Source organism: Loxodonta africana, chromosome 17, assembly GCF_030014295.1.
Source record: "Loxodonta africana isolate mLoxAfr1 chromosome 17, mLoxAfr1.hap2, whole genome shotgun sequence".
In the NCBI taxonomy this organism is placed as follows: domain Eukaryota; kingdom Metazoa; phylum Chordata; class Mammalia; order Proboscidea; family Elephantidae; genus Loxodonta; species Loxodonta africana.
Genome location: NC_087358.1, coordinates 8591356 through 9571492, shown reverse-complemented (window position 1 = coordinate 9571492; position 980137 = coordinate 8591356). Strand labels below are relative to the sequence as shown.

Below are 980137 nucleotides of genomic sequence, written 5' to 3'. Positions count from 1 at the left end.
AACACTAGGGGACTCAACAGCAGATTTGAGCTGGCCAAAGAATCAGCAAACTTTAAGATACATCCATTTGAGATTATGTAATTTTACTTTTAGGAACAGAGAGTAAAAAGAATAAAGAAAAATGAACCAGAGCCTAAGAAGCCTGCGGGTCACCACCCAGTGTGCCAATACGTACATAATGGAAGTCCCAGAGTAGAAGAGAGAGGAGGAGGCAGAAAGAATATCTGAAGAAGCAATGTCTGAAACATCCCAAATTTGATGAAAAATATAAATTTTTTTATTAACTTTTATTAAGCTTCAAGTGAACGTTTACAAATCCAATCAGTCTGTCACATATAAGTTTACATATATCTTACTCCGTACTCCCACTTGCTCTCCCCCTATTGAGTCAGCCCTTTCAGCCTCTCCTTTCGTGACAATTTTGCCAGCTTCCCTCTCTCTCTATCCTCCCATCCCCCCTCCAGACAAGAGTTGCCAACACAATCTCAAGTGTCCACCTGATATAATTAGCTCACTCTTCATCAGCATCTCTCTCCCACCCGCTGACCAGTCCCTGTCATGTTTGATGAGTTGTCTTTGGGGATGGTTCCTGTCCTGTGCCAATAGAAGGTCTGGGGACCATGGCTGCCGGGATTCCTCTAGTCTCAGTCAGACCATTAAGTTTGGTCTTTTTATGAGAATTTGGGGTCGGCATCCCACTGATCTCCTGTTCCCTCAGGAGTTCTCTGTTGTGCTCCCTGTCAGGGCAGTCATCGATTGTGGCCAGGCACCAACTAGTTCTTCTGGTCTCAGGATGATGTAGGTCTCTGGTTCATGTGGCCCTTTCTGTCTCTTGGGCTCTTAGTTGTCGTGTGACCTTGGTGTTCTTCATTTTCCTTTGCTCCAGGTGGGTTGAGACCAATTCATGCATCTTAGATGGCCGCTTGTTAGCATTTAAGACCCCAGACGCCACATTTCAAAGTGGGATGCAGAATGTTTTCATAATAGAATTATTTTGCCAATTGACTTAGAAGTCCCCTCAAACTATGTTCCCCAGACCCCCGCCCTTGCTCCGCTGACCTTTGAAGCATTCATTTTATCCCGGAAACTTCTTTGCTTTTGGTCCAGTCCAATTGAGCTGACCTTCCATGTATTGAGTGTTGTCTTTCCCTTCACCTAAAGCAGTTCTTATCTACTGATTAATCAATAAAAAACCCTCTCCTTCCCTCCCCGCTTCGTAACCACAGAAGTATGTGTTCTTCTCAGTTTTTACTATTTCTCAAGATCTTATAATAGTGGTCTTATACAATATTTGTCCTTTTGCTTCTGGCTAATTTCGCTCAGCATAATGCCTTCCAGGTTCCTCCATGTTATGAAATGTTTCAGAGATTCGTCACTGTTCTTTATCGATGCGTAGTATTCCATTGTGTGAATATACCACAATTTATTTACCCATTCATCCGTTGATGGACACCTTGGTTTCTTCCAGCTTTTTGCTATTGTAAACAGTGCTGCAATAAACATGGGTGTGCATATATCTGTTTGTATGAAGGCTCTTGTATCTCTACGGTATATTTCGAGGAGTGGGATTTCTGGGTTGTATGGTAGTTCTATTTCTAACTGTTTAAGATAACGCCAGATAGATTTCCAAAGTGGTTGTACCATTTTACATTCCCACCAGCAGTGTATAAGAGTTCCAATCTCTCCGCAGCCTCTCCAACATTTATTATTTTGTGTTTTTTGGATTAATGCCAGCCTTGTTGGTGTGAGATGGAATCTCATCATAGTTTTAATTTGCATTTCTCTAATGGCTAATGATCGAGAGCATTTTCTCATGTATCTGTTGGCTGCCTGAATATCTTCTTTAGTGAAATGTGTGTTCATATCCTTTGCCCACTTCTTGATTGGGTTGTTTGTCTTTTTGTGGTTGGGTTTTGACAGAATCATGTAGATTTTAGAGATCAGGCGCTGGTCTGAGATGTCATAGCTGAATATCCTTTCCCAGTCTGTAGGTGGTCTTTTTACTCTTTTGGTGAAGTCTTTAGATGAGCATAGCTGTTTGATTTTTAGGAGCTCCCAGTTATCTGGTTTCTCTTCATCATTTTTGATAATGTTTTGTATTCTGTTTATGCCCTGTATTAGGGCTCCTAGGGTTGTCCCTATTTTTTCTTCCATGATCTTTATCGTTTTAGTCTTTATGTTTAGGTCTTTGATCCACTTGGAGTTAGTTTTTGTGCATGGTGTGAGGTATGGGTCCTGTTTCATTTTTTTGCAAATGGATATTCAGTTATGCCAGCACCATTTGTTAAAAAGACTATCTTTTCCCCAATTAACTGACACTGGGCCTTTGTCAAATATCAGCTGCTCATACGTGGATGGATTTATATCTGGGTTCTCAATTCTGTTCCATTGGTCTATGTGCCTGTTGTTGTACCAGGACCAGGCTGTTTTGACTACTGTGGCTGTATAATAGCTTCTGAAATCAGGTAGAGTGAGGCCTCCCACTTTCTTCTTCTTTTTCATTAGTGCTTTGCTTATCCGGGGGTTCTTTCCCTTCCATATGAAATTGGTGATTTGTTTCTCTATCCCCTTAAAATATGACATTGGAATTTGGATCGGAAGTGCGTTATACGTATAGATGGCTTTTGGTAGAATAGACATTTTTACTATGTTAAGTCTTCCTATCCATGAGCAAGGTATGTTTTTCCACTTAAGTGTGTCCTTTTGAATTTCTTGTAGTAGAGCTTTGTATAGGTCTTTTACGTCCTTGGTAAGATTTATTCCTAAGTATTTTATCTTCTTGGGGGCTACTGTGAATGGTATTGATTTGGTTATTTCCTCTTCGGTGTTCTTTTGGTTGATGTAGAGGAATCCAAGTGATTTTTGTACGTTTATTTTATAACCTGAGACTCTTCCAAACTCTTCTATTAGTTTCAGTAGTTCTCTGGAGGATTCCTTAGGGTTTTCCGTGTATGAGATCATGGCATCTGCAAATAGTGATAACTTTACTTTCTCCTTGCCAATCCGGATACCTTTTATTTCTTTGTCTAGCCTAATTGCCCTGGCTAGGACTTCAAGCACGATGTTGAATAAGAAGAGCGGTGATAAAGGGCATCCTTGTCTGGTTCCCGTTCTCAAGGGAAATGCTTTCAGGTTCTCTCCATTTAGAGTGATATTGGCTGTTGGCTTTGCATAGATGCCCTTTATTATGTTGAGGAATTTTCCTTCAATTCCTATTTTGGTAAGAGTTTTTATCATAAATGGGTGTTGGACTTTGTCAAATGCCTTTTCTGCATCAATTGATAAGATCATGTGGTTTTTGTCTTTTGTTTTATTTATGTGATGGATTACATTAATGGTTTTTCTGATATTAAACCAGCCTTGCATACCTGGTATAAATCCCACTTGATCATGGTGAATTATTTTTTCAATGTGTTGTTGGATTCTATTGCCTAAAATTTTGTTGAGGATTTTTGCATCTATGTTCATGAGGGATATAGGTCTATAATTTTCTTTTTTTGTAATGTCTTTACCTGGTTTTGGTATCAGGGAGATGGTAGCTTCATAGAATGAGTTGGGTAGTATTCCGTCATTTTCTATGCTTTGAAATACCTTCAGTAGTAGTGGTGTTAACTCTTCTCTGAAAGTTTGGTAGAATTCTGCAGTGAAGCCGTCCAGGCCAGGGCTTTTTTTTGTTGGAAGTTTTTTGATTACCGTTTTCAATCTCTTTTTTTGTTATGGGTCTATTTAGTTGTTCTACTTCTGAATGTGTTAGTTTAGGTAGGTAGTGTTTTTCCAAGAATTCATCCATTTCTTCTAGGTTTTCAAATTTGTTAGAGTACAATTTTACGTAGTAATCTGAAATGATTCTTTTAATTTCATTTGGTTCTGTTGTGATGTGGTCCTTCTCGTTTCTTATTCGGGTTATTTGTTTCCTTTCCTGTTTTTCTTTAGTCAGTCTAGCCAATGGTTTATCAATTTTGTTAATTTTTTCAAAGAACCAGCTTTTGGCTTTGTTAATTCTTTCAATTGTTTTTCTGTTCTCTAATTCATTTAGTTCAGCTCTAATTTTTATTATTTGTTTTCTTCTGGTGCCTGATGGATTCTTTTGTTGCTCACTTTCTATTTGTTCAAGTTGTAGGGACAGTTCTCTGCTTTTGGCTCTTTCTTCTTTTTGTGTGTGTGCATTTATCGATATAAATTGGCCTCTGAGCACTGCTTTTGCTGTGTCCCAGAGGTTTTGATAGGAAGTATTTTCATTCTTGTTGCATTCTATGAATTTCCTTATTCCCTCCTTGATGTCTTCTATAACCCAGTCTTTTTTCAGGAGGGTATTGTTCATTTTCCAAGTATTTGATTTGTTTTCCCTAGTTTTTCTGGTATTGATTTCTAGTTTTATTGCCTTGTGGTCTGAGAAGATGCTTTGTAATATTTCGATGTTTTGGACTCTGCAAAGATTTGTTTTATGACCTAATATGTGGTCTAGTCTAGAGAATGTTCCATGTGCACTAGAAAAAAAAGTATATTTTGCAGCAGTTGGGTGGAGAGTTCTGTATAAGTCTATGAGGTCAAGTTGGTTGATTGTTGTAAGTAGGTCTTCCATGTCTCTACTGAGCTTCTTACCGGGTGTCCTGTCCTTCTCCGAAAGTGGTGTGTTGAAGTCTCCTACTATAAATGTGGAGGTGTCTATCTCACTTTTCAATTCTGTTAAAATTTGATTTATGTATCTTGCAGCCCTGTCATTGGGTGCATAAATATTTAATATGGTTATGTCTTCCTGATCAATTGTCCCTTTTATCATTATATAGTGTCCTTCTTTATCCTTTGTGGTGGATTTAAGTCTAAAGTCTATTTTGTCAGAAATTAATATTGCTACTCCTCTTCTTTTTTGCTTATTGTTTGCTTATTTTTTTCCATCCTTTGAGTTTTAGTTTGTTTGTGTCTCTAAGTCTAAGGTGTGTCTCTTGTAGGCAGTATATAGATGGATCGTGTTTCTTTATCCAGTCTGTGACTCTCTGTCTCTTTATTGGTGCATTTAGTCCATTTACATTCAGCGTAATTATAGATAAATAAGTTTTTAGTGCTGTCATTTTGATGCCTTTTCATGTGTGTTGTTGGCAATTTCATTTTTCCACATACTTTTTTGTGCTGAGAAGTTTTTCTTAGTAAATTGTGAGATCCTCATTTTCATAGTGTTTGACTTTATGTTAGTTGAGTCGTTACATTTTTCTTGGCTTTTATCTTGAGTTATGGAGTTGTTATACCTTTTTGTGGTTACCTTATTATTTACCCCTATTTTTCTAAGTAAAAACCTAACTTGTATCGTTCTATATCACCTTGTATCACTTTCCATATGGCAGTTCAATGCCTCCTGTATTTAGTCCCTCTTTTTGATTATTGTGATCTTTTACCTATTGACTTCCATGATTCCCTGTTATGTGTGTTATTATTTTTTTTTTAATTAATCTTAATTTGTTTGTTTTTGTGATTTCCCTATTTGAGTTGATATCAGGACGTTCTGTTTTGTGACCTTGTGTTGTGCTGGTATCTGATATTATTGGTTTTCTGACCAAACAATATCCTTTAGCATTTCGTGTAGCTTTGGTTTGGTTTTTGCAAATTCTCTAAACTTGTGTTTATCTGAAAATATCTTAATTTCGCCTTCATATTTCAGAGAGAGTTTTGCTGGATATATGATCCTTGGCTGGCAGTTTTTCTCCTTCAGTGCTCTGTATATGTCGTCCCATTCCCTTCTTGCCTGCATGGTTTCTGCTGAGTAGTCTGAACTTATTCTTATTGTTTCTCCCTTGAAGGAAACCTTTCTTTTCTCCCTGGCTGCCTTTAAAATTTTCTGTTTATCTTTGGTTTTGGTGAGTTTGATGATAATATGTCTTGGTGTTTTTCTTTCTGGATCAATCTTAAATGGGGTTCGATGAGCATCTTGGATAGATATCCTTTCGTCTTTCATGATGTCAGGGAAGTTTTGTGTCAGGAGTTCTTCAACTATTTTCTCTGTGTTTTCTGTCCCCCCTCCCTGTTCTGGGACTCCAATAACACGCAAGTTATCCTTCTTGATAGAGTCCCACATGATTCTTAGGGTTTCTTCATTTTTTTTAATTCTTTTATCTGATTTTTTTTTCAGCTATGTTGGTGTTGATTCCCTGGTCCTCCAGATGTCCCAGTCTACATTCTAATTGCTCGAGTCTGCTCCTCTGACTTCCTATTGCATTGTCTAATTCTGTAATTTTATTGTTAATCTTTTGGATTTCTACATGCTGTCTCTCTATGGATTCTTGCAACTTATTAATTTTTCCACTATGTTCTTGAATAATCTTTTTGAGTTCTTCAACAGTTTTATCAGTGTGTTCCTTTGCTTTTTCTGCAGTTTGCCTTATTTCGTTTGTGATGTCTTGAAGCATTCTGTAAATTAGTTTGTTATATTCTGTATCTGATAATTCCAGGATTGTATCTTCATTTGGGAAAGATTTTGATTCTTTTGTTTGGGGGGTTGGAGAAGCTGTCATGGTCTGCTTCTTTAAGTGGTTTGATATGGACTGCTGTCTCCGAGCCATTACTGGGAAACTAGTTTTTCCAGAAAATCCGCTAAAAAAAATACAGTCAGATCCCTATCAGAGTTCTCCCTCTGGCTCAGGGTATTCAAATGTTAATGAAGCCACCTGGGGAGGGTGGGGGAGGGATCAGAGAGATAGGAGAGTAGCACCTCAGAATATAGCCAGAGTTGCTTCTCTTGCTTGGAATGACTATTATATCTGAGATTCCCACAGGGCGCGTCGCCTATGTGTGCTGGCTGTGTGGAGATTGCCCCCAGGGGGTCTGGCCCGCTGGAGTCACGGTCAGATCCTCCGCTGCCAGCCCCACGCCCAACGTTAAGGTTCCCGTACTGGGACGGTGCACTCTCGACTCCAAAATCAGTCGCTGCCTTGTGGGAACTTCTCGTCCCGCCAGCCGCGTCGCCGTGCCGCCTCCGCGAACTGGCTGGGCCCCCTCCCGGGGTTAGTTCAGGTGAGTGGAGCAACTCCCCGTGCTTGTGCCATGACTGCGTGTCCTGGCTGGGACGCTGCTCTCCCCGCTCCAAGACCCATTGCTGCCTCCCGGGGACTTCTCCCACCGGCTGCATCGCCACGCTGCCCACGTGAACCGGCTGGGCCCCCTCCCGGGGTTAGTTCAGGGGGGTGGAGCAGCTCTCCGTGCTTATGCTGTGCCTGCGCCCAGTCAAAATTCTGGCGGGACGGTTCCCTGGCTGGAACGCTGCTCTCCCCGCTCCAAGACCAGTCACTGCCTCCCGGGGACTTCTCCCACCGGCTGCATCGCCACGCCTCCCACGTCAACTGGCTGGGCCCCCTCCCGGAGTGAGTTCGGGGGCTAGGGCTGGGCCCCTTTTTTGTGCCATCTGCTCCCCTGGGCTCTGCCCTAAATCTGGCACAAAAGGTTACCTGACTGGTACACTGGCTCCAGGCTCTGAAAACAGTCGCTGCTTCCCCGTATTTGTTCGTTCTCCATCTCTAAATCTGTGTTTGTTGTTCAGGGTTCGTAGATTGTTATGTATGTGATCGATTCACTTGTTTTTCCGAGTCTTTGTTGCAAGAGGGATCCGAGGTAGCGTCTACCTAGTCCGCCATCTTGGCTCCGCCTCGAGAAATATTAATTTGTAAAGAAACACAAAAAACTTTAAGTACCATCAAGACAAAGAGTTCCACATATATACACGAGTCATAATCAAACTTTTGATAGACAGAATTTTGAAAGTTGCAAGAGAGAAACAACACGTTATGCCCACGGAATCCTCTACAAAAAACCAATTTCTTCTCAGAAGCCATGGAGGCCAAAGGTAGTCAGATGACATAATCAAGTTACTGAAAGGAAAAAAAAAAAAAAAGTCAACCAAGAATTCAATATCTGGTAAAACATCCTTCAAAAATGAAGAAGTAATTAAGACATTTCCAGATATAAAAATTTTAAAGTAGTAAAAGATTTTATTTTTTTCATGAAACCAGAAGTTTAGAAGTAAGCAAATCTACAGCTGGTATGGCAGCTCAAAGGTAGTTTTAATCTTGTCATCACAGATGGCTCCTTGGTCTCCAGATAGCACTTATATATTCCTGGCAGGAAGAACAGGAAAGAACAAGAACAACAGGCAAAACCAGGTGTCAACTGAGTTAACTATGTTGTTGTTGTTAGGTGCCATTGAGTCAGTTCCGGCTCATAGCGACCCTATGCACAACAGAACGAAACACTGCCCAGTCGAGTTTGTCATACAGTGGGGGCCTGGGTGTTGCTTTGATGCTGTGACGCTGGAAGCTATGCCACCGGTATTCAGATACCAACGGGGTCACCCATGGAGGACAGGTTTCAGTGGAAATTCCAGACTAGCAAGAAGGACCCAGCAGTCTACTTCTGAAAAGCATTAGCCAGTGAAAAGCTGATGGATAGCCGCGGAACATTGTCTGGTTTAGTGCTGGAAGATGAGCCCCCAGGTTGGAAGGCACTCAAAAGACGACTGGGGAAAGAGCTGCCTCCTCATAATAGAGTTGACCTTAATGATGTGGATGGAGTAAAGCTTTCAGGACCTTCATTTGCTGATGTGGCACAACTCAAAATGAGATGAAACAGCTGCAAACATCCCTTAATAATCACAGTTAACTATATTGGACAAAATTTCTCAAAGGCCCCATCTGATGATATGGCCACCTCTTGTAAGAAAAGAACCTCAGACACATAAATTTTTATCTGGGCACATTTGCCAACCCCACCCACTACCAAAAAAAAGAAAAAGAAAAAAAATGGGATTCTGTTCTCAAGAAATAGGAGAGTGGTGTGTATTCTGTGGACCACTGGCTGTGTTTGCCTTCATATGTTCAGCGTTTCATTTTGACAGTGATGGTGTTGGAGATTCTGAAAGCCAGAGGAAAATTGGTAGGACCACACCAGGAAGTAGACTACCTGCATAATTATCTCCTGGCTTAATGTAAGTACCTTAATGTGGGCTTAATTGGTTGAAGAAAGTCAATGCTACTTACTCGAAAGTCAAATTGCAGTAAGTCAGGAAGTGCCTTTATTTCAAAAATACTGTACTCAAAACTAACAAAATACAAAAGTAAATTACCATTGAATCATTATCTTGAATCTGTTATATTTGCAGCTGGAAGTGCTAAAAATCACTTTGTCTAAAATTAGTTGTATCAAGTATCATGAGCCAAGAAAATTTATGTCATTTGTGTAATTTTAGCTTAAAAATCCTCCTGCCCCAGCAACTGATCTTAATAAAATCAAATAACAATTTGCTTCATTTCAAAAACATTCTGAATTTTAAGTATAACCTAAAAACAAAAATAAAAGATATTAATGGCAGTAGGGACCGGACAGTTAACATAGAAATGTGTAGCCAAACTGATACTTTTTTTAGTCTGAAATCATCCTGGTGAACTCATCACTCCTATGTGGTCACTGAATTCAAAAATTTTTAAATACTTTCGGATGCTTCTTAAGGTTCATTCTTGAGGGTAAAAATACATCATTAAAAATTATAAGGTTGCTAATGTTTTTACAGCTTTTTAATTTTGATAAAAAATTTCAACATTTGAGAAAAGTTGCAAGAATATGGCCTTTGCAACCAAGGACTGCCCTGACAGGGAACACAACAGAGAACCCCTGAGAGAGCAGGAGAACAGTGGGATGCAGACCCCAAATACTCATAAGACCAGACTTAGTGGTCTGACTGAGACTAGAAGGACCCTGGTGGTCATGGCCCCCAGACCTGTTGGCCCAGGACAGAAACCATTCCCGAAGCCAACTCTTCAGACATGGATTGGACTGGACAACGGGTTGGAGAGGGATGCTGGTGAGGAGTGAGCTTCTTGGATCAGGTGGACAGTTGAGACTATATTGGTATCTCCTGCCTGGAAGGGAGATGAGAGAGTGGAGGGGGTTAGAAGCTGGTGAAATGGACACGAAAAGAGAGTGGAGGGAGAGAGTGGGCTGTCTCATTAGGGCGAGAGCAATTGGGAGTGTGTAGCAAGGTGTATATGGGTTTTTGTGTGAGAGACTGACTTGATTTGTAAACTTTCACTTAAAGCACAATAAAAATTAGATATATAAAAAAGAATATGGCCTTTGCCCAGATTCAACAATTATTTAATATCCCTCCACTTGTTTTTATCACTCCTTCTCTTTATATATCAAGTTTTATATATGTGGTATGGATTGAATTGTGTCCTCCAAAAGATATGTTGAAGACCTAACCCCTGTACCTGTGAATGTGACTTTGTTTGGAAATAGGGGTTTTTTGTTTTGTTTTGTTTTAGTTTTTAATTTTGCTATCAGGTAAGTTAAATAAGGCCATAGCATAAGGGGAGGGGGGAGGTTCTAATCCTAATTTCTTCTGAGTGCTGTTGTAAAAAGGAAGTCACACACAGGGAGAAGGCAGACTCTATGGACAACAGAGGCAGATATATCTGTAAGCCCCAAAGGAATGCCAAAAATTGCTAGCAGCCACCAGAAACTAGGACAGAGTCATGGAACAGGTCTTCTCTCAAAGTTTTGAGAAGGCATTGACACAGCTGATAACCCTGATTTGGACTTCCAGCTTCCAGAACGGTGAGAAAATGAATTGCTGTTGTTTAAAGCCACCCTCTTTGTGGTATTTTGTTATAGCATCCCTCAGAGACTAAGACAATGTGCATATATTTTTCTGAAACATTTAAAATAAGTTGAAGACTTCATGCCATTTTACCCTAAATACTTTGGTGCATATTAAGAACGAGAACATTCTCTCATATAACCACAGTACAATTTTGAATTGTTTATTGCAGATGTATAGACATAAAGTCGATTTTTACATATATTGATCTTGTGTTCCGCATCCTTGCTGAATTCATGTATTAGTTCTAATATTTTTTGGTGGAATCCTTAGGATTTTCTAGATATAAGATCATGTCATCTGTGAATAGTGGTAGTTTTCCTTCTTCCTTTCAAATCTGGGTACATTTTATTATTGTTATTATTTTCTTCCAGTACAATGTTGAATGTTGCTGTTGTTGTTAGGTGCTGTCAAGTCAGTTCCCACTCATAGCGACCCTCATGCACAATAGAACGAAACACTGCCCAGTCCTCTGCCATCCTCACAATTGTTGTTATCCTTGAACCCATTGTTGCAGCCACTGTGTCAATCCACCTTGTTGAGGGTCTTCCTCTTTTTTGCTGACCCTCTACTTCACCAAACATGATGTCCTTCTCCAGGGACTGATCCTTCCTAATAATGTGTTCAAAGTATTTGAGACATAGTCTCACCATCCTTGCTTCTAAGGAGCATTCTAGTTGTACTTCTTCCAAGACAGGTTTCTTCATTCTTTTGGCAGTCCATGGTACATTCAATATTCTTCTCCAACACCACCATTCAAAGGCATCAATTCTTCTTCAGTCTTCCTTATTCATTCTTCAGCTTTCACATGCATATGAGGTGATTGAAAACACCAAGGCTTGGGTCAGGTGCACCTTAGTCTTCAAGGTGACATCCTTGCTTTTCAACACTTTAAAGAGGTCTTTTCAGCAAATCTTCCCAATGCAATGCATCTTTTGATTTCTTAACTGCCACTTCCATGGCTGTTGATTGTGAATCCAAGTAAAATGAAATCCTTGACAACTTCAATGTCCTCTTCATTTATCGTGATGTTGATTAGTGGTCCAGTTGTGAGGATTTTTGTTTTCTTTATGTTGAGATGCAAGCCATACTGAAGGCTGTGGTCTTTGATCTTCGTCAGTAAATGCTTCAAGTCCTCTTCACTTTCAGCAAGCAAGGTTGCATCGCCCGCATAACACAGGCTATTAGTGAGTCTTTCTCCAATCCTGATACCCATTCTATTTCATACACTCCAGTTTCTCGGCTTATTTGCTCAGCACACAGATTGAATAGGTATGGTGAAAGGATACAACCCTGACACACACCTTTCCTGACTTTAAACCATGCCATATCCCCTTGTTTTGTTTGAATGACTGCCTCTTGATCCATGTACAGATTCCTCATGAGCACAAATAAGTATTCTGGAATTCCCATTATCCACAATATTATCCATAATTTGTTATGATCCACACAATCGAATGCCTTTGCATCATCAATAAAACACAGGTAAACATCCTTCTGGTATTCTCTGCTTTCAGCCAGTATCCATCTGACATCAGCAATAATATCCCTGGTTCCATGTCCTCTTCTGAAACCGGCCTGAATTGCTGGCAGTTCCCTGTTGATATACTGCTGCAGCCATTTTTGAATGATCTTCAGCAAAATTTCCCTTGCATGTGATGTTGATGATATTGTTCAATAATTTCTGCTTTCGGTTGGATCACCTTTCTTGGGAATAGGCAAAAATATGGATCTCTTCCAGTTGTTCGCCCAGGTAGCTGTCTTCCAAATTTCTTGGCATAGACGAGTGAGTACTTCCAGTGCTGCGTCCATTTGTTGAAACATCTCAATTCATATTCCAACAATTCCTGGAGCCTTGTTTTTCTCCAATGCCTTCAGTGCAGCTGGGACTTCTTCCTTCAATACCGTCAGTTCCTGATCATATATTACCTCCTGAAATGGTTGAACGCTGACCGATTCTTTTTAGTGTAGTGACGGTGCATTCCTTTCATCTTCTTTTGATGTTTCTTGTGTCATTTAGTATTTTCCCCATAGAATCCTTCAGTATTGCAACTCGAGGCTTGAATTTTTATTTCAGTTCTTTCAGCTTGAGAAATGCTGAGCATGTTCTTCCCTTTTGGTTTTCTATCTCCAGGTTTCTGCACATGTCATCATAATACTTTACTTTGTCTTCTCGAGCCACCCTTTGAAATCTGTTCAGCTCTTTTACTTCATCATTTTTTCCTTTTGCTTTAGCTACTGGATGTTCAAAAGCAAGTTTCAGAGCCTCTTCTGACATCCATTTAGGTCTTTTCTTTCTCTCTTGTCTTTTTAATGACCTCTTGCTTTCTTCATGTATGATGTCCTTGATGTCATTCCACAACTTGTCTGGTCTTTGGTTGTTAGTGTTCAACATGTCAAATCTATTCTTGAGATGGTCTCTAAATTCAGATGGGATATACTGAAGTTCATACTTTGGCTCTCATGGATATGTTCTAATTTTCTTCAGTTTCAACTTGAACTTGCATATGAGTAATTGAAGGTCTGATCTGCAGTCAGCCCCAGCCTTGTTCTGACTGATAAAAAAAAATACTGAGCTTTTTCCTCGTCTCTTTCTACAGATGTAGTCAATATATTCCTTTGTATTTCATCTGGTGAGGTCCATGTGTATGGTCACTGTTTATGTTGATGAAAAAAGGTGTTTGCAACAAAGAAGTTGTTGATCTTGCTGAATAGAAATGGTGAAAACATAATTCTTGTCTTGTTTCTCATCTTAGCAGGAAAACATCTTCTGTTTTACCACTAATTATGATGTTTCCACCAGAGTTGCTATAAAGTCAATTCTGACTCATAGTGACCTTTTCTGTGCCACATTAGAACTGTGCTCCACAGGATTTCCAATGGCTGATTTTTTTTTCTGAAATAGATTGCCAGGTCTTTCTTCAGAGGTGCCTCTAGGTAGATTCAAACCACCAACCTTTCAGTTAGCAGCCAAGTATGTTAACCATTTGTGCCACCCAAGGGACTCCTTAGCTGTGGCTTTTTCACAGATACCCTTTATCAGGCCCAGGAGGTTCCCTCCAATTCTTAGTTTAAGTGTTTTAATCATGAAAGGTTGTTGGATTTTGTCAAATACCTTTTTTGCATCTATTGAGATTATTTGTAATTTTTGTTTTTTATTCTATTGATCTGATGTATTACATTAATTGATTTTCTGAGCCCAACTCTAAGGTAAATCCCACCTGGTAAGAGAGTATAATTGTTTTTATGTGTTTCCAGATTCAGTTTGCTAGCATTTTGTTGAGGATTTTTGCATCCATATTCATAAGAGATATATAGGTCTGTAATATTATTTTCTTGTGATGTCTTCAGTTATGGTATCAGAGTAATACTGTCCTCCTAGAATGAGTTGGAAAGGGTTCTCCCTTCTTCTTTTTGGAAGAGTTTGTGAAGAATTGGTGTTAATTCTTCTTTGAATGTTGAGTAGAATTCATCAGTGAAGACTTCTTTGTGGATAGGTTTTTTTGTTTGTTTTTTAATGATTTTACTGTGGTAAAACATACATAAGAAAAAAATTTGCCGTTTTGGTCAGTATTAAGTGTACAAATCAGTGACATGAATTGTAGTCACCATGTTGTGTAACTATTACTACTCTGTACTTCTGAAAGTTTTTTATCACCCCAAACAGAAAGTTAGCATCCCTTAAGCAGTAATTCCCCATTTTCCCCTACCCTCAGCCCCTGATAATCACTAATTAACTTTTGTCTCTATGTATATGTCTATTCGAGATATTTCATATAAGTGGGATCATACGACGTTTGTCCTTTTATGTCTGACTTATTTTGCTTAGTACAGTGTTTTCAAGGCTCATCCATGTCATAGCAATCAGAATCTCATTTCTCTTCATGGATCAATCATATTCTATTGTATATATATAGCACATTTTATTTATCTGTTCATCTGTTGATGGACACTGGTTGTTTCTACCTTTTAGCTATTTTGAATAATGCTGCAATGGATATTTTTGTACAAGTATCTGTTTGAGTCCCTGCTTTCAACTCTTCTGGGTATATACCTAGGAGTGGAATTGTTGGGTCATGTGGTAATTCTGGAGGCCTGGTGGCACAGTGGTTAAGAGCTTGGCTGTTAACCAAAAGGTCAACAGTTCAAATCCACCAGCAACTCCTTAGAAATGCAAAGGGGCAGTTCTACTCTGTTCCACAGGGTCACTGTGAGTTGGAATTGACTTGAAGGCAGCGGGTCTGAGGAATCTATTTTCCACAGCAGCTACACCATTTTACATTCCCACCAGCAGGGTTGAACTTAGTGTGTTGTTTAATTTCCACGTATTCATGAGTTTCCCAAATTTCCCTATTATTGATATTTAATTTCTTCCCTACCACTCATCTGCCAGTCTGTCATACCATGGTGGCTTGTGTGTTGTTATGATGCTGGAAGCCATGCCACCAGTATTGCAAATACCATCAGGGTCACCCATGGTGGACAGGTGTCAGTAGATCTTCCAGACTAAAACGGACTAGGAAGAAAGGTGCTGGCAATCCACTTAAAAAATTTAGCCAATGAAAACGTTATGAATTACAACAGGATATTTTTTGATATAGTGCTAGAAGATGAGTCCCTTAGGTTGCCAGGCACTCTACAATAGCTGATAGACTCAAACATACCAATAATTATGGAGATGGTGCAGAACTGGGCAACATTCCCTTCTGTTACACATGAGTCCAAGCCCACTTGATGGCAACTAACAGCAACCCTCCCTCACTGATTTCCCCACATTGTGTTAAGTCTCTGATGTTGCTCCAAAGTGAGTCACACCTTTGAGTACACACATAGTCACTCTGGGATGACAGCTGTATTCTTTTACTCTTTTCCTGTCCATACGCAGTTGTTAAACTCCACTAATTGCTGGCAGATTGCTCTATTATTTACAACAATGCCCTGTGCCGTAAATGCCTTTACAAACAAACCAAATTTTGGATCCTCAGAAGCTCTGGTGACGTAGTGGTGAAGAGCTACTGCTGCTAACCAAAAGGTTGGCGGTTTGAATCCACCAGGTACTCCTTACAAACCCTGTGGGGCAGTTCTGCTCTGTCTTCTAGGGCCACTATGAGTCGAAATCGACTTGAATGGCAATGGGTTAGGTTTTTTTGTTTTGGTGGACTGATTAGTTTCTGAGCTTAGTGTTTGATATTCAGACTTCAGCAAGATTTCTTCCAGCTGTCTTATTCTTTAGTTCTGTCCTGCAAACTAGCTGACCTACAGTCTAGGCTGTAACATTCACCAACCAATCTTGTCCCAATTCCCTTCACCACGACTTCCATTGTTTTTGAGAGCACCCTTAGGTATAAAAGGAGCCCTAGTGGCACAGTGGTTAAGTGCTCAGCTGCTAACTGGAAGGTCAGTAGTACAAATCTACCAGCTGCTCCGCAGGAAAAAGATATGGTAGTCTGCTTCCATAAAGATTACAGCCTTGGAAACCCTGTGGGGCAGGGAAATGACTTGATGGCAGTGAGTTTGGTTTGGGCTTATGTTTAAACTTTTCCAGCCCTGTTGCAAATGAGGCTAGCTCCTTTGGGAACAGATTAGGAGCTATCAGTTTTATGACGAACTTTGCTCCTGAGGCAAAATCTCTGAGCCAGGGCTCTGGAGCTGAGCTCTCAGTAGAGAGGGTGAAGTGGCCTGAGTTCCTCTGAGCCTGCCTGTCCTGGCACAGAACCACCCACAAGCTGGACAAAGAATATTGGGTATTCAGTATTCTGTGTGTCACACCACCATGCCTAAGGTAGATCCCCTGTCCCAGAAGTGGGGGTTGGGCAGAAGAAGGGAGGCCTCACCTCTGAATGAGCTTGCCTGGGACAGCCTCATTGGTTGGCAGCTGGAGTGTGAAATTGGGCGGGATGAGAAATGCCGAGCTCTTGTTCCTCTTAGGATGAAAGCCCTCTACCTAGGAGCTGGGGGTGGGAAGAGGGTGCAGGGAGTAGAGAGAGTCCTGTGTTCTTGGCTGCAGCAGTCTGGCCTGGAGGCTCTACCTCCCTGAGCTAGAGGAAAAATCATGGTTCAAATATCACCGCCCCCACCACCCTTCTTATGAAATTGTCATTGATTTTCTTGAATAGGTATTTCTTCCTTTGCTACTTGCCCTTAGCACCATTTCCAGGTGCTTTCAGAGGCTTGTTTTCTATAAATGTCACCAGTTCCACTGGGAAGCAGGTGAGCAGTCTCTTCACACTGTCACACTGAAAGTCCATCTTCTCTATATCATTTATTTTTCATTTAGTGTGGACGTATTTCGGAATCTAAGCTAGGGTTGCCAGGATACTATTTGAAAGGGCTGTTTGGTCTGTTCAGAGGTCACTCACTTCTCCCAATTGCAGCTACGTTGAAAGAAAAAAGGACCTGGAGAATGATCTAAGAGAGCACAGGGTATCTTTCTTAACAAGGTCCCTGTCGTATCTCTCCTTAACTTCTGCACTCTTTTCCCTGTAAATCAGACTTCTTTCCTCCCACCAACACCTTTACCTCAGTCATCCTTCTTCCTTCTCCCAAACTGTATAATCACCTGCTAACGTAACCTTTTGGTCTCATGAGCCAGAAAGTTTTATTGTGAACCATCTGGTGCCTCGAACACCTGGGGCTGATCCTTCTATGCATAGGTGGGATGTATGTGGATGAACTTCTCAGAATTAGAAACGTCTTGAAGGGAACGAGAGAAGAGGCGACTAAGGATCAGAGGGTACATTATTAGAAGTTATGTGGCGAAAATGTCCTGGGAGTTGGCTACTGGGAACCTGGATTCAGACTGTTTTAGGCTGGGCTTTCTAGAGAAGCAAAACGAGTGAAACCAAAAGTCAAACTCGTTGCCATTGAGCCATCCTTGGAAACCCTATGTGGCAGTTCTACTCTGTCTTATGGGGTCACTATGAGTTGGAAAACCAGTGAAGCGGATATATACATACATATATACATGTACATATGCATATATATATATGAGATAGAGAGAGATTCATCTCAAGAAAATGGCTCACGTTGTTGTGGAGGCTGGCAAGTCCCAAAGTCCTTGTGTCAGGCATCAGCTGGAGGCTTCTCCTGAATCACATAGCTGCTGGGGCTGAGGAACCCAGAATCGGCAGGGCAGATGGCCGGCTGCTGGCTCGCAGGGCTGCAGAAGCCAGCAAATCTCAAAGTTGGCAGATCAGGCGACAGGCTGCTGGCTGAAGTCTCAAGAACCAGAGGTCAAATGATGACAAGCCAGAAACAGAATCCAGAGCAAGCAAGCGAACTTTGCCAGAACGTCCATATACACATTGGATGCAGGCCACGCCCCCGAGGGAACTCCCTTTACAACTGATTGGCTGATCACATCACATCTCATCATGGAGGATGACATCATTACATAACTGCCAAATTACATCATTACATAGCTGCCAAACTACATCATTACATAGCTGCCAAACCACTGAGAATCATGGCCCAGGCAAGTTGACACACAACCTTAACCATCACATATTTTATGACACTTGTCGAGAGTGTGCTTCTTAGTTCAAGTAGATACGTGAGACTAAATGGGCAGCTTCTGTACGGAGACGAGCTGAGAAGGCAGAAAGGGACAGGAGCTGGTTAAATGGACATGGAAATCTGGGGTGGAAAGGAGGAGTGTGCTGTCACGCTGTAGGGAGAGCAACTAGGGTCACATAACAATGTGTGTATAAATTTTTGTATGAGAAACTAACTTGAGCACTAAACTTTCACTTAAAGCACAATAAAAAAAACTTATTTTAGTACATATTAGTATATTAACATATATGCTTGTGATGAAGATTAAACTGCCAATGTGCGCACTTTGTGGATAGAGACTAAAAAACAACAAAGAGGATAAAAATTCTAAGACAAATTGCATTGATATAGATGAACTTCTTACTAATTTTTATTTTATTATAATGCATCATATTAAAACCTAAAAAAACAAACCCATTGCTGTTGAGTCAGTTCCAACTCATAGCGACCCTACAGGACAGAGTAGAACTGTCCCACAGAGTTTCCAAGGAGCACCTGATAGATTCAAAGTGCAGACCTTTGGTTAGCAGCTGTAGCACTTCACCACCACGCCACCAGGGTTTCCTACATTGCATTAAGTAGATGCAAAACTACATCAAATGAGAAAATGCATATAAAACGTGTTGTGCGTGCCTGGTGAATGCTTGGCACTAAAAATTGTAAATATATCATTAATTACATCAACTTATACATTTACCCTGTTACCTCATAATTAGATTACAAAGCATCATTCATTAGTAGCTTTTTTAAAAATTAAGTTTCGTATTATTATAATTTTATTTAAGAAGCAGAGTTTTTTACTCATATATTTCCCAAGCTGGTAGGAACATTGGTAAGGATTTTTATTAAATTGTACTAAGAAATATAAGTGATATCTTCACCTAAAATTTATGTTCCAAGTTCCTATAGTTCCTATAATTTCTTCCACTGATTCTGAAGTAACCTACCAGTTTCTCTGCTGTTTTGTCTGGATTTATATTTAAGCATAGGGCTTTCGTTTTTATCCCTAATTCTGCAAGGCTGGAAGAGTTGAATAGTAATGCCAGCTGGCGTGGAGTTGAGCCTGTATCAGCGTATTGATGTTCCTGCATCAGCATATTGATGCCAGTGACACCAAAACGTCCCTCTGTCTCACTGAGCTGCCTCACATAGGCATTAAACAAGAGTGGTGACAAAAGAGAGCTGACAGTAGTCACCCTTCAGAGTGCATGAAGAGTTGCCCACTGGAAGAGAGACTATTACAGAGTGAGTGGTATATTATCACAATGACATAAAACAAATCAGTAGATCCCAACTACCCATAATAAATAAGAATGAGAACGCGACTTTCTGCTGGGCGTTGATGACTAACTATCGGGACCAGAAAACTTTTGGTTCTGACAAAATCCTTTTAATTCTCTTGAAATCCAGATTTCTAGCTTTCATGGCAGTTGGAGTAACCCAGACAGCCCATTGCCCTTAGGTGTCCTTTTGAACCTTGAGCCTTGAAAAAACTGGTTCCTAAAAGTCACTTTTGATTCAAACAATGGTCTAGATAAACTAGTAAGACTGTTTTGCTTTGGGCATTGTGCTCTTTCTAAGAATCCAGTCAGTTTCTGGAAACAGACTCCAAAGGTTAGCCTGGAAACTATGTTTAAGGTAAATCAGTAATTATTTTAATTGTTCTTCAGGACAATGCTGTATGAAAATCCTTCCTGACCACAAATTTGTTTATCAGTTCTCTTCTGACTCTTTGTTCCACAAAGGCAGTGACATAATATTTGGTGTAAAAGTTTTGGATGTTCTTCTCACCTCTGGAACGATTTTGACACTCCAGTCAGAATGTTACCCTGATATGTTCAATCAGTTTCTATTATTGACTTAATATGATTTTTGTTTTAGCAGTTCTGAGCCCAATTGAAAATTAAGCTCACAGTGAAGAAGTTTAATAAAAAAACAGAAGATTTTTCTCATCCTGATATAAAGAATAACTGATTAATCATTTTTTATTTTATTAGTGTCCACATCACACTTGTACAGCTCAGTGAATTTTCACACAATTCTCACCACACTCATGTTGCTTCGCCTGGATGGAAAGATAGCACTGATTAGCAGAACCCTGCCTGCCTCTTGGCTGTCACCGTCCACAGCTGTCTCCACTAGCCAGCGTTCTTACACAGTGAATTAGCTACATCTATTTTTGAGCTTGGAAACCCTGGTAGCGTAGTGGTTAAGTGCTACGGCTGCTAACCAAAGGGACAGCAGTTTGAATCCACCAGGCACTCCTTGAAACTCTATGGGGCAGTTCTATTCTGTCCTATAGGGTAGCTATGAGTTGGAATCGACTGGAGGGCACTGGGTTTGGTTTTTGGTTTTATTTCAAATAGAATTGTGAGACTTCTCTCATTCAAGATTATGCCTGCGAGGAGTGGTGTGCTGATAAATGTGTAACAACCGGGTCTCTAGGGAAAAAAAAGCGCATACATGCACTTGAGGAGCAGCGTATGTTTTACAAACAATAACAAAATATACAATACTCTTTATTATAAATTCTATACACCTATAACATTAGTATGACTTTCTACTTCTTGCAAAAGTCCACCCTCAGTCTTTATAATTCTATCATCAATAGCAGTATCACAAAATCCGCTTATAAATAAATGCTTGATGCGATCCGATTCAGCGAAGAAGTCAATCGTGATGGATGTGTGTAATTCCAGCATTCGTGTCGGTGGGTGTTTTCATTTACATTGACGAGAAGGTGAAAGTTAAACTGCATGTTTGCTAATGATGTTGAGTCATTTCTTTGTTGAGCGGTAGGGTAGTTTTTAGATACTAGAATATTTCTTCAGTTTTTTGTGCTATTCTCGACATAATGGCACAAATATAGTTTTATGTTTAATCTGCATTATTTACATTGTCTCCATAACTGTCTTAAGTCTAGATTAAAGTCTAGATGAGGGTTTAGCAAACTTTTTCTGTAAAGGGCCTGGAGGCCACATAGCCTCCGTTGTAACTATTCAACACCTGTTTTTATAATGAATGAGTATGAGCGTGTTGCAATAAAACTTTACTTACCAAGACAGGTGGAAGGCCACATTTGCCCAACAGCCCATAGTCTGCTGACCGTTGGTTTAGACGTTGGTTTAGACAATCACAAAAAATAAATAAATAAATTTCCTGATTACTATGGTGTAATATGCCCACCATGGCCAACTTCAAGCTAACAACATGGAGTTCCTGAACACAAAGTTGGCAAGAAACGTGCACTATTCATCGTCTAATATTTTCACCGCACAGATAAAATAGATGTAAATACCCCCTCCAAACCATGTATAATATTAAAATGTAGTCAACTGATAAGGAAGTGATGAACTTTGAATATTTATTACTTTTGTTTTTAGCATAATTTAAGTATAAGTTTATGAAATTTAATTTTTAAATACTGACTGTTTTTAATAACAGACGTGCAAAATCCTGCAGAAAAAATTTAAGTTGGCACTCTTAATTTGATATGATCCAGCTGCCTGTGCAATTCATTCTTCCTGTTGCCTGTAGGTGGCAATAGGACATCTGTTCTCAATGCTGTGTATTGTATGACCATACCACAGTTTTATTCTGCTGTAGAAGGATTGGTCTCTACTTTTTAGCTATTATAAACAATGCTGCTATGAGTATTTTGGAAACTCTGTCGGTGCAGTCGTTAAGTGCTTTCGCTGCTACCAAAAGGTCAGCAGTTCCAATTCATCTGGCGGTCCTTGGAAACCCTATGAGGCAGTTCTACTCTGTCCTGTAGGGTCGCTATGAGTCAGAATTGACTCGACGGCAACGAGTTTTTGGTTTTAATGAGTATTTTTTTTTTATAGATGCCTTTTCAAAATTTTTATTCTAACAAAACCCAAAAAAAAGCCGAACCCAGTGCTGTCGAGTCGATTCTGACTCATAGCGACCCTATAGCACACAGTAGAACTGCCCCATAGGGTTTCCAAGGAGTGCCTGGTGGATTCGAACTGCCAACCCTTTGGTTAGCAGCCGTAGCACATAACCACTATGCCACCAGGGTTTCCTTATTCTTACAATTGAGGAAAAATTCACATTACATAAAATTAACTGTTAGCATTTAGTACATTCACAGTGTGTGCAACCACCACCTCTGTTTAGTTCCAGAACAGTTTCATTACCCCAAAATAAAACCTATCCCCCTTAAGAAGTTAAGCTCCATTTCTCCCTACCCTGTCCCTGGCAACCACCAATCTGATTTTTGTTTCTATAGATTTACTTATTCTGGATATTTCATATAAATGCAATCATTTAATGTGACCTTTTGTATCCAGCTTCTTTCACTTAGTGTAACATATTTGAGGTTTATACATGTTATATCATCTATCAGTAATTTATTCTTTTTATGGCTGAGTAATATTTCATTCTACGTATGAGTTGGAATCAACTCGACGGCAGTGGGTTTTTGGTTTGGTTTTTTGGTTATGCCTCATTTTGTTTATCCATTCATCTGTTGATGGGCATTTGGGTTGCCTCCACATTTTGACTCTTGTGAATAGTGCTGCTATGGACATTTGTGTATAAATATTAATATTTATTTGAGTATCTGTTTTAAATTCTTTTGAAAGTAGGATTGTAGGTCTTATGATACCAAAAACAACAAAACAAAAAACCAAACCCATTGCCCGCAAGTCAATTTTAACTCATAGCAACCCTTTAGGACAGAATAGAACCATTTTTTTTTATACGGTTTTTCCCCCTAGTGGTGTAGTGGTTAAGTGCTACAGCTGCTAACCTAGAGGTCAGCAGTTTGAATCCACCTGGCACTCCTTGGAAACTCTATGGGGCCGTTCTCTGTCCTATAGGGTCCCTATGAGCAGGAACCGACTTGACGGCAGTGGGTTTTGGTTTTATATGGTTCCCAAGGAGCACCTGGTAGAATCAAACTGCTGACCTTTTGCTTAGCAGCTGTAGCTCTTAACCACTATGCTACCAGAGTTCCCAAGGTCATACGATAATTCTGTTTAACATTCCGAGAAACCAACAGACTGTTGTCCACAGTTGCTGAACCATTTTACATTTCCACTAGCAATGTATGAGGGTTCCAATATCTCCATATCCTTGTCAATGTTTGTTATTTGACTTTTTTATTTTAGTTGTCCTACTGGGTGTAAAGTGATACATCATTGTGGTTTTTATTTCCATTTACATGTCTTTTGATATATATATATGTTGTTGTTGTTAGGTGCCGTCGAGTTGGTTCTGACTCGTAGTGACCATATGTACAACAGAACCAAACACTGCCCGGTCCTGAGCCATCCTCACAATCATTGTTATGCTTGAGCTCGTTGTTGCAGCCACAATGTCAATCCACCTTGTCAAGGGTCTTCCTCTTTTCCGCTAACCCTGTACTCTGCCAAGCATGATGTCCTTCTCCAGGGACTGATCCCTCCTGACAACATGTCCAAAGTATGTAACACACAGTTTTGCCATCCTTGCTTCTAAGGAGCATCCTGGTTGTACTTCTTCTAAGACAGATTTGTTCGTTCTTTTGGCAGTCCATGGTATATTCAATATTCTTCACCAACACTACAATTCAAAGGCGTCAATTCCTCTTCGGTCTTCCCTATTCATTGTCCAGCTTTCACATGCATATGATGCAATTGAAAATACCATGGCTTGGGTCAGGCACACCTTAGTCTTCAAGGAGACGTCTTTGCTCTTCAACACTTTAAAGAGGTCCTTTGCAGCAGATTTACCCAATGCAATGCATCTTTTGATTTCTTGACTGCTGCTTCCATGGCTGTTGATTGTGGATCCAAGTAAAATGAAATCCTTGACAACCTCAGTCTTTTCTCCGTTTATCACGATGTTGCTCATTGGTCCAGTTGTGAGGATTTTTGTTTTCTTTATGTTGAGGCATAATCCATACTGAAGGCTGTGGTCTTTGATCTTCATCAGTAAGTGCTTCAAGTCTTCACTTTCAGCAAGGAAGGTTGTGTCATTTGCATAATGCAGATTGTTAATGAGTCTTCCTCCAATCCTGATGCCCCATTCTTCTTCATATAGTCCAGTATCTAGTATTATTTGCTTAGCATACAGATTGAATAGGTATGGTGAAAGAATACAAACCTGACGTGCACCTTTCCTGCCTTTAAACCAATCAGTATCCCCTTGTTCTGTCCGAACAACTGCCTCTTGATCTATGTAAAGGTTCCTCATAAGCACAATTAAGCATTCTGGAATTCCCATTCTTCGCAATGTTATTCGTAATTTGTTATGATCCTCACAGTCGAATGCCTTTGCATAGTCAAGAAAACACAGGTGAACATCCTTCTGGTATTCTCTGCTTTCAGCCAGTATCCACCTGACATCAGCAATGATATCCCTGGTTCCATGTCCTCTTCTGAAACCGGCCTGAATTTCTGGCAGTTCCCTGTCGATATACTGCTGCAGCCGTTTTTGAATGATCTTCAGCAAAATCTTGCTTGCATATGATATTAATGATATTGTTCTATAATTTCCACATTCGGTTGGATCACCTTTCTTGGGAATAGGCATAAATATGGATCTCTTCCAGTCAGTTGGCCAGGAAGCTGTCTTCCATATTTCTTGGCATAGACCAGTGAGCACCTCCAGCACTACATCTGTTTGATGAAACATCTAAATTGATATTCCATCAATTCCTGGAAGCTTATTTTTTACCAATGCCTTCAGAGCAGCTTGGACTTCTTCCTTCAGTACCGGTTCCTGATCATATGCCATCTCTTGAAATGCCTGAACATCGACTAATTCTTTTTGGTATAATGACTGTGTGTATTCCTTCCATCTTCTTTTGATGCTTCCTGGGTCGTTTAATATTTTCCCCATGGAATCCTTCACTATTGCAACTCGGGGCTTGAATTTTTTCTTCAGTTCTTTCAGCTTGAGAAACACCGAGTGTGTTCTTCCCTTTTGGTTTTCCATCTCCAGCTCTCTGCACATGTCATTATAATACTTTACTTTGTCTTTTCAAGACACCCTTTGAAATCTTGTGTTCAGTTCTTTTACTTCATCAATTCTTCCTTTTGCTTTAGCTGCTCAATGCTCAAGGGCAAGTTTCAGAGTCTCCTCTGACAACCATCCTTGGTCTTTTCTTTCTTTCCTGTCTTTTCAGTGACTTCTTGCTTTCTTCGTGGATGATGTCCTTGATGTCATTCTACAACTCGTCTGGTCTTCTGGCACTAGTGTTCAATGCATCAAATCTATTCTTGAGATGGTCTCTAAATTCAGGTGGGATATACTCAAGGTCATATTTTGGCTCTCTTGGACTTGCTCTGATTTTCTTCAGTTTCAACTTGAACTTGCGTATGAGGAATTGATGGTCTGTTCCACAGTCGGCCCCTGACCTTGTTCTGACTGATGATATTGAACTTTTCTATTGTCTCTTTCCAGAGATGTAGTCAATTTGATTTCTGTGTGTTCCGTCTGGTGAGATCAATGTGTATAGTCGCCATTTATGTCAGTGAAAGAAGGTATTTGTGGTGAAGAAGTCGTTGGTCTTGCAAAATTCTATCATTTTTGATCTCCGGCATTGTTTCTGTCACCAAGGCCATATTTTCCAACTACTGATCCTTCTTCTTTATTTCCAACTTTTGCATTCCAATCGCCAGTAATTATCAATGCATCTTGACTGCGTGTTCGATCAATTTCAGACTGCAGCAGCTGATAAAAATCTCCTATTTCTTCATCTTTGGCCTCAGTGGTTGGTGTGTAAATGCGAATAATAGTCGTATTAACTGGTCTTCCTTGTAGGCATGTGGATATTATCCTTTCACTGACGGCATTGAACTTCAGGATAGATCTTGAAATGTTCTTTTTGATGATGAATGCAACACCATTCCACTTCCAGTTGTCATTCCCAGCATAGTAGACTATATGATTGTCCGATTCAAAATAGCCAATACCAGTCCATTTCAGCTCACTAATGCCTAGGATATTGCTGTTTATGAGTTCCATTTCATTTTTGATGATTTCCAATTTCCTAGATTAATGCTTTGTGCATTCCGGGTTCCGATTATTAATGGACGTTTGCAGCTGTTTCTTCTCATTTTAAGTCATGCCACATCAGCAAATGAAGGTCCCAAAAGCTTGACATCATCCACGTCATTAATGTTGACTCTACTTTGAGGAGGCAGCTCCTCCCCAGTTGTATTTTGAGTGCCTTCCAATCTGGGGGGCTCATCTTGCAGCACTATATCAGATAATGTTCCACTGCTATTCATAAGGTTTTCACTGGCTAATACTTTTCAGAAGTGGACTGCTGGGTCCTTCTTCCTAATCTGTCTTAGTCTGGAAGCTCAGCTGAAACCTGTCCTCCATGGGCGATCCTGCTGGCATCATATATATATATATATATATATATATATATATATATAATTTCTTTTGGATATGTATCTAGGAGTAGATTTGATTAATAGGTTATACATTATCCTAGCTTTATTGTTGTTGTTGTTAGGTGCCGTTGAGTTGGTTCTCACTCATAGTGACCCTATGTGCACAGAACGAAACACTGCCCTGTCTTGCACCATCCTCACAATTGTTGCTATGTTTAAGCCCATTGTTGCAGCACTGCTGACCTATCTCATTGAGAGCCTTCCTTTCTTTCGCTGACTCTCTATTTTACCAAGCATGATATCCTTCCCCAGGGACTGGTCCCTCCTAATAACATGTCCAGAGTATGTGAGACAAAGTCTCTCCATCCTTGCTTCTCAGAAGCATTCTGGTTGTACTTCTTCTAAGACAGATTTGTTTGTTCTTCTGGCAGTCCACAGTATATTCAATATTCTTCACCAACCCCATAATTCAAAGGCACCTGTTCTTCTTCAGTCTTCTTTGTTCATTGTCCAGCTTTGGCATGCATATAAGGTGATTGAAAATACCATGGCTTGGGTCAGGTGCACTTTAGTCCTTAAAATGACATCTTTGCTTTTTTTTTAACACTTCAATCATAAGGTCTTTTGCAGCAGATATGCCCAATGCAGTATGTTGTTTTATTTCTTGACCACTGCTTCCATGGGCATTCATTGCATATCCAAGTAAAACGAAATCCTTGACAACTTCAATCTTTTCTCCATTTATCATGATGTGGCTTATTGGTCCGCTTGTGAGGATTTTGTTTCCACTATATTGAGGTATAATCCATACTGAAGGCTGTGGTCTTTGATCTTCATCAGTGAGTGCTTTACGTCCTTCACTTTCAGCAAGCAAGGCTGTGTCATCTGCATATAAAAAAAAAAAGTGAGGCTGCTAATGAGTCTTCCTCCAATCCTGATGCCACGTTCTTCTTCTTAATAGCTTTATTAAATACTGCCAGACCCTTAGTAAGTCTAATAGATTTTTGGTCGTTTCTTTTAGATTTTCTACCCAAGTAAATATTTTGTCTGAGAGAGCTGACAGTTTTGTTTCTTCCTTTCCAATACTTATACACTCTTATTTTTTATTTTTTTGCTGGCTTGATGCTCTAGTGCAACGTTCGATAAAATTGGTAATTGCAAGCATTTTTATTTTCATCCCGAACTCAATGGTAAAACTTTCACTGTTTCTCTAAATGATATTTCTGTAGGGTTTTTGTAGATATCCAGTTTTAGTTATCCAATGCTGTTATAACAGAAATGCCATAAATGGGCAGCTTTAACAAACAGAAATTTATTTTCTCACAGTTTAGGAGTCTAGAAGCTCGAATTCAGGGTACTAGCTCTAGGGGAAGGGTTTCTGTCTCTGTCGGCTCTGGGAAGGTCCTTGTCTCTTTTGAGTTTCTGCTCCTGAGCAGTCTTCATGAGCTTGGCGTCTCTTTCCCCCACCGTTCCCCTGTTTCTCCTTGCAAGCTTTCATTTTAATCTCTTTTATATCTCAAAAGAGACTGACTTGAGATACACCCCACACCAATCCTGCCTCATTAGCATAACAAAGTTCTATAAAACTCAGAGTTTTCATGGACTCAAATGGAATTAAAACCACAGGCATAGAGGTTATGATTTACAACACATATTTTTAGGGGACACAATTCAATCCATAACACGTCCTTTATTAAATATATTCCTTTATATTCCTAGTCTTTAATCACGAATAATTAAATTAGAATGATTATTTTAATATGTTTAATAGTGAATGAAAGTGGTGTTTTTTCATATGCTTTTTCTACATCAAGTGAGGTTATCACATGATTTTTTTCCCTGCTTGCTTTTTAATTTTGTTTTTTAATCTTGTGTCTGTGTGTGCTTTAGGTAAAAGTTTGCAGAGCAAATTGGCTTCTTACTAAATAATTAATAGACAAATTATTTTGTGACTTTGTTTGCCAACCCCTCCATGTGACAGCACTCTCCCCTTCTCCACCCTGGGTTCCCTGTTTCCCTTAGTCCAGTTTTCCTGTCCCTTCCTCCTTTCTTGTCTTTGCCTTTGGGCTGGTGTGCCCATTAGTCTCATATACATGATTGAACTACAAAGCACATTCCCCACATGTGTTATTGTTTGCCCTCTAGACTTGTCTAATCTTTGGTTGAAGGATGATCCTCAGGACTGACTTTAGTACTAAGTTGAAACGGTGTCTGGGGGCCATACTCTCGGAGTTTCTTCAGTCTCTGTCAGACAAGCGAGCCTGGTCTTTTTTGTGTGTGAATTTGAATTTCGTTTTATTGATAATGCATTGATTGATTTTTAAATGTTAAACCAAACTTGGATTCATGAAAAGAGACATGTTTTTGGTTCATGATATATTAACACTTTTATGTATATCTCTGGATTTGGTTTGGTGATATTTTATTTATGATTTTTTTATATATGTTTATGGTAAAGGTTGACTAGTATATAATTTTACTTTCTTGTAATGTCTCTGTTACATTTTGGTATCAAACTTACTCTGGCTTCATAAAACAAGTCGAAAAGTATTCTCTTTTTTCTAAATTCTGGAAGTATTTGTGTGAGGTTGGCATTATTTTTCCATTTAATGTTTCGAAGATTTCACCATTATAGTCATTTATGCCCAGAGTTCTCTTTGTGGGAAGGTTTTTATTTATTTATAGAATCAAATTTTTTATAGCTATAGAACTCAGAGTTTCTAGGGACTCATGTATAACTTTTGCTATGCTTTTGTAGAATTTTCTCCATTTCATGTTAATTTTTAAATTTACTACCACAGAATTGTGCATAATATCCTCTTATTTCTTTAAGGTCTATATGATCTGTAGTGTTGCTCTGCTCTTTATTCCTGATGTGGGGGGTTTGCTACTTCCATCTTCTTGTCTTGGTTAGTCTTATCTGAGACTTATCAGCTTCATTAGCCTTTTTAAAGAGTTTTTTTTTTTTTTTGCATCGTGGCTCTGTTTATTATATGGCTGATTTCTATGATTTATATAATGTCTGCTCTTTTCTTTATCATTTTTATCCTCTTATTTTCTTTGGTTTCATTGTTTTTTTCTTTTTCTAATTTCCTGAAGTGATAGCTCATTGGTTACGAGCCTGCCTTCTTTTATGTTTATTTCAGAATATATATTTTAAAGTACGGCTTTAGCTGCATCTCACAAGTTTTGATATGCAGTATTTTATTTAACTCACTTTAAAATACTTTCTCATCTACATCATTTTTTCCTCTTACTTCTTTGGGTAATTCAGAAATACATTGCTTAAATTCTAAATATTTGCAAAATTTTTAGTTATCCATTTATTATTTGTTTCTATCTTAGTTTTACTGTGATGGGAACATACTACATAATGATTTCAATCTTTTGGAGTGTGTTGAAACTTCCTTTACGGCCCAGCACAATGTCAATATTGTAAATGTCTCATATGCACTTGAATAAAATGTGTATTCTAAGGTTTTAGCATAATTTTCTTCGTATGCTAATTAGGTCAGGTCTCTTAATCTTGTTTGCCAAGTTTTCTTTATCCTTAATGGCTTTTGTTAGCTCTTAGCTCTTTATATCAGTTACCCCGGTGGTGCTATTAAGTTCTACACTATGATTATGGCTTTACGTTTTTCTTCTTTTATTTCTATTACTTTTTGCTTCATATATTTTGAAGATAAGTTTTTAGATGCACTTATACTTTCATTAGAATTTAAATAAATACTTAATACTTTAGTGGAATATTTAGTCCAGTTCCATTGGATGTAATAAGTGACATAAAACCAAAAAACCTGTTGCCATCAAGTCAATTCTGACTCATTGCAACCCGGTAGTAAGTAACTGATATATCTGGGTTTAAATTTTATTGTTTGTTCCTTCTGTTCTCTGTCCCTTTCTCTGTCTGTCTGTCTCTCTTGCTTTCTTTTGGATTAAATATGTTTTTATTATTTATTTTTCCATATTTCCCTTTTATTAGCTTGTTAGTAATAATTTTTTTTTTCCTGTATTGGTTACCCAAAAGATGACAACGTGCATCCTGACTTATTGTGTCTAATATAAATTAGTATCTTTACCTCTTCCTAGAAAAATACAAGAACCTTACAACACATTAACTTTGTTTAGTACCCTCCTGCTTTAGATGTTTACCAAGGTTCCTCCTCTTTTGTACATTCCAAATCCAAATTTTTCTTTCCATCCTCATAAAGTGGCAAAAATTCTGCTTCAGTTTATCTTATTGATCTCCTCCACTTTTATAATTTTCTGACACTTTGTTTCTCTTGGAAACTTCTTTGAAGGAAAAACGGGTGCTGAATGAAGGGTGTAGCTCTGCATGTTCTTTCTGGCTTCTTAGTCCCTATCCTTGCTGCCTTGGTGGTTTTTTGATGTCTTCGAACAGATGTTTTAAAATGTCTTATTCCATTTAAAAATAAAAGCTAGTCCACAATTCTAAGGGTCAGAAGTCCCTGGCCGATTAATTTTATGTTGAATACCCAGTAACATCATTCGAAAATTTCACCATCACAATATTTAAACTAACCTAAAATATTTTCTATTATGTAAATTTTATTCAGGATATTAGATTCTAAAGTACATAGGAATTTGCTTTTCTGGAATTCAATGCAAATATTCATGAGTGGTAAAATAAAGAAAAATTAATATCTCCTTTACTTTCCTCTTGAACAAAAGGTAATCTTTCTTTTATTGATTCATTTGTCCATTCCACAAATTTTATTGACTGTACACTCAGGACTTGACACTAAAGATGACAGATGAATAATTCTTGGGCCCTGCTCACCAAAAAAATTAGTTTAGTGTTTAAAAAGTAGTTAAATATGTAACATTTAAAGGTCTTGATAAGGGATAGAATCAAAACAAAGGCATCTAACCTATTTGTAAAATGACTGAGCTAACTCTAAGAGCTCAATGTAACCTTTCCCTCAGATTCTACTTTTGTTGCCTAGGAACCAACCCCTATTATTGTTGAGGAAATAAGTTTCTTTGCCATCAGGCTAAAAAATGTAAATACCTCATGGAAACTCATTTGTTAACTCATGGAAACTTATTTGTTTCCTGATGGCAGCTCTTTGTTTCCAGTCTTTACCAGAGATTGATGCTCTAAACCAGGTAACTTCTAACAGATCACTACTGAACACTTCTGTCATGCCATTGCTTTGTAACCCCTCTTAACCCCATGTCTTTCAATTATGCCTTTTAGCCAATCAATGTATTCACATGCTATGAATGATGTCAAAGATTATGCTCTCCTTTGCTTTGCCTTTGGCTGACCTCAATCACTGTAAACCAATCAGATTATGTTTTGTACTTCCTCCTGCAGCCCTATAACTGTGTGTCCCAAATTGTGCCCCCTCTGGATTCACGTATTCCATTTGCTGGGACTCCAAATTTCCCACATTACAATTTTTTGTGCATGTGTGTTGCATCTGTCTCTCTTCCCTCAATAAAACTCTTCACTTCCAATTTTAACCAGACTTTGTGATTTTGCTCTACAACAGTCTCAATGGCAAAGGATACCAGAGGAGGTACAAAAGAAGGAATGACATAGGTTGAACCATTAACAAGTAGGCATTTCCCAGCAGTCAGGAGGAGGAGAGAGAAGAAGAAAGAGGAGCTTTGTAAGGGAGAGGAAACCATCTGAGAAACCAAACTCTAACAGAGAGGAAACCATTCGAGGAAAAAAAAAGGTATACCAAAAAACAAACAAACAAACAAACAAACTCATTGCCATCAAGTCGATTCCGACTCATAACGACCCTACAGGACAGAGTAGAACTGCCTGGTGGATTTGAACTGCCAACTTTTTGGTTAGCAGCTATAGCACTTAACTACTATGTCGCCAGGGTTTCCAAGGAAAGGTATAAAACCCGTAAAAACCTGTTGCCGTCGAGTCGGTTCCAGCTCATGGCGACACTACAGGACAGAGTAGAACTGCCCCATGGGGTTCCCAGGGAGCACCTGGTGGATTTGAACTGCCGACCTTTTGGTTAGCAGCCATAGCTCTTAACCACTATGCCATCAGTGTTTCCAAGGAAAGGTTTAGAGAGGTGTAAAATGGTGACTTAACTAAGGGTTTCATTAGAAATGTGTGTGTGTTGGGGATGGAATGGAGTATAGTAAGAGATTAGGCAGAAAAGATAGCCAGATTCCAGTTTAAATAGAGAGTCCAGTTTACATGCAAGGCCATACCCTCTTGGAACAACTTCTCTTAGCACTGTGTACCTTCTTTCACCTTTTCACAGTAGCAACTTTTCAAGAAAAAAACTGATTGCATTAGTTGAAGAAGAAAAGGCAACAGTCCCAAACAATAAGATCACTATATTGGGTACAGAGCAAATTGGTCTCTGGGAAAGTCTGTAGATAATATTACTCTTGTGAATGTTTTGTCTTCCACTTTTTTTTTTTTTTTTTTAACCTTTTCTGGCTTTAGTTGAGCCTTTGCTATGATTCCATTTTCTTTCCTTTCTTAGCATGCCAATTATATTTCTTAAAAATTTTTTTTTCTTTTTTTAGTGGTTGCCCTAGAATCTGGAATATACATTTACAACTAATCTAAATGTACTTTCAAATAACACTAAACCACTTCACAGGTAATACAGGTGCTTTATAACAGCATATTCCCAATTCTTTCCTCCTGTCCATTATAATATTGCTGTTGTACATTTCACTTATCCATAAGCAATAATATTGTTATTTTGAACAAATTTGTATCTGTTTGATTTTAGGGATAAGGAAAATAAAAGATTTTTATTTTATCTTTATTTATTTCTTCTTAATCACTTTTCTTTACATGGATCTGAATTTCTGATCAATATCATTTTCCTTCTCTCTGAAGAACTTCTTTTAACATTTCTTGCAAGGCAGGTCTAGTGGTGAAAATGTCCCTTGATTTTTGTTTGTCTGAGAAATTCTTTATTTTTCCTTCACTTCTGAAGGATAATTTTCTGGGAACAGAGTTCTAGGCTTGTGGGCTTTTGCTTTCAACATTTTAAACATTTCACTCCACTCTTGTATTGCTTGGATGGTTTCTGAAGAGAAATCTAATGTAATTCTTACCCTTGTTCCTCTATAGAGAAAGTGTTTTTTTCTTCTGGTGTCTTTCAAGATTTCCTCTTTGTCTTTGATTTTCTGCATTTTGAAAATGCTCTGTTTAGGTGTAGTTTTTTTGGTATTTACTTGGCCTTCTCTGAAGCTTAGTGGATTATTGTTTTAGTGGTTGGTGTCTGTCAATAATTTTGGAAAATCTCAGCCATTATTACTTTAAACATTTCTTCTCTTCCTTTCTCTATTTCTTATACTTCTGACATTCCATTACATGTATATTATACCTTTTTGAATTGTCCCACAGTTCTTGGATACTCTATTCCATTTTTTTTCATTCTTATTCTCTTTGATGTTCAGTTTAGGAAGTTTCAATTGACATATCTTTAAGCTCATTTATTCTTCCCCCAGCTATGTTCAGTTTACCAATGAACTCATCAAATTCATCCTTTCTGTTAGTGTTTTTTATTTGCAGTATTTCCTTTTGATTTTTTTCTTATACTTTCCTTCTCCTTGCTTACATTACCCATCTGGCCTTGCATGTTGTCCTCTTTTCCCATAGCATATTAATGATAATTATTTTAAACTCCTGGTCTGAATAATTCTAAAATCTCCACCATGTTTGAACCTGGTTCTGATGCTTGCCCTATTCCTTCAGATTTTTTTTTCCTTTTAGTTTGACTTGTAATTTTTTGTTGTAAGCTGGACATGTAGTATTGAGTGAATGGAACTGAAGTAAATAGACCTTTGATGTGAAGTTGTATATTTATCTGGCTAGGAATTAAGATATGTTTACTGTTTGCTGTAGCCGTAGGTATCAGAGGTTAAAAATTTCCTCTGGTGTCCTTGATTTTGTGTCTCCTATTGTCTTTGGGTTTCCTTAGCAACTCCTTAAATAGGTCCTTGCAGTTTTATTTGCCTGTAATCTCCTGTAATTATACAGAAGCCCTATTGATATGATAGTAAGATGTTGGGGAAGGAGGAGTATTCTATGATCCTATGATTAAGTCTCAGTTTTTTAGTGAGCCCATGCCCCTGGGATGTAACTTTCACAAGTGCTTTTCAGCCTTTTTTTTTTTTTTTCTTCTTCTCACTCTTTAGGTGAGGTAGGAAGTCTAGAGGTGGTTCAAGTTGTGTATTTTCCTTCCTCCACATCAGTTAGACTCTGGTGATACCCATATGTTAGGTTCTGGTGAAATAATTTCTCTTCAGGAAAGATAATTTTTAAGAACAGAAAACTACTTTAGGCATATTTCAAAATGGTTCCCTTTCCCTTTCTCCTGCCCGAAGCACGAGGGGATTTTTTATCTGATCTTCACAGCAAGAACCTTTCGGGATTTCCGGAAATAAAGCTCTCAAAGGTATGGGACTCTCCCAAGGCTGTGCTTCTAGGAATTAGCTCTCAAGCTAATCTACACTCAGTCTTCAGAAATTACTCAATTATACTTCAAGTATTCCTACCTGATTTCTAGTAAACTGTGATTTTCTGTATCTGTCTACATCTCCAGTTTTCAGGACAGTGGTTTGCCCTGTGACCTCAGTTCTTTGATATGTCTAAGAAGAGCAATTGATTTCAGTTTTTCAGCTTTTTTCTTGTTGTGAGGATGGGAGTGACAACTCCCAAGCTCTTTATATGTCAGAACAGAAATTGAAGTCCCTTGTGGGTATTTTAGAGAATAATGAGCTTTTAGCATGGAAATGAATATACTCTGACATTTAAAATTGTGGCATACAATAATTATTCTGTAAATTTCAATTCTAAGGTTGTTGTGATAACTATAGGAGTCCATCTGCAATAAGGGAAGTGTTGCCTCAATCTGGGGTACAGATATGTTAACATCTTCAAACTCATTTTCCCTTATATTTCCTATACAGTTGATTTTCTTACCTTTGTTACATAAGAGGATTATACAAGCACCATGTGATTAGAGTGGGTATGGTTTGGGTTCTGCTAGATATCCCTGTCTTGCAGCTGGAAAACCTAGCATTCTTACTGCAGCTTCCATGGATGGATTTTAACAGACCACGTCTATTCATCGTGGCTATGTGGAGTGGAGTAAATGTGGCAGGCTTCCTCTCCAGTTACTGAACACAGAAATGGGCACAGGATATGACTGTAAGAATGGCAAGGAAATGCACAGGGTGATGATTAAAGAGCCCATGAAGTGATCAAAATAATTTACTAGAGGAATAAAGCAGATATGTTTTACTATGTATGTTTTTACCACAATAAAAAGAAGAATAAACCAATTGAGCCATTGGATTAAGTTTAACTGATCTGAGTTGAATTTGAATGTTAAAAAATTCACTGTCAACATGGTCAAAGGGATGTAAGGCGTTGAGAATGAAGTCCAGCTGCCTCTCACTTGTAATCTCAGTGCTCAAGGATTAGCCAAAGTTACCACTATTCGACCCCAGAACGGTGCAAACACACTAAGAGACATCGAGAAGGACCTGAAAGACCTATAAAATTTGAGTTCCATGCTGTATATATTTAATAACTAAAATGTAATTAGCCATGAGGCTTTGGTTATCATCCATGTGCACAAATCAAACTGCTTTGACCTTTCTAATTGGGTTAATTTGAACCCTCAGTAACAAAGCAAATATTTAGTATAGTGCTTGCATTATGAAACTACGAAAAATAAAATCAACTATTGTAGTTTGAAAAAAAGCCAGGCACTATTCTCAATGAACTTCACATGTATGAACTTGTTTTCTTTTAAACAAGTGGGTGCAGTTATGATTCACATGTTAGAGATGAGGAAACAGTGAAGTTAAACAATTTATCCAAGGTCCACAGCTAATTCCAGTAAAAAAGGAATTTGAATCTGGGCAGTCTTGACTTTCACTCTGTTTTTATAACCATAATTCTACACTACTTTTGAAAGTGGCCTAAGGAAGGGGAGTGATATAACCAGTCACACGTGACAGGAAGATCATTCTGCAGCAATATGAAGAGTAAACTTAGGCCTGAAGAGCCGGTAAGAGATGATCGAAATGGTTCAGATAAGAGAGGATAAGGAGTCAACAAGGCAGCAGCCGTGGGGCTGGAAAAGAAGAAACAAATATGAATGCCTGGTTTGTATGGAGTCGCTATGAGTCGGATTCGACTTGGCAGCACTGGGTCTGGGTGGGTATAAGTGATCCACGTTGACTTACAGGCTTCCAGCTTTGACAACTGTATGGATATGGTTCCATTCACTCAGAAGATAGTGCAGGTTCTAGGGGGAAGGTGATGAATTCATTATTGGACAGGTTGAATTTAAAATACAATGTTGCAAGCAGATGATAAGATTCAACATATTAGGAAATCAGAAATTCAAAACCTTTGTTGACTGACTGGGGGTAGAACACAGTAAAGAAATAAAGGCATGGGTAGTGGGCCTCCAGACTCTTACTTGGGCAAGTGGGTAAATAGTGTTGACATTCACTGAGCTAGGGGAACTGACGAGTTTTGGACATAATGAGTCTGAGGTACTTGTGAGGAATCCAAATAGAGACAGGTTATGGATAGTTGGATACATGGGTCTGGGCTCAAAACATGGACTTTTTGTGAAGCTATTATTTTTGTTGACCTGGTTTTGAAAGGCCGTGATAGCGATACCCAAATCATCCATGATTGATTGCTGGGAGAGAAATGTTGTTTGTGGTTTTGTGGAGGTAAAAGAAGACATCAGCATTTTCTCCCTGACAACAATGGCATCCTGTCAGTCTTAGAAGCCATTTCAGCTTGTGGTCATCAGAAATTATTCACCTAAATTTTAACTGCAAACAATTCAATTCTGTTTGAAAGGAATGCCAATTAATTTTTTTAAAATTGGCCACTATCAATTGTGGGTACAAAAAATACCTTTAGTTGGGTAAGAAATTGGTCGGAAGTGAGGATTTTTCTGTAGTACAGAGTGAAAAGACCTGCTATCTAGAAAAGCACTTTTTTTTTGCTATGTTATAGAAACTTAGGAATAAGGGATTTTTATCACCTTCACTTTCTGATCCCCATGATTCACCTAGGAACCAGAAGAAGAAAGTAGTGTGGTGCATGAGTCCACAATTCTTGGACTACATAGAAAAGGTCTGAAAAGTTCTACAAGAAAATGGCTGGATGTTTTTAGCAAGCAGAATACTTTTAAAACTCCCAAAGAGGTGTTTCGCTTGCGGGAGAGTCTTGCCCCTTAAAGCTTTAATAATTGTGGATCCGAGGTAAGGTAGGAAACAGAGTTGAAGGAGAATGATGAAATAGATAAATCACAGATTCATTCAACCTGTCATAATAAACATTCATCAGACACAATGCTGGATATTGGGGATGAACCATAAACCAAACCTTTTGCAGCTGAGTTGATTCTGACTCACAGCCACCATAAAGGACAGAGTAGAACTCCCCATAGGGTTTCCAATGAGCGTATGGTGGATTTGAATTGCCAACCTTTTGGTTAGCAGCCATAGCTCTTAACCACTATGCCATCGGCGTTGCTGATATTGGTGCATAGCAAAGTATAAATACATATCTTCTCTCAGGGGCCTTGTAGACTAATGGAGAGACAAAACTATAAGTAATTGTCATGCAAACTGTTATGCACTATGATGGAAATATAAGCAACACACAGTTGGAGAATAGGGGAAAGGGACACTTAAAATTCTCGGTCAAGCAATGCTTCACATATAAGATGGTATGAAATACGAGTTGAGAGAGGAATAAGAGTTCAATAGTGAGAAATGCTTGAAGGGGTTCCCACTAGCCAAATTTGAGATAATTACAGTAAATGATCATAGTACGTTGAATAAAAATATCCACAGATCTACAGTGATACACAAGAAAGAAACAGACCGAAGGGAAGGGATAGGAGTGGAGATGGTGGAAGAAGAAAAGCTAATAAATGTAGAAGGAATGATAAAATTAAAAAATTCTCATAACTTGAAATTCCCAGTGTAATATTTAATTCAGACAGGACTCATGCTAAAACCACTGGATTAAAATGTTTCTGGAGAGGGTGATATTCAAACAGTACCAAAATATCACCCCCCCCCCAAAAAACAACCAGGCCCAGTGCCGTGGATTCGATTCTGACTGATAGCAACCCTATAGGATGGAGTAGAACTGCCCCATAGAGTTTCCAAGGAGCACCTGGCAGATTCAAACTGCCAACCCTTTGGTTAGCAGCCATAGCACTTAACCACTACACCACCAGGGTTTCCAAAATATCACCCCAGAGGTTACTTATTAATTACAAAGGGGAGAGGTGGGGCCAAGATGGTGGGTGGAGTAGTCAGACGCTTCTGGTGATCCCTCTTACAACAAAGACCCTAAAAAACAAGTGAAATGATTATATTTATGACAAGCTAGAAGCCCTGACCATCAAAGGCAAAGTCAGAAAATGGACTGAGCAGCAGGGGGAGGGAGAGATGGTTCAGAAGTGGAGAGGAGCTGCCAGACCTGAATCTCCGGGAACCCTCAGGCACCGTTCCCAGGAGTGACTTCATTCGGCTGGTGGTAACATTTGGCCTCAGTTTCCTCAGGGAGAAACAGCCAGCTGCATAGCCTACCCACACCTCTGGAACCAGAGAAGAACAGCATTCTCAGCAAAAGCTAAGTACTTGCATATGTTTTACCACACCCCCAGCCCCCAAGCCGGCTTCAGTGGCTGTTTTCCCCGGGCCTGAGATAGGTGCTGCTGAGTGCTCTGAGCCACTCTCCTGGCCTTGGAGAAGGAATAAATTCACAGTTGGGGGAAAAGATAATCTGTCAGCTCCACTAACCTGGGGAGCTCAGGACAGAAGCCGCTCCTGTCCAGGCATAAACAGTCTATGGACTTTGAATACTGTTCCCCCCCTGCATGAACTTGTGTGGGCCTATTTCAGAAGAACAGGCCCTTGTTGGCAGGCTATAACTGTTTCAGCTGTGTGGTGGAGAGGTGGGTGTTTGGTGTCTGAAAAAATTTTGTCTATTAAACAGAGTCCTCACCTACCCACATCAGGGACCTAAGAACTGGTGGTTCCACTTAGGTCACGCCACCCATGACAGGGGTCCAAGGATAACTGGTACCTCCCAGTCCTTACAACCAAAAGCATTGGGTGCCCATGGTCCATCGGCAGAACTCACCCACCTGTGCGCTTTAGGGAACAGGGACACACTTTCCTCACAGACACTCGGAGGATGGTTGCCAGCCCCCTGCCTTGTTCAGAGCATGACCCCCTGCTGCAACCAGATACCAGTACCTACACCAATCACCCTTGCCCCTCTAAGACTGTAGGGAAGAGCCTGTAGCACACACTTGATGACCAACTACCTGGATACCAGAGCTGAATCCATACAAGAAAAGTGAATGGACTCCTAGGTTGATATACATGATAACAGCTCTAGCCATCTGGTGACAGGATGTTAGAGCTTCAAAGATGAAAATAATCAAGCTAGCTCACTCAAGCAACCTATTTGGGCATATCAAAACAAAACAAAACAAAGCTAGAAGCTAGGATACAATTTAGGATACAATAAGCAAACATAAAATAAACTAATACAATCACTTATAGGTGGCTCAGAGACAACAGTCAATATCAAATCACATAAAGAAGCAGACCATGATCACTTCAACAAGCTCTCAAAACAAATAATCAAGGGATCTTCTGGATGAAGGTGCCTCCCTGGATTTACTGGATGCAGAATATAAAAGATTAATATACAGAACTCTTCAAGATAACAGGAAGGAGATCAGGCAATACGCAGAACAAGCCACGAAACACACAGATAGAACAGTTGAAGAAATTAAAAAGGTTATTCAAGAACATAATGAAAAATTTAATAAGCTGCAAAAATCCATAGACAGACGGCAATCAGAAATTCAGAAGATTAACAATAAAATTACAGAATTAGACAACTTAATAGAAAGTCAGAGGAGCAGAACTGAGCAAGTGGAAGGCAGAATTGGTGAGACTGAAGATAAAGCACTTGACACCAATATATTTGAAGAAAAATCAGACAAAAGAATTAAAAAAAATTAAGAAACTCTAAGAATCATGTGGGACTCTATCAAGAGAAATAACCCATGAGTGACTGGAGTACCAGAACAGGGAGGGATAACAGAAAATTACAGAGAGAATTGTTGAAGATTTGTTGGCAGAGAACTTCCCTGATATCATGAAAGATGAGAAGATATCCATCTAAGATGCTCATCGAACTCCACATAAAGTAGATCTTAAAACAAAGTCACCAAGACATTATAATCAAAATTGCTGAAACCAAAGACAAAGAGAGAATTTTAAGAGCGGTAGGGATAAATGAAAAGTCACCTACAAAGGAGAGCCAATAAGAATAAGCTTGGACTACTCGGCAGAAACCATGCAGGCAAGAAGGCAATGGGATGACTTATATAAAGCATTGAAGGGAAAAAACTGCCTGCCAAGAATCATATATCCAGCAAAACTGTCTCTCAGGTAAGAAGGTGAAATTAGGACATTTCCAGATAAACAGAAGTTTAGGGAATTCATAAAAACCAAACCAAAACTACAAGAAATACTAAAGAGAGTTTTCTGGTTAGAAAATCAATAATATTAGATATCAACGCAAGACTAAAACACAGGACAGAGTAACAAGATGTCAGCACAGATAGGGAAATCACATAAAAAAAACACTCAAAACAGGGAAACAGTAACATCATTATGCAAAAGAAGACAACATTAAAACAATAAAGAGGGGCTGAGATGTAGTCATAGATCTTTCATATGGAGAGGAAGACAAGGCAATATAAAGAAATAAAGTTAGGTTTAAACTTAGAAAAATAGGGGTAAATATTAAGGTAAGCACAAAGGAGACTAATAATCCTACTCATCAAAATAAAATACAAGAAAAAAAATAGAGAATCAGCAGAAACAAAGTCAACAGTAATGAATAAAAGACAATATATAAACTACTCAGCACAAAAAATTAAGCGGGAAAAACGAACTGTCAACAACGCACACAAAAAAAGACATCAAAATGACAGCACTGAACTCATAAACTCATACCTATCCGTAAATATGCTGAGCGTAAATGGACTAAATGCACCAATAAAGAGACAGAGAGGGGCAGAATGGATTAAAAAACATGATCTGTCTATATGCTGCCTGCAAGAGACACACCTTAGACTTAGAGGCACAAATAAACTAAAACTCAAAGGATGGAAAAAAATACATCAAGCAAACAACAATCAAAAAAGAGCAGGAGTGGCAATATTAATTTCTGACAAAATAGACTTCAAAGTTAAATCCACCACAAAGGATAAGGAAGGACACTAAATAATGATTAAACAGACAATATACCAGGAGGATATAACCATATTAAATACTTATGCACCCAATGACAGGACTGCGAGATACATAAAACAAACTCTATCAGTGTTGAAAAGTGAGATGGACAGCTCCACAATTATCGTAGGAGACTTCAACACACCACTTTCAGTGAAGGACAGGACATCCAGAAAGAAGCTCAACAAAGATACGGAAGATCTAAATGCCACAATCAACCAACTTGACCTCATAGACATACACAGAACACTCCACCCAACAGCAGCCATGTATACTTTCTTTTCTAATGCACATGGAACATTCTCTAGAATAGACCACATATTAGGTCATAAAGCAAGCCTTAGCAGAATCCAGAACGTTGAAATATTACAAAGCATCTTCACTGCCCATAAGGCCACAAAAGTAGAAATCAATAACAGAAAAAGCAGGGAAAGGAAATCAAACACGTGGAAACTGAACAACACCCTGCTCAAAAATGACTGGGTTATAGAAGACAGTAAAGATGGAATAAAGAAATTCATAGAATCCAATGAGAATGAACACACCTCCTATCAGAACCTTTGGGACACAGCGAAAGCAGTGCTCAGAGGTCAGTTTATATCAATGAAAGCACACATCGAAAAAGAAGAAAGGGTCAAAATCAAAGAATTATCCCTACAACTTGAACAAATAGAAAGAGAGCAACAAAAGAAACCCTCAGACACCAGAAGAAAGCAAATGATAAAAATTAAAGCAGAATTAAATGTGATTACGAAGGGAAAATATACCTTTACAACGGAGTGATCTGGCAGATATTGCCTTAACCAAGTGATAAAATTTAGCATTACATGTAGTGAGACAATGTGATGATACTTGGCTTCTTATTAGGTAGTGTCAGATATACCCAACGACATTTATGAAGTATTTTTGGCCAAAATGTTAAACCTATGTCTAATTAAGCCTCTACACCCAACTTCTAGTTTACAGAAAATGCAGGGAGCAGAAGAATAAAATAAAAATATAAGAAAATAAATTCACAATGTGGGGTATTCGTCAATAAAACTGGCCTGAAATTTTCTAGGTTAATGTCTTCTTAGTTATTGTTAGGTGCCACCAAGTAGATTCAGACTCATAGCAACATGGTAGAACTGCCAGGTTGAACTGCCAACTGTTCGGTTAACAGCCAAGTGCTTAACCATTGCACCACCTTAATGTCTTGGGGGAAATACCTATCCTAGATTAAAAGAGATTTAAGAGACACAACAAAAAAATGCCTTGTTTGGTCCCCCCCCCCCTTTTTTTAAGAAGCTATTGAAGACATTTTGGGGAAAATAGGGAGAATATTTGACCATGAACTGAATAATTATATTGTGGAATTGCTAATTTTCTTAGGTGTGATAAGGGAACTGTGATTATATAGGAGAATGTACTTATTTACTTATTCTTAGGAGTTGCACAAGATGTTATAATGTCTCTGACATTCTCAAATAGTTCAACAAAAACCAAAACCAAACCCCTTGCCTTCAAGTCGATTCCAACTCATAGGGACTCTGTACAACAAAGTAGAGCTGCCCCATAGGGGTTCCAGGGAGCAGCTGGTGGATTCCAACTGCTGACCTTTTTTGGTTAGCAGCTGAGCTCTTAGCCAGTGCGCCACCAGGGCTCCGGTTCCACAAAAGAAGTATGTAAATATTTGTCAGCATGTCAGCCATTGTCGAAACTAAATGGAAGATATACAGATGTTCATTGTACTATTCTTTCAGCTTTTTGTATGATTAAAATTTTTTTCAAAATAAAAATTTAAAAATATTATGGGTTAGGAGCGAGCTTAAAATGATATTTGATCCTAACAAAATAATTTTATGTCATTTCTGTTGCATGATGTTTAGTAATGAACCATAACCTCTATCCACACCAGTAATTTCCCAAATTCTGCTCACAGTTTAATTTTCCTACATACACATGCATAATTTTCCTTATATGATACTGTGAATGCACTATAGCGTAATGAATTGGTATGTGGGCACTGGAGTAAGTTCTCTTGTCTCGATTTCTAAATCCCATGAGAGGGATTTTGTTCTTTTGACTATTGCATCCCCAGTCCACCTGGACCGTAGAAAACCAAAAAGAAAAAAACCCACTGCCATAGACGGTGTGCAAATAATAATTTTTTGAGTGAGTGAATGTGTAGAACAGGGATATTAATAGTACCTACCACAAGCACATGTCCCTCAGTGTTCAACTAAAGCTCAAACTCAAACACACTGCTGTTGAGTCGATTCTGACTCCTAACGACCCTATAGGACAAGTAGAGCTGCCCCACAGGGTTTCCAAGGAGCTGCTGGTAGACTCGAACTGCCAAGCAGTTAGCAGCCAAGCTCTTAACCACTGCGCCACCAGGGCTCCTTATGTGTTCACTATCATTTATATTCTGATTCTAAAAGGAAGCATTATTCTGATTATTTCTGCCCCAGTGGTGGTTCTAAAGTTGCTAAATAGGAGGAGCATAGGGGCATCCAGCTGGTTGAAAGGAAGGGCTAGGGAACTTGAAGATGCATTTAAATTGCAAGCATTATTTTTATTTAGCTTTTGGCTGCAGTGATTCATTCACTCATGCAACGTTTTTTGAACCCTTACTACAAGCCCTGAGAAAGCCCATGGGGACTCAGTGATCAGCCAACCGACCAACCAACTACAAAAATAAATATTAAAAAGCGCCTGCTTTCAAGAAGTCCCGTCCAGTTGAGGTGACAGATACACAGCCAGTGATAAAAATAACATTACAACTGATAAAACAATTGTGATCTCAGAGCTACCTCTCTAAAACCCCACCAAAACAAGTGTCACAGAGCAGGAGACCTTTGCTGACACATTGCTGTTGTTGTATTAGGTGTCATCAAGTCAGTTTCGACTCATAGCAACCTTATGTACAATAGGATGAAACACTGCCTGATCCTGCACCGTCCTCACAATTGTTATGCTTAAGCTCTTCGTTGCAGCTACTGTGTCAATCCATCTCATTAAGGGTCTTCCTCATTTTCGCTAACCCTCTATTTACCAAGCATGATGTCCTTCTTCAGGGACTGATCCCTCCTGACAACATGTCCAAAGTATGTGAGATGTAGTCTTGCCATCCTTGCTTCTAAGGAGCATTCTGGTTGTACTTCTTCCAAGACAGATTTGTTCCTTCTTTTGGCAGTCCATGGGATATTCAATATTCTTCTCCAACACACACTATTCAAAGGCATCAATTCTTCTTCAGTCTTCTTTATTCATCTTCCAGCTTTCACATGCATAGAAGGCAATTGGAAACACCATGGCTTGGGTCAGGCGCACCCTAGCTTTCAAAGTGACATCTTTGTTTTTCAACATTTTAGAGAGGTCTTTTGCCGCAGGTTTGCCCAGTGCGAGGTGTCTTTTGATTTCTTGACTGCTGCTTCCATGGGTGTTGATTGTAGATCCAAGGAAAATGAAATCCTTGACAACTTCAATCTTTTCTCCATTTGTCATGATATTGCTTATTGTTGTGAGGATTTTTGTTTTCTTTATGTTGAGGTGTAATCCAGAGTGAAGGCTGTGGTCTTTGATCTTCATCAGTAAGTGCTTCAAGTCCTCTTCGCTTTCAGCAAGCAAGGTTGTGTCATCTGCATATTGCAGTTCGTTGATGAATCTTCCTCCAATCCTGATGCCCCATTCTTCTTCATATAGTCCAGCTTCTTGGGTTATTTGCTCAGCAGACAGATTGAATAGGTATGGTGAAAGGATATAATGCCGACACACACCTTTCCTGACTTTAAACCATGCAGTATCCCTTGTTCTGTTCCAACGACTGCCTCTTGATGTATGTACAGGTTCTGCACGTGCACAATTAAGCGTTCTGGAATTCCCATTCTTCACAATGTTATCCATAATTTGTTATGATCCACACAGTCGAATGCCTTTGCATCGTCAATAAAACACAGGTAAACATCCTTCTGGTATTCTCTGCTTTCAGCCAGGATTCATCTGACATCAGCAATGATATCCCTGGTTCCATGTCCTCTTCTGAATCCAGCTTAAATTCCTGGCAGTTCCCTGTCGATATACTGCTACAGCCACTTTTGAATGATCTTCAGCAAAATTTTACTTGCTTGTGGTATTGATGATACAGCTTGATAATTTCTGCATTCGGTTGGATCACGTTTCTTGGGAACAGGCATAAATATGGATCTCTTCCAGTCACTTGGCCAGGTACCTGTCTTCAAAATTTCTTGGCATAGACGAGTGCGCACTTCCAGTGCTGCGTCTGTTGTTTGTTGAAACATCTCAGTTGGTATTCCGTCAATTCCTGGAGCCTTGTTTTTCACCAATGCTTTCACTGCAGCTTGGACTTCTTCCTTCAGTACCATTGGTTCCTGCTCATATGGTACCTCCTGAAATGGTTGAACATCAACCAATTCTTTTTGGCATAGTCCATCTTCTTTTGATGCTTCCTGAATCATTTAATATTTTCCCCATAGAATCCTTCACTATTGCAACTCAAGGCTTGAATTTTTTTCTTCAGTTTTTCAGCTTGAGAAATGCCAAACATGTTTTTCCCTTTTGGTTTTCCATCTTCAGGCCTTTGCACTTGTCATTATAATATTTTATTTTGTCTTCTCAAGCTGCCTTTTGAATTATTCTGTACAACTCTCTTACTTCATCATTTCTTCCTTTCACCTTACCTACTTGATGTTCAAGAGCAAGTTTCAAAGTCTCTTCTGACATCCATTTTGGTCTTTTCTTTCTTTCCTGTCTTTTTAATGACCTCTTGCTTTCTCCATGTATGATATCCTTGATGTCATTCCACAGCTTGTCTGGTTTTCGGTCATTAGTGTTCAACATGTCAAATCTATTCTTGAGATGGTCTCTAAATTCAGGTGGGATATACTCAAGGTTGTACTTTGGCTATAGTCGACTTGTTCTAATTTTCTTCAGTTTCAACTTGAACTTGTATATGAGCAGTTGACAGGAGTTAAGGCCAATCACAGACAAGTTCCAGACTCCTGAGGAAGTCGTATTCACATTTCTACCAAAACAAACGTCGCCTCCCCAGAATTTTGGGCTTTGTGATCTTAGATTGGTGTTGCCTCAAAGATAGGGTCTGAAAGAGTCCTTTTCATTCCTGTCCCATTGTTTCCTGTGTCAAACTTCCAGCTTGCTTGCTGATTTACTAGCCCAGACTCTTGGGGCAAGCCTACTCTCCCTGGCCTGACATCAAATTTTTTTCGAACCTCTGAACATTGTCAATGTTGGCATGTATTTTCAGGACAAGGTGGTTTTAACACCCTTCAAGAGCTGCCTAACATTGCCCAAGCCCACTCCAACCTCCAAACCTGTGTCCACTGTGCTACAGTTATATGCTCAACTTGCTGTTATAGTGTAATCTCTCCTAACGGACATGCTGAGACTTTCTGTTCTTATTGTAGGAGACAGTTCTTTTCTTAACTTTCTGTAGATGGCTCTCTCATGCCATGTATAAATGGAGACAAACCAGACTTAAGCAAAACCAAACAGTAACATCAGTCTGAGTTTGCTGCTATTCAACACATCACTGTAATTTCTGGATACAGAATTTCCAAAGAATTTAGGAATGATATATTGCCTAAGTTCTAGTATTATATTCAGCTTTAACAAGATTAGGATTGAGACTCACACCCCATTCAAAATCAATTCCTCATGTATTTTAAATGCAGTAAAACAAAAATCAGAAACTTACTAATAACTAAAACCAAAACATTACTATGCAATCAGGATATTTGATTCACATTTTTGGAAATACAATAAATCACACTCTGATTATAGCATTTCAAACTGGTAGACTAAAGAGTTTCTTATGCATTAGTTCCTTCTTAAAAACACCTAGTCTGTATAAAAACGTATCATTTTCATAATTTTAAAGAGCATTTAAGTTACAGTAATTTAATCATTGAGTACTTGCAATTATTTATATTGGCATAACTACGGTGAGCATGTAAGAATTACTTTTCAATAATGCAAATGAACATTCCGTATCTATTCCCATTAATTTGAATATGTGAAATTTTCAACCATGGTGATTTACATGGGGTCATAATTACGAAACATTGAAGAAAGCTTTAAAATCAATCCAAAATATAAAAGGCACATGTGAATGAATATGTATAAAAAACTATAGCCACAAGCTATTACACATATAATTAAAATAGATTTATTACTTTTGGCTTTGATTTTTTCCTCCCTGTTATTAAATCATTATGGTGATCCCTCGAGTTCAGTTATAATTACACATATACACATTATAATGCTTCACATATATGTACTACATGTATAGTCTTTAAAGCTGAACCAATGTAATAATGCATAAGCAAATTTAAATGCATAAACCTCAAGTAATTAAAATTATGATTTCATAAGCGACATTAACAAACAGGTAGTTATAAGTCACTGCATTGTATGTTAAATTTATTTCACTATATATCTCTCTGGCAAGGTGGAATTATGGTATATGTGTGATTTTTTTAAATTTCATAATTTACAATTATAAATTATTAGGCATAGCTTTGTAAGATTAATAATCGTATTCTATATTTAAGGGCTTTCTTTTTGTCCTGGGCAGACTAATCATTCTCTGTACTTGGTCCCCTGCCTGCTAAGCTAAGTAGCCCTAGATGATTGCATAAGTCTAAGAGGCTATCATGATATCTCATGACTCTGCTCCCTCGGCCCCAACTGAGGTAACAGCCCACCCTGGTTCCTTCAACGTGTAATTTGTCAAGGGTCAAGTGAGGGTTATGCTGAGGGCTTTGCCCAAGGGAAGAGTTGGTAACTTATTAGAAAAATCAGATTTTCTCAGTGATTTTGAATGTGAGATTCAGAGAAAGCTGAACAGTTTGTAGAAGGAACAGAATTTTTAAAAAGATGAAAATAAAGAAGCTGAATCGTTTTAATAGGAAAACATGGCAACAGGGATCCGTAATATCTTGCTCTCTGAGATGGCAGCAAGGTAACCTAGCACTAGAGCTGGTTCTGACCAGCTTTTTACGTCAGTCCCTATGAGTCAACTCTGTCAAGGTTTCTGTTCTACCACTGGTTGTCTGACATCTGGATTCTCACATGGCTGAACTTTACATTCTCCTTATTTTTATGTCACATAAAGTCATCTATCTTTCCCTGCAACCAAAATATCAGTGTAAATCGGTATGAGGAGTGGGGATATGCAACAGATGCTCAGACAGGAAATAAGACCATGTGGAAATGGTTATGGCAATGCAGCAGAGTAATGGGCAGTAAGAATTCCCTCTACAACAGAGGGAAAATGCGGGTAGCCTGCACTTGGAGGTGACAGAACAATTAATTAAGCCATAACCTGTTGCCTCTAGATACCTAGACAATATACTCACAGGCAAGTCTCTGAGAGCTTTTGTAACTCTGAAGACTAGATCCAAAGGACCTGCAGGATTCTAGGGTCAGCTGAATCCCTGATTAGTTCATATCCCCATGTGAAAGTTTAGGGCCCTAATTGGCAGAGTTTAGAATCCTGAGTATTAGAAATTCTGAGAAGTAGGAGAGATTAAGTGACTTGCCCAAGGTCACACCAATGGTAATGAGTAGTGACACCACTATGTCTAGGGTTTCCAACTCCAATTCCAGCTCTTTTTCTCTCACACTGCCCTGCCAGCCTTTAAACCTTCCTAGATTTTGTAAACGTTCATTGTTCTTACACATTGTCTTCTGGAGGAAATTATGCCCTCGTCTTGCTAAACTTTCTTACTATGACTCACACTGGTAAGATATTACAGAGTTAATAAGTAAGAAGCTATCTGCTTGAAATAAAAATTGCTATTTTATCCCTACTTTGAATCTACAGATGTGGAAGCAAAGAACAATTATAATGAGACAATATTAAAGAAAAATCTGTGATATTTCGAGTGAATTTTAGAGCAGAGTTAAGGAGCATGCTTTCTAATCCCTAGTTACAGTACAGCACATCTAGTAATTGGTGTTTTTTTGTTTTTTCCAGTTATCATTCCCACTCTGAAATATTTCCCATTGAAGATGATATCAAGGAAATAAAATAGAATTGGAAATTCATGTATATTTTAAAAATCGACTTTTTAAAAAATAAAGAAAAGAAAAGGTTAATTATTTTGAGATGCAAAAGGATGCCTTGAGGATTATATGTGTGAACGTTTATGGCTGAAGTTGGAGATCTGTGCCAAAGAGCTTACATTCTGCAGTGAATATTATTTGTCGGACCAAGGAAAGGCTTGTCTCTACAAAAGTTTTTATTTTTGTCCACCACCATATCAAATTGATTATTCCAGTGGCACGGACACAGCTGGCGGTGTTCAAGTGACATCACACACAACCTCCTGCTTCCAGTCTCTGTCCTTAGAGAAATGTCTACCCTCTTGTCCCTTCCTCCTTTCTGGGGCAGAGGAGCCCACTGTGGGCTAGCCGCCCAAATAAACCTCTTGATGCAATTAATTTTAAAATTTTTGGGCGCTTGGATTTCCCTCTGAAGAAATGGGAAAGAAATCTGTCAGGTGTCCCACCACTACCAGCCAAGTAAGTACCTGCAAAAAGGCCATTTCCGCAGCCCCTTTGAAATCTTGAAATAAATACTGGAAAGAACAGCATCAAGTGTGAATGTTGGGGCGATGGCATACAGTGGGCCCCTGATGCCACGTGGGCGGGCAGGTGGGCAGGGTGACTTTACCAGGTGTGAGGAGAATGCAGGACCTGTTGCTGTGGGCGTGTGCTGGCCAAGTCCCACCAGGGGCTGCCAGCTGCCGCTGCGAAGACCACCTACAATTTGTCCAGGAAGTTGTCATGGGCTGGAATGCCCCCCTTCAGGCTTTTGTGCTTATAGGTCTCCACGTGGCTGGCTGGGGCTGGTGTTGTGGAAGGGGTTTCCAGGCAGTTTCTGCCAGTGGTCGAAAACATGCACTGGGTGAAGGCCTGCTGGCCCCTGTTAGACCTCAAGTCAGCCGTGAAGCCAAAGGACTCATCAAAGGGCAGGTAGATCTTCACGACAAATATGGGTGTGCCAGCCACCTGGGACTCCTAGAAGACATGACCTCGTTTCCTGTTCAGGACACCGTACACGCCACCAACCACTTGCTCCGGACACTGAATCTCCACGAGGTAGATGAACTCCGTGAGGTGGAGCCGGATGGTCGACACGCTGGCGTAGAGGCAGTCAGGGACAGTGGGGATACCTGGCAGCTCCCGCGGTGGATGGCACCAGCGTGCAGGGTCACATCCTGGACACTGAAGCTCACTCTTCGCACGTTCTACGCACACAGCGCCCCTACTTGGTGGACCGGTGAAAGCAGGCCACCACACTGTCTTTGATCTCATTGAGGTATTGCACACCCTTGGTGATGTCAGTGAGGATGTTGGGGCCGGTGAAAAGTTTTTATTATTTTCGTATGAGTGTGGCACTGAAATGTCCCACTAGAGAACAGGACAGAAATATAGGATAATCTAATCTTTACTACCTTCACAGAAAGGCTTGTACATGGAAAGTATCTTACAGAATCTCATATTTGGAAATATTTATGCTATCTGTCAGTTAAAGTTGAAAAGCACATTAGGGGACGATGATCAATTACTTAATTGCTTTTTAACACTTTACGCAGAAGAACTCATAGAACTCAGCACTAGAGTATTTATCACAAATAGGCTGTCAGTTTTCTAAAGTGAACCTAACTTTTCTAGTCCAGGCATATACTACACTTGGTGTTCCTTGAATGGAGAATTCAAAACAAGGGGGGAAACCTTCAGTGATGACACATACTGTCTTTGTCTTATTTCCTGAATAATTAATTTTTACTGAATATTAGATGTAAGTTTACTTCCTGAATGAGGAGAAGGGAAGGTAAAGAATTCTTTCAGTTTCCTTTTGGTAGATTCAAAATCATGCCAATCTTCTACCTTCCTCCTTAGTCTGTCCCCACATTAAGCATGCAAACAAGCCAACACAAATATGCACATGAAAAGCTCCTGTGATCTTTGAACATCTCCCAACAGTATGCAGAGATCAGTCCCACTCTAGAGACGAGGCCTTCAGTCTTCTCCAAGAAAATGCAAATGTTTGGAACATGCTAATTGGTCAACAATAGGCAAGAGAAGGAGCAACTATTTATTATAAGTCACCTCTTCTAATTCTATTTCTCTCAATCCCTCATGATATAGGGGGTACTGTCTCTATAGGGTTGCTATGAGTTGGAATCGACTCGATGGCAATGCATTTTTATGGATCTCCATCTTACAGAAGACAAGATGTTAAATTACTCAATCAATATCACCCAGGTAGTGGCAGAACCTTGATTTGTCTGACTTTGAGGCAGGGACATTTTCTAGTACATCATACAGCTTCTCACCTTAAGAGAATACTTATTCACGGATAAAGACAAGTGATTTTTACTTAATTTCAGTAAAGATCATTCTGTTTTCTTCAGACTTTACAACAGCAAAAATCCCTTTTCTTTGGTTGGTACATACACTACAAATCATAAAAATGATAACAATCTGGTAATTGGTGATTACCACATTTCCTAGGTATCTTTGGTAGCCCTAAATCAATTTCTGCCACGGAATGCCTTTTTTGGGCATTAGCAGCTGGATGATATTTTAAAATAATGATGATAGACAATAATGATGTCTTCCACTGAAGCTGTCTAAAAATTGTTACTATATAAAGCACTTTCTTTGAATTTGAAAATCTATGTTTCCAAAAGGATGTGTAATTTTTTTTAATAAGCTGATTTTAGAAAACAGTATAAACCATTATTTAATCAACAAATATAATGCAAACTTTTTTTTAATTTCCCTTTTGCTTATTAATCAAAAACTGTCTTCTTTCTTGGCTTAGAGGAGATGATGCTAATAAAATGTAGTGTAATTAACTCCAGGAACCAGAAAGAGAAGAGCAAACTAAGCCTAAACCTACCAGAAGAAAGAAAATAACAAAGATCCTAGCATAAAAAAACAAAATTGAAAACAGAAAAATGAGAAGAGAATCATGAAAACCATAAGTTGGTTCTTTGAAAAGATCAATAAAATTAACAAATCTTTAGCTAGACTGACAAAGGAAAGAGGAGAAAAGATGAAAATAACCAAAATAATAAATGAAAGCAGGGACATTACAACTGACCCAAGAGAAATAAAGAGAATTATTACAGAATATTAAGAACGACTGTATGGCAACAAACTGGACAATCTAGATGAAAATGGACAAATTCTTAGAAGCACACAACATACCCAAACTGATTCAAGTGGAAATAAAGAGTTTCAACAGACCCATAGCAAGTGAAGAGATCGAATCAGTGGTCAAAAACCTCTTCCCCCCCAAAAAGTCCTGGATGAGATGGCTTCACTGGGGAATTCTACCAAACATTTACAGAAGAATTGACACAAACACTGTTTAATCTCTTCCAAAAGATAGAGAAGGAATACTCCCTAATTCATTCTATGAAGCAAACATAACCCTGATACCCACACCAGACAAAAACACCACGAGAAAATAAAACTACAGGCCAATATCTTTTGTGAAAATATCCTCCACAAAATACTAGCAAACAGAATTCAGCAGCATATTAAGAGAGTCATATATCATGACCAAATAGGATTTATTCCAGGAATGCAGAGATGGTTCAACGTTAGAAAATCAATCAATGTAATAAACCACATGAGTAAAACAAAGGAAAAGAACCACATGATCATCTCCATGGATGCATAAAAAGTATTTGATGAAATCCAACACCCTTCTTTGATGAGAAGCCTAAAGAAGATTGGAATATAAAGGAAATTCCTCAATATGATTTAGGGCATAAATGAAAAGCCAGCAGTCAACATAATATTTAATGGAGAAAGACTGAGAGCTTTCCCCTTGAAATTGGAAACAAGACAAGGCTGCCTGCTCTCACCATTTCTATTCAATATTGTGTTAGAAGTCCTAGCCAGAGCAATAAGACAAGAAAAAGAAATAAAAGGCACCCAGATTGGAAAAGAAGTAGTAAAATTACCTCTATTTGTGGACGATATGATCCTATATAGGGAAAATCCCAAAGAGTCCACAAGAAAGCTTCTAGAGCTAATAGAGGAATTCAGCAAAGTTGCTGGGTACAAGGGTACAAACAAGAATCAGTTGGGTTTCTATACACCAGTAATGAGAAATCTGAAAGAGAAATTAGGGAAACAATTCCATTTACAATAGCATCTAAGAGAATAAAATACTTAGGAATAAATCTAACCAGGGATGTGAAGGATTTGTAGAATGAAAACTTTAAAAAGCTACTGAAAGAGATTAAAGAAGACTTATAAATGGAAAGAGGTTTCGTGTTTATGGTTTGGAAGACTTAATATCGTTTAGCTGTCAATACTACCCAAAGCGATCTATAGATACAATGCAATTCCAATAAAAATTCCAACAGCCTTCTTTACAGAAAATAAAATAAAAAAATCCTTAACTTTATATGGAATGGCAAGAGGTCTGGAATAGCTAAAACAATTTTGAAAAAGAAAAACAAAGTAGGAGGACTCACACTTCCTGACTTTAAAACATACTGTACAGCTATAGTAAGCAGAACAGCTTGGTACTGGTATAACAATAGGTACGTAGACCAATGGAATAGAATTGAGAGTCCAGAAATAAACCCACACATCTATGGTCAATTGATTTTTGACAAGGGTGCTAAATCCGTTCAATGGGGAAAGAAAGGTCTCTTCGATAAATGGTGCTGGGAAAATTGGATTTCCATAAGCAGAAAAATGAAACAGGATCCACGACTCACACCACACACAAAAACAAATTAAAAATGGATTAAGGACCTAAATGTGTGAATAAAAACCATAAAATTCTTAGGAGAAAAAGCAGGGGCAAGGCTGTCAGGCCTAGCTTCCAACAATGGATTATCTAATATGATAACAAAAGCACAAATAGCAAATGACAAAATAAGAAAATGGGACCTGATAAAAATTAAAAACTTTCATCAAAAGACTTAACCAAAAAAGTGAAAAGGCAAACTACTGACTTGGAGAATATCTTCAGAAACCATGTATCCAACAAGAATCTAATAACCAAAATATATATAAAATTTCAATAACCTAAGAACAAGAAGACTAATACCCAATCATAAAAAAGCAAAGGACTTGAATAGACATTTCATCAAAGAGGACATTCAAATGGCCACCAGACTCATGAAAAGTTGCTCAGTGTCATTAGCCATCAGAGAAATGCAAATCAAAATCACAACGAAATACCACTGGTTTTTTGGTGGGTAGGATGGCTAAGGAAACCCTGGTGGCATAGTGGTTAAATGCTACGGCTGCTAACCAAAGGTCAGCAGTTCGAATCTGCCAGGTTCTCCTTGGAAACTGTATGGGGCAGTTCTACTCTGTCCGATAGGGTTACTATGAGTAGAAATTGACTTGACAGCAGCGGGTTTGGTTTGGTTTTTTTGGTAGGATGGCTAAGATAAAAAAGAAAATAATAAAACTTGGTGAGGACGTAGGAAAATTGGAACTCGTATCCATTGCTGGTACAAACGCAAAATGGTACAGCAGTTGTGGAAAACAGTGTTGTGGTCCCTCAAAAAACTAAAAATGGAACTACCATATGACCCAGCAATTCTACTCCTAGGTATATACCCAAAAGACTTGAAAGTAGAGACTCAAACAGAGACTTGTACACCAATGTTCATTGCAGTACTATTCACTATAGCCAAAAGGTGGAAACAACCTAAATGCTCATTGACAGATGAAGGGATAAACAAAATGTGGGACATACGTACAATGGAATATTACTCAGCCAGTAGGAGAAATGAAGTATTGACACATGCTGCAGTATGGATGGAGCTTTAAGACATTATGTCGTGTGAAATAAACCAATCACAAAAGGACAAATATTGTATGACCTCACTTATATAAAAAGACAAGAAAAGGTAAATGTATAGAGACCAAAGTTGATTATTGGTACCACGGGCGGGGGGCGGGGGCGGTGGAGGGAGGTTAACAGTGATGGAAAAATCACATTAATTAAGGGTAGGATTGCATAGCCGATTCTTTTAATTGTTGTCAGTAAGTTGTACACCTGTAAAAAGTTGAATTGGCAAAAGTTGTATGGTAGATATATTTATACCGCCGCCAACAACAAGAAGAGCAGCTGTTGAGCCTACTTATGTATGACCAAACACCTCATGGGATTTGGTTCCTTGATTTAGATGTTTAGGGTCATGGTTTCACAGGACATCCCAGTTAATTGGGCTAATAATGTGTTTGGTGCTTCTGTTCTATCTCCTAATTCATTGTGTGGTGCCTGGGGTCTTAAAAGCTTGCAAGCAGCCATCCAATGCACAACAATTGGCCTTTATGCACCTGGAGCAGCAGAGGAAGAAAGAGAGGAATAGGAGAAGGACATGGAATGTGTGGCTGATTGCCTCCATGAACAACTTCCTCCTTTGCCATGAGACCAGAAGAAATGGAAGGTGCCTGGCTACCATTACTGAACATTTTGATCAAAGATCCCATAGAAGAATCCGAATCAAAAGCAGGAAAATACAGAACAGAATTTCAAACTCTCGTAGACACCAGAATTTCTGGAGCCATGCAGGGTAGATGAACCCCTGAAACGGTTGCCCCGAGATAATCTTTAAACCTTAAACCAAAAATATCCTCTGAAGTCTTCTTAAAACCAAACAATAGTTTAGTTGTTTAGCTTAACTAGTAAAAAAGGTCTGCCTTGAGCATTATGATCTTGTAAGAACTAGCTTTGTGGCATCAGATTGACAACAGCAAGTGAAGTTTAGTCAGGAATCTTAAGGGCGGTGAGTTTATGTAAATGAGGGAAGAATAACCCAGAAAAGGAGAGTTAGAATAGTTGCACGACTTGAAGGACAAAATCAATGTCACTAAATTGTACCTGTAGGAACTTGCATTGGCATATGCCTTGCCGTGTATATTCTCAACCACAAAAAAAATTTAGGAAAAAAACGTAGTATAATTGTTTAGAAGTGATTTTCTCTAGAGAGCCAGGAAGCTTAAGTAGTTTAGTTTCCTATTACTTTCTGCCCCCTGGGTTTTACGTTAGTTCAGCACTGAGTTTCTTGTCTTGTGCATTTGTAAGAGTAAACGATTAGGTAGGAGAGGCTCCAGGGGACTGTTCTTGGCAGTAGCAGGTTGTGCTTAACTACCTTCTACTTGTATGCACCTGATGCTGTTGGTTATTAACAGAGTTTGTGGGAATCAATGACTACAATATCTCTTTGCTTAATAGGTGTACGCAAAGGAAAAAAAAAGATGCAATAACATTTATCTGCAGGTGCATCCTGTGGTCTTAATCCAAGAAACAGAATTTTGTGGAGTTGTTGACAGCTGTTTTACTTGTTCTGTGTTTTCATTGCACAGGTTGAGCCATGAATATTCAAAACATGGTCTGCCTGACTATGCTACTCATGGGAAAAATCTACAAGGAGCAACGTGCGTGGTGAAAAGTAATGGACAGCAAAGACTATTGTAAACGGAGTGTTAGGAATGAAGCATAAACAAAACAGGATGGTGGTAGAGACAATTAGTGGCAGACTTTTACAAATGAAAACGTGATACCAGTGTTGAACTCATAATATAAATGAATGTCGTTTGATACTTTATAAGAATCCTGATGATCTGCAATTCATGGGCATTGTCTCAGTGCTCCAGGTGGTGTGGCTGGAGATCAAATCAAGCCTGTGACTCATTCAGAGAAGATTTAAAGTGTAAGTTTTGTTAGCTTGTGTCACCATCTTTCTAGGGAAGGAGTTTTTTCTTTGCCTTTCTTTCCTTTCTTCCTTTCATTTTCCTCCATCTCCTCCTTCTCCTATTTCTTCTCCTTCACTCCCTCTTCTGTTTTTTTTTTTTTTTTTTTTAAAGTTCCAAGGCTTCCTGTGGTACTGGGTGGGGAGAAAAACTGGAGAAGTCGCAAGCCGGATGGCTCTTCATTATAAAAACAAGACATTGAGAAGGAACATCTAGTAGAGGGGCAGGAGGCTAGAGAAGCAATGCCAGGAGGGGGATGGGAATGGGGGTAGGAGGGTAGATTTGGGTGGAGAGGCCCGCAGAGTTAAGGAATTAAATTGCATATGAGACTTCTGGAGGAAGGGAGAAGTATAATCAGGATTTTTAGGAAGTGTGGCTATGGGATACACAGTGCAATCCCCTTGTCTGTATTTCCAATCAAACTATGGAAAAGGTCAGATTGTATGTGTGTGCATCTGTTATGTCAACACATGTGACTGGGCGCTAAGTCAGAGCAAAGCTGACCCACTGAGACCCAAAGAAGAAACAGTGTGAAAAAACTATCAAAAAATAGGAATCACTTCCTTTTCTGTCCTCTAAATTATCTACCTCCTGAGCTTTCCTTGCCCCTTCTAGAACCTTTGTGCCCTGTCTTAATATCCTCTATCCACTCTGCTGCCCTTGGCTGTCAAAATCCTACTCATTTTACAAAGCTTAACCCTTCTATGCTCACAGCTACCTCTAGGGACCAAGTGCTTTTTCTGCCCCTGGCGTTTTATAGGGAAGCTGCTGCGTCAGTGATAGTGTGGGCTGCCGCAAGGCAGGGGCCCTTATGACTGTTTGAAGCTACAAATTAACATTTTTACAAGGTATTGTATGAGATGCCTGAATTTTTGGTAGGAAAAACAGAAATTTTGAAAATTCTTATCTCTTACACATATGTACCAATAAGCCGCAGTGGGGACTCTGGGATATAATTAGTGGTACTTCGTATATGCCACTAAATACTTAGGGTAGACTTGTAGGAGAGGGCAAGAAAAAAAAAAATCCATGCTACATATCAAAAATTCACTCAGTGATTCAGTGTGCTTCCGTTAATGAAAACACCCGGCATCAACAAAAAATTCAAAGCAGAAAATAATTGGTTCATGAAAGGGCTAAAGACCATCTTCCCCTTCAAGTTTTCTTTGTCTCCTTTGCTGGAAATAATTTTCTTTTTAATTCCTACTTCTGCAACTTTTTTGTAGCTTTCTGAAGTCTCTCATCCCACCGCCTGGTATTACCCCATACAGGCCCGTCTCTGTCCACTGACAGAGTGTGAACTCCTCCGGTACAGGGACACTCCTGTGTCCTGCCAGGTCCCAGATCCTGGGTAAGCGTTACTCTAGAGATGATCAGTAGACAACCACGGAACAATGCATACCTGGCTCATCAAATGTAGCTTTTTAAAAAAAATCTGCATCTTATAATTCTTGGGTTGTTTTTTAAAGGCTTTTTGTGTGTGTGTGTTGGGGGGGGTAAAATTTTCCTTCCCACAGTACAACATTGAAAGATAAACCTGGTCACAACAAATTTTAACAGTCAAGATAGTTCTAAAACAAGCGAGATAGAAAAGTAATCATGAAATTTTTAGAGAATACTTTTTTTACTTCAATGAACTATAATAGATACACATCCATTTTGAAAATGTACTTACAAAATAAGGTTGGAAATGAAAGACAATGAAACTGGGATTCTAAAGATGTTTATACAAATGAAAGGGGATCCATACTGTTATCTTTGTCTTAAATTGAAAGAATTGTCAAATGCAAATTATTCAAGAAGCAGGAAATGTAAATAATCAGAGGTAGTTAATTAGAAATAGTTTGCATACATCCCTTGGGGAAAGAATGGATACTTATGGCTGTACACATTTCTTAGTTTACGTACTATCCCTGTGTCCTTTGGCAAGCAGAGAAATTCTGATCTGAGACACTGAAATAATTGGATCACAGAAAAAAATGAACAATAGCTACATATGTCAACATAGACTAATCTAAAAAACACACTGATAAGTAAAAAAACTAAATCACAGAAGAATATATGTACGATAAGTCCTCTTATAGAAAGTTAAAAACCAGGTAAAACAAAACCATACATTGTTTAGAGTTACGTGTATAGTATTAAAACTGTAAAGGAAGTACTAAATATTAGAACAAAGTTCAAGTGGGATGGAAGGGAGGTATATTTCGGAGGGACTAACAGAGGACTTGAATTTTGATAGAATTTTGCAAGACCAATGACTTCTTCATTGTAAATACCTTTTTTTCCACCAACATAAATGGTGACTATACATGTGGACCTTGCCAGATGGAATACATGGGAATCAAATTGACTACATCTGTGGAAAGAGACAATAGGAAAGCTCAATATCATCAGTCAGAACAAGGCCCAGGCTGACTGTGGAACAGACCATCAATTGCTCACATACAAGTTCAAGCTGAAACTGAAGAAAATTAGAACAAACACACAAGAGCCACAATGTGACCTTGAGTGTATTCCACCTGAATTTAGAGACCATCTCAGGAATAGACTTGAAGTGTAGAATACTGATGACTGAAGACCAGACGAGTTGTGGAATGAAGTCAAGGACACCATACATGAAGAAAGCCAGAGGTCATTAAATAGACAAGAAAGAAAGAAAAGGCCAAAATGGATGTCAGAAGAGACTCTGAAACTTGCTCTTGAACAGCAAGTAGCTAAAGCAAAAGGAAGCAATGATGAAGTAAAAGAACAGACCAGAAGATTTCAAAGGGTGGTTCCAGAAGACAAAGTAAGTATTATAATGACATGTGCAAAGACCTGGAGATAGAAAACCAAAAGAGAAGAACATGCTCAGCATTTCTCAAGTCAAAAAACCGAAGAAAAAATTCAAATCTCCAGTTGCAATAGTGAAGGATTCCATGGGGAAAATATTAAATGATGCAGAAATCATCAAAAGAAGATGGAAGGAATACACAGAGTCTTTACACCAAAAAAGAATTGGTTGACCTTCAACCATTTCAAGAGGTAGAATATGATTAGGAACCGATGGTACTAAAGGAAGAAGCACAAGCTGCACTGAAAGCATCGGTGAAAAGCAAATTGACAGAATATCGATTGAGATGTTTCAGCAAACGGATGCAGTACTGGAAGTGCTCACTCGTCTATGCCAAGAAATTTGGAAGACAGCTACCTGGCCAACTAATTGGAAGAGATCCATATTTATACCTATTCCCAAGAAAGGTGATCCAACCAAATGCGGAAATTATCAAACAATATCGTTAGTATCACATGCAAGTGAAATTTTGCTGAAGATCGTTCAAAAGTGGTATATCAACAGGGGACTGCCAGAAATTCAGGCCGGATTCAGAAGAGGACATGGAACCAGGGATATCATTGCTGATGTCAGATGAATCCTGGCTGAAAGCAGAGAATACCAGAAAGATATTTAAAACACATGTAAATATCTGTGTTTTATTGACTATGCAAAAGCATTTGACTGTGTGAATAATAACAAATTATGGATAACATTGCAGAGAATGGGAATCCCAGAGCGCTTAATTGTGCTCATGAGGAACCTGTACGTAGATCAAGAGGCAGTCGTTGGAGCAGAATAAGGGAATGCTGCGTGGTTTAAAGTCAGGAAAGGGTGCATCAAAGTTGTATCCTTTAACCATACCTATTCACTCTTTATGCTGAGCAAATAATCTGAGAAGCTGGACTGTATGAAGAAGAATGAGGCATCAGGATTGAAGGCAGACTCATTAACAAGCTATGTTATGCAGATGACATAACCTTGCTTGCTGAAAGTGAAGAGGACTTGAAGCACTTACTGATGAAGATCAAAGACCACAGCCTTCAGTATGGATTACACCTCAACATAAAGAAAACAAAAATCCTCACAACTGGACGAATAAGCATCATCATGATAAACCTGAGGTTTTGGTTACCTTCTTTCTATTTTACTCCTGGCGAGTAGAGATCTGTAGTTAAATCTTAAATGGCGAGTAGAGATCTGTAGTTAAATCTTAAATGGTGAGTAGAGATCTGTAGTTAAATCTTAAATGGCTGCTCACAAGCTTTTAACACTACAGGCTCTGCTTGCTTCACTAGGATGCGGATCATGATTTTTGTGAACTCTGTCATGACAATCGACTGAGTTGTAGGTCTGAGCTTTGAGGTGCCCTAACAAAAGAGTGAAAAGAAGTGACCACAGAGTTCAATTTTTCTATGCCAATTACGCATGTGTGGCACAGGAAAAAGAGAAAGACACAGTTAAAAAGCATTCATTCATTTAATTACATAAGAAGAATTTACTGAGTGCCAGTGATTGGACTAGGCACTAGAACTCATACAAAGAAGAGGGCTGTACAGACTCTGCCCCTGAGTAGCCCATAATCCAGTGTTGGGGGGACATGTAACTCCTCAATTTGATGAAAAAGATTATGGGGCCGTGGAGAAATCCATATTCCACCTTAGAGAAACAACCAACCCTCCTTTCAGAGCCCTGTTGTTGCTAGATGCTGTGGAGTTGGTTCTGACTCGTAGTGACCCTATGTATGACAGAATGAAACACAGCCCTGAGCCATCCTCACAATCATTGTTGTGTGTGAGCCCATTGTTGCAGCCACTGTATCAATCCATCTCGTTGAGGGTCTTCTTTTTCCCTGACCCTCTACCAAGCATGATGTCCTTCTACAAAGACTGGTCCCTCCTGACAACAATCCAAAGTACGTGAAATGAAGTCTCACCGTTCTTGCTTCTAACAAATATCTGGCTGTACTTCTTCCAAGACGGACTTGTTCCTTCTGGCAGGCCATGGTATATTCAATATCCTTTGCCAACACCATGATAATTCAGAGCCCTAGAAATCTCCGAATACAGTGCAGTTATCCAGCATGAATGAGAACACCAAATTGATTCCTTGAGGAATCAACAGTCAGCTTGACAATCAAGACCCAGTGCTTTCTACGTTCAAGAAGATTCAGCCTGGACCAGGGCCAAATGGAGAAAAAGGCTACAGACTTGTTTAGAGCAGTAGTCCGCAGTCTTGGCCTGGCAATGAATGCACATAGTGAGTTTAAAAAATTCTGATGCCTGAATCCCAGATTCTGATTTAATTGGTCTGAGATGCAGCCTGGCCCTCCAGATTTTTTTAAAGGTCCTAAGATAATTATGGAAACCCTTGTGGCATAGTGGTTAAGAGCTACAGCTGCTAACCAAAAGGTTGGCAGTTCAAATCTACCAGGTACTGCATGGAAACTCTATGGGGGCAGTTCTACTCCTCCCTATAGGGTTGCTATGAGTTGGAATTGACTTGACAGCAAGGGGTTTGGTTTTTGGTAAGATAATTGTATTGTCCATCCAAGGTTGAGAATCTCTGCTTTAGAGTAATCACAACCAAAAGACCTCCCCCTCACAGCTTTTCTTTGTATGGTTACCCTGAACAGATCTTTGATTATCAATCAAATCTGAACCTAGCTCATTTATGTACCTTCAGTCTTGTTCATCACATTTTTACCTACTTGATTCTGTCATAAGTCTCTGTTCTTAGAAGGGCCAATAGCTACAACCTATGTTTTTCCACAAATACAAACAACAACAGCAGTTATGCTTCTCCCTTGGCCTCAATACAAACCTACAAATCCTACGTACTCTGACGTTTACTCAGGGAATTTCTGCCCTCTTACCAGTTGGGAACAGAGCAAAAGGCAGGACCCATGACTAAAGACTTGTTTAGAGCAATAGTCCTCAACCTTGTCCTGGCTCCTCACTTTGATGAGAAAGATAATGGGGCCATGGAGAAATCCATATACCACTGGGACCTTGGGGTTAAAGGTTTTGGGGGCTCAAGAATGGGGAAGAAACGAGGGGACCAGAATTTAGACAGCATCACTCCTGACTGTGATAGTCAGTCATGTCTCCTGCCTCTGTCATTATTGAACCTGGGAAACCAGCTCCAGACAGCTTGCTTCTGTAGATAAGGCTCAAGTGTACCTCAGCTATGGGGAAGACAGTACTTAACTATTTGATTCACACTTTTAGGTTCAGCTCTTATGACTTTGACATGTGCCAACAGTGAATCATTATACATCAGCATAAAATCATTGACATTGCTTCCAAACAGTGTCTAACACAGACATCCTCATCTCTGTGGAGGCTCACCAGCCAAAGAACAACAGGAACACACCTGTAAACAATGTTTATTGATTGTTGCAGCTAAGGAGACTACATACCATGAGGAACCATGGAGTGTATGGGCAAGAGAGAGTTAGAAGAAAAAAAAAAAGCAGAAAAACTGTTGCCATTGAGCGGATTCTGACTCATGACAACCCTGTGTTACAGAGTAGAAGCACTCCATAGGGTTTTCTTGGCTGTAAACTTTTCAAAAGCAGGTTGCCAAAACTTTCTTCCATTGTACTGCTGGGTGGGTTCGAACTGCCAACCTTTAAGTAAGTAGTCAAATATAAACCATTTGTGCCACCTAGGGGCTTAAAAGGAAGTTAGGAAAACAAAACAAAATAAAAAAAACCCAAACCCATTGCCGTTGAGTCAATTCTAACTCATAGCGACCCTACAGGACAGAGTAGAACGGCCCCATAGAGTTTCCAAGGAGTGCCTGGTGGTTTTAAACTGCCAACCTTTTGGTTAGCAGCTGTAGCACTTAACTACTATGCCACCAGGGTTTCCAGGAGTTAGGAAGAGCTTACTAAAAGATTTGGGCATGTGTTACATCATTTTGGGGAGCAAGGGGTCTGTCTTGGTTTCTTAGTGCTGCTATTACAGAAATACAAGTGGGTGGCTTTACCGAACAGAAATTCATTTTCTCAGAGTTCAGGAGGCTAGAAGTTAGAATTCAGGGCATCGGCTCTAGGGGAACGCTCTGTCTCTGTTTGCTCTGGGGGAAGGTCTTTGTCTCTTTTAGCTTTTGGTCCTTAGTTTCATGGTGATCTTCATATGACATCTACCTTTTCAGTTTGCCTTGCTTCTCTGCCTAATCTACGCCTTATATATCTCAAAAGTGATTGGTTTAAGACGCACCCTACACTGACATGGCCTCATTCACGTAGCAAAGAATGCTGTATTCCCAGATGGGATTACATCCACAGCTATAGGGGTTAGGATTTACAACACATGTTTTGGGGGGACACAATCCATAACAGGGTCTGAACTGGGGTTTTTCAAAAAGCAGAACAATTAGGTATCTTAATACTTTTTATTTAGAGGGCAAAAGGAACGGGGCAGAGCTGGAGCTGTTAGAAAAGAAGCAGTTGTCATTCACATTTTCTGGGAGAAAGATGTGTTTGGTCATTTCATGGTTGCACAGTGTCTTTGTTTTTATCTTTGTTCTGGCGTATTTAAGAAGTGTATTTGATGACTGCCCTGACAGGGAACACAATAGACAGCCCCTGAGGGAGCAGGAGAGCAGTGGGATGCAGACCTCAAATTTTCAAAAAAAGACCAGACTTAATGGTCCGACTGAGACTGGAAAGACCCCAAAGGTCATGGTCCCCAGACCTTTGTTAGCCCAAACCAGGAACCATTCCTAAGCCAAGTCTTCAGACTGGGATTGGACTGGACTGTGGGATAGAAAATGATACTGGTGAAGAGTGAGCTTCGTGGATCAAGTAGACACATGAGACTGTGGGCAGCTCCTATCTGGAGAGGAGATGAGAAGGCAGAGGTGGAAAGAAGCTGGCCGAGTGAACACAAAAAGAGAGAGTGGAGGGAAGGAGGGTGCTGTCTCATTAGAGGGAGAGCAGCTAGGAGTATATAGCAAAGTGTATATAAGTTTTTGTATGAGAGACTGACTTGATTCGTAAACTTTCAGTTAAAGCACGATAAAAAAAAAAAAAAAGAAGAAGTGTATTTGCCTTCTGCACATGACGTTGGTGTTCTTTGAAACTGTTTGTATTCAGCAGGAAAACACCATGGCCTGGCTGGTGGCAACTAGGCCAGCTATCAGCTGACAGGGCTGTGTTTTTCTTTCTCAGCAGACAAGTTGGGGTCAGGACAGGGATGACAAAAGGGTCAAGGATAGATTGGGGTGAGGGATGGGATGGAAGTTAGGAGACACAAACAGAAACAAGTAAATCTAAGCAGACATAATGTGTCTAGCATACCCGTCTAGCTCAGAAAGGCCATCAATCATTCTAAGAAGTGTCTACTTATTCTCTGAAAATTTATTTGTGCTTGAAAAAAAAAACTAGTGCCTGAGTAGGCCACAATATAAACCTTTTTTCTAAATAGTCTATTTCTTCCCTCCTCTCTTTCCTTTCCTTCCTTCCTCTCCTTCCATTCATACCTTCGTTCATTAATTTAAACCCACCAACCAACAGCTAACCAGCCAACACTTTATTATGGGCCCAGACACTGGGCTAGTGTATTAGTTTGTATTAGTTTTCTATTGCTATGTAACATACTACCACAAACTCAGTGGTCTAAAACAACACCCATTCATTCCTTAGTTTCGTAGTTTGGAAGACTGGGTTCTCAGTGCAGGGTCTCACAATGCTAAAATCCATGTGTCAGCTGGGCTCTGCTCCTTTCTGGAGGTTCTGCAGAAGAATCTGCTTCCCAGCTCATTCAGGTTTTGGCAGAATTCAGTTCCTTGAGGATGTGTGAAAAGGCCCCTGTTTCCTTGCTGGCTCTTGGTCAAGGATTGCTCTCAGCTCCTTGAGGTCTCTTGCAGTTCCTTGTCATGTGGTACCCATAAGCAGTTCACAACGTGATTATTGTGTCTTCTTCCAAGCCTGCAGGAGCACATCTTTCTGACTTTTTAAATCTGTGACCAGTTAGACAAAACTTTCCACTTTTGAAGAACTCATGTAATGAAGTCAGGCCCACCAGGATAATCTCCCTTTTGCCATATAGTGTAACATAATCACAGGAGTGACATGTTATCATATTCACAGCTTCTGCCACACTCAACACGAGTGGATTATACAAGGGCGAGATCATTGAGCATCATCTTGGAATTCTGAAATTTCAAGATAAATACAGGTACCAAAAAGAAAGATTACTTCTCTATAAAATGTTCACAATCTCAAGTAAGAGTCATATGAACAGGTAATTTAAATACACAGTACTGTAATATTGCTATGTAATTGTACTGACTATACCGTGGCATATTGAATACACTATGGACTGCCAAAAGAACAAACAAATCTGTCTTAGAAGAAGTACAACCAGAACGCTCCTCAGAAGGAAGAATGGTGAGACTGCGTCTTACATACTTTGGACATGTTGTCAGGAGGGGTCAGTCCCTGGAGAAAGACATCATGCTTGGCAGAGTACAGGGTCAGCGGAAAAGAGGAAGACCCTCAACGAGGTGGATTGACACAGTGGCTGCAACAATGAGCTCAAGCCATAACAACGTTTGTAAGGGTGGCGCAGGACTGGGCAGTGTTTGGTTCTGTTGTGCATAGGGTCGCTATGAGTTGGAACCAACTCAACGGCACCTAACAACAACAACAAATTGTACTGAGGTGGAACACAAAAAAAAAAAATTTTTTTTTTTTTTTGAGGGAATAATTAACTTTACATGGACAGGGAGAATTACAGACTATCAAAAATGCTTCACAGAAGAAGAGATGTATTGCCTGAGAGCGGAAAGGCAAGGTGAATTATCAAGCTGGTAGCATAGTGTTGTGGATTGAATTGTGTCCCCCCCAAATATGTGTTGTAAACCCTAAACCCCTGTATCTGTGGATATAATCCCATGGGATTGTATTATTATGTTAACAAAACCTTATCAGTGTGTTTTAAATCAATCGCCTTTGAGATATAAAAAAGAGCGGATTAGACACAGAGAAGGAAGCACAAACGGAGAAAGACTGATGCCTCCGGATGATCACCAAGGAACCAAGGAAGACAAACTGAGAGATGAGGATTCCCCCCCAACCCCCGGAGCAGACAGAGAGAGGCTTCCGATAGTGTCGATTCTCTGAATTCAGAATTCTAGCCTTCTAAACTATGAGAAAATAAATTTCTGCTCTTTAAAGCCACCCACTTGTGTTATTTTCTGTTATAGTAGTGCTAAAAAACTAAAACAGGTTCGAAGAATATTGCTGAGAGAGGGAACGATATTTGCAAAGGAACCACGAAACCACTAGTGATGTTCGGTGAACTACTAAGGATTGTGAGTGTGTGTGTGTGTGGGCAAGGAGAGGATAGGTTGGGAGGCAGGGTCTTTGGCATTGGAGTGTAGTAGAATGAGAAGAGAAAGCTGATAGTGGGGTCTAGATAAATAACATACAGAGTGAGTGGAAGAATATGGCCCAGTAAAGCACATGGAGGGAGGTGTAGTAGTCAAGGCTCCAGTGTTCATTTTAACTCTCCAGAAGCAAACTCCTGTCCCCATTCCACTCCTCGGTGGGGGACCTTTGGGTAAGTAACCACCATGTGAAGTACATGATCATTTTATCTCGCTCTGCTACTTTGTGCTTTTTACCTTTTACCAAAGAGAACTTCTCACCACAAAGATCCAGAAAGACAGACATTTCCATTTCATTTTTTCAGGGGAATGAGATGCTTTTGCATTTGCTGCGTTAGGACAGCACCTGAAGTTTGGCCGCATCGTTGCTTTATGAAACCACGAGGACAACGTCTAACTAATGACAGTTGAGCAGAAGTAGCGTTAAATGCTTAAAAGAGCAACTCGCAGGAAAGAATGAGCAGTAGACATCTACACGCCATGGAAGGAGGAAAAATGAAAGAGCAACTGTTTCAAAATGACTTTCCGTGCAAAAAAGAATATTGAATTTGGGTGCCTGGTGTATAATTAAGAATTAATTGGATTAAAAAACTCAAATACTTATATTAATTAATCAAATAAAAATGGATATGCATTGCTGAGGATGTGTGTAGGACCTTGCTTTGGGTTTGGATAGGCAGGTTTATAGTTACATTAAAATTTTTTTATGTTTTTATATTTGGAATATGCTGTCTCGATTAAATGGAAAGCTACAGCAATAATGAACAGATCTCAAAACATTAAGAAAATATTTTGAAGACAATAAGTGTTTATTGCCTGATTCTTCAAAGAAAAAAATAGAAATAATCATTCAAAATTTTGAAGATAGTAAGATTCTGTGTAATAACCATTATAAGGAAGCAAAAAAATAATGTTGTTACATGGCAAATATCCTTTCACGCCAAGATAACACGTTTTTTTGATAAATGAATGTATATGTATGTATGTATATGCATATACACATATAATAGAATTTTGCTTATATGTGGAATAATTCATTGGACATTTTACTAGGACCATCATTCTAAATGGTAGGGAAAGGTCTTGCTAAAAAGGCTGTGATATATCAGTAGTAGAAGGTTGAGGAACACAACTGAATGATTTGCCCAGGGAATTAGTACCCACTTCATGTTAGATAAAATATAAGCAAGAACTGTCAGAACTTTGAGGCCAGGCACATTTAGCAAAAGAGTTTGTGGAAGCACATTTGGGCAATTTCATTTATTTATTTTTTATTGTGCTTCAGGTGAAAGTTTACAGCTCAAGTTAATTTCTCATTCAAAAGTTTATGCACATGTTGTTTTGTGACATTGGTTGTAACCCCTACAATGTGACAGCAGGCTCCCCCTTTCCAGCCTGGGTTCCCTGTGTCCATTCATCCAGTTTCTGTCCCTTCCTTCTTGTCCTGCTTTTGGACAGGAACTGCCCATTTGGTCTCATATAGTTGATTGAGCTAAGAGGCACCTTCCTCACGTGTGTTATTTTTTGTTTAATAGGTCCATCTAATATTTGAGCTATGGCTGCTAACCAAAAGGTTGGCAGTTCGAATCTACCAGGCGCTCCTTGGAAACTCTACGAGGCAGTTCTACTCTGTCCTATAGGGTCACTATGAGTCAGAATTGACTCAACAGCAACAGTTTTTTTTGTTTTGTTTTGTTTTTTAAATCTTTGTCTGAAAAATGGGCTTTGGGAATACAATCAGTTCTCTGTTAGCAGAGCATCCGGGGCCATAGCGTTGGGGGTTCCGTTAGTCTCTGTCAGACCACTAAGTCTGGTCTTTTTATGTGAATTTGAATTCTTCTGCTCTGTCTAGAACTCTGGCTTATGATCCCTGTCAGGGTGGTCGTTGTTGGTAGCTGGGCACCATCTAGTTCTTCTGGTGGAGTCTCTGTTTCATGTGGCCCTTTAGTCCTTTGGGCTAATATTTTCCTTGTGTCTTTGATTTTCTTCATTTTCCTTTGTTTCAGGTGGGATAGGACCAACAGATGGCTGCTCACAAGCTTTTAAGACCCTAGCTGCTACTCACCATAGAGGGATGTAGAATATTTTGTTCATGAACTGTGTTATGCCAATTGACCCAGATCTCTGCTGAGACTATGGTCCTCAGGCACCAGCCCCAGCTACTTGGTCCCTCAAAGTGTTTGGATATGTCTAAGAAATTTCTGTGCTTTTGTTTTGGTCCAGTTGTGCTGACTTCCCTGTATTGTGTGCTGTCCTTCCCTTCACAGAAGTTGACACTTTTCTACTATCTAGTTAGTGATTTCCCCTCCCTCTCCCTCCCCACCCTCGTAACCATCAAAGAATGCTTTTTTCTATACGTAAATTTTTTCTTAAATTCTTTTAATAATGGTCTCATACTATAGCTGTCCTTTTGCGACTGACTTATTTCACTCAGCATAATGTCCTTCAGAATTATCCATGTTGTGAGATATTTTGCAGATTCATCATCACTCTTTATCCTTGCATAGTATTCCATTGTGTGTATGTGCCATAATTTGTTTATCCAGTCATCTGTTGATGGGCATTTAAGTTGTTTCCATCTTTTTACTATTGTGAACACTGCTGCATATATCTATTTATGTGATGGCTCTTATTTCTCTAGGGTTTATTCCTAGAAGTGGGATTGCTGGATCATATTTCTATTTATAGCTTTTTAAAGAAGCATCTGTCATGTTGTTTTCCAAAGTTGTTGTACCATTTTACATTTCCACCCGCAGTGAATAAAAGTTCCAATCTCCCCACAACCCCTCCAACATTTGTTATTTTGTGTTTTTTGGATTAGTGCCAGTATCATTGGGGTGAGATGTTATCTCAATGTAATTTCGGTTTGCATTTCTTTAATGGCTGATGATCGCCAGCATTTCCTCAAGTGTCTGTTAGCCGCCTGAATGTCTTCTTTGGTTAAATCTCTGTTCATACCCTTTGTCCTTTTTTAAATTGAATTATTTGTCTTTTTGTTGTTGAGGTGTTGCAGTATCTTGTAGATTTTAGAGATTAGACCCTTATCAGATATGTTGTAGCCAAAAAATTTTTTCCCAGTCTGTAGGTTCTCTTTTTACTCTTTTGATGAAGTCTTTTGATGAGTGGGAAATTTTAAAAGAAAGCGTATTTATTTCTTAACATATTCAAAGACCATTGATTTAGAAGCTTACTAATGTGCAAAGCACTTCACTAAGTGCTTTAAAAAGAGTCATATATGAAATCTGCCCTCAAGGAGTTTCCAGGCCTATCTTTCTGGGGCTGTTGGAAATCTCTTTCTAATGGAGGCAAGGAGTCCCTGCTTGGCGCAAAAGGGTAGTGTGCTCAGCTGCTAACCGAAAGGTTGGAAGTTCAAGCCCACCCAGTGGTGCCTTGGAAGTAAGGCCTGGTGATTTACTTCCAAACAATCAGCCATTGAAAACGTTCTGGAGCAGAGTTCTACTCTGACATATGTGGGGTCACTGTGAGTCAGAATCGACTTGCCATTGTCTGGCGATAGAGGCAGAGACACCTGCCTACACTGTCTCTTAGAGCCTGCTTTAGATATTTGATCTTACGATTAAAAATATATATATATATATACATACACATACCGAAACCACCCGAACCTGTTGCTGTCTAGTTGATTCCGACTCACAGGGACCCTATACGACAGAGTAGAACTGCGCCATAGAGTTTCCAAGGAGCGCCTGGTAGATTTGAACTGCCGACCTTTTGGTTAGCAGCTGTAGCATTTAACCACTATGCCATCAGGGTTTCCATATATATCTATATATAAAGAGAGACAGAGAGAGTGAGAGAAGAGAGAAGGCAAAAGTCTTTGCCAATGTAGTAAAGGAGAACATTGCATCCTGATTTATCAAATGAAATCTTAGGAAAGAGAAAATAGTCTTTACAAAATGTGCTTCTGCCTTAGATTATCCTTTCCAAAGCTAATAATTAAACAGGTTATCTGTCTTGCTGCAGAAAAATGGAAGTACATATTTAAAACTTGCTTGGCTAAAATTAAATGTAAATGTTTTGAAGCTCAAACCCATTTGAAAAATGCAAACATTTTAATTTCCTCAGAGAACTAATAATTATCTACACTGATTTTCACTCCCAATCCTATGTCTGTTTCTCCTACCCATATTAATGGCATTACCATCCATGTAACTTTCCAAACTAGGACACTGAGTCAACCTCAATTTGCTTCTATCTCACCCCTCATACCCACTAAGCCACTAAATTCTATTGATTCTATCTTGGAAATAATCATCAAATTTCTGCTCTTTTGTTCTACTGCCATTGTGTTTGGGTCTCATTTCTCTCTTGGACCATAGTAATTGTTTGCTGGGTCTTCCACGAATTCTTTCAACAGATATTTGTGGAGTACTGACTATTTTGTATTACCTATGGAACACCAATGCATTTTTATCTCTTGTCCAGAAGTCAGATCTGAGTTCCAGATTCCTTTATACAGCTGTTTATTTATTTATTATCTCCATATAGCTGTCTCATCAGTATTTTAAACTTAACTTATCCAGAGCAGAACTCCGAATTCACTTTTCCTGCAGCAGTACTAGCCTCAATGGGTTTCTCTCTCATTTCCCCCTTTTTAGTAAATGGAAATCTCATCCTTCCTGTACCTCAAATGACAAACTTCAGAATCATCTCTGATCCATCTTTGCTCACCCCTCTTTGTCCAACCTTTCTAGCAAGTCCTATTGATTTGGCTTCCAACATATATCTTGAATCCACTCACTTCTCTCCTTCTCTACCTGGTCCAGAATCTGAGGACTGTCACTTACTAGCTGTGTGACCTTGAGTAATTAATGCCTAAAAGTCTTGGTTTCAAATGCAAAACCAGACTTTTAGAAGGATAAAAAAGGATCATTTCTTTTACTCTTAAAGTATGACTTCACCTATCAAAAGCCAAAGTCTGAAGGACTGAATCGGGAAAAATGTATATTGACTTAGCCTTTTTATCTTCTCCAAAGTGATTTATTTTGACAGGGGAAAGGATGGGCAGTTACCAGATTCTAAATGGGGGAGTTTTTGAAACATATCAGAGTGTTTTGGGTTCTTCAATGACGGGAAGTCTCTGCTGGCATTTATTTGCTGAGGACAATGATAGAATTGTCTTGCATTCACATGACTTTCAAATATTCCATTACATTCAGAAATCAAATTATGTCTTCATATGCAGTAAGATTTCAAGATAGAAGATGTATTTTGAAATATTTATAATATAGAGAAGAATGCCTAACTCATTTATGAGAATATTACATTTCCCCATGTTCTTCCTTCCAAAATCTATAGTTTATCTTGGTGTGTGATCTCTGTTTCAATTAATGTTGTTGTTGTTAGTTGCTACCAAGTCAATGCCGACTCAGGGCCACCTCATGTGTTCAGAGTAGAACTAGTCCATAGGGTTTTCAAGGCTATAACCTTTTGGAAGCATATTGACAGACCTGTCTCCCGAAGCACCTCTGGATGGGTTCAAACCACCAACCTTTTGGCTAGTAGTCAAGTGCTAAACTGTTTTCACCACCTAGGGACCTCAATTACTGCTATTCCCATGTTTTTCTTATCATATACATTTAAGTCAGGTCTATTCTTACTTATTGTAACAGTATTTTTAATTCTAGTTCCACTAACTCTTCTGCTCTTTCATTTTCTTCTTGAAAGGAATGGGTTTCGATCTTTATTTACCCAAAAGAGACAGAGGTTAGTTAAGTAGGGACTGAATTAATTTACATGGGAAACTTTACAGATTCTTCTATCTCAGGAAATGAAATCTTAAAAGATGTTTTATTCTGTCATTAGAAAATGAAGGAAGTTACATCTTTCCACGCCAAATTTATGGACTCATGGCTGTAAATTATTGTCTCTAAATTATAGTCCAGGCCACCATCACCTCTTGTCTGGTCCACCGCACTAGTTAGCCTCCTGACTGGTTTCGCAGCTTTCTCTCTTACCCCTCCTAGTCCATTCTTCATGGAGCAGAGTGAGCTTCTAATATAAACCAGGCAAGTCATTCCTTCCTTGGTATAAAATCTAAACTAGTTATCATGAATGATCTCACCCCTGCATCCCGCTCTAATGTCCTTTCTCTTCCTTGAGTCCACTCAGCTCTTTTCCACCCTAGATCTTTACACTTGTTCTGCTTAGAAAGCTCTTCTCCAGGACTTTTGGCAAGGCTAGCTAATTCTAATTCTTCAGGAGTCAGAACCCTTATCCCTGCATAACAGGTCTTCTCTGATCACCTAGTAGAAAGTGCTGCCTCCTTCCCTCCATCCCTGTAACATATTCTTCATCTTATTACTTTGCTATTTTCTTTCATATACTTGTTATAATCAGTAATTATCTCAGTTGATGGTAAATCCATCCTTCCAGTTGCTTAGGGAAAAACCTTGGCATCATCCTTGGCTCCTCTCTTTCTCTTGTCCCCCATATTCAATCCACCAGGATATACTGATGTCTCTGTATTCAAAATACAGGCAATGTGACCACTTCCCACCATCTCTTCTGCCACTACCCTGTTCTGGGTCTGAGCCACCATCATCTCTTACCCGGTTGCTAGAATACTCACTTAACTGGTTTTCCTGACTCTACAATTGCCTTCTAACAGCATATTTGCAACAAAACAGCCAAAGCGACGCCCGTCTTAGTCACCTAGTGCTGCTATAGAGAAATACCACAAGTGGATGGCTTTAACAAGCAGAAATTAATTCTCTTACAGTTTTGGAAGCCAGAAGTCTGAATTTAGGGTACCAACTCCAGGGGAAGATTTTCTTTCCCTGTTGGCTCTGCGGGGAGGTCCTTGCCATCAATCTTCCCCTGGGTCTAGGAGCTTCTCAGCACAGGGACCCTGAGTCCACAAGATGTGCTCTGTTCCTGGCTCTTCGTGCTTGGTGGTAATGAGGTCCCTCTCCTTTCTGCTGTATTCTCTCTTTTATATCTCAAAAGAGATTAACTCAAGATACAACCTAATCCTGTAGATCGAGCCCTGCCTCATTAACATAACTGCCTCTAATCCTGCCTCATTAACATCATAGAGGTTAGGATTTACAACACAGAGGAAAATCATATCAGATCACAAAATGGTGGATGATAACACAATACTGGGAATCATGGCCTAGTGACACACATTTTTGGGGGACACAACTCAATTCATAACAGACCCCTTTAAAGATTTTCAAATCCCCTGGTGGCTGTCTCAGATTAAAAGCCTTATAATAGCCCACTTGGCTCTACATGACCTGCATCCCTACTTCTGCATCCCTGCATCTGACTTCTGCCCTCCTCTTTACCCTGCTGGCATTTAAACCCCTTCCAGGCAAAAATGATTGTCTTTATTGCTCTGTAAGGTATTCCAATAGCCTAAAAGTACCTGGCTCATTGTAGGGGCTCAATATTTTTGGATTAAATAAAGGAATGAATCTTATTTACTTCTTCATTGTTTATTTTTCTGCTGCTGGAATGCAAGATACATGAGGACAGGGTCCTTATTTGTCTTGTTTAATGTCTAATCCAAAGCACTCAGAACAGTGTCTAGTATACAGTAAGCGCTCAACAAGGTTTTTTTTTTTTTTTTTTTAAAGAAAAGAATGAATATCTACCATGAAAATATTAGCACCTCTACTTACACTGTTATTGTCAGGTTCTGTCCAGTCGGTTCCTACTCGTAGTGACCCTAAACACAACAGAACGAAATATTCCCTGGTCCTGCGCCATCCCCACTATTGTTGCTATGCTTGAGCCCATTGTTGCAGCCACTGTGTCAATCCATCTCATTGAGGGTCTTCCTCTTTTTTACTAACCCTCTACTTTACCAAGCATGATGCCCTTCTCCAGGGACTTATCCCTCCTGATAATATGTCCAAACTATGGGAGACATAGTTTGCCATCCTTGCTTCTAAGGAGCATTCTGGTTGTACTTCTTCCAAGACAGATTGGTGCACCTTAGTCCCCAAGGTGACATCTTTGTTTTTCCATACTTTAAAAAGGTCTTTTGTAGCAGATTTGCCCAATGCAATGCGTCTTTTGATTTCTTGACTGCTGCTTCCATGGGTGTTGATTGTGGATCCAAGTAAAATGAAATCCTTGAGAACCTCAATCTTTTCACCATTTATCATGATGTTGCTCATTGGTCCACTTGTGAGGATTTTTGTTTTCTTTATGTTGAGGTGTTATCCAGACTGAAGGCTGTGGTCTTTGATCTTTATCAGTAAGTGCTTCAAGTCTTCTTCACCTTCAGTAAGCAAGGTTGTGTCACCTGCATAATGCAGGTTGTTAATGAGTCTTTCTCTAATCCTGATGCCCTGCTCTTCTTCATATAGTCCAGCTTCTTGTATTATTTGCTCAGCATACAGATCGAATAGGCGTGGTGAAAGAATACAACCCTGATGCACAACTTTCCTGACTTTAAACCATGCAGTTTCCCCTTGTTCTGTTTGAACAACTGCATCTTGATCCATGTACAGATTCCTTATTAGCACAGTTGTTTCGGAATTCCCATTCTCTGAAACGTTATCCATAATTTGTTATGATCCACACAGTCGAATGCCTTTGCGTAGTCAATAAAACACAGGTAAACATCCTTCCGGTATTCTCTGCTTTCAGCCAGGATCCATCTGGCATCAGCAATGATATCCCTGGTTCCATGTCCTCTTTCAAATCCAGCTTGAATTTCTGACAGTTCCCTGTTGATATACTGCTGCAGCTGCTTTTGAATGATCTTCAACAAAATTTTGCTTGCATGTGATGTTTATGATATTTTTCGATAATTTCCACATTCAGTTGGATCACTTTTCTTTGGCATAGGCATAAATATGGATCTCTTCCAGTTCGTTGGCCAGGTAGGTGTCTTTCAAATTTCTTGGCATAGATGAGTGAGCACTTCCAGCGCTGCATCCATTTGTTGAAACATCTCAACTGGTATTCCATCAAATTTTCACCAATGCCTTCAGCACCACGGGTTCCTGAATATGTTACCTCCTGAAATGTTTGGACATTGACCAATTCTTTTCTGGTATAGTGACTCTGTGTATTCCTTCCATTTTCTTTTAATGCCTCCAGAGTCATTTAATATTTTCCCCATAGAATCCTTCAGTATTGCAACTCGAGGCTTGAATTTTTTTCTTTAGGTCTTTCAGCTTGAGAAATGCAGAGTGTGTTCTTCCCTTTTGGTTTTGTATCACCAGATCTTTGCACATGTCATCATAATACTTCAATTTGTCTTCTTAAACTGCCCGTTGAAATCTTCTGTTCAGCTCTTTTACTTCATCATTTTTTCCTCATATTTTAGCTACTTGACATTCAAGAGTAAGTTTCGGAGTCTCTTCTGACATACCTTTTGGTGTTTTCTTTCTTTCCTGTCTTTTTAACGACCTCTTGCTTTCTTCGTGTATGATGTCCTTGATGTCATTCCACAACTCACCTGGTCTTTGGTCATCGGTGTTCAATGTATCAAATCTATTCCTGAGATGGTCTCTAAATTCAGGTGGGAAATACTCAAGGTCATACTTTGGCTCTAGTAGACTTATTCTAATTTTCTTCAGTTTCACCTTGAACTTACATATGAGTAATTGAAGGTCTGATGTGCAGTTGGCTCCTGGCCTTGTTCTGACTGATGATATTGAGCTTTTCTGTGATCTCTTTCCACAGATACAGTAGATTTGATTCCTGTGTATTTCATCTGGCGAGATCCATGTGTATAGTAGCCATTCGTGTTGGTGAAAAAGATATTTACAATGAAGAAGTCATTGGTCTTGCAAAATTCAATCACATGATCTCCAGCATTATTTCTATCACCGAGGTCATATTTTCCTACTACTGATCCGTCTTCTGTGTTTTCAGGTTTAGCATTCCAATCACTAGTAATTATCAGTGCCTTCTGATTGCATGTTCAATCAATTTCAGACTGCAGAAGCTTGTAAAAATATTCAGTTTAGTGTTTGGTGTGTAAATTTGAATAATACTCATATTAACTGGTCTTCCTTGTAGATGTATAGATATTATCCTATCCTGACAACATTGTACTTCAGGATAGGTCTTGAAATGTTCTTTTTGACCACGAATGCAATGTCATTCTTCTTCAAGTTGTCATTCCCAGCATAGTAGACTATATGATTGTCTGATTCAAAATGACCCATATCAATCCATTTCAGCTCACTAATGCCTAGGATATTGATCTTTATGTGTTCTATTTCATTTCTGTTGATTTCCAATATTCCTAGATTCATACGTAGTACATTCCAGGTTCCAATTATTAGTGGATGTTTGCAGCTGTTTCTTCTCATTTTGAGTTGTGCCACATCAGCAAACGAAGATCTGGAAAGCTTGACTCCATCTATGTCATTAAGGTCAGCTCTACTTTGAGGAGGCAGCTCTTTCTCAGTCATATTTTGAGTGCCTTCCAACCTGGGGGGCTCATCTTCCAGCACTATATCAGGCAATGTTCTGCTGCTATTCACAAGGTTTTCACTGGCTAATACTTTTTAGAAGTAGACTGCCTGCTTCTTTTTCCTAGTCTGTCTTAGTCTGGAAGCTCAGCTGAAACCTGTCCTCCCTTGGTGACCCTGCTCGTATTTGAACACTGGTGGCATAGCTTCCGGCATCGCAGCAATACACATGCTCCCGCAATATGACAAACTGAGAGAGGCGTGGGGGTCGACAAACTGAGAGAGGCGTGGGGGTCCTTACACTATTCTGAGTTAATGAACACATTAAGCATTCAGATGGCAGAGTTTCCATTCATCACTCAAAGGAAATTATCTATGGTGGATGTGTTCTGTTATATAATAAAGCAAAGAATGAAGTGTTCATATTAACAGAACTTTATGGTAAGCAGTACGTGGAGTCATGGTCACCCCAAAGTTACAATCATGTAGTAAACTGGAATTCAGGAAACATATGTCACCATTCTTTCTGCAGTTTGCTCTGTCTACACAAACTATTCTGCTTAACTTCATCCAGAAAAAGAAAACTACAGTTTTTCTGGTTATTAGTAATACTTCTTACTCTAGTTTTTTTTTTTTTTTTTACTTATTGGTTTGTCTACAAAAATGGAAAGAAAAGGCATTTCAGTGTTTCAGAGCACTTTCTGTTCTTGAAAGAGAGACGCATGCCACCAGTGACTTACATAATCTATTTCGTTTTTCATCTCTATTGAAGGTCATTCATATCTATACATCCCTGTGTGCAAATGTAGGGGATCTAAAACCACTCTCTGTGATTGTTTGGGTTGTTATTCTCTCCTGGGTTTCCTCAACATTCTCAAAGGCAGTTTCTGGCACCTAAGGGAAAATGGAGATGTTGAGATGCAATTTTATCTCCCAATTGAACTTGATTAAATGGGGACTGTTCTAATCAAAAGTTTGAATCCTGGGAGAGTGCAATGTTGTTAACAGGTTTGAGAATATTTGAGAAAAACAGGGAGGAAGAGTATTAAAGTTAAGGCAGAGAAAGAATCAGGCAAGAAAATAATTGTTGTAAAGCTTATTAAGGCATAAAATTAGGTGAACAAATTGCTTCACAGGTAGCGTTAGGCCTGATGCTAGACTGGCAAAGGAAACGGAAGAAAGCTCCTTGAAAACATTGTTTTTATTATTTTAATAATTTGTGTAGGAATCATAGTAGCTGCAGTCTGTTAGCCAGAAACAATTGCCAGCTGGTGTCATCCTGGAGTAACTGGAGTAGACTGAATGCAAATGTGGTTTTCCTTTTTACCTGGATAGCATTCAATTTTAGGAAGTTTCATTTTCGCCTGAGTGTGAGGTCTGCCCTTGTAGATAAGGGAGCTTATTTATTGTGTTGACTTAAGAGCTTTGATTAGGTTCACACCAAGTTCCACAACTGTAATAGGGACCCCACAGCTGGGGCAGAGGGTGTTTATACGACCAAAGTTACCCATTGTTACAAACGCATGATTGAGGGCATGGCTGACTTACCTGTGTAACCGCCTTCATTCTACACATGGCTTTCTTTGTGGCCACCTCAAGGAAATGATGTAAATCCATCAGATATTTTACTGGAAGCAAAAATTGATCATCTGGGATCATATTCTTTGAAAAGGGCTAAAGGTGCATTTACTTACTGAAACGCACATTTTGTTAGCAACATAGTTGTTATACTTATTTATTATAATTTTTTCTCCTGAAATTCTACTAATTTGTCTTCTAAAAATGAGAGGATTATCTTAAGGTTACTATTGTTTATCTGAAAGCCCACAGATGAGGTGCGTAAATACTGCAGGAAGCAGAGATTGCTCAGCTTTGCCTAGAAAGCCGGGGGGAGGGGAAACCATTTAATTGTTCTGTTGAGATTCCATCCTGCCTCTTTACTAAAAGGGTTTTCAAGAGAGGAGAGAGAGGAAATTATGGGGTCTGGTTTTGATGTCCATTGGATTTGTGATCTGAATACACTTCAGGGATGTTAGTGGTTTCTAATCTTGGCTCTGCTTTCACCTAGCTTTCCTTGGTTTAGTTTCCTCATCTCTGAAATGGGATACTATACTTGTCCTATCTCCTTAGAGTGTTATTTTGAGGAAAAAACGAGATAATGGCCAGGAAAGCACATTCCAATATAGTGCTATTACCACTAGCACCAAGGTTATCTATTTGAGTAGTTAACAAGGTTATATGTATTCATGCAATTATCACTCGATTTTATAGAAAATGAGAAACTTCTCAAATTAGGTAATATAAAAAGGTATACTTGGCTAGGGCAAAGTTGTTTTTTTTATTTTTTAAATAAGTAACACAATTTACCAGGTGTGTTCAGAAAATAATTGTTGGGTTTTATCATTTTCTTTTCTTTTGTTCTATTACAATTTCTTGCTTTGGAAAGTAGTGCCATGGCATTAATAGGATTTTAAACTTGAGAGAGAGAGAGGGAAATAGGATCAAATAAGCTTTAAAGAAGCTCATTCATCTTACTCCACACCTTTCCAACAATATCAGCTGAAAAAGGGATGAGGAAGGGCACACTTCTGTGGTTGTTTATAGAGCTGAAAACAGGAAAGGAAGCAAAGGGGGGAAGCGTTGTTGAGAAGAATCCCATTTGTCTAGAACAATAAAAATAACTCTCTAGGGGCAGAATCGAGCATCCCCGGAAGAAACCCAGATCTCAACTGATGGCTGCAAAATGGACAGTCTGACACAGGAAAAAGACAGTACAGTGTCTCAGAAGAGACCCGTACGTACTGCATGGATCCACAGAGCCCTCAGGTGAGGAGGTTGGTTGCTATGAATGCATGGGATTCAAGGTGTGGTGAACTAGGACTGGTAGGGCAGCCAGGAGGACATGTTGGCCTGGGCCAGGGACTCACACTGCATTCTTCTCAACATACTGCCACCCTCCACTTGGAAAATGGGTCAATCAAGTTCAGGGATTGTAGAGGGGCAGTTAACTCCAATTTGATGAAACATCTATTATGTGAAAAACAGAGATTGTTATTAAACAGATATTTGGTTCTCAGGTAAATGCAAAATTTAGATGCTATCGAGTTTTCAAAAACATCTGCACATAAGCAGGAGCTTGTTGAACTTCTGTCAAACAGATATATGTAGATCTTCCACATTGAGGACAGCGAGGGAGTCCTGCGTGTTTAAGGGCTCAGCGAATATTAGTAGAATTAATTTTAGGAAGTGACCTCCAAACTCCTCTTACCTTCTAAACAAAGTAGGTTTGTGGGTTGGTCTGTCTAGTGCTGAAAGATGTGTGCATTAAATAGCCTGACACACAGTAGGCGCTTAATGGATACTTGGCGGGTGGATGCTGGCTGAATAAAGTTGTAGAGTTGGACACATCAAGTTTGTAGTTAAGAAAGGACTGAAAAAAACAAAAACAAAAAACTTGAGCGCCAGTCAAAATGTCTTGGGTAGAAATTAAAAGCAGTGTGGAGCCATTTCCCCTGCAGAGGAGGGATCAGCCAACCCACGTAGAATCTGGTCTAGATCTCCCGGCGGCAGCGTGCAGGTGTCACCTCTGCAAATAAGGCGGGCCAGGCTTCTATCCACTCTCATACGGAGAAACCTGCCTGTTTAGAGGTCTCGGATCAGCGCCAGCGACTGTCTCCTCCTGGCTTCTTTGTTGTTGTTGTGCGCCGTCCAGTCGATTCCGACTCATACCCAGCCTCTTCACACTCCACCTTTTCCTTTACCCCAAATCTCTCCTTGCTCTTGGCTGAAGGGATTCCCACCCCCAGCTGCCTCCTCAAGCCCCGCGGAGCAGCGGACTCCTCCCCTGGAAACTCCTCCGGGGCTGGTGAAGGATTTGGCGCATGCTCCGTACCTAGGGCAGGTTTTTGCTGCGGGTAGCTGGGCTCCTGTCACACCGGCTGGCGGGTTGTGGCGGTGCCAGCCTGTGTGTGCGAGTGTGTCTGCGTGCCTGTGCCTGAGCGGACAGACCCGGAGCAGCAGTGCGACTCTTCGGGAGAGGCGGCTCCGCAGAGGCGCCTCACCCGCTCCCGCTGCGGGGGCCGCTCTGCAAACTTGCCCTCGCGGCTCCGGAGCCCAGCGTCTCCGGGTCTGCGGGCAAAGGCGCCGGGCGCGCGTGCGGGGCGCGGTGCCCGCGGCCGGCCGGGGCAGAGGGGCCGCGCTCGCGCTTTCGCCCTTCTCCCGCGCCTTGGCGAGCCTCATGAAGTCCCCGCGCTCGCGCCCGCAGACGCTCGGGTTCTCGGCTGCCCGGGGCAGGTCCAGGACCCGGGCCCCGCTCCCCCGCGCCTGAGAGCCGGCGGCGGGATGCTCTGAGTCGCCTGAGAGCGCCGCGCCGCGCCCAGGCGGGAGCACAGAGCGGCCAGAACCGGGCGCCCCGGGAGCGCAGGGCGCCCCACGCCGCAGCCGCAGCCGCAGCCGCGCGCCTCCGCGCCCGCCTCCCCGCCTCCCCTCGCAGGCCCCGGCTGTGCCAGCCCCGGAGTGCCGCGGGGCCGCCAGCCAGCCGCACTTCTCGGCGTCAGGGGCATGGAGGAGCGGCGGGCTCCGAGCCGCGCCCCGGAGTCCCCGAAACTTCCGAGCGGGCGCCCGTCCGCGCCGCTGCCGCCGCCGCTTCGCCTGCCGGCCTGAGAGCGGGACCATGGATGAAAGGTTCAACAAGTGGCTGCTGACGCCGGTGCTCACTCTCCTCTTCGTGGTCATCATGTACCAGTACGTGTCCCCCTCCTGCACCAGCTCGTGCACCAACTTCGGGGAGCAGCTCCGCGCGGGGGAGGCCGGGCCGCCAGCCGCTGCCGCCGCTCCGAGCGCCGCCCGCCGGGCGCAAGCGCCGCCCGAGGAGTGGGAGCGGCGACCCCAGCTGCCCCCGCCGCCCCGGGGGCCGCCCGAGGGGCCTCGGGGGGCCGTGGCACCCGAGGAGGAGGAGGAGGAGCCGGGGGACCTGGAGGAGGACGAGGCGGAGGGGGAGGACGAGGAGCCGGACTCCGAGGCCCCCGAGAACGGCTCCCTGCCTCGCTTCGTGCCGCGCTTCAACTTCACCCTGAAGGACCTGACGCGCTTCGTGGATTTCAACATCAAAGGGCGCGACGTGATCGTGTTCCTGCACATCCAGAAGACCGGGGGCACCACGTTCGGCCGGCACCTGGTGAAGAACATCCGGCTGGAGCAGCCGTGTAGCTGCAAGGCGGGCCAGAAGAAGTGCACCTGCCACCGGCCGGGCAAGAAGGAGACGTGGCTCTTCTCCCGCTTCTCCACCGGCTGGAGCTGCGGGCTGCACGCCGACTGGACAGAGCTCACCAACTGCGTGCCGGCCATCATGGAGAAGAAGGACTGTCCCCGCAACCACAGCCACACCAGGTACTGTTTCCTGCCTCTTCTCGCTTCCTGCCACCTCCCCGCCCCTCTCCCCTGAGTGCCGACCCCGGGCGGCGCCGCGCTCCCAGGGCGTGCGCGTGGTTCCCCGACTTCTTCAGCCGTTGGGGCTGAAGGTTGGAGAGAGGGATGAGCAGCCTCTGGATAGTGCTGTGGTCTTGAACTCGCTCCCCTTCCCCCAGCCCCCGCTGCTTCCCGCCACCCCCTTCACCTTCAAAGGTGTCCACAGCTGTCGTGGGTTTCCTTCCCGGTGCCTAGCACGGCGTTGCTTCCCTCCAGACTGACCTTCCAAAACCCCAGGGAGGAGGGTCTGGGTTAGTCCTGCGAAGTCGAATCTAGTACTTAAGTTTTGTGAGTGGAAACCCAACACTCGGAGCCGAGCCCGATGGCTGGTGACAGGCAGGTGGAGTTCGGTGTAGAAGGCAGGGCAGGCATTCTCCAGGCACGGTGAAGTTAGAGACCAGTATAATCCCCTGGTAAGTGTGGCTCTTAGCTGGCTGCCCGCCAGCTCAGGAAGCAATCCTCTTGATGCAGCCTTGAAGATACATGTTCAGATTCCTGCCCTATCTCTATAACCCTAATTCTGGAGATGGTCTTTGTTGCCCAGCAGTGATGGGATTCTGACTGTTGATTTTCTCAGCAAGGTTTCCATTCTCCCTGTAGGCCATTCCATCAACTCATTCCAGAAGTGTCTATGAAGGGCCTACTGTGTGCCTGGCAGTGTGCTAAATGCTGAGTGGATACAAAAATATAATAAGCAAGATTCCTTTCTTTAAACCTGGAACGCTTTTCTCCTCCTCCCCCCCCTTTTTTTTTTAAATAGTAATATGCCAAGAATTAGGGAAGTTTGAACTCTTAATAGCCAATCAAACTGCTTATATTATTAATATCCTTTGAGAGAGACAGGGGCTTCGGAATTTGGTTGAATGTTCTTCCTGCCCCTTACAATTTGAAAATTAATCTGACATGCTCACTCGAGGGACTAAAATATTAAAAGCTTGGAACACTAGTTTATCAAGGTTTTGATCTCAAAGATTTTGAACAATTTGGTGCAAGGAAATAGGAACTTAAAAACTGCAGCTCAGTATGTTGATGTCAGACGGCTTTTGCATTTGGCATTATGGAAAAGCTGCATTTACTGGAAGCTACCAGGTTCTAGAATTCACCACTGCTGAAGCACCTCATTCTACTTTGTTTCTCCAAGAGTGAGCAAAATTTCATTATGGGGTGTTTTTACTCTGGCAGTTTTTCAAATACTTTATTTCTCCTCTGCTCCTTTTACTGCTTAATAGAAATTGGTTAGATTAAGAAAGTGATTAGGGTTGGAATGAAGGTCTTAGGTTCCTTCTTTAATATATTTTAAAGATCTTTTACTTTTAAAGATTTGTAATGATGTATGATTTTAGATTCTGTCACTCTATTTTAGCTTAAAACTTAGTTTTACAATTAAGTATAACTTCCCAACTTCCTGACACATAAAAGACAATCAATGCTATATTTCATTCAATATTGTACTCTTTGTATTTAGACTTTTACATATTAATCGCTGAATGACCTCAAAGAGTTTGCCAGTCTGCGTCTCGCCTTCTGTTAAAGACTGGCAACATCGATTATTACATAGGAACTTTTAATGACTCTTTGGTGGGGGGGCGGTCAGCATTATTTTCTACCAGTGTACATATAAGTCTTAGTGAATAGATGAAGTTTTTGGAGGAATTAGAGTAGGACATGGATTCTAAAAATAATTGGATTGTTCTTAGCGATGAAATTAGCTGCTGCGGCTGCTCCAGACCCTGCGTAAATTACAAGAAGTAAGGATTCACTTCTACAGGAAATATTCAGTATCTCTCTACTTTGTGGCCTAGAGAAATTCTGTATTGGCTATTTAAACATATGGTTTCTATTGCACAAACTATTTTCTTTGTTTATAGGCCGTGAACATTCATTTCGTCTTGAATCACGAGTTATCAGATAATCACCCTGCACCAATTTGCTTATTTTTTTTTTAAAAATTTTTGTGGTAGGATTTTTTGCATTGCATTTTATAATTCTTTTTCCTTTCCTCGTTGCTCACTTTTCCCTTCCCAATAATTCTGGGTTAGTTTCTTCTTTAGATACTGTAGGAAGGAATAGTTGTGGCTTATATGAGATACTCTTCATCAAAAGCCACATAAATAAAGTTGAAGAGATGTTAACAGTAGCATCTTCCTAGCAGAGAAGATTGAATTAGTTGTCTGTCGTTGTAATGTCTGTGTATAGCACTCTACAGTCAACTAGAGTAGCCTGGATAAGGGAGGATACATTTCCACAATGCAAAATGGCAGATAATCTATTGCTACATAATGGGAGCAAGGTTCTACTTGAAACAGGGCTGACTTTAAGCAAAATGGTGAAGTAGATCATGTTGATTTTAGTTCCTCGTCTCTTCTGCTTTTGGCCCCCATGCCACCCACTCCCCATTTCTCTCAGGGATCAATAGCCCTGTGGATCACTTAATGGGTAAGAGCAAGGATTCTGGAGTCAGACAGATCTGGGTCTTATACTTGCTAACTGTGTCACCAGGAATAAGTTACTCTTTCTGAGTCTCAGATTTTTCATCTTTAAGATGTAGATAATTAGTACCACCCTCATAGGGGTATTGTGAGAACTAAATGTGCATGTAGAATGCTTAGCAGAGTATATATGCTGGTTAAGAGTAATACTTATCGGAATGGACTGTGGGTTATATAGTAATACTTAAAAACCACACAGTGTTGTCAATTGTAATAATACCATTTTCTCTAATCAAGGCCTTCTGTCATGAAAGGATCCGACGTTGGTCTCTTAGGGTAAAAAAAAGTAGCTCAGTGCAAATGAGCCACCTTAATTTATAGAGATGCCATTTTATGGTTATTTATACTAACAGAGTATTCTAAGTTCCAAATTTAAGCAATAAATTGAAAACCGTGAACCTTACTGCAGAGGGCAGCATGGGGAACAGGGATGGGAGAACAGGTAATATCACTGGTTACATATTCTGTTGGTAATAAGGAAAGCTACCTGGAATGGTGAGAGAGGAGATAGGAGCATTCAGGCCAAAGGCAGAAGTTGGAAGCCAATTCTGAAACAGATGCTAGGTGGAGTTGAGGGAACCATTGTGTTTTAGTCATTTAGTGCTGCTATAACAGAAATACCACAAGTGGATGGCTTTAACAAAGAGAAATTTATTCTCTCACAGTCCAGAAGGCTGAAAGTCCAAATTCAGGGCATCAGCCCCAGGGGAAGGCTTTCTGTATCTGTCGGCTCTGGAGGAAGGTCCTTGACATCAGTCTTCCCTTGGTCTGGGAGCATCTCAACACAGGAACCTAAGGTCCAAAGGATGCGCTCTGCTCCTGGTGCTGCTTTCTTGGTGGTATGGGGTTCCCAACTCTCTGCTTCCTTCCCTTTCCTTTTATTTTTTAAGAGATAAAAGGTGGTGCAGGCCACACCCCAGGAAACTCCGTTTGTATTGGATCAGGGATGTGACCTGGTAAGGGTGTTACAATCCTACCCTAATCCTCTTTAATATAACATTACAATCACAATATGAAGGACAAGCACACAATACTGGGAATCATGGCCTAAGTTGATACACACATTTTTGGGGGGACATAATTCAATCCTTGACACATGGTATGGTTATATGAGTCCAGGAAGGTGCAGGGCTCCAGGGCTGGACTTTGGATCCAGTCCACAGAGCATTTCTGACCACAGTAATCCCGGAGCGGTTAATAGGAAGATGGAACATCTGAATGACCTCTTTTATCATGTTACGGATAATTTTGTCCCATTGTTTTTATTTTGCTTTCTTCAAATTATTTTTTTGGTAGATTATCCTTTTCTACTATCTTTATGTTTTTCGTTCTTTATTACTGTATGTTTTCCCCATTTATCTGCATGCACAGATCTTTAGAAGGCTCCTCTCTACTTTTGTTGAGTATGGATAGAATCATAGCATTTTATGACTGAAAAGAGACCTAATAATAATAATAACCTAGTCTTATCACTTGTCATGGATTGAATTGTGTCCCCCCAAAATTTGTGTCAACTTAGTTAGGCTATCATTCCCAGTATTGTGTGGTTGTCCTCCACTTCATGATTGTAATTTTCCTGTATGTTCTAAAGCCTAATCTTGCCTGTGGTTAATGAGACAAGATTGGACTATGTTGAAGAGGATTAGGGTGGGATGCAACACCCTTGCTCCTGTCAAATCCCTGATCCAATGTAAAGGGAGTGTCCCTGGGGGTGTGACCTGTACCACTTTTTTTATTTAAAATTTTTTTTAGCTTTGCAAGTGTGGTTTTTTTGGGAGGGGGGTTTATTTATTTATTTTATTGTGCTTTAAGTGAAAGTTTACAAATCAAGTCGGTCTCTCATACAGAAACTTATATACATCTTGCTATATTTTTTTTATGTACTCCTGGTTGCTCTTCCCCTAATGAGACAGCACACTCCTCTCCACCCTGTATTCCCCACGTCCATTCAGCTGGCTCCTGTCCCCCCTCTGCCTTCTCATTTTGCCTCCAGAAAGGAACTGCCCACATAGTCTCATGTGTCTACTTGAACCAAGAAGCTCACTCTTCACCAGTATCATTTTCTGTCTTATATAAAAAAAAAATCTTATAGTCCAGTCCAATCCCTGTCTGAAAAATTGTTTTGGGGAATGGTTCCAGTCTTAGGCTAACAGAAGGTCTGGGGACCATTACCTCCAGGGTCTCTCTAGTCTCAGTCAGACCATTAAGTCTGGTCTTTTTAGAGAATTTGAGGTCTGTATTCCACTGTTCTTCTGCTCCATCAGGGATTCTCTGTTGTGTTCCGTGTCAGGGAAGTCATTGGTTGTAGCCAGGCACCATCTAGCTCCTCCAGTCTCAGGCTGATGTAGTCTCTGGTTTATGTTGCCTGCCTGCACCATCTTTTATCTTACAAGAGTTAAAAGGAAAGAGAAGTGAGCAGAGAGAGGGACCTCATATGACCAAGAAAGCAGTGCTGGGAGCAGAAAGTGTCCTTTGGATCTGAGGTTCTTGCGCTGAGATGCTCCCAGACCAAGAGAAGACTGATGACAAGGACATTCCTCCAAGGCTGACAGAGAGTGAAAGCCTTGCCCTGGAGCCAGCGCCCTGAATTTGGACTTCTAGCCTACTGGACTGTGAGAGAATAAACTGCTTTTGGTAAAGCCATCCACTTGTGGTATTTCTGTTATAGCAGTGCTAGATAACTAAGACATCATCTTACATGGCAAAGGGGGAATCTGAACCCTAAAGATGCAAAACGATATGTCTAACATTTCCCAGCAAATTAGTGTCTTCATTTTATTATCTTATATTCAATGTTGTGTCTACTATTTCTTCTGTTTACTTTGAAAAGTATAGCAGGGAATGGCTTAAGCATCTGCTATGTGCCAGGTATCTGTGAGAGAATATGGTTTTTAACAAACAGTGTCAGCTATGGAACTTAGGCAGTTAGGGGAGATAGATCTTATTCTTCTTTGGTAAATATCACTCCCATTCTTAAGTAATACTGGAAAGAGACTCCATCCATATCCTTTTGTATGGTGGGATGACAGTTTTTTTCTGTTATGATCCTTATTCCATTGGTTCTGTTACAGTAGTGGGAATTTTGTGGATATTATATTATGTATGGCCCTCTCTGCTGCAGGTGGTATTAATGTAACTTAAACTCAGTTCACCCAGAGGGATTATGTATTGACTTACATAACCAGACAACAGGGAAGGTGTGAGTAGAAATGGTTTCAAGAATGACTGGAACTAGAGATTTGGGGTCTCTCTTCCACATTCCTTCTATCAAATTGGCTCATTCCATAAAATGGGAAAATGGCCTTCACATGTAATAGCTTCATAAACTGAGAGGAGAACAGACCTTCTCTGAGCTCTTAGTTTGAAATTTGGGGAATGACCTTGATTAGTCCATCTTGGAACTTGTGTCTACCCCTTCAGCCAATGATGTGGGCACAGAGACGAGGTTCCCTGACCCACATTGTATCCAGAACCACCCCCATGGTGTGTGTGTCTGTGTGTACAAGAGAGGTCAGTTATCAGAAGGGACACTAGCACAGATACAGCTCTTGGGTGAGCCATTGGGTTCTGGAAAGTCTCTGCAGTTGTGTTAATTACACAGATAAAATAAATGAGAAGTAAACGAGAAATAAACGAATGCTTGATCTCTTCTTTGCATTCCATTTAGGAGAATTTTTAAGTAAACTCCAACTCCAACTTACTTGCAGCATCTGGAAACAATGTTGTATGAGAAATAATTGAAGGAACTGCTAATACTAAATATGGAGATGGGAAAATTAAGGCGAACACTAACAGTTGCCTTTAAATACTCAAAAGAAGAAGATATGGAGGGTGAAGGAAACTTGATTTGCATTGCCCTAAAAGATAGAACTAGGATGCATGAGATAGAAATTACAGGATAAGGATTTCAACTCAGTGTAAGAAAGAACTTCATAAAATTTATAACTGTCCAAAATTAGAATGAACTCTTTTGTAAAGTGATGTGCTCTCCAGCAGTGAAAACTTTAGGAGTGGTGGTTAACCACTGATTCTGTAAAAGGAATGTCTTCCTGGGGAAGGACTTGGCCTGGATGCCCTTTTATTTTAAGGTTTTATAGTTCCAATCTAAGCTGGGTTCAGGATATCTTCCTTTTCCCCGTTCTTGCCCCATGGTGGAGGGGTGGGGAGAGGGAGAGAGAGAGAAGGAGGGAAGAAGGGAGGGAGGGGGAGAGAAAGAGAGACAGAGACAGAGAGAGGGATAGAGAAAGAGAGGGAGAGAGAATATTATAAATGAGCCACTTCTCGAGCGTTTTGTAAGTACTTCGACAGAAAACTTTTGGTAAAGCGCAGTCAGATGGTATGGAATGTACAGAGTAACCATTTTACACGTTCAGGGCCAAATGCAATAAATATGTCCTTTGTACTAGATGGCCTGCTTCTTAATAAGTACAAAAAGGTAAGATGAGAAAAGGTAACACGACTTGCCACAAAAAACCATAACCACTTTGAAACATTGGTTATTGCTTTTCCTTTAGACTGCAGGTGAAAGATGTAAGGAGGCTGCAGAGCTCTGTTTCAAAGACTAGTTAGAATATTATGGCTTGTTCTGCTTTCTAAAGTGTACTAATCTCTTTGATGTCGCTTCTAATTAGAAATGTTGAACTGCAGAGAAGGTTAATTTTTATCACAAGTTTATGTGCAGTGTAAAACAAAGGAGATAAGAGATTGTTCTGTCTATATGTCATACCCACTTAGATGTTCGTTATGGAGTCTCTTAAAGTATTGTTTTTGGTTTAAACCACCAATATTTGCTATAAACCAGAAAGAGGTTAAAACGAACTCATTCTGGTTTTTTAGTTGTGCAGATATAAACTGGAAGTAGTAAATGGTAATAGATGATTTATTTTTATGCCTGTTTTCTTTCTTATTTCCTTGGGGTTTTTGATTGGGTTGGTTTTAGAGAAATAGAAATGTCCAGCCACTAATTGGAAGTTAGGTAAATTTAGGCACCAACAATGTGGATTTGCTTAATCTTAGATTTTTGTATTATTATTCCCAAAAGCTAGTTATTATCATCTCATCTTGCAAGACTAAGGACAATCACAAGCTTATGGCATTTGAATGTTATTTATGCTTGATAATGAATTAAACAGGTTTAAATGAGACTGGCACATCCTAATGTGATTTTAAAAGTTACAAAATAAATTATGGGACTAAGAAACAGGTTCAGTATGAAAACAATTAAACGGGGTACACAAATTAATATTTTATAGTAATCAGTTATCTTGTTTTTGAGTTTGTTAAGTAGTGGATATCATGTATACCTTCTGTTGGTTTTAATTGGCTAATATAGCTTTGTTTAAATCATAGCTAAACATTTAACTATGTATTAGGAAATATACTAAACATTTGTTAGCTTAAAAAAATAAATTTTTTTTTTTTTGTTAACTTAGACAATGTTATTTGTTATATCTCCCTCTGGCAAATTCAGTTGCTTAGTAAAAAAAAAAAAAAAAAAAAAAAAAAATTTTTTTTTTAATGTGTTAAATGCCTTGCACAGCGGTTGATCTATAGAAGAAGCTCAATTAATATCAGCTTAAAATATTGTGTGTTAGATTACCTTTCAAAAATGCCAGCATGATTTGATGAGATTGTGGTCCTTTAAAAGATGGAATTAACAAATATTGTGTATCCTGGCTCTGTTATTTCAGGTGCAAATCCTAATTGTTAGTGGTTGTCTTCCATAATTAGCAAGATGTCACCTCCCCTGCTTCTCTCCAAGTATAGAGGCCAAGACTTATTGGAACTTCTAGGAGGTTTATCCTATTAGACAATATACTTGTTCTTGTTGTTGTTAGGTGCCATTGAGTCGGTTCCGACTCATAGCGACCCTATGCACAACAGAACGAAACACTGCGCAGTCCTGCTCCATCCTTACAATCGTTGTTATGCTTGAGCTCATTGTTGCAGCCACTGTGTCAATCCACCTTGTTGAGGGTCTTCCTCTTTTCTGCTGACCCTGTACTCTGCCAAGCACGATGTCCTTCTCCAGGGACTGATCCCTCCTGACAACATGTCCAAAGTGTGTAAGACGCAGTTTCGCCATCCTTGCCTCTAAGGAGCATTCTGGCTGCACTTCTTCAAGACAGATTTGTTCGTTCTTTTGGCAGTCCATGGTATATTCAGTATTCTTCGCCAACACCACAATTCAAAAGCATCAACTCTTCTTCAGTCTTTCTTATTCATTGTCCAGCTTCCACATGCATATGATGTGATTGAAATACCATGGCTTGGGTCAGGCGCACCTTAGTGTTCAGGGCGACATCTTTGCTCTTCAATGCTTTGAAGAGGTCCTTTGCAGCAGATTTGCCGAATGCAATGCGTCTTTTGATTTCTTGACTGCTGCTTCCATGGGTGTTGATTGTGGATCCAAGTAAAATGAAATCCTTGACAACCTCAGTCTTTTCTCCGTTTATCACGATGTTGCTCGTTGGTCCAGTTGTGAGGATTTTTGTTTTCTTTATGTTGAGGCATAATCCATACTGAAGGCTGTGGTCTTTGATCTTCATCTGTAAGTGCTTCAGGTCCTCTTCACTTTCAGCAAGCAAGGTTGTGTCATCTGCATAACGCAGGTTGTTAATGAGTCTTCTTCCAATCCTGATGCCCCGTTCTTCTTCATATAGTCCAGCTTCTCGTATTATTTGCTCAGCATACAGATTAAATAGGTATGGTGAAAGAATACAACCCTGATGCACACCTTTCCTGACTTTAAACCAATCAGTATCCCCTTGTTCTGTCCGAACAACTGCCTCTTGATCTATGTAAAGGTTCCTCATGAGCACAATTAAGTGTTCTGAAATTCCCATTCTCGGAAATGTTATTCATAATTTGTTATGATCCACACAGTTGAATGCCTTTGTATAGTGAATAAAACACAGGTAAACATCCTTCTGGTATTGCCTGCTTTCAGCCAGGATCCATCTGACATCAGCAGTGATATCCCTGGTTCCACGTCCTCTTCTGAAACTGGCCTGAATTTCTGGCAGTTCCCTGTCGATATACTGCTGCAGCCATTTTTGAATGATCTTCAGCAAAATTTTGCTTGTGTGTGATATTAATGATATTGTTCTATAATTTCCACATTTGGTTGGATCACCTTTCTTGGGAATAGGCATAAATATGGATCTCTTCCAGTCAGTTGGCCAGGAAGCTGTCTTCCATATTTCTTGGCATAGATGAGTGAGTGCCTCCAGCGCTGCATCTGTTTGTTGAAACATCTCAATTGATATTCCATCAATTCCTGGAGCCTTGTTTTTCGCCAATGCCTTCAGAGCAGCTTGGACTTCTTCCTTCAGTACCATCGGTTCCTGATCATATGCCACCTCTTGAAATGGTTGAATATTGACTAATTCTTTTTGGTATAATGACTCTGTGTATTCCTTCCATCTTCTTTTGATGCTTCCTGCATCATTTAATATTTTCCCCATAGAATCCTTCGCTATTGCAACTCGAGGCTTGAATTTTTTCTTCAGTTCTTTCAGCTTGAGAAACGCCGAGCGTCTTCTTCCCTTTTGGTTTTCCACCTCCAGCTCTCTGCACATGTCATTATAATACTTTGTTTTCTCGAGAGGCGCTTTGAAATCTTCTGTTCAGTTCTTTTACTTCATCAATTCTTCCTTTTGGTTTACCTGCTTGATGCTCAAAAGAAAGTTTCTCTGACATCCATCTTGGTCTTTTCTTTCTTTCCTGTCTTTTCAATGACCTCTTGCTTTCTTCATGGATGATGTCCTTGATTTCATTCTACAACTCATCTGGTCTTCGGTCACTAGTGTTCAGTGCATCAAGTCTGTTCTTCAGATTGTCTCTGAATTCAGGTGGGATATACTCAAGGTCATATTTTGGCTCTGGTGGACTTGCTCTGATTTTCTTCAGTTTCAGCTTGAACTTGCGTATGAACAGTAGATGGTTCCACAGTCGGCCCCTGGCCTTGTTCTGGCTGATAATACTGAGCTTTTCCATCGTCTCTTTCGACAGATGTAGTCAATTTGATTTTTGTGTGTTCCATCTGGAGAGGCCCATGTGTATAGTCGCCGTTTATGTTGGTGAAAGAAGGTATTTGCAATGAAGAAGTCGTTGGTCTTGCAAAACTCTATCATTCGATCTCTGGCATTGTTTCTATCACCAAGGCCATATTTTCCAACTACTGATCCTTCTTGTTTCCAACTTTCGCGTTCCAATCACCAGTAATTTTCAATGCATCTTGATTGCAAGTGTGATCAATTTCAGACAGCAGAAGTTGGTAAAAATCTTCAATTTCTTCCTCTTTGGCCCTAGTGGTTGGTGCACAAATTTTGAATAATAGTCGTATTAACTGGTCTTCCTTGTAGGCGTATGGATATTATCCTATCACTGACAGCGTTGTACTTCAGGATAGATCTTGAAACATTCTTTTTGACAATGAATGCAACACCATTCCTTTTCCAGTTGTCATTCCCAGCATAGTAGACTATGATTGTCCGATTCAAAATGGCCAATACCAGTCCACTTCAGCTCATTAATGCCTAGGATATCGATGTTTATGCATTCCATTTCATTTTTGATGAATTCCAATTTTCCTAGATTCATACTTCGTACATTCCAGATTCTGATTATTAATGGATGTTTGCAGCTGTTTCTTCTCATTTTGAGTCATGCCACCTCAGCAAATGAAGGTCCCGAAAGCTGGACTCCATCCACGTCATTAAGGTCGACTTTACTTTGAGGAGGCAGCTCTTCCCCAGTCATCTTTTGAGTGCCTTCCAACCTGGGGGGCTCACCTTCCAGCACTATATCAGACAATGTTCCGCTGCTATTCATAAGGCTTTCACTGGCTAATGCTTTTCAGAAGTAGACTGCCGGGTCCTTCTTCCTAGTCTGTCTTAGTCTGGAAGCTCAGCTGAAACCTGTCCTCCATGGGTGACCCTGCTGGTATCTGAATACCGGTGGCATAGCTTCCAGCATCACAACAACACACAAGCCCCACAGTACGACAAACTGACACACAGCGGTGGGGGGGGAGGGGACACAATATACTACAAAGCAGAAATTCATTGGGTACAAACAGATGAACTTGCCTCTTGGGAGGGTTAATTCCACCTTTCATTCTCACATTAGAATCAAATCAGTCTAAACGGAGAGGCTGGGAACTTTGCTGTGGGGCGTGAGAATGAGAGAAGTGTGTATAATGTAGATTCTGGATTCTGCTGTTAAAGCCAGATGGTTGAGGTGGTAGTGGCTGCATATTGTGATGTTGGAGAGCAATGGGAGGAGACCCTGAGTCAGGAAAAAAGTTCTAAAGAGAAATTGGAAGAAACCAATGATAAATTTATTAGTCAGTGAAAATCTGGAAGCTTGTGCCGATGTCCATTTTGTGAATGCAATTAGAGTCATATTTAACTCTGAAGTTAAACTACCTGAATGTCATCTGGCTCAACCCTGGATAAATCAGTTGTCTTTTCTGCACTTCAGTTCCCTTTTCTGGAAAATGGGGACAATAAGAGTACTATGGCATGGTGAGCATCAATAACATATGCAGCACCCTTAGAGCAGAGCCTGACGCAGTGAGGTGATCGTATGAGAGCTAGTTATTATTATTTGCTCATGGCACTCACTTTATATGCGTGTACCATCTTGTGTAAAAATGAAATAATAGGTAAATCTGTACCATCCTCTTTGCATCTGGAACCTTCCGTCATCAATAATGGAAAAAGGAACTTGCAAGCTGTGATGCAAAAGAAAAGCTATAAATGAGAGAAAAAAAAGTGCCATCGAGAAGTAGATATTAATTCTCAGGGTACGGTGGACACTCATTGGCACTCAGTGAACACTGTTGAATGGATAACTCAGTCTTTCTTTTCTTCATTTTGTTTTTTTTTTTATGGGAAATTAATGAGACAGCAATAAAAATGTTTAAACACATACAATTAAATTCATAAATGAAGCAATTCCACAGTGAAATTGAATTAGTTGCCTGTAGGCACAGAAATATTTGTAGTTCATTGCTATTATTAATATCTTACCATGCTTTTATTGGTAAGTACTGTGCCATTTTTTTTCAGAACCTTACATTTAATGTTGTATGTTTATTTTTGCCTGTGTTCTCTTTTCTTTATAAACATAAGAGGATAGAAAAGCTAGCCACCTTAGTGTACTCTATTTATCTGTTAGGTTTTACAGAGTATTTCTTCTAAAGAATTTAAGGGTCTGGATGTCTAACTGTAAATCTGGAACATGATGACATGTATATTTTGTGGATTCTACTTAGAAACTTACAGAATGTTATAGATTTACCTAGAAGGTGAAAACGTATACTTAGGAAGAAGAGTAAATATGGTTTTAAACAAAGACATGCAGTAACCTAATACATGTGTGGACATATGAAGGTAAGATCAGTAAAATACAGTGAAGGCCATGGTGACAGGTCAAGAAGGAGAGACTAGATAGGGAGGAGTAGAGTGTAAATTAGAAGGTTGCCACAGAGAGGGAGAGAAGAAGGGTGGAAGGAGTCAAGGTAAAGAATGAAATCTTAAAAGAAGTGAATCAGAAGGAAGAAAGTAGAGGGCAGGAGTTTATCTTGCGTGGAATGGTTTGTCTCATTAGTGCATTTATAGGAAGTGATCGGCTACCCGGGAAGCTCTAGTGTATTTAAATATTGCTGACATTCATTTTTCATTTGGCTGTTTCACAGGGTTGGTAGCTGTATTAGTCAGGGTCCATGGCAGTAAACAGAGACGTACTCTGGAATTTTGAAGGGACCATGGGCTCTATGGGAGAAAAGACCTGGAGATCTATCCTGTAAAGATTACAGCCTAGGAAACCCTATGGGACAGTACTACTCAGTCACATGGGGTTACTGTGAATCGGAATTGACTCTAGAGCACACAACAACAACAAGAAGTAATAGAGGTATGGACAGGGCTAAGAGAACACACACGGGACCTTGAGGAGCCTTGTAGCTAGCAGCGAGGGGAAACTGTTAACCCCATGGGGCCTTAGTGGAAAGGGAGTCAAAGGTGTTCTCAGCTTCTGGTGTCTGCAGGAGCCTGATGGGAGCTGCAGTCTTGGTGATAGGAAGAAGCCTAAGAAGGGGCATTCCTGTAGGAGCAGTTTTTAGAGGAAAGCAGCCACTGCCAGAACTATGGAGCTGAGGCAGAGAGGACATACCTTGACCATTTTCTTCTCTCATCGGCCCATCTCTTTCCATTGTCTTCCATCGGCTGACTCTACCTGGAAGCTAAAGTGCAAGAGAGCTAGCTGGTGCATTCCATGGGCTTCAGCAAGGTAGAGAAAGGTGGAGAATGGATTTGGGGTTGTGGAGGTGGGGGGATGAAAATGGAGACTAATTTGTACAGTGTCTTAAAATAGCTTGAGATTTCTTCTAATTCATTTTATGGATTGCCCCTGTTCAGTTCTGTAAATGAAACTGGGAGTAAGTACCCTCTGTTTTAGTAATGCAGGTATACTGTCTGGACTTTTAGTCTCCACATGAAGAATGCTGAATGCAGGAAAGGACCAGTCACCAAAGGAGCCGTCACCGTGAACAACTGACTCTTTGCTGAGTAATAGGAATGATGCTTTGTTCCAATATTTTGTCACCTTAGTACCCCAGAATCAGTGGGTGGCAGCGACAGTTTGGGCAGTTAGATCTGTATTGTGATGCAGAGCAGACAACACACACTTCATATTGTATCTGTTTTGGGCATTTTGTAAATTTGAAGTTATATAAAAATATTAGTTAAGGCATGACAAAGTAGTTTATGAAACTGGCTGTCATATGCAAAGAAATGTTTATGAGATGAGGTGTTTTTTGCTGCATAGGTTTTATTCCAAGAACATTAAGATTCTTGAGAGTAACATTTATGAAGGTAAAAGGTGAAGGAAGAAAAATATTGTTTGAAATTATTCAGATGTTTTTAGTTTTAATTTTAAGGGACTTTGAAATACTATTTCCATGTTTATTTGGAGTGAGTATGATATGCCTGAAAGTGTACATGCACACACCCTTCTGTGCAAAATGTTATGAACCTGAAGATCTCCTGACATTAGATACTGAACAATATTTAAATGAAATTGGTATCTGAGCAAACTTGATGCAAGAACCGTCAATTCACTGCTTTAATTCCAAGAACTGAAATGCCAGGAGCAAAATTATCTTCAACATATGAGTTTATAGATGATAAAAACAATGATCAACATGACATATGCACCTAGTCCATCTATTGGAACTGGTACATATGAGTTAAGTTCTTTTTCTCATCCATAGGAGGGAATTTCGTGTTGGGAACAGTATCAGCCATGAAGAACATACCAACCTTCATCTTTTCTCTCACAGCCCCCTTTTAGATACAACCTTTTTTGGCCTTTGGAACACCATCTTATGACATGGCTAGAGTTAGCAATTGTCCTGTAAGCAAGAGGATCATATTCAGGCCCTGTCTTTGTGTGGAGAGTTACTTGCCATGATAAAATTGCTCAGGCATTGTTTTCTGCTACTATGACAGTTATTAGCTCTAAGTAAGGAACATGCACTCCATTGAACCAGATTTAAGCCCACTTAGTTTAAAGAGCTCATTGGAGCCCTGGTGGCACAGTGGTTAAGAGCTCACGCTGCTAACCAAAAGATCGGCAGTTTGAATCCACCAGCTACTCTTTGGAAACTCTATGGGGCAATTCTATCCTCTAGGGTGGCTATGAGTTGGAATTGACTCAACAGAGGTGTCAGGGAAGGTTTTCTTGCCCACAAAGCTTCGTTGAGTTTGTTATCAGACTTTCCTTATATGTAGTAAAAGAAGTGGATTTAATGCATATTTCTAATATTTCTATTGACATCAATATTTATATCAATAAGTAATATAAAAATATTTGTGTTTAAAATCTTCTGACAACATAAAGAAGCTTATGTGTGTAAGCGTAAAATTTATTATTTAATGTGTTTTTTAAAAAATATAAAATATATATACAAAAAGGTTTCTATTTTAACCATTTGTAAGCATACAATTCAAAGATTCACCGTGTTGTGCTACTGCCAATGCTATCTATTTCCAGAAGTTTCTCATCACCCCAAACAGAAAGTCAGTACCCTCCAGCAATAACTCCCCCTCCCTCCCACCCTGGCCCCTGGTAACAACTAATTAACTTTGATCTGTATGCAGTTACCTGTTCTAGATATTCCCGGAACTGGGTTCATACTATGTTTGCCCTTTGGTGTCTGTCCTATTTCGCTCAGCATCTGATGCATTTTTAAACTGAAAATATTTGTGAACTATCATGAGCTGTTCTTTTCCTTTTAAATTCAGACTTAGGCAGAAAATACCACTGCAGATAAATTTCTTTGCTTTGAAAGTTTTACTTGCCAAGTTCCTTATGTGTGCTGTAAAGAATAATTAATGTAATGAAAAAATCAATATTGTGTATAAATTATTTAGGCTTTACTATCGTTGTAATTTTCTCTTCAACACCTATTGATCGACAAGAATTCATTTGTTAATTTCTTCCTAATAAGATATTCATCGTATTAGGTCTGTGGTAGTGCTGTCCCTGCACTTTCGCAGTGAGTCATGAATTGCTAATGATGCCAGGAACAAGCTAACTTACTACTCAGTGCTGCGAGAATGGAAAACAGGCAAAGGGGAGTAATTTGAAATGCTGTCCCGTAGAAACCCTGTGTATCTAGACAACTACAAATCACTAACTTAGTATACTCTTGACTGATAATAATTTGTACTGTTAAATTTCATTTGTATGATTTTTTTTAGGTATGTGTTTACTTTTAAATTAATTTGAAAATCCATTATCCTGTTTTTCTTGGGGAGGGTGGGGTCCTTTCCAAACTATCTATGGTAGTGCCCTGAAGTTGAGGACTATCAAATGATGTTTTGGACAATTATGAATGGATTTCCTTTAGAGGAGTAGGGAGAATATGAAGTCTTTTTGAAAAACACAGAGAGATGGGTCCGAGAAGTCAAATAGTTGACTGCAAAAAGAACCTCTGTATCAGATGATTTAGATCAGGGGGGCAGAGTGGTTCCCTGAAAAGAGCTCTGAATTTGTGATCAAGCAACCATGATTTGAATCTGGGCTTCCCCATTTTACTTATTTATTGTCTAGCTTCCTTGCTAAAATATATGCTTCCTGAGGATGGTGACTTTTTTAAAAATTCATTTCTGTATCCTCAACACCTCGAATAGTGCCTGGTTCATGAGGACTGTCAGATAAACGTTGACTGAATACATGAATGAATGAAAGAAATAAAGCATAGATAAATTCTCTGATTTGCCAGACAATTTGAATAAGAACATGTGCTCTATCTTCTTTTTAATGTTTTTGTGGGTAAGGAAATGAGTGTGAAGGCATTTTGTGAAGTATAAAGGATTGTACAAATTTAAATTTACATTGACGGTGAGAGACCTTTTGATATAGAATAGCAAAGGAAGAAAAGTTGGATTTTGGAAATGCAATGAATATAGAGTATTTCCAAAATCAGGAATGACAAAGATGAGGTTGAAAAATATGCAAACTACGTAATTCAGCACAACAGTTTGCTAGAGTAATGAGTAATGTCTTTTAACTTAACATATCGTAAAAGCCTGAACAAAACATGTAAGTCCTTTCCTTAGACTGTCAGGGAATTTTTTGCCAGGGCTTTGGCAGAGATCATTCTTCTAAAGGGTTTTTGTTGTTGTTGTTTGTTTGTTTTTTCCATTGCTTTACCCATTTGAGGATGTTCTCCTAAAATTGTATTTTCAATTTTGTATTCATGACCATAATCTTATATAACAGATATAAACTATATAGCTATAGGTTAATATGGAAACCCTGGTGGCGTAGTGGTTAAGTGCTGTGGCTGCTAACCAAGAGGTTAGCAGTTCGAATCCACCAGGCACTCCTTGGAAACTCTATGGGGCAGTCCTACTCTGTTCTATAGCGTCGCTATGAGTCGGAATCGACTTGACGATAGTGGGTTTGTTTTGGTTTTAAAGGTTAATATGTCCTGAAATTGAGCTAACAGTGTAACTGTTCTTTATTTTAGCTGATTTAGGATGTAATAATCCACTGAGCTGTTAGTTAACTAAGTATTGGTTTTCCAGTTAATTACAAAGAAAACAAGAAGTGACTTTAGAACAGAAAATAAAATCTTTGAGAATTTAGAGTTTGCATTATAATAAAGATCTATCAGAAGAATTATTTTGCTTGGTAATGACCTAGTTTCCATACCTGAGGTGTGGTTCTGGTCCATCCAGGATGACATGATAGATTTACGTGGGTCAAGATCTAGAAGTATACACGACTTCTTGGAAAAAGTTCAGTGAGCTGATGGAAAACTGTGAAAGGTGTGGTGACTGGCAGTAGGAGGTGATCCAGAAGGAGAGAGGGGCAGTATAATTGATTGAACTCTTTATTCTAACAACAACCCTATGAGGCATGTAGTAGTATCTCCATTTTACAGATGAAGAATCTGAGTGTATTTTGGGGATGGCTTCAGCTGCAAATAACAAAAACTCAAATTTAAATTCACTTAATAATAAAAAAATTTAAATCTCATAGCAAGTGGTCCAGAGAGAAGGTATTAGAACTGGTTGATCCTGTCTCAGTAGTGTTTTCAACAGACAGTAAAGCAAAGAGGTTTAAGAACACAGGTTCCAAAGCCTGACTGTGGATTCAAATCCATGACTCTACCATTTATTCCTATGTGACTTTGCATAAATTACGTAAATTCTCAGGCCTCAGTTTCCTTATGTGCAAAACAGTGATAAAACATTCCTACCTTCCGTTTGTGGTGAGGATCTTATGAATTAATGCACACAAACACCTAAAGGAATACCTAAAGCCTGTGAGAACTAAATGTTAGCCTTTTTTTTTTTAGCTGAGGACCCAGGTGTTCTTCCATGTCTCTGCTCTGTCAACCTGGGCTTGGTGACTTGGCTTCCTCATGGTTGGAAGACGGCTCTATAGCCATTCCAGGCAGAATTTCCAGGCCAGACAGGTCAACAACTAGAGAAGAAAGAGAATATCACATTACCTGTGTTATCATCTAAGGAGTAAGGAAATCTTTCCTAGAAGCAATCCTAGAAAACCTGTGCGTCTCCTTAAAGTGTTGCATTTCTTCGACTGGCCGAAGAACTGGGATTATTCTTTGTTTATTGTGGTTTAAATATATATAACGAAACATTTGCCATTTTAACATTTTTTATGTGTGTGTTTCAGTGACAACTGAACCATCATGTTGTACACTTATCATCACTAAAAAATTAATCCCCAAATTTTCCATTACTCTTAACATAAACTCAATGTCACCTAAGCAATGACTTCCCCTATCCCGTGTCCCACCATGTCTGGTAACCACTAATGAGCTTTGGCTTCTATACATTTGTGTATTGTAGATATTTAATATAAGTGGGGACATACGATAGTTGTCCTTTTGTGATTAACTAATGTTTCACTCAGCGTGTTTTCAACATTCATCCATGTTGTGGCATGTATCAGGACTTCATTTCTGTACATGGCGGAGTAATATCCCATTGTCTGTATATACTATGTCTTATTTACCCATTCATCTGTTGATGGACATTTGGATTGTTTCCACCTTTTGTGCTTTGGGTATTTACGTAGAATTGGAATTTCTGGGTCATATGGTAGTTCTATGTTCAACTTTTTGAGGAACCACCAAATTGTTTTCCACAGCTGCTACACCATTTTGCGTTCCCACCAGCAATGGATGAGGGTTCCAATTTCTCCACATTCTCTCTGACACCTCTTGATTTCCTTATCTTTCTGTTTATTTATATCACTGCCATTCTAGTGGGGTTAAGGTGGTATCTCATTGTAGTTTTGATTTGCATCTCCCTAATGGCTAATGATGCTGAGCATCTTTTCATGTGCTTGTGGCCATTCAAATATTCTCTTTGGTGAACTGACTGTTCATGTCCTTCGCCTATTTTTTGATTGGGTTGTCTTTTTGTTGTTGAGTTGTAGGATGCTCTCTCTCTCTCTCTCTATATATATATAGGATATTTGACTATTATCAGATAAATAGCTCCTCTTTCTTCTTTTTTAATGTAGGCATTTGCCCCTATAAATTTCCCTCTGAACACTGTCTTTAGTGTGTCCATAAGTTTCATGCAATTTTAAGTATTTTCTGGTTTTTGATTTCTTCCTTGACCTATTGGTTATTTAATAATGTGTTGTTTGATTTCTACACATTTGTGTATTTTCCAGTTTTCCTTCTGATAATTTGTAGATTCATTTCTTTGTGGTTGGAGAAGATGGTTTGTATGATGTCAATCTTTTTAAATTTATCGAGACTGTCTTTATAACCTGACATGGGGTCTATCACTGGAGAAAAATGTGGATTGTGTTATTGTTGGGTGAGTCTTCTCTATATGTCTGCTAGGTCTAGTTGGTTTACAGCGTTGCTCCAGTCTCCATATCGATCTTCTTTTTAGATGTTCTGGCTATTATTTAAAGTGATTTATTGAAGTCTCCAACCATTATTGTAGAGATATCTCTTTTGCCTTTCAATTCTGTCATTGTTTGCCTCATATATTTTGGAACTCTGATTTTAGGCGCATATGTATTTAAAATTGTTATATCTTCTTAATGAATTGACCCTTTTATCATTATATAATGCCCTTTGTCTCTTATAACTGATTTTGACTTAAAGCATATTCTATCCAATATTAAAATTGCCACCCCAGCTCTCTTTTGGTTACTATTTGTATGAATTTTTTTTTTTCCATCCTTGCACTTTCAACCTATTTGTGTCTTTGGGCTTAAGTTGTGCCTCTTCTAGAGAGCATGTAGTTGGATCATATCTTTTTTTATAGATGCATATTTTGACACTCTTTCCTTTTTGATTGGAGCATTTAGAATTTATATTCATAGTAATTACTAATAAGGAAGGACTTCCTTCTGCTATTTTGTTATTTGTTTTTTATGCTTATACCTTCTTTTTCCCTTATTTCCTCCACTTCTGCTAACATTTGTCTTTCGTGTTTTTTTTTTTTTTTGGTACTGAACTGTTTTGATTCTGCACTCCTTTTGTGTATATTTAAAAAAATATTTTCCTTGTAGTTACCACAAGGATTACATTTAACATCTTACATTTATAACAACCTGGTTTAAATTGACACCAACTTAACTTCAGTCACATACACAAACTCTATTCCTATAGTGCTCCTCCCTCTTCCCTGGTTATGTTGCCATCATCTATTATATCTTTTACATCATGTGCCCTGTAACATAAATTTTAACATATTATTTAATGCATTTGTCACTAAAGCATGAAGATATAACCACTGGAATTACCAAGCAAAAATACTTTAGAACTAGCCCTATCTGTGCCCATGAAACTACCTTTGATGGAAATTTTTTTTTTTTTTTCTACATATGACTTCGAATTACTGTCTGGTGTCTTTTCCTTCCCATCTGAAGGACTCCCTTTAGCATTTCTTGTATGCCAGATCTAGTGGTGATGCACTCTCTCAGCTAATGTCTTAATTTTGCTTTCATTCTTGAAGGGTAGTTTTGCTGGATATAGTATTTTGTTTGATACGTCTTTTGTTTCAGCACTTTAATATGTCATTTCACTGCTTTCTGGCCTCCAAGATTTCTGAGGAGAAATTGGCACTTAATCTTATTGAGGATCTTTTTTAATGTGATAAATTGGTTTTCTCTTGCTGCTTTCAGGATTCTCCAGTTTTCTGAGTCTAATTATAAAGTGTCTTGATGTGTATGTCTTTGGGTTTATCCTGCTTAAAGTTTGTTGAGCTTCTTATATTTGCAGATTTATGTCCTTAATCAGATTTGGAAAGTTTTCTGCCATTGTTATCATTTTTTTAAATTCTTTTTGTCCTTTTATCTCTGTCATTACCTTCTGGGATTCCCATGATGTGTATATTGGTTTGTTTGCTTGATGATGTCCCACATTTCCATTAGGCTGTACCCAGCAGTCTTTTCTCTTCTCTTCGTTGCTCTTCAAAGTCCATAATTTCAGTTACCTAATTCTGTAATTTGCTGATATTTTTCTTCTGCTAGCTCAAATCTGCTACTAAGTCCCTCCCAATGGTTTTTTTTTTTTTAATTTCAGTTAAGGTATCTTTCAGTTCCAGTATTGTTATTTTGTTTCTCTTTATAGTGTCTATCTATTTATATTGTTTTGGTCATGTGTTATTTTCCTGATTTTCGTTAGTTCTTTGAGCTTGTTTAATATTGTTGTATTATATTCTTTCAGTCTGTTCATTATCTAGGTTTTCATAGAAATGATTTCTCTCCTTTCATCTTGTTCTTTTGTGTAGGACATTGTTTCCAGTTTCTCTGTGTGCTTTGTTATTTTTTGGTGAAGCCAGGATATTAGAAAATTACAATATGTTGGCTTTCTCAATTCCCCCAAATATGTGGCACTTTTTAAAGCACTAATTTCTGCAACAAACTCTTAGGTGGGCACAGTCTTCAGACTTTGCACACTGTTCCCTCCCCTACTCTGTGAGATTGCTGTTTTAGTCCACATAGAGGTTTTAGTTCATTAGCAGCTCCCGGACTGGTGAGTAAACACACACTGATCAGTGTACCCCCAGGCAGGCACTGTCTTCAGTCCTTCTTCACCACTCCCTCCCTCACTGTGTGAGGGCTCTGATCCAGGCCAGACTGAAGTCCTGGTCCTTCAGGCCCTAACGTGACTGGTCCGAATATATACCCTGTACGGTTTTCTAGGAAGATCTGTCCTATTTACTATGGAGCCACAGATCTTAGTGCACTGGAGAGCTGTGAGTTGATTGGGGCTGTGGCTGTAGCTTTGGTGCAGCCGTCCATCTGCCTCACCAAGAGGGGAAAAGGCAGGGACAGTGAAAGAAGCACTTTTTCTACTGTATGTTATTCACTTTTATCTTGTTTCAGTTTATGGCTCCTTTTGTGTCCTTTGTCTGCCTCCTCAGGGTTCTTACAGGATTGAGCACAGATTTCTAGTTGTTTTTCTTGGCATTCATGTGGGGAGGGTCGAGATCTCATATCTGCTTAAGCTGCCATCTTCCCAGCATCCTCGTTTATTTTTTCATTCATTCCTGTGTTGGTTCATTCAACTCACCATATACTTACTGAGTGTCAAACACATACACTACAGTTTCAGAGAACACAAAAGGAAGAAAATTATTCCTCACACGTTTTGAGGGCTTTGATCTGGGTGCTTTAAGTATGTAAGTGCCTTTATTAAGTAGGTAATATTATCTCCAGGAATCTCTGGGTGATGCAAATGGTTAATTGCGTGACTACTAACTGTTTGGTGGTTTGAACCCACTGAGAGGCACCTTATAAGAACAGCCTGGCAATCTGCCTCTGAAAGGTCATAGCCTTGAAAAGGCTGTGGAATGCAGTTCTACTCTGCACATACGGAGTTTCCATGAGTCAGAATCACTTGACAGCAACGGATAAACTGGTAATTATAATCTCCATTAGAAAGATGAGGAAATTAGATTCAGGGAAGTTAAGCGACTTGCCCACGGTTGCAGAAGTAAACATTGATGGAGCAGTTGGGTGTTTTAATGACAAGATTTCAGAACCGTGTCTCTCAATCCCTAGGCTGTGTTGCTGTTGTGTGTACAGTAAGTCCCCGGGTTATGAACAGCTGATTTAAGGACAACTCCTACTTGCCTTTTACTGTTACGTAAACTTGCCCTCATTTTGGAATGATTGAACCAACCCCTACCTGCGACAAATTCTTCATCACAGTCACCTTCACATGCTGTGCGTGCACCTTTTAAATCATTGAAATGACTTTGAGCTTTTTCTTGCACTAAAATACATGGCTAAATAAGAACCATATGCACCTATTCACCTTACCTACAAATTTGACTTAAAGACATGCTTAGGAATGGATCTTGTTCATAACCTGGGGACCGCCTGTATTTGAGAGCTACCTGGGCAGGTAGTGAGAGGATTGGCAGGAGCAAGGTAGGGCCAAGGTAGATTTAAATGGGTTACTGAGAATGGGACTGAAGCATAGGAAAAAGAATTTATTTAATCAAAGACATAAAGATGGTAAAAAGTGAACACCGGGTTTTAGAAGCAGTGCAGAAGTCAGTGATCAGAGTAAAGGCATAAGTTCAAGTTGGAACTAGGTCCAGGAATAGACTAATAGCACCCTCACAACCATGGCTAGGATTTTGGAGTGGTTCTAGGTATCGGGGGATGACTGAGTCTTAAAGTCAGACATTTGCAAGCTCTAAGAGGACAGGATACAGGAGGAGGAAGGAGAAGGGAAGGGATATAAAACAAAACCTGATAGAGATAACTTCTTTATAATTTAAAAAATACTGTGAAGACACTGATCATTGCCTAGGGATATGAAACATTGAACTTAGAGCTATATATAAGTGTTCTAAAGAAAGTGTGCTGAAAGTTTGAATATTTACAGGAATAAGAAAGGCAGGTAATAAAGAGTATCAACTGGATAAAGAGATAGGGTAATATTGGGATGGGAATAGCACAATTTACAGAGGACCTTGAATGTATACTGAAGAAATTATTTTTGGTTCAACATGAAATTTAGAATTACTCCAGATTTTTAAACAACGCTGTGGTTTCTGTCAGTTTGTCATACTGTGATGGCTTGCGTATTGCTGTGATACTGGGAGCTGTGCCACCGGTATTTCAAATACCAGCAGGGTCACCTTTGGTGGACAGGTTTTAGCCAAGCTTCCAGACTAAGACAGACTAGGAAGAAGGACCTGGCAGTCTACTTCTGAAAAAATATGGCCAGTGAAAATCTTAAGATTAGCAGCAGAACATTGTTGGATATAATGCTGGAAGATGAGCCCCTCAGGTTGGAAGGTACTCAAAATACAAACGGGGAAGAGCTGCCTCCTCAAAGTAGAGTCAACTTTAATGACATGGATGAGTCCAGCTTTCAGGACCTTCATTTGCTGATGTGGCATGACTCAAAGTGAGAAGAAACAGCTGCAGACATCCATCAATAATTGGAACATGTGCAGTGCGATTAATTACTTTTGTGTATGGCCTTTCTAGCCATGGTCTTGTAACTGTCACCCAAGTGATAGGGTGGGACTGTGTGATAGGATAATTGTGGCCTACTAAGGGGTATTGGTCAGTTTTGCCTTAAAAGAGAGCCAGTTCCGGAGAAGAGAGGAGGATCCTACCACCACCAAGGAAGAACAGCCAGGAGTGGAGAGCATGTCCTTTGGACCTACGGTTCTTGTGCTGAGAAGCTCCTGGAAGCCAGAGACAGAGACAGAGTGACACAGAGAGAGAGAGAGAAGGCTGTAACCCTGAAGACAATGAGAAGTGGTGGAGGAGAAACCCGGCATCAGGAGATAGCACAGTGGCCTTCCTGGCCCATGGAGAGAGAAAGCGAAGTGCCTTTGGAGAGAGGCATTCCTGTGAGCATGGTTGAGAAGAGGCTGTCTGATGGAAGAACTGTATCCTGAATGTTCCTGTAACTGTTATTTCCCTAGTAAACCCCATAACTATAAGCATGGTTTGTAAGTTCTGATCGGACATTGCAATGAATTATCCAAACCAGTAGAGAGTGCTGTGGGAGGGAGGGTTGGTGTCAGAATGGGTAAAAATGGCAGAGAGAGGAGGCATGTGTGACTCCCGTCACATAGGAATCAGCCTTGGGCTCTTGATCCTCATTCCCCCTCCCCTTCATTGGTTTGGAGGTCAGACACTACCCCCAAGCTGTTTTTACGATGCGGACTGTACAAAGTATGAATCTAGGAAAATTGGAAATTGCCAAAAACAAAATGGAACACATAAAGATCGATATCCTAGGAATTAGTGAGCTGAAATGGACTGGTATTGGACATTTTGAATCAGATAGTCATATGGTCTCCTATGCTGGGAATGACAACTTAAAGAAGAATGGCATCATGTTCGTTGTCAAAAAGAACATTTCAAGATCTATCCTGAAGTACACCACTGTCAGTGATAGGATAATATCTATACGCCTACAAGGAAGACCAGTTAATATAACTGTTATTCAAATTTATGCACCAAGCACTAACGCCAAAGATGAGGAAATTGAAGATTTTTACCAAGTTCAGCGGTCTGAAATTGATCAAATATGCAATCAGGATGCATTGATAATTACTGGCGATTGGAATGCGAAAGTTGGCAACAAAGAAGAAGGATCGGTAGTTGGAAAATATGATCTTGGTGATAGAAATGGTGCTGGAGATTGCATGATAGAATTTTGCAAGACCAATGACTTCTTCACTGCAGATACCTTTTTTCAACAACATGAATGACAACTATACACTTGGACCTCACTGGATGGAAAACACAGGAATCAAATCAACTACATCTGTGGAAAGAGATGATGGTAAAGCTCAATACCATCTGTCAGAACAAGGCCAGGGCCTGGCATATGCAAGGTCAAGTTGAAGCTGAAGAAAATTTTAAAAAGTCCACAATACAACCTTGAGTATATCCCACCTGAAATTGGAGAACATCTCAAGAATAGAGTGAGCTGTTGATTGCTAATGACCAAAGACTAGACAAGTTGTGGGAAGACGTCATGGACATCATACATGAAGAAAGCAAAAGGTCATTAACAAGACAGGAAAGAAAGAAAAGACCAAAATGGATGTCAGAAGAGACTCTGAATCTTCTTGAATGTAGAGTAGCTAAAGCGATTGGAAGAAATGATAAAGAGCTGAACAGAAGATTGCAAAGACGAACTCCAGAAGACAAAGTAAGATATTATAATGAAATATGCAAAAACCTGGAGTTAGAAAACCAAAAGGGAAGAACATGCTTGGCATTTTTCAAGCAGAACGAGCTGAAGAAAAAATTGAAGCCTTGAGTTGTAATTTTGAAGAATTCTATGGGCAGAATAGGAGCTCTGGTGGAGTAGTTGTTAAGAGCTTGGCTGCTAACCAAAAGGTCACCAGTTTGAATACACCAGGGGGTAGTTCTACTCTGTTCTACAGAGTCTCTATGAGTTGGAATCGACTCGACGTCAATGAGTTTTTTTTTTTTAAAGTGGCAAAATACTGAATGATGCAGGAAGCACCAAAAGCAGATGAAAAAAAAAAAAAAAGAATACACAATATCACTGTACCAAAAAGAATTGGCTGACATTCAACCATTTCAGGAAGTAGCATGTGATCTAGAACTAATGGTACTGAAGGAGGAAGTTCAAGCTGCACTGGAGGCATTGGTGAAAAACGGGGCTCCAGGAATTGACGGAATACCAATTGAGATAATGCAACAAACAGATGCAGTGCTGGAAGTGCTCACTCTTCTATGCCAAGAAATTTGGAAGGTAGCTACCTGGCCTTCCGACTGGAAGAGATCCATGTTTGTGCCCACTCCAAAGGAAAAGGTGATCCAACAGAATGTGGAAATTATCGAACAGTATCATTAACATCATATGCAAGTGAAATTTTGCTGAAGATCCTTCAAAAGCAGTCGCAGCAGTATATTGACAGGGAACTGCCAGAAAATCAAGGTGGATTCAGAAGAGGACCTGGAATGAGGGATATTATTGTTGATGTCAGATGGATCTTGGCTGGAAGCAGAGAATACCAGAAAGATGTTTATCTGTGTTTTATTTACTATGCAAAGGCATTCGACTGTGTGGATCATAACAAATTATGGATAACATTACAAAGAATGGGGATTCCAGAACACTTTATTATGCTCATGAGGAATCTGTGTTTAGATCAAGAGACAGTTGTTTGAACAGAGCAAGGTGATACTGCGTAGTTTAAAATCAAGAAGGGTGTGTGTCACGGTTGTATCCTTTCACCATACTTATTTAATCTGTATGCTGAGCAAATAATCCAAGAAGCGCGACTGTATGAAGAAGAACACAGCATCCAGATTGGTGAAAGACTCATTTCTGCGATGTGCAGATGACACAACCTTGCTTGCTGAAAGTGAAGAGGACTTGAAGAATTTACTGATGAAGATCAAAGACTTCAGCCTTTAGTATGAATTGGCACCTCAACATAAAGAAAACAAAAATCCTCACACTTGGACCAATAAACAAACAAACAAAAAAATAAACAACATCATGATAAATGAAGAAAAGGTTGAAGTTGTAGAGGATTTCATTTTACTAGAATCCACAATCAACAACCATGGAAGCAGCAGTCAGGAAATCAAATCACATATTGCATTGGGCAAATCTGCTGCAAACAACCTCTTTAAAGTGTTAAGAAGCGAAGATGTCACTTTGAGAAGTAAGGTGCGCCTGACCCAAACTATGATATTTTCAGTTGCCTCATAATGCACTTGAAAGCTGGACAGTGAATAAGGAATACTGAAGAAGAATTGATGCCTTTGAATTATGGTATTGGCCAAGAATATTGAATCTACCATGAACTGCCAGAAGAACAAACAAGTTTGTCTTGGAAGAAATACAGCCAGAGTGCTTCTCGAAGCAAAAATGGCAAGACTTCGTTTCACGTACTTTGGACATGTTATCTGGAGAGACCAGTCCCTGGAGAAGGACATCATGCTTGGTGAAGTAGAGGGACAGTGTGAAAGAGGAAGACCCTTGATGAAAAGGATTGACATAGTGGCTGCGACAGTGGACTCAAACATAACAAAGATTGTGAGGATGGCGCAGGACCGGACAGTGTTTCATTTTGTTGTACTTTGGGTTGTTATGAGTGGGAGCCAACTTGACGGTGCCTAACAACAACAACAATGGTGGTTTTAAAAAATGCTTTTAAGTTCTTTGATAATCATCCCTTCAAGAGGTAGAGCTTAATTCCTCTCCCGCTCCCCACCCCCCCCCCGCCCCAGCATGGGTTTTAGTGACTTTTTTTATTGAAATGTAGCAGAAGTGATGAGATGCTATTTCTGAGATTAGCCTATAAAATAACTGTGGCTTCTGCCACTGGTGCTCTCTGTCTCTCGCCCTGTCTCTTGGATCATTTGCTCTGGAGGAAGTCATGATCTGGTCAGCCCTATAGAGAGGCCCAACAGCAGCGTGAGTGAGCTTGGAAGGGAATTCTTGAGCTCCAGTCAAGCCTTCAGAAATTGCAACCCTGTCCCACCGCTTGACTCTAGACTCATGAAAGACATGATCCAGGTTTGAATGCTAACAGGATTGATAAACAAAGAGGGTTGATTGTAGGAGTGATGTTTTTTTAATAAAATGACAGATGATGAGATCACAGACAGCAGGATCTCATCTACCTCCCTTTTTAACAGGAACGAAGGCAGAGTATTTGAGTACAGATACTGGAAATTTAGTGGAATTGATACTTGAAAGATGAAGTAGTTCTAATCTGACTGCATCTATTTTATCTATGAAGAATGAAGCCAAGTCTTTAGCTGAGAGTGGGAAGGAGAGGGGCGGGGGATGTTTGAGATTTGAGAAAAGAAGGTGTGAAATAATTGTCTCAGAAGTTGGAAAAATAAATTTCCTAGGGATGCAAGTTGTCTGGCAGTATTGAGTTCTGTTTTGAGATCTGCGATTATAAATTTGAAGTCAGTTAGCATGGTTACGTGATTTTCTTCAGCAACATTTAACTGCTCTGGTGCAGGCATGGAGTAAGTGCATAGTTTGACCAGGATTGGGGTTTTACTAAGTCAGGAGCAATAGAGTTACAGATATTTATCAAGGGAGCATTTATATTGCAGGCTGTGTAATTTAGGCTGGTTAGGAGAGAAGCAGGGATACAAAAGGATGATGGATAAAATGGTATGGTTAATGGTAGAGGTCTTGCTGAGATTGGGAAGTTGTAGGAGTACTAAAATGCTGGTGTAAGCGTACTGGACTATAGGAGATGATGGTCAGAGAGAAGGATGTTTGAGATTAACTTGCTGGACTGGGTGCTTTTATTTCTATCATCCGTGTGAATGGGTGTCTGGGATAGGGCAAGAAGAGATCACTGGAGCTAAAAAGGTTAAAGAATGGCAGAGCCAACCTATAGACTGGATTATCCATGTGAATGTTGAAGTCAAGACTGATGATAGAAGTAGAGTTGGAGAGGAAAGTAGGGAGCCTAACGCAGGAAGCACGGTGGTTAAAGGGCAGCAAAGACTGACATGTGCTCCAGAAGACCGCGAGAATGTAGTTCCTCACTCACTCATCTGCAGGTCAGACTTCCAAGTGGTTTACTTTTCCAAGGCTGTGATGAACCAGTAAGAAAAGGGCCAAAGGGGAGAGGAGACAGTGGAAAATGGAAACACAAAAGCTAGAAAAGAAGTGACAGAAAGTTAAAAAAAGAGATCAAAAGAACCAAATACTGCTCAGCAGAGGAGGGGCAATGAGCTCCTTATCCTTCAGTGTCTCACTGGGGCATAGGAATTCTGATACAGCGAGGGGTCAGAGTGTAGCATTCCACGAAAGGTTAAGTCCTGTGACTTCCATTACCCTTAATTATATCACTCAATCACGTCTTCAAGGCACAGTTTTGTTTTGCATTTTCTCTTTAGGAAAACAGGAAAGTGAATAATATTTGTAAATTAAAATTTTTTTTAAATCTAAAAGCAATTTTTTAATTTTAAATCTTGGGTGCCAAAGATTCTGTTATTTGAATGGTTCCTTTGTGAGGGATAGATGTATCCCTAGCGATGCCAGATGCCTGAGATTTTGCAGTAGACAGCTGACCTCGGGAGGAATAAAGTCTGACTATTGGATGTGAGCTGGGCTCCAGAACCCAAAACAAACTCTGACTCAGCAGATCATGTCAATTTATGAGTTGATTGGTTTCTGAGAAATGGAAGTTTCTTAAGAAGACAACTCACATTCATAAAGGAAGATTAAACTGTTTTAAAGCACCCGTAGTTTTGATGAGATAGGCCTGGAGAAGGATTCATTAGGGGATAATTGTTATGGTTCCCAAATGTTGTATATTATTTATACATGGGAGGGGCTGCTTTCATAGATACATTGGCCTGTGTTTTGTCCAAAGTTTGATTCTCTCTACATTTGGAGGGTGTCTTAGGCTGGGTTCTCTAGAGAAGCAAAACGAGCAAAGTGTATATACAAATATAGAGAGACTTATCTCAAGGAAATGACTCATGTGGTTGTAGAGGCTGGCAAGTCACAATTCCGTGGGTCAGATGTCAGGTTGGAGGCTTTTCCTGACTCATGTAGCTGCAGGGGCTGACAAATCCAAGATCGGCAGATCAGACAGTAGGCCCCTGGCTCATGGGCTACAGAGGCTGACAAATCCAAGATCAGCAGGTAATATGGCAGAGAACCAGAGGTCAGATGATGAGGAGCTGGATGTAGGAACCAGAGCGAGCAAGCCAACAAACTTTGCCAGAACTTACATATATATATATGTTGGATGCAGGCCACATCCCTGAGTAACACCCCTTACAATTGATTGACTGATCACATCAGATCACATCATGGAGGATGCCTACATCATTACATAACTGCCAAACCACTGAGAATCATGGCCTAGCCAAGTTGACACACAGTCTTAACCACCACAGAGAGATACATTTATTCAGAATCTGGTATCCTTTTATTCTGTTCTGGAGGAGAAGTGTTGGAGACAGCACACTGGAAGTTTCATGGGGGTTGGTAATTCTGAGGTATCAGAGATGCCAAGGTGGGCGCAAGGAGGGACCTAGGAAATGTGGCCCAAGAAAGACTAAGAAGGTACAAGCAGTGGACTGTGCACCATCACCTAGTATCAAGCCCTTACACTTAATGTCCAGTAGTGGGATGAGTCCTGGGCAGGCAGAGATGGATAAGGCCCTGTTGATAAAGTGCTTACTTTCTAATGGAGAGACAACAATGTAACAACTTGGAAACTGTGTGAGCAGGTTGCAAGTCCTAGGTACTGTGCTAAGCACTGAAGATAAGAATGTGGATAAGACACTGTCCCTGTTCTCAAGGAACTTAAAGACTCAAAGGAGACAACAGTAATGCAGTGAGGGAGGTACTGCAGTGCGGGTGCAGTGGGAACGTAGTCAAGGGACATGGCGTAGTCTGCAGGGCAGAAAAGGCGTCCTTGGAGAAAGTAGGACAGATATAAAGGGTCACAGGAACTCTGAAAAGAGCGTGGCTAATTTTTCTGAAGGGCATGGTGAAGACTTCAGAAGTGGTGATTCAGGAACTGCGCGTGGACTTGCTGAACCTTCTCAAGGAACTTCTCCAAATACATGTTCTCACCACCCCTCACTCATCTGTGTCCTGGATGTGTCTTCATGACACACAGTTTGTTGTGCTTTGACCAATTGTTAGGTTGTCCCCTAAGGGACTTGTCACTACTTGAAATACCCAGTAGTTGAAGTACCTGAGTTTATGGAAAGTGATTTTCTTATAAAGAGGATTCAAGGTGACCCACATAGGATCGCTCTCTTGTTCTATAATGCTTTCTGGAGTGGGATGCAGAGGGGTGGATTTACAGTGTTTCCTGGAGAAGAAAGTCTGATTACTCCATTTTTAGCATATACAACTAAGAACAGATGAACAATACTATTCAATTATCGTATAGCTTAATTACTTGTGAACGTGCATATAAAGGTACATAACCTTCCTAGGCTGACTGCCTACCTCCAAAGACAGTTTAAGGTGGATTGTAGAATTCAAATGGGACAATTAGAAATATGAGTAAAGCCAAACCAATTAAAAGGAACAGAAAAATGTGTGTGTCAGGCATCTAGGTTTGGCTTACTTTTGCAGTTAAACATGAACTTAAGCTTTTAATAACTTGGCTGCTAAAAGAAAAAAGAAAATAATTAGAGAGTCTGCATCATTGGGTTAAATTTGTCTCAGAAAAAAATCCCTCTTTTTTTCTGCTCTCTGAAGGGAAGGAGGAGCCCTGGTGGTGCAGTGGTTAAGCGTTCCACCACTAACCAAAAGTTGGCAGTTCCAGCCACTCCTCGGAAACCCCATGGGGCAGTTTTACTCTGTCTTATAGGGTCACTATGAGTCAGAATCGACTTGGTGGCAACTGGTTTGACTTATTTTTGGTTTAGATGGAAGGAATTTATTGCTTAAAGGGCCATGGGATGACATTATGACCAGTGTTTCACAGTAGTTTTGCAGAAGATACAGAAATAGTCTTCAAAAGGCTGATAGCCACATCAACTCTATAAGACAGATTTTGGTGTGTCAGCAGTAAGTGACTACAGGGTGTAATAAAGACATTTCATTCACTGCAGTGGCAAAGATATAAAATACTCAGGAATAAACTTAATTAGGGATGACTGTGACCTGCATTAAAAAAAACAAAAAAACTACAGTACTTCATTGGAGAGATAATCAAAGCATGAATGAACAGGCAAATGTTTCCTGAATGGAAGAATGCATGTGGTAAAGATGCAGAGATTGAACATTTTTATCAGATTAATGTGCAAAATTAAAAAAAAAAAAAAAACCCTACTAGCTTTTCTCTTGATGAAATCATTCTAAAACTTTCTGAGAAATCATGGGACACCAGGAATACTACTGAAGAGTGATGAAGCAGACTTAGTTCTACCAGAGATAAACCATGTGAGAAGTAATAATTCTGAGTGCATCTATTGATGCAAAGTTAGAAGGATACAGAAATAGGAGAGAAAGCCCCAGAAATGGATACAGTTGTATTTGTGAACTGTATGTGTGATATAGCAGTTATCACAAAACAATAAAGGCATACTTAATGACCAGTTTTCCTACAACATTTAGAAACACAGAAAACACTGTTAGATCCATATCTCATTATATTCTAAATAAATAGTTAATCATAAAAAAACAGTATGAACTTTGGGACAGCATCAAACTGGGCATATTGGAATCCTGGACTTTGGACAGAATGATACTTCCCCAAGTATAAGGGCTAAAAGCAAACACAAGATAAAGATTGATCTACATTAAAAATGTGAAATTTGTACACTGAAAACAAGATAACTGAAACAAAATGGGAAAGAAGTGGGCAGAGTTTCTGTGGGTAGGATTTGGCAGGAATACCACAGACACACACTCAGCTGTGAGCCTGGATCGTGCTTCTGATGTATGTAGCCCCGGGTACAGGATTTTCGTGGAATGAGGAGGCCACATGGAGCAGGAGTGATGGAGTGTATTCCAGCAGCCTTTTCTGTCTGCAGAGCTTTTAGTGTGGTGGGGGTGTCGAGACTGCTGCTGGGGGCACTGCCCCCATCAGGCAGGGTTCCACCAGGTCAGAGAAGCTCAAGTCTTGCTGTCCCTTCAGCCCTTTTATACTCAGGGCTGAAATCACAATCTAGGAATAAGTTGAAGGGGGGAGAAAAAAAAAGGATTCAGTTACCTTTAAGGAGAAATTTACAAAGTTCTTCTGGTTCTTGAATCAAAGTTCACTCCTCAAGGTCACAGCCTCCTCTTGAGGGGAAAGCTGAGTAAGAGCCCAGGTGCCTCTGAACAGCCTCTTGGCTCCTTGCTTTCCAGAGCCCTAGGAAATTCCCCAGCCAGCAGATTGAGGACAAATACACAAAGTACGACAGGAAAGGATTAATGACTTTCTTAAAGGTGTTCAAACTGGTAGAAAAGCTATTCCAGTCTCAGTAGATAATTGGGCGAAATTCAACTTACACAGGCAGTTTTCTTATTAAGAACCTCAGTTGGCAAGTAAACAACTAGGAAAATATTAACCTTACAGTAAGCCATACAACTAAAATAGAAATGAAAATAACACACAGCTCACGCTTATGAAACTAGTAAACATTAAAAAATATACACAATATACACCATCCTTATGGAAGTGTGGTAACATGGGGTCACTTGCAAGTTTACAACCTTTTCTGTTGCTGATTTTGGGAAAGCAGTCTGATTATGTCAGTGTAAAAACGGCAAAGGGGAGGCGTCTGATCTCATCCAACCCCACGGCGGGGCGGGGTGGGGGAGGAGAACCAAGATCAACAGCCCGAGGCTGATTCCTATGAGGTGGGCATCAGACGCCCCTCTGCCATCTTTGTCACTTCTGACACCAAGTGTCCCTCCCACAGCACACTCTGCTGGGTTTGATAATTCCTTGTAATGGCCTCTTAGAACTCTCAGACCATACTCACAATTATGGGGTTTATTAGAGAACTAACAGTTACAATTCAGGCTCAAGAACACTCAAGACACAGTTCTTCCATCAGGATAATCCCGCCCCAGCTGTACTCACAGGCACGCCTTTCCCTAGTCCTCAGTCTCTGCCCAAAGGCACTCAGCTTTCTCTGTCTGTGGGCTGGAAAGTGCACCACACCATCTCCTGCTGCCAGGTCTCTCCTGCCACTTCTTCTCACCATCTTCACGGTTACAGCCCACTCTCTGTCTTCTGGTCCCAAGAGCCTCCCAACACTGGCTGGTCCTCCTTAGTGGTGCTAGGCTTCTCCTTTCTGCTCTGCAGTTGGCTCTCTTTTAAGGCAAAACTGACCAATCCCATAGGTAGGCCACAATTACCCTATCACACAGTCACCTCGGTGAGAGTTACAAGACCATGGCTAGAAAGGCCACACACAAAAATAATTGATCCACCACTGCAATCAGGAGTGAAAAAAATTGCACGTAGACATTTGTAACAGGAAGCTCACTCCTGAGAATTTATCCTAAGGGAAATGGGTTGCAGCCCTAGTGGAGCAATAGAACTCTGGTGTTGCAGTGGTTAAGTGCTCAGTTGCTAACCACAAAGTCAGTGGTTTGAACCCACCAGCCACTCTTCAGGAGAAAGGTGTAGCAGTCTGCTTCTGTAAAGATTTACAGGCTTGGAAACCCTGTGGGACAGTTCTATTCTGTCCTGAAGGGTCAGTATAAATTGGAATCGACTCGATGGCAACAGCTACGTGTATCTCTATGGACAAGTTCTTCAAGGGAATATAACAAACCGAAAAACAAACAAACCCCCCAACATTACAAAAGTATGGGTAATCTTAATTTCATTCCAATTTCCTTTATTATTATTAAAAGTAGCACGGAGCAGTGGTTAAGAATGCCGACTCTCAGATTACTGGGCTCATATCCCAGTTCTTCTACTTATTAGCCGTGTGATTGTGGAAAGTTACCTACTCTTTTTGTGCCTAAGTTCGTTCACCTGTAAAATGGGATATAAAATGGGGCTGTGGTGCAATGGTTAAGCTTCAGCTGCTAACCAAAAGATTGGCAGTTCAAACCCAGCCAAGGGCTCTGAAAGGAGAAAGACCTGGCCATTTTCTTCTATAGAGACTACAACTAAGAAAACCCTATGGGGCAGCTCTGCTCTGTCCCTTGCGATTGCTATGAGTTGGAATTGACTCGAAGGCGCTCAACAACAGCGACAACTTTATAGGATTGGGAAGATTAAATGAGTTAATACTTGTAAGGTGTTTGGCATATATAAAGCACTAGCTTTTTAAACTGTTAGTATAAATGTTAATAAAATAGAAATGGGTGTAAAAACCTCCAAATAAACAAAACACTGCTCTTTCCACAAAACACCGTCACTCAGGCCTAATACATATGCATTAACATCGCATAGTCTGTGTGTGAAGAGTAAAGCCATTGACACTGTACTGAGAATTCCTTTACTGTGAGGGTGTGTTCTACCCATTTCTGTAACACACTGGTAATGGTTGGCAATCAATAAGATGTTTTTTGACCGAATTGCCTGGATACGGGGCTTTCCGATTTGGCTTAATAGTTAGATGGTGTTTAGGTGACCATGGGAGCTTCTTTCTCCTTGACCTTGCATCTCTCTGCTTCCGCCTCCAGCGCCTTCCCTCCACCTTGTGACTTTGTCCAGCCTACTGGGTTTTCAGGATTCTTTTCAGGTGCTAGCTATCCAGGCTGGGTCAGGTGCTCTTCCTTGACATATTCTACTAACATTTTTGCGTTAATCGGAGCTCACTTTCTTCCAAGTGTAGAGCCCTGGTGGCGCAGTGGTTAAGAGCTCAGCTGCTAATCAAAAGGCTGGCAGAAGCCACTGGCCACTCCTTGGAAACCCTATGGGGCAGTTCTACTCTGTCCTGTAGGGTTGCTATGAGTCAGAATCAACTTGACGGCAATGGGTTTTGGTTTTGTTTTTTGGTTTATTCATCCATGTATTCTCAGCAATGGGCATGATGTCTGGCATGCAGAAAGTGCTCAATATACCTTTATTGAACTGAACTTGCAAATAACTCATAGTTCCCTCATTTTAGCAAGTGCTAAATTGCAGTGAAATTTCCAGCGAATGCCTGAAGCATCACTATTTTAAACTGTTGATTAAAGATGAACACTAGAGGGGTGCAGGTGGCAGAACTGCCATCCTACTCTGATGACGTTGGCACCTGACTTGTACTCTCATCATTCCACTTATGCAGAGAGGCCCAGGGAAGCTTGAAGAAGGTAAAAATGTATTTAAAGAGAGATGGAAGTTTCTATGAAGTAATGGAAAGAAGCATGAGTTTTGGAGTATACAAATTAATTCTCACTTGAACTTTATTATTTACTACATATATGAACTTGGAAAAATCACAGTGTCTTCTGAGACTCAATTTATTCGTCTGCAAAATGAGATTAGTAATTAAACCCAGTTTTTAGGATTCGGTATTAAATGAGGTCATGAAATGAAGTTTTGTAGACATTAGTAATTAAATTCATTTCTTTTCCTGCCCCCTTGCTTCTTTCTTCCTCAAATGCTTTGTGTGTTATTCCAACTGGAGTCATGATTTCCACAGCAGGAAAGAGACTGTTTTGATCTGAATATTTCTTAAGAGAAGGATTTCCGGGGAAATGCTGAAAGGTTTAACATTGTAAGATGCACCTGAGGTCTTAATACCTGAAAATAATAGCAGAAGAATTACCAAAAAAATCATGAGAGGCGGGGCCAAGATGGCGGACTAGGTGGACGCTACTGCGGATCCCTCTTGCAACAAAGACTCGGAAAAACAAGGAAATTGATCACATACATAACAATCTACGAACTCTGAACAACAAGCACAGACTTAGAGACGGAAAACGAACAAATACGGGCAGACAGTGACCGTTTTCAGAACTAGGAGCCAGCGTACCAGGCAGGTGACCTTCGGAGCCCGATCTGGGGCAGAGCCCAGGGGGGCAGACGGCACAGAAGGGGGGCCCAGCCCTTCCCCCCGAACCCATCCCGGGAGGAAGTCTAGCTGGTTGGCGCGGGCGGCATAGCGGCGCAGCCGGAGGGAGAAGCACCCGGGAGGCAGTGACTGATCTGGGAGAGGGGAGAACAGCATCCCAGCCGGGAAGCCGTCCCGCCGGGAGTTAGGAGGGAAGTGGGCGGGGCGCGAGCGGGGGAGGGGTCAGCTATATTTCCCGAAAGCGACCCCAGGGCGGGGCGCACATGTTCGTGCGGGGGGACGCACACCCAGTCCGCGCGTGTGGTGCGGTGCACCGGAGGGAGAAGTCCCCAGGAGGAAGTGACTGGTCTCGGAGCAGGGAAAGCAGCGTCCCAGCCGGGACCGTCCCGCCCAGATTTTGGCGGATGGGGGCGGAGCGTGAACGCGGTGTTCAACTCTATATTCTGTGGTGCTACACTCCTAGCTCTCTGAACCCTCCCCCACCCTCCCCAGGCGGCTCCATTAACATCCGAATACCCGGAGCCAGAGGGAGAATTCAGATAGGGATCTGACTGCATTTTTTTTTTAGTTGATTACCTGGAAAATCTAGTTTCCCAGTGATGGCTCGGAGACAGCAGTCCATATCAAACCACATAAAGAAGCAGACCATGACAGCTTCTCCAACCCCCCAAACAAAAGAATCAAAATCTTTCCCAAATGAAGATACAATCCTGGAATTATCAGATACAGAATATAAAAAACTAATTTACAGAATGCTTAAAGATATCACAAATGAAATTAGGATAAATGCAGAAAAAGCCAAGGAACACACTGATAAAACTGTTGAAGAACTCAAAAAGATTATTCAAGAACATAGTGGAAAAATTAATAAGTTGCAAGAATCCATAGAGAGACAGCATGTAGAAATCCAAAAGATTAACAATAAAATTACAGAATTAGACAACGCAATAGAAAGTCAGAGGAGCAGACTCGAGCAATTAGAATGTAGACTGGGACTTCTGGAGGACCAGGGAATCAACTCCAACATAGCTGAAAAAAAATCAGATAAAAGAATTAAAAAAAATGAAGAAACCCTAAGAATCATGTGGGACTCTATCAAGAAGGATAACTTGCGAGTGATTGGAGTCCCAGAACAGGGAGGGGGGACAGAAAACACAGAGAAAATAGTTGAAGAACTCCTGACACAAAACTTCCCTGACATCATGAAAGACGAAAGGATATCTATCCAAGATGCTTATCGAACCCCATTTAAGACTGATCCAAAAAGAAAAACACCAAAACATATTATCATCAACTTGCCAAAACCAAAGACAAACAGAAAATTTTAAAAGCAGCCAGGGAGAAAAGAAAGGTTTCCTTCAAGGGAGAATCAATAAGAATAAGTTCAGACTACTCAGCAGAAACCATGCAGGCAAGAAGGGAATGGGACGACGTATACAGAGCACTGAAGGAGAAAAACTGCCAACCAAGGATCATATATCCAGCAAAACTCTCTCTGAAATATGAAGGAGAAATTAAGATATTTACAGATAAACACAAGTTTAGAGAATTTGCAAAAACTAAACCAAGACTGCAAGAAATGCTAAAGGAGATTGTTTGGCCTGATGACCAATAATATCAGGTACCAGCACAATACAAGGTCACAAAACAGAACGTCCTGATATCAACGCAACTCAAATAGGGAAAGTACAAAAACAACCAAATTAAGACTAATTCTAAAAAATAAATAAATAAAAGAATACACATAACAGGAAATCATGGAAATCAATAGATAAACGATCACAATAATCAAAAAGAGGGACTAAATATAGGAGGCGTTGAACTGCCAGATGGAGAGTGATACAAGGCGATATAGAAGGATACAAGTTAGGTTTTTACTTAGAAAAATAGGGGTAAATAATAAGGTAACCATAAAAAGGAATATCAATTCCATAACTCAAGAAAAAAGCCAAGAAAAACGTAACGACTCAACAAACACAAAGTTAAACATTATGAAAATGAGGATCTCACAAGCTACTATGAAAAACGTCTCAGCACAAAAAAGCATGTGGAAAAATGAAATGGCCAACAACACACATGAAAAGGCATCAACATGACAGCACTAAAAACTTATTTATCTATAATTACGCTGAATGTAAATGGACTAAATGCACCAATAAAGAGACAGAGAGTCACGGACTGCATAAAGAAACACGATCCATCTATATGCTGCCTACAAGAGACACACCTTAGACTTAGAGACACAAACAAACTAAAACTCAAAGGATGGAAAAAAATATATCAAGCAAACAATAAGCAAAAAAGAAGAGGAGTAGCAATATTAATTTCTGACAAAATAGACTTTAGACTTAAATCCACCACAAAGGATAAAGAAGGACACTATATAATGATAAAAGGGACAATTGATCAGGAAGACATAACCATATTAAATATTTACGCACCTAATGACAGGGCTGCAAGATACATAAATCAAATTTTAACAGAATTGAAAAGTGAGATAGACACCTCCACATTTATAGTGGGAGACTTCAGCACACCACTTTCAGAGAAGGACAGGACATCCGGTAAGAAGCTCAATAGAGACACGGAAGACCTACTTACAACTATCAACCAACTTGACCTCATTGACTTATACAGAACTCTCCACCCAACTGCTGCAAAGTATACTTTTTTTTTTCTAGTGCACATAGAACATTCTCTAGAATAGACCACATATTAGGTCATAAAACAAATCTTTGCAGAATCCAAAACATCGAAATATTACAAAGCATCTTCTCAGACCACAAGGCAATGAAGCTAGAAATCAATAACAGAAAAACTAGGGAAAAGAAATCAAATACACGGAAAATGAACAATACCCTCCTGAAAAAAGACTGGGTTATAGAAGACATCAAGGAGGGAATAAGGAAATTCTTAGAAAGCAACGAGAATGAAAATACTTCCTATCAAAACCTCTGGGACACAGCAAAAGCAGTGCTCAGAGGCCAATTTATATCGATAAATGCACACATACAAAAAGAGGAAAGAGCCAAAATCAGAGAACTGTCCCTACAACTTGAACAAATAGAAAGTGAGCAACAAAAGAATGCATCAGGCACCAGAAGAAAACAAATAATAAAAATTAGAGCTGAACTAAATGAATTAGAGAACAGAAAAACAATTGAAAGAATTAACAAAGCCAAAAGCTGGTTCTTTGAAAAAATTAACAAAATTGATAAACCATTGGCTAGACTGACTAAAGAAAAACAGGAAAGGAAACAAATAACCCGAATAAGAAACGAGAAGGACCACATCACAACAGAACCAAATGGAATTAAAAGAATCATTTCAGATTACTACGTAAAATTGTACTCTAACAAATTTGAAAACCTAGAAGAAATGGATAAATTCTTGGAACAATACTACCTACCTAAACTAACACATTCAGAAGTAGAACAACTAAATAGACCCGTAACAAAAAAAGAGATTGAAACGGTAATCAAAAAACTTCCAACAAAAAAAAGTCCTGGCCCAGGCGGCTTCACTGCAGAGTTCTACCAAACCTTTAGAGAAGACTTAACACCACTACTATTGAAGGTATTTCAAAGCATAGAACAAGACGGAATACTACCCAACTCATTCTATGAAGCTACCATCTCCCTGATACCAAAACCAGGTAAAGACATTACAAAAAAGAAAATTATAGACCTATATCCCTCATGAACATAGATGCAAAAATCCTCAACAAAATTCTAGCCAATAGAATCCAACAACACATCGAAAAAATAATTCACCATGATCAAGTGGGATTTATACCAGGTATGCAAAAAGGCTGGTTTAATATCAGAAAAACCATTAACGCAATCCATCACATAAATAAAACAAAAGACAAAAACCACATGATCTTATCAATTGATGCAGAAAAGGCATTTGACAAAGTCCAACACCCATTTATGATAAAAACTCTTACCAAAATAGGAATTGAAGGAAAATTCCTCAACATAATAAAGGGCATCTATGCAAAGCCAACAGCCAATATCACTCTAAATGGAGAGAGCCTGAAAGCATTTCCCTTGAGAACGGGAACCAGACAAGGATGCCCTTTATCACCGCTCTTCTTATTCAACATCGTGCTTGAAGTCCTAGCCAGGGCAATTAGGCTAGACAAAGAAATAAAAGGTATCCGGATTGGCAAGGAGAAAGTAAAGTTATCACTATTTGCAGATGCCATGATCTCATACACGGAAAACCCTAAGGAATCCTCCAGAGAACTACTGAAACTAATAGAAGAGTTTGGAAGAGTCTCAGGTTATAAAATAAACATACAAAAATCACTTGGATTCCTCTACATCAACCAAAAGAACACCGAAGAGGAAATAACCAAATCAATACCATTCACAGTAGCCCCCAAGAAGATAAAATACTTAGGAATAAATCTTACCAAGGATGTAAAAGACCTATACAAAGAAAACTATAAAACTCTGCTACAAGAAATTCAAAAGGACATACTTAAGTGGAAAAACATACCCTGCTCATGGATAGGAAGACTTAACATAGTAAAAATGTCTATTCTACCAAAAGCCATTTATACATATAACGCACTTCCAATCCAAATACCAATGTCATACTTTAAGGGGATAGAGAAACAAATCACTAATTTCATATGGAAGGGAAAGAACCCCCGGATAAGCAAAACATTACTGAAAAAGAAGAAGAAAGTGGGAGGCCTCACCCTACCTGATTTCAGAACCTATTATATAGCTACAGTAGTCAAAACAGCCTGGTATTGGTACAACAACAGGCACATAGACCAATGGAACAGAATTGAGAACCCAGATATAAATCCATCCACGTATGAGCAGCTGATATTTGACAAAGGACCAGTGTCAGTCAATTGGGGAAATAATAGTCTTTTTAACAAATGGTGCTGGCATACCTGGATATCCATTTGCAAAAGAATCAAACAGGACCCATACCTCACACCATGCACAAAAACTAACTCCAAGTGGATCAAGGACCTAAACATAAAGACTAAAACGATAAAGATTATGGAAGAAAAAATAGGATCAACCCTAGGAGCCCTAATACAGGGCATAAACAGAATATAAAACATTACCAAAAATGATGAAGAGAAACCAGATAACTGGGAGCTCCTAAAAATCAAACAGCTATGCTCATCTAAAGACTTCACCAAAAGAGTAAAAAGACCACCTACAGACTGGGAAAGAATATTCAGCTATGACATCTCAGACCAGCGCCTGATCTCTAAAATCTACATGATTCTGTCAAAACTCAACCACAAAAAGACAAACAACCCAATCAAGAAGTGGGCAAAGGAGATGAACACACATTTCACTAAAGAAGATATTCAGGCAGCCAACAGATACATGAGAAAATGCTCCCGATCATTAGCCATTAGAGAAATGCAAATTAAAACTACGATGAGATTCCATCTCACACCAACTAGACTGGCATTAATCCAAAAAAAACAAAATAATAAATGTTGGAGAGGCTGCAGAGAGATTGGAACGCTCATACACTGCTGGTGGGATTGTAAAATGGTACAACCACTTTGGAAATCCATCTGGCGTTATCTGAAACAGTTAGAAATAGAACTACCATACAACCCAGAAATCCCACTCCTCGGAATATACCCTAGAGATACAAGAGCCTTCACACGAACAGATATATGCACACCCATGTTTATTGCAGCTCTGTTTACAATAGCAAAAAGCTGGAAGCAACCAAGATGTCCGTCAACGGATGAATGGGTAAATAAATTGTGGTATATTCACACAATGGAATACTACGCATCGATAAAGAACAGTGACGAATCTCTGAAACATTTCATAACATGGAGGAATCTGGAAGGCATTATGCTGAGCGAAATGAGTCAGTTGCAAAAGGACAAATATTGTATAAGACCACTATTATAAGATTTTGAGAAATAGAAAAAATGGAGAACACATACTTATGTGGTTACAAAGAGGGGAGAGAGGGAGGGAGGGAGAGGGCTTTTTATTGATCAATCTGTAGATAAGAACTGCTTTGGGTGAAGGGAAAGACAACACTCAATACAAGGAAGGTCAGCCTAATTGGACTGGATTAAAAGCAAAGAGGTTTCCGGGATAAAATGAAAGCTTCAAAGGTCAGCGGAGCAGGGGCTGGGGTCTGGGGAACTTGGTTTGAGGGGACTTCTAAGTCAACGGGCAAAATAATTCTATTATGAAAACACTCTGCATCCCACTTTGAATTGTGGCGCCTGGGGTCCTAAATGCCAACAAGCGGCCATCTAAGATACATCAATAGGTCTCAACCCACCTGGAGCAAAGGCAAAGGAAGAACACCAAGGTCACACGAGAACTAAGAACCCAAGAGACAGAAAGGGCCACATGAACCAGAGACCTACATTATCCTGAGACCAGAAGAACTAGTTGGAGCCCGGCCACAATCGATGTCTCCCCTGTCAGGGAGCACAACAGACAACTCCTGAGGGAGCAGGAGACCAATGGGATACAGACCCCAAATTCTCATGAAAAGACCATACCTAATGGTATGATTGCGACTAGAGGAATCCCAGAGACAATGCTCCCCAGAACTTCTGATGGCACAGGACAGGAACCATCCCCGAAGACAAATCATCAGGCGTGAAAAGGACTGGTCAGTGGGGGGGAGAGAGATGCTGATGAAGAGTGAGCTAATTAAATCAGGTGGACACTGGAGAGTGTGTTGGCAACTCTTGACTGGAGGGAGGATGGGAAGATAGAGAGAGAGGGAAGATGGCAAAATTGGCACGAAACGAGAGACTGAAAGGGCTGACTCAATAGGGGGAGAGCAAGTGGGAGAAGGGAGTAAGATGTATGTAAACCTACATGTGACAGACTGATTGGAATGGTAAATGTTCACTTGAAGCTTAATAAAAATTAAAAAAAAAAAAATCATGATAAGAATCCCAAGAGGAAAATGAGTTCTAAAAACAAGAAATGAAATTTTGAAGTAAAGAAAACCAGATCTAATTGTAATAGTGTTTTCACATCAAAGAGGAAGAACAAATTTGCAGGACCAGGTGTTTACAATGGCAGAGGTGGAAAACAAATCTCGAGAATCACAGAGATAAGATTGAATGATAATACCTACTTGAGAAGATGGAAAAGAAGACATAACATCTATAAAAATGTGCAGGGATGATAAATGACTGCCGCACATGGAAATGCCACAGAGATACAAAATACTAACAAGGCAGGCTCTGAAGGGCAGCCTTAGAGCATTGGAATCAGACTCACATTAGTTGTAAACTGTACCACTCAATGATTGAATTAAAATGTGATAGACTGCATGATCTACAAAATGAATTGAGATAAGTCTTAATATAGGGGCACCAAAAGAAAAAGCAATGGACAATTAACATGGAAATCATGAGGAAGAAAATAGAGACTTTCTCTAAGGTGGAAAAGAAAAATTTGTGAGAGAAAAGTAAGAAAAATGCTGAAATGCTTTCTGTCATTACTCCTAATTAATACTACTAGGGATGCTTGCTGCAGGACTATCAGTGGAAAAAATAAGAAGAAAGATGAATAAGATATGTTCCTAAATGCAGATAAGAATAACTATTTAGAAAACCCTACTGAACATTTTGATCAAAGATTCTATAGAAGAATCCTGATCAACAGGGGGAAAATGTATAACAGATTTAAAAATTCTCCTGAACTCCATATTTTCTGGAGTCATGGGGGCTGGATGAACCCCTGAAAATATTGTCCTGAGATAATCTTTAAAATTTAAACAAAAATATCCCCTGCAGTCTTCTTAAAGCCAAACAGTAGTTTAACTTACTGGTAAGAAATGTCTGCCTTGAGCAATTATGTTCTTTTAAGAACTGTCTACATGGGATCAAAATGACCTCAGCAACTCGAAAGATTAGATAGAAACCTTAGGGAGAAGTGAGTTTATATTAATGAGGGAGGAATGACTCAGAAATGGAGGGTGAGAATGGGTGCACAACTCGAAGAATGTAAGCAGTGTCACTGAATTGTATGTGTAGGAACAGTTGAATTGGTGTATGTTTTGCTGTGCGTATTCTCAATAACAACAACAAAATGGAACTTAAAAAAAAAAGTTAAGCACAATTATAAATACAAAATAAATCCATAGTCTCTAATGCTTTGTTGTTGTTGTTAGGTGCCGTTGAGTCGATTTTGACTCATTATGACCCCACAGGACAGAGTAGAGCTGCCCCAAAGGGTTTCCTAGGCTGTAATTTTTATGGGAGCCGATCGCCAGGTCTTTCTCCCAGAGAGCAGCTGGGTGGGTTTGAACCTCCAGCTTTTCACTTAACAGTTAAGTGCTTAACCATTGTGCCACCAGGGGCTCGTTAGTGCTTTAAACACCTATAAAATGTAGTAAAAATTAATCTCTTTATAAATAGTAAAAATAGCATTAAATAACCACCAATTAATTTAATATAGGACAGGTAAGCTACTTAAAGGAATTTAAAATAATGAGAGACATTTTAAAAAAAGGGGAAAAGAGTAATATTTTACTGCAGAGTGATCTTACTAAGTATGCTAATGATTACAATATCTCTTTATTATATAGAATTAAATATAGCTATTGATGCACTGTGTAAATTATAATGTAGGATTTGGATGCTAGATATTGTTTTACTACTAGAGTTTAGGATAGAAAAATGGAGATTCAGGACAAATTTTAGGGGAAAGTAGATTTTTAAGATCGTCTAAAATATTCAAGGTTTGTGATCAACAAAGAAGCCTAATAATTTTCACTCTTGGTTACATGAAATTGGATCTACCCTAATTGTAGTTGTTGTGTGCCCTGGAGTCCCTTTTCAATTCAGAGCGACCCCATGTGACAGAGTAGAACTGCCCCAGATGGTTTTCCAGCCTGTAATTTTACAAAAAGGAGCCCTGATGGTGCAGTAGTTAAGCGCTCAACTGTTTTCCAAAAGGTTGGTGGTTTGAACCCACGAGACACTCCTTGGGAAAAAGATGTGGCAATCGGCTTCCGTAGATTTACAGCCTTGGAAACCCTATAGGGAAGTTCCGCTCTTTCCTGTAGGGTCGCTATGAATCGGAATTGACTCAATGGCGATGGGTTTGGTTTATATTTTTTAAATTATGCAGAAGCAGATGGCCCGGTCTTTCTCCCTTGGAGCCACTGGGTGGGTTCGAACAGTAGTGGTTAATCCCAAAGACTTTGGAGCCAGATGGCCTGGCTGCCTTTCATTTATTATCTTTGTGCCCTTGGGCAGTTGTTTAACATTTCTGCTCCTTAGTTTTCACTCTGTAAAATGGGAATGAGGATTTACTGAGTCTCCCAACGGAGAGTCGTCCCCACAATATGTAAATTGCTTAACAACAATCCCTGTCACATAGGAACTGCTGTGTAAAAGATCTGCTGAGAAATAGATGTAACTAAAATATGCCATTATAATTAAAATTATTCGCTCAGATTATTTGCAGCATTAAATATACTAGCAAACAATAGGAAATTTGTTTTACTGTAGGGAACTATGTAGCTCATGCAGTCATTTAAAGCATTCTTGAAATTCTAAGGATATGAAAAATACAATATATTCATAACTGAAAAAACATAAAATACTCTGTATTCTCTGACTCCTGTTATCTAAAAAACAGATAAATACATGTGGATATTTCTCTAGTTTGTTTTCTATACATCATAATGTTAAACTGGTTTTTTCTGGCTAGTGGCATTTTGGGCAACTTTTATTTTCTTCGTTATATTTTTTCTGGATTTTTCACATGTTATCAGGAGACAAAAAAGTATCAATGTGAATTTTTTTAAAGGAAAAAATGTCTATTACTCTGTAATACCTTCTTTGATTTAGGCAGCGATGACCCCTAATGAAAAAAATGCACAATTATAAGCATTTTTTTTTTTTCCAATTTAGATTTCTAGATGTGAAGCTTGGCAGAAACTTTCCTGGCTCTGGCACCCAAGAGTCCTCACATTACTGAGCCAGTCAGAGCGTATAAAGTACAGGAGGCTGGTGTAGCTCAAGGACCTGGGTATACCAGAGCATTAGTAGTATACGTGGTTGGTCAGTCTCATCTGAGAAACTGGGTGAAGTTTGGGATGAATCCAGGAGGTTGGGAAGTTAATGGAGATTCCCGTGATTCCCCCTGCCTGTGATCAGTTACCTAGCCTGAAGGCTGGATCTGAAAAGTCCGTAGTAAAGCCGAGGCACCGAGACTTTCGTTTTCCAATTCTCAGAGCTCCTAAAACTGAGACGGTTAAAACTGCTCACAGAGGATTTAACTTTGTTTGCCCACCTATTTGAAGAACATTTAAAATTATTGGTAAATGCATTCCCAGACACCTTAAGGTTTTAAAAATGCCTTCATTTCTCTTTGGAATTTTCAAAGTATGCAATTCTAGAGTTGTTGATTTACTGATACTTTGAATTTAGACATACTTAATTTAGCTGAATTGAAATATATCCAAGAAGGTGGGCTTTATGGGATTCTTGGTGCAGTTTATAAGAAGCTTATTAAGGAGCCAAGCAAATGTAGAATAAGATGAGGTATGGAATAGACTAGATATCTGGAGAAAAAGCATACTCTTATCGCTGTTATTCAGTCTTGTGTGTTGACCCCTGCGGCCATCTTCTTTCCCTCTGGGCAGGCTAGAACCTTTTTGATGCCACCAAGGAGTGTAAAATGCAGATGAGGCAGCTGGTGGCTGTCTGGTCCAGGATAGTTTACAACAGCCACCCAGTGAGTGAGCGCGACTGTCCTTCCATCCAGGGTCTCTTCTTGGTGGCAGTGGTTACATTCACAGATTCAGCAACTGCTTGGTTTACTTTTATTGGCTGTGGTCACTCCATTTGGAGGAATAACTCGTCCTGAGCCACAGAGTTTCTAGCTGCTGGTGTCTTAGTCATCTAGTGCTGCTATAACAGAGATACAAGTGGATAGCTTTAACAAAGAGAAATTTAGTTCCTCACAGTCTGGTAGGTTTCAAGTCCAAATTCAGGGTGTTGGCTTCAGGGGAATGCTTTCTCTCTCTGTTGGCTCGGGAGGAAGATCCTTGTCGTCAATCTTCTCCTGGTGGAGGAGCTTCTCAGGCGCAGGGACCCTGGGTCCAAAGGACGTGCTCTGCTCCTGGTGCTGCTTTCTTGGTAGTACAAGGTCCCCAACTCTCTGCTTGCTTCTGTTTCCTTTTATCTCTTGAGAGATATTAGGTGGTGCAGGCCCCACCTGGAGGAAACTCTCTTTACATTGGATCAGGGAGGTGACCTGAGTGAGGGTGGTGTTACAATCCCACCCTAATCCCTTTAACATAAAATTACAATCACAAAACGGAGGAAAACCACTCAATACTGGGAAGCATGGCCTAACCAAGTTGATACACATGTTTTTTGGGGGACATAATTCAATCCATGACAGCTGGACTCCCTAGATCTTCTTTCATTTACTATCTGTCCTTCCCCAAAGGACAAATTATTATCTGTCCTTCCTAAACCTCCTAAAACCTACCACAATCCTGGAGAGAAGCTCACGGGACAATGTGTTATTCCACATTGATCACTTACCATTGCGTTCTGTGATGTGGTTTTTATCCATTATAATGGCATCAACATGAGAAGAGAGTCTCGCTGGGGATTCTCTTCTCATGCTGATGAGAGTAATGGGGGGTAATGTTTGTGCAACCTGTTGTTACCCAGGACTTCTTCCACGTGATCATACTCTAACTGTTGGTTTCTTTTTCAATAGGTAAAAATTTAAAAGCACTTCTTATGAACTATTATTGCAAGAGATTTACATAAAAACCAAAAACACCAAACCCATTGCCGTTGAGTTGATTCTGACTCATACTAATTAAATAATTTAATAATCAAAATAACCCTTTCAGGTAAACCAACAACCAAATCCCTTGCCGTTGAGTCAATTCCAACTCATATTATTATCACCATTTTACAGATGAGGAAATTGAGGCACAGAGAGATAATTTGCCCAAGGTCAAAGAGATGGTAAGTGGTGGAGCCAGGATTTGATCTCAGGCAGTCTGACTCAAAAGCCTGAACACTTAGCTACATGCATTTGCTTCTTTCTATCTGTAATCTTCAGTTATTATGAGAGAATTTTCAATTTTTGTAGCCTCCTCCTTACTGCATTCTGTCTTTACGTATCTTACAAAGACATGTTCTTCTATTATCGTAGCATCTTCTATTCCATTAACATAATCTCACAGGTATACTTTTGGAAACCCTGTAACCTATTATATTTTACATATTTTCTGCTTAACCTAGTATATTTCCCTATTCACATTGTTGTATGGGAAATTGTTTTGACATGATGATAGCCTACAAATACTCTATCAGAGGTTACTGAACAGAAAGGCTCACAGACAAAATTAAGATGGTTCAATCACACAGTTAATGAAATCAATTGAAAGCATATAATGAGAAGCCAGGGGAAAAAGATGGAGCAGGTTAATACAATTAGGGTAGGATGCAAGTGAAGTGGAAGATACCTTACAACTTGCATTCTGGGTTATACAGTATTGCTATGTCCTGTCTTTTTCTTTACTGCATCAACCTTCTTACCTGGTGGTGTGGTTACAAAGACCAGAGTGGGGCTTGAGGAAGGGGCCCAACAGACAGACAGATGTCTGGGGACACGTTAACTCTATCAGAGTGATGCATACCTGACCAAGTGCTCACAATTAGTCTGTTGAATAGCTTTGGGTTTTTGTATCTGCATTTTTTTTTTTTTGCGGGGGACGACAAAGCACACGTGCGGCCACAGTGGGACATATTGGATAGCTGATTTAAAGATGACACAGTTGCCATCCCAGAGTGGTGTGATAGTACCTTCAGCCTTGGTCTATCCAACCCTTCCAATCAATAAGCAATTCTTTCGTCTGTTAGAGCATGTATTCCATTTATTCTATCTTTAACATGTCCTACAGTTTCCTATGTTGCTATTCATTATATTCCTGTGTCTCATAAGCTACCCATTGTCTGTGTTAATGTATACTTTGAATTTTACCTCTTTCTCTTAAGCTACCAGCTTATTCTCTATGCTTAAGAATTCTTATGAATTTCATCCATTGTTTGCCTTTCTTGACTTTTACAGAAGAACTGAATAGTCTCAAATAATGAAGCAAGTACACATTATACAAGTGCAATAGATTTTTTCTCTTACCGTCAACTGGAGAGTTAAAAGTCTTCAGACAGAACAGTTTTTAATTGAATACTCAGGTGAGCATTGGACAAACAGTCTTAGTGAATGGGTGATTTGCTTGGTGGAGGTATCAGAAAAGGTTTTGGAAAAGGGGAATTGGAGCTACTGCTTAGGCTCTTTATACTGGTTAGTTTGTTTTGGATTGCTTCATATCCACTCATGAGAGCATTCTGGCACCCTTGCGGAGAGCAATATAACCGTTAAAGAAATTTCTCAACTGGTTTCCATTCCTAAGGAAAACGATTCCTGGAAATCAGGTATCGAGTATGACTAGAGTATGTATAAATTCCATTCCCTTGTAGGGGTCTGGGATTATCAACCAGGGTTTGATTGCCAAAGGAGTTTTGGCATCGTATCTTTGTAAAAAAGGCAAACACGTTAGGGCTGTGACTGCCTCCATACCCGGCTGTTTCTTAAATTTCACGATGAGTGAATGCAAGTAAAAATTTACATGATGGAAAAATCCTTTCAAAACTTGCCCCAGAAAAGCCATCTTGCTGAGAATTCAAAATAGTGTAGGTAAGGGTCCTCTATTGTGCCTCCTCCTAGGAAGCATTATAGAAAAGTACCACCTGGTTGTTGTGGAAAATTAAAAATGTAGGGTTTATTGAATTGTTAGTGGTATATGTGGACTGAGTAGAAGGTTTGGCCATTAGCATAAGGTTTGACCAGTAGCATAAGGTTTGACCAGTAGCATAAGGTTAAGCCTTTTGAAGATCATGGATTTAAGTTCTCATATTTTCCTTATAGGAACTGAATCATCCCAGATATTAAACAGAAACGAAAGTAATACGTTCAGGAGCTTTCCTTAATAGTTTTTAGAACTGAGGCTTATTGCTCTCTTGATGGCAGTTTCTAGCCTGTTGTTCCACTGAATTGCCAGGAACAGCGATTTTAGGTGTGAAGTTGTTAACCATCTCGAGAGGGCTATCCTTTAGGACAAGGAGGCCACCGGAGACTTGAATGGGAGAACTGATTCCAGGCACTAAAGGCCCCCATGGACAAAATCATTTAGCCAAGCTTCTTCGGCAGACTGGTCCCACTAGCCTGCCTCTTTACTTTGGCACTTCTCATTCCTTGTTTGCTGGGATAGGTGTAAAATAAGACAAATAATGGAAAAAATAAAGTAGATACTGTTTTACTCCCTTTCAGGAGTGGAATGTGTAAGCAATTTTGACTCATAGAATCTATATGCACTGAACAGCAGAGATGATGAGTGGATAATTCTTTGGTATGGGGTTTTGGGTGTTGTTTGCAGTTAGCCTCGGTTTCTTACTCTTGAACTGGATGCATGGGTTACATGCTGGGAGTGTAACCAGGTAAGGACATATTTTGCTGATTGAATCAGTTGTCCACATTAAGACATGGCTTGAGTAAGTAGTTCTCTTACCTAACCACACCTGATTTACTATCTGGATTTTGATGACAGAATACAAATAAATAGTGGAATGTGCTGATAAGTAACACAGCTTATTATAGGCTTAATGTGCAGTATGTTCTCAGTGATACTCCACTCCTGAATGCAGACTGATAGATGTGGTGATATGCCAAACTTATGGAAGATTTGTTACCACGTGACATTCTGCCATAAGTAGGAACATAAGAAAGACAATTTCAGGATGGGATAATTCAAGAAGTGATTTTTAGGGTTTGGAATTAGGTAGGGACCTGGTAGTTTTAAGTAAAGCAGTGGCTGTCTGGGCCACTATTAGGAATGAGATTTCTGAATATTTATTTTAAATTTATGTTTTACTTACTCCAACAAAGTGTTTGAGGTGACATGCAGTTAGAGCCACCAAGAAACCTATCTATTAAGTCAAATATAAAGAACAAGATATAAATGATAAAACAAGGTGTTGGTTTTAATGCAAAAACCTAGGTTAAAGTTAGTCATTGCAATTGTGGAAAGTATTTACTTCCAAGTTGCTTAGAGTCAAGATCCAAATGGAAATGGAATGAATTAAATAAGTCTCATTGTTTAATAGTAGAAAGTATCCTAGTGTGTTAGAAAGAAAAAGCTTATCTGTCTCCAAATTCTAAGAAGAATTTATTACATTGATTTTAACTTTTAAAGGGGCATTAAGCTTCACAAACCAACCTCAACTCCAATTCCATTCTTCTTACCTAAGTTTACTAACCTACTGCCTCATCTTTCCTGCTTATTTTAAATGTGTTCTATCATGCTAGATTTGTATAACCTTGAAAGCCACTCAAATCCTACCTAACACAAGGTACAGTGTAAACAAAATAAATATAAGCAACGTGATTGGTAGGGTCTTCAATTGCAGTTTTTATAAAATATACAGAATCATCTAGTGTGGTCATTTGTAATTGATTCTTGATGAACATACACTAGCAAGTATTCATTGTTCTGTTAGGATATTTTAGTCAATGATGGTAGCTATTTAATTTTAGCTCTGTAAGGGCGTCTGCTGCCTTCCTTCCTGGTCTTTGATAATTCCTCTATACTTGCTCTTTGACTTCACAAAGACCATCAATACCTTAGCTCCCCTCTTTTTTCCATGTCTTTCAGTCAGCTTTTGACCTCTATTCCTTTCCAGTATGGTAGGGACCAATTTTTTTTTTTTTTTTTTTTTAAATCTGAATGATTCTTTCACCAGCTTCCTTAATCATGCTGTACATCTATTCTTCTGCCTCAATGCCCTCTGCAAAACATGGAATCAGGATTAATACTACAGTTTTCTTCCTATTCTCCTGACCTTACTTGCTGAAACTTGGAGAAAACCTCATAAGTGTGAAGGCCGTTGCCATGAAAATATCATGGGGTTCCAGTTCAGCTGAGCCCCGATGCCATCACATTCCTCCTTATACTTGCTCTCTCATCAGAAATGAGTTCAGAGTTTCACCTCGTTCTTCAGGCTCTCCCTTCAACCTCTCTCTACCCTTTAACTGTCACTATATCAGTAGATAACCCTTCCTTCTGATATATCAAGTGAGTAAGGATCATTAGGATTATCCGCCCCCCTTCCTACTTTCAGCTAAAATATTAGCTACTGTCTTAGTTGGAAACCCTGGTGGCATAGTGATTAAGTGCTACGACTGCTAACCAAGAGGTTGCAGTTCAAATCCGCCAGGCGCTCCTTGGAAACTCTATGGGGCAGTTCTACTCTGTCCTATAGGGTCACTATGAGTCGGAATCGACTTGACGGCAGTGGGTTTTTTGGTTTTGTCTTAGTTACCTACTGCTGTTATAATAGAAATACCACAAGTGGAATGGCTTTAACAAACAGAAATTTATTCTCTCATGGTTTAGGAGGCTGTTCTTGTTAGGTGCCATGGATTTGGTTCTAACTCATAGCAACTCTCATGGATTGAATTATGTCCCCCCAAAATGTGTATATCAACTTGGTTAGGCCATGATTCCCGGTATTCTGTGGTCGTCCTCCATTTTGTGATTGTAATTTTATGTTAGAGAGGATTAGGGTGGGATTCTAACACCATTACCAGGTCACATTCCTGATACAACATAAAGGGAGTTTCCCTGGGGTATGGCCTGCACCACCTTTTATCTCTTAAGAGATAAAAGGGAAGAGAAACAAGCAGAGAGTTGGGGACGTCATACTACCAAGAAAGAAGCATCAGGAACAGAGAGTGTCCTTTGGACCTGGGGTCCCTGTGCCTGAGAAGCTCCTTGACCAGGACAAGATCGATGATAAGGAATCTTCCTCCAGAGCCAACAGAGAAAGCAGTCGCCTGGAGCTGATACCCTGAATTTGGATTTGTAACCTCCTAGACTGTGAAAGAATAAGTATCTCTTTGTTAAAGCCCCCCATTTGTGGTATTTCTGTTATAGCAGCACTAGGTGACTAAGACAGCAACCTTATGTACAACAGAAGGAAACACTGCCTGGTCTGGAGCCATCCTCACGATCGTTGTTATGCTTGAGCCCATTGTTGCAGCCACTGTGTCAATCCATCTCACTGAGGATCTTCCTCTTTTTTGCTGACCTCTGCTTTACCAAGCATGATGTCCCTCTCCAGGGACTGCTCCCTCCTAATAACATGTCCAAAGTGTGTGAGACATAGTCTCACCATCCTCCCTTCTAAGGAGCATACTGGTTATACTTTTTTTTTTGGTTATACTTCTTCCAGGACAGATTTGTTCATCCTTTTGGCAGTCCATGGTATATTCAGTACTCTTCGCCAATGCCACGATTCAAAGGCGTCAATTCTCCAGTCTTCCTTATTCATTGTCCAGCCTTCCTATGAATATGAAGCAATTGAAAACACCATGGCTTGGGTCAGGCGCACCTTACTCTTCAAGGTGACATCTTTACTTTTCAACATTTAAGGAGGTCTTTTGCAGCAGGTTTGCCCAATGCAATGCATCTTTTGATTTCTTGACTGCTGCTTCCATCGGTGTTGATTGTGGATCCAAATAAAATGAAATTCTTGACAACTTCAATCTTTTCTCCATTTATTATGATGTTACTTACCGGTCCAGCTGTGAGAATTTTTCTTTTCTTTGTGTTGAGGTGTAATCCATACTGAAGGCTGTGGTCTTTGATCTTCATCAGTAAGTGCTAGAAGTCCAGATTCAGGGCACCAGTTCCAGGGAAAGGCTTTCTTTCCTTATCAGTGCTGGGGAGGGTCCTTGTCATCAGTCTTCCCCTACTCTAGGAGCTTCTCAATGCAGTAACCCTGGGTCCAAAGGATATACTCCACTCCCAGTGCATCTTTCTTGGTGGCATGAAGTCCCATTCCTCTCTGCTTGCTTCTCTCTTTTATATTGACTCAAGATACAGCCTAATCCTATAGATTGAGCCCTAATCCTGCCTCATTAACATCATGGAGGTTAGGGTTTACAATATGTAGGATAATCACATCAGATCACAAAATGGTGGACAGCCACACAATACTAGGAATCATGGCCTTGCCAACTTGACACACAATTTTTTTGGGGACACAATTCAATCTGTAACAGCTACCTTTGTGCACTCCCTTAACTCATTCATTTTCTTTGGTCAAAGATGGTGAAGTGTGTGGCTCTGTTTCATACCAAATCACCCACCTGTGCATTGACCGATTCTCCTATCTCTTCTGAGCACTTGTTTCATCAACAGCTACCTCTTACTCTGGAATCTCCAATGTCTCCTTTCTGTGAAAGAATCTCAAGTTTGTCTCTTCCATAAAACATGAATAACAACAACAATAACTCTTGACTGAATGTAAGTCTCACTCTATCCAATCTCATTCCAACTTCATGAATCTTCTTCACTTGGTGTCAGTTTTCTTACTCTCTCTTCACTCAGAGTACTGCATGCCGTTGGACTTTAGCCTCAGCCACTCCAGTAAAAGTGCCCTTGCTAAGGAGACTAGTGTCCTCTAAGTGCTACTTCCGATGGATACATGTTATTCCTCTATGTGATTAATTAATTACTGGTGGAAGCTCTCTGTTACTATGCTTTCCTGATTCTCCTTTTATCTTTTTGACTATCCCATTTTTGTCTTTCTAAAGTTCTCTTCTCTCTTCCAGTGCCCTTCAAATGCTGATGTTCCTAGATATATGTTCTTGGTTCTGGTTATTCTAGACACTCTTCTTGGAAGATTCTACATATTTTTTTGTGATTTCATCTATCCGTTGTGTGTTTGTTGATTGATTGGGAAGCAAAGTGAGGCCACCCAGGTATGTAAGTTTCTGGTGACTTGGGCTGCTTTCAAATTAGAGAATAAAAAAAGCGTGAAGAGGTGACAGCTAGCATGTGTTGGGGGTTTCAAAATAAAGTCCCACAGCGATTACAACAGAATCACTTAAATCATCATACCTAAACATATATACAGGGATATATACTGTCCCTGAATTTCTGAGTTAGTGTGTTTGGCATGGGGTCTGGGAATCTATATTGTCAAAACGTTCGTAAGTTGCTTCTCATACACTTTTACTGAGTGTTTACTGTATGTCAGGTGCTGTGCTAAGCTGGCAAAGCCAATTTATTATAGAAATTTAAAAGCCTTATCTGTATTCTCGAGTGAACGTAAAGAGTATGATTTTTGGCTGCAGGTGGACATGCAGTCATAAGCTTTGAATGTGCTTGTAACTTTGTACTGGACCAAGTATTAACTTCTGTTCCATGATGCACTAACAGTGCGGTGTCCTGGAATATTTAAAGGCAGGGGTTTCTGATTGTCCCAGAGATGTGCTCTCATAGACGGTCATTGACTTTGAACAAAGCTATATCATGATGAGCCCAGAGTGGGCTAGCCTTTAAGTGCATCTTGAAATAACTAAATGGAAGAAGTTATTTCCTGTAACTCAGTTGTCAGCTGAGACTTCCCTCCCTACCTGGCTTCTCCAAGAGTGTGCTGCATGGTTCTGTCCCACATGGGTGCAAAGCTCAGCTTCTTTACCAATTCCTAGATTCCCTACTTGCCTTTGTTAGTTGGCTGGAGATTTGGGGGTTCATGGAGGCATTACATCTGAAACCATGTAGCCTTTCTATATCCCCCAGTTCTCCCTTTTCCCTGATTTCCCCCTTCTTTCTCTTCCCCTAATCCATAGTCCCTCTCTCCCAAGAACCATGCACATTCTCCTCCTGGTGTGCTGCAGAGAGCTTAATAACTGCCGTCTTTAAAATTTGAATGTGCTTGAGATATTTCCCTTCATCCCAAATGAATTATGAAGGCGTTTCCCTCAAAAATGACAATTTTGCTTGTAATAAGGCAATATTGTGGATAGTTTATTCTGGCCATAATTGAGTCAGTTTCTGCAAGATCATTCCTTCCTTATAAAGGAGGGTGCATTTTTTCAGTTTGGTATGGCAGACAGGGGTCCTGATGGCACACTGCTTAAGAGCTACGGCTGTTAACCAAAAGGTCAGCAGTTCGAATCCACCAGCCACTCCTTGGAAACCCTAGGGGGCAATTCTAGTCTGTCCTATAGGGTTGCTATGAGTTGGAATCGACTTGATGGCAACTTTTTTTTTTTTATAGGAGACTTGTTTGCACCCAGGTCAACACCAAAGTATGTGGAATAAGTTACACGGGGTGGAAGGTGCAGAATAGTTCTGTACATAATTTGGGATTGGAGCTTGACTTATTACTGTCGTGAGCTGCTGTTGAGTCAGACCCCAACTCGTGGTAACGCCACACATAACTGAACAAAATGCTGCCCGGTCCTGGACCATCCCCACGATCATTTGCAGATCAGACAGTTGTGATCCATAGGGCTTTCACTGGCTGATTTCTGGAAGTAGATCACCAGGCCTTTCAGCCTAGTATTAGCCTGGAAGCTTCGCTGAAACCTATTCAGTATCATAGCAACATGCAAACCTCTCATGACAGACAGGTAGTGGCTGCGCATGAGGTGCATTGGTCAGGCATCGAACCTGGGTCTGTTGCATGGAATGTGAGAATTCTACCATTGAACCAAACAGGGTCTACTCTGATTCTTGTGGTGATATTACAGTAAAGTCATCTAAAGTCTCTTGCATCTGTATCTTCATTAGTTTGTATGGAATCAAGAATCACTGAGAAACCAAGAATCAAAATTAATTTGGAGCATTTAGTCTAATCTTTAGAAATTGTTCTGTACTATTATTTTAAGGGAACCCTGGTGGCGCAGTTGTTAAGAGCTCAGTTGCTAACCAAATCCACAAGCCGCTCTTTGGAAGCCCTGTGGGGCAGTTCTCCTCTGTCCTATAGGGTCTCTATGAGTCACAATGAACTGGACGGCAATGAGTTTTTTTTTTTTTTTTTTTTAAGAGGAACCTTGGTTGCATAGTGCTTAAAGCTCTTGGCTACTAATTGAAAGACTGGTTGTTCAAAACCACCAGTGGTTCCGTGGGAGAAAGATGTGACGGTCTGCTTCCTTAAAGATTTACAGCCTTGGAAAACCTATAGGGTAGTTCTGCTCTGTACTATAGGGGTCATTATGAGTTGAAATCATTTTGAGGACAGTGGGTTTAGTTTTGGTTTATTATCTTAAGTAATAGTAATTGTCATATGTAGAATAGTATGCCTCGAATTGCAATTCTTCTTACAGAATTTGAGATTAAATAATCTAGGTAGTTTGAGAGGAAAAAATAACAACTAAGAGTTTTAAAGAGATTTCCACAAAAAATGAAGAGTTTGGCAAATACAGTAACTTATTCTAGGGTTTTCAAACTCTATTTGGCAGGGAATCTCTCTCTCTCTTTTTGACAAACAGTTCTAAAGGAGATGTAATAGAACTGCTTTTCTTGGTTGAAAGGGCATGTGCCTGTGTGTTGGGGGGTGCTGGGTGCCACCCCCTCTGCCCACCTCACCCTCCCCTTCAGGTAGCCTGGAACCCTAGGCCTTTAAGAAACAGTGGGAATACTATTGGCTACTACTTTGAGTTGACCCACAAGGAACATGCTTGAGGGCTTAATTAGACTTTCTTTGCATGGAGTAGGATTTGCTACTCATAAAGGGCATTATATTGTGCTATAGATGAAATATCATTTCTGGAAAAGTGATTAGTTATTTTCTGATCAGTGTCTGAGCTCTAAAATCTACATGATACTGCAAAAAGACAAGTAACCCAATTAAAAAATGGGCAAAGGATATGAACAGGCACTTCACTAAAGAAGACATTCAAGTAGCTAACAGATACATGAGGAAATGCTCACGATCATTAGCCGTTAGAGAAATGCAAATCAAAACTACAATGAGATTCCATCTCACTCCAACAAGGCTGGTATTTTAATCCAAAAAACACAAAATAGTAAATGTTGGAGAGATTGTGGAGAGAGTGGAACACTTATACACTGCTGGTGGGAATGTAAAATGGTACAACCACTTTGGAAATCGATTTGGCATTTCCTTAAAAAGCTAGAAATAGAACTACCGTATGATCCAGCAATCCCACTCCTTGGAATATATTCTAGAGAAATAAGAGCCTTTACATGAAGAGATATATGCACACCCAGGTTCATTGCAGCACTGTTTACAATAGCAAAAAGATGGAAGTAACCAAGGTGCCCATCAACAGATGAATGGATAAATAAATTATGGTATATTCACACGATGGAATACTATGCATCGATAAAGAACAATGATGAATCCCTGAAACATTTCATAATGTGGAGGAATCTGGAAGGCATTTTTTGAATGAAATTAGTCAGTTGCAAAAGGACAAATGTTGTGTAAGACCACTATTTTAAGAACTCAAGAAATAGTTTAAACAGAAAAGAAAATATTCTTTGATGGTTACAAGAGTGGGGAGGGAGGGAGGGAGAGGGGTTTTCAGTAATTAGTAGATAAGAACTGTTTTAGGTGAAGGGAAAGACAACACACAATATAGGAGAGGTCAGCACAACTGGACTAAACCAAAAGCAAAGCAGTTCCCTGAATAAAGAGAATGCTTTGAAGGCCAGCGCAGCAGGGGCGGGGGTTTGGGGACCATGGTTTCAGGGGACATCTAGGTCAATTGGCATAATAAAATCTATTAAGAAAACATTCGCATCCCACTTTGGAGAGCAGTGTCTGGGGTCTTAAACGCCAGCAAGCAGTCATCTAAGTTGCATCAATTGTTCTCAAGCCACCTGGACCAAAGGAGAATGAAGAACACCAAAGACATAAGGTAATTCTGAGCCCAAGAGACAGAAAGGGCCACATGAACCAGAGACTACATCATCCTGAGACCAGAAGAACTAGATGGTGCCCGGCTACAACCAATGACTGCCCTGACAGGAAATACAACAGAGAACCCCTGAGGGAGCAGGAGAGCAGTGGGATTCAGGCCTCAAGTTCTTGTAAAAAGGCCAGACTTAGTGGTCTGACTGAGACTAGAAGGACCCCAGAGGTCATGGTCCCCAGACCTTCTGTTAGCCCAAGACCGGAACCATTCCCAAAGCCAACTCTTCAGACAGGGATTGGATTGGACTATGGGATAGAAAATGATACTGGTGAGGAGTGAGCTTCTTGGATCAAGTAGACACATGAGACTACGTGGGCCGCTTCTATCTGGAGGGGAGATGAGAAGGCAGAAGCTGGCCGAATGGACATGCAAATAGAGGGTAGAGAGAAGGAGTGTGCTGTGTCATTAGGGGGAGAGCAACTAGGAGTATATGGCAAGGTATATATAAATTTTTGTATGAGAGACTGACTTGATTTGTAAACTTTTGCTTAAAGGACAAAAAAAAAGTGATTAGTTATATATGGTGTAACAGGTGGGGTTATCAGATCCCTAAGGAAGGTTTTAGGGTCCACATAATTTGAGATTTTGCCACGGGGGAACAAACAATTTACCTAAACAATCACTGTGAACTTGCCTTTCTTTAATTCCTTTTTCTTAAAGTAATTCCAGGAGCAACTATATCGCCAAATCTGCATTCATTATTGGCCCTATTGGTTAAGCCTTGGGTTTCTCAGTGAGCTCTGTAGTATTCCATTAAAAACTGCTTGTAAAAGGATTTACATTTAATGAATTCCTGTGCAGCTTTCTTTGAGCTCTTTATCCTATCCCATCTAGTCTGGAACTACCTCCTTTAATTATCCTTGATCTCAATTTTCAACCTCTCATGACTCATTCCCTGTAGGTGTTAAAAATATTCAAGCCTTCCCTATTGTACCAAGCTATAAAATAGCCTCCTATGGCCCTGCAGGGGCCCTGGTGATACAGTGGTTAAGTGTTTGGCTGCTAACCAAAAGGTCAGCATTTTCAATCTACCAGCTACTCCTTAGAAACCCTATGGGGCAGTTCTACTCTGTCTTATAGGGTCATTATGAGTCAGAAGTGACTTGATAGCAATGGGTTTCATGTTATGGCCCTCCCTGGAGTGTGGCTTCCACCACCTTTTAACTTACAAGAGATGAAAGGGAAGCAAGCAGAGAGTTGAGGAGCTCATACCACCAAAAAAGAAGCACTGGGAGCAGAGCGTGTCCTTTGGACCCAGGGTTCCTGTGCAGAGAAGCTCCTAGTCCAGGGGAGAATTGAGGAGAAGGAATTTCCTCCAGAGCTGACACAGAGAGAAAGCCTTTCCCTGGAGCTGATGCCCTGAATTTGGACTTCTAGCCTGCTAGGCTGTGAGAAAATAAATTTCTCTTTGTTAAAGCTGTCCACTTGTGGTATTTATGTTACAGCAGCACTAGATAACTAAGACACCATTTCAGCATTTTATACTTGTACCAGTCAGTAATATTAACTATATTCATCATGTTTTGCACCCATCTCCACTATCCATCCCCACATTTTTCTGTCATCCTTAATACAAGCTCAGTGGCTCCATAAGCAATGACTCCCTCTTTCCCCTCCCTCCTACCACTGGTCACCACTAATGAACTTTGGTTTTATACATTTACCTATTTTGTATACATTTGACAATTTGACAATTTTTATTTGTATAATTCAGTGACATTTATTACATTCATCATATTGTGGAACCTTTACCACTATCCTTTTCCAAAATATTCTATCACCATTAACAGATACTCAGTGTCCCCTAAGCAATGATTCCCCCTTTCCCCTTTCCTCTTCTATCCCTGGTAACCACTAATAAGCTTTGGTCTCTATACATTGCCTATTTCATGTTCGTGGGGTCATACAATATTTATCCTTTTGTGACTGACTTACTTCACCCAGCATAATGTTTTCAAGGTTCATCCATGCTGTAGCATGTATCAGGACTTCATTTCTCTTTATGGCTGAGTAATATTCCATTGTGTGGTTATACCACATTTTGTGTGTCCATTCATCTGTTGATGGACATTTAGGTTATTTCTACCTTTTGGCTATTGTAAGTAATTATGCAGTGAACATTGATGTACAGGCCTCAATTGTTTGGGGTATATACCTAGGATCGTGATTGCTGGAAACTATGATGTTTAACTTTTTGAGGAACTGGCAAACTGTTTTCCACAGCAGCTGTACCATTTTGCATCCCTACCAACAATGGATAAAGATTCAGCTACCTTCATTTTTAAAGCCAGTCCCTCATTCCCCTCCCCTCTCCTCCATCACGCATAGCATCTGAGAGCCAATGGCTGTCAGAAGCTTAGATGAGCTTCCACCATGGGAAGTGCTGTTTCTGATTTTCCCAGGCTTTCGTCCACGCACTGCCATCAGCTTCCCATTAAAACTGCCTTGAAATCCAGGAACCACAAGTCTTGGAAGGTCAAATCCAAAGGAGACGTGACGCTTTTGCACTGACTAAAAACAAGTCCATAAGCGTATCTAAATGAAGACTGTATTTTACTTCACTCTCTAAAGAGTCTCTTCTCTTCATTTTTTCTCCTTTAGATTGTTTTTCTTAGTTTATGAGTCCGCTTAATGCTTAGGATATTATTTTCTTTTTAAGTCTTCCTAGTTTAACTTAAAAAAAAAAAAAGCTTGCTATTTACTTTTGTTATTTTATTTCTTTATCATATTAATTTTTTAAAAATCATATTCTCTATGTTTTATCAGTTATAACCTTTTAATGTCTCAGCTTATGGTTTTATGTATTTTTAATGTTTGAATTTCTTCTTTTAATTCTCTGTATAGCAGTTTTTCACTTGTATTTTTTTTCCTCTCCTTTTTTGGTATCTGGATTTACCTTCACTTAGCTTCCTTTATTTATCTATTTGTAATATTTTTTCCTTTTCCCTGGTTCCTATTTTTTTTAACCTATTTGTATTTTAGTGCTGTAATGATTTTACCCTTTTAATTTCTGAGCTTTTGGTTGTATCTATGTTATAGGTATGGCACCACCACCATGTTATAGGTTTTAATTTTACTGCTTTGCATTATAATCTTTGAAACTTCTTTATGTTATTTATTTCTTGTTTTTCTGTTATGTTTTATTTCCTTTGTTTCTTTTACTTAAAAAAAACGACAGTCATGCAAGCATCTTGCTGGACTTTTTAAGGAAATTCTTCCCAGCAGTCATAACTGTTAGGAGTTTTTCTCCTGGTTGCCCTTAGCACATCTTCCTTTGGGTTTGCATGACAGCTCTCCATTTCCCTTCAGTGTTGATTCTCCCAGGAAGGAAAAAAAAAATCATCAGTACCCTCAGAGTTGAATAATATACATTTCTTACCTGAGAGGGGTAATGATGCTCTTTATTGGAGGAGTGCACGTTCATGTTAGAAAGTTTTTCTTTTCTTGCTTCTTCTATTAGCTAACTTTTTCTTGTTGTTGTTGTGTGCCATCCAGTCAATTCCAACTCATAGCGACCTTATAGGACAGAGTAGAACTGCCCCCATGAAGTTTCCTAGGCTTTATTCTTTACGGGAACAGATGGCCAAGATTTGGTCCTTTTTGTAACATTTCTTTTCTCCCAGTGGAAATGCTAGTGGATTCAAACCTGTGACCTTTCAGTAGCAACCGAGAGCTTAACCGTTGTGCCACTAGTGCTCCTTAGTTGTTCATTGGGAGCCGGATAATCTTGCATTCAGTCTCTCTGAAACAGGTGTCGGTATCAGCAAGCTGTATGAGGACGTGCCACGTGCTTCAGAGAAGAGGTAGGCAGGGGATTCAGGAAGGGAAACAAAAACAAAAAACAAACCTGTTGCCATAGAGTCAATTTGGACTCATAGCAACCCTCTAGGATAGAGTAAGACTGCCCCATAGGGTTTCTAAGGAGCAGCTAGTGGATTCAAACTGCTGACCTTTTGGTTAACAGCTGTAGCTCTTAACCACTGAACCACCAGGGCTCTGGTAAGGCCACTTCCAAAAGACTATTCTAGAAGGAGGCTTTGTAGTGATACCACAGTCTTGCTGAAATCTGTTCTCCCTCAGCCAACTTTTTACTCTTAGTTGCTATAGCACCCCTCAACAAGTTTATGGGAAAATCCTGTGTGCATAAATCTTGTTCCTTCATTCTCACATTAGAAGAAACATGGGAAACATGGGCTGGGATTAGCACTAACAGGATTTCTTTCTCTCTCTTTTTTTTTTAAACATCAAATAGAAGTATGGATGAATGAATATAGAACTCAACTGCTTGTTGTTCTGGCTAGGACGCATTTGAAATTATGAGTCCAGTTTGAACTGTAAAAATAGAATGGTGAAGTAACTGAAAAATTGGGTTATATGAGGGGCAGTTGAGGGAATAGTTTAATCTAACTATAAAAGGAACTTAAAGAAAATTTACTTGCCATTGGCAGATGTCCCCAGAGCAGTCATGGAAGAGGAGGTTGCTAACTAGGGCATAACTAGAAGCAGTGGGTGGGATTTGCAGGGAGCCAGGTTTGGCTGCATATATGAAAGAAAATTCAGATATGAAAACTGTTCAACTGCAGAACGTTTTGATACAAAGTGGATCACCATAGGCTAAGAGGGCCATTGTTAGACAAAGGTTAGATGGTTCTGTGATCGTTGGCCTTTTTCTCATTTTTACCTCTTGTCTTGAGTTTAAAATGATCTTATTAGCCTAGTTCAAAATAGTGTATTTGAATTTGAAGTAGGTTTCCTTACCTGATTTTATTGTTTTCAATAGTAAAAAGGGAATCCTTTTTCCTCAGCATCACTATTGGTTATATGGCATCTGGGTGGTGGTCATTGTTGTCCTGGTATCCAGTAGGATTCATTGAATGTAAACTAGAGTTTTTCTAGGGAAAAGGTGTGCGCATTGGTTTGTGCTAATTCTTAGCTCTCCACAAATGTATTCTATCCCAATTCTCTTTAATGAAGTATAAGTAATGTATGATAAAAATGTAGGATCTTAAATGTTTAGTGCAATGAGTTTTGATAGGTGTATACACCTGTGTAAGCTACTCCCTGTGAGTACTTTCATGTCCCTTTTTAATCTATACCACCTCCCTACCCTCCGCCCCCACCCTCCCCTTTCAGGTCAACCACCTTCTGAGTTCTGTAACCACTGATTAGTTTTGCTTGTTCTTCGCTTTCGTATACATGGAAGCATACAGCACATATTTATATGTCTCTGGCTTTATCACCCAGTATACTGTTTTTGAGGCTCTTCCATCTTATCCTGGGTATCAGCAGTTTGGTCCTTTTTATCACGTTTCTTGGCATGAATACATAGTTTATCCATTCTCCGCTCCAGAGATTTTGTTTCTTGAAACCTAGAGGAACAAGGCCGAATATTTTCAAAGGACTAAATTCTGTAGGTAAGCTCCCTCCTGACCTCATCACTGAGTCTGTCTTACTTTTACTTCAACTTGCTTATTTTTAGTAAAAGAAACAAGTAAGAAGATAACTGTCGTGTAATGTAAAATGCACACAGTGTTGAGCTCACGCAAACTCTTCAGTGAATGTGGGCTCTAATTATAGCAGTTAGGTAGTTTATCTAATTTGGCCAAATGTTTTTAGTCCTAAACATGAGTGGATCAATAGGATGCAGTAGAATACTCTGGAAGTCTTTGAAAGTTTAGCAAGCATTTCAGTAAAATGAGTTTCAGAAAAAGTTAAAGCAATTTATACGATCTCTTGTGAATTGCACGATAATTGAAATGTCTCATTATTAAATGTTGTGAATAAGCTTTAGTGCACAAAGCTAGATTCTCTTTGAAATAAAATGGTGAATTATACTTGTTATCACTTTATATATAATAGCTAAACATTGTAAGCAACCTAGACATGCAATAATAAGAGAATTTAAAGATTTTTTTAAAATCAGCTTTATTGAGGTATGGTTGACATACAATAACTGAATATTTGAAGTGTACAAAATTTTGACATATGTTTATACATGAAACCATAATCAGTATCAAGGTAATGAACATATCTCTCATTTCCAAGTTTCCTTGTGTCCTTTGTAATCCTTTTCTCCTACCCATCTACCCACCAACTTCCAGCAATGGATTAAGCCCATTGCTGTCAAGTCGATTCCGACCTCCAGCAACCCTGTGGGACGGAGTAGAACTTCCCCATAGGGTTTCCAAGGAGTGGCTGGTGGGTTCAAACTGATGACCTTTTGATTAGCAGCTGAGCTCTTAACCACTATGCCAGTAAGGCTCCCGCTGTAGATTAGTTTGTGTTTTCTAGAGTTTTGAAAGGGGATGTTAAAATAAGTTGTGGTGTATTTATATTGTTAAAATTAAAATAATGCTATTATGAAGAATATTTACTTACATGCGAAGTAGTCATGATTAAAACAGGATTATAAATACAGAATGATCTTAAATTCACACTCAAAAATACTTTTGGCATATATAGAAAAAGATGAAGAAAATATATTTAAATGATACGGCTATTTCTGGGTATATAGGATTCTGATGATTTTTATTTTCTTTATGCTATTCTTTATTTTCTGAAGTTAGTATAATCAGGATACATTATTTTTACAATCAGAAAATACATGTAAAGAAAAGTGTGAAATAGATGATCTCAATACACAGCAAAGTGTGTCTATAATGCATGTCTGCTTGGTGGAGGATTTTTACCTGGGAATTTTTTACCGTAAATAGTTAAGGATGTGTTCTCTCTGCTAAAAGAAAAATTGTGATAAAAAAAACATTTTTTTTTTTCCTGGAAGTGTTTGACTGCTGTGGCTATTAATACAGTTTCTCTGAGTAATCATGTTAATAACTATGGTATGTAAAATAATTCCTGCGGTATCTGACTGCTTATCCTTCTGGAACTGAACTGAAAGCATTAAGTGAGATCTCTTGGTAATGAAGGTCACAAATCAAAAGAAAGAACACATGAAAAAGGGATTAGAACAAAAAGAGCTAAAGCCGTAACTCTACGTCCCTGCTATAATGAATCTTATAATTTGACAAATGTAAGCGGGTAAAAAATGGCACCTAATGAATTAAGCATGAGTTGCTCTTCCCTATTATCACTTGGGAAGAAGAACTTTTTTTCTCCCTGAAATACTGAAGAATTCAGCAAAAAATGGTGTATAAATTAAAAGAATTTGTTAAATGTAAGGATATTTCAATTTTTTAAATAAATAATGTTCGTAGTAAAAAGCAACTTTTCTTCCTGAGTTTTGCATAGGACTTATAGCATGTGCCATGTAAACACTGATTACAAAGTTTATCTATTTTTAATTCTTAATTCAATAAAATAGTAATTGCCTATCATGTGTTAATAGGCCTCTGCTTAGTGTTAGAGAAAATGCAAAAATGAGCAAGTTGCAGTCTCTGCTCTCAAGTCACACACAGTTTAGTTCATCATTTGGGTGTGTACTTGGGCCTTAAACCAAGTGTCTTTTTTGAGCCTGAAGAAACCAATATTTTCATCTATTAATATACCAAAAACAAAAACAAAACCCATTGCCATCGAGTTGGTTACAACTCACAGTGACCCTATAGGACAGAGTAGAATTGCCCCATAGAGCTTCCAAGGAGCAGCTGGTGAATTTGAACTGCTGACCATTTGGTTAGCAGCTTGTCATGGATTGAATTATGTCCCCACAAAAATGTATCAGCTTGGTTAAGCCATGTATGGTTGTCTTCCATTTTGTGATTTTCCTATGTGTTATAAATCATAATCTTTGTGGTTAAAAGGATTAGGTTGGGATTGTAACATCCCCTTACCCAGGTCACCTCCCTGATCCAAGGTAAAGGGAGTTTCCCTGTACCACCTTTTATCTCTCAAGAGATAAAAGGAAAGGGAAGCTAGCAGAGAGTTGGGGACCTCATACCACCAAGAGAGCAGCACCAGGAACAGAGCACGTCCTTTAGACAGGGGGTCCCGGCACCTGAGAAGCTCCTCGACCAGGGGAAGTTTGAGGACAAGGAATCTTCCTCCAGAGCTGACACAGAGAGAAAGCCTTCCCCTGGAGCCGACGCCCTGAATTTGGACTTGTAACCTACTTGACTGTGAGAAAATAAATTTCTCTTTGTTAAAGCCATCCGCTTGTGGTATTTCTGTTATGGCAGCGCTAGATGACTAGGACACAGCTGTAGCACTTAACCACTGTGCCACCAGGGCTCCATTAGGAGTAGTGGTTAAGAGCTATGACAGTTAACCAAAAGGTCAGCAGTTTGAATCCACCAGACGTTCCTTGAAGACCCTATGGAGGCAGTTCTACTCCATCCTATAGGGTTGCTATGAGTCTGAATCGACTCAACAGCAACGGGTTTTTTATTAACATACCATGAGGAAGTGAAAATGACAGCATAGATAAATATAGCTGTCAATTTCCATTAAAATTTGTCTTTGTGTCAATTTAAAATAAAGTTTGTGTTGTAATGTTAGCCCAAGAGACAAAAGGGCCACATAAACCAGAGACTCCATCAGCCCGAGTCCAGAAGAACTAGATGGTGCCCAGCTACCACCAATGACCCCCTGATAGGGAACACAACAGAGAGTCCTGGATGGAGCGGGAGAAATTGTGGAGCCGAACCCAAATTCATGTAAAAAGACTGGACTTAATGGTCTGAGTGTGACTGGAGGAACCTCCAAAGCCATGACCCCCTGACGCTCTTGTTAACCCAGAACTAAAACCGTTCCAAAGCCCACTCTTCAGACAAAGATTAAACTGGACTATAAAACATAAAATAATACTCGTGGAGAGTGTGCTTCTTAGTTCGAGAAGACACACAAAACCAAAGGGGTGGCTCCTGTCCAGAGGCATGATGAGAAGGCAGGAAGGGACAGGAACTGGTTGAATGGAAAGGGGGTGTGTGTTGTCACATCATAGGGATTGTAACTAATGTCACAAAACATTACGTTTATAAATTTTTGTATGAAAAATTAACTTGAGCCGTAAACGTTCACCTAAAACATAATTAGAAAAAAAAAAAGTTCATGTTATAAAAACTATATGAATATAATTATGTATTTTTTTCTCACTTATTTTTAGTAATATTGTCATTTTCCATGTTTGGACAGGTCATTATCCTGGAAAACTTTTTTTCCAAAGAAGTAATAATTTATTGTCTTGCATATAAATTCCAGTATTAATGTAGGTGAAATGACAAGAATTTGGGACCAGGTCCATGACTCCCAAGGCAGGCTGGCATTTTAGTCCTCAGCCACAGTGTAAGTTGATGATGCTACCTTCAATATAATATTAATGGAATGTTCACAAGGACATGGATGATACTTTGCAAAAGGGAAGAGTATATGTTATACTTTGTTTTGTTGTTGTGTTTAGGTACTGTGGAGTCTATTTCTACTCATAGTGAACCCATGTGATGCAGTAGAACTGCCCCATAGGGGTTTTTAGGCTTTAATATTTACCACAACAGGTAGCCAGGTCTTTGTCCTGTGGAGCCACTGGCTGAGTTCAAACGGCAGCCCAGTGCTTCATCATTGTGCTACCAGGACCCTTTATTCTTTCTTTTACCTGTGGCCAAAAGCTGTGTGAACTATGGCTACAAAAAATTCTGGTACACACGGCCACAACTTCCTTAATGGTCCTGTGAACACAGTATTAGAGTGCACGTTTATAAATATCGTAAGCACATATGTCAGAAACAATGGCATATCATGAAAGCACAATTAACGCAGTTAAATCTTTTATCGTTCCTTTGTGCTAATAGTCTGTTTTTCTTCACAAATTGTCCAGCTTAATAAAGTGAACTCATTTCTTCGTGGATGCATTAGAAAAATCAAGAAACAGTAATGTGATATCAGTAATGTTAAAAAAAAAAAGATATTTCAAAGTGGAAGTTCTGATGCTTTCCCAGAGCTTAATTGTATTTAAAAATAAATGAAATTCTGGTGACTTACATCTCCCACCTCCCCCAAACCTTTCTCTAATATACATGCTATTTCATATAAAACTCCTTAAGCAGAGCTTGACATCTTTTAAAATCATTCACTATCATAACATAATGTAGCCTGCAAATGTTTTTCACTTCATTTGAAATGTCTCTGTGGTTGAACAAAGATCCTATTGATAGCAGTGATTGAATGCCTCAGTATCATTGCATAATGAAGCTAATATCACTGTGAAATAAGATAATGAGCTCTCAAATTTTACTGAGCTACCAAAAACTTGTTACAGATAAAAACAAAAACTTAGAGTAAAAATAAAATCCACTGCCACTGACTGGATTTTGACTCATAGTGACCCCATAGGACAGAGTAGAACTGCCCCCATAGAGTTTCGAAGGAGCACCTGGCGGAATTGAACTGCTGACCTCTTGGTTAGCAGCCATAGCACTTAACCACTCTGCCACCAGGGTTTCCAGAGTAAAAATAATGATAGATAAATGTTCCTTCACTACCTAATATTTAGGCAAATGATTTTATATATATATATATATCTCACACATAGTAGTTTCAAGAGTAAGCTTGCATAGTTGTAAGTGGTTTAATGCAAATGATCAGACTTAAATCTCTAAGCTGTTTAAGGTGAAGAGATGTCTAAAAATAATATTTAGTATAATTTAAGTACTTGAGATCAGTTTTTATTTGTAAAATGATTACAATTTACTGAAAAAAAAGTTGAAGACTGTTCCATAACACACTTAAACAAAACTTTCATTAACTTAAAGAATCCTAACTTAATTGAAAATGAAGGCATGATATAGTGAAAAGGTTTGAAATCAGACACAGTAGAGCTCAAATCCCAGTTCTGCCATTGCTAACCATATGACTTTGGCAAGAGAGTTTAATTTATTAGCTTCTATTTCTTCATCAGTTCAAGGAGTATAAAATATCTATCTTGCAGAGTTGTTAGGAGAATTATATGTTAAAAATGTGATACATAGTCATCGAGTCAGTTCCAAAGTTGTCAAGGATTTAATTTTACTTGGATCCACCATCAATGCCTATGGAAGCAGCAGTCAAGAAATCAAAAGATGTATTGCATTGCACAATTCTGCTTCAAAAGACCTCTTTAAAGTGTTCAGAAGCAAAGATGTCAACTTGAGGATGAAGGTGCGCCTGACCCAAGCTATGGTATTTTCAATCGTTTCATATACACGCGAAAGTTGGACAGTGAATAAGGAAGACCGAAGAAGAGTTGATGCCTTTATATTATGGTGTTGGCAAAGAATATTGAACACACCATGGACTGCCAGAAGAATGAACAAATCTGTCTTGGAAGAAGTACAGCCAGAATGCTGCTCAGAAGTGAGGATGGTGAGCCTTTGTCTCATGTACTTTGGACATATTATGAGGAGAGACCAATCTTTGGAGAAGGACATCATGCTTGCTAAAGTTAGAGGGTCAGCGAAAAAGAAGAAGACCCTCAATGAGATGGATTGACACAGTGGCTGTAACAATGGGCTCAAACACAGCAACGATTGTGAGGATGGTGCAGGACTTGGCAATATTTCGTTCTGTTGTGCATAGGGTTGCTGTGAGTCAGAACGGACTCCAAGGCACCTAACAACAACAACATGATTTATTTAAAGTTATTTTAAAAGATACAAAGAATACAAGGCTTACTGTCTTTTATAAAGAAACACTTATATCAGCCAATGTTAAATTACTAAATGGAGTTGAACCATGAATCAAATGGAGGTGATAACTGACTGGGAGAAGAAAGCTACAAAGGAAGGCTGTTGTACCATCTCTCATCAACAACACCAGAAAGTTCATTGCATTTTCCAGACAAACCATTGAGATGTAGAGAGACTAAGGAAAGCTAACAAAGTGACTATGGTTGAAGGAACTTTCAAAAGCCCAACTTCCATGTTCTCCAGTTTCTGTACTTACTATCATATTTTAACTGAATAAAGGGGCTAGCATGTTTTGTCATTCTTGATAGTGATCAAATAATAGAGGATTAATTTAATTAACGAGGAAGACTCATTAACAACCTGCGTTATGCAGATGACACAACCTTGCTTGCTGAAAGTGAAGAGGACTTGACACACTTACTAATGAAGATCAAAGACCACAGCCTTCGGTATGGATTACACCTCAACATAAAGAAAATAAAAATCCTCACAACTGGACCAATAAGCAACATCATGATAAACGGAGAAAAGATTGAGGTTGTCAAGGATTTCATTTTACTTGGATCCACAATCAACAGCCATGGAAGCAGCAGTCAAGAAATCAAAGGACGCATTGCATTGGGAAAATCTGCTGCCAACGACCTCTTCAAAGTGTTGAAGAACAAAGATGTCACCTTGAAGATTAAGGTGCACCTGACCCAAGCCGTGGTATTTTCGATCACATCATATGCATGTGAAAGCTGGACAATGAATAAGGAAGACTGAAGAAGAGTTGATGCCTTTGAATTGTGGTGTTGGCAAAGAATATTGAATATACCATGGACTGCCAAAAGAACAAACAAATCTGTCTTGGAGGAAGTGCGGCCAGAATGCTCCTTAGAGGCAAGGATGGCGAGACTGCATATTACATACTTTGGACATGTTGTCAGGAGGGATCAGTCCCTGGAGAAGGATATCATGCTTGGCAGAGTAAAGGGTCAGCGGAAAAGAGGAAGACCCTTAACAAGGTGGCTTGACACAGTGGCTGCAACAATGAATTCAAGCATAACAACGATTGTAAGGATGGCACAGGACCGGGAATTGTTTCGTTCTGTTGTGCATAGGGTCGCTATGAGTCGGAACCGACTTGATGACACCTAACAACAACAATTACTGTAGGGAGTGTTATTCAGAAGAAATCCACTTACGTTACTAAGTTAAGGCTGTGTATTTTTCAGGTTACTCGAAATCAATTATCAACAGCTAGATGGTACAAATGGTTAACACACTCAGCCGATAACTACAAGATTGAAGGTTCAACTCCACCCAGAGGCACCTTGGAAGAAAGTCCTGGTCATCTACTTCTGAAAAGTCAGCCATTGAAAACCTTGTGGTGCACAGTTATACTCTCATACATACGGGGCCACTAAGAGTCAGAAGTGACTCCATGGCAACTGGTACGAGTACTAGTAACCGATCCTTTAACTAGTTTATTAACTATATCTTAACAGATGTTGCTAGGTTTCACCTGTCTTGATAAGATCACAATGAACTTGAAGATGCACTAACCATCATCCTAAGTGCATACTGGACAAAACTATATATCTGAGAGAATTAATGGAGTAAAAGCTGTAGCATATACCTAAAACATTGTCAGGTAGCAGTGCTTCTGAGTAGGGTCTAGGGATGTGTGAGAGAGACCGCGGTAGAGGCAGAGAGGAAGGGACGAGAGATTGTGCTTGCCCTTAGCTGCTTCTGATTTTGACCTGCATACTAAAGCTATTTCTGTAATAAACACTTGAATTAAGAAAATGCATGTAAAGATTGGTAGTCTTTGTGTCAACTTCAAAGAAGTGAAAACAGCAATCTAAAGAAAATTAATTTCAGGGAAGTCAACTTCGGTAAGCTCAAATGAATGATAAGAAAAAGACTTGTAAGTGGAAGTCCTGTGAAAACTAGATTATTTCTTAAAGCAACAACACTTGTAAGGGTGCCAGAGAACAAGGAGTACATGATGAAATCCAGTTAGCTACAGTGAGCTGCAGATTTGCAGTGGCTAAAAGAGTAAGGATTAGAAGCATTAAACAGAAATAATGGATATAAATGATGACACATAAGCGGAAGACCAGAAGATGTATTTTGACATAGAAACTGTAATATACCCTAAATGGCAAAATATTGTCTAGGTGTGTATGAGATGAAAGGAAGGCTGAGAAAACATATCTTCTTTGTTAGATGCAAAGTAAAAGGGGATAATGTGATTTATGCCAAAATAAAAATTGCTTTAAGAAATGTTTAGCCTTTATGATAAAATATACTCTGTAATTTGGAAAACAGAATAGGAAACACTGTAGTAGAAGGACAGGGAAACAAATTAGACTTGGCAAGGAATTGCTCAAAGATCACTTAAATAAACAGGTCCTGATGACTTTCAAATTAGAATGCCAATTATTGATTATTCTGGCTCTAAAGTGCTAAAAATAACACCTTTTTGTTACAGTAGAAAACTGTTCTTACTGCTTTTTAGATCACTGTGAAGTGTTAATGCTTGTTTTGTTATGGTTTATGTCAAATGACAAAAAAACAGGGCTTCAAACTGGTTTGGAAGGGTTCAATAATCATCAATGTATGTAAAATGAGAGTCAGAAGAAAATCCATTGGTCCAATACTCAGGGTATGGTTGGTGGCTATAATTTGTACTTATGATATAGTTGAATTGGAAAAACATTTAAGACATAATAAAATTTATCTTCTATTGTCTTACATACTTAAAAGGAATATTCATAGTCTGCAAATAAGGCCTCGGGCTAAAATGTTGATGTACATTGATCCTGCTCACTGCCAGCAATGCGATTGATAAGAACATTGCTTTTAAGATCCTGGTGAAGAACCAGACGGTATCTGGTGGAAAACCAGCACCGTGAATTTAAAGAGCTTGCAAGGGCTGCCATTTAGGAGCTCGACCAAGTCCAAGTATTGATTGTAGATGTGTTATCTCCAATCTCTGATCAAAAGGAGGGAATGATTTGAAAAATAATATTGAAATCATTATTCCCTGCTCTTGAGCATAGAGAATGTGATCCAGCTGGAGCTGGGCTCACAAGTACTCAAATGGACACATTAACTGGGCCCTGAGGTATAAAGACAGTAGTTAGGATAATCTTGGAAAATATCTTTTATGGAACCTTTCACATAAGCCAATCAAACAGAACACAAAAGACTTTCCACTCTTATCTTTTTCTATTAACATTTAGTGAATAGAAAATTTGCTGGACCAGTGAAGACCCTCCTGACTGTGGTTACTGAAACCTATACCAATGATTGTTAAGAAAGGCAATATCAAAATGTAGGATCACAATTTCTAGCCAATCTGTGAAAAGGTGAAGCTTTCAATGATTTTGCCCATTTGTAATGTTAATATATATTGATGATTCTGTAACATTCCTTGGGCTCTGACAGACATGGCTGTGGCAGCATGCTTGTCTGTTTTCTCATTCTTGCCTATTCTGTAATATTCTTTGAACCTGGACAAACATGGCTCTAGCAGCATGCTTGACCATTTTCCACTTTTGTCTGTTCTGTAATATTTCCTTGGACTCAGGCAAACGTGACTCTGGCAGCATGGTTGTCTGATTCTCACTTTTGCCTTTTTGAATATATGCTGATTAAAACTTTCTTTTTGCTTAAAAAAAAAAAAAATGCCTGTGTAAACGAGGGCAGCGCACACATTGCATAGCAACCAAATCTTTCACGTTTGGATTTTGACCTGAGTAGGAAATGGTGGTGCCCCTCTCAAAGATGGCGGCAGCCCCTTCCGCTTTGAATTTGTATCGCTCCCTCAATAATCCAGTCGCTCCCAGGGATCCAAAGTTTCAGGAGCTTGATAGTTAATTTTTTTATTATGAAGGTAGTTCATGACCATTTTTAAAATGCATTTAGTTTAGTAGCTTTTCCCTTTCTCTTTATGTCCACAATAATGTGACTTCCCATTTTCCTGAATCAGGACACTACGGGGAAAAAAGCTCACATCATTTTAAAGTGACTTGCATTCAAAATAAGAATTATAGGTCTGCCTGAAATGCGAAAAGTCAGTCTGTGTGTCCCAAAGCTGCCAATAATCCAGGGCATCAGAGAAGGTGGTTTGGGAGCAGAGTCGACCAAAAGATGAACACTTGTCAGCATTATTGTCTTATTTTTTTTACAAAATAGCATTTAAGGTTTTTTTTTCTACTTAGAGGACAGTCACTTATAATCCCTCCATCAAGGGTTAACCGCTGTTATCATTGGATGTATATCCATCCTGACTTTGGGTGTGTGTAATTTTTAAAATGGAATTTGCGTTGTTCATACTGTTTTATGTACAGCTTTTCTTCCTTTAGGGGACTGGCTAGTATTGTATCACATAGATGCCCATGCTTTCATCAGTTTCCTATTGATAGGCATGTTGTCATTTGGTGTCTGTGAGTTGGTCATCTACTTAGAAATGTGTCGAACCCCTTAACCTACATACCAAAAGGAAATGTGATGGATTTGCTATCCACATGTCCTCACCCAAGTTCCTCTTAAGAACACTGGCTGTGTGTACAAGGTTTGGTACTTTTAGATCTTTTACTTAGATTTTTTTTAATCGTAAATTTTCTTCACATTGAAAAGAGAGCACAGACTCATAGTGCCTGTGAGGGTCCTTAGTGGGCATCTAGCCCAGGACATCACAGGATCAGAAAGGTGGGGTGCCCTGCTCAGAGGCACCGGGCAAGTTGAGGTACAAACTCTGGAGCAGGAACCCAGTCTTGTTTCCAGTGCCCTGGCTGATCGGGTACTGTTTTTATGACATATGAGCTGTTTGTAAAATTGTTGGGGGCCTTCATGAGAAATCTATTTCTGTTTAGCTAACTTAAGGAAGGGAGACTTCAATACATTCAAATGAAATCCCACCAGTAGCAGTTTTACTCATTTATTTATCCTCAGGTAACATGTCTTATGCTCTATGGGACTTAGTCAGACTTTCTCAGACATCTTAAGAGAATATATGTATATTAAATTACATAAAAATACATACATAGGCATTATTCAGCTATTGCTGAATAACATGGAATTTTCCTGGGTTCTTCAGATCACTGTAGTTTTAAGATGTAAAGTTGTCCATTATTTTTTGTCATGGACATAATAAAGCTGAATTTATAGGGGAGGACTAGATCTCATATATTATATTTTCTTTAATTGCTCTAAATAGAATGGTCATCTCTTGGTGGAGGGATGATAGGTGACTGTTTTGTAATTAGAAAAAAAAATACTCTAAATATTATTTTAAAAAGTCACCATATTCAGAATTTATTTAATCATCTGGGTACCTCCAAAACAGTCTACTCTTGAATACTTTCTTTTTAGTCTCTCAGTCATCAATATTTTAAAGTCACTTTGGCTCTTCCTTTTCCCCTATATCCAGTTAATCCCACATCACTGAGATTTTATGGAATGAAATGTTTCTCAATTCTCCTTTTTGTTGTTATTGCCACTCCCTGACTCAGACTCTTGCTGTTTCTGAGATACTAGAATATATTTCTAATTGTCCCCGTTCTCTCCTTTTTCCACTTTCCTCGATAGCAGTCCATTCCACGTACTACTGTATGATTGATTCCCTCCCTATGCAATCTATTGCACTTCTAGAGTGCATCTCTGATTTTATTGCTTCCTTGCTCAAAACCCTCCTCAGAGAAGCGTCCCAAATGGCTTCTCTAAATTCTCCAAAGCTCACCTCTTTGGCAGTCAAGGCCATCCATGATTTGGCTCCCAACTCCCTTTCGAGTCTTTGTTCTCATACTTCTCATACATGTACTCTGTGCTGTAGTCTAGCCTGACTGCTTACTATTCTCTAAAAATGCTCTGCACTTTTCTATGTCCTTAGTTTAACTCACACTGGTTGCTTTCATCGAAATGCCCTCCCTCTTTCTCTTTATTGCCTGTTAAAAATATCAGCCATCTTTCAGTGGCACCACAAATGCCATATCTTCTAGAAGCTTTCTTGATTTCCTGATTCGGCATCCTCTCACCTTTTAGGAGCTCTGGTGGTACAATGGTTAAGCAAGCGCTAGGCTGCTAACCGAAAGGCTTGCAGGTCAAACCCATCCAGTGACTCCATGGGAGAAAGACTTGGTGATCTGCTTCCATAAAGATTACAGCCTAGCAAATCCCATGGGGCAGTTATACTCTGTCACATGGGGTTGCTATGAGTCGAAAACCGACATGAGGGCACACAATAACAAGATAAATACTTAAGGTATTTGTCTTGCACTGCCTTGAATTTGGTGATTTGTACACGTGTCTCTTCCCAGCAGGAGCATGTGCGCATACACACATACAAACACACACCCTGAAACTGTAAAGCCCTTGAAGGCAGTCTCTGTTTTGCCCACCTTTACATTTCCTGCAGTGTCTTAGGGTGCTGGCTTCAATATGTCAGTTCTTGCTACAGGTGCTGAGTTGTTACTGATTGGATCACACCAGAGGAGGGCCTAGAGTTCAGAAGCAGGAGCTTAGTCAACAGTAAGCAGAGAGTAGGTAACCATACGTGGAGAGTAACGCAACTGAATCCATTGGATGCTGGAGATGTTCTGGGAGAGGCACAAGAGAGCTGCTGCAGGGGATGACACCTTGATTTTCACCTGGGGCGCCTCCCTACCAGCTGGGCTGGTGTTGTTTTACCCAACATTTTCCCCTACTGTGGGAGGTGGATTGTACTTCCTCCAGAAATGGTCAGATGATATGACAGCTGAGTCAGCTTCCAGGACACAGAGTTTATCTGGAACAGCCTAACGCTCTGTATATATGTCAAAAGCAAGCAAAGGTTTTCTTTATATAAATACCATTTGTGTAATTAAAACTACCAGCATGAAAAATTATGTTTTAAATTTTAGTAAGCTACATAGCCTAAACTTTAAAAATGTGATCAGTGATGTTGACCTTTATTAATGAGGGCATCGTTTGGTGGCATAGTAGTTAAGTAGTTAAGAGTTTGGCTGCTAACCAAAAAGTTGGCAGTTCGAATCTACTGGGAACTCCTTGGAAACCCTGTGGGACAGTTCAACTCTTCCTGTAGGGTTGCAGTAAATCAGAATCGACTCGATGGCAATGGGCTTGGTTTATATATATATATAGTGTGAATATATACGTATATACACACACACACACACATCCATTAAAGGCACTTGATAAAATGTTCTTTTCCAAGTTTCTTTAATCAGTATACAATATTGTCGTGGTGAGGACTGCGTTACATGTAAGGCACACTGTTTAGTGGGAAAGGGCACAGGGTCTGGGTTGCTTTTGATTGCAGTCACCTGATTGGCCTTGGCCAGATGGTTAGCCGTTCTGAGCCCAGCTTCTCCAGTTGTAAAGTGGGGTTGGTAATACCGACTTCAAAGTTTCCTTGTGAGAATAAAATGAAAAAAAAATTGTGTAAAACACTAGTCGTTGCTGTTAGGTGCCATTGAGTTGCTCCCCACTCATAACAACCCTGTGTACAATAGAATGCAACGCTGCCTGGGCCTGTGCTGTCCTCGGAATTGTTATATGCCTGAGACCATTGTTGTTGCCACTGGGTCAGTCCATCTCTTTGAGGGCCTTCCTCTTCTCACTGACCCTCTACTTTACCAAGCATGATGTCCTTCTCCAGGGACTGGCTCCTCCTGACACACATCCAAAGTACGTGAGACGAAGTCTCTCCATGCTTACTTCTAAGGAGCATTCTGGCTGTACTTCTTTCAAGACAGATTTGTTCATTCTTCCAGCAGCTGATGGTATATTTGATATTCTTCACCAACACCACAATTCAAAGTCATCAGTTTTTCTTCATTCTTCCTTGTTTATTGTTCAACCTTTGCATGCACATGAAGCAATTGAAAATACCATCGCTTGGGTCAGGCATACCTTAGTCCCAAAAGTGACATCTTTGGTTTTGAACACTTTAAAGAGGTCTTTTGCAGCAGAATTGCTCAATGCAATACATGTTTGGTTTCTGGACTGCTCCTGCCAAGGAAAATTAAATCTTTGACAACTTCAATCCTTTCCCTGTTCCTCATGATGTTGCTTATTGGTCCAGTTGCGAGGATTTTTGTTTTCTTTATGTTGAGGTGTAGTCCATGTTGAAGGTTGAAGTCTTTCATCTTCATCAGTAAGTGCTTCAAGTCCTCTTCACGTTCAAGTTTGTGTCTTCTGAATATCGCAGGTTGGTAGTGAGTTTTCCTCCAGTCCTGATGCTGCAGTCTCCTTCATGTAGTTCACCAGTCGATGTCAGTTTGTTGTACTGCGGTGGTTTGTGTGTTGCTTTGATGTTGGAAGCTATGCCACCATATTTCAAATACCAGCAGGGTCACCCATGGTGTACAGGTTTCAGTGGCGCTTCCGAACTAAGACAGACTAGGAAGTAGTATTTGGGGTCTATTTCTTAAAAAAAAAAAAAATTGGCCAATGAAAATCTTATAAATAGCAGCAGAACATTGTAAAAACACTTAGCATATAGTAGTTTTTACATAAATTACTGCCCGTCGTAGAGAGATGTTTCATTGAATGGAGACTACTACTACTTCTATTAAGTAATGTCAGATAATTGGAGATTAAGTGTAAACATCAATTGTAGAGTGACAGGATTATCTGCTTTATTTGCATTCATTAAATTCTTTCAGCGCTATATTAAAAGATCAGGGGAGAGGTAGAGAATAAAATTCATTTGTCTTTAATTGTCTGGAGTGCCATTTTGGGAAAAAAACTTTATTTTGTTTAATTTAAAAAAGTAAGTTTAATTATAATAGGTAAAGTTTCCATGAAAGTAAAGACTTTCAAAGCCTCCAGATTGTCCCTCGAGTCATGTTAGATTTCAGTGGTGAAGTATTCCTAAAATATTTTAATTTCTAATGTTTAGTAACTGTGATTTCTCTTACGGCTGCTAACCAAAAGGTCAGCCATTCAAACTCGCCAGGTGCTCCTTCGAGACTCTACGGGGCAGTTCTACTCTGTCCTGTAGGGTCGCTATGAGTCGGAATCGACTCAACGGCAGTGGGGTTGGGTTTGGGTGATTTCTCTATTCAGCTTAGTGTAACATCAGTAAAATGTCAAGGTTCCTTCATTTAGTATGTAATAATTTTATGAGTAAAAGAGATGGCCTCATACAAACCTATGACAAAAATGAGGGCTGTAATAAATGACTAGCTAAACGTAATGAGCAGATGACTCACAAAGGGAAATTAAAACTGGAAAATAACCCTGAGAAGAAATATATTCTCTGTAATAAGGGGAGTACAAATTAACCCAAAGGGGTATCTTTTTGTCCGTTTTCACTGTTGTAGTACCAAAGCTTTTTGCTAGAGTAGATCAGGGTAGAGTAATTACTCTCCTAGATTATTGGTGGCAGTAAAATTGGTACAACCATTTTGGAGGCAGTTTGAGAATATGTATCAAGAACCATAGAAATATTTCTATCTGCAGACATCCAATTCTACCTTTGGAAAACAAACCTGCGAAAATAATACAAAGATAGAAAAAGGTATATGCAGCAAAACGTTCATCATAATGTTGTTTAAAATTGCGAAGACTAGAAGCAATATTAATACCCAGCACCGTGGAGATGGCCAAGTCAATCATTTGGTAATGTATTGTGCGGTCGCTAAATGTGTATTACGTGTGTACACGTGTAACACTGTGTACCAGATGGAGAAGTGCTTAGAGTAGGGTTAGAAACACAGAATATCAAATTACGTGTACATCTTAATTCAAGTTTCAGGAAGAAAAAGTGCATGGAGATGAACTTGAAGAAATTTCGTCTTCAAAGAACTTTGAAGAAAAAGTACAAAATAATACTAGCAATTACCCAAGAGAGATGGTATCATAAATTTTCATATCTTTCTACATTCTTCAAATTGTCTTTGCTGCCGTTGTGTTTTGCAAATCCTGGTGGCATAGTGGTTAAGAGTTTGGCTGCTAACCAAAAGGTCAGCACTTTGAATCCACCAGGCGCTCCTTGGAAACCCTATGGAGCAGTTCTGCTCGGTCCTGTAGGGTTGGTAAGAGTCGGAATCGACTTGATGGCAGTGGGTTTGGTTTTTGGTTTTTTACAGTTGTGTTCCGTGTAAAGCCTTTTATAAAAAAAGAGATTCTCACCTCATTGAGATATGCTATTGGGCAAATGTATTCTTGCCTTGTGGACAAGTTTATCTTGGCCTCCAGGGCAAAAGCTGAATGCTTAAATAGGTATTAATTAGCCCTAGATTCAGCACTAAGGGAGGACAGAGAGGTCAGAGGTTAATAAAAATTTTGATTGGTTTAATTTATACAGTGAAAATTCATGTCCATGCTATTCTGGTGAGTTTTCCTTTGAAAAAGGTTAAGGATTTTTTTTTTTTTAAAGGCTATGAATGGCAGTAATTTTTTTAATAATGTAAAACTGATACAGGAAAAAGATTTCTGTATATACCAAGTACTTCTGTCTTCCACGGCCAGCAACATAACTACAATTAGTTTATCTTGTTCTGCCATTTATCATACTATTTTTGTTTCAAGACATATGAAATTTAGGATTTCATTTAATCATACAAAAATGTTTCTCTGAATAGAGAGGAATCATAAACAGGACACATTGTTTGGTGAATAAGTCATGGTGGTGGTGTTGTCAGGTGCTGTTGAGTTGGTCCTGACTCATAGGGACCCTGTGTACAGCAGAAGGAAACACTGTCTGGTCCTGCACCACCCTCGTAATTGTTGTTATGGTTGAGCCCATTGTTGCGGTGGCTGTGACAGTCCATCTCATTGAGGGTCTTCTCTTTTGCTGACCCTCTACTTTACCAAGCATGATGTCCTTCTTCAGGGACTGGGCCCTCCTGTTACCCTCCAAAGTATGTGAGGCGATGTCTCGCCATCCTTGCTTCTCAGGAGCATTCTGGCTGTACATCTTCCAAAGACAGATTTGTTCATTCTTCTGGAAGCCCATGATGTATTCCATATTCTACACCAACACCAGAATTCAAAGGCATCAATTTTTTGGCCTTCCTTAGTCATTTTCCAGCTTTCGCACACATACAAGGTGATCGAAAATACCATGGCTTGGGTCAGGAGCATGTTAGTCCTCAAAGTGACATCTTTGCTTTTAAAGACTTTAAAGAGGTCTTTTGCAGCAGATTTGCCCAATGCAATGCATCATTTGATTTATTTACTGTTGCTTCCATGGACGTTGATTATGGAGCCAAGTACAATGAAATGCTTGACAGCTTCAATATTTTCTCCATTTATCATGATGTTCCTTATTGGTCCAGTTATGAGGATTTTTGTTTTCTTTATGTTGAGGGGTAATCCATACTGAAGGCTTTAGTCTTTGATCTTCATCAGTAAATGTTTCATGTCCTCTTTGCTTTCATAAGAGGACGTGGAACGAGGGATATCATTGCTGATGTCAGATGGACCTTCGCTAAAAGCAGAGAATACCAGAAAGATGTTTACCTGTGTTTTACTGACTATGCAAAGGCATTCGACTATGTGGATCATAACAAATTATGGATAACATTGCAAAGAATAAGAATTCCAGAACACTTAATTTGCTCATGACAAACCTGTACATAGACCAAAGAGTGGTTGTTCAAACAAAGCAAGTGAATACTGCGTGGTTTAAAGTCAGTAAAGGTGTGCGGCGGGCTTATATCTTTCGCCATACTTATTCAGCCTGTATGCTGAGTGAACAATCTGAGAAGCTGGACTATAGGAGGAAGAGCGCAGCATCGGGATTGCTGGAAGACTCATTAGCAATCTGCGATGTACAGATGATACAACCTTGCTTGCTGAAAGTGAGTAAGTCATAAAAACTCTTTTTTTAAGATCACCAAAAATCTCCTTTTAGCCAAACTCAAAGTTTACTTTTTTAGTAACTGCTTTAAACATGCTTTCTGTTTAGTTTCCATGAGGCTACACTCTTAGTTTTCCCTCTATTTCTCTGTTTCTTCTCACGATACAGAGTAATCTAATCATCTGAAAATACCTGTTGTTGTTAGCTGCCATTGAGTCAGCCCCCAACTCTTGGAGACTCTGTGCACAATGGGATGAACTGCTGCCCCGTCCTGCTCCGTCCCCGTGATCTGTTGTAGGCTGGGCCATTATGATCCTCAGGGTTTTCACTGGCTGATTTTTGAAAGTAGATCACCAGGCCTTTCTTTTAGTCTATCTTAGCCTGGAAGCTCCAAAGAAATCTGTTCTGCATCATAGCAACACACAAGCCTCCACTGACAGGTGGATGGTGGTTGTGCATGAGGTCCATTGGCCAGGAATCAAACCTGGATTTCCCCTACGGAAGGCAGGAATTCTACCACCGAACTACCATTGATCCCAACTTAAAATACCTAGCTAGTATCTATTGAGCTTTACTGTGTGGCAGTCACTATGCTAAGTACTTTATAGGTATTAACTGATGAAATAATCACAGAAATCCTTTTAGGTAGGTAGGGCCATCATCCTACCTTTGTATATGTGAGTCAGTCGAGACACAGAGAGGCTAAGAGACTCACCCAAGTCGCTTAATCTGTAAATGGCAGAATTGGGATTTGAACTCAGCTATCTGGTTTCATAACATGGATGTTTACCACTACACCATTCTGTTTCTTACAGTCTCCTTGGTGCCAGCAATGGCTGAAAACCAAAAGAGGGCTCAGGAAGGGTACGTATTTTTATAAGGAGTCCATAGAGTGAAAGGTACGCAGCTCTGATTAGGTGGCATGATATGAAGATACATTTTAGAAGAGCTATAATACCAATTGGATTGCATATGACATTTTACAACCAAATTTCAGAATTGTACAGCTGAGTTCCTGGTTATAGTCTCACACAAGATCTTGTTGTTGTTAGTTGCTGTCAAGTCACTTCCGACTCATGGCCACCACATGTGTGCAGCATAGAACTGCTCCATAGGGTTTTCAAGGCTGTGCCTTTTGGAAGCAGATCTCCAGCCCTGTCTTCTGAGAGAAGACTCTGAGTGCATTTGAATCTCCAGCCTTTCAGTTAGTAGTTGAGGGCTTAACTCTTTGCAGTACTCCCACCCCAAATCCATTGCTGTAGAGTTGATTCCCACTGGTAGTGAGCCTATAAGACAGAGTAGAACTGCCCCATAGTGTTTCCAAGGCTGTAATCTTTACAGAAGCTGACTGTCCCATCCTTCTGGTGGATTTGAACCGCCAACCTTTTGGTTAGTAGCTGAGTGCACCCAGGGACCCTTAAATTCTACACTTCTGATTTAGGGCATCATTGACCTTTTGAGAGTCTCTTGAGGACAAAGACTTTGTGTGTAGAAGGCAGTCAGTGCCACAAACGATGAGACTTGGGGCATATTTTTAACATCAGGTGCTGAACTTCGTTTATGGCCCCACTCAGAATTCATTTGGTAATTCAATGAAAGAGCTGTATTAAGGCTCTTAGCACAGTGTACAGCGTAAATGTAGGCAGGGTATAAGATTGACGTTCTCTTATGGAAATATCAGTGTCTGACCAGAAATCACATGTGCGTGAACAGAGGTAGCCCCTCCAGGCAGGTCATTTTTCCTCAGAAAATTGTTTCAGGTCACTCTAGCTTATGGCAGGGTGCTACCATTTATTATCTGGGTAACCTTGGCCAATTACTGAACCTCTCTGAACCTCAGTTTATTGATCTGTTAAACAAGGATAATGACATTTAGCTTGCAGGGTTTGATGAGGATTAAAGTAAGATAATAATGTCTGTAATAGCTAACCTACTTTCTTATTCCTTTAGTGTTTGATGATGCTACTTAGTAAATGTTATTTTTTCAAAAAGTCTTTGGCTTACGATTTCTTCTAGTTTTTATTGCCATTTTACTTGTAACTCAGATGGTTTACTGAAATTGTAGAGATTTTAATTCTTAAAAGTTTGGAAATTAGGGAAAGTTATCAAAGAAATAGAGCCCTGGTGGTGTGGTTAAGAGTTACAGCTGCCAACCAGAAGGTAAGCAGTTTAAATCCACCAGCTGCTCCTTAGAAAATGGAGACCCTGGTGGCATAGTGGTTAAGTGCTATGGCTGCTAACCAAAAGGTCAGCAGTTCAAATCCACCAGGCGCTCCTTGGAAACTCTATGGGGCAGTTCTACTCTGTCCTGTGGGGTTGCTATGAGTCGGAATCGACTCGACGACAACGGGTTTATCAAAGAAATTACATCTTGCAAAAAACAAGATAGGAGAAAAAGAGTTTTCTGAGACAAAATTCCAACTGGGAGGAGGAGATGTTTCTATTGGTTTAAAATGAGGCAACATGGAGGAGGAAAAGCATCAGCGCTGACATTTCAGGAAGCAAGGAAGTATTTGCCCAGGGACCTGGCAGATAATTTGTCATTTTGGACTTTTAAAGTAGGAGTCAAGAAAGCAGTAGTAAGCAGCTGGCTGACTTGGGAAACTGATGGGTGTTCTCAAGAGAACCTCCTTTATTTGTTCAGTGCAGGTAACCCACTCTAGATAAGAACCTTAAAGGGACATACTTCAGAAAGAAAAAAAGAAGTGTTATATTAATTACCTCTTTTTTTTTTTTTTTCTGATGTCTTATATAATGAATTGTTAGCGTTCAGAGGGACTGAAAAAAAAAAATCTCTTATTGTAAGCCCTTGCTTCTGACTAGGATTATACGTAACCCTTACCAGACAGGTAGATCAGCTCAATGAAGTAGACATCTTTGAAGACCTACTATCAGCCAGACACTTGCTCAGTAAGGCTGGATGGGGCAGAAGAGGAGCTACAAGACAGTCCCTTCCTTCAGGGAACAATGAAGACAGGAAGAGGAATTAAGGGCGGGTGACTGGACTATAAAACGTTACCATGGTGCCAGTATGGTGAATGCTGCATGACTGGTATAAACTAAGTGCTTTGAGAACATTGAGGAGGAATTGAATGCTCTTAGGAAGATGAGAGAAAGCTTCACAAAGTAGGTGACACTTCAGCAGAAATGTGAAGGTTAAGGGCTAAATCAAGTGAAGGAAACAATATGTGGAAAAGTGTAAAAGCTTCCTATCCAGGGTGGGAAGACCAGCGTGCTTGGATTATTGCCTGGCCACATTCCAGGAGTGATAAGAGGCCAGGCTGTAAAGGAAGGTTGGGAGAAGGATTTCAAGAGATTGAATGAATGATGGTATCATTAGCTAAGTTGGGGAGGGGGAAGAAGGAGTGAATTTGAGGAGAAAACTACTGTGTTTGGTTTTGAGTATATTGAAGTGGACGGCAGCTCAGGGTATACTGGGGAGGAGGGAGGAGGGTAGAGCAAGAAGAAAAATGAGGAGAATGTGGAATCCTTGGAAACCAGAGCAAAGGAAGAAACCTGTGAGTGAAACAGAAAGCAGGAAGCCTCAGAGAATAGCACTTGTAGAGGTGAGGACTGAACCAGGAAATTTTAGAATTAATAGATACCAGAGAGAGTGTTTGAGGCAGGCCGAGACAACATTAGCAGAAGCTACATGGAAATCAAGTAGGATGAGAACTGAAGAGACCGCAATTAGGAGGTCACTGGTGACATTCTTGAGAACGTTTTCACTGGAGAAGTGAAAGCATAAGCCAGGCTGCTTTGCAATGATGAACTGGTGGGAGGTGTGGAAGTATAGGCAGGAAGTATAACTTTGTTAATCCTTTTGGCAGGGAAGATGAAAAAAAAAAGGCAAAGAGAGTTTTGCAGGAAGGATTGCATGCAGGAATGCTTGATACAGGAGTCCCTGGATGGTGCAAACAGCTAACGTGCATTTTAAAGGTTAGAGGTTCGTTTACTCCCAGAGGCACTTCAAAGGGAAAGCCCTGGCAATCTACTTCCAAAAACTCAGCCACTGAAAAGCCTATGGAGCAACAGCTCAACTCTGACATACCCCATCACCATGAGTCAGAGTCAACTCAACGCAAGTGGTAAATGCTTGGCACAGCAGGCATGAGCATGTTTGTGTGCTGAGAGAGAGAGCCAGGAGGAAGGGAGAAGTTGAAGATACAGACAGCGGGGAAAATTTATGTTTGAAATTCCCCGAGGAGGTGATAGAGGCTGGTATAAAGAGCGTGAATGGCAGGATTAGATCTTGAAGAAGCAGTACACTTTTCCCTCTAAGACAGGAAGGAAAGAGACAGATCAAAGAAAATTTAGGTACATTTGAAGCTGAAAAGAAAGAAAGTGGATTGTATGTGTGCCCTGGTTTTCAAACTCTTTTGCCAGGGGGAGCAGTACTGGCACTTAACTTTATTTTATTCTCTTTTCTTAGGATTGTTTAGTCTTTTTAATGTTTTAGAGGAAATGGAGACACTGTACTTGTAAATCATTGCAGAGTTGCAGGAAAAATTCACGGTTTGCATGTACTGATTCTGGCTACTATTTTCTTAGGGGGAGAATCCCTGGCCACATCGGCCAAATGTGTTACTTGTATAGTTAATATCCAGACTTTTTGAGATCAGAATTGAGGAACTACTTAAATGATTGGTGTGTATGTCTTACTGGTTATACTGTAATTTGTAATAATTTCAGAAGTCATTAAATGCATGTAGAACATAAAATAAAAAGAAAATAGTGCATCAGCAAGGAATACAAAGCTGTTATATTTGTAGTTCATTTCATTAAGTTGAACAATTTGACCATTTTTGATCTGCGAATCAGCAATTTTTATCTGCAAAAATGGCAGTTTTGTATAGTTCAATCTAATAATAATGTCAAAATTATGAGAGTAGCTGGACCGAGTATACCCTTCCAGGGGACACTAGTGGGAGGCAATGTCCATGCCTGGTAGGAGCCACAATCACGGCACCAGGAAGGACTGGAGACAAGTCCAGCTCCATCACTTATTAGCTGTATGACCTTGGACATCTCAGCACTCTCATTTTTAAAATGTGGTCAGGCTGTGCCTACTTTCTTATATTTTTTACGAGGATTAAATAAAATCATTTATGTAGTTCTTAACAACTTCCTGGCACATAGTAATCACTCAGTAAATTGCTAATACAATTAGCAACAGCAATATTAATAGCCTGTAATCTATATAGCTCTGTGAAGTTTTAGTCGAAACATCTTATCTCTAGTAGAGGGTGTCGTGTGTAATGAAAAATGCTGATTGTAGTAGAAATTAATATACATGAAATCTGGTGATGTTTACAGTTTTTTTTAAATCCTTCTGTACAGGTTCAATTAACATGGTTGCACTGAGCATCTAGAAGGAGCCCTGGTGGCACAGTGGTTAAGGGCTCAGCAGCTAACCAAAAGGTTGGTAGTTGGAATCCACCAGCTGCTCCTTGGAAACTGTATGGGGCAGTTCTACTCTGTCCTACAGGGTCAGTACGAGTTGGAATCGACTCTATGGCAACGGGTTTAGGAGAGCATCTAGAAATCACCACGCAGTGCAGCTTGGTGCATGCCCCGCTGCTCTGTTTCTACTAGTTATGTACCATACGTAAGTTCTTCCAATTGAGTGAATGGATGTAACAGAACCCTGTGAGTGTTTAAGGGCCACTTTTATTCACTGTGTTATTGTGAAGGTTATTTCCTTTATGTAGAGAGATCCAAGTTGTTCCATTCTTATATTCCTGACCATGGATATTTATATTATGTAGGAGTGTCTGGAAAGGTGGTAATTGATTTTCTTTTTTTTTAAATTTTATTTATTTTGTGGTTGTTGTTGAAAATATACACAGCAAAACATACACCAATTCAACCGTTTCCACATGTACCATTTAGTGACATTGTTTACATTCTTCGAGTTGTGCAATCATTCTGGTCTTTCTTGTCTGAGTCATTCCTCCCCCATTAGTATAAATTTACTGCTCCCTAAGGTTCCTATCTAATCTTTTGAGTTGCCATTGTCAATTTGATCTTACAAGAGCATAATGCTCAAGGCAGGTGTTTTTTACTAGTTAAGCTAAGCTATTTGGTTTTAAGAGGACTTAAGGGATATTTTTGGTTTAAGGTTTAAAGATTATCTCAGGGCAGTAGTTTTAACCTTCATGGGTCCAGGGAATGTGGAGTCCATGGAATTTGAAAATCTGTTATCCATTTCTCCCCTTTTGATCAGGATTCTTCTACAGAATCTTTGATCTAAATGTTCAGTAATGGTAGCTGGGCACCATTCAGTTCCTCTGGTCTCATGGCAAAGGAAGCAGTTGCTCATGGGGGTAATTAGCCATACATTCTATATCTTCCTCCTATTTCTGACTCTCCTTCTTCTTCTGTTTCTCCAGGTAACTAGAGACTAGCTGTTGTGATTTGGATGGCTACTTGCAAGCTTTTAAGACCCCAGGCACTAGCCAACAAACTAGGAGATAGAACAGAAACACTAAACATGTTAATAGGCCAGTTAACTGGGATGTCCCATGAAACCATGGCCCTAAACCCGTAAACCAAGAAACTAAATCCCATGAGGTGTTTGGTTGCACATAAGCAACCTCAACAGCTTCTCTTTTGTTGTTGTTGTTCTAAATATATCTATCATACAACTTTTACCAATTCAACTTTTTACAGGTGTACAACTTAGTGACAGCAATTACAATAACTGGCTGTGCAACTCTACCCTTAATCAGTGCGGTATTTCCATCACTGTTAACACCCCCTTTCCCCCTCCCTCTCACCCCAGGTAGCCACTAATCAACTTTGGTCTCTACACATTTGCCTTTTTTTTAATATAAGAGAGGTCATACAATATTTGTCCTTTGCAATTGGCTTCTTTCAGTCAGCATAACGTCTTCAAGCTTCATCCATATTGTAGCATGTATCAAGACTTCATTTCTCCTACTGGCTGAGTAGAAGTCCCTTGTATGTGTGTACCACATTTTGTTTATCCTTTCTTCTGTTGATAGGCATTTAGGTTGTTTCCACCTTTTGCCTATTGTGAATAGGGCTGCAGTGAACGCTGATATAAAAAGTCTCTGTTCGAGTCTCTGCTTTCAAGTCTTTTGGATATATACCTAAGAGTGAAATTGCTGGGTCATAACTTTTTGAGGTGCACCACACTGTTTTCCACAATGGCTGTACCATTTTGCATTCTTACCAGCAATGGGTAAGGGTTACAATTTCCCTGCACCCTTGCCAGCATTTGTTATTTTCTGTTTTTTTTTTTTTAAATCTTTGCCATCTTAGTGAGAGTAAGGTGCTATCTCATTGTGGTTTTGATTTGTATCTCTCTGGTGGCTAATGACACTGAGCATCTTTTCGTGTACTTGGTAGCCGTTTGAATGTCCTCTTTGGTGAAATGTCTTTTCAAATCCTTTGCCCATTTTATGATTAGGTTATTTGCCTTTTTGTTGTTAAGTTGTTGAAGTTTTATATATGTTTTGGTTGTTAGATTCTTGTCGAATATATGGTTTCTGAAGATATTTTCCCCAGTTGGTAGCTTACGTTTCCACTTTTTTGGTAAAGTCTTCTTTTTTTTTCTTTCTTTTAGGTCAAAGTTAACAGTGTAAATTAGTTTCTCATTAAAAACTTTATACACAAATTATTTTGTGACATTGTAAAATCTTTTGATGAACAAAAGTGTTGATTTTAAGAAGTCGTAGATTCTGCTACCAAGTTCCATTCTTCGGTGACCACAGTCCATTTAACTTCCATTTATTTTGGTTTACCTATTGGAAAATGAGAATAATAACAGCTTTCATCACAGCTCAGGGCTATTCTGAGGCCAGATGAGGGGAAATGTAGTATTTAAGCATTTATTTAGTCCACAGAGTTTTATTTATTTTCTAATAAACACTATCTAGCTTCTGCCCTCAGAGGGTATTAAGTCTAGTGGGACAGACAGATACACGGACAATTACACTACAGTGTGGCATAGATGCAATGAAAGAGGCCCGCAGACATTAAGTAGAACTCAGAGGACTGGGGGTTTCTCAGAGAGGGCTATGGGGCTTGGTGGTACAGACTCAGAACTTCAAGAAGGGGAAATTTCTTTCTTCTACAATGTAAGGCTATGGTGCTGAATCCTTGTTCGATTAGATTACCTCTATTTCCTGTAAGTTTAATTTTCAATTCCTTGAATTTAATTTTATAAATATATATTTTTCAGATAGCATTTCTAGACACTGAAGCAAGCATCACCTTTCATTAAAAAAAAGTTTTGAAAGCCTGTTATATGCTGAGCATTGTTCTAGGTACTACTTGAAATATGGAAAGAAATAATAACCTTTGCCCTCAAGATGTTATGACCTTGTTGGGAGTACTAATGCCTTAAGGCATTAGGGGTATGAGTAATGTGTTAGGGAGCCCAATTAAACAAGTGTCCATAGCATATGAAAGATTTCATACAAGTAGTAGGGTTTTTCCTGCGTTTTGAAAAATGAATGGGCTGTGGAAGTGAAACAAGTAGCATCAGCAAAGGCAGGGAAGCATGAAATTGCATAGATTCTCTGAGCAGTTGCAATGGCTATAGTGTAGAGTTTGTGAGCAGATGCAGCGGGAAAGTAGGCTGAAAAGGAGATGGGGCTGAAGTTGAGGAGTTGCTCCTTACGGTCTGTGCTAAAATCCTTTCTGTAGAGCTCTTTATTCTCTTGGCAGTGGAGGATTTAGGAACACTTTTTAGTAACCTTTAGGTAAAATAATAAACTCAATGACTAAATCCTTAGTAGAGCCTTAACGGATATCACTAGCTCCGTATGACTTGAGAAGGTGGAGGAGGAGATAACTTAGGAGGCTATTGCCAAAATCCACCGAGTAGGTGATGAGAGACCTTTAGTTCAAGACTGATGAACAAAGGATTTACTGAAACCTTCCCTTTCCACACAAAACTCATAGAAATACATGAAAAGGAAGATTCAGAATCCAGTAAATGTGTTATCTCTCCTAAAAGAAGAAAGCAGATACGGTTAAGCAGAAGTTTATAAAAGCGTAGAAGAAAATTCTTTCACATAAAAGAGGAAGTCAGTGGGGAATTACAAAGACCCAAGGAAGTTCACCATTGTGAAAGAAATCACAATTACTTAGCAAACACCAGAATTTGCTCCTGAGGAAATAGAGATAATAGAATAATCTGAAAAAGACTTTAAATGGAAATATTTAGTAACTTCAGGATGATAAATGTCTCCCTGTTTATAAAACAAAAATAGGTGTTTATAGCATAACAATAGACATTTATAAAAAGCCCCTTTAGAGACCTTGGAAATAAAATATAAAACTATCAAAATTAAAAACAGCTGATGGGCTAAATAACAGACTGGAAATGACTTGGGGGTATATCAGTGATCGGGAAGATCGACTCAAGGAATTTTCCCAGAATGCAGCACAGAGATAAAGATACAGGAAATACAATGTAAAATTTAGGAGACGTGAAGGATGAATGCCTAAGTTCCAATATCCATCTAATGACATAAAAGAACAGAAGGTGAGAAGACAAAAAATAAAAGAAACGTGGAGTGAAGGGAATATAAAGGAAGGGATTGAATATATAAGGAACTTGGTGGTGGACATAAGACACTCATCAAATGTCTGGACATAGAATGTGAAACTGGAAGAGCTAAAGAGGATCCTGGGGGAGCAGATAGGTAGGAAAGGCTACTTCTGAATATAAGAGGGAAAATAAATATTTGGGCAAAAATTTTTTGTTTGGTTTTTAACCTTTTGGTTTAGAGACGCTGGAGAAATATGTATGTGGACATTCTTGTTCAGTACTAGAAAGTTTAAGTTTGGAAACTCAGAGGAGTGGTAAAGGGAAACGAGAACACAGAGGTGATACTTCAAGGAATCCAAGTCAATGATATAATGGAAAATGTGATAAAAAGTGGTGTGAAGAATTCTATTTGATAAGCAATTGTTCTACTACATAATTTAACTTTATTAAATTGAAGTTGATTGTGGTACAAAGAGATCTGGCCCATTAAAAATTTATCATGGTTAAGATGTAAGGCAATGCATTTTATATTATCTAGGAGTTCTTTTTTATGTTGTGTTTGGCTTATGTTGTTTAGCTTATGTTTAACATGTTAATTAACTATTGTGTTTGGTTATTGTGGATGTTTTTAAATATATACAGTAGATTTTTGTTGTTGGTGTTCTAACCCCCTCCCAAAAGAAATCTGTGACTAAATCAGCATGGCTACTAAATATTCAAACAATAGGTCCCCCAAATAATCTGATGACAACGTATATAAAACTTTATTTTAGAATCTGACCCCAAACTTCTAACAGGACCACAATCACGATGTTGTTGTTCTTACGTGCCGTCAAGTCAATTCAGACTAATAGTGACCCTACAGGACAGAGTAGAACTGCCCTATAGGGTTTCTAAAGAGTGACTGGTAGATTTGAATTGCCAACCTTTTGGTTAGCAGCCGAGCTTTTAACCATTATGCCATCAGGGCTCCAATAGCAGATTTGGTTCTTGTAATCATGATAGTTAGCACTTACAAGAAAGAAGGGAATTTCTAGATTTTATAGATTTATTCTCTTTGATTTGAAGTATCATGCTGCTCTCATAGGGTAAAACCAAACCCACTGCCTTTGAGTAGATTCTGACTCATAGTGACTCTAAAGGACAGAGTAGAAGTGCCCCGTAAGATTTCTAAGGCTTTGAGACGGCCACATCTTTCTCCTGTGGAGCGGCTGATGGGTTCAAACTGCCGAGCTTTAGATTGGCTGCTTAGTGCTTAACTACTGTGCCACTATAAGGTAGTGGCCATATAAGTACTTTTTTTTTCTGCATCATTTCAGTGCATTTTGGCATGTAAGTCTTTCTGAGATAGGCTTTTTTATTTTATTTAAATCTTACCAGTATGCAATACCTTCCCTGGTGCCTGTCCAGGTGGTACGTTGAATTCTTAGCCTCTGTTCAGAAAATGGCATTGAAGTAATAGTAGAGGATTGTTTTACAAGGACATTTATAATGATATTTAATGTATTCAGAGCTTAATAAGAAACAAAGCAAAACTTTTTCCCCCCAGCTGTGAGTGTATCGTCATTGAAGTACCTACCACTGCATGAAATGACGTACTTAGATCGTTCTGTCATGGCCGATTCTTCTCAGCAGAAGTTCTGAATCTGCCAGTGTTGACAGTTCTTTATTCAAAAGTGTAGTTGCTAGCAGGGGTCTTTTTAGTGGAAGAGTTTAGATATATTACCCATGAGTTCTTATATATGTATAAAACTGGGAAGACGTTTTATGGTCGTGTTGGCATTCTAAGATACACGATTCGAGCTCTGGGGAGCAGAGTTCTCTATCTTCAGTGATGCCCGGGGAGCGATTCCTGGTGCTTTCCTGTAGCTGCGGTGGACTCCTGTGGTCTTGGGGAGGAGTCTCTTCAACAGGGAAGAGGCTTTCTGTTCAAGCATGTTTTGCAAATCCAGAACGCACCCACGAGAGCTAGCCTGCCTGCCCATCTGCTTCTCTGGCACACGCAAGCCAACTGTGTTTTGTGTGTACATGGAACATATTCTTCAAACAAGGGTGTTCACACTTCCCAAGGTTACTCTTGCATGAATAGCTTTAAGGGTTTGCAATAACATGCTGCTTTCAAGATTCTCAACTTTCACATTTACCCTTTTCTAAACTTGCCTGAGAAGGTGGCTGCGTTGAGCGTTCTTTCCATCACTTTGCGGAAGAGAGGCAGACTTGTCCCACTCTCAAGTGCTAATAGGGTACCTTGACCCGGGATGTAGCAACCTCCCAGGCACAGAAGAAAGGAATGATTAGGAACATTAGTTTTGGAAGAAGGCCCCTTTAAATGATTAATCAAGGAACCTTAAACCTGGTGGGTTTCCTGTCTTTCTATACCTCACATGTATTTCTGATAAGAAGGAAACTTGGCCCTTGCAATGTAGGTTAATGATGCTGATTCTTTTAAAAATAGCAGTCACGTTTTCCAGGACTGACCAAATTTTAAAGACACCTTAGATAAAACCATAAATAAATATTTGATGTGACTCCTTTCAGATTCAGTGGAGTTATTCAGTAAGATAGTTAAAATGTATTTTATCAAAGCATGTCATGAAATATTGATTTCAGTTAAAGTCAATCTTTATCTTGTTTTGTCTTATAGCATATTTAATATTTTATACTCCTATTGACAAAAATTAACTTTTAAACTTAGGATGAAAATTTTAGGTGACAATTAAAAAATATATAAGGAAGTACATATTTTTCCCCCAAATTCTTTTAGGGGGAATGTGAGCATAGTGTTTTGAAGAACATTGAAGAAAGGCTTCTTTGAAACAGCACCTAGGATTTTTTGAGGCCTCAGTGGCCCCTAGTTCATGTAAGTTTACTCGTTTGGATGCAAACCCTATGGTTCTTTTAAAGCCCCAAGGCTACCCTGTATTCTTTCTGGGGCGTCTTGTACAGAGGGACTTATAAAGCCCACTACTTAGTTTACAAAGACAAGTGGTTCTTTAAAGAGCTTCCCTTTTGTAGTGCCAGGTGCCAGAAGGGGTGCGTTCCTAGTCAAGACTGCTAGGTTTTGCTGTGGTACCAAATGGTACCGAAATCTTAGTGGCTTATGACAGCACCAGGTTGTTTCCCCTCGTGCTTCATGTGCACAAACGGGTCAGCCCTGGCTGCGCTCTACCTTGGCTTCCTGTGCAGACCCAGGCGTGTGGCTCAGCCCCTGACTGGAACATTGCCTTTGTGGCAGTGGGAAAGGAGACCTGGTAATCTACACGCTGATGTCACTCAGAGTGAGAAACCTTCCCTTAGGTAAAAGCAGTGAATATTATGAACAATAATAGAGTCTACACAGTGTCGGGTGTGTGTGTGTGTGTGTGTATGTGTGAGTCATTTGTTAATTGCAAGCAATGGAAACCAATGCTCATTGCTTTAAGCAGAAAAATGCCTTCTTGGAGACTACTGAAGGCTCACAGAATCAATGGGAGCTGAAGGACCAGGTTTGAAGAACATGCAGATGTCAGTGCCCTGAGAAGGCAGCACCCTTCTTTTGGCAGGGACTGTTTAGTCAGGATTTTGCCGTTGCTGGACAGAACCATGTATACCACCAGGCATTTCTGTCACTGCTGTTAATAAATGTCAGCCACCCCTTCGATTTTGTTCTAGAGTCAAAGTCTGGGCTGGAATATCTGCTTGGCAGAGCCAAGGCCACACACTGTGCCCTGGTCACTGGGTAATGGGGAAGGGGTGGCCTCTTCTACACCTGTGCCCCGACCCCTCAGTAATGGGGAGGGGAGACCTCACACACCTGAGCCCTGGTCTCTGGGTATTGGGGAAGAGGTGAACTCTGACTTTGACATTGGTAATGGAAGGTAAGGCAATGAGCCCCACTAAGACTGAACATAGCCGAGATAACTCTCCCACCAACCCACAGAGGATGGGACATTGGAGGTTGGACAGAAAAAACAAAATAAAAGCAAAAACAAAACACAGAACAAACACGAAATGACTAATGTCCACTACATAATAGACTGAGTTGTGAAGTCGGTTGTAGCAATTGTTTACCCATTTCTCTCCTGTCTCTTCTGTGAGACCCTTTGTTGGCTAACAAACCCCCAGTCCCCTGCTACAACCCCTGGTATAGCCTCTCAGGTCTCTGAGTTCAGCCTCTAACGCTGCAAGGAGGAAACTCTATCCCCTCTAAGCCCTTTGCACTGATACATGGTGAGTAGGACTCCAAACCTCTTAGGTCCGTCAATTAGGAATATAAAAATCTTTTACCAGTTGCTATTGTGTCAAGGATTTCATTTTACTTGGATCCACAATCAACACCCATGGAAGCAGCAGTCAGGAAATCAAACTGTGCATTGCATTGGGCAAATCTGCTGCAAAAAACCTCTTTAAAGTCTTAAAAAGCAAAGATGTCACTTTAAGGACTAAGGTGCGCCTGATCCAAGCCATGGTATTTTCAGTCGCCTCATATGCATGTGAAAGCTGGACAGTGAATAAGAAAGACTGAAGAAGAATTGAAGCCTTTGAATTATGGTATTGGTGAAGAATATTCAATATGCTGTGGACTGCTAGAAGAAGGAACGAATCTGTCTTGGAGGAAGTACAGCCAGGATGCCCCTTAGAAGCGAGGATGGCGAGTCTACATCTTACATGCTTTGGACATGTTATCAGGAAGGACCAGTCCCCTGGAGAAGGACATCATGCTTGGTAAAGCAGAGGGTCAGCCAAAAAGAAGAAGACCCTCAAGAAGATGGATTGACACAGTGGTTACAACAGTGGGCTCAAGCATAACGAGGATTGTGAGGATGGCACAGGACCGGGCAGTGTTTTGTTCTATTGTACACAGGGTCGCTAAGGGTCAGAACCAACTTGACAGCACCTGACAGCAACAATGACAAGAACACTGAGTCAGTCAGGACTCATGGCAACCCCACGTGCATCAGAGTAGAACTGTGTTCCATTGGGTTTTCAATGACTGAGTTTTCAGAAGGAGATTGCCAGATCTTTCTTGCAAGGCACTTCTGGGTGGATTCAAACCTCCAACCTTTTGCTTAGCAGCTGAGCATGTTAACCACTTCTGCCACCCAGCGACTACTAAAATCTCTCTTAGCATAGTTTAATTTACAAATTTGTTTCCCTTAAAAGAGAAGGAAAGTAAAAGTCTTTGAAGTTGTGAAAACTAGGGTTCAGATCCTGGCCACTTACCTCTCTGAGCCCCAGTTTTCCCATCAGAAAAATGGAGTTTTTCATGTATATCTTACAGGGATTTTCAGAGAATGTATCTGCTAATGTCTGCAAAGTGCACAGTGCTGGCACATAGTAAGCACAAATAAATGATAGCGATTGTTAGGAAAGGGACACCTTTAAACGTTCTTCTCTCCCCTCTGCCAGTGTTGTTTCTCCTTAGCAATTACAATTCCAGTGTTTGTTGAGGAGGAAGAACGTGGGTCTATTTCTGAATGGCTCCGAGGGGTTGCAGAGTGCCTCTATGCGCTGTTTTTCCTCATAGCCCAAGGATGTCCCATGCTACTCGTCTGGCCTAATGAAACACGGCCAGAAGAGGCCAGATCTTGTGCAGAACAGATTGGAGCATTGTCTGTCAGGCCACTGGGTCATTTACTGAGCTGTAGTGCTTTGCAAATACGGAACATCTTGAGGAAAGGTTTATTAGACCGTCTTCATGACGGCCTCACACTCGGGCTGCATCATGCTGAATCGTGCAAGCGCCCGAGTGTTTCATGAATAGGTAATTAATTAAAATGTTATATGCAGGTGCCATGCAGCATGTAAGGACTTTTATGGAAACCATTAATAGTTCTATGAAAATTTTTCTTTAGACCTATTTGTAAATATAAGCCCAAAGATGGGGTGTCTATGAGATATATATACAGTAAAACCTGCAAAAGCTGGACCTGTGTAAGGCAGAAACCTGTCAGAGAAGGAAAACTCAAATATTTTCCATTAATAGACAGCAATTGATGAGCTGCACCCTGTGAAAGGGGAAAAAGTTACCAGACCCAGAAAAACAAGGCAGCCCCCTTGAGTTCTGGCTCTCACAAGTTTCCCTGTATATATGTATATATATGTGTGTGTGTGTGTGTGTGTTCAGTTCCAGTTGCCTTCGAGTTGATTCACATTTATGATCCCGTGTGTGTCAGAGTATAACTGTGCTCCATAGGATTTTCAGTGGCAGCTTTTTCAGAAGTAGATTGCCAGGCCTTTCTTCCGAGGCTTTTCTGAGCAGACATGAAACACCAGCCTTTCAGTTAGCAGCCAAGTACATGACCCAGGGACTTCATACATGTGTGTGTGTATACTGTACACACTATACTTTGTGCATGTGTGTGCTTGGTAGTGATTAAGAGTTTATTGATGTGGGTTTAGTTAGATTGTAAAGCTGAAAGTTAATACTGGAAACCTTTCCAAGTGTCATTAAAACTTAACACCATTTTTTTTTTTTTTTCAGTTTTAAAGAGTAACAGTTTCACAAAACTGAACAAATCAGAAAGTTTTATTGGCAGTAAGGTTGTGTTTCTTAAACTCTGGTTGCCTTGGTTACTCTTGGAATGTGAAGATAATCCAGGCCTATAGACAGTGAGGACCAATCCTCTATTTATTTTGTGTCCGTGATGGTGCTAACTGATCTCTCTCTAGGGCATGTAAGGAGGAAGTGTAAAAGCTATCTAGAAGGAAAGGGAGATACGGGGCCAGCTGTGTGGGTAGATTCTGACCCCCAAGAGAAAGAAAGTAGCATAATTGGCGTGGAGACTTATTATCTTGAAGACACAAATGAGCCCTCTCAATGTGCTTGGTCCACAAAGGCCCATCTTTGACCAGCTGATTAAAGTTACTGTTTTAGGCTAGAGAGCAGACAACACCTAATGGTCCTAACATGTGTCTGTGGTTTTTTTTCTGTAATTGTTGTTCTCCACCCCACCCCTTGGAGATGACCATCACTAAACATGGCACGGCCATATAATACTCCTGAAAAGAGAGTGATTCTCCCATATTTATTTATGACCTGCTGTTACAGCTAGCACTGGGAAGGGCAGCAGCTTTAACCTAGAATCAGAATTTTGTTGTTGAAATGAAACTTAAGTTTGCAGAGCTCAGCCCTTGTTTTTCAGATCAGAGGACCAAGGGTCAGAGAAGTGGGATTTCAACTCTGAATTCCTGATTTCCAGTACAGGGTTCCCACAAGGAGCCCTGCTAGCACAGTGGCTAAGCACTCAGCTACTAACAGAAGATTGGTGGCTTGAGCCCGCTAGCTGCTCCGTGGGCGAAAGATGTGGCAGTCTGCTTCTGGAAAGATTACAGCCTTGGAAACCCTATGGAGCAGTACTACTCTGTACTGTAGAGTCGCTATGAGTTGGAATTGACTTGACAGCAGTGAGTTTCGTTTTTTTTGGGAGGGGGGTTTGGTTCTTCTCTCATTCTGGTTCAGACTGAGGAAATTCCAGGCTTTTCCATGTAAACGCCACTCCTTTATTTAAATAACACCGCTGTAGGAAAGTTATTTGGTAGAGGTAGAATTTTAGAAGTTGCCTTGGTAGAGTTATAGAAGCACAGAGTGAGAAGGAACCTTGAGCAAGTACATAATCCATCATGCCACCTCTGGGCTCCAACAAGCTGGTTTTAATAGTAGGCATGTGCTCTGCTGTTCTCCTTCCAGTGGTGAGCTATTAAAATGTGTGGGGACACAGAGCCAGGAGAGCTGAGGCCGTAAGCCCAGGTGGCTGTTTAAATAGCCTGTTTGGCTTATCTAGCATATTTTTAAAGTTATTCTATCTGGTTACAGTTGTTGCCTATATTCCTGGTGGAGGATAGGCAGATGGCTATGAGGAAGAACTAGTACTTGCTTAGGATAAGGAGTACTAAGATTCCACCTGATTTGCATTTTGAAGTGTTTCTACTTGTTTTGTTTCATGACCATCATATAATCCATACTAACAACTTAAGTGTTTAATTCATTAGCAGTTAATTCACGTAATTGAAAGTAAGCAACACAGGCTGGGAAAGGAGAAAAATGACACTCATTGAATGCTGCATCCCACCCCTCAGTCACTTTCTACTCAGTCTTCACAATCAGGCGAAGAAGGTACTGTTATGACCATTTCACAGATGGGGACAGTGGAAGCCAGAAAGGCTCCCTAATCTTCTTCAGATGACACAGTTAATAGATGGTGATGCTAGGATTTGAACCTGGGCTGTTGCCTCCAAGGGAGGAGAGAGCTTTCAGTGGACCATGATGACATCAGTGCAACTCAGCCTACTTACCTTTCCTTCCTCTTGCCTGAAAATGTCATCACTGATCCTTTGAGTGAGCCGTTCAGCAGACGCAATGATGCAGCCAGGGCTTGTCCTTCAGTTTGCAAATATCCCCAAGTTTAAAAATGGTGGGAGAGTGAATTCTTTTGAAGTTTGACAACTGGAGAAAAGCCAATAAGTAAAGAAAAACTTAAGACGCAGATTGATAAAGGTCTCACTGGAACTGTCAGGGAACTCAGGGCTCTGGAGGAGAAAAGTGGAGAGGAGGAAGCAGTGAGCCCATTTAATTGTGTAACTGATAGGGATGGGAAGTGGGAAAAATGCTGTTATATTCCAGAAGCCTAAAAACTAAAATGATTAATCGGGCCATTGACAGCAAGCGAGGCCTTAAGGTGGTAGAGAAACTTGGTGGTGGGAACTGCATTGTAGAAATGTTAGATTAAGGGGTTTATATTATTTAAAATATACACATTCACATAAACCAACGAGATTGTACTGAAATTATTAAAAAAAAAAGATTGAGGAAGGTTTAATCTCAGGCTTAACTGTAGTAAGGAGACTTCAAGTATATCCACATATAGATTAGTTGAATACCTTCTTATGAAGGAATGTAGGAGTTAGATTTTTGGATAAAAGTCTTAAATCACATACTTTTAGCATCAACTCTGAGAGGAAATGCTCAGATATTGAATTAAAAAGCCAATATTATTTTACTAATACGAATAGAGTTGCTATGAGTCAGAATTGACAACATGGGTTTTTTTTTTTTTTTGGTTTATCGACATAATAAGCATAGAAAAATAATAATACCTCTCTTTAGGTGCTTTTTGCTAAAGCATCAGACATTTTACACACACTCTTTCATTTTGAGGGCAGCGGTGGTTCAGTGGTAGAGTTCTCACCTTCCGTGTGGGAGACCCAGGTTCGATATCTGACCAATGTACCTCATAAGCAGCTACCACCTGTCTGTCAGGGGAGGCTTGCATATTGCTATGATGCTGAACAGGTGTCACTGGAACTTCCAGACTAAGGCAGACTAGGAAGAAAGGGTTGGTGATTTATTTCCAAAAACCAGGCAGCGAAAGCCGTATGGATCACAATGATTTGATCCCGTTGTGCATGAGATCGCCATGAGTCAGAGGTCGACTTGACAGCAGCCTACAACAACAGCAACAAATCTCATTTTACCCTTGTCCCTGGGTGGTACAAAAAGTTAAAGCACTCAGCTGCTAATCAAGAGGTTGGAGGTTCGAGTCCACGGAGGGGAATCCCGGAAGAAAGCTTGGTGATCTCTTTCTGAGAAAGATCAGCCATTGAAAACCTTATGGAACACAGTTCTACCCTGACACGCATGAAGTCACCAGGAGCCGGAATGGACTCCACAGCAGCCGGTGGTGGTGAGTCTCATTTTAATCTTCTCAGCAATACTGTTTATTGATCATTCATTCAACAAACATTTACTGGATAGTTGTTATGTGCTGAGTATTGTTTTACGAGCTACAGATGTAGATGTGAACAGAGCAGGTGGGGCCCCTATTCTCAAGCAGTATAGGAGATAAACAACAAACAAATAAAAGAATAGATACATAAAGTAATTTCAGATAGAGATAAGTGGTATGACTAAGAAAAGTGAATCAGATTAAAGGTAAAGAAAAGGATGGCGGGGTCGTTTCAGATGGTGAGGGGTGTAACTCTGTGAAGAACGTGGTGTAATCCCGTCTTACAGGTGAAGAAGCTGAGTTTCACAGGATTTCTGTGAGTTATCCGTGGTAGCGTACTTGCAAGGACCTTGGATGGGATTCAAAACATTCTGATCAAGGGGCTAATGCTGTGCAAACAAGAGCCTTGACTCTCAATCCAAGGATAAAATTGTTAAAATATTTTTCAATGTATGTTAATTGACATTTCAGCTGTGTCTGAGTCCCCGGGTATTTCTAACACTAATTCCATCTATAGAGACCTTGAAGACTGCAGATAGATCACTCTCATTTGCATAATTATCAAGGAGATAGAATCTATTATAATAAGGGTGGAGTCATTGAATACCAAAGCCAATATTGCCAAGTGCGGCAGGGCAGAACGATTTCTCTGAGGACAAACAAGACTTGGCTGCTCTCATAGATTTCTTTGAAGAGATAAATTCTCAGGTTGAAAATAAAATAGGAAGCAAGGGATAAAAATATTTATTTAGTTCCAGAAAGAGAAATCTTTTTAACTGGTAGCTAATAAACAAGAGAAAAATCAATTGAAGATCACATTCCGAATAAGCAACTTAATTTCTCTTCCTGTGAAGAAAAAGTAAAATATTCCGCTCACCGAAGTTTTAAACACAGAAAATGCACCATGCAATGAAGACAACATATAAAGGGCAGAAATGCATTTTAATTATTATTATTATGCACAGTTAAATGGAAAGGAGAGCAAGAGAGTGATGGGCAGAAGGAGGCTTAGCAAGCTCTGGGGGAATGTGTTGGCTATAGGTAAATGGTGCTTGCCACACTGTGTTTTGGATGTCAGAGTAAATCCTCACCTGTTAACACTACCGCTGGAAGCAGGTAAGAACAGTCCTTGGTTTCTCAGTGCACTGGGAAACAGGTTGAAAATGAAAGCATATAAATAGCAGCCACATTTATTTATTCTTATATTTTCTTTTATAATTAAAATATTTTTAGGAAAATATTCTAAACATACAGAATGGAATTAAAGGAAAAGTATATACCTTCCCAACTCCAGTCCCCCTTGCCAGCTTTTTCTGTTTAGACATTTATAATTATATATATGTATAATTATATACATATTTTTTTTATAGCTATATATATTTATTTTCTAATTTATCCACTTTAGATAAAACAAAAAAACACAAACCTGCTGCTGTCAAGTCAATTCTGACTCATAGTGACCCTATAGGACAGAGTAGAACTGCCCCATAAAGTTTCCAGGGAGCGCCTGGTGGATTTGAACTGCCGAAATTTTTGTTAGCAGCCAAACTGTTTTTTTTTTTTTTTTAATTTTTATTGTGCTTGAAGTGAAAGTTTACAAATCAAGTCAGTCTTTCATACAAAAATTTGTATACACTTTGCTGTATACTCCTAGCTGCTCTCGCCCTAATGAGACAGAACACTCCTTCCTTCCATTCTCTTTTTGTATCCATTCGGCCAGCTTCTGACCCCGTCTGCCCACTCATTTCCACTCCAGAAAGGAGCTGCCCACATATTCTCATGTGTCTACTTGATCCAAGAAGCTCACTCCTCACCAGTATCATTTTCTATCCCATAGTCCAGTCCAATCCCTGTCTGAAGAGTTGGCTTTGGGAATGGTTCCTGTCTTGGGCTAACAGAAGGCCTGGGGACCATGACCTCTGGGGGTGGGTGGAGGCCCTTCTAGTCTCAGTCAGATCATTAAGTCTGGTCTTTTTGTGAGAATTTGAAGTCTGCATCCCACTGCTCTCCTGCTTCCTCAGGGGTTCTGGGTTGTGTTCCCTGTGAGGGCAGCCATTGATTGTAGCCGGGTACCATTTAGTTCTTCTGGTCTCAGGCTAATGTAGTCTCTGGTTTATGTGGCCTTTTCTGTCTCTTGGGCACTGGCGGGGGATGTGTTAACTAAGGTGCACGTGCTGCAGCTTTCTAAGATGGCTCCTGTCCCGGAGGCCTCTGGGATTCATAGCAGGACTTATTATGGGGTGTCGCGCCTGCGCAGTCTCTTGCTGCCCTGGTTCAGTTTCCTGGCTGCTGCTGCAGCCCCTCACTGCCCCTGGTGGGAGGTCACACAGTGATCACAGGTGGATGTTCTGCACATGTCCCTGCGGCTGGTTTTCTCCAGCTGCTTCTGAAACACAACTTTAAAAAAGTTTGTGGGCTGTTTTCTGATACCCTGCCACATGGCTCTGGGGAATGGCTCTGTTTCTGTGCCCTGGCCCATTTCCCGTTACTTTGTTTGCAGATTTAGGGAGGCTGTCTGTTCCCTGTCTTAAGACCAATTGATGCATCTTAGATGGCCACTTGCTAGCGTTTAAGACCCCAGATGCCACTCTCCAAAGTGGGATGCGAATGTTTTCTTAATAGATTTTATTATGCCAATTGACCTAGATGTCCCCTGAAACCATGGTCCCCAAACCCCTGCCCCTGCTGCGCTGGCCTTCAAAGCATTCGGTTTATTCAGGAAACTTCTTTGCTTTTGGTTTAGTCCAGTTGTACTGACCTCTCCTGTATTGTGTGTTGTCTTTCCCTTCACCTAAAACATTTCTTATCTACTATCTAATTACTGAAAACCCCTCTCCTTCCCTCCCTCCCCGCTCTCCTAACCATCAAAGAATATTTTCTTCTCTGTTTAAACTATTTCTTGAGTTCTTATAATAGTGGTCTCATACAATATTTGTCCTTTTGCATCTGACTAATTTCACTCAACATGATGCCTTCCAGATTCCTCCATGTTATGAAATGTTTCACGGATTCGTCATTGTTCTTTATCGATGCATGGTATTCCATTGTGTGAATATACCATAATTTATTTATTCCATTTGTCTGTTGATGGGCACCTTGTTGCTTCCATCTTTTTGCTGTTGTAAACAGTGCTGCAGTGAACATGGGTGTGCATATATCTGTTCGTGTAAAGGCTCTTATTTCTCTAGGGAATATTCCAAGGAGTGGGATTGCTGGATCGTATGGTAGGTCAATTTCTAGTTTTTAAAAGAAGTGCCAAATCGATTTCCAAAGTGGTTGTACCATTTCACATTCCCACCAGCAGTGTAGAAGTGTTCCAGTCTCTCCACAACCTCTCCAATATTTATTATTTTGTGTTTTTTGGATTAATCCCAGCCTTGTTGGAGTGAGATGGAATCTCATTGTAGTTTTGATTTGCATTTCTCTAATGGCTAATGATAGTGAGTATTTCCCCATGTATCTGTTAGCTACCCGAATGTCTTCTTTAGTGAAGTGCCTGTTCATTAGCAGCCAAACGCTTAACCACTTTGCCACCAGGGTATTAGATTGCAAGGAAGAAAAAACAAGATAGATATTTACGGTCTATACACTCTTGTAGTCCGTGGGCTATAAGAATCCAAGAGACAGTGCGTGTTCCTTGTTTTGGAACCTGATCCAAACAAATTATGTATATATATGCACATACACACATACATATTCAGATACATATATGTATGTGTGTGTGTGTATTTTTTTTCTTTGATGGTACAGTTTTTTTATTCTGACCAAATTATAAAAGATCATTTATAGGACATCAAAAAATGTGAACACTAAATGATGATATTAAGGAATTGTTGATTTTTAGAGATTGTGATTTAGGTATTTGGTTATGATTTGAAGGGGGAGTCCTTTTGTAGAGATATATACTGAAATGTTTACTGATGAAGTCTTGTTATGGAATTTCAAAAGAATTATTTGGGTTGGTGAAGTAGGTTGGGGCATATCAAGAACAAGATTGGCCATGAATTATTGTTAGGTGCTGTTGAGTCAGTTCCAATTCGTAGTGACCCTATGTACAACAGAGTCCTCTGCCATCCTCACAATTGTTGCCATCCTCACACTGTCCAGTCCTCTGCCATCCTCACAATCATTCTTATGCTTAACCCCATTGTTGTAGCCACTGTGTCAATCCATCTTGTTGAGAGTCTCCCTCATTTTTGTTGACCCTCTACCTTACCAAGCATGATGTCCTTCTCCACGAATTAGTACTCGTTAAATCTGGGTGATGGATACATGGAGGTACATTACACTTGCCTTTCTACCTTTAAATATGTTTGGAATTTTTCATAGTTAAAACTATAAAAGAACAAAGAATGAGAAACTATGTGTGTTAAAGGAGGTAGCTAGCATGGGTTTCTTCTGTGATTCAGTGGGACTTTCTAGACCTAAGGTTTCGCCTCCTCCCTGTGAGGTGGGCTGACTTTGGGCCCAGTGTAGATGGGCGGGCCATTCTAACTGGCAAGCTTTACTTGAGGGTGTGTGGAATTTGCACTGCTCATTCAAATGGCAAAATAAGGAGGGGACACCAACTCCTGTAGTGGAACCTATAATCTGCTTTGGTAAATTCTTTGCAGATAAGGTCTTGGGTTTCATCCTGGGAAAAATGTCCTGGCTGTCAGTCTCTATGAGGACGGACAGTGTTCTGGAAATCAGTCTTTCAGTAAATCACCCTAATTACCATTATACAGTCCACTGGGGATACTTTGTACCTGATATCTTTAGTTTGGAGTGATTGTCTCCCTTTCCAAGCGTCATTCCTATTAGTGTCCTTGAGATGGCTTTGCCTTTATTCTTCCGGAGGCCAGAAATACTTCTTTATAGACTGTTGTTGTTGTGTGCCATCAAGTTGATTTTTGACTCGTAGTGACCCCATGTGATAGAGTAGAACTTTCCTATAGGGTTTTCTAGGCTGTAATCTTTATGGGAGCAGAGTGCCAGATCTTCCTTCCTCAGAGTCACTGGGTGAGTTCAAACTGCCAACTTTTTTGGTTAGCAGCCAGGCACTTAGCTGTTGCATTAGGAATTGAGAATAGAGAAGGCTGGAATTCTTCTCTAGAAAAAAGGCACTCTTGCCTCATGGAGAACATGTCTGATGAAGTTAAAATTAAGACTGGATCTTTCTATTATTTAGATTAAAATTAAAAAAAAAATTTGTGGTAAAAATATACATAACATACCATACACCATTTCAACAATTTCTACGTGCACGATTCAGTGACACTGATTACATTCTTCTTGTGCAACCATTTTCACTCTCCTTTCCTTTTTTTATATGATATTTTGTTGTGTTTTTGGTGATAGTACTTAGATTTTTAAAAGTTATTGAGAATATTTTGTGTAAAAGCAAAACAAACAGAAACCCCAAACCCATTGCTGTCCAGTTGATTCTAACTCATGGTCACCCTATAGGACAGAATAGAACTGCCCCATAGGGTTTCCAAGGAGCCGCTGGTGGATTCGAACTGCCGACCTTTTGGTTAACAACTGTAGCTCTTAACCACTGCGCCACCAGGGATCCAATGTTTTATATAGAGAAGATTATTTTTAAACACTGAAGTATATTGATATTGGAGCAAATACTTAGAAATGGAGATACTGGCTAAGAGTAAGAAAATGAACGAAGGTTTCAAGGGATGAAGTTAGTGGATTAATAAAACAGTGCAGAGACAGTTGTAATTTTACATATGTAATCAAGAAACAAGTTTCAACAGTGAAATTTCCAGATTGGAAATGACAAACTAGACAAATAGTAAAATGCTAAATTGATAAGGCTATAATTGGTGCAAGTCTTCCTAGTCAGTGGATAGAGAAGTGAGAGTTGAGCATGACTGAGCCCTGGGCAAAGTATTTTTAATAAAGCAATCCAAAGTATTATCCAAAATCATTTAATCTGGGTTCTTTCACCACTCCAATAAGACGTCATTCTTAAAGGTCCCTGTTAACCGTGTGTTCTTCAAATCTATCACCAAGCTTCCTTCATCGGTAACCAAACATTTTATCCTTCCCATTCTCCCTGCTGGAACTACTATCACCTGTGCATTTCCCACTGAAGTTCCTGGTCAGACCATCCTTTCATGGCTTGGGGTCAAAACCTTGAAATAATCTGTGTATGCAGTCATTCATTCTATATGTGTTTTACTGAAGCCCACAATCTACCAGACTCCGTGCTAAGTCCTGGGGACACAGGTAACTATGGTCTCTGTGTTCATGGAGCTTAGAGTATTGAGATCATCCGTGGGTTCTCTTTCTTGCTCTCCTTTCCTTCCTCTCCCGCTGTATCTCAGGATGAGAGGAAGAGGAGTGGAAGGGAAAAGGACCACTGTAACCAGGGGATGACATAAGATAGGGAGTGCTGTGGAGGGTGGGGTTGCTAGTGGTTGGAAGTCCTGGAAATGGCTTTGTTGTTGTGTGCCCTAGAGTTGATTTTTGGCTGAAGGACTTAGATCAGGCTATCTACTGTACAAATTAGAAATGGTTAGCCTTTAGGCAATATCCTTTACCACTTCCTTGCATTGCGCTGTCATTTACATTAAGTTGCTGTCTACACAAAGGCCTCCTGTAAGTTGGCTTTATGATCTGTATGTATGGAAGCCACATAAAGGGGTCAAGTTCCAGGTCTAGAGCAGGGTGGACAAGGATAACGTGTGTGGTGATGTGATAATCAATATACTGAACCAATTCAGTGTATATCAGTGGGAGAAGAGGGGGCAAAAAATCTGGAAATTCGCAGGCTCTTGGCGAGGGCTTTGGACTTCTCCATGTTAAGGAAGTTTGAGTCAATCTAATTTAAATTGTTAGTGGGCAGAGAGACAGCTGCTTTGGCACCTACCTAACAGACATTCCATCCCACACTACCCATTATGTTTTGCTTCCTCTTAGTAGCCATATTCTAATAAGATTAGGAAAGTCTCATTTTCTTTCTTAAGTGATCGTTTTAGATAAGGGCATGGGATACAACTGGCTAATGTGATGGAAGGGCTAATATACTGGGGATCTATGGGAAGTGTTTCTTTTTGTTCTTAAAAAGTGACATAAGTGGGGTTGTTACTCTTCTTTTTCCTCCTCTGCATATTACTATCTGCATGTGACATCCAGAATGGTGGTAGTCTTCCTTGGACTTTGAGAGGAGTTAGCTTAAGAAGATAAGCCAGTATGCTCTCTGCTACAGAGCAGAGAGGTGGATGGAATCCAAGTTCTCATGAGGTCTCTGAGATGCTGAATTTACCAACCCTGAAAATTCCGTACTTTGGGATCTTAGTATGTCTCATAATAAATGTCCATTTTGTACAACTACTTTTAGTTGGGTTTTCTAGTACTTGCAGCCTGAGACATATTGACTAACATAGACAGGGAAGCCTTAGTGCGTATCTGGGGCTCTGCCTGAAAGTATTTGAACCCTGGTGCAGAACACAGTCCTACCCTTGATTTAATCATCACCTTGGACCTGATCAAAGAGTATCCTTACTGTGTTCACCTTACTGGTGAAGGGATGGTACAGGTGAGGCTAAGTTGCCCACAAAAGCTGTGATGATCCTTGGAATACTGCCTCAAAGGAACATATGAGATCAGGCTCCCAGCTGGTAGGAGTAGGGCATGAACTGTTTGAAGCTATGTTTCAGATAGAAAGCCAGGTATACACAGTCTTTGTGAGTTTCCTAAAATACTCCAGCTCTAGGAATGGCTTTGTAAAATCACAGGCAAGGGGGCAGGGGAGAAGCAAGATATAAACTGGCTCCTCCAGAGAGGAACTCTTTGGAAAATAGATGGAAGGACTCCTTCAACTGGCAAAGTCTTTACCTTGCTTTATTTGCTGGCAGACGTTCTCTACTGGGGGGTCTAGAGACTTAGGTGACAGGACTAGGATCCCTGTTAGAGGCTGCCACCCCAATGATAAGTTCTCTTTGTTTGTTTGCTTTCAAAAATAAAATGTAGCTCTTATTCATAAAACTTTAGGGGCTTCTTCTAGAGAGAGACAAAATATATAAGAAAGGGTTAATAAATATTTTCTAAAAACTTTTCAGTTGTTGCTGTTCCTGATGATATCAATGGAATCATGAAAACAGCAAGATTAGTTGCTTAATAGCAAACACTTGACATATAATCCATAATAACAGTACTTATATGTACCAATTGGTATTGAGCCAAGTATTTTATATATTTTTTAAACTTATTTAGTGCTCACAATAGTTCTATGAGGTAGGTACTTTCATATTTCTCTTTTACAGTAGATGAAGACTCTGAGGCTTAAAGACATTAAATAATTTGTCCATGGTCTCATGCATATGAAATGATGACCCCAAGACTTGCACCAACCACTACAATTTTACCAGTGTATCAAATATAATGCTTTATTTCTCCTTCTTCTTCTCAAAACATGGATAGCTTGTAAACAGGTTTTATAGGGAACAGAGTACATGGCTATATTCGTGTGGTGTTATGGTGAGTTAATTTACCATGAAAACTTCATTAAGAAAAATAACATTCTGTTTAGGTAATAATATTAACGATGTTCTGCTATCACAGGCCCTTGGTATCTAGTGAACAGTAGTTGCTGGTTGGATTTTCAGTTGTTAAGTTTTACTCTGCTCACGTAGCAGAGAAATATGTTGTTATCTTTCTATATAAGTTACTTAACATAGTTGAGTTTAGAGATGTTATTTTCTATGCTATCTGGTATTGGAGCCCTGGTGGCACAGTGGTTAAGAGCTACCAAAAGGTCGGCAGTTTGAATCTACCAGCTGCTCCTTGGAAACAGTATGGGGCAGTTCTACTCTCTCCTGTAGGGTCACGATGAGTCAGAATTGACTTGACGGCAAGGGGTTTAGTTTTTTGGCTTTATCTGGTATTAGATGAGAAAAAATTTTCCTACTCAAAATTTGTGGTGTGTTATAGAGATTTTTTTTTAACCTTGCAATCGTAAAAAACTTTGAAGGCATATTTCCTCAGAAAAGGAGCAGTCCTTCTTTGAATGTATACCCATTTATATGTCTTCCTGCAGGTCATTTACATTTATATGTCTTACTTTTGAGTTGTGCTCCTAAACTGTCAAATGCAGTTATCATAGTTAGCAATGACTGGAAAAACTTTGCTCCAGATATTTTCCTTAGGAAAGAAGAGATTTTTTCTGCTTCGTTTGAGCTCAGTAACCAGACACTTTCAGGCCATGTATGTAGCTGTGCCTCAGCTTCCTCGCATGTCTGCTCTAACAGAGTTGCAGACTGTGCATTTCAGGACCTCTTGGTGGTCATCCCTGTCTTGAAACCGCACAGGTGGCATGATATACTCTGGAAGGCTGATCCCAGGAAAGAGACATTCACTTGCATTTCAGGATGTCTGTGACCACCCAAACAATCTCCTAAAACAGAAGCCACTCTTCTGACCTAACCTTCATGGGATCCTTCAGACTGAGAATGGTTGGGAGTTGAATAGACCCCTCTACCCCTTGAAAGCTGTTTCTCTAAACCTCTGCCCTGATTCGTTTCAATTTATATATATATATATATACACACACACACATATGTATACATATACATATACATATACATATACATATACATATACATATACATATACATATACATATACATATACATATACATATACATATACATATACATATACATATACATATACATATACATATACATATACATATATTTTTTTATACACACACACACACATATATATACATATATATATACATGGAAACCCTGGTGGTGTAGTGGTTAAGTGCTATGGCTGCCAACCTAAAGGTCGGCAGTTCAAATCTGCCAGGTGCTTCTTGCAAACTCTATGGGGCAGTTCTACTCTGTCCTATAGGGTCACTATGAGTTGGAATCGACTTGGTGGCAACGGGTTTGGTTTATATATATATAAATTAAAAAAATTTTTCAATGCAGGAAATTATAGAATTTTTACTTAATGATTTATTTCTTATTGTTGTAAAAATATAATTAACACCACATTTGTCAATATTTTTTTCACGTGTCGAACTCAGCAACATTACTTACATCAATCGTGTTATACAACCGTCACCAAAATTCATTGCCAAACCCTCCATCTCCACACTTTCTGAACAGTGATTCCCTCTTCCCTCCTTCCTCTCACCCCTGGCAACCACAGAAAAAACAAGCTTTGGTCTCTACGCATTTGTTCACTCTAGATAGTTCATGTAAGGGGAATCACACGGTATTTGTCCTTTTGTGATTACCACTTCACTCAGCATCGTGTTACTTGACGACTTTTACCTAGTAGTTGTAGGCTTAGTAACTTCTGGTTTTAAAAGTACTTAAAACCCACCCTATTTTGTTTTATCTGCACTGTAAGACGGCACTGGTATTTTTTTTTTTTTTTATAAGCCTATGAGTTAGGAGAAAAAATTTATTAAATGAGGAACCACAGCTTCGAGGAGGTTTGAGGACTCTTAAAATGGCACAACTAGTTGACAGAGGAATTAGAATTTATGGGTTTTGGTCTACACTTTTTGAGACTACACCAAGCCATTCATATAAAAATTTGCAAAGTAAAGTATTTTATCCCTTCAGTTAATTTGAGTTTTAGAGGCTTTGCTGTATTGTCAACCCTTGAATTTTGCTGAAATGACGTTGAACCCTGCAATTCATTATGACTTCTGGGGCCCAGGGGTTCCAGCAGTTGCTAAAAGTATGCTGGGCCACAAAGGCAATGTCTTAATGATTTAAGACAAGAATCCTTTATTCCTAAAATAATTCTGCTCACTAATGTGATCAGGGAGCTCAATTTTAGTTTGACAGAGGCTTCAAAATAGAACTTCTCACAGGAAAACTGCAATTAGATATTCACGGGTAATATTCTTAAGTTTGTGAGGTAGAATGTTAATGAGGAGGAGGATCGATTTTATTTTAGCTTAATTATACTACATTTATTGTTATATCTGCTGCAGATTGCAAATAACCCTTTACTGTTACTTCGTCTTTTCTTCTTGGGTACTTGCTGGGAATACAGGTATAGGGTTCTTTGTAGCCTATAGCAGATGTAGCGTAAAATATAACACGCCCATTGTGAATAAGCAAATAAAATCGTTAATAAAATTTCTTGTGCTAGTACTTTTTTGTAAAACAAAGTCAGAGTCCTACCTTCTTCCCCCTGAAGACTCTCTTTTGAACTAAAGACCTCTGCAAGATTAGAAATCAAGTAAATAGAATATCAGCAAAATAGCCAGGCAAGTGACTCAACTTTTTTTTTTTTTCAAAGTCTTCTGCAATTTCTGTCTTTATCCACACATTTGAGGATTAAGTATTTGCATTTTGTTGAGGACGTCTGTCGTCAGTAGGCTCCTCCTGGGTGAATTAAAGAAGTGATGGGAATTGTTTAAGGGCTGATTCTGGATGGCAATGGAGACAACATGGGACATGGCCCCGTTGTTTTCTGTTACCAAATGTTTGGATAATAACAATCATTTTTGATAACCTCCATTTTCTTGGGAAATGATTGAATTGAAAATATAAGCTTGGAAATTATAGAGTGCTGTGTTAAAGTCTTTGTGTGTGTGTGGCGGGGTTGGGGGAGTGGGGACTTCACCCTGGCTATTGTCTAAAGTCAGCTCCCAGTTCAGTGAAAGAGACTCAAGTGAAACATGTTGATTTCCGATAAGGTCCGACCCCGGTTGCAGTGACCCACAGAAACTCAGATGCGTGAGGTGGAAAAGAATCTTTGGGCCATCGTCACTTTACTCAGCATTTGTTAGGGAGAATCTCTCTATGTATCTCCTTCCCACTACCTAAGAGTTACATATTCTTAACCATCCCCTCTCCCCACTCCAGTTATAACCCCATGAAAGAGCATAGCTGAGCACACCTACTCTCTGCCCCTTTCAGTTCTGAGGCCCAGTTAGATTTTGCTTCAAGTTCCATTTCTCTTCCCAGGGCCACATCATAAAAATAACTGCTTTTACCTGTGGTGCAATGGTTAAGCACTTGACTACTGACCGAAAGACTGGCAGTTCGAATCCTGACTCTGCAAGAGAAAGACCCGGTGATCTGCATCTGTAAGGATTAAAAAAAAAAAACAACCCTGTGAGGCAGTTCTTCTCTGTCACATGGTGTTGCTGTGAGTAGGCATCAACTCCAGGGCACCTAATAAGAACAAACCATGCCAGCTATCATCTCTAAATTCTCCTCTCTGCCTACAAAACATACATCCAGGTAATCAAATGCAAAATTTATATCTTCCCTTACACTTCCCCTACATATCCCAAAGTTTTGGTGGTTTTACTCCCAAATGTATCTCTAGGATGTCCCCTGCTCTTGATCTCAGCCACAGTGGCCCTAGACCAGAATGCCATCCTCTCTTCCCTGAACTACTGAAACTACCTCACATCTGATCTCCAACTATGTCCTTCTGAGCCTTTCACTTGGTGCTGCTTCTGCCTGAAACGTTCTTCCCCATTATTTCACTAGGCTGGCCTATTCATTCTCTCAGGACTTCATTCAAAAGCCACATCTCAAAGAAGCTCTAATGTGTCCTTCCTCCCTCCTCTTTCACCCTACCCTTACGTATTCTCTCTCTCCCTCTATTTATTTTCTTCAGACCACTTACCAGATTTTGTAGTTTCATTGTTTATTTGATTGATAATGACTCTTTTTTTGAGGAGAATAGAAGGTCTATGAAGGTAAGGAACTCCAGCATAGGGTGGAGAAGGTGGTAGATATCCAATGACTTTATTGAATGAGTGAACAAAAATATGTATACATACAATTTTTCTCACTTTCACAGTTTAAAAATAATTTCTTTAATATAGACAATGTCATGGATTGACTTTTGTCCTCTGAAAATATCTGTCCACTTGGCTAGGCCATGATTCACAGTATTGTGTGGTTGTCCATCGTTTTGTCATCTGATGTGATTATCCTAAACCAACCCACCAATATGTTGTAAATCCTACCTCTATGGTGTTAATCCTCCACGTGTCTGTCAGTTTGTCGTACTGTGGGGGCTTGTGTGTTGCTGTGATGCTGGAAGATATGCCATCAGTATTCAAATACCAGCAGGGTCACCTGTGGAGGAGAGGTTTCAGCTGAGCTTCCAGACTAAGACAAACTAGGAAGAAGAACCTGGCGAAAGTGAAAATCTTACAAATAGTAGTGGGACACTGATGTAATGCCGGAAGATGAGCCCCTCAAGTTGGAAGGCATTAAAAATATGACTGGGGAAGAGCTGCCTCCTCAAAGTAGAGTCAACCTTAATGAGGTGGATGGAGTCGAGCTTTTGGGACCTTCATTTGCTGATGTGGCCTGACTCAAAATGAGGAGAAACAGCTGCAAACATCCATTAATAATCGGAACCTAGAATGTACGAAGTGTGAATCTAGGAAAATTGGAAATCAGCAAAAATGAAATAGAACGCATAAAGATCGATATCTTAGGCATTAGTGAGCTGAAATGGATGGGTATTGTTCATTTTGAATTGGACAATCATACGGTCTACTGTGCCAGGAACAACAACTTGAAGAGGAATGATATTGCATTCATTGTCAAAAAGAACATTTCAAGATCAATCCTGAAGTACTACGCTGTCAGTGATAGGTTAATATCCATACGCCTACAAGGAAGGCCAGTTAATACGGCTTTTATTCAAATTTACACACCAACCACTAAGGCCAAAGATGAAGAAATTGAAGATTTTTACCAACTTCTGCAGTCTGAAATTGATCAAACATGCAATCAGGATGCACTGATAATTATTGGTGATTGGAATGTGAAAGTTAGAGAAAAGAAGAAGGATCAGAAGTTGGAAAATATGGCCTTGGTGATAGAAATGATATCAGAGATTGCATGATAGAATTCTGCAAGACCAACGACTTCTTCATTGCAAATACCTTTTTTCACCAACATAAACAGCTACTATACACGTGGACCTCACCAGATGGAATGCACAAGAATCAAATCGACTATATCTGTGGAAAGAGATGATGGAAAAGCTCAGTATCATCAGTCAGAATAAGGTCAGGGGCCGACTATGGATCAGACCATCAATTACTCATATGCAAGTTCAAGTTGAAACTGAAGAAAATTAGAACAATTCCATGAGAGCCAAAGTACAACCTTGAGTATGTCCCACCTGAATTTAGAGACCATCTCAAGAATAGATTTGATGCTTTGAATACTAACGACTGAAGACCAGACGAGTTGTGGAATGACATCAAGGACATCATACATGAAGAAAGCAAGAGATCATTAAAAAGACAGGAGAGAAAGAAAAGATCAAAACGGATGTCAGAAGAGACTCTGAAACTTGCTCTTGAATGTTGAGTAGCTAAAGCAAAAGGAAAAAATGATGAAGATTTCAAAGGGTGGCTTGAGAAGACAAAGTAAAGTATTATGATGACATGTGCAAAGACCTGGTGATAGAAAACCAAAAAGGAAGAACATGCTCAGCATGTGCAAAGAGCTGGAAATGGAAAACCAAAAGGGAAGAACACGTTCGGTGTTTCTCAAGCTGAAAAAACTAAAGAAAAATTCAGGCCTTGAGTTGCAATACTGAAGGATTCTACAGGGAAAATATTAAACGACACAGGAAGCATCAGCGAAGATGGAAGGAATATGCAGAATCACCATCCGAAAAAGAACTGGTCAACGTTCAACCGTTTCAGGAGGCAACATATGATCAGAAACCGATGGTACCGAAGGACAAGTCCAAACTGCACTGAAGGCAATGGTGAAAAACAAGGCTCCAGGAATTGATGGAATACCAATTGCGATGTTTCAATAAACAGATACAGTGCTGGAAGTGCTCACTCGTCTAGGTCAAGAAATTTGGAAGACAGCTTCCTGGCCAACTGACTGGAAGAGATCCATATTTATGCCTATTCCCAAGAAAGGTGATCCAGCTGAATGTGGTAATTATTGAACAATATCAGCTCCTTGGAAACTATATGGGGCAGTTCTAGTCTGTCCTATAGGATCACTATGAGTCCGAATCGACTCGACAGCAGTGGGGTTTTTTTTTTTGTCATTAATATAACATGCAAGCAAAATTTTGCAGAAGATCATTCAAAATTGGCCGCAGCAGTATATTGACAGGGAACTGCCAGAAATGGAAGCTGGATTTAGAAGAGAACATGGAACCAGGAATATCACTGCTGATATCAGATGGATCCTGGGTGAAAGCAGAGAATATCAGAAAGATCTTCACCTGTGTTTTATTGACTATGCTAAGGCATTTGACTGTGTGGATCATAACAAATTATGGATAACTTTGCGGAGAATGGAAATTCTTGAACACTTATTTGTGCTCTTGAGGAATGTGTACATGGATCAAGAGGCAGTTGTTAGGACAGAGCAAGTGGAAACTGCATGGTTTAAAGTCAGGAAAGGTGTGCATCAGGGTTGTATCCTTTCACTATACTTATTCAATCTGTATGCTGAACAGATAATCCTAGAAGCTGGAGTTTATGAAGAAGAACGGGGCATCAGGATTGGAGGAAGACTTTTTAACAACCTGTGTTATACAGATGACATAACCTTGCTTGTGAAAACAAGTGAAGAGGACTTGAAGCACTTACTGATGAAGCTCAAAGACCACAGCCTTCAGTATGGATAACTGAACACCTCAACATAAAGAAAACAAAAATCCTCTCAACTGGACCAATAAGCAACATCATGATAAACAGAGAAAAGATTGAGGTTGTCAAGGATTCATTTTACTTTGATCCACAATCAACACCCATAGAAACAGCAGTCAAGAAATCAAAAGACGCATTGCATTGGGTGAACCTGCTGCAAAAGACCTCTTTAAAGTTTTGAAAAGCAAAGATGTCAGCTTGAGGACTAAGGTGCGCCTGACCGAAGCCGTGGTGTTTTCAATCACCTCATATACATGCAAAAGCTGGACAATAAATAAGGAAGATCGTAGAATTGACGCCTTCGAACTGTGGTGTTGGTGAAGAATAGTGAGTCATACCATGGACTGCCAAATGAACTAACAAATCTGTTTTGGAAGAAGTACAGCCAGAATGCTTCTTAGAAGAAAGGATGGCAATACTATGTCTCATATACTTTGGAAATGTTATCAGGAGGTATCATTCCCTGGAAAAGGACATCATGCTTGGTAAAGTAGAAGGTCATTGAAAAAGAGCAAGACCCTCAGTGGGATGGGTTGACACAGTGGCTTCAACAATGGGCTTAAGCATAGCAACAATTGTGGGGATGGCGGACTGGGCAGGGTTTCGTTCTGTTGTGTATAGGGTCGCTATGAGTCAGAACCAACTCGATGACACCTAACAATAAGAACAACATGATGTTAATGAGGCAGGATTAGATACAGTTATGTTAACGAGGCAGGATTCAATGTACAAAATTAAGTTGTGCCTTAAACCAATCTCTTTTGAGATATAAAAAAGAGAAGAGAGCAGAGAAACACAGGGACCTTATACCACCAAGAAATAAGAGCCAGGAGAATAGCGCGTCCTTGGGACTCAGGGTCCCTGCACTGAGAAGTTCCTCGACCAGGGAAGATTAATAACAAGGACCCTCCCCCAGAGCTGACAGAGAGAGAAAGCCTTCCCCTGGAGCTGGCACCCTGAATTCTGACTTCTAGCCTCCTAGACTATGGGAGAATAAATTTCTCTTTGTTAAAGTCATCCACTTCTGATATTTCTATTATAGCAGCACTAGAGGACTAAAACAGGAATACGTAGGATATCATGATATTGTAGAGAGAGAGATTTTTGTTTCAAAGGTAATTTAAAATATATGATCTTAATATTGTTGGTAATTGCCATTGAGCTGATTCTGACTCATGGCGACCCCGTGTGTATGGAGTAGAACTGCACCACACAGTTTTCAATGCTGCGACCTTTTGGAAGCTGATTGCCAGGCCTGTCTTTTGAGGTATCTCTGGATTGGTTCAAACCACCAACCTTTGAACTAGTAGTGGAGTGTATAACCATTTTTGCCACACAGGGAGGACTAATAATTAATAATCAAAAAGGAATTGTATTTTACGATCAGTACATTAGGGTCTGGGTCCTGGTTCAGCCAGTCACCAGTCTGGATGTCGCAGAATCCTAAGTTTTTATGTCATATAACCCTGACCATATTGAATTTCTTAACTGTGAAATAGTGCTAATAATACCCGATGATATTTTCTACCTATTTGTAGAATGCCTTAACACACATATATATGTGATTTTTATCCTGACAATGAGCAAATCTGGGTGTTTTTCTTGAGGCATTACCTTTCATATGCTCAGTGAAAACAGGAGAGGTCCTTCCAATTGTGCTCCTTTTATGAAAAGAGAAAGAGGGAAGGCAAGAGGGCTTGGAGCACAGAGAATACAGGCTTCATCATCTACAGTTCAGGGTCTGAGAAAGGTGGAGCTCTGGGGATTTCATTAGACTTTGCCCTGCCAGCTCTCCTCTTCCTGCAGGAATTCTGGAAGAGACAGCATGTGTGATTCTAGGCGGTGATTGACGGTTTCTTTAACCTGTCTCTGGTAACCTTTCCCCTGCTGAGCCTTACATTACCCGTACACATGTTTAAACTTTGACTTTATATTATTATGCACTCAGTGGTTGTTCTGTGGATGGATCTTGAAAGTTTGATGTGATTCAAAGTGATGTCTGGATGCCTTCCACTAAGGACACCTTTGTGTGTGAGCATAAACACCCTAGGACTTGAAGCCTTATCTAAGGTTATTTGAAAATCCAAGTAAATTGTATACCTGAGGGTCAGTATTTTCTATTATTTTTGACTCTGTGGGCAAATGTGTAAAACACTTCTCTGAGAGCTATGCTTTTTTTTTTTTTTTTGGTGAGTGTTCCTTCAAATATCTATTTCTAATCAGACTCTGATATATACGTCTCTTCTCCTTTTTTTGGGTCTATGTGTGAGCACTCATAACTCTCAGCCAGGGGTGGATGATCCAATAGGCAAAGTAAGCATGGTGCTTACCTTGCTTACCAGATCATATGTACTGAACAATTTCACATGGATTTCACCACATCAAAGACTCTGCTTCTACGTATGGCTGGCATCTGTCTGTCTCCCAGCCACATGGCCCTGTCCTACAGAATCAAAGCCTCTTTTCAAACTTACAATCCCTGACAGGGGCAGATGAGCCAGTAAGCAAGGTAAGCATAGGCTTACTTTTGCTTACTTACTCATAATCTGTAGTGAACAGTTTCACTACAGATAATCTGGTGAGCAAGGTAAGCACCATGCTTACCTTGTCTGTTGGATAGTCTGCCCTGCTCTCAGCATATTCTTCACCCTTGTTCCTGATGGACTCATGGAGTGTTTTTTACTTTATTGTCCTTCGGGTTCAAAGATGACGCTGCCTGTGATGGTGCCAGCCATGAGGGCTGGTGCAGTTGAAAAGGCCACTGTGTGATGAGCAGCTCTTTTCTGCAATGTGATTTGCTGTGAAAACTGTTCCTGGGTTTTGTGGTATGGGACTCTTCTTAAAACAGCTATGATCACATCTGATGTATTGGGGCTCAGGCTTTCATTCTCAGTCTGTCTGGTACTGTCACTAGAACTGAAGTATTCTAACACGCACTTTCCAACTTGGTGGCAGCGCGGCTGCTTATCAGCATTTTGCAGGGAAAAGCACATTCTTTGAGGTTTTGCTTCAGTGTACCTTCTAAAAAACTTTTCTGGTGTCTCTTATACTGACCTGAATTCTGTTCACCTTGCGGCAACTTTTGTGATACCACATTTCCATCCCATATCTGGCTAAGAGTAAATATATTGCCAGGAACAACACTTCCAAACCGATCAAATGATTGATAACCCAAGTAAGTGCCATTTGCTGAGCGCATTCTCAGTGCCAGGCATCATGCATATGCTGTCTTATTTATTCTCTGCCAGAAGGGAAAGGCGTTGTCCCCATTTTACAGATGAGTAGTGAGTCATTTACCCAAGATTTCTAAGCGAGTGAGTGAGTGAGTGGAAGAGTCAGATTCGGGATGCAGCTCTGATTCCAAAGGCTGAGTTTACCAGAGTGTGGCCATGGTGTCACTTGGCTTCCCACTGGGTTACTTTCTAGGTTCTCGCACTTTATTATTGACTATTTAATCCTCCTAGGGAAGCAGAGAGCCCTGGCGGCACAGTGGTTAAGAGCTCGGCTGCTAACCACAAGGTCGGCAGTTCAAATACACCACCTGCTCCTTGGAAACCCTGGGGCGGTCCTACAGGGCCGCTGTGAGTCAGAATTGACGGGGGGAAATTCTAATCTGTCCTACAGGGCCGCTATGAGTCAGGATTGATGCAAAGACAATGGGTTTGGTTTTTTGGTTTAGTGAAGCATGGCTCAGTGATTCTTACGATCAGTTCTAAGACTTTAACTGTGTTGTATATGGAGGATCCCCACCACCTGGGTGCACTGTGGGTTCGATACCAGGAACTACCCTTTGACTGATGTATCAGTACCATGTTGGTGTTCCATTCTATGTGCCTGCCAGCTTGCTGAAAGACGCGTTGACTTTTCGGATTTGACTTGTGACCTCTTTATCTGTCAAGTTGCTGTCAGAGAGCTTGCTGCCTGGATAGCAGGGCTCAGTGGCAATTTCTTTCTCTCACTGACAATAAATACCTAGAAATGAGTTTAGATTCTCTCTAGCAGAATTTGGTGTCTATGTTGGTTCTCTTCTGCCAACTGCCGACGTTTAGCCATTCAAATTCTAATAATTTCAGGCTGCATATTATGCAGAATTTCATAAGGTTTTTAGAAGAGGTTGATCTGCCTGCTTCTGGTATGTGCCCCATCCCTGTACCAAGGGTCATAAGAGTCTTGTATATGGCTCATATACCTGGGGTTATCACTTAAATACTGCCACAGATGACTCTTACATATATTTGTTTTATTTAACAAACTTTAGAAAATTTGGCATAGTACAATGTGTAGGCATATTTGCAATGATTTAATGAGTATGGTGTTTAGAAGTTTATCTAAAATTGTGTGATTTTTTAGATAAAGTTGCATATCAATCTTCATTTAATTTATATATGATGTTTCTATTTCAAAACTAGAAGAAAATTTCTAGAAAATTAAGTAAAACCTTGGTCAAAACTCTTAATCTTTTTCAGTTTTCTCATCAGCTAAAAAAAAAAGGTATAATATACATTCCTCACATTATTATTATTTATTATTTTTATTAATGAAAGGGATTATGTGTAAAGTACCTTGTATGGCGTGTGGTATGTTAGTTCGTAATAATGACATTTCCCTTTCACTCTGAAGCTGTGTGTCATTTCAAAGTAATTCTTAATCCATTTCTTTGCATGTTTGCTTTGTCATTGTAATTATAAATTTATAATTGTTATTATCATTTTGAGATGGCCGTATTAGGATATTTACAGCCTATAATTTGAAGAGTTTGCTAAAGAATGTGGATATGAGCATCTAGGTTATGTGTAAACTAATTAAAAGCGTTCTCCCTATATACTCTTTCAGATTTTATTTAATTTTTGACACAAATATTAAGATCCATAATGTAATACCATAAAAATTGGTGGTTATAGCTAACAGAGATAAGCTTTTTAATACAGGTATTTATATTGTCTTATTGGAGGAAGTAATTTTAATTAAAAAAGGAAAATATATTTTTGTTCATTTTTCTTCATCTATAATTTTCTATAAATAAATTTTCGTGACTTGATTAAGTCTGTGGGAATTATAGGGCTATAAAAGAAATGAAAATGGATTATTTTTATTATCATTATTTTAAATTTAATACTGTTTGATGTTTGTAGCTTTACTTTAGAGGAGCTTGAGAACTGTAGGCTTAAAAATGAAAAATTTCTAAATAGAAACAGCGGGGGCTAAATACAAGATGGGAAAATAGGCCCTGGTGGTCATAATAGAGGCAATAATCCAAGAACCAAAGCCACTGCCATTGAGTCAATTCCAACTCATAGCGACCCTCTAGGACAGGGTAGAACTGCCCTGGAGGGTTTCCAAGGCTGCGGTATTTACAGAAGCAGACTGCTAAATCTTTCTCCCGTGGAGCGGCTGGTAGGTTTGAACTGCCGACCTTTTGATTAGCAGCCAAGTGCTTTAACCACTGTGCAACCACTGCTCCTTGAGGCAACAATAGCTGATTCAAATTTAATGCCATTTACTAATGAATATAAGTTGCTGCATTATTCATTAATTGATTTTCAGTTGGGACCATCCTACTAGGTAAGGTAAACACTACTTCCTCTTGGCTTGAACTTTCTTCTAGGAAGGGATGCAGGGCTACCTCTAGACAGAGTTGTCTGATTTGTGACTTGTCTGTGAGGTCCTTGGATATGAGGTCCATAGTCTTTTATTTCCACTCCAGAGGCATTTAGTGCTTTCTTGGGGTCCAACAATTAGTTAGCTTTTGCTGTAATCCCACCCACACACCCCAGTGCTGTCGAGTCTATTCTGACTCAATAAGTAACTCTCAAATCTGCAGCTTTTACTGCACTTAAAAAAAAAAAAACAAAAAAAAAAACCCAAAACACCAGAAAACTTTTATTTCTTGCTCATGTTACTTGTATCTTGGGTTGGCTGTGGCTCTTTCCCAGGCTGTTGGGTGACTTAAGTTTATTACATGTGCATTATCATTCTGGAACCCCAATGAAAGGAGGTCCTATCCAAGACCTCTTGTGGAAGTGGGCATGAACCCAAGAGCTGAATTGAACTAAATTCACCCACTCCTTACTTAGCTACATGGTTATGTTCCAAAGATCAGGTCTTTATACAAAAATCAGTATTATGCAAAAGTGGAGGATGACCACATCAGCTTACAAAATGGAAGATGACTATATCATTATATAACTGCCAAATTACATCATTACATAACTGCCAATTATATCATTACACAACTGCCAAATTACTTCATTATGTAAGTGCCAAATTGCATCATTACAAAATTGCCAAATCGCTAAGAAGCATGGCCCAGTCAAGCTGATACATGACCTTAACCATCACAGCCAGGGTTACTTTTGCCTTGCACCCTGGTATTCGTTACTGCCACGTGTACATTGTTAATATGCAAAATAATTGGACAGTAGATTTTTAGTGTTGTTGTAAATGCAGAATATTAGATAATGAGACAGTCGATAAGTGAGGAATAGGTGTAATCAGATTTAAAACTTCTGTTCAGTAGTGACATACATCATGTCTACTCACAGAACACTGACCAAAGCAAATTACATGACCAGTTCTACAGGATGGGGATGGGCGTGGGGCAGGAGAAGAGAATAGATAATTTATTAACCATATGCAATCCATCCCACATTGACTCAGATATTCTGGACCCAGCTAGATGTTAGGGAAGAAATTAGATGATAAAGATTCACAATATATTGTGAATTTCCTGACCCGGCATTCATTGCACCGTGTAGTCACCTGTTAGTGTTAAAAGAAAAATGAGCCAAAGTTGACTTCCAAATGAAAGTTACATGGTATTTCAAAGGATAAAATGTATGTGCAAGTAACTATAACATGCCCACTCATTCGTTTGTTAACTTATGCAACAAATACTCATTACATATTTACTGTGTGCCAGGCGCTATTCTGGGTGACAGCTTCCTTATCTTCTCACTTGCTGTCTGCCTGGTCATTGTCTTTCAGTGCCATGGCCTCGGTTACCATCTGCATTGTGGTGACTGGGTCTATTCTCAGGTACGGACTCTGCCCTGAGCTGAATATTTACTACCTTCTAGATTGGTGCTGTTGGGTGCCGTCAAGTTGATGCCAACTCATAGCTACCCCGTGAGACAGAGTAGAACTTCCCCGATAGAGTTTTCTTGGCTGTAATTTTTATGGAAGCAGATTACCATGTCTTTCTACTGTGGAGCCACTGGGTGGGTTTGAACTGTCAACCTTTTGGTTGGCAGCAGAGCAGTTAACCATTGTGCCACCAGGGTTCCTTACCTTCTAGATACCTGCACTTTTATTGGTACATACTCCCCATCACCTCATGTCAAAACTGAATTCCGCTTGCCTTCCAAGCCTACTTTCCCTATGAGCTCTCCACTCATTCATGCACTTATTTATCTATTTATTAATCTGTGCATTCAACAAATTTGTAATGTGTGCTTCCATACACTAGATGCTGTTCAAAATGTTGGGGATTTAGAAATGAATAAGAGAAGCTTCTTGCTTTCATAGAGTGTACCTTCTAGAAATGGGGAGAGAAGCAGTAAGCTGGTCATAAATGAGTAGCAAAGAAGCTAAGTACAGATAGTCAGTGAAAAGTGCTTTGAGAAAAAAGGGGCAATAAACAAACTAAATACAAATGGTAAGTTAGAAGTACTGTCAAATAAAAGTAAAATAATTGAGGTAGGATGGTCAGGAAAGGCCTGTTAAGGAGGTGACTTTCAATGGTGACTTGAATGATGAAAGGAACCTGCGATGTGGAGATCTGGGGCAAGTGTACTTCAGGCACAGGGAGCAGCTGGTGAAAAGACCTGACAGAGCGAATGAGCTCGAGGTGCTCAGGAACATAGAGAAGGCCAGTCTGGCCAATGACACTAAGTTAGGTGGGGTTGGAGAGGCACCCAGAACCCCAGAACAATGGGCTTTGAAGGCTGCAGTTACTGTGGTCCATGTGTGATGATATGCCATTAATGTGGCCCCACCATCAAGTGAGAAACCTGGGCTTCATCCTTAGTTCCTTTCTTCTTCTTCCCTACAGTCAATCAATCTCTCTGAGTTTCTCATTCTGTTTTCCAAACTTTGCAGTTCCTCTGTACATGCCCACTGCCACTTCCCCAGTCCAGGCCATCATCATTCAGAATGGCCTCTGGCTGGTCTTTCTGCCTCCAGACTTGGCCACCTCCAGCCTGGTCTCCATATCACTGCCAGCGCCATCTTTCTAAAATGCAACTCTGATCAAGCCAATCTCAGTGTAAAGACTTTCAGAGCTCCCAAGTGCCTTCTGTTGCAACCTCCTCTTCTCTCTCAGCCCTTCCATGCCCACAGCTGTTGTCTTTCAGTCCTCTCGCACTGTGTACTTGTAGTTGTCTGACCATGTCAGGGACTCTTTCACCTCCCGAACTAGACATATTTAGTCCCTGTGCATTCTATTGCTTGCCCATTCCCACACCTCAATAACTTCAATTAATTCTTCAATTCCCAGTATGAGCACATTTTCCCCTCATAACAAGGTTGGTGGTTCACATACACCCAGGAGACAGCCCTGGTGATCTGCTCCTGAAAGATCACAGCCATTGAGACACTGTGGAACGTAGTTCTTCTCGGAAACACACAGGGTCACCGTGAGTCGGAATCTACTTGACAGCAACTGGTTTGGTTTGGTTTAGGATTGCTTTGAAGACTAAATGAGTTAATGAAAGTGCTTAGTGATGTGCCTGACAAATATTATTACCATTAATGTGGTAGTATTAAAATGGAGGCATGAATTATTTTCATCAAGGGTTATAATAGAAATCAAATGTGATTATTTTTGTGATACCATAGTAAGTCAGTTTAGAAATATACTCAAAGTGAATATAATTTGGGAAGAAGTAAAAAATTGGACAAGATGGGGAATGGTTGAGGTAAGGAGTTTCTTTAGCTCTCCCCGAAGTATTATGACTCTTAAGTCTTCAGAGAGGCCTTCCGGCATTCTTCTAGCTCCTTTAATACTCCTCACTCCTCTCCCCAGCACATTGCAGAAATGCCAAGTTCATTACCTTTTCCGCTCCAGCCCTACCTCTAGCACTTCCTCTGAGTCTTCTGATGGCTTTGGCTCCAGTTTCTCTTCAGAGCCGAATGAGAGAAATCAAGGATGCTATGGCCCTGGGATCTCTCTTCTTAGGATTTAGGTGGGATCAGATGAGCCCGGTGGATTTTCCACCCCTACTCTAATCCTTACAAAACCACCCATGTTGTCAGTGTTCCTAGCTTATGGCTAAAGCATAATGATCTATTCAAAGCTTAAAGAAACTAGAAGGAACATTGCTTCGCAATTCAGTTTCCTTCAGCCGGCATTTTTAAGGTCCCGCAGGGTACTTGATTCTGTGTTACGTGGAGATGTCATTAAGGTAGTGCAAATACTCGAAACACAGGGCATAAGTGTTTGAGCAGAGGCAGAGTATAAGAAAAGTGAAGGGAGCTTTGGTGACAAGTTTCTAAGAGATCTGTGAGATAGCTGATGGGAAACTTAAGGACAAACACAAGTGCAGACCTCCCAGGATAGCGATCAATTTAAAGTGGTCAGGGACTGCCCTGTGCGTATGTCGTGGGCAGTTGGGAGTGATACCTGTCATGGGAAAGGTTTTTAAAACTAGAGAAGATGTTATAGCTTTTAAAAAGAAATCAGAGAAGTGGCTGAAAATAGTAATGACCTAGCCTATGTCAGAGTTGGCGGCTGCTTCGGTAATATCTGAGTGTACATTGTGCAAGTGTACGGGGGGGCAGGATTAGAAAGAGGGGTAGTGAACTTTCTTATGGGATTTCATCAAGCTGCCCTCTAGCCATCTTATTATTTTGGAAATTGAATAAACTCTTTCAGGCCACCAGAACTAATTAATACATTTGGTAACCTACTACTTCATTAAGTGGAACCCCTAGAGGAGCCTGAGACCTTCAAACTGCATTCTAGGAATAATTTTTTCGCTTTTCAGTAATAACAATAATAGACATGACTTTTGTAAAGGTTTCAGCCTTGGAAACCCTATGGGGCAGTTCTACTCTGTCCTGTACAGTCACTACGAGTCAGAATTGACTGGACTGTATACAGCAACATCAACAACAAATTGAATGTTTGCACGGAGCTAAGAGCTTTGCATAAATCTCCTTTAATCTCCACAATGAGCCTATGAGTTGGGTGTTTTGCCCAGCCTCTTCCCCAAATCTCAGTACCTCTTATTTGCTGCTCTTCCATGTATTGAAGCTGTATCCCTGGAGTACCCATCCCTTTGTGTAACTAGTATCATAAAACCAAGAGGACCCAAAAACCTGCTTGCAGGAAATGCATTGTGTCTGCCTAAACCTATTGCAGGAAACCAAATCAAAAGGTGACATATATGAAAAAGGCTGAATACATTTGAAGATTAGTCCTGGTCTCTAAATTTTTTGTAATTCCTTTGCATGCATTTTGTCAGTTATACACCCAAGAATGTATGGAGGTATCTAGTTTCTAGACTTATTTTTCATACCCAGAAAATTCAACTTAGTATGCCCCCCATATAGCTTTTCTTATGACAGTTATCTATCATTCCTATTAAGTAAATTGATCCTTTTTCCAAACTTTAATTACCATTTTGTTATTGATCAGACTTAGAGGTCATGTGCTGCTCCGAAATTAATGTGAATACTGTGTGTAATAGTTATTTTAAAATGCAATTTTATTGATTGCAAATATAAAGCCATTATTTCTTTCAAGAGAGCAGTCTTTTGGGGGTGGTCGAGGATGATGCCTTCACTGCTCCTGGTTCAAGATTAGTCTGTGAGTTCCAAGGATTTTCTTTTTAAAATGTCAAAACTAAAAAGGGAAACAAAAATAACATTTACAGACACAGGTAGGAAATTATATTATTTGATGATGTCACATTGGAAGATGGAACATGCTTTTTTGCAGACTTCCCTGCTTCCTGAAAATAGCAATAAATAACAGAAAAAGTCTTTAATGCTATCTCTGAGCTTCTGCTTGATAAAAGGAACGACTGCATAGCTGCAAAGATTTAAAAAAATTCTTTGCAGAAATATTTTATCCTTTCCAGAGCATCTTCTCGTCTCTGCATAACTGCACTCCCAGTGGCATGCTTAATCCATCTTCACAGCCCTACATATCTTCAAGTGTGTGCATAAATTCTGTCACGAAGGCACTACGACCTAGTCCTGAATAACTGCAAGCAGCGCTGTGCGTGGGGCTTTCTTGCTTGATGTAAAACGTGGCCTGGATGATCACTCTGCACTTTGTTTTCTAGGTTTGTAAGGTTAGGAGTGCACTCCTTGCCATGGTGGTCAACATCATTTACTCAGCACTGAGCATTTTTTTTAGGGCTGGTCCCTGGAACTGTAGCTTGAACCATTTCCATACACGGCTATCTACCGCCTACTAACTCCAGGTGTTCTAGATGGCTTAAAGTAATCTAAGCGCTTCATGCTGCGGTCTGGTTCCGTAAAGATTTACAGCCTTGGAAACCCTATGGGGTAGTTCTACTCTGTCTTATAGGGTCACTAGGAGTCGAAATTGATTCAATGGCAATGGGTTATTTGTGCCTCAGTTTGCAAAACGGGGATATTATTGTGTCTATCACATAAAGTTGTTATGAGATGAAATAAAGTACATAGAACATCTCAAGCCGTGCCTGGCAAGTAGTAAAACATGTCTTGATAAATGTTTGTTTAGAACGATTTTTTTTTTCTTAAGAACAGGCTTGAGTTCATAAATCCCAAGAGCCAAATGATTTCTTTCTATTTTAGATCAGCTTTTACTTGTGTGCTTTTCTTTTTTTTTTCCTGAAGTCTGAGGCATAATTTTACACTCTTCCAGTATGCTCCTGAGAGCATAGATGTGAGTGAAAGTGAAGAACGGTTTAGTATCAGGTGTCATGCTGGGCCAGCACAGTACCTATAAAAGGCTGAGGCAGCCGCTCGGTGGCTCTGTCTCCTGCCTTCCTAGTCAGATCTCCTCTTGTGTGGGGTCTCTGCCGTCCTCCTCACTTTTCCTTCTCGGCTGGTCTTTTCTTCTTTGCCTCACCCATTCGGATTGTGACTCCTGTGTATGGTCTGTGGGGTTTTTGATTGGCATCTCCCCAACCTGCCTGTCCTTGGAATGTCCCCCTCAGGTCTCTACTGTGTGAAAGGTGAATCAGACAGGAAGGGGAAAGATTGAGTTAAGTTCCTACAAATCCCTATACTGGGCATTGTTTACCCTCTTTTACCAAAAAACCCCAAAAACCCGTTGCCGTCAAGTTGATTCCGACTCAAAGTGACCCTATAAGACAGAGTAGAACTACTCCATAGTTTTCCAAGGAGTGCCTGGTGGATTCAAACTGCCAACCTTTTGGTTAGCAGCCGTAAGTAACTATTAACCTCTACGCCACCAGGGTGTCCACCCTCTTTTACAGTTGATGCAAAAACAGTGAAGGGAGATAAAAAACTTCTCAAGGCCCAGGGACTGATTCCTGATTTGCTGGGCTCTGAGAACCGTGTGGATGGTGGCTGGGATTTCGGTGACTGTTGTGCAGCTCAGGGCAGGGACTTAGGGGAGCTCTGGTGTGCAGTGCTCACTGTGCAGCCTGCTGATGCCAAGAGGGAGAGCTGTGCTAGGTGGGCACCCATGATCACGGGAAAGCCTTCTCGAGAGGATCACAAGTGAAACACGGGCTACAGAGTGGCAGACAGCTGGTATCCACCCAGTCATGATTTGCTTCCTTTTCTGAGTTGTTGTTGGGTGTCACTGAGTAGATTTCAACTCATAGCAACCCCATTTGACAGAGTAGAACGGCCCCATAGGATTCTCTAGGGTGTGATCTTTACAGGAGCAGCTTGCTAGGTCTTGCTTCCATTGAGCTGCTGGGTGGGTTCAAACTGCCAACCTTTCAGTTAGCAGCTGACACTTAGCCATCAAGCCACCAGGCCTTACAGGACCCCACAGTTAGCTACCCATATTACCATGTGACACAAGTACTTTTCTCACCCTTCTTTGCAGCTAGATGTGGGCATGTGACAACTCTGGTTAGTGACTTGTGAGTGAAGTCGTATGTGAAACTTTTGGGAAGGCTAAGTAAAGAGACTTGGCTCAGCAGAATGCCTTTCTCCATTCTCACTTCCTTCCTCCTGCCCTGCAACTTAGACGTGGTGATCTTGAAGATGGAAACCATGCAGTAGGGAACTGGGTCCCTGATGACAGCACAGAGCTACCACGTGGGCTCTGAACTACCTCCCTGAAACACTTTTATGTAGGAAACAACACAAAACAAAAAAGTTCTATCTTTTTTGTCACTGAACATATGCAATGAAACATGCTTAAGTTTACGTGAAATTTTTAGTTAAAGCAGGGTCTAGAAAAAAACTATAAAAATATAAGGTAGGAGAGAAAAGGCATGAGGGACAAAGCAAACGGGCATGAAGGGCCAAACAACTCCAGAAAAGCTGAGTTCCGAGGAAGGACTGAGGAACTCTGGGCACTCATGAGCCCAAGGAGTAAAAATGACAGGGGAGGAGCTGGTTTCCTGCCCAGAAGGTTGTTTCCGGTCACCTCTTGATCTGGGAATGGGAGTCAGTGCTAGACTACAAGCTCATCCCCTCACTGCCTGACTCCTGTTCAGAATGAGGCCGTTGAAGATGACCACAATGGACCCAGCTTTGGGGAATGCCAATCAGGTGTGCAAACAACCCCACCATTCCAGTGAAGAACCATGTGGGTTATATTTGCTGATTGCTACCAGCCACCACTGCACTGACCACTGGGAAAAGGAAAGCCTAGCTTCACACCATAAGTGCTGGATATCCAATGTAGGCCACAGTGAAGCCCTATCAAGTCTGATTGTTCATCACTTCCAAACACCATGGGGCTGAATTTATCCATACTCCACATTCCTGTGTCTCTTGCTTAATGCTTACGAACCCAAGCCCCTCTGATCACTCACCATACCGAAACTATTGTTTCCAGGAACCACCTCTCCATTCTTCTCTCTTCCTATTTCATCCACATCTCCGAATGCGTTTGCCATCTCCTGGGCTTTCATTGATATCTCGCTGATCCCAGAGGACATGGTGTTCTGCAGCCCTCTTGATGGGCAGCTGTTGATTCTCTCACACCCTTTGTTCCTCAGAGTTAGGGAGTGCCCTCCTTGCTCCAAAATGCAACTTTTTGACCAGTGTTCCCACACCATCCTGAGGCTCCTGTGATTGACTCCAGTATTCTTTTCTGTTCTTGTGACCTCCAAATGGACCTGTGTGAATCACAGAAAATAAGTTCATTGCCAAGGGCATGCCAGGTGAACTAATATATTTGATAAGTAGATGACAGAAGCTTTCTTCACCTTTTAGGGCTAGAGTACATCTAAACACTAGTAACATATAAATGAAATTTGTTTATTAAGATATAATAATGCTTTGGTGACATGCTGTCGAGTCACTTTCGACTCACAGTGACCCTGTAGGACAGAGTAGAACTGCCCCATAGGGTTTCCAAGGAGAGGCTGATGGATTTGAACTGTCAGCCTTTTGGTTAGCAGTGTAGCGTGCTGTCGCTCTGAACCACTGCACCACCACAATTATAATGGAGGTTAGATTTTTTTATATAGGCTATGTTGTTGTTGTTGGGTGCTGTTGAGTCACTTCTGACTCATAGCAACCCCATGTTACAGAGTAGATCTGCCACATAGGGTTTTCTTGGCTGTAATCTTTGGGAAAGCAGATTGCCAGGCCTTTCTCCTGCTGTGTGGGTTCAAACCACCAACTTCTAGGTTAGCAGTGGAGCACTTAACTGTAGCGCCACCAGAGCTCCTTATCTAGGATATAGATTACTTAAAAAAGGAAAAAACACAGATGATCTCTTAATAGTTGCGTATTTTCCCCTGAATTTCAATTATATTATTTTTAAAATTAATTATAAACTTACTGGATGGAAATTAGTGGGCTATTATGTAGCCATGTGCCTACTCAGCATTAAATTCATTTTAATAAAGAAGTGTTAGCTATAAAGAAATGAGAACCATTAAACATCCATTGATTTTTTTGTGTGTATTCTAATTTCTGCATTGCTTTTGTGTGTATCATTTCATTTTTAATTTTAAAAGGTAGGCTGTAACTTGTTCTAAGACCAGGTTGAAGCTCTTGCAAATTGCAGTATGTTATATTTTTAAATTAGAGATGAAATCTGAAGCTAGGCCTACCAGGAAGCGACCCATTTACAATCTTACCCATTTCTGACTAGAAAAAAGCCTACGAATGCCTTTTAGCCAGTGTCATAGTCAAAGGACATGCAGATTTTGGTTTCATGTGATTGTTTAAAGAGCTTGCTATCAGGCCAAATGAGAATAAAATTAAAATTAAACTTTCCCAGAATAGCCAACAACCTCAGTAGCAAACTTTTGTGCCTTTTCTAGAGGAGGACAGTTATTTTGACACAGGCAATGAATTTTATCTATTTGTTTCAAGTCTCCAAATAGAACATCTTCACAAACTACGCAAACCCCTTGCAGCCAAGTCGGTTCAGACTCATAAGGACCCTAAAGGACAGAGTAAAACTGCCCCACAGGGTTTCCAAGACTGTGATCTTTATGGAAGCAGACTGCCACATCTTTTCTCCCACAGAGTGGCTGGTGGGCTCGAAACCCCTGCCTTTTGGTTAGCAGCTGAGCACTTAACCACTGCACCGCCAGGGCTCCATGCTTATTTCCACACTCTTACTTAAAATTCAGTCCCGTACAAATAAGATATACCAAAAACAAAACCAAACCCGTCGCTGCTGACTGGATTCAGACACGTAGTGCCCCTTCGGACAGAGGGACAGAGTAGAACTACCTGTCTCTTTCAGCTTCTGCAGCTGACTGTCACGCAGCCCCTGTCTTCCCCAGTTTGTGCTGGCTTCAGTGTCTCAACTGTTCTTTCAATAACTCAGAAGTGATGAGGTTTAGGACTCGCCCCTCGCACCGATATGACCTCCTTAATGTAACAAAGCAAACCCTCTTCCCAAATAGGATTACATCCACAGGTATAGGGGTCAGGACTCCAGCACATACTTTTGGGGGACATAGTCCAGTCCGTTTGCTTCTGTCTTAGGACATTGCACTGGCAGCTCCCTCTCCTGGAAAGCTTTTCCTTTCAATACCCACATGGCTAACGCCCTCTCCTCCTCCTATGTCTGCTCCAGTTATCACATTTGCAGTACGACTTACTCTGAGTATCTTATTTAATATTGTATTTTGCCACCCCCCAAACCGGGCATGCCCACGCCCCTTACCCTGCTTTGCTATTTCATTTTACCATATTAGTCACCATCTTCTAACTATACATTTTTCCTATATATTATACCCTTGCTTTTGTATGTCTCCTCCTAAGCTACATGAGGGCAAGGACCTTTGATTTGCTCACTGACGTATCCCAAGTGCCTAGAACAGTGCCTGACTGTAGTTATAGAATGGTTGACTTCAGAATATACTTTACTTCCTATCCAGGATGCCTCTCATTTCAAATTCCACACAAGTTGCCTTGTTTGTTCAATATATGATTGGACTTTGCCTTGGACTGTAACTTTCATTCATCCCTAGCCTAATCCCACCGTCCATCCAATTTTTGTGTTCTGGTGCTGCCCATGGGCCTGTTAGGATGCAGCCCAGGACAGAAAACTTAGGCTGTGGTTCATGGCAGGTGGCCGTGGTATTCTGCCTAGTGATCTCTGAGATTAGAGACATAGTTGTTAAGTGACAGCCAGCCAAGCATCTATTACCTCGTCCCAGCCGTGCGGGAGACTGGGTGTGCCTCATCCCAGCCGTGCGAGGGACTGGGTGTACCTCATCCCAGCTGTGCGGGGGACTGGGTGTGCCTCCCCTAGCTGGTTGTTTGCAGATGCCCCTGTTTCAGCCTGCCCTGGCATGTCTCAGGATCCCTGGTCATGGGGGCTAAGTATATGGAGCAATTTGGGATCTGATGGAAGGGGCAAAACTCCCTGCCTAAAAGGAAGGGTGGCCTGCCAAATGGCATCATCAGAATTTCAGATGAGAGCCGATCTGCCTTCCACTTAGCTTCCATTTCAAATTCATAAATCCCTCACATGGAGGAAGCCATCCTAGATGAGGCTAGTTGGAATAATGATATCTGCCACCCCAGGTTTCTGTGACTAATAGTGGTCTTTACTTGTGAAATCCATAAGAAATTTAATAAAATAGAAAAATTTAAAAATGGATATTGGGAGTAAAAATCAATCGTTTTTTATGAGAGTTGTGTTTTGGTGTCATTGCATGAATGCTGCCACATTAAATTTTAATTCCTGTTCTGCGGAATCCCTTCCAGCGCTAACGGTATGTGGCCCTGTGAGCCGTATGACAGGTTGGTGTCGGTACTCTCCTTAGAATGTAAGCTTCAGGTCTGAATTGAAAGATATTAAATAATGAGCTGAGAACCGTCTGTATCGTATGCTCTCATAGCATTCAGCAAACACCATGTGGAAATTATATGAACGCTTTTTCATGAAATTGATGAGGGTAGACATTTAATATCTATTAGGTAATAAGAGGAGCCTTGGTGGCGTAGTAGTTAAGAGCTCGGCTGCTAACCATAAAGGTCGGCAGTTCGAATCCACCGGCCCTTCCTTGGAAACCCTGTGGGGCAGTTCCACTCTGTCCTATAGGGTGACTATGAGTCAGAACCGACTTGACAACAACACATTTTGCTGTTTTGGGTAACAAGAGTAGTGCCATTTCATTTCAGTTTTCAATATAAAATAGATCTCCATATATCTATACATTGAACTTGTTTAGTGTTGTAAATGCATAAAAATACTTGTTTATGTATATAAAATGGGTTATTGGCACCAAATACTGGGTGCTTATATCAAAAGATTGTGACCTTGAAGTTATGTGTTCATGTATTATGAAATAAAATGAAGCATTTAGTTAAAATTAAAATTGTGATGAATTTGAACATCCAAACCATCTCAATATAGATCTGTTTTAAAATAACCACTCTCAGATTAATGCCTCCATATTGCTGACTACCTTGATACATGCAGTAGCTGTAAAAGATTATTTCATCCCCTAAATCCTCTTTGTTAATGTCTTTTAAAAAAATGAATTGATCTGACACCAGTGAAATGTTTTACAATGAATCATACAGAGAACTGCATTTTAATGCCCTGATGCCCCATGAAATGGTTAGAGGGGTTGAGGGGGAAGAGTATTGTCCTTATTCAGGCACTTACTCAGCTACATCCATTTGATATTCCTGATCAAAGGCTTTAAGGCTTTCTAGCTACTGTCATCTCTGAAATCCACTTCCTCCTTACGCAGCTGCACAGATTCCATCAAGCACCTCAGTCCTTCCTGCCTGGCCTGATCGGCTACAACAGCCAGCAACACTACTGTCCTGTCTCTAAATCTCTCACATGGCGTATCCTCTATCCTGGAGCCCTGGGGGTGCAGCGGTTAAGCGTTCAGATGCTAACTAAAAGGTCGGCAATTCGAACCCACCAGCCACCCTTTAAAAATTCTGTGGGGCAGCTGTTCTCCATCCTATAGGGTTGCTGTGAGTCGGGATCAACTTGACAGCAACAGATCTGGGTTTGTGATTATCCTCCATCCCATTTAGTACTGCATCCTGCTTGTTGTTCTTGTTGTGTACTGATGTATTGATTCTGATTCGTAGTGACTCCACAGGACAGAGCAGAACTGCCCCCATAGACTTTCTAAGGCTGTGATCTTTATGGAACAGATTGCCAGGTCTTTTCTTCCACGGACCTGCTGGTGGGTTCCAACTACTTTCCTGTAGTTTAGCAGCTGAGTATTCAACCTTTGCGCCACCAGGGTTCCTTACCCTGCTCACTGCCCTGTGACCTTAAGATCATATCACAATTCCTGATAGGACTCTAAAAATCTGAACTGGAACAGCTGTTTCCATCCATCTACAGCTTTTCCTTTTCAGGATCCCTCTGAGAAGTCACACAACTCTGAATGGTATCACTTTCTTTCTACCATGATCTCAACCCACCCCAAGAGCTATTAAGAAATTTTTATTTCTCAAAATTTTAGGAAGAGATCTCAAGGGTTAAATAGGCTAATCTTTCCTTAATTTTGGTGGCGGGGTGGGGGGGATTTAGGTTTTACTTTCCTATTGTAGATATTACTAAGGTCATCCAAATAGAAAGCCTAGAACAAGTTTCTGGAAATTCCTAGTTCTGCTCTTTATTCTTGTGTTTCTGAGTTTTCAGGGATTTTTTTTCAGTATATGATAAGGTCCAAGGAAGTTTAAGAGGCTTTGGTGGACAAGCACACAATACTGGGAATCATGGCCTAGCCAAACTGATACACATGCTTTTGGGGAACACAGTTCAATCCATGACAGAGGCATATTCATTCTAGGTCATGGAGAAGAAGTTTCAAGAAACTAAACGAAAAAGTTATCTACTTATTCATTCATCCATTCAGTTTATTGTCTGCCTGTCATTTATGGTGCCAGCCATATTTCTCCTTATGTAGGCATTTTGGGCTTGACCCTAACCTCCCTGTGATATAAACCCCATAATATAAAACTCTCTTATACTAGACTTAATTGACTTTGCTATATTTCCAAATTAGAGCCTCACACACTCCCTTCTTACTTGGACTCCTTTCTCTGGAACTGATTTGTTGATATAAGAAAGATATTAGAAGCCACATACGGTATGCCAAATACTTTGAATGACATTTAGAGGGAAACATGGGCAGTGGATTTAATCTTGCATACTTTCCTAAGCACCCAGATTTAATCTTGCAAATTTAAAGTATCTGAAAAATAATAAAGTAAGAAAAACCACTCAGAATTTCAACACATTTTTTAGAATTATGTAAAGAAGAAAAATAAGTACATTTCCATCCCTGTAATCTAATCTCACATCGTAGAGACTACTATCTATGTAGTGTTTATACTATATTACTATCTATATAGTATTTATATTCACACCCATATCTTAAAATATGATTGTAAAGCAAAGAAATAAAAAATAAAAAGGGAAGCAAGCTGAATATTCATGAGAAGGAGATTGGTTGAATAAGTTTTGATATATGATGTCATATGACTATTTTAAAAGTTCGGTATTAAAGACTAAAAGCAATTTTCAGATTAATATGTGTCATAAGATTAAATTTTTATTAAGAATGTGCATATATTGGCATAATCCTTAAAAATGATGTACACTCCAAACCATTACTGTAGTTTTATTACCCTATTTTTTGAACATTGCAAAATTGTATGCTATTTTTCTAATTCTAAAACAATAAAATATTGAGGCAACCTCCCTCATCATATTTTTGTTTATTTTCGCACACACACACACACACACACACACACGAATTCTTTCAAGTGTTTTTTTTTTTTTTTTAATCCGTTATTGAGTTATTTTGCTCTTGGTAAACTTTTAGATTGTTTCTAAATTTTTGCTATAGTTTACCAGCAATACTGTACGGAGCTTCATTGCCCCTAGATATGCACATATTTAAGCAACTCTTCCTGTGGGATAAACAACCGGAAGTGGGATTTCTGGAAATGTACATTTAACATGTGAATAGACACTGCCTAGTTTTTAGTTTTCAAGGGTTCAATGGATTCTTCAGAGATGTACTAGCATCAAATATTTTAGAATAAAGTATTTTTTCTTTCTCTTAACTTAGGCTGCTTATTGTTGAGGCCTGAGAATTAATAACTGTATTTTTTAATTTTATGTGGTTTAGTTTGGAAGAAACCATTGTGTGAGGATGATATTCAATTTTCATTTGATATTTTACTCAAAACACTACATTAACCAGTTTTAAATGGTGGTAATCCTTTTATTTGTGATTATGTAAACAACATACTTTGATATTCTCAACTAAAAAGATACTAGGAGAACTGAAAATTATTGTTTTTTATTTACACCCATTATTTTTGGGGTGGTTGTCAATACCACAGATAATAAGGCAGATTTTTCCATGTATAAACATCTTCTTGAAAATATGGGATATTTGAGGAAATTAGCAGGCGTCCTATTTGTGAAGTCAAACTACCATTTTTTTTTTGTAAATTACTGCTTCAGTGAGCATATTATTAACCCATGGGTTTACGCAGTCTCCAAAATTACATAACAGATAATTTTGACATCTTATTTTGGCTTGAGATACAGTAATATCGTAGGCTTTTTAACTGTAAATGAGATAGTTTGGGGTACGGATTTGACCACAGCAATATAGATGGAAAGTAGAAGTCCGTATAGTAATATAGAAGAAAAGACTTAGGTAATCTATCCAGCCCCTTCATCTTACAAGTGAGAAATTGAGATAATGAGACATGCAGCAAATTATAAAAGTCATGGATTAGCAATGGTGGGGCTCATACCAGCACCAGGTCTCTCACTCCTAGGCCAGTGCTTTTGCCTTCTAGCCATGCTAGATCATATAGGGCAGTTGTGAGACGACCAAATAATTGCTGTAAAGGCACTATTGTGTATCATATAGTTGATGCTACCCAACTATTTGCTGGTTGCCTGTGAAGGGGAAAAAAAAGCTCTTGTGTATCCTGAGACTATTTCCCAAGCCCATTATCTGTTATGGACAAGTTGCCATGAGAACAGATGGATTTAGGAATAATGAGTCTGATAGCAGTTAAAGCAGCCGTCTTAGTTATCTAGTGGTGCTATAACAGAGACACCACAAGTGGATGGCTTTAACAAACAGCAGTTCATTCTGTCACAGTCTAGGAGGCTAGAAGTCGGAACTCAGGGCGCCAGCTCCAGAGGAAGACTTTCTCTCTCTGTTGGCTCTCAGGGAAGGAAGATCCTTGTCATCAATCTTCCCCTGGTCTTAGGGTTTCTCAGTCCAGGGACCCGGGTCCAAAGGACGAGCTTCACTCTAGCTGTTTTACCTGGTAGTATGAGGTCCCTCTCTTCTCTGCTCAATTCTCTCTTTTATATCCCAGAAGATACTGTCTCTAGATAAAACTTAATCCTGTAGATCGAATCCTGCCTGATTAACATCACAAAACCCATTGCTGTCCAGTAGATTTCAACTCGTAGCGACTCTATAGGACAGAGTAGAACTGCTTCATAGGGTTTTCAAGGAGTGGCTGGTAGATTTGAACTGCTGACGTTTTGGTTAACAGCCATATGGCTCCATAGCTCTTAACCACTGCACCACCAGGACCCCAGTTAATATCATAGAGGCTAGGATTTACAACATATAGGATAGTCACATCAGATCACAAAATGGTGGGAATCATGGCCTAACCAGGTTGACATACATTTTTGGGGGACACAATTCAACGCCTAACAGTAGCTGATAGCTTTTTCAGAGAATTTTTAGCGAGTAAGTAACATTTGGCTATAGTGGTGTTAGTCTGCCCTTCCACAGGTTTACCAGTTGGCCCCTGCCACCTCCTTGACCTCTTTTCATGCCAGAGTCTCCTTCCCACCTCCCCAGCCGTTTACTTCCTTTACTTTCCAATCTTGATCTAGCTTTGGGATATTGTATTTGCTGTTACGACTCTTGGACATGCTGTGCCCTCAGACACTCCACCTCCTTAGTGCTCAATCTTGGCTCCAATGAGCCAAGTAAACAGTCCCGTGTTTAATTTCCATTGTTGTTGACATAGATCAGGATTATTTGTTTGTTAATTTTTTGCTATTCCCTAGCTGAGAAAAGTTCCTGTTGGTCTTGTTCACAGCTGTAGAACACAGTAGATAGATGCTCGATAAATTTTTGTTGAACCAGTAGATGAATGGTCTTGTGGAATACTGCTTTGGTTGGGATATTTCTCTTTCCCCACGTGTGTGTTTTTGCTATCCAGGTCAAGCATGATCTGCCCAAACCAATAGCTAATATTCGGGACAGGTTTTTAGAAAAACTTTCAAAAGCAGAAAATAGTTTATATTAGGAACTAAGGAAGTGACAAATGTAAATCAAAATGTTTCCGTGTTGCTACAATTTCAAACTTTGAACGTCCCTTCGCCTGACTCTCGATAACTGGAGGGGAGAGGAGATTTTTCTAGGCAGGCTTCCTGGGCAGCACACTTTACTGGGGGGCGTTGTGTAGCCACAGTCAACTTTGCCAGCTCTGGCATGTCCTGGGACATGATCTTGGGTCTCTGGATTACTCATAAGCCAAGGAGAACAAGTAGTACCTTCCTATATTATTTTCTAATGACATTAACTTAATTGCTCCTCTTTATGTCGTCATCATTATCATTATTAAGTGGCTGGGAAGATTAACTTCTGGTCCTTGGGGCCCTGGGAACCTTGCCATTACCAGTTCTCTGCCAATCCTGCCTCATCCACCCCCCTCCACTCCAGACCATGGTCTGTGGTATCCCTTAGTGTCCCCTCTGGTGACTGTCCCATGGCTACAATTTTGAGCATGCTCTTTCATACCTACAGAAGTAGATGTAGCAATAGGCTTCTCTAATCCCAGTTTAGCACTTTGCAGGACTAAATTAGTTATTCCAGTCTTCAAAGAACAGGGTTATGTGTTACCTAATGTCTTTTATGGAAACCCCGGTGGCATAGTGGTTAAGAGCTACGTCTGCTAACCAAAAAGGCAGCAGTTCAGATCCACTAGGCGCTCCTTGGAAATGCTGTGGGGCAGTTCTACTCTGTCCTGTAGGGTTACTATGAGTCAGAATTGACTCAATGGCAATGATTTTTTTTTAATGTCTTTTATATTGTGAGAATGTCCAAAACTCTGTAGATGTGTTGGCTTCTGTTATTTTATTAGACACTTTCTTACTCCAAGAAGTCTTTATTTTCTTCTCCTCTAAGAAAAAGAAGATAAGAAAGAGGATGCTATTTTCTCGTGTAAATATGGCACCACAGGCAGCTATCTTTATATTGCATTTCTGGGAAACTTAAAATTTTACATTCAGGTTGCATGGAACTCACCTAAATGCCTATCCATTGCAGTGATATACTGCTGCTTTTCTCTCACTTACCTCCTTTTCTTCAAAAAAACACAAAACCTTTTATAGATCTTAGCTCTCAACAACCCCAGAGGAGGAGATAAATGGGAACTGGAAGGAGAGTTCCAGAAGGGACAGGCAATTTTTCGATTATGTAGAATATACCAGAAGCAGGAATGTTCTGGAAATTTCACTATTTCCACAGATCAATAATATTTCCTGATTAGAAAAATTCATCCAATTTGCATGTATCCAGCTCATTTATAAACTTACATCAGAAGGAGCATTTATCTGACTAGTCAGCTGCCGTCAGGCACATTCGTGTGGAAATTCTCCAGGGTAAGCATTAAAAGTAAGTTTTGTGTAGGATTTCTGAAATATTATAAATAAAGCATTGGGTGCCAGTGTCAGCTTTTCAATGCCCTGGAAATGTAGCAAGCACGTATAGGAAAACATGAAGTAATTATACATGCTAGCCACATAATAGATACTAATATATATTTTGTTGTTTCAAAAATTTCTACAAAAGTATATTTGCTTTGTGGATTATTTGCCTATGGTTTAAAAGTAAGCAATATTTAGCTCATTTTCTTTGAAAGGTATCATCAGAGTATGATAAATCTCAGCCTGTGTCTGTCTCTTTCAATAACAATGTCTCCCTACAAAATTAGAGAAACTTAGGGAAATTCCCCAAATCTTATTTGTGGATCTGGTACATATATGCTTAAGTTAAATAAGTTTAGTCATTTTTATATTTTCTAAAAATGCAGTTAGTGTCAAAATGAGTCCCAAATGCTGTTACTTTATTAGACTTTAGGTTATTTTATCCTTTTGATGGATTGATACCTTTTTTGGGGAAAAAGAGGACAAGAAGTTGGGGAGCATAAGGATGTAGGGGGACGTGTTCTGAATCCTAGATCTCATACGGGCTTGCTGCTTCAGTGGTGAGGAATTCTGTTACTGTACATGGCAAACTCACATGTTCAAATAATAGTATTTCATTTTTCATTCCTCTATATAGTAAGTGACTAGATTAACTATTGAAAATATATTTTCTTTCTCCAGAATCCAAAGAGAGAAGAAAATTCACCAGCTAAATTTATTAACTTGCACTGCTAAAGCAGATGGCATGATAGGAAAATATTGATTTTTCTCTACTGACAGAGCAGCTGATAACTTATTTTTGGTTTGACTTAATGTATAAACTGTGAGTTAGGTCAAGGGATTTTTATGCTATTTTATACGGGCTTATCTTAGACTTTACAAATCCAAATATTGACCCCCCCCCCCAAAAAAAAAACCTCGTTTAACCTATTGGTGTTTTCGTAAGACAGCCACAGCTTTTCCTTAAAATTTTGGTCCCCTTGTATATGTACTTGTCATGTATTTTCCATCATACCTGTAAAAAAGGCATGATTCAGTACTGGAGTGCACCCACTGCTGTGTCTAAACCTGTTATACTCTATTTGTGGCTCCTGTGTTCCTTTGTGCTTTTCTCTGACTGTCCTGAGGATATATTTTTAACTGTTTGTTCTGTCTGCTCCTAGAGATTCTGCATTGTGCTTCTGTGAGGTCCCCTTTTTCCTGCCGGTGGTATGAGAGGTGAGCTGAGGTGAGGCCCTGTACGTGAATGGATGTCTGCAGCCCTGGTGCTGTAACTGACTGCAGCCCCACTGCAGGACGTTTTACTGTAAGGGAAGGCTGAATCTCAGAGTACATCTGTCTCTCTCAAAACAGTCCCCCTCCATATAATTAGAGACAATTCAGAAAATTCCCAGAATCCATTTGTATATACATCTAATGCATATAGGTTTAAGTTATGTACATTTAGTCATATTTATATTTTCAGAGATAAAGAGAATGATGTCAGTTTTGAAAATGGGTCCCAAATGTTGAATTTGGATATTTTGATACTGAAATATTATTCTGGAGTATGTGTGTCACAGACTTCTATGTCCTTATTTCACCCATTATACCTACCTTGCTGATGTGAGGTTCTTTTACTTTCTGTTTTTATTGTGAAATATTTTAAACCTATAAAAAGGTACAGAGAATAATGTACCAACACCCCGGTAACTGCTCCTTGGTTTAAGAAATAAAAGCTAACAAAGACAGTTGAATTGCTCCCGTGAACCATCCCAGGTCTTATGACCCTCTTTCCCCTGGAAACAATCACTATCTTGAGTTTGGTGTGATAATTACAGCATATTTTAATATCATGTTTTTACACAAATAACGTGCGTTATATATTTTTTGCCAACCTTGCAACCATGTTATTGTGCCTGTTATTTTCCTAAGCACACTATATGCGTCATATGTGTGGGTACATTGTTTGCAAAAAAGTACAGTACTTTTACTACCTATGCATGCATGTCTAACCAAGAAATGGGATTGTTTTGCGTATTTTTAAACTTCGTATAAAAGGCATCATGATATATGTTATGGTTGCATGATCTGCTTTTTACCTTCACGTTGCATTTTGGACACTGATCCAATGAATAAGTCTAGATCTAATTTATTTGTTTTTATTGCACTGTACTTCGGCAATTGTATGACTTTACCAGAGTTTATTTACCTTTTTTCTTGTTGATGAACATTTACATTTTCCTGATTTCTTGCTTTTATAGGCCATGGTGCAGGATATATTTCCATGTGCACGCATCTAATTGTGCATGTGATTTTCCCAAAGGCATTTACCTAGAGTGGAATCCTGGGTTGTAGGGTGTGCACATCTTTAGCTTTACTGTATGTTGCCAAATTGCTGTCCAATTTATGCTTGCATCAGCAAAGTATAAGAATTCCACTTACTTCATCTCCTCCTTGGTATCCAGCTGTGGTATTGCCATGTTCTGAATTTCCGTTTTCAATCTGGTGGCTATAAAGCAGTATCTCATTGTATTTTTATTCACAGTTTCCTTATAAGTAATGAAGTTAAGCATCTTTTCATGAGAATATTGGTTATTTGAGTTTTTTTCCTCCATGAATTATTTTTTAATAGACTTTGTCTTTTTTGATGGTTATGGTGATTTGTAAGAATTCTTTATATGTTCTGGGTTCTAATTATTTTTCCATGCCGGGCAAATATCTCTCTTCTAATTGGTGGCTTCTCTTTTCCCTTTCTTAATGGTGTCTTTGGTTGAACTGTATTTTTTACATGTAATCTATTTTATCAGTCTTTTCCTTTACAGGTTTTGTTTAAGATAAATTCCTTAACTCAAGGTCATTAGGACGTTCTGCTAGAGTCTTACTCTCTGCTCTTTCATTTCTGTAGTTTTCATTTTTGGGTGAACATGTTTGCTGTGTGTTGAATTGTGTCCCCTTCAAAGTATGTTTTGTAAACCCTAAACCTCTATGCCTGTGGATGTAATCCCTTATAGGAATAGGACTTCCTCTGTTATGTTAATGAGGCCATGTCATTGTAGGATGTGTCTTAAGCCAATCACCTCTGAGATATAAAAACAGTAGATCGGGCACAGGAGAAGCAAGTGCAAACTGAGGGGAAGACACATGCCACCTTAAGAGACAAAGACCTTTCCCCCAGAGCTGACAGAGAAAGCCTTCCCCAGTGCCAGCACCCTGAATTTGGACTTCTAGCCTTCTAAATTGTGAGAAAATAAATTTCTGTTCATTAAAGCCACCCACTTGTGGTACTTCTGTTATAGCAGCACTAAGAAACTAAGACAGTGTTCTACTTTTACAATCTTATAAACCATGCATAACCAGTTTATAAGTCTGCTCCAGTCAGGCCTGGATCCAGAGTTCCTTCTGCTGACAGTTGCCACAAGAAATCTGGTCACTCTCAGCATTTTTGTGAGTTAGTCACTTTCAAAGATTTCCTGTGGGGCCAGGGTGAAATGGGGCTATCATAAGGAGGAATCATAAGGAAGTGCAGTCGATCACACGCCCCACTAAGTCAGGAAATGTAATCTCGTCCTGTCTCTGGCTGCTTCTTTCTTGGGGAGTAGCCCTGCCTTGGTGGTCTGTTTCTCCAAGTTCCTGGAGTTTTGGTAAATAAAATTCTGTCATTTCTTTTTAATTAAAAAATAGCTATGTTACTTTTTAAAAATTTTTTATTGTGCTTTAAGTAAAAGTTTACAGATCAAGTCTGTCTCTCATACAAAAATTTATATACACCGTGCTATATACTCCTAGTTGCTCTCCCTCTAATGAGACAGTACACTCCTTCTCTCTACTCTCTGTTTTCATGTCCATTTGGCCAGCTTCTGACCCCCTCTTCACTCTCATCTCCCCTCCAGACAGGAGCTGCCCACATACTCTCATGTGTCTACTTGATCCAAGAAGTTCACTCCTCACCAATATCATTTTCTATCCCATAGTCCAGTCCAATCCCTGTCTGAAGAGTTGGCTTTGGGAATGGTTCCTGTCTTGGGCTAACAGAAGGTCTGGGGACCATGACCTCCGGGGTCCTTCTAGTCTCAGTCAGACTATTGAGTCTGGACTTTCTATAAGAATTTGAGGTCTGCACCCCACTGCTCTCCTGCTCCCTCAGGGGTTCTCTGTTGTGTTCACTGTCAGGGCAGTCACTGGTTGTAGCCGGGTACCATTTAGTTCTTCTCGTCTCAGGCTGATGTAGTCTCTGGTTTATATGGTCCTTTCTATCTCTTGGACTCATAATTACCTTGTGTCTTTGGTGTTCTTCATTCTCCTTTGCTCCAGGTGGGCTGAGACCAATCGATGCATCTCAGATGGCCACTTGCTAACGTTTAAAACCCTAGACCCCACTCTCCAAAGTGGGATGCAGAATGTTTTCTTAATAGATTTTATTATGCCAATTGACCTAGATGTCCCCTGAAACCGTGGTCCCCAAACCCCTGCCCCTGCTACACTGGCCTTCAAAGTTTCAGTTTATTCAGGAAACTTCCTTGCTTTTTGGTTTAGTCTAGTTGTGCTGACCTCCCCTGTATTGTGTGTTGTCTTTCCCTTCACCTAAAATAGTTTTTGCCACTGTCTAATTAGTGAATGCCTCTCTCCCTCCCTCCCTTCTCACTCTCATAACCATCAAAGAATATTTTCTTCTCTGTTTAAACTGTTTTTTGAGTTCTTATAACAGTGGTCTCATACAATATTTTGTCCTTTTGCAATTGACTAATTTCACTCACCATAATGCCTTCCAGATTCCCCCATGTTATGATATGTTTCACGGGTTCATCATTGTTCTTTATCGATGTATAATACTCCATTGTGTGAATATACCATAATTTATTTATCCACTTACCAGTTGATAGGCACCTTGGTTGGTTCCAGGTTTTTGCTATTGTAAACAGTGCTGCAGTGAACATGGGTGTGTATATATCTGTTCATGTAAAGGCTCCTATTTCTCTAGGATATATTCCAAGGAGTGGGGTTGCTGGATCGTATGGTAGTTCTATTTCTAGCTTTTTAAGGAAATGCCAAATCGATTTCCAAAGTGGTTGTACCATTTGACATTCCCACCAGCAGTGTAGAAGTGTTCCGGTCTCTCCACAGCCTCTCCAACATTTATTATTTTGTGTTTTTTGGATTAATACCAGCCTTGTTGGAGTGAGATGGAATCTCATTGTAGTTTCGGTTTGCATTTCTCTAAAGGCTAAAAAAGCTACGTTACTTTTAAAGTCTGTATTAACTGGATTAGCCTCTAAGGATAGGCCACCTGTGCCTTAAAACCATTATTTTAAAGGATTTATGAAGTACTGTGGATGTACATTACTAAGTGTCCAGAACTGTAGACTTTAACCGAGCCTGGAGCTGAGAGTAAACAATTCTGCTGTGGCCAGGACAGCTCTCTAGTTAATATAAACAGGAAACCAAAGGATAGTAGAAATGTCTATCCCTAAACATTTAAAGTAGAAATCAAGCAGACAAAGAAATTTATTATTTGAAGTGAACAAGGGTGACTATTTTAACTTTAAGAGCAAAATCAAGAACCTGAGATTTAGACTATTTCGGTATGCATGAATTCTAAGAGAAAGGCGAGTTGCTTACAAGATGAGATGAACAGTGGCAAATAGCGTGGTGTCAGCCTAGATGTAGCTTGTTTGACAGATTGTTTTTAATCCCCTTCCTTTCACTCACTGCTCCTCTGCCTTCAGACCCATTTTAAGGGAGTAGGAGGGGTGTATAGAAGCCCTGTTGGCACAGTGGTTAAATACTTGGCTACTAACTGTAAGATTGGTGGTTTGAACCCATCAGCCGCTCTGCAGGAGAAAGATGTGGCAACCAGCTTCCCTAAAGATTGCAGCCTTGGAAACCCTATGGGGCAGTTCTACTCTGTCCTATTAGGCCACTATGAGTCAGAATCAACGTGGCAGTAGTGGGTTTGGTTTGGTTTTTGGAGGGTAGTGGAGGGGAGGGTGTCTAAGCACAGGGGTGTTCACAGACGGAGCAAGATTCCAGGGTGGGGTGAGGTTAGTGGTAGAGGCAGGTTGTTGTCTAGGCTTCCAAATGTCTGCATCACAACAGCTGCTTCCACATGCCCTGGGCTTATTCTGTTCAGCTCCCATTGCTACATGTGAGTGGTACGCTCAGAGGAAGCAGGGACTGGGTTTTGTGGTGTCTCATGTGTACCCAGTGATTAGTAATTCTTGGTTGTTAATGGGTAATGAGACGCAATGTGGATACCTTGGGGAGAAAATCATTGGTCATTCCATTAAATTGAATTCTAGATATGAACTGCTGATGGCGGTGGGCTTAGCCAAGCAATCATACAAAGAAATGGTGCCTTTCCCAAGTGTTACTAGTCGGAATTATTTCTTGGTTATATAAAATTGTATGTACTCTTTTCTAGTAATGTGAGAAATGAGTATTAAAAGAAAGACTTAAAGGCAAGTAATAAGATGGGAGTTTAAATTTTGTTATCTAAAACGTAAGACTACATTGTAGTTTTAAAATTGTTAAAAATAGGTTTTCTCTTGGTTTTTTTCTCTTTTTTTGCTTTATTTTTCATCAAGATGATATGTGCTTATTGTAGAGGATTTAGAAAATAGTTCAAAAAAGAATTAGAGTATAATGTCATGATTGGAACATGGGCTTTGGAGTGAGACATGGGTTGTCAGTTAACTTTGTGTATTTGGACAAATTACTTAGGCCTTTCTGACCCTGAATTTATTCATCTTTTTAATGGGGTTAATATCATCTACACACGGGGTTGTTGTAAGGATTAACTCAAATGAGTATTGCACCCCACAATCGGTGCCTATTGTTATTATTAGCCCATTTATGGAAGGTAGCCCTCCTGGCGCAGTGGTTAAGTGCTTGACTGCTAACCGAAAGGTCTGCAGATCGAACCCACCAGCAGCTCTGTCTGAGAAAGATGTGACAGTCTGCTTCTGTAAAGATTTACAGCCTTGGAAACCTTATGGAGCAGTTCCACTCTGTCCTGTAGTGTTGCTATGAATCAGAATTGACTCAACAGTAATGGGTTTTATGGGTTAATGGGTATAAAATAGTATTTCATTGATTTTCATTTGTATTTCCCTAATTATTCGTAATGGCGCATTTGTTGTTCTTGTTGTTTGTTTATTAGCTATTTGCCCTACCTGTCAATCATCTATTCGTAGATTTTTGCCCATTTTGTGAATTGTATAGTCCTCCTTTTCCTGTTGATTTGTTAATATATTGACTAGATTCTGAAAAGAAAAATTGCTTGATCAAAGCATTATGGTCAGTCTGAATGCATTTGATATAAACAGCTAAGATTTGTCCCAACTTGTACTCCCATTAGTGATACATGAAAAGAGACACATCTTACCACATAAGTATTGCAAAATAGTTTTCTGACTTGCAGTCCCTTTTTTTTTTGCATTTCTTTTATTATCAGTCATGTTGAGTTTTTTCCCCCTTATTCCTTTATTGCACGTTTCTTTTTTATTTTGTGAATTATCTGTTTATAATGTTTGTTCAATTATCTACTACAATCTTTTGTAATATACTTGTCACAATTTTTTTTCCAGTCTACTATTTTTAAACTTTTATATTTAGCATAATTTTGCCATAAAGATTTTCAAAATGTTTTATGTAGTCAAGTCTATACATTTCTTTTTGTTTTGAGGTCTATCTATTAGTTATTAAGCTTAGAAAATCCTTTTCCATCAAATGGTCAGATGATATTCACCTACATTTTTTGTACATCCTAATTTTAAACACCTACAAGCAATTTTATTTAATACAAGTCTTTGCAGTTTGAGCATTGGGAGCCTGTTTACAAAAGTCTGAGAAGAATCTTTCGGGCAGCTGTGTAATCAGGGCTTGCCTAAGCCCCACTTATTTTCCTAAAATGCATCTCAATAAATTAGTTTTGACTTAAATTAAAACAGTTAGTGATTAGAGCAACAAATCATAGAACTTCATTTCCTTCTGGAACTTGATAAAGGTAGACAAAATTTATTAAAAACTCTTTGTGAGGAATATCCTCTCTTACAAACACACACGCACGCACACAACCTGAACTACCCACATCAAGAGAGGGTCCTTGTAAGAGGTCACTTGCTCCATTCCCCTGTGTTTTACTTTTCCCCTGATGCATTTTAACTTGATTTCTGTTGCCACCACCCTACCCTTTCCCGTTTATTATCCGGGCCAAAGCATGGATCAGTTGTCATTTCCTGTTTTCTCTTAACATCCTGAGACAGCCTATAATTTTCAAAGGGAATTTTACTGAAAATGAAAGGAAAACAAAAGGGGAAGGAAAAAGGAAACGCAAGAATTACAAGCAGTCTAGTTTGCTGTCAGAACGTGTCTTGTGTTGCCTGTTCTCTGCAGGCCTGCTCTGGGACCCTGACTCTCCGGATCCCTCCTTCAACGGCAGCCTGCCCACCCTGCCGGCTCTCTAATTCTGGGCCGCGCTTCTAAATCTGGGATGTGTTTTTGGAACCCTGCACCACTGCTTCTCTGATGGCCTGTCCTCTTCTGCCTTAGGATCGGGATGCTGGGGGGGTGTGGGGGGCAGGATGAAGGCAGCCATTACCTAGGAGTCAGTTCAGGAGAAGCCGTTTTTGAACACCATATCTAGTTGATGAAGCAAGGGATCTGAGTTAGGAAATAAAGGCATAAAGGACAACTGGCAGTTACTGAGTGACAGAATTGTACTGGATGTTTTACATATATGATCTAATTTAATTCTTCCCCCAACTGCAAAATAGGGTCTATTTTCCTCATTTAATGAATGAGAAAATGAGTCTTAGAGAATTAAAATATGGTGCTCAAGGTCACCATTGCCCATTTTTGGTATATTCATGACTGTTTTTTCATACCTATTTCCCTCCATCAGAATATAAGCTCCATATGATGATAAAAACTGTTCACATTTATTCAGGGCTTAATGGGTGCTAATTATGCAGATGACACGACCTTGCTTGCTGAAAGTGAAGACGACTTGATGCACTTACTGATGAAGGCCAAAGACCACAGCTTTCAGTATGGATTACACCTCAACGTAGAGAAAACAAAAATCCTCACAGCTGTACCAGTAAGCGACATCATGATAAACGGAGAAAAGATTGAAGTTGTCAAGGATTTCATTTTACTTGGATCCATAAGCAACGCCCATGGAAGCAGCAGTCAAGAAATCAAAAAAGATACATTGCTTTGGGCAAATTGGCTGCAAAAGACCTGTTTAAAGTGTTAAAAAACGAAGATGTCACCTTGAAGACTAAGCTGTGTTTGACCTAAGCCATGCTGTTTTCAGTTGCCTTCATATGCAGGTAAAAGCTGGACGATGAATAAGGAAGACTGAAGAAGAATTGACACCTTTGAATTGTGGTGTTGGTGAAGAATGCTGAATATACCATGGGACTGCCAAAAGAATGAACAAATCTGTCTTGGAAGAAGTCCAACCAGAATGCTCCTTAGAAGCAAGGATGGTGAGACTGCTTCTCACATACTTTTGATACATTATCAGGAAGGACCAGTCCCTGGAGAAGGACATCATGCTTGGTAAAGTAGAGGGGCAGTAAAAGAGAGGAAGACCCTCAAGGAGATGGACTGACCCAGTGGCTGTAACAATGGGCTCAAGCATAACAATGATTTTGAGGATGGCAAAGGACTGGGCAGTGTTTCATTCTGTTGTACATAGAGCCACACTGTAAGTTGGAACTGACTCAACAGCCCCTAACAACAACAAAGTCTGTGTTTCTAGAACTACACCTCTTGCCTGAAGTTACCACTTTAGATTATTTCCCTGTTAAATTCTTGGTATTTATCTTTCCTTCTCTTTTTTGTACATGGTTTTATCATCTATTTGCTGACTTGCGGTGCATTGGCTGGGAATCAAACCAGGTCTAATGTCCATCTTATAGGGCAATTGTTAGAATAAGATAAGATAATATATGCAAAGCAACAAACACAGAATTTGGCTCATAGTAGTTACTTAATAAATCTTAGTTGTCAGTCTTTTCTCTGTAGGTAATAAACATATTAGGTATGATTTTTGGATTTTTATAGAAGATTGACTGGAGGGATAATCTTTTTGACAGACCTTTTTAAATAAATAATTTTAAAGCGTTATTAAAGCTTTAAATTTTCTGATTTGCTTTCTTGGCTTTTAAGTTGTAAAAGAAGACACGTTTTTGAAAGGCATAAAGTAGAGCAGTTATAGATGTCTAAAGTCAGCTCTCTGTTCAACCACTTTGTTGTTATTTTTGTTAGGTGCCATCGAGTCGGTTCCAACTCACAGCTGCTGTGTGTATGACAGAATGAAGCACTGTCCAGTCCTGCGCCATCCTCATAATCGCTGCTATGCTCTAGCCCATTGTTGTAGAATATTCTGACACTTAAAAATAACTTTAAGTAGAAACAGTGGTAATTGTCCTTTTCTCTCAACCATCACCTTATTTGCGCTAGCTAGGCTGTGATGATCTGCCTTATATGTATTTATGATCTAAAAACAATAAACAAACCAAAAAAACCTCAAAAACCTAAACTCTAAAGAAACTTTATTCTAACTTCTTTCCTTACTAATAGTTCTGTATCCCCTAATGAATCTGTGATATTTTATCTGGCCCAGGGCTTCTATAAATCCATATTCTAGCTAGCTAAGCCATATGATATAAATTTTTAAGTCTGTCCCACTGGCTTCATGAATTTAATTCTGTAATTGGTGGAATTAATGTGGTCTGACAGTGTCGTGATTTTCCCATTCCCATTCTTTTATGCCTCGGGGTTGTAGGATCCTGTCTGGGGTAAATGTGTGGTTACTGAAGCCTTCACAGTCCGCTAGGAAACGCTAATTACATAAAAAAATAACATATTAAAAAGTGCTTCCTGAAACCACTTTAATACCAGCGTACAAATGAACACTTGTTTTACCAACTCTCTTAAAACCTTTACTCAACTCTCAGTGGTATTTGCAAACCGGAAATAAAAAGTTGAAGAGGCCTTATATCCTGAGGTGATTAAAATAAACTCAGTATGCAACATATTTAGCAATAAAACCTTGTCTGACTGATTTAAGTAATTTAAATATCAACCAGCCCATACGTTGAACCATGCTGTGGATAGGTTATAATTTGTAAAATGCATCTGAGTATGGTGAGCATCATCTCTTTACCTCTTTAGATCTGCTCTCTATCCTTCTCCACCTGGGGGAGCTGACCCGTGTAGACTCCCAGGTGTTGTCGAGTTGACTCTGACCCATGGCCATCTCATGTGTCAGAGTAGAACTGGGCTCCATAGCATTTTCAATGGCTGAGTTTTTGGACGTAGATCACTTGGCCTTTCTTCCAGTGTGTCGTTGGCTTTCCTTGCCTCTGGCTCACTGTCGAGTTTAGCCAATGAGGAGCATCAGCAGGAGATGGAGCGGGGGGAGAAAAGTGATGTCAAGGGTAGTCATGGGCTGGCTGTGCCCTTGATCCAAGGTTGCAGCTCCTATCGGGCAGCCTGACCCATATGACCTCTCCGGCTCCAGGCCCCAGTTAGTGGTCCTCGTTCTCTTTCCTTTCAGGTCCAGTGGTGGTGAAAGCTATGCTGCTCCTGGCCTCAGCACCATGCACCGTTCCTGGTGCTGCCCTGTTTCCCTGCATCCTGGCACAACTTGTTCAGGAGTCCCTTTACTAGACTCCCCTCACATTATTCAGTCTGTGTGGGCCAGCTGGTTCCTGCTGCAATCCTGACTGGTATACTGAGTTTAGAACATGTAAAAATCTTACAACCTTAAATATTATGATATTTTAGTTTGGAATGAAGGAGTTCCTGGGTGGTGCGATGGCTAAGCACTCGACCGTTAGCTAGAAAGGTTAATGGTTCGAACCCATCCAGAGGCAGCTCAGAAGACAGCACTGGCGAGCTACTTCCGAAAGGTCCCTATGGACTCTGCACACATGGGGTCATCGTTTCGCAAGGACTCGAAAACAACCACCACCACCACCAAGAGTTCGGAATGAACTGACAGAAATATCTAGTAAAGAAGAAAATCTATCTTTCCTGAGTCTCAAATACTCCCCCTGTCCTCCCTTTGCCAAAAAACGAAACAATATAAAACAAAAAGGTGCTGCTTTGTCCATGTTGTTGTTATGTGCCATCGAGTCAGTTTTGACTCACAGTGACCCTGTGTACAACAGAACGAAACACTGCCTGGTCCTGTGCCATCCCCACAGTCATTGTTATGCTTGGGCCCGTTGTTGCAGCCACCGTGTCCGTCCACCTCACTGAGGATTTTCCTCTTTTCCACTGACCCTCTATTTTACCAAGCATAATGTCTTTGTCCAGGGACTGATCCCTCCTGATAACATGTCCAAAGTAAATAAGACTCTTGCGACCCTTGCTTCTAAGAAGCATTCTGGCTATACTTCTTCCAAAACAGATTTGTTCGTTCTTCTGGAAGTCCATGGTATATTCAGTATTCTTTGCCAACACCATAATTCAAAGGCATCAGTTCTTCTTCTGTCTTTGTTATTCATTGTCCAGCTTTCTCATGCATATGAGGTAATTGTAAACAGCATGGCTTGGGTCACGCACACATTAGTCTTCAAGGTGACATCTCTTTCCTGTTGTCCGTAGGAAACCAGTTTGTGACACTCTTCCCTTTTGATTGATTGTGAAGCAGTTAAGGTCTGGGAAAGACTTTTGGGGAAATAATTATGAAATTACCATCTACCCACATGGGGTAAACATGCCTGTTATGCAAATCACTGGTCAGGAAAAGCAGCACCATGCCAGGACGTTGTTAGGTGATCACCACCACCTGGACTTGTCCCTTATTTGTTTCATTGCTCATGGTTTGTACCCATCCATAGAAGTCATACAAAGGATTGTGATCGTTTTAAATATTATGGTGTTCCAAAAAACCAAAACCAAACCCACTGCCATCGAGTCGATTCTGACTCATAGCGACCCTATAGGACAGAGTAGAACTGCCCAATAGCGTTTCCAAGGAGCACCTGGCAGATTTGAACTGCTGACCTCTTGGTTAGCAGCTGTAGCACTTAACCACTACGCCACCAGGGTTTCCATGGTGTTCTAGGCACTGAAAATAATGCACATGGTAGCTTCCATTAAGTATTTGTTGGAGGAATGTCATCTGAATTCTAATGAGCTGCAGTGGGTGGGAGGAACTAGCACTGGGTGGGGAGAGACTCAGGAAATGTCCTAACTAGAGTCCACTCAGCAGGCACCAAACAGTAGTGGAGGGAAATGGTGGCAGGCATCCAGGTATAAACAAAAGTAAACTGGTAGCCCCCAGAGTCTAGCAAAGCAAGAGATGGCTCCAAAAACCTCATGGATCCCAAGGAAAGAGAAGGTAGACCCATGGCCCCTGGAATTCTAGACAGGTGGAATGTCTATCAGCAGTCGCAAGATGTGAGCAACTCAGCAGATTATACGTACTGGGGTATCGGGATACAAAGATGAATAAGACAAAGCCCCTTGCATTAGGTTGTCTCTTTAGCATGGGCTGAAGAAAAATGATTTTATTTTTCCCCTTAAAAAAATCAATCAACTTTAGTTATAATATTAAATTTTCTTTCAGGGTGATAAATTAACAGCGGTATTTTTAATTTTGTAATTGATCTCAGATGGCTGAACGGTAAACTGTAGCATGTGGACTTTAAAATTGTTCAAATCCGGGAACACAAATGGTGAAATTGACAGTATGATTGGGTAGAGATCAAGGTTATTTTTCTGTGGGCAACCATGAAACACCAATCAAATTCTTTATTTAAAACATCATATGACAATCTAGAGATGCTGAAGTAATTATGATTTTCCTCCTAGCCACTTTGTGATGTAAACAGGGAATAAATTGGTTTCCTCTCTAACTAGGCACGAATCATATAACACAAAGAGTAAAAATAAAGGCCTGGAAATGGACTTTAATAATTTCCAGACTTTATAAGATGCTACAGATGGCTGTGTGTTCAAAGGTGACCAGGAACCTTCCGTATGGTACACCAGCTTCATTTTCCCTGAGCAGAAGATTAATACCACAGGAAATTAAAGAACATAGCAAAGCTCAGAGAAAAGCAGAGGCAAAACAGCTAGAGCAAGGTCAATATCCAAGCAAGGAGTTAGCCAGATCCGTAAATGCTAACAACAGTCCTTCACTTCCCTTTTTGAAAATTGCCCACTGGAATGATGCCAGGAAAATGGGCTCAGTTGCTTTGCCTTGTTCCTGGAGGGTTTCTCTCATGCAGCACTGGTGTTTAGATAGAAGCGTATCATTCCGCCCTAACAACGAGTAATTGCACCAATGGCTGATCAGTATGAATTTATTTATAGAGAGTTATTGTGTGTGTTCGTGAATTTTAGATGAATGATTAGGCAGTTTATAACTTGGGACCTCTATTCCATTAATTTCTTGGTTTCGTATCACTTTCCTTTCAGAGATTCATTTCTCATTTATCTAGAAGCATGCTTTAGCTAGCAGTTTAATGATAGGACTTATTTTGGTGGGGGATGAGGGAGGTGACTTTTCCTGTAGCTTGTGTTTGTGTCAGTGGGTTTTATGGAGATGAGCTTGGCCAAAGGTGTCCAGTTAGGAGCTTCTGTGGCATTGTTATATCTTGAAACTTCCAAAGTGGCAGTGATTGTGTATTTTGGCTTAGAAATGGAATGCCTTAGTGTTTGTTTTGGATTTATAGAATGTGTTTGTGGCTTAAGTATATGTCTTCTTATTGTGAGCATGCTTATTTTAGAGTGCTTTGTTTCATCATAGCAAAAAATAATATATATTTTTCTGATGTGAATTTTCAGTGTTAGTATGTCAGTTGTGTATTCCAACCAGGCTAAGAACAGGGTGAAGGAGGGAAGCAGAGAAGGGCAGGAAGATGGGTGGACTTTGCAATAAAAAGTGTGATAGTGACCACCTGGCAAATGCCTTGATGCTGAGGTGGGCTCACACACACAGGTATCCTGAGGTACTGGCCACCACCGTCCCTAGACTTGCGAGCAGGGCAGCCATTCCAGGGCCCTTCGTAACATAGCTGCCCTCACAGAGCTGAAACCTCTCTCTGACACCATTCAGCTACTTTCAGCCCTGGAGTTGGCAGGGTTGTGGCACCCAGTACCCCAATCTGGGCCTGAACCCAAAAACTATCTCTAGTATTAACATTCGTAGGCAGGACCAGAGCAATTGCTTTCAGAAAAGAATACCTATACTTTCTTGTGACACAAAATATCCCCTTGGATGTTCTTTCTGGAGTGGATGTGGGGGGAAAAGAAAAAGAAAAAGGAAAAAAAACCTTTTCATTTTTCAGGCTCTTCCTTTCTTTGTGTCTAACTTGGGGGGTGTGGAAGAAGGAAAAAGATTGCTTAGATGTTGCAATAACACATACACTACAATTTCTGGCAGTAACTATCTAGCTGACCCCAATAGTTGCTACCATAAAAGGTCAGAATGCTGCCTGTGAGTATGTAGTTGTGGGGTTCCTATCTTTGTCTCTAAGCCATGGCAATTTCTTTCAGATGGAAGCCAGTTCTTTAGACAGCCTCAGTGACAATATCCTAGTCATTCTTATTCTCCTCTCCTCTTCTCTCCTCTCTTTTTTCGCAATTTGCAGAGTAGAAATTAATTGAATATATAAGAGCATGACTCAGCCCAGTAGCATCAAGCTGTCCATCTTAGTGGCACACATAACTCCTTTTGCCTCTTACCTGTGGGTTTTCAAGATGTTCTAATTCTGTGTCAGGATATTAGCCTCCGTGGTGCTTTCAGTTATCCTGTGGTTCTTAAGGCTAATGATTGCAAATGAGACCCCAGAGCCTCCTCACTGTCAGCACTGCTGGTTCTGACAGGGAAGAGTAAAATCCCAAAGCCGACTCCAAATTCTGATTTGAGAGACTTGAGATTAGCAGTTTGGTACCTTTTGGGGGTGGGGCAGTGAAGTCCATTTAATAAATATATGTTCACAGTCCTGTGCTGTAGGTAGAATGAAACCTGCCTTACCTTTGTCTTAGGGTAAAAGAATATGGAGTTAGGGGGACAACCAGTGCTTGGCCCAAGGTTATAGGGCCAGCTAACTGTTTCCTGATTTCCTAGACCATTGATCTTTCTACAGGATTCTTACGGCAGGGATTTTACACTCTCTATAATTCATTCATTACTTAGATTTCTTTTAGGCCATTCTTAAATAATTTGGGCAGATTTTTATGTTTGTTTAAATGGAGCAAGTTTGCATTGTTACTGGGAGTGCATTTAATTTTTCCAAGGGTAATTGAATTATTCTGAAGTTGAGCGCATGGTTTATGCACGGCAATATATTAGCTTGTAAGTTGGCAATTGAGGGAGTCACTAAGAATAAAACATTTCCTCCAAGCATCATAAGTATTTTGGGAGCTTAAAATGTGAATTTTGATCACAGAATCCTTTGTAGGCAGTGGACTTAATTGGTTGTACCTGACAGGTATGCCCAAACGCATAGCCGTTTGAGGAGAGAATGGGCATCCACCCGAGTTTGGCCTAATGAAATTACCTGGGGAAATAAATTAGTATGCAGAACCACTGATGCTGTTCTTACAAATGACACTAGGAGGTGCAAACTAGAAGTTGGCCAGCCATATTCCTTTTGGGAAGCTGTTTAATGAATGATCAAAGAATTTCCAAAATCCACAAACTCAGGAAGACAGCAGACAGCAGTGTTCTAAAAGTCATGTTTCCTCCCAGAGTGGGAGATTTTTACCAGAAATAAATCACAGACAGGATTATTTTAGTTAATTATGTTGAATGTGGCCCCCCTTTTTTTAATCTCGGGGACAGTACTGGAAGTGGGGAAGCGATATATCATAAAGCTCTTGTGTATCTAGCCCCAATTGCATCCGACGTCACTGATATCATGTTTTATTTTAATGACTGTTTACTTCCCTGTTCTAATAAGTGATTTATGAATGGATTACTATTTTTCTTTCAGCCTAGCTCTCTGCCTGGCAATTCTCTTTACTCAGATTTTTTGGTTTTCACGTCAGTTTTTTCTCTTTGTGGACACATTAAATTGGATAATTATTCCATGTCTGAAGATTTGAGTAAGAAGAAAAAACGTCCTTCAGTTGGGGAAAAAATAACAAAAGGGCAAGGAGACTTTGTAGAGAAGTAGCTGATAAGCATATAATCATTTATTGTAGAAAATCCTGGGAAAATACCGTTAGGAAATTTGGCTTATGGCCTCTCCACTAACTGGTTGTTCTTTGTTCAGCACTTCTTCTTGGCTCTCTGGGCTTCTGTTGCCCCTTCAGCATTAGTGGAGATAATGAGGTTTAGGTAAAGACACAACTTGGGTGTCACTTTCACGTAGGAAAATCACTTTTGGAGGGAGTATGGCACCCTTAAGAATGGATTTGATGTACTAATTTAAAGAATTTAGAGCATTTAAAAGCAACTCATAGATACATTTCATAAGGGAAATGCCTTGAAGAGTTTCAGGATTTAGATGAAGAAATTAAGCTATGATATTTTCTGTTTTGGTGGTGGTGGTTTATGTTTCTGTTAATCAAAACATATGAACGGTCTTCTAAACACATATCATTTAAATGGAGAAACACTAGTTTCAATTTCTGTCATATATATAGTGTAATATTTTTCTGTTTAAAGAAATACACTGGCACAGTTATGTCCTTGGGGTCTTTAATGTAGGATATGTACCTTGCTGTGAATGTACATTTATGGTACATACACGCTATACAATGAAATAATAAATCAAAATACAAAAGGATATTTTTGTCCAGTATATCACAGGCAAAATATTTTCATAATAGATATTATCGATAGTAGCCAGCTAGTTTTGACATGATTCACATTAATCGATTAATCTTTAGGAAGTCAGTAGCTTCTTGATGCTCCCTGGTGGCTTCTGGCTAATGTTCTGCATAAATATTTTTATTATGTTTTAAATTGTGGCCAGTGAAATCCGTAATTATAGGGACTAGCCACTTTATCTTGACAGAAACTAGAACTGTTTCCAGGCCATCTCTCGTAAAGAATAGCCCTAAAACATTGATTTGGAAGATCTCGTATTTTGCGGATTCCACACAAAAGTGAAAATATGGTTCTACTTTTTAAGTATAGGTGTTCTTCCAATATCAGGTATATCTCAACATACTGTATTTACTACAGTCTTTGGGATAAATATTTACCTGTCTTTTGTGCTAAAATTAAGGACTTAATAGCATTTGTGGAGATCCAGCAGGACAACAGCAATCAATTTGACCTGGCCTCTAAACAGGCATCATTTTGATAAATGGTCCTAATTAAGCTGAGATTTCACGTAGGAAGCCGATTGAGTTAAAGCGCGGGCACCTATATGGCCGTGGCCAGACACAGGTGCAGCGGAGAGGTGAAGGCAGTTCTTCGTGAACTTAGTCAAGTCTCCAGGTTTTGCATCTTCCATTGTTTGATCAAAGAATCTCTCTGCTGTGACACCACTGGTTTTAACATTCATTTATTCATTTTTCGGGAGGCAAAGGCAGCTATGAAAGTTTCAGTTCCTTCAGGTCATTTTTTACTGATCCCTATCCTGCAGTGAGAGACAAGTGCATAAAAATGATTAATTAGACAAGAAGCCTCATTGTTTCCAGTCCATGATTCATATTCCTTCTGCACAACATGGGCTTAAACTGCTGGCAACAAAGCTCTTTTACGTCTTCTTATGTGAATTTCAGTGGCGGTTGTCTAGGTAAAGAATGTGCAGGGCGCCTTCACTGCTTACTCTTCTGTGTGCTGAAAGACTGTTAGTGCAAAACGACACAGGGACATGACCTTCTCTTGTGAATGCTGTCGTTTTGTGACCTCCAGTATCAGGTTATGCCGGGGACAGTTCCACAGTTGGGTACTCCAAGAGAAGACTTGTGACTCCTTTTCTTTCCTTTATTTACTGATTTTTAATTTTTTTTCTCCTTTTGGAAATTTTGGCAGGGGATATTTCAGGAATCTCAGTGAATTTAATTCAGTTGCTTCAACTTTGTTACACAGGGGTTGGCAAAATTTTTTTTCTGTAAAGAACCAGGTAGTAAATATTTCAGGCTTTGCAGTCAATAAGATCTCCGTCACAAGTATTTAACTCTAGTGTTGTAATGGAAAAACTAAAAAATGGTGCAGTGGTTAAGAGCTACAGCTAACCAAAAGGTCAGCAGTCCGAATCCACCAACCACTCCTGGGAAACCCTACAGGGCAGTTCTACTCCATCCTGTAGGTTGCTATGAGTTGGAATTGACTTGATGGCAAAGAGTTTGGTTTTTAGTTTGGTCATAAGGTGAAAGCAGCTGTAGACAATACATAAAGGAATAAGTGTGGCTGTGTTCAAACAAAGCTTTATTTATAGATGCGGAAATATGTAATTCTTGTGATTTTCACATGTCATGAACTATTACTCTTTTAATTTTTAAAAGCCATTTAAAAATATAAAAACCACTCTTAGCTTGTGGGCTATACAAAAACAGGCATTGGGCCAGTTTTGGCCCATGGGCCATAGTTCGCCAGGTCCTGTTCTAATGTATTTCATGAAACTGTGCTCAGAAATTGATGCTGTGTTTGGTGCTGGAGTGGACACACAGATAATATTAAACTGTGACCTTGCCCTCAAGGAATTTCTCATTCAAATGAAGAAAAAAAAAATGGTGCTACGTGAAAACATATTAATATTATAAAACTGAATTTAATTAAATGTTAAAATTCATAGCAGACTAATTCTCTAACCCAGTCCAGGAAAGAAGAAAGGGGAGGTGGGAGAGGTGTGGTGAATTAAGTAGCAGCCATTATCACAGAGGAATGTGGCTGTGGGTGTGAGGGCAGGGGTGTGGGTGGGGAATCTTCAGAGGCAGAGGTCCTGAGGGACATGCAGTTCAGAGACACTGGTGGAAAATGCTTGAATTTCGGAAGAGTTTCAGGAGGTTATTGTGAGAGAACCAAAACTTAAGCCAATTTCAGGTCTAATTTTGTTCTTTTCTATAGCCACAGGCATACCAAAGGCAAGATTAATTATATCTTCAATTTGTGCCCCATGCTCTATACCATAAAACTTAGGGAAGGTACTGTTTTTTTTTCCCCCTGTCACTTTGGTGTTGGACAGGTCCATGCCGGTTTTCATTCCTGTGTATACATTTGGTCATTTAACAATCACTTATTATAGCACTGGAAACCCTGGTGGCGTAGTGGTTAAGTGTTACCGCTGCCAACCAAAAGGCTGGCAGTTCGGATCTACCAGGCACTCCTTGGAAATTCTGTGGGGCAGATCTACGCTGTCCTATAGAGTTGCTATGAGTTGAAATTGACTTGAAGGTGAACGGGTTTTATTGTAGCACCTTCCATGAATTAAGAGCAGTGCTGAGAACTGGTAATGTAAAGAACAGAACATCACTGAGCCCTCTTGAGGTTTACTGTCTCGAGGGAAGACCCCATTTAAGCTCTTAATACCACAGAGTGCTAAGTACTAAAATAACGGGACATTCAAGTTGCAAGGAGGGAACACAGGAAGAAAAATACTTAGCTGTGCTTAGGAGGATGCGACAAGGGAAGGATTCATAGAGTAGGCAATACTTGGGCTGTGTCTTGAAGGATGAATAAGCTTTAATCACATGGTAGACGACTAGAATATTCTCAACAGCACGTGCAAAGTTGGGAAAGTATGTGATATGTACAGGAAATGCAAGTGAGCCAACGTGACTAGAACACAGGAAGAACACAGAAAATTGGCAAGAAAGTGAGTCTAAAAGACTATCAGAGCTTAGGATTTTGAAAGATCTTTCGTGTTACATTAAGGAGTTTGAACTTTGTCCTGCAGGTAATGGTGAGCTAGTGAAAGACCAGGAGCAGAGTATGGTATGACCACATTGGTCGTCTCTTCAGGCACAGTGTGGAAGATGGACTGGAGTTGGGAGAGGACTGTGGTAAGGAACCAAGAACCCATTGTCTCAGGAGATGTGAGAAAAAGTGAATAAAAGGCCCATGGCAATGGGAATGGAGAGGGTGGCACGAGGGCAGGGAGGCGTCTTAGAAAGCTCTAAAGATACTGGCTTGGACAACTGGATAGATGATGTGTTCATCAACAAGATGGGGGATTCAGGTTGATTGATATGGTGAGAAATAAAGGAAGGTGTTGAATTGGAGATGTTGAATTTTAGGTTCCACATCACTGGGTGAAATAGGGGCCTGGAGATGCAGATTTGGGACCCATCTACATGAAATGATAGTTGAAGCCTTTGGAACTGAGGAAACGGGATAAGGAGGGTGAGCCATGTGAGAAGATGAGGTCCAAGGATGGAACTTTGGTGGTGGGCAATATCTAGGGGAAGAGCAAAGGAGCCACATGGAAGCCAAGAGAGAACTGGATGGGAACAGAGGAAGTGGAGGCATGAGTAGACTTCTTTCATGAAAATTGAATGTAAAGAGAATGACAAGATGGTAGTTAGAGGAGGACTTGATTTCAAGAGAAGCTTTGTAAAAGGTGGGCAGTATCTCAGCATGTTTCTGGCCTGAGATGATAGAACCCGTAGAGAGTAAAAACAAATGCATTAATGATGCAGCAGACAAAGCAGCTCATTCATGGAGTAGGGTTATGAAGGAGATAGGAAGAAGTGGATAGGAGGGGGAACCCAAGTTGAACAGAAAGAGATGAGAATACTTGTGGAGGCTGACAAATTTAGAAGTTGGAGATTAAGAAGCTGAGGGAGCTTCTACCTGATGACCTTCATTTTGTCTATAAATGAGGTGATAAGGTCACCTACTTGGGGTGAGATGTAAAAAGAAAAAAGTGTGAAGAGTAAGCTGGAAGTGAGGGAAGTGAACAGGAGACTATCCCATTGTTACCCCTCAAATTCTATATACAGGCAGTCCCTGGGTTATTAATGAGGTTGGTTCCTGAGTGTGACTTTAAGAATTTGTAGGTAAGTCAGAACGGTGCATACGGCTCATATTTAGCATGACTTTAGTGCAAGGGGAAACCCTGGTGGTGTAGTGGTTAAGTGCTATGGCTGCTAAACAAAGGGTTAGCAGTTCAAATCCTCCAGGCGCTCCTTGGAAACTCTATGGGGCAGTCCTACCCTGTCCTGTAGGGTTGCTATGAGTCAGAATTGACTGGATGGCACTGGGTTTGGTTTTTTTGGTTTTAGTGCAAGAGGAGTCCTGGTGGCATAGTGGTTAAGCTCTCAGGTTGCTAACCAAAAGGTCGGCAGTTCAAATCCACTAGCCTCTCCTTGGAAACCCTATGGGGCAGTTCTACACTGTCCTATAGGGTCGGTTTGGTTTTAGTTTAGTGCAAGTGAAGACTTGAAGCTTTTTCAGTGATGTAAAAGCTGCACACGCAGCAAAAGAAGGTGACCGGGATGAAGAATTCGTTGCAAGTAGGAGTCGGTTCACTCGTTTCAAAGTGAGGGCAAATTTACCTAACATTAAAGGGCAAGTGCGATTTGTCTGAAAGTCAGATATTTGTAATGGGGTGGATTGCCTGCAGTGTGTGTGTGTATGTTTGTGGGAGGTTTGGGGAAAATGGTGGGTGTGGCCACGGCAGTTCTGGGGATTTCATTATCACGCACATTTTGATTTATTACATCTGGGGTGAGGCTTGAGATCCTAAATTTTGTACAAGATCCCAAATCTCAAGTGATGCTCCTAATGCTGCCATGCACCAAACTTTGAGTAGCAAGAAACTAGAATACTTTCTAGAAGCTATGATTACACACACACACACACACACACACACAACTTAGATTTTATGTTTGGGGGGATGGTTGATGGAGTGCTGAGAGACAATATAGTGGTGTTAAGGCCCTCTGAAGCCAGCCTTGGTCCCTGGACTGACCTATAATAAAAGGAAAATAAAAGCTATGTCGTCTCCTAAAATTGGAAATAAAAACATCGATGGCACCAATGTGAAAGATTATGTGCTTTTTTACAGCAGTGTTACAGAGACAGTTGGCTTGAAGAGTGGTGTGGTGGGACTGTGGAGAAATGTGCCATGTTGATCTAGGCTGGATTTGGAAAGATACAGAGTTTGTAGACGGGGGAGGGAGGAAGTTAAGGCATAAGAGCGTGTAAAATGGAATATTAAGAGATTGTGTTCAGAGAGTTTGAATTTGGAGGATTAGATAAGGGGTGAGAAATAACAACGTCCTACAGCTAATTTTGGGGTGGGATGGTAAGGAATTGTTCAGATGGATGGCAGGATATGAAGACCAGAGAAAGATAGGTGCCAGAGGCCTTATTGAGTATAGAGTACTCATAGGATCATATAACAAGGAGAGGATGGTGTTGTGGATGGTATAGGAAAATGTCAGGAGCCTCCGAGGAGGAGAAGTGTCATATAAGGGTAGAAGAGTAATGGTTTGGAAATAGCAGAGAGAATGCTTGGGTTATGAGAGAGGGCTACAAGGGGAAAATGAATACTTAGAAAATGTAGGTCTAGATAGGGTAGAGGCAGGTCTCTGGGTGGCACAAACGGTTTGCACTAGACTACTAACCAAAAAGTTGGTGCTTTGAATCTGTTCAAATCTACCCAACAGCACTGTGAAAGAAAGCCCTGCTGATCCACTTCTACAGGGTCACAGCCATTGAAAACCCTGTGGAGTGCAGTTCTACCCTGAAACACATGGGATCACCACGGGCCAGAATCACCTGGAAAGGCAATGGGTCAGATAGGGTAGGGAAGAGTCTGAGAGCTTTGAGATGAGCTTGAGAATGCCTGGGGGTAGGGTGGTGGGTGACAGGGGGATGGGCAGGGGTGTTGCCAGAGACCCTAGAGCAAAGGATTGGAGTGGTGTCAGCAGTGGGAGAAATGAGGAGGAACCAGGTGGAGGAAGGGAAGGGTAATAAGAAGATGAAAATGTGATGAATGATTGGTACCTAAACATGATTGTAGCAGAGGCACTATTGACTATTTTCAGGGTTCTCAATGAGACTTGGTTAAAAAAAGTTGTTTGGAAGAGAGTCAGCAAACTTGTTCCCTGGGTGGATGTAGTGGGGCATTTAGGCCCAGTATCTTTCATACTGTAGTGTGGCCTTGGTCAGTCTCAGAAGAGATCTGCTGATTTTTTTAAACAAGAAAGGTCTAATCCCTTACTTTTTTGAATGACAACAGGTAAGAATCCATTACCTTACTGATCCATCTGTTTTCCCTTCAAAAGATGTTATTTAAACAGTAGATTTTATTTGATACTGTAGATTTCCCTTTATTGGTGTGGTGTGGAAATATTTATTTTTCATACAAATTGGAAAATAAATGATTGCAATAGAATGAAGAGCTAGCTTCTTCCCCTAAGTGGGAAACTGTCTGGCTATCAAGAATAGGATTTCCATCCAGGAAATACATTTTTTGTTTTGAAGCTACGTGACATACCACATGCAAAAGGCTTGTCGGGTCTACCAGAAAGGGTAGGGTATTACACAGATGCAATATTGGTTCTTTGTTCTTTTCATTCTTTAGTTTCGTGTAGTAACCATTACTTGTCCTATTGAAAACAATAGCCAGTGGGGAATGTAATTTTGAACTTGACAAATATAGAGCACTTATTTTATTATAAAGGGTTTGAAATACCTAAGAATTAAACTATACTTTGAAGAGCTGTAGCAAAATAAATCTGAAATGGAAGAGATGAAATGAGGAGGACAGGAAAGATACCCAACAAATCAAAATAACACCAGTTATAAGGAAAGGGAAGAACACAGAAGGAAACTGGGAAAATAATAAAAGATAATGAAACACAATAGAAACAGATGAAATGATAGCAATTTGTGTTTACCTGGAAGCTTTCATCCAGAAATTAAATTTGGAAGGAGTGGGGGAAGTAGAGAGGTTGGGAAGCAAGCTAATATGCCTTGATTCTAAGAGGTTAGGGATGGGGTCTGTGTAAGTCTGTAAATAGGAAATAAAAATCCATGGAGCTTTGGGTGATTTCGTGTAAAGGATTGACATGTTCAAAATGATGGCAGGGAAGATAATCTGCATTCAGGGTGCAGGAACAGAAAGAAGCTAGAGAAAGAAGTCTTAGGGAAAGTATGTGGAGTGAATGTTGTTATCTGTTGTGTAGTGGAAAGGAGAGGTCCTGGCTACATCAACACAGGCAGATTTCAGAATAGATGCATAAACAGAAGTATGAACAAGACCCTTCCTGTAGAATTCTCATTTGTTTATTAAAAAGGAAAGAAAGAAAAGAACATAGCCAAATATGGCAAGGTAGAAGATAATTCTTAGACACTGTTTGTACAAACTTTCTTTGAAGACAATTGGACGGTATATTTCAAAAACCTTAGAAAGAGCAATATTCTATGAACAAATAATACCAGTTCAAGGAATTTGTTGTAAGTAAAAATAATTAGAGATGTCCGCAAAGATTTATGCCTAGGGATGTTCATTGCAGCGTTATTTATAATATGCAAGAATTGGATACGACCTAGAGATATAACAACAGTAAATTGGTTAAAGAAATCACAGTTGATTCATCTAATGTAATACATAGCACTTATTAAGATCATTTTATAGAACAATATTTAATGTCATTGGAAAATCTCTATGATATATTGTTAAGGGGAAAAGAAGCAGTTCACCAAATAGTTTGTACAATATGGAAAAAATGTGTATTTCTGAATATATGGATGGATATTGCATTATTCATGTTACTAGTAGGAAATATACATTGGGGGACTATTTGGAAATCTGATTTTTAAGAAGTCCCATGGTTGAGATGCCAAATAACAAAGATTGTACTAAGTAGGAGGAGCCCCGGTGGCACAATAGTTAAGGGCTAGGCTGGTAGCCAAAAGGTCAGCAGTTTGAACTAACCAGCCACTCCTTGGGAGACAAGAGCTGGCAATCTGCTCCTGTAAAGATTAGAGCCTCGAAAACTCTATATGGCAGTTCTACTCTGTCTTATAGGGTCCCTGTGAGTCGGAATTAACGCACCCGACAACAACATACTAAGTAGAGTAGGCACTCTACTGATGTTTGGGGGTGGGCTTCTCTATAGCCCCATCATGCAGAGGTGTTATTTCACTTGCAGCCTGAATACCTCACAATCAGAGTATGGGTTCTTTTTTTCTCTTTGTTCTCTATTACATTTCTAGACGATTCCCCTGTTTCCTCTCTTGAAGATTCCTGAACCCCTGAATGTTAAACCAAACAGATATTCCACTTTCTCCCCCGAATCCTTGCTGTCTTCTACTGATCTCCTGGCCATCCCCCTTCATTCACAGAAGATTTAATCTCCTGATTCATAGTCTCATTCCCCTCCCTATACCCTTCCATGACTTTAACATCCATTGACTCAACCAACTCCCTAGCCTCTTGGTTCCCTTACCTTTTCAGGCAATCACTTTTTCTACTCCCACCACCCTCAGTGCATTCTCACTGTCCTTTCATTACCTCCACCATCCTATCTTCAGTTTCCTGTTACACAGCTTGGACTCCATAGTTGTGTACCATAGTAACTCCCTTGCAAAAGCCTTCAACTTCTTTTACCTTTCTTCCTCTATTATTCGTCTCTAGATTAACTCTGACTCTATAAATCTGTCATTCACCAACATCTTGCCAGCACTCAAGGAGTTAAATGTTGCTAGAGAAAAAGGATGCTGGAGGGCTGCCTGCTTTAATTGTAAATTCGTGATCACAAACCTCAAATAGCCAGCCAGTGATAAAATGCTATACTGCTAAATTTCTCTGGTAGATTTACTTTCCGCTTCCTGAAATGGCTATTTCCTCTTATCTGCTCTCCCCCAATATCTCATGTCTCTTCTTCCCATTTCTCTTGCAGCTGATGATCTTGCTTCTTATGTCATTGAGAAAATAGAAGCCATCAGAAGGACACTTATTTGTCTTCTCATTAGCAAATCTATAAAATAACCTACATCACTCTTCCCTCTTACCATGTTGTTAGGTGCTGCTAGGTCAATTCCAACTCACAGCAACCACATGTGACAGAGTAGAACTGCCCCTAGAGCTATAATCTTTATGGGAGCAGATTGACAGGTCTTCCCCACGTACACAAAAGTGGCTGGGTGGGTTCCAAGTGCCAATCTTGGATTAGCAGCCAAGCACTGGGGCTCCTTTCCCTCTTATCATAATAGGAGAAAAATCTCTCTTCATTCCATCAGAGTTAGTTCTTTCGCTTTCCACTGGACTTTGTTCCTAATTTTCTGCTTTTTGCAGGACTTCCTTGTCTGTTTTCCCTTCTCTCTGCGTCATTGATCTTTCCGTCTCCACCAGATCAGTGTATGAAAATAAAGCCCAAATCCTTGACCCCATATTCCTGTCTAAAATCACCTTTAGTCCTTTGTTTTCTTACTAATCATGCTCTTGAAAAAATTACCTATTCATGTTTTCTCTAATTCATCACCTCTAATTCTAGTTTTTAACCCTAACACTCAGCTGAAACTGCCATTATCCAGATCACAAATGACCTTCACATGGCCTAATCCAGTGGCTATATCTTTGTTCTTTTTCTTGTCAGAGGTTGCTCAGCACTAGATTCAGTTGACCACTCCCTTCTTCTTGACACTGTCTCATTTTGGCCCTCTTCCTAGGGGTTTCTTTTTTTTTTTTAAACCTGGACTCTCTTGGTTTTCTTCTTGTCTCACTTGATGATTTTTCACCACTCTGTCTTAAAATATTGGTCATCCTGTGGGCTAAACCTAGATGTTCTCTGCCCTCTGCACTTTCTTTCTCATAGATCTCACTGTTTACCCATGAATTTAATATTGTCTCCAACCACCATCTTAACGTCTCCAGTTAATTGTCACACAGGCTTGTTAAACTTAATGTGTCCAAAATGGAACCTTGGATTCATCCCTTCCCATCTTGCTCCCCTCTCAAGTCTTCCTTATCGCACTCAGGACTGCGACTATCTACTCGGTTGTTTGAGAGAGAATGCTGGGAGTCATTCTTAATTACTCTTTTTCTCTCATCTCTCACATCCAATTCATCACCAAAATCAATAGCTTTCACCTTCTATGTATCTCAGAACCTGCTACTGTTTTCCATTTCTACCATCAACATCATAAGCCAAACTCCATCATCCCTTACCTGGACTACTGCAACAGCCTCCTGACTCTTCTTGCTCCTAATCTCGTCACCTTTCATCTCTTCTTGAACCAAAGTGCTTTCCTTTTTAAGTTAAATCAAAATTAGCCTCTTAGGTTTAACTATGGGCTCCTTACTGCGGCCTACGCAGCTCTTTAAGATTTGACATTTGTCTGTCATTTTAACCTCATTTTGTGCCTTGTGCTTACTGTGACCGTGTACTTTTGATCTCAGATTAAATGCAATAATTTCAGAGAGACTTCTCCCAATAGATACTTTGTCCGTCATTATTCTCTAGCATAGCTCCATTTTAGTTTTCTTAAGAACACTTAGCATTTATAACTATGTATAAACCCAGATATGTATATTTATGTTTTTATTGTGTGTCTCCTCTGCTAGATTGGAAGGCCCATGAGACAACAAGGATGTCTCTGTGTTCACTCATTTGCCCCAGTAGCAAGCACAATGTCTGTGCACAGCAGAGAGTATACTTTAAATAGATATTTGTGAAGTAAATGAATAAATGGCTGTTTGCAGTGTGTTGATTTTGCTTCTTGCTGATGTGAAGAGAAAAGGATAAAAATGATCCAAGTTGTAAGATGATTACTGTGATGACTGAGTGACACAGGATAAGTGGTAAGGGTTGACAGCACAAAGCGGAGAAACTAAAAATACAACAGCAAGGTTTAGAACTGGAAAAATGACAAAATGATTATATCTCTGAGGTGATGGGGAAATAGGGCAGCAGAACGGACCAAGGAGGGAAGACTGGGAGTTCAAGATCCTCTACCTTATGTGGGAGACCTAGCTCACAAAACCTCCTAGACAACCTCATTCTAAACTGGAATTCACAAGGCTGCTCAGCAGAGAATACAGAGCAGAAACCACAAAATTTAAGTTCAGAAAGTTCACGCAGATGTCAGATCCTCAATGGCTACGTATGTGCAAGTGAGTGCGTGAATGCATGCCATGGGGTGGCTGATGGAAGGTTAAGTCTTTTCCTGTCTGGTGGCTATTGATTATCAAAGAATTCTCTTGGTAATTTACTTATGCCTTAGAGTGTTGATATTAAAGAGATCCCTCGTATGGCTACCTAAATGACATCGATCTTTCAGCAACAGTTGGCCGATCATATTGCACTACTTTATATGAAAGATGCTATCCGTAAAGGCAATTGTAATGACTGTTTTAATAAGGCAAACACTGATAGAGAACACAATTTAAGTGCACTGTTAACAAATACAATGCTTTTGCAACACACTCATTTGTTTTATTAAAGTCAATTATACATTTTCTCCTAATTTCTACTGTATGAAAGAAATTTGAAATACTTAGTAGTCAATTACTGTGAGCATGCAGATAATAATAATGGATGTTATCACACAAAGAGTGTATGTATAAGAGGCAAGGCAGACATGAATATAGTACATGGAAATTTGTCAGAAACGAATAAGTTCTATTTTAAGTCTCTTTGAAGCATTTAGGGGAAGGAAAAACCTTTAAATCAATGAAATTCCTGCCTGCATCCATGTGGATGGCTGGCATGGTTCTATCTTTAACACAAAAGACAAGCTAACTATTGGTGCTTAGATCTCTATTTAGTCACTTTGGGATTGTTGATGCTTTTATGAATCATCAGAAACTAACTCTGAACTTGCCTGTACATGATACCCATTGCTGTTCAGTCAAGTCCAACTCACAGCGACCCTCTAAGGACAGAATAGAACTGCCCCATAGGGTTTACAAGAGCACCTGATGGATTCGAACTGCCAACCTTTCAGTTAGTAGCCAGAGCACTTAACCATTATGCCACCAGGGTTTCCCTATACATGATACTGGAGAATAATATATTTCAAACAAATTTTGGGTCAGGTACTGATGAATATACTGATAATAAAATGTTGGTTATGAATTAATAAGTAAACTCTAATTACCAACTGTTCATTTATGTGGCACTTAACGTTTCAGGCTTGGTTTAAAAAAACAAAACAAAACAACACAAAAAACGGTTGCTGTTGATACCATTCCAATTTATGGCGACCCCATGTGTGTTAGAGTAGAACTGCATTCCATGGGGATTTCAGAGGCTGCGATCTTTCAGAAGTAGATTTCCAGGACTTTTTTCCAAGATGTTTCTGGATGGACTCGAACTGCCAACCTTTTGGGTAGTGGCCGAGTGCTTAACTGTTTGCACCAGGGCCTTGCAGTAGAAAGCCAAGGATCTCAAGGTGAAATGAAGCATTAAACAGGTTGCTCCAGTGACATGTGGTGAGTGCTATGATAAAGGGATTAAGAGTACCACGGGGGCATTTGTCTGTGGGGTTCTAACCTATCACAGAGATCAGGAGAGACTTTCTGGAAGAAATAATGGTTAAGCTAAACCTTTCATTTAAGTAGTAGTTGGCCAGGCAAAGGGGCCCATCTGTAGGTCCTGGAGCCTTTGAGCAACTAAAAAAAGTCCAGACTGCTGGAGTTTAGTCTGTTAGGAAAAGTGCCAGAGATGAGCCCAAGAGATGGGCAGAGAACAGATTTGGAGTGCCTGGTGAGTCATAAAAAGGGGGTTTATACTTTATCCTAAATGCTGGAAAGACACTGAAGATTTTCAGGAGAGTCAGAACATAATCTAATAATTTTTAAAATCTTTTTTAGCTAGTCTAGCTGCAGTATCGAGAATGGGGCGGGCAGGAAGTAAGACTGGATGCCGGGAGATGAATTAGGAAGCTGTTATGGCATTCCAGGCAAGGAAGTCTGGTGACCTTTTCCTGGCAAGGGCAGGGGGATAGAGACAAATGGGTAGAGTTAAGACATGTTTAGGAGTTAGAATGGCCGGTGGATAGTTAGCTGGGTGGTCCTGAATCTCAGGAGCATGGTCTGGCCTGATAGATGGGTGTGAGTTATGAGCGTGGAGACATATTGTAATTCAAGTCAGTGGGAATCAGTGAAAGGTCCACAGCAGTGGTCTTCAAACTGAGATTCATGTACTTCTTTGGGTACGCACAGACATTCTGAGGTTCACGTGGGCACACAGAGAATTTTAAGGGAATTGGATTGTTAGGTCCTCGCCTTCTAAGACCAATCTTCCTGAGACTCTTTCTGTAGTGAAATAGCCTTTCCTATATATCCTTTCACAGAGCTCTTTTCTCATTTGACAGAAGACGGGTAGGCCTACAACTCACTCCTTTTTGCCTCCCTGGATCCCACACAGAAGCAATAGCATTTCTATCAAGAAAGCAAAGAACCCAAATGGAAAAACCAAACCAAACCAAACCCATTGACATCAAGTCGATTCTGACTCATAGCAGCCCTATAGGACAGAGTAGAACTGCCCCCATAGAGTTTCCAAGGAGCACCTGGTGGATTCGAACTGCCCACCTTTTAGTTAGCAGCCCTAGCACTTAACCACTACACCACCAAGGTTTCCAGTGACCCGAATGAGAGTGTAATAAATTCTTTTGCAGCTTGAGCCCTTTCTGGTTTTTGTTTTCCATAAAATTAAAGGAATGCCTAATAGAACTGTCAGCTGATAGATCATTACAAATAATTTTTGGTGCTAGATCACTATTTTGATTTTTGGCATGTAACTCAGAAGGAGTTCAAAGGATTGAGTGACATTGCTGTAATAAAACTCTTTCCTCTCCTAGCTGTCTATTCATGTAAAAAATGTTCAAGGTGCTTACATTAAAAAAAAACTGAAACTAGGAATAAACGTGATGCAGGCATTATTTCATTCTCACAATAATTTATATTATTTATGGATTCATGAAATAATTGAAAAAATAAAAACCATTTAGTTGAAGTTATAGTTCCATTTAAATTCAGTTTTATATAATTAATAAATATCTGTCAAAATATAAAATATGTTTGCCTTGTGTTTATCAATTGTATATCATGGTAATTTAACGATAACTCAATCTAGAAGAAAAATGCTATCACTTAGAAACTTACGGTCCCAGGAAATTAAAAAAATTAAATTTACCAACATATTTTCTTTTTGCAGAGTTGTATGATAAGGTGATCAATAAAAGGCTTTCGAGCATAAAATTTATGACATTAGGATAAAATTTTGTTAAGGAAGTAGAACAGAAATATGAGTTCAAGTAGAAAAAAGAATGATATAAAACTTTCTAACGTTGAAGAAGAGCTCAGTCACGTTTTTAAAAAAAATTTTTTTTAAATGTGTGGTGATTTCACACGTTTTAAACATTGGATATGTTTAAAAGAATGAAGTAGCAGTTATATTTTAAAATGTTACAAAATTTAGAAAATAGAAGAAAGTATATCATTTGCAGCTATGTAAAGCTTTATTCAAAGTTATATGGCAGTTTTGCATGCCAATTTAAGAACGTGAGAGGGATTTTTCAAAACTATTTTAGTGGGTACATAAGCACAAAAGTTTGAAGACCAGCAGTCTAGGGAGGGATCAAAAAACAAACAAACAAACAACAAACAAACGAAACAAAACTCATTGCCTTTGAGTTGATTCGGACTCACAGTGATCTTATAGGACAGAGTAGAACTGCCCCATAAGTTTTCTAAGAAGCGGCTGGTGGATTTGAACTGGTGACCTTTTGGTTAGCAGCCATAGCTCTTAACCACGGAGGCCCCAGGGAAGGATAGTAAGGTGAAAACAGAAAAGGGTGTAGATTAGAACCCAGAACCATTATGTTCAAAGATTGTTCCACCTTCATCAGTGTAACCAAAGGAAAGGAACAAAGATAAGGGTTGCTAGATATAAATTTAGGTTTGTGCCTATGAAACCAGAGATTAGACCATCGGTGAGAGTGTGGGAAGGGTCGGGGAGGATGTCCAAAGAGCACAAGGTTTGACGTAGCCGTCGTGGAGAGCCGGAGCATCACCTGACTAGAATGCCTGAGACTCCAGTTGAGGTTGTCTGGCCATGATTTTATAGTGATATCAATCTGTTTGGCATGCGATTTTTCTCCAAGTACTTATTAGCAGGAAATTCTTAAAGTCAATGGATAAACATGGCATTAAGAAAAATACTATAATTTAGATGATATAAAGGGGCTTTGAAGGTAATCGAGGTAGAGATGATAAATCCATCACTAAAGCCACCTTTGGGAATGGCAGATAAAATCTCGTCCTCTCACTCTCTGACTGATGATTGCCTTTTATTTCTTTAGAGTATGTCTTAGAGTGAGTTTGCTTATAAAGAGAACCAGAAGTGAGGTGAAAAGTACAGAGAAGAGGGGTGTCCCTCTACCTCACCCCTATACCTGATCGCAATCAAAATATACAAACCCTCAAATGCACTTCCTCGCCATCTTCCCTCTGTGTTGAGAATTTAGCATCCTGGCCCCTGCCTGGAATCCCTGGGTGGTGCAAAGTGTTAACGTGCTCGCTGCTAATGAAAGGTTGGTATTTTAAGTCCACCCCGAGATGCCTTGGAAGAAAGGTCTGGCGATCTACTTTCGAAAAGTCAGCCTTTAAAAACCCTATGGGGCATATTCTATTCTGACATAGATGGGGTCCCCTTGAGTCAGAATCGACTCCTGCCTGGGACGTCTCTCTCCTAACCCCACCTAAGTCCTTGGGGTTCTTTAAAGCCCGTCTTCATGAGTTTTCCGAACTCTGCTTATACTTGTCATTTATACGAGCATTGTCCGGGAGAAATATAAGGCAAACCAAAAATGCCAGTCGTGTGTGTATATTGGAGATTTAAAAATGTGCAATAGCCACATTTAAAAAGGAAACAAACAGTTGGAATTAATTTTAGTGTTTTATTTAACTCAATATATCCTAAATAGTGTCACTTTAAAATGTGATCGATATAAAAATTTAGATATTTTGTTTAGTTTTTTATTAAGTGTTTGAAATCCAGTGTGTGTTTTGCACTTACGCACATCTCAGGTGCTAACAGCTACATGTAGCTAGCGGCTACAGTATTGTATATGCCCTGGTGGCACAGTGGTGAAGAGCTCGGCTGCTAACCAAAAGGTTGGCGGTTTGAATCCAGTGGCTGCTCCTTGGAAACCTATGGGGCAGATCTACTCTGTCCTTTAGGGTCTCTATGAGTTGGAATCGACTCAATGGCAATGGTTTTGCTTTTTTTATTTGTTTGTTTATATGATCTCTATGACAAATTCCGTTTTGATTTGCTAATTGTCTCTTGAGTGTTCTTGGCTTAGTGGTCTGTAAGCTCTTTACAGGCAAGGGTAGTATCTCAGACTTCTCTGATATTCTCAGGTACTCAGCCCAATACTCAGCCACAGTACGACAACTCAATAGACCACGTTTGTTGGATTTCAACTAGCGCAACTTTTTAAAGCCACCTTCATAATACCAGCCTGTTGACTGTCCCTTTGGGAATAAGATTGCTCTTTTTGGAACCACAAAGCTGTCAGGGTTTAAAATAATTGACAAGGCTGGTAATAGCTGCTGCTTGTGTAATTAGACAACATTTAAATTTGTGAGCATCCGGGGGGTGGGGCTGTGGAGTCTTTTTTCAGCCACATCCAGTCACAACAGCTTTTATTTTAAGTATGAATATCTTTACACACAAGTTAATTGTTTTTCTGGAAGGTATTAGATGATCTTTAAAAACAATTATAAGTTTAAATTTTCTCCAGGGTGCTTGTCAAGTTGGTTAATATTATCACAGTTATATTTGACTTACCTGAGAACCTAGGCTGAAAATAAATTGGCTTAGCTGTATCAGCTAGTCCCTTAGAAACAGTTTTTTTTTTTTTTTAGGGGGGTACTGAGGAGGGGGGTTGCCTGGAATCTGGAATGTCATTATTCCTTCAGATGGAACCCTATCCTGGGAGCTGTGGCCTTCAGGATCAACACACTGAAAAAGAGACCCTGGAGAATCTTAATTTGTTCAAATTAAAATCAATGTAGGAAGATAATAAAGCCCTTTAAAACAGCTAGTGTCAACATTAGCACAGTGGTTTAGCCATTCCTTTGGGGGAAATTCCATCTCCCTTACATTCAGGTTCAATTAAACAAAACAACGACAACAACAATAATTATTCAGAGTTGTAAGGTTTTTGTTGTTGTTGTTGTTAGCCTCAGCCATTGTGAATGCAAGTTGTTGATGTGAATTCAATAGTGCAAATTCTTGAACTGCAGCTGTAGGAAATTAAAAACCTCTTAGGAAGCCCTGGTGGCGTAGTGGTTAAGTGCTATGGCTGCTAACCATAAGGGTCGGCAGTTCAAATCTGCCAGGTGCTCCTTGGAAACTCTATGGGGCAGTTCTACTCTGTCCTACAGCGTCGCTATGAGTCGGAAGCGACTCGACGGCAGTGGGTTTGGTGTTTTTTTGGTAGGGGGATAGATGGACTGAGTAAGGAGGAAGACTGGCAAGGGAATCACTTTGTTCTAATGACTTTATGCCAAAATAAACTTATATCAAAACGAGTTTTGTAATAGAAAGCCTTGTAGCAATTGCAGACTAAAGGTCTTTTGTATGAAAAGGAACCCACCTCCCTTCCCCAATTATGAGCCCTATGTTAAAGTAGTCAGGATGGTGTGCTAATTTGCTTCTGACTGATGCCATCGATTTCCAAAACACTTTAAGGGAATAAGAGTTGTCCTCGTGGTAAATCAAAAGGGTGTAATCCTATCACAATAGAAAACAAATTGAGTTGTTACACCTTCCATCTGTGTAGGCATTAGTCAGTGCATAAAAACAACCAGTGATCTTTATGTAGTTGTAGGTCGGGAAGAGGAGAATACAAGCTGGTTTTACGCTTTTAACAGAAGAACTAAAACTGAAATTTAAAGCCTCTGGTGCTAATCATTATGGTGTATTGTGTTTTGACACAGTGGCTGCAATAATGGACTCAAGCATAACAATGACTGTGAGGCTGGCAGAGGACCAGGCAGTGTTTTGTTCTGTTGTACAAGGGGTCACTATGAGTCAGAATCGACTCAACGGCACCTAACAACAACAACATAATATATTCTGCTAGTGGAGCCCTGGTGGTATAGTGGTTAGAACCTAGCTGCTAACCAAAAGGTTGGCAGTTCAAATCCATCAGCTGCTTCTTGGAAATCCTATGGAGCAGTACTACCCTGTCCTATAGGGTTACTATGAGACAGAATCAACTCGACAGCAATGGGTTCGGTTTTTTAGTTTATTCTGCTAGTGGGGGGACCTGGTGGTGCAAGTTAAATGCCTGGCTGTTAAATGAAAGGTTGGTGGTTCCAACCCGCCAGCTGCTGTCCAGGAGAAAGACATGACAATCTACGTCTGTAAATATTACAGCCTCGGAAGCCTTATGGGGTGGTTCTACCTTGTTATATAGGGTCAGTATGAGTCAGAATTATATTGACTCGATGGCAACAGGTTCATTCTGCTAGGAATTGAAGTCCATGGGTGGCTTATAACAGAAGTCTGCCAAATATGATATATTCTGCACATAGATAATGAATTGTTGTTAGCCTCCCTCGAGGGGAATCTGGAAATACTGCATTTTCTCTCTGGGTAGGTCTAACTATGTTTGAAAATAAAATTGTTGTTGCAGCTAATACTTATTACCTTTAAATGTTATTCACATGTTTATGTTCGAAGTCACAGCTTGTACTGAACGTTAATTTTAATCTTTTCCAGCAGCACTGAAATTTTACTCCATAATAAATTTCGATGAATGAGACCAGCAACTGCGGTGCTAATTTTGTGTGTTATTGTTAAATCATCCCAGATGATCAAACTCAGAGTTCCAATACTGATGTGGAATCAGCATCTGACGTTTGCAAACAATGAGGTAATTCTTGGACTCTAGTTTGGACCTCATGCTCACACGAGAGTCAGGGCTTCTGAATCAGCCACAGAGAAGAGTGCCAGGGCTGTAGCACGACAACCACAACCTTAGGGTCTGATTTTTTTCCCCATTTCAAGCCTTTTTGACAATTTAAGGTACTAGCTGTCAATTCAGAGTTTCCTTAGTCAGTGCAATGGTTCCTACTTTCTCAGAGGTTTCAACTAATTTCCGTAGACCTTGCAGATGCCAAGACATGAGGATCTAATCTGATCCTCTCTCTGGACCCTATTTGTTGATTCCTTCAGATTGCTTGGACGGTGAATAAAGAAGATTGAAGAAGAATTGATGCCTTTGAATTGTGGGGTTGGTGAAGAATATTGGATATACCATGACTGCCAGAAGAACGAACAAATCTGTCTTGGAAGAAGCACAGCTGGAATGCTCCTTAGAAGCCAGGATGGCAAGACTTTGTCTCATGTAGTTTGGACATGTTATCAGGAGGGACCAGTCCCTGAAAAAGGACATCATGCTTGGTAGAGCGGAAGGTCAGTGAAAAAGAGGAAGACCCTCAATGAGATGGATTGGACACAGTAGCTACAACGGGCTTAAGCATAACAATGATTGTGAGGATGGTGCAGGGCGGGGCAGTGTTTTGTTCTGGTGTACATAGGGTCGCTATGAGTCGGAACTGACTCGACGCCACCACCACCAACAGATTGCTGCCCTGCCTTCCTTGTCGCCATCTCCTTCCCAGCCACTTCCTCATCCTGGTACTCCCTGAGCTTCTCTGGGGACCTGGAAACGTTTGCCTATACACCCCATGTAAACTGTAGAAATCACCTGGCAGGGTGGGAAGCTGGCTAGAAGATTACATATTCTTCTATGTAAATCTATTATATGAGCTAGGTCTTTAGCTATTAATATGCAAAAGTCCAGAATTTGCCTCTCTTGTTCTTTTCTGAAATAGAGGTCTCCAGGTAGAAGCCCGTATTTTATTGGTGAAATCCTTGGGTGGTGGAAATGGTTAATGTGCTCAGAGGTTTGAGTCTACCTACATGTGCTTCTGAAGAAAGGTCTGGCAGTCTACTTTTGAAAAATCAGTCACTGAAAACCCTATGGAGCACAGTTCTACTTTGACACACATGGGATCACCATGAGTCAGAACTGACTCGAAGACAACTGATTGCTTACTGGTTGTATTGGGAAAATATGGAATAAGGGAGTGTCCTGGTATTGTAGGGAATAATAAAACACAAAAACCACACACACTTAATATGTCAAAAATATTGTTCTCTACAGGAACAAACCGAATGGAATTTTATAAATGTTAAAAAGATTAAGGTTTGTCAGTTTGAGTAAAAGAAAGCTATCTAAAAATTAATATATATCATATACATGGAGTCCCAGAGTGGTGCAGTCAGTTAACACCCTTGGCTGATACCTGAAAGGTTGAAGGTTGAAGTCCACCCAGAGGTGCCTTAGAAGAAAGGCCTGGTGATCTAATTCCAAAAAATTAGCCATTGAACCGTGGTCTCAGGGAACACTAGCTCAACTGGCATAGCAGAGTTTATAAAGAAAATGTTCTACATTACACTTTGGCGAGTAGCATCTGGGGTCTTAAAAGCCTGTGAGAGGCCGTCTAGGATACTTCACTGGTCTCACCCCATTGGGAACAAGGAAGAATGAAGAAAACTAAAGATACAAGGGAAAGATTAGTCCAAAGGACTAATGGATCACATCTACCACGGCCTCTACCAGACTGAGTCCAGAACAACTAGATGGTGCCCTGCTACCATCACTGACTACTTTGACAGGGATCACAATATAGGCCCCTGGACAGAGCTGGAGAAAAATGTAGAACAAAATTCTAACTCAGAAAGAAAGACCAGAATTGCTGGCCTGACAGAGACTGGAGAAACACTCAGAGTATGGTCCCCAGACACCGTTTCAGCTCAGTAATGAGGTCACTGCTGAGGTTCACCCTTCAGTTAGAAATTGAACAGATCCATGGAACAAAGCAAGACTAAAGGGACTCACCAGCCCTGGGGCAGGGACTGGAAGGCAGGAAGGAACAGGAAAGCTGGTAATAGGGAACCCAGGGTTGAGAAGGGGGAGGGTTGACATGTTGTGGGGTTGTTAACCGATGTCATAAAACAATATGTGTGCTAACTGTTTAATGAGAAACTAGTTTGTTCTGTAAACTTTCATCTAAAGTACAATAAAAAATAAAATAAAGGGGAAAACAAATATGGACCAGAACAGGACAGAGGCAGTTCCCTAAGCCACACCTGACCGAAGATTTCAGCAAATCCTTAATGAGGAACAGTAAAAAATTAATATCTGCAATGTAGTCTCTGTGGTTGCATATAATTATGTTTGTATTCATTGTTAAGTAAACTAGCTGTGATTTCCCACTCCAACAAAACAAAGATAAGCCATTGAAAACTCCATGGCTCTGACTCACATGAGCCATGTGAGCCCTCCCCCTTCTCAACCCTGGGTTCCCTATTACCAGCTTTCCTGTTCCTTCCTGCCTTCCAGCCCCTGCCCCAGGGCTGGTGAGCCCCTTTAGTCTTGCTTTGTACCATGGATCTGTTCAATCTCTGACTGAAGGGTGAACCTCAGGAGTGACCTCATTACTGAGCTGGAAGGGTGTCTGGGGCAGCTGGTTTGGTTTTGGGTTTGTATATACATACATGGAGCCCTGGTGGCACAGTGGTTAAGAGTTATGGCCGCTAACCAAAAAGTCAGCAGTTCGAATCCACCAGCCGCTCCTTGGAAACTCTACGGGACAGTTCTACTGTGTCCTGTAGGGTTGCTGTGAGTCGGAATCAGTGACAGCAAAGGGTTTGGTTTTGGTTTATATACATACATCTATGAATGACTTTTGTTTTGGCTTGTGGTAACCAATTCGTTTCTCCCTCATAGAGTAGAACCATAACTGTTCAGTAATTTGTTTTAACAATTAGTAAACAAAGATGCACAACTAGTGTGAACCCACACGGCACATGTGACTACCCAGGTCATGAAATTAGGTCCTCTGATCTGGAATTTTTGCTATTTCTTCCCTCCCTGCCTGAAACTGAGATTATTTTTCAATTGAAGAGAATTAGGTTTGTTATCAGGATGAACTTTTTGATGCTAATAGATCGAAACATTGAAATACATCATCAAGGACATTTTCAGTGGTTATTTTAGAAAATGGTTAGGCAGCTACCTTTTTGCTCTTGCCTGGGGGGCAGTCCTGCGGAATCAGGGAATAGATGGTTTATTGAAGTTGATTTCTTTACCCTGGATTTTAAATGACATGATTTTAAGGCAGATACTTCAGAAAAGGTTTACAAATATAGACTTGATTGAAATATTTACCAGAGAAGCTGCCCCTGTAGCTTCTCCAAATTCCAGAAATACACTGTTTGTTTCCTTTTTGGTACATGTGGAGGCATCATCAATCTGCCCTTTCAAACAAATGTGGAGATTTTTCAAGATGTTTAAAAACAGAATAATGAAATTATCTTCAGATCCCTAGAGAAGATTGGACTGAGTAGAATTTAGCTTCTTCCTCGCGATGGAATGGATTTCTGTTGGGAGAGGATTTATAACTTTACGGGCCAGGTAGTCTAAAAGATGTGACAGGCTTCAAAAATAATTTTTCAGTGGTTCTGTTTCTTGGGAATGGTAATTGATTTTGCTTAGTGTCTGCTAAAAACAAACCTGTAGGACTGTGTTGCATTAAAAAAAAAAAAAGATAGAGCAAAGTGTCTGAATTTTTGTGAGGTGGTCTAGAGAGATTATTTTATATTGCATTACTCCCTGACTGAGAGATCTGCATTGTAAGAAGCCAACCAGACATTTTCTTTTTCTAGGTAATATCGTAAATCTTGGTTTTTAAGAAAAATAATTCCAGAATAACTCTTCTGTCATTTGCTACACCCTGGAACACCTATCTAGTCCTTCAGACCTTCTCCTTTGGTGACAATTATGTGTCTATTTTACTTGCTAACCGAAAGGTCAGCTGTTGGAATCCACCAGCCGCTCCTTGGAAGCCCTATTGGGCAGTTCTACTCTGTCTTCTAGGGTTGCTACGGGTTGGAATTGACTCAAGAGCAGTGGGTTTGGTTTTGGGGGTTTTGGGTAGGGGGCACAGTTATTTGAATTGAGCTCTTTCCCTCCCTCCCTCCTTTCCTTTCTTTTTTCCTTTCTCCCTTCTTTCCTGTAGTGAATGCCTTCGAAGTGGCAAAATCAAATAACATGACAACATAACAGAGCCAATTTTAAGCATAAGGAGCCCTGGTGGTGCAACAGTTAAGCACTCAGCTGCTGACTTAGAGGATGGCTATTTGAACCCACTTAGTGGCTCCAAGGGGGCAGTTCCACTCTGTACTATAGGGTCGCTATGCGTCGGAATTAACTCAACGGCACTGGGTTTGGTTTTTTTGGTTTAGTGGCTACAAGGTAGAAAGACCTCTCAATCTGCTTCTATAAAAATGACAGCCTAGGAAACCCTTTGGGGCAGTTCCAGTCTGTCACATGGGTATCTATAGTTCCTAGCCATGGGCTTGCATTAAGAAGCCATTACATACTATAAGAGCCTGACCATTTTTCTGCAGTGTTTTAATTACAGAAGAGATAGGTGCTTATTATCAAAATTTCAAACACTGTATGCATTAGTATAAAAAGAAAATGAAAAGTGCAAGTCTTGTCCTAGCTCTCAATTCCAGTATTTGGAATGAATCCTTCCATTTTCTGGATGGTATACAAGTTATAATACAAATATATATACAAATCCTGGATGTATACAAATTACAAGTATAATTTTTCCACAAAAAGGGCTTATAGCTCTGTGACATATGTTTTCCTTCTAAGGCATACATAGTGGACCTCCCCGTTATCAGTGGGTGTAGATCAACCCTAATGTTTCCAAAAGGCCTGGCCCTTAAAAAAGACAATCTGTAGTTAATCTTCACAGTTCTTGTGGGAGAAGCTCTGTTGGAGTCAGCTGAAGAAACTGATGTCATTTTAGACCTCTACGATATAAAGGTGAAGAAAAGCTCAAAAGGAAGGGCAGACTCCAGAGAGAAGCTCAGAAACTGTCTAGCTCAGAGGAACCAAAGAAAGGACACTTTTTGCCTAAAAGGAAAAAAAAAAAAACAGTTGCCTTAGGAGAAGGAACTTCAACTTGTTCCAGAAAAGAGAAGGCTGTATGTTCTGAAAACCCAAAGAAAAAGCTGACTGGGTTGATTCCTGACCTCGTAACTTTCTCCATAGCACTGAATAGAAAACCAACATTCAGCTAGAATTATAAGTGGATTTCAGCTGTTTAAAAACCGATTGTGGAAAGACTGAGTCAAAGTAAATGATGAAAGTTAGATTAAAAAAGACATTGTATCTTTCTTACTTTTTGGAAATATCCTTACATTTTTAGGCTCTTTTTAAAATTTATTCAACAAGTAATTAATATTTGTCACCTTTTTGAAACTCCCCCACCTGTCTGTCAGTTTGTCATACTGTGGGGGCCTGTGTGTTGCTGCAATGCTGGAAGCTATGCCACCAGTATTCGAATACCAGCAGGGTCACCCATGGCGGACAGGTTTCAGCTGAGCTTCCAGACTAAGACAGACTAGGAAGAAGTAGCCGGCAGTCTACGTCTGAAAAGAATTAGCCAGTGAAAACCTCATGGATAGCTGTGGAACACTGGCTGATATAGTGCCGGAAGATGAGCCCTCAGGTTGAAAGCACTCAAAATACAACTGAGGAAGAGCTACCTCCTCAAAGTAGAGTCAACCTAAATGACGTGGATAGAGTCAAGCTTTCGGGACATTCATTTGTTGATATGGCATGACTTAAAATGAGAAGAAACAGCTGCAAACAGTCATTTATAATCAGAACGTGGAATGTAGGAAGCACGAATCTAGGAAAATTGGAAATAGTCAAAAATGAAATGGAATGCATAAACGTTGGTATCCCAGGCATTAGTGAGCTAAAATGGACTGGTATTTGCCATTTTGAATTGGACAATCATATGGTCTACTATGCCAGGAAAGACAACTTGAAGAAGAATGGTGTTGCATTCATGGTCAAAAAGATCATTTCAAGATCAATCCTGAAGTACCATGCTGTCACTGATAGGATAATATTCATATGCCTACAAGGAAGACCAGTTAATATGACTATTACTCAAATTTATGCACCAACAACTAACAACTAAGGCCAGAGGTGAAGAAATTGAAGATTTTTACCAACTTCTGCAGTCTGAAATTGATCAAACATGTAGCCAGGATGCATCGATAATTACTAGTGATTGGAATGAGAAAGTTGGAAATAAAGAAGAAAGGACAGGTAGTTGGAAAATATGGTCTTGGTGATAGAAATGATGCCAGAGATCACGTGATAGAATTCTGTAAAACCAACGACTTCTTCATTGAAAATACCTTTATTCACCAACATAACTGGTAGCTATACACATGGACATTGCCAGATGAAATACACAGGAACCAAATCAAATGCATCTGTGGAAAGAGACAATGGAAGAACTCAGTATCATCAGAACAAGGCCAGGGGTCCACTGTGGAACAGATCCTCAATTTCTCATGTGCAAGTTCAAGCTGAAGCTGAAGAAAATTAGAACCAGTCGATGAGAGCCAAAGTACAACCTTGAGTATATCCCACCTAAATTTATAGACCAACTCAAGAATAGATTTGACCTGCTGAACACTAATGACTGAAGACCAGACAAATTGTGGAATGACCTTAAGGACATCATGCATAAAGAAAGTAAGAGGTCATTAAAAAGACTGGAGAGAAAGAAAAGACGAAAATAGATGCCAGAATAGACTGAAACTTGCTCTTGAACATCGAGTAGCTAAAGTAAAATGAAGAAACGATGAAGTAAAAGAGCTGAACAGAAGATTTCAAAGGGCGGCTCGAGAAGACAAAGTATTAAAATAACATGTGCAAAGACCTGGAGTTAGAAAACCAAAAATGAAGAACATGCTCTGCATTTTTCAAGCTGAAAAACTGAAGAAAAAATTCAAGCCTCAAGTCACAATACTGAAGGTTTCAATGGGGAAAATATTAAATGACGCAGAAAGCATCAAAAGAAGATGGAAGGAATAACAGATTCATTATATTGAAAGAATTGGTCGACACTCAGCCATTTCAGGAGATAGCATGTGAAAAGGGATAGATGGTACTGAAGGAAGAAGTCCAAACTGCACTGAAGGCATTGGTGAGAAACAAGGCTGCAGGAATTGATGGGATGCCAACTGAGATGTTTCAACAAACGGATGAAGCCCTGAAAGTACTCACTTGCGTATGCCAAGAAATTTGGAAGACAGCTACCTGGCCAACCGACTGGAAGAGACCCATATTTATGCCTGTTTCCAAGAAAGGTGATCCAACCGAATGTGGAAATTATGGAACAATATCATTAATATCACATGCAAGCAAAATTTTGCTGAAGATCGTTCAAAAGCAGCTGCAGCAGTATATTGACAGGGAACTGCCAGAAATTTAAGCCGGATTTAGAAGAGGACGTGGAACAAGGGGTATCACTGCTGATGTCAGATGGATCCTGGCTGAAAGCAGAGAATACCAGAAAGATGTTTACCTGTGTTTCATTGACTATGAAAAGGCATTCGACTATGTGGATCATAACAAATTATGGATAACATTGTGAAGAATGAGAATTCCAGAACACTTAATTGTGGTTATGAAAAACCCGTACATGGATCAAGAGGCAGTCATTCAAACAGAACTGCATGGTTTAAATTAAGGAAAGGTGTGCATCAATGTGATGGATTCACACAGTGGCTGTAACAGTGGGCTCAAGCTAACAAAGATTGTGAGGATGGTGCAGGACTGGGGAGTGTTTTGTTCTGTTGTACATAAGGTCGCTATGAGTCAAATCCAACTGGCCGGCACCTAACAACAACAACATCTGGAACTAGGATAGGCACTGAAGATCCAGAGTTGAGAATTTCCACCCACAGAGAGTTGATGGTCTAAACCTCGGCCCCACTGCTGCAGGCTCACTTTGAAAGCTTTCAAGGCAGAGGGCAGACCTCCTACTTTATTACCTCATGTCTTCCTGAAAACAATGGTGGGGACCAGGTACAAAAACTGAGTCATACAGACTTGCTTGTTAGTGGCAAGGAGTAGAGGAGAGACAATTCCAGAGAACAAAAAATATTATGAAATTCCTAATTACAGCATTGATATGATATATATAAATGTCCTTTTTTTAGGCCTTAAGGCTTCCTTCCCTCCCTCCCTCCCTTCCTTCCCTCCCTCCCTCCCTTCCTTCTCTCCCTTTCCTTCCTTCCTCCCTACCTCCCTCCCCTCCTTTCTTCCTTCCTTCCTCCCTATCTCCCTCCATCACTTCCTTCCTCTCTTCATTCCTTTCTTCCTCCCTCCCTTTCCTTTTTTTTAATAATGTATGCATGTTTGTCTAATATATTAAAACCTACATCAAACATCAAATACAGGTAATATGAGTTTATTTTAAAAATAATTTCATATCTAAGGCTTTAGCTGTCTCAACTTACTTGGGTTGTCTTTAAAAGACAGAAGGAATGTATTTTAATTCTGAGAAGCGTTTTCAGCTTGTAACTTTTCAGGTGATTCAGCAGACAATTGTGATGCCATCTTTATTGAGGGTCTTACCAACTTTCTTTCAAAATTTGTTGGTGCAAGTTGAAATTAGCCTTTGTCTTCTCTTGATAAGAAATTTGTAGAAAACTTTATCCATATTGACAGCTCTGGGGATTTCTTAATTCCTCTGTGTCTGAATCTCTGAAATGTTCTTCAGATACTGATTCTTTATCCACGATTTCACAGATCTCTCTTTTTTCCCTACCCCGACACCTCAAACTTTAGGCATAGTGTTTGACCCTAGTTCCATCATCTTACGCATGTCATGAAATCATTGCTATTTCCTTCACAAATAAACTCACACTTGACCAGCTCAAGCCCGATGCACTTCTGCTGTCTTGCTTTTGGGCTTGCTTTCCTAAATTATATTAGCACTGGTATTGGCATTTTCATTTGTCCGTCTTCAACTCTGTTGTATAAAACAGAAAAGTGTTAAAAAAAAAAAAAAAGGCAACTAAATATTCAAATACACCCGCTAAAGCTGCTGTGCAGACAATGGCGGTGCCGCCAGGCCATAGCTGAGCACAGTGTTTTTAGCTGACGTACACACACTGGGATTGGTGCTAGAAAGGAAACGGAGTTCTTCTGCATAATAAATGAAAATTAAGGTTGTATGAAACTTGAAGACTCTTGTCATGTGTATATTAAAACATTCAGTCATCTTAAAAGTACAGTTGGGTTGGGAGCTAAAAATTCCATTTTATTTCAGTTGTGTCCGATTTGATTTATTTCATCAGTTCAACAGTGACCTCCAAGCTTCAGTTTTTCTTTTTCCTAAAAACCAAACCCACTGCTGTTGAGTCGATTCCGACTCATAGTGAACTTTTAGGACAGAGTAGAACTGCCCCATACATTTCCAAGGAGCAGCTGGTGGATTCAAACTGCCAGCCTTTCAGTTAGCAGCTGTAGCTCACCATAGATAGCTCTTAACTACTACAAACCCCATTGTGATCAAGTTCATTCTGACTCATAGCAACCCTATAGGACAGAGTAGAACTGCCCCATAGCATTCCCAAGGAGGGCCTGGTGGATTTGAACTGCTGATCTTTTGGATAGCAGCTGAACTGGGTAGTAACTGCTGTCTCACAAAGTTGCTGTGGTATGGAGTGGTGTGTTCACAGAGTGTAGCCCAGTGCAGGCTGCGCGGCAGGGTCCAGCAGTGGGGCTTCAGCCTCTTCTTAGTCAGCTGATGGTGCGTACCTTGAGAGCAGGGACCACGTCTTCTGTGCCTTTATGGAGCTTTGTGCAGGTTGTTGCATAGATAATAAGTATTTTTATTAGTTAATTTTTCCCTGGTTAGGAAGTTTAAGGTGATTTAGTAACAGAATTGAATTTTAGATGAAGAGTCATAAAACAGATATGGTAACTGTAAAACCCATTGCCACCTAGTCGATTCCAACTCAGTGATCCTGTGGACATAGCAGAATTGCCCCATTGGGTTTCCAAGGAGCAGCTAGTTGATTTGAACTGCTGACCTTTTGATTAGTAGCCGAGCTGTTAACCACTGTGCCACCAGGGCTCCGTGGCAACTTTGACCCCTTGCCGTTGAGTCAATTTCGACTCATAGTGATCCTATAGGACACAGTAGAACTATCAAGGAGCTGCTGGTGGATTCAAACTGCTGACCTGTCAGTTAGCAGCCAACTCTTAACCACTGTTCCACTAGGGCTTCGGTAACTTTATAGATACTTAGATAAGGTAGGCACGTTAGTCTGTAGAGACATTTCTCTGCGGGGTGTATTAGAGGAACAGCCAACCCTTGCTAATCCATGGTGAGGGTGGTGATGGTATTTTATCATGAAAACCAGCATACTGTTGGGAGCAAAAGTGCATGCCATGAATACTTATGTCTGGACAACAGGTGGAATCTGCAAGTGTCACAAGCAAATGGAGATATACAGTCACCCTATTTGTGGTTGACTTTCTTCATTTAGGATCTGGTTTACTTTAAGGCAGAGCACTTCTACCTAGAAAACCCTATGGAACAGTTCTACTCTGTCACGTGGAGTCGCTACAATTCGAGACCCACTTGACCGGACCTAACAACAACACCAACACCAACGCCAACACCAACACCAACAGCAGCAGCAGCAGCAGCTTCCCAAATGGGCTTCCAGTTGCTGTCAAGTTAATGTCATAGCCACGTTCTAAGCATTAACGGGATTATATCTGAGAATGGCCTTTCTCGGGAGGGGTAGGGATCCTTTTATTCAGCGCCCCTTGATTGTACTTAATTGATCAATAGTACTGTGACCCTGAGATTAATGGGTTTTTCAGATCAGAGGCCTCCTTCTACCTATTTCTGATACCCTCAGCCCCTAAAGAGCCTTCACGTACTGTGTAATTCAGGGGGGAAAGTTTAATTACAGTCTTGCAATAGCACCTGGAATACAAAGCTTCAAAATCTTGATTATTTGCAATTTGCAGTGATCTGTGCTAAGACGTGTATGCGAGTTTGCTGTACGGATTATCATATTTATCTGAGGGGAAGCATAGGTGGTGATGACAGCGTAGACTGTGGTGCCATACTGCCTCAGTTTGTAACCTCGCGCTGCCCAGTTATCGGTTCTTGACCAGTGGCAAATTATTTACTTTTTCCCTTTTAATTTCTTCATTAGAAAAATGGGGATAATAACAGTACCTAAGGGAGCCCTGGAGGCACAATGGTCAAGCGCTTGTCTGTCAACTGAAAGGTTGGCAGTTAGAACCTACTCAGTGGCTCCACAGAAGAAAGACCTAGGATCTGCTTCTGTAAAGATTACAGCCTAGAGAACCCTACGGGGCAGTTCTGCCGTGTCACATGGAGTTAGAATCAACTTGGTGGCACCCAACAGCAACGACAGTACCTACCTCATAGCATCCTTATGAGGATTAAATGAACCTGATAGAATGCTCGTAACAGTGCATGACACACACCGGAACGCATGTAAATGTTTGTAAGTAAAGATGTAAATAAAGTTTCTACCTGTAATTAAGTACTGGTGATATTAGGCTTGAAATGCTTGAGGGCATAAATATAAAGGTAAAGAAAGGAGCAAAAGAAAAGTGAGGGCTGTAGTTAGCTGCGAGGTGTTACCGAGAACTTTAGGAAATACATTTCAGAGAGATTTAAAGATGGAAATCTCTGTGTTACCAGAGCCGGCGTTTTATTGAGTGTAATGAACCCAAGAGACAAATGTAATTTTTGCTCTGCTGTATTCTTTGAGTGCCACTGAATTTGGCAGGGGTGACGCCACAATCATTTTCATTATTGTTAATACTGTCATAACTATCATCAATATTTTAACCATTGTCACAAAATATTAAATTCCGTTTGACTGTGGCAATGCAGTATATCAGTTAAATACAGTGGTCCATCGTCAGGACTTACCCAGAACCCCCAGTGCCTTGGAGGGTATGAAATGGTAGTTCTTTATTGAAATCTGAATGAGGCAAAGTAGTGGATTTATTTTGTCTATTGAGTTCTCTGAATGAAACAGGAAAATGGAAACCTTCGGAGAAATGACAGCTTAGCACAGGCAACGACTGCTTGTAAGTCCTTGATAGAATGGTCTCAGCACCACTGCCACAGAGCGATCTGAGCAAGGTCGTCTTATTATCTAGCTCCCAGCTCTCATGTCAGTTGTCAAAAAAAAAAAAAAAAAAAAAGACACCCAGGAAGTTTAAACATTAGAAAAAATACAAAGACATGGAAGAAGGGGCATGGGCTTTGGAATTAGGTAGAATTGTGTTCAAATTCTGGTGCTGATGTTAATTGTATGAGATGCCCTAATTTATTTATTAGAAAATTAATTATCTGAGCCTACTACTTCATCTGTGAAGTGGGATTGACACCCCCTCATACAGCCAGAGTAAGAATTAAACGAGACCATGTAGGTCAAAGTATCTGCACTTAGTAGGCATTTCACCAGTTGCCATGAAGTCAATTCCGACTCATGGTGACCCCATGTGTGACAGAGTAGAACTGGCACCATAGGGCTCTCGGTGACTGGTTTTTCAGAAGTGGATCACCAAATCTTTCTTCTGAGGTACCTCTGGGCGGACTAGAACTGCCAACCGTCTCGTTATCAGCCGAGTGTGTTAATTGTTTGCACCATCCAGGGACTCCAATGGGCACTTTTCACTTTCGCTACCATTTGCTAGATAGTTTCTTGATAGTAGAGATCATGATTTTTATTATATCCCCAGCACCGAACAGCATCTGACATACCATAGATATTAAATAGATTTTTTTTCAATGTTTAATGAATAATCATCTAACTGAATCCATTCATTCGTCAAACATTAATTATTACATGTCAGTTATTATGCTAGTAATTTGAGAAATAGGTATGAACATAGCATGACCCCCTACCCTTAGGGCTTATATGGAAGCACAAATGAGGCAGTGCCTCCCTCTAACTGGGGTGGTCAGAGAAACCTTCACAGAAGTGACATTGGAGCGAAGTCCACCAGGCAGATGTAGTGAGGGCACTGCCTATGCAAGAACTCAGGGGGGAAGAGCGAGCGTGCTGTGCTCTGTGAACTGCAGGTATTTTAGCTTATCTAGAAATCAGAAAGATAGTGAGAGCCTAAGTGTGCGTGTGTGGGGTGTGGAGAGGTTTGGGGGTGAGTAGAGGGTGTATGGTGGCATCCTGGGTGAAAAGTTAGGCAGAGGTCAAGTCATAAAAGGCCTTGTAAGGACATCTAGGACACCTGAACCTTAACCTAAAGTTGATGAAGTTGATGAAATGATTCTAATCGAAGACTGACAGGACCAGACTTGCATTTGGAAAGGGTCCTCTGGCTGCCCTATGGAGGATCCATTAGGTGACTATTGTGGCATTCCAAACAAGAGCCTTGACGATGTCGAAGCACATGGTGGTTCTGGGAAAAACAAGAAGGGGATATGTTCAAAAGATCTTAGGTGACAGGAATGACAGAACTTTGGGATTAATTGGATGTAAAATCGAGGGAAATCCAATACTGATTTACATTTTCTATATTTATGTAGAAAATATATATAAAAATTTATATATATATTTCTATATATATTATATATAAACCAAAGCCAAACCTGTTGCTGTCAAGTCGATTTTGACTCATAGCAGCCCTGGTGGCACAGTGGTTAAGAGCTTGGCTGCTAACCAAAATGTCGAATCCACCAGCTGCTCCTTGGAAACCCTATGGGGAAGTTCTGTTCTCTCCTATACGGTCACTATGAGTTGCTGTGAGTATGATGATATTATATGTAGAAGTATGTAAAATATACTGTATTTTAAGAAACATGGGAAATATTTTATATTTCCTTATGATTCTCTACCTAAATTAGAAAGATAGTTGTCTTAATACCTGAAACCCACCGCTCTATCATAGTGTCCTTTAATTCCACCCCCCCCCACCATGAAATGGAATGACACAGTGGCTGCAACAATGGGCTTAAGCATAACAACGATTGTGAGGACGGTGCAGGACTGGGCAGTATTTCGTTCTATTGTACATAGAGTGGATATGAGTCAGAACTGACTCCATGGCATCTAACAACAATGACATAGTGCTTTATGGAACCCTGGTGGCACAGTGGTTAAGAACACAGCTGCTAACCAAAAGCTTGGTAGTTTAAATCCATCAGCCACTCCTTGGAAACCCTATGGGCGCAGTTGTACTCTGTCGTATACGGTCCCTATGAATCGGAATTGACTCAATGGCAACGCATTTACGGTTCTTTCTAGCTCATATGCTTGTAAATATTTAACTTTGATCGCTGAGTTTTGGATTTCCATCCATCTTACTTCTTCTTTTTCTATCTTCAATTGTTTAATTGTAAAAACAGAATAACACAACAAAGCACCAGTTAGCATTTCTGTCAGAGAGTAGCAAGAGACAAAAGGGAGAGGTGACATTCTGTTTCTTTTCTATTAGTTCCAGTTAAATTTGTAGTAGAATATGAATTTAAACCAATGGTTATATTAAACTGTGATTAATAATTAATGGTAAACATGATTAATCGTTATATTTAACAATGTTTTCCATAAAATACTGTTCCTTGGTAATGACACAGTATTTCCATCTGAGTTCTGTAGATACACAAAATGCATCGAGAATCTGAGCCTTTCTTTTATTGGATCGTTTTTTGTTATTCTCATAAAAAAAAAAAAGCAAAGTGTTCAACTCAACTATTGTATCTGAATATTCTTTGATGTCTTTGCTTGAATCATTTGATCACAGCTTTGTCAGGATCCTAGTCTGAATGGCCTTTTAAATGTTTCCTTTTCAGCACTTGAATTCTCATACAGTTTAGCAGGTTGCCTCTATTTTAATCCCGATTACAATAGGCGACTTCCTGGACTTTATGATGAAAACCAAGTGGGATATATAAGAAGAAAAATTCATGTATTTGGGCATATTATGTTTTTTTTTTTTTTTAAGATTATTCAATTTTTACAAATCCATTGTTTTCAAAGGTTTTGAATGGTATCCTAAAAATATTATATTTAGTTTCATAGACAATCCTAAGTAAGTACCAACAAATTTTAATAAATTTTAACAAGAAATGACTTTTTGTTCAGTGGTTGGAAAGCTAATATAAACACTTTAAAGTAGCCAAATATTTTAAATATATATTTGTAAGTAACGGTAGGCTTTGAATTGTAGGGCTAAAATAAGATATAGAGGACTACAGTTGAAAGAGGATGTATGGAGCCGTGTATGAAAAAAGAAAATTGACTGTATATAGCTTTTTAAAGAATTTTTTTTGTAAAAGTTCTTGATAATGGATTTTTTAAAAAGTATAGAAATGTTCATGAATGAATGGAAACACAATCTTTCTATAGCTGAGGACCAGGAGATGGCCTCAATGTGGAAAAAGCACAGAAAGCTTGTTTTTCTCAGTCCTGGCAGCTGAATGATTTTGATGAGTCACTCAGCCTCTTTAGGTCTACTTTCTTCCCTACAAAGTCAAGAGATAGAAACAATTGAGTTTTACAGTCTCTAAAATGCTATCCTTCAAAACTTGGTAAGTGGTATAAAGATGGAAATACATAAAGGATGTGGCTCTGTGGGGAGAATGAACCCTGGTTTACCTGACATTTACCTGCAATATGCAGATGACACAACCTTGCTTGCTGAAACTGAAGAGGACTTAAAGCACTTACCAATGAAGACCAAAGACTGTAGCCTTCAGTATTGATTACACCTCAACATAAAACAAAAATCCTCACAATTGGACCAGTAAGCAACATCATGATAAATGGAGAAAAGTTTGAAGTTGTCAAGGTTTTCGTCTTACTTGGGTCCACAATCAATGCCCATGGAAGCAGCGGTTAAGAAGTCAAATGGTGTATTACATTGGACAAATCTGGTGCAAGAGACCTCTTTAAAGTGTTAAAAAGGAAAGATGTCACTAAGGTGCTCCCGACTCAAGCCACGTTATTTTCAGTCGCCTCATAGACATCAAAAACTGGAAAATGAATAAGGAAGATCGAAGAATTGATGCCTTTGAATTATGGTGTTGCCAAAGAATATTGAATATACCATGGACTGCCAGAAGAGTGAACACATGTTTTAGAAGCATAGCCAGAATGCTCATTAGAAGCAAGGATGGAAAATTTCCGGTCTCACATACTTTGGACTTGTTACTAGGAGGGACCGCTCCCTGGAGAAGGACATCAGCGAAAAAGAGGAAGAACCTCAATGAGATGGATTGACACAGTGGCTGCAACAATGGGTTCAAACACAGAAAAAATGGTGAGGATGGCACAAGACCGGACAGTGTTTTGTTATGTTGTACATACCCAGATGTACATAGAGTCGCTATAAGTCAAAACTGACTTGATGACACCTAACAACAGCAACAACAACAACAAGACTCTTAGCTTACAAAAAAAAAAAAAAAAAAACACAGATCTGACCAATAACAGAGCAGCCTCTAACTAACCCAGGGTTTGGGTCTGGATATTTCACTCTGATTTACAATGTTTCTTGATTAACAAATGGCTGAGGAGGAAAACAGCTCCTTTTGCAAAGGGCTACTAGTCTTTGAGGGATCAGGGAATTTGCTGTGGTGACAGCCACATGTCTGGACTTAGGATGGAGCCCAGCATGGCCAAACAGGGGCTGTCCTTGGGTGATTCCAGCCTGTTCCCCGAGGAGTGGGGACTGGACCCTGGCTGTCTTCACAAGACTAGAGGAGAGCCAGGGTGGAGGGTGGAATCTGTGGTTCTCACCACCCCCAGCTGCACGGAAATGGATATTGAGCTGCTTCATCTGCATGGCTAGAGGGGTGTGGTAGGTGGGCATTCATACCTGGAACAAAAGTTTTTGTGTATGATACATGTTTTAAAAAATCTCTGAGAATACAGTTGCTCATAGAAAATGATGTAAGGATCCATCTTCCACATTGATGCAGATATTACTGTGCCTCCCTGGACTGGCTGTGCAAATACTGAAGCAGGTATAGGAATGAGGTAATGGGTGCGAGCTCCAGAATGAATATCGTAGAAGGGAATATGCCCTTTGTTCACGGAGGCCACTTTTAACCACCTTCCACTGAAAGGTGCTCCAGAGGCTGTAAAACAAAGTGCCACCTCCTCCCTTGCTACAGGTAATTTGTGACAGTGTTTTGGCTGGCCCTGGCTTGTCCACACTCGGGAGGCAATTCACACAGCACATGGACCACAGCGAATTAGATTACTTCTATTTCTGGTGCCACCAAATGATGAACAACCTGGTCTCTCTTTAAAGACACCCTGCTCATAAAGTAGAGACCAACTCTCACAAAAGGCTGAAATAGAAAGCCAGTGGGTTGACTCAGAGCTCGAACCCATGTGACTTCTATCCAAGCCCTTTCCCGGGTTTATTTTACAGTGCTGGAAAGAGAGCTCTGGAGAAACTTTGCGGTTCTCCAAAGCAACTCAGTGTCACCAGGGGTTACTTCTCAAAGTCGAAGGTATAAGGCTTGGTTGGCACAGCTTTTTAAAAATTATTTGCAAGATTTACAAGCTGACATTTCAAAATGCTGAAATTTGAAAATAACTTTTAAAAAGTTCTAATTAAGCAACAATAATTAGGGACTGACATTTTCTACCATCCTCTGAGAAGTCACCCAGCTAATAACCCCACCTCATCAAATTCCCAACCCAAAGCCGTTATAAAAAAAACACAGAATGACATTGTAGTACTCTGTAGGAAATTGGGGTCTCAGCATCTAACCTACCTCCTCCCCTTTCTCAGTATCCCTGCAAAGCACTATTGATATTACCCTAAACAGAAAAAGGTTTTACAGTTCCTTGGAAATTTTTAATAGAAATGGACTTTCTTTAAACAATCCGAATTTTAATGAGTAAGTTACACTGCTATTGACTATGATTCACCCGGAATCCCTTGAAACGCTCCAACCATTTTTATAGTGTGCAAAGTGAAAATTCCTGCTGAGGAATTGTAAGAACTATAGACACATCAACTGATCCAAAAGTAGTAAAACCTCATGATGGAGTTATTTAGGGTTATGGTGGAAGGCATGTCAAGGAACAGGACCGGAGGGACCTTTGTCCCACTTTCCCCGATAGTCAGGTTTTGCTTATTGTCAGGACATAATTGTTAAATTCTCCCATTCATTCGCAAAAGTGTCCTTATTTGGGTAATAAAATAGATAGTCACCCCGTTTAATTGTCCCATGAATTCCATGGGTAATCTAGGTATAGAAGGAGAACTGGCAGTAGAATCAATATATCTGGCTTCAAATTCCTACTGATTGAGGAACATTAGGCAGTTGTCATGGATTGTATTGTGCTCCCCCAAAATATGTATCAACGTGGCTAGTCTATGATTCCCAGTATTGTGTGATTGTCCACCATTTTGTCAACTGACATGATTTTCCTGTGTGTTGTGGTTAATACCTCTATGATGTTTATGAGGCAGGATTAGAGGCAGTTATGTTAATGAGGCAGGACTCAATCTACAAGATTAGGTTGTGTCTTAAGCCAGTCTTTTTTGAGATATGAAAGAGAGAATCAAGCAGAGAGATGAGGGCCTCATATCACCAGGAAACAAGAGCCAGGAGAATAAGCTGTCCTTTGGACCTGGAGTCCCTGCATTGAGAAGCTCCTAGTCCAGTGGGCGAATGATGACAAAGAATTTCCTCCAGAGCTGACAGAGAGAGAAAAGCTTCCGCTGGAGCTGATGTCCTGAATTTGGTCTTCTAGCCTAGGAAACCATGAGAAACTAAGTTTCTGTTTGTTGAAGCCATCCACTTGTGGTATTTCTGTTATAGCACCGCTAGACAACTAAGACAGCAGTTAACTTTGCTGTGGCTTTTTTTTTAAATCAATAAAATGGGGATAATAATTCCTACCTCGCAAACTAGGCCAGAGGTTTAAATAACACCGTATATGCCAGACTGCTGCAGCAATGCTTGGCGAGTAGGGGGCATAAGGGTGTTAGTTCAGCCTGAATCTACTGCCAATTATAGGGTCTCAGGGCACTTGCTGTGCTGAGTCATCTGGTGTTCGGGGAATATAAGCCAACCATCCTCAGATGTGAGTGCCATCCATCTCACCAGCTTTGGGGATTCAAGCTTCTGTTAGAAGAGGTAGCTGTGGTTGTTTTTGACCCCGATCCTGAGATAGCCTGCTACATGCATCACACTGTGCAGACCTGTGAGGATTAAAGCGGCCTCTGAGCTTAAGTGGAAAGCTTCTCAGATCACCTGGAATAGGGGCCTGAGCAGGGGGACAGGAAACAGACTTACTCTTTGTTCTTCCCACTGGATGATTTACATAGTAGATGCGTGTCAATGGAATATTGAAAAATAAAATTTTGCTTTCTAAATGGCATGCTAAATATTCATTGATTCTTAAAGCAAATTTTGTTGGTCTTTATTTCAAAAAGTTTAGTAGGGTATCATGGTTGTTTCCTTGGCAGGGCATAGGACCGGGAGACCGGAGTTTCAGGCCTGCCGCTGTTTGGAAGTGGGCACCTCACTGGAGGTTTCTAAGATCCTTCTCACTTTCAATAATTATGAGGATTGACTAAGCTGGGTACTCTAGAACTAAGGTATTTGACTTAAGATTTTAACTAGGCGTTAATTCATTCAGATATTTATAAATGTTTATTTTACCTCTAAATATTCATAATCAATATATTTATAATATATTTACAGTACTTAAGGAGCCCTGGTGGCTCAGTGGTAAGAGCTTAGCTGGTAACCAAAAGGTCGGCAGTTCGAATCCACCAGCTGCCCTTGGAAGCCCTGTGGGGCAGTTCTACTCTGTCCTACCGGATGGCTGTAAGTTGGAATTGACTCGACAGCAATGGATTTTTTTAATAATCCTTATGTATGTAGACATATTATATATTTATAAATATTTATATTATAATATGTTTATAATATAGAAATAAATACATATAAATAAGTGTATATATTTATACATATATAAATATAAAAATGCCTATATGCTGCATACATTCTAGCTACTGATAAATGAAAAGTGAACACAGTAATGGTACCTGTCTCGAAGGAGTTCTCAACCTGGCAGCCCCGAGCTGTAAACGATAACCAGTCCTGAAAGATGGGCATCTTTGATTTTACAAATTAACAGGAAAGAGTATTTTAGAGTTCTTCACCTAATCCTATGTAACAATTTCTAAATCTTTAAATCTAACTAAACTTCCTCTGGTTTCAACTTAAGCTGTTTTCCTTTCTGCTTTCCCTTTGTGGGAAAGGAGAAAATCCGTTCTGCGGACTACTTGGCCATCTTTTACGTTGTTACAAATCTTGTGTTAGCCTTTGTCAAGGCAGCGTACGGGTACATATGGCTTAGTTACCTGTGAATCATGTAACATTTAGTTGCCGTAATAAGCTCAAGTATTAGTTTGCATCTTTTAACTTTATGTTAATGCCTCTTCTTAAATTTTAAAGTATGAAACTGATGTTGAAAGTGCTATAACATTCACAAGACAGTTCCAACAAGAGTGAGAAATGGTGCTAGCCTGAAAAATCAAGGCGTGTGTGTGTGTGTGCGTGTGTGTATGGGGGTTTACATTGTCCTTACTGAGAGATAGTTGCTTTGGAGATCAACGTGAGAACCTTGCTGAAAGGAAGGAATGGACATAGAACCAAAACCAGTTGCCGGGAAGTTGACCCTGACTCATGGTGATCCATGTGTGTCAGAGTAGAACTGTCCCATAGGGTTTTCAGTGTCTGATTTTTTGGAATTAGATCACCAGGCCTTTCTTCTGAGGTGCCACAGGTGGACTGAAACCTCCAGTCTTTCAGTTGAGCATGGTAACTGCACCACCCACAGACTCTGGACGTGGAACAGATTCTGGGTATACAGGACATGAAAGAGCACAAAGGAATGGGCTTATCAAAGGACGAGCTAGGAGTGGAGTCTGGAGTAAGGAGTCAAGCCTTAGGACAGACAAGCAGGTACAGCAGGGCTTCCACTGTTGCCCCAAGGACATAGCATATATTCTTGCAATGCTTGCCCTTGGCTGCATTCTGAAAAATCTTGCTGGGAGAAAGGGACTGTGTGCAGGGGGTCAGAGACCCACAAGCCTTCTCAGATGATTCACCAAGTGGCTGAGGTAGTTGATTAGAGCAGAGTGGCTGGGCTCAACTGAAAGATAAAGTCTAATGTAGCTGCGATATGAACTGCCAACAATTGCCTACATTTATCAGAGCCAAAGGAAGGACATCAGATCATCTTGCTTCCTGGCAAAATAGCACATTAATGATTCTGGATGGAGGTGTGTCTCAAATATCAAACTATCTTTGGAAAAGCAGAATGTTGCAAGAAAGCTTAGCTAGAGCTAAAGACAGATTATCTTTGGGTCTAGTTTTCATTATATTACATTGTCGCTTCCATTCTGGTGCTAATTCAGGGAGATGGACACAGTTTTTCTAATATGGTTTGTTTAAATAATCACAGAGATGTACTTTTCTGAACAGGCAGGAGAGAACGTTCTGTAGAAAGCAGCACAATGCCTTTCTCTGCCCTGTCTCTGTGCTAACAAGCTGGTGATGCTTCTCGGTTGCAGGCACGAGGCAGTCACATTTTATATGAGGAATAGTTCATAAAGACCTGGCATTTTTCAAAACTCACATAATTCAACGCTAATTTTCTTTTGTAATAAATTGCAAGGCAGGGGTGTGCGTTGCCAGACTTCATAAATCTACCACAATTGTAGTGTAATTTTACTTTTAAATATACATCATATGTATATCAAATAACACATGAATAAATAAACCATAAAGCCTTGATCCTTCCCATAGCATTTTATCTCATCTAATTTCACTCCGTGTCTCGTGAATTGGGGGTACGATTAACAGCAGCAACATCACTCGGTGAATTTTTGGACATTGTTATGGGAAATAAAAACAATTACAAATTATAATAGCACTGAACATTAAAATAACAGTACAGTAGTCACAAAAAATCATACACGAATATGTCCAGGCTGTAAAGGGAAGTGTGGTTGATGAGATGTTTTAATTTCTGATACTTCTGTTTACCAGCCAAAGCGTGCTGCCTTGTGGTGGTGACGTAGATGCTGTCTTTGGTCAGCCTACTTGAGAGCTTGGAAAGGATGAAGTTCATGGATAGTTTTTAAGGTATGTGTGAGAGAGAGAGTGTGTGTTTGTCTGAGTTTGTGTGTAGGGGTTGTATTACTTCAGATTTTTCATATCAAAGTATATATAATACATAAGATACATTATGTATAATATAAATGGCATAATTATACCATTTCAAGTTGGTGTAATTAAGTTTTGTGTTGTTGTTGTTGGGTGCCATCAAGTCGGTTTTGACTCATAGCAGACAGCCACCTGTGACAGAATAGAACCATCACTATAAGGTTTTCTGGGGTTCGGTCTGCCACTCGTTTAGAAATGTGCTCAGGATATGTAAGGAGCTGTTGTAGGCCCCTGCAATGGAAATCTAAAGAAAATATGGTAATTATTCTTAAGAAAGTTATCTGTGAAGAGACAGGGAAGAGAAATGAACCAATAACAACGCTACATGTAGTATAAAATTACACTACAATTGTGGTAGATTTACGAAGACCAGGGCAACTAGCAAGAAAGGAAGTTGGAACAGATGGAACTAAAGGACTCTCTGTTTGCACTCTATTCCCGTCAGCCTTTCACTTCTTTGCCAAGACCTTTCCCTCCTCACGCAGTTCTTTATGCTTTTCCTTTCAGTGGCATGTTCTTTCCCATCCCTGCACATAACTGACTTTCAGAGCTCAAGTATCACTTCCTCCCAGAAGTTTCCTTCAGGCCCCTGGTTATGATGGAGTCTTTCCATTCTCTTCTAGGCTATTATGTACTTATACTTCAGATACTTATCATAGTAACCAGTGATATGTAGGTAAATGTTTAACAGTCAGCTCTATGGAGGGGATAAGGGGAGCCTTGATTTGTAGCGTTTGCTGATTTCTGTGGTGTAAGTGCTCTCAGCATGGTGAAATCTCAGCAACGTGATGTCACTGATGGTGGAGTTGGGAAAAGAGTCACAGTAGCAAACTATTATATGGTGTTTCCACCATACAGATGCATTAGATGTGAATAACCTCAAAAACATATTAAAAAAAAAAAAGTGAAATGACTAGGAAGGGGTGAGTTTAGCCTATTTATTACATTGATTTTCAATACAGTTTAATTTAATTGAAAGTTTATATAATTTAATTTTTAATAATGCCTGCATATAATGACTGGCTTGCAACATTCCTGAAAATTTGGCAACCAGCTCTCCCAGGCTGGTCAGAGCTGGCTGCAGCACACCACTGGCAATTATAGAATTACTTGTGTAATCAGTTATTTAATGTCTGTCTTCCCCATGAGAATGGAAACTCATAAAGGCAGGACTGTGTTTGCTTTGCTGTGTCAGTCAGGTTTTGGTCGGGACAACAGAAGCCAGCTAGATATTCCAAGTAGGAAGGGTTTTAATACAAGGAACTAGAGGCTTTCACCACCTCTCAAGGTCAAGGAAGCAGGTGCTGGAAGCAGGTGATTTGTAGGAAGCTACCTAGAAGCTGTTTCAGTGAATCTCACAATCTGAGTAGGAACTGGCACTGCAGATCTTAGGGATTCTCAAGAACTAGCCTTCTACTCACGGGTTTGCCTGTAATTTTCGCCAGAGATGTCCAAGGTCCACATGGGCACCTCTCATTGACAGACTCCATCTAACCTGGGGCCATGCAGGGCAGGATATTCTGAAGAATGTAGTTTCAGGCTTCTCCTCTGCATTGCAGACAATCTGCAGAAGTGGGGAGAGATGATGCCAAGTGGATGGTAGACCATCTACGTCACTTGCTCACTAACATATCACCAACACCTGTAATGATATCTTGCGTGCAGGAGGCGCTCAGTACCTATTGGCTGAATGATGAAAGCCAAGGTGCTGACAGTAGATAACACAGCCATGATAAAGAGTCACCGACTTGAAAGCAAGTGATTTATTTGGACAGCTCACTGAATTATCCTAAGCTAGGACCTGTAGCATTTTAGATAAGCCCAACTTTTGAATAGTTGGTATTCCAGACGTTAATGTATAATTTAGTTGCTTGGAATTTAAAACGTATTTCTGCCTGAAAACAATGTTATAAATGGTAGTGAGGTCTCTAGACCAGTCTGTAAGAGCCCATTTCACTCATAATGTTGCTGAAATATGGCACTAAGAATATTGTAATAGCTCACCACCTTATAGAATATTCTACATGAAAATGCACTTCGAGTTCCAATTCTGATGCCAGATAGAAATTTCTGCTTTCATATCTTTGGCGATGTGCATAGGAATTCCTCCACCCCAATTCCTGCTTAGGCTTGAAGCAATGGAGATAAGACATCTTGATGGCATTAGTTGTAACGTGGAAAGGAAAATTATGAGTGCCCCAGTAGTAATAGACAGGGAGTTCCAGTAACTATAACGGAAAAGTAAATTCTATGTAGGGGACGTTGCAAGCGTTTTATATTAGGATCTTCTGTATTATGCTTATTTAATTAAGACAAGAGTTTTTAGTACAGAAGGATATAAGCTATACAGTTAAAATTAAATTAGGAGAATAAGCTATATTAAATTTGCATAGAGATTTTCTTGACAGGGTCTTACCAGGTGAGTGAACCATGCCTTGGGGATATTAACTCTGGCAGTTCTTAAAGGAATCACTTAGTAAATTACTGCTACAATGAACCAAAAGATATTCTAAAGAATACTAAGAAGTACTTTAAGTTTCTGGGGGCAGAGATCATGCCTTATTCATTGTGTTATCCTCTAACAGTTCACACCGTGCCTTAACAAATGAGCATCCAATGAATGTCAACCGAAATAGTGCAGCTTGTCAGAGAGCTCAATTTTAAAAGAAAGCATAAACTAAAATAGTGGAATATAAGGACGTACATAATATTCCATCAGAAAGAAGGAGTAAGAATTGTGGGTTTACTAATAGGAAAGCTGATAGGCAGTAAGAGAGAGCTAGAGTCTGGAAGTTGTTAGTGCTCTTCACCAAATAATTTTTCTTGGCCTCCTGGGAATATGGTAGAATGGTCCTTCTTGACCCACTTGCAATGAAGTGGGCCATGTCTAGTTCTGGCCAATAAGCTGTTGATAGAAACAACACTTCTAGAAGATACTTCTCGTCTGGAGCATTTGATCACTAGTTCAAGATATTAGAACTCTTTTTTCCTCAACTACCTTGACTGGAAATTTGGAAGACAGCTACCTGGCCAACTGACTGGAAGAGATCCATATTTTTGCCTATTCCCAAGAAAGGTGACCCAACCGAATATGGAAGTTTTCAAACAGTATCAATATGATATGCAAGCAAAATTTTGCTGAAGATCATTCAAAAGCAGCTGAGTAGTATATCAACAGGGAACTGCCAGAAATTCAGGCTGGATTCAGAAGAGCACTTGGAACCAGTGATATCACTGCTGATGTCAGATGGATCCTGGCTGAAAGCAGAGAATACCAGAAAGATGTTTACCTGTGTTTCATTGACTATGCAAAGGCATTTGACTGTGTGGATCATAACAAATTATGGATAACATTGTGAAGAATGGGAGTTCTGGAACACTTAATTGTGCATGTGAGGATCTTGTACATAGATCAAGAGGCAGTTGCTTGGACAGAACAGAGGATACAGAGTGGTTTACAGTCAGGAAAGCTATGTTTCAGGGTTGTATCCTTTCACCATACCTATTCAACCTGTATGCTGAGCAAATAATCTGAGAAGCTGAACTATATGAAGAAGAATGGGGCTTCAGCACTGGACGAAGGCTTATGAACAACTTTTGATATGCGGATGACACAACCTTGCTTGCTGAAAGTGAAGAGGACTTGAAGGACTTACTGATGAAGATCAAAGACCACAGCCTTCAGTATGGATTACACCTCAACATAAAGAAAACAAAAATCCTCACAACTGGACCAATAAGCAACATCATGATAAATGGAGAAAAGATTGAAGTTGTCAAGGATTTCATTTTACTTGAATCCACAATCAACATCCATGGAAGCAGCAGTCAAGAAATCAAGACACATTGCATTGGGCAAATCTGCTGCAAAGGACCTCTTTAAAGTGTTGAAAAGCAAAGATCTCACCTTGAAGACTAAGGTGCCCCTGACCCAAGCCATGGTATTTTCAATCTCATGATATGCATGAATAAGGAAGACAGAAGAAGAATTAATGCCTTTGAATTGTGGTGTTGGAGAAGAATATTGAATATACCATCGACTGCCAAAAGAATGAACAAATCTGTCTTGGAAGAAGTCCAACCAGAATGCTCCTTATAAGCAAGGGTGGCGAGACTGCATACTTTGGACATGTTGTCAGGAGGGATCAGTCCCTGGAGAAGGACATCATGCTTGGCAAACTACAGGGTCAGTGGAAAAGAGGAAGACCCTCAACAAGGTGGATTGACACAGTGGCTGCAACAATGGGCTGAAGGATAACAAGGACTGTAAGGATGGCACAGGACTGGGCAGTGTTTTGTTCTGTGGTACACAGGGTGGCTATAAGTCAGAAATGACTCGACGGCACCTAACAATAACAACAAAACCTTGACTGGCAGTGTTCCAGAATGTGACTGCTCCATTACCCTGGTTGGCATGTGATGGATATGTAGCATAAGTGAGAAATAAATAGGGTGACCATATACTCTTTCATTAAAACTAAATAAAGTTGAAGACTCAGAGGAGTCTTTCTTGATAATTTAGTTGAGATAACAGGCATAAACCAGTAATTGTACTAAGCAAATATGGATCTACGTATTCATTTAGAACTAAACCTTTGTTTAAGTAACTAAGATTTGCAGTAGGGGTTTTTTTTTTTTTTGGTTGGGTTTAACCTCTTACCCAGACTAATGCAGAGGCAATGCTAGAACTGAAAATGACATTCTGTTTTTGGATTTATCACCTTTAAATGAGTTTGTACGTATTTGTCAGGTTGCAGGTGACAGAAATTGCACTCAAATTAGTTGAGGCAAAAACAAAGGAATTTAGCAGTGCTAGGAATCCAAGAAAAGGTTAAAAAACAAAGCAGTAGTAGGATAGAGATGGAACTGAACCTCAGAACGCAGCAGAGCCTGGGGTAGAATACTGCCAGGCCCTTCTATTTCACCTCTCGTCTCTTTCTTTCTGTGTGGTGGTTTCGTTGCTTCTTACTGAGGCTGTTTCCTGCCCAGTGGGGCACAACATAGCCACTAGCACCTCTTGAATTTTTAGTCTGACTGTTGCCATCATCAGAGCAACACAGACTTACATCAGTTCTCTGAATTCAATGTCAAAACCCCAGGCAAGGATTTCTGTTTGGCTTCATTTTGGAAAGGTATCAAACTCAACCAACCAGCTGAGGCCAGAGGTTGAGCCATGTAGCACCAAAGTGGTTCCCTTGGAGACCACATTGGAATAGGGAGAGAACAGCTTTAAGAAGGTGGGATGCTAAGAAGATTAAAACAAATTAGGTATTGACTCAACACATGTGGAATCCATGTGTCCGTGGATGTGGGCAGACATTATTAATAAGGTGCTTGGTTGGAGCTTTTCTGGAGTTATTGCTGAAATTTGGAAAAATTCATAAAGTTCTTTTTCCATATTCTCTTTTGTGATTCCCTTTGGATAAAAGCCTCACATTTGGAAATAGCTGGCTGGAAAAATGATGAGTTGTGGGGCCAAGGGACTGAGTGGAGCTAACTGACCCACCTGGGCATTGAACCAGAAATGCAGCTCTCCTTAGAATTATATTCTAATTAACCGAGCTGCCGGCACATGAATGACATTCAGAGTGAATTTTAAAAGCTGAACACAAATTTCCGTGTCTACAATTAGCTAAATTAGTCCTTCTTTGTTTTTGTTTAAGTTAAGGAGGTAGATTGCCTCATCTTAATCTTGCCTTCGGAGGCTCTAGGGTGGGGTCTGATGAGTTTGGGTTCTTTTTGGTGATTCTGTTGCAGGCTTCAGTCCTGGGTCCAGCCCTCTGTGTTCCTCCTCGCCTACCTCACCTGAGCACAGTGTTGCTCTTGTGTTTTCAATGTAGATTTGGTGCGTATATTAGAAAGACTGCTCCCAACACGGTTATCAGCTAAACTCTCCTACAGTTGTGAAGGTACCCATGATTAAGGGCTGTGTCATGATGAAAATAATTGCTTTAATTAGCCATTAAATAGGTTTCAGGGTCAACATGACAATGGGTTTCTTTCTGTGTTTGATTTAGTAGAAGCAGTTAATGATTTTGTTTTTATTATCTTTACCCCCTGCTTCAGAATTATTTACTTAGCACATGGAAGGCAACAGATATTTGTTATTATAAAGTCAATTTCATGCCTGACTAGATCATCTCTTCCACCTTTGTCATTACTCTTTGAGCTTTGGGTGTTATCTTGGGCTCATTTATGTTCATACAACTGGATGGCAATGGGCCCTACCAATAATTATTTGGGGAGTTTGAGTCATACAGCAACAAGCAGTGAATTTTCAGTCTCATTTTCAAAAAATTTCCATGTATTCATTTTCACCCATTTCTATGTATATTTCTAATCAATAGAATGAAATTTCTAAAGTAAAATTATCACGCTGTACTTTCTCCGGTTACCTACATGATGATAAGGATGGATTATGCATCCAGAGCAAAGCTTCAGTCTGCAGAAGGAGTAAAACATACGTCCATAAGCTATCATTTTGGTTAAAAGCATTCTTCTTTGAAATCTTTGTTTACTCAAGTCATGTTTCTTTGTTTTCCCCAGCTTTTCTGTAAGGCTGAAGGTGACAGTTGTGGCTTTTCTGAAATGTCAGTAACTGTGAAGTTAAATAATCTAAATGCCAGTAACATTCTCCTTCTTTTTGGTGGTGGCGGTTCTGAATTAATTTCCAAAACATACATAAATCAGGTCTGCAGAGGCTCCCCATGCCTGTGAAATACAGTCTGGATGTTGCGGTACTGAAGATGTGGGACAGGAGTGAGTTGATGTGATTCTGTTAGGATCTGCCTCCTGTTCCCATCAAATCTTGACAGCCTTTGCCCATCCTCAGTTGCTGGTGTGGAAGCTTTGGTTGTCCATGTGGTTTTACTTGTTATTTTTTTTTTAGCTGCCATCAGGTTGACCTCCAACTCATGGTGACTCCATGCACAATGGAACAAAATGTTGCTTGGTCCCATGCCATCCTTGTGATTGGTTGTGGATCGGATTGTTGGGATCTGAGGGTTTTCAATGGCTGCTTTTGGGAAGTAGATCGCCAAGGCTTCCTTCCTAGCCTGTTTTAGCCTGGAAGCTCTACTGAAACCTGCTCAGCATCGTAGCAGCATGCGGGGCCTCCACTGACAGATGGATTGTGGCTACACTGAGGCGCCTTGGTCAGGAATTGCACCCATAGAATCTACCTGGAAGGTGTGAATTTTACCACTGATCCACCACTGCCCTGTGTGGTTTCACTAAAGACCAGACCAAACCCAGTGCTGTAGCGACCCAATAGGACAGTAGAACTGCCCCATAGAGTTTTCAAGAAATACCTGGTGGATTCAAACTGCGCACCTTTTGGTTAGCAGCTGTAGCACTTAACCACTACACCACCAGGGTTTCCCTGATTTCACTAGGGGATCTGAAATGAATTTGCAGCCCCAGTTGTCTAAGTAGCCCTTTGTTTTCCCTGAGGCAGGCCTCTTGCCTTCTTCTCCCTTACGTGCCTACTTTCTGCTCTCTGGAGCTAGGCTGAGGACTTCCCTGACCGGCCCCTGCTCCCAGCACACCAGTTATCTGGAACCACAATTCCGCTTTCTGACACCATTGCCTGCTCTTTCCTGCTGATTGGCGTTGGCCTTTAACACTCAGCAAACATGTATTGATCTTACACCTAAACCTTTCTGGGAGCTCTAGCACAGCTTCTGACTGGCTGTGTGAACCTCAAAAACCTACCGTTGCCAGCAAATCAATTCCGGCTCATAGTGACACTACAGGACAGAGTAGAACTGCCCCACAGGGTTTTCAAGGCTGTAAATCTTTCCAGAAACAGATTGCCACATCTTTATCCCATGGAGTGGCTAGTAGGTTTGAACCACTGACCTTTTGGTTAGCAGATGAGCACTTAGCCACTGTGCCACCAGGCCTCCTTGTGTGAACCTCAGTGATCTTTCTTTATTTAGAAAATGAGGCTAATATAAATGTCCATGTTGTCTGCCTACAATTGTTGTGAGGGCCCAATACAGTAAAGCATGTGAAAGTATACTGTGGAAGCTGTTGTAGAGAGGCTACTTATTTCATTTCATTGGAGGTATACTTCTAGATTTCTGTAGAAAACTAATTTCTATGATCTTTATCAGCTGAATAATCCTTACTAGGAAATCCCATGCTGATGTTATATTTTAACATTTGCCGTAGGTTATCTAGAATGTTCCTACACTTTTAAGCCCGTCAGAATCAAGTGGAGTGCTTCATAGATATAGATTCCTGGGGCCCACGCTCAGCGATGCTGGTTTTCAGCCTGCTGGTGGGGCTCAGGAACCTGAAACTTAACAAGAGCCCTAAGTGATCCTGATGCAGGTGGATTGCTGTATTACATTTTGAGAAACACTGGACTAGAAACTGCAGGCTGAGTTTGAGAGAATGCGAGGTCAAGGACTGCACGGAGCCATGTTTTCTTTACATTTGAAAGGAGTGGTGGAGAATAAATTGATATGAAAATGGAATTAAGAGTGCTGATAACCAAAAGGTCAGCAGTTTGAATCCACCAGCTGCTCCTTGGAAACCCAGTGGGGTGGTTCTACTCTGTCCTATAGGCCACTATGAGTCAGAATTGACTTGATGGCAATGGGTTTGGTTCATTTTTATAGTGTGGCTGGTGACACTGGTGGTTCATTGGTAGAATTCTCACCTTCTGTGCAGGAGACTTGAGTTCAATTTTTGGCCAATGCATCTCATGCATAGTTACCACCCATCTATCAATGGAGGCTTGTGTGTTGCTTTGATCCTGAAAAGGTTTCAGCAGGAGTTTCCAGACTAAGATAGACTGGGAAGAAAGGCCTGGTGATCCTCTTTGGAAAAGCAACGAATGAAAACTGTACAGATCACAATGGCTAAGTCATAATCAAACACTCAAATATAATATATATATTTTTTATTTTTTATGCCCATGCTTAATTTTATGTAAACCCATTGCAATCAAGTGGATTCTGACTCATATGGACCCTATAGGACAGAGCAGAACTGCCCCATAGGGCCTCCAAGGTGTTTTCAGTTACCTCATATAAATGTGAAAGCTGGACAATGAATAAGGCAGACTGAAGAAGCACTGATGCCTTTGAATTATGGTGTTGGCAAAGAGTATTGAATATACCACAGACTGCCAAAAGAACAAACAAATCTGTCTTGGAAGAAGTACAGTCAGAATGCTCCTTGGAAGCGAAGATGGCAAGACTTCGTCTCACATACTTTGGCCATGTTATCAGGAGGGACCAGTCCCTGGAGAAGGACATCATGCTTGGTAAAGTAGAGGGTCATCGGGAAAGAAGAAGACCCTCAAAGAGATGGATTGACACAGTGGCTCCAACAATGGGCTCAAGAATAACAACTGTTGTGAAGATGGCACAGGACTGGGCAGTGTTTCATTCTGTTGTACATAGGGTAGCTATGTTTGTCAGAACTGACTCGATGGCACCTGACAACAAAAACATCAATCTTTCCAGAAACTGACTTGCCCCATTTTTTTCCTGAGGAGTGGCTGACGGGTTCGAACTGCTGATGTTTTGGTTAGCAGCTGAGTCCTTAACCACTACACTGCCAGGGTGCCTTTAATTTTATATAGATGTTGTTTATATACAATTTTTTCTTAACTTTTCTGCTTATGTGTCATGTATATTTTCCATGGTGTGATATTTTTCATATTTAAATGCCTGGAAAATAGATCATCGAGTGGTTGTACCCTAATTATGTTGTAAGCTTCACCAGTGCATTCGTTGTTGTAACGAAACTACTCAATGAAAGGAGAGACGTTAAGATACACATTGTTAAGAGTGTAATTACTTATGAGTCTTTATCCTTGCCCTCTGTACTGTTTTTGGAAGAACACTGCCAAGAGAGTAGGTTTAATTACCTACCTGAATCCCATTAACCCTACAAGTGGAAATAATGAAATGCCCACTGATAGGGCTGATCCTACTTCAGCCTGGGGTAAGATACCACTGTTCTTGCCAAAGCCCCTGTTTGGTCATATTTGGATGACCTTTTCCTTTATGAAATGCCCTTCTTGTATCTCTCTCCCCATCCAACACCCTCTCCACATTTCAAAGCCCAACCCAACTCCTTCTTGCCCAGTGAAGCTTTGTTGATTACCCCAGTCTACAGGCATCTAGGTCTCCCTGAAACCTTGGTTGAGTTTCATGGTCTGCCTCTGCCTTATCTCATCCATTGTATTTGTAAGTGTGTTGCAGTCAAGGATCCTGTGCTTTGTTTCTAGGTATTTCTCATCATTTGTATTAGAATGTGGAGCCCACAGTAGGTGTTCAGTAGTAAATTCCATTTTCTTGTTTCATAACTATTTTAGTGTAAAAAGTGAGATTAGAGCTCTTATACTACTGTCGTTGTCATCTAGTGCTGCTATAACAGAAATACCACAACTGGATGGCTCTAACAGAGAGAAGTTTATTCTCTCACAGTGTAGTAGGCTAGAAGTCTGAATTCAGGGAGCCGGCTCCAGGGGAAGGCTTTCTCTCTCTGTTGGCTGTGGAGGAAGGTCCTTGTCATCAGTCTTCCCTTGATCTGGGAGCATCTCAGCATGGGAACCTCAGGTCCAAAGGACATGCTCTACTCCCGCCACTGCTTTCTTGGTGGTATGAGGTCCCCGTGTCTCTCTGCTCGATTCTCTCTTTTCTATCTCAAAACAGATTGGCTTAAGATTCTATCTAAACTGTTAGATCTCATCAATATAACTGCCACTAATCCATCCCATTACATCGTAGTGATAGGATTTACAACACATAGGGAAATCACATCACATGACAAAATGGTAGACAGTCATACAGTACTGGGAATCATGACCTAGCCAAGTTGACAGATATTTTGGGCGGACACAATTCAATCCATGATAACTACTAAGTAAGAATTTTAAAAAATATAAGTGGAAAGGTGACAAATTTTCCAGATGTCTCTGGAAAAGTGTGATGCCTAAGTATATTGTACTAATGGAATATACATTTATTAAAACTATAACTTCGATGATTGTATATGAACATGAAAATGTCACAAATTTTATTTTAATTTTAAGTGAAGAAAATAGAACATAAAGTTATATTTATACTACAATTATGACTGGAAAAACATGAATAAAGGCTAGAGAATTCAAATATGAAAACAGATATATTTGGGTGATAGATTGATGGATGGCTTATTTTCTTTTGGAGTCCTGGTGGCACAGTGATTGAGAACTCAACTGCTAACCAAAAGGTTAGCAGTTCAAATCCACCAAGCTGCTCCTTGGAAGCCCTATAGGGAAGTTCTCCTCTGTCCTGTACAGTCACTATGAGTCAGAATCGACTTGATGGCAACAGGTTTGACTTTGGTTGGTTTATCTTCTTTCAATACCACAATACTATTTTAATCATAATTGGACTGTTGTCATCTGTGCGATAAAGTATAGGTAGCCCCCTGCGATGTATTGGAGTTACGACAAACAGCACTTACGACTGTCGGTTTTTCTTTTAACATCTTATTGTTAATAATATGTACTACATACAGTGTTGCAGCATGCAACTTGCTGATCTTATCATTCTCAGATGTAATGTTTCCAATCCCCAAAGACAAAGATTGGATTAAGAAAAATAATGATAATAAAAGGCAATAATAATGAAAACAAAAAAAAAAAAAATTGAGGTATTTGACTTATGTCAGAACCAACTTACAACGGAGTAGTTGTGTAACAGAACCTCGTCGTAAGTTGGGGACTACCTGTACTCAAGTTCTTGGAATTGAAAATTCAGTGGTTATATAGAGACTTCAAAAGCCTTAAATGCACGAAGTAATTCTGATACTCCCTTAATATAGGAGACACTTTTCCGACTTGGCTAATATGTCTTAGGAGAGCTGTCTTGGAATCCTGCCACTGACATCTATTGTAAGCTTTGCATTTCAGTTTTCCTCCAAGAGTAGAACTACCAGTGGGGCATCTGCCAGTAGGACCTATGACAATCTTAAAACCCTAAACTTCTTTTGTTAAAATCTAAACACAAGCATTTTTTGGGACTCTCTTGTATTTTGTTTGTGTGACAAGAATCACTTTGTGGTCTTGGAATCATTGTGCATTTTCCCATATAACAATGTCCTGTGGGGTTTTCATCAGGGAAGAAAAGGCGGCACACCGGAGTAAGATTGTGCTATCATTATCTCATCATCTCTTTTCATTTGCTGTGCCACTGGCAACACTTTTTTTTTTTTTAAGAAGCGTTCAGCAAAATGATTGGCACTCGGTAAGTGGTTGATATTGAATAGAGAAAGCCAAGAGCTAATTTGAAGTCTTTATATAATGTTCTTTGTTTAAAAAAAATCAAGAGAAAAATCCAAAATTAGAATACTAAGAACTAGAGCACTGTTGCCCCATACTGTTTTAATTGGCTGTTGCTCATGAGGAGAATCAATAATTTCTTTTGAAGTTTCACATGAACTGCTTAATTTTGATCAAGTCTTGTAATTAATCAGCTGTGAATAAAATGAATCAGCTATGATTTTAACCTTAGGTTTTTTCTTCCAGTTGCTACAATGATACAAGTAATAGGTTATCTAACCTTATTCAAAGCCTTATAAATGATTTCAACAGTATTCGGAGGAACAACAACTTATCAGTTTCAGCAGTCACATTTTCAGTCCCTTTTCAGAACACATTTATTGAAATGTTAATGTAATTTTGGGTTCTTCAGATATTACACTTGTTTTATTTTAACCATCACATAGCGATATAGTACTTGCTATATTTCTAATGGAATCCTGGTGGAGTAGTAGTTAAGAACTCAGCTGAGAAACAAAAGGTTGGCAGTTTGGATCCACCAGTCACTCCTTGGAAACCCTATGGGGCAGTTTTCGGAATCAACTTGACAGCAATGGGTTTGGTTTTTGGTTTTTATATTTCTAAAACCGTACCGGGCACCGTGGGTAAGAGTGGTGAGTCAAAAGTGGTACAGATTACGGATCTTGTTCTCAACAACTTTAAAATATAAGTAGAGAAAAAAAAATGGGCACACATGAAACCATCAAAGAATAATTGACTTTTAATGTATCATGTTAACTGAACATATAAACTTCCAAAAAGGAAGAAAGCTTGACTAGCCTTTCAGCTTCTTAGAGGACATGAGATGTGAGTGGAGAATTGAGGGACGGTGTGGCTGAGACTGCTCATTTTCCCCAAAGTCTCCTTCTTAGGTAGGAGTATAATTTTGCTGCCTAGATAAAGGCAATACTTCTCAGGCTCCTTGTATCTTAGTGGGGCCATGGGACCAAGTTCTCTTCAATGGGACATAAGCTGAAGTGTGTGTGTAGCTTCTAGGTTATACTTTTTTTTTTTTCTATCTTACGGGGACGAACACACATGAATTAGCTAGGACCTGGAGCAGCTATCTCAGATCATGACATTGGAGTTGTGTGAATATGGAAGGTAATATAGAAGGAGCCTGAGCCCTTGACAGCCTGACAAAGGGGATCTGTCATACTAGTTGAGAAGTGTGTGTGTAAGAGAAATAGACTTCTGTCTTGTTTAAGCCACTGTTATTTTGGGTCTCCCTGATGGACTAGCCAATTCTATATCCTAATATAGATGGAGAGGATGTAGATCATCAGAAGAGTAGAGGGGGGCATTCCATGTGAAGGAACATTGTGAAGAAAGGCACTGTGTTGGGATTAACATGGTAAAACTGAGTTAGTAATTCTCTACCTCAGTTGTTTCCACTTAAAGAGTACATGAAACACTAGTATTATTTAATTTCATTAGGTCAGAGAACATACTTTGCATGATTTGAATCCTTTCAAATTTATTGATTGTGAGTGGCCATCTGAGATGCACCAATTGGTCTCAACCCACTTGGAGCAGAGGCGAATGAAGAACACCAAAGACACAAGGAAAATAATAGCCCAGGAGACAAAAGGACCATATAAACCAGAAACTCTACCAGCCTGAGACCAAGAGAACTAGATAGATGGTGGCCGGTTACCACCAATGAACGCCCTGACGGGGAACACAGCAGAGAGTCCTGGATGGAGGGGGAGAAAAGTGTGGAGCGGACCTCAAATTCACATAAAAAGATCAGACTTAATGGTCTGGCAGAGACTGGAGGAACTCCCAAAACTATGGGCCCCGGATGCTCTGATAATTTAGAACTGAAACCATTCCCAAAGCCCACTCTTCAGACAAAGATTAGACTGAAACAAAAAATAATACACATGAGGAGTGTGCTTCTTAGTTCAATCAGATACAGGAGACCAAATGGGTGGGTCCTGCCCTGAGGCAGGATGAGAAGGCAGGAACTGGTTGAATGGACACAAGAAACCCGGGGTAGAAAGGGGGGGTGTGTTGTCACAGGGATTGCAATTAATGTCCCATAATATTATGTGTATAAGTTTTTATATGAAAAATTCACTTTTGCCTACAGCATACACAAAAAAAATTATCAAGACTTGTTTTAAGGCCTAACATGGTCTGTCCTGGAGAATGTTTCATCCGCAGTTGAGGACAATGTGTATTCTGCTGTCGCTGACTGGAGTGTTCTACAGACGCATGTTAAGTGTAGTTGGTTTATAGTGTTGTTCAGGTCTCCACTTTCTGTTAATCTTCAGCCTAGCTGTCCAATCCATTATGGAAAGTGAGGCATTGAAGTCTCCAATTATTATTGTTGTCTGTTTCTTTCTTCATTTCTGTCAGTTTTGCTTCATGTATTTTGGGACTCTGTTGTTAAGTGCACATATGTTTGTAATTGATGTATTTTCTTGATGGATTGATCCTTTTATCATTATAAAATAACTTTTTTTGTCTCTAATAACTTTTTTTTTTTTTGGCCTTAAGGTTTATTTTGTCTGATATTAGTATAACCACTCCACTGTTCTTTTGGTTACTATTTTCTTGGTATCTTTTTCTATCCTTTTACTTTCAAACTATTTGTATCTTTGACCCTAAAGTGTATCTCTTGTAGACAGTATATAGTCTACAAGAGATACACTTTATTTTTTTATTCCAGCATGCAAATATAGTCTTAATTTAGATGGCATTAAAAAAACATTGCTCTTATATAGGTTCATCCCCTCCTTCTTTGTGATGTTCTTGTCATACATCTTTATACATTGTGGGCTCATCAAGACAAATTCAAATGATTGCTTTATGCAGTTGTCTTTTAAATCAGGTAGAATGAAGAGTTACCAACAAAAAATACATTTATGCTGTTTTTTGTATTTATGTAGGTAAACATAACCTTCACCAGTGCCTTTCTTTCTTTCTTTTTTTTTTTTTTTATGTATTTGAGTTACTGTCTAGTGTCCTTTCATTTCAGCCTGAAGGACTCCTTTTCTCATTTATTATAGGGTAGGTCTGCTAGTGGTAAGTCCTTTCAGTTTTTGTTAATAAGGGTATGTCTTAATTGCTCCTTTGTTTTTGAAGGATTGTTTTGGTGGATATAGAATTCTTGGTTGACAGTTTTGGTTTTTTTTTTTCTCCCCCCCCACCCCGCCCCCCGATATATCATCCTGTGGAAACCCTGGTGGCGTAGTGGTTAAGTGCTATAGCTGTTAACCAAAAAGGTCAGCAGTTCACATCCACCAGGCACTCCTTGGAAACCCTATGGGGCAGTTCTGCTCTGTCCTATAGGGTTGCTGTGAGTAAGAATCCACTCTATGGCAGTGGGAATATCATCCTATTGACTTCTAGTCTCCATGGTTTCTGCTGAGAAATCAGCTGTTAATCTTATTGGGTATTCTTATAGATGATAAGTCACTGCTCTCTTGCCACTTTCAACATTTTCTCTGTCTTTTGACATTTTAATAATGGTGTGTTTAGGAGTGGATCTCTTTCATATTATTCTACTTGGAATTCTTGACCTTCTTGGATGTGTGGATTAATGTTTTGAATCAAATTCTGAAAGATTTTGGCCATTGTTTCTTCAGATATTCTTTCTGCCAGTTTCTCACTTTCCTCTCCTTCTGAGACTCCTACTATCATACTTTGCCGTGCTTGATGGTGTCCCACAGGTCTCTGAAACTTTATTCTTTCTATTCTTTAGTCTGGATAATCTCAAGTGAGCTATCTTCAAGTTCTGTGATTCTGTTTTTTTTTTTTCTTTCTGATCACATCTGCTTCTGAGCCCCTCTAGTGAATTCTTCATTTCACTTATTGCGATTTTCAATTCTTGAATTTCTATCTGGTTCTTTTTATAATCCTTAACTTTTTATTGATAGTACCTATTTGGTGAGATATTGTTCTCATGCTTTCCTTTAGTTCTTTAGGCATTGTTTCCTTTAGTTTTTTGAACATATTTAAAATAGCTGATTTTAAGTATTTGTAGTAAATCTAACTTCTGATTTTCCTTACGAATAGTATCTATTGATTGCTCCCCCCCCCCGCCCCCCGTGTTATGGCCATACTTTCTTATTTCTTTGCAGGCCTCGTAATTTTTTATTGGAAACTGAGCATTTCTCACTGGGCAATCTTCAAATCAGGTCAAATACAAGGAACTTTGCAAGTAGGGTCTTTCAGAGAGCCACCAGACAGGTCAAATAATAACAGTTCTTTGTGAATGAAGCTTTGAAAGAGCTCCAGCCTCCCTCCAGTGTTCTGGGCTGCTGATTTTCATTGCAAATGTGGGCTGTTTTTATTTTTTGAGGCTACTGTGAGGCTGGAGAGTAGAGGATGGGACCAGAGAATGCTAAAATACCACAAAGCTAGATGTTCACTGAGATTCAGCCATTTCTCTTGAATAACTTTTTTTAACTACTGCTTGGGAAGCTGTCTTTTGTTAATTTGTAGAGTTTGTAAATGTTGACTCTGAAATTTTTGCTAGTTTTCTCATTGGTTTTATGGAGAATATAATTTTCAGAGATTCTTTAACACATTTGCTGGCAACACACTCTCTCATTCACTTTTACGGATTCTTCTAGATATTACTTATTATTCTTTCAACAATTTGGGGGTAATTTTTAAGAAGTAATTTGAAATATCAGTGAAAAATTTTACTTTATCCCTTTAGAATTAGATTGGCTATAACACGTGTTATTGTCGATATGTCTGTTGCTCTTGGGAATAGAAAATTTGGATTCACAGCCAATGTATTTAAAAATCCAAGTCTTATAGTTTACACACAAATAAAAGTTTTTATTAACATTCAGATATAATTATTTAACTAACAATTATGTAATGATTAATATGGCTCTTTATTCTCCTGTCTACTTTATAAATATTGGTGTTTTAAATTCTCCTAACCCTATGAAGAAATTACTGTTATTATTCTTATTTTGCATTGAGGAAATGGAGTCACATAGAGGTTGAGAAACTTGCCAAAGTTCAGGTTGATAATGGCACAGTCCAGGCCTCAGAGATTTTTTGTTTTAGTTGTTATGCTGTACTGCTTCTCCAAATCGTTATATTTATGATATTATTGATTTCATTTATTCTAATGTTTATTGAGCATATACTTTATATTAGGTACAGAGGAAGTAGCAGTGAACAAGACAGAGATAATGTCTACCATTATGGAGTTTATAGGTGGGGATTAGGAGGATATAAACATTAAACAAATAATTTTACAAATTATAAGTGGCATAAAGGGTAAATTTCAGGGTGTCATAAGAGCGTTTATTGGCAAAATCTAATTTTTTTCCCCGTTGCCATTGAGGGGTCAGAAAAGATTCCTTTCACAAAGTAAATTGCCAAATTGAGAACTGAAAACTCAGTAGAATTCATCCAGACCCCGTTTGACCATTAGTGTTTATGATTCTACTACTTCCGTTAGCTGCCAATTTACTTTATTCTCTCTCTTTTTCCCCTCCTTTCTTCTCTCTTACCTTCTTTACCTCATCACTTCTTTCTTTTGAATACCATATAGAAGGAAAGCCATTGGGTTCAATTAGTATATTTCTTTCATTTTGTGTTAGGCAAAATTTGGCATAATTCTCAAAGTGTTGGTAGTTTTTTGGTGCTATGTTTTTTTTTTTTTATGTTTTTTAGTTTTTTTGGTGCTTGGTTTTCTGGGGAGCTCCTAATCACCACCTCAAAAAAATTTTTTTTTGCAACTTTAATATTTTTAAAGGTTAATCATATTTTGCTTTTACCATAGATCTAATACATTTGAGCAACAAATAAACATAGATTAAAAATAATGTTACTAAAAAAAAAAAATAAAGCCAAATTCAATTTTATTTTATTCTTAAAGAAAATTTAAGCCAAAATACATTCAGGTATATTGGGAAATGTTTAAATTACATAAATAATAGCAAGTAATTACAATTCCTTAAAATGTTGTGAGTTTTTGTTCTTGTGGCTTCAGCTATAAGTGGACATAGCTTTTGGGTTTGTCAGTTCTTTGTGTTGGTGCTCTCAGTCGGCAACCTGGCAACATGTTACACAGGCAGGTTCTCATTATCTATACAATGTTCATTTGTATGTCATATTAGCTCCTCAGTGGTTCTACAAAAGTGATGTGTCACTGAAATTTTCTTCTTCGTTATGTCTCCTACCTGGTGGCTAATAGTTGTGATGAGATATTTTTTCTTCAAGAAATGAACCATTTCTTCATAGCCATATGTCCTAGTCTTTGATGATATAGTTAAAAAAAAATTGCTCATGGAACCTCCTTTATTTGTTGTTGTTCAATTGTTTTTAAGTCTACCATTCTCCGTTCTAGGTTTATCATTCCTATCAATAAAATGATGTGTAACTGCAATCCATCTATCAGATGTTATATTGTAAATTGATCGATTCATTGATTACCTTCAACATGAGAGACTCAATGTAGAGAAAAAAGAGATGGTAAATTTAGGATGTGTTTTATTCAACAACAAATGAAATTGAAAGTAGATTTTCTGTACATTGACTATTCAGAGTTGTAGAAGAGTATATATTTTGTAAGCAGTATGAAGTGAATTATACTTTTGTCTATTAAATGTATGAAGTGAGATAAATATAGAGAACAGGTCTATTATAGTCTACTTTAAAGGCTTAGATAAAATTTATCTGAAGTGGAGGGGGGGAGGGAAGAAGAAGAGGTCCATGTGACTGATATTCCAGAGAGACAGCCACACATATTAAGATATCATATATTTATAAGACAAATGGTGATTTCAATATACCATTCAAATCAAAGTACTAAGGACAGGTGCTCTGAATTGTAGGCATTGATTTCTGATAGTGCTGCTTCTCTTAAGGGCAACTCTATTTGATGTATTTCAGTGTAGCAGCAGGAATTGATAACTCTAAGGATGATTAATGATTGCCTTTAGCTCTGTGAGGAAAGCCAGCCAATTTCTCAAAAATCTGAGTATTGCAGCAGTAAGGAATGAAGAAAAAAAAAAGGCTTGTTCTCTTCAGTACTAATAAGATAATGTAATAAAATAGGTTGAAGTGCAGTAAGAGTGATTAAGGAATTGTAAAGAGAAAGACCAGTTGTAAAATCACTCTATCAATACAAGATTTTGGAGGGCTTTTGTAGAATATGTGTTCTGACTTTAAAAACAGCATATGTCACCAGCATGGAGTGGTTGAATTACCTGCATTCAGAATTATTTACTGGATTTACTAGACATACTAAAATTTGTGGAAATATAGTGCTAGACTACAGTCTGGATTTTAATTTGGGTTTTGACATTAGTTAGTTATATGATCATCAACATCTTTACAAAAATGGAAAAAGCGGGAATTAGATTGGGTACTAAGGTTACTTAGACAAAGTTCTGTTGAACTTTCCTCATGAAGAAACTGGTAACTATGGTCATCATATTTTGTATAACTGTCTATTGTCCTCTTGACAATTAGGATCATATCTAGTCAATGTTACAGAAAAAGCTTAAGTTCTCTAACAAGGCTCTGACAGTGGGTCCACTTGGTGCCATAGCTAGACTTGGACCTCTGGTTGTAATAATACTTACGTGAAGATTTAAAATTCTTTGATAGTTGGAAAATCATTCTTTTTAATAAATTTTATGAATCCTTTTGGTAGATTAACTTCTGCTGTATTTTTAATCTCCTAACTCTCCTCAGTAACAATTCTGAAATTTTCAAAATGCCTTCTTTGGCCTGAAAAATGAATTTGGGAATAGTACCTGTCATGAGTCCCCTCCCTGAGACCAGTCATACACAGGTGTGGGCAGGTCTGGACCCAAGCTAGATGGAGGAGGTGACCCCCTAGAGTCAGTATCCCACTGAAAAGAGAAAGGATCCAAGGCCAGGAAATCCAGTCAAGGTCAGTTGACGAGAAGGAGTCCAACCGTAGGTGCTTTGGCAGAAGCAGGAACAGAAAACAGATGAAAGTCAGCATCCAAGAGGTCAAGAAATTGTGAAGTAGGTGCAGATCAGAAAGGTGTTTCAGGAGATACACCCATGTCTGCTAAGTGTGGGGCCCACAGGGTAGGAGAAGAGCTCGGTATATTCAGCCAGCCAGTGAGGACCTCATGACCATTCATGGAGCAAATCAACTTACCCAAGGTTGTTGTTCTCCCACGAGTTTTTTAAGTCTGCTGTTTAGATTCTTCCTACCCTCTCATCATCAGGATTAGGATGTTCCATATATGTTAAAGGATATGTGAATTCTTCTTATGTAATGTTTTTTATGAGCAACATGGAAGCCGTGGTTTGAAAATTCACTTTCTTATTAGGACACCAGATCGGGAAGGAATCTGAAACAGTGTCCTGGTTGGGATGTGTATCAAGAAAACCTAAGGCTGCATATTTGCTTGGTCTAGTTGCTTTCCTTAGAAGCCGAGTTTTAGAATTCCGGGTTTATTCAAAGGGCTGTTTTGAGCATGAATTTTTAAAATTTGTTATTGTTTAACACAAAATTGCAAATAAGGAACACATGCCTGGTTACCTGAGGGCATCGTTATTGGCTGAAAAACCCATTTACTCCACAGCTGTCCCTAGTCCAATAGTCCCCGATGGATAACCTGGCTCAGCATCTCTTGAATATCTCTTCCTCATTGTGCTCCAAACATCTGCTCTACCAGACTCATCATTTGCTCCTCATGTTTCAATGAGAATATATGTGTTAGTGATACTGGGTACAGGGTGTTTTCTTTTTTTGCAGAAAAATGCAAGCATATGTTTGATTTAGCAGTTTATTTATTTATGTATTCATTATTTGTTACCTTTCTACTTCTAGGCAATAAAGCATTCTCTATCACCCACCTGGATTAAATCATTGTTCTTCTTGCATAGTAACTTCCTACAAGGCTCTTTAGTCAGTCAACTGTCCATATTCCTGGCCTGTGCAAAAGCTGTTACTTCATGACTACAAAATACTATTTTCATTCTAGCTTAGATGGCATGAGGTTATTTTTCCTCACTCATGAAAATGTTTGTTATATAATACTTGAATATACAAACTATATGTAATAGAATAATAGAAGAAAATATGAACTAGAGCATTTCTGTTCTTCTCCTTCCCTTCTCTCCCCATGTCCCCTAGTCCCAGAGGTACTCAGTGTTCTAAATTGCATTTTAATTTGTAGTTTTATCACCTAAGTATTATATAAAAAATAATATATCATTTAGTGTTGCTTATTTTGTAATATAAAAATGGGTGTTACTGTATATAATTTTCTATGATTTGTTTTTTAGAAGCAATTGTATTTTCTAAGAAATTTCATGATACTGCTGCTTGTAGAGTAATGCTTCTTAAGCTTTAATGCACACACAGATCACCTTGGGATCTTGTTAAAATGTAGATGCCGACTTAGTCTGCCCAGAATGGAACCTAAGGCTCTGCATTTCTAATAGGCTGCTGGTATGTGAGTCACCCTTTGAATATCAAGGTTATATGTGTACAGCTTGTTAACAATTAAGAGATGGTACCTTACTCTAAAATGAAGAGTTTGTTTATTAAGATATGACATATCTATGAAAGCATATATTTTCATTAAATTGCTTTCTCCCCCATTCCCTCTACTGAATGGAAAGATGAAGACTGTGAAGAGAGTTATGGGGCTGGTTACTTTGCACCTAAGGGCAACAATGAACAGTGCCTTTCTCTAAAAACAACTTGGGGATTTTAAATGAAATTTATCTCTGAGGATGCTTTTGGTTGAGTGCTTTTCTTCCACAGTTCCTGTAGAGAGAATATTGGTCATTTTTTTTGGAAGAGTGAGATTTTTTTTCAGGCAACGATAATATGTTTGCTATATACATCTTAATATCTTATAGTTCTAAGATCGAATATACATTTATATTTATTTATCTTGTGCTGCCTCACTTCATGATCCTTTGGCTTTGGTAAGGTCCTAAGAGTATGAGATAACCTGAACGGGAAGAACAGGAAGGTGAGCATGACAGAACTTGGAGCACTTCTTCAGTGTGATTCAGTTGAAAGATCTACAACTCTGATACGTAGATGATTTATTATCCTTGTGCTTCCCAGTGCATAAATTTCGAGGAGCAACTGACATTTCTTCTGATCCCCTTAAGATAGGTTATTTAGAAATAATTTTACATTCAGAGAGACTAAAAGACACTTGTTACTTAGTGCTGTTTACTTCTGAATTCACAATGTTAAACTGTGAAACTATAGCCACTTTCCACTTTGAGAAGAGCCATTTAGAAAATGGAAATTATGATCACATATTGATATGTTATTTAATAACGCTGTATAGAATAAGAAATTGGAGTTTTAGTTCTAATAGTTGTCTCCCTTAGAAAAATTAGTGTTCTGAATTACTTCTGAATTAGTATCATGAATTACGTCACACAGTATCTATCATACTTGTTATTGCTCTGAATAATTATGTATTTAGTAGATGTGTTAAGTCTTTGAGAGTCTTTATAGGCTGTTTGGAGATATAAGAGTTGAGGTTTAATTTAAAGTACAAGGTGTCTTTCCGTTGCAGGTAATAGAACTCATCTCAAACTGGTTTAAGCAAAAGGAGAATTTCTGTGCACCCAACTGGGAAGCTCTTGTAATGTCTCTTGCTTCAGACTTGGTTGGATCCAGGTGGCTTAAACCACTTTATCAGTTCTTTCTTCTCTCTGCCTCTGCAGGTCAGTTCTGTATTCCTTTGTGTTGGCTTCATTCTCAGGCTGGTTTCCCAGGAAGTAGCCAACTTGGCCACCTGTAGCTTGAGGCTGACATGGACTGACAGGTAGCAATCTTAGGGAAAGCCGAACTAGTTATCTCCTCCTTCTTCTTTATTTTAACTTCTCTTCTCTCCTCTCAATACTTTCTCTTAATATGTTATCATACTTAAATCCCTCTCATTTTAAGTTTCTTCCTTAATTATCTCTCTCTTTCTCTGTATATCTAAGATGATTGAAAGCTCTTTGTGTGTGTGTAGAGTGAGAGACTTGATGTTGACATTTTAAATAATATTGTATAATATTTAGCTTCATATAAAAATATTTAATCTATATTATTTAGAAAAGTAGGTCACAAAAGAGCTGTATACTCTAACATCTTTTAAAACAAATATGAGTAGCATATCTAACTTTATAGGCATGAGGATATATAATAACAAACATATCCAGAAAGGTATACTCCAACAGGGTTAACATTGGTCGTGGTAAGGAAATATTAATTAAAAAAATTTTGCTTAGTGTCTTTAAGCCTTTTCTATTAGGCTGTTCATATTCTGCAGAAAAGACCCTTTCACTGTCATTCCTGAAATGTACATGCTTAGCTCCACTGTCCTGCGAGCTGCATACAGAGGAAAACTGGGGGTTTTAATCGTCAGTATTTAGGAGTCCCTGGGTGGCACAAATGGTTAAGTGCTGGACTACTAACCGAAAGTTTGGTGGTTCAAACCCACCCAGAGGCACCTTGGAAGTAAAGCCTGGCAGTCTGGTTCTGAAAGTTCTCAGCCTTGGAAACCCTATGGAGCAGTCCTACTCTGCAACACAAGGGGTCACCCTAAGTCAGAATGGACACGGCAATGAACTACAACGTATATACTTTCACTTAATGCTCCTGTTTTTAGGATGGTACAGTCACCTGAGGAGAGATATTGCGTGTGCGTGTGTGTGTGTGTGTGTGTGTGTAGGCTGGGGGGAAGTCGGGGGAAGAGGTTCCAGGCTGTGCTGTGCAAAGACGGGAAAGAGATCTGGGAGATAAACCAAATGTCCCAGCTCCCTCAAGGGCAGCAACACACAGACCAATCCTTTGGAGGCCCTGTGTGTTCGTAAGTGCTCTCCAAGGAGCAGAGAGAGAGACTGACTGATTTTTAGGAACTGACTCACATGATTGTGGGCACTGGCAAGTCCAAAATCTGTAGGTCAGGTAACAGATTGGAAACCCCAGCAGTTTGTGTTTGAAATTGGTAGATCAGGTGGTATGCTGGAAATTATGGCAGCATGTCTATTCACAGTCTTGAGGCGGAATCCTTCTTCCTTGGAAAGCCTCAGTTTCTGTTCTTAAGGCCTTCAGTTAATTGGATGAGGCCCATTCACATGATGGACAGTAATCCATAAATCAGTTGACCTAAAGTCAGCTGACTTAAATTTTAATCCCAAGTAAATACCTTCGCAGCAACGTCTAGAGTAGTGTTTGCTCAAACAACTGGGCACCATAGCCTAGCCAAGTTGACACATAAAATTAACAACCTCTGGACACAAAGATTTTTGTTGCAAAGACACAACATAGTAGAAATAGACTCCAGCAGCCATATCCCCAAACCCCCAATGATTTCTCATAAAAGTAAATCAGATAAGCTATATAACATTCTACAGTCCGTATCCAATTCATAATTAAAAATCTAAATTAATCTTTTTTATTAAGGTACACTTCCAAATGTTTAATATCTGATTTACCTGATTTCAAATTGTCTCTGCAGTATGAATATACAGGAAATTCTTATATAATGCATTATAGCATTTTAATATCTGGCTATTTTAAGATCTTTACAGAAATAATGACTTAATAGGGAGCTACATGTGAAAGCAATTTGGTGAAAATTTTGAAATGGAATAAAAACTAAAATTAAATTTCAAGTGACATTGATGATTTATTTTGCTTTTCATTTCAGGAGATTTAAGGCTCAGTGCTGAAACCCTGGTGGCATAGTGGTTAAGTGCTATGGCTGCTAACCAAGAGGTCGGCAGTTCAAATCCACCAGGCGCTCCTTGGAAACTCTATGGGGCAGTTCTACTCTGTCATATAGGGTCGCTATGATTCGGAATTGACTTGACGGCAGTGGGTTTGGTTTTGGGTTTGGCTGAAAATCATTGCAATATATATATTTTTATCTTCACTTTTATGACGATGATTTTTTTTTTTTACTGTAGGTATTTCTTGCTATTAATTTCATAAGTTAGATATTAAGACATGAAATGGAAATTGTTAACCGATGTTGAGTGTTGTTTATTTTAGTTTGTTTCTTGTTAACTATTTTATTTTTTCCCTCCTCTTTATTCATTAATTCTTTACTTTCTTAGTGAAAAATCACAGGAACCAGCATCTAGTTAATATATACCATGTGCTAAACTTTGTGCCAAGTCCTTTGCATACATTGCATTGTTTATTCTCACAAAAATCCTATGAGCTAGGTGATGATTATCTCCATTTTGCAGATATGGAGGCTCAAGCTTCAAAGTTGAAGTAATTAGGAAGTTTAAAAGCCTATGGATTTGGGTTTTTACAGAGTCCTTCGCCAGCCAAGGAGCCCTGGTGGTGCAGTGGCTAAGAGCTCAGTGCTAACTAAAAGGACGGCAGTTTGAATCTACCAGCTGCTCCTTGGAAACCTTATGGGGCAGTTCTACTCTGTCCTATAGGGTTGCTATAAGTCAAAATCAACTCCATGGCAACGTGTTTGGTTTGGATAGTGCAGTGGGTCTCAAAATGTGGTCACTGGACCAGCAGGCATCAGCATCACCTGGGAACTTGTTAGAAATACACATTCTTAAGCCCACCCCACAATTACTGAATCAGAAACTTTGGGTGTAGAGCCTAGCAATCTGTCTTTTAACAAGTCCTTCAGGCGATTTTGATGCATGATCAGGTGTGAGAACTACTGCTATTATCCTCTTTGAACTTGAACTGAAAATTATGTTCTAGATGGTTGATACACATAGGAATTTGTTATTATAAACTACCTTTTAAGCAAATTACTGAGAACTCTTGGGGTTAAATAGCTTCCTTTTTTTTTTATTATTGTTGTAAAAATGTAAGTAACACAACGATTGCCAGTACAACATTTTTCACTCATAAAATTCAATGAAACTGATGATAATCAATCATATTGTTCAACCATCAGCAATATCCATAGCCATATTTTCCATCACCATAAACAGAAACTCAATGCTAGCTAAATAAAGATTCCCCTCTTTCCCTTCCCTTCTGCCCCTGGTAACCAATGTTAACCTCTGATATCTATGCATTTGCCTCTTCTAAGCATTTTATATTAGTGAAGCTATATAATATTTGCCTTTTTTGGTTGACTTATTTCATTCAGAACAATATTTTCAAGGTTCCTCCATGTTGTGACATGTATCAGGACTTTATTTCTCTTCATGGCAGAATAGTATTCCATTGTGTGTATATAACACATTTTGTTTATCCATTCCTATGTCGACGGGCTTTTGGGTTGTTTCCACCTTTTGGCTATCGCGAATGGTGCTACAGTGAACATCGGTGTACATCTTTCTCTCAGTGTCGCTGCTTTCAAGTCTCTTGGGTATATACCTAATAGTAAGATTGCTGGGTCATAGTGTAGCTCTATTTTTAATTTTTAAACAGGTTTTGTATAATATACTTTATTCTGCTGATTATTAAAAATTTTTATATTTTGGACTAGATAACTCAAAATATTACCAACAAGAATCCAGTAATGTATTAAAAGGAAATACATATTATCAGCAACTAGGGTTAATTCTAGAAATACAAGGATGGGTCAAATATCAAGAAACCTAATAATATAATTTATTGCAGCAACAAATTAAAGGAGAAGAATCTGCACGTTCTTTGAAAAAGCGTTTGATAAATTCAGCAGCCATCTCTAGTTAAAATTCCAAACAAAATGGGAGTAAAAAGAAAATATTATGATCATGACTGTTTACTAAAACCAACAGCAAGCATCAGCCTAAATACTAAAACACTAAATCCATTCTACTGAAGTCAGGACAGAGGAAGGAATACCTCCTTTGCTGTTATTGTTTAACATTGCCTCTTAGACCGAAGACGCAAATGTACAAGGTCATCTATGAAATAATACCTGTAAATATCAGTAAATAAAAAGTAAGATCATCTCTTTTTTTCTGAAGATATTTCTTCTGTACCTAGAAACCCAAAACCCTGAAGAGATCTGGTAAAAAAATGAGTAGACTTGACAACAGAATTTGATAAACAGCTTGGTCATAAGATAAATATTAAAAAGTTCCCTGTAATGTTAATAGCCATTTGGAAATGGAAATAGGAAAATTATTCTTTTCACAATAGTAACTGAAAATGTAAAATACTTAGGAACACTTTTCACAAGAATTTGACAGAATCGGTATGAATGAATTTATAAAATAATATTGAAGAATATAAAGCAGCCATAAACAAAAGGACTATTATCCTATTTATAATATATAAGCTTAATGCAATTTTGTTAAGAATCGCAAATTATTTCTGGAATTGAATTTAAAAAAAAATTTCAAGTTTAGGAAAAATAAGTTTCTGAAAAAAAGTTAAAATGTAAACAAGCAGAATGAAAAGGCATTTTTCTTACCAGATACCAAAAAATTCTATAAAGCAATTATAATAACACTGATATGTTGTGGAAATAGAACAAAAACAAATTGATTGATAAACTAAAATTCTTTGAAATAGGTCTCAGTATAAATGCAAATTAAAACTGTGACAAAGCTGACATTTTTTATTTCACTGTGAAAAGTGTGATTTATATAACAAGTTGTACTCATACGCCTGACAAGATTAATAAACAGGCACCACTCCTTTACACCTGTGTATTGTGATTGCCAGTTGTATGAACACAACTTGTTAACTAAATCATACTTTTTGTAGTGAAATAAAATGTCAGCTTTATCATAGTTTCAATTTCCATATATGCTGTGGACTGCCAAAAGAACAAATGAATCAAGCTTAGAAGAAATGCAACCAGAAAGTTCCTTAGAGGTGAGGATGGCGAGACTTTGACTTGCTTATTTTGGATACATCATCAGGAAAGACCAGTCCCTAGAAACGGGCATCACGTTTGGTAGAGGGCCAGTGAAAAATGTGGGTAATCCTCAGTGAGATGAATTGGCTCGACAGCCACCACTATGGGCTCAGACCTACCAACGATCATGAAGATGGTGGAGGACTGGGCAACATTTCATCCTGTTATACATAAGGTCACCGTGAGTCAGAACTGACTTGACAGCAACTAACAACAACTCTTTCAGACACACATAAAATTAATTCCAGTTGAGTAAAAGACCAAGTTTTAAAATAAAATTTTAGAAGAAAATTAATAGTCTATTCATTAATAGGCTGTGAAGACTTTTCCAAGACGAGAGATCTAGAAGCTATTAAACAAAATACTTTTGGCTACATAACAATAAGATAATTTGAGTATTGCAGATGATACAAAGACATTAAACAGGCCATAGCTTGGGAATATATTTGCAATGTGTATGAGGCATAAAGATGGCATATATAAATAATAAAAATAAAAAAAGAACTCTGGCAAATTGATGGCTCTCTTAGCCGCAGTTCCCCCGCCCCCCCCCACCCCCCCAAAATAAAAAAAGCAGACTTTGAGACCAGTATTAAAATGCTAAGGCTTTATTTGTGAGTTGCAAACTCAGGTTAGCAAAGGTGAGGATCAAAGGAAGAGAAGCAATGGAAGATGTGAAGCATTCTGAACTAAGGTGTTCTTATGTTGGCTACTGCCACTTGGCAGGTGTATTAGCTTGGTATATGGGGATTCTCAGGTGGTCCGCAAGGAGAAAATGTCTTTGAGAAGCACACGGGAGGGAGGTAGGGGGGTAAGTCTTTCTGCCTGGCTCCCTTCTGTATCTTGTTTCCTCTTGGTTAAAGTTTACCCTGGGCCTTGGTGGTTCAGTGGTAGATTTTCACTTTCTGTGTGGGAGACCTGTTTGATTCTGGCCAGTGCACCTCATGCACAGCTACCACTCATCTGCCAGTGCTAAGATGCTGAACAGGTTTCGGCAGAGCTTTCAGATGAAGATGGGCGAGGAAGAAAGACCTGGTGATCTACCTCTGAAAATCAGACAGTGAGAACCCTGTGGATCACAATGGGTCATTTTGCAACCAGTCATGGAGGTGGTGCAGGACCAGGCAGCATTTTGCTCCATTGTGCATGAGGTCGCCATGAGTAGGGGCCAACTAGACAGCAGCTAACCAAGACAACAACTATGGGCAATTAGCTTTTGGACTATGTTATTAGATCACTTTGTTGGCCCCTTCAGATGCCTCAGTTCCCTGGCCATTCATTGTGGGATTTCATGCTAGCCTCAAAGTGATGAAGGATCCGAAAATGCAGCTGGAGAATGTAGCTTATCAGCCCATCACAGTCGTGGCCGAGGGAGATGGCCTGACACATCCAAGGCTGGTGATTGGTTGAATCCCAAGGGTGTTAGTGGGTTGGACCCCAATGGCGCCAATGAGGTTGAGGAGTATAGTAACACGGCCAAGGGAATGAGGGGAGACAGATGATTTGTATCCTCTAATATAAGAGGAGGACGATATAAAAGACATTTCACAGAAGTATAAGTCCAAATAGTCAATAAATATGACAAGACGATGGCCTCCTCAATAGATTAAAAGTTCAAGGCATGAACCATAGTAAGAGGGGATAGTCATGAATTGCCAAAACCTTGGAACTATCCATCTTTTTCTCTCAGATATCCTGTGACCACTGCTCTGCTTAAAGCCACCATCATCACTTGCCTTTGAATTGACTTCTTTACTTCCACTCTGCCCCTGACTCTCCATTATGGCAACTTCCATTATAGCTGCCAGAGTGGTCCCGTTAAAGTAGATGTCAGAGCACATAACCCCTCTGCTCGAACCCCTCCTATGGCTTCACATCTCCCTTAGAGGAAACACTAATGTTCTTACTCTGACCTATGTTGTTGTGGTTGTGTGCCGTTGAGTCAATTCCAACTCATAGTGACCCTATATAACAGAGTAGAGCTGCCCCATAGGATTTCCTAGGCTGTAATCTTTATGGGAGGCGATACCAGGCCTTTTCTCCTACGGAGCTGTAGGTGGGTTGGAACCATCAACCTTTCCTATTAGCAGCCCAGCGCTTAACCATTGAGCTACCAGTACTTCTTCTGTGACCTATAAAGCCCCACATAACCTCGCTTATCGTCACCCCTCTGACCCCATCTCCCACCACTAGCCGCTTCTCCTCCTAGCTCCAGCCACACTGACCTTCTCACCCCTTCTCCCACAGGCCAGACATACTCTACCTCAGGATCTTCCTACTTGCTGAACAATGTCCTTCCCCCAATATCTGCTTGGCCTGTTCTCTCATTCCCTGTTTCACCACTTACTAAAAGGTCACCTTTTCAGTGAGGCTTTCCATGACCATCCTTTAAAAACCTCAGACTCCTCCTCCTGATATTTGATTCCCTCTACCTTACCTATTTTTCTCTCTCTTCTGTAAGGATTTCCTAGTATAATATACTGTGTATTTTACTTCTTCATTTTGGTTATTGTCTGTCTCTTCCACAGCATGTGGGCTCTATGAGAGAAGGTTTTTTATATGCTTCTTTCATTACTGAATACCCTGAGCCTAGAATAGTCTCTGGCACATAAAAAGTGCTAAAAAATATTTGTTAAATGAGTAAATGACTAATACCACAAGAATAGAGGCTAGATGCTGCTGGCCTTGGCCTTGCTTAGTGTTGGTGGCCAACCTGGGTGGTGTATAAGGAGCCAGAAGAGAGGTGTGCGTGACTTTTCACATCCCTGATGGGGCCCATGTTTTGATATATGATAGAAACGATTGTCTTCTTGAGTATGGACTAAGAAATAAGGAAGATTTATGTGTTGGGCCATGGTGAAGAAATCTTGATGGGAAAATGAAGTGTCTGATTTGGATTTAGTTTGATAATAAACTAGGTTTTTTTTGTTAAAACTTTGATGGTTCTGACAAGTGAACAAGATAAATGCATTCATTCAAAAATTATATTCTTAGAAGAGGAAAACTTTCTTGATGCGTCAATATGAAGAATTTTGCAATATTGTTTTGTGCTATGACGGAGCTTTCTCTTAATAACTTAAGACTGGAGTAAGAAGTGCTTCTGGCAAAACAAAAACAAAAAGGTGATTGATTTTGAAAAGCTCATTTAGGCAGGATTCCATTCAACATAAAATAATGATCTGATTCACCAGCCAGGAAGATGCTAATGGTTGTTCTTTTTTGGCAAAGGGCATACTGTTGTTCATTCCATGGAGTATTTATTGAGTACATAGTATTTGTCTCATTTATCAAACTGGTGTTCCGTGGAAAGTTATATTAGAGAATGCTAAGAATTGTGCTGCAAAAAGAAAAAAGTTTTTTTTTTTTTGTGATTAAATATGTTTAGAAAACCTTGACTTCTGAGAGTTACCTTGACTTCTCAGAGTTAATATGCATTCTAAACAAGTAAGAGGAATTTTAAATATGCTATAATTCTCGTATCATGGAATACTGTTATTATAAAACACCTGTTCACTTATTTGAGAATGATATTGTATGGAAACCAATTTGGGTCACACTAGCATATAATATTAATATGAATTCTTTAAAAGTCTGAGAAGTATATATGCATCGTTTTCAAAGACTTACGTTACTTTAAAGTGACATTTAATTTTGATGTTTTTGGTATTAACTTAGCATCTCTACCTGAAAAGGAAAGATGGGCTGGCTATTTCATTTTAACAAAGCTTTGGTAAAGTAATTTTAATTTTAATACTCTTTTGATTAGTGAAATGTTTCGTCATGGATTTGAGGGATTATCTCTGTTCACATGTTTATTATTTAAAAAGCAGCCATTTAAATTGCTTTATTAAAGTCAAACTGTTTTCTGTTATTTGAGGCATTTAATCTATAGAAAGAAACGGATGAATTTTTTAATCCTTAATTGTAGTTAAATTTGTGTGATAAGCACAAAACTATGACTATTGTAGCTTAACTGAATAGTCTGTAGGTTGTCAAGTATTTATTGACACTACCAGGTACTGTGTAGGAAGTAGGAACTAAGAAAGATAAAATCTTTGTCCCCAAGGAGAATTTATGCTAAAGCAGAACTCAACTCGGTAAATAAATAGCATGACTATTAGTATAACTTCAACCTTCTTCCTAATTACTAACTGGGAAGAAAAACAAGTGTTCAAACTCAAGACTGAAAATTTCTAAATAATTCAAAACATTTTCTCATCAAAATAATTCATTTTGAATATGGATTGGTGCTCTTATATGCGTACTGCCGTGCCCCAATTCTGAAGTCATATATTTGTTTTACAGATGATGAGGGGTGATCTTTGGCGATATGAATCCTGCAGTTTGTCTTTAGACTGTAGAGATATTCTTTTGAAAGGTAGGCACACTTCTAAAAGAAATCAAGGCTTATGTGATTGACAAAAAGTAATATATTTATCAATCAATAATGCCCTGAAAGAGAGCAAGAACAACTTTACGATTATTAAACAATTAGGTTCAATCAGGAGCCTAACCATTCAATACATTTTTGAGACTCTATTATTTGATATTCCTTCAGAAGAAAATAGCAGCTCTAATTATGGTTTCTGAAGGTGAGTGATCTTAGATTAACTCATCTCTAGCTGGCCAGAGACCATGTGGTATATTACAGGAAATATCCATACACATAACGTGTATAAACTCTCTCACAGATAATATACATACTTTTATACATGTACAGTACACATGTGTGCCCCCCATATGCATGCTTACATAGAGATATATATCTAGAGTCACCGCATTGTCAATCACACATTATTTAATAGACATTAAGTGCTTTTCATTCAACAGCACTATGGCTACATATTTGTGTCATTGCCAGTTCTTAAGCAGTAAAGGATGAATTGTGATAGCACCTCTGGAGAATATTGGTAAGAAAATGAACTGGAAAATTTCCCAGAAGCCACTGTTTCTGATACAACCAGGAGGAAATGTCCCAGAAACCACTATGTCTGTGATGGAGACTGGAGGAGCCTGAGGTACCAAGATGTTTAAGGAAGCTGATGCCCACATCCTCTCCATTAGAAGCCCCCCAGATGGAAAAAAGGGGACCAGAGAGGATGGTAGTTGTCCACGCACCTTTCTTTTCTGGGCATCCTCAAGAACCTAGGGGTTGCTTGGTGGTGGCAGTGCCTGTATAGTTGAAGATGTTTAAGGCCGTCGTGGCCCGTGCAGCCGGTAGTGATGCTGTTAATGTCTCGATGAATGGTACTACCTTTCCTGGGTTTTCAAGCTTAGATGGATTTGGTAGAGCTATTTTTGGCATTTTTCCTATTCCGTTTTGTCTCTAGGGATGATTCTACCCAAAGAGAGTTCTACACAGAGAATTACTTACATACATTATCCTAATTAGCTTATTTAGGGGACTGAGATTATGATGACAATTTGTCATCAGCACAACAGTGAGATTAATTTCAGAACAGTGTCTATATAGGTATCTTGAATCCCTTTTGTTAATATTGCAGGCAATACATTTGTGAATTTTATTCCTAATTTGTGATTTATAGTAATAATTCAAAATGACCGAAGTTATTACAGTATTATTTTTTGGTCCGTAAACAATACATCACGTTAAAAGAAAAAAAAAAAAAAAGATTTTTCTCAGCCCAATGGAATTAACCCAAATAAAACAATACAGACTGGTGAAAGATTGATGAAAATAGTATTCATATTAGAGTGTTATGAAAAAAGACTGCAATTATAAGCTTATATATTTATGTAAAATACCCTACGCCAGGTTGTTTTATTATCTTTGCACCATTTGTAGATAACTCTACTTTTCAGATTCTTTAGAAATACTCTGATATTATGTGCTGTATGTTTTAGATAATGAAAATGTGGATGTTGGTAATGAAAGTAGGCTTTTTTTCTGAATGAGGAGTGAAAGTATTTATATAAATACCTTCTAAAATGAAGGCGTACGATGGAAACCCTGCCTGATCCGTAACAGCTTTGCTGTAATTCTCTATAATTTAAATGTTTCCTTTGTTAGTCCTGTGAATAGAATGGGACTTATTTTTAAAGGAGTCACAGCAAGAAATAACACAATTGGGTTTTCATAATCAGTTGTTTTTTATATATAGTAGGTAGTTAAAACCAGGGTCTTGGTAACAATCACAAGAGGATAATCAATGAACAGGTTTTACTCTCCAGCCGTTTCACCATATGGTCACAGCTAGTTATTCTGTACATTTTAACAGGTTTTGTTAGAACAAAAATGCTTCCATTTAAACCTTTATTAATTTGATGATAATAATATCTCAAATATTTCCCTCTTCCAGCTTTAAGCAGAGATAGTATTTCTCTAGTATTTAGAAGGTTATGCTCACCTCTTAATTTTTTGTCAAGGAAAAATATTAAATATCAGAACATAGAGGCGGAGTTTTCCCTTTTTTTTTCCTCCAAGTATGTCATCTTGATTTAGAAGTGGTTGCTGAAGAGAAGCCATGTTAACATAACAACAGTTGATGCAGTTGCAAATCTTTCCTTTTTAAGACTCAGGGTTGTCCCCATGGAGCTGTCCTGGCCTACACAGATGTTGAGCTCTCTTAAAATAAAAAAATAGTGCTGAGCTTGATACAGATGTTCCTGCATTGCCCAGGACTTTGATGATCCTTTGATGAAGTATCTGCCTACAGAAATCTGGATTACTGTGTTCCCACGTGTCTTATTAAAAGCCTACCAGCTTCTATTGAACACTGTGTTTATACTTTTTGTTCTGTGGACAGTTTTGGCGTCTAGTAAGTGTAAAACTAGAATGGTGTTGGTGAAGAATATTGAATATACCATGGGTTGCCAGAAGAATGAACAAATCTGTCTTGGAAGAAGTACAGCCAGAATGCTCCTTAAAAGTGAGGATGGCAAGACTTTGTCTTACTTACTTTGGAAATGTTATCAGCAGGGACCAGTCTCTGGAGAAGGACATGATGCTTGGTAAAGTAGAGGGTCAGCTAAAGAGAGGAAGACCCTCAATGAGATGGACTGACACAGTGACTGCCACAAAGAGCTCAAACATAGCGACGATTGTGAGGATGGCGCAGAACTGGGCAATGTTTCATTCTGTTGTACATAAGGTTGCTATGGGTTGGAACTGACCCGATGATACCTAACAACAATAAGCAAGTGTAAAATGAAAAGCATTACCGTACAGTAACAAGGTTGTCTGATGTTAGCTGCTGACTTGAATTTGAAATGGGAACCATTGTGGTTTGATGAGCTGATTGTCAGTAAAGGATGGCTGCAATTATACAAACACAAGGCTCTGGGTTCCCATAAAACAAATTGTTAGTGGAGGGCCTACATTACTTGCTTCGGAGACAAGTTAGTGGGTTTTCTGCTGTTATCACATCTTTGGGATTGAGTTTCCAAGTGTGTGTCCATACTCTAATCTGGATCTGAGCCCTCAAATTCAGGAGCCACAAGCCACATGTACTTATTTAAATAAAAATCAAATAAAATTAAAAATTCAGTTTCTCAGTCACATTAGCCACATTTCAAGTGCTCAGGAGCCACGTGTGGCTGTGGGCTATCGTTCTGGACAACAGGACACTTCCATCACAGCAGAAAATTCTGCTCTGAACAGCACTGCTATGGACTTTAAATACCTGACTGGTCTTTATGCTCCAGAGTTTTCATTTATACTCCACATTCTTAAAAGGATTTCTTCAGTGGGCTTGTAAGTTCCTTAAGTTTATACTATTAAAAGCAAAAAGATCAGCTATTCCCAGCCAGGAGTGATCAGTGTTATTCCATCTAGCTTAGCATTTGAACGCTTGGGTGAGTGTTTAGACTTGGAGATTTAAGAACGGATTTTTGGAATAGCTTTTTTTTTTTTTTTTTTTTTTAATGCCTGAGTAGCCCTCAAGAAGAGACTCTTGGAAAGCTGATGGTGGTCTGCATATCTTTGTGAACTATAGAGCTACGGAGACAAAAGCTGGCACAAAAGTCCTAGTGTTTAGAAATTACCAACGTTTTCCAGGCTAGCTTTTGTATGTTCTATAATTCATGAAATCATTTTCTATTTACCTAGCTGTTAAAATGGCTTTAAGTGATGAGACTGTGATCACATTACCCAGAAATTCATGTTTTGCCTACTGAGTCCATGTGTTCAACCATTTTCCAATTTACATATTTTCTGTAATATGAAATACCTTTTTAAGTTATATGTTTCATTGAACTGCTTTACAAGGAACACTAATTTTCCTAGACCTTCCCTTCTCTGTATTCCAAATTGACAATGCTTTGGTTTATCAGTGCAACAAATTGAGTATTCGCATCTCTCACCTAGAATATGACATTAGCCTAAAACCTGGTTTTGTCGTCTTCAGTTTATCCTCTTTCCAGTCTATCCTCAATACTACAACTAGTGTTGTCTTTCTAAAATGCACATTTGATCATATCCCAAACCAATAGCCTTCCGTTACATTCCCACAGCTTACTGTATGAAAGTCAAACTCTAGCATTGTGTTCATGGCCCATCACAGCCTGACCCCATCTACCTTTTAAGCTACATTTCCAACTAACTGTCTTCCCCCCTCCCTTACCCTAACATATTTCTAATAAATGCATAAGTCTTTATAATGAGCGTTTTCCTTTCTGTATAGTTTCCTAACTTCATCCCTACCTAATTACTCTTTGCAGATGACTATTTTAAAATGGAGCTGATTTTCTGAACTTTTCTCTTCTCCACCTTTAAATTTCTGTATTTCTGCTGCTTTACTTTTTTGTCACAAGAAGGAATAGTTTTATTTTGTCAGATTAACTGAACTGAAGATGAACTCAACCTTTACTCAGAAATCTTAAGTGTAAGAAAACATGCTCTTTGCTTGATATTCCAGATGCACCCTGATGTGGCCCAAGCCTACTTTGCCAGTGTTACTTCTCACTGCATTCCTCCCTTCAGTGATCCCTGCAGATGGAATTGCTCACTGTGGCTTGCTTTGCTTACTCCTTGTCTTGTCTGACGCTCTTTCTTCTACATACAATGCTGCTCCGCATTGTCTGTAGTTATTTCAGGATATCATCCACACCAAATCTCTGTCCCACAGGAAGTATTTCTGATTCTCCCAGCATGCAATGCTCCCGTCCTCATCTTCCCTCCTGTAACACTTTGTCACTACCTCTATTGTGACATTCATCAGCTCACCTACTGGATGGAGAGCTCCTTGGTAACAACTTATTGCCGACTCAGTTTTTTTTTTTTTTTATATCTCTCACTGTCTAGCACACAATCTCACATACGTTATATACTCAAAAATTTATTTTGAATGAATAAGTGAATACAACCACTTATTTCCAAGCCTAGATATTTCATTAAAAATCATTTACAAAACTGCGTATCTTAAAAAAAAAAAAATCCTCAGAGAAACCTGCTATTTCGGATGCTCCATTAATGGACCCAGAATCAGAATGGGGGAAATGGTTAAGTTCCTATTTTAGCTGGTTAAAGGTTATGTGTTTAGGCACTTATGGAAATACTAAAAATGTTAGATTGAAACACACAGAGATATCTTGCTGATCAGTGGTTATTCAGTTTATTCTTCTGTGGTGTCCTTAAATGCTAAGGAGCCAGGACCTGAAGTAGAAAGAAATAGAAAGTTTTAAATGAGGGAAACAAAGGTTTTCCATGTGCACACACAAAAGACATAGTGTATGATGGGAGGAAGGAGATGTAAGGCGGAAAGAAAAAACAAAACTATACTTAAGAGCTGTTAGAAGGCCTTATGCTAAGATGAATATCATGAGATGAGTTTTCTCCTTAGGCTCGTTGACAAAGAACACTAACTCTTAGATCAAACACAAGGGGCTTATGTTTGTTCATTTCGGAGAGGGTCCGCTAAGGCTGAGTGCTTTGCCCTCTTCCCGTGCACATTCTTTGATTCCTGAGACATCTCTAATACCCTGCTACCTAAATCAAGATAAAGCAGCCCCAAATTGTTCTATGGCAATTGCAAAAATTTTTTTTATTACTGAACTCCGTTTCAACTTTATAGATATTAGTTGACCTGTCACAAGGAATGAGGTTATCTTATTTGGCCTCTGTGTTCTCAGCCTATTTTAAGGGCAAGAACTCACAGCTCAGCAGAAGTGAAGCTAAGAAGCTATTCTTTGTCATGGCAGCTTTCACTTCTACCAGACATCTAGAATTAAATGGAAGAAATTTCATATTGCAGGGAAAGAAATTAAGATTACCAATACCTGTAGGGTTGCTTGAGTCAGAATCGACTCGATGGCAGCAGGTTTTCTTTAATAGCTATTGAGATGAGGAAGTAGCTAGCAATATGCCTTTTAAGCTTATAAGTCCAATAGTAGTAGAGTAAAAAATGTTCTAAAATATTTAATTTTTCAAGTAAGATAAAAAATTTAAACATATTTAATTCATTCCACCACTCTTAGTAATTGTTTCTGAATCTTTTAGCCTGGGGAAACCAGAAGTCTACATGTCATTTTTCTTTGGGCTATTATCACATGGTGGATTAAACTCCTACTGCCTTAACTGAGGCAATGGGGGATTCAAAGACAAGTAAGACGGTTTCTGCTGTCGTTGCAACTTATTGCCTGAAGTAACCAAGTAAAAAAACCCAAGCAAGTCAAGCAACATTTAAATACACTGACATAATGTAAGTTTAGAATATAGACTCCATGAAGGCAGGATTGTGTCTATCTAATTCACTGCTGCATTCTTGGCATCTAGCACAATGCCTTGGACGTGGTAGAAGCTGAATGATTACATGTCGAATGTTATTTGGGATTTTGCAGAGAAGGAGCTTGGAGGAGTGGTACCTGTTCTAGTTCCTAGAGGGTTTCTCACAGATGGCCCTACCTCCACAATCTTGAAGGATTTGTAGAAGTCACCACATATACAGGAAATGGCCACCACATAGGACTGGGTGCAATGGGTATTCCAGGACAAAGGTGTAGAGTGGAGAAATTCAATGGTATGAGAGAACATGAAATAGTTGTGTTGGAGAGATTGTCAAAAGCAAGGCAACAGAGGCAGCATATCCAACTTATGGGACAACTTAGTGGATAAGCTAGAAGTTTGTACTTTATTATGAAGACTACGGGAAACCTGTGAGGCATCTTCTTTAGTAGGTGGCATATTCAAGTTTGCATTGGAAAATAATCACTGTGGTACTGATACTATGAAGAAAGGTAGTAATAGGTATCACAGACCAGAGAACAAAAACATTCCAAATTGTGAATTGAAGAGGTTTCACCTACAGAGATAAAATTTAGAGATCATTTAAATCAACAGAAAGGATTATTCTTTCTCTTATGGAAAAAAAAAAAGTTTAGAGAAGATGAATACCTATCTGCTCTTTATCTCAGGTCTTCTTATTAAGTCTCTTTGTGATGCTTATTATTTTAAATATGTATAGCTCAGTATGTTCACAAAATAATCAAGTTTGCTCTAAAGTTCTAGAGGAAAGAACCATTTCTTTGTGTCTGCAATAGTTCTCAAGTACAACTATGACTAGTATCATCACAGCATTCTCTTTCAAACAAGAAAAATTTTAGAGTAAATTAGGGCACTGTTAATTCTTATGCTGGATAAAGAGACATACACTGAGATGGTCCTTGGACAAACCAGAATGTATGGTCATCTCTATGAACAACCCATATAGCACTGAAAATACATATTTCATTTTATCTATTTGCTATCCTCAATGCTACCTTTTGACCCCCCTCTCATTTACAAATTAAAAAAAAAAACCATAAAACAACTCACTATCAAATTTGTTTTTACAGTAGAGCTTGGTCTGAATAACTTTGGCAAGAGGAAAGAACAAAAGAAAAAAAGGTTTTTTGGTTATCTTGTACGTAAACTCTAAATAAAAAAATGAACTAGAAGTAGTTTTCAAGACCTTTGGGATTGACCCTTATGGTCAAGTGATAGCTGGGTAACATAGAGGGAGGCATAGAGCAATGGAAAGAGCATTGGTCTATCAGCAGACCTGAGTTTTAGTCCTGGATCTGTCTCTCTCTAATTTTGTGACCATGAACCAATCCTTAACCTCTCTAAACCTCAGTATCCGCCTTGTATTTCAAAGGAAAGAACTGAAAAATAACAAAATAAGAAATGAATATGTCCAAAATTAGGAAAAATCTTATGAAATTGGCAAGTGTAAGAAAAAGAGAGAAGATAACAAGACTGTATGGCAATGAATTTTCTATTTTACTGCTGCTAGGAGTATAAAATAATAAATAATAAAAGGTTTTAATGTAAACCCTTCATTTGACAGTTTACAAAATTTTATGTTTAGTGTGATAGTTATTTTTTTATAAGAAAGTACATGTGTAATATGAGAAATGTTAAGTTTATAAATATGGTATATTATCTGTTATGACTGAAAAGATAAATGCCAAACTGTTAACATTAGCTATTTCTGCGTTGCGAGATTAAAGATGACTTTTGTTTTCTTCTTTATTCTTTTTATTTCTAAATTTTATTAAATGAAACATTGTTCATGTATTTTATAAAGGTAATAATTGTTATATAATTACATATATAGATATAATATGTATATATATATAATCTATACACACCAAGCATCTGTCAGTTTGTGGTGGCTTGTGTGTTGCTGTGATACTGGAAGCTTTGCCACCGGAATTTCAAACACCAGCAGGGTCACCCTTGGTGGACAGGTTTCAGTGGAGCTTCCAGACTAAGTCAGACTAGGAAGAAGGACCTGGCAGTCTGCTTCTGAAAAAACTGTGAAAACCTTATGAATAGCGGTGGAACATTGTCTGTTATAGTGCCAGAAGATGAGCCCCTCGGGTTGGAAGGCACGCAAAACATGACTGGGGACGGGCTGCCTCCTCAAAGTAAAGTTGACCTAATGGAGTCAAGTTTTCTGGACCTTCATTTGTTGATGTGGCATGACTCAAAATGTGGAGAATTAGCTGCAAACATCTGTTAATAATCAGAACATGAAGTATGAAATATGGAAGTCATCAAAAATGAAATGGAACAAATAAACATTGCTGTTGTAGGCATTAGTGATCTGCAATGGACAGGTATTGGCCATTTTCAATTGAACAGTCATATGGTCTACTATTCCTGGAACGGTAAATTGAAGAGGAATGGCATTGCATTCATCATCAAAAAGAACTTTTGAAGATCTATCCTGAAGTGCAACATTATCAGTGATAGGATAATATCCATACTCCTACAAGGAAGGCCTGTTAATACGACTATTATGCAATTTTGTGCACCAAGAACTAAAACCGCAGATGAGGAAATTGAAAACTTTTTTTTTAAAACCATCTTCTTTGATCTGAAATTGATGAAACAGGCACTCAAGATGCATTGATAATTACTGGTGATTGGAATGTGAAAGTAGGAAACAAAGAAGAAGGATCGGTAGTTGCAAAATATGGCCTTGGTAAGAGAAACAACACCAGGAATCACATGACAGAATTTTGCAAGACCAATGATTTCTTCATTGCAAATACCTTTTGTCACCAACGTAAATGGTGACTATACATGTGGACCTCATCAGATGGAAAACACAGGAATCAAATCAACTACATCTGTGGAAAAAGACGATGGAAAAGCTCCATATCATCAGTTAGAACAAGGCCAGGGGTTGCTCACGTAAAAATTCAAGTTAAAGATGAAGAGTGTTAGAACAAGTCCACGAGAGCCAAAATATGACCTTGAGTATATCTCACATGAATTTGGAGACCATCTCAAGAATAGATTTGACACATTGAATGCTAATGACTGAAGACCAGACAAGTTGTGGGGAGACATCAAGGACATCACGAATGAAGAAAACAAAATGTCATTAGAAAGACAGGAAAGAAAGAAAAGACCAAAATGGGTGTCAGAAGAGACTCTGAAACTTGCTCTCGAATGTCAAGTAGCTAAAGTGAATGGAAGAAATGATGACGTACAAGAGCTGAACAGAAGATTTCAAAGTGCAGTTCGGGAAGACAAAGTATTATAATGATATGTGAAAAGACCTGGAGATAGAAAACCAAAAAGGAATAACACACTTGGCATTTCTCAAGCTGAAAGAACTGAAGGAAAACTTCAGGCTGAAAGCTGCAAATTTGAAAGATTCTACTGGCAAAATATCGAATGACACAGGAAGCATCAAAAGAAGATGGAAGGAATACACAGAGTCACTGTACCAAAAAGAATTGGTTGATGTTTAGCCATTTCAGGAGGTAGCATCTGATCAAGAACCAACAATGTTGGAGGACGAACCCCAAGCTGCACTGAAGGCATTGGTAAAATACAAGGCTGCAGGAATTAACTGAATACCAACAGATGTTTCAACAAACAGATACAATGCTGGAAGCACTCACTCTTCTGCACCAGGAAATTTGGAAAATAGCCACCTAGCCTACCAATCCAAAGAGATCCATACTTTTGCCCATTCCAAAGAAATGTGACCCAACAGAATGTGGAAATTATGAAGCGATATCATTACTATCAGGAAACCCTGGTGGCATAGTGGTTAAGAGCTACAGTTGCTAGCTAAAAAGTCAGCAGTTTGAATCCACCAGGCACTCCTTGGAAACTCTATGGCGTCACTATGAGTTGGAATCCACTCGACAGCAATGGGTTATCATTAATATCATACACAAGTAAAATTTTGCTGAAGATCATTCAAAAGAGGTTGCAGCAGTACATTAACAGGGAATTGCCAGAAATTTAAGCCAGATTCAGAAGAAAACGTAGGGTTTATCATTGCTGATGTCATATGGATCCTGGCTGAAAGCAGAGAATACCAGAAAGATATTTACCTGTGTTTCATTGATTATGCAAAGGCATTTGACTATGTGGATCATAACAAATTATGGTTAACATTTTGAAGAATGGAAATTCCAGAACACTTAATTGTGCTCATGAGGAATCTGTACATGGATCGAGAAGCAGTTTCAAACAGAGCAAGGGGATACTTCATGGTTTAAAATCAAGAAAGGTGTGCATCAGGGTTGCATCCTTTCATCATGCTTATTCAATCTGTATGCTGAGCAAATAATCTGAGAAACTGGACTATATGAAGAAGAATGTGGCATCGGGATTGGAGGAAGACTCATTAACAACCTACGATATGCACATGATACAACCTTGCTTGGAGAAAGTGAAGAGGACTTGGGGCACTTACTGATGAAAATCAAAGACTACAGCCTTCATTATGGATTACACCTCAACATAAAGAAAACAAAAATCCTCACAACTGGACCAGTAAGCAACATCATGATAAATGGATAAAAGATTGATGTCGTCAAGCATTTAATTTTACTTGGATCCACAATTAATGCCCATGGAAGCAGCGGTCAGGAAAACAGACATCACAATGAATTGGAAATTTGCTGTAAAAGACCTCTTTAAAATGTTAAAAAACAAAGATGTCGGTTTGAGGACTAAGGTATACCTGACCCTAGCCATGATATTTTCAGTTGCCTCACCTGCATGTGAAAGCTGTATGATGAATAAGGAAGACCAAAGAAGAATTGATGCCTTTGAATTATGCTATTGGCAAAGAATATTGAATATACCATAGACTACCAGAAGAATGAACAAGTCTGTCTTAGAAGAAATACAGAGAGAGTGTAATACTGGGACGTTAGAATGGCGAGGCTTCATCTCACACACTTTGGACATTTTACCAGGAGAGATCAGTCCCTGGAGAAGGACATCATACTTGGTAAAGTAGAGGGTAAGTGAAAAAGAGGACACCTGTTGAGAAGGATTCACACAGTGGCTGCAAGACTGGGCTCAAACATGGCAGTGATCGTGACGTTGGCGCAGGACTGGGCAGTGTTTGGTTCTGTTGTGCATAGGGTCACTGTGAGTCGGAACTGACTAGGTGGTACCTAACAACAACAAATAATATATACATATATATTAATTTTATAATTATATATATATTTCAAGGTGCTATATTCATATAATTTTGTTCTAGAATAAAGTTTGCCCTCAGATCTAATCTACCTTTCCACCTGTTTTTTTTTTTTTAAATAAAGTTTTCTTGGAACACAGCCACACATATTCACTTACATCTTGTTTATGGTTGCTTTTGTGGTAAAATGATAGAATTGAATAGTTGTGTTTAAGACCATATGGCCTGCAAAGTCTAAAGTATTTATTATCTGGTCCTTTACAGAAAATGTTTGATGATCCTTGTTCTGGAATGTTGGATGGAAAATCATTTTAAAAATAAATTATTCAGTTAAAATATAGATTTAATATTATTTAAGGTAAATTTTGATGCCTAACATTCTAAAAAGCTTGATACTTTAATATTTTTGTATATATTAAATCACAGGGCCAGGAAAGATCAAGATCCACCTTGACTCTTGTTGAAGAACGGAGAAGGTTAGTCCTAGCGGGGACCTTAGAGATCTGGTCCTGTTGTCGGTCTTCAGTGTCCTGAGTTGTTGAGCTGCAAAGCCTGTTTTTTTCTGTCTAATTTTATGGGGAGGAGAAGGAGCCCTTGTTGCTTTTCTGCAAAAGCTTTTGGTCCACTTTCCAAGAGAAGAGGAAATGTCGGATGAGTTTCAATGGCAAATATTTATTGCATGAGACAGTCTGCAGGCCGTTGCGGAGGGTACAAAGGTGAGTGAGGGCTCCCTGCCCTCAAGGATCAGGAAGAAACAACATTGAGAGGGAAGCACAATCAGGGTAGAATCAAAGGAAGGCAGGCCTGTATGGCCCAGGAAGCATCTTTGAGATCTGAGGAAATAGAAGAAGGTGTGTGGGCATTTGAAAAAATGAAGGTAATGTTTATGAATAAATCTGTGAAAGAAATTGAAGGAGGGTTTTAGATTTCCTTTTTTTTTTCATTTTGTTCTGTAATATTTTACCAGATTCGTAGAAGATTTTAATGACTAGACTCAGGAAGATTAGCTTAAAAAATATGACATGCAGCTTTCAAATATTGTTAGCTTCGGTCGAGTTTTCTACCTAATGCAGGTTCCATGTTGGTTGCCCTTCATCTTACTCCATTAGTCATCTGAAGAATTACATTCCTTGGTGCATTATATTGAGGGTAGGGTTGAATCTGACCCAGAATAAGCAGGAAGGGGCACTAGAAGCTGGTTCCAAATATTTTTTTCATTAATTTTCCAATTAGATATTTATTTGATTTAATATGCCTTTCTTTTCATTAGGGACGTGATTAAGCCTAAGGAACATTAAATTATTTGTTATACATTTGTGCCAAGGTCTGATCAAGTGACTCTCTAGTGGAGAACTTCCATAGTTAATAGAAATGGTGATGGTGGGAGGGAAGTAATCATTTTTGAGCCGGGGATGTCTTTAGAGGACATCGTGAACTCATTAATTGCCTGGGGCAAGAGCAGAGAGAATAACATGTAGTTTGGAAGGCTCACAGCTTAGCTACCTGAGAGTCATTACTGGACATTTTTCTAATGATTTTTCTGCTCTGAGTTTTCCATATTTCCATCTTATCCTTCCACATTATTTATCAAAAGATCAGAGGTACCTAATAATTCACCTGAAATCATTTCCTCTCTCTAGATTTTGGACATTGTGTACCTGGATCTTATTATGACTAGAAAACCTAATGGCTTTTTATTTGGAAGAAAGATTGCGGAAACACTATTAACAATGATAAAAATGGGTGTCGAACATTGTCCTTCATAGTTGCATAATATATTTATAAATATTTTCAAAAATCCATATTTGTGCCTAAGTAAACATTTAGTTTTAAGACACTTCAGAAATGTTTTATTTTTTGTATTCTTTTATAAAAAATATATTTTTATGGCAATTTCCATTGAAATACAAAGGACATGTAAAATGCATCATTTATCGAGTTTTCTAACTTGCCTCATTCTTTTTTCTTCGCTTCAAATGTTAGACAATGCTGTGCTTGCACAAAGTATACAATGTAAACTGCAGGACCCGTGCAGATTCTACGTATTACATATACATATTACAGATGGAATTTATAGTCTGTATGGAAATGGAAGTAATATAAGTTCTTTCCACATTAACCATACTTGTAGGAAGTGATCTATGACTCTAATTTTGGAGTCTGATTCCAAAATCATTAAGCATTTAATATTCTTACCAATTATTTTACATAAAAATAATGATTCATACTGCCATTTACAGATATCTCATAAGAATGTACACAATGTATTTTGGACATATATAATTGGTTCAAGATTGGTTACTTGCATTAATATGAATGGTTATCTAATGCATGGTTTACTATTCCTCCTTAGCTGAAATGAGTCCGAATTATTTTGATTCCAATTATCTGTAAGTGAGTAAAATACTGTCCCTCTTAGAACGAAAAGTGCTCTTTAAATAGTTTACCCTTTCAAGGAGGATGCGAGAGGCTGTTGACTGCTGTTGAAGGGGGTCATCTGTTGATGTCAATTTCTCCTTTCCTGCAGCCTGGGCTGCATCTGTGTCCTCCCTGGCATTGGTGTGCGTGCCAGTAGCTTCTTTTTCTGTTCCAAGACTTCTGTCAGGAAGTGTTTAACCCCAATAAATTAGCCCTTTACTTTTAAGAGAAGATATATTTACCTCGCTTATAAAACTGGCTTCTAGATGATAAGAAATCTTGACTTGAACAAATACTTTTCATCATCGTCATTTATACCGAACAGGTTTGGAAAGTGCTGTATCTGGTCCTGGGTGCAATGTAGACCGCCAACATTGATTCAAATAAATACCAAGAAGATGCAGACAGCTCAATCAATGTTAAAGTAAAAACTGTGTACATCAAATCCAGGATTTAATAGCATTATATCCCTAGGAGAAGAGTTACATCGGAAAGGGTGGTGGTAAGCCGTGAAATTTATGTGCATTTACATTCAATTAGTATAGGGAGGCCTAAAAAAGGGGGGATTTAAGGTGTGCTTCAGTGAAAGAAAATGCTCTCCCTAACGCAGCTTGGGGTCGTAAGTGGCTATTTCAGTATTTTTCCTGCATTCGTAGTCTTAGGCAATTATTTGGACACATAGACAGTGTGTCTTCAAATCTGAGGGAGCTATAGCTGTGTATTTCTGCAGATGGTGGAAATAATCATTAAATGTTGTTTTCCTGAAACTTTGAAAAAAAACTTATTACTCGAAATTTGTAATACTGTAATTGTGGACATTTTGGTACAATGTAGTTTTGTTTTTTTTCAAGCGTACATTTTTATACGTGTATGATGACTCCAGGAGCCCCTGGGTGGGGCAAACGGTTAAGCACTTGACCACTAGCTGGACGTTTGGTGATTCAAATCTACCCACAGGCACCTCAGAAGACAGCAGGGGGGATCTGCTTCTGACAGGTCACAGCCTTGAAAACCCTATGGAGCAGTTCTACTCTGCACACACGGGGTCACCACGAGTCAGAATCGACTTCATGACAACTAACAACATGATGAGTTTATTAAAAAAAAAAAACTTACCAGGGTGTTCTTTTTTATTTGTTTTTAGGATGTTCTTATTAATTTAATGTATTAGGTATGTTTGAGATTACTCCTGCGGTTGCAGTGTCCATTAATTTTCTTCTTTTGATTGGTTTATTGTGACATGGGAAATATTTTAAGTAATTCAGAATTTCTAATAAGATATCACCTGCAACAGGAAGTATATGTAATATGAATGAATATTAGTTCATGATACAGAGTGTGACTTAATAAAACAAAATTTATTGCCAAGAACAAACTCCTACTTCATATACATATTTTCTTAATGTATTTTATATGTGCCACTGCAAGAATGCTGTAATTTGCTTCTTGAAATTGCAGCTCTCCACAATGAGAGGGAAGCTTGATTTGATTAATTATGCTTACAAGCTGTTAGAGAGGGGGAAAGAAGAAAACGGTTTTGACTTTAGTTTTTGCATAATTGCTGCTTTTTGGATTTATATTACTTCCATCAGTTGTTGAGAAATGAAGAACTAATTTATTTTTAAAGAGAGAAATAAGATGACGAGCCGAGGGTATGAATACTGAGAAGTAATAGCATTTAACTACCACTTTGATATGGTGATCAGTAGGATGAGAGAAAGCATTTATTAAGATGTTAGTGTTATACTTTATGGATATTTTTCAATCTTTAAGAAAATAGTCATTCCTATAGTTAGAGGCATGACGATTGAGATGATTTTTGTTTTATTTAATTGATAACATTATATGTTACTTTAAAAGGAGCACAATCGATTGCTTACATACTGCTTAATTGAAAGCATTTGTGATGATCTTCGAATTTGGTATTCATTATGCTACTAGAAGAGTAATTGAGGTTCATTTCAGCTCTTTTTGGTCAAATAATTATAATTAGAAAATATTTATTGCTGGTACCAGGGCAATGCTGTAGATGTGAAGCAGTGAGCAAACAAAACATAGGCTTACCAATATCCAAAACAAGGCATCTGAGTTGTAGACAGTTTGAAAAATTAGGTATAATGGTCATTAAAATAATCAACACGGTTTCTTCCTATATGTCTGCAGTCAAACAGTTAATGTTGCTCATTTGCCAAACCCATTTAAATCCATCTTATTAACTCTATGAAGTTAGATGGGCAGGTAATTTCAGAGTCACCATTTCCATTCTTAGTTCCATCTTATTTCTTTCTACTCGTACAATCTTAAATCTGGGACCCAGCAAAGAGCCCCTCTCAACAGCCATATTTGGTTAAGATTAGCTCGTTCTTTTCAAGCGCACAGCTTCATGCATACGTATGCTATTCTGGCAAGGAACGATTCTGGCCATGACAATTGACTATCTAGTGGCGTGCGTGATAGAGATAGAGTGGAGAAATTGAATGCACATGTTGACTGAAGAGAGTTTTACTGACAGAAAATCAACGAATTTCCAGGGAAGATTAGGAAAATTAACCTTTGTCTAGAGGAAAAGAAAGAGAAATTATATTTGACATCTTTCCCCCTATAGCTTGAACACAATATTTACACAGACTTCCACTGGGGAAAAACTCATTTAAAATATTTTCTAAGTGGATATTCTGATCAAATACACACGGCATAGTTTGTACATACTTATTTTATTCAAATTTTATTCAAATATTGTTCTAGATGACTCATGGGAATCCCAAAGCACTTTGATCTACCCTTAACTTAGTCTTGATCATTGTCTTGTTCTTATTCTTTGTTCTCTTCAGTTAGCCATACTTTTTTAATTTTTATTGTACTTTAAGTGAAAGTTTACAAATCAAGTCAGTCTCTCACACAAAAACTTACATACACCTTGCTACATACTCCCAATTGTTCTCCCCCTAATGAGACAGCCTGCTCTCTCCCTCCACTCTCTCTTTTCAAGTCCATTTCACCAGCTTCTAACCCCCTCTACCCTCTCATCTCCCCTCCAGGGAGGAGAGGCCCACATAGTCTCAAGTGTCCACCTAATCCAAGAAGCTCACTCCTCACCAGCATCCCTCTCCAACCCAATGTCCAGTCCAATCCCTATCTGAAGAGTTGGCTTTGGGAATGGTTCCTGTCCTGGGCCAACAGAAGGTCTGAGGGCCATGACCACCGAGGTCCTTCTAGTCTCAGTCAGACCATTAAGTCTGGTATTTTTACAAGAATTTGGGGTCTGCATCCCACTGCTCTCCTGCTCCCTCAGGGATTCTCTGTTGTGCTCCCTGTCAGGGCGGTCATTGGTTGTAGCCGGGCACCATCTAGCTCTTCTGGTCTCAGGATGATGTAGTCACTGGTTCATGTGGCCCTTTCTGTCTCTTGGGCTGGTAATTACCTTGTATCCCTGGTGTTCTTCATTCTCCTTTGAACCAGGTGGATTGAGACCAATTGATGCATCTTAGATAGCTGCTTGCTAGCATTTAAGACCCCAGACGCCTCTCTCCAAGGTGGGATGCAGAATGTTTTCTTGACAAATTTTATTATGCCAATTGACTTATATGTCCCCTGAAACCATGGACCCCAAACCCCGCCCCTGCTACGCTGACCTTCAAAGCATTCAGTTTATTCTGGAAACTTCTTTGTTTCTGGTTTAGTCCGGTTGTGCTGACCTCGCCTGTATTGTGTGTTGTCTTTCCTGTCACTTAAAGTAGTTCTTATCTACTATCTAGTTAGTGAATATCTCTCTCCCACCCTCCCTCCCTCTACCCTCTCGTAACCATCAAAGAAAATTTTCTCCTGTTTAAACTATTTCTTGAGTTCTTATAATAGTGGTCTTATACAGTATTTGTCCTTTTGCAACTGACTAATTTCACTGAGCATACTGAGTTCCAGATTCCTCCATGTTATAAGCTGTTTCACAGATTCATCACTGTTCTTTATCCATGGGTAGTATTCCATTGTGTAAATATGCCATAATTTATTTATCCATTCATCCGTTGATTGGCACCTTGGTTGGTTCCATCTTTTTGCTATTGTAAACAGTGCTGCAATGAACATGGGTGTGCATATATCTGTTCATGTAAAGGCTCTTATTTCTCTAGGATATATTCCAAGAAGTGGGATTGCAGGATCTTATGGTAGTTCTATTTCTAGCTTTTTAAGGAAGCGCCAAATCGATTTCCAATGTGGTTGTACCATTTTACATTCCCACCAGCAGTGTAGAAGTGTTCCAATCTCTCCACAGCCTCTCCAACATTTATTGTTTTGTGTTTTTGGATTAATGACAGCCTTGTTGGCGTGATAAAATCTCATTGTAGTTTTGATTTGCATTTCTCTAATGGCTAACGGGAAACCCTGGTGGCGTCCTGGTTAAGTGCTACAGCTGCTAACCAAAGGGTTGGCAGTTTGAATCCACCAGGTGCTCCTTGGAAACTCTGTGGGGCAGTTCTACTCTGTCCTGTAGGGTCGCCATGAGTCGGAATCAACTTGACAGTACTGGGTTTGTTTTTTTTTTGGTAATGGCTAATGATCGCGAGCATTTCCTCATGTATCTGTTAGCTACCTGAACGTCTTCTTTAGTGAAGTGTCCATATCTTTTGCCCATTTTTTGATTCGGTTATTTGTCTTTTTGCAGTTGAGTTTTTGTAGTATCATGTAGATTTTAGAGATCAGGCGCTGACTGGAAATGTCATAGCTAAAAACTTTTTCCCAGTCTGTGGGTAATCTTTATACTCTTTTGGTGAAGTCTTTGGATGAGCATAGGTGTTTGATTTTTAGGAGCTCCCAGTTATCTAGTTTTTCTTCTACATTCTTTATAATATTTTGTATACTGTTTATGCCATGAATTAGGGCTCCTAACGTTGTCCCTATTTTTTCTTCCATGATCTTTATTGTTTTAGATTTTATATTTAGGTCTTTGATCCATGTTGAGCTTGTTTTTGTGCATGGAGTGAGGTATGGGTCTTGTTTCATGTTTTTGCAGATGGATATCCAGTTGTCAGCACCATTTTTTAAAAAGACTGTCTTTTCCCCATTTAAGTGTTTTGGGGCCTTTGTCAAATATCAACTGCTCATATGCGGATGGATTTATGTCTGGAGTCTCAACTCTGTTCCATTGGTCTATGTGTCTGTTGTTGTACCAATACCAGGCTGTTTTGACTACTGTGGTGGTATAATAGGTTCTAAATCAGGTAGAGTAAGGCCTCCCACTTTGTTCTTCTTTTTCAGTAATGTTTTAGTTATCTGGAGCCTCTTTCCTTTCCATATGAAGTTGGTGATTTGTTTTTACATCTCATTAAAGAATGTTGTTGGAATTTGGATCGGAATTGCATTAAATGTACAGATTGCTTTTGGTAGAATAGACATTTTTATAATGTTAAGTCTTCCTACCCATGAGCAAGGTACGTTTTTCCACTTATGTCGGCCTCTTTTGGTTTCTTGCAGAAGTGTATTGTAGTGTTCTTTGTGTAAGTCTTTGACACCTCTGGTAAGATTTATTCCTAAGTATTTTATCTTCTTGGGGGCTACTGTAAGTGGTATTGATTTGGTGATTTCCTCTTTGATGTTCTTTTTGTTGGTGTAGAGGAATCCAACTGATTTTTGTATGTTTATTTTGTATCCCGATACTCTGCTGAACTCTTCTATTAGTTTCAGTAGTTTTCTTGAGGATTCCTGTGTAGAAGACTATGTTGTCTGCAAACACAGATACTTTTACTTCTTCCTTGCCAATCTAGATACGCTTTATTTCTTTATTCAGCCTAATTGCCCTGGCTATGACCTCCAGCACAATGTTGAATAACAGCAGTGATAACGGGCATCCTTGTCTGGTTCCCGATCTCAGGGAGAATGCTTTCAGGCTCTCTTCATTTAGGATGATGTTTCAGTTAGCCATACATTTTTGAGAGGGACCATTGACTTTACGTTTGGTTGATTCCATGCTCAGAGGGTGGCACACAGACACCAAAACAAAACCCGCTGCCATCGAGTCGATTCTGACTCATAGCGACCCTATTATAGGGCTTCCAAGGAGTGGCTGGTGGATTCAATCTGCCGATCTTGTGGATAGCAGCTGAGCTCTTAACCACTGCACCACGAGGGCTCCTGGAACATAAATAAAACAAACAAACAAAAAAAACCATTGCTATCAAGTCAATGCCGACTCATAGCGACCGTATAGGACAGAGTAGAATTGCCCAGTAGGGTTTCCGAGGAAAGGCTGGTGGCTTTGAACTGCAAACTTTTGGTTAGCAGCTGTAGCACTTCACCACAGGGCCACCAGGGCTCCAGAACATAAGATAAAAAATATTGTCGAACAGAATGATGATAATCAACATCAGTGATGTTAAAATGACTAGAGCTTTGTTTTTAACTGTGATGAAGATTTAAATGTTACATTTTAAGAGATTGATGCTAGTTTTTTTATTAGAAATATTTTATTCATTCCTTTTCTGAGCAAGGTTAGTTTGTACAGCAGCAAAATTTTCATGGATATCAGGGGTACTTAAATCAAGATCCACACTCCACTGGGGCTTCCTAGATGAGTTTTATATTTCTACACACTTTGTGAAATTGTTTACAAAATGTTGCATGAATGTGTGTTTTGCTAGAGAGGGTCAAAGACCAAGAACCCAAGGTTGTATACAGGCTCTCAATCTAGCAACTGCCCTGAGGCATTTGCCATTTGGTGCAATGGTTAAGAGCTTGGCTACTCACCAAAAAGATCTGCAGTTTGAATCCACCTGCCGCTTCTTGGAAACCCTATACGGCAGTTCTGCTCTGTCCTGTAGGGTAGCTTAGATGGAAATCAGTTTATAGGCAAACACTACCCCAAGGAGAGGTGCTATTGCTGTTTATATTAACGAATACATTTTAAGCCAATATGTGCCTTTAGAGACAAAGAGGGTGAATACATAATGCTAACAGATTCAGACCTCCAGGAAGATGTAATAATCTGAACTTGTCTATAGCTAATAATGTAAATTACAAAGAAATAAAGCAATATTTGATGCAACTACTAGGAGAATTGAAAAATCTGTTAAGATGTTAGGAGATTTGAACAGAGCTCTTTCTGTAACTGGCCAATGACACAGAACAAAATTAAAACTAGAACAGATACAAACCAATTTGAAACAAGCTAAAAAAAATAATGCATGTGTGTATATATATATATATATATATATATATATGTTGTTGTTAGATGCCGTTGATTCGAACTGATAGTGACCCTGTGTGTCACAGTAGAACTGCCCCACAGAATTTGATAGGCTGTGATCTTTACAAGAGCAGATCAGTAGGTCTTTCTCCTGTGGAGCCGCTAGGTGAGTTCGAACCACCAACCTCTAGGTTAGCATCCAAGTGTTTACCTGTTTGTACCAGCAGGGCTCCTTGTATATGTATATGTATGTTCCTTTTTCTCAGCTTCTATAGGGCTGCTATAGTCAGAATCCACTGGAGATTTTTAGGTATTATTCTCGTAGCTTGTATCACTGAAATAGTACCTTGTGGTTTATAATCTTGCCTTGTTCTCTAATTTTATGTTTCCAGATAAAAACCAGAAAGAGGTTAATATCGTCCTTCTCTACTCTATCCAGATGTCAGCTGGAGTCTCCTTGTCTCTTTAACTGTAAATAAGATTGACTTGAACCACCATTGGCCACTGAGCAAATGTCCGAAACCCTCCCCAAGTGTTTTTTTGCCCTTTTCTAGGCTGGGGTAGAGATGTGGTTGTCAAATTGACCTGCTCCTCCTATTTTCACAGACTTGGTTATCCATGTGTTGACTTCATGTTCCATTCTTGCTGTTTCTCTTCTCCCCATGTCTACCCAGATATGAAATTCATTCCCTTCCTTAATTTCCACCCCAAAATCCAGTCATATATGGCATTTTTGTCTGTAGTACACTTTACTAAGATATTGAGAGATTTGTATTGCAGAAATACAAAGAAATTTACCTTTTTCACTTTCTATCTCTTTTCTTAAAAGTCACCCATCCATCCCATCATCATGAATGTTTTTCCTTAATACCGTTACCACAAATATTGCTCCAGCCTTATATAGACACCCTGACTTCTCTCTTTTCTCCAGCTGTTCTCCTAGTACTTCAGAATTTTGTTTTTTTGCAATATTAAGCACTAGAAAAATTTCCCTCTTCACTTCTGCATAACCACAGCCTTAGGGATCCATCAAGTAACGTATCGAGGTATTTTCCTAAACCCAAATCTCTGCTTAAGAGAAATTCTGGAGAAGGTGTTAAGCTGATAGCATTTACATCTACTTCTTCTCTAACTAGAAAATATCTTCTAGCAGCTCAAAACTAACCTCATGCTCTCTTGTAGACCCTTCTTTAGCAATGTGGTCGCTGGGAGGTAAGAATGCAGCTGATATGACACAGCTGTTGCTAGTTCTTCCTGGTGGCATGACTGAGCAAGAGAAAACTGCTCAGTAAACCTAAAGTAGAGCAAACCTTGTTAGGCTTTTCTCCTTTAGCTCTGCCTGTTTACTTACTCCTGGTGTTTTATGCTTTTTGGTCTAAGCATTCCAAAACTGTAAGAAAAACTGTAATAACTCTACAAGGAATGGCTTTATTGGGGTGACAGTGGGGTGCAGAGGAAGAGGAAGGGGAAAAGGAAGAGAGGAATGGAGACGTATTTATTTACTTCATGCCTTCAAGTATAACTCAACATTGCCAGGCTAAACAGACTGAGCCCATTTATGTGATACTTATTCTATTCCACAGAGACAAATCAGTCTATATAGCTGTACTTATCAACTTGGATGAATTTCAAAAACATATTGTGGAGCGAAAGAAAAAAAAATCTCAGAAGAGAGTACGTTCTGTGTTCCATTTAAGTAAAGTATAAAAGCAAGTAAAACTAAACTATGTATTTTTTAAGATTATACACAAAGGTAATAAAAATAATATTTGGGTGTATGGAAATATCCTGTTTCTTAGCCTTGGAGTCAGATGCAGAAATTTTGTTTTATTATTGTTCTTTCAAGTATACCATATACATTTATACACTTGCATATAGTCTTCTGTATGTGTTTTATATTTCACAATACACTAAATATGTAAATTAGACAATAACAGCCAAATGCAAATAAAATATATCAATATCAACAAAGCAGAATATATTAGAAGCATTCCAATTTCCCAAGTCTAGTACTAGAACTATCTGTGGATCAACAGATCTCACCTAAATATACTTGACCTTGGGAAGAAATAAAGAAGTACAATTGATACTAAACAAAAAGTCTTTCTTCTTGCTGAATACATCAACTGTAGAGGAGAAAATCAGTGACTCAGATCTTAGTACACCCAGTGTCCGCAGAAAGGATTTAGATTAATTATTCTTGGGAGGTTCAGACATATTTCTCTACGATCTTGACAACTGATATTGGTTGCTTACGACCCAAACCATTACAAAGAAACTGAAAGAAACAGACCGTCATCAGTTCTGTGGAAAAATAAAAGTTTAAATATAACCAATTATTATTAATAGTTGCAGAATATGAATAAAAATAACACGTTTTTCTAATCTGATCGTTAAGAAGCTATTACTCGAGGAGTATAATAATAATATGATTTTAAACACTTCATTTACATTCAGGACAATAACTCTGTTACAAGTTTACATTTAGACTTTTCAATGAACACAGGGTATTCTTTTGGAGATTAAGAATGAAAAAAATCCAGTGAATCCTTCTGTGCAGAATGTTTTAAAGCTCTTGATGAAATTAAAGCTTTATATAATAAGGAATGTAATTTTCCTGTTTGTCTGCCTTAATTTCTTCTCTTTTTAATCAATTTTCCTTGTCACTCAGTATAACAAATAAAAAGCTATTTTGTTTATAAAGGACGTTTGTGTTAATCATATGATTATATGTATTTGCACAGGCTTAGTACCTTTAGCTGAGGGTATTTGTATTCCTCGGCGTTTCAGGTAGTGAGCTTGCTAGTCCTTTGAATAGGTAAAATAGATACTCAAGAGAGATGTGACTTGTTCCAAGTCATGTATGAAGTCAGTGGGTTTTCTTTCCAATAAGACCATGTTCCCTTTTTTCCTTTTGTAAGTAAAACAGGAGTTGACACCGTTGTGGAGTAAGCCAGACATACCTCAGCACTTGGCTTTTTTCCAGAACCCCTTAAATGCTCACTTCTGCTTGTATTTTTAAAATTACCATTATTGTGTTAATATTTACAGTTGTATTGAGCACACATTTGTGGTAAATGCTATTGTGTTTTCTTAAACCAGTACTGGTGACTGGTGAATCACTAAAAAAAAAAAGAAGACCCGTTGCCATGGAGTCAATTCCGACTCATAGCGACCCCATAGGACAGGGTAGAACTGCCCCATCGGGTTTCCGAGGAGTAGCTGGTGAATTCGAACTGCCGACCTCTTGGTTAGCAGCCAAGCTCTTAACCACTGCGCTACCAGGGCTCCAGTGCATCACTAAAGGTATATAATTTTAGTTTGTATGTATATTTAAATATGTAAATATGTATGTGGACACACACACGTATATATAATTGCATGTGTATGATTGTGAATGTGTGAAAGTCTCTTTAAGAAAGAACCAAGCAAGAGTAGTCAAGTAAAGAAGAAACATAAATTCTCAGAGTCCAGATTATCCCAGGATATTCAGTTCCATTGCTTCCTTGGGTTATCTCCAAATATGGTTAATTCGCTCATGGATTTGGAGGACTGGGGAAATAAAAGGGTATCTGAGGAGGGTCTGTGGCAATGCAAAAGCATAAGGACACCTTCAGGGCACAAGCCCACTGTTCTGAGGCTACCATTTGGCCTTCTTTCCCCTGAATGATGAGAAAATTGCAAGTCACATCCAGTTTGTTAGTTTTATTTCAATTATGATAATTTTAGCTGAAAGCTAAATTAGAGCTTAATTTTAGTCACAGCCAGCAGGAGCAGATGCTACTTTTCTGGCTTCTGGACATTTCTTCTCCTCATATGAACAAACACGCCCACCCCTCTTCTCTTTTCTTCCAGCTTTCTATATTATATATAAAGCAACATGGAAAAAATGGACAGGCACTCTTAAATCACAAAGAATCACTCTTTGAATATTGGTTACCTACCTGTTGAGGTCAAGTTTTAACAATGACATTCAAAGTAAAAAATGTCATCAATTTTGGGATGTGTAAATGTTAATTCTGCCATGAGAACAGTCCGTAGCATTTTTTAATAACAGCCTTAACGAGATGTAATTCACGTAACATGGATTTCACTCAGTGTGAAATTCAGTGGTTTTTAGTGTATTCGCCGAGTTGTGCAACTCTGGCCACCACCGACTTTAAACCATTTTACTCAGCTCAGAAAGGGATGCCATGCCTGTTGGCAGTCGCTTGCCATTTCTCTCTAGGCAACCACCAACCTACACTCTGTGTCTACAGGTTCTCCTATTTTTAATAGATCATGTAAGTGGAATCATGCAATGTGTGGTCTTTGTGACTGGCTTTTTTCGTAGCATAATATTTTCATGGTTCACCCATGTTGTAGCATGTAACAGTGCTTAATTTCTTTTTATTGCCAAATAATATTCCATTGTTTGAATATGTCACATTTTGTTTATCCATTCATCAGTTGATGGGCATTTGAGTTGTTTCCACTTTCTGGCTGTTATGAATAATATTGATATGAACATCAGTTTACAAATTTTTTTGTGGATATATGTTTTTATTTCTTTTGGGTTTATACCTAGGAGTGGAATTGCTGGGTCACATGGCAACTCTGTGTTTAATCTTTTGAAAAACAGTTGACTCGTTTCTGAAGTGGCTGCACCATTTTACATTCCCACTGGCAATGTGTGAGGGTTCCAGTTCTTCCTGTCCTTAGTTTTTAGTTGAGTTTTTTGTTGTTGAGCCACACTAGAGTAAAAGTCTGTGCGTAGTCTCATCATGTATTGTCGATACCAGAACCAATATTTAACAAACGTGTTATGACATTTGAAGGTACATTTTAGGATTTGGTTGTATAGCACTTGAGAAAAGTCTTTCTGTAGCTCTTTGCTCCTTTGAAGTCAAAAAATTTGCCAGTAATAAAGCTCTCTGAACACTGGAAAAAACAAGATTTCTGCCCCAGGAATTGCCTCTTTTCGTTGTCTGAGGACATAAGATATGAGTCTGTGGTTTTGGCTTCTGATGAGGTTTGCTGTAAGTGATTCAATGATGGTGGGTGTTTCGGTTATTCCTAAATGACTCCTTTCTCTTTGCATTCCGGCTGAAAAGAGAAGATGCAGGAAAAAATGAATCTATCAGAAAACTCACTAATGTGGTGTTTTGGTGCTGTGTATTGGAGAATATGCGACTTCATATGGAATCATGCTTTTTTTTTCCCTGAAAAGTATTCTCATGTGTCCATGAAGACTTTGATCTTTTACACACAGTTTTCTGTTGCAGCTTCTCAAGATGCCTGTCTTATTTTCTGTCCCCTTAGGATTCTGAAATTGTTGTTTATTTCTCATTCTTAGCCTCTAGTACACTTGGATGTTTTGGTACCACACTGAACTATTGGAGGAAGAGAATCAAAACCTTCACAGTGCTGTGTGTTATTTAGTCTCTCTCCCCAAAGTTTTCATTGAAATGTGAGAACATCGAGTTCTAATAAGTTTTACTCAATTTTCACTATTGTACTCAGCAGTATTTTATGGAAATAGACTGCTGAGGCATAAATGTGTACAGAAAGCTGACAAAGAAGCACAGAAGGTTTGAAAATGGGCCTTTTTATCTTTGAGATCAGTTGAGATTCACCGCAATGCTGATTTCTACTTTAATTTTTTCCCTGACATTAGAGTATGTCTTATTTATTATTGAGCAACATGGCATTTCAGCTGACTTGAATATCATTGACAGCTGCTATGCCCCACATGGCTCAGCCACTGGGCTGGAGGGCTTCAGGATGGCCTCACCATCTCTAGAGTCAGGAAGGAGTGAGTGTGCTGAGACCTCTATTTCCCATGGTGAGTGGGATCTTGATGTATCTATTGACTAAAGCTTCAGTGCCTTGCGGAGCTCGGTTTCTATGCAGAGACTCCTGCCTCTGTGCCACGGCCTGTTACTCTGGAATGAACACTGGTCCAGATTAGACCCATGGTGGCCTCACTCATTTGGACATTACAATGTGCATTTCTGATTTCTTTCTAGGGCTGCAGTATGCAGCTAGGTCCAGGCCCTGTTCTTTCCAGGATTGCTCCCTTTCATTCCTTCCTGTCTATGATAAATAATCACCATGCTTTTTGCTGACTCAGTCAAATAAGTGCAAGCTTTTTAAAAAAGAAATATTACAGTACTGTTGCTTTTATCTTTATTTCATGCAGTGAACTGTTACGAAAAATGTCATCTAATACCTCTTTGTTGACGTTGTCTACCTGTCCCCAGTTCTTGAAGATTTCTCCTCGGTCATTGAAGATTTAGCCTCTATCTTGCTGTCTCTCTCTACATCGCTCCCCTCTTAATTTCTGGAAGTCTCTGTCCATGAGGATGAGCCCTTCTATATTCTTGACTCTCGTTTCCTTGGCCACCACTCCTCCTCTGATGATTTTGTCCTCCAGTCTTCCTCAGTAGGTCCAGCCTGTATTTTGTTATGACAAATGCCCCACATACCAATTTTAAGAGTTCTCTTCTCTCATCGCCATGTCCTATGTATCCAACGTACGTTCTCTGATACTATGACCCCAGAATCCTTCAGCATCTTCAGGATCTATGGTCCATCGACTACTACCCTTTCACTGTCTCTTACCTTCCTCATGCCATTACTTTCTTCCGTACTAACCCATTGCTGTCAAGTTGATTTCAACTCGTGGTGACCCCATATGTGTCAGAGTCGAACTGTGCTCCATAAGGATTTCAGTGGTTGATTATTCGGAAGTAGATTACCAGGCGGTTCTTCCAAGGCACCTCGGGATAGACTTGAACCTCCCACCATTGAAATCATTCTCTTGCTCTTTCCCTCAATGTGTCTGCTCCTCTGTCACATCATGGAACTTGCTTGGCACAGCCACAATCCTTGATAGATTCAACTCTCTGCCCACTTTGAACCTGCATCCATGCAGGTGAATGTAGCTGGGGAAAAATAGCCAACCACACCGATAGGTTTCATTTTAAGTCATGACCACGACAAATGAGCCTACAGTGCTGTAAGTTTGTGTACCACGCTTGCTTAGTCCATTCATTCTCCACTTTCCCAGAATATTTCATACCTTTTCCCAAACCCCCAACACCTTCTTTGCCGTTTTCACTCTCAGCAGATGACTTTTTTTCCCTTTCACTCAAAGAAAATAGAAACAATTAGAAAAGAAGGCTCAGATTCCCATCATCTATCCACTTGCATACTTTGCCATTGCGACAACTGTAGACAAACTTTTTAGCTTCTATATAAAGTCATTCTCTCAACCTACTGTATACTAGATCTACTGTTTCATCTAGTCAAGAACATTGGTCAAATAACTTCCCCTTCTGACTCGAATAAACAGTTTTTTTTCTCTATTTGATCATTTCCATCAACATCAACATATAAAAATGCTGTTTATTTCCCTATTAAAAAACAAACAAACCTTCATTTGACCCAATATACTTCTCAAGTTTCTACTCTATTTCTCTTTTCCATTCTTGGGCATTACTCATAAGAATAATCATCTGAACTGCTGTCTCCATTCTTTTTCTTCTATTCTTTTATAAATTCATTGGAATCAGGTTTTCTTTTTTCCACCGCTCCATAGAAATCGCTTTCGTCAAATTTGTTGATGACCTCCATATAGGTAGACCCAGTCCACAGTTGTCACTTTGCCCCTTACTTGCTATATCAACAGCATTTGACACAGTGATCACTTCCTCCATTCTGACACATATGGGGCCTCCATGACTTGAAATCTACACTTCCTTCACTTGGATCCCAGGACACCATGCTTCCCAGGTTTTCCTCCTTCTTCAGGGTTGATTCTTCTCCATCTCCCTTGGTCGTTCCCTCTCACCTCTTCAACCTCTTAGTATTGAGACTCAGTCTTTGCAGCTCACTTCTATCTTTCCCGTTTGTGGTCTTATCCACACTCAGGACTTCAAATACCATCTATATTCTGATACTTCCAAATAGATATCTCCAGTCTGTGTGTCTTTCCAGCATTCCTCATATATCTAGTTGCACATATATCATCTTCTCTTAGATAGCTAATAGATCATCTCAGTCTTAACGTGTCCAAAACAAACTCCCGAACTTCCTCCAAACCTACTCCTCCAATTGTCTCCCATACCTTAGTAAATGGAAACTCTATCTTCCAGTTGCTCACATTAAAAATATTAACTTTGTTTTTACTAATGTCCTCAAATTCAATCTTTAAGCAAGTCCTATGACTTTCTATTAAAAATATATTCAGCATTTGACTGTTCTCACCAATTGTACTGCTACCTCCTGGTCTAAGCTAAGAGCTTTCTAACTGATCTTACTGCTTCCACCTTTTACTCCCTATAATTTATTGTCAGCATAGCAGCTCTGGTCTGGCAAATCATGTCAGTCTTCTGCCCAAGGTCTCTAGTGGTTCCTGTATCTCTGAGAATAAAGACCAAAGTCTTTACAAGTAACCCATAAGGCCCTATAGGAACTCCCCTTCTATTGTCTACCTCTCTGCCCTTGTATCCTACCACTCTCCCCCTTCACTCCTCTCCAGCCACTCTGGCCTTCTTGCTGTTCCTGGAATATCCATCCTTTTCAGGGACTTTGCCTGGGAGTGTTTGCTCCCATACCTCCTCCAGTCTTCAGTATCCCCTTCTCCAAAAACTTATTTAAAGTTGCAATCTCTACCTTCTTATGGCACTTTCTGTTTTCCTTCCCTATTTTGTCTAATATCTTAACCATCGAACATACTGTATCAGAGTCCCTGTGTTGTACAGTTAATGCACTCATCTGGTAACCTAAAGGTTAGAGGTTCAAGTCCACCCAGGGATGTTTTAAAAGAAAGCCATGGCAATCTGCTTCTGAAAGATCATAGCCTTGAAAACTCTATGGAGTGAAGTTCTACTTTGCACACATGGCGTGGCCATGAGTTGAAATTGACTTGATGGCAACTAATTAAATTACTATGTATTTTACATTCTTATTTTGTTTTTTCTATCTCCTCCAGTAGGATATAAGCTTTATAAGATTAGAGACTTTTGTGCATTTCATTCAGTGCCAAGAACAGTACCTGGCATAGGAGACAATAATTATTTGTCACGTGAACACCAGGTGGATTTAAGTTGGGATACTTTCTTTCTTATTATACCCTGGTACCTTCCACAAAAGATAGGAGGTAACATAACAAGTCTCTTTTAAATGATCCACTCTAAGAAACTGAAGGCCACTTTATTAATCTTCTGTGCCCCTATGCTAGCCACAAGGATGGACTTGATTGCAGCAATGGGGGATAGTGAGCCCAACTCAAAGAGGAAGCTGACAGTAACAGCCATTTAGCACTAATAGGCCAGCAGAAGTTGTGGAAATTGTTTTCTAGACATCTGCAAAAGCTGTTTTAGGTAGCTACCAGCTTCACAAGTAGTTGGATGGCCCCATAAACATCTTTAGAATGGGGCATAAGGAACTCTTTTTCTTAATTTTGGTAGACTAAAGAATTCTAAGGGATGTGGTTACCAATGCTGCAGGATTTCCTGATATTTAGTTAGTATCTTACTTTTTTTATTACTGAATATATCTTAGGCATATTACCTTAGGACTGATAATTTATTTAAATTCTAGAGCTTTAGACATTAATTTTCAATCTTGAGAAAATTTCTATGTATTACTTATTCACTAGTAAAATCATGATGTGTATTATAACATTCTCAGTCATTTAATAAAAAGAAGTATAGCTTTTCTACTTTTTTAGATGCATAATTTAGAGGACTGACTTTACAAATGAAAGAACAAATAATATTTATTATTTAATTTTTTAAAGTATTTTTTGGATAAATATTGCCTTGAAAATGCAATTATATTAATGATACCCCTTCAGGGTTTTCTGAAATGAGGAATTATTTTTACATAATCTTAAACATTTAACAGCTATTAGACTAAAAATGGAGTCTGGAAGTATGTGTTATTATTAGAGGGTCTCGGTTTGGCCATTTAAATTGGTTGAAAAGGTCTCTAAACTATTGTGAAACTCATTTAAATTGGCAGACTATTATTAGCAAGGAGTGATTTTGTATGTTAAAATCTTTTCCCTTCTGTATTCATTATGCATCTTAAGATATGATAAAATATACATAAACTATATTTTACAAATATTTAATTTAGTTTGAAATTATTGTAAGAAAGAGAAGATTTAAGAAGAGATCAGTGTCCAAAAATTCCTTAGTGATAATGAACTTGGAGGGAACCTTGTATACTAAGTGAGTTACAGGCTAAAGATAATAGACAACCTATTCTCAGATTCTAGTATTGAGTGCCATTCAGTTTACTATGTTTATGAAGATCCATAATTTTAAACATATATGATAAAATTATATTTTTTCTTTTGGCTTTTTGTGTTCCATTTCCTAAATGTTATAGCTTTAAATTTTGTTTCACTTAAAGTATGTGACAGTTTTAAATGCTGGAAGTCTGGGAGTATATGGCTCTTGTAGGCCTTCTAAATTTTGGGTCTTTGTTCTCGCTCTAATTTGCTATCAATTAACTGGTGACCTTGAGAAAGCTTCTTTACCTTTTTTGATTTCAATTTCATCATCTATAAAACTCTAACAATCTGTTTAATTTGCCTGCTGATAGTTTTTGTAGTGTCTGTCAAAGTTGGATATGTGATTTATAGTCTCCTGAGAATTCAGTCTATGGCACCGTTTCAAATGTTCTCTTCTTTTAGGTGTGTGCTCTGTCTTGCTCTGCTATCTGCTGCAGTTTCTTTTAAGCGTTAGGGGAAACTTTGGGCGTCTCACTTGAAAAAGCACTGCTAGATCTAAGAACTTGTAGAATGCCACTGTGACTAAAGGGATTACAGCCAAACAAAACTGAAGGCACTTTATGTTTTGTACAGGGGATTTCTTAGTATCTGAAATATCCATTGAGTTGTGTAGTGCCTATCTAGTTGTATATTCTGTCAGTAACATATAGGAAAGCATTTATTTGGCAAAATCTACTTAAGGGAAGGAAATTGAAAGGCAGGCACCTTGCTGGCACTTATTTCAGGTTATAGATTAATATTTAGAATTGTAACTGCACACTTTTGACAGCTGGGCTCAGAATCAAAGCAGAGGAGGTACTCCACAAGATTCCATGTTTATAATTCAGGGTATAGGATTGTGGTGTTGGCGAAGAATATTGAATACACCATGTACTTACAGAAGAATGGAGGAAATATAGCCAGAATGCTCCTTAGAAGCAAGGATGGCGAGACCTTGTCTCACTTTCTTTGGACATGTCAACAGGAAAGAACAATAGCTGGAGAAGAATGTCATGCTTCAAAGAGGCGTAAATTGCTGGAGAAGGAGATCCTCAGTGAGATAGATCAACACGGTGGCTGCAGCAATGGGCTCAAACAGCAACAACTGTGAGGATGGTGCAGGACCGAGCAATGTTTTCTTCTGTTACGCATAGAGTCACTATGAGTCGTAGCTGATCCAACAGCACCTAACAATGACACTATGGGATACAGGGCAGCTGTGTCCTTACTTAGAAGGTCATTAACCTAAAATTGCTCCTGAGATTGTCTAATGTTAGGACTTGTAGTAAAAGTCAGAGGAAAGGCAACCTGGGGAATGGCGGCAGTCGAGGTTTGGAGTCCCTCCTCTCTTTGTGGAGGTCTACAGTGCTGGAAAGGAGCCCTCATGGTTAAATGGTTAGGTGCAAAGCTCAGCTGCTTACCGGAAAGGTCAGCAGTTCAAACCCACCAGCGGCTCTGAAAGAGAAAAGACCTGGAGATCTGCTCCCATAAAGATTTCCACTTAGGAAACCCCACGGGGCAGTTCAGCATCCTCCATGGTCACTATGAGTCATGAATTGACAGCACACAGCAACACAGTGCTGGATGGTGTGAAGAGCTTTTGGAAAATCTTTAACCCCTATAGCTGACAAACTTTTGGAAAAGTGATTGTTCTGGAATTTTCAGGTGGAATTGTCAGGAGTGGAAACTCTAGTTGTATTCTGAATAGAAGGATGTAGTGAGCCATTATAAGCAAATTCTGTGGGATGCAGATTTTGGGGTAGGTGTTCAAGTACCTACTTGATATTTCTTCCTCACTTTACCATCTGTTGGTGGGTGGCAGGGGAAGACAGGTGTTCGAAGAACTTAGTCCTTAAAAATCACTATCCAGAACTTGTACACAGACCGGGCTGTGCACAGCTGCCAGGTGTCTTGATGTCGCATGGAGGCTGAGGATCTTGGTGACAGGGAAGGCACTGGTTCTTGCTTACTGGGGATCGCAGGAGCAGGAGGTGTCATGTGCTTATTGGAGATGGTCCTTACAAGAAGGAGAGCGTTGGGACCATGCCAAAGGAGAAGGTGGAAACCATATTCTAGAGTGAGGTGTCCCAGGAACACTTGCAGGTCAAAAGGGCTTGTAAAAGTTTCTGGGGTCACCCAGGCCTGTTCTTGACCAAGGCAGGTGTCCCAAGTGATGGCGTATTGACTATAAATTTCATACTAGTCATTCGGTGTTTTTAAAGACCTCAGTGAACAACTTGGATGCTATTGTGGCCCAGATTAAATGCTTGACTGCCAGCTTTGCCAACTGAGCCACACAATAGCATGTCCTAGTACAGCCATGTCCCTTTTCATCCGATGTATCACTGGTTCTCTGATACCACTGTAAATAGGACTCTGCTAACTGCCCACTCCAGCCCTCTTTTCGTTATAGCTGGGGTGAAAGTTTCCATGGTGAATCTAACTTCTGGAATAGGGATTCTATGAAGGGGCGGATTTGGCTGGTATACATGGCCCCAGATGACTAAGTTTTCCATCTGCATGATAGTTTCCTAAATCAGATGTGGATTGGTGTAGTGCTCCTACTTAATTTCCCCCAGCCAATGGAATAGTCAGCTTCAGGGTCATTTGTGATAAGGTATTAATGCCTTGGATAATTCTTTCCTTTGTTTTTTTTTTTTAAGGATGTACAGAAAACAAACTAAGAGAAACATTCCTTTTGTGTGTCAGTGGTAGAATAGTATTTTTGACCAGGTTTGTGTTGTCTTTCGGATATCAGCCTTTCTTTAGATTTTTAGTGCCAGGAAAGTAATAAACTTAAGTGTCTGACAGTTTAAAACAGTACTGGTTCTGGTTAGTTACCATTTTCTTCATTGTTTGTATTTTAAATGCCATAAAGTATTCACTCCCCAGCATGTGGGGGGCGGGGGGGGGGTCAAATAAGCTAAACATTTTAACTAATTGGTAATGATATATTTTTGCTTATTTACATTTTATAATTATACTTATATTGAAAAATTCTGATTTGATTATTCTTATCAAATTTAAATGTACTTTTAAAAATACACATAGTCCTATGAGACTTTGAAAAGTGAGCCCTGCCGCATCCCTGTATACCTGATTCCTACTCCACAGGGGCGGCTACTGTAAAGTATTTTAGCTTATTCTACTATTTGCCTTGGTGCTTCCCATAAAACAAATTTTTTCAGTTTTAGATATTATCTGCTGACTTCCTTGGCATAGAAGAAAAATAAAATTTTAAATTTCTTATGTCTCCACATTCCCATCTTGAACAGATATATGCAAAAAGTTGTTACAATATTATTGTTTTATTAAATCAGTCTCTATGGTAGTAATATTATAAAAAAACTATTTCTCCATTGTGAGCCAGGAAGAATATTATGATTGTGTAACCTTTTGCTCACTCTGGAATTAGTAATTATTTCACTTCTCACTTAATCAGTTTTCATACTATGACTTCATTCCAAAGGCTGACATCCAAATATGTGAAATAATTGTATCAGTTTTGTTTTTTTCTTAAATAAGTTTCTTCTGGATTTTTCCAGCTTTCTGTTCAACTCTGGGCTGAGTAGCCTCTAAGCTCACTGCATAGCTTCCTCTCTGTCTCTGGTTTCTGTTATCCCAGGGATTCTCTTGAATCCCCTATATCCTAAATTCCTTCTTCTAAGTTTACTTCTTTATTTTGGTGGAACACTTCCTCTAGTGTCATTTTGGGAAAGGGTTCATGGGATGTAAAATTTTCTTTTATTCCTGTAATTGAGTCTAGGTTGGAGTACACAATGTTTCTACCGTTTCTAGCTTCCAGTGTTCCTATTGAGATGTCTGATGTCATTCTCATTTCTGATCCTTTGTTGTGATCTCAGCAATATGTTCTCATTTGTGACATTGTATGATTTCCATTTGCCCAGTGTTCTGATATTTCACAGTGATATACAGTGGTGTGTGTATTTTTCATCTTCAACAGGCCCTCACATTTTGGAAATTCATCTTTTAGAATCTGAGAAATTAAAAACAATATTTCTTTGATAATTTCCTCGTTTCCATTTTCTCTCTTTGTTCTTTCTGGAACACTTGTGTTTTGGAAATGGGACTTCCTGGATTGATTTCCTGATAATCTTATAATCTCTCCTGTATTTTACAACTCTTTAATTTTTTGATCTGCTTTCTGGAGAATTTTCTCAACTTTATCTTGCAACCCTTTAAGTAATTTTTTCATTCATGTTACCATGTTTTAATTTTTAAGAATTATTTTTGTTGTTAACATCATAACACTAGGAATAAATTTTTATTCTATTTAGTTATTTTTATAGCTCCCTTTTTATATTTTATAGTTGTAACACCTATTCTCACCTCTCTGAGGCTATTTATAACATGTTTTTAAGATTTCTTCTCCATTACGTTTGCTACCTTCAGGTTTCTATTTTATTTTGGTTACTTTTGGCTCAGTTTCTTTGGCATCTCAGTTGTTTGGTGGTCTTTGGCTGAAATTCCTATCTAAAGGCAAGGCACTAATAGGCCGACTGGAAACTCTGAAAGTTACAAGTTACTGGCGAGCCTTTATTTTTGTTGTTGTTACACCTTCAGCACTAGGATGTGCAGTTCTTTTTTCTTGGGCTCATCAGTTCACAGGGGAGGTATGTAGCTGGCTGCAGTGTTCTGGGACCTAGCAGAAAGAGTGCCTTTGGGCTGCTCACAGTTCTCTATGTAGGCTTTCACCTATCCCTTGTTTTAAGTGTATGCTCAAGTACTTCCCTGAGCTCAGAGACCTCCTGTTTCACTCTTTCCAGAGTAATCTTCAAGTTTTCTGCTGAACCATGGAAAGGGCAGTCACCTGACCAGGAAGAGTTGAAGAGGAGATCTGGAAACCTGAGTGCTTTGTTCAACCAATATTGCTAATATCTGTTAGCTTTTTATATGGTCCCCTACTTTCAGAGATCCTGCTAGTACTACTTCCTGGGGTTTTGTGGTATGAAATCTCCAGATTCAGGGATGCCTGCTGCCAGCTTTGGGGGTGAGTGTCCTCAAGTGTCAGTTACACAAGTCTGTCTCTCTCTCCCACTCCCTTTGCAGGGTTATGCCTTTGGTGTCCCTTTCTTGTCATTCAGTTTAATTCAGGAGGGAGTGTTGGTACTCATACAAGTTTCATCTGTCACATTTCCAAGGGAGCTATATTACATTGAATTTCTCTTTCAAAACGAAGGTCTTGTTTTGGAGTCTTGGAGAGTTGAGGGTAAGGAGTACCCATCTATTCCCAGGTTCAAAATTGGTGATCATGGTTATGTGTTTGCAAAACAGTCTGTTAAACCGTCGTGCTTTACCTTGGGGTGTAGATGTTGTGCCTAACATGGCTAGAACACTAGGGAAATAGTAGGGAAGGCTCAGGATGTGGACTCTAGCATCCTGTCTCCTCTGCGATGCCTTTGGTAGTGTCCTACAAGAAGGAGAAAAGACTGGGCTGGAAGAGAGGTCTATTTGAAAGCAGAGAGGGAAAAACATTTAACTTTGCTGAGAGACACCTTCTTTGGCTAGGGTCTAAAATCTGTGTCGATTGGTTAAAGAATCAAATTTCTTCCCTAAAGCAGGCAAAGGCAGGGAAGTGGATCTTTAACAGGAAATGAGATGGAGCAAAAAAGCTTATCCGTCAGGATCTCCCTGCGGCCCTGGTGGCACAGTGATTAAGAGCTTGACTGTTAACCAAAGGGTGAGCAGTTCGAATCTACCAGCTGCTCTTGGAAATCCTATGGGGCAGCTCTGCTTTGTCCTATAGGTTTGCTATGAGCAGGGTAGCTATGAGTTGGAATGGACTCGATGGCAACAGGTTCATGGGTTCATGAATTGGATTTTGGGTTTGGTTAGGATCTCGGCAGTTCTTCTCATTGAGCTTTTCTACCTGATCCCTTGATATGAGGCCTGAGGGGAGGGAATTCATTGAAGATAGTTCCTCCTTGCCCAAGGCCATTGTTTCTAACTGCCTCAAAGCAAAACCAAAAACCAAACCCAGTGCCTTCATTTTGATTCTGACTCATAGTGACCCTACAGGGCAGAGTAGAACTGTCCATAGAGTTTCCAAGGAGCGCCTGGTGGATTCGAACTGCCTACCCTTTGATTAGCAGCTGTAGCACTTAACCACTACACCACCAGGGTTTCAGAAGCCCTTAAATGGAAAGCCAACAAATGGGCAGGATCAAGGAGCCTATGGCTGGGAGACTGAAGTTCCCAGATGCAAAGACTGCCTAAGAATCAGATAGTCCAGAAGTTTATTAAATAATTAAAGAAATTAATTGCAAAGAAACTTATACTGGTAGGTCACAGCCTGTGACTGTTCAACTCCCAAGACAATCTTCAGACCTCTCCTTTCATCCCCCATCAATTTGTAGTAACAATGGGTTGTTGTAGTTGTCCAGACCTTGAGAAGGGGTTCCTTGACGTTCATCTCATGTGTGGATACAGAGAACAATGGAAAAGGAAGATGCTTCTTCCTTGTGGGAAGAATCATGGACCTTGGAGAACAGAGGACAAAGAAAGTCTTTCCAGAGAGCAGAGAACTCCCTTATCTAGGAGAGAAAGTCTCGTCTCTTTCTGTTTAGCTGGGTATAATTTGTCATGTGGTCCAAGGAGCTCCCTGCAGTGTTTCCAGTCTTCCCTTTTCTGAATTAAGTTTTTTGTTTGCTTTGCTTTTTTAGAACATTTAAGCCTGTTAATCAAATTTTGTTTAAAAAATTGTTTTGTATTTGGTATGTTGAAAATAGAAAATTTATCTTTTAGCCATATGTAGTAGTTAATTTTATGTGCCAGCTTGGCTAAGCTATGGTTACCAGTGGTTTGGACTAATACTAGACTAGCTGCTGTTCTGTAACGTTATGTAATGTAATACAATGCAATGCAATACGACGCAACACAACGCACCTAAATGCAACACAGTGCAACACAATGTAATGCAATTTAATGTAATCATCTACCACAGGTAATCTAATGTAATTTAATCCATCAATCAGTTGAAAGGGAAGATTCCATAGCGTGTGGCCTGCCTCCAGACTATAAGTAGGTATTTTGGCAGAACTCACCCCCTCTCTTCCCTCTGCACTCTTCCCCATTACCTGACATATGGATTTTGGGATGCAAGCCTGCAGGAGGCTTCAGCCTGCTGCCTGATCTATGGATTTTGGGCTTTCTCGTCCCCACAATCATGTGAGCCAATTCCTTGAAGTAAATCTCTCCATATCCAGGCATGAGGCATACCTCATTTTATTGTGCTTTGCTTTATTGCGCTTTGCAGATATTGCTTTTTTTTACAATTTGAAGGTTTATGGCAACCTTGCATCAAGCAAGTCTACAGGTGCCATTTTTCCAAGGGCATGTGCTCACTTCGTGTCTCTGTGTCACATTTTGGTAATTATCAAAATATTTCAAACTTTTTCAGTATTATGGTGATCTGTGATCAGTGATCTTTGGTTAGTGTTGTAATTGTTCTGGGGTATCAGAAACCACACCTGTATAAGATGATGAAATTAATGAATAAATGTTGTATGTGTTCTGACTGCTCTACCCTGCCTCTCACTGTCTCCCTCTCTTCGGACCTCCCTATTTCCTGAGATATGACAATATTAAAGTTAGGCCAATTGAAAACCCTGCAATGGCCTCTAAGTGTTCAAGTGAAAGGAAATGTTGCATGCCTCTCACTGTAAATCAAAAGTTAGAAATGATTAAGCATAATGAGGAAGGCATGTTGAAAGTGGAAATGAGCTGAAAGCTAGGCCTCTTGCACCAGTTACCCAAGTTGTGAATGCAAAAGGAAAGCTCTTGAAGGAAATTAGAAGTACTATTCCAGCAAACCCACAAATGATAAGAAAGCAAAACAGCCTTATTGCTGATAGGGAGAAAACCTGAGTGGTCTGGATAAAAGATCCAACCAGCCACAACATTCCCTGAAGCCATAGCCTAATGCAGAGCAAGGCCCTAACTCTCTTCAATTCTGTGAAGACTAAGACAGGTGAGGAAGCTGCAGAAGAAAAGTTTGAAGCTAGCAAAGGTTGGTTCATGAGGTTTGAGGAAAGACCCCATCTCCATAACATAAAAGTGCAGGGTGAAGCAGCATCGGCTGATCTAGAAGCTGCAGCAAGTTATCCAGAAGATCTAGCTGAGATAACTGATGAAGGTGGCCACACAGAACAACAGATTTTCAGTGTAGATGGAATAGCCTTATATTTGAAGATGCCACCTAGGATTTTCATAGCTAGACAAAATGCCTGGCTTTAAAGCTTCAAAGGAGAGGCTGACTCTCTTGTTAGGGGCTAATACAGCTGGTGACTTCAGGTTGAAGCCAGTGCTCATTCACCATTCCATAAATCCTAGAGCCCTTAAGAATTACGTTAAATCTACTCTGCCCGAGTTCTGTAAATGGAACAGCAAAAACCTGGATGACGCCACATCTGTTTACAACATGGTTTACTAAATATTTTAAGCCCACTGATGAGAACTACTGCCCAGAAAAAAAGGTTCCTCTCAAAATATTGCTGCTCATTGATATCAAGGCTCTGACGGAGATGTGCAAGGTTAATATTGTTTACACGCCTGCTAACGCAACATCCATCCTGCAGCCTACGGATCAAGGAGTAATTTCGACTTTCAAGTCTTATTATTTGAGAAACACATTTTGTAGGGCTGTCGCTGCCTTAGCTAGTGATTCCTATGATGGACCTGGGCAAAGTAGATTGAAAACTTTCTGGAAGGGATTCATCGTTCTGGATACTATTAAGAATATTTGTGATTCATGGGGAGAGGTCAAACTATCAACATTAGCAGGCGTTTGGAAAAAGTTCCAGTCCTTATGATGATTCGCGGGGTTCAAGACTTCAGTGGTGGAAGTGACTGCAGATGTGGCGGAGATAGCCGGAGAACTAGAATTAGAAGCAGAGCCTGAAAATGTGTAGAATTGCTACAGTCTCCTGTGGATGAGGAGTTGCTTCTTATGGATGAGAAAAGGAAGTAGTTTCTTGAGATGGAATCTACTCCTGGTGAAGATGCTGTGAACACTGTTGAAATGACAACAAAGGATTTGGAATATTACATAAACTTAGTTGATAAAGCAGCAGCAGGGTTTGAGAGGATGGACTCCAATTTTGAAAGAAGTTCTACTGTGGTAAAATGCAATCAAACAGCATTACATGCTACAGAGAAACCTTTTGTGAAAAGAAGAGTCAATGTGGCAAATTTCACTGTCTTATTTTAAGAAATTGCCACAGCCACCTTAATCTTCAGCATCCACCACCCTGATCAGTAAGCAGCCATCAACATCAAGGCAAGACCCTCCACCAGCAAAAAGATTACAACTCACCAAAGGCTCAGATGTTTACCATTTTTTTGGATTGAAGTATTTTTTAATTAAGATGAGTACATTGCTTTGAAACCCTGGTGGCGTAGTGGTTAAGTGCTACGGCTGCTAACCAAGAGGTCATCAGTTTGGATCTGCCAGGTGCTCCTTAGAAACTCTATGGGGCAGTTCTACTCTGTCCTATAGGGTCGCTGTGAGTCGGAATCGACGGCAGTGGGTTTGGTTTGGTTTTATTTGTACATTGTTTTAGACATAATGTTATTGCACCTTAATAGACTACAGTATAGTATAAACATAACTTTGATAGGCACTGGGAAACCAAAAAATTCATGTGACTCACTTTACTGTGATATTCACTTTATTGCAGTGGTCTGGAACCTAACCTGCAATATCTCCGAGGTATGCCTGTATACACGTATCTCACTGATCCTGTTTTATAGAGAACTCTGAATAAGACACCACACGTTGCTGAATTGTAGAGAACCACATCTGGACCTAAGAAGTGGACCACATGTCATCTAGAGATACTGGACTTGAGCTGGTTGGAGAACCTAAATATTGTTGTTATTACTTGCCATGGAGTAGGTTCAGACCCATGGTGACCCAGTATGTCCACAGTAGAATTGCTCCATAGGGTTTTCCAGGCTGTGACCTTTTGGAAGCAGATTGCCAGGCCTGTCTTCCAAGGTGCCTCTGGGTGAGTTTGACACACCAGGCTTTTGGCTAGCAGTTGAGCACTTAACAATTTGTGCCACCCAAGGCAGTTCTACTCTGTCCTATAGGGCCACATTGAGCTGGAATCGACTTGACAATGAGGTTGGTTGGTTTTGGGACACTTGGAGAACCTAGTACAATGTATGAAAACCACAAGCAGCACAATCCAAAGGATGTCTTACATGTTAGGGGCAGTTGCTGCCGCAGGGTGATTTAGGACAAAACCAAAAACCTACTGCCAACAGGTCAATTCTGACTCCTAGCAACCCTGTAGGACAGAGTTTCCAAGGAGTGGCCTGGTGGATTTGAACTGCCGACCTTTTGGTTAGCAGCCGTAGTACTTAATCACTACACCACCAGGGTTGATTTAGGGCAGGGGGTTTGGAAATAGATGGACTGGGTATAAATCTAAGCTCTTTCATTTACATCGTGCCCTCTGGATATGTTAACCTCTCTAAACTGGATTGTCTTCAAAAATAATGTGGGATGATTATAATCTCTGACCATAGGGTTGGTGAAGATTGCATGAGATAGCAGATGTGAAGCACTTAGCAGAATGCCTGATACAGAGTGATCATTCAGTAAGTGTTAGCCATATCAATTCCTATTCTGATGGTGCTCACAGAGACAGGCAGGTGCTGTACCAGGTACTGGACACAGTGAAGAAACAGATAGCTGGGCTTTGAGTTCTCATGGAACCAGTCAAATGGTTTTTAGACATGTCAACACTTTTCCCACGTCTTTTCATTTACATATCTGTTTCTCATATCAAGCCATGTACTCTGCCTGGGCAGTCACCAGACATTTTATAACTGTTTCCTGTCAGGGGGCCTAAAACAGAGTGATAAATAATAGATGTTTAGTAAATGCTTTTTGAATGGATAAATATCTAGTTATCACTAATTCTATTCTTAAACCATGATTTGCAAAAAGAAAAAAGCCTTGGATTTTTTTTAAGCTTCTTAAGGAGCCCTATTGATACCAGTGGTTAAACACTGGGCTGCTAACAAAAAGGTTAGTAGTTTGAACCCACCCAGCAGTTCCACAGGAGAAAGACATGGCAATCAGCTGCCATTAGATCTTACAGCCAAGAAAACCCTATTGGGCAGTTCTGCTCTGCCACACTGGGTTGCTATGAGTTAGAATTGACTCGATGGCACCCAGCAACAACGAGCTAACTTATTTTTTAGAGCAGTGTTTTCTTCTCAGACCTGATGGCAAAACTAACGAAAAAGTCCTTGAAATTCAGTCATTTTTGGTTATATGTGGAAAAGTCAGACATTTATTTCCAAGCTGGCTTCTACAGTGTTGGGAGGAAATAGGAAATAAGAATAATTTATAAAACATGCTTCTTTTTGCTTAGATCTGTGTTGAGAACTTGGACAATTTTTAACAGGCCAAGAGAAAATCTAATATATTGCTTTAAAAAATATTATTATGCTTAAAAAGTGGTTTAAATATTAAAGATATTAATTTTTAAATTGTTGTTTTCAATGTATAGATTAAAATAAAGTAAATAAAAAAAGAATTTAACCCAATTTAAAAAATCACTTTATTTTCAACTTCAGGCATGCTTTTGTCTGAAAGTGGGAATGGTACATATTTCATTTTGAAGAAGACCTAGTTTTTTGCAGTGTGGACAACCTCCCACCAGGTAAACCTTATAGTGAAGGAATTTATATGTATGTACATATGTGTGGATAGTTTTCATTATATCTGATAGAGCCCATCTATAACATCTATTAATTTTTGTAAATTTTATAATGTACAAATTATTTTCCATGAAGGAACCTACTGTTCTAACAAGTTCATCATGTTATGCTTTTCGAATTGACATACTCTTACCTCAGGGGTATGTTGTAGTGTGCTCAGGGGCATTTTGAAGCCCCAGGGTGAATAAGGTACTTGGTATATCTCCCTGGGATGTCAATTTTACTGAAAAATTTTTAGGGAGAAATGTAGGGACTGAGGAGTGGAAGTTGAGGATCTATTTTAAGCATTTCTTAAATCACAAGTAATTAAAACATTACTTTTTATAATAAAAAACAGGGTATATTATGGCATAAGATAATAATTCACATGGCCTTTGTAAAACAAAAAAAACTTGAGACTTCAAGACTATATCTTGCTTGCTAAGAGTGGGGCTGTCGAGCTTTATAAGTTGTTTTTTTCATTCTCTATCATCAGGAATAATTCAAGTAAATTTTTGATAAACCTTATTATAAAGAATTGTTTAGTATGCCTATTTACTTTCCATATTTAGAGGTGATTTGTTATTTGAAATCTTCATTTCGTTATAAGATGCTCTAAATTAGGGTTCAGATGAGCAAACTGAATATTTTGTGTGAGTACATTTGTACTTGTCCCTCTCTCTCCAGCACTAATTTCCTCCTCCCCTAAAAACACACACACATACATACATAATCCCCCCACTAAAAAAACAGAACAAAGAAGACCCCACTAAAATCCATGATTTTCAACAGATTCATGAAGATCTATGATAAAAAGATTATGTCCAGGCATGGGCCAGTAATATGAAATTTGCCTCCAAAAATGGAGGGTGCCAAGAGACTAAAGAAATAGGCAGACAACTCCAGTGGAGTAGCAAAGGAGTTTACTAGGGAGACTAACATATGAGGTGAGTTTTCCTGGGTGGCAGCAGGACCAAAGCAGATCTCTGCACTCTGCAGTGGGAGGGCAGAGGTTTTATAGTGGTGGTGGACAATAACGGCTAAAAACCAGGGGCTTACATAAGAATGACTCAGCATACAGTAGTGAACTAGCAGACCACATGAGGCTGCTCAAGTTAGGCCTTGCAAAGCCTGTTTCCCCTTCTTACTATCTGGCAACTTCCCTCTTGTGATGTAGCACAAGAGACCCCGTTCCCTCCCAGCTGGGAACAGATGTAGAAGTAGGGTTGGTGAGGTGCCGTGTGGTAATCATGCACGTGCAAGAGACAGAGAGGGTTACCATGTGCCCAGAATAAGGAGAAGGTAGAGGGAGAGAGAAGATGACCCAATTTCCAGCCTCCTTATCAGAGAATGTTCTGGGCCCAAGGCCTTTACTTAGGTAGCCTGGATAGGAGGTGTAGAGGCAGACTATTCCCCCAAAAGAATATTAAGAACTGGTCGCTTTAGATTTTTTTAAATTTTATTTAATATTTTGTCACTCACAGGTTGGGTCATCTATGTGCAAATGGTTATATTCCATATTTGTACTTTTATATTTTGGGACTCAATGGCATTTTGTATTTCTTTGCATAGTATTTGTTATATTTTAGTTGTTTGTTTACCAAATCTCCTTCAACTAGACTGTGAGTTGCCTGAAAAGTTAGGACTGTTTCTTATTCAGTTTTAAGATCCAGAGGTCCCATACTATGCCTGGCACGATAAGTATGTGTTAAGTTGAACTGAATACCAAACACATTCATATAGTTCTGCTGAAGCATTGCCCTTATAACCAACAGAACATTCTGTTGCACATTTGTTTGAACTTAAATGATTCAATTAATATGTTTACTTGCTAATGTCACCCTATCAATTATGTTTTAGAGTTGGATGTTTTGAAGAATAGCTTCTCCTTAACAAGGCAGAATCCAGACAAAGCCATAATCTGTCTTTACTCAACCCAGACCTAATATGTTAATTCTGGTTTAATTTAATTTTCTTCTGCTCATGGCACTGAAGTTTTCAAATGGTTCATTTGGTGCTCAATTATCAGCTAAAATTTTTACCCTATCTAGAGAGAAGCCATGCTGTGTCAAGTGTAGATCATTTATCTGGGCACATTTCTCTTCTTCTCACTATTGTTGGACTTGGTGTTATTCATAAAAAACACATCTGATATATATTTTGTTCTGTTGTGTGTAGGGTCACTATGAGTCTGAACCGACTCGATGGCACCTAACAACAACAACAATGGTATGTATTTTAGAAAGATTTACACAGCGTTTCAGGGCTAAAAGTTGTGTCTTCTGATGCTGTGTCTGTATTCTGTACTCAATATTTTATTGCCTTTCTCTTTCCTTAAAGGGACTTAGCATTGTAGTAACTAGTCAATGAATCAGGGTCTTGGTCATCTAGTGCTGCTATAACTGAAATGCCACAAGTGAGTGGCTTTAACGAAGAGAATTTTATTCTATCACAGTCTAGTAGGCTAGAAGTCCGAATTCGGGATGCCAGCTCTGGGGGAAGGCTTTCTCTCTCTCTCTGCTCTGGAGGAAGGTCCTTGTAATGCATCAGTCTTCCCTTGGTCTGGGAGCATCTCAGTGCAGGAGCCTTAGGTCCAAAGGACACACTCTGCTCCTGGCAGTGCTTTCTTGGTGGTATGAGGTCCCAATCTCTCTCTGTTGCTTCTCTCTTTTATATCTCAAAAGAGATTGGCTTAAGACAGTATCTAATCTAATCTTGTAGATCTCATCAGTATAACTGCCACTAATCCATCTCATTACATCACAGTAATAGGATTTACAACACATAGGGAAATCACATCCGATAACAAAATGGTAGACAATCATACAGTACTGGGAATCATGACCTAGCCAAGTTGACCAATATTTTGAGGGAATGCTATTAAATCCATGACAATCATGAAAACTTTCATCTGAAGGGCATTATGTACTAACAGAGGAGTTTCTTACTTTCCAGCATTAATAACAACCAGACCCATTTGTATATTGCCTTTCTTCCTGACACGGACAATATCGCCTTTTTCTCATTTCTACTGTAATAGTTTCCAATTGCTGCTATAACAAATTATGAGAGACTTAATAGCTTAAAACAACACAAATTTCTTATCTATAGACTCTGGGGGGACCCATTTCCTTGCCTTTTCCAGCTCCTAGAGTTCATCCGCAGTCCTCGGCTCATGCTTCCCTTCCGTCTTCAGAGCCAGCAGTGGCTGATCGAGTCCTTCTCACATCTCATCACTCAGGCCTCCTCTTCCACTTTTAAGGACTGTTGTGATTACACTGGACCTACTTGGATAATCCAGGGTAATCTCCCTATTATAAAGTCAGCTGATTAGCAAGCAACCTTTATTCTTCCTGCAACCTTAATTCTCCTTTGCCATATAATGTAACATATTAATTTGTTTTGGGGACTAGAATTTTCACATCTTCGAGGAGGCATTTTTCTCCCTACCATGCCTACTATTCTTTTTTTCGTCTAACTCTTGCCCCTTTAATTATCTTTAAAAAAAAAAAAAAATTTACAGTCCCTTTATTTCTTCCCTGTTATTCCATATTCACAATATCATTTTTCCTTCCATTTATTATGTTTTATTTATTTTAATTTTATTTAACATACACTTATGTAGTATGTTATATAGCTCTACATATGTAGGTGCCAGACACTAGTCTAAGCTCTTCGCAAAACATTAGCTTTATGATCTTCATAATAACTTTGTAAGGTTGTCCTAAGATAATATTTTCATCTTCATTTTACAAATGAGGAAATAGAGGTTCAAAGAAAATAAGCATTTTGTCTAACTAATTCTTTACAATCAATAAAATCTTTCCTTGTTTATAACTTTTACTTATTATTGAAGGAAAATAAAAGAATTACAGAAAAAGGAGGGAGGAAAGGGATGCATATTTAAATATTTTCTCTGAGGTAGGTGTAGTTATCTTCATTATGCAGACTGAGGCTCAGAAATAAGAAGCCTTGCCCAAGGTCAGACAGTTGGTAAGTGATAGATAGTTGGGACTCCACAGCTTATGATCTTTGCCTCATACCACCCTGTCTTACCTGATGAATATTTATAGATTTGGTTATGTATTGCTGCTGCTTTTTCTCTTTGTTGTTGATTGGTTATTTTTTAAACATGGTGAGTGGGCATATTGCATTTTGGTGTATATTTATTGAATCTGTTTTCTCTCATAGTGGTTAGAAGCACACACCGACCCTGAACTATCTTCTGTTGTAAGGGGTGTTTGTTGTGTATTCAGTCCCTCGTTTCGATGTTCTTTTTACATTGGATATTTCTGTTTAATGAAGGTCATTGCTTGGGAACAATGTTGTGGGTCTTATGGAACACCATCCTATACGTCCATGTGATGAGCCTGCAGATTGAGGCATTATATGAATGCCTGTTTCATCTGTAGAGAGAGGAGAAATCTTGTGACATGATCCTTTTGCTTTCTCCCTTATTATTTGCCTGCCCACATGTAAATAATAAGGACAGAAGAGGGAATTATTTTCCAATTGTGTGAGGATCAGATATGAACAAAAAATAGAGCCCAGTCACATTTTCTAGTAAAATTATCTTCAGGTTCCATAGTGAAAAAGCATTTGGGTAAACACCCCAGAGCGTGGATTAAGGCAGCATTTAAGAAATACACTAGAATGAGAGGTATCATAGAGTTTTTACTCTTAGTTTTGTTTTAGAAATATATTTGCATTGAATTAGGCAGCCTTCAGGAGAAATTTTCTTTAAAGTGAGCTCATAGTGCCATGCTTTTCATAAGGCTATCATTAATCCTTGAGAAATGCAATTACTTAGAATCCAAAAGATATCCTCGAGCAATTTACTCTACCTGAAATATCCCTATTCGTATTGTTCTTCCAGAGTGTAGTTGTTATCAGGCTGGACAGCTTCTTTCTAAACCATGTTTGTCTTAGTGACTAGATTAATTTTATGTGTGTGTGCATATATCTAGCACCCAGTATTATTTATTGGAACAGTATGAGGATGTTATGTTCCTAATGGATTTCAAGAAAAACATTAGGTGTGCAAAAATTTATTTGGCCAGTAGAATCCATTTTAGTCACACCCATATTTATCGTTTACATTTCCTACTGTTTCAGTAGGAAGGAAGCAGTAGGAAATGTAAATTAGGAAATGTGTACTAGAAGACAGTGATGTACCACATTGTTCATTTATATGCAATATGGAAAGAGTAAAGTGTATTTATTAGGCATTTTTCTTATCTATGATAAAATTCTCTGTTGGAACCAGCTGTGCCTGTGACCCTTCTACACATTGCTTAAGAAAATAAATAAATAAAGGCAAGAAACAATAGGTACTGTCATTCCATGCTTGTATATCCCTGCTAGAGAATTGGAAACATGTTAACATTAGAGCACATGTTCACTGTCCTGAGACACACAAGAGTGACTGTCAACCAGCTGTAGGGTAGATAGCCTCTCAGATGACCTCCACTAATCCTAGCCTTCTGGTATTCACGACTCTGTGTAATCTCTCCTTGACTAACCCATGTCAACACGAGGGGACATCACTTATGTGATTAGGTTGCAAGAAATTGTGAGTCCTGTCCTGCTAGCAAACTCTGTCTATTGCTTTCTTGGCTTATGCACTTTGATGAAGCAAGCAGCTATATTGGAGAGATCCCCATGGCAGGGAACTGAGGGTGGCCTCCAGCCAATAACCAGTGAAGAACTGATTCTTGCCAATAATACATAAGCCTGGGAATGGGCCTTTCCCCAGCTGAGCCTTCAGATGAGCCCTATCTTTGATTGGCACCTTCATTGCAGCCTGTGAGAAACCGTGAAGCAGTGGACCCAGCTAATCTGTGCCTGGATTTCTGATCCACAGACTGTGAGATAATAAACCTGTATCTATTTATTAAAGCACAAAGTTTTGTGGAAGTTTGAAACATAAAAATAGATAATAAAATATAGATAATACAGCCTGCTTCCTCGAACATGTCTACCAGAGTTTCCATTATGTCATGAAGCACATGATGGAGTTGCCAACAAAAACATTTTGTTGGTCAACCAGTCATTCCAACCATATTCATGTCTTATTATATAGTCTTTTTCTGCCTCTTTTATACCCAACACCTGGACTTATTCCACTAGGCATTGTTCAGAAAACTGAACTTCCTAAGTGAAACCAGTGGCCTGGTGAAAGTGACCCTATAGGACAGAGTAGAACTCCCCCTTTTGGTTAGCAGCTATAGCTCTTAACCACTATGCCACCAGGGTTTCCACATACAGTAAAAAATACAGTAGGTACTCATAAATATTTGTTGAACACTTAAATTTGAATGCCAGTATTATACGATCAGAATTCTTAGCAACAGAGTCAGCAAAAATGTGGGAAGAGGTGCTTGCCCCAGAAAATCTACAGGTCGTGGAAAACCACAGACACTGGCTTTTCCGCAGTATTACAGCAGCACTCCCCTGACAAATTCAAGGATGTTGGATATAGATTCTGCAAGAGAGAAGGCCATCAAGGGAGGTGTAACATTCAAAATCCATTAGGGTCAAGTTGAGGACCTATTACTGTAGTTTCGATTACTCAGCGTGAGGCGGTGTTGACTGTTCACATGACACTGAAAGCTGTGTGTCGTATCATATTTAGAGGGTCTGAGGGAATGTGCCTTGAAATACTTTGGTAATTGAAATAGCACTAATCAATGACTAACCGTGTAAGATGAAACTTAACTCTGATTGCAACACAATTGGTAAATATGCCTTCCACGGCATTTTTCCCAAAGAACCGTTTGTCAAGTTTACTGTGTACCAACATATGTGCTTCTGGATTCAATGACAAATCACTAAATGTTGTGTTATGAAAGGTGCTCTCATAGAAGGACTTAGACTTGTCTTCACAAGGTCTGTTTTGTTGTTGTTGGGTGCTGTCGAGTTGATTCTGACTCATAGTGACCCCATGTGTTACACAGCAGAATTGCCTCATAAGATTTTCTTGGCTGTAATCTTTATGGAAGCAAATCACCAGGCCTTTCTCTCACAGTCGTGGGGAGGTTTCAAACCAGCAATTTTTCAGTTTGCAGCGGAGCATTTAACTGTTTGCACCATATCTATTTTGCCACTCAGAGAACCAGCATCTAGGGCAGTTTAGAATAGCCCAACTTCAGAAAGGTCCCAGCTCATTGCCCAGAGTACTCTTCAAAGTTGTGGGCACTTCCTTAGGGGGACAGTCTCTTTTCATCTAGATCTCCTCAGGCCACACATGCTCTTGAAGGTTGGATCTTCTGCTCAAAGAGGAACAAAAGTGAAGAAAAGCTTAGTAACAAATTAGGATCCTTAGTCACACATGGCAACTGAGTTTTATGGATTAGGCCACTAGAAGTAGGGATGTTTTGAATACGGACAACCAAGAGGGAAAGAGATTCAACAAGTCAGGATTTACAAAAGTAACACTTGTTGACCGTTTATATTCTGGAGCACTCTGTACTTGACTGATTACTGGTACCCTAAAAGTTGTGCTCACCATAAACAGACATTTATAGACCTAAGATTTGATTTCACACTCGAACCCACCGTTTGACTCTAATTCTCCTCTGAATTTGCAACAATATTAAGGTATTAGTAAAATTTTCAATTGACATTTTCTAATTGGGGATTGTTCTGCTAAGTTAAAAAACAAAACAACTAGTCCTCAGATTTTTAGCTTTTCTCCATAATTGGAAATAAGCAAGTCAGGAGTCAAGCGTGTTCTGTATTCTTAAGGAAGTCATTGTGAGTTTTGTTGTTGTTGTTATTTTTAGTGTTAGAATCATGTTATTCTTTGCTTATGTTTATTTCTCTCCCTTTCCAAACCAACTCTTTCCAAAAGTGCTGCATAATGATTTCAAAAATTTAAATAGAATTTGAAAACACCTCTTGAAAAAGGAAATATCCAAGGGCATCATATCTGAACCCTACACAGATTGAGGGTGTAGAGATTCACTCTTCTGAAAGTATATTGGTGGTGTAGCTTAGTGCAAGTCTTAGGTTCTCGCTCATATTTCTTTACAAGTTTACTTTTTGTACATGTGTTATTGAACTCTACTGCAACATAAGACAAAAATTAAACTACTCTGTTCCTTTCCATTCAGCACAAGTAAAAAAGGAAGAGAACATTTCTACAGAGAAGATATAGTTGAATTGTTAATGCCACGACCTTGATATATGCCTGTAAAGCAAAGACTAAGGAGAATCTGTTCATATCAAAAACAAATGATGTTGTTGGTGTGAATGTTAACTGGAGTCCTTATAGAAGCTATAGGAAGTCAACACAGTATTTATTTGAAAGGACATCATGTAATCCCAGTTAAGAATGCTAAATGAAGTGAAGATGGTACCCTCTCTCTTGGATAAGAGATTTATTGACTAAGGCACCACAACAAACCTCACACTGGGCTGCTGGAGGGCGTAGTTGGGTATTTGAACAGAATACCTTGGGAGTCCGTCCTAAATATAGACTCCAAATTTCCAGAGTTCCAACAATCAGAAAATTCCCTTGTCTGGATCAAAAGTCTTTTTTTGTTTCTGCCATTATTCATTTAAATTCTGTAGTTACATTGAGTCCGGCTACTGGAATTAGGAAGGAAATAAATCCAATTCCCCACGTCTATTGTTTTCATCATGCTCACAGCAGATGTTAAGACTCGAAAAGCTTTAGCTGAGCATGCCTCTGGTTCCAAGTTAAGCACGGAAAAAGCCAGCTTACATGTTATTGTCATGGTCTGTGCTCTTTTAAATCCTTTAATGTTTGGTGTGAGATATTTCTGCTAGTGTTGATGAAACCTGTTTATAAATCTGGCATTGTGTTAAATCACTTCGGAAAGTCTGGGCATAACATTTGTTAAGCCTAGAAGAGGGTCTTCTAAAGCAGAATATCATTTAGATGCAAGATATGTTCCTAGAGTTAAAATCTGTAGAATATGGGGTCTCCGTCCAACTCTAAACTTACGTATTCATCCTACCTTCTATATAAAGTGCTAGAATGTTCTTCTATGTGACATAGATAAGGAAAAAATTGATACTAAACAACTCTAGGTAATAAAGAACCTTTTACTTTACCTAGGTGTTGTTTTGGCTTCCCTTTCCTTCACACAAGATATAATAATGGAACTGAAAATCCTCAGAGGGTGTTATAACACCTTTTTTTTTAGTGTACTCCTATAGTGGGGCACAATGAAGCAAGAGAGTTTGCAAGCTTCTCACATTATTAAAAATCAATTTATCGGTTACCCTGTAGTTTTCTCATTTTCCTAGGTCTCAGAAATGCTCCCTATTGCTTCTTCTCTATCTTGTCTCATCTTGAAAATTATTTCTTGACTTAAATATTTGAGATATTCCATTACTATTAAAATTTATTAAAAGGAAAAAAAAATTGGAAAGATTTTCTTTTCCTAGGCAAAGTCAAGATGGTGCTTCCTTTCAATTTTGACCTTTCTCTGTCAGAAGCACTTTTTAAAGTTTATTTCTGTACTTCTGGTTTATATTTTCCTTGGGTTAGGAAGATAATTAAGTCTTTTGGTTAAAGGTCATGTAGGATTAAGGATAATAAGTGAAAGATAATGAACTGTGACAACAAAGATTGTTGTCTTTTACTTTGTTTAGTCATATTATTGAGAAGTTGAAAGCAATATTTGATTTTGTATAAAAAATTATTAGTATTTCTACTTTTAAAATTGAGATGTTATAAAATAAAAACAGTAACTATTTTGACCAAATTCAGGAAAGTGGCCGTCTTTGGCAACAAGAATATTCAGAATAATTGTCGTTAGGTGTTGTTGAGTCAGTTCCACTCATAGCAACCCCATGTACAACGGAATGAAACACTGCCTGGTCCTGTACCATCCTCATGATCATTGTTGTGCTTGAACCCATTGTCGCAGCCACTGTGTCATTCCATCTCATTGAGGGCCTTTTCTTTTTTCTAATGATGTCCTTCTCCAGGGACTAGTCCTCCTGATAACATGTCCAAAGTATGTGAGACAAAGTTTCACCATCCTTGCTTCCAAGGAGCACTCTGGCTGTACTTCTTCCAAGACAGATTTGTTCATTCTTCTGGCAGTCCATGGTATATTCAATATTCTTCACCAACATCATAAATCAAAGTCATCAATTCTTCCTTGGTCTTCCTTATTCATTTTTCAGCTTTTTCATGCATGTGAGGTGATTGAAAATAGCATGGCTTAGGTTAGGTGTATCTTAGTTCCCAAAGTGACATCTTTATTTTTAACACTTTAAAGAGGCCTCTTACAGGAGATTTGCCCAGTGTAATATGTCGTATAACAATAGAGAGACAAATTAATGGAGCCCAGAGTCCAAAAATAGTTTCAAATGCATATGGGAATTTAGTGTGGGATATGGGTGGCATTTCAGATCAATGGGAACAATTCAACAAATGGTACTGTGGAAACCTGGCTAGCCATGTGGGAAAAAATAAAGCTAGATTCAAAAATTCTTTACACCAAATTTCCATGGATGAAGGACTCTTTTAGAAAACCTTGATTCCTCTTCCTTAAAGATTTTTAACAACAAAAAAAAAAACCAATAACTGAGTTGCTGATTTTATATCTTCTATTGAAAACCCTATGGGACAGTTCTACTTTGTCCTATAGAGTTGTTATGAGTCAGAATTAACTAATAACAATGAGTTTTTTTTTTTTTTTTAATTAATGAAACTGATAGGCTGATAGGTCTTCTCATTGACAAACAGGTTTTCAGAAATGGCCACCAGTCATCCTGTTGGCCACATAGGGTTGTAGAAAAGAGAGATAGACATCACATAGATTCTGGAGCTCTTCATATCAGTGTGAGGGGCCAAGGGAAAGTCTAGGGAGTGACTTAGTTTAGGCTTTGCAGATATGAAATGAGGGTACATACACTTCAGAGGAAGAGTCAGACATGAAGGGAACAGCATACGTGGCCAGCTTGTGGCTGCTCTCAAAAGGCTTGGGAGAGTAGGAGCTAGACCTAAGTGATAGCCGAATCTGAGAAGAGCAGTAGATAGCAACCTCCCTAGGTATTTTTTTTTTTTTTTTAAATTTTTATTATGCTTCAAGTGAACATTTACCATTCCAATCAGTCTGTCACATGTAGGTTTACATACATCTTACTCCCTTCTCCCACTTGCTCTCCCCCTATTGAGTCAGCCCTTACAGTCTCTCATTTCGTGCCAATTTTACCTTCTTCCATCTCTCTCTATCTTCCCATCCCCCCTCCAGTCAAGAGTTGCCAACACACTCTCCCGTGTCCACCTGATTTAATTAGCTCGCTCTTCATCAGTATCTCTCTCCCCCCCACTGACCAGTCCTTTTCATGCCTGATGATTTGTCTTCGGGGTTGGTTCCTGTCCTGTGCCATCAGAAGTTCTGGGGAGCATTGTCTCTGGGATTCCTCTAGTCGGAATCATACCATTAGGTGTGGTCTTTTAATGAGAATTTGGGGTCTGTATCCCATTGGTCTCCTGCTCCCTCAGGAGTTGTCTCTTGTGCTCCCTGACAGGGCAGACATCGATTGTGGCCGGGCACCAACTTGTTCTTCTGGTCTCAGGATATTGCAGGTCTCTGGTTCAAGTGGCCCTTTCTGTCTCTTGGGTTCTTAGTTGTCGTGTGACCTTGGTGTTCTTCCTTTGCCTTTGCTCCCGGTGGGTTGAGACCAATTAATGTATTTTAGATGGCTGCTTGTTGGCATTTAGGACCCCAGGTGCCACAATTCAAAGTGGGATGCAGAGTGTTTTCATAATAGAATTGTTTTGCCCATTGATTTAGAAGTCCTCTCAAACCAAGTTCCCCAGACCCCAGCCCCTGCTTCGCTATCCTTTGAAGCTTTCATTTTATCTCGGAAACCTCTTTACTTTTAATCCTGTCCAATTAGGCTGACCTTCCTTGTTTTGAGTGTTGTCTTTCCCTTCACCCAAAGCAGTTCCCATCTACAGATTGATCAATAAAAAGCCCTCTCCCTCCCTCCCTCCCTCCCTCCCCCCTTTGTAACCACAAAAGTATGTGTTCTTCTCCGTTTTTTCTATTCCTCAAGATCTTATAATAGTGGTCTTATACAATATTTGTCCTTTTGCAACTGACTCATTTCGCTCAGCATAATGCCTTCCAGATTCCTCCATGTTATGAAATGTTTCAGAGATTCGTCACTGTTCTTTATGGATGCGTAGTATTCCATTGTGTGAATATACCACAATTTATTTACCCATTCGTCCGTTGATGGACATCTTGGTTGCTTCCAGCTTTTTGCTATTGTAAACAGAGCTGCAATAAACATGGGTGTGCATATATCTGTTTGTGTGAAGGGTCTTGTATTTTTAGGGTATATTCCGAGGAGTGGGATTTCTGGTTTGTATGGTAGTTCTATTTCTAACTGTTTAAGATAACGCCAGATGGATTTCCACAGTGGTTGTACCATTTTACAATCCCACCAGCAGTGTATGAGAGTTCCAGTCTCTCCGCAGCCTCTCCAACATTTATTATTTTGTGATTTTTGAATTAATGCCAGTCTAGTTGGTGTCAGATGGAATCTCATCGTAGTTTTAATTTGCATTTCTCTAATGACTAATGATCGAGAGCATTTTCTCATGTATCTGTTGGCTGCCTGAATATCTTCTTTAGTGAAATGTGTGTTCATATCCTTTGCCCACTTCTTGATTGGGTTGTTTGTCTTTTTGTGGTTGAGTTTTGACAGAATCATGTAGATTTTAGAGATCAGGCGCTGGTCTGAGATGTCATAGCTGAATATTCTTTCCCAGTCTGTAGGTGGTCTTTTTACTCTTTTGGTGAAGTCTTTAGATGAGCATAGGTGTTTGATTTTTAGGAGCTCCCAGTTATCGGGTTTCTCTTTATCATTTTTGGTAATGTTTTGTATTCTGTTTATGCCCTGTATTAGGGCTCCTAGGGTAGATCCTATTTTTTCTTCCAAGATTTTTATCGTTTTAGTCTTTATGTTTAGGTCTTTGATCCACTTGGAGTTAGTTTTTGTGCATGGTGTGAGGTATGGGTCCTGTTTCATTCTTTTGCAAATGGATATCCAGGTATGCCAGCACCATTTGTTAAAAAGACTATTATTTCCCCAATTGACTGACACTGGTCCTTTGTCAAATATCAGCTGCTCATACGTGGATGGATTTATATCTGGATTCTCAATTCTGTTCCATTGGTCTATGTGCCTGTTGTTGTACCAGTACCAGGCTGTTTTGACTACTGTAGCTATATAATAGGTTCTGAAATCAGGTAGGGTGAGGCCTCCCACTTTCTTCTTCTTTTTCAGTAATGTTTTGCTTATCCGGGGATTCTTTCCTTTCCATATGAAATTAGTGATTTGTTTCTCTATTCCCTTAAAGTATGACATTGGTATTTGGATTGGAAGTGCGTTGTATGTATAAATGGCTTTTGGTAGAACAGACATTTTTACTATGTTGAGTCTTCCTATCCATGAGCAGGGTATGTTTTTCCATTTGAGCGTGTCCTTTTGAATTTCTTGTAGCAGAGTTTTATAGTTTTCTTTGTATAGGTCTTTTACTTCCTTGGTAAGATTTATTCCTAAGTATTTTATCTTCTTGGGGGCTACTGTGAATGGTATTGATTTGGTTATTTCCTCTTCGGTGTTCTTTTGGTTGATGTAGAGGAATCCAAGTGATTTTTGTATGTTTATTTTATATCCTGAGACTCTTCCAAACTCTTCTATTAGTTTCAGTAGTTTTCTGGAGGATTTCTTAGGGTTTTCCATGTATACGATCATGTCATCTGCAAATAGTGATAGCTTTACTTCCTCCTTACCAATCTGAATACCCTTTATTTCTTTGTCTAGCCTAATTGCCCTGGCTAGGACTTCAAGTACGATGTTGAATAAGAGCGGTGATAAAGGGCATCCTTGTCTGGTTCCCGTTCTCAAGGGAAATGCTTTCAGGTTCTCTCCATTTAGAGTGATATTGGCCGTTGGCTTTGCATATATGCCCTTTATTATGTTGAGGAATTTTCCTTCAATTCCTATTTTGGTGAGAGTTTTTATCATAAATGGGTGTTGGACTTTGTCAAATGCCTTTTCTGCATCAATTGATAAGATCATGTGGTTTTTGTCTTTTGTTTTATTTATGTGATGGATTACATTAATGGTTTTTCTGATATTAAACCAGCCTTGCATACCTGGTATAAATCCCACTTGATCAGGGTGAATTATTTTTTTGATGTGTTGTTGGATTCTATTGGCTAGAATTTTATTAAGGATTTTTGCATCTATGTTCATGAGGGATATAGGTCTAAAATTTTCTTTTTTTGTAATGTCTTTACCTGGTTTTGGTATCAGGGAGATGGTGGCTTCATAGAATGAGTTGGGTAGTATTCCGTCTTTTTCTATACTTTGAAATACCTTCAATAGTAATGGTGTTAAGTCTTCTCTGAAGGTTTGGTAGAACTCTGCAGTGAAGCCATCTGGGCCAGGACTTTTTTTTGTTGGGAGTTTTTTGATTACCATTTCAATCTCTTTTTTTGTTATGGGTCTATTTAGTTGTTCTACTTCTGTATGTGTTAGTTTAGGTAAGTAGTGTTGTTCCAAGAATTTATCCATTTCTTCTAGGTTTTCAAATTTGTTAGAGTACAATTTTATGTAGTAATCTGATATGATTCTTTTGATTTCATTTGGTTCTGTTGTGATGTGGTCCTTCTCGTTTCTTATTCGGGTTATTTGTTTCCTTTCCTGTTTTTCTTTAGTCAGTCTAGCCAATGGTTTATCAATTTTGTTAATTTTTTCAAAGAACCAGCTTTTGGCTTTGTTAATTCTTTCAATTGTTTTTCTGTTCTCTAATTCATTTAGTTCAGCTCTAATTTTTATTATTTGTTTTCTTCGGGTGCCTGATGGATTCTTTTGTTGCTCACTTTCTATTTGCTCAAGTTGTCGGGACAGTTCTCTGATTTTGTCTCTTTCTTCTTTTTGTATGTGTGCATTTATCGATATAAATTGGCCTCTGAGCACTGCTTTTGCTGTGTCCCAGAGGTTTTGATAGGAAGTATTTTCATTCTCGTTGCTTTCTAAGAATTTCCTTATTCCCTCCTTGATGTCTTCTATAACCCAGTCTTTTTTCAGGAGGGTATTGTTCATTTTCCGTGTATTTGATTTCTTTTCCCTAGTTTTTCTGTTATTGATTTCTAGCTTCATTGCCTTGTGGTCTGAGAAGATGCTTTGTAATATTTCGATGTTTTGGATTCTGCAAAGATTTGTTTTATGCCCTAATATGTGGTCTATTCTAGAGAATGTTCCATGTGCGCTAGAAAAAAAAGTATATTTTGCAGCAGTTGGGTGGAGAGTTCTGTATAAGTCAATGAGGTCAAGTTGGTTGATTGTTGTAAGTAGGTCTTCCGTGTCTCTATTGAGCTTCTTACTGGATGTCCTGTCCTTCTCCGAAAGTGGTGTGTTGAAGTCTCCTACTATATATGTGGAGGTGTCTATCTCACTTTTCAATTCTGTTAAAATTTGATTTATGTATCTTGCAGCCCTGTCATTAGGTGCGTAAATATTTAATATGGTTATGTCTTCCTGATCAATTGTCCCTTTTATCATTATATAGTGTCCTTCTTTATCCTTTGTGGCGGATTTAAGTCTAAAGTCTATTTTGTCAGAAATTAATATTGCTACTCCTCTTCTTTTTTGCTTATTGTTTGCTTGATATACTTTTTTCCATCCTTTGAGTTTTAGTTTGTTTGTGTCTCTAAGTCTAAGGTGTGTCTCTTGTAGGCAGCATATAGATGGATCGTGTTTTTTTATCCAGTCCGTGACTCTCTGTCTCTTTATTGGTGCATTTAGTCCATTTACATTCAGCGTAATTATAGATAAGTAAGTTTTTAGTGCTGTCATTTTGATGCCTTTTTATGTGTGTTGTTGGCCATTTCATTTTTCCACATGCTTTTTTGTGCTGAGACGTTTTTCTTAGTAGCTTGTGAGATCCTCATTTTCATAATGTTTAACTTTGTGTTTATTGAGTCGTTACGTTTTTCTTGGCTTTTTTCTTGAGTTATGGAATTGATATTCCTTTTTGTGGTTACCTTTTTATTTACCCCTATTTTTCTAAGTAAAACCCTAACTTGTATCCTTCTATTTCGCCTTGTATCACTCTCCATCTGGCAGTTCAATGCCTCCTATATTTAGTCCCTCTTTTTGATTATTTTGATCGTTTAGCTATTGATTTCCATGATTTCCTGTTGTGTGTATTATTTTGTTTATTTATTTATTTTTTAGAATTAGTCTTAATTTGTTTGTTTTTGTGCTTTCCCTGTTTGAGTTGCGTTGATATCAGGACGTTCTGTTTTGTGACCTTGTATTGTGCTGGTACCTGATATTATTGGTCATCAGGCCAAACAATCTCCTTTAGCATTTCTTGCAGTCTTGGTTTAGTTTTTGCAAATTCTCTAAACTTGTGTTTATCTGTAAATATCTTAATTTCTCCTTCATATTTCAGAGAGAGTTTTGCTGGATATATGATCCTTGGTTGGCAGTTTTTCTCGTTTAGTGCTCTGTATATGTCGTCCCATTCCCTTCTTGCCTGCATAGTTTCTGCTGAGTAGTCTGAACTTATTCTTATTGATTCTCCCTTGAAGGAAACCTTTCTTTTCTCCCTGGCTGCTTTTAAAATTTTCTGTTTGTCTTTGGTTTTGGCAAGTTTGATGATGATATGTCTTGGTGTTTTTCTTTTTGGATCAATCTTAAATGGGGTTCGATGAGCATCTTGGATAGATATCCTTTCTTCTTTCATGATGTCAGGGAAGTTTTGTGTCAGGAGTTCTTCAACTATTTTCTCTGTGTTTTCTGTCCCCCCTCCCTGTTCTGGGACTCCAATCACTCGCAAGTTATCCTTCTTGATAGAGTCCCACATGATTCTTAGGGTTTCTTCATTTTTTTTAATTCTTTTATCTGATTTTTTTCCAGCTATGTTGGTGTTGTTTCCCTGGTCCTCCAGAAGTCCCAGTCTACATTCTAATTGCTCGAGTCTGCTCCTCTGACTTTCTATTGCGTTGTCAAATTCTGTAATTTTATTGTTAATCTTTTGGATTTCTACATGCTGTCTCTCTATGGATTCTTGCAACTTGTTAATTTTTCCACTATGTTCTTGAATAATCTTTTTGAGTTCTTCAACAGTTTTATCAGTGTGTTCCTTGGCTTTTTCTGCATTTATCCTAATTTCATTCGTGATATCTTTAAGCATTTTGTAAATTAGTTTTTTATATTCTGTATCTGATAATTCCAGGATTGTATCTTCATTTGGGAAAGATTTTGATTCTTTTGTTTGGGGGGTTGGAGAAGCTGTCATGGTCTGTTTCTTTATGTGGTTTGATATGGACTGCTGTCTCCGAGCCATCACTGGGAAACTAGATTTTCCAAGTAGTCAGCTAAAAAAAAATGCAGTCAGATCCCTATCTAAATTCTCTCTCTGGCTCCGGGTATTCGGATGTTAATGGGGTCGCCTGGGGAGGGTGGGGGAGGGATCTGAGAGCTAGGAGTGTAGCACCACAGAATATAGAGCTGAACACCACGTTCACGCTCCGCCCCCGTTTGCCAAAATCCGGGCTGGACGGGTCCCTGGCTAGGACACTGCTTTCCTTGCTCGGAAACCAGTCCCTTCCTCCTGGGGACTTCCTCCGGTGCGCGGCACCGCTCGTGGGCACTGGGTGGGCGTTTCCCACACGAACGGGTGGGCCCGCCCCCAGGGTCTATTCAGGCGATTATAATTAGATCCCGCGGTCACGCCCCGCCTGTGCGCGCGCGCCCAAATCCCAGCGGGATGACTTCCGGGTTGAGACGCTGCTTTCCCTGTTCGGGAACCAGTCACTTCCTCCCCGGGACTTCTCCTTCCGGAGCGCCACACCTCTCGCGCGAACTGGGTTGGCGTCACCCGCACGGCCAGGTGGGCCCGCCCCCTGGGTCAATTCAGGGCAAAAAAAATGGACTCCGTGCTCACACCCCGCTCGTGCGCGCGCCCAAACCCCAGCAGGACGGAACCCCGTCTGGGACGCTACTTTCTGCGCTTCGGGACCAATCAGTTCCTCCGCACGGCCAGGTGGGCCCGCCCCCTGGGTCAATTCAGGGCGATAAAAATGGACTCCGCGCTCACGCCCCGCCCGCGCGCGCCCAAGCCCCAGCAGGGTGGCACTCTGTCTGGGATGCTACTTTCTGCGCTTTGGGACCAATCAGTTCCTCCGCACGGCCAGGTGGGCCCGCCCCCTGGGTCAATTCAGGGCAATAAAAATGGACTCCGCGCTCACGCCCCGCCCGCGCGCGCCCAAGCCCCAGCAGGGTGGCACTCTGTCTGGGATGCTACTTTCTGCGCTTTGGGACCAATCAGTTCCTCCGCACGGCCAGGTGGGCCCGCCCCCTGGGTCAATTCAGGGCAATAAAAATGGACTCCGCGCTCACGCCCCGCCCGCGCGCGCCCAAGCCCCAGCAGGGCGGCACTTTGTCTGGGATGCTACTTTCTGCGCTTTGGGACCAATCAGTTCCTCCCGGGGACTTCTCCTTCCAGTGTGCCGCACCTCTCGCGCAAACTGGGAGGGCGTCACTCGCACGACCAGGTGTTCCCGCCCTCTGGGTCAATTCAGGATAATAAAAATGGACCCCGCGCTCATGCACCGCCCGCGCGCGCGCGCGTGCCCAGATCGCAGCGGAATGGCTCCCCGTCTGGGATGCTGCTTTCCCTGTTTTGAGACCAGACACCTCCGGGGATTTCTCCCTCTGGTGTGCCATGCCACACGCGCGGACTGGGTGCGCGTCCTCCCGCACGAACGCGTGGGCCCCGCCCTGGGGTCACTCCAGGGAAACACAGCTGACCCCCCCCCCGCGCGCGCCCCGTCGGCTTCTCGCCTAACTCCCGGCGGACAGCAGGGCACCCCAGCTGGGACGCTGTTCTCCCCCCTCTCAGATCAGTCACTGCCTCCCGGGTGTTTCTCCCTCCGGCTGCGCCCCTACGCCGCCCGCGCCAACCTGCTAGGCTTCCTCCCGGGATGGGTTCGGGGGGGAAGGGGTGGGCCCCCTTTCTGTGCCGTCTGCCCCCCTGGGCTCTGCCCCAGATCGAGCTCCGAAGGTCACCTGCCCGGTGCGTTGGCTCCTAGTTCTGAAAACAGTCGCTGTCTGCCCGTATTTGTTCGTCCTCCGTCTCTAAGTCTGTGCTTGTTGTTCAGAGTTCGTAGATTGTTATGTATGTGATCGATTCCCTTGTTTTTCCGAGTCTTTGTTGCAAGAGGGATCCGCGGGAGCGTCCACCTAGTCCGCCATCTTGGCCCCCCCCCTAGGTATTTTAAAGTGACTCCATTTTAGGGCCCATATTCTGAAGGGTGAGACAAAAGACCTGGGGTGCCTTAGAGTCTGGGCCAAAGGGATGAGCACCCTTTGAGCTACTTTGTAGGAGCTACTGGTTCAATGGAAGTCCATAGGTGCAAAATGTTAATGCACTTGGTTGCTTATCAAAAGGTTGGCGGTTCAAGTCCATCCAGCAGCATGTTGGAAGAAAGCCCTGGTGATCTGCTTCTGAAAAATCAGGCACTGAAAACTGTGCGGAGCTCAGTTCTGCTCGGACACACATTGGGTCACTGGGAGTCGAAATCAACTCAACGGCAACTGATTTTTTTTTTTTCTGCCTCACTAGGGAAAGGGAAAAAATGACTTACCCAGCTATTCCTTTTTGATGCAGGATAATGAGATTAGTGTTGAATACTTCTAAGATTGACAGTTTGAACCCACCCAGAAGCTCCCCAGGAGAAAGACCTGGCAATCTGATTCTGTAAGGACTACAGCCTAGAAAACCCTAAAGGGCAGTTCTGCTCTGTCATATGGTGTCACTATGAGCTGGAAATGACTCGATGACACCAAACAACAACAACAACTGTGTTTCAGGAAAGATTAAACATGGTTATGGAAAAGGATCAGAGAGGCAGGCAATCCCTGATGTTTAGTACAGGCCAGATGAGCCTGGGATGGTGGCTGAAAAGATTTAAATTTCTCACTCTCAGGAAGAGAGCTGTTAACATCCTGCCAGGCTGAGGTTCTGTTGGTATCAAGGTAGGCTTAAGGTTGGAGCAGCCATCAGCATGAACAGATGTAGAAAGCCTAAGAGGGTCAGGGAACTTCATGGTTATTTTTAAATTCTCAAGAGACAGAGACTGCCCCGATTGATGATGTTTTGGTGTTTTATATATATATAAATACAGGATGAGGCAAAGAGGATTTATATATCTGATATTTATGAGACATATTATTTTAGATTGTTTAACTAAGAGACTAAAATATTCCTGGAAACACTTTGCAAAATAGTATACTAGTTAAATAAAAGTGTAACATTAATAATTAGGCTATTAATAGCTAATAGGCTGATTACCCCACTTTAGAAAGTACTTTGATAACATTTGATTTGGCACATCTGTGGGTGGTAAGAAGCATGTCTTTATCTCCAGGTTGCAATGGAAGAAGTCTGGGGCAACCGCAGTTAATGACTTTGCTCTTAAGTAGGAAGCTACAATTCCAATCCCGTCTCCTGACTCTGCTTTCTGACAATGCTGGCCTATATCTACAATTAAAAACAAACAAAAAAAAATTAGATTTTTTTGTACTTCCCCTATTTCTTCTTATTCTGAATAATATATATGTGTAATAAAAAAAAGTAAAAAGCTTTTTAAAGACTCCTTTAAAAAAGTTGTTAGAAAGCTAAGATTGTTTCACCCTTCAATGTCTGGTTTTGGAACCTAACTCCCATTGTTTCAAAGTAACACCACCGCTGCCAGCATGAAATTTTGCTTGGTTTCCGTAGTGTAGTGGTTGTCACGTTCACCTCACACAGAAAATGTCCCTGGTTTGAAACCAGGCAGAAACGGTTACCTTTAGAAACCTTGGTGGTGCAGTGGTTAAGACCTATGGCTGCTAACTAAAACGTCTGCAGTTTGAATCCACCAGGCACTCCTTGGAAACCATATGGGGCAATTCTATTCTGTCCTTTAGGGTGGCTGTGGTTGGAATCGACTTGACGGCAATGGGTTTTTTTTTTTTTTTTCCTAGTTGACTTTGCCCATCTGACAATCTCAATTATTTGAAAACAGCCTATGGGGTGAGTTAGCCACCACTGGAAGTGCGAAAACAGAGAGTGGGCTACCGCTCATTTTGTCTCTAGAGGAGTTTCTTGCTTTGGGATGAGGTTAGACCAGATAACCTTCAAGGTATGACTGCTAAAATTCCATGAGAAGCTGAGAGTAAGTGAAAAGCAAAACACAATTTCACAGTAGTCAAAGTAGATGCTACAAAATTTGATGAACATGTGCCACTTATTTGGCTCATTAAGACACACTCATGTAGTCTTTGAGAGCCTTGCTTCTCTAATTTATTTATTTGTTTATTGTGTTTAAAGTGAAAGTTTACAAGTCAGTCTCTCATACAAAAAGTTATACACACCTTGCTATGTACTCCTAGCTGCTCTCCCCTCGATGAGACAGTGCATTCCTCCTCTCCTCCCTGTATTCCCCATGTCCATTCAACTAGCTCCTGTCCCCCTCTTCCTTCTCATCTTGCCTCCAGATAAGAGTTGCCCACATAGTCTCATGTGTCTACTTGAGCTAAGATGTTAATGCCTCACCAGTATCATTATCTATCTTATAGTTCAGTCCAATCCCTGTCTGAAGAGTTGGCTTCAGGAACGGTTTTAGTCTTGGGCTAACAAAGGGTCCAGGGCCCATGACCCCCAGGGTCCCTCTAGTCTCAGTCAGACCATTAAGTGTGGTCTTTTTAGGAGAATTTGAGATCTGCATCCCACTGTTCTCCTGCTCCATCAGGGATTCTCTGTTGTGTTCCCTGTCAGGGCAGTGATTGATGGTAGCTGGGCACCATCTAGTTCTTCCAGTCTCAGGCTGATGTACTCTGGTTTATGTGGTCCTTTCTGTCTCTTGGGCTCATTTTTACCATATGTCTTTGGTGTTCTTCATTCTCCTTTGCTGCAGGTGGGTTGAAACCAATTGATGCATCTTAGATGGCTGCTTGCTAGTGTTGAAGACCGCAGACGCCTCTCACCAAAGTGGGATGCAGAACGTTTTCTTAAAACATTTCGTTATGCCACTTGACCTAGATGTCCCCTGAAACCATGGTCCCCAAACCCAGGTCCCTGCTACTGTGTCCTTCAAAGTGTTCGGTTGTATTCAGGAAACGTCTTTGCTTTTGGTTTAGTCCAGTTGTGCTGACCTCTCCTGTATTGTGTGTTGTCTTTCCCTTCACCTAAAAATAGTTCTAGTCTACTAATTATTGAAAAACCCCTCTGCCCTCCCCACCCTTGTAACCATCAAAGAATATTTTCTTCTGTGTTTCAACTTTTTCTTGAGTTCTTATTATGGTGGTCTCATACAATATTTGTCCTTTTGCAACTGGAGGGTCTTGCTTCTTGTATTTAAAAAAAAAAATTTTTTTTTCTAATTTTCTAGGTCAGGGGTTCTCAAAGCATCAGCATCACCTGGCAAACCTGTCAGAAATGCAGATTATTTGTCTTCACCCCGGATCTGAATCAGAATTCTGGGAGTGCTGCCCAGCAATCTGGTTTTAACACATCCTCCAGGTGATTGTGATACAGCTTAAGTTTGAGAACCACTGTGCTAGGTGATAATTGAACAGAGGTTGTATGTTAAATTCAGAAACAGCAACTTCGGAGACAGGCAAAGCACACAGAAAGCGATGAGAAGTGATGGTTGACAGCCAGCCAAGAAGTCAGGGTGGAGATGGGGAAGCTCAAAGCACAGAAACCGAATAAGCCATTCTGTTCAGAGATCATTTATTGTAGGCATTACCCGTACAACCACTTCAGTAACCACCGATGGTACTGCTGCATTAAAGCAGTGATTAATCATGGTTTTGTTAAAAAAAAAATAATGTAAATACTATATTTCATAAAAACTTTCTGATAGAACGGCTACATTAGCAAAAATTGTTCTCAGTGAGTCTGATTACAGAAAATGTATTTGTTAGGTTAGATTGTACTGTAATAAATATACCTGTACACAATGAAAACTTATTTCTGTTTTATTTAACAATCCAAAGAGTATGTTCCTGATCACTGGGAGGCTGTCTTCCACTCGGTGGTTCAGAAGCCAGGCTTCTCCTCCTGTGTCTCTCTCGCCATCCCTAATGCCTACGTTGTCATCCAGCTCGTGGAAGGGAAAGAGGAGGCCCACCCACTGACTGAAATGCTTGCCATGGGCATTTGTCCCACAGAAATTAGAAACATGTTCATGCAAAAACCTGTATGTGAAAGTTCATGGCAACTTTACTGGTAATAGCCCCAAAGTGGGAACAACACAGATGTCGTTCAGTGGATTAATGGTTAAACAAACTGTGGTATGTCCATACTGTGAAATACTATTCAGCCATAAAAAGGAACAATTTGTCATTACATGGAACAACTTAGGCAAATATGAAAGGTATTATGCTGAGTAAAAAATGCAAATCCTGAAAGATTACATGCTGTTTGGTTCTATTTATTAGACATTCTTGAATAGATTACTGGTTGCCAGGGGTTAGTGAGGGGGTGTAGCATGGGGGTGCCTTGTAGTGATGGAACAGTTATGTCTTCATTGTGGTAGTGGTTCCAGGAGCTACAGATGTGATAAAATTTCAGAGAAACACACACACGCACACCACACACACACACTCACAGGCTTGTAAAACTGGTGAAATCTGAATATGCTCTACGGGTTGACCCAATGCCATTTTCCTGCTTTTGAGTCCATGTTAGAGTTATGCAGGGTGTTACTTGTGTGTGTGGAAGGGGGCGGCTGAGGAGTGCACAGGGTCTTTCTGTACATTTTTTTTTTGCAACTTCCTGTGAATCTATAATATTTAAAATTGAAAGTTTAAAGAAAAGAATTGACCCAGGAGTGGCACACATCATTCCCTCAGATGTTGTTAGTAAGGATTAGTTGCTTGGCCATGCACAGCTGCAAGTGAGATGGAAAGTGTAGAAAGGAAAGGATTTGGGCAGACAGGTTGCCTTTTCTGCCACAACGAAAACCCCTAATTTCCCAGTGGTACCAGATTGCTACAATCCAAAGTCATTTGCACCAATTCATACTGCTTTCCCCTTATTAGGCACCCTCTTGTAATCCTATCTTTTGTAAAAACTTGTGTGATTTTTTTTATCCCATAGTGAGTATCAACATTTCAGAACATCAGCATGAAATAACCCTTTTACCAAAAAGTTCAAGGAGAATGGAAAAGTCAAAAGATCAAGGTACTTTTTATCGAGATACCTTGTCAAATAATGGATGAGAGGAAAAAAGTCCCTTTATTTGTATGCATTCCATTCACCAGCTTAGGGTTCAATGAATATTACATAATCTACTTTTATTTTTGAAAGTGAATTAAGCAACTACTTTTGATTCTCCTCCCTCCTTGGGATTATTTGTTTAAATTATACCATAAGAGGAAAATATAAGAAAAGAAAAATTCACCCTAATAAAATTATTTTTATTTTTTAGTGTATATTGAATAAATGAGCCGATAATTTATTTTACTCAATATGCTTGAAAAAAGAAACTAATTTTTTAAAATATTGAGAGAAAAATATTTTAGGACTGTAAGTCAATGGCTGTTTGTTTTCATCCTAGACGTGAAAGAGGATTAGTCAGACCGAGAGAAAGGAATAGATTTTCTCAATTTATTTTAAAAATACATTCATGGTCTCCCTTCTCGGTAGTAAACATTGTATAATATAGGATTACCTAGGGCTGATAAAATATTTTTTGAATTTTATAAGTACTTATTTAAAGGGACATGCTTCAAATCCATTGAAACTGACTCTTCCTTTCCCTTGGAAGTGCCCAAGTGGGGTTGGATAAGGCGCTCTTTTGGTACGCCAAGTTGAGGTAGAGTTTTAGGTTAGAACGTCTGTGTGCCCAATGACAAAAAGTCTGGGCAGAGATATTTTAGATGCAGTGTTTTGAGTTTGCTTGCCCTGGTGGCACAGTAGTTAGGTGCTTGGCATGGGAAAAAGATGTGGCAATCTGCTTCTGTAAAGATTACAGCCTTGGAAACCCTATGGGGCAGTTCTACTCTGTCTTATAGTGTTGCTATGTGTTGGAATCGGCTTGCAGCAATGGGTTTGGGCTTTTTTTTTTTAGGGCTAGGGGAGAACCCTGCTTACCTGACTAACACACACTCTACCCTCACACACTCATTTTCAGAACATGCTGTACTGCGTGGGATATTGAACATGGAGGTTCAAGGTATGGTTTAATCTAAAAGGATTTAATCTGAAATGATGTGTTTGTGTGGCCATAAATATTCTTATAGTGTTCTCAAAATTCCATGCCAGCCTGCCACATGGCATTGGAAGAGTAGGAGGTGGGGTACAAGTATGATTTTCAAGTTTAGTAACTTTATCATGTAGAAAATACAGTCATCATGGAGATAGTAAAAGGAACAGATTTTCCAGACAGAAATCACTGTTTGTGTCCCAGTATCATCACTTCCTAGCTGTACCATTTACTAGCTAATTCGCCCTGGGTGAGTCAAATCTCTGAACCTAAATTTGCTGATATTTAAAAAAATATCATAGTAAAATCTGTCTAACAGGGTTATTGTTATATAAAATGAGAAATTACGAAGAAATCCTTTGGAACTCTGTAGGTGGTGTGTGATGTCGAGTTGATTTCGACTCATAGGGACCCCATGTGACAGAGTAGAACTCCCGCCTAGTGTTTCCTAGGGTGTGATCTTTACAGAAGCAGATTACCAGATCTTTCTCCCAGAGCCTCTGTGTGGATTTGAACTGCCAATTTTTGGTTGGCGGCTGAGTGCTTAAGAATTACACCACCAGGGTTCCCTTTGGGAACTGTAAGGCACTTTAAAGAGGTATTTATAATGATCATATCTGCTACTGAGTCCTCTTGGGAAGTGACTGAAAGAATAGAGGATATTTATTTTGTTATACCCTTGAATAACTTTGAATCGTTTTCAGGTGTATGTAAATCAAAATTATAATTACTGTGTTTAGGAATCACCTGGGGGACCTTGTAAGGCTGCAGATTCCTGACCTGATTCCGGAAACCACTAGGCTAGTGGTTTTCAATCTTGGTGCGGATTAGAATCATCCAATGAGTTTTTGGGAATCGCTCTGCCCAGGCTTGTGACCACTTGTATCAGAATTTTGAGGGTGAGGCCCAGGCGCCATTACCCTCGATGATTCTGGTGTGGGTAGCCATGGACCACCACTTAGGAAACAGGCTCTAAGAATAGGTGGCTAACCTGAGCCATGAAGAGTGGCAACTGCATTTTCTTGTTGTATAAAGGAAGAAACTTGTTCTTTTTATAAAATAGATTAAAAACTGTATTTAAACATATTATGTTTTTGTAAAAGAAAAGCTGAAGTAAAACAAGTATATTATTTCTGTAGGGTAAAATCTTGTGTAATTCTGAAGTTTATATTCTTAGAATGGTGACATTATAAGAACAATATGAATTGAAAAATGAATGATAAAAGGAGAATTTGTGTTTTTCCATCTTTTGGTTACAGGATGGGACTCAAGATTTTTTTTGCACCAACTTGAAAATCTTATGTCTTCATGTTTTGCTCACTGTGTTTAATGTGTTTAATTAAATATTGATTCACACCATACTAAAATCATAGCTCTTGACCGTGATGCTGATACAATCTCACTCCGCTTCTTTTCTGAGATAAAATCATTTGTTTACTGCTTCACACTTCTTATTGGCTATTTTTTTCCTGTTCTTTAGGATTGTACCACTTCTTTGATGTCAATAATCATGAAAATGCAAAAGATATAAATAAGATAATATTAAAACTCTTTACAAAATATAAAGAACAAATACAAATGTTACCCATTATTATTGCTGGTGCAAACAACTCATAATATTCCAGAAACCAGTTACATTGAGGTTGAGCTGAGGCAATGGCCAGTGGCATCCAGCCTGATTGGAGGGGCTTATGTCTTGTTTTGAGACTCAGTTTGTTCTGCAATGTAGTTTGTATGCCAGTTGCCTGTCACCTTTTTTCCCTGAGTGGTTCTCTCTGTTTTGACTATATATGTACACTGAGCAGTACTCAGTCTTTTAGCAGGCTTCTGATAATAATTCAGAGCCCTGGTGGCACAGTGGTTAAGAGCTTGGCTGCTAACCAAAAGGCTGGCAGTTCGAATCCATTAGCCGCTCCTTAGAAATCCTATAGGGCAGTTCTACTCTGTCATCTGGGGTCCCTATCAGTTGGAATTGACTTGATGGGTTTTAGTGATAATTCAGTTAAAACCCATTTCATGATTTTATAGTTTGTGTGTGTGTATTTTCTGAAAATGTATGAGTTCAAGGAGAGAATTCAGAGAGCAATATTTCACTCAAAAAAAATAATAATGCCCACATGTTTTTGCTCAAATGTCCCTATGGCTGCTTCACATCTATCCCCACCCCACTCCACTCCACCCTATCCCGCCAGCCTAGCTTTGCTGGCTCTCTTCGCCTTCATCTCAGCTTTCCTCAGGCACTCCAAGTTTCTCCCTCCTTTATTGCACATAACAGTTTACTAAATCCAGGTTCTCCTATACCTGCAGCCCCAAACCTATGATTCATTCTACAAAATAGTTTCCCAGCTCAAGGCCATCCTCTTTGGATTATGGATGAGGTGGTCATAAACAATAAAACAAAACTTCAGGAGCTCAGTAACAAAGGGAAAGCTTTGTGTCAAAGACCATTCTACACAAATGCCCATTGTATTAAGCTTTCCTATATTTGAAGAAGACATGTTTTCAATCCAGCTGGTAGCCTTGCTCAATGAGAGAAGGTCTTCTCACATCATACGCATTAACCCAGACTCGAGTCAGCAAGCCTGATGTTCAGAGCTTTTAAAAAACTATAATTCTTGCCTTCATTTTGAATTACATGATATAATTCAGTATTCGCAGTGTAATTCCTTTGAACAGAAACATAATAAAACTGAGTAAAAATTTGATTTTTGTCAGCCACATTTATGTATTTTCTTTCCTTAGTCATGACACTATCAATTATTTAGAATTTGTGTCGGGGATTATTCCATCCATTTTCCTTGTTTTATTTTTGAGTTTAGACAATATGTTTCTGGATTCACAAGGGAAATGGAAGGAGATGAAATTCGAGTAAGTTAGTTATGATATTTGGCAGGGTTGTGTAAAGGTTGACTGTTGACACATGCCAATGTTCATTATTGTTAATAATCTAGGTCTTTACCAATTTCCTAATTCCTATTTCTTGGCATGAATGTGTAAAGAACACATTTTACCCTGAGGAAACATACCTTAATATCACGGAGATCTAGGACAGAAATAAAGCTCTGTCACACTGTACACAGCATGGAGGCCCTCAAGGTGTAAGTCTGTGAGGGAAAACTGATATCTTCTTGATGTTGCGTGTGAAGGCATGTGGCCTGAGAGTAAGGTGGGGGTGTGCCTGCCTATAATCTTGAAAGGATGATATGAACCCAGTGTATCTCAGTAGGCTTATCCCTTCCTCTAGAGGAAAAAACAAATCCTCCTTTACTGGGAGCTAAACCTTTGTAAGGAGCCCTGGTGGTGTAGTGGTTAAGCACTCAGCTGCTAACTGCTAGGGCTGCTTGTTCAAACCCACCAGCTGCTCTGAGGGAGGAAGACATGGCAGTCAGCTTCTGTAATGATTACAGCCTGGGAAACCTATGGGGCAGTTCTGTTCTGTCCTATAGGGTTGCTGTCTAGAACTGGACAGCACACAACCACCACCACCCTCTTGCCCTGTGTTACAGAAGGGGACAAAAAGCAGCTCTCTGAGCAAAACTACCAAGTGGCGACTGGTTGTTTCCCCTTTGGAACCAGCTGCAGAGGACTGGGCAGGACAGTTCGTTATTAAATCAAAAGATTACCCTCTCTTTCCCCAGTTTTCTGCACCGTGAAGCAGAAAGGCAGCTCCTTAAAATACCCGATTGCCTTAGGTATTGTTAACAGCTGTCTGGTGACACTGTGTGAGTATAATGTAGGGTGCTGTGATATTGCCATCAATTGAGCTGCCACTGAAGTCTTTCTGGGGAAAGCCTAGGGAAAGAAGATGCTGAAAGTTGTGTTTTTAATCTGTGCTCCTTCTGGCCAGCCATGGACGTTTGTTAGCCCCTCATTGGCCTCTGTTGTCTGGGCAGCGGATGTACAAAAAAGACTGATGAGTGCAGACATAAGCCTGTTAGACCCTCTTCAGGGCGATTCTTGGGCTTCACTGCTAGTGGAACAGAGGGTAGAGAGCAGGTTTTATTTTTGCCCCACCCAAGAAAGGGAGGGAAAAAAAGATGAAGCTTCTTGTAACTTTTGCCTGGAGAAAATGCGTGGGGAGAGCTAGAATGTGAGTGCCTTGGTGACTATTTTCAGAACAAGATCTTTTTTTAATGTTATATTCTTTCCACCTCTTTTTTTAGTGTTGGTAGAAGTTGGGTGAAATTTCCTGACAGTATAATTATATTGATGAGTTTAGTGGATGGTTGGAGGCCTGGATTTTCCACGAATAGACACATCACTTCTCTCTGGCCTTCAGTCTCTCGGTGTAAAGTTACCAGGCTTGGTTTAGACAGTGATTCACCACCCTCACTGCACACTGGAATCTTCTGACAAATGGTAAAGGCAAACAGAAAACGAGCAAATAAATTGACGGCTGCTTTCCACCCTTGCCGATTTTGATTTAATTAGTCTCCGGTGGGGTCCAGATATTGTTTTTAAAAATCCCCACCACCCCAAATGATTCTAATGTACAGCTAGGGCTGGAAATCGCAGGTCTATAGCTAAAGAATCTGTAAACAGGGATGGTTGCTTAAGTCAATTTCTAAATCTGACATTGGCACGGAGCTGTGGAGCGAGCGTTCTATTTGGTATTTCATTACTTACACTTCTCACCAGTCTGAAAAGAGGGCCATTTAGATTTTTCATGTTGTTAACAAACACATGGTTTAAAGAGATGTAAGACTGGTTTATGTGAAGCTGTGAGTGGTAAGCAAAACCTTCCTCAAGCATTCTCTGCTTATTTCAATCCCGTCTGTTCTCATCAATTTGATGGAAATCAGCGGCTGGGTTTTTCCCAATGGAATCCCAGGGTTATACAAATCATGGTTTGTCTGACACACTGGTATCGACATGAAAAGCCCTGCTCTATCACAACTTTAATCTTAAATTAGAAGAAGCATTACAAAGTCCAGCTGCTTGCCCCCAACCAGGTGAGCACATTGACCACATCACCCTAGCCTGTCTTCCCAGGCTGTCTTAATGCTTACTGGGCTGTTGCACAATTGTATATGCTATCAGGTGTTCTTCCATTATCGCTGTTGTTGTTGGGTGCCATTGAGTCGGTTCTGACTCACAGGGACCCTGTGCACAACAGAATGAAACACTGCCTGGCCCTGCGCCAACCTCACAATTATTGCTGTGCCTGACCCCATTGTTGCAGCCACTGTGTCAATCCATCTTGTTGAGGGTCTTCCTCTTTTTTGCTGACCCTCTACTTTACCAAGCATGATGTCCTTCATGTCTGTCAGTTTGCCGTACTATGGGGGCTCATGTGCTGCTTTGATGCTGGAAGCTATGCCACCAATATTCAAATACCAGCAGGGTCACCCATGGTGGACAAGTTTCAGCTGAGCTTCCAGACTAAGACAGACTAGGAAGAAGGGTCCAACGGTCTACTTCTGAAAAGAATTAGCCAGTGAAAACCTTCTGTTATTATATTATATATATTAATAATATATATTATTAATATATTATATTACATTACTCTATAGTGTTTTTGCTTGTTTATATTGATTTGTCGAGGAAGAAAAAAGAACTGAAAAGGGTGTTAAAATACCTTAGGAAGTGAATCTGACTTAATTGGCAATCAGGAATTAGAGGGTTTTATTTATTTTTCTCTACTAATCTTATTTGAAGTTATTTTTAACATATTTTTATTTTGTCTGTTTGGAAAATTTCACATGCTTTCCAGCCTTAGCTGTTTGGTATCTGCTAATTGAGGTCATTTCTTCTTGTGGGATTTCCTCTTTCTCTGTAATTTCATCACATTTCTCCTTCTTGTGGTATTTCCAAGGATTTGTTGCTGTCTCTCTCTGAAGGTCTCGTTCAGCGCTGTAGTCTGTGTAAGCCAGAGCAAAGCTTGAGGATTTTTAGCTGCAGACATCACTGCTGTGGTCATGCAGTGCCACTCTCTTCTTTTTAATTTTCAACTTTGTGATAGGGCTTGGGTAGCTTTCTTCAGCCACTACATGCTTGTTATGGGACAAGAACTAGAAGAAGCCATTAGGGTCCTGAGCGGTAAAACTGTAAGCCTGTCAGGTCACTAGAAGTTATAGAATCTGGAGTTCTGACTCCCATCATCACTGACCCAGCCCGCTCTGTGCCTCCTGGTCATTATCTAGAACCAAGAGGTGGAATTGCTAATGCATGAGGTGCCATCTATTCTAAAATTTTATTATTTATTTTTTCTTGCAACTCACTAGCTGGTACAGGTAGAATACATTAATTTTATATATTAACCAAGTTACAGGAAACTTTTACTTATGTTTATAAATTCTAAGCTTTTCCATGGTACACAAGGCCCTATGAGATCTGCTCCTGCCCACCTCTTTAACTTCACATGGGCTAATCAGTATATCCAGTTGCCACTGAGTTGATGCCAACTCATGGTGACTTCATGTGTGTCAGAGTAGAACTGTGCTCCATAGGGTTTTCAATGGCTGACTTTTTTGAAAGCAGATTGCCAGACCTTTCTTCCAAGGTGCCTGTGGGTAGATTCGAACCTCTAACCTTTTGGTTAGCAGCTGAGAATGTTAACATTTTGCACCACCTAAGCACTCCTTCTTTAAGCACTCCTTCATGTGGGTATTTCCTCCTAATTCACACATTAAAGTCATACTGGTATCCTTATTTTCCTTTAACTTGGAAAGCTCTTTCTTGCTTCGGGGTCTTTATACTTGCTCTTCCTGTGTCTGGCACACCATTCTTCTGAACCTTCCCTTGCCTTGTTCCTTCTTATTCTCCAAAAACTAAAAAAAAAATTTTTTTTTTTTTTTTTAAGACTTAGCAAAAATGCCACCTTCTCGGTAGACATTGCCTGACCACTCTGTAAAGACCTGCCACTTCACCCACCCACCCTGCTTCTAGTTCCTTCCCATCACTGTATTTTCTTTATAGCCTTTATCACAACCTGTAATTATCTCACTTCCTTGTTTACTTCTTATTGTTTACCTCAAATCCCCATCCCAGTATATAAATGCTTTGAGGGTAGGCGTTTTCTCTGGCTTATTTCTGCTGCATACCAATTCCTAGAAGTGGTAGAATTCTTGCCTTCCATGTAGGAGACCTGGGCTCAATTTCTGGCCAGTGCACCTCAAGCAGAGCCACCAAATGTCTTTCAGTGAAGGCTTGCATGTTGCTACGGTGTTGAACAGGTTTCAGCAGAGTGTCCAGACTAAGACAGACTAGGAAGAAAGGCCTGGTGATTTACTTCCAAAAATCAGCCAGTGAAAACCCTACAGATCACAATGGTTCAATCTGCAACCGATCATGGGGATAGTGCAGAACTGGGCAGTATTTCATTCCATCGTGCGTGGGGTTGCTTTGAATCAGGCAATTGAGTCAGCCCAATTGATGGCAGCTCACAACAGCAGCAGAAGAATGATTAATAAGAAGTACAAAAAATCTTTATTGAATGAATGAATTAATCTCTCGAAGCAGATCAAATTGCTCTCAAATGAAGCACATTTAGTAAATTATTATCCTGTCTCTGAGACTCTCTGTCTTCAGTTCTGTGGCCTAGGTCAGTGTGTATAGCAGGGTGCTTATTTTAGTTCTCAGTTATTTGTCTTTATTGCTTATTAATATCTCTCAACAGGAGATAAAAGCCAATTAACATATGTCAGCTAAACTCTAGAAAATTGTAATATACTAACTACACTTGACCTTGAATGAAAATTGAATTTGCATTGGGCAAATATGCTGCAAAAGACTTCTTTAAAGTGTGAAAAAGCGAAGATGTCACTTTGAGGACTAAGGTGCACCTGACCCAAGCCATGGTATTTTTCAATAGCCTCATATGCATGCAAAAGCTGGACAATGAGTAAGGAAGACCATAGAAAAATTGATGCCTTTAAATTATGGTGTGGGTAAAAAATATTGAATGTACCATGGACTGCCAGAAGAACGAACAAATCTGTCTTGGAAGAAGTACAGCCAGAATGCTCCTTAGAAGGGAGAATGACGAGACTTCATATCACGTACTTTGGGCATGTTATCAGGAGGGACCAGTTCCTGGAGGACATCATGCTTGGTAAAGTAGAGGGTCAACGAAAAAGAGGAAGACCCTCAAGGAGATGGATGGATATAGTGGCTGCAACAGTGGGCTCAAGCATAACGATCGCGAGGATGGTGCAGGACCGGGCAGTGTTTCATACTTTTGTACGTAGGATTGCAGCGAGCCTGGACTGACTTGATGGCACTTAACAACATTTACTTGATGTGGAAAGTGTATCAACTTAGATGTTATTGGTGAAGATTCACATTATGAATCTTACTGTTTGTGACACTAGCATCCAATTAGTAATGCTGCAGGTCCTGGAAAGATGAAACCTTCCCCATATATATGTTTTTAAAGCTATATTTCCATGGTAATTTAAGTAACATTTCTCTCTGGGTTTATTTACATATTTTGTCTTCAGGATTTTGAGTTTCTAGCATTTCATTTCCTTAATAATCTGTTTCCTGAGCTTTGCAAGTAGGGCAATGCGGTATCCATGGCCTCATAGAAGCATATGGAACCCAAATGATCAACATAATCCAGGCTTCTACCAAGTGGATGGTGTGACTCCAGTCGTAAGAACAGACGGAGTTAAAAAGGGTGGGTAATAATACCCCGGGGACTAAGCTAAGTAAAGAGAAATAAACATGCCTCCATAGCTTAACTAAGATACAAGCTGAGTTTATTTTTTACAGAACAAATGTACAAATGCACTATAAATACCGTTTGTGCTTTTTATGGATTGTCATCTAAAACTGCGTTTGGATTATTAACTACAGATGATAATTTGTTTCACTGACTTTGATATCTTTGTATGAGATTTTTTTGGTAACAGACAGATCTTTGAGAGCCATTGTGTTATCCTTTGTGTCAAGCTGTCAGGAAACAAAATTGCACTGCTTCAAAGATGTCCAAGCCTGGGGGCATGGGTTAAATCTTTGGTCTGTCTTTGCCAACATCTTTGACATTTAGCAACCTTAGGCAAGTTCCTTAGACTTTATAAGGTTCTTTATAATACAGGGAGAGCAATACCAATCGTGGGATTACTGTGAGGGTGTCATGCGAAACCTTATAACTCCTTGGAATATAGCAGACAATTGTTGTTGCTGTTGTTAGTTGCCACTGAGTTGGCTCCAGCTCATGGTGACCCCTTGTCCAACAGAACAAAACATTGCTTGGTCCTGTGCCATCTCCATGATTGTTGGTATGTTTGGGTCCATTGTCCTGGGTATGTGTCAATCCATCTCATCAAGGGTTTCCCTGGTTTTTGCTGACCCTCTACTTTACCAACTGTGATGTCCTTTTCTTGGAGTTGGTCATCCCTGATGACATGTCTAAAGTAGGTGAGCTGAAGTCTCACCATCCTTACTTCTAAAGACCATTCTGGTTGTATTTTCCCTAAGACTGATTTGTTTGTTCTTCTGGTAATGATTTATTCCTTCTTTTCTATTTCCCTCTTTTCTTAGAAACTTTATTTTTTGAACATTAAAGTGTCTTTTTTATGAGAAAATATAGCCTAATTTCAAAAGCAAACAAACAGACCCCACATTACACACACACACACACACACACACACACACACACACACACAGTGTTTATTAGTGGTAGTTCTCAAGTGTTTTTGCTGTATTTACTTAGTTCTCCTAGGCACAGGGTCATGAGCACTAACAAATAGAAGCTATAGAAAAGAAACAAAAATAATAGTACTTGAGATTTTTTTTTGTAATTATAAGATACAACAGTTCCTGTAATAGATTAAAATCTGCAAAATAATGAAGCAGATGATACAGAAAGGTGCAGACTTAGCCTACAGGTTTTGACATCTGTGCTGTTTCCATCTGATGTTCACCTTCAGTCAAAACACCTGAAGCATTGTTATCAAAGGAACAAGGAGATTAAGTGGCTGTGACAGAAGAGTGACATCACTGAAAAAAAAGGGAGGGAAAATTCAGAGCAGGTATATAACTCAGGATGTTAAAGGGCCAGGGTTAGTCGTAACTGGACATACGTTTTCTGATAGAATGGCATGCAAATTGGGGCAATAGACAAAAGGGATGTAATAAAATGTCTGGTAGGATTTTCCCCTTTACATTTGAGAAATCTCCAAAGCAAGCATATTTTATTCTATTTGCTGGGATTTCACTGGTAATTTATAAAGTTAGCTTTGTTGGTCTCATTTAACACTATTGGAAAAAGTTAGAACCCAAACACCACCCCCCCCCCAAAACAAAACAAAACTCCGGAGCACAGTTCTACTGTCAAGTTGCTGTCAAGTCGATTCCAACAAATGGCAAGCCCATTTGTGCTGCAGAGGGTTTTTCAGTAGCTGATTTTTCAGCAGTTTGATTAATCAGGCCTTTCTTCTGAGGTCCTTCTTTCTGGGTAGACTTGAACTTCCATCCTTTGGTTAGTAGCCAAGTGTAATAACATTTGTACCACCCAGGGACTCCCAAACTTGAACAGAGAACCCCAAATCACGCATCCACTGATGAAGTGAGGTGCATTACTGAATAACGGACCTAAGGCATTGTGTTAACTAGGGACCAGGTGCTATCCTTGGTCCTGGGCATACAGCAGTGAATGAGGCACAACGCCCACACTCTTCAGTTTTGTAGTCTAGAGGGAGTTACCTCTGGCTGCTACTATGAATCATGGGAAAGACCCCTCCCCAAATGGGTCATATCTTCGGTAGTATCTGCCCTAGCATCAGGAGAGGTGGTGCGGGTCTTCCATGAGTTTTGTAGGAGAGCTTTTAGAGAAACAGTCCTACAAGAATTCATTATTCATGTAGGCAGCCCATCCAACATTCTACCTCACGATTCCTGGAATTTGTTCCATCCAATGACTTTACCTCCCTTTTGTTTTAATCATCCATTCCCAAGGCTTTAATCTCATCCGTGTCCAACTGCACACTGTACTTTTTTGCATGAGAACCCTTGGTTGAGGGGCAAGTTGGGGCTTAAATCCAGCCATCGTTATGGTTCCCCAGCTGTGGGTCCTGGCACAGGGCTGTGTCTGCTTACAGGTAAGAGCACCTAATTTTTCCAAAGGAATTGACCACTCACCAAGATGTTTACTCAGGGGCATACTTCTACCTAAAAAGGGGTGCCTTTTTCCAAATTTTACAAAGACACGGTGTGGGCTGCAGCATCTTCGCTGCCCTGCACACTTCCCAAACTTGATTGATAATCAAGAAACTGTCTTAGTGGCATCTCCAGCTAGTTAATCTCCAAAGCTGGAAACCTGGGAGTTGAGTCATCCTTTACTATTCTAGGTCTTTCAACCAGCCCTTCCTACCCCTCTGAGTCTAACTAACAAACCACTATGTCTTGTTGATAGATCATGTGACTTTTTAAGCTCTTAAATACTTTTTGTCATCCTCTGGGCATCTCATTATTTTCTTCCTCAAGCCTTGCGTAAACTTTCATCTCAATTATTGTAACATGCTTCCTCACTTCAGCCTTCTTTCCCTGAAATTATTCTTCACATTGCCACCTATGATTGCACAAAAGTCTGAAATTTAAGTTCACTGTTCAAAATAGGTTCACATTTTCTGAAGCAGTTATTTCTCCAGGTGTAGTTGATATAGTCCCAAATCAGGCAGTGCCCAATAAAAATGCAGGTTGCTTGGCCACATTCCAGACATACTGAATCATAACCTCTGGGGTGGAGGGTGATTAATGGGTCTCAGAGTCTGCATTTTAATAACTTCCTAAAATACATAAACCTTGCTGGAGTCGATTCCAACTCATAGCGACCCTGCAGGACACAGCAGAACTGCCCCCTGTATATCTTTGTGGAAGCAGACTGCCACATCTTTCTCTAACAGAGCAGCTGGTGGGTTCGAACCACCAACTTTTTGGTTAGCAGCAGAGTGCATAACCACTGTGCCACCAGGGCTTCTTAGACCTCCTTAAGTGATTCTTAACGCTAATGTTTGAGAATTGTGTTAAATGTTCCCTACAGTGAGGCTATGCTTTATGAAAAAATTTCTTGATAGAAATATATCTAGAATTTTGGAAACAGCCTAGTACATAGAGGAATTTTTTTTTTTTTTTCTTTTGGAGCAGGGAAGTATGAGGAAAGAAGGAAGATATTCTAAAATCAGTTTCTATAAGAATGATAAGATGTCTGGGGTTTAAGTAAGACCATAGGTAAAACTGCTTTGAAAGAGAGATTTGTTTCAAACTTTTCTCAGGCAGAAATTTTCTTTATAGCATCCTCCATAGGTGGCCACAAAACACTCTGGATATTTTCAGTGAGAAGCTCGCTGCTTCCTAGAAGATTGTGTTTCAGCGTTGGTCATCGGCAGCTTCCATCGGCCGACCTTATGACATTGCTCATGCGTGCAGGCGTGTGTTTGTGTTCATAAGCAGCACCTAAATTGTGTAACAGGTATTAGTCTCAAGTGGTCACACTGTGTTTTTTTTTTTTAATATGACAAGTTATTTTTATATTTAGGGAACTACTTTATCACTCGGTATCAAAACTGTAAATGCTGCTTAAAATGCTTGTGAAAGTGTTCAGAAAAAGTCTAGCCTCTAAATGAAAAAATAGTTTTGGAAGAAACAAAGTAGTAGCTACTAACTCCTTGATACTTTAAAAATAAATGGTTCCCTCCATGATGTTATTACTTTTATATTCAAGTGTTTGTTCATAAAAAAACAAAAACATTTATCGAGGGACTGAGCTAGATTCTGGGAATGTAAAAAAAAAAAAAACAAGTAAGACTTGGCTATTACTCATGTGATGATCACAGCCTAGTTTGGGGAGAAAAACCTGGTTGCAATGCAGTGTGCTAAGTTTGAGGCAGATAGATACTCAGAGGGCAGAAATAAACATGGAAGCTTGATTCAGGAAACCTGAGCAAGATATAAAATTGGGTATAATAAAATCTGTGTTTGAAAATGAGCATAGCATAGAAAAAAGAGAGGCCCTAGTTCTAGGCTATTTTTAATTTTTTTTTTAATGTGGCTGTAGAGGACACTAATATCAGGATTGTGTGCTGGTCTTCCATGTCCGTGGTCAGGGCAAGCCTGTCCATCCCTCAGTTTGTGCTCTCCACAGACACCACTCTGTCCTCAGCGATAGTTAGCAGAACTGAAATCAGAGTAACTTTATTCAGCTCAGTTTTGTATTTCTAAATTTATGTTTTCAACTACTTTAATCTGCCTAACAGACCGCTTCTGTAAAATCCATTTATCCAAGGACCCGTTTATTCCGAGGCCCATGGTTCTCTTGGCAGTGGGGTTAGGGGTGCAGGCTCCAGCATCTCAGAGTCTCACTAGCTGGTTACTTCAGTGTGCTTCCATCTTATTACGTGTAACGTGGAAAGACTCATAGTACCTGCCTAACAGGACTCTGGAGCATAGCTGTTTCTCACTAAGTGCCAACTGCCATCACACGTGTGGGGGTTATGTCTCCGGAGTGGGGGAATAGCCATGGCTGTAGAGGCAGAAGACCTGGCTTAGATCATCAGCTCCGCCATGTTCTTGCTCTGTGATGCTGAGAAAGTCACTTGAACCTTAATGCCAAGCTGTTTTCTTCATCTATAAAAAAAGTAAGAGGTTAAATGAATGTGTTCATTAACTATAAATAATCTACGAGCATGGGGCATTTTTCAATAAGTTATTATTGAACATAATGTGGAAAGGATTGCTGTAATCTAATTATAATATCTGGAAAAAAATATCCTGGTAAACTCAGTTGCATAAGCAAAGGTCCTTCTACAGTAACTGAAACTTCCTTTCTTCCCTTAGAATCAAGGACTGTGTATCAATATGGAAAATTCATGAGGCTCGGTAAGACCTGTGATAATGCAACTAACGTAACTGCCCAACTTAGTCATATCACTGTAATAATTGAAGCCCAAGGGCTGTGTGCTTCTAGTAAAGGATGAATGTAATAAACTTTATTTCTCAGATAACAGACACTGGTTAATATTTCTGGCTGATCACGCTGGTTTACTTCTCTCATCAATATTTGCCTCTGTCAAATAATGTATGAAGAATAACTTATGAAGAATTATATAAGTTTAAGGAGATTTCTTCTATTTATCTACCTTCTTTAATCCAGGATTAATTTATAGTTTACTGATTTTCCTTTAATGAGAGCAAATAGTCTGAGCAAAGTGAAAAGATACATATGTACATTTTTTTTTTTTTTTTTTTTTGCTGCGTGTGTTTGTGCATGTGAGTTTGTGTACAACGGCATATCCTTGCTGAGTCTTCAGACTGGGTGTAAAAGGCTAACAGTTCGCCACCATACCGTCATTTGTACCAGGTGATTTGTAGGGGGCTGAGAGGTCTCATCTGAAAAGAACTCATGTCAGTGATTGAGGTTTGGTCACACAGAGGCAAATCTGCAAGTCTGAAAAGTGATGGATGGCGTGGGGATAGGAGAGAGTCTCAAGAGGTCTGAAATTACAAAAGAGATTTCAAGAATCAATCCCAAGGGAAGACGTTTCTGGAAAAATGAGCCAGAATTGGCAGCAGAGGCTGCCTCTCAGAGGGGAGTGGTATTACTGGGCCATGCGTGTGGCTGTTGATTGAACCTCTTGCCCAGGTCTTGACGGTTCATGTGCATCCTTAGAAGTGAATAGCCTCTAGGTGTAAAAGCTGAAAAGGCTCAAACCCTGGGGCCCAAAGAGCTCTGCAGTATGGCCCCTCCAAGAGAGGACAACACAGAAGAAGGGGAGCAGTTCCCAACTTGCCAGGAGAGGTGAAGGTGAAGTGGTCGGGAGCAGTAGGCCACCCTTGGGATGACCGTTAGCGGGCAGATAGTGTCAGAAAGGGCCTCAGAGGCTGGGGGGACCCCAGCCTGGGTGAGTACAGCCTGACAGAGCATCAGCACCCTGGGGCAGAGCTCCTGTGCCACTGAGAAGCCTGACCATAGACACCTGGAAAACAGGGCAGATGGTGGCTCTGAGCAGTGCAGAGATGGCATGAAACAGCTCCTGGGGAGCTTGGAGCACACGGGGACACCTCTTCACGACTCCCTGAGTCACCAGGGTAGAAGTGAACCATGAAAAAAAAAGGTGAAGGCCATTTGAGCCCATGAAGTGATATTTGTTACAAGGGGACCCCGAGTGAGCCACAGTTCAGATGAACCATTGATATAGTCTCATTTGGGGTTATAATGAGATGTTCTTTATCTTTCAGTCTGTGACTATGAATAAAGTCATATTTATTTTAATATTCAAATTATAATAACTCTGACCTCCTACCTTACTTGCAGCAAGTCTAATTTTGCCCTTTCTTGAGGACTCCTGCTATGTTTTGTCTAAAAATATCAAGGATGGTAACAGAAAACAAAAGGCCAGTCCTAATTAGTCTTCCCATTTGCTTTGTCCAGGCAGTTGGGAGTATTGCTTTCTCGGCCAAGGAGAGTTTTTGCTGTTGTTGAATAGCCCTGTCTGCTGCTGTGGCTCTGGGTGAGAAGGTCCCTTCCCTACCCTGGTGTTAGGCCTAGCCAGAGGTGCTCTTCTTCCTTATGGTGAAATTATATCTCAGGGCTTCTCCAACTTGGCCTTAGTCAGGGGTAACATGTCCACTTGACAGATTTCAGGAACAGTGAGCTGCAGGGGAAGCCTTTGAGTTCTCAGAAGACCCCTGCGATCCCAGAATACCCCTTCGATGTAAACGCGAGTACCCGTTTTCCAATGTCTTCTAATTTCCATATACTAATGCCTGTGGGTGGGGGACCAGGTGACCCCATCCATGAGCTAACCCAAGTGCAGACTCCAGTTAAGTCAAAAGCCCTGGTATAGAACCAGTGATACAACAGTGTGGGGACTTTCTGTGGGTTTGTACAACAAAAAGGGATTCATTCTGGAAAAGGCAAACTATAGTGACAATAAAAAGATAGTGGTTTCCAGGGCTTCAGGGGAAGGTGGGGAGGATGAATAGGCAGAGCCCAGGACATTTTTAGGGCAGTGAAATGATTCTGCATGATACTGTAATGGTAGATACTTGACATCATACTTTTGTCACAGCCTGTACACAGAACTGCACAACACAAAGAGTGAACTTCAGTGTAAACTGTGGCTTTATTTAATAATAATGTGTCCATATTGATTAGTCAGTTGTAACAAATGTAACATGTGAATGCAAGATGTTAATAGCAGGAGAAGCTGTGTGCAAGAGGAATGGGGATGTAAAGGAACTCTCTGTACTTTCTGTTCCATTTTACTGTAAATTGCTCTTAAAAATTATATTAAAATTCTCAGGAAAAAAAAAAGACTCTTAAAGTGGTTCTTCCAAAATTAGAGAAATTTTTTTTCCCCAAGAAAAACCTCTATCTCCAAAGAAAGAATATTTGTCATGACTTTAAATGACACTCGACTGGCTTTACAAAAACCAGGAACAATGAATGATGATGGTTGGACATCGCGATGAACGTGTTTAATGTCACTGCTGAACACGTGAAGTGTGTTGAAATGGCAAGTGTTTTGGTACCTATCTATTTACCACATTTACCGCGTTGCATTGGGCAAATCTGCTGCAAAAGACTCTTTAAAGTGTTAAAAAGCAAAGATGTCACCTTGAAGACAAAGGTGCACCTAACCCAAGACATGATATTTCCAATCGCCTCATATGCATGTGAAAGCTGGATGATGAGTAAGGAAGACAGAAGAAGAGCTGATGACTTTGAATTGTGGTATTGGTGAAGAATATTGAATATACCATGGACTGCCAGAAGAACGAACAAGTCTGTCTTGGAAGAAGTACAGCCAGAATGCTCCTTAGAAGCAAGGATGGTGAGACTGTGTCTCACATGTATTGGATGTGTTATCAGGAGGGATCAGCCCCTGGAGAAGGACATCATGCTTGGTAGGGCAGAGGGTCAGCAAAAGAGAGGAAGACCTTCAACGAGATGGATTGACACAGTGGCTGCAACAGTGAGCTCAAGCACAACAGGGATTGTGAAGATGGTGCAGGACCAGGCAGTGTTTCGTCCTGTTGTACACAGGGTTGCTTTAAGTCGGAACTGACTCGATGGTAGCTAACAACAACAACAAATTTACCACAATAAAAAATAAAAATAAAATTCTCATCACCATCCCAGCATCTATGTCACATCTGTTTACCTTATTTCACCTTCACACTGCAGCACAACATAGGTTGCAGGAATATGTTAAAATCTCAGTGGACATTAGTAACTCTAGCTTTTCCTCTGCCTAATAGCACTGCGAGGAAGTGTATAAAGCACTCCCTGGCCTGGAAGTGGAAGACCTAGAGTGAACCCTGTCTCTGCCACTTATGAGTAGTGTGACTACGTAGGAGTTACTTAACCTCTATGGACATTTATAGAATTAGAGGATTTTGACGATGGTTTGTAAAATTTATTTCCTGTAGCTATTTATCTCTTAAGCATTTCTAATCTGTCATTACCAAAATCACCAAACCCATTGCTGTTGAGTCATTTCCAACTCATAGGGAACCTATAGGACAGAGTAGAACTGCCTCATAGGGTTTCCAAAGATTGGCTGATAGATTTGAACTGCCCACCTTTTGATGAGCAGCTGAGCTCTTAACCATTGCACCACCAGGGCTCCAACCATTAGGCAGAAGATTATCTTAGACAGTGAAGTAAAATTAATACTGATGATAATAGTAATAATTACTTTTTGAGTGCTTACTATTTTTCTGGGACTGTAAAACGTGTTTTGCATGGATTATCTTATTTAATTAAGGTGTGTCTGAGGTGTGTGTTATTTTTCTGCATTTTAGTAAAGGTAAATAACCCGTCCAAGTAGTTTATGTAGGTTAGTAGATCTGGTATCAAACCTAGATCTATCTCAGCTCTTATGCATAAAGAAAAACATACAAATTAGATTTCTAGCTTGATTTGGCTGTAAAATCATATTAAACTTGAGTCTGCATGTAAGAAACTGGAATCTGAACAAAAAAGAATTAGGTGATAAGAAAAGAGGAGACCAGGAATAAGTTGTGTGGAAAGGGGAAAAAAAAAAAAAAATCCAGAGAGGAAGAATCCTGGGAAGTTGCTTTATAGTGATACAGATTGACCAAATGCCTTCAGGGACAAAGCAACAAGATTGATTTGCTTGAATAAATATTGATTTGACAGGAAGTGTCAGACAAATTAATTATGTAAGTATATCTACTGTAATTTAAACAAAGCACAATAAGCAATCTGAGAAGAAAACTGTGGCTGCAGACAGGTCCTGGTATAAATTGGGAGTAGCCCATTCTGTTGACACTCTCACCTTGAAATAATATGGAGAATGAGGCCTTCACCCCAAGCCAACTCTACTTCTGGATGTCTCTATTTCTCTCAGCCTGCCATGTTTGAAATCTCACGGGCATTTTTTCACTAACTTCTCTCCTTTGACCCCTGTTTGTCACCAGTCCCTGTTGATTCTTGTGGTAGGTGTTGGACATTAATATTGAACCAGGGAGACAAAAAATAGTCTCTGGCCTCCTGAATCTTGCTGTGTATTGGGGCTTACTTGTTGTTGAAACTTTGAATCCTCTGAGATAAATCCCACTCAGAATGGGGTCTTGCTATGGTCAAGTTCTAGTGGCATAAGGAGAGATGATGAGGACAGCCCTGAGGATTTTGGAGAAGCTGGTAAGAGAAGCAGTCCTAGATGAATTCATCATCCGTGTAAACAACCGACTCACAACCTGTGTTTCCCACTGATTCTTGGATCTGTCTGCCTTTTCATTCCTTCTGCTTCTATGGAACATTAGCTTTCGTTATCCTTCTCAACCTTTTGTTACTCTGAGAAACTTTTCTAATTGGTCTTCAAATCATTCCCTTTTCTCTTGCTTTCTACCAAGTGCCACCATATTTGTTTTCCTTGGTTATAAAAGTCATTGCTTCGTTCGTAAGCTGAAGACTACTGTATACTCTGCATCCCTATTGTTTTCCAAGTCAAGGCCACGCTTCTTATTTTATAATTCGAAGATTTCCATCGGCTGTTGACTCCTTCCCTATTCACATGCATAAGCCACAGTGTCTTCACTCCTTAGGGCCATTCATCCACCTAATCTCATCCCATCTGGCTCATTATTTGTTCTCCCCACAACGATTTATTTCAGCTAGATTCACCGAAATCACATTTTCTTTATCTTCCTTTTTGTGAATATGTATTTGTTTATAGATTTATTTTTATGCTGAACCATTAGAGACTAAGCTGCAGATGTCATGATACATCACACCTAAATACTTCAGCTGCATCTCCAAAAACAAGGGCACTCGCCTACACAACCACAATGTCATTATCACACCCAGGAACTCAGCACCGGTATAGTCATCTAAAATACAGTCTGTATTCAGATTTTTCCGATTTTCTGAGAAAGCACACACACACGAAACAGTCCTGTATAACCATTTTTTCACCCTGGGGGATGTAATCAAGGAATTGCATCACATTAGGTTGTTATGTTTCTCTTTTTTTTTTTTTTAAAAAAAAAAAAAGAGAAACATAATGTTTCTCTAGTGGCCTTTAATCTAGAACATTCCTGTATGATTTTTGTTTTTCAAAACATTTATATTTTGGAAGAGTACAGGTCCACTGTTTTGTAGAATGTCCTTCAATTTGAATTTTTCTGAATGTTTCCCCTTGATTGCATTCCAGTTAAACTCTTTAGAAAAACTACTACACAGGTGTTGTTGATTTGTTACTTTTTTTTTTACTTCTTCCTTCCTTATATTGCCCTCTTGACCTGAAATGTTCTCACATTTGGTTTTGTTATTCCAATCCTTACAGTTCCTGGGTGGTGCAGAGGGTTTATGCTTGACTACTAACCTAAAGGTTGGTGGTTTGAACTCACCCAGCCGCACCATGAAAGAAAGGCTTGGCGATCAGCACCCATGAAGATTACGACCAAGAGAACCTTATGGAGCAGTTCTATTCTGCATCATGTGGGTCACCATGAATTGGAATTAACTTGAAGCAATGGGTTTTTTTTTTTTTTTTCCAAATAGTTCCTTAGGTTAAATTCAGAAAATAAGTAAGCATTACTTGCTGTGTGTCAGCCAATTTGGGTACGTGGAGGATGCAGAAAATTCTTCTTCAGGGGCACCCTCATGACACACATCCTACAAGGAATCTTCTGTGACTAACCCTCTTACAGTGAACTGTGTCTTTCCCGAATTTCAACAGCACTGAAGTTTATAAAAGGAGCCCGGTTGGCGCAGTGTTTAAGCACTTGAGTGCTGACTGAAATGTCAGTGGTATGAACCCGCTAGCTGCTCTGCAGGAAAGGTGTGGCAGCCTGCTTCTGTAAAGATTACAGCCTTGGAAACCCTGTGGGGCAGTTTTACTCCGTCTTGTAGGGTTGCTATGAGTCGAAATTGACTCAATGACAATGAGTTTGGTTTGGGTTTTTATCGTTTATAAACAAATATTCATCCATGTAAGATGCTGTAGTTTTTTTTTTTTTTTTTTAACATTTGTGAGTTTTCTTGTCCAATAAGACTCTAGGTGCCCTGAAAGCAGCTGAATACCTTCTACCATTTTTTCTTGTCCCTTACTTCACACAGCGGTATGGTAGACGAAAGGCAAGTGCTTAAGAAACAGTCATGAGTTGATTCTGTTTTTGTAATTCCAGCTTTATTTTAAAGCATTTTGCCTCATTTTTAAATAAGGGTCATTCTTGACAGTCTTTTGTAATGAAAGGGAGCTGTGTCATAGCTAATACATTAATATATAGCTTTGGAATGCAGTACATGACTTTTAAAAATCACCCTTTTATATCATTCTTATTATGTTTGTCTAAGACCATGATCAATTTGTGTTCTCTGAGTACAAGCCTGAACACTGTGGAAAGATAACCCAGAGTGTGCTGAGTGATTCTGATTTTTAAATTAACCATGAATGACCTGCAAAACAAATAATCCACACCTGGAAAATGAATCATTAAAACGCTTTGTCTATGTGTACGATGAGATGGTTGAACCCTCATGTTGTTCTGCACAGGAATCGTTCTTTTTGTGGAGCTATTTATCATCCAGTCTGCGCATATTGGTTAAAAAATTTCTTTTGGAATTCAAAAACGTGGCTCAGAATGTAGAGACTTTTCATGCAGCCCAAATCCATGTAGATTGAACAGGATCCGGTGGGGATGCTGGTGCATTTCTAAAGGGTCCTTAAATTTTGCATTGCACTTTATTGTTCTACACCGGGAAGAAAAACATGTTTACAGACATGGACCAACAGGATCACTTGAGTCCCTGAATATTTTCTGCTCCGTGTGTGATCAATCAGTTACTAAAATTAATGCTTTCATTTATCACTATTTGTTTATTTTGCATCAACCAGTGCCCAGAAACTTTGCACGATGGTGTAACAGGCGTCTCTTTTCTCCCACCTGTGCCAGATCTTTTGGTTGCTGGCCATCTGGTAGCAGCCTTGGTCTCTGAGTCTTGGAGCCACTGAGCCTCAGCAGTGGATTTACCACCAATTCTGGGATGAAACAACCACCTGGCTGAGTCTGATAACCTTGCACCTGTCAACTGCTCTCTGGCCTGTCTTGACTGCCATAGATTCATCTGTGGCTTGTTTTCTGGAAAATAAATCTTATAATATTTAATCATATTTTTTTGTTACATCCAAATTAGTGTGCATTACATTTGCATGTAGAGAGTTTAATCATGGAGCAAGTGTGAAAGAATTCTATATGAATATCCAGAATGCATCAAAATAGCCAGACTGAATTACTTGAGTAATAAGTCGGACATGGTCCTAAGAGCAGTAAGTCTATGGATTGTCATAAGGAAAGTTTAATTTTCACAAGGATGGTGTGTCATATAATTTCTGAAGAATTAAATCACATTCGTGCCTAATAAATATGTCTTTCATGAATATGCTAAGGCAATATTAATTCTTAGAATGAGATGGTAGTTATAAGGCATAATTAACTAAAATTACTTTAAAGCCCTCTTCAAACAAAGCTGGCTGTGTAAACAATCCTTCCAATTAGAATAGGCCCATAGGCCAAGAACTGACAAAAAAATGTGATTATACCCAACATTTCTAATAATAGGGAAGGAAACAAGTGTCATTCATTTCGTACTTTTTTAAAGTTGCTGAAACTTTCCACCATTGACTGTGTCTTTAATATAATAGTTGGGGAAGCTTTGTGAAAATTTTACTGGCTAGCTAAATAGTCAATAAACTTTAGGTTGGAAATAAATATATGTTTATCAAATTGATATAAATAACTGTCAGTTATTTCTAAAAACTGCCCCAGTGGGTAGACATAGGATTTTTTTTTTTTTCATTTGCATAGAACACCCTGATATGGAGGCCTGACGTTTAAAAAAATGATTCATGTATTTGTTTACCTTGTAGGACAATTAGTGAATCGCAGTTCCCTAAACTCTCTCAGGAGCCCTGGTGGTGCAGTGGTTAAGAGCTCGACTGCTAACAGAAGGGTCGGCAGTTTGAATCCATCAGCTGCTCCTTGGAAACCCTATTGGCGCAGTTCTACTCTGTCCTGTAGGGTTGCTATGAGTCGGAATGGACTTGATGGCAGCGGGTTTTTAAAATTCTCTGCACCTCTACAAAAAGCACTGAGTATGAGCGTATGAATGTCTAATATCGAAGCTCTTAAACAATTAGTGCAATGGATGAAAGACTATTAGAAATTGATAGAAATCTTAAAACCTATCTAGCTGAAACGCTTTATTTTATAGATCAGGAAACCAAGGACGAGGTAGCTGATGAGACTTCCCCAAGTCAGAGAGTCACGATTTCAACTCCAGTTTCCTGACTTCTAGACCATTCCCCTTTGCACATTCAAGGACAAATGGAAAACTTAAAATAACTTTCTGCTTGCTGAGGACCAGCCGAAGCCCTGGTGGTGCAGTGGTTTAGAACTTGGCTGCTAGCCCAAAGGTCAGCAGTTTGAATACACCAGCTGCTCCTTGGAAACCCTATGGGACAGCTCTATTCTGTGCTATAAGGTTGCTATTGAGTCAGAATTGACTCAATGGCAACAAGTTTGGTTTTGGGTTTTGAGGACCATCTCAGCAAGGAGACAGATGAGAAGTCACCAGAAGCCCGAATTGTCACTTTTTAACTTGACTCGTAATTTCTTTTCTTGGTTCCTACTTTTTTTTTTTGTAGAACAGTATGTCTTTAGGATTGATAATTTATTTTTCTTTGCCATTTTAATTTCAGTGAAATCTGAGAATGTCTTCAGCAGTGACACAAACTAAAGCTTTGTATTTAAAAATCTCTGTAATGATAGTATCATTCAGAAGATTGCAGAGTATTTAATTCACTCCAATAAGCATGCATTGAACGACCCTCTTCCATGAGTAGGCCGCCATCTGCGTATATGGGCTCGTAGACATTAAATGTGTCCGTAGATCTCTAAGTTACCATGAAATATGCTGAGACCGATCACCCTCCCAATCTTTAACAGGCCACTCCCTTTCTTTTTGCTGCCATCCAGTCTGTCACTAAGTCCTGTTGATGTCTACCTCTTAAGCGTATGCCAACCTGTGCCCTGGTTTTGCCCCTTTTTCCACAGGCTGCATCACTTCTGGGCTGACTTTTGCAGTAGCCTCTTACCTGGAAACCCTGTCCCCAGTCTCTGTTGTCTTCTCTCAATCCCATTCAGCTTTCTTAACATCATGAAGTGATTTTTTGTAAATATCTAATTACTCAGTGCTTTAAAATCTATTGTTTCCAGTAATGGAGAGGCTAACATTCTAGCTTGCTGCAGCTACACGTACGGTCTGTGCTTCTTTAACCTCATGTTTTCCCTTTTCCCCAACCTGACTGAATGCCTGGCACCCTAACCACACCACGTGTCTTTACTTGTGCTGCAGTCTTTCGGAATTCTACTTCCAATCCCCACTCCTCCTTAGTCCTGCCGAGGAGTCTAGCAAACGCTACATATTGAAGAGGTATTTCTTCTCTATGGTCACATGATAGCATTGTGTTCTTATTTGCTACATTTTACTTTCAGTATGTGTGAGTTTAGATAGATAGATAGATGATAGATAGATAGATATCTAGCTAGTAGATACATAGATAGTTGCTGTCAAGTTGATTCTGACTCATGGTGACCTTATGTACAACACAACAAAACATTGCCTGGTCCTGCACCATTCTCACCATTCAAGTCTGTCGTTGTGGCTGTTGTGCCATTCCATCTCACTGAAGGTCTCCTTTGCCGTCACTGGTCTTCTACTTAACAGAACATGATGTCGTCCTCTAGCAACTGATTCCTCCTGATGATGTCCAAAGCAAGTGAGTCAGGCAATGTTCTGTTGTGATCCATTAGGTTTTCTTTGGCTAATTTTTGGAAGTATATCTCCAGGCCTTTCTTTGTAGTCTGTTCTTAGTCTGGAAGCTCCTTTGAAACTTGTTCACCATTGGTGACCCCACTGGTATTTGAAATACTAGTGGCATAGGTTTCAGTATCATGGCAACACACAAGCCACACTGTATGACAAACTGACAGATGGGTTGTGGTATGTAAGTTTAGGGACCTATCTTTTTTGGCTGTGGCCCCACCACCTTGCACTTTGAGGGATCTCAAATAAATATTAAATAGAAGAACTAATGAATAACTAAGATGCATTCATAGCCACCCCTCTTCTAAGTTTAATGGCTCGATAAGGAACACAGTTTCATTCCAACAGTCTTGGATGAAAAAACCTGCTGAAACTCCTTTCTGAAAATAATGGTAGTTGTTTGACATTTACTTAAGCAATGAGACACACTGGTAAATTAGCATGGGAATGTGAAGAGAAGGGGTCCAGGCATTGAAGACCTGGCCCAGCCCTGGCTAGAACTCTCGGGGCAATCATTCCCTGAGATTGTTTAATCGTGTCTAAAATGGGTATGAATAAATACTTATCCTGCCTACCTTTCCCGGCTGTTTAGAGGAAAGAGTGAAATATCAGATGCTAAACATGTCTATAGCCTGGAATATGTTGCACAAAAGAGAAAATACATTTTTTAATATATTTAAAGCTTCACTTGAATAAATAAGACCTACTCTGTTGCAGCAACTACGTTTACATTTTGTGCATCCTTTTCCCTTCCTTACTCTTTTTCTGATACCTTCAGTCACACTCTACTTGAGAAGACAGACTCACAGTAACAATACTTCATTACACCTTTGGTACGTGATATTTAACAGTCAGTCCCTTCCTAAAGGCTGACTGAATTCCAGATTTCCACTGGGACTCTACTGTTGTTTTATCCTTTGACCTGGGTTGAACCACATAAGACATGATTAATCTGTTGATTAATCTAATCAATACATTATTGACCATCTCCTCTGTGCCAGGCACAGTGATCAGTATTGCAGATGTAATAACGATCAGAAGATGAGGCCTCTGTCCTAATGGAGCTTCCAGGTAACTGGGGTGGACCCATAATAATCAGCCATGATAATGAAGAGAGCACACGAAGAAGAGGTACGCTGTTCTATAAAAGCCTGTAACAAAGATACCTGACCTAGAGGGTGGGGCTGAAGGAAGTGATGGCAACCTGAAGAAGTGACACGTGATCTGAGGTCTAAAGGAGTAGTGGGAGCTAAATTGGTGAATGAGATGGGAATGGGATTAGGACAGAGTCTTGTGTGTACCAAACAGGTGCATGGCTTGTGCAAAGGCCCTGTGGCAAGATGCAGCATGGGGGATTTAAGAACTGCAAATAACTGGTTTGGTCAAAGAGCAGGAACCATAAGCGAGAAGGATAGGAGATGAGGCTATAGGTATAGGAGGAAGCAGACTCCGCAAGGCCTCAAAGGCCATATTGGTGATATTTAGTCATTACCCTAGTGGTTTTAAATATGGGGATTGTATAAGCAGGTTTGGATTCTGAAAAGACCACTCAGCCTCCAATGTGTATGATGGATCACAGAGGGGTGGGAGTACAATGGAGGGCATCTAGAAAGATCCCAGTGAGGAGGTTATTGCAAACATTCAGGCAACTACTAAATGTGTGAACATTTGCCGTGCAGTTGATAGTAACTTAAGAAGTGAATAGTTTAAATAAAATTAAATTTCTTCCTTTTATTTTTAAAGGCTGAGTCCCTTCTTTATAATTATTGCCTTCGTAATGATGCTATAAGTTTTGAAATAATGCTCATACATAAGCATATATTTTTGGCAATAGTTGAGGAGGATAAAAAGGTTGCTTGCTTGCCAATAAAATTCTTGATGATTTCACTTTTTAAAGAAGAAAAAGGTAAGTGTTCAAGAATTTAAAACTTGTAGTACTGCTCATTGACTACTTTTAGTTATGATAGTGAATATGCAAATATGCTCTTTTGGAATAAGACCTTGGCCAGCAGACCCTGTGACAAGGGAGGGAGGTGGGCTTGTTTAGATACAGCAAGGATAAAATCTTCCCTTGCCCCTTGTAAAATATCAGTCAGGTGCTTTCAAGGTAAAAATAAAGGTTTGGGGCTAGGGAAACGGACCGAAGCCAATCAGGGTTTAAGCAGGCTCGGTTTCCTTCTTCATGCATGAGGCCTGTTGGTCGGCATCCCAGATTCTGCTGACCATTTCTAGCCCAAGATGCCAGAAAAATGATGAAAGTAAGTTTTTTGCGGGGGGAGTTACCTTAGTCAAATATTCTATGAAATTTTTGATAGGGTGGCAATGGATAACTAAAATGTCAATGGTTTAAGCCCACCCAGCGGCTCCAAGGAGAAAGACTTGGTGACCTGCTTTCTTAAAGATCACAGCCTAGAAAACTCTCTGGGGCAGTTGTGCTGTGTCACATGGGGTCCGTATGAGTCAGAATTGGCTTGATGACACACAACAACAATAACAACAACAATGCACAAACATAGAGAAACTGGAATGTGCTTTTTTCAGCATTCTCAGGCTCTCCTCGCAGATTGCAGCCTCAGGGCCCTGAGCTTCCTTTGTCCTTCTGCCTGCCCAAAGGAAGCAGGGCAAACTGGAGCCTGGCTATGCTGGGGCCCCTTTGCAGCTTGAACTGCTGCGAAGCTGTTCCTGTGCCTCTGAACGCCCACTGAGAGGAGTGCCTTAGCTGAAGGTGGTCTCAACCCACTTCCCCAATTTATTCTGGAATGGAATGGCCACAACTGGTAATTGGGAGTTGGGGCCATATTTAGGGCTGTCACAAGTCTTGGGATAAAGAGATATAGGCACTTTGGACCAATTGTTCAGGATCTAGGAAGGGGTTAAGCCCCCTTCCAGTCTTTACTCCTGTCCTGCTTTCATTTTGATCCCAGAGACAGGTTAGGGCTCTTTACCTTTTTTAGTCTTAGTTTTAAATCACTGTGGTTTCATATTTGCAAAGCTACACCCAAAGTTTGATGAATTAAATTTAGAAGGGATATGATGCATGTCTGGTAGAAATACGGTTTGCATAAAATTGAATTATAATCCTCATTGTGAAGAGTATGAAGAAAGGCACGAATATAGCTTTTTAGCCAATAATCTTTGCAATAAAGAGCTTAGAGTGTGATCCTATTATTTGAATTTGCCCGGCCTCATGGTACATTGTCTCATTCTGTGATACAGAACAGTAAAAGAATACTGCAAATTCAAACTCATTTTTGCTAAAAGCAAGGCTTTTAAGAAAAAATGTCTCCAAAAGATGAGAGATTAGTGGTAGCAAATACTCAGAAACATCTATTTTTACATACTGTGTGAGAACTAATGGAGATATTATATTATTTTATTGTATTAGCTGTAGGAAAAAAACTAAGTGGTGGCTATGGCTAGCACATTATTATAATCACTCTCTCTCCCTATGTGCACCAAGAAGAGCTTTCTATTAAGTCTTCGTTTGTTCATCTATTGCTATGTGATCTTCTTAAAAAGAAAGCTTTAGGCTAAAGCACTTATATTATTGGGATTGCTTCTGTTTGCTCCAGAGGGTGCTGGAGACATTCTATTCCTTTATCTAGTATCTCAGTTAAAAGATAAATGATTTTTTGTAAGAAAAATAATTTTGTAAAAATTTATAATACCTTCGTAGAAAAAAAAAAAAGCAGGCGGGGCGAGTGGAGAATTTTATTAGTATTACGGCATCCCTGTGAAGTTTCTAGCAACTGTGATTGTTCTTATTGTGTAGTACAACAAGCTACTTAAGTCAGACTTAACTTTAGTAGCCGACTGAACTCTATTCTCAATTCTAAGTAGGTGCTCTTGCGCTAAGTCCACTGTTAAAATATGTTTTTGAACTGCTGAGCAGTTCTTTCCGTCTCTTGACCCATGTGGTTCTTTCCTCTTTGTGTGTCAGACTACTCCTGTTGTTGGGTGTAGCCGAGTTGATTTTCAACCCATAGCAACCCCACGTGACAGAGTAGTACTGCCCCATAGAGTTTTTAGGCTGTAATCTTTATTTATTTATTTTTTAAACGAGCAGAGGGCCAGGCCTTATTCCTGAAGAACTGCTGGGTGGCTTTGAACAGCCAAGCTTTCAGTTAGCAAATGAGTGCTTAACCATTGCACCACCTGGAAGGCCAAACTAGCCCTAGCAGTGCATTAAAGGAAAGCACTGAGGTAGGTTTCGGAGACCTGGCTTTGAACCCAGAGCTAGGTAGTACCCACTAACCCATGTGCTTCTATAATACCCTGTGCCTCTTCTGTCAGTGCACTGAACTCATTAAAACTGTGTGCTTTTTGTCTGTCCTGACCTCTCCCCTCTCCTAGCTCCAATATTGTTAACTTCTTGAAGACAGAAACTCTATCTTACTTACTTGGACATAGTATACAGTAGGTGAATTTAGTAAAGGGGGGAGGTAAGGGGTTGTCATGGATTGGACTGTGACTCCCCCCCCACCATATGTGTCAACTTGGCTAGGCCATTCCCAGTATTGTGTGGTTGTTCTCCATTTTGTGATCTGATATAATTGTCCTGTGTGTTGTAAATCCTAATCTCTGCCTGTGGTTGATGAGATGAGATTAGATTACGTTAAAGAGGATTAGGGTGGGATGAAACACCCTTAATCATATCACAGCCCTAATCAGATATAAGAGGAGTTTCCCTGGGATGTGTCCTGCAATACCTTTTATCTTACAAGAGATAAAAGAAGAGAGAAGCAACCAGAGAGGGGGTCTCCTATCACTAAGAAAGAAGAGCCAGGAGTAGAGCATGTTCTTTGGACCTGCAGTCCCTGTGCTGAGAAACTCCTAGACCAGGGGAAGATTGATGACAAGGACCTTCCTCCAGAGCCGACAGAAGGAGAAAGTCTTCACCGGGAGCTGGTACCCTGAATTTAGACTTCTAAGCCTCTAAACTGTGAGAGAATAAATTTGTTTGTTATAGCCATCCACTTGGGGTATTTCTGTTATAGAACCACTAGATAACTAAGACAAGGATGGAAGGAGAAAAAGAGAGAGGGAGGGAAGGAGGAGGGGAAAAGGTAGCAAAAGAGGAAAAAAAAGAAAAACAAGCATATGACAAAGGTGTTATTGTTGTTGGGTGTCATTGAGTTGATTCCGACTCATAGCGAGCCCATGTGGCAGAGTAGAGCTGCCCCCATAGGGTTTTCGTGGCTGTAATCTTTATGGAAACAGCTCACCAGGACTTTGTTTCATGGAGCAGCTGAGCGCTTAACTTTTGCACCATCAGAACTCCTTATGGAAAAGTTAAGCGCCAAGGAATTTAAGGAAAAATATGTAGTCATCCCTGATCTCAGACTAGACTAGACAATTATGAGTATCTTATTTTCAAGCACATTGTAGACTATGTATTATGTCTTACTTTTTATAATGTCCTGTATTGTTATTGCAGGCCCTAGGTGGTGCACACGGTTAAGTGCTTGACCACTAGCTGAAAGGTTGGGGGTTCAAACCCACCCAGGGATACCTCAGAAGACAGGCCTGTCTATCTGCTTCTGAAAGGCCACAGCCTTGAAAACCCTATGGGGTTGCTATGAGTCAGTATCAACTCACTGGAAACTAATGATGACAATGTTTTACAATGTAATTAAATGTTTCTAAAGATCTTGTATTTTCTTTGATCCACCCATTCTTCTGAATAATCCGTTTCTGTCTGTATCAGTATTTTACATTTTAACAAAGGTTACCTTAAACATTCCTATCAAACATATCGGCAGTCCACTTCTTTGACCCCCTGATATGTTAAAAAATGTCTTTTACATTTCAGTATATTTATGGATAAGAGAGTTTTATTGCTTCTCCTTCAGAAAGATAGATGGAGTATTTATTCATCTTTCTGGCCTCAAGGGCATTGTAACTACAGAAAATTACTGGAGTGATTACCAAAGAATCCTGAAAATTTCCTGACAGAAAAAACAAAACAACAAAACATAAAGTCATTAAGTTTGGTAGCCTTGCCTGCACCTTCCTGTGGGTGACATTTACCGTTTACACAGAGTGTTTACATACAGGACAGCAAAGATACAATTTATTAAAAACTTACCCTGTGTCATTTATTGTGAGCAGTGCTTTAATATCTTGTCATTTTATCCTCACAACAACCTTATAAGATGTCCAGATCAGGTCTCGTTGTCTTCCCTATTTTAAAGATGAAGAAACTGAGGCTTAGGGATGTTGTGATTGGCTGGGATTTACAAAACTCGTGGATATTCCCTCTGCCGCTGTAGGGCAAAGTCAGCCTATGGTTCCCAGCCAGTCTTGCTTCTTTCTAGCTGTGTGGCCTTTTGAAAGCCACTTGACTTGTCTTTGCCTTATTTTCCTTACTGTAAGATGAGGATAATAATTCTATCTCATAGGATTATTGTGAGTATTAAATGCAATAGGATGTACAATGCTCAGCGCAAAGGAACTGATGAACAGCGCTCTCCACTATTGTTCTTGTCATGGATACTGTTATAAGAAAGTTATCCAATAGCATCCTTCCATATCTTGTTTTGGAAACTCTGGTGGCATAGCGGTTAAGAGCTACAGTTGCTAACCAAACAGTCGGCAGTTCAAATCTACCAGGTGCTCCTTGGAAACTCTATGGGGGAGTTCTACCCTGTCCTACAGGGTTGCTATGAATCAGAATCGACTCAGCAACAATGGGTTTTTTTGTGTGTGTTTTTTTGTATGTCTTGTTTTATATCCTAGTGATCTAGGTTGAGGGGGGTATTAATTGACTGCAATAAGTAAAGTTTCTGTTGCAATACAATTGTTTTACATTTCATATTGAGGGAATACAACCTAAGGTTACACACAATGAATCACACTCTAATATAATCCACTGCTCTTGAGTGTTTGGTGGAACCTGTAGCTTGCTTCTAACCAATGGAATATGGCAAAGGTCATGGCATGCCACTCTTGTAGATGTTACGTTATACAAGACTTCATCTTAGTAGACAGGAGGGAGAGACTCCTGTTGGCCTTGAAGAAGCGAGCTGCCATGTTGTGAGAGGGCACATGCAGGGAGCCACATGGCGTGGGACTGTGGATGGTCTGCAGGAGCTGAGAATGGCCCCTTGGTGACAGGCAGCAAGTAAACAGGGATCTCCGGAACTCAATTCTACCAATAACCACGTGAGTTGGAAGTTAACCCTGAACTCCAGAAATGAATATGGCCTGGCGGACACCTTGTGAGACCCTGAGTAGGGGAGCCACCTAAGCTGCATCTGGACTTTTGATCCATGGAAACTGTGAGGTAATAAATGTGTATTGTTCTAAGCTGCTAAATTTGTGGTAATTTTTTACATAGCAATAGATAACTAATACATTTATTTTTTAATATTCAAGTTTCTGAATAGCTATGGGAAGACTTGTAAAACTTAGACTGATATTTGTTACATTCAGATACACCTTAAATTTAATTGGCAGTTGGAGAAAAAGAGAAGCTAGTGTTTTAAGTTTTTAAAAAGGTATACATAATTTTAACTGTTTTTGAGAAATTTAACATGTGAAATTACAGAGATAAAATAAACCCTTTTTAGGCTAAAGAAACCAAAATCAAACCAAACCCATTGGTATCGAGTCAATTCCAGCTCATGTTGTTGTCGTTAGGTGCCGTGGAGTCGGTTCCAGCTCATGTTGTTGTCGTTAGGTGCCGTGGAGTCGGTTCCAGCTCATAGCGACCCCATGTAGAGCAGAATGAAACACTGCCTGGTCCTGTGCCAGCCTCACAATTGTTGCTATGTTTGAGCACATTGTTGCAGCCACTGTGTCAATCCACCTAGTTGAGGATCTTCCTCTTTTTACTGACCCTCTACTATACCAAGCATGATGTCTTTCTCCAGGAATTGGTCCCTCCTGATATTACGTCCACAGTATGTGAGGTGGAGTCTCGCCATCTTTGCTTCTAAGGAGCATTCTGGCTATACTTCTTCCCAGACAGACTTGTTCGTTCTTCTGGCAGTCCATGGTATATTCAGTATTCTTTACCGACACCGTAAGAGATAGGATAAGACATATCCAAGAATTTCCATATCCACTGGCTGTTTTTATCAGTCATACCTTTGCTTTTCCCATGGACTACCAATACACTGGCTTCTGGCTTAGAACTGGGAGACCTAAGTTTAATGAGTTTACTGCTGTGTGTGCTGTACAGGATGCGATCTTTAGCTGAGTCATCATAGAAACTCCACTCCTTGCTATTCCAGGCCTTTCCTCAGCGATCTGGCCTAATTTACCTCATCAGACCTTTGCCTCCTGCTCCAAGACTTAAACTTTCCTTTAAAAAGAAATTGGCCTTATCACGTCTACCTGTCACACAACTCACTACAAGATGAACCCTGCACTTTCTTCAGAGAAGGAAACTCAAGCCTTCTGCCTCTTCAGTGAGGGTCTTTTCTGCTCATCTCAACACACGGGATAGTCTTCTTTTGATTTGGTAGTGCTGAAATCACACACGTGCACACACACACATCTTAGATCCCCCAAAAGACTATAATCTCCTTGATTTTAGGGAGTGTATAATATTCCAATATACCAATTTTATCCCCTACAGTATCAGGGAAAGTGCCTTGATAGGTACTAACTTGATGTTTGTTACCTGATCAATTAATTAACTGGTTAGTTTGGATAAGGAAGTAGGTAATAGATATAATTAGAGAGGTGATAACAGGAACTTATCATAGCCAGTGGGAACGGGGGAGTTGGTGATGGCTGTAATTAGACAGGTGATAACAGGAGCATATCAGAAACGGGATACTGATGGGCAGATGAGGCCACAGGGGAGCGATGACAAGAGAGAAAGCATTGGGATGGAGTGGCTGGAGGAAGCTGTGAACAATGGTACAGGCCTTTGTGACTTTGGATTTGGGAGATTAGGGTAATTCTGTGATAGACTCAGGAGCATTGTGGTTTGCCCATGATTTGTTCCTCTCCTGACATTGTTACTGTAATCTCCTTGAGTTATGCTCCTTCAGGATTTTCAAGTATTCCCTTTTCCTCATCCTTCGAGTAAACTCCCCTCGCCCATTTCCAGACCCAGAATGTTAGTGTACAAGATAATGAAGATGGAAATAGACAGTATAAAGTACATAAGATATAATTTTTTTTTTTTTAAAAAGCATAGTATACCTGGAATGAAAACAGAATTGTTTGAATATGAAACTGGGTATTACTGATTTAAAATACATTAGTGATTAAATGTTAAACTATTTTAACCAAGTATAAGGAATACATCGAAGTAATTACAATGATGTAGAGATTTTGAGGGTCAAAAAGAAGTTGCATCCTTCTTTGCTGGGAATCTTTTAACAGAAAACATTCTTTCTCTTTTGTACCGTCCTGCTTCTCCTCTCCGTCCCCCCCCCCCCCATTGAAAAGACCGACCTTTGTTACTACTGAACATGATTCTATTTTTAATTCCACCTGTAGGGGTCATTTGAAACTGTGTCCAACCTGCTAAGCCCTCCAACTTGAATGTCGATACAGCCTTAATAAGCATTCTTTGTTTTCTCATCATCCAAGACAGCTTTGGAAATGTCGGTTCTGTCAGACCCTGAAATCCCCTTGCTGGATGTTCCTTACTAGATCAGCAATCCCAGGGCTACACCCATCTTTCTTGCCCCTACAGTCTGAAAGTGCCTAAATGCACCTGATGACTCTTAGTTAAAAACTATCCTTTCTCAGTTTCACACCACTTTATTTAATATTTTATCCCAGACATAATAAAAAGAAAAAAAAAAGACACACATGTTCATAAATAAGAAAATATGATGCCGTTTTACTTACTTTCAACAATAATTTGTTAGTGAACTAAAGAGCTCATTAACCCAAACTCTCTGAACTATTTGAGGACTCCTTAGAGTTGGTATAAGTTCCGGTTATCGTAGAGTTGACTCCAACTCATGGTGACCCCATGTGTGCCAGAGCAGAGCTGTGCTCCGTAGACTTTTTAATGGCTGATTTTCCCAGAGTAGATCGTCAGGCTTTTCTTCCAAGGTACCTCTGAGTGGGCTTGAACCTCCAGCGTTTCTGTTAGCATTGTTGTTATCATTGTGAGGTGCTGTCGAGTCAATTCAGACTCACGGTGACCTTATGAACAACAGAACGAAACACCGCCTGGTCCTGTGCAATCCTTGCTATGTTTGAACCCATTGTTGCAGCCACTGCGTCAATTCATCTCATCGCAGGTCTTCTTTTTCAGCGACCCTCTACTTTACCAAGCATGATGTCTTTCTCCAGAGACTGGTTCCTCCTGATAACATGTCCAAAGTATGTGAGATGAAGTCTCCCCATTGTCGCTTCCAAGGAACATTCTGGCCGTACTTCTTCAGAGGCAGATTGGTTCATTCTCCTGGCAGTCCGTGGTATATTCAATATTCTTTGCCAACACCATAATTCAAATGCATCAATTCTTCTTCTTTCTTATTCATTGTCCAGCTTTCGCATGCATATGAGGCAATTGAGAATACCATGGCTTGGCTCAGATGCACCTCAGTCCTCAAAGTGACATCTTTGCTTTTTAACCCTTTAAAGAAATCTTTTGCACTAGAGTTTAACTGTTTGAACCACCCAGTAAGATATGTTAGATTTATTAACTTTCTCTATAAAATATGGATGGTTGTACAGGCTTTGGGTCAAGTTATTTATCCTCTCAGAGCCTATCTATGAAATGAGGGTAACAGTAGCATTTATCTCATGAGATTATTCTGAGGGTTAGTGAGTTAATATATAGAAACTGCTTCCAACATCCCGGCATATAGTGAATGCAATGTTTATTAGCATTAGGTGGTTGGGAATGGTTAATATTCACTCTTAGGTCAGTGGTCAATGACCAGAGATCAATGGTCATAATCACTTTCAGGTTTGTATTTGTTTATTGAGGTATAATTTACATATAATAAACCAAATTTTATTAGTGGATATCAGGAGTGGGAGGGAGGGGGAAAGAGGAGTCCTTGCTTAGGGAGCACTGAGTTTGTGTTAAGGGTGATTGAAAAAATTAGATACCCATAGTGGTGATGGTTGCACAACGTGATGAATGTAATTAAAGTCCCTGAATTGTACACATGAAAGATTTAGAAATGGCAAATGTTTCGTTCTGTATTTATATACCTACCACAATAAAAAAAAATACACAATTTTAAGTGCCCAACTTAATGACTTTTGACAACTGTATATACCCATGTAATTCACACTCAAATCAAGACGGGAATTTTATACCACCCCAGAAAGAAAACCTGTGCCCCTTTGCAGTCAATGACTTCTTTCCCAGAGATTAACTAGTATTCTGATTTCTATCAGTAAGGTTAGTTTTCCTGTTATAAATCTCCATATGCATGTAATCATACAGTATGTACTCTTCTGTGTCTTGCTTCTTTCATGTGACATAGTTTTGAGATTCACCCATGTCGTCCCATGTATCAGGAGTTCAGTTCTTTTCACTGCTGAGTGGTAGGCCACATATTAATATACAAGTTATTTATCCATTTACCTGTTGATGGACGTTGGGTTATTTCCTGTTTGGGGACTCTTATGATAAAACTGCAACGAACATCCTTATGCATAACTTTTTGTGGGCATGTGTTTTCCTTTTTGGGGGAGGTAACACCTAGGAGTGGAATTTCTGGTTCATAGGGAAGGGACGTAATTAGCTTTTTATGAAACAAAGACTTTTCTAAAAGTGCTTTACCATTTTGTCTTGTCACCAGCCATGTATGACATTTCCATTTACTCCATCTTGTCACTAGCACTCGGTGAGACCTGTCTTTTTGATTTTAGCCATTCTAGGGGTGTGTGTTTTACATACACAAAATAAAAAATACACATGGCACTGGGTTTCTGGGAGGGGTGTGTGAAGGGGGCTTCATTACGGTTTTCATTTCCATTTCCCTGATAACTAATGACAATCAGCTTCTTTTCCTGTGCTTATTGGCCATTCATATATTTTCTTTTGTGATGTGTCTGTTCAAGGCTTTTGACAATTTTCGATTGGTTTATTTTTATTATTATTACTTTTATGGGATCTGAATGCTTAGATAACAACCAAATTATTTGTGTATGTACATCATATTTATTATGTGTTGATTACGTTTGTCAGCAGAAGGAAATCACTGCCGAAGTGGTTTACGGATCCTTGAACAGACCCAGTCAAGTATCCATACCTTTGTTTCAGAGTCTCACACCCAAACCAGAGCCAAAGCAGGTGTTGCTCCCATCTGAGGGTGATAATCACTCGCAGATGCTGCATATGGCGTCTCTAGTAACTCAGAGTCTACATTATGTAGTTCTCTACGTTTTTACACTTTTGTGACTTAATCATTTCCTTCCTACACTTGTTTTAATTTGTCTCTTCAAGGAGAAAAAGATCCCTGTGAGAATAATTAGTTTCTATGAATTGGATGTTTGAAGCAATTGCTTTTTTTAGGTAGAGAAGAAGAAACACTTGGGGGAGGCGGGGGGTGCTTCACTTTCTGGGTGCAACAATGTGGCTGTGAAATTCGAATGCTTTCGTTAGCTCGTATCGGGGTCATTACAGTAGTGACTGCTAGGAAACGTTAAAACACACTTGGAAAATGTGTTGTTAATGGTTCTCAGGCAGACTGTGGCAGAGCTGCCCCTAATTCCATAAACATAAGGCATATTCATCTTTTTAGTTGACAGGTGCTTAAATGGGCAGATTGGATGAGTAATTGGGCTGTTCTCCTAATCCTTAGCTTTGAATATAAATGAGAAATGTCTCGATATTTTTATTTGTCTTCAGTAACGTCTTCTAATTGATTTATTTTAAAATGAACTGTTTCTGTAGAAGAGCGATTTCTTTTAGCATCTGTTGTTCATATGAGTGGGACTGTAATTATAAAACATTTCTAAAAGTCTATGCCTTTTTTAACACTAAGTCCTCTTTCCAAATTCCATAGGAAGGACTCGGGAAGTTATCTTCCAATTAATTCGTATTAAATCACACTTTTTGGGGGGAGAAAAAAATCTAAAACTATCCCCTAAGAATAAGATACATTCCTTTGGAGGCTGCACTATGCCTTATATGCCCCCAGGATACAATTTAGTGTTATATTTTGTGACCCAAAAACTTGAAGGGAGCTTCCAGAAAAGGCTGCTGCACTCTGAGGAGGCAGCTCGTGTCCTGGGAAGACCTGGCTGAAGAGCCTTTTAAACTTGACTACAGGAGGAGAAATGACTTAACATTTTAAAGAGTGGGCTGATACATTTCTGAACATTTTGTGGCAGACTCACCTGTCAGTATGATGAAGAATGAGGAAAAGAAATTTAGGGAAAGTGCTAGAGTCGTGATGGCAGGAAAGCAATGGAAGACATTTTGAAAGTAATACAGGAAGAAAAGTTCGGGAGGAAAAAGTTGGGGAGTTCTAGAGTATCAAACAGGGCCAACAAGCCAGGAAACTAGTGAAAGGGCGGTCTGTTAAAAATAAACACTGCAGAAAACACCTCACGCTGACCCACAGTGAATCGGAGAAGGACGGTGGAGTGTTAGGGGAAAAGGAGGTCATGTAATAAGCATGGTACGAGATATCCAGAGATCCAAGGGCAGGGGGCTATTTATTTGTACAAACATTTGAAAATCTAATTCAGACAGATAGCTTTGTAAATTGTGATATTGACTAGCATTTATAATGTTAGCGAATATTAACGATTCTGCTAAAAAACAATACGGCGGTATTGTCGGATGTTGGAGTATGATGTTAACGTGTATGCTCGTGATTGATGGGAACTCCTAGAAGGAAGAAGGATGCATGCCTCTGCATTTTTGAATCCTCTTTGTTTTTTTTAGATCTAACAAACATGACTTCCTTGCTCTTAGCAGGTCCACAGTGAACATCCGTTGATGGAATCAAATCAAACTCAGGAACTTCCTCCTCAATTTAGGCACCTTTTAATAATGATCTTTCTTGATTTAATGTGGCAAACCCTTTTACTTAAAGGTGAGTATATCCAGACAGTGTTGCTACATTTTCTACCGTTTTCGCTGGTGTAAAATGCCTTTCTTAAGGAAAAATGTCCCTGTGGCATAACAAGGTGAGAATCTTTTGGCTGATTGTTTCCACTGGTGTTGAAAGACGTGGCAAGTGTAGAAAAGACACTTCTGGAAAAACAATAGGATTTCTGAGGAATTGTTCACATTTCGCTGCATTGCCTTTGGTATGATCTTTAGTTACTTTCTTATGAGTCATTCAAATTCATCAACTGCCATTGGTTAGTTTTGAACCAATTTACTTTTCCTACAAGAAAGGCAAACTTGAAAAGCAAAAGCATAAAAAATACAATTCTCAAGTTTGTTCCATAAGATTCTGGGATTTTTTTTTTTTTTCTCCTTCCAGTTCGTTGTTCAGCTATGTGACTAATTCAGTTTTCCTTGAAATTTGTAATCCTTTTATGCTAGGTACCACTGCTGTAAAAGAGCCAGAAATTTAATAGCATTAAACTGTTGTGTTTATATTTGGATTAGCCCAGTTTAATTACAGGCTTAGTCTTTCTAATCACTTTTATGTTTTTATTTGGACATAAATCTGGTGTCGTACATTAGTAATTATGACAGCAGTGACCCTATAGGACAGAGTAGAACTGCTCAGTAGGATTTCCAAGGGTATAATCTTTACAGAAGCAGACTGCCACATCTTTCTCCCTTGGAGCGGCTGGTGGATTCAAACCACTGACCTTTTTGGTTACAGTTGAGCACTTAACCACTGTGCCACCAAAGCTCCTTTAATATACAAAAGAAATCCAAAAACATTCTAGTAATACTCGGAAAAAAAGTATGAGACTTACACTGCAATTCTTGGGCTCAGTAATACCGGTTACTTTATTTTCAAATACTGGTAAATAAAACTGTTCCCTATTTCTATACATTTTGCTAAGCTTCGTAAAATTATAGTGCTTAGGTTTCATGTGACAACACCAGTGCTTCCTATTAGTGGTAAACTGGACCACTAAAGCCTATGTACTTCATCGTGCATTGGGACTTGGGCATTGGCAGAATGCTTTAGCTTTTATCCGAATTTGATAACCACGGAGCTGTTCAACCTAGACAAATCTAACAGTAAGGTTGGAACTTACTGTATGTTTATTTTCAATTTTCCTGGGAATGGCTTGATTAAAAATGCAGTTCGCTTTCTTTTTAGATGATACAAATCGTAAGATGTAAAGGAGCAATACTGACAACTTACTTAAACGTAGCATGTCGTCTTGCCTTAGGGGGTAGCCGGCATGGAGATATTTCAGTTGGATAAGGTATTTTGCGTCTTCTGTCAGAAGTTACTCTAAAAGGTTTTTGATTTTCAGGCAGTCCATACTTCTTTCCTTGGACTGTTTGGAGGCAGTCCCTTGTGTATACTTCCTGTATTGATTCATTTGTTTAACATTTTTACAGAACTTTTTTTACGGAAAAGATACGTGTGCTAATGTACATTGAAATACAGCTTTCTTGTTTTTAACGGAAGCTGCGTTTTAACCACTGTTCTCTAGTCCAGACTCTGGATATTTGTATTAACATCCTAAAATTTAGTGACACAAAACTGACATTATTTTACGGTATTTGACTTTAAATCCAGAGCATATCTTTGCAATGCATGTATTTGTTAATACCAAACCTGCTGCAGTTAAAATATTCTTTGTAAAGTTTTAAGCTTGGGGGGGGGGGGGGGGACTATTTATACAGTTTCTATCAGTTTCATCTGATGAAAGGTAATCATAATTTAACCCTCTAATTATCAGCTGATCCTAACATCTGTAGACTTCTATGGACAATATTGCATAATGGTTATGGCTTTAACTTTGCTCTTGGGTAAGTTGGGATCATGTCTTTGCTTAGTTACTCCATACCTGTTTGACTTGGGCAGATTTATTAAAGCCTCAGTTCTATCACTACAGGGATAATAATAGTATCCACCTCATAGAGTTGTGACAGTCAAATGAGCAAGAGTATGTGCGATGCCCAGTATTGTGCACATGTTCATATCTCACGCACGTGGCACGGTGCCTTATGTGGAGTAGATGTGTGACGTTATTTATTGAAGAAGTAAGCCAGTGCTTCGGTGTTCTAAAAACACTTGATTCTGAAACACCTGGCTGGATTGGTTGTATTCAATTTGGTAATGTGTTAAATTTATACCTGAGTAAAGTGCTAATTATTCAAATCAATAAAGACAAGTTTTGATGACCTAGCAGGATCACAGCACTGTGAAAGCTGCTATGTGACATAAAAGCAGAGTAAGATGCTGTCCTTGCCTATAAGCAATGCACGCTACAACAGTAGATGGAGGGACAAGACCTAACATTTTAAATGATTGAGAATAATATTAAATTTAAATTACAAGTAAAACAATAAAAGAAAGTGATAAAAAGAATTCTTAAGTAAGGGAGAGAGAAAATAATCTTAGAAGTTAAGTAACGTTTCAAACCTCAATATTCAGGAAAGATTTAGTTACAACTTAGAAGCTTCAATACTGATCATAGTCAGGATGGTTAGCATGGCTTTCAATACTGATAATGGTAGATACGCTCCATCCCCCCAAATAGTCACACTTCATGGTAGATAGTGTCTGAATACAGTATAATATTTATGAATCTGGGGACAGTGCTTCAGTACATGGGGAACAACAGGGTCTATTTGGAGATACAAAATTAATGAGAAATATTCTCCAAAATGGCGCCCATTGCACAAGGACACACATAGCTAAAAAGAAAGATACAGTATGGCAAGTTTGATTCAACTAATGGGTATCACATGAGGCTAGAAGATAAGCCACCTTAGTGTGTATTTGCTACTGAATGGGCAGTGCCCTATGAAATGCTAGGGATACAAAGGTGAAAAATATACAGTTCTGAATGTGAGGAGGAGAGAGTCCACTGTGGGTGACAGACAGGCATACAAATGCGCACAGTGTGGAGACCTAAGTGCCCTCCTGGAACTGGATGTAAATGCTCCAGAAGCCCAGACGAGTGTGCCATTCGATCTACTATAACAAAGGGATAAAGAGAAATGCCAAAGGTTTCTGAGTAAACAAGGACAGTCTCTAATGGGGAAATGACCTCATGAAGGAGAAGGAGTTTATGCTGGACGTTAAAAACCACACCTGTTGCCATCAAGTTGATTCCAACTCATAGCAACCCTATAGGACAGGGTAGAACTGCCCCATAGTGTTTCCAAGGTTGTAGTCTTTACAAGAGCAGACTGCCACATCTTTATCCCACAGAACAACTGGTGGGTTCAAACTGCCGACCTTTAGGGTAGTATCTGGGCACTTAAACACTGCGCCACTAGGGCTCCTAGCTGGATATTGAAGGGAGATTATATCAATGAGTTCCCAACATGGGAGGTATTTGTTCACATTTGGTGTGTGCAGGGTCAACTTTGTCTGAGGAACCCTGGACAGAGTAATCCATGCTTATTCTCTTTTTTTTTATTCTCAGCCTCTAGCACTGTGTCTGGTTATAGCAGGGGGTAGCCCTGATGGTAGAAATGTTACATGCTGGGATGCTAACCAAAAGATTGGCAGTTTGAACCCACCCAGAGGCTTCACGAGAGAAATACCTGGTGATCCGCTCCCGTAAAGACTACAGACTAGAAAACTCTATGGGGCAGTTCTACTTTGTCACATGGGGTCGCAGTGAGTCAAAATGGACTCGACAGCACCTGACAACAATGACAACTCAATATTTGGATGAATGGACAAAATTTCCATTTCCTTTGTGCGTGAAAGAAGCAAGTTGGTGTTAGAAGTCTGAACGGGTACTCCTATTTCTCACTTACCTTTGTATCCTGTACTATGTCTAATACCACGCCTTGTACATGTAGGTACTCAGATATGTGTTAAGTTTATGACTCCTGAGTGAGGGTGTTGATAATTAGGCTTACGTGGTGAGTAAACATGTAAGAGTGTTCCCACGGTTGATGTGTCAGGGCGTATGGACGTTTTAAAAACTTCCACTTATTGAGTGCATACAACTTTCCGTGCGCTGTGATAAGCATGTCATCACCTCTAACCTTTCAGATGATCTGTGAGCAGGTGTAGCTCTGTTTTGCAGATAATGGAATTAGACACCAAGAAGTGAACTGACGTATTCAAGGATACAAAATCAGTAAGGCCTGAAAATGAGTCTAGAAACAGGATGCTCCAAAAAAGGGCCTGTTACACAAATAAAATAGTTTATGACAACCAGCCTTAAAAACAAGTGCAAAAATAAAGGCTTACTCAATACGTAGGAATAAATTTAATTTTAGATGGAAATAAGTTCTATTTCTACCTCAAATGCTATGTCAAAATATATGCCGGGTGGATTACTGAAACCTGTCGCCGTCGGCTTGATTCTAACTCAGAGAGTTAAGTATAAAACAAAGGAAATGATAAAAGCACTGTGGGTTAATATTTACCTGATCTTCCTATGGAGAGATATATTCTATGTACAAAAGCACTAAAAGGAATGACGAATGGAAATACTGATGGATTTGAAAATATATCTACGACTTCTATAAATCAAAAGATACCATGCACAAAGTTGAAAAATGACAAATTGTAAAAATACAAAATGTAGGCCAGTAGGTTAAGATCCGTAATGTAAAGGATGTAAAAACATGTCTGATCTCCCTGATATGCAAAGAAATTAAAATTAAAGCCATAGTGAGATGCCTTTTATCACCTGTTAAACTGACAAGAATTAAAAAAAAAAAAAAAAATTTGTTCTGGGGAAGAATTGTGAAAATGATCTAATATACCAACTGAGTGTTTTTTGCAGTGCTTCCTCTAACAGTGAAAAATTGAAAAAATTCAAATGTCTAAAATAGGGGAATATTAAATTATGGTGCCAAATTATTCCAATTATATCCAGTAGAATATTATATAGCCACATTTTCATATGGTATTTAATGATATAGGAAGTGCCTCCTAACGCTATTAAATGAACAACACATACATAGAGAGTAATCCCGTTGGCTTCATGTTGTTTCTGACTCATAACGACCTTATAGGACTAGAAGTGCCCCCATAGAGTTTCCAAGGAGCGCCTGGTAGATCTGAACTGCCGACCTCTTGGTTAGCAGCTGTAGCACTTAACCACTATGCCACCAGGGTTTCCTAGACAGTAATATCACTTTGTTAAAATAGGGATGTAGGTAAATAAAAAGACTGAGGAAAATACATCTAAATGTTAATCATGATAATATACCTCTGGCTACATAATACAGGATATATTTTCCAAGTTATATTTTAAAAAAATGGTAGGAGACTGAAACAATAAATCTTTAGAATAATATAAGAAAATACCTTTCTAAACACTTTGTAATTTTATATGAGCCTGAAGTTCATAGCCATCAATGAGGCTATAGAATTTCCAAATTAAAGCCCACAGCACACGCAAACCACCATTGGTGGATTTGGGGTAGAAAAGCAACAAAGTGAAGACAAACTAGGATTTAAGGGTAAAACTGAGATGTATAAAAAGTTATTCCAGAACAACCAAATAAAACACTTTTTTAAAAAATGATTTATGTGTTGAAGATATAAACCATTTTTGAAACCAAATGAATAGAAGGTAAAAGGATTTCATTTGGAGAAGAATAGAATAGAAACCCACCAAACATTCAGTTAAGACATCACTCATCAACCTGGAACAATGAGGAACTTGCTTCTCCAATAGGGAGCTGGTGGTTGCAGAAAAGAAAGCATCTAAACCAGCCACAGGAATAAGAAGAGTTTTCACAGAAAAGATTTTAGGACTTAAATAGGCTGAAATGGGATAAAGAGCATCCTAAGCAAGGAAAGCTATTTGCAAAGTCTCAGATGTATGAGACAGCATGGCAAATTCTGTGAATGGAAGAACTTTGGTGGAGCTGGAGCCTACGGAGGTTCTGAGGGAATGGGAGGAGTTGAAAAAGAAGTAAACGAGGCCCAATTCCTGTGTTAAGCTAAGACACTTAGATTTTACCTCCCAAGGTATAAGGATCAATTTAAATTTTATAGAAGAGAAGCGACATACTCAGGTTAGTGTGTTAGAAAGTCCATCTGCTGCCAACCTGGAGGATAGATTAGTGAGGAACCTCATTAGAGGCAGAGCGATTATTTAGATACTGCAGAAATTCAAATGGAAACAATAAGGATGTGAACAAATAGAGGGGCAGTGGGTGGATAGAAGATGACTTTGAAATATGAGTCACAGAAACAACAGAACTTGATAAAGAAATAAGGTGGGGTGAGAGAGGGAAAGTCTAAGATGACTTGAAGTTTCAGGGTTAGATCAGAAGGGGGATGTTGGCACTTTTTTACATGGATGGGAAATATAGGAGAAATAGATTAGGAAACAGAGAAAGATGGAGAACGTGGTTGTGGACATGGCGTGTCCAAGAAAGAGGTCCAATGGATGATTAAAAATGTCTTTGGGGCCCAGAAAGAAACTCTAGATTGGAGATAAAGATTCTGAGTCAAGGATGTGAATGAGAGAATGTCGATTGGGGCCTTAAAAAAAAAAATTCTGAGAAACATTACTTAGAGAATAATAAGGACTAAGACGATTCTTGGATTGAAATGGTCAGTTGCAATGGACAAAGAGCTAAAAGGAGAATCAAAAGAGAGTATGCTATCATAGATACAATAAGAAAGAGAATTTCCCCAATATGGAAGTCCGGAAGAGTTTCCACTGGATCTCTTTGCCTCAGTAATTTGTAGGCACTCAACAGAAACATCTCCAGCTCAATTTGAAATAGACAGTTTTTAGAGGAAATAAATTTCGGTAAAATTGACACATTTCTATTTCAAGAATATGTGCTTGCGTATGCAGTATGTGTGTGTTTACAGCAACTTGTAAAAAATATTAGCACAGTGTGTGTATGAAAATACCTCAAGGGGGGAGGGTGTAGTTGAAAAAAAAAAGTCTAACGTGTTATTTGTGTAAAAATATGGTGAGACTTAGACATAATGTTTAATCAATATTTATTAAATGAATAATTGAAGAAAGAGAATGCAAGAAAGAAAACATGAAATATTGAGAGACCCCTTATGTACTAGCTCCTTTTCCAATTCATGCTCTCTGTTACTTTGTATCTATTCCCCAGAGCAAAAGTGTCCAGCCTTGTTCCAGGCCCCCAGACCATGTCCCTCAATGCACTGTAGACACTTTTATTTAAAGGGCTTTTTGGAAGAGGTGCTTTTTGCGTTTCACTCTCATTATAAGATGACATATTTTTAAATTGGAATTTAAGATGCCAGCCTGAGACTCAATATTGTTTTATCTTTTCATGAATGTTAATCATTGATTAGAGAATGTGTTTATTAAATTTATGAATAACAGCACTCTTGAACACTTCTGAAAATTAAGTAATCTGGAAATAAAGTGAATGGATATAAACAATGTAAGATTTAATTGGATAAAACACTATTTTATCCTTACAATGAGCAAAAAATACATTGGTAGCATTGTGGAATGAAGGGTCATCTGTTTAAACTTTTGGCCAGAAAAGAAACTGGGGGTGACAAGAAATAGCAAACCAATGCATTTTGTTAGGCAGTATCACCTAAGAATTTTTTGTTCATGAATTCTTGCAAAAGATTAAGTTGGAGAATTTTTATATGATATTGCAGAAAAACTACATTTTCAGAAGAAATATTACCGGTTTAATTTCAACAGCATTGGGGTGTTCTTTACTTATTAGGTTTTGTTGTTTACTTCTCAAATCCTTCTTGATTCACTTATAAAAATAACAATTGCGCAAATGAGATAATATTTGGTTATATTTCAAACTTGAATACTTATTATATGACAATGGTTATGATTTGTGTTTTGGGTCTAAATCTCTTTGGATTTGTAAACGTCATCAACCTAGAACCTTACCAGGTAATGCTGGCTGTAATAGAGCTGTCCTGTGAATGCTCTGGGTAGCTGCTGCCATTTAGCATTTGACTCAACAAAATCCATAGAGGCATTCCTTTCTTGGTATAGCTAGTTTTTGATGAGATGAAAAACAGACCATTGGAGCTTAGGTTTCAATTATGAATGCACACTGTGTTTGCAATTATGTTAAACACAAACAACAAAGTGGTGCATAAATTAAACTGGGCTATAGCCAAATTCCTTTCAGAGGATGGCAAAGTCAAAAATGAGAAAGAGCTTTTCAAAGACTTTTCAAATCCAGATAGTAAATTTTGCTGATTTTGGTACAGTTCTTCTACACTTCTCTAATACTGGCCTTGTGTAGTCATCTCTTTAGAAATATGGTATTTTGATAATGTGTATTAAAAGATACACCTTAAGATGTAAAATTTGTACCTAGGCCAGTACTCCAAATAACTGTTCTTTTTTTTTAATTAAGGTTTAAAGAAAAAAAGAATAGTGTTAAATAAGGCAATTAAAAAATAGTGTTTGTTGATATTGCTCCTCAGCCAATTAGAATTATGGAATTTTAGAATTTGAATGCATCTTAACATCATTAGTCTGACCTTTTGATTTGGAGCCCTGGTGGTGCAGTGGTTAAGAGCTGGCTGCCAACCAAAAGATCAGCAGTTCGAATCTACCAGCCACTCCTTGGAAACCCAATGGAGCAGTTGTACTCTGTCCTTTAGGGTCGCTATGAGTTGGAATCGACTTGGTAGCGACTGATTTGGTTAGATTTGTATATACACAAAATATGAGGTCTGAACATGTATATTTTTTCAAAGTTAAATATTAGGTCATTTTAGTACTTGGATTTGAATACAGATACCTGAATTCATGATTTATTACTCTTTCTAAACACAATGCTACTTCTTGCTAAGTAAATATGGGTTTTGTTTTCCTTTTGCACAAAATTTGCTTCTAGGTGTTAAAAGATGGCATCTTTTGTAGGAAATAATGGAGCCTGTCTTAGAACCCTGTGATATTTGAGTGAGAAAGTCAACTCCCTCTCCCTCAGAAAGGAGCCCTGATGGCACAGTGTTTAAGAGTTTGGCTGCTAACCAAAAAGTCGGCAGTTTGAATCTACCAGGCGCTCCTTGGAAACCCTATGGGGCAGTTCTGCTCTGTCCTAGAGGGTCCCTATGATTCGGAATCGACCCGACGGCAACGGGTTTGGCTTTTGGGTTTGGTCCCTCAAAAAACAAACATTTCTGCAATAAAATTTTCAGAGGATTCAACAAACTTTATGTTTTTAACCTAGCCTCCATGGTTACAATAATAACCTACTCAAAAAGGTAGCTTTCAAAATAGGATATATTTTTTTTACGCATATCTGAGAAAATTCAGGCTGGGACATTGCTGCCTTACCATTATGGTTCTTTAGGAAATAGGCTGGCCTGCTAGGCCGTTTTGAATCTTCTCACAGTGCAACATCAATCAGAAAATTACAGTTCCTGAGGGAAGTTGTCCGAGAACATGATGTTCATTGCAGATGGGGCGGGAGCAGACGAGGAGAGGGAGGAAGGTGGAGAGCGATCTTCCTCCTTTGCGGGGAAATCTCAGGAATCCGTAAGGAGCCCCCAAGTCCTGTGGCTGAAAAGGACGCAGTACATAGAATACAACTCTTCAGCCTCTCATCACCCAGTGATGCACTTCCATTATCCTCTTGCTGAGCTACAGCAATTTTCATTGCCTTTTGAAGGAAAGAAAAAATCAAGTGCTCTGCTTTTATTTGGAATGAAGGAGGGCAGAACCATTTCAGAACCCGGTCTTTGTTGGCTCTGCCTAATGAAGCAGCTTAGGTAGCATGTGGGTGGAATCGCTGGTGTTGGGGGAAGTTAAGAGCTATTGCATAGCTGTCTAGATGTGCATATTGGCACAGAGGACCTTTGATTGGCTTTGGAAACAAATAGCTGATGGTCTCTGTGGGTCTTGCAAGAGAATCTTACTGAGAAAAAAAGACATGTTTCATTTATGCCACTTCCTTCTGTTACTGGCAGCTCTGCAAGTGCTGTGGAACAGGTGGGCATACCAATAAGCAAAGGAAGTGCTTTACAGCCTGTCAGACTCCACTTATCTTATTGCGACGATGCTATATAAAGGGAGGATCACATTTGTTCTTGATCTTGTGTTAGGAATCTGTAAAGCACTAACAAAATAAAAAGGTACAATTTCTCCTCGGTAAGTTAGTTGACTATTAAAATGGAGAATAATTTTCTTGCAATTTCACAGTACAGTTTTTTATCTGTGGCACTCATCATTTGGGGCAGGGAAGGGAGAAGCAGTCTATCAAAAGCAGATAAAGAAAAGCCACACCACAGCCTGCTGTTTCTGCTATTTTGGATGATCGAGCTTGTGCGCAAATGAAATCATGACAGATTCATTTATATGAAATGGCCATTGCTGATCTCCTTGCCAGAAACTAGATTGCTTTTTTATTTAGGAGATTTGCAGAACAGTCCTTAGCTTTTTTAGTTAGTGGCAAGATGGCACCTGGCCAAACTGCTTCTTCTCATCCAATTGGTGTTGCTGATATCTTGGGATGCATGCATTAAAATATATTTGTAGTCAATTGAAAAAAAAATTTTTTTTCTGCTTAAGTTTTTTAATCCCTTGCAGTGCTAGGTTGGGGGATACCTCATTTAGCCCAATACTAAGAGTAGTAACTGGAATGATATACATTTTTCAGTCAATAAGCATAGGTTTATGAATAAAAACAACATCATAACTTAAGGATGAGTTCATCATTAAATGGCATTTATTATTATTGATGATCTTGAGGTACTTAAAGCATTTTCACTTCTGGTTAAATGCTTTTTTAACCAGAAAAAAACTTACTGAGCAACTGTGCTCAATAAATGAATTGATTAGAGAACATAAAAGTATAGGTAGCCACAAAGAAGAATCCTTCTTTAGAACCGTGAACTAGTGGAGCATTTTATTGGATAGCTCCTTTACTAATTTCCATGGCCCTTTGAGGGCCTGCCTGCTTGCTTTCCAGCAGAAATGTGAGGTCACGTTCCTGCTGCCAGAACACATTCAGAAATTCTTAGCAAGGGACAGGCATTGGAAGAACTATCGTCAGATAAGTAAATATGTTTTGCAGTTTTAATTTGCAGTTTGCTTCTTGCTTCTACTCCCTTTTCTTGCAGGTACAAGCTGTTGGTGCATTTAGTAGACCAAAAAGTTCATTTATTTGAGTATCTGCTATGTAAAACATACCTGTGCCAGAATCTGGGGGTTCAGAAAAATACATAAAGATGCCTGCCCTCATGGACTTACATTCTAACACAACACTCCTCTTCTAGGTCCTACTTTGCTTGAGCCCAAGAGGAAGGAATTGAACAGTGAAAATAAAACAATCAGGTTTTACTACTGATGAAGCTAATTAGAGAACATGGCTTTTGATTTAGCAACCCAAGTAGGCTTGCTACTTAATAATGTTTTACTCCTTCCCTAGACTCTAAGGTCCATGAGAAATGGAGCCAAATCTATTTGGTCTAGCACTATCTATACAGGGTCCAGAATACTGAGAAAATGTAATAATGTAATGTAATATAAACTAACATGACATATTTATAACATGATATATGTACAACTACATAACTGTACATACTTGTTGCTGTGTGCTGTTGAGTCAATTCCCACTCAACTCAGTGGCAAGTGGTTTATATATATATGTGTGTGTGAGAGAGTGAGAGAGAAAGAGAGAGAATGTGTGTGTATGTACATATATGTGTATATATCTATATATATAGTTCATATAAGGGTTCATATGACATTCTGACTCATGGCAACCTCTGTGTATCAGAGTGGAACTGTGCTCCACACAGTTTTCAGTGGCTGATTTTTTGGAAGTAGATCAGCAGGCCTTTCCTCTGTAGTGCCTCTGGGTACCTTCCACCTTTCGGTTAGTCGGATTGTGTTAATCTGCTGAGCTCGTTAACCATTTGCACCACCCAGTGTTTGTCAGTCAGTCTGTCTCTCACTGTATTTGTTGAATTGTGACTTCTGTCTTCCCCAAGTGAGTCCTGAGTTGTCGATTTATCTTTGGATGAGTTAATGCAAAGCATATTGCAGGCTTAGATCAAGGAGGCAGTATAAGCTTCCTCTCCCCCTCGAATGCTGGGCTCAGCAGCCAGACTCCTTTCTCTTCCTTGTACTTGTGGGTATGACGTGGTTATTGTTGTTAGTTGCCATCCAGTCGTTCCGACTCCGGGTGACCCCATGTGCCCCGAGTAGAACTGCTCCATACGGTTTTCTAGGCTGTGAGCAGGCACCACTGGTGGGTTCAAACCACCAACTTTTTGGCTTCTAGTTGAGTCATTAAGGGTTTGTGCCTCCCAGGGACTCCCGTAGGTGACAGGTACAGATGATGCATTGATTCATTCTTCAAGCATGCAGAGTAACCCACTATATATGGGGTGCTGGCAGCACAGAGATGGAGAAGAAATGATGAGAGAAAGGAGAGAAGCAGTGATGGTGCGTAGAAACACAAGAAAGCAATCTGCATGAGCTCGACCAGGAGTTAGCAAGGCCACAGGCTCAGTTTTGTGCAGTTCCCCGTTTCTTGGCTGTACCTCTGGGTGCTGAGTCATCCACCCTCAGAAACCCACGCCCTGGCCTCCTCATGATCAGTCCCTTCCCAGCTGAGTGGTAGTCCTTCAAGGCAGGAGGGGCCTGACCTCCGTTTTGCATTTTTGGAAGCCTGAAAGCTCAGTGCCAGGGGCATGGGGGAGCCTCATAAATATCTTCTTCATTGATTCACTGTCTTGAAGGTTTTATTTTTTTTCACAGATTCAAAGTCAGACTTTTTTCCCCAGTATCAGTTGAATAAGCAGATGCTTGGAGTTCTTTATTCTGTAATTACAGAGGCAAGGAAAAGATCATAAAAATATTCAGTTGTAACAATTTAGTGTGAAAGCTTTTCAGTTAAAATGTAATTAGCCAACAAATGTAAATTACTGATTATGGGTTCCTTTTCTATTTTGATGTGAAACCGTCTTTCAAATGCCTGTAGCAAAAGACCTTTTTACTGAAACTGCAGAAAAGTGCGAGGAGAAAAGAGAACAACTGATTGGAAGGAAAAAGAAGCAAAAAGCCAATTTCACTATTTTCCTTTAGATTGGGCTTGGTATAACTTTGAGGAGGAAGAAAAGTTGAGTTTTTATGTTTAGAAGGGCTCCTTGTGTATGTCTACTTTTCTGGGAATCTCTGTACATCCTTGCCTTCCTCATCCACACCCCAATCAGTCCGTTACGCGGCCCTGTTGTGCGGTCAGATTCGTGATATACACACCATGTGCCGTAATGAGTCACTTAGAGGGATGGTAATAGACAGGAATTCTTATTTGAAGATTTTGCTTTACTTAATTTTGCCAATTTGATGAATGCTTGGGTAGGAGCTATCTTTCGATCAACAAATATACATTTTAAGTATTCAAAATTGGCTGAAAGACCATGGTCAAACATGCATTTGTGTTGGATTTGCGACCACATCAGCCCCAGAATGTCCAGGTTGGCACTGTTTTCTCCTCCTTGTGTCGTGTGCACTGATCGGATGAGCAGGTCTTCATCAACTAGATCCTGAACGGCTATAAAAAACAAACAAACAAAAGAAACAGCTGCCATCAACCCGCTTCTGACTTCCGGTGACCCTGTGTGTGTCAGAGTAGAACTGTGCTCCGTTGTGTTTTCAGTGGCTGATTTTTTGGAAGTAAATCACTAGGACTTTCTTCCAAGGCATCTCTGGGAGGACTTGAACCTCCAACCTTTTGTTTAGCAGCTAAGCATATTAACTGTTTGGACTCCAAATACCATGTAGATGGATCCTTTGTGCTTTTTACTTATAAGCTTGTTTTTCACTTGGTTTTGAAACAGTTCTGGATAGTCAGAGAGTAATGTATTTATTCATACTCTACATGGTTTGAATGGAGTGAAAGAGAAAGAGTATGAATGATTTGCTGAGGTCCATGCAGTTAGCGAATGAGAGTGTTTTCTAAACCTTGGTTTTCTTAGTTCCAGTTTGGCCTTCTTTCTACCTTTCATGCAATTGGACTTTTGTTTCTCTTCTACTCTTATGAAAATGTAGCCACAACTAATTTACTGTTTGTGATGCTTTATCTAGAGCTTGTGACCAATACCAACTCTCAGTTACGTTGACTTCTCCAGCGGTGATTTATGTGTGGAAATCAGAGTTACATGAGAAAGTGAATATCAAATATTAATAGTAGCTATCTTTTTATCACTGAATTATTAAAGCACCACTTCTTAGCTTGTTGTACAAAAAGACTCTTTGTATAGGTTGGCTATACAGTTAAAAGAAAAGAGAGCTTTGTAAAATATTGAGTTCCCCATTCATTCATGACCTTCTGTCTCCCCTGTGGATAACCTGAGGATACTGATCAATGCCCGAAGTTCTCAGGGGAAGGAAAAAGGCAGTTCTGGGTCACTGTCTACTTTAGTTGGATCGCAAATCTCATCACAATACTCTCTTATTTCAAACATTTTACTAACTTCCTATTTTACCCAAAAGAAAGGTCAACCTCCTCCCTGGTATGGTGTATGAGGCCTTTTATGATATGACCTCTGCAATACTCAACAATTTGAAATGACCTGAATGTACCATTTTTTCTTTCCACCTTAGTATATGCTGTTCCTTCTGCCTGGAAAGCCCTCTGCACCTGATTTTCCAGGCAACCTGTACTCACCTCTTGGGTTGTGTGCTAGTAATCTAATAAAGATGTTCCTGACTTACCAAGGAGAACGTGATGCCCTCCACCTCCATTTTCCCATACATTTTGTGAACACCCCCTCTTAAAACAGTCATCATATTGTTTGTTTGTTTGCATACTTACTTTCCATACTAGATGGCAAGCTCTTGGACTTCAAGGGTCATGTTTTCTCATCTTTATATATGCAGTTTATAAATTCAGGTGTTGATGGTGTGTGCTCTTCTTCTGGCACATGAATAAGTCAACATTTACTGAATGAATGGGTGCTTTCTTGCCTTGGCTTTTTTTTTTCCCCCACAATTCAGTTTTCCATATCTTTACATAGTTTATCATTCATGAAATAATTTTATCACCTCCTTCTGAATATACTGCACACTTTATGCTTCCCCTATAGCACTGATTCATTCTAACACTATCCTAGAAATACATGTATATATATATATATTTGGTAATTAAAACAAAATCACTGCACACTGTTTATATGCAGAACCCTGGTGGTGCAATGGTTAAGAGCTCAGCAGCTAACCAAAAGGTCGGCAGTTTGAATCCACCTGCCACTCCTTGGAAATGCTATCTGGAAGTGCTACTCTGTCCTGTAGGGTCACTATGAGTCAGAATCTACTCGATGACAATGGGGTTTTTTTGGGGGGGGTTGTTTGGGTTAACATACGTTTTTGCCATGCCTTCTTAGCCAGGGAGAGCTATGGCAGACTCAACCATATACTCTGGGCCAAACTGCACCAGCATGTCATACTGCAAGCTCTCTCAGCCAATGAGTTCACTGCACACGTCATACTGCAAGCTCTCTCAGCCAATGAGCTCACTGCACACGTCATACTGCAAGCCCTCTCAGCCGGTGAGCTCACTGCACAGGTCATACTGCAGGCCCTCTCAGCCAATGAGCTCACTGCACTGTTCTGCGTTGAACGGGTTCGGCACCATGTGTAGTTTGGTCTGCAGTGGCTTCTCTTCCTGTCCCATATTTGGCACTTTGGTGAACATTTCTGCAAAGCCTGAGTGTCCTCTTGGATGTTGAAATGTGGGTTTTGCAGTAGCTTGAGAGTCTTTCAAGGGATGTTCTAGAAAGTAGAGGACAAAATTTCTCAGGAAATTAGGCATTGGTGGCAGTCCTTGACATTATGAAGGACACATTTACATCACTGCGGACTGGGCAGGATGTTCAACAGTTACGAATGGCATCTGGACCTAACTATGAAAGAAAGTGTGTCATAATTTTAGGAGAGTTTGAAAAGGATGAAGGAGCAATTGCCACTGTGCGATGCATCCCCACAGAGACTAGAATAGAGTAACTTCATGTCGTGTGAATTACATTACAGCTAATTCTGTTAGAGCTCCTATTTCTAGGAAGGCATCCACCATCCCCCACTTCTGTCCTCTTGGAATTAAATGCAAGACAATAAAAAGACGATGGGAGGGACCTAAAATAACAAGAGCCAAAAAAGAAAGTAGCAATGGATCATAGTTAAAAAAGTAGCAAAGAGTCATAATTAAAAAATTAATTCTCCCAGTATTTTTCACTTTGAAAACATGTTTTCTCCCTTTGACTTTGCTTTTTTAACCATATAGTCCTACCACCTAGCCTATACAATACTATCGTAACACCGTAGGCAATGTACTTTTAAGCATTGACATTAAAGGAAGTATAAATATTTAACAGTAAATAATAATACCAACCAAAACCAAACCCAACTCATGGCGACCCTATAGGATGGAGTAGAAGTGCCCCACAGGGTTTGCAAGGAATGGCTGGTGGATTTGAACTGCTGAGCTTTTGGTTAGCAACCATAGGTCTTAACCACTGTCCCGCCAGGGCTCCAAATAATAATAACAGTATTACAATGGACTAATAATAAACTTGAAACCAAAATCATCAATGGAAAATAGGAAAAATGCAAAGTCTCCCTTTTGGGAGCCCATATATTTTCCCCAAAGTTTTATGCGTTTCTGGGAAGTGGATCACAAAATGTATATGGTCATAGATAGAGTGCATGATTCTGCAAAGTCTACCTTCCTTAGGGATGAAGGCCCCATCTTCATTCTAATTCTAGTATTTCACTCTAAATCACTGTGGACTATTCATTCATGGACCCCCACTCAGTTTTTCACATTTATTCATTCATTCTATGAATTTTGATGGAATGCCTGTTGTGTGCCTGGCATTCAGCATTGTAATATTGTTCTGAGACCTGGTGATAATTCAAGGGACAAAAAAGTCCTTGATCTCAGTGAACTTGTATTCTAGTGGGGAAGACAGGAAACAAACAAGCTAACAAACTATAATCTCAGGTAGTGAAAGGTATAGTGAAAAATACGTGGGTCAGTTAGCTGGAGAGTTATGGTGGGATAGGATGGGAGGGACTCTCTAAGCAGGCCTCTGTGGAGGTGACATTTGAGCCCCTGGAGGAAGTGAGAGTGCCAGCCACTTGGATTTCTTTGGGAAGAATATTTCAGGCAGAAGGAACACAGGTGCAAAGGCTCCACCATGGGAGCATGCTGGCGAGTTTGAGGAACAGCAGTGAGGCCCGTGTGGCTGGAGCAGAGTGGAGGCTGGACATTTTTGGCCACTGTAGGTATTTTATGTCTTATTCTCCCTGTAGAGGGATACCGTTAAGGAGAGTGACTAATCTAACTTAAGTTTTAAAGGGTTCGGCCTGGATGCTGTGTTGAGAATAGACTATAGGAGTGAGTACATGGAGTTTTGGAGACCGATTTTGAGGCGACTGCAGTACTCCAAGGTCTCTGGGTGGAGCAGGTGGTTTGCACTTGACTACTAACCTAAAGGTTGCTGGTGTGAACCCATTCAGTGGTGCCACATAAGAAAGACCTGGCGACCTGCTTCCGTCAAGATTACAGCTAAGAAAGCCCTCTGGAGCAGTTCTCACCTGTAACACTTGGGGTTGCCATGAGTGAGAACCAACTTGATGACAGAGGGTTTTGCAGTACTTCAGGTAACAGCACGATAGCGCAATGTGCGGATTTGCGACATTAATTCATCCTCCAAACGTGCAGTTGCATCTTAGCTGCAGCGATCCCAACTATTCACATGCCTTAAATCCTCTAAGCCTGTTGTCCCAATTTCACACTTCACGAAGACTATGCTGTATCCAGAACAACCACAGGGGCTATTCATATTCGTACTACAAGCGTATGTTCCCTAAGAGGCTCCACTGTCATACTCCAACTGTCATACTCCAATTACAATGACCATGTTTATTATCAATAATTTTTGTTTCCTCTAACAGTTGGCATTACCAAATCAAGGAATTCCAGAACAATGGAATATTTCTGTTAAAATTAATACAGCTCAATTTATAAATTTACTCTTATTTTGATAAAACGTGAGCCCATCCAATTCTTGTCTAATGATGATACCTGTAAATGATTTCAACTAATCGGTTTCCAAACACAAAATACAATCACATAAACTAAAACAGTTGTAAAGCCTAATTTCATTTGATAATATTTCACTTAGAAATACAGTGCACATAGTAAATGGACGCATGCTCCTATTTTTGGCAAATATTCTTTTACACGATGAATTTACCATAGACCCTGATCATATGACAAAAGAAACTATGATCTATGGCTAGATGTAACATTGGTGTTTCTTGTTTTTTTTTTTTTCCATTGAGTAATACTCAGGATAGGACTACTAAGCTGCCATACACATGAAAATGACCTACAAATGTGTGCTATAATTCTGGATTGTCGTCATGCATGAGCATGTAGCAGATCTTTGGAATACAAGCTATGTTTGGATGGTTTGATTTATCTTTACCTGTAAGGTGCAATTGATTACTTCTGTGTGGCCTTTGAAGCCATGGTCTTGTAACTCCCATCTTGTAACTCCCACCCAGGTTACTGGAAGGGACTGTGTGATGGGTTAATTGTAGCCCACCAAGGTGATTGGTCAGTTTTGCCTTAAAAGAGAGCGAATCCCAGAGCAGAGAGGAGGATCGTACCACCACCAAGAAGAACAACCAGGAGTGGAGAGTGTCATTTGGACCTGGGATCCCTGTGCTGAGAACCTCCTGGAAGCAGGAGACTGAGAAAGAGAGAGATTGAGAGAGGAACAGAAAGGGAGAGGGGGAGAGGAATGGAGAGAGAGGCGTGCCTGCAGGCAAGGCTAGGAAGAGGCTGTCCTGATGGAAGAACTGTATCCTGAGTGTTCTTGAGCCTGAATCGTAACTGTTTCTTCCCTAATAAACCCCATCATTGTGAGTAGGGTCTGTGAGTTCTGTGTGGCCATTGCAATGAATTATTGAACCCAGTAGAGAGTGCTGTGTGTGGGAGGGATGGTTGGTGTCAGAATTGGTAGAGATGGAGTAAAAAGGAGGCATATCTGATCCCTGTCTCATAGGAATCAGCCTTGGGCTGTAAGTCTTGGTTCTCCTTCTCCCTCGTGAAGACAGAGGAGGTCAGACACTGCCCCGACACCATTTTTATGGCATGGCAGTAGAATGGGAAAGATGAGGACAGACTTTGGGAAGACTCTGCTTGGAGCCAAGCTCTGCCTTTTAATAGGTACAGGAGTATAGACAAAAGACGTCGCCTATTGAAGCCTTTGACCTCTCATGTGTCGGATGGACTTAAACGGCACTTTTGTTGTTGGATGCTATTGAATTGATTCCAACTCATTTTGATCCCACATGACAGAGTCGAATTGCCCTTGTGGCACAATGGTTGAACGCTTGGCTGCTAACCAAAATGTTGGCAGTTAGAATCCACTAGCTGCTCTGTGAGAGAAAAGACCTGGCGATCTGTTTCCGCAAAGATAACAGCCTAGGAAGCCTTATAGGGCACTTCCACTCTGTCAGATAGGGCCTATACGAGTTGGAATTGACTTGAAGGCACACAATAACACAATCTTTACAGAAGCAGATCATCCGGGCTTTCTCCCATGGAGCTGTTGGGTGGGTTTTAAACAGCCAAGCTTTTGGTTAGCAGCTAAGCATTTAACTGTTGCACCACCTGGGCTCCTTAAAATGGTAGTAGCCTCTTAATGTTCTCGAGAGGATTAAATAGCTGGTATGTATGAAACACTAGAACAGCAAACATGGCAAGCAGTAAGTAAACGTGAGCCATTATTATCATATCCTTCAGTTTGCCACCTAAAGCCTTGAAGAACTTTGCAATTCTTTGTTTGAGTGAAACTTCCTGGAGAATTATCTCTTGGACATAGATGAGAAAATCTGCCCCTTCATTGTTTGATTTTTCTAAGATTATTTTTTTTCATGACACAGGAGTTCATAGATAGGTTTTATTAGTAAAAAAAAAGAAAAGAAAAGAAAAATTAGATAACTAAAAATTAATAGTTGATGTCATTCTCTTTGGATTGCTCTTGTTTTCCTAGATTTTTTTTTAAACCTAAAAAAGAAAAATCAATAATTTCCATCAGTTAGTCATAGATATGTAGAATAGTTCATCACAAGCCTCCATGTTTTAGGTGAATACAGTGAGATAATTGTAACCCTACCTGCTGTCCAAAGCCTGGCAGGAATGAATGAGGAGGGACAGTAAATAACCATTCTCTACTAACCCCAGGCTGTCAGCGGCTTTGCAGGTGTGGTTTGATATCTGGGCCAGTTACAAGAATGAAAATGTATTTGGTATATATATCACAAATTATGGTTCCCAGGGCTTTTCATTTGGTTAAATATCAGAAAACATCGTTTTCCCCCCATACGTAGGTGAGGTCTTTGATTTATTGCGTGAGCATTTATTAAGGACGCTATTATTCACAGCATTGTGGTTGGTGCTATGGATGTTGCAAAGGCTCTAGAAAAGTAAATCTGTGCCTCTAAAGACCCCAAGGGAGATGAAAGAGATCTTTGTAATGTAACTTACAGTATGAAATATAGGTAATTCCATCAGATGCAACCTAAATTGTATTTTAAAAAAAGCTAAAATACAAAAGTGGTGCCCCCTCCCCAAGGCCCGATAGTGGGGGGGGGGGCACGGAATTGTGCTTCAGGCAAGGGTCTCTTCAACCTGTCACAGCTGTGTAATTATATGAAGCTAATAAGCTTCATAACCTCATTTCAGGGTTACTATTGTTTGCATTGCCTCTATTTGTGTTTTTAGAATCCAGCTCGTAAACCCTATAATTAGGAAGAAGTATCAAAGTGCCTACTTACACACTTTTTATTTGTTTTCTAAGGTTGTAATTGTCTGTAAGTGCTTGCATGGCTGACAATTCAGGAAACAGAATGGTTTCCAAACACCCTCATTGCAGCCTTCTTGATGCTGCTTTCTATTTCATTCCTCACCTTGAAGCTATTCCATTTCTCCCAGTTTTAATTCCACTCAAAAGTAGGAAAATGTTTATTTTCAATTAGAGTCTTACATACTTTGATAGTTTTCCTTTGCCATTTTAAAAGGACCAGAGGAAATTAAAACCAGAGAAAGTAAATCATTTGACTTCTCCTAGTCACAGGATTGCTGCTCTCCTCTATGTACTGGGAGGGCTGTGAGATTTTTTTCTTAAGTCAACTGTCTCTAAGTTCTTGACACTCCACTCAGTTAGCTGACGACAGCTTTCCCCGAAGCTTGTCCCTTTGCCCCATGTGCCTTTTAAAGAATTTCTTCTTCTCTTCTTGATTCCATAAAGAATATGTTGCATAAGTTGAACGTAATTGATTCTGATGATACATGCTTATTGTTGTTGTTAATTGCCATTGAGTGCATTCCAACTCATGGCGACCCTATGTGTGCTGAGTAGAACTGCTCCATAGAATTTTCAAGGCTGTGATCTTTCGCAAGCAGATGGCCAGGCCTGTCTTCTGAGGTGCCTCTGGGTGGGTTCGAAACACCAACTTTTCGGCTCGTAGTCGATCTTCTCGGATTATTTGCTTAGCATACAGGTTGAATCGGTATGGTGAAAGGATACAACCCTGACGCACACCTTTCCTGACTTTAAACCATGCAGTATCACCTTGTTCTGTTTGAAAAACTGCCTCTTGATCTATGTACAGGTTCCTCATGAGCACAATGAAGTGTCCTGGAATTCCCATTCTTCATAATGTTATCCATAATTTGTTATGATCCACACAGTCAAATGCCTGAGCATAGTCAATAAAATACAAGTAAACATCTTTCTGGTATTCTCTGCTTTCAGCCAGGATCCATCTGACATCAGCAATGATATCTGTGTTTCCACATCCTCTTTAGATTCCAGCATGCATTTCTGGCAGTTCCGTGTTGATATACTGCTGCAGCCACTTTTGAATGATATTCGGTAAAATTTTACTTGCGCGTGATATTAATGATACTGTTTGATAATTTCTGCATCTGGGAAGCTGGACTGTATGAAGAAGAGTGGGGCATCAGGATTGGAGGAAGACTCATTAACAACCTGTGTTATGCAGATGACACAACCTTGCTTGTTGAAAGTGAAGGGAACTGGAAGCACTTACTGATGAAGATCAGAGACCACAGCCTTCAGTATGGATTACACCTCAATATAAAGAAAACAAAATCCTTACAACTGGACCAATAAGTAACATCATGATAAATGGAGAAAGATTGAAGTTGTTAAGGATTTCATTTTACTTGGATCCACAATCAACACCCATGGAAGCAGCAGTCAAGAAATCAAGAGACGCATTGCATTGGGCAAATCTACTGCAAAAGACTTCTTAAAAGCATTGAAAAGCAAAGATGTCACCTTGAGCACTAAGGTGTGCCTGACCCAAGCCATGGTAATATCAGTTGCATCATATGCATGTGAAAGCTAGACAATGAATAAGGAAGACCAAAGAAGAATTGACACCTAAGAATTGTGTTAGTGAAGTATATTGAATATGCCATGGACTGCCAGAAGAATAAACAAATCTGTATAGGAAGAAGTACAGCCAGAATGCTCCTTAGAAGCAAGGATGGCGAGACTACATCTTACATACTTTGGACATGTTATCAGGAGGGATCAGTCCCTAGAGAAGGACATCATGCTTGGTAAAGTACAAGATCAGTGGAAAACAGGAAGACCCTCAATGAGATGGATTGACACAGTGGCTGCAACAATGGACTCAAGCATAACAACGATTATGAGCGCATGGTGAAGGGCCAGGTAGTATTTCATTCTTTAGTACAGGTGGCTGCTATGAGTCGGAACTGACTCCATGGCACCAAACAACAACAACAGTTGAGCACTTAACCATTTCACAACCCAGGGACCATTAATATACCCTTATTCCTGGATAAATAATAGATATGGCTACCCTTTGCAAAGGTTTTAGCTCTGTTCTGTATGACATTAATATTGATAAAGTAGTCGAATTGTTCTATACACATTTGAATCATCTGGGAGGATTTTCTGAATCCTGAGGTCAGTTTGCACTCTAAAACAATTACCTCAGAGTCTCTGGGGGTTGGACCTGGGCCTCAGTATTTTTTAAAGTGCCCTGAGTGATTCCAATGTGCAAACAAAAAGGAGAACACACACAGATAGAGAAATAGATAAAGAGATGTATATATGTGTGTGTGTATAGGTAGGTAGGTAGATAGACAGATAGGTACGTAGATAGATGATAGATAGGTAGACAGACAGACAGACAGACAGACAGACAGACAGACAGATAGATAGATAGATAGATAGATAGATAGATAGATAGAGGATAGATAGATTAGACAGACAGACAGACAGACAGACAGACAGACAGACAGACAGATAGACAGATAGACAGATAGATAGATAGAGGATAGATAGATTAGACAGACAGACAGATAGATAGATTAGATAGACAGACAGAGAGAGAGATTGTTAAGGAATTGACTCACACATAGTTGCAGGTGCTGACAAGTCCAAAATCTGTAGGTCAGGGAACAGGCTAGAAACTCTGGCAGTCTCGTGTCTGAAACTGGTAGACCGGGCAGTGACCTGGAAACTCAGGCAGGATGTCTATGTTACAGTCTTGAGGTAGAATCCTTCTCCGTCCGCAAACTTCAGTATTGCTCTTCAGTATTGCTCCGTCTGCAAACTTCAGTATTGCTTCAACTGATTGGTTGAGGCCCACCCACACTATGGAGGGCAATCTGCTTTACTTAAGGTCAGCTGATGTAAATGTTAATCACATGTAAATACCTTCACAGCAACATCTAGCCTAGTGTTACCAATCAACTGGGAACCTAGCTAGGTTGACACAAAATTAACCATCACACATGGAGTTAGAACAGCTATAACTAGGTGACTGTATAGAGTGTGGGAACATAGAAAAGATCACTTAACCAGTAGAAGAAGCATTGTTGTTGCTAGATGCTGTCAAACCAGTTCCTGCTCATAGCAACCCTATGTACAACAGAATGAAACACTGCAGGCTCCTGCCATCCTTACAATCGTTGCTATGCTTGAGCTGACTGAAGCAGTCGCTGTGTCTATCCATCTTGTTGAGGGTCTTCCTCTTTTTCACTGACCCTCTACTTTACCAAGCATGATGCCTTTCTCCAAGGACTGGTCCCTCCTGATACCCTGTCCAAAGTTCATGAGATGAAGTCTTGCCATCCTCGATTCTAAGAAGCATTCTGACCATACTACTTCCAAGACAGATTTGTTTGCTAAGCACCGTGCACTGGAATTAAATGGACTTGAGTTTGAAATTCAGGTCTATCAAGTGCTATGTGACCTTGGATGGGTTGATTAAGTATTTGGACCCCCTTTTTTCATCAGCTATCTTGTTTTACCTACAGTGTGCTCTTGAGAGGAATAAGTGAGATAGTACCTGTCAACTGCTCAATATGGGCCCATCAGCCTATACATCCAGGTGAACATTGAAATCCAGAAACACCCATTGCCATTGAGTTGATTCCAACTCATAGTGACCCTGTAGGACAGAGTAGATCTGTCCCATAGGGTTTCCAAGGAGCACCTGGTAGATTCAAACTGCTGACCTTTTGGTTAGCAGCTGTAGCTCTTAACCACTACGCCACCAGGGTCTCCAAGCTCCCTCTTTCTCTCCCCCTTCCTTTAATTCAGAGTTTCTAACACAGGATGGGAAACACTGGTGGCGTAGTGGTTAAGTGCTACAGCTGCCAACCAAAGGGTCAGCAGTTTGAATTCTGCCAGGCACCTCTTGGAAACTCTATGGGGCAGTTCTACTCTGTCCTATAGGGTCGCTATGAGTCGGAATCGACTTGACGGCACTGAGTTTGTTTTTTTTTTTTTTGTTTAACAGAGGATATTCCATAGTGATAAAATATGAGTTTTTCTCTCCCCTGGGGGTGATTTGTTTATTTATTTATTTTACTTTGTATTTTGAAATAATTTTACAATTATAAAAATGTAGCCAAGGTAAAACTAAGAGTTCCCATATACCCAGCTTTCCTGAATGTTAACATCTTGCATAACTATAGTACATTTATCAAAACTAAGAAATTAGCATTGGTACAATCTGTTAACTGAGCTGTAGACTTATTCAGATTCCACCAGTGTTCCGTGCATGTCTTTTTTCTGTTCTAGGATCTAATCCAGGATCCCACATGGCACTTAGCTACCCTGTTTCCTTTGTCTTTCTTACTTTCATGACCTTGACATTTCTGAAGAATGTTGTTGTTTTTGTTAGGTGTCATTGAGTTGGTTCCAACTCATAGTGACCCTGTGTACCACAGAACGAAATTTTGCCCCGTCCTGCACCATCCTCATTATTGTTGTTATGCTTGAGTCCATTGTTGTAGCCACTGTGTCAGTCCATCTCGTTGAGGGTCTTCCTCTTTTCTGCTAACCCTGTACCTTACTAAGCATGAGGTCCTTCCCCAGGGACTGATCCCTCCTGACAACATGTCCAAAATATGCAAGATGCAGTCTCGCCATCCTTGCTTCTAAGGAGCATTCTGGCTGTACTTCTTCCAAGGGAGATTCTGAAAAATACTGGTCAGTTATTCTGCAGAATGCTTCTCAGTTTGAGTTTGTGTGACGTTTACTCATGGTAGGATTGACCTTATGCATTTTTGGCAAGGATATCACAGAAGGGATGTGCCCTTTGCAGTGTATGGTCTTAGGGGGTATATGATGTCAATATGTGTGAGGCCTTTACATCATTAAAAATATAGTTAGTGAAATGAGACACATTTTAAGATACCTATTAAGTAGTGCCCTGGCTGCACAGTGGTTAAAGTGATGAACTCCTAACCAAAAGGTTGGTGGTTCAAAACCACCAGCGGCTCGATGGCAGTGGGCTTTTTCATTAGGAATAGAAGAGGCTTCTTGACAAATTGGAGAAATTGGTCACAAGCGAACATAATGAAGCTCAAATAAGGACCAAATGCTGAATGGGACAACCAAGCTGCTTAATCTTTAAATAGAAACAGCTAAGTAACATGGTGGGAGCAGTGGTCCTTGGAGCTATAAATGACTATAAGAAAAGCATTGCCAGTATTCTGGCTGTAAAAGTCAATTTCGATACAGGGATGCTGCATGATATTTAAAGGTACAGAAATCTCTTTAAGGAAATGTTAGAAAGAGCTTATTCAGCCAGAAGAAGAAATTGCTGATGGGGGATTTAATTATCTTCGAGAAGTGTGTGTGAGGAAGTTCTTAAACCAAGGACAGTGACCAGCTGTTTTGAAGCGTCACAAGAACAGATTTCAAGTAAACAGGCTTAAATGGCAATGAGCGAGATTTAGATTAGAAATAGAAAACTATTTCCTGACAGGAAAAATTGTTAAATACCAGAAAGGTTACAAATGGAAGAAGCATGATGTTGTAAAAAGAACATTGGTGTGGGAGTTAGGTGCATCTGTTTTAAATAGCAGCCCTACCATTCAGCTGCCAGATCTTGGACAAAGAACTTAACCTCTATGGTAGCACTATCCATCTCTCACTTTTTTTTTTGAAGGATTAAATAAGCTATATGTAAATTTAGCAAATTTAGAACAGAGCTTGGCGCTCAATAATTATTACTTTGGTTGATTGTTACTTTCTGTCCTGCATAATTTCATTCCCTAGGTGTGTCTAGAGTATAGCGTTCCCTGGTCTGCCTGAGCTGGTGTACATGTGATCTCATTTGAAGACGAAGGAAATGGTATTTCTAGTCCCTTTAGCTCTAAGACTTTACATTTTCTATCAAAACGTGGTTTTTAGGCTTTAATTCCTAACCCTCTAAGAGTTCAGATAAAGCAGATATGCTGTGGGTTCCAGAGAAAACTACAGGGAATAGGTAAGCTCTTTTTTGCTGTCAAAATAATGCTGGGGCTTGTGTTTGGGAAAAAGCGTGAGTTATTTGACAAATCACAGTTTATAAAATTCAGCTGTGGTTAACCACTGTGTGTTACGGGATTTCACAGAAATATTTTTATGTTATAGATTTAAACCCCTTAACGAATAATGAACTCTGACTGAAAGGCACAGTAAAATGTAGGGGCTCATTCATAGACTCTAAACTGAGGTTGATCATTACGCTTTCACAACGGGATTTAGTGTGACTGCTGTGTAGTTAGTTGCCCTCTGGGACAATGCAGCAGCTCGTAGCTTAGCAGAGCTGTGAATGCTGGAAGCTTTGAGTTCCAATTTTGGGTATTACCTTTTTTAGTTTGAAGAAATCTTGTAATCTTTCAATTTCCTATCTATTAAATTAGGGTAAACATAGCTTCTAGCTTCATACCAACCAGTTGCTACTGAGTTGATTCAGACTCATGGCAACCCCATGTGTGCCAGAGTAGAACTGTGCTCCACAGGGTTTTCGATGGCTGATTTTTGGGAAATAAATCACCAGGTGGTTTCTTTCCAACCACCCCTGGGAGGACTCCCCATCAACCTTTAGATTAGCAGGGTCTTATGTTAACTGTTTGCACCACACAGGACTCCTTCTCTGGCTTCATCTTGTTGCTGGTGCTGTCGAGTTGGTTCCTACTCGTAGAGATCCTGTGTACAACAGAACTGCCCAGTCCTGCACCATGCTCACAGTTGTGATGCTTGAGACCATTGTTGCAGCCACTATGTCAATCCATCTCACTGAAGGTCTCCCTCTTTTTCACTGACCCTCTACCAAGCATGATGTCCCTTTCCAGGGACTGGTCCCTCCTGATAACATGTCCCAAGCATGTGAGACAAAGTCTCTTCATCCTTGCTTCTAAGGAGCATTCTGGCTGTGCTTCTTCCAAGACAGATTTGTTTGTTCTTCTGGCAGTCCATAGCATATTCAATATTCTTCACTAATACCCTAATCCAAAGGCATCAATTCTTCTTCAGGCTTCCTTATTCATTGCCCAGCTTTTGCCTGCCTATGAGGTGATTGAAAACACCATGGCTTGGGTCAGGCACACCTCAGTCCTCAAAGTGGCATCTTTGGTTTTTAACACTTTAAAGAGATCTTTTGCAGCAGATTTGCCCAATGCAATGCCATGTTTGATTTCTTGACTGCCACTTCCGTCGGCATTGATTGTGGATCCAAGTAAAATGAAATCTTTGACAACTTCAGTCTTCTCTCCATTTATCATGATGTTGCTTATTGGTACAGTTGTGAGGATTTTTGTTTTCTTTATGTTGAGGCGTAATCCATATTGAAGGCTGAAATCTTTAATCCTCGTCAGTAAGTGCTTCAAGTCCTCTTCACTTTCACCAAGCAAGGTTGTTTTGTGTCATCTGCATATTGCAGGTTGTTAATAAGTCTTCCTCCAATCCTGATACCATGTTCTTCTTCATATAGTCCAGCTTCTTGGACTATTTGCTCAGCATACAGATTGAGTAGGCATGGTGAAATGACGCAACCCTGGCACACACCTTTCCTGACTTTAAACCACGCAGTATCCCCTTGTTTTGTTTGAACGACTACCTCTTGGTCTAAGTACAGGTTCCTCATGAGCATGATTAAGTGTTCTGGAATTCCCATTCTGTGCAAAGTTATCCATAATTTGTTATGATCTACACAGTCGAATACATTTGCACAGTCAATAAAACACAGGTAAACATCTTTCTGGTATTCTCTGCTTTCAGCCGGGATCCATTTAAGATCAGCGATGATATCCCTCATTTCACATCGTCTTCTGAATCCAGCTTCAATTTCTGGTGGTTCCGTGTCAATGTACTGCTGCAGCTGCTCTTGAATGATCTTCAGCAAAATTTTACTTGTGTATGATATTAATGATATTGTTCGATAAGTTCTGTGTTCTGTTGGATCACCTTTCTTTGGAATGGGTACAAATATGGATCTCTTCCAGTTATGTGGGCAGGTTGCTGTCTTCCAGATTTCTTGGCATAGATGAGTGAGTGCTTCCAGTGCTGCACCTGTTTGTTGAAACATCTCAATTGGTATTCCCTCAATTCCTAGAGCCTTGTTTTTTGCCAGTGCCTTCAGTGTAGCTTGGATCTCTTCCTTCAGTATCATCAGTTCTTGATCATGTGCTACCTTCTGAAATGGTTGAATGTCGACGAGTTCTTTTGGTACAGTGACTCTGTGAATTCCTTCCATCTTTTATTGATGCTTCCTGCGTCTTTTAATATTTTCCCTGTGGAATCCTTCAATATTGCAGTCGAGGCTTGAATTTTTTCTTCAGTTCTTCCAGCTAGTGAAATGCTGGGTGTGTTCTTTCCTTTTGGTTTTCTATCTCCAGGTCTTTGAACATGTTATTGTAATGCTTTACTTTGTCTTCTCAAGCCGCCCTTTGAAATTTTCTGTTCGGCTCTTTTACTTCATCATTTCTTCCTTTCATTTTAGGTACTTAATGTTTAAGAGCAAGTTTTAGAGTCTCTTCGGACATCCATTTTGGTCTTTTCATTCTTTCCTGTCTTTTTACTGACCTCTTGCTTTCTTCATGTAGGACGTCCTTGCGATGTCATTCCACAACTCGTCTGGTCTTCCATCATTAGTGTTTAGCACGTCAAATCTACTCTTGAGATGGTCTCTAAATTCAGGTGGGATACACTCAGGGTCTTACTTTGGCTCTTCTAGCTTCACCGGAGTTGTTTATTTTAAGTATATTGCAGGTGTCTCCCAGGTGTCACCAATTTGGGGAATACAAATGCCACATTTAACAGCTAAATTATAAGTTCACTCAGTTAATAGTCTCAGCATGGCAAACTTTAATAGGTGAACTCTCTCCCAGATTCTTTGGCGTTATTTTCCTTATCTCTGTAGGGTGGTGTCTCCACTTGCCTCTGATGCTAGTTTGGGCACTGTCTGCCCCTTTGCTTTACACTTACAGCTGACTTCAGGGTTGGTCAGGGCCACAGTCCTCACTGCTGCAGTGACTAGAGCCTCTATCCCAGGGATCTGCTTGAGTGGCACTGGGTTCCTGTTGCAGATTTCACTGCTCCCCTGTGCTTGTCTCAGAGACCCCACTGTCCTCTTTACTGCCTTGAACTTCCGGTCCTCCCTGCAGCACAAGCTGAGGAGACCAACTTTTGATTGGTCACTAGCTGTGACTCAAAGGTTATAGGCTCATTCAGCCATTCTGAGGCTGCTTCTCTGCTCAGCCACATAACACCACCCTGCTTGAACACTGGGTACTCCTTTGCCAGGTCCCTGCCTGTCTCCGTGTTTCAGAGGCATAGTTTCTCCCTCATTCGTGTCTGCCCTTGAGCTGGATTCCTTGGGGTTCAGGCCCAAGGAAACAACATCCAGAGAGAAGGGTGCTTTTCTCTTACCAGCTTGGTCCCACCCTCATTGTCTTTCCAGGGTGATTGACACTGGGGATGTCCACTCCCTTCAGATCTTTACCTCTACCTCCAGGGGTGTGGTTTTAACCTTTCCCTCTCAAAGGACAATCATACCACAGAAGGCTGCGGTCCTACGTTATTAAAACTTTTTCCCACATCATCTCTTCTAAATGAAAAAAAAAAAAAAGAAAGGACAGATCCTTTAATTTGGACGTCACTCAGCATCTATGGATTTCCTTTTTAAACAACACTATCTGTTAGTTAGACTTTTGCTGAACACTCTAGGTTTTGCTTTGTCAAGCCTGGTCTAGTTCCTTTCCACAGGTCTTCCACCATCTGTCTGTTCTCAAGTTCTGCTTACCTGTGAGCAAACAGCTTGAATAAAACATACCCTTGCCCACAAGAACAAGCAATAGTCAGCAAGCACCATTTCTCCAAGGAGAAGAGGTTGTGTTCACAGAGATGATTCTTGCCTATTACATAGATCACTTCTCTCAGGGAAACTTAGTTCCTCAAAGCCACAGCTTCTTCAACTTTCCAGTGTACAGTATATCCTTTACATTTGCATGGCTCCATGGTCCACCACTGTGTCTTTCCCAGAACAAAAGGTACATTTCACTCATTTCCCCGCCCCTAGCTTATGGCCTGCCAGTGGGAGCTGAAAGTCTATTTCTGCCTTCCATTTATTTCATTTTGCTTTTTTCTCTTTGCATTTTGAACTACACTAAAACCCACGAAAGCCAGAACCTGTACAAGGTAGAAACCTGTCAGAAAACGAAAACTCAAACATTTTCTACTAAAACGAGTGATAGAAAAATGGTAAGACTACAACCTGTCAAAGACAGAAAACTTGCAAGACCTGGAAAAAGAAGGCAGTCCCGTCGTGTTCTGGCTCTCATAGGTTTTTTTTTTTTTTTATAATTAATTTTTATTAAGCTTCAAGTGAACATTTACCATTCCAATCCGTCTGTCACATGTAGGTTTACATACATCTTACTCCCTTCTCCCACTTGCTCTTCCCCTATTGAGTCAACCCTTTCAGTCTCTCGTTTCGTGCCAATTTTGCCATCTTCCCTCTCTCTCTATCTTCCCATCCCCCCTCCAGTCAAGAGTTGCCAACACACTCTCCAGTGTCCACCTGATTTAATTAGCTCACTCTTCATCAGCATCGCTCTCCCCCCCCCACTGACCAGTCCTTTTCATGCCTGATGATTTGTCTTCGGGGATGGTTCCTGTCCTGTGCCATCAGAAGTTCTGGGGTGCATTGTCTCTGGGATTCCTCTAGTCGCAGTCATACCATTAGGTATGGTCTTTTCATGAGAATTTGGGGTCTGTATCCCACTGGTCTCCTGCTCCCTCAGGAGTTGTCTGTTGTGCTCCCTGACAGGGCAGACAACAATTGTGGCCGGGCACCAACTAGTTCTTCTGGTCTCAGGATAATGTAGGTCTCTGGTTCATGTGGCCCTTTCTGTCTCTTGGGTTCTTAGTTGTCGTGTGACCTTGGTGTTCTTCCTTTGCCTTTGCTCCAGGTGGGTTGAGACCAATTGATGTATCTTAGATGGCCGCTTGTTGGGATTTAGGACCCCAGGCGCCAGAATTCCAAGTGGGATGCAGAATGTTTTCATAATAGAATTATTTTGCCCGTTGACTTAGAAGTCCCCTCAAACCAAGTTCCCCAGACCCCAGCCCCTGCTCCGCTGACCTTTGAAGCTTTCATTTTATCCCGGAAACCTCTTTGCTTTTAGTCCAGTCCAATTAGGCTGACCTTCCTTGTATTGAGTGTTGTCTTTCCCTTCACCCAAAGCAGTTTTTATCTACAGATTGATCAATAAAAAGCCCTCTTCCTCCCTCCCCCCTTTGTAACCACAAAAGTATGTGTTCTTCTCCGTTTTTTCTATTTCTCAAGATCTTATAATAGTGGTCTTATACAATATTTGTCCTTTTGCAACTGACTCATTTCGCTCAGCATAATGCCTTCCAGATTCCTCCATGTTATGAAATGTTTCAGAGATTCGTCACTGTTCTTTATCGATGCGTAGTATTCCATTGTGTGAATATACCACAATTTACTTACCCATTCATCCGTTGACGGACATCTTGGTTGCTTCCAGCTTTTTGCTATTGTAAACAGAGCTGCAATAAACATGGGTGTGCATATATCTGTTTGTGTGAAGGCTCTTGTATCTCTAGGGTATATTCCGAGGAGTGGGATTTCTGGGTTGTATGGTAGTTCTATTTTTAACTGTTTAAGATAACGCCAGATGGATTTCCAAAGTGGTTGTACCATTTTACAATCCCACCAGCAGTGTATGAGAGTTCCAATCTCTCCGCAGCCTCTCCAACATTTATTATTTTGTGTTTTTTGGATTAATGCCAGTCTAGTTGCTGTGAGATGGAATCTCATCGTAGTTTTAATTTGCATTTCTCTAATGGCTAATGATCGGGAGCATTTTCTCATGTGTCTGTTGGCTGCCTGAATATCTTCTTTAGTGAAATGTGTGTTCATATCCTTTGCCCACTTCTTGATTGGGTTGTTTGTCTTTTTGTGGTTGAGTTTTGACAGAATCATGTAGATTTTAGAGATCAGGCGCTGGTCTGAGATGTCATAGCTGAATATTCTTTCCCAGTCTGTAGGTGGTCTTTTTACTCTTTTGGTGAAGTCTTTAGATGAGCATAGCTGTTTGATTTTTAGGAGCTCCCAGTTATCGGGTTTCTCTTCATCATTTTTGGTAATGTTTTGTATTCTGTTTATGCCCTGTATTAGGGCTCCTAGGGTTGATCCTATTTTTTCTTCCATGATCTTTATCGTTTTAGTCTTTATGTTTAGGTCTTTGATCCACTTGGAGTTAGTTTTTGTGCATGGTGTGAGGTATGGGTCCTGTTTCATTCTTTTGCAAATGGATATCCAGGCATGCCAGCACCATTTGTTAAAAAGACTATCATTTCCCCAATTGACTGACACTGGTCCTTTGTCAAATATCAGCTGCTCATACGTGGATGGATTTATATCTGGATTCTCAATTCTGTTCCATTGGTCTATGTGCCTGTTGTTGTACCAGTACCAGGCTGTTTTGACTACTGTAGCTGTATAATAGGTTCTGAAATCAGGTAGAGTGAGGCCTCCCACTTTCTTCTTCTTTTTCAGTAATGCTTTGCTTATCCGGGGGTTCTTTCCCTTCCATATGAAATTAGTGATTTGTTTCTCTATCCCCTTAAAATATGGCATTGGTATTTGGATTGGAAGTGCGTTATATGTATAGATGGCTTTTGGTAGAATAGACATTTTTACTATGTTAAGTCTTCCTATCCATGAGCAGGGTATGTTTTTCCTCTTAAGTATGTCCTTTTGAATTTCTTGTAGCAGAGTTTTATAGTTTTGTTTGTACAGGTCTTTTACATCCTTGGTAAGATTTATTCCTAAGTATTTTATCTTCTTGGGGGCTACTGTGAATGGTACTGATTTGGTTATTTCCTCTTCGGTGTTCTTTTGGTTGATGTAGAGGAATCCAAGTGATTTTTGTATGTTTATTTTATAACCTGAGACTCTTCCAAACTCTTCTATTAGTTTCAGTAGTTTTCTGGAGGATTCCTTAGGGTTTTCCATGTATACGATCATGTCATCTGCAAATAGTGATAGCTTTACTTCCTCCTTACCAATCTGGATACCCTTTATTTCTTTGTCTAGCCTAATTGCCCTGGCTAGGACTTCAAGTACAATGTTGAATAAGAGCGGTGATAAAGGGCATCCTTGTCTGGTTCCCGTTCTCAAGGGAAATGCTTTCAGGTTCTCTCCATTTAGAGTGATATTGGCTGTTGGCTTTGCATAGATGCCCTTTATTATGTTGAGGAATTTTCCTTCAATTCCTATTTTGGTAAGAGTTTTTATCATAAATGGGTGTTGAACTTTGTCAAATGCCTTTTCTGCATCTATTGATAAGATCATGTGGTTTTTATCTTTTGTTTTATTTATGTGATGGATTACATTAATGGTTTTTCTGATATTAAACCAGCCTTGCATACCTGGTATAAATCCCACTTGATCATGGTGAATTATTTTTTCGATGTGTTGTTGGATTCTATTGTCTAGAATTTTGTTGAGGATTTTTGCATCTATGTTCATGAGGGATATAGGTCTAAAATTTTCTTTTTTTGTAATGTCTTTACCTGGTTTTGGTATCAGGGAGATGGTGGCTTCATAGAATGAGTTGGGTAGTATTCCGTCTCTTTCTATGCTTTGAAATACCTTCAATAGTAATGGTGTTAAGTCTTCTCTGAAGGTTTGGTAGAACTCTGCAGTGAAGCCGTCTGGGCCAGGACTTTTTTTTGTTGGGAGTTTTTTGATTACCGTTTCAATCTCTTTTTTTGTTATGGGTCTATTTAGTTGTTCTACTTCTGAATGTGTTAGTTTAGGTAGGTAGTATTGTTCCAAGAATTTATCCATTTCATCTAGGTTTTCAAATTTGTTAGAGTACAATTTTACGTAGTAATCTGAAATGATTCTTTTAATTTTATTTGGCTCTGTTGTGATGTGGTCCTTCTCGCTTCTTATTCGGGTTATTTGTTTCCTTTCCTGTTTTTCTTTAGTCAGTCTAGCCAATGGTTTATCAATTTTGTTAATTTTTTCAAAGAACCAGCTTTTGGCTTTGTTAATTCTTTCAATTGTTTTTCTGTTCTCTAATTCATTTAGTTCAGCTCTAATTTTTATTATTTGTTTTCTTCTGGTGCCTGATGGGTTCTTTTGTTGCTCACTTTCTATTTGTTCAAGTTGTCGGGACAGTTCTCTGCTTTTGGCTCTTTCTTCTTTTTGTATGTGTGCATTTATCGATATAAATTGGCCTCTGAGCACTGCTTTTGCTCTGTCCCAGAGGTTTTGATAGGAAGTATTTTCATTCTCGTTGCTTTCTAAGAATTTCCTTATTCCCTCCTTGATGTCTTCTATAACCCAGTCTTTTTTCAGGAGGGTATTGTTCATTTTCCGTGTATTTGATTTCTTTTCCCTAGTTTTTCTGTTATTGATTTCTAGCTTCATTGCCTTGTGGTCTGAGAAGATGCTTTGTAATATTTCGATGTTTTGGATTCTGCAAAGATTTGTTTTATGACCTAATATGTGGTCTATTCTAGAGAATGTTCCATGTGCACTAGAAAAAAAAGTATATTTTGCAGCAGTTGGGTGGAGAGTTCTGTATAAGTCTATGAGGTCAAGTTGGTTGATTGTTATAAGTAGGTCTTCCATGTCTCTACTGAGCTTCTTACCGGATGTCCTGTCCTTCTCCGAAAGTGGTGTGTTGAAGTCTCCTACTATAAATGTGGAGGTGTCTATCTCACTTTTCAATTCTGTTAAAATTTGATTTATGTATCTTGCAGCCCTGTCATTGGGTGCATAAATATTTAATATAGTTATGTCTTCCTGATCAATTGTCCCTTTTATCATTATATAGTGTCCTTCTTTATCCTTTGTGGTGGATTTAAGTCTAAAGTCTATTTTGTCAGAAATTAATATTGCTACTCCTCTTCTTTTTTGCTTATTGTTTGCTTGATATATTTTTTTCCATCCTTTGAGTTTTAGTTTGTTTGTGTCTCTAAGTCTAAGGTGTGTCTCTTGTAGGCAGCATATAGATGGATCGTGTTTCTTTATCCAGTCCGTGACTCTCTGTCTCTTTATTGGTGCATTTAGTCCATTTACATTCAGCGTAATTATAGATAAATAAGTTTTTAGTGCTGTCATGTTGATGCCTTTTCATGTGTGTTGTTGGCCATTTCATTTTTCCACATGCTTTTTTGTGCTGAGACGTTTTTCTTAGTAGCTTGTGAGATCCTCATTTTCATAATGTTTAACTTTGTGTTTGTTGAGTCGTTACATTTTTCTTGGCTTTTTTCTTGAGTTATGGAATTGATATTCCTTTTTGTGGTTACCTTATTATTTACCCCTATTTTTCTAAGTAAAAACCTAACTTGTATTTTTCTCTATCGCCTTGTATCCCTCTCCATCTGGCAGTTCAATGCCTCCTATATTTAGTCCCTCTTTTTGATTATTGTGATCGTTTATCTATTGATTTCCATGATTTCCTGTTATGTGTATTCTTTTGTTTATTTATTTATTTTTTACAATTAGTCTTAATTTGGTTGTTTTTATGCTTTCCCTATTTGAGTTGTGTTGATATCAGGGTGCTCTGTTTTGTAACCTTGTATTGTGCTGGTACCTGATATTATTGGTCATCAAGCCAAACAATCTCCTTTAGCATTTCTTGCAGTCTTGGTTTAGTTTTTGCAAATTCTCTAAACTTGTGTTTATCTGTAAATATCTTAATTTCTCCTTCATATTTCAGAGAGAGTTTTGCTGGATATATGATCCTTGGTTGGCAGTTTTTCTCGTTCAGTGCTCTGTATACGTCGTCCCATTCTCTTCTTGTCTGCATGGTTTCTGCTGAGTAGTCTGAACTTATTCTTATTGATTCTCCCTTGAAGGAAACCTTTTTTTTCTCCCTGGCTGCTTTTAAAATTTTCTGTTTTTCTTTGGTTTTGGCAAGTTTCATGATAATATGTCTTGGTGTTTTTCTTTTTGGATCAATCTTAAATGGGGTTCGATGAGCATCTTGGATAGATATCCTTTCGTCTTTCATGGTGTCAGGCAAGTTTTCTGTCAGGAGTTCTTCAACTATTTTCTCTGTGTTTTCTGTCCCCCCTCCCTGTTCTGGGACTCCAATCACTCGCAAGTTATCCTTCTTGATAGAGTCCCACATGATTCTTAGGGTTTCTTCATTTTTTTAAATTCTTTTATCTGATTTTTTTTTTTCAGCTATGTTGTTGTTGATTCCCTGGTCCTCCAGAAGTCCCAGTCTACATTCTAATTGCTCGAGTCTGCTCCTCTGACTTTCTATTGCATTGTCAAATTCTGTAATTTTATCGTTAATCTTTTGGATTTCTACATGCCGTCTCTCTATGGATTCTTGCAACTTATTAATTTTTCCACTATGTTCTTGAATAATCTTTTTGAGTTCTTCAACAGTTTTATCAGTGTGTTCCTTGTCTTTTTCTGCATTTATCCTAATTTCATTTGTGATATCTTTAAGCATTCTGTAAATTAGTTTTTTATATTCTGTGTCTGATAATTCCAGGATTGTATCTTCATTTGGGAAAGATTTTGATTCTTTTGTTTGGGGGGTTGGAGAAGCTGTCATGGTCTGTTTCTTTATGTGGTTTGATATGGACTGCTGTCTCCGAGCCATCACTGGGAAACTAGATTTTCCAGGTAATCAGCTAAAAAAAAAATGCAGTCAAATCCCTATCTGAATTCTCCCTCTGGCTCCAGGTATCCGGATGTTAATGGAGCCTCTTGGGGAGGGTGGGGGAGGGTTCAGAGAGCTAGGAGTGTAGCACCACAGAATATAGAGTTGAACACCGCGTTCACGCTCTGCCCCCATCCGCCAAAATCCGGGCGGGACGGCTCCCCGGTTGGGACGCTACTCTCCCCACTCCGAGACCTGTCACTTCCTCCCGGGACTTCTCCCTCCGGTGCGCCGCACCGCTCGCGTGAACTGGGTGGGCGTCACCCGCACGACCAGGTGGGCCCGCCCCCTGGGTCAATTCAGGGGAATATAATTGTACCCCGTGCTCATGCCCCGCCCACTTCCCGCCAAGCTCCCGGAGGGACGGCTCCCCGCCTGGGATGCTGCTCTCCCTGCTCCAAGACCAGTCACTTCCTCCCAGGGAGTTCTCCCTCCGGTGCACCACGCCACACGTGCAAACTGGGTGGGTGTCCCCCCGCACGAACGTGTGGGCCCCGCCCCGGGGTTGCTTTCGGGGAAATATAGCTGACCCCCCCCCCCTCGCGCCCCGCCTGCTTCCCGCCAAACTCCCGGCGGGACGGCTCCCCGGCTGGGACGCTGCTCTCCCCCGTCCAAGATCAGCCACTGCCTCCTGGGTGCTTCTCCCTCCGGCTGTGCCGCTACGCCGCCTGCGCCAACCAGCTAGACTCTCTCCCGGGATGGGTTTGGGGGGGTAGGGCTGGGCCCCTTGTCTGTGCCGTCTGCCCCCCTGGGCTCTGCCCCAGATCGGGCTCCGAAGGTCACCTGCCTGGTACGCTGGCTCCTAGTTCTGAAAACGGTCGCTGTCTGCCTGTATTTGTTCGTTTTCCGTCTCTAAGTCTGTGCTTGTTGTTCAGAGTTCGTAGATTGTTATGTATGTGATCGATTCACTTGTTTTTCCGAGTCTTTGTTGCAAGAGGGATCCGCGGTCGTGTCCCCCTAGTCCGCCATCTTGGCCCCGCCTCCCCTCATAGGTTTTATTGTACAGTGTTTCCAAAATGATACCTTATCCCTATCCTGGGCCAGTGAGGGTGTTTTCTTATGTAAGTATTAATAGATTTTCACAAAGCCTTTAAAACTGGTGGCTAATGAAGCATGTACAGATATGCAAATTACCTTAGTGGATATAGAGTACATAGACTACATATTTCAGATTGCTGAGGTAATACTGAAAACAATTTTGTACTATATTTAATGATGTATGTCATCAGATCTTTACCAAATAATGAGACATTTTATATTTCCTGTTATCTCTTTGTTCTTTTCTTCTAAGTAGTTATCTTCTCTAGTATGTTGTTAATAAAGAGAAAAAACAACTCATTGCCATGAAATATGGTTCATCGGCTAAAAGGGGCTCCATAGTATTTGAATTTTTTTTTTCGTAGCATTTGCATTTGCCTCTGAATTTAGAAGTTTATTTGTAATGCGGTAATATTATAATGAGACTGACTCTGAAGAAGCTAATGGAGCCAGAAAATAAAAGTTTTCCAGGCCTCGATCAAGATGAAATCACTCATTTTTTCATACTAAATGTTCTTTAGCAAAAGGTCAGCAAACTCATCTTCATCCTTATAAAATGTGGGCACACGAGAAGAAAGTATGAGGATGAAAATTAGAGAACCAAAATTACTTGTAGTTATATCTCTGTGAAGCAATAATAGCTTTATTACTTTGTTCCGTATGTGGCTTGGCATTTTAAGTGAGCTGTATAAAATTAATACCAATAAAACTATAAAGACAAATTACTGGCAAATATATAAAATTAAAGATCCTTAAGCTCTTTTTAGAATGTTGAAAATCGTAAGTAAAGAGGGCATGGTAATTTTTCCACCTTGTCTTTGACTTTTCATCCCAGGCAGGCTGACTTGGCAAATAAATATTAAGAAAAATAAAGCTGGGAGCTAGCCAAAGCCCCAGATGATTTAAATTTGTTCTTTTGGGAAACAAAGATGTTTCTTTGCTTTTTTGTGCTATGTTTTGTTTGCCATAAAATAATTGGATAATTATAAAATTTTCAGTACTGATAAGAAGTAGTCTACGATAAAGTTGTACTTAGTGCTCTATTTTCTCAACTGAGCAAGGGTGACATCTTTATAGAGGGGAGAATGTCATCCAAATATTGATACGCTTTCTGTGAGTATGCCTGTGACTAAATTTTGAATAGTAGATTGATAACCTCCTAGTAATCCTGTAATTGAAATCCCTGGGTGACACAAGTGATTAAATGCTGGACTACTAACTGAAAGGTTGACAAGCCTACACAGAGGCACCTCGGAAGACAGTCCTGGCAATCTGGATCTGAAAGGTCACAGTGTTGAAAACCCTATAGACTTTGCCATGAGACCAAAAGAAATGGGTGGTGCCTGGTTGCCATTACTAAACATTTTGATCAAGGACCTAATAGGTGGATATTGATCAAAAGTAGGAAGACTGTGGAACAGAACTTTAAATTCTTTTTAGAAACCATATTAATGGATACATTGAGACTGGAGGAGCCTCCAAATCTACTGCATGGAAACAGTTTTTAAGTCTTGAACCAAAATTATCCCATGAAGTCATCTTTAAATTGAACAACAGTTTAGCTCATTGAGCGTCATGTTCTTTTAAAGAACTATCTATATGAGATTAAATGGAAAGCAGTAACCCTATAACACACATGAGAACTTTAAGGGACAGAGAGGCTAAGTTATTGGTGGTGAGCCATATGGACAGGTAGTGAGAATGCCGACACAATGTGAAGTCTGTAAGCATTGTCTGTGAACTGTACTTGAAAAATTGTTGAATGGGTGTACGCTGTGTTGTGTATATTTTCACTAAAAATAAAATAAAAATTAATATATAAAAAAGACAGAGAAATCTCCCCCAAAAACCCTATGGGTCAGCTGTACTCTGCACATATGGGGTCACTATGTGTCAAACTGGACTCGATGGCAACTAACAGTGACAACAACATCCAGATTTTTCTTATTATTTTCCTACACACCAACACCAGTTACAATAGTGATTGCCTTAGCTCCCTGGCTTCTGGAGTTTAAGCCTTGGAGGTTTAGTTGTAGGGCTGAATAACTCTCCAGAACTGTCAGATGCGTAATTGGCGTCCAACTACAGGGTCAGGTTTATGAAAACTCAGACTAGTTCTGAAGTCCACCGGAAAGTGTTAGAGGGGGCTCAATATTGGTCCTTTATTTTTGTTGGTTTCCCTGCCTCTTACCTTACCGGATCTTACCAGGTCTTATCCCACAGCTGTGCCGTGTGATTCATGATTTCCCTTCCCAAGCTTCCAATACTTCTTCCTAAATTTTTCTGGGTGATTTGACTCCTCGTTAGGAGTAACATTCCTCTGATTGTTTTTAGTAGGACTGGACATTCCCCATCTTGTATGCACTTACCACATTCTGGTTTGTAGGCCAGTGTTTTTTGTTCATGTTTACCTCCCTTAGAAAATTATTGGTCCCTTGAATAATTCTCTTTATAACTCCTAAAAAAGGTTTTTTGAAGCAATTCTAGATTCGATGTCTTCTTTCTTGATCAAATAATGCCCGTTTGCCCTATAATTGAGTTGTCTTTCTCAATGGACTAAACTATTTGTGATCTGCTGAGTTGAATACTTTGCTCTTTTCTCTAAGTAAATTTTGAATCCTGCCATTTACCTTCAACCCCAGTTCATCCTATTATCCCTTTTTCAGAGGGGTCAATGTTTTATACTAAACAATTCCATGAAGCACTTCTGTAATTTTAAAAGTGAAATTCAAAATTTTTTGGTTAAATTAGACCAACAGCTCATGTGGTTTAAAAAAAAAGTTGAGAAGATGAAGACCTTCCCTCCCTGCTGGGGAGTTGATTCTGACTCAAGGCGACTCCATGTATGTCAGAGTAGAACTGTACTCCATGGCAGATTTTTCAGAAGTAAATCACTAGGTCTTTCTTCCTAGGGCTCTGTTGTTGTTAGGTGCCATTGTGTCGGTTCTGACTCAGTGACCCTATGCACAACAGAACAAAACACTGCCCGGTCCTGAGCCATCCTTACAATCATTGTTATGCTTGAGCTCATTGTTGCAGCCACTGTGTCAATCCACCTCGTTGAGGGTCTTCCTCTTTTCCGCTGACCCTGTACTCTGCCAAGCACGATGTCCTTCTCCAGGGACTGATCCCTCCTGACAACATGTCCAAAGTGTGTAAGACACAGTCTCACCATCCTTGCTTCTAAGGAGCATTGTGGTTGTACTTCTTCCAAGACAGATTTGTTCGTTCTTTTGGCAGTCCATGGTATATTCAATATTCTTCGCCAACACCACGATTCCAAGGCATCAGTTCTTCTTCTGTCTTCATTATTCATTGTCCAGCTTTCACATGCACATGATGCAATTGAAAATACCATGGCTTGGGTCAGGTGCACCTTAGTCTTCAAGGTGACATCTTTGCTCTTCAGCACTTTAAAGAGGTCCTTTGCAGCAGATTTACCCAATGCAATGTGTCTTTTGATTTCTTGATTGCTGCTTCCATGGCTGTTGATTGTGGATCCAAGTAAAATGAAATCCTTGACAACTTCAGTCTTTTCTCCGTTTATCATGATATTGGTCATTGGTCCAGTTGTGAGGATTTTTGTTTTCTTTATGTTGAGGTGCAATCCATACTGAAGGCTGTGGTCTTTAATCTTCATTAGTAAGTACTTCAAGTCCTCTTCACTTTCAGCAAGCAAGGTTGTGTCATCTGCATAATGCAGGTTGCTAAGGAGTCTTCCTCAAATCCTGATGATAGCGGTTCTAAGTGGACACAAAGCACCAACCTTTTGGTTAGCTGAGAGCTTAACCATATGTGCCATCCAAGGATGCCTTGCCTGATAAGCTATCCATCCTGAAAGCCCCAGTTCCAACCTTTCTCCTTCTCAAGGCCTTCCTGGACTTAGGTGCCATTTCCACAGAACACTTAGGTGCTATTTCCCTTGCGTATCCTCTGCATTTGGACATATGACCATTAAAACAAATAACTATGTTAATTGTCTATATCCCAGCCAATCTATAAACTCCTCAAGGGTACAGAGTGACAAGCATACTGCTAGAAGGTTTTCACACTTTGAGTAAAGGGATAGATAATTCTCTCACTCTTTTGGTCCTTTAAACAAAGGACTCTAGGGGAGTCCTTTCTCTCAATCTACAAATAAGCTCTAATCTGATCTTAAAAAAAAACAATTCTCCTGTTCTGCCTTCCCCACAGGCTGCCGCTGTATTTCTCCCCTTTTTCCTGGCAGACTATTTTTTAAGTCATTCTCTGTACTTCATTTCCATTCACAGCCCACTAACATCTGCTTTTAACTCTCCCAACTCTACCGACATTACTCTTCTGAAAATCATGAGTGAACTCTGAAATGCAATATCAAATAAGTCTTCTCAGGCCTTATTTATCTTAACTGTTCTCAAGGCCAGACTGTTGGCTGTCTTCATATTCTTAGAACTCTGTAATCCTCTTGGCTTCACAGACGTTGTTCTTTCCCGATTTCTCTCCTGTTTTTCTTCCTCGTTCTCTTTACATGGTTCTTTTTCTGCCTGGAGCTAGAAGTCAGAATGTCCAACCCCTAATCCATGGCTCTTTGTATTACATTGTTCTACCTCTCATTTTTTCTAAGATACACTCAACTGTTTTATTAAAAATCCTTAATACCAAATTGTCTATTGAGGTAATCTTCAGTCTTTGGAGGGATAATTGAAGTTCAGCATTATCATTGCTGACACTAACTTTTCTAACTCCCCAGTCTTGCAAAAATTTGGAGTTTAATTGTTTACGTTGGAGTGTATTTATCTGTGCTTTTGTGTAACTGCTTATTTTTGTAATTGATTTCACATTTACAACCGTGACCATTGTATCATACTGTTTTCACAGTACTGTATATGGTTTTCTGTGTCATTATCCCTTTGATTAAAAAACTTAAACACCAAGAAGCAAAAATAAACACTCCAACATATTTATTGATAATGTTCCAGGTGATGGATATTAAAGGGGGAGGGGGGAAAAGAGGCTTCTTTCTCTTTCATTGTTCTCTTTCAATCCTTCTTGTTATCCCCACAAATTTAGTGTGGGAAAAGACATCAGGGAAGTGGTCGAGAAGACCATTGTAACCAAACCAGTTGCCATTAAGTTAGCTCCAACTCAGGAGGACCTCATGGGTGTCAGAGTAGAATTGTGCTTTTACAAGTTTTTAATGGCTGATTTTTCAGAAGTAGATTTCCAGGCCTTTCTCTAGAGATGCCTCTGGGTGGATTCAGATCTCCAAGTTTTCATTTAGTAGCTGAGTACATTAACCATTTGCACCGTCGTTAGGTGCAGTAGAGTCAGTCTTGACTTATAGCAACCGCCATGCGACAGAGTAGAACTGACCCATAGGGTTTCTAAGCTATAATCTTTATGGGAGGAGATTGCCAGGTCTTTCTCCTACAAAGCTGTTGGCTGGGTTTGAACCTCCAACCTTTTGGTTAGCACCTCAGCACTTAACCATTGTGCCACCACGGCACCTCTGGAAGATCATAACCTATTGCTGTCTAGTTGATTCCATCTCATAGCAATGCTATAGGACAGAGTAGGACTGCCCCATAGGGTTTCCAAAGCTGTAAATCTTTATGGAAGCAGACTGCCGTATCTTTCTCCTGTAGAGCTGCTGGTGGGTTTGAACCACTGGCCTTCCAGTTAGCAGCCAAGTGCTTAACTGCTGCACTACCAGGGCTCCTCTAGAAGATCATAGTAGTTACAAAATATGTCATCAGAGTGTTCCTCCAACAGATGAAGCCATGCTATGGTCTGTTTTCCTTCCTGACCTTTGACTAAACTGTGCTTAGTTCTTCTGATCTTTGAGTGCTGAGTTTACCAACCCAAGATCCCTTCTAGTTTCTTCAAGCATATCCAAATCAGGCCCCTTTCTGTTGCATCAGGTTAACTTTTTCTCATTCCCAAAGGTCTCTCTGACCAGCTCAGCCCACTGATGCCTTCCTTCTCCACCTTCGATGCCCTTGTTGCTCACGTTGTTCCTTGAAGTCACTTACTGACTGATAAATATCAATAATCAGCCAGCTCACTTTGCTACTTAACCTCTTCAATGTTTTCCCTTCTTTGAGTCTTCTTCTCCTTGAAGATCTTATATTTATTAAATATTATCACTTCTTTCTCATTCCCTTCTTACCCATCATCTTGGCCACATCTCCATCCCAGAGGGGCTAATGTAGCACTGAATACACACACATGCGCACAAAACCGACTGCCGTCGAGTCAATTCCAACTCACAGTGACCCTGTAGGACAGTGTAGAACTGCCCCACAGGGTTTCCAGGGAATGGATGATGGATTCAAATTACTAACCCTTTGGTTACCAAATGAGCTCTTAACCACTGTGCCACCAGGGCTCCCTGAATACACAAAAACAAAGAAACCCATTGCCATTGGGTCAATCCTGACTCATAGCGACCCTATAGGACAGAGTAGAACTGCCCCATGGAGTTTCCAAGAGGCGCCTGGTGGATTTGAACTGCCAACCTTTTGGTTAGCAGCCATAGCTCTAAACCACTGAACACTAAAAAAAAAAAAGATGCTTAATTCTTGAATTAAATTCAGAGATTTCGCAACTCTGCTTCCTCATGACGTGTGTGGGGTGTGGGGTGGAAACAAGTGATCAAAAACAGGCTGGGAGGAACTATTGGCATCTGTTCGCAGAAATGAAGGGAAGGTTTGAACACAAAGAAAGATTTATTATACTAGATTAAAACTTTGCCTTTTCTAGTTCAGTGTATTTCTTACTGTAGTCAGTTCATGATATGGTAGAGAAAAGAGGACTGCTGTTGATGGTCCAATACATCTGATGAAAAGGAGCTTAAATTATTTTTGTTTTCCCAGTAACCCTACTGGGGATACTCCTCATGTTAAAAAGTGTAAGGATTGGTTCCTTTTCTAATTTTTCTTTCTTGCTTGTGTAAATGCACAATAAATTCCTGTGACAGTCAGAGGCACCGATAAATGTTACTGGAAATCTCCAACCTGTCTCAGAGAGGGGTAGTGCTTTTCACAGTGAACTCACCGGGGGACATTCTGTTATGATGTCATGACTGTTTACTCTTTACAAATGTCAGCAGCATTCATCTTTTAAGGGTTTCACTGCTCTAAGGTATATTTCTTGCACTTGTTCATTCATTCAATATATATCCCACCGTGTCCAGGGACTGATGGCTATTTTCAGTTCAAGCTGGTTCTTGTGTCTTAATACACTCTCTGCATTGTGTCATAATTTGATTTCCTTCCTCCTCCACTTTTGGTATATGAAACAAGACCATTGAATGGATTTGAACTCAAGCCTGACAAAAATCTCAGACTCTGCCTTAGTGTAATAACATGCTATGTATTCTCATGTGACGGTCCCCTTTTACCAGCAAGGTCGGAAGGGGTGAAATGACTTATTCAAGGTCATACAGCTAGTTAGGGTTGGAACTGGAACCCATATCCATATCGCCTAACTTCTGGTCTTATGCTTTCTGCACTTATATGTGAGTATCTCAAGCATAAATATGCAGGTCTTGTAGTTTATGTTTCGGAGTATTTCACTACTGTTGTCTTATTTGCTGAATCTTTGTTCCATATACAGAAAAAAAAATTGCTGTCCACTCAATTACAACTCATAGCAACCCTATAGGACAGAGTTTCCAAGGAATGGCTCGTGGATTTGAACTGCTAACCTTTTCGTTAGCACCCAAGCACTTAACCACTGTACCACCAGGGCTCCTTGTTCTGTATTAATTAATTATGCTAATTAATTAACCATATTATTAAATAATTAATCAGTTTGGGGAGGTTTATGTTGTCTCATATAAACTTCCCCAAACTTTAATTTTGACCAGACATGGTAATCTATTAAATTATAGCATGATGCACTTTAAACACTGTGATTTCATTTGTCATGTGGAAACAAAGTGGTAACTACAATTTCAAAGGGACATATATTTTGTGGCTTTTAAAACAATTCAAAGAAATTATAAATCACAGCAAGGAGACAGCGTGTGTGATGGTGGAGGACACAGACACTTAGCAGCTCGGACCGGGGGCGAGTTACTTATTCTGCCTGTGCCTCTGTTTTCTTCCTATAAACTGTAAACTGGGAAAAATAAGAGTCCTTACCTGATAGGGCTGTGTTAAATGCTTAGAATGGTGTCCAGCACACAGTCAGTGTGGTGTGACTCTTCGCCCCAAATTAGATAAATGGAAAGAACTTACTGAGATATGTCATTATGAGAGTTAGATTTGCTGTTTTAACAACCTAATCAGGTGATTCAGCAAAGAAAAGAAATTTAATTACTGACAAAGTCATGTCAACCACATCGGGCTCATTTGGGTAGTCAATGGTCAAATTTTTCTTTTGTTTTACCTAGGTAGACAAAACCACACTAAAACAGGATGGAACCTTCTTCCAGGCATGGTGAATTGGGATAATTTGAAAAAGGCCTGGAGCTGATTTCTTGACATGCTGATATATTGATCAGCTCCACTTATACTGGTGAGCATTCTTCAAGCTGATGTTGCCTCTCTGTCGTCTTTTTGCCTTTAAGGCTAATTCTGAAGTTATTATTCCCTTAAACACAGAAACAAAGACGGGCTCCTAGTTCAAGAGGGCAGACTGACACATGCTTTTATCTTCTCTTATTCCTGAAAATCTATTCATGTAACACGAAAGGAATAAAAACAGTGTAACCACATGCAAGTGAAGAGAATGGGAAGGAGGGAGACCATTAGTGGGTAATTGTTGTTGTTGTTAGGTGCTGTTGAGTTGTTTCCGACTCACAATGACCCTGTGTACCACAGAATGAAACACTGCCCAGCCCTGTAGATGATGTAAAATGGGAGCCCGTTGATAGCTGATCTGAGCAGAGGAGGCTGCAGTGGCTTAACCTGATAGAACCCCAGGAGAACTGCGGCCTACAAAATTAAAGGAGAAACATGGGGAATGAGAAATGGCAGCTAAAAACGAAGATCAGTACATGAAATAGTTAATCCCTTCACTCCCTACCTTTTCTCTGTTATTTATTAAGCCAAAAAAAAAAAAAAAAAACCTCATTGCTGTCAATTCCGACTCATACCGACCCTATAGGACAGAGTAGAACTACTCCATAGGGTTTTCAAGGAGCAGTTGGTGGGTTTGAGCTGCTGACCTTTTGTTGGCAGACAAGCTCTTAACCACTATGCCACCAGGGCTTCCAGGTAGGTAAAAAATAAGGAGCCTTAAAAAAAATTGAACAGAATTCTTTTTTTGGTGGGGAGATAGAGAATCAAGAAAACTAATGGGGAGTTTGTGCCACAGAGTTAAGCCATCTACAGGATGGTAGCTGGGGAGCCATTGACAGGATGGCCGACTCCTCACTTGGTCCCCTGATAGAGGAATTTGCCAGTTGACAGGTTTCACTCACAAACACAGATGGCCCATTATATTATTATGAATGAACAACCAAGGAGCACACAATATCCAAGGAAAAACTTCAACATTGCAGAGAAAGAACTACAAAAACATGAGAAACTCACCCTAAAGGAGGCAGGTAATTCAGGGTTCAGTAAAATAAAAAAAAAGATATAATTGGTGCCCACAGAGATATTTAAGATATGCACCCACAAAACAGAAACAAGCTGCTGTAAAAGATGAATAATCAGAGAATGATACAGGGCTCCTGAAAATTAGAAGTATGATTAATGATATACAAAATACGATAGAAGATTTGGAAGCTAAGTTTTAGGAGCTCTGACAGAATATAAAACAAAAGGCAAAGAGACTGGGATTATGAGAGAAAGATAAGAGATATAGAAGTCAATCTAAAATGTCCAACATTCAACTAATAGGAATTTCAGGAATTAATAACTGAAAAAAATATGATGGGAATCTTTAAATAAATAAGAAAATTTTCCAGAATTAAAGATTGTCACACATTTTCAGATTGAACATACAAAGAATGGAGCAGAGTGACATTGAAATTTCAGAAACACCAAGGTTAAATAGAGAAAAATAAACATATCACCTAATTGAAAAAAAAAAAAATTCCAGTTTTGGCTCCAACTCCTCATCAGAATACAGGATCCTAGAAGGCAATGGAACATTGACTTCCAAATCTGAAAGAATATTTTCAGCCAAGAATTCTATTTCCAGACAAATTACCAATCAGAAGGCCAGAAAAGTCTCAAGATGACATTTCTGTAGCACACCTAGGGAAACCAGATGGGAGAAGAGAAAAGAGGACTTTAGAAGGCAGGTTTCTGGAAAAAAGATAGATTGAATATGTAGGTTTCTGGGAGAAAGATAGATTCAATATGCTGAGTTGATTCTGACTCATGGTGACCCCATGTGGCAGAGTAGAACTGCCCCATAGGGTTTCCTAGTCTATAGTCTTTATGGGAGCAGATCACCAGGCCTTTCTCCTACAGAACCTTTGTGTGGGTTCAAACCACCAACCTTTTGGTTAGCAGCCAAGCACTTAATCATTGCTTCACCAGGGGTCCTTTATAAAAAAATAGAACATACGAAAACAAAACAAAATGGAAACTCTAGGAAAAATAAAAAGCTTTAGAAGAAAATCACGGTCCAAATACAAAATAACTAGTCCAAATTTGATTAGGAGATTAGTGGTCTTGAAAAACAATGGAAAGGGTTTCAGTCAATAGAAAGAATGAACAAGACATTGAGTGGTATAGGGATAAAGTAAAAAAAAAGGTATACTTCTCCCAAAAAGAACATACCAAACCAAACCAAAGCAAACCCAATGCCAGTGACCTTATAAGACAGAGTAGAACTGCCTCATAGGGTTTCCAAGGAGTGCCTGGTGGATTTGAACTGCCAACCTTTTGGTTAGCAGCTGTAGCTCTTAACCGCTATGCCACAAGAAAATACCATACACATAAATATGAAGTAACCTAAGATGTAGCATAATTTTGAGCAATCATGGACTGTAAAATAATAGTAATAATAACGCTTTAAATATTTTCATGATTTTATTCAAATTCACAGGACACGACAGAAGAGCCATAACACCCTAACATTCAGGACTCCAGCTGATAGTAGGTAAAATCCAATAAATATTTGTTGAATGAATGGAGCAGTAAATAACACCCACACAATTATAATAAAGCAAGCATTCTTTACTAGTGTTCAGTTTCTGGAATTGAACTACACCCAAAGACTTGTTTATAGTTATAGGAGCAAATATAACTTGGTAGACCTTGATATTGTCGGTTTCTATAATTGAAAAGTAATCATCACAGATTACATTTACATAGTGTGTACTATGTTCCTGCCACGTTCTAAGTACTTTACACATATAAACTTGTCTAACACCATGAGATAGTTGGAGACCCTTTAAGGTGCGACTAATTACTTTTGTGTGTGACATTTCTAGCCATGGGCTTGTAACTCCCACCCAGGTGATTGTGTGATAGGGTAATTGTGGCCTACCAAGGGGATTGGTCAGTTTTGCCTTAAAAGAGAGCCAACTACAGAGCAGGGAAGAGAAGCCTACCACCAAGGAAGGAGAGACCAGCAGGAGAGACATGGCAGTAGGAGACAGCATGGTGGGCTTCCTGGCCCATGGAGAGAGAAAGCTGAGTGCCTTTGGGCAGAGGCCTAGGGCCAGGAAGGAGTGCCTGCGAGCAAGGCTGGGGAGAGGCTGTCCTGATGGAAGAACTGTATCCTGAGTACTCCTGAGCCTGAATTGTAATGGTTACTTCCCTTATAATAAACCCCATAATCATGAGTGTGGTCTTTGAGTTCTATGTGGCCATTGCAATGAATTATGGAAGCCAGCGGAGAAGTAGAGAGCATATGTGAGGGTCAGTTGGTGTCAGAATTAGTAAAGATGGTGGAGACAGGAGGCTTGTCTGGCCTCCTCCTTGTGGGAATCAGCCTTGGGCTGTTGATCTTGGTTTTCCTTCCTCCTTGTGAGGTTGGAGGAGGTCAGACACTGCCCCCAAGCTGTTTTTACACCCTGGATGGTGCAAACTTTTAACTCACTTAGCTGCTAACTGAAACGTTGGCAGTTTGACTCCACCCAGAGGCCCAGGAAGGAAGTCCTGGGGGTCTACTTCCAAACACCTTTGAAAATCCTGTGGAGCACAATTCTGCTTTGACACACATGGAGCTGCCATGAATTAGAGTCTACTTGATGGCAACTGGCTTTAGGAGATGGTTGCTTTATTACTTTTCCCATTTTATAGATTTCTGTAACAGCTGAGCAAAGCCGAGAGGTAACAATGGTGGGGAGAGGTGGAGAAAGCATCAAGGGTGCAGCAGAAGCCTCTTCCTTTTACTTTGGGTCCTTCTGGGGTACTTGCTTTTTAAATCACATGCATGCATACTTTGATGAAAATTTAAAAAATGAACAAATGCAGTGGGTACAGGGGGTTAGGCGTATGAAGAGAAACAACACAGTTTTTTCCCATTTTGACCATATGGCTTCTGGGTTATAGCCTATATCATATGGTACAAGGTATGTTGTAGGTTTAATTCGTATTTGCCTAATCAGTGAGGCCTCACTCTTGTTTATGTAACTTGAATAAAATTCGAGTATCAGAAACAGCTTAGTAATTAATTCAGTTTAACTTCTTTTAAAAAAAAATAATTTTTATTGTTCTTTAAGTGAAAGTTTACAAATCAAGTCAGTCTCTCACACAAAAACCCATATACACCTTGCTGCACACTCCCAATTACTCTCCCCCTAATGAGACAGCCTGCCTGCTCTCTCCCTCCACTCTCTCTTTTCGTGTCCTTTTCGCCAGCTTCTAATCCCCTCCACCCTCTCATCTCCCCTCCAGGCAGGAGATGCCAACATAGTCTCAAGTGTCCACCTGATCCAAGAAGCTCACTCCTCACCAGCATCCCTCTCCAACCCACTGTCCAGTCCAATCCATGTCTGAAGAGTTGTCCTCGGGAATGGTTCCTGTCCTGGGGCAACAAAAGGTCTGGGGGCCATGACCACCGGGGTCCTTCCAGTCTCAGTCAGACCATTAAGTCTGGTATTTTTACAAGAATTTGGGGTCTGCATCCCACTGCTGTCCTGCTCCCTCAGGGGTTCTCTGTTGTGTTCCCTGTCAGGGCAGTCATCGGTTGTATCCAGGCACCATCTAGCTCTTCTGGTCTCAGGATGTTGTAGTCGCTGGTTAATGTGGCCCTTTCTGTCTCTTGGGCTCATAATCACCTTGTGACCTTGGCGTTCTTCATTCTCCTTTGATCCAGGTGGGTTGAGACCAATTGATGCATCTTAGATGGCTGCTTGCTAGTGTTTAAGACCCCAGACGCCACATTTCAAAGTGGGATGCAGAATGTTTTGCTAATAGATTTTATTATGCCAATTGACTTAGGTGTCCCCTGAAACCATGGTCCCCAGACCCCTGCCCCTGCTACACTGGCCTTTTACGTCTCTGGTAAGATTTATTCCTAAGTATTTTATCTTCTTGGGGGCTACTGTAAATGGCATTGATTTGGTGATTTCCTCTTCCATGTTCTTTTGTTGTGTAGAGGAATCCAACTGATTTTTGTATGTTCATCTTGTATCCCGATACTCTGCTGAACTCTTCTATTAGTTTCAGTAGTTTTCTGGAGGATTCCTTAGGGTTTTCTGTGTATGAGATCGTGTCATCTCATACAAATAGAGATACTTTTCCTTCTTCCTTGCCAGTCTGGATGCCCTTTATTTCTTTATCTAGCCTAATTGCTCTGGCTAGGACTTCCAGCACAATGTTGAATAAGAGTGGTCATAAAGGGCATCCCGATCTCAATGGGAATGTTTTCAGGCTTTCTCCATTTTTTTTTTTTTTTTTGGCTGTTGGCTTTGTATAAATGCCCTTTATTATGTTGAGAAATTTTCCTTCTATTCCTATTTTGCTGAGAGTTTCTATCATGAATGAGTGTTGAATTTTGTCAAATGCCTTTTCTGCATCAATTGATAAAATCATGTGATTCTTGTCTTTTGTTTTATTTATGTGGTGGATTACATTAATTGTTTTTCTAATGTTGAACCATCCTTGCATACCTGTTATGAATCCCAGGGGGTCATGGTGAATTATTTTTTTGATATGTTGTTGAATCCTATTGGCTAGAATTTTGTTGAGGATTTTTGCATCTACATTCATGAGGGATATAGGTCTATAATTTTCTTTTCTTGTGATGTCTTTACCTGGTTTTGGTATCAGGGATATGGTGGCTTCATAGAATGAATTTGCTACTATTCCATCCTTTTCTATGCTCTGAAATACCTTTAGTAGTAGTGGTGTTAACTGTTCTGTGAAAGTTTGGTAGAACTCTGCAGTGAAGCCGTCCGGACCAGGGCTTTTTTTTTGTTGGGAGTTTTTTGATTACCTTTTCAATCTCTTCTTTTGTTATGGGTCTATTTAGTTGTTCTACCTCTGTTTGTGTTAGTTTAGGTAGGTAGTGTGTTTCTAGGAATTCATCCATTTCTTCTAGGCTTTCAAATTTGAGTATAGTTTTTCGTAGCAATCTGATATGATTCTTTTAATTTCCATTGGGTCTGTTGTAATCCATCGCCCATCTCATTTCTTATTTGGGTTATTTGCTTCCTCCCCTGCTTTTCTTTTGTCAGTTTGGCCAATGGTTTATCAATTTTGTTGAGTTTTTCAGAAAACCAGCTTTTGGCCTTGTTAATTCTTTCAATCATTTTTCTGTTTTCTATTTCATTTAGTTCAGCTGTAATTTTTATTATTTGTTTTCTTCTGGTGCCTATGGGTTTCTTTTGTTGCTCTCTTTCTATTTGTTCAAGTTGTAGGGATAGTTCTTTGATTTTGGCCCCATCTTCTTTTTGGATGTGTACATTTATTGATATAAATTGGCCTCTGAGCACTGCTTTTGCTGTGTCCCAAAGGTTCTGATAGGAAGTGTTTTCATTCTCATTGGATTCTATGAATTTCTTTATTCCATCCTTAATGTCTTCTCTAATCCAGACTTTTTTGAGCAGGGTATTGTTCAGTTTTCAAGTGTTTGATTTCTTTTCCCTGCTTTTCATGTTATTGATTTCCACTTTTATGGCCTTATGGTCAGAGAAGATGCTTTGTAATATTTCAATGTTTTAGATTCTGCTAAGGCTTGCTTTATGACCTAATATGTCGTCTATTCTAGAGAATGTTCCATGTGCACTAGAAAAGAAAGTATACTTGGTTGCTGTTGGGTGGAGTGTTCTGTATATGTATAGGAAGTCAAGTTGGTTGATGGTGGTATTTAGATCTTCCGTGTCTTTATTGAGCTTCTTTCTGGATGTCCTGTCCTTCACCGAAAGTGGTGTGTTGAAGTCTCTTACTATTATTTTGGAGCTGTCTATCTCACTTTTGAATGCTGATAGAGTTTGTTTTATGTATCTTGCAGCCCTGTCATTGGGTGCATAAATATTTAATATGGTTATATCTTCTTGGTATATTGTCCCTTTAATCATTATATAGTGTCCTTTCTTATCCTTTCTGATGGATTTAACTTTAAAGTCTATTTTGTCAGAAATTAATATTGCCACTCCTGCTCTGTTTTGATTGTTGTTTGCTTGATATATTTTTTCCATCCTTTGAGTTTTAGTTTGTTTGTGTCTCTAAGTCTAAGGTGTGTCTCTCGTAGGCAGCATATAGACGGATTGTGTTTTTTAGTCCATTCTGCCACTCTCTGTCTCTTTATTGGTGCATTTAGTCCATTTACATTCAGCGCAATTATGGATAGGTACGAATTTAGTGCTATCATTTTGATGTCTTTTTTTGTGTGTTGACAGCTTCTTTTTCCCACTTGATTTCATGTGCTGAGTAGATTTCCTTTATACTTTGTCCTTTCCTCATATTTGTTGTTGTTGATTTTGTTTCTGCTGAGTCTGTATTTTTCCCTTGTATTTTATTTTGATGAGTAGGATAGTTTGTGTCCTTTGTGGTTACCTTATTATTTACCCTTATTTTTCTAAATTTATGACTCACTTTTATTTCTTTGTATCGCCATATCTTCCTCTCCATATGGAAGGTATATGATTACATTTCTTAGTGCCTCTTCATTATTTTAATATTGTCTTCTTTTATATAATAACATCGCCGTTACCCTGTGTTGGGCTTTTTTTTTTAATCTTGCTTTTTTTTTTTTTTGATTTCCCTGTCTGGGTTGACTTCTGGTTGCTCTGCACAGTGTTCTAGTCTTGGGTCGATACCAGATATTATTGATTTTCTAACCAAAGAGCTCCCTGCAGTATTTCTTGTCGTTTTGGTTTGGTTTTTACGAATTCCCTAAACTTCTGTTTATCTGGAAATGTCTTAATTTCATCTTCATATTTAAGAGACAGTTTTGATGGATATATGATTCTTGGTAGGCAATTTTTTTCCTTCAGTTTTTAAAATATGTCGTTCCATTGCCTTCTTGCCTGCATGGTTTGTGCCAAGTAGTCTGAGCTTATTCTTATTGGCTATCCCTTGTAGGTGACTTTTCTTTTATCCCTCTCTGCTCTTATAATTGTCTCCTTATCTTCGGTTTTGGCAAGCTTGATTATAATATGTCTTGGTGACTTTCTTTTAAGATCTACCTTATGTGGAGTTCGATGAGCATCTTGGATAGATATCTTTCACAATATCAGGGAAGTTTTCTGCCAACAAATCCTCAACAATTTTCTCTGTATTTTCTGCTATCCCTCCCTGTTCTTGTACTCCAGGCACTCGTAGGTTATTTCCCTTGATAGAGTCCCACATGATTCTTAAGGTTTCTTCATTTTTTTTTTAATTCTTTTATCTGATTTTTCTTCAAATATATTAGTGCCAAGCGATTTATCTTTGAGTTCAGAAATTCTAGCTTCTACTTGCTCAATTCTGTTCCTCTGACTTTCTATTGAGTTATCTAATTCTGTAATTTTATTGTTAATCTTCTGAATTTCTGATTGCTGTCTGTCTATGGATTTTTCCAGCTTATTAAACTTTTCATTATGTTCCTGAATAATCTTTCTGAGTTCTTCAGTTGCTTTATCTGTGTGTTCCTTGGCTTGTTCTGCATATTGCCTCATTTCCTTCCTGATGTCTTGAAGGGTTCTGTATATTAAACTTTTGTATTCTGCATCTGGTAATTCGAGGAATGCACTTTCATCTAAAAGATCCCTGGATTCTTTGTTTTGAGAGCCTGTTGAGGTGATCATGGCCTGTTTCTTTATGTGACTTGATATTGACTGTTGTCTCTGAGCCATCTATAAGTTATTGTATTAGTTTATGCTTGCTTACTGTGTCGTAGCTGCTTGCTTTGTTTTGTTTTGGTATACTCCTATGGGTTGCTGGAGTGAGCTAGCTGGGTTATTTTCACCTTTGGAGCTGTGGTGTCCTGTTCCCAGCTGGCTAGAGCTGTTATCAGGTATATCAGTCTAGGAGTCCATTCAGTTTTCTTGTATGAATTCAGCTCAGGTTTCCAGGTAGCTGATATCAAGTGTGTGGTACAGGCTCTGTCCTACAGTCTTAGAGGGGCAAGGGTGATTGGCATGTATACTGGTATCTGATTGCAGCAGGGGGTCATGCTCTGAACAAGGCAGGGGGCTGAGAACTGATCCCCAAGTGTCTCTGAGGAAAAGGTGTCTCTGTTCCCTAGAGTGTGCTGGTGGGTGGGCTCTGCAGAGGGACCATGAGTACCTAAAGATTTTTTTGTAAGGACTGGGAGGTACCAGTTATCCCTGGGCCCCTGTTGCGGGTGGTTGGGCAACCCAAGTGGAGCCATCAATCCTTAGGTCCCTGTTGTGGGTAGGGGAGGACCTTGTTTAATAGGCAAAGCAATGTCAAATGTCAAACACCCACCTCTCCACTGTACTGCTGAAATGGTTGGAGTTTGCCAACAAGGGCCGATTCTCCTGAAATAGGCCTACACAGGTCCATGCAGAAGGGAAAGGTGCTCAAGGTCCATGCACGGTTTATGCCTGGACAGGAGCCGCTTCTGTCCTGAGCTCCCCCAGTTAATGGAGGTAGCAAATTATCTTTTCCCCCCAGTTGCAAATTTTTTCCTTCCCCAAGTCCGGGAGGATGGCTCTAGGTGCTCACCACGGTCTATCTCAGGCCCAGGGATTCAGCCGCTGAAGCTGGGTTGGGGGTGGAGGGGGCGCGGTAAAATATATGCAAGTACTTAGCTTTTGCCGAGAGCGCCCTTCTGGTCAGGTTCTGGAGGTGTGAGTGGGCCGTGTGGCTGCTGCTCCTCCCTGAGGAAACTGTGGCTGGCCACTAGGACCAGCCCGCCGCCGCCGCCATCTCTCTGGGAATGGTGCCTGAGGGCTCCCCGTGATTCAGGTCCAGTAACTCCTCTCCGCTTCGAATGGTCTCTTCCTCCCCCTGCCCCTCAGTTTGTTGTCTAAGCTTGCCTTTGATGCTCAGGGCTCCCAGCTTGTCACAAATACACTCGTTTCACTTGTTTTTTCGGGTCTTTGTTGTAAAGAGGGCTCCACGGAAGCGTCTGTCTATTTCACCATCTTGGCTCCGCCTCTCTCATTTTAACTTCTTAATGATAAACCTTAAGTTTTTTTTTTTTTGTATGGAATATTAATGGATTTGTACATAAGTTACGTTTTTATATTGTGCTTTCCGGGTTCAGTATGATACCTAAATAGTAGAGTTTCTTATGTAAGAATATATTTAGTAGTGTCCACATTTTTATAAGCAATAAAAGGATTTGAATATGATAAAGTATACAATTATATGGCATATAAAACAGACAGTGTTCTATGCTATCTATGTATATATCTTAGGTAGTGATGAGATCAAAGGTTTCCTCTGGAAGTTAGACTAAATGCAGGGTGCCCACTGAAACAGCACTTTTACAATTTTTTTTTTTTTTTTTTTTGCCTCTCATTTTCAAATTGCACTTGAAGCTCGTAAAATATCCTTTGAAGGTCAGAAGATTTAGAACACACTATCTTCTGTCTAAACAAAAGCATAATCTAAATGTAAGGAGAAGTTGTTAAAAAAAAAAATGGGGGGCATCAGATGTAGCAAATGACCTCGGTGTACTTAGGGGTCAATTGTGGAGAGTCAGAATGAATTACCCAGCATTAGAGATGTTTGGTGGTAGTTTGTGGAAATTGGAAAGAAACAGATAAAAATACTAGGTCAAACCTATTACCTCAGCCTTTCTTCAGTGTAATTTTGTGCTGGAAAGCATTGAACCAGATATCACCCAGTGTTTACGGAAGAACAAAACACTGAAGCTGTTATGTTTCCTGTGAAATAAACGATCAACCGGGCAAGAAGCCTGTCAGGGAGATGCTTGGTATCAGTTTGGTAATCAGAGTATAAGACAACCAAATAAGTTTTGTTCATTCACATTTAACATTTATGGTGTTTGAAACAATAGTTTGAAGTCTTACAAATTATGAACATTTTGTTAAATCCTAAATGCCATCTTTAAAGAACAACTGAAATCCATTATTATAAAAAAAAAAAAAAAGCTTTACTAATTAAGATTTAAGACCCAAGGGAAAGTACTGCATTGTGTATCTTCTTTCACATCACTGTGATGTAAATAATGATAACAAAAAAAAACCATGTTATCTTTTTTAAGTTAAAAAAAAGGATTTTTATAGATGCTTGGAAGTTGGTATCAATCTGCACATCGATGCCATTCATCAAGAATATGAGTTACAAATTAAGTTAGGTTGGTGAACTGAGGCCAAACTGAATCAGCAGCCTCTTACTACGCATAATGACCTACCTAACAGTAGCACCTTCAGACACGTGCTTTTTCTATGATCCCTGCTATTTAATAAAGAAATCATTCTTTATATATGAGAAGACTGATTGATGCAGGGTTATAATTTGGAGTATTTTTCCTCTCTCACAATGAGAAGGAAAATAATTGACAAGGTCTGTGGTGTGACCTTCCTCTTAGAAGAGAATGCTTGGCACTCCGACAGCCTCAACCTGCGTTTCGTTATTGTTATTCAGGTGTTGTCTTTTTTAAAAATGAATTCATGCACAATTTGGGCAGTGAAAAGAGAAAGATATTGATGGCTCCAGGAGAGCTGTGTGGATGAGATCTACAAAAGTGGAACGCTTTAGATGAATTCTTATTCTCAGAGATAGGCAACACTGGAGTGGACGTTAGAGATCACTAGGACAACTCCCTCATTCCATAGACATGGAAACGAGATTGAGGTCCAGAAAGGCAGGCAATTTGCCCTCACCATGTGGTCTTTCTCCTGCATTCCTGAGTTCAGTTAGTGATATTAACATCTACCTCGATTCCCTGAGTGGCACAAATGGTTAAGCAAAGGGATGATGGTTTGAACCCGCCCGGAGGCACCTCGGAAGACAGGTTTGATGAACTGTTTCTGAACAGCCTTAAAAACCCTACGGAGCAGTTCTACTCTGCACACATGAGACGGAATTGATTCGACGGCAACCAGGAAGAACAACAAACATCTACCTCATTATCCAAGCCAGAAGCCTGGAAGTCACTTCTCTTCACACATCTTTATCCAGGCATTCGCCAAGACCCCTTTTCCTTCTCCCTCTTTAATCTTTGATTGATCTTGTGCTCTCCATTTCTCAGATACAGCCCTCAATATCTGGTCTGCTGCAACAGTCATTTCATGGGTCTTCTTGCAGTAATAATGACGCTGCCTTCCATTCTCCATTGTTGACTGAGCCTTCCCTGGTCCCCAGATGAGAATGCTCAGCAAAACATCAACTTCTACTTTATTCCCAGCTGGAAGCAAAGCTCACTAATATAATGGAGTCATCAGCTTTCATACCTTTTCCTCATTCAGAAATGCCCAAAGCCAGTCCCTTACTCCACTCCATACTCCTCTTCTTTGCTTCTCAGTCCTCAGCTCCCAGGAGACCTGCTTTTGTTTACTCCTTTTTCCAGGGCCCTCTGTTTTCTTCATTTCCATTCTATTATAATCTGAGGAGGTGGTATTTTCTCCCTGAAGATGCAATCAAGTGTTACACTATGGAGACCCTTCACTATTGTTCACGTTGCAGTAAATAAGCAGGCTGAAGCCAGAGCTGTTACCTTCCCACATCATTTTATCTTTAGATTTGGCCTAAAAATTTGAGGATTATGCAAGTTATTTTTCTCCCTTAGCACAAAGCTTCTGTTGTACCTTTAAAATCAGCTCAGCTCATTTAACATATATTTTACTGTCTTAAATTCTATGCCATTTATATAACCCAATAATTCAAACCTGTTGCCATCAAGTCATTTCTGACTCAGACTGGCCCTATATACCCAGTGCCGTATAGACCCACTTAAGTATATCTAAGGAGCCCTGGTGGCACAGTGGTTAAGCACTCCGCTGCTAACAGAAAGGTTGGCTGTTCGAACCTACCAACTGCTCCATGGGAGAAAGCAGTCTGCTTCCATAAAGATTACAGTCTTGGAAACCCTATAGAGCAGTTCTACTCTGTGCTATCAGGTTGCTATGAGCCAGAATCTACTCAAAGACAATGGTTTTTTAAAAATTGTATCTATCCCTTAAATAATTAACTACCTTACCATCCCCATATAGGTCACTAAAGTATCCTTCACTAATGCAAATATTTTTTTATTTTCATATTTGCCCTTGCTTAAAATTCTTCAATGATTTTTTTAATCACATACAATCTGTATGCTGAGCAAACATCCCAGAAGCTGGACTATATGGAGAAGAATGCTGCATCAGGATTGGAGGAAGACTCATTAACAACCTTCGATATGCAGATGACACAACCTTGCTTGCTGAAAGTGAAGAGGACTTGAAGCACTTACTAATGAGGATCAAAGACCACAGCCTTCAGTATGGATTATACCTCAACATAAAGAAAATGAAAATCTTCACAACTGCACCAATAAGCAATATCATGATAAATGGAGAAAAGATGGAAGTTGTCAAGGATTTCATATTCCTTGGATCCAGAATCAACACCCATGGAAGAAGCAGTCAGGAAATAAAACAACGCATTACGCTGGGCAAATCTGCTGCAAAAGACCTCTTTAATGTGTTAAAAAGGAAGATGTCACTATGAGGACTAAGGTGCATCTGACCCAAGCCATAGTGTTTTCAACCACTTCATATACAGGTGAAAGCTGGCCAATGAATAAGGAAGACTGAAGAAGAATTGATGCCTTTAAATTATGGTTTTGGCAAAGAATATTGAATATACTATGGACTGCCAGCAGAACGAACAAATCTGTCTTCGAAGAAGTACAGTCAGTATGCTCATCAGAAGCAAGGATTGCAAGACTTTGTCTCATATAATTTGAACATGTTATCAGGAGAGACCAGTCCCTGGAGAAGGACATCATGCTTGGTAAAGTAGCAGGTCAGCAAAAAAGAGATGGATTGACAGTGGCTTCAACAATGGGCTCAGGCATAACAATGGTTGTGAGGATGGTGCAGGACCGGGTAGTGCTTTATTCTGTTGTACCTAAGGTTGCTATGAGTCAGAACTGACTCGATGGCACCTAAAAACAACAACAACTAAAGAACAAAATACTTAGAATGGTACCCAATGTTCATTCCTCATTTTCTCACTGCTCTCTGAAACACAGCTTTTATTTGGGTATTGCTGTGTCTAGTGCAGTACGTCCACCAAGTGCAGTATGTAGTACCTAATAAATACTCAAAAAATATGTCTTATTCACCTTAAGCCACTTGCTATTCTAATGAATCATGTCCATTATGGCTCCTGTGTTTTCCCCTCAGCCTAATGCTCCTATATTTTCTCTTTCTCCTTATTCAACTGACTTTCTAGATCTAATTCTAGATGGACCCCCCTTGGGGAGTCTTCCCACTCAGCCACTCCCCAACAGAATATAGGAGTAAGGAGTGTCCTTTCTCTTAATTCCCATACCCCTACTGCAGCACTTAGGTTGTACTACAGTTAAGTTTAATTGTCTGTCTCCATTAGACTATGAGAGTATTTGTTTTGTTCATTTTTATATACTATGCCCAGTACATTAAGAGACACATAATGAACATATCTTATTCGGGAGATGTATAGTTTATATTTCCATTTTTCCCACCTTTGGGATGAATGAGTATAGTCTGGAAGTCTGGAATGGTCATGTCGAGTACAAAATAATGTCAAATAAGATTCTCTTTCCTTATTGACCCCAGAAAAACACTGCTAATGCTGTATTTATGACATCTACTATGGCAAATTTACTGACAAAGATCAAAGACCACAGCCTTCAGTATGGATTACATCTCAACATAAAAAAAACAAAAATCCTCACAATTGGACCAATAAGCAACATCATGATAAATGGAGAAATCATTGGAGTTGTCAAGGGTTTCATTTTACTTGGATCCAGAATCAACACCTGTGGAAGCAGCAGTCAAGAAATCAAGATGTCCATCTCATTGGGCAAATCTGCTGGGAAAGACCTCTTTAAAGTGTTGAAAACCAAAGATGTCACCTTGAAGGCTAAGGTATGCCTGACCCAAGCCATGATATTTTCAATCACATCTTATGCATGTGAAATCTGGACAATGAATAAGGAAGACTGAAGAAGAATTGACGCCTTTGAATTGTGGTGTTGTGAAGAATTTTGAATATACCACGGACTGCCAAAAGCAGGAACATATCTGTCTTGGAAGAAGTATAACCAGAATGCTCCTCCAAAGCAAGGATGGTGAGACTTCATTTTACATACTTTGGACATGTTGTCAGGAGGGATCAGTCCCTGGAGAAGGACATCATGCTTGGCAGAGTACAGGGTCAGAGGAAGACCCTCAAGAAGGTGGATCGTCACAGTGGGTGCAACAATGAGCTCAAGCATAACAACGATTGCAAGGATGGCACAGGACCAGGCAGTGTTTTGTTCTGTTGTGCATAGGGTTGCTATGAGTTGGAACCAACTTGACGGCACCTAACAACAACAACAACAAAGTACAGAGTCAGCGGAAAAAAGGAAGACCCTCAACAAGATGGATTGACACAATGGCTGCAACAATGGGCTTAAGCGTAACAACCATTGTGAGCATGGCGAAGGTCTGGACAGTATTTCGTTCTGTAGTACATAGTCGCTATGAGTTGGAACTGACTTGACAGCACCTAACAACAACAACTATGCCAGACTAAGAGAAATAAAAATCATGCCTTTCCTATAATCTGCATGATTTCTGCTGTCGTTAGTTGCCCTTGAATCAGCTCTGACTCACGGTGACCGTATTTAAAACAGAAGGAAATTTTGTCTGGTCCTGCACCATCTTCATGATTTTTGGTATGTGTGGGTCGATTGTTGTGGCTATTGTGCAAGTATATCTCATTGAGTGTTTCTCTTATTTTCTTTGGCCTTCTTCTTTATCAAATATGATGTCCTTTTTCTAGCAATTGACCTTTCCTAAGGATATGTGCAAAGTAAGGGAGCTCAAGTTTCCTCACTTGTAAAGAACATTCTGGTTTTATTTATTCTAGGACTGAATTGTTTGTTCTTCTTGCAGTGCATAGTATATTCAATATTCTTCACCAATACCACAATTCGAATGCACAATTCTTCCTTTTCCATTGTCCAGCTTTCACATACATATGAGGTGATTGAAAAGATCATGGTTTGGGCCAGGTGCACCTTAGTCATCCAAGTGACACCTTTGCTTTTTAAAATTTTATAAGGGTCTTTTGCAGCAGGTTTTCCCAATGCAATGTGTTGCGTTATTTCTACCAGTTCCAGTTCTTGAAGAGTTTCTATGAATGAGGTTGCTTAGACTTAGTCTTCCATCTCCCTTACTCTACTCCACCCTGTGGATAGTGCCTTCATTTTCACCAAATAATGCTACTCACTTAACGGATCTCTATAGCGTGGACTCATGTTAAATCTCAAATAAATACACACTTACATATACACGTGTACATATATTTAATCTTCAGAAGATCACACTCCTCTGTGTGTGTGTCTGTAACTATACATGCATACATACACACACATATATGTATGTGTATATGCACACACACACACATTTATTTATATCTTCAGCAGACCACACCAATCTAGATGTCCTTTATTAAAAAGACCACTTGGAGTAAGTAGACTGACTTCTTAGGAACAGTTTCCAAAGACATTGAGCAGTGTTGGATAACTTCTGTCACCCTTCTCCTGTATTAAAAAGGATCATAGAATTTGAAAATCTGAATTTCTATACAGAAGAAAGGCACTATGTATTATGTTATATTGCTTGATAAAACTCTAATTTGGCTTATGAAAACTACAGACAAAATATGTACCTGAATTTTAAAAAAACACACCAAGGAGTAGGTAGCCCCAGGTAGGAGAGTAATTTTTAGCCTTCTCCGTTCCCCAAATTTATGCCTTCTGCTTGCAGAGATCCCAGCTAGTTGTCATATGTGGTGTCTGGCTTGCTGACCTCAAACTAATGTTTTGTTCAGTGGTAGTTCGACGATTCTGTAAACTCATTCTTTGCAAGATAGGGAGTTCTAATAGATGAGTTGGCTTGAAGAAAATAATTTTTTTGTGTGTATGTGTGTACGATTGGCTTTTTATCAGTTTTATGAGCCTTTTTGATGGACTGTTACTTTCATGTTTTCCTGCTGGTACTGGCCATCAGAACTTTTATGATTTGTTTTGAGACTTATTTAAAAACTTGTCTGTTCATCTCAACAGAACATTGATGTTTGTGGAATATCTCACTGTAGTTGACTTTTTATGGAATTGTTGTGAGATCTGCTTATTTTTAGATAAAGATGTCTTTAAATGTTTTGTGTTGAATAGAGACCCCTGCTTGCCTATGTCTATGCTTTTTTTCTGGTTGGGATTTGAATGACTACTGAGTATTTTCTTCCGTACCCTGGAGACTGACTGTCTATCTTTCATTCTTCAGAACAAATATTTCCCAGTCCCACAAGAAGTTGAGATGCTTGTCTTGAGCATATAAATTGCTCAAGAGGTTTCTGCTGACTTGTCCATAGAAATTGTGCCTGTGATTAATCAGAAATTGTGCTGTGGCAGTATTCTCTCTGCTCAAGAGAAGGCAGTCACTATCCTTGTTCATTATGAATAGATGTGGCTGAAAGTGCAGTTGTAGCCTGTCATGCAGCATTTGGCGTCTCTGCTAAAGAGGTGAAATTATGATAGTGGCAAAACAGCCTGGGCAGGTGTCAAGTATGCTAGACAAATACTTGTCTATGCCTTTTGAAGTCATAATGGGGGCTCTGGAAACCCCTAATGAAGGTCCCAGCTGGAACCAACAATTACTGCCACATCAAAAGACCAGCCAATGTTATGGAAACTGACATAGTCTTCTATGGCAGCAACTATAAAAAAAAAAAAAAAAAACCATTTGTTGTTGAGCTGATTCAACTCATAGAGACCCTGTAGGACAGAGTAGAACTGCACCATAGGGTTTCTAAGGCTGTACTGTTTACAGAAGCAGACTGCCACATCTTTCTCCCATGGAGCAGTTGGTGGGTTTGAACTGCCAACTTTTCAGAAACAGCTATACCTGTGCTATTTTATTTCTGGCTCTTTTCCATGTTTCATGAACGTTGGTTCCTCTAACATAGTAAAAATCACCTGATGCTGGAGGGGAAACAAGAATGGATAGATGGAAATCATATTACCCATTTTTCTACTATTTAAAAAAATAAACCCAATGATGTTGATATAGATCACATTATTTTACCCTTAAGAATAGCCAGAATATATTTTTATTTTGAATTTCTAGTCTCAGCAAGGATGGTTTTATATTTCTCTATGTTTTGATTTTGCTCTAAAGGATGGCTATAGGGTCTCTATGAGTTGGAATTGACTCAACTGCAATGGGTTTGGGTTTTTTTCTTGGTGGTTGTTATTTAAAGGGTGACATGTGTAGACACAGTATCTAACTGTGGGTGTGTATAGCAAATCTGTAAAATGTAAAAATGCCTTACTTAGCTTTCCAAACAATGGTATTAGTTAAATTCAGATACTGCACTTCAAAATTTTAGTTAAATATTAACGTTTGAATTCTCTGCTCAAGCCTCATTAGTAGTGATTAGCTAACAGAAATGCATCTCTGATTTATGCTTGTCTAAAAATTAGTATGAAAAGCTGTCTTGTGCAGGGTTGATTGTTTCTATGTATGGTTTTGTCCTTCTAGGCCATCTTCTTCAAACATTGTAATCAAGTAAGCCACCTTTGGGACGTAACACTGGCAGATGCTTATACTCTGCAAATTAACATTATAGTTACAGTTCTAGAAATTGAGAAGACAGATATGTTTGTGATAATGAGAGGTTGGGACTAAATTTACACAAAAGCAAATTTATATCAGAGTTTTTTTTTTAAGATACTGTAAATTTCTAAATGATTTTCTCACCTTTTGAAATGTTTTGACAGTCCTTCATTTGTATAAATCTTTATATGTAGCAGCTTCATTGACTTGTTTTTGTTTAGTCTGGTTTTTATGTGATCGTTTTTACCTCTGTTGAGTTGGCAAAAAATAATGGAACAGTTTTTCAAGGCTCTAGCTGGCACAAGAAGACTCTGAATCCAGCCAGGGATTTTTGCATGGCCTCATTTGTGCATTGCAATGAGCATAAAATTTGCATCTAGTTTTATTTTTCACTCTCCTCGCTGGTATTTATGTAATGCAGAATTAAATGTTGCAGAGTGTTAATTAACCAAGAAGAACCATAACCATCAGCACATTCCATATAGTAAGCCTATTAAGTTCATAGAGACTCAGGACTAGAGGGTAAATAGTTATCTTTGGGAGTAATATCCAGTTTGTGCTTCAACCAAATGATGCAGCAGAGCAGTGGTAACTCAAGTGTTGAAGGAGACATTTTTTCTTTCTCAAGGGAATTATAAAAGTTATGTTTCTTCTCTCAGAAGGCTGACAAAACCCATCAATAGGTATATAATTGAGCTTAATGTTAATATTTTGTGGGCAGACTGCAAATTAATATATAGGACAATAATAAATCTGATTTTCAAAGTCATTGCAGTTGTCTTTTTTAAAAAAATGTGATTTTTAAGAAGATTACCTTAGTTCTCTAAATGCATTTTAAATTTATTTGAATTACCAGCTATTCTATCAGGAATCAAAAAGGAGTTTTTTGCCTCAAAATAATATGTATATTTTAATACATAATAAAGAGAATTGTTAACTTATCTAGAGCAATATGGCTCTCCTCAAGGTCTTGGAGATATTTTCTTCTAACTGGCTATTTGTTCTTCCTTCAGCACCAGAACTGCATATTATGGGATAAGACATACCAAACCAGAAACAAACTCACTGCCATCAAGTCAATTCTGACTCGTAGCGACCATGTAGAACAGAGTAGAACTGCGCCATATGGTTTCCAAGGCTGTAAATCTTTATGGAAGCAGACTGCCACACCTTTCTCCCACAGAGTGGCTCCTGAGTTAGAACCACTGACCTTTCGGTTAGCAGCTGAGTGCTTTAACCACTACACCACCAGTGCTCCTTGGGATAGGACATACCCTGTATTTCTTCCTATGGGGGTTAGAGAAACTGTAGCAGTTGTTTACCTAGTTACCTGTGAGAAACTATGAAGGGTCAGAAATTTTATCCTTTTGCAAGCTAGCAAGTGTGCTTGCCACTGTTTCATGGGTGCTGGCAGAAGACATGAGACTCTTGGTTCAGAGACAAAGGATTTTATCACTTATGGCACAGAAGTCAGCGTGAGCTTCATGGTCACATCATTTCCTCTTGCCTTCCAAGTCGCAGGGGTGAGGAGGAGTGCCCCAAGTAGATGCGGTACACACAGTGAGTTTGTGTCACAGTTGAGGAAAACCTGAGTTTAGGAAACTCCAATCTCTTCTAATGGACTTTATGCAAACCTGATCACCTTTTGCCCAGGAGGGAGATACTGTATTCATCTTCTAAGGCTGTTTGACATACAAAGTCCCTTGAAATGTTAGGCCAGAACAAAAGCTGATATGAGGTGTGCGGAAACACCTTCAAAAATGGTCTCTAACCCTGCCAAGTTGAAATGACCATGCACCACCTCAGATCTACCTTTCCTGAGATAGTGTACCTCCAGTGTTCTTTCTACTAAATTTTGAGGTAGGAGAAAAGTGGTTTGAGCATAGTATTTTTATTGGAGCTACAAACCAAGTAACCTGCCACTGGTTAATTTGCTCATTCAGAAAACTTCAGAGTCAACATATGTCTGAAAATTAAATATGAAAAAAAGGGCACTTTTTAAATAAGAAATTGTTCTATCTCAACCACCCCATCATGTTCAATGGGGAAACACATGCTTCCCTGACACAATTAAGGAAAGAATAAGGATTCTTGTTGTCACTGTCATTAACATTTGGAAGTTCTATCCATCATAATGTAACAAGAAAGAAAGAAAGAAAAAAAAAAACACAATAGATATAAAGGAAAAAACAAAAACAACCCATTGCTTTCCAGTCAATTCCTACTTACAGTGACCCTACAGGACAGGATAGACGTGCCCCATAGAGTTTCCAAGGAGCGGCTGGTGGACTGGAACTGACTTTTGGTTAACAGCTGAGCTTTTAACCACTGTGACACCAGGGCTCTAAAACAAAAACAAAACAAAAAAATGGAGAGGAAGACCAGAATTATACCCCCTAGCACATAAAACACCTTCTGCTACCTCTAAGTAATTTGGAAAATGTAAATATTATTTGAACAACTTTTGCAGGCTTGATCAAAACTTAGATGTAGAAAAGATTGTCTTCAGGATAACTAGACTTCCCTTTCTGAGTCTCCTTCCCTTAACCTCACTTCCTTTATCTACCCTGCTGGGTATTGCAAGGAATTGTGTAAGAATCTGTGGAGAAGTTGAAAGAGAAAGAGAACAAGCTCTCTTTCATTCCTACCTTCTTTTTATGAAGGCCAGTTCACCCTTGGCCATCTTAGCTCAGGGTTTCTGCTGTGTTAGGCACTTGGTGGAGCACACAGCAGAAGCTGTCGAGAGCTGAATGTGTTGCAGTAGTTGTATTCACGAGGCCTCTGCATCAAGGGTCTAGGGATTAGACTTGTTAAGAACCAAATGTGCCTCATCTCTGGTCCATTAGTAAATTGTAGTGGTGTCTCCGGTGATGCAGAAGAACAGCGTCCACCAGCTAGAGGGGTGAGGATTTGAAAACTTTGCCTTCTCTTTGTGGGTGTGAGAGCTACACTATATGATAGTAGACATTGACTGTTGGGGTAATTTAATGAAAAGTGAAGTATTATGAAAATTTAATTTTGCTGTGTAAACCTAACATTAATTGTAGCTCATTGATGTGAACGACTTCGCATTTATCCCTAATTTCCATGCAGTGGAATGATTATTCATAATACTAAATATGTGTCAGATCAGTGTTTTTAGTTGCATTGATTATAACACTAAAATCTGCTCAAGTGTGTTGTTCTCTCTTCATTTGGTTGGAAGTTTGCTGAAGTAGCAGGGCTTTCTGCTTGTGCTTACAACTTAAACATTAAGGATTTCTTTGTTTTTTATGGATGGAGAGACTTATTTCCATTAGGAAAGACAGGTTTGCAGCCAGTTTGAACGTAGGGCACTATTGAGATTTGCATCCTCATGTCACAAGGACAGTAGTTAGGAATAGTGGAAGTGCTGGCATTTTAAGACTTTGAGTGTAGTGGCTTATCATCTGGTTTCTTCCCTGGTTTTATTTTTGCAACTTCTATTATTACCAAATTCTGTTATTACTATTGATATTCTTGAACCCTAAAAAATGTAATGTCTGCCTTTCTATCAGCTAAGCAGAAGAGTCTACAATGTATTTGGTATGCCAAAATAAATTGAAGTTCAAGGAATTATCTGCGTGTGGGAGGATGAGTGTATAATTTCCTGCTTCCTGGATGAGGTATTAGGTTTCACTTCTACGATGTTTTCTGCCTGTCTGCTACTAATTTTATATTATAAAAGTATGAAATATATATTCACCAAGTACACTTTGCTTTTGACCAAGAGCATTCTAAGGCTAAAACTTTTGGCGTGACTGGGATTTCTAGCTAGGATCTGAGCCCAGTCGTTTCTTGTCCTAAGCGACTCCATCTTGGAGTTTTCTGTCATACAACGCAACTTGTCATGTTAAGTGTTTCCACCTCCCTACTCTACTAGAGGAAGCGCTTGTGATTAGAAATGATTAAAAAAAAAAAAAAAAAAAGAATTTAAGACCTACGCAGATGTGAATGGAGCCCTGGTGGCACAGTGGTTATGCATTCAGCTGCTATCCAAAAGGTCGGCAGTTCGAATCCACTCGCTACTCCTTGGAAACCCTATGGAGTGGGTCTACTCTGCCCTGTAGGGTCACTATGAGTCGGAATCAACTTGATGGCAATTTTTTTTTTTTTAATATACAGGTGTGAAACATGTGACTCTAATTACTATGCCAGTTCTCAGAAAATATCCCTTTCGCCCTTCCTCCGAAAATGTTTTTCTAACCTTTGCTTGGGTCCTTATGTTTTCTTTATAACCTTGTTCAGCCTAAACCCGAGGGGCACCTAACCCCCTCTTAAAACTTAGAATAAACTACTGTTACAAAGTTATGGCTTTTCTGTATCAAAACCCTTTTTTCCTTCCTTAAGCATTAGCTATAATCGTCCTAGAACATTTGTTTTATATTTCAACAGAATCTTCCTTAATGCTAAAGTAATTCAATTTAACATTGACTGCAGATGTCTAGAAAACATGAGGTTTCAGTGGTTGCCGGAATCCTGTTACCTGGAGCCGTCCTTGCAAAAGATGTCAACACCTGCCAGGATGGTCAGCTCAGGCGCTGCCACCTACAGCTTTGTAAATGGTAACCAATCAAATGGCTTTAGCTGTAACCTGCTGCTGGTGAGCTTTTTTCTTCGTTAAGTCTTTATATTACTGTAGCCACCCCCACACCCTACCCTGAACACATTGTTGGATTTCTTCCGGCACTGTGCCTCCCTGTTTTGCAGAACGCTTTCTTTGCCATGATAAAACTCTTTGTTTTTAAGTCTAAACAGATGCATGCTGTTTACACTGAAACACATTATAACGTGCTGATTTGGCATGGTATTAAGATGAGATAAAATAAAACAAGGCATATCAACAGGATAAGAGGATCTCCAACAAATATTAGCTCTATAGAAAAATGTTTTCACCACTGCAAGAGGATTCTTGAGTATCAGCCAATGTATCAAACATTTGTTGAGTATCTACTATGTGACAATACTGTGCTATGTGCCATAAATGATACCAACCCATTAGTTGCCTCTTCCTTAGCTTTCAGTCCCTGGATTGTGCCAGAGTTAATGCTCTCAGAGCTTCTAACCAAATGGTTGGCATTTCGAGTCCACCCAGAGGTACCTCAGAAGAAAGGTAATAAACTTGTCAAAAATTCGTCATTAAAAGCCTGTGGAGCACAGTTCGACTCTGAGACACATGGGGGCACCGTGAGTTGGAATCAAGTAAACGGCATCTGTTATTTTTTTTCTTCTTATCTTCCATTTCCATCGTGAATCACTGAACCATAATTTTAACATCAAGATAATTAACCTATTTGGCATATGTATGCTCAATTTGTAGGCCTAGCACTTGGCAGATGAAACACATGAACAAGAAATTAGGTGTTTAGGAATAAAGTTGAAAGCTTTGAACTTGAATAAGTGTTTTTTTTTTTTTTTTTTAGTACTTTCAGTATCATTTTGAAATAAAATTGTAGTGGTTAGATACTTCAGAACTTTGTCTTTATTGTGACCCACTGTGAACTATTTATCCATTTTCAGGTTAACTCCTGGATTTTAGGTCAGCTTAAAGCTCTTTAATGCCGACTTTATAATGGAAACAGAAACGGTTCCCTAACCGGGCTAGAGGAATTACTGTAGAAAAATGACTGAATCTTTTAAAAGCTAAATCTGTTGTTGTTGTTAGGTGCTGTCGAGTCGGTTCCGACTCATAGCGACCCTATGCACAACAGAACGAAACACTGCCTGGTCCTGAGCCATCCTCACAGTCGTTGTTATGCTTGAGCTCATTGTTGCAGCCACTATATCAATCCACCTCGTTGAGGGTCTTCTTCTTTTTCGCTGACCCTGTACTCTGCCAAGCATGATGTCTTTCTCCAGAGACTGATCCCTCCTGACAACATGTCCAAAGTATGTAAGATACAGTCTCGCCATCCTTGCTTCTAAGGAGCATTCTGGTTGTACTTCTTCTAAGGCAGATTTGTTCGTTCTTTTGGCAGTCCATAGTATAGTCAATAGTCTTCGCCAACACCACAATTCAAATGCGTCAACTCTTCTTTGGCCTTCCTTATTAATTGTCCAGCTTTCACATGCATATGATATGATTGAAAATACCATGGCTTGGATCAGGCGCACCTTAGCCTTCAGGGTGACATCTTTGCTCTTCAACACTTTGAAGAGGTCATTTGCAGCAGATTTACCCAATGCAATGCGTCTTTTATTTCTTGACTGCTGCTTCCATGGCTGTTGATTATGGATCCAAGTAAAATGAAATCTTTGACAACCTCAGTCTTTTCTCTGTTTATCACGATGTTGCTCATTGGTCCAGTTGTGAGGATTTTTGTTTTCTTTATGTTGAGGTGTAATCCATACTGAAGGCTGTGGTCTTTGATCTTCATTAGTAAGTGCTTCAAGTCCTCTTCACTTTCAGCAAGCAAGGTTGTGTCATCTGCATAACGCAGGTTGTTAATGAGTCTTCCTCCAATCCTGATGCCCTGTTCTTCTTCATATAGTCCAGCTTCTCGTATTATTTGTTCAGCATACAGATTAAATAGGTATGGTGAAAGAATACAGTCCTGACGCACACCTTTCCTGACTTTAAACCAATCAGTATCCCTTGTTCTGTCTGAACAACTGCCTCTTGATCTATGTAAAGGTTCTTCATGAGCACAATTAAGTGTTCTGGAATGCCCATTCTTCGCAGTGTTATCCATAGTTTGTTATGATCCACATAGTCAAATGGCTTTGCATAATCAATAAAACACAGGTAAACATCCTTCTGGTATTGTCTGCTTTCAGCCAGGATCCATCTGACATCAGTGATGATATTTCTGGTTCCACGTCCTCTTCTGAAACTGGCCTGAATTTCTGGCAGTTCCCTGTCTATATACTGCTGTAGCCGTTTTTGAATGATCTTCAGCAGAATTTTGCTTGCGTGTGATATTAATGATATTGTTCTATAATTTCCACATTCGGTTGGATCACCTTTCTTGGGAATAGGCATAAATATGGATCTCTTCCAGTCAGTTGGCCAGGAAGCTGTCTTTCATATTTCTTGGCATAGACGAGTGAGCACCTCCAGCGCCGCATCTGTTTGTTGAAACATCTCAATTGATATTCCATCAATTCCTGGAGCCTTGTTTTTCGCCAATGCTTTCAGAACAGCTTGGACTTCTTCCTTCAGTACCATCGGTTCCTGATCATATGCCATCTCTCGAAATGGTTGAATATCGACTAATTGTTTTTGGTATAATGACTCTGTGTATTCCTTCCATCTCCTTTTGCTGCTTCCTGCATCATTTAATATTTTCCCCATGAAATCCTTGCAACTCCAGACTTGAATTTTTTCTTCAGTTCTTTCAGCTTGAGAAACGCCGAGCGTGTTCTTCCCTTTTGGTTTTCCATCTCCAGCTCTTTGCACATGTCCTTATAATACTTTATTTTGTCTTCTCAAGAGGCCCTTTGAAATCTTGTGTTCAGTTCTTTTACTTCATGGATTCTTCCTTTTGCTTAGCTGCTCCATGCTCAAGGGCAAGTTTAAGAGTCTCCTCTAACATCTGTCTTTTCTTTCTTCCCTGTCTTTTCGGTGACCTCTTGCTTTCTTCATGGATGATGTCCTTGATGTCATTCCACAACTCGTCTGGTCTGCGATCACTAGTGTTCAACGCGTCAAATCTATTCTTCAGATGGTTTCTAAATTCAGGTGGGATATACTCAAGGTCATATTTTGGCTCTCGTGGACTTGCTCTGATTTTCTTCAGTTTCACCTTGAACTTGCGTATGAGCAATTGATGGTCTGTTCCACAGTTGGCCCCTGGCCTTGTTCTGACTGATGATATTGAGCTTTTCCATCATCTGTTTCCACAGATGTAGTCAGTTTGATTTCTGTGTGTCCCATGTGGCGAGGTCCATGTGTATAGTTGCCGTTTATGTTGGTGAAAGAAGGTATTTGCAATGAAGAAGTTGTTGGTCTTACAAAATTCTATCATTTGATCTCCGGCTTTGTTTCTGTCACCAAGGCCATATTTTCCAACTGCTGATCCTTCTTTGTTTCCAACTTTCGCATTCCAATCACCAGTAATTATCAATGCATCTTGATTGCATGTTCGATCAATTTCAGACTATAGCAGCTGATAAAAATCTTATATTTCTTCATCTTTGGCCCTAGTGGTTGGTGCGTGAATTTGAATAATAGTCATATTAACTGGTCTTCCTTTAGGCATATGGATATTATCCCATCACTGACAGTGTTGTACTTCAGGATAGATCTTGAGACGTTCTTTTTGACGATGAATGCAACACCATCCCTCTTCAAGTTGTCATTCCCAGCATAGTAGACTATATGATTGTCCAATTCAAAATGGCCAATACCAGTCCATTTCAGCTCACTAATGCCTAGGATATCAATGTGTATGCATTCCATTTCATTTTTGATGATTTCCGATTTTCCTAGATTCATACATCGTACATTCTAGGTTCTGATTATTAATGGATGTTTGCAGCTGTTTCTTCTCATTTTGAGTTGTGCTAAAAGCTAAACCTAGGCCTCTTTAACTGTATGCTTACAATCTCTGAGTCGTCCACGAAGAATGGTGAAGCTGTGTTATCCTCTGTGGAAGAGTCAGTTTCTCTGAATGTTTCTTATTGTGTGTATATTTAGTTGGACTCTGAAACATCAGTAGAATTACAAATACTCAGCTCTTCTAGGTAAGTTTTTGAAAGAACAAATTCATTTTGTCTCCTTTTATTTGGCTTCAATGGAATAAATACGAGAAGTATAAAACCAAACCAAAACCCAAACGTGTTGCCATCGAGTCAATTCCAACTCATAGTGGCCCTCTAGGATACAGTAGAACTGCCCCATAGGGCTTCTAAGGAGAGGCTCGGGTATTTAAAGTGCCAACATTTTGATTAACCACTACACCACCAGGGTTTCCCCCTGCTTATTAGGAATGCCAAATTATAATTTTTCTGTTTTAAGCATTTGCTCTTAACCTCTGCACCACCAGGGCTCCACAAGAAGTATACCAGGTATAAAATAAATGTACAATCAGTGTCTTGACCCTTTTATTGTAAGTAGTTACTGTGGTATAATACTGAAGAGGACTGGATTGATCTAAATGTAGAATCAGCATTTTTGACCCTATGTTATAAGTCATTTCTGCTGTGTAAAACTGAAGACTAGGTGAATCAGAACGTGCACTATCTATTTTTAATCAGTTTTCGGGTGGAAAAGGAGCCCCAGTATACCCAGATTTGAATGTCCACCAGACCTTCTTCCCAGTTACCCAAGTTACTGAAGCACAATTACATCTTCCTAAGTAAATGCATTTTCCTAGACGATGGGCTATAAAACATTTACTATTTTTTCTCATTCTGTTGATATCTCTTAGGTGTCCCTACTTTACATGGCCTTGCCTTCGCTGGTCTTGGTAGCCTTAGATTTTGTAGTATTACAAGAAAGCAGCAAAATAGTGGGTAAAACATGTGGACAGGTATAACTTCACCTTCTCTCCGTTACTTGGAGAATAATTATAATTAGCTGAATGATCTAGGTGAAGTCACTTATTTTATCTTTGCTCTGAAGTGTATTTGTCATCAAATACTTGTTTATCCTTTTAATGGAAAATTTCTGTAATTTGGGTATGATCAGATTGACATTTATCTTTAAAATACTTAGTGGGTACACTTAGCTTAAATTCCAGAAATTTTTAATGTTAGGCACTTCCTAGTCCCCGGATCGACATCTTTAGGAGAATCCCAAATTTCAAACAATTCAGAGTGGTTTCCCTTAACTTACAAGTTCTGGCAGCTCAGGTGGTAGAAAGAGAAAATGGTTATTGGCTTGGTGACAGTGTGGGAGTGACACAGTACGATGTTCAAAGTGAACACATAAATAGTATTGCAGAAATAGAGGCTCATCTGAGTCCTTGTGGATTATCATATAGTGCTAGACATTTTAATGGAATTGCTTCTTAATTACCGAACTTTCTTTGATAGCCATGAAGAAAAATTAGTTTGGACAGTATTGATTCCAGGCACTTCTGTTCCTCTTTTGGGATATTCCGAGCTGGCAAAACACATACAGATGGGCAGACAAGACTGCTTAGTTTGCCCTCTGCTAAATCTGATCAATAGGAACCTGCTTCTGTATCAAGGAGAAGTGGCTCTGTTAATTTAGGCCTGGAAATCTCATCATTGGATACTCTTGAGTAAGAAGATTTCAAATATTTTAGTTAAGATATAAATTGCATGTAGACATTTTTCACAGTAAAACTTGTTTTTCTGTTATCTTTTCTTTTTTTAATTTAACATGTCAAGTGTTTCTTTGATTTTTTTTCTCAATTACAATGCTTAGAGGGCCTTAGCTACTGCTTTTAGTAGCCAGTGGATAAGACCCCATTCCACCCTGTTCTGCTAGGTAAATTATTTTTTCAGTGGCATTGTATAACACTTTAGGAACTGGGTGAAAAAGGATTAAAAAAAATTAGAACCATTTTGGCAACTAAAAAAAAAAACAAAAACCATTGCCATCGAGTCGATTCCAACTCATAGTGACCCTGTAGGACAGAGTAGAACTGCCCCATAGAGTTTCCAGGGAGTCCCTGGTGGATTTGAACTACTGACCTTTTGGTTAGCAACTGCAGCTCTTAACCACTATGCCACTGGGGTTAGCATGGTAGTACCTTTTCTTTTATCATCGCCCAGATGGACTCAACTCCTATATTATATTCTGCATTCTCAGACCTTTATTCATTTAAAATACGCTTCGTGAATCCTTATGATGCTTAAGAGTGAAGAATACTCAAGAAGAATAATCAAGAATACTATGTGTATTAAAAACCCATTGCCGTGGAGTTGATTCCTACTCATAGCGACCCTGTAGGACAGAGTAGAACTGCCCCATAGGGTTTCCAAGGAGCACATGGTGGGGTTTGAACTGCCTACCTTTTGGTTAGCAGCTGTAGCTCTTAACCACTACACCACCAGAGTTTCCCCTTGAATATTAGGAATGCCAAATGATAATTTTTCCATTTTAAGCATTTGCCGATACAATCATATATGTTCTAACAAAAAGATGTAAGGTGTATGGACTGGCTATGCTATGTCTGAATTATGATGCTTCCATCTTATAACAAAACACCCAAAGAAATTTTTCTTAGATATCTTCCGCTCAGTTCTCTGAATGCTAAAATAAAAGCTGAGATTCACTCAAAGGGGTAGGAAGTAACCTAGAAGGGACAAGGTCTTGGCAAGCAGCTGTATTTCATATTTAAGGTGCTCCAGCTCTGATTTCACTTTCTTTTTTAACATTTGAGATAGGCTCTGAGAGATGGTCCTGCTCAATCTGCTACATTTGTCAGGTTCTTAAGATAAAAAAAAAAAAAAAAAATGATCTTTGAATTGCAGTTTGAGATTTGAAATTCCTGGATCCTATTTCCAATTCCTGTGATACACATTCTGAGGGAGCTGAGACATTATTAAAACCATCAGGGAGATGGAAGCTGCAGAAGACACTGATAAAAATGAAGAGGTTTGTAAGGAAGAGGTGATATGGAGAGGAAGGAAGCACTCACAATTATAATTGGTCTTGACAGGAGAGACCCTGGGACACGGTGGTAGGCGCTCTTCTGAGATTGTAATTCATATTCATTTGATTATTAATATTATCGTAAATAAGGAAGCAAAACAAATTTCTATAGGAATTGTCAAGCCAAGTGAGAAAAATATATATGCTTTATCTTATTCTGAACCCAAAAGCTTAGGAATGACCTCCAAAAAGATGTCAAGATTATCATGGAGTTGCTTATAAAGAAGACTGTCTTGCTCATTGAGTTAGAAAAATCCAAAGAAACTGTGAAAGTCATACTGAAGTCAAAGTAAAGAATAAAGCAATATGGACAAATACTAAGTGTATCTGCAAATACAGGCACAATTCTAAGTAGGTCAGCTCATATTCCTGACATCAGAGTTGGGCGTGTGGTTTTGGAATGAAGATGGACTCTCTGCCATTTCTCTGCTGCTTCGTTATTATGTGTTCATCTCTACGTATTAGTTGGGATAAAAAAGTGATTTCAATTTTCCTCTTGTTTTTCAACACTTTTTGGTTAAGACTGCATAGTATGTTGCCATCCTAGCTCTAGAAAATTGTGCCCTCCAAGTTGTAAAGAGAGTGATCAGTGCTAATGTTGTGTTTTGCCAAGCTTTGGAAACTTAAAAATGATAAATTGAATAGTGGTGTAATTAAGACCTGGTTTAATTAACTGGTTACAGTGTGTGCATGTATTTGTAAACCACCCTTTAAAATGCAGTGTTTGAAAGTTGGCTGTGTGATTTGAAGTTTGACCTCAGAAACATTTTGAAAGGTTACTTGCTTGATTCTCCTTGTAACTGTAATGATGATTAATGAGCAAATTGATTTACTTTAAATACTTTTGAGTAGCTAAATTCACTATATTGCAGTTATTAAAGGCAGAAGTTTCGTTAGATTCTTTTACTCAAAGCTCACAACACAGCCAAGATATTATACATGACACAACAGCCAAAGTATAATTTTCGTGAAAGGGTGTTATTTTCCTCACCATTGGACAATTAATTCCTCTGGTGTGTTTTTAACCCAGCCATGCTGCTGTTATTCATCTGTCGTAGCAAAAAGCAAACCAGACAACAGGCAGAGAAGTCTGGCTTCAGACTATCAGACGTTTACCAGGAATTTAAACACAAGAAAATAATTTTGAAATGTGGGAGAAGTCCCTGGGTGGTACAAATGGTTAACACAGTTGGCAACTAACCAAAAGGTTGGAGGTTTGAATCCACCCAGAGGCATCTCAGAAGAAAGGCCCGCGATCTACTTCTGACCACTGAAAACCAAAACACCACAGAGCACAGTCCTACTTTGACATACACGGCGTCACCAGGAGTTCAGTTTGACTGAACGCAACTAAAACAAACAAATTGAGTTTGGTATTTCTTGGAATTTCTTTTACTTCATGTTTAATTGAGTTGCTGATGGTTTTATATATAAGATTTTTTTTTTCTTTCATTTATTAACTAAGCTTATCCTGGCCTTCTTTCCTTCTCAGGGAAAGAAAGGCCCCATAATGTTTTATAAATATATATTTAATTGGTTTATTTTTTCTGAGCTCTCAGGTTTAGGAAAAGTCTTGATGCCTTCAGACTTCAGGCAGTTGGGTCAACATAGCCATTGGCTTTCTCTATACACCCTTTAGATGAGATGCTGTCAGCCATTGCAGGTACGTTTGTTTTTTGTGTTTTTTTTTTTTTTTCCAGAGAAATACATGTGGATTGGTATTAACTTTTTGATATCTTTATGGCTAGTAGTAACCTGTGGGAGCCCATCACTTCAAATAATAGTAACAACAGCTTTGAAAATTAGATAGCTCATGTGAGTCTGAGTTTTATTTGGAGGCAGTTTTCAGTTAAGGAGAGAGGTCTGGCAGAGTGTCAGCTTGGCATGGACCTACTTGAATGCCCTCTCCTTCAATGGTGAGGCTCAGAGCCCATTGCCAAGATGTGTAACTTATGAAAATGTCAATACTACCCAAAGTGATCTAGAGATATAATGCAATCCCAATCCAAATTCCAACAGCATTCCTTAATGAGATGGAAAAACTAATCACCAACTTTATATGGAAAGAAAAGAGGCCCTGGATAAGTAAGGCACTATTGAAGAAGAAGAACAAAGTAGGAGGCCTCACACTAGCTAATCTCAGAACCTGCTATACAGCCATGGTAGTCAAAACAGCCTGGTATTAGTACAACAGACACATAGATCAGTGGAACAGAATGGAGAACCCAGGTGTAAACCCATCCCCCTGTGGTCAGCTGATCTTTGACAAAGGGGGAAGAAGCAGTCTCTTTAACAAATATTGCCAGCAAAACCAGATGTCCATCTGTAAAAAAAAAAAAAAATGAAACAGGACCCATACCTCACACCATGCGCAAAAAACTAACTCAGAATGGATTTTAGATATAAAACTAAAATGATAAAGATCATGGAAGAAAAAGTAGAGACGACTCTAGGGGTCCTAATACATGCCATAAATAGAATACAAACCATAACTAACAGTGCACAAACAGCAGAAGATGAGCTAGATAAATAGGACTTCCTAAAAATTAAACACTTATGCTCATTAAAATACCTTTTCAATAGAGTAAAAAGAGAACCCGCACATTGGGGAAAAAATTTTGGCTACAACATATTCAAGAAGAGTCTGATCTCTAAACTTCATAGAAAGCTTCAGCACTTCAAACAATAAAAAGACAACCCAATAAAGAAATGTGCAAAGGATATGAAAAGACACTTCACTAAAGAAGTCATTCAGGTGGCTAGCAAACACATGAAGAAATGTTCACAATCATTAGCCATTAAATCAAATCAGTTGCGATCAAGTCTATTCTGACTCATAGCAAACCTATTAGACATTAAAAAGAGATGCAAATCAAAACCACAATGAGATACCATCTTACCCCTGACAATAATAGCACTAAAAAAGGAGGGAGGGAGGGAGGGAAGGAAGGAAGGAAGGAAGGAAATAACGAATGTTGGCAAGATTGTGGGAAACTGGAGCTCTTAAACACTGTTGATGGGAATGTAAAATGGTACAGTTGTATGGTACTTCCTTAAAAAGTTAGAATAGAAATAACATATGATCCAGCAGTCCCAGTCCTAGGTATATACCCTAAGGAAATAAGAGCTGTAACAGGAATAGACATATGCACACCCATGTTCATTGCAGCATTATACACAATAGCAAAAAGATGGAAACAACCTAAGTGCCCATCTTCGGATAAATGGATGAACAAACTGTGGCACACACACACAATGGGATACTATGCAATAATAAAGAATAATCATAAATCCGGGAAACATCTCACAACATGGATGAATTTGAAGGACATTATGATGAGTGAAATAAGTCAGTCACAAAAGGACAAAAAATTTCTTTGATGGTTAACAGGGATGGCAGGGGGAGGAAAAATGACTAACTAGATAGAAGGTACAAGTTAATATTGGTGAAGGGAAAGGCAGTACACAATATGGGGAAAGTCAGCACAACATGACCAAGGCAAAGGAAAGCACCCAGAGGAACTCAAGAGTATAGGGGAACTACAGAAATTACTGTAACATAGACAATCCTAAAACAATAGTATTAACAAACAAAGGTTTACAAATGGATACATAGATAGAGAGGTATGCTAAAGACATGTGGGAGGGTGTAAGGCAGCACACCCACCTGCAGATATAGGTTTGGTTGTGGGTATTTCTCCATATATAATTGTAGGTGCTGCATGCATATAAATACAGACAACAGAGCACAAAAGGGGTACAGTCATGGAAACTTCCTGTTGTTGTTAGGTGCCATCAATTCATCTCTGACTCAAAGCGACCCTATGTACCACAGAATGAAACACTACCTGGTCCTGCACCATCCTCACAATCGATGTTGTGCTTGAGCCCATTGTTGCAGCCACTGTGTCAATCCATCTCATTGAGGGTCTTCCTCTTTTTTCACTGACCCTCTGCTTCGCCAAGCATGATGTCCTTCTCCAGAGACTGATCCCTCCTGATAACGTGTCCAAAGTATGACAGATGCAGTCTCACCATCCTTGCTTCTAAGGAGCATTCTGGTTATATTTCTTCCAAGACAGATTTGTTATTTTGGCAGTCCATGATGTATTCAATGTTTTTTGCCAATACCACAATTCAAAGGCATGAATTCTTCTTCAGTCTTATATTTCATATAAATATAAGGTGATTAAAAACACCATGGCTTGGGTCAGGTGCGCTTTAGTCTTCAAAGTGACATTGTTGCTTTTCAACACTTTAAAGAGGTCCTTTTTTTTTTTTTTTTGCAGCAGCAGCAGATTTGCCCAATGCAATGTGTCTTTTGATTTCTTGACTGCTGCTTCCATGGGTGTTGATTGTGGATCCAAGTAAAATGAAATCCTTGACAACTTCAATCTTTTCTCCATTTATCATGATGTTGCTTATTTGTCCAGTTGTGAAGATTTTTGTTTCTTTTATGTTGAGGTGTAATCCAAACTGAAGGTTGTAGTCTTTGATATTCGTCAGTAAGTGTTTAGGTCCTTTTCACTTTCAGCAAGCAAGGTTGTGTCATCTGCATAATGCAGGTCACTAATGAAGCTTTCCCCAATCCTGATGCCCTGTTCTTCTTCATATAGTCCAGCTTACAGATTGAATAGGTATGGTAAAAGAATACAACCCTGACACACACCTTTCCTGACTTTAAACAATGCAGTATCACTTTGTTGTGTTTGAACAACTGCCTCTTGATCTATGTACAGGTTCTTCATAAACACAATTAAGTGTTCTGGGATTCCCATTCTTCACAATGTTATCCATAATTTGTTATGATCCACACAGTCAAATGCCTTTGCATAGTCAATGAAACACAGGTAACCATCTTTCTGGTATTCTGTGCTTTCAACCAGGATCCATCTGACATCAGCAATGATATCCCTGGTTCTATGTCCTCTTCTGAATGGCTTGAATTTCTGGCAGTTCCCTGTCAATGTACTTCAGCAGCTGCTTTTGAATGGTCTTCAGCAAAATTTAATTGTGTATAATATTAATGATATTGTTTGATAATTTCCACATTTGGTTGGATCATCTTTCTTGGGAATAGGCATAAATATGGATCTCTTCCAATTGGTTGGCCAGGTAGCTGTCTTCCAATTTTCTTGGCATAGACGAGCAAACAGAACCAAACACCTTACAAGATGAAGTTCCTAGGCCTGAAGGCGAAGAACTATAGACTCAGAAGATATCTAGGTTAACTGGCACAAGATAGTTTATAAAGACAATGTTCCACATCCTACTTTGGTGTGTAGTGTCTGGGGTCTTAAAAACTTGAGAGTGGCCATCTAAGCAACAACTATTAGTCTCTTCCCTTCCAGAGCAAAGGGGAGTGAAGAAAACCAAAGACTCAAGGGAGCAATTAGTCCAAAGGACTAATGAACCACAGCCTACATGATGTGGAGACCGGAATAACTTGATGCTGCCAGGCTACCACTATCAACCACTCTGACTGGGATTACGACAGAGGGTCCTAGACAGAGCAGGAGAAAAATGTAGAAGAAAAAATTAAATTCACAAAAAGACTAGACTTACTGGTCTAACAGAGACTGGAGGAACCCCCAAGACCATGGCCCTAAGATACCCTTCTGACCTGGAACTGCAGCCATTCCCAGAGTCCATTTTTCAGCCAAACAATAATCAGGCCCATAAAATAAACAATAATACCCAGTAGGAACATGATCCTTAGAACAATCAATTATATGAGATCAAAAGGACAACGTTTGCCCAAAAGCAAAGATGAGAAGCGAGGAAGGAGTAGAAAATCTGGATGAAAGGAAACGGGGAACACAGGGTGGAAATGGGAAGAGTGATGACACATTGCGGGGAATGCAACCAATGTCATGAAACACTTTATGTAGAAACTATCTAATGGGAAACTAATTTGCTCTGTAAAACTTTCACCTAAAGCACAATAAAAAAATAAAAGTATAACTTATGTTCAAATAATGCATGCGAGCTGGACATATACTGCCAAAAAACAAGCTGCCTGGGGGCGGAAGCAAAAAAAGCATCATAAACGCTATTGAACAACTCACTGTAGGCTTTTAATTATCTGAGATTTACATAAGCAACTCTACAAAATGGGAGATACACCCAATTAAATGACAGTAAATTTACTTGGCTGCGGAATTCAATAATTTACATCTTGGTTTCCGTGTGCTGCATTAATTACTGATTTGGTAGTAGATTAAAAGGCATCTGGGTAAAATTTAACCTACATATATCCAAATTAACTACCCTGGTTGATTTATCTGTACATTTATTCACTCATTTACTTTGTAATTATTTATGTGCTGGACATTGGGTATAAGAAGATATAGAAACAGATTCGTACCCTTCAAAAGCTGACAGTTCAGCAAAGGAGATAAACATACAAGTACCATTATAACATATAGTGATACAGACAACAGCAAAAATATGTTTAATAGAGTTGTGGTATTCATTTGTTCATTTAATAAATGCTACCTGAGCATCTACTGTATTAGGAGCCCTAGTGGTACAGTGGGTAGTGGTACAGTGATTAAGTACTTGGCTGGTAACCAAAATGTTCATGATTCAAACCCACCAGCCACTCTGTGGGAGAAAGATGTGGCAGTCTGCTTCCATAAAGATTACAGCCTTGGAAACCCCATGGGGCAGTTCTACCCTGCCCTGTAGGGTCGCTGTGAGTCGGAATCAACAGAATCAGGCTTGAGTGGACATGCTCTCAGAAGGAGCAAGTCAAATGTTATTAGACTAGAAAAGACAATGTATGATGAACACTATCTCAGAAATGCAAAGTTGACTTAACATTAGGAAATTGATTAATGTAATATCACAAAAATATTAAAAGATTAAAAACCCAATGGATAGGGAAAAAAGAATTTGATAAAATTCAGCATCAATTTATGACTTAAAAAGAATAAGTCTTAGCAAGCTAGGAGAATACTGAAGCTCCATTAATCTGGTAAAAGAAATCTATACAAAACCTATAGCAAATGATGAACTATTGGAAGCACTCTTTTTATGATCAAGAACAAGGCAAGAATGCCCACTATTATCACCCCTATTCAATATTGTACCAGAGGTTTTAGCCAATGCAATAAAATAATGGAAGAGTTGGAAGGAAGAAACAAAACTGTCATTGTTTAATGGCTGTATATGTAAAAAAGTTAAAATGATCTATAAATAATTAGAATTAATAAGTCAATGTAGCAAGTTGCTGGATATAAAATCATTATAAAAAAGAGAGTTGCATGTCAGTAAAACACCAGGGGTTAATTTAGAAATATATATAAACTAGAAATAGATCTAACAAAAAATTTTGTACTATATTCAAATTTTGATAATATGTAGGGTTAGACAGAGCTAGGAAACAAATGGAGAAAATTATAAACTTCATTTCAAAAAAATTAAAACCTAAATTAAATGGAGAGTTATATTTATAGATAGGAAGACGTTAATTTTTCCCAATTAATTTATAGAATGAATGCAAATTTACTAAAAAACCTTGACATAGTTTTGCGTGCATGTATTTATGTATATAGACAAGCTCTTTCTAAACTTTATATGAAAAAGGAAAGTCCAAGGAATACCCAAGGAATACCCTATCTCCATGCCAAAAATAAATGACAATGATTAAAAATTTAAAAGTGAAAGACAAAACTGTAAAACATCTAGAAGAAAATATAAGATTAGTTTTTATGACCACAGGGCAGAAAATGATTTCTTAAGCAAGACACAAATAATGTAAAACAAAAAATGTAAACCATTCAGTGGAAGGTTTAATTTGACTATGTTAAAATTAAGATATTGTTTATAAAAAGACACTATAAAAAGAACAAAAAGGTAAGCTACAAGCTGTCCACATATAAAACTGGTAAACAACCAGTATCCAAAATACGTAAAAGAACCTCCTCAAATCAGTAAGTAAAAGACAGCCTAACAGAAAAATAGGAAAAAAAGAGAGAGAGAGAGAAAAAATGGAAAGACTCATAAACATATGGCAAGATATAAGATAGTATTATTATTCAGGGAAATGAAAATTAACAACACAATGAGATACCTTTACCCAGCCACCAAATTACCCAAATAAAAAGTGTTATGTGGTTGTGATAGCAACGGAGAATGCTTATTCCCTTTTTGAGATTTCTTAGTAAATTTACACACACACAATCCTATGATTCAATAATATACGTCCTAGAGAAAGGCTTGCACTTTATTGTCCAAGAATGTTCCTAGCATCATAGTTTGTAAGAGCTAAAAAGTGGAAACAGCCTAGACGACTTACAAGAGTAGAAAAGTTATGTTTTCATATAACAGGAGAACAACTAGATTTCTAGAAATCATGATGTACTGAAGAAGTAGACTCAGTAGAAATTTGATTTCCTCCTGGAAGGTGGGCTGATGGAAAGTGAGAGGAGTAAAATGACTTCCAGGTTCTCGTGTGGGCAGTGATATGAATGGTGGTGTCATTGATCATGATAGTTTTTCTATCATTGCTATATTTATTTTAAATTATAAGAACGTGGATGGCCAGACAGGTTTCCTGTCACACTTGATTAATTTGAAAGCTGTATATAGTTTTCCACAAAATTCATATTAAATATACTATGATATTGACAAGACAATTCAACCCCCTCCAGGCATACCAACTTGAATGACAAATGAGCATAGAGAAAGATGCTCCCAATTGGCAAGCATTCAGACACCTAGAAAACTAAGTATTGTGAGATTGTAGAAAAGTGGAAACTTTCATGCACTTCTAGTGGGAGTAGAAATTGGTATAACTACTCTGGGAAATGCTTGGGTATTACTTATTAAATTCTGAACTTGCACATAACTCCTGAACCTGTGAACTCCAAGTAAAATAATAATCTTAGCAGCAAAACATGGCAGCAACCCAGTTGATGTTGTTAGGTGTCCTCTAGTTGGTTCCAACTCATAGCAGCCCTATGGCCAACAGAATGAAACACTGCCTGGTCCTGTGCCATCCTCACAATCATTTTTATGCTTGGGCCCATTGTTGCAGCCAGTGTGTCAATTCGTCTCATCGAGGGTCTTCTTTTTCACTGATCCCCTACTTTAGCAAGCATGATGCCCTTCTCCAAGGACTGGTCCTTCCTGATAACTTGTCCAAAGTGTGTCTTGCCATCATTCCATTAAGAGTAGAATCAAGAAATACACTAGGGTTTATTAATAACATGAAACGCTCCACAGCAAAGAAAATGAATGAAATAGAGCTTCATATCTTAATATGGATGAATTTTACACAGACATAAATGAAAAGGGCCTCCATTAATACCTAGGATTTGATTTCATTTACATAAAGTTTAAAAATAAACAAACTTTCAGTACATTTTCCAGGAATGCAATCCACAGGTAGCAAAACAAATGTCAGGCTCAGGGAGGGAGAGAGGAGGGGGGTCTGATGAGGATGAGGGTGGGACCAATAAGGTGCTTCTAAAGCGTGATGCAGCTTTCAACTTCTTAACCTGGGTGGCGCTTGCACAGTGGTTTGCCTTGTTATAGTTCTTTAAAAAGTTCGTATGTTCACCTAGCTCGATTGGTATAACATAGTTTATAAAGAAAATGTTCTACATTCTACTTTGGTGAGTAGCATCTAAAAAAAAACAGGGGTCTTATAATCTTGTGAGCTGCCATCTAGGATACGCCACTGGCGTCACCCCAACTGGAGCAAAGTAGAATGAAGAAAACCAAAGAACACAATGGAAAGATGAGTTCAAAGGACTAATGGACCACAAGCACCACAGCCAGCACCAGACTGAGCTCAGCACGACTAGATGGTGCCCAGCTACCACTACTGACTGCTCTGACAGGGATTACAATAGAGAGCCCCCGACAGAGCTGGAGAAAAATATAGAAGAAAATTCTAACTCAAAAAAAAAAAAAAAGACCAGATTTACCGACCTGACAGAGACTGGAGAAATCCTGAGAGTATGGCCCCAAATACCCTTTTAGCTCAGTAATGAAGTCATTCCTGAGGTTCACCCTTCAGCCAAAGATTAGACAGGCTTATTAAAAAAAGAGACTAAAGGAGCCCACCAGCCCACGGGTAAGGATGAGAAGGCAGGAGGGGACAGGAAAGCTGGTAACGGGGAATCTAATGTCGAGGAGAGTGTTGACATGTCATGGGGTTGGCAACCAGTGTCACCAAACAATATGTGTATTGTTTAATGAGAAGATCGTTTGCTCTGTAAACCTTTATCTAGAAGTACAATTTTTAAAAATGAGGAATTAAAAAATGACAGAAAAATGTTCATATGTTCCATATACATTGTGATCTGTGTATAGTAATCAATTTTACAATAAATTTTTAAAAAGTGAAGTAATAAACAACAATCTTAATAGTATTCTTTCTGAGCCATAGAATAATCTTAATTTTTTTCTTTGAATTTTTCTGCATTTCCTTTTTTTCCAGTGAACATGATAATCTGAAAAAAAATGACCTGTTGTCATTGAGTCGATTCTGACTCATAGTATTAGTTTTCAGCTGGAAATATTCTATGATGAAAAGGATGCACGTATGTGTTACGTATGAAATCTTCCGGGTCACAGTAGGAGAGAAGTTTGGGTGCCCCCTGAGTAGAATTTCAATTTTCTATACATCTTGGCAAGAAATGTTAGGGGAAAAATGGTTAGAAAAGCGTGCAGTGTCTTTGAAGCACTAGCTTTGTTTGTTTCAGTCATTTCATCTTTACATGTGTGCTTCCAATTTGCTCTTTCTGACTCCCGTTGGCAAGCCGAAATGGAGATGAGATTGGTATTTCTGACCCTCCCCCCTTAACTTGACACTGTGTCCTGCTTTCCATTTTGGGTGGAGAATGGGAACATATTCTAGGCGAAACACAAAGTGGCATGTCTAGGAGTTCGTTTGCGTTTCCAAGGTTATACTTAGAAACTTTTCTGCTCTCTCTCTGTTCACTGTTTGCTCAGTCCAGCCTACCACACAGATGGACCCCATCCTCATTGCTTATAGAAGTTTCATGATCTGATAACGCTTTCCAGCTCTTGTGTTCTATTTACCTTTAAATGGAAGGGCATACCTCAGGCAATGCCATTCCATATGTCGTGAAGGAAAGAGACCGCAGGACAACTTGCAGGGAAGCCGTATTCAGACTTGGCACCATCCTCTGCTTAAATCTGCCCATAGTCCTCTTCCTCTTTAATTAGTCTCAAAGGAAAAGAGAAGCAAGATTAGGCCACAGAGTGGGATATATTTGGAATTCTTATTATTCTTTTATAATTGTGCCCCTGGTCATTTTTCATCTTTACCTCAGTGGAGTTTCTAATAAAACCCAGAGCCTCAGTAGGTTTAACTTATTGAGTACCTTCCATGCATGTACAAGGTGTTGCTCAGGCTACACAAATATATGACGCCTGGCATTTTTCTCCAGGAACCGTACTCTAGGGGGATGGAGAGACAGCATGTTAAATAAAAATAATCAGTAATAATAATCAGTGGTGATCATGACAGCTACTCCATTAATTTAGCATTTACTATATGATAAGTGGAAACCCTGGTGACTTAGTTGTTAAGGGCTATGGCTGCTAACTAAAAGGTCGGCAGTTCAAATCCACCAAGGGGCTCCTTGGAAACTCTATGGGGCAGTTCTACTCTGTCCTATAAGGTTGCTATGGGTTGGAATCGACTTGATGGCAGTGGATTTGGTTTTGGGTTTATATGATAAGCAGTTGTCACCTGCTAACTCATTTAATGCTCGTGGCAACTCTATCAAATGGGTTTCATTTGACACCGTTTTGTAGATGAGGAAACAGGCAGGAAGGCCAAGTAACTTGCCAAAGTTGTGCAACTACTAAACAGTAGAGCAAGAATGAAAAATCTAGGTATCCTGACTGTAGACCCAGTGTCTGTTCCCTACATACATGCAGCTTTCAACGTCACTGTGATCTAAAGCAGGAAACAAGGTCATTGCAAGGACAAAGTATGGAATGAGAGTAGCACTGGCCAGTATCACGATTCCAACTGAAACCCGGGAATGTGGAACAAATTTCATTAAAGACCCATTCTTGGGGTAGTGTGTTCAGTATTATTTAGTCCTGGGTTTCTTTATGTTGATGTCTAACGGCAGTGTTTTCCTAATGATTAAAGCCTCTATTTTCTTTACATATCTTACTGTTGAGTTTTCTAAACAGCTATTTGCATTTTAAAATGTACTAAATGAGCACTCCACGCCTAAAGTTTTAAGAGAATGACAAATCAGACTTAGCGACAAATGTACAAACAATATATGGCTTGATGCACTAGGCATCTTGAATAGATCATTTTTTTCTCATAAATTATGCGAAGGCACAGAAAGCAAGCAATTGGGTGTCTAGATTGAAGTAAATATAAAAAAGGAATGCAGAAACTGGACTGATAGCATTTCTTTGGGTTATGTGGCCATTTGATTTAATTCTTTTGTGTGGCCATTTGAATTTGATTTAACAGGCTACACACATACACACACACATATCATCATCATCATGCTGCCAATCACTTCTCCTTTTTCCGCAAGGAAAAGCAAGACGACTGCAAAAACATGCTAAAGTAAGGTCGAGTTTGAATTATAGCATCTACTGCAACTTTAAGTTTATCCCAACACAGACGTGCTGGGGCCAGGTGTCATCACCATAAAACAACGAGAGAAATCTACTGTACGTGTCCTTTGGAGCTCTGTTTGAAGCTTCTGTGGAAACTATAATTTAGGATTTTGGACATTTTTAAGAGGAAAAATATTTATCATGGACCTTTTGGCATTAAATATAAAATACAACAGTTTACAGGAAGGTGCGCCTTCACTGAGCTCCTCTGTTTGGCAAGACCCAAAAAAAAGATCATTACGATTACTTTTCCATATTGATCACTTCAAGAAAGCTAGTAAATAATCTCAGCACCACGGTTTTCTCCTTGTTTATTCATGTCTTTTACTAGAGAAAAGAAATATTTGCTGATGGAAGAAACAAAGCAAAATATTTACACCACGCTGCGCCTTTCTTATGACAAGGGGCAGATGTGCTAAGGAAGCCTCTTTTTCCTCATAAAGCTGTTTACAGGACACAGTGGGAGAGAGCTGGAGAAGAACATTTTTTCTGTAGCAGCTGGAGGTTTTCTGAATGGAGCCTTCAATTCCCATGCATGTTTTGTAATGCAGATTTCTTTGAAAATGGTCTTGCCAGTGCACCTTAAATACATTTTAGAATTATTTTACCATGAAATTAGTTTTCTCCATCATTGGCTTAGTTGAATCCCTCTTTTTTTTGATCAATGCTGGGACATTAAAAATAAAGCCCTGGCTGCACATACTATTTTTGTAACTTCCTATCAAAAATCCATCCTGCAGCAGCGCCAACATGCTCCGAGAGTCAGGTTATTATTGCAGCGTGGCTACTTGGTGGCCTGCTTTCCCACCTCTCACCCTGAGGCTTAATTCCCCCACTGTCTACCCTTGTCACTGGCCTGTATTTGTATATTTGTTAACCACAAATGGAGCTGAAAAGGAGTTTCAGGAGAAAAAGTCGCACAGAACTTTTTTTTCAATTGAAAGAGCCATGTCTGACGTTACTGAATCAAATAGCAACTCATGTTTCAGAAATCATGCCAGGGCACTAGCTGATGGTGATGATGTTGATAGAGGTGGGGGTGAAGGTGGGGGTGATGGCAGTGATGGTGGTGGAGATGGTGGTGGAGATGGTGGGGGTGATGGTAGTGGAGATGGTGGTGGTGATGGTCAGGGTTGTGGCAGTGATGGCAGTGGAGATAGTGGTGGTGATGGTCGGGGTGATGGCAGTGATGGCAGTGGAGATGGTGGGGGTGATGGTGGGGGTGATGGTGGTGATGGTAGTGGAGATGGTGGTGGTGATGGTCGGGGTGATGGCAGTGATGGCAGTGGAGATGGTGGGGGTGATGGTCGGGGTGATGGCAGTGATGGCAGTGGAGATGGTGGGGGTGATGGTCGTGATGGTGGTGGAGATGGTGGTAGTAATGGTGGCGAGGGCAATGTGGCAGGGGAATGGCAGTGGCTTAAAACTATCCCAATTAGTAACCTAGGTAAGTAGGTCAGTGCAATATTTTTCTTTATTTTCTAAGTTCTGGTCATTTCACAACAGGTGGTTCTCTTTCCATGCTAATATTTTTTCTGTCTTTAAAAATACAGTTAATTTTAACAAGGGAAGACTTTATAAAATAATGCTACATATAGAAGATTCTTCAAAGCCACCAAAATAACTTTTCAATGATTTGTTTGCTACACTTTCAGTACCCTTGAGAAATGATAGTTGTAGAAGGAAACCAACCCTGTAATTTAGTAGTGTTAAAAATCTCTCCATGTTCTCTTTTCCCATTGCTGTTATACCTGAAAGGATTACCTCTGTGTCATTGCTAGTTGGCACATCTTTTTTTTCATTCCACACTTTGAAATATGAATCTATTACAGAAGGATCATGTTGGTGAGGCATTGGGGATGAATAAGTTAGGAATAGTAATTAGTTTTCAGGCATTCCATTTGAGGATGCATTTTTTTCCCCAAAATAATTTCCTCCAAGCAGTTGGTTTATAATAAGAACACTTTCCTTTAACTAAACATGCACAGTGAAAACCTTATGAATAACAGTGAAACATTGTCTGATATGGTACTGGAAAATGAGCCTGTCAGGTTGGAAAACAGTCAAAATATGGCTGGGGAAGAGCTGCCTTCTCAAAGTAGAATCAAAAACAAACCAAACCCATTGCTCTCAAGTTGATTCCGACTCATGGCAATGCTGCAGGACAGAGCAGAACTGCTCCATAGGGTTTCCAAGGAGCACCTGGTGTATTCGAATTTCCAACATTTTGGTTTGTGGCCGAACCCTCAAAGCAGAGTTGAACTTAATGACATGGATGGAGTCACACTTTTGGGACTGTCATTTGCTGATGTGACATAACTCAAAATGAGAAGAAACAGCTGCCAACATCCATTAATAATCATAACATGGAATATACAAAGTATGAATCTAGGAAAATTGGAAGTAGTCAAAAATGAAATAGAATGCTTAAAGATTGATATCCTAGACGTTAGTGAGCTGAAATGGACTGGTATTGGCCATTCCGAATCAGACAATCATATGGTCTTCTATGCTGGGAATGACAGATTGAAGAGGAATGGCATCATGTGCATTTTCAAAAAGAAATTTCAAGATCTATTCTGAAGTACAATACTGTCAGTGATAGGGATAATACCATATGCCTACAAGGAAGACCAGTTAATATGACTATTATTCAAATTTAGGCACCTACCACACTAATATGGAAGATGAAGAAATTAAAGATTTTTGCCTATTTCTGAGTCTGAAATTACTCAAACATAATTACTGGTGTTGGAATGCGAAAGCTGGAAACAAAGAAGAAGGATGAGTGGTTGGAAAATATGGCCTTGGTGATAGAATGACATCTGAGATCACATGATAGAATTTTGCAAGACCAACAACTTATTCATTGCAAATACCTTTTTCAACAACATCAGTGTTTTTTGGCTTTGGTTATACTCATGGATTTCACTGGATGGAATACGTAGAAATCAAATCTACTACATCTGTAAAAGAGACACTGGAGGAGCTCAATATCATCAGTCAGAACAATGCCAGGGGTCAACTGTGGAGCAGACCATCAACTGCTCATATACAAGTTCAAGTTGAAGCTGAAGTAAATTAAGGTAAATCCAGGAGAGCCAAAGTACAACCTTGAGTATATCCCAACTGAATTTAGAGACCATCTCAAGAATTGATTTGATGCATTGAACACTAATGAACAAAGACCGGACAAGTTGTAGAATGACATCAAGGACACCATACATGAAGAAAGCAAGAGGTCCTTAAAAAGACAGGAAAGAAAGAAAAAAACAAAATGGATGTCAGAAGAACTCTGAAACTTGCTTTTGAAGGTACAGTAGCTAAAGCAAATGGAAGAAATGATGAAGTAAAAGAGCTAAACAGAAGATTTCAAAGGGCAGCTTGGGAAGATAAAGTATTATAATGAAATGTGCAAAGACCTGGAGTTAGAAAACCAAAAGGGAAGAACATGCTCATCATTCCTCAAGCTAAAAGAACTGAAGAAAAAATTCAAGTTTTGAACTGCAATACTGAAGGATTCTATGGCCAAAATATTGAACAACGTAGGAAGTGTCAAAACAAGATGGAAGGAATATATGAACACTGAACCAAAATGCATTAGTTGAAGTTCAGCCATTTCAGGAGGTAGCATATGTTCAAGAACTGATGATACTAAAGGAAGAAGTCCAAGCTACACTGAAGACATTGATGAGAAACAAGGCTCCAGGAATTGATGGAATATCAACTGGGATGTTTCAACAAATGAATGAAATACTGGAAGTGCTCAGTCATCTATGCCAAGAATTTTAGAAAACAGCTACCTGGCCAATTGACTGGAAGAAATCCATATTTGTGCTCATTTCAAAGAAAGGAGATCCAAAAGAACATGAAATTTATTGGATTATATTATTAATATCACATGCCAGTAAAATTTTGCTGAAGATAATTAAAAAAATGATTGCAGCAGTACCTTGACAGGGAACTCCCAGAAAGTCAAGCTGAATTCAGAAGAGGAACAAGATAAATCATTGCTGACATCAGATAGATCTTGGCTGAAATCAGAGAATACCAGAAAAATGTTTACCTGTATTTCATTGCCTATGAAAAGTCATTAGACTCTGTGGATCATAACAAATTTTGAATAACATCGAGAAGAATTGGAATTCCAGAACACTGAACTGTGCTCTTGCAGAATCTGCACATAGACCAAGAGGCAGTTGTTCGAACAGAAGGAGATACTGTGTGGTTTAAAATCAGGAATGGTGTGTGTCAGCCTTGTATCCTGCTGCCATACTTATTCAATCTATATGCTGAGCCAGTTATCCGAGAAGCTGGACTATAGGAAGAAGAACACGACATCAGGTTTGGGGGAAGGCTCACTAACAACTTTCATTATGCAGGTGATGCAGTCTTCCTTGCTGAAAGCAAAGAGGACTTCAAGCACTTACTGATGAAGATCAAAGACTACAGCCTTCAGTATGGATTATGCCTCAACATAAAGAAAACAAAAGTGCTCACAACTGGACCTATAAGCAGCATCATAATAAATGGAGAAAAGATTGAAGTTGTTCAGGATTTCATTTTACTTGGATCCACAGTCAAAATCTTTGGAAACAGTAGTTAACAAATCAATGTATTGCACTGGGCAAATCTGCTCCAAAAGCTCTTCAAAGTATTAAAAAACAAAGGTGTCACTTTGAAGACTAAGGTGAGCCTTACCCAAGACATGGTATTTTCAGTTGCCTCATATGCTTTCGAAAGTTGGACAATGAATAAGGAAGACAGAAGAAGAATTGATGTCTTTAAATTATGATTTTGGTGAAGAATATTGAATATGCGATGGACTGCCAGAAGAATGAGCAAATCTGTCTTGGAAGAAGTACAGCCAGAATGCTCCTTAGAAGCGATGATGGCAAGATTTTATCTCACGTATTTTGGACCTGTTATCAGGAGAGACTAGTCCCTGGAGAAGGACATCATAGTTGGTAGAGGGTCAACGCAAAACAGAAAGACCCTCAAGGAGGTGGATTGACACAGAGACTGCAATGATGGGATCAAACATAGCAACAATTGTGAGGATGGTGCAGGACCAGGCAGTATTTTGTTCTGCTGTACATAGGGTCGCCATGAGGCGGAACCAACTCGAGGGCACCTAACAACAACAGCAAACTTGCACATGCTGAATGGACTGTTGTTATCTTCTTGACGCATTATTTCCCAATTTCATTTTATTATTCCCTCTGCTTGTCATTTCCCACAAAAAAATCCTCTTCAAATTTGCTACCTGTGACACCTACCCCTCATGTCTGAAACATGCAACACAAAAACAACTCCTGGATTCCATCCCACGTACCCCTTCACCACAGCCCTGTCTCTTCCACAGTCCCGTTTCTTGAAGGATGTAACCATTGTCTATGCTTTTTCTGACTTACCCCGTTGTTACTCCAACCACCGGATTCTTGCTTCTGCCCTGCTCAATCTGTTAAAATTTATTTTAGTAGTATCCAATGACTTTTTTTGCTAATTTGAGAGGCTGTTTCTCAGACTTCAGACTGGACACCTAGATAGTGTTTGACCCTATTGATTGCATCCTCCTTTGTAAACTCTTTATCTGGCCATCTTGATTTACCATTTGGGTCTCAGCTTAAGTATTAGTTCCTGCAAGACAGCTTTCTGAATGCTGCCAAGCCTGGGAGGTACTCTTCATAGCATCACTATTTCTATTATAATTTAGGAACCGTTTGAAAATGTCCATCCATTTGTCTGTCTAGTTTCCTTTGTACCCCCGATGCCTGCATACAACCTGTACGATACATAATAGACATACTTTCCTCAGATTTTGTTGTTGTTGTTGTTTGTAGGTAACAGAAACTTTCTTGAGCGTAAGCAAAAGGGAGATTTATTATTATGGTTCAAAATTACATCTCGGGTCAAAAGGCAGGAAGTGCAGCCAGGCCTTGTGGGGACTGGGATTAGAGAGAGACAGCTATAGGAACCAAGACAATATATCTTGGATGCACTCTTCCCTCAGGAGCCATACAATTACTAGCTTCTGCCTCTTTCTGTGTTTCTGCCCTGTTTCCCCTCCCCACCCCCCTCTTTGCAGACTAGCTTTCTCTGGTTACTGGCTTCCCTTTTCCATCTCTGAGTGTACACATTCTCAGTTCCAGTCATCTTTGCCAGGTGGGCAGGCACCAGTGGTAGAAACATGGCTTCTGTGGTCACATCCCTGAATGTGTAGTGGGCTGATTTCTGAGGATGGGGAGATCATGAGCTAGGCAGGCACTCCAATATGTGTCTCTTTCAGTGCTCAATTACAAATCTGGGGAATGACTAAACAGGATCTTTAAGCAATGTAAACTCTGAAAACCCTGATATTCCTCATTTATAAGAAAGTGGTTTTATCCAGGATAGCTTCCATATTCCTCTGCCCTTTCCTCACTTGCCACAATGGGATATATTGTCCTTATCTAAAGAGCTGATTTTATCTTGGTTGAGTTCCTTATGGAGTCTGAGTTGACCATCATCGTATTACTTTGGTTAAAGAAGCTGGAAAATGGACTCAGTACTTCTAGTGGTCAGTTATTGCTGCAATAATGCAATGCAGTAAGCAATGTCCCAAATCTCAGGGCTCTGCAACAACACCCATTTGTTTTTCTTGCTCATGGGTCTGTAGGTCACCTGGGATTTGGCTGCTTTTGGCTGAGCTTGGTTGGACTTGGGGTAGCCAGGATCGGGTCTGCTCATTTCAGGACCTGGGCTGAAGGGGCAGGGGCAGAGACAACCTGGGGCTTGTTGTCAGGCAGGAGCCTGAGTGGAAATACAGAGCTGCTTCTAACGGCTGGGATCAGAACTGGCAACTGTCACTTCCACCCGTGTTCTATTTTTTAAAGCAAGAGGCAAGGCCACACTTAACATCAATGGGATGGGTATGTATACTTTGTCTTCTTTACCATACTGCAAGTTCATTTGGTAGTGGCAGGGAGTAGGAATTGGGAACAACTTGTCATTGAGATTGTGAATCCAATCTACCATAGTCCTAAATTGCTTAAACTATTTCAGTGCATTTTTAGTTTTCAAAACAAAGTTGAAATTCCTTAGCTAGGTAGCTAGGTAAGCTAGGTAGCTAGGTAGGTAGGTATGCTAGGTAGCTAGGTAAGCTAGGTAGCTAGGTATGCAGCTGCCTCTGGCTGATCTCTCTAGCCTCACTTCTCCTTGCATTTGCCCTTGTGTAGGTAGAGTTTGGCTCAAGCCAAAGTGAATCACTGTTGAACACAGCGTGTTGTTTACTAGCTGCTTTCCTACTGTTCTTACTGACGTTCCTACTCTTCTTTATTGAACAAACTCTGACTTAACCTTTCAAACTCAGCTCAAGGAAAGACCTCCTGGAAGCCCTGCCTGACCCCTTTCAGCTGGCATCCATGCCCCTCCTCTGCACTCCTTAGCCTTTTGTGCTTTACGTCTGTTGTCCCTATCAGTCTGTGCTGTGTCGTTGCTTTAACTGTCCATCCCTTTGAATAGAATTGAAAGCTCCTTGAGGACTATGGTCATATCTTAGTCAACTTTGTGTCCCTAGTACCTAGCATACTACCTGACACATAGTAGGCCCTGAATCAGTGTTTGTGACGGGAAAGGCAAAGAAAGGAAGGGCAAGAAAGTAGAAGAAAGGCAGAGAGGGAAAACAGAAATAAGAAAGGATCAGGTGGGTGGTGGTCAGTAACCTGTGGGATAACTGAGTCACTGGATTCATCCAATAAGCTTAGGTTAGGAATAACTTCACTGTAATTAAGAGATGCTGGACCTCAGCCAATACACCATTGTTGGCTCAGTTTTATAGGTATAGTCTCCTATCTAGAGCGTCTAGATATTTAGTACCTTCAGCACATGCTCGAGCCACAAGTCCCTTTCCAAAGCCAAGTTTGTGTCCTTCCCCACTTCCCTGAAATAGTTCATGGCTACTACCTTACCAAGTGGTGTCCCCTTGAACACGGGTGGGATTAGTATCAGTGGGAGCAGTCTGGCCCTGTCATTGACTGATATGTAGTCACTCACTGCACAGCCTTGAGTACCCCTGGTGGAACACAATAAGGAAATGGGAACTCAGTTGTTATTAGGCCATTTTCTTATTGGACAAACAAAGGGTGATAAATTTAGCAAGGGCCGAATTCCTCCAAATTCCAGGCATGTATCAAAAGGACTTTATCTTGATCTGAGCTCTCGTGCCAGCCTTCTCTAGAGCCTAAGTGACTGCATGACACATCACGGTAAATAACTTGTTAATAAAAAGTATACACTGGCTTGTTTTAGAATGCATATGCTGTTTAAAAATAGGTAGGAAGTTTGACACACACCTGATTGCCTCCAAGATGTTATCTGAAGTGTCTGGCATCGCAGCCTCTTCCTGGAAGGTTTCTTGTCACCTCACCTCTTGTCTTCAGCTGCTCTATCAGCACTCAGGTTTACAGACATGAAGTTCAATTACTCAGAATATCTGCCCCTGTTCTTGGCGTGGACTTAAACTTCCTGGCTTTTGCAGATGACAGGTAGCATTTTTTGTAAATCATGAATTTTCTGGAATAGGAAGGTTGAGTCCGGAAGAGGGTAGGTCTTGCTCCCACTGGACAGCAGAGCTGAGAATGTGGCTGGTCACAGGCACGAGGCTGCTGAGAGAGAGCTGTGGTGTGAATTCATCAGAAACCAGCGAGGAGAACGTTGCTTAGGAATGGATTGGTTACAATTTACTCTTAAGTGAGAAAAAAATAGTACCCCCCTTTGTTTTTGCATGAATTTCTTTCCAGTAGATTGTTCATAACCCACTAGGATAAGTGGGCCTGGCCAAGTGAGGTGAGCTTTCCATTGTCATTGGCATGGCCTCTCTGGAAACCACAAAGGGAGTGGAACATTGTAGAAACGGCTGTCAACATACAGTGAAGAGCGAAAATCAATGAGAGGAAAATGGTCCATTTTTGCTTCATTGATTTTTGCTGGTCAATGAATCCTCTTCATTTTACGTACCCCCCCCCCTTCAATTTTTTTTTTCCTGTTGGGCACATCTTAATGTTAGCACTCCACATTTAGCACAGACTGAGAGTGACGGTTCCTTGAATCCATGGGGCTGTTATTTGATGACAGTGTGTCATGTTTGGAGAGGGGCTCAGTGAGGCGAGACTGAAGTTTGGGGAAGACAATGCTCACGCCTAGATATCAGAGAGATTGTCCAACGCAAAATATGGGCAGATGGAGAGGAGTGATCAGGATTGTGTAGGTTAGCTTAGCGACTGGAGTGATTATGTTCAAATGGGTCATAAATGTTTAGGAAACAAAAAGGACTGGTAACAGGTCCATAAGGTCCCTCTGCAGTGCAAACCGTTTGTGCTCAACTGGTACCATGGAAGAAAAGGCCTGGCAATCTGCTTATGTTATTGTAGTCAAGAAAACCCCATGGAACATTTCTACCGTGTAACATGGAGTTGCCACGAGTCAGAACCAACTTGGCAACAACAACAATAGTTTCCGTATGTTAAGAGCAAGTGTAGGACTCTGAAGAGACTGGTGCCAAATCTGTGTGGACAAAATCATAGGACTGAGGAGGGATCTTTTGCTTATACAATATTAGCATATTGATAATTTTATAGGAACACACACAAAAAGGAAATAGAATTTAGTCCACGGTAACATAAGTTTAACACAGTAAGTAAATAATTTGGAACTCTTCACATGTTTTCAGTCACAATACTTGGCCGAAGAATAATTTGGCTACAATGAAGAGACATCAGAAATCCAAAATCCAGAAAACAACTTCTCTGATGTTTCTGTCAGAGAGCTTGTTCAGCTTAGTGGGCAAAGGATGAACAGAAAATTCCAGCAGCCTACAACAATTGTCTCTAGCTAGAACTTGCTTTAGTTATCTTTTTTAAAACTCTTTGGGTTGTTTTTCCTGTTTTTAATTTTCAGATGAGAAAATGAGGCACAAGAAATTTTTAAAATTGAGGAAGCTGGGTGTCATTCTGGGATGAGAATTCAGAACCCTAACTCTTTGTTGGTTGGCTGTTGTGGCATGTTACTTTATGAGGAAGCACTTGACACTGACAGGACTTTCCACCAAGTAGAACAACCGAGGTGCAAGGTTAAGGTGAAACTCTACTTGCTCACAAACAAAAACACCCAAACCCATTGCCATCGAGTCGTTTCCAACTCCTAGCAACACTATAGGACAGAGCAGAACTGCCCCATAGGGTTTCCAAGGAGCAGCTGGTGGATTCGAACTACCGACCTTTTGGTTAGCAGCCATAGCTCTTAACCACTGTGTCGCCAGGGCTCCACTCTCTCACAAGTGAGACTGTTGTTTTCTCCGTAAATGTGGTTGTTGTTGTCAGTTGCCATCGAGTCAGCTCCATCCACCTCAGGTGACCTTACTTACATACAACAGACTGACATGTTGCCCAGTCCTGTGCCAGCTTCATGGTCACTGATACACTAGAGCCCGTTGTTGTGGCTGTTATGTCAATCCATCTCACTTAGGGTTTTTCGCATTTTTATCGACCCTCTACTTTACCAAACATGATGTCTTTTTCTAGCAATTGGTTTTGCCTAACAACGTGTCCAAAGTAAGCAAGCCAAAGTCCCTAATATAGTGCTATCGAGAAGTCCCTAAAGAGCCCTTCTATTTTATATTTTGTGTTTGGAAAGGACCCGATGTCTAATACCAAAATATCCTGAATATTCTTGAGCTCAGAGCGTATTCAATTTTCTGAGCTATTGTTACTCTTTAGCCCTCTGCTTTTGGGTTTTGGAGCAAGAAGGTGGCAATAACTTAAAAGCCTACTCCCTGGCTTAGGCAATGCCTTTTAACAGGGTGGTATGCGCTTAAGTAGCTCTCAGCGCACTAAATAGGGGTGACAGGAAGTTGGCAGCAGCTATTAAAACAGATTCCACAAATGCACGTTTTCTTTAAGCCTTGGGCACTAATACAAAAATAATAGTATAGTTCCTCGATAATAAATATGTAATATGTCCTTCAAGCTAGTTTTTTTTTTTTTTTTCCAAGTTTTCTTTTATTTCCCTGGAAACCTCTGCCAGTTCTTTGACCATCAACAGTCTGTTAAGGCACGTAGGAACGGAAGCTGTTTGGACACAATATAGCCCTGAAAAAGTAGCTGTATTACCCAGCAAACTGTACTACGAAGAAAAAAAAAAAGACCTTCTAAATTGTTGTGAATTTGTTTTTTGTTAATGGTATGCACTAGTTAATTAAGGACTTTGTTCTTCACTTATCTAGCAGTGGTGGGAGAATGGGGGCAGCAGTTGAAACTATTGTAACTCTGTCCCCGGGTAAATTTTGTCAGTCACCCCAATAAGGCAAAACCCCACTGTTGTCAAGTCGATTCCAACTCATAGCAACCCCACAGGGTTTCCAAGGCTGTAAATCTCTAGGGAAGCTGGCTGTCACGTCTTTCTCCCATGGAGCCACTGGTGGTTTCGAACCTCCAACCTTTCAGTTAGCAGTCAATCGCCTCAACCACTGTGCCACCAGGGCTCCTTAAGGCAAAAAGACAACTGTGGTCATATTCTAAAATGAGGAATTTAGAAGTTGAAATGGAATTTATGATAATTAGTTTAGCCTTATCCAAAAATCTTCACACAGCTGGAAAAGGAGGAAAAACAGAAAGAACCTTGAAATGAAGAAACCACCTTGGTTTCTGAGTCTTCATGTTCAGGCTGCCGTGGCAGGACTCAGCGTCACCTGCTGAGATGCAGAGATACCTTGGCATGTGGTTGATTTCTACTTTAAGAAAGCAACAGCAACAGCCTGGAGATAAGAGGTAGCGCTCCTTTGGTTGAAAGGGATGGACGTGCTTCTTTATAGCTAGGGAATACCGGAATACCGTGAAGTTCAAGGAATAAATGTGACACACACACACACGATAAGAACAGGCTATCTTCATCTTTGCTGGAGTCTTAACATTCCAAGAACACAGATAATTAGGTTAATTTCCCTAGACAGCTACTTGGGATTCCCAGACAAGTCCAGGAGATAGATTGCCAAAAAGGACAAAGAACAAAAGAATTGAGTCATCTCTTGAGACAGCTTGCCACCTGTGGTGACGTTAGATCTTGTGAATGTCGCCGGGCATTGCTCACTTGGACGGGGTGCATTTGGGGTGTAGGATCTTGAATCGCAGAAAGGGAAACACATTGGTGGTGTTAATGATGAGGGGAAACCAATCCTTGAGGAAAAGTTGATATCAAAGGCTGATGGACTGGTGCTTACAGTGACAGCGCCTTGATCTGATAGTGTCCTCGAGTTCCTCTAAGGGATTCAGAGCGTTTCGCACATAGGAACGATCCAAGTGCATAGTAAGGAGGAACGTCCTGAAAGGCAGGCTTGCTTCATACTGGACGTGAGTTACTGAGGGAAGTTACCGGCTCTTCAACGTCCTGTTTTTGTTTTTTAATCAACTTCTTTTTCTAACGTGTTGGTTATGTAGCATTTCTTTCCATTTACTCTTGAGAACTCGGAAGCTAACAGAGACCATTTTCCCTCCAGATGACACTCACTGCAAGGCACCGGTCGCCAGTGAGTCGGGTCTGACCCCGTGCGCGTCAGAGCGGAACTGTGCTCCGCACCGTTTTCAGTGGCTGAGTTTTCTGAAGGAGATTACCAGGTCTTTCTTCTGAGGTGCCCCCGGTTGTATTCTAACCTACAACCTTTTGATTAGCATCCACTGTGTTAATATATTGGACTTTTTTTTTTTTAGAAATTATGGCTGGGTTGAGTGTTCCCAGGAACTCCATCAGAAAGATAAGCCTTTGGAATTCCTGATCAGCACAGGCTCCACTATACTGTGGCCTCATTTAGTTTATATAGAAGAGGGGTTGGGATAGAGGAAGAAGAGCAGGATGTAAACTGATTTTCATTTTGATTATCAGACCCTTGTAGGAATGGCAATCTCTATACAAAAGAAAAATTCAGAATTTCAGTCTCCTTTAATATGTGACAATGGTCTATGCTTTCTGACATCTGAAATGCTCAGGTTAAAGAGATAAGTGGGTTGATGTATTTACAGGTTCAGGTTTGTGGAACAGAACTGATAACCCTACATGCCCTGAGGTCTTTGGTTCCATCAAAAGAGTGACGAATTTTCACAATTATAAATTGAGTCTCATATATGCTAAGAACTAAATGCTACCAATTTGCTACATGCTTCATTTACAAGAAGAAAAGAAAAAAAAAATCTCTCTCTTTCTGCCTTGGCATCAAGAAGGTCTGGGTACCAGAAAGGAGTCTGACTTTTCCTCCAAGAAATTTTATTCTAATTAGGTATGGCCATTAGCTGGTAACTAATTAATGTATTCTTAGAGAAAAAAAGAAATAGCACCTAGCTCAGTGCCTGAGGCCTTGCACAGAGGGTGCTCAATCGATGTGTGTTGAATAAATGACTGATGTGGCCATTTGAAGACTTGGAGTTAAAACTTGGTATTTTAAATGGTGTACAACTTGCTCAGTTTTAGTTATACTCATTAACTGCCAGCTTTGTCTTAGCCAGAGATATAAAAAGGGAAGTGTGCAGAGGATTTTAAGCATGAGAAGAGGGGAGAATATGGAGAAAGGAGGCAGCAATGGCAGGAGTCATAAGAGGCAAGCCAGGAAGCAATGTTGGAAGTAGCCTAAACATTAACGTGCAATATTTATAAAAATATGAAGGATGAGGAGGACAGAGGGAGTTGGGAGGACAGCTGAGTGGGAATCCGTGATCCCCACTTAGTTCCTTAGACTCATCTTCAATCTAATTGTTTGCTCTGTTGCTCCTGGAAATGAAAACTGATCTCACCTCCAAGTGGGTCCATTTCCATGGTTGCTGTCAGACTGGTTTGTATCTGATCAGTAACATTAACAGCAGCAATGATATTATACCCACCATTTATACTTAGCACTTTCTCTGTGTCTCACTCTGTGGCTGTTTTATGTTCATAACCCCAGTTTCATAATTCTATAATGGAAATGTGGCTACTCCCATATTACCAGTGGAGACTTGGGGGCTACCAAGTGGGTAGGGGGAGAGTTTAAAGCCAGGTGCCTTAGATCCTACATCCTTTCTCTTTCCTTTGGATCTATACCTTTGGAGGAACCGAGAAGGGAAACTGGGAGAGAGAGGTATTTGATGTAACTATTCACTCATTTGTCTATTCATTTGACAAACATTTGTTAGATGTCTACTGTGTATTGGCCCTAAGGATGGAGAGATGACTAGAGGACAGCCCCTGGGTCAAGGGCTTTTCCTTAAGAAGGGCTGTGTCAAGGAGGTAGGTGATCACTTATCCTGAAGTTGCCACGATCAACAGGGATGAGCAGCTGTTGATTCATCACTCGGTCCAGCCCTAAGAAGTTAGAAAAGTACGTGTTGCCCCGAACACGTTTCTAAGGAAAGGCGGGATGGAAAACAGTGTTCTAGGAAGAGGGAATAGTGTGTCTCTATCTCGGTAATTTCAGGGAAATGCCGGTATTTCTAGGGCTGAAGCATTGAGAATGAAGCCTCAAGCAATTCTGAAGGGCCTTGAAGGCAGTGGGAAGGAGTTTGCATTTTATCTTCCAAGCAATGGAGAACCATGGTATGATTTTATGTAAAGGAACAAAAGGCTCAGGTTTGAATTTTAGAATGATAATTGAATATACAAAAGGTCCCTGGGTGGCCCAAATGGTTTGCTCTTGGCTGCTAACCTAAAGGTTGGTGGTTTGAACCCTCCCAGTGATGCTGTGGAAGGAAGGCCTGGCAATCTGCTTCCGTAAAGATTTCAGCCAAGAAAACCCTATGGAGCAGTTCTACTCTGTAACACACGGAGTTGCCATGAGTAGAAAGTAACTTGGCAGTAAAGAATTTTTTTTGTTTTGTTTTAAAGTAACTGAATGTGCAAAGGAGAATGTATTAGATTGGATCAAGTCAGAGGCAGGGAGATCTGCTCCATTAGTGCACGTACTACCTGATCTAGGTAGTAACAATGATTAGAATTGGATGGATTTGAGGAATACTAATGGGAGAGGATTAGAAGATCTTGGTAATTTATCATATGGACAAGTGAAATGTATTAGATTAAACTAAGTCATATGCATACCCATTGCTGTTGAGTCGATTCCGACTCATAAACTAAGTCATAAAAAAAAAAAACCCATTGCCATCATACGGCTATATAAAAACAGCTCCCAAATTTCATTAGCTTAACAAAAGCTTATTTCTCCTTCACACAAAGTCTATTGTAGGTCTAGGCAACTCTTTTGTACAGTTGTCTTTGTGCTTAGTGACCTAGTTGCTTCAGTTCTGTGGCACCTCCATCTCTGCCCTGGTGGCACAGTGATTAAGAGCTCAACTGCTACCCAAAAGATTGAAAGTGCAAATCTACCAGCTGCTCCTTGGAAACCCTATGGGGAAGTTCTACTCTAAAAAGTGGTTTGTAAGGAATCATAGAGCAGTGATTCACCAGCAATCCTCAGTCCTTGTGTGGATTAATCTAGACTGGGGGTTCCTCTGAGTATGGTCCCGGTGTACTGTGCAGTGAAGCTTGCAATGCCAAGGAACTTAAGAAATGTTTACATCCAGTTGAAAACAACAGTACACTAAAGAGTCCCGATGTTGTAGTGGTTAAGAGCCTGGGTGCTAACTACAAGGTCAGCAGTTCAAACCCACCAGCTGCTCCTTGAAAACTCTACGGGGCAGTTCTACTCTGTCCTATAGTTGCTATGAGTCGGAATCAACTTTCTGACAATGGGTTTGGTTTTACTGGTTTTTGGTAGAGAGAGGATAAGTGGTTTGGCCATCTTTTGTTTAGATTCATTCTAAACCATAAGTTGTTGTTGCTGTTAGGTGCTGTCGAGTCAGTTCCGACTCATAGTGACCCTATGCACAACAGAACGAAACACTGCCCAGTCCTGAGCCATCCTTATAATCATTGTTATGCTTGAGCTCATTGTTGCAGCCACTGTGTCAATCCACCTTGTTGAGGGTTTTCTGCTGACCCTATACTCTGCCAAGCATGATGTCCTCCTGCAGGGACTGATCTCTCCTGACAACATGTCCAAAGTATATAAGATGCAGTCTCACCGTCCTTGCTTCTAAGGAGCATTCTGGTTATACTTCTTCGAAGACAGATTTGTTCATTCTTTTGGCAGTCCATGGTATATTCAATATTTTTCGCCAACACGGCAATTCGAAGACATCAATTCTTCTTCGGTCTTCCTTATTCATTGTCCAGCTTTCATAAGCATATGATGCGATTGAAAATACCACGGCTTGGGTCAGGCACACCTTAGCCTTCAAGGTGACATCTTTGCTCTTCAACACTTTAAAGAGGTCCTTTGCAGCAGATTTACCCAGTGCAGTGCGTCTTTTGATTTCTTGACTGCTGCTTCCATGGCTGTTGATTGTGGATCTAAGTAAAATGAAATCCCTTGACAATTTCTAACTTTTCTCCATTTATCATGATGTTGCTCATTGGTCCAGTTGTGAGGATTTTTGTTTTCTTTATGTTGAAGTGCAATCCATACTGAAGGCTGTGGTCTTTGATCTTCATCAGTAAGTGCTTCAAGTCCTCTTCACTTTCAGCAAGCAAGGTTGTGTCATCTGCATAACGCAGGTTGTTAATGAGCCTTCCTCCAATCCTGATGCCCCATTCTTCTTCATATAGTCCAGCTTCTCGTATTATTTGCTCAGCATACAGATTGAATAAGTATGGTGAAAGAAAACAACCCTGATGCACACCTTTCCTGACTGTAAACCAATCAGTATCCCCTTGTTCTGTCTGAACAACTGCCTCTTGATCTATGTAAAGGTTCCTCATGAGCACAATTAAGTGTTCTGGAATTCCCATTCTCTGAAATGTTATCCATAATTTGTTATGATCGTCACAGTCTAATGCCTTTGCATAGTCAATAAAACACAGTTAGACATCCTTCTGGTATTGTCTGCTTTCAGCCAGGATCCATCTGACATCAGCAGTGATATCCCTGGTTCCACGTCCTCTTCTGAAACCGGCCTGAATTTCTGGCAGTTCCTGTCTATATACTACTGTAGCCATTTTTGAATGATCTTCAGCAGAATTTTGCTTGCGTGTGTTATTAATGATATTGTTCTATAATTTCCACATTAGATTGGATCGCCTTTCTTGGGAATAGGCATAAATTTGGATCTCTTCCTATCAGTTGGCCAGGAAGCTGTCTTCCATATTTCTTGGCATAGATGAATGAGCACCTCCAGCGCTGCATCTATTTGTTGAAACATCTCAACTGATATTCCATCAATTCCTGGAGCCTTGTTTTTCACCAATGCCTTCAGAACAGCTTGGACTTCTTCCTTTGGTACCATCGGTTCCTGATCATATGCTACCTCTTGAAATGGTTCAACATTGGCTAATTCTTTTTGGTATAATGACTGTGTATATTCCTTCCATCTTCTTCTTTTTTTTTTTTAATAACTTTTATTAAGCTTCAAGTGACGTTTACAAATCCAATCAGTCTGTCACATATAAGTTTACATACATCTCACTCCCTACTCCCACTTGCTCTCCCCCTCTTGAGTCAGCCCTTTCAGTCTCTCCTTTCTTGACAATTTTTCCGGCTTCCCTCTCTCTCTATCCTCCCATCCCCTCTCCAGACAAGAGTTGCCAACACAATCTCAAGTGTCCACCTGATATAATTAGCTCACTCTTCATCAGCGTCTCTCTCCCACCCGCTGACCAGTCCTTTTCATGTCTGATGAGTTGTCTTTGGGGATGGTTCCTGTCCTGTGCCAACAGAAGGTCTGGGGAGCATGGCCGCCGGGATTCCTCAAGTCTCAGTCAGACCATTAAGTTTGGTCTTTTTATGAGAATTTGGGGTCTGTATCCCACTGATCTCCTGCTCCCTCAGGGGTCCTCTGCTGTGCTCCCTGTCAGGGCAGTCATCGATTGTGGCCGGGCACCAACTAGTTCTTCTGGTCTCAGGATGATGTAGGTCTCTGGTTCATGTGGCCCTTTCTGTCTCTTGGGCTCTTAGTTGTCGTGTGGCCTTGGTGTTCTTCATTTTCCTTTGCTCCAGGTGGGTTGAGACCAATTGATGCATCTTAGATGGCCGCTTGTTAGCATTTAAGACCCCAGACGCCACATTTCAAAGTGGGATGCAGAATGATTTCATAATAGAATTATTTTGCCAATTGACTTAGAAGCCCCCGCAAACCATGTTCCCCAGACCCCCGCGCTTGCTCCGCTGACCTTTGAAGCATTCATTTTATCCCGGAAACTTCTTTGCTTTTGGTCCAGTCCAATTGAGCTGACCTTCCATGTATTGAGTGTTGTCTTTCCCTTCACCTAAAGCAGTTCTTATCTACTGATTAATCAATAAAAAAACCCTCTCCCACCCTCCCTCCCTCCCCCCCTCGTAACCACAAAAGTATGTGTTCTTCTCAGGTTTACTATTTCTCAAGATCTTATAATAGTGGTCTTATACAATATTTGTCCTTTTGCCTCTGACTAATTTCGCTCAGCATAATGCCTTCCAGGTTCCTCCATGTTATGAAATGTTTCAGAGATTCGTCACTGTTCTTTATCGATGCGTAGTATTCCATTGTGTGAATATACCACAATTTATTTACCCATTCATCCGTTGATGGACATCTTGGTTGCTTCCAACTTTTTGCTATTATAAACAGAGCTGCAATAAACATGGGTGTGCATATATCTGTTTGTATGAAGGCTCTTGTATCTCTAGGGTATATTCCCAGGAGTGGGATTTCTGGGTTGTATGGTAGTTCTATTTCATAAATATTTAATATGGCTATGTCTTCCTGATCAATTGTCCCTTTTATCATTATATAGTGTCCTTCTTTATCCTTTGTGGTGGATTTAAGTCTAAAGTCTATTTTGTCAGAAATTAATATTGCTACTCCTCTTCTTTTTTGCTTATTGTTTGCTTGATATACTTTTTTCCATCCTTTGAGTTTTAGTTTGTTTGTGTCTCTAAGTCTAAGGTGTGTCTCTTGTAGGCAGCATATAGATGGATCGTGTTTCTTTATCCAGTCTGTGACTCTCTGTCTCTTTATTGGTGCATTTAGTCCATTTACATTCAGGGTAATTATAGATAAATAAGTTTTTAGTGCTCTCATTTTGATGCCTTTTTATGTGTGTTGTTGACAATTTCATTTTTCCACATACTTTTTTGTGCTGAGGCGTTTTTCTTAGTAAATTGTGAGATCCTCATTTTCATAGTGTTTGACTTTATGTTAGTTGAGTCGTTACGTTTTTCTTGGCTTTTATCTTGAGTTATAGAGTTGTTATACCTTTTTGTGGTTACCTTATTATTTACCCCTATTTTTCTAAGTAAAAACCTAACTTGTATTGTTCTATATCGCCTTATATCACTCTCCATATGGCAGTTCAATGCCTCCTGTATTTAGTCCCTCTTTTTGATTATTGTGATCTTTTACCTATTGACTTCCATGATTCCCTGTTATGTGTATTTTTTTTTTTATTTAATCTTAATTTGTTTTTGTGATTTCCCTATTTGAGTTGATATCAGGATGTTCTGTTTTGTGACCTTGTGTTGTGCTGATATCTGATATTATTGGTTCTGTGACCAAAAAATATCCTTTAGTATTTCTTGTAGCTTTGGTTTGGTTTTTGCAAATTCTCTAAACTTGTGTTTGTCTGTAAATACCTTAATTTCGCCTTCATATTTCAGAGAGAGTTTTGCTGGATATATGATCCTTGGCTGGCAGTTTTTCTCCTTCAGTGTTCTGTATATGTCGTCCCACTCCCTTCTTGCCTGCATGGTTTCTGCTGAGTAGTCTGAACTTATTCTTATTGATTCTCCCTTGAAGGAAACCTTTCTTTTCTCCCTGGCTGCTTTTAAAATTTTCTGTTTATCTTTGGTTTTGGTGAGTTTGATGATAATATGTCTTGGTGTTTTTCTTTTTGGATCAATGTCTTGGTGTTTTTCTTTTTGGATCAATCTTAAATGGGGTTCGATGAGCGTCTTGGATAGATATCCTTTCGTCTTTCATGATGTCAGGGAAGTTTTGTGTCAGGAGTTCTTCAACTATTTTCTCTGTGTTTTCTGTCCCCCCCTCCCTGTTCTGGGACTCCAATCATCCGCAGGTTATCCTTCTTGATAGAGTCCCACATAATTCTTAGGGTTTCTTCATTTTTTTTAATTCTTTTATCTGATTTTTTTTCAGCTATGTTGGTGTTGATTCCCTGGTCCTCCAGATGTCCCAGTCTGCATTCTAATTGCTCGAGTCTGCTCCTCTGACTTCCTATTGCGTTGTCTAATTCTGTAAATTTATTGTTAATCTTTTGGATTTCTACATGCTGTCTCTCTATGGATTCTTGCAACTTATTAATTTTTCCACTATGTTCTTGAATAATCTTTTTGAGTTCTTCAACAGTTTTGTCGGTGTGTTCCTTGGCTTTTTCTGCAGTTATCCTAATTTCATTTGTGATATCTTTAAACATTCTGTAAATTAGTTTTTTATATTCTGTATCTGATAATTCCAGGATTGTATCTTCATTTGGGAAAGATTTTGATTCTTTTGTTTGGGGGGTTGGAGAAGCTGTCATGGTCTGCTTCTTTAAGTGGTTTGATATGGATTGTTGTCTCCGAGCCATCACTGGGAAACTAGTTTTTCCAGAAAATCCGCTAAAAAAAAAATGCAGTCAGACCCCTATCAGAGTTCTCCCTCTGGCTCAGGCTATTCGGATGTTAATGAAGCCGCCTGGGGAGGGTGGGGGAGGGAACAGAGAGATAGGAGAGTAGCACCTCAGAATATAGCCAGAGTTGCTTGTCTTGCTTGGAATGACTATTATATCTGAGATTCCCACGGGTGCGTCGCCTATGTGTGCTGGCTGTGTGGAGATTGCCCCCAGGGGGTCTGGCCCGCTGGAGTCAAGGTCAGATCCTCCGCTTCCAGCCCCACGCCCAAGGTCAAGGCTCCTCTACTGGGATGGTGCACTCTCGACTCCAATATCAGTCGCTTCCTCCCGGGGGCTTTTCGTCCCTCCAGCCGCGTGGCCGTGCCGCCCCCACGAACCAGGTGGGCCCCCTCCCGGGGTTAGTTCAGATGGGTGGAGCAGCTCCCCGTGCTTGTGCCGTGACCGAGTGTCCGGGCTGGGACGCTGTTCTCCCCGCTCCAATACCAGTTGCTGCCTCCCAGGGACTTCTCCTACCGGCTGCGTCCTATGCCGCCCGCGCGACCCGGCTGGGCCCCTTCCCGGGGTTAGTTCAGGGGGGTGGAGCAGCTCTCCGTGTTTATGCCGTACCTGCGTCCAGTCCAAATCCCGGCGAGACGGTTCCCCGGCTGGGACGCTGCTCTTCCTGCTCCAAGACCAGTCACTGCCTCCCGGGGACTTCTCCTACCGGCTGCGTCCCATGCCGCCGGCGGAACCGGCTGGTCCCCCTCCTGGGGTTAGTTCAGGGGGGTGGAGCAGCTCTCTGTGCTTGTGCCGTACCTGACTGGTACGCTGGCTCCAGGCTCTGGAAACAATCGCTGCTTCCCCGTATTAGTTCGTTCTCCGTCTCTAAATCTGTGTTTGTTGTTCAGCGTTCGTAGGTTGTTATGTATGTGATCGATTCACTTGTTTTTCCGTGTCTTTGTTGTAAGAGGGATCCGAGGTAGCGTCTGCCTAGTCCGCCATCTTGGCTCCGCCCCTCCATCTTCTTTTGATGCTTCCTGCATCATTTAATATATTCCCCATAGAATTCTTCACTATAGCAACTCGAGGCTTGAATTTTTTCTTCAGTTCTTCCAAGTTGAGAAATGCCGAGCGTGTTCTTCCCTTTTGGTTTTCCATCTCCAGCTCTTTGCACGTGTCATTATAATACTTTGTCTTCTCAAGAAGCCCTTTGAGATCTTCTGTTCATTTCTTTTACTTCATCAATTCTTCCTTGTGCTTTAGCTGCTTAACGTTCGAGAGCACATTTCAGAGTCTCCTCTGACATTCGTCTTGGTCTTTTCTTTCTTTCCTGTTTTTTCAATGACCTCTTGCTCTCTTCATGTATGATGTCCTTGATGCCATTCTACAGCTCGTCTGGTATTCGGTCACTAGTGTTCAATGCATCAAATCTATTCTTCACATGGTTTCTAAATTCAGGTGGGATGTACACAAGGTCATATTTTGGCTCTTGTGGACTTGTTTTGATTTTTTTCAGTTTCAGCTTGAACTTGCATATGAGCAATTCATGGTGTGTTCCACAGTAGGCCCCTGGCCTTGTTCTGACTGATATTGAGCTTTTCCATTGTCTCTTTCGACAGATGTAGTCAATTTGATTTCTGTGTGTTCCATCTGGCAAGGTCCATGTGTATAGTCGCCGTTTAGGTTGGTGAAAGAAGGTATTTGCAGTGAAGAAGTCATGCAAAATTGTATCATTCGATCTCCGGCATTGTTTCTATCACCAAGGCCATATTTCCCAACTACTTATTCTTCTTTGTTTTCCGACTTTTGCATTCCAAACGCCAGTAATTATCAATGCATCTTGATTGCATGTTCGATCAATTTCAGACTATAGCAGCTGATAAAAATCTTATATTTCTTCATCTTTGGCCCTAGTGGTTGGTGTGTAAATTTGAATAATAGTCGTATTAACAGATCTTCCTTGTAGGCGTATGGATATTATGCTATCTCTGACAGTGTTGTACTTCAGGATAGATCTTGAAACGTTCCTTTTGATGATGAAGGCAACACCATTCCTCTTCGAGTTATCATTCCCAGCATAGTAGACTATGATTGTCCAATTCAAAATGGCCAATACCAGTCCATTTCAGCTCACTAATGCCTAGGATATTGATGTTTATGCGTTCCATTTCATTTTTGACAATTTCCAATTTTCCTAGGTTCATACTTCATACGTTCTAGGTTCCGATTATTATTGAATGTTTGCAGCTGTTTCTTCTCATTTTGAGTTGTGCCACATCAGCAAATGAAGGTCCTGAAAGCTTTACTCCATCCACATCATTAATGTCGACTCTACTTTGAGGAGGCAGCTCTTCCCCAGCCATCTTTTGAATGCCTTCCAACCTCGGGGGGCTCATCTTCCAGCACTATATCAGACAATGTTCTGCTGCTACTCATAAGGCTTTCACTGGCTAATGTTTTTGAGAAGTAGACTGCCGGGTCTTTCTTCCTAGTCTGTCTTAGTCTGGAAGCTCAGCTGAAACCTGTCCTTCATGGGAGACCCTGCTGGTATCTGAATACCGGTGGCATAGCTTGAGCGTCACAGCAGCACGCAAGCCCCCACAGTACGATAAACTGACAGGCACATGGGGGAAACTATAAGTAGGACTGATTAATCATAAAAATATTATCTCCATCTAAAAAACCTCATTTTCTATTTTATAAATAGGGCTTCAGGGTTTAATAAGGAATGATAATTTCTTCATTTCCTCTGTATAAAAAATATTAGGGATCTGAATTAACACCGAGTGCATCACACACATCTCTGCCCTCTGCCTCAGACACTGTTGTTGTTGTTAGGTGCTGTCAGGGTGGTTCTGACTCATAGCAACCCTATGCACAACAGAATGAAACACTGCCCCGTCCTGTGCCATCCTAACAATTGTTACTATGCTTGAACCCATTGTTGCAGCCACTGTGTCAATCCATAATGTATGGACATTGAGGGTCTTCCTCTCTTTCTCTGGCCCTCTATTTTACCAAGCATGATGTCCTTCTCCTGGAACTGATCCCTCCTGACAACATGTCTAAGGTATGGACATACTGAGACACTAGTTAAGTCCAAATAAGACAAGCTATTTGAATTCAAGGAACACATGATCTAGAGTCCTTGTCACAGCTGTTGAGGCAAACTTGTAATGTAAAGTGATAAAGTGATATTTAGAAAGAAATGTGTTTGTTGATTAAAAAAAAAAATCACAACAAGAAATCTTTTTTTTTTTTTTCATTTTCTTCCTACATAAGCAGAGAGAGGGAACTGGCATGTACCTTTAAGGGAGGATCCAGGGTTCACTTTTCTTGATATTAGCTCATAGTAAGGAGTGGTGCAACGGTTAACATGCTAGGCTACTAACTAAAAGGTTGGCAGTTCAAGTCCACCCAGAGGTGCCTCAGAAGAAAAGCCTGGCAATCTACTTCTGAAAAACCAGCCATTGAAAACCCTATGGAGCACAGTTCTACTCTGACACACTCGGGGTCACCATGAGTTAGACTTGACACAACCACAATTGGCTTAGCCCACTATAGAGTTGCTAGGAGTTGGAATCAACTCAATAGCAACAGGTTTCTGTTTTTGTTTTTTTTTGTAGTAGGCTTGCAGTAAGTGTTTATAGAATGAGTTAAGAGTGGAAGAGTCAGACTTAATCAAGTGCCTGCTTGCCAGTGAAGGGTTTCTTCTTTTGGAGAATCAGCTCTGCTTTACCCCCAGTCTGGTAACAATAGCACCAGCAGTTCCACCGTCTCATGTTCTACCAGTCGCAAGCCGTGGAGTTTCTTTGTTGCCTTCCCTGTTGCATTCTGTTGTCAGGAAGAGCATACAGATCTACTCTGCTCCTCTGCTTACTGGTTCTGGAACTTTCTGCAACTCGTAACCTCTCTGAGGCGGGGGCAATGAGCTAGAAAAGAAGAATCAGAGTGATGATCCTTGCCCAGCCTGCCTCCGAGGCTTGACGTGAGGCGGGATGAAATCTTGTCGGAGAAGTGCTGGGGAAACTGTAAAACACTGTATGACGAGCTTCAAAGGGCAAGTGATTGTTTTTCAGAGCTCTGTTTCTGCAGCCATGCTCTCACCTCACTCGCCCCTGTGTCTTTCTTCCCTTCTTTCTTCTTTCTGTGTCCTACTTGCCTCTGTCCTCTTCACCACATGCTCACTTCCTTGCTCTTGCATCTCCACCCTCTGTGCTTCCTCAACTCCAAAGATAAAAGAAGAACGATGGGGAAATAATCCGTTACTACTACCAAAAGCCTCAGCCAAGCACTCTTTTTCTTTTTCCATTCTCGTCCTCAAGTCTATTATTCGAAGCTCCTCTCACACGCTATGGACACTTTATACACATTCTCATTAATAATTATTTAGAGAGTCATCCATTTCTACACTGGTGATGATATTTACTAGTTAGTGTTAACGCTGATCTCCAGTGTCCTTTCTCCTGGGGCCAGTGCCATCTCATTATTTTGGTCTGTCAGTCTGCCTTCTAGGCTGTGCCTCCCAGTGGAGCTTCGTTGGGAGCCTGGTTAGATGCTGAGATCATTAGTTTTCAAATCTGGCTCCTTGAAACCAAACAGAATGTATTTTCTGCTCATATGACAATATTTTTCAACATCTTTGGATTCATGTTTCTTTCTCTCTCTCTCTTTTTTTATTGTCCATGAAGCTCTGCTTGGATATAGCATTGCCAGTCCTATGGGAACTAACTTTTTATTTGGTGTCCTTGGCAGCACTGTTAGAAGCCCATAACAATCAAAGGACTTGATTAAGGTCATTTCTTGGGTTGAAGCAGCTTAATCTGTCTAGATCCTAACCAGCTTTCAGAATTGCTTTCCTTCAATTCCATATAGCAATTGTCTCTCCCCACTTTCAGTTTAATCAAACATTAAATATAAGGAAGTAGATAAAACAGAAACCTATAGGAGAGTATACAACTAAACAAATGTATCAACCTGCCATGTACTTGTTCCACTTTTGGTTGCTAATATCATTATATCTAAAGAAGACCCTAGAAACATTGTTAAATAGAAAAAGAATTAGAGTTAAGCCTATACCTTTAACCACTGCTTGCTTTGTTCTGGCTTCTTTGAAGTCCCCCAACAAATGTTTATTTTCTTCCCACTAGTACTTCCCTAGCATGTCATACACTAAACCAAAACAAATCTGTTGCTGGTGAATCGATTCCAATTCATAGCGACCTTATAGTACAGAGTAGAACTACCCCATTGGGTTTCCAAAGAGTGGCTGGTGGGTTTGAACTGCTGACCTTTTGGATAGCAGCTGAATGTTTTAACCACTGCACCACCAGGGCTTCCCATATGCTAAAGGAAGTTTGTAATTCATCAACAGATTTGATAATGAACAATGTTTACTGAACACTTACAGTGTGCCAGATCCTAGGCACTGAGGGTAACATTCATGAGAGAAAGCAGACATGGTATCCACCCTCATGGAGCTCACAATCATGAATGAGACAATCACATTAATGAAAGTATAAAACAAACTGAGACTTAAGTTCTGAAGGAAAGGAATATGGTTTTTTGAATCCATTTTATCAGGGAGATGGCCAGATTTTCAGGGTATGACAGTCAGGGAAATAGTTCTAGAGATCTGAAGGGTGAGTAAGGAATTACCCGGGGAAAGGTGGCGCTTATGAGGGGGATATCCCAGTCCAAGCAAACAGCAGGTGTGAAGGCACAGTGGTGGAAAGAGCCCGGCATATCTGAAGAACTGAAAGGACAGTGCATTGGAGCTCAGAGAACAAGGAGGCAGTGTGTGCCCCTGGCCCTCTACATAGCCAGGGGCACATTAACCGGTAAGCAAGGTACTTACCTGGAAGAAGTCCAAGATGCACTGAAGACATTTGTGAAAAACAAGGCTCCATGAATTGACGAATACCAGCTGAGATGTTTCAACAAATGGATGCAGCGCTGGAAGTGCTGACTTGTCTATACCAAGAAATTTGGAAGACAGCTACCTGGCCATCTGATTGGAGGAGATACATAGCTTGCCTATTCCAAAGGAAGGTGATCCAACAGAATGTGGAAATTATTGAGCAATATCATTAATATCACATGCAAGTAAAATTTTGCTGAAGATTATTCAAAAGTGGCTGCAGCAGTACTGTGAGAGGCAACTGCCAGAAATTCAAGCCAAATTCAGAAGAGGCTGGGGAACAAGGGTTGTATCCTTTTACCATATTTATTCAACGTGTGTGCTGAGTAAATAATCTAAGAAGCTGGACTATATGAAGAAGAATGGGGCATTAGGATTGGATGAAGGCTCATTACCAACCTGTGATATGAAGATGACAGAACCTTGCTTGCTGAAAGTGAAGAGAACTTGAAGCATTTACTGATGAAGATCAAAGACCACAGCCTTCAGTATAGATTGCACCTCAACATTAAAACAAACAAAACACCTCACAACTGGACTCATAAGAGCCATCATGCTAAATAGAGAAAATATTGAAGTTGTCAAGGACTCCATTTTACTTGGATCCACAATCAACACCCACAGAAGCAACAGTCAAGAAATCAAATTACGCATTGCATTGGGCAAATCTGCTGCAAAAGACCTCTTCAAAGTGTTAAAAAGCAAAGATGTCACCTTATAGACTATGGTGCACCTGACCCAAGCCATGGTGTTTTCAATGGCCTCATGAACATGTGAATGCTGGGCAATGAATAAGGAAGACCTAAGATTTGACGCCTTTGAATTGTGGTGTTGGGGAAGAATATTGAATATACCATGAACTGCCAGAAGAATGAACAGATCTGTCTTGAAGGAGTACAACCAGAATGCTCCTTAGAAGCAAGGATGGTGAGACTTCATCTCACATACTTTGGGCATGTTATCAGGAGGGACCAGTCCCTGGAGAAGGACTTCATGCTTGGTAGAGTAGAGGTCAATGAAAAAGAGACAGATCTGTAGTGAGATGGGTGGACACAGTGGCTGCAACAATGGGCTCAAGCACAGCAATGATTATGAGGGTGGTGCATTTCACCACATCATGTGAAATTGTGCAGTACAGATTAGTAAGGAAGCACAATCAAGCCTGTGCGTACTTTGCTTATTGGGTAATCCGTCCCTGAGGTAGTGGTCTGGGACGAGGCAGACGGAGCCAGGACGCCGGAGGCCATATAGGCCATCCATGCAAGACCCTGTGAAGTGTCTGTAGCTTTTTAAATAAGGGTTGTGATATCATATTTTTGTTTTGAAAGATGTCTAACTTTGTTGTGAAGGAAAGATAAAATATGCTCTCAGAATTAGGAAATATGTTCATTTTGAGAAATTTGGAGTAAATAGTTCTAAAATTATACTCGATAATCATTACACCCATTTCACTGTTATATCCCTTATCATATTATATGACTGTGTGGGCTATTTGTCTCAAGAGATGAACATCCTTGTGAAAATAATTTTTTTCTTTCCTATTTCTTTATACATCAGCGCTTATTACAGTGCCCATCACATAGTTCATGATCATTACATAGTTGTCAAGTGAATGGACGGATGGATAGATATATGGATATGATTGAATGAATGAATACTAGTGTTACTAACATACATGGAGTTGTGACTTAGCTCATACAGACTAAGATACTTCTTAGCTTTCAAATTCTTTTTAGAAATGTATGGAGTTCCTTGTTAATCCTCTATACAGTAGGGGCCCTTGAATTATAGATAGAGGTACAGTGTGATTAATATCAGTAGCTGGGGAGCCTGGAATTAGCTCGGCCTTGATCTGACATATGACTTCCTCAACTGTAAAGGCAGTAAGCTAGGATGACCACTATTATTCAATAGTAAAAATGCCAGACCTCATAACTAGGCAAAATTACTAATTTGGGGAATGCAAACTCTGACGAATATTAGCTAAAGAGACCTGCTGACTGAGAACTTTAAGAGTTGACGTTATCCTTGGGAAGGTGCATGAGGATAATGATGGACCCTGCTCAGTTGTGGTCAGTTTGCTGTGAAGTATCTCAGGCCCACTGGAGGTTCAACTTTCAGGCGTGAGAGGTGTGAAAGGGAGGTCTGACTTTTCTGTGGGTTTTCCCGTTGCCCCCAAAATAAAATAAAATGGTTAAGATGAAAACAAATAAGAAAACTCTAATGGAGCAAATATTATTTACCAAGGGAAATGCAAGCCCTAATAGCTTTTTGAAAGGTGAGATCGCAGAGCGATATTTGAGGTTTCCTAGAACACGCCGAGTTGATACTGGCTTGGGTTGTGAGTGGTACCTCATCTACCTTCGAAACTTGGTAGATGATTGCTAAATTGAGAAAACACTCTGTGCTTAAATTTAATTTCTAAATGTGTTATCTTTGCAAAATAAAAAAAAAAAACTTGAATTTTAGCAGGGACTAATTTTTTTTTTTTTCTAATGCTTATTGGAAGGAGCCAACTGTTAAGTTCTCTGCTGGTGGCAGAGTGGTTGAGCACTCTGCTGCTAACTAAAAGTTCGGTGATGAACCCACCAGCCTCTCCACAGGAGAAAGATGTGGCAGTCTGCTTCTGTAAAAATTTACAGCCTTGGAAACCCCACAGGGCAGTTATACTCTGTCCTATGGGGTTGCTATGAGTTGGAATCGACTCAAAGGCAACGGGTTTAATGATTTTTGGAAGGAGCTCTGGTGGTGCGATGGTTAAGCACTGGGCTGCTAAATGAAAGATGGGCAGTTCGAACCCACTCAGCTACTCTGCAGGAAAAAAGACCCGGCAATCTGCTCCCGTAAAGATTACAGCCTAAGAAACTCTATGGAGAATTCTACTGTGTCCCGTAGGATTTCTATGAGTTGGAATCCACTTGATGGCACATAACAACAACAACAACAACACTACTTATTGGTGGGCCTGGTGTTGGGGAAGCATTTTGGTGAGCTCAAGTTTAGAACTCACAGATGGCCTCCAATTATACCCATTTATATGATATGAATGACACGTTCCTGTGGAATATTATATGTTAAAGGACAAAGGCCATATTTCATGTCTATACTCCATGGCTCCTAGCATTGATTGGCTCCTAGCATATCTTAGAGGTGCAATCAATATCTAAACAAAGTACAGCAAATAATTAGGTCGTGGGTCACATTCAGACCAATCACATTTGGCTTAAAATCAGTTTTCAGCATGATTTTGAGCATGACTGCAGGTTTCCTGTAGTTGAATGTGTGCACATTGATAACATCAGGTATTTTCAGTGTTTTCTGTATTGTTAAATTATGCTCAAAATGGGATACTGGTTATGTGTATCTATCTTTGTGAATAGGAACATCTGTGTTGTTGTACCTTACAGCACTGGTGTGAGTGGTCAACCCATTATGGACAAATTAACTACGATTTCTGGAAAGGAAAAAAAAATGATTTAACTGCACAAACAAACACAATCTTAAACTTTCTATATCAGAGCAGAATGTTTTCTTTGCAAACTGTTTCATTTTTTATTTCTACCTACACTTTAGTGTTTACACAAAATGATCCATTGTTTCTTTTTTTCCCCCCTTTTGGCTTCCTCTCACTGGATGTGGATGGACTCTTGTGAACTGTGGCTTCTCTCCTGTCACAGGTAAGAAATGACAATGTTGCTCCTTGTATTTTCTTCTGTGTTCCTGTTACATTTGGTCAGATATACACTTTATCTGTCTTTTTGCAGTAGTTTACTATTCTGAGAATATGATCCTATACTTTGAAAGGTGGTATCTCTTAGGATGCCTCTAAGATGAAATCTTTAAATTATTGATGATATACACTATGTGGTGTTATTTAGATTGTGTGTTAGTATTTGTATACCATAGTGTGTTGGGAAGAGTGATGGGTTCCTGAAAATCAGACTATAAATTAATTCATCATTCCCCATTGACTTGTGTTGTAGACTTCTGGTTGAACGTCCATTGGCAATGCTGCCGTAGGTTTTAGAAAGCTGAGCTTTCCTTGTTCTCTTGCTTCTCTTCACCTAATTGGTTATATAAAAAGGTTAAGGTAATGCCCTTGGGAATAAGAACTTTGTCATAAAACCTTTTGTGAGTCAAATAATCTTTTACATTATGAATAATCATTACCTATCTGTATAGCAGTTGTTTTGTTTTGTTTTTTTAAAGAGGAACATACACGTAATCAAAATGATAGTCTTGGTCACTTTGAATCCTTCCATATCAGTCTTACTTTCAGTACATATACATATGCTTCACATGACTCATGGTATTTTGAAATCCTAAAAAACATTTCTCACTTTTTATTTTTTTATTTTACTTATTGGGGAAAATAGATAAAATTTCCAAGAAAGTATGCTTAATGGTACTATATGTATAATATAGTATGTGTGGCCTTTGATGTGTCTGTACTGTGTTTACTGAGGGGGCAATATGTGATATTTAGAAGTATTTGTGAAAAATAATAAAAAGCATTATAATGGGTATGTTATCCAAAGAGTTCCTTTAGGTTCACTGCAATATATCTCGATCTTATTGAAGTGAGAGGAAATAGCATTTCTAGCCTCTATTTGCTTTGGTCCCCAAAGAACTGCTTTGAAGTTCTGATTTAATGTTATATCTTCAGCTTTTATTCGGGCTTTTTATAGGGAGTTGATTGCTTAAAGAACAAACTACAGTTAGCAAATTGCCCTTCCTTTTGCTTACTTGCTCTTAATTTATCAAACCACATTAAAAAAAAAAAAAAAAAAAACCCGGTGCTGTCAAGTCGATTCTGACTCATAGTCACCCTACAGAACAGAGTAGAACTGCCCCATAGAGTTTCCAAGGAGCGCCTGGAGGATTCGAACTGCCTACCCTTTGGTTAGCAGCTGTAGCACTTAACCACTACACCACCAGGGTTTCCAAACCACATAATAAACTCACAGGATTTTGTGCCAGGAAATATTTCTGTCTAATACAAAGATATTTTTCCCCTTTAATTAGTAAAGAAAAAAGAACCTATTGTGTTTCTATTTTTAACTGTTGTTGTCAGGTGCCATTGACTCAGTTCCGATTCATAGCTACCCTATGCACAATAAAATGAAACACTATCCGGTCCTGCACCATCCTCACAATTGTCACCATGTTTCAGCCCATTGGTGCAGCCACTGTGTCAAACATCTGGTTGGGGGTCTTCCTCTTTTTCGCTGACCTTCTACTTTACCAAGCATAATGCCCTTCTCCAGTGACTGATCCCTCCTGATAACATGTCCCAAGTATGTGAGATATAGTCTAGCCATCCTTCCTTCTAAGGAGCATTCTGGTTGTACTTCCTCCAAGACAGATTTGTTCATTCTTTTGGCAGTTCATGGTATATTCAGTATTCTTCACCAACATCACAATTCAAAGGCATGAATTCTTCTTTGCTCTTCCTTATTCACTGTCCAGCTTTTGCATGCATATGAGGTGATTGGAAACACTGTGGCTTCAGTCAGGCGCACCTAAATCCTCAAGGACTACCAACTGGAAACTTAGAAATAAATTTTGGACTTAATTACAGTAACTATCTTACCCAAATTCCCATTGAAATTTTTCTATTTTTTTAATATTTTCCATGTTTTCTAAAAAATAAGCATTTTTTTAAATAGCACTGCTTATGTGTATTGTAATATTGTCTCTTTCTGTAGGAAAGGTTTTAAATGGTAGCTCACCTTAATATTATTATCAATAATAATAAGAGCTAACACTCTGAGAGTATCCCAAGTGTCAGTCACTGGTCTAAGTGTTTTACAAATATTGCCGTTGAGCAGATAACGTGCCCATGTAAACAACACACATACATGTAGTGCACATAGCACCTAGGAAAATGCACAAAGGGGTTGTGTGGTTCGCAGAAACAACCAAAAAAAATAAACTTATAACATGTGTGTTATTCGCATAAAAATATGGCAGCTTGTTTAAATCACACACATACCGGACACATGCAGGTTGTAGAGACACATCCTCCTGTATCCGTTATATGTTTGGAACAGGTTTTGCTGAAATTTGGGAGAAGGAGTACATTTATTGATGCCTGGTAACCCAGCAAGAAGAGCCCTGGTGGCACAAATGGTTTAGTGCTTGACTGCTAAACAAAAGGTTGGCAGTTTGAACCCACCCAGTGGCACCATGGGAGATGACATGGAGATCTGCTTCCATGAAGACTACAACCAAGAAGACACAATGGGGAAGTTCTACTCTGTCACATGGGGTCACTGTGAGTTGAAATCAACTCGACAGCACCTAACATCAAGAATGATTTCATAGCATATCAGACAACGCTACTCTTAAAGTGTTCTCCTCATGAGCCCAGAAGAACTAGATATTGCCCAGAAACCATTATTGAACATTTTGATCAAACATTCCACATAAGAATCTTGATCAAAAAGGGGAAAATGCAGAACAGAATTTCAAACTCTCATAGACTGTAGACTTTGTGGAGCCGTGGAGACTGGCTGAACCTCTGAAGCTATTGCCCTGAGATAATCTTGATCCAAAAACATTTCCTGAAGTCTTCTTAAAAACGAACAATAGTTTATCTTAACTAGTAAGTAAAGCCTGCCTTGAGCAATGTGCTCTTTCAAGATCTATCAATATGGGATCAGACTGACAACAGCAACTCAAGATATTAGATAGAAAGCTTAAGGGTAAGTGAGTTTATGTTAATGTGGGAGGAACAACTCAGAAAAGGAGGGTGAGAATGGTTTCACAACTTGGAGAATATAACCAGTGTCACTGAATTGTTCATGTAGAAACTGTTGAAGTGGTATACGTGTTGCTGTGTATATTTTCAACAGCAACGAAATAAATAAAAATTTTAAATGTCCTCTGCCATTTATAGCTCAGACAATTTTCTTTTCTGTTCTTCTTCTCTCTTTTGCCCCTACCTTATATGCAAAAAATACATTTCACTCTATTTTCTTTTGTAGAGCAAATTAGCTCCATTGAGCCCTTCCAAGTGCACTCAGCTCTGAGCCTTTCTTTGCATATTAAGAGATTCCAGAGATGCATTGAAATGGTCTCAACTAAGGGGAAAAAGTCCTGGCAGCCTGCTTCCTTCAAGATTATGGCCTAAAAAACCCCATGAAGCATTTCTACTCTGCCACACGGGGTTGCAGTGAGTTGAAATCAACTCATGGCACCTAACTACAACAACAAGGACAAATATGTTACGTTTGTAGGAAAGGACCATCCTCCTCACCAGGTCTATTTGGCAAAGGACAGAGGATAAGTTCTTCCAGTTACAGAGGCAACAATTATAGTCAATAGTCTAGTCCTTGGAGTTAGATTTTTTAAAACATTTTGGTTTCAGCAGTAGCTAAGCTTAACTCAATAGGAAGGCATCCATAATGAGTTAAGACTCAGAACCTTAACTCTAGAACTGTTGAGTGTTTATGGTGCACAACAGAATAAAGTCATCCGGCAGGTGTTCTCATGGTATTATCTGAAAGAAGAAAGTAGAATGTGTGCAAACATCTAAAGCTCAGAGAATAAGCTGAAGTCTGAATTGCCCCAAGGAGTAAGATGCTCTAACATAAACAAATATTTTAAATGTATTTTTAAGGGTCATACATAAAAACAAATGTGCAGGGCAGAATTTTAGGGATATTAAAATTATTAAAATGAAAACAGTATTACAGTGCTGAAAGATTTATGAGATGAATATTTTGCAGTGACCAGCCTAGGCATGCATTTAAAATATTAATATGTGTACTACGATGCTGAAAATGCTGTGGACATTTAAGTGGCGTGGCTACAGATTCTGTCTTTTCAGGTACAAAACAATTGCATTTCACCATTACGATGTCACTTAAGAGGCATGGTTTTTTGGCTCTCCTGTATCATCTGGGCTGTAAACAGAGTTCCTCAGAACATCTGAAGGGTGCTAATCGGGTGAATATAGTTCTTCTCACAGCATCCACAGGGTCGTAGGCAAAGCTGTTGATAACCCCACACTCTGTTTCTGTAATTACATTAACACAGCCAGGCTATGCCGTTTCAAATCTTGGAGCATATTGTGCTGTTTACTGTCCCAGCAATGAGTATTGGATCACATCTGGAGAGTCTGAGTGGGCTTCCATGGTGAACTGTGCCCAGGCGGCTTACTGCAGACCGAGTATCTAGGGCATGGGGATGTGGCTTGTGACCTGTGTGTGGCTTGTGAGCCGTTCTCAAAACTTAGCGTAATGACTTTCTTGATAATCAGGCCGGGGGACCAAAGGGTAAAAAATAGTTCTTAATATAATTTGCCATCTTGGACCAGGTCTGAAGGAGACCCAAGTTAATCTGAATATCATACTTTAGCTAATTAAGTTCAAGGGAGACTCCATTTATTTGAGGGAATTATCCCATTATTTTTTGCTAACTAAACACATTTTGAAAAGCTAAAAATTGCCAGAGGTTATTCCCGAAGCCGTATGTGTACCATCTGGTTCTTCTTCCCTGTTCCTCCCATGGCCACGGTTTCTGTACTCTGCTGCAGGTTGGAGGGACTCAGGGGCACATTTCATACTGCCACTGATAAAAGAGCAGGGAAAGTGTCTCCAAAGGGAGGAAGGGAATTTATTAGTGATTTTATAATTACAGTATTCATGTGCATAAAACGCCCAGAACAGTACAGATACGTGGATATGGGAGTGTGAGAAGGGCATGGTGAAAGTGAGGGTTCCCAGGTGTCTCCCTTTGACTGTGACATTGTTTGTAGATGGGTTATTTGCTACCACTCACCTACCTCCCAGGCTTGCATACTAATAGGTGTGTGGATCCTAGTGGGCCAGTTCTGGTGTTAAGTTATACCCTCGCTATTAGCAGTATTTCCTACTAGTCTACCTGTAGACCTCTGGCTTCTTCTAGATTGCCTCATGCTAAACCCTTTATGAAAACAATGGTTGTGATGTCTGTGTTCATTTTATTTTTATTTCCAGATCTCTCCATCCCAGCCAGCCTTGCTGGTAGGTATGTTAGGCAGATCTCATGAATCTCCAGGGCAATTTTGCTATAATTTACTTATTCATTGTACAGTATGAATTGTAATTATTGTTTGTGAGTAAATCTTTACATGGTACTTGTCCCAACTGTCCTCCTTGCCCAGATAATCAACAAAAACAAATATATCTCTTACAATTCCTTAGGGTCATGCTGCATTCTAATTCCCGGCCGATAACTGGTCATAGCATGCACCCAAGTTATATTCTCAATTGTCTTTCTGTCTGCGCCTCCTTTGGGAGTGTCTAATACATGATTGTGCCTGGCATATGAAAGTTAGTTGAGCTGAACTGAATGGAAAATCTCTTATATGTTTTCTTGTCCAAAACTGAAAATCTTACCGTTCTCTGACAGCTGCTTCAGCTGGCCATTCCTGTACCACTCTTCTGCTTCCCAGGTTGTTTAGTATGTGACCCATAGAAGCTTAATGATCCATTGATAGTAAATACGCATATTTAACAAATATTCTGGCCACCAAATATTGCGAAAATATGCTATTGGATGTGAAGACTCCCGTCTCGTTAGATCATTGTATTCTTTTCCTAGGCCTTCAGTAACAAAGTACCATGAAGTGATTGGCTGAAAACTACAGAAATTTATTGTCTTCTATTTCTGGTGGTTGGAAGTCTGAATTCAATGTTATCAGCAGGGCCATGCTCTCTCCAGAAGCCCTAGAAGATTCTTTATGTCTCTTTCAGCTTCCGGTAGTGCCAGAAGCAGCATAACTCCATCTCTGCCTCTCTGTACACTTGACCATTTTCCACTGTGTCTTTCTTTGTGTCTCTTCTCTGATAAGAATACCACTCATATTGGATGGAGACTCACCATACTCCAGTATGACTTCACGTTAAATTAACTGATAATATAGCCAAAGATCCTATTTCCAAACAAGGTCACATCCACAGGTTCTGGGGGTTAAGACTTTACAGATTTTTGCAGGGGAGGTGGGGGTGTGGCACAGTTCAATCTAAACAATAATTTATGTTAATCTCCACAGTAGGTCAGAAAACATTATCATCACTGTAATTTACTTCTTTCAGATAAGAGAGATTATTAGATATTAGATATATACTGTCTAAATCTATACCACAAGGTAAAATCGATAGCCATTATTAGAATGAGGTGAGTGGATGTAATTTCATCTCAAATTGTGTTACTGAGGATCCAATTCTACTACTTGTCCTGCTCCAGTGGCTGTTTTTTTGGCTTCCCTTATGTGGGCAAATTTGTATATTAAAGGATAAAACCTCCTTACTCATGGACTGTGGGTAGGTCAGCTTGTTAGTGGTATTCTGCTTGGTACTTCCACTAGAGTCTCAACTCCTACTTCACAGATACTGCCGTTTTGTTAGTTGGCCCACATTCTCCAGGAGCTGGGTTTATTCTAGCTACTTTTGCTGCTAAAGTGACACTTTCTATAGCAGCTGAACAGACTCTCCGCTCTTTTAGTCAGCTTTAGAGTCTGATACCTGATTTTACTTCAAAAGCTGGTCTGTTAAAAAATGTACCAAGTTGTCCAGGGACTGGGCCTGGGTTATTGTTTCGCCACTGCTCTGTGTCGTGGGTACACCTTCCTCCCTGGCCCTGACCTGGTCCTGTGTTAGGCTGCATATCATTCAATTTCCTCTTAGTCAGCTGAGGACTTTGCCTTCCTGGGCATTCTGTATCTTTCTTCTTCGTTGTAGAGTTTTAGTACCAGCATCTGTAGCCAAACCATCAGTCCCAAAGTGCCTATTACCATTTCTAACAGAAATAATTTATGCAAATAGAATCCCTGATGAAATTCATCATCATATCCAAGTGATCCTGAGATGTTTGTTTAATTTTTTGAAGAATGGCACTCACTGAGACCCTAATACGTACGTATGGGTAAATAAGTAAGTTCGAAGTACATCATGACTGTTTTTTTCAGACTCAAATGGGAATTGAGGCTTTTCTTAATGTTGATGGAAAGTGCAGTAGCTTCCTTTTGGGGATCCTCCCTCTCTTAAAATTTCCATAAAACCTGAGGGCTTACCCAATCCAAATGGGAGCTGAGAGGTCAATTCAATATCATCATAAGAGAGCAGAGACTGAAATTTCTTCAGCTTGCTAATGCTGTTACATGTGGCTGCTGAGTTGTGTGGCTCTTGACAAAATCACGCTTCCCACTCTGACAGACGCTGCTAATTCACATCCCCACACTGTCCAAGGGCACTCTGCCAATCAGTGTTGACTTCTGAGGGAAAACAACTTTATTTTCCCAGAGCTGCACTCAGAGAAGATTGCCCTTCACCCAGCTTCCCAAGGTCACAGTTGTTGCTGTTCATCTCGTTTAGTCCCTTTTTGGAACTGTATCAGCTGTTCCCTTACTGACCCTGGAGGCCTGTACCTCAAGGTTGGGCAGTTTTCTTCTCTGTGTTCTTAAAGCACAAAAGGTCTAACTAACGCATTTCCCGGGTGGTTCATCATACTGAGGGAGGCTACATTAATGATGCTGGGAGCCCCTATATTCCCCCTTCTGAAAGTTTCCCTTGAGGGTTTCAAGTAATTCTTTGCCAATGCTCTTAATAGAATGTTGATAAAAAATCACAAATTAAATCTTCATTAGGGCGCCTTGGTGCATGCGTGTGTGTGTGTGTGTGTAAACCAAAACCAAACCTGTTGCCGTCTAGTCAATTCCCACTCAGAGCGACCCTACAGGACAGAGTAGAACTGCACCATAGGGTTTCCAAGAAGTGGCTGGTGGATTTGAACTGCCAGCATTTTGGTTAGCAGCTGAGTTCTTAACCACTGCGCAAGCAGGGCTCCACATACATATATACATACATATATATATATATATATATATATATATATATGGTGTCTTGCTGGTGCAACGGTTAAGGCATTCAGCTACTAATCAAAAGGTCAGTGGTTCAAAACCACCATCCACTCCACTAGAGAAAAGACCTGGCAATCTGCTTCCAGAAAGATTACAGCCTAGGAAACCCTATGGGACAGTTTTAGTCCATCCTATTGGGTCACTATGAGTTAGAATCAATTCGACCACGAACAACAACAATGTATGTATGTGTATGTATGTATGGAGCCCTGGTGGTGAAGTGGTTAAGAGCTTGGCTGCTAACCAAAAGGTCAGCAGTTTGAATCCACCAGCCACTCCTTGGAAACCCCGTGGGACAGTTCTACTCTGTCCTATAGGGTTGCTTAGAGTGACTTGACAGCAATGGGTTTTAAGTATTTTATATATATATATATATACACACACACACACATATATATAGAATCATTTATATGCTAAAATGTTTGTTTTACAGAATACAGTCCCTCATTGCATTTGTTCTTCAAAACCATTGTGTAAGATCAGTAGTATATTTTTTGTAACATCATGTGACAACAGCATGTGGTAGCATGCTACCTTTTCTTTACAGTGGAACTGGCACAGATCTGTTCGGATAAAATAATGTTACTCCCTTGATTTTATACATGATAGAAAAAATGCTAATATCTGAATGCATGAACCAAGCTACATTTTCCTCAATAACGAAATATTGAATGTGTTGTGGAATTTCTTTGATAAAAAAGCTCTGGAAGAAAAAAAAAACGTAAGTTTTTCTTTTTCTTGTTCTTTGTCATGGTCATTTCTTTTTAACTTCAAATAATACATGCTGGATGTTAGAGTAGTGGAATGATAGGGAGAGGAAGGCAGGCAGGGAAAGTTATAAGAGAAATGTGACAATTTATTAAAGTACAAATGCCAATATCTCACATTTTAAAACAAATTCAAGGATGAAGTATTATTCTAACTTTTGCGAAACGAGTCAGAGAATTACCTAAGATCTCAGTCGTTGCTTTACAGGCTTTGGTTCGGAGTCAAGACTCAAACATAATCTCTTTAATCTCAATTCAGATCAGCCCACTGTGTCGTGATTCTCCTTTTCTGTGATACACGGGGATAATCTCTGGAACGTGTTACATTTAGGGCTGCCTGAAGCCACCACTTTCTGTCCTATAGGGTCGCTATGAGTCGGAATCGACTCGAGGGCACTGGGTTTGGGGTGGGAAGCCACCACAATCCACTAATCAGTGTCTCTGAGGGTAGGGTCCAGGAGTTTGTACTTTTATCAAGCTGCACGGGAAATGTTGAAATATCAAGAACACATAAACACACACACACACACACATACTTACACAGAGGAGGGGAGGTATAAGAAAAAGAGAAGTTATGGTTTTGAATACATGTCTGAGCACTTATACTGTGGAAACCCCATTCGTATAGGGTATGAACAAAGAGGTTTGGGATAAAACTGCTATATTGCTACAGGTCCCACTTGTAGTCTGTGCTTCAACTTATCTGTTGTTGTTGGGAGACCTTCCTCTCTTTGTGTTGTGTTTAAGGATTGTAGCAATCTGAAGAACATTTAGAAATGCTTTTGCCCTTTGGGGCAAATCTAATTTAAATACATAAAGTAATATGCGGTGGGTGCGTACTCCCACCTTTTCTCCTGTCTTGTTTTCATTCCTGCTTCTTCCTTCCCCCAGCTGCCCTGCCCTTTTCTTATGCTTTGTTGACACGCCTTTCACCCCTTTCACCAACACTATGCTGTTTCATTTCTCACAGTCACTCTGATGGAGGTTTTTTTTCCATGCCCTGTTCATAACACCCAGTGCTTGCTAAATGCTAAATGGGTTCAAGATTTTATTGGTGCAGAATTTGTTAATGAAATGAGAAATTCCCTTTCTTTCAATATTAGCATAGAGGATGCTATGTCCTGAGGATATTTGTTTCTAGGGCTGTTGCCCCTTTTTCTTGGCTAGATAGCAGTTCCCCTATTACCCATGTTTTATAATAGACTTCATTAAGGGAAAAGGCCTTTACTTTACCATTACCTCCTTAAAATTCTAACAGTGCCTTAAAGACTGAGAGCTCATGACTTTCCATCTTAGGTGGAAAGAGTTGATGAGGAAAATAGCCACAGAATAAGTGCTGAGATTGCTCTTGTTTTGTTGATGGCTCCTTTTAGTGATTTCTTTAGTCCTGTTCATCTAAGATTATTAACAGCATAATGAAAAGAGCATATTGTCTCTTTACTTAAAGAGCCATTTAATGGAGACTCTAATATCATTCCAGCCTGGGGCAGGGGGAGTGTAATTGATGTGACTTCATGGGGCCACAGATTGTTAGTTGTGTAAATGTGTGACCAAGACCTGAATCTCAGGATTCTTCAGTCCATCCTTTTGTATTCTACTCATACTAGGTTCGTGAAAAACGTACACATGGAGAAGAGCATGCCTTTTTTTGTTTAACTCATTAAGATTTGAACTTATATAACTTGCTACCCTCATGAAAAGGGCAGTGGCATGAGGCCTAGACACAAGGCAGGCTTGAGCAACCTAATCTGAGTTCCTCGGCTGTGTGCTGCCATAGTTAACTGTGTCTTCCAAGGGTAGGGAGGCTTTGGGTGGTGCAAATGGCTCGTCTGCTAACCACAAGGTTGGAGGTTTGAGTCCACCCAGAGGTATCTCCAAAGAAAGACCTGGTGATCTACTTCCAAAATATCCACCATGGCAAGCCATATGGAACACAGCTCTGCTCTGACACACATGGGGTCGCCATGAGACGGAAGACAAAGTAAAGTAGTATAATGAAATATGCAAAAGGCAGAGGGTGGGAGTAAGCAGGGCACACTACTGTGTGTGGTTAGATTAGATTTGCAAAAGCATTTCTAATTGAAGGACACAGGAGGCATCAAAAGAAGATGGAAGGAATTTGCGGAGTCACTACACCTAAAAGAATTGGTCAACATTCAACCATTTCGGGAGGTAGCATATGATCAAGAAATGATGGTATTGAAGGAAGAAGTCCAAGCAGTGCTGAAGGCATTGGCTAAAAACAAGGCTCTAGGAATTGACGGAATACCAATTGAGATGTTTCCAGAGATGGATGCAGCACTGGAAACTCTCGCTCATCTATGGCAAGAAATTTGGAAGAAGGCTACCTGGCCAACTGACTAGAAGGGATCCATATTTGTGCCCATTCCAAAGAAAGATGATCCAACAGAATGTGGAAATCATCAAACAATATCATTAATATCACATGCAAGTAAAATTTTGCTGAAGATAATTCAAAAATAGTTGCAGCAGTACATTGACAGGCAACTGCCAAAAATCCAAGGCAGGTTCACAAGAGGACAAGGAATTAAGGATATCATTGCTGATGTCAGATGGATTTTGGCTAGAAACAGAGAATAGCAGAAAAATGTTTACCTATGTTTTATTGACTAGGCAAAGGCATTTGACTATGTGGATCATAACAAATTATGTATACAATTTCAAAGCATAGGAATTCCAGAATACTTAATTGTGCTCATGTGGAACCTGCAAATAGACCAAGAGGCAGTCGTTTGAACAGAACAAGGGGATACTGTGTGGTTTAAAATCAGGAAAAGTGTGTGTCAGGGTTGCATTCTTTCACCATACTCATTTAGTCTGTATGCTTAACAAATAATCTGAGAAGATGGACTATAACAAGAGAAGAATTCAATATAAGGATTGGGGGAAGACTCATTTCCAACCTGTGACATGCAGATGACACAACCTTGCCTACTGAAAGTGAAGATGACTTGAAACACTTATTGATGAGGATCAAAGACTACAGCCTTCAGTATGGATTATACCTCAGCATAGAGGAAACAAAAACCCTCGCAACTGGAGCAATAAGCAGCACCATGATAACTGGAGAAAAGATTGAAGTTGTCAAGGATTTGATTTTACTTGGATCCACAATTAAAACCCAAGGAAGCAGCAGTCAAGAAATCAAATGATGTGTTGCATTGGGCAAATCTGCTGCAAAAAGACCTCTTTAAAGTGTTAAAAAGCAAAGACCTCACTTTGAGGTCTAAGGTTCGCCTGACCCAAGCCATGTTATTTTCAATTGCCTCATATGCATGTGAAAGCTGGAGAATACTTATGGTAGTTTGAATAAACTTAGTTAGGACCTCAGAGTTTTTAGTGGGGTTAAAATGGAAAGCCAGAACAGACAAAACCATCATTTAACACAAATTCAGGGCTACCCTAAGAGAGTAACTAGCTTCCTAGATGGTGGTTTCCAAGGGAGCCAGATTAATTTGGACTTGTTAGTCTAGGAATAATATCCAAGCTGGTCTGATCTGGTGGGTGTGGAATGCCAGCAAGGAGTGGCCTTCATTAGGCCACGGCAGGCAGTAGAATAGCAAGTGTTAGTTAGATTATCAAGGGGAGAACTCAAGTCTTGGTAAATTAATGGAAAATAAATCAGAGAAACACTCAACGGTCAAGAAAATGGAGCCATTGTTAGGTGCATGGAGGCCCCGAGCTCAGATTTCACAGGCTGGTGAGTATAGGACCAATTGATTATATTACCACCTGCCTCGGTGAGTTCTGACTCATGAACTGAGAGGATTTGGCCCTATAGACCCATGACCACACCTGATAAATGTGGAATATTCTAGAATGTGAGGTATTCTAGAATGTTACATAATGATAATCTTTACATAATTTCCTCACCCTCTATCCAATCGATATCTTGTTATTTAATTCATAGTACTTCCTATATGTATGTCACACCTTTCCATTTTTATGTTTCCTTATGATAACCCACCACAGTCTAACCATCCGTCTTCTCTGGAGTAGGCATTGAGTAGACACTCTAATGACTGCCCTAGCTTTTACTTCCAGACATCTCCCATTCATTCACCATGAAGTACCCAAAGTGATCATTTAAAAATAACATCTTATTGAGCCAATATACTGCTTCTCTTCTTGCAATGGTTTCCCATTTCCCTTAGGATAAAGTTATCAAGTCTTCATTAAGGCATCAGAGCTGGTTCAGATCTGTCTCTTGCATACCTCTTCAGCCCCATCACATGTTGCTTTCTTTTATCTCTGTAGACTCAGCCTTACTGACCTTCCAAAAGTACCTAGGACATACCACGCTGTCAGTCACCTCAGGACCTTTTTTAACTGGCTTCTTGTTTTTTTTTGTCTTTTAGATCTCAGTTTAAATGTCCCTTCCTGATAGTAGTGTCTTGCCTACCCAATCAACGTAGACATCCAGCCCTGATTACATCACGTGATTTTAATTTTCTGCATAGTATTTCTTATTGCTAATATTTTTCTCATTTGTTGGTTGTTTTCTTATTCCCTGGAGATCCAGAAGTTAATTTCTCTATTGTATCTTCCCACAGCAACCTATATTCACCCTTTGTAACCCTCACCATACTTTTAGTTATTTAACTTGTGTCTTTCACAATGAAGTGTGAAATTCATAAAGACAGTGATCAGACCCTTCATGTTCAGCCTGTGTCTCCAGTTTTTACTTATTGGGTTCAACTGAATTAAATATCCTTGCTATTATATTCCTTCTAACTTGTGATTGGGAATGTTGAGTGGATGCATTGAGCAAAGGCAGTAGCCCTGGTTCAATTAAAAAAAAAATAGAATGTGCTAAATAATATTTCTCTTCTTCTGGCTTCTTATGAATTTTCCATCATTCCAGTCAATACAGGCCATTTGTGATGGAGGAAATTAAACTGGATGGACTGTTCATTCATTTGTTCAACAAATGCTTACAGAGCATGTGGTATATATCAGGTTGTTCTGGATCGGAGGATACAGATGTGAACAATGCAGCCTCCAGTCCCTACCCCAATGGAGCTCACATTCTAATGAAGGGAGGTAGACAATAAACCAAATCAAACCAAATCTGTTGCCGTCAAGTCGATCCCAACTCATAGTGACCTGATAGGATGGAGTAGAACTGCCTGATAGGGTTTCCAAGGAATTGCTGGTGGATTCGAACTGCCGACCTTTTGGTTAGCAGTCAAATGCTTAATCACTGTGCCACCAGGGCTATAATAAATGTTATAAATAGGTAAATTATCTAGTGTGTTTAAAGGACAAAGGCAGTGAATACAAATAAAGCAGATAAGGAGATGGGCAGGTAAGGACACTCAGGGTGAAGGATCACTGAGAAGGTGACATTTGAGCAAAGACGTGAAGGAGATGAAGGAAGGGGTCTGTGGCTATCTGGGTGCTAATGCTATAGGCAGCGTGAACAGCCTGGATGAAGGCCTTAGGCATATATGTGCCTCACCTGTTCAAGGACAGCAAAGAGGCCAGTGTGGCTGGCGTTGAGTGAGCAAAGGGGAGAGCAATAGGAGGTGAAGTCAGAGTGTGATCAAGGCCTGGTCACAGAGGACCTTGGGGGTGACTGTAAGGGTTTACTCTGAATGAACTGTGGAGCCATTGGATGGTGTTAACAGAAAAGAAACAGGACCTGACTTCTGTTTTTTCTTTAACTAAGAGGTTTATTCAGACAGAATGCATATACCATAAAATTCACACTTTTAAAGTGAACTGTTCATTATTTTTTAGTATATTCACAGAGTTATGCAACCATCATTATGATCTAATTCCTGAATGTTTTCATCACCCCCAAAAGAAACCCCATACCCTTTAGCAGTTCACTTCCCATCCCCACCCCTGCCCTTGGCAACCACTGATCTACTTTATGTCTGTATGGATTTGCCTATTATGGACATTTCATTTAAATTAAATTATATAACATGTGGTCCCTTTTGACTGACTTCTTTCACTTAGCGTAATATTTTCAAGGTTTATTCAAGTTGTAGATATATTTCGTTCCTTTTTATGGCCTAAATAATATTTCATTGTGTGGGTAGCCAGCATTTTATTTATCCATTTATCAGACAGACATTTGGGTTATCTCCACTCTTTGACTATTATGAATAATGCTGCTATCAACAGTTGGCACACCTGTTTGTGTGGACATATGTTGTCATTTCTCTTGGGTATATACCTAGGATTGGAATGACTTCTGTTTTAAAAGTGTCACTCTGTCTGCCATGCTGACGATAGACTGAAGGAGGTCAAGGGTAGAAGTGTGTGGGGGGGGGTGTCAAGTAGGGCCCTATTGCAGTGGTTCAGGTGAGAGAGAATGGTAACTGTAGGATAAATTGCTTTTGACCAGCCAGAGTCCTGGGATCCTTGTTGACAGCCACTTTATTCTGCTCAGAAGGAGTGCCATCACAGCACATCAACAAGCCCGCCTACCATCCTGAGAATGGTGTGAAAAGACCCACGTTTAATGGATTAGCACTCTGTGGCATATGTTCTCTAGAGAGGGTTTCTATTCATAGAGCTAATGATACTGTACTGGATCCACATGAAATCTATTAAAATATAACTCTCCAAAATATCAGAGTTACAAAACATAACTGTAGTTGGCTTCCAAAAAATGAACTTGCGGCCACATTATTTAAAAACTTTCACCAATTGTAGGTATTGTCAGCTGTGAAACACATTACAACTTATGACTCATTGCCTTGGCAATCTTTGTTTTTCTTTGGTAGGGCGAAGGTTGAGGTGGAAAAAATTGTGAGAGGAGATGGGTAGAGATAGAGAAAAACATATTGAGGGCACACACATGTGAGTATAAAATATAAAATATAGAATGCCTTTTGGAGGGAAGGAAGGAGGGAGGGAGAGAAAGAGAGGAGGGAATGAAATAAGACAATGAGAGAGGAGGGGAGGGGAGGGCATGGGAAGGGGGAGGAAAGTCAGAGAGAGAGAGAGATCAGAGCCCACATCTGACAAGTTACTGGTATCTGTGGCTGATGAGACGTTAGTCTATTTTCCTACGCTGCTGTTTGGAACCTAATGTCCTGTTTGTTTAACAGAAGCGTGTCTGTTCTTTGAGCAACCATAATACATAAAAATGGTTTCAGTGAAAAAGAGGGAAATCCTTCATGAGATAGGTTGACACCATAGCCACGACAGTGGACTGAAGAATACCAGTGATCGTGAAGATGGCACAGGACTGGGCAACATTTCATTTGTTATACGTGGGGTTGCCATGGGTTGGAACCAATTAGACAGCAATTAACAACAAAAAAATGTAAGAGCACGTGGGAGTAAAATGTATTGAATGCCTATTACTGCATATCTTTTCTCACGTCAACCTTTCCTTCATCCTTATGAGAGGATTCTGTGGTTAAGACAATGGATTCTAGAGCTGACTGCTCTAGCTTCAAATTCTGACTCCTGCCACTTCCTGTCTGTTGTCTTTGGGCATGTTATGTAACTGCTGGGCTGTTTCCTTATCTACAAATGCTGATAAAACTAGTGACCTACCCCAGACGGTGGTTGTGAGGCCTTATCTATTCAGAGCACTTAGAACAGGACCAGCCATGTGGCAAGTGCTTTGGAACTAAGGATGCCTGACAGTCTGGGTTCTTTCTACTCTACCTTGAATGCTGCCTCTTCCAAAAATAAGACCAACGTATTACACATGGTTTATTGCTTTCCTAATTTCTCTCTTACACTTCTCAAATACTGAGAAATACTGATGAATAAAGCCCAAAAAACCCCACTAAACCTGTTGCCATCAAGTCAATTCCAACTCATAGCGACTCTACAGGACAGAGTAGAGCTGCCCCATAGGGTTTCCAAGGCTGTAATCTTTACGGAAACAGACTGCCACATCTTTCTACCGTGGAATAGCTGGCGGGTTTGAGCCACTGACCTTTTGGTTAGCAGCCGAACGCTTAGCCACTGCACCACCAGGGTTCCTTGAATAGAGCCTAAAGTCCTATAAAGCATCAACATGAGTCCAGTTGATTTTGTTTGTTGGTTATGACTTTAGGCAATTCGTGAACTTGACCTATGATTGAATATATATATATATGTATATATCTCACAAAACCTTTGTTAGCTAGCATGCAATTGTAATGGTGGTTGAAGCAAAGTTAAAAGAAAAATGAAACTTAATTCAAGTAGCCCTTTATTCTCTTACTTACTTTTGTTCCACGCCTTTCTTTTCTCCTTAGACCTATAACCAAACATAGAGACCATATATCATGACTGTTTGTTAAGGTCCTGTATGGCAGATATCTAGCATTTCCCCTTCAAGAAAAGCTGAATAATAAATAACAATGTTGTGGCAACCCTCAGGTACCCTAACCTCATTATGTAGACTGCGGTGTTCAGTTAGCTTACTGTTCCTGACCAGACTGGAGACTTATTTTAGGTGATATCCGAAATGCAGACATCTGATATCCTGTAGATTCACAGTTCTGGGTACCTAGCAGTCCCTTAGTAAATATTATTTGATTGATTGGTGTGATTTCCACAGCTTTATGGTTTTTTTTTTATGGTTAGTAGCGTGCCAGCATATGCTACCTTGTGCGTGTGTATGTAGGTTTATATCACACTCTGCTGTTTGGCAGTTTTGGAAACTTGAAATAGGAATAGATTAGAAACTCAGATTTGAATAAGGAAGATATGGCTCAAAGTCCTGTTCCCACCTAACATTTTCTCACTAATGAGCTTTATTATTATTAACAACCTACTTACTAGCAAGCAGGAACAATGCAGATAGATGCACTCCCTGCTCTTAAGTTTGATGAAGTTTAGCTCTCTGTTGTTTTAGGTGCTGCAACCATGACCTTGTAGGAAAGGTTCACTGGTGTCAGATAAACAATGTTGCCCAGTAAAGATTCTATGGAAGTTTCTGTAGGCAGGCTTTTGCAGCTCCTCTAGCAGCCATGTCTATAGGCTAGCAGCCACATCTATAGGGTAGCAGTCATGTCTACAGGGTGGTCACTGATGTGAGCTACCATCTCTGGAGTGGGAATTCCCAGTTGGTCAGTTGACTGCAACTGGGGTGTAACTTCAACTCACACACATCCTATCCACTGTCTATGCAGGAGAATTTTTTTTTTCCCAAATGAGATTTTGTATTCTCAATGTGTTTTAGTGAGTTTCATTTTACACTTTTTAAAATGAAATCTGAACCCCTTTTGCATGTATAATTTGTTTTCTAAATTATTATGCTGAATGAAATGAAAAAAAAAAAAGATAAAATTGGGAAAGCTTTTGTTGTTGCTAAATGCACAGCCAGATTCCCCCAGAATGTTTGCAGATGAGTGACCGGGTACTTTAATGGAATTCTCCTTTGGTCAGTGTCTGCTATGTGAGGCCTATGTCCGGGCTGTGTCTGTGCTGGCTGCATTATGATATGTGTCCATAATGTGTGTTTATCTATGACGATAACATGGATGCATGGAAAAGAGAGAACATCACACTAGAGTATCTAATTAAAAATGACAGGATATCAGCCTGTAAATGAAACAGAAGAAGTCGGGCAAGATCACTATGGTCTGGCATATTCCAGCAACAGTTTATGGTGTAGGCAGGTCTCACAGGAAAGGTAGGATTTATAACTGGAGGGATGTGGGAAAGGCATCCCAGCCTGAGAAGCATAAGGAGCATCACAGAGCGGGGGAATGAGCACCGTGTGTCCTAGAAGAATAAAGACGCCAGCCTGAGTGTGGTAGAGGAGCTGGGTTTGGATTAATAATAATGGCAGCTCATGTTTCTCGAGCACTTAATGTGTGCCATGTCATGTGCTAAATATAACTATACCAAAAACCCATTGCCATCAAGTCGATTGCTGACTTGTAGTGACTCTATAGGACAGAGTAGAACCTGTCCCATAAGGTTTCCAAGGAGTGGCTGGTGGATTCGAACTGCCAACCTTTTTGGTTAGCAACTGAGCTCTTAACTACTGCACCACCAGGGATCCAAATACAAATATGAACACCTTTAATTCTTGCAAAAACCTTATGAAGTAGTTGCTACTGTTATTACCACCTTACAGAAGATGAACTAAGGCCAGGCAAACTTAAGTCACTTGCCCAATGGTCCCATAGCTGGTAAGTGACAGAAGTAGGATTTGAACCCACCAGCCTCGCTCCACCCACCACAACACTCAACATTCTTAACCACTACACTGTTCCGCCTCTCTCGTGGCCAGTGACTGTAGGACCTGGTATATGTTGGTGAGTCTTGGAAAAATACATATAGTAAAACAGGTGCTAGCAATTTCTTAACAATGAATATTGCCAGTGGGCTTAAGCAAAGCTTAAGTTATAGATAGGGAAAGGATCCAGAGAGTCAGAAATAGCAACACACACATACACACACCAAAACACATAAAAACCAAAAAAACTTGTTGCTGTTAAGTTGATCCTGACTTCTAGCAACCCTATAGGTCAGAGTAGAACGGCCCTATAGGGTTTCCAAAAAGTGGCTGGTAGATTCGAACTGCTGACCTCTTGGTTAGCAGCCAAGCGCTTAACCACTGCACCACCAGGGCTTCAAAATGCACACATATACCAAAAACACAAGAAAATATCCCCCTCCCCCCTGCACACACACACACACACGCACACACACACACACAAAGTTAACAGAGACAAATAGGAAAAGAAAAACTGGTTATGGTGCAGAACGTTGGGGTGGTTACAGCCTTCAGTTCAGTGACATTCAGTGGCATCCTTATTCTCTGTTACTTCCACCTGGACCCCAAGTACCTAACACAATTAAATACAACCTTTCCCCCATGGAAAAAGAGGCTTATTTTCTCTTTCCTTCGAAGTGTTCCTTGTGAGCATGTTGGGAAAGTTAGATCACAATTTAAGTTCAGGATAGGACAGAATAGCTCACAAAGATGTATGAAATGCATATAAAAGAATTATATGATACTAACAAAATGATACTAGAGTTTCAAGATGAAACTACTAAACATAAAAAATAAAAATTCAAAACAATAAATGATCAAAAGCCCAGCTTCTCTGCGTGCCACGTTTGGGAAATATTACCCGAAATGAGAAAACTCTGACCCAAAGTACTGTACTTAGTACTATCCAAGTACTAAGTTTAGGTGACATCCTTCCTGTGAGGGTACACATAGTAGCTTACCCACCACCATGCAGACATTTCCAAAGTTTTCTACATGATCTCCCAAGGCTGCTGAAAATATCTTTAATGTGTAACAAATGTCTGCCTTTGTAATTGCTACTTCACATCGGTGTGAGATCACATGGGAGAAATCCTAAAAGATTGGCAGGCTGCAGTTGAAATCCATCAAATACACGTCAGAAAATATGAACAGGCAGGCTTCCATTAAACTTAAAAAGCAGTAATGAGAACAGCAAGTGGGTCGTGTAAGGGAAGCCCCTTTGAAGGGTTGTTCTCCCTACACTCCTCCCGATAATGAGACTTGTTAGGTGGAGTTCTGGGCGTTGGGAAGTTATTTCTAAGAATTCTCAAAGTGTAACTCAGGCTGTAAATTGGAAATGCGTGGGTCAGAATGGAATGCTGTCTATTTTGTGCCATGGGGCTGTCCAGTTTACACCAGCTTCTCCCTACATTCTCCCACCACCTGGAGAAGTACTGACATAAACAAAGCTCTCAAAAACACTCGGATTAAAACGACCCGAGGGAATACATTTGCAGGAAGGTATTTACTTGCCTTCATTTGTTCTAAAACTACATTGTGAATCAAGTCGACTTCACATGATTAGACCTCTAGTTATTCAATGAAGAAATTTTTGAATCTTTTTTATAAGTCCTTTCTTAACCACATGGACAGAAAAAAATATACATAGAAGTACATCTTTCTTGTTTTTGCTCAATAAATAAAAGGGCATCACATCAAGAAATATAACTAGAGAAGGGAAAAAAATGGCTTATAGGACTGCTTCAGCAAAGGGCTTGTCTTTAAGATTTTTGCTGTATTCGTGTTTTTAATTGGATTTTTTTTAAGCCGCTGGCTCAGGCGTTTTCCGGTATTAATGGTTCTGAGTTTTCCGTTGCCGCTCTGTGCGATGCTGCCTAGGGAACCGATATTCTGTTTCTCTGCCTGCTCTGCCCTTGTGTGACCTTGAGGAAGTCTCTATTCTTTTCAGGTCTCAGTTTACCCACCTATAATAAGAGCTAAGTAATGCAGGTTTTTTTTTTTTTTTTGTAAGATTTGAATAATAGATGTCTGAAAAAGCTTTTAGATTTAGGATTTGAAACCATCGTACCGTTGTCGGTGATAATAATGGTAATAGCTTGGATTAACGGAGAACTTTTCATCCAAAAGCTCTAACCACTTTTTGCATTATTCTTCCATTTGTCCTCAAAATACCCTTAAGACGTAAGAATGAGAAAGTACCAACTTCCTCGTTTCACAGATGAGAAAATGGAGCAGACGAGTGATAGAACGAGCACTAATTTCAGAAGCAGTGTTCCCGATTCCAACATCATTTCTTGTTTTGAAAATGCAAAGGCATTTCCATTGTGCACTGTATCTGTAAGTGAGGATATCCCATGAAGGCTGCCTATACTAGTTGTGTCTGTCAGCAACTTATTTCTTCAGCAGGATAAGAAGCCACGCTTTGCCATCATCACTTCTTTTCCCATGGACTGCTGCCCTCCTTCCATTTAGATGGTGGTCATTGTTTCCGTGCTGAATGCAATCAGTGAATGGACGAATTCCTGTTATTTCTGCCCTCTGTGAAACTCATTAAGTTGCCGTAGTCCTGGATAAGCACTTGTAAGGTATACCCAAATATCATTATGCTTCCGTCCAGGTTACCCTTATGCTGACGGTATGGTTTTCAGATGACTTCCACCTGTAGCGGTGCGTAACTGAAAATCAATCACCCCTCTCCCGAGAGTATCACAATTTCTGCTGCCGAAATGGAAATTGACAGGAGGAGTTAGATACAGCTGTACCTGATCGTCGAGGGAGAAATTATTTTGTGTGATTGTTAGAGCCTTGCTAAGACCTGATGGAATGAACACATTGTTTTCCACACCCGTGGGTATGGATAAGAGAAAAAAAAATTCCTAGCAAATATTATGTGCTTGGATTTAAAGATGTGTAAGACTGTCAGCCTGTTGACAATAGGAAAAATTAATTTGAACTGCTGATAATGGGGAAAAACATACGGCATGAATTAAATTTAATAGACTGAAAAAAAAATGTGTTTCTCCTTCCCATTTCCATGTGAGGATATGTCAGACTTAATTTAACTCAAATTTTTTTAACCATAGATATTAAGGGCTGCAGCGGCAGCCTGTTTGAGAATTCTGCGTGTCAATTTGGTATGTCCAAGTCATGGGCACTATTTTGGTTAACCCTACCTTTTAGTGTAAAGTGTAATGATGTGCGTCCTAGCAGAATAGAGAGTGGTTGGTCGTCAATGACAAATCTGACGTAGTTTCTGTCCACTGTCGCTTGTGGTTTGCCTTTCTAGTAGTGTAATGGAGTAAGGCCAGGGCCTTTTTGAGATGCTAGGAACATAGATCTGATCTCTGGAAGAGGATGTAGGGTTTTACAACTAAGTTTTCACTCAGAATAACATCTTTGCTTTCAATTTTCTTCAGTTGACCTCTAGCAATGGAAAATCTTGGAGTGGGTACCTTGATTCTCTTTCATGTACCTCTACTTACTTTTATAGCCAAACAGCCCCTAAGAGTGGTTTCAGTTATCGTCACCACTTCCTCAACTAACATCGATTCCTACTCATGGCGAGTGAGTACAACTGCACTCCAGAGAGTCTTCAAGGCTGTGACCTTTCAAAACAAACCACTAGGGCTGTCTTCTGAGGAGCCTCTGGGTGGGTTCGAACGACCAACCTTTTGGCTGGTAGTCAAGTGCTTAGCCTATTGCGCCACTCAGGAACTGCTGTAGAAAGGTTACAAGAATGTTAAAGATGAAACGATTAAAAAAAAGAAAAGGAAAAAGACAAAGAAATTGAGCATACTCATTGAGGAATGATCAGCTTTAGCATTTGGTGGACGTCATTCTAGATGTTGCTCTAAGCAGACAGAGAGATCGATAATAATAAAATAGAAATAACTTAGAATGCGTTATTCTATGTATATGTACCATGTTAATATTATTCAGTTGAATTTTATGTGAAGTTAACAAAATACGCAGAATGAAGCTAAAGGAATTGGTGAAATTCAGATGTGTTCCTTCACAAGAAATATCAGAACCTGAAAGAGTCCAAAGCTAAGAATAAGGGTTAATGAAGAAGTGTTAGAAGTTGGAGTTACGATGTTTATCATAACTTCATGTTTCAAAATTAGACTGTATCTGTTGACTCCCTGCTCTGAAAGATGTCAATCGGCCTGTGTTTAGTTTTCACATCACACTGCCCACTATTATTAGGTACGTGATTATGTTTTACATTATCGAGGTTTATAACATTTACCTTGTGCTAGGTAATACTAACCCTCATTGTTTTATAACTGTTATTGAATATTTAAATTAATAGAGTGCTCAACTCAAGTCTTTCTATTACAGGTTTTCTATTTTTAGTGTTTTCTTTGATTTATTCCATAATTGGCTAGAACCTTGCCATTTTTTTGAATGTCAGTTCTAGAAGATCAGTTCATCCTGCTGCTTCGTTCATGCCATGCAACCTCTCTTTCTGAAAAATTATTATCAGTATTTATTACCGTTGTTATTATTTATTCTTATTTTTTCCTCAACTTCATTCTCCTCTCTCTACTTCATAGATGGTCATGCTAATGAGCCTGATATATATCTAGCGTGTTTTATATATGTAACGTGTTTAATGTACAGGTGTTTGGTTCCTTGTAAAAGATGTGATGCTGTTTTTTGTTTTACATAAGTGGCATTGTGCCGTGGACCTCACTGAATTTCTTGCTTTATCACTCAAGACAACATTTTTAGGTTTGATCCGTGTTTATGTGTGTATCATCTACTTTGTTGCTTTTACTTCTGCGTGTATTCTGTGTGATTTATTGTCCAAACTGGGACACTTGAGCGTGAAAAGGGCCTACTAATAATTACTCCAGGCAACAGATGTGCATGGAGACTGCCCTGGACACACTGGAATTCATAGTCACTTTACCACAATGTGCTTTCACCACATTTTCCTTTTTCAGGCTCCTATTAACAGGCACTTAGGTGACCTCAAACTGTCTGCAACCATTAACCCTGCTGAGATGAATGTAGCTGCTTATGTCCCTTCATGGAACTGTGCGAGAATTTCTCCGGAACTTATACCTGGGAATGGGGTGGCTGGATCAGAGGTGGGCGTATGATTGATTTGACTACCTAGCCACTCTGCTTTCCAGAATTGATGAAGCTGTCTAAACACCTACGGATGGTGCATAAGGATTCCCATGTCCCCATATCCCTCCAACCGCCAACATTACCCAGCTCTCCAGTTTTTTCTAATCTGATGGTTTTAAAGTAATGGCTCAGTGTTATTTTAATTTGACTTTCTCTAAATACTACTGAGTTTGAGTTTGTTGGCCTTTGGTTTTCTTCCTCTGTGAATTGCCTATTCATTCTGCCCATTTCTTACTAGGACTTTTGGAGCCCTTCTGGTGCAGTGGTTAAGAGTTTGGCTGCTAACCAAAAGGTCAGCAGTTGGAATCCACCAGCCGCTCCTGAGAAACCCTGTGGGGCAGTTCTACTCTGTTTTATAGAACTTCTAGGAGCTGGAATCCACTCGACGGCAAAGGGTTTGGTTTTGAGTTTTTACTAGGGTTTTTTTGTTTGTTTGATTTTGATTTGTTGGAATTCTAGATAGGATTTCTAGTTACGATTCCCTTGTTGGTGTTAAATTGCAAAAATTTTCCTGATCTTTTTGTTGTTGTTGTTAACTTTGCACATGGTGTCATTAATTGAACAGAAATTGTTATTTTTTTTTCACCAAATCCATTAATCTTGCTTTAGGTCAGTGCTTCAAGGGTTATGTTTGAGAAGTTCTTCTGAATTCCTGGGTTACAGTGATCTTCTCCTACATCATTTGCTATTAACTTTATTTCTTACATTTAGGTGTGAAATTCAGTTTTGTATACGCTGTTAGATAGAAAATAATACAGTTTTATTTTTCTCCATATAAAACAAACAAACAAAATCTGTTGCCGTGGAGTCAATTCTGACTCATAGTGACCCTATAGGACAGGGTGGAACTGCCCCTTAGGGTTTCCAAGGAGCAGCTGGTAGATTCAAACTGCCAGCCCCTGGGTTAGCAGCTGAACTCTTAACCACTGTGCCACCAGGGCTCCTTTCTGCATATAGTGAATCAATTATCCTAGCATTATTTACTAAATAGATTAATATTTTTCTCAATTGATTTGAGAAGCCAACTTCATTATATAACAGAGATAATATAGTCATATCTTTAGTAATGTTTTTCTTATTCCATTACCATATTGTTTTTATCATTATGGCTTTCATGTGTTTTTTTTAAATGTCTTTTACTGCAAGCCCCTTATCTTTGCTTTTTCTTTTGCAATGTTGAACTGGCTAGTCTTGGAAATTTTAGAATAAAACTCAGGATGAGTTTATCAAAGTCCTCCAAATATCCAGCTAGATTTGTGATTGCATTGCATTCAATTTTAAGTGGATTAGAGAAGGATTGACTTCTTTTTCATACCAAGTATTCCCTTTAGAGATTATTAGTTATCTATCCGTTCAGGTCTTCCTTAGGTACTTCAGTAGGTTAAAAATTTTTCTACATAAGGAATTTACAAATTATTTTTTAATTCCTAGACACATTATAATTTGTTATTGTAAATAGTATTTTTATCCTTTAGCTGTATTTTCTAGTAGTTCATTGTTGTTATAGAAAAATGTTACTTTTCTTATAAGTTGATCTTATCTCAGTCAACCTCATGGAACTGTCTTATTAATTCTAGCAGTTTATCTGTTGATTCTATTGGTTTTTCTGCATGGAAAATTACATCATCTATAATAATTAATAAATAATAAAGGTTGTTCTCTCTTTTTTTGTCTTTAACATCGCTTTTTTTTTTTTTCTAATAGTCCAGGCAGATCTTTCAGTACAGAAGCAGTGATAGTATTTCCCAGTGGTTTTAAGAAAAGGCTCATGGACATGTCTTCCCTTTGTTCTTGAAGCTTGAGAGTATCTTCCTGTTACTCCAATTGGATGAGCATAAAATTACCGAGACTTTTTTTTTCCCCTTGAAATTTTGTGGGCTACTGCAGTGTCATATAGCACTGTGTGTTGCTTTGGATAAATCTGAGATCAAGCTGTATTTTTTTCCCCCTTTTAAATGTCTTTTTTTTCCCCCCTTTTACTGGCTATCTATATACTCTCCTTATTCTTGAAGTTCAGTGACTTTCCATGATATATTTGACCCTTGATCTTTCTGTATTATTTTTTCTGGGACAAGATCTGAGGATTTAAACCTTTATTTTAGGATTTTTTTTTCTATTATGTCTTTGAACACTTTTTTAATTTATTCGTTTTTTTTTTTTTTCCCTGTTCTCTTCTTTCTGAATAACAGTAATACTCATTTGGTGTTTTCTTTGTTTTCATGTCTATACTCTTAAAATATCTTCATTAATTTCCATTGTGTCTTGAGTGAATTGCACCATGATCCTGACTTTAAAAATGTGAGTTAATCCTAATTTTTGTAATTTTTAATGTATCTTTTCCCCCTACTTGTTTCCTGAGCTTTGTCAGCTTATTTTTTATTTCCTTACGTTGTCTTAAGTATTCTTTATCCTTTTCTTTACAGTGATCATACTGTCTGTAATTTCTTTGAGGCAACAGAGAACTATGTAAACTCTGCCCCTGTTCCTTAGATATTGCATCTTGTAATGTATGTTCCTTGGCTACCTTTTGCTTGTATTCCTTTCCCTCCTCCTTTTCCCAGAATTTATGCATAATTACCCTACTGGAACTTATTAGATGATTAATTGTGTAGAAATAATCAGCCAGTTGCCATCATGGCTCATGTCGACCCTATGTGTGTCGGAGTAGAACTGTACTTAATACAGTTTTAAGTGGCTGATTTTTTTGGAAGTAGATAGCCAGGTCTTTCTTCCAAGGTGCCTCTGGTTGAACTTGAACCATCAACATGTTGGTTAGCAACCAAGTGCGTTAAGTGTTTGCACCATCCAGGGACTCCCATGCAGGAAAAAGGATGACTATTTACAGAAGGAAAACACATGTGGGCAAGGAAAGCAAGGTGTTATGGGGAGCTGGAACAATTTGAAGCATCTGCTCACTAAGCCTCGATGGGGATGCTTCTTTCAGATTTGGAGTTCAAGAGGTGGCTATGGCTCAGAGCAAAACTCTTTAGGTCATGACATGTGGCTCTTGTACATTTATATTTTTCTTTCCCTACACTTTATATGCCGTGGTTTCCCTGAAGAAAAAAAAAAAAAAAAAAGGCTAGATGGTAAACAATAGAGATAGAACAGACATGTGGCATGGTTTCTCCTTCAACAGCCTTGCCCTAGCTTTCTACTGTACTGTAATTGTGATTACCTGTTGCTGTCGAGTTGATTCCGACTCACAGCGACCCTGGAGGACACAGTAGAACTGCCCCACAGGGTTTAAAAGGAGCTCCTGATGGATTCAATCTGCCAACCTCTTGGTTAGCAACCGAGCTCTTAACCACTGTGCCATCAGAGCTCTAGAATTGTGAGGATATCAGGTCAACTCACTATATATATATATATATATATACATATATATATATATATATATATGTATATATATATTCAGCCATGCCTCCACATTTCACGACTCTAATCCAAGAAATTCTTTTCAGGACTGCATAGGTAAATTGGAGAAGAACTGCATCCTGCTCTCAGTGTGGTCCCTCATCTTGGTGTGGGCCGTACATTATATAGCAGATGTGTTCATAGTATTTTTAGATTGTATTGTATACTTGGAAACCCTGGTGGTGTAGTGGTTAAGAACTCTGGCTGCTAACCAAAAGGTCGGCAGTTTGAATCCACCGTGTGCTCCTTGGAAACTCTATGGGGCAGGTCTACCCTGTCCTATAAGGTCGCTATGAGTCGGAATCGACTCGACGACAATGGGTTTGGTTTGGTTTTCATTTATTGTATACTTTACATCAACTGCATGTGTGCAAGTAAAATAGGAACAGATATACACAACTATGAAAGATTACTCGTTCTCATTTTGGCTGAGAGTTTGTTTATTATAGTTTAGCACCTGTATCTACTGCCTCAAGTGAATTCCAACTCATAGCGACCATATAGGACAGAGTAGACCTGCCCCACAGTGTTTCCAAGGCTGTAAATAGTCATGGATACAGACTACCATATTTTTCTCCCTCAGAGCACAGTGGTTCTCAAATATTTTATCTGTGGATCTGTGGTCCAGGCTCTCGGTCCCTACTGTTCAGTGGAAAAATACAATAATAACAATGAAGTATTACAGTATGAATAAGTTTAGAGTGTTCAATTAACATTTTTAGTTTAGGAGTAAGGAATTATATGGTCCATATTTGAATCACAGCCCATAAATTAAAGTACAGTTATTAGAAAATTATAAGTTAAAATAATGCTGCTACACTCTACATCACTAAATATTGTGGGGCTAACCAAGAAACCTTCATAGCCTGAGTTCATTCATTCATCCATTATATATTTATTAAATATGTAGTATAGTCAAGTTACTGTTCTAGGCAGTGGAAATATAATGGTTAAAAAATTAAAGAAGAAGAAAAAGAAAAAGAAACTCCTTATAAAGCATATATTCTAGTGGGGGTAGATAGATAATAAATAAATAGATAAATACATAAATATATATTATCATGTCATGTGAAAAGCACCATAAGAACAAAAAATGGTAAGTGGGCATTTTGAACAGGGTGATGAGGGAAGTGGTCTCTTTGGTGGACATCTTTGAGTGGGGACCTGGGCATTTTGAACAGGGTGATGAGGGAAGTGGTCTCTTTGGTGGACATCTTTGAGTGGGGACCCGGGCATTTTGAACAGGGTGATGAGGGAAGTGGTCTTTTTGGTGGACATCTTTGAGTGGGGACCTGAATTGAGTGAGGTGACATTAGGAACAGAATGGGGAGGGTTTCCCAAGCAGAAAAGAGAGTAAGTCCAGAGGTCCCAAGGAAGAAATATTCTTGAAGTGTGTGGGGTACAGTAAGGGGAACGATGTGGTTACCGTGAGGTGGGCGGCCAGTTGGAGGAGATGCGGTACGAAGGGTGGCCAGGGTACCAATCAGTCACACGGTGAGTATGATGTAGACGTCAGCCTTGGTAAGGATTGGAATTTCATTCCTAGTGGGCTGAGAAGCCAATGAGGATCTGAGTAGAAGAGTGCTGTGATAGGACTTGTGTTAGAAATGATGGCTCTGGCTGCCATGTAGAGTATAGATTTTAAGAGGGGTGGAGTGGGTCAGGGTTGGGGGGAGCAGGGGACAAATAGGAAGCAATTGCAATAATCCTGAGCTTAGACTAGACCAGCTTGAACTAGGCTGACTGGAGTGGAGCAGGGTAGAATGGTTTGGGCTTTATACTGAAGGTAGTGCCAAGGGGATCTGGTATAAAGTGGATGTGAGATATAGAAGTCTGGAAGGAGGCTGATTTTGCAGGTATTTTTTGGCCTGGGCACCTGGGAGAATGGTGATTTACTATGGGCAACACCAAGGGAAGCACCTTTTAATTATTTATTTTTTACTTAATAATTCTGAGGAGGTGATGTTAATCAAGAGTTCAGTTGTTGGCAAGTGAAATTTAAGATTCTATTAGATGTGTGAGCCCTGTGGTCTTAGTAGCCAGCAGTTGGGGGGATAGTACGAATAATGAGGCAGGTAAACTAACAGCAATTTATAACGAAAACTTGGAATAGCGATTGAACGTCAGACTACCTCAAGGCATCACTGATTTTGTACTAAACACAAAGTGTCCTTCCTGAAATTGGCAAGAATTCGATCTATCTTTATGTGCGCTTTTGCCTGGGAGACAGGAGTCTTGTAATCAGTGTGGCAGCGCCTTCTCCCTGCACCCCATTCACTGGCCTGTATTCAACTTTAGAAACAATATAATGTTAGTTAATGAATACCAAATTTTAGTAAACTTTAATAAATCACTTACATGGAGCTCTAGGTTGTAGATACAAATAAAAATCAGTGGATTTTCTTGTCATTTCCTTTTAAGAATTGAAGAAAGGAATTACATTTATGGACTCAATGAGCCCTTGGAGGGCTCTCTCAGTCCAGATTGTGGGATCAGACCATAATTTGAGTCACTGAGTTAGTGAGGTCCTTGTTAATGGTAGGCATTAGCAGATCGCCTTATTTACGTTATAGTACAGTTGCTTCCATTTTACGATTTCCAACACACTCTGAGTGCATTCCTGGTTTGTGCTTGCTATGGGTTAGAACGCCTTTTCCCTGCTCCAACATTCACAAACTCTTACTCATTCTTCTATAAAAACCCAAAACTTGAGCCCATTGCCGTTGAGTTGATTCCAACTCATAATGACCCTATAGGACAGAGTAGAACTGCCCCATAGGATGTTCAAGGCTGTAATCTTGAAAGAATCAGACTGTCACATCTTTCTCCCATGGAGCAGCTGGTGGGTTCTAACCACTGACCTTTGGTTAGCAGCTGAGCTTTTAGCTGTACCACCAGGGTTCCTTCAACCTTCTGTAAAAGAACCAAACCAAACCTGTTGCTGTTGAGTTGATTTGGACTCATAGCAACCTTACAGGACAGAGTAGAACTGCCCTATATAGTTTCTAAGTGGATTAGAACTACCGACCTTTTGGTTAGCAGGCGTAGCTCTTAACCACTACATCACCAGCGTTTCCTCAACCTCCTATCCCTACCCACTGCCATCGAGTCAATTGTGACTCATAACGTCCTATAGTCAACTTCAATGCTACCTCCACAAAGATTCTGCCCAGACTCCCTACAGCATATAGGTGCTCCCTGTGCTGTGTACTTCCATTGCAACTTTAAATAAAGTTCCATTTTAGCAGTTATTGTATTGCATTATTATTATAACATGCTTTATTGTTAGTCAAGATGTGACAGTAAAGATAGCAACTGCATTAATATTTGTATTATACTGACTATGTGACTGACACAACGCTATTCAGTATACACGTACATCTCACCTTTATATTCCCACCATCTGTTGAGCATTTAATATCTATTACACAATTACATACTGAGCAGTGTTCTTCTTTGGTCACAAATAACAAAACGTTTTTCCATAGTTCATAAAGCTTCTGAAATTCGTTTTCTTAAATTTGCATTTTTTGAATAAAAATTTAACTTTTTTTTCATAGTTTTCTCTTGCGTAGGATAAAGTAATGGAAGAACCCATACTGTTTCAGGATGGTCATTTGCAGTGGAACTTCAGTGAACACATTTTAAAGAACTACGTATGTTCTAGGCTTAGTGGATTGACAGCCTAGTTTCCAAAAGTGTTAGGTGTTAAAATTAGCTATCGCCACAATAATGCAATGTAAAGTACTACTCCAAAAGCTAGTGGCATGCAACTTCAGCATTTGTTTCTCACACATTGGTCTGCACGTTGGCTGGGGCTTAATGAATCAGCTGTAGGCTGAGCTGGGCTTGGCTCAAGGCCGCGATGTGGTTCAGGTTTTCTCATCTTTCTGTAGCCAGCAGGCTATCAGGGGCATATTGTTTTTCGGGCAGTAGACGGAAGCTCCCAGGGGGCGGGAGGCTTTGCTAAGAACTGGCATATTGTCACTTCCCCTTATATTGCATTGGCCAAAGCAAATCGCAACCCAACATAGTGGGGCTGAGAAGTATACGCAGCCGATGAAGGTCAAGGTCGGGGTGGGTGGGAACATATATATTTACTGAACACCATCTAACTTCTCACACTGGGTTTAAATCTTCCTTGGCATAGAGCCGTTGCAGCAGCCTGTAAACCTTTATTAAAGCCTTGCTTTTCTGTGATCATTTTAGGTTTCCTTGAAATGCTTCCCTTTCCGTGAGCAGGACACACCACCTCCTAAACAGATTTTAATTAAAATAAAAAGTAATGAGACTCAGAACATTTGGAATTTTTCTGATTAAGCCCAGTCAAATGTTAACTAAATCTATCTTTCATGAGGTAGGAGGCATGGCTACAACCTAATTCTTATTCCTTTTTTTAGAGGAAGCAGCTGGAATATTACTAGTTAATTTAGTTGTTTAAAGCATGATACTCAAAAGCAGCGCTGATTGTTTAACCTCGGTCGTATATTCGCTGTGTGGTATAGCAACTTTTAAACTATTCACAAAAAATATCACAAAGCATATCAGGTGGTACAAATCAATTCTGCCAACATTTTATCATTATTACTATTATTTGCTTGGTGTAAAGAGCTATTTATCTCAAACAAGTAGTTAACTAGATATTAAGTTGTAAAAATTAGAATGGTTGGGTTAAGACAGTAATAATTTAAGCCGCCACCTATACTGCATTCTTAACCAAAACAACTATCAGGCAGAGAGGAAATATCTAAGTATTTTTTGAGCTTCTTATTTATTTTTTTAAAAAAGTTGCTGTTGAGTCGATTTAAACTCATGGCAACCCCGCGTGCGTCTGAGCAGAACTGGGCTCCACAGGGTTTTCAGTGGCGGATTTTTTGGAAGTAGATCGCCAGACCTCTCTCCCGAGGGGCTTCTGAGTGGGCCTGAACTGTCAACCTTCCGGTTATCAGCTGAGCGCACTAACCGTTTGTGCTACCCCAGAGACTCCGCTTATTTATTAGGGTACATTTTATAATGCCTATCCTTCATTCAAAGTCATCTTATAATTTCGGGCTGTTTTATGAAGCAGCATCCCTGCTAAAATCATTTCCCTTATTTCTAAAAAAGGCTGGTTTCTATGTTCCGGAACATTATCCTTTCTATGTACAAGCCTTTAGAAAACATTTATTTTCACTGAAAGTGACTTTAGAAAAGATAGAGAGTTTATGATCCAACTATGTGCATTCTGTTTTACTTTTTTATTGGTAAGTTGTCTGAAATGATAAAACACTTGTTTAAAAGCTATTTACTTAGCACAAGGCAGTGGAGTTCCTTCTCCCTGGCTTTCAGGAGAATATGTATTCTTAGTCGGCAGGGCAGGGAAATGCCTCGAGTATCTTCTGAGTCTAAAGTGTGGTTAATGCTACATTTGAATTACTTCATTATGGCTGATGGTCTCAGATCCTATTGACTCCAACACTTCACTAATTCCTTGGCAAGAAGCTTGCCTAATTTTGATAGTCTGTCTCCTGGAGAAGAACTAAGTCCTAACTATATCACCTATACATTTAAGGGGAACGGTACTACTTCCGGGGCACTGTTTGTTCAATGTTAGAGTTCTCAGCTTCCATGACAGACAGCCGGTTCAGGAGCCAGCCAGTACACCTCAAGCACAGACACCATTCGTCTGTCAGTGGAGGCTTGCATCTTATTGTGGTGCTGGAGAGGTTTCAGTGGAGCTTCCAGACTAAGACAGACTAGGAAGAAAGGCCTGGGGATATACATCTTAAAAGCAGCCAGCGAAAACCCTATGAATCACAAGTCTGACCTGCCGCTGATCGTGGGGATGCGTGAGGACTGGGCAGTGATCCATCAGGCTGTGCTGTGCATGGGGTTGCTGTGAGTTGGGGCTAAACTGGATGCCAGCTAACAAACATGCCGTTAGTTGCTGTTGAGTTGGTGGTGACTCATGGCGCCCTTAGATAGAGCAGAAGGAAATGCTGCCTGCTCCTGCGCCATTTTCATGATCATTGGTATGTTTGAGTCCCTCGTAGTGGCTATGGTGTCAATCCGTCTCATTGACGGCTCCCCTCGTTTTCGCTGACCCTCTACCTTACTACACATAATGTCCTTTTTAGTGATGAGTTTTTCCAAATGATGTGTCCAAATCCTTCTTAATTATAGGATGAGATTGGATATTTGGGGGCTAGGTCTTGTCTCTATGATTTGAATGGCTGAACTTCTCTTATGTGTGCTAACCTAATGCAGAGGAAGGGGACAGAGCAGCAAACTGAGTATGATGGAGTGTTTCTGGGCACAGACTTATCAGTGGACCGTTACTGAGTACCAGGGATATGGCTGGTAATGAGCTGGACTCTGTAGGGTATATAACAAATACTTCTGCCCCTGGGCAGTTTAAACTTATTTACAGAGGCAATGTGTATCTGCCTGTGTGTAGCTTAAGAGGCAGTGTGGTATAATGGACCCAAGCACAAGCTTTGGAGTCAGACGGAATGAGTTCATATTCCATTTGTGTAAGTCACTAGCTGTGAAACTTTAAACAAATTATTTAATTTTTCTCTACCTCAATATTCTCACTTATCAGTGTTGTTGTTAGTTGCCCTCAGCTGATTCCAGCTCACGGTGACCCCATGTGTGCACAGTAGAACTGCACTCTGATGGGTTTTCAAGGCTGTGACCTTTTGGAAGCAGATCACCAGGCCTTCCTTCTGAAGGGTGTGTGGATAGCTTTGAACCGCCAGGCTTTCAATTAGTAGTCGAGCACTTAATCATTTGTACCACCCAGGCAAGACCGCTCTCATCTATAAAGTAGGTAAAATAATAATACATACCCCATGATGTGGTTGTGGTTGTGGAAATGAAGTGAGTTAAAAAATGAAGTGAGTAAGGTAACACAGGACAGTGTGTGGTACGCAGAAATGCTCAGTGTTACCTGTAACCATTATCAAGATAATACACTCCAGTACAACCAAGAAAACCTAAACCAGCTGCCTTGGGTCAATTCCGACTCCTGGTGACCCCATGTGTGTCAGAGTACAACTGTACTTCATAGGGTTTTCAATGGCTGATTTTTCAGAAGTCCATTGCCCAGCCTTTCTTCCAAGGTGCCTCTGGGTGGACTTGAACCTACAATCTTTGGGTTAACAGCTAAGGACATTAACAGTTTGCACCCCTCGAGACTGCAGATAATGCATACATGTGGCAAAATAACCTCCCAACTGTCAGACCCACTCACTAAGCAATGACATTTAACCAGTTCTATTCCTGGTTCTGGAAACCCTGGTGGCACAGTGCTTAAGAGCTACAGCTGCTAACCAAAAGGTCAGCAGTTCGAATCCACCAGGTGCTCCTTGGAAACTCTATGGGCCAGTTCTACTGTGTCCTGTACGGTCGCTATGAGTCAGAATTGACTTGATCGCAACGCGTTTGGTTTTTTTGATATTCCTGGTTCTGCTGGAGTTACTGTCATAATGCTAAGTTATAAGCATATATTTCTTGATTTAGAAAATTTAGGTGGTACTTCTTGACCCCTCGTTATAAAAAATAATTACTTGATTTCCCTCAGCCTTCCTTTCCTCTGTTCCTCTAAATTGATGATTGTTTTATATTATACTTATAAATGCAGCTATGTTTATATTCTTATATTTATCTTATAAATATATATTTATGGCCATATTTTTTCACGAATAATGCACCCATGTAATAACGCACTCACAGATATAACAAGCATAGAAATGGTGAAATTACGTGAAACAGTTCTGTCATAGTCCGTGAATGTGTATACTATGCGTGCCTCGTGACACTTCCAGAAGTGAGTTTTGGCCGCATTCACCGATTCTCCCATATTACAGGTAAATTATATTCTTTTCATTTCTTTCATTCTGTTCATTTTCTTTAATCTCCTCCTTATGTGTGTAAAAATAGTCCGAAAATGTTACTTTTGATCATAATTGTGTAATAAAGTGTAAGATATGGTGAAGAAGCCCTGGATCAAATTTGGTAATCCCCTGGTAATTGGAAAACAGACAATCGAAACTGCGTTTGTTTCTATGAATTTAAGCTGACGGTTATAGGGCATTGGCTCAACAGTTGAATGTGAAAAATTCTATCAGATCTTCTTAAGTGAAACCAGTAGGTTATGTCAGGTCTGCTTACTTCATAGTTTAATGATGTCTTCTTAGTGTCAATTGGTGTCAGCAACATGCAAAAAAAATTTGCATGGTGCGTTTACAAAAGTAACGTGCAAGGGGGAGGGTTGTGTGGATGGCAAAAAATAGTACAACTCACGTTATTTGCAAAAATGCTGTATGTTATTATATTTAGTAATTCTATTGGCTACCTTTTAATAACCTGTTTGAACCTCTATTCTCTGTTCTGTGAACTTAAGACAATATTTCTGGATTCTTCACCGTATCGGGAGATTACATTTTAGACTTTTCTCCATCTCTTCGTTTAACTCTCAAATTCTGTCAGCTTTACAATTATTTTCATATGGTTAAAATTTATAAAATTTAACCCTCTTCTCTAGTCGTAATTTAGATATTTCATGTTCTATCTGTAAGTCGATTTTAAAATTATTTTTAAAAATCTGTTATCAGCATCTGTATTATTAGAATTTTACAAATATGGTTCACTAAAGATTCAAATAGTGGTTGGTATTCTGTGGCATATGGAAGCTGCTATCTCTAACCTGATGCTACCTGAGAAAGAATATTTCAAGCTTCAAGATAACGTGTATTTTCATTTTCTGAGTGATGGTAGATGTTCAAAACATGCCACATTTTGTTTCATTTCCTATGCCTTCCTTGAATAACTTCAAGTTTATTTATTTAAAAATTTTTTTTTGACATTTCTAATTATCTTTATTTTTTTCTTATATGCACTTTACCATATTACTAAGCTTAAGAATATGGACTCAAACATACCAACAAGCAGGAAGATGGCGCAGAGCTGGGCAGCATTTCCTTCTTCTATACATAAAGTCATCATGAGTCAGAGATGACTCAACAACAGCTAACAACAACGACAAGGTTAAGAATAACCCCAGTTTTATACATATGGCCCTAAACCAACTTTATTCCTTCCCACATCCTTCCTGAGGCCTGCCCCTGGAAGGGTGGCTTCCTCTCCAGATCCGCACAGTCCAGTCTCCTGCAGGGAGCAATTTTCACTCCTGTTTTTAGTAATCCCTGTCTTATTTTTCCTTACTGTTGTTTCTTTTTTCCTTATGTTTATTCAACAACTATGTTTTGAGGCACTGTTCAAGGTACTTGGAATACCCTTGTGTATAAAATAGGCATAGATACCTGTCTTTATGGAACTTATATTGAAGTTAGGAAAACAGAAAATAAACAATAAAAAAATAAGTAAATTATACAGACATATTAGTGGTATAGAAGAATAAAAGACAAAGGGAGGTCAGTATAAAGGAAACCATCCATGCTGGTGATTGGCTGTTCTTGTTAGCTGCTTTGGAGCTGGTCCCTGACTCATGATGACCTCAGGTACAAGGGAATGGAATTCTGCCTTATGCTGGGACATCTCCAAGACTGTGAATCAGACTGTTTTGAGCCATAGAGTTTTACTGATTTTTGTGTGCAGATCACCAGGCCTTTCTTCCTGGTCTGCCTTAGTCTGGAGGCGCCCCTGAAACCTGTTTGGTGTCATAGAAACACTCAAGCCTCCACTGGCAGAGGGTGCGGGGGTAGTGGCTGTGCATGACGTGCATTAGCTGGGAATTAAACCTGGGTCTCCCACATGGAAGGCAAGAATTCTGTCACTTAACCACCCATTTCCTCAGTGTAGGGGTTAGAGTTGTAGTTTTTAACAGGGTGAGGAAAGCAGACCCCATTGTTGGAACACATACTCCTGTGACTTCCTATGCAAGGGTGCCTGGGAGGAAAAGTCTCTGAGTCTTTGAATGCCTAAGGACGTTAGTGTTTTTTCTTTTTTTTTAAATAATATTTTATTGTGGTTTCGGTGAAGGTTTACACAGGAGTTTTAAATTTCCACTCAAGAATTTCTACACAAGCTGTTCAGTGACATTGGTTTTATCCTCACACTTGACTGTAACTTGGGTTGGCATAGCATTCTAGGTTAATGGAATGCCCCTTTAGTACTTGAAGGCTTTGTCCCATTGCCTTTTAGCACCTTGTGTTGATAAGAAGTCTACCTCTCATTACCTTATTATAGATTATCTTCACATTTATTTTCCTATGGACACTCTCAGGATTTTCTGCTAATCTTTATTGCTCTGAAATTTCACAAGAATGTGCTGCGTGGTGAGACTTTGTGTTTACATTCTGTTCCGGAAATTTTTCTTTTGTTGTTTATTTGATTATGTCCTCCCCTCTGTTTTGTTTGTTCTCTCTCTCTCTGGAACTCTGTTGATTCTATAGATTGTTCTCTTCCCCCCTTAAATTTTTTATGTAAAAAACTTTTTATTGTAATAAATCAAACCCCAAAAACACTCATTACCATCAAGTCAATTCCAACTCATAGCAACTCTATACGACAGAGTAGAACTGCCCCTTAGGGTTTCCAAGGAGCAGCTGGTGGATTCCAGCTGCAGACATTTTGGTTAGCAGCCAGGCTCTTAACCACTAGACCACCAGGGCTCCCTCGTGGTAAAAGATATATACATAATAAAACCTTTGCCAAGTCACAATTTTCCAGTGTATAATTCCATGGCATTGTTTACATTCGTCATGTTGTGCAGTCATTACGACTATCATTTTCCCAATTATTCCATCATCATTTACAGAAACTCAATGCCCCCTAAGCAATCACTCCTTCGTCCCCCACCTCCCATCCCTGGTAAACACAAATGAACTTTGGTCTCTATGCATTTGCCTATTTCATATAAGTGAGATCATAAGATATTTGTACTTTTGTGACTGACTTAACATGTTTCACTCAGCATAATGTTTTCAAGTTTCATCCACGTTGTAGTATTAACAATGACTTTATTTTTCTTATAGCTGTTAAGTGTATACGTGTGTGTGTGTGTGTGTATGTGTACCACATTTTGTTTATCCGTTTACCCTGTCGATGGGCCTTGCTTTTTGGCTATTGTGAATAACTCTGCAATGAGCATTGGCCTACAGGTTTCTGTTGCATTCCTGTTTCTAATTCTTTTCGGCATATCCCCAGGATTGGGATTTCGGGCTCATATGGTAGTTCTATGTTCAAGTTTTTGAGGAACCTCCAAACTGTTTTCCACAGTGACTTTATCATTTTGCATTCCCATCACCAATGGTTGAGGGTTCCAATTTCTCCACATACTTGCCAATACCCGTTATTTTCTGGGTTTTTTTTTAATCGTTCTAGTAGGGGTGAGGTAGTAGTACCTCCCTGTAGTTTTGATTTGCATCTCCCTGTGGCTACTGATGTTCAACATCTTTTCATGTGCTTATTGACCATTTATGTATCTTTGTTGGTGATCTGTCTATTTAAGACCTTCGGCAAGTTTCTCTTGGATTGTTTGTCTTTTTGTTTTTAAGCAACTTAAATTTTTTTTAATTTCTTTTTTTTATTTAGTGTGCTTTAAGTGAAAGTTTACAAATCAAGGCAGTCTCTCGTACAAAAACTTACATACACCTTGCTATGTACTTACTCCTAGCTGCTTTCCCCCTAATGAGACAGCACACTCCTCCTCTCCACCCTGTATTCCCCCTGTCCATTCAGCCAGCTCCTGTCCCCCTCTACCTTCTCATCTCGCCTTCTCATGTGTCTACTTGAGCCAAGAAGCTCACTCCCACCGGTATAATTTTCTGCCTTATAGTCCCATCCAATCCCAGTCTGAAGAGTTAAGCTACTTAAATTTTATCTCGTATATTCTTTCCTATTTTTTGCTGTCTCTCCATTCTAGAAAATATTCTAAAAATTATTTTTAACTCTTATTAGAATTTTCATTTTGATAATTATATAATCATGACTATAAAACATGATTATAGTCTTTTTTCTATTCAGATATGATTATTTCTGATAGCATCCTTTTCATATTTTATTGTTGCAATACCTTGTTAAATCTCTGCAAGGAAGATGGTTCAGTTTTTTTTGTTTGTTTGTTTTAACTGTGCTTTAGGTGAAAGTTTACAGCTCAGATGAATCTCTCATACAAAAATTTATACACACATTGCTATGTGATCCTAGTTGCAATCCCTACATTGTGACAATACACTCCCCCTTTCCACCCCAGGTTTCCCGTGTCCATTCAACCAGCTCCTGTCCCTTTTCCTTTTCTGCCTTCTCATCCTACCTCCTGACAGTGATTCAGTTTTTTTTTTTTTTTTATAACTTTTATTAAGCTTCAAGTGAACGTTTACAAATCCAATCAGTCGGTCACATATAAGTTTACATACATCTCACTCCCTACTCCCACTTGCTCTCCCCCTCTTGAGTCAGCCGTTTCAGTCTCTCCTTTCTTGACAATTTTGCCGGCTTCCCTCTCTCTCTATCCTCCCATCCCCCCTCCAGACAAGAGTTGCCAACACAATCTCAAGTGTCCACCTGATATAGTTAGCTCACTCTTCATCAGCGTCTCTCTCCCACCCGCTGACCAGTCCCTTTCATGTCTGATGAGTTGTCTTCGGGGATGGTTCCTGTCCTGTGCCAACAGAAGGTCTGGGGAGCATGGCCGCCGGGATTCCTCTAGTCTCAGTCAGACCATTAAGTTTGGTCTTTTTATGAGAATTTGGGGTCTGCATCCCACTGATCTCCTGCTCCCTCAGGGGTCCTCTGCTATGCTCCCTGATAGGGCAGTCATCGATTGTGGCCGGGCACCAACTAGTTCTTCTGGTCTCAGGATGATGTAGGTCTCTGGTTCATGTGGCCCTTTCTGTCTCTTGGGCTCTTAGTTGTCGTGTGGCCTTGGTGTTCTTCATTTTCCTTTGCTCCAGGTGGGTTGAGACCAATTGCTGCATCTTAGATGGCCGCTTGTTAGCATTTAAGACCCCAGACGCCACATTTCAAAGTGGGATGCAGAATGATTTCATAATAGAATTATTTTGCCAGTTGACTTAGAAGTCCCCGCAAACCATGTTCCCCAGACCCCCGCGCTTGCTCCGCTGACCTTTGAAGCATTCGTTTTATCCCGGAAACTTCTTTGCTTTTGGTCCAGTCCAATTGAGCTGACCTTCCATGTATTGAGTGTTGTCTTTCCCTTCACCTAAAGCAGTTCTTATCTACTGATTAATCAATAAAAAACCCTCTCCCACCCTCCCTCCCTCCCCCCCTCGTAACCACAAAAGTATGTGTTCTTTTCAGGTTTACTATTTCTCAAGATTTTATAATAGTGATCTTATACAATATTTGTCCTTTTGCCTCTGACTAATTTTGCTCAGCATAATGCCTTCCAGGTTCCTCCATGTTATGAAATGTTTCAGAGATTCGTCACTGTTCTTTATCGATGCGTAGTATTCCATTGTGTGAATATACCACAATTTATTTACCCATTCATCCGTTGATGGACATCTTGGTTGCTTCCAACTTTTTGCTATTGTAAACAGAGCTGCAATAAACATGAGTGTGCATATATCTGTTTGTATGAAGGCTCTTGTATCTCTAGGGTATATTCCGAGGAGTGGGATTTCTGGGTTGTATGGTAGTTCTATTTCTAACTGTTTAAGATAACGCCAGATAGATTTCCAAAGTGGTTGTACCATTTTACATTCCCACCAGCAGTGTATAAGAGTTCCAATCTCTCCGCAGCCTCTCCAACATTTATTATTTTGTGTTTTTTGGATTAATGCCAGCCTTGCTGGTGTGAGATCAAATCTCATCGTAGTTTTAATTTGCATTTCTCTAATGGCTAATGATCGAGAGCATTTTCTCATGTATCTGTTGGCTGCCTGAATATCTTCTTTAGTGAAATGTGTGTTCATATCCTTTGCCCACTTCTTGATTGGGTTGTTTGTCTTTTTGTGGTTGAGTTTTGACAGAATCATGTAGATTTTAGAGATCAGGTGCTGGTCAGAGATGTCATAGCTGAATATTCTTTCCCAATCTGTAGGTGGTCTTTTTACTCTTTTGGTGAAGTCTTTACATGAGCATAGGTGTTTGATTTTTAGGAGCTCCCAGTTATCAGGTTTCTCTTCATCATTTTTGGTAATGTTTTGTATTCTGTTTATACCTTGTATTAGGGCTCCTAGGGTTGTCCCAATTTTTTCTTCCATGATCTTTATCGTTTTAGTCTTTATGTTTAGGTCTTTGATCCACTTGGAGTTAGTTTTTGTGCATGGTGTGAGGTATGGTTCCTGTTTCATTTTTTTGCAAATGGATATCCAGTTATGCCAGCACCATTTGTTAAAAAGGCTATCTTTTCCCCAATTAATTGACAGTGGTCCTTTGTCAAATATCAGCTGCTCATACGTGGATGGATCCATGTCTGGGTTCTCAATTCTGTTCCATTGGTCTATGTGCCTGTTGTTGTACCAGTAGCAGGCTGTTTTGACTACTGTGGCTGTATAATAGGTTCTGAAGTCAGGTAAAGTGAGGCCTCCCACTTCTTCTTTTTCAGTAGTGCTTTGCTTATCCAGAGCTTCTTTCCCTTCCATAGGAAATTGGTGATTTGTTTCTCTATCCCCTTAAAATATGACATTGGAATTTGGATCGGAAGTGCATTATATGTATAAATGGCTTTTGGTAGAATAGACATTTTTACTATGTTAAGTCTTCGTATCCATGAGCAGGGTATGTTTTTCCACTTAAGTATGTCCTTTTGAATTTCTTGTAGTAGAGCTTTGTAGTTTTCTTTGTATAGGTCTTTTACATCCTTGGTAAGATTTATTCCTAAGTATCTTATCTTCTTGGGGTCTACTGTGAATGGTATTGATTTGGTTATTTCCTCTTCGGTGTTCTTTTTGTTGATGTAGAGGAATCCAAGTGATTTTTGTATGTTTATTTTATAACCTGAGACTCTGCCAAACTCTTCTGTTAGTTTCAGTAGTTTTCTGGAGGATTCCTTAGGGTTTTCTGTGTATATAATCATGTCATCTGCAAAGAGTGATAACTTTACTTCTTCCTTGCCAATCCGGATACCTTTTATTTCTTTGTCTAGCCTAATTGCCCTGGCTAGGACTTCCAGCACGATGTTGAATAAGAGCGGTGATAAAGGGCATCCTTGTCTGGTTCCCGTTCTCAAGGGAAATGCTTTCAGGTTCTCTCCATTTAGAGTGATATGGGCTGTTGGCTTTGCATAGATGCCCTTTATTATGTTGAGGAATTTTCCTTCAATTCCTATTTTGGTAAGAGTTTTTATCATAAATGGGTGTTGGACTTTGTCAAATGCCTTTTCTGCATCTATTGATAAGATCATGTGGTTTTTATCTTTTGTTTTATTTATGTGATGGATTACATTAATGGTTTTTCTGATATTAAACCAGCCTTGCATACCTGATATAAATCCCACTTGATCAGGGTGAATTATTTTTTTGATGTGTTGTTGGATTCTATTGGCTAGAATTTTGTTGAGGATTTTTGCATCAATGTTCATGAGGGATATAGGTCTATAATTTTCTTTTTTTGTAATGTCTTTACCTGGTTTTGGTATCAGGGAGATGGTGGCTTCATAGAATGAGTTGGGTAGTATTCCGTCATTTTCTATGCTTTCGAATACCTTCAGTAGTAGTGGTGTTAACTCTTCTCTGAAAGTTTGGTAGAACTCTGCAGTGAAGCTGTCCAGGCCAGGGCTTTTTTTTGTTGGGAGTTTTTTGATTACCGTTTCAATCTCTTTTTTTGTTATGGGTCTATTTAGTTGTTCTACTTCTGAATGTGTTAGTTTAGGTAGTGTTTTTCCAGGAATTCATCCATTTCTCGTAGGTTTTCAAATTTGTTAGAGTACAATTTTTCATAATAATCTGAAATGATTCTTTTAATTTCATTTGGTTCTGTTGTGATGTGGTCCTTCTTGTTTCTTATTCGGGTTATTTGTTTCCTTTCCTGTTTTTCTTTAGTCAGTCTAGCCAATGGTTTATCAATTTTGTTAATTTTTTCAAAGAACCAGCTTTTGGCTTTGTTAATTCTTTCAATTGTTTTTCTGTTCTCTAATTCATTTAGTTCAGCTCTAATTTTTATTATTTGTTTTCTTCTGGAGCCTGATGGATTCTTTTGTTGCTCAGTTTCTATTTGTTCAAGTTGTAGGGACAGTTCTCTGATTTTGGCTCTTTCTTCTTTTTGTATGTGTGCATTTATCGATATAAATTGGCCTCTGAGCACTGCTTTTGCTGTGTCCCAGAGGTTTTGATAGGAAGTATTTTCATTCTCGTTGCTTTCTATGAATTTCCTTATTCCCTCCTTGATGTCTTCTATAACCCAGTCTTTTTTCAGGAGGGTATTGTTCATTTTCCAAGTATTTGATTTCTTTTCCCTCGTTTTTCTGTTATTGATCTCTAGTTTTATTGCCTTGTGGTCTGAGAAGATGCTTTGTAATATTTCGATGTTTTGGACTCTGCAAAGGTTTGTTTTATGACCTAATATGTGGTCTATTCCAGAGAATGTTCCATGTGTGCTAGAAAAAAAAGTATATTTTGCAGCAGTTGGGTGGAGAGTTCTGTAGAAGTCAATGAGGTCAAGTTGGTTGATTGTTGTAATTAGATCTTCCGTGTCTCTTTTGAGCTTCTTACTGGATGTCCTGTCCTTCTCCGAAAGTGGTGTGTTGAAGTCTCCTACTATAATTGTGGAGGTATCTATCTCACTTTTCAATTCTGTTAAAATTTGATTTATGTATCTTGCAGCCCTGTCATTGGGTGCATATATATTTAATATGGTTATGTCTTCCTGATCAATTGTCCCTTTTATCATTATATAGTGTCCGTCTTTATCCTTTGTGGTGGATTTAAGTCTAAAGTCTATTTTGTCAGAAATTAGTATTGCTACTCCTCTTCTTTTTTGCTTATTGTTTGCTTGATATACTTTTTTCCATCCTTTGAGTTTTAGTTTGTTTGTGTCTCTAAGTCTAAGGTGTGTCTCTTGTAGGCAGCATATAGATGGATCGTGTTTCTTTATCCAGTCTGTGACTCTCTGTCTCTTTATTGGTGCATTTAGTCCATTTACATTCAGGGTAATTATAGATAAATAAGTTTTTAGTGCTGTCATTTTGATGCCTTTTTATGTGTGTTGTTGACAATTTCATTTTTCCACATACTTTTTTGTGCTGAGGCGTTTTTCTTAGTAAATTGTGAGATCCTCATTTTCATAGTGTTTGACTTTATGTTAGTTGAGTCGTTACGTTTTTCTTGGCTTTTATCTTGAGTTATAGAGTTGTTATACCTTTTTGTGATTACCTTATTATTTACCCCTATTTTTCTAAGTAAAAACCTAACTTGTATTGTTGTATATCGCCTTGTATCACTCTCCATTAGGCAGTTCAATGCCTCCTGTATTTAGTCCCTCTTTTTGATTATTGTGATCTTTTACCTATTGACTTCCATGATTCCCTGTTATGTGTATTTTTTTTTTTAATTAATCTTAATTTGTTTGTTTTTGTGATTTCCCTATTTGAGTTGATATCAGGACGTTCTGTTTTGTGACCTTGTGTTGTGCTGATATCTGATATTATTGGTTCTCTGACCAAACAATATCCTTTAGTATTTCTTGTAGCTTTGGTTTGGTTTTTGTAAATTCTCTAAACTTGTGTTTGTCTGTAAATATCTTAATTTCGCCTTCATATTTCAGAGAGAGTTTTGCTGGATATATGATCCTTGGCTGGCAGTTTTTTCCTTCAGTGTTCTGTACATGTCGTCCCATTCCCTTCTTGCCTGCATGGTTTCTGCTGAGTAGTCTGAACTTATTCTTATTGATTCTCCCTTGAAGGAAACCTTTCTTTTCTCCCTGGCTGCTTTTAAAACTTTCTGTTTATCTTTGGTTTTGGTGAGTTTGATGACAATATGTCTTGGTGTTTTTCTTTTTGGATCAGTCTTAAATGGGGTTCAGTGAGCGTCTTGGATAGATATCCTTTCGTTTTTCATGATGTCAGGGAAGTTTTGTGTCAGGAGTTCTTCAACTATTTTCTCCGTGTTTTCTGTCTCCCCTCCCTGTTCTGGGACTCCAATCACCCGCAGGTTATCCTTCTTGTAGAGTCCCACATAATCCTTAGGGTTTCTTCATTTTTTTTAATTCTTTTATCTGGTTTTTTTTCAGCTATGTTGGTGTTGATTCCCTGGTCCCCCAGATGTCCCAGTCTGCATTCTAATTGCTCAAGTCTGCTCCTCTCACTTCCTATTGCGTTGTCTAATTCTGTAAATTTATTGTTAATCTTTTGGATTTCTACATGTTGTCTCTCTATGGATTCTTGCAACTTATTAATTTTTCCACTATGTTCTTGAATAATTTTTTTGAGTTCTTCAACAGTTTTATCAGTGTGTTCCTTGGCTTTTTCTGCAGTTATCCTAATTTCATTTGTGATATCTTTAAGCATGCTGTAAATTAGTTTTTTATATTCTGTATCTGATAATTCCAGGATTGTATCTTCATTTGGGAAAGATTTTGATTCTTTTGTTTGGGGGGTTGGAGAAGCTGTCATGGTCTGCTTCTTTAAGTGGTTTGATATGGATTGTTGTCTCTGGGCCATCACTGGGAAACTAGTTTTTCCAGAAAATCCGCTAAAAAAAAAATGCAGTCAGACCCCTATCAGAGTTCTCCCTCTGGCTCAGGCTATTCGGATGTTAATGAAGCCGCCTGGGGAGGGTGGGGGAGGGAACAGAGAGATAGGAGAGTAGCACCTCAGAATATAGCCAGAGTTGCTTGTCTTGCTTGGAATGACTATTATATCTGAGATTCCCGCGGGCGCGTCGCCTATGTGTGCTGGCTGTGTGGAGATTGCCCCCGGGGGGTCTGGCCCGCTGGAGTCACGGTCAGATCCTCCGCTTCCAGCCCCACGCCCAGCGTCAAGGCTCCCCTACTGGGACGGTGCACTCTCGGCTCCAAAATCAGTCACTGCCTCCCGGGGACTTCTCGTTCCTCCAGCCGGGTGGCCGTGCCGCTCCCGCGAACCAGTTGGGCCGCCTCCCGGGGTTAGTTCAGATGGGTGGAGCAGCTCCCCGTGCTTGTGCCGTGACCGAGTGTCCGGGCTGGGACACTGTTCTCCCCGCTCCAATACCAGTCGCTGCCTCCCAGGGACTTCTCCTACCGGCTGCGTCCCACGCAGCCCGCGCGACCTGGCTGTGCCCCTTCCTGGGGTTAGTTCAGAGGGGTGGAGCAGCTCTCCGTGTTTATGCCGTACCTGCGTCCAGTCCAAATCCCGGCGGGATGGTTCTCCAGCTGGGACGCTGCTCTTCCTGCTCCAAGACCAGTCACTGCCTCCTGGGGACTTCTCCTACCAGCTGCGTCCCACGCCGCCCGTGGAACCGGCTGGTCCCCCTCCCGGGGTTAGTTCAGGGGGGTGGAGGAGCTCTCTGTGCTTGTGCCGTACCTGACTGGTACGCTGGCTCCAGGCTCTGGAAACAATCGCTGCTTCCCCGTATTAGTTCGTTCTCCGTCTCTAAATCTGTGTTTGTTGTTCAGGGTTCGTAGATTGTTATGTATGTGATCGATTCACTTGTTTTTCCATGTCTTTGTTGTAAGAGGGATCCGAGGTAGCGTCTGCCTAGTCCGCCATCTTGGCTCCGCCTCCTGATTCAGTTTTTTACGTTCTTTTTTGTTACCTGAATTAGGTTTCCTCCAGCATCAATTAAATTTAGGCTGGCAAGTTGAACCTTTGTCCCTCTCTTTACCCATACTAGTTTTCCACCAGCATATTTCTTAATTTCTGTTAATAAAAGGAAAAGGTTGTTTGTTTGTTTTGCCTAGAAGTGAATACTGAGAGGTGCTCATGGTTGGCACATGCTAGGATGGAGTGAAGGTTGGAGAGGGGTGCATTTCTTTAATTACCATCCCGTTTTCTGTCTCACTCCCCACCTCTCTTGGTTACCTGTGAGCTGGGAACTTCGTGGTTTCTCAGGGGCTTCCCCAGGAAGACTGGCTCTGACCTCTACAGTCAACAGGGTACATCCACTACTGACTGTATATTGAGGCAAAACTTTGGATATATTCCTAATGTGCCAGGACTGAACACACACACACACACACACACACACTGCGCTCAATATCTGATCTTTAACGATCTATGTTATTATGAGATGTAATCTGTGACTTTGAAAGAACTTCAATAGAAATTATTACCTTGCCTGGTTAGAACAGGTGTTTTCATTTCATTATCAATTTCCTTTTATAATGTACCTATTATAAGTCTGATGAGAACCAGAATACGACAACTAGTCTAAACAAATAAATTAGCTTATTGTACAACAATTTATTCTGTAAACTGTGAACCAGGCATTATGTTGGGCTCTGGTGACAAAGCAATTAAAGATATTTTTCCTGACCTCGAGGATTTTGTACTTTAGACTGAAAAATATGCAAGTAAAGCCATAATTACAGTACTGTGTACGCACTAAGCTAGAGGTATTTCCAGGATACTGTGCAAACAGAGGGAAGCCTCATTAGACAAACTGGGGGAAGAGGAAAGGTTTAGGTGGGTTGTTGAACCAACACACAGCTACCCTATAGGACAAAGTAGAACTGCCCCATAGGGTTTCCAAGGAGCGGCAGGTGGACTCAAACTGCCAACATTTTGGTTAGCAGCCAAGCTCTTTAACCACCAGTACAGGGACCTAATTTAGGGAATTACAGCTTGGCTGGTGTGGTGAAGGTGTCCAGTGCCTATGGGAAGATGGCGGATGAAGAGCCAGGGAGACATAGGAGCTCGCCCACGAAGAGCTGTGTGATGTGTTGCCAAGCTCAGAGTTTATCCTGAGGATGAGCTGCGCTAGTGAGGGATTTCAAATAGGTGAGTTTCACGATCAGAACTGCATTTTAGAAAGGTCATTCAGGATGACGTGTGGAGACTTAGAATTATTTCCTCAAATCAGTGTGGTGCTGTGGAGGATTTATTTTATTTCTGCTGAGATCCCACAGGGTTAGTTAAAGGCTGGGCTGCCTGCTTACCTCCTTGTTCTAATCCTCTCCAAATTAGAAGGTATTAGTGAACATTCATAGGAAATTGGTAGCTCACCTCCTTCCCCTATGACCACCTTTAGGAGTCGGGGCGAGGGCTGGTTAGAAGAAAAGTGGAGCTATGACAAAATTTTCTTCTTCATTTTTGGCCACTATTTTGCAAAACTCATGGTATTAAATTGGACTTTCCCCTAATTCAATGGCTGCTGATAATTATTATCAATACTTTGCTACTGTTCATAGTACTTTTCATTATTTCATTAGGTTTGGGAGAAGGCAAATGCTGTCATCTAGTTTTTTCCACCATTTTTCCTTAGATTGGAAACCCTGGTGGCACAGTGGTTAAGAGCTACAGCTGCTAACCAAAAGGTCGGCAGTTGGAATCCACCAGGTGCTCCTTGGAAACCTGTGTGGCAGTTCTGCTCTGTGCTAAAGGGTCGCTATGAGTCAGAATCGACTGGACAGCAACACGGTTGGGTTCGTTAGATCGTGCCCTCTGATGCAGTAGTTACTAGCCACAAGTGGTTACTGAGCACTTAAAATGTGGCTAATCTGAATTGACATGTTCTATACATAAAAAAAAAAAAAATTTTTTTTTTTTTTAATACATGATCTAAAATACACACTGGGTTTGAAGACTTATTAAGAAAAAAGTAAAATATGACATTAGTAATTTTTATATTGATCGTATGTTAAAATAGTATTTTAGATATATTGAATTAAATTCAATAGATTATTAAATTGTTTTCAGCCGTTTCTTTTTACTTTCTTTAATGTAGATACTAGAATATTTTAAATTGCACATGTGGTTCACATCACATTTCTATTGGGCAGCACTGACTTAGGAGACTCTGTTCATTTAAAAATAACACAACAACAGAAATTTTTTTAAAAAGTAAATTTATTTATTCATTAAAAATAAAACAAATGCCAGATCTGTGGCTGTGGAGTCGATTCCAGCTCCTAGTGGTACTATAGGACAGGGTAGAACTGCCCCATAGGGTTCCCAAGGAGTGGCTGGTGAATTCAAACTGCTGGCCTTTTGGTTACCAGCCAAGCTCTTCACCGCTGTGCCACCCAGGCTCCCTTTATTCATAAAGCATGTTTGTATTGAGCACCGTATACCAAACGGAGCCCTAGTGGCACAGAGGCTAAGAACTCAACTGCAACCAAAGCTTGGTAGTTTGAATCCCACAGCCTCTCCTTGGAAACCTTACGGGGCAGCTCTGCTCTGTCCTACAGGGTTGCTGTGAGTGGGAGTCAACTCAACAACAATGGGTTATGTGTCAAACAGGTTTTTAGATATTAGCATTGTGGTGGTGAATAAAACAAAGGCCTTGTTCTCTAGCGTTTACATTTCAGTGGAGAGGCAATCAACAGGTAAGCAAATTAACAGGTGATGTAATTGTAGTTAGCGATGAGAGATACACTAAACTAGAGCAGAGTGAGGGGGTAGATGATTTCCTGAGAGTGTAGGGGGTTGGCTTTGCTGGAAAAGATGGAGACTGTTTTAGATAGGGAGGTCAGGAAAAGTAAAGCATCTTTGAGGAGACATCACTTCAACACTGAAAGTGCTGAGGAGCAAACTAGGTAAACATCTTGTGTAGAAGCAGTACCAGCAAAAGAACCTGTATGTGCAAAGGCCCTGAGGCAGGAACAAGCTCTGTGTGTCCAAGGAGCAGCAAGAAAGCCAGTGTGGCTACAGCAGAGTGAGGTGGGGAGAGTGATAGGGCATGCCTTGGCAAGGCTGTTCTCAAAGTATGATCCACAGACCCCCGGGGATCCCGAGACCCTTCTGAGGGGTCGTCAAGTTCAAAACTATTTTACTGTGTTGATATTTGCACTAATGATGAGAAGATAATGGTGGGTAGAACTGCTGGAGCCTTAGCCGCTATCAAGGTGGGGGCATGAAAATGTATTCATCACTATTCTTCATTGCCACTCACAGCAGTGTCATTAATACCATTTTCAGTTAAGAATGCCCTTGATAAGGTGCTAAAATTATTAATTGCTTGAAATCTGGAGCAGAGAGTATGCATCTATTTAGCATTCACTGTAATGAGGTGGGAAGCACGCATTAGGTAATCCTGCTGCATCCCTAACTGTCATGGTTGTCCCAAGGAAAAGCACTGGTGCAATGGAATTGTGAGCAGAACTGGACCTGTTGCCTAGAATGTTGTTCTTGCTTGAAATAATGACTAACAAATTATGATTATTCAGACTTAGGTGACTGGCAGATATTTTCTCCAAAATGAACTATGTGAGCCTGTCTCTTCAAGGAAAATGACTGACAGTATTTGTTGCCAGTAATAAAATTTGAACTTTCCAGAGAAAATTAGATTTTTTGGAAAATCTGTATTAGTTTCCATGAGCTTGACAGGTCCCCAATAATGAAAGACTTTACTAATGAGATTGGTGGTGATAACAAATGTGACTTTTTAATATTACATAATGAAATAATGTCAACATTTGGAAATTATGCAGACTGCCACATCTTTCTTCTGGGGAGCCACGGGTGTTTGAACCTTGGATCTTTCAGTTAGCAGTCAAGCACTTTAACCACTCTGCCACCAGGGCTCTGTAAAAACCCAAACCCGTTGCTGTTGAGTTGATTCTGACTCACAGGGTCCATATAGGACTGAGTAAAACTGTTTCCAAAGAGCACCTCATGGATTTGAACTGCCGACCTTTTGGTTAGCAGCCATAGCACTTAACCACTACACAACTAGGGTTTCCATTACATAATGAAATATGTCAACATTTGGAATTTATGCATAACTCAATGAACTGATAGTTTCCATTGATGAAAACATGTTTAATGCCTGGGTAAAAGGTCATTGAAAGTGCCAGATAGACCAATGGATTTTAATGTTATAGCATGCAAAATGTTCATTAGTAAATGTTCCTATTCTACGTTGTTATTAGGTTGTTGTTAGGTTCCATCGGGTCAGTTCTGACTCATAGCCACTCTATGCAGAACAGAATGAAACACTGCCCAGTCCTGCACCATCCTCACAGTCATTGCTATGCTTGAGCTCATTGTTGCAGATACTGTGTCAATCCATCTAGATGAGGGTCTTCCTCTTTTTCGCTGACCCTCTATTTTACCAAGCATGATGTCCCTCTCCATTGACTGGTCCCTCCTCATAACATGTCGAAATTATGTGAGACAAAGTCTCGCCATCCTCATTTCTAAAGAGGATTCTCCTGGTACTTCTTCCAAGACAGACTTATTTGTTCTTCTGGCAGTCCATAGTATAGTCAATAGTCTTCATCAACACCATAATTCAAAGGCATCAGTTCCTCTTTGATCTTCCTTATTCATTGTCCAGCTCTCACATGGTATAAGGCCATTGAAAATACCATGGCTTGGGTCAAGTGCACCTTAGTCCTTAATGAGACATCTTTGCTTTTTAACATTTTAAAGAAGTCTTTTGCAACAGATTTGCCCAATGCAATATGTTGTTTGATTTCTTGACTGCTGCTTCCATGAGTGTTGATTGTGGAAAGTAAAATGAAATCCTTGACAACTTCAATATTTTGTCCATTTTATCACATTGCAACTGACATTTAGGACACTACCGCTTGTCAACTTTTGATTTAGTACCAAAGAAAAATATCTACAATTCTCTGAAAAGGCTATTAAAATATTACTCCATTTCCAAGTACATATTTGTGGGAAGCGGTATTTTATTCACATAGTTTAACCGATATAACATATCAAAACAGATTGAATGCAGAAGCAGATATGAGAATCCTGCTGTCTTCTATTAAGCCAAACATTAAAGAGATTTCAAAAATATAAAACAATACCGCTCTTCTCATTGATTTTTGTAGAGGAACTATTTCATTTTTTTCATAAAAACATTATGTTACCATGCAATGATATTGCTATTTATAAAAGGATTAGTAAATACATACATATATTTTTTAATTTCTCAGTTTTAATTTATAATACAGTAGATATCTATAGATATAACCTACTTAAACAAAAGCTCTTTGGGGTCTTCAGGAATTTTTAGGAATATGAAGAGTCCCTGAGACCAATTTGAGACCTCCTAGTCAAAAAAAAAAAAATTTTTTTTTTTTAGTGGATAGATTAGGAGGTCTCAATTTGGTCTCAGGGACTCTTCATATTCCGGAGTCGACTCGAGGGCACTGGATTTTTTTTTTTTTTTTAATCTATCGACAGCAGTGGGTTTTGGTTTTAATCTAGTGTTTTTAAGACAGGATTAAGAGTTTTGGAAGTCATAGGTAGAATTTAGGTGTAAGGTATGACAAGATTTACTTCACATATAAAATTTTCCTTTGCTCCTGGAGTAGATAATAGCAAGAGAGGCTATAAGGAGACCAACTGGGACGCTAAAAGTGAGAGATGGAGTCTTAGATCAGGGTAGCAGTGGAAGATGTAAGAATGCATTATTAGCCTCAAAATCCATTTTGAGGGTTGTTGTTGTTGGTGTTAGATGTCATCGAGTTGGTTCCAACTCATAGCAGCCTTATGTACTATAGAACGAAACACTGCCCAGTCCTGTGCTATGCTCACAATCGTTGTTATTCATGAGCCCATTGTTGTAGCCACTGTTTTAATCCATCTCGTTCGGGGTCTTCCTCTTTTTCTCTGACCCTCTACTTTACCAAGCATGATGTCCTTGTCCAGGAACTGGTCCCTCCTGATAACATGACCAAAGTATGTGAGATGTAGTCTTGCCATCCTTGCTTCTAAGAAGCTTTCTGGTTGTACTTCTTCCAAGACAGATTTGTTCCTTTTTTTGACAGTCTGTGGTATATTCAATATTTTTTGCCAACACCACAATTCAAAGGCATCAATTCTTCTTGGGTCTTCTTATTCATTGTCCAGCTTTCATGTGCATGTGATATGATTGAAAATACCACGGCTTGGGTCAGGCGCACCTTGGTCTTCAAGGTGACATCTTTGCTTTTCAACACTTTAAAGAGGTCATTTGCAGCAAATTTGCCCAATGCAATGTGTCTTTTGATTTCTTGACTGCTGATTCCATGGATGTTGATTATGCAGCCAAGTAAAACGAAATCCTTGACAACTTCCGTCTTTTCTCCATTATCTTCATCAGCAAATGCTTCAAGTCTACTTCACTTTCAGCAAGCAAGGTTGTGTTATCTGTATAAAGCAAGCCATTAATGAGTCTTCCTCCAATCCTGATGCCCTGTTCTTCTTCATACAGTCCAGCCGAACTGTATTTTGAAAGTAGAACCTATGACATTTACTGATGATTTAGACATCTATAATATCCTGTCCTATTCTTATTTATCCATATGCCTCTTGATCGTATGCATGCATGAGTTTATATGATTGCAATCATAGTGATATTACATTTTCTATTCTTCATTGCTTTGTTATCTTTTTATTATAGACTTCTTTCCATGTGGAACTCTGGCCTTCATCTCTGTCATTTTCAAGTTTACATATTGCTGTATAAAACAAATGTACTACAATTTCATTAATAATTTTTGTAAGGTAGGACATTTTAATTTTTAATAATGTAGATAAATCACAGTGAATATATTTGTATTTACGACAGCTTTCCAATATTGAATCACTTCTGTAGTGTAAATTCGAAAGGATCACTGTAGTCTTTTCATGTCCAGCTACATGCATGTCTCCCCTCCATTATACCAGAGGCTGCTGATGGCAAGGTCAAGTGTGCCAAGTTCTGTCTGTCTTTATACCTCAAAAAATAGCATGAACCTGAGAACACAGAGGATAACAGGCTAGAAATTAGAGTTGGAACTGCCCTTGAAAACATATCGTTCAAAGATTTGTAAAATTATTTATTGTGGTGAATATATACACGAATATATATACAGCCAGAATGCTCCTTAGAAGCAAGGATGACAAGACTTCATCTTACATACTTTGGATATGTTATCAGGAACAACCAGTCCCTGGAGAAGGACATCATGCTTGGTAAAGTAGCGGGTCAGCAAAAAAGAGGAAGACCCTCAACGAGATGGATTGACACAACGGCTGCAACAACGGGCTCAAGCATCACAATGATTGTGAGGATGGCGCAGGACAAGGCAGTGTTTCATTCGTTTGTATATAGGGCTGCTATAAGTCGGGACCAACTCGATGGCACCTGACAACAACAACAACAACAACTATTTATCTATCTATCTATATATAAAATGTTTGTCAATTCAACTATTTTTACATGTACAATTCAGTGACATTGATTACTTTCATCGTGTTTTGCAGCCATCACCACTATCCTTTTGTTGTTTATTTGTTTTGCAAGTGAAGTTGTTGGAGTTTCAGAGGAAGCAAGGACTTGGAGCACGGCCCACTCCTTCCCCCGTGGCGGCTCCTGAACCCCTCTTCAGATCCCTAAGTCTTCATGGAACATTATTTGAAATCTTGTGGTACAGGTAGTGTGGGCCTTTTGTGTGCCAGGTACCTAATAAGTTCTAGGAATATGAGGTGAACAACCGCTCACTTGACAGATGACCCAAGCTAGAAGCCTTAGCTTTATCTTTGTTCTTCTCTTACTCAAATGTTCTTTATCTGGTCAGTCCCCAAATCTATTTTTTCTATTCCTGATGTACCTTTCAAGCATATTCCCTCCATTCTATTTCCAAGAATATTTAGGCCTTTATCACCATTCACGTGTACTATTACAACGGAATCCTAACTGGCTGCCCTGGCTGTGTCCTCTTTTTATCGATAATTTATTACCACACGGCTGTGATTTTTCCCCTGAAACACAGATATGGTGCTATAACTCCCTGCTGTGAAAACAGTCACCAGTTAGTATTTCTTAAACCTTAATGTGCACTGGAATCACATGGGGAATCCTGTTACTATGTAGATTCTGACTCAGTAGACCTGATGTGGGGCGTCAGATTCTGCGTTCCTCACAAATTTCTGCTGGAAACCTATGCTGCTTGTCCATTATCCACACTCTGAGTATTAGGGTTTAGAGCATGCCTCGTTGTCTATAAAATAAACTCTGTATCCTCAGTGAGGCATTCCATGCTGACCAGAAGCTGTCTCCAGTCTGTACTTGTAGCCGTATTTCCTTTCACTTGCTCACCTCACCCACCCTGCTCTCCACCTTCGTCACTATTCTAATCATTCTCCTGATAAGTGATGTGTTTATTCACCGAGACTTCCTTCAGAACAGGGCTTCAAACCAGTTCAGCCTGGTTTGAACTTCTGCTGAGAATTTGCATTTCCACCCCAGATATACTAAATCAGAATCTATAGTTTAATAAGATCCCCAGGTGATTCTCATGTATAATCAATTTTGAGAATCGCTGCTCTACCAGTGGAACTCTGGTGGCACAGTGGTGGTTGAAAGCTCAGCTGCTAACCAAAAGGTTGGCAGCTCTAATCTCCCGGCTGTTCCTTAGAAGTCCTGTAGGGCGGTTCTACTCTGTCCTATAGAGTCAGTATGAGTCGGAAACTACTGTACTGCAAAGGCTCTGCCAGTGGTTCTCAGAAGTGGTCCCTAACCAGCAGCATTAGCATCAGCTGGGAACTTGTCAAAAATGCAGACTCTCAGCAGAGGCTCAAACTAGTTCAAAGCCCTGCTTTCCAAGCGCTTCTGGGTATACTCGAAAGGCCAATCTGTAGGCTAGCAGCAAGTGTGTTAGCCATTTGCACCATCCAAAAAACCAATCCAGACCCATTGCCATTGAGTCGTTTTCAACTCATAGTGACCCTATACGGGGTAGAACTGCCCCCTTTGGGTTTTCAAGGCTGTAATCTTTATGGAAGCAGACTACCACATCTTTCTCCCAAGGAGTGGCTGGTGGCTTTGAACTGCCGACCTTTTGGTTAGGAGCTGAGTGCTTTAACCACTGTACCACCAGAGCTCCTTGCACCACCCAGGGACTGCACATTTGCAGCAAAGTCAAAGTTAAGTGTTCCTGCTTCTTTATTCCTGCCTCTGCCCACACAGCCAGATTTAGAGTTTCAGATCCTCCTGGCTTGGTGGCAAACTATTTGACAAAATGGGTTTTCCCTTCATTTAAACTATGTTCTACAGATGTGCGTTCATTGTCTATCAGGCACAGTGCGGAGGATTTGGCTCTTTCACAATTAGTCACTATAACGTCATCACAAGCCCCAAAGTTTAGAAGATAAGTGTCCTGGGAAAGTCTTAGTGTTGGCTGGATGCTAAAAAAAAAGTTAGCCTGAATTTCAAGTCACGATAATTACATTAAGCCTTGGACTGTTTCTTATATTTATTGCTTTCCCAGTACAAGTCCGCAGGGCAGAGGGAAACTGATTCATTAGTGCCATTACAGCTAGGACCGTTCTTCTGGCTATGACGAGGTCAACAGCCAACTCACGGCCAGCTTTACAGTAAGCAATATGGAAATACAGCTTTCTTGAGGGTGCAAGTGTTTTGGCAACAAAAAACACTTTTGAATCCAGAAAGTAGCACAATGGCCTGACGTCATGGAAGCTAAATAGAAAGATTATTCTGTGAAATCCAAGGGATTTTCAGAACTCAAGGGGCTGCTGTAGATTGTCTCTCCTGCACACACGTGAAGTAAGGAGCCAGATGGTGGCATGAGGGGATCAGTTGAGCAGGCATGCATAGCCTGGATTTTCTTGTCTGGCTCCTACTGTGGCATAATGGTTAAGAGCTTGGCTGCTAACCAGAAGGTTGGCAGTTCAAATCCACCACACTCCTTGGAACCCCCATGGGGCAGTTCTACTCTGTTCTATAGGGTCGCCATGAGTCAAAATCGACTCTATGGCAACATGTTTGGTTTTGCTTTGGCTCCTACCAGTTTTGTGAACTTGAGAAAATCACTGAACATCCATGAAACTCAGTTTCCTCATGTGTAAATCATAGGTCATATTTGTTCCACCTGCCTACCAGGGATATTGTGATGGCTAAATGGCATAAGGGCAGCAGTGACAGCTATCATCTTTATCACCACTCCTCATTTCGTATGATTACTTTTTTATTATTAAAAAATAATAATAATAATAATTTTTATTATTAAAGATGCTAGAAATTGAGGGGCGGATATGTACCAGTTATCATTCTATGTGCTGCACACAATGTTGGGCAATGATTTGTTCTGACTATCTTTTCTGACTTCTTCAGTCATTGAAAATTAAATAGGACTGTCTGATACTAGTTTTATTATGGGTAAAGCTGGATTAAAGAACACAGCTTGAACTTGAGGCCAAAATGTGATACCTCTTCCTTCTCTCCTAGATAAAACGTGTTGTCGTTAGCTACTGTTGAGTTGGCTGCAACACATGGAGACCTTATGTGTAATAGAACAAAACACTGCCTGGTCCTGCACCATCTCCGTGATTGTCATATGTTTGAGTCCATGGTTGTAGATGTTGTGTCAATCCATCTCATTGAGGGTTTCCTTCATCTTCATTGGCACTCTACCAAACATGATGTCCTTTTCTAGTGATTGGGTTTTCTTGATACCCTGTCCAAAGTAAGTGATTTGAAGCCTCACTATTCTCACTTCTAAGGAACATTCTGGTTGTATTTCTTCTAAGACTGATTTGTTTGTTCTCCTAGCAGTTTGCAGTATATTCAGTATTCCTTGCCAACAACACAATTCAAATGCATCATTTCTTCTGTCTTCCTTTTTTATTGTTCACCATTTGCATGCAAATGAGGTGATTGAACAGACCAAAAATAGACAAGCTAGACTACTAACTACAGGCCTTTCCAGGTACCCCACCCCTACACTGTCCCCAACGGGGGCAGGACCTGCCTGCACACTATATCCAAGGAGCAGTCCGGTGTCACCATTCAGTCACCCTTTGCCGTGAGAAAACAGGAGTGATTGTGGCAAGGAGTGCTATAGCAGTTACCCCAATACTCGTGAGAGAGGGAGAATTCCTGTTTTACGGGTCACTATAGGAATCGCAAAGAGGGAAAAAATGGTTTGTCCCACACATACATTCTTTCATTTAATCCTTGCAACTGCATTTTGAGATAGATATTATTTTCCCAATGAGAAGTCTAAGGCTTAGAGAGATTAAGAATCTTGCTCAAGGTCTTACAGCTAATATGGATAGGCACACTTCCTGTGTGCTCTCAGCTCTTTAGAAATGAAAGGTATTATGCTTATGGATTCCATTGGCAAATACGTTTGGGGACCGCAGGGGTGATTGGCATGGAGTAGGCTCAAACAGAGAGTGTTGATAGAGGCCCGGGGTGTTCGGAGAAGGACTCAGAGAATGGTTAGAAAATGCTAGGCCTCAACTTCAGGGAGTAAGAAAGTCCTGAAAGCACGGAGGCCTGACTTTGAGAAATATGTGCCAAATAATGAAGAAGAACTTTCCAAAGGTTTCAAGGAGTCCTGGATTCCAACACCACTGATTGAACAAAAGAGGTAAAGGAAGACCAGGCATCAACAGTCACTCTCCACCACTTTGACTTGCCTGATGAAGCAGCTCTCTCTGGTGTTTCCCCAGAAGTGGAAGCCTTTTTCCAGGGGGTGGTCTGTGCCCAGCATTTCTAGGCAGGAGGTTAAAAGCCCTGACATAGGACGCATGCTTAATTTGATTTTCTACTTCATTCTCCTTTAAAGATAAACTGGGGAGTGAAAGTGTCAATGTTCGTAGCTTCATTCTCTGTTGTAATTGGATGATGTTGTTTGCATTTGAAATGGGTGCCAAGTGAAGTGAAACTAAAAACTTCCTAAATGGGCACTTTGGTTCTTCCAGGGAGTGGGACACAGAGACTGACGAGTGATTTGGACTTTCCTGGGAAGTCCTGTCAAGCTCTCCATGTTTATTTACTTAAAAACAAGCTCCCCATTCCTCGGAGTTTCAAAAATGATCCTGCATGTTATCGACAAATAATAATTTAATGGGCAGCCTGATTAGATGGGCCCAATGAATTAGCTATGGGCCTGACAGCCGTGCAAGCATTATGTTCTGTGTCTGTTTACTCAGCACTGGGTGAAATGCAGAAACTCTGTTGAAAATCAGATTTCCATGCTGCTTTGTCAAAGCAAATTTAATCACAGCCAGAACACGTGGCATCCATCATTTCCACTTCAGAAGGCACCGACGGGGGCGAGCAGCAACAAGGAGCCTGGACGCCATGGCCGTCCTCTACTCACATGAAAATTAAATTTAACTATAGATCCTTGATCAATGAGGCCGCCGGAGCCATCAAACATGATGACTAAGTGCTCAGTATTAAAGTAATCCCCACAGGCCCCCAAACTAGAAAGAAGCAGAGTCACATTTGATCTGGCCTTGAGGTCTCTGCACACACTCACACCTCAGCTCTGGATAGATAAATATGGGCTTAGCGCACTGCCCAGGGGTCCAGAGATTATTTTTCTAGAAATCTGTCCTCAGTCTTTTGCTTTTCCAGGAGTTTCTGTTAGAGCTCTTCTAGCCACTTACCCAATCTGTCTTTTCCTTGTATGGCTTTTTCCTCTTTCATGGTTCTTTCCCCTGTCAGGCATTGCGTATCCAGCCTCTACTGGATGTCAATTGTTTTCAAAAGGCTTCTTCTCAAGCTTTACACTCCACCCTTCTTCAGAGACTAAGTTATGGGAAATAAGGCTATAGATGTCATTTTGTGGAATGCTAAGATTTTGAGTGATTTGCGGGCAGGGACCATGATTTATTGATTTTTTTAAATCCCCAAATCCTTGATTGGCACATGGCACACAGCAGGTGCTCAATTCATGTGCATTGAATGAGTAAGTAAGTGAATGCTTGTGAAACACAGAAAAGTGTTCTGACCACAGGCTTCAGAGCCATCCATTTCTGAACGTAATCAAATCTATGCATTGACTGTTATTAAATATCTGAGGGTTGATTGTATATACTTACATCTTTAACATGCAGTGTTGATTGACTAGCTAATCAAACTGACCATTTCATGCCTCCATTTTCTCATGTTATAAATGGTTCTTTTAATCATATCTATCCCACGTGGTTGTTATGAAGTTTAAATGCAATAATTCATTAACATTGCTTAGCACAGGGCCTGCCACAGTGGCAAAGAATCAATATATATGTTACTATCATCACCATCTTATTCATTGTAATCATCATCATCATCTTCATCCTTATCAGTACCTACCAGCTCTGTGCTCAGCATTAGTCTTGACATTGTGATTGTAGAAGAGAAAAACTTATAAAATTTGCTCTTTACTCAAGGAATTTGATAATTCCCTGGGAAGGCAAGAAGAAAGCCACCTGTAAGGACCAGAATATAAGAGCACAGTGTTTCCAAGCGGGGTCTGCTCAGTTATGAATGGAGGAACTCGACCTAATGAAAACAGATCTCAGCCTTAGAGGGCAAACCATTTTAGGGACAGTCCTGAATTACGTGGGACGTGGAGGCGTGCCCAGATGGCACGTGGTCCCGGAATAGGATACTAAGGAGACTGGCCTAACTTGGGCAACCCTGGTGGTGTAGTGGTTGAATGCTACGGCTGCTAACCAAAAGGTTGGCAGTTTGAATCTACCAGGCGCTCCTTGGAAACCCTATGGGGCAGTTCTACTCTGTCCTATAGGGTCTCTATGAGTTAGCCTAAGAGTCAGACTTGACTCAATGGCAATGGGTTTTTTGGCCTAACTTGAGTAGAAGAAGCTTTGATTGGGGATTAGTAGAATATTAGGTTATATAGGTATGAATGGATCTAAATTTTGAAGAGTATTGAAACTAGGTAGAATTTAAATTTATGGCAGGGTATTTTATGGTATACATGGAAATCCATTTTAGGTACTTTATCAGAAAGTCACATATGAAAGTGAGTTTTCTTGAATGAGCGAGTAGTTACTTAGATTGGGGTGAGGGGCTGGAATGTATAAAAATAGCTAAGCAGGTTTTGGCAGAAGTAACCTGAGGGAAGAGAAATGAGAGGTGAACAGGACGTGTCCCTCAAAGGAAGAAGCAATGGGTGTGACCGACTGATTCTTCTGTTTCCATTGCCCAGTGCTGAGATACACATTGCTGTTAAGGTGCAAACTCCCTTCTATAATGCTAGAAGAGGGAAGGGCAGGATGAGTTCACCTTGCCCCAAACTGATTGATTTGTCAGAATAATTTTAAGTGTTAGTAACTGAGAATATCTGCAGCATGTGAGCACTCTGCTCATGGAGGTATATTTATAACTCCTTCTTCTTAACCTCATCAAATGCCAATTTGAAAACTTATAGTCAATAATCAAGCCCACTTTAACTCCCTTGAAAAAATGATACATATACTGTGCTTAAATTTTTAACATGCAGCATTCAAAAGGAGTCTGGACCAAGTAATATACTGTCTACCTTCTTAGCAGACTTCCATAGAAATTCTTCAAAGTCATCATAAATTTCTTACTGCATTTTCCTGGTATCTCTTGGAAACACTTAAAAGCTTTGGCAGACACCATTGTCTTTGGTCTAATCACATATTTCCAAAGGCAATTTACAAACATGTTATTTTGCTATTTACTAATTATATTTACTTGATACACCAATCACTTAATAGCCTCTGGCTGCATTTACAAATGGTTTTGAAAAAGCTCCCACTGTTACACTTATAATTTACTACAAAAACAACAAAAACCCATATAGACAACATAAAACAAGATTCTCTCTCTCAACATGCATAACACACAGGGATGCTTAGAGAACTCCGTACAGATCCTGAATTATCAAATATAAAGAACTTTCTTATCTGGGGGCATTAGTTTCTTTCTAGGCAGCTGGAGATAACAGGCTCTTCTCCATCTGTGACTGGGAAGGGGAGAGGCTAAATGGTGGCTGGAATGCAGCCTTTGGTTGGCCACACGAAATAGAAAACCACGACCAGCAAGGAAGAGGGTGATATTTGCCACACTCTCTGTCTTCCCTACCAGCCATCTGCCAGTTTGTCACACTGTGGTGGCTTGATTGTTCCTATGATACTTTAAGCTATGCCTTGGGTATTTTAAATAGGGTCACCCATGGTGGAGAGGTTTCAGAGAAGCTTCCAGACTAAGACAGACTAGGAAAAAAGACCTGGCAATCCACTTCTGAAAATTAGCCAATAAAACTCCTATAGAGCACAACAGATTATTGTCCAATATAGTACTGCCAGATGAGTCCTCTGGTTGGCAGACACTCGAGCATACCAAAACCATGAAGATGGTGCAGGACTGGACGACTTTTCATTCTGTTGGACACGAGGTTGTCATGAGTTGGAACGGTCTTGACGGCAAGTGATAAAAACAACACCTTTTTTTCAGAATAATCTGAAACAGCTAGATAAATGTGGTCCTGAAAAGATCTCAAACCATCTGTGCTAAGCAATACCTTCTGTATAGATGATTCTATGCAAAAATGACTGTCACATGTAGAGGCTACCAAAGTTGTGTGGTTCCAGAGGGATGACAACAGCTGTTTTTTTGGGGGTGTGGGGGGGTGGTCTTCCACATATTTATTCCTAATGGCTCTCCCATTTGGCTTCCTCACATTGAAAAACATCTCCATTGCTCTGTTTAAGACGTGAGAAGTCTTTGAGAAGCTCATATCAGGTAGTTAGACAAAAACACTTCATTTTTGCCTCCAAGACCTGAGCAAGACTGGCTACAGGAGCCACACTATAGACCCTGATTCCAAAGGGATTCCTATTCCCAATTCCACCTACTTCCATGTTCAGCCCACGCTCAGCATTTATTTCTCTGTGCTGGTCCCCCCGAAAGCATGCGTTTTTACTATCATTCATATGCATTTGTTTTTTCCCTATAGGTGATCAGATGGGAAACTTCTCTGAGGACGGGGCACATGTTTCGTACACCTTTGTATCATCCAGTGACCCAGTCACTAGTAGGGTGCTACTCACACAGTTCAGTGTTAAGCATCCCACAAAAGAAAAATAAATTTTCTCATCCTGGATTAATTTCATTAATGTGCCTCAAAAATCAAGGACCCTTATAAATAAATCAATGTTAGTACTGGTGAAGTTTTGATGGTAGGCTGAATGTCAGAGTCTGTTTTATAAATGAAAGTGGGAGAGAGTTTCCGGAAGTTGTGGTAAGATACAGGGCCAGCATGGTGGGAGATTCCGCAGAGTCGATGGAGCTTTCAAGGAGGTGAGAGGGTACCAGAAGAGGAGGGAGTGAGAGAAGGAAGCTTTCCCCTTAACTTCAACCATTCTGCCTCAGGCTGGCATTCTTTAAAGGCATGCTCCAGGTATAATGGATGCGAATAAAGTAGACAAGAATGCCATTGTGATGCTTATACTGTATACTTCAAAATATAGGACCAACCAAACACTAATCATAGCTTGAGATGCCTCATCCTATATGCTGTCAAAACATTTTAAAGGGACTTCACTGCACACTCCAAGTAGTCATGTGATTGATGGAGAAAGGTGCTGTTTTATTATCTAGCAGAATACGTGAATAATTTATAAAGTCATCCTAATCGTACTTTGAAGGGAAAAAAAAAGACAAGGGCCATGAGCCTCCCCTGCTTTATATATTAATTATGGAGATCTTTTGCATTATAAATTTATTAATAATTTGAGAGAAAAAATAGTTCTGTTTTAAAACATTATGAGATGGCTTAGTGAAATATTTGAATATACAGAAACTGATTTTAGTAATATTTAACTTATATAGAAAATTCAAGACTTAAGTTAGGAAAAGTTTTGTTATCTCTAAATTTGTACCGGCTCCACATTTTCAGACTTAGTGTTCCCGGGTCAGGGTAGATTGCCGTATAGAGGACGTGGGTCAGAGGAGATCTTGCATCTGCAACTGGTCTGTAAGTTATACGGTCCTTGTTCTAGGGTTTTTTTTTTTTTTTTTTGCATGATCTCAACATTTTTCTTGCTCCAGTGCTTCTGCAGGCTGTGATACTGTCCCAGGTATAAGAGTAGGTCTCTCCCCCAGGGTTTCTCAGCAGAAAATTATGTCCAGTCCATCTAGAAAGAAGGGTGGTCAGCATAGAAAACCCAAACCAAACTCGTTGCCATCGAATCAATTCTGACTCATAGGCACCCTACAGAACACAGTAGAACTGCCCCATAGGGATTCCAAGGAGCTGCCGGTGAATTCAAACTGCCGACCATTTGGTTAGCAGCCGAGCTCTTAACCACTGTGCCACCAAGGCTGCCGTCAACTTAGCGTAGGTGCTGTATACATTGGGCAGAATGGGAAAATAGGAACATAGAATGGGGAAATTCTAAACTTAAAACAAAAATCCTCTGTATTAGTTACTGTTTTGCCCTATCATTCATTGTTTTCCTATTTTTCTCTGTAACTTTAATTTCAGCTCAAATTTGTGTCTATCACATGTGTACTATGACTACAAAATTTAGCCCAACCAAAGCATTTGCACAACTCAACTTAGATACTCCCTTGAAAGTCTACCTGTCTTCCTGTGGTTCTTCATTGTTTTCCCATTTTTTTTTTTTTTTTTTATAGTGCATACCTGGTATTGAAAAGGAAACCCTTCTAAGAACTGGTTGCTCACTAACCTGTGTTGAGTTCCCTCAACCTAACCACTCCCAGGTTTAGAAAGCCACAGTGACTCGCTTTGGCATCTTGGCACGTCCACTCATTCTGTCTGTTCCCTGGATAATATCCTTAGCTAGGATGCTGATTTTGCATTTTCCACTCCCCCAAGCCCTCTCCTTGTGGCCTACAAAATACATTTGCTCGTTATTTTCCTCTGTCCCAAGGACTGATTCTCCTGAAGAGAATTTGCTTTATTCCTTCCCTGGAAGGATTCTGTGATGGATAACAAGAGCAGAGTGTTGGGTACGGGTCATTAACAGGTCTGGCAAACGGGTGGTGGCTGCTGGTTAAAACCTATCTCACGTTAAAAAAAAAAAAAAAAGGCCTTTGCCGTGGAGTTGATTCTGACTCATAGCAGCCCTATAGGACAGAGTAGAGTTTCCAGGGAGTGCCTGGTGGATGCAAACTGCTGACCTGTTGGTTAACAGCTGTAGCACTTTCCCAAACACGACACCACCAGGGTTTCCCATCTCTATGTAGAATTCCCCTAAGGTGACATGGCATTGAAAACTAAACTCTGGGCAGCCAGGTAATGTTTTGCATTTTTTGGCAGGTTTTTCCTTGCTGTGTGGTGAGCACCACTAAAAGCCTTGCTACATACCCGACTTCTTAGCAAATTTAACCTGATTATATTTCTACTCTGCCCTTTCCTAGATCTGCTTTGCATTTATTTCTTCTAGGGCACTTTCCAAAATAAATACTACCTTCCTCTTAATGCCCATTCTAGCTGTGTAAAACACTTGGGTATAAAACTTACTCAACATTTCCCAGATATTTACTGTGTGCCATGAGTTCATACTTCTTTTTTTTTTTTTAATTGTCCCTTCACTTCCGTTTGATTTATATTATCTGCTAAATTATAAGCACCTCAAGGGCCAGAAACATTTAGGGACATCTCCCAACTCCCCTATCTACCTCAACCCCGTGATCCCCATCCCTCCTCAGCCAAAGAGACCTTGATAAGCGCTGTTTTAATTTGGCTAACGGATTCCTGGCTGCGGATAATGTCTTGAATTGACGTTTTAAGCTCTGCCGTTAATTACTAACTAACGTGCTTCTGTAACTTGGTGGTAGTTCCTTCACTTCACTCTGCAAACCAGTTGTGTTCTAAAATAAATCTCATGAAGGAATTGGTTTTCTTTGCTTAGCTTTGGGACATCTGAATTAGCCCTAGGCATTCCTATTTATTTCTGGTTCTGGGCACCTCATGGAATTAGATTTGACGTGGAGCCCTCCACCGGGAGCTGTCAGGTGGCAGGCACCAGGATGGATGAAGCACTTAAAGCTTGTAGAATAAGAGTGACCTGGGGAACAGACTGATCTGTATCTAGGCATAGACCTATGTCGGAGGCATACTCCCGAGAGCTCTGATCTATGGAACCGGAGCCTCCTAGAGCTGGAGAGGATATGAGAGGTCATTTACTCCAAGCCCCACATTCTATCCATGAGAAGACCGAGGCCCAGAAAGAACTCACAGACTAAAAAAACTGATTAATGGAAAAACTGGTATTAGAACCCAGGCCTCCTGGTTCCTGATAATGTACACTGGTTTGGGTGTTTAAGAGCTTCAGTTCCTCCTGCTGATTTTAGGGCTTCACACATAAGGAGACCTGAGAGTTAACTACCAAAAAGGAAATGACTGTCATAAATTACCAATGTATAGTGCCTGGGAGCTATGATTACAGGTGCTGTAAAAATGCAAAATGTAACGAGAATGATAACTTTACTGAGAAGTCTCTGAAAATGGAGTGATAGAATGTCTGCCCAGGGCCAGATGGGAAGTGCCTCCTCACATCAACGGATGCCTTGTGACAGAATCTACAGAAAAGTGTGCCCATTAGGCCATGGTTGCAACTACGTTGCCCAAAATAGTCAACTAGGGGCCCCCATACATTAAATATCCTCATCAATGCTAAAATATTCATGAGAATGATTCCCTTGGTAGATTAGAACACATTGTGCCACATGATTTAGAGCTGGGTATACGGTTTACCAGTTGCTTTTCTTGCGTCTATTGAAACGTAACAGTATGGGAGCAAAGTCTGACATACTGTACATTTGCTGAGGGTTTTATGTTTTTGCTTTTTTTCTCTTAGTATTATTGGATCAAAGCATTTTTACCTCCTGTGGATTAGTTATGCATGTTTATATATCTGAAGCCTATTTGATTCAAAGATCCCCAGAGGGAAGAACCCTCTGAAACAAATATTTAACAAACTGTGTATGAGCAAATACAAAATAAAGAGATGGTCCCTGGATCATTAAGAACAAGACATGACAAACATACCTCCTCACATTTATAGAAAGGACTACTAGATTGGCATACAAAGGGAAAAGCCACGAATCATAGATAAACCAGTTGCCAGTGAGTCGATTCTGACTCATGGTGACCTGATGTTTCATAGTACAAGTGCACCCCATAGGGTTTTCAATGGCTGTGATCTTTCAAGGTGCCCTGGTTTGCGCAGTGGTTAAGAACTCGGCTGCTAATCAAAAGGTTGGCAGTCTAAATCCACCAGCTGCTCCTGGGAAACCCTACAGGCAGTTCTACTCTGTCCTATAGGGCTGTTATGAGTCAGAATTGACTCGATAGCAACATGTTTGGTTTTTGGTTTGGTGACCTTTTAGAAGTAGATTGCCAGATTGTTCTTTCAAGGTACCTCTGGGTGGATTCAAACTGCCAACTTTTCAGTTAGTAGCCAGGCACTTAACCATGTGCACCACCTAGGGACTCCAAAAGCATAGATACAGTGTATCTTTATTACATGAAGGAATCCAGAAGTGTTTCTGTGCAGATGCTTTTGGACCGTAGCGAGAAAGAGGACAACATGATGATGAAGTCAGATGGCTGCTTTGGTTGAACGCTAGTATGCAAACAGTGTTAGAGTCACGCTACTCTAAAAAGGAATCTCTAGTCCCATTTGGTATTTGTATTAATGATTATGTAGATTCATGAGCAAACAAAATAACAGTCATCCTTTCTTTGGAGACTCAAACTCTTCTGGAATATTTGGAAAGAGGGAGAGTGTGGTCCATGTTCCTAGGGCCATCAGGGGAATTCACTTCACTCCTGGTTTGTCCCCTTCTGAAACCTCCTTACCACGGTCCCTATGGTTGTTCCGTCTTCCCTCTCAGGAACTTCAGCAGAGTGGTAAGCACAGAACCAACTGTGTGTGCCTCTGCTACTCTAGCCCTTCGTTTATCACATGACCACCCGCCACATAAGGTTGTTCAGGCGTGTACAAAGGGGAAAAGGATTAATAAGAATCAGTCTTTGTTTTTCTTTTACTGTTGTGATGTGTGTGTAAACCAAAAAAACCAAACCCAGTGCCCTCGAGTCAATTCTGACTCATAGCGACCCAATAGGACAGAGTAGAACTGCCCCATAGAGTTTCCAAGGAGCGCCTGGAGGATTCGAACTGCCGACCCTTTGGTTAGCCGCCATAGCACTTAACCACTACGCCACCAGGGTTTCCGACGTGTGTGTATATATGTATATATATATAAAACCAAACCAAACCAAACCCACTGCTGTCGAGTCGATTCTAACTCATGGCGACTCTGGTGGCATAGTGGTTAAGTGCTACGGCTGCTAACCAAGACGTCGGCAGTTTGAATCTGCCAGGCGCTTCTTGGAAACTCTATGGGGCAGTTCTACTCTGTCCTATAGGGTCACCATGTAAATATAAAAAAAAAAAAAAATATATATATATATATATAAAAAGTGTTAGCAAATATTGCACCCACGTTAATAATGCACACACACATAAAACATGCAAAGTGTGCCTAGGAGAATAACATGTAAGGGGGTTGCCTCCTTGGCAAAAAAGTATAACATACATGTTATTTGTGTTAAAATATGGTATATGTATATATTTATTTATATAAAATATTTGCCATTTCAACACTTTTTACATGTGGAATTAAAAAAAGGAATTAAGTGACATTAATTAGGCTCATTGTGTTGTTATTATCCATTTCCAAGTTTTCCCATCACCCTTAATAGAAGCTCAGTGCCCCTAAGCAATGACTTCCTGTCTCCTCCCCACCACTAGTAACCACTGATAAACTCCAGTTACTATACATTTGTCTGCTCTAGATATTTCATATAAGTGGGGTCATACAATATCTGTCCTTCTACTGACTTGTTTCACGCAGCAGAATTTTTCAAGGTTCATCTGTGTTGTAGCATGTATCAGAACTTCGTTTCTCTTTATGGCTGAGTAACATTGCGTTGTATGTATGTACCACATCTTATTTATCTGTTCACCTGTTGATGGACGTTTAGGTCATTTCCATCTTTTGGCTGCAGTAAATAGTGCTGCAATGAATACTGAAGTACATACATCTGTTTGAGTTCCTGCTTTCGATTCTTTTGAGTATATACTTAGGAGTGGAATTGCTAGATCATACGGTATTTCTATTTTTAACTTTTTGAGGAGCCACCAAACTGTTTTCTACAGTGGCTATACTATTTTACAATCTCACCAGCAGCAAATGAGGGTTCCAGTTTTTCCACATCCTTGCCAACATCTCTTGTTTTCCACTTTCTTGATCATAGTCGTATTAATGAGGGTGAAGTGATATCACATTGTGGTTTGATTTGCCTCTCGATAAGGGTCAAGAAGGGTCCAAATAGGTGTTTACTCTCAGGGCCACATTCTGGATCCTTGATGTACCACTTTTAAGCCCCTCTTATCTCGGTGTGTCTTTCAACATGTGCTTACAGCCATACATGATAACGGAGAGCCTCTCTGCACACTGTTCTAAGTGCCGGGACCCATCAGAAAAAAATAGGAATGAGGTCCCTGCCCAAATCAGGATTTACAAGCTAATGGTAGGAGAGAGGTAATTAAACATAAACAAGTAAATAGTGTGTATATATATGTATGTGTGTACATATATGTATATATATATAAAAAAAATATCTGAGTAGAATTCCTCATTCTTCACTTATCCGTAGTCTGGCTCTTCATGTCTGGCTAGGCAATGCTGCCCCTGCTGACAGATAGGGATCGCTCTCTTCCCATCTCCTCTCCAGACAAAACTGGCACATAGCATCTCTCAGCAGTGCATTTCTCAATATTTCAGTTATTCATGCTAGAATAATCCCTCAGGAGACTGTGGCCACCCTCCTCTTCCAGGTCTGGACTCTTGAAGGTCTCCTTGAAGTAGGTTTACTCATCTTACTAGTAATCTGTTGGGCAACCATTGAACCAAAATAGGCACTCAACCCTGAGGGAAAACATGAATTCTCAGGGAGGGGATAGTCAAAATACACGTTGGTGAAGAAGCATACTCTTACAGGTTCCCCTGCCTGCAACAGGAAGAGCACTTAACAGCTTCATAAACCTTGTTGGCTCACAGGCATTTACATGTTACACTGACGTTTGTAGTTATGTGAAAGGTAGGGCCATTATTGGGCTCATCTGCTCTATGTGGGCCACTTATTAGCTATACAAATACTGAGTGGGAACTGTGCAATTAGTATTTTTTTCTTACACCTGGGGCCATGCCATCTCCTTGGCCAGAATGTTGTCCCATGATCTTTGTGTGAAGGGAATCAGTTTGAGGGTCTGTTCTTCTCTCTGTATAACATGCTAGGAAAGTGTGGGTGAGCTGTACTTCAGTTACACACAGAAACGTGCCAATCAGGTTTTTGCAAGAGGCAATGATGAAGAATGGCAAATAGATTTTGAAGCATGTCTGCATACTAGTTATTAGTAAAAATGTTGAACAGGCCAGGGCCAAGAATAGATAGCAGAATCAAACTTTTTTCTTAATAGGATGGAATGATGTGTTTCAACCGCTGGTATGAAATATGACAGGCATGAATATAAAGCACTGGATTCTAAGCCTTGTCTGTGGCAGTTCAGAAGCTGGGGAGGCCAGACATGACTTGACAAAGGTTGATGTGAAAAAAGACCCTGAGGGCTTCAGTAGGTGAGGCGCTCACCCTGTGTGCAGCGTGCCGCATAGCAACCAAAGGGCACGTTCAGTCTGAGGCTCACGGACACGCCCATCTAATGCCAGAACATGGGAAATTATATTCTCACTGACATCTGCACTGGTAAGCTCACATCTGGAATACTGGTCTAATGCGGGGACTAACTCACAGACAGGGATCATTAACAAACCAAAGAGCCTTCAGAGGAGATGGACTCCAATGGAGCAGCATCTGCAAACTTTATAAAATGGTGAATTGTCTCTGGAACTGAGGAAGTTAATACAGAAGGAGAAGGCTTATAGTAGACATGATATCAAAACCCAAAATCCCATTGCTATTCCAACTCATAGGGACCCTATAGGACAGAGTAGAACTGCCCCATAGGGTTTCCAAGCCTATAAATCTTTATGGAAGCAGACTGCCACATCTTTCTCCCATGGAGCAGTTGATGGGTTTGAACTGCTGACCTCTTGGTTAGCCAAGTGCTTTAACCAGTACTCCACCAGGGCTTCTTAGCAGACATGACACCAAAACAAAACAAAACCCGTTTGCCATCGAGTTGATTCCGACTCATAGTGACCCTATAGGATGGGGTAGAACTGCCCCATAGGGTTTCCAGGAAGTGCCTGGTGGATTCGGATTCAAGGTGCCAACCTTTTGGTTAGCAGTCAAGTTCTTAACCACTGCACCATTGCAGGCTCCATGGTTAAAAAAAAAAATCTCTTTAAATACTTACAGGGCTAGCGTTATGGATTGAATTGTGTTCTTCTCTCCCTATACTAAGCCCTATACTAGTAGATATAATCCATTTGGGAATAAGGTTTTCTTTGTTATGTTAATGAAACCCTATTAGTGTAGGGTGTGTCCTAAACCTAATCAATTCTGAGTTATTAAAACCAGCATAAGACAAGAAGGACAAACAGGGGGAGATAGATGCCACTTGAAGATCTCCAAGGAACCAAGAAATGCTGAAAGAGACAAGGATCTTCCCCCAGAGCCAACAGAGAGAGCCTCCCCCTAGAACCAGTACCTTGCATTCAAACATCTAGCCTCTTGAACTATGAGAAAATAAATTTCTGTTTCTTAAAGCTACCCACTTCTTGTATTTCTGTTACAACAGCACTGGGAAACTAAGACAGCTAGCATATGAGAGAAGGAACAGTAACTGTGTTGTACAAGAGACAAGAGAACTGACGGTAGAGAGACAAATAATGTTTAACTAAAAGAGTCTAATGTATTATATATTTAGTGAAACAAACTACCTGATAAAGTGGTGAGCTCTTTGTCTCTGAAAGTGATCAAGCAAGGGCTTGAAATCGTCTGTAAAAAGTAGATAACTACCAGTTGCCTTTATTATTAGTTATGATTGTCTTGATCTTCAGGATAATTCTTTGTTAGTCTTCCTTTTTGAGCTACAATAGGTAAAAATTCCAAATATGAATGTTTTCCAACTTTGAGTCTCTTATCTTTCTATCCTCTTGTTCGTGCATCATGTTTGCATCAACTTCCTCCATGTCATCTTGCCTGGTGGATGTCTGATTGTCTCAGGATGGGTTCTCTAGAGAAGCAAAACCAGTGAAGTGTCTATATATACATATATAGAGAGAGAGAAAAATATAAATCAAGGAAATGGCTCACACAGCTGTAAAGGCTGAAAAGTCCCAAATCCATGGGTCAGACTGGAGGCTTCTCCCAACTCACAGAGCTGCAGGGGCTGGCAAACCCAAGATCCAGACCGCAGAGGCTGATGAGCTCCAAGATTGGCAGGCAAGCTGCTAGCTCAAGTTCCAAGAACTTGGGGGTGGGGCGGAGGGGGGGAGTGCCAGATGAACAGGAGTCAGCAAGATACAGAGTGAGCAAAAGCCAGCAAGCCTTGCCATGAAGTCCACCTGTATTGGATGCAGGCCACACCCCCAAGGAGACTCCCTTTCCACTAATTGGCTGTTCACAGCAGATCCCATCATGGAGGTGATCACATTATATCATATCGTGTCATGGAGGTGATTACGTATTATACCACTGCCAAATTGCATCATAAATGCCAAACCGTTGAGAATCATGGCCCAGCCAAGTTGACACACAACCTGAACCAATCACACTGATGTAACTTGATTAGTGGTGCCCTAGTTTTTTTAGTGGCCTGGTCGACTCAGCTGTCTACCAGGGAGTGAGTTGGACACTAGAGATAATCTGGACCATTACACTATTTTGAAATGAATTTGTTAGAAATTTACAAATATATTGCTTTGAAAATGAAGCTTGTGCTAGAAGACATATTTGAAAATTATCATAATAAATGAATTTCTTTCAAAATTGGTATTCTAGAAAGAATCATTAGGTCTTTGTTAACTAAAAATTGAAAACTGCATTCCTAGCCTGGTGAATACATAACAGAAATGTTTGTAAACATCTCTGTATAATGCTATCTAGGTCTTGCTGACATTATTTATGTAGCCTGTGTCAGCCATGAGGAAGTTGTGATGAGTTCTATGTAGTACTAAAAGTAGTCTTTTTTTTTTTAATCAATTTTTGCTCAAATGTCTGCTACTTATTTGGATTGTGACTTTGGTAACTCAGCTCATTGTACCTTGTGTTCTCCCATGGAAGTATAATCAATTATTTCAATTTATTTACCCCATCAAGCCATTGTGAGCAGACTTTTCAGCTGAACAGAGTCAAGAGATGTTCATTAAATGACATCCTTCTACAGATGATGTTGGCATATTTATTCTGTACTCCCTTCATAGCTAAAACCACTCATTTGAAAAGCTTAGGAAGTATTTTAGAGTTTATCTCAAATTATACGCAAACCCACATCCACGATCACAGGAAGGGGAAGAGTGCCGTAACTCCATACCCTGTTTCTGACGGAGAGCAGACTGTTAGGATCTTAAGCACGGTAAGTATAGCTTGAGTTGTACTGAACTTTTATCTCTTATAAATTTCACAACAGAGGAAAACAATCTCTATAAGGAGATAATGTTTGCTATTTATTTTTCAGGTGATTCTTTGAAATGATAATTAGTTTCAAAATCAGTTTAGTACCTGCATTCTTATTGGTGTTATAAAGACATTTGAGTTTGCTAGTTTTCATCTGTATTTCTAAGAAATTTAAACATCAAGGTTTCAAATAGGAAAATCCAATACCTACTAAAGAACCACCTGAAAAGCTCAGTAAATATTAAGCACAGGATGAACGTTAGCTGGAATACAGGCTGTAGAATAAGCAGTCCACAAGTACCTGCTGAACTCTGTGCTCTGTGGAGGCAGGACTTGTGTGCCTTATTGATCATTGTGTCCCCAGGCCCTATCACAGTGTCTGGCACATAGTAGGCACTCAAGGAATATTTGCTGAATTTGCTATAAATCACAAGTTGCAGGGTAAATTAGAAATGGAACCAACTTAGAGCATGGCTTCCGAGTTCACTCTTCAAGTTATCGAGTAACAGTGGTGATTTAAATTCCATACTGTTGCTGTAATTGATGATCTTAAACTACCTTAACTGCCAAAACCAAAGCCACTACCATCAAGTCAGTTCCGACTCATAGTGACCCCACAGAGTTTCCAAGGCTGTAAATCTCTATGGACGCAGACTGCCATGTCTTTCTTCCAAGGAGCCACTGGTGGTTTTGAACCTCCAACCTTTCTGTTAGTAGTCCATCGCTTTAACCACTATGCCACCAGGGCTCTGCCACCTTAACAGACGTAGGTCACAGCCTGAGCTGCACATTAGCATAGCTAGGACCTTTTAGACATCTCGATGTCCTGGGCAGCACCCCAGGCCAATTAAATCAGATTCTCTGGGCATAGAACCCAGGCATGAGTATTTTCTAGGACTCTCCAGGAATTTTCAAGATGCAGCCAATTTGGAGGACCATTATAGGAGTGTGTGTGTGTGTGTGTTTGTGAATTTAAGTTCTACATTGTGAGTTTGGAGCCCTGGTGGTACAGTGGTTAGGAGCTCAGCTGCTAACCAAAAGTTTGAATCCACCAAGCGCTCCTTGGAAACCCTATGGGGCAGTTCTGCTCTGTCCTATAGGGTTGCTATGAGTCGGAATTGACTGCAGGGCAATGGGTTTGGTCTGGATTTTTTTTATTGTGAGCTTAACCTGATACCGTGTTACCATTTTCCCTCCTGTGACAGGGCAGGGACTTGGGGTAGGGAGGGGAAAAACTTGATTCAGACTTCAGAAAATACATAAATGTGTATGGAGAAGAAGTTCACGCTATAAGTCATTTCACTATTAATTATACCATGGCCTGGTTTTATGTTCACTCTTCTGTATAAATGAGATGAAATAGCTTTACAATGTGCCTAACATCGTTTTAAAATGTCACATAAATTCACTCCCGTTTTTATGGGGTTGAAAAATTTTAACACAAAAATAATTTGCCTAGCTGGAAGAATTTGCATAAAACCATTGTAGGGGTGTGTTAAAAATTCCTCTTCTTCCCCTTTATGTAAGTGCGCAAGACAGGATAGACGATGGATTGCATTCTTGCGGTGCCCCAGGTGAATCTCATATTTGCATATTAAAGATTCAATTTAAAATAAACTCCCAAGTCACAATGGGCATTTACCCTAGAAAATACATTTCAGCATCAGCCTGAGACCCTGTAGGAAGAATTCCTAAAGGGACAGCAATGTCCACAGTTGGCTCAGTTACAGTCCGCCTACAAACAGTAGCAGGAGGAGAATGTGGTCTGGGTAACTCATCCCTGATGCCAGAGAGGAAATGTAAATTACTGAAATGAAAAGGCACAGCGGCCTGAGTTTTTCTTACCGTCTTGCAGCTTCATTGTTTCCTGGCAACAGGTGAGCTGTGGAAGTAAGTCAGGTGAAAGCTTGCTGTTGCTAACAGAAGTTATGACAGCAGAGCGGAAGTGTGGAGGGATGGGGGTGGGAGGGAAGAGCTTGTCTCAGTATAAATAAGAAAAAAAAATTTTTTTTTTGATACTATAAATATTATCTAGAAGAAATTAACCCTGAAGAGAGCAGCTTTGGGATGCAAAGGTTAAAGTAAGCTCAGGCATGGGTCAGGACATCAACTGGGTACCAAAATTAGCGCGTAGTAAATCTGTGAGCAATTCTAACATGTCTTTCCTCCTTTTTAGGGGTGATCAGCTCCTCAGTCTAATGTTTCTTTATTCCTTAGGTAACACTGGAAACAGATATCTTTCATTAGAGTTAAATGGTAGGTTCTCTGTTAATTTAATATTTATGACTTCCTTAATATCGCTTTTAAAACTTAAAGAAAGACCATGATAGAATCATTTTCTTTAGTGGTTAACTATCCTTGCTGTCAAAAAAGTGAAAGGCCTACAGAGAGAGGTGAAGAAACTTCAACCAAGGTATCCCTGCAGAACATTTTATTTGATTCTGCTCTTTACACAATCTCACTCCTTTATCTTTTTCCTTGATTGTTTTTGTTTCATCTTTGTTTATGTAGGAAACCCTGGCGGCGTAGTGGTTAAGAGCTACAGCTGGTAACCAAAAGGTCAGCAATTAGAATCCACCAGGTACCCCTTGGAAACCCTATGGGGCAGTTCTACTCTGTCCTACAGGGTCGCTATGAGTCAGAATCAACTCGATGGCAACGGGTTTGGGTTTTTTGTTTGTTTGTTTTTGTAAGTTGTTTGGGGTTTGGCCTGTGTATGTATGAGTAATATGTTTACATGTTACAACAGGGGAGATTCCAGTTTGAGGTCTTAGTGTTGCTTGGTCTTTAGTTTGTTCTTGGCTTAAAAGACTTACAGAACCATGGGGTTTTTTAAGGCCTAAAAATCCCTTTTTTTATTGCAGAGATTTGCTTGAAAGATGAAGCTGTCACAGAGGCATCCAAGGACGTAAGGACAAGCCTCTTTCCCTGCGCAGCTTTATTTAGGTGAAATGCAGAAAAGGGCAAAAATTGCAGAGTTGTAGTTTAGAGAAGGAAAAAGCCTCCCCTCTCACATTTTGGTTGATGATTTTGTCTTACTTGAAGGCTGGCTTTTTCCTCCGTCTGGCCAACCTAATTTTCAGCTCAAATATTTCCTAGTTCTTTTTCATTCCTAATTTGGATTCCTATAAACCCACTTCCGTAAAGTCGATTCCAACTCATAGCGACCCCGCAGGGTTTCCAAGGCTGTAAATCTCTCCGAAAGTTGCCGCATCTCTCTCCCGCGGAGCCATTGGTGGTTTCAAACCACCAGCCTTTCAGTTAGAAGTCTGTTGCTTTGACCACTGCCCCACCACTCCTTGGAGTGGATTCTTTCTTAGCAGTGGTGACTGGACCCAGGGCCCCTAGATTCTTCCTCCTACAGTAGGTTATATACTGTATCCAGACACACCTTCCTAAAACATCCCTCCAACCCCCCCCCCCACAGCCTCCCTGCTCAAAGGCATCCAATGACATTAACCCCTTGCAGGATACAGTCCTATGACTCCAATTTAGCTTTTCCATTCTTTTTCCCACAATTCCCTTAGGAGAACTGTACTTGTATAAGCTGGCCTATCGACTGTCACCCAAAATGTCTTACACTTTCTCAACTTTATTTTTAAAGTTGAAGACAGTTGTCATTATTCCACTGGATATACAGTCCTAAACATCCCCAACCCTCGGTCATTCTGTGTATAGCTTGGCTGGAGACACATTGGCATCCTGGTTGCCCTCCTGGGAATCCCACTGTGGAAACCATCTCAGTCCACACAGTTCTGTTCCAAGGAAGGAGGGCTGTGGTTTCTCCCCGAGTTCTTCAAGGGTGGCCATACTGCCTTGTCTTCTCACTTTTATTCTCCTGAGACACTCGGTAGAAATCAGCCATGGGGAGCACACAAAATAAAGCACCTCTACAGCCTCCCAGAACCACTGTTTCTTTGTTGTTTGAGTGCACGTATTCATTTACTTTTTCAGCACACAGTTAAGGTACTTTATCCGACTAGGGGGAAATGGTGGCATGAGGTTTGGAGTTTTTGAAGCTGGCTTTATCAGAGTATGGAAGATCAGAGTATAAAGTCCTCATTATGTGAAGGAACAGCTGTGTCTCTGCTTGATTCTAGGCTTACATTAAAATTGTTAAATTATTTTTCTGGGAGTAATAAAAATACTAATATTTGAAAGGAAGTGTATTATGTTTTATAAATTACCTATCAAAAGATCCTTTGTCCTTTCATTAATTTTATTGTAAGAGAGCAACTTCAGTCCAATAATATTTTTTCACCGAGATTACTCTTCAGGAGCACGAGGTAACAGTTTATGAGCAAGGCATAGAAAAATCCTGTGCGTCCATGGCACTTTCCAAATTTCTGCCCCACACCATCCACCACAAGATATGCTTCAACTGTACCGAATGTTTGTGGGGTTTTGAACATGCCATATCCTCTCAGGTTGCCATGTCTTGGTGCATGCCATTTTGTCTGCCTGGAATACCCTCTCGTGCATGTCCACCTAAAACATCTACTTACCCATAATGCTTCAGCCCAAACATGTCTACTCTATGAGGTCTTCTCTGAGTTCCCCCAGGGGGAATTTGTTGATAGCTGCCATCTAGTTGGCCCCCAACTCATGGCAACCCCATGCACAATGAGATTGGAGCTTTGTGATCCATAAGGTTTTCTCTGGCTGATTTCAGAAGTGGGTCACCAGCCCTTTCTTCCTAGTCTGTGTTAATCCGGGAGCTCTGCTGAAACGGGTTCAGCATCATAACCCAGTAAAAACCTAGTGCCATCAAGTTGATTCTGACTCATAGCATCATAGCAACACAAAAGCTCCCAGTGACGGACAGGTGTTAGCTGCACATGAGGTGCGTTCACTGGAATCAAACCTGAGTCTCCCACATGGAAGGTGAGAATTCTACCACTGAACTACCACTGCCCCCAGGAAAAGTTAGGTGTCCCTTTTAGGCAATAAAGCACAGTGACCATTTCTTGGTTTTCTTACTTGTATAATAGTGTGTTGTCTGTTTCCATGTTTGTCTTTCTACTGCATCAGTATCTTCGGAAGCATCATACATTAGTAAATACTTAGTACCACTATGTTCCTGAATTTGGAGACTCAGTGATGAGCACCAAAGACATGATCCTACCCTCACAGAGCTGCAAGCCTAATGTGAAGCCAAACTGTCCGGCCTTTGTAAATACCAATGCTTATTAAATTGACAGATAAACACAGACTCCCTGACCAGACTCCTCCATGATTGGGGCAATACTTTATGTTTGCTGGTTTGATTGGTTGGTTTGTTTGCATCCCCAGAACTTAGCATAGTGAAGAATGCACAGCAGACAGTCAATAGTTGTGTGCTGAGTGAATGAATGAATGATTAAGTAATTTCATTGTTGACTTTTAATTTCATACGAGCAGGCAACTTTTCAGAAAAACCTCATTTAAATGTTTATGTTAATCTGTCTTCATAATGCTGTTTTGAGGCTGGTAATTTCAGCGGTAATGAAAATTCAGAAGTCAGGTCATCTCCCAGGAGAGCGAGAAGGAACCTCCTGACACTTGTAGCAGCACAAGAGTATTTAGACAATTCTGATCATATCTTCAGTAATTATACAATTATGAATATCAACTGTCAGTTATATTTAGACTTCACAGGTAGATTTTTAACCTTTAACTCTGTCCAATTCTGTCATGTAAACAACCTAAATTAACCATCCTTTGAGATCAAAAACTAATATCTTACAAGGATTTACTCAGAGCATGCTAATTCTTTGAAGCTTCCTGGAAACTAAATTCAAATTCAAGGAGATTAAATGTTAATAAATTTCTAGTGATCAGAGAGACAAATACAAGGAAGATTAGCAGTCTTTCTTGGGCATCAGAGATAGGCTCTTAAAGTACTAAAATAGAATGTTGCCTTGGAAAGTGATACCTTAAATTACAATGCTTGGATGTCCTTATTTATTCTGTGAACAAGCTGAAGTTTTTTTGAGCATTGGGGTAGGTGCTGGGGTTGGCGCACTCCTGAGGTCACAGTAAAAACAAAACGTCTATTCATTTATTCAGCAAAAGTATATTGAGAACCTGACACATGGCAGGCATTGTAGTAGACATGGGATTATAGCTGTAAACAAGCAAACAGAAAAACAAGACCTTGGATGGGGCAAATGATTCACGTGCTCAGCCGTTAACTGGGAGGTTGGAGATTTGAGCCACCCAGAGGCACCGCGGAAGAAGGTCCTCGTGATTTACTGCCAAAAAATCAGCCATTGAAAACCCCATGGAGCGCAGTTCTACGCTGACACACGTGGGGTCACCGTGAGTTGGAGTCAACTCTATGGAAACTGGTTTGTCCTGTGGCCCTGACCACTGATGGGTGATGAAATACAGATACGTAGAGGAAAAAACACAAACATAATCATAAAATAAAGAAACAATAATTTGTAAATACCTGAGAGAGCATTATATTTCAAAATTCACGTTTTGACTTATTTTTAGGAAGGGATTTAGCCGGAGCCTTGAGTTGGAGATTTAAGTGTAATGTCTACTCGCAATGAGAAGTTGGCACACAGCCTGCTGCCCAGCTCACATCTCCACCCCCACCTCACACCGTCTCAGGTTGGGAAAGAAAGCTAATGGAGGGAATAGCTTCAGCTCTCTTCCAGCTCTCTATTGACCTTGTGTGTTCAGCTCTGTAATTTTAAGACTTCATAAATATAAAAAATACTTACTTTTTATCTTCAGTTTGGCTTTAACTTCTCTTCTCTGTGAGAACTGTAAACCTGCCAACTTTAAAGTTAGCTGATCTATTCATTCCAGGCTATGGGAACGCAGAGCAAGTCAGTTGTTATTTATTTATTTTAAGTTAAAGTAATTTTAGCCAATATCCTAGGGAAAAAGTTTATTGCATGCATTAAAAATGAAATTTGGTTTATTTCAAAGGTTTTGGAGCGATTGAAAGTGTATGTATGTATTACTTGGATGTGTGCTATCTACCTATCACAGAAACCCAGGCTGACAATGATATTTCCAATGTTTTCCCTCTTCAAAACGTTTCACTTTTCTGGAGCGCCTTTGTATTTCTCTGGCCGCAGCCTGCAGGGTCACCTGAGGGCATGTCACAGTGTCTTGGATTCTGATCTGTAGATGAATACAGACGCAGCTATCAGCAGCACCTGATCCTGGCTGCTCTGAAGGTGGCCTGGTGTTCGTGCTGGGTGTTTCTGTTTTCTCTACAGCTGGCCTCCTCCCGACTTGTCAAATCTGTGGTCAAAGCCAGACAGAACCAGGTTAACTAGTCCAGGAAGTCAGAGGGTGAGGGTCTAGGGCGCTGGTCCAGATCCACCTGCTGGGTGTTATGGACACTGTGGGCTGAAATCCAGCTGTGTACACTTGGAGGAAGGCCATCAAGGCCAGTAAGAGCTGGCATGAGGGAGAACTTCACAGGAAGGAGTACCACGGGCACCCAGACAGGTGGCTGGAGCTTGGCAGTGGTTTTATAGGAGGCAGGCACTTTTATCAAGGGGTACTTCTGTAGGTAGGGGCCACCTGGCTGAGGTTCAAGTGTAGGAGTGTGTGGTGGAGGAGATGGGAAGACAGTGCTGAGAAACACAAACTAGAATCCCAAATTCAGGAGAAGTAGGGGACCGGGGAGATTGTACGGTATAGCCACAGCGTAAAGCAAAGGAATCCAGCCTACAAAACTGCAGCATTAGGTGGAAGGAGAAATACACCCAGTTGCATGCCTGAAATAGAGCAGAACTTGTAGCAAAGGCCTTTGGAATGGAATAGGCTGAGATTGCACATGGGGGTTGAGTCTTCTAGCCACAGGTAGAGGAGTGAGGTGGGGACTGGGAAAAGACAAGCCTGACACTACAGATTGATGATTTCTCCCTGGGGCGTGGGGCCTTGGGGTCACTAAAGATGCTGGAACTCCCCAACCTCTAAGTTTATTCGAAGGGGCTCACGTATTTCCCCACATGCACAACTTATTTTCCTTGTGCCTTTGTCAATGCTAAGGAGCCCTGGTGGTGCTCGGCTGCTAACCGAAAGGTTGGCAGTTCAAACTCACCAGCTGCTCCATAGGAGAAAGATGTGGCATTCTGCACGCATAAAGGTTACAGCCTTGGAAACCCTATGTGGCAGTTCTACTCTGTCCTATAGGGTCGCGATGAGTCCGAATCCACTCGAAGGCAATGGATTTGGTTTTGGATTTTGTCAGTACTACATTCTGATAACTCCATTCCCGTTCATTTCTAGCACCTCTTCTTCCCAGGACCTCAAATGTCCACTGCTCAAAATTCAACATGTGCATATTGAGCACTTACTGTGTACAAGGGCACAGTGCTAGGGGCACTGAGGGCTGCAGTGCTTGGTAAGACACAGTGTTCATCTCCAAGATGCTGACACTGCAGTTGTGAGATATGACAAAGGTACAAATAAGGGCAAATCAAGGCATGTGTTGTAGGCATGACGTGAGTGGTCTATAGTGCTACAGAAGTTTAGGGTTGGAGAGAGAGTTTCTCCAAAGTGTTCATGGAATGCTCCTTGGAGGAAATGGAGTTTGAGCTGAGCCTTGAAGGAGGGTACAACTTTAGTAGGCACAGATGAAAGGGATAAGGATGAGGGAAGAGTATTCTCTGGTTTTGTTGGTTTTTAGGAGAACAGGGAGTCAAAAGGTTAAAATGGAAAGGTAGCCTTCCATAGATACCCCAACATTTGGTAGACCTGTAAGTGTCAACCTTATGCCACTAAGTTCTGGTAGAGCAGTCCCTGGGTGATGCAAACATTTAAGCACTCAACTACTAGCTGAAAGGTTGGTGGTTTGAACTCACCCAGAGGCTCCTGGGAAGACAGGCCTGGTAATCTGCTTCTGAAAGGTCACAGCCTCGAAAACCCTATGGAGCAGTTCTATTCTCCACACGCTGGGTCGCCGTGAGTTGATATTGACAACAACAAGAAGTTCTGGTAGTGCCAGAGCCTTATTGAATATTCTATGCATAAGATAATACAATCAGAGAGGTGCTTAGTTTTATCCGGAGTGAATTAAATGGAGACTCAAAGAAGAAAGCCATGTCAGAAAGCATATATGATTGAACACCATCATGAAGTGCCCATGATGGTAACAATGTGATGAGGGAGAAAAAAGGAACCGAAGATGGCTGTGATTTTAAATCTTATTGATTCAGAGAATATTGGTACAATAAACAGCATTAGGAAAATAAGAGGAAAGAGCTGGTTCTCTCTGTTGAGTTTGTGTTTGTGTGTATGTGTGTACACTTGTCTGCTAGGTAATGAATGCGGAAGACTGAAATACAAATAGGTTGATTAGGCAGCTAGCTGGAAATAGATGCGAACATGTTCTGGTAATTAGAATGTGGTGTCACAGCTCAGGGGATCTGTTAGAGATTGAGACAGAATAGAGGTCAGAGCCTTGGATTTCAAACTCATATAAGAGACAGGAAGAAAACAAGGAATGAGAGACAGGACCATTTGGAATGCATAAAAGCCAGAGCAGTTTGAGGGTAACCAAAGCCAAGAGATGAGCGTGAGAGTTTCATAGAATAGGTATCATTACTTACTCTCGAGTAAAAAAAGCGTGTGTGTGTGTGTATAAACCAGTTGCCACTGAGTTGACCCTGACTGATGGCAACCTCACGTGTGTCAGAGTAGAACTGTGCTCCACAGGGTTTTCAATGGCTGATTTTTCAGAGCTAGATTGCCAGGCCTTTCATCTGAGGCTTCTGGGTGGACTCAAACCTCCAACCTTTCAGTTATTAGCTGAGCGCATTAATCTCTGCACCACCACCATGGGACTCTCTCAGATAGATAGATGGATAGATGGATAGACAGGTAGAAGATAGATGGATAGATAAATAACTACCATGGAATATAAATTGAACAGTAAATGTCAACAGTTAAAATTAATAAAGAATACCATATCCAAAGAAGTACATACATTCATTAGTGTACATTTTCAAAATGTAAATGTCTGTGATATAGCTTACATGAGCCCCTGGCCTCTGCTGTAACAAAACCAGCGTTCGCTGCACGAATAACATTTCATTTGCATTCTTTGATGCAGAGCCTGGGTGGTCTTCTTATACATGGATCTCACGTCAAGCAAGAAGCCGCAGAGCACTGCAGGAAAGCCCATTGCCCTCAGCTTCAGGCTCAGGAGCACCTTCCTCCTCCATCCTTGCTCTCTTCCAGACACATGCTCCCCACCTCCCACGACACTTCCTGCCATGAGCTAGAAACAGCACTGTGGGGTTTAATTTAATGTGGTGGCTGAAAAGTTGTACTCTGCGAAGTAGGATACTGTGTGAATATTTGCAAAGAAAATATTAGACTAATTCTCCTTATGCTATTCTGAACACCAGTGGACACAGGTCCAGGGGTCAAATGATTTACAATAAGGGCATGGTGGGCTTAGTGCAAACTTTTCAGAAGACATCAACTTTAAGCTTGAAGTTAAACATGATATTTTCTAAGGAAACTGTGATAAGATAGAGATGTATCATGAGAACAAAATGACACCCGTACTGCAGAGCTCACTATGCCTGGATGATGTAAAATCTCTAGCCGCGTCATTGTATTCAGTGCTACCAGAGCTCAGCGACGGTGTGCTCTTGGTGTTAGCAAACAGGGCTTATATTATGTATGGATTGCTTGGGTACATATGTAAATGCCACTTCTATATTTAAACTCTCCTGTTAGGCTCTGCCAGAGCTCTGTGAACGGTTTGTTATTAGAAAATTTGAGATTCATAATTTGTAGACATGTCAAAAAATATACCAAAATGAATTAATAAAGTCATTTTAAACAGATGGTTCTTTAAAAAAAAAGTCCTGAATAGAATACAGTGCCCTGAACTGGAGCGAGATGTGGAAGACAATGCTTTCTTGTCTAGAAATCTTCACAGATGTCAATGACAATAAACGTTATACAGAGACAATAAATTGTAGGTTTTTTAGTGGGAAATTGCTTCAAACAATTTATTTTCCCAGAATCTCAGCCACCACCTTAAGTTAGTGTCATAGATCATTGTATCTTGATCTCCTGTGCATATGAACTAAGGAGAAACAAAATTTCAAGAAGAGTCTGAAGGTCTACATGGCTCTTGGCTTTATCCGCTTAAACCCAGACAATTCTTATTACTGTGAGGATGAGTTTTTGGTCAGCCTACTATTCACCGTATGCCTTCCTAAGGCATTTCCTAAATTTGAAATTTGGAGAGAGGTACAACTGGACTTTTTCTGACATGAGGGCAGGAGGGCCTGGTTGTTCATAAGGTAACAGGTTTTCATATTTCTGGATTTATAGTCATTTCAAAAAAGCACTGGTCTAGGAGAAAGAGATTTTGGTTTTAATTCTCGTCTTTGTTTGAAGTAGGTGTGTAACTAGGGACAGTTAGATTAAGTTACGGCCTCAGTTTCCTTAATGTCTTAGTGCCACTATAATAAAAATACCACAAGAGGGTGTCTTTAACGAACAGAAATTTATTTTCTCACACTTTAGGAGGCTAGAAGTCTGGATCCAGGGTGCCTGCTCTAGGGGAAGGCTCTCTCTTCTCTGGGGAAAAATACTTCTTGCAGCTTCTCTTCCTTGGTTCCTTGATGACCTCTGCATGGCACAGGTCCGTCTCCATTTGTGCTTCCTTGTGTCTATGCCTAATCTGTTCTTTTTATATCTCAAGAGCGATTGGTTTAAGACATACTCCGTACTGATACAGGCTCATTAACATGACAAAATGTATCCCCAAATGGGATTACATTCACAGGTTTGAAAAAAAAAAACCCTTTATCATTGAGTAGATTCTGACTCACGGTGACCCTATAGGACAGAGTAGAACTACCCCATATGGTTTCCAAGGAATGCCTGGTGGATTCGAACTACTGATCTCTTGGTTAGCAGCTGTAGCTCTTAACCACTATGGCACCAGTATTTCCACAGGTATAAGGGTTAGGATTTACAACATGTATTTTTGGGGGACACAATTCAAGCAGTAACAGTCAACATTAAAGAAAGTTTGCTTCCATGTAAGCAATGCTATATGTATATTTTGCCCCCATTTTTAGATATTTAGGGAGCCCTGGTGGTGCAATGGTTAAGGCAATCGACTGCTAATGGAAAGGTCGGTGATTCGAAACCACCAGTGACTCCTTGGTAGAAAGATGTGGCAATCAGCTTCTGTAGAGATTTACAGCCTTGGAAACACTATAGGGTCGCTATGCGTAAGAATCAATTTGACAGCAATGGGTTATTTCTAGGAGTAAAAATGGGTATTTATTCTTAGAAATTGGATATCTGAATGGACATCTGCCAACTGTCTATAATGAGTCTCAGATATGACCAGGTCCCATTGTACCTAAATTTATCATTGGAGTCACCCCTTGACCTTTTAAAATTCCTACTTGGGTGTACTTTCTGGCTAATTGAGGCAGTGATTTGTTTTGAAAAGATGAGTTTATTTTAATCCTGGTTCATGAGGCTTGATTGGACTATGCAGTTCAGGTGAGGTAGTTTTTTATCCCAATCTGCTACTAGCCCTTTCTGTGTGTTCCAAACCATTCACTTCTGCAAGGAGAGTCAACAATGGCAACCGCATCCTAGTTACGGTGAGTCATTGCTTATAGAAACAACAGAAGAGCAGCTTTCCAATGCGACAGATGACATTAATGATATATAATAATGCCTCAGGATATCTTGGTTGCACTCATTTTTGTCGGCAGCAATGGCTACAGCAAAGTGCCATTGTTGGGTATGCTGAAAGAGACGGGCCTACATCTAATGTCACATCCAATTTCTGGAGCTTTTTAATCCAGGTGATTTATAGGTCATCGTTAAAACTGAGATGGATTCATCCGCAGTGAGGGTCTAGAAACAGTCAGTCCAGCTGTTCCTAAGTGATATTTGCTGCTGAAGTCTAGATTCAACAACTGTTTTTAGGGGACCAGATATTTTCACAGGTGTAATACCGCTGTACCCTTGCAGCTACTCTGGGAGATGAGTGCTATTGTACCAATTTTTATAGATGAAGATGCACTAAGGAGGTTACCTATCTCATCCAAGGCTTCACAACTAGCAATGACACAACAAGGCTGAAGCAGGTACAACAGAGCCAGCGTGGAAGACTCCATCTGTTAGAGTCTGTGTGGTGAGGAGTGGGGAGAACAAGATGCGTAAGCATGTGGTGGGAACCCTGGTGGTGCAGTGGTTAAGAGCTCAGGCTGCTAACCAAAAGGTCAGCGTTTGAATCCACCAGACACTCCTTGGAAGCCCAATGCGGCAGTTCTAGTCTGTCCTATAGGGTCACTGTAAATTGGAATCAACTCGATGGCAAAGAGTTTTTTCTTTTTTCTTTCTGGTTTTAAGCAAATGCTGAGGAGTCCTGGGTGATGTGAAAGGTTAAGTGATAGACTACTAGCTGAAAGGTTTGCTGTTCGAACCCACTCAGAGGTGCCTGGGCAGACAAGCTTGGTGATCTGCTTCCAAAAGGTCACAGTCTTGAAAGCCCCATGGAGCACAGTTCTACTCTGCTCACGTGAGGTCGCCGTGAATCAGCATCGGCTCAAGGGCAAACAACAACAATAACAAGCAGATACTGATTGATGAATGGAAGTGGAAGCACTTATGAGTAAGGAGACCGAAAAATAACTTAAAGAGAAACACTGAATGGTCCACATTGATGTGGACGCCTGGCTGACACTGCAGCCAGCAATCCCAGACCCCTCTGAGCAGCCTGGCTTTCCGTGAAAGGACAGTCCTATCATGCCCAATGTTTGAAATGAATTGCTGGGAAAACTGTGTGTTTTTCCAGCCACAGCCGCTCAACCTAAGTGATTCCTCACTCATCTCTGAAATTGCATGAAGAGTAACGATATCTACGTTGTGGTTCCGTCATCCCAAGCTTTTAGTGGCCTCATGTACTATGTCAGTCATTTCTAAACCATAGTACACTTAGGTGGTTTGTGCATTCAAGATCGACATCCTCTACCTCAGTCACTGAGTGTTTACAGTACCCATTCAGCCTCTTTCCTGCATTTGACCCCCAGCTTAGGCCACGAGCAGAATAGCACAGTAATTAAGAGCATAGACTCCTGGAGTTAGAAAGCCAAGGTTACCTACTGTTACCTCCTGGCTGTGGAACCTTGAGCAAGATATTCAACCTGTCTGTCCACCAAATTACACTTCTCTAAAACGGTAACGATAACTATTTCAAAGGGTTAGTGAGAGGAATAATTAGGTATATAGATGCTCTGTCTACTTTGGGTGGTTCCATCATCATCCATATGCTAAATGCACGTGTGTAGGTATTATTACTTTTCTTTCCATTCTTTTTTATATTTCTTTCAGTTTTTACCTTTTCTGCTCTTTTCCTATCTGTCTTCTCTTCCTTGTGCTCTTTGATTTCATATTATAAATGAGTGTGCTATGCAAATCCACTCTCCACCAGCGATCCCATCTTCGAAAAAACGATCCCCATTCACAGCTTAACTATCGTGTAGATTCTGATGATACTCAAATTCAGATACATATTAAAACAGGTAGCTTTTGGGAAGTCATTACATGCCAAGTTCTGTGAGTTTCTCTAACACACTACTGCATTTATTTCTCTCAAAAGTAAGTCAGTCCTATTATTTTATTTTAAAGATGAGAAAGTTGAGTTTCAGAGAGATTTACCAACTTGCCCCAAGTCTCACAGCAGGCAGATAACAGTTACCACTGCCTGCTGCCTGCTGAGCTGTAAGAGGCTCATTTTTCACAGACTGTTTACAGATTCATTTACAAAGCACGTAATAATGTTCTGTAAAATCTGAGAAGGATGGCAAGTGCCAGGTAAAGGGGAAAATTTTAATTTAAACAGATAGCAGAGTGAAAAGAGCCCAGGGCCAATTTTAAGACCCGTCTTGGAATCTGGCTTTATCCATATAGGTTCTATGTTATCTCAGGCAGGTCAAGTAACCTTGTGGATTCTTATTTCCCTCATCTGAAAAATGGGAATAATAATATTGTTGAGGTGAGAATTTTAAAATGGTAACAGATGTAAAAAGTCTCATGGGAATACACTTACAAAACTAAACCAAACCTGTTTCCACTGAGTCCATTCCAACTCATGGCAACCCCATGTGTTACAGAGTAGAGCTGCTCTATGGGGTTTTCTTGGCTGAAGCAGATCACCAGGCCTTCCTCCCATGGTGCCACTGGGTGGGTTGGAACCCCCAACCTTTAGCTTAGCAGCTGATCACAAACAAATCTTGCCACCCAGAAATAAATAAATTTAAGTCTTATTAGTTTTACTATTATTTCTTTCCAACCAGTGGGGTTCCTTTAATCTTGATCCTGATTGGGGGATATGACTGGGCAAGATTCTGAATGCCTGATGTAATTTTGGCCAAGAAAGGTTGAAGAAGAATAATTGGGCTTATGCTTTTTTAAAATCTTTTTTTTTTTTTTTTAACTTCTGAAGGCAGCTCTTTTAGCATCAAGCTGAATTTTGGGGCCATTCTGACCAATTTATAAGTGATGCTATATCTAGTCAATTAAATTTTATTGGTCAATAAAGCTATGTATCATTCCACTCTGCTATTTCTCAACCTAGTTTATTGCAATAATATCTAACTGGTTTTTTAGAATTTCCATCCTAATGAAACTAGATGGCAAGAAGACATGTGCAGATTATGTCTTTGGTTAGAGTAATAGACCAGGGAAGGGGGTGCAGCAGCCGCTTTAGTCATCAGACCTCAGGCTGTTTCAATGAGAATAACCCGGCTGATCACCTTAATGACAACACTATTTTAAAAAGCATTTTAAACACATTATACCATAGATTATTCTATTTTTTTTTTTTTCTAATGGAGCTGTCCTTGAAGGACCATTATGCGTTCTTTTCAGACGTTTAATAAAGCAGGAGATTATAATGATCGTGCCTTCATGCAGCTGGGAATTACATCAGAGGAATCTTCTGTTAAATTATCGAGATGCTGAGATGTGTTTTCAGTGGCGTGGTGGTGGGGGCTTTGTTAATTTGGACTAATCGGCATTCCCTATGATCATTCAGACAATTTTATTTTTAATTATTACCATCCTAATCAAAAAGCATGTATTTATGATTCCTTTGTGTGTACTTCTGAGTTCTAATCTATGAGAGTTTCAACCCAGGCCTTCCACAGGCTTACAGTCTGAAACAACCAGGAGGCTTGGCTAGGCAATGAATGAAGTTGTTGTTATCAGATGCCATCGAGTTGGCCCCTGACTCGTAGCATCTCGTGCCGGTTCTGTGCCATCCCCTTGATTAGTTGTGGATCAGATCACTGTGATCCATAGGTTTTCACTGGCTGATTTCTGGAAGTAGATCACAAGGCCTTTCCTCCTGACCCACCCTAGTCTGTGAGCTTTGCTGAAACCGATTCAGCATGATAGTAACACACAAGCCTTTAGTTCCACATGGGTGACGTCTGTGCATGAAGTGTGCAAACCCAGATCTCCCGCGTGGAAGGTGAGAATTCTACCAGTGAACTACCAATGCCCCATGCACAGAAATACAGGTCCGCGTAATTATTTGAGTACACCAACACCTTCTACAATAAATCGAGTAATTATTTATCGTGAATGTAATTTATGATTATTACATGATTCATTGTAGAAGGTGATGGTGTGAAGGTTTGAGTGTGGGCTCCCAAGTGTGCTGGTCTTGGTTCAGGGACCTGTACCACACTTCTTAGTGGCAATACATCGGACATATTAGTCACTCATGGGAGAAACGTTACCTTGTGGTAATTAACGAGATGACTCGTATTAAGTAAACCCTTAGCACCGAGCCCTTAGTAAGTACTCAATAAATGGTAAGCCAAAACCAAACCAAACTCACTGCTGTCGAGTTGATTTTGACTCATAGCGACCCTATAGGACAGAGTAGAACTGCCCCATAGAGCTTCCAAGGAGCATCTGGTGGATTCCAACTGCCCACCTTCTGGTTAGCAGCCGTCGCACTTAATCACTACGCCACCAGGGCTTCCTAAATAAATAATAAATTGTAGCTTTAGGGTTTGTTTTTTTTTATAAAAATAATATGCTGAACGATTGGAGATACTGTGTAACCAGCACATTTATACTCATTTTCCCCATGCTTAATTCCTAAACTCTCTTTATCACATTTCAAATATATAGAGCAAGTGGTCTAACAAAGCAAGTTAAATCTCTTTTAGCATCATTGCAGGAAAAAGAATCTTGTCTAGCAATCCTGGCAGCTGAATTCCGGTGAGAGGGTAAGTTGTGTTTCATCGTGGTATGCAGCATGCGGGAGGGATGTGACCAGGACCAGGGTCTTTCACCCAGAAGTAAGGAGCTAGGAGCCTTCTGCCTACGGCCTGTGATTGGGGTGGGAGACTCACGGATCTTTGAGCTCCGGAAGCTGCAAGAAGCATCTTCTTTGTGGTTCACAAAAGGTCAGGGAAGCAGAGACAGAAAGCAGCAAGCCCTGGGATCAGGAATCCAGATGGAAACTGTCAGGTGTGGGAGGCCTGCTAAGAGACAGAAAGCTGCAGCTGCTTCTTGGGAGTAGGACTAGACTAAGCTGTGGCTGCAGCTAGAAGAAACAGAAAAAGACCCTCAGGATGGAAAGTGAGTTACCAATTCTAGCAGTAAAATATTTTGACCTCAGTGTAGTTTTTCTGCTAAATCAAACTTTTAATTATCTTACGTAGAGATTTTAATCAAAAGCATCCCATGACGTAGGCCTGGCAGTGGCTTCAGCCAGGCTGCCTTTCTTTTTCTTTGTCTCAGATCCCATTCCCGATTAAACTGTGAACTGCCCCATTTATATATTCTAGAAAGGAGGGAGAAACTTAAAAACAAGTCAGATTCCAAGTGTTATACGTGGTGGCAGAGCAGCAGCATTTGTTTTGCTTTGAACATTATTATTTTCTTTTGGTTCCTGCTCCTTTAGAATGAACACCCATCAGATCTATAATTTAAAAAGAAAATGCTAAGAAGGCTGCTCTGTCTGCAGGTACTTACTTTTATACTTGAAGAAGCCTAGTAGCACTCTAAGTGGCATTTCTGAGGAAGAATCCCAAGTATAGCATAAGAAAGGGAAGGAAGGGTGGGTCACAACTGGCAGACTTCACAGGCAAAAGCTGCAGTGAGAAGGTGTGGAGAGCCTGTCATCCTTCTGCAGAATCATGTGACTCTACTTAGCCCAGCACAGGAATAGAGTAGGAGCCCTGGTCCCTACTGTACCATCCCAGCGTTATAATGATGTTCCATTTAATGAGTAGGATCTGTATGATGCATGAAATGGAGGGATTTGAACTAAGGTAATTGTGTACCTATTATGCGCAATGCATTGTGCTGCCCGTCTTATATGGATGTCATCACATCGTCATGGAGACCCTGAGATGTATGTACTATCTTACCCTTTACTCTTATGAGGTTAAAGATGTGCTGATGGCCATGTTTCACTTTAGGCATGCCTGATGCCAAATCTGATCCTTGGTGGTAGAATTCTTGCCTTCCATGTGGGAGACCTGAGTTCGATTCCTGGCCAGTGCACCTCGTGTGTAGCCACCACTCATCTGTTAGAAGAGATGTACCTGGTGCTTTGATGCAGAACAGGTTTCCACAAAGCTTCTAGACTAAGACTAAGATGGACTAGGAAGAAAGGTCTGGAGATCTACTTCTGATAAGCAGCCGGTGAAATCTGTATGGCTTACAATCATCGGATCCCCAACTGATCATAGGATGGTGCAGGACCGGGCAGAGTTTTGTTCCACTGTGCGGGAGGTTGCCATGATTCAGGGGTCCACTTGATGGCAGCTCATGACAACAACAGCCTCTTGTCTGGCTTGAGGGTCTTTGGGAGGAAAAATGAACCTGATGCACCTCTCATACACACCTGCCCACTTTCTCCTCTCCCCTCGTCTGTGCCCCAAGGCCTGAGTTTTGTCTGTGCCATACTAGAATGGCCAGCCTGTGTGCAAATACCTTCTTGCCTTTTCAACTGCCTTTATTTGCTGCCCTGCAGATAACACAGGGGATAGTATAATTGGCCGTAGCCCCTTCAGATATAAATGATAATGATACATATCTAGTTTATGACCTTACTTATTTTTTTATCACCCAAAAATAGGAAAAAGAAACCGCTATGTTGTTCCTCACAATTGAAAATGAGCTAACAAGTTCAGAAAGTGGTATGAACTGCACTTTGAGAGTTTCTGTAGAGCGTAAGTAATTGGGCAATTTAGCACAGTACTTCTGGCTGATGCATTTTGTGGAACTTTTCTCCTACCTATTCAGGAAATCTTTGCTGGGAAAAACTCAGGCTGCATGCAGTTTATGTGTTTTTAAGTGAAGATGGTACACACTTGCTATTTTTTTAGTCTTAGAAAATTACTGGAGACTTTTTCATTCCCCTTTGTGGTGAACTGCAGTACTGTGCCTGGGAAAATACTTTTAAAATACCAAAGATGAAGTTCTGTTACCTTCACAGATCACTGGGTGCTTTGCCTTAGCACCTTGCATAATGAATATGTCATTGGCATACTGCTTAAGCATCATTTAGTCACAAAGCCAGAAGAAATTCCCTATTTGCCTAGGAGTGACTCTTCAGAGCCATAGCAACATACACATGAACATCCAAAGAAAAAGAAAGCACAAGGTCATAAGAATTAATGTGGAGATATTGCCTCCATGAAATGAACCGGGCAAACCCAGAATAAAAAGCTCCATAATTAAATTTACACAATTGGCTAGCATGCTGTCTCATTACACTGAATGCTCCCTCTTCCCCTTCGCTAGTTTTAAAACAAGCAGGCTATTGTTTTAGTCAGTAAGTATCTGGCTGACTTCTGGGACACTGCTCAAACAGATCAATAATAGAACAAACACAAAACCCAAATTATTTAAAGAATTCATAGTAACTAAAATCCAAGGGAAATATCCATTTTCCATATAGGATTTACAGAATAAAAGCATTCTCTCCTATCTGCCTCACTGATGAAGGAAAAAAAAAAATTAGAAATGCTACGGCAGAAAGTATGTTGGAGGACAGAGTCAAGGTCACAGACCATGATGTCATTCCAGCTGCAGCTACAGTATATCAACCAGCATGTATGACAGAGCAGGAAAAAAAGAAAAAAAAGACAAATAATCCAGTTTAAAAAAGAGGAAAGGCTATGAACAGACACTTCACCAAAGCAGACATTCAGGCGGCTAACAAACACATGAGGAAATGGTCATGATCGTTAACCATTAGAGAAATGCAAATCAAAACTAAATAAGATACCATCTCACCCCAACAAGGCTGGCACTAATCCAAAAAACACAAAATAATAAATGTTGGAGAGGTTGTGGAGAGATTGGAACAGTTATGCACTACTGGTGGGAATGTAAAATGGTACAACCACTTTGGAAAACAGTTTGGTGCTTCCTTAAAAAGCTAGAAATAGAAATACCATACCACCAACAGTCCCACTCCTAGGAATGTATCTTAGAGAAATAAAACCCATCATACAAATAGATATATGCATACCAAGTTCATTGCAGCATTGTTCACAACAGCAAAATGGTGGAAGCAATCTAGGTGCCCATCAACAGATGAATAGATAAACAAATTATGGTACATAACCACAATGGAATACTACGCAACAATAAAGAAAAATGATGAATCTGTGAAACCTCTCACAACATAGATGAATCTGGAGTACATTATACTGAGTGAAAGTAGTCACAAAAAGACAAATACTGTATGAGACCACTCTTATAAGAGCTCAGAAAAAGGTTTAAACACAGAAAAAAAGCCTTCTTTGATGGTTACAAGGGTGGGGAGAGAGAAGGAAGGGAATTCACTAACTAGATAGTACACAACGATCAACTTCAGTGAAACGAAGGACAACGCACAATAAAAAAGAAAAAAGAAACTCGTCGACAAGTCAATTCCAACCCATAGCAATCTCATAGGACAGATTAGAACTGCCCCATAGGGTTTCCAAGGCTGTAATCTTTACAGAAGCAGATTACCACATCCTTCTCCTGAGGAGTGGCTGGTGGGTTGTAACCACCGACTTTTGGTTAGCAGCCAGAGCACATTACCGCTGCACCACCAAGACTCCTTACAACAGAGCTAAGAGGGTCTTATGGAGAGCTTAGGAATTCTGGTTAACATAATGGATTAGCCACACACATTTATCCTCTCTGCTTTTCAAAAACCCTTCTAAAATGAAAGCAAGGAAATAAAAGGGGCATCAACCCACAAGAACCAAGATAACTGGAGAGGTGATGACAGCTGATAAGATACTTGAACGAACTCTGGAGGTAGGATATCGAGTGGAGGAGTGGTAGTTAATTTAGGAGAACAGTGAGTATTTAAGCTTTAGTATCCCCTTTTACCATAAACAAAACAAAACAAAACAACCTGTTTTTTATTTATGGTAAAAGAAGGGGATACTAATGAGTAGTGATCCAGCTTGTTCTACAGACTCCTTTTAGAAATCTGGACTTGGAGTCGTTGGGTCTCAAAGAAAGTAGAATAAGGGGCAGGACAGATATTCCAATATACTTCCTAACCTCTAGCAGCCAGTTGAGTGTTCTTTCCCCATCCCATAGGGGGAAAAATTTATTCTCCGAAAATTTTGCAACATTGAGGTTCTAGACTGGGTGATGCCGAATGCAGAAGATGGCACGTAAGAGACGTGGTCCTAAAAAGGGAGAGAAATGAAACTCGAAAATCTGAGTTGAAGGGACTCTGTCCCCAAATACCATCAACCAGGTGTATTCCCTCTTCATCAGAAGGTCAAAGAAATGCTTTCAATGACTCCAGAGCAAAAATGACAAGATTCTGAAGGATGTGGGTCTCCAAAGAAAAGGCTAGGTCATGGTCTGATCTCGCTAAGCTCACCAGTCAATAAGTCCTGCAAATGCACAGAATAAATTTTCCCCCAATAAGCTTTGTTAAGCCTTTGCATTAAATGAGAATGGACAGACAAGAATTACCAGATATTTGAGGAAAGCATCCTCCATGAAACAGGAAAAACAAACAAACCAAGAAATAGAATTTCAGAGGAAACAGAAACAAAATAGGAACCAGAATTAAGAAAGATACACCCCCACGCATATTCATGCATTTAGTAAATATCCTCCTAGAGTTAAAGTGGAGCCCTGGTGACACAGTGGTTAAGAGCTATGGCTGTCAGACAAAAGGTTGACAGTTCGAATCCACCAGCTTCTCCTAGAAAACGTATGGGCAGTTCTACTCCGTCCTGTAGGGTCGCTATGAGTTGGAATTGACTTGACGGCAACCAGTTAGAGTTAAAATATAGTATCCATGAAACAAGAAGTGGATGTTATAAAAAGAGTACTCAAAGAATAAGAACATATCCTTAGAATTTAAATATATGCTATCTGGAAAACAAAAATTTCAACAAGAAGGAGAGAAAATTGAAGAAATCCTCGGGAGTCGGGAGGGGTGGGAATACAAAGGAAAACAGGAAAGCAAAGCTAATAATATTAGAGGTACTATCCAGGAAACCAACATTCAGTTAATGGGAATTGCAGAACAAGAAAACAGACTGAGGAAAAGAAAATTATCAAATAAATTATTCAAGAAAATATCTTAAAGCCAAAGGCTGAAGAACATGAGCATTCTGCTTGAAAAGGCAGTGAAGGAGAACCTTTAGTGAGGGGAAAATATTTTCAATTATAAGCTTATAATCAGCAAAGCTCTTTTCTTAAATGAGAAAGTAAAAATATGACTTTTTGGGGGACTCAAATCTTTTACTTCTACTGGACCCTTTTTTAAAAGAAGATTTTGAAGAATGTGATTAAAGAAAATAAGGGTGTTTCATCTGAAAGAGGAAAATATGAAATCTAGGAAAAAACACCCAGCAAAGGAGAGGAGCAAAGGGAAGTTTCAGGTTGGCAAATGGGTCATTTCTTAAAGCCTATCAGAGGAAGTGCCAGAAGATAAGCCCCTTGGGTTGGAAGGCACTCAAAATATGACTGGGGAAGAGCTGACTCCTCAAAGTAGAGTTGATCTTAATGACGTGGATGGAGTTAAGCTTTCAGACCTTCATTTACTGATGTGGCAGGACTCAAAATGAGAAAAAACAGCTGCAAACATCCATTAATAATTGGAACGTGGAATGTATGAAGAACGAATCTAGGAAAACTGGAAATCATCAAAAATGAAATGGCATGCATAAACATCAATATCCTAGGCATTAGTGAGCTGAAATGGACTGGTATTGATCATTTTGAATCAGACAATCATATGGTTTACTATGCCAGGAATGACAACTTGAAGAGGAATAGCATCCCATTCATCAAAAAGAACATTTCAAGATCTATCCTGCAGTACAACCCTGTCAGTGATAGGATAATATCCGTACGCCTATAAGGAAGACAAATTAATACAAATATTTTTCAAATTTATGCACCAACCACTAAGGCCAAAGCTGAAGAAATTGAAGATTTTTACCTTTCGTCTGCAGTCTGAAGTTGATCAAACATGCAATCAGAATGCATTCATAATTACTGGTGATTGGAACCTGAAAGCTGGAAACAAAGAAGAAGGATTGGCAGTTGGAAGATATGGCCTTGGTGATAGAAACGATTGATGCTAGAGATCGTATGATAGAATTTTGCAAGACCAATGACTTCTTCATTGCCAAGAGGTTTTTTTCAAAAACATAAACAGAGACTATACATGTGGACCTCTCCAGGTGGAATACATATGAATCAAATACTACATCTGTAGAAAGAGATGATGGAAAAGCTCAGTATCATCAATCAGAACAAGGCCAGGGGCCAACTGCAGAACAGACCATCGATTGCTCATACTCAAGTTCAAGATGAAGTTGAAGAAAATTACAACCAAGTCCACAAAAGCCAAAGCATGACCTTGAGTGTATCCCACCTGAATTTAGAGATCAGCTCAAGAATTGATTTGATGCATTGACGAATTGTGGAATGACATCAAGGACATCATACCTGAAGAAAGAGATCATTAAAAAGACAGGAAAGAAAGAAAAGACCAAAATGGATGTTGGAAGAGACTCTGAAACTTGATCTTGAATGTAGAGTAGCTACAGTGACAGGAAGAAATGATGAAGTAAAGGAGCTGAACAGAAGTTTTCAAAGGACAGCTTGAGAAGACAAAATAAAGTATTGTAATTATGTACACAAAGACCTGGAGATAGAAAACCAAAAGGAAAGAACACGCTCAGCATTTCTCAAGCTGAAACCAAAACCAAACCAAACCCACTGCCATCGAGTCGATTCCGACTCATAGCAACCCTACTGAGTCTCAAGCTGAAAGAACTGAAAGAAAATTCAAGCCTTGAGTTGTAATATTGGAGAATTCTACGGGGAAAATATTAAATGACGCAGGAAGCATCAAAAGAGGGTGGAAGAAATACACGGAGTCATTATACCAAAAAGAATTGGTGGATATTCAACCATTTTGGGAGGTGGCATATGATCAAGAACCAATGTACTGAAGGAAGAGATCCAAGCAGCACTGAAGGCATTGGTGAAAAACAAGGCTGCAGGAATTGACAGAATACTAATTGAGATGTTTCAACAAACGGATGCCGTGCCGGAAGCGCTCACTCATCGACTCGTCTATGCCAAGAAATTTAGAAGACAGCTACCTGGCCAATCGACTGGAAGAGATCCATATTTGTACCCTTTCCAAAGAAAGGTGATCCAGCAGATTGCAGAAATTATCAAATGATATCATTAATATCACACACAAGTAAAATTTTGCTGAAGATCATTCAAGAGCACTTGCAGCAGTACTGGGAACTGCCAGAAATTCAGGCTGGAAACAGAAGAGGACATGGAACAGGAGATATCATTGCTGACGTCAGATGGATCCTGGCTGAAAGCAGAGAACACCAGAAAGATGTTTACCTGTGTTACATGGACTATGCAAAGGCGTTCAATCATGTGGATCATAACAAATTATGGATAGCATTGCAAAGAATGGGAATTCCAGATCATTTAATTGTGCTCTGAATTTCCAAGTACAGAAACCTGTACTTAGACCAAGAAGCAGTTGTTCCAGCAGAACACGGGGATACTGTGTGGTTTAAAGTTAAGAAAGGCTGTGTCAGTGTTGTATCCTTACACCATACTTACTCAATCTGTATATTGAGCAAATAATCCAAGAAGGTGGACTATATGAAAAAGAATTCAGCATCAGGATTGGTGGAAGACTTATTAACAACCTGCGTTATGCAGATAACACAGCCTTGCTTTCTGAAAGTGAAGAGGACTTGAAGCACTTAGTGATGAAGAGCAAAGGCCACAACCTTCATTCTGCATTACACCTTAAAGTAAAGAAAACAAAAATCCTCACAACTGGACCAAGAAGCAACATAATGATAAACAGAAAAGATTGAGGTCAGATTTCATTTTACTTGGATCTACAATCAACACCCATGGAAGCAGCAGTCAAGAAATCAAAGGAAGCATTGCACTGGGCAAATCTGCTGCAAAACACCTCTTTAAATGTTAAAAAGCGAAGATGTCACTTTAAGGGCTAAGGTGAGCCTTACCCAAGCCATGGTGTTTTCAATTGCCTCATATGCATTGGAAAGCTGGACAATGAATAAGGAAGACAAAAGAAGAATTGATGCCTTTGAATTAAGGTGTTGGTGAAGAATATTGAATACACCATGGACTGCCAGAAGAATGAACAAATCTGCCTTGGAAGAAGTACAGCCAGAATGCTCATTAGAAGCAAGGATGGCGAGACTTTGTCTCACATACTTTGATCGTGTTATCAGGAGGCACCAGTCCCTGGAGAAGAACGTCATGCTTGGTTAAGTAGAGGGCCAATGAAAGAGAGGACTACCCTCAATGAGACGGATTGACACTGGCTACAACAATGGGCTCAAGCACAGCAACAATTGTGAGGTTGGCACAGGACCATATAAGTGAGTGACAGTTTCTCTGCACTAAAGACCTGGTAGTGGAGCTCCCGGGTAGTAGGGTAAGTATGCTTTTTTTATTTTCACAAATGCAGCAAAATTAATTTCCACAATGGTTGTACTAATGCCTACAAGCTGTGTATGAGAGTTCATGCCACACTGCATTCTCAGGAACATGTGATAGGATAAGACAATTTCACTTTTATCAAAGGGAGAGTGAGAAATGGAATCTTTCATTTTTGCCTTCATTGGACTTCCCTGATACCCAATGAGATTAAACAAACATTTTTTATACATTTGTTAAACACTATAAGCCGTTCCCCTTCTGAAAAATGCCTGTTTGTTCTGTTTGTCCATTTTTATATTGGGATATTTTCTGTTTCTTACTGAATTGTATAAGCTCTTCATATATGTTAGATATAGATATTAAGCATGTATTTATAAAATATGATCCAAATATCTTCTGCCAGCTCCATTTTGGGTGGCTTTTGTCACATAGGTTTTTAATTTTTATGGAGTCAATTCTACTAGCTATATTTTTTTTTTTTTGTCTTATGGTGGTAGTTCTTTCAGAAAGAGTCGGTAGGTGATAATTTTTTTGATCCTCCTATATCTGGAAATGTCTTTATTTAAGCTCACTTATTTATATGATAGGGCAGGGTGCACAGAGAATGTTTAGCTCAAAGTTATGTTGTTGTCGTTGTTAGGTGCCATTGAGTTGATTCCAAGTCGCAGGGACCCTATGCATAACAGAACGAAACAGTGCCTATTACACATTGTTGGAAATAGGAGAAAAACATATAAAATGTCCATTGATAGGGATGTGGCTAAATAGTCTGTGATACAGCCATACTACAGCATCTTTAACAAATATTGTCATTTGAATCTGAGAAACCCTTTTACTCAGGTGCCTGGATGTTATGATTACTATTTTGTCGTTTGCTCTATTTTTAGTCCATAACGTAATATGTACCTTTTCAAAAACAGGTCATATCTGAGAAGAGTACGTTTGGTATTGGATCGTACATACCATATGCCATATATTTTAACCTGCAGCGTCTGTTATTACGCTTTGGTGTTATACTGTGTTTATCTTGCCGAAAAATTAATTCTGACTCTCAGCCATTCATAACAGTCCCCAGCCATGTGCAGTGGATTTCTGCATTGCTGACCTTCAGTCACTCCTGTTATAAAGCAGGTGTAGCCTATGACGATACATTCATAAATAAGTCATCTTCTGACCTAAGCTCAAGTATGGAATTTATGAATATGGAATTTCTTCTGTCCTGGGAAGTAAGAATGAGGCGGTACTCTTTAACCATACCTGGAGATCAGCTAAGGCTGGGATAAACTCATGGGAAGAATATTTCTGTCCTGATTTGTAGCTCTAAAACAGATGCACTTCATTTTACTGAATTTATTCATGATCTCACAACGAAAGACCGAATAGGTTTTATTTTATACTTCTCTTCATTGTATCACTAGCAGTTCTAGCGTCATACTGGGATCCTAATAGATGTGCAATAGCTGCTTGCCAAAGTACCTTACTAATATGACAGAAAGAAGAAAACGCTTTGCTGTGCTATTGGCTATATGCTTGGAGTAGAATGATGACCACTTTTCAGGAGGTTTGAAGCTCTGAGTCTGGTCTTCTCATTCTCCGTTGTACCCTGGGAACTAGTGCAGCGATGAAGCTGTGGGTATGAACAGATCACTTACACCCAGGACGACAGAACAGGGACACAGAATGAACGTGGTCCTTGATGATATCATCGATCCGGCCTGTCGTCCCTGTGAATATCCTGCTGTGTGAGAATGTACTTTTCCATGAGGTTAGACTTTCTATTTCCTGATACTGGAAGTATCACAACTGATAAAATTTTAAATCAACTGACTTTACATCTACCAAATACACTAAATTTTGCAACTGTTTTTTATTACACAAGCCACATTTTCCTTTAGGGCAGGGGGTTATAAGCAGGGAAGAGATGTCCTGAGTGGAGCAAATGGTTAAGTACTCAACTACTAACCAAAAGGTTGTGGGTTCGAACCCACCCAGAGATGCCTCAGAAGACAGGCCTTGCAATCTGCTTCCAAAAGGTTATAGCTTTAAACACCTTGTGTAATGTAGTTCTACCTTGCACACATGGTGTTGCCATGAGTTGCAATCAACTGAATAGCAACAGGTTTGGTTTGTTTATTTTTTTAATAGCAAGGGAAAAAATCAAATAAACCATAGAAATATAAATGCTGGAATATTCAGGTTGAAAGGAAATAAAAATCGACTATCTCAGCCTCTTTATTTAAATGGGGGAACTTAGGCTCAGAGAAATAAGCACCTGCTCAGGACCACTTGGTGAGTTTGTGGCATGTAATGATTAGATCTCAGGGCTGTACTGACCTCTTCGTATTGTCTCTGTTTGGTCTTAGCGTCAAAGAGAGAGCGTTTAATAGGGAGAGGAGACGGATGTTAACGCAAGAGATATCATTTCTGCACGCTCATCAATTCCTACCCACCGAAAACCTCACAGGATCCTTCCTTATCTCTGTCATGAACTTGTAGGCATTGTATAAAACTAAGGCATTACTATTTTATGATTCATTTTATAGGAATATACAATGTCAACACCTCTAGTGTTGTTTATAAATAATTAACAAGTAAAGGCGCTTTGTGAAGTGGAGGATTTTTTTTAAACAATAAATGTGCTTCTTGTTTGGTTTACATTCTTCTGATTAGTACATGCCCTATGACATTTGTTCCCTTCATCCTGATTTAATTGTGCAATGTTTTAGCCTTGACTTTGGCCCTAACTTTTACATAGTACAGCTTCTTTACTCATACCTCTTTACCTACTTAATGTTTAATGTCGCTTTATTCTTACGCTTTGGAATATTTAAACCACAGAAAGACTTTTCAGTGAGATAAATTATACCTTCCATCAGAAGTGCTGATGGAAATTAATATCTCAGATTAACATGAGGTTGACATCTAAGCGTATAATATAGTAAAAGGATGAACCGAACTGTACTTACTCTGGTTTGCAGCCAAAAATTACAGGCCTGGGAGCTGATGCTTTAAGACCATTCATTATGTTAGGGGGGTTTACATCACACACCAACCTAAGCAGCCGTTAGGTCCTCACTGTCTGTTGGCCACTTCCACTCTGGTTCAGTCAGTAAGCATCTATAGAGCACCTACCTACTCTATGCCCAGCAGCATGCAGGACACTGGGAAGCATGTTGGCAGGAGACTGAGGAGTAGCAGAAATGGAGTGAGTAACACAACTACTCTGCCCTCGAGGAATGTACAATCCAGAGGTTGAGGAAGCTAATCAAGTAATCATGGGACATTATGATACATGTCAAGGAGCCCTGGCGGCACGGTGGTTAAGCACTCAGCTAGTAATCTAAACATCAGCAGTTCAAATCCAACAGCCGCTCCTCAGGATTAAGTATGTGGCAGATTATAGCCCTGGAAACCCTATGGGGCAGTACTGCTCCGTCCTACAGGGTCGTTATGAGTTGGAAGTGACTATATGGCAATGGGTTATTTTCTCAGTTTGTGATATGTGTCAAGGAACCCTAGTGGCACAAAGGTTAAGCACTTGCTGCTAACTGAAAAGTCGGTGGTTGGAACCCACCAGCGGTTCTGTGCGAGAAAAAACCTGGCAATCTGCTCCCGTGAAGATTACAGCCTAGGAAATGCTTTGGGGCAGTTCTACTCTGTCTCATGGAGTCACTATGAGTAGGAATCAGCTTGACGACACACAACAACAATAACAGCATAAATGTTATCATAATGGCACAAAGTGCTGCTGATTATAGATGAGGCTCATTTGCTTGGGGATTTTCTGAGGAGGTGACAAAGAAGCTGGATCTTTAAAGATGAGAACCGTTGTGTAGGTTGTGAAGGGGACGGAGAAGGGGGCCATGTCAGGCCAGAAAACATCATTTGCAAAGGAATAGGGATAAGAAAATTCCTGGAGAAGGAACTAAGTATTTCAGAAGGTCTGGCGTGGAGGATGCGCGTGGTGAGGAGTCAAGCTGAAAAATCTAGATGATAAAGGGCGGATAGACCAATGTGAGGAGTGATCACTTAAGCCAGTCCCAGCATCGTTTAAAGCTCAGGGCTTCTTTCCTGCTGGTCAGGCACGTTGATCAATTGTGCTTGTTGGTCAGTTGTTAGAGTTAGTCTGCTCGTTATAATCGGCTAACTTTGGGCAGTCATGCTTGTGCACACACATCAATAAAAACAGACCATCGACCTCCTATCATATGGAAAGGCCACATTTCACTACTGGGAGACTTCAAGCCGGGCTGTTTAAGATCCTGTGTACGGCATTGTAATAAGGTCAGTAATAAACTCCATATTGGCATACACATAGGATACAATGAAAGAGACTTCACTGTGGAAAAACACATGCATGTTTATCTATTTCAGCTTTCTCTCTAAAATAAGTAAACAGCTTAAAGATTTCTCCATTTAACACATTAATCTCTAGGATACTTCCTTTTGGAGTCTCTGCTGTCTGGGCCAATTTATTGTTGTTGTTAGCTACTGTTGAGTCAATTCTGGCACATAGTGACCATGTATGTACAACAGAACAAAACACTGCTCCATCCTGGGCCATCCTCACAATCATTGCTGTGTTTGAGCCCATCGTTGCAGCCACTGTGTCAATTCATCTCCTTGAGGGTCCTCCACTTTTTTGCTGACCCTCTCCTTTACCGAGCATAATGTCCTTCTCCAGAGACTGTACCTTCCTGATAACATGTTAAAAGTACATGAGACAAAGTCTCACCATCCTTGCTTCTAAGGAGCATTCTGGCTGTACGTCTTCCAAGACAGATTTCTTCCTTTTTTCTGGCAGTCTTTGGTATATTCAATATTCTTTGCCAGCACCATAATTCAAAGACGTCAGTTCTTCTTCAGTCTTCCTTATTCACTGTCCAGCTTTTGCATGCATATGAGGCAATTGAAAATTGCATGGCTTGGGTCAGGCACACTTTAGTCCTCAAGGCGACATCTTGGCTTTTTAACACTTTAAAGAGGTCTTTTCAACAGATTTTCTCAATGCAATATTTTTTTTTTTTCTTGACTGCTGTTTCCATGGGCATTGATTGTGAATCCAAGTAAAATGAAATCCTTGAGAACTTCAATCTTTTCTGTGTTTTTCATGATGTTGCTTATTGGTCCAGTTGTGAGGATTTTTGTGTTGAAGTGTAATCCATACTGAAGTCTTTGATTTTCGTCAGTAAGTACTTCAAGTCCCCTTCATTTTCAGCAAGCAAGGTTGTGTCATCTGCATATTGCAGGTTGTTAACTAGCCTTCCTCGTATCCTGATGCCCCATTCTTCTTCATATAGTCCAGCTGCTCGGATTATGTGCTCAGCATACAGATTAAGTACGGTGAAAGAATACAACCTTGACACACACCTTTCCTGATTTTAAACCACAAAGTATCATCTCATTGTGTTTGAACGACTGCCTCTTGGTGTATGTACAGGTTCCTCATGAGGACAATTATGTGTTCTGGAATTCCCATTCTTAGCAATTCTTATTCATAATTTGTTAGGATCTACACAGTAAAATGCCTCTGCAGAGTCAATAAAACACAGGTAAATACCTTTTGCTATTCTCTACTTTCAGCCAAGATCCATCTGATATCAGCAGTGATATCCTTCCTTCCAAGTCTTCTTCTGAATCCAGCTTGAATTTCTGGGAGTTCCCTGTTGATGTACGGTTACAACCGTTTTTTATTTATTTTTAGCAAAATTTTACTTGCATATGGTAATGATGATATTGTTAGATAATGTCCACATTCCGCTGTATCACCTGGCTTTGGAACGGGCACTTATATGGATCTCTGCCGTTCAGTTGGCCAGGTCTTCTAAATTTCTTGGCATTGACACATGAGTGCTTCCAGCGTTGCATCTGTTTTTTGAAACGTTTCATTTGGTATGCCGTAAATTCCTGGAGCATTGTTTTTCGACAGTGTCTTCAGGGCAGCTTGAAATTCTTCCTTCAGTACCGTCAGTTCTTGACCGTATGCTACCTCCTGAAATGGTTGAATGTCAACCAATTTTTTTGGTACAGTTACTCTATTCCTTGTATTTTCTTTTGGCGCTTCCTGTATCATTGACTATTTTATCCATAGAATCCTTTGACATTGCAACTTGAGGCTTGAATTTCTTTTCTTTTTTTCAGTTCTTTCAGCTTGAGAAATGCTCAGCATGTTCTCCCCTTTTGGTTTTCTATCTCCAGGCCTTTGAACATCTCATTATAATACTATGTTTTCTTGAGTCACCATTTGAAATCTTCTGTTCAGCTCTTTTAGTTTATTATTTCTTTCATTCACTTTAGGTATTTTATGTTCAAGGCAAGTTTCAGAGTCTCTTCTGAGGTGCATTTTGGTCTTTCCTTTCTTTCCTGTCTTTTTAATGACCTTTTACTTTCTTCATGTTTGATATCCTTGATGTCATCCCACAATTCTCCTGGTCTTCAGTCATTAGTGTTCAATGTGTCAAATCTGTTCTTGAGATGGTCTCTAAATTCAGGTGGGATATACTCAAGGTAATACTTTGGCTCTCATGGACTTGTTTTAATTTTCTTCATCTGCAGCTAATTTAGGCTTATAGTAATAGTTGCCTGAGAAGTGAAGTTTATCCTTGAGTTTAGGTCTTGGTAATGTTGATGTTATATAAGGAGCCATCATTCTTTTGTCATTAGAATAGCTAAGTGATAATTGACTCAGTTTCCTTTATAATTAATTCTAGGGTTAGGAAAAAGAGCAAGAGAAACCAAGATAATTTTTTTTTTAATATATATTTATGCCCACCTCATCTCAACAAGGAATCTCTGAGTGATGTAAACCATTAACACACTAGGCTGCTAACTGCAAGGTTGAAGGTCTGAGTCTATCCAGAGGTGCCTTGGAAGAAAGGCCTGGTGATCTACTTCTGAAAAATCAGCCGTTGAAAACCCTATGTGGCTTTTACTCTGACCCACACGGTGTTACCATCAGTTGGATTGACCTGAAGGCAACTGGTTTCTTCTCAACAAGGATTTAAAATATTGCACGTAGGTACTTATCCCTGTGTCTTAGTTATTTAGTGCTGCTATAACAGAAATACCACAAGTTGGTGGCTTTAACAAATAGAAATTTATTTCCTCACAGTTTAGGAGGCTGGAAATCTGAATTCATGGTACTGGCTCTAGGGGAATGCTTTCTCTCTTTGTAGGCTCTGGAGGAAGGTCCTTGTCTTTTCTGGGCAATCTTCATTGGCTTGGTATCTCTCTTCCCCCACCTTTGCTTGCTGGCTTGCTTGTTTCATCTCTTTTATATCTCAAAAGAAATCGATTTAAGACACATCCTACACTAATACTGCCTGATTAACATAACAAAGAAAACCCATCCCCAAATGGGATTATAACCACTGGTATAGGGGTTAGGATTTACAGCACATCTTTTCAGGGGACACACTACGAACCAGAACAGCACGAAACACTGAAAACAACCCCCGAAGGGAAACCTGGAGTCCTGAAATCCAGGAGGTATAAGCCATCATTGCACACAATGTGGCTTATACCTCCTGGATTTTGCGTTGAGATTGTAGTACACATAAAGTCATAGAACTATAGACCCTGGAAGTGGAGATGATGTTAGAGACGAACTGTCCTAAGACAGAGCACTGTGCTCATTCATGGAGAGCATTGTGGTAGAATGAAAGGACTGGGTTCTGGTCCTGACTGTAGAACTTAACTGCTGTTAGACCTTTGACAAGTCACCTAACCTCTCTGTGTTGTCAGTGCATACAGACCTGTTGGGGCGTGAATTAGAAAAGAGATATGAACTCTCTATGAGGAGTGAAAGTGAATTATTATTACTATCATTATCATGGAGCCCTGGTGGCATAGTGGTTAAGAGCTCAGCTGCTAACCAAAAGTTCAGCAGTTCAAATCCACCAGCTGCTTCTTGGAAACCCTACGGGGCAGTTCTACTTTATCCTATAGGGTCACTATAGGGTTGCTATAGAGTTGCTATGAGTTGGAACCGACTTGACAGCAACTAGCAACAACAACATCATTATCGCTGGTTATAGTAGTAAGAGTATTATTACTATGAGACATTTTGATAATTTAACTAGGACTAGACTAAATTTCACCTCTGTTTTACTTATAGAGAAAAGTTTGCCACGTGACGCTTGGAATAAATAAGATTCAGTGACACATTTTTAATGTGCTACAATATTTTCAAATGCTTTCTAATGCCATTTGCATATAAGCGATTTATCTTCTAATTACAGATGAGGTATTCAACTATTAAAATAGGCCCTACAGGACTTATATTTGCCAGTATTTTAGTGGTTACTTTTCTTTACTTCAAAATAATTGAGTTTTGCTTCTTCAAAAGAAATTCATTTCTGACTTTGTTTTTACCAATTTATTTGCCCCTACCTCACATCCCATTCCCCCCAAGTCTAAATCAATCTAATGCATTAGTTGAGGCAGTCCTTGAAATGGCCCTTAACTCAAAGGTCTGTGAGCTATTGGAGCTGCCTGAGTCCGTGTTTGCTCCTGATGAACTTGTACATGAAAGATGCGTGAGCAATGGTTGGCCACCTTTCTGGATGCATACTGGACAAATACCTCAGTCAACTAGGCCTTATCTATTCTAAATGCAAGGTGTCTTCGTAGACATACTGTACAAGGTAAATTATCCAAAATTATCTAAAATTGGATTAACTATATCAGATTAGGGATTATAGTGTTTGCATTTATATTTGATATGATTATTTGCTTCAGTGAAAAATTCATTTTGAGTTTTACAATGAAGCTTCACCTTGAAGACGTAACTCAAAGATATGGCAGGCAGGAAAGAACTAGGTGAATGTACTGGGTTCTAGTGTCATTTCTGCTACCCACTAGCTATGTAATGTTGAGCAAATTTTATCACTTCTCTGGATCTAACTTTCTTTACTTGTGCATATTATGATAAAGTTGAAAGTGAGAATCTCTTAAGAGTTACTTTCTTAATCCTATTCCCTGTATCTTCCAGTCTATTTTTTAAAAGCAATATTTTATCGTGTTTTTGGTGAAAGTTTACACAAAACTTAGTGAATTAGGTTCCTATTTGACAATTGCTGTACAAATTGTTCTGTGACATTAGTTACATTCTTTACAATGTAGTCAACACTCCCTTTAATTGCGTTCTGGTTGTCCATTTCCAGTACTCCTCCCAGTTTACTTTTGATATGACTAGTGGTTTTTATTTTCCACTCCACGGAGTCTTTTTACTGACTCTCAAAACTTCCTTAGTGTAGGTAAAATGCTTATTTGTCATTAAAGTGACAAATAAGATGTCATCATAACAAAAAATTAACTCATCTAATTCAAGGAACTGAAGTACCTTTTCTGTACCAGGAAGCCTGAGTTCTGGCCCTTGCTCTGCCACTGACAGAACCGAATGACCTTGGGTGAGTTCAGGGTTCCCCTGGGGTATTTCTAGAGTGAGAGGGGTCTTAGACACTGACTAAGGTCCCTGCCTAGTGCTAAGGTGATGATTCTATGCAGAAGATATGTCATGTGTTGGGTAATAAAAACTATGATCTTTCCCAGGTAATTAAGGTATATATTTTAATGGCTGCAACAATGGACTCCAACATCCCAGCAATCATGAAGATGGCACAGAACCAGGCCACATTTCGTTCTGCTGTACAAAAGGTTGCCAAGAGTCAGAGCTGACTAGAAGGCAACTCACACCACCACCTTAGATTTGAGTTGATAATGAATTTTCTCTGTTTAGTGGTTTTTCATATTTTCTTTGACTTTAGTTATTATATGATATTTTATTGTTTAACCTAGTTAGAAAACTAGTATCTTTATAGAAATATTTTTACCCAAGGTTCCTTCAAACTACCTCTGAAAATTCAATTTGGCTGAGGAACATTTTTCTCTTCTTTGTTAATGAATAAAGATCTTTCAAGCCATAAACATATATTAAAAAAAAAAAAACCCTTGCCATCAATTCTCACTCATAGCAACCCTATAGGACAGAATAGAACTGCCCCATAGGGCTTCCAAGGAGCGCCCGGTGAATTCAAACTTCCAGCCTTTTGGTTAGCAGCCATAGCTCTTAACCACTGCGCCACCAGGGTTTCCTATAAACATATGTACATTGTGTATATATATATGGAATTCATTCTCAGCATCCAATTTCAGGTAGCATATTAACATATAAACCTTTCCTGAAAGATTTGTTTATAATATTATTATTTTCATCTTCACTGACTCTGTAATGGGCACAGCTAAGCCATACATGTTTGCTACTTTATTTACCACTTTGAAAGTTTTTTTTGGTTTTGTGTGTGTGTGTGTGTGTGTGTGTGTGTGTGTGTGTGAAATGGTTGTTTCTTATGGATGAGTTCTCGGCAGCAAGCGCATTTAAAATTCTTTATGCTTCATGGCCCTGACAACACATCAAGAGGAGCTGATTTAGAGAAACACATTGTTTGCTAATCCCTGCTGTGAGTGGCTTTCTTACTAATTATTTTTTTGACTTTGAACCTTTTAAAAATTCCTTGAAAGGTAATTATTGCGTGGAATGAATTTTTGTTGATTGAAGAAACATTTCCTTTTGGACCTCTTTCTTTATATCATATTCTTTTTTAAGGTATATGATTAAATTATTTAAAATGCTCTGTTTTTTACTGAGTATTTTAAATAGAATTCTGGTATCTGCTAACATAGCAAATTGTCCTTAGGATTCTGGCGTTTCATTTATCCCCTTATGTTTTTAGATACGTATAAATCCACTGGATGCTTTATTTTTTCATTTCAGGACTTTAACATTTAAATAATCAGCCTTTCTAAGCTGGTGGAAATTTCAGTCTCTTAGGTTTTATAATACTGTAAGAAGTAAGAGCGAAATAAGTGAAATTTTTAGGTTTTATTAGCCTTAGAATCAAATTTATCTGTGGAATAAAGTGAGATAGTATGGTTTAATAGAAAGGCTTTATTAAATTGTGTTACGTAGAAACTTAAGAAGAGCTTTCTTAGTTTCTTACATGCTGGGTTTTTTTTTTTTTTGAATAGTTGATTTCAGAAAGAATCACCCATTTCAGACCATACTGGTACACCATTTGGAAAAGGAATGAATCCAGGTCCACTGTTCTCTTTATATGCTGATTAGCTTGCAGTAGAATTATTTCATGCAACAGATACTTCTCAAGTGTTTTGGAACATCCGGAACTGCTGGGAGAATTACCAGGGAAGCTCTTGTCTTCAGGGAGCCGACACAGTAGTCTTGGTGAGATAAGACAAGCGCCTAGAAACACCTCGAGAATACATGCATGATAACTTTTGGAAAGCAAAGCAAGGTAATGAACACAGTTGGTTAAGTTCGTACAATTTCAAAAATTGAGTTAAAAAAAAAACCTGGATGGAAGAAGAGAAAATGTGGGTTTGGGCTGTGATGGCTACTGGATCTGTGGGAAGAAAGACGAGCCGGGGTGGAAAGGGCAAAATGAGATCACCGGGACTAGAGGTCTAACTGAGAGAAGAGTTTGGACTCAAGTGGTGTTGTTGATTGAATTGTGTCCTCCAAAATTTATGTTGAAGCCTTACCTCTGATACCTGTGAAGGTGACCTTGTTTGGAAATGGGATCTTTGGAAGATGTTATCAGTTAACATCAGATAGTACCAGAGTAAGGTAGACCCTAATCCGGGCTGAGTGGTGTCCTTTAACTGCGTGATCCAATTATGTTTTCCTTTTAATTTTTTGTTGATTCTATGAGTCAGAGTCAACTGGATGGCAATGGGTTTTGTTTTGATTTTTTGGATGTGTTTTCATTAATGGAGAGCATGCTGAATCATTGAGCGTACCTGAATTTTTAGTAGGTAATATGGTTTTTGTTTTATCCCTTATTCCATAAATCATACCCTCGGAGTCCAGAGGTACATGTGTGTCCCCCTTGTGAACATAAATTCCACCCCCAAGAGTCCAGAGATACATATGTGTACCAAATAAGAATTTTCAAAATTCACGTTTAACCTACCAAAAATACGGTGATTCACCAGAACCTCATAAATACCTTGTAAAAACAGTAGTTTGTAGCACATGCCTGTTTTTTCCATTTCAGACAGTTACACAGGGCTCTGCCTGACAGCAGCAAGTGCTATCAGTGGTACAGTCGCTTCCCAATGAACCCCAGAGGTACAAAAAGTAAGTGGTAGCTGTATATGCCGCCAGTCCTGAAAGTGATAAAAGAGGAGAAGAGACACAGAGAGACAAAGGGAAAATGGCCAGTTATGATGCAGCTGCAAACCAAGGAATTCTTGGGGTTAGCAGGATAGAGACAAGAAAAGACCTTCCCCTAGAGCTTTTGGGTAGAACATGACTTCTGTTGACACCTGAATTCAGACTACTAACCTCCAGAACTATGAGACAATAAATTTCTGTTGTTTGAAGCCACCCAGCTCGTGGCATTTTATTATGGAGTTCTAGGAAACTTAATACAGTTGGGGATGGAGAAAGAGCCTGAGACTTCCAAAGCTGGCTATAATGGTATCTGAATGTAGTCTAGTTCTAGTCACAACTTCAGATGCTGGCCAGCTCCTCTAAATGAATGAAGACTCATAGGTTCTGCCTAAAAGGAAATGTTTCTGTTCAATTCCAGCATACCTGGTGTGGCCAGATCTTCAGATTTTTAAAAAAAGAAACCAGACACCCAGATTATTACTTTTAAATCTTGACTCCTGTTTTTCTTCTTTAAATTACTGTGTTAGCCAAGTTAACAACATTCATGGCTTGATACAGAGTAAAGATTACCAGCTGACAATTTTGTAAAATGATCAGAAATATTGTTTTAAACCTGAGAGTGACATGATAATAATAAGGTCTGAGAAAGAGGATCCTGATAACCACAAAAGAAATGATGAGGACTCAAATCTATGTAAAATTGGATCTATGGAAACTGTAAGGGTTGATCTAATTTAAGAAAAATTACAAAAGAGCTGGTAAAATTTGACAATTTTATTAGTTCACAAATAAAATAAATGTCATGCAAAAAGTCTATTCCAAGATCTTGGTCGTGGGGTCCCAGGTTGATGGGGGCAGAAAATGGGAAGCTGATGGCTTAGGGGTGAATGAGAACCAATTTATTTTATATGCCCCAGCTTTTATTGAGATATTGGAGGGGTATCCTGAAGCTAGTTGGAGATTTTAAACTAATGAGAAGGAGATACAAATGTCAAAATTGATTAGGTACTTAACTGATGTCCGTGGTAAACCATATGTGTTTGAACACATCCATCTTCTATATAAAGCAATTATTCATGCAGAGCCTTTCATTTTTTTAATTTGGGAAATGTAGCCATTTGGCTCATTTTTCCAATATGGCGTCATTCTGTGTTTAAATATGCAGATATTCATTCGTTCATTCACGCATCCATAGAGTTGCTAGATTTTGCAAATAAAAACACAGGATGCACAATTAAATTTGGGTTTTGGATAAACAACAAACAATTTTTGTGTAATATATCATACTTACATTAAAAAAAAATTATTTGTTGTCCGTCTGAAATCCAAATTTAGCTGTATGTCCTGGTTTTCATTTGTTGACACTATGCATGTGTGCCACCAGCCCATCATCCTCTTTCTCTCGGACCACTTCTGTTGTCTTCTGACTTGCTCCTTTTTTTCTACTTTTGCCTTCCTACAAGTTATTCTCCACATAACAGGTAGATATCTTAAAATCTAATAATGCTGCCCCCTTGATTAAAACTTTTTAATGGCTCCCCTTGGTACTTATAATAAAAATCAAACTCCTTACCATGACTTGCAAGACTCTAAATGATCTAGTCCATTCCAGCCATCCCAATCTCATCTTGAATGCACTATTCACCCCCCATACTAAGTTCAACTCCTTTACTCTCCTTTATCTTCTTCAAACCAACCAAACCATTTTGTACCTTAGACATTTTGCACTTGGTGTTACCTTGGCCTTGAATGCTCTCTCTCCAAAACTTTACTCATCTGATTTTTCATCATCATTCAGATCTTAGCTCCAATGAAATCTCTTCAGAGAGCCCTTCCTTATTGCTTTATCTAAAGCAGAGTTCTCACCCTCAGGACTATTGACATTTTTGGGTCAGATAATTCTTTGTAGTGGTGAGGGGCTGTCCTGTGCATTTTTGGATGGTTAGCAGCATCCTCAGCCTCTACTCAGTAAATGCTGTCTTAGTTATCTAGGGCCACTGCAACAGAAACACCACAAGTGGATGGCTCCAACAAAGAGACATTTATTCTCTCACAGTCTAGGATGCCAGAAGTCCAGATTCAGGGTGCCAGCTCCAGGGGTAGGCCTTTTCTCTCTGTTGTCTCTGGGGGAAGGTCCTTGTCATCAATCTTCCCCTGATCTAGGAGCTTCTCAGCACAGTGTTCCCGAGTCCAAAGGACGTGCTCTGCTCCTAGCTGTTCTTGCTTGGTGTTAATGAGGTCCCTCTCCTTTCTGCTTGATTTTCTCTTTTATATCTCAAAAGAGATTAATCCAAGATACAACCTAATCCTGTAGATTGACTCATGCCTCATTAACATAATTGCCTCAATCCTGTCTCATTAACATCATAGAAGTTAGGATTTTCAGCATGTAGGATAACTACATCAGATCACAAAATGGTGGACAAACACACAATACTGGCAATCATGGCCTAACCAAGTCGACACATTTTTGGGGCACACAATTCAATCCATAACAGATGGCTTCAGTTGTGACAATTACAAATGTCTCTAGACATTGCAAAATACCTACAGGCAAATTTGACCCTGGTTGAGAACCCCTGAAGCAACCAGCCCCCTTCCACTTTATTTCTATCACATTGTCCTATTTTCCTCACTTCATAGCACTTATTGCTATCTGCAGTTTTCTGGTTTGCATTTCCTTGTTACTTTATCATCTGTCTGTCCCTCACTAGAAAAGAAATGTCGTGTGTGCTAGATTTTGTCTATTGTATTAACCACTTTATCTTTTTTTCTAGAATCATGCCTGGCACATAGAGATACTCAATAAAAGTTTATTAACATATGCCAGATAAAGTCAAATAAGCTTCATTGTAAAGCTGCCATCTCTCAGTCACTGTTAAACTTAAGTGGAATAACAATGAACAAGACATTATCCCTGATTTCTTGTCTTTGGTGTGTTATGGAGAAGACCAGCATGAACATCAGGCAGTATGTAGTAAGAATTACAGGTCCTACAGACTACAGGTACCTTGAATCTAAGGTCTAGGGGTGCTAACCATCCTGGACTGTGTGAGTCAGTTCCATACAACAAAGAATTGTCATGTTCCAATGAGAACATTGTCTCTAAGGGAAATACCAACTTGAGCCATCCAGGGCCCATTAACAGAGCTGGGCGTAGCATCATGGTGGTACAAACCACTTGGAGGAGAATTGAGCAGGTAGTTTCACAAAGGAAATTTAGAATATTCTTAGCTGAAGAAGGAAGGTTAAATGCTTGGGAGAAATAACACATATCTTCCATAACAGGGTGAAAGCTATTGGTTGGAAGTTTCTGAGGACTTTTTTATTTAATATGGAAATTGAAGAATTTTATGGAAAATGTTTACTTAGGCAATATTTGCTATTCTTATATTACTTGTGTTAACTGTGATGAAATAATCTTGCTATTCCCAGAAAACCCAGTGCTGTCGGATTAGCCATGGCTTAATTTCTAGACTATACTTGGAATTTATGTAAAAAAAAAAAAAAAAAAAGGAGTTGTCATCGAGTCGACTCTGACTCATGGTGACCCCATATGTGTCAGAGTAGAACAGTGCCCAGAGAATTCTCAATGACGGATTTTTTTTTTATTAATTTTTATTGTGGTTTAAGTGAAAGCTTACAAATCAAGTCAGTCTCTCACACGTAAACCCATATACACCTTGCTGCACACTCCCAATTGCTCTACCCCTAATGAGACAGCCCGCTCTCTCCCTCCACTCTCTCTTTTCGTGTCCATTTCAACAGCTTCTAACCCACTCCACCGTCTCATCTTCCCTCCAAGCAGGAGATGCCAATGTAGTCTCAAGTGTCCACCAGATCCAAGAAGCTCACTCCTCACCAGCATCCCTCTCCAACCCATTGTCCACTCCAATCCATGTCTGAAGAGTTGGCTTCGTGAATGGTTCCTGTCCTGGGCCAACAGAACATCTGGGGGCCATGACCACCAGGGTCCTTCTAGTCTCAGTCAGACCATTAAGTCTGGTCTTATAAGAATTTGGGGTCTGCATCCCACTGCTCTCCTGTTCCCTCAGGGGTTCTCTGTTGTGTTCCCTGTCAGGGCAGTCATCGGTTGTAGCCGGGCACCATCTAGTTCTTCTGGTCTCAGGATGATGTGGCCCTTTCTGTCTCTTGGGCTCGTAATCACCTTGTGTCCTTGGTGTTCTTCATTCTCCTTTGATCCAGGTGGGTTGAGACCAATTGATGCATCTTAGATAGCTGCTTACTGGCATTTAAGACCCCAGATGCCACTCTTCAAAGTTGGATGCAGAATGTTTTGTTAATAGATTTTATTATGCCAATTGACTTAGGTGTCCCCTGAAACCATGGTCCCCAGACCCCTGCCCCTGCTACACTGGCCTTCAAAGCATTCAGTTTTTTCAGGAAACTTCTTTGCTTTTGGTTTAGTCCAATTGTGCTGACCTCACCTGTATTGTGTGCTGCCTTTCCCTTCACCTAAAGTAGTTCTTATCTACTATCTAGTTAGTGAATACCCCTCTCCCACCCTCCCTCCCTCCCCCCTCTCCTAGCCACAAAAAATGTTTTCTTCTCAGTTTAAACTATTTCTCAAGTTTTTGTAATAGTGGTCTTATACAATATTTGTCCTTTTGCAACTGACTAATTTCACTCAGCATAATGCCTTCCAGGTTCCTCCATGTTATGAAATGTTTCACAGATTCCTCATTGTTCTTTATAGATGCATAGTATTCCATTGTGTGAATATACCATAATTTATTTATCCATTCTTCTGTTGATGGGCACCTTGGTTGCTTCCATCTTTTTGCTATTGTAAACAGTGCTGCAATAAACATGGGTGTGCATTTATCTGTTTGTGTAAAGGCTCTTACTTCTCTAGGATATATTTCAAGGAGTGGGATTGCTGGATCGTATGTTAGTTCTATTTCTACCTTTTTAAGGAAGCGCCAAATCGATTTCCAAGGTGGTTGTACCATTTGACATTCCCACCAGCAGTGTAGAAGTGCTCCAATCTCTCCACAGCCTCTCCAACATTTATTATTTTGTGTTTTTTGGATTAATGCCAGCCTTGTTGGAGTGAGATGAAATCTCATTGTAGTTTTGATCTGCATTTCTCTAATGGCTGATGATTGTGAACATTTCCTCATATTTCTGTTAGCTACCTGAATGTCTTCTTCAGTGAAGTGTCTATTCGTATCTTTTGCCCATTATTTAATTGGGTTATTTGTCTTTTTGCAGTTGAGTTTTTGCAGCACCATGTAGATTTTAGAGATCAGGCGCTGATCAGAAATGTCATAGCTAAAAACTTTTTCCCAGTCTTACTCTTTTGGTGAAGTCTTTGGATGAGCATAGGTGTTTGATTTTTAGGAGCTCCCAGTTATCTAGTTTTTCTTCTACATTCTTTATAATGTTTTGTATACTGTTTATGCCATGTATTAGGGTCCTAACATTGTCCGTATTTTTTCTTCCATGATTTTTATTGTTTTAGATTTTATATTTAGGTCTTTGATCCATTCCGAGTTAGTTTTTATGCATGGAGTAGGGTATGGGTCTTGTTTCATTTTTTTGCAGATGGATATTCAGTTATGCCAGCATCATTTGTTAAAAAGACTGTCAATGATGTATTTTTCAGTAGTAGATCACCAGGCCTTTCTTCCAAGGCTCCTCTGGGTGGACTTCCAGTTAGCTAACTTTTTTTTTTTTGGCTAACTCTCATTGAGCAGCTGCATGCATTAAGTGTTTGCATTACCCAGGCAATTTTTTTTTTTTTTTTATGTAGTGCATGTTTTTCTTTCTTTTATAATGTTTATGCTTTTCATTTAAAGTAAACTTTTTAAAACATTAAAGTCTATCAGACTTACCAAGAAATTCATCAATCTTAAGTGTACATCTCAATACACACCTAGGAACCCACAATAGGAACCTACCTCTGTAACTCCCACCAAGAGCAGGAAATAGACCTTGGCCAGCACGTGTAAGAATCTCTGTCGCAGTCACTGTTCTCTTCTCTCCCCCAAAGCAACAACTCTGCTGACTTCTTTCACCAGACATTGGCTTTGCCAGTCTTTGAAGTTCATGTAAATATATGCTCTTGTGTTTGCCTTCTTTTACTCAAATTTATATTTGTGACATTCACTCATGTTGTTTTTGTAGCAGTGGTTTATACATTTTCATTGCTTACGTTATTTCATTGTATAAATATACCGCAATGTATCGATTGATTGTACCTCAGTTGTTGTCTGGTTTGGAATGTTACAAATAGTGCTCCTATGAATATTCATATCCATGGCTTTGTGGATAGAGGGTAGATATGTGCATTTTTGCTGGGTTTATACCAAGAAGCGTACCTGTTGGGTCATGGAGTATGTATACTGCCAAATAGTTTTCCAAAGTGGTTTATTCAGTTTATTCTCCCACCAGCAATGCACGAGAGTTCTATTTGCTCCAAAATGCAGTAATGTAGAATATCAGGGTTTTGAAGGAAAATGGAAAAAAAAAGTGTTGTCTTAAAAGAAGCACCACTTTGTCTGTCATAATTTTATGTATGTTTGGCATACTGCAGAGTATATAACACAGCTGATTGCTTCTTTTTGTGAAATTTTATTCATGTGCCTACTTGAACCTGCTCCAAACCAGATAAGAACGGCAAGGATCTACTGAGTCTGGGAAATTCAATCTATTCCCAGAATCTTGAGATATGGGAGTAACTTACTCTCTAAGTGTATCGTGCTCTTTTAACTAAATCATAGAAATCATTGCTGCATTTTATGAAAAGTTTATGAGGTCACATGAATGCTTGCTTACTGTGCATATGGTAAGAGCTGTGCATTTCAAGTTAAATATAGGAGGATTTCTGGCTGTAAAGAAGTAGTTTAAGAAATCAAGAGAACTATAAATGGCCATCTGCTCTATTCTCTGTTTTTATTTGCTGAATTAACCCAGTGCAATATTTTAATGAATAATGGGCTGGTATCCCATCTGCTCATTAGTTTTTTCACACTATAAAATAATCCATCATTTTTACTGAGTAGAAACAATTTGCTACTTTGTGAAAATATTTTTTAAAATAGAGGCAGTGGGTGTAATTCAACTTTCCATTAATTTCAAGCGTGTTATAGAGGTAGAGATACTGAGAGCTTCATTTCAGGTCACAGTGGTGGGAAAAGAATTTCAGGTTTTAGGGATGGGTCATGCACATCTTTGTTTTATAGGACGTGTATATGCAGGGCTTACAAAAAAATAAAAGACAGAAACCTGCTTATGTCTGCCTAAAGGTTGCAGAGATATGTAAAATGGTATCGATGATAATAGAACATTTTAGCAAAAAGAGTATAAGAATTAGTTCTTTAAAAAGAATGCTAACCACATGTCATTGTTAGAATTGAGCTCAGGGTTCCAATTCTGTACGCAATGCTATGACTCTAAAGCAAGGATGTGTGTGTGTGTGTGTGCGTGTGTGTGTATGCACGAGCACATTTAAGTTAAAATTTCATTTCAGTATAGTTTTACTTTGTTTCTGCTTCTGTGTTTTTATTTCTCTTAAGTTGGCATGATACATTATGTGCTTTCAGGCCATTTGCGGTTCACGTGCGTGGGAGCAGATGTTGGTTTAATGGCATCTTTAATGCCTGCTGTGCCACTTCCACAAAGTAGATTCCTTGTGAAAGGGGGTTTGGCCAGAGGGGACAATTGACGTTTGGAGACATGATAGGAGGGATGCGAGGCAGAAAAACAGGGAAGGGGTTTGAAATAGTCCTGTGCTGATGATTTTTTAAAATTTCTTTATCATTTACCAAATATTTTCTCTTCTGGGGCTTCTCTAGCTCAGCCAGTGCTAAATAATTTAGCAATGGATCTTTAAAAGCCTTTCCTTTGGTTCTTATAGGTTCTGGGACCTGAGGGTATTCTTACCTATCAGGAGAGACATATTTCCTTTAAAGAGAAGGGTATGTTTGCAGAGAGAACGCAGAGTGATTAGTGACAAGGTGTGTGGGGATTACAGGCACTTACTCGACTTTAATATTACTTTGAAATAATGGCTAATTTTGGAAAAAATGACTTAATGCAGTAAGCATCGTATCCGAAGTAGGTGGGGCCACCTTAGAGGCACACAATTTAATCCCATCATGTTTCATGGACATCTTCATTCTATTGGAGTAGATGCTTTGAGGTAGAGCTATTTATTTACTCTTTTGACTTTGTCTCTGAAATCTTATAAACTTAAATTTTCTGAAATCTCTTGTGCCCCACATGGTGTTCACGTAATCTTACACACCCAAACTTTTCCATGTTACTAACCAGAATATCTAACTGAGATTAATCCATTCCAATATGCTAAGTAAATAATATATTTTGAAGATTTTCAAGAGAAAGTTCCATTAAAATTTAAAGACTGAGCAAAAGAGAAACTCAGAGAAATTAAATGAGCCAATATTTTAATTGGTCCAATATAAGAACTCAAAAACTGAATAGAAATATAAAAATGACTCAATGGAAAATTGTAAAGAGACATTTTTTTACCTGATGGTTACACCTTGGAGGAATTCTTTTTTTTTTTTTTAATTACACGTTTTATAAAATGTCTTGTAAAATTTTGTTTCAAAACAGACTGTGCATATAGCTGGGACCCTGTCTTCATAGAGATGACACTGCAAAGTGTTTCCAGGAGCTACAAAGCATGGATAATAGATGGTCTTTATTAGAAACAATTCATTGTTGTAAACTGAGGCATGCATAAGATTTATATCTTACAGAAGAGGGTCATGTTGATCAAGGCAACACCAGATCCAGAACTCAGTTGCTGCTGCCTCCCACCATGAGCCAACTGGTTCATCAGTAGGTTCTCTTAGGCACAGTTACATGTGTTCAGGCTCATTGGAACATTTAATTCAGTTATGAAGCAAGAATATAATAGGGAAAATCATTATGTTCTATGAAAATTTACTTGTGAATTTAATGGAAATAATTCCATTAAAATGTACTTTAATTTCAAATATATGAAACTTGAATGTTTCTCATAAAATTTGATGATGGAAAATGAACTAAGAAGGGTAACAGAGCCTTCCTCTTAAATCTTTAAGAAAGAGTACAAGAGAGACAAGACTCCTTTCTCTTTTACTGAGCTCTTGGGTAAGCTCCATGACAGCGGCTACTATGCTTGTTGTTATGGATTCAGTTGTGTCTCCCAAAGAGGATGTTGAAATCCTAACCCCTGCGCGTGCTCCCAGGAGCCTTGGTGGTGCAGTGTAGCACTGGGCTGCGAACCAAAATATTGGTGGTTCGAAACTACCAGCTACTCCATGGGAGAACAATGTGGCAGCCTGCTTCCATAAAGATTATAGCCTTGGAAACCCTACAGGACAATTCTGCTTTGTCCTGTAGGGTCACTATGAGTTGGAATCAACTTGAAGGCAACATGTTTTTTGTTTTTTTTGTTTTGTACCTGTGACTGTGACCCTGTTTGGAAATAGAGTCTTTGAAGGTGTTATTATTTAGGTTAACCTGAGATCATACTGGAGTAGGATGGGTCCTAATCTTATATGACTGGTGTCCTTCTAAAAGAGAAGATACACAGAAGGAAAGATGGCAGCCACATGAAGACCCACCTACAAGCCAAGAAACACCAAGGATTGCATGCAGTCACCAGAAGCTAGGAGAGAGGCATAGAACAGATTCTCTCCCAGAGCCCTCAGAAGGAATCAACATGGCCAACAACCTGCCACCAGAACTGTAAGAAAAAATATCTCTGTCCTTATAACACACCCAGTTGGTGGTATTTCATGATGGCAGCCCTTGGAAACGAATGCACTTGTCTTTTCAGCACTGTATGCCTGGTGAACAACACAGTACAGGGCACACAGGGCACAAAGGAAGAACTCAGAAAATAGATACTAGAGTAAAGAGGTGACTCTGGGCATGGATTCTGGTGTCAGTCTGGGTTCAAATCCTGGCTTCTACACTTAAAAGCTGCTTAGCTTTGGAAAAATAACTTAATCTCCCCTAGTTTAAATTTATGCATATGGTGATAAAATTAGCTACCCCTCTCGGTTCTTGTGAAAATTAAGATGTTGTATATAAAGTGTTCAGGTCTGTTCCTGTTAGAGTTTGTGCTCAAAAAATAGTAACTATTTCATATAATGGAAGCCCTGGTGGCGTAGTGGTTAAGTGCTATGGCTGCTAACCAAAGGGTCAGCAGTTCGAATCTGCCAGGCACTCCTTGGAAACTCTATGGGGTAGTTCTACTCTGTCCTATGAGTTGGAATCGACTCGATGGCACTGGGATGATGATGATGATTTCATATAATAAAGTTTGTGATATTCCTGCCCCAGGTAGAGTTATTATTATTTTAAGCAAAACTTTGGAATGGGAAGTGAGGCTTATGCAGGAATGTAACAAACGAATATTTCTCGGGCCATATACTGATTTCCAGTGCCCTCAATATGGTATTTTGTAATCAACATCCAGAAGTGTTAGAAACTGGTGTTATTCCCTTATATAATCAATCAATTGATAGCTAATTTATAAGTTAGTGTTGGGTTCTTCCTTTGTTCCTTTGTCTTATTTGTATGTCTCGGTGTTCAAAATGGAGAATAGCATCAGCAGCTTCAAATCCATCAGACAGTAAAGTATGTTTTTCAAAATCCATAAAGAATATTCGATTACGCAATCACTTTCAATGAAAAGGCCTTTGTGGATTATCGTATTAATTAGAATACCTTATACTCTACATTCATCGTCAAAAAGAAGGTTTCAAGATCTATCCTGAGGTACAATGCTCTCAGTGATAGGAAAATATCCATACGGCTACAAGGAAGACCAGTTAATACAAGTATTATTCAAATTTACGCACCAACCACTAGGGCCAAAGGTGCAGAAATAGAAGATTTTAATCAACTGCTGCAGTCTGAAATTGATCAAACATGCAATCAAGATGCATTGATAATTACTGGTGATTGGAATGCAAAAGTTGGAAACAAATAAGAAGGATCAGTAGTTGGAAAATATGGCCTTGGTGATAGAAACAATGCCGGAGATCATATGGTAGAATTTTGCAAGACCAGCGACTTCTTCATTGCAAATACCTTCTTTCGTCAACATAAACAGCGACTATACACATGTACCTCACCAGATGGAACACACAGAAATCAAATTGACTACATCTGTGGAAAGAGATGATGGAAACGCTCAATATCATCAGTCAGAACAAGGCCAGGAGCCGACTGTGGAACAGACCATGAATTGCTCATATGCAAGTTCAAGCTGAAACTGAGGAAAATCAGAACATGTTCTCGAGAGCCAAAATATGACCTTGAGTATATCCCACCTGAATTTAGAGACCATATGAAGAATAGATTTGATGCATTGAACACTAATGACCGCAGACCAGACGAGTTGTGGAATGACATCAAGGACATCATCCATGAAGAAAGCAAGAGGTCACTGAAAAGACAGGAAAGAAAGAAAAGACCAAGATGGATGTCAGAGGAGACTCTGAAACTTGCTCTTGAGCATCGAGCAGCTAAAGCAAAAGGAAGAATTGATGAAGTAAAAGAAGTGAACAGAAGATTTCAAAGGGCCTCTCGAGAAGACAAAGTAAAGTATTATAATGACATATGCAAAGAGCTGGAGATGGAAAACCAAAAGGGAAGAACACACTCGGTGTTTCTCAAGCTGAAAGAACTGAAGAAAAAATTCAAGCCTGGAGTTGCAATAGTGAAGGATTCCATGGGGAAAATATTAAACGACGCAGGAAGCATCAAAAGAAGATGGAAGGAATACACAGAGTCATTATACCAAAAAGAATTAGTTGATATTCAACCATTTCAGAGGTGGCATATGATCAGGAACCGATGGTACTGAAGGAAGAAGTCCAAGCTGTTCTGAAAGCGTTGGCGAAAAACAAGGCTCCAGGAATTGATGGAATATCAATTGAGATGTTTCAACAAACAGATGCAGCGCTGGAGGTGCTCACTCGTCTGTGCCAAGAAATATGGAAGACAGCTTCCTGGCCAACTGACTGGAAGAGATCCATATTTATGCCTATTCCCAAGAAAGGTGATCCAACCGAATGTGGAAATTATAGAACAATATCATTAATATCACACACGAGCAAAATTTTGCTGAAGATCATTCAAAAATAGCTGCAGCAGTATATCCACAGGGAACTGCCAGAAATTCAGGCTGGTTTCAGAAGAGGGCTTGGAACCAGAGATATCATTGCTGATGTCAGGTGGATCCCGGCTGAAAGCAGAGAATACCAGAAGGATGTTTACCTGTGTTTTACTGACTATGCAAAGGCATTCGACTGTGTGGATCATAATAAACTATGGATAACACTGCGAAGAATGGGAAGTCCAGAACACTTAATTGTGCTCATGAGGAACCTTTACATAGATCAAGAGGCAGTTGTTCGGACAGAACAAGGGGATACTGATTGGTTTAAAGTCAGGAAAGGTGTGCGTCAGAGTTGTATTCTTTCACCATACGTATTTAATCTGTATGCTGAACAAATAATCCGAGAATCTGGACTATATGAAGAAGAACGGGGCATCAGGATTGGAGGAAGACTCGTTAACAACCTGCGTTATGCAGATGACACAACCTTGCTTGCTGAAAGTGAAGAGGACTTGAAGCACTTACTAATGAAGATTAAAGACCACAGCCTTCAGTATGGATTACACCTCAACATAAAGAAAACAAAAATCCTCACAACTGGACCAATGAGCAACATCATGATAAACAGAGAAACGATTGAAGTGGCCAAGGAATTCATTTTACTTGGATCCACAATCAACACCCTTGGAGGCTGCAGTCAAGAAATGGAACAACGTATTGCATTGGGCAAATCTACTGCAAAAGGCATCTTTAAAGTGTTAAAAATCAAAGATGTTGCTTTGAGGACTAAAGTGCACCTGACCCAAGCCATGGTATTTTCAGTTGCCTCATATGCATGCAAAAGATGGACAATGAATAAGAAAGACCAAATAATTGATGCCTTTGAATTATGGTATTGGTGAGGAACACTGAATATTCCATGGATTGCCAGAAGAATGAACAAATCTGTCTTGGAAAAAGTACAGCCAGACTTGCCTCAAGTACTTTGGACATGTTATCAGGAGGGATCTGTCCCTGGAGAAGGACAGATTAGGTAAGAGGGTCAGTGAAAAAGAGCAAGATCCTCAACGAGATGGATTGACGTAGTGGCTGCAACAATGGGCTCAGACATTTCAGCAATTGTGAGGATGGACTCCGGAAGTGATAATGTGGAGACCGGAAGGCAGTTAGGAAATTGACTAGGTCATGTAAGAGGTGGAAGGGACATGGTTTATAGTAAGAAGGTTTGGTAAGTGGAAACTTGGTAATGTGCAGCTGTCAGAGTGGATATGGTGGGAACAGAAAGGGAGAAATAATTAATGAAGATACTTCATAGTTTGAATGACTAGGAAGTTGTTAACTGAAATTGGAGACCCAGGGGAGAGTCTGGCTTGGGCCCTGAGAAGAGCATTTGGCTTGGTTGACCATGCCCTTTCTTCACATTCTTTATTTATCCTCCTAGACTCTACTCTCTCTTGGTTTTCCCCTAATTAAGGGGCTGCTTCTTCTTCTTCTTTGGGTCCTTAGTTAAAGCTTCCATATCTTCCCAACCCGAACTTGTTTGTATGCTCTAAACACGGATGGATTGTTCAATAGGTAAAGTAAACCTGGGCTTACCTTGCTTATTAGATAATCTGCCCCGGCTCTAAGGCTAATTCACTAAGTTATCTTTCCCCACTCATTCTCCAGTTTCATGGCTGATAAATTTACCTCAAGATTAACTCCAGCTCCAAGCACTGCACTCTCATTCCACCCTCTTACTTCTGACTGCTTACTGGGCCCCTCCATTTGTGAGTCTAACAGGCATCTCAAATTTAAGATATTCACAATCGAAGTTGCAGATAACACTATAAACATGCTTTTCCTTTAGTCTTGCACATCTTAATTGATAACAACTCCATCCTTGCAGAGTCTTGGCCTCAAACCTTGGAGTCATCCTGGATTTCTCAGTCTCTCTCACCCTACATTCATCACTCAGGAAATTCTTTTGACTACGCTTTGGCCACTTATGTTTTTCTCTGCTACCATCTAGTTCCAAGATGGACTTTTTCACCTAGAATGTTGCATCCAAACCAATATTCTTGATTTCCCTCTTGACCCAACTGCTCGAAGTCTCTACATAGTAGCCAAAACTCCTAATCACGAGGCCCTGAGTGCTTAGTCCCTCTGTTACCAGTCTAACCTGCCTTCTACCACTCTTGTCCTAACTCCTCTGGTTCAGCTGCTCTGCTCTCTGATTGTTCCTCCAACACTCCAAGCTATCTTCTTCCTCAAAGTCTTTTCACTTGTTGCTCCCTCTTTCTGTAATGCTCCGCCAAAAGAAAATCACATAGCTGCCCCCTCACGTTATTCAGTCTCTGCTCAGAAGTCACATTACTGGAGAGAACTTCTCTGAACACCTTGTATACAATAGTAACTACCTCCATCTTCTATTCCGTTATACGTCTTCCTACACAACATTTATCTCCACGCCACCTATTATATAGGTGTGTGTTTAGTGTCTATCTTCTTTTGGTAGAATTGAAGCACCTTGAAATTTTACTTGTCACTGTTAGATTATATGCCAGGCACGCTTCTAAGAACTTCACAAGTATTAACTTATTTAACACTAATAGTAACTCCATGACATAGGTATTATTATTCCCATTTTATAGACAGGAAATTGAAACACAGAGAGGTTAAGCTAATTGCTCAAGTTTTCACAGCTAATATGTGGTAGAGCTGGGACCCGAACGCTGGTAGTCTGGCCTCTTCACTACCTGCTGTCTTTTGAAAGCAAGGACTCAGTTTGTATTTTTCTGCTGTTTCCCCAGCATCCAGAATGCTGCCTGGCTCAGTACTTAATAAATGAATAAAATTTGGATACACTAATTTCAGATTAGTAAGTAGTACAGCGTCTCTTTCCCATGTCCAGAAACAAACAGAAATGCAGAAAGATAAAATCAGAACGTTTGCTTTTATTTAATCACCATATATTATTCCTTTTGATATCATTTACCATATTTTATGTGAATAATGTGGGCCTTCTACCTTTGTTTGCCACCCTCATCCTCCTCCCCTGAGGAGGTGTTTATGAAAACACCACTATGCCTTTTTTTTTTTTTTTTTTTAACGTGTTGCTGTAAAAGAAAGGAAATTACCTCCTGAGGGGAGGGCGCAGTTGGCAAACAAACGTAGAAGACCAGCATTGTTTGCGTTAAAATACAGTGACATTCTTTTTATTTAGCTTTCTGTTTTTTTTTTAAACCTGTCTGCATGATTCTATTTTCTATTAAAAAGCTGTTATTGTAAACTCAGCAGTAAATGCTAAATATTAAATACTTGACTGTTTTCTTATAGTCATGTGCTGAGTCTAGCAAATTAATCAAAAGAAAGCTTGTCTCTAAAAATTGTCTGCTTTTAATTGCACTGTGGGAAATAGTCAATAAAATGGTATTTGATGAGGATTGTTAGCTAAATCAAACCAAGCAAGCTTATATTGATCATGGACATATGCCAAGCACTGTGCTATGCTATGGGTATAAAGGCTGTAAGTTATTCCTATATCCAAGTGGTTCACAGTTCAGCAACAGGAGATGGACTTGTAAAAAAAAGTGTCATGGATTGAATTATGTCCCCCAAAGATATATATATCAATTTGACTGGGCCATGATTTCCAGTATTCTGTGGTTGTCCTTCATTTTGTCACTGTAATTTTATGTTAAAAGGATTAGGGTGGGATTGTAACATCACCCTTACCCAGGCCACATCCCTTGTCCAATGTAAAGGGAGTTTCCCTGGGGTGTGACCTGCAGCACCTTTTATCTCTCAAGAGATAGAAAGGAAAGGGAAGAGAGCGAGCTTTCCTACCACCAAGAAAGCAGCACTGGGCACAGAGCGTGTCCTTTGAACCCGGGGTCCCTGCACCTGAGAAGCTTCCTCGACCAGGAGAAGATTGAGGACAAGGACCTTCCTCCAGAGCCGACAGAAAGAGAGAGCCTTCTGAAGCTAACGCCCTGAATTTGGACTTCTAGCCTATTAGACTGTGAGAAAATAAATTTCTCTTTGTTAAAGCCATCCACTTGTGGCAATCCTGTTGTAGCAGCACTAGATGACTAAGGCATCCACTTGTGGTATTTCTGTTACAGCAGCACTAGGTGACTAAGACATCCACTGTGGTATTTCTGTTACAGCAGCACTAGGTGACTAAGACATCCACTTGTGGTATTTCTGTTATAGCAGCACTAGGTGACTAAGACATCCACTTGTGGTATTTCTGTTACAGCAGCACTAGGTGACTAAGACATCCACTTGTGGTATTTCTGTTATAGCAGCACTAGATGACTAAGACATCCACTGTGGTATTTCTGTTATAGCAGCACTAGGTGACTAAGACATCCACTTGTGGTATTTCTGTTACAGCAGCACTAGGTGACTAAGGCATCCACTTGTGGTATTTCTGTTACAGCAGCACTAGGTGACTAAGGCATCCACTTGTGGTATTTCTGTTACAGCAGCACTAGGTGACTAAGACATCCACCTGTGGTATTTCTGTTACAGCAGCACTAGGTGACTAAGACATCCACCTGTGGTATTTCTGTTACGGCAGCACTAGGTGACTAAGACATCCACTTGTGGTATTTCTGTTACAGCAGCACTAGGTGACTAAGACATCCACTTGTGGTATTTCTGTTATAGCAGCACTAGGTGACTAAGACATCCACTGTGGTGTTTCTGTTACAGCAGCACTAGGTGACCAAGACATCCACTTGTGGTATTTCTGTTACAGCAGCACTAGATCACTAAGACAAGTAAGTGCAAGAATTATTACTAGGGTACAGGTGCAGAGGCATGGAGTGATCCATTTGGAGATTTGGGTAAAGGGGGAAAGTGACAGGAAGGGCTTCATGGGAGAGGTGGTATTAGTTGTCTTAAGAGATTAGTGAGTATTTGCAAGGCTTACTCAGGGTTGGGGGCAAAATAGGGGCAGGGGTGTTTGTGATGGTGGTGGATAGAAGTCTTTCTGAGTAGAGGAAAAAGCATAAATAACAGAAACTTTTCATGTTGTGAATATTTGTACAAGTTGGTCATTCATGGAGGAAAAAAAGTCTATTAATTTGTGAGCACCCGATTTCTTATTAGCTCCATAAATTACTACTGAAATTGCAGAACTGTAGATGTATAAAAATTGCTGACAGGAAATAAAATAATTATCATTTGATAGGCAATTTAAAATGTATTTCTTTTTAATTATGAAAATGTGAAATTATAGTTTTACTTAACTTCATTCCCTAAGACTTGACACTTCGGTACAATTTTTGGAAAGCAATCAAATTTCTACAAACGCTTGTTAAGTTTTTGCTGTATTTCAGGTTTGTTTTCATCTCAGATTAATTTTTGTAAGAAGATCATTCTTAGCACCTATTTATAATATATCCAGTCAGTTTATCAGTGGGTAGAATTTGGCATCGATGCTTTGTGGCATTCCGTATATCTTTGACAACACATCTAGGTTGTTTTGTTTGTTTTAAGAAAATGTCATGTAACTACACGTCTTAGGTTTTATGATCTTGAAAATTCCTTATGTTTTTATCATACTTATAGTTTACAAAGTGCGTTGCTTTAACAGTTAACTTTACTTACTTTATATCAGTTGACCCTGACAGTAGTTCTGTGAGTTAAACAAAGGGTAGTTAGTTCAGAATCTCATGCATGAGTCCCTGTTTCTCTTGTTACCTATCCTTCAAATGGCTGGATGCAATGTGTTCAGATAACTGTTGACAGCATGTGGTTCCAAAGAAAGCGTCAAGGTGCTGTGCAAGATTATTGATCAAGTGGCGTAGCGAAAGCTACGCTCATGGACTGTGAGTCATGTGACCAGGTTTTCAATAATTCTTTGCCTCTTCATCATTTGTATGTAGTTCCAAGACAAATCACTAGACCTTTCTGGGTCTTAATAAGTCATACATGAAAATGAGTTGAAAGCGAATAGATTAAATCGTCTCCAAGGTCCCTTCTAGTTCAGAGTTCTGAGACCTGATGTGAACTCAAATGAAAACAAAGCAGACTAAGCAGAGCCGTTAGAAGAACCCATCAGAAGATTTTTGTGAATAGTGAAGGTGTTAGGACCATGTGCTACCCGTGAATTGCATTTGGCCATGTCCCCCTGGGCATTCTGCAGATGGGCAGCCCCTCTTCACGTGGAACATGCTTTCACATGCATGTTCACACCTCTCCATACCTGTGACCTGAAGTTTACAGTGGTAAGGCACATGCTCCGTTTAAACGTTCTGCTTCTGTTAGGAGCTTTTGATCTTCCTGAATTAAACTAAGTAAAAGTTTACCTCTAACAGTTTTAAGAGGAGATCAAGAGAATAATTTTTAGATTTTGTTCATTAATGGAAACACAGTTGCACTGGCTAGGATTTTTTTTTTAAGTTAGTATTTTCTAAGCCATCTGCCTATGAAATGTGGAGTGAAAACTAAATTTATAGAAGCCATTTTTAGAAAGCCAGAATGGTATACAAATGTTGATATTCTAGAAAATACATTTATCTTCGCGTGGACTATCTCGGATGTAAAGCACCCCCATCCCATGGCCGTTACTGAGGGGTCGCTGTTTTCTTTGTACTTGCCCATAAACTAGGCATTGGCCTGAGGTCACGAATAAGATTTAGTGTCAATTACGGTACATTTTATAGGGAAATGCAGAACGTTCTATTATACCATCTTGGATCAAAGGCTAAACCAGTAGTTTCTTTTCTGAAAATTGTGTTCCTATTTGGAAAAATTCTAGCTTCACCTCATCGTCAGCACTGCCACCAGTTCTTACTCTCTAAACAATTCCTGTGTAAGCCCTAATGCACACAAACCCTGCCAGTGAACTCTTGCTCTTGGAAGAAGAAAATATTCTAAACAAGGCCTGCATTTAAAACATCTCCTAGAAATTAGTCTGTTTTCTAGTGGAAGGACTACCACGTAACAAAATTACGGATCTCCTACCATCCATTTTTTTTGTATTATACGGAGCTATCAGAAGAAGAGATCCATGAACCCAAAGTTCAAATTATTTTTCATATCTCTGATATGACTATTTGATAGTTGTATTAATCCCATTTCCTTTCCTCAAGTGAAGTAGACAGAGAGAATAATGTAATTGACTAATTCTTTGAGGGCAAGATCAGTGTCTTATTAATTTTTGTATCCTTGGCACCTAGTAAACAAAAAAAAAAACAAAAAAACAAGTTGCTGTCAAGTTGATTCTGACTCATGGCAACCCCATGTGTCTCAGAGTAGAACTGTGTTCCCTAGAGTTTTCCATGATAGACTTTTCAGAAGTACATCACTAGGCCTTTCATCCAAGGTACCTCTGGGTAGACCCAAACCTCTAACCCTTTGATTAGCAGCTGAGTGTGTTACACTTTTGCACCACTCAGGGACACTTGGCACCAAGTACGTATCAATAAATTCTTGTTGAATAAATGAAGAGCCCCATAGGCTTCCAACCAAAGGACAAATACAAAGGATGCTTATAACCAAATAATTCATGAGATATTAGTGACATAAAAGGCCCATCTCTTCTTTCTATAAATGTTTTCAAGAGACTAAATGTTCAGAGTGAACAGAAGTCTTCCGAACCTTAATATACTCAATGCTGGCATCTTAAAACTAATTTATGGATGTGGCTTTTGTAGTATGGCTCGGAGATAATTTTTCTACAGTCATTTCATAGGCATCACTGAATAGCTATCCTGTAATAAAAGTCCATCATTATTATATTAAATCAGACTTAAATGCAGAGTGTAGGTTGTACCCTATTGTAGAATGCATTTAAATACCTTGATTAAACCCTACTAACTCAATTTCAAATGACAGTTCATGCCTCTAGTCTCTTGTTAGTTTTTTTTTTTTTTTTTTCATCCTAGATCATGAATTCCTTTCCTTGGTTTGTAACCATATTCATGCATTCTATTTTTCTATTGTTGTTGTTAGGTGCCATCGAGTCAGTTCTGACTCATAGCGACCCCACGTACAACAGAACGAAACACTGCCCGGTACTGTGCCATCCTCACAATTGTTGCCATGCTTGAGCCCATTGTTGCAGCCGCTGTGTCAATCCATCTCATTGAGGGTCTTCCTCTTTTTTGCTGACCCCCCACTTTACCAAGCATGATGTCCGTCTCCAATTTTTCTATTACTTAAAAAAATTTAGGATGTTTATGTGAATTTGCATTAATGACAGTTACTTAACAATTTTACATTGTGCAATAATGAAGCTAACTTAAATATATTGAGTTTACCGTGGTTGAATAATTGTATTTTAAGAGTCATCCTGTACTTCCACATAATTGTTCACTAACGTTGTTCATTCCCACCATCTTTTGGGTTCCAGCTCCTGTTAATCCAGCCTAGGACTTTCGTGAAAGGATGGGGTTCAGCACTAGTTTAATTGAGCTGGTGAAAGTAAACCTAAAGCACAGTATGATTGGTTCATTGGAGGAAGACAGAGGGTGTAAGGAATCCTATACTTAATTCCCCTTCCCCCATTGCCATTGAGTTGATTCTGACTCATAGCAACCCTATAGGACAGAGTAGAACTGCCCCATAGGGTTTCCAAGGAGCACCCGGTGGATTCGAATTGCCGACCTTTTGGTTAGCAGCCATAGCTCTTAACCACTATGCCAGCAGGGTTTCCTTTTCTAGGTCAGTAGCCATGAAAGAATGGTCCAGACCAACAGCAGCATCATTTTCTGGGAAATTATCAGGCCCCACTAAGACCTACTGAATGAGAAATGCTGGTGTGGAGGCCCAGCAGTCCGTGGTTTTGCATGCCCTCCGGGTGATTCTGAGGCACACTCAAGTGTCAGAACCAGGGTTTACTTCCTTCGATGTTTAGGAATCTCTGGGGATTACAATTAACAATTACAATTCCATTTCAAGGAAACTCATGTAGAACTATTTACCATGCAAACCTTAATTAATTTAAGGGAAAACTCGACAGCATACCTGGGTTGCAACGTCAGACGAACTTGAGTTTGCATTCTATTTAACAGATTCCTACTTCAGTCATTTTGAGCAACCCATCTGAGCCCTGAGAGCCTTGTATGTGTAATAATGCCCACCTTTCTGGGTTGTGAGGACTAGGAATGATATATGAAAACCAAGAGCTAAAGATGGTTTTTATAAAAACCAGTCGAGGTTGAGTTGAGTCCTACTCATAGCAAGCCCAATGTGTTAGAGAAGAACTGTGCTCCACAGAATTGTCAATGGCTGATTTTTCCGAAGTAGATTGCCGAACCATTCTTCGGGGGCACCTTTGAATGAACTTGATCTACCAACCTTTTGGTTAGCAGCTGAGTGCATTAGACTTTGGTAGAGGGTTGGTGAAAACCAGGGAAACCTTTGATGAAACGGATAGATACAATAACCACAACAATGGACTCCAACATATCAGTGATCATGAGGATGGCACAGGACTGGGCAACATTTTTTTCTGTTACACAAAAGGTCACCATGAGTTGAAGGAGCCAACTCAAAGGCCATTAACAACATTGAAGCTTAAGCTTTGGGGTTTTCACTATTATTATTAATAATAATATTAACTTTTAAGCAGTGATGTCTCTGTGGTTGGTGTCACCCCGTGTGGTAACTCATGGTGTCACCCCCTTTCCCCATGCTAACGACCACAGTACTGTAGCTAAAACACCGGAAAATTTGTCAAAATCTGAGACTATAAAAACACCAGCACCAACGAAAACCACAGTGCGCGACTGAAACAGACAAAACCCGTGATAATTGGTTACGACTGACAGCCCTGACCGAAGCACATAAAAAAAAAAGAAAATTAGAAGGCTCAGAATGTAAGTTAGCATAGAGTTTTAGCCTTTAGGTATATTGACACGTGTAAGCTGGGTTTACGAAAAATGTTTTTGTTGTTATAACTAACATCAAGGATATTTTTATAAAAAATAATAAATTTCTGCTGAAATAACTGCACAAAAATTTTACGGGCAGTCATTTTGTTGTCACCCTCTCTGACAGTGTCACCCAGTATAATCCACACCCCCCACACCCCCTTAGTGATGCCACTGTTTGTAAACCTTATTGAATATTTGAAGTTTTTAGTTTTTTTTTTTCTTCTTCTTTAATTAGGGCCCTTGAGTTGTATAAGTTTCAGGCCCCACAGAAGCTGGCTGCAGCCCCAGCAAAGAGCAATGCCTGGCACATGGTAGAAGCTTTATCGATGTTACTTGTTTTGGAGTTGAGTCTATTCACTCCTCCTGCCACTTTTGTCATTTACATTTGAAGGCTATATTCTATCCTGGAACAATTTACCAACACAGCACATAAGGTGTGTGATGCACACACAGTACAAATTTATGGATGACTATGAAAGGAAGCCCTGGTGGCATAGTGGTTAACTGCTACGGCTGTGAACCAAAGGGTTGGCAGTTCGAATCTGCCAGGCGCTCCTTGCAAACTCTGTGGGGCAGTTCTACTCTGTCCTATAGGGTCGCTATGAGTCGGAATCAACTCGACAGCACTTTGGTTTTGGTTTGGTGAGATTAAAAGGTATTTAGGAAACAAAACCTGAAGGGCCAAGGTGTGCAATCTCCCACAAACAAGAGTCTTGTGTGTCTTGTCAGGAGGAGATTTCTCTCTCTCCATTTATCTAATACCCAGCAAGCAAAGAGTATAAAGAGTTGGACCCCTCCCTCTTTTTTTTAAGACAAAAACCTTTTAAACCAATGTGAAGTTGCTTAAGATTCAAATGACAGTTCTTCTCTGAAAGTCAGATTGTATTCTTTGCCCTGTCTTTGACAATGATTATAGTAATTGAGCAGAATACGGTCTTCTCTATTGAAATGTGTGAATGTAGACACTTAAGGTTATATTTTCCGAGCAGCATGTATAGGTTTAGCCATGTGTCTCCTGTTAACACCAACCGTGTCACACAATGCAGTGCCTTTGCTCATTGGCTCAAAAATGTACCCCATGACATTAATGCAAGCATCCTTGAGCACCATCAATTATCCCATTTTCTGTGACTTCTTTTCAATTAATTCCATTCCAGAATGTGCAGTTATCTGAGCAGTGTTTTTTTTTTTTTTTTTTTTTGGTTTAATGACAGCAGTGCTAGTTGTTTCAGTATTTTTCAAGTGCTGACTGCATCTCTTTAGTTGAAGAGTTGGTTAGGGAAATTACCGTCAAGCTCACTCACCACCATAGTAACCAAACTTTAATACCTGCCGGGATACAGACATTTATATAATCTAACTCCGTGGCACTGAGGTACAGTGTATGTAGTGTATTTATGACTGAACAGAAAGTTTCAAACAGCAGCCTGTGAAATTGGATTTTAGATGTAATGTACCATAAATAAGTGCTATAAAGATTGCCTTTAATGCTATCAATCAGATTTTATTGGTTTCAGCTATTTCATTCTTGTTATTGTATTACCCACAAAATCAGAAGAAATCAAAGAGCTGGAATATTTTTTATTTTAATATCCCATATCCTACAGTAATGGCACAAGCACCCTTATAGCTTCCTTTCTGGATAAGTTGGACAAGGTTGACAGGTGGCAGGCCCCAGCAACGTATCAGTGGCAGGATCAGTGTAGACAACCAAACTTTGGGACTTGAAACATTTTAAAATTTCCAATTTGTGAAATAAACGAAATAGGGAGTTGGCAGATCCCTCCCCTGCCTGAGTTGCTGGTTGTCATGTCCTTCATGCAGGGCTGACACCTGTAGAGATTGGCAGGTGAGGTACGCCTTGCATCATCTGCCAGGTTTATAGAGTTTGGTGATGAGACTGGCCATCGAGGGTGGGTGCACCCATGCCTGACGTGTCTGAGTTATTTGAAGCACCAGAAACTGCTGGTATCAAATAAAGTCTCCTTAAACGCTCATTCAATATTTGGTTCAGAACCTTAATAAATTTTTAGGTTTTTCTATCTTACTATGGTTTAGTGAAGAAAATCAACTTAACACAGATGTACTGGTAGCACCCAGGGGGCTATGGTAATCTAAGGATGAACTAGCTAGTAACTGAGCGGTTTTTTTGTTTTTTATTTTGTGCTTTAGGTGAAAGTTTACAGCTCAAGTTAGTTTCTTATAGAAAAATTTGTACACATTGTTGTTTTGTGACATTAGTTCCAATCCCCACAATGCGACAGCACACACCCCCTTTCCACCCGAGGTTCCCTGTGTCCATTCATCCAGTTTCTGCCCCTCCCTGCCTTCTCGTCCTGCCTCCGGACAGGAGCTGCCCATGTGGTCTCATGTATCTGACTGAGCTAAGAGTTGTTTAAAATGCAATTTGCACTTGGTTTCTATGTTGCTTTCCTCAGTTTTCCTGACACAGATACTCTGAGGAGCCCAACCAGACCTTGTTCGTATGACTTTCATTGCTCAAGGTTGAAGCCGTGTGACTTAAAGAAGGCGAGGAGGACTACCAGGGCTTCTTGGAACTGAGGATATTAGAAAGCTACATCTTCATTAAGCCCCACTCGTAGCAACCTACAGGACAGGGTAGAACTGCTCCATAGGGTTTCCAAGGAGCAGCTGGTGAATTCAAACTGCCGACCTTTTGGTTAGCAGCTGAGCTCTTAACCACTGAGCCACCAGGGCTCCTCATCTTCATTATACTTCACTTTTCTTTTTTTTAAAACCATGGCATTATACCAGATATGGTCTGGATAGTGCCCCCATGTGAAAAATAACCACATTTAGCAATTAGAGAAGGCACTGAAAAATTGTATTTTGTCTTGATTATAAAGAAATCTAACCCCCACAAATGCTAAAGTCATCTTTAACCTGCTTGAGATAAGAGCCATATATGTTTATACTGCTATTACTATGGCACATCTGAGTTCAGCAATATATGTATCCCATTGCTGTCGAGTGAATTCTGACTCCTAGTGACCCAATAGGACAGAGTAGAACTGCCCCATAAGGTGTCCAAAGAGTGGCTAGTGGATTCCAACTGTGGACTTTTTGGTTAGCAGCCAAGCTCTTAACCACAGCACCACCAGGGCTCCAATATATAAATCTACATATCTCAGAATAGGGGATCTTCCTGCCTGCTGCCGCCCTTACTTCCTGTGAATTAAGCTGGAAGAACTAAGGGGATTATGCTGATTAGCGCTTGACATTTATGACTGCCAGTTCACAGCTGAAAATATAGCCAAGAAACTCAGTCCTAGACCTAGGAGGCAGCTGGATCCCAGGGTGGGATTTGGCGCTCGTTTCAGGCTGTGCTCAAGTTTCTGGAGCCCCGTGGACTGCTTGCACTGAACAGGGAACCATCTCTGTGTGGAGGGCACATGTAGCTGAGCTTGTAACACTTGTTCCACGTTCTTTTTGGAGCACAAGGGAACCTCTCTTCAAGATCGGCCTTCCCCACACGATATGGTGCTTCCTTAAAAAGCTAGAAATACCATACGATCCGGCAATCCCACTCCTAGGAATATATCCTGGAGAAATAAGAGCCATCACAGGAATAGACACATGCACACCCATGTTCATTGTAGCATTGTTCACAACAGCAAAAAGATGGAAACAACCCAGATGCCCATCGACAGATGAATGGATAAACACACTGTGGTACATACACACAATGGAGTACCATGCAACGATAAAGACTGAAACTTTGGAGCATCTCACAACACGGATGAACCAGTGGGCATTATGCTGAGTGAAATAAGTCAATCACAAAAGGGCAAATATTGTATGAAACCACTACTATAAAAACTCATGAAAACACACAAGCAGAAACAATCTTTGATGGTTATGAGGGATGGGTGGGGTGGGGTGGGGTGGGAAGGAAAAACTAAACAATAGATAACTTGTAACTTTGGTGAAGGGTAAGACAGGAATTAAAAATAAAGGCCTTTTTTTTTTTTTTTCACAAGAAGCCATAACCAATGAAAGGCCTCCCTAGAACTAGATAGCTTCAGACCAAACAAATATATTTTTTGCCCCTTTTGTTTTTTTCTGCCTAGGATTCATTTTAGGCAAATGTTAAAAATGTGGTTTTGTATTTTGATTTACTTGATTTGTTTTACCTTGTCCCCTGTCCTAGTCCCATCAGAGTCAGATGGCCAGAAACCAGCTTGTATTCAACCAAGTCAAGTTCATTGATCCATTGGAATGAGGGTGACTGCATGCTAGAGGAATTGTGGGGTGTTTCACCAAAACAAAGGGGAGGATAGAGGATATTAGAGGACCCCGAGGGCAGAAGGAGTTAGATGAAATATAAATGGAGCAATGTTTTGAGGCTCAAAGCAAAGCAGGGCTGTGTGCAAAGGGTTTAACAGCAAATCTGTACTGTAAAGCAGACCCGGCGTCCTATTTCTTTGGAGACTACAAAGTGAAGATGAATGTAGAATGCTGTGTCCGCCAACCTGTACCTGGATTGGGAATTGAGGCTTATTTGTGTGTCAAAGTGACTTAGATCCTGTAGGCAAGAATGGAATGTTTCATTTTTATTTATATAATTTCAAAAATAAAGTTATGATTTTAGAGAACAATCTTAGTGAGTTAAAGTAATAGTCACCCAAAGAAGGTGATTGTCATGACACTTTACAGCTGCAGTATGTACCTGGGGGATAGATTGTTCCCTGATAACTTTTCAGCTGATGTTATCTGTTATTCCGTCTTGATGAATAGCCAGACACTTTTTTTTTTTGCTTTCTCAGTCTAAGCTAACTTTAACTTTTTTTTCTCTATATAAGTTAGGAAAACTTTGGTTGCAAAAAAAAAAACTAAAAATGGGCTTAAATAGTTAAGAAAATGTATGACTTAACAACAGCGAAGTTCAGGAGGGGAAAGGGCTTCAGGCAGGGTCTGATCAAGCAACTTATAAAGTCATTAAATACTTTATTCCTGTCTCTTCCAATGGCTCTCCACATTGTTTGCTTTGTCCACATCTTAAGTATATTTTCTTGTGAAACTCATTATGATTAAGTGTTCGACCTTATTTTTCTATGCTCTATATTTCTTAATATTTTATACATTTTTTTATTTCTCAGTCCTAGTTTCTCAATAATTTTATATAAGCTCCCTAATTCTGTCTTCAGCTGCATCTTTTTTGCCATGTAATCTCTCTCGGGTTTACATTTTTAATTATTTCATTTCTAGAACTTCTAGGTGGTTATTTTTCAAGTCAGCCTGGCTTGTGACAGCGCTCCTGCTTCTTATGCATTGTCAGCCTCTCTTTTTATGTCCTCGGTCATTTTAAACACATTAAATTTTACTCTCTGATAGTCCTATTAACTGAAGTCACCAGAGAACTCTTCCTGTTTGTCTGTTGACTCTCTCCCAGTGATTTTTTTTTTCCTTTTCTTTTTGTTAGTTTTGGATCATGAACTTATTTTTCTTGAGGTCTTATTGGTTGAAATCCTGTGCAGTCCGGATTCAGCATTTGTATTGTATATATTTTAATTTAGCAAATATTTATTTAGTGCTGTATGACTGGAAAAAGCCCTAGGCTTGTGGCAATTACGTAGTTTTTTGTTTTTATGACTCAGGAACCTGAGTCATAAATATGACTAATTATCTTGCTTATGTCAAATTTTGCGAGGCACCTGAAACATTACATAAAATTTGTATTTTTTTGCAATGTGCTATTATTGATAAAATTTACTTGTAATTTATTATAAAATATATTAAGCAAAAAGAATGTATGTAATGTATAATGCATATACATATATGTATATATATATATGTGTGTGTGTGTATATGTATATGTGTGTATATATATGTATAGGGTCCTTACGAGTCAGGATCAACTCCACAGCAATGGGTTGGGTTTTTTATGTATAAGTATACAGCCTAAAGAACAATAATAAAATGAAAACCTGTGTAACTTTATCATCCAGCTTAAGAAATAATCCATCATTAGTATATTAGTATTCCCTACCTGATTAGTACCTCCCGTGGCATAGTGGTTAAGTGCTGCAGCTGCTAACTAAAAGGTTGGCAGTTTGAATCCACGAGGCACTCCTTGGAAACCCTATGGGGCAGTTCTACTCTGTCCTATAGGTTCACTATGAGTCAGAATCAACTCAATGGCAGCGGGTTTGATTTGGTTTTTTGGTACCTGATCACAGAATCCATATTTCCTTCAGAGGTAACAATTTTGATTTTCATATCATTAATACAGTTAGATTTCTTTATACCTCCACATATGTATATAACTATAAAAATACATTGTTTAGGTTTGTTTTGTGGCTTCATATAAATAGAATGATACAGTTAGATTTCTTTATAACTCCACATATGTATATAACTATAAAAATACATTGTTTAGGTTTGTTTTGTGGCTTCATATAAATAGAATGACACAGTTAGATTTCTTTATACCTCCACATATGTATATAACCATAAAAATACATTGTTCAGGTTTCTTTTGTGGCTTCATATAAATGGAATGATACAATATTTGATATTTTCTAACTTGCTTTTATTTGCTCAGTATTGTTTTTAAGATTCATCCATGCTGATGTGTGCAGTTGGTATCTTTACCCAACCATAAACTATACATTGAATGAATATATATATATATATTGCTCATCCTACCATTAATTTTCATTAAGTGGTTTCCAGTTAGGGCTATTGAACAATGGGTTTTCGGATTTTTTAACAAATCTCCCAATGCGCATGTACAGAAATTTCTCTGGGTGTATACTGAGGAATAAAATTGCCTGGCTGGAAGTTGGAAAAGCTGGTGGCACAGTGGTTAAGAGCTACAGCTGCTAACCAAAAGGTTGGCAGTTCAAATCCACCATGCACTCCTTGGAAACCCTATGGGGCAGCTCTGTGCTGTCCTGTAGGGTTGCCATGAGTGAGAATTGACTTGATGGCCACGAGTTTGATTTGGTTTGGTTGGACGTCATGCACATGTTCAGCTTGCAATGTATGTAGTACACTAAGTGGCTGTGCCAATTTACATTCCCAACAGTAATTCATGAAAATTTCTTAGCTCCATAGTCTGTCCAAGACTCCATTTATTTTAAAATTTTTGCCAATTTAGTATTTTAATTTTGCTAATTTAGGATCTGCTAGTCACGTGTTAAATGAAATCTCATTATCCTTTTAATTTATATTTTTACAATTACTAATAAGATTGAACATATTTTCATATGTTGATAAGCTTTTTTGTGCCTCTTGTTTTGTGAAATACTTATTTGTGACTTTTGCCCATTTTTGTGTTCTGAGTTTTTACTTATTTAACTATTCTGAGGGAACCCTGGTGGCATAGTCAGCAGTTCAAATCTACCAGGTGCTCCTCAGAAACTGTGGGGCGGTTCTACTCTGTCCTATAGGGTTGCTATGAGTCAAAAGCGACTCCGCATCAACGGGTTTTTTTTTTTTTAATCTATTCTGGTTCCTAATTTTTGGTACAGTATATGGTTTACAAATAGCTTATCCCAATTTCTACTACTTTTGTTTGTTTTGATTTCTTTATCATTCTTTTTTGTAAAGAGACGTTCTTTAGTATAGTCATTTATCAGTTTTTTTCTTTATGTTTTGCTATTTCATGTCTTGTTTACAAATATTTCCCTGCAGTAATTTTACAAAGATATTGTTTTCTAATAATCCAGATTTGATTTTTGTGTATAGTGTGAAAAGGGAATCTGATTTTATTTTAACCTAGAAAATGAATTTTCTAGCACTATGTATTAACCTGTCTACACTTTCTCTATATTCTTGACAGTTCTGCAACCAACTCTGTCAATAATAGTTTTCCTATATGCATGGGTCTGTTTTAGAGCTCTCAGTTCTGCCCCATTGGTCTGTTTCTGTGCACTCGAATTAATTCCTTATTGTCTTAATTAATGTAATAGTACAAATACCTGTTAAAACAAGTATTCTCACCTTATTTTATCCCCCTTGTGTATCTTGGCCTTTCTTGATCATTTGATGTTTCATGTAAATTTTAGACTCTACTTGTCTAAAGTAAGAACAATTGTTTTCTTATTAGGTCTTACTATTCCTGAACTTGGCATTCCTGTCAATTTTTTTTATATTTTCAAGTTTTTTTTGTTTAAAAAGAGTTAATTTTTTTTTTACAAAGAGACATTGCATATCATTGCATGAATTTATTCTTAGTTACTTAACATGATTTGTTACTGTTCTAAATGGGATATTTAAAAAATTACATTTTGTATTTGACCGTCACAAAGCATAGAAATACAGTTTAATTTTAAATATTTCTTTTGTATCCAACAGGTTTGCTAAAATTTCTCATTAGCTATAATACTTTTTCCTATATGTTCTTTTTGTGGTCTATGAATACGCTCATATCTTTTGCAAATAAGGACATTTTTGTTACTTCAATTCTGTTTTTTGTGCTTTTTATTTATTTGGATTATCTTATTGCACTGGCAGGGACTTATCAATCAATGTTAAAAGAAGCGTTGGTAGAAGACATCTTTGTCCTATTTTGGACATCCAAGTTAATTTTTTTGCAATATTATATTAATCGTACATGTTTTTGTACAGCCCCTTTAACATGTGAGAAACTCTGGTGGCAGAGTGGTTAAGAGCTACAGCTGCTAACCAAAAGGTCAGCAGTTCAAATCCACCAGGTGCTCCTTGGAAACCCTATGGGGCAGTTCCACTCTGTCTCATAGGGTCACTGTTAGTCGGACTCAATGGCAATTTTTTTTTTTTTTTAACATGTAAAGGACATTTCTTGCTATTAATTCTTTGCTAAGATGTTTTCTGTTTTGGATTAATCATGAATGCATGTTGATGTGGAGAATTAATCAATTTTCTAACAGTCTTCTACTCATGCAGTGAAAACCACTAGGTTATGGTGAATATCTTTTATATATATAAAATGCTAGATTTTATGCACCACTATTTTGTTTAGAAATTCTGGAATCATATTCATGAGTTGCATTGTTTTATTCTCTCATACATTTCTATTATTTTATCCTCTCATTTCTCCTCTCTCTCTCTGTATTTGCCTGTTTGTAGTAAGGTTATGCCACTTTCACATACTGACTCAGAGGGTGTATGCTTTTTCAATTCTCTGAGAGGGCTTCTGTATGACTTACATTTTTTATTTTTTCAATGTTTAGTAAACCTTTCTGTGAGGTTATTTGGGACTGGTGTTTTTTGTTTGTGACAAGACTTTTAACTATGAATTTAATTGCATCAATGGTCATAGAACTATTTACATTTCCTAGTTTTTCTTGAGCCAGTTTTTATAAGTTGCATATTCTAAAAATTTAGCTATTTCATCTGTGATTTCAAACGTGTGGCAAAAAGTTGCTGGTAATATCATTTCGCGGACATTTAAATTTCTCCTGCAGCTGAGCTATGAGTTCTTTTTCATTCCTATTATTTTATTTATTTGTTTACCATTTCTCGTTTTCTAAAATAAATTGGCATTTGCCTTTTTTGTTGGTGTTTTTAAAGAAATGACTTTTGCGATTTTGCTCCTCTCTATTCTATGTTTGGAGTCTTGGTGGTGCAGTGGTTATGTGCTCAGCGGCTAACCAAAAAGTTGGCAGTTCGAATCCACCAGCTGCTCCTTGGAAACCGTACGAGGCAGTTCTACTTTGTCCTATAGGATTACTATGAGTCGGAATCAATTTGACGGCAACGGGTTTGGTTTTGGTTTCATTGTGTGTTTCTTTTCTAGTTCTTTAATTAGTGGTCTTTATTAATTCTTACCACTTATTGTTGAGTCAGTTCTGACTCGTGGTGACCCAAGTGCATCAAAGTAGAACCGAGCTCATAGGGTTTACGATCACCGATTTTTCGGAAGTAGGTCACCAGGCCTTTTTTCCAAGGTGTCTCTGGAGGGCCTTGAACCTCCAATCTTTCAGTTAATAGCTGAACATGTTAAGGGTTTACATCTCTTGGGGACTTTTTTAAATTCTTACATTCTGCTTTTAAAAAACCAAACCCAGTGCCACCAAGTCAATTCCGACTCATAGCAACCCTATAGGACAGAGTAGAACTGCCCCATGGAGTTTCCAAGGAGCGCCTGGCAGATTTCAGCTGGTGACCCTTTGGATAGCAGCTGTAGCACTTAACCACTATGCCACCAGGGTTTCCCATTCTGCTTTATTTGGGTTTATTCTATTGTTCTTTCTCTAACTTCTTAAGTTTCATGCTTAGTTCATTAATTTAGACTTTCTTCTTTTTAATATATCCATAAAAGGGTATACATTTTTCTTGATACTTACTGGCTGAATTCCACAAGTTTTAATCTGTAGTATTTTAATTATCACTCAGCAATGCATTTTAGAATTTTTTATTGTGATTTCCTATATGACCCATGTGTTTTTCAAAAACATGTTTTTTAAATATCTCTCTCTCTATATATATATTTCTCTCCTAGATAACTTTTAGTTTTTGCTTTTTAACTTGATTATATTGTTTATAAAATTCAATCTACAAGTTGCTGATCTTTTGAAATTGTATTGTTTTATGTGCTCACATGTGGGCAGTTTTCATAAAGAGTCCATAATTTCCTGAAAGAAAGGCGTATTCTGAAGTTGTTTACGGAAGACCTCTATATATGTCCATTTAAATTGAGTTTGTGTTGTCCAAAGCTTCATCTCTTTACTGGCTTTTTTGTTTGCCTAATCTATTGATTTCTGAGACATTCTATTAAAAAGTTCCCAATACCTTGATGAATTTGTCCATCTCTCCTTGTGTACTTGTAAATTTTCAATGTCTATAATGAAAGGCATATTATTAGGTTTCTGTAAAAATGGCGTGGGCCACTCATGTTCGTTGAAGCACTGTTTACAATAGCAAAAAGATGGAAGCAAACAAGGTGCCCATAAATGGATGAATGGATAAATAAATTATGGTATATTCACACAAGGGAATCCTACGCATCGATAAAGAACAATGATTAATCCGTGAAACATTTCATAACATGAAGGAATCTGGAAGGCATTATGCTGAGTGAAATTAGTGAGCTGCAAAAGGACAAATATTGTATAAGGCCACCATTGTAAAAACTCGAGAAATAATTTAGACAGAGAAGTGCTGGGGGCAGTGGGTGCAGAGAGGCCGCCCTTGCAGCCTGGCTCCCAGCATCTAAACATTGAAGAATTCCTGAAAAGTCAGGAAGAGCCAGGCTGCAAGGGCGGCCCCTCTGCACCCACTGCCCCCAGCAGAGAAGAAAATATTCTTTGATGGTTATGAGAAGGGAGAGGGAAGGAGGGAGGGGGTGTTCACTAATTAGATAGTAGACAAGAACTATTTTAGGTGAAGGGAAAGACAGCACACAATACAGGAGAAGTCAGCACGATTGGACTAAACCAAAAGCAAAGAAGCTTCCTGAATAAACTGAATACTTCGAAGGCCAGCGTAGCAGGGGTGGGGGGTTTGGGGACCATAGTTTCAGGGGACATCTAGGTCAATTGGCATAATAAAATCTATTAAGCAAACATTCTGCATCCCACTTTGGAGAGTGGCATCTGGGGTCTTAAATGCTAGCAAGTGGCCATCTAAGATGCATCAGTTGGTCTCAACCCACCTGGAACAAAGGGAATGAAGAACACCAAAGACACAAGGTAATTAATTATGGGTCCAAGAGACAGAAAGGGCCACATAAACCAGAGACTCCATCGGCCTGAGACCAGAAGAGCTAAATGGTGCCTGGCTACAAGGGATGACTGCCCTGACAGGGAACACAACAGAGAACCCCTGAGGGAGCAGGAGAGCAGTGGGATGCAGACCTCAAATTCTCGTAAAAAGACCAGACTTAATGGTCTGACTGAAACTAGAAGGACCCCAGAGGTAATTGTCCCCAGACCTTCTGTTAGCCCAAGACTGGAACCATTCCCAAAGCCAACTCTTCAGACAGGAATTGTACTGGACTATAGGATAGAAGATGATACTGGTGAGGAGTGAGCTTCTTGGATCAAGTAGACACATGAGACTATGTGGGCAGCTCCTGTCTGGAGGGGAGATGAGAAGGCAGAGGGTGTCAGAAGCTGGCTGAATGGACACAAACATAGAAGGTAGAGAGAAGTGTGCTGTCTCATTAGGAGGAGAGCAACCAGGAGTATATAACAAGGTGTATATAAGTTTTTGTATGAGAGATTGAGTTGATTTGTAAACTTTCACTTAAAGCACAATAAAAATTAAAAACAAAAACAAACAAACAAAAAATGGCGTGGGGGAGGTGTCTGACCTCCTCCAACCCCACAAGGGGGAAGGAGAACCAAGATCAACACCCCAAGGCTGATTCCTATGAGGTGGAGGTCAGACATGCTGTCTTAGTCATCTAGTGCTGCTATAACAGAAATACCACAAGTGGGTGGCTTTAACAGAGAGAATTTATTTTCCCACAGTCTAGTAGGCTAGAAGTACAAATTCATGGTGTCAGCTCCTGGGGAAGGCCTTCTCTCTGTTGGCTCTGGAGGGAGGTCCTTCTCGTCAATCTTCCCCTGGAATAGGAGCTTCTCAGGTGCAGGAACACTGGGTCCAAAGGACGCGCTCTGCTCTGGATGCTTCTTACTTGGTGGTATGAGGTCCCCACTCTCTGCTTGCTTCCCTTTCCTTTTATCTCTTGTAAGATAAAAGGTGGTGCAGGCCATACCCCAGGGAAACTCACTTTATATCGGATCAGGGATGTGACCTTAGCTAAGGGTGTTAAAATTCCACCCTAATCCTCTCTAACATAAAATTACAGTCACTGGAGGACGACCACACAGTACTGGAAATCATGGCCTAACCAAGTTTACACACAATTTGGGGGGACACAGTTCAATCCATGACACACACCTCCTCTCTCTGCCATCTCTACCAACGCTGACACCAACTGTTCCTCCCACAGTACTCTCTGTTGGGTTTAATAATTCATTGCAATGGCCACACAGAACTCACAGACCATACTCATAATTATGGGGTTTATTAGGGAAGTCAGTTTACAATTCAGGCTTAAGAACACTCAGGATATAGTCCTTCCATCAGGATAGCTTCTCCCCAGCTGTGCTTGCAGGCACGCCTCTCCCTGGCCCTGGGTCTCTGCCCAAAGGCACTCAGCTTTCTCTCTCTGTGGGTCTGGAAGCCCACCGAGCTGTCTCCTGCTGCTGGGTCTCTCCTCCTGGGTCTCTCTTGATGGTCTGTCCTTCCTTAGTGGGCTCCTCTCTTCCCTGGAATTGGCTCTCTTTTGAGGCAAAACTGACCAACCCCATTAGTAGGCCACAATTACCCTATCACACAATTACCTGGATGGGAGTTACAAGACCATGGCTAGAAAGGCCACGCGCAAAAGTACTTAATTGCACTGAAGTTTCACACAAGTCTATAGTTTTTATATGTAACTGATTAATCGAACGTTTTATGATTACAAACGGATACTTTTTCTCCGTTCAGAATTTTTGTTTTTCTTCCCTAAAGAAGTCTCTTTTTATTTGTATTCTTTTGGGTATTTGTTAGGCGTTGCCGTTTGCATACTCTTACATTCCACTGTTCAGCGTGTGTGTGTGGGCGTGTGTTTGTGTGCACATTCTAATAATTTTTTTAATGTATGGGTTATTTCACTGACATTTTATTTTTATGTCTTGTTCAATTCATGCCTTGTCTTGTTTTTAAAATTTTCCTCATTTCTTGCTTCTTTTTGAGTTTTTTCTCTGAGCTTCTTTTTGAACTTTATTTTCTATGGCTATGTTTTAGTGGTTACCCTGAATATCTTAGCATGCATACTTCAAAACAATAGCATAGTTTAAATGTAATCATTATTTTACCCTTATCCCAAATAGTATAAAAACCTTAGAATCCAACCCTCTCAACTTATGTATTATTGTTTTCCAAGTTTTATGTTCCATGGTTTTTTTTTTAGTTCTAATAAACTGTTTTATACAACCAATGTTTACTTGTATTTATCATATATTTGCCAGTATCTTTGCTCTTTTTTTTTTTTTTTTTTTTTTTTGCTCAGAGTGCCATCTTGCATCCCAGACCTTCCATCTGGAATAATTTTATTTATTCCTGGAGCATATCCTTCAGAATTTCAGTTAGTAAGTGTCTGTTGATAACAAACACTTGCAATTTTTGTTTTCCTGAAAATGTCTTTATTCTGCCCTTGGTCTTGAAAATTAGTTTTGCTGGCTGTGAAATTCTAGGGTGATGGCTGTTTTCTATCCACGCATTGCATATTGTCTTCTGGCATCTATTGTGTCAATAAGTGAGCCACCATAACTGCTTTTTGTAGGTGATATGTCTTTCTTCTCTGCTTCCTTTTAAGATCTGATCTTTATTTTCAGTGTTATGAACTTTTTCTGTCTATATGTCTGAACATGGATTTCTTGGAAATCATTGCATTTTTTGGATCTGAGGTTTAGTCTCTCAAAAATTGTTGAAAATACTAGTTATTATCTTTTTATAAATATTCCCTTCTCCTAATTTTATCCATTAGCTACCTCTGAAACTCCATTTAGATGTATATCAAATATTCTAAGTCTATCCTTTCTATCTTTTGACCATTCTTTCCTATTTTTAATATTTTTCTCTCTGGGTTGAATATTTCAGATTAATCACCAAGTTCAGTAATTCTCTCTTCAGCTATGTTGAATTTGCTGTTTAATTTATCCTTTTGAGCTTTATATTTCATTATTTACAAATGTAATAAATCAAAATATTCTTTTAAAAATTTGTTTTCCCTTTAAATATTATCTTATTTTTTTTCATGTTTTCAAGCTTTCCTTTTATTTCTTGGAGCACACTAAACTTAATTATTTGATTTATGAGTATTATGTCATCAGTATATGAGGCTTTTGTTGGTAATTCTTATCTATTCTCTCTGCTGGCTTTCATTATTGGTGTGCTGTTTCTTGTGTGTGTTGTGATTTTTTATTGTGATTGGCTTGGTTTTTTTGAGGGGGATTATCTGTGGTAATTATTTGAACCCCAGCTTGACGTCCAGTTCCTCTAGAGAGGATGCCTAGGACCACTGCCAATTTGGCTGTACATTTAATTATTGTCTATATTTTAGGTTTTCCAATCCACACAGAAAGCATGAATGTGGGTCACAAATTCCGTATTACAATCACCATAAAGATTGGCTGTGATAACTATTCTAAGGGGAGGTTTATTTTCCTCATACCTATGTCAAGTTATGACAAGCAAGTTCCCTCACTCTTCTTTCCTATGGGAGAGGATTATTTATCACTTACCATTCCACTTTGTTGTCTAGCTTTATTTTGTTGTTGTTTGTTGCCATCAAGTTGATTCTGACTTATGGCGACCCCAAGTGTGCAGACTAGAACTGCTACATATGGTTCTCCAGGCTGTGAACTTTTGGAAGCAGGTCGCCATGCCTGTCTTCTGGGGTACCTTTGGGTGGGTGTAACTCACCAACCTTTCCATTAGTATTTCTGCACGTAACTATTTGTGCCCTCCAGGGACCCCAAGCTTTATGTGGGGTCGCTATGAGTCAGAATCAACTCGATGGCAGTGGGTTTTTTAAAAAAAAAAAAACACTAAGTTTCTCGCATTGGCTCTTATCTCCTTTGCCCTGACAAGCCATTCAAATAGAGGGTCACAGTCACAAGATTCAGCAGATACCCTGAGGAAATCTGAGACTCTGATACTTACTTTCTTCTCTGGGGGCTGGCTTTCACTTCATTTATCAGCTTCCCTTCATTTTGGATTTCTTATTTTCTCACCAGTTCAGAGATGGCTTTAAAAAGATATGTTTTAAAAATGATTTTTTTCAATTGCTTTGGAAGCTTTCAAAGGGAAATTTTCCGAGTAAATTTTTGGAAAATTTAGTCTGCCATGCTGTTGGAAATGGTAAGTCCTCTCTAAGTTGGCTTCCTCTATAGTGCCAGTTGGAATGGGATATGAATGGAAATTACTTTATTGAATTTACATCTTTTTAGAAGCACAGATCACCATTAGAATTAGAAACCAAGGGTTTTCACAGTCTTAAATATGAAATAAAGGGAGAAAATCTGAAATGTGAAGGTATAAATGCATATGAGCTAGAGATTATTTAAACATCCTCTGATGAAATAAAGGACTAGAGAAGTGGGTAGTAATTAAATGAGCGCGGGAGATTGTGGTCATCCTTTGGGCAGGCATCTTTAGTTCCGTGAGCAGCATCAGGCATGCACAGAACAACTAATCTTTTCCCAAACACTTCTCAGTCCTTCGAGTGGCTTTATTCTAACATGTGTAACAGGACTTTTCTCTTCTTTGTGCCTGGCTATCATCTACTAACTGCCCATTTCTAAAGCTAAATGGTTAGCAGTCTTGGGTCCTGTTTAGATCAAAGGGCATTTTTTTTTTTTTTAAGGGCATAGGAGTAATAAATGTTATTTTATCATTAAATAATGGTCATTAATGCTGTAAATTTCATTACCAAAAACTAACAACAGAAGACACTGACTTTGTCTAATAATCTTGAATTTTAGTGAGGTAAACAAGATAACTCGAGTTCTAATTGTTAAGAGCTCCACTGCTAACCAAAATGTCAGCAGTTCAAATCCATCAGCTACTCTTGAGAACTGTGTGGGGCAGTTCTGCTCTGTCCTATACAGTCACTATGAGTCGGAATTGACTTGATGGCAATGGGGTTTTGGTTTTTGTTTAAGAGTAAACAATGCAGTTTGTATGGAAAAAGAAACAGCCTTTTCATTTTTCTTGTTCTCTGCACCAGGCCTTCCTACCAGTCATGCTCTTAGAAGATTCTGGCACCATCAGGGACTGAGTCTCAGCCTCAGTCTGAAACATCTCACCATAATCTGCCGATACCCTAGACGTGTTGCAAAATTCCTAAAATTCAGTTAAGTTGAGTTCACTGTGGTTATGTATCACACATGTCTTAAACATCAACCCAAGGTTTTCTGCAGATATCTCTGGATAATATTGTAAAATTCTCAAAAAAACAACTTAATTTCAATTCACTTTGGAAAGAATGTCATATATTTCTTACATATATCCACCAGTGATAGGCTGTCACAACCATTGCTGTGGGCTCCTGAAAATCTCCCTGAAATAAAGCCAAGAGAATATGCAAGCCAAAGCAGAACGGGAAGGGCTGCCATTTGGCAAACCAGATGCAGGCGTATCTGGAAAACCTACGCAAGTTAGAGCTAAGGTGAACTGAGGTAGGCGTGAGTGAGTCGTTCCAAGATTAGAGGGCTCTTTTAATCCCGAAACGCTGACAGGTCGACAGTTGTTTCTTGGGACTCCAGACCGTCGGCTAATATAATTTGATTTCTGCACAGCAAAACCTCACTTGCTTTCTGCAATTCAATATTTTGAATACATTTTTAGGCAGTTCCAAAGCATCTACCCTTGGGAATACAGGAAATGTAGGCCACTATTAAGGGATTAAATGTATGATATTAATGAAAGAAGATAGGTGCTCTGGTTCTTGCCATTTAGGTGCTCTGGTTCGTGCCATTTAGTAACTGCCTGGTGAGCTCCAAGAACAGCATACAACATAAACAGGATCCCTGCCCTGCCCTTAGCAGCTTCATACTGAAAGTGAATCACTTGTTTTTAAGCAACAATACCATTTCTTTTCATTGTTAGTGTTGGTGATGGAACCTTGATATTTCGGGCTGCACACTACACTAAGGATTAAGGAAAACATTGCCTGTGTCCGTATGGTGCCTCAGCTGACTGCACCAGGCAACACAATAGCAGATGTAAAAATCTGGGAATACGGGAGCGAGATTAACGTGTTTACGGTGAAATCAGCTAGGTCATTTGTTTGTGTTTCTCCTCGCACTGTGCTGCAATCCACAGCTGCAATCAAAACCTCTTCTAATTCTTATCACATTCTTTCATTCTGCTTTCCATCACTCTTCTAAACCTGGAAGTGGCAAAACTGGCAGCGTGCCTCTTCCCTGCAGAAAGTCCAAATATAGAGGAGCCAGTTCTGGGACCATCCTATGTATGCATCAGTCAGCGTGAGGGTGCACGTTGGCAGGGACCAGTGTTGCTCAGACTCCCTGATAGAAAGGCAGGGATATAAAGTGGAGCCATGTGTACAAACACAACAGGGGAAGCAGAAATGAGAAGCAACTGCAGAAAGCAAAATAAATCTCAGCTTGACTCAGGAACGAACAGCACACAGTTCTGTTTGGTTAAGAATGAAATCTCAAGTCTCAAAGAAATGAATTCGGGACTGAAATCTTTGTTGAGCGCTGATTGTGTGAATATAGTATGTTCTAAATTTTTTTTAAGGCATTAGGGAGTGAAGCCTCTAGGAAAACTTGAAAGTGGGGGAAAAATTAGAAGTCCATTAGTCTATCACTTCAATTCAGGGAGGAAATGGCTACCCAGAGGTATTTTAATGAACTTTGCTGTGTCCCTGAGTTGAGCAATGGAAGAACTGATTCTAAAACTCTGCCCCCCGGTATGTAGCCCTCCATGTTTCTAAACACAGTCTAGGAACCCCAAATGTGCATGTAAATGTGGAGGTGGGTCCTATCTGTGACAAGTGATGAAGGGACCATATACCTGGACTCTGTTATTTCTACCTCAGTACTTGCCTTGTCTCTGATTACTGATATGCATGGTATATGCAAGTGGAGAACAGAAGTCAAAAAGAAAAGGCTTGCTTTGTTTCATCAACACTAAATAAGAGTTTATACAGCCAGCACTTTGGGCTTCTTCGAAACTCAACCTTTATCCAACAAATGAATCCTCACTCTTCACATCCTAAGGATATACTGTCTTTGTAGACAATCTTATTTGTTCATTTTATTAAACCAACAAACCGTATGTATTGTCTTTGCTATTGAAAAAGTCTTTGAAGACTTCCTTATTGCCCAAGCTATTAGACATTGCTCTGTATGGAATTTTCCTCTACTTGGTGTTAACATCATTTTCTACCTTTTCTATGAAAATCTTAGCTCACACATTCTTTGTTTCATATTGACATCTCTGACTATGTCTTCTCATCACCTTTGGTGGCACCTATTCCTCAGTTTGTTACCTAAATACTCTTTTTTCCAAAGATTCTCAGCTACTGCTTCCCTCTTTCAGCAAGTTCTTCGTGGGAAATCTTTTCCACTCTCAAGGATTATTTCTATTCTTATAAGTTTATGAGTTATGAAATTCGATTTTAAGTTCTAACTCTTCTCTGAGCTTCAGGCTCACATAGCCCAAAGCCTGCTCACATAGCTCAAGTACCTCAAGCCAAGTACTCTCTTCCCTCCGCTGAGCAGCCACAACGTCCTCCCCATTCTGCCTTGTCAATATTTCTTCATCATCTTGTCCTCTCTGCCCTCCTGGCACTGCCTGCATGTAGTGCCTGTCATCATTACCAACATTATTAAAATTGCTTCCCTGCTGGGCTCCCTGTTTCCAGTCTTGGACAAATTCAATTTATCCTTTTTATTATGTTCCCAGATTAAACTGTTTAAAACAGAAATCTGAGCCTATTATTTTTAAAGTTGAAGTCTTTCAATGTCTCTCTTTCTCATAAATGATAAAGTTAAAAAAAAAAAACAAGGTTCTGGATTACCTGGACACTGCCCACCTTGCTAGTCATCATGTCCCGCTGTTCCCAGCCTGGCTTTTGAACTTTTTCAGGGCAAATGTTTGTAAGCCCCTGCCCACCTATGCTGTTCTTTGCCCTTCTGCCTTTGCTCATGCTGCCGCCTTGTCTGGAACCCCCTCTCTGCCCTGCCAATTCTTGACATTGCTGTTGTTGTTGTTGTTAGGTTCTGTCGAATTGGTTCCAGCTCATAGTGACCCTGTGTAAAACATAATGAAACACCGCCCAGTTTTGCACCATCCTCACAATCATTGCTATGTTTGAGCCCATTGTTGCAGCCCCTGTGTCAATCTATCTCATTGAGGGTCTTCCTCTTTTTCGTTGACCCTTTACCAAGCACGATGTCCTTCTCCAGGGAATGGTCCCTCTTAAGAACATATTCGAAGTACACGAGATGAAGTCTCACCATCCTTGCTTCTAAGGAGTCTTCTGGCTGTACTTGATGTAGTTCCTATTTATCTTTCAGGACTTACCTCAGGCATAGTCTCCTCCTGGTAGTTTTACTGGCTACTCCACCAGGGTTACTTTTCCATCTGTGTTCCCTTTGGCCCTCTCTTTGGCATAACCTGTAATCACATTGTGTTGGAATTTTATGCTTGAGCATCCTCTTCTTGACTGGATTCTAAGCTCCTCGAGGAGAGGAACTCTGCAGCTACATCCTAGCCTTTGCGGTAGCGGCAGTGCCTAACGCAAAGTAGGTAGATGCCATAGGTTGAATGTATCCCCCCAAAATGTGTGTCAGCTTGGCTAGTCCATGATTCCCAGTGTGGTGTGATTGTCCACCATTTTGTCATCTGATGTGATTATCCTATGTGTTGTAAATCCCATCTCTATGATGTTAATGGAAACCCTGGTCGTGTAGTGGTTACAAGCTACAGCTGCTAACCAAAAGGTGGGCAATTCAAATCCACCAGCCAGTCCTCGGAAACTCTGGGGCAGTTCTACCCTGTCCTATAGGGTTGCTATGAGTCGGAATCTACTCAACGGCAATGGGCTTGGTTTGGTTTTTATTATGTTAATAAGCCAGGATTAGTGGCAGTTATCTTAAGGATGCAGGACTCAATCTATAAGATTAGGTTTTGTCTAAAGCCAATTTCTTTTAAGATATAAAAGAAAGAAGTGAGCAGAGAGAAATGGGGAATGTCATACCACCAAGAAACAAGAGCCCGGAGAATAGCGCATCCTGGGTCTCTGTGCTGAGAACTCCTCGACTGGGGAATATTGATGACAAGGACCTTCCCCTAGAGCTAACAGAGAAAGGAAGCCTTCTCCTGGAACTGGCGCCCTGAATTCAGACTTCTAGCCTCCGAGACTGCGAGAGAATAAATTTCTCTTTGTTAAAGCATCCACTTGTGGTATTTCTGTTATAGCAGCAAATGTTTCTTGATCTGAATGGCCAGACCCCATGCTATGTGCCAGTATACAGAGATAAACACACTATTTGCCCTGCCTCAGGGAACTCACATTGGCTGGGGGTGGGGGGAACTTATGTATCTGGTAAATTCCACCCCGACATGAATATGATGTGAGACTGCCCAGTATGGAAACCGCCAACTCAGACTGAGGAAGCACAGCAGAAGGAAGGATCATAAAATGCACCTCACATGAAGTGAACCTTCAGCTCTGTTCCTTACTAGCCCTCTTTTGTAATTCTATTTCTTCAGTTAAGGAAACACAATCCCTTACAAACCTGCCTGGAGAGACACAGGGCTACTTCATCGATGACTTGATGAAATCCAAAGCTTTCCCTGGGAGCAGTTTCTTTCATCTGCTTCTGCAAGTGTTTAAGCCAAGAAGAAAGTACACTTGTGTTTGCCAGGGACTTGCAAAACGTGCTACTGCCTGGCAAAACACAAAAAGCTCTAAAAAGTGAAGAAATTGTACAGCAAGTGCTGCCATCTGATAATAATAGCACACAGGTTCAAGTTTGTACAGCAATGGGCAGAAAGGCACTTACCGCATCCTAAGTGACTGATAAGAAAATTCAGTTGTTCGATGGCCAAACTTCGCACTTAGTTACCCACTCCACACTTACTTACTGACTTTAGAAGAAGAAGTTGCCGACCCAGAGCTGAGGGGAGAATTTGGTTCCAAGTGTGCAACTTGGCCGTTGCTGCATTCTCACTATCGAGAAAATAGCAGCATGTGACTGGAGGTAGTCTGGGCACAGAACTGAATTTCTCATCCTCTCTCTCGGCCCCCTCAGGTGCAGAGCACAACGTGAGCCATTTTATTTACTTTTGGTTCTCATGTTGCCAGAATCGCAGCAGCCCCACTCAGAGGAATGCTCATCATATTTTCCCAAGAGCCTCTATTGCTGGAAACTCAGAATGGAGTTGACACAAATCTAACACAACGGAAGAACTGTCCCCCTTGCCCTGAATCCCAGAAAGTGGTAGCATTTGGAAAATTGTATCTAAATGAGTTGATGAGGGCGGGAGTTCAGTAGAAGCTAGAAATGCATATGTATTTGAAGATTTCTTCTGTACTCTTCTCCTCTCTGTGGCTGGAAGGGAAATCTTATTCAGCTTTAGGGGATTTAGTTTAAATATCATGTATGCATTTTTTGCATACCCAAGGATTCTTATGAAAAATAGAAAAAAAGATTTTTAGATCTGTGTTGGTTATGGACAAAAAATAAAAGAAAGTAAAAATTTTTAAAAAAGAGATGAGAGTAGTTTCTATCACTGCTTCCTAGAAATTAAAACCAAACCAAACCAAATGAAACCCATTTCCATCAAGTCAATTCTGACTCATAGCGACCCTATAGGACAGAGTAGAACTACTCCATAGGGTTTCCAAGGAGCAGCTGTTAGATTTGAACTGCCGTCCTTTTGGTTAGCAGCCGAGCTCTTATCTGCTGTGCCACCAGGGCTCCCCTCCTAGAAATTAGAAGTTAAAAAATCTTGACAAGTTACATGGTGCGTGGGCTCAAAATTTGCCAGTGCTTGATGGATTTAGAGATTATTATTACCATTACTGTCAAACCAAAAAACCAAACCCACTGCCGTGGAGTTGATTCTGACTCATAGCGACCATTACTGTAGCCTTACATAAATTATGTTAATTTGAACCTTAGTAGTTGGTGAGGAGACCAGCTGAGATTGTCTTTATCCTATAAAGGAAAAAAAAATTGCTTTCCAGATTAGTATGACAATTAGAATGATAATATTGGAGACAGGCATGGAGAGTGGTCTGTATAAGGAGAATTTGCTAAGCACCTGGTGTTGTGGGCTGCACACCGTGTGAATACGGAAATGTTTCTTGCCATGACGTTGAAGTAGTTGAGAAATTATAGTGCTGGAACAAATGGAGATTCACTTTAAGGTCTTGGACAAGTTACTTAACTTCTCTGGTCCTCAGATTTCTCCTCTGGAAAATGGTAGGAATTACCTCAAGAGCTTCTTCTCTAGGGTAATGGACATAACATTGTGCACAGACATAGTTAGCTCTTGTTAGTCCTAGGACAAGAGATGAATGAGGTAGGTGATAGATGGCCGCTGAGAGCACAGCTTTAGAAATCACATGACCATTGATTCAACCATTATTTATTGAAAACTCACTAGATGCTGTGCATTTGCTGGGTGCTGCATGTTCAGTGGAGAACAAAAATACGTGAACCTGTCTTCACGGATTGAATGGCTTCAGGGGTTAAGCAGACTAAAAAGTAAATAATCATGGATTCCCCATTCCTCCTGGATTGGTAGTATCTCCTTGCAGAGCCTCTTTTTGTTCAATGCCTGGGTTACGGTTTTGCCTTTATTTTCCACATAGTGTTTCCGTGGTAACTGAGTAGGGTGCCTTGTATTGGGTTGACACAGAAATCCTCTTCTAGTTTAGAAGCCACTTAAGGCTATTGGAAAACAGAAAGTCAGCTGCCGAGATCAGAAATCTCACTCCTATCTTCAAGGAGTTGGGGGAGATCTTCATGCAGCATCAGCAAGGAAACACTTGTGTGTAGCTTGTTTATTCCTTAGGTGACCAGCCACCTGGTTTAACTGTGACTGATAGGTCTCCCGGTACATGGGACTTTCAGTATTAACTCTGGGCAAGTTTTAGGCAAACTAGAACAAGTTGCCCACATTACTTACTTACCTGATTGTCCATCTGTAGTCCAGAAATATATAGTTCCACATTGTGAAAAGTTTTATGAAGAAACAGAACAGTATGCTGTGAAAGTGAGCTGCAGTAGAGAACTGACATAGACTGATTGGGTGGACAATGTCTCTGATTTAAGCTGTGTCCTGAAACATGAGAGGGTCAATAAGTTTAGCTCCCACCTTTGTTTCTCATTGACATTTGATCTTAGGAAAGTTACTTAATCTTCTCTACTGTAGTTTCTTCATCTGTAGTAATGAGTAATAATCATACCTACTTGTACTTTGTCATAACATACCATATAAAATAATGCATACAAGATACTTAAAAGATTTCCTAGTATTGATTTCTAATTTCATTCCATTGTGATAGTATACATACTAAGTATAATTTCAGTTCTTTTTAAATAAATGAGACTTATTTGATGGCCTAACATATGGTCTATCCTGGAGAATGAGCCATGTTTTCTTGAGAAGAATATATATTCTTCTTTTGCTGAGTGGAGTGTTCTATAGAGGTGTGTTAGGTCTAGTAGATTTATAGTGTTATTCAAGATTTCTTTTTCCTTGTTGATCATCTGCTAGTTGGCTTATCCATTTTTGAATGTGGGATTTTGAAGTCTCCAACTATTATTGCTGAATTGCGTATTTCCTGCTTCAATTCTGTCAGTTTTTGCTTCATGTATTTCCAGACTCTGTTGTTAGGTGCATATATGTTTATAATTGCTATAACTTATTGATTGACTCTTTTATGATAAAATGCCCTTATTTGCCTCTAATAACAATTTTTGTCTTAAAATCTATTTTTTAAGATATTAATAAAACCACGCCAGCCCTCTTTTGGTTACTGTCCGGATGATACATCTTTTTCCATCCTTTACATTCAACCCCTGTGTTCCTCTGAAAGTGTAACTCTTGTATGGTTAGATCCTGTTTTTTTTTTTTTTTTTTAATTCATTCTGCCATTTTCTTCCTCTTAATTGGAGGGTTAAATTAATTTACATCTATGTTCTATTTTTTAATGTTTAATATAATTAATTACTGATAAGGTAGGATTTATGTTTGCCAGACTAACACAGACTAGGAAAAAGGACCAGTGATCTACTTCTGAAAAGAATTAGCCAGTGAAAACCTTATGAATAGCACCAGAACATTGTCTGATATAGTGCCAGAAGACGAGCCCCTCAGGATGGAAGGCACTCAGAATACAACTGGGGAAGGGCTGCCTCCTCAGAGTAGTTGTTGTCGTTGTTGTTAGGTGCAGACAAGTCGGCTCTGACTCATAGCGACCCTGTGCACAATAGAACGAAACACTGCCCGGTCCTGCCCCGTCCTTACAATCGTCGTTATGCTTGAGCCCATTGTTGCGGCACTGTGTCAATCCACCTCGCTGAGGGTTTTCCTCTTTTCCGCTGACCCTGTACTTTGCCAAGCATGATGTCCTTCTCCAGAGACCGATCCCTCCTGACAACATGTCCAAAGTATGTAAGACGGAGTCTCACCATCCTTGCTTCTAAGGAGTATTCTGGCTGTACTTTTTCCAAAACAGATTTATTCTTTCTTCTGGTAGTCCATAGTATATTGAATATTCTTTGCCAACACCACAATTCAAAGGCATCAATTCTTCTTCGGTCTTCCGTATTCATTCTCCAGCTTTCACATGCATATGATGTGATTGAAAATACCATGGCTTGGGTCAGGAGCACCTTAGTCTTCAAGGTGACATCTCTGCTCTTCATCACTTTAAAGAGGTCCTTTGAAGCAGATTTACCCAATGCAGTGCGTCTTTTGATTTCTTGACTGCTGCTTCCATGGCTGTTGATTCTGGATCCAAGTAAAATGAAATCCTTGACAACTTCAATCTCTTCTCCGTTTATCATGATGCTGCTCATTGGTCCAGTTGTGTGGATTTTTGTTTTCTTTATGTTGAGGTCCAATCCATACTGAAGGCTGTGGTCTTTAATCTTCATTAGTAAGTGCTTCAAGTCCTCTTCACTTTCAGCAAGCAAGGTTGTGTCATCTGCATAACAGAGGTTGTTAATGAGTCTTCCTCCAATCTTGATGCCCCGTTCTTCTTCATATAGTCCAGCCTCTCGTATTATTTGCTCAGCATACAGATTGAATAGGTGTGGTGAAAGAATACAACCCTGATGCACACCTTTCCTGACTTTAAACCAATCAGTATCCCCTTGTTCTGTCCAAACAACTGCCTCTTAATCTATGTAAAGGTTCCTCACGAGCACAATTAAGTGTTCTGGAATTCCCATTCTCCGAAATGTTATCCATAATTTGTTATGATGCACACAGTCGAATGCCTTTGCATAGTCAATAAAACACAGGTAAACATCCTTCTGGTATTCTCTGCTTTTAGCCAGGATCCATCTGACATCAGCAATGATATCCCTGCTTCCACGTCCTCTTCTGAAACCAGCCTGAATTTCTGGCAGTTCCCTGTCGATATACTGCTACAGCCATTTTTGAATGATCGTCATCAAAATTTTGCTCGTGTGTGATATTAATGATATTTTTCTATAATTTCCACATTTGGTTGGATCACCTTTCTTGGGAATAGGCATAAATATGGATCTCTTCCAGTCAGTTGGCCAGGAAGCTGTCTTCCATATTTCTTGGCATAGACGAATGAGCATCTCCAGCACTGCATCTTTTTGTTGAAACATCTCAATTGATATTCCATCAATTCCTGGAGCCTTGTTTTTCACCAATGCCTTCAGAGCAGCTTGGATTTCTTCCTTCAGTGCCATCGGTTCCTGACCATATGCTACTTCTTGAAATGGTTGAATATCGACTAATTCTTTTTGCTATAATGACTGTGTGTTCCTTCCATCTTCTTTTGATGCTTCCTGCGTCATTTAATATTTTCCCTACGGAATCCTTCTCTATTGCAACTCGAGGCTTGAATTTTTTCTTCAGTTCTTTCAGCTTGAGAAACACTGAGCGTGTTCTTCCCTTTCGATTTGCCATCTCCAGCTCTTTGCACATGTCATTATAATACTTTACTTTGTCTTCTTGAGAAGCCCTTTGAAATCTTCTGTTCAGTTCTTTTACTTCATCAATTCTTCCTTTTGCTTTAGCTGCTCGATGTTCGAGAGCAAGTTTCAGAGTCTCCTAAGACATCCATCTTGGTTTTTGCTTTCTTTCCTGTCTTTTCAGTGACCTCTTGGTTTCTTCATGTATGATGTCCTTGATGTCATTCCACAACTAGTCCGATCTTCAGTCACCAGTGCTCAATGCATGAAATCTATTCTTGAGATGGTCTCTAAATTCAGGTGGGATATAGTAAAGGTCATATTTGGCTCTCGTGGACATGCTCTGATTTTCTTCAGTTTCAGCTTGAACTTGTATATGATCAATTCATGGTGTGTTCCACAGTCAGCCCCACGCCTTGTTCTGACTGATGATATTGAGCTTTTCCATCATCTCTTTCTGCAGATGTAGTCGATTTGATTTCTGTGTGCTCCATCTGGCGAGGTCCATGTGTATAAAAAAAAAAAAATTTTTTTTTTTTTTATCGCTGTTTATGTTGGTGAAAGAAGGTATTTGCAATGAAGACTTTGTTGGTCTTGCAAAATTCTATCATTCAATCTCTGGCATTGTTTCTATCACCAAGGCCATATTTTCCAACTACTGATCCTTCTTCTTTGTTTCCAACTTTCGCATCAGGGTAGAGTCACCCTAAATGACATGGGTGGAGTCAGGCTTTCGGGACTTTCCTTTGCTGATGTGGAATGACTCCAAATGAGAAGAAACAGTTGCAAATATTCATTAATAATTGGAACCTGGAATGTATGAAGTATGAATCTATGAAAATTGGAAATTTTCAGAAATGAAATGGAACACATAAAGATCAGTATCCTAGGCATTAGTGAGCTGAAATGGACTGGTATTGGTCATTTTGAATCAGACAATCATATGGTTTACTATGCCAGGAATGACAACTTGAAGAGGAATGGCATTGCATTCATCATCAAAAAGAACATTTCAGATTTATCCTGAAGTACACCATCAGTGATAGGATAATATCCATATGCCTGCAAAGTTAATATGACAGTTATTCAAATTTATGCACCAACCACTAAGGCCAAAGGTGAAGAAATTGAAGATTTTTACCAACTTCTGCAGTCTGAAATTGATTCAACATGCAACAGGATGCATTGATAATTACTGGTGATTGGAACGTGAAAGTTGGAAACAAAGAAGAAGGATTGGTAGTTGGAAAATATGGCCTTCGTTATAGAAATGATGCCTGAGATAACCAAAAAAAAAAACCAAACCCAGTGTAGTCGAGTCGATTCTGATTCATAGCGACCCTATAGGACAGAGTAGAACTGCCCCATAGAGTTTCCAAGGAGCGCCTGGCAGATTCAAACTGCCGACCCTTTGGTTAGCAGCTGTAGCACTTAACCCACTAAGCCACAAGGGTTTCCACAGGGTCATAGAATTTTGCAAGAGCAACGACTTCTTCATTGCCACACTTTTTTTCACCAACATAAATGGCGACTATACACATGGACCTCACCAGATGAAATACACAGGAATCAAATTTACTACGTCTGTGGAAAGAGACGATGAAAAAGCTCAATGTCATCAGTCAGAACAAGGCCAGGGGCCGCCTGCAGATCAGACTATCAGTTACTCATATGCAAGTTCAAGTTGAAAAAGAAGAAAATCAGAACAAGTCCATGAGAGCCAAAGTTCCACCTTGAGTATATCCCACCTGAGTTTAGAGACCATCTCAAGAATAGATTTGATGCACTGAATGCTAATGACTGAAGACTAGATGAGTTGTGGAATGACATCAAGGACATCATACATGAAGAAAGCAAGGGGTCATTAAAAAGCTGGAGAGAAAGAAAAGACCTAAATGGATGTCAGAAAAGACCGTGAAACTTACTCTTGAATGTGGAGTAGCTAAAGCAAAAGGAAAACATGATGAAATAACAGAGCTGAACAGAAGATTTCGAAGGGTGGCTCAAGAAGACAAAGTATTATGATGACATGTGCAAAGACCTGCAGATAGAAAACCAGAAGAAAAGAATACACTCAGCATTTCTCAAGCTGAAAGAATTGAAAAAAAATTCAAGCTTCAAGTTGCAATACTGAGGATTCTACTGGGAAAATATTAAACAATGAAGGAAGCATCAAAAGAAGATGGAAGGAATACGTAAATACACTATACCAGAAAGAAATGGTCGATGTTAAACCATTTCAGGAGGTAAGATATGATGAGGAACCAATGGTACTGAAGGAAGAAGTCCAAGTTGCATTGAAGGCATTGGCGAAAAACAAGGCTCCAGGAATTGACAGAATACCAATTGAGATGTTTCAACAATCAGATGCAGTGCTAGAAGTGCTCATTTATCTATGCCAAAAAATTTGAAAGACAGCTACCTGGCCAACTGACTGGAAGATATCCACATTTATACCTATTCCCAAGAAAGGATCAAAACAAATGTGGAAATTATGGAACCATATCATTAATATCACATGCAAGCAAAATTTTGTTGAAGATTATTCAAAAGTGGCTGCAGCAACACATTGACAGGGGACTACCTGAAATTCAGGCCAGATTCAGAAGAGGACATGGAACTAGGGATATCATTGCTGATATCAGATGTAACCTGGCTGAAAGCAGAGAATACCAGAAAGATGTTTGCCTCTGTTTTATTGACTGTGCTAAGGCACTGGACTGTGTGGATCATAACAAATTATGGGTAACATTGCAGAAATGGGAATTCCAGAACACTTCATTGTGCTCATGAGGAGTCTGTACATGGATCAAGAGGCAGTCATTTGAACAGAACAGGGATGCTGCATGGTTTAAAGTCAGGAAAGGTGCGTGTCGGGATTGTATCCTTTCACCATACCTATTCAATCTGTATGCTGATCAAATAATCTGAGAAGGTGGACTATATGAAGAAGAATGGCACATCAGGATTGGAGGAAGTCATTAACCTGCTTATGCCAATGACACAACCTTGTTTGTTGAAACTGAATAGAATTTGAAGCACTTACTGATGAAGATCAAAGACCACAGCCATCAGTATCGAACACCTCAAAATAAAGAAAACAAAAATCCTCACAATGGGACCAACAAGGAACATCATGATAAATGGAGAAAAGACTGAAGTTGTCAAGAATTTCATTTTACTTGGATCCACAATCAACACCTATGGAAGCAGGAGTCAAGAAATCAAAAGAGGCATTGCATTGGGCAAATTGGCTGCAAAAGACCTCTTTAATGTGTTGAAAAGCAAAGACCTAAGACTAAGGTGCCCTGACCCAAGCCATGGTGTTTTCAATCACCTTATATGCATACGAATGCTGGACAATAAATAAGGAAGACTGAAGAAGAATTGAAACCTTCGAATTGTGGTGTTGGCAAAGAATATTGGACTGCCAAAAGAATGAACAAATGTGTCTTGGAAGAAGTACAATCAGAACACTCCTTAGATGCAAGGATGGCAAGGCTATGTCTCACCTACTTAGAACATGTTGTCAGGAGGGATCAATGCCTGGTGAAGGACATCATGCTTGGTAAAACAGAGGGTCAGCAAAAAAGAGGAAGACCCGCAACTACATGGATTGGCGCAGTGGCTGTAACAATGGGCTCAAGCATAGCAACAATTGTGAGGATGGCGCAGGACTGAGCAGTGTTTTATTCTGTTGTGTGTAGGGTCACTATGAGTCGGACCCTACTGGAGGGCACCTAACAGCAATCACAACATGTTATTTTTTTCCTATATGCCTTATTTGTTCTTCTTTATCACCAGTATTGTATTCTTTTGTGTTACGTAGATATTTTTCTAGTGTACCACTTTAATTCCTTTGTAATTTCTTTTACTATATCTTAGAGTTATTTACATAGTGATTGCCTTGGGATTACAATTAACATCTTACTTTATAAGAGTATAGTTTGGAGTAATAGCAATGTAATTTCAATAGTGTGCAAATACTTTTTTTTTTTTTTCTGTATAGCATCACTGGAAACCCTGGTAGCATAGTGGTTAAGAGCTATGGCTGCTAACCAAAAGGTCAGCAGTTCGAATCCACCAGGCGTCCTTTTAAACTGTGTGGGGCAGTTCTACTCTGTCCTGTAGGGTCGCTATGAGTCGGAATCAACTCAACGGCAACAGGTTTGTTTTTTTTGTTTTTTTATAGCATCATTTGTACCTACTCTTTTGAGCTGTTATTATCATCTTTATTTATTACATCTTTATCTGTTTTGTGTCCAAGAATACAGGTTTATAATTGTTGCCTTATATAATAGTCTTTTAAATAAGATAGGAGAAAAAAAGGAGTTATGAAAAAAAAAACCCATCTATACTGTCTTTTATATTTACCTGTGTAGTTACCTTTACCAGTGCTCTTTGTTTCTTCATGTAGATTTGAGTTACTGTCTAGTGTCCTTTCATCTCAATCCGAAGAACTCACTATAGTGTTTCTTGTAGGGCAGGTATGCAAGCAACAAATTTTCTCAGTTTTTGCTTATCTAGAGAGATCTTAATTTCTACTTAATTTCTGAAGGGCGGTTTTGCAGGACATAGAAATCTTGTACGATGTTCTTTTTCAGCACTTTGAATATGTCATCCACTCCTTTCTGACACCCATGTTTTCTGATGAGAATCAGCTGTTAATATTATTGAGGATCTCTCTTACCTAATAAGTCTCTTCCTTTTTGCTACTTTCAAGATTCTCTTTGTCTTTTGACAGCTCAATTTTGATGTGTCTAGGTCCATACTTTATTCTACTTGAAGCTTGTTAGACTTCTTTTACTTTATTCTACTTGAAGTTTGTTAAACTTCTTAGAAGTAGATTAATGTTTTTCATCAATTATGGGAAGTTTTTGGTCATTATTTCTTCAAATATTCTTTCTGCCTCTTTCTCCTACTCTTTGTAGTAAGTTCAACACCTGACCTTCCTCAAGGACGGTTTCTATTGATTTTTTTTTTTTTTTCTTGTAAATGGACCATACTCTCTCATTTCTTATTGGGGCTCATAATTTTTGTTGAAAACTGAACATTTTAAGTAATATAATGTGGCAACTCCTAAAATCCTCTCTCCACCCACGGTTTGTTGCTATTTGTTTTCTTAGTGACTTTTCTGAAATAATCCTACATAATCTGTATTCTTTATTGTGTGTGGTCACTAAAGTAGCTGCCCATTATTTTCGAGGCCAGCTAATGATTAGAGAAAGACTTACTAAAATTCCTGGGACAAAAACTATCGCAGTCTTTGCTAAGGTTTCCATGTGTGTATTGGGACACTTTCAACATTCAGCTAGGCAGCTTATTTATAGTCTTCACTTTCTGCTTGCACAGGGCCCAAAGGTTAGCCAGAGATGAGAATTTAAGGCTTTCTTCTCTCTTCCTGAGCATGCACACAACTCTGGACCACCCTACACATTTAAATGGACTTCTAGATTCCCAGAAATTCCCATGTTGTAGCTTTCTAACTTAGCTTTCTAAAGTCTTCTATGGACTTCTCCCTCCCCATCTTTTTCTCTTGAGCTTTTTGGTTAGCCTATTGTTTATGCCAACTTTTATTCACCATCTCAGGCAGTCAGAGTGTTAAACAATTGCCTCTGAATTTTGTTTGTAAACACCCCTCAGAAAAAGACATCTCACACTGGGTGAGGTTCAGGTCAAGTAAAGATAGCCTTGTAAGTGTGGACTTTCTATAGTATAGGAACCACTATACAGGCAAAGTAATGACAATTTTTTCACAATGGGGCTTTGTAAGAGCTCCAACCCAAAGGAGCCCTTGTGGCACAGTTGTTAAGTGCTGGCTGCTAATCCTAAGGTCGGCAGTTCAAAGCCACCAGCTGTTAATCGAGAGAAATATGTGCCAGCCTGCTTCCATAAAGATTACAACCTTGGAAACCACATGGAGCAGCTCTGCTCTGTCCTATAGGGTCTCTGTGAGTCGGAATTGACTCAATGACAATGGGTTTGGTTTGGTTTAGTGGCTACCTGGCTGCTACTTTTAAATGGGTTTGTGGGCTACCACATTGCTGAGGAGGAGAGGAATAGGAACAGGGCAAGTTAAAGCACCGTTAAGCTTGCTCTTCCTAATGAAATTTAGCTGTTTTGTTTTTCTTGTTTGGGTTTGTTTTGTTTTTAATAACTGCTCTTTGAATTACTGCAAGCCTTTGATTAATTTCCAGACTTCCAAAAAAGTTAACTCTGCCAGTGTTCTCATTGCTTTTGTGGAAAAGAGGCTTTTTGGATGTTCTTACAGACATTTTCACTCCTGTCTAAGGAAAAACTCAACGAATGGCTTCTGTTTATTGTTATTAGCACAACAACCTCATGAGATGAACATTAGTATAATCTTATTACAAATGATAATGAAGCAAAAAATAAGTAAAATGTTTGATGCCTATAGCCTCCTTTTCCTGCGTGTTCCCATCAAAGTCCATGGTCACAAACAGGTATTAAACGATTATTTCCTATAGATTTGGGGTCATATGTCAGCACTCACAGAGAAGTCTGTACTAGGTCAAAATGTGTCTTTATTCTCTATTAAAAGAATTTGAAGCATCAATGAGAGATGTAGAATGCTGTGTTTCAAGATGGAGAAGCCCTTAAAATCCTTGAAATAGCACCATATGGGCAGGAGACCTTGGTTTTGGTAGTAGGTTTGGCTTAGAGTCCACCATTTCCTGAGGGCAAGGAAACCTGCCAAAGCTCCTGTGAGATGCTTAGGGTGCTGCCTCAGGGGTGTGGAACGCAGAGAGTAGAAGCAGCCTAGGAAGTTGATGGACATTCTTGGTGGAATGTGGTAAAGGTTGACTTCAGAACATGTAGCCAGTGAACTCAAAGTAGGATGTGAAAATCAATATCAGAAGCCCTTGTCTGACCCTTAGGATTAGGCATGTTACGGGGGTAACTTACTGAAGAAGACAAAATGATCAAACTCTCTTTTTCCCTTGTGGTATAGCAAATAGACAAACCATGCTTCAGAAAATAAACCTCCGGAAATGGTTTTCTCCTATGGATCTTTCTGCAGACATGGCAAGCTTTTATAATAGTAATTAATTTAAAGATGAGCTCCACAAAAATTCTGTTTTAGGTAAAGGAAATAATCTGTTTTGTAACCTACATCAGTCCTGTACCAGAGATATTAACTGTTCAAACTCTAAAATGTGTCATCTGATCACTAGTGATAAACTATGAAGAAATTCAGGTATTTAAGTACATTTTTTAAAAAGTTTTGAAAAGAAATACATGTTCAATAGGGTTCCTGGCATCAGGACATGGGTTAACCCTGCAGCTTCCCACTGCTTGTAATACTCTCACAGTACTAGGAGATGCAGGACTGAAGAGATGGAAAATTCAGCATCGTTGCAGGTATATCCTAAAAGCAACTGTGTCCTTGTTGGCTTTTCTGGATTAGTGCTATATTTTCTTTTTGTTTTGTTTCAGAAGGGAGAGAAAAACCTGCTGCTAACCTGGTGTTGACTTTTATCACCTTAGATCTATAGATCATATGACTTGATAATTGGTCTTATAAATAAAGCAGACCCATAGTCTGAGTGACTGTGTAAAAGATATTTTTTTAATTTTTATTGTGCTTTAAGTGAAAGTTTACAAACCAAGTCAGTCTCATACAGAAACATACATACACCTTGCTATTTACTCCTAGTTCTCTCCCTCTAATGAGACATCACAATCCTTCCCTCTACTCTCTATTTTCATGTCCATTTGGCCATCTTCTGACCCCCTCTGCCCTCTCATCTCCTCTCCAGATGGGAGCTGTCCACATAGTCTTGTGTCTACTTGATCCAAGAAGCTCACTCTTCATCAGTATCATTTGCTATCCCCTAGTCCAGTTCAATCCCAGTCTGAAGAGTTGGCTTTGGGAATGGTTCCTGTCTTGGGCTAACAGAAGGTCTGGGGACCATGACCTCTGGGGTCCTTCTAGTCTCAGTCAGACCTGTGTAAAAGAATTTCTAAGAGTGAGAAAACAAATTTAACCTACACCTGTGATTCCGTTTGTCTACTGTTTGGTCCATGTTACTTCTCTATATATTTTACTTCGGTGAAATATAATATTGAGATGGAGGAGTCTGAACATGCATGAAAATCTACCTGTGTTTGATCTAATTGTATGCACTTTGGTTATAGTCTTCATAATGTCTGAAGAAAAATCAAACACATTTAGTAGAGAACATCACATAGTGTGGACACTATTGATAGTAATATACTTGTATTGAACTCTAGTCTTTTAGTTCGTAAATAATCATGTTTATGAATGATGGTCTTGATGGTTGGTTTTCAAATTAACTGCAATTCAGGGAAGAGAATTTGGACTCTATCTATGATTTTAAAGGGGATGAGATGCCAAAAAATTTGCCAAGGACAAATTCTGTTGTTCAGCCTGAAAATAGTTTATAAACAACAGACTAGTTCGTTTCTCCTCTGGTTCACTTTGCTCAATGATGGTCTCCATGGACCTAAGTGACCTTTCAAGTTTCTTCAAAATCTATGAATCTTGATTGGATGCTATTCCAAAAAAAAAAAAAGATTGTTATCAATAGTCAGGATGAAATTCAACAGACTCAGAAAGATGATCTCATAGCAGATAAAACTTAATATTTTTAGCGGTGTAAAGGAAAACATAAAAGAGTCTGTAATGAAAGCACTGGTTTAGAGGGTTGAAGAATAAGTAATGTAGCCATGGTATGCATCGTGATCATGAGCTGCTGACTTGGCGTTGACTGTGACAAGAGTCTCCGATTTATTGGATGCATGTCATTGGAATTTGCCCTTTCTTTTTATGTGTCTTTCCATGATGAATGCCAGTGCTGGGAAACGAAGAGCTCTTACCCTTTTCATACCTTGCTGGATGCTGGCGAACTTGCCAATTGATGCTTCTATAATTTTTGCCTCAAGGTCACCTGAGGGATAAAGTCATGCAAACAAGGTCATTATGCTGAAAGTTAATAGTTATTTCTTAAAAGGAAAATTCACAGAAAAGCTATGACACCGATGTTATAATTACTGTATGATGGAAAATGGATTAAGAGAATATTTTCTTTTAAAAATGTAATTTGTTTAAAATAAAATGGGATAAATAGCGCTTGGACAACTAAGGTCATTTGGTCTGCTCTCAGTAATTCAATTAGGGGAAATCTGAAAGTGATAAGTGCGTGGTAGGTGGGAGCTGTAAAAGCACTGGACTGTGAATAATTTGAGACTTTCTCATCCCTTTATGTGGATGAAAGTGGATCAATTATGTGAAGACGCAGGCCTCCGTATTGTCCTCATTTCATGTATGGGCCCTAAGGGAGATGGCACAAGGACCCCAAACCGGGAGACAGCTCTTTGCCTTTTGGAAGAGGTTCACTGTCTTTGCCTTGATTTTCAATCAGGGAAAAATACAATAACTGGCCCATTTTTTCTTATTTTTTTTTTCAAGCCATAATTTCAACTCCATATGAACATAGAGCTCTTTAGATTCAGAGCCTCCACTAGGGTGGACATTCAACTGCAATTTTAGAGAGAGATACAACCAGCTGAGATTTCCTAAGTGTACAGACCCAGTGAACATGTGGGTTAGGTCTTTAGTGCTGTTTCCACAGGGAATTCTCACATTTAGGTGGGCTTCTCTCCACCATTCAGCAGACACTAGGGGGTGGAATCTAAATTTAATTTAGCCTGAAGCAAATCTGCTAACAGTGTTCATATTTTTCAAATGAACAGAATACATGGTTTGACAGTTACAAATACATTTATAGGGACACTGAGGCTGTCCTGGAAATTCTAGCAATATGGTTACCACATGCATGCGGTGCGTCAAAGCTAAATAGAGCTTTTAAAAATCGTATCGAATGCCTGGCTAGGAAACCCTGGTGATGCAGTGGTTGAGAGCTATGGCTGCTAACCAAAAGGCCAGCAGTTCAAATCCACCAGGTGCTCCTTGGAAACTCTATGGGGCAGTTCTACTCTGTCCTATAAGGTTGCTCTGAGTTGGAATCTACTTGATGGCAATGAGTTTTGGGTTTTTTTTCTTTTTTTAATACCTGGTTATCCTTAATACAAGTTATATCTAAATAATGAAGAATTAACCATACTCTTTTTGTTCAGCCCATCATCAATGAAGTTCAACTGCACAAAGGAAACGCAAATTGGATGCACCCACCGTTTCTTAGTGGATTTTTTAGTATTAGTGTGTGTAAGAGCCCTGTGACTGTGCATTTTGATGCCTTGTGCCAAATGCCAGCTAATGGATTTTTATTTATTTTTCTAGTAAATCTGGAAGACCACCATTGCCCCTTTGGAAAATCCAAATGGCGTATGTGTTGGAACATGTCAATTTCATCATGACATTTTATTTCAAGGAAAACTGAAAGTGGGTAAAATTCTTAAAAATTCAAGCTGAAATCCTTACAGCAATATGAAAAACAGCTTGCTATTCTCTGAGAGACTAAAAGGAAAAGTTCTTGTCTGGACCTGACATATTTTCATTTTATAGAAAAAGAGTAGGAAAAAGGAAAGAAGAGATACTTTGCAAAGGTAGTAAAATGATCGTAGTTTGAAAAAAAAAATTCTGGAATTTAGCTTCTTACTTGCCTTTCTTCACTTTGGAATCTGAGCCCTATAATGTAGGCATTTATCCATATTCTGACTTTAGTTTTCTCCTTTATATCACCGTATTTCCTCACCTTCTCCATGGCTTTAATTGTCACCTCCCTACATAGATTATTTCTCAAAATACATTTTCACAAATGTTTGTTTTGACCTTTAGTTCCACATTTCCAGCTGCCACTAAGTGTAGTGATTTCAAGTTTTGGTAGCTCAAACTTGGCCATCATAGGAGTATTTGCACCAGGGAAACTGGCAAATTTTACAGATTATACTTCCTTGCAAGTCAATTGTTAAATATTTCCCAGTGTACCATTGGTTGTCACCTGAATGTAATAGTTACACCTCCAACACAACATGTATAAGGTGGAACTGATTTGTCTAACCAGACATTTCTCACCACACTCAGATGGTCTACATGACTTCCCTTGGGAACATCACCATTATTCCACTTACTCGATTAATGTTGACTATCTCTGGCCCCAGTCCTTGGGCCTCTTTACCAGATTTACATATAATCCATTGGTAATCATCTTAGTTATCTAGTGCTGCTGTAACAGAAATACCATAAGTGGACAGCTTTAACAAACAGTTTAGGAGGCTAGAAGTCTGAATTCAGGGCACCAGCTCCAGGGGAAGGCTTTCTGTTCCTGTTGGCTCTGAGGAAAGGTCCTTCTCATCAGTTTTCCCGTGGTCTAGGAGAGTCTCGGAAACCCTGGTGGTGTAGTGGTTAAATGGTACGACTGCTAACCAAAGGGTCAGCAGTTCGAATCCACCAGGTGCTCCTTGGAAACTCTATGGGGCAGTTCTATTCTACTCTGTCCTATAGGGTCGTTATGAGTCGGAATCGACTTGACGGCACTGGGTTTGGTTTTCTTTTAGGAGAGTCTCAGTATACAGACCCTGGGTCCAAAGGATGCACTCTGCACCTGGCTCTGCTTTCTTGATAGTAGGAGGTCCCTCTCCTCTCCACTAGCTTCTCTTTTTTATATTTCAAAAAAGATTGATTCAACATACAACCTAATCCTGTAGATCAAGTTCTGCCTCATTAATATAACTGCCTCTAATCCTGTTTTTGAAATCCTGGTGGCATAGTGGTTAAGAGCTATGGCTGCTAACCAAAAGGTCGGCAGTTCAAATCCACGAGGCGCTCCTTGGAAACCCTACGGGGCAGTTTTACTCTGTCCTGTAGGATCGCTATGAGTTGGAATCGACTTGATGGCAATGTTTTTCTTTTTCTTTTTTTTTTTTAATCCTGCCTCATTCATATCATAGAGGTAGGATTTACAACACATGGGAAAATTATATCAGATCACAAAATGGTGGACAACCACACAGTACTGGGAATTGTGGCTTAGCCGAGTTGACACACATTTTGGGGGACATATTTCAATCCATAACAATAATTTTATTCTATTTCATGACTTTAAATACAGTTTATACGCAGAGCACTTCCCAGTTTAGATCTTTATCTCAGGCCTCTCTCTGGAACTGCAGGCTCCTGTCTCCAGTTTTCCTATTCAGCATCTTCACTTGGCTGTCTAAGAGATGACTTCAGCTAAACATTTCCTGAACAGGACTCCTGATCTTTATGGCAAATCCACTGCACCCATAGTCTTTCCCCATCTGAGTTTATAGCAGTTCCATCTTTCTAGTTTTTCAGGCCAGAAATCATTGAATTGTCCTTGACTTCTCTCTTTCTCCCACACTTGAAATCCAATTTGTTACAAAATCCTATTGGCTTTAGCCTCAAAATGTATCCTGATTCCTTTCCTTTCTTTGTCTTTCCTTTCTCTTCCCTCCATTCCTTTTTCTTCCCTTCTCTTCCTTCCCTTTCCTGTCCTCCCCTCCCTTCCTTTTCCCTTTTGTCGGCCTGTGTGTCTCTTCCTCATTTTCCCTCTTTAGGCTATGACTCTGCTTCAGTGTGCTAGGTATACAAACAAAAAGATGCTGATGGTTAAAATAACCGTTGTCACCCTGTATTGAATTGTTGATATACAGGTCTGTGGTTTGAAAACATCTCACCTATTTGTTCTTGATTGTACAGTGTGCTTCAGAACAAATTGTTTTCTATGTTTCTTTGAAAGGAAGATTGAATTCAGTAAAACAGGTGCTTAGTAATCTGTGATATGAATTATGGCTTCAGTCTTGTGTGTTGGGGGGGTGAGGTGGGGACTGAGTGTTCTGAAAATGTTGCAGTTAGCAAGAAGACTCATAGTTACTCTAAAGCTATAAATTTTAAAAGATGTTGCTGGGCTAGCTTCGATCTCATATTTGATTCATCTTTATATATGCAATCAAAACAAGCAGCATAGTGGAAGTGGAGAACGTTTCTTGTGATGTCACAAAATTCAAATCCCATTAAAATGATCATCAACGAATTGATGACCAAATTCTGATGCCTGACCATTTGCTCTGAAAGAAATTAGAAGTGCCTTTTTTTTTTTTCTTTTTAAATATCAGTTCTGTTTGAGTTCTTAAATTTCTGAAACCATTTTCTCAGATGGAGCAAAGGCAGGGGAACTTTATTACTCAGCTTAGTCTTCAACCACGAGGGAATTTCTGAGGACTGGAAAATCCCAGTTGTGTGCACCTGGTGTGTGTTTGATGCTTACCTCCTATTTCCTGCCAAAGAAACAGTGGTTGAATATTAGGCAAAGTGTACAATCTTTTGAATTTTTTTTTTTAATCACAGCTTCTCATATGTACATATATTCTCATGTGCACAGGGATGAGTCCCTGGAGAAGGACATCATGCTTGGCAAAGTATAGGGTCAGCGGAAAAGAGGAAGACCCTCAACGAGGTGGATTGACACAGTGGCTGCAACAATGAGCTCAAGCATAACAATGATTGTAAGGATGCTGCAGGACCGGGCAGTGTTTTGTTCTGGTGTGCATAGGGTCACTATGAGTCAGAAGCAACTGGACGGCCACTGAGTCGATTTTGACTCATAGCAACCCTATAGGACAGAGTAGAACTGCCCCATAGGTTTTCCGAGGAGTGGCTGGTAGATTCAAGCTGCCAACCTCTAGGTTAGCAGCCATAGCTCTTAACCAGTGCACCACCAAGGCTTATTGTTTCAAATAGGATATATATTATGTATATACACACACATATATGTATATATGTATGTATGTGTATATTATAATATATATGTGTATATATGTATATACACACACACATATATATGTATACACACACAAGTTGGAACCAACTCGATGGCAAGGGATTAGTTTTTGTTGTTTGATTTGAAACAAAAGAAATCTGCAGTAAGCCAGCCCCTTTTTGGTTTATTTTTAATCACCAATGTAAGAGTACTTAGCCCACCTTTACCTCTTACTTGTACCAGATGTGCCTCTTCCTAAAACCGTCATAATTACAAAAGAGCCTGGAGTTAACGTGTCTGAAGCAAGTATTGCATTTGACAAGGGCAGTACCATTTTTCCCCTCATGAGTTTATATTATGAGATGTTGAAGAAAGAAACTCTCCTGTTTCGATTGGTTCACCAGCAATTTTTCTCACTTTTAAGGTGTTTGTAAGTGGGAGAAAAAAATCACCTGAGCCCTCAGGACATTGTTGAGTTTATATTTTCTCTCTGCCAATATCCGTCAGTGGAGATCAAAATGAGATCTTAGTTGTTTATTTTATGCTTTTCAGCTAAACCAGACTTCTTCTAACACGCAACACGCTCATGAGGACAGGGAGCAGAGAAATTGTAAACCCCTGGCATCAGTCGTCGGCTTTCCTTGAGGTTAGACTAGGGGGCGCTTTCAGATCTGTTAGAGAATGCACTTCAGTCCAGTTCAATCAAGAATACCAAAGTGCTTGGAAGGCACAAAAGTATGGCTTGTCTTCAAAAGGGCGAACGCAAGAGGAAACATCATTGCTTCTGGAATTCGTACTCAGAACTTGTGGACTAGGCTGTTGGACTGTGGATTGCTGGTTTTCCTTTAGATTTTTCATTTGTATCCATCCCAAAATATTTAGTCTTCTTGGAAGCTTGTCATAAAAGGACTGGTGGTTCCGTTAGTGGACTGTTTGAAGCCTCTCTGAGATCTGTCAAGGGCTATCTCCAGGAAGAAAGTTCTGATGATATACTGAATGATGTCACTACGGTTAGTGATGAGGAACACTAGGCTTCTTTGATGAAGAACAAAACAAAACACTACCAAACGCCCACAGGTCTTGCCCCTTCCACACTAACCAGATGTACACTTGGCTCTTAGAACTTGGGGATGGCGTGGAAAGAAAGAAAGACAGACAGCTCTAACAGAAAGAGTAGATTTGTGTTTCCTAGCTCCGTTCACCTGTCAACCTTCATGACTTTCAGTCCTCTCTACATCTTCAGAAAGGGGAACCCCTCACCTCAAGAATGAAGGAGCACTGCCTGAGAGAGTTGGTGTTTGTGGTAAAAGATATCAGTCATTTTCATTGTTATTATGATTACCACAATGATAATTCAGAACCTGTGGTTGCCAAGAGGAAATTAGGTAATGTATAAAATGTAGCAACAGCTATAATCCCCTAGAGGGCTTCCAATTTAGACTAATATTTCTGTGCCTTTGTTTATCACCTAAGAGAATTATGGAGATTATCTTTGGCCTATCTTTGAAGAAGCATTATTAAAAATACTAATGTGATATGTTTTAAATGCAGAAAAAATACATTACCAGTAATGGGCCTAGATGCTGAGTTGAGCAGAGCAGACCACCAAAGCAATTTAGTATTTTACTCTCCAATAATGCTTTCCATCTATGATTTCTCAGGATGCTTTACGATATTCCAATTATGTAAGCTACCCTTTGTTCATTAAGAGAAAGCTCATTTTATTCCTACTACAAATCAAAAGTTCAGGTCAAGAAGTTATTAAATAGCAAACTCATCTTCAGGAAGGCTGAATAGAAATACATTTTTGGAACTAATGAAAGGATATTTCTGACCATTTTTCAAATCTCTGTTCACTGTGGTACTAGAGTAAGGGCCAGGGGACCGGAGAGGAGACGAGCCTAAAATATACCTTGTGGAATGGGTGTGTCTAGGACCAAAGCTTTTGGACTCAAGGACATGGCTGCAATAAAGCTTTCTCACTTGGACCAAGGCTCCACTCTGAGCCCCTTGTACCTGAAGTGGGAAAGGAGAAGGTGAGACAAAAGTGATGCCATAAGTGATCCTGGTAGCATAAGGGATCCTCCAACAAAGCGACTGAACTGAGAAACTAGGAGTGACGTTCCTGAGCTCCAAGCTTTAGGTAAACACTAAACTCTTAAATGCCATGGCAAACTGACTGGTTTAATGAGATTATACAGCAGACAGGCTCATGGTGTGGTAAAGGCATATTCAGTATGTCTCTCCATTGGATTCAGGTTGCCAAAACCTGGGTTTGTCATGGCCAAGTGGACTGGCTTCTTTTAATTGTGTGTGTGTGTGTCTGTGTGTGTGTGTTGGTAAAAGAGAAGGAGAGTAAGAGAGAGAGAGACAGAGATGGAGACAGATGGAGAGAGAGAGAGAATGCTTATGTCTCGTGAGTGCATTTTTTCTGGGACATACCTCAAATGGTAAAGCAAGAAATGGATAAAGTTTGAACCTAGCCAGCCCTAAAATTTCTTCAACTAAACTCAAACAAAAAAAGAAACATACTCTTTTCTTATTTTTGTTTATTACAAAAAAAAATAAAAATGATGAGGAATTGTGGAAGCTCTTATAGACACATGCAAACTCCCTGAGGGATCGAATTGCCGGACAGAGGGCTCTGGGGACCATGGTCTCGGGGAACATCTGGCTCAATTGGCATAACACAGTTTATAAAGGAAATGTTCTACATTCCATTTTGGTGAGTAGTGTCTGGGGTCCTAAAAGCCTGTGAGCGGCTATCTAAGATACTCCACTGGTCTTACAGGGGAGCAAGGAAGAGTGAAAAAACTGAAGATATAAGGGAAAGATTAGTCCAAAGGACTAATGAATCACAATCACCACAGCCTCTACCAGACTGAGTCCAGTACAACTAAGTAGTGCCCGGCTACCACCACTGACTGCTCTGACAGGGATCACAATAGAGGGTCCTGGACAGACTGGAGAAAAATGTAGAACAAAATTCTAACTCACAAAAAAAGACCAGACTTACTGGACTGACAGAGACTGGAGAAACCCTGAGTATGGCCCCCAAATACTCTGTTAGCTCAGTAATGAAGTCACTCCCAAGGTTTCCCTTCCGCCAAAGATTAGACAGGCCCATAAAACAAAACCAGACTAAAGGGGCACACCAGCCCAGGGGCAAGGACTAGAAGGCAGGAGGGGACAGGAAAGCTGGTAATAGGGAACCCAAGGTCGAGAAGGGAGAGCGTTGACATGTCGTGGTGTTGTTAGCCAATATCATAAAACAATATGTGTACTGTTTAATTAGAAGCGAGTTTGTTCCTTAAACCTTCATCTAAATTACAATAAAAAAATGAGAAATTAAAAAAAAAGAAATAAGACTTATTATCTTACTAACCTAGAATGCATTCACTTTTAAGATGCTAAGACTGGAACAAGTATGGCCAAGTGTATCCTGTCATCATTGTTTCAAATAAAATGTTTTCAAAGTTTGAAAAATGCTTGAGTACTGGCGGTTAAAGGATACTATTGGTTACTTCTGTAGAAAGAGCTTTGGTAAGGAAGCTGCTTATGTACCAGAAGTATTTAGTGGAATCTTCCAGAATGTTGCATGGTACTAGATGTGCAAAACAGAGGTGACGGGAGAGGGATGGGAGAGTGTCTACTCTAAAATTTGTTTTAACCAGTGAATATTGAGCATTAGAAATGGTAAACCAGACAGTTGTGAAGGGCAAGGCAGCACACAGTAACTAGAAGGCGGAGTCAGTCTTTAACCCAGCAAATCAGGTAGGAGGCCTTGGCCATAAGGAGGCACATTGAAACTGAAGGAATATCTGACGTGGCACTTACAACATTTCTGGCATTCCAGAATGTTCCATCGTGCCCCTTCCCAGGCTAAACTTATACTTTTAGAAGTAACCACAGTTATTATTCCTATCACCATTGATTAGTTTGGAGCTCTTTTAAATTTTTTTGGCCTGGATTCTCAACATTATGTCTGTGAGACTTATTCACATTGTTGCATGCATCGTTAATTTTTTTTTTTTCTTTTTGCTGTCTGCTATTCTATTCTATTAAATTTATTTAGCTATTCCATTAAGAAATATTTGGTTTTGTTTCCAGTTTCTGGCTATTATGAATAGTTTGTGGCTATTACGAATAATAATAATAGGGTCACTGTGAGTTGGAATTGACTTGATGGCAATGGGGTTTTTATTATGAATAGAGCTGCTATGGACATTCTTGTACATGTCTTTTGATGGGTATATGTACTTGTTTCTCTTGGGTATAAACCTAGGAGTGTGATTTCTGAATCACAGGGCAAACGTATATTCAGCGTTAGTAGATACTAACGAACAGCTTTCCACAGTTGTTTATACCAGCGTTCTCTTCCTCCAGCAAGATACGAACGTCCTAGTTACTCCGCATCCTTGCCAGTACGTGGTATCATCAGTCTTTTGAACCCAGCTATTTTAAATAGTATGTAGATGCATCGTGTTGTGAGATTAATTTGCATTACACTGATGATCGACTATATTGATTTTTGGTAATTTATAATTTTAATATTATCTTTTGTGAGTGACCATTTAAATCATTTGCCTATTCTAACAACTAGGTTTGTCTTTTCCCTATTAGTTTGTAGGAATTCTTGAGGATTCTAGATACAAGCTCTTTGTTGACTATGTGTATTATGAATATCTTCTCAGTCTGAGGATTATTTTTCCAGGCTCTTCGTGGGGACTTTTAATAAATTAAATTTAATGAGCTACAATTACCATTCTTATAAAAAATTTGAAAACAAATTTTTTGAAGGATATTGTTTTTGTGTCCTAATTAAAAACTAACTTTCTACCCTAAGGTATAAAGATATTCACTCTTTTCTTCGGGAAGTGTTATTTACTTATTTTTTTCACATTTAGGCGCATGGTCTATCTCAAGTTAGTTTACAGTATGCTGTGACATGATAGGGCAAGCTTCACTGTTTTCTCGTATAACCATCCAATTGTTCCAGAACCTTTTATTGAAAATAAGCCTTTTCCCTACTGAATTTTAGTGGCATCTTTGTCATAATCAATTGACAGTATACATGTGTGTATCTATTTCTGGACGGTCCTGTCTATATGCACTCTTTGTAACTTGGGGTTTTTTCCCCCACTTTGTATATCATGGCTGTATTTTCATGACACTAAATATTCAACATAATTCAGCTTTTAAGGGATAAATAAGATTTAATTTATAGGCATACTACAACTTACTTAATGCTTTGTGCCTTGTGAATACAATTATTAATTTTTTTATTAGGTATGCCTAATCATTATGAATTCTTTTTTCACACTAGTGCTGTAGGAATAACAAGACTATTAAATTTTTTAATCAAAAAATCCTCTATTGTATAGTGTGAAGTGCATTGATACAACATCAGAAGAATTCCAGTCAAGATTCTGCCTCTTGCTAACTGCACGTAATAGTTCTCGGCTGTACTTTGGGTACAATAATACTTACCTCTCAGAGTTATTACAAGGATAAACATATTAATGGACATAAAAGTGCTTTGAAAATTATAAATTGTTATGCAAAAATTTTCTTTGTTATTGATAAATAACAGAAGTGTGGCATACATGAAAACATTTTAATCTGTATTTGTTAATAGGAAATAGACCTTATCTAGGACAAGCCTGTAATTCAGAAGAGACCTTCAGTCCCCAGTAACTTTAAATTGTAGTACCTTCTTAAACATGGCTGCTTATTCTTTCACACCTATGTGTCCTGGCACAGACAAAAGATGGAACTAATATTCTCCTACCTCTCCATTTATGAGCTTCCAAATCCTTATTCTATGCCCTCATACAAAATCTCATTTTCCTTTGAGGACTGTATTATCAGGCTTATAGCACTACTTATTGCTACTGTTCCTGTTATCTGTATTTCCCCTAGGCACTTTAGCACATTTGTTGAACCGTGGTACATAACTCACAGTTTTCTCTCCCCCGCCTTTTATAGGTTGTTCAACTTGCCCAATGCATAGTACTTGGACTCTTCAAAACCAGAGTCCCCATCACCACTCTTAATCAAGAACCTACTGTTATGACTATTCCTTGTTCCGTGCTATCACATAGAATATTCTCACTACTGAAACATTGAATTTGAATATTTTCGTGTATGTCCACCACATTCTACCCTTCCGGCTCTTTTCCCTGCTTACACCTGCTACATCTGATCTTACTGCTTATCTCCATTTCCATCTGCAAGCTTCAAGTCTCAATATCAAAGTGTCTGAGGGCATTGGCTTCGCCACCAAAAGGACTTAATTTTGATTCTAACTCTGATGTTTATTAGTTGTGAGACATGGTCTCAATCTTAGGCTAATGGGACCAGCTGAAGATGGGGCTCAGCTGAGAGGGTCTGAGATGGCTGCTTGGCTAGTACAAGTTCAGAAATCTAACTGTGGAAGAGCTAAAACATGTACTTTTTTTTTTTTTTTCACTTTTCAGATATTCTTTAGATGCCTATGGTTTTAAAGATAGTTTTCAGAGAGATCTATGGAATTTTACTGGTACCGTTTCTGTGATATATTGAGATAACACATATGTAATAATTCATTTGTGGGTTTTGAATCCCTGACCTTTTACCCCCTGAGTTTTCTTCTTGAAGGAAATTTCAAATATGATAGCTTTATTTAGAAAACATGTGAATATCCAAGGGAGAGTTTACTTTCTGTCTTAGTCTGGGTTCTCTAAAACCAAAAAACCAAACCCGTTGCTGTCGAGTCGATTCTGACTCATAGCGACCTTACAGGACAGAGTAGAACTGCCCCACAGGGTTTCCAAGGAGCATCTGGTGGAGTCAACTGCCAACCTTTTGGTTAGCAGCCATAGTTCTTAACCACTACACCACCAGGGTTTTCCTGGCTTCTGTAGTGAAGAAAAACCAATGAAGCATATATAGATACATATATAGAGAAATTTACTTAAAGGAAATGTCTCACGCAATTGTGGGGGCTGGTAAGTCCTAAATCCATGAGTCAGGCAGCAGGCCAAAGGCTTCTTACAGTCCAAGAACTGGAGGTCAAGCAATGAGAAGAATGTAGGATTGAAAGAGAGCAAGCTTTTCCAGAACATCCATTTATACTACTGGGGGCAGGCCCCAAGGAACTTGCCCTTTCAGGTGATTGGCTACTCACATCAGATCACAAAATAGAAAATGATTACATAGTGTTTGCCAAACCACTAAGAACCATAGGCTAGTCAAGTTGATACAACACACAGCATTAATCATCCCGCTTGCCTTATTTCCACATTTGGAACCATCCTAAATCTATCATTGTTGGGTTAATCAAATAAATGATTGCCAGCTTTCAAGAGGAATTTCCTTGTGTTTTCTGTCATCTCCAGATGAGTCACGGCAGGTAGACAGGCTAGACAATATTGCAAAAATCAACGAAGGTGTCTCAGACATAAATTCAAAGAGCAGGAAAAATCATGAGAATGAACTTTCAGTAAATTTGCCGTGATGAAGTCAGAGAATTGTGCATTGTCTGCACATTACCAATTTCGGCAATGGCATTGCAGAAGGCTGGTCCTCTTAGACATCTCAGAATGATCTAAAGGAGGGATGATGACCTTAATATAGTGTGATGATCTGCCTAATGTGGACAAAGATTAGTCTGCCACTTCTCATTCCAGCGTGGTGCTCAAACATATCAACGATCATGAAGATGGCAGAGAACCGGTGACATTTTGTTCTGTTAGAGACAAGGTTCTTATGAGTAGGAGCCAACTTGACGGCAGCTAACAACAACTTTGGCTGAGTGCTTGATGCTGCCTGGGAGTTCTCTGTCTCTTGCTTAGTACCTTCTCCCGTTCTCTTCACTAACCATTTCAAGACTCTTCTCCCTTTTCTCAATCACTGTCACATATGAATGATACCTCTTACTCATCAGAGTTATCAGAGACTATAACATCTATCAAAGGCTCTCCATTGAATAGAGTTTCTCATCTACAACTTTCCTTCCAGCATCATTCCTGCCTCAGTGTCTGAACTGTTCCTTCTCCTTTTCATGGGGAATACTTACTCCCAAGCATTGGATCAAGCCCTTCAACTTCCTCGGAGACCTTAGTCCATATCTCTTTATTTCTCTACTGTACTTTCAGTTTGTCCATTTCTCTCTCCGTGTTCAACTTTCTCTCACTAATAAACAAAACTAAATAAAATTTTTTGCCAATCCAAAGTAATAGACATAAGAAAGTTAAAAAAAAAAAACAATAAAGCGTATTTCCTCTTCATTTTTTATTTATTCATTCATGCATTGATTTATTCAACTAATTTTTATTGAATGCCTACATTGTACCTAGCACCTTGCCGAGGGTTGGAGATACAATGGTCAGGAAGAAAGAAATGGCCCTTGCTCTAACGTAGCTTGCATTCTAACAGATACCAAGAAAAGCAATAATATTGAGCACCTACTGTATGCCAAAATCATAGTAACACTGCTTATTCAAAAATAAGGTACTTAAAAATAATTAGGAAAATAGTCAACTAATTTTAATTATTAATAAGTAAAGCAAAAGAAAAAATCAGAAGGTTAAAGATACATATAATAGAACTGTATTTAAAATGAATAGTGAAGAATGAATTGGGTTTAGCAGGCACTTTGGGAGCTTTAGAGTGAGAGAGGGGGGAAAGAATTCCAGCAGATAGGCCAAAATATACAAATGTCTTGAGGCTTTGGATTGTTGTTGTTGTTGTTAGGTGCTGTTGAGTCAGTTCCGACTCACAGCGACCCTATGCACAACAGAATGAAACACAGCCCGGTCCTGTGCCATCCTTACAATCGTTGTTATGCTTGAGCTCATTGTTGCAGCCACTGTGTCAATCCACCTTGTTGAGGGTCTTGCTCTTTTCCACTGACCCTGTACTCTGCCAAGCATGATGTCCTTCTCCAGGGACTGATCCCTCCTGACTACATGTCCAAAGTATGTAAGACACAGTCTCTCCATCTTTGCCTCTAAGGAGCATTCTGGCTGCACTTCTTCCAAGACAGATTTGTTCATTCCTTTGGCAGTCCATGGTATATTCAGTATTCTACACCAACACCACGATTCAACGGTGTCAACTCTCCTTTGGTCTTTCTTATTCATTGCCCAGCTTTCACATGCATGTGATGTGACTGAAAATACCATGGCTTGGGTCAGGCGCACCTTCGTCTTCAGGGAGACATCTTTGCTCTTCAAAACTTTGAAGAAGTCCTTTGCAGCAGATTTACCCAATGCAATGCATCTTTTGATTTCTTGACTGCTGCTTCCATGGCTGTTGATTGTGGATCCGAGTAAAATGAAATCTTTCACAACTTCAATCTTTTCTCCTTTTATCATGATGTTGCTCATTGGTCCAGTTGTGAGGATTTTTGCTTTCTTTATGTTGAGGTGTAATCCATACTGAAGGCTGTGGTCTTTGATCTTCATTAGTAAGTGCTTCAAGTCCTCTTCACTTTCAGCAAGCAAGGTTGTGTCATCTGCATAACGCAGGTTGCTAATGAGTCTTCCTCCAATCCTGATGCCCTGTTCTACTTCATATAGACCAGCTTCTCGGATTATTTGTTTAGCATACAGATTAAATAGGTATGGTGAAAGAATACAACCCTGACGCACACCTTTCCTGACTTTAAACCAATCAGTATCCCCTTGTTCTGTCCAAACAACTGCCTCTTGATCTATGTAAAGGTTCCTCATGAGCAGAATTAAATGTTCTGGACTTCCCATTCTTCGCAGTGTTATCCATAGTTTATTATGATCCACACAGTCGAATCCCTTTGTGTAGTCAATAAAACACAAGTAAACATCCTTCTGGTATTCTCTGCTTTTAGCCAGGATCCATCTGACATCAGCAATGATATCCCTGCTTCCACGTCCTCTTCTGAAACCAGCCTGAATTTCTGGCAGTTCCCTGTCGATATACTGCTACAGCCGTTTTTGAATGATCTTCAGCAAAATTTTGCTCGTGTGTGATATTAATGATATTGTTCTATAATTTCCACATTTGGTTGGATCACCTTTCTTGGCAATAGGCATAAATATGGATCTCTTCCAGTCAGTTGGCCAGGAAGCTGTCTTCCATATTTCTTGGCATAGACGAGTGAGCACTTCCAGCGCTGCATCTGTTTGTTGAAATATCTCAGTTGATATTCCATCAATTCCTGGAGCCTTGTTTTTCGCCAATGCTTTCAGAACAGCTTGGACTTCTTCCTTCAGTACCATCGGTTTCTGATCATATGCCACCTCTTGAAATGGTTGAATATCGACTAATTCTTTTTGGTATAATGACTCTGTGTATTCCTTCCATCTTCTTTTGATGCTTCCTGCATCGTTTAATATTTTCCCCATGGAATCCTTCACTATTGTAACTTGAGGCTTGAATTTTTTCTTCAGTTCTTTCAGCTTGAGAAACGCCGAGCATGTTCTTCCCTTTTGGCTTTCCATCTCCAGCTCTTTGCATATGTCATTATAATACTTTACTTTGTCTTCTCGAGAGGCCTTTTGAAATCTTCTGTTCACTTCTTTTACTTCATCAATTCTTCCTTTTGCTTTAGCTGCTCGATGCTCAAGAGCAAGTTTCAGAGTCTCCTCTGACATCCATCTTAATCTTTTCTTTCTTTCCTATCTTTTCAGTGACCTCTTGCTTTCTTCATGGATGATGTCCTTGATGTCATTCCACAACTCGTCTGGTCTTCAGTCACTAGTGTTCAATGCATCAAATCTGTTCTTCAGATGGTCTCTAAATTCAGGTGGGATATACTCAAGGTCATATTTTGGCTCTCAAGGACATGTTCTGATTTTCCTCAGTTTCAGCTTGAACTTGCATATGAGCAATTCATGGTCTGTTCCACAGGCGGCCCCTGGCCTTGTTCTGACTGATGATATTGAGCTTTTCCATCATCTCTTTCCACAGATGTAGTCAACTTGATTTCTGTGTGTTCCATCTGGCGACGTCCTTGTGTATAGTCACCGTTTATGTTGAGGAAAGAAGGTATTTGCAATGAAGAAATTGTTGGTCTTGCAAAATTCTACCATTTGATCTCCGGCGTTGTTTCTATCACCAAGGCCATATTTTCCCACTACTAATCCTTCTTTGTTTCCAACTTTTGCATTCCAATCGCCAGTAATTGTCAATGCATCTTGATTGCATGTTCGATCAATTTCGGACTGCGGCAGCTGATAAAAATCTTCTCTTACTTCATCTTTGGCCCTAGTGGTTGGTGCATAAATTTGAATAATAGTCGTTTTAACTGGTCTTCCTTGTAGGTGTATGGATATTATCCTATCACTGACAGGGTTGTACTTCAGGATAGATCTTGAAACGTTCTTTTTGACGATGAATGCAACACCATTCCTCTTCGAGTTATCATTCCCAGCATAGTAGACTATATGATTGTCTGATTCAAAATGGCGAATACCAGTCCATTTGAGCTCACAAATGCCTAGGATAGTGATGTTTCTGCGTTCCATTTCATTTCTGGCAATTTCCAATTTTCCTAGATTCATACTTCGTATATTCCACTTTCTGATTATTAATGGCTATTTGCAGCTGTTTCCTCTCATTTTGAGTCATGCCACATCAGCAAATGAGGGTCCTGAAAGCTTCACTCCATCCACATCATTAAGGTCGACTCTGCTTTGAGGAGGCAGCTCTTCCCCAGTCATCTTTTGAGTGCCTTCCAACCTGGGGGGCTCACCTTCCAGCACTATATCAGACAATGTTCCGCTGCTATTCATAAGCTTTTCACTGGCTAATGCTTTTCAGAAGTAGACTGCCAGGTCCTTCTTCCTAGTCTGTCTTAGTCTGGAAGCTCAGCTGAAACCTGTCTTCTATGGGTGACCCTGCTGGTATCTGAATACCAGTGGCATAGCTTCCAGCATCACAGCAACACACAAGCCCCCACAGTACAACAAACTGACAGACATGTGGGGGGGCTTTGGATTAGACAGGACTTATTTGAATCCCGGCTCTTCCACTGACTTTGGACAACTTACCTTCTCAAGTGTCATGGTGCCATCATGTGCATTAAATTACATAACCCATGTATAGGTCTAAAAGTACAGTGCAGGCTTATTGTACTGCTGTTTTTGTTAATTGCTGTTTGAATGGGCTCTAACTCATGATGACCTAACATATAACAGATCAAAACATTGCCTGGTCCTGTGCCATCATCTTGGTAGTTGGCATGTGTGAGTCCGTTGTTGTGGCTAATATGTCAATCCATCTAATCGAGGGTTTCCTTGATTTTCATTGACCCTTTACTTCACCAAACATGATATCCTTTTCTAGCAATTGGTCTTTCCTGATGATGGGTCCAAATAAGTAAGTGAAAGCCTCCCCATGCTTACTTCTAGGGAGCATCCTTGTATTTCTTCTAAGACTGACTATATTGTATGAATTATTTGATACTTTATACATGCTATCTCATTTAATATTCACAATAGCTCTAGGTTTTATTACCTTCAGTTTGAAATATAGAATCAGAGGCTCACAAAGTTTGATTTGCTCAAGAACACAGACTAGTAAGTGTTAAGACAGATTTTAAACTAAGTTTTTTTGAATAAACTATGTTATTATAATTTTGGCATATAGTAAGTGCTCAATATTATTTCTTTTCTCCCTGTTCCTTTCTTTTTTTATTTCCCTTTGATCATACAGATCCATCATCAATTCATTGAAATAAATCAAATTCATGCAGATTTTTTTTCTGGTATACATTTCTTTTCAATGTATTTATTAGATTAAGATTATAATGTTATTAAAATAGGTTATGGTTTATTTTTTAAATGAAGATATTTTTATTTTTTCTTTGCCATTACTCTTTTTTGATATCACAGTTAGAATGTTACAGTAACATTTTTGAGCTTCAGACTCCTCATCTCTAGAGAAATGATTTGAACTAGGTAATAACGGCGGTCTTTTCCATCCCTAACAGGCTGTGAACGTACATCAGTGGACTTTCTATGCAACTTCCTTTTCAAAATTTTACGTCTATTTCATGCCTTCATAAAAATTAGTAAATGAAAGCCATTCATTGAAGTATCACATCTTGTTTCAGGATATGCAATTTATAGATAGGGAGTCCATCTAGTTTGGTTACTCTTTTATGTAGAATAAATTCATGAGTCAGAACATTTGAAGCTCATACTCTAAGATATTTACATTGCCTTAAAGTTTTATATTAATACATTTTAATTATAAAGTGCTGTCAGTGAGGGACTGCATCAGTAAATTTGCCAATTATTTATTATGTAGGATGTCACCACACCCAGGATGTCATTTCATCATGGAATCAAAAAAGTCTTTCTCACTCTAAGATAATCTTTCAAGCCAAGTAAACACCAAATGTCCCACTTGTATTTGTTCTATTTATAATGTTCATAAAATAGTATGACTACGGGTGGCACACAGAGTAATTTAAATTGTGCTCATGCCAACATCTGTAAATGGTACTGGATATGAAGTGAAACTACGTTTGCAAGGCAACACTGAAACAGAGAAATTGATAGTAGAAAGTCACGCAAAACTTCAGGTAGATTTTCTATTCTCTTAATATCTAAGTTCAACTTGTACCAAATCTGAAAGGGTCAGTATCTAATTAAACCTTTGTACTAAATACAGAAGCAGTTGCTTCTTTACAGAAATATGCCTTCTGGAAACTTCTATAGCGCACGTCAAGTTTTGAGGATAAAAAAAGCACATTTGTTATCCTAGTTCAGAGATAATTGCTTGCCATTAGGATGGTAGGAACGTAAATTTTACTCATTTCTGTCAGCTAGCATGTCAGCTTTCTAGACTCCATCTCCATCTGCCCCTCCAGTGACAAGCTGAATATCATTTTGCCTTCCACCAAAATGATTATGACTCGTAAATGTAAATTTCATTGAAATCACACGTGTGGAAACATTTATTACATTTTTTTTTTTAAAGAATAGAGAAATCAGATAGATAGATCTTTGTTCAGCAACATTATAAAAAAAAAGTCATCTAAACTCATTGACTTTGCTTGTGACAGTGGTGTAAACACATTATTGGCTTTTTTCTCTCTCTCTCTTTTCCTCTTATTTTGCAAGAATTATGCATGCACTTGGCTGTCAAGCTTTAGACACAATAATGTCACAAAGGGGTCCTTACTCTGCCTTCCTCCTATGATGGGTGGTGGTGAGACCAGCCACCTGCATGTGCTCTTGTGCCAGGATTCTTGTCTCTAAGCCCAGAAGCCACATTTTAGTACCGCAGACTGTGACTCCAGGGAAAAGCCCTAATAAAAATAGTTGTTAGGCTTTTCCTTTGGTGTGCCACAAAGATCCTGGTGTTGCCATGGGCCACCCCCTGCCCGGTGTTACCGGTATCATAAGAACAAGCCTTACCCAAAGCCCCACCTCTGCTGAGGTGTCCCTGATGCCAAGATCCACGTCTTTGACCTGGGTCAGAAGAAGGTCAAAGTGGAAGAGTTCCCACTCTACGGCCACATGGTGTTGGATGAATATCAGCAGCTGCCCTCAGAAGCCCTGGAGGCTGCCCCTATTTGTGCCAACAAGTACATGGGGGAAAGTTGTGGCAAAGATGGCTTTCACATTGGAGTGGGGCTGCATCCCTTCCATACCATTCACGTCAACAAGATGTCGTCCTGTGCCAGGGCTGGTAGGCTCTAGACTGGTATGCGAGGTGCCTTTGGAAAACCCCAGGGTACAGTGGCCAGGGTCCATACTGGCCAAGTGACCATGTCCATTCCACCAAGCTCCAAAACAAGGAGCATGTGATTGAGGCTCTGAAGGGCCAAGTTCAAGTTCTCTGGGCACAAGAAGGTCCACATTTCCAAGTTTTAATGCTGATGAGTTTGAAGACATGCGGGCTGAGAAGCGCCTCATCCCAGATTGTTGTGAAATCAAATACATCCCCGGTTGTGGCCTCTCAGTCAAGTGGCAGGCCCTACATTCGTGAGGGCCTTGCTAGCACGGCCCCGTCTGACCTATGCCCACCAATAAACTGAACTTCCTGTCCAAAAATAAAAAAGCTGTTATTTCCCAAGTACCTACTGTTTTTGTTTTTTTTCTGATTCTCATCAAGTGCTTAGTATCTGCCAAGCTCCATTTTAAGCAATTTACACATATTAACTCACTTTAATCCTCATGATAACCCTTTGAGATACTATTATTATCTCCATTTTGCAGCTGAGAAAACTGAGGCATAGAGATGTTACATGCGCATAGCTAGTGAGCGTTAAAGCCAGGATTTGAACCCAAGCATATCTAGAGCATATACTCTTAATCATGACATACTTTTGTCTTTTATTATTTTATTCAATCCTGAAGAAAATCCTAATAAGACAGGCTGAGAGAACTGATGCTCAAAAAGGTTAGACAATGGCCTCAAGTTGGAACAACTATGAAGTGGCAAAGGAAGGCCTGTCTGGTGCTAAAGGCATGCTCGAAGTGGTTCATGATATAGTAAGAGCTGCCCTCCTGCCCACTCCCTGTATTGCGCTGCCCTTCTGCCGGGGCTCCAGGTAGGAAAACCGCACGTTCTGCTGCAGCTGCAGCCCGTTCCCTTCCTGGGAGAACCCTATGGGAAGTCTGAGGAGCTGGCCTGCAGGTCCTCTGCTGGATGACATCGGTTCTGAGAAAAGAGGAAGAAAACAGAGGGAGCCGAGCCCATTCTTTTCTGAATTAGGTGCGTTTGGAATTATGCGCATTCAACCTGTTCATTTGGCTAAAACAAAACAACGGCAACAACAGCAAAACCACAAAAAGACAATGTGGCCTTTTTACAAAGATACTAGACCCTAGTCTTACATTTACCCTTGAGGATAAGAATCCTTACTGATAAGAACTGAGCTATAAAATATGGATACCGTGTCTCAAGTATTTAAGAATAAAGCGATAAACATGCAGATGGGGCCATTAATGAACATTAATTGCTTTAAATTAGGTTTTATTGTGCAGTGGGTAAATTGGAAAGTACACATTTGCATTGGTAATAGAAAATTAATTTAAATGCTTCAGGAAGCAAAATATCACCTGATGTGCTAAAACCTGTTATTTGTGGTAAGCTTAAAAGGAAACTTGAAGGGCGACTGTGTACTAAAAAATAAATAAATAAAGTCAATTATGCTGGAGGCACATACATGTGTGAACATCCCCTTAGCTTTAAACCATGCGTGGCAACTACATTTGCCCAGGCCAGGAAAGGTCCCAGATGGTGACTGGCTTAATGTTACATAGTTACTGCACTGTCTGCGAACACATGCTGGTAATGTGATGGCCCACCGTAAATCTAGGAGTTATATGGGCCCTCAGGAGATAATTCGAGCCTTCCTCCTCTCTGCAGAGAGGACATGTTGTCTTGAAATTGTCCAGAACAGATTGTTTCCTTAGCCAAGTCTTGTAAGTGTTTGGAGGGAAAATGTCTTCACCCTTCTCCATGGCCCATTTCCAGCCAGGAGCCATCAGCACTCATCAATGCCCACACTGAGGAGACCTTCCTTCATGGCTTCCTCAGTCTCTCTGTTGTTGTGTGCCCTCGGGTAGATTCCCTCTCACAGGGACTCTGTAGGACAGAGTAAAACTGCCTCATAGGGTGTAAATCTTTATAGGAGCAGATCACCAGATCTTTTCTCCTGTAGAGCAGCTGGTGGGTCCGAACCACCAGCCTTTGGGTTAGCAGCAGAACGCTTAACCATTGTGCCACCAGGGCTTAAATTCGTGTATTCTTAGTTAATCTTTTGGATAGTTGGTAACCAGAGGCTATGCAAGATTTGATTATTCTTCAACTTTCCTATTCCTGAATATAATAAACATTTTTTTCTTTATTCTTTTGCTCTTTATTCTTTTAATTATGTATTCATCTCATCATTTTGTTCTGGAACCTACTCTGAAAGGGGTAAATGTTTAAAACTAGCCAAAATTCTCTAATGGTTGCATAATAAAGATCTATCCTAAGGAGCTGGTGGTGAAGTGGTTAACGTGCTTGGCTGCTTACCGAAAGATTGGCTGTTTGGTCCCACCAGTGGTTCCAAGGGAGAAAGAAGTGGCAGTCAGCTTCTGTAAAGATTTACAGCCTTGTAAGCCTTATTGGGCAGTTCTACTGTGTCCTACGGGGTCACTATGAGTCCGAATTGGCTAGATGGCAATAAGACCCAAAGGCAAAAATGACAGGAAGTTGTCATCAATGCAGAAGAAAGACCTGGTAATCTGTTTTCAAGAAGATTACAACTAAGAAAACCCTATAGAGCAGTTCTATGCTGTAACTCATGGGGTCGCAATGAGTAGGAATCGAGTCAATGACGTTGGGTTTTAGTTGTGTTGTTCTAATGACTTAACCAATTGAGCTGCTGTTCCTTGAGACTGGAAGGAGGGGAAAGTGGGCTTGTGGCGGAGGAGTGGGAATCAAGGCTGGAGTGGCACGGAATACAGATGTGGCGTTGAGGAGATAAGTGGAGGCTAGAGATTTACACTGGCATCCATCAGTTTAGAGATTATCCTTAAGGCCATAAACAAAAAAAAAATTTTTTTTTTTTCATGGATTGGATGAAATCAATCACCTAAGGAGTGAATGTAGAAAATGGAGAGGGAATGGAGCCTCAGGGCGCTGTGGCATTTAGAGGTCTGAGAACAGGAGAATGGATCAGCAAAGAGGACTCAGAAGATGCCAGGCCAGAAGCCAATGAGAAAAATCAGGACAGTGTGGTGTCTTAGAAGCCAGATGAAGAAAACACCTTAACCAGATGGAGTGGTCAACTGTGCTTAATGCTGCTGAGAGGTCAAATAAGAAGAGATCTGTGTTGGTCTTAGCAAAGCACTTTTAGTGGCCTAATAGTCAGCAGTTTGAATCCGCCAGGTGCTCCTTGGAAACTCTATGGGGCAGTTCTACTCTGTCCTATAGGGTCGCTATGAGTTAGAATCGACTTGACAGCACTGGGTTTGGTTTTTTTTTCAATAGGGACAAAAGTCTGTTTGAGGTGGGGTTAAGTGAGAGTGGCAGATAAAAATCAGAGGTGGTGAATATGGAGGTTCTTTTCAGGGAGTTTAATATAAAGAGGAACAGAAGAGAGGTTGCTAGCACAGGGCAATGTGAGATCAAAAGTCATTTTTTTGAATGAGATGTATTAGAGCAAGAACGTATGCAGGTGGCAATGATTCAGTAAAACAAAAACCAAACCTATTGCTGTCAAGTAGATTCCGACTCATAGTGACCCTAGAGGACAGAGTAGAACTGCCCCATAGAGTTTCCAAGAAGTGGTGGATTCGAACTGCTGATTTTTCGGTTAGCAGCCTACCTCTTAACCGCTGCACCACCAGGGCCCCAATACAGTAGAAGGGAAAAATGATGATGTCAGAGAGAAACAAACACTAGGAAGGGAATGACGGAGTGCTCATCCTAGGTTATTGCAGAGTTCTTCTATGGTTATTGGATGGAAGACAGTATATGGCTACAGACACAAGTAGTTTTAGAGATTTGGTTCATCAGATAAAATGCTGAAGTATTCTTTTTGTATTTTCAAATCAAATTTTGTTGCAGATAATCAAATATTTTCTTAGTCCTTTGAAAAATCCATTGACCCTTGGAAGAGGATCTGTTTTGCCAGACGGGTAATGAGCAATTAACAGAGATAGAAAATGTTGTTCTGTTTTTCTGCCCAACAATCTTCTCTATAGCTTCTGCCTGAATGGAGGTGTCTGTTGGCAGAAATGCCTTTCTGCTCCCTTATTATCTGGGCGATTTTCCATGCTTTTGTCCCAGATGCCTTCTTCCCTCAAAGCTACCTTTTTTTTTTTTTTTTTAATGATTTTGGTTTTTTTGCTGTCATTGAGAATATACACAGCAAAACATAAGCCAGTTCAGTAGTTTGTACATGTACCATTTAGTGACATCGACTAAATTGTTTGAGTTGTGTAACCATTCTCACCGTCCTTTTCTGAGTTGTTCCTTCTTCATTAACATAAATTAACGACCCCCTTAGTTTCTTATCTGATCTTTCAAGTTGCTATTGTCAATTTGATCCCATTAGATAGTTCTTAAAAGAGCATAATGCTCAAGGCAGAAATTTTTTTACCAGTTAAGCTAACTTATTGTTTGGTTTTAAGGAAACATCGGGGATATTTTTGGTTTAAGGTTTAAAGATTATCTCAGGACAATAGTTTCAGGAGTTCATCCAAAATTCATGGCTCCAGGATGTCTGGAGTCCACGAGAATTTGAAATTCTGTTATGAATTTTCCCCCTTTCAATGAGGATTTTTCTATGGAATCTTTGATCAAAATGTTCCGTAATGGTAGCCGGGCACCATCCAGTTCTTCTGGTCTCATGGCAAAGTAGCCGATTGTTCCTGGAGGCAATTAGCCAAACGTTTCATATCCTCCTTCTATTCCCGAGTCTCGTTCTCCTTTGTTGTTCCAGGGGAATAGAGATGAATTATTGTGCTTCAGATGGCTGCTTGCATAACTCCTTATGTACAACCAAAAACCTCATGGGATTTGGTTTCTTGGTTTGGAGGTTTAGTGGCACGGTTTCATGGGACATCCCAGTTAATTGCCTAATAACATGTTTAGTGCTTCTGTTCTGCCCCCCTTGTGTCTAACTCCGTAGTGCCTGTGGTCTTAAAACTACCCCTTTAACACAGTCACATCTGCCAATCTGTTACAACCCTTTTTGTCCTCTTCAGTCTCGACTGGTTCCAAGTATAGCTCTGCTACACTGATTATTATGAGATAAATGATGTCTCTAAGTTAATTGCTAGAAATTAGTCAAGTTCCCGTGGCTTTCCAGGAGTTCTCCAGGCCACTGCCTGGATTAAGTTCCTCAGGTTTTTTCTGCTTTCCTGTAGCATTCTCTGCAGCCAGAAGTTGTGTGGGTGCTTCTGGCGTAGCTGCCCTCCTTGGGGTCCCCCACTGATCCTCCTCTCTGGCTTCTCCTTGGCCATGCTTTCTGAAACCTTGGATCAGACCTCCAGTGACACCAAGAACACTCTACGCACTTGAGCAGGACCTTACTAAAGGCTTGGGGATAATGAAATACGCCACCAGAAAGTAACACAACTATGACTAATAGGGGCCCCCTGGGTCCAAACTTGATCGCAAGACAACGTTTACCAGGCCAACTCCCTTCCTGCTTCCACACGTGGAGGGCAAGGAAAGGGGCAAGCCCACTTCAGTGTTGGGATCTATCTAGGTATCATCGTAGCGAAGAATCCAGGCCTAAAAGCCATCTTCCACCCTTTTCTAAATTCTCCAGAAGCAAAATCAGAAGCAAGTCTCTTCTCCTGTATTTATTTCAAGGCTTGGTCATTTCCTGCACCAGGATTTACCCTCTTCCCACATGACTGATAGTGACAATTCCTTACAACTATAGTTATGATCCCCTGCAAGGGTGTGGCCTGGATCCATGTTGCAGGTAAAACAATTACCATAACGCAATTCCCACATTATGATTTATTTAGTCTTTTAAAAAAAATTTTTTTTAATCAAAGTAATACCTAAAAGCAAAGTAATAGTTTTTGCTGTTTTTTGAGTTAAAGAGTATTGCATGATTTGAAATCAGCACTCGTCTGCTCCATCAGCCCCACCTGCAATATTTGCTCCCAGAAGTGCCCAGGCCCAGTGCCAGAAGTAGGTGCTATCAAATCTCTTTTCTTCTGTGATTTATATCTATGTTTCTAAATACCTTGCTTACAGCTGTTTCTTTATTTTTTCATTGTAAATAGTATGTATTGGCTTCATCATATGGAATATGGTAATTTTGCCCTCTTGTACCCCATTATACACATTTCCCACCCTACCCCCAATACAGACATATTACCAAGTGGTTAAATAGTCCAGTATTTGCTTTATTATCCCTATGTATTATTCAAAGTTGAGCCACAAAGGGATTATGTTTCCTTTCTTGTACTATATTTTGTTTTACATAGAGCTTAACATTGCTTTGTTTCTTTGCTTAGTTTCTGCACCTGTCCTTAATTCACCTCCATACTTTTCCACCAAGATCTCAAATGCCTCTCAGTATGTTCTAACATATTAGGTCATCTCTACAGGCCACTTGTTTCCTTGGCAACACCTCTCCCGGAGCCCTGTATCTCCAGCTTCAGCTGGCCTGGTTGCTCTGTAAGGCTATTTTGCAGCGGTGTCCTGAAGCTTTCCTTCAGCTTCATCCTGCAAAAGCTCTTCATTGCTCTCCTGTGCTGGGTGCTCCATTTTCTCAATCTCAAGCCTTCCTTTTTCTTGGTTTATTTATTTATTTATTTTTTAATTTTTATGAGGGAACATACTTCAGCAGCTTCCTGAGAGAGGCTGCATAGAGGAGAAATGTTCTAAGACTTGGTACAACTCAAGAAGACTTTAGTTTACCCTTGTATTTAACTGATCATTTATTTGAGTGTAGAATTCTCGATTGTAAGCCATTTCCCTTGAGAATTCCTCTATTGTCTCCTATCTTCTGGTGATTATAAGAAAAGTAGGATCCAATTTTGACTCTTGATATTTTAGAGGTGTATTTGTTTCCTGTAGCTGAGTGGCTGTCTCGGTAATCAAGTGCTGCTGTAACAGAAACACCACAAGTGGATGGCTTTAACAAAGAGAAATTTATTCTCTGACAGCCTAGTAGGTTACAAGTCCAAATTCAGGGTGTCAGCTCCAGAGGAAAGCTTTCTCTCTTTGTAGGCTCTGGAAAAAAGTCCTTGTCCTCAATCTTCCCTGGTTGAAGAGCTTCTCAGGTGCAGGGACCCTGGGTCCAAAGGCTACGCTCTGCTCTTGGTGCTGCTTTCTTGGTGGTATGAGATCCCCAACTCTCTGCTTGCTTCCCTTTCTTTTTATCTCTTGAGACATAAAAGGTGTACAGGCCACGCCCCAGGGAAACTCCCTTTACATTGTATCAGGAAGGTGACCTGAGTAAGGGTGGTGATACAATCCCACCCTAATCCCCTCAACATAAAATTACAATCACAAAATTGAGGACAACCACACACGGCTTAACCAAGTTGATACATACATTTTTGGGGGGACATAATTCAATCCATGACAGTGGCTTTAAACAACAGAAATTAATTATCTCACAGTTCTGGAGGCCATAAGTCTGAAATCACCATCTATGGGCTGAAATCAAGGTGTCCGCAGGAACGTGCTTCTCCCAGAGGCTCTCAGGAAGAATCCTTTCCTCTCTGCTCCTTCGCTGCTCGCTGGCTAGCAGCTTCTGATAACTGCAGGCATTCCTGCATTTGTGGCTGCCTCACTCTGCTCTTCAGCATGGAACCTTCAAGTCTCTCTCTGCTCTTTCTTCACACCGCCTTCTCCTTTGTGTGTTAATCTCCCCCTACCTCTCTCTTAGGAGGGCACTTTTGATTGTATTTGGAATGACCCAGATAATCCAGGATAATCTCCCCCATTTCAAGAACCTTAATTGAATTACACCTGCAAAGACCCTTTTTTCCAAATAAGATAACATTTTACAGGTTCTAGGGATTAAGACCTGGAATCTTTGGGAGGCTGTTGTTGAGCCTAGTATAGGCGGTAACTAGCATTTTATTGCTGTAAGCTAGTGGAGGAAACCCTGGTGGCGTAGTGGTTAAGTGCTACAGCTGCTAACTGAAGGGTGAGCAGTTTGAATCCACCAGGTGCTCCGTGGAAACTCTATGGGGCAGTTCTGCTCAGTCCTATAGGGTCTCCATGAGTTGGAGTCTACTTGATGGCCCTGGGTTTTTGAGGCAAGCTAGTAGAGTCTTCCTCTTTTGAAATTTCACACTGCTGTGCCTTGGTGTGGGGTATTCTCAGTCATTTTACTTTGGAGACAGTTTGTAGGCAATTTCGTCTAGAAACTCATCCCTTTATTTCAGGGACGTTTTCCTTATTGTGTCTACGAACTTTCCTTCCCCTGTAGCTCCTCTGTTCTCTTTTCCAAGAACTCCTACTGGCCAGTTGTTGAGCCTGCTAGGTCTTTCTAGGTTAATGCTCAGGTTTTCTTCTCTGTCCTCTTGGGTTTTCTATTTCTTGAACTTTTTTGCCAGTTACTGGGAGATTTCCTCAACTTGTATCTTCTGACCCTCCTATTGGTATTTTAAATTTTGATATCTGATATCTCATTCTTGTTATTCCTTTTTATAGCATCCAGTTCTTTTTTCATGACTGCAATATTTTCTCTGAGGAATTTCATAATGAATTTTTTAAAGTTTTCTCTATCACATCCTTTTCTTCCCAGTTTTTTTTTTTGTGCGTGTGTGTGTGTGTGTGTGTGTGTGTTTATCTATCTCTTTCATGTGGAAAACTTTCCTCAAAAGTCTGAATATTTCTCCTTTGCTCATACCTAATAGCAAAGTAATAAAAACTTGTAAGGTGATCACCAGGTAAATTAGCATTTTTATTAGGCGACCTCCAATTGCCAATTTCTCTAAGTCTTTTTTCTCATGCAAGTGGCTGTTTTTCTGAGAGACCTTCTCTAATCTCTTCCTGGGGGGTGTTAGTCAGGCTGCTAGCCTGGAGCTGAGTGAGAGAAGGGCTGGGTTCCTCATCATCCATGATTCTCAGGATTATGGGTCTTACTATTATGAGTCTCACTATCGTGCCTCTTTTCCCATGAAACGCAAATGTACTCACTGTTCTTGGGTTAACATTCCCTCTGATTCAGCCTTCCCCTTTCTTGGTTTACTCTTATTTTGATGGGGGCCTGATTCAATCTTAGCAGAAAGCAAGTATCCCTTGTTCTGCCAGAAGAGCGGTTACGAGTCTGTGAGAGACAGGAAGTAGAAGCAATACAAATGTTTAACCAGTCCTATAAGAGCTCTTGCCTTACAGGCCCGTATCACCTCCAATTCCTTAGCTTTTTGGGGGTTCATCAGTGCTTGCTCACTCACTTCCTCTTAGCCCCCCATCCCCGTGTCTCCCACCCACACACTACAGACTGATATTCAAGCACTGTCTTCAAAAATTTTGTTGACATATTTTACTTGCTATTGTCTCCTCTCCTACTTTCAAAACAAAAGTCTCTGTGAGCTTGTTGTTGTTGTTAGTTGCCATCGAATTGACTCCAACTCATAGGGACCATGTGTGAACAGAGTAAAACTTCTCCATGGGGTTTTCAAGGCCATGACTTCTCGGAAGCAGATTTCCAGACCTCTCGAGGCATCTCTGGGTTGGTTTGAACGGCCAAGCTTTTGGCTAGTAGTTGAGCACTTAATCACCTGCACCATCACAGTTTACTGATACTTTTATCACGTTTCACGCTTAGACTACGCTTACAATGTTTACTCTTAGTCTGAAATAGCGGCAAATGTGTCATCCAAATTATCCATTCCAGCTTTTGCTGTGCTCTGCCTAGTCTTCTGGAAACCCTGGAGGTATAGTGGTTAAGAGCTATGGCTGCTAACCAAAAGGTCGGCAGTTTGAATCCCCCAGGCGCTCCTTGGAAACTCTACGGGGCAGTTCTACTCTGTCCTGTAGAGTCGCTATGAATTGGAATCAACTCGATGGCAGTGGGTTTGGTTTTTTTTGTTTGTTTGTTTTGGCCTAATCTTCCTCACAATAGAAAATGAAGAGAAGTTTAGGCCTACACGTCTGTGAAAGTCCAATCTCCACTCCTGTTATTTGGGAGCTAACACTTGGACAAGAATGTAAACAAACAAAAAAGTCCACACCCCCACATACAAACACATATTTCTCGAGTATCGATTATAATTTTATGATATAACCCGTTGCTGTCGAGTCAATTCTGACTCATAGTGACCCTACAGGACAGAGTAGAACTGCCCCATAGAGTTTCCAAGGAGCGCCAGTGGATGCGAACTGCCAGCCCTTTGGTTAGCAGCTGCAGTACTTAACCACTACGCCACCAGGGTTTCCAATTTTATAACATATGGAAATTTAAATCCCTATTTAGAGAAAATCGAGAACTATATATTCTAATTTTGAAGGAGAATCATTCTATAATTTCACCCAGTTTTCAATGGTACACTTTATGTTTCATTCTGAAGAATGGACATTTAGGTTATTTCATTGAGTATTGGGCTTCCTCAAGGAAAATAAGTGGGCAGAATGAAATCAAATACAAAATAATATTTACAGAAGGAAGAGGTCCCCCTAAAGAGTTCCTTTCAAATAAAGGACCGGACTCTTCCAAAGGCAAACCCACTGCTCTAGACACTGCTGCTTCCACCAATGGGAATTCCAGTTTCAAAATAATGTAAGATCCAGTCCCCCCTGGACAGTCAGTTACACGAAGGTGTTTCAAGAGAAGAAAAGACTGAAGCAGGAGAGATTATTGTAAAGGCTAAATGTGGACTGGAATCAGACCGAAATTCAGTCTGAAGCAACTGGAAGGACTAGCCTTTCTCTTCAATTTTCAATAATAGCCCATATGGCCTCTCCCAGTGCTGCCACTGTGTGTGTGTGTGTGTGTGTGTGTGCGCGCGTGCGTGTATGCACGTGTGTGGAGGTACATGCACACACACTGTCTACTTCAGATTTTAGCTATCAATCCACTCTGTCCACCAGTGCAAATACTGGAATGAGCCAGTCCAGTTGGGTAGCTCACTATCTTTGCTCAACTGAGCAGGGATGTTCATATCAATTCAGCTATTCATGCAGCTGGAGATGGGGCTCCAGGCCACCCTATGGCTCTCAGTCAGCCTATAAATGAGTTACACTCTGGTCTCTTGCTCATCTCTAGTCTAGTCAGAGTCACTTGTGTACCACAGACAGCCCAGAGCTGCTTCTAGCCTCGGTCTCTACAGTCAGAGCTGCTTGAATCAGAAGCCGACTCTGGGGGTGCAAACAGTATAACTGATATGCCCAGTGCGAATTCCTAACCCCATTACAGTTAAATTAAACAAATGGCTATTTACTGAGTTAAATGAAGCTCAATTATTCAAGCTATGAATCACTCATATCAATTGTTAAGTACTACCAGGCTCAATAAATGTCCCTGATAAATTACTTTATGATTCCTTTTTCTACCTCAAAAGACTCAGATTACTAATTTTTTTGAAGTCCTCATCTCAGGTTGTGCTAGTCTACCTCAAAAATTTTGAGGGCTAAGTCATAATTTTCTAAATTATTTATGAGTGTGTTCTGCAGAAAAGACCAAGAGAAGTTGACGAGTCTTGTGAAGTCAAAATAAATGACACCCACTGCTCCTTTTCATCTGTAAGACCCATCACTCTGTCAAAGGCGTAACTTAGATTGCTGTGATCTGGTCCTCAGAAAGTTATTTTGGTTCTTCTAGCACCTTCTTGGTTGTGGTGATCAGCAGGTTTGGTGCACAAGAAATGGGGGAAGGATCAAGGTCACAGCAAGTAGAAAAAAGTTGGCTCTGTATTTGCCTTTATTCAAATACTAACTACATTATGATAAGTGCATCAAGTACCTGGAGCTAAAGAAAGGGTCATCCTTATGGGAGATTTTCCGATTACAGAAAAAGAAAAAAATTACTTGCCACATCCATTGACTCTTAAGTTCCATTGCGCTGAGTTAAAGTATGAGAATGTATTGTTCTCTTTTGAGATTCAGAGTTTTCTGTATGATAGCAGGTTGTTTGAGTTGGTTTGCATTTTTATAGGATATGTTTTCTCTACCAAAAGAGAGGAAATAAAGTGTAAAATAAGAAATGCCATTAAAGGAGGAGATAAATGAGTCAGATATCTGTTGATTGCATCCTTGTTGGTTTTGTGCCTTACCCCTGCCCCCCTCACTTTTTGCCAGCAGATGTGCTAGCTGGTTGGGACAAAAACCTCTCTGTAAATAAGAGGCGAATAGATTGGTGTTATGAGTATTTATTGGCTTTTAAAATAATTTTTAATTTTTAAGTGTGTGTATGCACACATGCTTGAGTATCACAGACAGATAGACAGACAGATGATAGATAGATAGACAGGCAGATAGTTGCTGTTGTTGAACAAAAGTTAAAGTGAAGAGGTTACATACCGTTTTCATTCCCTGAACTGTATTTCTTTGTAAAGATGATTTATTTTCAGGATATTATTAGCAACTCCATGCCCGTATCACTTTGCCCTCAATTTTCCTCTATGTCTTATGACATTATGTTGTAAATATTTGATTACATCTCTTTTCCCTCCTCCAGAGTTTGAGCCACACTAAACTCAAATAAATCTTATTTCAAATTTAAGTTAATATTGTACTTGGCCAAAACTTTTATTTATTTATTGTTTCATATTGAGTTCTTTAATTCAGAGAGTTATATTTAGGACTTGGGCTTAGGAAACTATGGTAATACCCCTACTTATAACACATTATTTCAGCCTTCTGGCTAATACTTAGAGCCAGATAAAAGCAATATTTGCCTTCTCAACTCAAAAGCAGCATGAACCGGTGACAAGAATACTGAGTTCTTTGGGTTCAGATTCTGGCTCAGCTCATTAATTGAGCACCTACTAATGGCTGCACTATCCACTTCATTATGTTTATTTTTCACATCACTTTGGCTCTTTGCGCGGCTTTCAGGGCTTGAGGCTATGAGTCAGAATCAACTCTAAGGCAATGGGTTTTCACAGCACGAGGATGGTCTCCACAGGGTATGTGAAGAGCAGAACTTCAAATGGATGCTTTTGTTATTTATAACAATTTATTAAAATGTCAACCCTGAACTCACCCTAGGTGTGGAGATGATAGGAAAATTACGTGTATTTCCTGGGCTGGGCGTAGAACTAAGAAGTCACCCCTGTGGGAACCTGGGAATAATTAGTGCCAGGCTATGCTCTCTTAGTCACCACACCTTCGCTCGTCTGGCTTGTGCAGCAGAGTTCTTCTGTGTTTGTTATTTCACATCCATGCGGTGAGATAGCTCTAGGTAACAGCCTGCTTCCATATTAGTAAATAGGAACTGCATGTATCTCTGGGTTCCTAGCATCATAGTGTAAAGGTCAGAAGTGGACTGATGACTGAACTAGTCAGTTAATTAGTTGATGATGACAAACATGAATAGCTGCTTAAAAGGCTCTGAGCAGGCTTGTTTAAGGCCCACTGCAGCATCCATTAAGGGTCCCTGGTGACACGATGGTTGAAGTGCTTGACTGCTAACTGAAAGGTTGATAGTTCAAAACCACCAGCGGCTCTGCAGAAGAAAAGATGTAGCAGTTTGCTTCTGCAGAGATTTACAGCCTTGGAAACCCTGTGGGGTCACTATGAGATGGAACCAACTCGATGGCAGTGTGTTGGGCAGCACCCGTTGGAACCCCTGGATGGTGCAAAGGGTTAACACACTTTAGTTACTAACCGAAAGATTGGAGATTCAAGTCCACTCAGAAACACCTCAGGAAAAAGGCCTGGCAATCTACTTTGGAAAAATCAGGCACTGAAAGCCCTATGGAGTGCAGTTCTACTCTGAGACAGATGGGGTCGCCATGAGTCAGTGATGACTTGTGGTTGGCTGACTGCTACACTCCTAGAAGCTGGGACCAGAGACTCCTTGCTATCCTCCCCCACAACCAGCAACTGTACGAATCCTTAATATAAAGAATTACGCAGACACATTCGTACACACGTATTTGGACACCTTTATTTACTCTATCCAGCACCCCTCTGTCAGCTTGTCGTACTGTGGTGGCTCGTGTCTTGCTGTAATGCACTTCCCTTACCAACTCACTGTCAGTATTAGGAAGGAGAAGCAGATACTTTAAACGTATAAGGCACAGAGACCAGCACAAGTGATGCCAATAAACCTTATGACAAATCAGCCTTGGAAGAAGTACAACCAGAACGCCCCATAGAAGCGAGAATGGCAAGACCTCCTCTCATGGACTTTGGACACGTTACTAGGAGGGACCAGTGCTTGGAGAAGGACACCATGCTGGTAAAGTAGAGGGTCAGCAGAAGAGAGGAAGGCCTTCAAGGAGATGGATTGACACAGTGGCTGCAACAATGGGCTCAAACATTAACAACGACTGTGCGGACGGTCCAGGACCAGGCAGGGTTTTGTCCTGTTGTGCATAGATAGGGTTGCTGTGAGTTGGTTCTGACTTGACAGCACTTAACAACACGGCAGTTTACTTTGTAGGGTAGCTATGAGTTGGAACCGGCTCGATGGCAACCAACAGCACAGAAGTTTACTTTATGGGGCCGCTATGAGCCAGAATTGACCGGCCAGCAATGGGTCCAGTGTTATTTTGGGTGTTTACTCTCCCTCTCCTCATCCCTTGCCACCACTCCTGCCTGCCCCGCCATTTAAACCCTGGCCTGCCTTAGCAAGTGCCTCAAGGTAGAGCCAAAGACAGTTTATTCTTAGTTCTTACCACTGCTCAACAGTCTTTTTTGGCTTGTTTCTTTTTTGTTTTAGTATGAGGCACTCACTTGAAATGCTGCTCTTCCTTTGCTTTCTGCCCCCACAGCCACCTTCTGTCACAGAGGCCGCCCACTCGGAACCATGGCAACCATGCTGCATCCAGCAGACTGTTCTTTGCCGTTCCTTTCTTTGAGGTGGACATCATGCATTCACTCATCAAACATTTAAGAATCTGGTATTCACTGGGATCCTACAATGAGATCAAAAGGTCCAGGAGATTTGGTACTGACCTGGAGAACATTAGAGTCTATCAGGGAAGTTTGAGTGACTTAAGGAATATGGGCATCCAAGGCCCCAAAGCCCCCCTTCTGCCTGTCTAAAAGCAGAGGTGGTAGAAACACAGGGGAAGAATATCGGTCTGTAAGGAAAGAGACCCTGAGCACCATCCTAGCAGGGGCTTCAGGGCGGGTTTGCAGCCTGGGAAACGCCAGTGCTCATGGATGGGGAGAAGGCTGCTCTGAAATGCCCTGGATCCATCCCAGCACCTCTTTCTTGGGGACAGCAGACACAAGCAGGCTTCTGTGCAGTCCCTGTCCTCTCAGCAGTTTCTGCACCTTTTGATGACGTCCATTAATCTCATCACCTCATCACCACATAGGTCACCAGCGCACCCCCACCATCCCAAAAGACTTTGTATCTCAGAAGAACCCCTGCAGCATGGATGAAGTGTAACCTGGCAATTCTCCTGCACATTTGTAAGCTCTACGAATGAGCAAATCTGTCTTGGAAGAAGGACAGACAGAATGCTCCCCGGAAGCAAGGATGGTGAGACTTTGTCTTACATACTTTGGACATGTTACCAGGAGGGACCAGTCCCTGGAGAAGGACATCATGCTTGGTAAAGTAGAGGGTCAGCGAAAAAGAGGAAGACCCTCAATGAGATGGATTGACACAGTAGTTGCAAGAATGGGCTCAAGCATAACAAGGATCACGAGGATGGCGCAGGAGCAGGCAATGTTTTGTTCTGTTGTATATAGGGTCACTATGAGTTGGAACCGATTCGACGGCACCTAACAACAACAACAACATGAAATCACTGGACACCTCTGAGATGCGGTAGGGAGAGTTAGTTTAGATAAACTGTTATTATAGGCTGGTTGGTGGGGCACTCATGAACCCATGCTCTGGGGATGGACTAAGATCCTTTAGGGCACACTAAGCTGGGGGCAGAACAAAGAGGACACTTCCGTTACACAAGAACAGAGTAGGGGTGGAGACAATATGTTCGTGCAGATGAGGAATGCCATGGATTGAATTACGTCCACCCAAAATGTGTGTATCAATTTGGCTGGGCCATGGTTCCTGGTATTGTGTGACTTGTATATGTTGTAAATCCTGCCTCTATGATATTAATGGGTCGCAGTTGTGTCAGTGAGGCAGGACTCAATCTTCAAGATTGGATTGTGTCTTGAGGCAATCTCTTGAGATATAAAAGAAAGAAGCAAGCAGGGTGGGGGGGACCTCATACCACCAAGAAAGCAGTTGCAAAAGCAGAGCATGTCCTTTGGACCCGGGGTCTCTGCTCAGAGAAGCTCCTAGTCCAGGGGAAGATTGATGAAAAGGCCGACAGAGAGAGAAAGTCTTCCCCTGGAGCTGACACCCTGAATTTGGACTTTTAGCCTACTTTACTGTGGAGAAATAAATTTCCCTTTGTTAAAGCCGTCCCCTTGTGGTATCTCTGTTGCAGCAGCACTGGATGGCTAAGACAGGGAGGGTTCAGCACCACCATAGTCCTAAGAGATTAAACTATAGCTTTGACTACTATCTGCATGGGCTGCCATAGGCTGACTTGTGAAGACTGATGTACTAAATACTGACCCACCATCTTGGTATAACTGCCTCCTTTCCCCGGGCATATTTTTCTTCCCATTCTAGTGATATTAGATTTCCAGGGACTCCATACATCATAAGACTCACTGCCAGAATTCCAGACATGGTGAAAAATAATAGGAAAGATTTGGGAGCATGTGGGCGTGGTAAGAAATCTTGGAGAAAGGGTGTGATGGTTTCGGAGACATGTGAACATGGTTTCAAATGCTTGCTTCACCATTAACTAGTTATACGGTTTTGAACAAGTTATTTAAGCTCTTTTAGCCTCAGTTTCAAAACCTTAGAAGTAGAGGGAAACTACATCATTAGGTTGCACCCCTCCCCCCAAAAAACACTCAAAATGTGCCCTGTAGGTAGCTACCTCCTTTGCCTGGTTGGGATAGGGAGATTTGCTTACATGAGTTTCAGATAAGGTTGGCCCTTCTAAGAATAATTATACTTGATCATATAAATTTCTAACGAGTATTAGAAATAAAACTAGGCACCAAAATGATCACGATAAGAAGAACTTGTTAAACAGGTAGTTATGACATCTATTTTCAACCAGTCACCTTTGTCAAACCAGAAAATCAGTGTAGACTATTCTTTCTCTCTCATCCACGACTTTTCAAGTGCTTGACAATACCTTCTCTCCACCCAGCTTCTTCCACCCTAGCCTCTCATGACCTCTTAGCTTCTGTCATTCTACCCCACCTCAAACCATTCTGCACTCTTCAGCTACTAGACCTATCTTTCAAGAAAGCAAAAGTGCTCATATCCTTACTTGATTATACCCTTCATTGGCCTTATTGTCCGAGATTAAAATCCAAACTCCCTTGGTTGGGTATGCAAGTCCTTTTCTTAACCTTATCTCTTTTTATTATCATTCTCAATACATCCTACTGTGGACCTTGTGATTCCAATGAAATAATTTCAAATATTTTTTCTTGTCGTTGTTAGGTGCTCTTGAGTTTGTTCCAACTCACAGTGGCCCTATTTACGACAGAATGAAACACTGCCCAATCCTGTACCACCTTCACAATTGTTGCTATGTTTGAGCCCATTGTTGCAGCCACTGTGTCGGTCCATCTGCTTTTTTGCTGACCCTCTACTTTACCAACCATGATGTTCTTCTTCAGTGACTGGTCCCTCCTGATAACATGTCCAAAGTACATGAGACAAAGTCTTGCCATCCTTACTTCTAAGGAGTATTCTGGCTGTACTTCTTCCAAGACAGAGTTGGTTGTTCTTCTGGCAGTCTATGGTCTATACAGTATTCTTCACCAACACTGTAATTCAAAGGCATAAATTCTTCTTCGATTTTCCTTATTCATTATCCAGCTTTTGCATGCATATGAGGCGATTGAAAATACCATGCCTTAGGTAGGCACACCTTACTCCTCAAAGTGACATCTTTGCTTTTGAACACTTTGAAGAGGTCTTTTGCAGCAGATTTACCCAATGCAATACATCTTTTCGTTTCTTGACTGCTGCTTCTGTGGGTGTCGATTGTGGATCCAAGCACAATGAAATCCTTGACAACTTCAGTATTTTCAATATGACATTGTTTATTGGTCCAGTTGTGAGGATTTTTGTGTTCTTTATGTTGAGATGTAATCTGTACTGAAATCACAGAATATTTTCTTAGCGGCAGAATATTTCTTCAGAGGAAATCTGAGTCAAAGCCCAATATGTAAAATGCATGAAACTGGGCTGCTGTTCTTGAGCTCTGAGGTGGACATCTGCATCCTCAATAGTAATTACTCAATCTTTCCCACTCCCCTTTCTCCTCCACTGAGAGGTTCTCTGTAGCCCAGTTTTTAAAGCACTGTCTAAGTCTGGATATGCTGAACTTGTGACCATTTATTGAACAATCCTTGTTCCATTATGCCTTGTCTAGAAATCCCCTTTTCTCCTTTTTTCTTCTATATCCATCTGCCTAAAGCCTTCTCATCCTTTAGTATTCAGTTCAAGTGGTCGGTTCTGACTACCTGGGCAAAATTAGTTCAATGTAATACAATTGTTTGGGTATACTCTTGTCCATCGCACTGACTGAGGTGCTGGAGGTCAAGGAAAATGTATCATTTGTCTTTGTGTCTGGCCTGTAGTGAATGCTTCATAAATCTGCTGGGAAGTAATAAAACACAAGTACCATTACGGGTTATTTTTTTACTCTGAAAGAATTAACTAGTACACTGCACTCAGTAGAGATGTTAAAGGCATTTGTCCATATGCATAAATGTATGTATTTATAAATATGTATATGACCCCTTTTATCCACCAATGCATATTGAGTTCATCGACCTTGTGTTTGTGCATAAATTTTTAGGTAGCATAAGAACATTTGAGCGCATACAATCTGCATATCGTTTAGTTTCTTGTTATATTCACCACACTCAGTAAAATCTTGCCTCCTGAAGCTTAATGTTTTATTTCTATTCTGTGTTTAGTCTCTCCTTTCTTCCTATGCAGTTATGTTTAAGGATTTTTTGGAACATGATGATTCTTTGATATATGCTAATTACCAGAGGAACTCCAGATGGAATTGGGCAAACGGAGGAGACAGGCTTTGGCTCCAGGGGCCACTGGTGGTGTAACTCCATAGATCCTGGAGGTGCATTCCTGGATTTTATACCTGGTACAGAAGAGATTTCATAATAGGAAATTGTGTTCATTAAGCCAAAGTGCTTCAGGTGAATTCATTACAGAAACCTTATTACAGGCCAATAAAGAAAGATGCACTCATATTGATATTTTAAAGTAAATGATGGATTTATTTTATTTTGACCATGATGCAACTTTGCATCAGCTGATGGGTTTTTCCCATGTCTTTTGTTGGTGCCAAGTGGAAATAATTCTAGAGAAGCATCCTATTAACATTATTAAAAATCCTTTGCACATTTTTCAGAAGCAACTCTATATTCTCCCATTCCTTTTTATAAACAGGAAACTAAATTACCTTTAGAGATTTCTACATGAGACTTTTCCCTTTTTTTATATGTAAGATCCATGAATGGAAATTATTTCATGAAGGTGTGTTTGATGCAACAGTGCCGTCATAAGAGTTGTTTGTATCACTTGTCCCAGTCTCTGCGCCTTGTATATTTAAGCATCTGCTTATCCTCCTTAATACTGATAGTGTGTTAGTAAAGACAGTGCATTAATACGTCGTTTACAGCATAGAATGTCAAACACTGGTTCGTGCTGCTGGAGTCCAGCTATATATAACTGCACCCATGAAATCTGTCTTATCTGTGCCTCAGTTGGAAATGTCAATTAAAGAAGGAGTCCAGTCTCATTAGAAGAGCTCAGTGACAATGCCATGATAGTCACATCTGTCTGTCAAATTTTGTTTCTCCCTACATTTTGATGTTTTAATTAAACCTTGATATGCCTTGGCAGAATTTTTACTGCTGGAGACAATTCTCTGAGAGAGCCTCGTTTTTATTATATGTTCATTAAGAAGACATTGTAAGAGCAGGTATTATTTTACCATTGATTTAATGCATTCAGAATTCATAATAGACCTTTCTATATTTTGTCACTTTGTTTACTAGCAGATGGTAGCCCAAGCATTGTGGGAACAAGATGAGTTACCACCCGTACTAATAAATGTTGGTGTGTGTGGCTGTCATCTAATTGTTGTGAAACAGTCTTCATTCCTGAGGAAGTAGTCTGTTCATCATATGTTTAATTTCTCTTGGTGTTTATGGACTATTACTTGCCTGCATAAGAAAGAGACTTTACATTTTTCTGTAAGGGGAAAAATACGTTAGTAATTTTAACAGTGGAAAAACCAAAACAATTCCTAAGTTGTTTCACATAATAGAACACCATTGTTTTATTTCTCAGTTTAGAAAACTTTTGTGGTATGAAAATTACAAATCACAGAGAATCTGAAAACAATTGAAATGTGGGTGGGTGGATGAGCTGGATCGGCCGTGTTTGTTTTTAATAGAAGTAGGCATTTCTGGGCTGAATGACTTTGCATCTGTCTCTAACTGAAATGATCTTTGTATACTGAGAAATCTGGAAGGTTAAGCTGAGAACTAAGTCACTGCCTATCATCCGTTAATATTTACTTATCTAGAAACAGCTAACTGGTTGCAATTTTGGAAGAAGCAGGCTTGGATAAAAAGAAAAAAAAATTTTTTTTTTTTTTTCTTTTTACTTCAGGCTAAATACTGGTTTCACACATAATGTGTTGCCCTAACGACGAAACTGTTTTTCTCAGGTTAAAAAATGTCCCGTATTTTCTACTATTTATGATTTCTAGGAAACTGGTTACATTTACTCTCTTTTTTCCCATCTCCCTTTTTTTATTTCAATTTTTTTTCTTAATGTAACTTTTACTGGTTTCCACATGGATGCTCCCAAAGTGGTTTGTTTTAAAATACATTTCTGTATATCCAGAGACACCACGTTTAGGGAGCAATAGGGGTGTCCAATTTTCTAATGGAGACCTGGTGGCGCACTGGTTAAGAGCTCAGCTGCTAACCAAAGGGCCAGCAGTTCAAATTCACCAGCCTCTCCTTGGAAACTCTGTGGGGCAGTTCTACTCTGTCCCATAGGGTCGCTATGACTCGGAACCAGCTCGACGCCACCACCACCACCAACAACAATTCTTGAATGCTTTAGGTGACTTAGATTTTGTCATTAGTATTTGATGCCATTTAAAAAATTTTGAAATGAAGACTTGACTTGGAGTCAGCAAAAGCACAGATGGGATCAAGGCTGGGAGATTTGTGTGTATAATTTTAGATGCTTCTCCAAAACTCAGGACTGAGAACGAACTGGCCAGGATGCCCATATTGGTGAGGGACATGAGGGTGGCCATTGATCCTACAAATACATTCGCTCACAAAGGCAACCTGTTGCTTGATAGAGACTCGAACTTCAAATGTCTCCTGGCTCTGAAGTGTTCCCATTGTGTTGTCATCTTCGCACTTAACATCCTTTCACGCTCTTGACACTTGAACTGACAGCCCTAACCTGTTATCACTTGGTGGTGCAGCTCTGTGACATGAAAGGCACAGCTAGTTACAATGCGCTTCACAGTGACATATGACAGCAGGAACGCCAGCAAAGACCTACGGAAGCAAGAATTCACTAGGTGCCTTTAAGAGTTGCTTGCCATGACAGTAGCCGTAGAAAAATCTGTGTGTATATGTGCGTGTGTATACATACTCAACACACATACATATTTACATAGCATTTATGATTTGACTCTTTGTCTGAATTTAGCCTGTAGCAAAGACGTTGTTGTTAGGTGTTGTCAAGTCGGTTCCGACTCATAGAGACCCTAGGTACAACAGAATGATAAAAACAATCAACGAATAAAATGAGTATTCAGCACACAGCACATAGAAGCGGCCTATTTGCCAGTGACTGGTTCTCTTAATCTGACAGTCTTCTATTTTTAATAGGTAAGTATCATTTAAATATTATCCTCTCTGCCGTGATTCCAAAACAAACTAATGAAAGTGAAAATATAGTCAGTCCCATCATTTTGGTACTGAGTAGACCAGACATTTATTATTTCACTAAAGTCAAAAGGATTTATTGGCAGATTGTTAATTTCTCTTCTAAGCTCCTTCTGGGTTTTTGTTTCAGGAGTGTAAAAGATGGAAATAGCACAATTGATTGTGGGAGGAGTATTAACTCTTAAATACCTGCCATAGGAATATGGGAGGACAACACCCATATTGTACGTTGTTGCTTTACTGAAGTTTTTGTCATAAGCACATGTTTATGGTTCTCATTAGTAATTTATCGAGTAGGTTCCGTAGGGTTAGATAATACCCAGAGAATGACCACGGCATTAATTCACTAACTAAGTTAACATAAGCTGAGCATCAACAATCTCAGGCATCATGAGGTGAGGTGTGAGACAGATACATTATGTCCATCCACCTAGGAGTATGCCTGCTTCGTGTGAGGCCACCTGGGAAAAGAAATACAGTTATACTCAAATAGATAAAATGTCACATCTTAAACACAGATCCATAATAGGGAAGAGGAAAATGACTGCATTTTATTCCTCTTTTTCCCCATTTACCCAGAGTAATGTCCCAGAATTTCCAAGGAGCTAAGAAGTGCCATCCACATTCAGGTCACGTTGCCTAGACTCCCTGCCAAATCGTAATGGCCGAAGAGTAATTCTGAGAATGACATGTTCAAAATACATTTTAGGGGCTCAGTTAATGACAGGGACAGACAAAATTGCAGGTATAAAGCATTGTGATTATATTTTAAAACTGAAAATAATTTCATTTTTGGAGTTTACAAGCTCCCTCACCTAAGTTATTACTTTCTCATTGGAAAGGTAACCCATCATTAAATTTTCATACAAGGAGGAAGGTGTTTGCTTGCAGATGTGCACAACTCATCATTACACTTTCGCATTTCCACTCATCTCCTCCAAATTGGGGTCTCACTTTCCCTACAAATATGGCTTGAAAAGCCTCCTCTTCACCTATTTATCCAAGCAAAGGATGACCTTTCAAGCCGGGGGCGGGGGGGTGGGGAACTGTTGCATGTGAAAAAACATTGATGTGAAGACCAGATTGAGATTTAGCCCAGAGCCATGTTTTTATTCCCTTTTAATAATTATAGTTTATTACCTGTGTAGGTAGTGCTGAAATAGCGCTTAGCTCAGCTCAAAGGCCAAAGCCATCTAAAAAATGTCTTGAATTATTATTGTAGTTTTCTATTGAATGCAAGGTAGCTGAACCCATTCAGTGGCTTTAATGTTCTGTCTTGTGTTGGCCATGCACATCCAAGAAGGATTAATAGTCATTTTCTTGTTGGTGTTATAATTTAGTGCATCTAATAACTTCCGTTCATAAGATACTGAAGGCACAAGACAGCTCCTTCCCTCAGGAAGCTCATGACCTGTGCAACCAAATAATAAAGTAAAAAAGGCTGGTTGAGAAAGTAAGCATGCTTACAGTCAAAAACAGTTATAATTCCATGAGTACGTTCCAGGTCTCTCCTCATTGTCTCTATATAAAATTATAGTAATGGAGCTTAATTTTTTCCATTGTGGAAACTGACTTAGAAAAGAGCTATGTAACACTCACGTTGAGGGTTGGGCCACACATGCCATAGATACATTTTATTAGGCATCTATTGTCTATTTTTTTTTATACAGGATGTTTTGTTTTCATGATATCCCCCATGTGATATTCAGATATATTAAAATGTGGGTTTGGGTATTTAATATTCACTGGCGATAAAAGTGCAATTTAATTTGTGCATGCTTGTTGTTCTCTTTCCTCCAGGCCCTCTTTTCTCCTTTTTGTTAAAGAAACACTGAACAAATTACCAAATATATACTGAAACAACCAGAAGAACCTTATTTTTTTTCCCACAAATCTGAAGGTAAAATGTTCATTTTGTGTTTCAGTAGAACAAATACACAAAATAATGCAGTGAAAAAATAATACACGCAGTGAGAAAAATTCATAGCCTCTACCCCCAGATAATAAATTGTTTTTAATCCACAATAGAATATTTGTGTGGTTTCAAAGCAGGGTATTAAAAAGTTTTCTTGGGGAAGAAATATCTGAGTTTGGGGTTTTTTTGTGCTGTAACACATGGTGTTTTCTTTTTCTGTGATTTGGTCACAGTTGGCTGAAAGTCAATTACTTTGAATTTGGGCAACTTATGTTGGTGACACTTTGAGACAGAGTGAATTTAAAGAATGACTACAGTATGCACAGTGTCTTTACACATGCTCGCAAAGGAGCTCACTTGGTATTTTAGATTTGCAAAGAATGAAGGACAGAAATGATTATATATTTCCAACTCACATATCAGCCAATCTCTGAAAAACCTGAAACACCTTCTGACTTTAAAATGATCTGGCAGTGTGCACGTCAATCCAAGAGGAGGTTCACACTGTGGGCTAGGTATATCTAGACATTATCAAGCATAGGCCTGGGTGTGGTGGTTGGTGGCATTAGGAATAGAGTAGTAAAAGGTAAGGGGAATTGTCAAGGATTGAGACCTTCTGCCCTTCTGTTGCTGTTGTTGTGTGCTGTCAAGTCGATTCCGACTCATGGCGACCCTTAGGATGGAGTAGAACTGCCCCATAGAGTTTCCAAGGCTGTAAATCTTTACAGGAAAAGGTCACCTTTTGGTTAGCAGCCAAGTGCTTAATCATTGCACCACAAGGGCTCCTTCTGTCCTTCTATCCATTGCTACCCATTGCAGTTGAGTCAGTTCTGACTGATAGCAACTCTGTAGGACAGAAAACTGCCCTATACGGTTTCCAAGGAGCAGCTGGTGGATTCAAACTGCCAACCTTTTGGTTAGCAGCCAATCTCTTAACCACTGCACCACCAGGGCTCCTCTGTCCTTCTAGGCACCTGAAAAATACCGTACATGTAGGGAAAAAAAAAGGCAGTGAAGCACAATGAGGGTGCAATTTCTTACTAAATATTGACTAAAAAAAAGAATAAGATAGTCAAGCATGGCTTCACCTTAAATCACATCATTTGGATAACGTGTCTACGAAAGGAACTGACTAGCTCGGGCTCCAGCTTTGTCAACCAAAGCCTTTCCCTGGTGGTACTAAGTTAGGCAGTGGGAGTTGAGCTAGATGCTGTGCTTTCAGGGTTTTTAAGTGCATTTCTGTTTGTGTGTGTGTGTGTGCACGCACGTGTGCGCGTGTGTGTGTGCATGTGTGTGCGTGTATGCATGTGTGTGTGTGCATGCATGTATGCGTGTGTGTGGTGTGTATCTGTGTGCCCACGTGTGTGTGTGTGTGTGTGTGTGTGTGATTTACTTGGCACCATCTGGCTGATGGCACAAAAGTAGGATTACTAGCTTACATCAAAGGGGTGCCATATCAGACCCAGGGTGCTTTCTTCCTTCTGTTTTTAATTGCTGTCCCCACCTTTTCAGGCTTTATGAAGGCTACTGCTGAAGGAATAATAGAGAAAAGATGCTTACTTGATAAAGAGGTTTATTCTCACTCTATCAGCTGTCAGATTCCTGGCCTCAGAATTTAAGTGTCTCTCTGTTAATGAGTTTTTCTTGAACTTATGAATCTGTCAATTGTGTATGAACTTGGCCTTCTGTAAGGTGACCTGCTTAGCGTGGCGAAATGTATTTATCATCTTCATTAAATAAGCTGCCATCAGTATGCAAAGGTCCTCCTACTCCTTGGCTTGTATCTTTCTTTCAGGCACTGTGGTCCGTTTAGTGTATCCCAGCAATGCTTTTCCAAGTCTCTTGCATTCCAGACCCCTCACTTTAAGCAACCACCTCACTCCTGTCTATCTGAATCCTGTTTAGCTTCAAAGCCCACTGGAATCTTGTGCTCCATGAAGTCTTTTCTTCACCCCAGTCAACAGAGCAACCATATATTGGGTACCTATTATGCTCCGTTATTATGCTCCTGGTGGCACAGTGGTTAAGAGCTATGGCTGCTAACCAAAAGGTCAGCAGTTCAAATCCACCAGCCACTCCTTGGAAACCCTATGGGGCAGTTCTACTCTGTCCCATAGGGTCGCTATGAGTTGGAATTGACTCAACGACAATGAGTTGGGTTTGGTTTTTTTGGTTATTATGTTGCAGGACTGAGCTAGGTGCCTTGTTTTCCTGTAAGAAAGTTGGTGCTGAGGCAATGCAGTGCAGTGGTTATAGGTTCAGACTTTACCATCTGGCCAGGTCCTGCTGCTTACCAACTGTGTGATCTGGGCAAGTTTTTTTTTTTTTTTTTTTTTTAACGTCTCTGCATCCTAGTTCCATAGCCTGTAAAATGGGAATATTCAAAGTACATCCTTCATCGGGTTGTTCTGGGGATTAAATAAAATGGCATAGGAGGGGTTAACACAAAGCATATAGTCAGCACTCAGCAAGTCATTATCACTCCCAATCCTCATTAGAGTCCTGGAATGAATGAAGGTATTACTAACTTCTCTCATAGCCAGTAAGTAGATGAACAGGAATTTAAATTCAGAATTTGTTAGATAATAAACTCTAGGTACTTCTCTACTTCCCATATCTTGCCCTCATCTAAATTCCTAAAGTACTGTAGAACTTAGTTCATAATTACAATGCACTATCTTCTGGTATACTTTATGTACATGCTCTATTAGCCAGTGATTAAATGACAGATTAACCAGTAAGCACAGGATATACCAGTTTACAGTATGCAACATATGCATGGGATTAACTGTGCTTATGTACTAATCTGTAGTGCACAACTTCACCTGGCTTTCACGACACCGAAGATGAGTTAGTGAGTGCAGTGAAGCCTGTGGACCCATGTGAAACTGTGCACGAGATTAGGAAGTAAACACCATCAAGCCTGTGTGTACCTTGCCTACTGGACAATCTGTCCCTGGCTCTCTATCCCTGACTAAATTGCCAGTGACATAAGAAAAACTTAAATTCATGGCTTGTACTTAGTAAGAGATTCCCCCCAAAAATGTGTTAATTGGATTCTTAGTCATCAGGATCACCAATTTTTTTTTTGTAGTTATTTTTATAATTGTTTATGTGAGTGACTGATGTACAAGAATAAGCACACTTACTTTGCAAGCATGAAGGAGCTGCATTTCAACTTTTGGTTCATTGTTAGAGACAGACGTACAAAGAGGGGCCACAACCTTCTTGCCCATGCTTTCATGCTCAGCGTCCTGGGTGGCCTATGTGTCAATGGATGTTTGCCCCAAAGTGTGATATCACCTTCAGATGGTGCTGGCACCTCTTAGTTTGTTTTAATATTTAGTGTCCAGTTTTGATTTCATATTAACATTGATGCTTGGCTATATAATAGGCTGGTTACTAGGTTGGTGATTCACAGCAACAGGGGTAAAAGCAGGGAAGATAATTGGCCCATTTTGAGAAAAGACCTAGGTGTCTTGGTGTCCTTTAAATTCTCATGTTGTGAATTTGTAGTCAGGGAAGGTGGTGATGGATGCTATGGATAGAAATCACCTCTAATGGGCTGAACGTTACTAAATGATGGATTTGAGATATTTGACTCTGTCCTTACAAGGAGGACTTTATATTTCATTGCATCCTTTAAAATATTAGGCTTAAAACAAGGATGAGTCTTCAGATTAAATGAAATAAAAACTTAAAGGGAAAAAAATCATTAAAAAAAAATACTGAAAACAAGAACCAGTGGACTCCAAACCTTAGACACACTGCGAGCATACCGGAGCATTTGGTTTTGTTACTCAGGTTGTAATTTATATGCAGACATAGTCTGCTGGGTATGATTTACTATTCAAAATGCAATCAAGTCATCTTTGTTTGATAGACAGGTATTTTGAGTTTTCATAACAAAAGTTTTTCTAGGCACTATTGCACGATTCTCTTCTGAGTTGGTATTTTGAAACCAGATAATGGGCTATCTTGTAAACACAACACAGACTTCTCCAGCGTGCTCCCCGGGACCTTCATGGATCATCTGAAATGAAAGTCATCTCCCAGGCAAGAAAGGAATGCTGAAGGTGTAGTCTTGGCTCCTACATCTTGTAATGTTCACCTCCATTTTGCCTGGACAGAGATTACCTTTCAAGCCCTGTTGAGGACTTCTGACATTGTCAAAATACAGTTTTTGATGACTTTTCAAAAGTGTCTCTGTGCAGTGATCATTACTCTGCATGGTAACTACCTAGGGGAAGGGAAATAAGAAAATCCATTCCCAACACGGAAAAGTCTGGTCACTTGTGATGTGAATGCACACAAGAGATATAAGAAAGTAATATGCATGTGGCTTTTATTCTCTTTTTTTGTCACTGCTCAGCTACTTAGGCCTGGCCATCTGCTTCCAAAAGGTCACAGCCTTGAAAACCCTATGGAGCAGTTCAGCTCTGCACACATGGGGTCTCCATGAGTTGGAATTGACTAAGTGACAACTAACAACAACAACATTGTCACTGCTCAGCTATTATGGTTTTCAAATGTTCGATCCATAAATTGGGAATAAATGCCTACCTAACAGATTGTTGTTGTTGTTATGTGCCCTTAAGTCGGTTCCAACTCATAGCAACCCTATGTATAACAGAAGGAAACACTGCCCTGTCCTGTGCCATCCTCACAATCATTGTTATGCTTGAGCTCATTGTTGCAGCCAGTGTGTCAGTCCATCTCATTGAAAGTATTCCTCTTTTTCGCTGACCTTCTACTTTACCAAGCACGATGTCTATCTCGAGGTACTGATCCGTCCTGATAATGCGTTCAAAGTATGTGAGATGTAGTCTTGCCATCCTTGTCTGTAAGGAGCGTTCTGGCTGTACTTCTTCTAAGACAGATCTGTTCATTCTTTTGGTAGCGCATGGTATGGTATATTCAATATTCTTCGCCAACACCACAATTCAAAATCATCAATTCTTCGGTCTTCTGAAGAGCAGTATAGATTAGTATAGAGAAATATCAAATTAAAATATCTAACACAGTCCTTTTTGCACAGCAGGTCCTTAATACCTTTAAGTTCCTTTCCTGTCCCATAAAGAATCCATTCTATTGATCATCTATTACTATGTCTTCACAGGAGCAAATGCTATATTAGAAAGTAATAAGTCAAGACAAAAGACTAGTAGCCTTTAATGGATCTGCTTCACTTCACGTCTCAGCAAAATGTTTATTTCAAATTAATGTGTCCTGACATAAGGAGGGGGTGTCGTCAGCCAAAATATTTAATTTGCAGCTGTCTCATGATTGGTAAGTTGTCAGAAGGCCATGTGTAAATGACTGCTCTGGCGACAGGCTACTGAAGATAAGAGATTTAAACTGGGGTGTGAAATGTAAGATGGATAGCAAGCTTCCATATGCCCTGCCCTCACTCATTTGAACCCTTAACGCACAGTCTCTCTCTAATGTTGGTCAACTGAATGAACCCCATTTTATCCTTTCTTACCCCTGGTAGTCATATACAGAGAAGAGAAGGAAGAGGCAAGTGGCTGGAATTTACAGAAACACACTCTAATTTAGGTTTTTGATTTTGTAAGATGGTACCAGCATGCTTTGAGCATTTGCCCACCAGCTCAGGCAGGTCTGTTCAGTTTGTCCTTTCCTTTCCAAACTTTTTTCTCCCCCTTTCTCTTCATTTCTTTCCTTTTCTCCTCTCCCAATTGGAACAGCCTGAACACTCACTCAGCCGAGAGATGTTAAAAAAAAAAAAAAAAGAAGCAAATTTGTGGATTGTTATACTGAAGAAATTAACTCTCAAATGAACCCCTGCTCATAACTAAATTTTAATCAAGACACTATCCTGTCTCATTTAACTCTTGCCTCAATTAATCACCTGTGCTTAGGTATTATGGTCCCTGTGTGTTATACAAGCGGTGCCCTGGACTGCTAACCTAAGGGTTGGCAGTTTGAACTCACCCAGCAACACTGCAGAAGAAAGACCTGGTGATCTGCTTCCGTGAAGACTACAACCAAGAAAACCCCGTGGGGGCTTCTACTCTGTCACATGGGGTCACCATGAGTCGGAATCAACTTTTTTTGTTGTTGTTGTTTTTTCTTTTAGTTAAGGATTATTGTTCTCACTCTGTAGGAGATAAAACAGTGACAGAAGTTAAGCAATGCATCATCAAGGTCACACAACTTGCAAGTAAGAGACACAGCATCCGCACTGGAGCCTAAGTCTAAATAAAATGTGCTTTTGTTTTGGCTGCCCCAGCTGAACTAGCTGAACTAAATCACATTTATTATGACAAAGAGAAAAGCCAATACTTAGAAAGGTGAAGATCAATCACGCTGATAATCAGCTAAGATTGAAATCTTCAGATTCACTCAAACAACATACATTTCTAGGAAAGAAATAGCTTATTCAATTCTGCAGAATTATTTAGCCTTAGGGTGCTTGCCCATCTCATAATATATTCAAGGACATTCCCAACTATTAGGAAAGAATATGTATTCCTGAGTTTGTTGCAAACTTTTATCACAGATTGCTTTCAGAGGGCTTATGCATTTTTATGCATACGCTGAAGATGAAAATAATTAAGCTACACTAGGATTCCATCCTGAATGATTCAGCAGCATCTATTTCTTTCTGAGTATTAATGACGTTTCATGGAGTAGCAGATGTTCATTTTTCTTTTCTTCTTCTGGCATAGCTATTATTGGTCAAATTAGTAAACAAACATGTATATTTTTCCATTCATTTATTTACTAATTTTGGTTTCCTATTAACTCTTTTGTGGTTGATTTATCTCATGTCTTACATTCAGAATTATGCAAATCCAATTACTACTTTGAATATTACTGTGTAGGAGAAAGTATGCTGTTGTCAGACTCATGTATTTTGTAACGCTATATTTGAGGAACATGGGACAGTCTGTATTAACCAAGCTCACGTTTGTAACATTTACTTAAAAAGGCCATTTGTGGCCTAAACATATTGATGATCCCCATTTGAAAAGTTAAGTTTCAAACTCAAGTGTGACCCTATTAGACAGAGTAGAACTGCCCGTAGGGTTTCCAAGCAGCAGCTGGTCTATTTGAGCTGCCGCCATTTTGGTTAGCAACTGAGCTCTTAACCAGTGCTCCTTCCAGTGGTTGGTGGCCATCGATAATCCCAATTCATGATTTCCTTTGTGTTCTCTAAGATGAAATTCACCTTCCTCTATTACTTCACTTTATGTAGGAAGGGCTGCTTTCTCTACTCTGTAGGTAAATGAAAGCCAAGTGTTTCTGTTTTACTTGGTGTTATATAAAAACATGAAAATGGATCCCAAGCTCATTACTGAATATAGAACACCCTTCTCTAATGTCAGATATACATGACTTTGCTATGCTTTTTTTTTTTTAACTTAGCCAGATTCCTTAGAGTTACTTTAGAGTAATTGTGTAATCCAAATTGTTCCAGCTCTTTATTCCTGTGATAAAATGATGATTGGCTATAAGCAGAATCTAGGGAGCCCTGGTGGTGCAGTGGTTAAGAGCTTGGCTGCTAACCCAAAGGTGAACAGTTCAAATCTACCAGCTCTCATTGGAAACCTTGTGGGCAGTTCTGCTCTCTCCTATAGGGTCACTAGGATTCAGCAATGAATGGACGGCATTGGGTTTAGGGGGAAGTTAGGCAGAGCTAGTCTGACATCATCCCACATAAAGGTTAGGGTCAGAACTGAATGCTTTCAGACTTGCATTCTCAACCTCTTGACATCTTTCATTTGGGAACTGGCTGTAGCCTTGTCATAGAGACTCCTCTTTAAATTGAAGTTTTACAGGTCTAGGCTTGACCTTTAGTTAATATTCACTGCTGCTCTCAGCAACTATTTATAACCTTTAGACCGAAAACTGTAAAAGCCACTGAGCTTAAGCAGAGTTTTTGCATATCCACAGGCAGTCATATCTTTGTCTGTAGTTTTAAATCTGTCGGGAAAAAGAAGGCACTTGATACATTAGAGCAAGGAGCATACACACACACTAATTTTCAAGTCTGCACAGAAACACAGACACTTAGAAGCCCAGTATCGATAGTGTTCTTTAAAATCTTCTGGTCCAAAGTCCCAGCTATTTGATGCTTGATAGCTTACCAGCTAAGTGCTTAAACATGTTTAAAATGAGAAAATCCATTTCATCTTAGATTACTTTTGCAGGTCCCTCCCAACGCCCCACCACCTTTTGTTTTTTCAAGTCTTCCTTATGTTGGCCAGTTTAAAGAAAAAAAAATCTATCTCTTTTTAGATTCTGCCAATGGGTCCTAGTTTTCTCCTTTCCCCTTTAAAGCAAGATACTGAAGACCACTCTCATGGTCAACCCGTCTTCACTAGGCCAACAACCCCTCGTTCTTTTGGATATAGGACATGCTCTGATTCTATTCTTTGTGATGGGAAGTCTCATTTGAAGTTGCTCCAGTTGCCGCCGCCCCTCCGAACGTGTGATAGCACTCGTACACACACACAATTCCTCTCTCACACTGTGCGGGGAATGAGAAGTTGGTTTAAGGTTTCTGGAAGACAATTTGGCCACATGTAATAAAAGATTATAAAATATGCCCTTTGATCCAGCAATTCCTCTCATAGGAACTTACACTAAAGAAATACTGAGATGTGCACAAAGATTATATACAGTGATGTTCAGTTATATACAGCATTGTATAATAATAATAATGAAAACTTGGAAACAACCTGAACATACACATACACACTAATTTTCAAGTCTGCACAGGAACACAGACACTTAGAAGCTCAGTATTGATAGAGTTCTTAAAAATCTTCTGGTCCAAAGTCCCAGCTATTTGATGCTTGACAGCATGCCAGCTAAGTGCTTAAACATGTCTAGTGATGAGAAAATCCATTTCATCTTAGATTACTTTTGCAGGTCCTCCCCCCCACCACCTTTTGTTTTTTTAAGTCTTCCTTATGTTGGCCAGTTTTTTTAAAAAAAAAAAAAAATCTGTCTCTCTTTAGATTCTGCCAATGGGTCCTAGTTTAAGAAAGTAGTGGCTCAATTAAATAATCAGGGTTTCTGGCTCAAAGTGAAAGACTGAGAAGATATGTTTTGATCCCTCCCTGTATGATGATTTATTAAAATTTACAAGTATGAATCCACACAGTAAAGAGAACTAGAAGTGTCTCTCACGGGATGAGAGTGTTCAAGAAATTTCTAAACGTTATCAGTCAGAATTCAGTCGGATAAACTGACCCAGACCCAGTAGAAGGTATATATTAAGAGATTCATTGCAAGGAATTGTCTTATACACTGTGCGGACTGCTAGGCAATTCTTAAGTCTATAGGGCAGGCCCTCAAGAAAGACAGGCTGCAACTCTCAGGAACAGGCTGAAGCTACAGACTACAGGTGGAATTTTTTCTTTGTCATGGAAGGCTCAGCTCTGTTCTTAAGGTCTTGCATTGATTGAATCAGACTCACCCAAATTATGTAGGGTAATTTCCCTTATTTAAAGTCGACCAATTATGGACTTTAATTGCATCTACAACAGCAACACTTAGGTGAGTATTTGACTGAACAACTGAGAACTCTAATCTAGCCAAGGAGCCCTGATGGTGCAGTGGTTAGGGCACTCAACTGCTAACAAAAGGTTGGCAGTTCAAGCCCAACAGCCATTCTTCAAGAGAAAGATGTGGCAGTCTGTTTCCATAAACTACAGCCTTGGAAACGGTATGGGGTAGTTCTACTCTGTCCTATAGGGTCACCATGAGTTGGAATTGACTCGACGGCAATGGATTTTTCTAGCCTAGTCAAGTTGACACATAAAACTATCACACTGTTCTTAGGTGCCGTCAGTTGATTTTGGACTCATAGAGACCCCATGTGACAAAGTAGAACTGCTCCATAGGATTTTCTAGGCTGTAATCCTTATGGAAGCAGATTGCCAGGCCTTTCTCCTACGGAGCTGCTGGGTAGATTCAAACCACCAACCTTTCAGTTAGTAGCCAAGTGCTTAGCCATTATGCTATCACATAGAAGATAGCAATGGATGGAAGAATGTACACTGATGAATCAAAGAGGAAGAAGCCCAGCACATAATGCAGTGAGGGTGCTACAGCGTCCACAGTCTACATCCATAGACCTGCCTGGCTCTCCAGGGATGGTTCTTAGGCAGGAGTGTAAAGTGGGGAGAAAAGTGTGTATTTATTGAAGGTCTGTTCATCTCTTCACATCTTCTTGCACAATAGCATACAACTAACCTTTATATCCAAGCAAAATATTAGAGAACTTTTCTCTAAGAAAACAAAACTGTTTTATGTTAGCTGCCATTGAGTCAGCCCTCAACTCATGGCAACCAAAGTGTTACAGAGTAGAACTGCCCCATAGAGTTTTCTTGACTGTAATCTTTACAAAGGCAGATCACAAGTCCTTGCTTCCAACAAGCTGCTGGTTGGGTTAGAACTGCCAAACTTTAGGTTAGTCCTTGCTTCCAACAAGCTGCTGGTTGGGTTAGAACTGCCAAACTTTAGGTTAGCAGCCAATTACAAACCACCTTTGTCACTTGGGAACCTTCAAATCAAAACTAGCACATGGGAAGAATTAGGACAGCCATCATGAGTGATGGTAAGTGAGAGTAAAGCCTACCTTACTTGGCATTTAGAAGAGGACCCTAGCCTGAACTTCAGCTTAAGATCTGCTCATTCTAAAACCAAACTCAATGAACAAGACCAGTCCACATAAACAGACACACCTCTCAATCAACCTCTATTTCTTCATTCTTAATTATGTGTCTATCAACAGATGAATGGATTAACAAAATGTGGTACATACATATAATGGAATAATACTCAGCCATAAAGAGAAATGAAGCCCTGATACATGCCTCAACATGGATGACCTTGAAAACATTATGCTGAGTGAAATAAATCAGTCACAAAAGGACAAATATTGTGTGATCCCACTTACATGAAATATGTGGAGGCAAATGCATAGAGTCCAAAGTTTGTTAGTGGTTACGGGGGTGCAGTGCAATGGGTAACTTTCATGTGGCCTTTCTAGCCGTGGTCTTGTAACTCCCACGCAAGTGATTGGGCGGGACTGTGTGACAGGGTAATTATGGCCCACCAAAGGAATTGGTCAGCTTTGCCATCCCCTTGGATTTGAAATGAGCCACCACCGGGGCAGGAAAGAGGATCCACCACCACCAAGGAAGAATATCCTGGAGCCAGCATGTCTTTTGGACCTGGGATCCCTGTGCTGAGAATCTCCTGGAACCAGGAGACAGAGAGAGAGAGAGAGAGCTATAACACTGAAGGTAGCAGAAAAGTGGTGGCAGCAGAGTCCCAGCAGCAGGAGATGGCATGGTGGGCTTCCTGGCCCACAGAGAGAGAAAGCTGAGTGCCTTTGAGCAGAGGCCAAGGGCCAGGGAGAGACGTGCCTTCGAGCACAAATGGGAAGATGCTGTCCTGATGGAAGAAGTGTATCCTTGAGTGTTCCTGAGTCTGAATTGTAACCTGCTACTTCCCTAATAAACCCCATAATCATGAGTATGGTCTGTGAGTTCTGTGTGGCCATTGCAATGAATTGTCGTAATCAGCGAGAGAAGTAGAAGGTGCCATGGAAGCGATGATTGGTGTCAGAATTGGTAAAAATGGCAGAGAGAGGAGGCATGTCTGACTTCCATCTCGTAGGAATCAGCCTTGGGCTGTTGATCTTGATTCTCCTTCCCCCTCATGAAGTTAGAGGAGGTTATACACCTCCCCACCCCACCCCCACCCCCCGCCCACAACACCGTTATTACACAGGGGCGGCAGAGAGCTATTCCTTAGGGGGCATTAAGCTTTCATTAGGGTGATAGAAAAATCTTGATATAGATATTGGGAATGGTTGAACAACATAATGAACAACAGTATATATATATACAGAAACCCTGGTGGCATAGTGGTTCAGTGCTACAGCTGCTAACCAAAAGGTCAGCAGTTCGAATCCACCAGGTGTTTCTTGGAAACTCTATGGGGCAGTTCTACTCTGTCATATAGGGTCACTATGAGTCGGAATTGACTTGATGGCAACAAGGTTTTTCTGTGTGTGTGTATGTATATACATATGTACATATATATATATATATATAAAATGACCAATCAGAATCTTCAAACACTTCAGAAAGCCTGCAGCGGTAAAATATGATGAACGTAATTGGTGCCATTGAATTTCACATGTAAAAAATGTTGTAATGGCAAATGTTTTGTTTTATACATACATATATAATTAAACATTTTAAAAATACATACACATACATACATACATATGTGTGTATATATATGCAGTCAGAATCTTCAGACACTTGAGAAAGCCTGCAGCACTTAGAATGAACATAGAAAAAAATGACCCAGAAAATTCCAGAAACAGAAGATGAAATAACTATTTTAAAATAACTATTTAAATTTTTATTTAAAAATACATTCAAATATTTTTAAATAACTTAAAATAACTGCCTTTAAACTAAAAGTGTAAGAGATAATGGCTTTGAACACTTTAAGCCATACAGTATACCCTTGTTCTGTTCAAAGAACTGCCACTTGATCTATATACAGGTTCCTTATAAGCACAATTAAATGTCCTGGAATTCCCGTTCTTTGCAATGTTATCCATATTTTGTTAGGATCCACACAGTCAAATGCTTTTTTATCTTTGGGTAGTGGAATGACCAGTTATTTCATTTGTCTTTGCAAAGTTTTTATATTATTCTCTAATAGTCTCCAAATACTGGTTTACTATATACATTTTTTTTTTATATACATATTCTTAAGTGTGGTTCAAAAAAAAAAAAACAAACCCATTGCCGTTGAGTCGATTCTAACTCATAGAGACCCTATACGACAGAGTAGAACTGCCCCATAGAGTTTCCAAGGAGCGCCTGGTGGATTCAAACCACTGACCTTTATGGGTAGCTCTTAACCACTACACCACCAGGGTTTCCTTAAGTGTGATATACCGAAGAAAATACAAAATGCCATGTGTGGTCTAATTAGTGCCAAATAGTGCGACTGTATTACATAATTGGGCGGCACAAATGGTTAATTGCTCGGCTACTGACGGAAATGTTGGCTGTTTGAATCCATCCAGAGGCTCCTGGTGGTCTACTTCTGAAAAATCGGCCATTGAAAACCCTATGGAACACAGTTCTATTCTGACACAAATAGAGTTGCCATGAGTAGAAATTGCCTCAATGGCAACTGTTTGGTTTTTTGTTTTTTACATAGCTCGTTTTAGATACTCTGTTTCTCCAGGTCACGTGGACTAAGCTTGTATTAGCCTTCTTGGTAACAATAGTTTTTGCTGAATCCTATTGAGCCTTTGGAAACCCTGGTGACATAGTGGTTAAGAGCTCAGCTGCTCAACAAAAGGTCGGCAGCTCGAATCCACCAAGTGCTCCTTGGAAACCCTATGAGGCAATTCTACCCTGTCCTACAGGGTCACTATGAGTCGGGAGTGACTCGACGGCAACGGGTTTATTGAGCTTATTGTCAGTCTACGCCCCTAAACTGTTTCCCACTTGTGTGTCCCTACATCATATCTCCCGTGCTCAGGACCTGGGCTCTTATTTTGTGTTTGTTTGCAGTTTTATCCCTTTTAAATTCTTTTTGTTTGTTTTGGACAGCCCATCATATAAGTCATCAATATTTTTGTGGATGCTGATTTTTATCTTAATAGATGAACCTAAACAATAACTCTTTAAGTCTTAAAGCTAAAAGAGACAACTTGAATCTTTTGCTTTTCATCTTACTGTATCTGAGTCTGGGTAGGAAAGAAGGAAAAATTATCCACTCTAAGGAGGGAGAGGCCTTAATTTCCTGCTGGCTCCGGGGACTGCTTGTCTCTCTGGAAAAGGTCATTTGCAAAATTGTTTCCTTTTGCGTAAAATAGATGACACACTTCCTCTAGATGGAGTGATTCACTCTTATTTCTTTGGGTTTAATACTTACGCTAGATAATGACTTAATGAGTGTGAATTCCTTACTCATATGAGGCAAGGACATTGGGACCTCCAAATTTCATTTAGCAGAAGAAATATTTGGGCTAGTGGAGATCTGCGAAAAGACACGCTCACCATTTTTAAGGATGAATGGTTTACTCACAGAGTTGTTCTGATCATTATAACACGCAGAAACTTTTTTTTTTTCCAGCTGATTTTGGGAGAAGAAAGACTTTGGATAATAATAATCAGCTATTTTAAATAGCTGGGTTGATCTATCAATCAAAATTACCATCTAACAAAAGAAGTACTATACTTACCAAAGTCACAACACTTCTGTCATGACGACTGGCACGGCATATTATTAAAACCAGCCTTTCACTTTGTTTTCATTTCATCAAAGACACTATCTGCAATTTGAGACAGGTGAAATGTTAATTACTGGTCTAAAGATGTAGAGAATGACTAATCGAATAATGTGGTAGCTCACTGAGATTCTACACTATGTATAGACAAATCCTAATTATGGTGTTTAAGAATAAAATTAGAAGAGGCTGGATTTTAAGTAGCTATTGGAAGTGGTTAAACATACAGAGTTAACTTGTCTTAGATTTTTTTTCTGGGCACAGGAAAAAAAATTTTTTTTTTTCAACACTATGAAGTTCACAGAACCAGGATGGAAAGTCAGCCAGCATTTAATGCTTTGAACGTTCTATTGTAAACTGGGCACTTAAAAAAAAAAAAAAAAAACTTAGAGACTTAAAAAGGAGAGTCCCCATAACCAAATTGTCTATAATCTAATGAAGAAGACAAGGAAGATAGGAGAAATTACATTACATATGAACCAAAGGGAGCCGAAGAAAGCAATGCATGGCACACACAGTGAATGTATCCTATGGGTAGGTGCTGTACAAGGCAGATGGGCTCTGAGAGGAAGATGATGAGATGAACAGTAAGTATTGCTGTGTAATATCTGTGGAATTATAATACCTAGGTGAAATCAGTCAGAGACATTATTGATTTTTTATTCCATTTTAGTTGTAGGAAGGAACCACAGATGCAGAAAAAACCATTAAAGAGCATCTAGTTCATTCCTCTTCTGTCAAAAGCTGTTTGCAGCCATCCTAATAGGATAGACAGAAGGACTGTACTTTATCTGGAAGAGATTCCCTGCCTTATTGAGTCTCTGGGGCCTGTCAGGTCAACTATTCTGGCAGTTCCATAACCAGAGTGGACCTCTGGGACAACGTTTCCATGTAGTTAACTTAGCACTTTTTAAAGGAAATACTGTCAATGAGTTTGCAAATGAGCCAAAATAATAATTTTAACAAGTTAGATATACTCCTATCATATGCTTTGTCTTAGTTATCTAGTGCTGCTATAACAGAAATACCACAAGTGGATGGCTTTAATAAACAGAAATTTACTCTCTCACAGTTTAGGAGGCCAGAAGTCTGATTTCAGGGTGATAGTTCCAGGGGAAACCTTTCTCTCTCTGCTGCTTCTAGGGGAAGGTCCTTGTCATCAATCTTCCCCTCGTCTAGAAGCTTCTCAGTGCAGGGACTCCAGGTCCAAAGGATGCACTCTGCTTTGGGGGTTTCTTTGTCGGTGGCATGAGGTCCCTTCTTTCTGCTTGCTTCTCTCTCCTTTTATCTCTGGTAAGAAGAAAGGTGATCCAGGCCACACCCCAGGGAAACTCCCTATACATCGAAACAGGGTTGTGACCTGAGTAAGGATGTTGCATCCCACCCTAATCCACTTTAACATAACCTAATCTTACCTCATCACTCGATGGCACTGGGTTTGGGTTTTTTGTTGTTGTTGTTGTTGGTTAATCTTAGCTCATTAACCACAGGTAGAGATTAGCAATGGCAACACATAGGAAAACCACATCAGAATTCAAAGTGGAGGACAACCACAGAATACGGGGAATCACGGCCTAGCCAATTGATACACATTTTCGAGGGACATGATTTAATCTATAACAGCTTTAAACTTCAGCATTGAAACAAAGTACAATGAGGCTAGTACACCCCTTTCTTCCTGGTACCACCTTGGGTATCAGCACAGCTATGTAAAACCTATTGCCGATTTCTTTAATTCAAGCCTACGAAACAAATCACTTGCTTCTACGGGCAGTCCCCAGGTTACAAATGAGATCCTTTTCTAACCGTGTTTAAATCAAATTTGTAGGTCAGTGGAATAGGCGCATATGGTTCATATTTAGCCTTAGTTTAGGGCAAGAAAAGGCTCCAAGACTTTCCAGTGATTTAAAAGCTGCATGTACAGCTAGTGAAGGTGATGGTGAAGAATTTGTTGTGAGTAGGGGTTGGCGCCATCATGTCAAAGTGAGGGCCAATGTCCAGAACCTCAGAGGGCGAGTAGGAGTCCTCGGAGGTGTCCTTAAGCCAGGGGCTGCCTGTATGTACAGAAAAAAGAAGCTTGCTTATATATACAGAAAAGACGGTACAATCTTTGAATTTTTTGACATGTTCCAAGAAAAATGAAGGCAAATCATTGGATTTAAACATCTTAAAGGGGTTTTTAAATACCTCACATGGAATACCATGATTATTCAAGGTCACAAGGAGTATTAGCTAGACATGAAGCAAACAGGAGAGATGAACTTGGAGTAGGTGGTCTGGACAAAGCCCCCTCTCTGCCATTTACTAGTTACTTAACCAAGGGCAAATCAGTTAAGTTCACTGAGCCTCAGTTTCCATAGCAGGGATGATACACATGAAAATATTTCTAAACTATAGACTTTAATAAAGCGTATGATGCCATTATTGTTATTTTCTGCTTGGTAACTTTGGGCTATCCCATTCAACTACTCCTTACTCTTTGTCTCATTATATGAACTGCGGGATCGCCAAGGCCCAATCCTCTTCCAAAGAAACCCTGGTGGCACAATAGTTGAGTGCTCAGCTGGTAACCGAAAGGTCAGCGTTTCGAACCCACCAGCAGCTCCATGGGAGAAAGATGTGGCAGTCTGCTTCCATAAAGATTACAGCCTTGGAAACCCTATGGGGCAGTTCTACTCTGTCCTAAAGGGTCACTATGAGTCAGAATCCACTTGATAGCACACAGTCACAGCAATCTTTTCCAGATCTAATGTATTCATGCACAGTGGGCATATTTGCAACCTGAATTGGGTTTATTTAACTCTAAAGGCAAACCCTAATACTGGGCAGAAACACTGTTACAGGGAGTTTCTCCTTTCATAGTAACAGGTCATGTGCTTCTATAAGATAACTTCCACTAAAGACTAACTTCTCTAAATGATCTGTTGACATCGGCTTTGCCCACAATGGATGCTTTTACTCAGCTTGCTTAAGGGCTGTGCTTAACAAATGACACGGAGAACTCTGAGTGTTAACCTGAGAAGCAGCTCTGTTCATCTGCATTTGTTAAGGTTGTGGGAAGTGTAACCAACCTGTAATTTTCTGGTGCATCCTAATTAAAAACGGAGAATGAAAATAACGTTGGGCTCTCATCAGAGGCACTTAGCCTGATTGAGCGCTTGCTTTTTGTTCAGGATAAAATTGCTGCAAATATTTTCATATATCTAAAGTGGGGATAACAAAAAAATATGCGGCAAATCCACAGGCATCCAGGCTGCCACTTACTGACAGTTCCTTGACTCTATTTGCTGGGTGTCTTGGGATAGTGTCCTTCACTACTGGGGCACTTTGCAAAAGAGAATGCTAGCTACCTTCTGCTACAAAGGAGCTTGGCTTAAATATGCTGGTATTAGTGCTTGCTCCCAAAGTAGCCCCAAGTAAGCTGTTCTTAATAAATGCCAAATAGCTCAGGCAACTCCACAACTTTCCCTGAAACAAACAGAGGTCAGTGGGTTGTAATAGTATCAGATCAGATGGAATTCTGTACCTGACATCTCTACAGTGTCTGTCTCGTGTCTCCAGAATAAGTTTCAACATGGAAGCCTTCTGGTTCACCTTACAAATTTAGATCTAATTTGGATAACTTATAGGACTCATATCCAAGCTTACCTGCCCCAAGCACCTTGCTGAGGGCAAACATCAGTAGGTAAATCAATCAAATGGATGTGCATTCTGAGATGGGAAAATTATTAGAGATTAATAAACTGCTGTTGACCTGGGCACCTGGGGGCCTGGCACCTGGGGGGTCTGGGCTCAAGAGCAGGTTGAGTTAAAAACCAGGTCCAAGCCATCTGAAAAGCTGATCTCATGAGGTTTAGCAGAGAGGAAGCCAGGTAAATGGAGCAAGATGGAAATTATGAAAACTAGGACCCTGAGCCACAGGGAGATTTGAGTCAGAGGCCTGGAAGAGGGAGAAACTCCCCCAGAGCTCCTAATGGCTAAACTTGCAACTAAGCTATGATAGGCAAACTGAGGTCTCTATCATGGATGGGGAGGGACTTGTTAAGGATCCAGGTTGCCTGGGATCCCATGGGGGATGCTATCTGGCATCTTTTCAGGAGACGTTTAACCAAGGTTATTTTGTTAAGAAACTATTAGGTCTTTTGAAATCTTATAAGTCAAGACAGGAATAATTTTTAGAAGGAAAAAAGAAGCCCATGTAGTAAGAGTCAGACTAACAATTTTGTCAGTTTGTTTTTGACTCAAATTGTTCCAGGTGATATGATTCATGAGATACTGTGCATTTTAACCTATTTCCCTTGCTGAGAGTTTCTGAAATCCGATATCACATATGTGTGCTGCAAAGCTATACTAGGAGTTGATGGCCCTTCCGTGGGCCCACGTGTCACAGTCCTCTCTATGGCTCACATTCTCAGGAGGCAGCTTTGTGCATTTCTTCCCCAAAGCAAGCCCTCTCCTGCAGCACACAAGGAGCCTAACAGGCAGGCAGAAAAGCATCTTCTCCCATCTCTAGCAACAGCTCAGGGGCTACTCCGCAGCCACCTGCTCAGTCGTCAGCAATCCATGCGGGCATCTATCTATCTGCTTTACTCCTAGCCCTCCGCACACTGCACAGGTAACCGTGGTCGCATTTAATCTCAAGATGTAGGTCACACCATTAAACCCTTGTGGATGTCACCCAAGGGAAGGTGACAGGGACAGACACTTCTCACTGGCACTTGCCCTCTTTTCCTCTTTCCCTCCCAGATACCTGGCTGGGTCTCTGCTTTTAGTACTGGTGTTTGTCAAGCCCAGTCTCATCTTTTCTTTCTAAATAATCCATAGCCTCCTTTCCTCATGGCACTCCCCACAAAGCATCATCTTGAGTAGTCTTTTTCACTCTTTACAAATAAACCAGAGAATAAACCAAACCCATTGCCATCGAGTCAATTTTGATTCATAGCGACCCTCTAAGACAGTGTAGAACTGGCCCACAGGATTTCCAAGGAGTGCCTGGTGGATTCGAACTGCAGACCTTTTGGTTAGCAGCCAAGCTGTTAACCCACTGCACCATCAGGGCTCCCTTACAAATAAGGAAACCATTATATCTGTTTCCTTTACTTCTTTGAATATGTCTGAACCCAAACAGCAGAAAGGAAATGAGCATGATTCTCTTCCCCCAGGATCACACCCCCAGAAAATGAGCAGGCATCCCTGGAAGGTGTGTGGTGTGGGATCAGGTGCCACACCCAGAGACGGACTGAGGAGCATGCAGAGTGGCTGGTGGCCTAGGTGTGCAAACCAAAAGGCATGAAAGCAATTTCTAGAAACTGAATCTTCACTAGAAATGTAACAGCAAGGAAATGTATTTACCAGAGAGAGTACCATGTGGCTAAGAAGTATAGGTGGTTAGTTACCTGAGGTGGTATGGTGGCTTCCAAGGGACAGGCTTTGATTTAAAAAATCAAGTGGTCAAGTAAGCTTTTCCTCAGGGCAGTGGGTCCATTTCATGGCAGGGCTTTTGTCTTGCTGAGGGGGGGTCTATGAGTTTGGGGCCAGAGCTAAATGTCTCAGGACAAGAAAGGCAAGCTGACCACTGCCTCCACAATCCATTGTCTCCTTCAACCCCCTACTCTCTGCCTCTCCCACAAATAAATATAAAAAAGAAGAAGAAGAAATATAATTAGTCTACAGGAGCAACAAATTATTAACCTGCCCAGGACGCTTACACAACTGAGTCTAGATAACTGTCCTCCTCATTCCCACCCCTGCCGCGTTTGAGTAGTAGAGTGATCTTGCAATCTTGCCTTAACAGCAGTTCTTAAACCTGGCTTTGCATTAGAATCACCTGAGGAGCTTTTTAAAAAATATAGTTTCCTAAGTCCCAGGTCAGACCTACTTTTTCAGTATCTCTAGAGGTTGTTGTTGTTTTTCTGTGCCATTGAGTAGATCCCAACTCATACCGACCCTATATGACAGAGTAGAACTGCCCATAGGGTTTCCTAGGCTATATAATCTTTAAGGGAACAGGTCACGAAGTCTTTTCTCCCTGGGAGCCTCTGGGCCCATGAATCTGCATGTTAAAGCCTCCTCCCCCTCATGATATGATAATGCAGCCAGCGGGTAGAGCCCAAGGACTGACTCTGCAGGACCACTGAGGGTAGAGGCTGGCTGTGGTTCATGTTGGCCATGCCGCCATCTGGCTCCTATACTCATGCACTGGGTCCCAGATGCACTGAACATTTTCTCCTTTGAACTCTGTCTAGTCAGTTGTATAAAGATGCCTTGATGAACCTTGGGCTTATGGACGTGTGGCAAGAATCCAGGGTTTGTTTATTTCACTCTCCTCTTCCTTTCCTCCTAGACAGCCAAGCTAGGCACACAGTTAAAAAAAAAAAAAGGAAAAGTACTCAGTGTCAGTCCTCTCAATGAAAAGAAGTTAATAGTGAGCCATCTCAGGCCCTCTATTGACCATTAACGATCTAAACGAAGAACTGGAGTTAGCGAGGTTCACTGATGGCATAATCAGTGTCAGTCAATAAAAGTTGCAGAGGAATAAGGGCACTCCAGATGGGCTTTAAAGTTAGGGAAGCTAATGAAATAACTCCTGGGGATATTGAATTTGTGAACCTTTCGGCCATCCTGCAGAAAAGCACTAAGTGCTGGTGTCGTGGTTTTAAGAAAACAGCGGCCAAAAATCATTCCAGGATTCTTGTCTCCGTGTTCACAGTTTCACAGTGTGTTTGTGGAAGATGAATAAACATTGCACTTAGAAGCCACTTCGCTTTTCCCCCATAATTATCTGAGTGAATTTAATGACTTCGCATTCGATTTCTGAAAAACAGATACCATATGGACATCTGGACCTCCTATTTGCAACATGTAACGTGGAATTTTCAATACTAGTGTTCTGACTACCCAAAGCAAGGACCGTCTAACTTGAGAATGCCACAGTCCCTTTCTTGGACCTCTTGTTAGGCCAGTTGTCTCACTGAGGAAAATTTGTCACAATCATCTCTCAGGATGAAGTTGATGCATGAAGTCAATAACATTATTCGGTTGTTGATAGGATAAATGAAAGGACAGGAGGCAAATGAAGTTTGGATACCCGTCCTCATCACCCCATCCCCAAACGCCCTTTCTCTCCCTCTCTCTCTTTCCCCTTCTTACTGTCTCCCTTTCTCACACACACACACACACACACACACTTGTGAACATGCACACACAACTGTCATCTTTTTAAGTGTAGAAACTATGTCTTATTCATCTTGGGCCCTGCCTAATAATAAGCCATCAATATGTGTTTGTCAATAGATTACTCAAGGTAGAATATTTTAAGATACTTTTTAGTTTGAATATCTGCATGAAGTGGTAAATTGAAAGAGAAAGCTCCATCTTCTACATTAACTTGGAGAAAATGTAAAGAAAGTAATTTATATTCCAAACAAAGGACTGTGAGTGGCAGGTCTGGATTTGAACTGGGGTCTAGAGTCCATGCTCGGTAACTCTAGCTCTATGCTACTACTCACTCACTTGGAGAGGGAAGGAATGTAAACTAGCTGAGACGATCCTGGTGCATAGTAAATACTCACTTGGCTGCATTAATTACTAGTTCAATGATTATTATTCTTATTTTTCTACTATGTATAATTAGCTTACTAAACTCAAGGTTTTGAAAATTAAGAGAAAAAAATAACAAGACAGCCAAATGAAAATAGGATGAAGCATGAAACAGTGTCATCTAAAAATACATTTAGAAAACCAGACATAAGGCCTGTCCCAGCCTGAACCGGCCATGCTCACTTGGGGGTCTGACTCAGCAGAGCTCCCATGAATGCAGCTGGTACTCCTCATCCCTGCACCCTGCATCGCCCCAGGGCTGACTGCTGCAAGTCCCAGGGACTGAAAGAATAAAACTGGGATATATCAGCGGCCTTGACCTTTCTCAGGTGAAGGTGAATAACAATCAGAATTCTTTCTGTAAGTCTATGCTCAGATTGGGGAGATAACTCATTGATTCAATTATTTAACAAATATTTAGTAAATAGCTACTAAGTGGCAACATGGAGCCCTGGTGGCACAGTGGTTAAGAGCTACAACTGCTAACTAAAAGGTCTGCAGTTCTAATCCACCAGCCACCCCTTGGAAACCCAAAGGGCACTTCTACTCTGTCCTACAGGGTTGCTACGAGTCTGAATTGACTTGATGGGAATGGGTAAGTGCCAAAGTAGAAGCCCTGGAGGAGCAATGGTTAAGCACTCAGCTGCTAACCCAGAAGGTGGTGTTTCAAATCCACCCGGTGGCTCTGTGTAAGGAAAGACCTGGCAATCTGCTCCCCTAAAGAGTATAGCCTAGAAAACTCTATGGGGCAATTCTACTCTGTCACATAGGCTTGCTATGAGTCAAAATTGATTCAATGGCATCTAACAACAACAAAAAAGTGTCCAAACAGTCTGTATCCCCAGCCACTCCTGCCAGGAGGCGAAGCAGGATGATCCCAGTGTAGCAGGCCCCCCAGTGACTAGACCTGTAAACCACAATGGGACCTAAGTTCTCACTGCTGTCTCCTAAACAGCTGCTGCCTCCCAAACAATTGCCATGTAGTAGGTTGAATAGTGTCTCCTGAGTCCACCTAGAACCTCAGAATATGAGGCCTTCGCAGATGTAATTAGTTAAGGTGAGGCCATACTGGACTAGGTTGGGCTCTAAACTCAATGACTGGTATCCTAGAAGAAGAGGAGAGGACACTCAGAGACACAGACAATGAAGAAGGTCATGGAACGGTGGTGGCTGACACTGAAGTGAGGCAGCTACAAGCCAAGGAACTCCAAGGATTGTCAGGAGTCACTAGGAGCTAGGAGAAAAGAATGAAACAGATTCTTCCTCAGAGCCTGCTGAAGGAACCAACCCTGCTCATGTCTTGATTTTGGGCTTCTGGCCTCCTGAACTGTCTTGTAAGCTACCCAACTTGTGGTAACATGTTATAGCAGCCCCAGGAAGTGAAACGTTGCCCGGTCTCACATCATCCTCACAATTGACAGCAAGGTTCAGTCCATTGTTGCAGCTACTGTGCCAGTCCATCTTACCAAGGGCCCCCTTTGCCCTTGCTAGCCCTCTACTTCACCAAACATGATGTCATCCTCTAACAATTAATCCCTCCTGATGACATGTTCAAAGCAAGAGAGCCAAATAATGTTCTGTTGTGATCCAAAGAGTTTTCATTGGCTAATTTTTTGAAATAGATTACCAGGCCTTTCATCTTACTCTGTCTTCATCTGGGAGCTCCATTAAAACCTGTCCACCATGGATGACCCTGCTGGTATTTGAAATACCGGTGGCATAGCTTCCAGCATCATAACAATACTCAAAGCACCACGGCATGACAAACTGACAGATGGGTGGTGGCTGTTTGACCATACCTGGGCCTATATGCCCTAAGTAGTCCAGCCTGAATGACCCACTATCCCAACTCCTGAGAGCTTGGCAGCCAGAATACCCAGCGTTAATATAATTATGTGGTGAAAATAAAGTAACTAGGCACTCTAATGATGCGTAATGCATAAATTCTTAAATATATGCAGCGTTTATTAATAAAGCAATACTGCAGTAATAAAATAATAATACAAAATAAATAAACCTTTCAACATAGAAATGAATCATTCTTTATGTGGAAATATATAAATTTGTTAAGTACTTCTCTCTATGGCAGTGGAATGTGAGAGATTACAAGACATTCCTCATCTTTGCCTGTCTTCATTCCCTTTGGCTCTTGTCACTTTATGTCGGTCTGCATACCTCTTAGCTTCCACTTTGTGTACATATATTTTCTTCTCCTGGCTTCTAGGGCTGTGTCCCTATTAAGCCACCCTTCAAAGCATCAGTTAAGCACCTGCATATCTATAGAACTATTTCAGGGGCTGCCTTCTCACATATTTCCTACTTACATCATTGTGTGTCTCATTCCAGACATTCTATGTGTTTCCCAACACATTCTGTGCCCCACTCTCACTGTCACTGTAAGTTAGTCTATGGATCTATGTTTATTTGTGTCCCTACATATGTTTATCTGTGTCCTACATTAGGTGTTCATAATCCACACTATGATCAACATGAGCAGTTCCGTAATCTCTGGTATGTTCTATATAAAAATGACATGGAATATTATTGCAGTGAATTTCACGGATCAGTTAGTATTCCATCTGTGAAGTTAGGGTTTCTTATTATGATCTTCTGCCCCAGTAGAATATAAAATATGTAAACTGTGTGGAGCTCCAGTTTTCCTGGATAACAAATGCCTTACTCTAACATGGCACATATGTCTGAAAGTATGTGAACCAGGAGTGGTCTGATTTTGCTTCTGATCCTATTGAGTGAGCCGGTACTGATTTTTCTTCACTTCACTCAGTGACCTATAGATTGTGGATCGTGCGAGGGCTGCCTAGATTCTTTAAAAGCAGCCAAATCAAACTGTGGTGAATAGCACAGAGATTTGAACAGAGTGTTTAGGATGTGAATGTTAACGTAGGAGGCACGGATTCATCTCTCCTCACATCGGTATCTCTGTAGGTGCTTCTTGATGTGACAGCCTCGGAAGAACTTGGAGCATCAGTAAAGCAGGGAATAAATTCATTGCATATTACTTGGTGATTTGGAGTTGCGGAGCTTTGAGTGTCATGGTGATACACACTGGTAGATTGGAATTCCGTATGCTGCACTGGATGGGGTATTAGGTCACCGAAGCAAACGCGTAAGTTCTCTATTATTCTAGGGTAGGGGCTGGTGGCAGTGTTGTGTGGCCAGAAAGCCAGAGAATGAACAAGCCCCCAGGGCTCCACCTAATGTAGTGCAATTAGGAGTGTCAAGCACACTTCCAGCCTAATAAGAGTTGGCTTAACATCCAAAAATTAAGCAAGGTGAATCCATTCTCAACATTCATAGTCAACTGTTTGATGGCTTCCAAAAGCACCCTGCAGTTCTATGGTGCTGTTAAGCCAATAAAGGCTATCCAGGAATCAGGTGCAAATTCTCGTTCTATGACACCCTCTCCCTCTCCACACGCCCAGTGCATTTCAAGGACGCAGTAGGCATGATTTGATTCTTTCATTCAAACAATCCAATGAACATGTAAGTGATTCTAAAGAGAGAGAAGAACAGAAATAGAAACCAAGGCCTAGGGAAACTGAATCAAATAGGATTTTTAAAAACAGCAAAGCTTCGGAGCTCATTTTCAGAAGAAATTGTCTTCAAAATGACTCCTACTGAGTAACAAAAAATGAAAATCCATTTGAGGATATAAAAAGGGTGCACCAGCTTTTCTTGTCTGGTACCACAACTTCACTACTGTGGAATGTCATCTTTCTCTATGCTAAATTTTATAGGCCTTTTTTTGGTGTGATCTTAATGTGATATTTTCAAAATTCCACATTTGTCCCAAGCTAGAAAGAAGCATTTATAACCAGAAGCTTGTAGGCATGCTGGTTATAGAAGTCTTAAAATATGGACTCTTCAAATATTCTGTATCTTTCAAAACCATTGATTGCCATTGATCAAATGGAACCAAACAGCTTTTGAGTCTCCTTGGCTCCCTTGCATAAATACATATTGAAGGCTGTTTTAAATGCCCATTAGATCTTAATGTTTCTCTTTGGAACCATTACCATTTATCATATGACTGTAAATATAGATTCAGGGATGTTTAAAACACACATTATTTACCTGGCAAGGCTTAATCGCTCCAAAAGATACATTAGAGCCCATTCTTAACCCTCTCCAAGAATAGATCCTGAACACCTCCCATACGTGGATCTTATTTTATACCAAGAAAGAGATTGTTACTGAGTTATTTACGCAATGCCTTATGTAAGATGTAGCTTCCAAGGCACACGAGTTCAACAATTTTGTCACTCTTTGTAGAAGTAATTGACCTTGAGTGGTGTTTGGTAGAAGCAGCCAGCCATAGTTTTGCTGGAAGCACTTGTTTATAGAGCCTCAAAGGAAAAATGAAAAACTTTCCACCTTTACAGTGAAAAATGCCTAGATACTTTATTAATATTTATTTTATGAAGTTAATATACATACATGGTTAAAATAAATATTTCAGAAGACTCAACGATGAAAAACACATGATTAATAGCAGAGAATAAAGAGCTTAGAAACCTCCACCACATGTTTGGAAGCTTGGTGTGACAGGGAGAACATATAAACCAATGGGGGAAAGAATGGGCTGTTGAAGAAATGGTACTGGGATAATTAGTTATTCCCAAGGATGAAATTAGACGCTTACCTGACACCACTTCAGGATACAGAGAGATTTCTTGAAGTATAAAAAAATCCACAAATCTTAAAAGAGAACATTGACAAATTTGACTATATTAATATTTATATAACCTATATGACAAAATACCTCATAAAGTGAAAGAGAACCTGAAAGAAGATATTTGCAGAGTGTATCACAACAAAGGATTAATATCAAGAATATATAAATAACTTCTACATGCTGCTAAGAAAAAACAAGCAATACAATGGGAAAATGGGCAAATGGTAAGAATAGGACAATCAAAAGAAAACACAAATCTCCACTGAACACATGAAGAGATAGTCTACCTTATTAACAATCAGATAAGTGCTGATAAAGCAAACCAGTGCCACTTTGCCTCATCAAGAATGCAACATTTAAAGGTTTGAAAGTGCTGGGAGTTGGCAACTTTCTAATACTTTAAGTAAGACAAAATGGTGGCAGCAATCTTCCCCCACCCCATATGTCATCTATCTATCTTAGTTTTCTTGTGTTGCATGATAAACTTAGCTCATAGTTTCAAAATTCTGTAGGCTAGGAGTCTGGGTGGGTTTGGCTGTGTTCCCTGCTTAGGGTTTCACAAGTCAAAATCAAGGCAATGGCCAGACTGTGCCCTTATCTGGAGGCTCCGGGCGAGAATCCACTTTCAAGTGTATCCAGGTTGTTGGCCAGATTCCATTTCTTGCAGTTATAGGAAAGAGGTCCCATTTCCTTGCTGGTTGTCAGCCAGGCGTCTCTCTCTGCTCCTAAAGGCCATTGTACTTTTTCTCACATGGTCACCTCCATTTTCAAGCTTCAAATCTCAGACTTCTCTTTTGCTATCAGCTGGAAAAAGCTCTCTACTTTTAAGATTAGATAAGGCTCACCCAGATAATCTCCGTATTTTAAGGTCAACTGATTTGAGACTTAAACAACATCTCCAAAATTCCTTCAAAGCAGCACGTAGATTAGTGTTTGACTAAGTAACCAGGGTATGAAAATCTTGGGTATGGGGGTATCTTTAGAAGTTTTCCTACCATCCTCTCTCTATATATATATCTGTCTGTCCATCTATCTACATAACTACCTACCAGGGTCTCTATGAGGCAGAATTGACTTGATGGCGATGGCTTGTTTTTTTTTTTTTTAACCTACCTACCTACCTACCTACCTACCATCTCTCCATCTATCTCTCTATCATTTATGCCTCTAAACATCTATTTAGCCATCCATCTATCTAAATATCTACCTACCTTTATGCTATATCATTTCTGTTCTTCATCGAAAAAGAACATAAGGTGGATTTCAGGACTTAAGAAGATGGCATTGAGCAAAAGTAAAGTGAAAAGTAAAAGACAAACCTGAGTGAAAACAGTAGCTGCTCTTGACCCCTCCATTAGTGTAAGTAACTGGCCAGGATAAGAGCAACAGTGAGTCACGGAGGTAGTGAAGTAAAACCAGACTGTAATGGAAGAATGTCCAGTAACACTTTTCTCCACCCAGGTGAGCCTGTCATTTGGATGCAGCAGCAAATTGAAGTGTGGAGCTCTGATGGGAAATTACACGGAAGCTGGGCAGTGCAAGAACACTTAGCCTCCTGTGTCTGCGATGTCAGTAAACATCCAGCAGCAATTTCTGTGAAGCGCACACTGCTCAATCTTTGAACCAATAAGTCTGCAAAGGTTGTAGTCATGAAAGGGAAAGAAAGTATGGTTTTATACAGTAGGGACACCCCTGTGGCAGGTCATATGACTAAGTTGTCCATTTGCCTGAAGTAAATCTCCCACAATGCATCTCATTGGCTTAGTGTTTAGGACGGCTGTGACTTGCCAAATGGGTAGCATATTAGCTCTTCTATAATGGACAGGTAGGGCTCCGAGAAGGAGCAAGTTGTGCGAAGAATAAAAGTGTCTGGTCCCAAGTGTGAAGGACCAAGTGTGAAGTTAGTAGTCAAGCACAGACCATTTGTACCCCCTAAAAACCAAAACCCAATCCAGTTGCCAGAGGTGTACATATTCCAAAGTTGTTGTTGTTGTTGTTAGGTACCATCGAGTCGGTTCCGACCCATAGCGACCCCATGCACAACAGAATGAAACACTGCCCGGTCCTGTGCCATCCTTACAATCGTTGCTGTGCTGGAGCTCATTGTTTCACCCACTGTGTCAATCCACCTTGTTGAGGGTCTTCCTCTTTTCTGCTCACTCTGTACTCTGCCAAGCATGATGTCCTTCTCCAGGGACTGATCCCTCCTGACAACATGTCCAAAGTAGGTAAGACGCAGTCTCGCCATCCTTGCCTCTAAGGAGCATTCTGGCCGCACTTCTTCCAAGACAGATTTGTTCATTCTTTTGGCAGTCCGTGGTATATTCAATATTCTTCGCCAACACCACAATTCAAGGGCGTCAACACTTCTTCGGTCTTCCTTATTCATTGTCCAGCTTTCACATGCATATGATGTGATTGAAAATACCATGGCTTGGGTCAGGCACACATTACTCTTCAGGGTGACATCTTTGCTCTTCAACACTTTGAAGAGGTCCTTTGCAGCAGATTTACCCAATGCAATGCGTCTTTTATTTCTTGACTGCTGCTTCCATGGCTGTTGATTGTGGACCCAAGTAAAATGAAATCCTTGACAACTTCAATCTTTTCTCCTTTTATCATGATGTTGCTCATTGGTCCAGTTCTGAGGATTTTTGTTTTCTTTATGTCGAGGTCCAATCCATACTGAAGGCTGTGATCTTTGATCTTCATTAGTAAGTGCTTCAAGTCCTCTTTACTTTCAGCAAGCAAGGCTGTGTCATCTGCATAACGCAGGTTGTTAATGAGTCTTCCTCCAATCCTGATGCCCCGTTCTTCATATAGTCCGGCTTCTTGGATTATTTGTTCAGCATTCAGATTAAACAGGTATGGTGAAAGAATACAACCCTGACACACACCTTTCCTGACTTTAAACCAATCAGTATCCCTTTGTTCTGTCCGAACAACTGCCTCTTGATCTATGTAAAGGTTCCTCATGAGCACAATTAAGTGTTCTGGACTTCCTATTCTTCACAGTGTTATCCATAGTTTGTTATGATCCACACAGTCAAATGTCTTTGCATAGTCAATAAGACACAGGTAAACATCCTTCTGGTATTCTCTGCTTTCAGCCAGGATCCATCTGACATCAGCAGTGATATCCCTGGTTCCACGTCCTCTTCTGAAACCAGCCTGAGTTTCTGGCAGTTCCCTGTGGATATACTGCTGCAGCTATTTTTGAATGATCTTCAGCAAAATTTTGCTCGTGTGTGATATTAATGATATTGTTCTATAATTTCCACATTCGGTTGGATCACCTTTCTTGGCAATAGGCATAAATATGGATCTCTTCCAGTCAGCTGCTCGACACTCAAGAGCAAGTTTCAGAGTCTCCTCTGACATCCATCTTGGTCTTTTCTTTCTTTCCTGTCTTTTCAGTGACCTCTTGCTTTCTTCATGGATGATGTCCTTGATGTCATTCCACAACTCATCTGGTCTGCGGTCACTAGTGTTCAATGCATCAAATCTATTCTTCAGATGGTCTCTAAATTCAGGTGGGATATACTCAAGGTCATATTTTGGCTCTCGTGGACATGCTCTGATTTTCTTCAGTTTCAGCTTGAACTTGCATATGAGCAATTGATGGTCTGTTCCACAGTCAGCCCCTGGCCTTGTTCTGACTGATCGTATTGAGCTTTTCCATCGTCTCTTTCCACAGATGTAGTCAATTTGGTTTCTGTGTGTTCCATGTGGCGAGATCCATGTGTATAGTCACCGTTTATGTTGGTGAAAGAAGGTATTTGCAATGAAGAAGTCGTTGGTCTTGCAAAATTCTATCATTCAATCTCCGGCATTGTTTCTGTCACCAAGGCCATATTTCCCAACTACTGATCCTTCTTCTTTGTTTCCAACTTTCCCATTCCAATCACCAGTAATTATCAATGCATCTTGATTGCATGTTCTATCAATTTCAGACTGCGGCAGCTGATAAAAATCTTCCATTTCTTCCTCTTTGGCCCTAGTGGTTGGTGCATAAATTTGAATAATAGTTGTATTAACTGTTCTTCCTTGTAGGCATATGGATATTATCCTATCACTGACAGCGTTGTACTTCAGGATAGATCTTGAAATGTTCTTTTTGATGATGAATGCGACACCATTCCTCTTCGAGTTGTCATTCCCAGGATAGTAGACTATATGATTGTCTGATTCAAAATGGCCAATACCAGTCCATTTCAGCTCACTAAAATTTTTTTTTTTTTTAATGCCTAGGATATCGATGTTTATGTGTTCCATTTCATTTTTGACCATTTCCAATTTTCCTAGATTCATAGTTCGTACATTCCAGGTTCCAATTATTAATGGATGTTTGCAGCTGTTTCCTCTCATTTTGAGTCATGCCACATCAGCAAATGAAGGTCCCAAAAGCTTTACTCCATCCATGTCATTAAGGTCGACTCTACTTTGAGGAGGCAGCTCTTCCCCAGTCATCTTTTGAGTGCCTTCCAACCTGGGGGGCTCATCTTCCAGCACTATATCAGACAATGTTCCACTGCTATTCATAAGGTTTTTGCTGGCTAATGCTTTTCAGAAGTAGACTGCTGGGTCCTTCTTCCTAGTCTGTCTTAGTCTAGAAGCTTAGCTGAAACCTGTCCTCCATGGGTGACCCTGCTGGTATCTGAATACTGGTGGCATAGCTTCCAGAATCACAGCAACACACAAGCCCCCACAGTACAACAAACTGACAGACACGTGGGGGATATTCCAAAGAGATGTGATAACTCAGCTTCTAGCATGTTGGAGGTCATGATTCTCCCTGCCAGGAAAAATGAAACAAAGCACCAAACCTGCCTCTCCTCCAGTGTTCCCTGTCTCAGACGCCACCCTCCACTCAGTCCTTCTTGTCACCTCCCTCTCCCCCAGCCTTCCACACACAATGACTTATCTTGAGTCCCCCAGTCAGGGTCAACATCCCATCTACACTTGCTCATAACACCCTGTAGCACTTATTACCATGGTTATCAAATAGTTGTCTGTACAGCTGATTTTGTTTACTGTCTGCCTTCCCCGCCAGATATAAATTCCATGAGGGTAGCAAACATAGTTCCTCGCCACTCTGTCTCTAAAAAAAAAAAAAAAAAAAAAATTATTATTTTTTTTTTTACTCCGTCTCTAGCAGTGACTTAATGAATGCATAAGTAAACGGTGTGTAGACCTCAGGTCAAAGCTTTTCGTCCATGTCTAGTTAATTCAAGAGTAAGCTCAGGTTACAAGACATGCCATTATAATGTTAAAGAACTGTTACCAACTGTGACTCCTTTTCACTATGAATCAAGATTTTTTCCTATATAGTGGAACCAACAACAACAACAAAAGGCAAAAAACAAACTGCATATGGATTTCTATAACTAGCAATTTGAAATCTAGGTGTTCATCAAAGTAGCCATATTGTTTGATGACTGACTATACAGTAAAACTTGTGAAAACCAGAACCTGTGTAAGGTGAAAACCTGTCGGAGAAGAAAAACTCAAATGTTTTCCACTAAATGGATAGAAAAGTGAAAAGACTGCACCGTGTCAAAGGTGAAAAACTTGCGAGACCCAAAACAAGGCAGTTCTGCCTCTCGGAAGTTCCACTGTACAAAGTAAAGATTATAAGCTTGAATTTATGACATGCATCTAACTTCATAAAATATCTCTAATCGTTTTCATATAGTCAGATGTCATTTAAGATTTAATTTGAAAAATAATTGAATAACTACTGATGTAATTTCCAAAAATTAATAGTAGGCATAGAATCCGTTGCCACTGAGTCAATTCCAACTCATAGTGACCCTACAGGACAGAGTAGAATTGCCCCATAGGGTTGCCTACCTTTTGGTTAGAAGCCAAGTTATTAACCGCTTCGCCACCAGGGCTCCATGAATAGAAGAGGCCCTAATCAAAGTCTGTTCAGTGAAGGAATGAATGAGTGAGTGAATACTTATATTTGATAAATGCCTACATTAGTCATTGTGGCTACTATTTCCACATTATTCATCAGCCATATCTGTCCCTCTTTTGTCTTCACTGTTTATCTCCTCTCCTCCCAGCTTTGAAGTCTTTCTTTAGTAAATTGTTTCAGAAGAAATATGTAAAAGATATTCTCAAGGCATACATTTATAAAGAAGCTGTTCTTTTAGCAGTAGCCCAGCCTTATATGATCCAAATTTCTCTCTGAAATCTTTTCTTTAAAATGGCACCTAAGAAGTACTTACTTCAAAAAGCCAGTAAATGTGACACCAATGTTTAGGCTTGGTTTCGAAGACAGCAGAAAAAGCAATCAAGAGCCTGTTTCGTTTTATGGCTTTCTTTTTTCTTTTTTTGTAATGTTTGTGTTTTGACTTTTAGAATTATTAGGATTTTCATAAATATTTGAACCCTGTGGAAATAATCTCATCAACGTTCTATTTCTAGGCCTATAAAGCAATTACAAGCTTGAAAGTGCTATTTTATTGTAATAAAAAGGAGAGTATTTGTGATATGTGGTTTGTGGTTTATTAAAGCCAGCTTGCTTAGACTTTAAAATGAGTAATTGCCAGCATAATTACTGTTTTACATTATGTGATCTGCACTGGGCTTTTTCTTTGAATCAGCCTTTCTACAGGTTTATGGTGCTCTTGCTTGCAGGAGTAAAGAAAATTTAGTTTAATAATTTAGCACCTATGCTGTTACCTATAACTGCAAATCTACCCTCCACAAAGTTGTCCTAGAGACTCTTGAGCTATGCCCAGAGCAAGAATACCTACACCTCCCTGACTGCCTGGAGAGTGGTGACTCTCTGTTTCATTTCATTTCTCTTCGTTCTTATCCAGGCCAACTCACATCTTTACAGGCAACCACATCACATTGCTCCCTGGCCTCAAGGGGGGCGCTCTCTCAACTTCAGCAACAAAGGGCTGACAATGGCAGATGGAGGGTGTCTTTTGGGGCCCAGGAGGCCAAAGCATTGCTGTTTGCTCCTGCATTTCCCACTGCTCATCCTTTCTGACTTCACCGGGACGCAGGAGGCTGTGATACAAGAAGTCACTCTGCTTGTATCCGTACTTGGGGCCTGTAAGAGATGCCCCGAATAGTCCCAAATTTTAGTTTACTAGAACTCTCCATTCTCTAAGTGCCTATAGTACGTGTTGGTTCTAAGGCTCAGGCGTCTCTCATCATGTTGCCTTCTATAGAATTTTATCTGTTCTGGTGCTTTTAACACACTAGATTATTATAAACTCCTTGAGGCCAAGGTTATCTTCCTTCACTTTGTATCACTCATAATAACTTGCATTTAGTAAGTGGTAGCTAAATACTCATAGCAACTAGGGAGCCCTGATGGTGCAGTGGCTAAGAGCTCAGCTGCTAACCAAAAGGTTGGCAGTCAAATCCACCAGCTGCTCCTTGGAAACACTATGGGACTGTTCTACTCTGTCCTATAGGGTTACTATGAGTCAGAATCAACTCATCAACAATGGGTTTGGTTTTAAGGAGCCTTGGTGGCACAATGGTTAAGCACTCAGCTGCTAACCCAAAGGTCGGAGGATCCAATGCACCAGTGGCTCTGCAGGGAAAAAGACTTGGCTATCTGCTCTTGTAAAGATTACAGCCTAGGAAAACCTATGGGGCACTGCTACTCTGTCCTATAAGGTCACTATGAGTCAGAGTCAATTCTATAGCACACAACAACAATTAAACACAGAGAGACCCTAACCCTACAGGATGCCTTTGCTTGGTCTGAAGCAACCTCCAAAAGCATCTAGGGAGCAGAGCAAGTGGTGAGAGGCAGTTGTTCATTCCTTCCACCCTAGGATTTGGCACTAGTTTTCTTCTTCTTCTATAGAGGACTTTTCAGTAACGCAATAGTGGGTATCAATGCTTTCTCGAATTTATTTTTAGTAAACTAACATATCTAGTGGTTCAGTGGTTAAGCACTCAGTTGCTAACTGAAAGGTCAGCTTGAGCCCACCCATTGCTCTGTGGGATAAAGATATGGCAGTCTGCTCCATAAAGATTTACATCCTTGGAATCCTTATAGGGCAGTTCTACTCTGTCGTACAGGGTTGCTAGGAGTCAGAATTGACTTGATGGCAATGGTGTTTTTTGTTTTTTTTTGAGTGAGGGGGACATACCTGGTTACCTACAGTTATCATCATGGATTAAGCTAGTGATAACTTGTTTAGTTACTGTTTCACCATCCTCTGCTTTTACCCTTATCTTGAAGTGGATAAAAAATGCAACATACAGTGCAAATGGAAATTTTCTCTATTGATTAAAAAAACAGTGGAGAAATGAGGGTTTTGTTTTGTTTATAATCCTTGATCGTCCCCTGGCTCCTAAAATGACAACACAGATGTGCCTTACAGGATTTTGAAGTTTGCTGCCCACCTAAGAAATAGTGTTTTATGTCATTCATATTGCATGTTTAAGGGTGTCATTAAAAGAGCAACTCACATTAGGACATCTTCATGTTTTCTCGTCATTGCGTATCTTTAGAAGAGCTCGAAGACACACTATTTAATGATAACTGCAGGAACTGAAGAAAAATCAGTTTGTAGAAAGACGCATGGTGAGTATGTCGAGGAGACCTAGAAATGGTGAATTAATAAGCAGACTCTGCAGTAAAGTTTTAAATTCTTCAAAACTCTCTCATGACAATTATCTATATACTGAGGCTCTTGTTAGTGAAAAACAAGGTGTTTATGTGTTTTTATGGTACATATTACCTAAGTGTGGGATGCTTAGACATTATTTTAGAACAAGACACTGCATTTTTATATCTTTATCTGCTTAATGACCTCATATTTGCCTCTGCTCTGGTAAGCGGGTGATTTGTGTTAAAGACAAGAGTCTTCAGGGATTTGTCACACATAAAGTGGTGTCTCTGAGGAATTTTTCTACAACCAAATTGAACTGGGCTAATTAGATGTTTGAATAAATCACAATATTTATCTAATAATAATAATGCCTAAGAAATTTATATTCAACGTAATTTTAAAGACATCCTTTTTATGGAAGAAAACACACATCAGATATTTTACTTACTGAACTAAAGGCAAACGAGCCAATCTGGTCACAGAATAATAACAGCAATATATTCTAGATTTATGCATTTCTTAAGTCACCTCCAAACACTTTTACAGATATTATTTGATTTTCAATAATAGAAAGATTGTATATTAGTCTACAATACCTTATCTGAACCCTTAGGGCCAGAGAGATTTCTTAAACAAAGATCTCCAGACTTCTAAATATAATATTGTGTATATACCATCTATCACACAGCAGCATCCAAGGGATGTAGGTCAGTCCCTGTAATCAAGCCTGTTAATACTGCTCCAGTGAAACTTATGAATGATCACACAAAACAAGTTAAATGCAAATATAAAGTGTAACATCAGTTTAAATCAGGTCTTGTTGAGAAATGACTTAGGGAAAAAAACTTTGGTTGTCAGAAATTTGGGGATTTGGAATTTTAAGTAAGGGTGTGTAGACCTGTACAAAATGCATGTTAAAGTCTCAGGTTTGCACTAATAACAGCTAGAAATCTGTAGACATCACTTATCAATTTCTTATTAAAAACAAAAAAAACACAAAATCGTCAGCTCATACCCTGCTCTCTATACAGAGTTTTCTCTTTCTGCCTCCTTTTTGCGTTCACATTTCTGCTTTTCTCAGGAATCTGTCCTCCAGGGTCATGACTTTTAAATTTCCTATTTTTAACAGTGAAAAGAATATATGCTTTGGAGCCAGCCAGACTTAGATTTTAATCCTAGCTGTGACTTTCAATAATTTCCTGAACTCTTGGAGCCTCATTTTATTCTCCTCTAAAATGGAAAGAAAAAATATTTACCTGGTGGGGTTGATACCCAAAACCTGTTGCCATCAAGTTGATTCGACTTGTAGCGATCTTAAAGGACAGAGTAGAACTGCCCCATAGAGTTTCCAAGGCTGTAAAACTTTATGGAAGCACATTGCCACAACATTCTCCCCTGGAGCAGCTGGTGAGTTCCAACCACTAACCTTTCTGTTAGCAGCCAAGGCTTAACCAGTTTGCCACCAGGGTTCTTTGTGGAGTTGATGTGAGGGTTAAAATATGTGGGTGCATAAAAGAGAGAAGGAGTTTGTGGCAAAGACTGCTTAACTGTGTACCCAGTGTCCTTGTTATCAACCTCTTAATGGAAGAACTTAATTTTTAGCTGAGTGCAGGGCCACAGTATAAAATGACTACATTTCCCAGCCTTCCTTGCAGCTGGGTGTGGCCGTGACGCAAAATTCTGGCCAATGAAATGAAGGCAGAAGTGCTGTGCGGCCCCTTCCCGGAAACTCCCCGAGGACACAGTTGGCATGTCCCGTGCTCTTCCTTCTGTGCACGTGCCTCTACCCTGGAATTCCCAAGTTGCTCCAGCAGTTTGAGATCACTGTTAGGGGCTCCATCCTGGGGATGGCGGAGTGATGGGCAGGAAGGAACCTGGGCAGCTGGCTGATGACGTTGTGGAGCAGGCATAGCAGCCCTAATGCCCACTGCTGGATTTCTGTAATGCGAGAAACACACATCCGCTTTCTGTTTTCTGAGTTTACAGCTGAACCTAATTCTGCCTCATAAATCTTTTAATAAATTGTTCTGTTGCTGTCTCCTTACAATCCGCCTTTTATAAAACCAAACCAAACCCGTTGCCGTGGAGTAGATTCCGACTCATGGCGACCCTAAAGGGCAGAGTAGAACTGCCCCAAGGGTTTCCAAGGAGCGTCAGGTGGATTCGAACTGTCGACCTTTCCGTTTGCCGCTGTAGCTCTTAACCACTGTGCTGTTAAACTCTCTGGAAGGTCTTCCACCTTCCAGCTTGGGCTTACTGGTTAAGTCCTCTCCTGACACCCTTCTCCTGAAAGGTGCCTGCTTTCTCTCTACCCTACAACACTATCTTGATTTCACCAGCAGTTTGCTATGTAAGACATTTTACTTTACATGACGTTTCTGCTTTATCCCACTTTCATTTCCTGCAGCCTCTTAAAAATCTTTTTAATGGTCTCATCTTAAATTCCCTTAATTCCTATTTTATAGTTATAGAACTCTTTTGATGTTTCAGTGTGAAATACTTTACTAGGCTTATGTTTAGCCCCCTGTCTTCCAATTTCTTCATCACATCTTTTCTTTCTTTTCTCTTAGTCTCGTTTTTTCCATTTTAGAAACAGTGTTGTCTTTATTGCTTTATTCCCCTCTTGGGGTCACATTGGCTTCTTCCCAGCAGGCAGTACAGCTTCAGAAGTGAAGCTCATATATCCTTCACAACGCTCTGGAGAGATTGAAGCCAGTAAGATGTAATATGCACACTGTATTAACAATTACGTACACTTAAAGCACACAAAATAGTAGTGTATGTTGTATGGGTGCACACAAACGGAGAAAAAATTTAAGTTCATTAAGAGGATACATATGGCTACAGATGTGGATTCTTGTTGTGAGGTCCAGTCCAGGGTTCCCACTCATCGTGACCCCATTTACAGGAGAAGGAAATACTGCCCGGTCCTGTGCTGTTGCCACCACCACTGTTGTGTTTGAGTCTATTGTTGCAGCCACCGTGTCAATCTATCTCGTTTCTTGATGCAGGGAGGGAAATGGGGCCAGGGCAGGGATCTTTGATTCTATCTGTAACTTTTAGAGCAGTTGATGGAGGTGTAATTGACATGTAATAAACTTCACATATTTAAAGTGAACAACTTGATAAAACTTGACTTGTGTATGTACCATGAAACCATCACCACAATCAAAATGGTGAATATATCCATCACCCCCCCAAAAGTTTCCTGTGCTATTTTGTATTCTCTTCCCACCCACCTCCCTCCCACCCTCATTTTATTTAAGTGGAATAATAAAACACAAAATATAAATGCATTTGTTCAAGAAAGAATTTGGTATCTATATTTTTCTCTGTATCTATATATCTCTATATCTAATCTATATCTCTATCTATATAGTTTTTAGATGCTGTCAAGTCCATATATGTATACATTAAAACAAAACAAAACAAAAGCCATTGCCGTCATGTCAGTTCTGACTCATAGTGACCCTATAGGACAGAGTAGAACTGCCCTGTAGGGTTTCCAAGGTGGATCCCAGTTGCTGACCTTTTGCTTAGTGACCCAACGCTTAACCACTGCCCACCAGGGTCCTCAACAGCATCTGACAACTATGTATACATACACATATGTACATGTGTACATATATATATTTATATATGTAAATGTGTATATGTAAATATGTTGTTGTTGTTAGGTGCCATTGAGTTGGTTCCAAGTCATACCAACCATATGTACAACAGAGCTAAATGCTGCCTGGCCCTGAGCCATCCTCACAATTGTTGGTATCTTTGAACCATTGTTGCAGCCACTGTGTCAATCCATCTCATTGAGGGTCTTTCTCTTTCTCGCTGACCCTCTACTTTACCATGCATGATGTCCTTCTCCAGGTACTGATAACATGTCCAAAATACTTGAGACAAAGTCTCCCCATCCTTCCTTCTAAGGAGCATTCTGGCTGTACTTCTTCAAAGATAGATTTGTTTGTTGTTCCGTCATTCATGGTATATTCAATATTCTCTGCCAGCACCATAATTCGAATGTATCAATTCTTTGGTCTTCCTTATTCATTGTCCAGCTTCCACATGCGTATGAGTCCATTGAAAATACCATGGCTTGGGTCAGGCACACCTAATCCTCAAAGTGATATTTTTGCTTTTTAACACTTTAAAGAGGTCTTTTGCAGCAGATTTGCCTAATGTAATGCGTTGTTTGATTTCTCGACTGCTGGCGAAGAATATTGAATATACCATGGACTGCCAAAAGAGCGAGCAAATCTGTCTTAGAAGAAGTACAACCAGAATGCTCCTTAGAAGCAAGGATGATGATACTGAGTCTTACATACTTTGGACATGTTGTCAGGAGGGGTCAGTCCCTGGAGAAGGACATCATGCTTGGCGGAGTACAGGGTCAGCGGAAAAGAGGAAGACCCTCAATGAGGTGGATTGACACAGTGGCTGCAACAATGAGCTCAAGCATAACAACGATTGTAAGGATGGCGCAGGACCAGGCAATGTTTCATTCTGTTGCACATAGGGTCGCTTTGAGTCGGAACCGACTCGATGGCACCTAACAACAATACAACAACAGCTTCCTTGGGTGTTGATTGTGGATCCAAGTAAAATGAAATCCTCAACAACTTCAATCTGTTCTCTGTTTATCATGATGTTGTGTATTGGTCCAGTTGTAAGGATTTTTGTTTCCTTTATGTTGAGGTGTAATCCACACTGAAGGCTGTGATCTTTGATCTTCAGCAGTAAGTGCTTCAAGTCCTCTACATATACATCTATATCTCAAATATTTAATGGCTATATAGAGAGATCTGTCTATCTATCTATTTCTGGCTTCTTTTACTTAGCATGATTATTATGAATTTCATCCATATTTTTCTGTACCTTGATACTTCACTCATTTTTATTCCAGAATACTACTTCCTTGTATAGATATACCTATGTGTATATGTATATACATATTTCATTGTTTAGCCATTTACCTGTTGGTGGCTGTGTTGTTTCCAGTTTTGGGCTATTATACATAAAGCTTTTAGGGACATTTGTATACAAATCTTGCGTGAACATAGGTTTTTATTTTTCTTGGATAAATACCTAGGGATGAAATGACTAGATCATAGATGGTTTAACAAACTTTAACTTTTTAAGAAACTGCCCAACTGCCTTTCAAAGTTTTTTTTTTTTTTTTTTTTAATGTTTTTTATGTTTTCACAAAAGTGTGTTTGAGTTCCAGTTACTCTACATTGTCCCTAACACTTGGTGTGGTCTATCTTTATAAGTTAAGCTATTCTAATAGACGTGTAGTGGTATCTGATTGTGGATTTTATTTCCATTTCCTTAATGACAAATGATGTCGAGTGCTTTGTCATGTGCTTGTTATTCATCCAGCTCCTTTGCCGAGTATATCTTCGATTTTTTTTTGCCTGTTTTTGTTTTTTTAATTATTGGGTTTTGACAATTCTTTATATATTCTGGAAACCCCGGTGGAGTAGTGGTTAAGTACTACAGCTGCTAAGATACAAATCCTTTGTGAGATACATGATTTGCAAAGATTTTCTCCCAATCTTTGAGTTATTTATTAATTATCTTAGCAGTGTCTTGAAAAACAGAAAATTTTAACTTTGAATAAGTCAGGTTTATCATTATTTTTTCTTTTATGAATCATGATTTTGGTATCCTATCTATGAAATCTTTGCCTAATGAAAGACCACAAATACATTATCCTAACTTTTTTCTAATAGTTTTAGATTTTTAGGTTTACCTTCAGGATCATGATTCGCTTTGAGTTAATTTTTTCATATGGTGTAAGGTGTGGATAGAAGTTTTGTTTTTTTGCATATGGATATCCAGTCGTTCCAACACCATTTGTTGAGAAGACAATTCTTTCACCACTAAATTGCCTTTGCGCTTTTGTCAAAACTCAGTTGTCATACATATGTGGGTCTATTTCTAGATTCTCTATTCTATTCTATTGATATATTTTCTATCTTTATGCCAATACTGTCTTGATTACTGTAGCTTTACAATGAGTCTAATTCAAGTTCTTTTCCAAGTTATTTTGGTTATTCTAAGTTCATTGCATTTCCATATGAATTTTAGGAAAAATTTCTGCAAAATCATTTTGTTGAATTTTGATTGAAATTGTGTTAATTGTTGTCTTGGTTATCTGTTGCTGCTATACCAGAAATACCACAAGTGGATGGCTTTAGCAAAGAGAAATTAATTCTCTTGCAGTCTAGTAGGCTAGAAGTCTAAATTCAAGACATCAGCTCCAGAGGAAGGCTTTCTCTCTGCCAGCTCTGGAGGAAGGTCCTTGTCATTAATCTTCTACTGGTCTAGGAGCTTTACAGTGCAGGGACCCCAGGTCCAAAGAATGCACACTCCTGGCTCTGCTTTCTTGGTGGTAAGAAGTCCCCAACTCTCAGCTTGCTTCCCTTTCCTTTTATCTCTTTTAAGATAAAAGGTGATGCAGGCCACACCCCAGGGAAACTCCATTTAGATTGGATCAGGGATGTGACCTGAGTAAGGGTGTTACATCCCACCCTAATCCTCTTCAGCATAATCTAGTCATGCCTCATTAACCATTGGCAGGGAATAGGATTTACAACAAGTAGGAAAATTATATCAATCACAAAATGGAAGACAACCACACAATACTGGGAATCATGTCCCAGCAAATTGATACACATGTTTTTGGGAGGCACAATTCAATCTACGACAATTGTATAGATCAGTTGAGGAAGAACTGACATCTTAACAATATTGATTCTTCTTATTTATGAACATGGTATAATTCCCCATTTAACCAGGTCTTCTTTTATTTCTCTCAGTATTATTTTTCAATTTTCAGTGTACTTGTCCTTGCACATCTTTCATCAGTTATTCCTTTTATTATTATTATTGCAAATGTTACCTTTTTTATTTCTGATTTATAGTGTTTTAGCTAATATGAGTAGTAATAACTTTGGAAATATTGATCTTGAATTGCATAACCTTGCTAAAGTCAATTATTCCTTCTTGTAGCTTTTCTTGTAGATAGCAATGAATTTTCTGCATAAATGATAATGTCATATGTGAATAAAGACAATTTTAATTGCTTATTACTGTGTCGAAGCAATATTGCCCTATATATTATTTCCTTTATGTCTGGGAGACTTGCTATAACATTTCTTGAGTTAGAGTCTGCTGGTGATGAATTCTTTCACTTTTATTTTTATAGCTAGAAGAGTATTTTGTCTTCATTTGTAAAAGATATTTTCATCGGATATAGAATTTCAGTTGTTGTGTGTTTTGTTTTTTGTTATTGTTGTTGTATTTTAAATTTGTTATTTCAGTCTTTTCACTGACATTGTTCTCAGTGTTCCTTGTATGTGTTAAGCATTTTTTTCCTCTGCTTTTAAGATTTTCTCTTTATCACTTGTTTTGAGCGATTTGATTATGTTGTGCTTTGCTGTAATTTTCTTTATGTGTGTGTGTGTGTGTCTGTGTGATATTCCTTGGGCTTCTTGGATGCATGTTTAGAGTTTTAGGATATTTCTTCAAACATTTTTCTATTTCAATCTTCCTTCTTTCCTTCAGATATCCCAATTACACATATGTTGGGCCTCTTGAAGTTGTCCTGTAGATGAAATGATGCTTTTTTTTAGTTAAAAAAGAAAATAGTTTTTCTCTCTGTGTTTTATTTTGGGTGGTATCTCTTCACATTCACTAAGTCTTTCTTGTGCAATGTATTATCTGTGATTAATCCTATCCAGCTATTTTTGTTCTCCTGTATAGAAGTTAGATTTGGGTTATTTATATATTTTCAATATCTCTACTTAAGTTTCTGAACATGTTGAATACTGGTTTATGTCCTGTTTTAATGTAATATCATGTGTCTTGTCACGTTTTAATAAATATTTTCATTTCCTTGCCTGCTAATTCTAACATATATGTCACTTTTGGATCTGTTTTGATTGATTTATTTTTTCCTCATCATGGATGTTATTTGTCTGCTTCTTTGCATTTCTGATAATTTTTGTGTGGCTGACAGACATTGTGATTTTTACTTTGTCAGATGCTGGATAATCTTGTATTCCTATTCTTTAAGGTTTTTTCTTAGATACAGTTACTTCGAAATAGTTTGGTCCTTTCAGGTCTTGTAGCTAAGATTTATTTGATGTGACCAGAAAATAATTCTCTACTGTATATCCTGTGAGTTATATGATTGTCTAGTTTGGCTAGAACAGGCACAATTCCCAACCCTGTGTCAATAGCCTAGTAATGTCCCCTTGAATCTTTTTCGGTGGGTCTTTCCTTGGCCTTGGAGAGTTTTTTCACATATATGTGCTGATGAGTAATTTGCTGACTACTAAATGGGAACCTTTCTGTAAAGAGAGGGTTTCTCTTTCATTCCACAGTCCCCTCTTTGGTATGGTGTGTATAAACTCTAGTTGTCTTGGTTTCCCTGGACTCTCAGATTCTGCTCCTCAAATCTGGGAGTCTGCAAGGCTGCACCAGGATTCTGCTTCCTGCACCATAGTGGGACAGTATCCGAAAGCTGTAAGCTCATGTAACTGTAAGGCTCACGTTTTTAGTTTCTCATCTGTCAGAGATCGTGCTCCTTTGGTGCTTGATCTCAAATGTCTTGAAAACTATTGTTTTATATATTTTGTCTGGTGTTTTTGGTTGTTGTAGGTGGGTGGATAAACCCAAGCCCGTGATACTCCATCTTCACTAGAAACAGAAATCCTTGTAGGTATATATTTTTTAAATCAGGTCTGAAAAAAAAATTAACACTTTTCAAACTATACAGTCTTTCTGTGTTTCACTAGGAGTGATTTCTTCCATCCTCTTCCATGGCTATGCCAGTGTTTCTTTATTCTCTTTAAATCTCCAACCTCACTTCCTCCCCCATCACTCACAGCAGGTGATCTAGTCTCCTACTTCATAGGAAAATAGATGCCCACAAATGGAAGTCCTATAACATGCTTAAGACTACTCTCTTCATCTGTGTTCTGAATCTCATTGCCTTCTACCCCCTTAAGGCCTTCTTTATTAGTTATCCCTGTAGTCCCTTCTAGCTTTCTCATTGCCTTTATCCAAGATTCTTGAAAGTTGGTTCTACCTTCTAACTTCATTTTCCTTTCCTCTACTCTCTGCAGTCTGACTCTTACTTCTCTATCTTAGATCGTAGGTCACTAACAACTTGTTGTTGCTAAACCCAGTGGACACTTTTGGTCTTTCTCTTATTTGTCACTATTGATCATGCCCTGCTTTTCCCTCCTTTTTAAAATGTTTCTTCCCAGGTTTAGTGTTTACCTTTTCCGGACATGCCTTCTCAGTTCTCTGATTTTTGTCAGCCAGTACCTTACATGCTTGTGTTGCTCAGGGTTGCACAGGGCTCTGTTTTAAGTCCAGAGCTATGTAGTAGATAGGTCTGGATTCAAGCCCTTTCTTTTGTACTCTACTGAATGATATTAGGCACTGAGTGGTATTGTGCATTCATATAGTGCCTATATTTTTCTAGATAACATTTATCATAACTATATTTAAATTATTTATTCACTTTGGTTAAAGTCTTTTTTCCAACTGGCATATAAGGGCGGGAATCATTGTCTCTCTTGTTTACCACTACTTCCCAACATCTAATATTAGCTGACATTAAAAAAACAGAAAGTTAATAAATGAAGTGATATGTAGTTGGATTCAAATACTGCTTTGCCACTTACCAATAAGAATTCTTGAGGAAGCCTTGGTTACCTCATCTATAAAGTAAAAATAATAATGATATCTAGTTTATGGGCTTGTGTAAGAATAAAAAATAAAAATCATGAGAAATATTCATCACATTACCTGGAACAAAAGAGATACTCAATATATATTAGCTGTCATGATGATCACCATCACTGTCATTATCCTCAATATCCCCAATATCACTGCCCCAGTTCAGTCACTTAGATTGTTAAAGTAGCTTCAAGTCATTCCCCTCCTACAACCTGTTCTCCACACCAAAGCTCAAGTGTTCATTGTGAAATAAAAAAGACCTAAAAATGTCATTCTCAGCTTATGCCCCTTAAAACGCCACTCCTAAAAACTCTCAGGAAAGGGCGAAAATAACTGACTTGGCTTAAAAGAGTCATTTTGATCTGGTCCTTGTCTTCTGTACAACATAACCTTAAGGTCATACAACTTTTGCGCACTTCAATCCCATCCAATCATGCCCAGCACTTCGGTCCTAATGAACTACTTTCTTTTCCCAAACAGTTACACTTTCTCTTGCCTCTCAGCCTTTTCACATACTTTTTCTTCCCAGAACACTACATTATCTGCATTATTTATTTGGCTAATTCCTACACATTCTTCAAATTTCAGTTTCGGGGCCACCACCCCTGGAATTTTTCCCTGACTGCCCACATCCAGGTTAGGTATGACTTGATATGTTCCGTACAATCGAGTATTGTCCTCTCTAGAACTCCAGTTACAATGATTGTAATTGTAAACTTCTTGAAGGCAAGGATAGTGCCCATCTAGCACATTGCTGGCAAAGTGTACCCACTCAATAAAAGCTTGTTGAATAAATGAGTAAAATACAGTTGGAAGAACAAATGCACAAATACTGAAAGTATAATTTAGGGAAATGAGGTATTATTTAAGTATTATATAAATTCCATGGTGAAGATATTAATTCCAGTTGGTGCTCAATAAATACTTGGGGAAAAAAAAAACCCAATATTTTATTCATTCAGACAGAGGTCTAGAATTCAGGATGCAAGTCTTCTAGATTATGGCACTTTCCATGGCATTATTCTGCTTCCCTAAAATATATTAGCCAGAGAGATATCCTAAGATTGAGATTATACACAACTCAGGGAATACCTTAACTATTAATAAAGAAAAAAAAAAAACTTTTTTTCTCATAGTTAATATTGTCTTTTCCTGAAAAGAGGAGCCCACCCATCCACGGCTTGAGTATTTTTCCAGATGTTTCATTCTGCAAAATACGAATAATTTGTGAGTCCTTTTCAGTGTGAAAAGGTCAGTGATCTCACCTTTTTGTCACCATTCTTATACAAAATCAGGTTAAAATGTCAAAAAGCATTAGCTGAGAGCCCACTGAACGTGGAATCTTCCTCCAGTCATGATTTTAATAAATCACTCATGATCTAATACATGAAAAATAAATGTGTGCAAGGGAGAACCACATTTTTCACCCTGGTGTTTTGTTAAAAGAAGTACCATTTCTGCTGTTTAATTTCCAGCCAAACTATGAAACAGGCTAGTAGTGGCAATGGAAATTACCTTCCTCCTCCATTGGTGTAGGTGGAAAAGGAGAGTGAAAGAGCCAAATTATGAGTTTTCATCTGTGGGTGAGTAATAACGACCATTACGAAGAAGTGTGATTCATCTCCTGTGAAAACGCACAGAGGCTGCTTGGGGAGCAAGGCCTGAAAACTCCTTTCATTGTCTAATGCAAGGGCAAACTTCAGTAACGAAGAGGGGAAAGAAAATGACTAGTCAGGCTTCTGGTGGCAGTGGTTAATGACAGTGCCCGTGGTGGGAGCGAGATGGGAGGGTGGAAGCCTCTCATCCAGGGCATGAGTGGAATGCCCACTCTGGGCTGGATCCAGACCTGCACGTGTGCTCTGGGTATAGAGCTTTCGGTGAGTCAAAAAATAGTGCTATCCTTGTATCGTCTCAGCAGTGGTATGGATTCATAAGGATGGCTCTTTCTTCAAAACAGCAGACAGAAAGCATGGCTATCCTCTTTTCCAAGCTGCAGAAGATAGGAAAGACAGTCAAACCTTGATGCACTCAGTAAACTCTTCCATGCTTGCCTTCTCTTTAACTACTTGTTTACGGCTGTTAAAAATTTTTTATACTTCTTTTACTCAAAACATCACAACGTATTTTAGTCCATTGGGTTACCAATTGGCTTCCCAACTTGCTCTAGATTTTTCTGTATCTATAACACCTTGGTCTCTTTGGATTTTATTGTTTCACTGGTTTATTTCACCTGTGGTACATGTCCAATCCAGTTAAAATTTGTTTATGTTTTGAAACTTTGCTCTTTATGTAGAATGCAGTAGTTTTTTTTTTTAAGTGGAATTCCACATAGTTACCTCTTTTTTGTATGCATAAACTTTAGTTCTTGCTATTATTAGCCATTGTACAAAATATTATCTCTGTTTTCATTGGTGTGCCGGACAATTCCCTATTTAGTATAATCTGATAATTTCATTCATGTACTTCTTCTTCCAGGTCATTAATAAAGTTGTCGACCAAACTAAGCCTGACATTCATCCCCGTGGCTCCCTGTTACTGGTCCTTCTCTGCAGCTCAACACATTGCCCTTTACCAGCAATTTTTTTTTATTTGCCAGCCACTTTGCAATCCTCTAGATATTGCTCATATCCAGCCTTTTTAAATTAACTTTTGAATGGTGTTTCAAAATCTTGTTGAGCGCCTTGTGCACAATAAGCACTAGATAAATATTAGTTTTTGTTGGTGGGTGATGTCAAGTTGATTTCAACTCATAGTGACCCCGTGGGACAGAGTAGAACTGCCACATAGAGTTTTTTTTTTTTTTGGCTATAATTTTTACAGGAGGAGACTGCCAGGTCTTTCTGCCGTGGAGCCTCTGGGCGGGTTGAATCTCCACTGTTTCTGTTAGCAGCTGAGCACTTAACCATTGAGCCACCAGGTCACCCATCTTGGGCCTAGAATTTCTTGCTACTTTAGATAATTTTTTTTTTTTTAAGATAAATATTAGCAGAACTTCATTGGATCACCAGGTCACCAATTTGTTTTATCCATTTCAGTTTGGCTTTCGCTACTCTCACCAAAAAAAAAAAAAAAGAACATAAATCCTTATTGTGGCATACATTCTAAAATTGCTTTGAGCCACTTTCTCTAGTCCTTTTAAATACTTGGAAACACTGGTGACATAGTGGCTAGGTGATATGACTGCTAACCAAATGGCAGTTTGAAACCAGGCACTCCTTAGAAACTCTATGGAGCAGTTCTACTCTGTCCTATAGGGTTGCTATGAGTTGGAATCACCTGGATGGCAATGGATTTTTTTTTTTTTTAAATACTTAAGAAATCTATTTTCTTCTGATACCTTAGAGACTATCTTAATCCAGTGTGCTAGTATAGATTAAAAAAGAAGAAAGAAAGCAAAATATCAAATTACTATGTACATTCTGCAATAACTTTAATATTTATCAGTTTTAAAGAAGTCTTTCTATACACTAAAAAAAAAATTTTTTTTTTCTATACACTAATGGGATTTGGCATTTATAATAAATTGATATTTACAGGAAGACCAAAAACACTTGTAAGATATAAGAGAACCAATAATTAAGTGATACAGAAAGGTACTAATATATTTTTAAAATTTCTTCTAAACTATATTGAGAGGGGCAGACAGGTACATAGAAAAAAATTTTTTTTTTTTTTTAAGAAGGGAGTCTGAATTTAGACACCAGTTTCAGACTGAATTCTGACTCTATTACTCACTAGATAAATGACATTGGGAAAGTAATGTAACCCCTTTTGCCTCAGTTTCATCATCAGTAAAATGGGGATAACAATATTCAACCTTATAAAATTTTGTGAATGTCACAAATAATGTAAGTAAGGACCTAGGAAAGGTCTTAGCATATGGCAGACTGGACAAATTCCTGCTGTTTCCCTAATGGCAGGAAACAGCTGCCTCTGGCCCATTGCTTAAACCAGAAGTATAGGAGAGATCTTTGATTGACTTCCCCTCTTCTACCTTCACATGCAAGCAATAGCAAGTCCTCTTGCCATTTTCTGAAGAATACACCTCAAATCCATCCTCGGTGCCTCACCCCTGGCCTCTGCAATAGACTTTGACTGGTCTCAACTCAGCCCCCTTCTGGTTTACTGCCTACATAGCAGCCAGGCTTAATAACTAAAAGTTCAAATCAGATCCTATGACTTCATTGCCTACACCTTTCAGAGACTTCCCACTGAGTTTAAAATAAAATCCAAAGCCCTTATTTACTTATGATCTGGCCCGTTCCTTCAGACCACAAGCTTCAAGAGGGCAGGGACCAGATCTGTCATTCCACACTTACCCAGCAGTATCTAGCACATTGCTCGACACCCAGGAGGCACTCAAAATTACTTGCTGAATGAAGGAAAGATTCTGCACGGTTGCTGCAAGGAAAATAGAAAGACGATTTTCTCCCAGGTTAGTCAGAGAATTTCTTCCTAGGTCTGTGTTCTAAAATAGATTGCTCCAAGATGTGTTACAGTGAGAAATGGTAAAACTATGATTGCTCCCGTACTGGTGCCACCTTTACTATCCATCCAGACTCTGACATTTAACAATCATTGAGTATTCAAGAATGCATTCTTATGGATTAAAGTAACTATTTGTTAAAGAGGAGGAGGCTGGAATTAAAATAGAGAATCCTTTGATGAGCATTCCGTTCAAATCATTAGAATTTCATATAGATGTAATTGCTCCCTTAGAAATAGATTAAATAGACAGAACACTCTAAATGACATTTTTACATTGTTAAAGCACAATTGATTACAAATTATGGGTATTTTAAGCCAGGCGTGTCTCCTCTCCATCAATCTGTGTTATCATGGCCATCTTTTGAATCAGATTGTTTGCTAATGCAAACCTAAAATGAGCAATGCCCGAAGCAGCATTAATGAGGAGAATCAAGTGACAACCCACCAACCATTTGATTTTCTCGCCAGGGCATGGTGTCTGGAGAAATTTGTTTTCCTTCGTTTGTATACACCAGCGTAGCTTCTGCTAATGGGTATTTTTTCAGATGAGGAGTCATGAATGCCTTTAAGCTTTGAGGTGCTCATCATTAGCAGTTAAGGAGCATCTTAGAGAACAAGGGCGGGAATTCTCCCCGAAAGCTGAAGGTTGAGATGCTGCAGGGCTATTTTAGATGCTGAATTTTGACATTTATACCCATTCAAATGAGGAACATAATATATGAAGTTGATGAAGACAGTGAAGTCACCAGGCTTCCAATCATGCAAAGCAGAAGACTGCTCAGCCAGTGCCTTTGGTCAGATTCTGATGTGCTGTTTGCCTGCACGACTTTTCATAAGCGCCTGGGATGATGCATGATGAAAATCACCTATAACAAAACAAAAACTTTCAAGGCAAAGTTACTTTGTTTCTTCTTTAAAAATCTTAGAAGGACTGGTGTTTTGTGTGTGGGACAGTGGGGATATGCTCAGGGAACCATGCAACTTAAGAAATGTCGAAAATCATACTGGGAAGCTATGAGAATGGAGACATCGATAATTCTGATAATAGAGGTTAGCTATACTTACTGGTGGCACAGTGGTTAGAGCGATTGACTGCTAACTGAAAGGTCAGAGGTTGGAAACGACCAGCAGCTCTGAGGAAGAAGGATGTGGCAGTCTGCTTCAGTAGAGATTTACAGCCTCGGAAACCCTATGGGGTTGTCATGAGTTGGAATACACTCAACAGCAATGGGTTATACCTACTGTTAATTAAATAATTTTTATCCATTATAAATATCCACTAAAGAGGTAACAATGTATGTGAGGGAGGATACTAAGCACAAAAAAGTGAAAACTTGTCCAAAACGGGTAGATACTGCTTTAGAAGGCAGAGTACCATATCCCGAGGAGCAGACAGTGGCGAGTGCTGATCTTCGTTCTTGGCATGTAAGAGTGGACACCAACCTCCTTCCCCCCCAGCTTCCCGAGCTCACTGCCCTAAATAAATGGAATCAGTGTTTTCTCCTACCATATAGTGAACAATTAAATTATACGTAAAAGCAGTAGGTGGAGCTAAGACAAACTGTGTCTGTCATATGTCGTTTAAATTGGATACCCTCACCTTAGAGAAAGGCTCACAGATGTACACCACAAAAGTCACCTATATGCAGTATGAAAGTAAGACTTCTAAGTGAACAACAAAGAGAGGAAGTCACAGAGTAGGCAAAGGCACCCCAGGCAGATGCAAACAATATAAAGGATGGGCCACAGTCTTGACGTCAGATGAATTTGAATCCAGGGCAAAGATATTAATCGGGAACGGCACTTTATACGATACAGAATGCAGTTTTCAGTGAAGGTCTCACAATAAGAATATCTAATCACCAAGCAAAACAGCATCCAGATTCATTATAAAAGTTACCAGGAATACGAGGAAAAATAGGATACTGTAGTTTATTTCTTGCAGTCATCAGCAGACTAAATGAACCAAAAAAAAAAAATAGTAATAACAATTATAATATATATATTATAACATATATAATAAAAATGTATAAGGTAATATAATGTATATATCCCACTGCTGATGCGTCAGTTCCGACTCATAGACTCATAGCAATCTAAAGGATTGCGAAGTGGCTGGCAAAAAAAAACCAGATAACTGCCTCAAAGAATTTCTGAGGCACCGCTGGTAGATTTGAACTGCTGACATTTTGGTTAACAGCTGAGCTCTTAGAAAACCTAAATAACATAGTTAATAATGTGATTTAATTCAGGTAAACATCAGATATATTACCCTAAAAACAGAAAATACCTTTTGTTTTCATATGCTCAAAGACATTTGCAAAAATTAATATGTTGTCCATACATAAAACTTCAACAAATCCACCAAAGTCAAAACAGCGCCCAAAACATTCTTTGATCAAATGTAAAAACAGGAAAAATTTCAAAACATAATTATTTAAAAAGTAACAACAGCAAACACAACTATGTGGAAATTTCAAAAAATTTCTCTTAAACAACCCTGAGTCAATAGTGATCTCAAAGCCCAAACCACAGTACATCCAGAAGGGATTGATGAAAACATGACTTGCCATTATCTACCTGTCTGTCTGTCCGTCTGTCTATCCAACCATCCATCCACCGACCTATCTGTGTCTAAAATTATGCTCCAAGGAAAATCTATAGAACAAATAATGCTACTAACAAACAAGAAAAATGATTGAAATTTCTAAGAAAATCAAAGAAATAATTACGAAGAATAAGAGCAGAAGTTAATGGATTAGAAAGCAGAAAAATTACAGAACTAATGAGTAAACCCAAAGCTAGGCTAACGTAATCAGGGGAAAGAGAAAAAGTGAGATACAAAAAAGTAAATGACAATGGATACAAGCACAGAGAAAATGAAAAGAGTCACAGGAGACTGTTTTGATCAGCTCTGTGTAAACATAACAAACCATGTGGATGAAGAGGATGAGTTTGTAAGGAAACACATAGAAAATACAGAAAATCCATACAAACCAAATTCTATAAAAGAGCTGATTTCAAAGCAAATTTCTAATTAAATTTTAAAGAACAATGCTGTCCAAATTGTTTCAGAAAGTATAAAAATGAAGGAAAATTTCCATACTTCTAATGGAACTATAACATTGATAGCAATATCTAATGATGTTTGAATAGAAAAGAAACCTAGAAAAAATAAACCCTGAAGCAGAAGCCATAAATAAAATATCTCCAAACATAATCCTAACACATATTAGGAGAAATGCCAACAGATGTAAGGGTAGTTCAATGTTCAGAAATGTATTAATATAAATCATATAATAGATCAAAAGAGAAAAAAAACCATGGGATCATCTGCATAAATATATGAAAAACACTTGGTAAATTTCACCATCAAATTTCAACAAAATAAGAAATGCATAATAGAATATAAAAACACTGATAATATCTTTATATATAAAGCATTTCTGTCTCAAACCCAAGACCAACATCCATGCTTAGTAGGGAGACACTAGAAGCATTTTCACTAAACGTCAGGTCTGTGGTATCGCCATTATTTAACCTTGTTCTGCAGATACTAATCCACGTAATTAGACAAGAAAAAGACGTAAGGTTTAAATTTTGGAAGAAAGAAGTCAGATTGTTATTATTTGTCATTGATATAATTGAGGCTTGGAAACCTCAAAAGAACCCAAGGCTGCATAAAGCATTAATATAAAAAGCAATTGCTTTAATATGGAAAAACAACAACCGGCTAAAAGATATAATTGGAAAAAAGCTCCAAATGTGATAGTAATAAAAGTGATCAACTACCTAAGAGTAACTTTCACAAGAAATGTGGAAGAGCCATGTAGTCATTTTAAGGAAACTTTGAATGAAACGAACAGTTGAAAAGCGTTCCATATTCTTGAATAGGAATTTTCACTATCATAAGGATACAAAGTCATCCTAAGTTAACTCATAAATTCGACATGATCCCAATAGACAAACTGATTCTAAAGTTAATATGAAAAAATAAGCATATTACTATATCCAGGAAAGTTCTACAAAGGAGTAAGTGAAGGGAATACACCGACCAGATATGAAAACATATCATAAATCTACCATACTTACCTTACAACCATTGTATTTGCACATGTATAAAAGGATAGATGGATAAAGTCTACGATTTAAAAAAAAAAAAACTATTGCTGTCGAGCCGATTCTGACTCATAGTGACCTTATGGGACAGAGTTTCCTGCCCCATGGAGCTTCCAAGGAGCACCTGGTGGATTCGAACAGCCAGCCTTCTGATTAGCAGCTGTAGGTCTTAACCGCTATGCCACCAGGGTTTCCCGTCTATGATAAAGGTGGCTTCAAATCAGTGGACAATTAAGCAATTGGAAAGAAACCAACTAGATAGACTGAAAAATTATATTTCTACCACGCATCTTATACCCAAATAAATCTCCAATCTTAGATAAAATATCTAGAATAAGCAAGTACATAGAGCCCAGAGCTTAGTAGCTGCCAGGGGCCAGGAGAAGGGAGGAGAAAAGGAGGACTCAGTGCTTAGGGGACACTGAGCTTTTGTTAACAGTGATGGGAACGTTTGGGATAAGAGTGAAGACTGAACGACATGAGCAGAATTAATGTCACTGAACTGTACATACGAAGGCCACTGAAATGGCAAATGTTTTGTTACATATACATTTACCACAAAAATGCTAAAAATCACAATCGATCAAAAATTTAGACACAAAAACTAAAACCATAAAAGTGCTACAAAAACTGTGGGAGAATTGTTAGTATATTCTTTAAATAAGAAAGACAGTTTGGTGTATGTCACCAAACTCAAAGACCGTAAAATAAGACTGATGGCCACACATACCATGAACGCAGTTGACAAATGAGAAACATATTGGCAAAAGAGCTGATTTCTTAAGTATATAAACGGTGGTAACAAGTCAAAAACACCAACAATTGAATAGAAAACTAGCTAAAGAATTTGAATAGATAGTTAATAGAAAAGAGAATACAAATGGTACTTGGACACACGATAAGAATCTCACCCTCAATCATAGAAAGATAATTGCAAACGAAAACTATCAGGTAGAATTTTTAATTACCATATTTATTAGTTTCCTATTACCACACATTTACTAGCTTTAAACAACACAGATTTTCTTTCTTATACTCCTGGAGGTAATAAATCCAAAATGGGTCTCACCAGGCTAAGATCAATGTGTGCGCAGGGCTGTGTTCCTTCCCCAGGCTCTAAGGGAGAATCTGCTTCTTTGCCTTTTCTAGCTTCTAGAGCTGCCTCAACTCTTTGGCTCCTGACTCCTTTTGCTCTTCAAAGCCATCAAAGTCACCACTCTCACCCCTGCTTCCATAGTCACCTCTCCTTTGACTCTCCTGCCCCCATCTTTTATTTATAAGGACTTTTGCGATTATTTTGAGGACTTGCCTAGGTAACCCAGAATAATCTCCCCATTTTAAAATCTTTCCATTAATCACATCTGTGAAGTCCTTTGTGCCATGTAATCTAACATATTCCCGGGTGTCAAGAATTAGGATGTGGGCATATTTAATGTTTAGGGGTGGACATTATTCTACCTGTCACACCATATTAAAAATATTAATATATTTGATAACACAGTATATTGGATAAGAGTATTGGTAAACAGGCCCTTTAGGCATTGCTAAACAAATAAACCAAACCCGTTGACATGTGTTGATTCTGACTCATAGTGACCCTATAGGACAGACTAGAACTGCTCCATAGGATTTCCAAGGATTCAAACTGCTGACCTTTTTGGTTAGCAGCTGAGCGCTTAACCACGGTGCTAACAGGGCCCCTGGGCGTTGCTGGAGGCTGGTAAACCTCTTCGTACAGTCATGTGGAATATCCATAAGATTGCAATTACACTTCTAGGAAATTCTCTTACAGATTCACCTCCCCTTGGTAAGCCTGATGCTCTGTGGAGCATTTTTGTAACATCAAAGAATTGAAAATAAGTAAATCACCATCAAAAGAGAACTGGCTGAAGAAACTACTGTATATTGATAAAGTGGAATTGGGTTTGGGCTGAGATGGAAAATACCTCCAAGGTGCTGCAGATCATGTTTCATTGTTTATAACAGAGGCACTTCCAAAAAAAAAAAAATGTTTTTACATTTTAGCATCTCTGACGTCAGGACATGTCTTTCTACTATTGGCCTGTCGTAGTTTAAATGGCTGGATGATTTTTCTTTCATAGCTGTAAAATAATACTGTGTTTTGTGGTCAGTGAGATCTCACATTTGATGAAATAGTGTAGTTAAGTGGTGAAAAAAGTCAGATTAATGTGCAACCATGTGCTATATGTGCAACAAAACAAATACATATATAAGAAAAAAAACAAACCGAACCCAGTGCCGTCGAGTCGATTCTGACTCACAGCGACCCTATAGGACAGAGTAGAACTGCCCCATAGAGCTTCCAAGGAGCGCCTGGCAGATCTGAACTGCTGACCCTTTGGTAGTTAACCACTACGCCACCAGGGTTTCTTAATACATGTATACACACTTATATTTCCCCTCTTTATTAGATCATTAGCATAAACATTTAAACATGCTTTTTTCCTTCCATTAAAAAAAAATTTCCTCTTGATCATTTTTTCCCTCTCAAAATATTATCCCTTTTCTTTTATAGTAAACTTCCTTAAAGTGTTAATTAAAAACAACAACAACAACAACTTGATGCCATGGAGTTGATTTCAACTCATAGTGACCCTGTAGGACAGAGTATAACTGCCCCATAGGGTTTCCAAGGAGCGGCTGGTGGATTTGAAGCGCTGACCTTTTGGTTAGCAACCAAGGTCTTAACCACTGCACCACCAGGACTCCATCAAGTGTTAATATACACTCATTTTCTTCAGTTTCCTTTCTGCTGTTTACGCTTAGTTCTATCCTAATTCATTTTTGCTCCACTAAAACTCTTTTCATCATTATTGACATTGACCTCTGGTTAATAAATTGGTTAGCAGCATTCAACACAATTGTCACTCCTCCTTCTTGAAATAATTTTTTCCTTGGCTTCTAGGACACCATGCACTAATTTCCACTTCCCCATTGCTGCTCCTTCTCAGTCTCTTCGCTTTTTGCTTCTTATCTCTTTCACTACTAAGTGCTAGAGGGAAGTCCGGGGTCCACCCATGGCCCCTTGACCTTCTCTATCTACACTTGCTCCTGTGGGGTCCCCTCCAATCTCACAGTTTCAAATACCATTTATTTGCCTTTGACTCTCAAATTTTTATCTCCAGCTCAGATCTTATTCCCTGTATTTCAGATTAGTATGCACAACTGTCTGCACAACATTTCCAATGTAATGCCTAATAACCCCTTCAAACTTAGTGTATCTAAAACTGAACATTTCTTCTTTCACCCAAAACCTGCTTCTCCTTCTGTCTTCCCCATCTGAGGTAATGGCACTTCCGTTCTTCCAGTTGTTCTGGCTAAAATCCTTGGAGTTACTCCTGACTCCTGACTTCCTCTTACAGCCCATGTCCAAGCCATAGTCCAGTCTTGCTGACGCTACCTTCGAACTGTTCCCAGAATCTGACCATGACTCATCTCTTCCATTGTCTCCTTTCTAGTCCAACAAGCCCATCATCACCATTTGCCTGTCTCACAGCAAGTTCCTCCTAAGTACGGTTCCAACTGCGGCTCTTGCTCCTCTTTGTCAACAAAACGTCCAGAGTGCCCTGTTGTACAGTAAGTCAGATCATGTCACTCCTTGTTCAAAACCCTCTGATGGCTCCCTGTTTCCTTCAGGGTAAGAACGATGTTCATTACAGCGACAAACCCCTCCCTCTCTGGCCCACCATTGAAGTTGGCCTCATTTCCTACTCTTTGTTCTCAAGCACAGGCTTTACTGATATCCACAGAATTCACTCTCTCACATTCTCAAGTCCTTACTCAAATGTCACTTTCTCCATAAGGCTTTTCCTGCTCTCTCACTCTTAAATTCCCCCAGCCCCTTTCTACAGCATCCCAAGAGTCCCAATGCCCATTTCCTGTTTGATTTTTCTTCATAGTAAGTATCCTCTTCCAATATACTGCTAAATTAGTGTTTCTCTTGTTTATTATCTGTCTCCTCACACTAGGATGTACACTTCTAGAAGGCAAAAAATACTGACTGTTTCGTTCACTGCTGTACATCCCATGGAGCCCTGGTGGTGCAGTGGTTAAGAGCTCAGCTGCTAACCAAAAGATCACCAGTTCAAATCTGCCAGCTGCTCCTTGGAAACCCTATGGGACAGTTCTACTCTCTCCTATAAGGTCACTATGAGTCACAATCAACTCAACGGTAATGGGTTTGGTTTGGGTTTATACATCCCATTCTCAGAAGAGTGCCTGACTCATATCGAGTGCTCAGTAAACATTTATTGAAAGGGTTATGAATTCCTTGCTTGGGCATAGAATAGTTCTGAAAAGATATACAACAGAATGATAGCAGAGCTTCGTCTATGGAGGGGAACTGAGTATCTGGGGGACAAATGGGAAAAGGAAACATCTTTTTACTTTATACACCTTTTACCTTCAAGTTTTATATTTGTGTTACTATTTAAAACAATCAAATTAGGTTCTTTAAAAACAATTTTAAAATGCTGGGTAAAGGATCTCACCTCAACTGCGAGTAGGCAGAGCAACAGTTTTGAATCAAGAAGGTGGCCATTCTGGGTCACTTATCACTGTCTTTGTTCTGGACAAGTCATATATAGTCTACTATGTAGACAATGTATAGTGGAGCATATAGTAGAACAATGTACAGTGCAACATACTCTATGTTTTGCCAGGCATATAGGAATTTAACACTAGTCAGTAAGGAGGGAAGGAGACCTTGTGATGTAGCAGTTAAGCATTCAGCTGTGAACCAAAAGGTTGGTGGTTTGAACCCACTCATGGCTCCTTGGGAGACAGCCCCAGCAATCTGCTCCCATAAAGATTATAGCCTAGGAAACACTGTGGAGCAGTTCTACTCTGTCACTCGGGGTTACTAAGAGTCAAAAATCGACTGGATGGCAGCTAACAAAACAACAGTAACAAGGAGAGCTGGAGATATTCTCAGCCATCATCACTGGTTCTTTCTTTCCCAATCTAGTACCCCGCTTTTCAAGAAAATTTGAGAAAATGTGTATGTAAACTAGATCTCTTGAGGTCAGTGTCAAATCAGCACTAGAGCCACAGCAACAAGTTTTCACCTTTCCCGCTCAGCAGGAGGCAGGGACCAGCCTGAGGCGGGCGGGTGAATAAACCAGCTTCCATCCAGTCGATTCTGACTCATAGCAACCCTGTAGCTGCTGACAAAGCAGACCAACTCAGTGTCTCTAGCTGCAAAAGACGGACGGAAACAATATCTGATCAATCAGGAACCAGTTACTGGCTCGCAGGTAGTGGTGGGAGGTTAGGCGTAAGCACCTAAGGTGTTGCTAAGCAAAGGCACTTTTGCCAGCATCAAGCACTTTCCCCTTCAACTGGAGTATAAATCCACAAAGGGAAACCATCCATTCTTTATTATTCTTTAAAGTAACCTTCTGTCTAGAAAATAACTTACTGCCATCCGAAATACATCTTCTTTTAGAAAAGTATACAATTGGCTGCCATTTTACATTAGGTGGCATTATTAAAGTTTTTGAATTCTCTCAATGTACTTGTGCTTTTTATTTTATTTTATTCATTTGTTTTTGACCACTGAGCAATGCCATTACTACTGTCACAATCCCAAAGATTCCTTTTGCATCTTATCTGGCCTCATCTATTTTAAGAGCTCTCCTCAAGAGATGATTTTGAAAGAGTCGGGTTCCTAGTACAACTTTGTAGGATTAAATGGCTCAGTCTAATACGAAGATGAAACGTAACCATGGTTATTGCTGCTTTTGTTTCACTTTTACTCTACACACCACACTTCAAGGCTCTGTCAACCGACACCTGAGCTAAGGATTTCTAGTTGCGGTATACAATTCCACTCCCCCCTTTCTAGTGCATCTACTTCACCACGGCAAGTGTTCCTGGACCCCTGCGTGCAGAGGGGACAGGATAGACCACGCAAATGTGATCCCTGCTTCATCTTCATCAGAGAGAGGGAGTATTGGTTAGAATGCAAATCCCCAGGCCTCATTCCTGTCTGGCAATTTTACCCCATGATTCTGATGCTCACTAAGGTCTGAGAACTACTAAGTGAGAGGATGCAAACTAAATAGAAGATGACGTCTTTGTTCCTTTGGAATGTTCTCTATCAAGGCAAACTCCTCACATATGGAAGCAATTTGGTGGTATTACAATCAATGTGTCAACAGCCTGAGAGGACTTCAACAAAGATCTGTTCACAAAATGCACGGCTGGATGGATGAATGCATTCAGCACAAACTCACCTCACCTTGGGGATGCGATGGAAACACTTGGCTTTCTCACTGTGCTGTTCTAACTGCCTTCTTTGTGATTCTTTGGCTTCACAAAGTTAGCAAACTACCCGCGTCTCTGTAAGCAAGAGCAGTCTTGGTCGTCTTTGAAATTACACTAGGATCCCATTGAAAGAGGGTGTGTGAACCCATTAGTCATCATGATATTAAAAATGTACAAAGCCTCTCACTTACTCTGAGTGCAGAGTGCATCTTAGTTAATACAAATGGCTAATAAAGAATAGAAATAGAGTGTGTCATGTCCAGTGAGAGCATCGAGGGTGGGGGCCAGGGAAGGGAGGGCACAGGAAAGAAAGTAGAAATGGAATTTAAAAATTTGAACCCAAAATATGGCAAAAATAGTGGAAAAATAAATGCAGAGTCAGAATACATAGGAATAATGAAGTAAGATGACGGAAAATAATTTGAAATGTATCAATGATCGCAATAGGGATAAAAGGGCCAAACTCTCTAGTTTAAATACAGTCATTTTGATCTGATTAAAGGAAAATAAAAATTCAGCTATATACTGCATACAAAAAAAAAAAAGGGACACATAAAATAACACACCTAAAACATAAGGTCATAGAAAGATTGCAAGTGAAAGGATGAAAAAAAGATACGCCAGGCGAATGGTAACAATAAACACACTTGCTGTTGAAGGTGCTGGTGTCAGGTTCTTCTGCTACTCAGAGCTGTGTGGTTTCCAACTCTAGCACATTTTAAGCAACAAGAGCATATCATCAAACACCCCAATTGCAGGTGCATGACTTTTCAGCTGAATGTTCAAGATTACTTTAAATTTTGTCATCATATTTTTCAAGAAGATGTCAATTCCTCAGTTTATTTTCATAAAATAGAGATCAATTTCTATTATAAGAGATACTAATTTCATTTTCTTATTAAAAATGCTTGAAATGAGGCCACATTATATGTGAACTATGTTTCTGTAAGAAATGGCATCCCAGTCTTTATAGCTGAAGAGCCAGATTCCTTGTGAAACTGCAATGTAAGTCTAGGAAAGTCCTAACTGAGGAATTGCTGACATGTGCACATTGCTGGGGAGGACCGCTTTTAATAGAACCCAGTTCAGATAGTCCATGTCGGGGTGGAGAGAGAACCTTCTCAGGAAATAGCTACAGTCCCTCTAACCTTTTTATCCTCCAAGGTTTACAGAGAAATGTGGCTGATTTTTTGAAGTGGTAAATACATTTCCTTATATGGCAGCAGTAAAGTGTGTGAGATTTTTGAAGACATCCCCAAGCCCCTTCAAGCTTCATTGCTAAACTCAGATGATCAGGTGTGATTCATTCATACTAGGGGGGTGGTAGGTTTCCTTATGGTCAAACAAAAACCCATTGCCATCGAGTCGATTCTGATTCATGGTGACCCTGTGTGTTACAGAGTAGAATGGCTCCATAAGGTTTTCTTTACCAAATCTTTACAGAAGCAGGTCACCAAGCCTTTCTTCTGTGGCACCACTAAATGTGTTCGAAGCGCCAACTTTTTGGTTAGTAGTTGATTGCAAACCTTTACTGTCACTCAGGAACCTGTCCTTATGGTCAAACCAGGGGCTAGTTTGTGCCATCCCAAGTCACACTTCACTCTGAGTTACTCATCAGGAGTTTTCCAAAGGAAAGTCATTTGACTTTCAAACTGAGTTTGAAAAATATTGAGGGATTCAAATCCGTGCTCTAAAAATATTAAGGATATTGGACAGTCCCCGTTAGTGATCCTGCTACTGATTCTCTCTGGCTTCATCACCAGTCTTTGGACTGAGCATTTGTATCGGGAGGGAAAGCTTCTGAGATGATCCAGCTTTGCCTGGAGTCCATGGCCATTAGGCCCCCTCTCTTCTTCTCTTGTAGGAGTGCTACATACTGTGAGTAAAATCCCATTATGACAGGAGAAGCCCTGCTTAGCGAATAACTGATCTCTGTTCTTTTTGAAGTGGGGAAGTGGGGGCATGTTTCTTTATAGTTTTTTCTGGCATTCTTAGCCCTTGTGGTGTCTGAAATAAAACCCAGACACAGCTTGTGGTCTCGTCTTTGTTAGAGTGACAATGAGGGTGTTGTGAATCAGGAGATTTCAAGACAGCTGACTGTTGTAATATACATTTGGGGTAGGCCTAATTTTTGAAGATTTATCAATCTGGTGCTTGAAGAGGCATATCACAGGGAAGGCTTTGTACCTTACCGCTCTTTCTCTTAGCTAGGATTTATTGCACTGGGATACTTTAAATCATGCTTTTTGATTCCCCCTTCTCTTTCTGAAATCAGTGACTTGTTCTGTAGAGCCAAGCTTGTTCTTTTTCCTTTTTCTTCTCTTTTTTTTTCATATTTTTGCTGAAAACCTTGTTTTCGTCTGCCCAACTCTATACGTGTCATCTTTTCCTGTGAATTCCCCAATTATCTGGGGGTGTTCATTTAAAGACTACTTCTATAAAAATCACTTATCATCTAGGAAATGCAAAAAGGAAAGAATTTAAAACATTTGCATCCTCCCGTAGATGCATAGATTTCGATATATCAGCCACATTGCTGCTTAAAAACATGGTAAAAATGAAATTTTATCTTATTTTTATTTTTTTCTTATTTCTTAAAAGAGTGTTAATTTTCACTGGGCTTAGAAAATAGGAATTCAAATGACAAGACTGGTTGTAACCAATGTTTATGTTTCCTTAAGCCGAACTTCTAAAAAAATCATAAAGAAAATAATCATTTTTTTTATAACACCACAGGTAAACAATGAATATGTTTAGTAATTAGCAGATTTGAAAGCAAACCACAGAGGAAAATCAATGACTCTCACGTGGTGGGAAGAAATGATTTTCTATTCAGGATGTCAAACAAAACTAACATGATATTAATGGCTGAAAAAACAGGCTTCCCATTTGCACTTGGATGAGGGGGGAGGTTAAGGATTGGCAGTTGCTCATATAAATCAAGTCTAGCGAGAACTGTATGAATAAGTGTTTGACATTTTCAGTTGGAAAGTAGCAGCTTGTCTTCGGTTCTGAGAATCCTTCCTTTTACGACAATCGTCTTTTTCCTCTTTTGATGAACCAGATGTTTAATATCAACATTGGGTAAGCGAAGGCAGTGCTGTCCAGAGGGCAGAACTTTCTGCGGTGGTATGGTAGCCAAGATGAAAGGGGGAAATGTAACCACATTTGCCCATCCAAACCAAAGCTCTTGCTCATGTAGTTGCCAAGGCATTTTATTTAAGGTTTTTCCTCTCACTTGAGCTGTGTTTCACAGTTATCAATCCCAAGCAATAGGAAGAAAATGGTAACATATACATCAGATTGTTTTCTACTGTGCATCAACTTAAAGGAATCTTATTTCTTATGGATAAAGTGTCTCACATAGGAATTAGTTGTGGAACAGCTACTAACACAACACTTATTGTTGAAGACCTACTAAATGCCCCGAAAGTTGTGATTCACATTCCACAGAAGGTATGTTGTCTTCATGAGTATATCAGATCACTGGAAAGGGTCTTAAGGTATCCTCTATCTAACACTAGTGTGATCTCTGCAAACTACATAACCTGTTGGCCTTTGCAAAAATGAGGTAATTTAAACAAATATTTTCAAATATGATTTCTAGTTCAAACGTTACAGTCTCATTCATTCTAATCCAGCCTCAGCCTGAACCTACTTCCTGACCTCTAAAGAAGGAAATGAGATCAGAAGGCAAAAAGCAAACAAATAAAGTGCAAAACAATGCAAGTGATAAAATGTACAAAAGTGACACTCTCTTATTTCTTGGGATGTGCATTTCTCCACGTCTATTTAAAAGAGGTGGAGCAAATCTGTCCAGGACCTGAGTATCAGAGGATAGCTGGAGATATTTAAGTTTCTGCAATGAACCAAAAGCAGTGAAAGTAGCCGTAACTGAGTTGCAGTGCCCTCCCAGCAGCTGGCTGAGGGATGGAGAAAGAGGGCAAGACCAGACCTCTTTGTGGAGGGCAAAAATTTTCCAGTATGGGTCAATTACATTTACTGCATATTCAATACTTAGAGCTGATTAGAATGCATTAAATTAGGTAGGTCTTTGACTTGACTCACGCTTGAGGCTGTTCGATATGCACCCCTGAAACTTGCTACACTGACTCCAAGATTACTCTGGTTGCCATCTGGCTACTGGCCAAGATGCAGAAGCAAACTCCTTGAGACCTGCTTCTCCTTGCTTGGCCTTGTTCCTGGTGCCTGCCTGGCTTTCATCTCCAGGCTTTTCCATTGCTGCAGAAAGATGAAGTCCAGGCAACGTGTTGCAGCAGCAGTTTCTGGCTGAACTGGCAGAAATTGTCAGTGCTAGAAAAATAATAATAAAGCATTAGTAAGGAGTCAATTCCCCATTAATATCAGGGCTATTCCTAACAAGTGCATTAGACACATTGAAGGTGCAACGGTGTCAAGCCCACTCCCACTTTAAAGAGAGACAGAGCGCATTTTCTTGCCAAGACTAAGGGAATGCAAGGGGTTGAATCCAGGCACTTTTATATAATTACATATCTAATCTTCTTAATAACCTTTAATATAATTTAGTATAACTCCAACTTTGCATTGAGGAATTGAACTCTAAAAAAGGGTAAGTAAGATGTTCAAGGTTACATACTTAATATGTGATAGAATTGGATTAAGGCCCGTGACCCCAAAATTCCTGTTTTTTTCCAGCCAAGCTATCTCTTTTAGCAAGTACGTAGAATTGCAATTACTTTAGCTCCTCTCCAAATTCTAAAGATTTCTAGATGTTAAAAAAAAAAAAAAAAAAGTAAGTGGAATAAATACACAAGGAATGTGGAGTGTAGTAACTACACAGAATTAATTTAGTTCAAACTAGTTACTTTCAAAGCTTTGGGTAGAATAAAGAAACCTGTGGGTGCTTCCCATATGTGGTTGGGCCTCCATCTTTTTTGCATCTCAAGAATAACATGATTTGGCTTCTATATTGATCCCACATGAAATCATGAAGTATCATGGTAACTATTTGACCCATGAATATGATTAATCAATTTTTTGTTAAATATATAACATCTAAGCATTTGCTCTGCAATTAAATGTTATTTCAAAAGTTACATTTTCAGGTCAGGATTTCCCCTGAGGAATAGCCCTGAAAGTCTAATCTAATTAATGGCAATACATCATTTGTTTTATGATGTGATTTTCGTACTTGTCCCTAAGGGAGCCTTATCAATCGTCCCTTGAGATCTAACCTCATTGGTAAAAAAGTAAGCAGCTAGTGAACATCACTGAGGGTTTGAAGGGTTTTATGCCATTGATTTTTGCTGTGGTACTAATAGATGTTTTTAGTCTGATGTCAGTTGTTTGTCAAGGAATTATAACAATATTTTTCAAAAAGCTTTGCTTTGCCTTCCATTACACTGGGAGACTATTTTTTCCCCAAACTCCCTACCATCTGTCTTGATTCTACATTGGAAAAGCTCCTGATATACCACCCAGAAGGGCTGAGTGAAATCAATATGGCAGCAGCAGATTGCTGATGCGTTCCAGCTTTTATGTGGGTTGTTGTTACGATTAATAGCGGCCCAGCTCTCTGTCTCTCTGTTACCCCAAAGCTGTCTCAACATTTCAGTCACTCATCAGAAGCAATTAATTCTATATGCTTCCCAAAAATGCAGTGTGAGGCTAAAAGAAATGTAACAAAAAAAGATCAATTATATTTAGCTTTTGGCGGGATTGGAATGATATGGTTTTCCCTTTTTGTCTATTTTGGTTGAAGACCAAACAATGTATAAGAATACCATGTGTTTTTAAGTAGGGGCAATGCAAATCATTAAAAGGTTTATTCTTTTATAAGCCATATGCTTAGCTAGAGATTATAGAGAGGACTTGAGTTTTATTCAATAGTATCTACCCCAAACAAGAAAGAACCTTTTTGAACTTTATAAAGTCTTATTGTATTACAAAATCTATCCTTGTTGATTTTTTTCATAATCCAGATTCTAATGAATACGTGTACCTTTATGTCATTTTTTTTTTTTTATGTCATGGATTGAATTGTGTCCCCCCAAAGTATCTGTCAACTTGGCTAGGTCATGATTTCTACTATTGTATGATTGCCTACCATTTTATCATCTGATATGATTTCGCTATGTGCTGTAAATTCTATCACTATGATGTAATAAGATGGATTAGCGGAGTTATATTGATGAGATCTACAAGATTAGATAGTGTCTTAAGCCAATCTCTTTTGAGATATAAGAGAAAGAAGTGAGCAGATAGATATGGGGACCTCATATCACCAAGAAAGCAGTGCCAGGAGCGGAGCGAGTCCTTTGGACCTAAGGTTTCTGGGCTGAGATGCTCCCAGAGCAAGGAAAGATTGATGACAAGGACCTTCTTCCAGAGCCAACAGAGAGCGAAAGCCTTCTCCTGGAGCCGGCGCCTTGAGTTTGGACGTGTAGCTTGTTAGACTGTGAGGGAACAACCATCTACTTGTGGTATTTCTGTTATAGCAGCACTAAATGACTAAGACATACTATAATGAATAGAAATTTGGATGTTAGAAGGTAAAATTTCATAGTGAGGCAACTCTGGATTGAGGTTCAAGGGCACTGGAGAACAGATGATAAAAAGATGTTGACACTAAGATGTTGCATGAATCACTCACCTGTGGCATTATCTCAGAGGTATGTTAGGTGTTAGAAAGATGTATTCAGGACCTATTTGATTGCAAGTGACAGAAATTTTAACTAACACACAAAAATTAATTCCTCTGTTTACATAAGTGGGCAGGCTGGAGGTGAATGCCACTTCAAATACTATGTTAGGCATTTTAATTCATCCTCTACTGTTGCAAACAAGTTCTCTCCATATGGCATGAAAGATGGCCATGGGCATCCCCAGATTTCCAACTTCCTAGTTTAGCAACCAGAATATAAAGAGAATTTGTGTCTCACAGAGCCCACATACAAATCCCAGGAACTAGCCCTGCTTAGGTCCTGTGCTCTCCTTTGGACCAATCACTGCAGATGGAGAAAAGGGGATCCTATTCTTGCCTTAACAGAAGGTTTCAAAGGGGTGCTCAAGAAGATAAAGTATCATAATGAAATGTGCAAAGACTTGGAGTTAGAAAACCGAAAGGAAGAACACCTTGGCATTTCTCAAGACGAAAGAACTGAAGAAAAAATTCAAGCCTCAAGTTATAATTTTGAAGGATTCTATGGGCAAAATATTGAATGACACAGGAAGCTTCAAAAGAAAAAATGGAAGGAATGTACAGAGTCACTGTTCTGAAAAGATGTGGCTGATGTCCAACCATTTCAGGAGGCAGCATATGATCAAGAACTGATGGTACTGAAGGAGGAAGTCAAGCTGCACTGAAGGAATTTGTGAAAAACAAGGCTCCAGGGATTAACACAATGCCAACTGAGATGTTTTGACAAATGGATGCAGCACTGGAGGTGCTCGTTGATCTGTGCCAAGAAATTTGGAAGACAGCTACCTGGCCAACTGACTGGAAGAGACCCATATTTGTGCCAATTCCAAAGAATAATGGTCCAACAGAATACGGATATTGTCCAAGAATATCATTAATATCACACGCAAGTAAAGTTTTGCTAAAGATAATTCAAAAACATTTGCAGCAGTACATCAACAGAAAACTGCCAGAAATTCAAGCTGAATTCAGAAGAGGATGTGGAACAAGGGTTATCATTGCTGATGTCAGATGGACATTGGCTGAAAGCAGAGAATACCAGAAAGATGTTTACCTGTGTTTTATTGACTATGCTAAGGCATTCGACTGTGTGGATCATAACAAATTATGGACAACATTGTGAACAATGGGGATTCTAGAACTTTTAGTCGTGCTGATGCAGAACCTGCACATACATCAAGAGGCAGTAGTTGGAACAGAACAAGGGGATACTGCGTGGTTTAAAATCAGGAAAGGTGTGCATCAGGATTGTATTCTTTCACCATACTTATTCAATCTGTATACTGAGTAAATAATCCAAGAAGTTGGACTATGTGGCATCAGGATTGAAGGAGGACTCATCAACAACCTGCAATATGCAGATGACACAACCTTGCTTGCTAAAAGCGAAGAGGACTTCAAACACTTACAGATGAAAATCAAAGACCATAGCCTTCAGTATGGATTGTACCGCAACATAAAGAAAACAAAAATCCTCACAACTGGACCAATAAGCAACATCATGATAAGTGGAGAAAAGATTGAAGTCGTCAAGGATTTCATTTTACTTGGATCTACAATCAACGGCCATAGAAGCAGCAGTTCAGAAATCAAAGTATTGCATTGGGTAAATCTGCTGCAAAAGACTTCTTTAAAGGGTTAAAAAGCAAAGATATCTATCACTTTAAGGACTAAGGTGTGCCTGACCCAAGCCATGTTATTTTCAATCGGCACTGGGTTTTTGGGTTTCATATGCATGTGAAATCTGGACAATGAATAAGGAAGGCAGAAGAAGAATTGATGCCTTTGAATTATGGCGTTGGTGAAGAATATTGAGTATACCACGGACTGCCAGAAGAATGAACGGGTCTGTCTGTGAAGAAGTACAGACAGAGTGCTCCTTGGAAGTAAGGATTGCAAGACTTCATCTCATGTACTTTGGACATGTTATCAGAAAAGACCAGTCCCTGGAGAAGGAAATCATGCTTGGTAAGACAGAGTGTCATTGAAAAAAGAAGGCCCTCAAAGAAATGGAATGACACAGTGGCTGCAACAATGGGCTCAAACATAGCAACAGTTGTGAGGATGGTACAGGACTGGGAGTGTTTCATTCTATTGTACATAGGGTTGCCATGAGTCAGAACCAACTGGACGGCACCTAACAACAACAACAACAAAATGAGGTATTAGACTCACATCAAAACTGACTTATGATGAAGTCATCAGAACAGAACCCTGTCATAAGTCCGCACTACCTATACCAGCAAAGTCTCCCATGGTGGACAGGTTTTAGCAGAACTTTCAGACTAGGACACACTAGGAAGAAAGGCCTGGTTATGTACTTCAGGAAATTAGCCAATGAAAACCCTATGGATCACAAAAAAGTATTGTCTGATACAGTGCTGAAAGATGAGACCCCTAGGTCTGAAGTCATTCAAAATACACAGTGGCTGCAACAATGGACTCAGGCATACCAATGATCACGAAGACGGCACAGGACAAGGCGATATTTCCTTCCATTATACGTGGAGTCACCACGAGTTCGAACCGACTTGATGGCAACTAACAACAACCCTACTCGAGAGCAATCAATCTAACTCATTCGGTTATATTTAGCTACTCAGAGCTAAGCTGGTTTGCATTTGTCTCAAATGCAATCTTTATATATCCACGTATGCTTTCTTTTTCCTGGGTGTTTCCTTTGGTCACATGCATTACAGTGTGAATTTTCAAGCTGCATTAAGTGACTTTGTCTCATCTACTGTCGCGCCTGGCTTGTAGTTGTGGTTAGCTGCCACCCCGTTGGCCCCCAGTTCATGGCAACCCCATGTGTTACAGAGTGAAACTGTTCCATAGGGTTTTCTTGACTGTAATCTTTATGGAAGTAGATAGCCAGGTCTTTCTTCTGTGGAGCCACTGGGTGAGTTCAAACTGCCAAGCTTTCAGTTAGCTTGTGCCAAGGCTTGTATTAAAAAACAACAAAAAAAACAAAAACCTGTCACCATCAAGTCAATTCCAGCTCGTAGCAACTCCATAGGACAGAGTGGAACTGCCCCTAGAGTCTCCAAGGAGTGCCTAGTGGATTCAAACTGCTGACCTTTTGGTTAGGAGCTGTAGCTCTTAACTACTCTGCCACCAGAGTTTCCTTACTAGACCCTCAAAAATGTTTGTGAAATGAATGTTCATAAAATGGACGCTAATAATCATGCATTTTCCTATTTTTGTGGAGCTGCTGGTGGAATCTAATTGGCATGAATTTCTTTGTAATGGTGTAAATTCTCACCATTTCAATTTGTCTTCATTTGGCATTTGGTGCTCTCTTACAAATTCCTGGACTCGCCTACCCCGCCTTCCTTGTTACCCTTTGGCGTAGGAAATAAACAGACCAAACTTGTAAATAGTGTTCGTTCTCTTCAGAATTATTTTCCGTTTCCCCTCCTTTTTTATCTCTGCAGTGTTAACCTCTCACTAAAACAGAAACTTGGCAGTTGATTCCACAGTTATTTGTGCAGTTATTGAAAGAGATTAAAATGAACTATCCAGTATTTTTTTTCCTTACACCGATGCAAATATGTTCTGTGTTCAACACAAGTTAATTATTTCTTTGTTTTGCCTTAAACTGGTGATTTTAATGGAATACTGTGCAACTAATAAAACACTGTTGTTGACAATGATAAGTCAAGATTTTTTCCCACATTTTAAGTGGAAAAATCACAACATATGTAGTATCATAAGGCTTGTTATATATATTGTTGTTGTGTGCTGTAAGTTGATTCTGACTCCTAGGGATTCCATGTGACGGAGTAGAGCTGCCCCACAAGGTTTCCTACGCTGTAATCTTCACGGGAGCAGATCTCCAGGTCTTTTCTCCCGTGGAGTGGCTGCCAGGTTTAAACTGCTAACCCTTTGGTTAGCGGCTGAGCTCTCAGCCATTGTGCTACCATGGCTCCTGTTATATATGTGCATATACAATTATATATAATTGCACATACATGTATATATGCACATATACAGATATAATACTGCTGTGTCAAACATTGCTAGATTTTCTTCACTAATAGTTAAGATTTTTTTCATTTAATTTGCAAATGAGATTAATCTATGGATTGTGTGTTGTCCCTGAGGGCTATTCTTGTTCAGTTTTGGAGCCAACGTTATATGAGCATTGCAGAATGACTGGGAAAGCTTTCTGTCCTTTTCTAAGCTCTGGAAGACTTTAAATAAGCTAGGAACTCTTCATTGCCTTGTAAAATTATCTGGGCTGGTCATCTAAATGAGCGTTAGAGATTTGACTAAATTTTAATTTCTTCTGTGGTCATTCATCCATTAAAGTATTTTAAATCTTCTTGAATTAATTTGGGAAATTTATATTTTCATTAAAAAATTCCCTTTCAGATACATTTTATCATGTGCTTGTATAAAGTTGTACATTGAATTCCTTACAATTTAAAACATTATCTCGGTATCTGTAGTAACATCACTTTTTCAATATAGCTATTTTTGTTTTCTTCTTTATATCAGACTGGTCAAAACTTTGTATATTTTGTACTTTTATTTACTTCCTCAGCTCCATTGCCTTTCAGTTTCTATTTTATTAACTTCTGCTTTTATCTGTCTTAGGTTTACCTCTCTGCTCCCTTCAGCATTATTTTGCTGCTTTTAATTTATCATTTAATTGATAATTTCCCTAGGTATCATAATCCAAAATTAATAAGTAAACAGATTTAGGGATTACCGGAATCCATGGGGATGAGACTAAATCAAATTTAAAATTCTCAGCTCCTGGTCTACGATTCCATAATTAAACTGAAGATATTGTTTGGTTTTAGCGGTTTTTAGTCACTGCAGAGTCTGCCACGAGCACTTGCCAGGAATGAGTGTCATCAGAGTAAGAAGACAGATGAAATAAACAAAGTTCCAAATTCCCTATTTTACATATTAAATTACCCCGGTACCATTGAAGGCAACTTGTAAGTAATTACCACTCATTGCGAGGCTGATACTTGGTGAGAAAGTTACAAAGTGACAGTCACGTGATCTAAGGCAAACCGCTAAATTTTGGAAATTGCTTCCATACATGCTGCCTTGAACTTCACAAACTCAGTGGAAATTCAGGAATTACAAAAAAATGCAGTATTCCACGGCTGCAGCTTCTCATGTCACAAGACCAGTACTCATGACCTTGAGCCCAGTTCCCAGACCTCGCCTTTCCTGGGTGGCCTGGACAAGCCACATCATCTTCAACATGCCTGCCTGTCTTTGACAGTGAAGTGTGGATAAAGGCATGTACCACATACCTCCTCCCAGAATCTCTCATTAGGTTAACACAAGAACTATTGTTCATAAGATAATTGCCTCTAACGTGCTCTGTATGCCTTTCACCAAAATACCAGCAAACAAGACTGCTGTTTGAAAAGAAGAAATGCTTCACTGGCCCTGGACTCAGATCTAAGTCTGAACCTTCTACCTTCTGTTGAGAGGAAGCGAGTAACCTCGTGGGCATTTAAGAAAGACTGCAAACTTTGCCCAAAGGGCAGGAAAGCAGCCACGCCATATCATGCTGTGGAATGTCATTAGCGTCCCTTTAAAATGCTGTCAACGTGCATTGAAATGTAGGTGAAGATTTAAAATATAGAAAAGGAACATGGCAATGGCATTTTTATTTCAAAATGAAAAGAGCTTGCAGAGGTTTTCTGTTTATAGAAATTTATAGGTCATTGAAACACCTTCAAACAATACAAAAAATGTAAAATTAAAATTGCCTACTTTCCCCCACGCAGAGAGAATCATAAACCAGTCAATACTCTTTTCAGACATGTATCTATGGGATACATAATAATATATAATTTTACATTAAGGGAATCTCACAAATTATTTTTCCCTCATCATATATTGTGGATATTTTCTCAGGCCTTTTAAAATAGTTAATAAAATATAAAATATACGTGGATATTTACTGTTGTGGGTTGAATCGTGGCCTCCTGAAACAAATGTATATCTGGAATCTGACTGAGCTTATTCAGAAAAAGGGTCTTTGCACATAAAATTAATTTAAGGATTTTGGGATAAGATCATCCTGAATTAACATTAAGTTAGCACATTTTTTCTCATTAATTTTTTTTTTCTTGGTGGCATGTGTTTTCAGTATTCAAATATGTACTTACTGAGTGTGTAGTGGTTAAGAGCTCGACTGCTAACCAAAGGGTGGGCAGTTCAAATCCACCACCCGCCCCTTGGAAACCCTAAGGTGCAGTTCTACTCTGTCCTCTAGGGTCACTATGAGTTGGAATCGACTGGACAGCCACGGTTTGGTTTTTGCGTTTTTGGTTTAGTGTATATAGCAATTTGGGTTTTTATATATAGCAATTGATATAAGTGAATACGTTTTTAAGTAGAGCCTGGATTCCTGAGATGTTTAAAAAATAAGTAGACGTGTAATTAATCATAGATAATGCAGTGATTTTCTTGAATATTGTACTTAAGAGGTCAAAACCCACATTACCAGGATGAAGATATGTATTGTATATTTTAGCTCCACTGGTTTTAAAAAAATTGCATATGTGACCCCAGTACCACCCAGCATGTTTTGTCCTTTTTCAAAATGGGCAACTGAGAGCTTAACATAACTAAAAAAAAAAAAAGGCCATGATAAATCCATAAGCTGTTCTTCCTCTGCCTGCCTCCTTCACATACCTCTGTTAATGACTTTGTTTTGACAAAATGTTAATGACTTTGTTCTTTGTTTTAAACTGATGCAAATAACCTTTTGTTCTGTCCAGACTACCTGTGGCATACAACCCCCACAGGCAAGTTGGAGCCCAGGTATCAGATGTGTATATCTTTAGCCTAATAAAGAAATCTCTGGCAGGGGACTACAAAGACACCTGTAGCCCTTGTAAGATTCTATATAAGCTCTGATGTGAAACTGCTCTTTGGGACTCCATAGAGACAGCCTGTGTTACTGTTGGGTCCCTGGTGATAGATAAAAAAAACATCTCCTTAATAAACTTTCTCACTCTTTCTGACTTGGAGTCTGTTTCATTGGCTCAACTGCTCCAGGGCACGGACCCTAATCAGGTAACACATACTATGTATAAAAGTTCATATGGGGGTTATGCAAATAATTAAAAAGCAAGCTCAGTATGTAATATCAATATTTTACATTATATTCTAGAAGTAACTTACAATATGTATAATACATAGTAATTCGAATGCATTAAATCTGTCATTTGTTTTTCCTAATCATATTCATACTGGCATTTTACTTCTTTGCTTCATAACTTTTTTTAATTGCAATAACATTGGAACTATGAAATGTGCAAGTTTTAAGTGTCTGATTGGATGATCTTTGATAAATATATTTATCTGTGAATTTACACCGGATTCCCAGTAGACATTTTCCTCATGCCAGTAAGTTCTGTTGGACTCATTTCTACCAAATCCCCAGCACTGAAAAAAAAAAAAAAAAAAGCACTGAGGCAGCCCATTATTCTGATTTTGATCACCAAAGCTTACTTTGGCCTATTTATGAACATTATATAAATGGAATGTTTCAATAAACTCTTTCGTGTCTTCTTTCTCTTAGAGTAATATGTTTGAGAATCATCCATGCCGGTGCACCTGTCGGTAGTTCAGTCTGTTTCTATTGTCCAGTAATAGTCCATTCTATGAATAGAAGACAATTTGTTTATGCAATTCATTATCAATGGACTTTTGGGTTATTATGAATTTTTTTTTTGCTATTATGAATAAAGCTGCTGAAAACATTCATGTGTGCATCATTTTGCACACATGGATTTTCATTGCCTTTGGATTAATACCTAGAAGTGAAAGTACTAGGTCATATGGTAGATGAATACTAAACTTTATAAGAAATCATCAGCTTTTGGAAGTGGTTGTTGTATCATTTTACACTCCTGCCAGCAATGTGAGTTACATATGTTCTAATCCTCATCAACCTTGGGGTTGTTAGTTTTTAATTTCAGCCATTCTAGTGAGTGTGAAATGACATCTCACTATAGTTTAATTTGGATTACCATTTGTTGAATAATACTGAGCACAATTCATGTTCCTATTGACCATTCGTATATCTTCTTTTGTGAAACGTCTGCTCAAGTCTTTCGTCCAATTTTTATCAGATAGTGTTTGCTTTTTTGTTATTGATTTATGAAAGTTCTTTGTACATTCTGATTCGAGTCCTTTGTCAGATACATGTATTGTGAATATTTTCTCCCAGTCCGTAGTTTGCCTTTTCATACCCTTAATGTACTATTTTTTATTAATATTTTTTGTTGTGCTCAAGTTAGTTTCTCATACAAAAATTTATACACACATTGTTATGTGACCCTAGTTGCTGTCCCTATAATGTGATACCACACTCCCCCTTTCCACCCTGGATTTCCTGAGTCCATTCAACCAGCTCCTGTCCCTTTCCGCCTTCTCATCTCGCCTCTGGACAGGAGCTGCGCATTTAGTCTCATTTACCTACCTGAACTAAGAAACACACTCCTCACAAGTATTATTTTATGTTTTTAAGTCCAGTCTAATCTTTGTCTGAAGAGTTGGCTTCGGGAATGGTTTTAGTTCTGGCTTAACAGAGTCTGGGGACCATGTCTTCTGGGGTTCCTCCAGTCTCAGTCAGACCATTAAGTCTGGTCTTTTTACTAGAACTTGAGTTCTGCACCCTACTTTTCTCCTGCTCCATCAGGGACTCTCTGTTGTATTCCCTGTCAGGGCAGTCATTGGTGGTAGCTGTGCACCGTCTAGTTCCTCTGGTCTCAGGTTGATGGAGTCTCTGGTTTATGTGGCCCATTTTGTCTCTTGGGCTAATATTTTCCTTGCGTTTTGGTGTTCTTCATTCTCATTTGCTCCAGGTGGGTTGGGACCAATTGATGCATCTTAGATGGCCACTCGCTAGCTTTTAAGACCCCAGACGCCGTTCACCAAAGTGGGATGCAGAACATTTTCTTAATTAACTTTGTTATGCCAGTTGGCCTAGATGGTCCCGAAAACCATGGTCCCCAGACCCCCGCCCCTGCTACTCTGTCTCTCTGAGTGTTTGGTTGTGTTCAGGAAACTTCTTAGCTTTTGGTTTAGTCCAGTTGTGCTGACTTCCCCGGTGTCGTGTGTGTCCTTCCCTTCACCTAAGATAATTCTCGGCTACTGTCTAGTTAGTGAATTCCCCTCTCTCTCCCTTAATCTTCTATTTTGATGAGCAGAAATTTTTAATTTTTAAAAAAGTTGAATTTATCTACGTTTTTTGTTATATTTAGTACCTTTTCAATACACTCAAGGAATCTCTGCCTACCCAAGATTGCAGAAAACATTTTCTCATAGAAATGGTAAAATTTATATTTTCCATATAAATTTTAGAATTAACTGGTTAATTTCTACCAAAAAAAAAAAAAAAAGCCTACTAGGATTTTGATTGGGATTTCATTTAATCTATGGATTGATTTGGAAAGAATTGATTTTAACCGAATTGAAACTTCTAATGCATAAGCATGTCACTTCTTTAATTTTTCGCAGCATCATTTTGTTATTTTCATTATAGAGGGTTTGCACAAAGTGTGTTAAATTTATTCCTAAGAATTTTATGTTTTTAAATGCTATTATAAGTGAAGTGGAGCCATGGCTACTAACCAAAAGGTCAGCAGTTCAAATCCACCAGCTGTTCCTTGGAAACCCTATGGAGCAGTTCTACTCTGTCCTATTAAAAAAAAAAAACAAAAAAAACACATACACACACAAACCTGTTGTGGTAGAGTTGGTTCTGACTCATTACAACCCTACATGATGGAACAGAACTGCCCCATACAGTTTCCGAGCAGCACCTGGTGGATTTCAACTGCCAGCCTTTTGGTTAGTAGGCGTAACTCTTAAACACTACACCACCAGCGTACAGTCGCTATAAGTTAAGATCGACTAAATGGCAGCAGTTTTGGTTTGTTTGTTTGTTTTTGGTTTTATAAGTGAAATATCTTTAAATTTCATTTTCCACTTGTTTGCTGCTTATATATAGAAATATAACTGAAATTTGTAAATTGTCCTGTCTTATATGGGACATTGCTAAATGCACATGGTATTAGTTTTCTATGCTGCATAACAATAACTACAACTTAGTGGCTTAAAACAACACGTTTATTTTCTCACAGTTTTTATAGGTCAGAAATCCAGGTAATACTTAGGTGGGTCCTCTGGTTAAAAAAAAAAAAAAATCATGTCAAAAAACAAAACAAACCCGTTGCCATCGAATCGATTCCATCTCATAGTGACCCTATGGGACAGAATAGAACTGCCCCACAGGGTTTCCATGGAGCAGCTGGTGAATTTGAACTGCCGACCTTTTGGTTAGCAGCCATAGCTCTTAACTTCTGCACCACCAGAACTCCAGGATTAGGGTGTCACAAGGCTGCAATTAAGGTATTGGCCAGAACTGAGTTCACATCTTCAGTCTCAAGTGGGGAAGGATTTTCTTCCTACTTTCATGGTTGATGGCAATGTTCAGAACTTTCAGCTGTAGGATTCATGAGAGCGTGCTTCCTCAAACCCAGAATGGAGAGTGTGCTAAGGTGGAGTCTTATGCAATGTAATGCAATCACAGGAGTGACATCCCAGCACCTTTGTTATATAGTTGAATGCAATGAAGGGAGGGACATCCCATTACCTCTGCTGTATTCTGTTGGTTAGAAGCAAGTCACATGTCTGGCCCACACTCAGGAACAGGGAATTATAGAAGAGTGTGGAAATCATAGGAGGTGGGAATCATGGTGGCCACTTAAAGTCTGTCCACCCCACATTCAGTACCTCTAGTAGTACTTCGTAGATTTCTTAGCAAAGTTGTTTGCAAATTAAGACAGTTTTATTTCTTCTTTTTCGTATTAGGGTTTTTGTTGTTTTTTCACTGTTTACTTGCCATGTTGCACTGGTTTGAAATCCCAATATATTCAATAAAAGTGTTTATCTTACTGTTGATCTTAGGGTGAAGGGGCTCAATATTTCATCATCAACTATGCTGTTAGTTGTAGGGTTTGTGTAGATGCCCTTTATCTGATTGAGGAAATTCCTTTCTATTCCAAGTTTGCTGACCTTTTTATGATGAATGGGTATTGTATCAGTTTCCTAGGGCTCCTGTAACAATTTACCACACTGATAGCTGAAAACAACAGACACTTACTCTCTCACAGTTCTGGAGACTATAAGTTGAAAATCAAGGTGTCAGCAGGGCCATGCTCCTGCTGAAGGCTCTAGGAAAGAATTCTTCCTTGCCTTTTCCTAGCTTCTGGTGGTTGCTGAGAGTCCTTGGCATTCCTTGGCTTGTAGATACAGCCCTCCGATTTCCACCTTGTCTTCACATGGTGTTCTCTTCTCTGTGTCTGTGTGACCTCTCCTCTTATAAGGATACCAGTCATTGACTTTAGAGTCCACCCTAATAGTATGGTCTCAACTTGATTACATTTGCAAAGATCCTATTTCTAAATAAGGCCACATTCACACATGCTGGGGGTTAGAACTTGAACATACCTTTTTAGAGGCACAATTCAAGCCACTATTGGTATTAAATTTTGTCCATTTTTTGTCTGCATCTGTTGAGACTGTTGTGTGTTTAGGGTCCATGCCCTGGAGCAATCCGGCCAAAGAAATGTACTGCAAGTCAGAATGAGTGAGAAAGTTCATTTAGGAGATGTACACCACTGAAGACCCAACAGCAATGCAGACCATCTCTCTAGACTCCCAAAAAGCAATTTTACATTAGACCTTTCTAGAATTTTTACTAGGGTTCGAAGTGTCTTTGTAGCCTGCAGATGGCTACAAAGACTCTTCATCAGACTAAAGGAACTATCAGACTAAAGAGATACATGTCAAACATCTGGGCTCTAACCAACCTGTGGGGGGTCGTTAGTCGCCGGTGGTCAAACAGAACAAAACAAAGTTATGAGCAACAGATCAAAACAAAGAACAAAATTATTTGCATCAAATCAAAACAAAGTCATTAACAAAATTATGTGGAAAGGAGAAAGCAGGTGGAGGAAGGAGAAAAACTTACAGGTTCATCATGGCGTTAGTTATGTCAAGCTCTCAGCCACCTATTTTGAAAAGGAGAAAACATGCTGGGGAGATTAGGGTCACAGGATGATCATATAATTTTTAAGCTTTCTTTCATGAATATGGTGAATTTTATTGGTTCATTTTCAAATGTTAAACCAACCTTGCATTCCTTGGACAAACTCTACTTGTTCATGATGTAGTACCTTTTTTATACATTGCTGGATTCAATTTGCTAATATATTGTATACGTCAATCTTTCTGAAAAACATTGATTTGGGATATCTTTCATTTAATGTCTTTGTCAGGTTTTGATGACAAAGTTATGCTGGCCTCACAACATGAGTAGAAGGGTATTGGTGTCTCCTCTATTTTCCAAAACATTTTATATAAGCTAACATTTCCACCTTAGATGATAGAATTGGCCAGTTAAGGGATTAGAATTTCCTTTATGGAAAGGTTTTTATTATAAATTTAGTTCTTTTAATATATATTAGGACTATTCAACTATTCTATTTTTCTTGTATCAGTTGTAAGAAGGTGATTTTTCAAGAAATTTGTCAGTTTCATTGAAGTTGTCAAATATTTTGTCCTAAGATTGTTCCGGAAACCCTGGTGGCGTAGTGGTTAAGTGCCACGGCTGCTAACCAAAGGCCTGGCAATTTGAATCCTCCAGGCGCTCCTTGGAAGCTCTATGGGGCAGCTCTACTCAGTGCTATAGAGTTGCTATGAGTCGGAGTCAACTCGACGGCACTGGGTTTGGTTTTTTTTTTTTTGGTAAGATTGTTCCACCTTTATTGCTAACATATTTGAAAGATCAGTAGTGATATATCTTCTATTGTTTCTCATATTGACAATTTATACCTTCTTTTGTTCACGATTCATCTTGCAAGGAGTTTATGAATTTTAAAATATTTTCAAAGAGCCAACTTTTTCTTAATTTCCTTTTTTCTGTTTCATTGATTTCTGCTCTTTATTATTTCTTTATTTTTGTCTGATTTTCTTCTGTGCTCTTTTGGTGGAAATTTGAAATGTCATTAAATCTTTATTCTGTTCTAATAATAATCCATTATAACATAAATTTCTCAAAAGAAAAGCTCCTTTAGCTTCAAATTTTGATACTTTCATTATTCAGTTAAAATATTTTCTAATTTTTTTGTAATATCTTTTTTGATCCATAAATTATTGAGATTAACATTTATTTCAGGCTATTTGAGACTTTTATTGATATCTTATTGTCATTAACTTCTTTAATTTACCTCCTCTGAGGTCACAGTGTATTCTGTAAAATTTCAACCTTTCATAATTTATTGAGACTTGCTTTATGATCCAACATAGTATCTACCTTGATGAACTTTATAGTTTGTGCTTGAAAGAATATATATATGTTCTGCTGTTCTGCTGTTGTTGGAAATAGTGTCCTAGAAATGTCCTTTTTTTTTTTTTTTAATAGATCTTCTGTATCATTGCCTTCTTGTCTAGTTGTTCTACTGAGAAAACTGGTGTTAAAAATCTCCAACTACGATTATGGATTTGCCTGTTTCTCCCTTTAAATTTATCAGGTTTTTCTTCTTGTATTTTGAATCTTTGTTAGTTGATTCACACACACTTATGATTATTATATGTCCTCATAACTCAGCCTTGTTTTCATTATGACATATCCCTGTTTGGCAATACTTCTGGTAATTCTTCTAGTCTTTAAATATGCTTTGTTGGATATTAATATAGCCGCACCAACTTTCTTATGCTAATATTTTGCATATTATTTTGTATATTACTTTTCTTCTATTTATTTTTAATCTATCTGTGACTTATATTTAAAGTGTTTATTTTATAAATGGCATATTGTCAGGCCTTATCTTTTTGTTTAGTGAGAAAATCTCTGCATTTTAACTGCAGTGCTTAGTCTATTTACATTTAATGTAATTATTTTAAAGTTGATCCACCATTTTGCTATTTGCGTATGCTTTGTCTAATCAGTTTTCCATTTCTCCTTTCTTTCTTTTGGGTTAACTGAATATCTTTAGTATTTTACTTTTGCTCTAATATCTTTTTATGTATACCTTATGGGTATGTCTCTGTGTGTATATTATGTTTATTATATGGATTATAATATGCATACTTAACTTATCACAGTCTGCTTGGAGATAGATAGTTTTTACTTCCTATAAAATATTATAACCTGCCACAATACAGTTCAATGTTACCCATCCCCTGTGCTATTATTGTGATATACCTTAAATCTACATTTGCTATTAGCCCCATAATATAAATCTATAATTTCTTACGTTATACACATGTACATTGTTTTTTAAAGAAATGAAGTGTTTGGCAGCTTTTGAATATTAGCTGTTATTTGATTGAATTCAATGTTTGGAAATGTTTAGATTGCATTCCTCCAGAGAGGATTAGAATTTGATTCTACTGGAGCCACTGGGTGCTAACAACCTGGGAAATCTAACACTTAAGTTTTAGCTTCAACTATGCTTTATTCTAGGGTTTAATCTCCTGATTTCAGTCTGTTATTAAATCCAAAAGAAAAAAAAAAACCCAAGTTTAGTGTGCTCTTAACAGCTCACTATTCAAACTTTAGGACATGATTTTTTGTTCGTCAGTTGGAGATGTTTCTTATTTTCTTAAATATTCAGCAATGATCTAACAATGCATATTTGTTGTAATTTTTCCACAATCTAATTCTAATGTAGTAGGAAGACCTTGAGGTAATCTAATTCATTATACCTCTGGAAAGGTAAGCCACTACCCTTTAAAAGTAAAACTTTTTAAAGTTGTGATTTTATTAAAACAATACATGAATGTGGGGGGAAAAAAAAATCAAACATCTTAAAGTTCTAAAGTTATGAATAAAAGTCTGCCTTTCTCAATATTTAGATATAAGCACTTAAAAATGTTTCCTTAAAAAAAGTTTACTCTTCCTGTAGTTATAATTATTGTTTAAATTGCATACTATATCTGGTTCTTGTTTTATCAGTTTTATACAGATTTTATTGACTTCCTGCTCTAAAAGTTGAGAAAATTACCACTCATACTCTCCCCACCATTTTACCTTCTACTTATTAATTCAGTAAAATGATTTTGTTTGCATTATCAAACTTTATAATATTCACATTCTGTTCTATAAAAGTAATTAAAATCATCTAAAGGATGTTTTTAAAAGTTTAAATATGATTTGTAAATCTCCATTTACATTATTAGACTTATATAAGGAAATTTTTATTTGTTACAGAACCAAGAAGAGTATTTGGACTGATAGAAAAGATAATATAGTCATATACCTTGAAATCATTAAATTATATATCAAATCATTGACTTGCTAAAGGGAGAATCTTACAAGAATCTCAGTCTAATGGATCTTATGTTTTTTTTTTAACGTTTAAAATCATATATTGCTGTATTTCATCTTCATCATTACTGTTGCTATTTTGCATTTCTCCTCAAGAAATTTTTTCTTTTCTTTTTTTTTTTTTCAGCATAGGAAGTATTGGTAGTAAAATTACTGAGTGAGTTTTTGTATTTCTGTAAGTCTATTTTTTCTCTTTGTCCTCATGCTTTATTTATAGATTGGATGGGTAGACAATTTTAAATTGAAGTTTATTTTCCCTCTGCCCTTTGAAGGCATCCTACATTATCTTCTAGCATCCAGTGCTCTTGTTGAGAAGGCTGATGTCAGTGTTCTCTTCCTGTGTAAGCAACCTAGTTTTGCTCTCTCTGGATCCAAGAAGTGCAGAAATTTTATCCAGGTTTGTGGTTGGGATGGTGATCTAACTGGTCCAGCTGTTCCGTAAGCAGTTTTGTAATGATTATGATGATTTTCCCTTCAGCCTGCTACTCCTACTATTTTTCTTCTTCTCTCTCTCTCTCTCTTTTTTGTAATGCTGGCTCCTTTAGGTAGAACAGATTTTATTTCTATTGTTGCCTATGTCCCATGCTTGTTTTGCATTATTATTCCATATTTTTCTCAAGAAAGTGAAAATATAAACATTAATCCCCCACTATTTTTTTTTTTACCCAGAATTAGCAGTGCTTTAGTTTGTTTCAGTACCCGGATGGTGCAGACAGTTAAGCCCTGGGCTGTTAGCCAAAAAATTGGCTGTTCAAGTCCACCCAGTGATACCTCAGAAGAAAGGCCTGATTTTTCTTGAAAAATCAGCCATTGAAAACCCTATGGAACACAGTTCTACTTGACACATAGGGTCACGGCGAGTTGGAATCAACTTGATGGCAACTGGTTTTGTTTTTTTTTTTTTTTTTGGTTTAATTTGTTTCAGATAATTATTTTAAATTAAAAAAAAAATCAAACATAATAGATGAAGTTGAAGGCTCCTTTGTACCAGTTCCCAATCATATCTTCCTTCTCTCCAGAAACAACTACTCATGCAAATTAGATATGCACCTTTCTAGTTCATATTTTTATTCTTTTCTTTCATTTGTTTCTATAAATAGTAAGTAGTATTGTTTTGATAATTTTCATTTAGCTACATACTATGTTGTGAATGGAACACACACAGTTTTTCAAATTGCTTGTTTTTGAGATTAGTCCCATTTCTTTTTTTCTTTTAGCTCTATCAACATTGATACGTACGCACAGGCATGCATGCACACACACGGTATATTCATTTTCTGTCATTTCAATGTGACCTGGCAAGAAAAGAGATGTAAATTATTTGCTCAATTATTATCTTGAACTATGAGCCCAATAACCAAGAAACCCACTGCCATCGAGTCTATTCCAACTCCTAGTGACCCTGTAGAACAGAGGAGAACTGCCCTATAAGGTTTCCAAGGAGCAGGGGGTGGATTTGAACTGCTGGCCTTTAATCATTGTGCCGTCAGGGAAAAAAATGAATTAGAAGATGGAGAAAATATGAAATAAATAGTATAGTATTATGGAATATATGTATATATGTATTTAATATTATTAAGTATCTTTAAGTGTGCTTTAATGTACGTATATATTAACTAATAACATTAGAAGGTAGATTGCTTACAATTAAAAGATGTGGATATTTAAATATGTACAATTATATCACAGTGGAGGAGTTACCAAAAAATATTCCAAATATTGGGCATTGTTAGCACATAAATTTTAAACCTTCCTTTTTGCACTTCCTCAGCGATGGAAGGTGACATGTGTAGTTGTGCTGACCTCTTGTAGGCTGATTCTGTGTAGACTCCAGCTGGAGCCTTAAGTTCTGTTCTGCAGGTTGTCCTTGCTACCCTGTGAATAAAATTTACAAAAGACTATTCACCAACTCAATGGCCTTATTCAAGGCTGCTCCTTTTTGAGAGAATAAGATATATTTATTTGAAGTCCAACCTGTTCTTTAACCACTCAAGTCACTGATTCTAAATAATCAGCAGTTACTAAATTTATCTTGTAAGGATTGAACATTTTACGAGGCTTTGCAAGGCTAACGGGTGTTGCATGTTTCCATGGCATCCTGTTCCTCTGTTTCCTCTTTCCCCCCACTTTTCTTTCTCCCCTTTCATTTATCTCCCCATCTCTCTTTTCCTTTTAGTCTGTCTTCTGTTTCTGTGCCTTAAGTTTCAGGAACAATAAAATAAAGTACAACAGAAGGGATGAAACTAACTTTATCTCCCAGTGTGGTCCTTGATCAAGGGGTGGTTTAGCTTTTTCTGAGAAAAGTGATTTGCATATATGAGATGACATAATATATTGCCAGTTTAGATTCTTTAGAGATAAGCTTCCAGTGGGAACAGAGGGCGTGAAGAAGCGGCACTGAGAAAAAGTGAGCCTACTAAAATGTTCATTAAGCCAGTTAATTTTACAAAGATTATTTTTACCTTTGACCTATGTGTGTTTCTAAAATGAGGCAGCATTGCCTAAGGATTAGGAGGGTTAGATTGCCTGAGTTTAAATTCTAGCTCTACCATTACTAGCTCTGTGGCCTTAGACAAATTTCTTAATCTCCTTTTTCTTCAGTTTCTTCATCTGTAAACCAGAGGTGTTAATGGTACCCACCTCATAAAGTCATTGATTAAATAAGTTAATACTTGCAAAGTGCTTAGAATAATGCTGGATATATAGCAAGCACTGCATAATGTTTCCTAAATAAATGTAATAAATAAGTAATTAAATAGGAATTTTGGCAAAGAATAAGATACAAACCCTACTGCAACTATATGATTTTCAAACAAGTTTTCTTGAGTTAACCTTAGGGTTAAGAAAGATGCAACAGATTTTTAAAGAAAAACATGGTTGTGAAGAAAACTAGTAGAAATGGAAAGAATTATAAGGACTTCCAATTATACCTACAAAATCACATTGATTTGCAGTTTAATTAACAATAGTTCATTGTATTCTTAATTCAGTGTTTACTGAAATTCACTTTAGATTCTAAGGGCTGCCTTATCCAGTCATGTTCTTTCTGTAAATATTTTAAAGCCTTTTATATTGAGTATGTGAACAACACTAAATTTAGCTCCAATTGTTATATTTCTAAAGAAGCTTAAAAAAAAAAAAAATAGTGTTAAGCCTTACTGTTTGCAAAGAATGGTCCTATAGCAAGTAACCAGACTGTGGGTTTTTGAAAATGATTGGTCTTATTAACTAGAGAGGAAAGTGTGGCCTGATGGAAAAGGAAAAAAGGCACAAGCTATGATTGTATCTTACACTTTCATCTAAGGCTTCCCGAAACTCCTGAAACCAAATCTCATTATCATTTCTTTAAATAGATGAAGCAAGTAAGATAGAGAGTTGAGTGTGTTTTCCAAGGTCACACTCTAACTTGCTAACATAGCGATAAAAATCCAATACACTTGACTAGCGTCTGTTCCCCACACGTCCTCTCTCTCGGCATCAGTTTGGTGTCTGATACAGCTAGGAGATGGGTCTAATGATCTTAGTGGTATTTCCAACCCTGCCATCTTCCTTGGTGGCTTTCCTTTGATTAATCGCTGATTGTATCCTGACGAGCTTACCTTCACACCGGTTTCTGAGCAGGCAGATTCCTTGCTAGTTGAAGAGATCAGAACGGCAAGTCTGTTCTCTGGCGCCATGTTGGTCCTTTCTGATCCTTTCAGTACCTGCTGAAAAATTTTGAGTTTATACAAGTGTTTTTGTTTTTTGTGGTTCTTTATTGATCATTTTTCCCTGGAATGCACGTTGTGTTTGTGGTTGGTTACTGCAGGCTTTGGGGATTTCCTTAATGGCTAATTGCTTTTTTCTTTTTAATTCTCTGGGGCTTTAATCTTCTGACTATGCCTTTAAGGCCATTTGAAGGGAAGAAGGGATATAGGCAGGGTGAGTGCACCATCCAGTGTGGTGGCCACTAGCCATATGAGTGTAATGAAATTTAAATTAATTACTCAAAATTAAAAATTCAATTCCTCAGTTGGATAAGCCATATTTTAATTGTTCGATAGCCACACCTTATCCCTCTCATCCTCAGTGTGTGTGTGTCTCTCTCTCTTTCTCTTTTTTAAGCATTTGGAGTAGCTTTGTTTGCTGGAAACAAACCAAACATCCATCAACAGATGAATGGATAAAGAAAATGTGGTATAACAGACAATGGAATACTCCAAAAACAAAAAACCAAACCCATTGGCTCTGAGTTAATTCCAACTCATAGCAGCCCTATAGGACAGAGTAGAATTGCCCCATGGGGTTTCCAAGGAGCTGTTGGTGGATTTGAACTGCGGAGCTCCTAACCGCTGTGTCACCAACAATAAAAAGAAATAAACTATTATACAGACCACAACATGGATGGATCTCAAAATAATTATGCCGAGTGTAGGAAACCAGACCTCCCAAATAAGAGTGCATATTGTATGAGTCCATTTATCTAAAATTCTAGAAAAATGCGAACTGATCTATGGTGACAGAAAGCAGACCAGAGGTTGCCTGGGGATGGAAGGTAGGAAGGGAGGGGTAGGAGGGAACGATTTTAAGGGGACAGAAGGAAACTTTTGAGGGTGAAGGTTATGTTTGTATTTATTTTCTCGATTGTGCTAATGATTTCATGGGTCGGTACGTATCGAAACTCTTCAAACTGTACAGTTTAAGTATATGCTGTTTATTGTCAGTCAGTTATAATTCAATAAAGCTGTAAAACAAACAAGAGTGGAAGAACTGGATTAGAAGGCTGTAAGATCCCTCTGGTACTAGCATTCTGTGATTTTTCTGGGGACACTTCTTGCATTTGGCAGTACCATTTTGGGTTCAGTCCTGAAAGCTTCTGTAAGCAAAGAACCTCTCTCTCTTCCTGTATCTAACACAGCCTACCTTTCATATTCACCTTGTATTTTGGAACCAGGACTTGACAAAGATTATGGTAATATATTCAACAAAAAGCTTTGTGTACTAAATATAGCCTCAGAGTTTTAAAGAGCTTTTTTTTTTTTCTTTTATGAGTGTTGGCAGGTGTTTTACTATGGAACAGATCTCAGAAGGAGATGAGGACACATTCTATTTTGAGGTAAAAGCTCTGAGATGTAGAAATCACACTGTAATAAACGCTATTACAGTTAATGAAATCAGGGTAGCAGCTGATTTTTATTTGATTGTATGAGGTAAATTCTTCCAAATTCTTCCCGTACAAGAACCGGCAGTGGAACATATTGTCAATCAGTCAAAACCACGAGGGGGTCTCTACTTCCTTCTTTCTTATTTATTTATTTTTTCAGGTCTGAGGTTGTAAACAAAGAGTCAGAAAAATAGAGGTTAAAACTGTAGAGACTAGAATTTCCCTTGCTTCCCACTACTTTCGTGAAAGCGCAACAATTAATTAGCCAGTGAGAAACATTCGTGAACAAGCTAAAAGAAATGATTAAAAAAACTGTATAATGCAGAATTTCTGTTTATACCTTTTTGAAAAGCAAACGCAACCACACGGTGTTAATCATCTTAAAAGGAGAAATTTTAAAACCCTGAACGTGGCAGATTTCCAAAGTGCTGATTATATGTGCTAATTGTCTTTTGCTTGTTATTTCAATCCCTTAACTAGGAAAGATTCTTAGCATATGTCTATTTTCCCCTACCTTCTTCAGGCAGAAATTCCCTTAGGGGGAGTTGCCTGACAAAGTCGTTAAGTGCAAGTTTTGTGAGCCGAGGTGGGATAACGTTTAGAGATGACTGATTACTTGATTGCAGCTAATTGTTTGTGGGACTGGAAGGTCTCTCACATCTTTAAGGGGAATCCTTTTGCATGTCATCCATCAAAAAGAATTGCAGTTTTCCCTAAGGATAAACTTCCTTTGGGGTGTCACAGAGAAATATTTCTGAGGCAACCTTGCATCAGCTTCGGTCTTTTTATTTTCTGATGAAAATAATCCCCTCTTTGTCACCAAAATGGAATTTATAGCTACCAGGCCATCCCCCAGCTAGGATGCTTGCCCTTCAGGGAGATTATTTGAGACTTCTTGTGGTTCCATGCAAAAAAATCATATACTAACTTTTTTCTGTTAGACCCCTACTGATTTGAAAGGATTAATACACTTAACAGGCATAACTCGTACTCCAGGGGTAGCTTGCTTTTGAACAGAGCTAATCTCTGAGTGAAGTGCCTCAAGTACATGTAATATTTGTGTATTTTTATGCTGAGTATAATTATTACCCTGTATTTATATGGCACTAGTCATCAAAGCTTTGAGATACTTTATTAAGGTATAGTTAATAAATAACCACTAACGGTGAGACAGAGCCCTGGAGTCACAGTGGTTAACATTCAGCTGCTAACCAAAAAGTCAGTAGTTTGAATCCACCAGCCGCTTCTTGGAAACTTTATGGGGCAGATCTACTCTGTCCTGTAGGGTTGCTATGAGTCAGAATTCGCTCAATAGCAAAGTGTTTTTTTGTTTGTTTTAACTGTGAGACTGGAGTGATGCCATCAGGCCTGGAATTCTCAGCCACTCATCAACATCCTAGCCACAGCCTTCTTGCTTCATATTCGTTACAGGACAGTGCTAGTTATACAACAAATATCTCCTGTGTACTACGCACTGTGACTAACTTAGTCATTGTGGAATTGTACACACATGTGTACATATACCCACCCACCCACCCACACACATCTTGCCCTTAAGGTTTAAGAAAATGAAGGCCATCTATGCCTCAGTGCATTGCACAAACCCTGCAAACCTTGTTCCCATTGCCACTGATTTGGAAAAAGTTGCGACATTGAGCAATCATGAAACTGTGGCTTTGTTGAAGAGGTGGGATTTGGAAGTCTTTTTGGCCTGTTTGTAACCTGGTGCACATCTTGTACACTGTAAGCTCTTGAATTACAACCCTGAAATGAAGTTGGGTGTGTGGCTATTGTGGCAAATATGGATTTTGACAAAATTTCTGCCCACTGGAGGTTGAGTGCTCCGTGCTGATAAATAAATGTGGCATGGATCAGGATGAAGATATTAGGCTGGGAACTGAGGAATTCAGGCTGTGATGTGAAGCCTGCCAGGTTCAGATATAGCCAAAATCTCCATCAGCCCAAACCAAAAAATACCAAACCCATTGCTGTCAAGTTGATTCTGACTCATAGCGACCCTATAGGACAGAGTAGAACTGCCCCAAAGGGTTTCCAAGGAGCCGCTAGTGGATTTGAACTGCTGACCGTTTGGCTAGCAGCCGAGCTCTTAACCACTGTGCCACGAGGGCTCCTCCATCAATGCAGAAATTAATAATTTAGCAGAGAAGAAATTGTACATAGCCTGAGTTAAAAGTGAAAAAGAAAAGTGTCAACACAACTTCATGAGGCAGGTATCCATCATCCCACCTGGCATAGGACTGGGGATCCTCAGAAGTTCTTGGGAGAGCTAATATCAAACTCAGGTAACCTCTTTGTTCCTTTGCCCCCAACTGGAAGCCATACTTCTATTTCTGCTAAGAAGAATGGGGCCAGGGGCTGAAGAAGAAAACCTCGTGAGATCGTGTTTTCTTTTCTCTCTTCTCGTTCAGACAGACATAGTAGAGCCTCAGAGCCTCACACTGTTTTCCAAGGGCCAGAAAAGAAGGATGGTCTCATTATTTCTCCCATCACTAGCTCCACCCTCATCCTCTCTTTGTTTACCTTGCTGATGCTCGGAGGGCAGGTCCCACTTGCTTAGCGTGCAGACACTGCTTTTAACTGCCTTTGGGGCAAGAGATGAAAGGGAAATGAATATTGTATATGCAAAAGGGAGAATGCTTAGTGTCACTCCCTCGGCTAGTTGACCGTGTAGAGAAGTAATTGCCAACAGTGATTTGGGACCTGCATTTTGCAGGCAGTACGTTTAAGTACACATATAAGCCTTTCTTAGAAAATGATCACAAACTCTGACTATGTCACTTTTGTACTCTTATCTGGCTTTTTCTTCATTTCCCCTTAGACGCAGTTGTTAGGGTATAGAATTTTAACAGGAGTACTCATTCCATTTCTTGTACTCTAACTTAAGTGTGATTAAACTCAGAATAAAATGAGCTTTTTCCTACCATAGAAACCGCAGTGCAGGAAGGGGAACAAAAAGACTCTTCACGCTACTTTACTTTTCAGTTCCCACGAGCATGCCCTTCATAAAAAGCAGTATCCGAATGCCCCAGTAAATGTACAAACAATGCCATTGATCCTATGAGCCATTTATAGCACGTCTGAAATGCCAGCAATCACATCATTTAGTCTCTGACATCTGCTTGCTTATGCCCACTTCATTCATGGCGCAACACTGAGCTGTACTCTTTACTCAAGGAAAACTCTAAACCAGTACTTCAGAGACTTCAGTGTGTAGAAACATGGCCTGGAGAGCTGTAGCACAGATTCCTGGGCTCCACCCCAGAAATTTAGTAGGTTGGCAACGGGACCTGAAAATGTTCATATCTAACAGGGTCTGAGGTGATACCAGTACTGCTGGTCCATGGTTCTCTTTGAGAAATAGTGCTCCTGGCTAAAAAGGACCATATTTAGAACCACCCACTACAAGTTACCTCAAACAACAACAACAACAAGAGCACACACACACAAGCTGCTTTTATTTAAGGCAATGGATTTGGTAGGTTCTTTTCAGCTTAGGATGGTAACACTTATCTTCTTTACAAGACATTTCAGCCGCCTGCAAGGAAATAGCCAGAGAGAGTTACAGGGCCATTAGCACAGACCATTGAGAACATTCCCTGACTTGAAAACCCTGAACAGGAAAAGCTGTTAATGCAGACATCCATTCTGTGCTTAGAGGACCTGGGTATTGCTGACACGTTGTTTTAAAAGGAACATTGAAAACCTCTAGTCAATCAGTAATTATTAATATTTATTACTAGTCTGAGGAAACCCCCAGCATGTACTTATTTTCTGAAGCCTGGTAATAAAAGCAGATAAACTAATAAACAATTAGTCTTTTGAAGAAATCTTTCACCTGCTTAATTTCTTTTTCATCTCTCTCTTTTTCTCTCTGCTTGTGTTAAAAAATATATATATGTGTACATATGTATATATACACTACACTATTTTTGCTAGCTAAATTATGGGGATGAAGTAAATTACTACTCCTGGTCTACCTCTCTTTTTTTTTTGAGCTACACAATTACATTATTAAGGTTAATTACACCAGCAATTAAGAAGGATCTAGTTATTTGGGAGCAGTTATTCACAATGAATTGTTCCTAATGCCTCTACACGTGGATTGTCTTGATGGGCGAGCATGAAGTCTGTAGGTCAGTGCAATATTTCTTGTTGCATTGGCTGTCAGAGGCTTTCATTCCTGCCCTTGAAAGGCGCAGAAGTATTGGATAAACCACATTGTACCACTCCTTATCTTTCTTATGGGTATTAGGGACAGATATTCTCATTAACTCTCAGCTGGTGAATTATGGGCCAGCCATTTACTGTACAGAATAATAAATTGTCCAGGACTATGTGTGCACACAAGCTATTGGCTTGGAATGTTGGTTTCCTCATCCAAAGCAGTTTAGTTATTTGTAGAAGCCCATCTGGAGTGCCAGCGGATGAGTTTGTTAATTGAAGGTGGATCTTGACTGTGTTTTTTGACATTTATCAAGTCTCAGACAATGTCTCTTGAGGGTAATTTTAATGCTGGCATACATTAAATGACCAGAAATTTAGACGAAGATATGTCAGACCTCAAACATTCATGTTTTACTTACATGCCTGCTTTTCAGAACTAAGCAATTCTGAATTGGATATTACATTTACTTGACATGAAGAGTGGTTTCATAGGCAAAACTTTGCTTGTAGCAATATACAGAAAGCTGTAACACCAAACAAACAGCACTTGATTGCCTTGTTGTGGATGGAATGGAAGTTAAAATCCGAGCCAAGCTGTGGCACAGTGAGCTCTCAGTAAGTTGGTATTGTCTTGTGGGTTAATTGTCCCATAGTAACGGTCAAAAGTCAAGAGAAGTGTTTGAAGTAACGGTCACTTTTATGAAGTGTGCGTTGGGATCTTATATCTGTGGCCACGTCTTGGGGGAATTCTCCCCAGGTGTGCAGGTCGGGTCACACCATTATGGGTGGTGCTCAATAAGGTTTCACACTTTAATCAGTTACTGTTCCTGAAAGGAGGGTAGTACTGTCTACCTGATGCAATTGAAGAGATTTCACTCACGGTGACCTCTTGTGTGCCAGAGGAGAACCGTGCTCCATAACGTTTTCTGTGGCGAATTTTTCAGAAGTAGATGTGCAGACCTTTCTTCCAAGGTGCCTCTGGGTAGACTCAAAACGCCAACTTTTTTAATAGTAGCCGAGCACTTTAATCCTTTTGTGCCACCCTGGTAGTACTGTAAACCTGTCGCCGTTGAGTCAATGCTGACCCATAGCGACCCTATAGGACAGAGTAGAACTGCCCCATAGGGTTTCCAAGGAGCACCTGGTGGATTTGAACTGCCAGCCTTTGGGTTAGCAGGCGTGGCTCTTAACCCCTGTGCCACCAGGGCTCCCGTAGTACTGTAGTCATCAGCTATTCTCCAGGCAGAATGGCTCCATTAGGATCAGCACATTAGATGATATAACAGAAGCAAGAGTCATCTTTTTGTCCTTTATGAAAGAATTCAGGAAGCCTAGATAAGCATTGGGATGATACGATCACTCAACTACAGTTGAAGCATGAAATAAGCAACCAGAATGGCTGGGGAAGGGACGGGGAGGAGAAATCTAATGATCCCATCCCTGAATTAAAAGAGCGTATGTACATTTTAGGAATGTAATAAGCAAACGTTCATTTTCTCCTCTTTCAAGGTGCCAAGCCTTCCAAGATTTTGGCAGCTTTGTCCTGTTACACAGCAGGCGTTCCATTCTCTCTCAGGCAGTGGGGGAAGATCCTGACACAACTGCTTTTGATACTTACAATCACAACCTGACTGAAAAATTTCTTGAACAGATCAGGCATCGACCCAAAGCAAGACTACTGAGAAGTTAATAATAATAATAATAAAAAAGCTATCATCTTTTGTAAGGAGGCCATCTTCCCAGTAACTTGAACAGTGGCAATGAAATACTAGCGATGAAATATCACAAATCTATACTGTATAAAAGAAGCTCTGGTGGCACAATGGTTAAGTGCCCAGCTGCTAACCAAAAGGCTGGTGGTTTGAACCCACCCAGTGGCTGCGTGGGAGAAAGACCTGGTGCCTTAGTTATCTAGTGCGGCTATAACAGAAATACCACAAGTGATGGCTTTAACAAACAGAAATCTATTCCCTCACCGTTTAGGAGGCTAGAAGTCTGAATTCAGGGCGCCAGCTCTAGGCGAAGGCTTTCTCTCTTTGTTGGTTCTGAGGGAAGGTCCTTGTCATCAGTCTTCCTGTGGTCTAAGAGCTTCTTAGTGCAGGGACCCTGGGTCCAATGGCGCACGCCGCTCCTAGTGCTTCTTTCTTGGTGGCATGAGGTCCTCCATCTCTCTTCTTGCTTCCCTCGCCTTTTGTCTCTTGTAAGATAAAGGGTGATGCAGGCCATACCCTAAGGAAACTCCTTTTACATTGTATCAGGGCTGTGCCCTGAGTAAGGGTGTTGCATCCCATCCTAATCCTCTTTAACATAACCTAATCTTGCCTCCTGAACCAAAGGCAGAGATTAGGATTTACGACACGTAGGAAAATTACATCAGAACACAAAATGGAGGACAACCACACAATGCTGGGAATCATGGCCTAGCCAAGTTGACATACATTTTGAGGGGACATAATTCAACCCATAATGCCTGGTAATTGTCTCCTGTGAAGATTACAGCCTAGAAAATCTTACAGGGAATCTCTGCTCTGTCACATGGAGTTGCTATGAGTTGAAATTGACTCGATAGCACCCAACAACTACAATACTCTATAATCATGACTGAATTCATGTTTCTTATACTTCCATTGTTGTGTATTTTTCTTCTTGCACATTTGGTGAAGTTTTTTTTTTTTTAAACTTTATGTTGTTTGAGGAAACCGTGGTGGTGTAGTGGTTAAGTGCTACAGCTGCTAACCAAAGGGTCGGCAGTTTGAATCCACCAGGTTCTCCTTGGAAATTCTATGAAGCAGTTCTACTCTGTCCTATAGGGTCACTGTGAGTCGGCATCAACTTGATGGCAACAGGTTTGGTTTTTTTGGTGTTTGACCTAAGGAATAAGAAGGAAAGGGATGTGGGCTCATGTATAAGCCAGAGCTTTCTGTGGGAAATAGCACACAGCTAGCAGCCAAGATGTTGGTCCAAGAAATAGTAACCAAAGTAAGAGAGCCCCAAGGGGGAGGTGAAACATAGGCAAGGGATATTGGGATTGATGCTACTTGGACAAGCTGCCTCTGGCCTCCTGCCAGCCCCAATCTGGCAATTCACATTGCATGGGTAAAGGGGTCTTGCCTTATTTTAATAGGGTTTGTGATATGCCTAATTCCAGCACATACCAGGCACATAGATGGTCGATCACAGTGCTATGATGTACTCTAAGCAAACCTAGTTAAAGAGAGCAATATTATGTTGGACAGAAGCAGAAGATGGGTCTTGGAAAAATAAGGCCATGTTATAGCTGGACAATGGCAATCTAATACTCAAAATATTGTAATATCAATAGCAGTTAGAAGAAAGAAGCCAAAGATCCTGTGTTGAGATTAAATATTGAAAAGTTGCCCTCAGGGCACAGGTATGAGAAAAAAACAAAAAAACCCATTGCCATCGAGTTGATTCCAACTCATAGTGACCCTTAAGGACAGAGTAGAACTTACCCATAGGGTTTCCAAGGAGCGCCTGGTGGACTTGAACTGCTGACCTTTTGGTTAGCAGTCATAGCTCTTAACTGCTATGCCACCAGGGTTTCCAATGAGGAAATAAACTGATATTTATTAAGATCTTCTATGAGCTGCTATTGTGCTGTTGTTGTTAGTTGCCATCGAGTTGAGTCCATTCTGGCTCGTGACAACCCCATGTATACAGAGTGGAGCTGATCCATAAGGTTCTCAAGGCTGTGACCTTTTGGAAGCAGATCACCAGGCCTAGTCTTCCAAGGGCTAGGAATGTTACATGAACAATGGCTGAGGAATGTTAAGAAATCTACTCATGTTACACAGCTACATCAATGTTTTTGCATGGGCATGTAACCAGCATTCAATATGAAGAGCATTCCTGCAAGGTACGGGTTCCTCTTTATGAGGAAAGTTATTCTTTCTTCTTTAGGTTGGTTAAAATATGGTTCTTGCCCTCAAGTTGATTACCGTCTTCAGCAATGCTCAAGTCCTTCTATAAGGAATGGGTGTTACTGAGACTTTTTAAGGTGGTCAATGACTCCATCAGAGCTGTCATTAGAAAAATCTCTGTGTACGTATAGTATGAAAAATACATCAAGGTTTGGAGATCCATAGGGGTTAAGACAGAGAATTGAGATTTTGAACATTTTGAGTGTGAGGAGCTAGCAGAACATGTATGGATGTGATTGTTGTTGGAAATGCGAGAGGTGGAGCTGAAAACGTAGACTGTGGACTGCTCCATACTGCGCAAGGGTGAACAAGAGGCCAAATCAGTGGACATATTGGTGGGGACAACTCAGAATTTAGAACAAATATGTCTGACTTTTAGTTTTCCCCTGAGATTAAGCAGGTATATTTACTTTTTCAAAACCACTGTTCTTATTTACACTGTTCTTCTACAGGGGTGTTTGAATCTTTGCTGTCTAGCTCACCAAGGTTGCCATTCAGATTGAGAGGCTAGAGAGAAGACAACCCGAAAACCCCAAACCCACTGCCGTCTAGTTGATTCCGATGCATAGCGACCCCGTAGGGTTTCCAAGACTGTAAATCTCTACTGAAGCAGGCTGTCACATCTTTCTCCAAGGGAGCCGCCGGTGGCTTCGAAGCACTGACCTTTCAGTTAGCAATGGATCACTTGAACCACTGGACCACCAGGGCTCCTAGAAAGAAGACAAGATGGATCATGATCTACAGGCCTAGTGACCTACTGACCAATCCCAGAACCTATCTACTGGAATGCATGTTGAATGGCATAACTATATCAAACTGTATTTAAAAGCTTGAGCTTGATTCTGCCAGTGCCTAAAGAGAGAAGACTAGGACAAAACAAGAACCAAGAGAGCAGAGGACAAGCGAGGGGAAGGATTGGTCTTAGAGGTAGGCATAGAACCCAGTTCCCAAGGTAGAAGTAAGATCTGGAACTCTAGGTAGTTAGAGTTGTGGGAGAATGGATGTTCCGAAAGGAAAAGGTGACCAGGTATCGAGGACTAGGGGCTAGGAAAGGAAAGTGGAGAGCAGGGATCATGGATTCATGCTAAGAAACTGACAGTGTATATACAAAGCAACAGTAATGCTCTTGATTCTATGCCAGACATATGCTTCAGCTCAAGCTAGGAGTGGGCTTCCTGCTTTGGTAAAAACCAGCCTTCATTGGACAGGTCGTATAAAAAGAGATGACTAGGAAATCAGAGGCCAAAAGCCAGACAAGGCACTTCATGATACATTTATTCCAGATGGGAACTCCATTTCCTAAGGTAAGGGAGAGAGAAACTCCCTTCTCCGTGTGGAAACCCTGGTGGGTGTAGTGGTTAAGTGCTATGGCTGTGAACGAAAGGGCTGGCAGTTTGAATCCTCCAGGCACTTCTTGGAAACTCTATGGGGCAGTTCGACTCTGTCCTATAGGGTCACTATGAGTCAGAACCCACTTGACGGCACTGGGTTTGGTTTTGGTTTTCTCTTCCCTTAGTCTAAAGCTGTAATTTCCTACCTTTGTAGGATGAAGCGGGGGCAGGTTACTTTGAGAATTGGGTGAATGCTAGAGGCCCACTCTTCAGAGAATTTCAAAGACTCATGTGCCTTCAAATGTTTCCTATAAATTATAGGTTCACAGACTCCTTCTCAGACCTCCAGCTGAGAATCAGCCATCTCTCCTGCGACACACTCTAGCTTCTCTCCAGGAAACTTAAAGACTCTGCCTCCCTTATATATGTGTGTAGCAGACAGGAGACAGAGCGGAGCTGAGTTCATGTGCTCACCTCTTGAATATCCCTGGCTACACACAGATGTGTGGAGAGCCTGTTCTGGCAGAGTGATTTTCCCATGGGTAGCAAGGGTAGAAAGAGATGTTGATCACAACACAGTAAAACAGCGACAACATCAGCAGGAACAACAACAACTACCAGCATTGCAGGTCTATTGAGGGTCAGCCACGATATTATACACTTTGGCTTTCTATGTAAGTGTGATTATACCCATTTTGTTGATGAGGAAACTGAGTCCAGCAGATATTAATTTTGACTGGTCTGAGGGGGAGATATTTTCGAATGTCTGACTATGAAGAGCTCATCCTTCCACCTCTCCAATTCCCCCAACTTGCTTATGGAGTTGCTGTCTTCTTGCCCTTTACAGAGCAAAAATGAATCTCAGCGTTTTGGAGTTTTACTCTTCTACGTTAGCTGTCAAACTAAACAAAGGCCACCATTGGCCCATAAAGTATCTTTGTACCAATTAGAAAAAGACACCATTTCCTCCAGCTGGCTGCAGGCCTGTGTCCGTGCATGTGGCCGGCAAGCAGAGCACTGTGCATTTCAGCCACACTTGCTCCTTTGCCCCTCAGCGTGGTGCAAATGGCTACGGTGCTCTGTTGCTAACTGAAAGGTTGGCGGTCGGAGTCCACCCAGAGTTGCCTTGGAAGAAAGAGCTGATAATTTACTTCCAAAAAATCAACCACTGAAAACCCTATGGAGCACAGGTCTGCTCTGACATACATGGGTTACCATGGTTGGGGTCAACTCCACAGCAACTGGCTTTTTTTGTTGTTGTTGTTCCTTTGGCCAGTTGCCCTTGCGCAGTGAACAACCTGCCCAACTGTGAGCAGCAGCCTCGAAACAAATTCCCCCCAAATGCTATCAGAAGTAAGAAGCCAGGGACAAAGCTTTGTTCTCAGGAAACGCTGTAGAGTATTCATGAGAGTTCCTCAATGATCTTGATATTCAGAAGCTGTATCTTCTTAAACAAATTGCTCTGGAAGCTTACTCTCCTGGAAAGGCATGTACCATAAAAATGGAAAGATAAAACTCTCTACAGGAAACCAGGGCAGATCATAACTCTGCTGCAGTCAGCAAATGAAAATATATCAATAATGAGATGAAGCCCAATTCAAAACAACTTATGTTGTCTTTGGTCCTCAAAAATAACCTCTTTTCCATTATTAGTGAAAACGTGAGCCTTTTTTTCATTTCTTGTGAATCCAAATCTTGTTTTTAAGAGATGATCATGTTTATTTAAAATTGCTTCCACTTAGCTCTTATGGTACGGTGACAAATATGTTATTGTTGGTGCTTATTGGTGTTATGATCAGTCAGTTGTCAAGCCTTGAAGGAAAAATCATGGACTGAAACACTGAAAAAGTAATCTTATTTTCATAAATATGTTCCCAAATAATTATCTCATGTTGAATATCCATTTAGCCTTAATATAAACTTCTCATGTGAAACAGGAATGTTGGTGAATGGCTTAGAAATCTGTTAGGAAAATAAATAGAAATGGTAAGGCATATTTTGTGATATATTAGCATTCATATTGATTGTGAACTTTTAAGCTTGAATCAGCTAGGCTGGTTTTTTCCAGAGTCTAACGTTTTTCTTCAGAGAACATAATCAATTTACCGCTGCAGCCCCGAGGCTGCCCCCAATATCCTCTGGTTAGACGTGTTAATGCCCAGGCGAAGAAGACCACTGAATTATTTAAGAATCTGAAGGGAGTAAAGTTATGGCAGAGCTAAGCATTTCCAGTTTTCTCCACCTTCTCCAAAATGGTTGCCACCCACACACCTCCTCACTGTAGTTAGGGTGCATCTCCTTTGTTCTGAGGCAGCTTCAGCCTTGCCTGGTGCATGGATGGCTGTGTGGCAGTCACTGCTCAGTGGCTGTTAGCCAGCTCTACAATTGTGAACATACTAAGGGAGACTTGGAATCTAGGAGGCCTTATTGAATGAGGGGAGCCCTGGTGGCGCAGTGGTTAACAGCTGGGCTGCTAACCGAAAGGTCGGCAGTTCAAATCCACCAGCCAAACCTTGAAAACCCTATGGGGTGGTTCTACTCTGTTGCTCTATGGCAGCTGGTACTGAACTAGGATTTAGGCTGGAAATAAGCAACTCAGCATATAGAGAGATAGAGCTGGCAGGGAAAGTTGGTGAATTTGATACTTTTTTGTGTTCTTAGTGGTGTACCTTTTTTTTTTTTTTTTGCCCTTGAGTTTCTTTTGTCATGCTTTTTCTTCACACATCCTTGACATTTGGTAAGCTTATCCATACTGAGGTATAAATGTCTGCTCATCTGTTGCCTCTACCAGGAGGAGCTTGATTTCAGGCAGACTTCTAAATCAAATCATTGAACAGGGTGGGGGCTATGTTGAGGTCTACCCTCCTGCCCACCTTGAAAGCCTGCTGCAAGGCTTGCCTGATATTCATTTAAAACCACTCATTCTAAGAAGAGGGAGCAGAAGCCCTCCAAATCACTCAGAGAGGAATTGCTGAGTCCTTATTATAAACGGTTCCTATGGTTAAGAGCTTGGCTATTAACCAAAAGGTTGGCAGTTCAAGTCCACCAGCCACTTCTTGGAAACCCTATGGGGCAGTTCTATTCTGTCCTACAGGGTCACTATGAGTGGGAATCAACTCAATGGCAATGAGCTTGGTTTTAGTTTGGTTTTTATTATGAAGGTCCCTGGGTCATGGAAACAGTTAATTTGCTTGGTTGCCAACCAAAAGTTTGGAGGTTTGAGTCCACCCAGAGTGCCTCAGAAGAAAGGCCTAGTGATCTACTTCCAAAACAATCATCCACTGAAAATCCTGTGGGGCACAGTCCCACTCTGACACACGGGGGGAGCCGTGAATTGGAGTCATCTCGACAGCAACCGGCAGCTGGTGTTACAAAAGGACAGAAAGAAGCTGTTCAGACACTGTCTATGGAAGGAAAAGTGAACTCCAGGACAGGACAGGTTCCCATCCATAAAGACAGATAGAGGCACCAGTCCCAAATCATTTGCAAGTTGAGTAAATTATTTCTAACTGTGAGAAGTTTTGCCAAAACAAAGCCATTATTTATTGAAGGAAGGTTCTAAAAGTCTTAGACGAATACATGGGTAAAACTCAAAAGTATAAAAACAGAATTTATGAAATCGAACCCTTAATCTCAGGGCTCAGAGTCTGTGTGCAGAAACCATTTCTTTCTTATGAATCCAGTGGTCATGTCTAGTCTGTGGGCTCCTGAACCGGCTGGTTTGTCCGTATACTGGTTTATGATTCTACTTTCCTTTCCTCTTGTCCCGTTAAGTCATTTGATATCTTAGAAAATAAACACCAAGGAAGCTGGCTCTAGTTTTCATCATTTATCTAATGTTTCAGAATAACACAGCTATAGGTATCTCTGGAATTTTCCACCTGCCTTAATTTCTTTTTTTTAATTTCTGCGTTACTGTCTCAGAGTTTCAAATTCAAAAGAATTTAAGTATATATTGTTCTATTAAGAAATTGTCACTCTTACAGCTGATTACTGCCCCACCCCCATGACATGGGGGTATTAGAAAAATAATGATAAAATAATGATATTCCTTCTATCCAGTGAAATAAGGAAAATAATCTTTTCGGGGATTAGTTGTCGATAACCTAGTTTATTGACACGACAGAGCCAATGCAGTTTGTCAGGCAATTTAAGACAATATAAACCAGTTCCTTTTACTGGGGATAGGGGGAAGAACAATACAATTTTCAGCAGCGAGAACTCTTGAATAGGAAGATGGGATGTGATTAAACAGAGCCTGGCAGCAATGCTTGCAAGAACTTTGCATCTCGAGATCACATAAAGCTTTTATTGATTAGTTTGAGAAGAGGGAGCCTTAACACCATCACATTTGGTATGTCATTGATCTTTAGAAACTCCCACCATGCTATACCCCAGCACTTGCCAGCCAGTTAAAAGACAATACCCTGAAGAAGGAAACAGTAGAAAGAGCAGAGGACAGCCAGGCCCTGGAGGCCTCCTTTGATTTTAATATTTTCAAGTTCTTCCAGCTGTAACCCTTTGATTCATCACTATTGGGAGACTGGGGACTGAGGCTGAAACTCACTTCCTGCTGGGAAGAAGGGAGCTTTGATATGAGTAAATAAGTTGTATGTTTTTTCATGTTGATATCTGAGTTCTTTCCTCAGGAGGATCTCAGGAAAGATTAATGGTGGTAATGAAAACCCTGCAGAAATAAACACGACCTACCTAACTGGAAACCCTGGTGGCATAGCGGTTAAGGGTTTGACTACTGACCCAGAGGTTGGCCGATAGAATCTACCAAGTGTTCTTTGGAAACCCTGTGGGGCAGTTCTACTCTGTCCTATAGGGCCGCTATGAGTCGGCATCAACTCGATGGCAATGGGTTTTTTTTTTTTTTTTTGGTTTAACTGGCCTCTGGTAAATTATGCCGCAAGAAGAAGGATTAGCAAATGTAGCAACGAAGGGAGGAAAGGAAAGGAGTGGCAACTGGCTCTTCAGAAAATGAGTTTTTGTCTCATCTGTAAATTTTTTATAACTTTTTAATTTGTAACTTCTAAAATTTTTGTATATTTACTTATTTATTTGCCAAGGGGGAAGTGGAGAACCAGATAAAATAGTATGTATATATACTATTAAACTAGATAAAACAGTATATCTGTACACAGTTTTAGGATAGTGTTCAGCTGGCGTATGATAATGTCATCATTCTTGCTTGTGGACAGATACAATGACTTGACTTTGCTTTGAAAGCAGTGCAGAATGGATTTCTATTTCAAACAACTAATTAGTCAGCTAAAAAATATTGTTCAAAATGGATTTTATAGATGTTGCATATTATCTTCAAAAAGCCATTAAAAAAAACAAAAGCCCTGTTGCAATTAAGTTGATTCCGACTCATAGCTATCCTATAGGACAGAGTAGAGCTGTCCCCATAGGGTTTCTGTCTTAGTCATCTAGGGCTGCCATGACAGAAATACCACAAGTGGATGGCTTTAACAAAGAGAAATATATTTTCTCACAGTCTAGTAGGTTACAAGGGCAAATTCAGGGTGTCAGTTCCAGGGGAAGTCTTTCTCTGTCTGCTCTGGAGGAAAGTCTTTGTCCTCCATGTCCCCATAGTTGAGGAGCTTCTCAGGCACAGGGACCCCGGGTCCAGAGGATGTGCTCTGCTCCTGGAGCTGCTTTCTTGGAGGTATGAGGTCCCCAACTCTCTGCTTGCTTCCTTTTCCTTTTTATCTCTTGTGAGATAAAATGTGGTACAGGCCACACCCCAGGGAAACTCCCTTTACCTTGAATCAGGGAGGTGACCTGAATAAGGGTGGTGTTACAATCTCACCCTAATAATTTTCACATAAAATTGCAATCACAAAATGGAGGACAAGCACACAATGCTGGAAATCATGGCCCAGCCAAATTGATACACACATTTTTGGGGGGACTATAAGTTGATATTCCACCCTTTGGCCCCCCAAAAAATCACATCCTTGCAACATGCAAAACATATTCATCCCATCATGTCATAGCAAAAGTCTTAACTTTAAGTCCAAAATCCAAAAATTCCTCTTCATCTGTGCAATCTAGACTACAAGTTATCTGCTTCTGAGGGTACAATGGCAGAACAGGCACAAGCTAGACATTTCCATTACAAATGGGAGAAACTGGAGGAAAAGAAGGGATAACAGGCACCGAGCAAGTCAGTAGAACGCATTACATTAGCCCTCAAAGCTTTGAAAATAAGCCTCTGTTCTGTGAAACAGAACACACACTCCGGATTCTGAGTGGAGGCCCCTCAGCCCTGGGCTTTACCTCCACCTTCCAGGCCCACTGGGACAGCAACTTTGCTCCCTCGGCTTTAGACTCACTATTCTCCTCTTCCATCTAAGTGGCAACTCCACCCTTAGGAACGCTGGAGGCCATGGCTCCACTGTTTGAAACCCCTGAGGTCATGGCCATACCTTTTGAGACTGAGGCAGCTTGGCTTCTTGTGTTGTCTCTTCAGCTCTTGCTTCCTGGTTTCTTGGCCCCTTGGCTCCTCGGGCTTCACATCCACATCTGCCCTACTGGGGCAAGTGTTCCAAAGCTCTGTAGCTCCACTAATAAGTGCCCAGAGGCACCCCACGCTGCCAGGAAGCCTCCTGCACACAGGCACTCGGCTCTCTGGCTCCACGGGTCAGCTTCAGTGCTGTCTCACACTGGTCTCTTGGTTCTGCTGCTGCTGGCTCTCTGCTGTTGCCACTTCTCTGCCGCTGCAGGTTCTCTGCTCTGCTGGTCCTCTGCTGCTGTTGCAACTCTATCCATTCATAGTTTCAAAACCACTTCCACATTTTAGGTATCTGTTAGAGCAGCGCCCCGCTCTCTTAGTACCAAATTCTGTCTTGGTCATCTAGTAGGTGGACACAACTCAATCCATGACACTTTCCAAGGCTGTAAATACCACAAGTGGATGGCTTGAACAAAGAGAAATTTATTTTCTCACAGTCTAGTAGGTTACAAAGTCCAAATTCAGGGCATCAGCTCTAGGAAAAGGCTTTCTCTCTCTGTTGGCTCTGGAGGAAAATCCTTGTCCTCAATCTTCCCACGGTTGAGGAGTTCTCAGGCACAGGGATGCCAGGTCTAAAGGACGCGCTTTGCTCCCGATGCTGCATTCTTGGTCGTATGAGGTCCTCAACTCTCCTCTTGCTTCCCTTTCCTTTATATCTCTTGAGAGATAAAATGTGGTACAGGCCACACCCCAGGGAAACTTCCTTTACATTGGATCAAGGTTGTGACCAGGGTTAAGGGTGGTGTTACAATCCCACCCTAATCATTTTCGCATAAAATTACAACAACAAAATGGAGAACAACCATACAATGCTGGAAATCATGGCCCAGCCAAATTGTTACACACATTTTTGGGGGGACATAACTCAATCCATGACAGTTTCCAAGGCTGTAAATCCTTATGGAAGCAGAATGCCCCATCTTTCTGCCACGGAGCACCTGGTGGATTTGAACTGCTGACCTTTTGGTTAGCAGCCAACCACTTAACCACTGCTCAAATCAAACCCCAAAACTAGAAGAATATCTACTTTTGGGGGGATTAGTTAAACTTGGTCCTCTAATACCATTGTGCATTATATAAAGTGTCTTCCCAACAGTGAGATATAAATAGTGTTTCATGCAATGAAATCATACAATTTTTCTAGTAAAATGGCAAAAGGGATTGAATGTTTTTAAATACAGAATGCAGTATTTGGAAAAGTTCTGTTTTTTATTTTTGTTTGTTTTAAATATTGTTATTTTGACCCTTTCAGAAAAGAGGCTCCCAGAATTCATTGGTGAGGGGCAGAGTCCGAGAGAGATGAATGAGTGAACCTCTGATGAGCGTGGGCTTGATTAGACTCACAGAATTTAGACTAGAATGAATCTCAAAAATAATGCAACCTGAAGTTCCCTTTAGCCAGATGAAGAAACTAAAATTAGTCAAGGGCATGTGCTGGTGTGCTACAAACTGATCCACATGAAATTGGTTCAGTCTAATTCAACCAGTTTTCATCTATAAAAATGGCCGTTTTCTATGGCTGAGCCTAACAGAATCTGAGCTGCCTGTCTCCCAGTCTATCATCACAATAGACATAAGAAACCAGATGCTTTGACTGTGCCTTGTGCTCAAAGGCTTGCTTAGGTTCTCTTTCCACGTCACACAGAATGAACAAAGGATGGACTGGCAGAAAAAACAGACAAAACTGAGAGGCTCACGCAAGTAGAAAAGCCACAAAGAGCCATGCATATCCAGACACACACGCACAGAAAGAGAGACAGCAGGAGAAGCCCATTTTATTGAGCACCCACTGGGTTGGGTTTGACTATGTAATGGGCACACTTCTACACACGCAAAATTAAATTCTCATAAAATACTGCTCTGTAGGCGTTATTCCCACTTTGCACAAGCGGAAACTTGGAATTAATGCAACTTTTCAAAGGTTACATCTCTGACATAAACCAGATCATAACCGTTGCCTTGCTAAGAAGGTCTATGATCCATTTAGAGTTAATTTTTGTATAAGGAATTACGTGTAGGTTAAGCGTAATTTTTTATGCCTACCAAACCAAACCAAAAAAAAAAAAACCCATTGCTTGTTGAGTTGATCCCGACTCATAGCGACCCTATAGGACAGAGTAGAACTGCACCATAGAGCTTCCAAAGAGCGCTTGGTGGTTTAGAACTACTGACCTTTCGGTTAGCAGCCATAGCACTTAGCCACTACGCCACCAGCGTTTCCTTTGTATGCCTATGGATGCCCAATTGTGTCATCTTTCATGCCACATGGAGAGAACTTGTTTGCCGTTCTAAGAACCTTTATCTTATAATTGGTGCTATTTGGCTAGTTACACTTAGTGTAATTATTGATATTCTAGGGTTTAGGTCTACGTTTTTTTTTCATTGTTCCCTTAGTTTTTCATTCTTTCCCCATTCTCCCCTTCTGGATTAGTTGAATATTTTTTATTATTCTATTTAATTTATCTATTAAATGTTTACAAATTTCTCTTTGTATCTTTTCTTAGCGGTTGTCTACTAGGGATTACATTATCTATGTTTACATTTTCATAGTCTATTTAGAATTAGGAAACCCTGGTGGCGTGGCTGCTCACCAAAAGGTCAGCGGGCTGTCCTTGGAAACCCTACGCGGCAGTTCAACTCTGTCCTGTAGGGTCTCCGTGAGTCAGAATCGACTTGGCGAGAAGGGTTGTTTTTTTTGTTTTTTTTTTTTTTACTTAGAATTAATGTTCTACCACTTCAAGTGGCATGTGAAAATTTTACCACCGTAGAGACCCCTTTGCCCTTCCCGCTTAATGCTGTAGTCATCGTATGTATTATATCTATATATGTTGAAACCTCTGTCAGACAACACTGTCGTTTTTGTTTTCAACCATCATTCATGTTTAGAGAATAAGTTGGTGGAAAATAGCTTATTATATTAACCAGATATTTGCCATTTTTATTGCTCTCCCTTCCCGAAGTTTCAAGTTTCCTACTTACACCATTTCTTTTATTTCAATATTTTTTTTTCTTTTAGAGCAGTTCTGCTTGATTGATTATCTAAGTTTTCCTTCTTCTAAGAATGTCCTTTTTCTCCTTATTCTCGAAGCATATTTTTGTTGGATATAGAGTCTGGGGTTGACAGTTCTTTTTTTTCAACATTTAAAAAAGGTGGCGGTACTGTCCCCTGGCCTCCATGGTTTTCTAGTGACAAACCCACACTCATTTGAATTGTTGTTCCTCTGTAGATAATGCAGTGCTTTTCTCTGGTTGCTTTTAGGATTTTTTTCTTTGACTTCAGTTTTTCGCAGTTTGATTATGATGTGTTTGGGTATGGATTTCTCTGAATGCGTCTTATTTGGAATTCACTGAGCTTCTTAAATCTGTAAGGTTATACTTTCTTGCTAAATTTGGAATGCCTTCAACCATTACATCCTCAGGTATTTTTTTCTGCACCACACCCTTTTTACACCCATTCTGGAGTTTTTACAGCACAAATGATAGACCCTTTGCTGTTGTCCCAGGTTCTTAAGGCATTCTTTAATTTCGTTTTCCATCTTTTCCCTCTCCATTTGTGAGTTTGCACACTTTCTATCGATCTACTTTTAAGTTTACTGATTTCACTCTGTCATTTCCATTCTGCTACTGAATCCATGCAGTGAGTTTTACTTATTTGGGATATTATGTTCTTCAATTCTAAAGTTTTTATTTGATTATTCCTTATATCTTCTGTATCTCTGCTGAGACTTTGTATCTTTCCATTTACTTCAATGATAGTCATTCCTACTTCTTGGAGCATTGTTATAATACCAAAAAAAAAAAAAAAAAACCCGAACCCGTTGCCGTCGAGTCGATTCTGACTCATAGTGATCCTATAAACAGAGTATAACTGCCCCATAGGGTTTCCAAGGAGCACCTGGTGAATTCCAACTCCTGACCTTTTGGTTAGCAGCTGAACTCTTAACCACTATACCACAAGGGTTTCCATAGCTGCTTTAAGGTCTTTGGTAATTCCAAAATCTATTTTATTTCAAAATCGGCATCTGTTTATTGTCTTTTCCTGTGCAAGATGAGATTTTCCTATTTTTCGATATGTTGAGTAATTTGATATTATATGCTAGACATTTTGAGTATTACAGGTCCCTGAGCGCACAAATGGTTTGCATTCAACTACTAACATGAAGATTGAGGGTTCAAACCCACCCAGCAGTATTGGAGAAGAAAAGCCTGGATATCTGCCTTCATTAAGGTTACAGCCAAGAAGCTGTTCTACTCTGTAACGTATGGGGTCACCATGAGTCTGACTTGACTTAATGACAATGGGTTTTTTCTTTTTTTTAAATGGGGGTTAATGTTGAAGTATATCCAATGTTGATTTTTTTGTTTAGCAGGAAGTCAACCTGATTATGTTTGGACCAAAAGTTCCTACCCTACTTTCTTTGGGCTGTAGTTCCAATGTAAGTTCATTTATCAAAATATTTACAATGTTCTCTGGTTCTGTTATATACATGGACCTCCCTGTGGCCAGTCTAGGACCTGTGCAGTTGTCTACCTGATATTTTAGTCTTTGAAGCTTTTGAAATGCTCTCTAGATTTAGATTCATGCGTGCACAGCTTGGTGGTGAGCCTAGGAGTTCATACACAACTTTATGAAATCACTTTTTTTTGGCTCTTCCCTCTTTGCAATCTCCCCATACTTTTTTGCTTTCAAGGGCCCCTCTCGGCCCTCTGGGTAGAAAGCTGTAACTTAATTTTTCTGCTTCTTTATGTATTTTCTGCAATTACAGGAGCCCACGTGGCACAGTGGTTAAGAGTTCGGCTGCTCATCAAAAGGCCAGCAGTTCAAATCTACGAGCTGCTCCTTGGAAACCCTATAGGGCAGTTCTACTCTGTCCTATAGTGTCGCTATGAGTGAAAACTGACTCGAAGGCACCTAACAACTAGGGTCTAGTGGTGAAATAAAAGCAATGAGGAGCCTTATCTCCTAAGCTCTTGGAACCACAATTATTCTGGTCAGAAGGAAGGATTCTCCTCCCTCAGAGTTTCATCCTCTTGCCCAGCTACCACAACCACTCCAATACCCTGGGATTGCCTGGAGCAGGACAGAACAGCAACAACAAAATGGTGATTTCCTGCACTCGCTCTGACTCACCAGGAAAGCCAGCTGCCACCAAGTGGATTCTGACTCATGGCGTCCCCATGTGTGTCAGAGTAGAACTGTGCTCCAAAAGGGTTTTTTGGAAGTAGATTTCCAGGCCTTTCTTCTGAGGTACCTCTGTGTTGACTTGAACTTCCAGCCATTCGGTTAGCAGCCAAATGCATTCACCCTTTGCACACAGGGACTCTGACCCATTAGGGCTCCTCCCCCACTCCTCAGACAAGACGAAGAGGGCTCTTCATGGAGTTATCCCTGCTTACACCCAGTGTGATGTTCTGGGTTATTCAGACTCCTAGGGGAAATTTGAGGCAAAAAAGACAACAACAGGAAACTCATCTCTGGTTTGATTATACCTATTTTCCTTCCCCAGTCGGCCTGCTATCATTTACCTTTAAAAGTCATCCTACAGTTGCTCCACGTCATTTTGTCCAAGATTTGTGGTTGTATTCAGTGTGAGGGACAATTCAGTCTCCTCTTAATTCTTCTTGAGCAGGACTGGACCCTCCAGAAAGATCTTTAGAGTTGCATTATTTTTTTGCAGCTATAGGTAAAACTGTAATTAACAAGTCGGATTAAGTTAAAACGAGCTCTGAAATGAGTATAAATAGCTATTGGTTATAATCTTTACAAAAGAATCCAAACAAACAATAGCCTTAGTATGGAATTTTGAGTTGTAACTCCTCCTATTCAGACTATCATCATTTTAGAAAAGCATTAGTCTGAGCGGTGGAAACGTAATATAGCCCTCTTCAATGATGACGCATTCCTGCAGACCGACCCCCAGTAGACCAGTACTTCGGCCTTCTAAAATTTCTAGTTTAATGTAGCCTGGTTACCTAGAAACTGACTTCATAATAGTACTGTAACACACACACTCACACACACCTCTTCAGTACTATATGATACACATAATCGTTGTTGGAAACGCAGGCAAAAATTAAAATTAGTAAGTCCCAAGAACTAACTAAATGAGGGTAATACTTGAAATTAAGAAGTCCTGAGAACTAACTCAAGATTCAAATAGGATCAATATTTATCTAGTCTCTACTGCATGCTAAAAAGCATACTATATGCAATACTTAGAATAACTGTTGGAAATGAAGGATATTTTTAAAATTAGGACGTCTAAGAACATTCTAATTGAAGATTCATATTCAACCAAAATTTACTGAGTTCCTACTGCACGCTAAGTTCGATGCCTAGTGCTTACACAGACATGAGTTTTATTACCACCACCCCCCAACTGGAACATGGGTTTGTTTATTAGAAAATCTTACTTGTCCAAAGCAAAATTCAGCATTGTGGTTTTTCAATACTGTGTATCAGAATCTCTTGAGAATAATAAAATACACATGCCTGGGCCCTCTGCATGGAGAGTGTGCTTAGTAAGGCTTGATAGCTGTCTCTAAAGGCGATTTTGACCCCAGCCTTTGTTCAGAGCGACGTCGGCTGTGTCAGGAATTAATGTCGTCATAATACGTTAACAAATGGTTTCCTGACTTTCCTTTGTGGAGCCCTGGTTGCACAGTGGTTTAGTGTTCGGTTGCTAACACAAAGGCTCGAAGTTTGAATCCACCAGCAGCAACTTGGAAGCCTTATGGGGGCAGTTCAACTCTGTCCTATAGGATCCCTATGAGTTGGAATCTACTCAAAGACAATGGGTTATTCAGTTTAAATTTCATTTGAACACACCAACCCCCCCCAAATACCTGTAGTATTGCAAGACAGCATATATACTTCGAGTCCCTAAACTGATATTGTTAATCATGAATTCTTGTATTCTAGAGGTCTTTGCCTCCCTGCTGCATCCGTTGATATTAGATGCACTTCTGAAGAAGTTGCTTCTTTCTTTAGCCCTTAGTGGCTATTTATGGCATCAGGTCCATAGGTTTTACAGTGTTCTTCTCGGGTTGGGATCAGGTCCGTAGGTTTTACAGTGTTCTTCTCGGGTTGGGATCAGGTCCGTAGGTTTTACAGTGTTCTTCTTGGGTTGAGATCAGGTCCGTAGGTTTTACAGTGTTCTTCTCTGGTTGAGAGATGACTACCACCTGCAGCATCAATATACTGAACCTCGATGAACCTCCATTTTATTAGGAAGCTTCTCCTGACTGTGCTCATTTTTGACCTCCTTTAACTTTTGAACATTGGTCCTGTGGCGTCTTGCATGCTAATATTCCATTCTTCATTATCAACAATAAATATTTAATAAGTACCTGTTGGGACATTAAACTCGTTGCTGTTGAGTCGATCCTGACTCAGAGTAGAACTGCCCCCTAAAGTTTCCAAGGAGTGCCTGGTAGATTTGAACTGCTGACCTTTTGGTTAGCAGCCGTAGCACTTAACCGCTGCTCCACCAGGGTTTCCGTTGGGACCTTAAGTGGTGTAAATTGTTAATGCGCTTAGCTGCTAACTGAAAAGTTGGAAGTTCCAGTCCACCCAGAGGGACATAGGAACAAAGATCTGGCGATCTATTTCTGAAAAAGCCATTGAAAACCCTAGAGAGCACAGCTCACTCTGACACACCTGGGGTTGCCATGAGTCAGAATCGACTTGATGGCTTCCCTGTTAGGTTCAGGGTGAGACACTGCAAGTCAATGTTGTGTAAGAGCCATCTGCATCACTTGTAGCAAAAGAAGAAAGTGTTTACTGATTTTCTCTGGTCTCTCTGAGTCCAGAGGCCACTTCAGAATCCTTGCCAACACATGGTTCTGAGCAGCCATACCAAGCAATCAGACCTGACACATGGGATGAAACGTAACTGCTGTAACTATGCCAAGTTATAAAGGTCATAACGTGTAATCTGGGACTACCTGAAAACAATACCCATTCTCGGTCACGTTCAAAAAACTTTTATAAGTATGGCAGCAAGGTAGAGCAAAAAATTGTGCCTTCACCTTGACAATACAACACTGGTCACTTCTTCCTTTGTCTGTCCTTCTCCTTCATCTGTTTGATTGTTGCAGTCTGACATCCTCTATTACTGTCACGTATTTTAAATGTCTGCCATTCTGCTCTTGGTATCTATTTTAAATTAATGATGGCTTCCTAGAAGTCCTTGTTAAGGGTATGCCTGTCAGCTTTAATCTGCATAATGATTTTATGAGGCAAAATAAAATGGTTCTAATTTTCCCTATGACTTTATATTTACAATTTTATGTGTAAATAGTATAAACACACACATGTATACACTATACCATATATATAGTAACAGGTATATGTATTGCATTTATATATGTGTGTGTACGTGCATACATACAAATATCTGTATGTGTGTATGTATTTATATGTATATATAGAGAGAAAGAGCGTCCTGGTGGTACAACTGTTAAGCATTTGGTTGCTAACTGAAGGGTTGGCAGATCAAACCTACCCAGCTGCTCCAAAGGAGAAGACCTGGTGATCTGCTCCCATAAAGATTACAGCCAAGAAAACCCTATGGGGCAGTTCTCCTCTGTCGCATGGGGTCACTATGAGTTGGAATTAACTTGACGGCACCCAACACCAACAATATAAAAATTACCCCACATCATAAATGAAAAATGAGCTGTCATTTCACTATGGATTCAAGCTAATGGCAAAGTTACAAGTGATCTTTTGTGGTCAAGGAGATTAGATACTGTTTTCCATACTCAGTGATCTTCGTGAAAAGAGATTTCCTGCATCTCACAGCAGGATTTAAACAAATGTTCAGTGGAAGATTCACACACACGAGCTGTAGAACCGAAACATACTTCCATACTGAATTTGAAAAACCAACGATGACTCAGATGGTTTCCTAGGATCTCACAGTCCCAGCCCATTTTGACATTCTGGGCGAAGCTTTATTTTGAACTGACTAAGCGTGGGTCCCTCACTGCTTCTTGGAGCACATCCTACATTTGTTACCGTGGTCTTCAATTTTTGTGTAGCTACTGCTGGAAGTTGCTGGTCTCTCCAGCCTCTTGGCTTCCAGTTTCAGTCGAGTCTCTAAATAGCCGCTTATTTGGCCTCAGGCATTAACTTAGAAGCCAGAGTGTTGCTTTTTGAACATTTGAGCACAGACTGCCAGTTGAGGGGGAATTTATAGGCTGTGCTTTGGCCTGGACAGAATGGGCTCTGGCCTGTGCTCACTTGTCCAGGAGGACCTTGGGTATCACAAATTTCAGGGGCAGGGAGGGCAACTTTTCCTCTCTGAGCTGGCACGGCTTTGTTTATTTGGAGAGGTTTCACTGTGTGGCAGACTGGCGGTTTGACTTGGAAATTTTGATTCTCCCCTGTCATGCCTCTCTCATAATGAGAAGCTTCTGGTGACATATGCTTATTAATCTTCGTTAAGAGACACCTGCCCACATGGCTTATCCCTGGAAAACACTCACCACCATCAATCCTTCCCTGGTCAGCTTGTCTCCCTTCTCTCCAGGCACCTCACCACTCTGTGGAGAGGCCCAAAAGCTGCTTGTCTTTGGCCCACGTGTGGCCCGTGCCTTGTAAGTTGGCACGGTGGCAGGACAGGAAACAAATTGCTTAGCCCTGAGAAGTGAGCGAGCTTGTGCTCTTGCCGAAATACCCTTGTAGTCACTGACCTTTAGTGGAAAGGATTCATCTCACACTATTCTCTACCTTACAGTGTCAATGTCGCGGTAATGAGGTGCCCGCTCCACATCCTCCCACTCAGACAGGCGCACTGAGAAGTACAGCTGCACGCAGCAGGGTTCTGATCACACTTCCCAGTGGCCAGAGCTCACACGGAGATGGAAGAGGGTGGTGGTTTTTGATTGGAGAGACTGTTCTGGTCATTTCCACATCCATTATCATTGCTTCCCTGGAAATTCTGGGGTATGTGTTGCTTACCCCAGAGGCTATACTTCCCTAAACAGAAATGTTATTCTGGGGTGAAATTAGCCAAGGTGCTAAATTGATCAATGTGATGGGAGCAGACTTGGTAGTCAGGATGCTGAGAGTAAGCAGCAGTCTTCTGTGAGATGCAGAACAGCCGGACTGTTAGGGCAGGAGTGTTGATTAGGGAAGGAGTGTTGGTGAGTTGTGAGGCTGCCAATGGTAACATGATATTTCTCTGCATCCCATAATGTCCACAGGGAATTTACCGTGTTTTTACCTTGTGTTTCCTTCTGGCTCGTGGGCTGGAGAATTGCAGTGGGTGCCTTGATAATTTAACCAGCCATCATTAAGGCAGTGCACATTTGATGCCTAACTAAATCTCACACACCACCAGATCACAACCGCACTGAGTCATCCAGGGTCTTTACATACCATAGCAAGCGCAGATATATAAATCCACAACCAGTTCTCAGGAGGCCGGAGTGCTAGGAATTTATTCCCACTTCCGCGCTCTGGGACTTTGGGACTTATGTGCTAGTTTTAAGTAATCCCTTGGGAGGAAATGAGGATATTGTTATGGTTCTAAGAAGTGTCTTCCTTGTAAAATATTGTTTAAAGGTAATCATGCATCTCATTTTAGCTTTGCTGCCATCACCCAAATATGTTCTCATTAATTGAATTCTGTGGCACACGAGGGAGGAATGGAATCATTGAGGAGGATTTAGGCGTGACTTTACCCAACTTCCTTTTGTTTTTACTGATTTTGCACTGGTAACACCTTCCATTCCCTCAGACACATGGCAGCAGGCCACTGATTTTCTGAGGCCACAAGAACTGGGTCCTGAGCCTTCAGATTATAATTCATGGAGATGTCATTTTGCACAAAACCACCACAATTACCCATCACCCTCCACACATCAATTCCTTTCTTTCAACCCCTGATCACAGATTAAACGGCAAAACTTCAGATACTCACCTCCTATGTGAAAATGGAAAGCCCTGAACTTACCATTAGGCAGCTGTGCGCCGCACATTTTGTAAAACACACGCGATAAATACTCCTCTGTTCAGATTGGCATTCTAGGACCCTGCAATAAAAGGTTGGCTCTGACAGGAGAAATTTACAGTCTATAAAAAATAGACATAGTTTAACAATGAGGATTCCTTATCAACATTTAGATTTCCTGAATATTTATGAGCAGGGTTTTTTAAATAAATGTATTTGAAGATAGCTCTCCATAACACCAGTGCTCTGAAGGAAAACAAAAATGAATCTTCTCTTTGACAAATGACTTTGCCTGCAAATAAGATATTTGACCAAGTCTGTATATATATATATATATATTTTTTCCCTCCCTTATTTTTTGGACTGATAAGTGGACTCATAGTCTTGAGCTCTGGCTTTGATTTCTGATAAGAACTTGAAAGATGAAGAAAGGAAACGGGCTACATTGTGGCAGATTTTGGTCGCTATACCACCCTCTGAAAAAAAGAAACTAGAGGGAACAGCGTCGTTTCGGCCTGCGAGCCTTGATTTGACGTCTAAGGTCACCCGATGGAACAGGAAGGAGAGGTGGGCTTTCTAGCCAGCTGTGTATTTTGGTTCCAGCTGACTGACGGTACAAAGAAAATGTGTCAGTCATGAATATTAAGTTTCTTTCTAGCATTTTTCTTCCAGAGGGAAGCAATCTGCACATTGTAGCAATGCTTCTTCCAGCTGACGAGTTTTCTTATTTATGTTTTTGGCAAAGCATACTGAGTTTCATCTCTGACTTCCTCTTTAGCACCCTACTGTGTGGTTTCTAAAAACATTCATCTTAGCTTCTTTTAAAATGCCCCAAAACCAAAAAAAAAAAAAAAAAATCCACCACCACCAACAAAAAAGACTTTACTGTGAGTCAATTCTGGCTCACAGCAACCCTAGAGGACAGAGTAGAACTACCCCAAAGAGTTTCCAAGGAGCAGCTAGTGGATTTGAACTGCCCACCTTTTTGGTTAGCAGCCATAGCACTTAACCACTACACCACTAAGCCAAAAAACCAAACCAAACCCACTGCCGTCGAGTCGATTCCGACTCCTAGTGACCCTATAGGACAGAGTAGAACTGCCCCATAGAGTTTCCAAGGAGTGCCTGGCGGATTTGAACTGCCGACCTCTTGGTTAGCAGCTGTAGCACTTAACCTCTATACCACCAGGGTTTCCACTACACAACTAAAACTAGGGCTCCTAAAATTCCCCATTCCCCCCAAAAACCTCTTTATATCAATGTCATTGCCACACAAGTCCTTTCATTATCTCTCAAGCTCTTCACTCTGTTTATCCTCTTTGCCATGTTGGAAATGCACATTATAAACCTACCACTTTAACTGATGATATTATGACCCAGTTTTATCAACACGATACAATAATGATAATAGTAATAATAATGGTAATTGATTTTTATATTAAAATCTGTTATTTTTAATGTTATCTGTATGCCAGGTACTTGAAATGTACTTTATCCTCATTATGGTTCCTAATCCCCACAAGGGCTCTATCAGGTAAACATTATTATTTCCATTTTAAAGGTGAGGAGACTAGAGACAAAAGATGTTAAGTAACTCCCCCAAGGTCACATAGTTAATGAATCGCAGAGGTAGGGTTTGAAGCTAGATTCTTTGAATCCCAACCCCATTCTCTTAACTAAGCTATCAATGTTTTATTAACTTGATGATTCCATTACTCATTCATTAAAATCTGCCTTATACATTTCAAACAAAAATTGAACAGGAATGGAACTATAAAAATATGTTTAAAGGTTATGCTCTTACTCATCTAAGTTTCCAAGTTCTTAAAAAGTATTTCCAGCCTGGGCCCCAGGGAGCCCAAATGAACCATATCTAAAGAGAAGGGTCTTATGTAGGGAGACCAGTTTTTCATTAAACGGCTCTTTTTACCTATTCTTTTCCCCATGACAATGAGCATCTGACTGAATTCCCCTTAGAATTCTCCACCAAAGGGTAAGGAAATGAACTTCCTAGAGGGGCTTCTGCTTGTTGGAGATGAGGCTGAGGCCCATAACCTGCTCATCTGTTGTCTCTGCTTCCTGGCATACCTGTCAACGGCTTTGAGGTCCTCGAAAGGAAAAAGGCAACACAAGCCCCAATCGCTAGTCTCATACTCCTTAATGTTACCATCATTTTTTATAGAAGATCTGTTTCCAATCTGTCTGTCCCTTTTCAGAAGCATAAAGATGCACGTATTTTAAGCAGCAGTCATCACATCTACTTTGTCTGGCATTTATTCAGCCTTTAGTTTGTCAAAGTCAGTCACTGAAAATGAAATCTTGCCTTTTGATTTGTTACTGGCCCTTATTTGAATGGGAAAAGGGAAACTTCACATTTGAACATTTCAAGCCTCATCATATTTTCTTTTCCACATGACAGCGATAAACAGATCTTGGCAAAACCTCAGATGCAAAAGAAATTTTTAAAATGAACCATACTGTCACTTCTTTTGAATGATATGGCAATAAACCAATAATTCAAAAGATCACTGAACATCTGGACTTCTAAAGCAGGACAGCAGCTCAGACTGGTGATGCAAGAAAGCACGATTCAGCTTGGTGATTGTTCCAAAGGGTAACTTTTTGGAATGTCAGTGATGGTCAGCTGAGAGAAAGTTTGATGGAGTAGAAAGGTCATGGACCTTGGAGATGGAGAAATGATCTCAGACACTTTAGAATGATGAAGCTGTGACAGTTAAAGTTACATGTCGACTTGGCTAGGCCATGATTCTCAGGATTATGTAATTATCCTCCATTTGGTGATCTGATTTAAGGAGAGTTTCCTTGGGCATGTGGCCTGTACTCAATGTAATGGATGTTCTGGCAAAGCTCTCTCTGGGTCCTGCACCTGACTCGTCATCATCTGACTTCTGGCTCTTGGGACGTGAGCCAGCAATCTGCCGTCTGACCTGCAGATTTTGGGTTTGTCAGTGCCTGCAATCATGTGAGCCTGACATCTGACCCACAGATTTGGGACTTGCAGGCTTCCATAACTGTGTGAGCCATTTCCTTGAAATAAATCTCTCTCTATATATTTATATATATACACACTTCACTGGTTTTTCTCCTCTAGAGGACCCAGCCTCAGATAGAGGCCTTGGAGGCATTATTTCAATTCACTGAGCTTTGCTTCTTTCTTAATGAGGGTTTTTGCCAGAAATAGTACTAAGGTATGTAAGAATACAAATAAATAACCTGTTGTGTAATAATTGCTCAAGAAACTGGCTATTGTTTTCTTCTCATTGTTACTTCTCGATGGGTCATAGTGGTGCAATGGTTAAGTGCTCATCTGCCAAATGAAAGGTTGGCAGTTTGAACCCACCTGACAGCTTTGCAGGAGAAAGAGCTGGCAATCTGTTTCCATAAAGATTACCACCAAGAAAACCCTCTGGGCAAGTTGTACTCTGTCACATGAGGTTGGTATGAGTCAGAATCAACTCAATGGCATGTAACAACAAAAACATGGCATTGTGACTCTCTCTGAGGAGAGCCGAGTGGACGACTATTTCTTAGGTGGAGGACCACTGGCCGGGTAATAATGTAGGAACATTCTACATTAACTCCCTGCACGTCAAGGTGTGTCCACCCCCTTGTGAGCTGACAACCCTGACTGCAGCTTGCCGGTCATCAAACTAGGCAAATAAATAGGCTGAAGACATCTGCAACCACTGAAAACCCTCATGTTTTAAAAAATCCATAAATGTGATGGAGAAGGTTGAGCCTCCAAGGGAAGATACCCAGAGTAAGAGATCCAGTTGGATGAGCCTTTTAATTATATTTATTGATCCTTCAACTGGAAGTCACCCAGTTCCCAGGCACAGATGCACAAGGGAGATTTTAGGCTCCACTTTTAATGAAACTGAAACGCCGCAGGGTAAAGCAGAGAGCACAGATGTTTGGAAGCCGCAAGATCCCGGGCTGCAGTGACATAGGCGCCATCTGATTGCAAGCCTGTCCCAGTAAACATGGTCCTGCTCACAGCCCTGATCCAAGCACTTCATTCCAAAACTGGCATGCTGCAAGCCCCTGGAGTGACCCTAGCTGAGATGGCAACAAAGGCAGAAAGAATAAACAATCGGGTTAATTGAGTTTGAATGATGGAATTGCAAAGAGGGACTGATAAAAGGTGAAGCAAGAAGGATGTTTAAAAATTCTAATAAGCCTTGAAAAATCAGTGGCGTTAGAGCTCCGGAAATAATAACAATAACAAAAAAAAGCTATGAAATCATAGCACATAAGCTAGGAGTCTATTTAAGAATGTAAGAGGCTCGGGGAAGTGGGAAAATTAAAGCGTGTATGTTTTTTAATCTATGTTTCTATGACTTCAGTTGTTCCTCAGTTACCTATAAAGAGGACACTGTACTTAATATAACGGGGCCCTGGTGGCGCAGTGGTTAAGAGCTATGGCTGCTAACCAAAAGGATGGCCGTTCAAATCTAGCAGCTGCTCCTTGGAAACCCTCTGGGGCAGTTCTACTCTGTCCTATAGGGTCACTATGAGTTGGAATCAACTCGATGGCGATGGGTATACTTAATATGCTCTTTGTAAGCATTTACCTGTGCTGTGTGTCCTTGGGGGAGTCATTAATCTCTCTGAGCCTCAGGGTCCTCACCTGTAACATAAGGATAATAATGTCTACCTTGCAGAGTCAGAATACAGATAAGATAGTATATATAGTCTTACGTATATCCTAATACAGTTTTAAATTACTGCCCCATAGGAGGCTTCTCAATAAATAAAAGACCTTATTACTATGAGGGGCATTATTATTATTGTTTTTATCATATAATTTGAATTTCACATCAAATACATGAGATACAAATTATTATTATAAGTATTTAATATGTAGATAGGGAAACTAAGACACAGTGAAGATAAAACACTTGCCTAATATCATGCAGTGTATTTCAGTTTTAAAGTGCACCTTCTTTCTTCCGACCCCGAATTATTTTCTTTCTACCGCATTATGCTGCCACCTAATAGTTGAAGAATGGTCAGATAATTGATTTTAAATCTATGACTACCTTGCCCCAACTATTCCTATTACATATATTCCAACAGAATTATTGTAGTCATACAACGTGCTCAGTGTCTGAAGGGTTCTGTTGTTGTCGTTAGGTGCCATTGAGTCATCTCTGACTCATAACGACCTTGTGTAAAACAGAACAAAACGCTGTCTGGTCTTGCGCTATCCTCACAATCTTTGGTACGTTTGAGCCCACTGTTGGAGCTATTGTATCAGGCCATCTCATGGAGGGTCCCCCTCATTTACTCTGCCCTCTACTTTAGCAAGGATGATGTCCTTTTCTAGTGATTGGTCTTTCCTAATGACGTGTCCAAAGTAAGCAAGGCGAAGTCTCACCGTCCTCGCTTCTGGTTGGACACATGACTCTAGTGTACTCTAATTAGGGGCAGCTTCTCTTCTTTCTCAGAATTCTGTACATTCCAAGGACTTGGAAATATGGAACAAGGTAAATGTATAAGACTTTTTCACTTATGGGAAATTATCTTCTGATATCATATTGCTCAGGGTGGAAGCCAGCAGATATAAATCCACTCATCTTCCCATCACCACACCCACCAATGTACCTGCACCTGTCTGCAGCTCCCTCCCATCTTGTTACAATGAGTAAAGTTTCCCTGCTCTTATCTAAGCCCAAATGTTTTATCACCATCTCACCTTCTCAAGGACTTTACTCTTGGGATCATCTCCTTCTGTCTTCACGATCTATCTCTCCCTCTTTATTCTCTCCCTCTTTACTGCATCATTCTCATGAGTACATGGACAAGTTTTATTATCTCTTAAAACAAAAAATAAAAACACCTTTGGTGGCCCTCTAGTCACTGCAGTGTTTCTTCTGCATACTCTCTGAGTAAGATGTATTTAAAAGGTATGTGTGGTCATTGTCTCCAATTTCTCAATCCTCATTTATCCCTCAGTCCACTCCAATCATGTTTTTATCTCCTCCCTTCACTGAAATCCGTTCGTTCACTTCTCTGCTGTTGTATGACTTGGTCTCTTAGCAGCATTTAGTAGAGTGGTGCACTCCATCCTTCATGAATGCTTTCTTCTCTGAGTCACCCCGTTCAACTTGTTCTTGTCCTACCTACATCACTGGGTGCTCCCTTCTAGCCCCGACTGTGTGATCTTCATCTGCCAGCCCCTAGGACTCCCTGAGAATGGCACAAATTCCAGGTTCCTACAAGATCCTCCCCTCAGATTCCAAGCTCCTCAGGAATCAAAGAAAAACTCTGATAATTTTACACTTAATCAGAAATTAGGTGTAAAAAAATAAGAGTTTAGTTCCATACTCAGATGCCGTGTAATATACCATATGCTGCTCTCATTTTATTTTTCTTGCTGCTTAAATGGTGTTTATTTTCTCACTTGATTTATTTTCCTATTAAAAAACAGCTGTCAAAGTTGCCTTTAAAAGGTATGTGTATGTGGAGGAACCTGGAAGGCATTATGCTGAGCGAAATTAGTCAGAGGCAAAAGGACAAATATTGTATAAGACCACTATTATAAGATCTTGAGAAATAGTAAAAACTGAGAAGAACACATACTTTTGCGGTTACGAGGAGGGGAGGGAGGGAGGGAGGGAGAGGGTTTTTTATTGATTAATCAGTAGATGAGAACTGCTTTGGGTAAAGGGAAAGACAACACTCAATACATGGAAGGTCAGCTCAACTGGACTGGACCAAAAGCAAAGAAGTTTCCGGGATAAAATGAATGCTTCAAAGGTCAGCGGAGCAGGGACGGGGGTTTGGGGAACATGGTTTGAGGGGACTTCTAAGTCAATTGGCAAAATAATTCTGTTAGGAAAACATTCTACATCCCACTTTGAAATGTGGCGTCTGGGGTCTTAAATGCTAACAAGCGGCCATCTAAGATGCATCAATTGGTCTCAACCCACCTGGAGCAAAGGAAAATGAAGAACACCAAGGTCACACGACAACTAGGAGCCCAAGAGACGGAAACGGCCACATGAACCAGAGACCTACATCATCCTGAGACCAGAAGAACTAGTTGGTGCCCGGCCACAAGCGATGACTGCCCTGACAGGGAGCACAACAGAGAACTCCTGAGGGAACAGGAGATCAGTGGGATGCAGACCCCAAATTCTCATAAAAAGACCATACTTAATGGTCTGACTGAGACTAGAGGAATCCCGGCGGCCATGCTCCCCAGACCTTCTGTCGACACAGGACAGGAACCATCCCCGAAGACAACTCATCAGACATGAAAGGGACTGGTCAGCGGGTGGGAGAGAGACGCTGATGAAGAGTGAGCTAATTATATCAGGTGGACACTTGAGAGTGTGTTGGCAACTCTTGTCTGGAGGGGGGATGGGAGGATAGAGAGAGAGGGAAGCTGGCAAAATTGTCACGAAAGGAGAGACTGAAAGGGTTGACTCAATAGGGGGAGAGCAAGTGGGAGTAGGGAGTAAGATGTATGTAAACTTATATGTGACAGACTGATTGGATTTGTAAACGTCCACTTGAAGCTTAATAAAAGTTAATAAAAAAAAAAGGTATGTGTTTTTGTATTTTAGCTACTATTGGCTGAGATCCCACACTTTGCATGCATTATCGTACATAATCTTTGCAACTGCCCGATAAGGTAGTGAGTAGTCACTGTCCCTTTACAGACAAAAACTTGGGCTTAGAGAGTTCAAGTGACATATTTCATTTCAACTGGTCAATGGTGGAGCCAGAATCCAACCCCACATCTGACACTATTGCTGGTGCTCTTAATTAATGTTTAATATAACTCTTAAAATTTCAGGACATGACCATCTCTTCTGAATCTGTGAGAATGCCTTTGAGTGCAAGGAACAGAGAACTCAGTTCAACTGGAGTAAATAATACTGGGATTTATTACTCCACATGAAAGGAAGTCCGGAAGCATGTCACAGCAAGATCAGTAGTTTAAGAATGTCTCAAGGACCCAGGCTCCTTCTAGCTCTCTGTTTTGCTGTCATTGGTATTCGATTCACCCAAAAGCTGTTTTTGCTTATAATTGCAAAATAGCAAACGTGGTTAAAGAAGCACACCAAAACACAGTAGCATCCAGCAATAGAAGAAGAGTTGTTCCTGACTTACGAAAATTATCAGGAATCAAAAACTGTCAGAAGCTCCCTGGGAGACATCCTCTCCCATCTCAATGACAGAATAGGTCACATACCCACCTGTAAACCCATCCTCAGCAGCAATGAGCCTACTACTACTATGGGTTAGACCTCTGAGGGTTTACCTGATTCATGTAGATGGGGCAAGCAGTGGAAACCAGAAGAAAATCGAGCCTTGAGTGGCATGAAAGAAGGCAGAATGGCTGTAGCATAGACAACCAAAAGGGTCTACTCCATCTTTCAAGGAGATATCAGGCGACACATCTGTGACTGCACCTGTACATGTGTGTGCGTGCTCAATTTTGAAGCCATTGTCCCTTTTAACAAAACTTCACTTTGTGAAGAAGAACTTTTGAACTGCTCTTGGTACATACTTTTTTCCAAAAAGTCTTATTAGCTACTATATTGGTGAGGGTCTTAAATAAAACATGCTTCCTGTGGTACCAGGAATGTTAATTATCCATCATTTGGTCTGTGACTTTTCTGTGTAGAATTTCCAATTCTTCAAAATGCACTGGTGTGCTAGGGTAATGAACTCATTCCCAAATCATCCAGAGGCTCATGAAATTTTAAAGTTTTCTCCTTAGAAACAAGTTGTCTGAGCTATATAGCTAGTCTCTAATCACACTGAACATGTTGAACATTTTCCAGTGACTTCCGCTTGTTAATCCTATCTGTGACTCAGATGCCCAGTGCTGGTCTCACCTCACTCTAATTTATAGAATATTCATATTTTAAATACTTTTCCTGGCTCTTTTCTAGGGCTCTAAAGTAAACCATTTTTCCAAACAACATTATAAAACCTCACTAGAAAGCACCTGCAGGTTCGGCTGTGCTGTAGATCAAATCCTGTTCTGGTTCACACATCAATCTATAATCACTCTCTCACCCAATAATGTGGAAGCAGATAATTATTGTCTCTTCATTTTACTTTATGACAGGCATGCTCACAACTAAAGGACTTACAGATGATGGATTCCAAGCTCTTCCCAACTGCTCTGGTGTTCAGAGTTTCCCATGGGAAATAATTAATGACATCCTCCCTGCATCTCCCCATTGGAGGCTGGATACCAGTCTGTTGATGCCAGTGTTGCTGTGTCATAATTGCCCAGCCTCTTTCAAATCCTTGTAGCATCTACTCCCTATAGCTGTTAATCCTCCAGAATCTAATAAAGTACAAAAGAATAATACTTCTCATCTTTGCAGTGCTGACAATTAACTAATTAGCCCATTAACTCAATTGAGCCAGGATTGTCCCAGTAAGTTATGGGCTTCGGGAGGTATACTAATCCTTTAAGGCCACTGGAGCAACATTTGCAGCTAATGGGCCCATATCCCTAGCTTACTACCGGGGAGGGACTAGGGTATTGTTAGAAAAGAGAGCCCATTAATTCTCACTGTACCCAAAGGGGCAGGTGAGAATGACTTTGCACAAAGTAATGGGGAAATGTGTTTTGTCTTGTTTTTCTTTTTTTAAGACCAAAAAGAGACTTTGAATTAAAGCCAGATTGGAATTCAAGATTTCCTGGCAAGCAACCATATATTCAAATTTGAAATCTTGCCAAGTGTTTGTTTGTTTGTTTTAGTTTTAGCTCCAATAATAAGAGTGGATAGGCAAGAAGTTTTATGTTGGGGTGTGGGTAATTCTAGCATCTGGACCTTTGACGACGGGAAAGTGGTGACTCTGTTTTCATTCTATAACCTGCTTAAATAAACACTTCTTAAATCTCGTGGGGAGGATTCATCTAGATGGTATAGGGAGAGGGAGGTACAGAAAAGACATTTCTAACACAACTCCTGCCCTGTGGAGCCAGCCAGATTGTGGGGGTGAAGTGGGTCCTGCCCTCAAGAGCCTGCAGCTTAGGAAAAATATCTAGGACCCATTCCTCCCTCGGACACACAGCAGGAGACGAATCCTGGGGTCCTGGCCAAGTCTCAGGGTAGTGCATAAAACATGGGATTACATACCTGTAGGCTGAAGCATTGCTCGTTTCATCATTCTGTGTGGTTTCCTGGTCTGTGATGCCAAGGCACATGGTTTGGAGTTGAGCTATCAAATCCAAATAGAGAAAAGACAAGTGTAAAGCCAGAGGCGGAGGTGGTAGTGATGGCGGTGGAAGAGATGGGTAGCTGAACTGGTTGGATCAAAGGCCAGCCAACTTCTGGAGAGAAATGTGGGGCAGATGGCAGCCCCCAAATGTCCTTTCATGTGGTTTCTGAGGCCATGTGGTATAAAAGGGGAGGAAGGAGGTGCCCTTGGGTGTTTAAGGGTACAGCCTGAGGCTTACAAATGTGTTTATAAACTTACGCTTATTACATGTACGGGGCCATAAATCCACAAGGGTCTTTGTCTGGCTGCCCCCTCTTAGCCCCATAGATTCATCACAGCTAGCATTGGGAATAAACAGAAATTGACTTCTTCTTTCTCTAATAATGTTGAAATCACTGCCTATATCAATCAGTTCACTGTGCAATATTTAGGTTACCTAGGTAGTACACAGCACTCCCGGTATCTTTTCTTCCTTTCCGGCTATTGTGATCCATTCTTTTGGAGTCCTTCCCACCTTTAATGCAATCTCTGGGCCGAATAAGAAGGAAAGCTTTCATTTCAACGATAGGTAGCTTGGAATGTGGTAAAAACCACATAAAACTCTTTGACAAGACAGCATAGATATCAGCAAAAAAAAAAGCTTCATGGCCCTCTAGACAAAAAGACCTAGAGCTAAAACTAAGAAAAGAGGAATTATCCTGCTTTGCTACTTTGTGTACAAGTCGTTTCACCTCTCTGTGATCCGTCTTTCCCCTTTGAAAACTCATGTGTATATGTATGTATTAATAACTCACCTTGTTCTATAAAGGTTGTAAGCCAGCATCTATAAGTATGCACAAAATGGACTTAGAAATCTGTAAATAGAAAATTGGTTCCAAGAGAAATAATGTTTGGAAAAAATACAATGGAGCAAAGGTTATGTTGGCCGTAAAGTAATTTCACTTGGGAGAGGTGTTCAGGAATGTGTCTTAAAGCTTTCCAATAACAATTTCCAAGAGGGTTTTTAATATGATGATGATGATGACGATGATGATGATGACGGTGATGATGATGATGGTTGCAATGACAGTGATGAAAAATAACCAATACTTGTGAATCGCTTACCATGTGCCAAGCACTGTGTCTGCTAAGTAAGCATTTTGTTGGCTTTATCCCATTTTATCATCTCCCAAACCCTAATAGGGAGATACTATTATTATTTATATGTTTCATTAAGGAAACTGAGACTTAACCATATGATAAAAGTGAACAGATTTTTCAAGAGAAGTAAATAATGGTACCTGATAATTCTCCATAGGTCACCAACAAGAAGACACAATGCAACATAATGACAAATATCTCAAAGATGTCATTATGGTGAATCTAATTGAGTTAGATCCATTAGGAAAAAAAAAAAAAGCTATAAAGTTGTTACAATGTTTCATTTATACCTAAGAGAATTTCATTTAAGGAAATTCTTTAAGAAGCTGTACGATTTTGTTCCGGGTATGCAGGACTCTAACATTCTGGCCTCACCCAAGGATATATTTTTGGGTATCTCAGTTCTAGCTTCAAAGCAATGTTCTGCAATTTCTATTTCAGAGCTTTTATTAAATATATTTCCCGACAAATACCTGGAATTGCAGATGTCTATATCAGTTGTTAAGTACAGCCCATAGCTAGAGGTGGTATTGATTTTGTTTTATAAAAGTGGTAGAGATTAAGAAGGACAAATGAACAAACTGGCCAGTGTACTTTATCCAGAGGAAGGCCATGGGTGGGGCCAAAACTTTCCTCATAGAACAATTTTGAACTGTTTCCAAGTCCCAGAATAATGGATAATCAAAGTTCAATTCATTTATTTACTCATACATTGCTAGAAATTTTATTGAGCACATGCCAGGTAGTAGAAGCTTAATGAAAATAAAATAGATCCAGCCCCTCTCATCACTGAGCTCCTGGTCTAGTAAAAGACACTGATAATTACATAAGCGATTAAAATAAAGCATGACACACCATGGTAGGATAGTTTCCTGGTGCACAGAAAGCACATGGAAGAGGTGTCTGCTTCATTGTGGGGAGACAGTGAGAGAAGGCTTTCCTGAAGAAATGGCATTTAAGTTGAAATTGGGAAGGAGATTAGGATTTAGTCAGGTCATGGCCTCAATAATCTCAGCTTGAAAAAAGGACATTAAAGCAAGTAAGACAAAGGATTTACCTGGGTCATGTCCTGTCTGGAAAGGTGTCCGCTGATAATACTGTGGGCCGCTTCTTGAAGAGTTTGGTTAGCCAAGTACCCAAAATCGTTCCTAAGGACTTGGAGACCAGGCTCGACAGCAGCATCAGTGACATGCTGCTGATGACCTACCTGGCCATTTTTACATGGTCACAGATTGCCCTCAATGAGAAATTTGTAAACCTGTGAATGGGCCTCCAGCAACACGCCTGTCCATCTGGGCCCCAACCCGGACTCAGAATGGAGTGAAGAAGAAATGGTTTCTTTGTGGTATTGAGTCCCACTGAATCAGGCAGCTGATTGTGACGCTAAATAAACATAGCCTGCCTTGTGTAAATGGAAAAAAAAAGAAGCATTTACCTGTTTCACTAAAAAAGTCAGCACCCAGTAAAGCACACATTGTACCTTCAATATTCCTAGTAATCTATCTGTAAAATGCAGTCATAGTTAACTGAAAGAGCAGGCTTACTGCACAGGATAAATTAACTATGGATCAGGTTAACACTGACTGCTCAATTCTTGGTGAGATTCATATATTCTTAGGTCTGGACAGCCTCTAGAATGTCCAAGCTGTTTCTAATATCTACCAAATTTGTATCTTCATTTGGAACAACTGTCTACTAGACTCTCTTTCTCATGGGCTGCCCCACAGGAGGAATGTCCTCAATGGTAAGAGCAAAAGTTCTGGATCAGAAGTATCTGGGTTCAAGGCTACCTCTGCTTCTAATTACCTGTGTGACCTTGGCCACATGACATAATCTCTAGACGCCTTAATTTTTAAACTCCTGGAAATTGTAAATACTAATTTTAGTCACCTGGTAAGGCTGTTTTGAGTCCTTAGGTGGCACAAAGGGTTAGCATGCTCACCTCCTAGCCAAAAGGTTGGTGGTTTGAGTTCATCCAGAGGCACTTCAGAAGAACAGCCTGGGGATCCACTTCCAAAAAATAGGCCGTTGAAAATCCTGTGGAAGACAGCTCTACTCTGACACTTACAGAATCATCATGATTTTTTAAGGCTTTCATAAAAGCCTTCAACAAACAAACAACCGCTTGACTCAACGTCTTTTATGAAAGACAGGAGCCCTGGTGGTGCAGTGGTTAAGAGCTTGGTTGGAATTGACTGGACGGCAACGGGCTTGGTTTTATGAAGGTAAGTGAGTTAATGCACATGAAGCACTTAACCCAGCTCAGGGTGCATAGTAAGCACTGAGGTGATGAATGCTATGGCTACGATTATGTCACAAACTGAACTTCTCATCTCCTACCATCTATTCTCCTGAGTTTCTTGTTGAATCACTCTCCCTGCACCCCCAGAAGTCAGACACCTGGGAGTCACCTGAAGCCTCTCCCTCTCCCCTCCCCACCACACATAGGCACCATGTGCCATCATCCCTGGCTCTCCATCTCAGTCCTAGCTTTCTCATTCCATACTGTCTTAGCCATCTAGTGCTGCTGTAACAGAAATAACACTACTGGATGGCTTTAACAAAGAGAAATTTGTTTCCTCACAGTAAAGTTGGCTGAAAGTCCAAATTCAGTGAGTCATCTCCAGGGGAAGGCTTTCTCTCTCCGTCTGCCTTCTCATCAATCTTCCCCCAGACTAGGAGGTTCTCTGTGCAGGGACCCAGGGTCCAAAGATGTGCTCTGCCCCCAGCACAACTTTGTTGGTGGTATGAAGTCTACCGTCTCTCTGCTTGCTTCTCTCTTCTATCTCAAGAGATTGCCTCAAGACACAATCCAGTCTTGTAGGTTGAGTCCTGCCTCACTATCACAACTCCCACCCATCCTCCCTCATTAGCATCATAGAAGCAGGATTTACAACATATACAAAAATCACACAATACTAAGAATCATGGCCCAGCCAAATTGATACACACATTTTGGGGGGGACATAATTCAATCCATGGCACGTACCTTTGCGTTTACTGTTCCCTTCCTCCCCAGTGCATTTGGCAAAGTCCTAACTCACCTCACACTTAACTTCTGGAAGGCCTTTCTTGGCCCTCTCATCTCAGCCAGGGAAGCAAATCTGTCACGCATATTGCTATGGACTGAATTGTACCACCCCCACCCCCACCGCCCCCCCCCCCCAAGGTTATGTTTAAATCCCTACCCTGGTACCTTTAAAGGTGACCTTGTTTGGAAATAGGGTCTGTGGTGATATTATCAGTTAACATGAAGTCACTCTTGACTAGGGTGTGTCCTAATCCCAGCTGAGTACTGTTCTTATAAAAGAGAACAGATACAGAAAGAGAGAAGGAACACCATGTGACTCTGTAGCTGCAAGCCAAGGAGCACCTTGAGCTACTAGAAGCTGGGAGAGAGACATGGAAGGGAGCAAACTATCCCTCAGAGCCTCAGAAGGAAATGACACTTGGGCTTCCTGATCTTAGACTCTCAACCTCCAGGACCTCCAGAGACAATATACTTCTGTAGTTTAAAGCCACACACTTTGTGGTGTTTTCTTATAGCAGCCCCAGGGAACTAGGGCTAGACACATAATACAAGGCCTTTATTGTAGGACTAAGCAATTGTGGGAGGATCATGGAAAGTAAAGCCCTACACAGGAGAGTCTAAAAAACCAAAGAAAAGTCACTGATCAGTCCTGGCATAGATGAACGAGTCAAAGCTTTCAAGGAAATCTGGAAGCTAGACCGTGCAGCTGACATGGTAAGGATGAAGAGGGCTGGTGTAGAAGTCTGTGGAAGGTGTTGGCTTCTGTGGCTTACTGGCTCTGTGAGTCCCCAGCACGTGTCTAATGTGGATGTGGAGGCACTGTCCATCAGCAGGGCAGGCAGTCTGGAAGGAGACCTGGGTATGGAGTGGCTAAGAGTGGATGCAAAGAAATCCCCCCTTTCTGAGCCTTCCTCTGCTCTGACCAACGATGACCTTCAGAGGTTGGAACTTAGTGTTCTAAATTAAAAAAACAAAACAAAAACTTGGTCCTATCTTCTACAAATTATTATTATTTTTTTACATTTCTTGAATTTCAACATGGATTAAAATGCAGTATAATGTGGCAAGAGAAAGGCTTAAAATTAGGCTCTGCCACCACTAATTTAAGGAGCCCTGGTGGTGCTGTAGAAACCCTGTTGGTGTAGTGATTAAAAGCTACGGCAGCCAACCAAAAGGTCAGTCCTTTGAATTCACCAAGCGCTCCTTGGAAACCCTATAGGGCAGTTCTACCCTGTCCTATGGGGCCGCTATGAGTCAGAATTGACTCGAGGGCAATGGGTTTGATTTTTTGGTTTTGGTGGTGCAGTGTTAAATGCAATCCACTGCAAACCAAAAGGTCAGCATTTGAAACCACCAGTGGCTCTGGGAATGAAAGTTGTGACAGTCTGCTTCCGCAGAGATTTACAGCCTTGAAAACCCTATGGGGTCACTATGAGTCAAAATCAACTCTATGGCAGTGGATTTTTTGTTTTTTTGTTTGCTTGAGCCCATTGTTGCAGCCACTGTGTCAGTCCATCTTGTTGAGGGTCTCCCTCTTTTTCTCTGACCCTCTACTTTACCAAGCATGATGCCCTTCTCTAGGGATTGGTCCCTCCTGATAACACGTCCAAAGTACATGAGACAAAGTCTCGCTATCCTTGCTTCTGAGGAGCATTCTAGCAGTACTTCTTCCAAGACAGATTTGTTCATTCTTCTGACACTCCGTGGTATATTCAATATTCTTCGCCACCATAATTCAAAGGTATCAGTTGTAGCTACCCTTAAAGTATAATTTAAGTTAAAGCACTTTGTAAATTTCTTAAGTCCCATACAAATGTTGATCATTGTTTATCGATTTGGGGTCAGGAATGTCAGTCCAGCTCTTGGATTCTAACTATCCCTACAGCACCGTATTGGAAATTTGCCATTGGTTCATTTGCTGCACTTCTTTTGGGGGATTCTCAGGTAGGAGGGACGCAGGGAACCATCTCGCACAATCTGGCATCTAGGGCATAAACCCATGTGAATGTGCAAATCTAGGCCAATAACAGGTTTCTAATGACCTGTTGATTCTCAAGGAAGTGACTCCCAGGTAAAAGGAGAGTGGAAGCTGCTCAGAGAATTACAGAGGGATGGAGAGGCCAGCAGCAAAGGAGCCTGAGTCCAGGGAGAAAGGCGCCAGAGTAGCTTCCTCCTTCGACTTCCTTTGTGGGGCTGCACCTGGATCTTGCTGGCCTTACTTCCTGCTTTTCCTTTCTGAACCTAATTCTTTAGCCAGTCTTTCAGTTCTATAAGCTCTTCTTTATCCTACCCCCACCCCAAATTCCTTTTCTCCCTTTTAGCTAGAGTTGGCTTCTCTTGATTGCAACCAATTACCACACTAGAAAACTAACTTAAAAGTTTCACAAGCATCAATTCTATCCTAAAGCTGACTGTTAATAAGAGCAGCTTCACTTTGTACATGAACATTATATTGTGTTGTTTCACCTGACTTCCCTAAGCCTCAATCCGTTTCCTCATCTGTAAAATGGGGATTTTTTCTTGTGAGGATCATTTTGAACATAAAATGAATATTCAGCAAATATTTATTGGGTGCTTATTATTTTTCAGCCATAGTTCTGTGTGGTTGGGATACATGTGAGACATAAAAAAACAAACAACTATGGAAATAGTATCTGAAATGTTTGTCATAAGAATTCAACTGAATGAAGAAACAGTTCAAAGCTCTAATGTGTAGTAAGCATATTATATCAGTGGGGACAAAATGAATGTGCAGTGCAATAGATATCACACTTTACCTGTAATTTAGAAAGATAATCAATGCCTAGATATACTATTAAACATCGATTATGTGCTCATAACTGGTGAATGATTTCCAAAAAGACACAATTTCTGATCTCAGGAGAGATAAGACATATGTACATGAAATAATAACAGGATAATTTTATGCCAAAGAAATGGAACAGAAAGTAAAGGTTCTAAGACTCAAGGGGAAAAGACCACTGCCCTTCAACAGTGGGGAGGGGGATTTGAGCTCAGCCTTTAGTTCTGATAGGGTTTGAATAAGTATTTTCCTTAGTCATTGATGCTGTGTGCCAATATTTTTCCCCATTTGAACCCGTGGTTGGATTGCATATCCTGATTCCCATGTGGTTAGATGGGGCCATGCAACTAGTTCCAACGAATAAGTTGAGAAACAAAGTGACATATGTCACTTCCAGAACAGAACGTTTAATTTCCAATGTGAGATTCCCAGAGCTCTCTTTGTCCTCAGGCATGGCAACGAATGATGTTCCAAATGGCTCCTTCCCCCAGCTGGGTCTCCAGTGCATAAAGCTCCTTACTAACTCATGGCGGCATGCAAGTTGAGCACAAAAGAAGCTTGTGTTGTTCCCAGAGGCTGTTACCCCAGAAGCCCTGGTGGTACAATGGTTAAGAGCTTGGCTGCTAACCCAAAGGTCAGCCACTCCTTGGAAATCCTATGGGGCAGTTCTACTGTGTCCTGTGGGGTTTCTATGAGTTGGAATCAACTCCATGACAATGGGTTTGGTTTTATTTTTTTGGTACTCCAGGAGCCCTGGTGATGCAGTAATTAAGAGGTATGGCTGCTAACCAAAAAGGTCGGCAGTTCAAATCCTCTAGCAGCTTCATGGAAGCCCTATGGGGCAGTTCTACCCTGTCCTTTTGGTTCACTATGAGTTAGAATCAACTTGACGGCAACAGGTTTGGTTTGGTTTTGATTACTCCAGATAACCCAGCCTTTTCTGACTGATCTAGTACTTGTAGGAGAGAAAAGGTACAAGGAGAAAAGAAAAAGTTTTGTGGGAATGTAGAAGTCATAAGTAGGTCAATTCCTTGAAGAATCCTAATTTTGAAAAGAAGTAGATCCTAAGGCTAAAAAAAAGACAAGGGAGTCCTATTGAAAGAGTTTTGAATGTCAGACTCAAAGTGGGAACATCTTTCTGGAGCTTATGACCGATTTTGCAATGATAGAAGATGTGAGGAGGTAATTTGATGGTTAGATATGAAGAAAATGGGCCATGGTAATTAAAGAAGGGACACAATGGGGGGAGACCAGTGAGGCTACTGCAGGACACAGGTGAACTGTAAAGAGACAAAGAGTTTACCTACAATGGCACAATGCTGTTGGTGTTCAGTGTTGGCCTGTCGTTTTCAACTCATAGTGACCCCATGTGACAGAGTAGAACTGACCCATAGGGTTGTCTTGGCTGTAATCTTTACCAAAGCAGATTGCCAGATCTTTCTTCCATGGAGATGCTGGGTTAGAACTGCCAAACTTTTGGTTAGAAGTTGTGACAATGACACAATACCCTCCTTTAAACCACAAAACAGAACAAAACAAAAAACATAATGATCTGCAGAGAATTTATATTTTAGACTCAAGAAAAAGGCTCTTAGACTTCTGATATCACGTTCATCATGTTTGAGTTATGGTTCTTGTTATCCCAGTAATAATGTACTCTTTTTCTTAAGTGAAGCTTAGTAGTAAAATATTTGTTATCCAGTGCTAACATGACTCTTCCTAACTAAGAATTATGTTTGGTGGATTTAAGCAACTCTAGGAAATATTCAGGTTAAGAATTTAGGGTATACTTAGAGAGAAGAACGCCCTTATGGATTAATGTTTTAAGGAGATTTCCCAAGAATATGCTATTTCTTCAGAATTCCGTCATGTCTTTTACCTTTAAATTTGAAACAAGTAGTTTTTAACTTGTAATTTTTTTAAAGAATTACTTGGTAACACATTTAAAAATGCAAAATCCTCAGCTCCACCCCAGGGGGATTCTGGTTCAGCAAGTCAGGTGGAGGAAGAGGGCCAGGAATCCACATTATAAGAAGTACCTCAGGTGATGATTGCAATTGGAGGAACATGGTACTGACCCTAAGCTCTTAGACGTGACCATGAACTCCCTGAGGGCAGGAGCTGAGTATTATTTACCTTGGTAGCCATGGCACTTAGATAAAATTTCTGGAAGATAAGAGACAAAATTGTACAAAACTTACAGATCTGGCTTCAAGGTTGGCCAGACCTGGGTTTACATTGCTGGCTGTAATGCTTAGCAGCTCTATGGAAAGTTCCATAACCTCTTTAGGCTTGGTTTGCTCCTCTGGAAGATGAAGATAATGACACTTCCCTCTCTAAGGATTCTTGGGCTTGCTTGAGGTGGTGTTTCTAAAGAGTTTGGCAAATTAGCTGGAGCCTAGGCTTTGGAGTGAGATTTGAGTGCTGTTATGATGGTGGCTCAGTGGTTAAGTGCTATGGCTGCTAACCAAAAGGTTGGCAGTTCATGTTCACCAGCCACTCCTTGGCAACACTGTGGGACAATTCTACTCTGTCCTGTAGGGTCTCCGTGAGTTGGAATTGACTCCACGGCAATGGGTTTGGTTTTTTGGTTTTTACGATGGCATATTGGCCAGTACAAAGGAATGGCAGGGCTCTTGAGCAAGGAAGAAATGCCTAAGGAGTGGTAGCCTAATAGGAATCAAGTTCCACTTGATTAAGGACAGAGATCACATCAAATACCCACAAGACTGTAATCAGGAGAAAGCTGATTTGGAGACCATGGCTTAGTCACCATAACATTTCCTGCTTCCCCAGCATGAGAAAGCAAGTATAGGGGTGTTCCACCATGGTGGCTTGCCTTGAAGTTTCAGTAAGCCTTCCTATCAGGGAAATATGGCTCAGTGATGTCTTGGACTTTATCCAATATTTTTGAAAATCTCTTTCCCATCCTTCTGGAAGGGAGGGAGACAAACAAGCAGAAAGGAGAAGGAGGAAGCAGAAATATTTCCTCCCGAACCAGGCACATCAGAAATACTTCATGCCACAAGAGCTATTTGTTTGGGTTGTTTTTTTTTATTATTTCAATAAGTAACTTTATTTCATTTTGTGAGTAATGAGAATAGCTGGCCTTTACTTAGTGCTTGCTACCTGGTAGGCATTGGGCTGAGATTTTTCCATCTTGTGTCTCGTTGAATCCTCCCAGGAAACTCTTTGATGTTGGTACTATTTTTAATCACCATTTAGACTCAAGGAAAGCAAAGCTGAGAAAGGTTAAATAATTTGTTCAAGTAAGTGGTGTCAAAGCCTGGATTCTGTCTAATGAGCAAACCTTATAAAGATGTTAAAAATAGATTTCTAGTTAAGCTGAAAATGGTGGGGACATGTGCATCGCCCTGAGTCTGGGGACTTTGTTTCCAACTTAGACCTTGGATGTGCGTTAAGGGGTGAGGGAATCTGCTTCGACTCTACTTTTATGAGACATTGTCCATGAATCACAAAACAAAACCACATAAACAAATGTAGCTGAATAATTTAGATAATTTTCCTATTACTTATGTTTTTTTGTCGAAAACAAGAAATCACAATTCAAATTTTCCTGTTGTCTTCATTAGAGGCCTCCGTACTTTTAACGGTAGGCTAAATGCTAATAACAGAGGCCAATCTGAAAACAAATTCCCTAGAGACTTCCCAACTCCAGTGGGTCTGTTTAGGACAAGTAATAAGGAAACAATGTTCTGTATGAAGAAACAGCAGGCCTCTAGACGGTGTGAATCTTCTTCCTTGTTAATGAAGTAAAATGAACATTTTTACTGGTATAACACCAACAGCAGAAATAAAAAGCAATTCTTGTTACTTACCTCAGGGCTGCAAATGAAAGATCCATTCAGCGTGTTAGCTTGGAAGTGATAAGGCACCATCAGGAGACTGTGCATTGCAATTTTTTGGCAGAGAGGACCAAGGAGAAATGGTCCTATTTTAAAAGGGCTTTTCTGCTTATGATATGATTCAGGGCCTATTCCTAAATCATCTTTGAATCAGTATAGCAATTCTTTTTCACCTACTTGGCTGGAGTGTTAAAGAATCTTTGGAAAAGGTTCAATAAACGTCTTGAGCTCCATGTAAATAGGAAAAATGCAGGCATTTGTAAAAAAGTATCAAAGGAAAGCTTAATATTATCCAACTTATGCTATATTGGGAAGCAAATAGATTTATTGCAAAGTGCAAAAAGGTGGAATTATTTATGGAATAGAATATATACTGCCTGCAACACAGTAGGTATTTAAGTTTCCACGGAATAATTAATGAATAAAAATATATCAATAGAAGACCTCATTAAAAACAAATTAGAAAGTTGAGCACACATAATAAATAATCATTTTCACCTACCATTGTAATTTAGTCTTTTATCACCAAAGGGAAGCCTTGTTTAATATATAAAGAATATTATGGCTTGAAATAAAAAAAATGGAAGCAAGAAAGAACTAATAATATGTGGGTCTCAAGATCAAGTCACAGCTAAGCTATAAAAATTCAATTTCTATTAGATCTGAAACGATATACTCAGAACTGACGCAGGTAATCAGGACAATCGTGACCAGACAAAGCATGTACTTGGGGGGTGAAGTTAGGGCTTATTAGTTCGGCTGGGGTAGTGAAGTATGAGTCAGGTTCTGGGTAACAGACAAAACCGAACCAGCCACCACTGTGCTGATTGTGATTTACGGCGACTCCCAGTGGGTCAGAGAAGAACTGTGTTCTGCAGAGTTGTCATTGCTACCAATTTTGGAAGTAGATCACCAGGTCTTTCCTCTGAGGTTCCCCTGGGTGGGTTCAAACCATCAAACTTTCAGTTACTAAGCCAAGAGCTCAACTGTTTGTACTCCCCAGCGACTCCCGGGGGATAGTTCAGGGCGGGTATTACTTTCCCAGTTTTCTATGAATCGTGGGTACTTCCTTCTTTTCTCAAGGTTACCTTTGGCTCTGAGATCCCGAAATCTTTGGTAACCCAACCGTGGCCCCCCTAAGGAACTCAGCCCTTTTTCCTTGATTGCCCCAACCCACCAGCAGACAGTACTGATGGTTTCAGTGGCAAAGTGGGCTTATGTGGTAGAATTACAGAGAAACCAATTTAAAAGTTAGCATTCTGAGTCTAGAGCAAGACGGCAACATGAGGAGCAGCACAATCCTGTCACCCCACAAAAACACCAAAAAAAAGAAACCACAAGCAGAAACTGACAGGACCAACTTTGTCAGAGCTCTGGAAACCAGTCCAAGGGTTACGGCAACTAGGCAAATGGTCTGTGCTACAATAATGTTTAGAAACTTCAGTACACCACTTTCAGTAATAGATAGAACATCTGACAGAATATGAATAAGGAAACAGAGGACTTGGATAAAACTATAACAACTAGACCTAACAAACACAGAACATTCCACCCTGTAACAGCAGAATACACATTCTTCTCTTATGTGCATGGATAACTCTTCAATATATACCATATGTTAGATCACAAAACAAGCCTCAATAAATTTAAATATATGTAAATCAGACAAAGTACCTCCTCCAGCCACAATGAAGTGAGACTAGAAATCAATAGCGGAAGGAAACTGGAAATTTCACACGTATGTGGGAGTAAAACAATATTCTATTGAACAACCAATGGTTCAAAAAAGAAATCACAAGGGAGATTAGAAAATACTTACACATGAATGAAAATGAAAGCACAAACATACCAAAACTTATGGGATGCAGTGAAGGCAGTGTTCAGAAGGAAATTTATAGCTGTAAGTGCTTACGTTAAAAAATCAAATCAATAATCTAACTTTAAACTTTTAGGAGCTTGAACAAGAAGAGCAAAGTCAGCCCGAAGCTAGTAGAAGGAAGAAAATAATAAAGATTAGAGTAGAGATAAATAAAATAGAGGATAGAAAACAATAAAGAGAATGAACAAAACCAAAAGCCATTTCTTTGAAAAGATCAATGAAAATAAATAATCTTTTAGCTAGAATGACAAAAAAAAAAAAAAGAGAAGATGCAAATAATTAAAATCAGAAATAAATGTGGGAACTTTACTGCTGATCACACACACAGAGATTATAAGAGAATACTATCAACAACTGTATGCCAACAAATTAGATACCCTAGATGAAATGTGCAAATTCCTAGTAACACACAAACTACCAAAATTAACTTAGGATGAAACAAAAAACCACAACAGACCAATGACAAATGAAGAGATTGAATCAATAATGAAAAATCTCCAAAGAAAGGAAAGTCCAGGACCAGATGGTTTTATTGGGGAATTCTACCAAACTTTTAAAGAAGAATTAACACCAATCGTTCTTCATTTCTTCCAAATGATAGAAGAAAAAGCAACACTTGCTAACTCATTCTATGAGGCTAGTATTTCCATGATACCAAAGGCATGTAAAAACACCACAGGAAAAGGAAACTACAGACCAATGTCCCTTATAAATACAGATGCAAAAATCCTCACCTAAATACTAGCAAACTGAACCCGAGCATATTAAAAGGATTATACACCATAACCGAGTGGGATTTATCTCAAGAATGCAAGGGTGGTTTGACTTAAGAAAATCAATTGTTGGATATACCACATTAATAGAATGAAGGAAAAGAACCACATGATCAACTGATGCAGAAAAAACATTTAATGAAAATCCAAAACTCTTTCATGATAAAAACACTCAGCAAACCATGAATAAAAGAGAAATTCCTCAACATAATAAAGGGCATTTATAAAATACCCATAGCTAACATCATACTCAATGGGGAAAGACTGAAAACTTCACCCCTCAGGTTAGTGACACGAAAAGGATGCTTTCTTTCCTCACGGCTGTTCAACATTGTATTAGAGATCACACAGAATAATTAGGCAAGAAAAAGAAATAAAAATCATCCAAACTGAAAAGGAAGAAGTAACGCTATACGTCTTCACAGATGACGTAATCCTATACATAGACAATTTGAAAGAATCCACGAAAAAGCCACTAGAGCTAATAAATGAATTTAACAAAGTTGCAGGATATAAGATCAACACACAAAAATATGGTGTTTCTATACACATGCAATAACAAGCTGAAAAATAAGAAAATAATAGCATTTACAATAGCATCTAAAACAATAAATTATCTGAGAATAAATTTAACCATGATGGTGAAAGACTCATACACTGAAAACTACAAAACATTGCTGAAAAAGATGAAAGACCTAAATAAAAGGAACTATATCTCATTTTTTTCATATCTCATTTTTTTTTTATCTCATTTATGTGGATCGGAAGACTTAATGTCATTAAAATGTCAAAAATATGCAAAAAAAATCTACAGATTCAGTGTAATTCCTATCAAAATTCTAACAGCCTTTTTTTTTTTTTTTCAAAAATTAAAAGGCCAATTCTCAAACTCAAATGGAATTTTAAGGGGTCCCAAGTAGTCAAAAACATTAAAAAACAAAGTAGGAGCACTCACATTTCCCAATTTCAAAATGTACTGTAAAGCTCGAGTAATCAAAACAGTGTGGTACTGGTATAGGGATAGACATATAGATCACCAGAGTAGGAGTACAACCCAGAAATAAACCCATGCATCTATGGCCGGTTGATTTTTGACAAGAGTTCCAAGTCCATTCAATGGAGAAAGTGTAGCCTCTTAAACAAATCGTGCTGGGACAACTGGATTTGCACACACAAAAGAATGAAATTGGACCCTGAACTCACACAGTATAAAAAAATTGGGTCAGAATAGATCAATATTCCCCCAGAAGAGCTAACACCATAAAACTCTTAGAAGAAGACATGGGGTAAAGATTTAGTCTTGTTTTTGACAGTGGGCTTTTAGATATAACAACAAAAGGAGGAGGACCAAAAGAAAAAATAAATAAACTGGACTTCATCAAAATTAAAAACTTTCATGCATCGAAGGACTTAATATCAACAAAATTAAAAGAAAATCAATAGAATGGGAGAAAATATTTGGTAAAAAAATCTGAAAAAGGCTTAATATCCAGAAAATATAAAGAACTCTTATAACTCAACAACAAAAAGACAAACCTAATTAAAAAATGGGCAACAGACTTGAATAGACATTTCTCCCAAGAAGATATACAAATGGCCAATAAGCACATGAAAAGACACTCAGCATCATTAGTCATTAAATCATCCAGTGGGTTCTGACTCATAGCAAAGGTATAGGACTAAGTAGAATTGCCCCATAGGGTCTCCAAAGCTGTAATCTTTACAGGAGCAAACTGCCACGTCTTCCTCTGAGGAGCGGCTTGCGTGTTTGAACTGCTGACCTTTTTGGTTAGCAGCCTAACGCTTAAACACTGAGCCAACAGGTTTCCTTCCCACTAGTTATTAGGGATATGCAAATCAAAACCACAGTTAAATACCACTTCAGCACCCATCAGGATGGCTATTACAAAAAAAAGGGGGGGGGGTTGCTAACGAGTGTTGGTGAGGATGTGGAGAAATTGGAGCCCCTGTGTACTGCTGGTGAGAGTGTAAGATGGTCAGCCACTGAAAAACCATTTGGTGGTTCCTCAAAAAGTTAAACATAGAATTACCATATGACCCAACATTTTCACTTCTAGATAAGACTTGAAAGCAAGGATTCAATCAGATATGTGTACACTAATGTTCATTGTAACATTATTCACAGTAGCCAAAAGGTGGAAATAACCCAACCGTCCATTTATGATAAAAATGTGGTATATACATACAATGGAATATTATTTAGCCATAAAAAATGAAGTTCTGATCTATACCACAACATGGTGAACCTTGAAAATATTATGCTGAATGAAATGTCAGACATCAGAGGATAAATATTGTATGATATCATTTATCCGAAATATCAGGAATAGGCAAATGGATAGAGACCAGGTTTGGAGAGAGGAGAAAGTGGGAGGTTACTGTTGAAAGGATACTGAGTTCCTGTTTGGGATAACTGAAAACATTTGGAAGTGAAGAGTGGTGCTGAATGTACACGGTGAATGTAGTCAATGTCAATGAATTATACTTTTAAAATGATTAAAATGTAAACATTTTTTGTTATATCTATTTTACCACAATAAAGTAAAATAAAATGAAAAGTAAACCCTAGTTCAACGATAAGAATTTCTTATAAATAATTATATATATCATTCTTATAAATATATGTATTCTCACACACACAACAAGGTTAACGTTAGTCATCTCTGTTCTCAAATACACCAGCCATTCTGCCACCAGATACTTTCAGCTGGCAAATGGTTCCTCACATGTCTTCGCTGTGAAGCTTGGCCTGTTGCTCTCTTCCTTTCTTGAAACCTCTCTTTTCTTTCTACTTCCCTCTACCCCAAACTCAGCTTCATATATAAAGTATTTGAGTCCTTACTTTACCTGGTCCCAGCTCCTCCAAGCTAAGTGCAGAGCTTCACCTGTATAAAAACACACAACCATGTAAATGAGTTACAAAGTAAAAACAGTTCTCCTCCTGAGAAGAATTCTAAAGTCGACCCTTAAAATAACCTTAAATTATTTTTTCTCCTCACTGGCACAAGACGACAATGAAGATCTACACAGAACAGTAGTCTGACTGCTAACAATTGCTAGCTTGCTGTTACCTTTTATTCTTCCATCTTTAAGATACCTGTTATTCCAGTTGTTAAATGAAGCTCTACTCATTATAAAGCTGTCAGCCAATTATGGTGCCCTTTCCACTTCTGGACATAAGGAATTATCTTTGTATTTGATACGACCACAGAAACATAGGCACACACACACACACACACACACACACACACACACACACACCTCCCTTAGACATCAGCGTTGGGCAATAGGGACATATATTTGACACCAAGCTCGGTTTTCTGGAAAGGTCCATGTTTTCAGTGACTCCTTTTCAGTTCAGAGTTGAACCCAAAGGGGTCTGGTATAAGGTTATCCGCTTTCTATGATAAGAGTGTCTGAGTACCAGAGACTTGGGCGATTACAGGTCCTACTTTCTTCCACTGCTGCTTTCTAATCACAGTTACTGTGAGACCAGCTTTGTCTGTGCTCTAAGCTTATTTCTGGCCTAGCTGAGGAAGTATATTGAAAGCCCTTGCTTCAGATGCTAGGTGGGTATCAAGATCAATTTTGCAATTTACTTTCAGACAGATGGCAACAGAAGTGCAGGTTTACAGCCTTGGCAGAACCCAAGGCATGCAGATCAAAAAGGACCATATTAGAATCTGACAAAACGGAATAAATGCAAGAATAGGAAAGAAAAAGTTAAAAACCCAGAAAAGGGGTATAGTGTGAACTTCACATCAAACTTTGGGAAACTCTCTTCCATATACTATAATTTGGACTGGATGAAAGAAGACTGAAGGCATCAACATGCAACTCTCCTTAAGAAAGCAGTCAGTGTTGTGAAAAAGTGCATAGAACTACTGGACTATCCCACTGTTGTTGTTTTGTGCCATGGAGTCGATTCCAACTCATAGCGACCTTACAGGACAGAGTAGAACTGCCCCTGTAGGGTTTCCTAGGCTGTAATCTTTATGGGAGCAGATCACCAGGCCTTTTCTCCCAAGGAGTAGAGGGTGGTGGGTCGAACTATGGACCTTTCAGATAGCAGGCAAGCACTTAACTACTGTGCTACCAGGGCTCTTTACTACTACCCCACTAACCTCCCCCAATGTAAAGGGACAAAGTGTGAGACAGTGGTAAGCTGTGGGAAAGACTACAATTCCTCAACCACCAAAGAAGAAAAATCACATAGTCATCGTTCACCTTTTTTTTTCTGTGACTCAGTGACCAAATAGCCATGAAAGCTCACATCAAAATCAGAGGATAGACAGGCTCACTCAGTGGTTTTTCAGGTCTATCTCTTGCTTCAACATTGTTTGGATAGAATAGACCGAAGGATTCTGCATCTCCAGCCTCCAACCACCCTCCAACCTCTTCTCCAGATGCTACCTCCAGGACCATCATCACAGCCATCTAGGGACCATCTAACAGTTTCTTGGTTAGCTCCTCATTGCTGACCAACCATGAGCTCACAGATAAATCAGAATTATTCTGCTGAAACAGGGGCCACTGTCAACCACCTGGTCAACCTGCATTTGTGGGCTTCTTTCACCTACCTCTCTCTGGACTTTAATTTAGACTATGATGATGTGGCCTTGGAAGGCTTGGGCCACTTCCAAAAGTTGGCAAAAGAGAAACGCAAGTGTGCCCAGTCTCTTGAAGATGCAAAACAAGCGTGGTGGCTTCACCCTCTTTCAAGACTTGCAGAAGCCATCCCAAGAAGAATGGCGTAGAACCCTGGATGGCATGGAAGCCTCTACGGCCCTGACGAAGCACCTGAATCTGGCCCTTCTGGATCCATATGCCCTGGATTCTGCCCACAGAAATTCCCATCTCTGTGATTTCCTGGAGAGCCGTTTCCTAGAAGAGGGGGTGAGACTCCTCAAGAAGATGGGCAGCCACCTGACTGCTGCAAGTTGGCCAGCCCCCAGGATGGGCTGGGTGAATTCCTCTTTGAAAGGCTCACCATCAAGCTCCAGCTATGAGCATTCAGAGCCCAGTGAACTTTGAGGGACTGCTGTCCATTTTCCTGGCATCAGGGCTTCAGCCCGAGCCTCTCCTTCCAGCCAAGATGCAGCTTTGTAACCACCCTGGAGCCTTTTACAGGAGCCCTGGTGGTGCAGTGAATAAAGTACTTGGCTGCTAACCAAAAGGTTGGTGGTTAGAACCCCCCAACTGCTCTGAGGGAGAAAGATGTCACAGTCTGCTTCCAAAAAAGGTTATAGCCTTGGAAACCCTACTGAGTAGTTCTATTCTGTGCTATAGGGTCGCTATGAGTTGATATCAACTCGATGGCAAGAGCTTTGGTTTGGTTGGAGCCCTTTCCTAAACTGTAGACCAAATGGAAACAATAAAGCTGCTTTTTGGAGAAAAACAAAAAAACAAGCGGATAATGCTAGTCATGTGAAGAGCTGAGGCCTTAAGATAAGAGCAGTCAAAAGAGAAAAAATAATCAACCAGCAATTTCAAATAGAAAGAGAAAATCTTCACCAGCTACCTGTGGCTGCCGTGAGTGCCAGAGCCCATCCCAACGCAGTCAGGCAACCAGGTGTCTAGCTGGGAATATACACAACACACCAATCAGTCCTTCAGCCTAGGTCCGAAGATAGGGATTTCATGGTGGTCAGATAAATAGGAAGCCACTCAAGTAAAATAATAAAATTCAAACCCACTGCTGTGTAGTCAATTCCAACTCATCGCAACCCCCTAGGGTTTCCAATGAACGGCTGGTGGATTTGAACTGCCGACCTTTTGGTTAGCAGCCGAGCTCTTAACCACTGAGCCATCAGGGCTCTGATAACGCTCAGCTGAAGTTGACTACATTAAAAGGCGAGTATAAAGAAAAATATAAATAGAAAAAAGTCAGCCTTCAAAAAAAAAAAAATTCTTCTGCAACACAGACACCACCAGCAACAAAGACTGCATATAAGATGTGGTTGGATAGGACATCTTGCATGGAGATTTCCCCCATGAAAACAAAGACCCTTTTAAACTTACGACTTTGCGTTTTCAAGGAAAATAAGAGGTAAACATAAGAAAACTAAGCTGGTAAAACTAAGAAAGCAAAGAAACCCATAATATACTTTCAGGTAACAAAAGGACACTAAATAATAAAGGGCAAAACTGACCTTTCTGAGAACTGAATCAAGTTCAGGTTCTACATAACTCAAAGTCCTCACAATGAGCTATGCGAGAAACCTAGCTTTGCCTCCTATCCCTCTTTCCAGTCCTTGGTTGCTGAAGTTCTCTTACCCCATTGCCACTGAGTTGATTCCGACTCGTAGAGACCCTATAAGACAGAGTAGAACTTCCTCCATAGGGTTTTCAAGGCTGTAATCTTTTTGGAAGCCGACTGCCACATCTTTCTCCCTCGGAGCAGCTGGCAGATTCGAATTGCCAACCTTTTGGTGAGCAGCTGAGCTCTTAACCACTGTACAACCAAGGCTACATTCTTTTAGCCAAGTTCCATTTGCCAAGGGAGCAGATTGGCACATATTTCTCCAGTGATCATACTGGCCAAGAGAAAAGGTTTTCAGACTCTGACAACCAGAGGTCCCCTAATGAAACACCAGTTCACCCTGTCCCCCAAAACTCAACAGGACATCCGACCAGCCCACTCACAGAGCTTCTGGTCACACTTTAGTGTCCCACTCTAAGTGCATTTAAACAGTGCAGGATTATTGGGCATTTGAGGAAAACCTCTGACAGGACAGATAGAAACAAAACAAACAAAAAAGAAAACTTGGAGAAAACAAGAGGAATATGGGAGAAGAAAATGTCGAATTATATATAATTAAGGAAGACTTGAGAAGATGCATTATACCTGAAAAAAGAATAATCAGCTACTAAAAAGGAGCAGAAGTAAAGTTCTTAGAAATTAAAAAAAAGTGACAGAAATGAAAAACGCAACAGAAAACTTCACAGATAAGGTAAAGGTAATCACTCAGAAAATAAAACAAACACAGAAAGGGATGAAGAATGGGAAAACTTAGAGCAGGGGTTGACGAACTTTTTCTGTAAAGGGCCGTGTAATAAATATCTTGTTTGTGTGGGCTTTGTGGTCTCCATTGGAATTACTCCACTCTGTCACTGTCCTGTGGGAGCAGCCATAGACGATACATAAACAAAGGGATCTGCTTCGGTTCCAACAAAATTTTAGATATGGACACGGAAATTTGAATTTCCTATGATTTCACCTGTCATGAAACCTTTTAATTTCTTTTCAACCTTTTAAAAATGTAAAAGCCATTCTTAGCTGGTGGGCCATACAAAAACAACAGTCAGGTTGAATTTGGCACACAGGCCGTACCTTGCCAAGCCCAGTAAATCAGGGGATTGGTTCAGAGGGGCCACATCCTTGAATTAAGCATTCCTGGAGTAGAGAACAGTGGCAATAGAGGGGAGAAAGTTAACAAAAAATAATATAAGAAAGTTCCCTAGAAGTCAAGATTAAAGATCCTAGTGGAAACAAAAACTCACTGGGTACCCAGTAAAATAGAGAGAAAGATGATCCACCTCCAGGCACATCATCATAAAGTTTTTGAATACTGGAAACAAAGAGGAAAAAAAAAATCCGCAGAGGAAAACAAAGTAAAAGAGGTAATTTACACTCATCAGGATTCATAATGGTGTTGAATTGCTCAAAGTGACACTGGAAGGCAAAAGACAATTTTTGTCAAAATTATGAATTATATATATATATACACACACATATATATTTACCAAACTAGATTTCTGCAAGGAAAGGCTAAAGACATACTCAGGCATGACACTTAACAACCCATTCAGTCTTCTTCAGGAAGCTGCTGAAGGATGTGTTTCCCAGAATAAAGGAGGGAAACCAAGAAAGAAGAGTAAACGGGGCTGAGGAAATAGGCTCTAATAAGAAGGGAGATGCAGAGATGTCTGAGGATGATGGTGAAGGGAGATTCCTGGATGGCAGCTTTGCAGCATGCCTAAAAGACAATCAGTTTAGACCAAAGATAAATGGAAGGTTTCAGGAAGACTGTTTCCTAGGAGAAACTGGAATTTACGAAAAACCTAGTGTATTTGACCATTACCTGTCTGTCAGTTTGTCCAACTCTGGTGACTTGAGTGTTGCTGTGATGCTGGAAGCTATGCCACCAGTATTTTAAATACCAGCAGGATCACCCATGGTGGAAGGTTTCACCGGAGCTTCAAGAATAACACAGACTAGAAAGGAAGGCCTGGTGATCTGATAATCAGCCAAAGAAAACCTTATAGATCACAACAGAACACATAAGGTCACCATGAGTTGGAGCCAACCTTACTGCAACTAAGGAGCCCAGTTGCACAGTGGTTAAGCTCTTGGCTGCTAACTGAAAGGTCAGTGGTTGGAACCTACCAGCCACTCTGTGGAAGAAAGATATGGCAGTCTGCCTCCATAAAGATTACAGCCTTGGAAACCCTATGGGGCAGTTTTGTTCTGTCTTATAGGATCGCTTTGAGTTGGAACCAACTCGTTGGCAACCGTTTTCTACTACAACTAAGAATAACAAACAACAGCAATGTATTTAAAAACACTGAGAGGAGACTAACATTTGTAGAAAAAAGTTTGTAAATGAATTAATGATAAAAATGTAAAAAATCTAAGTACAGGTAGTCCCCATCTTATGACAGCCTTCCCTTCCGACGACTCTGTCATAAATTGTTTCTGATGCAAGTCGAATACCTCTTTTTGTTTTGTTTTGTTTTCATTATTATTACCTTTTATTATCAGTATCATTATAAACCCAATCTTTGTCTTTGGGGATTGGAAGCATTACGTATAAACTTACAGATACACTTCAATACTTACATACATACATAAAAAAATACACAAATCATAAAAAACAAGGGAAGGTCATAAGTGCAATTCATCGTAATGCTAGTAATACACGGTAAATTGGGGACTACCTGTAATGGAATAAACAAGAGAGTTATTCATGCTATGCGAACCCAAAACATTGTACAAGAAAGCAAATGTAATCATAGTACCCTCCAAGGATCTGCTGTAGGTAGTAATACATTGTCCTAATAAACACTGAGTATTTGTTGAACAAAAATTCTTATACAAGCACACTGCAGAGTATGGAGAAGGAGAAGCGTGTAGGTGTGGGTGGGGGGCGCTTTTAAAGATGATTTCTTACCTCCTTTAAAATAAAGTGAATAGATAATATGTAAAATTGGAAAATCAAGAAATAGCGGTATACATAAATTATTTAAGAATACTGAAGTGAATACAAAAATAAACAACTTTAAAAGTTGATAATAGTTGCCTCAGAGGTGCAAGATTAACGGGACTAGAGGGAATCTGAACATTTTTTGTGATAAATCCTATAGAATAATTTGACCATTAAAGCTATGTACATGAAAAACTTTGATAAAACTAATTTAAAAAAATATATTAATTAAAGGCATAGAAAACAGGCTTGAGGAATCACTGCAGCATGTAGGTAAATAAAACAAGTAAAAGCTCTCAGGGAAGATGTTAAGACGTATAGATGGTGGTTAAACAGGATGAGAGTCATTTGTGTTCCCAAACAAGAGATTAGAATAAATAATACAGCACTAGGAACCCCCCGCACATTTTCTTGCCTTCAGAAATATGAGCCAGTAAAACCTTTTTATCAAACTTTATGAGGCTTAATTTGATATCCCTTTATTTCGTTTTTTGTAAATATATGCACAAGCCAAAAAAAAAAAAAAACTCCCAGAAGCATACTTCATACAAAGTACATTTTTTCACGTACGACCTTCTTAATCTAATTTCTGAGATGTAAATATATTTCAAATGTAACACTAAAGAATATATTGTAAAATTCTTTATTGAGGTTTAAAAGTGCATGTTGATTCTCCATAATAAAAGATGATGGATTTGGCTCTTGTTTTACTAACTCTTGCCTAAATCCTCATTTTTTTTTTTTTTAGTTTTGTAGTTATTTTTACTTATTTAATTGGTTATCTCTCTTATAAGTAAAGCACAGAGATAAACCTATTGACCCTCCTAACTTGCTATTATATGAATTCTCCCCCATTTCTATTAATAGCACTCCATCCACCCAGCTGCACAAAAAAAAAATGTGTGCTGAATTTAATTCCTCTTTCCTTTAGTCAACGCTGGTAGCGAAGTGGTTAAGTGCTATGGCTGCTAACCAAAAGGTCAGCAGTTGGAATGTACCAGGTGCTCCTTGGAAACCCTGTGAGGCAGTTCTACCCTGTCCTGTAGGGTCGCTATGAGTCAGAATTGACTGGACGGCAGTGAGTTTGGTTTTTTCCTTTAGTCATCGCATCCATCTTTCAGTAAGTTCTTTTGGAACTACCTCCAGGTATGTATACTACATCCTCCCACTGTCGCTGATGCTGTCGTTTTAGAGTAGGGAATAAGACACCTGGAATAGAGAATAAATCTATTTACTAGTGTGCTCTTCTACTCTTGCCTCTGCTATGTAGGGATCAATAAATACTTGTTACTCAATAAAAAAAAAAAAAAAACTTTATTTCTTTTTCTATTAACCAAGATGTCTTGACTCTTCATATTTTGTAATGAGTAAATTAGTGCACCTTTAGCTCACTCTGCCTCACCTCAACTCACTCTTTCCTCAGTGTCTGCCAGCCTTAGCTTCACTTTCTGTAAGGCTCTTGTGAACATTCGTATTCTGACCTTCAGTGTATTAGGCTTCTGAACTTGTTCTGTAGGCTACTTCTAAAAAAAAAAAAAAAAAGCCAATAAGAATATACATAATGTGACTATGTAAATATTTGCAAACACTGTGACTGGACTCACAGAAAAGGAAATATATGCTGGTCCCTGTAACCCAGGTCAAGGTCAAATAGATCTTCCTTTCTTACGCTCCATGGAGTCCTTATAATAATGCCACATTTTCGTTTGCTTCATATCTGGTTGTAACTTTCTCTTTCAGCCTTTTGTTTTTCTTGGAATTGTTAATTGCTTTTCTTTTTTCTTTTTTTATCTTATCAACTTTTGAATCCTGGTGTTTGTTGAAAGAAGCTATTTTCTTCTTTTGGAAATATCTGAGTTGTCATCTTTGTAAATCTTTTTGTGCAAACAATGCTTGCCATTATTTGCTTGCCAGCCACATCCACCCTACCCTTTGCAAGGTATCCTCACAAGCACTGCCATGCCAATCTTATTCCACACATTGCTGTTTAAAAACAAACAAACAGAACAAAACCCACAGAAGGTTCATATTATTTGCATAAAAATACAGTAAATCCACTGTCTTAGTTTTACCTTTTTTTCTTGGATTCCTTTTTACTTATGTTGGGATGTTTTCACAAATACATTTTATTTTTCCACAGAGAATGTAGAGCAGGCAAATTTTATGAGTCTCTGCAAATCAATATTTTTTTTTTATTTCATGCTCACACTTGATTGATAATTTGGCTAGCTATACAATTCAATGCTTAATTTCCTTCAGAAATTTGAAGTCACTGACCCATTTTCTTCTAACATTGGGAAACCCTGGTGGCGTAGTGTTTAAGTGCTACGGCTGCTAACCAAAGGGTCAGCAGTTCAAATCCTCCAGGTGCTCCTTGGAAACTCTATGGGGCAATTCTACTCTGTCTTATAGGGTCACCATGAGTCGAAATCTACTTGACAGCTATGGGTTTTTTTTTTTTTTGATCAATTTTCTTCTAACATTAAGAGTTTTGATGAGAAGATTGCTGCCAATTTTATTTTCACTCCATTTTTGCTAACCTCTTTTTAAGTCCCTAGTCTCTGAAAGCCTTTTCGGTCTTCTTTGGGGTTCTAAAATTTCATTCACTCTTCTTGAATTACACAGGTCTTTCCATTTGGATATTTGATTTTTTTTTAGGCTGAGGAAATATTATTCTATTTTTACTTGGATTATTTCTTCCCTTTTGGTTTATTTCTCTTTATCTGGAACGTCCTTCTAGGTGAGTGTTACATCTATAGAATCCATCTTCTAGTCTCTTAATTTCATTTCTCATATTTTCCAATGCTTTCTTTCTTCTCTTCCTCCCCACATCTGCCTCCCCCATATCTGCCAGGTTTCATGGACCCTATTATTTATCCCATATGTTGATACATGGATTTTTTTTCGGGTCAATCATACATATTCATATAAGTTGATTGCTACAAAACTCTTCTTGTTCTTTTTCCTACTATCCTGTTCATGTAATAAAGTTCCAGATTTCTTTAAGAATAGCCATAACAATATTTTAAAAACTCTCTACCATTTCTTAAATTATCTATTTCTTCCAAGCAATTATTTTGTTTATTCTTTTTTGTTTGTTTTTGCTTAAATGCCCAGTAACCCTTGATTATGAAGACTTGGTGTTGTAAATGGTTAAGTGTTTGGCTGCTAATCAAAAGGTTGATGGCTGGAACCCACCCAACAGCTCCTTGGAAGAAAGACCAGGCAATCTACTTCTGTAAAGACTACAGCCAAAAAAACCCTATGGGACAGTTGTACTATGTCCAATGGAGTTGCCATGAGTCAAAATTGACTGGTTGACACCTAACAACAACGGCCACCCTTGATTCTCCTTTCATATTTATAGATAAAAAAAAAAATTAGTCTAGCTTAATTAATGTCGGTATCTAGTGTGGACTTCTTCTGCCGTATGTTCATCTGTTTCCCCAGTAAACATCTCCCCTCAATGGGAGGGTCAGTGGTGGGTGTTGTGTTGATTAGTAAAGAGCAGCAGCAATTGGGCTGCTCAATTGTTCACTAGGAAACACTAATCCTCTGTGCCTCCCACCACCACCCCACCAGGCAGACCATTTAAACATTTCATTTCTTTAGAGAGCAGGTTTCTTGTTTTAGCCTGGTCAGATGCTCTCATAGACAGCTGCTCTATGTGAGGGGGAGAATGATGGAGGAAGTGTTCCTTTGTTTTCTCTAAAAATAAAGAAAATCTTCACCTCCCCCTGAAAGGTGGGAAATTCCTTGAAATATCTTACATTATTTTAAACACACAGATCAAAATGTATTTCAGAGTATACTTAAACTTGACTAGAAGTGCTTTGTCCATAAAAGCAAGCGGTCCAGTCAGCTGATAAGGATTTGATGTTTCTACCTGCTTGATATCGGTCGTCCCTCTCCTTCACAGGGTCTGCCTCAGTCCTAGCTGCCCTTGTAAAGGGTCAGAGCTCTGAGTTAGGACTGACCTGAAGGTCCTCATCTGTGCATATAACCCTATACTAAACCTATGGACTCAAATTAGATCCCCAGATATGGCTGAAATGCTGAACAAAGATGCCAGTGTTCCAAGGGTTCTTGAATGAGAGATAAATGTATTCTGGGTTAGATGTAGAAAAGCACAAAAATAACTTGGGGAAAAAAAAAAAAAAAAAACATAACCGGACCTGAACTGAAAAATATGATAGATGTGTTTCTTGAATCCTTTTTGTGTTGTTGTGTGTTGTTGAATCGATTCTGACTTGAATCCCAGGAGACATTTTTAAAATTCTAACAAGAAATGATTAAGGTAAAATTAAGGGGGATGTAGGAGCCCTGGTGTTGCAGTGGTTAAGAGCTCAGCCGCTAACCAAAAGGCCAACAGTTTGAATCCACCAGCCACTCCTTGAAAACCCCATGGGGCAGTTCTACCCTGTCCTATAGGGTCGCTATGAGTTGGAATGGACTCAACGGCAATGAGTTTTCTTGGCTTACTGCTATTTAAGGAGTCCCTGGGTGGTGCAAATGGTTAAATGCTCTCGCCTGCTAAACTAAAAATTGGAGATTTGAGTTTACTACTCCGAGGCCCCTGGGCTTAAAGGCTAGGTGATCTACTTCTGATCTTCACGGCCACTGAAAACCATATGGAGTGCACGTGGGGTTGCCAATGGATTGGAATTGGCTACTCCGCAACTGTTGTTTGTTTTGTTTACTGCTATTTAAATTGGGAATTAAACCTGGGAAACCACTAGCTAAAAAGCATTAGCTTAAATGCAATGCAGCGTACGTCAAGGTTTAGTTCCACTTGTATTTGGGGCATAAGCTAAGCAGTTTTAGATTTCGTAGAGACAACTTTGCTTCTCCAAGCATTTCTCTGGGTGCTGGAGTCAAAGGCAGAATGCCAGCCTTCCTGAATTGGGGATTTACTCTACAATGATAATGGCTGATTTCAAGGAAGGAATGCAGGTGAGAGCAATGCGACCGCATGACGTTTGGAGACACTGATCAGCAGGGACGACTGAGCCGCAGGAGTGGGTGCCCCTTTTCTTCCCACCCCTCCTAGTGGTGTTGCATTCTAGGGGAGCCAGTTGTCCCGCAGGAGAAGGGCCAACACCCCACCGAGTCCTGCCCTCTGGTAGCAGAACCGTCCCATGCTTGACAGTCTTTGGAAGTATTTCACCCTGGGTCGGGGGGGACCTGTTGCCAGCGAGTCAATTCCAACTCATAGCCACCCTAAAGGACAGAGTAGAACTGCCCCATAGAGTTTCCAAGGAGCTCCTGGTGGACTCAAACTGCAGACCTTTTGGTTAGCAGCCGCAGCTCTTAACCACTAGGCCACCAGGTTTTCCTTCACCACTGGATTAGAGAAAGATCAGCCATCAAAAAGCCATTTCAAGTCAAAGCTCAGAAGGGCTTTTTGAATTTGTGCAAAGGCAGCTTTGATATTGTTTTAACCAATCTGATGGAATGTTTTCAGAACACTTCCGCCCGGTTCCTGTACTAACCCTGTAGTAGGGTGATAGGGGGCCTCTCTTCTGCTGTAGCCATAGAGAAAGCTGTGTCTCCAGCCTGTCTGTATTTTCTGAAACCTTCCATTCTTCTGTAGTGTGGCTAGATTTTACCTTTCTACTGGCTTGAACAGAAAATTAAAACACACTCCTGAGTTCCAAGTGTCTTTGGTGGTGCAGAATGTAAACACCATCAACACTATCAAGCTCTCAGCATAAGTTGAATACTTCCAGAACTAATGGCTGCCAGAAACTTCCCACCGGCCCAGGAAAGGGTCACTGCAATTTAACTTGCCTGTCAGCCTCTGTGGCTGGTTTGGGGGTGCATGTGTGGCAGAAGGAGGCGGATAGCCTTTAAAATCCATTGGAGGTCAGTGTATTCCATTATGTACGGAGTGCTTCCAATTCAGTTTTAACCTTTGATGAAATTTGCAGTGTTGGAATTTTTTATGCTAGAGCAGACAGGAAATTACAGGTGCAACTCATTTCGGTTTTGACGTATAATCACTGCGGGCCCCCTGAATTTTTATATGAAATTATCTCTTTAACTTGAGTGTAAGGTGTCAGAAGTCTGTAGCTTCTCTCTGTAATGTACATTAATAGGTAATATTGATTAAAAAAAAAAAAAAATGGGATTAATTACGGGGGGAAAAAAACCCCAGCTCTTTTCTCAGCCCTTATCTAGTGTTTGGAAAGATTTGAGGGCCCCCTTGTGGCTGGAATATACGTCAACTGAAGCGGATGCAAAGCTTTTTTGTTGTTGTTTTTTGGTTATATTTGTTTGTTTACTTGTTGGCTTTGAATTGTGTTTTTCACTTCGTTTAGAATAGCATCAACGTGATTCGTGTCATATGTCATTTCTAAGGAGGACACAGAGATGGTAAACCAAAACCAAATCAAACCCAGTGCTGTCGAGCGGATTCCGCCTCAGAGCAACCCTGTAGGACAGAGTAGAACTGCCCCATAGAGTTTCCAAGGAGCGCGGGGCAGATTCAAACTGCTGACCCTTTGGTTAGCAGCCGTAGCACTTAACCACTACCCCACCAGGGTTTCCACAGAGATGGTAGCAGGTGTCAATTTGAAGAGGATAAAACCCCTTATTTTCTTCTGATTATTGTCCTCAGATTCTTACCATCAAAAGATATAAGAAGTGGAGAGGGAGCATGTCTAGGGAAGTTCAAAAAGCAAGAGAATTACACGTGCATTATTCTGCTTCTGAAGGAATACCCCTCCCTGAATTTTTAAGCCATGTATTGCTTGCAAAAATGGGAAGGTCACCACTCACAACACCTAGCTGCATTTGTTTTGAACATTTTAAAGAATAATTTCTCAGATTTACATATAGCAAAGGCAACTGTGAAAATAAGTCTTCCCAATTTCAGTGTTTTAAAATCCCTAAGAGATGAATGTTGAAAGCCATTACTCCTCTCATGCTTCAATCATGCCTGGAGAAAAATATTTGCAACTTAAGGTCACTGAGCTCAGCACTTGAATTGATGAAGAAAGACCCTGAGGCAAAGTTTAGACAGACAAATTGATTTTTCCCCCCTCCTGGGAGATTTAAATTATCGTGCATATATTTTTTTCTAGATTTATGCCTTTGCTTTATTAATTAGGCAGAATTACAGCCCTGCCTGGGAGAGGACAGCAGCTGAGAGCTCACTGGGTGTCCATGTGGTCAGCTGGCCTTCTGAAGGGAGCTCATGCTATTGTGGTGAATGAGTAGATTCTGGCGAGAATCTGATTAGAGCTCTGCGCTGCTCCCAGAATCATTTGGCTTCCCCTCAATTCGTTTGTGAAGGGACACTATTATCTACTCACAAATGAATCAGTAGCCCTTCCCCTTGTTCCTAGCACAGAGAAAAACGTCACTCATGGGAGCTGAAGAAGAAAAATGGAAGAGAAAATGAAAGAGAAAACCCAATGTTTGTGCCAATATAGAACATAGGAAAGATAAAGATGGTGTCTGGTCTAGGTCCCCTTCAGTGTGCAGGTGTAATGAGCACAAACAGCAGCCACTCGGCCTGGTAGGCGGTAAGAGAGGAGACTGGGGCGCACAGGTAACGCTGGCCAGGCTGAGGTACAGAGCGGCAGTCATGTCATTCTTGAGGAACGGTTGAAAATTTCAAGCCCTTACACCATCTTTCTTGATCTTGTTCAATAGGGAGCTCTTGCCATGTGTATGATCCTTTAAGAATATGCATGAACATCCACCAGGGTTGTATCGAAAGGACTCAGGAGCCATCTTGAACAACTCCCGGTTAAACCCGTTGCTGTGGAGTCAATTTTGACTCTGACCTTATAGGACAGAGTAGAACTGCCCCATAGTGTTTCCAAGAAGCTTCTGATGGATTTGAACCATTGACCTTTTGGCTTGCAGCCTAACTCTTAACCACTGCACCATGAGGGCTCCAAATAAACTACCCCTGGTCAAAAACTGGATAACTTGAGTATCAATAAGGGTAATAACTGCAATGTTTTGAAACTTCCTAAATATGTTTAGATTCATGAGTTCATAAGGATACAAAAACAAACCAGAAAGCCCCTTTGGAAAATTCTATGAAAGTAACCTATTATTTTGAAAACCAGTAAATAAAATGAAAGAATCAAACACTTCTCTGCCTTTCTGACATAAACGATACTTCAGGGTACCAAATAGTTGATAAAGGGAAGTGCCATGGATTGAATTGTGTCCCCCCCAAAATATGCGTCAACTTGGTTAGGATATGATCCCAGTATTGTGTGGCTGCCCCCCATTTTGTGGTTGCAATTTATGTTGAAAGGATTAGGGTGGGATTGTAACACCACCCTTACCCAGGTCACCTCCCTGATCCAAGGTAAAGGGAGTTTCCTTGGGGTGTGGCCTGCACCACCTTTTATCTCTCAAGAGATAAATGGAAAGGGAAACAAGCAGAGAGTTGGGGACTTCATACCACCAAGAAAGCAGCACCAGGAGCAGAGCGCATCCCTTGGACCTGGTGTTCCTGAGCCTGAGAAGCTTCTCGACCAGGGAAAGATTAAAGACAAGGACCTTCCTCCAGAGCAGACGGAGACAGAAAGCCTTCCTCTGAAGCCAATGCCCTGAATTTGGACTTGTAACCTACTAGACTGTGAGAAAATAAATTTCTCTTTGTTAAAGCCATCCACTTGTGGTATTTCTGTTATGGCAGCACTGGATGACTAAGACAGGAAGTTTCTGTTTATAGACACATTACAGCTAATAAATGAAGAAGACTTAATGGAATTAGGATATCACCATTTAGCTACCCCAATGAAATATTGTACCTAGGCAATAATCACCAGTGACGATTAGCATCACAAAAAGAGAGACCACCAAACATTACGTGTCTCCAGATGGGAGTCAGCAACACTGCCTACTTAGAAATAAGAGTTTATTTCAAAATGACTTTTACACAGCCTCAATAATTACATGAAGGTATGTCCATGTCTGGCTAGTTTTCCTGGCTCCCCCTTTTCAAAACATAACCTGTTGCCGTCAACTCACATCTGATTCAGAGCAATCCTATAGGACATAGTACTGCCCCTCCACTGCTGACCTTTTGGTCAGCAGCTGAGCTCTTAACCACTGTGCCACCAGGGCTCTTAAGACAGCATGGAGTAGGCAAAAGATGACTACACAGTCAGTAACTTGAGGTCAGGCTGTATATTGTTGCCATTATATCCCAAGGATCCAGCAAGGTTTTTAATGTGAAATGCATAATCAACAAATATTTTCAAATAAATTAATAAGCTAGGATATAAAATTCTCAGTTCCACCATACTTTAGTTCTTTGACCTTGGGAAAGTCATTCTATATCTCTGAATATCAGTTTCCTCATCTTTCAAATAGGAATAAGTAAGCAAAGTGTTTTGAAAACTGTAGCATATTACACAGATATATTTTTTAAAAGCTCAAGAGGCTGGTCTTTTTTTTTTTATTAACATGACTTTTTAAATATTTGCAATTTTATTATACTTGGGTGGTTTCTGAGGCCCGACATTCCTAGAAAAAGGGAGGATGTTGAAGTGGAGGATATATCCATTTGCTGAGGGTCTGCTATGCATCAGCTGCTGCTGGACCCTTTATATTCATTGTTTCACTCACTAATTCTCACATCGCTGTGGTTCAGTGGTAGACTTCTCACCTTCCACGCAGGAGACCCAGGTTTGATTCCTGGCCAGTGAACCCCATGCACAGCCTTCAGCCGTCTGTCAGCAGAGGCTTTTGTGTTGCTAGGATGCTGAAATAAGGAGCCCTGGTGGCCTGGTGGTTAAGTGCTTCTTAACCAAAAGGTCAGCAGTTCCAGCCCGCTAGTCTCTCTGCAGAAGAAAGATGTGGTAGTCTGTTTCCATAAAGATTACAGCCTTGGAAACTGTATCGGGCAGTTCTACTCCATCCTATAGGATCACTATGAGTCACAATCAACTCAATGGTACACAACAACAACATGATGCTAAACAGGTTTCATCAGCGCTTCCAGACTATGATGGACTAGAGAGAAAGGTTCAATGAAAAGTCTATGGATCACAATGGTACAATCCTCAATCAATCATGGTGATAGTGCAGAAATGAGCAGTATTTTGCTCTGTTGTGCATAGAGTCACCAGGAGTTAGTGTCCAACTCTACAACAGGTAACAACAACATTTACTTGTGGTAGCTAAGGCTCCAAGATGTCGCTAAGCTACCCAAGTCACACAGAAAGGGAAGTGGTCCTGAAATTGGAACCCAGGTCTTTCTGATTTCAAAACCGTCTTCTTACCACTGCACCTTATATGAAGTTTCTAAAATGCTGTAAGTTCTACGCTCAAGCTCTGCCCAAATGAATACAGCTTAACTTGTACTTTCCTTGAATCTTCTCATTCTGAAAAAAGGCTTTGGAACAGCCAGCTTCAGGACCCAGCAACTTCCTTTGAACACTCCTCTGAGTCTTTGTAGCATTGTGTTCAAAAAAGACCTACTTTAAAGCCAGAAAGAGAGTTATGGCATTGTGTGCGCTTGGGCTTTATCTGAATTCTCCTCACAGCTATTTCCAACCATCCTTTGTTGTCCTGAGATTACCAGTTTTTGGCTCCTAATTCCTTGGGAGCATTAGAAACTAATGCAACCGCAGTAATACCCCTTGTCTCGAGTACCCTTTCCTCGAGCTTAAATTTGTCCTCAGTGGGTATGCTGAGCTTAGGAAAATTGTTTCTATGACTTCTTCTAAACTGTAAATATCTAGAGGGCCCTCTGGACTTGTCCAGTCCTGTGGCCAAGATGAGCCGGAAGCCCTGTGTTCCTTTTGCTTCTCTGTCTACCCCTAACCCTGCAAAATGCTGTCTCTTTTTGTCTCCGACTGCCTACCCACAGGGGAACACAAATCCCTTACCCTGAAGGGCTCAGTTAGCCCCTAGGGTTTGAGTTCAACAAACCCTGGGCCACTGTACCATAAAGTCACAAACTGCATTCCTAAGACAGCTTGGCTCTTAGGAGGTGCTGGAAGTAAGTGACTGACAAAACTATCACTTTGTGAAATCACAGACACTGTGTAAAAGCCTATGCAACTCAAAAGAGTGTTTGGGTGAGGAGATTGGTTAATGCAAATACAGCACTCGAGCAGCACTTGGGCGTGGTGGAAGTAAGCACTCACTCGATAAATAGTAGCCATCATTGGTCCGGTTATGAATATCAGTGCTTGTTTTACATGGACCTTTCCATACTCTAAGTTAGCTTGCTTAAGGAGTGGCCTCCAAGGCACTCTATTTCTTTGAGAACTGGGAAAGGGTAGAGTCAGGTGGGGATCGCTCAGGCATTATGTTTTATTTGCTAAAATGATTGCTCAGTACTAATAACAAAACCTAAGAAAATCCATTTATGTAAGATGAATGAACCGTTTATGAAAGAATATGGCAAAATCCTGTGAGCGGCCATCTAAGATACTTCACTGGTCTCACTCCTTTGGGAGCGCGGGAGAATGAAGAAAACTAAAGGGAAAGATTAGTCCAAAGGACTAATGGACCACAACTACCACGGCCTCCACCAGACTGAGTCCAGCACAACTAGCTGGTGCCCGGCTACCACCACTGACTGCTCTGACAGGAATCACAATGGAGGGTCCCAGGTAGAGCTGGAGAAAAATGTAGAGCAAAATTCTAACTCACAGAAAAAGACCAGACTTACTAGTCTGACAGAGACTGGAGAAACTCCGAGAGTATGGCCCCAGACACCCTTTTAGTTCAGTAATGAAGTCACTCCTGAGGTTCACCCTTCAGCCAAAGATTATACAGGCCCATGAAACAAAATGGGACTAAAGGGGCACACCAATCCAGGGGCAAGAACGAGAAGGCAGGAGGGGACAGGAAAGTTGGTAATAGGGAACCCAAGGTCGAGAAAGGAGTGTGTTGACATGTTATGGAATTGTTAACCCATGTCAAAACAATACGTGTACTGTTTAACGAGAAGCTGGTTTGTTCTGTAAACCTTCTTCTAAAGTACATTAAAAGAATATGGGAAATCTGGGCAGAGATTTTTTTTTTTTTAATCTCATTATGCTTCAGGAGAAGGTATATCAAAGCTGTCAGGTATAAACCTAAATGATGGGACATTTGCCTTCCTCTTAGATATCCCAATTTACTTCTTTTTCTTTCCAAATTGGCCAGCTCTAAACAGCTGCAATGGAGACACCTCTTTCCTGCCATCCTGTATAATTCTCACATTCCCTAAAAGCAGCACCTGAGAAATTAGCAGAGAAGAAAGCAAGGCTGAACACGAATGGCCCGATAAGCAATCTCAGTGTACTATCTGGTGTTCTGCGTTGCGGGGCAGGGATTAGAGCTGCAAGCGGGGCTGCATTGGGCCTTATCTCACTCCGGGGTGGCTCCAGGCTTCAGGTGGATACCCGCCGCATAAACCACAGCTTTGCAAAGCGCCTAGAGCCGTCCGCGTGCCCAAATCCCAGGGACACAACGCAAAGCAGGGGGCCTCTGAACCAAATAATCGCTGAAGTCTCTGAATAATGCATGAGAGCAGGACCTTCCCTGGCACATTTGAAACTGTGCTGGGAGGAACTGCACTCAGCAAGATAGCAAAAACAGGCCCCTGGAACATGCATCCTTGAAACTTATTCTTGCAGCAGCCACTTGAGGGGAAGTGAAAGCAAATGTGACAACCACCTGAAAATCAGGGCATTTTAGAGAGTCTGAGGCTCACAGGCTTGGTGTCAGTACAAAGCAGCAGTGTGACAGGGTTTTAAATGTTACCTTATTAATAAATTCGTCTCTTCATCTAAGGAGGTGGGACTGAATGGTCATCATTGAGAAATGACCGATATAGCCCAAGAGCAATGTAGTCCATGCTTCTGTTTGTTTATCATAGTATCACGTGTGGCTTCACATGATTTAAGTTCACTGCCCCCAAGACCTTGCAGAAAAACTGCATCTCAACAGGCCTTTTCCTTGAGGACTGGCACCAAATACAGTCAGGTGAGGGACCTCCGTCTTTCTGATCCAGATGTCAGCTTTCATATGGCTGCAGCCCTGATGAGTGGATTGGATTTCACAGATGTTTAGTTTCTAATTTGATATTCCAGCTGCTCATTAAATGTAAAATAAACAAATCCTTACCACCACATCACAGCCTCAACTTGGCCACCCCAGATTGTTCACCTAAGGGCCATGCACTGCCCAGGGCACATTGCTGGTCCACCCTGTATCACAGCCCTGCCCTTGGCTTTCAGGTGGCCATGGCCCTGGCACCCTATGATGTCAAGGCCTTGTGGAATGGCCCTGTCCTGGCATACACTGACCGGAGTTTATGCTGACAGAACCTATATTCAGACATTTTGACAATGAAATGGGCAATTTTTTTCACACAGGAATTCTATTCCTTGGAATTTATTCTCTGCACAAATATTTATGACCTAGGAGGCTCACCAGATTATCGTGTAAAAGAGCCTCCTCCCCCTACCCCCTGGCCAATGGAATCAGCCTTGTTATCCAAAAGTGGGAAATTGGGCACATAAATTATGGTACATCCATAATTGGAATCTTATAATCTTACAAAAGAACATAAAAATCCTCATGAGATGGACTGACATACAATAGCCTCAACAATGGGCTCAAACATATCAAAGATCATGGAGATGGTGCAGGGCTGGGCAATGCGCAGCTTGTTATACATCAAGGTGCCTTCAGTCAGAGCTGACTTGATGGTAACTAACAACAACAATATTGAAGAACATTGTACTATTGTGCAAGAATATTAAATAAAATATATGTTAAAGTTTAAAAAGGTTAAAATTATAGTGTATACTATGATCTCAAGTTTGTAACAGATATGTAAATATATATATGTGTGTGTGTATATGGAATGTATGTGTCTCTGTGTGTATATATATATAGGTATGCATATATATATCAGAAAACCCAAAACCACACCTTCCTGTCGATTGCAACTCATAGCGATCCTATAGGATAGAGTAGAACTGCCCTACAGGGCTTCCAAGGCTGTAATCTTTATGGAAACAGACTACCACATCTTCTGTACGTATAGAGAGAGAGAGAAAGCCCTGGCAGTGCCGTAGTTAAGTGCTTGGCTGCTAACCCAGAGTCCAGTGGTTCAAACCCACCAGCTGCTCCATGGGAGAGAGACGTGGCAGTCTGCTTCCTTAAAGATTTGCAGCCTTGGAAACCCTATGGAGCAGTTCTATTCTGTCCTGTAGGGTCTCTGTGAGTCAGAATCAACTCGAGGGCAACAGATTTTGTGTGTGTGTATATATATATATTTGAGTGAGGTGATCATTAATTTTTATTTTCTTCTCTTTTTTCAGTCTTGCAATTCCTAGATTTCCCAAATTTTTTATAATGAGAAAGAATTGCATTTCTAAACTGGAGGATAAAAAACATTCAATTATTAAAAAAGAAAGAAAGAAGAAAGGCAAAACTAACTAAATCCAAATTTTTCTCCCTTTAAGTTATCAAGTACACAGTAAGAAAAGGGATGCTGAACCTAGCTTCTACTCCTGAGGGAATCCATGTGGATGTCGCTCTCACTCTGTCTCACCCACTGAGGGAGCCCTGGGGACGCTCCTCTCACTCTGTCTTACCCTCTGAGGGGAGCCCTAGAGGTGTCCCTCTCACTCTGTCTTAACCTCTGAGGGGAGCCCTGTGGACGTCCCTCTCACCTTTGTCCTACCCACTGATGGGAGACCTGAGGGTATCCCTCTCACTCTGTCTGTCCCACTGAGAGGACCCCTGTGGGTGTCCCTCTCATTCTGTCTTACCCAGTGAGGGGACCCCTGTGGTTGTCCTTCTCGCTCTGCCTTACCCCCTGAGGGGAGCTCTGTGGGTGTCCTTCTCACTCTGCCTTACCCTCTGAGGGAAGGCCTGTGGGCGTTCCTCTCACTCTGTCTTACCCACTGAAGAGTCAAGGTCTCTGGATAGTATGTAAAATGAAAATGGCTTTGCTGAAAGGGTCTGACTGCTTTGCCAGACTCTGTGAGAAAGGAGTGAGGGCCCTTGGTGCAGGTTGTGTGGCTTCTGTGTGAGGTAAGATAACAACCTGTGTGTGTCACCATTTTCTCATCATAATACCGGACATCCTTGGAACCAGTCGCTCTGACACACACCATTGTCGGGCTCCTAAAGTTCTTTATTATGATACTTAACAATCATAGTCCCCCATTTCCCATTTGCTTAGAACATCATTCTTAAGTTCCTTAATTTGTTTTCAAGGCTTGAATCAAAGGCCTTTTCATCACGGTGTCAAAGGGCAGTCTGATTGCTAAGCTGTACCTGCTGCAGTTCCCCCATCAGATACAGCGCGGTGCAGATAATGCTCTATTGAAATAATGAAGAACGGGCAGGCAGTAATGAGTGCGCCACACTAAAGAGAGTTGAGGAATTAATTCCAGTCTGGACGTCTCCAGCACACAGTGCAGAAGTGCGGACAGAAGCTCAGTTTCACTTTAAAAACTGCAAGCTTATGTTTAAGACTTCCAGGTCTCCCATTTCCCTGTGTAGGCGCCATGGTGAGGATGAAAACTCTCCTTCAGGGGCACTGCAGGTTGGCCTTACAAGTCTTACAGTGTTTTCGCAAGACTCACAAAAACTCTCAGCTTTGGTAAACCTGGGCTGTGTAGGGAAAACCCATGTCAAAGTCTGTAGAGCAAAAGGACTTAGAAGAAATTCATTATTTCCTGCACATTTCACAAGATCTAGACTCCCTGGATGGTGTAAATGGTTAATGTACTTGGCTGCTAACCAAAAGGTTGGAAATTTGAATCTACTGAAAGGCCCAGCAATCTACTTTTGAAAAATCTGCCATTGAAAGCTCTAGGGAGCACAGTTCTTCTCTGAAACACATGGGGCTGCCGTGGGTTTGAATCAACTCCATGGCAACCTGTAGGTAGGTAGGTAGGTAGGTAGGTCGATCCACAAGGTCTAGGCTAAAGGAAACATTAATCCTGTGTCACCTTTGTTGTTTAAGGCACAAATGAGTTCAGTTTACTGGGGATATCACCCTCAGAATATCATGAATAGCAGTTGATGAAATTTATATACTTATTCATCCTACAAACATTGAACTCAACATCCACTACATATAATGTTGTGAGGGATGAAAGATGAGCAAGGCAAGGTTCCCTCTCTCAGGTTGCATAAAACCCATTTAAGTGATAAGGCATGTTCAGTGGTCACTATGATGAAGATAAAGTGTTAGAGGCACAGGTTTTAGGTCGAGAGGTCCCTTCCACTGAGGGCGTCATGGGTGGCTCGATGGAGGTATTTTTAGTTGATCTGGTTTTTATGAATGGATAGAACTTGTGTGGAGATATTAATTTTGTTGCTTGGTTTTATAAGGGTTAAGCTGGGAGTAGAAGGAAATATTTCACAAGGGTGAATTGAAAACATATTTATCAACCCTCCCCTGTGACCTAGCATTATGTAAGTTCTTTCAGATGTGTTCTATTTGATAAGCAAGTCACAACCTTATAAAATATTTTTTTAATCACCACAACCAAAATGATCCCAGTGACTTATACTCCTCATTCTACCATTTTGATTAGGATACTAGTAGAGGTAGCATCTTTTCTATGGCAGTGTTGAAAGGGAATGATTAGATAGGAGGGAAGGAGCAAATATCTAGTAGGAAATAGTGGTATAGAGAAAGCTGACACTAAGAAGGGGGAGAGGCCAATGACAGATGGGTGTATAAATGGCTTGAATCTGTCCTTGATTTCTTCTTATCAGCAACCATGGTTCTGGGTTTTTCCCTGCAGGTCTTTAACCATGGCTGCTGAATGTTTCTCCTGGTCTCCACCTACTTTCTTCTTGTTGTTGTTGTTAGCAGCCATCAGTTCACTCTGACTCATGGTAACCTGTGTACAGTAGGATGAAACATTGCCCAGTCCTGTGCCATCTCCACAATCATTGCTGTGCTCAAGTTCATCATTGCACCTATTGTGCCAATCCATCTCACCGAGGGTCCCCCTCACCCTCTTGGCCCTCTTCTTCACCAAACATGATGCCTTACTCTAGCAACTGATCCTTCCTAATGACCTGTCCAAAGCAAGTGAGTTTAAGTTCTCTTTCATTAGCTAATTTTTGAAAGTGGATCACTAGGCCTTTCTTCCCAAGTATAGAAGCTTCTCTGAAACCTGTCCATCATGGGTGACCCTGCTGGTATTTGAAATTCCAATGGCATAGCTTCCAGCATCATATCAACATGCAAGCCACTACAGTACAACAAACTTGACAGATGGCTATCTACTTTAGTCCATCTTTAACACTATTGCTAAATAAATTATCGTAAATCAACAATTTCCCCATTTTAGCTGTTCGAAGTTGCATGCAGAGTCCATGGCAATTTGGTCCCAACATCTGGTTCTAACTTATGCCTCTTTCTAGTCATTCATTAAACAAATATTTAGTAAGATGCACACTGTGAAATTTCCGGTCTACTCAGGTTAGTCTTCTCTCTGTTTCTTAAATATTTCCAATTTATTCCTTACCTTCATAATTTTTTAATGCCTTTTTTCTACCACCTCAGCGCCCCCCCCCCCCAATACTTGAGGGCATTTTATTTTTTTTATGTCCTCCACATTTCCTGGAGCAGTTCCTTACACATAGCAAACCATCAATAAACCTGTGTTAATTAAATGATTTGCTAGTTATTAAGGGAGCAATTATACAATAAATTGCTCAGTGAAGCATGGGTTCTTGAAGCAGTAGGGGAGAAAACCAATAATTTAACATTCAAAAAAAATAATAAAAATAAACCTCATCGCTACTAATTACCTTTTGTATGAAGTAGTCTGCTTTGTACCCTTAAGTCTACATTGACTCTCTTTGCACATGAACCATCACAATTAAATCACACATGCATTTGAAGATTATGTATATGTTTTTGCTATTTACACAGATTTTATATATGCAAAAAAAGTATCAGATTAATTTAAGGGAGATAAAGAAGGCACATATATCAAAGGCAATATCAACCTTAGTTATTAAAATATATCTAATGCAATGATCAGATATATTTTTTTATAAATTTTATTGTGCTTTAAGTGAAAGTTTACAAATCAAGTCAGTCTGTCACATATAAACTTATATACACCTTACTACATACTCCCACCTACTCTCCCCCTAATGAGTCAGCCCACTCCCTCCTTCCAGTCTCTCCTTTCGTGACCATTTTGCCAGTTTCTAACCCTCTCTACCCTCCCATCTCCCCTCCAGACAGGAGATGCCAACACAGTCTCAAGTGTCCACCTGATACAAGTAGCTCACTCTTCATCAGCATCTCTCTCCAACCTATTGTCCAGTCCCTTCCATGTCTGATGAGTTGTCTTCGGGAATGGTTCCTGTCCTGGGCCAACAGAAGGTTTGGGGACCATGACCGACGGGATTCTTCTAGTCTCAGTCAGACCATTAAGTCTGGTCTTTTTATGAGAATTTGGGGTCTGCCTCCCACTGTTCTTCTGCTCCTTCAGGGGTTCTCTGTTGTGCTCCCTGTCAGGGCAGTCATCGGATGTGGCCGGGCACCATCTAGTTCTTCTGGTCTCAGGATGATGTAAGTCTCTAGTTCACGTGGCCCTTTCTGTCTCTTGGGCTCATAGTTATCATGTGACCTTGGTGTCCTTCATTCTCCTTTGCTCCAGGTGGGTTGAGACCAATTGATGCATCTTAGATGGCCACTTATTAGCATTTAAGACCCCAGACGCCACACTTCAAAGTGGGATGCAGAATGTTTTCCTAATAGAATTTATTTTGCCAATTGACTTAGAAGTCCCCTTAAGCCATAGTCCCCAAACCCCTGCCCTTGCTCCGCTGCCCTTCGAAGCATTCAGTTTATCCTGGAAACTTCTTTGCTTTTGGTCCAGTCCAGTTGAGCTGACCCTCCCTGTATGGAGTATTGTCTTTCCCTTCACCTAAAGTAGTTCTTATCTACTAATCAGTAAATAACCCTTTCCCACCCTCCCTCCCTCCTCCCTCTCATAACCACAAAAGAATGTGTTCTTCTCAGTTTGTACTATTTCTCAAGATCTTATAATAGTGGTCTTATACAATATTTGTCCTTTTGCATGATTGGATATATTTTAATAGCTAATATATACCACCAATTACTCATATACAAATTCAAGTTAAAGCTGAAGAAAACTAGAGCAAGTCCATGAGAGCCAAAATACGACCTTGGGTGTATCCTGCCCGAATTTAGAGACTATCTCAGAAATAGATTTGACACGTTGAACCCTAATGACCGAATACCAGATGAGTTAGGGAATGACATCAAGGACATCATATAGGAAGAAGGCCAAAGGTTATTAAAAAGACAAAAGAAAACACCAAAATGTATGTAAGAAGAAACTCTGAAACTTGCTCTTCAACATCAAGTAGCTAAAACAAAAGGAAGAAATGATGAAGTAAAAGAGCAGAACAAAAGATGTCACAGGGCAGCTCCACAAGATGAAGTAAAGTATTATAGTGAAATGTGCAAAGACCTGGAGTTAGAAAACCAAAAGGGAAGAACACACTTGGCATTTCTCAAGCTGAAAGAACTGAAGAAATAATTTCACCCTGGAGTTGCAATATTGAAGGATTCTATGGGCAAAAAATTAAATGACACAGGAAGCACCAAAAGAAAATGGTAGGGATGCACAGAGTCACTATACCAAAAAGAATTGGTCGATGTTCAACCATTTCAGGAGGTAGCATGTGACCAAGAACCAGTGGTACTGAAGGAAGAAGTCCAAGCTGCACTGAAGGCATTGGCACAAAACAAGGTTCCAGAAATCAGTGGAATACCAACTGAAATGTTTCAACGAACAGATGCAGCACTGGAGGTGCCCACTTGTCTATGCCAAGAAATATGGAGGGCAGCTGCCTGGCCAAGCAACTGGAAGAGATCTGTATTTGTAGCCATTCCAGAGAAAGACGATCCAAATGAATGCAGAAATTATTGAACAACGTCATTAACATCGCACACAAGTAAAATTATGCTGAAAATCTTTCAAAACCATTGCAGCAGTATATCAACAGAGAAATTCAAGCCAGATTCAGAAAAGGGTGTGGAATGAGGGAAATCATTGCTGACAGCAGATGGATCATGGCTGAAAGCAGAGAATACCTGTGACATCTTTTGTTCAGCTCTTTTACTTCATCATTTCTTCCTTTTGTTTTAGCTACTTGATGTTGAAGAGCAAGTTTTGGACATGTTGTCCAGACTAGTACCTGGAAAATGACATCATGCTTGGTAAGGTAGAGAGTCAGAGAAAAAGAGGAAGACATCTTAATGAAATGGACTGACACAGTGGCTGCAACGATGGGCTCAAGCATAACAACGATTATGAGGATGGTGCAGGAATGGGCGATGTTTCATTTTGCTGCACGTAGGGTTGCTATGAGTCGAAACTGACTCGACGGCACCTAACAACAACAATATAAGCATTTTATTTTACGTAACTTGCCTGTTGCCATCGAACCGATTCCAACTCTAGCGACCCCATAGGTCAGAGTAGAACTGCCCCGTAGTGTGTCCAAGGAGTGGCTGGTGGATTCAAACTGCCAACCTTTTGGTTAGCAGCTGAGCGCTTAACCATTGTGCCACCAGGGTTCTTTGTTTGACATAGGAATCATTTATTGAACATCTTGTGTGAGCAGGAATGTGTTAGGTGCTGCCTCCATACCTTCAGTATCAATTCAGCCTATAATAAAATACTTAAATTGTTTGGTACTACTAAAATCTGCAACTTTCTTTTGTAGGCCTTACTTGTTCAACAACAGAGGAGAGGAAGAAGTATCATTTGTGAAAGGGTGAAACAAAGAGTGTTAGATGCTGTGGGATGTGAGGCCTAAGGCAAAATTACCAAAATGGAACTTAAAGGGTGGGTGGGACCAGGACCATCGCATGCTAATTAATAGCTTAGTAAGTGATACAGCAAACCCAAAGGGCCAGAAATGTCAGGGAAGTTGAATGTGAACCTTGACCTGGGCTAGGAAAGATGGGCACAGTTCAGATGAGCAAAGAAGCGGGGACGGCCTTCAAAGTGAAGGAAGGCAGCAATGCCCTTGTTTTGTACTTAGGATTTTTTAACTTGATGCCCTTGGAGCGGAGCAAGACACCGAAGGGGTTTTAAACCAGCCTGAAACTGTGCACTCTTTCTTTGAATGTTACTAAGCTATGAGGGCCCACGTAATAATCATCAGTTACAATGGTTACTGACCTAACCAAGGCACATGGTTCCCTTAATCTTTCTGAGTACACAGGTATTTGCCATTATGACCCTGGGGCCACAAGAACTACATTCTTAAAGAGCTGCAATTGCCTTACGGACAATCTTAAATGAATTCACACAGGATCTCAGTGAAGAAGGTGGTAAATGGAAGGCCTGCTGACAGGATGCTGTCACCAAGACAAACAAGGTCATCTGTCTCAGGGATTATTCCGGTCCAGAGAGATGGGCAGAACATTTCCTTAACTTGCTAGTTAGCATTTCTCTCTCTTTACTAAGATGATTAATTACCTGAAAGCCCCTTGAGGACGATGTCTTAGCAGTCTTGGAGTTCTCAAATGCATAGTTCTGGTGTTTGGCAAATAGAGGGGTCTCAGCTGATGTTTGGAGAATTAAGAAATTGATGAATGAATAGATGAGAGGGGAGGAGAAGTTTGGTTATTTTTCCAAATCTAGGGAGGGTATAGGCTAATTGTAAGTGTATATGCATGAACAAGTGATATTCTGCTTAGGTTTTGAAGACTGAGTCAAAAGGTTTGACTTTCTGGAACGGAAGGAGTCAGTGAAGACCCTCTGTTCTGTGGCCACAACAGCTCATGGGTATTGCTTGTCCTTCTTCTCTACTCTTTGTTTCACCCTTTTAAAAATGATTTTTTTTTCCAATTCTTTCACTGTGCTGTTGAACAAGTTAGGCCTATGAGAGAAAGTTATACTTTCAAACCCTTTTAGTACTTCCATCACAGGCAGAATTTTTATCAAACTATGGAGTCAGAAGAAAATGAGTTTCTATTGTTTGAGAGTGGGAGGAGAATCCTGAAACCGGAGCAGATCTTATAAACACTGAAGGGAGTGTGTGGCCTGGAGAGGAACATCATTTAATCACTGACTTTTTACAGTTTTCTTTCTGAAAGCAGAGAAGCAAATAGAGATGAGGGGGAAAAAAAAGAATTAATCAAATTGTAAGTTGTTTTTTCCTTCCATAGCTGGGGCCTATTGGTTTAATTTTACTATTTTCTCTCTATTTTGACTTCTTTGTAGGATTGAAGCAAACCAATGAAACGCCCATGAGAATATAAATGACTACAACAGTTCTCAAATGCTGTTAGCCACTCAACACGAGAACCATGAGATGGAATAGCTTTGTACTCATTGAATATAAACATCCCACTAGCACACTTCTCTCTCTTGACTTCAGAGTTTGTTTTAGCTACAGGTGGGCCCCTTACCTATTTGGCTGATAGAACTCACAGCCATTTTTTTTAATGCATAGAAGTATCACCCTACAGTTTGGCTTGCCATTTTTTAGAGCAATGATAAAGTGGAATTTGAAACCAAGAGCATCCTAAGCCTAAATCAGCTTCAGTCATCTTTGAGATTCTATAGGTTTTCGATGGAATGAAGGTGCCAGAAAGTCTATGGCCAATTTTACCATGTAAGGCAAAAGCATATTCCCATAAAGGCTGCACTTAATCCTTTATATCACTGACCTTTGTAATTGTCAGCCCTAAAGGCCGTTAGCTGTTATGATTGTTTTTAAAATTTGAATCTTAAGTAAATTTAAAACACATAAATGAGGCTTTATATTTTGTTTAAATTCTTTTATGTTTTCTATTTTGTTCAGTTAATAGGTAAATGAATAATTTCTTTTATAAGTGTCAGCACAAAGTTGATTCCTGTAAGGCAGAGATTAAAGATGTCCCAAAGTCCAGCTTTTCCAAACTGCTATACCACTCCATCATCTCTAACATTAACTACTCCGTCTCCTCTCAGTATTCTCTCTCCTGCCCTTAGGTTCCATAATTAGCTGCAACGTCTCACAGAATTCAATAACCATACCTAGGAAATAGCTCACGCAGTTCTGGAGGCTGGCAAGTCCGAAATCTATGGGGCAGGCATAGGCTTCTCCCAACCCATGTGGCTGCAGACACTGATAAACCCAAGCTGGCAGGTCAGACCACAGGCTGCTGTCTTACAAGGCTGCGGAAGCTGGTGAATCAGGCCAGATGATAGGCTGACGGCCCACGGTGCTACCTTGTCCCAGGGACTGGATGTTAGATGATCATGAGCCAATCCAGATGCAGAGAGAGAGACAGCCTTGCCAGGGCATCCACACATATACCTTGGATACAGGTCACCCCCAGGGAAGGGCATAACTGAGTAAGGGTGGGACTTGAGTTATGCCCTCCAGCAAGGCTGTGATCCATGACACACCCCACACCAATCCTGCCTCATCAACACGTGGAGGTCAGGATCCACAAAACACAACATGGAGGACAACCACACAACACTGGGAATCATGGCCTAGCCAAGGTGACTCACAACCCCAACCCTCACAGGTTCCGTATGCCTTATTTGCATACTCCCACCCAATCATTGTGTATAAATCACAAAGACCATGGCTAGAAGGGCCACTTTAAATAATTCATTATGCCACACTTGGAAATTAGGAATTGTTCTTTTCTTTTTTTTTGAACTAGTGTAAAAATTACTCTGATTTAAACTCTTCTGGCCTACTCTGTCTGGAATCCTTCAGACTCACCAAATTCCATCATCATTATCGTTATACATATATACAGGGATACCTCAGCGATACTGAGGGTTCGCTTCCAGCACACTGCGATAAAGAGAATATCGCAACAAAGTGAGTCACGTGAATTTTTTGGTTTCCTAGTCCATATAAAAGTTATGTTTACACTACACTGTAGTCTATTAAGTGTGCAAAAACCAATGTACATACCTTAATTAAAAAAATACTATATTGCTAACCATCATCTGAGCCTTCAGCAAGTCATAATCTTTTGCTGGTGGAGGGTATTGCCTCAGTGTTGACAGCTGCTGACTGATCAGGGTGGTGGTTGCTGAAGGCTGAGGTGGCTGTGGCAATTTCTTAAAATAAGACAACAATGAAGTTTGCTGCATCGATTGACTCTTCCTTTCATGAAAGATTTCTCTGTAGGATGTGAGGCTGTTTCATAGCATTTTACCCATATAGTAGAATTTCTTGCAAAATTGGAGACAATCCTCTCAAACCTTGCCACTGCTTTATCAACTAAGTTTATGTAATATTCTAAATCCTTTGTTGCCACTTCAACAATGTTCACAGCATCCTCGCCAGAAGTAGACTCCATCTCAAGAAACTACTTCCTTTTCTCATCCATAAGAAGCAACTCCTCATCTGTTAAAGTTTTATCATGAGACTGTAGTAATTCAGTAACATCTTCAGGCTCTGCTTCTAACTCTAGTTCTCTTTCTACTCCCACCGCATTTGCAGTTACTTCCTTCACTGAAGTCTTAAACCCCTCAAAGTCATCCATGAAGGCTGGAATCAACCTTTTCCAAATTCCTGTTAATGATGATATTTTGACCTCCTCCCATGAATCATGAATGTTCTTAATGGCATCTAGAATGCTGAATCCTTTCCAGAAGGTTTTCAATTTACTTTGTCCAGGTCTATCAGAAGAATCATGATATATGGCATCAGAGGGATCACTGTTTATAGCTTTATGAAATGTATTTCTTAAATAATAAGACTTGAAAGTCAAAATTACCCCTTGATTCATGGGCTGCATAATGGATGTTGTGTTAGCCAACATGAAAACAACATTGATCTCCTTGTACATCTCCATCAGAGCTCTTGAGTTACCAGGTGCATTGTCAATGAGCAGTAATATTTTGACAAGAATCTTTTTTTCTGAGCAGTAGGCCTCAACAGCAGGCTTAAAATATTCAGTAAACTATGTTGTAAAAATGTGCTGTCATCCTGGCTTTGTTGTTCAATTTATAGAGCACAGGCTGAGTAGATTTAGCATAATTCTTGTGGACCCAAGAATTTTCAGAATGATAAATGAGCATTGGCTTCAACTTAAAGTCACCAGCTGCATTGGCCCCTAACAAGAGAGTCAGCCTGTCCTTTGAAGCTTTGAAGCCAGGCATTGTCTTCTCTTCTCTAGCCATGAAAGTCCTAGATGGCATCTCCTTCCAATATAACGCTGTTTCATCTACACTGAAAACTGTTGTTTAGTGTGGCCGCCTTCATCAATTATCTCAGCTAGATCTCCTGGAGAACTTGCTGCAGCTTCTAGATCAGCAATTGCTGCTTCATCTTGCATTTTTATATCATGGAGACAACTTCTTTCCTTAAACCTCATGAACCAACCTCCACTAGCTTCGAACTTTTCTTCTGCAGCTTTCTTACCTCTCTCAGACTTACTAGAATTGAAGAGAGTTAGGGTCTGGCTCTGGATTAGGCTTTGGTTTAAGAGAATGTTGTGGCAGGTTCGATCTTCTATACAGACCACTCAAACTTTCTCCACATCAGCAGTAAGGTTGTTTCGATTTCTTGTCATTTAATGTCCTTCAAGAAATTTTCCTTTGCATTCATAACTTGGCTAACCATTTGGCTAAAAGAAGCCTATCTTGGCTTTTAACATGCCTTTCTCATTAAGCTAAATCATTTCTAGCTTTTGATTTAAAGTGAGAGACGTATGAATCTTCTTTTCACTTGAACATTTAGAGGCCATTGTAGGGTTATTAATTGGTCTAATTTCAATATTGTGGTGTCTTGGGGAATAGGGAGACCCTAGGAGAGGCAGAGAGATGATGGAATGGTCGGTCAGTGGAGCAGTCAGAACACACACAGCATTTATCAATTAAGTTTGTCATCTTATATGGTTGCAGTTTCTTGCACCCCAAAACAGTTGCAATAGTAACATCAAAGATCATGAACCACATCTCAGGGACATCTAGCTCAATTGGCCTAGCATAGTTTATAAAAGAAATGTTCTACATCCTACTTTGGTGGGTAGCATCTGGGGTCTTAAAAGCTTGTGAGTGGCCATTTAAGATACTCCACTGGTGCCACCCTATCTGGAGCAAGGGAATAAAGAAAACCAAGGACACAAGGGAAGGATTAGTCCAAAGGACTAATGGGTCACAGCTACCACAGCCTCTACCAAACTGAGTACAGCAACAACTAGATGGTGCCCAGTTACCACGACCAACTGCTCTGATAGGGATCACAATACAGGATGCCAGACAGAGCTGGAGAAAAATGTAGAACAAAATTCTAACTCACAAAGAAAGAATAGACTTACTGGCCTGACAGAAGCTGGAGAAACCCCAAGAGTATGGCCCTCAGGCACACTTTTAACTCAGTACTGAAGTCACTCCTGAGGTTTATCCTTCAGCCAAATATCAGACAAGCCCATAAAACAAAATGAGACTAAATGGGCACACCAGCCCAGGGGCAAGGATGAGAAGGCAGGAGGAGACAGGAAAGCTGGTAGTGGGGAACCCAAGGCCGAAAAGGGGAGAGTGCTGACATGTTGTGCGGTTGGCAACCAATGTCACAAAACAACATGTGTATTAATTGTTTAATGAGAAACTAATTTGCTCTGTTAAAAAAAAAAAAAAAAGATCACTAGTCACAGATCACCATAACAGAGGATAGTGAAAAAGTTTGAAATATTTCAAGAGTTACTAAAATATGACACTCAGAGACATGAAGTGAGCACATGCTGTTGGAAAAATGACACCAACAGACTTGCTACATCCAGAGTTGCCACAAACCTTCAATTTGTGAAAAACACAGTATCTGCAAAGCGCAATAAAATGAAGCGCAGTAAAATGAGGTATGTCTGTATTTATGCAATTTTTTTGTGAAATAAAAATCAGTCTCTGCTGGCAGAATTGAAATGTGAACAAGTCCCAATTTAGAACCAAAGCAGGATTAATAATGACATGTCATACAGTATTCAACTACAGTAATATCCTCTCTGAGCCAAATTTTATTGTCAACATTTCCTCCCGGAGCCCAGAAGCTGTGTCAGTGCTTTTCTGCTTTCCCTACTGACCTTTTGGGGAATTTTCTTCCACTGATGGAACTGTCATTCTGTCACAGTGAAAGACAACAGTGTAACGTGAAATGGCGAGTGCCAAAAGCTACAGCTCAGGCTGGCCTCTCCTCAGCTTCTGTAAATTCTGTAACTTCTGTAAATTCCTCCTCCTGATTTAAAGGGAAGTGAGTGTTACTTAAGAATTTGAATTTTCCTTAGTGCATTTTAAAAACGTCTGGCTGACCTAATGAAGACAGATATTTAAAATAACAGAGTATAGAAAACGTATAGATTTAAATATTATAGCTCAGTAATCCCTTTTGAAAAGCAGCATAAAAAACATGGTACCCTTCAATCCCTATTCTTCTCATTGCTGTTACCCTTGCTGATGAGTCGATTCCAACTCACAGTGACCCTACAGGACAAAGTAGAACCGCCTTATAGAGTTTCCAAGGCTGCAATCTTTACGGAAGCAGACTGCCACATCTTTCTCCCGTGGGGCAGCTGGTAGGTACGAACTGCTGACCTTATGGTTAGCAGCCAAACACTTAACCACTGCGCCACCAGGGCTCACTCCCACTTCTTTTACTTAGGCATGCATTTTTTTTAAATCCAGTTTAGCTTGGTAGTACTACTACTACTAGGTTGACTTTTCTGCATGAAACAATAGGTTTCTCTTTTCATAATATAAAAAACTAAACCAAACCCGTGGCCATCAAGTCAATTGCAAATCATAGCAACCCTACAGGATAGAGTAGAACTGCCCCATAGGGTTTCCAAGGCTGTAAATCCTTATGGAAGCTGACTGTCACATCTTTTTTCCTTGGAACAGCTAGCTGACCTTTTGGTTAGTAGTCAAGCACTTAACCACTGCACCACCAGGGCTCCTTCATGATATAAAACCAAAAAAACCCACTGCAGTTGAGTCGATTCTGACTCATAGCGACCCTATAGGACAGAGTAGAACTGCCCCGTAGAGTTTCCAAGGAGTGCTTGGTGGATTTGAACTGCCGATCTTTTGGTTAGCAGCCTTAGCACTTAACCACTAAGCCACCAGGGTTTCCCTTTATGATATAAAAAAAAAAATATGATGTAAAAGAAAATATGATACAGTGACTACAAATAGATTTTTAAAGTCAGACCTGGATTAAATCCAAGTTATGTAATTTACTACTAGCATGATCTTGGGCAGCTTATCTCATCTCTCAAATGCCTCAGTTTATTTAACTCTAAGTAAAAAGAAAAAAGAATGTTCACTTACCTCATTAAGATTATTGAAAATGGACTGCGCCGTAGCACCGTGTCTGGCATAGAGCAAGGTCCAACATCATCTGTCTTGGGTTCTAGTGTACAGGGAAGGCATTTGGCATCCAAATCTTTCAATGAGTTTGTATCTGAATAAAACTTTCATTGTTGTAGTTTAAAACTAGAAAACTTTTGTCACAAAAGTTTGAAAAAAAGCATTTTTCTTAAATGGTGTAGGCAGCAATTTTGTGTGAATGAAATATCTCCATTAAATCTAATATAAGCTTTTATCAATTTATTCTTCCCTCATATAGATATTGTTGTTTGTTATTGTTGTATGCCACTGTGTCAATTCCGGCTCATAGTGACCGTATAGGGCAGAGTAGAACTGCCAGACACAGTTTTCTAGGCTGTAATCTTTATGGGAACAAATCGCCAGGTCTTTTCTCCTGTGGAGCTCCTGCTAGGTTTGAACCTCAGACCTTTCGGTTATCAGCTGAACACTTAACAATTGTGCTACCATGGCTCCTTCATGTGTATATTAAACACCTCTATAGGTGAGTTCTTTTCCTTGGGAATTAGGAGTGTGTTCTTTTCCTCTGATTTAACTTCTCTGTTAAACTTCTGATCACCTCCACTGGCACTTGGCTGGCACACACACAAAAGGTGGCACCGTTTTCTCTTTATCATTCTTTGAAAAGCAAATGATACAATTTCCTCACCAAAGCTGATTTTTAGAGTGAGGTAACAAATCTGCTTTCTTCAGCATAGAACCTGTCCTCATGTGATAGCCTCGATCTTTAACAAGTGAAGAGAAATGGGTGTGACTGCGAACAGACGCAGAAGGACTTCCCAGCTCCTCTAAGCTTTATCAGTTTTTCGTGCAGGTTTAATACTCTCTTTGATTTAAATATAGAGTCAGATACAGCCCCATCTATTTGTAAGTGGAAATATACGTCCTAAAGTCAGATAGGAATGATTCGGGCAAGTAATGCCTACAATTGTTCTCCTTGCTAATGATATTTGACAAAATATGATCTGATGCAATGATAACCAAAATTGGTTCCTCAACAGCCTATCTATCTCTATCATCTATCTATCTATCTATCTATCTATCTATCTATCTATCTATCTATCTATCTATCTATCTATCTATCTATCTATCTATCTATCTATCTATCTATCTATCTATCTATCTATCTATCTATCTAATCTGTCTCTTGTTAGTTGTTGTGGAGTTGCTACGATTCACGGTAGTACCACATACAATAGAATGAAATGTTGCTCAGTCCTGCACCATCTTTATGATTGTTGATATGCTCAAGTTCATTGTTGCAGCCACTGTTTATTTTGAGCACATTTCGATCTAGGGGGCTCATCCTCCAACACTGTAACGGACAGTGTTCTGTTATGATCCATAGGGTATTCACTGGCTAATTTTCAGAAGTAGATTGCCAGGTTTTTCTTTCTAATCTGTCTTAACTTTGACATTCCAAAGAAACCTGTCCATCATAGGTGACCCTGCTAGTATTTGAAATACCAGTGGTACAGCTTTTGTCATCATAGCAACAGGCGAGCTACCACGGTATGACAAACTGATAGATAGGTGGTGGTCTCATCCAGCTATCATATATCTATATGCATCTGCTGTGCATATACCTGTATGTGTGGGCATTATTTATTTTAGTATCAAAATTCTCTGAAGTGGAGGCAGAGGTGAATCAAACAAAAACGTCCTGATTTTATCTAGCCCTCGGGATGCCAGATTGAAGACAGGCATGTTGTATTTTCCACTCAACCAATGTGAAGTCATTGGCAGTGGCATCCAACCCAAACCAGCACCAGTCCTGGTTCCAGAGTTCTTAACAGCACCACCTCCTGTCTACAGGTGTCAGGGCAGACTTGGTACTCTTTTTTTAGAACTTTTCAAGGCCATTTTTGTCTTCCCAGGGGCAATCTGAGTTAATACTAATAACCCTGTGTTTCTGGACCTGGCCCCCAGTCAATGAGGCAAGGACTGAACTGGGGTTGAACTGGAATTGAACTGGCTAACGTGGAAGGACAAAATCCCAAGTGGGGTCTTAATATTAGAAGAGAGCTGGAAGGCCTCGTGTCCAACCTGCTCCTCAGGGGGGTCCTTTCTATGGCTTCTGTGACCAAAGGACTTCTAAGCTCTGCCTGAACTCTTCTGGTGCCAGAGGCTTACAGTTTGAGGCTGGGGTTAGCAGTCTCTTCCACTGGTAGGCTATTCAAATTATGGAAAGAGTTTTTCTTATTTTGAACAATGCCTATTGTTGTGTCTTCTATTTGTCACCTTTTCCAATTCTCTTCCTGCCCCTTTGCACTTCTCTTGCCCTTTTACCTGATTATTCTGAAGATGACCATTTATAAAATATGCTTCTTCTCAATGTTCCATTAGACATCATTAAATGAGATAAAACCTGTGATGATAATGAGCATAGCACCTGGCAATTATACGCAGTCAATAATTACCAGTCATATTTTTGTTCTGTAAATACCAATATGGATCACAGGGAAGCACAGAGGCTTTGGAATCAAATAGGCCTAGGTTAGCTGTGATTCCAGCATTAGCTTGCTTGGGATCCTGAGCGATCACTTTTCTAAGCCTCTTCATCCTCAGCTTATTTTTTTAAAAAGTAATAATACGCCCATTTTACCAAGTGCGTTGAGCATCCACAATCCGTTAGCATCCATAAACCACCTAACGATTCCTAGCACACAACAGATGCTCAGTAACTATCGGTCTCTACACCCCAGCCAACCTACCCTAAGCTCGCCTACCTCGTCTATCTACCTCCGAATCTAGAACAGCAGTGTAAAGAGAAAAATATTAAGGTAATTGGGGTCCCACAAAGCCCTTATTAGCCCATGGCCTTGGATGGGATTGTTTTACCTCCTTGCATGTGTTTTTGTATCAAAAGCCTCCTGCCTACTACAAAGGTTTGTTGGAAAGATGAAATAAAATATTGGATGGGTAACAACTTTTATAAAAACTGTGTTGTGCTCTCTGAATGTAAGGAGTTGTCATTGCCAATAGCGACGTATCACTGAGTAATAGTGAGTAAATGAGTGATCTACTCGTCCCCACCCCATCCTGCCTCAGGCAGGAGCGGGGAGGAAAAGCCCAATAAGCTTCATGTCGAAGAGCCGTCCAAGTGTCCACGCAAACATAGCACATACATCTCATAGGCACTCATCCAGGCGAGCAATCGCAAGTGAACCTTTGGGCAGAAGAGCCCGCTGATTGAAGGCCTGTGTAAAATTGCAGAGGTTCAGAGCCCCGGTGTTATCCTTGTCAACTACTGACGCTCCTCCTCTCATTTCTTCCAGGAACTTCTATTACATCACGATGTTGCGGGATCCAGTGTCGCGTTACCTGAGCGAGTGGAAACACGTCCAGAGAGGGGCCACATGGAAAACCTCTCTCCACATGTGTGATGGGAGAAGCCCCACCCCCGACGAGCTGCCCACCTGCTACCCCGGGGACGACTGGTCTGGGGTCAGCTTGCGGGAGTTCATGGACTGCGGCTCCAACCTGGCTAACAACCGCCAGGTGCGCATGCTGGCCGACCTCAGCCTGGTGGGCTGCTACAACTTGACTTTCATGAATGAGAGTGAACGAAACACCATCCTGCTGCAGAGCGCGAAAAACAACCTGAAGAACATGGCCTTCTTCGGGCTCACCGAATTCCAGAGGAAGACACAGTTTCTGTTTGAGAGGACATTCAACCTCCAGTTCATCTCCCCGTTCACGCAGTTCAACATCACGCGCGCTTCCAACGTGGAGATCAACGAGGGCGCGCGGCGGCGCATTGAGCAGCTGAACTTCCTGGACGTGCAGCTTTATGAGTACGCCAAAGATCTGTTCCAGCAGCGCTACCACCACACCAAGCAGCTAGAGCACCAGAGGGACCGGCAGAAGAGGCGGGAGGAGCGGAGGCTGCAGCGGGAGCATAGGGCCCACCGGTGGCCAAAAGGGGACGGGGCCTCCGAGGGGGCTGTCACCGAGGACTACAACAGCCAGGTGGTGAGATGGTGACCCCCGGCCCTCTCACCTCCCGGAAGGGGAGGATAAACAGGCGCACTGACCTTGGTGGCATTACCTTGGAGACTGAGGAAGGCGTCTGGCCGTATGCGACTTGATTTGGACGTCTGCTTCCTCTTTGTCTTCATTTTGTCCAGCTGGAGATTATCCGTCTTGTTTTCCTTTTTTTTTCCTGACATTTTTCAATCAGTGCTCTCAAACAGGGTAGGGTCGCATCCAGTATAGACCAATTTAGAAGGCCCATCAAGGAGAGAAGCACCAAAAAGGAAACAGTCCATGCCATCTCCTTGGAAGTGGCACAGTTTGGAGTTGGGGTAACTGGAACCTACCAAGGCACAAGTGAAAAGCCCAGTGACATCTTGGATGCCCTGTTGAAACTGACTGCCCTGACTCTGTAATGGATCTAAGGGAGGAGAGAGAGAGAGGGAGAACTTTCAGCATTTAAATGAGGTTTTAAGCCAACTCTCACTTGGATGTTGGCGCTCAGATTTGGACTCTATTTGAGTGTCATTTAAATTATAAGTAGAGTGATGTGTTTTGTGGTTGCAGTTAACAAAACTACCCTAGTATTGACCATTGCTAGAGACCCATGTCCTACAAAACCCCTGCCATAGCCCTAAGCCATGCTTCCTCTCCCAGCTTTTACGGAATGAGGAGTGGATACAGGACAGGGCTGGTTGTGGTCCCCGAGAAATAACAGACATTGGTAGTGGCATTCAGGAGAAAACTTGCTTATTTACTAATACCTAACAAGATCACACATTTTTTCCTTTTCGGTGTGGGAATGGATTGCAAAATTAAGAAAAATAAAAGCAGGAGGATAACTCTATGTCTAATATTTTCAAACCAATGATAAAGCCTTAGTTTTTAAAGGACTATTTCAGAGTTTTACCATTTTAGAGTAGTCACGTTCTTTGATATGTGCTGCTAGCACAGAGGAAAAGACATTTAAAAAAGAATCAGGTCTGAGGAGCAGAAGTTTAGCTCACATGTATACAAAATACATCTGGAGGTCACTAAATGAGTGATAAGTCTGATGTAGGCCAGGGGACATGGAACACCATTAAATGGGATGAGTATCCCAGCAGCTATGACAGACTCTACCTCCCACCATCTTGAATATCTCTACCCCGTAACTGTTTATCTCACCACACAAGCATTGCTGTTGTCAGACTGAGCAAAGCAGGCCAGCCAGCAAGCTAGGCTATTGTGTATCATACTGAACAGAAAATTGTCTGTATTGCCAAGTGCTTCACATATTCACCTTTTCCCCACGACAGCGACAACACCAAAATATTTATTAAATAATAAGGGGAGAAGTATGGAAGAGGAAATAGCCTTTATCTAGCATTCAGTAGAAGGATTAGACTGGGTAGAAAGTTTCACAAGAGATTGACATGATCAGTTCCTTCAAAGGAGCTGAACTCTAAGTGAGGGAAACCCCAAATCAGATTGAAAGATCTGCTTCATTGATATCGAACATGTTTGGTGATTAAGCCAGCTTTACAATACTTACCTCTCAGCCTCCAGAGTACTCTCTCTGGGGTTGAGAGCCAATCATTACACAAGCATTCACGGATTGCCTACCGGGCGTCCCTGCCCCCAGCATCTCTGTCAAAATACATCTCTCACTGTCCTCGGCTTCATCTCTCACGCGAGGGAAGGCACCCTTGGGAGTGTCCCCTGTGTCAGGAACAGGGAGAGCTTCCTTGCATACTTTAAATCCATCCCATACAACAATTATTTGTCCCTGTTTCATAGATGAGAAAAGTGAAGCCCATAGAAGTGAAAAGTAGCTTCCTCGCAAATTACAGATTAGGTCTAGCTGACTGCGAAGTGCACGCTCTTTTTACTTCATCATGTTGTCCACGTGGGATAAGAGCTCATGCTGTCAGAAGCTTCCTTTCAGTCTTGCAAGAAGCCAGCTGTTCTTGCCCAGAGGGGTTTTCTGTAAACCATGTGGGTGACACAACTGTGGGAACGCCAGACTAGCAGTGGCCCAGAGCTGTGCTGCCTTAGGTAAGTCCAGCTCCCTCCAGTGTCTCTGACACGTCAGTGAGCTTAGAGATAGGTGACTTGTTAGGCAATTGTACTTTCTTCAGCCATCTACTGTTGTTATTAGGTGCTGTTGAGTCAGTTCCGACTCATAGCGACCCTACACACAACAGACCTCTGCCCAGTCCTGCACCATCCTCAGGATTGTTGCTGTGTTTGAGCCCATTGTTGCAGCCACTATGTCAATCCATCTCCTTTTCCGCTGACCCTCTACTTTACCAAGCATGATGTCCTTCTCCAGGGACTGGTCCCTCCTGATACCATGTCCAAAGTATGTGGGAACAAGCCTTGCATCCTCGCTTCTAAGGAGCATTCTGGCTGTTACTTCTTCCAAAACAGATTTGTTTGTTCTTCTGGCAGTCCATGATACATTCAAAATTCTTTGCCAACACCACAACTCAAAGGCGGTGATTCTTCTTCAGTCTTCCTTACTCATTGTCCAGCTTTCACATGCATATGAGGCGTTTGAAAACACCATGGCTTGGACCAGGTGCACCCTAGTCCTTAACGTGACCTCTTTGCTTTTTAACACTTTAAAGAGGTCTTTGCAGCAGATTTGCCTAATGCAATGCGTCATTTGATTTTTTGACTGCTGCTTCCATGGGCTTTGATTGTGATCATACTAGAGGGAGTTAAAACGGGCCAAGTAAATATCATTCTTTCGTTGGTAGAGATTAGGCTAACGAGATATTAGTGTCTCCCTTTCAGCCGATTTGTTTCTGAGGTAGGGAGGGAAGGAGGATTGCAGCCGGGATTAATGAGCAGCTTTCTCTCTATCTTCACGTTTCGTTGTTAGGATGCAATGTTCTGCCTGGAATGGCAAGGCTGCAAATTATCCTTCTGCCCTTCTGCCTGCTGCTGTGCAACACACACACGCGTGCACGCGCGCACACACACGAACACAATAACAATAGGTGCTTTGTCATGTGGAAAATCAAAACAAGTTAGAAAGCATTCAGATTGTTGCTTTTAAACTCACACTAAATTTTTGGCAGGGAGTCCAGGCCTAGCTGAGACTTGGAGGAAGCCCCTGCTGACTTCACACTGTTCCTGAGACACCTCGGGATTGATAGCAAAACGTTTTCCACTGCCTTGCTGCTGAGGGCTTGATGTATGGGGCTCTGCTGGAGATATCAGGATGTTCAGAGGAGAAACCTTCTCTTTGTGTTGGCCCGAGGCCAAAGCTGAGCAAATTAAAAGGACTGACATGGGCTTCCTTCTCATATCATTGCGTTCTAAGTGGCAGGTTTGTCACATCCCTGGGGTCCTATGTTGACAGATATGGAGAGGTAGGAATGGAGTCCGTTCTCGGAAAATTGGCTGCACACCTACGTGCTGAGTGGAGCTGAGGGGAGGGACGGCAATGGAAGCCAGCACCTGGATATAAGTATCCATGGGGAGTCAGCACTTTCAAGATTTAAAACCCAATCAACTCCAGATAATGTTAGTGTCAAAAGCCCAAGAAGAGGCAAAAAAAAAAAAAAAAAAAAACTCTCCAGGGAGTTCTACATCTTATGGGCTCCTATGCTTTCCAGGTAGACAGTCCCTCCCTTCTCTTGGTGCTGGCAGTCCCAGTAGCCAGACAGGGATGAGGTGTCCTTGTGTATATGTGCACGTGCATGTGTGCACCTATGTTTAAATTATTTTTAAGGACTAAGATACATAGTATCCATCGTGTCTCCTACTCTTTTGGCAGCCTATTCCCATTTATAGTAACTAGAAGAAAACTGTGCTGAGAATTGTTCGAATATTCTTACTAATGATTGATAACAGTAGCAATCAAATATTAGAAAACAGTTAAGGATAGCACTGGGATTATTTTTTTAAAAATGATCAGGATGTGGTTCTTAACATCTAAATGTGTTTGCCTTTTGTCCTAAATGGTTCGATCAAAAGTTTGCAGTATGAGGGCCCACTTGGTTACACCTTTAAAGGAACTTAAGATCTGAGGAGAGATAATACTAATAAGAGGAAGAAGATCTACTAGATAGACCTAGGAGGAAGGCGGGCATAGATCATTCAAAATTAAATGTAAGTATGTTGGATAGGGTTGACATTTGGCTGCTTTTACAGAGACACTCAAAGTAATAGTTTCTTAAATAAAATTGAAGCTTATTTTTCTCTCTCTTAAGACAAAGTTGATTAGCTAGCTCTGTTCCATGACATTACCAGAGGCCCAGATCCTTTCTTGTTGCTTTTCATCCATATGTTCAGCTGCCCGGTCATGGTCCAAAATGGCTGCTCCAGCTCCTGCCATTTCATTTACGTTTCAAACAGCAGAGAGGAAGTAGGGGAAAGTTGCAAGTATTACTTCCAGTTACACCTTATGGGCTAGAAACTGGGCATTAGCCACATCTTGCTGCAAAGGAAGCTAGGAAATGCCTTTATTATTGGTTGCTGTGTGCCTTCAAATATTTGGGGGTTCTATTATTAAAGCAACAATGTGAAAATTATTATGGGTAAAAACTATCAGTCTCTGCTATTGAAAGAATTGGAAAATATTTCAAGTGTGTTTGGATGTCATTCATTTCATCATATGTAGAATTTGTTACATATTATCCTTTTGTGGAGGATAAGATTAAAATCCACAACCTGTATAGTATTTAATGCATTTCAAAGCATTTTTACGTGTAGTATCTCATCTGATCATCACTACATTTTTTGTGTGTTAAATGCAGCCTCTATTTGTCTTCCCATTTGATAGTTTAAATGGAGCTTAAAGATGGTGAATGATTTCCCCAAGATTCTAGTTTATTAGCAAGAAAATCACTCAGAGCTCCAGTCTTTTGACTTCACAGCTTTTCCTACTAGTTCGCCCTGCTCAGCATCAGTATTGGGATTAGATATTGCAAGAATACAAAATCTAAATCTCTGTATTGATCTATATCTTTCCTTGCCTCCTCGTGGAGCTACAGTGACTTAGAAAGTGCCAAGGAGGTTGGTGGAGTTGACCCTCAATTCCCTGCCTCTATTGATAGTGTCTCTTATTAGGAGTGAAATGTCCAAGACAGGAGAAATGGCATAGGCACTCAAATACCTCTAGCTGGATATCCATACCATCCAATCCAAAAATTATTCAAGATGAAGGCTGAGGGAATATGCTTACAAATTTTGGGGGAGGCTGAGTGTTAGAAATATGCAGAATCAATAGCTACCTGAATAGTGAATGAAGCTTGAGGGGTGATCTATAGAACTTCCGCTCGAAAAAAAGAAAAAAAAAAAAATCCCCCTATTCTCTCTATCTCTTCTCCGGGTCCCTGGAAACTTATTGCTTTGGTTCTTCAGAGTTTTATTTGGTGTTAAATGAGTCCCTTTGCACATTTTGCCAGGGAGAAGAAATGGTTTAAGCAGTCATACGCGGACATCTTTACACGGAGAGTTTATCTGATTCCCCATTCCATCCATGATCTCTAGCTGAGATGAAAGTCATGTACAATGGGGTCATGAAGGGGTGGGGCTTAGAGAGAGTAAGGGTAACTCTAGAGTCAAGTGAGGCTCTTAAAAGGGAGGCATCTTTCAAAGGTAGAAAGATGAGAAATTAAACATGTGTCAGGCACTGTTGAAAATAAGAAATGACCAAGGTACAGTTTCTGTCCTCAGGAACAATGGCGGACTGGAGATGTACTTCACTTGGCTGTTTCAAAGATCAGAAAAAGAAATAAGGCCCATGAGACAGGACCAGAGCATTAGGATGATTTTAGGGATGGAAGTAAGGCTGATTGAGCTGGAGGGGTTGGATCAAAGAGAAGAAGGTAGCTGATCTGATCATAGCTGTGTCTCTAAGGTTTTCCTTTTCCATAGCTGTTGTGCCTCTCCTCATCACCAGAAACCCCATGTAGAAGTCTCCAGGCTGTGTATTAGGGCTGCTGGAGTCTGTCAATCCTCACATCCTATGTCACCTCTCAGGAGCATGCAGTGGCTCTTTCTCCATAGCTCTTTGGCTGTGGCTATCCCCTTCCTCCATCTCTACTATTCCAGCTCAGCCCCTGGACATAAGCCAAATGCTTGCTGTTCTCTCGCCACATTCACCTGGACTGTGTGGACTAATTCCCTGAAACTTTGAATTAGCCCCTTCAGGACAAGTGGGAGGGTTCTGTGGCCTGTGTGTTATAGATGGAATGTCCATGGACCCATTGTCACAGCACATTGACACAACCGACACGCCTTGCCCCGGTGCTGAGATTTCCAGAGGACTAACTTTGCACACCAACCGCAAGGCAAAAGCCCCTGAATTTCCAGGCAAGGCCTCGAGGTGACCCAACAGAACTCCAGATCTGAGAATATGGAAGCATAGATGTTTGTTGGGCCTGTGTTCTAAGTTATTTACGGAAAAGACTGCAGCTGTCATGCTTCTTCACGTTAAGCAGAACCTCTGTGATTTGCACATTCTGACATATTGTGGGAACTCATCAAAGGGCCAGGTGTCAGTGCTGAGGAACCTCAGTCCTTGCTGGAGAAAAATGTTCTGAGGCAGCAAAGTTGTGTGTGATTTAGTCATTGTCAGATTTGTCTTCCATCTCCTAGTCGTTTATTTTTTTAATCATGTGGTCATCTTTTATTCTGTCCCCACCCCACCTGCAAATTTTTTTTGAAGCACTTTCTGGGTTTTGCTTGCATTATTATTTTTAATCAAATGTATCAATTCAATGTTGGAAAAAAATCTGGACTTTTATCTGGTGCCCCATTTTAGGTATAAAGATAGTTATTCAATAGATAGTAATTTATTTCTCCTAACAGATACTTCCTTTTGTTTCTGTGCAATAATATGTATGAACCTGGGTACTAGGAGATTGTATTGTGACATTATCAACCTTTATTGCTATTTAAAAATGATAGTTTGTAGAACCGAGGATTTTCATTGATGTGAAGCACAATTTAATGAATAAGTTAACATATTAAACTGTTGTGATGTCAAGAACAATTGTTTTCCCCTGTGTTTTTGTCAGAAACATTTTTGCAAAACGAGGAAAGTTGATTAAATACTTTCAGGGATTTATGGAAATTGAATCCACAGGATCAGCTTTGTCAAACTCGAAAAATCCTTGCTTTGGATACAAATGTGCTTAGTGGATGTGAAATTTTAAAAGCCATAAAAGACAAAGAAAATATGGATTGAAACAATTTAAAGCCTCTGAGGCCAGGGAGGATTTTACAGTCTCTCAAGCACATAAGCTTCTAAAGCCATGGTTTTCAGTTGCTCTTCCCCTCAACACATTGAAATCTACCGTGAAATGTGGAAAAAGAACTCAGAGATGAAGAGATGAGGGGAAGACTTGAGAAAGAGTGGTGGGCAGGGTTTTGAACTAATTCTTCCCAGGTCAGTCATGGCTGAGGAAGTGAACCTGGAACAGATTTGAATTCTGATGAAGTTGGGTGAACCAGAACCATAACCAGAATGGGAAAAATTATGGGTCAAAGCCTGGCTAGAAACTCATTCTCCTTATTAGAAAACAAACGCAGCATGCGTGTTGCATAGCAACCAAATCCCTTGTACCTAGGATTTTGAGCTGAGTCGTAAGCAGCAGTGCCCCACTCAAAAATGGCAGCCTACTGCTCTGCTTTGAATGTGTGTCACTCTCCACAGTACACCAATAATCCAATCTCACGCATCGATCTCCTGAAAGGGCTCACTATGCCTCTTCTGAATCTCCCATTCCACTTGTGGTTATCATTCCAGATCCCCCAAATTGTAAAAATTCGGGTCTTTTCCAGTTTTGATTCATCGGCCATGACTGAACCAGTTCAAAGCCCTGGCGGTAGGAGAGAATAACAGGGATTGGAGCAAAGGAGCTAGGAATTTAGTCTAAAGAAAGGTGGTGGAAAGGAGGAGAGGAGTAGAAGGAAGGAAGGAAAGAAGAGAAAGAGAGAATGAAAGAAGGAAAACACAACAATGAAAACTAGTGGGCATCCCCACAGTTTCAAAGTTTATCATTTGTCACATATTTCAAACGACCAGTTTGTATAATAATAAGCAATGAAAGAGAAAATTAAATTCTAATAGGAAATAAGCCCATTCTTTCAAATATCCCTTAAAAAGTGAAGTTAATTCTTTTCTTGTTCAGTGGAAGTGGGAGTTGTGGATTCCTTCCTTGACCACGGGTTAGTGAGATTTGGAGCCTTAGAAATATGTTGTTTGGTCTTGTCCCTCTCTCCAGTGGTAATCATACACTACGAGAACGTGACTCCAGACCAACTACAGTACCCAAAGTTCCAAAGTGACAGTGGAAGTTAAGCACACACACACACACTCACTGAGATACTGAGGCATCTTGGGGCTTTTGTCTTTCAAGAAAAACCTCAGGTAAGTTAAGAGAAGGGTCAAGGAACCCTCACAATATAGTTCCTTCCTACATTCATCTTGAAAATAATGTTAAAAATAATATTAAAATATTATTGAAAACGATCTTCAACATAATATTGCTTCACTCTCACATATCAGTGTCCATATCAAATATGTATTAAGAATTAATGGAGTGTAAAGTAACTCAGCATAATTACTATTATTTCTGTAAACAGTATTAAATGTTTCATTATGATTATAAAATTATTCATGATCTTAGATAATTTGGAAAATACAAGGTACTAAAAAAATTTGTACATAATAGAGCCGAACTCTGAGATTCGTCGCAGAACAGAACTGCCCCATAGGGTTTTCTAGGCTGTAACCTTTAAAGGAGCAGAGTGCCAGGTCTTTTCTCCCAGACCCACTGGAGTGTTCAAGCCGTTTACCTTTTGGTTAGCAGCTGAGTGCTTAACTGCTGTGCCACCGAGGCTCCTCTCCAGGGAACTAGACCTGCCACAATACAGTAAACCAATATCTTTGGAGTCAGTTTGGACACACGGTGACCCCATATGTGTCTGAGTAGAACTGTGCTCAGTGGCTGGTTTTTTTAGAAATAGATGCCCAGGACTTTCTTCCAAGGCACTTCTGGGTGGCCTGGAACTGCCAACTTTTAGGTTAGCAGCAGCGGAACATGTTAATTGCCATAGAAACCAGTTCTAGCTTCCACAGTTTTTTTTTTTTGTTGTTGTTGTTGTTCTAGCACCTGGAGATTCCCCTTCCTTTCTTTTGAGGTCAGCTATGCTTTTAAAAGTTATTTTGACATATTTTGTCCAACATTTCTACGTTTTAGGGCTGCAAAAGTGATCTGTGTTAGCTCAATCTGTCAAGTTACCAGAAATTAGTCTACTCTTCATTTTTTAAATCTCTTTTCATTCTATGTTTCTACTTCTTCATTATTCAGTGCTTCATCACATTCATTCCGTTTCAAGACTTCGGATTTTCCTGATTAACTTTCTTTTTTTTTTTTTTTCCATCTCTTTAGGGACTTTTTCTCTCTGTCTATCCTTCTCTTGCATATACCTCATGTCTGTATTCATTTTCTCTAGTATTTTTGTTTTCCTATTTATGCTTATGGAAACCCGGGTGGCACAGTGGTTAAGTGCTGTGGCTGCTAACCAAAAGGTCGGCAGTTGGAATCCGCCAGGCGCCCCTTGGCAACTCTACGAGGCAGTTCTGCTCTGTCCCACTGGGTCGCTATGAGTCGGAATTGACTCAACGGCAGTGGGTTTGGTTTTTGATTTATTTATCCTTATATTTTAATGTGTTTTGCTTTATCTTCCTATCTCCCAATTTCTGTCCTCAATTTTTACTCTTACATTTATGCTTGAATTTTTCATCTTAATTCTCCTTATTTTGTTATCTGTTTCCCAACTTTTATTTCATTGGGCTAGCTTTTTATCATTTATTTCAAATCTCTTCATTCTCATCTATCTCTTAATGGCTTAACTTTCATCTTATTGACATTTTGTCTTCTATATCAAATTGTCTATCTATTGAAGTTATTTCCATTTCTCCTCGTTGGTTGTAACAGCCCCTTTCCTTTTTTTTTTGAAACAAACTTGTTTTATTCCTATTATTTTTAATCAAATATATTGTGTTTAGATAATTTTGCCTGCATAATTTCTATATTTCGAAACCTACTGAAGTTCCTTTGCGGCTTTGTACATGGTTTTTTTTTGTAAAAATTTTATGGATCCCTAAAAATAATATGTATTATTTTAATAAATTACATATATTCATACATATACATAATACATATATAAGTTATACATGCACTTGTGTATTATATATATCGCTGTATATAATCATTTAAACTATATACAAAATGTATGAATACACACACACATACACATACTTAATTTATCAAAAACATTGTAACTGTGTTTATAAGAGGTTTTAACTTCTATTTTTGGTGTTTTATTATTCAAAGTATGGGACAAATTCCACATTGTTCATTGGTAATGCTATAGTTCTCAATGTCTAATGCTTTTTGCCTTAAATTCTACTTTTATTTTCATATTATTTCAAATTTTCATTTAATTTACAGTTAGTGCAAGGCTTAATTTTCCTTCACTTAATTTGAGTTTTTTTTTTTCATTTAAGACATGATTTATAGATTACTACCTTCAGTTGTTTTCTTATCTTTCTTATTTTCTGATTTCTACTATTTATACTTCTTTTATGTTTTATTCTCTGTCATTTTGTTAAATAATGATTTCTTTCGGAATCCATGTCAGGACTGAACCCATATTTATTTGACTTACATTATGGAATTTGAAGATGTTTACATTTATGGGCTTCTGTCTTCTTACTTCGAGTTGTTTTAATCATCTGGAGTCAAAAACTCTGGATTAGAAATACCCTAGGACTTGATGTTCATACGCTGTTATTGCTGTCATGCTGTGATTGAAGTTCGCATTATAACCATCAAAAGAAGATAAAAAAACCTCAATGCCATCAAGTCAATTCTGACTCATAGTGACCCTATAGGACAGAGAAGAACTGCCCCACAGGGTTTCCAGGGAGTTCCTGGTGGATTCGAACTGCTGACCTTTTGGTTAGCAGCCAAACTCTTAACCACTATACCTCCAGGGTTTCCCAAAAGAAGATAGGCGAATACAAATTAGGGAAATTGCTATCTCTCATCCTAATCTGGAAACGCCCGGTGACTCTCAAAGTCAAAGTCACAGTCCTCTCACTTCTGGGTGGCCCTTGCATGTATCTGATCATTTAAATTATTTGAACATTTGTTGCATGTGAAATAAGAAGATATGGGGACAAAGAGGAAATCAGGACCTCTCAATGTGGCGTTTAAAAGCCATGGGGACAGCTTGCTTTCAGGATGTCATCCATCAGTTCCTGCGAATAATGTATTTGTTTTGTGAGAAAAAAAATTGAAGGAGTGAAATTTTACCAGATCTATTTATAAATCTGGTAAAATAAAAAAAAAAAAAATTTTTTTTAATTTATAAATGCAATTCTTTTCAAGTTTAATTTATGACTAACTAAACTGTAAAAATTATAGCTATGAAAACCCTCTGGGGAAGTCAGGACAAAGGAAATGGGGAACCCAGCATGGAAATGGGGAGAACGCTGACACATTGTGGGGAATGAAATCAAGGCTATGAAACTCTTTATGTACAAACTATCAAATGGGAACCTAATTTGCTGTGTAAACTTTCATTTAATGTACACACACACACAAATCATAACAAGCAAAAAAAGAAAATTATGTGCAATTACAAAAAAAAAAAGACCCATGGACAGTTCTACTCTGTCACATGGGGTCTCTATGAGTCGGGATCAACTCAATGGCACCCAACAACAAGCAACAACATCATAATATATGCAAAGGAAGCGGGGAGGATGTGCCCTACTGTAGTGGATACCACAATTTATTTTTTCGTTAGTTTAAGAATATAACTACAAAATTATTTCTGTGTAAGAACCCTGGCAATTTTAATATCAAAGTAATTGCTATTGAATAGGAATCAAATAAAGAGTTCTTTTCTGGGAAGGAAAGATAGTGCCTTCACAAATTGGTGGCGCTGGCTTTATCTGGGGCACAGTCAGGTGCTAATGCCTCCCCTGCTTGTCTCTGTACCTACAGGTGTTAGATGACAAGAAGTCATTAAATCCTTGCAAATCAGGGCATCACTCCCAGGGGCCCTGCCAGGAAGCCTGCCACTTAAGGTTTAAGCAGAAGCATATATACTACCGTTCTTCTAAGAAGCCACTGCTGATGGTTAGTATTCACCTGTGTGGCTGCAAGGTACAGCCTGTACCCCCTCCGCATCCTCACTGCTCTCCACGAGGAGGCAGAAGCTCAGTGTAGTAGCACCATTGCCACTGAAGGGCCGCCATCTTCTGCTAATATCACCGTTTTTGCTGACTGGGAGAGAAAGCCATCCCCATGTGAGACTCTAAAATGCAGAACAGACACAGAGTACATTCAGCGTCACGCCATGATGCTGCACAACGTGGTGCTATTAATTACCAGTTTCACCCGAAATCACTGGTGCAAGCTTTCATGAATAGCTAACTGCTCTGGATTACCAAGCTTTGTCCCCCGTAATTGTTGTGATGACTTGGTGAAGGGTCAGTAGAGATCCCTCATAATCTTGACCACTCTCTAATTCTAATGATGACAATGTAATATAATGTAATGATGATAATGTACGTTTTTTCACTGTCTTCTTCCTTCATTTTATTAGTCCTCTTTTTTCCTTTGGGGGGAAAAAATCTCTCGAGCATTTTCTATGAGTCAAGTACTGTGCTAGATGCTAAAAAGAATCAGGCCCCTCTGATCTGAAGCACTTTGATGCTTTTAGCAATCTCTTCCGTGCTCACAGGGCCGGTGGCCGGTGCTGGTGCATGCCCTTTGCCTCCCCCTGGAAGGATCTCAGGGAGTCTCTCAGCCCTGCGCCATCCGAGCCTGCACACTCCACCGTTCATGTCCCGTGGTGGTCACAGCTTCTTTCAGACCAGCATTTGCTCTGTGTTCAGACACTCTCAGTCCTTGTGCCATGATCTTTAACCACAGACCAGTTCCTCCCCACTCCACACCCACCCAGCATACTGGCATCTGGCCCACACACAGACCAGGGCCCTTAATTGCCCAGAATTAAAGGTCTGGGGCATCCTTAAAAAAAAAACAAACCAGTGCCGGCATCCTTAGCCTTCTTTAATTGTATTGCTTAGACTGTTAGATCCTCGAGGCCAGGATAATCTCTGTCTTCTTCACCATTGTTCCATAGCACCCAGCTTGGCACATATTAGGTACTCAATATATATTTAATGAATAAATCAGTAAGTGAGAAAATAAATCCCATACACTCTCTTGGGCAATCTAAAGAAATTCCAAAATGTCCACAATGACCTATAGTCTGATGAATTCCAAATAATACTCTCTAGATCCCTATTTTTAGTGAACTAATATACCTTTAATATACCTTAGGGAACTCTGGTAGTGTAGTGGTTAAGTGCTACGGCTGCTAACCAAAGGGTTGGCAGTTCGAATCCTCCAGGCACTCCTTGGAAACTCTATGGGGCAGCTCCACTCTGTCCTATAGGGTTGCTATGAGTCGGAATCGACTCGACAGCACTGGGTTTGGTTTTTTAATCTACCTAAAGAGCCCTGGTGGTGTAGTGGTTAAGAGAGCCAGCCTGCTCATCAAAAGGTCGGCAGTTTGAATCTACCAGCTGCTCTTTGGAAACACTATGGCGCAGTTCTACTCTGTCCCATAGAGTCACTGGGAGTTGGAATGGACTCGACAGCACCTAACAACAACAACGTTCCTAAATGTCTTACCCTCACCTCCTCATTTTAGCTTACCCAACCAGCCTAGTTGAGACCTTCTTCCTACCTCATCTGGTTTGCTAATGAAGTTCTTATACCTTTTTAACCCTCACAGAAAAATTATGAGATTTTTTAACTGTTTTTTAATTAATTTATGTATTTATTAGGAAATTTAGTCTCAGGGAAATAAAAAAGGACCACCTAATGTCTCTGTTTAAAGCGATCCACTGCTAACTGAAAGGTTGGTGGTTCGAAATTACCAGTGGCTGCATGGGAGAAAGATGTGGCAGTCTGCTTCTGTAGAGATTTACAGCCTTGGAAACCCTATGGGGTCGCTATGAGTCAGGATCAATTCAATGACAATGGTTTAATGGCTACATAGTTGGTAAGTATTGGAACTAGCATTTGAAGTCAGTTTTACTTCAACACAATGTTCAAGTTTTACTATGCAATAATTGTTCTCTCAGCCTTTGAGATCTCTCCTGTTGGCCAGACTTCCACCTTTCAAAGACCTGGTCATATCATTCCCTGCTTACCCTCCTTAATTGTGCCGCATTGACCTCAGGGTTGAGGAATTGCTCTGTAGCATGGCATTAAGAACCATCATCCTGATTCTATTCTGCCCACATCTTCTTCTCTCCTAAAAATGTCCTATATTCTAACCAGTTGCCGTTGAGTCAGTTCTGACTCCTGGCAACCCCTTGCATGTCAAAGTAGAACTATGCTCCATAAGGTTTTCAATGTCTATTTTTTGAGAAGTAGATTGCCAAGTCTTTCTTCCAAGGCACTTCTGGGTGGGTTCAAACCTCAAACCTTTCAGTTAGCAGCAGAGTGCTTTAACTGTTGGTACCACCCAGGGACTTTGTCCTTTCTTCTAGTCATACAGAATTCCTGGAGAATTTGCCTAAATGGTCTAGGAAAAAAAAAAAATTCCTAAGACGGTCATGGAGTGAACGAGTGTGGAGATGATAAAGAAGACGTTGTGCGTCCACTGAGTCAGTTCGGACTCGTAGTGAGCCAATGTGACAGAGTAGAGCTACCCCATAGGGTTTCCAAGGATATAATCTTTACAGAAACAGATTGCCACATCTTTCTCACACAAAGGGCCTGGTGGGTTTGAAAAACTGATCATTCAGATAGCAGCTGAGTGCTTAACCATTGCTTAGCCAGGGCTGCTTTGATAAAAAGGTAAGGGAAGAAATGAAAGGGCAACGGAGGCCTTGATGTCTTCAGGATGGGCTTCAAATAGCAAAATAATCACTTTGGCCAAATTCCATCCCCCAGTACAGAGGGAGAGCAGAGAGGAGAAAAGGATATTGAAAGAGAAGTCTTTGGCGAGCTACACACCCTAGAATGGTAACAGTAGAGCAAGAGTGCAATTCGATACTCAAGTACTATCACAACAATGAAGCCAGGAGCTATAGGCAGGAGACCATGATTCTAAGAATATTTCTGACCCTTCCTAATGAAAAGTTCTGTGTGTCTGCCTTAGATTATAGTAAAGGACCGTGGGAGAAAGAAAAAAAAATGTTTTTCACAATTTAAAAAAAATTTTTATTGTGCTTTAGGTGAAAGTTTATTGCCCAAGTCAATTTCTTGTTCAAATATTTATATACAAATTGCTTTGTAATATTGCAATCCCGCAGTGTGTCAGCAACCTCCCCCCTTCCACCCTGGCTTCCCTGTGCCCATTCCTCTAGTTTTCTTGTCTGTTTCTGCCTTCTTGTCTTTGCTTTTGGGCAGGTGTTGACCACTTAGTCTTGTACACTTGATTGAACTAAGAAGCATGTTCCTCATGTGTGTTCTTGTTTGTTTATAGGCCTGTCTAATCTTTGGCTGAAAGGCAAAATTTGGGAGTGGCTTCAGTTTTGAGTTAGTAAGGTGTCCAGAGGCCATAGTCTCGGGAGTTCCTCCAGCCTCTGTCAGATCAGTAAAAGTCTAGTCTTTTTTGGGGAATTTGAATTTTATTCTACATATTTCTCCCTTTCTGTCCAGGACCTTCTACTCTGATTCCTGTCAGAGCCATCGGTGGTGATAGCCAGGCACCATCTAGCACTTCTGGGCTCAGGCTGGTGAAGGCTGTGGTTCATGTGCTCCATTAGTCCTTTGGACTAATATTTTCCTTGTGTCTTTGATTTTCTTCATTCTCCTTTGCTCCGGTTGGGATGGGATCAATAGATGTACCTTAGATGGCCACTTGCAAGCTTTTAAGACCTTAGACTCAACTCACCAAAGTAGGATGTAGAATATTTTCCTTATGAACTATGTTATGTCAATTGACCTTCATGTCCCCCGAGACCATGGTCTCCAGCCATCAACCTCATTGACTAGATCCCTCAAGGTGTTTGGGTGTGTCTAGGAAGCTTATATGACTTTGCTTTGGTCAAGTTGTGCTGACTTCTTCTATATTGTGCATTGTCTTTCCCTTCACCAAAGTTAACATTTGTCTATTATCTAATGATTTTTCGTCCCCAACCCAACATAATCATCAAAGATTGTTTTTTTCTCTGTGTAAAGCTTTTTTTTTTGAGTTTTTATAATAGTGATCTCATACAATATTTGTCTTTTTGTGATTGACTTATTTCACTCAGCATAATGCCCTCCAGATCCATCCATGTTGTGAGATGTTTTGAGGATTCATCATTGTTCTTTATCGTTTCATAGTATTCCATTGTGTGTAACCAAAACCAAACCAAACCCAGTGTCGTTGAGTCGATTCCAACTCATAGCGACCCTATAGGACAGAGTAGAACTGCCCCATAGAGTTTCCTAGGAGCACCTGCCGGATTCAAACTGCTGACCCTTTGGTTAGCAGCCATAGCACTTAATCACCACACCACCAGGGTTTCCTCCATTGTGTATATGTGTCATAATTTGTTTATTTGCAGTGCAATGAGTTAATTAATATGGCCCTTCTAGCCACGGATTTGTGATTCACACACAATGATTGAGTGGGACTATGCAAGTAAGGTATATGGAACCTGTGATGGCTGGGGTTATGTGTTGACTTGGCTGGGCCATGATTCCCAGTATTGTGTGATTGTCCTCCATTTTATGTGTTGTGGATCCTGACCTCTGCATATTGGTGAGGCTGGATTGCTATAAGGTGTGTCTTGGGTTGCAGCCTTGCAGGAGGGCATGACTCAAGCCCTACCCTTACTAAAGTTATGCCCTTTCCTGGGGCGTGGCCTGGATCTAAGATATATGTGTGTGTCCTGGCGGAGCTCTCTCCCTCTGCGTCTGTATCTCATGTCCGTTTCATGCTCAATTGACCTCCCCAAAGGGCTGCTGTCTGACCTGCTGATTCTGGGATTCGCTGCCTCCACAGCCTCTTGGGCTGGTGGCCTACTGTGTGACCTAATTCGCCAGCTTCTGCAGCCTTGTGAGCCAGCGGCCTGTGGCCAGAACTGCCGGTTTGGGTTTGTCAGCTCCTGCAGTCATGTGGTTTGGGAGAAGCCTCTGCCTGACCCACGAAGTTGGGACTTGCCAGCCTCCAAAGCCACTTGAGCCATTTCCATTATATAGTTTGGTTAGTTTGTGAGTTCTGTGGGATGTTGCCACAAATTAAGACAGGAGGGAGAGTGCTGAGGGGAGAGGGCAGTAGTTGATGTTAGAGATGATGGAGTGGGACAGCAGCTTGGGAAAGTTGGACATTTGGACACCTTTAACCTCCACCTCTTTTTTTTTTAACCTCCACCTCATAGGAACCAGCTTTGTGGTGATCCTTTTAAAAAAAAATTATTCATTTACCATTCATCTGTTGATGAGCACTGAAGTTATTTCCATCTTTTTGCTATTATGAATAATGCTTTAATGAACATGTGACTGCATATGTCTATTGGTGTGACGGCTCTTATCTCTGTAGGATATATTCTTAGGAGTGAGATTGCCAGATAGTATGGTATTTCTATTTCTAGCTTTTTAAGAAGGCACCATATCATTTTCCACGGTGGCTGTACATTTTACATTCCCACCAGCAGTGTATAAGAGCTCCAATCTCCCTGCAACCTCTCCAACATTTGTCATTTTCTGGGTTTTTTTTTTTTTTTTTTTTTTTTGATTAGTTCCTGTAATGTTGGGGTGAGGTAGTATCTCATTTTGGTTTTGATTTGCATTTCTCTAACAGCTAATGATTGCAAGCATTTCCTCCTGTGCCTATTAGCTGCCTGAATGTCTTTCTTTGATGAAGTGTCTGTTCATACATATCATTTGCCCGTTTTTAAATTGGATTATTTGTCTTTTTGTTATTGAGGTGTTAAAGTATTCTATAGATTTTAGAGATAATACCCATGTTGGGGGAAACCCTAGTGGCATAGTGGTTAAGTGCTATGGCTGCTAACTAAAGAGTTGGCAGTTCAAATCCACCAGGTGCTCCTTGGAAAATCTATGGGCCAGTTCTACTCTGTCCTATAGGTTTGCTAGGAGTCGGAATCAACTCGACGGCACTGGGTTTGGTTTGGTTTTGGTTACCCTTGCTGGATATGTCGTAGCCAAAAATCTTTTTCCCCATCTGTACGTTCTCTGTAGGGTCGTTATGAGTCTAAATCGACTCGATGGTAACAGGGTTTTTTTTTGTTTTGTTTTGTTTTGTTGATAGGTTCTCTTTTTACTGTTTTGGTGAAATCTTTTGATGAGCACAAATGTTCAATCTTTAGGCGCTCCAAGTTATCCAATTTATCTTCTGGTGTTTGTGTACTGCTAGTTATGGTTTGTATTGTATTTATGCAGTGTATTATGGCCCCTAGTGTGGTTCCTATTTTCATGGGAGAAATTTTGTCCTACTTCTACTTCTTAGTCAGCCTTTGGAGGAGAGAACCTAAGTACTGGCAACATAATAAATAAATAAAAGGTAGTCAGCCAAAATTACTGAGGTCTCTGACAAAGGAGAAGGAACATAATTGTTTGTCATTTTTGTTGTTGTTAGCAGCCTTCAGGTTGGCCCTGGCTCATGGTGACCTCATGTACAAAGAACAAAACACTGCCTGCTCCTGCACCATCTCATGATCGGCTGCAGACAGAGCCATTGTGATCCATAGGTTTTCACTGGCTGATTTTCAAAAGAAGATCATCTTAGCCTGAAAAGCTCCACTGAACCTGTTCAGCATCATAGCGACACGCAAGCCTCCATGACAGATGGGCGGGGGCTGTGCATAAGGCACGTTAGCCAGAAGCTGAACCCAGGTCTCCAGCACAGAAGGCAAGAATTCTACCATTGAACCACTGCTGTCTCCATAGGATTATGTTTAGTACAAGTTTAATATTTTTCTGTTTAATTCTGTGGACATAAAAATCTTAACCTAACATTCAGTTACCCAAAATATTTGTATTTCCCAGGATGCTGGTATTCTTGGATTCTTTCGCTGACTATGTGGGTGCTTATCGTAAAGCAATACCTTTTAGTTTGAGCTTGGGTTTTCGGCTTGTTTTCCTACTTCAGGACTCACTAACTTGCTAGCATGTGGTTCCTGGACTGTCTACAGATTTCTCTGATGAAAGTCTCAACGTAAATTGGTTTGCTTTACCTCCTGAGATGGTAATTTAGATAGACAAGAAGAATCAGGCTCCTGAGCACTCTCATTGGACTCTCGTGATCGAATCTGCCTCTAAATAATCAAAAATAGGTAACAGTGGTGGATAAACTTTTGTTGGCAAAAAGAACCCCATTTTATACTTGGGATCTTCCTAGCTCTAACCTTAGCTCCACCATCAGCTCCCAGAGTGCCCAATCACCAGGCCACACCCCACATACATTTTCAGGACCAGAAGCAAGCATTCCAGTGGAGGCTTTGCTCACCTCTTTCCTCTTCCTATCCCTTAAGCCATCCCGCTCTGTGAAGGGCCTCATGTTCAAATTTATGGACACCTCAGGTCAAAGGTCCAAGCTGTGTCCAACCCTACCCCCCATCGCTCATATCTTGGACTCCCTCCAGACTAGTACTGTCTGTTTTCAGAAGGAGGGATATTGGGAAGAGGTTTACCCATGCTCTGGATGCTGTCGTGAGTTGTTTGGGCAGGGATTTGGGATCCTGGGTACCTGGGCATGGAGTAAAGGGAGGAAGGTCACAGGCTTCAGCTGCTCACATTTCTCTTGGCCGTGTAAAATCCTTTTCCATGGGGGTGGGCACAGATGGAGGAGGTCAGAGCAGTCCCCTAAATACAGAGGCCCCAGGTGCCTGGGTCTAAGGGTGGTTCTGCTAATCGATGTTCCTGCTCAGCCTCTCTGGGCCTCAGTACTGGGAAGGGAATGGCAGTGTTTTGGCCCAGATCTCACAAGAAAGCACACATGAAGGAGACTGCATAAGAACACAGAAAAGGTACATAGCTGTCTATTTGAAACAATCTCCTTAACCAGCAAAGGTGGTGGTGGTGGTGGTGGTGGTGTTAACGGCCTTTGAGTCAGCCTGGGATTCGTGGTGACCACATACACAATGGAATGAAATGCTGCCCAGTCCTGTGCATCCTCATGACTGGTTGCAGATTGGAACATTGTGATCCATGGGGTTTTCAATGACACGGACTGCCAACCTTTTGGTTAGCAGCCGTAGCACTTACCCACTGAGCCACCAGGGTTTCCCTAACCAGCAATAGGAGATGCCTAAAGTTCTCCCAAAAGAGACTTGCTTGTTCGGGTATTCAAATTTGTGGAGCTGCTGAGTGGGTTCGAACTACCAACCTTTAGGTTAGCAGCTAATTGCTTAACCATTGCACCACCAGGGCTCCTTTTTTGTGCCTTAGTTTCCCAAAATTTGGAGCCAAGCCAGTGCTCAGTGCAAGTCATTAGGTATTTTTGGGATGGCGTAGACGTCTACTTGCCCTGCTCCCACCACACAGCCTCTGCTCTAGTTTTAGCTCTGTCCATCCTGTATCACGTTAAGCTTAAATCAGAACCTGCCTCAAATCCTCCTCGAAATTGATGAAGTATAAAGTCTAAGGAGGCAGTAAATACCTCTGATATTTATCTGTATTGGACAGGCTGCAGGAACTGGAAGGAGAGACTTTAGTTTTTTTTTTTTTTTTTGAACAATCCTATTTCATAGGATGAAGATGCCAAGTGTACTGTAAACACAAATGGAAAAGCTGCGTGGCTTGCCCTAGGGTGGATCAGTAATAGGATCTTTTATTTGATCCCCTGGCTGTTTTCTGTTGCGTCAATACTGAACACCCCTAGAAATGCTCTCTCTGCTGTTCTCAGGGGGGAAATGTGGCCCCTTGTCACTAGCAACTTACTTTATTCTCTTTTGTTTTCAGCTGACGGATTAAAAAAAAAAAAAGTGGGACATTTTAGTGCCTTCCTGTTGACAGCCATATACATTTGCATGTCACTTTGAACCATCCTCCTCCTCCAGAGCACTGGCTTTCAAACTGTGATAAGAGGCCAGTGGTGGAAACACGGCCCATATTGTGCCTCCCTTTGCAGTTGCTAACATTTTCACTTACTGTCCAGGATTTAACAGACATTTATGCTAACCAAAAAGTCAGCAGTTTGAATTCACCAGCCACTCCTTGAAAACCCTGTGAGGCAGTTCTACTCTGTCCTATAGGGTTGCTATGAGTCAGAATTGACTAGACAGCAACAGGTTTGGTTTGGGTTAGGTTTTATTGATGGCAAAGCTCAAACATCACTTTCTAAGTCGTTTGCTCCAAAGCCATCACTATTACGGATATCTTTCACTTGTGTCTGCTTCCCACACAGGGCAAGAAGATGGGTCCACAATCACTACCTAGGGGGAGAAGATTTACTACCAGGCTCCATTCCTTTCTACAGCACTGAGTGTCATCGCAGCAGGAGTGGAGACAAGGAAGAGTGGAATGTCATCAAAGACACCGTCCCCGCCCCTTCCTCTGAGAGGATTATACTTCCCTGCCCTGTTGAACTCAGGCATGGTCATGTGACTTACTTGGACCAACAAAATATGACCAGAGCGACATAAGTCCCTTCTAGCTAATGCTTCAATAGCCAGCATATGCTGAAGTGTGCTTTCCTTTCCTCTGCCCCAGCAGCTAGCGATGCTCCAAGGAGTGGCTGCTGCATCGGCCTGGATGTTAGAGTGGGCATGATTACAGGGTGATGTGTCAGTGAGCAGAGCCCCAGCTGACCTGTAAGAGGCATGTAATGCACCATGAGGGGGAAATAAGCCTTTGCTGTTTTAAACCACTGAGATTTTCATAGCCTATCCTGAGTGATATAGGGTAAACTTTGGATATTTCCAGAAGAATGGAGAATACTTTTTCTCTCTACCTCGGCATACCAGGCTTTTATTTTTTCTCTTCCTAGATCTTAGGTTTTAGTCAAGTTATTTAAACTTAGAGGAGCCCTGGAGGTGCAGTGGTTAAGTGCCTGGCTGCTAACCGAAAAGTCGGAGTTTCCAACCCACATCAGGAGAAAGACCCGGCGATCTAAAGATTACAGCCTAGAAAACACTATGAGACAGTTCTGCTTAGTCACATGGGGTCGCTATGAGTCGAAATTGACTCAATGGAACTGAACAACAACAACAACATTTAAACTTAGGGTGTCTCTGCCCAGCCTGTCACTCTCACAGGGTAGTAGGAAAGAACAAAAGTAAGATAACAAGATATTTTGGCTTTACAGATACAGGTGTTAGCACCAATAAGTGGACAAGCAAGAGATACAAAATTAATGTTTTTAGCTATGCTGGCCTTCCCCGAGTCCCTCCAGGGACCCTCCCTCACTGGGGGGAGGAGGAGTTGCATCCAACTCAGATGTAACAACTGGGCATCTGTTCAGGGTCGATGGTAGGAAGATGACAAAGAAAGAGAAGGAATGGCTCCCACCCTTAGGGGGCTGGCACCTAGAAGTACCACAAAATTCCCATGAGAGGTCTTCAGGACCCTTCAATGTAACATCTGGAGGGGGCAACATACAGACAACTGTAAACAGATCCTATCAACCAGGAGGGGCAGGTTGCCAAAGAGATGTCAGAGGAGATAAAATCCATCAGGAAAGGAGTGCTGGGACATGAGCAGATGGAAAGGAAGAATGCCAGTTTTACGCTGTGTGATCCAGGTGCATGCAATCCTCACTGTCTCTTCCTCTCTCTGACTTTCTCTATCTCCCTGTCTCTCTCTGTCTATCTCTGTCTCTTTATCTCTCTCTGTGTATCTACGTCTCTCTGTCTTTCTCTGTCTCTCTCTTTCTGTCTCTCTCTGACTCTGTCTCTCTGTCACTCTGTCTTTGTCTCTGTCTCTTTGTCTGTTTGTGTCTTTCTCTATCTCTATCGCTTTGTCTCTCTCTCTGTCCTTCTGTGTCTCTGTCTCTTTCTCTGCCTCTGTCTCTCTCTCTGCCCTTCCCTGCCTTTCTGTCTCTCTCTCCACACAGACATACACACGTACACACGTACAATATGTAACCTCACAGAGCACTAGATGAGATCATCGATATCTTTTTTTTTTTTCCCCAGTAAGAAAACAGAGTCTCTGAGAGGTAAAATCACGTCGCTGGAACCAGGATTCAAAGTCAGGCCTGTGTGGCCTCAGAGCCCGTGTCTCTCCATCACTCAGCACTCCTGCCTGTCTGAGAACTGTTGAAGCGGTGGGTGCTGTAACTTGTGGACCTGCAAGTGCCGGTGGCATATTCCATTAAAGCCCTGCCCTCTCGCCTTCCCTCCCAAATTGGGTGGTTACATTTTCTCTTCCCACAGTCCTTTGGCAGCTTCCACTGCCTGAGGGGCTTAATTGAGCAGGAGTCTCTCAGGGACTCGCTCTGCTGTTTCCTGATGAGCAAGGGGAGAAGGGAGCAGATAATGGGACCATTCTCATTAGTCAGGGACCCCCTTTTGTCATTCCTTTTATCGGCATCATCACTATTTTAATTAACCATCTTTGCCATTGGGCCTGCATGTAATTGTTCTCTGCATTGTCCAAACCACTAGGATGGATTCCTTTAAAGGTGCAGGCTTTCCCACCCCATCAGCCACTGCTAATTAAACCATGAGAAGCTTTAACTCTCACTGCAGAAGGCCTACAAGTCAGGTAGGACACGATCCTCATTAGCGCGGAGAAGATTACAAGCTCTGCTGTTATTACCCAGGCCCAGTACCCCTTCCGGACGTCACCGCTTGCTAAGAGTAACTGTTGATCCAGTGTAGGCTTTTGCCCTACAGAGCAAAGTTGCACAGTAATTTTTTATTCTAGCAACAGGATGGGATAGTAGTTGCCTTCCTAGGCAAGCTGCAGGACAAAAGCAAAGGAAAAAGAAGCAAACAAACAAAAACACTCCAAAGGCTGGCCGTGAAAAGGCTGTGATAGAAAAAGGGTCCAGTAAAGAAAGCTACCCTGCAGCCCAGGACCATGGAGGTAAGACTCTCCGATGACTGGTTCTAGATCACAACCGTCAGTGGTAAGAAAACCCACACCCAAAAAGGAGTCCACTCAAATGCTAGCTCTGTGGAGATAAATGTGAGAGACACAAAACAAAACATACGAACACGTTAGAAAGTGTCTTCCTGTAGAAGCTGTTTTGCAAACTGTTTTAAGATCCAGGCCATGTAAGGAAAAACAGGTGTGGCAAAAACCTGGTTACAAGCAGTTTGAGTTGGGCCAATGGTTCCAGATTTCTGAAACATGGTGTATTAGCGTTCTAGAACTTGACAGAACAAAGTACCACAAGCCGCATGGCTTAAAACAAGAGAAATTTATTGTCTCACAGTTTTGGAGGCTGAAAGCCTGACTCTGGGGCGTTGGAAGGGCCATGCTTTCTCCGAAGGCTGTAGGGTAAGATCCTCCCTTGTCTCTTCCAGCTTCTGGTTGTCCCAGGATTTCTGTGGCTTGGGCAGTTCTACTCTGTCCTAAAGGGTCGCTATGAGTCGGAATCGACTCGACGGCACTGGGTTTTTGGGTGGCAGCTTAACTCCAATCTCTGCCTCCATCTTCACATGGTCTTCTTCCTGTGTGTCTCTCTGTCTGTCTGACTTTTCTCTTTTTGTAAGGACACCCACCCCTTGCTGTCAAGTCAATTCCAACTCATAGAGACCCAACAGGACAGAGTAGAACTGCCCCATAGAGTTTCCAAGGAGAAACTGGTGGATTTGATCTGCCAACCTTTTGGTTAGCATCTGAGCTCTTAACCACTGTGCTACCAGGGTTCCATAAGCACACCAGTCATATTGTATTAGGGCCTACCCTACTCCAGGGTGATCTCATCTTAACTAACTACATCTGCAAAGACCCTGTTTCCAAATAAGGTCACATTTACAGGTACCAAGAGTTAGGAATTTAACATATCTTTTTGGAGGACACGATTCAATCCACAACACTGTGTACCTATTTGTAAGTCTGGAAGAAACAGTAGGTTTACCTGCTTCTTTTGTCTTCTGTGACTGGGGAAGCCTTAAGTCCATTTGCGGACATTCCCTTGCTTATTTCACACGTGCCATTTCTTCATAGCTGCCCTTCTTCCGTTTTTATCTTCTGCCCCAGGGGGTTTTTGACGCCTGTTCTATTCCTCCAGAACCATCTCAGGAGTCATTACAATGAAGTGTTTTAGGTTAATTGGTGTATTAATTATCTGTTGTAAAAGAAACTACCTCAAATCTTAGCAGCTTAAAACAACACACAGTTATTAGGTCACAGTTTATGGGGTCAGGAATTTGGCCTAGGTGTATCTCTGGGAGCTCTGTTTCAGGGTCTTTCACAGGCTGTAGTCAAGGCATTGGCTGGGACTGTAGTCATCGATTGGGGCAAGATCTGCTTCCAAGCTCACTCAGTGGTTGTTGGCAGGATTTAATTCTTCATGGGCTGTTAGACTCAGGACCTCAGTTACTCTCAGGATGTTGTCTGAAGGCGGCTACTCCTAGTTCTGTGCTACAGGAGCCTCTCCATAGGGTAGCTGCCAATACAACAGCTGGCTTCACCAAAGTGAGCAATTAGAGCAAGACATTGCCAGCAAGAAAGAAATCACGGTCTTTTATAACCTAATCTCAGAAGTGACATTCCATCACTTTTGGAACATTCTAGTCATTATAAACAAGTCACTATTTAGTCAACAGTCAAGAATAGGGGATTACACAAGGTAGTAAAATCTGTAGGGCAGGTCAGCCAGCTGAAGATTCTAGGAGGCCTTGAGGAAGAATTCTTTTTCTTCTGGAAACCTCAGTTTTTGTTCTAAGGCCTTCAACTGATTGGATGAGGCCCACCTACATTATCTAGGGTAATCTCCTTTACTTAAAGTCAAGTGATTGTAAGTGTTAATCATGTCTACAAAACACCTTCACAGCAACATCTAGATGAGCGTTTGACTAGGCACCATATATTAACCACATTGACACATAAAATTCACCATCACACCCTCTATGCACAAAACTTCTTATTCTTGAGCTGGTCCCTCCCTTTCTCACCTCCCAAATACTATCAGCAAAACCTTCCTCATCTCCTTTGTAAACACATTAAAGGGCTTTATTCTTTTTCAAATTATTTTAGATCCATTTCCTCATTTTCCTCTTGCCATAACCCTGTGAGTTAAGTAGGGTGGCCTACTATATTACTATTTGTAGACTCCAGAGAGATTAAATTCTTGTGGAGACAGGGACAGAAGGCTGGACAGCCTCAAGACCAGAATAACAGGTCCATTGATCTGGGACTCTATCCCATGGGTGATGTTAGAAGACAACCCACACAGGCAGCCTGTGATGCACGAAGTCTCACGTATCTTTCTCAAGTAGTTTTTCAAGGCTCCACTATAGGGATGGCAACTTACATCTCTCTCTTGTAAGTTGTTTTTCAGGACTCTACCATAGGGGGTGGTGTTACAAGATAACTCACATCCTGTACTCTGTCACATGAAGTTCTACATTTCTTCCCTACAAGCTATTTTCCAAAGATGAACAGAATCAGCTGATCCCTGGAGCAGTGCAGTAAAAATGAGTGTGACCTTACAGCCTTGTCAAGTGGCCACCGAGACTGCGCAGTGCTGACGTGACATTGTCCAAACTGACTCCACCTTGGATTCCAGATGCACACCCACCTATTTCTTAACCACTCTATTTCTCAGAAAGCCCCACCTTTTTCCCCCCAAAGCAATAAATAAAACATGAGATCCTTCCCACCTAAAACTCCTTATAAACTCCAGGAAAACCTCTGTTCAGGGAGAGACTGGAGGCTAGAATAGGCAGAAGCCCCGCTCCATCTCTCCCTCAAAAGCCTCCCCTTTTTTTTTCTGTCACTAATAAACCTTTGTTCATGTGGAACCTTGGAGTGTTTCCTGGTCACTCTTGGTCAGTGGAAGGCAAGAACCTAGACAGGACTTAGTGGTAAGCTGGGAAGCCTTGCTCTGCAACACTCTAGCCTTGGGGCCAGAGCTGGGGCTGAGGCTCAGGTTCCCACTTCCTTCTTCAGGGTCCTCAGGCCACCAGACATATCACAGTCCTGCCGGGCATCCTGCTTTAAGCTTTTGGAAGGACCACATGAGCCAAAAGCAGGCTGCTGAAATTAAGGGTATATTTTTTTCACTGGGTTGGGTTCCCCCTCTCTGGGCTAGAATGCCTTTGGTTCTTTTAATTAAATTAGATGGAAATATCAATATTTAGATATACAGTTTTCAGTTCTCTAACAAAGGTAAATTGTTGAATATTCTGAATTGAACTCGCCTCCAGGGCTGGTGTGGTTAATGATGGGGTGGACACAAAGAGGTTTTGCCTACAACCAACAATCATACCCCTGTGAGTGACAATGGGGAATTCTTCCAGCAAGGTGAGAGATGCCCTGATCTTTTTTATTAATCTTTCCTGGGGCAGAGATTGCTGCCCACAATGAAATCTACTAATAACCTCCCCCATGGTTTAATCCTATAAGGCTCATGGCAAATTTCCATTCGGTATTTCTTCTAATTCATTTGGGAATGAGGGGCTTGTCTCTGAATACAAATTCAGGAGATAAACTTCCTAAACAAAAGAACTTCAAAGAAAGAATTTGTATATATTATTCATATGTCTCCAGTGCAAGCCCAAAGACATCTTCTGGGAAAAGGGACACTGACTTTGGCCTATGTCAATCACAAAAACATAAATAATATTTAAAGCCTCTGATCCTGTAAGCACAATGGGGAAAAAAAAAAAATGCCATATGGCCCTGATAGGGAGTTCAAGGCCCATCTGGGATTTTTCTGAGGACTCACATGCTTAAAAATGTAAAGACAATTTATGAATGTGTTTATCACACTTATTCAGGCAAAGACAAAGCTCACCGGTACTGCACGATGCCTAGTAGATGGTCTTTTCAGGAGGCTGGGGCACGTCTCACATGCTACACTACTCCCTTCTACCTACTCTCAACCTTCATGTCCACTGCTGCTGGACTATTTTATCTTCAGGCATTTCCTGAGCTCCTCTGATCCTTAAATTTGGAGATATGAAGCCTCCATTTTGCAGAAATCATTCTCCTTGACAAGATCTAGGAGTCCCATTTTAAAATTAGCATGCAGCATCCAAAATTACTGACTGTCGTCACTACCGTATAGCCACGCTCTTCTCCCCAAGTGGCAGATGAAATTGCTCACAGCCTTTTAATGATCCCTCATCCAAAGACCACAGACATCTCAAGCTCAATAAGCCAAAGCCAAATCATCCTCCCACTTACCATTAATATGACTTCCAGATTCTCCCACAGGCAACAACCACATCCATCATATTTAATTAGTCACCAAATTCTATAGCTTGTTCCTCCAAAGCCTCTCACAGACCTAACTTTGGCCAATCTTCCTTACCTCTTTCCTGGGTTGCTCTAAAAGCTTTCTACTTGCCCTCTGGTCCACAAGCTCACTCTTCTGATGCATCCTCTCCTCTGAAACCATAGGAAATTTGCACACCGTGGATCAGGTACTGCCATCACCGTGTTTTCCAGAATGAGGCCCGAGATCGTCAACTTCTCGTTTTCTCTTACGCTCTGTTAATGTCATATGTCAACTTGGCGAGGCTATGATTCTCAGTGGTTTGGCAGGCCCTACGTAATTACCTTCCATTTTGTGATCTGATGTGAGCAGCCAGTTGACAGGGGAGTTTCCTTGGGGGTGCGGCCTGTCGTGAGTATATAATTGGGTGCTTCGGAGAAGCTCACTCTCTTTCAAGACCTCAAACTCTTGTCATCACCTGACCTCCGATTCTGGGGACGTAAGCCGGCAGATGTCTCCAGCCTGCCACCTGACCTGCAGATTGTGGATTCACCAACCCTCTTAACCCTGTGGGCCAGTAGAGGCCTCCAGCCTGCCATCTGATCTGCAGATTTTGGGTTCCTCAGCCCCTGTAATCCCATGAGCCACCAGAGATCTTCAACCTGTCATCTGACCCATGGATTTGAAACTTGCCAGCCCCCACAACTGTGTGAGCTACCTCCTTGAGGTGAATTTCTTTCTATATATATACGTTTCACTGGTTTTGCTTCTATAGAGAATCAAGATGAGGATACTACCCTTCAAAAAAAATATCAAAATGTATCAAGAATTCTGTCAGTTCTTGCCATCCTCATTGCTTCCACCCTGGCTCAAGCCACTGGGGTTTCATGCCTGGGTCATTGCGAGGATCTCCTCTCTGGTCTCTCATCATCTGCCCTTGTCCTACGCAGGCTGTCCATCATAGTAGACAGAGGGAGACATTTTTAAGCAAAAGTTGGATCACTTCATTCCTCTGCTTAAAGTCCTCCAATGTTTCTCTTCTTGTTCAGAACTAAAGCCAAACATTCTTAAAATGGCCTAGGAAGCCGTTCACAATCAGGCATCCAATTCTCTCTGCCTACTGTCCCCTTGATAACCTCATCTCCTAGTGCTCTCCTCCTCCCACTTGACACCAGCCTTGCTGGAATCCTCTTTGTTCCTCAGACACACAAATCAAACTCCAAGTTCAAGGCCTTTGCATTTGCTTTTCTCTCTGTCTTGAACACTCTTTCCTCCTGTAACCACACATTTCCCCCTATTATCTCCTTCAAGAACAAGAATCAGATATCACCTTCTCAGCTAGGCCTTTTCTGACCACCCCATTTAAAATGGAATTCGCCAGTTGACTAACCACTGCCACAGGCATTCCCTGTTCCTCTCCTTGGCATGTTATCTTCTGAAGCCCCATATGTTTCATCTGTTGACTCTCTCCCCTACTGAAATGTAAACTTACAAGGGAAGGGCTTCCACCCTATCCCTCTTCCATCAGTTTTATAACTGGTATATCACCAGAACCTAAAATACTGCCTGGCACCAAACCAGTGCTCAGTACTTATTTGTTGAAGGAGTGCACATGACCTACAAGGAGTTTTGAAACCTTCTTTATTGTATCAACTCTTATCACTCCTTGTTACATACTTATGCTCTCAATATCATTTGCCATTCCTCCAAAGAGTCATGATTAAACTATATGCAGACACATGCACATATACTTATATCCCTGTACTCAGGTTATTCTGTTTCCCCTGTAAAGTGCTCACAATGGGCACACTCATATTCATCCTTCAAAACCCAGCTTTTAGGTCACCTCCTTGCTGTCGGTGCCCCCATCCCTTCAGCCAGATTTATTTGCTACTTTATCTCCCTCATCAGAATGGTTTGTATTTTCTCACATAATTATAGTTATTGGTTAGCTGTTTTTCTCTCCTGGCTTTTTCAGGCTTGTAACTACTACAACACCTAGCTGAAGATCTAAAAGCTATGAGTAGAGCAGATGTGAAATAAACATTTGCTGCACTCTCCAATGAATTGAAAACAGAGGTAAAAGGAACTTTCGAGGCTGTTTCTTGTACCCCTTGAGTGTATCTGACAGAACGTAATGCAGTGCTAGCCATATAATAGTAAACACCGGAAGTACTTGTGGAATGATTAATCCAGAGTCTCCCAAATTTGCCTGAATATAGAAATTACCTGGACACACGTCAAAAATATAAATTCCTGGGATCCACCCCAGACATACCAAATCACAATCTCCATGCGATAGGCGAGGAAACCAGCTGTTGTTAGGTGCCATCGAGTTGGTTCCTACTCATAGTGACCCTGTGTACGACAGAACTAAACATCGCCTGGTCCTGTGCCATCCTCACAATCGTTGTTATGCTTGAACCCATTGTTGCAGGCACTGTGTCAATCCATCTCGTTGAGAGTCTTCCTCTTTTTCACTGGCCTTCTGCTTCACCGGGCATGATGTCCACGATAGGAATAAATGTTGGAAATCTATATTTAAACAAATGCCAGGGGTAAAACATATGTCCAGGTTCAGTCTGGAGAAACCCTGCATAGATCCACTGCAACTAGTGCAGGGCCCTGAAGTATATACGAACTGACTTTATTCTGTTCCCTCACGTACCTGCTCTAGGTATTTTGATGCCTTAGGTGGTTGAAAAGTTTTCCTAAAAACATTGAGTCTTAACTCTTCCCTTAAAAATTCTAGACCACTGCTCTGAACTGGTTGGAGCTGAAGCACAGAGGGGCAAAGAACTACAGGGCTTCCTTAATGTTTTCTTACAAATTCATGAGGTAACTTTCAGAGACTTGTCTTCTGTTGGCCTCAGTTCACCCATCTGTAAAATGAATATGATGCCGCCTCTTCACAAGGGTATTGGAAGATTTAATTACATTTTGAAATTCTTTGCATCTGCCAAAGAGTAAAGACATGTGAGGTCTAATTAAGAGCAGTGAGTTAGTATTCCTGGGTTATCAAGTCACTAGTGTCATGTCTGCATTTAAATGCATAGACAAGGAACCCTTTCGTTTTCATTTTAAATAGCATCCTTCTCCCCTTGCTGCCCATTGTGAACTGGGACCTTACCACAGAGTCAGTCCTTCTTAGGCTCGTGGTGTCTCAGCTGTGGACTTTCTTAGTTAATCGATCATTTCTGCAGTCTCTTGTGGGCTAGCACAAGGACAAGCCCTCAGCCAAACTGGGCTCCAATCTGTCTTCTTGACATTTGGGCAAGATTTTTCAGATTCAGTTGCTTCAATTGTAAAATGGAGCACTATTTCCTCCACAGGAATATAAGAGAATAAAAAAGAGAGAGAGAGAATATATACTAAATAAATGCTAGAAGGCCAAATACTTAGTACTGAGATTAAAAAAAAAAAAAAATTTAATGCCAAGCAGAGATCTCAATCCAGCAGAGTCTAGCTTCCCAGGGATGATGTTTGTAGGAGGAAAAATTAGGTAGATCTTTTAAAACCAAATGGTCATGAGCTGTTTCTTTCCATATGAGGAAACCAAAGTCCCTGAGTGTTGCAGATGGCCTGGGGTTATCTGGGCTCATTGGTTCGGTAAACTGTAGACAGCTGAAAACAATCAGAAACATGGGGCTCCTGCCTTGATAATTTGGCATCTAGCTTACCTGTGCTGTGTATGTGATGTGCTTGAGTTGGAATTTGTCTACCACAAGGTTGGCAATTCGAACCAGGGCTTCAAACTGGTTCTTCCTGGTTCAGCCATGGCAGAGAAGGCAACACAGGAACAGATTTGAATTTTTTAAAATTTGGGTGACCCAGAACCATAACTGGAATGGGATAAATTACTGGTCAAAACTTTGCTAGAAACTTAATCTCCCTCTTAAAGAGCAAGGACAGCATATGCTCGCGTAGCAACCAAATCTCTTGCCTGTCGGATTCTGTACAAAGTCAGAAACAGCAGTGCCTGGCTCAACAATGGCGGCCAATCTCGCTGCTTTGAATGTGTGTTGCTCTCCTCAGTCCTGGCAATAATCCAATCCCACACAGCAGGCTCCTGAAAGGGCTCGCTACGCCTCTCCCAAGTCTCCCATTCCAGGGCTTCCACCCGTAATTTTTCCTATTCTGGTTATCGTTTTGGATTACCCAAATTTAAAAAATTTGTGTCTGCTCTTGTTTCACCTCGACGGCCATGAGTGAGCCAGTTTGAACTGGTTTGAAACCCTGATTTGAACCCACCCAGAGGCTCCATGAGAAAAAGACCTGTTGATTTGCTCCTGTAAAAATTAGAGCCAAGAAACTTTATGGGGCAGTTAGACTCTGTCACACAGGGTCAGTATGAGTTGGAATCAACCTGGCAGCACCCAACAACAACATCATCTTGATGGCCAGGTTGGGATTTATCAATATAATCATTAATATTATTAAGCAGAAAAGAAGTCTTTATTGTATCTTTTCACATTCCTTCTAGGTGTCCCTTCAGGATCCTGCTCCTCGTGGTGCCCATCCCCACGGCCGGCTCTTTTCTGCGTCTGCCACTCAGGGCTCTTGTGTTTATGGATCTACCTCCATTTTCAGGCATCAATATTATGTTTCTCTTTTCTGGATTCAGGGCCCAGCTAACTAATCTGAGAAGTTTGCCAAACTAACGGCCTAATGAGCAAGGATACTGCGATGGCTTACTATCTGTAACACTGTCCTTCTCAGAGATTTTTCAAAAGAAATTTGCAGGCTAACCTGGCTGACTGGGGGATAAAGAGAGGAGGGGATATGTTTTGGAAAGGGCCACCTTTTGACCGCCCTTGGACCATACCTCATAGGGAGCAGCATCTCCTCTGTACTGTAAGCATGAGATGGCCACCATCCTGTAGTAGAGAAGACTAATCGCTTCCTGATCTTCTCTTCTAAATGCTCCAACCTCTGCTTTTCTATTAAGGCACAGTATGACAGGACAAAAGGAGGCCTGGTGGTGCAGTGACTAACGCACTCAGCTGCTAACCAAAAGGAAGACGGTTTGAACTCACCAGCTACTCCGTGGGAGAAAGATGTGGCAATCTGCTTCTGTAAAGATTACGCCTTTGAAACCCTACAGGGCAGTTCCGCTCTGTTCTGTAGGGTCACTGTGAGTTGGGTTTGGTTTTGGGCTTATGACAGGAAACGCAAGCACACAGACAAACAGAAGAAGGAGGGAATGAGGAGCAATAGAGCATTGCTGCGAAGCTACTGTATTTTCCAAACTGCTTTCAAGCCACTTTGTTTTTTTAAAATAAACATTAAAAAACAAAACCCTCAAATTTGGTTAATTTAATATATGGTCCCACCCCTGCCTCCAATCCTTTACTCTTAGAAGAGCTAGAGAAATGCAGTTACTTCCTCCAGGGAAGATATAAAATAATTTTTTAAATGTGGCAAAGAGTAAAAATTGGCATCCAGATGAAATGCATGCAGACTCTGGCAGCAATAGAAGTGCCACTTGCAAAGCATGTTGGCCTGCTCCTTGTTAGCTACGGCACCACCCAGCCTGGAGAAGCCAGTGTTCTTATCTTCTCAGGGCAGCTGGCTGACGGTGTTCTCCAGGCAATAGATCAGAGAGAACTGTTTTCAGCTCTCAGCTTCCAACCAGCAACCCAAGGGCCTCCCTAACTCCCTGCTGCCTTGCTGATTCCACTTATTTTCTGCAGCCAGTTTCCAAGCTGAGCAGTCTTGAAATCGTTCCTGGTACAAGTGGCTGTGGGCGTTCACTTCCATTTTGCAGATGGAAATACGAGTTGTTGCTCTTCAGTCGTTGGGATAGCTACTGTTATATGTCAGCTTGGCTAGGCTGTGATTCTCAGTGGTTTGGCAGACATTGGGCTGCTTGCTCTTCCATAATGTAATATAATTACCTCTGTGATGAGATCTGATCTAATGCAATCACTTCCGTGATGAGATCTGCTGCGAGCAGCCAATCAGTTGAAAGGGTGTTTCCTTGGGGGTGTGGCCTGCCTCCAGGATTCAAAGGATGTTCCAGCAAGGCTCACTCTTACTCTGAATCCTGCATCTGACTCGTCATCCTGTGACCTCTGGGTCTTGAGACCTGAGCCAGCAGTCTGCTGCCTGACCTGGAGATTTAGGGAGTCACCAGCTCCCACAGCTTCATGAGTCAGCAGTCTGTTTGGGGTTTGTCAGCCCCTGTAACCACTTGAGTCAGGAGAAAACTCCAGCCTGACACCTGACCCACAGATTTTGGGACTTGCCAGCGTCCACAACTACATGAGCCATTTCCTTGAATTAAATCTTTCTCTCTCTCTCTCTCTCTCTATATATACGTCTCACTGTTTTTGCTCCTCTAGAGAACCCAGCCTAAGACATTTGGTACCAGAGGAGTGGGATGCTGCTCTAACAGATATCTAAAATTTGGAAGCAGTTTTGGAATTGGGTTATGGGTAGAGGCTGGAAGAGTTTTAAGGTGCCTAATAAGGAGTCCTGGTGGTGTGGTGGTTAAAGTTCTCAGCTGCTAACCAAAAAGTCAGTGGTTTGAACCCACCAGCTGCTCTGTGGGAGAAAGATGCAGCAGCTTGCTTCCATAAAGATTTACAGCCTTGGAAAAGAAACCCTATGAGAAAGTTCTACCTTATCCTACAGGGTGGCTATGAGTCAGAATTGGCTTGACAACGGTGGGTATGGTTTGGAATAGTAAAAGCTTGGTTGCCTTAAAGAGACTATTGGTAGAATTATGGACATAAAAGGCAATTCTGGTGAGGGCTCAGAAGAAAGTGAGGAGAAGTCTTAGGGCATACATACAGCACCAGCAACAGAATGTTGCTAGAAATGTGGACGTTAAATGTGCTTCCGGTGAGGCTTTAAAAGAAAATGATGAACATGTGATGAAAAAAAAAAAAATGTGATAGAACGATGCTTTTTATGCAGTGGCAAAGAACTTGTCTGAATTATGTTCAAATGTTTGGTGGAAGGTAGAATTTGTAAGTGCTGAACTTGGATATCTGGCTGGTGAGATTTCTAAGCAAGATCTTAAAGAGGTTTCTCCTTGCTGCTATAGTAAAATGTGAGAGAAAAGATATTGACTTAAAGGAACTGTGCAAAAGGAAAACAGAGCTTAAAGATTTGGAAAATTCTGTTGTACAAACTAAGGGCACGTGTTCTAAGGACACGTGCTACACAATCTTTTGTTAAAGAGATTAAGCCTGTGACTGACGGATCTAACCAACTACCACAGCAGAAAACCTATCAGTTTAGAATTAAGGGGACAGAGAAAGAATGAAAGGAGAGAACACTATCATACTCTTGGAATTCTATAGGCAGGAAACAGGCCAAAGGAGTTACATCTGTTGTCCCCCAGGAAAAGAAAAGGACCATCTCTGGAGCAGCTCAGAGATCAGCAGAACTATTGGAACAATCATGGGAAGTGGGTCTTCTTGGTTTCAAAGGGTGGGGCTGTGGTCTTCTGAATCTCAAAGGGTGGGGCCACAGCTTCCTAGGTTTCAGAGTCAGGTCTTCACCAACTTGGTTCTGGAGTGTGGAACTGTCATTCGTGAGTGTCAGAGGAATGGGACCACTGCCCAAAGCTGTGGCGGTGGGGATGTTATGCTCAAGAGACAGAAGAACAGGACTGCCAGGGCCTAGGGGGTGGGGTCACCACTTAGATGGACTAGGAGAATGGGGCTGTCTAAAGCTGAGGGGTAGCATAGTGGCTGAGAGCTACATCTGCTAACCAAAAGGTCAACAGTTCGAATCCACCAGGTGCTTCTCAGAAACTCTTCGGGGCAGTTCTACTCTGTCCTATAAGGTCACTACATGTAAGAATCAACTCAAAGACAATAGCTTTTTTTTTTTTCCTAATGGGTAAAACTGAGGAGCAGAGTTATCCCAGAGGGCCTGGAAGGTGGAGCTGAAGCCCAGGGCAAAGGGGCCTCCACCCAGAATCCAGTGGACATGACCAACACCCAGGGTCTGGAGGGCAGGGCCATTGGCCAGACGATCCTCACAGAGAAGGGGATTATTTTCAAGACTTGGGAGTGAATGTAATTTGTTCTGGGTTTTGGGCTTGCTTGTTGCCTGTTATCCCTTCTCTCTCTCCAATTTCACCTTTTTGTACTTGAAATGCCTGCCTTATGCCTGTTCCACCATTTTACTTTCAAAACGTAACTAAGACAGTCATAGTGTCAGAAATAGCATCTACAATGCCTGGTTTTTCTGTGTTTGCTTAATAGTCTAGGTTTGTTCAATGCATCAGGCCAGGCTACTAAACTAACTCAGAGCAGACCGAAGTTATAGGGCATCAAGACAGTAACTAGAAGTAACTGCTTATTCATTGGGCTCCCAGCACTTGGCTTCTTCCTGGCTGTCTAGAGGTAAATGATGATGATAGCACTTCTTGAGTTTCTATTCTGTTGTTCACATACACTAGCTCATTCAGTCTTCCAAGTTAGGAGTTCTTATACATTTTACAAATGAAGAAGCAGGTCCATGATAGGCCCTAATCAAGGGCAGCAGAGCACAGATTCAGACTCTGGTCTTACTGTGCCACTTCCCTAAGATTCTAATACCACTGTGGAATCAGCGGTTCCCTTAGAAACCTGACCTAATTGTTTTAAAATTTGTAATGCGTACAAATTATGCACAAACACCTGTTAGGAAAATGAGCATGGATTTACCTGATTATGAGTTTACCAAATTAGAAATTTGCTTCACTCAACCTTAAAGTTCAAACATGAGGAATTTTCAAGCTAGAGTTTGACATAACTAATGATAAAGCACACCTCAGCTTCATTACAAGAGGAAAATACCAAGCCCAAGGAGGAGGTAGGAATCATGATTCCAGGTTCTAAAAGAAGCCAGAATTTTGCAAAAATGTCTTCCCTGACTGAAGTTAGAGAATTCTTAATCTGAGAAAAGTACGCAAGTAAATAATAAACAAGGTGAAAATAAAAATAAACAGAAATTTATTGTCGTTGTTTTAGGTACTGTAATATCTAGTGTGTCATGAAATTGACCATCATCTTAGTGTTTTCACTCACAGAAAGACTTAAAAAAGACTAACTCTCATTTGTTGTAGAACTTTCCCTTTGAAAACATTTATTCAAATTTTTTTCCAGCTTTTCTTTAGGAAAATAGATTTCTTTTTACCAAAGAAACTGCTTTAGGGTTGTCTACTGGAGTGCATGTGTTTTGTTAAGTGATAGATACTGAGATATCTTGGAGGGCTCAGAAATTAATTTCCTTTATGTTTCTTGGCCTTGCACACTGGTTCCCACTGTTGATTGTTACTCATATATCACCCTCTCCAATTATGAACCCTGCTTGAGAAAAACTGGCTGGAGGAAACATAAAAGTAGATCAATCATAATATTTATACCTCCTGGGAAGAAGCCCATTCCATTTTCCTAGCTCACAAATACAGTATTAAATTAAATTTCCTTTAATTTATCAAATGCAAGGCATTTATTCATTCATGTATTCAACAAATATTTATTGAGTGCCTGCTACATATCAGATGCTGTTAAAATGGCCAGGGATTGAAGTAGCAAATCAATCAAAATTCCCTGTCTTCATAGAACTTATATTCTAGTTACACACACACACTCACACAGAGTTTAGTTTAGATGTGAATAAGTTATCACCAAATATTTAGACTTGAGAGGTTAAACTGATTCTCAGCATGTTTATTACATAATTTTCATAGCCTTAACAATTTTAAGTAAACTTTCTTCAGTGAAGTTTAACATATATTTAAAGGAGTGCCATACATATACAGCTCAATAAATATTCACAAGAACATACAAGAAGCTTCTCTTTTGCCCACTAACTAATCTCCTTCCCCAAAGGTAACCACCATCATAACTTCATCACAAATGAGACTGTATATTTTTGGACCTTATATCCCTTTCAAGACTCAGTTATGTTCTCCTTTGAATTTTTTGTTGATACCATGTGTTTTCACTAATGGAAGGCATGCTGATTAAAGGAACAATTCAGAATTTTTGTTATCATTTATGGATTTTGATACCCACTGTCTGGGATCCCTTTGTCCCACGAGACACTGGATGTCATAAATTCTGCCAATATGAGTCAATGATAAAATATTTTTATTTTATTTCTTGAAAATTTACAAAATACGAGGTAAAACATGAAGGTACTTGGCAATGACCGTACATACATTTTATTCTACTCTCCTTCTTCTTAGCCTTTCTATTGTTTTTCATGAAAATTCTCAAAATATGGTACAATGCATTCTCCTTTACTGCAAAAGCAGTACTGACAAGCCAAATAAATAAAATGAAAGAAATTTGTATCTCAGGAATATTACCACTGCTAGGGTTGCTATGAGTTGGAATCGACTCAACTGCACTGGGTTTGGTTTTTTGTTTTTTGGGTTTATGTATTATTCAGGAAACCCTGGTGATGTGGTGGTTAAGAGCTACAGCTGCTAACCAAAAGGCTGGCAGTTTAAATCCACCAGGCACTCCTTGGAAACCCTATGGGGTAGTTCTACTCTGTCGCTATGAGTTGGAATCCACTTGATCGCAATGGGTTTGGTTTTCTTTCTTTTTTTTTTTTTTTTTGCTTTACAGATTCTTCATTATAACAAAAGTAATACTTGACAGCTAAAAAGTAGAAACAGCTGCCCTAGCATTCTGCATCAGTGCATTTCACCTGCTACACGTGGAAGATTGGGCCCTAAGAGCGAATGTAGGGTAAAAATAACTTCATAGGAGTTCGAGTCTCCTGAAAAGTACCACTGCATTATTTTTTATTGCAAAGGCATTATTTACCGTTCAGAAGTTAGAAAAAACAGGGAACCAGTAACACCTAGAAACAACGAATGACATCAGGAAGAAAATGGCCCCTACAGTAACTGGGAAACATAGTGAGAAGACTAATCTGACAGAAATAAAAGAAAATCTGTCAAAAGTTTAGAAAATTTACCCATCCAAGAGGCATTACCCTAAGACAATGTTTAGTCTATACAAAAATAAGCTCCAACTCAGGGTTCTTGAGTTTCATGCATTTCAAAAGGTGCACACCTTCAGGCTAAATGCGTTAAGATCGGGCTACCTCCTTTCCAAAGAACTCCAGAGACATAAAAAGTGGTTGGGATGCCACATGTCCCAAGAGCCACAAAAGGGATATAAATCGATCACACAAATACTTCCTTTTTTGCATCTACTTTGACGGCAGTGTTTTTTTTTTTTTCTTTCACTCAACCCTAACGGTTTTCAGATTTATTCATGTTGTGTGTAACAGTGGTTTGTTCATTTTCATTTCTACATACTATTTTATTGCTGTACTCTGTTATAATTCATTCTACTGTTGTTGGAATTTATATTGTTTCCAGTTTGTGACTATTACAAATAATACTGTTATGACCTTTCTTATACATATGTTTTGGAGCACATACCTGTTGACTAAACACCTAGAAGTAAAATCGCTGTGTCATAATGTATGCATAGGTTCAGCTTTAGTAGATAGTGCCAAACAGTTTTCCAAAGTGTTTGTTCCCATTCATACTCCTATTCATAGTTATACAAGTCCTGATTGCCCTACACCATTGCCAACACTTGGTATTTTACTTGTTTTTAATTTTAGTCATTCAGGTTGGATGCATAATAAAATCTTATGTAGTTGATATTTAAATGTCTTTGGTGACTAGTGAGATTGAACTATATTGGACATTTTGATATTGTCTTTTAGAAAGTGAATCTTAAGATCTTTTGTCTAATTTTCTATTGTTTTACCTGTCATTTTCTTGTTGGTGTGTAGAAATTCTGTGTATATTCTGGATATGAATCCTTGGTAGTTTTCTAACTATCTTCTCTCACTCTGTGGCTATCATATCTCTCTCGCTTGTCTTTTGATTAATAGAAGTTCTTAATTATAAATTAATCCAATTTATCAATCTTTACTTTTATGGTTAGTACATGTTTATAGGCTACTTAAAATTTTTTTTTTTTTTTGCCTAATCAAAGCCATGAAAATGTTCTTTCATTTTTCTCTAGAAGTTTTATTGTTCAAACTTAAGTATTTATATCTACAATTTACCTGGAATTAATTGTATGTATAATGCTAGGTATGTGGCAAAAATTAATTTTCCCCACATGGGTATCATGTTGGTGATTTTGAGGAAAAACAGATAAATAATAGCAAACACTATATATACTTATATTATATATATGTATACATATAATATATAACACAGCATAAGTGTTATTTTATATATATATAAAATATATATATTTGATTCCAACTCATACCTATATACATGCCCGACACAAAGGGTGTATATATACATACTTATATATATGCACATATACATATGGTTTATATATATATATATGTTGTTGTTGTTAGGTGCCGTCGAGTCAATTCTGACTCATAGTGACCCTATGCACAACAGAACCAAACACCGCCCAGCCCTGTGCCATCCTTACAATTGTTGTTATGCTTGAGCTCATTGTTGCAGCCACTGTGTCAATCCACCTCGTTGAGGGTCTTCATCTTTTCCACTGACCCTGTACTCTGCCAAGCATGATGTCCTTCTCCAGTGACTGATCCCTCCTGACAACATGCCAAAGTATGTAAGACACAGTCTCGCCATCCTTGCCTCTAAGGAACATTCTGGCCACACTTCTTCCAAGACAGATTTGTTCATTCTTTTGGCAGTCCATGGTATATACAATATTCTTCGCCAACACCACAATTCAAAGGCGTCAACTCTTCTTCAGTCTTCCTTATTCATTGTCCAGCTTTCACATGCATATGATGTGATTGAAAATACCATGGCTTGGATCAGGTGCACCTTAGTCTTCAGGGTGACATCTTTGCTCTTCAACACTTTGAAGAGGTCCTTTGCAGCAGATTTACCCAATGCAATGCATCTTTTGATTTCTTGACTGCTGCTTCTATGGCTGTCGATTGTGGATCCAAGTAAAATAAAATCCTTGACAACTTCAATCTTTTCTCTATTTATCATGATGTTGCTCATTGGTCCAGTTGTGAGGATTTTTGTTTTCTTTATGTTGAGGTGTAATCCATACTGAAGGCTATGGTCTTCGATCTTCGTATATATATATATATATACAGTTGTTGTTGTTGTTAGGTTCCGTTGAGTAAGTTCCTACTCATAGCGGCCCTATACACAACAGAACGAAATGCTGCCTGGTTCTGTGCCATCCTTACAATCATTGTTATGCTTGAGCTCATTGTTGCAGCCACTGTGTCAATCCAACTCGTTGAGGGTCTTCCTTTTTTCTGCTGACCATGTACTTTGCCATATATAGAGATATATATCATAAAAAAAAAAAAAACCTACTGCCATCGAGTTGATTCTGACTCATAGCGACCCTACAGGACAGAATAGAACTGCCCCATAGAATTTCCAAGGAGTGCCTAATAGGTTCAAACTGTGGACCTTTTGGTGTGGCACCTATTATATGCCAAATAAGGCTCTAAAAATCTTACGTATGTAACATACTTAATGTACTATGACTTAGCTACTATTATTACTGCTTTTGTTTTACAGTTCAAGAAACTAAGACAGACAGAGGTCAAGCAATTTTTCACACAGGTATTAAGTGGCAGTGCCAAAATTTGAACCTAGGCATACTGGCTTTAGAACCAGTTCTTCGAACCATAATGTAATGCCATTTCTCTATAAATCTTAAATTGTTTGCAACCAATTATTTCAGTAGGGTAATAATGTCTAAATCTGGACAGCCTATTTATGCAGCCCAAATTATATGACTTTAGAGAAATCAAATAATAAAGAACAATGTGGAGTTACATGATATAATCAGTGTTTTTCTTCCCTCTATCCTCTCATTTTTCCCTGATTTTAGTGCCTCTGCTTACATTTCAGGCAGATAGAATTACTCAGGGGAGCAGTTTTTCTTTAATTTTAAAGAGTGTGTCACTATCTTAGTTTGCAGTACACTGGGCATGCTAAAAATGAAGCATTAAGGTCCACTTTTCCATTATATACCTCTCCCTCTGCAGTTGCTCTTATTTTACCAAGAGCTTCAAGCGCACTTTCCATCTCAGCCTTCTTTGTTTCTATGGCTTGAAGCCAGCCCTTTAAAATCAATTTCACTTGCCCTTGACTCCAGTGGTTGAATTTCTATTTGATTTCTTTTTCTTATTCTTTCTTTCTTTTATTTAAATTCTGGCTTCCATCCAAAACAGGAGGAGAAATGAGCCTAAACCTTCAGATACTGATACCACCAGCCAGACTGTAGGAATATTAGAGCCCATCACATTGTCTTGGGAC

General features: G+C 40.0%; 1 protein-coding gene, 1 long non-coding RNA gene and 4 pseudogenes across 6 annotated transcripts; 4 read left to right on the top strand and 2 right to left on the bottom strand.

Annotated features, from left to right (window-relative positions):
* Window positions 1-50673: 50673 nt before the first annotated feature.
* Window positions 50674-51286, bottom strand: LOC104845861 (elongation factor 2-like; annotated as a pseudogene).
* Window positions 51287-82957: 31671 nt separating this feature from the next.
* On the top strand, window positions 82958-937536 carry HS6ST3 (heparan sulfate 6-O-sulfotransferase 3). The gene is made up of 2 exons (XM_003409643.3): window positions 82958-83673; window positions 936828-937536. The coding sequence occupies exons 1-2, from the start codon at window positions 82958-82960 to the stop codon at window positions 937534-937536; spliced, it is 1425 nt and encodes a 474-aa protein (XP_003409691.2).
* LOC104845852 (ubiquitin-conjugating enzyme E2 variant 3-like) lies at window positions 707619-727525 on the top strand (annotated as a pseudogene).
* On the top strand, window positions 732075-734729 carry LOC104845851 (large ribosomal subunit protein uL16-like; annotated as a pseudogene).
* LOC111750420 (uncharacterized) lies at window positions 820844-861541 on the bottom strand. 5 transcript variants are annotated; one of them, XR_010318176.1, is made up of 6 exons: window positions 861208-861541; window positions 843767-843871; window positions 841971-842042; window positions 836808-841462; window positions 836285-836407; window positions 820844-822414 (listed from the first exon to the last, which is right to left on the bottom strand). It is a non-coding gene; the product is annotated as an uncharacterized LOC111750420 (long non-coding RNA). The 5 variants fall into 5 exon arrangements; XR_002785554.2 differs by having other exon boundaries at window positions 836808-836847; window positions 861208-861537; XR_010318174.1 differs by having other exon boundaries at window positions 836285-841462.
* LOC111750419 (ferritin light chain-like) lies at window positions 900476-900997 on the top strand (annotated as a pseudogene).
* Window positions 937537-980137: the final 42601 nt, after the last annotated feature.

Excerpts from the sequence above, each read along its gene's own strand:
- HS6ST3 (XM_003409643.3), top strand. The coding sequence starts at position 82,958 with ATGGATGAAAGGTTCAACAAGTGGCTGCTGACGCCGGTGCTCACTCTC. Across the intron at positions 83,674-936,827 it reads CGCAACCACAGCCACACCAG|GAACTTCTATTACATCACGA; the intron begins GTACTGTTTCCT and ends CATTTCTTCCAG.